At 41.5% G+C, this 1,153,433-nt stretch overlaps 6 protein-coding genes and 1 pseudogene across 20 annotated transcripts; 5 read left to right on the top strand and 2 right to left on the bottom strand.

The window, feature by feature from the left end:
• Positions 1 to 75,172: 75,172 nt before the first annotated feature.
• On the bottom strand, positions 75,173 to 76,533 carry LOC101045128 (UV excision repair protein RAD23 homolog B pseudogene; annotated as a pseudogene).
• A 1,755-nt stretch (positions 76,534 to 78,288) lies between these two features.
• LONRF2 (LON peptidase N-terminal domain and ring finger 2) lies at positions 78,289 to 125,401 on the top strand. Its single transcript, XM_010352081.3, has 12 exons — positions 78,289 to 79,051; positions 91,211 to 91,329; positions 96,351 to 96,473; positions 98,666 to 98,809; positions 99,411 to 99,612; positions 100,009 to 100,102; positions 100,382 to 100,496; positions 103,752 to 103,873; positions 104,869 to 105,027; positions 108,801 to 108,963; positions 111,811 to 111,960; positions 114,374 to 125,401. Exons 1-12 carry the CDS (start codon positions 78,376 to 78,378, stop codon positions 114,566 to 114,568), a joined length of 2,262 nt encoding a protein of 753 aa, XP_010350383.2. The 5' UTR covers positions 78,289 to 78,375; the 3' UTR covers positions 114,569 to 125,401.
• A 123,728-nt stretch (positions 125,402 to 249,129) lies between these two features.
• On the top strand, positions 249,130 to 863,002 carry AFF3 (ALF transcription elongation factor 3). 5 transcript variants are annotated; one of them, XM_010352080.3, is made up of 24 exons: positions 249,130 to 249,234; positions 289,030 to 289,146; positions 383,761 to 383,835; positions 386,090 to 386,210; positions 387,833 to 388,145; positions 388,281 to 388,666; positions 554,380 to 554,427; positions 654,376 to 654,456; positions 665,871 to 665,907; positions 679,140 to 679,191; positions 736,074 to 736,125; positions 761,663 to 761,703; positions 807,626 to 807,812; positions 815,952 to 817,046; positions 822,321 to 822,445; positions 826,241 to 826,442; positions 830,456 to 830,580; positions 839,692 to 839,755; positions 843,053 to 843,189; positions 847,435 to 847,506; positions 850,394 to 850,487; positions 854,425 to 854,474; positions 854,624 to 854,847; positions 858,659 to 863,002. In XM_010352080.3, the coding sequence occupies exons 2-24, from the start codon at positions 289,094 to 289,096 to the stop codon at positions 858,778 to 858,780; spliced, it is 3,756 nt and encodes a 1,251-aa protein (XP_010350382.3). In that variant the 5' UTR covers positions 249,130 to 249,234; positions 289,030 to 289,093; the 3' UTR covers positions 858,781 to 863,002. The 5 variants fall into 5 exon arrangements, with proteins under 5 accessions (XP_010350382.3, XP_074260267.1, XP_074260278.1 ...); XM_074404166.1 differs by lacking the exon at positions 249,130 to 249,234 and adding an exon at positions 285,241 to 288,084; XM_074404177.1 differs by lacking the exon at positions 249,130 to 249,234 and adding an exon at positions 288,733 to 288,884.
• A 48,747-nt stretch (positions 863,003 to 911,749) lies between these two features.
• Positions 911,750 to 998,296, top strand: REV1 (REV1 DNA directed polymerase). 9 transcript variants are annotated; one of them, XM_039463605.2, is made up of 24 exons: positions 911,750 to 911,840; positions 934,077 to 934,140; positions 936,426 to 936,552; positions 949,089 to 949,257; positions 956,705 to 956,857; positions 960,183 to 960,892; positions 963,524 to 963,631; positions 965,808 to 965,924; positions 970,354 to 970,459; positions 974,798 to 974,924; positions 975,429 to 975,557; positions 978,042 to 978,196; positions 980,428 to 980,547; positions 986,540 to 986,760; positions 988,557 to 988,729; positions 991,642 to 991,744; positions 993,209 to 993,374; positions 993,600 to 993,802; positions 994,996 to 995,229; positions 995,780 to 995,900; positions 996,506 to 996,726; positions 996,815 to 996,971; positions 997,255 to 997,357; positions 998,185 to 998,296. In XM_039463605.2, the coding sequence occupies exons 11-24, from the start codon at positions 975,451 to 975,453 to the stop codon at positions 998,294 to 998,296; spliced, it is 2,196 nt and encodes a 731-aa protein (XP_039319539.1). In that variant the 5' UTR covers positions 911,750 to 911,840; positions 934,077 to 934,140; positions 936,426 to 936,552; positions 949,089 to 949,257; positions 956,705 to 956,857; positions 960,183 to 960,892; positions 963,524 to 963,631; positions 965,808 to 965,924; positions 970,354 to 970,459; positions 974,798 to 974,924; positions 975,429 to 975,450. The 9 variants fall into 9 exon arrangements, with proteins under 9 accessions (XP_039319539.1, XP_039319523.2, XP_039319527.2 ...); XM_039463589.2 differs by having other exon boundaries at positions 911,756 to 911,840; positions 970,351 to 970,459; positions 974,798 to 974,905; XM_074404090.1 differs by lacking the exon at positions 911,750 to 911,840 and adding an exon at positions 913,144 to 913,213 and having other exon boundaries at positions 970,351 to 970,459; positions 974,798 to 974,905.
• Positions 998,211 to 1,065,888, bottom strand: EIF5B (eukaryotic translation initiation factor 5B). Of its 3 annotated transcripts, none has more exons than XM_010352066.2 (24): positions 1,065,670 to 1,065,888; positions 1,045,073 to 1,045,198; positions 1,044,886 to 1,044,970; positions 1,043,619 to 1,044,291; positions 1,041,872 to 1,042,092; positions 1,041,318 to 1,041,468; positions 1,030,365 to 1,030,463; positions 1,029,031 to 1,029,120; positions 1,027,350 to 1,027,424; positions 1,022,763 to 1,023,049; positions 1,020,306 to 1,020,413; positions 1,019,686 to 1,019,796; positions 1,016,922 to 1,016,989; positions 1,016,234 to 1,016,375; positions 1,009,198 to 1,009,329; positions 1,008,625 to 1,008,807; positions 1,008,334 to 1,008,495; positions 1,005,612 to 1,005,743; positions 1,004,315 to 1,004,446; positions 1,004,128 to 1,004,204; positions 1,003,830 to 1,003,994; positions 1,001,849 to 1,001,987; positions 1,000,481 to 1,000,642; positions 998,211 to 1,000,104 (listed from the first exon to the last, which is right to left on the bottom strand). In XM_010352066.2, exons 1-24 carry the CDS (start codon positions 1,065,702 to 1,065,704, stop codon positions 999,997 to 999,999), a joined length of 3,663 nt encoding a protein of 1,220 aa, XP_010350368.1. In that variant the 5' UTR covers positions 1,065,705 to 1,065,888; the 3' UTR covers positions 998,211 to 999,996. The 3 variants fall into 3 exon arrangements, with proteins under 3 accessions (XP_010350368.1, XP_010350369.1, XP_039319545.1); XM_010352067.2 differs by having other exon boundaries at positions 1,022,763 to 1,023,046; XM_039463611.2 differs by having other exon boundaries at positions 1,041,872 to 1,042,089.
• Positions 1,065,889 to 1,066,823: 935 nt separating this feature from the next.
• On the top strand, positions 1,066,824 to 1,083,616 carry TXNDC9 (thioredoxin domain containing 9). Its single transcript, XM_003941306.3, has 5 exons — positions 1,066,824 to 1,066,976; positions 1,070,390 to 1,070,610; positions 1,075,646 to 1,075,764; positions 1,079,942 to 1,080,196; positions 1,082,848 to 1,083,616. The coding sequence occupies exons 2-5, from the start codon at positions 1,070,422 to 1,070,424 to the stop codon at positions 1,082,963 to 1,082,965; spliced, it is 681 nt and encodes a 226-aa protein (XP_003941355.1). The 5' UTR covers positions 1,066,824 to 1,066,976; positions 1,070,390 to 1,070,421; the 3' UTR covers positions 1,082,966 to 1,083,616.
• A 30,794-nt stretch (positions 1,083,617 to 1,114,410) lies between these two features.
• Positions 1,114,411 to 1,143,397, top strand: LYG1 (lysozyme g1). The gene is made up of 7 exons (XM_074388390.1): positions 1,114,411 to 1,114,562; positions 1,122,911 to 1,122,969; positions 1,130,444 to 1,130,521; positions 1,134,655 to 1,134,759; positions 1,135,890 to 1,136,074; positions 1,142,611 to 1,142,743; positions 1,142,907 to 1,143,397. The coding sequence occupies exons 3-7, from the start codon at positions 1,130,479 to 1,130,481 to the stop codon at positions 1,143,023 to 1,143,025; spliced, it is 585 nt and encodes a 194-aa protein (XP_074244491.1). The 5' UTR covers positions 1,114,411 to 1,114,562; positions 1,122,911 to 1,122,969; positions 1,130,444 to 1,130,478; the 3' UTR covers positions 1,143,026 to 1,143,397.
• The last annotated feature ends 10,036 nt before the right edge of the window (positions 1,143,398 to 1,153,433 follow it).

The following is a 1,153,433-nucleotide window of genomic DNA, read 5'->3' as shown; positions in this document are numbered from 1 at the left end:
AGGTCGGGTTACCCACAAAGGGAAGCCCATTAGACTCACAGCAGATCTCTCAGCAGAAACCCTACAAGGCAGAAGAGAGTGGGGGCCAATATTCAACGTCCTTAAAGAAAAGAACTTTCAACCCAGAATCTCCTATCCAGCCAAATTAAGCTTCATAAGCAAAGGAAAAATAAAATCCTTTGCAAACAAGCAAGTACTCAGAGATTTCATCACCAGACCTGCTTTACAAGAGCTCCTGAAAGAGGCTCTACACATATAAAGGAACAACCAGTACCAGCCACTCCAAAAACATACCAAATGGTAAAAGAGCATCAACACAATCAAGAATATGCATCAACTAATGAAAAAAACAGCCAGCTAGCATCAAAATGTCAGTATCAAATTGACACATAACAATATTATCCCTGAATGTAAATGGACTAAATGCCCCAATCAAAAGACACAGACTGGCAAATTGGTTAAAAAGCCAAAACCCATCAGTGTGCTACATCCAAGAAACCCATCTCACATGCAAGGATACACAAAGGCTCAAAATAGAGGGATGGAGGAAGATCTACCAAGCAAATGGAGAGCAAAAAATAGCAGGAGTTGCAATTCTCATCTCTGATAAAATAGACTTTAAAGCAACAAAGATCAAAAAGGCAAAGAAGGACATTACATAATAGTAAAAGGATCAATGCAACAAGAAGAGCTAACCATCCTAAATATATACGTACCCAATACAGGAGCACCAAGATACATAAGGCAAGTTCTTAATGACTTACAAAGAGACTTAGACTCCCACACAATAATAGTGGGAGACTTTAACAACCCATTGTCGATATTAGACAGATCAACCAGACAGAAAATTAACAAGGATATCCAGGACCTGAAATAGACCTGGATCAAGCAAACCTAATAGACATTTACAGAACTCTCCACCCCAAATCCACAGAATATACATTCTTCTAAGCACCACATCACACCTACTCTAAAATTGACCACATAATTGGAAGTAAATCTCTCCTTAGCAAATTCAAAAGAACAGAAATCGTAACAAACAGTCTCTCAGACCACAGTGCAATCAAGTTAGAACTCAGAATGCAGAAACTAACTCAGAACCACACAGCTTCATGGAAACTGAACAACTGGCTCTTGAATGTTGACTGGATAAACAATGAAATGAAGGCAGAAATAAAGCTGTTCTTCGAAACCAACGAGAACGAAGACACACATACCAGAATCTCTGGGACACATTTAAAGCAGTGTCTAGAGGAAAATATATAGCAATAAGTGCCCACATGGGAAGCAAGGAGAGATCTAAAATTGAAATCCTAGCATCAAAATGGAAAGAGCTAGAGGAGCAATATCAAAAAAAACTCAAAATGTAGCAGAAGACAAGAAACAGCTAAGATCAGAGCAGAACTGAAGGAGATAGAGACACAAAAAACCCTTTGAAAAATCAACAAATCCAGGAGCTGGTTTTTCGAAAAGATCAACAAAATAGACCACTAGCCAGATTAATAATAAAGAAAAGAGAGAATAACCAAATTGATGCAATTAAAAATGATAAAGGGGATATCACCACAGATTCCACAGAAATTCAAACCATCATCAGAAATTATTACAAACAACTCTATGCACATAAACTAGTAAACCTGGAAGAAATGGATAAATTCCTGGGCACTTGCCTCCTCCCAAGCCTAAATCAGGAAGAAGTGGAAACCCTGAATAGACCAATAACAAGGTCTAAAGTTGAGGCAGCAATTAAGAGCCTACCACCCAAAAAAAGCCAAGGTTCAGATGGGTTCACAGCCAAATTCTACCAGACATACAAAGAGGAGCTGGTACCATTCCTTCTGAAACTATTCCAAATAATCCAAAAAGAGGGAATTCTTCCCAAATCATTTTATGAGACAAACATCACACTGATACCAAAACCCGGCAGAGACTCAACAAGAAAAGAAAACTTTAGGTCAATATCCATGATGAACATAGATGCAAAAATCTTCAATAAAATACTGGCAAGCCTATTGCAATGCACATCAAAAAGCTTATCCACCATATCAAGTAGGCTTCATCCCAGGGATGCAAGGCTGGTTCAACATACACAAGTCTATAAGAATAATTCACCACATAAACAGAACCAAAGACAAAAATCACATGATTATCTCGATTGATGCAGAGAAGGCCTTTGACAAAATTCAACAGCCCTTTATGCTAAAACCCCTCAATAAACTAGGTATTGATGGAATGTATCTCAAAATAATAAAAGCTATTTACAACAAATGAACAGCCAATATCATACTGAATGGGCAAAAACTGGAAGCATTCCCTCTGAAATCTGGCACTAGACAAGGATGCCCTCTCTCACCACTCCTATTCAATATAGTACTGGAAGTTCTAGCCAGAGAAATCAGGCAAGAAAAAGAAATAAAGAGTATTCAAATAGGAAAGGAGGAAGTCAAATTGTCTCTATTTGCTGATGACATGGTTTTATATCTAGAAGACCCCATAGTCTCAGCCCAAAATCTCCTGAAACTGATAAGCAACTTCAGCAAAGTCTCAGGATACAAAATCAACGTGCAAAAATCACAAGCATTCCTATACACCAATAACAGACTTAAAGAGAGCCAAATCAAGAACAAACTGCCATTCACAATTGCCACAAAGAGAATAAAATACCTAGGAATACAACTAACAAGGAACGTAAAGGACCTCTTCAAGGAGAACTACAAGCCACTGCTCAATGAAATAAGAGAGGAGACAAACAGATGGAGAAACATTCCATGTTCATGGTTAGGAAGAATCAATATCATGAAAATGGCCATACTGCCCAAAGTAATTACAGATTCAACACTATTCCCATCAAGCTACCAATGACCTTCTTCACAGAACTGGAAAAAAACACCTTAAACTTCATATGGAACCAAAAGAGAGCCCGCATAGCCAAGTCAATCCTAAGCAAAAAGAACAAAGCAGGAGGCATCACACTACCGGACTTCAAACTATACTACAAGTCTACAGTAATCAAAACAGCATGGTACTGGTACCAAAACAGAGATATAGACCAATGGAACAGAACAGAGGCCTTGGAGGCAGCACAACATATCTACAACCATCGATCTTTGACAAACCTGACAAAAACAAGCAATAGGGAAAGGATTCCCTGTTTAATAAATGATGTTGGGAAAACTGGCTAGCCATGTGCAGAAAGCAGAAACTGGACCCCTTGACACCTTACACTAAAATTAACTCCAGATGGATTAAAAACTTAAACATAAGACCTAACACCATAAAAACCCTAGAAGAAAATCTAGGCAAAACCATTCAGGACATAAGTGTAGGCAAGGACTTCATGACCAAAACACCAAAAGCATTGGCAACAAAAGCCAAAATAGACAAATCAGACCTAATCAAACTCCACAGCTTCTGCATGGCAAAAGAAACAGTCATTAGAGTGAATCGGCAACCAACAGAATGGGAAAAAACTTTTACAGTCTACCCATCTGACAAAGGGCTGATATCCAGAATTTACAAAGAATTAAAACAGATTTACAAGAAAAAAGCAAACACACCCATTCAAAAGTGGGCAAAGGATATGAACAGACACTTTACAAAAGAAGACATACATGAGGCCAACAAACATATGAAAAAATGCTCATCATCACTGGTCATTAGAGAAATGCAAATCAAAACTACGTTGAGATACCATCTCACGCCAGTTTGAATGGTGATCATTAAAAAATCTAGAAACAACAGATGCTGGAGAGGATGTGGAGAAATAGGAACACTTTTACACTGTTGGTGGGAATGTAAATTAGTTCAACCATTGTGGAAGACAGTGTGGTGATTCCTTAAGGACCTAGAAATAGAAATTCCACTTGACCCAGCAATCCCATTACTGGGTATATATCCAAAGGATTATAAATCATTCTACTATAGGGACACATGCACATGAATGTTCATTGCAGCACTGTTTACAATAGCAAAGACCTGGAACCAACCCAAATGCCCATCGATGACAGACTGGACAGGGAAAATGTGGTACATATACACCATGGAATACTACGCAGCCATCAAAAACTATGAGTTTTTGTCCTTTGTAGGGACATAGATGAACCTGGAAACCATCATTCTCAGTAAACTGACACAAGAACAGAAAATCAAACACAGCATGTTCTCACTCATAGGCAAGTGTTGAACAATGAGAATACATGGACACAGGGAGGGGAGCAGTACACACTGGGGTCTGTAGCAGCCCCAGCTACTCTAGAGGGGAAGGTGGGAGGATCACTTGAGCCCAGGAGGTTAAGGCTGCGGTGAACCATAATCACGCCACTGTTCTCTAGCCTGAACATCAGAGTGAGACCCAGTCTCAGAACAGCAACAGTAACAACAACAAAACCCCAAGAATATCATGCATGAACTCAGAGCAGGAACTCACTCATCACCAAGGGGATAGCGCTAAGGCATTCATGAGAGATCTGCCCCCATGATCCAAAAACTTCCCCACCTCCATCACTGGGGATTACACTTCAACATGAGATTTGGAGGGCACACACATTCCCTAATTTGTTTTGCCTTTCCTTAGGTACATGGGGATTCTTTCATTTGAACATAATAAAATATGTGTTAGGTCAAAAAATAAAACTGTGTTTTTAAATTGTACATTATGAGATTCATCATGCCAGATTATTTAAATGTTAAATTTTGTTTAAATTAAAAAAATTTTTAAATTGATTTTTTAAATAATGATAATCAGATTTATCTTGTTTTATATCAGATGATTAGCAACTACTTTTATTCTATGGTATTTTATTATACCAGAATTGATTAGTTATATTTTTACTTTTAGTGCAAGGAAAGAGGAGAAGCTTTCGCCTATATTCTGTAAGTAAGCTTTTGAAAAGTTAAGAAATTAATCATTTAAATTAAAAAGTCTAGATGTCATGATTCCTTAGACATGTAACAGGGACCCAGTGCTGTTAGCATGATCCTTTTTTGGTGAATTTTCTAACTCTTTTCTATTTTCCTAAGTGTCAGATTTATGCAGGAAAGTCTTTAACTTACTGTGCCCATTTGTAAGGCTGTCGGACATTTAAGTTAAATTTAAATAATTTGGTTGTGATATAAAGATCTGCCTTAAATATTTAATCTTGTAAAATCAAATAAAATTGAAAATAGCTAAGTATTTCTTCAACACTTTCTACTGACTCCCTGTCATAGCAGCTGAAAGCGTAGCATCCTCACTCCACTGCGACCTTATTTCCCTCCCCGTTCCTTCCACCTGCAACACATTTTAATTAAATCACGAATTGATATGTACATGATTATGACTATACACATATTATTCACTGCTGAGTCATATAATGTTCTGAGTGTGCCTCCTCCTTGTACATCCTTCATTCTTTCTCTTAAATATTTCTGAAACCTGAACACTTCTGCACTTCTCCCAGATAACGTCTTTTTTCCTAGCCCATGATGGCTCATAAAGGCAAATGTGACCATTAGCCTCCGGCTGGTCTCTTTGTTTTCACATCCTTCATTTGTGTGTGTGTGTGTGTGTGTGTGTGTGTGTGTGTAACTGATTTTCTGACTGTATTCCTTTGGCTCTCTAATAACTATTCTCCCCCAAAAGTTGTCACATTTGTCACATGCCTATCAAAAATATGTTTTATCTACTAAAAAATACATTCTATGTTTTTTTCTTGAAGCAAGTTTCCTTGGCCTTTCGTTATCCTCCTCAGGATAGACTGTGTTTTCCTAGGCTGCCCTGCACCTGTTGGCCTGGGAGCTCTCTCTGAAATCTTCTGGGACCACTAATGTTGGGTCCCTGAGTCCTAGACTGTGCATTGCCCTCTGCCTTGTGTTACTCCGCAGTGGTGCTGGAGAGCAGTTTCTGAGGAAAGGCTCAAGTACATACATGTTTAGAGATCTGGGCTTTCTTAAAATCCCTCCTTTGATATAGAGTATAGAATTCTAGAGTGAAGGCTTGAAGACATTTTTCTATTGCATTTTTATTATACTGTTTTTGAAAGTATTGCCATTGTGTGATACATCATATGTAATCAATGTTTCCATCTGTCAAGTTTTTAGGACCTTCTCTATCCCTAAGATTCTGAAATTGTATCACAGAGCTTGGTAGGGACCTTTTATTTTATTGTGGCCATTTAGTCTACAATAAAATTCAGAGAATTTTTCTGTGTGCTCTGTTTTATCATTATTATTTTAGTCTAATGATTCAGATGTTGGACCTCTTAGACCAGTATTTCTGCATTGATCTGTAATTTCTTCACCTCAGAATTTCCAGTTTGGCTTTTGTTCTGTTTCTTAGAGATTCTTTGACTGTCCATGCTAACTGTTCTATTGAATTTTTTAAAATCTCCTTAAGGGTGTTTTAAGATTTTTCTGAAAGTTTTGCTCCTGAATTTTTCCTGGTCCCAGGAATTCCATTTTCCTATTGTTTTGGTCTCCCATTGGAGGCTTTGCTCAAATATGTGGTGGTCTTTGGTTTTCTCTTATTGAAAGCAGGACCTTTTTTTCACTGAGGGGTCTCACTATAGGGATTTGGATGTCAAGGCAGCTTTTCCTTTGAGGGACATCAGTGTATTATATGAAGGAATGAGGGTATTTTCTTTGCCATGGTTCAGTGTTCTTCCAAGAAGGGCCTCCCAATTTCCTGCCTGGGCAGTGCAAGCATGGCTGCTGGCTTTCCAGAAGCAGGGTTGGGAAGCAAGGTGGAGTTTCACTTTGCGTGTGCCATTTACTCCCATTTCCCAGGTTTCAACCCTGGTAGGTCTGAGCTCAGAAACCTTCAGGTATAATATATCCAGAGAATACACATCCACATTCCTTCTAAGATGGGAGGACAGATGGACCTGGGGTTCTAAGCACAGATTTACTATTGACCTTGCCAGCTCTGTTGTATGTTTCACCCTACCTTCCCAGGTACCATGTGCTCTGATTTTGGAGACTGTGTTGGGTTCTTCAAAATACACAGGATTGCTTGTCTCGGTTCAAGTCACTCCCTGTGGGCACCAGGGTTGTGCTTTCATGTCAGTTACCACTCCTTTATCTGCTTGTCACCTTGCAACATTGACTCAGCATCATCTGCTGTCACTCCTCTCTCCTGGTCTTGTGTATAATGTTTATTTTATGACTAATTCTCATGAGGTTTCAGAAGGAAGAGAAAATAAATTTGCTGTCAATCCATCATATTTAACCCAAATTTAGAACCTATATGTGAGTGTAAATCTAAGTAAATTGAACATAATTATGACATTAATTCAGACAATTTTCTAGTTATACCTATAATAAGCATATGGCACTTTTCCACTCGGGCTTTGTGTAATAATTCTGTTCAAACTCCATATCTGCCATGTGGTCCCATTGCTGTGCAACATAGATGGAGCTGATTTTGTTAGCACACAAAGTATTGAAAATTTTCAAGTTAGCTAAAAGTCATTAATTATTTTAAAAACATCTAAAACATATCTTATAAAAAATTGGGGAGAAAAAAGTGATGTTGAGGGCCGAGTGTGGTGGCTCATGCCTGTAATCCCAGCACTTTGGGAGGCTGAGGCAGGTGGATCTCTTGAGGCCAGGAGTTCGAGACCAGCCTGGCCAACATGGTGAAACCTCATATCTACTAAAAATAGAAAAACTAGCCAGGCGTGGTGGCACATGCCTGTAGTCCCAGCTACACAGGAGGCTGAGCCAGGAGACTTGCTTGAACTTGGAGGTGGAGGTCACAGTTAGTGATAGGAAATTTTAAATAAAAAAATGGGACAGATATCACCTAAAGCTGTACCAGCTAGTCTGTGTTTTGATGCATTTTTCCTGTTATTTTTATTCTCATATATGGAATGTTCCTCAGAATTGACTTTTGTTATGTTAAAGTATTATGCTGCATTACCCCTAATAGTAGTGACCTTAAGGGATAGCTTCTTTCCCTTTGAATGAAAGTATCTGAATGAGTCCATTTTTATTTTTTATGCCATATTTGTTTTTGAGACAATAAAAGTATATACATTGACACACATACACTGTTAATGTAAACTATAACAGAATAGCTTAAGAAACATAAGAGTTTAGCTAGAGTTAAAACATTTCTATCTTAAAGGGTAATTTGGTCCTTCAGATAGTAATATTGTTCAAAAACATCTTGGATTTTGGTTAAGAAATAAGCGAATTTGCAGTAAAAAGCATCTGAAGCAGCAAAATGCTGTTGGACTCTGTGGATATTTCTGATTATTGGCCACTGGCAATGTTTAAATGTAGCGTAGGTTTATAAACAGCCACTAGATCTTCTCCCTACCCTGCCTTTTTTTCATACTAGCTCATTAGCAGTAGATCCAAACCTGTTCTGTCTTTAATGTGTTTGTGAGAGACCCTGATGGAAGAGTGTGATAACATGATGCAAACAAGCATATTAAGAGGAGGAAGGAAGGCTCATCTGAGTTAGTTTTTTCCAGTTAAAATAATGGGTATTTTGTGGTTTTAAATAATGCTGTTGATCTTTTCAACTATTTGGTGACTGGCATTTGGCTACTGGGATTATTTTTTTTTTTTTTTTTTTTTTTTTTTTTTTTTTTTTATTTTTATTTTTTTTTGAGACGGAGTTTTGCTCTTGTTACCCAGGCTGGAGTGCAATGGCGCGATCTCCGCTCACCGCAACCTCCGCCTCCTGGGCTCAGGCAATTCTCCTGCCTCAGCCTCCTGAGTAGCTGGGATTACAGGCACGCGCCACCACGCCCAGCTAGTTTTTTGTATTTTTAGTAGAGACGAGGTTTCACCATGTTGACCAGGATGGTCTCGATCTCTCGACCTCGTGATCCACCCGCCTGGATTATTTTTAAGGAAGAGCTCGCTCTCTCTCTCTCTTTCTCTTTCTCTTTCTTTCTTTCTTTTTTAAATTTGAGATGGAGTCCTGCTCTGTCATCCAGGCTGGAGTGCAGTGGCACAGTCTCAGCTCACTGCAACCTCCACCTCTGGAATTCAAGCAATTCTCTGCCTTAGCCTCCTGAACAGCTGGGATTACAGCCACCCAACACCACACCTGGCTAATTTTTGTATTTTTAGTAGAAATGGGGTTTCACCATCTTGTCCAGGCTGGTCTTGAACTCCTGACCATGTGATCTACTCACCTCAGCCTCCCAAAGTCCTGGGATTACAGGAGTAAACCACCTCACCTGGCCAGGAGGAACATTTACTTAACATAGTTGAGGCAGTTTTTGTATTGGCTATTGCACTCTCAACAAATGAATAGATACTTTGAAAGTGTTTTAGAGATAGTTTATTTTCTACAGGGCTCAAAAGGTTCACTGTCATATCTCTGATAGCACTGTGAATGAATTTTCACTGATTTGTATCTGTAGGAAGATTTACTTTCCAAATTGTAACTGATTTAAATATTTGTCAAGCTCTCATTGAACTCCTTAATTTCTCCCACATTCTGTGCTCATCAGCTGCAGGTAGGAGAGAAAGGGTCCTCCCCCCCCTGGAGAGGCTGACTTTCTCATGAGGGTGATACTCTGCAGGCAGTTATATCATGTAACACAAGGTGAAATAGACTGATGAGTACAGAAAACCAGAAACGTTTTGTGGTGTGGCTGCAGGCAAAGAGATCCCAGAAGGTGGATGAGGTCAAGCTTGCTGGGACAAAGGGGAAAGGAATAAATATTCCAGACAGAGAGCAGCACGAGTGAGGCAGGAATGTGCCGTAATGTGCATCAAATAACTTAAAGAATGAAATCAATTTACTTTTGAAATGAATGCAGAGTATTCTGAGAAGTTCTCATTTGAGTGGTGTAATAGCAATCTTATGTAAACATGAAGTGAAAGTTAAATTCCCAAAGTTGTTTTCATCATCTGATTTTTGGATGTGAGAGAGTCTTAAAGCAGTACTTTTTCCACCCTCCCACAAGGAAATAGGCCCAGGGAGACCTATGGCCCCTAACTTGTTTGGTGACTGAGCAGCTCTGGCACACACAGCCTCTGACTCTAACACACTGGTTCCATCGCACTATCTCTTGAATGCACACACTTAGGATTAGTAACTTAGTAAATGTAGTATTAGGTCTTCATTTACTGCAATCAAATGCTTTTGTGTCAATATTATTTAATGTATGACATTTTGTTGCAGTTAATGAATAACAGAAATAGAAAATCTCAGTGCTTTTTACTGCATAAGAAAAAAACACGAAATCCCATTTTAAATGTTTCCCATTATTTATAAAGGGAATTTATAATAGAGGCTTGCCAGGTTTGATGATCAGTGTCATATCAAGGGCAGCATTTTATAACCCATTTCTCAAACATCATCTGTGTAAGTTAAGAGCTTCCAATGAGTTTCCCATAGAGCTGCACATGATACCACCCTCAGGCAGGTCACGGGGTATAAAAAATACCTTAATGCTTTATTGTTTGACATTTTGACAAAGGGAAAAAACCCACACTTTTGTAAGTTCAGCCTACTGTGATATTTTTCTCTATCTTCCTTCTTCTTCAGATACCTCCATGGCATCTTGATAGAAAATACAGCTCGTGTTCCACCATATTGCTGGATAACAGCACAGTCAGCAAGCCTGATCTCAGCCACATATTAGAAAGGTGAGTACAACAAGGTTGCCAAGGGCTGAGTGAGAGACCCCCGTGTGCTAAAAGCATCCCAGCCATCCGCTGTTATTTCAGCCATTTGGTTGCCCTTTTCAGCAAGCAGTTGAAGAAGTTGATGTAAATGATATATGGATTTTTCAGGACCTAAGTATGAATTTTCTGTTTCTCTTCTAATCTTAGACACTGGTAAAAGGGAAAACCAGTTAGCAAATAAGCAATCCCAGAAAAAGCCTGGCTATTTATTTGATGCATTTATGTTATGACAGTATTGAACCTAATGGACAGGAGAGGTGCTTTTCATTGGATGTTCCTAGGAAAAATTATTAGTTCTTTATGGGCCATAGGCCTAAAACGATGGGCACTACTTTGGAAGCTACTCTTGGAAGAAGGAACAACTTGTCCTCTGGTGGCACCATAGTGTATCTGCATTTACATTTTCCCATCATGCACCAGCACTTCATAGGCCACAATCAGAGATGCCCTTTCAAAACACCCTTGAAAGATGGGTTCAAGTGGGTTTAAAAAGCCAGCTCCAATGGAGATGTCCAGGAAACATTATTAACATCTCCTTCAGTTATGAGTGTTGATTATCGGAAAACAGTTTGACAAGTGGTACCTCAGAATGTTAATCTCCTTATCCCTAACTTGACTTTCCAGTCTGTAAAAATGACTAAGTTACAAGCTTAATTTTGTCTCGAATATGCTAGTTTTTAAGCTAATTTTTCAGTAACTTCTACTTTAATCAAAAATGGCCGTTTATCTTCATAATAATGTGACTTTCCTCTCTCATGTCTAACAATAATTGAGATCCAATTGTGTTTCAGCAAGACCCGGACTCCACCTGTGCCTACAGCCCTGAGCTTTGACCGCTATGGTGTCATCACTTCATGTTTGTATTCAGTCCTAAGTGGAAACCCACCCTTTTTTGGCTAGAGTCCCTGGCTTCTTCTGATTTCAAAAGATTCTAATGTTTCAACATGTAATTCAAAAGTAGTTTTTAAGCTTACCCTTGTTCAAACAAGTGAAAGTCCTGCTTTTTCTTCCAGCATAGTCTAAATTTTAGAAGTTTTTTTTTTTTAATTGAAATATATATATTTTCTTTTTTGGAGAAGGGGTTTTGCTGTGTTGGCCAGGCTGGATTCAAACTCCTGGGCTCAAGCAATACACCCAAGTCAGCCTCCCAAAATGCCGTGATTACAGGCATAAGCTACCATGCCTGGACTAGAAGTCTATTTTTGAAGCACAGTAAGTTTTAATTGACTCTCCAGTTTTAGAAGGAATTATTTGGTATATTTGCTTTTGATGAAATAAAGGTTTATTGAGCAAGTTAATAGAGCAAATGGGCTTTTAAGAAAGATGTTGAAAAACGTATTTCATGGTTAGTAGAGCATTGTTCTCAATGGAAGAGGTGAGCCATATTAGAATCACTTATACTGTTTCTTCAAAATATATGTCTGCAAACACATGCATCTTCCCAGCTCCACCTTCCCTCCATATCTGGGCACTCACAAGCCTTTTAGGAAAGTGGGGAAGTATGTGAGATATCATTATATGGATAAAAGCATCCCAGATGATTCTGATCTTAACCCTAATTCAGTCATTCCCAAACTTTGCTGCACATTGGAATCATCTGAGGAAATTTACCAACAACCCTGATGCCTAAAGCATAGCCAACGCCAATTAAATCAGAATGTCTCCAGCTGACATTGAGGCCCTGTTTAAAGCTCCCTGGGTGATCTAGTGTGGAGGCACATGTGGAGGCCACTGCTTCCTTTGTGTGAAAAAGTGATGGTTCTAATATAAAAATTACATGTTTTCCCTGTCATTTGCTCTTCTACCCATAAAGCCTTTCATCTGTGCAAGTCATTTCTATCTATGTGTGCATATGCTTCAATTTCTACCATACCATAGTGTTTTGTGAACACCTGCAGTTCACAGGAACAGTGTTCAGGGACCTTGGGCAAATCAGTCTTAAGCCTTGGTTCTCTTAATTGTAAAATGGGTGGTGCATGGAGTGTCACGTGAGGGTCGGTGGTCCTTGTCAGCATGTAACTTCAAATTCTGTGATCTTCAAATTTGGAGATGAAACTGTTGGAAGCACTATAGAAATATCCATCTTAGATGCTAATAATGTTGTAAGGCCTACTTTTTACAACTCCAATTTGCCTTCTCAAATTATTCTGAGCCTCATTTTAAATATTGAGGGTAAATGGAAGGACACAACTTATCAAAGAGAAGCTCCTGTTTCCTGACACACAACATCTGTGAATGACTTTGGAACACAGTAACATACATCCGAAGAGTTGTGTTTGTTCATTCATATTTTGTTTAAACTAATGTAGAAGTACCTGTCATTAATATTGTATGATGTGGTGTTATGCTGTGTGTTTAGTACTGCTTATTTTAGGAGAGCTACAAGTGTCATCGATTTTTGGATGCATTATAATGTTTACTAATGAATTTTCTGCTAATCATGCATAGGTGATTTTAAATTACTTTAATTGGTATAAAGCACATTCATTCTGTGCTTTTAGGGAAATAAAGACAAATGGGTGAGTAGGTGGTGGTGAACTAAATCAGCCAAAATGCAGGGCCTAGCAACTTAAAAAGCAAGACATTACTGTCTTAAATGTAAGCATATGTACACATAGATATAAGTAACTTGCACAGAATGAAAGGTTCTATGGGCAGAAGAGCAAATCACAGGTAGAATATGTCATTATTTATATATAATAACCCTCGTTCTCCTATTTTTGCTGTAAAGCCAGAGGACTAAAACAAAAGGAAAGTGCTCACATGGTACTGTTTTGAATAGAGGATTTCAGGGCCACTGGAAGTGTTCTCTCCCCCTTTAGAAATATATCATCAGGCCTAACAAATAATAAAATCAGTTCTTAACAATTTTTTTTCCCTCCACAGTGTGACTTTGGCAATATATTACAACATAAAGCACAGGTGAGCTCTTTGAAACCTGTCTTGTTATTCAAGCTCATCACTTTGTGTCATACAAAACATGCTGTCGTTTCATAACTCTGGGCATTATGAGCTGTAGAGTGCTTATTTTACAGTGTTACAGTGAATCATTTGTGGGTTTTTTGGTCCGTAAGACTCTTTTAAATTATTAAGTGTTCCAAAGTCTATTTGTTTATGTCTTTGTTTGCAATTTATTTGTAAAGAAGCTGTAAAAAGATGCCCTAATCTCACGCAAATATATAGTAGGAAAAAGGCGTATTTTTAAAGCTTTCAGGTAACTGTGGGTATTCTTTAACCCCACCAAAACTCCAGAAGTGCTAACTGATAAAAGTAGTTATAGCGGGATTGTACATATCAATGAATCCATTCACTAATAGTCACCGATCTTTCTTGTACAATAAATGGATCTTTCCCTTTACTGGCTTTTACAATATTATGCATTGGCTACTTGGTTTATTTATAGTGTCAAAAACTCACTTTCATTACAATCACCACCGTTATAAAAATGTTTTCAAATATGGAGATGCTGTCAAACTCACAGTAGTAGGTATGAGTTTTCAAAGTCCTGATTTTTAGCTTGAAAGTTTTAGCTTTATTATAGACAAATACTTGTTATTTTCCTTGAAATGACAGACTCACTTGACTTAATTTTATGGAAAATAGTCAGTTATACTTTCAGATAAAAATGGTGTTCTGTGAAAAACTGGCTTGTTCAGCTCACAATTTAATCACAAGTGCTTTTCTTTAAGATGACCTTACTTCAGTATGCAGAAGCGCTTTATGTGAACTTTCTACTTAGAATACTAAAAAGAGAGGTCAAGATTTAATAACACCATCAATTTTTACTGTTTCATCAAGGACATTCTTCAGTGAAACATGCTACTTTAATAAAAACTGCAAGGGGCAGTGAAGAGTCGAATGAATACTGGTATAATTTGGTACCACTGCCCTTTTTCATACTGAGAAACCATCAGTTTTACCCACTTTTGCTTTTAAACAGTCATCACAAGTGTTGAACAGGGAGAAAGCAATCAGTGTCTTAATATTTTAAAAAAGTAATAAATTATTTGTGTGTTTTATTTTCAGTCAGCTTCTCGGGTTGAATTAGTATTCTTGTAAGAACAGTTTGGGCCATACATGGTAGTTGACACCGGTAATCCCAGCACTTTGGGATGCCAAGGTGGGAGAATTACTTTGAATAAGGTGTTTGAGACCAGCCTGGGCAATGTGGCAAGACCCCATCTATCAAAAAAAAAAAATCAGCTGGGCATGGTGGTGTGGACATTTTGTCCCAGCTACTTGGCAGGCTGAGGCAGGAGGATTGCTTGAGCCCACGGAGTCAAGCCTGCAGTGAGTCAGGTTTGTACCACTGTGCTCCATCCTGGGTGAAAGAGCAAAACCCTATAACAACAACAGCAACAACCAGTTTTGATATCATGGATCTCCTAGGGAATCTCAGGTGTCCACAAACCACATTGGAAGAACCACTTGTTTCCTAAATGATCACATAATGCGTTAGTTTTTAAAGTTCATTAAAGACTGACCTCTTTTAAAATAAAAGGTCAATTAAGTCTTTACCACAAACTACTTCAGCAAACATAAAGTATAATCAAGAAAGATTTGGGAAATCTTAATTGATTCTAAAAAGTTCTAAAATCTTTATTGCCAACAACAACTGCTTTCTAAAATGTTCTTGTGTTCCACCATGATGTTAGAGGAGTAAAAATAGATACAGCTTATTACCATTGCCTGTTAGCGGGAGTCAATATTTAAAGGCAAGTCTGGCTCATCAATGTAGAAAAGACTTCCCAGTTCAGAACGTGATGTGCTGACGAAAAAGAGGTCAAGAAACCTTCTTCCAGGAGAAAAATAGGCAACAACCGTTTTGGTGAACAATTTTACCAAAGCAAACAAGAAGTATCTCCCTCCACCCTCCATGGCCTACTCCCAGCAGATACTTTACTGAGATATTAACAATTTCTAAATTAATTTCTTAAATGCACATTCTTCTTTTATAGATATGCAAATAGATCTCTGGCTATTTTTGATGAGCCAATACATCCACTTTCAGTAAGTGTCACTTTCTCTGAGGTTCTGTTTATGTCTTATAGAGTTGTGTTTATTTCGTGATGAAGTCAAAATCATCCACCATGAAGTCTTCGCTAAGTTGTGTCTAATCATCTTATGTAAGGAGTGTTGTAAATTGGACACACTGGAGTAAGAGCTGACGTACAGCTTTGTTTAATTTGTGAGCTAAGGGGAATAAACATACCATCAAAATAACAAAATGTGTCATTTTAAAAGATAATTTTTTATGGCAGCAAACAATATAAATATTTGTAAGTAGTCCTAACAAATATGCACAAACTCTGTGAATAGAATTAGAACACAATTTAAATTTAAATTTGGTAAATGCTATAAAAACTTAAAAACTTCCTTCTTCAGGCATATGATAGCCACAGGGCCACCTTAGCACCTATGTTCACAGAAAACCAAAAATATTTTAAGATCCGACTGTTTATAATTTTAGAACTAAAAGACATTTTATCCCAGCAAAATTATTGTAAGGCACACGTGGGCACAAATTTGAACATTCCCATCTTGAGAGTACTTAAGAAGTTTTCTTGAATGAATATTTATATTGCCTTTTTTCTTCTTTCAGCAAGAAAAGATTCCAGGGAAATTCTCTGAGGATGATCCCACACACAACTGCATTTTCAGATATTTCTGTAATCTTTTTAAAGTCACAAAACTAACAGCTCCATGTGCAATTGTAGGATTGGTAAGCTATTTCTTATCTATAAGCATCTTTAATAACTGGTCTCCTACACAGTGTATGGCCGTGTTTCGATATAAAAGTCAGTTCCTAAAGTTATCATCAGATCTTTTAAAAGAAACCTATGCAAGCAAAGTAAATAACACTTATTAGAGTTTAATCATCATCATGTTTTAAAATGATGCCATTGCTTTTCTTACCACAGAATAATTGCTACCAAAAGCAGCAGGAGAGCCTTCTGGTTTCTCCCTCAACAGATTCCAATGTAGGTCTAAGCTGAGTTCCAGGCTGTATTTCCCCACAGTTCTGACCTGGAGCTGCTGCTCTGAATGCTTTGTTGTTCCTGGTGACCTCTTGTGCCTGCTCGGGAAATCGCCCAGGAATGTGGAACCAGTAAGACTTGGACATGGGCTTTGCTAGTTAGCCTGCCAAGCCATAGCTGTGTCCTTACCTCTACATGGTTCTCACAGAATTCCTGTGGTGAGACTCATTTGAATATAACGTCCTGTTCAGATGGCTGGGATTGTTTGATCCCTCCCCACACTAACCTGTAAAGGAATGTCAACCACACGGCCTGGAGTGAAAGGATACTTAGAGCAGTACCCTCTCCTTTAGCATCTGGCTAGAGTGGGGGCAAAAGCTTCTGCTGGGCACCTGCATAGAAACCTCTCTGTGAGCACTGGATCAGATGCAGGTCATCTTATGGAGCTGCAGCCATTGGAAATGCTCAGCACATGCTGGAGGGAAGCAGGAGTGGTACTTCCAGATGGAGAGAGAGAGAGCTGATGCTGGAGGGAAAGCTGGATTGGAAGAAGGGAGAGTTCACTGTATACAAGCTAAATCTGGTGTGCCTATGAGATAGCAGAGTGACATGTGCAGTCATTATTTGAATCTACGGGACTGGAGCATGAATCTGAGCAGTGCATCATTTGGATCTATGGGACTGGAACATGAATCTGAGCTGGAGGTAAGAAATGAAGAGTAAGAGTAGCTGCTCAAGGCAAGGCACGATGGCTTACACCTGTAATCCCAGCTCTTTGGGAGACCAAGTCAGGAGGATCACCTGAGGTCAGGAGTTCAAGATTATCCTGGCCAACATGGTGAAACCCTGTCTCTCCTAAAAAAATACAAAAAATTACCTGGGCATGGTGGTGGACACCTGTAATCCCAGCTACTTGGGAGGCTGAGGCAGGAGAATCTTTGGAACCTGGGAGGCAGAGGTTGCAGTGAGCCAAGATTGCACCACCGCCCTCCAGCCTGCACAACAACAGCAAAACTCTGGGAAAGAAAAAAGAAAAAAAGAATAGCTGCTCAAATGCAAAGAAACTGTTTAGAATGAAAGTGGACAAGCCGGACATGCTGGGACACACCTATAGTCGCAGAAAAAGGAAAAAAAAATAGAAGACAGACAAAAGATAGCTCTGTAAAGCCCACCAGCATGTGAGGGACAAGCCCCCAGCAAAGTGCCAGAGTGGGAGGAGGAAGAGCAGGAAAAAATGATAAGAACAAAGGGTTCATGATAGGAAATGCTGTGGTCACAGTGCTACATGCTGCCAAGAAGGTGCCCATTCCATAAACACCCCTGGGATGCCAGCCCTGTGCCACTCTTCTAAGTGCTGGTTTAGAGAAGAGGACAGGTGGAGCACAGTCCTTGTCTTTATGAGGCATTTGTTTTAATGAGGAAAGCATTTCTTATTTTAGGTAATGGCAAATAGCAAAATGATAAAGCAGGATAGAGAGAGTGGTGGGAGGGGCTCGCTGTTTCAGGTAGAATGATCAGGAAGAGCCTCTCTAGAGTTCACTTCTGAGCGGTGACCTGACTATAAAGCAAGGATGATAAGGAGCTGGCATTACAGGCAGTGGGATGAGTGCCAGGACTGAGACAGGAGCACATTTCACGTGTGTTCAAGGAACAGACAGCAGGGAGCCCGTGTGGTGAGAGAAATGACGGAAAGAATGGAAGAGATGCGGCCGCACAGGCGGAGCCGTCGCTCGCAGGGCCCTCTGGCTTGCAGACCAGGGGACCAAGTTGAGGTCTTATTCCAGTTTGAAGCGGGGACTAATGGTAGATCTCGAGCAGGGGAGTGCAGTGTTCTTAATTTAGAGGGTATCCCAAGTGCTTTGGGGAAAGTAGACCATAGTCGGGAGGAGGGTTGGGGCAGAGAAGAGGACTAAGAAGCAACTAGGCTGTTACAGGTGAGCCGTGACACGTGGCGGCCCAGAACCTGAAGCAGGCAGCCTGCCAGCGAAGGTAGCCATAGAGGATTGCACAGGGATTGGAGGAGGGCAACGCACATGTGAGTGTTAGTCCCCAGGAGCAATGGCAATTCCCTGGAGAAGATTAGGGCCAGGTTGGGGAGTGGAGCCTTGGGGTGAAGGGCCCCGGTTTGTGGGTGTGAAGACTGCGGGGACCTCGGTAAGAGGAGTCTCAGGTGAGTGATGAGGGTGGGGGGTGGTTAAGGAGAGGTGGGAGGTGAGGAGCAGCCACCAGGGCATGACACTGTGAGCAAATGAGACGATGTCCTGGGGGAGCTGAGGGGAGCGGGATGGGAACAGGCAACACATTTGTATTGGAGAAAATCTCTGGCAGAGAGGGAGAGAGTCTTCAAGAAGAGGTGATTTGGGAAACAGTGCTCTGCAAAAATGGGATAGGATCCATCATGCTCATAGAAGAGTCGGTGTTAAAACAGGAACTTTCTCACTGACCCAGGAGGGCAGGTGGTATCGACAAGTGTCAGCAGGTCACTGGCTTAGCAGTAAAGGTGACAGGAAGTTGAGGGCTCGCCAGTGCTGTTTCAGTGCTCTCTCATGAGTCCTGTGGAGCTGAACCCTGGGAGGGAGGGTTATTCCTTGGATGCCCGACAGTGCAGAGTTTTGGAGAAAGGGAGCAGCATCTGTCATAAGAACATGTCACGTTCAAGGGCCATGTGATTTGGAAAACAGTTGACTTTGGAGAACATTGCCAGATCTGAGCTGCCAATCTGATCATGTTCAGACAATAAATGAACTCTCTTAAAATGAACTGTTTTCCTTTCACCTTGTTACAAAGACTTCAAGTAGCATAGAGTCATACTCTTCTACAGAGCACCCTCTGAGGTAGCAACACCTCACAGCTTATCTCTGTAACCTTCACTCAGCTGGTTCCCTCACCCAGTTCTTTATAGGATAGAGATTGGATAAATAGAGAATACTTTCTGTAATACTCTCTGAGATTATCTCACAAACTACTTGACAGGTTTAGTGGCACCCTAAGGATGCAGAGGCTGGCAGCTCTCTCTGCCTTCAAACCTGCAGAATTGACTGAATGCAGATACTGTAGGACAAGAAATAAGTTTCATGAAGTAATCGTGGGTCATGGAAAATAGGGGCTGTGAGCAGGACCCTCCATTCATTCACATGCGTTCCTCATCAAGGCACTGAATACAGGGACTGTTTCTCAGCAACGGAGACCTGCCCTTGTCATGCTGTCTGCCTGGCAGCACTGGGAGGCACTCTTGACCCGCAGTTCCTAAGCCTGTGTCCCAAGAACGGGTTAGTTATTGTGAAAAGGAGAAGACAGCAGTGTGACTTGGGTGCTACACATTCGAGCATGGCACACCTGGAAAATTCCTATCTACCTGCCAGCCAGGTGTGACGCTGCATGCTGATGGCACTGTAGTGTTTCCTGAACAACCTTAATCTGCATGAGGCCTGCGTTTGTGCTGCCTTTCATGAGTGTGAATTTGCTGAAGGTGCCTTTCTTCATGCTCACATCCCTGTGAGTGAAATTGGCGTGGAAATTTCTATGGGCAGAGTATGCTGCAGAGCTATCTGACTGTGACTGTGACTTGGCCTCTCGCTTTGTCTGAGCAAAGTCTCTGCAGAGCATAAGAATAAAAGGCACTTACTTTCTGGCCAAAACCAGAAGTCTTTCATTCTTTTTTTTTTTTTTTTTTTTGAGACGGGGTTTCACTCGTTACCCAGGCTGGAGTGCAATGGCGCGATCTCGGCTCACCGCAACCTCCGCCTCCTGGGTTCAGGCAATTCTCCTGCCTCAGCCTCCTGAGTAGCTGGGATTACAGGCACCCACCACCATGCCCAGCTAATCTTTCATTCTTAAATGTTCTTATCACCACACTGAAACAGAACTGAAATCAAAGACAAGTGCTCTCTTTTGCAGGTGTATATTGAACGCCTCTTAACTAATGCTAACATCGATCTTTGTCCTACTAATTGGAAACAAATTGTCCTCAGAGCCATGCTTCTGGCCTCCAAGGTTTGGAGAAATCGTCGTCACTGGAGTATGGATGACAGCCAGAATCCCAAGGATGTTGCAGTTGAGACAATGTGAGTTTCTAAGGTTTTGGCAAACTGTCATCATTTTCCATGCCTCATTTGCTCTCCAAGTTATCACTGTAAGAAATATCTTTATAGGTTTCATTGTGCAGATAAAGGAAATAGGCATAAGACCACAGACTTCAATCTATCCAGCTTTAGTATAACAGTTTAAATTTTCCACCATTAATGGGTAAGTCTTGATGTGTTATTGTTGTAATAACTGGCTGATAAACTGAAAAGTGTTTTTCTGATTGTTTTTTGACAAACCTCTTACAAGTGTGCTGTCAGAATGACACAGTACAGTGAATATCTTTATGGCTTTTTAGAAGCTGCCTGCCAGTTTCAGTCACCTTTTAAGGGGAAAACATCTGGCCTTTGAAATAATTGGCCACTGTTAAGGTCTTAAGACCTCTGGACTAAGCAGAAATTACAGCTTTAACCTAAGTCACCCATTGTGTATTTGCTTTTGCTGGTTCTTGTCTCCCCCTTTAATCTGAAGATCTGTTTTTATAGGAACCTTGAGATATGATGTTAAATAGCTATAGATTTCTGTGCCCTGGCTCCTTCCCATTGGGAACATTGCATGTGTTTGGAAATTGGTCTGATGAGTTAGAAGCTTCTTCATTCACCTTCCGCAGTGTGAGAAGCATTTCTGGGGCATCACCCCATGCCCACCACACTCACAGGTTCCCTGGGTACTCAGACATTCACAGAAGCAGGCTGGGGGCCAGTAGTCATTTATGAGAGTACTGGGAGCCTTGCGGGGTCATGGGGTTCCTCCCAGATGCACAAACATGACACTGCAACACAGCTTCCTTGGGGTTCCTTTCCAATTTGGCCCTATGACTACTGTGAAGTGAAGGGCCCTGAAGGAGGCAGGCAGGGTAAGCAGGGGGGCATTTCCAGCAGAGCCGCCCTGGGTGCCCGCTGGACAGTGAGGACAGCTGTGTCGGCTGCATCTGGTGCAAGATGAGGGAGCAGCTCTTGTTTACATTGAGCAGCAGCAGAAAAGATGATGCCAGGCAGTGGCACAAGTTAGTTTTGTGATCTCTGCCCATGACTCCAGTTAGGACCATTACTCAGAATCACCTCAGTGTATGTCTACAATTGAAGACAGCGTGTATATTGCAGATATACTGCAGTGTGTATATATCAACATTCAAAAATAACCACTTGGTGCCTGAGCTCAGTGGCTCATGCCTGTAATCCCAGCCCTTCAGGAGGCCGAGGTGAGTGGATCACTTGAGCACAGGAGTTCAGACCTGCTGGGTAACACAGTGAAGCCTGACCATACAAAACATTTTTTTAAAAATTAGCCAAGTGTGTTGGCAGATGCCTGTAGTAGTCCCAGCTACATGGTAGTCTGACGTGGGAGAATTGCCTGAGCCTGGTAAGTTTAGGCTGTAGTGACCTGTGATCATGTGACTGCACTCCAGTCCTGGGTGATGGAGCCAGACTCTCTAAGAAACAAACAAACAAACAAACAAACAAAAACATTTTTGCCACCACTTTGCTAATAGTATAAACCAAGTGATCATTGTGATATTTGTGGTATCCATTTTAGCAGAGTGTGACAGCAAATGAATTTGAAACAAATGGAAGGACTTTGAAAGTTGCAAATGTTAAAGTGAGTTTAATCATAGCCATCCATTTGCAAACTGGTCCCTCAAAGGAAGCAAGATTTGTGACTGCCTGATTTCTCCTTGCCTGCTGCCTAGCCAGAGCTGATTTATCAATACAGGATAATTGCAATAGAGAAAGAGTTGAATTCATGCAGAGACAGCTGTACAGGAGACCAGAGTTTTACTATTACTCAAATTAGTCTCTCTGAAAACTCTGGGATGGTTTTATAAAAGAATAAGAAAGTGGGGAGTGCTGATTGGTCAGGTCAGCAATGAAATCATAGGGAGTTGAAGCTGTCCTCCTGCATTGTGTTGGCTCCTGGGTTAGGGCCACAGAACCAGATGAGCCACATTTATTTGTTGGGATGGTGCCACCTGATCCCAGTACAGGGTCTGAAAAATATCTCAAGCACTGATTTTAGGTTTTACTATAGTGATGTTTTCTTGCAGCCTTCAGCCTCATGACCCCTAAGCCACAATTTCTAATCTTGTGGCTAATTTATTAGTTCTAGAAAGCTCATCTATCTAGTCCCCAGGTGGGAAAAGGGTTTGTTTTGGGAAAGGGTTGTTACCATCTTTGTTTCAAAGTTAAACTACAAACTAAGTTCCTTCCAAAGTTAGTTTGGCCTTGCGTAGGAATGAACAAGGACAGCTTGGAGGTTAGAAGTCAGATGAAGTCAGATCAATCCTCTTTCACCGTCATAATTTTCTCAGTTACAATTTTGGCAAAGGTGGTTTCAAATTTGTAATCACGAACACTTAGTTCTGCCATTTTGGCAGCTTAATTGTTCTCAAAACCTGCAGCTAAGCTGGCTGGGGCTCTGATTTCTAGTCACAGGATCAGAGAACATGGGAGATATATGCAGTTTTCCACAGAAATGAGCTCCAGGAGCAGTGGAGGCAGAGGCCAGCCCCAAGAAGACCGGCTCCAAACAGAGCTGTTTGTGTGTGAACGGAGAAACACCAGGAGCTATGCTCCGAACAGGCTGCTTCTGTTCATGATCTTGGGAAGCTGAAAAGCATTGTGTCCAAGCATTTAATAGACATACGTCTCACCCCACTGCTGTTGACTGTTTGCAATGATCCCATTTTGAGTGTCAGTTTAATAGATTAAAAAAACTGCTGTCCATCAGATTTTTCTTAAAACTTTCCAACGTCTATGTGTCTCCCTAGAATATATTTTCTTTCTAGAGAGTAAAACTGAGCAGCATTCAGAAATGCTGTGTCATAAAGGGTATGCGATTCAGTCATCTAGCCTTTTGAAAAACCAGAAATCCTAGAACATGCATAATCTATACACAGAATTCTTTTCTTCAGTGGTTAAACCTCTATTAATAGATATGTTAATTCTGTGAAGTGCATTTAATTCTGATAGTAAGTCAAGTCCTGATTAGCTGTCTATTCACATATTGTTTGATTTCCATTTCTATAGACTTATGGACATGTGAACAGGAAATTAATTTTGGAAGTAGGTTCAGCTGGGTTTTAAGTTCAGCCAATGAGATCCCCACATCTTGGCTTGTAGTCTAACTGCCCCTCGCTTTCAAGCATTTGTTGACTTAGCCAGTGGGTAAAATGTTAAAACTTTCAAACCAAGAAACCAAATGTATTGTTCAGATATTGATCATTTTTAATCAATTAACTCATTACAGGGGTTACTCTGAAAGCAGCCAGAATGACTCTGTGTACCTATTAATTTAGCCTTGGTGAGGGCAGCTGGATGACCATGAGGCAGAGGATGGCTCCCAGTCCTTTCTTCTCACATTGCATCCAACTCCCCCACATTCTGTTCTGTTCAGGGGTGACAGATGCTGAGTTCTTCAGGGTTGCATTCCCAACTCAAGAGCCATACTGCATGTGTTAAGGCCAGGGCCCTACTATAAATCACATTATAAAATGAGTTTAGTCTAGCCAAAACGTCTGTCCTTGACTTTTTTGCCTTTCAAATTGTAAATGTTATTCATCCCCAGTCTCTTCATAGTATTAAGGTGAGCAGAGACTTGCGTTATGCCTCCTTGACATAGCCTAGTGTGCTGGAGCAGAAGGAATGGGATTCTTTTTGCCGTGGAATGTATCTTGCTTACGTATTTATTTGGGATGAATCCTCCTCGTAGCCTTTCCTCCTCCAAGGTAATAGAGTGGGTCTCCATGGGTCCATTTGTTGCCATGGTGATGTGCCCCATCTTCCTGTTGGTGCTTCTCTACTTCAGTAAGTCCCTTCCTGTTATCATCCTGGCAAACATGCGTGGAGCTTCTTCAGAGCCAGTAAATGGTGCCCATCATTCCTGTCATCTGATCGCAATTGCGGGGTTTGTGAATGAGCGTGGAGTCTGAGTTGTGCAGCTGCCCTAAGGGAACTGTGAAGAATAAGCCCCGGGTCAGCAGGAGGAGTACAGAAGAGGCCTCTACCTATCCCTCATCCCAAACTTGGGGTGCTGGGATGCCGAAGAGACCCCAAGCAGCTGTGCCTTGTTTGGACATTAGTGTAAGGACCAGACCAGGCAACCTTTATTTGTTTCAAAACAGAATTTGGAACCTCCTAGTAGCTCAGAATGATATTTTAAAAGAAAACCTACTTGACTAAAATTGCCCTGTGTTGGCTTTATTGTGTTTCTCCTGCCCCAGGAGTAAGATGGAGAAGTGTTTTTTGGAGCTACTTGAGTTTAATATTCATGTGTCTACCAGTGTTTATGCAAAATATTACTTTGACCTGCGTGCCTTGGCATACGACCATGACCTGTATTTTATATTTGGTTTTCTTCACAAAGATAAAGCACAGAAATTGAAGGTAAGGCTGTGAAGTCACTTAGTGGGGTTTCCCATCGGCCACAAAAGCCAACATCTGTGACAAAATCATATTAAGTAGTGATTTGGAAAATGAAAGCCTTAAAATCAACAGACCAAAGTGTTTATTTCTTTGGCATCATATATCTCGTCTTTTATGCTTTATACAAGAATCCTTATTATTATTGTTATTATTATTTTATGAGAAGGAGTTTTGCTCTTATTGCCCAGGTTGGAGTGCAATGGCACGATCTCTGCTCATTGCAACCTCCGCATCCTGGGTCCAAGTGACTCCCCTACCTCTGCCTCCCGAGTAGCTAGGATTGTATGCATGCACCACCATGCCCAGATATTTTGTATTCTTATTAGAGACAGATTTCTCCATGTTGGTCAGGCTGGTCTCGAACTCCTGACCTCAGGTGATCTGCCCGCCTTGGCCTCCCAAAGTGCTGGGATTACAGGGATGAGCCACTGCACCTGGCCAAGGATCTATATTTTTAAAAATTATTGATATTCTCACTGCTTTGACCATAATTCAGAATATTTTTAATTAAATTTAATCGGTTCTTAATGGGTTTTGTTTTTAATCTCTACCCGTTCACATAACATTCGTGAATAAATGCAGATGTATTCCTAATTATATCTAAATAGACAATGCACTTACCGCTCTTGACTGTCTTTTACTTAAGCAGCTTGCAATTTTGTGTCCTTGTCTATTCTATATATCTCAGTGCAGTCCCAGGAGTTTATCAGACAAAGCAGTAGTGGCTGAGAGACTTGTGCTTAGACTGTATAAGGTGCCAGTGTTTCAAGTACTAGGTGTAGGAAGGACATGGGTTTTTAATGAAAATAGCCTTATGGGACAACATAAAATTTATGGCTTATGACTCTCGGTGAGTATACAGGAAAATTCCAACTGAAATAGACACATTTAAAATTGGCACTGTCTCTGGTGTCTTCGTGGTACTTTGGAATAATACATTTCTCTACCACAATGTCCAAGTAGCACCTTTTGGTGCTTCAATCATTAGACTTCTTGGATGTTCCAAAACAGCCCAGCACGTACCTGCCTCATTAAAATCTGCTTGGAGTGTGTAGTAACTACTAAGGATTGTGTAGAATTTGAATCGCTGAGTAAGTTGATTGTTTGGCGCAAGTGAATGTTGATTATGTTGAAGGAACGAGTGCACAGGTAACAGATAATGTTACAAGCTTGTCACAATACTCTGAAAATCTTTAGGAGCCCTATTTTATTTTTCATATGACAGCATCATCAAGCAATGAGCCCAATTTTAAAATTATAAAGTAAGTTCCTCTTGGCTCTGGCAGTCTTTTCATAGCTCTTAAAGGAGACTACCTTAGTGAATGGGCAGGGAGTTGCATCCTCAGAACCTGGCAGTGTAAACTTCAGCCAAAGCAGCTGCAAGGGAACCCGCTAAAGGAATCTGTATGTGTGGCTTCTCATCAATAATGCCTTTTAAAAAATGTTGGAGCCTTTTTAAAAATTCTACCCATTTTCTCTTTGATTGACTTTCCTAGGCTATGTCACGGCCGTGTGAATACAAAGACTTGCATCAAGATGTCGCCGCTATGACAAGGGCCATCAGCATGGACTTCATCGGTATTCGGCCTACTAACGCCATCTTATCTTAAAGAGAGAAATTAGCATTATAAGATCCTGGACTTGTCAACAATAAAGACTACAAACTATCACGTCTCCTGCTGAAAAAGTCCAGCAAAATTAGGATTTTCGTTTTTTATGGTTTTTTTTTTAATTTTTTTTTTTGTTGTTGTTGCTGCTGCTGCTGTTGTTGTTGTTGTTGATTAGGATTTTCATAGAGTGGAGACTTCTTCAAAATAGCCACACTGTGAAGCTGGGTAATGGTGGCATGAACAGTGGGTGCCAGGTGCTACCTGCCCTTCTTGTTCCACTGAGTCCAGATGGCATTCCTAAGGCACCACATTCTTGAACAACTCTTGGGGAGGAAGACTGTCACATGGACACAGCACATTCCAGTTTAGAGTCCACAGTCACCCACAGTCCCAAGCAGGTGACAGGACCCCACTCATGATCAACTCACCCCATGGTGACCTCAAGACACTCCCCCCAGGTTAATGGGAAAAGAAAGGAGGAATCCAGCAGAATTCCTGCAGGAGAATCCATTTTCCTTTATTCATTATGCATTGGAGCTAAAGTGCAGGGCACGAAGGGTTTTATAGAAAATTTTAAGTTCTTGGTATAGTTTTCCATGGAAACTTTAAAAATTAACAATGATAGAGATAATAGATAATAAACCCATCATAAGTACGTTATCACTAGGTTTCAGCAATTCTTATTTTAACATGTTTTAACATGTTTCATCTAATATTTCATCTTCAGACACAAAATACCAATACATGAAAATATTCAATTATGTATACAGGGCCACTGACTATGTTTGGAGGAGGAAATCACAAATCAACAGTGGGATATTCCAAACTACTTTATTGTGAACGTAAATGCAAGAGGGCAGGCATGGTGGCTCTCACCTGTAATCCCAGCACTTTGGGAGGCTGAGGCAGGTAGATCACAAGGTCAAGAGTTCGAGACTATCCTGGCCACCATGATGAAAACCTGTCTCTACTAAGAATATATAAATTAGCTGGGTTGGTGGTTCATGCCTCTAGTCCCAGCTACTTGGGAGGCTGAGGCAGGAGAGTCACTTGAACCCGGGAGGCAGAGGTTGCTGAGAGCCGAGATCTCGCCACTGTGCTACAGCCTGGCAACACAGCAAGACTCTGTGTTTTGGCATGACCATTATGGGCCTGGGGGAAGATAAGCTGATTTCATCTCTCCGTTTATAACCATGGTGTGGGAGCCTCATTTCACATGCACAGATTCCCTCCAAAGACTAGAACAGGCCTGAGCCCCCATGGTACTTGGAGTAATGACAGCCTTGTCCCCATGCCATTCTGTCTTCCCACACTTGTTGTTTCAGGCCATCATGCATTCAGTGCCTCAGTGGACAGAGATCCAAACCCAGGCACTCTCACAAATCTGGAGCCAATTCTAAAATTTTTGAATTCCAGCTCAGCTCAGACTGTCACCTGCTTGGGAGGTGTGACAGCATCGCTGATGCCAGGAAGCAGTTTGGGACGGATCTTTGGAGGGGAATAATTGTGGAGTCCCCAAGGGCAGGGAAAGTGCGAGGGTGCTCCAAGGCTGGAGGTCAATGCAGGGTGGGTGGGAATAACCTAAGGGAGCTCTCAGGGGAATAATGGGCCCCCCAGGGGTCAGGGGTGGAAGGAAGGGGCCTCAGTGGGCCCTGTCTTGCAGGGCCCTTCTGTAGGGCATCTGAGAGATGGATCCCTGGGACTCCTGAGGTTGCTGGTACCCCGGGTGGGGTGTTTTCCAGGGACAGAGCTTCCTGGGTCCTCGAGCAAGGAAATGAAATTGACTTCTTCCTCCCCACCGCCTGGTTGGCGCTTGGCAAACTCCTTTCAGAGACTCCCGGGGCTCCTGGACGGGGAGCCTCCTTGAGCCCTGGGAGACAGACGGGCCACCCCTTGAAAGCCGGCAGCAGGAACAGATGGAGCTATGCAGCTCTGCATCCTTTTATTGTGGAACTGGAATTGGGTTTTCTTAGCGATGTGCAGGTCTGAGGGTGGGTCCGGCGCTTCCCCTGCTCCTTCTCTGCCAGACGCAGTATTCTTGCAGATCTGACCCCCGGGCTGGCGCTGAGGGGACCACGGCCTGGCACAGGGTGACATCCAGGCTCCGGGCACTGTCAGGGGCCATCTGCACCCTGTGGGCACCAAGTCCGCCTCACAGATTCTGCGCTGGCCAAGGGGGGCGCCTGGCACCAAACGCAGACCCACAGCCTGAGCTCCTGAGATTCTTTTTATTTTTGACACAGAGTCTTGTTCCAGAACCAGCCACGCCAGGTAGGGTTACAAACAGAAGTAATGCTGAGGGTTGGGAAAAAAAGAAAAGAAAAAAAAGGCAAATTATTGAATGTGGTAGTCATGAAATATGGGGTTTTGTATTGGATTTCATTGTTACTTTGGGTTTAGAATGAGTGACCGAAGGTAGTTTCAGGACTGGGATAGACAGCTATAAAGCTTCAGGCAACTGGGACCAGGAGAGTCTTGCTGACCTTCCTGTGAGATGGCTCTTTGGAGCTGTGTTTGATAAGGGATATGCCCAACCCTACGAGTACAGCTTCACATTCCTAACACTCTATGAGTCACAGTGGTCTTCAATAAATTAAAATCATTTCCTTTGCTTTTCTGACCTGGTTAAACGAATCACATGGTTCCTGCCCATTAATACCCCTACGTCAGTAACCAAACACGTGCCTATTAGCTTGCTGCCTCCCTTTTCTTTATTATGCTTTGAACTGGATAAGAAATGCATTTCATTTTTGGGCCGGGCGCGGTGGCCCATGCCTGTAATCCCAGCACTTTGGGAGGCCGAAGTGGGTGGATCACCTGAGGTCAGGAGTTCAAGAAATATGTTTCATTTTTACAATCTGTGACTTGGGTTTCTGCAAGTCAAAAGTACCTTAGTGTATGTTGATATGTTTATTTTTTAAAATGCTTTACCGGGGTATACTTTGCATTAACTCTCCTTTGCCATGTCAGATCTAGACAACAATCAATTTTATGTCTTTATACATGAGCCTATTATCAAAATGTCTAATACCCAGGATCATGAATTATGTGGTCTTTTGGGTCTGGTTCTTTCACTCAACCTAATGATTCTGGGTTTCATTTCTGTGGTAGCGTGTATCATTACATCATTCCTCTCGGATGGTAAGTAGTGTTCTATTGCATGGTCAAGACCCCATGTCATGAGCATTCATATAACAGTCTTTATGATTACAGGAATTTTATTTCTTTTGCATACTTACTTTGGGTTAGAGTTTCTGTGTCCTCTAGTGATTTTTTTGTGCAACATTTTGAGGGATAGCCCCATTTTTGTTTTGTTTTGTTTTCAAGGTGGCTACAATATTTTACATTCCCATTTGCAGCATACGTGAGTTCCATATTCCTCACTTCTTTTCTAACATTTGTCATTGTATCCTTGCTATAGCCATTTAAGTGGGTTCAATTAGTATAAATTGTGGTTTGACTTGTATTTTCTTACGAACAAGTGAAATTGAGCCAACTGGCAAATTGTGTATCTTCTATGGAAAACGTCTATTCAGTGATCATAGAACCTCTCTCCTCCCCCTAAATATCTGCCATTCAAAATCCCACGGGGGGGCAGTGTTCAAGTTGGGGACCCTGGGAAGTCCTCAGGCCACCCCAGCATGATGGCTGTCCCAGGAGAGCAGGGCAAGCTTGTGAAGGCCCTGAAGCTCTGACGGCCCTGGCCACCTGAGACAGGGGCCCACACAGAGGAGGTGGTCTTGCCGGTCCCCCAATGCCTGAGTGTCCTCTAGAGACATTTGGGAGAAGGTTCTTTGCCAAAAAGGATCCCTGCTAGCCAGCAGGCAGGTGTGTGTGTGTGTGTGTGTGTGTGTGTGTGTGTGTGTGTGTGTATGTGTGTGTGTACCAGAATTGTAGTGTTCATAGTGGAATTTGAAAATGAAAGTGTAAAGCTGAAAATTTAATCACGCATGATAACACACCTGCAAAATTAAACCACTGCATAATAACACTCTGCTCTGTGCTAGGTGGGTGGTTCCAGAACTCAGGGCCCTGGGAACCTCCCTCCCAATAAAGCCCTATACAGTGTGTGAGGCCACATACATATGAACCAGGGCGGAAACCTGCACAAGAGCACGGACCCGGACCCATCTGATGCCTCCGACAGGGCTGAGGGTAGCCCCTTGTCCTTCCTGAGCATTTTCACTGGGGCTGACCTGGGAGGTGCAGGAGGCACTGGGGCTGGGAATTGTGCAGAAGTGCAGAGAGCATGGGGGCCAGGAACTGGTGAGAGGGGTGAGAAATAGGCCTTCCCACTGGAGGGGTCTGGGGAGACACCCAGACCAGGACCCCATTTGGGAAGAGAGACAACTGTCCCCGGACTTCCTTTCCTTGTGCTGACCAGTGGCCATGGGGCCCTCAGAAGGCCTTGAAGATGAACCTCCTCAGAGGCACACCACCTGAGCACATCCTTCCAGGGAGCCAGGAGCAGCCATGATATCCACTGCAGTCCCATATCTGTGACTGGAAGGTGGGACTCCCTAGAGGAGCAAGGAAGAGGCTCCTCAGTGGGGCGGAGGGCCACACTCCAGGAGGAGCGGTGCATTCACGCTTGACCATTCCTGCCTCCCTTGCAGCGCCTGAAAGTGCTCACCATAGCAGCCGGAACCTACCTTCTGGGGACCACAAGAGGCCTCACTTGCTTCTTTGTGATCATGGCTGAGGACTGGCAAGGCCGAATCATCGAACACACGGGGCTTTCACCTGAATCAGTGGGTCCCTGCCAGCCTGCCATGACCCTCTGACATGCGATCGTTCTGGGCCTGTGGGAAGACCCTCAGCCACCCACTCAGTGACCACCCTCTCTTTGTAGATCCATGACCTCTCATCACAAACCCAAACCTACCGGCAGCTCTTCTGAAGCCCTTCCCTAGCAGAGCTGCTCAACAGGATCAGCTGGACCTGCAGAATCCACTTTGCAGGAATGCAGAAGAAAAGGTGGTGCGTGTGCCTCTTCTGCCCTGCCTGTCTCATGCACACAGGGGAAGGGGATGAACCAGCCAGCCTGAACTCCAGCATTTCCACCTGAAGAAACTGTCCCCAGCCCCTCCTGCCTCAGTTCCTCTCTAGGTAGTCACCAGCTAGCATGGGAAAGAGCAACCCTGGGAGAGGAACCCATCTGCTTCTGTCTGACTTCAGGGCAATGTCACAGGGTGCGGAGAACCAAGGGCAGGAGGGTTTCGGAGTAGAAGGGCCCATGGCAGGGCACTGAGCCTGGGGGGCTACCCCATCTCCCCATCCCCTGCCTTCGACAGGGTTCAGAGGAATGGCCACCTTGTTCCAGGTATGCAGCTGGATGGCCCCCAGGGAGAACATACCAGGGACTGTGTGTGCACAGAGGACACCTCCACCTCAGGCTGGACTGCAAAGAGCACATTTCTGGACAGGGACCTGGGGCCTGCTGCTGCGTTCACCCAGCACCCACTTTCCTACTGGGCGCCGGATGGTTCTGTACACTCTCCTGTAGGCTCCATGCTGGGCTGTTCATTATGGCATCTGAGCCTGTCCACAGGGAGGTAGAAGAAGCGACATCCTAGAGGAGGTCTCAGGCATAGGGGAGCTCGTGTCTCCCTCCCTGGCTCCTCTGCAGACCTGGGCCTGGAATGAGGAGCTGCAGATGATGAGGAAGCTGCTTCCAAAGATCTGCTTGAACCACTGCTTTAAAAAAGGGCCATATTAAAGGTGCCCACAGCCTCCGGTGAGTGACTGGCAGCCTCAGACCCACCTGCCATGTGCTGTTGTCCTGTGGAGAGGAGGAAGGTGAGGGAAGCTGGCACAGGCCAGCCCTGTCAGGTGCCCTGAGGCTGTTCAGGGTCCCCTGCGAGGCCTCCTAGCCTTCTGCTTCCTGGAAGGCCACCTCAGTGCCTTTTTCTGGCCTCTCTGATTGTCTGGGATGAGAGAGCCCAGCTTCCCAATGGCTGAGTGGCCAGGGCCATCCAGCCTCCTGCCCTTCACTGCCCACCATGGGGCCCACACCTGCATGGCCCCATGCAGCCCAGCCGTGGTCTTTGAAGGGCAGGATTTCATTTGCATAGGATCTTTGGCTTGCTGGGGTTTAAAAGTTCTAGTGCTGTTGCTAAGAGAAATGAAGAAAAGCTGTGGCTTAGTAAAACTCTCCTAATCTTACAGCCTAGAGATGATGATGAAAGAAGTAGGAGCTGGAATTTCTTTGGTACTGACTTGACCAGGGATGGTGCAGCTGCTTTCTACACATTATTTTCTATAGTCTTTGGGAAACCTTGTAAATGTCAACACCTTAACTGTTACTGTTTTTGTTGTTACTCAGGGATGAGAAAACTGAGTCTGGGAGGTTCCTGCCCAAGCCTACCTGGCACACAGCTGCTGGACCCCAATCCCGCTCCAGCCCTCACACTCCTCATTCATCACCAAGCACTGCCATCTCTTTGTGCTTAGATTTTTCAAAGGAAATGGTTTTCTCGTTCTTTTCTAACTATGAAGGACTGAGGCTAAGGTCCCTGCCCTCCCACGGCAGGCCTGGTTGCCTCCAACATCTAGGGGAGCTTGGCTGGTAGATACAGATTGAGGCTCCTGTGAATGGGGCCTGTGCTCTCCCAACCTTGGTTCTCCCAGGTGAACAGTGACTTCATGGCAGCAGCTACACAGAGGCCACGGTGGCCATCAGCAGCAGCGTGACAGCCATCAGCCCCAGTGAGGAGACCAAGATGCAAATGTTCATCGGGAAAGACATCTTCTTCAGCCTGGGCTTTCACCTTCAGTACTACTACAAGGACTTTGGTGGGGACGTGGTGGCCTCCGTAGCACCCACCACTGACCTGAATGGTGGGCACAAACATAAGGCGGTGGACACGGAGGGGTTGTGCACACTGGGCACGGTGATGATGGATGCCCGTGGCTACTGGCTCATGGCCCCGTCCATTATCCCTGGCACCCCAGGGTGGGAGCAGGAGCAGAGCTTCATCGTTGGTATGGCTCCACTGACGTCAGTGAGACAGTGTTGTCACAGCCATGTACCTGGAGCTTCTGGAGAGCTCAAGTTGGTGCTCAAAATACTGAGGCACTGGGTGCTCAATGACCGCAATGAGGAGGTGGAGCTCTGCACCCTGGTGCGTGCAAGGACATCATTGGCAAGGCATTCACCACTGCACTCTCCACCTGCTCTGCATCTCCTTCCAGCCACGGCTTCCTGCCTGTGCCAGTGCCCAGCTGCCATGCCAGCTTCCCCCTTGGCCAGTGGCACAAACTCTGCTCTCTGTGCCAGAAGCTGGTGAATGCCTTCGTGGACAAAGGGGAGGAGCAGCCCTGAGGGCCTGTGGCAGGGGTCAGCATGGGCACCCTGGGTTGTTCTAGGACTGGTCCTTGAAGAGACCAATTCTGGAAAGTGAAGAAGCCATACTCATTAGATCTCCCTTCCCATCTCTCATCCACCCTGTGGTCAGTCTCCCAAATGCAGAGATCAGAGGCTTTGCACTGACTGCACACTAGAGAGCAGCCAAATCAGTGACCCGGTGGGGGCAGTGCTGATCTGTTAGGGAGTATGTGGAAATCTGCTGGGTGGCTATGAATGTCACATTGCTGGGCTGGGCAGGTGGGGCACTGGGTATTGGTGCTGCTGGTGTTTTGTGCTTAGGAGTTGGCCTCATCAAATGTCCCAAAGCATGAAGAACTCTCTTTCTCAAAATGCCAGTGGCATTCCTGTTACTCCAGAGAGCTCTGGCCTGAATGGAGAGCCCCTTCCTTCTCCCCTCATTCTATGGCTGTCTTCCTGCCTTGGGAGATGTTGGTGTTTCCTGTGACCCGCTGCTGCTGGGTGTGTGCATGCACACATGGACACCTGCACACCAGGCAGGATATGTCACCATGCCTGCAGGCTGTGCAGCCCCAACTTTCCTCAACCACAGCCAGCCAGGAAGCTGCCAGGCCAGCAAAGCTTTCGAATACCCCACCCTATCTCCTGCTCCACCGTGTCTGCTATGCTGCAGGTACCCTCTCTTTTATAAAGCCGGCTGCCCTTCAGCTGATGCAGCTGAAAATCAGCAAGCTGGAGGTCCCCACCTCCCTGGAAAATAGCAGTCTGCTTTCCATGCAGTCTTAGCTTGAAGATCCTCTGGGGTCCAAGGCAGAAAATGAGCAAAGGGGCAGCATGCTGGCGTCTTGGTCAAGGGGAAGGAGCTGCCTGAGACCACTGCAATAGAGGACAGCCCAGTGGGGATTGCCATGGATGCCAGGGGAGAGCCCCCAGCCTGGTCCTGGCAGCTAGTCCTTGACAGGCATAGCTCATGACCCAGCCTCTGAGACAGGCAGGCAAACATCTCCAAAAGAAGCTGTTGGACAAGGCTCAGGCAGCCTACCCCACCGATGGTGGTGGGAGGTCATCAGGTCCTGTCTCCACAGTAGACCCTCGGCTCCAGGAGATGATTCTCAGCATGTGCAAGGGAGTCAGCTTTATCAGCAGCATGGCCTTCCACATTCCCTCAACCAGACATCTTCTCACCAGGTAAGGTCGGGGCTGGTCAGTACAGGAGCCCTGCAGGACAGGACAGAGCCTGTTGGGGGTGAGAAGGGAACTGGGGCCCTCCATGCTGGTGGGCCTGTCCAGCTATCTGAGCCCTGCTCCTTGCAGCTCCGGGTGGCTTCTGTCTTGCCACCCACATCTCCCTTCTGCCGGGCCCAAGCTTCTCTGGGCCTCCTCCAGGGGTTCACTTCCCCAAGTCCAAATGGAGTTCAGAACCAGGAGCAGCTGATGAAAGATGTGGCTGCCTTCTTGCTCTACTGCCAGATCCCTGGTTGGAGAGGGAGGGGCCACAGGGGTAGCTATGGGCTTTTGAGGCTTTATCACCCTAGTTGAAAGGCTTTTCCCTCTAGCCAGTGTAAGATCAACTTGGTTTCTTGAGCTGTTGTTGGTGGGGACCAAGGATGGCCCAGGGAATCAGTAGGGTCCACAGCTCCTGGGTGCTCTTAGGGAGAGATGTGGTTTCTGGAACTTTGCTAGAGTGACAAAAAAGACCTCCATGGTGAGCAAAATGTCAGTTCTTGGAGTCAGCTTGTGGTTTTTAATCTGCCATCTCCCCCAGTGGTGGATTGGGCTGGGTGCTTCCTACTCTAAGAGGTGGAACTGGGCTCTACAAGGCAACAGGGAGACCTCTAGCTCACGGGCTCAGCTGCTCCTGACTTCCCCAGCTTCTGGGACACATCTCTCTCTCTCTTTCTCTCCCTCTCCACCTCCCCCTTCTCCACCCCCACCCCTGGCTCTGCCCTGTGGCTGCCAGGATTGCAGGGTGAACTCAAGGACAGTCCTGGATGCACCCTGTCACCTTCGCAGCTCACACTGCACAGGCTCACGATCCCTGTGGCCATTTTCATTACGGGGACTCCTGGATGATCCAAGAACGCCACACCGGGAACACAGGCAGCTCAAGGCCTGGCTCAAGGGACACCCCAAGAACCCCTGTCCCACCTCACACTCGTCCCCAGAAGCTTCACCAGTGTGCACTGGGGCCGCCAGACCAAGGTGATTCTCTCCTGAGGAGCACACAGCAAGGACCAGGAGGACGGAGGGCAGAGCCAGCCTCAGTAGACACTGAGGGCGACCGGGAGAACACAGAGGACAACGAGGAGATCCACCTGGAGAGAATTTATCTCAAGACGAACAAGCATGATGGTGACAAGAGCAAGGAGGACAAGGAGGACAGGGCTGAGGCGCCACAGACTTTTTTTTTTTTTTTTTTTTTGGAAACGGTCTGGCTCTATCCCCCAGGCCAGAGTGCAGTGGTATGATCTTGGCTCACTGCAACCTCTGCCTCCCAGGTTCAAGCGATTTTCATGCCTCGGCCTCCTGAGTAGCTGGGGTTACAGCTGCCCGCCACCATGCCCAGCTAATTTTTTTTTGTATTTTTAGTAGAGACAGCGGGGTTTACCATGTTGGCCAGGCTGGTCTTGAACTCCTGATCTCAGGTGATCCACCCACCTCAGCCTCCCAAAGTGCTGGCATTACAGGCATGAGCCACCATACCCAGCCCTCATTCATTTTTAGGAGGAGATTTAAGGAATTTTAGGAGGGGATATTAGGAGGGGATTTAAGGGAGGGTTAGAAAACTATGATAGCATCATGATTTTACCCCTACTGGACATTCTGCCTTGCATTTTTTTTCCCCAGACGGTTCCGAATTCAGCCTTGAGTTAGAGTTCTTGACTCTAAGGTTCAAACCATGCCCCTAGGTTTGGTCTTCCAGGTGCATGTTCCTATTGGCCTTTCTAGTGCCTGATGGTGGCCTTCTCCATGTGGATTGGCTTGGTTTTCCCCTCGTTCTGGGAACCTCACTCACCCCTGGAGCCCAGCTATGACAGTGACCATCTCACCTTAGTGCAGTATACTTTCAGCCTTCCTCCAGCCACCCTCAAGCCAGTTGAAGAGAATTTAACCCTTAGGGATCACTTTTGTCTACATTCCTTGTTTTATAGATGGGGAAACTTAGGCTTAAGTAAATTGGTGAAAATATCCAGTGCCCCACAATTTTTTCATAGCAGCATAAATATGATAACTTACAGGTTTATGTAATAGACACCAGGAGCCTCTGGCAGAGAACAGTCCTGCACTCTTTCCCACTGAGCCTCGACAGAGCTGCAGGATCCTCACGAACACAGTGTGCATGGCAGTCACTTCTAGCAGTTTCTAACCCCAGTCCAGAGCTCTTTCTAAAACACATTCTATTTCTGCTCCTTATCATGGCAACAAATATATTTACTTTTTTATCTAAGTACACCACAATGCTGACTTGAGTTTTGTTTGTGGTTCACTATGATCCCTGGATCCTTTGCTCTTGTCACAAATAGAAGGAAAGTCCCAACTGTATTTTATGATTTTTCCTTTGTCCTCCTCCTCCTCCTCTTTTCTGAGCATTTCTTCCACAGTCATTTGCGTATGTATGTATGTATGTTTTTGAGATGGAGTCTCTCTCTGTTGTTCAAGCTAGAGTGCAGTGGTGCTGTCCTGGCTCACTGCAGCCATTGCCTCCTGTGTTCCAGCAATTCTGCCTCAGCCTCCCAGGTAGCTGGGATTACAGGCATGTGCCACCACAGCTAATGGTGGTGGCATTAGCTAATTTTTGTATTTTTAATAGAGACGGGGTTTCACCATTTTGGCAAGGCGGGTCTCAAACACTTGACCTCAGGTGATCTGCCCACCTTGGCCTCCCAAAGTGCTAGGATTACAGGCATGAGCCACGGTGCCCAGCCCACAATATATTTTTTTTAATAAAGTGAAGGATTTGGTGGAGAAAAAGGAACTTAAAATTATAAATGAGTATAAAATTGGCCCTGTGATCTGTGAAAGATCAGCACGGTATTTTCCAGGTGTTTCAAGACATCATCTTTTATCACTATCTTCAGCGTTATTTCAATGGCTTTGGCTGCCTTTGCCACCCTCTTGTTTGGCCGTGGTATATATTAACTTGCACATCTTTATGCTCAGCACCTCTCATACTGGTGCTCCAGTGAGGGGAGGTTTTAGTGTTTTATTAATGCCTCATGCATTTGTGGCCCATGCCTTCCCCACTCTCACTGCTGTACGCTATATTTCATGACTGAATGTTCATTTGACTCAGCCTGCGTGTTTATAGAATCCGCTATTTAAAAGGCTTCTTTTGTCATCAAAGCCGCTCACAATCATTTTCTTCACCTCTTTTTTTTCGGTTTCTTTTCCTTTCCACTCAACACTGAAAATCACAAATTTCCTGTCTACCTCATATCCCTGATTTTTTCTTCTTTCCTTCTCTGATTTTCTGCTGGATCTTGCTATATATATTATGACACCCTGGCTTCCTTTTATAGGAGCAGGTTAGCTTTTACATGTAACTGAGAGGAGAATCTCTCGGCCTTGCTGGACTGGGCAAAAGAAAGATCTGCATATTAAGCAAAATTGCATAAAATGGATAAATAAATGGAGAAAACTGAGGGAATTTCATGCCTTTTAAAATTACTTAGGAGAGAGGATTCTCATTTTTGTCTTGCACCTTTTTGGCTGATACAGTGCTGGGACGGGTTCCAAGTCTTGGGCCCATGTGCTAGAATTTTATCTAACTCCAAAATGACTCCTCTCTGGAAGACAATGTTTGATTCCAGCAGAGAGGGCACTTTGTCCTTTAACTTTCTTCTACCTGGGATTCCCCTTATTCCAAGGTGCAGCCCAGTCCCAGCCCTGCTAAGCTTAGCATCACCTTGGGCTGAGGAATGAAGAAGAGAAGAACACACCATAAGCTGACTCAGGTGCCAAGAAGGTAGGCGTTTTCCAGCCATCCTGGCTGATTCCCATGACACTCCCTTGAGACATATTATGAGCTTTATTTATTTATTTTTATTTATTATTTTTGAAGCAGAGTTTCGCTCTGTCCCCCAGGCTGGAGTGCAGTGGCGGGATCTTGGCTCACTGCAACCTCTGCCTTCTGAGTTCAAGAGATTCTTGTGCCTTAGCCTCCTGAGTAGCTGGAATTACAGGTGCACACCACAACGCCCAGCTAATTTTTTTGTATTTTTATTAGAGACAGGGTTTTGCCATGTTGGCTAGGCTGGTCTTGAACTCCTGACCTCAGGTGATCTGCCCACCTCGGCCTCCCAAAGTGCTGGGATTACAGGCATGAGCCACCATGCCCAGCCTTATGAGCTTTATTTTATCAATGATTGTCAAAAAGGTAAAGGTTTGAAACCATCACAGAAGTGGAACCAAGATTCAAACTTAGGTCCTCCAATTTCTTATCTCAAACTCTATTGCTGATTCATCTGTGATGGCATCTTCTTGCCTTTCTCACTGATACCAAGAGGGCAAACGCTTAATCACATAGTATATATGTCATTTATTTTAATTTGCTGAAAGGATTTGCAACTGGATTTTGACTGGGTGTTTTGCTTTTTTTGTTAGTTTTTGTATACATCTTTTGTCATTCTGACCCCATTCATTTTGACCTTGTTTAGATATGCTCAGAGGAATGTTGTTGTTTTGAAATTAGAATTATCCAGAGACTGGGCTTAAGCCTGTTTAATATATTTTTACAGTTTTGGGGGGTTAGGTGAGCTGCGTTGACTGAATAGTACCCACTCAAATTGCCTGTTCCCACTGTTGATAAGAGAGATCTGCCCAGCAGGGAGTCATAACCCTCAGGCCTCAAGAGCCACCCAGCTCCTTCCCCTCCATGCAGGTGGTAACTGTGTTCCCTTTATTCCTCCAATTGGCTTACTGCCCCTTTGGTTTGCTCTATACAGCAGAGTAAACACTGTCTTTGGATGCTCCCTGGTGCCTCTGGCAATGCTTCACTGCTGTGCAAGTCATACCTTGGTCTGGGGCAGTGCTTCTTAACCCCAAACCACCTGTGGCTCTGTTTAAAATGAACATTCTGCTTCAGTAGTTCTGAGACAGGCTCTGAGATGGTTCATTTTGAAGCAGCTCCAGGTGTTGCCAACGCTGCTGGTTGGCAGATACCCTTAACAGCTGGCTTCAGGGAGACTTTCTTCCTGTGCCTTGGCCTGCCCTACAGCACAGGCTATTCCCAATTATCCAGGGGGACTGAGTGGGAGCCAACTTACAGATAACCAAACACCTGGTTAAAACAAGACTTCAGTCCTGATTCTTCAGAACAAATTAACCATGATAGCTATGGCAGGAACCTGGAACGGAGGGAACTGATCTCCCCAGCAGGTGCCCTTAATTAGGCTGATAATTAGGCAGCAGTTAATGAGAATGGATCTCTGACTATCAGTACAGACGACAGAAGCCAGCTGGCTGGGTGGAAGGTGCATTGAATGGCACTTCCCTGGAGGATAGTGGGGACAAGTGGGGTCCTGAGGTCCAGCTCACCCAGGCTGCTCTGGAGGGTGCTGGGACTGGTCGTGAGCATGAGACAGGAAGGACAGAGCTCACCAGGTCCTGCCAAGCCTCAATAATAATCCTATGCACCATAGGATCCCAATGGCACAGAGGTGATAGCACTCAGTAGAGTGATTGTATTAGTCCGTTCTTGCATCGCTATAAAAAACTACCTGAAATTGGGTAATTTACAGAGAAAAGAGATTTATTTGACTCAAGGTTCCACAGGCTATACAGGAAGCATGGTAGAGGGGCCTCAGGAAACTTAACAATCACGGTGGAAGGCAAAGGGGAAGCAGGCACACTTTACATGGCCAGAGAAGGAGGAAGAGAGAGAAGGGGGAGGTGCCACACACTTTTAAGCAACCAGATCTCATGAGAACCCACTCACTATCAAAAAAATAGCAAGGGGGAAACCTGCTCCCATGACCCAACCACCTCCTACCAGGGCCCTCCTCCTACATTAGGAATTACAATTTGACATGAGATTTGGGCAGGGACACAAATCCAAACTGTATCAGTGATCCCTGAAGGTGGACTTCTCAGGGCCCTATCATGACAAAATGTGGTCTCCTGCAAACTGCTTTGGCATGCTCCTCACAACTCTGCCTGGAGAGTGTGTGGAGAGGTCAAGCCCGCTCACCCCTGCTGTGTTCTTGACATGCAATCTGACTTGCCTGTCTGAATTGGGAACATCTACTATAAAGACCTTAAGTTACTCCCAGACATAATGTACTTTTCATGAGTCTAATAATAATAATCCTCCTATCCAGCCCTTTATTCCTTATGCAGCACTTCCACGTCCACTAGCTTTTCTCTTTTGAGATGGAATTTCACATTTGTACCCCAGGCTAGAGTGCAATTGTGCAATCTTGGCTCACTGCAACCTCTGCCTCCTAGGTTCAAGCAATTCTCCTGCCTCAGCATCTGAGTAGCTAAGACTACACGCACCTGCCATCATGCCCAGCTAATTTTTGTATTTTTGGTAAAGATGGGGTTTTGCCATATTGGCCAGGTTGGTCTCGAACTCCTGACCTCAAATGATCCACATGCCTCAGCCTCCCAAAGTACTGGGATTGCAGGTGTGAGCCACTGCACCCAGCCTCCACTAGCTCTTTTGATTCTGAAAACAACCCAACTCTGGGGGTTGGGTAGAGAAGTCATCATTGCCTCCTTTGTAGTTGAGGAAATTAGTCTGAAACCACACAGTGATACCAGCAGACAGGAATCCATGGTTCCCTGTTCTCAGGCCAGTCACCTTTCCATCATATTATGTGAGTTGTCCATTGCCCCACTGGAGTGCACTGAAATTGATTGAAAGTAATCTTGCTGAGTAAAGATCCTGCAGGAAACTGAAAATTTCTTTTGAAATGCCTGGGAGAAAAAAAACCTGTTTGCTTTAGTAGTTTTCTTTCATGTGTTCAGTTTTGTATTAACCACATTAAGTTTAAATTGATCCTAAGATAGTGGAAGGATTGTTTTTACTTCAGTAATAAATACTGTGCATATGGGATAGTTTACTCTCTATTATTCCATGCATTCAAAAAAATTCTATATATACTGTACTCCGACTTTCTGTCTGGAGGCTCATTCTGGTCCATGGAGTAGGAAGGGGATCCTAAGAGTGAATAGAATTCTCCCTGGGTTTAGGAGAGAGGTTGGAGTTCAGGCAACTGGAAGTTGTGGGGACAGAGTACAAGAATGGAAAGACAGAATAAAAGGGAGAAAGAAAGAGCTGCAGAAACTTACCTAGGTGTCGCCTTGAGACTTCCCTGAATTATAAAGTGTGCACGTGTAGGATGAAGCTCCAAGAGACAGAGCAAAGAGAGGTCAGAGTTATGAGCTGAATGGTTCTCAGGGCTCACACACTCCTAGAAATTATGCAAGGTTGCCATTAGCCAGAGTAAAGAGTCCTCCTTCACCACTCAGGGCACCCAAAAGAAATCCCCAAATGGGCCACATCTTAGAAGTAAGGCTACACAATCCTTAATATAAAGGCAACTCTAGATCCACCATAACAAAGCTTCAAAAGAAGCCTCAAAACGAACAGAAAGTAACGTTACCAGAACAATGCCCGATATTTTTGTGGGGGCTGAGGGAGTCATGCTCTGTCAAGCTGTAGTGTACTGGCACAATCATGGCTCACTGCAGCCTTGACCTCCTGGGCTCAGGTGATCCTCCCACCTCAGTCTCCCAAGTAACTGGGACCACAGGTACACACTATGATGCTCAGCTAATTGTTTGTTGTTGTTGTTGTTTTGTTTTGTTTCTGGAGAGATGGGATCTCACTTTGTTGCCCAGGTTGATCTCAAACTCCTGGCCTCAAGCAGTCCTCCCTCCTTAGTCTCTCAAAATGCTGGGATTACAGGTGTGAGACACGGCAGCCAGCCTTGCCTTATACTTAAAAAGAAAAACAAATCCAGATACTCATTAAATAAAAGCACAATTTCCTGCATCCAATTCAGTATTAGACTTTCCAAGAAATAGAAAAATGTGACCCACAACTTAGGAGAAAAATTAGTCAATATAAACAGACATAGAAATAATGAAAGTGGCAGCAAAGATCATGAAGACAGTTATTATAATTATTTTTAAGTGCTTAAAAGAAAACATGGTGTAGTAAGGAGAGAAGTGGGAGATAGGTAAAGGAAGCACATGGAAGTTCCTAGAGATTAAACATACAATATCTGGAAAAAAATTCTCATACTAGACCATGTAGAAGAAAAGATTAGTGAACTAGAATACATAGCAATAGACAGCACAGAAACTATGCAAAATAAAACAGAGACAACTGAAAATGAATCAACAGGATGTTAGTGACCTTTGGTCTTAGTAAAGTGGTCTGGCACACATGTAATGGGAGTACCAGAAGAAGAAAATGAAAAACAGAAAAATATATTTGAAAAAATAATGGCCCCCCAAATTTCCAAATCTGATTAAGTCTACATACCCACAAGTTGAACAAGCTCAGTAAACCCCAAGAGGGTTAAATACAAAGAAAACCACCCCAAGGCATATCGAATTCCTGAAAACCAGTGGTAAAGGAAAAAAATCTTAGGAGGAATCAGAAGAAAAAAATGACATATTACATAGGGGAACAAATATAAATCAGTCACAAATTTCTCACTAGAAACTATGAAAGCCAGAACAATGAAATGGCATCTTTAACATGCTGAAAGAAAGTAACTTTGAACTTCGAATTCTTTTTTTTTTTTGAGACAGAGTCTCACTCTGTCATCAGGCTAGGGTGGAGTGGTGTGATCTCAGTTCACTGCAACCTCTGCCTCCTGGATTCAAATAATTCTCCTACCTCAGCCTCCCAAGTAGCTGGGACTACAGGCGTGTGCCATCACACCCGGCTAATTTTTGTATTTTTAGTAGAGACAGGCTTTCAAACCATGTGGCCAGGATGGTCTCGATCTCTTGACCTCATGATCCACCCACCTTGGCCTCCCAAAGTTCTGGGATTACAGGCATGAGCCACCACACCCAGCCTCAAATTCTATGCTCATCAAAAATAGCTTGCAAAAATAAAGGCAAAGACAAAACTTTCATCAGGAAAAAATATGTATGACATATAACACAAAAGATAGGTATGGAGTGGAAGTACACTGTTGTAAAATTTGCATCATTATTGAGGAGGTGCTAGGTAAACAGAGCAGCCAGTGTGAACATTTTCAGATGTCGAACACCTCGCATCAAGTCTATGCTCAAAGCCTTCCAACAGTGTCCCACCTCAGAGTAAAGCCAAAGTCCCTGCCACAGTCTGTGAGGTTGGGCATAATCTGATCCTCTCCTATCAAATTCTCACCACCACTGTGACCTCAATTATGAATAGATTAGCAAAAATACATGTTTATGAGTCTTTTAAAAATATTATTTCACCAAGAATTTATGATTATCTTTTCTCTGGAAATTATGAAATATGTTTTCTTAAAGTGTAAGGCCCCTAAGACAATTCCAACATCTTTTCCCTTGTCTAGAATTCACTCCAACATGGCAGGAAATTTCTCCCAAGTTCCCATCATTTCTGCTTGGCCACGTAGTCATTTCTCCAATATTAGAATTGAGCCCAGAGCAGAAGTTCTCGCTCTTGTTGCCTTAACTTTCAGAATGATTTTTTAAATGGTAGCAAAAAGCCTTTTCATGAGCCACAATCTGTGCTAAGGAATTTTGACCAAGGGAAGCATGTGGGTTACACTGTAGCTTTAATTGTTTCTAATGGATGAATAAAATCCTTACTGTTCTTTTCCTGAGTCACTGCATTCCCCACTGCTCTATGTCCTCCACTGTATTAGGTTTCAGACCAGGGACTCTTCAGCTTGGCCCTAGGGCCCTTTTCCCTTCAACAACTTATTTTCCATGGCTTGTCTCCCCTTCCTTGCACACCAGCTAAATGGACCTAATGACTAAGCCTTGAGCAAATCCTACTGGTCCTCATCCACACCTCTGTTCATGACTTCCCTGCATCCATGGTTATTTTTATCCTCTAAAGACACACAGCCTAAAGAGCCGTATTTCTATAGTTGAAAGCCATACAAACTATTTTCAGCTGTGGATATCTATGAGGGTAAGTAAGAAAAACCAACCACACTGTGCTTGAGCAGACTTCCAGCAGCGGCCAAGACTTTGCACTCCTGCAGTGACCTTAACTTGTCCCAAATTTACAATTTGTAATAGGCAACTATCACCTCTAAAGAAGAAAAATAGAAAAATATTTAAAGTTGAAATGTAGATTTGTCAAGGTTTGGTGAGAACTAATCACAAGTTTCCATAAGAGCAGGGCTTATCTTCCATCTCAGCCTCTTTTTGAACCTGTATTTCCTCAGTAACTCCCAAGTCAGTATCAAGTGTGCAGGAATGATAAATAAGTGCCAGTAACATTCTAGGAGGTTTTGCTGGCTCCTTGTCCTCCTTCAGCTATTATTAAATAACAAATTAATATATGAACTAGTAAAAGTTATTCAGCAAGATTGACTTCCCATGTAGTTGTTGGAGTATATTTAAGGGTAGTTTAACAAATTGGGCCACTGGGGAAGAAGTAGCTGTATCCGTCCATTTTCATACTTCTGTGAAGAAATACCTGAGACTGGGTAACTTATAAAGAAAAAGAGGTTTAATGGACTCACAGTTTCACCTGGCTGGGGAGGCCTCACAATCATGGAAGAAGGTGAAGAAGCAAAAGCATGTTTTACATGGCATCAGGCAAGGGAGTGTGTGCAGGGAAACTGCGCTTTATAAAACCATCAGATCTTGTGAGACTTACTCACTATCACAAGAACAGCACAAGAAAGATCTGCCCCCGTGATTTAATTACCTCCCACTAAGTCTCTCCCATGACATGTGGGGATTATGGGAGCTATAATTCAAGATGAGATTTGGGTGGGGACATAGCCAAACCATATCATTCCATACCTGTCCCCTTCCAAATCTCATGTCCTCACATTTCAAAACCAATCATGCCTTCCCAACAGCCCCCCAAAGTCTTAACTCTTTTCAGCATTAACTCAAAAGTCCAAAGTCTTATCTGAGACAAGGCAAGTCCCTTCCACCTATGGGCCTGTAAAATCAAAAGCAAGTTAGTTACTTCCCAGATACAATGGAGTACAGGCATTGGATAAATACATCTGTTCCAAATGGGAGAAACTGGCTAAAACCAAGGCTCTGCAGGCCCTGTGCCAGTCCAAAATCCAGCAGGGCAGTCTAATCTTAAAGCTCCAAAATGATCGCCTTTGTCCCTATGTCTCACATCCATTTCATGCTGATGCAAGGGCTGGGTTTCCATGGTCTTGGGCAGCTCTCCCTTGTGACTTTGCAGTGTACAGCCCCCTCTTCTGCTGCTTTCATGGGCTGGTATTGACTGTCTGCAGTTTTTCCAGGCACATGGTGAAAGCTGTTGGTGATCTGTGGCATGCCAATTCTCCATGGCAGTCACATAGACAGGGCTTCATAGCACTCCAGTTATACAGACAAACTTCCACAGCATCTGCCTTAACATTAAGTTGACAATTAAACCTAGGAAAATCGATGCCTGGACCCCAAAGCCAGAAATGAGACATATGTTCAGTAAGAACCTTGCTCAGGCTTCTCCTGAAGCCTGGAACAAGTCAAGATAATGGATAATGAAAATAGCTTTACATTCCTTGTACCAGGACCCATCTTGGGTTGACAAAACTGGGGGTGAGTCAAGATAACAAAACAGCCCTACAATCCTCATGCCAAGACCCATCTTGGGTTGAATAAATTTATTGGAGGTCTGAAGAAATTCTCTAGACACAAATCGTAGGTAAGATAAGACAGAAGTAATCACTCCAGTATCACAGCCCTTGTTAAGCAGATTTAGGAGACATTTTTTAATCACCCTGATACCAGGGACCTTATGGATTAAATAGATTTAGAAGACATTTCTGGCCTCTTACCTTCTAGTTAAAATAAAATTAATCACCTATAGACTTAAGCGAATATGATACTGCACATAGGCATACAATCTAAACATATGTAAGCCCTGGAAAAACTTTACAATCCTGAGTTGATCTGATAAATTATCTCTGACCTTCTTCCTGTATCCAGTAAAGAAGTAAACTCTCTTTTTTCCCAGTTCATATGTATCTCATTATTGTACCAGGAGAACACAAAGCAAGACCCAGTTCAGTCCAGGAACAGATCTATCATTCTGGGGTCTAGATACAGTGGCCCTCTTCTCACAGCTCCACTAGCCGGTGCCCCAATGGGGACTCTGTGTGGGGGCTCCGCCTCACATTTCCCTTTCACACTGCCCTAGCAGACGTTCTCCATGAGCACTCCACCTCTGTAGCACACATCTCTGCCTGGACATCCAGGTGTTTCCTTACATCCTCTGAAATCTAGGCGGAGGTTCCCAAACCTCAATTCTTGACTTCTGTGCACCTGCAGGCCTAACACCATGTGCACACTCCGAAACAATGGCCTGAGCTCTGTGTTGACCCCTTTTAGCCATGGCTGGAATGCAGCACCAAGTCTCAAGACTGTACAAAGCAACATGACCCTAGGTCCAGTCCACAAAACGATTTTTTCCTCCTAGGCCTCCTGGTTTGTTATGGGAGGTGCTGCTGTGAAGAGTTCTGACATGGCCTGGAGACGTTTTCCCCATTGTCTTCATGATTAACATTTGGCTCCTTATTACTTATGCAAATTTCTATAACCAGCTTGAATTTCACCGCAAAAAAATGGGTTTTTCTTTTCTATTGCATCATCGGGCTGCAAATTTTCCAAACTTTTATGCCCTGCTTCCCTTTTAAATATAAGTTATAATTCCAAACCATATCTTTGTGAATACATAAAACCGTTCTTTTAATAGCACCCACGTGACCTCTTGAATGCTTTGTTGCTTAGAAATTTCTCTTCTGCCAGATACCCTAAATCATCTCTCTCAAGTTTAAAGTTCCACAGATCTCTAGGGCAGGGGAAAAATGCCACCAGTCTTTTTGCTAAAACATAGCAAGAGTCATCTTTATTCCAGTTCCCAACAAGTTCATCATCTCCATCTGAGACCACCTCAGCCTGGATTTCATTGTTCATAGCACTATCAACATTTTGGTCAAAGCCTTTCAATAAGTCTCTAGAAAGTTCCAAACCTTCTCACATTTTCCTGTCTTCTTCTGAGCCCTTTAAACTGTTCCAACCTCTGCCTGTTACCCAGTTCCAAAGTCGCATCCACATTTTTGGGTATCCTTATAGCAGTATCCAACTCTATCTGTACCAATTTACTATATTAGTCCATATTCATATTGCTATGAAGAAATACCCAAGACTGGATAATTTATAAAGAAAAAGAGGTTTAATGGACTTACAGTTCCACATGGGTGAGGAGGCCTCACAATTATGAGGAAGGCAAAGGAGGAGCAAAGGCACATCTTACATGGTGGCAGGCAGGAGCACATGTGCAAGAGAACTTCCCTTTATAAAAGGAAGTTCAGATCTCGTGAGACTTATTCACTATCATGAGAATAGCATGGGAAAAAAACCTACCCCCATGATTCAACTACCTCCCACTGGGCCCTCCCATGACACGTGGGGATTATGGGAGCTCCAATTCAAGATGAAATTTGGGTGGGGACACAGCCAAACCATATCAGTAGCATTGCTGGATTGTAAACACAGTAGCAAGACAGGGGTTAGCACCAGCCACTTAGGGAGGCTGAGTCTCGGGGAGATTTGACAATTTCCCTCATAGGAAGAGAATAATGTGCAAGACTGAACAGGAAGAGGGTGAGGGAGGGAGTAGAGGGAGCCTTGCATGAGAGGCTGATATTCAAATATCTCCCCACAAGTTCCCAACTTTTCCTATGGGGAAGGCAGAACAGAGATAAGCTAAGTTTTTTGCAAGCCAGGAAACTGTCCTGTGTCCTTGCTGGCTTAGGCCATGGAAGGGCACATTTAGGGCTCATCCTTCCCCTTGTTCAGTAGCTAATGTAATCACTGATTATGGTTAGAGTCAGAATATACTCAGTTAAATCCAATTAAGTTCCAAATTATAGTTGCATATTACTATTTTATTACCATGCTTCATGCTCAGGTAGTATTTCTTTTAGTTTTTCCTGAGCATTTGCCAGATTTCTTGTGGATATTATCAATTCTATTGGAATTTCAAAGTATACATTTCTGAAAACTAAAAAAAATATAGAGTTTGACTTTAGAAATTCTTACATTTTTCTCTAAGATGAAAATAAATGTATCTCAATTTTACCAGAAAATAGTTAAAAATAAATCTATTTGAATAAAGCCCACATTGGCCTAAGGTGGAGGAGCTCACAGAACGACAAAGATCATTTGCCACTGTTATCACCAACACTTTCAAAGTTTCCCAGGTCCTCTACACATAACTGAAACGGTTCACTTTGATTCCCCAAGTCAGTTTGCTCAAGGGAATGCTGGGCAGAGGAGTCTCTTGGCCAGCTTGTAAGTTTACACACAAATAAAAACAACACTCTTTCCAGTTAGTCTGAGTTTTTTTCTTTCCTCTTGAGCCCTCTTTTCTCTTTCTCTTTTAATTCCTGTTTTAATTTATTGACAACCATCTAATAACTGCATTGTGCATGTCTGTTTTATTTTTGACAAGTTATAAAGCATGAATTCAATTAAAGCCTTCTGGAATCTATGAGTAAGAGCAGTAATGTAGCAAACTAAACTTATTTCTCTTAGTCTTCAGGGGGTGCCCTATTTGCTTTTAGTAATGAATTCATAGTCATCCTTTGCCCCTACACAAATGCATACACATTGTTCAATCCACTTTCTGTCCATCTTTATGTTTAAGCACATATCTGTAATACATAGCTGAACACTAAAGAAAGTAGTTAATTAGCTAGCATGGTGGCACACACCTGGAGTCCTAGCTACTAGGGAGACTGAGGTGGGAGAATTGATTGAGCTCAGGAGGATGAAGCTGCAGTGAGCTGTGATCACGACACTGCTCTCCAGCCTGGGTGACAGAGCAAGACCCTGTCTCAAAAATAAAAATTAAAATTAAAATTAAAAAATTAAGTACCAAAATTTCACAGCACCTAATTAACATGTGTTATTTAAAATATTCCATCATAATATTTTTATAAATTCCAATTTTATCTCTAGCTGGACCTGAAATAGTACTCTTTTATTAAATGCTTGGGATTGGGATTTCAGTCTTATTGACCCACCTGAATTCAGGAATTAAGACATATCATTTTTCATTTATACTAACCAAGTTGTCACCCCTGTGAAAGTGACTATTACAGGGCAGACATTTTCTAAATATTACCAAAGATAAGTGGGCTATTTTGTAGATAATCCTGAGGTTAGGCCAAGGCGTCCAGATAATATATAAAAAGAAAGCAATTGTAAAAATATTTTCATAGGAGGTACATTTCATGCCAAGGCTGAAGCATTCTAACAACTGGATCACCACACAGCCCCAACTACAAATGAGGCTGCAGATGTCTAAATCCTAGAAATGAGCATCGCTGGTCACTGGGCATAGGGTACATAGTGGTCATAGGCAGAGAACCTGAAACCTGTTTTCCTGAATTCTAATACCAGCACTGGCCTTTCCAGAGCCTCTCAGGTGGAGTACAAAAACTCAGTTTTATTTTTGTGCTCAGTTTTCTCATTTTTATTTCTATCATAAAATAAGAGCAGTATGGTGGGGAAGTTGGGGAGTTGGCGTCTTTTTGTGGGGAGCGTCAGGGGTGTGCTCTTGACCTTGTCTTTCATTAGGAAAGGAAGCATCTCAGCACATGATGAGCACAGGTGTGTCTGCAAACGTCTCCTGTTTGGGGTAGGAGCTTTGGAAGGAAGCCGACACAGAGGCTGCAACATCCCATCTGCTCACTGCAGCATCTGAACGTTCCTTTCTGAGGGCCCAGCTGTGGAACTGGCTCACCCTGATCCTTGGTGTTCAGCTGCTGGCAGAGCTGGTGTGCTGATGGCCCAGCATGCTGGGACCACCAGGCCAAGCTGGCAGCTGGGCTCTGGGGTCTAGCTCCCCATATATCTGGTGCCTCCTCTTGATATCTGTCAAGGGAAGGAGAGCAGGATGGCATGGCTGCTATGGTGGAAGCAGCTTCTCCCTAGCCACTCGGTGCCTGAGCATGGTCAACCTGTTGCTCCAGGTGGCTTGTTTATGCCATTCAACATATGAGATCATTGAGAGCTCCTGATTCTGTTGGGATCACTAGGCACAATGCACCTGGATAACAATAGATTTCCTCTCTGTTCTATGAGTCCTCAAAATCAAAGGCAAAGCACATTCTGGCGTATATGCTCAGGTGAGGGTGTAGGTTGATACGAAAAATTCCCAGGATGGCCATTCTTAAAGGGCAAGCATCTGAGTTTCTCATTCATTGGCTCCCGTTTTCTATAAACGGAACTGGCCATATGGCTCCAGGATCACTGGGCTTTGTGGATTTGGAAGAGGTGAGACACATTCATCCTACATTAGTCATAAACCATGGGCTAGACCCCATGCTAGAGGCTGTTGGGGACATATATCATCCCTTGCCATGACCTCACAGTTTCATAGGGAGACAGGCACAAGAAAAGCCTGCACATGTGGCAGATGATGAGGGAGTGTGGCACCGTTGGGGTTGTCCTCCGGCTGTCCGTTGTCAGCACCTGTGCAGCTGGTGCCGGGTTCATCTCATTTACATTTTTTAATTATTTAAGCAGTTTTAGGGTATTGATGTGTTCAAATTTTATCCCCCAAAGTAAGCTGGGTCCGGCTTCCATGTATTGGGTGTTCGACCTCTACCAGTACACGCTGATTCTAGGATTAAACTATTTGGCCTTGTTTCAGCTGAGCTTTGTTTGTAAATGGGACAAGGGTGGATATGGGTGGTGGCTCCATGGCTTTTATGTTTTGCTGCCTGACCAGGTAAGGAAAGAGGATGGATTACAGCAGCATGGTCACAAATGGATTTCTAAATACAGGAGCAGACCTCATCCACTTGGGTTAACTCATTTCATTTTTAAAGTATGAATATCCTTTTAAAGGATTAAGCCCTATTCATAACAGTAAGCCACTGCAAGTGAGTAGTCATTAGCCCCTCTCAGAGAGTACATATACAGACTTTGAAATTTCGAGATTTGAAGTAGAGGCATTCATTTAAAGAGGAGACGGCCAGCAGTTCGGCAGTGAGATATTTTGAAGAGAGGGAGGAAGTGATAAAAAGCTGGAGTAAAGATTCACCAAACCATATACACAATAATGCTGGCATTGTTCCAGCCTCTCTCACATGGGCAAGTTGGATGAATTTTGAATTACACCAAAATCCACTGGTGTAATTTTAAGGAGTGGTAAGGGAAGGATAGGATTGGCTGAATAATCCAAACACACATCCCAGAAAGAGTTGGGAAGGAAGGGAAAGGAGTGAGCATTAATCATTTCAATATGATTAATCTGAATAAAGAGAATGGAATGTTCGATGGGAAAAAAATGTTGGAATTTCAGTAAGTCAATATTTGTCAAACTATCTTTAATTTCCAAGTCACTGCAGATATTTTTGTAAAACACACACACAAAAAAAAACTAAGAAAAACAAAAGAAAATAAGTGAAGACACACAAAATACAAGCCCAGATTTTTATTAATAGATTCAGCAGAATCTACTTGGTAATACGTTCAACATAAAATTATACTTCAATAAATATGATCAGCACAAATATAACATTAGAAAAAAAGGAAGAATTACAAAAGTTATACACAGGTATTGAAAGCAAGCATTTGCATGGGTTATTAGTCCGTATACTTGTAACTTTTGGTTGTTTCATCAATGTAACTAGATAAAATGCAGTGAGTGAAAGATGATTCTCCATATGAAATGTCTGTATGCACCCTCTGAATAAGCACCGTGTATATTAATACATGAAGTCTTTAGAGTGACAAATGAGCTTGCTTCTTGTGTTTTAATATCAACTAAATTAGGTTACCAACAGTGTCATTTGTGGAAGACAAGCTTTCTCTTTTGCTCCATATTTTAATAACATTAGCAGTAGAGAAAACCATGTCATAGAGGAATGCTGACCAAAATTTCACTTTAAAATATTTAAATTTTAACGGAACTTCAGTGAATTCAGGATATTTATTTTGAACTCTTTCCAAAATGAAGCAAGTGATACTATACTGCATTTTCAAAATTAATCTTCAACCCTTCATCAGTAGCCAGTTCCAACAAATTTGTCCTGTAAAGTTAGAATTGAATTTAAATTATCTTTTGATGAAAGAAATTATTCCTGATCTATGACTTTCTTCTGAGAAGTTCTTTTGATGACAAATTAAATTCAGGGCTAGGTACAATGGCTTATGCCTGCGATACCAGCACTTTGGGAGGCCAAAGCAGGAAGATCACTTAAAGCCAGGAGCTCAAGACCAGTCTGGGCAACATAGTGAGACCCCCTCATCCCTACAAAAATAAAAAATTATCAGGTGTGGTGGTGCAGGCCTATAGTCCCAGCTACTTGGGAGACTGAGGTGGGAGGATCTCCTGAGCCCAGGAGTTCAAGGCTGCAGTGAGCTATGATCGTGCCACTGTGTTCCAGTCTTTCAGCCGAAGGAACAAAGCAAGACTTCGTCTAAAAAAAAAAAAAAAAAAAAAAAAAACAACTTCAAAGCATTATATCAAATGTGTAAAAAGTGTGATGATAACTTTTTACAGCTGTGCAATATCAAGAGCATCACCTAAATAATTGATCACTGAGGTTAGCTCACGCATGTTCTAACAATCTGCAGAAACTCCGTTCCTCCATGCCTCCAACTTTCTCTTTTGCCCTCTTATCTGAAATTGAGAAACATGTTGCACTCCTTCCTTAAGTGGACATAATAATGAGATGGTTCCGTTGTCTGGGGAGTTATCCATGGTTCTTTGTCTTGTGCAGAGAAAGAATTCAGGATGCAGACACAAACGAGGAGTGGGTTTGGGGGTGGAAAGTTTAATAGACAAAAAAGAAGAGAGAGAAAGAAAGAAAGCTTCCTCGTGCTGGGGCAGCGGGTCGCCCAAGATAAGGTCTACGGTTTGGGGCAGCACACAATCGATTTTGTACAGAGGTTTAAGGAGGCAGTGATTGATTTACGTAGGGCTCAGGGGATTGATTTGACCAGGTGCGCCCTTTACATAGCCAGAGAAAAGACTGGCCCTCCCACTCTAATCTTTTATTATGCAAGTGTGGCTTCTACCAGCCATGGCCATGACACCTGCACACGTGGTTTTACCTGGACAGTTCCATGACATTCGCACATGTGGTGACAAGGAAAAGAGAGCAGAAAACGCCATATTGAATGTAGCTGGCATTGACATATGAAAGCTCCTGGTTTGTATATCTATGCTTGTGGCCCGATCTTTCAGGCTGCTTTTTGTTCTAGAAGAAATGGTTAGGGGGCTGCTTTTTATTAAGGAAATATTCCACCAAGAATTCTTTTACCCTTTCTAGCTGCCTAAAAATAATTTCTTAATAGCTCTTATATTATTAAGACCATTGAAAATAATACCAGATGAACAAATCTGACTGTCCAATTTACATATTTAAAAAGTGGGATTGAACTTGTTTTTTATATTGCAAGAGCTCTAAGTGTTCATTCTGAAGTTCAAACATTCTCAACAGAACTTTTTTCTTTGAAATATCTCAACATCCAATGATAATAGTTATTTGTGATCAGCTGTCATGTTTTCACACAATAAAAAGAATAATCTTGAATTAAACACATTTTGCTCTTTATACTATGTGACTTTAGTTCAGCGGACTTGTTTTCATAGCAAGCATTTCTCCACGAAAGTAGTGGTGCATTATTTTACATTCTGGTACAACTGCTTAATCTGACAACTCCAGAATGTTTTCCTGTCACTGCAACTTCACCATCAGAACACATGTCTACACAAAACCTATAATCCAAACATTTTTCTGCAATTTTTCTCATGCAGTTCTTCCTACCTGTATACTATTCAGAACTCGTTGTGTTTGTTGGCATCAATGTGGTAATAAGGGATTCTCCACATCAACACAGTGTTCAAATTCTACTAAGAGAATTGCCATGTTAATAATATCTGCGCTTTCATCAAGTTGCAATAAACAATGCTTTGCTAGTTTCATTTGCTCTGTTCGTTTTCTATAACAACATTGGCCAGTTCTTGAATCCTTTGTGCTCCATGTCACTGGGAAGTGGTTCTTGAGCTACTTATTCTCTTTGTCTCAGATTCACTCAACATTTTAAACAAACATCTTTGATGCAGTTTTCCACTAACATATAAGTGTGCGTGTACCTATATCTTTTTTCTTAGTGTTTCAAAGTATTACTTTGTAAGATGTGCATGAGGCATTCATGTCATATGTAAAGTATTAAATGTTTCTTCTGTCGGCTTTTATAATCCATTTTTTTTTTTTTTTTTGAGAGACAGAGTCGCCCAGGCTCTGGAGTGCAGTGGCACAATCTTGGCTCACTGCAACCTCCACCTCCTGAGTTCAAGAAATTCTTCTGCCTCAGCTTCCCGAGTAGCTGGGACTACAGGCATGCGCCATACATCAGCTAATTTTTTGTATTTTTTAGTAGAGACAGGTTTCACTCTATGTTAGTCAGACTGGTCTCAAACTCTGGACCTCAAGTGATCTGCCTGCCTCAGAATAATTCTTCTCTTAAAGAATTATTTCAGTTTTAGTTCTTAATTCTTTATGGTTAATTGTAAATGCCATTAGGCTTTGATGATTTTATTGTTTCACTAACCAGGACATCTCTGCAAGTAACACACTGGTTTCAGCCTTTCACCATCAATCACAGCCAAGAACCCAAACTCAATATGTGAAAAATCACACTTTTGAGGAAAACTGAAGCTGATGTCTTTGGTCTTTACTTCTTCGTATCATTATGTCATCATCACAAGCTTTATTGTTTCACTTCTACCACTGTATGCAGAAAACCTGTGTCTTGACAAAATTGTCCAGGGACGCTTGTTTGCCAATCTGTAAATCAGAGTTTCAAATAAATAATACAGATTTACTTCCCCGTTTTAGCACAGTAAACCAGAAATTTTTAAAAATGACTTCATGAAAATTAATATAATAAATAACAATTATAAAATAAAATAAATATTTAAGTTTTGTTAGTATTTTATACACTTATGGGATACATTTGGCAGAAATCACATGTCATGTTGTGGTCCTGCTGTGCAGGAGGCTTATCCTGAGGGCCTGACAACACTAAACTTGTTGATGCCCCACTCCCTGAGAAACCCAGGGCTTGGATAGCCTAACAGTGTCACCATGTCACATGCTGCAGAGGTTTCTAAACTCTGTTTGTTTATTCATCATAGACGGGAGTACTACCTCACTTTGGTAGCAATGCTGTGAGTCACTCTACTTTTCTGTACTATAAAGCCAGGCCCCAAGGAGGTGGAATGGACAGGAGAGTTCATGGCCCTTGGTCTCTAGAAAATACAGGATGAAGATAACCTACCAGCAAAACAGAGCACCCTAGGATCCCCAGGATTATGGCTCCATAGATTTTCAGAAGACTCTCAGAGTGGCTTCTTCCTCTGCCCACTCCACTTTTCTTCAATTTACCCAGGAAATTTAAATTTCTATTAATTACTTATATTGGAGCTATTAGCATGAATTCTCACTATCCATCCTAAGTATTGTACATTACACCCGTTTTTCTAGCATTTGAGGGTAACTATGCGTATTTGTATTGTTGAATAACTATCACATTAACTTTGCTGTAAAATTCAATTTGATTATAGTACTAAATTCTTTCATATATTCAGTCTTCGGGTTTGTTGCTTTAGTGTTATGGCATAATTATATCTTAAAAAATAAAGGAAGTGTGAGTCCTGGGTCCCTTTCTCTTGGCTCTCTTTTGAAATGGGTAGAGTTCCCTTATCCTCCTCACAGGGCGTGTGACAAAAGTGTGGCCCGCTTCTTCAGTTCCCCACTGCTCAAACCCCTAGCAGGAGCATGCAAACAAGCAGGTCATGGGGAGCATTTTCGGGGTCCCACCATAGCAGCATCTAGGGTTGAGTGTTTACAGCTCCCAAAGCCCCCAGTGAGTGTGTGCACTCTTTCAATTTCACCATCTGCAGGTGGCTTGTGTTAATCAGCTCAGTTAGACCCTCTGCCTTATTCCACAGACAGAGGGCTTTCTGTATCTTGGGTTCTTGCCCTAGTGTACCAGAAAAATCGAATTACACATGGGCTTGGAGGATGGATGCAAGGTTTTATTGAGTGGTGGAGTTTACTCTCAGCTAGGTAGATGGGGAGCAAGAAGAGGGATGGAGTGGGAAGGTGGTCTTCCCTGGAGTCACGCTGCCCAGCAGCCGGACTCTCCTCTGACTGCCCCTGACCAAATTCCATGTTGTCCTGTTGTCATGGCCTGCCAGTGTCTGCTGTCTATCGGTGTGCTCTTCTGCGCCTTTTGACATCCAGCCACTTGTGTCTGTGCCTGCTAGGGTCTCGGCGTTTTTATGGGCACAGGATGGGGTGTGTGGCAGGCCAGAGTGGTCTTGGAAAGTGAAACACTTGGGTACAAAAACAGGAGTGCCTATCCTCACTTAGGTCAACGGGCACAGACTCTAAGGTAGAGCCCCCACCAGGGACCCCACCCTATCCAGCACTTTTCTGCCCCCATCCCATATCCCTTTGGCTCACCTGCCTGGTGTGAGATGGAGAAAACCCTAATAAATCAGCTTTACTCACCACCTATTTGCAATAGTCAAGAGAACAGGTTGGTTTTGTTTTTCCCACCTTCCTCCTATATGATGTACAATATCTTTTGCTTTGGAGCTAGAATGCTGTGTGTTGACCTTTTCGCGTTTTATCTACTACAGATTGGTAACCACTTGACCAGCCCCACCACCAATTCTAGCTGAAATACAAAGGAAGAAAAGGCCCCAGGAAAAGGGAGTGTCAGATTCCAAAGACTAATTCACCCGTTTCAAGATTTCTCCAGGCTTCAGCCCTGTTCTGTCTTCAACTGTATGTGAACAAGTACAGGAAAATGTCAAAACTTGCTTCCCTGGATGTGAGTTCTGCTCTGTGTTCTGTCTGATGTAAGGCAAGACTGAGTTTTTAAAATAATGTACAAATTTTAGCAGAATGTCTGTTTTGAGCATAAGATTCAGTAAATGAGATTACAGCATACCTCATGCTTCTAGTGAAAAGGTGGATGACGTGTATTCAATTGTTCTCGCCAAGTCCTTAGCAGTAATTAGTCTGCTGTTAAAGCCAACACACCTGCCATAATGGAAATCAGGTAAAGCGGGGAATATGGCTATAATTCTGAGAGGCGATCTTGAACTTATCCAATAAACAGTTGCCAATAGTCCCATGAAATACCCTTCTCTGAAGGACACCAGAACTGAGAAAAATGAATTGGGGTCTCGATCTGTTTCTGTCATTGAATAGATTTGTGACTTGACTTTGAACTAAAATCACTTAACCTCTCAAATGTTAGGATCGTTTGCAATTACACAAATAAATCATTAAATAAAGAAACAGGGCAAATTACGCCGTGCTCACGTTTCTGTCCAGTTCAAATTCTATAATTCAGCCATCAAAAGACCTTAGATGAAAAATGAGAGGTTACCCAACCAACCAGCATACAATAGTGTCATAAATACTTGGGTGAATACATCTGATTCTCCTAGAGCAGTGTTTTAAAGGTGGCAATAGCATCTGCCGACACTTCATGTTTTAATAATCAATCAATAAAATAACAATTTAATAGGTTTTACCTTTGAAAACAAGGCAGTCTCAGAGTCTCGAGTGTAAATGTAGTGAGAGGCTCAGCAGAGAGGAGCTCACACAGGTGAACCCCCATTCATGGTGTCCACTTAACACCCCTCTCTTCTGGGGAGGGTGGGGGTTGACTGTTACACACTTTTAAATTGGCTTCATTCTCATGAAACAGTTGTTTAATTCATCCCCAAAACTGACTGTTGGTTTGGAAAAAAAAATAAATAGTGCTACTGAGATGCACAAAATTCATAAGGAACTTAAAAATTTGAGTCTGAAGGACCTTCTTTAGACCAATGAATTGATGGTCTGGTTTTCCTCTCATCAAAATTCTAATACAGAACATCAAGCTGTCTCTAGTACTTAAAAAGTCAACATTTTAAAAGGCAAAATATAGTGACAATTATTTCTAATTGGCTCCTCATTTATCGAGAGAGGGAAGAAATATCCACATCTGTAACACATTATTCTTCAGATAAAATGTCTAATAAAAAGCAGCCTGAAATACTGTCATCTGGTTGCTTAGTAACTAAATATTACCTATCAGTAGAAATCTATTGCTTTTTCTAAAGCACAAAATTCAGTAATTCCAAATATTAAGACCTAACAGAGGTTTTTGTGTATTTTTAGGCCTAAACCTTAATAAAATTTCAATCTACACTTTAGTGCAAATTCATTTCTGAAAACGAGAACAATAAGCAGTTTTACATTTGTCAACAAATCATTCTTTCCTTACATAATTAATATAAATTGGGTGACATATCTTTAATATTGGGAAAACAGTATTTTTTTTCTTACATAATCCTTTATAAAGGTACTAATATTACTTTTAATATAATTTTAAAATAATTTCCTGGCTGGGTGTGGTGACTCATGCCTATAATCCCAGCACTTTGGGAGGCTAATGTGGGAGGGTCATTTGAACCCAGGAGTTCAAGACCAGCTTGGGCAACATAGAGAGAACATGTCAAGACAAAAATTTAAAAATTAGCTGGGTATAGCGCTATGCAGCTGTAGCCCCAGCTACAGGGAGGCTGAGGTGGGAAGATAGCCTGAGTCTGGGAAGCGCAAGGCTGCACTGAAGTCTACGGCACCGCACTCCGTCTTGGGCAACAGAGCGAGACCCTGTCTTAAAAAAATGTGTGTGTTTTTTTTGTTTTGTTTTGTTTTGTTTTGTTTTTAATGGAGTTTTGCTTTTGTTGCTCAGGCTGGAGTACAATGGCATGATCTTGTCTCACCGAAATCTCCACCTCCCAGGTTCAAGCGATTCTCCTGCCTAGCCTCCCTAGTAGCTGGGATTACAGGCATGTACCACCTTTTTTTTTTTTTTTTTTTTTTGTAGAAGTATTTATTTTTTAAGTAGCACTTAAAAAAAAGGAAGCAATTTATATTTAGAAAGCTCCAAGGTGTATTGTTTCACGTAGGTGTTATTACTACCAATACTTTCACCCCATTTGTTAAGCCCAAAACACTTCAAGCAACTTCAAGTTCATAAATTAATAAGGAGGCATAGACCCCAACCAGGATTAGACAGAATGTGTTCCAGGTTTAGAAGGGGACAGCATGGCTCAATGATGTCTCCCATGGAACACTTGGGCTCTACTGTAATGAAGATGTTCTTCCCGAAAATCTGAATGTGACATTTTAGATCCTCTGGTTGGTGGTGGTTAGTAGTCTCCCGATTCTAATGGTGTGCTAGAATCAAGTGGTTGCCTAGAAGGTCAATCCAAGCTCCTAGGTGCCCCCACTCTTATAGGCCTCAATTATCCACCTGTGAGGCTCAGGAGGGCTGACCAACCTAAAGGTTGAGAAAACTTGCTTAAATGAGGAATAGTCATTTCAGCATAAACTGTACTTAATTCTAGTGTAGAAACGGTTTTCATTCTGGAGATGGTGAGTCCCAGAAGATCATGGCCAAGAAGATGTCTTAAGTGGCTTCCTCTGAGAGTTTATGCCCAAGAGGGAGCCATATGGCCACTTGCTTCTTCTTACGTTTCTAATAGCTGTTCCATTTCCTTAAGGGCTGCTGTTAAATCATTTACTTGATTGTTATATATGGTTTGCTGTTCTAGGAATCGGACTCTTTCTTCTTTCATCTCCAACTTTACCTTTAAGGCCTGTAACTGGCTTATTTTGCATTTTTAGTAGAGACGGGGTTTCTCCATGTTGGTCAGGCTAGTCTCAAACTCCCAACCTCAGGTGATCCGCCTGCCTCGGCCTCCCAAAGTGCTGGCATTAGAGGAGTGAGCCACCATGAATGGCCTAAAAATAAAAAAATAAAAATAAAAATAACATACTGTTCTTAAAAGATTTTAACCGAAAGTCACCTTTTTTTAATACATCTTACAAAACTTATGATCTAGAGGGGGTCTGTAATTACATATTTGCATGAAAAGTGTTCACTAGTAAAACAAGATGAGAAACTTTGTCACAGAGGATCTTACAATGTAAAGATTAGATTTGTCAAGGTGGACTCTCACCTTCTGCAGGAAGGATCAGAGCCCTGCAGCATCCTGTTCTTCCACTCTAGTCAAGTATTGGGCCCTTTCAAAGGCAGAACTCCTTCCCTGCTACCCCAAAACATGTTCCAAGAGATACATACTATGACAGCCTTTAGAATGTGCAGGAAAAAAGCAAAAAAGTATACTATTCCAAAGATGTCATTGCAAAGGCATTTCACATAGAATTTGCAGTTGAATTTTTCTAAAGAGAGTGTAGTCAATATATGGTAGTATAAGGGATGTGTATTAATTTCTTTTTATACAAGACGGAATAAGACACAGAGAAGTAAGATGATGAGCCTATGGTGATATAAATATTTAGAAACAACCTACAAGTCAGATTGGAAAAAAAAAACTCTGCTGACTATCATAACAAAATATTATGACGTGTTTTAACTTATTTTACAGGTAACCATCCACATAAATGTTACCAGACTTGAATGTTTCTTGGAACATGTGGCTGAGAAGTGATTGGAACATGTGATTGTAAGTTTCTTTTTATAACTTGTATCTTTCATTCCAGTGCTCTACGAAGTGACACATCTCAGCCTCTAGGACATTGTTATTTGTAACTGAAAAAAAAAATAGTACTGCTTATCAAATTATCTGGAATTAATTACGAAGGCAAATGGTCTTCCTCATACCAGTTATTTCATAACTATCAGTTCCTTTAAAAATCTCTAAGTTAAATGACAGTCAGAGTGCCAGGAATTCTTATTTGCTTATTTTATTGGTATCCTTAAAGATATTTATTGCTAGATGAATAGTAAATACTTAGTGCTTTGTTTGAAATGCCAGACCACACTCTCAGACCAATCTTGAAATGCAAGATTAATTTTTTTTTAGTCTTAGAGAACTAAGACGACATTGGGAATCACATATATTTTTAACATTTATTTTCTTTTTAATAGAAAAAGCATAAAGTTGAATACCATATATGTTTTAAACTTACATTATGTTTTAATGTAAAACATATAGCTCTAAAATCTAGATAAAGCCTTAAAATTTTTGAAATACATGTATATATGCATATTTTTCAAAAACATGGTGCATAAAGAGAAAATGAAAACCATTTTCCATTGAAGAGATCTAGAAACGGTGACCAACCCAGAAGAAACAATGAAACAAGCACCCCTAAGTCCAGATTATTTTCTGATTACTATTTCCCGCTAAAGAAACCAGGGTTCCTTGGAGAAACAGCTGGTTCCAAATCCAGCACCGAAAAATGTACCAAAAGAACTTATAATATCTTGTCATTCCAGAATGCAAGGAAGCTCTCAAAGACTTCAGGGTTATGTCAAAAAAATCTCAGCACCCAAATTTCAGAAGCTTCTACTTCCCATCCCAACCCCAACAGGCCACAATGTGTGTTGTTCTCTTCCCTGTGTCCACATGTTCTCATTGTTCAGCTCCTACTTATAAGTGAGAACATTGAGTGTCTGTTTTTCTGTTCCTATGTTAGTTTGTTGAGGATAATGTCTTCCAGCTCCATCCATGTCCTTGCAAAGGATATGATCTTGTTCCTTTTTATGGTGAAAAGACAAAGTTAAAAAGATGAAGGAGAACTTCTATGTTCTTCTATGAGAGATATAAACCAATAAGAATATATGGACCTTATTTGAATTCTGATTCTGACTCAAGCAAACAAAAGTTAAAAAGCTATAAGACAGTCTGAGAATTATGAACTGACTGGAGATGTGTATATATATATATATATACACAAATATTTGAGATGGAGTCTCAATTTATGAACTGACTGGAGATACATATTATTTATATATATTTGAGATGGAGTCTCACTCTGTTGCCCAGGCTGAAGTGCAGTGGCACAATCTCAGCTCACTGAAACCTCCACCTCCCAGGTTCAAGCGATTCTCCTGCCTCCGCCTTCTGAGCAGCTGGGACTACAGGTGCACACCACCACAATGAGTTAATTTTTTTTTTGTATTTTTTTTTTCTTTTTTATTGCATTTTAGGTTTTGGGGTACATGTGAAGAACATGCAAGATTGTTGCATAGGTACACACATGGCAGTGGGGTTTGCTGTCTTCCGTCCCCTCACCTGTATCTGTCATTTCTCCCCATGTTATCTCTTCCCACCTCCCCACCCCCCCGTCCCTCCCCCATTTCCCCCCAACGGACCCCAGTGTGTAGTGCTCCCCTCCCTGTGTCCATGTGTTCTCATTTTTCAACACCCGCCTATGAGTGAGAATATACGGTGTTTGATTTTCTGCTCTTGTGTCAGTTTGCTGAGAATGATGGTTTCCAGGTTCATCCATGTCCCTACAAAGGACGTGAACTCATCGTTTTTGACGGCTGTGTAATATTCCATGGTGTATATGTACCACATTTTCCCTATCCAGTCTATCATCGTTGGGCATTTGGGTTGGTTCCAGGTCTTTGCTATTGTAAACAGTGCTGCAATGATTTTTTTTTTGTATTTTTAGTAGAGATGGGATTTCACCATGTTAGCCAGGATGGTCTCAATCTCCTGACCTCCTCAAGCTCCCCAAGTGCTGGGATTACAGGAGTGAGCCACAGCACCCAGCCAAACTGACTGGATATTTGATGGCATCACATGACTTTTTTTTTTTTTCATGTGATGAAGGTGTGGTGTTTTATTTTTAAAGAATTCCTTACCCTTTGGGGATACATGTTGAGTTACTGACAAATGAAACAATTTGATATCTGAGATGTCTGTTGAAAAGGGCAGAGGAGGGAAAAGTGAGAAACAAGATAGGCTGTGAGTTCAAGCTGGGAGATAGATACACGGTGCTTTGTTATTGCTCTCCTCTCTGCTTTGGCTATGCCTGCCTGAAATCTTGTATAATAAGGGATTATATAAAGAAAAACAATCTTTTTTTTTTATTGCATTTTAGGTTTTGGGGTACATGTGAAGAACATGCAAGATTGTTGCATAGGTACACACATGGCAGTGTGATTTGCTGCCTTCCTTCCCCTCAGCAATATCTGTCATTTCTCCCCATGCTGTCTCTCCCCACCGCCCCACCCCCCGTCCCTCCCCCATTTCCCCCCAACGGACCCCAGTGTGTAGTGCTCCCCTCCCCGTGTCCATGTGTTCTCATTGTTCAACACCCACCTATGAGTGAGAACATTCGGGGTTTGATTTTCTGCTCTTGTGTCAGTTTGCTGAGAATGATGGTTTCCAGGTTCATCCATGTCCCTACAAAGGATGCAAACTCATCGTTTTTGATGGCTGCGTAATATTCCATGGTGTATATGTACCACATTTTCCCTGTCCAGTCTATCATCGGTGGGCATTTGGGTTGGTTCCAGGTCTTTGCTATTGTAAACAGTGCTGCAATGAACATTCGTGTGCATGTGTACAAGAGTAAAATTTTGCTTTCACTGACCACTTCTTGTCTACACAAGTAGTTGCATCAATTTCTTTTCTTAATACATTTTGAGACTCTTTTATTAATTGCATACCTGCTTAGAATTTAGTATGTTCATGATGAGTTGAACCTTGTATCATTGTGACTAATGATGCTTTTTGCCTTAGAATCTATTTTATGTGCTATTAATAGAGCCATCATAGCTTTATTTTTGTTAGTATTTACCTGATATATCTTTTTTTCATCTTTTTACTGTTAACTTATATCTGTTTTCATAATTTAGGTGTATCTTTTTAAAAGAACTTATAGCTGGATTGAATTATTTTACAATCTGATATATTCAGTGATTAACTGGTAAGTTTAGTCTTCTTACATTTATTAAAATTTCTGATACATTTGAACTTACTTCTGTCCTCTTAACTATAGTGTTTCATTTTGCTACCCCTTTACTCTTTTTTTCCTCACCTTTTGAGTTGATACCTGTATATTTTTCTTACCAAGATTAGAACTATTCACTAGTTTCTTTTGTTCGCCTTCTTAGTACTTTTAGAATTGATTCTGTTGTTTTTTTCCCAACTTTTTAAGTTAGATGTTTAGCACATTGTTTTTTAGTTTTTATTCTTTTTTAATATAAGCATTTAAGGTTATTATTTTCTGTAAAATATAGCTTTAGAAGCATCCTATATATTTTTTAAATTTTTAATTTTAAGTATCTTTATATATATATGTATACACACACACACACACACACACACACAAACACACACACATATACATATATCATCAGAATGGCCTTTAAAGTATCTCTCTTTAAGTTGACACATATTTAAAAGGAGCCCTAATGAGGTATAATTGCAATACAATAAGATGCATATATTTACAGTATACCAGGCCAGGTGCAGTGTTTCATGTCCGTAATCCCAATATTTTGGGAGGCTGAGGCAGATGGATCACTTGAGCTCAGGAATTGGAGACCAGCCTGGGCAACACAGCAAAACCCCATCTCTATAAAAAATGGCTTTTGTAATAAAAAGCATGTACTGTGAGAAGTTCTAACACATAAATATATCCACGAGATCATTGTTATAATCAAGATAACAAACATATGCATCACCCCTAAAAGTTTCCTCATGGATCTTTGTAATTCCTCCTTCCATCCCCATATGACCACTGCTCTGTAGTGTAGATTTTATCAGTGTAGATTCACTCACACTTTCGAGATTATTATTATTTTTGAGACAGGGTCTCATTCCTGTAACCTAGGCTGCAGTGGCACAATCACAGCTCACTGCAGCCTTGACCTGGGTTCAGGTGATCCTCCCACCTCAGCCTCCTAAGTAGCTGAAACTACAGGAATGCACCATCATGCTTGGTTAATTTTTTGTATTTTTAGTAGAGAAGGAGTTTCACCATGTTGCCCAGGATGGTCTTGAACTCCTGGGCTCAAGCAATCTGCCCACTTCAACCTCTCAAAGTGCTGGGATTACAGGCCTGCGCCACCGTAGCCAGCCTAAGATTTTTGTATAAATAGAATAATTTATATATATGTACTCTCCCTTGCTGTATTATTTCACTCAGCATAATTATTTTGGATTTCATCCATGTTGTTTGATACATTAATAGTTCATTCCTTTTTATTTCTGAATCATTTTCAATTGTGTAGATAAATCATAATATGTTCATTCACCCATTGATAGATATTTCAATTATTTCTAGTTTGGGGCTATTACAAATAAAGCTGCTATAAACATTCATGTAGAAGTGTTTGAATGGACATATGCTTTTATTTCTTGATAAATACCTAGAAGTGGGATGGCTGGTTAATATGATAAGTATACAGTTAACATTTTAAGAAACTGCCACACTGTAGTCCAAAGTGGCTGCACCATGGTACACTCCCACTAGCAGTGTGTGGGAGTTCTGCATGCCCCCTATATTTGCCAGCACTCAGCATGGTCAGCCTTTTAAATCATAGACATTCTAGTAGGTGCACAGCACTAGCTGCTTGGGGTTTCATTTGCATTTCCCAATGACTCATAATGCTGAGCATCTTTTCATGTGCTTATTTGCCATCAATATGACTTCTCTACTGACGTGACTGTTCAAATCTTCCACTCACTTTTTAATTCAGTTATGTATTTTCTTATTGAGTTCTTAGAGCTCTTTATATATTTTTGGAACATATTTTATCAGCTATATGATATGCAAATATTTCCTCCTAGTGTGCAGCATGTCTTAGCAGTGTCTTTTAAAAGCAGAAGTTCTTAATTTGATCCAATGTATTGATTTATCAGTGCCCTAGAAAAAGTACTTTTAAGTTGAGATTTGTTTTATGGCTCTAAGATGTTCTATATTGGTAAATGTCCCAAATGTACTTGAAAATAATGTGTATTCTGAAGATAACCGAATAGGACAACTCTGGAGTGCCATTCCCAGAGACAACAATGTAGAGGGTGAGTGATCACTGCATTTCCAAATGAGTTTTTACTGCCCACAGACCAGGAGATTTCTGGGCTGAAAAGTTTTTGTCTCTGCACAAAAATTCATGCAAATCTGGGCAGCCATTTCAACTGGCACCTGGAATGCCTGGGAGACAGAGTCACCCATTCAACTGAAAAAAAGGGGGGCTGAAACAGGTAGCCAGATGATCTGGCTCAGCGGGTCCCACCCCAACAAAGACCAGCAATCTGAAATGATCTGGACTGATAGTTTTGCAGCAAGTGCAGCTGGACCCAGGATGGTCCAGCTCAGTCAGGGGAAGGATATCAGCCCTTACTGAGGCAGTCCGCCACTACTGAGGCAGTTCTAACTGTACCTCTGTAAACAAACTGCAAGGAAGTTCACATGGCAGCTGTGCAGAGACCATGGCAGCTCAGCAATGCCTCTGCTGGAAGACTGTGACTAGACTACCTCCTGGCTGGGCAGGGCACTCTGAAAAAAGGCAGCAGCATGTCAGGAACTTGTAAATAAATCCCCACCTTCCCAGGACAGAGCACCTGGGAAAAAAGGTGGTTATGAGTTCCGCTGAAGCACACTTAAATGTACATGCCCTGCAGCTCTGAACAGAACAATGGAGCTCCCAGCTCAGCACTTGAGCTGCTATAAAGGATAGACTGTCTCCTCAAGCAGCTCTCTGACCCCCATATATCCAAAGAGAGACCTCATAAAGGAGAGCTCAGGCTGACATCTGGCAGGTATCCTTCCGGGATGAAGATAATAGAAGAAACTGTCAGCAACCCTTACTGTTCTGCAGCTGCCGCAGGTGATCCCCAGGCAAGCAGGGTGTGGAATGGACCTCCAGAAGTCCTAAAGCAGAGGGGCCTGACTATTAGAAGGAACACTAAAAAACAGAAAGATATAACTTCAACATCAACAAAAAGGATGTCCACTCAGAGACCCCATCCAAAAGTCACCAACTACAAAGAGCACAGGTAGATGAAGATGGGAAGAAACCAGCACAAAAAGGATGAAAACACCAAAAACAAGAATTCCTCTCCTGCTCCAAGGGATCACAACTCCTCACCAGCAAGGGAACAAAGCTGTATGGAGAATGAGTCTGATGAATTGACAGAAACAGACTTCAGCAGGTAGGTAATAACAAACTTCTCTGAGCTAAAAGAACATGTTCTAACCCAATGCAAAGAAACTAAGAACCTTGAAAAAAAGGTTAGATGAAATGCTATCTAGAATAACCAGCTTAGAGAAAAACATAAATGACTTGATGGAGCTGAGAAACACAGCACAAGAACTTCATAAAGGATATACAAGTTTCACCAGCTGAATTGACCAAGCAGAAGAAAGGATATCAGAGATTGAAGATCAACGCAACAAAATAAGATGAGAAGGCAAGATTAGAGAAAAAAGAGGGAAAAGAAATGAATAAAGCCTCCAAGAAATATGGGATTATATGAAAAGACCTAATCTATGTTTGATAGGTGTACCTGAATGTGACGAAGAGAATGAATCCAAGCTAGAAAATACTCTTCAGGACATTATCCAGGAAAACTTCCCCAACCTAGCAAGACAGGCCAACATTCAAGTTCAGGAAATACAGAGAACACCACAAAGATATTCCTCAAGAAGAGCAATTCCAAGGCACATATTCATCAGATTCACCAGGGTTGAAATGAAGGAAAAAATGCTAAGGGCAGCCAGAGGGAAAGGTTGGGTTACCCACAAAGGGAAGCCCATCAGACTCATAACAGATCTCTCGGCAGAAACCCTACAAGCCAGAAGAGAGTGGGGGCCAATATTCAACATCCTTAAAGAAAAGAACTTCCAACCTAGAATTTCATATCCAGCCAATCTAAGCTTCACATGTGAAGGAAAAACAAAATCCTTTACAAACAGGCAATTGCTGAGACATTATTTCACCACCAGGCCTGCCTCACAAGAGCTCCTGAAAGAAGCACTAAACATAGAAAGGAATAACTAGTACCACCCACTCCAAAAAAGTACCAAATTATAAAGACCATCGACACAAAGAAGAAATTGTGTCAACTAACAGGCAAAACAACCAGCTAGCATCAAAATGGCAGGATCAAATTCACACGTAAGAACATTAACCTTAAATGTAAATGGGCTGAAGGCTCAAATCAAAAGATACAACTTGATGGAGCTGAAAATTGGATAAAAAGTCAAGACCCATCAGTGTGCTGTATCCAGGAAACCCGTCTGATGGGCAAGGACACACATAGACTCAAAATAAAGTGATGGAGGAAGATTCACCAAGCAAATGGAGAGTGAAAAAAAAGCAGGAGTTGCAATCCTAGTCTCTGATAAAATAGACTTTAAACCAACAAAGATCAAAAGAGACAAAGAAGGGCATTACATAATGGTAAAAGGATCAATGCAACAAGAAGAGCTAACAATCCTAAATATATACACACCCAATACAAGAGCACCCAGATACATAAGGCAAGTTCTTAATGACCTACAAAGAGACTTAGACTCCCACACAATAATAGTGGGAGACTTTAACACTCCACTGTCAATATTAGACAGATCAATGAGACAGAAAATTAACAATGATATCCAGGACTTAAACTCAGACCTGGACCAAGCAAACCTAATAGACATTTACAGAACTCTCCACCTCAAATCCACAGAATATACATTCTTCTCAGCACCACAATGCACTTACTCTAAAACTGACCACATAATTGGAAGTAAATCACTCCTCAGCAAATGCAAAAGAATGGAAATCATAATAGTCTCTCAGATCACAGATCAAATTAGAACTCAGGATTAAGAAATTAACTCAGAACCGCACAACTTCATGGAAACTGAACAACTGGCTCTTGAATGTTGACTGGATAAACAATGAAATGAAGGCAGAAATAAAGATGTTCTTTGAAACCAACGAGAACAAATACACAACATACCAGAATCTCTGGGACACATTTAAAGCAGCCTCTAGAGGGAAATTTATAGCAATAAATGCCCACATGAGAAGCAAGGAAAAAGCTACTATCAACACCCTATCATCAAAATTGAAAGAGCTAGAGGAGCAAGATCGAAAAACTCAAAACCTAGCAGAAGACAAGAAATAACTAAGATCAGAGCAGAACTGAAGGAGATAGAGACACAAAAAAAAAACTTCAAAAAATCAGTAAATCCAGGAGCTGTTTTCTTTTTCTGAAAAGATCAACAAAATAGACAGAGAGCTAGCCAGATTAATAAAAAAGAAAAGAGAGAAGAATCTAATAGATGCAATAAAAAACTGTAAAGGGGGTATCATCACCGATTCCACAGAAATACAAACTACCATCAGTGATTACTACAAACAACTCTATGCACATAAACCAGTAAACCTGGAAGAAATGGATATATTAATGGACACTTGCACCCTCCCAAGCCTAAACCAGGAAGTTGAAACCCTGAATAGACCAGTAACAAGGTCTGAAGTTGAGGCAGCAATTAATAGCCTGCCAACCAAAAAAAGCCCAGGTCCAGATGCATTCACAGCCAAATTCTACCAGACATACAAAGAGGAGCTGGTACCTCTCCTTCTAAAACTATTCCAAACAATACTAAAAGGGGGAGTCCTTCCCAAATCATTTTAGGAAACCAACATTGTTCTGATACCAAAACCTGACAGAGACTCAACAAAAAAAGAAAACTTTAGGCTATGAGGCACATAAATGCAAAAATCTTCAATAAAATACTGGCAAACCAACTACAACAGCACATCAAAAAGCTTACCCATCATGATCCAGTAGGCTTCATCCTGGGGATGCAAGGCTGGTTCAACATATGCAAGTCTATAAATGTAATTCATCACATAAACAGAACCAAAGACAAAAAACACATGATTATCTCAATAGATGCAGAGAAGGCCTTTGACAAAATTCAACAGCCCTTTATGCTAAAAGCTCTCAATAAACTAGGTATCGATGGAATGTATCTCAAAATAATAAAAGCTATTTATGACAAACCCACAGCCAATATTATACTAAATGAGCAAAAACTGGAAGCATTCCCTTTGAAATCTGGCACTAGACAAGGATTCCCTTTCTCACCAATCCTATTCCATATAGTATTGGAAGTTCTAGCCAGGGCAATCAGGCAAGAAAAAGAAATGAAGAGTATTCGAGTAGGAAAGGAGGAAGTCAAATTGTCTCTATTTGCAGATGACATAATTGTATATTTAGAAGACCCCATCATCTGAGGCCAAAATCTCCTTAAACTGATAAGCAACTTCAGCAAAGTCTCAGGATACAAAATCAATGTGCGCAGAAATCACAAGTATTCCTATACACCAATAACAGACTAACAGAGGGCCAAATCAAGAACAGACTGCCATTCACAATTGCCACAAAAAGAATAAAACACCTAGGAATACAACCAACAAAGGAGGTAAAGGACCTCTTCAAGTAGAACTACAAACCACTGCTCAAGGAAATAAGAGAGGACACAAACAGATGGAGAAACATTCCATGCTCATGTTTAGGAAGAATCAATATTGTGAAAATGGCCATACTGCCCAAAGGAATTTATAGATTCGATGCTATCCCCATCAAGCTGCCTATGACCCCTTTCACAGAACTGAAGAAAACCGCCATATGGAACTGAAAAAAACTTCATATGGAACTGAAACAGAACCCAAATAGCCAAGACAATCCTAAGCAAAAAGAACAAAGCTAGAGGCATCATGCTACCTGACTTCAAACTATACTGCAAGGCTACAGTAATCAAAAAAGCACAGTACTGGTACCAAAACAGAGATATAGACCAATGGAACAGAATAGAGGCCTCAGAGGCAACATCACACATCTACAACCATCTGATCTTTGACAAATCTGACAAAAACAAGCAATGGGGAAAGTATTCCCTGTTTAATAAATGGTGTTGGAAAAACTGGCTAGTCATGTGCAGAAAACAGAAACTAGACCCCTTCCTGACACCTTACACTAAAACTAATTCCAAGATGCATTGAAGACTTAAACATAAGACCTAACACCATAAAAACCCTAGAAGAAAACCTAAGGCAATACCATTCAGGACATAGGCATAGGCAAGGACTTTATGACAAAAACACCAAAAGCATTGGCAACAAAAGCCAAAATAGACAAATGGGACCTAATCAAACTCCACAGCTTCTGCACAGCAAAAGAAACAATCATTAGAGTGAATCAGCAATCAACAGAATGGGAAAACATTTTTGCAATCTACTCATCTGACAAAGGGCTGATATCCAGAACTTACAAAGAACTAAAACAGATTTACAAGAAACAAACAAACAAACCCATTCAAAAGCAGGCAAAGGACATAAACAGACACTGTTCAAAAGAAAACATATATGAGGTCAACAAACATGCAAAAATGCTCATCATCACTGGTCATTAGAGAAATGCAAATCAAAACCACACTGAGATACCATCTCACACCAGTTAAAATGGCAATCATTAAAAAATCAGGAGAAAACAGATGCTGGAGACGATGTGGAGAAATAGGAACACTTTTACACTGTTGGTGGGAGTGTAAATTAGTTCATCCATTGTGGAAGACAGTGTGGCAATTCCTCAAGGACCTAGAAATAGAAAATCCATTTGACCCAGCAATCCCATTACTGGGTATGTATCCAAAGGCTTATAAATCATTCTATTATAAAGACACCTGCACACATATGTTCATAAATCATTCTATTGTAAAGACACATGCACACATATGTTCAATAGCAAAAACCTGGAATCAACCCAAATGCCCATCCATGATAGACTGGATAAACAAAATGTGGCACATACACACCATGGAATACTATGCAGCCATAAAAAATGGATGAGTTCTTGTCCTTTTTAGGGACATGGATGAATCTGGAAGCCATCATTCTCAGCAAACTGACACAAGAACAGAAAATCAAACACTGCATGTCCTCACTCATAGGTGGGTGTTGAACAATGAGAACACATGGACACAGGGAGGGTAGCATCACACTCTGGGGTGTTGCAGGGGACTAGAGGAGGGACAATGGGGGGTAGGGAGGTTGGGGAGGGATAACATGGGGAGAAATGCCAGATATTGGTGACAGGAGGATGGAGGCAGCAAACTGCATTGCCATGTATGTACCTATGCAATAATCCTGCATGATCTGCACATGTACCCCAGAGCCTAATGTACAATTATATATATATATACTTTTTTAAAAAAAGAAAAGAAAAGAAAAGAATGTGTATTCTGCTATTGTTAGGTGGAGTATTCCATAAATATCAGTCAGGTTGAGTTGGTTTGTAGAATTGCTTAAATCTTCTATATCCTTACTGATTTTCAGTATACTTGTATTAATTGTTGAAAGTGGGATATTTTATTTTTAAGTTGCTGGCTACATGTGCAGGATGTGCAGGTTTGTTGCATACATAAACATGTGCCATGGGGGGTTGCTGCACCTGTCAAACCATCACCTAGGTTTTCAGGCCAACATGTATTAGCTATTTTTTCTTAATGTTCTCCCTCCCTCAATCCCACCCACAACAGGCCCCAGTGTGTGTTGTTCTCTTCCCTGTGTCCATGTGTTCTCATTGTTCAGCTCTTACTTGTAAGTGAGAACATTCAGTGTCTGTTTTTCTGTTCCTACGTTAGTTTGCTGAGGATAATGTCTTCCAGCTCCATCCAGGTCCTTGCAAAGGATATGATCTTGTTCCTTTTTGTGGTGAAATAGTGATATTTAAATATCCAACTATAATTATTAATTTATCTATTTCACCTTACAGCTCTTCAGTTTTTGCTTAAAATATTTTAAAGCTCTGTTATTGGGAACACACATGGTTAGAACTATTATGTCCTCTTGATGAACTGACACTTTATCATTATGAAATGGCCATCCTTTCTCCTAGCAATATTCTTGGCTATGTAATCTACTTTGTCAGATATCAATATGGTCACTCCAGATTTATTTTAGTTAGTGTTAACTAGAACATCTTTTTCCATCCTTTTACCTTTACCTTATTTGTATTTTCATATTTAAATGTTTTTCTTGTAGGCAGCATATATCTGAGTCTTCCTGTTGACAATCTTTGCCTTTTAATTAAGGTATTTACATAATTAATAATTAATGAACATTAACCAATATAGTTGGGTTTAAATCTGCCATCTTTCTATTTGTTCTCTATTTGTTTTATCTAATTGTTTCCTTCTTCTCTTTTTATGCCTTCTTTTGGATTAATAGTTTTTGAGTTTTTTTTTTTTAAACAATTTCATTTCATCTCTATAGGCTTTTAAACTATAGCTCTTTGTGTTATTTAGGAGGTTGCTTTAGGGTTTAGAGTACACATCCTTAGTTCATTACAGTCTTTCTTTTTTTTTAATTTTTTTTTGTTTGTTTTAAAACTTTTACTGCAATGTAACAATGAAGTAAACAGTAATTAGACACCTATCAATTTTTCCCCAAAACAAAACAAAACAAAAAAATGTAAACAGGAAAATAACTCTGCCTATACTTGTACAGCTTCTCAAATCATGTTAGAAGGGTCTCACATTCAATGATCAAGAAATTTTAAAATAGCAGTAATTATTTTCATTTTAAGAAAAGGTTCCCTTTCTCCCCTCCCACCCCAAGTATTTAACATGAAAGAATGGGCTTCCTTACACATTAATTTTATACTTATTTTTGAAGCAGTAACAATTAACCATCGATAATTTGGCATTTCTGTTTACAGTCGCTACAAAAATTTTTTAAATTTCACAAAGCCATTATCCAGTGTTGCCATGAAACAGAGACTGTAAATTCTAGGTAGCTAAGATTCTTTCTGAAACCAATGTTAAGTCAAAGAAATATAAAGCAGGGCATTACACTAAGTTTCTGGATCTACACTAAAAAGAACGAAACCTAGGAAAAGTTACCTACTGTTTTACAGAAGAAATAAAGACCTGCAAAAGCTGCTTTTTGGTTGTATATTTTACACACTGTGTGGAGTTGCGGCATCTGCTAACTGAAGCAGACATGCACTGTATTTATCCCTGCCCTATATCCTACATCCCTCCCTCCCCACCCCCAACAATCTACTACCTTATACCACGTATTGTGGATATGAGCCCAAGTCATCCCAGACAATCCAGTGAACAAGTTAGTGTAATGCACTGGTGTGAAGTGTGAGATATAAAAAAGTCCCTTTCAATCTTCATCAAAGTTCTGCTGTAGAAGAAAATTGGCAGCCAAATTTTCATTCTTCTCACAAGCAAAATATGCTTGGATCACAAGTCCTCAGGGAAATCCTAATGCCTTTAACCTTTCTATAGCTTCTTTTTCCTGAGGCATTACTTGAATAGAGTTCATATGACCACTTCCAGCTTCTGCAATTCCTCCACTGCCACCTCCACCTCCTCCTCCTTGGCTGCCAGCTTCTTGAACTGGTTCATTTAACATCTGAATAAAATGCTCCTGGTGTTGGCTAATTTGCTGAAGTAACTGAGGATTCTCTCGACCTATCTGCTGTAGTAATGCTGGGAGCAGGGAAGGATTTCTGTTGAATAATTTGTCTCATCTGTTGAAATTGAGGCTGATTCCATAGAAATTCAAGGCGATGTCCTCCAGAACTTGTTGTTGTAGTCGTTGCTGTTGTAGTTGCTGCGGCTGCAGCCACTGCTGAAGACTGAGGAGCCCCAGTACTAGCTGCTTGAGGGGGGTCAACCACGGCCTGATTTTCTCTATCTCCAGGGATTCCCATTAAAAGATACTCCACTGCTCTGTCAGGGCTGTTGAAACTGGCTCTCAGGGCTGCAATTACTTGCTCTCGTTCATAGCCCATTGACATGATCTCAGTGACCATATTCTCATAAGACTGACCTGTCACAAGTGCACTTGTTGCATCTTCAAAAAGGTTTGACCGAGAAGAATCTCCTGATGTACTGTCAGTTGATGTTGGGCTCGTAGCCACTGGTGTCTCTGCTGGCTTTTCTGCAGGTTTCTCTTGCTTAGTTGCACTAGCAGGTGCAGGTTCAGGAGATGCCGTCACTGATGCTGGGGTGACGGACGTTGGTGTTGAAGTGGGCGCCAAAGCAGGGGCAGGGGTTGGAGCCTGAGCCACAGTTGTTACTATGGAGGAAGTAACTGCTGTAAGTGCTGGCAGGAACTGACTGCTGAGTTGTAGTTGGTGCTGGTGTTGACACTGCTTTGGGTTTGGTCACCATAACCACCACAAAGTTTTCCTCATCAATTTTATATTCTTTGAGAGCAGTATCATCATTGAGGATTTTGCCTGCATAAATTAATTTTTGACCTGCTACCGGAAAGGCATCTTTCCCCTTTTCAGATTCAATCTTCTCTTTCAGTGCTTTCACCATCTCCTCGGGGTCGATGTCTATCTTGAAGGTCTGCCGCTGGAGGGTCTTCAGGGTGACCTGCATGGTGCCACCGCGCCCATTACAGTCTTTCTCAAGGTGACATTATACCATTTGACATATAGCATTAGAACCTTACAACAGTATCCTGCCATTTCTCTTCTAACTGGCTTTGTGCTAGTTATGTGATACATTTTACTTCTACATGTTATAAACCTCACAACACACTAGTATTTTTGCTTTAAACACTTCTTCCTCCCAGCAGGCATATTTCCAGCAAGCTTCTTTCTGTTCTCTTGCTAGAAATTTGTCTAAAATAAGAACAAATAGGATCTGAGATCATATGGTTCCATAATCTTTACTGTATGATCTGTGCTCTGAAGCTCTTTCCCCATTGCTTCCTGATTGTTAGTTGTGAATTTGCTGGATAGATCGCCTTCAAATATAAGTGAATTGTTATTTAATAAAGAAATCAGATAAAATCCGAACAGTGATTTAAAAAGAGAATTTGAAATAATTCAGTAATGAAAAAGACCCGGAGAGTAGGCTGTTATCAATTAAATTAAGGAGACAGCTGGGGGAAATCCTTCACAGAAAGGGAGGTGGGTACTCTGCATTTGTTCATTGTAGAACTAGAAGGCTGACCAAAAGTTGCCTCATTTTCCCTTTTAGGAACTGGTCTAAAATATTCTCTCACTTAATGAGGCATTTCTCCTTTCCCAAAGCCAGATGCGGTCAAGGTATTTTGTATTTTCTTTAGCCAGCAGTTTTAGATGTAGAAAATCCTCTCCAATCTTTAAAAAAAAAAAAAACAAAAAAAAAAAAAACAAAAAAACAAAAAAAAAAACTTCTTGAAATATGGATAGTAGTATGAATTCTAGAATATCGTAATGCATTTTATTGGATTCAAATACAGGATAAAACATACTGCAACAGGAAGAAGGGAGCAGGCTACATAGGAGAAATTCTGAACCTGGTTAATGCGCACAGAGGATTTTAATTTAATCCTTGCTTGTACATCAACGGAGCGTTTAACTCCCTCTCTCCAGCAAGTTCTGACTGCAGTACTCCATGTTAAGGCACACTTTCTATTTCTATTCTAATTCTGTTAATTAGAATTCTATTTCTAATTCGATTTCTGCTTTCTAATCAAGTGCACAATACAATTGTCCATTTCTCAAATCCCTCCTTCTCCCGACATCTGGTTCTCTTGGCCCTCCACGTTCTTCTGTTAAAATTGAGTTCTAAAACGCCTCAGCCCTTAGAGTTTCGGTAAGAGAAGCTCGCTGAGGGCAGGGGTCTCTGGGTGCCCACTTCAGCTTCCCCAGTCATTTAGGACAATTTCCTAAGTCGAAGCTAGAGATGCGTGCGTGATTCGTTTGGTGACTTTTCCTGGGTTCTCGCTTAAACAGAGCCACAGGTTGTGGGGGCGACCAGGCCTCTGGGGAAAGGCAGGTGCCGCGGTGCGGGCGCGCGAGCAGCCAGCAGCCAAATCCACCTGTTCACAGGGCCCCGGCACCTCCGCGGGGAGGCGGAGGACGCGCGTGCAATCGCGCAGGGGCCCCCAGGAGAGGGGGAAAGCATCGGAGGAGACGCACAGCTGGAGCGAGGTCACCGTGTTCCCGCAGCGACCTGGGTTACCTCAGCCCGCGGCGCTGTGAGGCCCCCGCCCCCGAGCGCTCGCGACCCTGCGGAGCCCGCCGCCCACGCCGCGCTGAGGACGCTGCCCGAGCCCGGCTCCCGCCCCCGCCCACGACTTCAGCGGCTCGCAGCGCGCCGCCCCCAGACGCGCGTGGCTGCTGCCGAAGGCTGAGACAGCGCTCCCGCCGGCCAGTTCCCAGCGGCGGCAGCAGCGGCGGCAGCAGCGCATCCTCCCTGCTCCGCGCCTTCGCTCCGGACTCGCGTCGTCGAAGCCCCGCGGTGATGAGCCCCGAGCCGGTCCCGCCGCCGCCGCCCCAGTGCCCCGGCTGCGACGGCGCGGAGCCGATCGCCCAGCGCTTGGAGGAGGGCGACGAGGCCTTCAGCGCGGGCGAGTACGAGATGGCAGCCGAGCTCTTCCGCTCCTTGCTGGCCGGGCTGGCGCAGCCAGACCGCGGCCTGTGCCTGAGGCTGGGGGACGCGCTGGCCCGCGCCGGCCGCCTCCCCGAGGCCCTGGGCGCGTTCCGCGGCGCCGCGCGGCTCGGGGCGCTGCGGCCGGAGGAACTAGAGGAGCTGGCGGGCGGCCTGGTGCGCGCCGTAGACCTGCGCGAGCGGCCGCTGTCCGCGGAGAACCCGGGCTGCGAGGCGGAGGCGCCTGCGGAGGGAGGGCCGGCCCCGGCACCCCGCACGCCCCGCGACCTACTCGGCTGCCCGCGCTGCCGGCGGCTGCTGTACAGGCCAGTGACGCTGCCCTGCGGGCTCACGGTCTGCAAGCGCTGCGTGGAGCCGGGGCCCGCGCGGCCGCAGGGGCGGCGCGTGAACGTGGTGCTGTGCGGCCTGCTGGAGAGGTGCTTCCCGGCCGAATGCAGGGTGCGCAGGCTGGCGGGCCTGGCGCGGAGCCTGCAGCGCCAGCAGCAGCCCGAGGCCGCGCTGCTCAGGTGCGACCAGGCCCTGGAGCTGGGTGAGTCTGCGATGGGGCGGGCTCGCCTCCCCAACACCTGTCGGGCCCAGCAGCGGAGCGGGGAGCTGACCGATGGAAGCGACAGGCTTTGGGCTTTCGCGCGCTTTGTCCAAGCTTAGGGGTCGCTTTGCTTCCTAACGATGGGAAAGTGAAAGGTGGGGCGGCCACATCGTGCAGTGATGGTGGTCGCTGTCAGAGGCCACGTGCACCCCACTGGGTTTGAATTTTCCAGGATGTTAAGTTTCTCGAGGCCCCTTGAGCAGCTCAGTAAGCACCTGTAATTGCCTTTCGGCGCCTTCTGTGCTGTTGGGGAGGGGGAGGATGACGAAGTATTTTTGCTCATCCTGAAGGAAAATGCACGTAGCTGACACACTGGAGGCGCATAACGGGGTGCCTTGTGCTGGGGCAGGATTTGCTTTGGGTTTCAGCTAGTACAGCCAGGACGGAACCCCTTCCACTCTGCTGTCATCACGTCACATACTCAGGCTCCAGCCTGCTGTCTGTCTCCAAGGCCGTCATTAGATGTCACGGTGTATTTAACTTACTAGATAGTTACACTGACTAGTGTGTGTCGTTTTTAATTATTGATTCACTCATTCCCTTATTTATCTTAGGCCTAAGGCCAGCAACAGACATTCTCCTGCCTTCACCCAACCACCACCTGTTAACACTATTAAACTAAAAAGAAGACCAAACTTCTGTCATCGTTTTGGCTTTGACATATGAGTACGCGCTCTATTAGCAGCTGTTTTGGGCAGTGTGAGGAGAACGGTTTGCTTTCTGGTTTCACTGGTTTTATAACATAGGGTATATGTGATTTAAAGCACTAGCCAAGAAGACTTGTTGAATCTCTTGTTACTAAAAGAGTCTTCTAGCATCCTACAGGCAATAGGCATGTATTTAAAGTTAAGGTTATGGTTTTCTCTTTTAGGAGGCACAGATTACAAAGTGACTAAACATTCAGTTTTGTCTTGCAAAAAAAAAAAAAAAAAAAACCAGTAACTGAGCAAGTGTTCAATGTCTGTATCTAATTGGGATATTCTCTGCTGGAATAGCACACTTAACTCAGCTTATGTAACAAGTATTCTGGTTTTTGCAACCAACATATCCATACTTTAACAGGCATATTTTTGAGTTTTCTACTAATTTAGGTATTGATGGTGTTAGAGCAGCACTATCCAATAGAACTATTGTGTAAGCCACACATAATTCAAAATTTTCTTGTAGCTACATTGAAAAGGAGGGGAAAAAGCAGATGAGATTTATTTAGCAATTTTTAACCCTGTGCATCCAAAATATTATTTCAACATGCCTTCAATCTTAAAATATAATTGAGATTTTACTTTTTTTAAACTAAGCCTTTGAAATTCACTATATATTTTGCATTCACTGCACTACCCAATTCCAACACCAAATTTTCATTGGAAATAACTTCATCTATATTTAGATGTTGGAGAAGATGTAGAAAAATGAAAACTGCAATATTCATATGCTGCTGATGGGACTGCAAATTATACCCCTGAAAATTATTTGGTGGTAGCTACAGATGTTAAGCTCATCCTTAGCTAAATCGTTTCAAAGAGGTATATGCATATGTGCCCCTGAAAAATGTGCAAGTAGGTACAAGAGTGTATATCACTGTTAGAGATGCCCCAAAAGTTCAAACAACCCAAATGTGCAGTAAGAGCAGAAGGAGTGATTGTGTCTTCTTAGCATACTACACAGAAAGAAAAGAAACCAACTACAGCTACAAACTACAGTGTGGACAGATCTCACAAACATAATGTTAAGTGAAAGAAGTCAGACTCAAGCGTTTTTACTCTATGATCCTATTTATCTGTAAGTCCAAACAGACAAAATTACTATAGTATGTTGGTTACCTTGGGTGGATGAAAAGGGAGTAGTCATTGTGAGGAAGTATGAGAGTGATCTGTGGGGTCGTGGTGATGTTCTGTTTCTTGACTTAGAGGATGGTTACACAAGTGTGTTCACTTCGCAATCGTTCATTGAATTATATACTTGTATTTTTAGCTTTTCTGTGTATGTATTAGACCTAATTTAAATATGTTTTTTAAATAGACTATTTCAGTTAATTCATATGAGAACTTATATAGGATCTATTTAATATATTCATTATTCAAAGGTTAATTTAAAATCTTATCAAAACATTTAGTTTCAAAATAAATTAGCTCCAAAAGAGGCTTTGTTGTAGTAAAAAATACGTAATAAAAGTTCCAAGATGTTTGGATTCAAAAATACCTGTATTTAGATCCAAGCTCTGACTTTTTTTTTTTTTTTTTTAATCTGAGACAGGGTCTTGCTCTGTCACCCAGGCTGGAGTGCAGTGTCATGATCTCGGCTCACTGCAACCTTTGCCTCCTGGGTTCGAGAGCAATTCTTATGCCTCGGCTTCTCAAGTAGCCGGGATTATAGGCATGCACCATCACACCTGATAATTTTTTTTTTTTTGTATTTTTGGTAGAGATGGGTTTCACTATCTTGACCAGGCTGATTTCCAACTCCTGTCTTCACATGATCTGCCTGCATCAGCCTCCCAAAGTGCATACAAAGTGCATACAAAGTGCAAAGGGATTACAGGCATAGACCACTGCACCTGACCTCTAACACTTATTTATGTGACCTTAGCCAAGTGTGGTAGTCATTAGTGCTGTTCTCCAAGTATGTATATCTCTATACCTTCCCCAAACAAGACAGGATTGCACATCTTGGTCCACTTGTGGTTAGGTGGAGCCATGTGACTACTTTTGGCCAATAAGTTATTAGTGGATTTTAAAATGGCTAGTATGTATGTTAAAAGAAGTAAATGAATGTATGAAAATATAAATCATTCAATAGACAGTTTTCTATTAAAAAAAAAAAAAGAACCAAATGGATATTCTGGAAATTCAAAATACAATATCTGAAGTTGAGAATTAATTAGATTTGTTACAAACCAGATGGGACACATCAGAAGTCTGAATGAGAAAACTCAGAAGCAAGGCAGCAGAAAATATCCAAACTGAATTACAGAAAAAGAATAAAAGAGAGCATGAGAGTTATGTGAGACACAGACAAAACTTCCAACAACTGTGAAATTGGAATCCTGGAAGAAGAGAGAGGGGAAGGACAAGAGAAATATTTAAAGAAGAAAGTAATTGAGAATTTTCCAAATATGGTGAGAAACTTTAAATCACTGAATCAAACAGTTCACTGAGCCCAACAGGGTGGACACAAGTTGGACACAAGTACATACACAAACATATACATAAAACCCATCCAAGTACAGTCAAGTTCCTGAAAATCAAAGATAAAGAGAATTTAAATGCAGTTAGAGAAGACAGGACATACTTCCTTTGAAGGAGTAGCAAGACTGACAGCTGGCTTTTAAACAAAATTATTAAAGCTAGAAGATACAGGAATAATGTCTTTAAAGTGCTGAAAGGAAAAAAAAACCTAACTGGAATTATTTACCCAGCTGGAAATATTTTTCACAAATGAAGACAAAATCAAGGTGCTTTAAACCAAATAAATAAATCAAGCTAAATGATTTTATTGCCATCAGAATTGCATTTCATGATATACTGAGGGGAAGTCTTCAGGCTAAAGGAAGATTATCCATATGGAAGCGTGGAACTAATGGGCAGAGTAAAGAGTGCTAGAAGGTGTAACAATGTAAGACAATATTGACTGTTTCAAGTAACAGTAATAATGTCTTGTAGTATTTGTAACATACATAAAAATGAAAGATACAGCAATATTACAAAGCCAGAATGGGTATATACAGTTAAATTGTTGTATGGTTTGTACACTTTTTTGGAGGTAGTAAAAGTACTCATTTAAAGCAGACTGCTAAATCAAGTTTGTGTATTCTACTCTCTTTGGGTAACCACCAACAGGACAATGAAAGAAGGCAAAATTTAAAAGCTGTAGTGGAATAGCAAAGTAATACTTAATTAAGAGGGAAGAATAGAGCAGCAGAGAATGAATGGGACAACTATAAAATGGGAATTTAATTTACCTTAAATGTGAATACCTGAATTTTCCATTTAAAAACTGAATGTTGGTAGACTATATTAAGTGAAGTATAGCTACATGCTGTTTACATATGAGGTAAACTTTAGATGTAAGAACACAAACAAAGGTTAAAATTAGTAGGATGGCAACTCATACTATGCATAGACTGACCAAAAAAAAAAAAAATGCCTAATAGGACAAAATGACTATTCTTTAAGGCAAGGACTATCAGAAGAAATAAAGACACTTATGATGAATGGGTCAGTTCAACAGAAAAAAAAGTATAATGATATTCCTAAATTCTTATGTACCTAACAACAGGTATACACACACACACACATGCAGAGAGAACAAAAAGAGACAAAAATAAAAGGGGAAATAATGAGAGATTTTGAACAAAGCTTGTAGTAACTAATGAAGTAAGAATTGAAAAATAGGTAAGGATATAGATACAACATACTTCAGCACTTCAATTTAATTAATATGTGCCACTACATACAACCATTGCAAAAATACCAGCCATTTAGGCTCCCATGACCATAGGCAGGGCACTGGCGTTGGCCTGTGGTTGTGTTTGCCAACTCCTGTGTTAGGCCATGAAAGAAGTTGAAATAAATATTAAAATACTGAAATCAGTATATGTTCTTTAAACACTGTGGGCTTAAGCTAAAATTAAATAGCAGATAAACAGAATATCTTCATATATTAGGAAATTAAGCAACATATTTTTATCTAATGGTGGATAAAATGAATCACAAAAATTAGAAAATTTTCTAATTATTAGAAATTTTTCTGATTTAGCTGAATGATAATGAAAATACAAATATCAAACACTATGGGATGCAATGCAACAGTGCTTAAGAGGGAAACATTGTTTTAAGTGCCTGTATTACAAAAGAATAGCTGATAGTAATCTCTAGGCTTCCTTTTCAAGATGCTAGAAAAAGAAAAGCAAATCGAATCCAGAGAATATAAAGAAGAAAAAAAGGAGTCAACGTCTGTAAAAGAGAGGAAAAATACAGTCCAATGTTTCTTGCGAGTATATTTGCAAAAATCCTAAACAAAATATTGCCAAACTGAATCCACTGGTATCCTTAAAGAACCATCACATCATGATCAAGCAGGTTACGTTTTGTTTTATCCTTGAAAATCAAGCAGGGTAATTCACCATCTTTACAGAAAAAAGAAAAATTATGTAATGTATGTTAGTATCTCTCAGTAAACTACAAATAAAAGGGAGCTTTCTTAATCTATTAGAAGTCTACAAAAATGAGATGGCAGCTATCATAATTAATGATAAAATAGTGTTTTCGCACTGAATGAGAAGGTAGTAATGTTCTGTTGTCACTGCCATTCAGCATTGCACTGGAGATTCTAGCTAGCTATTTATTAAGGCTAGAAAAATAAAAGATTTTTTAAAACTATCATTATTTGTAGATGACATGGTGAACATAGAAACTCAAGAATGTATGAACTATTAGAAATTATAAATGATTTATCCATATTGCTGACTACAAGGCTAATATGGAAGTATTAAAGATAACTATATACTTAGCAAAAAGCAAATAGAAAACAAAATTTTAAAACAATTTATATAAAGAAATTCCTTGGAATAAATTCTGCAATATCTGAAAGATGTTTAATACCTCTACACAGAAAATTTCATTTCAATACACTGAAAATATGAAACATTTCCAAGAGAAATTAAAGCAGACTTAAATGGATGGATACGTCATTTTTTCATGGATTGCAAAACTCACTATTGGCAAGATGTCAGTTCTCTGTTGATTGAATGGTAAATTCAGTGCAGTCTCAGAGAAAATTGTAGCCAATATTTCTGATGGAAATTGATGAATGGCCAAGGCAATGATGAAGAAAAACAACAAAGCTGGAGGATTTACACTGGCAGATACCAATACTTACTATAATGATGCAGTAATTAGGACATCATTTTATTGGCTCAAAGATAAACACATTGAAACTGGCTCTCACGTATACAGTGTCTTGATTTACTACAAAGATGCCAATGGAATTCAATGGGGGAAAATTCAATGGGGAAAAAAGAGTCAGTTGCTTTTCTGTGCAGAAAAAAATGAACCTGAATGCCTAGCTCACATCATAAAACAAAATTACAATTAAACATCTAGGAGTCATAGGAGACCGTTTCCATGGACTTGGAGTAGGCAGTTATTTCTTAAATAAGATACAAAAAGCATAACCATGAAACTTTTGTTCCTCACCCCCAAAAGAGTGAGAAGGTAACGAGTATATGAATATCTGACTGAGACCTCTAATGCAGAATAAATAATGCCTGTGATTCCAAAAGAAAAGCCAATCTCTCTAAACACAGGAAGTGCTCACTTAACACCATCGACAGAAAACTGTAGCTTCAGCTGAAACTACGTGATAGGCAAAGAGTTAAGCAGATGCTTTATAAAACTAGATCTCAAACTGAGCAATTAACATCTAAAAGACTGTGCAACATAATTAGTGATCAAATGCAAATTAAGATGAAAATAGATTAGTACATACCCACCAGAGTAGCTGAAATGAAAAGAACTGGCAATACTTAGTTTTTATTTGAAAGAATTGGAACTCTTAAATTACTGGCGAAAGCACGTTTGTACAACAACTCAAGAAATATGTATGGTAGCACTTGCTAGCACTAAACACATACAACCTCTGATATGGCATTTCCACTTTTGAATATATTCTAGATAAAAATGAATGCTTATGTCCATCAGAGTATGTGTACAGGAATGTTCATTGCAGTTTTATTTATATATGCCAGAAACTTTTGGGGAACAGTCTAAATGTTCGTCACTGATAGAATGAGTAAATAAGTCATACAGTGTAATATTACACAGCAATTTTTAAATTTTATTTAAAAATTAATTTAAAATATTACTGAGATATAACAATATAAACGAGTCTCATAGAATGATAATTTAATGAGAAGTCAGATACAAAAATGTACAGTCCATTTATAAATATCCATGTATAGAAGTTAGAAAACAGGAAAAAGGAATCCATAGTGATAGAGGTGAGAATGGTGGTTACCTTTAACAGGGGCACACTAATTGGGATAGTGCTCAAGGGAACCTTCCTAAGCCCTGGGAATGATCTGCAAAGGGATTGCATGAGTATGTATGTAAAGGTTCAAGATACATACCTAAAATTTGTGGACTTGACTCAGTAAGTCTCCCATCAATTTGAATAAATAGGCTATGAGAAGTACTGCCATTCATTCTTTCTATCCACAGGGAACACTACTCAGTTTCTATTGCTTTGTGTGTCTGTTCATTTAACTTGTTTGTTTGTTTGTTATTTGAAACAGGGTCTCGCTCTGTTTCCCAGGCTGGAGTGCAGTGGCACAGTCTTGATTCACTGCAACCTCCTCCTCCCAGGTTCAAATGATTCTGGTGCCTCAGACTCCCAAGTAGCTGGAATTACAGGCACGTGCCACCACACCTGGATAATTTTTTACTTTTAGTAGGGATGGGGTCTTGCCATGTTGGCCAGTCTGTTCTCAAACTTCTGACCTCAAGTGATCCGCCCACCTTGGCCTCCCAAAGTGTTGGGAATTAACAGACATGAGCCACCACACCCGGCTCATTTAACTGATTTAAAATAACATACAGTTCTCCATTTCTCACCACTGCACACATTTGACAGATTTTATAGCAGTAACCCTAGCTCCTAGCACAACAGGGGCTCTGGGTTACAGGTGGAAAACAGCCTTCAATCAACCCTAAACACAAACGTGGTACATATCTCTTCTTTTTCTCGCAAATCCTGGGTCTTAGGCTACTCCTGCTCTCTTGTGACTTTTCCCCATAGAGGGGTTAATTGGCAAACTTAGGGAAATTTTATGTCATTTCTTTGGAAAGTACCTATGTACATTTTTCTTCCATGTTTTCTCTACACAAAGACTTTTAATTTGTACTTCCTCTTCCACTTATTTTTGAATGGCCCTTGAATAATTCCTTTATCTTTGTTAAGCCTAAGATTTAATGCTTAGAAAATGTGTAGGCATTTATTTTACGTGTTTTAAAAGACTAAATTGTGAAGTGCTGACCTCATAAATGTATCACCAAATGGTAGAAGTCAAAGAAGACAGTTTGATTCATTCAGTGTCTAGATGAGAGGTGATTGCTTCTTGGGCTTTTGGCTAAGATCAAGTATAGATGGAAAGTGATTTTTTTTTTTTTTTTTTTTTTTTTTTTGAGAAGGAGTCTCATTCTGTCACCCAGGCTGGAGTACAGTGGCACAATCTCGGCTCACTGCAACCTCCACCTCCCGGGTTCAAGCAGTTCTCCTGCCTCAGCCTCCCCAATAGCTGGGATTACAGGCACACACCACTATGCCCAGCTAACTTTTTGTATTTTAGTGGAGACGGGGTTTCACTGTGTTGCCCAGGCTGGGTGCCAACTCCTAAGCTCAGGTGATCCACCCTCCTAAACTTCCCAGAATGCTGGGATTACAGGTGTGAGCCGCTGCTTCCGGCAGGGAAGTGTATTTTATGAAATTTGGACTTCAGTTAAAGCAGCCTTTAGACTGTGAGGAGTAGAGACTTAAATGCATTCATTAGAAAAGAATGATTAAAAATAAATGTAAGTGAAATGTATTTTTAACACTGGAAACTTTATGAAGATTAGTTAAGCTAACAAAGATAGTATAAGCAAAGGAATAATGAAGATATTAGCAAAACAGAAAAAATTGAGTTAACAGGTCAGAAACTAGTTCATTACAAAGACCATTAAGGAACAAATATTTGACAAATATGCTGGAAAAAAAAGCGTAAATATCATCAGGAATAAAGAAGAAGAATTGCAGATATAAAAGGATATTTTGAAATAAGATTTAAAAACATATAAAAACAATTTTAAGGAAAATACAAAATTTATCAAAATTTATCCTTGAGAAAGCAAAAGCCTGACATGAGCCAGTTAAAAAATTGAAATGCTCCTCAGGGATTCTCTTCTGCTGAAAAGGCACTAAGGTCAAGCATGTCCTTACAGCTTTCAATGATTAATTTCCATCTTATTTCAGATCATAGAAAAATGTGGGAAGATTTTCATCTCGTGTAATAAGGTTAGTATAATCTTGACCCTGCAATCGGGTAAAGCTTGCACAAGAAAAAAAAATACGTAGTCCAGTCTTACATATGTATCTAGATGTCAAAATCCTAATTAAATTTCTTAGTGTTTTGAGTCCAGCAGCGTAATAAGAGTTAAGCTCAAGAAGAACTTATACTAGGACCATAAGGATAATTCAGTACTAGTCAAATCTTTCAGAGTAATTCACTGCAACAGGTTGAAAGAGATAGACTATATGTAATCTCTCAGATGCTAGAAGCAGTCTATAAAATTCAACACCTACACTTGTTATAAAGTCCTTATTGAAAACTCGGAATAGGAGAGAAATCACCTAACTTGATAAATGTTTTCTCTCAGAAACTTACAACAAACAGATTTTATATTTAAACATTAGACACATGCTTTTTAAGTTCAAGAATAAGAGAACATGCTATCACTATTATTGCAGTATGAGAGTGTGAGGAAATAGGAGGCATAATATATAAATACTAAAATGAAAAAGAGAGAATTGCACGTGACATTCTTGTTTAAAACATTTAAGAGAATTCATTGGCAGATTGAACTAATAAACTTTAGCCAAGAGGAAACAGGATACGAGATCTCCATTCTCACACAGATTTGCAGAAGGCATAGTTCCCAAGTCTAAAAACCTATGGTTCCGCCGGGCACGGTGGCTCAAGCCTGTAATCCCAGCACTTTGGGAGGCCGAGGCGGGTGGATCACGAGGTCAAGAGATTGAGACCATCCTGGTCAACATGGTGAAACCCCATCTCTACTAAAAATACAAAAAATTAGCTGGGCTGTTGTGTGTGCCTGTAATCCCAGCTACTCAGGAGGCTGAGGCAGGAGAATTGCCTGAACCCAGGAGGCGGAGGTTGCAGTGAGCTGAGATCGTGCCATTGCACTCCAGCCTGGGTAACAAGAGCAAAACTCCATCTCAAAAAAAAAAAACAAACAAAAAACAAACAAACAAACAAACAAAAAACTATAGTTCCAGGAGCACATTTTTTTTTTTTTTAGATTTCCAGAAATCTCCAAAGGAGAATTATATATTTCAAAATGCATTTAACTGTGTGATTGAGGCACTTTCATCAATCTTTTAGTTGGAAATAATCCAATAACATGCTAAAAAGGCAAACACCATGAGGAGAATCTAATAGGATTCTATAATGTCTTCCTGGTAATTAAAATGCTGAATTTAAAATCATATGAATTGATGCCAGCATTTCAGTTACTATATGCATTCCAAAGATGAAATACATAAAATCTCATGTTTGATCATATTAACAGATGAACATTTTCAGTTGTTTTGATGATAGGAAACACTAACTTGGAAACTTAATTAAGAAAAATGTTATTCCCCAAACAAGAATTCCATTCTTCTCATTAGGTGATCTGTATTACAAAAAACTACTTAAATTGTTACTGTTAACCATATTTTAAATTGCATCAATAAGAAATCTGTGAAAATTTGTTTTCTTTCTTGTTAAACAAGTATCTATATAATATCCTTCAGTTTGCCTCTTTGTCTGCAAAACCTAAAATATTTACTATCTGGTCTGTTACAGAAAAAAAGTGCTGCCTGCTGTAGCCAGTTGTCCATAACCAGCAATGTCTCTTTTAATAATTCAAATTGTATTGTTTCATTCTTGTTGTTTCTTTCCCCTTCTGATTTTTTCTTGTTTTACCTTCTCTATATTACACATACATGGTGATAACACATTTATAAGTAGTTACTGCTCATCATGTCTTGATGTAATATCTTCATGTGTAAGTTCTTTGGTGCACACTTGCTCAGTTACCTACATAAACTAAAAGAGGGCTACTGGCATTTGGAAAGGACCAAGTGGATAGTTTGAAAACTAATCAAGGTGAAAGGTTTGGAGGAAACTGAAAACATGTATGAGGTAGAGGGATGAGAACACATCTTAAGAGTCTGCTCAGAAAATTTGTTGATGAACTAAAATACATAGCTGTAGCCCTCCTACGAGGATCATAGATGAGTATAGGTAGAGTAAGCTAGGCCCTTCAGTGTGGGAAATGGCTGTGATACTTCTGCCTTCCTGAGGTCTGGCCTCCTGCCTTTTCTATGGGACCCTGCCAAGTCAATACTTCATAGACTACAAGTCAGCTCAAAGAGAGAGCCAGTCTTGGCTTCTGTGTAGGTGGACTTATATCTGTAGCAGCATGTAAGTCATTATCAGGACCTCTCCTGTTGAGGAATGGAGAGAAAGGATTTTTTTTCCTTTCTCCCCATATATGCTAGGTACAATTATGGGAACAAATCAACATCTACCAAGTTGTGTAGAAAAACAAATTATGGTCCAGGTGTGTTGGCTCACACCTGTAATCCCAGCACTTTGGGAGGCCAAGTCAAGTGGATCACCTGAGGTCAGGAGTTTGAGACCAGCCTGGCTAACATGGTGAAACTATCTCTCTTTTAAGAATACATAAAATTAGCCAGGTATGGTGGCACACACCTGTAATCCCAGCTACTCACTTGAACCTGGGAGGCTGAGATTGCAGTGAGCCAAGATTGTGCCACTGCACTCCAGCCTGGACATCAGAGCGAGACTTTGCCTCAAAAAACACAAAGAAGAAAGAAAATTATGTTTTACTTTTCTGTTTCTTAAACATGAACTTCCTTGCATACTTTCACAAAAGTTATTTTAAATCTCTTTTAAAAATACCTAGGTATAGCAGTAAGTGGATTCAGCAGTTGCTGAATTTATTATTGGAGATGATGTTGTAGCTTGTGTGTGTGTAGGAATACTCAGTGGCAGTCTGTTTTTCTTGGTGCATTTTCAAGCCTTGTTATCTTCTTCCTGTTTTCCTGAGAGGCATTGTCTTAAAATATACTTATCAAACAACTAAACTCTAAATATGATTGGAGGGAGGAATTCTTTCTTATTTTTTCTTTATACTTATTTTCTATTGTATTTATACTTTATACATCTATATATATTTTAGTATATGTAATGACATTAAGATTACTTGTTTTTAAATGCAGTCATTTTTATTGATGTGTATTCTTCCTGTCTTTCAGTTCCTGATGATAATTCATTATTGCTGCTGCGGGCAGAGTTATATTTGATCACGAAGAACTATGAGCAAGCTCTCCAGGATGCCAGTGCAGTCTGTCAGAATGAACCTCTCTTGATTAAGGTATTTGTATTTATTAGCCTTGGAGATAATCAATGTAAAGTTTATAGAATTTTCTTAAAAATTAAAGTAAGATTATTGTGATCAGGTACCTGTAGACAACATGCATTTCCCTCAAATTACTGTACCTACATTTAGCAATCCACTTCATAAAGCAAGTTAATTTAAAAGACTAAATCTCCAACTGGATTTAGCTGAGAAACACTAATGTTGATTACACCTAACAGATATTTAGCTGAATAATATGCCCTCTGCATTGAAAAAATATATAAACAAAGTCATCAAATTTTATAAAGTTATAAGTGAAGAGAAAATATTCAAAATTACAACGTAAATAGGAAAATCACTTAACGATCATGATTAGCTGTTGGGTTCTAATATGCATATGAGCAAATCAATGCTGTTGGTAAAGGGGTTAACATTTTGTGCACATTTTACACTAATTTTAGTCTCTGTGTTTTGATTGGAAAGGTTTAATATTTCTGTCTCTCATGACAAAAAATGAACTTTGCTGATCTGATAATGATAGCTTAAGTTGTACTTAAAGAAGTTTAAGAAGCCAAAGAATAAAAGCTTTTTCATGAATCTTTGAATTTTAAAGTGTTAAAGAACTTGTGATGAAATTAACAGCTAGAGCATGCTCTATTAGTCAGTTAATAACTAAAAATATTTATTCTGCTATATTACTTTATATCATCTTTGCCTTAGAAACATTAAAGAGACACTAAGCCAGGTTAGTAGTCAAGCTCTGGGAAGCCTGCGCTTCTTCCCTGTCGTCTTTTAAAACAAATGTTTTTCAGATTAGCCTGAGTGTCAAGTTCAACCTGGGGGTAAGCCCAAGAATGGGAGCAGATGTTTGTTGGACTAAGTTCAGAAGTCTATGTTGTTGCTTGTTTGCTTTCCTAAAAAAAAGTTTGGACTCCAGTTTCAAATGCCTTTTCTCATATGCCTTCACCCATTCTTTAAAATTATGTTTTTAATTGGCAAACAAAAATTGGTATATATTTATCATGTGTAATATGTTGATTTGAAACGTATACACTAAGAAATGGCAAAATCAAGTTAATTAGCATGCATTACCTCACATATCATTTTTTGGTGAGAACACTTAAAATCTATTCTGTTAGCAGTTTTCAAAAATACAATACGTTGTTACTAACCATACTCAACATATTGTATTGCAATAGAGCTCTTGAACTGATTTCTCCTGTTTAGCTGAAATTTTGCATCTTTTGACCAACATCTCCCCAGTGCTTTTGAACAACTGGAGATAAGCCATTGCCAGCAAAATATTTGCCCATTTGCATAAATAGATATAGGCACATGATCAGTTTGAGCTTATCCAGACATCAAACCTGTAAGACTTAAAATTATGTAAAAGCCAGTTAATTCAGTTAACAAACATTTACTGATACACTATGGTATCAAAAATGCAAATCTTGATTGGGATTCCATGTGCACATATAAAATACTTGAAACTTTATGTGAAGTTCTTTGTGCATATAAGACAGTATTATTCTTTCAGAAGTTTTGATAATCAAAGCAAATTTAGACACTACTGAAACATGAAAGTTGGGGACTCTTTTATAAGGCCTGAAAGGGGCCCTAGGAACTTCGTATTCATAATTTTGTACTCTTCCTGACCAGGTGCAGTGCCTCATGGCTGTAATCCCAGCACTTTGGGAGGCTGAGGCAGAAGGATCACTTGAGGTCAGGAGTTCAAGACCAGCGTGGCCAATATGGTGAAACCCTGTCTCTACAAAAAAAACACACACACACACACACACACACACACACACACACTAGCCAGGTGTGGTGACGCACACCCGTAACCCCAGCTAATCAGGAGGCTGACTGAGGCAGGAGAATCACTTGAACCTGGAAGGTGGAAGTTATAGTGAGCCGAGATCACACCACTTCACTCCAGCCTCGGTGACAGTGAGACTCCATCTCAAAAAATAATAACAATTTTGATCTTTTCCTTAAACAGACTTTCCAAATTATGTAAGATTAAGGCTCCACAAAAATTAAATCTGCTCTTATGAAAGGAGAATAAGATAATTAGTAAAATCTCACATTTATTATAAATGTAAAGTCCCATAGAGGAATCATTGATTGTCTGGAGTGTATTTGAGACTTCAGGGAGCTCAGGGATGAAACTGATGATTTGTTGTCTAAAATACTCATCATGTGTTTTGAAATCGCTGTTCTTCTAGAGAGCTGCAAGGTAAGGGATGTGATGAATAGACACTTAGCAAATGTTAGGAGAGATGTTGGTGCTGGAGATGGAGCCTGGGCACCGTCAGCACGGTCATGGTGTTTAGACAGCGGAGAGAGAAGCTAGGACCTGAAAATGGGCCTTTACATGTACCAGTTAGTGGCTACCAATGTTCTGGAGCATTTTTAGTACAGAAATAATTAAAATGATGGTAACAGGGGTGGTGGTTTACCTCTGGTAACAGTGAAGGAGTGAAATGATCATGTGAACCCAGAGGGGAAAACAGTTATAAAAACTGGATTTGAAAAAATACACTGTAAAGCATCTGAAAACAGAAGCTGGTGGAGAGTTTCTAAAAAACCTGCACATGAAAGGGATAAGAACTGTGGGGGAGGTTTCTGTTCGTTCTTTTGTTTTTGTCTTTTTGGCCCCTGAGGTCTGTCTGTCTCCACAGCTGCAGCTGCAAGAAAACAGTAGTGGGTCAAACACTCAGCATCACCACCTAAAAGTACCGGGAGTTCAGATTTCTAACAGAACAGCTAGAAATTAGGGGAATCGCTAAAAGCAGAGAAATCCCAGAGCGGATGATTCCCAGCTCTGACCAAATCCTGGCTTATTACCAAATTTCATAGGCACTGGGGAGAACCACGAGACTTAAAAAGGAGCTGCGGAAGTTGGGCGCGGTGGCTCACACCTATAATCCCAGCACTTTCAGAGGCTGAGGCGGATCACAAGGTCAGGAGTTTGAGACTGGCCTGGCCAATATGGTGAAACTCCATCTCTACTAAAAAAAAAAAAAATTAAAAAATTAGCTAGGCATGGTGGCAGGCATCTCTAGTCCCAACTACTTGGGAGACTAAGGCAGGAGAATCACTTGAACCTGGGAGGCGGAGGTTGGTGTGAGTTAAAATCGTGCCACTGCACTCCAGCCTGAGCAACAGAGCAAGGCTCGGTCTGAAATAAAAAATAAAGATAAAGGAGCTGTGGAATAACATATTAACAGAGCAGAGATATCCTAGCTCTATACCGTGAAGGAATCCAGCAAGGTTGACTGCCTATTAAAACAAAAACCCAGTATTCTCAAAAGAATACCACAAAATGCAGAGGTTGATGCAACATGTTTTGTGCAGAGTCTAGTTTCAGCCAGAAATGCTTGCCATGTAAAGAAAAAAAAATGTTGACCTGTACTTGGGATAAAGAACAGTCAATTAAAATTGTCTCTGAGTGGGCAGAGACAATTATATTTTCCACAAAGAGACTTTGAAGTAGCTATTATGAATAAGTTCAAAGAGTTAAATTGCATCCAAAGAACTGAAAGAAAATATGTTATCTTTGATTGAGATTAAGAGCAATCTCAACAGGGAAATTGAAACTATAAAAAATGGAAATTCTGACTGAGTGTCATGGCTCATGCATGTATGCCCAGTGCTTTGCGAGGCTGAGGCAGGAGGATCGCTTGAGGTTAGGAGTTCAAGACCAGCCTGGGAAACATCATAAGATTACATCTCTACAAAAATTAAAAAATCAGCCAGTTAGGGTGGCATGTGCCTGTAGTCTGAGCTGCTCAGGAGGCTGAGGCGGATTGTTTGAACCCAGGAGTTAAAGGTCACAAGGAGATCTGATCATGCCACTGCATTCCAGCCAGGGCAACACAGTGAGACTCCGTCTTTTAACAAAAAAATTCTAGAGATAAAAATTATCAATGCTGAAATTATAAAGATTATCCGTGCTGAAATTTAAAATTTCTAGGTAGGCTTAATAGCACATTATACATGGTGAAATAATCAGTGAAATTAAAGATAGATCTCTAGAAACAGAAATTATTTGATGCAAAGAACAGAAAAAAGATTAAAGAAAAATGAAAAGAATCTTGGGAATTTGTGGAATAATATGAAGTGGTACAATATATGTGCCATTGGAATCCCATAAGAAGACAGAAAATGTTTGGCAAGAAAAAAAAATGAAGAAATAATGGGTGAAAAGTTTCCAAATTTAATGGGAAACATTAATTTCAGCTCCAAGAAGGTTAACTCAAGTTATAAGCAATGGTACATTCTAATCATAATCAAATGGCTATGCTGTAAGCCAAAGATAAAAAAGTCTTGAAAGCAGTAAAGAAAAATGACATGAAATGAGAATGAGCAAAATGACGTACAAGGAAATAATACTGATGGTTGCCATCTCATCTGAAATTGTGGAAGCCGGTTGACATTGGAACAGCATATTCAAAGTGCTAAGAGAAGGTCTTTCAACTATGTGTAAACCAGTAGAAAACAAAAAAAAATAGTATTTTTACAGATTTGAGAAACTATTGCATTCATAAGTTGAAAAGCAGATGCCATGGGAAGTTAGTGATCCATATTGTATTTTGTTTATTTTTATTGTGGCACTTAATACATTACACTTTGTATTGTAATTGTCTTTAGTCATGTCTGTGTTAGTTCATGAGACTGTAAACTCCTGGAAGGTAGGAAGATGGTAGTGACCTGTAATTGCTGAATGAATTTAAAATTGATAGCCAGTTTTCTCTTAGCGTGTCCCTTAGAACTCCTTTGTGCAGTACATTTCAGGTATGGTAACGCCTGTGTTCTGACTGTAGATTGTATTTATGAGCTATTGAAGTTTGCTAAGTTTCCAGGGTAGTGAGATACAGTAGCAATAGAGTCATCCTTGGTGGGTTTTGTTTATTCTACTTAATGTGAAATTAAAACAAGTTATTATAATAAATTTGTTCAGGGAAGTTTGTATTCAAGTATGTAATCATGCTGGGTTTTAAAATTGCATACTTTGTCATGGTTGAATCTAGGGACATCATGTAAAAGCTCAAGCTCTTTCTGGATTGGGAAGAAGTAAGGAAGTGTTAAAGGAATTTCTCTACTGCCTTGCTCTAAATCCTGAATGTAACGCTGTGAAGAAAGAAGCACAGAAGGTATGAGTTCTCTTAAAGGACTTTCTCCTTCAGGTCTTATTTATAGCCCTCGTGTTCGTGCTGAGATACACATGTGAGATACACAAAAATAATTCTGAATGCTCATGACGATGTGTTACAGAATACATGATAATAATTATAAGGTTCATGCATTGGATCACTTCTAGGTAAACATTATGTTTTGTCCCTGGGTAGAGTGTTTCATGAGACAGCATAAACATACCTTAATTCTGTTGATGTAATGACACACATTAGGCAAAGCAAGGTTACTGTGTGAGGCTAGGGAGGCAAAGTATTTTGTCCTCAAGTTTGTAGTTTCAAGTATTACATAGTTTGTGTGGGAGCCTTTTGAAAGACCTTATGATACATGTAAAATATATCGACTCGGCTCTCTAGGGTGACCTGTAATTTTCAGCAAAGCTTCACCAGCACAGTACAGAAACACCTGCTCTTTTACCCATTATCCAGTCACACTGAATATAGAAATCTATCTTGTTAAAAAGCCTATACGATGGTTACCTGATATTTACTTAGCACCTCCAATGACCAGGAATTTTTGTTGTTATGTTTGTGCTTCCCTGTTTTAATGCTGTATATTGTCAACTTCCACCATATACTTACCCTTTAATTTTTACTTACCTGTCCAGTTCTTTTCTCTGGAGCAACAGAAAATGAATCAGTTCTTCCTTGTACAATTCAACCCACATTAGATATTTGAGAACAGCTATTGTAAAGACAATAGCCTTAACATCACCATGTGGGCCAAACATTCTTTTCTCACAGAATGGGGTTTTTAAGATTTCCTCTTCTGGATGCATTCTAATGTACCCTATATTTTAGCATCTACATGTGACAGCCACATTTGGTGAAATTTTACCTTCCCTTGTGTTCAAATTAGGGGGCATGTTTATTTCTAAATACCTAGATCATCTTTTTTTTTTTTTTTTTTTAAAGAAGAAGTTTCTGGCAATGTTGTTTTTTATCTTCCCTTTTGCAGTTGATTGGTGGATTGGTGTTAGTCCTGTTCAGTTGCCCTGACAGTTGTTCAGTTGACCAGTGTCACTCATTGGTTTTTGAACATCGTTTCAACCTGTCAAAATAATATTGCATCTTCAGCCTGCTATTCAGCTATCTCTGCCTGCTTTGTCCTGTATGCAAACTTCCTAAGAATCTTAAAACATGTCTCAACTAATTCCCATGACCCTTTTCTGAGAAAGTCAGCCCAAGCTCAAAGAGATTAAGCATATTCACCTGGTCGAGGGTTTAGGTCTTGTGGGTGTTGTCTGCCTGGAGCTTTTTCAGACATGGTGTTTTCCCCTGGGCATTCTATGGCTGTTAGATATATTGTATCACAGACAGTACCAAAAACGGTGTTAGCCTGTTAACATGGAATGTGGCTCCATCACCAGCAGCTCTGCTGAGGCTCTCAGAACTGGCGCTGAGGACCTTAATGTTGCTGCTAAGAGTGCTGGTGCGCATTGCTACAGAGCCATGGATTCTAGTGCACCCACCTTGAACCATGAGGACCAGTGGAGAGTGGGAGGAGCCTTTGTTTGGGTTTCAGTCACTCCTTTCTGCTTTTCTCAAGCTTTGGATGCAGCTGAGGCCATAAGGTTTGACAAGACCATTTGAGTGTCCACTAGAATTGGGTGTTAGCTAGAATGCCTACCTGGCCATCACTGTCCACCCTTCCTCTGCCCCCACCAATGCCACTCCCTGGTTCTTGAACCAGGATTATGGCCTTTCCCTCTCTTTTCCTTTAAAGTTCTTTATGAGGTGGCTTTTCTGGTTCTCATCAGTAGAGCAGTTCTGTAGAGTAACCTCAGTCGTGAGGGTGATCACAGTTTAGATTTAATTCAAGGCCCCAGCAGCCTTTACATCCTCTTTCTCTCTGATCTGTGTGGCTTTTAGGGGAGACTTTATGTAGCAGATGTGTAAGGACCAGTAGAAGGAAGTGGTAATACTATCATTTTGTCATTGGGAAGTGCAAGATCGAAAGGGATTGGAAGCTAACATACTTAAAACATTGACTCTAGTTTCAAAAATGTTTGTTTTTTAAAAGGTTGGCAGATCAATTATTCTTTTCAACATATTAGGCTTATTTAGCCTCGTAGTTTTCTTGGAATCTGTAAGACATACTATATTTTTACAAAAGAATTTTAAAATGTTTTCTTTTCTTGGCAATTTTATAGGTAATGTGTGAAGTGCTGTTTTCAGCTACAGAAAATGTGCATGAAACTTTAACATCTTCCATCCAAAGCAGATTAAAGGCTCAAGGTCACAGCCACGGGAATGCCCAGTCTCAGCTGGAAGAAGGCGACGCAGGGAGCTCTGAGGTATGAAGTGCATGTGTTTGTCAGGATTCTCTTGATTAAGGTTTATGTAATTGCTTCATTTTAAACAGTTTACAGATTATTCACACATTATGGCATTGTGTTTGTTAGACATATTTCTCAAGACCAGCTGTAGCTCCTCAACCTGGGAGTTGGAACTTTTACACAAAGTCTATGGAAGTAATGAAAGTGATTAAAGATTCAAAGAAGCTTTAGAACACCACCAAATGACCCACAACGGCAGGAGACTTTAGGTTATCTTGGCTTGGAGAAAACAAAGCAAAGGCATTATTTGAATATGATATATGACTGTGTGTGTGTGTGTGTGTGTGTGTGTGTGTGTGTGTGTGTGTGTGTAGATAAATAAACAGATTGCATATGAAGATAAATTTTCACTTGCCCTGGCTCAGGAAGAAATTATCCTGTATTTTACTGTGAAAAGAATAAAGCTCATCCTAGAAATTAATAGATGAAACCAATTATGAAGGAAGAGTGTAAGCCCTTTTTCTTTTTCAAAGATTTCTAGTACAGGCTACTGCATTCTCTTTCTCTTATGCTATGATTTCTTTAATATTCAGGATTTCTTTTTTTCCTACTTAACCAGAATTCGACTGAGAAATCTGATATGCTTGGAAATACCAATTCCACAGTTCTGTATTTCATACTGGGTCTGCACTTTGAAGAGGATAAAAAGGTATTAGAAAGCATCCTTCCAACAGCACCCAATGCTGGCTTAAAGAGACAGTTTCCAGATGACATGGAGGATGCACCTAACCTGAACGCCCCTGGAAAAATTCCCAAAAAAGGTCAGTGAATTATTTTCATCAGGCAGTTCTGTGACTCCAAAGTGATAGAATGTTAGCTAGTATTCAATATATTTTTTAAAATTCTGTACCATTTAGTATTAGTAATGAAAGATTATATCAGCTCTAAGATTATAGAGCATTTTAGATGTTTTATACAGCAAAGACTTCATAGTCAAAAATAACAGAGAAAATTTAGCTATAATTTTAAATTTTATTCACATATATCATCCAGATAAATAATTGCTATATGCTGTTAACTGGACAGGAACTATTTCTGTCCAGTGTGATTTGTTACATTGATACAACGCATTTTGTCCGGAGGAAATGCCTCTCTTGCGTGCTGTTGTTCAGATGCTTAGGTGTTAATTACAGCGTTCTAAATTTTTTCACATTCAGATTTCTCACCTCAAAGGAGCCTGAACTCTGATATGGAAGAAAGTCAGTGGCTCTCGCTTGATGTAACTGACTTTGAGTGTGCCCTCTGCATGAGGTAGGATGATACAGAGTCCATGCAGAGTCTTTAAAACTTCAGCATTTCTGAAACATACACCAAAGTGTAATGGACTTTTTATTATTGGGGAAACTATGTAGAGCTCAGTAATAATTGATTTATTTTCTAAAGATTTGATAAAGAAGATGTAAAAATGGAAGTGCATGCAAGTAATTTCTAGAACAGTAATGGAATTGCATAAGGAATCCTTCTAAAACCAATCCATGATTTGAAAATCTGTCCTGGACATTTCTTGCTGAAAACAGATTTTTCTTCCAGGTTGCTCTTTGAACCTGTCACTACGCCCTGTGGACACACATTTTGCCTAAAATGCCTTGAGCGCTGCCTTGACCATTCCCCACAGTGTCCATTGTGCAAAGACAAACTTTCGGAAGTAAGTACATTTTAGGAAATGACAAGACAGTTCCTCCTCTCATCCCTTGGTAGACGCATATTCCCTATCTTGCATTGCATTTCCCACCCAATTGTTAAAGAAAGAGAGTTCTCCAATCAAAGATAAGTCTTTTCTCATCTCTTTGATTAATCAAGAAATACACAAGGAAGGTTTACATGCAGAAATTGCTAAATTTCAAGGAATTTTTTAGGTATAAATTTTAGCTGAGATAGATTGAAAATAGCTAGCATTGTTGAGTCCTTACATTACGTTCATTGTAAATGGTTGAGACGTTGTCATGTACAGTTAATGTGTTCCAGAAATTCTCATTTTCATCTTGAGAGTTTTTCATAGGATTGAAGGCTTGATCATTTCTGACCACTGGTAAGTCCCCTTAGAGCTTTTACCAGTTGTCAGTTATTATTGTCTTTGGTTTAAAATCAAAATCAGTAAAATTCAGGTTCCATGGGGAAGCTATTTAATGATATTTAGCCCTAATATAAACTATTAAATCCATTTATGTTAGATGTGGCAAATACAATGAAGAATATTTAAAAGCTGAAGACCTCTGATCAATTTCTGAAATAGCGAATTCTTATCAGCTGTATTGGGCTCTGGTTCCATTAGTGCCACTAACTTTATATGGAGCAAGTCATTCAACATCTTATGGGGGTGGGGAGTGTCTTCCTTTGTTTTCCATTCATTAAATGTGACTGATAATATTTGCCTTAATTACTTTCCAGAGATTAAACTTATTGAATGCATTTTAAGTAGAATAAAGGTTTTTTCTTTTTACAAATGTACAGTAATATTTATTTTTAAATCTGATGTGATAAGAGGAGATATTATACTTAAGTGAAGTTTTAAGTAATTATAACCTTTAAAATTTACTGCCAAAACAGCAAACCATCTTGCCATGTATGTACCTATGCAACAATCCTGCATGATCTGCACATGTACCCCAGAACCTAAAGTACAATAAAAAAATTTACTGCTGGGCACGGTGGTGGTGCATGCCTGTAGTCCCAGCTACTCGGGAGGGTGAGGTGGGAGGATTGCTTGAGCCCAGGAGTTCTGAGCTGTAGTGTGCTATGCCGATTGGGTGTCCGCACCAAGTTCAGCATCAATATGGTGACGTCCTGGGAGTGGGGGACCACCAGGTTGCCTAAGGAGGGGTGAACCAGCCCAGGTCAGAAATGAAGCAGGTCAGAACTCCCTTGCTGATCAGTAGTGGGATTGCACCCGTGAATAGCCACTGCACTCCAACCTGGGCAACATAGCGAGAACCTGTCTTTAAAAAGAAAATTCACTGCCAAAAGATTAAAATAACTAGTTACCATTGAAACCATTTTCTAAAACATTATATGTACATACTTTATTAAATTGCGTGCATACTGAATCTTTCTAAATTCTTCAGAGCTCTCATGAACATCAATGGCTGTGCTGTGTGCTTTGCGTCACGGTGGTGGCTGTGTCTGAGTCTGCAGAGCCGTTTCTTCAGCAGCTCCTGCGCAGTCCTCCTCCTGCTGTTTGCTGTCTCTTCTTGCTAGTAGATGCCTCAGACCCATTGCCTCTTGTTCTAGGCTCATCTGTTCTTAAAAGAATAAAACACATGTCTGTGTGAGCCCTGTTTACAACACAGACCTAACTCACTTCCGTTTCAATGCTGCCTTGTAGGAGGCCGAGTGAAGATGCAGTAGCTGGAAGTCGGCACTAGAACAGAAGCTGCTTAAGTACTGAGACTTCCTGTGACCTGTTTTCCCTGTATTTACGGGGACCAGCACATACACCAGAGACCCTTGAAGTCTTTATTGAATGAATGAATGAATCAGTGAATGAATGAATGATTATATGCAAAGTATACGTGGATTACTAATGGTCCAGAAATTAGAATACTATAAAATGAAATAAAATCCAAAATTATCATTTTGTCTTTCTTCATTGCAGAAATTATATCAGGCTCATAGACACCTTTGCATGTAGTACCAGGGACCTGAATCATCATTTATATATGACTCTACAGAAGTAGTTAGCATCATGCCAAGTAGAGCATGTTTTATTGTATTACTCTTCAGTGAAAGGACATCATAAACCATTTATAATGACAATTATGAGGCAGTTTTGTGAATTAGATGATAGCTTGTTTCTCCACCAGTTACCCTGAGTTTGAACTCCTGGTTCTCAGTCAATCACAGCAATACATTTAGTTTGTGTCACACCAGCTACAGGGAAATCTGACAGGATGCAAAGGACTCCCCCAGCCAAGGTGTGTTAGAGATACGTGGTGCCATCCCAAGCCCATAAATGCAGCAGGCCACCAAAGAGCAGAGCCTTGAAGCCCGCCAGGCCTGGGGTCCTCGCTATGCCATGGTGGCTCAGCACTCACCCTTACCCTTTCTGATTCACAGCTTTATGAGCGCAGTGGAGAGAACAGCTATAGCATTATACTGTTTTCAGGACTAATAATGCACCTGCAACAGCACGTGATGTGTATCAAAATGTCAGTGAAAAGAGCTACTATATGCTAGTATACATGACTGCAGTAGAACAGTGCAACCTACCAAGCTACTACTCTGTGTCCACACACACATGCGTGCATGCACACACGCACGCATCCAGAGTAGTTCAGCCACATTGTGGCCCTGCAACCCACGAATCACAGCACTTCCCCGTTTAGTCTCCTCCCACCTTCCCTTCACATCCAGCTTAAATCCATGGTCCCTCACTCTCTCTCAATCCCAAAAAATCAACCTTTACCGTTTGCATGCATCCTAAGTAGCACAACAAAGCTAGAAAAAAACACAATGTTGGCAAGATTGGTGTCAGTTTAGATGAACAATTTTAAGTCTTAGACTTAAAACATAAGTAATCATTCTTACATTCTTTCTCTAGTAGTTCCAGTTCTTTACTCTCCACGCTGATCATTGCATATGTCTCTCCTCACCCAGCGTGCCCTGCTTCACTTCCTCCCCTCTCATTAATATCACGGCACTTGGCTGAAAATGTAGATGCTGTCAAGATTGAGTTGCCTAATCCTTCGTCCAGGTGAACACCAACTCCTGGCCTTTCTTCACAGTGGAGGGGCTGCCCCTGCTCCTGGCACAGGCTGGCCCTCCTCCCTCTCCACTCTGTTCCTTCTTACCTGCTCAGAGATCCCATCCGCCACCTCCTTGTTCACTGTTCGACTGGGAAGCTTGGTCCTTTAGAGTCAATTACCATATGGTATCATATGACTTTTTTATTATTTTGTTACAGTTATTGGCAAGCAGAAACTTCAATATAACTGTTCTGGCTGAAGAATTAATAATTCGGTATTTGTCGGATGAATTGTCTGACAGGAAGAGAATTTATGATGAAGAAATGTCGGAACTGTCAAAGTAAGTCCTCAAGTATGTCCTTGGTCTTAGGTTCAGATTGAACTTTGTCAACCTCAGCTTCACCTCAGGTTTTCTTTTCATGGCAGGGAACTCTTTTGGTCTGTAAGTGGAAAAAAATGTTAATTGCAAAATATTTTTGGAAACATGATTGCAAGAAGTTATAGGAAATTTTTTATAAGATATTTTTAAAGTGTTTTAACAAAATTACATAGTTGCTTTTTGTATATAAGCAAGTGATACTGAATTTTTCAGGATTTAAAAAGCAGAGAAGGCTGGGCACAGTGGCTCATGTCTGTAATCCTAACATTTTGGGAGGTCAAGTCGGGAGGATTGCTTGAGCCTTAGGAGTTCAAGACAGAGCTGGGAAACAGCAAGACCCTTTCTCTATATTAAAATAATTGTTAAAAATAAGCAAAAGAATATAAATGTATTTGTTACCAATGAACTGTACACTTAAGAATAGTAGATTATATATGTGTATTTTACCTCAAAAAATGTTTTAATGTAATATCTGCAAAGTGGAGTAAAGTGAAGCACAATTTTAAAACGTAGAGTGAGAAGCAAGGCCCAGGATTGCGAATCACAACAGGCTTGACAGTTTTCATCATTTAAAATGGTGGAAGTTTTGTGTTTTTGTAGAGATCTTAATCACTCTTCCACTTTCCTATTTAAAACTCATTGCCTTTGACTATTTTGTAGTTTTTGCTTTTATCAGAATTTTTTAAGTGCTCAAAAGCTGTAACTTTTCCAAGCAAAGTAATATAATTCAGCATGTTCCCTTTTCTCTAATTAAATAAGACAGATTTGTCAAGAAACCTGGGTGAGCAGAGAATGTTCACAGGCTGTGGTCCTTGGCTTTCTTGTCCCTCTTAGCCTGAGGGTTTTGTTTTTTAGCGGGGAGACCTGAGGTTGAGTGTTTGCTATTTTGGTGGCCAGTACTACACTCTGATCTAACAGCTCACATATCTGAGATAACGTGTCCCCTTGTTCTGCAGTCTGACCAGAGACGTCCCCATCTTTGTGTGTGCCATGGCCTTCCCCACGGTCCCATGTCCACTGCACGTCTTTGAGCCCCGCTATCGGCTTATGATAAGAAGATGCATGGAAACTGGCACCCGGCGATTTGGCATGTGTTTATCTGCTGAGCACGCAGGGTAAGAACTGTCAGCATTCAAAGGGTCCTAATTAAGGGCATTGTTTGTCATCCTTCTTGCAAAATGACAGGCTGATGCTTGAAAACCTCCAGTGACTCCCATTACGTAACGAAGTCAAAGTTCAAGGCTGTACATAATGAGGTCCCATCCCTCACCACCTACGTCTTCCTTTCGACATCACACCTGCTAGTCCACTGCCATACTATCTGCCCTTCTCCTGTGACAGCTCATGCTTCCACACCTCCGTGCTTCCCTCTGCCTGCAAGTTACTTTATCCCCATCTATATACAAACAAATCTAGTCCAACTTTTGAGGTCTAGAAAAATTGCAACTGGGCTCAGTGGCTCATGTTTGTAATCCCAGCACTTTGAGAGGCTGAGGTAGGAGAATCGCTTGAGCCCAGAAGTTGGAGACCAGCCTAGGCAGCATAGGGAGACCCTATCTCTACAAAAAATTTCCAAAATGAAAAGTTTTTATATCCTTCACAAAGCTTTTTCCCTGTCTCTACAGCCAAATCATGTTCAGTCTTACAAAAACACACTACACATAGTTTTCACTTCCTCTCACTTCATGTCTATGTCAAGGGAGAATATTGCAAGCCAGCAGGTCATTCCCCTCTGTGGACTGTTTTGGGGACTCAGGACCCTCCCATCCCTTAGGAACTTGTCAGCCCTACATGATCATGATAAGGTCACTGCCTCCAAGTGCTAGGTGTGGAGGCGGTGCACATGCTCTTAAAGGACTCTGAAGAAAGGGGGCTACCTTCTGTTCACACCTGCTGCAAAGGAGCCTGACAAATATAGTCCACCCACGTGCCCAGGAAGAAGAGGAGAGTGCATTTTTAGGGCCACTCAGAATTTTCTACCATAAATACCTAAGGACAGATCTTTTTAAAATACACGTAGGGCCTTCGTAGAGAAAATTCTGAAACTTTATTGAAAGATAATTCAAGAAGTTCTGAATCAATAGAAAGAAATGCCATGTTCATTGGTGACAGACTCAGTGTCATAGAGATGCCATATCTATGCAGTTCCACAAATTCAGAGTAATTCCCATTAATATCCCCAGGGGGCTTCTTCATGGACTTGCTCAAGCTGACCTTAGAATCAGTATGGAAAAGCAAAACACCAAGCCTAGATATGGCTGAGCAAACGGGCGAACACTCCTATAGTGTCAAGTTTACAAGCAGTAAGTAGTAAGTAGAACAATGAAACAATAATGTAGAGATCCAAAACAGGCCCACTCATATGTGGGAGCCATATTCACAGACAATTTTATGGGAAAAGACAAACTACTCAACAAACTACCCAGAAAATTAGTGGGTAGTCCAAATAAGAGGTGGGGGCTGGGGGGAACTTTACCTTATACCATAGATGAAAAATAACGCATTTACATTTCTAATGTGAAAAACAAAATATGAAAACATTTGAGGAAATATTGGGGATCACCTTATAATTAGGAATGGGGAAAGATTCTCATACAAGGTGCTGAGAATACACAACAGAAAAAGATTAATACATTATAATATATTAAAATTTGATTAATCAAACATCAGTAAAGTAAAAAAATAAGCTGTAAGAATTCGATGTGCACTGAGAATATAGAACTCTGAAAAGAATGTTATTCCTATCCAAAACAACAAGAAAAAACAGACAAACCACAGAACATTTGTTTCTTGAACCCATCAGAGACTGGTGGTTGCTCTGGGTAACCAAACAAAGATCCCACAGGGCAAGAGCAGACAGAGACCAGGAAGAGACATAAGAGTGTGTAGGAAGAATTCAGCTAATTTTTTTTGTTTAACAAATTGCCAGTGACCTTGTGTGGGCTGGCATCACAGTGTCGGTCCCTGAAGAGCTGCACTCACAAAGGAAGCTTGCATCACACACAGGCTCTTGTCCACAGATAAGAGGCTCCTTGGTGAGTCATGTCTGCAGCAAGGCAGACTTGGAGGAGTTGACCTTTATTTGGAGGCCTCTGCTGGTTGCTTGGGCAGCAAGTTCTCCCTTGAAGAGGGATCTTCAGGACGCCTCCAGGTTCACCATGCTATGAATGAGATCATCCTGTTAGGTGAACAGGAAGAGAAAGTTTTATTAAGTATATAAGTAGAAGCATCCAGGCGGTAGTTTTACGTATAGGCTTGTAACTTGGGAATCATTGCTGCTCATTAGTTTGGGGGAGGTATAGTAAAGCTGATCACCATGAGGACTTTAGAATCACACTGCTTTGAGTTCTCATTTTGGCTGTAAATCTCCCAGTGGACTTAGATAAGTTAATTGCTCTGAGCCTCCGTGTTTTTGTGGGCTTGAATTCGTATGTATTATAAACTGTTGTGTGTGGTGCTTGGCATGTGGTAGTGTGAGAATATCACTAGATTACAGATGATAGTTACAACTGGAATGTGGGTAAGATCTGGGGAGAGCTTCAGAATGAGAATAGACATAGCTTAGGACACCACCCTGGGCTGGGTAGCATGGAGCGGGTGGGACAGACAGAGGTAGGGGTGTGAGGGGCCGGGCTGGTTAGAGAGGGTGCAGGAGAGCAGAGGCATTGGCTCAGCAACAGTCTGCAGGGTCATGCCTTAGGATGTCAGACAGGAGACTGTCCAGTGCTTGGAGCAATTCAGAGGACATCTCTGACATCTTTTGGAGTCCTTTAACGGTGGGATATGGAGCAGTGAAAGGGAGGCAAGGAGATGAAGGCAGTGGCCGGGGACTGCTTTCCATGGCACTTTGGTTGGGGAGGACAGAGCTGGCAGAATTGGAATGAGGTGAAGACCTTGTGGGCAAAGGCAGGAGGGAGGAGGAGCTGAGTGTCTCTGAAGGTAGAGGGCTTGCTGCCCTAGCAACCAGCACCAGCAGAGGCTTCTAAATAAACGTCAGCTCCTCCAAGCCTGCCTTGCTGCAGGGCATGACTCACCAAGGAGCTTCTTATCTGTGGACAAGAGCCTGTGTGTGATGCAAGCTCCCTTTGTGAGTGCAGCTCTTCAACGACCTACACTCTGATGCCAGCCCACACAGGTCATTGGCAATTTGCTTTAAAAAAAAAATTAGCTGAATTCTTCCTACACACTTTTATGTCTCTTCCTGGGCTCTGTCTACTCTTGCCCTGTGGGATCTTTGTTTGGTTACCCAGAGCAACCTCCAATCTCTGATGGGTTCAAGAGACATATCTTTTGTGGTTTATCTTATTTTTCTTGTTGTTTTTCACATTCTTTTCAGTGTTCTATATTCTCAGTGCACACGGAACTTCTATAGCTTATTTTTTCACTTTACTGACTTTTGATGAATCAAATTTTAAGTGTGGGCTTGAATTTGTATGTATTGCTCTGTGTGTTGCTTGGCACGCGATAGCATGAGAATTTCACTAGGATATGGGTGATAGTTACAATCAGAGTGTGGGTCAGAGCTGGGGAGAGCTTTGGAAAGCCGAGTGTGTGCATGGCGCCAGCTGGGCAGTCCTGATGGTGCCTGGCCAAGGCAGCTGAGGAGCCACATTTAAGATTGGGTCCTTCCCAAAACACTAGCCATTGGAACTGCTAAGGCACAAGTCCCATCTCACCTGGAGCCCTTCCTCTGTAGCCACCATCACCACTATATTTAGCATCTAACAGAAGCAACTGTCTGCACATGTCTCTTAGCAACAATAACCTTGCTGGTCTGATATGGAGACACTGTTTTGTATTCCTTTTAAAAGCAAACTCTCATTCAGGGAAAAATAAAGGCCTCCTACATTTTAAAAATCACTGTCATTTCTCCCAACCATCTTTTCAGGCTTTCAGAGTACGGGTGCATGCTGGAGATTAAGGATGTGAGAACATTTCCTGATGGAAGTTCCGTCGTAGACGCGATTGGCATCAGTCGGTTCCGGGTGCTAAACCACCGCCACAGAGATGGCTATAACACAGCAGACATTGAGTATCTTGAAGATGAAAGGGTAAGGCTTATTGTACTGGTGTATTTTACAGAGGTCAGTCCTCTTGCTTCCCTCTGCATTGTAAGAAAGCTTTGTCAAACTTGTATTGACAGTATTACTATGCCCTTCATTCGTCACTTAAATTATTTATTTACCTGCTTATTTATTTTTGAGTCAAGGCCTCCTTCTGTCTTGCAGGCTGGAGTGCAGCAGCGTGATCTCGGCTCGCTGCAGTTTTGACCTCCCAGGCTCAAGCAATCCTCCTGCTTTGGCCTCCTGAGTAGCTGGGACTGCAGATGCACAGCACCACATGTGGCTAATTTAAAAATTTTTTTTTTTGTTGAGACAGAGTCTCTCTGTGTTGCCCAGGCTGGTCTCAAACTCCTGGACTCAAGCAGTCCTACCACCTTGGCCTCTCAAAGCACTAGGACTGCAGGCATGAGCCACTGCCTTTGGCAGTCATTTATTTTCTCAGTGTTTTTTTACCCGAGTTGGGAGCTGGAAAAGAAATCTCTTTTTTAAAAAGTGACCTTACTGTACTTATGGAGCATGTAAACCTGCACACTGAAAAATAGGCTTGTGATTTGTTACTGGATGTTCTAACCTGGAGCTGGCAAACTTTTTCTGTAAAGGGCCGGATAATAAATATTTTAGACTCCGCAGGCCATATGGTCTCTGTCAAAGCTACTCAGTTCTGCCCTTACAGTGCAAAAGCAGCCATAGACAATGTGTAAAGTCATGAGCATGACTGGTTTTCCATTAAATGTTATTTCCAGAAACATGGTGGTGAGCATGGGCTGACTCATGAACAGCAATTTGTCAATCCCTGTTCTCAGTGTTGGTGTTAGTTCAGAACGTGACAAAAATCTACAACTTAAAAATACCTTTCAAAGCTAAATATAAAAGCCTTGAATTTATTACCCTTACAAACTTTTTATACATCTAATAGAAATATCAGGACATATAATTTGACAAATTAGCGAAATGTTTTGAGAGATTCTCTAACAGACTTGCACAACGATGTCCACAGTAGTCTTACTCAATAGTAGCCCCAAACCAGGAGCCCAGGTGTTGATCTCCGTTGAGTCAGTAAACACACCGTGGTACATTCATGCAATGGAATTCTACCTGTCAATAAAAAGAAATGAACTGCTGGTGCACAGAACAACACGGATGACTCTCATAGACATGATGTTAAGTGAGAGAAGCCAGACACAGGACGAACGCGTGCTGTGTGACTTCATCTATATACTTTCAGGAACAGGCAAAACTAAACTCTGGGGATGGAAGTCAGAAAAGGCTTGTGGGGTTGGCTTTGTAACTGACTGGGGAGGGTGGGCGTTGAAGAATCTTTCTAGGTAGTGGAAGTGTCTGTCTGGTTTTGGGTGATGGTCCGACTGGTGTATACAGTTGAGAAAACTCTTTGAGCTAAAACAGATCTATGCACTTTTCAGTCTGTAAATTATACTTCAGCAAGACATTTTAAAATACTTAAAATGAGGAAATCCTTGGAATTATTGTGTCCCTCTTTTAAATTCTTTGGTTGACATTTGGAAATGCGGAAGTGAGGGTATGTTGCCACCCCACATCACACTGGAAGTCATTTTGTGGGCAGTGGTGTACGCTTAGGATTTGTGAATGGAGTCACACCCAGGACGCTAGCTCTGTGCCTCCTCCAGCTGCTGATTCTGGTCATCCCAGTGCAGAGGAGCAGAGCAGAGAGCCCAGCCTGGACCAGAAAGCTGGGTTTCAAAGCTGTAGCTGAAAGTGATAGTTCTCAGGATCCCTCTGCTGGGTTGATAGACCTGACGGCAGGGTTTATTGACTGTTGTTGGAGATGACAGCTTTTAATAGTGTATGTATTTTAAAATGAGGGTTTAAATAGCTACAACACGAAATAACTTTAGCTTATTTTTAAAAGAAAATCCTCTGTCACATATGAATATTTGAATTCTGTAAATCAAACTGAGGGTAGTATATGCATTACATTATAATTTCTCAGCACACCATAGTTTTCGTAGTACTGGAATTTTATAACAGGAAAGGACCTTCATGGTTTATTCCTGTTTTACAGATGAGAAAACTCTGCCCTAATGTGGCTTTGAGACGAGCTAAATTCACACATGAGAGTCAGTGATGAAGCCAGAATGAACCCTGGCCCCCTGATTTCCAGTTCCATGCTCTTCCTCCTCTTCCAGGTGTTCCCAAACAGGACTGAGGTGTAACTTAAATGACAGACTTGATAGTGACATAGGGATGAGAGGCCAGCTTGGTCTGTCTAAGGTGTCGTGGCCGCCCGCAAGCTGGAGTCCGTCAGCCCAGGCTGATGTCATGAGTGCAGTGTTGTCCTAGCAAACCTTCAGGAATATAGCTTGGTGATATGGAATACAGTGTTTAAAATGTCACTCTTTAACTTGATAATTCTGTCAAGGTCTCTAGGAAACTATTCTAAGGAAATCATACCTCCCTCCCTTGACAAAAAGAACCCACAATTTTTCATAAATGTTTATATTACTGTGTTATTTTTAAAAATAAAAGTCTAGACTATTCTAAATAACTTATGTGAATAGCTAAGTAAATTGGCATATATCCTAAATATATAATTGCATGCAGCCATTGAAAAATATTCAAAATTACCTGAAACATGTACTTATGGTATGAAGAGAAAAATCAGGATACAATTGATAGATTTCAATTATGCAAAAAAAATACAGATTTCTATGTTGAGCATGTACCATTTTTGTGAAATCAATGAATTATTAAAGTGCTAAATGTCACAAACCCACTTAGCGGCGGTGCAGAAGTCACTAACCGTGTTGTATGCGTGACCACGAATGGTTCCCATGGTTGTGCCTTTTACCCGCTCAGGTGGAGGGTCCAGAGTACGAAGAACTCGCCGCTCTCCACGACTCCGTGCATCAACAGGCTGTTTCCTGGTTTGCGTCTCTCCAGGATCGCATGAGAGAACAAATTTTAAGTCATTTTGGGGTGATGCCAGAGAGAGAACCTGAGCCTCAGGTATCCCCTCCTTTCTCCTTTATAATTCTATTATTTCCTGCTGTAGTGTGCTGAGCCAGGATTCTAGTGGAGACCTTGGCAGTATGATGCTGGGTACCCCAGTGTGGTTGCTTATGAACCAGTTCGTCTACTCACAGCCCCAAGAGGCACCCACTGTGGTAGCCCAACAACAAAGGCTTAAAGGCTTTCTAACACAACGTAATTGCTTTTCTAACAACAATCCATTTATTCTAATTGGCTGTCAGCTTGTGTAGCCTTTTGCTTCTTTCACTCACATTTTAAAATTTAAGCAGTAACTTTATTGCATTGGCACAAACACTCTACGTTCAGCACATAGCATTGCCTTGCACCTGGTATACGGGTGTTGGATAAGTGAGGAGAAAATCCTATCATTCTTGTGACATTAGAAGCGTGACTTCCTTGTCCGCTGTGTACCCTACTACCCAGGTGTCATGGGCTTTCTCTAGTGCTCCCTATGAGTGCTTTTGGTGAAGCTGGTTCTTTAAGCAATGAATGAGCTTCAGGTTTGTGGAGCATTTCTAAGATCAGGTGGCCCTCTCTTCTGCATTAGATGGGTGAGCCAGGCTGGGCTGGTTTAAGATGGTGCATGAGAGTACATACCGTGTATACCTCCCACCTGCACATGACTGCTCAGCTGTCAAAGACAGTAGGGAAGGGGATCGGCTCCCAGCTCATTTAGGGTGATGTGAAACGTCTTTTGTGTCTTTCTCCATCCATTTTAACTTTTTTTCTCTCTTGGAGTGTCGGTATTTTACCCACTGCCTGAATTCTTTCTTTTCCAAACACAGAATAATGCTTTAAGTGCCAGAAATTGCCATTAAGTCCTGCCTAGCTTGCCCTATTTACGTAAGCCTTTGTTCTACACTGTCCTGGAACTCAGATTCAGAAAGCAAGGTGGTTAGACTGACTTGCATTAGAATATAAGTCAATCTTTTTCCTAGGAGTTTTTATTTATTAACCAAATTTTTTGGTCGGTACTTTAGCTTCGTACTACTACTGTAAGAAATTATCACAAACGTGGTGGCTTAAAACAACATGTATCTATTGTCTTCCAGTCCTGGTTCTGCAGGCCAGACTATGATCAGGGTGATGGCAGTGTGCATTCCTCTGTGGAGGTTGTTGGGGAGAGTCTGCTTCCTTGCATTTGTGGCTTGTAGAAGCCGGTGGCATTCCTTGACTTCCTTTCTCTTGTCAGAGCTGGCAACGTTGCCTCTCTCCGACCTTTCTTCCGCAGCCACATGTCCCTTTGACCATGGCCCAGAAAGGACCCCATATGAACACATTGGGCCATCAGGATAATCTCCTCATCCTAAAGTCCTCAACTCAATCACATCCTCCAAGTCCGTTTGCCATATAAGGTACCATATTCACAGGTTTCAGGAATTAGTCTTTGTGGGGACCATTTTTCTGCTAACTACAGTGGGATTTTAGGTAATACATCAATTTTCTTATTTAGAGTCCTTCCGATTAAGCATGCTACTCAGTTTTTTTCTTTCTCTGTGAGATGAGGAGGGAAAAAGAGTGTGAATCTGTATAAAAGGTTGTTTTCTCCATCTGTGCCTTTCTCCCTCTGAAGGGCAGGTTGATGTCTTCCTCACAGTGACTTGGGCTACCACCCCTGGTGAGCTTTGGCCACAGTGCTATTCCTAATCCTCCAGTATAATCTACCTCACCCTACACTAAGGTGACTTGGGCATCCTGCACATTTTTGGAGGAGGAATAGAGTCAAGAATCCAAGACCCTGGAAACAAAAAGACCTGGATATCTTGGTTCTAATACCAGGAATAGTGAGAACAATTGATGATCGGCTTTTGCCTACCACTCAGTCTAGAAGTGCTTGTCTGATTATGTAAAATAAAGGTTATTTGGTAGCATAATAATTCTTACATATCTAATTTATGATAACTCTGGCATGTAGCATGCATACATACACATGTTTTATACATACACTCATTTTCCACATCGAGTATGTCACTCAAATATGTACATATACTTTTAGCCTTTATAATATTATGCTTTATATGGCATGCTTAAGACATGCAAAATAATAGCACAGAACACTGGAAAGTGAAGGTAAAAATGATGGTCTTCTCTTCTGACCAGAATGTACTCTTAACTGAAGGCTTGAGAGACGAGAAGTAACTAATTCATAGACTTTCCCTGTGGAAGATGCTTCTCTTTGCAGACTCTTCCTTCTGTGAGTTTCCCGCCTTTAAATGTGTACCGTAAAAGTGAACTATGTATTTTGAGAGCTGAATGGATTGTGAAATAGCCCTAAAATACAAGGTGGCATTTAATTCTTGCTCAGGTGCCTGTTGGTGGAGCACAAGACTGTGGGGAACAGGCTTTTATTTTCAGTGTTAATCTTGCTTTCTTCTCATCTCTTCTGCAGAGTAATCCCAGTGGCCCTGCCTGGTCCTGGTGGATCCTGGCCGTGCTGCCCCTGGAGCGCAAGGCTCAGCTGGCCATCCTCGGCATGACCTCGCTCAAAGAGCGGCTCCTTGCCATCCGACGGATATTAGTCATCATCACGCGTAAGATGAATAGTCGGCAGGAGCTGGCTAATGCCAGGCAGAGAAATAATTGATTTTTTTCTCTCTGTTAAGGTTTCTGGAAGCCCTTGTACCTTCATAAATGTCAGGCATGGATGAATAGCCGTCCATTCATTGTGCTTTGTCAAGTGCTTGTGGATAAGGTTCCAAAAGGGAACACTTGCCAAATATTGAGTCCTCCTCAAAAATGACAATTCTGTGTCTGGTGGGATCTGACCTTGTACAGGGTTAGCCTGAAGTCTGAATGGAGCCCATAGTTGGAAAACAACCTAAGAAAATCTCTTGGAAGCAGATGCTTGGGGAATGCAATTCACTGACAGCACGGGACCCTGCAGATGGTTTCCATGAGGTTTAGGTTTCACGAGAAAGGATTCCCTTCCCAGTCAGTATCTTGCTCTGCCAGATGGAAAAGGCATGCTTAAGTGTCTAGACAATAGGGGGAAGCATGTTTTTATCTGGAAGTGGATTTCTTAGAACACAGGCTAACTAAAACGACGCTTAGGCTTTGTGTGTTGCTGTGAAGTTATCTGTGAAACTGAATCATCACACCATTGTTCAGTGTGGGAGCCCAAACTAGTCCTTACCCAAGAAGTAGTAGCTACCGGGTAGAACTGTGTTTAATGTCCTGTTGTAGTCCCAGGTGTTGTAAATTGCATGTTGTAATCAAATGAATGTCAAAATATAAGAAAGTGTACCTTGGATATAGAAAAACCTAAGAACAGTATAGTTCACTTGAGGAGATATATATATACACATATGTGTATATATATATGTGTGTATATATATATATATATATATATATATTTACACACAATAAAGTGAGCAAAAGTGAGTTAAAATTGTATATACATTGGGATGTCAAACATAAAACCACCAAGTGCAAAGAACACCTTGAAAGTAGAACCTTGTCTCATTAACCAGTGGTTACTAAGCATTTAGAAAACAGTCATCTTTTCTACTGGGATTTGCATTAGAAATTAGTCCCATCAGTAAATTTCAGTTTACTATCCATTTATTAATACACAAAAACATTAACAATCTGTCGTGCCATGATAATCCATCTATTTCAGGAAAATAGATGAGAATATACGAAGGGAGGGTGGACGGTATGAGACGTAAATATTCAGCAAGTTTTTCTCCAGCACCAACCTGAGATTATATTTTTGAAAGAAAGTTTTACAGTGATCAGACCATGTGTTATCTGTTAAAGGACAGTACTATAACTTCCATGCTGTAATGCACATTGGTGATATTGATTGGAATAACTGAATCTGAGATACACATACGTTCTCTCTGGCCTAACCAGCTGGTGCATTGAGTTGGCTTCCTCATCTGCAAGGTGGACCCTAACCAGAGGGTCACAACCACTAAAGAGCACATCACAGCTGCAAGTTTTGCTTTGTTCATTGAAGGTGTGTGTGATGTTTTAGTTTTTAAATATATATCTCATAATACACAATGTTGATGGTTACCAATCCATCAAGCATTTTATTAGAAAGACTTTATAATATTAATTTTTCTTGTAGTTTTCAGTAGATAAAACTTAGTCTTATCATGAGAGTTAGAAAATAACAGTGTCACTTAATTATAAAGAGAAAATGTGCAAATCTTTTTCAATCCAGTGTTTCAAGTGCCTCGCTTATTGTGAATCTCAACTATCATCTTGAGATGGTTTAATGGCAGTTTGGCCAAGTGATTTCTAAGAGATTTTATTAATTTATGCATTAACAATACTATTCAACTTTCTTAGGCATTATAACCTAACCCGATCATTTAACAGGAAACAAAATGTAGCTCATATGCCAGAAGACCTTAACCAGAAGTGGTTCGTGAAAATTGATCTGCATTGACCATTCTCTGCCTTCCTCTTTTGGAAAATCTTTTTGTACCTTTATATCACAGCTGAATAGTTATCATCGCCATTTCCATTTGGAAGTGTCGAAATAACCACAATGTGATCACAGCTTCTCCACGAGCCTTCCTAAAGTTAACTTGGTACACTTGCTATAACATTTGGAACCTGTTGCTTTCTCTTCCCTACTCTTTAAATGTCATGTCACACAGTTCTTGGAATCAGAACTATTCAGTTATTTCTTCATGATTCTGCCTGCCTTTCTGGTCTTCTCATTCTGCGTGTTGTTAAGTAAAAGCCTGAGCAACAATGATGACGCAGATGAGAGCAACACATGCTTTTATTTTTTGATACCAGAGGGAATTAACTATGATCACATCGTGCTCTCTCTGTTCAGCATTCCACCCCCACATGCTGCAGCGTGGGAGTAGATTGGTACTTACTGAGCACTTAGAAACATTACGCATCAGGAACAGAGTCAGGGTGACTGCATCCTATGGTCATGTCGTGAAGGAAGCCTCCTTTTACAAACCGAAAAACAAAACAACCCCCAGCTTCAGTTTGCTGCCAATCAAGCCAAAGCAGAACGTCTGCTTCCTCCTCTGCCTGCTCCCTTCTGCCCCTTCTCTGTCAGGGAGATGCCAATTCTAAGCATTTCTCGGAAAATAATGTAATTTCTCATTCAAAGTCAGGACATTCCAGCTTAATTGAACTGAAAGTGCTTCAACAGTCATGCTCTAGTTACATTGGAATAAAAGCAGAAAAAAAGTAATAGCAGAGTGGGGGAGTCATTTTTCTTCTTGAGGAACAATACCTGCTGTTCGGTATTTTTCCATTCATTGCCCAAACCTGCCTGTGTCTTTGAAATGCAAGTAAGCTCCCAAAGGCAGCCTTCCGAAAGCCCATGACCCTTTTATCATATCCCATCTCCTGTGTGTGTCCTCATCTTCAGAATTGAAAGTTAGGATACTTTTTAAATTTTCAAAAGAATTTAAAATGTTAAGGTTTACCTAAAATGTTAAGGTTTATCCATAGAAACACAATAATTCTTAACCAATTTATGTACCAAATTCAACAGTATTATCTCATTTGTAGGGTCACAAATGTGTCATTTTTGCAGTTAAACCTCCTCCCCCTCAAAAACAAAAAACACCAAGACCATTTAACAAGTTATACAACTCTTAACATATGTCAGGTCTTACTACAGGACTTTTGAATAATCAAGGAACAATTGAAGTTTATGGATAGTAGAATTACAATGAACTATGGCATTATCACTTTATTATAAACTTCTTGGGAAATTGGCAGTTGTTACCATCAAAATAATCCATTGCCTATATTACATAGAATTTACTATAATTTTTAAGTGCTTTAAAAAAATACCCATCTGTTTCTTCTCCCTCTTGTCTTCTTTTGTGCCCTACCACTTAAATTACTTGGGTAAATGCTACTCTTCAAAATTTAAATACTGTCTATCAAATAAGGAGTGTGAAAGATATGAAGAAGAAAGGTAATTAGAAGCAAATTAGAAGAAAATAAATGTGGGTGATTTCTTTTGGTTGACAGCACAAAGTTTTATTTTTTCCCCAGTATGGCTATCGAGTTGAGTAGAGAGGTCCCTATCTCCCCACTTTTTAGCATAAACAGCAGTGGCAGCCAGTGGAAGGAGTTCTTCCCCTTCAACACCTTCCTAAAGGCCATATTCTGATTCTGTCGTTCACCAGAACCTAATTGCCAGGAAAGCCGGCTCCGGATAGGAAAGATCAGCTGTGCGAGCCATCGCCCACGCAGGGAGATAACTGAACCCCTTTGCCAGCATCACCCCCTCTCTACTAGGGTGAGACACTTCATTCGGAGCACTGGCTCTGACTCCCAGGGGAAAGTCTTTTTCCCTTTACAACTCCTCACCTCAGCCTCACCTTGACTTTCACTTCTCAACTGCTGAATTTTATCAAATAGCCTTTTAGCAGTGGCTCAGCTTTTAGGAGAGAACAAATAATGAAGAAGTTGAAGTGCCCCCATTGCACTTTCCCAAGTTGGGGACGTTAGATCTAATTTGCACCCAGGTCTGATAAAGGATGAGGTCTGATACTGGATGAGGACACAGAGAGGTGGATGCCACGGATAGTGTTTACTGTTCCTCACAATTCCTGTAGACACGAGAGAATGAGAGGCAGCGGACCACACCAGGGCATGAGGGGAAGCACGGGAGGCAGGCAGAAGCAGGAGTGAGGGCGAGCGTGTCTCAGACCCTCTACGGTGTTGTTCTCCAGGACAGGCAGGACAGGCAAACAGCTTAGACTGTCTGATTTAAGTAACAGCTCAGCCTCTAGGCCAGGCATCCCCAAACTTTTTACACAGGGGGCCAGTTCACTGTCCCTGAGACCGTTGGAGGGCCGCCACATACTGTGCTCCTCTCACTGACCACCAGTGAAAGAGGTGCCCCTTCCTGAAGTGCGGCGGGGGGCCGGATAAATGGCTTCAGGGGGGCGCATGCGGCCCGCAGGCCATAGTTTGGGGACGCCTGCTCTAGGCTATATGGGTGGTCTGTAGCCATCTGGCACCTGGCCCTGGGTGATCAGGGTGGGGGGTTTGCCTCCTAGTTTGTAAGAGCCAGATAGAGAAGGCACTTTGGAGGATGGACTCTAGATTGGTTACTTTGCTCCCAGGATAGCCTAAGAATTGACTTGCCCTGGGACGGGCAGTTTCTTTTGGGTCAGCGAGGCCCCTGAGATGTCAAAATATAAAATATAATCACGACTAATACAATTGGTCCTCTGCTGTTTTGAGATACTGAGTTCACTTTTGAAAGCAAAAACTTTTAAAGAGTAGGGCATTGCCTTAAAAAGCATAGAAAACGTTTTATTCTGCGAGTAGAAAGGAGGAACCCACATGGAAATACAGGAGTCCCTTAGGCCGGCCCATAGCTAAGGCTCTCATGTATATGGCATTAGTCAAGAACATAGTTCTGCAGTTTTGGGGGGCCTCTAACAATTTCTTGGTGCAGTTGTTAACGTGTTAAGCATATGAGTCTGGTGATGGTACTGCGGTGTTTCTCGGCTTGGGGTGGCAGGTCTGGCAGTTGTGTGGTTGGGGGTGCACAGCGAGAGTTCAGTAGAGGATACACAGAGACTCGTGGTGTTCATGTGTCACCACAGGGAGGGAGTGGCTGTGGAGGTACAGGGCAGGCGGTCGGTGAAAAGCCAGCTGGGGAGGTAGGAGAAGGCCCTGGGAGTGGGTGCTCCTCCCCCAGGGATTGAGGAGTTGACCGATAGGAGGCAGTTACCACCTGGGAAAGCCAGACACTCCCTTAAGTTTTAGAATGGCACAGATAGTAGCCCCTTCTTCCAGGGTTTTCATTTAGACGTGGGAGTATAGGGGGCCATGTTTTGGCAGAAAGCAGGGCATGTATCAGATGGGAGGCCAGGGAACATAGTGGACTCCTCAATATTAAAAGGAAGAACAACAAAAATGTCTTATGCTCACTTGGTGCCTCAGGAGAGGCAGCCCATGGGCATCACTAGGACAGAGGTTTTAATATCTGGGACTAAGTCATCTCTCACGGTGAGGCCATGACTGGGGCCATGTCATCTTCAGCTGTGAGCTGCTGGGCTGGGCAGTGTCTTCTGGGATGTGAGACGTGGGGTCTCCTGCTAAGCGGATCCCTACTAATGCTAATGTGGTTCCCAGCACTTGGTTGAAACAGTGGCTTACCTGGAGGGTCTGGGTCTCTGGATCATAAACCAGTGAAAGTCCCCAGATCAGTGGTGACAAGATCAATAGGCACCAGAATGTGTGCAGCTGCACCTGACAGGGTTTTGATTCTTCCTTTTTGGTGGAAGTTTAGGTTCAAGTGGGTTCTGTATCAGATGAGCAGCTGCCTGGCCTGTGGGAGCCCTGGGGTTAATGGATCCAGGAGAGAACATATTCTCTCTGGTCTCTAGCACTTATCAGGTGGGCACAAGATCCAAAGTTTATAGGACTAGGGAGAAACATTATGAAAGGCCCTAATACGTAATGAGCTTTTATATACAAGAAAGCAAGACGTGGTCCTCTTTTTGTTTAAAGGGGACTATGGTAATGTTTTTTAAAGTTTGTGTGAGGTGTGAGTCAGCCGAGAGGCCCTAAATTAAGAGAGATTGAGGTTTGTGGGGCAAGATAGAGGCCCATTTCGGGGTCCGTGGGCAGACCTGAATTTGAAATGGAGCTGTTTGAGGAGACATTATGTCTCTTAGTTAAACCGGTTGTGTGGAACCTATCAGGGCTGTGGAAGTTATGACAAATGCCTTTTCCCAGAGCCCAGTATAGTGGATTCTGAGACGTGGCATGTGTGTCTCAGTTACTTTCAGTGATGCCAGCCACCCTGAAGGGACAAGGAGTGTCACGGCAAGACCTTGTATCCCAGCTGTAGCACATGTGAACAGGTGTGATTTAGATTTAGGTTTTGGTATCTGGGAGGAAGAGTCCCAGAGTGTCTTACCCTGAAGGGGGAAACTCAAGCAGTGGTCCAACAGTTGGCCATAAATGTGAAGTTGGGGCCCTGTGCTGACCAGGGCATCCAGCGTTAAGACGACTGCCTGACATCGGCCATGCGTGTTGCTTTTTGGGTTCCATTTTATGTTAGGGCATCCCAGCTAAAGGATAGAAAGCAGCAACATTTGATTGGGCTCTGTTGTTTGTATGAGGGCAATGCCATCTGTACTATCTGTGAACTCCCAGTGCTGTTCACTCAGTTAATCTAAGGGACCCCAAGGGATCTGGGGGAGGATGACCTCACAAGGGACTGAGGACATGGGAGACCACCCTCTTGAGGATAGAGTGCATCAGAGGGCCCAGGTTTGGATCCGTCCTGTGTTAAGGAGGCATCAGTAATTTTGCTGAGCTTGTCGGGTGCTTATGATGGGCAACTGGAGACTGGGGTCCTAGGCTCAGGTCCCTAGGAGCCTCTGTGTTCAGGAGAGCCCAGCAGGTACCCAGCCATGTACTGTTTTAATGGGGTATAGCATGAGTCTGAGAGGGGCAGTTTCTTGCATCCGAAGCCCTTGGGCACCTATGTCCATCCTAAGTGGGCCGGAACTCCAGGCCTGCGTAGAGCTTGCCAGGGTTTCTATAATGAAGGGGCCTCTGAGGGCACCAGCAGGAGTGCCCATGGATTTGAATTTGGTTTGATTTTAGAGGTTGTTTTCAGAGAGAGCACCATTTAAAGCAAGCTGATTTGTAAGCAGCAGCAAGAAAATTAAGTAGAATGTGTAAATGAGGACTACATTGCCATCAGAACCTCAAAAGTATTTGAAGATGTTGGACTTGCATGTCCCTAATGAGCGTGATGATGAATCTCCTCATTTGTGCTACTGTAGAAGGTGGATGTGGTATAGACCTTGTCTGCAGAGATTGTGTGCCGTGGCAAAGCTGTGGAGCTCCCTGTGGGTGGCCTGCAAAGGTCTATGTGGCCCTTCAGAGCAGGAGGCAGACTGCAGCTGAGAAGCTGTGCAAGCAGACACGTAATGAGACATGTTAGCCAAGTCTGTAAGAGCAAAATATTGGCCAGTTATTTATGGTATAGAATTAGTAATTTTAATAATACTGGAAATTGGGTAATAGATGGGACCACAGCAATAAGGTTGTAGTAGTCCACCATGAGGCACCCCCTTTTTTTTCCAGGTTTGTGGATAGAAAAAATTCAGTGGAGAGGCAATGGGTATAATTACTGCTTTATTAGTTAGTAGGTTTTAATCCTTGAAGGCCTCATATTAACTGTTTTAACTGGAGGTCCAGGGACATCGTTTATCAAGCTAGCTTGTAAGTGCCAAAGACTGATTTTAATTTTAATTTATTATTTGTTGTATTAGAATATCTGTATCCAATATGGGATATTAGAGCACTGGGTACTATGACCACGGGAAATTTAGACAGGCTACAGTTAAAGTGAAGCATACCTTCTTTTCCCCTATTTTCTGTTTGGTTGCCTTTTTAAAAAGATTATAGGGGTACAGTGTTTAGATTTAGTGGGATCTCCAGGTATAACTGTAATTGGAGCCCCAGTATTAAGACTATGAAGCTTTAATGGGTACATTTTAGCAAATGTTACCGTTAATTTAGAACCTAAGTTATGGAGACACAGAAGCCAATAGGCACCCTTTTAACTTTTGGTTATATCAATTTTTTAGTATATAAATCTTATTTATATGTAATATTAATATATAATTTGTTGCATAAATTTTTAGTGCCTAAGTGTTGGATATCTAATTGGATCAGATAAGGGACCTCCATTTTAGTTTAGTTGTATATGTACCATACATGTATAATTTATTCTATATTTGTATTAAAATATGCTATATGTGTGCATGTGTATATATATGCACACACACACTTATACACACACAGTCTATTTAGTTACCTTTCCTTTTCTCCCCTTGTACCTAGGGTTTTTCTTGCTTTTCTTTTCTTTTTTTTTTTTTTTTTTTTTTTTTTTCTGATTTTGTGGCTATTTAGTTGGAAGGAGGCGCTCCCAGCATGTTGAGAGGCAGGGTGTTCAGGAGTGCCCAAGCGCGTTGGCCGAGATGGGGTTACAGGCTCACATGGCCCAGGGGCTGCTGCAGGTCTCAGGGGAGTGGGACAAAGTGCCCCACCCCTTCCCCTTTTCTTTAAACCTTGAGCCACTGGTCTCTGTGGATAGACCCTTTGCGTCCCACTGGATGGAGGAATGGGTCACCACTGCTGCAAGGCTCTTAAAGCAACATTTAAACCTTTTGGCTGCCGTCGTTTCTGTGAGGAGGGCGTCTCTCACCAGCCACGTGGCTGGAGGATCCCTGAAGCACTTGGAGACCAATAGCCAGATCCTTTTCCCGTAGTGCAGTTAATTCCTCACTGGATGCCAGGGGAGGGCCCTGCAGGTGAGCAGCCCACCACTGACTTCAGCGTTGCTGGCTCGGTTATCAGACTCTCATCCAACACAAGCTCGCAGGGAAAGCCGTGCCTTGCTCCTTGTGGAGGGAGTTAACTTCGCTGCCCTGCGACTACCAGCCAAGCAAGTAGGTATGTCCAGGTAGGGAATTCAGAGGGACCCAGTGCATCCAATTATAGGTCCCAGAAGGTGCCGGATAGGGGACTACGATTGACATCACCCTAATCTGCGGCACCAAGGACTGAATGAGCTCAGTCCTCTTATAATTTAGGCTGGACTGTCACAGACACTCTGGCAGACACAGCCTACATGGTGCAGTCAAAGTGCAAACATGCCAGCAGTGGCCATGCTCCCTAGGATGGGTCCGGCTAGTAAGCCACACGTGGCCAGAGGCGAGGCATGCCCTCTGCCACACACGGACTCACCTGCTCACTGTGCCAGTGGTATCAACATGCACCCACATGTTTAATTCATAAAGGAGAGGCTGATGTCACTGGAAGAAAAGTTTGTTACTTGCACTTCTGGAGGAAAGGAGCGTACCATGCCATGCAGGGCCACAGGAGGAGGCACTGGAGTGGTCAGGAGGCAGAACTAGGGACAAGCACAGGCAGGCATCTTTCCATTGTGTCCCCATGGCAAAGGCGAAGCTGGGCGGGGGCAGAGTTTAGGATTGGCAGGTTTTAATGTCTTGGGCTGTAGCTGTAGAGGTGGTCTCCAGCTCTCTGGTGCCTGGCCCTGGGTGTTGAGGACAAGGAGGTACTGCCTCCTGGGGTAGAAGAGTCAGATCGAGGAGTTGGCTCAGAGGACGGGCTCTGAATTGATTAGTGTGCAAAGGTGCTCCCAAGGGAGCCCTTTGCTCTAAGAATTGGCTTACCCTGGGAAGGGCAGTCTCTCCCCAGTCAGCGAGGTCCCCGAGATGTCAAAACATTATACATTGTAAAAAAAAGCATGATTAATATAAGTTCATTCTAGCATTTCAGGTTACAGCTGCTAGAAGAGGTTTGTAGTCTCCAAATGAGTAGGTTTTTCCTCTAGAGAGGGGCAGGCCTGGACCTTCAAGCATCCCTTGGTGTGTTTGGGGGGCTGAAGAGCAGAAGCACCTGCCTACAGCCCTGCAGCAAAGGAAGCTTCTCTCAGTCACTCAGAGCAGGGAGGGGCTGGGAGAGGCATGTGAGGCTCCCTGGGTACTATGACAGTCCCCAAGGCAGAGGATTGGCCCTGACCCTAATAGAGAACCCTGAGAAGTTTGCTGTCATGAGTCTGAATTGGTTGGCAAATGTGACCTTTCAAGGATGAAAATGGAGTTTCCAACATTAATATCTCTAACCTTTTGCTTTTCAGAGATCTTTTTTTTTTTAAATTGCATTGGGACCTTCAGTATTTACCATACATTAATTTTTTTTTCACCTTTTGTACTACAAACAGTTCAACCAGTGATCAACTTCTCTGTCATGCTATTTACCCCACACACAATTTTCCACTCAATTCTGAAAAAAAAAAAAAAACACCTGTTAGTAGATAGGTTGGAAAGCTGTGTACTCTATTCATATATTGTTCTTTCATGCTAGTGGAGAGTGGTGTCATTAGCATCTTAATTTTAGAGTTGTGAAATGATTATACCAATTAGGAATTAAATGTGTACTTTTTTCTATTTAATTAGAGCAAATTTGAATAAATAAGCTGATACATGTAAACGTAATAATCATGCTTTTTCCTGTTTGTTTGGAATAGGCAGTGTGTTGTCATATCCTGTGATAGAGGTCTCTCATCTGGCCTTATGTTTCCTAAGTTTAAGTCTGGTTTGAAGATGTAATAGTAATACTCAGCATTTCTTGTTGCTTAAATGAGACCAAACTTAAATGTTACGATATTTGCTTCATGTATTCTTGTACTGTTCATTTCAATTAATTGGTATTGTATATCTAATAGGTGATATTTGAACTCAATAAAACGTACAGTGTTGTAAATGTTCTTTAATAAATAATCACACCTAAGTAATAGGCTAGACTGACAAGAAATTAGGTCAAATCAGTGCCTAGGCTGTGGTGTTGGTGTCAAAGGGTTCTGACTGGCAGCTTTTCACAATAAATCAAACAGTTTTCTGCACTCACATTTCTGGACATGAGACATCCACAGTCAGTGTGCCAGCAGGGCTGGGCTTTGTCTGAAGACCCTGGGAAGACTCCTCCTCCTGACAGCTGGTGTGGCTGCAGGCCGACCTCGGCCTTCCTCAACATGCGGCTGCATCACTCCAGGTTCCGTGTCTGTCGACAGCCTTCTTCCCCCTGTGTGTCTCTGTCCAGATGTCCTTTCCTTATATAAGGACACCAGTTACTGGATTTAACACCCACTCAAATGCAGGATAACCTCATCTTAACTTGATTACATCGGCGAAGACCCTATTCCCAAATAAGGTTACAGCTAGTCACGGTGGACGTGAATTTTAGAGGAACACTATTCAACCCAGTGCAGATGTGGAATGATTCCAATTTAAGTAGGAAAAAAGGAAAGAGTACTGCCAATGGCTTTGCCGTAAAACCATAATTACTTTTTAAAATCATTTCTATCCAAGGCAGATGAGATTTAACAGGAACTGAAGCATGTCTAGTTGTTTATTTGGGAGGAAGGGGTTTGTTTTCTTAAGGAATATGAATTGCAAATGCTGAGTTAACTGTGAAAGCACATATTTATTTAGAATTTTTAAAGGCATAAATTAAAATATTTAAAACTTGTCATAACACACTGTACAAAACACTGATAAGTATTTTTATTAACTTCCTGGCACCTTTGTGATACTTTTCCATCCTCTTTTTTTTTTTTTTCTTTGTTTTACCTCATACTTTTTTTTTCTTTTTTAGAGACAGGGTCTTGCTCTGTCGTCCAGGCTGGAGTGCAATGGTGCAAACATAGCTCACTGCAGCCTCAACCTCTTGGACTCAAAGGATTCTCCTGCCTCAGCCTTGTTAGTAGCTGGGACCACAGGTGCATGCCACTCAGCTAATTTTTTTACTTTCTGTGAAGATGAGGGTCTTGCTCTGTTGCCCAGGCTGGTCTCAAATTCCTGGGTTCAAGCAATTCTCCCACCTTGGCCTCCCAAAATGTTGAGATTACAGGCATAAGCCACCACGCCCAACCCTGCAAACTCTTTAATCATCTCTTCCTTCTTAAGACAATTTTGTGTTGATTGCTAAAGAGAGAATGATATTCAAGTTCTTCCTCTAACATGGATCTGGGGCAAAAATCATAGACTAGACGTTTCTGTTTTCACAAGTCATTATTGGTAATGGCATTTAAATAGGATTGTTGTCAAATTTGGGAAAACCTCTGATGAAGTCTTGGGCGGTAAGGGTCAGGCATTTTCCCGCTTCCTCATGCAGTGACTAACCTTAAATTCTTCAGCACTGTTCGATGAAACTTTCCATGACAAGGGACATGCTCTGGATTTGTGCTGTACAGTATGGTAGCCACCAACCACATGTCACTATTAAGCGCTGATGATGTGGTTGGTGTGGCTGAGAAACTGAATTTTTCTTTAATTCAATTTTAACACTTGGCTTTTCCCCCAGAAAGCTGTCCCTTCCCGGCCCTGTGGCCCACCTCGGTGTCCTTATTTGGGCCTCCCTCCAGGTCCAGTGACTGTGCCACAGACTGGGGCCTGAGCCAGTGGATTTGATGAAAACTAACCACAGTTTATTATAAACAAAATTATCCACCTCATTCACCCACCTGAGTATGCTCGGAATGACGGAATGACTGTTGAATCAACGTGTTTGAAAATGAACAGGCGTGTGCTTCTGGATGGGTTCCTCTTTATGTTCTTCCTCTCCTTTCACATGAAGTCAGGTGTTTGAGACAGGATGGGCTACGTGACATGATGGTAACAAGCATCCCCCAAATCTCAGTGTTCTCAGTGGCAAAGGTTTATTTTTTACTGTTACAACATAGTTCTCTGTGGTGGACCACACCCTGTGGTCCATGGCCCACCTTCCCTTCAGTGAGAGACTGGTTGCTGCAGCTGCTGGGAGCTCTGCCGGCAGTGGCTTTCAGCTGTCTGCCCCTTCACACGGCCACGTCACCCAAAGCCTCTTCCTTTTTGGGAAAGTTTACATTCTTTGACTGATCAGAGTCATCGCATAAAGGCCTGGCCGTCTGAGCTAAACATGGGACAACTCTGAAGGGCCAGGTTGCTCTGAGCCTAGCTGATGCTGTCACTGCACCTGCGGGACAGCTGGACTTCTCCCTTTGCCCACAGCCACTTCCTTCTTCAGGCATGAGTCCCACCAGTATTAATCCCAAGAGCATTCCTTAATAAGTATCCTGCCTGCTAAGTCCTTGTCTCAGATCTGCTTCCGTGGAGTCAGCCTGCAATGGTTAGTTAGTACCAGGAGTGGGGATTACAGCTGGATCACTCATCACTTTCCCTCATCACTGGTGGTAGGTGGAACACAGCCCCATCGTGAAGTGACAGTCCAATTTTTAAAACATTCACTGGTCATGAACTGGGATGGCATACTAGATCCTGCAGCATATCAGCCCTTTAAGAAATTTGGAGTAAATCATAACCATAAGGATGATGGAATTGGGTAGCTATCGCTAAAACTGGTCAGTGCTCTGGAAAAAAAGATTAAATATATGAACAGTTAATCACCAGCTGAAACCAGGGGAAGAATTTGAATATCGAGATTCCCCTGAACCTATAGAAGTAGCTTGGAGATGATGGTACAAAGGCTTCTTCTTGCAGGGGCTGATGCCACATGCCCCGCTGAATTTACCTCACCTTCCCTCCTAGTGACTTAGCCTGTAGCTAGGGTGAAGTATCCATGAAACCCACTGGGATGTTCTGAGCCTGATGTAGGGGGAGGGAAACACTATATCCCCCAGGAGCTGTTAAGTCGTAGCCAGCATGGACCAGCAGAAGCCAGGAAACTGCTGGGAGGGAATCTGAGGGTGTTTTATCCAGGGGGCTGATATACAGCATTGAATAAAGGAGAGCTGGTCAATTTGTGCGTGCTCTCCTGGGATTTGGGATTTGGCACACTGACATGGACCCCAGGAAATGGGAGATTATCCTAGTGAAAGGGACATCAGCCACACTGAAGTCAAAGCCAGAGCTGATGACAGGAGAGGCTGCTGCGGAACTCCGCTCCCTCGTGGCTATCGGGATGGTACAATTCCAAAGCAACAGAGGCCACGCGGAACCACCAGAAGCCAGGGGAGCACAGTGACTGTGATGAGGCACTGTGTCTGGAGAGTTGAGGGAGGGCTGCTGCTGGCTCGTAGGTACAGAAGAGGTTAGTAAAGCAGTGAATCTCTCAGGGCAAAATAGCTGGCAGGGAGCCACTCAGCCCCACCAAAAACAATCAGGAGTGATGGTGAGGAGCCCCAGAGGCATGGTCCTAATCAAAATTAACATTCCCTTGGTCTGGTTTCCATGTCTGAGCTGGTTTCAGACCCAGAACCATTGACTGAAGAAGAGAACCACTCTCCAGGACGAAGGGCCTGCAGTACCATGGCCGGATTCCCGTTGATAAAAGTGCCATCACCATTTGCTCAGATAACAGTACACTGCGGGGGAGGGAGGTGGTGCATTTCAAGGACTCTGGGGGTCCAAATCCACATTGCTTCCAGGAACATGGAACCTACTAGAATGGGGTACATGAGGACCCCTATTAGAATGGGGTATATGAGGACCAAGTAATAAACGCAGCCTCAGTCAGGATTTGGGTCACAGCGGGTCATTTTCCTGGTACCTAATGTTTTTCCTGGTACCCAATATCATCAGAACGGACACATTTAAGAGTATTCTTGGCCTGAGAGGCAAGAGCTATTACAGTGAAGAAGAGAAACGGAAGCCTCTAAAACTGTTTCCTCTTCTCCTCGGCCCCTGCAGTAAATAACAGTATCATGTCCCAGGAGGGGCGGCAGAATTTAGCATCGCTGTTAAATATATAGAGGAGGCAGAGGTTGTGGCCCATCATTTATCTATTTAGCTTACAAGTCTTGCCATTGAAAACTCCTGGTGGACCCTAGAAAATGAGAGTAGACTCCTCTAAACTCAACTGAGGATTAGTACTGACCGCCATCTGCTGCGCCAGATATATTTTTACAGCTTTGCTAGGACACAGTCACTTGGACCGGAGCGAATGATGTAGAGACACCAATTTTGCAAGTGCATTTTCTATCTGAAAAGCACTTTACTTTCACATGAAACAAACAATGAGTACATTGATAGTTTTGTCCCAGGGCTAATGTTGACCCACCTGCCCGTTGTCATAATTAAAGTAGGACGAGATCTGGACCATTTAGAAGATTTGTAGAACCTCATATTCAATCTATGACATCACTGATGGTGGCATCTAATCAAACTGGATGAGCAAGAAGTGCTATAGCACATCAGGGGCCTGGGTAAAACACACGCACCCCAGAGGATGGGAGATAAACCCTACAGTATCCAGGGGCTCGCTACATCAGGGAAGTTTCCAGGGAGGCAGGGATGAGGGGCGTTCGGGACAGATCACTGCATCTGGCACCTCCTTCCGTGAAGAAAGCTGCTCAGTAGCTTGTAAGCTTCTTGCGGTTTTGGAGGCAGCGTACGACACATCTGGGAGGGCTGCTCAGACCTGTGTCCTGGGAGAAATAAAAAGCCGCCTGCTCTGGGGAGGGCCAAGTGCAGGAAAGAGCTCTGCTCTGGGCCCAGGCTGTGGTGCATGGAGCGCTGACACCTGAGCACATAACCTGGCCGACTGTGACATTAGGAGGATCACTCGGGGGTGTTGTAGGCTGAACTGTGTCAGCTGACATCCCCCTCTCACAGGAATCATACGTTGAAGTCCTAAATCCCAGTACCTTAGAATGTGACCCAAGCAGGGTCATTGCAGAAGAGTTAATTAAGGTAAAATGAGGTCATTAGGGTGGGCCTTAATCCAATATGACTAGTGTGCTTATAAGAGAAAATTTAGACACAGCTACATCTAGGGAGGAAGCTCATGTGAAGACACGGGAAAGCCAGCCATCTGCAAGCCCAGAAGAGAAGCCTGGAGCACAGCTCTCCCTCTCAGCCCTCAGAAGGGACGAGCCCTGCTGACCCCTTGATCCTGACTTCTAGCCTCCACAACTGCAAGAAAATACATTGCAGCTGTTTAGGCCTTTCATTCGCGGTACTTTGTTATAGCAATCCTAGCAAAATAATACAACAGAGAAAAGGAGCTTGTGGAATTTGTGGCAAATTATGATAGGAGAATCACAAGACTGCCAGCATGCTGGTAGAGACAGAGCCCCTGACTATGGCGCAAAGTGGACATGCAGCCACAGCTGCCCAAAGAGTTAGGTTTGGGCAGACCTATCATGTCATGAGATGAAGGCGGGCCCGCAAAAATCCATCTTAAGATGGAAGTGGTATCCCTACGGTTTCGCACGACAAGACCAGAGCACAGCACACGACATAGACATTGCCCAGACTCCAGCACTGTGCGCACCAGTGCGTCTTACCAGTTCATGCCTGTGGCTGTGTGGGGGATTCTCTATAACCGAAGGAGGAAGAAAACATCCCAGCTTAGTTCATGGTCTGGGGGCCTGATAGGTTTGAGGGAGCTGAACATAGATGGCAGCTGCATACAGCCTCAATCAAGGGTGACCTCAAAAGAAAGCAGTGATGGAGACACCTCCCAATGGGCAGAATTGGGGCAGAGTACCTGGTCATCCACTTCATGTGGAAAGAAAACTAGGCCAGAGTTACAATATATATGGACTCATGGGCAGTGCCAAATGGGTTATCTGGCTCCAGGAGCCTGGAAAGAAAAGGCTCCAAGATCCAGTGCAGGGAGGTCTGGTAGAGGTATGCAGTTGGGCACGGGGGAGCGATGGGCGGAGAGCATGATGACAGTCCTATGACGTGGTGGTGCTCCCTGGAGAGCATCCACCACTGAAGAGGCTTCCAACAGCCAAGTAGGCAAAACGACGTGGCCAGGTGTCACGGGCCAGCCTGAGTCATTGGCCACCCAGTGCTGGCACCACAGTGGCAGGAATGGAAGCTATGAGTGAGCCCAATGGCATGGGCTTCTACTTACCAAAGATAATGTAGCTACTGCTTCCACCAAATCTCCAATCTGCCAGTAATGGAGACAAATGCTGAACTTGATAGAAATCTGAAGGGTCAATGATTCATTCTGAAATAGAAATAGACTGGTAGTCTGAGTAGAGACTTCTCTCTCCCAACCACAGGGCCTCCATCAGAAGCACTAATGCAGGGCTCACGGAGGGTTGGCTTTGTCAGCAGTGGCCAGACCTCCAGCGTGAAGGACGCAGCAGGGGCTGTGATGGCAGACGCATGTCACCTGCTAAACTAGACAGGCGCTTCTGATCTTACAGGAAATTGGCGTGGCTGTTAAAGGCTGAGTGCCAGCTCACAGGCACTACTTTACAGGAATGGGATGCTGCCCTCCAGGATGCAGGAGGCACTTGGGATCAAGCACTCTGGCATGACACTTTGTCCCCGGTAGAAAGCCCCGGGTCTGGAAACCAAGACGTGCTGATTCCAGTTCCCAGGAGTGCACTTGGAGCATCTGGCTTCCCGTGTCTTGAATTCTGAGCTCTGCAGGTTGAAATGTCTGGCTTCCCAAAGGGACATTTTTGCACCGCAACCCAGCCCCTTACCGGAACTCAAAGCAATGGAGAGAGCTGCCAAGCTCGCAGACTAACCTGGGCCTATGCTAGGCCCCAGGCCTCCTGGATCCCTGACTATGGCCTGACCGCGGTCTCAGGCAGGACCACTGCTTCTGATTCAGACAGCTGCCGCCACCGCCCTTTCAGAGAGTGCATGGCCTCCAAAGGGCAGATCCAGGCCAGGCAGTGCCGGAGCATACAGAAGATTCTGCATGTGGGGCGAGCACCTGCACCCAGCTGGCGCTCCCTGTAGGGAGGGAGAGCTCAGGGCTGGGCAGAAGGAGAAGGGTGGGGTGGGACCTGGGGAGTTGGGCGTCATGCATTTCTCCATGCCCCAGGGCCCCTTTCCTTCCTCATCCTGGTCTTGAGGTGGGGACTTTGACTCCTAGCACCACACATACTGTGCCCTTATTTCTAGGGGAGGAGAAGGAGACCCCCACAGTCTGGCCAGGAAGGAGAATGTGCTGCATCTCACACCCCTCCATTTCCAGGTAGCGTGATGGGCGTGGTATCCCACAGACCCCTGAGACCTAGGATCCCTAACATGGGCCTAGTGGCATGCATTGTGGCCTGAAGGAGCAGCCACCAACTGCCCAGCAAATAACCAAGGCACCAGCTGAGAGGAACCAGCCTCACAGGCCTGCAGAGGCCCAGATCCGCATGTTGGCTCAGACCCCAGAAATGGAACACTAGGCTGTCCTCAAACCCATGCTCAAGGCTGCGTGGGTGCCACCTGCCCCCAGAGGCCACCCCACCTGGGAGGTTGTCCCTCCACTGTCACTGTGTCATAACAAAATCTTCAGAAACCTAGAGATGTTGGGACTGACCAGAGGCATCGATCTCCGCCCCCAACGCTCAACACAGTTCCTGCAAAAAGAAGCTTGTGAAAGGAAGGAAGGAGGGAGGGATGGAGGGAGGAAGGAAGGAGGGAGGGAGGGAGGGAGGGAGGGAGGGAGGGAGGGAAGGAGGGAGGGAGGAAGGAAGGAAGGAAGGAGGGACGGAAGGAAGGAAGGACGGAGGGAGGGAGGCAGGGAAGGAGGGAAGGAGGGAGGGAGGGAAGGGCAGATTCTAGCAGAGACCTTCTCTCATTCAGTGGTCCGACGCCGCAGCCTACCATAAGGCCGTGCACGCCCAGTGTCCTGCTGGACGCTCACAGCTCACAGTGTCTCGCTGGACGCTCACAGCTCAAGGGGCACTTGGGCTGCTCCAGCCTGAGCACCCGAAGGCCTGCCGGGGCTGCATCTGATTCACATACCTGCAGCCACTGCCCTGAACCTTCCTCCACCACCTTCGCCGAAGTCAGGATTCCAGGCGGGTCCTGTTCCTCCCTTGCTTTCCTCCCTGCTAAGGTTTCCCGTGGGACCTCTGAGGAGGTGGAGGCCCGCACCCCACTATCAGGGAACCTGCAAAAGTGAGTTTCCACCTGCCAAGGGCCAGCGTGCCCCCCTCGGTTTGACAAAATGCCGCTGAATGGCATGACTCGGTGAGGGAGGATGGTCTCTAGAGTCTGGGGACCTGGGGACGCTGCACACTCGGTGGGGGTGGGGGGTGGCGGGGAGAGAAGAAGCCCCTTCTAGAAGACCTGGGCTCCCCCTGGAGACTCTGATGAGGGTCTGGGAAAGTGGGGTCCATCCTCTGCCAGCTGCTGTCTCCAAGGCAGTCTTAGGAGAAGTGGGATCGACTGTGTTTTGGGGTCAACAAGAGCAAGGAGGGCTAGGCATTTGGGGATTCCTAGTGAAAGAGGGATACGGCAAAGCGTATCTGGGGCATGATCGGTGAGGAAGCCGTGGTCACTCAAGGGAGATCATTCTGCCATTTCTAGCTACACGTTGACGTCGGGAGAAACGGTGTTTTCTGTGGATGCTGCAGCTGGCTTCATCAGAGTCTGTCCTCCCAGCCAGATTAACAGCTGAGCTGCTCTCTTCTCTTTTCAGTCCAGGCTGGTTTTGACTGTCGCAGAGAAAAGTGTTCGAGAAGATGTTGAAGAACTACTCACCCTGACTGCAAATCCCCGCACACAGGAGTATTCCTTCTATTTACTTTGTGCCTCCCATAATAAGAAGGACAGCCTTCTGCACCTGATTGGCATACAAATGTCTATAGAATAAAGGAATGCACGCAAGAATAAAGGAGTTATATGTTTTAAATGATGTTTTGGGGGCTTTTTTACATGTGCTAAATGTTTTATGTATGTTAACTCCTTTATACCAACTTTATGAGCTCGTCTTAGGGCAATCTATTGTAATCCCCATTTTGCAGATAAGGAAGCCAAGGCTCTGAGATACTAAGGCGTTTGCGCAAGATGACAGCAACTGTGGAATCGGAACCAGACAACAGACCAGACAGGTTGGTCTGACTCCAGAACCTGCAGGCTGCGATGCTGCTGCTCAATGCTGACACTGTTTCCTCAAAACCTGTGCCACCTCCTGTATTTCAGTTGTTTTTTTTATTCTACTTTTTATTATACTCCAGGTTCCTCAAAGGCAAGGGATCCTGTCCTAATTCATCACCCCAGTATCTTGCACAGGGCTCCTCTTGCAGGCTTTCATGGATACTTGATGATTCAAGGAATAAAGAAGAAAGAGAGGGACAGAAGAGAAGGAGAAGACGGAAGGAAGGAAAGGAGGGAGGGAAGAAAGGAAGGAGCTGTCATTTTGGTCAAATTTCCTTCTAAAGGACGAGATGGCTAAGGCGAGCCCTTGTCTTCTGCGCCACCTGCTGGACATCCTGCAGTACTGCCGAGGACTGGAGTGCCCGCGTAGGAGCCGCAGGCAGGGATTGCCCTGCTTTCCAAAGATTTGGGATACATCAGCGACATTGACAAGGCTTGGCTGAGATCCCAGGATGAACGGCTTCAAGAGAACAAAGCATAGGCCAAGTCACTGTGGAGCACGCCCAGCCTAGATGTCTCTCCACTGTCACATGCCCTCTGGAAGATCCTATCCTCAACCGATTTCCCGGCTAACCTACGCAGCCAGGGCTTCCCCTCTGGTTGGTCTTCAGGTGGCGCTGTGTCGCACACTCTAGCTTTAAGTTTCCCTGTCCTCAGGCCTTTTTCTTGAGTGGCTAATACTTTAAAATATTTTATATTAAAAAATAGTGTAGACCTTCAAGACAAAGGATTCATCTTTTTTGTACATCTAAACGATTAAAAAAAAAAAAAACCCTGGACACAGCTGTACAAATAGTAAAAGAAGATGGACTGATTATCTTTTACTGATCATGGTGAAACCAAAATCACCTAGTTCCATGGTCCTGTGCAAGGTTTCTCCTTGAGTCTGTAAGAGTGACAGCGAGTCAGAGAATGGATTAAGGGTCTGGGGAAACGAACTCTTGGGCAAACTTGCTTACTGGATACAGACCCAGGACAGTGCTCCGTCCTTCCCAATAATGGTGACAGCGGCCACAGCTCCTTCCTCAAAACGCATGTTTTCATGCTACTTTCTCCATTTACAAGGCAGTATCCGTGGTTACCACGCCAAGGGAGAGCAGCTTTGTAACGTAGCTTTTAAAGCCTGAGTCCTGTTTCTCTGGCCCTTTGTTGGGTGCTATAAGGTGAAGACCACGGGATTTCAGTCAAAGCTAGGTTCAGGCTTTGTTCCCAGCCCTTACCAGGTGTGGTTCAGTTAACCTGAGCTCACTAAACTTCACTTGCCTCACCTGCAAAATGGGATAACAGCTCTATCTGCCTGGGTTATTGTGAGGACAGATAAATTCATATAAACATAGTAAGCTCCAGAGAAATGGTAGCTGTTATTATCCCCAGTACAGATGGGTAAGGCCTCTAGAAATCTATACCTTCTTTCTCCCTTTCCTTCTAGGAATACACTCAGCTTACAAACTGCAGTTCCAATGGTCCATACAATAAAAGGAAGTTACTGGGTGAAACCTCAGGAAATGCTATTGAAAGGGAATCTGATGCCTCTGACATCTGGCCTTTGAGCTTCCCCTCTTCTTTCTTTTCCCCGCCTGGGACTCCCGAGTGATGGGCAAGCTGAAGCAGACATCGTGACCGTGATGTAGCCTTGTGAATCAATGCCATGTTTTAGGACGGTGATGCAGAAGACAGCATTGGGGTCTCTCATGACGTGGGGGGGCCTCCATAGCAGCCCTGGACCACCTGCTTCTGAGACATTTCAGATTATATAAGAGAAAGACACCCCCTACCTAGCTGAAGCCCCCGCGACTCGGCAGATATTGGCAGCAGCTGGACGCAGTTCCTCACTGGCTCACACATATTAGTGGGTGGCCATAAGAAGAGAACTTGTCACACTCTGGCCCTTGCTGTCTTTATAAAATGTGGGCATGACTTTGATAATCCCATGGGCCCTGCAACTCTCACATGACGGCCCCCCACTTCCACCTCCTGAGTCTGGGGGTGACTCAGTGCAGTTTCCTTGGTCTCATCTGTCTCTCTCTCTTTTCTCTACGATGCTGCAGCCAGGCTGGAGCCTACAAGGCTTTAGGCCAGCCATCCCAATCACCTGCTGCTGCCCCTCCAATGTGGCCTGAAGGGGGCGCTCTCAGTCCACCATCAGAGCTGGAGGGTTCTTGTGGCCCGCATGCTAGGAGGACATTGTCCCTGCATGCTCAGCCCCGCCCTTCCCAGTCCGAGCTGCCTCTGTTGCCTCTCCTCCTCCGTGGAATGAAAGCAAAACTTCCAGCAAAAAACAGCAACTGCAGAATTGTTTAAATAGTGACAAAATAGCAGTCACAGCTCAAAGACCATCAAGTGGCTACATTTGGAATTGGCCACATGGGGTCGCTGCATCCTCAGGAATGGAGAGACAGCAGCTGGGTGCCTCGTATGGACTGGAGAAAGCAGCTGCCTGTGGAATGGATGGGAGATGCTCCTTTTCTGCAAAGCTGAGCTGCCTGGGACCAGCTAAGTCCTCCCTACGGCCAGGAGGGAAGGCACTTAGTGTAAGGTTTTGACCCAGAAAACGATCTTCCAAAACATGACTCTTACCATGATTTTCATTGTTATTACAGGATTTTGGAATTCCTACGTACTCTTTTTGTTGTCGTTCACAGCTGATGAAATATATAGATCCTCCCTGTAAAAAGGTGCAAATATCAAATGCAACAAATCCAGGTCCTAGACGGTGAGTGCGTTTCTGGCTCTGTCTGCTGGGTGCATGATGCTAGGTAGTGTGGCAGAGTAAAAGTGTGCTGCGGGCCCCAGGCCTGGGTTTCAATCCTTGCTGGCTAGGTGACCTTGGGCAAGCTGCTTCCATTCTTGGAGTCTTGATAGTCTTATTTATAGAACGGAAATTCTAATAACTACCTTGGTTTGGAGTTAATGTATATGGAGTACCTATCAGTGCTGGGCACATGGTGAGCAATTAGTAAATGACTGGCCATGCTCTTCTCGCGTTAGGGAGCCCAGGAAGAGGAGAGGCTGGGGAGAAGGTGCTGAGCTCAGCTGTACATTCAGATGTAAGTTCTCAGTACACTGGGAAAGGCAGGTGCAGGTGGAGCCAGCCAGGAGCTTGGGAGACCTGAGGCTGCCGCCTAGGGTGAGATACAGGTGCCAGTGTGGGCATCAACAGGAAACTGATGCCAGTATAAGTGATATGCACCTCTCAAGCCTTTACACACTCAGAAACATCTGGGTTCATTGAAACACAGCTTGCTGGGACACCCAATCCTAAATACTATGTGGTTGTAACCAGTTCTTTTCAGATGCGCAACACAGGGCCTGGACTCTCTGCTCTCTGATTCCTGCTCTAAAGCCAAGGGGGAACTTCAGAATTCCCGTTTGGTTTGGAATTGTGCCTTAGAACATGTCTGGCAAGGCACCCCAGCCCTATACCATTACCTTGTTTGATGCCTTATGGTTTGGTTTGGTTTTGTTTCTTTGAGATGGAGTCTGGCTCTGTCATCCAGGCTGGAGTGCAATGGCACCATCTCAGCTCACTGCAACCTCTGCCTCCTCGGTTCAAGGGATTCTCCTGCCTCAGCCTCCCAAGTAGCTGGGGCTACAGGCACATACCACCTTGCCTGGCTAATTTTTGTATTTCTAGTAGAGACGGAGTTTCACCATGTTGCCCAAGCTGATCCCCAACTCCTGACCTCAGGTGATCCACCTGCCTCGACCTCCCAAAGTGCTGGGATTACAGGTGTGAGCCACTATACCTGGCCTCATTGCTTTATTTTTGCCTCCAAAGATTTCATTTGACCAAAGGGTTCCCTGGCTTATGAAACAATTGGGTCTAAACAGTGGTTCTCAGAGTACATTCCTTAGACCAGCCATGTTTGCATCACCTGGGAACTCACCAGACATGCAGTCTTGGGCTCCATCCCAGACCTGCCAAATGAGAAGCTCTGGGGTGGGGACCAGCCAGCTGGGTCTAACAAATCTGCAGCAGCCACTCTTGTGCTTGAGAGTCAGAAAACCACTGCTCCCGAGGAAGGGTGGCGGGCACAGCCCTGCCTCAGCCATTCTCCTGATGGCAGAGTCTGCCTCCAGCGTCAGTTTCCTTAAAGTAATCCTTTCCTCTGGGGCATTCCCGGCCCCTACCTTATCTGCTGCCCCTCATCAGGCTCCAGGTGTTACTTGTTTATTCCTCTGTCCCCTGCTCTGGCATCCAGCAGTGGGTGGCAATGAGATCACCAGGTGTGCCAATTTTTACTGGTCCTGTAAGGGGAGTAATAAGGTCTCATCCCAGATCCACCTGCAAAAAAAAAAAAAAAAAAAAAATGCATGCTTTCTGAAGAACGTTGAAAAGGAGAAAGTACCACAGGGCTCGATGTAGATGTGGGGACATTCTGTGGCCTTTGGACACCCCTCAGATGGCTAATGCAAAGACCCCATTGGTGGAGCCATCATAATCACAGTCCTAATAATGATGATGACGAGGACAGCCACAGCATCTGACACCTGTGGGCTCCTCACCGCAGGCCCATGTGGCTCCACAAATACTATCCCATTTTACAGAAGAGGGAAGGTAGACTCCGGGAGCTTAGGTGACCCTGCTGGCATTCACACATCTGAGGTCTGGGGGAGCAGGCTTTCTACCCCAGTCAGAGTTACAGTTACCCCTGCCCTGTACCAATGCCGTCCCCAGCTCCCTGCCCCGCCTCAAGGCTCTGTGGGGTGTCTCTGAAGAGATGATGCTAACAGGACAGCTTATCTGGAAGATATTTTCTTTAGGCCAACCAAGTCTATGCACCTGAAATTATCTGGGCACACCTGTGGGATGAGCATCCTCCGGGAGGATGCTTCCAGGATCATGAGAATGGCGCCGGGAGTGAGAGGGGCAGGAGCGATGTGCCCACAGGTGACGATGGACCATGAATGTCAAGTTCTAACTTCAGATGCCCCTGGGGTGACAGAGGAGGGGAAACTCCTTCTTCTCTGATCCAGCACCTGTATACAGTAGGTGCTCGGGAAATGCAAATCGGCCCCATGACTGCTCATCTGCCCAGGGCCACCAGGGTCTGGATTATCGGTTTGGTTTTTCTGAGGTTCGGGTTTTCTAAGGACTTTCTTTTCTCTTGACATGAAAATGTGCCTATTTTTAGCTTTGATTCGTGCAGGCTGCAGGACAAATCACCTAAAGTGCCCCACTAGAAAGAGCTCAGATTAGAGAGCAGAGAGTTGAATTGGACTCAGCGTCCCTGGATGAATGCAGGACCCTGAAGATCCTGGAGGGTGCAGGGCAGGAGAAAGGTGCCTTGTAGAGGAAGGGGCTCTGGGCCTTCTGGGTACCTGACCCTCCTGTGTGTATTTAGCCCAGAAAAAGTAGGTTTTCACACAGTTCTTCAATCTGATGGAATTCCACCTTCAAAAGGCCCTAAACCCAAAAGCTAAAATGCAGTAAAAGAAAATAAGATGCAAGCCACGGGAGTGATTTTTAGTTTAATCGGGACCCTTCCTGGCTCACCCTTCATTCTCCTTGCTCCAAATTTCTCCGGCTTCTCTGGCCAGGGTCCCAACCACACTATAAAACTACCAGTGACACCACCCAGGATGCCAGGGACAGCCCTGTGCCCTCTGCATGTGCTGCCTCCAAGGTGGGTGCTGCCCTGGCCCCACTGCATAGACAGGAACACAGGCACAAAGAGGCAAGATGGCCCGCCCAGGGCGGCACAGGGGGCAGCGGCACAGCTAAGGATCCGAGCCGGAAGATCAATGCCACTTGTTGTTCTCTCTGATTGGCAGGGTCCTTCCTCTCCTCATCACTCCCTGGCACCCACCTGGGAGGAGCTGTGATGCCCAATCTTATGCGTCAACTTGACTGGGTCACAGGGAGGCAGATGTTTAGGCAGACATGATTCCAGGTGTTTCTGTGAGATTGTTTGTGCATGAGATTTACATTTAAATCAATAAACAGAGGAAAGCAGATGGCCCTTCCTAACGTGGGGTGAGGGGGTTCCCATCAACTGATAGCTCAGATAGAACAAAAAGGCTGAGGGAGTGGGTGCCTCTCCTGCCTGACTGCCTTGATTTGAAAGAGACATTGGCTTCCCCTGGTTCTCCAGTAACTTACCATCCCTGAACTCTAACTGGAGCATCAGGCCTGTGGACTTGGGCCTTGCCAGCCTCCGTAATTTTGAGAGCCAATTTACTAAAAGAACTCTTTTTCTGTGAATATAGACACACACTTTCTATTGGTTCTGTTTTTCCAGGGAACCTTAATCTAGGCTTTTCTATTCTCTGCTTTTTGCAGCCCCAGGACACCTATTTCAGTACCAAAGCCGTGGTGGGGACAACAAAAGCCTTCTGAACCCCGAGGACCCCTGCCCAGCAGACCCTCATCCCTGAGAAGGGCGTTTCCTCCTCCCTGCCCTCCAGGAAGGGCTGTGGGAGGAAGTGCAGGCCCAGGAGGTGGGCAGGGTGGTGGGTGAGCGGGGTTAGGACTGGAGGTTAGGGGCTATCGGGGGCCAGTGACGGACAGGTGGGAGCAGAGGAGACGTCGGCCAGTGGCTCCCAAATAGAGGTCGGAATGCAGCCTCCCCCTCAGATGCTGCCCCTGCCACTGGGGGCCCCAGCAGCGATCAGGTTGGGGGCCAGGGGATGCAGCCAACCCTAGTGTCCCAAGAGGGGCCCCAGGGCAGAGCAGACATGCTGCAAGATCCCTTTCTTATCTCTTATTCAGAAAACAACATATTAACTCAGAAAGCAACAGTTAAGCACTTCCCTTGCCCAGGCTCTGTAACGGGTTTCGGCTACAGGAAAGTGAGCAAAGCCCAGGCTTGCCCTCCACGGAGGACAGACACAGCATCACCCCCAATGTTAATATCAGCACCTTCCGTGGCGCTCAGCACGCCACTCACTGTGCCGGTATTATTCTAGCCCTGTGTGTTCTAGTCGCCCCCTTATCCATGGGAGAAAAGTCCCAAAACCCCCACTGGATGCCGGAACCTGAGGGAGTACCAAACCCTGTAATACTGCTTTTTCCTAAACGTATATACCCAAGATAAAGAGCAGTTTATAAATTAGGCTGCATAAGACATTAACAACGAATAATGATAAAATAGAACACTTCTAACAATATACTGTACTAAGGTTATGTGAGCATGGCCTCTTAAAATATCTGATGATGCCACACCCCCCTTCGTGTGATGAAGCGAGGTGGTAAAGCTCATGCGCGATGAGACAAAAGGCGGGGGCGGGACAGAACCAGAGTCCAGTGCGCTGCTCGGAAGGGCAGCAACGTGAAACTCAGGAATTGCTTATTTCTGGAAATTTCCATTTCATATTTTCGAACCACCATTGATCACTGCTAGCTGAAACTGTGGAAAGTGAAGCCACGGATGAGGGAGACTACTGTATCATATTAATTCATTTCATCTTCCCAGCAGCCCCGTGGAGGAGGTACTGTTACCCCATTTTATATGAGGCACAGAGAGGTTAAGTGATTGGCCTAGGATCACACAGCTCTCAAGGGCCAGAGCTGGGGTGTGTACCCAAGTAGTCTGGCTCTACTTATTGAATAAAAATTATAACGTAATACTGAAGTGCAACCCTAAGGTGTGCAGCCAGCACAGTGGATGAACTGACAGCAGCATTCCGCATGGAGGGGCAGTTATGGATGGAATGGTTGTGCCCCAGACTCGCATGTTGGAATCCCAACTCCGAAGTGTGACGGCTTTGTATTGGGAGGCAGGTCTTTGGGAGGTAATTGAGGCATGAGGATGCAGCCCCTATAAATGACATTGGAATCATTGTAAAAGTGACCCCCAAGAGCTCTCTCGCCCTCTTTCCACCATGCGAGGACACAAGGAGAAGCTGTCAGAGGGCCTTCGCCAGAGCCTGAGCATGTGGCCCCTGACCTGAGATTTCAGCCTCCAGAGCGGTAAGCATCAAGGTTTGTGTTGAAGCCTCTCAGTCTATGGTAATTTATTATTGCAGCCCCAACTGACCAAGACACTAAAGGCTTGGAGAGGGTAGGCAGGGTCCTGAGGAAGGGTAGGAGGTGGCCAGCAGGTGGTGGCGAGGCCACAGAGTCCTGGTTCAAAGCGGAGGCAAGGAACTTCACATTGGAGAGCGAGCCCAAAGCTGGGAGGCTGAGGGGAAACTGGGAGAAGTCGGGAAGCCTGGGTTGTAGGAAGGTAGCAATGGCCACTTAGATCCAGAGGGCCCCTGTTCAGAGGGGAGAAAGTGCCAGGAGCCACACCAAGGTACAGCACAGCCACCTGACGTGGTACACCTAGGCAGGCGGGGCTGCAGGAGCCGCTCATCCAAGACTGACATTGTTCACAGCGGAGCCTGCAGTGGTGATGAAAAGCACGCAATCCTTGAGTTGGTTTTCTTCTTATTTTTAAATTCTCTATAGACAATGCACCTCTTACTTCCTGTGCTCAGGCCAGCCACTCCCACCACCATCGGTAAAAATCAATCAATCAATAAAAAATAACCTTTGGAACAGCCAGGTCATCTGGGCAGAGTGATTGGTTTGGTCGCTGTTTTTTGGGGTGTTTGTTTTTTCTTTATTTAAGCCTGGATTCTTTAGTATATATAGGGTAACATTCCCTTAAAACAACTTAATGCAATGTCAGCCACACATGCAAGCCATATGGGTCATCTAGTAGCCATATTTTTTAAAAGTGAAAAGAAACAGGTGAAACCAATTTTAATATTACTTTATTTCACTTAACATATTAACTAAAAATTAGCACTTCAACATGTAATCCATAGAAACACTATTTATGAGCTATTTTCCTTGGTTTTGTCTTTGAAATCTGAGATGGGTTTTCAACTCAACACCCATCTCCACTCAAGGCTCCACCCTTCCAGCGCCCAACAGCTGTGTGCAGCCAGTGGCCCTGGGACAGAACAGCACAGCCTGGGCACCTCTCAAATGAGCCCAAATCAAGCTGTGGCCACTCAGACCACATCTGTCACTCTGAGTTTTTGATCTGCTTTTTTTGTCATCCAATAGGACCTTCACTGAGTCAGCAGGCACAGGCCATGGAGCCCTAAATATGAAGAATACATTGACATGATTCCCAGGGTGGCAACATCTCCTTACTTGAAAAGCACAACCCTGGCTGGGCGGGGTGACTCACACATGTGATCCCAGCACTTTGGGAGGCTGAGGCAGGCAGGTCACCTGAGGTCAGGAGTTTGAGACCAGGCTGACCAATATGGAGAAACTTCATCTCTACTAAAAAGACAAAATTAGCCGGGCATGGTGGCACATGCCTATAATCCCAGCTACTCAGGAGGCTGAGACAGGAGAATCACTTGAACCGAGGAGGCGGAGGTTGTGGTGAGCCGAGATTGCACCATGGTACTCCAGCCTGGGCAACAAGAGGGAAACTCCATCTCAAAAAAAAAAACAGCACAACCCAAACACAGGTGGAGTAGCCGATGCTGAGAAAAGAACTGCTTCCTCCACGTTCATCAGCACCGTAATCAAAAGGCATGAGAGGCTGCAGCTGAAGGGAGGGGAGGGAAGGGTCAAGATCAGGGATGATCAGCTGGGACCTCTGTACCCATTGCTCAGTGTGGACATGGGTCTCTCTGCTTTCCTGTTCTCTCTGGTTCCACTGCTCATTTTTAAATCGATGCTGCTTCATGTCAGTAAAGCAACTGGTCCTAAGGTCAGCCCAGGAAAAAGCATGTTAATAGATCCTCCGAGGTTCTAAAGAACTGAGCAGCATTTTTCTAAGATGGCTCAGGAGCCACCTAAGCCATGGCGCAGGAAGGCCTGCCAAGTCTTCCTCAGGGCTAAAAGCAAGGTTTCACCACATGGACCCCTCCACCCTGGCCCAGGGAATCACTTTCCACGGAGCTGGGAGTCTGCTGAGCATAGCTCTCCCCCGGGCTGGAGCACCTGTCTGGTGGCCTGCTCTGATTCAGGAGGAGACAAGCCTGGGTGGTCATTGATCAAAACTCCACATTGCCTCCTGGGCACTCAGTTCTTTCTTCTGACCCCCAAAACATATATACACAGGACTCTTCTGCTTTTCAAACTGCTTTGATAACCCCTGCAAGGAAAGACCAGGTTAAAGAAAGCACAAAAGTGGTCAATTTGCAAAGGTCCCCAAATCTTGGCAAGTTCTACTAGTTTGTGACTTCTCCCTGGGATGGCAGATGGCAATTTGACGGGACCCAAGGACAGATTTTTGAAATGAAATGTTGCATACTATAGGAAAGTCCTGTGCATATAATCTCACCTTTGGCCCCGCTGTTGGCTCTATCAGATTCTAACATGTTGATGGATTTGATTCCTGGATTTTAAGAAGGAACAATTGGATTTTAAGAAGTGAACAATTTATGGATTTTAAGAAGTGGACAATTATAGGTAGTATGATATAATGAAGTATAATAAACATAATAGGTTTGTGAGTGCTGCTGTATCCTTCCCCCAATGTCTGTGTGTGTGCACACATGCACACACAGGCACTTACATGCATGTAAACACACACACACGCGCGCGCACACACACACACACACACACGGGCAGTGAGTCAGCCCTCAGATCCCTCCTGTTGCCTGGGAAACTCCTCGTTCTGTACAGGCTGTAGAGACCACTGACTATGGAGCTCGTTCGAGGAACTAAAGACGTGAAAAGGAATGTAAGCCATTCACTTCATCCTTAAACTTGGCTCCATGCTTTGTGGTGTTTGGCTGCCGTTCCTCAGTAAAAAAGTGAAAGTCGCCTTAACCAAGCGTGTGTTCTCACCCACTCCAGTCCTCAACACAAGCCAACCTTCCTCGATGTCCTGTATATAACTCCTGCAACTTGCGGCTAGGCCCAGCTTTATCGGTAATTCACATTGTGTAACTACGTCTCAATTTACAGGTCTGTCCTCTTTCCAGTGAACGTTCAGATTCTTTCTTTTTCCGGAACTAAACAAAGCTACAATTATTAACATCGTTACTGGCTCACACCTGTAATTCTAGCACTTATGGAGGCCAAGGGGGGCGGATCACTTGAGGTCAGGAGTTCAAGACCAGCCTGACCAACATGGCAAAACCCTGTCTCTACCAGAAATACAAAAACTAGCCGAGTATGGTGGTACACACCTGTAATCTCAGCTACTCTGGAGGCTACGACAGGAGAAGTGCTTATACCCAAGAGGCAGAGGTCGCAGTGAGCCAAGATGGTGCCACTGCACTCCAGCCTGTGCAACAGAGCAAGACTTCATCTCAAAAAACAAACAAAAAACATTGTTTACCAGTGCTGTTGTGAAACAATTTTGATTTCAGGTGATCTGATGTGATTGAAAGGTGTCTCACTGTGATTTTTATTTGCATTCTTCTGATTTTAGCACAGCTGAGGATTTTTTTTTTTTTTTTTTTTTTTTTGATAGGATCTCACTCTGTCGCCTCAGGCTGGAGTGCAGTGGCACCATGGTGGCTCACTGCAGCCTCAACCTTCTGGGCTTAGGTGATCTTTCCACCTCAGCCTCCTAAGTAGCTGGAACTCCAGGCACATGCCACCACACCTGGCCACATTTTTAAAGAGATGGGGTTTTGCCATGTTTCCCATGCCAGTCTGGAACTCCTGGGCTCAAGCGATTCTCATGCCTCGGCCTCCCAAAGTGCTGGGATTACAGAGGTGAGCCACCGCACCCAGCCACAGCCACCTGAGGATCCTTTCAGAGGCCATTGATCATTCTGCTTTCTTCTATGAATTGCCTGTCACAGCTTTGATATGGACAGTTTCTTAACATAGGCGTGTCATGCTTGATGTGGTAAAGGGATGGTCCAGCATCTTTCAATGGGAATGTCTTCCCAGCAGAATGACCCCAACAGAGAAGGCATTCAGTAAAGGCATGGACCACCTCAAGAGCCAGAGGATTCATTCAGTGGGCACCTGAGCCAGGTGTTCTAACAGAATGGGGCCAATGCTGACTTCAGTTGCAGTGATCCCTCTGCACAGTCCCTTTTTGGAAACTTTGCAGGTGAAAATGACGTGTTTTCAAAGCAAACACATGCATCATCAGGATGTGCTGATAGACGACTATTTGTATTTGTTTTCTGTGGCAGCCATGACAAATTACCACAAAATCGTGATTTAACACAATGAAAATGTGTTATATCACAACTGTGAAGCCAGAAGTCCAAAATCAAGGTATTGGCAAGGTCGGGCACCCTCTAAAAGCAGCGGGGGGAAGCCGCTCTTACCCTTTCCAACTTCTCGTGGTTGTCGGCCTTCCTTGACTTGTGGCTGTGATGCTCTGGTCTCGGCCTCCCTCTTCACGGGACTTCTTCTCTGTGTGTTTTGTGTAAGACACTCACCATTGTGAGATTTTTATGAAGGGAGAGAGAGAGAGAGAGAGAGAGAGAGAGAGAGAGAGAGAGAGTGTGTGTGTGTGTGTGTGAGAGAGAGAGAGAGAGAGAGAGAGAGGCTGAAGGAAGGGTCAGTATTTTAAGTGATTCATGATCTTTTCACTGCTTTGCTGTGTGACCTGGGCTTATTAGTTCACCTCTCTGAACCTCCTCTTCTCCACCCTATGAACTGGAGCCAATGACCCCCAGCTCTCAGAGTCAGGAGCATTAACGTGGGTGTGAAAGCACTTGGCATGTGATCATTACCCAAAAAATAACTTTGAATTTTGCTCTTTTAAAGGGAAAATGCTTACAATCTGGGGGAAGATAAGATTTGCTGCTTAAAATAATAGGGAACATTTCCATGTATCTGAGGCTGCTCTTAGCACGTTCCATGTATTCATTCACTCTATCCTCTTCATGAGAATGCCAGGCCAGATGTCAGAGTCCAAACATCCTTTCCCAAGTAGGGTGACCACAGAGACATGACTCTAAGGGACAGGCACTATGACAATCTGCATTTTGCAGATGGGGAAACTGAGGCCTAAGGTCGCAGAGCTGCTGCATGTTAGAACTGGGGTTTGAGCGGAGGCAGACACACCCCTGAGCCTTGCTCTAGGCTGTCTCTCCAGAGAAAGACTGTGCTAAGGGAGGAGAAATAAACTCAGTGTAGACTTGAGGCTCAAAGAAAGCTCATTGTCTGGCTGGAGAAATGCAGGGAGAAGTTCAGGAAGGCTTCAGGACCCTGGTGGCCATTTACAAAGTGGAGCTGGACAGTCACGGAGGTGGCCGTGAAGTGAGAGCCTTTGGGGTCCCTGTCCATGGACAGAGCAGTCTGCTCTTTCCAGCGGTTTCCACTTTCACACCTCCCTCACCTTCACTGGCCTTTCCAGAACTGCAGGAAAGCAACCCTGACCCCTGACCCCATCCAGCAGGGAGCAGGTGATTCAGCCAGGCCAGATGTCAGAGCCCAAACGTCCTTTCATAAGTAGGGTGACCTCAGTTATTGTCCAAACTGAGACACTCTGGTGGGGTGGGGGTTGTAACCATTAAGCCAGGATACGAGATGTCATCCTGTACAGTCCCAGCAAACCAGGTCAGAGAGTCACCTTGTTACTTTAGCAGCAGCTGCCTGAACCCATAGAACATAAACTGCAGTTTGACAGGCCCCTCCTGGACACACAATGTGTTCAAGAGGAGTTTTGAGACGGTGGGTTCCCTGGTGAAGGTGGCCCCAACCAAAAAGAGTTGGGTGACAAGACAGCCTGGGGAAATCGCGTGCCGGACAGCAGGGAGAGGTGAAGCCACCCACATGCCCAGACACACTCGCAGCTCCCTCTGTCTTTAGAGTGAATGAAAGGCCAAAGGCAAAGATCCAAGCAGATGCCTCCGAGAAGATACAAATGAGCAGATGAAAAGGTATTCCATGCCATATGGCACCGGGGAAATGCAAATTAAAACAACAACGAGACATACCTACTGGATACTACACACCTATCAGAATGTCCAAATCCAGAGTACTGGCAGCACCAAGTGTGCTGAGGACATGGAGCAACAGGAATTCTCGTTCATTGCTGGCGGGAAGCAAAATGCACAGACTATGTGCAAAACAGCTTGGCGGTTTCTTTTAAAACTAAACATCCCCTTACCACTCAATCCAGCAATCATGCTCCTTGGTATTTGTGCCGATGAACTGAAAACTAATGTTCGCACAGAAACCTGGGCCCAGATGTTTATAGCAGCTGTGTTTATTGTTGGCAAAATTTGGAAGTAACCAAGATATCTTTCAGGAGGTAAATGCATAAAATACAAATCCATCCTGGCCAGGGCGGTGGCTGATATCTGTAATCCCAGCACTTTGGGAGGCCAAGGTGGGCAGATCACTTGAGGTCAGGAGTTCAAGACCAGGCTGGCCAACATGGTGAAAACTCGTCTCTACTAAAAATATGAAAATTACGCAGGCATGATGGTGGGTCCCTGTAATCCCAGCTACTCAGGAGGCTGAGGAAGGAGAATCTCTTGACCCGGGTAGGCAGAGTTTGCAGTGAGCCGAGATCAGGCCATTGCACTCCAGCCTGTGTGACAGACTGAGACTGTGTCTCAAAATAAATAAACAGGTACATCCAGACAATGGAATATTATTCAGCACTAAACACAACTGAGTAAAATGGAGAAAACGTAAATGCTTCCAACTACATGGCCTTATGGGAAGGGCAAAACAACGCAGACAGTGAAAAGATCAGTGGTTGGCTGGGACTGGGGAAAAGAATGGATGAACAGGAGGGGCACGGGGATTTTAGGGCAGAGAAACTACTCTGTTGAAATGGTGGACACCTGTCATTACATGCTCTCCACACCCACACAGAATGTACAACAGCAAGCATGAACTCTAATGCTAACACTGGGCTTTCGGTGACGATGTTGTGTCCATGGGGGTTCATCAGTTGTCACAAACGAATAACTGATGGGGCATGTGAGTGGTGAGAAGGCTGTCCGTGTGCTCCAGTGGGGGGTGTGGTAAACCTCTGTACTTTCCTCTCAGTTTTGCTGGAAACAAACACTTCTCTAAAAAACATCAAGACTAACTCTTTTAAACTACCATCTTAAACAAAAAGAAGAGGCCCCAGGTAAAAGACCTCAACCCAGAACTTTCCACGGAGAAGGGACTTTCTCTCACTGGTGGAAGGAGGGCACACCGGGTCATTATTTGAGTAATCCCGGCAGGAGACTCTGCCTGGTTTGAGTAATCCAGGCATCTGCCTCCACCAAGAGACCACCTCAGGTGAAAATAGCTTTGCGGTTGTTTTTCGTCTTTTCACCCAATGGGTCTTTGGGGGTTTGTGGCATGTCCCATGTAACACAAAACTCTCAGTTCCCCTTTCTCATTCTCCCCAGGGAGACAAGGCGCCCTGCGGGGAGAGTGGCCACCTGCACCAGGTGTGAAAGGAGCTGCACCTGAGCCGAGCCCTGCATCCTGGACCTGTCTCTGCATCCAGCATCCCTGCAGGAAGCCTTGCCTGCAGAAGGCGTGAGAAGCAGCCTCCCTGTGAAAGTGCTTGTGTGTCCCCGAGGGGAGAAGTCGGGGCACCGGTTCCTGTTATCGGGTGCAGCACAGAGCAGGGCCCCAGGACGTGAGGCGCTACTGGGGTACACAGGCAGCTTGAGGAGGATGGAGATGGCAAACTTCCCGTCATCATGCTAGGGCCATGTTTAGGGCCATGTTTAGGGCTGGAGGACCAGCAGGTCCCCAAAGCCTCCAGTACTTCCAGAGGCCAGTGGCGAGCAGCGTCCAGGGACCCCACAGCCACCTCTGAGGCCCACCTGCTCGTCCCCAGCTGGATGCCTGCTGGTGGCCACACTCCAGGTCTCCGGGCCTTGCCTGGGATGCTTGCTGGAGCTTCTCTCCCAAGCAGGAGTCATCTGCGTGCCCTCGGCATCCCACAGGTTTGCTTTGTTTCTGAGGGAATAATTAAGGAGTGTTCGTATGATATCAGAAAATTGCTAATTATGGCAAAGAGCTAACACAGCGATCTGGGAACTTGTGGAGCTCTAGTTAGTGGTGACAGAAGAGGAAAATATTCGACTGTTTTGTGCTGCACCCAGGTTCTCAGGAGGTGGCGAGAGACGAGACTTGGCACCGTGCCACACTGGGAGCCCCTGGTCCCAGAGACGCTGCTGTCCCTGTGGGGATTTTGGGGCAGAGGCGGTCAGCTGGGAAACTCAGGATGGAGTGAGGAAGGAGGGCGACTTGGGGTGCTTGGGTTGCAGAGACCTAACACCCCAAGAGGGGCTGGCTGTGGACTGTGCCCACCCCAAACTCACACACTCTGTCATGCTCACACACATGTACACACCCACATTTCCACACTCATGCACACACTTACACGCCCAGGCTCACACACCACACTCACATGGCTTAGTCACACACACATTAACACACATACACCCTCAGATTTACACATCCACATGCACAGGTACGCACCACAGACACACACACACTCTCCAAATTCACAGACCACTATCATACACATTTCACACACATACACAATCACATACACACTCTCACACATGGACACACTAACACACTCTCATTACACACATTCACCTGTCCTCCCGCACACACATGCACACAGACACACACTTCAAGCCAAATTAGAGCTCTTTTCTTGGTCCCACAAAGAAAATGGTAACCTCAGCATCTTGGTCTCCATCAGAACTGAGTGCAGGATCCCATCCAGTCACAAGAGGGAAATTGAGAAAATGGGTCCTCCCTGTCCTGAGACTCTGGAGAACAAAACCGTACATGAGGCAGCTCTAATGCCTCTCACACATGAACAGGAGGGATCAAAACATGTGGCGCTGGCAGAGCCCAGTTCTGCCACGTGCCAAGCACCACCTCGCTCCTCGATGATGGAAAATTGTTGCATGTCTTGTTTCCTGGCCCCTATCTCTGTCTTGGTACAGAGTAAAGACTTGAGCCCCCCTTCCAAAGACAGGAGACCCGCTGAGCTGACCCGCCAGCTGACGGATGAAGCCTCGCCATCTGCTGACCACTTTGCCCAAGGCCCCTTGAGCCTCAATTTCTGAAGAGGGTCTGCTCAGAATTCCCTGTGTCCATGCTCTGCCCAGCTGTCGGGACCCCCGTAGCCTCTATCTGACAGCGGGGCTGGATGACTGGCCACCTCTTGACTGTGCCAGCACCTCTACTGCCATGTTCTGCCTGGAGGACGGGAGTTCCTTCAGCCCTGGCAGAGAAGGCTACCCCTAGGATCTGTCCCACGCCAAAGTTTGGAGTCCTCCCAGTCTACGGGGATCAGCCCACATGACCATCAGCCTCCTAAAACATGAAGGCCTTTCATTTAGAGAGCTCAGGAAAGGCTATGACCAGAGAAATGGCCAGCAAGGCTGAGATGAGGGAGCCACTCTGGGATACAACCTAAATTAGTTTTGAGCCCCCTGCAAATATTTGCTTCTTCTTTCCCTCCGTTAACTGAAAACCCAACAGCAATTCAGTTCAATTCAGAAGCTGAACACTGAGCCCGGCACTGTATAAATGCCTGGGACCAGCAGTGAGTAAAAGACTGAAAAACATGGCCTTTGCCCTGTGGGATTTACAGTCTATGGGGAAGATGGATGTTAAACAAATGTGAAAGCATGAAAGATCTATGTGTGTGTCGGGTGGGTATTAGAGCCCTATAGAAGCACATACAAAATGGAGAGATCATCCTAGTCTACTGGCTCAGGAAAGACCCTCCTAGGAAAATGGCATTTGAAACTCAAAGTATGAAACCGTGCTTGGCCAGAGAAACAGGGTGTATGGCTTCAAGACGGTCACAAGACATGCATTAAAGGTCACAATTCTTTGCTCCTCCTTTCTCTGAAAGGTAGAGTTGAATTCCTCTTCCTCTGGACTCTGGCCTGGCCCTAGCCCTGCCCATAGAAAGTGGTGGAAGCAACTTTCCTGGTCTTCTGAGGTTAGGTCATGAGAAGCCTTAAGCTTCTGCCCAGACCTTTCAAAAAACATGCATGGGGGAAGCCAGAGGCCGAGTAAGGAATACAGCTATCCGAGACCACCATGCTGTGAGGAAGCCCAAGCTAGCCTCATGGAAAGGCAGCATGGAGAGAGGGATACCCAACCAGTCTCCTGCTGTTCCTGCCACTCCAGCAGAACCCAGACTAGCCAGTAAGGAAGGCTTTGATGGTACCAACCCCAGCCACTATCTGACTGTAACTGCAGGAAAAGCCCTGAGTGGGAACCATCTATATAAGCCCAGTCAACCACCGGAATTGTAAGAAATAATAAGTTAAGCTTTAAGCATAACTTTAAAAGACAGGGTTTAAAACTACTGCGTTTTAGAATGATTTCTTCTACTGCTGTAGATAACTGGATAAAGGAGTGGAAAAGAATCAAATGGAGGAACAGCATGTGCAAAGGCCAAGACTGTACCTGCACCCTCAGCCCTCCTTCAGAGAAAATGGCTTTTAAACCATCTTAGAACCAGCTCCAGACCAGCTGCAGTATCTCACCCTGAAGACAGGACAGAGAGAAGTTTGTTTTCTTTCTTTCTTTCTTTGAGATGGATTCTTGTCCTGTCACCCAGGCTGGAGTGCAGTGTTGTGATCTTGGCTCACTGCAACCTCTGCCTCCCAGGTTCAAGTGATTCTCCTGCCTCAGCCTCCCGAGTAGCTGGGACTACAGGCATATGCTACTATGCCTGGTTAATTTTTGTTTGTTTGGGTTTTTTTTGTTTGTTTGATTGAGTGATTTTTTTATTTTTATTTTTATTTATTTATTTATTGGTATTTTTAGTAGAGACAGGGTTTCACCCTCCCTAAAATGTGAAGGCCTTCCTTTTAGAGAGCTCAAGGAAGGCTATGACCAGAGAAATGAACAGTAAGGCTGTGATGAGGGAGCCACACTGGGATACAGCCTAAATTCGTTTTTGACCCCCCTACAAATCCTTCCTTGTTCTTTCCCTCAGTTAATTGACAACCCAATAGTGGTTCAGTTCAAGCTAGCCTCATGGAAAGGCAGCAGGGAGAGAAGGATACCCAACCAGTCCCCTGCTGTTCCTGCCACCCCAGCAGAGCCCAGGCAAGTGGGTAAGGAAGCCTTTGATGGTTCCAACCCCAGCCCTGAGTGTGAGAAGCCCTGAGTGGGAACCACCTTTATCCATTTATCTATAGTGGCATAACAAATCATTCTAAAACTCAGTGGTTTAAAGCAATCACTTACTATTATTTCTCATGATTCTATTGGTTGACTGGGCTTATATAGGTGTTTCCCACTCAGGGTTTCTTACACAGTTACAGTCAGATGTTGGCCAGGCTGGTCTTGAACTCCTGACCTCAAATGATCTGCCTGCCTCAGTCTCCCAAAGTGTTGGGATTACAGGCGTAACCCACCCTGCCTGACCCAGAGATAGATTTTTTAATCCATCCACAGAGGGACCGGGGAGAGGAGTGATTCATCAACCTTTCGAAACGATATTTAAGTTAGCTTGGAGATCGGTGCATTAAACTTCTCCTGGGGAGAGGATCTATCAGATTTAAAAAGCGCCTGAGAACACTTGAAGAACCAGAGATTCACAGTCATGTTTTCTAAGACAGCCTTAATTATGCTGGGGAACTAAGAAGACATGCACCTAGCTGGGTACAATGTAGGTTCCCCAAAAGAAGAACCGAGCAAGGTCATAAGATTTGAGTTAAGAAATAAGATTTCCTACTTACTCTATGTTGATTTAGTTCAGAAAAACAATGTAGATTGCTCAAAAAAAGAACCAAAGTCATAAGATTTAAGAAATAGAGATTACCTATTTGTTCTATGTTGATTTAGTTGAGAAAAGTAAACATTTCCTTTTTGAGGTCTAAGAGCGTGTGGGGCTGGGAAACATTTGGTAAGACTGTGAAGAAAAGAACCGAAAAGAGAAGTCCAGAAAGAGCTGACAGAGTGCAGGGCCTGCCGGGCTCTGTTTGTGTGCAGATGGTCCCTGGGCTTCATGGGTGAAGGGCCCTGGCCCCGCTGGAGCCTGTCCAGGGCTGAAGGTGTGAGGTTGGGGTCTCCCAGGCCTCCTCAAACCTATGAATGAAGGCAGGGACAGAGGGCAGGGCAGATCCTGTCCTGATAGGCATGTTCTGTCTCTGCGACACCCGCGCCTGTGTCTCTCTGCATGTTTAGACCACCTCTGCCTCCAGGTGGCACTCGGAGGCCACATCCTGCTTCTCCTGCTTTGTAAGAGCCAGGCCACCCGCTCTGGCCTTCAGCATCATCCAGAGAGCCCAAGCCAGGCCTGTCCTGTGGGGGTCAGGAAACTCCACACGGTGCTGTCCAGAAGTGGGGGAGACAGTAGCATAGCCTCCTGCCTCCTCTGCATCTTGGCGTCTGGGTTTCTCTATTCTTGAAGAAACAGAATTCACATTCTACCTTCTTCAGCCCACAAAACTGGAGTGCTCGTGAGAGGGCCAGGTCAGCACAGCGTTTCCACCTGATTTTCCAGTGTTCAGGTGAAGGCTGTCTCCAGAGCCAGAGCACAGGAGGCCGCCTGGAGGGATTTCCCCACTCTTGTTCTCCTCCACCAGCACCTCACATTGTTTCCATCAGGCCTCATTCGTCGGTTCCTGGAGGTCTGACCACACAACACACACCTCGGACAGCGGCTTCGTCTCCTGGGCAGCCCACACCACAGCAGCCAGGAGGTGGCCGGCAGTGCCTCCCCAGTGCGGCCCACGGAGGGAATGTGAGTGCAGGAAGCAAGGGGACAGCTGTTCCTGCTGTGAGGGGAGTCCCTTTGCAGCTCGCGCCCAGTCAGCAAGTGACTCGTCTCTACAAAGAGGCAGGAGGTGAACCTCCTCTCTAGCTTTGGCGGCAGAGGCCACGAGACCCATGGCGAGAGGCCAGAGCTGTGCAGGCTGAAGGGGCACCAGCTCAGGGATTCCAAACGGAGGAAGGTACTTTCCAGAGAGTACTGCTGGAGTCCAAGCCTTCTCCACAGTCCTGCCACTAAAATCCCTGGGGCTCAGCCTAAACCCGATCCTAGAAATGACATCCCAGCACAAGCTTTGCAGGATAAGCTAAATCTAGAGAAGAGAAAAAGCAGACCCAGGTAACGAGAAATACAGGTCATCTGGACCAGCTCAGAGCAGACACAGCACCTTTTCCACGTGCAGCGAATGATGTTCTCATGTTTGCTAGTGTGAGGAATCCAATCTCAGAAACATTGTGTATTACCTGCAGCTGACTTTACATTGTTGTGCCAAAGTCAACTGGATGACAAACTATCTGTCTTCATTCTAGAGCAAGGACTATTCCTTTCATGGTCTTTATGGAAACTCATGTTAATTAAAACTCTTCTGGGGTTCATTATGAATAGATTTCTAGTTTGGGGAACCAGAGAAGCTAAATGAAGCAGCTGTCATGCTTACGGCGCACTGCTCTGAGAAGTCACATTCCTGCCTGATTCTCCACGGGCTATGGGTATGTAGCAGAAAACACGTGGAAACACCCTGCCTCAGCCTGATTTCCCCTAAAGTACATCCCAAGACAAGGGCTGATGGGATTGAGGTTTATTCAGGGATACAATCCCCAACAGTAGGAGAGGGAGCAGGAGAAGGGGCAGGAAGGAGAGGCATTATGGAATTGGGCACCACAACAGGTCATGAGATGCTTTCAAGAATCTTCTGAACTCACCAGTTGAGAAACCAAGGAGCATATTGGCTCCCCACTCGTCCCCACCATTCCTCCTCCCAGGGTATGAACTCTCCAGCACTCCAGGTGACAGGATGTGAATCGCTTTCAGGCGCCCCACACCTGGGCATCACAGGGAGGTACTGAGGCAGGGCACTGTTACTTCCTCACTTCAGGGTGAAATTGGTTGCCACCAGTTGAGACCTGCAGCAGTGATGAGGCTGCAGGAACTGGGGTGAGTCACAAGAGATGTTATCCACACAAGTGTGGACCACCGTGGGGAACGGATCAGTGTTCAGACCACAGTTCTCCATAGGAGGAGTGTTATGAATAAACAATGCATAGCTTATAGTTGAGTCCACAGGCAACTTGAGTCCCCTTCTGACTAAATTGCCCTGGGAAAAATAACAAGGCTCTTGAGACGAAAGTCAACGGAAAAGCGATCATCTGGAGTAGCTTAGTGTGCTTAATGTTCATGGTGGATGCTGGTATTTGAGGAAAGCAGGCTTCCTTGGAGACATGGAATGAGGTCGTTAGAGATGGCACTGAGACTGGAAGGTGCACCTGGGTCTCTTCCAGAGCTTTAGAAATGAAAAGCTGGGGAGCATCATTGCATTGACCTTCCCTGCAAAACACGGGAGTGTGCTTTTCCTCAATCTGATCACCAACACCACACCCATGGTGTTCACCCCTAATTTGGGTTAGTAGTTAGCTCTCAAACAGAAGGAAGAGAGGGATTGAAAATGGACAGAGATTTTCCTGGAGAAACTCCTTTGAGTTGCAAGAGAATGAGGAGGAGGAAGAGATTAGAGAATAAAGATGGGCGTGTGTGAGGGAGGATGCCCACAGTGAGATGAACTAGCTCTGCACATCACTCACTGTTCACTAAGGACGAAAGGGCCATGGCGCAGGGTGGGAGGTGCATGGCACGGACTGGCTCCTCTCAGAAGGACGGGAGGAGTGAGGAGGAAGCCAGCCATCAGGAGTTGGTAGGAGGAGACACCACTGACCCCAGGAGCTGGGTTGCTGCTGCTAGCATGGGGCTAGCATGGTGCAGGGCCGAGGACCAGGGCAGCGATTGTTCGTGTGAATGGAAAACATGCTGTTTCTTAGGGAGGTGGTGCAAGGCGTGCGAACTCCAGTGGCTAGTTTGCATTTTTTCAAATGTTATGCTAATAATATGTCACCGCAATGGAGTAAAGGCTGTGGACTTCCGTGGAGTCCAGATTCTATCCCTGAACTGTTCTTGCAGGTAAAGATTTACATAAAATGCTCAGAGGAGGCTGTAATAGATTTTGAGACATATTTCATAATATTTTCTAGCATGCCACTTGATGTCACAGGCAGATTTATGAAAAGGTGGTATTTATTATACAATATTCATGTTTTATTAAATCTGATTACATTGCAGGAAAGAGAGTGGTGACGGCAGCCTCCAGGCTGAGCTAGGGCCGAGTTCCCCACCCCTACCTGATGCCTGGAGGCGACCCAGATGTGGCACCGTGGACCCTCAGCTCTGTCAGTGCCTCCCTCGGATAACCTGGGTGGGGGCATCCCTTGCCTCTTCTGACTCTCACTCTGTAGGAAAAGAACTGCACTGGCCCCTCTTCCCACCTGGGCAGGCAGGCAGCAGCCAGAGCAGAGTATTAATAACACACGGGGAGACAGAGGACGTCTCTCTTATCTGTGGGAGAAAGGAGCCTGGCTGGCTCTTCAGACTGCAGCCGAAGCTTCTCTCAGGAGCCACACAGTGCGGAATTCATCTTTGGGTCTCAGTGCTCCCAGCTCCCCAGCCAACCTGCCCTCCTTGGAAACCTGAGAAGATTCACTTCAAACACGGCCCCCCGGGCCAAGAATCAAATTGGCCTGGCTCCCCTCTGATCTCTGGGAGTCTGTGAGCAAGGGGTCCCGGCAGCTGGAGTAACTCGACCCCTGCACAACCCAGGCTCTTTTCTTTTCCTGGACAAGATTTATGTGGCAGGGTTTAGTCTTACCGTAGATAGACATTCCCAGGAGAGGCCCCTTCAGTCCCTGCCAGCTAACTGGAAGACGTGCTTTTAGATAAAGTTGGGTTGATACCCAAGGAAAAGAGGATTTGTGTGAGATTGAGGAACAACTTTGCACAACCTGATGGACTGTGCTGACCCTTGGAGGGGAGGAGAAGAAGGAAAAGAAAGGCCTTTGTCAGCTGTGACCGTGTGAAGCAGTCAAGGCCTGGGCTCGGGAGATAAGAAAAAAGCAGATTCGAGCCCCCGCTGCCTTGTGTACTGCTTGTGTGACCTTTGGCGCTGACATCCTGTGTCTCAGTTTTCTTACCTGTGTAACAAGGAGGATAACAACCTCATAGGGTTGTTGTGAAATAATGAATATGAAGCACAGCCCTGGCACAGAGAAAGAAGTCAATAACTGTCAGCCGTTATTGAGAGGTCATTTCGTTAATTCATTTAAGCCACGGAGCCGATGGCTTTGCTGTTGCTTGATACAGGTCATTACTGACCAGTGGACAGTGTCCCCATACAGAGGGGTGTCACCCAGGAAATGATGGCGGAACAGAGAAGCAGGCTCCGGCTGTAATCAGTCCCCACCCAATGCTAGGTCCACATTGGCCGATGCTTGACCGCTAAGGATGTGAGAGTTAGGAGGGTGTGCTAAGTGACCTGAAATAATGAAACATACTATGCATAAAGCCTCCCATGTGTTAGGGGCCGCAGACACTTTCCACAGCAGGGCCGTGCGTGTGGTGGGTGCAGCTCTGCCCTTGTCCACCGCAGGACCCAAGAACGTGCTCAGGCTGCAGGGAATGCCCTTTTATTTACCTGGCGATGTCAGCTCCAGACAGCCTGCGCCTGGCCGCTGACCTGAATCCTAATCAGCTCCTCACGGCTCCCTCTCTTTAAGGACCGGGGACACTAATCACATCCCCAGGGAGGGGCTGCAGCTTTGCCAGCATCTGCAGTGGATGCAGGGAAGGCCTCATTCAGCCTTTAGGCAGTGACCAGGGAGAGAACGGATTTTTTAACTTTAACAGTTTCCATTAAAAAAAACAAAGCAGAGTAAGCACTGCGTCGGTTGGCCATGCCGGAGTGACATTTGTATTTTTTAAACCACTACTCAAAATTACTTTCTATGCAACCTCGATTTGAGTTTGTCTTTAAAGTTGCCCTAGTCTATTGATGTATAACTCAGTACCCCCAAGAAATTGTAACAATAGTCCCACACCCCACTCTAGGTTTCCACACACACTCTCGGGGGTTGTACTGGAGGAACCTCTTTTCCATACAGATGCCCTGAGAAAGGACCTGGACTGTTATAAGAAGGGTTTTAATGTCCTTGGAATTGGATCCAGCCCTTCTTTCATTAGGTGTATATGTGCTCCGGGCACAACTGGGTGGAAGAGGCCCTGCCCTCAGGGGCTTCCACTCCAAGCGAGATTCTAGATGGCTTCCGCCTCTCCTGCTGCCCCGGGGTCCCAGTGGTCAGCTCTCCCTGTTGGACACCCACCCACTTCCCCAGCAGATAGTTCTGGGTTGCATCATAAGAAAGGAGGTGACACATCCAGTGAGGATGTTGGTGGAGAGAGGCCCATCCCCGCAGTGGACGTCTGCCCTGCGTTGCGCCTGTCACCAGACTGTAGATAATGGCTGCAGGGACTCCTGGGGACGTTTCCCTTCCCACCGCTACGTTTATTCCATCAGAGTTTTTTTTGTTTTTTGTTTCTTGTGCGTGTGGATTTTTTTGACCTAAGTCTAATGGGTGCAGTTATTATGTCAGAGTGAATGTTATTATTTTAGTAAAAAGCAATAAACTAGAAAAGACAGTCTGTATGCCAGCTTTCCTCTCTGTCCAGGACTGATTTTTAGGAGAGGCCCCACAAGACCTGACAGTTGACAGTTGTCATCAACCCAGACCTTCCAGGCCCCAGAGAACAAATACAAAACTGACCTGTGGAATTTTGCCTCCCATAATCTTCAGTGAAGCTGTGAATGTTCACAAATCTAGACTACATCTACCTAGAGAGGGAAGATCGCTCTGCGTTCCTTTCCTCCTAGGAGCTGCTTGTCTATCTGGTGAGACTCCTCACCATCGAGGGCTGAACGCAGTAACGGGAGGGGAGTGTGTGTTTGTTGAATGAACGAATGAATGAATGAAATATTCAGCATGTGTGTGTGTGACACACTGTACTTGTTAGTGCTGCACGAAGCAGATTGAACACGAGCCTCACCTTTGGTGAGCTCATGTCCTTCTCACCGTCTGCTGGCTGCCGGGTGACATGAGAAAACATACAAAAAGGAATTCGTGTTTATACTTCCGCCCAGCAAAATGCATATGTGGTTACAGAAAAATCAGAAATGTCTGTAGATAGAACTAGAGTGCAGAGTTTTATCACGCCATCAAAGTAAACCATGTTTTGCCAAATTGCCACAAAATTGTGCATGTTCTCATGGCCCTAATTTGGAATATGTTCCTTAAACAAAGACCATCTTTGTTTGATTCCATTTGTTTTGAAGCCCATATTCTACAGATACATTCTTTCCCAGTATGATACAAAAACATAAGAATGCTAAGTGGAAAAATTAGATCATTTTGTCAGATGCATAGATTTTCCAATGGCAATTCTATAGAAGACTAAAACATGGTTACATGTAATCAGGATGCATTCAGTCTAATTATCATCTAATAGTTTGGGACCTTGTGCTTTGAGTATCATCTCCCTAAGTTGTTTGTTTGTGTGCTTATTTGAAATCTGTCAGTAAAGACAAATATTTCCCACAGGACACACAACATTCCTCTCCATAGATGGTTCTTGGAAGGTTTCCCAAGAAGTGAGGGAAATGTCACAGAAAACCCGTGGTGATTTTGAGCTGAAATCACTAACTCTGCCTTTGCTGTACCTTGCCTGTATTATAATGTGTAATAACTAGAAATAATTCGAGAAAGGCTGCAGCCATGTAGAATCTTGCCCTAACAGTTCTCTTACAGCTGAGAACTGTTGTCCACAGCAAAAGTTTCTCTTAGAAAGACTTTGAAAACGAGCTATTGCATTCATTTGCTAAGGCTGCCATTAGCAAGTACCACAAACTGAGCAACGTGAACTACAGAGAGGTGTTCTCTCGCGGCTCTGCAGGCTGGAAGCCCAAGACCAAGTCATCAGCAGGTGTGTGCTTCTGAGGGCTGCAATGGGAGTCTGCTCCAGGCCCTTCTCTTTGGCTGGTAGGTCGCTTCCTTCACGTTCACACGGTGCTCCCTCTGTATGTGGATCTGTGTCCAAATTTCCCCTTTTTATAAAGTCACATGGGCTAGGGGTTCATCCTAATCCAGTGTAGATCTCGATGGCTCTATTTCCAAACGTGGTCACATTCTGAGGTACAGGGGTTAGGACTTCAACCTGTGGATTTGGGGGAGCACACTTCAACTCATAACAGCAGTGGCGAGAGCTGACTCTGATACATTATTTGAGAGACTTAGGAAGGCCTCTCGTTCTCCCCTCTCTCCTCTCCTCCCTGCCCCTCCCAAGTCTTTCCCTCCCCTTCACCCGCCGACGTCTGAAACCCTTTAGAGACGTGTCCCTTTGCGTCTTAAAGTTGGCTTGCCTCTGAGGATCTCACCCTGATTGCAGTCATGCCCAGGAGAGGCAGCGGGAAGCCGTTTCCAGTGAGCTCCCGACCGCGTGGCTCTTCACCTCCATGTGTTTAGGTGTGGCCACACCTTCACTGCCAGGTCCAGCTTTCTGACTGGAAGGGGTCCAGCATACAAGAAAGCCGTGGCGCACACTCAGTGGGATGGAGAAAGGGGTGGGAGATCGGTTTGAAAAGATTCAAAGGCAAAAATCAAAGGCAGCAAGAGGAACTGCGCAGACCCAGGTTTGAATCCTGGCTCTGTTACTTCTGGCTGGGTGACTTGAACAAGTCATCTGACCTCCCCGTCTGTTTGATGTTCTTATCCTCATACCTACCTGTGGGTAAGGCTGGCACAAAGAGCCCAGGAAATATGGGGGTTCTAATATCCTCAACGACTTCATCACTCTCCGTGGGCCCAGCCCTGGCTGGCAGTAAAGGCATAAGGTCTGCAATGCCTCAGAAGACTCAGCAGCTGTGAACTTGCCTTTGCCACAAAAGCTGCTCCCACAGTGAGAACAGGGCCTGGAGCCCTCAGCTCCCCAGGCTCCTGACCTGCGGCTGAGTTCTGCGTGCACAGCCAGGGCTGCACAGCTTCCTGAGCAGCAGGGAGGCTGTGGGCAGGAAGGGGAAATGAGAGTGGCCGAGGCTGTGCACACCTGGGCTGGATCAATGGCCACGTTGTAGAGCCAGCCCTCCGGGACAGCCCGCAATGCCCGGATCTATAGCTGTGTTAGTCATCACCTCGCCAGGCCTTCGTTTGTTTTTCAAACTTTTGTTAGTGTGACTTGCACCTCCAGTAACTCATCTTTAACTGCCCTCCCTCCTATCTGACCCAGTTTGTTCACCATTCATCTTTTCTTCTTCTTAATACATTTATTTTTCTTTACACTCTCTCTCTCTTTAATTTTCTTCAGTCAACTGGAGATGGGGAAGCAGACCACCTGGGATGCAGGAGAGAAAGTGCTGGAGGGGAAAAGGCCACCTAGCTACATTAAGCTGGAAAAGTCTGTTTAGCTGACTCCGAGGTCTGCTGGCTCTCGGGCACTTGTTCCAGCAGACATGAGCAGCAGGCACCTTCCATTGCTAGGAGTAATCATTTACCTAAATTCCACTTCCCTGCAGGCTGAGCCCATTTCAACTAGAGATGTCCTTAAGAAGATTGCCTTGCCCAACCATACTCTGCAGCTGAGAAAACCAGCACTCTCGGAAGCTTACAAATCACTTGTTCAAAGACACATAACCAATGGCAACTCTTGATTCAAGGATCTAAATAAACCTTGGCACAGAGACTTTCCCATACCATTCTTTGCTTATTCACATGGGAAATTTGTCTCTTCAGGCCTCTATGAAATACTACCTCGAATGCTCACCCATTTGCAAATGTCATGAATAACCCCTACAGATAGCCATTGAATGGAGATGTGTTTCAGCACCACACTAAAATGAGCCTTGCCTTTTTGTTCTGATTGCATGATACCGAGTTATGTAAAACTCCAAACCTTACAAGAATGTATGTAATCTCATTTCTAGGGACATGCTGCCAAAATTTGATGCATAATTATCCGTCTTCTGTTTTTACACTGATACTCTCTTATTGTTGCTGTTGATTATTTTGGATGTAGACTCATACCACCAATGCTGTTCGGAGCTTGCGTGTTTCACTTTACATGTCAGTAGGGACCTGAAGGTCTAACCCAGTCTTAAGTCGTGTGCGGTATTTCACCGTTCGGCTGTACCAACATTTATTTAATCTTCTTCGGAGTTCATTTGAGTTACTTTTACGTTTTTAGTACTTTAAAGTCTTTAAACAAAGCCCCAAGGAACATTCTTGAGGCTTTAGAGGCTTAAATGCTGGAAGTAGAAATACAGAGTTAAAAGATTAGAACTTTAAACATCTCAGAAGCAATTGCTAGGTTGCAAGCCAAGAAGGTGTACTGATTTACACTTGTGCCAACAATGTACCTGGGTGCCCATTTATTTCCTCGGCCCTCACCAAAGCTGAACTTCATCAGCCCATTTCTACGTTGGTCAATACGTCATTGCAGTTTAATTAGTACATCTTGATTAGCCCTGGTTTCTTCTTCCTGGCCAGTGTCTACTTCTTGACTCTTCTCACCCCTTAGTGCTTATATGCATGGGAAGTATCCACACATTTTTAGTTGCTCTTTTAGTTAGCAAAACATAGCCCAAAGGCAAATAAATGTCAAATTCGTACCCTACAGTTTAGAGTGGAGAGTAAATAACTTTCAGACAAGTGGTTACCATCACGTACCTCCATTAGCCCAGCTACGTGTCTGTAACAATATTCAAAACTCATAACCAAGACATTTTCTGGCTGCCTTGACACAATAGGGATGATATTAACAGGATGAGAGCACTTAAGAACAATTCAATTTGACAGGCAGGTGTCTTCTCCAGCCAGAAAGGCAGCCACCTCTGCAATCACTCCTAGGGTGATGTGTCACATCAGGTAAAACTTGCAGGGTCAACAGTGAGAAACGAACCTCAGCCCTGCTTGCCCGCAGTCTTTAATCCTTTTCCACCCCTGGCCTGTTGAGCTACTTCTCATCTCAGCATGAGGCATATGCTGGCTGGTCCCTGACAGACCTCACGTATGGTGAGTGCCGATGGCCATGAGGAAGAGGTTGCTGGTTATGACTCAACCCTGGATCTGATTGGCTCGGGTGTCCATGGGGTCTGCTCTGTTTGGATTCCCCATGAAACTTGACCTGCCCCTCCTCCCACTCTCTCTACTTTAACCTCATCTAACGCTGCCTGGAAATGAGCCAGTTCCAGAACTGGCAAGAAACCTGATTTGTCCAGGTGGCCACAAGACCACCCCCAAAGCCAGCTTGGACCTCTGCCCCTGAGTGGAACCACTCATAAAACATGTTCTGTGTTTCTCCTCTCAGACACATATTTCTGAAATTAATAAATCACCACCCTCACTGGGGTCCCTGCCTGATGGAAGGCAAGGCTGTGTATATTCACGTACCTGGCAACAATATCTGACTTATTTTTTTAAGAAAAATGCTCACATTTATAGCACTACATATGTTTCTTTAATTTCCCTAGATTAGTTTTTGAGTACCATGTTGCTTTCATAGTCCTCGGTCTAAACACAATTAAGCCTACTTTAACTAAGATTCACACTTGAAGAGTGTGAATAACATAACTCATTCAGCTCCACTTATAAAGAGAGGAAACATGCAAAGCTCATTAGGGTTTCTTAGGCATTCATTTGGATATTAATTACCAGTTTTTTTTAATATCTCATCAGAACCTTTCCAGCTCTCTTTAGGAGCCCTTCCTAAAATCAAGACTTTATTATCAATTTTGGGCACATTTGCTCCATGAAACCTTCTATGAAAAGAAAAATTATTTTCCTTGAATATTCAGACCTGCAGAATATTGTAGACTAAACTATGAATGAAAACTTGTTGAGATTTGTGATGAGTGAAAGACATTCTGTTGCAAAGGGCCCAGAAGATTATTAAGGAGTAAGGAAATGAAATCGTTAAAAGACACTGGAATAATTCAGCCTGGGGAAAGCTCCAATAAGTAACTTGGGAAAAAAAAGGTCACTAAGTTCTTGCCCTCATAAAATTATTCATGCTGCTTTTTTTTCTTTGTCGAGACAAGGGTCTCACTATGATGCCCAAGCTGATCTCAATTCTCCTTTCTCAGCCTCCCAAAGTGCTGGGATTACAGGTGTGAGCCACCATGCTTGGCCACATATTCATGCTAATCCTGGAGAATGCAATTTTAGAGGAAAGACAAAGGAAAGTCACTCATAAGCCCACCATCTAAAGAAAATGTTGCTAACATTTTTTTTTAATTTCCAGGCACTTTCTATACACACATCATTTTTACATTGTTGTGGTCAGATTATATATGTGAATAACAGTCATATCATTGTACATTGATACAGATTCCCAAGATAGTTTGTTTCATGATCATGGCTGCTACTGCCCTCCTCAAACCCTGTATGAACGTGTTCATTCAACAAATACTTACGGAGTCCCTCACTAAGGGCAGGTCCTCAGAGGACTGGAGTGAACCAAACAGAAAGGAATCTGATGGAATACACATTCTAGGTGAAGGAGACACAATAAATCAGTAAACAACTGTTAAGTGTGATGGAAAGTGACCAGAAATTTGTAAGCAGAGAGTAGCACCACCTGCTTTAAATGCTTTTAAGTTTCCTTCTGTGTGGAGGGTGGATTGCAGGGAGAAGAGAGCAGCAGTGAGGAGGACAGGTAGGACTGCAGTCATAGCAACCAGCAAGATGGCGTGTATTGTCTGTTTTCATGCTGCTGATAAAGGCATACTCACCCCAGACTAGGCAATTTACAAAAGATAAAGGTTTAAGTGGACTCACAGTTCCATGTGGCTGAAGAGACCTCACAATTATGGCACAAGGCAAGGAAGAGCAAGTCACATTGTACGTGGATGAGGACAGGCAAAAAGAGAATGAAAGCCAAGTGAAACCAGTTTCCTCTTACCCAACCGTCAGATCTCATGAGACTTATTTACTACCACAAGAACAGTTTGGGGAAATCCATCCCCATGATTCAATTATCTCCCCCTGGGTCCCTCCCACAACACGTGGGAATTATGGGAGTACAATTCAAGATGAGATTTGGGTGGGGACACAAAGCCAAGCCATATCAGGCAGCTTGACTGGAAGGGATAAAGGAAGGTGAGGTGGAGAGGAGAGGAATGGACAGCAGTGGGGTCCACAGAGCTTGCTGATGTGTGTTATGGATATGAAATGGATTTGAGGAAAAAGGTGGAATCTAGCATGGCTGCCAGGATTCTGGCTTGAATGACTGGCTGAATGAGAGAGACACAGGTTTGAGGTGAAGTGGAGAGCCCTGCTGTGGGTGGGCAAGATGCCCATTAGACATCCAAGAGGACACATTAAGCTTGTGGTTGGATCAGTGCCTCTGGAGTCCAGAGCCAAAGTCGTCTAATGGAGACTTGTTGACACACGGCAGCATTTAAAGCTGTGGAACTGGAGGAGACCTTGGGGAGAGAATGAATGGAGAAGAGGAAGACCCTGACTTAAAAGCTGAGCAGAGGAAAAGGAGCTCGATGACCTATACCACAACCACATGCTCCCTGCCCCCACCACAGTCCCAGGGATATGTGAAATAAGAGATAGGCTCTTACCAATAAATTAGGCCATTTTTATAAAGAAATACGTAGTATTCTATAACCTCTTAAAACTGTGGACATCAAAGCAGCATTCTACAATTTCGATTTAAAAGATGGTAAGTTTTGTATTGACAATCCAATGTTTAAACCACATAATAAAATATGTTTAAATTACTTTTTAAGTCCACATTATAAAAATTTTTATTTTCAAGGGCTGCTTTTAAAATTTGGTGAGCATTTTTATGAAGTTCTGTGTATATTTTTAAATTTCCTTTGGAACTTACTTCTAGACCAATGGATTATTTAGACGTGTACTGTTTAATTTCCAAGTGTGTAGAGATTTTCCTGTTTTCCTTACCTTACTGAGTTCTGGCTTGATTTCATTATGGTCAAAGAACATAATCTGTATGATTTTAATCCCTTTAAATTTTTTAAGGTTCGTTTTATGGCCCAGGATAGTGTATGTCTTCAAAAAACTCTTGAAAAAAATGGATATTCTGTTGTAGGGTGGAACGTTCTATATGTATTAATTAGATTCTATTTGGCTAATTGCGTTGTTTAGATCTTCTCTCTGCTTGCTGATTTTCTTTGTAGAAATTCTATCAGCTGCTGAGAGGAGGCTGATGAAATATCCAACTACAACTATGAAATTTTTTATTTTTCCTTTCAGCTTTATTAGTTTTGCCTCATGGATCTTGAGGCTCCATTACTTGGTGTGCACACATTTAGGACTGTTATTTTTCCTAGTGGATTGATTATTTTATTATAATATAATATCCCTGTTTGTCCCAAGTAATTTTCTTTGCTTTGAGATCCACTTAATCATATATTAATATAGCTACCCCTGTTTTTGTATTATTGTTTGCATCTACCTTTTTCTATACTTTTGCTTTCAATGTACCTGTCATTGAATTTGAAATAATTTCTTATAGGCAACACATAGTTGAGACACATTTTTTAATCTACTAAACCAATCTCTGCCTTTTAATTAGTATATTTAGGCCACTTACATGTAAGGTTAATTATTGATATGTTAGAGCTTAAGCCTGCCATTTAATTAACTGTTTCTTGTAACTCTCCTATGACTCTCATTTCTGTTTCTCTTTTTTGTACCTTCCTATAGTTTACTTACAGAAGTTTTAGAACTCCATCTTGATGTGCTTATGATGTGCTTGAGTGTTTCTCTTTTAATAGCCTGTTCATTGGTTGCTCTGGGTATTGTAGTGAACATATGTGACTTATCACTATCTACTGTTATCAGCATTTTACCACTGCAAGTGGCGTGTGAAAACCTTACTGCCATTGAGGCCCTTTTACCTCCCCTTCATTGACTCAAGTGAGAACTTGTCTTATAATTTTTATTCCCTTAATCAAATATGATTAATGACATTCATAAGGAATAGGATAGCCTATTGTATGTACCCATATATGTTCTCTTTCCATTTATTTTCTTCCTGATGCTCAAGAGTCTTTCTTTCATCATTACCCTTCTGTTTGAAAACTTGCTCTAGCCATTCTCTAAAATTAGGTCTGTTAACTTTACAATCTTTTGGTGTCCTGTCATCTGACAGCAGGTTTGTTTACCATTTATTCCTAAAAGATAGTTTTGCCAGATATAGAATTTGTGGTTGGCAGGGGTTTTTTTCCCCCTTTCATTTTCAGAGCTTGAAAAATGTGTCACTTTCTTCTAGTCTCCAGGGTTTCAGAGGAAGAGGGATCCACTACCACACAAACTGGTGTTTCCCCATAGGTAATGTGTCATTTTCCTCTGGTTGCTTTTAAGAATTCTTTTTGGTCCAGGCATGGAGGCTTACACCTGTAATCCCAGCACTGTGGGAAGCTGAGGCGGGCAGATCACCTAACATCAGGAGTTCGAGACCAGACTGCTGAACATGGTGAAACTCCATCCCTACCAAAAATACAAAAAATTAGCCAGGTGTGGTGGCGGTTGTAATTCCTACTCCTCAGGAGGCTGAGGCAGGAGAATCACTGGAACCTGGAAGGCAGAGGTTGCAGTGAGCTGAGATCAGGCCACTGGACTCCAGCCTGGGTGACAAAAGTGAAACTCTGTCTCAAAAAAACAAAAAAGAATTCTTTTTGGTCTTTATGTTTTCCGAAGTTTAATTATGATGTGTCTTGGCATAGATTATTTTGGATGTATCCTGTTTGGGATTCACTCAACTTCTTGAATTTATAGGTTTATGTCTTTATGCCAAATTTGAGAAGTTTTCAGCCATTCTTTCTCTGAGTTCTCTTTCAGCCACATAATCCTCTGCGACTCTGATGTTACAAATGTTGGATTTTTTTGTTGTTCTTTTCACACAGGTCCCTGAAGCTCTGTTCTTTTCTTTTTCAGTTTATTTTCTCTCTGTTGTTCAGATTGGGTGAAGCCTACAGGCCCTTCCTCAAGCTTATCAGTTGTATTCTCACTCAGCTCCACTGTACTATTGAGCCCATGCAATACCTTTAAAATTTTTCACATATTGAATTTTTCCATTCTATAACTTCTGATTGTTTCTTTTTTATAACTTCTATTTATTTTCTGAGATTTTTAATTTTTCCATTGTGCTAACAGAATTTGTTCATTGTTAAAGCAGTTTTACAATGACTACTTTTAAATACTTGTTAAACACTTTCAACATCTGATTTGTGTCAGTATTGGCATCCATTGATGGCCTTTTTTCTTTCAAATTGTGATTTTTCCTGGTTCTTGGTACAATGGGTAACTTTTTACATTATATCCTGAACAGTTTGGCTATTATGTTTGGAAATTATCCTTTTAGGTTTCGTGTTCATGCTAGTTTTGTGGGCTGTGGTTGCAATGGTAATTTCATTTTCACAGCCTTTGTAGTGCTACTTTGGTCTTCCTGGTTGGTCTGGAGCTGCTGAAGCTCCCACTGGACCCTTCTGGTGCTACCTGAGAGAATAGGAGGAATTTCCCTAGGCCGGTGCCTCTAAAGGTGGAAAGGGTCCCTTCTATGCCTTGGAAATAAGGAGCACTTCCTAGGCAAGATCGCCCTTGCTGTGGCCATCCTGCCATCCATATCTCTGAGTAGGAGGAAGGAATCTCAGATCCATGGAGACTAAGAGGCTGTCTGGGCTGGAGTTTCCCATGGCAAAACCCCCCATGCCAGTACTGCCCAGCTTCTGGTGTCTCTCAATAGAGGAGAACAGACTCAAGGCTGCAGGAAATGAGAGCACTTCCCTTGTAGCTTTTTGTCAGTGGAGCTCCTGACCCATCCCTCTTGGCATTGTCCAGGAAACTCGTTTCATCCAGCAGAGGAATGAGCTTTCCTGGGTCACTTTCTATTGCATATCTGGTGGTTGGGAATCACAGATGAGAGTCTCTTTCTTCAAGGGGGTAAAAGATTGTACACACAGCATAGCTATGTTCCTCCACTCCTTAGTTTCCAATCAGTTCACCTTCTTCTTTTCACCTTTCAGAGCACTCTTTTGGTTGCCTCTTACATTAAAGACAAATTCCTTGGAACTTAGGGCCAGGTAAATAATTCTTAGGCTTGACCCCAAAAACACAATCCAACTGATCATTTTGACCTCATCAAAATTAAAAACTCTCTATGAAAGAGTCTATGAAGAAGATATAAAGGCAAGCTAAAGACAGGGAGGAAATATTTCCAAGCCACATATCCAATGAAGAATATCTAATCTAAAACTCAAGAGAATCAAGATAATGAGAAGACAAGCCACAGAATGGGAAAAAAAATTGCAAGAGACATATCTGATAAAGAACTATTACCAAAAACATGCAAAGAACTCCTAAAACTCAACAGTGATAAAACACACAACCCAGTTTTAAAATGGGCAAAAGGCCTGAACAGACACCTAACCAAACAAAATATTCAGATGGTGAATAAGCATATGAAAAGATGTTCTACAAGGGTACATATTACATAGTTCCACTGATGTAATATAATTGAAGTAAAAAATTATACAAGTGGAAAACAGATAAGTGGTTGCCAAGGCTAGGGACAGACAAGAGTCTGGGGAAGGAAGTGTGGGTGCCTATTAAACGTCAACAGAGGGATCTTGGTTATGAGGGACCTGTTCTGTATTTTGACACAAACACACTCTTATATATGTGATAAAACTGCATAGAAGTAAATACACACATGCACTCATGTGCGTGCACACATGCACACACACACACAAGTACAAATAAAACTGGAGCAATCTAAATCAGTGGATTTTTATCAATGTGGATATCCTGGTTGTGGTATTGTACTGTAATATTGCAAAACATTACCATAGGAGAAAACTAGATAAAATCGTCTCTGTGTTATTCTGAACTTGAATCTGTAACTATTTCAAAAATTTTAAATTGCTTTAAAAACAATCAGCTTGTAATTTACTTCTTTGGGTGAACTGAAGCTGGGGTGTGTGTGTGTGCAGGCACACATGTATGCAACAGAGAACAGAGCCTCATATTTAATATTTGTGTTTTTGGGGTCCCATGGGGTGATCCGGCAACTCAATTGTCAGCCTCAACCCTTCCTGGATTCTGGAGACTGAAAACACTTGGAGGAACTCCTCTTTGTCACTTCACCCTTCCAAACACTACTGATTCCAACATTTCACACAGCTATCTGCATTCATTCTAAAAAGAGAGACATTGGTCTAGGTGAGGCTTTTCCTGTTGATAACACTTTACTTTTCTGTTGTTCTTTGATTGTTTGCTTTTTAATGGGAAAAATGGCCACAGTGTGGTAGAAGATTAAGAAGTTTATAGGTTTCAATATTTGTAATAGATGTTAAGTGCTGTGACTTATTAAAATGCTAATAATTCTTTAGCATGTAAAAATTACACATAAAACCTCTAACATGATCAACTTAATTGTGTGTGGTACTGATGGAGAAGGATGGTAACGGGGAATGCAGAGTGAAATCTTTACATCGTGTATTTGTAACAAAAAAGAGCTTGGCCAAAGCATTATCTGAAGAGAAACTTAGACCATTGGAAGCACAACAGAAGACATCGAGTCGGTGATTGTGAGCTGGAGTCCAAATTCTCCAGGCTCCTAAAGGAGATCTGTGGATGTCTTTTGCTTCCTATGTGGATAACCTGGCATCCTCCCAGCACTGATTTTTTTAAAACTTAGTATCAGATTACAGTAGAAACAGTTCTTCAAGTCAATAAAACTCTTAATACACATAATTTGAGTGTCTTTATAATGCTCAATGGAGTAGATGCATCATTATCTTCTTAACCATTTGATATGTAGGCTTTTTTATTTTTATTTATTTATTTATTTTTCATAGCCATGGTGTTTATTATGTTCTCATGTGATAGTCCCAGGAGAAACACCAGATGAAAAAGAATGAACATCTTGATGTAATATGATGTATTTTTGTCTAGATTTTCTTTTCCAAAGGTGTTGTGTAAATTTACATCCCTTAGAAGAGAGTTCACCCCAGGAAAGCCTTTCCAGAATCTAGTGGTGTATGCTTAAAGAGAAACATGTGCTAATTTAGTAACAGGAATGTGATATCCCATAGTTCTTTTAATTTGCTTTTTTGTGTTTGCTAGGTGGGTAAAACTTTGGCTCTGTGCATCTGTTAACAATTTAAAGTCGTTTTTGAAAATTGCTCATGTCCTTTAAGTAATACCTATGAATGATTTCATCTATTTTATTGACTCTAAAATTCCATTGAGGAGCCAAAATGTAATTTACTTCATCTTTTTTCTGCTGTTGGACATGGGTTGCTTACGAATTCCACTATTGTTAATTGACTCTTGTATTCATATAGTGGATGTTAAAAGGGTGGCTTTTGAGTGTCAGTCACTGTTCCTGTAGCAGTGAACTGATCAGAGGGACTGCCCTCAAGGAGTTCACACTCCCCTGCAGCAGAAGAAACAGACCATAAACAGATAAGCACGTGATATGTCAGCAGGAGCCCAGTGATGTGAAGAAAAATAAACAGGGTAAGGGGAATCAAGGGTGGTGGGGAGGTGGACTCTAGGCTATTTCATGGAGAATATTTAGAGAGGGTCTGATTTATAGGAGACCAGAAAGAGATAAGGGAGCAAGCCAGCAGATATCCGGGGAGAAAGTACTCCAGTCTGAGGACATAGACAGAGCAAAGGCCCTGAGGCAGGTATTAGAGAAAGGACAGGAGGCCCATGGGCTGGTATGTAGCAAGTTAGGATGAAGTCAGAGACATGGCCAGGGACCCATTTGTCTGTAAGCAGGGAGAAAGCCATCTTGAGACTTGAGGCATGGAAGTAGCCAATACCAATGACGTGGCTTTTTGTAAAAGCCGTCTCTGGCTGCTGTGGAGGGAAAGATGATAGAAGAGCACAGGGGAAGCAGAGCCCAGTGAGGCCATTGCAGTATTCCTGGTGAGGTTATGCTGGAGGTGGTGAAAAAGGGTTGGATTCTAGACGTAGTTTGAAGAACTGGCCGATGGGTTGATTGTGGCATGTGAGCGAAAGAAAGAAGTCAAGGACAACTCAAAATTACGTTGGCTTAAAGTACTGCTCATATAGCAGTATAAAATAGCACATTGGCTCCAGAGCCCTATTTTGGATATAGGAAATTTGAGATGATCCTTGAGCCAAGGACAGATGTGATGTGGGCAGCTGGTGGGAGCCTGCCACGCCTGGAAGAAGCCTAGGCTGCATATCCAAACCCAGTGATCACGAACAACTGAAAGTCATTGTACCTCCTAGGGAGCAGGTTCAGTGGGGAGGAAGAGCTGAGAACCAAGCCCTGGGCACTCCATCGATCTCCAGGTAGGACTGATGAAGAGGAAGCAGTCTGGGAAGCAGCACTGAGGTAGGAGGAGAGCCAAGAGATGTGGTGCCCAGGATGCCAGGTGAACAAAACTGTTTCAAGGAAGAAACGGTGCTTTGGAGGATGCTGGAAACCGAGCACGTGGCTAAGCATGGGGATCTTGACAGAAGCTGATGTAGATGCAAATGAAGGTCAAGTTGGAGCGAACTGAAAAGAGATTGGAAGAGAAAGTGGAGATGGAGACCACAGATCACCATTTCGGGGAGTTTTACCATAAAGAGGAGCAGACAGCTGGGGCTGTAGTTCACAGGGACGAGTGACAAGAGGGTATCTCTTCCTTTTTTGTAAATTGGGAGATATTTCAGCATGTTTCCATGGTCATGTAGAGAGGGGAGAAATTATGATTTGGGGAAAAAGGGTGACAATTGCTGGTGTCAAGCCCTTGAGTAGGCAAAAGGAGACAGGACCAATGCCCAAGAGGAGGTGTGGGCTATGGTGGGAACATGATTGATTCCTCCATGGTTAGCAGGAACAGGCAGAGTGCCTAGGTCTAGACTCGGGTGACTTCCTAGGTTTGTTGATGGAAGCCTGCAGTTCTTTTCCAATTGCTTCTATCTTTTCATTGGAATAAGAAGCAAGTTCATCGGCTGAGAGGATGGCTGGAGGCAAAGAGGGTATAAATAGCTGTCAAGGAGAGCAGAGCAAGCACATAAGTGGATAAGGGGACTTCAGGAGTGCTCAGGCACCACTTGAAGCAAGTGGGCAGGATTTTTCATTCAGACCTCCTGGCTGGCTGTGTTTATCGTCAGCCCCATTCAGCTGCTCAGTTGCAGGTGTGCGGAAGGTTGGGTTTCACCATGATTGGGGATTTGCAGGCAAGTGTAGTGCAGGGAAAGAGGGCCAGAAATTCTAAGGAATAAGCACAGGAATGATGGATCTCACTGGAATCTAATCCTGGTCAAAAAGGAGGCAAAAATATAAAGGATCTACTACAGTGTCCTTCATGAACATAGCTTCTTTCGTATTCCCATCTTCAGACAAGAGTCACAGTATCACCTATAGAAGCACAAATGTACAGTGCTAAAAGTTTAAGAGAGATAAATTGAAAAATTAATTGCCTTACTAATTAGCTCCTAGTTAACTTCTTACTGACTTGATTTAGAAAGCCTGGACTTTGCTAAGGCATCTTCTAGGAATAATGCATTTAAAAAGAAGTGTTGTAAACCTCTGGCTTGGGGAAAGAAGAAGGTACATTTTCTCTCCAAGCTGCCTAACGAACATGGTGGCCTGGGCCTCACTCAGCCCATTAACTGGATCCAGGAGAGCTTCTATTATGTAGTTAACCAGGTTTTTAGGTACAACTGGCAGCCGCTTGAGTGATGAGATGTCAGGCAGTGTAAATGACATTCTTATTCAACCTCCAGTCCCTTCAGTGAACAAATAGCAAAGCTCTGCCCTCGTGTAGCTTACAGTCAGGTGGGGAAGGAGACAATAGCAGAATAGAGAAGTAAAATACAAGGCAATTAAGACGATAGAGTGTTTTAGGGGTTGGGGTTGGGGACTTCCTTGTGAATAGAGTAATCATGGACAGCTTCACTTTGAAAGTGACATACAAATACCTGAAGGAAGTAAAGGGGTGAGCCAGTGAGTATCTGGGGAAAAGTGTTCCAGGCAGAAGGAATTGCAAATGCAAAGGGAGGAGTGTCCCTGGTGTGTTTAGGGAGACCACTGAAACTGGAACAGGTGGAGAGGTAGAGCTTTCCCCTGTCTGTGTGATAAGGATAAACCTGGAGGCGAGGGAAGAAGCAGAGGGAGCTGCAAGGTGATCCCTGCAGTCACCCAGGCGAGAGGCTATGGGGGTGTGGTCAGTGGGGGATGCCATCATGGCCCTCCACTCTCAGTTCTCATTCCACCTTTGCAGATCCCATCAGGGGAGAAACCTATAGGACTTTGAGACAAGGAAAGTCTAAATACCTGAAGAAGTTTGATGAGGTCTCCCCTCGGGAACCAACTTGAAGAACAAGAAAAAAAAGTGTTTCTGGTTCCAGGCAGGAGAAAGTCAATAACCATAGTCTGCGAATGGGATAACTTGGTTAAATTTCTTGATCCTTGCAACTTCCCCACATTTATTAGCTTGTCACCCTCAGTACATTTGTGGTGATTAGCAATAACTACGAAATGCCTCACAGAGAAAGGAAGAGATTGGGATGTCAAGCAAAGGGCAGCTTTCTTTGCAGCCAGGCTGGAACGGAAAATAATTCACAGGGAACTGGGGCCATGGTGACAACTCTCGAAGGCTCTGGTGCAGTGGGGTGGGAGAGGTGCTTTTGTTGATGACACCTCTCTAGAGGCCTCTGAACTATCTGAAAGTGGTAGAAAACGAAGACATTGTTTAATGGTTTTCCTGAAAGCTGATGCTCCCCAAGAAGCCACATAATATCACTTAGCCATCTCCATCTTCAGAGAAGTGATGCCGGCATCTGAATTAACACCCGTTGCATTTTGCATTGGACTGCAAAATTTTGGGAATTTAATTTCATCACACTTTTGCTCATTCACAAGCTCATATTGGATCAAATGGTTCAGAGAGTTCAGCTCACTCAAGAAAAGTTTCTAGATGACCCAACCACAATCTAGTTGCTTGGAGGAAGGCCAAGACTCAGCCTCAAGTATCAACTCAGTAGAGTTTTTGACTTTTACATCCAATAGTGTTCACTCTTAAAGGTGACTTGATTCTCTTAAGAGCTTCCCAATGAAGAAGAAATAGAAAAAATCTGAATAGACTAATAACAAGCAGAGAGATTGAGTTAGTAATCAAAAAGTTACCTACTGAGAAAAACCTAAGTCCAAATGGCTTACTGGTGAATTCTACCCAATATTTGAAGAAAAATGAATGCCAATTCTTTACAAACTCTTTTTTGTAAAGAATTTTGTAAAGGCTGAGGCGTGTGGGTCGCTTGAGGCCAGCAGTTCATGACCCCAACATGGAGAAACCCTGTATCTACTACAAATACAAATATTAGCTGGGCATGGTGGTGCATGCCTGTAATCCCAGCTACTTGGGAGGCTGAGGCATGAGAATCGCTTGAACCCAGGAGGTGGAGGTTGCAGTGAGCCGAGATCATGCCACTGCACTCTAGCCTGTGCCACAGAGCAAGACACTGTCTCAAAAAAAAAAAAAAAAAAAGGTGAGAATTCTCTCTTACTCAGCCTTTTGTTCTGTCCAGGCCTTCAGCAGATTGGATGGGGCCTCCACAGTGGGAGGGCCATCTGCTTTAAGGGGAGGAGCCTCTGGTCAAGATTACAACTACAAGTGGTCCCATTATAGGTAGTGATGTGATTACTCCCAGCAGGTTCACAGATCCATGCAAGTTACCCTGGGTTCTTGTGGAAAACCGCTCCTTTCAGACCACATCCCTTCACCACAGGGTTGTCCTTAAATAGCCACAAGCAGACAGCTACCTATCGATGGAATCTGGGGAATCCAACAGGCCTCCCTGGCCTCAAATGAGTCCCTTAATCCCTCATTCAAAGAAGTTTAGCAGGTCAGATCAAAGTTTTGTTTCTTGTAACTAAGAAAATGTCCCCATGAGAGACATTGACACTTTAGTATAAATAAAGTTACACCCATTTCATGCTATGCATGGATAAAAATGGTGAGAGGTTGAGTACCTCTGAGGACCTAAAGATAATCTAGGAAGCAAAAGGTGATGAAAAGGAACTGCTCTTGATTCTCAGTGTTGGCTTTGACCCCTCCCTCTAATAGTAAATCAAAAATAAAGGAAGATCCCTTATCCTTGGATAAAGCTTTTTGGTTGATAATACATGTGCATCATCTAATTTGGTCTTTATAAGTAGCTCAGTGATGTAAACATGAATGTGATTGCCATTTTCAGGGAAAGAAAGTAGATCATAAAGATAATGATCACCCAAGGCCACCCTGCTGTTAAACAATAGAGCTGGGACCTAAGCCCAGGTCTCTAAATTCCAAATCACAGATTCTTTCAACTACACTAATGTGGAAGGAGTTTGTCTACTTTTCCCCAGACAGAGCTTTTAAATCACAGTCGATACAATTTAATATGAGACAACAATTATTTAAAAAATAATTTTCAAGGAGTTTCTTAGATCAATTGAAAACTGAAGAGAAGAAGAATGACAAGCACTCCTTTTATAAATTCATCATTAGATTGCTTAAGTGAATCTCTTGCCCCAAAAGACCATACCCTGTAGAGGATGGGTAAATTGCTATGCCATGAGCCTGTGTTTGAGAATTTGTTGTTTTAATTCAGGCCCTTGATGCAGCAATTGGGTTCTGACAAATGAATTAAGGCGAGTTTCAGAACTGGCCCTTGCTGGAGAGAGGAGGGGTTTGATTGAATTATTCTAAATCCTAGGAGACATGCTAATGATATCAGCATTTGTGCTGTTCTGAGTCAACAGGAATGTGCTTTACCCAAGAGTACCTGTGCTGGTGGCCTGAAAGTGGGTTAGAAATTTTTTTTTAGATAAACATTCTTATATTTCCATATTAAACACTATGTAGGTCATCCCCTACCAAAGGGCTCAGTTGATATTGAAGCTGAAAAAAGAATTACACGTCTTTCTGCTACACAGCGCTGTGGTGGCAGAGCAAGTGGCAGGAGGTGGGGTGCAGTGGAGTTGAATGGGAAAAGACAGGAAGGAAGAGCCTGCCAGCCTTAGATCTTCTCTCTGAAAATCAGAGACCTTGGAAGGTAAAACAGGACAAGCATGGGGTCTCCAAGGCAGAACACTTTGATATAAAAGGAACCTTCAACCTTCATGAGCAAACATGAACTGCACCCCCAGATCACAGGAGACCTTGGTCACCCCTCTGTCCTTCTCCTCTGGCTAGCTAGGGGACCAGGAGTAGGCCTGCATTGAGTCTGGTGAGGTGTGCATTGAGTTGGGGGTGCTGCTGAGGCAGGAACTGCACATTGTTCAATCAGTTGCATTAGCAATGAGATTTGGAATCTTTGCGCCTTCTGTATCTTGTAGCCCTGACATAAAACCTGGGATGTCCCACCCTAGTTAGGACTCTGGCACTGAGGACACTAGGTGGGATCAAAGGATCACCTCCATCCCTGCTGATTAGTTTTTCTATGATCTTGGAGCTCCTGCCTGTTTCTATTAAAAATTCCAGTTAGAGAAAAGCCTTTCCGGGAAACAAAGGGAAGTGTGTCGTTGTATTTTTATTGAGACATCTGGGGATGCTTTTAAACATACACCTTTAAAGGGTCATACTTCTAAGGCATGAAAAAGAACAAGCAGGTGAAGTGACCTTGACCATGCAACTTCTTTTCCCTGGCCTCAATTTCTTCATCAAATGACAAACTGCTGAACTCAGCAAGGAGATTTGGGCTTGCTGATACCATAACTGGAGGATTCCTTGAGGACTCTATTCTGCTTAGGAAAGCCTGGAATATAAGGATGTTAGAGAGAGGCTGGTCAAGATCTCATGCTGAGGCTGATATACGACCACAGTAAGGGCTCTGCATCCCCCAGAGGGGCTGTCTGATGCTCTGGCAGCAGGGAGTGGGTTTTTCCAACACCAATTCCTGAAGAAGACCTCAGTTCACTACAGCTGGTTTACCTTTCACAAGTGGTACCTGAGACCCAGCTCTCAAAATGAATGTGTCTAACACTTGTGAGCAGCTCTTGGGGCAGAGTGGCATAGACACCTCTGAGGGACCATCCCGGTTCCAGAGCTTCCTGCGTAGTTGGCTGAGGCCTTCACTGGGCGTCACAGCCCAACTTCTCACCCTCCCAATACTACCTCCTTCTCCAGTATTGATCCTGGAAGCCCAGAGGAACCCCAGTGACAGAGATGGGATTGGGGATCAGACAAAAAGGAAGAGGTTAGACTGGATGGCCACTGAGGCGTGATGCTAAGTGTTCACAGCCCCAAGGCTCTGGGCTGCTCACACATATGACAGATTCCTTGACCAGCCCCACTGACCTGCATTTTCAGCAAGCTCCAGGACCATTCACCCAACCACTAAGGGAGAGCTGCTGCCTTAGAAAGGAACCCTTGTGGTCTTGATTCCTGCATAGCTACAAGGCAGGTCAGTTCCTTTTAAAAAATATTTTAATTTTATCTTTAAATTTTTATTTATTTATTTTCTTGAGACTGGGATATGAGACTGGCTAATTTTTGTATTTTTGGTAAAGACAGGGTTTCACCGTGTTGCCCAGGCTGGTCTTGAACTCCTGGCCTCAAGCAATCCATCTACCTTGGCTTCCCAAAGTGCTAGGATTACAGGCATGAGCCACCATGCCTGGCCGCAAAAGTTCTGAGTCATCTGAGGTCAGTGTGGAATTTGGCTGACGGTCTTCTGGGCATAAAGGAAGAAGGCTGGGATGACAGGAGAGCTGTATCTTTCACAGAAGCAACTGTCATTTAAGGAAATATCAGCACCCACTACCACTTCTTCTTGGTCCAGCAGGCTGTCCTCACCTCTCATAGTGAAGTGACCTCCAGGTTTGAATGGTTTTGCTATTCATGTTTCCTGCCAGGACTGTTACTCCAAACAGATTTTCTGAAGAGGTAATTTACATAGGTTATATTGAAAAATACAAGGGTCAGAGATCATTTGCAACTTTCAAGTGCAATTATACAAGGATGTTGATACCCATCCAAAAAAAAAAGAAAAAAACCTCTAATCAGCTATTAAATATTTATAGGTCATTGTATTATTAATTTATTTCAGCAGGAACTCAGTAAAGTGCCCACATTTTATAGCTGATCTAATCATTTAGAGCTAACCCCGGCCACACAAAATGAGCATGAATCATATCAGGAAATTCTGCATCAAAAACCTCAAATCCCAGCTTTATAGTTTCTTAATTATTGAGCTGGCTTCCAGCTTTGCCCTCAAACACACTTTCTCTCTGGTCAGTCCTTGCTTCGACAAGACATAGTCAGGGCCACGTGCTGCAGACAGGCACGAGGTTTTTTGTTTGTTTGTTTGTTCGTTTGTTTGTTTGTTTTTGAAGACGGGGTTTCACCATGTTGGTCAGGCTGGTCTTGAACTCCCGACCTCAAGTGATCCACCCGCCTTGGCCTCCAAAGTGCTTGGATAACAGGCGTGAGCCACCACGCCAGGCCCAGGCACGAGGTTTTGCACACAGAACTCCCACAATGGGTAGCCCTGTGGCCTCTGCAAGCTACTTGACCTCTCTGAGCCTCACCTCCTTCACCTGTAAAACAGAGCCACTAAACTCTTTCCTTTGCAAGTTTCTTATGGGGCTTGGATGAGATGAAGGCTCCTAGCACATAAGAGGGGCAGAAGCACCTATCCAGTGGGACTGGGCATGCCTGAGTGCACGGTAAACGGTCAGATAAATCCTCCTGTTCACAGTTTTAGGTGGAATTAAACAAATGCCCACAGCTGGGGCAATGGCAGCATCCTCACCACCTATTCTGTGAAGAAGAAATAACAAATGACAGGACAAGGAGACAATGCTAAGCACCAAATAAGCAGCGAAGATTAATACTCCAGAATTAATATTGCAGAAGCACATGATCTGGAAGACCCAGGACGGCTCTCTAGAGCAGCGGCTCTTAACCTCAGCTGCACAGTAGCAACCTAAACAAGGTGCCAAGACCCACATCCTGCTCTCAGTGACTCTAATGGAATCTCTCTGGGGTACAGTCCAAGCATTTGTGTTTCTGGATGTCTCTCGCTTATTCCAGCATGTAGCCAGGTGGGGATCTGCTGCGCTAGAGAAACATGACCCGAAAACAGCACTTACTTACTCTGACATCTGAACGGCACTTGGCTATTTCCAGGCACTTTCACCTGCATGGCTTCAGGAGACCCAGACTGGTGGGAGAAGGGGAGGAGTTTGGACCAAGGCCTGGAGGGTTATGGTGTGACAGTGACGTTTCCCTTCCAGAGAATTCTGGGTCTACTCCTTGGGTTCTGTGGTCACAAAGCTATCAAATTCACCATTTCACTTATTCATTAGAGAAAAAGGATTGTTCCTTAAAACAGGTAAATAGCCCTCAACAATGGGTGGAAATAGCTCCAAGTCTTCACAGCTCATACCATTTGAGGTGCCCTCGAAAACAAAGGATGCAAAATCACAAAAACAAAACCCTTAAGCTTTATTCGCTTTGGGATAGATCGGTCGGTGGCAGGGGTCACAGAGTTTTGCCGCTCGCAGGGTTAGGTAATGTGCCCGAGGTCCCATGGTCAGTACCAGGTAGGACTGGCACTGGAGTCCAGGTCTAACTCTGTAATCTCTTCAGGGCTACTGGGAACCCCAGTATCAGCCGTATCAGAATCACTAAAATGTTTTTATCTGAATGCTGGTCCCACAGTGGAAGTCAAACTTGTCTGAGCCCTGATCAACTGTTCATCTCCATCGGGAAGTGCTTCCCAGCAAGGGGGCCAGGAAAGCCTCTACCGCCAAGGCCCACCCTTGCACAGCGGCCCCCAGGCAAAGTGCCAAGGACTACAAGGGGAAATCTCTGGTTGTGGCTCCAGCCAGACAAAGGATGTTTATGGACTGGACCTGCCAGAACATTTTCTGGGATTTAAAAACTGAGAGCTAGAGCTAAGTCCCTTTAGGGAGGCAGAAAGCCAGTGCAGAAGCTGCTGCTGGCAGAAGGGAGCCCGGGGCTGGCAGAGAGGGAGAGAGAGAAGCCCAGGGATGGGATGAGGTTGGGGAAGAGCCAGGGGCCACCGCGATCCTGGGAATCCAGGCCGACCCCGGTAGTGGGGAGAGAAGAATCAGTGTCCAGCCACCTTCACTCAGCCTGTTGGTCTTAAATGTTCTTTCATCGTTGCAGAGGGGAGGGACCTGCTCAGAGTCCAGGGATCAGAGTTCAGCTGCGGGCTCACACTTCCACGCCCTCACCCTGACTTTACACTAGACTGTGTCTCTTTTGGCCCTGGTTTTTCATCTGAAAAATGAGGAGATAATTATAGCTTCCTTGCATGGTGGTTGCAATGACCGGAGAGGAAGTATGCAAGGGCTCAGGCATGGATTAAGGCCTCAGTGAACCACAGCTACGCTTGCGATGTTAGCTTTTTAGAACATTTTATTTATTTTGAATGAATGAGGAGTAGCATTGCTTACTCTCACAGTGAAATAGACACAGAGAACCTCAGGGAGAAATGGGGACCTTGCCACTCCCAGAATCACTGCAGCCTCTAGAACTTCGTGGCCTGCAGATGGTCAGCGGTGGAGAAATCCTGGTGAATTGGTTAGGCTCAGAACTCCAGAGAGCCCATAGTTGAGGATGACTCTGCTAACTGAAGGCTTGCCTACTGGCAACTGGCAGCCTCCAGTTTGACTTTTAGTAATAGCCCATGAGCCTCGGGCTAGGAACGCTGACTGTGGTGGACTACGTCAGAAATGCACGGCTCCAGTGCTAAGACACAGTAGACAAGTCACCATGAAGCTTTAGAAAACCTTTTCTGCTATTAAAAGGAGAGGATTCTTTTTGGCATCTCGTTATAGGCTGTACTGATGAGAGGTGCCGGAGCAAGCCGGGCGGGCTGACGTCCAGACCTGGCTCTGCTGTCGGCCAAGTGTGTGACCTGGAGACGACATTTCCCCTGATGAGGTCCAAGAGGCCTCATTAGCCAAATGGAGGTGTGACCTGCATGACCTCCAAGCCGCTCATGCACTTTATTGCACCTATTGCAATAGTCCATCGAAATACGTCTAATAAACTAACTTTGGCTCTATTATCAAGCAATAAATACAGTCAATGAATAAACGAATCAATCGACCAGGCATTTAAAGAGGACCCATTAAGGGTTTAGTGTGGTTCTAAACACTTTGGGGACATTCAAGAGAAACTTTGCTCACAGTTAACTCTCAGCCTCAAGAACCTGCAGTGCGGCTGGCATCCAATGTCTCTGCAGTGGCTTCTCCCAATTCTGTCACCCATGTCTTTGTTTGCAACTTTCTCGTGCACACCGATCTTGGTCTCTAAATGCCATTTTCCCATAAAAGAAACCAGGGCTGCTTGGAGAAATGGCTGATTCCAGGACTGGGACAGGAAAGAACAAGATTGACCCGGATCATCTTGTAATGCCACAAAGTAAGGAAGTACTCAGAGAATGCTGGGGACATGTTCAAAGGACTCAGGAGACAGACGCCAGTTTGAAAGGGCTCCCGCTGACCAAATATAATTTGATTAAACAAGTCATGACTGTAATATATTTTAAGCCATAAAAATAATAAAATTCCTCAAGTCTATGCCTGCATAAATACATAGCCACTACTGGAAAAGCAGTTACGTGTGGTCTGTGCACCCCGCTCAGCTGTGGAAGATGGGCCTTGGGCCTGAATCATTTCCTTACAGGAAGATAAAGAGCCTGCATAGCCTCTGCTAGGCTTATCACCTGGGCAGGGATATTGTTCCCTGTTACAAATTCCATGTGGGCGCCTGTGTTCTGCTTAAGTGTGTAGGCTGATGGCTGTCAGACACATCCCCAGCTTTTCGTATTTCAGACCTTATATGGGGAGAGTCTGGGCGTCCATGAAGAGGGATGTGTGTGATCACACTACCTACATCCCCTGTGGAGAACACCCACCGGCCATGGTGGCCAGCGCAATGCAAGGGGCTAGATCTTGGGTGCACGCTGACTCTCCCCTGGCTACAAGTCATGGCTGGGCCATTCGAGCCAGGTGTGCATGCTGTCTGTTCTCAGAGACCTCAAATCATGTCTGGTGTCTTCCCTGGGTGATACTTACCTACCTTTTGACGTCAGCCATATGCATGTTATATTCTATCTTGCAGCCCAGCCTGATGACCTAGTGAACAGGAAAACACCCTTGGATATACAGTGGTGGGAAAGCTCTTTCTTCCGGTCAATTGCCAACTAATACATGTTGAACGATGCAGTTAAAAAAATAACGATGGAGTTTTTTTATCAGCATTTTTCAACCGTAATGGTAATAATTAATTCAGGCAAAGAATCAGCAATTTTGCTAAAATGGTGGGGTGAAATTTTGATGAAGGGTATGACAATAATTATAAAAGGAAAACTGGTAAATTTAACAGATGAGAAATCTTCACCAAATAATCCGAGTTAATATCACCAATAACGGGACAAGCTGACATCAGGTGCTGATACATTAAGGAGAATAATGAATTTGGTCACTGTATAATGTTGGCAGACAGACACTTAAAGTGGTCTTCATGATCCCACCACCTGGTGTTCTTTTTTTGAGATGGAGTCTTGTTGCATCACCCAGCCTGGAGTGCAGAGGCATGATCTCGGCTCACTGCAAACTCCGCCTCCCAGGTTCAAGTGATCTTCCTGCCTCAGCCTGCCAAATAGCTGGGATTATAGGCACCCACCACCATCACAGCTAATTTTTGTATTTTTAGTAGAGAAGGGATTTCACCATGTTGGCCAGGCTGGTCTCAGATTCCTCACCTCAAGTGATCCGCCCACTTTGGCCTTCCAAAGTGCTGAGATTACAGGCGTGGGCCACCACGCCTAGCCCACCTGGTGTTCTTAACTTGTGTGACACCCTTCCCTTGAGAGTGGGAAAGACCTGTGACTTTCTTCTAATTAATAGAGTATGGCAAAGTGACTAGAGGTCTGCAGTTATGCGCACATCATTACATGATTGTGTTATGTAAGACTGTAGCCCCTTCCTGCTGGAATCTCTTACTCTGTTGCTGGTTTTGAAGAGTCAAGCTTCCATGCTATGGGTTGCCTGTGATGGGAGGCCCTGAAAGTGACCTCTAGGAGCTGAAAGCAGCCTCCAGCAGAGAACCCACAAGGAGCTGAAGCTCTCGGTCCTACAGCTGCAAGGACTGAACTCTGCCAAGACAGGCAGATTCTTCCCCAGGTAAGCCTCAGATGAGGCCATAACCTGGACCCACCCTTGATTACTGCCTTGTGCAACCCTGCACAAAGAATCCAGCTAAGCCAAACCCAGACTATGGGATAATCTCATGGAAACTACGGGATCATAAACGTTGTCTTGAGCTGCTAAGTTTGTGGTCATCTTTAATGCAGTAATGGAAACTGGGAGTGAACGTGTTCTGTAACAGCATGCCCTCACTTACAGAGGATGCATCCTGAAGTACGTAGGGAATCATCACACTGACAACTCTGAACAGGATCAGCAAAAAATAAATAAAATAACATAAAACTATATGTGCTCACAGAGAGAGCGAGATAGAGCTTATGTGGCAAAATGCAAACATTTTGTGAATCTACATTAAGGATATATAGGAGAAATTACTGTAGTTTTTCTGTAAGTTTGAAATTTTTCTAAGTAACAAGTTTTTTAAAAAGAAATGCTCTGCCCTGATCACATGACAACCTATTGTCCTGAATGCCTTCACATTCTCAGACCAGTCCATATTCCACTGTGTTGGAAGGAGTAGACTGAGGAATCCACAACTTCCGATTTTTGGTGTCTTCCCAGCCACACCTTCCCCGAGCCTGACCTTGGGGGTAACGGACACAATCGTCATCTCGTTGGCTAACATTTTGTGTGTATTGTTTCTTTTGGTTTTGGAAACATATGCCTTTGATTTTATCATTTCCTTCCCTTTCCCGCAAGTAAGAGGTAAATTAATCTTACAGCCGATATCCTGTGTTTTGGCATTTTGAGCTTGAGCTTGCACTTGATTATCCATGCTACTATTATTCATTTGTGTTTAAGGGCTGTGGGTTGGAAAGTTTGTCTGAGGCATTTTAGTGAAACTGGAGCACCCCATTATTTGCAGTGTCCGCAAGAGAAGGAAGCGAGTGACTTCATCACATTTCAATGCACAATTTCTGTAAAGAGTCAGTTGGGTTTTGGAAGAAATGGGCTGCTTGATGTGATGGCTCATAATTGTGGTGGAGGTTTAGATCATCTATTGGTTTGAGTGCCCCAGGGGACTTGGTCTGAATGGTCCCCAGACCCTAATCAGATATTATGCAAATTTTGCTCTTGAAGACTTGGTCTGGGCAAAGATTTTTTGGGTAAGATCTCAAAAGCATAGGCAACAAAAGCAAAAATAGACAAATGGGATAATAGCAAGCTACAAATCTGCACAGCAAAGGAAGCAGCCGAGAGAGAAGCAACAACTCACGGAATGGGAGAAAACATTTGCAAACTACCCATCCTATAAAGGGTTAATCACCAGAATACGTAAGGAATTGAAGCAACAATAATAATAGGCCGGGCACAGTGGCTCATGCCTGTAATCCCAGCACTTTGGGAGGCTGAGGCAGGTGGATCACAAGGTCAAGAGATCAAGACCATCCTGGTAAACATGGTGAAATCCCGTCTCTACTAAAAATACAAAAATTAGCTGGGCATGGTGGCGCGAGCCTGTAGTCCCAGCTACTCGGGAGGCTGAGGCAGGAGAATTGCTTGAACCCAGGAGGCGGAGGTTGCGGTGAGCCAAGATCGCGCCATTGCACTCCAGCCTGGGTAACAAGAGCAAAATTCCTTCTTGAAAAAAAAGAAGAAGAAGAATAATCAGATTTTAAAATCAGCAAATGAGCCAGGCACGGCGGCTCATGCCTGTAACCCCAGCACTTTGGGAGGCTGAGGCAAGTGGATCACAAGGTCAAGAGATTGAGACCAGCCTGGCCAGTCTAGTCACCATAGAGATGGTGACACCCCATCTCTACTAAAAATACAAAAATTAGCCAGGTGTGGTGGCATGTATCTGTAGTTCCAGCTACTTGGGAGACTGAGGCGGAAAAATAGCTTGAACCTGGGAGGTAGAGGTTGCAGTGAGCTGAGATCGTGGCATTGCACTCCAGCCTGGGCAACAAAGACTCTGTCTCCAAAAAAAAAAAAAAAAAGCAAATGACTTGAAAAGGCATTCCTCAAAAGAAGACATACAAATGGCTGACAGGCATATGAAAAAATGCTCAACATCACTAATCATTAGGGAAATGCAAATCAAAACCACAATGAGATATCATCTCACCTTGGTTAAAATGGCTACTATCAAAAGACAAAAAAATAACAGATGCTGATGAAGATATGAAGAAGGGGGAATGTTTGTGCACTGTTTTTTTGTTGTTGTTTTTAATTTTTATTTATTTATTTATTTATGAGATGGGGTTTCACCATGATGACCAAGCTGGTCTTGAACTCCTGACCTCAGGTGATCCACCCACCTCGGCCTCCCAAAGTGTTAGGATTACAGGCATGAGCCACCATGCCCGGTCCATTTGTACACCCACTGTGGATAACAGTAAAGAGTTTCCTCAAAAACTTAAAAGGGGAACTACTATATGATTCAGTAATCTCTCTGCTGGGTAGATGTCCAAATGAAAGGCAATCAGTATGTTGAAGAGATGTGTGCACTTCCACGTTTATTATAGCACTGTTCACAACAGCAAGGTATGGAATCAACCCATGTCCATCAATAGTTCGTTGAAAAAAGGAAATGTGGTGTGTATACACAATGGAGTACTATTCAGCCATAAAAAAGAATCAAATCCTGTCGTTTGCAGCAATGTGGATGGACCTGGAGGTAATTATGTTAACTGAAATAAGCCAGGCACAGAAAGACAAATATAGCATGTTATCACTCATATGTGCAAACTAGAAAAAGTTGATCTCATGGAGGTAGAGAGTAGAATGATAGTTATCAGGGGCTGGGAAAGGTAGAGAGGAGAAGGGATTGAAGAGGTTGCTTAATGAATACAAACATACAGTTAGATAGAAGGAATATGTTCTAGGGTTCAATAGCACGGTAGGGTGAAGTTAACAATGGTATATGGCATATTTCAAAATAGCCAGAAGAGAAGATTTGGAATGTTCCCAACACAAAGAAATGATACATGTTTGAGGTCTCGGATATCCCAATTACCCTGACTTAATCATTACATACTGTATGCATGTATCAAAATATTACATGTACTCCATAAATATGTACAACTATTAGGTATCAATTTAAAGATAGTTGACAGCCGAGGAAGAAGGGCCTCCAGACAGCCTGATAGGCCAGGGCTATGTGAGTAAATAAGCTTCCCGAGATTACCTGAGCCTTGGTGTGTCCATCTATGAGGAGGCCTCTTTCCTGAAGACAGAATGGAGACTGAAGGGTCCGTGCTGCTCCAGGTGATACAGACAGAGCCTGGCGGGGCGGCACTGGCTACTCTCCCCCACCTTCCTGCTGTGCATCATGCTGACTCAGTCCCTGATCTGCAGCCAGGACATTGGGCCCTTGGGAGTCTCTGACAAGCAGTCATTGGTCTTCCAGCTCATTATGAGCCAATGGCGGGCGGCTTATCTCATGGAAATAATTCCTTTATTCCCAGTGCTCTGGTTTCTGATAGCTTTACCGCATGGATGGGTGTTCCTTTCTTTTCCTGGACAGACGATGGCATTGTAGCACTTCCATAGCATACAAAGCACCCACAGCATCTTCCCTTGTTTGACTAAATCAAACATGCTGGAAGAGTCTGAGGTTCAGGGTTTTGCTTTTCGAGTCCTGGATGAAACAGATGAATGCCATAATCTCTGTATTTCCTAAAAGGGAGACATGAAAATCTTGCATTTATACTAAAAAGTGTTCCCATCTCATTGAAATTCAGGCTTGAACTATGCACCCTGAACACGTCCAGAAGCCCTTTCTCTAATTCTGGAAGCAGCGATCTCGGGAGAGAAGTTTTCCATCTGTCTCCCTATGATGCTAAGCTGTTAGTGCAGTTCATTATTTATTACATCTCCTGCTTTATGTTAAGCCGTGATTTTCTTTTTTGCCATGTATTAAGAATTCAGTCAGGATAGTATAAAAATAGGGTTGTTACCCGCATATCCAGACTGACTTTTTGAAAAGCATATTTTTAGGGGTAGGGGAGGTGGTTATAATTATTTCCAAACTACTTTCATTCCTATCCAGTACTTAATATTGACTCTGGTTATTCACAATAATGTTGCTTCTTATCAGACACGTGTGCAGTGTGTGTGGCTGGAGTGGCAGTAAAGAGATTCCGCGGCCCTGTATGTGTGTGTAGGGCTGGCAGACATTTGCTCCCATAGGCAGAGAGATGGCATGGGAGAATGTCATCATATCAAGGCACAGCGTCTCACGATCACAGCAAATCCACAATCTCCGAATAGGCAGTTTGTGGCATGTGCTTTTAAAATACAAACATATTAACAGATACAACTGGCATTCCAAACATCTCCTGGTCCTTCAGGGGAGACAGTCCCAAGGCAATGATGCATTCATCAGAACTAAGCTGCCCAGGCCCCGGTGGGGAAGGGAGCTGTGCCCCGGACTCTAACTCCCTTTCTTTCGTAAGGGTTCAGTTTCCTCCCCTCAGCCCCCGGCCCTCTGCTGGCTAATGCACAGGAGGGAATTCTGGCCTGCCAGCCTGCAGGGACATAGCTGAGTGTACCGCCATGGGGCAGGAAGGCAGTCCTGCACACGACAGCCCCACGAGGGACACCGTGGCACCCTCCTTCCCCCAGTTCTGTCCTTATTGTCCATTCTCTTCTTGGCAACTCCTGGCCCCTCATGTCCTGCTCACAGAGGCTCAGGGGTGGTGAAATTGCCTCAAAGGATGGTTATTGTATTGCAACAGAGTCAGATCATCTTCCACTCAGTATCTTATTTGTAGAACGATCCTATTAGACACAGAAAGGCAAAGATCAGTATCTTTTACACCATAATTAAAATATCACTTTTCTCAATGAAACATTATCTAGATTATCCCACAAAACAGTGTTGCTTACAACAGTGACTATAAATGCGATGCTGCCAGCTAGAACACGCTAGAAAATGTTAGTTACTGCAGCATCTCCCACAGTTGTTCTTTTGATGTACTGGCTTGGAATAAACAGACTTATCTTTCCTGTCAAACAACACTGTCTTTAATTTAATGGAGATGTTATTAAGATAAAATCTCTATTCAATTCCATATTGTACCATATTAACACACACAATTAGTAATGCTTTATCAGTTATGAAGAAAGATGATGACTGCTTTTAAGCTAAATTACCTTTATCATGGTAGCACATGCAAGAAGCGACAAATATTTATCTGAGTGTATGTTAATTTTTATTTAATTTTAACGCTGCTTTTATCAACCAAATTAACCAATGAATGTTATTAAAGGGAATGTATTATAGAAGAGAGCTTCCAATACTCCATTCCATCTGTTTTTATTTATGTAATTTCAATGGTTTCTTTTTCTCTTTCATTTCATTTCTAATTAAAAGGAACACATGGAAAATTGAACAGTTGGGCTTAATTTTAGCAGCATTTGGAATAATTCGAAATGCTGTTTCTTGTTAATATAAGGATTGTCCGTGCTGTGATTGCAGGCCTTGCGTCTGTGTATGTGAAGCCCCCCTCCCCCAAGACATCTTACTCAGTAAATCTCATGGGGTCAGGGGGGCATTGTAATGCAAAAAAATCATCTCACCTTGGTGATTTTACATTTAGGGAGGCCAAGCAATTCCCTTTTACAGTTTTAGAAATGCAATTTTTAGTACACAGAGGTAGAATGTGACAGCAAGATGCATCTTAAATTCAGGCTGGAGCATTCTTCTCAGCAATATATAAACCTTGCTTCCCTTGGCCCTGGGATCACCCAGGAACTTATAATGTGCATTCTAGTTGTGGATTGCACATACAGATGGGAGAGATGAAATAAAGAAAAACTCTCCTCCTTGGACTACGACTTTTTTTGACTTAAACCTTCTTGACCTTTTTTTCTCCCAGGGTGAGATATCAAGTGTAGTAGCAATGTCATTGGGAATTAATACACCCTCAGGTAACAATCTGCAATCAAAAGGGACATACTTATTCTATCTTAGAGCATGTTCACATTTGAATTACCATAGTTTTGCTTTTTGTTTTTGGACAGGGTCTCACTCTGTCACCCAGGCTGGAATGAAGTGGCACAGTCATGGCTCGCTGCAGCCTTGACCTCCCTGGCTCAAGCACTCCTGCCTCAGCCCCCCAAGTAGCTAGGGCTACCGGCATGCAGCCACCATGCCTGCCTAATTTTTAAGTTTTTTACAGACATGGTGTCCCACTGTGTTGCTCAGGCTGGTCTAGAATCCTGGCCTGAGCCAGGGTAATCCTCTCCCCTCAGCCTTCCAAAGTGCTGCAATTACAGGCGGGAGTGATGGCGCCCCAGCCTGCGCTAGGTTTCTTATTTGCTCTTTGCAAACCTACAGGGACACAAAACTTATTCTCACCTTTCATTACTTTCAGGAAGGAAGCCACAGTGACTGAGCAACTTGAGAGATGCCTTTAGGTGCAGTCAGTGAACAGATGGCCCTGAAGGCCCTTGGCAATGCGGATGGCAAAGCTGGTGTCCCTCCAGCCACTTCACATGTGCCCCACTCTCCAAACATGGAGCCAACCCAGTTTTGCCCGTCTCAGACACCCCTTCACAACCATCTGAAGGTGAGTGTGCACAACATAAAGACACCAGCCCATGAGCTTGGCAGGCCCTCACATCGGCCCAGTCTGGCCAGATCTCACACTAAAGGTCACATTCTTCTGTAAAAGCCATGCTCAGAAAGATGGTGGTGAAAGTGCATTGTGGTTTAGTTAACAGTGAATGGAGTGGTTTGCATTTTCTATCATCCATATTTGACCTGCTACGGTTGAAAGCTGCAGAGCAGGACACGCGGAGCCTCCCAGTCTTCATGCTGACACTTGATGTGCGACCTTGAGCAACCGGTCTCTCTAAGCCTCAGTTCCTTGTCCATAAAATGGAGCAAATACCTGTTTAATCTGTAAAGTACAGTAAATCACACAAATTCTCCTTGTGCTTGGGATCTTTAAAGAGAGCAAAAATAACACATAATTTTTTAAAAATAGCTGAAAACGTGACACCGTGCAAACTATCATTATCATTATGTTTTTAATTGAAATCTGAGTCATTTTTTATTTCTTATAAGCCAGAACAAAAAATCTGAACACTTTACTGAAAAATAGATTGAAAAATGTCTGTGGCTGGCTGATAGAAAACTATTTCCAATTCCAGAAATACTGAAATCCGAAAATCTAGCTCTGGTTTAAATGCTAAGGGCATTTATAAACATATAAACTTGAAAACAGCCATGGGGTGTTTTATCAAGTTGGAAACAATAGTTTGAATTTAGTCCATATGTGTTCGTCTTCAAGTAGCAACTTGCTCATCATACTGGCAGTGTCATTATTACCACTGAGAGATGATAGCCATCTGAAAGCTGGGTTAGAATGGATAGGCTTACGAAATTTTATAGCAGCCCTAAATGACAATCTAATGCATCCAAAGCCTCTCTATCCCTTACTTAAACCAGCACTTCACAGCTATGGAAGACTCATAAAATTCCTAGCCTGGCAATTTATACTTAATCTCTCTAAAGAGCATGTGTTCAGGGCAGTCCCTTACTCTGTGAGATGGCATTTGAGCACCAACACCTCTGCTATATAAAACGCCTTATCAGTAGTAAACATATTAATTCGACCCCAAGGAGAGAAGGTGAGAGCAAATCAGCCGCAGCAGGCCATTTACATTCTTCATTTCTGCAGATGAATTCTCCATCTATTTTCATCTTGTAATCAGGCACTTGCCAAAGACACAAGAATCTCATTTTCTATCTCCACAGCATATGTGTCTCCTTACTTTGATATGTCCTGTTTTTAGGAAGTAGAGATGCTTTAAAATTATATTTCAAACAGGAAAAAAATCAGTCTCCATATAATTAGTGAATGTAACCAGATTATTTGCAATCAACATATACTTAATGCCTTATTACCCTAATGCAAGTTATTGTAAGTGATGATAAAATTGGCAGAAAGAAGTTATGCTAAGTGATGATAAAATTGGTATTATTAAGTGATGAAAACCTTTTACCTTCCACTGGGTTTTTTTTCTCCATCTCTAATTTACCCAAATTCATCTTTAATGAGAAAACCTAAAGGACACATTGATGGCACTTAGGCCAATGAGGAAAATACAGCAGCTTTTACCCACAGCCAGAGCACACATGCCAACTTCCAACCTCAAAGGGCAGAGACGAGATGGACAGTTGGAAAAGCTCTCATCCCATTGTTCATCAGCTATACATGCTCTTGCCCATTGGTGCACTCCTCTTTGCTCCTAATCTGTGATTTTCCTCTTGACCAGTGACTCCCAGGCTTTGTGTAAGAAAAGAAATCAAAAACAAAATGATCATTCTCCAGGCAGAAGAAAAACAAATAGAAAGGTATCCTCCGTTAACCAGGTGCAGTGGCTCCTGCCTATAATCCCAGCACTTTGGGAAGCTGAGGTGGGTGGATCACCTGAGATCTGGAGTTCGAGACCAGCCTGACCAACATGGGAAAGCCCTGTCTCTACTAAAAATATAAAAAATTAGCCAGGAGTGGTGGTAAATGCCTATACTCAGCTACTCAGGAGGCTGAGGCATGAGAATCCTTTGAGCATGGGAAGTGGAGGTTGCAGTGAGCCAAGATCGCACCACTGCACTCCAACCTGGAGGATAAAGTGAGACTCTGTCTCCAAAAAATAAAATAAAATAAAATAAAGAAAAGAAAGGTCTGTTCCATGTAAATGAGGGAGGTCCTTGGAGCTGGGAGGGTGGGCTTCTTAGCCTCGTGCTACGAACTAGGAATGGGTAACAACTGGGAAATCACTCTCCTTTGGCAAGTAGCACATCACCCACTCGCACGTGGCTGATACTTGCGGGACTCTTTTTAGAAACATGTCTTCGATAACCTGAAGGGAGAAAAAAAAATGGATTTCTAAGTTGGCTATAACTGACTCCAGCTTTCCTGCTAAAAGCTCTAGTGACACCTTCATGTCAGTGTGAGTGAGGTGGATGAGGCAGATGGCGACCTGCTTTCAGTGGTGAATAAATGGCGAGTCACTGGAGAAGGGCGTGGGGGTCTTTGGCCTGCGGTTCCTAGGTCATAATGCTCTTGAAAGAAAAAAAGCCTTGTGTTCCCATTCCTCTCACCCCTTGTGCCAGAATATAAGCTCTGTGCAGGTGGGCACTTTGGCTTGTTCATTCAACCACGTTCTCCTCAGCACCTAGGACAGAGCCTGAAGAAGCTCCACACATACTTGGATGAGGACACACCTGATGATGACCATCACCCAGGTTTGAAAAGAGGAACTGTAGGAGTTACTTATTCCTTACTTCCAAACCTTCTCATCATTCCAGAACCTCCCTTTCTGCCTCAATTTCCTCTCTCTTTCCAGAGGCCAGCATTTTGAAGCCCTGGGTCATTTTGATTCTTCCTCCACTGCTCACTACTCACCACATTCCTTTCATTGGCAAATCATTCCTTTCTGATCCACAGTGTCCTTTGGATTCCCTCCACCAGGTACAGGGCTGGACCCTCTTGCCTGGGCAGCTACCACAGCCTCCTCTCTGATCCCACTGCCTCCTCAGGGCATCCTACAGTCTAGGGCCAGATCGTTCTTCCTCAAGGACATCTGCAGTCATTGTCTGTGTGCTCAGGAGCTTGCAGAAGCTTCCCACTGACCCAGGCATGGAGTGCAGTTACCTTGTGCAGGCATGGAAGGCCCCCATGATGGGGCCCAAAGTCACTTTCTTGGCCTTGCCCTCTCTGGTCACATGACATTTTGATGGGGTTTCTTTGATGCTGGGTACATTAGGATGTGGCTGTTTTAAGATGTAGGTTTTAGTATTGTTCCAGTATGGTGACCCCTAGAGATCAGGAGATGACAGCCATCAAAAAGATAGTTTGTTACTCGCAGTTCCTGAGAAGTGAGGACAGGCCATGCCATGCAGGGCCACGTGGGAAGTGCCAGAGGCTGTCAGGAGGTAGAGCGAATGAAGGGGAAACATGGATGAGAGCTTTGATTGTGGTTTCTGCAGGAAGGAAAGAACAAGGCAGGGTAGGCAGGCTTAGGATTGGCTGTTTTGAATAATTTCAGCAGGCTCTGGGGTGTACAGGCCTTCCCAGGTTGTCTGGTACTTGGCCTTGGGTGATTACAGCAGGTGGAGACTGTGAGAGCTTGATGAGAGAAGCAGTTGGGAGTGTAGGCTCTGAGTGAATTAGCTTTTGTATGAAAGCCTACTGGTATAGTAAAGGCAAGTCACTTACTATCTCTAGGATTTGGCCAGCCCTGGAAGGGGCAGTCTCTCCAGAGTCAAGCAGGACCCCAAGATGTCAAAGCACCAGGAAACATGGACAAGAAAAAGCATGATTAATACAATGGTCTTAAAACTCCCTCAAATTATTAGACTGTTAAATAACCCCTAAAATAGTCTCGCCCCGTCCCTGGGCTTCCCCCACCCTAAGACTCACTCCAATGCAGATGCTCCCCACACTCCTACTTCCAGCTCCAGACTCATCCTTAATTTGCTAGAAAATTCTCAACAATGATGGGAAATTAGACTTGGGCTTTTCACATTTGCTCTCTGGGGAACTACCGATCCTTAAATTTAGATGTACCCCACACCTCCGTCTCAGCATGGACGGCTACTTCTTTGTCTGAAAGCCTGTTGTGGTCCATTTCCTTTACAATTGGCTATTAAGAATCCAAACCAGTCATCTGTTCAGCTAGGCATTTGCCATTTGCCAATTCATAACGCTTAAAATAGTCATCTCAAACTATTTTGTTAATTTTTAATAGGCTCTGTCTGTGCAACTGGATGCTGATTCCTGACAGTAGCCCCTCTGCTTAGCCTCCCAATTACTTAAGAACTTGGCCAAGCCCCTAAAGGGTTTTTTTCCATCTCATAGACTTTTATTCCAGCTTTAGGATAACATAAATTCCACCTGATTACTCACTTCCCTGTTTGTCCACACTTAGTCATTAATCAGTTTTATTTAAAATGGTGGCTGACTCATCTTACAATTATATGTAAAAGCAGTTAACCCTCAGTTTGTTTGAGAAGGACTCTCTTTTGAAAATCATTTTAGTTCACATTTCTTCCCAGAAAACATATGTGGGTAATGAACACAGATATTGAGATGAGAACAGGAGACTGTCATTTATTATATATTTCTCAACATCTTTTTTTTTTTTTTTTTGAGACGGAGTTTCGCTCTTGTTACCCAGGCTGGAGTGCAATGGCACGATCTCGGCTCACCGCAACCTCCGCCTCCTGGGTTCAGGCAATTCTCCTGCCTCAGCCTCCTGAGTAGCTGGGATTATAGGCACGCGCCACCATGCCCAGCTAATTTTTTGTATTTTTAGTAGAGACGGGGTTTCACCATGTTGACCAGGTTGGTCTCGATCTCTCGACCTCGTGATCCACCCGCCTCAGCCTCCCAAAGTGCTGGGATTACAGGCTTGAGCCACCGCGCCCGGCCCCTCAACATCTTTCTTTAAAAGAAATATATTATTACCTATTAATCTATTGAGAATTATTTACTGTACTGTAGCAACTTTGAAAAACTATATATATATATATATATATTAAAAAATAGGTTAAGAATAATCGTTAAAAATTATAATTAAGGTCTATCCCCTAATCTGACAATAAATGAAATAGTAGATGTAAGAAAAAATGCTTTTATGATTAAATTTTTCTCCTCCAAATTTCTTTTGCTCTGGAGGATTGGGAAAAAAGCTCTCACAGAATAATTTTGTTGTCTGTTCTTCATTATGGCAGTGTTTTTAGTACTCTAGACTTTTTATCTATGCCTAGACGCATGTACAAGAATAAAGGAAATCTAACTTTGAGTGGATAATTGCACGTGAAGTAGTTAATCCCATAGGACACAATCATTTGCAAAACTTGTAGGATCAGCTAATGCCAAATTTGCCTGTTAGTGAAGATGATTAACATGGGGACGAGCTTGCCTGAATGGGTGATAATAACAATTTTGGACACTGTGCTAGCTAAATATTTTTATGTAGATTTTCTCATTCAATCTTTAGAATATGCCTAGGAGGCAGATACTCTGATGTTTTCCATTTGGCCAATGAGAAAACCGAGCAGAGGCTTAGGGAGCCGGGTCCGTGACTCTGCCTTGGGCTCAGGCTGCTCTCTGTTGGGCCACCTTCCTGACCACACTGAGGGCCGGTGGATTGGTCCATTCTTAAATACTTAAAATTTATAAATATGTAATTTATAAAGAAATACCATTCTTTATAAATACCTAAGACTGGGTAATTAATAAAGAAAAGAGGTTTAAGAGGCTCACCATTCTGCAGGCTGCACAGGAAGCATGGTGGCATCTGCTCAGCTTCTGGGGATGCCTCAGGAAACTTACAATCATGGCAGAAGGTGAAGGGATGCTGGCACTTCACACGGCCAGAGCAGGAGGAAGAGGGAGGAAGGAGGTGCCACATACTTTTAAATGACCAGCTCTCACGAGAACTCACTATCATGATGACAGCACCAAGGTGGGGGATGGTGTTAAACCATGATGCAATCACCTCCCACCAGGCCCCACCTCCACCCTAGGGATTACATTTCAACCTGCGATTTGGGTGGGTACACAGAGCCAGACCTTATCAGCCGCCACCACTTTTCTCATGGTGGCCAGCTCACCGTCACAATATGTCCTTGAAGAAAATAAAATGATCACAACATACCCTGGAGATTTGAGGACTGTGTCTTGGTGACCCTTTGGGCCAGGAACTGCTGAACTTCGATTGTCTTCATGAAGACTGTAAGCTCCATGGGTGCAGGATCCATGTGAACCTCGCTTCCATTATTCCCTCCAGACCCAGCCCAGCGCCAGGCACATGGTAGAGCCCCACTGAGGAGAACCGCATGGACAGAGCTCCTGCCTAGGGGGTCACCTGGGGAGTCAGGCACCTGGTTTTGACTCTTGCCTCTGCCCTTCGCTGTGTGACATTAGACAAGTCACCTCACCTCTTTGAGTCTCGGCTTTCTCATCTCTAGATATGAAGATGAAATCTGCTTCCTGGTGTGATTGCTAAAACAAGTGAGAAAATTATTGGGAAAGTGTTTTGTAAACTGTAATTAATATAAATAAAAGGAATTAAGTGAGATCTAGTTGCCTTGCAAGGCACTGATGGTGAGGCCCAGGGACCTCCAGCCGCCCGCTCTCCAGGCAGCCTACCCATCCCAGGGCTCCCAGTGCCTGAGTCCATGTTGGGCAAGTTCCCTTGGAATGCTGAGAATAAAGATGAATATACTTCGTAATGCCATAGGCACTTCAGGTCAAAACCCCACACAGCTGAGTCCCTCTGCTGGCCCCACTCCCAGGTGGAAGAAGGGTGATCTCTGATACCCACCATCCCTCAGCATGTGCTGGCCATGTCCCATCACCAATGAGGCAAGCAGAATAGCCTCATTCATTGGGTGACCAGCTGAGACCTCAGCCTGGAGGGCGGGCACACAACCGGCTGCCTTCTGGGGCTGCTGTCCAGCTCCAGAGCCGCCACTCGACCAAGGGGCTGCACTGACAGGCTCTCTGCTGAGAGCCTGAGGAGTTTTGAGGCTAGAATCTGTCCATCCCGCTTACTGGGGCCCAGTCCCATCTGGGAGATAGTGCCACAGAAACTGCTGGCTCACTAAAAATTAAATCTTCCTCCAGCTAAGTTCGGGCATAGTCTGAAAGGACCGCCTTCACTGACTGCTTGTGAGGGGGTGCGACCGTGCCTGGCCAGGTCCTGAGTTGCTGAGCCTCTCGAGGGGTGGGTGAGGGCAAATGGGGGCGCCCCAGGCAGAGTGGGGAGGACGAGGAGGAGAAGGGCTGCGATCTGCCGAGGGCAAGTTTGCAGGAAAAGGGTTTTAGTTTCTGTTTTTTATTAAGGTGAGATACACGTAAGAGTAAACATTTAAAATTATTCAAGGCAACTCAGGAGCATTTAGCATCTCCCCAAAGGAACACAGCCATCACCTCTTCCCAGTCTTAAAACATGTCTACCACTGCTACAGGAGAGCCTGGGGGGATTTTGGAGCTGTGAGCCTGACCACCTCCTCCAGGTAAGTCCTCAGGGCGCCTCATGCTGCTTTTGTGTAGATGGATTTCGGGGGAGAACCTGCGGGAGTCCACGTCTGACCCTTCCTCAGGACAGGCAACACTGAGGCGGAAGGCGGGTGCGACCTGCGTCTAGAGTCAGTCTGGGGGTGGCAGGAGTCAGCAGGAGGCAACTGAAAAGGGGACATTTGTGAAGTCACCTTTACCCCAATTCCAAGGACAGAGAAGCCCCAGCTGACCTCTGGGTTATATAAGCAATTTATGAGTCTAAAACGCGGCTTCCCAGGCTCAGCACAGAAATTTCTAGTACATAAAATGCCTTCCTCCGAGCTGTACCCACTGTGCCTTGCATTCCAGAAGCAACTGTGCTTCAGACAGCTGCTGTAAATTGTCCATGAAGCAAGGCTGCTCTCCTATTGGCTCTGTGATCATCTCCAAGGCGGCTTCCCACCTCTAGCGAGAGAGATGTTTCTGCCTTGGGCTGATAATGGTGCAAAGCAGGCGAGGAAGGGAGAGGGCGGGGAAGAAGGGCCAGAGCTCCCTGCTGGCCTTGCGGGCAGTGGCCTCCCAGGAGCAGGCGGCATCAAGCTATGCAGAGCCACAGGCAGGCCCAGGCACAAGCTGCGCCCCTCCCCCAGGCTCTGCTCCCTGCACCCCAACCTCTCCTCTTGTCTGAGTCAGAGCCACATTTTTTATTTCCCTCTGGTGCATTTCTGGTATTTCTTAGTTGCTTTACTGAAAAGCCACTTTGAAGAACGTCTCTATTCTTTAAAGCGAGGTGTACCTATGTACTCTTGAGCTAAGATTTTATTTTATTGAGGATTTCCTTATATTGTGATTATTTAATGGACAATCTGCCCTGCTGGGAATGACAGCAAATAAAACTATTGACAGGAAAAAAAAGATGCACTTTCTGAGACGCATTTGGCAAAGTAAATCCAGCTTCTTACAAGAAAAGAATGTAATGAATTTCTCTCTATTTTTAGTCACACATAAATCCCTTTAATAGGTTTGAGCTCAAAACTCCATATTTGTCTTGGCCTGAGGTTCAGTTTACAGGGTAAGTTTAAAGGACAGTGCGCTTGTCCGGCTCTGTGCTTCGAGTCCCCCAGTGGGCAGAGAGGCCTGCAGGATCCGGGGTGTCACAGCCACCCTGCAACTGGGGCCCTCAGACATGTCCAGGGATAGAAAGGAAAGGCCGTCCTCTCAGCTTTTCTGGGAGGAGATCAGATGGGAATAAAATGCCCACCGTAGGCCTGGGAACAGCAGTTGTCATATCCTAGTCCAGACAGATGGGAGGGGATACTTCTGAAGTCCACCCTTAGGGAATTCAAATGAAAGCCCCAGTGTGAAGGAGGTGGATTCACTACACTGAAATGAAAGATGGAGGGGGGCGTTGCAGTGGCTGGGCGCAGTGGCTCATGCCTGTAATCCCAGCACTTTGGGAGGCCAAGGCAGACGGATCACCAGAGGTCAGGCGTTGGAGACCAGCCTGACCAACATGGAGAAACCCTGTCTCTACTAAAAATACAAAATTAATTGGGCATGGTGGTGCATGCCTGTAATCCCAGCTACTCAGGAGGCTGAGGCAGGAGACTTGCTTGAACCCGGGAGGTAGAGGTTGCAGTGAGCTAAGATCGTGCTACTGCATTCCAGCCTGGGCAACAAGAGTAAAACTCCATCTAAAAAAAAAAAAGGAAAAAAAAAAAAAAGAAAAGTGTTGCAGCCTCAGGTCACTGTTAAGACTCTAAGCCTCCGTGTTGGACGACTTAATTTGTTTTAGGTCTTAACACAGAGAGCCTTTGCCCTATACAAGGGTTGTGGCCAGGATTATGTAGAGGGAGGTGGGCCCAGCATTGGCAATGAGGGGTGACTAAGTAGACAACATCAGCAAAGGAGATTATGGCCAGGGCCACACCGAAAGTTGCACGAGGGCCACGCCATGTCACCCACCCTGCAGGAAGGCAGAGGCACTGGAGGCTGAGGACAGTGAACAAGAAAGGGTGGTGTCTTGGCTTCAGAGGTAAAGGACCCCAAAGGACCACATGGGAATAACCTGGGAGCCCTGCCAGGAAGCTAGAAGGACATTGCGGGGTGGTGGGAGAGAGGGGTTCGGGAGTGGTAGGCAAATCAGCCAGCAGACCCATCCCTCCCTGACCACAGCATCAGGTTGCCATGGTCTGGGAGCTCCAACGCATATATGGTTACATCAGGGCAACACACTTGAGATGAAAGAAAAACACTGCAGCTCAGGTTGTCTGTAGTCTGGAGATGCCCTGTTCTTATCACATGCCCTGTTCAGTGAAAATACAGGGTTCAGAGTTTCTGGGACCAGGGAGGGGCTGGCATCACGAGCTAGGGGTGTACCCACGGCTTACCTCCTTCAACATATGCCCAAACCGGCTGCCAGCTGAGCAGTCAATATGCACTGCATCCTTTCTATGCGCTCCCCCCGCCCCCCCCCCCGCCGCCTTCCAACTCCCACAGGAGTCAAACCAGGTTACACTCCTGTGTGCCTGGCAAAAACTGCCTTTGTCTGATGCTCTGTGCTGCTTGAAGCACTTTAACATGCTTTCACTCTGTCCCCATCGGCCCTCAGTGAGACAAGCGAGGCAGGGATTTGTATCACAGCTTAGTCATTGAGAGACTAAGCCGCAAAGAAGCTCCACCACTGCCCAGGGTCAAAAGCCCTGCACTAGAGCCCAGATCTCTCCACTCCAGTTCTGGTGGAGGCGCCACGGCCCCTCACCCCATCCTGGCAACCTATGGAATATCAGCATCCTGCACACGGCATGGACATAAATAACTCATTTTTAAAATCTACGTAGTCTTAAAAATTACAACATACAGAGAATAGCCTCCATGAGACTGCCAGCATTGACGGCACAAACCAATAGAGAATTGGAAATCAATCCGCTTTCCAGGTCAAAATCCTTTAGTATAAGCTCCTATTAAAGACTTTTTTTAAAAGTACCTTTGCTGCCTTCAAGTTCTTTAAATGTCTTTTGCCTTCTTACCGCCTTTGTGTGTGTGGTAAGAACACTTAACATGAGCTCTACCCTCTTCATGTTCAAGTGCACAGACTGCATTATTAACCAGAGGCACTCTGTTGTGTAACAGAGCTCTGGAACTTGTTCTCTGCACTTTTTAAGCATAAACAGCACCGCCTGAGCCCCTTCGATGTGGTCACCAGGTGTGTCTGTTATTCCGGCCATAGCTGGGAACTTGCCCGGCCCCTAGGTGTTTACTGGAGAGGCAGGAGTGCACGCCTGTGGGCCCAGTCTCATTTTTCAGAACTTCTAGTGGAGAGACAAAGGCTTTGAGATTGTTCTGACTAAATCACAGTAAGAAATCTACTCCAAATTTTACATTCTAAACGTGCGTCATTTGAATAATAATGGGATCTGAGTTCCTCTCAGTCTATGCCCCGTTCGTTCGTTCCCTGCAGTGCAGAAATCGACCCCTGGCCACCGTTCTCCCTCCAGTCACTGAGGAACAGAATCCACCGAAAGTTCCTTCTGTACCAGGAAACAGAAGGACCAAACCAATCTAAATCTCATTGTTTAAGAGAATGATGTTTTGAGAGGAGGCCAAAACATATGCAAGTTTTCTGTTTAAGTCAGAGCTATGGGGAAATCTAGACTGATCACAAAAGGTGTTTCCACCCTTCCCTGCGTCACTGAAAACAGCTCATGCCGCACACGCGGTTGTGGAGGCCTGAGCGTCAGCGAATGCACCCGTCACTGAAAGAACAAAACAAAACCCCCACGCGACTGAGTACCTCGTTTTGATTTTTACTCCCAAGGCCAAGTGTTACAGAGAGCTCCTCTGCCTTGATGAACGAATATGTATCTGTGATTTACAAGAGGTAGCTGGCTCAGCAGACACATTCACATGAGCTGATAAACTGCAAACCAGGCAGCAACTTCCCCAAACATAAAAATGGTAACTGATAAATAAGCCAAACCAAACAATAACATCAACAGCAAAAAACTCTAAAGGAACCAAAAAAAAAAACTCAGCTCCAGAGAGAGCTCTTCCTGAAGAACTCGGTACTGGTTGCTGTCTGCCTGCTCCCCATCCAGATCCCTTTCTCTCTCTCCCCTCCTCAGCTCTGTTCTGCGTGTGCCCCAGTAGCAGGCTGCCCTCTGGAAAATGCATCGTGCTGGCAGGACTTCCGGTTGAGTTCAGCCAATAGGAGAGGCTGGCAAGAGATTGCAGGGCATGAAGAAAAAGAGGGAATTTCTTCTTCCGTCTTCCATACTCTGGGGCCAGGCCTCTCATTGTAACCAGGTCCACCACTCTGCCTCTTTGCTCTAACAAGGACTGTTTGCTTTTCTTGCCCCTTAGCCCCAGGAGAAGCAATTGAGAAGGAACAGGAACCCATTCTTAGGGGCATACTAGGCCTGTCCCTCCTAACCCCACACCATACATAGAAATTAAGGAAAGTCTTGGGTTCCTTCAAGGGAAACTCTAGGAACCTAGCTAACCCTGAGAAAATAAATGAACAACTTGCTAAGCAGGAAGGTGATTGCAGCTTAAAACAATAGCAAATGGAAGTTAAAATCACGAGATGTTTGGTTCCCTGCGGAAACTAAAGATTGACAATGTGTCTCTGAGTTGTTCCTCAGAAACCCGGCCCTCACCAAATGGATCTGCTGGCCTGTAGACCTCAGATAAGGGGAAATTGTGAGCTAAACTCTGACCATCACTGCTTGTTCTAATGTTCTTCCTGGGGGTCCTGGAGGAAGTCTCACCCATGGGCCACACCCGACATTATTTTCTGCTGACTCCAAATCTTTAGACAAAGCTTCTCTTCCTTAGCCAATTACAAATCAGAAAATCGTTGAATCCACCTATGACATGTAAGGCCTTCCCCAACTTTCAAGATATCCCACATTTTTAGGCCAAACCAATGTGTAATCGGCACACATTGATTTACAATTTTGCCCGTAACTTCTGCTTTTCTGAAATCTAATGCTGCCTTTAAAAACCTGTGTTTGTAAGCCATCATGGAGGCAGGTCTTAAGCATGAGCTGCCCAGTTCTCCTGGCTTGGCACCCTCCTTTCTCCCACTGCAAAACCTCAGTGTGAATGTTTGGCCCTGTTGCACCAGGTGAGCAGACCCCAGGTCGGTTCAGTAACACGATGACTCCTCAGTGTTGCAACACATCACTCGTTGGTTCCTTAAGCTTCTCACACCTTTGTACCCGATCCTTTCATAGCACTCCCTCTACTTGAATCACCTAGCATGAATTTTGTTTCCTGCTGGGACCCAGACAGATATAAACTCACTTTACCACTCAGGATATGTGAGTCAGCTACCCTCTGATGCCCCTCTACATTCTACTCTGTTGGCATTTATCAGCTTCATAGTAATCATAATATTTATGTTGGTCTCCACATAAGACTCTGGGCTCACTGTGGCCTAAGGCTGGCACATTCACTTTTCACCCCTGGCATCTACCACACTATCAGGCCTACGGTGGGAACTTCGTCAGCACCACTTGAATGCACATGGAATTGCAGACTAAACGAACAGGGGCGAAGTGTTCTTCCAACACAGACAAGTTTCCCTTTACTTTTCACTATAGTCTGTACATTCATTGAGCACTTGCTACCATGGAGTATGATAAATGATTTTGTTACAGGAAGGGGGTCCTGATCCAGATTCCAAGAGAGGGTTCTTGGATCTCACACAAGAAAGAATTCAGGGCAAGTCCACAGAGTCAAGTGAAAGCAAGTTTATTTATTTTTTTTTATTATTGCATTTTAGGTTTTGGGGTACATGTGATGAACATGCAAGATTGTTGAAAGCAAATTTATTAAGAAAGTAAAGGAATAAAAGAATGGCTACTCCATAGACAGAGCTGCCATTTGTCTATTTTTATGATTATTTCTTGATGATCTGCTGAACAAGGGGCGGATTATTCATGCCTCCCCTTTTTAGAGCATATAGGGTAACTTCCTGACGTTGCCATGGCAACGTCATTTGTAAACTGTCATGGTGCTGGTGGGAGTGTAGCAGTGAAGAGGACCAGAGGTCACTCTTGATGCCATTCTTGGTTTTGGGGGTTTTAGCTGGCTTCTTTACTTCAAACTGTTTTATCGGCAAGATCTTTAGGATCTTTAAGACCTGTATCTTGTGCTGAAAATTTGAAGTCATCCTGTGACTTAGAATGCCTTAACCATCTGGGAATGCAGCCCAATTGGTCTCAGCCTTATTTTACCCAGCTCCCATTCAAGATGGAGTCGCTGTGGTTCAAATGCCTCTGACATTTTGACTCGTGGAGGGAAAGTCACTCTAAACATCCAGCAAAAACCCAATCCAGATTAAGAGTGAGCAGTCAGGAGTGGCCTAAACCAGGGTTGGAAATCGCCAGTGTCCACAGGGCCAGGCGGGTGATATATGTGATTAACCTAGCCAGGTGAGAGCTGAATGAGTTGGAGAGAGCATGCCCTGCCTAAAGTGGGCCACTGATCCTCAGCTCCAGCAAATGGGGTGTCAAGACCATGTGGATCTGGTATCTGTTCCCAATGTTCAAGAGATGTCCAAAACACTGGGTTTTTATTTTTAAATGTCCAGAACTAATCCAAAAATAGAAAAACACTGAGGGAACCAAATGCAATATGTCAAGAAACCAGAGGCTGCCAACTTCCCATTTCTGGCTTAAACTATAGATCTAAGGGCCAAGCAAGAGTTAGCCAGGTGGAGGTGTGTGTGTGTGTGTGTGTGTGTGTGTGTGTGTTAGTGTACACACACATATGTGTGTGCACGCAGTAGGGGCTGGGGATAGGTGCTTCAGTGGAAAGAGAATTCCAGCTAAAAAGGACAGTGTGAGCAAACACCCCAAACAAATTCAAAGCTGCCAGGTTGAGAAAAGATGAGAAATTTCACTGGCTGAGGAATGGGACATGAAGGAGACATGGTCATGGAGAGACTGAATGAGCAAGCTGGGCTGGTGGAGAAGGTTTGCTGGGCCAGTGCGGTGCACACTGCTGATTGTGCTACCCCTGGCCACACTTCTTCACAACTGGAACCTAAGTTATTTAACTAGGAAGCAGCAAGTCACTGGGAGAAGGCAAGGCCCCTGCCCCCTCCAGGATCTAAGCCAATTATAGTAGTTCCATGACCTCTCCAGGATTGGTTTCACACTAAAAACAGTGCAATGCTGTGCTGTGGAGAAGACAGTGGGGAAAAGGGCTTTCTACAAAGGTTTTCCTGATGACTGAGAGTCGCACAGGAGCAAAGGTCCCCTCCCCGCCTTTTGCCTTTATTCCTCTGTGGCTATATTCTGGCTACATCTTGGGATCAAAAGAAAAACCATCCTCAAAAGAAGAATCAATATGCTGGAAGGCAGAGTGGCCAGATGGAGAGAACTTCATCCATTATAGGATCACTGGGCTAAAGAATCAAGCGGTTCTGAAGCTTCTCTTCTGGACACTTCTTGTTGTGTGAGATATTAAATTTTCTTATTGCAGATTCATTATGAGTTTTGTTGTGTGATAATTACTGCAGAAAATGTATGGAGTAATCACCACTGCTTAGGAAGTTAGCACTTTATCCCAAGGGCACTGGGAAGCCATTGAAGGACTTTAATGACAGAAGTGTCCTAAGTCTGAAGGATCACTCCCTCTGTGGGAAAAGGAAGGGACAATGACGGGCAAAGTAAGAGTTGGGGAGGAACATGTATGTTTCATTTTGTCCCAGAAACTCAGTTCACTGGGAATCTCTTCCTTAATCTGGCACAGCAGCATCTTTCGTGTGGTCGGCCCTCGTGTTTGTTCAGTGACTGAGATGAATTGCTGAGTGGTCATCCCTTCCTTTACGGCAGAAATAGCTGGAAGTCCACCTCCAGCTGCATCAGTAGAAAATACCCACAGGTTTTTTTTAAAAAACAAGAATTACCCGTTAACTTTTTTCTTTTCTTTTCTTCCTTCTTTTCTTTTTCTTTTCCTTTCTTTTCTTTTCTTTTTTCCTTTTTTGGCAAAAAGTATTTCTGTCAGCAGAACCAGCTCTGTAATCAATTGACAGAGCATAGTGCAAAATGAATACATGAAGCCTCTTGTCCAAAAGGAAGGAAAAAAAGTGCCATTAAAATTATTAAAATACAGCCAGGTGTGGTGGCTCACCACCATACCACACCCAGCTGTAATCACAGCCCTTTGGGAGGCTGAGGCTGATGGATCACCTGAGGTCAGGAGTTCAAGACCAGCCTGGCCAACATGGTGAAACCCTATCTCTATTAAAAATGCAAAAATTAGCCGGCCGTGGTGGTGGGCACCTATAATCCCTGCTACTCAGGAGGCTGAGGCAGGAGAATCGCTTGAACCTAGGAGGCAGAGGTTGCAGAGAGCCTAGATGGTGCCACTTCACTCCAGCCTGGGTGACAGTGAGGCTCTGTCTCAGAAAAGAAAAAGATAATAAAATACAAAGGTTTTCACTTCCCTACGTACATTTCCTCTGTTCGTATGCATGTTCCATTGCTACACTGGACTTGACTTGCAAAACACAAGTTCAAATAACTAATAAGAATTTAAAGCTAGTGAGACCAGAGCATCAAATCAGAAGCCTGGGACCCTTCTGAGAGTGGGGGCCCGTGGGCCTGCACAGGTCTTGCATCCATGAAGCCAGTCCTACCCGGAACAAAGAGCTTTAAGCTGAGAGGTACAGGTGCGACCAGTGGGCAGGTAGTGAGGAGGAGTACACAGGGCTGGGTTCCTAGGGTGCTAACTGCATTCCGGTTATTGATCTATGTGTTCTTTATGATTATGACTTACTAGAATATGTGTTTTTAATACATTTCTCTCTATCTGAATTATATTTCCCAATTATAAAAATGCAAGCAAATGATAAAGATAAATTCATCATCGTGAGTACAATGAATTTTCTACATTTTTCTCTCCTGGAATCTTTTTCTCTGTTTTCATTATTGTTTTGGGTGTTTCCACCTTTGGGACGTTTCCTTCAAACGTCCCAGGAGTAATCCAGATGCACAGGTCCCAGGTTGCACACTTCTTTACAATCCGCGGCACAGTAGGTAAACCCAGAACGGAGTTCAGGGGCATATTTAAAGGGTTAACCTTTCCCAAAAGCACTGAGGGAGATGAACAAATTGTTTCGCACATCAGAAAGCACAACTGACTCTCTTCAGTGCACAAATGATGTCCACTTCCCTGTCTCCTGGCTAAAAGAAAGGCTTTGCGTTTGTTCCATGTAGGTCTTGTTCTTCTACGAAGGACCCGACTAACCTCTGTCTCCACGAGTAACAGAGTGTGCATCCCGCAGGCCACCCAGTGTGCCTTCTCCACCTGTTGTGACAGCACTGTTATTCCTGCTTTTGTGGCTCCTTCAATGAGGTGGGCTGTGCCCTCCTTGCCCTACTCCCCAAGTTATTAAGTAGTAATTTTAAATGAGGGGCTGGGCTAGAGCAGAGGCTTCCTATCAAGTGATCCACATGCAGAATACAATACTTACCTGTTACACTTTATCAATCTATGTCATCATTTCTAAGACACACATTCTTTTTTTACTTTAACCTGCTGGGAATTAAGACATGCCTTGCAATCCATGACATTGTATGTCTTTTGTCAACACTCCTGGCATAATTGCCCCTGTCTGGGCAAGCACTGGCATCTAAAACACCAGCATCAAAACCATGCAGAATAGGATCAGCTGCTGGGATGAAAATCTCCAGGTCAGAGTGGAGTGCTGTTTAAACTCCTGGGAACGAAAGTGTTGCCAGGACATGGTAGGGAGACTGTATTTAGATGATAAACCAGGCATATTTAGCAACATTCTCAAAGCAGAGCCACAGGTGGGCTGGCTCTACAGAAAGAACATTAGCTGAGGAGCCCAGCATCAGTGCTTTTAGGGGCCTCTTCAGAAAATGCTGTATCACCAGTGAGTTTGATGGTCTTACAGCACAGAGCATAACATTGGGCAGGAAATGTCACCTTCTCTGAAACACACCGTGCCTCAGGAAAGTCAGACTGGATGTGAAGAACTTTTAGGAATGCCTGAAATAATTAATTTCACTTATATTTTCATTTTTACAGAATTGCAAGAGTGCTATGTTACACAAATCTGTGTCTCATTGGAATGGCTATTATTTTAAAATGGTAAATTGTAAGTACTGGCAAGGGTGTGGGGAAAGGGGGGGCCCCATGCACTGTGGGCGGGAATGTAAAATGGGGAAGCCAGTGTGGAAAACAGTAGGGAAGTTCCTCCAGAAATGAAAGATAGAATTAACATGATCCAGCAATTCCACTTCTGGCCATATACCAAAGTCACTGAAGGCAGGATTCAAACAGATATGTGTACGCCCATGTTCACAGCAGCATGTTCACACTAGCCTTAAGCCACCCGAGTGCCCATCCATGGATGAATGGACAAATACACAACGGAATACTATTGTGCCTTAAAATGGAAGGAAGTGCTCATCTGCAGTGTAGATGAGCCTTGAAGACATTTTGCTAAATAAAATAAGCAACTCACAAGAGGACCACCACTGTATGATTCCACTTACATGAGGTACCGGAATAGTCGAATGCATAGAGACACAAAATAGAGCAGTGGTTAATCGGGGCTCCGAGGAAGAGTTACTGGGGAATTGTTTAATGGGTACACAATTTCAGTTTGAAAAGTTCTGGAGATAAGGGGTGACGGTTGCATAACAATGTGAATGTACTTAATGCCACTGAGCTGTGCACTTAAAAATTGCTGGAGGCCGGGTGTGCTGACTCATGCCTGTAATCCCTGTACTTTGGGAGGCCAAGGTGGGAGGATTGCTTGAGCCTAGGAGTTCGAGAGCAACCCTGGCAACATGTGAGACCCTGTCTCTACAAAAAAAGTTCATTTAAATTAGCCAGGCATGGTGGTGTATGCTTGTGGTCCCAGATACTTAAGAGGCTAAGATGGAAGGAACGCTTGATCCTGGGAGTTCAAGGGTCTAGTGAGCCATAATCACACCATTGCATGCCAGCCTGGGTGACAGAGAGACGCCCCTCTAAAAAACAGGTTGGAATGGTGAATTTTATATTATGGATATTGAACTCCAATTTAACAAATCTATCTTATTAAACCTATGTTAGCTCTATTACTAAGTATAAAATTATAATTTAAGTGATAAGAAAGCATTTTGCTACAGTTAATTTACAGCATTTTTTTTTCCTGAATGGTGCCTCTTTCAGACACTGACATCCTTGATTTGTGAAATATGACCATATGCCTTCTTTCCCCCCTCCCTCTGTATAAAAAAAGGTCCACATGAGAGTCTCAGCTATGGAAAGGGAAAGTTGTGCCCTGCAACTTTACTTCTGATCAGTTATAGGATTTACTTCACACCCAGCATGAATCTAGGAGCTGGGATTAGAGACCTAATTCCCAACCTCAGTCACTATATGGCTTCTTGGTCAGGTAAAAATGTTGCAAAATGCTTAGGGGTGGAATTGTAAGTTCTGGGCCAGGAATCTAAAGAGGAATATTCTAGTCTAAACTGCACCTGGCAAGTCATCTTGCTTCTCTGGGCTTCATCTGTAAAATGAGACGTTTGAATTAAACTTCTGAGTCCCCTTAACACGTTTCTGCATCCATGAAGATAATGAGACAACATATAATCACTGCGAAGCATCAACAAACAGAGTAGAGACAGTGCTTATGTGCCCACCAAATGTGTCCCTTTTCCTCCTGGGCTGATAACTTCACTACATTACAGTGTCCCTGGCAGAGAGGTAGGGCCAGCTGCCTGAGCTCTGGCCAGAAGAACATGGTTAGAAATTTCATGTGCCACTCTCAGGCCTGGCCCCTGGGACATTCCAAGGAGATCCTCGGCTCTCCATCCTTCTTTGGTGCCCTAGGAGGTCATGGGTTGAAGATGCTTCTGCCACAATGGAAGGGGCTTGGTTCCAGTTCCCAACCCATGTGGACTGTGACATGAGCAAGAACTATATTGTCATTCCTTTAAGCCACCCAGCTTTTATTTGTTTGTTTTTAATAACTAGCCTACCCTGAATGAAACAAAAAGCAAAGTAGGAGTTTAATAAGAGTTCTGGTCATGCGTGGTGGCTCATGTCTGTAATCCCAGCACTTTGGGAGGTCAAGGTGGGTGGATCACCTGAGGTCAGGAGTTTCAAGACTGGCCTGGCCAACATGGCGAAACCCTGTCTCTACTAGAAAATACAAAAAATTAGCCAGGTATGGTGGTGAGCGCCTGTAGTCCCGCTACTCATGAGGCTGAGGTAGGAGAATCACTTGAACCCAGTAGGCAGAGGTTGCAGTGAGCCCAGATCACACCACTGCACTCCAGCCTGGGTGACAGAGCATGACTCTGTCTCAAAAAACAAAAAATAAAAATAAGAGTTCTTCAGATGTAGGAAAGGTCAGAGGGGAGGTCATTGCCACAGGCTCTAAAGGCACAGACAAAATGGAAAAGGGAGATGTTCAGCCCTGGCAGAAGCAGAAACACTTAGAATGTGGATATTTGGCTTTGGTTTGTTTTGAGAGCTGGAGACAAACGTCTGATGTTATAATCCACCTCCGTGCCCAGCTCCCCTTGCCCACCTGCCCCCACACATGTCCAGAGATTCTCCATCATCCAACAGTATCACCAGAAAAATCTTCAGAATGAGCCTGGATGGATCCAATAATATGGAAACAAAATATGCATCACCATAAAGAAGCCAAGTCACTGTGGAGCCTGAGTAGATGCAGTGTGTGTGTGCCGAGCATTCCGCTAGCCTGAGATCCACCTTGAATAATACATGCCGGAAAACCCAAACTGAGAAGAGGAGGCAAAGCAGCATCCGGACAGGGGTGGATGAAATCCCAAAGGCGGAGCTTCCTAGGGTCCTCCCAGGCAGGAGGCCAGGGTGAACTCTAAGACCCCCACTGTGCAGGTACCAGGCAGCATGAGGACTATCAAGGAGGAGCCCCCTCCACTAGTCCTTTGGGGAAGACCCACCGGCCTGAAGCTGCATCACTGGGTTCATCACAGAACACCAGGGGAGGTGTGGGGAGGGAAGAGGAAGACAAGGGAGAAAACCAGATTGGGAGAGGGAAAGAGGTGGGGAGGAAGGAAGGGAGGAGAGAAAGTAGGAGGGCAGGTGGGCGGCAGGCTGTAAGAACTGACTTAACTTTGAGGGAAGCTTGCTAAGGATCTTAAATAAAAGGCAAAACCTTCCTACGTGGTTCAGGAGCAAACATCCAAGAGGTCAGCTGACCCCTTCTCCATGACCAATTGATCTCCTTACATAAATAAGAAGGGTCAGCATGTAGCCAGAAAGCAAAACAAGGGTTTTTTCACTTGTCTACATCCAAGCCTCTGAATTCCTGCAGCTTCCAGGAGGGATTTCAGCCATTTAAACAAGACTTTGTAAGCACTTTAACCGCACACTCAGAGACAAAGATGAGAATTGCGCATGGCCTTAGCCAGGAGTGGAAAATGGGATGGGGCAATGGATTGGAGCCAGGCTGAGGGACGGGGATGACACACAGATCTCGAGTAGGCTTCCACGCCAGGGCCTTTGCACCTGCTGTCCTCTGCCTCGAAGGCTGTCCCCCTGGATATTTTCAGGGCTGGTTCCCTCACTTCAATCAGTTCTCTATCCAAATACCATCTCCCAGAAGCCTTTTTTTTTTACACTACCATTAGCAAAATAAGTCCCTAGGAAACTCCATCTCCTTACCCTGCTTTAGTTTTCCTTCATTATGTTATTTTCCCTATCTGCCATTCACCTATATACCTGTTTCCCTATCTCTTAGGAGGGTATGTGCTTTTCTGGGTTTTCTGCCTTGCCCTTAGGGCCTAGAAGGGTGCTTGCAGCATAGGAGCCACAAATAGTTACTTGCTGAGCAATCTTCCTTGCTAACACACCTGAAGCTAGAGGCCATTTGGAGGGCCGCTTTGAGAAAAACTGGGGAGAATCAGAGTGTGGTCATCGATGACCGACATCCTGCTCATCTTTGGGAGGCAGAGCTACACTGCCTGGTAGGCTGGCAACACTGCTGCCTGGTAGAGGGGTTGAAATGGTGTTGAATTGGGCCCTCACTAATATGCTAGCCAATGAGTTAGCACTAGGGGAATACAGGTGGGAGGAGGATCATAACGAATATGTGATAGGGTAAGAGATGTAAGGGATTTCCCCTGGCGAAGTATACAGCTTCTGTCAGAATGGTGCTGATATGGGTTAAGACTGGAGCTGGAGGCTGCTGTGGGAAGCAGCGCAGGTCTGGGGTGGTGAGGCCCTAGGAAGAGAGAGTACCTCAAGCAGGCTGCACTGGATGGTGAGCTGCCTTTGAGATCTCACCCCCCAGGAGGCAGGGCTTGTTTGAGATATTGCCCGGGGTTAAAGGAAGGACAACTAAGATGAGAAGGGACCAATCTGTCCACTGCCATCACCCCTACCTCAGCATCCCAGCATCCTTGCGTTACCCACAGCTGCCACCCCCTTCCCGGTTCAAAGCAGAGCTGAGAAGAGTCCATGAAACAAGAGTCAGCAGTGGATAAATAAGCTCACCAGTTAATATGTCGTTAGGCAATATCCTTTAAACACTCCTTAAATTTGGACTTGTGACACCATTTCCCTTGGTTCACAAAGCAAAACTTGACGGAAAGGAAAAACCTCCTTCCCCTTTCCAGCTTGAAGAGTCTGCCAGGCCAGGCAATGCCAGAAATCCTTTCTGTCGTATTTTTAATCATAAGTTGATTGTGAGCTCTTAAGCAATGTCCTCAGTGCCATGCCAGGGCCCGGCACAATAGTGCTGGCTTCCCAGGGCTGAAACACCTTCCAACTCCCTCTCTCTCGCTCCCTGTCTCTCTCTCTCTCTCTCTCCAAGGCAAATAAATGAGCATTACTGAGCATCTTGGATCTGCATCGCCCAATTTCTGGGATAGAACACAGAATTGATAGGCACATCTTTATTTCTCCCTACAATATGTATTCTTGTGTAATAATCTCCCTCCCATTTCCTACAGTCTCTTCCAGCCAAATGATGACAAACATGATACAAACACCACTTGCAGAAGAGATGGTCTTTTCTTAGTTCTTAGAAAGGGCTTCATTTCCTTCCAGGCTTGTCTTTGTAACTGGGAACCAGCTGATGGTTGGGAATAAAGCAAATAGATTAGAAGAGTAAACACCAGGTTTTGGAGAAATGATTATGCTTATAACAGTAAAATAATTATAAGCAGGAACCTCAAAGCAGAATTGAGTTTGCCCCCAGGAAGAATTGCACTATTAGAATTTTACGATGGATTAAGATTGGGGTTTCAAACGGTTTAATTGCATCTCTTTTGAAGTGCTACCACTTTATTTCTAGAGATAGGGAGAAAATAATATTTCGTTCCATATTTACAATTTTTTTTTTCTGAGAAGCTGTTTGGGTTTCAGAACTGATTTCTCAAGCAGAGGAGATAGGAAAACATCAGGAAATTATTCAGAGTTCCATTTTGGCAACCACCACTCGGGATGATTTAGTCTGCTGCAGAAACCAGAGTTTCTGGTTCTGGTACATAGGCTCTTTTTATGCAAATAGAATTTTACACAAATGACTCCAAATCCCAGGTCATTCATTTCTCAATTATCGTTCACTCTTAAGCAAGAATTGAGTTCAAAAGTATCCCCATTACAGGCTATCTGTACAGTTTGTGCCACCTGTATACTGCCTTTCCGATCGAGTGACTTTGTTGATGCCACTTGAAACTAGCAGCCATTAGGGCTTATTTCTGCAAATCTACGTGCCTCGGCCCAGATATTGCAGATCATTAGTGAGTCCAAGTGGAGGCGTAGGGAACGAGCACCCGCCAGCACTTGTCACTTCACTTTGACTGCTGCCTGGTCTGATAAAATGGAACGAACCAGCAAGTGGGACTTTCCTCCCGCCCAGGACGATTGAACTGTTGCATAAAATGAGATAGCGCACGGAGCAGAGACAGCATGATCTCGCTAGAGAGACTGGCATTAATGTGCGTCTCCCAAGTCACTCAAGTGAAGGGAAAGATTCCAGCGGATGGCAGGAGGCCAAGGGACAAAGAAAACCCAGGGCACAATGGGAAAGACGCTCTGAGGCCACACTGGGGAGAGGTAAGAGACCCGGACAATGGCCCAATTACTGCGAAGAAATCAAAGGCGCGCCGGCTGTGCACCAGGCACTGAATTTTCAAGTGACTCAAAGAATGGAAAGGCTAACCCCGTGTGCGTTGTCTGATGGATGCAAGGTGGTGCGTGCGGGTGTCTGGGCCTTTACAGTGTGTCCTCGCTAGATGAGGTCCCCTTTTAGGCCTGCCCAGGGAGAGTCACGGTGCAAGGAGAGTTCCTGCAAGGTTGGAGAGGTCGGACCTCCCAGAAGGAAGAGTCCCGCAGCTCAGAAGATTTTCATCCTCCCTGGAGGCCTTTTCCTTCCGTGGGGGCCTCTCCCTCCACCCAGCTGTTCCTACATCCCCCACCTGCAGTGGCTTTAAAAGCCTGGGGATCCCCTTAGCCACATCATCCCTCTATTAAACAACAAAGCAAAATCATCCCAGGATGCCCGGGAAGAAAGCCACTGCTTAATGAAAAGCAAATGAGGGCCATTATATTTAAACTACAGTATTCGTTGTTGCCAGAGACAAAATCACCGCCCCAGTGATGCTTTTGTTGCCAAGCAAAGTAAATCAGTGAGAGTCCATAGATATATATTTCTCCCATCTAAATAGCACACCATTTTGGCTGACCAACCATTCTGGTTTGCCTGTTTGCTCCCCATGTTAGCACCGAAAATCCCAAGACAAACCTGCAGTCTCGGGGAAACCGGGGTGGTTGGTCACCGTTTAGCTAATATCAGGGTAGCCAATTTAGGGTACAGTAAGATAAATGACTCCATGTTTTCAGACCTGGGTAACAAAAATCAAATAAAAGATTCACTCTCTTTGCTTTATCTACAGACATGAAAGTATTATGACAAATACCACATGACCCAGTTTAGCAGGTAGACCCCAAAGACTCTGGAGCCAGGCTAGCTGGACTGGGATCCCTGCTCCACCACCCACAACTGTATGAACTTTGGCAAGTCCGAACTCAATTCCTCCATGCCTCAGTTTCCTTCTCTGTGAAGTGGGGATGCTAACAGAATATGTCTCAGAGGGTTGTTATCAGAATTAAATGAACTGATAGAAGTGAGGGGCTTAGCACAGTATCTGGAACACAGTGTTTCTCATGACTTTGTTACCGTCATCATTATTGTTGTTATTATTTCTCTTTTCATAAACTCCAAATTGCCAACAGGTATAGCAAGGGTTAAAATACATGTGACCCCTGAGTACAGATTAAACCTCCCTTCACTACTTAACTGCTGTAATTCCTATGTCAGTAAACACTGTCTTCTTTGAGACCTAAGAATGTGATTTTTTTCCTTCTTGACTCTGTGCTGGCCTGGACCCTTCCCACGGCCCTGGCTGCAGCTGCTCGCCCTGCTCAGGGAAAGGCACTCATTTGCTTCCTAACAGCCCCTCTGCCAAAGTTTTCTTCAGAACCTGTAGTTCAAAATCCTGCTCTTTTTTTTGTTGTTGAGACAGGGTTTCACTCTGGTTGTCCAGGCTGCAGTGCAGTGGTGCGATCTCGGCTCACTGCAACCACTGTCTCCTGGGTTCAAGCGATTCTTTTGCCTTAGCCTCCCAAGTACCTAGGATTACAGGTGAGCACCACTACGTCCGGCTAAATTTTTCCAATTTTTGTGTGTTTGTGTGTGTATTTTAGTAGAGGCAGGGTTTCACCGTGTTGGTCAAGCTGGTCTCAAACTCCTGCCCTCGAGAGATCCACCCACCTCAGCCTCCCAAAGTGCTGGGATTACAGGCGTGAGCCACTGCGTCTGGCTGCCCTTCTGTCTCTACCTTGGGGCACTAACTTCCCCAGCACACATACACACAAACACACATATCACACACATATGTCACACACAAACACACATCTCAAACACACACACACACACACACACACACACACACACAGTTGTGCACCATTCCTGGTGCTCCACGGACTCCAGTTCACCACTAGAAAGTGTACCAGAATTTTTTCACCATTTCCACATGGATTCAAAGTTGGGCCTATTCCTAAAGAATTTTTAAGAAAAAAAAAAAAAAGACACTTACAAAGGACATTTATATATGATTTTCTTCGCTGTCACATTACAGACATCACTTATGTAAAAGGCTACGTCAAATATCAAAACTGTCATGTACATGCTGGTCCTTTGATATATTCAACAAATAATTAAAATTGCAACCTTCGTCTCCAGGACTTCACACAAGATGTCTCCCAACGTGTCATTTCATGTATTGAGGAATTCTATGTGCAAGGCTCGGCATTAGAGGCAATGAAACTGCCTAGCCTTGGAGTAGGTGTGCGTGTGGTTGGGGGCAGCTGCATGTGAACTATCTGGGGTTAAGCAGAGGTCAAGAAATTCTGACTAGGAGTGGAAGGAATAGAGGCTGACCTGGCTCCAAAAATGCAGCTGGTGCTCAGGCACCGTGGTTGAGTGGGGACAATGGTTTCGATATGTGAGTTATTCATTCTAAGTGACTAGCCAGGCCACTGAGGAAAAGGGTCAGAGAGGCTGAGTCCTGGTTCCTGGCGACCCATCCACTGCCTATGGAAGATATTCGGGATGCTGGAGCCATGGAGCTGGAGAGAGATGGTGAGAGTATAATAGCCAGGTGGGCTGGATCTCAGGGAAGGACACAGTGGTTGAGAGAAACCGAGGAAAGAGAAGACCACAACAAGAAGCCCCAGGTGGGATGGGAGGTAGAAGATGCTGCAGGTTGGGGAGTACTCCTGGGATTCTGTGAATCCTTGTCTGATTGGAAGGAAAGGAGATATAGAGGGGGCCAAGGGCATTTGTGGCTCTGGCCCCCAACCACCTTATCTCAGGGCCAAGCATTGCCAGGTGGGAACTGAAAAGTACTCATGGGGGTTGAAACTGTTCATTCATGTATTACTCAGAGTCCTGGTCGGACACAGAAAGCACCACAAACTGGGTAGTTGGATGATTTAATAAAGGAGCTGTTGACAAAGGTACAGGCAGAGTTTAGGGAAATCAACAGAAGCATTAGAAACAGTCATTACCACCCTGAGATAGGACTGGAGCCTGGAGAGAGGAGGGCTGCCTGATGGAAGCCGTGGCCTTCGTGGAGGGAGGTAACCAGCCCAGCACCATCTGTATGCAGGGAGCTGGCGGAATCGAGCCCTCCACCTCACTCTCCTCCCACCCTCCAAATAACCAGGAGGCAGAGGGCAGCGACGTCCACATAGGCTAGCCTCCCCAGACAAGAGGACTAGCCAGTCGCCTTCACCCTGCTGCCCCTTAGAGTCCTTTCTTTTATTCAGGAAATAATTGGTATCTCCAACCAAGGGACACACAAAGTCCCCTCAGCGACTGTATTAAGCTTAATTTGGTCATACCCTCTCCTGAAACCTAAAACGTCATCCATGACTTGTACTCTTCATGAGGGGAGAAAACAGGAGGAACCACGAATCATCATCAGACACACAGATGCCACCGTCCCCTCTTCTGTAGCGGGTCACGGTCTGAGCTGATGACATCATTCCCTTCTTCCACCTTTCCCTCTGCCACCACCTTGGACAGACAGGTAGGGTGACTCAGATCTTTATTCCTGAAAATTTCGGCCCCCAGTGTTCTCATTCATCAGGTTGCCAAAGTTTTTTATTTGTCCAGGATTTCTGGCAAGTGAGTGCTAAAAAGCACCCTAGGGAACCCCCTGGTTGGAAACAGAGTTCTTCCTTCCCCCATCCTGTAGCAGTCACCCATCTCCCCTTTGGTAATCAGATCGACCAGTGGATTTACTTCAATGATTACAGCGTAATCAGAACCACCTCTGTAATCATTGTCCCCCTCTGGTTAACACTGTGATCTTCTTAGTTATCCTCCTGGAGCCATACAGCTACTTCAACAGGTGATTGAAGTAGAGATGTAGCTGGAGTCTCTCCTCCTGCTTATATCAGGTCTTTGATAGAAGCACTCATCTTTGCAAATTCCCAGAAACATGGCTCTCTTTTGGTTTACTTTCTTGCTGATGGGTTCTGCGGGCAATTGCAGAGACTTCTACATGACTCTTCCTACTGTAGAAATCTTCACTCCATGTCCAGGAGCCAATGTTAAGGTTGGACCAGTTACAAAGTGTATCTATTCCCACTGTAATCCTGATAGTGAGGAAGTTAACCACAGGATGGGTTCACAGTCTCACTAGACCTACTGTGATATGGTATAGAGCAAAGACTTTATCACTTATTTTAAAATGTCTCTACTGTGATGTGAGGCCTACAGCTGTTGCAAAACAGGTGAGTCCCAAAATTGGGAGGGGTTCTGGCTTTACCTAGGAAAGAACTTAAGGATAAGCCAGTGATGTTAGACAGCAGTCTCTTATGTAGAGCTTCCTCGTAAGTAGTTGACCCAGAGTGGCAAGGAAGGCTCTTGGCAACTCTATTTATACTCACATAAACCCACTTTCAATTACATACAAATTAAGGGGTGGGCCAATGCAAACTAAAGTGTAGGTTATTTAGAACTTTCTTGGAAGGGGGCAGTAACTTCCGGGTTGTTGCCATGGAAGGGGGTTGGGGTCCCTGCAGTGGCATCTGTAAACTGTCATGGCGCTGGTGGGAGTGTCTTATGTTAATGATCACTTTTATCACTGTCTGCTGGTTCCGGCCAGTTTTTCATTTTATCCCATCTGGACCAGATTCTGTTCTGGTCAGCAGTGTTATGACCAGAAAACAAATCCTGCCGGTCTCTTACCTCACAGTGGCTACTGGTTCTCCAGGGATTAGCACAAGTTCAGAGCCAGGATCTAATAACACCTGGGAAGTCTGAGTAACTCAGGACACAGTCTTGAAAAATGGTCTCAGGTCTCTCTGGGAAGGTTTGGAAGATTCTGCACAGTATACTGTACCTCTGTGTAAACAGTGCTTTATCCTTCTTCAAAGGAACCCAGTCACCCCTTCAATTAAGAAGTTCTTGGCTGGGCATGGTAGCTCATGCAGGCTGAGGTGGGTGGATCACTTGAGGTCAGGATTTTGAGACCAGCCTGGCCAACATGGTGAAATCCCATCTCTACTAAAAATACAAAAATTAGCCAAGCGTGGTGGTGCATGCCTGTAATCCCAGCTACTTAGGAGGCTGAGGCAGAATTGCTTGAACCCAGGAGGTAGAGGTTGCAGTGAGCTGAGATCATGCCACTGCACTCCCATCTCAAAAAAAAAAAAAATGTTCTTGAGCTACAAAACGTCTTATGTCTTACAACTGCATATGAGACCTTGAATTCCCACTATGGCAACTCAAGTTAGGTTTCTATTAACCAAACCTCAAATTTTTGACCTCCATATATCAAGCAGCACCAGCTATTGCATTCTCAGGGACCCCAGGGACCCAGCTCTTATCATACTCACATTAAAGCATTCTGCTAACAGCCCCTGTTGTTTATTGTGATAATTGCACCTACCTTGTCCCTGAACATTAAATGCAATCACCTGGATTCAAAAATGTCAAGCCTCCATTTAGATAAGAAAATTCAATAAATTGCCACACCTACCAATATCTCCAGGCTTCAGAAGACACCACCTCAGAGCTGCCTTTCGATAACTTTCAATAACTGCCCTGGGCAGTCGTAGCACAAGGCCCACTGCCAGCTGCCTTGCTGCCTTGAGGCCCTAAAGAGAGTTCATCTCATTGCAGCCCTGATGCAGGGGCACAAGGCCTGCTCTGGGAGGTGATACACCACACCCTCAAAAGAATTTCAGAACTTTGCTGAGTTCTGCTGAAATTCTCAAGGATTGCAGGCTCCACTTCTTTTCCAGTGCATTTCTTGTGGCCTGGTGATTCTTATGCACACCAAAGTTTCCAAAGCTTTATGAGGGGAGTTCAGCCTCATTGACTATAGGCCACTATTTGAGTCCAGACCTCTGTGAATTCTAACCAACTACTAATGCCACCATGAGGTACACAGACCAGTATTTTTTTTATTTATTTATTTATTTATTTATTTATTTATTTAGAGACAGAGTCTTGCTCTGTCACCCAGGCTAGAGTGCAGGGGCATAATCTCGACTCGCTTCACCCTCTGCCTCCCGGGTTCAAGTGATTCTCCCTGCCTCAGCCTCCCGAGTAGCTGGGATTACAGTTGTATGCCATCACACCAGGCTAATTTTTGTATTTATAGTAGAAACGGTGTTTTGCCATGTTGGCCAGGCTGACTCGAGCTCCTGACCTCAGATGATCTGCCTGCCTTGGCCTCCTAAAGTGTTGGGATTATGGGCATGAGCCACAGCACCTGGCCCAGACCAGTATTTAAAATCCCAAACCCTGAGCAAGTACATCTATATCAATTAATTTGGCCCAATCTTGTTTCAGATTTTTCTTCCTTGGCTTTATGTCCGGAGAATTCACTTTCATATACTCTTCCTAGACTGCTGCTAGTGAAACTTAGCAAAGTTCTACTCTGTAAGTGTGGGGGTTATCGCCTCACAGAGCAGGCCTGGCACATCTCCCTCCAGCCTGCAATGAGATGGAGCTCTCCTTAGGGCCCAGAGGCAGTGAGGGTGGTGGCAGTGGGTCTTCTGCTACAACTGCCAAGTGCAGTTTTGAAAGGCTGGAGGGAAGGTGTTTGGGAAAGGGCAAGTGTCTGCTTTCTGCCTCAAGGGCTTAGTGGGGATTTGGTGGTTCAAGGCTCTCCTCTATTGTCTGCCCAAATATCCCCATCTCATTTCTTAGGGTGGTGCATCTTATTCTCTACAGTGTCCTAATGCAATGACATAAGAAAAGCTGGCATAAGAGACCTAGCAGAATTGAGTAATTAATGGGTGCAGCAACACCGCAGTTATTACAACCAGACCCTGGCCTTGGTCTGTAGCTGCCCCACAGCTATGTAATGCAAGGAACTCACTCAGTGCTTCCACAGAGGTTTTCTGATTGTCCGAGAATTCTGGGTTTTCTTTTAAGTTTGTCTTTTCCCTATGTTAACTCCGTAAGGCTATCAAAAGCAGTTATCTGAACCACATCATTTATAATGACTGTTATGCCTGCACTGGGTTGGATAATGCCCCTTCAAAACTCAAGTCTACCCAGAAGCTGTGCATGTAACCTTATTTGGAAACAGGGTCTTTGCAGATATTACCAAGTTAAGAGGAGGTCATAGTGATTCGGGTGGGCCTTGAATCCAATATGACCAGTGTCCTGATAGAAACAGGAAAATTTAGACACAGACATACAGGGGAAAAGGCCAGAAGCAGACTGGACTGATGCATCTGTAAGCCAAAACACACCATGGATTTCTGACAGCAACCAGAAGCTAGAAGAGACAAAGACACATTCTTCCTGGAGCTTTTGGAGGGAGCGCAGCCCGGCTGCCATCTTGACTTTGGACTCCTAGCCTCCAGAACTCTGAGAGAATAAATTTCAGTTGTTTTAAGCCACCTAGCTTGTAGTACTAGAAACTAATGTGTTGCTATGGCAACTGATTGTCACAGCCAACCATCTCCCAATCCTTGTCCCGCCCCCACCCCCCGCCAAACACACGCACACTTCAGCCCATGCTGCCATGGGAAATCATTGAGTGGTGCTGCTCCGTTCACCCCCACTCCCCCAGTCAAGATCTGACACTATTCAGGGCCTGGAAATCTGCTGTCATTTTTTGCATCCACCCATCTGATCATGCACATGAACATCTGAGAATCACTGGCTTAAACCTTAAGGTGCTTAGGCTGGTGTTCTTTATGGCAGATCTTACTGGAATGAGTCTCCAATGATAGCATAAGATAGGATGGCAGTCAGAGTAGAGTAGGCTTTAGAAAAGACCTCCTAAGCAACTCCTCAATTTTGGTGATTTTTAGAATATAAATTGTTTCGGAATATGAGGACCTAAAAATCCCAACCACACTTCTACTGACTGAGTAGCCTTGAGCAGGTCATATAACATCCATGTCTTAGTTTCTCTGGAACTCCTATATGTTGTTATTCTTACTTCTCCCCTTTCTGCCTCCAGAGTTCTTCCATTCACAGGCATAGGGTAAAAAGGTGTAGGGAGGGGCTCAGATAACTTGGTCAAGAAGTGCTGCTTGGGGCTGGTCATCAGCCGCTGAGTTATCTCATCACGTGCTGCAAGGAGGTAAATGTAGGCAAGGTGCGCCAGCCCTGGGAACTTTGCTGATGCCTTTTTTACCTCTTCATCTGCTTTCTGTCCTTTCACTTCATTTTCTCTGTGTTTCTATCTTTCCATCTTGGACTTCATTTTCTCTTCCTCCTGTTGCTGCCTCCCCACACACACTTCGGACACTCGGGCCTTTCTCTCCATTCTGATGGTTTTAAACCCTCTCCTCCCCATCCTGGATCACAAGCTCCTGGATGCCCTGCCCCAACTTAATACTTTATACTTGTTCCCTTCCTCATTTTCTAAACCTACAATTTTTCTAAGAAGCTGAATCCTACTGCATATCTAGCTCAACTACTATCAAAAGAAAAGTCAGGATGCATTAATTTTTCTACCCAGAGTTCAGACACAGCAGCATTTCCTAGGGCTGAGCATTTTCTATTTTTCTTTTCTTTTTTTCTTTTTTTTTTTTTTTTTTGAGGCAGTGTATTACTGTGTTGCCCAGACTGGAGTGCAGTGGCTCCATCTCAGTTCACTGCAACCTCTGCCTCCCAGGTTCCAACAATTCTGCTGCCTCAACCTCCTGAGTAGCTGAGACTACAGGCATGCACCACCACACCCGGCTAATTTTTTTTTTTTAGTAGTAGAAATGGGGGTTTCACCATGTTGGCCAGGCTGGTCTCAAACTCCAGACCTCAGGTGATCTACCTGCCTCAGCCTCCCAAAGTGCTGGGATTACAGACATGACCCACTGTTCATGCCCACACCCTGGGACTTGCCCTTCAAACCCACCCTGGCAGAATGCTGGTCTGAGAACACCATGCTCAGAGAATCATCTTCTTGTCTGTCCTGTGGGTCACTATCTCAAGGTTTCACCAAGGCCCCTAAAGGATGAAGTTTCTTGGCTTTGTTGAAGCCTGGACACACGAATGTCCTTGAGAAAGCATTTCTGAAATCTCTATTACTGGAATGTGGATTAAAAAGGCTTGCTGGGGTGAGCTGCTAAATCTTTAAAAATGTTTAGGATAAAGCACAAATGAGAAAAATATGTTCAACTGGGCTTTTTGTTTCTAATGAAAGAGTGTTCTTAATTCTCTTCTACTGAAATAGAAGTGTTGTGACCCAGCACAATGACTGCGGGCCAGATGCTGGGGCCATTGTCCTCAGGGGCTATGCTCCTTTCCACTTCTTTCCAACTCTGTCTTGCTCCCTCTCTCTTTCTCTCTCTTTCTCCATCTTTCTCCCACTCCTCATGACAAGGAAAGCCAGTATTTTGCTTTTATTTAGCAACTGTCCAGTGATGATAATCTCCTGAGCCACTGGCAAACATTTTAGATGGCCCTAGGTATTTTGGTGGGCTAAGATTTTACTGATTAGGACAGCTAAAAAGAAACTGGCATACAGTTAAGAATTGGCAAATTTTCCTGGCAACTAAGGATTGTGGGGGGAAACTGCACTTCATTGATTTTACAGGATTTTTAAGTAAAATTATTATGGAAGTATAATATACATTTAGAAAATTATAGAAATCATATGTGTATCTCTAAGTTTTCACTGAATGCATACACATGTGAGGACCACCCAGATTAGGAAACAAAACTGCCAACACCTCAGATGCTCTCTGTGTACCCTCTTCCATCACTACCCTTATCCCCAAAGGTGACTGCTATCAAGCCCTTTACTGTCATCAGTTTTGCCTGGAATTACATGTATGCATTCCTTTGAAAATGGGTTCTGTGAGACAAAATTCTGTTTGTGACATTCATGTGTATTATTGCATGTATGAGTCTCAAGCTAACAATGGCATTTATTTTGTAAAGGATTGTAAAAAAAAAAAGTGAAGAATATGCAGCAAAGGCAATCTGTGATCTGCAAAGCTGAAGATGTTTACTATCTGGCTCTTGATAAAAAAGTCTCCTGACCCCCTACTATATTCTGTTATAGGACTATATCACAATTTATTGATTCATTCTACTACTGAGGAACATTTGGGTTGTTTTTTCATTTCTGCGTTCATCAAGTACTGCTGCAATAAATATGTGTATTTTGTCATGTGTGTATATACATTTCTGTTGGAGAGATACCCCAGGGGCATGAGGTATGCAGCTATTTAGCACTAGTAGAATAGTCAAAGAGTTGTACAAATTTACACACTCATCAATAGTGATTGTGAGTTCCAGTTATTCCACATCCTTATCAACACTTGGTATTGTCTGTTTTGTTTTTTTTTTAATTTTAATCATTTTGGTGTACATGTAGTGGTATCTCCTTGTGATTTTTGGTTTGTATTCATCTGATGCCTCATGATGCAAAATGCTTTCATATAAACATTGGACATCTGTCTTCCCTTTGTGATATAGTTGCTTGCATGTTTTGTCCAAGATTTGTCTGTATTTTTTTCATTTATTGCTACCATTTCTTTATCAAATTCCCTGTTACATGAATCGCAAATACTTTGGTCTATTCAGTGATTTGCACCTTAACTCCCGAGCATTCTGTTCTTTTGAGGAACAGAACTTTTTAATTTTAATGTAGTCTAATTTATCAATTTTCTTTTATAGTCAGTGCTTATTATATCCTATTGAATAAACATTTGCCTAACCCTGTGTCACAAAGATATTCTCCAATGTTTCCTTCCAGAAATTTTATTGTTTATCCTTCACAGGTAGATTTACAATTCACCTGGAATTGGTATCTTTGTGTAGTGTGATATAGAAGTCAAGATTTTTGTCCCTTGTGGGTATCCAATTGGCCCAGTGCTGCCTTTGGAAAAAAATGTCCCCACCGTACTGCAGTGTCACCCTTGGCATAAATCAGTGACAATGTACATGCCGGTCTGTTTCCGGACTGTCTATTGTTTCCATAAGAATTACTCTGTGGTTATGGCTGGGTGCAGTGACTCATGCCTGTAATCCCAGCACTTTAGGAGACCAAGGCAGACAGATTACTTGATGCCAGGAGTTCAAGACCAGCCTAGGCAACATGGCAAAACCCCATCTCTAGTAGGAATACAAAAATTGCCTAGGAGCAAGGATGGATGCCTGCGGTCCCAGCTACTTGGGAGGTTCAAGCAGGAGGATCACTTGAGCCTGGGAGGTGGAGGTTGCAGTAAGTCATGATCATGCCACTGCACTCCAGCCTAGGTGATAGAGTGAGACCCTGCCTCAAAAATAAATAAATAAATGAGGAATTGGAATTACTCTCTGATTAGATAAGATCTTCATCTTTCTTCTTATTCTTCAAGATTGTCTTGACTCTTCTTGGCCTTTTGCATTCCCTTATAAACTTACTGAATCAATAGATCAATTTGAGGAGAAATGAGATTTATATAGGATAAAAAATAAATATGGTATATCCTCTATTTATTTAGGTCTCCTTTAATTTATCTATATACTATCTTGTAATTTTCAGTGCAAAAGAATTACGCAACTTTCATTAAGTTTATTCCTAGTTATATGATGTTTGCTGATGTTCTTTTAAATGGTATTTTGTTAAATTTTTATTTTGTGGTTTTTATGTAAAAATACAATTGATTGCTGTATGTTGACTGTTTTCAGTGTTCTCACTAAATTTGTTAATTCTAAGTGTTTGTGGAATCTTTCTTACATAAACAATCATGCTGCTGTGAAGAATAACAGTTTTATTATTTCCTGTCAATTCTTGTAATTTTTTTCTAACCTTCTTGTACTGGCCATATTATACAGTATAATAGTAAACAGAAGTAATGAGATTGAGGCTAGGCGCAGTGTCTCACGCCTGTAATCCTAGCATTTTGGGAGGCCAAGGTAGGTGGATCACTTGAGGTCAGGAGTTCGAGATCAACCTGGCCAACATGGTGAAACCCCATCTCTACTGAAAAACACAAAATTTAGCTGGACGTGGTGGTACGTCGCCTGTAATACCAGCTACTCAGGAGGCTGAGGCAGAAGAATCACATGAACCCAGGAGGCAGAGGTTTTGGTGAGCCAACATCATGCCATCCAACTTCAGCCTGGGCGACACAGAAAGACTCCATCTTAAAAAAAAAAAAATAGAGCTACATATAATATTTTCTGTTTAAAACAACCTTGGAAGACCATAATCTAGAATTTTAGAGATATGGTCTGTCATTCCTTCATGGAAAAATAAGTATGAATAGAGCGAACATTCTCGCTGTTTTAAGGCTGCAAAATATTGGAGAACACCACAAAGTAAACCACAGCAAAGGTGGGGACTGTAGCCACGGCACCTGATTCAAAGATCATTTAGTGACTCCCACGCCTTCCCCCTCAGCTTGATGGCACTTTGCATTTTCTTTAAATTTAATAGAAGTGAAATCATAAGTCTATTCTTTTTGTCAGTCTTCTTTCCCTCAGCATAACTATTTTGAGATTCATTTGCATCATGCTATGTATCGATAATTCTTCTTCTTCTTTTTTTTATTTGAGCTGAGCAATATTTCCATTGTACGGACACACTGCAATTCACTTAACCAATCACCTCTTGATGTGTGTTAGTTTCCCATTTGAGGCCATTACAAATAAGGCTGCTAAAAAGATTTGCATACAATCTTGGCGTGGACATACGCTTTCTTTTCTTGTCTAGTCTATCTAGGAGTAGAATGGCTAGGCCATATGGTAGGTATGTGTTTAACTTTCTAACAATCTGCCAAACTGTTTTTCAAAATAGTTGTGCCATTTACATTCCCACCAGCAATGTATGAGACTCACAGTTGCTTCACATCCTCTCCAACACTTGGTACGTTTGGACATTTTCATCTTAGACATTCTAATCTATGTGTAGTGATATCTCATGGTAGTTTTAATTTGCATTTCTCATATTAATAGTATTGTGCAGCTTCCATGCACTTACTTGGCATCTGTATATTTGGTGAAGTGTCAGTTTAAATCTTTGCCCATTTTATACTGGGCTGTTTGTTTTCTTATTACTAAGTTTTAAGAGTTCTTTATATATTCCAGATCCAGGTCCTTAATCAGAAATGGGACTTGCAAATCTTTTTTCCCAGTCTGTGGTTCACTTTTCATTGTCTCAAAAATATATTTTGAAAAAATGAAACTTTTTAACTTTGATGATGTACAATTTATCAGTTTTTTGGTGTGTATCCTGATTTTAATATTGTATCTAATATGATATCTAACCTAAGTTCATGAATATATTTGTTTCTCTCTAGAAATGTATAGTTTTAGGTTTAAATATAAGTGTGTGATCCATTTTGTGTTAATTTCCTTGTATATGGTAGTTTGGCAGTTTCTTACAGAACTAAATGTATCACTGCCTTACAGCCCAGCAATTGCATGCTTGGGCATTGATCCCAGAGAAATGGAAACTTACGTCTACACAAAAATCTGTACAGAAGTGTTTGTAGCGGCTTTATTAGTAATAGTCAAAAAATGGAAAGAACCCAAGTGTCTTCCAACAGGTTAGGTTTAAACAAACTTGTTCATCTGTTCCATAGCATTCTGTGGAACAATAAATAGGAATGAAACATTAATAATGGTTCACTATTATTCTGTGCAACAACCTGGATGGGTCTCCAGAAAATTATGCTGAGTGAGAAAATCCAACCCTTGTCTAATTATGTTTGTACAACTTTATTAAAATGATAAAATTATGGAGTAAAAGAAAGTAGTTGATGCCAAGGATTGGAGATGAAGCAGGAGACAGTAGTAAAAAGGAGGTGGCTATCAATATGTGAGGGCAGTATGAGGGCTCTTTGCAACTGAACTGTTCTGTATTTAGCTTATGATAGTGGTCACAGAAATTCACACGTTAAAACTGTAGAAAACAAAATACACACATACACACACACACACACACACACACACACACACACACAAATGAGGGCTGGTAAAACTTATGAAATTTGAATAAGATCAGTGAATTGTGTCAATGGAAGTTTCCCAGCTATAAAATAAACTAGTTAAGCTACTTTAATAAAAATGTTGATAATATGGACAAGAATGGGGGGCAACAGAGTGAGGAAAAAAAGCAACGTATGTAACACACATACTGTGCAATAGAAGATAGTAACCTGGAAACTAATGTTCAGCAGAAATCACAGGAAAGCCATTTGACTAGATGTTCATCAGTTTTGTTAAAGAACCAGATCTTTGTTTCATTGATATTTATCTATTTTTTGTTTTCTGTTGTATGAATTTCTGATTTGATCTTTATTATTTTCTTTCATACTGCTTACTTTAGGTTTCATTAACTCCTCTTATTTTAGCTTCTTAATGTATGTTCTTTGATTTGAAATTTTTTTCTTTTCTAGAATAGGCATTCAGTGCTATAAATTCCCTTTTAAATATAACTTTAGCTGCATCTCACAGATTTTGATAGGTTGTATTTTCATTTTCATTCAGTGCAAAATACTTTCTAACTTCCCTTTTGAATGTTTTTCTGAGATCCACATTATTTAGAAGGCTGTTATCTAGTGTTAAAGTATCTGAGGATTTTCTGTGGATTTTTGTAATTTACTTCTGATTTAATGCCTTTGTAGAGACCAATACTTTGTATGACTTGATCCCTTTTTAAATTATTGAGAATAGTTTTATGGCCCCAAATGTGGTCTGTTTTGATCTATTTCTATGTGCACTTGAAATAAATGTACATTCTGCTGTTATAAGGTAGAATGTTCTATAAATGTGTCAATTATTTCAGGTATGTTGGTAGAATTGATCATCTTCTCTCTCCACTGATTCTCTGTATACTTGTTCTCTCAATCATGGAGACATAGATGGTGAAAATCTATTATAATTGTGCATGTCTCTATTTCTCCTCAGTTCTTCCAATTTTTGGTTCACATATTTTGAAGATCTGTTTTAGATATATAAATGTTAGAATTGTATGTTTTCTTGATGAATTGATCTCTTTTTATTATTATAGATGACCCTCTTAGTCCTTGGAATACTAATATATACATTCAAGCTTTCTTTTGATTGGTGTTACTGTGGTATCTCTTTTTTAATTCTTTTACTTTTAACATATTTGTGTGCCTATCTGATCATCTGTGCATTTAAATTGAGGTAGTAGATCATTTAATGTTCTTTTTGATACAATTGGATTTCACTCCATCATCTTGCTCTTTATTTTCTATTTGCTTACCTGTTATATGTTCTCTTTCCTTCTTTGCCTGCCTTCTTTTGGATTGAGAGTTCTTTGTGATTTAATTTTATCTTTTTTGTTGATTATTAGTTATAATTGTTTTGCTATTTTAATGATCACTTTAGGATTTATGATACACAAATTTTACTTATCATAATCTATCTTCAAATGGTAAAATAAAGCACTTTACATATAGTTTAATAACATTGCAATAGATCGTATCCATTTCCCCCCTCCTGGCCTGTGTGCTATGTGCTATTGCTGTCATGCCTTTTTCTTCTGTATGCAGTAGTCCCCACTTATCTGTGGTTTTGCTTTCTGCAGTTTCAATGACCCACAGTCAGCCATGGTCCAAAAATGTTCAATGGAAAATTCCAGAAATAAATGGTTTCTATATTTTACATTGCATGGTCTTCTGAGTAGCATGAGGAAATCTCACACCATCCTGCTCTGTCCCACCCAGGACGTAAATCATCCCTTTGTCCAGTGTATCCATGCTGTATGTGCTACCCAGCCATTAGTCACTTAGTAGATGTCTTGGTTATCAGCTTGACTGTCATGGAGTCACAGTGCTTGTGTTCAGGTCACTCTTATTTAATTTAATAATGCCCCCAAACCACAAGAATGGTGATGATGGCAATTCAGATATGGCAAGTAAGCTGTAAAGTGCTTCCTTTAAGTGAGGAGGTGAAAGTTGTTGACAATCAGGAAAGAAACAATGGCATGCTGCGGTTGCTAAAACCTACAGTAAGAATGAATCTTCCATCCATGAAATTGCAGTGAAGGAAAAAAGAATTTGTTTACAGTATATTTAGGATTCAGTACTACCTGTGGTTTCAGGCAATCCCTGGGGGGTCTTGACATCTCACCCATGGATAAGGAGCGGATTATTGCATATTATAAACCTCAAAATACACTGTCATATTTTTTTTACCCAGAAATTATCTTTTGCAGAAATTCAAATAGTAAGAAAAAGCTTTATGTTTACCCACATACTTAACCATTAGTGGTGCTCCTTATTCCATTGTGTAGATTCAATTTTCCATCTTGTATCATTTTCCTTCAGCTTGAAGAATCTCATTTTACATTTATTGAAGTACAAGTTTGATTGTGACAAATTCTTCCAGCTTTTGTATGCTTGAAAATGTCTTCATTTTTGCTGAGTTAAGAATTTGTTGACAGATTTTTTTTCCTTCAGTACTTTAAATATTTTGCTCTACTGTCTTCTAATTGGCATTGTTTCCACCAAGAGATATGCTGGTGTCTTCCTCTGTGCATAATTTGTCTTTTTTGTCTGAAGCTTTTATAATTTTTTTCTTTTAATGGTTTTAAGCACTTTTATTATGACATGAATTATTTATAAATAGTCATTTGGTTTTACGGCTGCCGTTGTTCAGAGATTGTTAGTATTTTGCCCAGAGTTTACAATTTTTATTTGCCAGTAAGTTAATCTAATACAGGCTCCTCCAACATTGCTGAAAACGGAGCCTCTTATGACTTATTTCAAAATATTTTCTAATTTTCATTCTGAATTCTTCTTTGATCCATGATTTGTTTAGAAATCTATGACTTAATTTCCAAGCATTTGGAAATTTGCTGTTATATTTTGTTACTGATTTATGGCGTAATTTCACTTTCAGATGAGATGATCTGAATGATTTCACTGCTTGTGTTACGGACGACAATATGTTCAAGTTAGGTAAATATACAATGTAGATGTGAAAACGCTGTATTTTGGGGTGCAGTTTTCTATATATCAGGTCAACTTTCTTAGTCATGTTTGCAAGTAATTTATGTCCTTACTAAATTTTTTTTATTACTTTGTTTTGTCAGTTCATTAGAAATTCAGTTAAAATGTCCCAGTAAGATTGTAGATTGGTTTATTTTAGTTCAGTTTTTCTTTATATAGTTTGTAACCATGTAATTAAGTAAATACAAATTTAAAATTATCATATGCTTCTTGAAGATTGAACCTTTTATTATTAAGAAATCCTCTCCTTATCTCTGGTGATGTTTCTTGCCTTAAAGTCTACCTCGTCAGTTGACTAGTGGTTGGCAGGTTAGTAAAGGTATATTCGCTTTCTTCTCCTTAGTGTTTGCAAGACACATTTACTTGATCCTTTCATTTTCAGTCTTCCTATTTTGTCATTATTTTAAGATGTGTCTCTTGTTAGCCATATATAATTGGGTTCGGGTTTTTTTTTTCTCACCTAGCCTAAGTCTTTGTATTTTAAATAGATCATTTGGTCTTTTTTTTTTTTTTTTTTTTTTTGAGGCGGAGTTTCGCTCTTGTTACCCAGGCTGGAGTGCAATGGCGCGATTTCGGCTCACCGCAACCTCTGCCTCCCGGGTTCAGGCAATTCTCCTGCCTCAGCCTCCTGAGTAGCTGGGATTACAGGCATGCGCCACCATGCCCAGCTAATTTTTTGTATTTTTAGTAGAGACGGGGTTTCAGCATGTGACCAGGATGGTCTCGATCTCCTGACCTCGTGATCCACCTGCCTCGGCCTCCCAAAGTGCTGAGATTACAGGCATGAGCCACCGTGCCTGGCAGATCATTTGATCTTAATGTAATCAGTAATTTGTTTGGCTACCTGCCATTTTCCCTGTTACATATACCTTTTATATAGCCTTTTTTTAAAAAAAAAAAAACTTCTTTTACATAACTAAAAAATATGTTATTATTCTATAATTTTTATGTATTTGCTTTTAGTTATTTTTTGACTATTTTTTAAATGGCTACCCTAGAGACTACTACCTGTGCTTTTTACTTTTTAAGGTGCAATACAAATTACTTCTCTTACCAGTTCTCAGGCTAGGACTTTTAACTCTATTCCTTTTCTGCTTTTCGTGATATGATTGTCATGAACTTTAAATGTACACACATTTTAAGATACATATGTTGTTGTTGTTCTTCTTCTTAATGTATTATTCACTTGTACACTTGTGTCTCTCCTTTATTCTCCATTCATTTTTGTACTTCAGTCTGGGATTATTTTCCTTGCCTTAAAAGCCTAATTTAGTGTTTCTTGTGTGGGTACCCACAGTGAGAAATTCTGTGCTTGTTCAAAAGGGTTTTTATTTTTTCTTCATTTTTAAAGAGCATATATTTGATTGAATATAAATTTCTAGTTTTGCAAGTATTTCCTTTCAATACCTAAAGATATCTTTCCATTGCCTGCAGGTTTCAGAAATTTCTGTTGGGAAGTCAGCTGTTAGCCTTATTGTTTCTTGCTCATTTGAAAGTGCTGCTGTGTCTTTTTTTTTCTTCTTCTTTTAAGATTTTCTTTTTGTCTTTAAGATTCTTCATTTTACTATAATGTACCTAGGTATATGGGCTTTTTTCCATATTTGTTTATAGTGTTTTAGGGTAAGAATGATCCTTACAGTGGTGGTATCATGTCTTTTGTCAGTTCTGGAAAACTCTCAGACATTATCTTTGTAAATATTATTTCTATATCCCAATCAATCTATCTCCTCCTGAAATTCTAGGTCATATTTTTAGACTTTTTCATTCTAATCCATATGTTATTAACATTTTTTAAATATTTCCTATTCTTTTTTTAATCCTTGTGTCAATGTGTAAATTTTCTACTGACTTTCAAATATACCAATTTTCTCCTTAGCTGTTTTCTATGTGCCGCATTTATTAGGTCTTAATTTAGTTGTATTTTTAATTTCTAAAATTTTCACAATAGTTTAGTATATTAGAGTTTTCTGTTGAAATCCTTTATCTTGTCATCTTCTTTCAAAAAAAGAATATATGAATATCTCCTGTGCCTAATAACTGAAATATCTTGATCACTTTTGGGTCTATTTTTATTGCCTCTTTCTGTTAACTTTGTATCATACATACCTGATACTTTAAGTAAATGGCAAATATTATACACAAAAATTTAAAAGATTAAGGAGGATTTATCTTTCTTCAGAGAAATTTAATCCTATTCTCTGCCAGGTAGCTCAAATACAGTTTACTTAAATCCCTGGTTCAAAACTATGTTGCAGCCTTTGTAAGTCTGAATCTATCTCTCGTTCACACCTACCTTTTAGTATATACCTTGGGCTCTAAACAGAGATCTTGAGTGTTTACTAGAGATAGGAGAGACTAGACTCCAATTTTTGTCTCCCCAGCTATGTAAGGCCACTAAAACCTCTGTTTTATTTTCCGGCTGTTTTGTCAGAGATTTCGGAGTCTTCTGCATTGCAAAAATTAAGAATCAGCAAATGTCTCAATGCAGAAACTAGTGTGGCATTTCAGGCCCACTTTTCTGAACTTCACTTCCCTTTGAATGCTCAGCCCTTCAAGTCTTGACTGTGTTGGCAAACCTAAGATCTTGTTTGCCTTTCCACTCCTATTTGAGATTATTAAAAGTCCTTCAGACTTATCTGATTCTTGGCACCCATTTTTTTTCCCCCAGTTAATCTTACTGTCTTTGGATCAGGAATCAGCAATTGTCCTAAGAGGATGAGTAGAATAAAAATAACTGAGTTCTCCTCAATGAACTTTCCTTTTCTCTAGGAGTTTGGGCCCTAAAGTCCTGGGATCTATCCCAGCATCTCTCCAATGCCTTCAAACAAGCTTATCTTGTATTTTCTCCATCTTTTCTACTTGTTTTCAGCTGAAGCATTAGTTTACTACAAGTCATTCCATCATAGCTTGAAGAGAAATACTCTGATGGATTTTAATAAAATCAAGTTTGAATTATGAGCTCCTAATGTCAAAGATCAGATTTCTTTTTTTTTTTTGACCACAGTGGTTCATACTTGCTAAGATTAGTATTCATAAGTGTTTTCGTTATAATGTTTTCTGATGTGCTCACAGTGATAAAATAACTAACGGTCATGTTGGTGGTAGCAACAGTGGATTCTAGGAAAAGATAAAGTTCTGAGATAAACCTCCTATTATCTCCACCCTTTGTTTTTCATCCATTTGTACAGACAGTTTGCTCTGTGTATATTTTCTTCTGTGATAATATGGTAGAATAGACAAAGGCACCTGTTAAGTTTCTGGCTTTGGTGTTTCCAAAACTTTTTTTTTTTTTTTTTTTTTGGAGTTGGAGTTGGAGTTTCACTCTTGTTGCTCAGGCTGGAGTGCAATAATGCTAGCTCAGCTCACTGCAACCTCTGCCTCCCAGGTTCAAGGGATTCTTCTGCCTCAGCCAACCAAGTAGCCAGGATTATAGGCAAGCACCATCATACCTGGCTAATTTTTGTATTTTTAGTAGAGATGGAGTTTCACCATGTTGGACAGGCTGTCTTGAAGTCCTGACTTTAAGTAATCTGCCTGCCTCGGCCTCCCAAAGTGCTGGGATTACCGGCGTAAGCCACCAGGCCCAACCCTAAACTTAGTTCTTTCAAAGAACTTAGGGAATTTAAGAACTTCACAAATTTTTTTGAGAAAAGTGGAGTAGACAGGGTAGAGTTCTCCCCACTCCAAGACAAGAAAATAACTCCCCTGAGTTGATGGTGATAGGAAGAGAGCGTGAATGGAGAGAGCCACAGTGGAGCAGATGCTGTGGAGGCCTGCCTCATCCCCTAGCCCTCCGGATCTACCCTACAGTTGCCGGTCTGTCTTCCAACTGCCACTACCTGAACTTCTTCGACTGAGTTATCACTGGCCTCCAAATTCCACTTTGCCTTTCTCTATGGCAGACTGGAAGTGCAGAGAATTAATGCCTATAGCAAGCAGCCTTCAACTGATAAGAGTTGATTGAAATACTCAATATAAATACTCCAGCCCTCCACCCCTGAGCTGAGCTCTGTGTTCTACACTTGTTCGCAGCTCATTTCCCCAGAAGGTTAAGCTCCAGTTGGGCACAGTGCTTGATAGTACCCACTTTGGGCTGCTTTCTTTTCCCTGCCTCTCTCCCCAGCTCTCCTACTGGTATTTCTGTGACTTCCCAAAGAAACTATTTACCCTGGAATCTTTGTCTCAGAGTTCACTTCTGGAGCAACCCAAACTAAGACTTTTGGCTTGGATTAGTGCAGATATGCCAGGACCTGGCTCCCAGAGAACAACCAGAGGAGGCAAGGAGACTCCAGAGATGAAAGGCTGAGGAAGCATGAGGGCTTGGAGCCCTGGGTCATGGTCAGCCTCCCAGAGAGTCCTGTAACTGTATGTATGCTGGAGGGGTGATACATTTAAAAGAATCCTTTACAATACTGTGTGGTCTGTTTCTTATTTGGGTGGATACTAATAAGACAGCATCTTGAAAATAAGTGAAAAACACCAGCTATAAACCAGTGCTTTTCCTGTACTAAGCTTTTTATCAGGATGATGCATTGTGCCTCCTTTGTCATTATTTGTCCCATACTAGCCAGTGGAATGTTCAAAAAGAGGGAAATTACCCTGAAGGTATAGAACCAAGTAGATTTTGATCATTAATCTAGATGACATTCATTTCAGATCTTCTGAGAGACTCACAGAAGGAATCAGAAGTTAACTTTTTTCTTAAGCCATTTAAAGTGTGATACAACAAGGAGTGATTTTCAACTTAATTCCTTTCTGAAACTTTCATTCTGCTCATTAAACTTTGTAAATCAGGTTATATTATAAAACTGGTGGTTAAGGCTTAAAATCTTACGTTTTAAATATGTCTTGTCATTTTAAAATGCCAGAAAGCATTTCTAGTGACCAAAATGCCCATCACTCCTAGCTAACTCAGTAAATTCACTCGTGCAATATAGATGGCATCTTTCTGTATGTGTGTATATATACAAAAATATCCCCTACACACAGAAGCCCAATTTATCCCTTGTTCTGTTGCTACTCTCTTCTCAATAGAAGAAAAATCTTCTCCCTAAAAGGGAAACTATAGGAGATTACATTTGCCTAGTAATTATTATCCAAATCACCATAGTTATAAGGTAATACAGCAAAGGAATCTTATAAAATGAGAAGGTGCATAACAAACTGACCACCATAAAGTTTGTTCCCACTTAATATCGGTCTGCTGAGTCACAAAATCCACATGTTTTAGGTCAGTATAAGAGGTATTTTTGTTTGTCCCTCCTGATCCAATTTCTTCCTTTTGGATTTTTTTTTTTTTTTTTCTGAGACAGATTCTCACTGTGTCACCCAGGCTGGAGTCCAATGGCACAATCTCAGCTCACTGCAACCTCTGTCTTCCGGGCTTAAGCAATTCTCCTGCCTCAGCCTCCCCGGTACCTGGTATTACAGGTGCCTACCACCACGCCCGGCTAATTCTGGCATTTTTAGTAGAGATGGGGTTTCACCACGCTGGCAAGGCTGGTCTTGAACTCCCAACCTCAGGTGATCCACCCGCATTGGCCTCCCAAAGTGCTGGGATTACAGGCATGAGCCACTGTGCCCAGCCCAATTTTCCCCCTTCTACCCAACTTTTTGTCCTGGGAAGCTGAACTTTATCAGTGTAATCCAGGGGTTTCTTTACTCTCTGGAATCCATTAGGGCTTGGCCACTGGGAGTCAGTGGCAGGGACCAGAAGACAGGAAGAGAGTGAAATCAGGGCAATTGCTCTCTCAGCTCCCGCTCAGCTGGGTTAAAGGAATGACTGTGACCTAAGTCACAGCTCCTCTGAGCCAGCTCTCCCCTCTGGCTACAGCTCTTTGCATCACAGGTGGGTTGGGAGAGGGGTCGTAATGGATTCCTGCTGATGCTAACCCAGATATCCTTCAGCACCCTTTGCTTGTTTCCCCCAATCCTGCCCAACAACATTTTGTAAGTTTTCTTTACTAAACTCTCCTCAGTTATGCAGTCCGGGTGAGGATGCCATCTGTTTCTTGCAGGGACCAGGGCTGTTATGGTTTGCCCCACCTTGATTGTCAGACAGTAGCACAAGGCCACACAACACAATGAAAGGGCAATGCAAGTCAATTGCACAGTGAAATAATACCTCTTGCAAAAGATGGTGGGATTTCACGAAGAGATAAAAGTGTTGTTGGAGAATTGTATGAATCACAGGTAAAACTATTAATCTGTTTAGTTTGGCAATTTCTCCAGTTATAAACGGAAAGGAAAACCAATGCTTAGGCATTGCAAAAGAAAGAGAGTAAGGTTTTTTTTTTTTTTTTTTTTTTTTTGAGACAGAGTTTTACTCTTGTTGCTCAGGCTAGAGTCCAATGGCACAATCTCGGCTAACTGCAACCTCCGCCTCCCTGGTTCACATGATTCTTCTGCCTCAGCCTCAAGAGTAGCTTGGGACTACAGGAATGTGCCACCACGACCAGCTAATTTTTTTTTTTTTTTTTTTTTAAGTAGAGACAGGGTTTCACCATGTTGGCCAGGCTGGTCTCAAACTCCTGAATCTCATGATTCGCCTGTCTCAGCCTCCCAAGGTGCTGGGATTACAGGTGTGAGCCACTGTGCCTGGCCAGAAAGAGAGTGATTTTAATGCCAAAGGATTAAGACAGGCATCAAGCAAATATATGAATCCTTTGCATCTAATTTTTTTTAAAATAAAGGAGACACTTTCCTTATGCTTGCGATGTAACATTCTGTGTGAAGTAAAGGATGTCCTGATGAGCTACCCTACTCTTCTGTCAGGAATATTGTACCCAAAAGCCACCCAAATACTATTGTTCCTTTTCTTTCTTAGGAATTAGCACATACATAATTACAATGATAACATACATTTTAATAAATATAAGATAAACTTACTTTCATAATTTTCACTCTATTTTTCAAGATAGTCACAATTAAACTTATTATTCCTCTATTGAGTGTCAAACTTTGGTCCTGCTTTAAGTGGATTTAAGTGGCGTATTCCCAGGACCAGTTATCTTTGGCTAATGAGACCTTCTGAACATCCCTGGAGGAGCCAGAGATGGTCACCTTGGGAGAGGCTGTTCTTCCCAGATTTCTGAGGGCCTCCCTTCTGACTTTGGAATTGGCCTCCAGAATCACACAACCTGAAGTTTAGGCTCCAGCTCCATCCCCTGCTACCACTTTGGCCTGGGAAACTGTCACTGAGGCATTCTTTGAAACACTCAGCACAGGTTTCAGACATGTAGTGAACACTCAGCTCACAAAAGCTCCTTCCAGAACTACTAGGATTATTGTGCCGTTAGTAGTTCTACTTCGACTCCGTTCAACATAGTATCCATTTTACTAAGCTTCAACCCTTAAATATTGCTTGGTTTTTACCAGTTTCAGAATGATTAGATTTAAAGAAGAAAAGACTAAGGGAACTAAAATGGGATCTCTACCTTTTAAAGAAAGTTACACATAATTCAAATAGAAATATCAGAACAAGTAGCAAGAAATATCAACAAACAGAAGTCTTAAAAAAAAACAGAAAAGGCAAATAAACTAAGATAATAAAGTAAATGGGAAAAAGTTCTTTTCTAAAGGACAAATGCTAGGTAAAACACAAACTTTAAGTAAGCTTCTAGGCTCCTAACATATTAATCAAATTGATAAAGAAATATTAAATTTTAAAGAATAAAGACTATTAGGAAATGCTTAACATAAAGGAAGCAAAGTTTATGGTATTTCTATTCAAGCAAGTTCTAATTCAATGTAAAATGAATTTCAATTATAATGAGGAATTAAATTATTTTATAAATTGTTTAATCAATATCAAAACTAAAGTTAGCAGGAACATTCATGTACCCAAACACATAGCATCAAAAGGCAGAAAGCAAAAATTTTAAGATGAAAAGTAATTAACAAACCCCAGAGGAAGGGCTACAGTAACAAAGATGTTTCAATCAATGCCATATTAGTTTGAAAATAATAGCCAACTCTTAGCTTATGTTCTTTGGAACAGTTTCCCAAACAATAAGCAGCCTTGTGCCACAGGATTGCCTGAGCCCTTAGGTCACCTACAGAGCTTGGGGCTGCTGAAAACTTCAGGTTGGCCACCTCCAGGTTCAGCAGCTTTTTCTGGGACTCCTTAATGACAGCCTAAGCTGACTGGAGTCTGACCACGTGGCCCACAGTATGCCAGAGACAGAATACAAGAGCTATACCTGGCTCTCTCCACTGCCCTGCCTTAACTGAACATGGGCCAGGAAATCTCTACCGCCTGGGCATCTGATTATACAACCACCCAAAGAGATCTGCAGGGGCCCCTCACGAAGCAGGAAATTTCTTTGAGGGGTGCCCAAGGAGCAAGTCACACAGCAGGGATGAGGCTGGGCATCAGGGAGAGTGAGCAGGTGCACGTTGAGGTCTCAGCCCAGAACTTTGTCATTATATACTTTGGACATTTCTTTTCAAAAATTTGCTAGGAGCAGAGCAATACTCCTAGCAATGTGTGCACAAACTGCAAATAAGGGCTTTATTACTTTTGTTTTTTTTTGTTTTTTTTTTTGAGAAAGAGTCTCGCTCTGTCGCCCAGACTGGAGTACAGTGCTGTGATGTCGGCTCACTGCAACTTCTGCCTCCTGGGTTCAAGCAATTCTCCCATCTCAGCCTCCCAAGTACTATTTTGAAGCATTGATATGTAGCTTAGTTCAATACAAAATCCATTCGCAGTTCACAATTTCTTTCCTTTTTTTTTTTTTTTTTCAAATACAGGGTCTCCACTCTGTCATTCAGGCTGGAGTACATTGGCCCAATCACAGCTTACTGCTGCCTCAACCTCCTAACCTCAAGGGATCCTTTCGCCACAGCAGGTGTCCCCAAACTACTGCCCGCAGGCCGCATGCGGCACCCTGAGGACATTTATCCGGCCCCCCACCACACTTCAGGAAGGGGCACCTCTTTCATTGGTGGTCAGTGAGAGGAGCACAGTATGTGGCGGCTCTCCAACGGTCTGAGGGACAGTGAACTGGCCCCCTGTATAAAAAGTTTAGGGACACCAGCGCCACAGCCTCCCATGTAGCTGGAAATACAGGCGTGCACCACCACACCTGGCAATTTTTTTAGCTTTTTGTAGAGACAAAAATCTCACCAGGTTGCCCAGGCTGGCCTCGAACTCCTTTGCTCAAGTGAGCCTCCAACCTTGGCCACCTGAAGTGCTGGGATCACAGGAGTGAGCCACTGTGCCTGGCCCACAATTTATTTCAACAATGCATTTTTCAAGAAAAGTAAAGAAAGACTACTAAATACTTTAAACATAATTGTAACTGTTGTAACATTTTGCGTGGTTATTTGTAAAAGTTTACATTTTTCTGACCTGTTTGTGTAAACAGAGTTTGTATCAATGGTAAAGAAGTATTTGAAGAAATTATTCTTAAAAAGTCTGCCTAGGAATTGTATGTAGCCTATCACAAGAGAATTAAAAACAATGTTTATGAAAATTTGGTATTTATTTTAAAACATTATTTCCTAAAATATTTCAAATACATAAAACCAACCAATAAAAATGAGACACACACACACACTAAATATTGGCTAACATTGTGAATTGAAAGTCATGTACCTGTTTAAAGCTCAGTAAGCCATTTAAAATTTATTTTAGTGATGGTCAACCCTACATGGTATCAACTTAATGGTTGTTTTTTGTTTGTTTGTTTGTTTGTTTGTTTGTTTGTTTTTTTGCCTCCTGACATGCTTTAATACCATGTATGAGGACTTATCACTATCCTGTTCCTGTTCCTGTTCCTGTGCTTTCAATATCTCATTTGTATGCAAATTCTCGTGTATGCAACTTATTCTTCGGTAAATGCTACCAGCAGATTGAGTGTCTCTGTAATTATGTTCCATCCCTGTCGGCCCTATTTGTGTCTTATTATATCACTGCTGCAGTCCCTGCTTCATGTTCCAGTCATGAATTACATTCAGAGTGGCCCAGGCAGCAATTTTTCTTACTGGCGATGGGCTGCCCCACATCTCTCCCCTGAACGCGTTCCCCGCTTACACAGTGTCTTCCTAAAATGCATGCGTGGGACTTGTGCCTCCTTTCCTTTTGTTTCCTTTTTTTAATCTACTTTTTACTTTTTTTTTTTTTTTTAAGAGTAGGGGTTGCAGCCTCTAACTTCTGAGGATAGCAGCTCAAGCTATCCTCTTGCCTCAACCTTCTGAGCAGCTGGGACTACAAGCCTATGCCACCACGCTTGCCTAATTTTTTTTTTTTTTTTTTTTTTTTTTTTTTTTTTTTTTTTTTTTGAGACGGAGTTTCGCTCTTGTTACCCAGGCTGGAGTGCAATGGCGCAGATCTCGGCTCACCGCAACCTCCGCCTCCTGGGCTCAGGCAATTCTCCTGCCTCAGCGTCCTGAGTAGCTGAGATTACAGGCACATGCCACCATGCCCAGCTAATTTTTTGTATTTTTAGTAGAGACGGGGTTTCACTATGTTGACCAGGATGGTCTTGATCTCTTGACCTCGTGATCCACCCGCCTCGGCCTCCCAAAGTGCTGGGATTACAGGCTTGAGCCACCGCCCCGGCCACGCTTGCCTAATTTTTAACTTTGTATAGAGACGGGGTCTCACTATGTTGCTCAGGCTGGACTCGAACTACTGGCTTCAAGCAGTCCTTCCACTTCAGCCTTCCAAAACACTGAGATTACAGGCGTGAGCCACAGCGCTCTTATCTACTTTTAAAACTGGATGTCATTTGATTCTAACAGAGATATGTTGTTCAACTAACTAACTTAACCTCTTCTCATTTTCTTCCTTTTTTTTTTTTTCTTTTTTTTTCTTTTTTTTTTTTTTTTTTTGAGATGAAGTCTTGCTCTGTCACCCAGGTCGGAGTGCAATGGCACGATCTCAGCTTACTGCAACCTCTGCCTCCTGGGTTCAAGTGATTCTCCTGTCTCAGCCTCCCAAGTAGCTGGGATTATAGGATTGTGCCACCACTTTCAGGTAATTTTTTTTTTTTTTGTATTTTTGTAGACAAGTATTTCACCATGTTGGCCAGACTGGTCTAGAACTCCTGACCTCAAGTGATACACCCACTTCAGCGTCCCAAAGTGCTGGGATTACAGGCGTGAGCCACTGCTACTGGCCACCTCTTCTCATTTTCTCCCCTGGTTTGATTTATGTGATTCTAACATATGAGGTAAAATCATTTTATATACATGTGTATGTTTTGGGTTGTTTATAACAAGGCTGAGTAATCTAATGAAAATTTCATGTGGGACAGCCATGCCAGGAATAAATATTATATGTATAGATTTGCATACAAATATAAACACAATGTGTACACCTGTCTTTACACATACACACAAGTGTATGTGAATGAAATGTGTGTGTGTGTGTGTGTGTGTGTGTGTGAGAGAGAGCGAGAGAGAGCGAGAGCGAGAGAGAGAGAGAGAGAGAAAGAGATTGTATGCTCTGGAGCAGTCATGCCTATATTCAAACCCTAAATCTTTTTTTTTTAGAGATGAAGTCTAGCTCTGTTGCCCAGGCTGAAGTGCAGTGGCGCGATCTCAGCTCACTACAACCTCCACCTCCCAGGCTCAAGCAATTTTCCTGCCTCAGCCTCCAGAGTAGCTGGGATTACAGGCACATGCCACCACACCCGCCTAGCTTTTGTATTTTAGTAGAGATGGGGTTTCACCATGTTGACCAGGCTGTTCTCAAACCCCCGACCTCAGTGATCCGCCTGCCTTAGCCTCCCAAAGTGCTGGGATTACAGAAGTGAACCACCATGCCGGGCCCCTAAATCTATTATTAATGATCTGTTTGACCTTGGGCAATTTCTTAATCATCTGTGCCTCATTTTCCTCATTGGTAAAACAAGACTAAGATTAAATACATTAATGTAATCATAGAAAGTGCTTCTTGGTGCATAGTAAGCTTCAGTAAGTGACAGCTTTTTAAAAAATTATTATCACATAGGATAAACAAGAGATATAGATATACGCAGAATAGGCATTGCTTAGATTCAATCCCCTGTTCACTCAGCCAAAATTCGTGGTACCTGCCGAGAGCAGCTACCCTGCCAGCTGTGACATGGGAGTCCTCAGGGTCAATAAAGATGAAGTCGGTGTCTGATGGGCATTCATGACCCTGCTCCCTCCTTGCCCACTCCTGTACCCAACCTGACACCAGGGCAAAATGGGCCACCAATACCCAGCCTGGTTGGAAATTATGATAAAAATGGTCCTAGTCAGCTCTAACCAGTCTTCCCTCACCCACTGCCACCTTAGCTGTGCCTTTGCTCAGTGCAGATTCCTATACATATGTCTCTGTCCCCGCTTAGCCTCACGAAGAGACTCACGAAGCCCCTCTGTGTCCTTGCCATCCTTGTGCCCTGAGAGCGCAGGCTGCGTGGGCTTGTTTCCAGGGTCCTGGAGGACAGGACAGGCTGTGTTTCCTATGGCCTCATTCCCAATCACAGGAGGGCATGACTCGGCTATAAGATGCACTTCTTCCCTCCAGGAAAGCCAAAGGAACTTTGCATGGTAAACAGGGAAATGGCCCAGGGGAGCTATAGCCATAGACACAGTCCTTCCTGGAGGTGGTGGCAAAGCCCCAGCTTCCCACTGCTGGAGAAGTGGGGCCTGCTTGGTGCACAGCGTTCCTGCCGCCACTCTGCTTGGACACAGAGCATGGCCCAGAACTCTCCCACCACCCTCTAGCCTCACGCCTTGCTCTGTTGGTTCCCCAGGCTGTCTGGGCATCCAAGAGACCAAAATCAAAGATTCATCCTGCGTCAGGGCTTTGACAAGTCTTCCAGATCTTTCTAGAACAAAGCTACCCCAGGAAAGGAAAAGGGTCCAGATACACCTAGCCGCATCACTTCTGTAAAAATCTTTGCAGTTTCTGGCCTGCTTGGGCAGCAACCATGCCCCCGTGGGAGGATGAGTATTGATTGGGCTTTCCATTTTATAGCTGGAGAAACTGAAGCTCCAGGATGTTACAACTTGCTCGAGGTTACACAGTGACCATTTGACCAAATTGGTGCTCAAGTTTGTTTTCCCCCACTGCAGTCTAGTAACCTTTTCATTCATTTATTCACTTGACAAATATTTACTGAGGTCCTACTATGTGCAACAGGTCCCACAGAGACAGACATGGCCAGGGCCAGCACCACCTCCGCCTCACAAAGCCTCCAGTCCCAGGTGGGAGATACACAAGTGACTGCTTGATTGTAATTAAGTGAGGTGGATATTAAGGCAGAAGAAGTACATTTATTAAACATTATGCTAGATTTTCTGCCAGAGGCTGGAAATAATTTTAAATGAATAAATATTGTGACCAGTCCAGCCTCCAGGAACCTGTTGCTGCTCACACTGGATGTCTGCCTTCAGCATGTCCAGCTGCTGGCCATGGCAGGGATGTCTACACGGGGCAGATGGTGGCAGCAGGCTCCCCTGAGTCCTCCCACGCAGCTGCTCAGGGACAGTGAGGACCTTATGCAGACACACAGTGGCCAGACACAGCCCAGAGAGGTTGGTTGGAGTTTGGTGGGCAGCAGGGGAAAAGTGGAGGGCAACTTGGATATGGTGTGGCTGGAGATGTCCACACCTAAACAGCTCGCAGAGAGTGCCTTCTAGAGTCTTGCTCTGTTACCCAGGGTAGAGGACAGTGGTGTGATCATAGCTCTCTGCAGCATCAACCTCCCCGGCTCAAGTGATAATCCTCCCAACTTGGCCTCCTGAATAGCAGTTACTATGGGTGTGTGCAACCATGCCCAGCTGATTTTTTATTTTTTGTAGCAACAGGATCTCACTATGTTGTCTAGGCTGGTCTCAAACTCCTGGACTCAAGCCATCCTTCCACCTCAACCTCCAGAGTAGTTGGGACCACAGGTGCATGCCACCACGCCTGGCTTTTTTTTTTTTTTTTTTTTTTTTTTTTTGAGAATAGAGTCTCACTCTGTCGCCAGGCTGGAGTACAGTGGCACAATCTTGGCTCACTGCAACCTCTGCCTCCCAGGTTGGTTCTAACAATTATCCTGCCTTAGTCTCCCATGTAGCTGGGGTTACAGGCATGTGCCACCATTCCTGGTTAATTTTTGTATTTTAGGAGAGATGGGGTTTTACTATGTTGGCCAGGCTGATCTTGAACTCCTGACTTGAAGCAATCTGCCCACCTCAGCCTCCCAAAGTGCTTGGATTACAGGCACGAGCCACCATTCCTGGCCAACTTTGTAATTAAAATGAAGACATTCTGCCTTAGACGTAGTAGCTCTCCTTGGTATGAAATTTAAAAATTTTACAAGGAGTTTACAGAATAGTGAGATAAACAAACAGAATAACCATCATGATAATCCCCACCATTTGATGAATACTTACAACATCCTGAACAGACACTATGTTGTTTAATTTCTACAATCACTCTGTAAGTCAGTACTGTATAGACGAGGATGCTGAAACTAACATCCTCAAGGTACCCCTGCTAGTAAATGGTAGAGTCTGGACCCAAACCCAGGTCTTTCTGGAGGCAGAGCCCACCCTCCTGACTGCCAAATTGTTCACAGTATCATATAACATGAAAGCAATGGCTTCAGTGCCCGCTGCACAAGGTGAGGAATTCTGCTTTGAGAGGAGCAGGAGGAAGGGTTTTTAATATCCATGGAGATCTGCCAGATAGCCAGTGGACGTGAAGGCACCCTGAAAGAGGGAATAGCATCTGCAAAGCTGTGGCCTAAAGCAGCCTGAAAGCTCAAGAAACCGTGAGTGGTGTGGGATTGCTGGATGGTGAGGAAGGAAGCGGTATCCAGGATGGCAAGATATGGTGTTGGGGAGTGAGCAAAGGCCGCTGAATCCAACATCTTGCCTGCCCAGCCATGGAGCCTTGGGATTTTCCTGTGGGTAACACGGAGCCATTGAAGAGTTTAAGGACTGGTCATCGGGTAAGCGGAGTCATCATTTCTGTAGTCTTTTGCAGAGAAAATTTGGAGGCAGTTTTGAAAAACTCTAGAGCCTGACGTGGGAGATGAGTTAGGAGGTCACGTGTCCCCACATTTTTAATTTTGTGTCTTCAGCAAAAAATTCTTTGTGCCTATTCTGAGCAGATGTATAATTATTCACAAATGATATACAATACAACTGTTTTCATACATTGCATGCATTGAAACATACACAAAATGTAAACACTAAAAACATGACGTGAAAATAGACGTAAGTCTTGGAACTCGATGGAGGTGGTGGCGGGCACAACATTGTGAGTGTACTCAATGCCACGGGATTCCCCATCTTAAAATGGCTCATTTTATGGAATGTGAATCTTAACTAAATACAAACACCAGACAAGTGTGGGTGGATAGACATTCAAGTCCTTCCTTCTCATCCCTCAGTGAGTGGTCTGGTGTGCCCTGGGTGCAAGTACCCCCTCGGGGATTACCGCAGTGATGACTGGCGATGGAGGGAGGGTGTGGCTGTGGAGATGGGGACGAGAAGAAAGAACTGAGGAGTGGCTGAAGAGGTAGAATGGGCAGGGCTTGGTGATGGAAGGTTGAAGGGTATTCAGGAAAGAGAAGAGCATGGGAAGTCTCCCCATTTCCAGTTTGGGTATAAGACAAAGAAAGGTTTTCCCGTTGCCATGACATGAGGCAGCCAATACTGGGATAGTTTCCCAGGGCTTGGGATAGGATTGGGTGGGCAAGCGTCTAGGTCTCCAGTCTGAGGATAAGCATGAACCTGTTTGGATGAGGATACTGGAAGGTCAAACTTGAAGAAGCCAGACTGGCAGAGGCAAAGCAAGAGGTCAGATGGTAAACTCAGAAGCAGGGGGAGACCGGAGGCGTAAGCCGGGACCAGACAGGAGGGAATTCACAGTCCGCATGATAAGCGATGAGCGGGGCAGAGGACTGAGCAGGGTTTCATTGCAGCCAGTCCGACCGGAGGTGCTGGGGGATGTTCTGCAGAACAGCAGAAGCTCCTGAAGCTGTGGATGTGGGCTTGGCAAGTAGCATCTGGAAGGGGGAGAGGCCACTGACGGAGAGCAGGAACCATAAGGCGGAGAGTGGAGCTTGCAGGAGGGTGAAGATTAAGATCAAGGAATGGACGCCTGACGGTGAGAGAGACCACCTGACAAAAACCCGGAGAAGATGGCATCATGGCGGCCCAGCCGAAAATTCTGGGAGGAAAGAAATGGTCAATGGTACAGGGGAGACAGACACAGCAGGGGAGGCAAATAAAACAGGGATGGAAAAAGCATCCATTGGTGAATCGCTAGTGTCGTGAGTAAAAATAATTCCAGGAATGAATGGGGAAAAGGAAGGGTGTGGGGCAGAAGCCCAGCGGCGGTGGGTTGACTGCCTGGGAGATGAGGAGGTAACCCCTGGCATGTAGGTTATGTAGACCAGCCTTGGGACATCTGATTCCTCTCCTAAGACTCTTCTCCTTTCCTAGTGTAGCTTTGTTCTAGAAAGGTCTGGAAGACTTGCCACAGTCCTGACACAGGATGAGCCTTTGGTCGTGACCTCTTGGATGTCCAGACAGCCTGGAGAACCGGCAGAGCTTTGGACAAGTTAAGCGGCCCATTGAAATCAACATTCCTGATAATAATATATCTGAGAGATTTAAAAATGTTCCTAGGATCCTTTTACGGGGTCCACATAGGGTTGGAAAGCAGTTGTGTCATAGAGGCCTTCTCCCTTGGCCTCCATGGCCACCTTCCTCTGCTTTTGTCAGGTAGTCTCCCCAGAGTAGAGTCCAGGTTCCTGCTTCCAGCCTTCTGGTAGATCAGGCCCTGCCACAAGTGAGAGTTGGCTGGTTGGGTATCTGGTTTAGTCACTCGCCTCCACACTTTCACATCCTCTATCGACACCTGCACACTTGGGTTGTGACCACACATGCTCTTCCTGTTTGTACAGAAACTGCCATTCAGAAAGCTCGCCAGTGAGAAGGGAGCTCCACGCTCAGCCTCAGAAGAAAGACATTTAACGGCTTACTGGAGAGAGAAAGAAAAGGAACAGGAGCTAAGAGGTAAGATCAAACTGGAGGGCATGCAGGCCCTCTGGGCTGCCTTGGGTGGAAGAGAAGTAGCCCCCACTTTGTGCGCTGCAGGGTGGCACTCCAAGTAGCTGAGCTGGGCTGGGCAGCAGGGAGCATTCTTCGTCGGCCTCACTGGGATGGTCCAGACCCTGCTGAACAGCCAGAGGAAGTGAGAAGGAAGAGATGGAATGTGTCTAAAGTCAGCACTGAAGCCATGAGACAGAAAGAGAGAGGTGGAGGGTACATGTGAAGAAGACTTAGCCTGGGTGTGAACATGCTCACACATACATTTATGATGCTGGCTGGGGCCTTATGAAAAGTGTGTCTTGACTTCAGGTGGCCCATTAGCTATAACCTCAAAAAAGAGAAACCATGACATGGTCACAGACTGGACCCCAGTCATTGGCCCCAGTGAGTGAGCTCACAAGGAGAGAGCATGGGTGGTTCCACCTACGGCCACCGTCACTCCTACAGAAATGACTTTGAATGAATGACCTTCTTTCTCACTGTCAGGGGCTAACAGCACTATCTTTGTATTCCTTGGATGGCACATTTTATATGTGTGCATTTGTGTGTGTATGTGTGTGTGTGTGCATACACACATCATATATTTATACACATTACACTGTGTATATATGTGTGTTTATGTGTGTGTGTTTCTGTATATATATAGATACACACACATATGATTTAATGCAATATACACTGTGACTAGATTTTTGAAACCAAAGAGAACTAGTAGTAAGACAAAGAGTTTTTTTCCTAATATGTAATTTCCTTGCTATTTAAGTCTCACAAATATAAAAATGAGATTCAGGTATCTAAAAGTCAAGTGTTTACAAAAAGAAAGTGGGGTGAACTCATTCTTTGAATGTTGATTGCACAAATTATTCATCAAAAAATATTGGCTCTGCCTTTATTAAAAGCATGCGTTCCTTGGTGCAAAACTTAAGAATGTTCTAAGTACATACAAGAGCACCTTCTTTACCTGGGGCTGTCCCATCTCACTGTTAAGTGAAGTGATTACAGTGAAAGTAATTCAGACATTCAGTATTCTTAGAGTTTTGGTTGTGTTTCTGTCAACTGCTATTCTCTTGTTCTAGGCTTTGCCCACACTTAGTGTTTTTGTTGTGTTATGCATATTTATATTTGATTTGAGTTTAGAAACTAGAAAAATATATACATTGCTTATTTTCTAGACTTGGAGGTTTAAATCCTCACTCTAACATGATGACTTTGGGCAAGTCGCCATACATCTCTGCATCAGAGTTCCTACATTTGTAACACAAGTACAATTGTAGTCCCCTCCTCTTAAGTAAGAATTAAAAAAGCTAATACATGCCAAGTGCTTAGAAGAGTGCCTAGCACATTGAATGGGCTCAGTAAGTATTCGCAGCTATTATCATTGTCACCATCATCATCATTATCATCATCACTGTCTTTTCTACAATTAAGCCATCTGACTTCAAGGAACATGGTAGGAGGCTGGGAAAGGTGGAAGTTGGGAGATGGTGTGTGTAAAATGTGTTTGGGAAGCGACACTTAAGGCCAGAGCAGTGACATCACAGTCCTTACACTGTAGCTGCAGACAAGTAATGAGCAGAAGGAAAAGCACAGAACAGCCCTCCCTAGGAGGCCCGCTTGTGAGAGGAGCATGCTTTGGAGCTCTGTGGGCTTGATCACATGTACTCATACACATCCTGTACAGCAACCCAGGAAATAGATACATGTACCAATGACATCCAAATGGTAGTACATAACATGCGTTCAGTGCCTGTCAGGTGTGACACACGCACTCAGCATTTTATGCACATTTTGTTATTGTAGCTGAGCCATTGCGATTATGCTTATTTTAGATGAGACTGGTAGATAGCCTAAGAACACAGAGCTAGGAAATAGCAGCATTGGGATCTGACCATCTGCAGATTCTATGCCCCAATGCCTCAGGCATCACACCCAGAATACAAAACAAGTAGTAACAAAATGTGACCAGTGAGGACACCCAGTCCCAGAGAGTTTAAGAAGCAAGTTCTTGTGTTCTCATTGTTCAACATCCACCTATGAGTGAGAACATGCGGTGTTTGATTTTCTGCTCTTGTGTCAGTTTGCTGAGAATGATGGTTTCCAGGTTCATCCATGTCCCTACAAAGTACATGAACTCATCGTTTTTGATGGCTGCATAATATTCCATGGTGTATATGTACCACATTTTCCCTGTCCAGTCTATCGTCAATGGGACACAGGGAGGGGAGCACTACACACTGGGGTCTATTGGGGGGAAATACGGGAGGGACAGCAGGGGGTGGGGAGTTGGGGAGAGACAGCATGGGGAGAAATGCCAGATACAGGTGAAGGAGAGGAAGGCAGCAAATCACACTGCCACATGTGTACCTATGCAACAATCTTGCATGTTCTTCACATGTACCCCAAAACCTAAAATGCAGTTAAAAAAAGGAGCAAGTTCAAAGTCACAGTCAGAGCTAAATGGTGAGGAGCTGAATTGTGGTTTCCAAATTTCCATTCTTTTTTCTACACCACTACTCAGAGGACGGACCCGTGGTCTGACATCCTGCCTATCAAGGTTGAGCTCATAAATCACTTATATCTTCTGCACTTGCACATCTTTTTCTGTGAAGTGGGTATGCCTTGTCCTTCAGAGTTCACAGGATTTTATAAGGGCTCAAGGAGTCTACATATGTAAAATGCTGGTATATTATTTCCAAGTCATGTGAGGAAAATGTGTTGAAAGCCACCTTCAGTAAAGGCAAGTTAAATGGAAAAGTACAAATGATGTTGGTTCTTAATGACATGTCGTTAGGTATGATTTAACTTGTTCTTTCAAATGACCCCTTTGCACTCTCTGGAGCCAATGTTCCATAATTTGCAGAACCATTCACATATACGAAAATGTAGTTGATTTCCAATTTTTGAATATTACAAGTTAAATTGCAATGGCTGTTCTAGAAATCCTTTAGTGCAATCATCCTATTTGTTCTTTTAGTATTTCCAAGTCTGATAAACAAGGCGTATTTCATTTCTGTTTTCATTTGCCTTTTTTTTTTTTTTGGTTATTAGTGAGTTGATTCTCAATGTTTTAAAACATAGCTTTGCCAAAAACTAAAAACATTATTCTTCATCCAGAAAACAGCCAAAAATCCATGCTACTTTTAAAGTGAAATGGCACCATTGTTCTCATCATTAAAATACAAGTAGGTGTCTGTGTACAAATATAAACCTATTAAAAAGCATCTTGCACAGATATTCCTCTTTATAGCTTTTATCTGTGCTAAAAATGGGGGGTTATAATGAATACAAGACAGCTAGACTCCTGCAATAACTAATAAACATGACAATTTGATTTATTGCCGTTCCTTGACTATAGCCTGTTGACAGACTTTTCTTTATGGAAAAATTACCATGGTTTAAATCTCTATCATATGGCACTTAATTCAATCAGCAATATGTTACCAATTAGATCCTGCTTAAACTACCATCAGCCAGCAGACCAGGGGACATGTTAAATAGAATGACAATCAGATAACTAGTAAAATGCTTTGTGGCAGCTTTCTCAGGGCCAAGGAGCAATGTGGAGACCATGGATAACGAAGAGAGAAAGGGCAAATAGAGCTTTTACTTTTCCCCATCCTAAAAATTGAAATTGTTTCAAGCTCTCCTAAAGCATGCAATAAGTTTGTGTATGAGTGTGGCGGTTGTATAAGTTATTTACCACTCCCCTTCCGCCCCTTCATCTTCTTGCCCCTTTGATGATAAATTGGCAAACAAAAAGGTTTTCTACCCCCAAATCCTCTCTAATGTGATGATGCATAACTTCAACTCAGTTGTTGTGTCCCATTTAGTGGTGTCTTTTTTTTTTTTTTTTTTCTTTTTTTGAGACAGAGTCTCACTCTGTCACCCAGGCTGGAGTGAAGTGGTGTGATCTCAGCTCACTGCAACCTCCACCTCCTGGGTTCAAATGATTCTCCTGCCTCAACCTCCCCAGTAGCTGGGATTACAGGCGCCCACCATCACACCAAGCTAATTTTTGTATTTAGAGATGGGGTTTCACCATATTGGCCAGGCTGGTCTCGAACTCCTGACATCAGGTGATCCACTGGCCTTGGCCTCCCAAAGTGCTGGGATTACTGACGTGAGCCACTGCACCTGGCCTACTGCTGTCTTTTAAGATTTCACCTTTCTCCCCAGCTCTGGAGGATGACCACATAAAGAAAAATCTTCGTAAGTGATATGAGCTCCCTTTTTCTGTTTTCCTCTGGTTGTATCAGACAGTGCTCCTGTTGCAAAAGACAGAAACAGAATCAGGCTATGCTAAACAAAATGTCAACCTATTGGAACAATAGTGGGGGCTAACCGACTTAAAATAGAGCAGCAAGAAGAGGTAAGAACACCATTAAGAACCACAGGAATGGAAACATGGCAACAGTCTGGGCCATAAAATGGGCTGCCACAGTGACAGATAAGACCTCAATTGTCCCCATATTGGGATGTCACTTATTTAAAATCCCAGAAAGAGGGGACAGAGTGATGACCCCTGTTTAGGTCACATACATGTCCCCTGGGGCAAGATCAGACCCTGCATTACACTTCTACTTCCCAGAGCTATGCATAGTGAGGTATCCCCAAAAGTAAGACTGCAGTGGTAACAGGAAAAGTAGATGGTTGATGTTGACAGCAAAAAAAAAAAAAAAAAAAAAAATCTCAAATTTCTTCCGCAGAGTCATTGCACGGTGAGCTCTGAGGGGAGGCTGGCTTGTTATCATGGGCAATCTATCCGTTGGTGGGTTTGTTTGCAGAGATAGGCAGACAAAAGGGAGAACTGGCAGATGGCCACCCCATGCTTCCTGCATTCGCATTCTGGTTGCTTTGCTTCCACAGCTGGGAGTGGTGTATGAAGACCAAGAAATTTTCTTAAAGATATGAGCAGTTATCTGGAACTCCCCACAAAATCGTAGTAATGGGTAATATTTCCCAGGTCCTACTCTACACTGGGCATAGATGTTATGGACATTTTCTGAGTCCCACAAAACCCTTGCAAAGCAGATATGATACACTCCTTTCACCTATGGACAACGGAGACTCAAAGAGCCTCAGTGACCCCGGAGGCTAAGTGACCCTCAGTGCATACAGATGAGGGGTCCCTGGCCAGTCTACCCAACTCTGAAACCTTCCATGCCAGCTCCCTCAGGGCGATCCTGAGTCTAGGCTGCACAAGCAGTTCATATGATAGTATTTGAATAAAATCCCTTTCCTCTAGGTGGTGTGTGTGTGTGTGTGTGCATGTACATGCATGTATATGCCTGCACACATGCACGCACCAGACGCACATAACCAGGAAGAATTCAGGAAAGTTAGGGGCTCAGAGGAAAAACATCCCATGTGTTACAACTTTGCCTGAGCTGTCTCTATTTCTAAATACCGTGACAATATTTTCTGAAGCAAAGATCAAAGGACATATGGTCTGACTCATGGGTTAACAAAGGGAAAAATCTTTGAAATTGAGAATATCTGGGATGTCCTGAGATGTGTGGCTACAGTTATTCCCAGAGCACCTGGAAATCATGAAGTTCTTTGGGAAACACCATGAAATGCTGACACATTAAATCCCATTCTCCAAACTAAGAACGATTTTACTAGCAGAGGTTAGGACAGCCTTATACATCAGTTATATAACTTCATACATGTGAGATCCCATGCCATGAAAATAATAAAGGTCTTGTAATCTGTTTGCATCAGCTGTAAAATCATTCAAAATAATAGAATTCTTTATATATAAATAGATTTCTTGTGGCAAAAGAAAAAAAAAAAAAGAAAAAAAGCCAGGAAGAAAATACACTGGGGAAATGGAATGCAATTCATAAAAGGCATCAAAACTTAAATACCTAGAAAAGAATTTAAGACGAAACACACAAGACCTATAAAAAGAGAATCTATAAAATCTACTGAGTGATTTAAAACATATATAAATGGAAACATATACCAAGTAGAAAACTCAGTATCAACTGTCAACAAACTAATTTTTATTTTAAAACATTAAATTAAAATTCCAATGCATTTGGGGAGGGAGAGGACTTGATAAAATTTAAATGTCAAATTTTAAATTAATTTTAGATAAGAACAACCAGGACACTTTTGAAAAAAAGATGAGAAAAAGAGGAAGTGTGGTACTTGCTTTGTCAGATACAAAAGCTTCAATGGTCACGTATCTCCAGATGGATAAACAGATCACTGGGGGAGAAGAGAAAGTGTGAACGTGCACACACATTCACGCATGTGCCCATTTAGAATATGGGAAAAGCCCCTTTTCAAATCAGTAATTTCAAGAATGAGGGCAGTAATAGTGAGAATTGTCAGGCTTTATTTGACTTGATTCTTCAGCTGATTTGACACATTTACTCCTTCCTTCTGGAAAACTTCCTCCTCTGCCTCCCAGATCATCATTCTCTTACTCTTTTCCTACTTCACTGGCCGTGCCTTCTCAGTCTCCCTTTTGGGTGCCTTCTGTATCTCTCCCACATCTCCGGGTGGTGAAGCGCCTGGTCCCCAGATCGCTCTGCTTTATCTGCATTCCCTCCCAGATGATCTGGTCCACTGTGACCACTAAAACACCAACAACACCCAAACTTACATCTCCCTGCCCTGGCTTATTTCCTGGCGACAGACCCAGCTCTCCCACAACACCCAGTCTCTCCTTTAGAATGTGTATGCAACCTCACATCTTAACATGTCCAAAACAGAGCTGCTCATTTCTCTAAATCCAGCCCCATTCCTCCCACAGTTTTCTCACATCCCCACAAAGCCCCTTCCTTCTTCCAGTGTCAGCCTAGGATCTTGAAGCCATCCTTCACTTCTTTCCTTCACAACCCACAGCTAATCCGTCAGCAAATCCCATCCGTGTGTTCCTTGAAATCAACCAGAATTAAATCGCCTCTTACCACTTTAGCCTCTACCTCCTTGGTCCTGGACACTATGGTCTCTACCCTGCTCTCCAAACTAATCTCCTTTCCATACTCTCCCTCCTTCACTCTGTTCTTAGCACAGAGCCAGAGGAATTCTTATAACACTCAAGTCAAAATATATGATTGTTCAGAACTCTCCTGTGGGTCCCTACTTCACTGTTCCAGTTGTCCCTTGCTGCATAACCAACTACCCTGAACCATGGTGGCTCAAAACAACCTTCTGAATTTGCTCAAGCTGCCATGGGTCTTTGGTGGTCTGGGCTGGCTGAGCGGGAGGATCCCCTTCCACTCACGTGTCTGATGCCTTGCAGCTATCTGGGCTCTCTCTCTCTTCACGTGGCATCTGCTTCTCCAGGGCTCCCCCTGTGCTGGGGCTTCTCACAGAATGGCTGTCTTTTGATAGTTGCACTTTCCACATTGTGATTGGTTTCTAAAAGGCAGGAAGCAGAAGCTGCCATACCACTTAAGAGTTGCTCCTAAAATACACAGCAGCCTTATGCCATCTTCTATTAACCCAAGCAGTCACCAGGCGTGCTCAGACTCAGGGAGGTTGAGGGATAGATTCCACCTCCTGAGGGAGGCATGCCGATGTCACAATGCAAAAGAGCTCATGAGGGCTACTGTGGTCTTCTTTGGAAAATACAAGCCACTCTCCTCACCCAGTGCACAATCCAAGGCCTTCACTGTGACCTATCAGGGGCTACATGATCAGGCTCCCATCACCCTCCTGTTCTAGCATCCTCTCCCTTATTTATGGCACTGCTCCAGTAGAGCGGTCTCTTCATTTCTTGAACACTCTCATGCCATGGCCTAGCACTCTGCTTGGAGCTCCTCCCCAGACGCATAGGTCACCTCTCACTTCCTTTAGCTCTCTGCCCAGTGCCACTATTTCAGAGAGAGCTTCCCTGACCACCTGTACAAAATAGCCAGCCACTCCCTGTTCACTGCATTTAGCTCCATTTAACATGTATATTTAGTTGCCATTATCTGCTGTTCCCATTAGAATGAACGTTCCTTCTTGTATCCCAAGGACCTAGAACGATGCCTGCTCAAAGTGGCTCTTAGAAAAACTGTTTGCTGTATAGGTGAATGATTGGATGAGTAATTATTCAGTAAGCGATATTGAGACACTGTCTAACTGCTATGGGTGGTGGAGAGGAGAGTAAAAACTAGATGCAAACCTAGTATATTAAACAAAAATAAATTCTAAGAGGATTGTCATGTGAGATGATAAAGCTGTAAAATGGCCAGGAATGGAGGCTCACGCCTGTAATCCCAGCACTCTGGGAGGCCGACGGGGGAGTGGATCACGAGGTCAGGAGGTTGAGACCAGCCTGGCCAAGACGGTGAAACCCCATCTCTACTAAAAATACAAAAATTAGCTGGGCACAGTGGTTGGTGCCTATAAACTCAGTACTCAGGCGGCTGAGGCAGGAAAATTGCTTGAACCTGGGAAGCAGAGGTTGCAGTGAGCTGAGATAGCACCACTGAACTCCTGGGCAACAGAGCAATACTCTGTCTCAAGAATGAATGAATGAATGAATGAATGAATAAATAAATAAATAAATAAATAAATAAAACAGCTGTAAAATTACTAGGGAAAATTCAGGTAAAGATTAAATGATCTTGGGATGAAAGAGGTTTTTGTAAGCCTGATACTAAATAAAGTAGAAATGAAAATAAGGATAGCTTTGACTCTTTTGAAAATACCACAAAAACATACAAAAATGAACCTGGAAAAATACTTCAATATGTAATGACAATTTACTGTCCTTCATCTATAAGGAGCTCTGTCAAATAAATTTGGGGAAAAAAAATACAAATGCCTAATAAGTATTTGGGAAGAAAAATTTTACTTTATTAGTAAACCAAAGCTACACATTGAAATACAATAATATTGACGAAATTTTAATGCTGGTATTAGTGTTAGAAAATGGCATATTTTCATACAAGGCTTATATGAACACATGTTGGTGCAAACTTTCCTGTGGGTAATCCCATGTAGCTGTCAAAAGCCTTAAAAACTAGATATTTCTCCTGATGGGTGTGTGTGCAAACATATTTAACATGTGTTTCATCATAGCAAAAACTTGGAAACAAGCTAAATTTCCAAAGATAGTAGCTTGAGAAAATTGTACCATATTAGTCCAGTGAAATACTATGGGATCATGTAAAATCCTGATATATATTTCTTTTGAAATACAAAGATGGCCCCTATATATTATTAAGTGAAACAAAGTTGGTTAAGAATTAGTACATATTAGCTGGACATGGTAGTGGGCACCTGTAAATCCAGCTACTCGGGAGGCTGAGGCAAGAGAATTGCTTTAACCTGGGAGGCAGAGGTTGCAATGAGCCGAGATTGTGCCACTGCACTCCAGCCTGGGCAACATAGTGAGACTGCCTCAAAAAAAAATAAAAATAAATAAAAGATAAAGATTTTAGGCTGGGCACAGTGGCTCACACCTGTCATCCTGGGCAAATCACCTGAGGTTGGGAGTTTGAGACCAGCCTAACCAACATGGAGAAACCCCCTCTCTACTAAAAGTACAAAATTAGCTGACACAGTGGTGATGCATGCCTGTAATCCCAGTTACTTGGGAGGCTGAGGCAGGAGAATCACTTGAACCCTGGAGGTGGAGGTTGCAGTGAGCTGAGATCGCGCCATTATACTAAAGTCTGGGCAACAAGAGTGAAACTCTGTTTCAAAAAAAAAAAAAGGAAGAAGAAGAAGAAGAAGAAGAAGAAGAAGAAGAAGAAGAAGAAGTAGTAGTAGTACATGAGAGCCAGCACAGTGGCGGCATGTGCCTGTAATCCCAGCTGCTGGGGAGGCAGAGAAAGGAAAATTGCTTGAGCCCAGGAGTTCAAGGCTGTAAGCCACTATGATCATGCCTGTGAGTGGCCACTGCACTCCATCCTAGACTACATTGTGAGACCCTGCCTCTAAAAGAATAAAAAGTAATATGTATAGTATGACTGTCCTCTGGTTCAAAAACAAACATCAAAACATATATACTAGAAGATATATATTCAAACATTAAAGTGGATATTTCCAGTGCTGAAATTGTGGACGAGTCCAGGGCTTTTTTTTTTTTTTTTTAATCCTTTTTACTTATTTTATTTTATTTTATAGAGACAGAGTCTGGCTCTGTCATCCGCGCCAGAGTGAAGTGATAATCACAGTTCACCGCAGCCTCCAACTCCTGGGCTCAAGTGATCCTCTCGCCTCAACCTCCCAAAGTGCTGAAACAGGTGTGAGCCACCACACCCAGCCAGCAATGTTTTCTTTTAAAATATGAGAAAGTTCACTCCTGTAATCCCAGCACTTCGAGAGACTAAGGTGGGTAGATCACAAAATCAGGAGTTCAAGACCAGCCCGACCAACATGGTGAAAACCTATCTCTACTAAAAAACACAAAAATTAGCTGGATGTGGTGGCAGGCACCTGTAATCCCAGCTACTCAGGAGGCTGAGGCAAGAGAATGGCTTGAACCTGGGAGGTAGAGGTTGCAGTTAGCTGAGATTGCACCATTGCACTCCAGTCTGGATGACAGAGTGAGACTCTGTTTCAAAAATAATAATAAAATAAAAATAAATAAATAAATAAAATAAAATAAAATATGAGAGCCAGATAGGGTGGTGTGTGCCTGTAATCCCAGCTATGGGATGCCAAGGTGGAAGGATCGCATGAGCCCCAAGAGTCTGAGGCTGCCATAAGCTGATCACACCTTTGCACTCAAGCCTGCAAGACAAAGTAAAACCTTGTATCTAAAAAGAAAAAGCAAAGAGCGGTGGAGGCCATAATTTTAAGAGAAAAACAGAGCATTGAGAAAACCCAACCCACTGACCTAATTTTTTCTTTCAAATTTGAAAAGACCAGAATCATTCAAGTTAAAAAATTGTTTAATAATATATTTAATACAAAACAAGAAAAAATATTATCATTTCAATGTGTAATCAATATAAACACAGGAAATGAGATATATAACATTTTTTTGCGTACTGAGTCTTCAAATTAGATTAGCCATGATTCGAATGCTCAGCAGACACATTTGGATAGTGGCTACCATAGCGGACAGCAAGGGTCTGGTTATTCACTTGGCATTAGTGTATACTACCTTGATATTTCACTTAATCTTCAACTAAAGCTGAAGATGGAGAGGAAAAAAGATATCGTATCTTTTTATTTCCAAGAAATTTCTCTAGTCCTTTTCTTATCTCTTCATTAACTTATTATACCTTATTGATCTTTCCCTTGATTAAGCAGAAAAGACTTAACTACATTCTTTGTCTTTTTAGTGGTGTTGGCTTTGTTTTGTCGTTTCTAGAGCTGGACTCTTTTGTTTTACTTGTTTATTTTTAATTATTTTTTGATTGACAAAAATGTGTATAATTATGGCACATTGCATGATGCTTTGATATAGGTATACATTGTGGGATGGCTAAATCAAGCTATTTAGCATATGTATTAATATGTATTACTTGTCACTTACTTATTTTGTGTGTGTTGTGAGGATACTTAAAATCTATTCTCTTAGCAATTTTCAAGTACATAATACATTGTTATTAAAGTGTAGTCACCTTGCTGTACAAGATCTCCTGAACTTATTCCTACTGCCTGAGGCATCCTTCAATTTCAATAGCAGAATCCTAGATATAACCTGTGGTCTTAGATGGGGAACCAATTCTTTAAGATGTGGAACTAAGAATGTTCTGCCAAAGGAGGTGGAATGTGTGGCAGCCTGGTCCTTCCTCAAAGCTGGGAGCAGTGTGCCCCTTAAGGCAGGCACTCCCTCCCACCCTGACTCCTTCATGTCCTGGCTGGGTGAGGGTGAGTCAGCTACCTGTTCTATAAAAGGGGATGGCAGATTCAATGAGCAAAGATATGAACCTTTCTTAAAACAGTGTCTGGCATATAGTAGGTGCTCAACAAACATTAGCTTTTAACAGTACTATTATCTTCTAATGCCAGCATGACACACAGATGGAACTTTAAAAATGTTTATCCATGCCTGTAATCCCAGCACTTTGGGAGGCCGAGGCAGGTGGATCACTTAAGGTGAGAAGTTTGAGACCAGCCAAGCCAACATGGTGAAATCCTGTCTCTACTAAAAACCCAAAAATGAGCCAAGCATGGTTGCGTGTGCCTGTAATCCCAGCTACTCAGGAGGCTGAGGCAGGAGAATCACTTAAACCTGGGAGGTGGAGGTTGCAGTGAGCTGAGATCGTGCCACTGCACTACTCCAGCCTGGGAGGCAGAGTGAGACTTTGTCTCAGAAAAAAAAAAAAAAAAAAGTTTATGCATTCTCTTTTACTCATTCATTCCTAGATCCCTGGGGGACATGTGGTACTCTTTGGCAGTAACACTCTTGCTTTCTTTCAACATTTGACTCATATATAATGGAGAAGGTGCTGCAAAAGTTCTTTAATTCTTGAGAAATCTATTTTAAAAGGCAGCCTCTCCCAGGAAAACTGTGCTCACATCATATCATTAATACTAACCTGAAAATCATACTCATTTAAGTAGTTTAAGGGATGAGAAAGCACCGTGGACAGACTGAACCAGCACTTCCTCAGTTTGGTTAAACAAAATAATAAACTCTGTCCCCCGGTGTGAGTTTCCCAGGATTAGTGAGCTGCCCTCTTCTTAAGGAGTGGCTGGAATGTTGAGTGCATCTTTTTGTTTGTTTGTTTTTTAAATAGGGTGTTTATAATCTGGGGCTAGGGAAACTCAGAGCTGAAAATATTGCTGTGGAGTTTCTGACCATTAATTTTATGAGTCTATTATTCAATCTTTATTGTTGTCTGGCCTGCAATTATATTTTTGTACTTTAAGAGATGCTTGAAGATCTTTGTCTAGAAATGAAGAGTGAGTGGTTAACCTTCTGGCCTGGCAGGTGCCCTCTGTCATCTCAACTGAGAAGTCTGCGGTATTGCTAGTGTCTCTGTGGGGCTGTCCCGGAGGCAGCTCCTGTCCCGGGGAGCTGCGACGGCAGCCCAGTGATCTCATCAACCCACACTGCAGCAGATGATTTTGCTCACAAACCTCCTAAAAGAACGCCAGGAAATTTCAGACTCTGAGGCTTCCTGGAAATCAGTATTTGAAACTGCCCCTTTGGTACCCGGGGGCTTTTATTTCTTGTGCAATGCACGTGCTGTACTATGCACTGCTATAAGATTTGTGCAGGCAGTGATGTGCCTGAGGGCACTAGGCCCGTGGATGGAGATTCAAATCCAGTGCACACGCCATTTGCTCAGACAAAGGGAAACCCGTTTTCTAATTCTCATAAAGGCATCAGCATCTCATCAAGCCCTGTGCCCATGGGGTGCACTCTTCAGAGCGGTTGTCTGCAGAGGACAGGCCCAGGTGAGGGGAGTGTCTGGTCTGGCAGAAATCTGGGGTGCAGAAAAGTGGAGCTGGAAAGGAACCACGCCTGCTGAGCAGTCTTGGGCACATCAGTTTTAGGAAGGATGACATCTACAAGCTATGAAACTAGTTGTAACGCCGAATGAACTAACACCGAATGTGTTGACGAACTTCTGGAAACTTCACGCACCCTACCTGAGTTTGGAGACTCCTATCTTAGTCATTCTGCTTCACGTGCCACATGCTGTCAACTGACAGCGAGCTACTGAAAGTGTGACATATACAAAATGACTCCCTTAGGATAAGGATTCCCACTGGCAGCATTTGGCCGTGGCATGCTTCCTTTTCATGCACAGTGTGAGTTGTATGAGACAGAACTACATAGAGGCCACGTGTAAAGGCTTCAATGAGTGTTAGAACTGGACTGAAATCCCAACTGTGCCTCCTACTATAAATTATTATTAATCGTCACTCACTGAGCACTTACGTGCCAGGCACTAGAAGCTATGTGACCATGAGCAAATTACTTTTCTCTCTGAGTCTCAATTTACTCTTCAGTTAAAATGGGGACAATAATGGATCTCTCATCTGGGTTGTTGTGAGGATTTATTGAGGCTGTGTGCAATGCATTTAGAGTGCCAGGAACATGCTAGGCACTCAGTAAAAATTAGCTATTTTTATTATATAGACACTGGACCTGCATCAGCTTTAATGTGCCAATTACTTGAAGAACAAATGAATTAGATGTATTGGGAAGAGGGTTAATTCCTCAGGCTGGTGGGGCATTTTGTGAAGCACAATAGTAATTTTCTAAATGGCTCTGAGTAACAGAAAAAAAGCATGCATGTAGCACAGGCCCCATTGGTTTCCTGGAGAGTAAATTGGCCAGCAGAATGACCTAACAATTACTTGCTTGTAAAGAGAACTGTTTTATACATGAATATGTACACACATGCACACACACACACACACACACACACACACACACACACACTTAGTTGTAGCACATTTGCCAAGAAAACTACTAAACTGATGCTTTTGCCTAAATGCCCAATTGCTTTTGTTTTGCATAAAGTTTCACACGTATGATTTAGACCTTACGATCAGCCATTGTTTACACTGGGAAGCATCAACCCAGAGCAACTGGCAAGCAGGGTACCCATTCAAGCGATACAGTGATATCTGTGCTGCAGTTTCCTATGATTTGGGGGGAAAACTTATTCAGGATTTTTGTTTCAGAATCTCATCAAAATTGATCTTTTGGTTATGTTAAGTGGTTGCTGCTGCTAAGGCAGTCAATGGTGACAATGCCCATGAACTCAGGGGATCTGAAAAGGTGGCCAAGCCTATGAGTTGTGGTCCTGTGTTGTGTCCAGAGACAGATGCTCTGGAGCTGCCTGACCATTGGCCCTGAACTCTGACCCCACTCCCTCCCTCTGTACTCCAGGACACAGAAATGTGTCCACAGGAAGTATATACAAATTAAATGTCTCCATGCAGAGACCTTAGAGGTCATCTATTCTAACCATCCTCTCCCTTCCCAGCACACTTTGATATGTAGTCAACAACTGTTTATCTACTTCTGGCCATGAAGCCTTTTGACAGAGCCATTCCTTTTCTCAAAGAGTTCTAATTACTTGAAAGTCCTTTATTTCAAACTGAAGTCAGCTTCTTTGTAATTTCTACCCTTGTGTCCCATTTCGCCTTCTGGTGTCACAGTGGATCAATCTAAGGCCATGAGATTAACTTAGGCATGCAGGTCATAATTCTTTGCATTCAAAGCCTCCTCGGGGCCAAATAACAATAACCAACATTTATTAATCTCCAGTGGCACGAGTTTGAAGAGGTAGACTCTGGGAAGGTCATTGCTTGACCTCTGAAATTAACTTCCTCCAATGGGTCATTCTGGTCTTCCTTAACCAACCACAAAAAACATCAGAGGCCTCTGGAGCAGTTTTCCCATGAGGCTGGGCTAGAGGAAAGAGAGGGATCTAGGGGTGGTATTATCCATACCTGTTCTAAAGGAGCCTCTGTTACAGGAAAGGGGTCCCAATCCAGACCCCAAGAGAGGGTTCTTGGACATCGCACAGGAAGGAATTCATATTGAGTCCACAGAATCAAGTGAAAGTAAAGGAGTAAAGAATGGCTACTCCATAGACAGAGCCTCCCCGAGGGCTATTGGTTGCCCATTTGTATGGTTATTTCTTGATGATATGCTAAACGGTGTGGATTACTTGTGCCTCTCTTTTTTTTTAGACCATGTAGCATAACTTCCTGGCATTGCCATGGCATTTGTAAACTGTCATGGCACTGGTGGGAGTGTAGCAGTGAGGACAACCAGAGGTCACTCTTGTGACCATCTTGGTTTTGGTGTTTAGCCGGCTCCTTTACTGCAAACTGTTTTATCAGCAAGGTCTTTATGACCTGTATCTTATGCTGACCTCCCTCTCATCCTGTGACTTAGAATGCCTTAAATGTCTGGGAATGCAGCCCAATAGACTTCAGCCTAATTTTACCCAGCTCCTATTCAAGATGGAGTTGCTCTGGTTCACATGCCTCTGACACCACCAGCTTGGAAAGGGAGCTAGCAAGACAGGGTTGAAGATCTACCCACTCCATGAAGAACTGTTTTCTGACGAATGCAGGCGATGTCTGGCATCCCGAGAGCTCTCTCCAGGCCTCTGGGTAACTCATCAGTCTCTGGGCAGGAGCCTCCTTGGACTTCTCTTCTCAGGACTTGTTTATTCAAACATTCAGAGCATTTGTGCAGCAGTGGTGTGGAAGGGCAGTTGAAGCTGAGAGGTCAGGCAAAACAGGACCTGAGGTCAGGGAGTCCACAGGAAGTGCCCGCAAGGAGTCAGAAGACCCCCAGGCTAGTTCTGACCCAGCAGCCTTGTGACCCTGGGCAAATGTCCTCAACCTTTCTGAACGTTGTGTTCCTTACCTATGGAAGAGGAGTGACGTTCACCCCTACCCACATCACAGCAGGAATGTTAGAATCAGATGAGACAATGGAGGTAAGTGACAATGAAGGCCAGTTGAAGTGACAGAGGGAGGGAGCAGGACTGAACATTTGGATTAAAATGAGACAAATGGGGTTCGTAATCCTGGATTTTCTAAACAGCTGAGTCAGGAGCACTAAACACCTGGGGGAACCTCGGTCATTTTTTCTCTGACTGGATGAATTGTGATTGCAAACTTACCTCCTAGAGATGATGGGATGATGCCTCTCAGAGGGCCACCAACGGGGACTTCCCAGAGAGGATGGAATGATGCATATCATAGTGCCACCACCTGGAACTGCCAATAATATTTCTATAACCTCACAGAGCAGCCGACAGCTCATTGAAGCAAATTTATATGCATCAGCACTGTTTCCATCTTAGACTTTAAACAACTTTAATTAATAATACCCTCCTTTCCCAGTGTGTCAACATAACTCCACCTTTTCATTTTGAAAGAACTTAAATAAATATAGAAATAAAATATTCAATTATTGGAAACAGAAATGAGAAAATATAATTGATTTGAGAGGTTTTTGCTACAAAAATTCCCCGGGGCCACTAACTACATTTTATTAAAAAATATCACACACTTATATTTCTACATTTCTTATGTAATAATTTTGAGTTTCTCAGGGGGGAAATAGCATTATTGAAAGAAAAATAATTATGACAAGTATTAAAGATTAGTGAGCTGGATTCCCCTGGTGTGCAACCAACATCCTGGGAGTAAGTTAAGTGCCTTAGAAAGCTGCATGAACTCTTGTCATTGAGTAAATTACTGCTTCGATGCACTAACAAGGACCCTAGTGGGTTGGAAGAGTTAATTCAGCTTCCCAGAGCACCAAGCCTAATCCCCATGCAGCATTTGTGCTCTGCGAGAATCTGGATTTGTGTGCATCCACATCTATTTCTGTCTTCTAAGAATGGGCACTTCTTCAGAATAGAGCCCATATCTTTACAATTATCCTTGGCAGCTGGCCCAGCCCCATGCTCCTGAGAGCCCAGTAAATGTTCCTCTGGCTTCTCAAACAGAACATGCTTTGCCACTGATCAATGCCTAAATTGTTCTGAGCATGTTTCTCTGCCTCCCCTGTTAAACCAGTGTCACAACTTCCTGACAAGTAGCAACACCTTGGTGGGGAGAAAATCCAGCCATTTCCCCGGCATTCCTAGCACGTCTCATTCACCTCATGCAGTAAGCACAGGATGAGTACAAGAAGTTGGCCACACTCTATTCAGTTATCTAATAGGTAGCATTTTCTTCTCATTTTCTGGTTGCTCAAAGTTATTAGATTCAATACATCAAATCCAAAGGTCCAGGCCAATCCTGATCAGTGAGGAACCGAATGTCGTGGCAGCTCTGGTCCCAAGTGTGTGCACAGAGCATTTCTTGAGCAATTCATCAGCATTCTGAATGTGGCCTACCATGCCTGCATAGACCTGGTCCCTGTCTACCTACTCAGGCTCATGCAGAGCCCTTCACCCACCCCCTGCTGTGCTCCAGACACCAAAATCTATCTTCCTTCCACCTCGAGTCTCCACACTATTTCCTCAGCTGGGAACACCTCCTCTCCTTCCCCGGCTGGCTCCTACTCCAGATCTCTTCCTACATTCCGCTCCCCAAGGTGACCACCTTTTTCATGGCATGCCCCATTCTTCCATGAGTTTTCAAAATTATAGGTTTTCTTTTAAATCAAAATAATACTCCATCCGCAACTCCCCAGTGTTGGAAAGTAACAGCCCCTGGCCCTTCTCCCCACCCCCAATACCATTGCCCATGGTGAACTTCTTTTCATTCATTCATTAAACAGGTATGTTTGGCACCCAACCATTCTATACTCTAGGGATATAACCTTAAACAAACTCGACAAGCATGGGCCCCACTCTGCGAGCATGTTTCCATTTTTCTATTCTCTATTCTGCTAGTCTTGCCTTCACATAGACAACATGCTTACACCTCTATTTTTTTTTTCGTCTGTCATTGGTAGATCATATTTACAGCCTCTATAACATGGAAGTTGAGGGTATAGCTCCATAATACCACCCCTCTCCTCTCATAATCTTGGACATTTCCAGAGTCTGACATGAGCATTTTAATCTCTGTTCTTCTTGTGTTTATCGTTGTAATGTAAGGTGTTACACTAAATCTCTATTTCTTGCGTCATCAACTTTCAATATGTCTCTTGATTTCCCACTTTAAAAGATAAAGTTATTGGTGGCCCTCCCCTCTTCTGCCCCCTCACCCCGCCTCCACCCATCTCCCCACTTCTGCTCCATCTGTACTGGCTGCCCGCTAAGTCGGTAACGCAACTGCCATTCTGTAAATTTCTTCTAACTGCTATCAGGGGTCTGGATTGGAACCACAATTTGCTGGACCCTGCAACTTCCTATTTGAGTCTTGTTTTTCTGGAGGATGTCTATAATACCCTTTTAAAAAGGATGTCTAAAAAATAAACTTTCTGAGATCTTTCTGTCTGAAAATACCACTTGATTGATATCTGGCTGGGTATAAAAGCCTTTAGAAGTTTGTTTTTATCCTTGGTACTCTGACACATCAAAGCTGTGTCTAGGCAAGGCTTTCTTTTCACTAATTGTTCTGGGCATTCAGGAAACCCTTTTAAGTCTGAAGAATTTTGTCCTTCAGCTTTGGAAATTTTTTCTTCAAGTATTTCTTTGATAATTTTTTTTCAACTCCAGCCTTGTGTGTTAAACGTCCTAGACTCATCTTCAAGGATCTCTCTCAAAGTTTTCCATTCCTTTGTCTTTCTTTTCCAACATTCTGAGAGAGGAAAGAGTTCTTGGGCTTGTTTTCTAAGTATTTTAAATTTAAAAAATGCAATTAGTCCTGTTATTAAACCTGTGAACACTCTCTTTACTCTTTGTTTCTTTTTGTCAGCATTTTGTTCCGATTTTAAGAGTGTAATATTTTCTCCCCTGGCATATTAATTAGAGTGCTTTTAATGTTGTCTTCTTTTTCTTAGTTGTCATTTTTTGGTGGCGGGGTGGGGGGCTTTCTTGTTTCCTCTTCTTTCATGCTGCCATTCTCTTTATGTACCTGGTGGTTCCTTGTTTTTACATTTCTATCTTAGGGAGTAGGGCTAAGTGACTGTGTTTCACGTGCTTACTGTTAGCAGGTCTATGTTTTGGCTCTGACCTCTTTCCTTTAGAACTGTGAGTGGAATGGGGTGGGGCATGTCTGTGAGGACACTTTGCTTTGGGGTAGGAGGATGATGAGCTATGTTCTCCTGGAGATTTGTAAGTGCCAAAACAAGGAGGCCTTTATTCTACACTATTCAACATTATCGATGCCATTTTACAAATACAAAATGGAAACACAGAGACTTATTTTTAGAAAACTACAAGTAATGAAGCCAAAATTTGAACTGGAGTATGCCCAATGGACACATATGTCCACAAACCCAAACAGATTTCAATGTAAAGTGAAGAATAGTGTTATAGGAATTATTAGCTCTATTTTTTTATAATTATCAACTTCCTTGATGGTCATGTCATGAGGAGCACACCAGGAACTCTGCAACCTTCCACCTATGTAACAAGACATTTTTTTGTTCCTCTTAAGCAATTAATCAACCCTCCACTGTTAAAGAAAATGAAATAATTAAACTTCGCTCACAGTCAGAAGGCACCTAAGCAGAATTAACAATTTCAAAGGAACTATATGCTGTAGAAATTGAGGGAATAATTTATCCCTGGGTTGGCCAAGTCAAATGGTAGACATTTTTGCATTATTTTGCTGGATGTTAGTAAAGCTATATTCTTCCTGATTCTAAGGTTTTCAGTTTTCTTCTGATTCTGAAGGTCATGACTACTTCACTTTCTTTACATCCATTTTTGAACAACTGTTGACAACAGATACAGATTTTATTAGAAAATTACTTCTAAAAATTCAAAAATAAGCATTTATTGATCACCTACCAAATTAAACATTCGTTTCTTAGCTCAGGGTTTCCCACACCTCCCTGGGAGGTGGTAATAGATATTCCATGAAAAATGCATTCCAAGGTCAAATTAGTTTGGTCCATGTTGGGTTAAATGAAGTGAAGTAGTTTTTTTGCTGCCAGTATTCTCAGAGTCTTTCATTGCTGGTATGCATTGTGAATCTTTAAAGATTTAAAATTTGAAAAATGTACATTTTGGGAAATGCTCATTTTAGAAAACTCACATTTTGAGAAACATTGATTTCATTTATCAAAGAACCATTTTGCTTTCCTCTCTTCTCTGGAGACATACTTGTTCTCAATTACACACACCTGGGCCATGACTCTCAAGCTTGTCGTTTTCCAATCCAGGGTCTCATACGTTCAGTTTTTACTACTTTGGGTTGGGCAACCTTATTATTATAGTCTTCATTCTCTGCCTTTCCGCTATGATTATCTCTTAATTTTACCCTGCACATCCTTGAGTGATGCTTTATTTTAATGCTTTCATTTCTGCATCTACAAAATGTTGACACAATAACACACAGCAAGAAATGAAATAAAGTGACAGCCTAGCTATTACAGGAAGGTGATAATAAATAAATTTGAAATAAAGTTCCTGATTTTGGATGGTTCTCTCATGATCATCTCAATCTTTAGTAAATAATATCTCGTTATGCTAAACAACAAAATTAAAAGACAGGCTCCAGGACAGTCAAAGAATGCACCAATAAAAAAGATTGTAGAATGATTCAAGTTGTGTCAATATGGAGAAGGGCAACTTTAAACAGTAACATTTGTCATGATGTATCAGTCCCTTAAACATTAATTTCCCCAACTTGTGGCAAAGTATCATATGCTTGTTATTAATTTGACTGACACCTCCTCCCCCATCCACTATCTTTTTTTTATCAATGGCACCACTGCCCACCTAACTGCCTGAACAAGAACTTGAGGGTCATCCTCACCCCAGGTGCCTTTGCATGTGCTTTCTTTGTTTTGAACTCGTCCCTTTTCCACTGGCTGAATTCATCCTTTAAGATTCAGCTGAAAAGCTCAGACACTGTCAAAATCAATTTCTTTACATAGCAAGCATTCATTGAGCACTTCGTGTGCCAGGCATTATTCAGGATTACTGCCTGGCAGCATACAGAGCTAGTTATGGAGAACTTCACTTACATATTTAACCATGGGAAGCCACTGCTTTATTCTATATGACCACTGCTCCTTTATTGCCACCATCTTTGTGAAGCAGGATATTCCCATCCCTGGCCGGATGCCCCTCCAAAGCTACGCTGTCAAGCTGTCCCTCTGAAGTCAAGCCACTTCTCGCTGATGTCCAACTATAGTCTCCGACACCCAGCCGCTTCTTCTCTCTCTGCTGGCTGAGCCTGGTGTTTTTATGGGCACAGGATAGGGGGTAGAGCATAGGTGGTTTTGGAAAAGGCAACATTCAAGCAGGAAACCCAGGGATGCCATTTCTCACTTTGGGGTGTGGTATCAGGCTTTTCAGCTAGAGGGTGGGGCCCTCAACAACAACCTGCCCTCCCAGAATTTCTCTGCCTCCTGTCCCTATCATTTGGAATAAATATTTTAGACCTTTTCACCTTCACACTTAAACCTTGACATTAACAGTCCCTGAACTTATTTCTATCCTTACTTAGATTTTGGTCAGAATAGGATAAAAGGTAAAAGTGGCCAGGCATCGTGGCTCATGCCTATAATCACAGCTACTCATGGAGGCTGAGGCAGGAGGATTGCTTGAGGCCAGAAGTTCAAGATCAGCCTGAGAAAGATAGGGAGACGCTCATCTCTAACAAAATTTAAAGGAAATATTAGCCAGGTATGCTGGCATGGAGGTATGGAGGATTGCCTGAGCACAAGAGTCCAGGGCTACAGTAAGCTATGATCACATCACTGCACTCCAGCCCGGGTGACGGAGCTAGACCCACTCTCTTAAAAAAATAAAAATAAAAAAAATAACTAAGGTGGAGTGAAGGGACTCTTCAATTTCATAATAGTTTTCTGAAGCTGCACTTTAATTGCCTCAAGAAGTTAAGGGGAGAATTTCTTCCCTTCCCTCAGATATGTAAGAATAACTAAAACTAGCTGGGCGCGGTGGCTCAAGCCTGTAATCCCAGCACTTTGGGAGGCCGAGGCGGGTGGATCACGAGGTCAAGAGATCGAGACCATCCTGGTCAACATGGTGAAACCCCGTCTCTACTAAAAATACAAAAAATTAGCTGGGCATGGTGGCGTGTGCCTGTAGTCCCAGCTACTCAGGAGGCTGAGGCAGGAGAATTGCCTGAACCCAGGAGGCGGAGGTTGCGGTGAGCCGAGATCGCGTCATTGCACTCCAGCCTGGGTAACAAGAGCGAAACTCCGTCTCAAAAAAAAAAAAAAAAAAAAAAAAAAGAATAACTAAAACTGTTTGGGTAAATGTGGGTCTCAGCCTTTGGCTACAGGCTTTTGGTTGGATAAGTATTCACAAGGCGAGGGCGGGGGTGGGGGTGTAGAAGCAAAATAAAAAAGAAAACCTTGCCTAAGAAGGCAAGGCAGCCAGACCACTAAAGTAACTCACCATTTTTTTTCTTATTTTAATTTCATTTTGCCTTCATAAAAGATACTCAAATGCAATGATTTCTGTGGAACGCCTCAGACTGGGCTGTGAGAATCCTTAATGTGGGTAAATTCTGTGACCATGGTTTTGTGCTGAATGTGTCTAGTCAGAGAGCCTGTGGAAATACATACTCTAGCTGGGCCTGGAAGGCTCATTTTTCACAGGCCTATACTGGCAGGTGTGTCACCTTCCATTTTGTCAATTGTAAGCCTCTCTAAGAAGCTACTTCTCAAGACCTGATAATGCTTCCCGTATGAACTATATATTAAACATCACCACTTACATGACTAGATGACATCCCTTTGCTGCCAGACTTTTCTCCCCCTATCATGATGAGTTGGTTCTGATGTTTGCTAACCTGTTTGCTTTAACTTGGTCCCCAGGTTCTATCCCCATCAGGATAGGCTTTAGAAGCGTCATCTACCCCATTCTACCAGAGCGATTCTGTTATTAACTATGGACCTATTCATTTGTTAAGTATTCCTTCAAAAACTTCCTGCATAACGCACTGAAGGTCTGCGTTTCTCAGGCTAATATTCTATGTAGGGCGCACAGAAACTCTGGGAATGGCTGACAGGAACACTGTTGCTGGCTTGTGGCCTCAGGTTAAATAGTTTGCCCCCGTAAACTACACTCTCTTTCCTGCAAAACGGGGGTATTGACGGTGCCTACCTCATTTGGTTGTTATGTGAATCAAATGAGAGAATGTGTGCACATTGCCTGCCACTTTATTAACACTCAATACTTGTTAGCAACTATTAAGCCATAATTAACTATTGTTTGAAGGCTTTCATTGTTTTGCAAAGTCTGCCAAGAATAACATACCATTGTTTGCTGCTTGTATTGACTTTTCACAGGGCTTTGACTCTGGGGTCAAGACCAGGTTAGGAATTAAGCAGCGTGAGGCCAATGAAGATTCCTAGTTACTGATGTTTAAATGAGCATGCTTTCAAATGCCCAACAGTGGGAATTGGCAGGAATGGTCTCCTGAAGAGTGGATAATCTCTAGACAAGTAAAACAGGGACAAGTGGCTTAAAGTAGGGCTGTAACAATGAAGCCCCTGAGGGTAATCATAGGAACTTTACTAGTGCCCTTTTGGCCTTACCTGTGGGTAAAGAGGGAGCTAGTAAAGGCATTAAGACAACTGGAGCAATTGTAGAAACTGAGACACAGAACCAGGGATCTCACACATCTCTGAATGAAGGTATGCATTAATACTACGTGTATACAAAACCAGAATTAGGCCCAGGTGGGGCGGCTCACGCCTGGAATCCCAGCACTTTGGGAGGCTGAAGTGTGTGGATTACCTGAGGTCAGGGTTTCAAGACCAGCCTGGCCAACAGGTTGAAACTCCGTCTCTACTAAAAACATGAAAATTAGCTGGGCGTGGTGGCGGGTGCCTGTAATCCCAGCTACTCTGAGAGGTAGGAGAATTGCTTGAACTTAGGAGGCAGAGGTTGCAGTCAGCCGAGATCACTGCACTCCAGCCTGGGTGACAGAGCAAGGCTTTGTCTCACCAAAAAAAAATAAAAAAGGAGCCAGAATTTTTCTTAGTTGGAATTTGTTATCGATCCAAGAATGCAAGAAAGCATTCCAGAGGACTGAGTTCTAAAACATAAACAGTGCTAAAACTTGGGTATGGAAAAGTTATGACGCAGGTACTCCTAGGACCCAAAAATGCTGACCTAAGAGTTCCTTCCTGAAATACAATGACCAGAAGAAAAAAACTCCCATAATTATAACCATTTCCAATCTAAAATACTATTCTTCTGTAAACGTTACATTTAAATGGCTCATATCAACTAAGAATAGATGCCATTTGATGACTGCTTACACTAGATGACGACTCTGTAATATACCTTTGCAATGTTATTTTATTGATTTATCAACGATGGAGCTATAATCATCGGCTCCCTTTACCAGTCAGGGAAATGGTAACTAGAAAGTTTAAGTAAGTTGCCTAAAATCACACTGCTTCTACTAGCATAACAAGGATTAGAACCAGATTTGCCCACTCTAAATCTTGCACTCTTAGCCCATACACAGGATAGTTTGCAGCCCTCCTGTGAAGGTCAATGGAAGAGCAAGTTACTCAACTCCAAATAAAACTTTGTATTTTTCACAGAATATATATGCTTATATTTTTCACAGAATATATATGCCTTTATTCATGATATAAGGGGATTAGGGATCTAGCAACTGAGTAAAGAATTATAGCACCTTGCTCCAGAAAAAGATAGACATCAAAGGAAGTAAATGTGTTTAGGACCACTTTTACCCTGGTGGCCTTCCCTGGTTTTGGAAGTGGTGGATAAGAGGTGAACGATGCTCTTAGTTCTGGAGCTATGGTGAGGCAATGAAGTGAGGGTCCAACCAGGAAAACTAGAGTATAGTGAATCCCTATCATTTGCGTTGGAATACTGAAAGCACACACTAGAAGAAATGGGGTCTTGAAAGTACACATGTCCCTAAAGGGACTGCAATATATTTTTAAATCCCCTGAACTTGTGAAATTATGTAAAGATAATCCTGAATTACTAATGCCACCAAGTACTTGGCAGATTGGACATGCTCTCTGAAGAAAGGTAACATCACCCTAGGTCTCAAATATTTTTACACATTATTGTTTTTCAAATACAGTGTTGATCACATAATTAGAAATAACTAGCTATAAGGAGATGAATGAAATGTCAGCAGAAACAATAGACAGGAGAAATAGACATCTATGGACTTCAGATAAAAGAGTCAGGAGACCCAAACTTTAAGATAACTATGCTTAAAATCTCCAAAAGGCAAAAAGATAAGGTTGAGAATTTGGCAGAGGCATAGAAACAATAAAAAAGAACCAAGCAGGCTGGGCGCAGTGGCTCATGCCTGTAATCCCAGCACTTTGGGAGGCTGAGGCGGGCAGATCACAAGAAATGACAGATACAGGTGAGGGGACAGAAGGCAGCAAAGTACACTGCCATGTGTGTACCTATGCAACAATCTTGCATGTTCATCACATGTACCCCAAAACCTAAAATGCAATAAAAAAAAATGAAAAAAAAAAAAAAAAAGAGATCAAGACCATCTTGGCCAACATGATGAAATCTTGTCTCTACTGAAAATACGAAAATTAGCTGAGTGTGGTGGCATGTGCCTATAGTCCCAGCTACTAGGGAGGCTGAGGCAGGAGAATTGCTTGAACCCGGGAAGCAGAGGTTGCAGTGAGCCGAGATCACGCCACTGCACTCCAGCCTGGCACCTGGCAACAGAGCAAGACTCTGTCTCAAAACAAAACAAAACAAAACAAAAACCAAGTAGAAATTCTAGAATCAAAAAACCATTATACCCAAAATTAAGAACTCAGTGGATGGGTTTAACAACAGATGACATATAGCTGAAGAAGAAACTAGTTAATTGAAAGACACATTAGAATAAAGTATTCAGAAAGAAGCTTTTAAAAGACAAAAATGTAAAATTTCACAAGAGAAAGTAAAAGAAAGACAGCTAAAAATTCTAACATGCATAAAATTGAAGTCTCAGAAGAGGAGGAAAGAGAATGAATGGGTCAAAATAAACAAAGAGAGAATGGCTAAGAACTTCCCAAATTGATGAATGCTATCAAACTTAGATAAGAAGCCCTATGAATTCCAAATAGGCTGAATAAAATGAAATCCACACCTAGGCACATTACCGTAAAACTGCTGATAATCAAAGACAAAAAGAAAATCTTAAAAGCAGCCAGAGGAAAAAAAGGTTTCATTTTCATATGAACAACAATAAAATTGACAGCACTCAAAGTACTTAAAGAACTGTTAATCTGTCATTTTAAACCTAGCAAAAATATCCTCCAACTATAAATGTAAGATTGGTATTTCTAGACTGAAAGAAACAAAAGAAAAGTTGATGTTCCCATACTAAAAGAAACTAAAAGAGAATGTTTCACCAGTGAAAACATAGGAAATAACGGTATTATTTAAGGAGAAGAAAAACTATCCTAAATGGAAGACCAGAGATACAGGAATGCATAAAGGGCAAGCAAAATGCTAATGAAAATTAACCATATAAAATAATAATGTCTTTGGAGGTTTAATACGTAGAAATCTAAATACATGACAACAATGGTACACAAACTTTGAGAGGAGTAAGTAGATTTAAAGTGTTCTAAGGTCTTTGAAATTTTCCTGAAAGAAAATAAAATAATAATTAATTTAAAACATGACAATATGGGACTTTGATAAGTCAAGAATTCATGTTTTACTTTCAAGTTCAAACACTAAAGAATAGAAAAAAAAATGTATATTCCAAGGTAATAGAGAAGGAACATAGGATAATAAAAACATACTCAAATAATCCAAATGAGGACTGCACAAAAATAGACAAAGGAGCAGAACAATCAGAACAAATAGCTTCCTGCAAATGGTAGACTTAAAGCACAATAGAAATGTGATTACATTAACTGTAAATAGATTAATTTCTTTAATTAAAAGGCAAAGTTTGTCAGGCTGAGTTTAAAAAAAAAGCAAACATAGAGCTGTATGTTGTTTACAAATGACACATCTAAAGCATAAGGATATAGGAATGCAAAAAGTAGAAGTATAGAAAGATACTTTTCCTAAAAACATGAACCCAAGGGAAGCTGGTGTAATTATATCTGTATGAGACAAAGTAAATTTTTTTTTTTTTGAGACAGAGTCTTGCTCTTGTTGCCCAGGCTGGAGTGCAATCACGCGATCTTGGTTCACTGCAACCTCTGCTTCCCAGGTTCAAGCTATTCTCCTACCTCAGCTTCCTAAGTAGCTGGTATTACAAGTTCCTGCCACCACACCTGGTTAATTTTTTTGTTTGTTTGTTTTTTTTTTTTTTTTGAGACGGAGTTTCGCTCTTGTTACCCAGGCTGGAGTGCAATGGCGCGATCTCGGCTCACTGCAACCTTCGCCTCCTGGGTTCAGGCAATTCTCCTGCCTCAGCCTCCTGAGTAGCTGGGATTACAGGCACGCGCCACCATGCCCAGCTAATTTTTTGTGTTTTTAGTAGAGACGGGGTTTCACCATGTTGACCAAGATGGTCTCGATCTCTTGACCTCGTGATCCACCCGCCTCGGCCTCCCAAAGTGCTGGGATTACAGGCTTGAGCCACCGCGCCCGGCCTTCTTTTTTGTATTTTTAATAGAGACAGGGTTTCACCATACTGGCCAGGCTGATCTCAAGCTCCCGACCTCAGGTGATCCACCCGCCTTGGCCTCCCAAAGTGCTGTGATTACAGGCGTGAGCCACTGCTCCCGGCTTGAGACAAAGTAGATTTTTAAGGCAAAAATCTAAGTAGATTAAGAAGGACCACTCGTCACTATAACAGGGCAATTCAACAGTGTGATGTAACTATTCTAAATCTTAGGAACATACATTTATTTATTTATTTATTCATTCATTTATTTATTGAGACGGAGTTTCACTCTGTTGCCCAGGCTGGAGTGCAATGGCACGATATTGGCTTACTACAACCTCCACTTTCTGGGTTCAAGTGATTCTCCTGTCTCAGCCTCCTGAGCAGTTGGGATTAGAGGCAATGCGCTATCATGCTCGGCTTATTTCGTATTTTTAGTAGAGACAGGGTTTCTCCATGTTGGTCAGTCTGGTCTCGAAATTCTGACCTCAGGTGATTCACCCACGTCAGCCTCCCAAAGTGCTAGGATTATAGGCATGAGCCACCATGCCTGGCCAGTCTTAGATGCTTAATAGCCTGACTTCAAATATGCAAAGAAAAACTTTTTAAAAAATTGTAAGACTTTTTTTGTTGTTGTTGAGACTGAGTCTCCCCGTGTCACCCTGGATGGAGTGCAATGGCATGATCTTGGCTCACTGCAATCTCCATCTCGCAGGTTCAAGTGATTCTCCTGCCTCAGCCTCCTGAGTAGCTGAGATTACAGGTGCTCGCCACCATGCCCAACTAATTTCTATATTTTTAGTAGGGACGAGGTTTCACCATGTTGGCCAAGCTGGTCTCAAACTCCTGACCTCAAAGTGATTCACCTGCCTCAGCCTCCCAAAGTGCTGGGATTACAGGAGTGAGCAACCACTCCTGGCTGTTATACACATATTTTAAAGCACGCATGGGATAATTACAAAATTAGCTGTATGTGGGATCACAGAGCAAATCTCAACAAGTTTTAAAGTATCAAAATGATAGAGTCTGCTCTGTGATTACAAGGCAATTGAGCTATGAGCCAATTTTAGGAAGATCACCAGGAAATCCCACATGTTAATTTTGTAGAACCATTTCCTCCTCTTCTCAGGTTCCCTAAACTACATCTCGATCGTCACCTTGCATAACAAACAAAAGTCTTTTTGAGGACTCTCTCTCTTAAGGGGAGAAAAAAATTTAAAGTACATACCTATAATTTGACATTTTCCCCCCAAATACATACTTACTGCTGTGCATGGCTTGAACTGTCTTCCTGCATGTATATTATCAATACAATCAGGAACCAAAAGAAACTTTTCATTTTGGAATGGACTCAACAAGGGAGTTTGCATGACATTATGAGTTCAGTGCAGAGCTCTCAATGTGTTACTCAATTAGTCCTTGTGACTTCAGGCTCCAGGGAGCCTTAACCCACCCATTCTGTAGAAGGATGCCTGATAGTGCAAAAATGCAGGACTGGCTAGGCGCAGTGGCTCACACCTGTAATCCCAGCACTTTGGGAGGCTGAGGCAGGTGGATCATTTGAGGTCAAGAGTTTGAGACCAGCCTGGCCAACATGGTGAAACCCCATCTCTACTAAAAATATCAAAATTAGCTGGGTGTGGTGGTGGATGCCTATAATCCCAGCTACTCAGGAGGCTGAGGCAGGAGAATCACTTGTACCCAGGAGGCCGAGGTTGCAGCGAGTCGAGAGCATGTCATGCCACTGTACTCCAGCCTGGGTGACAGAGCAAGAGTCTGTCTCAAAAAAAAAAAAAAAGAAAAGAAAAGAAAAGAAAAAGAAAAAAGAAAGAAAAGAAAAGAAAAGAAAGAAAGAAAGAAAGAAAAGAAAAAAAAAAAAAAAACAGTGTTGCAGGGTTGGTTTCATAGACCTGCAACCCGTGCATTCACACAGGGCTCTACCCTTAGAAGGGTTCTATCTTTATCTAAAGCTCTGCTATCAACATTTTAAACTCTTAATAATTTATGAACAATGCACTTCGCATTTTCACTGTGCTCTGGACCCTGCAAATGATATGGCCAGCTCTGTGCAGAGGGAAGGGGTTTCCAGACTTGCTGGATTTTACAACCAAGAAGAGAAAAACCCCCGGGCTGAATCCTCGGTTAAATACTTTCTCTGGCTTCTCAGAAGCCATTTCCTTTTTTCAATTCTCAGTTGTCCCCCTGGGTTTGGCTGCTGGGTGTTCACTTGCTGCTTTACTGAATCTCTGATCTTGGTTTCCTGCTCACGTGAAAATGTTTTTACAACATCAGTACAGGTTTCTTCCCATCTGGCCCCAATCTCTTGCCCTGGCCTTGGCTCCTTTTCCCTCTGTCTTTATTGTGCTTCTTCCCCCAGTCCCCATTGGACCTACTGACTTCTACAATCCCCCACCTCAAGGCAACATTTGGACCACATAGAACCTTCTCTGTTAGGGGGTTGTGTTGTATGCTGCTTCTGGTCTCTGTGCCCTATTCTGTGCCTTCCCCTCTGCCTGGAATGCTCTTCCATCACTGCCACCTCACCCTCACTTTGACTTTCATTCCTTTAGACCCAACCCAACATCAGGGGCTGTGTGAGGCCTTTTAGGAGTGCCTTGATCATCACCTACTTGCTCTTGCTCCTACAGCTCTGCAGACATCCTTCTGTTAGAGCAGGTAATACGTTACAGTTCACGGCGTTTGTTCTACTCCATTCTCCCCAATTCACCTAGTCCTGATAATTTAGTTCTTGACCTGGAATGCAAGTCAGTCGTTCTTTCTGGAAAGATCTCCTAAGTACCTGCACTTCTCTCATCATAGCACTGAGCATATTTAAACATCATTATATATGGCCTGTTTTGTGAGACCATGTCTGTTTCACTTTGGTATAACCTCAGTACCCAGCATAGTTCTAAGTACCTGAGTCAAGAAATATTTGTTCAATTCAAGGATGAGTAAGTGCATTAAGATGTGCATGCATTACCTTCTAGATAGTGGGCTTTTTGGCCTTCTAAGCTTCTCTTTCTCATCTTTTTTCTTAGCTCGCTGCTTGGCACATAATAGGTACTCGATACTATTTGTTCAGTGAATCAATATCTGAAATGACTTATGTGATCATTGAGATTATCCTCTTGGGGCCTGACCCTAGGACCTTGGTTTGGGAATGCATCCCCATTGACTTCAGCCCTGACTTGAGGTTGCATTCTTCAAGGGAAGATGGCAGGGATGACAGCACGGGGATTTGGGCTGACACTCACTCAGGTCCAAGAGGATGAATTTACCTTTATGTTGTAATAAACCTCGTATTGTTGTCTAGAGAGTGACAGAAAGCAATGCTAAATTCATAAAATTGTAACTGTCTGTGCCAAGTATATGGAATTATAATAAGCATCACAGGTGAGTAGGAGCTTTGGAAAAACACTGGGAGCCATCCCCGGAAAGAGTTGCTCTCATTATTGATAGTGGTGAAGCAGGGCTGACCCTCGGGCCTGTAGCTCTAGTAGGAGCCCCTTCCTTCACTCTCCTCCTCTCATGACCTTGGGTTCCTGCTTTCTACCTCCCATTGTGCAGCTGTCTTTTTTTTCCATTGGAGACAGGGTCTCGCAGCAGTGTGATCACAGCTCACTGAAGCCTTGACCTTCGGAACTCAAATGATCCTCCCACCTCAGCCTCTTGAGTAGCTGGGACTACAGGCATGTGCCACCACGGTCAGCTAATTTTTTATTGTTTGTAGAGATGGGGTTTCACCATGTGGCCCAGGCTGGTCTTGAACTCCTAATTTAAGTGATCCTCCAGCCTCAGCCTCCCAAAGTACTAGGATTACAGGAATGAGCCACCACGCCTGGCCCAGCCTCTTTCTTGAAAACTAGCAGGGAGGCATCTTTCTTTCCAGGGGTTTCCTGCCTCCTTCCTTGTAGTGGGCATTTTCCTTCTTGTAGCCAGCTCCAACTTCTTTATGAAGCTCCCTTCTTCCAAGAAACCAACTCCAAATTAGAAGATGGGGTTTCTCTCATCTCCATGACTGACTCCCCCTCTCTGTATGGTATTCCACTGAGCAAAGACTTCTTTCTACCAAAGTGCTGAGGAAATACTTGAGCCCATAGGTCTCAATATATGGAGGACCAATAGAATGAATTTAGCGAAGCTGAGCTCTAATTGCATGCTTACTGCGAGCTTGTGAAACGTTAAGAAGGTACGGGGAAATCAATTTGGGGTCCATAAATATAAGGAACAATGTTGTTCCAGCTAGAGCTGAGCTCTTGAAAATAAAATAGGGAGTCTTTTCAGAGAGTGCACTTCCTACCACTGGAACCATTCATCTGGAGACTGGCCATACCAGGGTTGATATGGAGGGAATTGCTGCAATGGGTAGGAGGTTAGCTAGAGACAGACTCCATGCTTTCTCCCAACTTTCAAGCTTCTGCGATCTTATTATAGGGTTCTAACCCTGTAATGCAGTTTATATTTCAACATACTGTACTTAATTATTTGTTTTCCTAAACTTCTTCTGGAGTATATCAGCTTCATACAGTGATAATTAGTTTATTGAGAGAAACAATGACAAACTCTGAAACATGCATATTTTTGTATATGTGGCAAGGACACAAGAAAGGCTGACTATTATTATTCCTACAGTGTTTTTCATAAATGCAATCTGTTAGTATCCCTGTGAGGATATAACAGCAACTTAACCAGGTTAACAAATAACATGAAAATAAAGAAACAATTAATAATGTGGAATATTCAAAAAATGCTGGAGCCAGATTAATCAGTCTTCAGACAATTGGGTATGAGTTTCTTATTAATTAACTTGCTTACAATGAGAGTGAACTCAGAAGGCAAGATTACATGTAAGGAAATAATCATAGTTTTTTGTAAATCACACTTAATTCTTTGACAGTGCTGCCCCCATTGGGGCATATAGGCTGGGACATCTGGTAGACCTGACTATACCTAGCAATGTGTGGGGCACACTTAAGGGACTGTGACTTCTCTAATGGGTTAGCTGCAATGTTCAAAACACTGCTAGAGTGCCTTAGCCACATAGAGTCTTCTTTTGTTCCTGAAAGTCCAGATCTAGGCAGGATGGTCTAAAGATGGTAGAGTTATATGAAGCAGTCATCAAGGACCTAGCTTCCTTTTAATTTCAGACCTGCCAAATTTAGTCTCTAACTTTTGCTCCTAAAATCTATGATGGCTTCTCCACCTCACACTTCAACCTGCATTTTGGACAGGAAGAAGAAAGTGACCTAGAAGAAGGGGTGGTATCTACTGCAGGGAAGCAAAACATTCTGAGAAATCCCAGCTGACATAAACTGGTGTCTTACTGGCCGGAACTGAGTTACATGCCTAGTTCTTGCAATAGGAGAGAATGGAAAATACAGTTATGTGAGCTGGGCTTGTGACTTCCTCAAATCAGACTTACATTTTGCTGTGAAGGACAAATGCAGATGGACGTTGGGTGAGCAGCTAGCCAGGTCTGGGGCCTGAACTTGTTTATCTCAAGCTCCTGATTAGGTGACCTCTGCTGTCTGTTTCTTCTTGTTTGGGACTTGGGGACTTCCTGCGAGACTCTGAGTAGTGGGAGATGCCTCTATCTGAAAGACCTTGTGAGGATCTTCTGTTGCTGCCCTTTCCCCATCAATGTTTTACACATTAAGATATAACTTTGAAATGTCACTGTTTTTAGGCTGTGAGCCATAATTGCTGCATTTTCAGCTTCAGATTCCTCCGGGGGCTGCATGGGGACCACCAATCCATGCTTGAATACTCTCCGGTGCCCCAGAGAAAAGAGTCTGACACCCACAGTTGTATTGTGACTTTTCCCCCATGCTTCCCCCAGACCTAATCTAAGGGTCTCTCTCCTGAACACATTCCTCTTGCCATCTGTTAATATTTTACAGATAGCATAGCATTCCCATTTGAAGCAGACCAACACTTTGAGATTTGTTTAAGCCAAGAAGAGGATCCTACCTTTAAACAAGAAAAGGTTTATGGCTCTCCTGACATACTCCAGGGATTCCTGTCTGGCAGTGCTCAGGAAGAACAACTGAAAAAAACAGAACTCTAACATTTCAGAACTGTCAGAGACAAAAACTGACAGAGACAAAGAACATCCAATCAAGCCTTCTTATGTTGCAAAGGAAGACGCTGAGGCTAGAGACAAGGAGCGCCTCACTCCAGGTGCTGTTACGGCAGAACCCAAGGGGCAAAACTGGGCGGGAGGAGAATTGCAGAGAGGGGTAGAGGGCTCTCTCTCACCTTCCAACTGGGACTGTATTACTTTCATTATTTCAGTGCCTGTGAGCATGAGAATGCGCCAGTGCTATAGATAATTAAGGAAAAAGTTGTGGGAGGTGGAGTATCACAGCTACCAGAGATACCACACCAATTCCCAATCTGCCACGCTTTGGTTTGTGACACTAACCTGTTCCGTAGCATACTCACCTGTAAAATAAAAACAACGGCAACATAACTTATGTGCTTTTGGGAGGACTAAATGGAGCTGATACTTAGAACAGCACCCAGTTTATAGTAACATAGACATGTTTGCTAATGATATGGTTACCTCTCATTCTCAACAGGGTCTCAACAGAGTCCTCGAAACTTGCACAAATGACCAGGGCACATCTTGAAGAAGCATAAGAAAGAATCTGTGGGGATTTAAGTCAGGATGACTGGTTCTTGTTACCAGCACCAAGGGATCTTTTCATATCCCAAAATAATGAGATTATCCCCCAACATAGGTCAGCATGGCATAGAATATATGATCTGTGATAGGAGATGCTTTTCGGATCCTTTCATGAAAAGTAAATGTCCTTCCTGACTGCATTTTCAACTTTAGTATGTGTGCCTGCCTTTTTCTTCTTTTAAAAATGTAGTAAGCTTCACCCACCAACCTTTAGTACCAGCTGTATAACATCAAGACAAACATGCATGAAATGCTTATGCCCCATCCACTTTATTTTAAAACACTCTTCAATTTGTCAATACCTTAATTCTCTAAGCACTGTTACAGTGGCTGACCACTTTTGAAATTATCTGTGTTTTGTTTGGTGCTTGAAGGGCATGAAAAACTTCCCTCCACTTCCTTCTCCTCTCCCAGGGCTCATTTTCTCCTTTCTTTTCTCTGCCCTGCTTGCCCTCTGACCCTGCCTAGCTCTGCTGTTTCCAGGGACTTCTGAATCTAATTAATGTCATAGTGGCTATATAAGTGAATTATGTAGGCAGGAGGATGCTGGAAACTTTGAGGAAGGTACATTCCTTAGGGAAAAACCTGGTTTTGGTGAAAAGAAAGAAAAAAAAGAAAGAAAGAAAAAGAAAGAAAGAAAAAAGAAAGAAAGAAAGAAAGAAAGAAAGAGAAAGAAAGAAAAGAAAGGCGCATTCCCAGGAACATTCATTCCCAAGGGGGCAGAATGTCAGTGAAGTGTAATACCTCAGCAAGTACTTACGCTTAATAAATATCTGTTGTCTGATGAGCAGATGAAACCCTAGGAGCATCTCTTTTGACATCTGGGCAATATTCAGCTATTATGGAAGCTGGCTGCAGGGACAGATAGTCCAAATATGGTGCCATCTAAAACAGGTCTCAGCCCTTGACTGGGGTATTTGTCCCCTTTCTTCCCTCCCTCCTTTGCCCAGCCAGTTCACAACCATTTGCAGGGAGTATGTCCTTAGATGATCTCTGAAATGACCCTGGCTCCCAGGGCCCCAGAAAGGTCTCCAAATCCCCAAGACAGCAAACAGGCTAGGGGGAGGGGCATGAGTACTGAAGTTCTCCGCCAGAGGATACTGTCAGAAAGCCCAAGGCGGAGATGGTCCCTATGCCCCATGTTTCCATGGAAACATAGGAGGAGTGATGACAGCCAGCACAGCCACACCATCTGCTCAGGACCTGGTGAATGATGAAAAAAAAAAAAAAAAAAAAAAAAAAAACAGAGAAAGAAAGGCACCTCAAATCCTAGGTTAGATCCACTCAGAGATACCTGTGGAGAGAGAGGGAAAGGTCTGAAGACACGAGAACTCCTGGGTGGATCTAAAATCTATGCTGTTCTGGAGTTCACCATATTAGCATGTAATTTGCAAGGAGAAAGCCTAGAAGGTTTATCCTACAATCCCTGGATACGGTTTCAAACACCCAAGAAGCCTCTGGAAGAAGCAGATGGAGTGATGCATCTGCAGCTTTGCTGGAACAGGAGAGAATGGTGTCCTTTGGGATAAAGCTGGAGATGCTGTAGGGGCTGAGGCAGCTTGATGCTGCTCCTATCAACTTCCAGCAGGACCACCTGCAGAGCCGGCTTTTGGCTAGACATATTTTTCTAGGGGAATGGTGGGATTATAAAGAGAAAAATATCCCACTTGGTTACAAAAGTGACCTCTCAGTTGCAGATGAGTCTTCAGAATAAGGCATGAATTAAAGCCATGCAAGGCTTCTTTCTCTTCTATCAAATCATATCTGAAGGGAGATCTTAGATGCTATAGGTTTGTTTCTGGGTCTGTTTAGGAGGCTTCCAGTTCTAGATTGGCAGAATATAAGTAGGGCCCCAGACTGAGGAGGATTCATTTGTTAGTCTCTTTCTTTGGTACATTTAGTCTACACCAACCAACCAACCAACCTGACTCAGGAAGCCAAGCAGCTCCTCTCATTTAGCTGCTTCCCCCAGCGGCCGTCCCCTCAGCTGGGTGGTTTGATTCAGCTCCCAGGGGTGCTGTTTGCATCCATGTGGGGAGAAAAGCCCCTCAGGTCAGAAGCACTATAGGATGAGCAAAAGCTAAGATACAGCTTCGTAGAAAACATCATTCTAAAATTTTTATTTTTAGATAGTCTCCTCTTTTATATAAAAAAACTGCCCTTTTACTTCTGACATTCTAATCCCCAAAAGTCCAAACCCTTTTTTTGCTTTGTATTAAGGAGTTAAAATTTTGACAACTAGATTAAGTGCTCATTTTAGTTTGCATACCCAGAGGCTGGAGGATAATAGGAACATCTTCATAAACCAGATAAATAATAAAGATCTCCCACAAAGGCTCTCATTAACTGTTCTACATTTTACTTGTAAAAACTATTAATTTGGATTTCTCTCCACGACAGCTTAGTAAAAACAGTATCTGCAACTATTTGGGTTTCCTCAAAAGCCCTCATTCTCCAAGACACTATTACACGAAAACGTAACACGAAACAATCAATCCAACTATCCTCATGTTAGAGGCACCAAACAGAAAATCATGGCTATTCCTGAAGACATATTTTTAAATACTCGCCTTGCAATTGCTTTAGGTGCACGCACTCTCATATATTAACACAAGACATGAGAGTTTAAAATGCAAATTTTCCTATTACTACATGGTTTTTGGGAGAGCCTTTCATGAGTAAACCCCTCAACCAGCTCTATACTATCCCAGGGCCTTCCCTCTTTCCATTTCTGGGATCATCTATTTATCTTCAGCCTCCATGGTGAGGGCAAATCTGTATCTGAGCTCCAAGCCCAGCATGGGACTCGCAGTAAACACGGTTATGTTTGTCCTTCAGCGGCCCTCCTTTGTATAAACAGATGTGGTGGGAAGGGAAGGAAAGCCAGATCCCGGTGAGGGCAGGGAGGTCTCCTTTCAGAAGAAGCTTCCCAGCTGCAGCCAGGAGCACGGGAACAGGACACATTTCTTGTTCAGGCCTCAGAACTTGCAGTTCTTCCAGACAGGGGCTGTTCCTGCTCCCTCCTCCAGCCTCCACCCCCAGCCTTTGTTCCTGGGAATGCTGTCTAAATGTCTCGATCTCACTTTCGCCAAAGCAAACATTTCCAATAAGGCTTTATGCTAAGGAGATATTAGGAAGACAGATTTTTTTTCCTTTTCTCCAAATACAGTGTGCATTGGGATTTGGGCAGCCAGCCCTTCACACCTGTATTTTTTCCTACATTCGTATTCTCTATGTTCTTTCCTAACCTTCTTGCTACCTTCAGCTAATGAAGGGGAGTTTTAAGGGCTGGGAGTTATCAGCTTGTAAAATAACAATTCCATTTTCCCAGACTATGTTGATGCCGACTCTGCCTTAATTTAGAGTTTTACATTTTGCACATTAGTTATAGATGCTAGTGCAGAAAGGACTGATTCAGAGCTGGGGGAAAAGGGGGGCCAGGCTGAGCATTCTGAAATCTAGTCTCAAATAGGAAAGAAGTCTCACTGGCCTTTTGGTCTTCTATCTGTGTCCCGAACTGAGTTTGTTAATCCTCTTTCGGAGGTGGGTGAGGCGAGAGGGTGACTCTTCGGTTTGACGTTGGAGGGATCCCATCACTTGCACCCAAGGGTTTCCATTTCTGGCAGCCCCAGTCAGCGGTTCTTGTCCAAAAAGGAACAAAGGGGAGAGTGCTGGAAGGGACTCCCTCTTGGCTGGGAGTGCGAGGTTTGGTGTGCGTGGTGAGGCATAACTGCAGGCGCTGTGCTGCTCTCTAGGAATGCTGAGGAATCCCTGGTGAGAATCCGGAGCTTCGGCCAAGAGGTCAGGAGAGTCAGGGGGCCTTGGAGGGGCTTCCGGTTCTAGGCCAGCTGTGGAGCAGCAGAGGTATGGCCCTGACCGAGACATGCGCTTCTCAGCATGTCTCAGAAAGTAAGCCCGCGGAAGAGCTGTCTTTACAGTGAGAGAGGTTATTATTACTCTTTAGGAGCCACGATGAGACTCTATCACCCTTCTGGCTGATCACCTGCCTCTCCAGACCGGAGACTGGCGGCAAGTTTGCAGTAGACACCCGGAGGCCAGTCTGTCTCCCTTCCCCGTAAGAAATAAAAAGAAAGGAGGTTGGTTTCCAGGGCTGGCCAGCTGGAGGTTGGGTGGGATCCCCACTGGAGGCCAAACCGCAGAGGAGAGCAGGTCCGGGTGGAAGAGGTCTCCTCCGCGCCGCCCCTTTATTTCGCTGAACTTGCGGGCTCCAGAGACCTTAAACGGTTTGTTTGGGACGCTGCTGCTGCGGGCCGCACAGCTCTCTCCCCGCGCGTGGGCGGCCAGGGAATTCCCCTGCACCCACCCGGGTCCGCCGCCCACGGGAGCGCCCAGCAGGGTCAAGTGGATTCTGGGCCTAGGGAGAAGTGCGTGCAGCCCCGGCAGGGCCGGGCGGGGCCAGGCGCGGGCGGGCGGCCGAGGGATGCGGCAGGGCCAGGCAAAGCTCCGCATCCCCCCGCACTCGGCGCCGCCACCTCGCCGCCCTCTCCCGCTTGCGGGGCCGCCCCAGGCACCCCTGGGCTGCAGAGAGGCGGGCGGGCCGCGGAGGCGGCGGGAGAGTGGCGGAGGGGCGGCGCGGCCTGCGAGCGCCGCGGGACCCCGAGGAGCGGCGCGGGGAGCGCAGGGGCGCGCGGGGCGGGCGCGGCGCGGGGCTCACGGCGCGCGCGCGCCTCGGCCTCGCCCGCGCACACGCGCCTCCCGGAGGAGAAAGAGGCGGGCGGGCGGGCGCAGAGCACCGCGGCGGCGGCGGCTGCAGCGGGCCGGGCCGCCTGGAGGGAGGGGAGGAGGGGCGGGCGCTGGGCCGGGGGCGGGGGGCGGCGGCGGCGCGGCGAGCTAGCCGCTCTCTCCTGAGTGTGCCTGCGCACAAGCCGGGGAGCGGGTGAGTGCGCTGGCCGCTGCCGCCCGGCCGGCCCGGAGTCGAGGGTGGAGGGCGCCGGGAGCCCCGACCCGGGGGCGGGCGGCGGGCGGGCGGCGGCCGCTCCGGCGCGGTTGGGATGCACCTTGAGCGGCGCTTTTCGTTGCAGCGCGCGGGCGGCCCGAGCCTCGGCGGCAGCAGTAGCGGCGACGGCGGCTCTGACACCTCCCACCATGGACAGCTTCGACTTAGCCCTGCTCCAGGAATGGGACCTCGAGTCGCTGTGGTGAGTCCCCGTGCCGGCCGCTTCGGGCGGGCCGGAGCGGCGAGGGGCGGCCGCGGCGGCCCGCGCGCCCTCACCTGGGCGGGGGGCTCGGGGCGGCCGGCCGCCGTGGGGGTGGGGTGGGTTGGGGGCGCCCGCCTCGCCGGCCCTTTCCTGCCTCCCCGGGGGGATGCGTGGCCGCCTGCCGGTCTGTTTCCTCCTCTCCTGTCCCCCTCCCTCGCGGCGGCCCGCCCCAACCCAGGGGCTGGTGATCTAGGTAGCCAGGGGCAGAGTGCAGCTTTGGGGAGGAAAAGAAGCGATTTGAAGACTGTCACTAATGCCGGGGGATCCACCCGTCGGCCCCCTGCTCCTCTCACTTCCTTTCCCTCCGATTGCTCCCCCTCCCTCCTCCCCGAGAGCCTCCGGCTGGCACCAGCGACCCCCTGGAGTTGGCGCTGCTGCGAAGTGCCCTTAGAGGATGCTCCAGTCTCCCTGCCTGCGCCTGGTCTCGGCTGCATCCTTTCTGTCTCTCCCACCCACTCTCACCGAGATGGAAAAGTGAACACCCAGGGCAGGAGACGAGTGTTTCTCCGTGCGGGAATTCCAGAGGCCTTGGCCCAGGGAGACTCCTTTCCTCGAGGTTCACAATTCCTCTGGGCCCTTTCTTCACACCTCTTCACAGTTGCACTCCTCCTCCCCACCCCACTCAGGCGCCCCGCTATCCCTTTTTGCCACGCTCGCAGCTCGCAGCCTGGGGGGCACTCCAGGTTCTGTTTTCGGGGATTTCACACTGGGGAGCTGCTGTAGGTAAATCGCCGCTGGAAGAGGTTTGATTCCTGTTGCGGGTGTCTTAAAAATCCCATTGGCTGGTTCAGTATCCCTTTTATTCCCCCTTCTTTCTCTGCCTCCCTCCCCCCCCACAACTGTCTCTTAAATGTTTCCAACCAGCACTATTCAGGTGATAAAATTACTGCCCGCATATTCCTGGAGGAACTTGTGTTATGTTTAATATTTACGGGGATGAACATCTGCTGGAACAAGCATATTAACTGCACTCTGTTCTGCCTCTGGTAATCGCTTATTGTAGAGCTGAGCTTTTTTTTTTTTTTTTCTTTTGCTTTAACTCAGTAAAGAGTTCACATGTGTCTAAAACTGCAAGTGGTGTGCACATGAATATGCAATGTACAGTTTTAAAGCTAAACTGCTTTATGATTTATGACTCATATAGATGATATGTGGATCTGCGTGTATTTTCTGTGATTTGGGTTTCCAGTGACTTTTATTTTCCTAAAGACAAGTATAACAAAATAAACTGGACACAAAGCTAGCACATTATCGAACAGTTTCTTACAAAAGATCCTGTGATGAGTAAGTACAGCTTGCTCTGCATAATGTTGGTGCCCTAATGTAATAAAACTTTTACATGTTGCACTAGAAACTTCAAAGAGCCAGGGCAGAGAGAATATGAAACATGTTATGACTCTGTAAAAGTTGCTAATTACTATGTTGCTGCTCCTGGGGTTTCATTTACAGATACCTATTATTTTATAGGTTTACATTTAGAAATGTTGGTTTCTGGCACAAATTCAATAGCTTTCCAGATAGCAACTGTACTTTAAAAATGACGTTTGCTTTTCAAAGGCAGTTTTTCAGTCAAAGGGAAGAACTTACTGTTTTGGTATGTTTTTATGCTGCTTGTCTGTTTGCTGACTTAAAGTGAACCCCTTCATGACTTTTATAAGTCATATTTTGAGATTATCAGCCATAATTTGTGGATTCTTCCTGCACAGGGCCTGAGCTCTGTTTCCTTTTGCATCCTTAGTTCCCAGCTGAATTACCCTTGAGCAGTGTCACAGAATAAAAATCTTTTGAATTGACTTGAAATTTACATTAGATGCAGTACATTTATTATTTTTTAAAAAGCAGAAACATACATGTTTTTTAAAAAGTTGATGTACATGCAATCAGATTTTAATCAGTGCATTGGTTTTTGCCTTATGACAGCGTGCAGACTTTCTTGATCACAATATACTAGGGCAGTTTGGCTTGACCAGGGAGCGTTTCCAGTTTTGCAGATGTAGAATTACATTTTACAAAAGCTTTTATGTTTCTGGTAAGTTAAAGATAAACCAGACTTGAGTATGCATTTCTAACATGTTTAGGCATTTTTCTCAGTTACAGATGAATTTTTGGATGATGTTCTCTGTTTTATGGTTTACATAATTTTTTAAGTTTGTGGTTTATTTTTAAGCTTATAAATTGTTCAAAACATGAATATTTGAATACTTTCTGCATGTCCGATATTTTGATATCCATTGTTTTCTTATTTGAATGTCTTAATCCTGGAAAGGGTAAGTGGTAGTAGTCCCATTTTATAGATGAGGAAATAGAAGCTTTGAACTATTAAATAACTTTACTGAGGTCATAAAACAGATGACGGTAAACTTTTTAAAACTAACATTTACTTATCAGACGCTGTTCTGGGTACTTTTCATGTTTTAGCTCAGTTAATCTTCACAACATTATAAAGCAAGTATTGTTATTCTATGTTACAGATAGGAAAACTGAAGATGGGGAGATAGGGTAACCTGCCCAGAGACACACATCTAAATAGGTAGCAGCTGTATTTCCACCAAAAATTAGCTTCAAAGCGCAACTATCTGACTTCAAATCCAGTCAGACATTGCCATTTTCTAGAGTACTTCAAATGTCTCTCAGTTTATAAGGACAGCTCTGAAATTAATTACAAAACAAAATCTGATGGACTGGAAGTTAAGGTTCTTTTAAAATATCAAAGAGAAAGTTAGAGCCCTAAGTGGCATTAAAATTAAAAATTTGAAAATAAAATACCATAGTTAGGAAAGTATACCTGTTAATTATGAATTACTGTGTTAGAGCAATATACATTTTAAATAAAGAAGCTTTACATTGAAAGCTTCTTCCTTTAATTCTTCATAGAAAACATTTTTTTTTTTTTGAAGGAGGAAGGAGGAGGTACAGATTAATGGCAAAAGAGAATCTTATTTTAATCTCTAACAATTTTTTCTAATTGATGGACATCATTTTCCAGTTGAACAAATCGGAGTTTATTAGTTGTGACTGTGCCTTTGAATCTGAGCCGGTTTGTTCTTGCAGTCACAGAAAGTGTCCTCAAATGACTGTATAGATAATATGAAGGGAAAAGCTCAGTTACGTTGAATGTAATCAATATACACAATCAGCTGATAATTCAAGAACTACCTCCTTTGCATCCTTAACATACTCTTCCCCCTACTCAGAAACATCCATACTTATTTTTCAGCATGGGTTTTTTGAACCTGAATTATCCAGATGGCTGTTACAACCTTTTCAGCCATACCGTAAAGTTGAAAAAGATAGTCCTAATTTCCATCTCTAATTCCACTTCCAATTTCTGATTTGAAGCAAGACTGGAGGACTTGGAACAAGGTGAAGGTGCTCATTCAGCACCCGACACTGTAGCTTTGTTCTGTAGAGTCTTGAAGAGTTGGGCATTCAGTGAGTTAACAGGGACAGATATGCAGAGGTACAAGGCCATTCCCTCCACTCCCTGCTCCTCCTCCTGTGGTACACCAGCTTTTGATTAGGTGCTAGACATATAAGCCGTTCCTCAGGGCCTTTAAAATAATGACCATCCTTTTTAACAGGCCATCTGTTGCTTTCATTTATTCATTTAACAAATATTTATTGATCATCTCTTAAGTACAAGACCTTTTGCTGGTTGCTGTGGGGGATGCACAGATAAGTAAAGTGTTGCTTGTACATATTAATATTGTCTAGTGATGAAATTAAGACAAGTACACACTTGAAAAAGGAAGTTTTCAACACTGGTGATTCAGAAAAGAGACCATATTTGGGATTGGGGTGGTAGTAGAGGGTGGAAAGAGGAAAAATTGAGTTAAAAAAAGGCTTCCATGAAATAGGTGGCCTTTGAACTAAGTCTTGGAAGACAGATGGGATTTTTACAGATGGTGGGAGTGGGAATATTGAGAGTATATTGGGGCATCTTGGGCAAAGAAAACTTGAACAAGGGCTTTCATGGTGTCTCTGAAAGATCCTTTTATGCATCATGGTGAAATTACCTATACTGCATATTTTAAAGATGCAGACTCATAAGGTAGATTCAGTGAAGTTTTCCAAAATGAACTTGTGTTTCATCTTCCTTAAATCTTAACACATTTTAATCATTGGAGAGAAAGTCTATCAACATAAACAGTATAATAAATATTCTGATTTCCCTGGCACTCACCCCATTCCTCCATAGCTTCATATAAGCCAGATCCATACACTTTTGTTCAGATAGGCATTATTCTTTGTATTCCTTTAAGGTGGAGCCTTCGAAATTATAATACATGGATCATTTCATACTCATCAACCTGTTCAATTCAGTAAGTATTCACAGAGTATTAGGCAGAGGAGAGGTACCATTAAGGCAGTGACTTTCAAATGCTTCAGACCGTGATCCCCAGTAACAAATACACATTTAACACTGTCACCTACCACCCCTTGCACATGCATACACTTAACTGAAACAAGAGTGTCATGAAATATCTCTTGTTACTATGTATGATACACTTAGATATATCCTATCCTGCTTCTTTTCTGTTTCTTTTTAAAAATTTCCCATCCATAGGCTGAAACCTGCTGTTTAGACAACCCTGCTGTAGAGGATGCGAAGGACAGAGTGTGTTTGTTGGGAACTTACAGGAGAATAAGCCATACCCATAAATACCTGCAATCCAAGGCCTACACTGCCTGTTTGAGGGGGTTAAGATATTCACTTAACCATGAATATCTTGCTTTCAACAGGAAGATATTCCTGGCTAAGTGGCATTTGAAATGGGTCCTGGAGTAGAGTTTCAGGAGGAAATGAAAAGGAGGAAATCCACGTGGAAGGAAGACTGTGAATAGAAACAGGGAGGGAGGAAAGTGTGGATCTTGTTTGGTGAAGGTAGGCTAACACAGGCAGGGAGGGACGCGGAGCCACTAGCAATTCAGGCCCCCAAGGGCACTGCCCGGTAGTGCCCACGGACACTTTTGCTTGTCTTCACATCAACCCCCAGGGGACATGCCCAGGCCATTGGACGGCTTCCTCCAGGCCTCTTTAGACTTCCCTTCATAGTGCCAGAAAATGCCACGGATCCCTGATCTTGACCCTCAGTTGCCTCTACCCTTTCCTCCAGCTGCAGTAAAGCAAACATTTTAAGGCCTATCCCTATCCTTTGGTCAGCCCTTTTGGGTCAAAGCAGAGCACAAAGAAAGGGCAGAAGGAGAGTACAGGTGTCTCAGCCCCAGGTGTCCTGGAGTTGATTAGCAGAGAGCAGCCCTGCGGAGCTGGAGTTGTGAGATGCGCTTACTCACACTGGCCGAAGGTCACCATGTAGTGTAGTTGACTGCCTGGCTCTTATTGGCCCTCAGCATACCCCTGGAGGGGCCTCGGCAGGTACTGGGAGACAAAGGCTTCCCAGAAGAGTGGCTTCCAGGGCTAGGGCTGTGGGCAGCAACGGGGAAGGGGCCGCTCACCATGGAGGAGGCAGGGGGCCTCAATGGGAAGCAGTGGAGTGCTGCATCTGCTGTGGAGGAGTTCAGGCTTTGTGTGGGGCATGTTTCTGAGAAAGCCAGGTGGAGAGACTGGTTATTTCAGGGCACCGAGAACTTGGGGACTCCAGCTGGGCTGGGGTCCCAGAGGATGCCAGGGAGGAGGAGCCCAGGGAGAGTGCGCGTTAATGTGCAGATGGGTTTTTGACCAAATGTCTTTTGATGACGATGAAGATGAGTATTGTGTGTAGGGAAATGATTCCTTCCTGTGTTCCAGATTCTCCTTTGTGAAAATGTAGGAGGGTTTTAAAATGCTAAGAATCTATTTTTGGAGAATGTCCTTGTTAACCACAATCGGTTTAATCAATGGCACTCGAACAACTTGAACGAGGGCCTTTGGCTTTATACAGGTTAAAGTAAGAGGCAAATTAAGAAAAAAGGAAACCTCTCAATATGAAATGCAAGATTGTGTGTGTGTGTCTGTGTGTGTGTGTGTGTGTATGTATGTGTGTAATGTGTGTAAGTAGAATTTTTAACCTGGAATAGATTTACCTGTTTGGTGTTTTTTTTTTTTTTTTTTTTTTTTTTTTTTTTTTTTACTTTTATTTTTTGGGAATAAAGCCTTGGTGGCAAAATCAAGGCCATAAAAGATGATTTTAATATCATTTAATGGTAACATAATTTTGTTGTTGTTGTTGCTTTATTTCAAAGTGAAATCCATAAAACTTCTTTTCAATGTTGGCTGTTCCCTTTTGTCTTGTAATTTAATTGAGGTTTTTGAATTCAGCTGGCTCCAACCTTGCTTTCTGTTTGGCGCTGGGCAGCTCATGATTTTTCTCATTTCCTATTCTCAGTCTTGGTTTAATCACTTATAAAATGACAGCACTTAGACTGGCCTACCTCATAAGGTTGTGATGTTAAGTAATAAAAGTGTCAATTGCTTTGAATGCCAAATGTAGCTCTTCTATACCCTTTGCTTTCTTAAAAATGTCTCTTTTTCATAAACAAGGAAGGATACAGAAAGGCCACATGAGGTCAGATTCAGCAGTCCATGTGGCGCAGCGTTTTGTCCCTAGCAATAGGACCCAGGGACGGTTTTGAGTAGAGGTTGGTAGTTTTTCTTAGTCACGCATCATAGTCCAGGAGACAAATACGCTCTTTCTTATGGTTGTACTACTAACATGTAGATCTATTAACCATTACATAATCTTTTATGTTTCACTGAGAATGTATTGCATTACCAACCATTACATCGAATGACCTCATTTGGCACTGTGGGTCTCATTAAATTATGTCAGGCTAATCATAATTTAGTTTCACTAGAAACAAAATACACAGTGTTTATACCAGAGTAAGAGGACACCACCACCCAGTCCAAGAAACTAAATGGACTGAATCTAAGGAAACTTACACCCAGGACATGATAAGGGCCTCAAGTGTTTGAAGGCATTCAGCTGGGAAGTGGGTATAGAGTTGTTCTGGGTTGCTCAAGGGCAGGAGTAAGATCAGCGGGTGTGAGAGCATTTAACAGTGATGTGATGTGGGCCATCTCAAAGGGTAGCAGTTGACTTTGTAGAAAGACATTCCTGGTTAAGCAGAGCAGCAGCAATATGCTATCTCAGAGATTCCTTCCAGCTTCAAAATTCTATGATCATTCCCCTTACAGGGTAGCAGGAATCAGAGTGCAGAAGTCATTAGTTGTATTCACTTGTGTATTTTCCCTCTGCAATTTCCCCACTCACCTGTGGAGAAAGGCGCAGAGGGTACTTAAACTTCTTCACATAATTTCTTCCCAGGAGGCTCGTTGTTAGCGGAGGTAAACAAAAATGACTAATTTGGAGACCACTTTAACATAGCAACTCCACTTAGAGTTATGTGCTTAACTTGATACTGGAAATAATTTTATTTTTCCTTTTTTTATGGACAGGAAATTAGTTTTCGAAAATCCCCTAGAGGACTACGATGTGAGTCTGTTGGTCTTAGTTAAATTTTTCTTGTCATATCTGTACTGTTTACCTGAACTATGAAGTGACAGAACAGAATTTCAGTCAGTGTTCATTGACATGTTAATTAGCTACCTGGCAGTTTAGATAGAAAAAAGCTTTACTGTAGTGGATCACCACCGGTGCAGGGAAACCATCTGATTTTGTTTTAAAATTTCAAAATATGTTTGTTTTCACATAGAATGCTTCTAGAAGAAGAAAGGACTCAGGGTGTAGAAAATAGTTTTGAGAGCGTGGGTCACTACACTTAGCTCTCACTCGGGGAATACTTCTTAGACTTTCATGTGCATCCAGATAATCTAGAAGCCTCATTGAAATACACATCCTAATCTAACAGAACCAGGAGTCTGCATTTCTTTTCCTTTTTTTGAGATGGAGTCTTGCTCTGTCGCCAGGTGCTAGGCTGGAATGCAGTGGCACGATCTCAGCTCATTGCAACCTCTGCCTCCCAGGTTTAAGCAATTCTCCTGCCTCAGTCTCCCAAGTAGCTGGGACTACAGATCCACACCACCACATCCAGCTAATTTTTTTATTTTTAGTGGAGACGGGGTTTCACCATGTTGGCCAGGATAGTCTCGATCTCTTGACCTCGTGATCTGCCCGCCTTGGCCTCCCAAAGTGCTGGAATTACAGGAGTGAGCCACCGCTCCAGGAGTTGTCTGCCTTTCTAACTGGCTCCCAAGTAATAGTTTTGGTTCCCAAACCAAACTTTGACTTGTAAGGACTAAATGGATAAAAATTTTCTTTAAAAAGAAGCAGTTTCAACATTTGCATCTTCTTCGCCCTGTTTTGGGGATGCCTTTGTGTGATAATAGTAGAGTTCCACACAGCTTGATGGTTGGTTACATTTAGATGCAGTATTTATTTTATTTTTGTGAGTCTTTCTAATATAATTCTGATGAGTGAGGGGTGGTTAATTGTATTCTAGTGGAGATAGGGTGGGAAGTAAACATGAAAACCTAAGTGAACATAATTTGTAATAAATAAGCTAATCACTTTTTATAGCCTCTCAGTTCTAATCATTTTTCAAAGCCCGGGACCTTCTGCTATACCAGGCTTGAATGCTGACCGTAACTGGATAGTCTTATAGACACTTTTGGATTTGTGGAGAATCTCTTCATAACTCCTGTAGGCACCCAGGATTCAGACCAAATGTCCCTATTTTCCCTACCCATTCTGTCTTTGGGAGGACTGGGGTGGGGAGAATAGGAGTGTTGGGGGCGGGGTCAGCTGTTTGCAGAATTATTGCACTATCCCATGGCCATAGCTGCGAATTGCAACTTTCCTAGTGTCCTGGGAGAAATTACAACTCAAGACTCTACCTGGAACCAACAGTAGGTTTCAGATACCTCAGTTGGGAACCTTGCATCCCAGCTCTGCTAACCATCTTCTCTCTGCCCATTACCAGAGTATCCTGAGTCCATTAGGTGGTCAAACTTAGATGCCCTTTTCGTGCGTAATTTCCCATTTTATTTCATTAGAAAAATGTTTGCATATAGGATGGGTGATGCAAGGAAATATGGCACAATTGACTTTGCATGTTCTGTGATACTGACAGGAAGCTTATTGACTTTATCTTTCTAAGGAGGGTGTTTGTGTGCATGTAAGTACCTGAATGTACATACACACATTTTCATTCTCTGAAGTAGGCATTGAAAACTATAACTGACAAGAGAAACCCAGACTGGATTTAAACAATGGGGTTTATTTCAGATTTGGAAAAGAAAGGTGAATTTTCATGAATAGTAAGGCAAATTTAAATCTTGCTGTCTTAAGACACATGTGAACTGGTGGACGCAGGGCTTGCAATAGTATTTACCATCATTTGGGGCCACAGTTGTTATTTATACTCCTAGTGGTTGTGATACTGCCTTAATACATCATTGTCCATTATGTGATCTGAGTAATTGTGTTTAACCATTTCTTGCAATATGCAATATTTCTTTCCACTGTTCTAACTCTTCCTTCAGATTGCAGGGGAAGAGAGAGGAAAACAGTTGCCCTCAAGCCTGAAGACAGATCAGACCTATAGTAAGATAAGCAAATATTTGATTATTGCTTCAGTACTAGTGTCATCAAATTAATACATTTCAATTTTTATTTTTTATTTTTTGAGATGGAGTCTTGCTCTGTCTAGAGCGCAGTGGCGTGCTGTTGGCTCACTGCAACCTCCACCTCCCAGATTCAAGCAATTCTCCTGCCTCAGCCTCCCAAGTAGCTGGAATAACAGGTTCCCACCACCATGCTCAGCCAATTTTTGTATTTTTAGTAGAGATGGGGTTTCACCATCTTGGCCAGGCTGGTCTTGAACTTCTAACCTCGTGATCCACTCACCTTGGTCTCCAGAGTGATGGGATTACAGGCGTGAGCTACTGCACTTGGCCTACATTTTCTTTTACATTGAAGAAAACACAGTTTACTGACTATAAATATATAGTACAAATAACAGATAGGTGATTTAGACAACTCCCCCACCAAAAAAAAGACTGTCAGACTCAGAGATTTACTCTATTGGGTCCCAAGAAGAAACATTCAGGAGTTTCTTAAGAACAGAAAAGGCAACTGATGATGGTCAGGTAGGTTCTGACCCTTAGATGCATTATTCGGGCTTTTGCCTGGGGACCCTACCTTGGCTGAGAAGTGGGTCCCACAGGGCCCACTTGCTTCTTGTCCTACCAGTCATATTCCATGGCAGGGAGGCTTCTGGTGTTCTTTTTCAGCACTGCTGAGAAAGGTAGAAAGTGCAGTTGGATGTCTAAGACTTTATCTCATGCTGTGAGGTACATATCATCATTGGCCACAGACTGCAGTTTACTAAAATAGAAGCTCAGAGTGTCCTGGGAGGAAGCAGGTAGACATTCTTTGCTAGGCCTTCTCAGTGTCCTCAGGATTTGAATGTTTAGATCCTTCCACGTTCTGAAACATCCTGCCAGGTCCCTCTTCTCTTTAGGAGTGCCGGGGTCCCCAGCCACTGGGCTGTGGATTGGTATTGGCCCGGGGCCTGTTAGGAACTAGGCTGCACAACAGGAGGTGAGTGGAGGGTGAACAAGAGAAGCTTCATCTGTATTTACAGCTGCTTCCCATTGCTCGTATTACTGCCTGAGCTCCCGTCCCCTCTCAGATTAGCACTAGCCTTAGATTCTCATAGGAGCATGAACCCTATTGTGAACTGTGCATGTGAGGGATCTGGGTTATGTGCTCCTTGTGAGAATCTGATGCCTGCTGATCTGTCACCATCTCCCATCACCCCCAGATGGGACCCTCTAGTTGCAGGAAAACAAGCTCTGGGCTCCCACCGATTCTACATTATGGTGAGTTGTTTAATTATTTTATTGTATCTTATAAGGTAATAATAGAAATAAAGTATACAATAAATGTAATGCACTTGAATCATCCTGAAACCTTCCCCCCACCCCTAGTCCACGGAAAAATTGTCTTCCAAAAAATGGTCCCTTGTGCCAGAGAGGTTGGGGACTACTGACTGCTGTTGTGGGAGTGGAAATGAGGATTCACCTGAAAGGAGGATATAGCTTTAGCAACCCTCTGAGCAAAGTACATAAACTGTCTGCCATCTCGAGGAAATAGATGGCGGCCTCAGAAATGGGAAGACCACACTACTCCAACTCGCATCTCTGACTATGTGCAGTAGCCTCTCTGTTTTGATGGATAATCAAATGGGCTCACGTTTTACCGTGGTGGGCCAGCTGTGGCCCTAGCTGTATGACTCTCTAGGATGAAGCCCTTAATCTGTTTGGACTCAGGTTACAGTGACAGGGATAAAGTCCATTTTGCCTGAGCACCAGTGATCATCGGGTGCTGAGGGATATTGTAGAGCCCAGGACAGTGTTTGACGTGAGCCTGCTTAGTCCTTCGCAGGAGCATGTCCTTGTTCAGGAGAGGACAACTCAGTGGGTACCACCAGGACTCTTACTTATATTCCTTTCATTGAAGGTAGTTCCTTCCCCAGAACATGGCCTAGCTGTTTTTGAGAACCAGTCCTTGTAAGTGACTTCCTTTAATTTTTTTCAATAAGTAAGAGTTTTATCTTTTAGTATGAACAGAACACCTGAGAAAATTCTTTGGAGTCTGAAAGGAAGTAGGGTGTTTTGGTTTCTAATATTTAGAGGTAAATAATTAGTTACATAAATTGATTTCTAATCTTTTTCTTACTTTTATTCCTCAGCAGAACAAAAGTAGTATCTTAGGCCAGGCATGATGGTACAGGCTGATCATGCCTGTAATCCCAGCATTTTGGAAGGCCAAGGCAGGAGGATGGCTTAAGCCTAGGAGTTTGAGACCAGCTTGGGCAACATGGGGAGACCCCATCTCTACAGAAATACTAGCTGGCCATCATGGTGCAGACCTGTGGTTCCAGTTACTTGGATTGGTTGAGCCTGGAAGGTCAAGGCTGCAATGAGCCATGATTGCACCACTGCACCCCAGTGTGGGTGGCAGAGAGAGACTTTGTATTAGTAATGTTTTAGAGCCCTAAAATATGCAATAATGTAACACAATCTGTCTACAGTATAGAGGGCTTTAAGCTGCTCTTCGTAACTTTCTTCCTCTGGATTTCTAGGCTTCTGGGTTGAGGTAAGCATCCTTTTATTGAGCCAGACAAAGAAGTGAAGAAACCACATTTCTAGCCCTTGAAATGTTTATACTTCAGCCTGATAATAAGAACAGATTATTATTTCATTAGTATAAGTGGAGTTTTTACCTGCCCAGAATTCTGTGGAGTATATACAGGGGTACCCTACCCAGCATGGTATTTTAGGGAAGATTTCCTAGGGAAAGTGACATCTGATTAGAGTCTTTTTTTTTTTTTTTTTTTTTTTTTTTTTTGAGGTGGAGTCTTGCTCTGTCACCCAGGCTCGAGTGCAGTGGCACGATCTCAGTACACTGCAACCTCTGCTTCCTGGGTTCAAGCGATTCTCCTGCCTCAGCTCCTCAGTAGCTGTGATTACAGGTGCATGCCACCACGCCCAGCCAATTTTTGTATTTTTAGTAGAGATGAGGTTCCACCATGTTGGCAAGGATGGTCTCGATTTCTTGACCCCCTGATCCGCCTGCCTCAGCTTCCCAAAGTACTGGAATTACAGGTGTGAGCCACTGCACCTGGCCCTGATTGGAGTTTTAAAGGAGGAATAAGAGCTATCCAGGTTGGGAGTGGGGTGGGGATATGGTAGGTACGATAATGTAAGCAAAGACAAAGAGGTGAAAATTTACAAGTTGTGAACAATAGCAGTGACCAGTGCAGGTCAGTTTCAGGTCTGTGGGATTCAGGTAGGGAATGGCAGGATGGGAGGTTGGGCAGTGGAGCTAGGAACAGTTCTCAGAGGGCCTTGCATGGCTTTCTAAGGAGCTTGTACATTTTCCAGTAGGTGATGGCCTGCATGAGGGCTTTAAGCAGGGGAGCAAAATGGTCACATTTGCATTTTGTTATTTCGAGAAGGCACTGTATGTGGATGAATCTGGTGGCTGTGAGAGGCCATGTCTGAAGGTCAGTCAGGAGTGAGGGCTGACCAATCCGGGCCAGTGAGGATGAAGAGGAGGAGAGGGACTAGAGATCTGTTGGTGTGACAGGGGCAGAATTCACTCATTTTCTGGGTAGGAGGGAATGAAGGCGCTTTGAGGCTATCTAGCTTGTGTGATGAGGTAGGGAAAGTAGGAGGAAGAGGGAGCTGAGTGGGGAAAGAGGAATCCTTTGGATTTAAATGTGTTGCATTTAAATGCCTTTGGGCCATGAAGATAAAATTGCCTGTAGGAAGTTTACTAGAGAGCCTGACATTTAGGAAAAAGGTCAGGATGGAAACGGCAAGTGGGCTTTATCAGCAAATAGGTGCAGGTGAAAGCCATGAGCTTGGACAAGATTGTCTAGGGCAGAAGAGGAGAGAATGAGAAGTAGGCTGCAGGCACCGCAGTGCAGTGGGAGGGAAAGCAGCCGGTGAAGAGTGTTAAAAAGGAAAGGTCAGAGAGTGAGGCCAAGAGCACGTGGGGTCTGTGGCCAGCTGCTTTATCGAATTGGCAGTGGGAGTGAAAGAACGGATGGGCGGTGGGAGGACGGCTGTGTGCGCACATCCACTCTTGAAGGGAAAGACGGGCAAACTGATGGAGGAAGGCCTCGGAGGAGATGTGGGCAGGCCAGGCCCAGAATCAGAGGAAGAGCGCGAGAGTAGAATCCATGTAGCTACTTTGAGGTACACCTTGTGGGTAGGGGCAATAGTTAACAAAATATCTATGAGAAATGGAAGTTTCACAGAATCATCTACAAAGAAGAGGATAATATGAAGCATCAGATTGTAAAGGGAAACTAGTAGATTCTTCCTAGTTATTTTTGAATATACAACTTAAAAAATCTGTGTAACTCCCTTTGGCATACATCTATGTCATACTATCTGTAATTTAAAGTAATTTTGATTGAGAAGTAATTGGGTGAGGGTATGTAGCCAGGAAAAATTAGTGAGGTTGTCTAATTGTAGGCTGTTTTAAATGGATTTTTTTTTTTTTTTTTTTTTTTTTTGAGATGGAGTCTGTCTGTCATCCAAGCTGGAGTGCAGTGGCATGATCTTGGCTCACTGCAACCTCCACCGCCTGGGTTCAAGTGATTCTCCTGCCTCAGCCTCCCAAATAGCTGGGACTACAGGCGCATTCCACCATGCTCTACTACGTTTTTGTATTTTTAGTAGCGATAGGGTTTCACCGTGTTAGCCAGGATGGTCTCAATCTCCTGACCTCATGATCTGCCTGTCTCAGCCTTCCAAAGTGCTGGAATTAAAGGCGTGAGCCACTGGGCCTTATATGAATTTTTAAAAGTTGTTTTCAAATGGAAAAGACAGAAAAGAGTCCCAAGATGTTGTCCTAACATTTGATGGCAGATTCTCCTTGGAAAGGCACCTAGGCCAGCTGGCCTCAGGATGTTGTGTTTCTTACACATAAGTGTCCTGAGCCCTTCACAGATACGCATTATCTCATTAGATCTTTGTTACCCAACAAAGGCACAAGGTAACTTGCCCAGGGTCCCATAGTTAGTAAGGCAGAGTTGGGAACTTAATGCAGGTAGTCTGGCTCCCTAGCGCTTACTTGTCACCACTGTTAGTGACAGAATCCCTTAATGACAGAATCAGAGGACATGAGTCTCGAGGTCCCATGCAACCTTAAAATACATGTGATATAGGCTGGGCACGGTGGCTCATGACTGTAATCCCACCACTTTGGTTGGCTGAGGTGGGCGGATCACCTGAGGTCAGGAGTTAGAGACCAGCCTGGCCAATGTGGTGAAACCCCATCTGTACTAAAAATACAAAAATTAGCTGGACGTGGTGGTGGACGTCTGTAATCCCAGCTCCTCTGGAGGCTGAGGCAGGAGAATCGCTTGAACCCAGGAGGCAGAGGTTGCAGTGAGCCTAGATTGCGCCATTGCACTCCAGCCTGGATGTCACAGCGAGACTCCATCTCAAAATATAAGTGTGCGTGTGTGTGTGTGTGTGGGTGTGTGTGGTGTGTGTATGTATTTTTACATATATAGGATAGACATCTTGAGATTTATTTTGAACTTTCAAACTCTGAATAATATAGTATATTATGATCAAGCTATTATAGATTTTGGACTAGTGGAATTCTAGTTAAACAGGCTTCACTGTGCATGGATTGTAGCTCATTATCATTTTAGGTCCTGCTCTTTTTGTATTTAAAATGTATAAAAATATACTGCTTATATATTTCCTCCTAATTATTTGTATACTCCATAAAACCTCTAATTTGACAAATTAGAAGTTTTGTAGATGAAGATAATGGTAACAACTGTTTGCCACATCTGGTCAAATCTACCATAACGCCTAAATGTAACTTTATTAATAACAATAATGATAGTACAACAATATAATTTGTAAAATTACCTTATGAAAGTCATCTGAAATTGTAAGGTGAATTTTTTTTAATGTAGATCATTTTACTGTTTCTTCTTAGGTTCTATACAAAGTCAGACCATCTCTTCTAGCTTTATGACTCTAATTCTAGAAGGAAGCATTGCTTCAGTGACCTGGAAGGAGCAAACAGGCTTAATTTACGTCATGAGAGAGTTGGGTAAAATAAAAATTATAGATTCTTAGCTTAAGGGATTGGGACATATTGAAACAGATGACAAAAATAACTTTAAATGTCTTCTTTAAAAATCTTTGAAAAAAAAAGAAAAAAAATCTTTGAGAATAAGATGTTAATGTTTAAGTTAAATTAAAAAAATACACTTGGCTGGCAAAATTCCAGAAAGGCTCAAATTAATGTTGGGAAGGACAAAGGATTCAGAGCCAGCCAGCAGTGGGTTCAGATTCTGACATGCCATTTACTAGCTGTGCCATCTTTAGTAACTCAACCTCTCTGAGCTTCAGGTTCCTTATATATAAATTTAATCCCCATAACAAATCAGTGGCAGTATATGTGTATATATATATACACACACACACACACACACACACACACACACATATACTGATTTGTTATGGGGATTAAATTAGATAATGTTCTTTTATGCTATCAAAGATATCTGCCTTACAATGTGTGGTTTTTTTCTGACTAGAATTTATCATCTGTTGAATTTTCTTTTCTTTTCTTTTTTTTTTTTTTTTTTTTTTTTTTTTTTTTTTTTTTTTGAGACGGAGTTTTGCTCTTGTTACCCAGGCTGGAGTGCAATGGCGCGATCTCGGCTCACCGCAACCTCCGCCTCCTGGGTTCAGGCAGTTCTCCTGCCTCAGCCTCCTGAGTAGCTGGGATTACAGGCACACGCCACCACGCCCAGCTAATTTTTTTTTTTTATTGTATTTTTAGTAGAGACGGGGTTTCACCATGTTGACCAGGATGGTCTCGATCTCCTGACCTCATGATCCACCCGCCTCCGCCTCCCAAAGTGCTGGGATTACAGGCGTGAGCCACCGCGCCAGGCCTATCTGTTGAATTTTCATGGCAAAATGGGGGAGTGATGAAGAAAGTCACTGAAATGTTTCTATCTAAAGGGCTATAGTTTTCATGTGATAGGTTTAAAATATTAGGGAAATTGTATTTGAACGTATATGTTTGCCTTCACCATGTAGAAAGTACAGTGTACTTACGTCCTGACTCTTTAATTAATAATTCGACTTCAACTTTGCTTGCCGCTTAAAAATTAGAATTTAATTCTGAATGGAGAGTAAAGCTCACATATATATTGGAAAGGAACCAGACAATACACTTTCCGATTTACAGAAAACAAAGTGTTTCATGAATGCTTTCTTTAACCCAAACTTTACTTGTAACTTGAGCCTGGTTTTGATTTTTGAAAAAATTTAAACAGCAAAAATATGTGAACCTACAAATAAATAGGGAGTGAATGAACATGTATTTGGTGTGGCCCTGAGATACAGGCTGTGAAAGGAGTTTCCTGGATCTTATCAGGAGCTCCCAGAGCATAGGTTCATACTTTACCTCATGACTTTTAGAGTAGGCAGGGTCTGTATTCAGGTCTGCAGAAAAATAAATGTAATGCCTTTTGAAATGTAGAACAATGTTTGATTTGGTTTATATTACCTAAGAAGCATGTTCTGTACTATTAGGGTAGAGACCATTTCTGTGTTTGTTCTAATGAAAATGAAGAAGGAAACAGTCCTTACCAATATTGTGAAGTACTTAATGGTATTTAAAATCTCTGGGAGACTGGGCCAAAGTAAAAATATAAACGAAATAAATGGGAATGTAGCCATTACTTTCCAGTTTATATGAGTATCACGATGCAATATTTGGAACTGATTGCATCTGCTATAAAGTACTTTGAAGGAAACCCATTAGAAGAGAATTAAAACTTGAACAGATTAGCTGCTTGCTAATGACCCTAGCAGAAGATATTTTGTTGCTTCAAAATCTTTTCTGATTCTCATCACTGAATCTTCTTGGCTGCGTAAACAAAGGGAGCTTTCCTTTTTGTTTTCCAGACATTTGGAAAACAAAATTTTTCAGAGGTGTGCATCTACCAGGAAACATTTCTTTTAACCTGATATTATAGATAGTTTTAAAAGCTAAAGTAGATTCTGGATTTTAGATTTTTATATCCCAGGTTGAGAGTAATCAAATGAAAAGAGGAAGGATTTTACATGCCAGTAATTATTTAGTGATTGTAACATGGATCACTGATATTTTTACTTTCTTTTTTTGTATATTGATTTTGTATCCTGTGACCTTGCTGAGCACATTCATGAGTCCTAATAGTTGTATGTGTATTTCTTAGGATTTCATATATACACATGATCATATCATCTGTGAATAGAGATAGTTTTGCTTCTTCCTTTCCAATCTGGTTTTTTTTTTTTTTCTTGCCTGATTGGCCTAGCTAGGACCTCCAACAGAATGTTGAATAGTAGTGGAGTGAGTAGACATCTTTAGTTTGTTTCTCATCTTGAAGGGAAAGCTTTCTCATTCACTATTGAATGTGATGTTATCTGTTGGTTTTTCAGAGATATACTTTATCAGGTTAAGAAATTTTCCTTCTGTTCCTAGTTTGTTGAGTGTTTTTAATCACAAAAGGTTGTGTAGTTTTTGTGAAAGGCTTTTCTACCTCTATTGAGATGGTCATAAGGGTTTTAATCTGTTAGTGTACTTTATACATTGATTGGTTTTTATATGTTGAACCAACCTTGCATTCCTGGACTATCTCACTTGATTATGGTATATAATCCTTTTATTTATCACTGGATTTATTTTGCTAATAATTTCTTGAATTACTTCCTTTTTCAGAAGCATAATTGTCCATTTTCTTCTTTGATGATGAACGTTCATGAACACTTGAGGTAAAAATAAAGGAATATGACTTTCTCAGGACTTGCCCATGGAAGCATGAAAGCATTGTTTCTGCGCATACTCTGAATGATAGTCTTCTAAGTAAGAATAATCAAATCTCAAAAGAGATTTGAGTACTTAAGTACTCAAGTCAGAAACTTTTATGTAATGGTTTTTTAAAGAATTTTAACTTGACACATGCTTAAGAAATTCTCACATAATGTGATTTCTTATATGACACGTTTAGATTTTAGGTCCTGACCTTGTGCATGTCACTCATTTTTTTTTTTTTTTAGCTTAGTCTTCTAATCAGTAAACAGGATTATAAGGAGATAAAATATGGTGTGAATGTGTTCATAAGACATTACATGAGGTGAAGATATTATTTATATATATATGTAAGTTTAATTATTTAACACAATGGTCACAAATTCGAATACCTTTGGGGCCAGTTAGACCAAATGAACGTCTGAGGCAGTGTCACACTTGGATGTGATGGGGTTTGTGGTCCATTTGAAGCTCCACTAGCTTGCTTCAGTACATTCAATGCTTCAACACATTCAAATGAAAAGTAAAACAAGCAAAATACAATGAACAACACAAACCCAAACCTGCACTTTTCTGGCCAGACATCATACATCTGCCTCTGTGGAATCCCTCATTCTAGGAGTCACTGATCAAGTGTAAGGTCCTAGGGTTGAGCTTCAGCTCCACTGTGGGGTTTGGTTTTACCTTATCCAAAGCTTCATTTTCTCATTAGTAAAATACAGATAATGTGTGTCTTGCCTAAGTTTAAGTGCTGTTGTTAGAGGTTTGAATGACATGACAGATAGAATTGACTCAAAGTATTAAGGCCTTTATAAATGCAATGAATGTTGTTTTACTGTTTCTATAAATCTTAACTTTTACATAATCTCAGTAAATGTGATTTTCTTGTTAAGAAGGTTTAGTAGCCAGACATTGGAAAACTCCAGAAGACCAGCTAGAAACATCTCCTTTCAATAGTAGAATAACCTTGGTAATAGATGCAAGCCCATTTAATGTACTTCCCCACTTGAATTGTTACGTGGATCACCCCGCTGCAAGTCAAGTAGAAAGATCTCTGATATGCTCTTTTCACCATTAGGTTCTCTTAGATAGGGGAATTCTCATGACAGTATGGCAGCATGCATCATAATTCTTACAAACCAGATACATTGTCTCTGAGGGCTTTCCGTGGTTTCCTTAACATATAAACAGAATGTCAGAGCTTGTTGTCTCTTGGTATACTAGCACTTGAAAGAGTTTGACTTCTACAGTTTTCTGACCACAGTAAATCCAGTGTTGACATCTTGATGCCTCTGTAGGAGGTTCCTTTGGAGCAAGATGTAACCCAGCGTCTGCACAAGATCTGCCAAGTACTCCACCACAGCAGTGCCTGGCTCAGCTTACTAGTTACCCTTGGTCAGCAGGCACAGCTATAGAAACCCATGAGTCACAAGTGTATTGAACTTTTTCTATGCATAACACACCATGTTGGCTTGGGGACAGTGAAAAAGTAACGTGCCACCTGCTCTGAAGAAGCATGGAGTCTGTATGGAGAGAAACCACTATCCATGAAATAGCTGTAGTGTCTGGACTCTTGGACTGTTAGATCTATCTGGAAGGAACCTTAGAGACCATCTTTCCAGCCCAACTCCCTCAATGGACAGGAGAGAAACTGATGCCTATAACCAATTGCTTATTTCTATGGTATAGTCCAGGGCTTTTCAAATTTAACTGCTTCTCAGAATCCATTGGGGATCCAGAGTGCCTGGGGTAGGGACCCAGGTATTTATTTTGGAGTACATAAGTCCTATAGTTTGCTTATTGGATTTGGGAATGGTAACAGCCTGAGAGTGGTTTTGGAATCTAGGATTTTCGGAGCTTGGTGAAAGATCAAGAAAGAGCCCCAGGGAGGACATAATGTTGCATAAATGCAGGTAAGATTGAGGCAGACTGGAGCCTTTGGGGACAGGGGTGCAGTTAGGTGAGGGTATGGAACTGTGAACTGGCATGGCTGAGGTGATGAGCAAGATTTTTTACATCATGTGACTCTCTTGGATAGCAAGGGGCTGTAGGCGATTTTGTACATTTGCTTTGAAAAAGAGCTGTGAGTATGTTTCTGCTCAAGATACCTTGATAGTCACTTTGACTTTTTTTTTAAGTTTTAGGAAAGTATGTAATTGCATCACAAGTAATTCTTCAATCTCAAATTGATTGTATTTGACAAAGTGTGATTTCTTTTCTTTAGTTTATCATCAGATCATGGTTAGTCTGTTCACTGCCATCTCAAAATAGTTTTCAGAGAGACACTGATAATTTTGTATGCTCAGTTTCTGAATTTTTTGGTAATAAAGTAACTTACAGTATATGCAATATGCTAATATATTTGAATAAAGAGGTGTACTATGGACAACCAATGAAAACACTTAAGACTATAAGCTATTCTTAACTTAAAATAGTTTTATTCTCTTAAAGTGAATTCTCCTTATGAAACTTTTGATATTATAAAGATATATGAAATTGGGCAATCTATATGAATCCTTCATAATAAATTGTGTTTATGCAATGTACAAAATATATGAAACAGAATTCCCCTTTTATGAAAAAAGTTTATTTAATACCTATGCATATTTTATGATTGTGTTCATTTTCTTTTAATAAATATAACTCTACTATTTAACTTATTTTTAAACTTGATGCATAATGTGCACATTTTTATGGGGTACATATAATATTTTGTTACATGGATGCGATGTGTAATGATCAAGTCTGGTTGTGTTCATTTCACTGTTGAACTGTCAAACACAAGCAGTGCTTTTTGGTACTGTTACATTTCTCCCTGTTGTGTGAGTTGGTTGAAGGCAGGAACTATAATGATTTAAGAGCACAGACTCTGCACCAGGTAGTCTGAGTTCTGATCCCCGGCTCTGCCACTTGCTAGCTGTGGATAGCTCTATTTTGTGCATTGTGAACAGCAGTAAAGAAAGAATTATACCTGCCTCAAAGATTGGTGTGAGGAATAAATGAGTTAATATGTGTAAAGTATTTAGTACAGTACCCGACACATAGTAAGTGCGCAATGTGTTTAGCTATGATTATTTTTTAAGTTGTTATTAGTTGTACCTGGCATATGACCTGGCACATAGCATGTGGTCACTGGGTATTTATTGACTAAATGAGGGACTGTACCAGTTACTGTAAAGTATTGTTAAATAAGGTACATTTTCCCCCCTAAGCTATTTCCTTCATGTATATGCCCAAAGGCATCAACAATTTGTAGTGGAGTAGTTTAATCAATGAGAGAGAATATTTGGTCAAAAAGATTGGTATGGTCACATGGAATAGCTAATGGCATTGTGGGCAAGGGAGCATTTTTGGTGAAGTCATAGAACATTGTGGCTTTCACTGGGAAGCTCAAACCAGAGCCAGAACCCACACCATCTGATTCCAGGCTGAGACAAGAGCAACACTTTGTTCAGTGGCTGGTCCCTGGGGCTGGCTCACGCTCTACTCCTTTCTCTCTCTCTCCACCTCTCCTTGCCCTACCCACTCCATTCTTCCTCCCTTAGCCTTGTAAAGCTGGAGATCCTTAACCTGGAGGTCAGGGAATCCCTCTCATCGTCTCTGCATTTCTCTTTCTTTCATTTTTGTCTTTCCTGAGAAGAGAGCCTACAGCTTTCATCAGACTCCCAAAGGCAGCTGTGACCCCGCTTCCGTGAGGGTGGAAGTGGCTCTGGCAGCAGCCGTTTTCCATTATGAGCAGACGCTGAGGTGGAGCTCAGAGAACTGTAAGAACTCTATTCCTTTGTGAGTGTTTCCAGCAGCAGAGGAAACGGTGAGCATTAAGAGGGCATCTTGGCAAAGCCATTGTGCCTGGCAGAAGTACGGTGATTGTGAAGACACTGTGGAGTCCCTTCTTGACTGCCTGGACCAGCAGGGGCTTGCAGTGACTGGGCCAGGGCATAAGCACAATGCAGGCCATGGTTTGGAAGGTACTCCAGGAAAACCTCAGTGCCTGTAGGGTACTATCTTTGTCTATCATTTCCTTATGGCACAGTGGAGTCAGGTGGCTTAGATTTGCCTTAATTGCAAACCAGCTGATTTAATGTAGTCTTTCTCATATCGAGGCACAACTGCTACATGAAAAATACCATTGTTCTTTGCTTAAAAGAAAATTAAGGGAGCAATGTTGTATACAAGAACTTAGGAATTCAAATGCATTATTTTAAGAGCCATTGTATTTAATTTAATTTAATTTAATTTTTTGAGATAGAGTTTCACTCTCGTTGCCCAGGCTGGAGTGCAGTGGCATGATCTTGGCTCACTGAAACCTCTGCCTCCCGAGTTTAGGCGATTCTCCTGCCTCAGCCTCTTGAGTAGCTGGGATTACAGGGATGTACCAGCACGCCTGGCTAATTTTGTATTTTTAGTAGAGAATACCGAATGTTGGCCAGGCTGGTCTCGATCTCCCAACCTCAGGTGATCTGCCCACCTTAGCCTTCCAAAGTGCTGGGATTACAGGTGTGAGCTACTGTGCCCGGGCAAGAGCCATTTTATAAGAATGTATAACATACTATGTCCCAAGGGATTTTCAAGTATTAATTGGAGTTTGAGTTATCCAGGTCACTACTCCATGACAAAAACATGACAAAATAGCTTCACATACCCCTTTTATAGCTCTAGTGTAAGTCCTTGATTTTTTTTCCCCTCCATTATGCAACATTCAAATTTATCACACAACAACTTTAACATAACTGATTGTAATGCACTTTTTGTTGCTGAGGCAGGATCAAGGAGTTTTTAATATAGTCTGGCTAGACACCAAGAGTGCAGAAGTGATCCATTTCTACTCTGGCAGCTAGGTGGAAGACAGTCCATTTTGGGACATTTAGTTAAGTGTGGCCAGACAGGAGGGCTTTATCAGGATAACATTCTTTTGCCAAGTATGTGTGATAAAGCTAGAGTTAGACTTTGGAAATTTAGACCTTGTCTATGTTTAGCATCCAGAAACCACTATGGGGCTGTCATTGGTTAAGTGTTTGCAGTCCCAGTTCTTGCTGCAGTTAGGTAGTTTAGATATACTGGACAGTGGTGCACTGTCTGTTCTGAAGTTTGTCCATTCATTCATTCATTTGTTCATATTTCAACATATCTCACTTTTTCCTGATGTTGTTTACTTACAGGACATTTTTAGAAATATCTGAATTATTTTTGATGAGAAAATCTCATAATGAGAAATTAAACTAAGAAAAAATAGAAATGCTTATGTAATTTGGCACATCCTCTTAAAAAGCTTTTCAAGAAACCAGATATGAAAAAGTACTAAATGAAGGGAAGAACTATCAATATGAATTTTTCTTTAAAGGAATTTAAAAAACACAGAAGAGCTTTCTGTGAGATTACATCTCATTTTTATCCTTAAGAGACAGAATTCCTCTACAGAGGCTGCCTACTGAGAACTATTGATCAATGAGAGGCCAAATGTGAGCTTACTTCTGACCATGCCACTCACGGAATCTGAATTTTTGTTTTCATATCTATAAAGTGAGCATAGGGACACTATCCTGTCTACTTCATGGGAGTTTGTGAGAATTAAATGAATTCTTGCAGCTAACCTATGACAGTACCTTATGCTCAACACTCAATAAATCAGAGGAATTTTCCCCCAGTGATTCTGTGTGTCAGAAGGGTGTGAAGGGTGTGAATCAGCGTTAATTTTAGAGGCCCTATGATCCTAATCCAGGTTCTCCCTATTCTTTTGTCTGTGAATCTAGAATGTGCATGGGTCAGAGGCCAAATGGTTCCTAAGCCAGGTGAGGGGGTGCAGGTTAGCAGACATTCAGGAAGGCAGGATACAGGGTGGAGGCCAAATAGAAGGTCCTCTTGGAGGAAGTGCCTGGGTGAGCAGGTGGTCACTGATGTGGAGGCGATTTTCCCACTTGTCCAGCTCTGCTTGGCTGCCCACAGGCATCCTGTTCTGTCTCCAGGTTTAAGTGAGGCAGAGGTGCTTTTAGGAAGAATCGACTTGTAATTTGGAAACTCCTTCCTGGTTAGAGTGAAAATGGGCCTCTATATCAAGACCTTTTCTTTTTTTAAAAAAATATTTATATAAATTCATGGAGCACAAGTGTAATTTTTTTTTTTTTTTTTTTTTTTTTTTTTTTTTTTTTTTTTTTTTTTTTTTTTGAGATGGAGTTTCGCTCTTGTTACCCAGGCTGGAGTGCAATGGCGCGATCTCGGCTCACCGCAACCTCCGCCTCCTGGGTTCAGGCAATTCTCCTGCCTCAGCCTCCTGAGTAGCTGGGATTACAGGCACGTGCCACCATGCCCAGCTAATTTTTTGTATTTTTAGTAGAGACGGGGTTTCACCATGTTGACCAGGATGGTCTTGATCTCTTGACCTCGTGATCCGCCCGCCTCGGCCTCCCAAAGTGCTGGGATTACAGGCTTGAGCCACCGCGCCCGGCCACAAGTGTAATTTTATAACATGAGTAGATTGCGTAATGGTGAAGTCAGAGATTTTAGGGTATCTATCACCTGAATGACAGTGTATGCAATAAGTAATTTCTAACCTTTGTTGTCCTACTTCCTGAGGACAGTGACCTGATTCCATTTGTAGACTGTCGGCTTGACTTACCTTGTGGATGGCTCCTGCCCCCGGTGGGAACTTAGGAGCATCAGGTCTTAATGTTGCTGTGGCTTTTTGTCTGTGGCTCACGCTGCATTGCTGGTTTCTGAGCCTTGCTTTTCCTTGGCTGTGTGTGTCCCAGATCTCTATTGTGACCTGAGTTCGTAGCCTCTTCCTTGATCCTGATTGCCAGCTGCTGGGTACAACTTAGTCTGCTCCTAGCCCAATAAAGATCCCAACCTTGTCCTGGCTGTCATTCTACGTTTCCACCTTCTTGGGAGTCATCTCTTTTAGGGAAGTACAGAGTTCACTATCCAGGTCCTTTGGCAGCATCCTGGCCAGGAGTAGGGGCATATACAAATCATTTTTGTCAAGGAAAACATTGAGGCACACTGAAGTGCTTGGTTCATGCCTATGTTTTCTCTTTTTCTGGAGTGTTGCCTTAATTTTTGTTTTGTTTTGTTTTTCTTTTGTAGACTGTCCTTTCCTCCCTCTCTCCCTTTAGAAGACATGATAGGTTTCACGTTTACCTCTTGTCTCCAGGTTTCAGGAAAATGATTTATAATAGAGGTGACAAATCTGCATAGGGTTTTTTTTTTTGTCTGTTTGTTTCAGCTAAGCACCAGATAAAAATGTAAAGAAAAATAAAATCTTCAAGATGAACTATATTAATATTTTAATTTAAAGTAATATTCTTTGACAGAGCTAAACAAAATTACAATAAACATCTACTAGTAATAGCATCTTTACCCATATTCTCTCTAGTCCTCACAATAACCTAACACAGCAGACAGTGTCTCTATTGAACATGCAAGGAAAGTGAGACATAGTCAGGTTTTAGCCCGCTTGTGACATCTGACCTGATGCCATTCTGCCACGCCATTCTCATTTGCAGCAAAGCAGGTTGCTCACTCTGGCTCTGGGTATTCTAAAGGATAATATAGTTATCTTAAAAAATGTTTGTAAATTCTGGTTCTTATTCTTGGTTGGTTTGTAGTGTCTAAGCTAGGCCACTGGAGTGCTGCTGTATGATGTACTCTGCTGAAATGATAATGACAAGAGTCGTGGTGAAGTGTTTAGTGAGTTAAGAGCAAGGAGAATAAGATCAGGATGTTCTTTCTTCATGGCCAGGCACTTGAGGAACATCAGACATCAAGGAGGCAGACTTACTCATCTTTTTGTGTGGTGAGTCTGTTAACACCCTGTTGACCCAGAATATAGACATAGCATCTGGGGCATCAGACTTTCCTTATACCCTGAGAAAAATAAGCTTCAGACCAAAGAGCAAACAATGGTACAGGAACCTGGGCTATTAGGACAAGTTTAAATTATGCCTGCAAGTGGTTTTGAGCTGGGTAGTGTGAGTTCCTTTGGAGGGCCAGAAGAAAGTACAGTTCATCATATTGCGTCACAATTCCTACTTGATTTGTAGGAAACGTATTCTAGATTTGTTTCTGGGAGCTAAGAGAAACTTTGTATTACAGTTGAATTCAGCCCATACAGACTGTGCACTTGTGGTTAAATAAGGTGCAGCAGGCAAGAGAGAGAAGTATGTTTAGACAGTGTCTACCCTCAGTGAGTTTGTAACCTAGTTGAGAATCTTGAAATCTGTTTTCTAGTTTGCTAGTTTCTAGTTGGCTTAAAAAAATATTTTTTTTGATTCAAGTTACTACTGTGTAAGTAAAACTTAATTACATTTGACATGATGTACTTGGCCCTCCATATCTGCGGGTTCCACATCCGTGGATTCAACCAAACTTGGATTGAAAATATTCAGCAAAGAAAACTCAATAAAAATACAACAATAAAACATAATACAAATAAAGAAACTATAGTATAGGAGCTATTTACATAGCGTTTACATTGTATTAAGTATTGTAAGTAATCTCTAGAGATGTTTTCAGGTATATGGGAGCATGTACTTAGATTATATTGAAATACTATGCCATTTTATATCAGGGACTTGAGCATCCTAGGATTTTGGTATCATCAAGGGTCCTAGAACCAATCCCTTGAGGATACCAAGGGATGGTTGTATAATTCCTCATTTGACTTTTAATTCTTTCATTTAGGGATGTTTACAAGTCCATTTAACTCAGTTAATTCTGCAGCTGAATGAGCCTATTCTCTGTGCCGTAATTTACAACACTGATTATATTAAAAACAAGAACTGATGCTCTTGGCCAGGAGCAGAGAGAGCCCTCTGAGACATTGTATGTGCTTGGGTCAAATCCAAGTCCTACACAGATATTCTTGCAGATTCTCTGAAAGGATTGAAATGATGATCACAAAGGTCACTTCCAACTCTAAATCTATGATTTTGGTTCAAAAAAAATAAAAACAAGCCCTGTAAAAGCTGTAAATTTAGGGTGGTAAAAACTCTCCTTAGTATTTTGGGTGAAATACATAGACCTTGACAAACCTGTATGTTTGCTCACAATATTTTCTGCATTTCGGCAGAAGCTGAATTCACCAGGTTTCAAAACTTCAGTCTTTGGTAATGTGGTATTCCTGAGCTGAGCCTGCGAATGGATGTTGTGATATGAACTCAAGTTCTTTGAGCCAGTCTAGCTTGGCATAAATTTGCTGGCCAGTCTGTGGTAATTTCTAGTTGGAGTATGCAAAATATGCATATTTACTAATTGAAATATTCATTTTAAAGGAAAATTTGCCAAGGGAACTGGCTGAGGGAAGGAAGAATGCTTCTGAAGGAGTGAGTTCTCGATAATACTAGCAAGAGATGAGAAATTTGGAGAAGTGGATTAGAAAGCCAGCAAAAGTCACACATTAACTGGTGTCCAAAGGCATTCCTTGAACCCTTCTTTGTCCTTTTTTCTTTTTTTCCCCTCTTGGATAAAATTAGAGGCTTGGCTTAAATGGTCTCTAGTTTATCCAGCCTTAACTCTATGATGCTGGGTGGTTTGCAACTAAAGAAACCATCACATGGTTCGCTTCTGTTAATGGAACAGATACTTTGTAGTAGAAATAGTAGAGAAATAGAATTTGGGTATTAGCTGGATTTCCCCACTCCACTTCCCCAAATGCCTGGATTGGATTAGCTCAGGAGGGGAGAAGTAATAGATAGTATAGTTTCTCATTGCTGCTGTAACAAATTACCACAAATTTAGTGGCTTAAAACAGCATACATTAATTATCTTCTGCTGAAAATCAGAAGTCCACAATGGGTTTCACTGGGCTAACCTTAAGTTGTTGGCAGGCTTGTGCTCCTTCTGGAGGATCTAGGGGAGAATCTGCCTCCTTGCTATTTCCAGCTTCTAGAGATGCTCCACACTCTGACTCATGACCTCATCCTCCATCTTCGAAGCCGACAACCTCCTCACTCTGGCCCTCGCTTGTCTAACCTTCCTGCCTCCTCTTTTCCTTAGAAGAACCTTAGTGACTGCATTGGGCCTGATCTTCTTTAAGTTAATTTAATTTTATTTTTTCTTGAGATGGAGTTTCACCCTTGTTGCCCAGACTGTAGTACAATGGTGCTGTCTTGGCTCACTGCAACCTCTGCCTCCCAGGTTCAGGTGATTCTCTTGCCTCAGCCTCCCAAGTAGCTGGGATTACAGGCATGAGCCACCACGCCTGGCTAATTTTTTTTGTATTTTTAGTAGAGATAGGTCTTGAACTCCCAACCCCAGGTGATCTGCCTGCCTTAGCCTCCCAAAGTGCTGGGATTATAGGCGTGAGCCACTGTGCCTGGCCAATTTTAATTTTTTTTTTTTTAATTTTCATTTGAGACAGAGTTTCACTCTGTCACCCAGGCTGGAGTGCAGTGGCATGATCTCGGCTCCCTGCAACCTCTGCCTCCTGGGTTCTAGCAATTATTCTGCCTTAGCCTCCTGAGTGGCTGGGATTACAGGTATCTGCCCCACGCCCAGCTAGGTTTTGTATTTTTAGTAGAGATGGGGTTGTACCATGTTGGCCAGGCTGATCTCGAACTCCTGACCTCTAGTGATCCACCCTCTTTAGCTTCCCAGAGTGCTGGAATTATAGGCATGAGCCGCTGCACCTGGTCAGGCCTGATCTTTAAGTTATATCTGTACAATCCCTTTTGCCATAGAAAGGAACACATTCACAGGTTCCAGGCATTAGGAGGTGGGCATCTTTGGGGGAGCCATTTTTCTATTGACTGCACATACATAATGTAGATAGCATTGCAGAGCTGGGACACCATACTTCCCTCTCTGGAAATAAATATTTCCAGCAGATTAAATCATTTTTATCATTATTGAGAGACTTTCAACTTTACTGTCCCAGTCCCTTGTACCACAGCAGGGAGTTTATTAAAAGGAAAAGGGAGAAAATAGGAAAAAGAACTACATGTTTGGGAGGCAGTTTTATCAACTCAAATGGAGTCAACCCTAGTGCCCCCAGAAGCAGAGTGTGCTGTTTACTTCGGCTCAGTGGTGCAGAAGTAAATGCAAATGGGTTCCCAGGGCTGGAGCCCTAGGTGTTTTGAGACCTGTCTCTTAGGCAACTTGGTGAGGTATTAGGTTTTACATTTCTGAGAGTTCACCTGCAATGGCCACATCGCCTTCGATGTTGAGGTGACATGTATTTACTTTTAGGTATCGAGGCTTTTTTAAAGCCCTGAGAAGTTATCAGGTCCTCCATGGGGAAGAAATTCCTGCACACAGTCTGAATGTGATACTGGCTGTTTTTATAGTTCTCTGCAGCAGAAGCCCTACTCTTACTGTCACAAGGGTGACATTTTAATTGTCACTGCATTAGATATCTTGGTTTGTAGTTAGACGTAATTGAGGATAAGGCAAAATTTGGGAGAACCAGTCAGTGGCACTTGAGTCACATCTTTTTCACCATGAACACTAGCTGCTCTGCATCCATACCCTGATTGGACATAGACATCATGTCATCAGAGGAAACTCACTTGATTCCTGAGACATTTACACTTCTGCAGCCCATTTTTATATTCTAATTTGCTTTGGTAGAAGCATGCTAACCTGTCTGCAAACCAGGTGTAACACTACCTGGAGTGGCAGAGAAACACTGGCCAGGATCTTCAAGGAGAATCTGAGCTGCCTTCAGGTATGGCTGTGACCAGGGTAGCCGGGTTACACCAAGCTGCATCCTGCCGGCCCCAAAGCATTTGGACCGTACCGTGCCTCCAAAGGCACAAAACATCTTATCAAGGGTGGGAACTATGGAGAAACAAGCAGTGCAAACAAGTGAAATATAATATTCTGTGTTTGCCATCACTTCAGATATCATCAGATAAATGCATTCTGGGAACTTGGCCAGAACCTATCAGAAAAAGTAAAAGCTGGAAACATAAAATAGAGAATTTGAGATTTTCCCTAATTATAGTGAAATTTCCATAATTATTTCCCTAATAAACAGTTTTTTTGGCCACTGTTGTTGCCATGTCTAGAAATGAAATTATTCTGGTCTGACAGTTTCTAGGAAATATAAGTACTTATTCTCCAAGCTCTTGTCTGGTGGTGCTTTAGTCAAGAATCTTAATAGGATGTTCTGAGAAAGAGAAGCACACAGCCTGGATGATAATTTGTTGCACTTTCTACATATTGTTATTCTTTACTTCTCAGGGCTCTAATAGAAAGAAATACCCCCTCACTAGAGGGGCAAAACGATTGCCCCAAACACGAGCTGTGGTTCTGGAGGACTTGTTTGCTAAATGAAGACACTGATCATGGTGTTTCTTAAGAGAGTTTTAGAAGTGGTGAACTGGGTAATCGAGAATGTTTGCCTTGGTTTACCTGGGGGCCTTCAGTTCTAACTTAGTTCATGGTGTGCTTCTGTTTGCCCATGGTTCCCCTAAATGGAGCTTCTGCAGACTTATCCCATCAACCACCTGCAAACATGAGAATTTAGCTCAGGTCCTTCTTGTGAAAGTTGTAGATAATCTCTGGAGCAGAGAGCTCTTTTCTTTCTAGAGTGGGTTGTATTTATACTCATTGTCATTTAAATACATGCTCTATTTGCTAGAAGGAATTAAGATCCTGTAATGGTCCTTTTAACATTTATATTAGGATGCTTTTACCTCTGCAAGCTTCCTGCCTTCTCTCTACCAGTGCTCAAAGGTGGACTTTAATTGACCTCCAAGTGGCAGTGGCTGTTTCCAGCATCCCTTAATTCTCCAGAGTCAGAGTTTGTGTCATCGGCATAGGTAAGGGCTTTGTCCATTATCTCTTCCTGGTTGTTGAGTCTTAGGAAGGACCTGGACATCCTCACCTCGGATGCAATTGAAAGCACTTTGCTTATTGTGTACCCTTCTAATTTAGAATTCAGAGACAAATTGGGCTTTAACTTTTCACCAAGTAAAATGAGATAAAAGCCCTTGTTAAACCAAAGAATAGTGTAAACAAAGTGCTGGGATGTGTGACCTTTTTAAAGAATCTAATCTGTTAACAAACCATTTTTCAAGTTAACTTATCTCCCCATGCTGTATGGATCAACTGTAAAATCATAGTGTTCAGCATAGTATAAATATATGTAAGTGCACACATATTATCATGATCGTTAGCATAGCTGCTCTCCTAGAGACTGCTCTTGATAGGTGACAAGTCAGGTTTGGACATACAGGCAGGGAAATAGCGGGTCAGCTCCCTCTGGGAGAGCATAGAGAGTGACAAGAACAAGAGGGTACTGAGGAGTGCCTTGAACAGGTGGAGGAGGAACAGAGCGGAGGAGGGCCAGGAGGCAGAAAGGGCCGGGAGCTCAGGCAGTGGGAAATTCCAAGGAGTAAGGGGTCAGCAGAGTAAAATGTAGCAAAGTCATTGAGCTCCGTGGGACTGGGAGACCCTGGAGTGGGCAGCCTTGCCTGAGACACTGACAGATGCACACGAGGAAACCAGGGCTTGCAGCGATTCAGTGTCGGGTCTGTGGCTGAGTTACAGTGAGGGCCCAGAGGTTGTGGTCTTCCTGCAGTTTTCTACTCAGTCTCCTTCTGGCTGGTGAGAGATTACCTCCTCTGATATGACTGTGTCTATAGCACCCTATTATACAGCTCACATGCTCTCGTTTTTTGTAATTTAACAATTTAGCATTTCATTAGTCTCTCATTCGGGTCTGTATTATCATGGATGAAGTAAAATGTTGCGTTTTGCACATTAGGTTCCTTATTTACAATTTTAAACTTAGATGCCACACAAAGTTTTCACAGGCAAAGAATAAACAGGATTCCTATGAAGAGGTCATCTGAAAAGCTCTTGACAGCAACCTTTGAATTACAGCAACAATTGTTTTTTAAATTTTTAACTTCTAACTATCGTATATTAACTTGCCTTAATTTGAGAAAGAGGTTAGTGTCTCAGTTATTTGGTACTCTATGTTACATTTTATTCCACCAAATAACACATTTTGTTAAATTTCTGGCTGGACAGAGAAAATGCATGGTATGTGTATTAATCTGATGAAGCTGCCTTATTAAGTCCCACTGCCTGGACAGCCTCAAAAGCAGGCCAGTCCTGGGGGCTGGAAGGCTGAGTGGAAGGTGTTGGCAAGGCTGGTTTCCTCTGAGGGCAGCAAGGGAGAATCCCTTAATGCCTCTCTGGCTTCTGGTGGATGCTGGTGATCTTTGGTGTTCCTTGACTTGCAGATGCATCACCTGACTCTGCCCTCATGTTCGCCGGGCGTTCTGCTTGTGTGCATGCCTGTGTCCACGTGTCCCCTTCCATAAGGACACCAGTCACACTGGATCGTGGGGCCCACCCTACTCCAGAGTGACCTCGTCTTAACTAGGTCTACAATGACCTCATTTTCAAATAAAGTCACATTCCGAAGCACTGGGGATTAGGATGCCAACATCTGAAATTTGTGAGGTCTAGGGGAACACAATTCAATCCGTAACAGCATGTTAGATGACAGTATGGGAAGATCCTCTGAGGCCGAAGTTAGGAAGCCTGTCCTCAACATTCACACTCACAATGTTGGACTTTATCTTGTACTCCAGCAAAAAGAGACATTGCAGTGAAGTCCAACAATAACTTCTTCTTATTTTAATCAAAAGTGAACTAGCCAAGTCATTTAATATGGGAACCAAAATAGAAAACAAAATAACTCAGTTAAGGTAAAAGGAATGGCAGGAAAGAGGGAAATAAAGGTGAAAAGGCAAAGATAAAATACAAACAAGAAGACACAGTGATGAGGTTGTTTTGGGAACAGGTTGACCCAATGGGTCAGTGTTTGTGATATGGTGGATTCCTAGTATTCATGGCATTAATCCTACACTTAATACACAAGAGGAACAAGGGCACAGCTATTGGTGTGACTGGGGAGATGTTTCTGTTTGTTGTGAGCCCCTCCCTTCTTGGTCTGAAGTGGGCACTTTCTCTGGAGTTGCAGGCTTTACCAATAGGACAGGCAGCTCATGGTATGACCCAGCCAGCAAGCCTGCCCCAGCCCAACTCAGGATCAACTCTCCATGGATTCAGCTCTAGGTGTGCAGTGTGTTCCCTTAAAGGCCAAGGGGTAGCAGCGATCCCCAACTTACTTTTGGCACCAAGACAATTGTTCCGTGGACGAGGAGGCAAGGGTGGGGATGGTTTCGGGATGAAACTGTTCCACCTCAGATCATTAGGAGTGAGTTAGATTTTCATGAAGAGCACACAACCCGGATGCCTTGCATGTGCAGCTTACAGTAGGATTTACTCTCCTATGGTAATCTAATGCCACTGTTGACCTGACAGGAGGCAGAGCTCAGGCTTGTTCACCTACCGCTCACCTCCTGCTGTGTGGCCCGGTTCCCAAAGGCCATGGACTGTTATGGCCTGGGGGTTGGGGACCCCTGATTTAGAGGACAGTCTGAGCATGGGCTAGACATGGGGAGGCCGAAATGTCTCGTTCTGTGGTTAAAGTGCAAGTGATTTTACTTGCTATCTCATCTCCTAGAGTAAAAATCTCCAGCTTTCGGAGACTCTTTCACTGTTTATATTTAGTAGCAGATGTCAGAAGGCATAAAAATACATGATAAATGCTATTTAGTTGAGCGAGCTGGGTTTACAGGCTGTACTACCTGCAGATAACCACATCTGCTCTACAATATGTGCCTTGAATAGATATCCCCTGAGACCCTGAAATGGGTGTCTTTGTTGGAAAAAGACAGCTGATTCACATACAGAGTAAAAACAAGCCACAATCGAGATTTGATAAAGAAAGTAGCAGCCCCTTTACTTCATCATTTGGTATTTATGGTTTTGCCCAAAGTATTTTTAGGGGTATCTCTTCTAGTTCCCGCTGATCCCCATGCCAATATTAGCACCTTTAAAATAAGGCACTAATACTGAGCCAGCTCATTCGTGTAGCTTCAGGCAGGAGCCAGAGAGTGGTGATTTCTTTCTTCAGACCAGGGGCCTCACAGAACCACACTTCCTCTCTCCCGATGTGTTTCAGGGGTCAAGTGGATGCGTGCTTTGGGTGTTCTTCAGACCTCAGTCTGTGTTTGTCAAGTATGGCATCATGGAGTCTTCTCACTCACAGATGGTCTAGTGTATATTTCACGATTTATGTTTTATGTGCTATTCACAAAAAGTTCAGAATTGGGAGACTTGAACAACCCCTGTCACTTTTATACTTTCATGTAAAGGATATCTCAGGTTTTTTTCTAGTATCAGACATTTTTGTTTAAAAACTTTATTGTATATGATGACATTTCCAGAATTAAAAGCTGTTGCATGCATTCTTTTTACTCCAAGAAAAAGGTCATATACTGTTAGACCCTGGTTGACAAGAAGAAATTTAGCATTAAATTGCAGTGTGTTTCAAGTCAAATGTTTTGATGCTACAACTTCTGAAATGTAGAATAATTTTAAACAAATACTTGATTACCTACTTTAGCTACAATATTATTCTATCGTGTCCTTTTATATATTACAAAATGTTCATTCCTATCAGCAATTTTAATACTGAAAATCAGAAACAATATATCCCATTATAAGAAAAATCTCATTTATTAAAATTAAAAATTATCATGCAAGTTCACTAGAGGTGGCAGTTCACAATACAAAGAAGGCTTTTGTGAAAAAATGTCTTTAGGGAGTAGATCTCTTAGGTGTTAAAGATAATTACTTCATTCAACAAATCTTGGTTGAGCATCTACCATGAGCTGACACTTGTAATTATGTGACAGAAATGAATGTAGAGAAGTGGAAGGGAAGAGAGAATCATCAGGGAGCTGTGGCCAGTTAGGATCAATTGGAAATGAAGATAACGCCTTCTTAAAATTATCATGTGCGGTTAAGAAAACTAAATGTTTTAATGGGAAAAAATTATCATGTATGGAATGGTGTGAAAATATAACTGATTAGAATTCAACTTACAACTCTCTAAGAACATGTCTGTAGAATAAACGATGAACATTCTATAATAATTCAGGAGAATCACAGTGTGAGAATAAATGAAAGGCTGTGATTGTATCTCAGTCATGAACAGGAAAATTGACCTGGGGCATAAACACGATTGCTCCAGAAAGTGTTGTATCTTCTAAAAATGCTCAGATTTCTACTTCTAACAATTACAGCAACGATGATTTCACATCTGTTAGTCAGACGGTTTTAATCTGCAAAAGGTTAAATGTTTGACAGTTACTTGTTCTCACATACAGATTAGCTGCTTGGAGTTTAACCTTTAGATGTGCTTACACAACCATGCTTTACAATTTTTTTTGGGGGGGGGGTATAAAATCCACCCAAACAGAAACTTGCAACTAGGAATACAAAAATCCGGAGACACTTTTTTCACTTGATATAAATTGCTCCCATTACCTCCCTTCTTCCTTTCTGTCTAGGGGTATCTTAACACTCACCCTAATGTATAGAAGTAACTTCACAATTACAGAACTGAACCCATTTGCAGAGATATAAATGTCAGGACAGGATGATTCTTCCACATTGCCTTCCAGAATTTTAAATGAGTGAGTGTACCTGCATGATACAGAGAAGAGACATGGGATCTTTTACTTTTACCAGAAAATGGGGAGACAAATACGAATTTTAAACTTTGTTGAGTGAGGAATTTATATCTGGAGCTTCTGATTATTACAAAAGAGCAAAAAATCATAGGCTTTCTATTAACTCTATTCAACTTTTAAATGCATGTTGATGATACATTAATTTTAAGGCATTATTCATATAGATAAGGCTTTTGAGTCAACAGATTCAAATTGTATCAGATTTCTTTCTGATTTTGTGTTGCTTGAGGAACAAGACAGGATTAAAGAAAATAGGAGATAAATATTAACTCTATGTAAGCCATACTATCCTCATTTTTAATCAGTGAGCGCTCTTAACCTTGATCATATCCTGCAGAAAACATTTTTTAAAGGGACTATGACTGTTTTCTAGGTAGAGGCATCATACTAGGTATTTTACATGCTATCTTATATAAATATTCCATGACTCATTAGCAAAAACTATCATTTTTCCTGTTTTACAAATGAATTCATAGGCCAAAAATGTTTATTGTTGGTTCCCCAAATTGGACTGCTAGCAACTAACGGGAAGCTTTTAAAAAATGGACATTCCTGGACCCCCCTCTGGAGGGTAAGATTTTGAAGTGCTGGGGTATAGATCTCAGTATCTGGTTAAGTAGTTTCCCCAGTTGATTCTAATAAACACCTAGGTTTGGAGGTCACACTTGCCTGAAAGAGCCACTCAGTATCACATAGCTAAAAAAAAATGGTGGAAATCCATCCATGTTCCTGTAAAGAGCATGATCTTGTTCTTTTAGTGGCCTATTGGAGGGTGGAGGGTGGGAGGAGGGAGAGGATAAAAAAATTAACTAGAGGGTACTAGGCTTAACACCTGGGTGACAAGATAATCTGTTCAACACACCCCCGTGATACAAGTTTACCTGTGTAAGAAATCTGCACATGTACCCCTAAACTTCAAATAAAACTTAGTAAAAGGTTTGGTTACCATCTAAGGAAAAAAATATACCCCAAAGTGATAGAACCAAGGTTGGGACTCAGTTCTGTGTGACTCTACATCTCGTAATCTGGAAGTGACTGTCATGAGGACCTTGAAAATCACCTTCAAATCCCAGTGGGTTGAAAGAATCCTAGCGTTTATCTTGTCCATCGTCTTTCCAAATGTGGGAGATTTCCCTCACAGCAACCTCAATGGTAGGCCTCAGAGCCCCATCTGGAAGCAATTCAGAGGAGATGAGCCTCTGAGTATTCCTTGCTATGGACGAGCAATCCTAATTGTTTGCAAGCCCTGCTATACTCTGGGTACGTGTGTTCCTGCCAGACACTTAGTAGTTTTGCCCTCTGGAGCTATCCAGAATAAGTTCTTTTTTCACATGACAGCCTTTGGGCTATTTTAAAGAAACCCTTCCTCTTGCAACCAAGGCTTTTCTACTTTAGGATAATTGTGTAAGGTGCCAAGTTCACATCTCCTTGCACCCTCCTGAAAAAGAAATCTCAACACAGCCTCAGCAAACAACCATGATATCAACCACGGAAGCATCCCAGCTCATCAGAAACCATGTACTATGGCTGTTTCTCCGAGTGTCAGATTGTTTCTTAGCCTCCCCGGATCTCCCAGTTAATTTCCTTTGTTTTCTGTATTTCTTAGCACCCTGTATCAAAATTAGGACGCTTGCTCCCTGTTTATAACACACATTTAAATTTTGTCAGAAAAGATCACTCATAGTTCAGGTCAAAGCTATGAACAAATTCCAAGAACATGAACTTAGAGCATTGAGAGAGAAGTTAGTTGTGCTGAAGTGAGCTGGTGTCTCAATTCCACATAGCTTATGATCGTGCGGCCTTCGGCAGTACAACGAGGCCAGCCTTTTACAGAACAAACTGTTCCTGAACAGTTTCTCCACTGTATTAAAAGCAAACATATTTTTTCTCCTATATTGAACCCTTCAGCCTTTTGTGTTTAAACTATTTCTCACTTGTTTGAACTATTTTTTTCTGGAACAAATATTTATTATAGGCAGTGTAAATAACAGCTGGCACTCTGTTTGTGTTGACTTTTGTATGCCTCTTCTGGGCTGTTATTTAGTTAGAAGAGAGTTTGGAGAACCAGATTCATGTCTCTACCTTGTTACCAGTTTAGAGCTTAGACAAGTCTTTTAATTTTCTGGGCCAAAGTTCTCTTGCGAAATAGGGATAATAAGTATCCTTGCCCTACCTCATGGAGAGGGATGATAAAAATACGTGCTAGTCTTAAGATATCTAGAAAAATGTGCCACAGAAATTAACATGCTAGTGTGCATTATTAATTGACATTATTATTAATACCACTATTGGCTTATCAGTGGAATTTAGACTAGCATGCTGTTTCAGCTAAAATTTTTGTTGTTGCTGCCATTAGTTTAGGCTGGGTGGAATTATCAAAAATATTTACCAGAAAGTTCTGACCTTTCAGGGAACAGACTGATCACTCAGAAAGGATTCTTTTAATTGACTTCAGATGCACTTTGAGAAGGGCACATGTGTGCACACATGTGCACACTCACATCTGTATGCTTGGTTCATTTGTTCTCAGAAAGGAAACGGGTTAAGAGGCACTTCCCCTTGTAGATTATTCTGCTCCTTCCTTTGGTTGTAGATTGGACTGGAAGAAATAAGCTTTTTAAATCCTTCTGGGATGGAAGGGGTTTAGAATTATATGTCTGCCTTTTGAACAACACCCTCCCCAACTTTTTTTAAAAACTGCGTGTAACTATGAACAGATCTGAAAGTGTGCTAGGTAAGAGGGAATGAATTATGGGTAAGATGGTTTGGATGAAGATACAAGTCCACGAATCCCAGTTGCACGTGATCGTGAGTGTGTTTCCTTCAGGGCATAACCCTGGAGTTGAAGATATGAATCAAGTGACGTTTTCTGCAGGTTCTGTTTGTAGAAGCACTCAGACTTTTGTGAGGTTCTCTAGATATCTGTCCTCTGTTGTCCTCTTTAAAATGTTAGTACAGTATTGCACAGTTCTCCTCTAGTTTACCTTGCAGAGATGCTGCGGGGGTTAATTAACAGATTACTAGCAAACGCTTTGAAAATCAAAAGATCCTTCAGAAATAATCAGCATTGTTTGATTCTCATTTGGAATAAGTAGAAAGGATATCTTATTTCTTCAAAGCAATATAACTAAGATGGAAGAGAGAATGGTCCTCTTGCAGTGATACTAACTACTGTGTTCTGATGCACTACTTAGGTTGTATTATTATGCTGTTGTACAGTGAAGAAATAAATGGGACCTCACTGGGTCTGCCAGAACCTCACTGCTGCAGAGCATTACAAACACATTAAAGTGTAATTGACATGAGTAGCTGTATGTCTACAATGTGCCAATTAGAATATTTAGCTGTGCAATAAAAGAGGAGTTAATAAAACACATTTAAGAAATGGAAAATAAGATTAGAAGTGGCATTTTGGCCCTTATTCAAGTGACGGGGAACAGAAGAGGGTGTGGAAACCAAGCTCGACTCTGTTACCTGTGTCTTCATTCGCCACTGACTCGTTCATTACCAAATGTCTGGAGATATCCAGATATCACCCCTTCCTCCAAAGTATTCTACTCTCCGTTTGATTCAGTACTATTTTATAGCTTAATGTCATATGGAAATTTTAGAATTCAACTTCAAAGTAAACAGTAAAATGAGTTAAAATTACAGTTCATCGATTTATTTCTGGCTATTTAATTTATTTGTAAGACAAATTGCATAGAGTTTCTACTTTCTTCCCCTCAAAACTCACAACCCCAAAAATATCTGGCGGTGGGAGGGGGCTTTTCTTTTAACCACGAGTGAGCTACTGTTTAGCAACATTGACTACAAATGTGCTTCTGGGGAATTTCACCACTATGTAATTGCCTTCTTCATTTCTTTTCTTGCTTAACTAGTGTGCATAATCACTGATTTATAAGTGTGAGCTGTAATAATGTCAGCTGTCTGCTGGCATGATTGGAGAACTTATTATGAAATGAAGTTAATTTTATATCTTCTTTTCTTGGAAACTCTTTTATACTTAATTTTAAGCAGATAAGTGACATAAAAGACCAAACTACTTGAAGATAATGCATTTAGAAATTGCTGATTGATGAGCTTATGCTTATCTAATTTTGTTTTAAAAAGATCCTAATATATCTTTTGAGAATAGATTTTTGAACGGAAGAACAAAACTAGTATAGGTGGATAAGATACCAGCAAAAGAAAAATGGAAGGGTTCTGTTTCTCTCATCCAAAAATTATTGTAACATTAATCCTAGAATTCATGTTTTAGTCATGGTTGTCAGTTGTGGAAAATATTATTTAGCTTAATAGTTTTGCTTAAAATAAATGTTTGTGTTTTAAGCAAAACAGTTTATGTTGTAAAAGGGTAACAGCTACATTTTATGCATCTCTTTTTGCTGGATTTTCTTTTAGAGATAATGATCTTTAGGGCTGATTTCTATAAATATGCATATCGTACTTGTGTTTCTGCTTAAATGCATGCATGTGTAAGAAGCACTGAATTTGATTAACTTTGTTAACAATAAATAATGAAGTATACTCTTTTATGTTAACCCTTATTTTATTGTGTATCAGCCTTTAGACATTTGGGTATCTAGACAAGCAATCATTTATATCCTTTTAAAAAATATTTATTGCTCCTTTGACTAATTGCTTTTTATATGACTTAAAGCCTTTTGCATTGATACCATTTGTTAAAACACAGCCAGAAGCAGGCAGAGCAGTCTCATTTTTCAAAAATTTAGTGTCATTTTTATAGACAAATAACACTTGTAAATGATGGATAATAGGTAGCAGGATGCTGCATGGTATAAAATGTGCATGAATTATATTTTCTGGGAGTTAGAAGGTTAACTTGTCCATGAACTAATTGAAAAGCTTTATGGTAAATGGAAAGTGCCGTGTGCACATTATTGGCATGACTTAAACCAGCTGAAAAAGGGATTTTCCTTCCCTTGGGTATTATTCATTATTTCCTCCCCTTTTCTGGCTAGCTGATGTATATGGAGAGTAATCAAAATGAATCTATAGAATTTATAAAAAAAAAAGAACAGCATAGATGCTTTTCACAATGAGGTGGCAATTAATACTTTGCATATTAGAAATGGGATGGAGGTAAATGCAGGCATTGAAATTATCATTGCATGATGATACATTTTTACATTTGCAAAGTCCATGTTTATCAAGATGACAGTGGTTTCTGGCCCTGGGAAAACAAATGGTGGGAGATAGACTTGGTTTCTTCTGTGGCTTGAAGTGTAGACGTAACAGGAATTTATCACAGGCTTTTTGTTGAGGAAGGCTAACTCATATGTATTTCTTCCTACATTGCACAGTTGAGTTAAGTTGAAAACACACCATCTTAATTTAGTAGCAAGTCAGATATTCAGTTGAGAATATTAATATGTTAATGAGAACTTCAGAAACTTTACTTATTCAAAAGTAAAACTTTCCTTGCCCATGGAAGATGACACTAAACCCACCTCCTCCAACGTAATCTAGATGGATGCCTACAGATTCTTTCTATCCTCTCTCCACCCCCTCTAGCTACTCTTTCTCTTTGAGTGGATGTTGGGGAGAAAAGGAGTGGAGGAGGAAAAGGTGATGCTAAGAAAAAGAAAGGATTTCTCACTGTGTCTGGTGACATGCTGACTTTGTGTTTTCTGGGCTTTGTCGCTATTTAACATCTGTTTTCTTTATCGTTGACATTTATCAGTTTTATGACAATTGCCTAGATTGAATTTCTTTTTATTTACCCTGATTAGTATATCCGTGGATTCATGTCTTTTAACATTCCTGTAAACCTCTCAGTTATCATCTCCTTAAATACTCCTTTCTTCCTTCCTTTCTATTCTTTTCTTCTAGGTCTCTGATGAGAGGTATTATGGACCTTCTCATTGTATTCTCTATCTGAGTTAACATTTCTTTGTATTTTTCATTTTTTTTTTTTGTCTTACCGTATTGGTAATTTCTTCATTTCTTCCTTCCAATTCACTAATTCTATTTTTTTGCCTCGACTAAATGGTGTATAGTCTTGCTAGCAATGTTTTTTTTTTTATTTCAATAATTATAGTTTTTATTAAAAACATTTTTAGTTTGTTCTTTTAAAATCTGCCATGTCATTTAAAAAATTGTGGTAAAATACACATAACATAAAATTCACCATCTTTGCCACTTTTAAGTGTACACAGTTTAGTTAATAGTACATTCACGTTGTTATGCAGCCAATCTCCATAGCTCTTTTTAATTTGCAAAGCAAAAACTGCCTGGTCATTTTTGATACTCACTTGTTGCTTGCTTATTTTTGTGATTCTGTTTTTTGCTTCTTTAGCCTTTCATATGTAGTTATTTTGTAGTCAATATTTGTAACTGAAGGATCTGAAGTCCCTGGTACCTCACATCTGTTTTTTGTTGTTTCTTTAGTCTCTCGCTTCTGATACTGTTTCGTTTACCTGTCTGCTTAGTAAACCTTAATTGCTAGCTCGTACTTGGTTGATCCTAATCTGTAGAAAAAGTCCTGGAGCCTAAGTCAAGGATGCTTTTCTCAGAGTATTTGCTTTTGCTTTTGCCAGTAGCCATTGAGGGCGTGCTGCTGTCCTGAGACCATTCCATTGCCTTCCAGATGCTACCATGTAACCCAGGACTTTTAGTTTTGTTCTCACACCCAGCCATAGAGCTGAGGCCCAGCCTCCCAGAAGTTATGCGAGATCACCACGTGCGCTCACAGGACCCTTCCCCTTTCTGAGGCTCACTGCCCAGGGATTTTTTGGTTCTTATTGTTTGTTCCTTTTCCTTTTTGCCCTCGTAGACATTTTTAAAAATTTCCTCTGAGTCCAACAAGACAATAATTTTCTTTATTCAGATGCTTGTTTTACAGTAAAACAGTATGAGTATTAGTCTGCTGTACTTCTGGAAGCCGGAGCTGGTTTTAAAGGGTCTTTAACATGGGCACTCCATGTCTCCCCTGCTGGGCCCCACCAGCTCAGCCGCCTTGCTCTGCTCCCATGTTGCTCGCAGCTTCTGATTTTGAGGTCTGCCTCATCTAGACCCTGCTGGGTCCATCTGATCCCTTGGAAGAAGTCTCTTGGGAAGGATGACCTTGGTTGACATCCCTATCATAAATTTTACATCTGGAAATTAAATTGCCTTTCCTCCACTTCAGAGGGAGAATGGGGTGCAGGTCCTTCCCAGTGCAATTTTAGCTAGCCTGTATCTTCTAGGTGTGTACCAGCTGCCAGTTCAGCAGTCCTCTAAAATTCTAGGGAAATTATATCAATTGCTGTGTATATCTGCTTTGAAGTTTCTCTCAGTGGACTTGAGAGTAGGCATCCTATCCCCACTGTGCTACCCAACTATTTGGTGATGGTGGAGGGGATCATAACACAGCTGTTTTTCCCCCCTCAGAGAAAAACAGAATTCTCCCTTGATTTCTGTTGTTCTCTCAGAGTGGGTAAGGGTTATAAAAAATCATGAAACTAGTTATGACACATTAACTTTGAAAAGCTCGTTTGCGGAGACTGGCACCTCACTTTGGAAATTTATATTTGTTGTTTCTTGGTAACTTATTTGAAACTTCCAGTTTAATACCTGTCCATACAAACATAGGTAGCATGTATTGCCTCCATCATGGGATAGTTTTTTCTCCTTTCTCTGACTCCGGTCGTTTATAAACATCATCTAGAATGGAATGGACGTCTCTGTTTCCATGCTGGCTGCTTGTTTTACTTTTTCCTTACCTTGGAGATAGTACTTCTTACCCACTGTGATTCTGAGACATAAAGATGATCAGGAAGCCAGTACAGCCACTGCAGAGTCACCAATAGGGTAGGGCCTTACACTGTCACTTGGCATGTTGTTTTATTTTTTTAATGCCATATGGATTAACCATAAAAAATAAGGTTATTTGTATATAGTTACTCCCCATCAAAGAGATGGAGATTAACTCTCCATTCCTATAGCGTGGGGTGCATTTTGGGACTTAGCTCCAAATCGCACAGTAGGGCTAGGAGAGAAAGGAACGTAGAGGTGGAGAAACCTGGCACACAGTTCCTCGGCCTGGTGATCAGTTCACGTTGACCATGTCACACCTTGACAGGATGTGGTGAGAAGGGTATTTCACCTCCGTGACCTGAAAAACCCGTACTCGTGGTCTACTGATGAGTGAGAAAAGCATCGGTCAAACCCACATGGAGGAATGTTCTACCAAATGCCTGATAGCGCTTCTCAAGACCGTCAATGTCATCAAAAACAAGGGACATCTGAGCATAGTGTCACCGACCAGGCCAGGCAAAGGAGCCACAACCTTTAAACATAATGGGATGGGTTCCTGGGATAGAAAAGGACATCAGGGTAAAAAAGTGAAATCCAAGGAAAGTGTAGCATGTAGTTAATAGTGTCATACTAGTGTTGCTTCCTTTGTTGTGACAGATGTACATAGTAATGTCAGTGGTAACAACAGAGTAAACCAAGTGAGGGGTACATGGAGGGTGAGGGGTATGCAAGGGTTCTCTGCACTATCTTTGTAAAGTTTCCGTACCTCAAAATCTAAAACTATTGTAAAATTCTACTTAAGTAGAAATTAAAAATATTTTAAAATATGATTATTTAAGCCATTTCTCTAATAGCTCAGACAACCGATATATATATCTATAGTTTTAGCTGTATTTCAGCAACACCTGTGACCAACTTTCAGAAGGGATGAGAAGTGGTGGTGGAAAAGGAAGCCCGGTTAAGCAGGCGACACTTAGCACAGTGGTTAAGACATAGCCTTTGGGGCCAGAAGGACTGGCTTTGAAGCCCTATTTTGTTCCTTCTAGCTTTGTGACCTCAGGCAAGTTGACATTCCTATGCCTCAGTATCTCTGCCTGTAAGATGATCAGCCTATGTTGAGTTACTAATGTGGTAACATATGTAAAGCTTATCTGGTATGGGCTACACCGTGTTGTGGCACCATGACCTTCACTGTTTTTTTTCCAACCTCTTCAAGTGACTATAAAGGTGGCAAGTTTGTGGATAACACAAAACTGAGCAAGTTCCTATGAAACTGTTCTCGGAGGCTGGGGTTGAACCAAAGGAGGATGGAGGGTGTGTTTCCCACATGAGTCGGGAGTGACTCCTTGACGTGCGTGTGTGGAACCCTTTCAGTGCTCTCTAACTGCACGAGTGGGTCAGAAGAATACACTTAGTCATAGGCATTTTGTGTTTGTTACGCAAAACCGTATCTGTGATCTTAAGGACATGCATCATGACTGCCAACATCAAAGCCTGTTCTTTAGATCCTGCTGTGTTTCATGCCAGATACATTTTCACTGTACTGTTTCAAAGGCACTTCCAGGGTCTCTCTGCCAGATCCTGGAAGTGGTCATCTTCCACTCCTGGCAGCTGGGTTCTTGGCTGACTCTTTGTCCAGATGGGAGCACTGACGTGCCTCTGAATCAAAATTAGCCCCTTTTTTCCGCCTTTGCTAACTTACCTTGGATTTGAAAGAAATGAGGACATGCCATTTTCTTTAAAACAACACCGGCTATATTCAGATATAATTCACATACCATACCCCTCATCTATATAAAGTGTACAATTAACGGCTTTAGTATATTTACAGAGTTGTGGAACCATCACCACAATTTTAGAATATCTTCATGATCTTACCGGTAAACTCTCACCAGTGGTGTATGAGGGTTCCAGTTTCTCCACAGCCTAAGACTTTTTACTATGTGTCTTTTTGATATAGGCGTCGTAATGCTACATGTGTGGTGGTGTCTTATTGTAGTTTTTTTTGGAGACGGAGTTTTGCTCTTGTTACCCAGGCTGGAGTGCAATGGCGCGATCTTGGCTCACCGCAACCTCCGCCTCCTGGGTTCAGGCAATTCTCCTGCCTCAGCCTCCTGAGTAGCTGGGATTACAGGCACGCACCACCATGCCCAGCTAATTTTTTGTATTTTTAGTAGAGATGGGGTTTCACCATGTTGACCAGGATGTTCTCGATCTCTTGACCTCGTGATCCACCCGCCTTAGCCTCCCAAAGTGCTGGGATTACAGGCTTGAGCCACCGCGCCCAGCCCCTTATTGTAGTTTTGATTTGCATTTCCCTGAAGGAAGATGTGGAGCACCTTTTCATGTGCTTATTTGCCATTTGTTTATCTTCTTTAGAGAAATAATGTCTATTGAGATCCCTTGCATTTTTTTTTTTTTTTTTTTTTTTTAACGGAGGAGTCGTACTCTGTTGCCCAGGCTGGAGTGCAGTGGTGTGATCTTGGCTCACTGCAGCCTTTGCCTCCCAAGTTCAAGCTCTTCTCCTGCCTCAGTCTCCTGAGTAGCTGTGATTACAGGTACCCACCACCATGCCTGGCTGATTTTTGTATTTTTAGTAGAGATGGGGTTTCACCACGTTGGCCAGGCTGGTTTTGAACTCCTGACCTCAAGTGATCCACATCCCTTGGCCTCCCAACTTGTTGGGATTACAGGCGTGAGCCATCGTACCTGGCTGAGATCCTTTGCTCATTTTAAAATAGGTTTTCTTTTTATTGTTGAGTTGTATTTGGTGTATATTTCAGGTATAAGTCCCTTATCAGATACATGAATTACAGATGTTTTCTCCCATTCTGTCTGTATCTTTTCACTTTTTTGATAATGGTTTTAGTTTTGATGAAAACTTTTTTCTTTTGTACTTGTACTTTTGGTGTCATATCTAAGAAGATTTTGCTAATCAAGGACTATATTTTCTAAGAGTTTTATAGTTTGAGCTCTTACATTTAGGTCTGTGATTTATTTTGAGTTAATTTTTGTTTATGGTACAAGGAAGGGATTTCTTGCATTCCTGCTAAGTGGTCTGTAATTTTGGTAGAGGCTATACAGTGGGTATACATGACTAGTCAACAACAAAAAAAAAGACTTTGATACTGAGTGCCTAATGAGCTGCCCTGGCCACACCATTGCACCTATGTTTCTGTTTAATCATTTAGAATTGCTAATTAAAGGTCAGCTGTTCACTTAACCAACAAGGTTTATACATTTTTTTCTAAAATGTATGTAAATGTTATTTTTACTTTTTTTCTTGGAGGCTCTTTATTTTTAACTGTGTCCAAAAAACTGGTTTGGAGCATGTTCAGTAAAAAAATACATGTAGCATGGTATGTCTGAAAGAGCATGAACTTAGAGTGCAGACCTGTGGGAAATCCTGTACCTTCCATTAACTAGTTATGTTCCTTGGGGACATGCTTCTTCTGAGCCTCAATTTCCAGCAAAACTGATGAGAGAAATTCATGAAATCATGCTTATAAAATGCCTAGTATGCCATTTCTTGGCATATCTTAGTTACTCGGTAAATGGTTACTATTTTTGTAGTTGATACTAAAACTGCAGCCATCACTCATTTTTCTCCTGTGTGGTCCCTTTTATGATGCCCCTATGTGAATATGCCTTGGGTCAGTCTTTTTCTCAGAAAGTTAACGTCATTTTATTTTCTAGCTAGGGTGATTTACTCAAGCTATTTGAGAGTTGCAGTCTCCTAAGTTTTCAGAGCGAGTTCCCAAGGGAACCATGAAGGATAATAGTTTATCTTGATTCCAGGAAAGACAGTTGCTGAGGGATTCATGGAATACATGTTTGCATTTCTTTCCAGAGCGGCTCACAAATTACATTGGTTATAAATGCCGGTTGCTTCTTTGCCAGCAAAGAAACTTCCTTGGAGTATTTCAGCTTTCTAGTGAAGACAAAGATTTCTTTGACAAGATGGGAAAGACTTCACAAGATTGTGGGGAGGTAGCATTGTGTTTAAACCAATAGCAAGAAATTGGTGAGAAAAAAAAGATGTGACATTCAGAAAAGGAAGGACAAACTGCACCAAAAGAGAGCCACAGATTCCATGCTGCTGTGGAGGGGTTGAGGGAGTTAATAACACTGGTAGTAATACTGGTAATGATAATTGGTCTTGAGCATTTATCATGTGATATGTGTAAATGCTATGTGCTTTAATCATGTATTTAGTCATTGAATAGGCACAGAGATGCCAGCTAGCAGAGCTGAGAGTTGAAGAGATTGAATAACTTATTCTGTGGTCATATAGCTAGTAAAAGGCAGGCCCAGGATATGCATTGAGTGTTGCTAGAGGCTTTTTTTTTTCTTTTTTTGTCACAGAGTCTTGCTCTGTCACCCAGGCTGGAGTACAGTGGTGCAATCTCAGCTCACTGCAACCTTTGCCTCCTGGGTTCCAGCGATTCTCCTGCCTCAGCCTCCTGAGTAGCTGGGATTACAGGCGCCTGCCACCATACCTGGCTGATTTTTGTATTTTTAGTAGAGGTGGGGTTTCACCATGTTGGCCAGGCTGGCCTCAAACTCCTGACCTCAGGTAATCTGCCCATCTTGGCCTCCCAAAGTTCTGGGATTACAGGCGTGGGCCACCACATCTGACCCAGTGTGGCTGACGTTTTCAATAGAAATTGTTTTCTCTTTGAGTGTGGGAGACCTGAGACCCCATCAGTCCTATGGACTGCTTTATCACTTCTTTAGCTTTACCTAGGGAACCAGCTGTTCAAAAAACCAGATACTTTTCAGAGTAAAGAGGCCTCTGTTTGATTTTACCCCATGGCAGACAGTTTATACCAGAGTGCCCCAGGTGAACCAGAAAGTGTGGTTGCCTGTAGATAAGAGTTTTAAAACAGTACTATTTGGAGCTCTACCCACAAAAAAGGATATAGCCTTATTTAGAACAGATGGTATAGAGTAAACAAATGACATGGAGAAAACAGAACTGCTCAACTTCTATTTTGATTTTATCATCTTTATGAGGAAAAATGATCTTAAGTTGGAAAGGGTAGAATAAACATGGTTAGCAGATATTAAAACCCAAGGTAGAAGAGATAATGAGAATGGCTAAAAAATGCCTTTACGTCTCCTGGGCACGGAAGGAACTTGCAGATGATTGCGGAACCACTTGAGGTAATTTGTGAATCAAGGAGAATCGGATACTGGAAGATTGTAAATGATTTCAACAAACATGTCCCTGTTTTCAAGGGGGAAAGCATGGTTTAGAAACTGCAGATGGAGCTTAAGTCAGTTTCTGAGGAATTCTACAAGCAATATTAAGCAGACGTTTGTGAACATACATTAAGGTAGCAGTGAGTAATGGGAGGCAGAAAGGATACTCTAAGAACAAGTCTTTTTCTTGTTTAGATGGGATCATTCATCTGATACATGAAGGGAATGCCAGATAGAGAGTGAATATTGATTTCAGCTAGCCACTTTGAGAGTCTCTGGTGTCGCAGACAAAATGGAGAAATGTGACTGGGTTGATAATACAGTTTGATGAGTTTATATTTGCTAACACAACCATTGTGTGTGTTTATTTATTTATTTTTTGAGACAGAGTCTTACTCTGTTGCCCAGGCTAGAGTGTGCGTGATCATAGCTTCATTGTAACCTTGAACTCCTGGCCTTAAGCAATCCTTCCTTCTCAGACTCTCAAAGCTCTGGGATTATAGGTGTGAGCCACTGTGCTGGGCCTGCAACCATTTTTAAACTGGGTGATGAATGGATTGATGAACTAACTATAGCCTCTGGGACAAAATGGCCTGTTGTTTGTTTTTATAAATAAAGCTTTATTGAACACAGTTGTGCCCATTTGTTTATGTATTGTTTATGGCTGCTTTCATGCTATAGTAGCAGAGCTGAACAGTTGCTTTGGAGACCATTTGGCCCATGAAGCCTATAATACTTGCTTTCTGGCTCTTTGACAGACAAAATTTGCTGACCTCTGGCCTAGACAGAACACTTGTTCTCAGCCTGCTATACATTAGAATCACCTACAGCGTTCTTACTAAGGCCCAAGCATCTTTTCTCCCTAGCCCCTCCAGCTAAATCAGAATCTGAGGTTAAGCCTGGCTTTTTGTTTATTTTAAGATTCCTGGGTGATTATAATGTGAAGTCAGAGCTGGAGACCACTGGCCAGGAGGGAGGGTGTAGTGGGGAGTGCAGCAAGGGACTGGGCCCCATCTTATATTTTCTGTGAGGGTTAATGATGTACTGTGTAATCCAATCTCTGGATGACACAAGGGAGAGGTGGACATGGTTATTTAGATGACAGGGTAAGAACTGTAAAATTTGTGGCCCTAAGGTAGCAAGATGATGTTGGTAGAGTAAAAAATGTAGAGGCCTTCCCTTATGTACTAAAAAGTCTCTTGTAGAAGTATCAGGTGGTGATTTGGCCATACCCAATGAAATGCAAGTGAAAATGAGTTAAGGGTTAACTGCAGACTCAATATTAGCCAACAGTATGTGATAACCAGGAAACCCAAAATGAGACAAAACCAACAATAACAACCAAGGCAATCTCAGCCTATATTAACATAATTACAGTGAAAGCAAGGATAGCATTTCTACTGTATCTGCTCAGGTCAGATCTCACCTGTTGGAGAAATGCTTTTTGCAGGTGGGAATGCAGCTGGTTCAGCTTTGGAGTGACCTGGGGTAGTGCTTCCCAAGAAACTGACCTCTATTCCCCAGAGAGCAGGGTGAGCTGCCACAGTGGGTAGTGTGGCCTTGTCTCTGAGAGGTGTACAAGGAGGGATCAGATGGCCATTTGGTAGGGGTTAGAAATGAATGTTCATCTTTGGGGATTGTATTAGGATTCTCCAGGGAAATAGAACCAATAGGATGGATGGAAAATGATATATGGAAAGCCTTATGATACGGAATTGGCTCATGTGATTATGGAGGTCAACAAGTTCCAAGATCTGCAGAATGATTTGGCACACTTGAGATGCAGGAGAGCCAGTGGTGTGAGTTCCAGTTCAAAGGCCGTCAGGCTTGAGACCTATGAAAAGCCAGTGTTTCATTTTGAGTTCAAAAACAGGAAGAAACTGATGTTGCAGCTCAAGGCAGTCAGGCAGAAAGAGATTCCCGCTTACTCTAGGAGGGTCTGCCTTTTGGTTCTATTCAGGCTTTCAGCTGATTGGCTGGAGCCTACTCATGTTAGGGAGGGCAACCTACTTTACAGATTGAAATGTGACTTCTTTCCAGAAACAGCCAGAATAATGTTTGACTAAATGTCTGGCACCCCATGGCCCAGCCAAGATGACACATAAAATGAGCTGTCACAGTGATCATCTAATGCAACTTCTTCATTTTGTGGATGAGAAAACAAGAGTCGCAGAGGATGTAAGTTTCCCAAGGTGCCCCTGTTTGGTCAGTGGCCAAGGTGGCTCTAGGATGATTAGGTCTCCTCAGTCCACAGCCCTGTGTTCTTCCTGCCACACTGTTTAGTAGATGGAGAGATTGTGTTAATGACCTCTGCGGCCCTCTCCAGCTCTCAGAATTAGACTAACTGTTTAAAGAAATGGAAGATGTCGTTTTTCAGAAGGAGATGCCTTAAACAGGATGGAGAACTGCAGTTCACTGGGAGTGTGGTGCTTGAGTTTGAGGAGACCATCACCTAGATACAGAGGGGTCAGTGTAAGCCCAGTTGATGTCTGTTGTCTTATGTACTCGGATTCTGAGCTCTTCCTTTTATACACAAACACTCTTCAGGCCCCTTCAAAGCCCCAAATACTACTTAATCCTTTAATGCTGTTGCTGTCAAGAGGATGAGGAAGAGGGATGTCAGGCAGATTTCAGGCTGGCGTGCATAATGAGGAGAGTGCAGGGCCACCATCCGAAGCTCTGTGGGGGAGTTCCCTTTCTGCTCTCTGCATATGGTCTCCTCTTGTCGCATCAGCAGATGATTCAGCCAGAAAGATGAAGACACTCAAAGGGACACTACTTTTGGATATGGCCCACCATAATAGGCTAAGCCCTTACCCTATGTCAAAGACGATTCTAGATGCTTCTAATACATTATTTTTCCTGGTCTAAAAGACAACTATGCAAGCTACACATTATCGTCCCCATTCCATACATGAGAAGACTGAGCTCTGGATGTGTTTTCTTCACGGTGGAGGAAAATGATATTTGATTGACAGGTAGGTCCAGGTTTCTAATGTAATGCCCCTGTGTGTTTTCACACTCTTGGCACTGAGCTATAACATCCTGTTTTAGGAAGCAAGAATACAGTTATTAGAAGACCACTCTCAAGAGTGAACTCTCAGGTACTGTCAAATGGCAACATTTGAAATTCCACAGTGGCTAACACGCTGACACCCAACACAGTTCAAGTGTTGTATAAATAAAGTCAACAGGCTGACTTTTGAGTAAAACATAATTTTTCAACTGCTGCCAAGAGGAAGATAATTGATGATAAAAGGTAAACATAAATGACTTTTTGATTACCTGTTGTTTTAGATTACCTCAGCTTCTCTTCATCATTACTGCAAAGCCTTCAAAGCTATGCAAAGTAAACTCTCAGGATCAATTTCTCCCTCTTCACTTCCCCTCTTGTCACATTTCCCCACACCTTTTAACAGAAGCCCTGCTCTTGGGGAAGTCAGGAATTAGTTGCTTCACTTTCTAATTATTACAAGTGTGTTAAACAAAATCACTGATAAGAGCCTCACATATTGCAGGTGCGCATGCCTGAGCTCGTACTGCAGAAGGCGGCTGGGCTGGAGGAAGCATGAGCAGGTGCAGTGCCCTGTCCCACCCTGCCCTACCCTTCCCCTGCAGGAGTCCTCATTAGTGAATGGGCTGAGTGTGGCCTGGGAAGTGTTCTGTCTGGACATACAGATAAATTATTTTTAGGCTCTAAACAGTATGATTTGGCAAATGGACCTGCCAAGTTGAATCACAATATCTAAACCCAAGAGCATTTCCTGGGTTCCTCTGGAGCAGTTCCTTTGTTTGGGTAGGGGAGGAGTGGAGACAGACCGTGGACATAGAGTAGGGACAAGGAGTGTAGGCGGTGTGAAAGTTTGCTTTAATTTGAGGCTCTTACGGATCCATTCTAAGTCAGGGTAGTCCTAGAAGGCAGGATATGGTCAGCTCCAGGTAGGTTCCAAGCATACTGGGTCATTACCCTTCCATAAATCCATGTTGTAGAAGGGATTGGATGTGGGACAAGGTAGAAGATCTGGAGCTACTTCTGCCTTTTTCTTTGTAACTTCACAATGTAAGTTTTGTGGATTTTTGAAAACACAAATAGAAATCTTAATCGTATTCTTTCTTCTATTAAATGAATTTTACTGCTGCAATTTTAAAATGAATTGAGTGGCATGGCTGCTCATCCCTGGATTAAGGTTCTTTGGTAAAACAAATTTAATTCATATGTGAAGTACAAAATAAACAAACATGAAAATAGCACGCCAGTGAGGGAAGGAAATGAAGGCTTCATACGGCAAGCTCGGCTCTGTTGTCTGTTTCCTTCCTCCTGCTTCCTTCTGCAGTCCTCCTCCCAAGCCTGTGATGAACATCCTGAGGCTCTTTGAAAATCCATTTGTGTTTTTTGTTGAATGCATCTCAGGTCTTCAAGACTCACAGGCTAGAGAAGTATTGATTGCATTTAAGGGTCCATTACTTAGGTAAACCAAATAATGTAACTGATCGTGGCTTTAATTGATCAAATCTCTCCCACAGTGTTGGAAAGATTGTAATCTAATTACTCTGGTTCCTGGTTTCCAAGGTGAAGGTTACATTTTGCTGAAACTTAGCCTGTTTCAGTAACCTGTCCTTATCTGGGCCGTCCCTTCTTGAAACACACACAGTGTATGTTGTACATCTGTGAACTCAGAAGTGCACGCACAGGTGGACACTTATCTGTCCATGTAGAGCCCCGTGAATTTTAATTTACACTCTATATTGACAGTAGGTAAGAAATGTGAGCCATGCTAGTTTTTTCATCTTAACTGTTTACAGCTTGGGAAAGGGAACTAGCAAGATGCTCTTGTCTAATCAGGTTCAATACCAGCCCCTCTTGTTTCTCCTAACAAGCTTGGCCTCATCCTAATTCTTTCCTTTTCTGGAGATAGAAGATCTATTTTGAGCCTCAGAACATTGCAAGTGCAGTATGTTTGAAGACTGAGTTGAAAGCTGCTGAGCTGCTGATTTATCTGCGGATTGGCTCCCCTGTTAACTAGTTCTTCATGGAAGCTGTTGCAGGGGCTCAGCTCAGATTCTCCAGTTCTCTTTCAAAATACCCCTTTACCTCCTTTATTAGGGCTGGTCTACTCCAGAGGTTAAAATCCAGGGCTAGGGTGGCAGTGGGTGCACTTTAAAACAAAGGGGCTTGATATCTGCCCTAACCAGCAGGATAACCACATTTAAAGAAGACTACCTGAATGACTCTTTGAGGTGGAAGAAATGGGCTCTGCCATGGGGAGAAATCAGGACTCCAGTAAATAACTTCCCCAGCATTCCTCAAAATGACCTAGGGTGCTGGAAAGCTTTATGTCACTCATGGGGATTAGCGGAGAGCATGTTGGGCAGTTTCTCTGTCTGGGTAGGGGAGGATGGGAGACAGGAAACCTGGAATGTGGCATTCTTCTGGCAGGTCTTCTTTCTTCAGGACTGTTTCCTTTTTGGCTGTTCCTCTACATTAGTCAACAGCAGCATCCCCAGGAGAGGTTGTCAGCATCAGCTGCTGTGTGGAAATTGGTGCGTCAGTCAAGCCCATCTGCATCTGCAGGAGCAGTGTGGGAATGTGAAGCAGGTACTGCTGGGAGATGAGGAGTAATTATCTGCCCTTTAGGGTACTTGGGGATTTCCTTTGGTCAGACAAAATCCTACATGCACTGACATTTACTTTCCTTTAAGAAAGTATGTTTTTGCAAGTACACAGTGCTGTGTAGTAGACCTTATAAAGGATCTTAAAATTGAAATGCTTTGCAGATACAGCTTTTCTAGACAACAAGTACAAGAACTCTCACCTAAGCTGGCAAGATGCATGTATCTTTTTACAAGAAAAATCTTGGCTGCTCTGTGGCATGGATTCTTTCTGGGATCTAAGAACAGGAATACTCAGTCCAGGAGTTTAAGACTACAGTGAGTTATGATTGTGCCACTGCACTCTAGCCTGGGTTACAGAGAAGACCCTATCCCCAAAATAAGAAAAAGTAAAATGAAACATAAGAATGTTTATGTGACAGGGTGAAGAATGTGTTTCAGTGGAATGTTGTGACTAAATATTTTGAGAGACAGCCATGAAGCCATTTGCACGTGTAACTGCGATTTTTTTTTCCAAGGTAGAGTATTGTTCTGTCGCCCAGGCTGGAGTGCAATGGCATGATTTTGGCTCACTGCAACCTCTACCTCCTGGGTTCAAGTGATTCTCCTGCCTCAGCCTCCTATGTAGCTGGAAGTATAGGCATGTGCCACCTGCCTCAGCCTCCTATGTAGCTGGGAGTTCAGGCATGTGCCACCATGCCCGGCTAATTTTTGTATTTTTTGTAGAGATGAGGGTTCACCATGTTGACCAGGCTGACCTTGAACTCCTGACCTTGTGATCTGCCCACATCAGCCTACCAAAGTGCTGGGATTACAGGCATGAGCCATTGAGCCCAGCCACATAACTGCCATTTTAATGGATTTAACATTAATGCTAGAAAGCTTACATTCAGAGTAGGGCAGTAATGTTTCTTAAAGGTTGGGTGTAAGATGTTGTATGAGGAGTACTCTTAGTTGGGCCTCCTACTCTGCCTATTGGACTATTCATATTTTTCTAACTCTGATTTTTAAAAATTTCAAGTATATAAAAAAGTTGAAAAACATGTTGCCATGGAGATGGGAGAATATTCATTACCCCCATTCACTAGCCATTCTGCCATTGCCGTATTTGCTTGATACTTACTTTATTTTCTGAACATTTGAAAGACTCTTTCAGGTCATGAGAATTCATCCCTAAACATTTCTAGTTTAACTCCTAAGACTTGTTTAATCTTTTTTTTTTTTTTTTTTTCAGTAGAGATCGGGTTTCACCATGTTGGCCTGAATGGTCTCGATCTCTTGCCTTGTGATCCACCTACCTTGGCCTTCCAAAGTGCTGAGATTACAGGTGTGAGCCACCATGTCTGGCCAAGACTGGTTTATTCTTTTACACAGTCTATTGCCATTAAAACATCAGGAAATTTTAACCTCAATATAATAATATCTAGTGGTCAATTCATATTAAAATCTCCCCAATTGTCTTAGTAATTTTTCTTATGGCTGTTATTTTCTGAAGTCTGAAATCTAGCCAGACATCACACATGATGTTTAGTTGTCACGTCTCTTTAGCCTCATTTTAAATCTATTAATAGTCCTCCAGCTTTTTCAAAGTCTTTTCGTGACATATAGCATCTTGAAAAGTCCAGGCTAGTTCTCGTGGAATGTCCCCCAATCCCAATTGTTTCCTCCTGTAAGATGCGAGGCTGTCCCGTCGGGACAGAGTAACCTTCCCTGTGGCACCACAGGAAGTACACGGTGTCAGTCTGTCCCTTTCGTGGTGTTGTGTGGCCACATGAAAAAGGCAGTGGCCACCAGATTTCTCTGTGCTGTCAGGTTCTGTCTTCCTTTTGTGGTTAAGGGGCTTGTGGGGTGATCTTTTGAGAATGGTGAACATCCTATTCCCAGCAGTCTTTCCCAGAATGATCTTTGCCTGAATTGGTTATTGCTTTGGTAGTTACTGTGCCCCAATATTTAACAAAAGCAAAAGGCAGTTGTACTTTGGAAGCCAGAGAAATGACTCCAAAGAGGAAAAAAGCCACATCTTTTTAAATTTAATAAAACAATTTGCTTTTTATATATTAAAGTAAGTTTTTAAAATTTGTAAGTGTACATATCAATAGGATTTGATAAAGTAGGATTTGAAATTTATGAGTGTGAATATCAAGAAATTCTATAATTTTAGTTATAGATTTTTAAAGGTTGTACTTACACATTTCTACATTTTGCACACTGTATCTTAAAATTTGCATTAAAAATTTCCAGAGCTGAATTCTTGTTATATGTTACTCTAGAGCTGAGTTCTTGTTAATTATTTTGAGTTATTAATTATTTTGGTAATTATTGCAGTATTTGGAACAAAAGCGGGAAATGCTCTAAACTCGTGAGTGAAAGATTTCCATGTAGATATCCCTCTGTAGAAATATCATCCAAGGAATTTATGAAACACTGAAAGAATCTGTTGTATTTTGTAAGCAGTACTCATTTGAGAAATTGCTCTGATAAATAGGTTTCACTAATTAAATTATACACTTCTATAGTACATTACGTATAAAACTAGACTAGGAAATAAATATAATTAAAGTAAACATGCCCTTCTAATTAGTAATTGTTTCTGCCATTTTAAGCAAATTTCAGAGTCACAGAGAGCTGCTCCACTATAAACCTAATAATGAAGCTTGTGATAACAGGTGTAAATTAACACAATGGAAAACATTTACACTGTAACATGCTAAATTAAAAATGACATTAACAAGTCCCATTTTCAAATTCTCTATAATTAACATTTGTTCAACCCAGAGATGAGTAAGTGCAGTACAACAGTAAATGTCTTTATTTATAGCTTAGGATATTTGTCAGGCGTTATCTTTGTTAAATTGTAAACAACAGAGATGCATTCCTTCTTTAAATATGTCATGTTTATATAATCTTAGACAGTTCTGACAAAGGGTAAGATGTGATATTTATTGGTGCTGTTATTGTGGGTATTCTGCAGGTATGCCACCAGAACAGGTTTGATTGGGCTTGACATGAAATATCGAGAGTGGGTTGAGAATGGAGATACGCAGGTACAACGGCAGTAACATCTACGACATGATAAAATATTAGGATTCCCTCGAGTGTTCCCCTCATTGCACATATGTGCTTCTAAGTGCCTTGAATCAGTGTTTGTTTCTGCAAATAAATATTATCTTAAAGGCTTCCTTTTATGGTGCTAGTTAATATAAGCTAGAAAGCAGAGAACAGAGGAAACAGCTTTGTAGTGTAATTTGTCACAGAGGACATGATGCTTAACTCCTTACAGAGAATTTCATCAGTACACTAATGGTTGAATAAGGAACTGAAGCATTACTGCATTGCTAAACATTGGCTTAGAGCTAATTGTTGACTTTTCTTAACTCAAGATTTTAATCACTTTAATTGTCTCTTTTTAAAAAAATTGTTGAGAATACATACTATGGATTATTTTTTTGAATAATTAAAAATGTTCTCAAGTTGTATGTAGATAGTTTGGGAGTTTATCCTCGTGGTGAAGGATGGTAATGTGATAAGGACAGGTCTGTGTTGTGCCCTTGAGAGTGGTAAGACTCAGAATTTACCGAGTTCTGGAGCTTACAGTCCCCTTGGGGAGATAGAAAAGTAAATCAGTGATTGCATTCATCTTCTGTCACGACTATGAGAGAGCCAAGGAACAAAGGGAAGGACTGTCTAAATAATGGAATAATGTAGCAGTGACAAATATTATAAGAAGTTCAATGTTTTAAATAAAGTACATTGAGCACACGTTAAAGAAAGAGTTACTAGTCTGTGGGGCGTCTTGAAAAGTCTCAGCATTGCTCAAGAGCGCTTTTAGTGATGGTGGAGAGGCCCTGGATCTGAGCCGGCCAGCACGGGTGCCACTGGCTCCACTGGCTGTTGAGACTGAGAAACTGAGCTTATCATTTAACTTAATTTTAATGAATTTACATTCAAATGCCATATGTGGTTAGTGTCTGTTGTAGTGGAAAGTGTAGATCTATATTTTTAAAGTCTTATGCTTAAAATCATTATTTCAAGATTTTTTTTTTTTTTTTTTTTTTTTTTTTTTTTTGCTGTTAAGAGAAATCATAGATTTGTTTCACCCTGAGAAATTCTATTCTGAAATAGTTTCAAATCCATTGAGTTTAGACAGTTGAAGTTTCTTTGTCAAGGTTTCAGTGTGATGAAATAAAGGCATTTAGTTGTGTCTCTGACTGCAGGCAGGTTCCTGCCCTCACTTTTCCATAGCCGTCAGTCAAGGGGGATGGTGCCTGCTCAAGATGCCTGGCTGAGAGTGTGTGGGCGTCTGGTTGGAGCCCAGCTTTTATATATTCATATATTTTATTTAGCTTTGACCAAAAAGTGAACATAAAAACTGAGTCATGGCAATGAAAACTAGCAGATAATTTATATAAAATAAATCTTGATATGACTAACATTGGTCGAACACGACATGTGATTTTTTTACTCCTTAGAAGCCCTATGTGAGGTAAATAGAATCCTTCCCTCACATCTTCTAGATGGGAAACTGGAAGTGCCAGGAGATGAGGTGAGGGAGCTCAGCAGCGAGAGGACTTTGACTGCAGCCCAGTCCGACAGTGCTAGTCGAAACCTAGTTTTCCAACGGGGACTGCTTTCCTGTCGCTTCCTCTCCTCTTTTTCCCGCAGCTTCACACCTACCACTTACTGAATATTTACTCAAGAGGCATTGGAGGTTAATGGTTTGAGAACATGGACTCTGGCATCAGATTTCTAGGTTTGAATCCTGTTGTTACCGCTGGCTAGCTCTGGGGTTGGACACGTTAGTGGAACTCTCTTGTGCCTCATTCCATTTGTGTGTGTAGCACTATACAGTAGGTATAGGATAATGTGACCGTTAGCCGTTGTCAGGATCACTGTCTGCACCAGCTAAGTACATGGCTTGCATGCATTATTAATTCTGTTATCCCTGTTTTACAGATCAAGAAAGGTTTTCTTTTGAAGGTTGAGTTACTTGCCTTAGATCATGGGATCAGCGGGTGGTAGACTATCCTTGGAACCCAGGAGTGTGTGCTGTTGACCCTTGAACAGCTTTAGAGGCTGGACGTGCCAATCTTTGTGCAGTCAAAAATTCACATAGAACATTTGACTTCCCAAAGGCTCAACTACGAATAGCTTCATGTTGACTGGAACCCTTACCAATAATATAAACAGTTGATGAACACATATTTTGTATGTTATGTGTATTATATAATATGTACTACATAATATATGATAGATATTATTCTTACAATAAAGTAAGCTAGAGAAAAAAATGTTATTAAGAAAATCATAAGCAAAAGAAAATATGTTTACTATTCATTAAGTGGAAGTAGATCATCTTGGAGGTCTTCATCCTTTCCGTCTTCCCATGGAGTATATTGGCTGAGGAGGAGGAAGAAGAGGAAGGGTTGGCCTTGCTGTCTCAGGACTGCCAGAGGTGGGAAAGATGGAGGGAGGGGAAAGGGAGGCAGGAGAGGCAGGCGCATTTGCTGTAATTTTTATCGAAAAAAATCTCCATGTAAGTGGACCCGTGGAGTTTTTTAAACCCGTGTTGTTTAAGGATCAGCTGTATTTTTGAAAGCCCTCACTTAAAATAATAAATATTCATTGATTCCCTTAAGGGGGAAGATTTGAGGCAGTTCTTAGCAGAGTGTCTGACATAGGGTGAGAACTCAGTCATGGCAGCTGCCGTTCTTATTAAGAAGTACATTTGTCTGCAGTTGGTTGGCTGTTTTCTGTGCCTCTTAGAGGCAGAACAAGAATACAGGAGTGCTGGTGAATATGCGACTGTTGCCGGCGGGTAGTAACTGTGGCACTCAGCTGCTCCCTAGCTCATTTGTGTAGTCTTCTGAGTGACCTCACAGTCTTCTCTGACTACCACTGATCACTCGATTAAAGAAGACAGCCGGCTCCTCACTCTCCTCGCCTTCCCCACCTCCATTGCCGTGGCCAATCCCCCTCCCCTTTCTTTTGCTTCCCTTCCTGACCAGCCACATCCCTGAGTTTCACCAGGGGGGCTGGGTGGGCTGAGGAGGTGCTTCTGAGCCTCTCTTGGTAAGATTGGAAATGATGCTCTGGGCTGAGGCTCTTCTTCCCAACGCAGATTGCTGTCTTGTCCATGTCCCCCAAGCTTGTTCCTATCTTTCTCTCTGCAACTGTTTCCCTGCTTGAGACAGTGATTTGACTTGCTGGACAGCGAGGCAGCTGTGGAGTATCCCCTGTGTTTAGAAACAGTACTGTCCATTGAGAGGCCCCATCAGACATCCCCCATATTTGGTGGGGACTCTAAATGGACAATACTGTTTCATTTTTCTTTGGCATATCTATGAATTATTTTAAAGACTATAAACCTGTTAATTACTCCAAAGTAAATCTCAGAGGTCAACCTGGGACCATTGATATGTTTACTGTATTGAAGGCTCAGTTGACTGCCATGCCGATCATTCATTGGCAAGAGAACTGGCAAATGTCCGTCCAGCCATGCCGATCGTTCATTGACCAGTGAACCGGAAAGCATCCGAAGGAAAAAAGTGTGATAGTATGCCTTTCTATATATTGCCCAGGGAAGTTTATTTTATTTTTAGCTGTTGGCTACTGCAGTGGGACAGGAAAGTCAACTTAGGTGTTGAAAATAAAAAACAGCTTGAAAAAAGACATTGAGGTGCGTTGCACTCCGTGACTTGGGTAGACGGATGGAAGGAGGTGGTGAGAAGGGGTTATTCTGAATACATGCAGTGTTTTCATTTAGAGATGCAGAGGTTTTCTCTTTATTTGTATCTTAGTGGATGATGACAGTTGGAAACAGAAAGAGCCACTTCCCTCAAAACATGTAGCTGTGCGTGAATACATGGGGTGAGCTGTTTTCCACGAGAGGGGATCCTGCTTGGTGCTGAGAGGGTAGAATGGAGGATGTAGGTCCTGCCCTTCAGGTATCCTTGGTGTAACTGAGAACCCTGCCATCCTGAAGTAGGGTAAAGTGCAGAAGAGGTCAAGACAGCGGCACACCACACTCACAACTCCTCCATGTGTTCATTCCTGGCTCCGTGGGTAGATCGGCTGGGAAGGAAACTGCCGAGGTGAGCTCTAATTACCAGAGATGGAAATGCTCAGGTGCGAGCTGCCTAATTACAAAAGCCCAGAACACACATGCTCTCAGGGGGCCCACCAGGGTTAAAGAGACTAAAAAAATAATTTTGGCTGCAAATTTAAATGAAGATGAACACCACGAGGAACTTCATATGCAGAAATGGAGTCCTGGCTTTCTTAAAAAAAAAATAAGAACACGAATGCCTCAACAACAACTACAACAGAACCCGTTTGGGTTTATTATTTCAAGCCAGGTCATGCTAGTTTCACAAGAGTTTGTGAAAATGGATGCACATGAATAGAGCCTTTTAAAAGCTCAGGATTAAGGAGAAAGATTTCACAGTTGATAGTTCAGTAGATGGCAGTCATAAAACAATTGCTCTTTGTTGTATGTATTGCTTAAAAAAAGTTTTATTTTCTAATGTCCTGCATCATGAAACTTTTTTTAATGCAGCAATTTTTTCCTTCATCTATGTTCAATTTCTTAGAAGATAAAAATTTCAAGTGCAGCGAAACTATTTTGCATCTTTTTCGATATTACAGTCTCCCCGTGTGTGGAATTCGTTTTGCATGGCCTCAGACCAAATATTTCCAAGCCCTGTCCTTATATATAGCAAAGCCATGTATTTTGCTCATGCCTTCAAGCCTGGGAGTAACACAGTTTTGCTGTCAGAAGAAGATGGTTGCTGAGGCAAGTGGGAGCAGGCATCCTGCACCATGCTGTCCCACCTGCCCTTCCCGACTGGAGCTGAGGCCACAGGGTTTTTCACCGCCAAATTGATATGCTTTTGAACGAAGCATCTGGTTCTTTGGCAGCTCTACAGGAGTAATCTTGGTCGTTGGAGAGTTTCTCCTGCATCTATCACATAGTTTTGTTATCGAAAGGGTTCCTGGCATTTTCACGTCCCAGTTTCTGGGCATAGGAATGTGAAAAAGCTGAAGTCTGTTTGCACTTGCAAAGCCTCTTTGAAATTTGTAGGGCTAAAAAAAAAAATTCCTGTGTTAAAAAAAAAAAATTCTTCTGGGTTGTTTCTTACCTGCATCCATGGATGATTTTTCAACTATTTAAGTTTCATACTCATGTATCTGGTATTTATTCCAAGAGAGAAACATCAGTAAGACTTATAGACAAGTAGTCTTTAAAAGTATTTACTAAGAAAGCTAAAATAACATTTTAATGTTTTCTTAGTTTAAGAATTGCAAAATTCAGCAGTATTTATTGAGCAACTCTGATGTTCTAGGCATTTAGGTGCCATACCATGGACCATGTTAGAAAGTTCATAAAGTTCCTCATTCTTAAATCTCAGAGAGCTTTCCCAGCCTAGGTCATTAGCATTTCCATATGACTTGTCTTGACTTAATAATTTATTCACATTTGATATATTCAACTAACTTTGATTCCTTAATCATAATTTGGTATGCAGCTGATAATGATTTTTCTGTGTTTCATGGCTATTTGTACACTTATTTCTCAATCATTATCTCTAAGCGGGTGGGCTGCCATATCTTTAACTTGCTTTAGCCACCTTCTAGCACAGCATTCATCTGTGTAACAAACACTTATCGTAGACCTATTGTGTGCCAGACACAGTTGTAGACCCTGCAGTGGAAGCAAACTACTTTCTTGTTGGAGCTTATATTTTCGTGGTCCAGATAATCAGAAAAAAAAAAAAAAAAAAAAAAAACAATATATTTCTGATTGCAGTATACTTATGCTCTAGAGAAAATGAAGTGAGTGCCGGTAACATAATGGCGATTGCAGGTGAAAGGCAGCACTCAGGGGGGCGGCTGTGGAGGGCCCTCTGTGGGGTGACATTTGACCTGAGATTGGAGAGTTAACTACTACACAGAGGTTTTGGGAGAAAGCCTTTCAAACAAAGAAAATAGCAGGGACAAGGGCCTTTCCCTTAGCTCTTTCAAGAGACAAAGAACAAAGGAAGAAGGCCAGTGTGGTAGGGCAGAATGAGTGATGGTGGGGCTGGGCCGGGGGCTGGAGAGGTTGGGATGGAGTGGGGGTGGTAGAGATGGGCTCAGAGAGCCTTGGAGGTGATGTGGGGATGTGAGGGGTTGGATGTTGGATAAACATTTATACTAAATGCATAGGGAAACCATGTAGGGTTTAAAGCCAGGGGAAATATGATTTTATTAATGATACAGGTTTATTCAATAAACACCATTATGATAGTAGTATTGAAAGTCTGTAGGTAATTACATATAATAATAGCCTGTGTACTTGTGATGATGCAAATATTTCTTCTGTGTGTTTGGTTGAAAGCTAAAAGAAATGTTTTATGCAAAATGAGTCAATGAATTATATCTCTCTCTGTTTCGAACAGTTTTAATATTCATCATTTGGAGAAGATATTTGCAGTTTTATCTATGTGTGGGCATAAATTGTTCTTCTGAGTAGGGCATGCCAATTTTACCTGCGGTCTCGTCTTAATTTTGATTGCATACCCCTTGTGGCTACATGTCAAAATATGACATATCAGCATTAGGCCAACCTGGATTTAATGACTAGGAAACCGTGGAATTTATATGATTTGGGGGCACGTGGGGGCTTTTCTAATGCCAATTCCAAGGATAAGTGGCATAGAAGTTATTTGATTAATTGGACAAGCATAAACCCTAGCTCAGCTTCCTGCATGTCATCTGAACACAAAACACTGAAGATTAGGTGACTTAGTACTCCAGAATTAAAATCATGATATTTCTTTTCCTGTTAACAGACTATTTTGCTTAGCATTACACTGTCTTTTAGGCAAGCATTCACTGTGATCCTGCATATGTAATCTTTACTCATGAGTGAGGAATTTTCTGAGGTATATGTTGAAAACACTGTGCTCCCTGAAGTTCCCCTGTGGTTGAAGCCATACCTTTGCAGTGAGGCCCATTTAGTAGCTTCCATATGAACCCATCTATCACTTGAGTGGAGCTAGAGAGTGTCATATGCTCACAAGGCTCTTACTAAACTCCTTTGCTGAGATGTTACTTGTAGAGCCATCAGTCACACACAGATCTCATCCTTGGAGGTTATTCATTTGTGCATGGGTTTTGGCTCTGCATTGGCTTGCTTGGGAAGACCCAGAGATCTGGATCATGGCTTAACTTTCACGGTGATAAAACAGAGGCAGTAACCTGATGATGGCTTGACTTTGATCCCCAGTGCCACCTGAGCCACTGGGATGATATGCATCATGGCCTCCTTGGAGGGTGCAGCCAAGTGGGGCTGTCTCCTCTAAGAGATCTGTCTTCTCGCTGCTCAGCATGATTCCCAGCCAGTGTAAAACACCGCCGCCTCCCCAAGCCCTAAAGCTGTGTTTTCTAACATTGCTTTCACTTGTGATGGTCCATGAGAACATCTTTGAAAGAAATAGCAAGCCTGTTGGTAGCAGGGGAATGAGGCAGGTGTGCCAGAGCCCTGGTTCTGCCTTGCTCTCTTAGGTGGGTGACCTGACATCAGCCCTGGTCGTTGCATCAACGTCGTGCTCTCATCAGGAGTTCATGGTGGCTCTCTGATTAAAACAAAACAAAACAAAAACAAAAACAAAACAAACCAGGACATTTTCCTTTCTCTTATTGCTAATGATTAGTAAAGGGACTCATGATCTTGTTTTCCCTTTGCCTCTTACTGAGAAGAGGGTGATCTCTAGGAACATTTGGAGCTTTTGAAACTCAATGATGTATATTGACTGAGTTACTAAATTAACTGCATCTCAGCTGGTTGGAACTCTTTCCTGGAGCAAAGTAGTGCTGCAGTCATTGGGTTGGAGGTCTCTCTTTGTGTGGAATACTGTTTAGGGACTCGGGAGAGATGGAATTCCAATAATGTGTTACATTTTCTTTCAGGAAGGAGATTGCAGTCTAACAGGGTAGATTATAAGCAATACTTGTCATATTATTAACACTGGCCAAGGAGGCGAGAATTCTTGTGAAAGAGCATGGAGGGTCGAGAAAAGGTATGGATCATTCAGGTTGATGAAATTCCAGTTAGGAAGAATGGCACACACAGTTATTGGGTTTGCAGTGGTCCTTAATGCTGAGGCAGATGATTGCAAGACTGAAGTAGTGAGTCTGCATTGGAGATTTATAAGAAAGAACAATTAAGAGGAAAACACAGTTTAACAAACTTTTATCTCCTGAGGCTAGGCATTGAGCTCCATGCTGGGGACAGCAGAGAGGAATTCCTGTCCTAGAGAGAACAATGGAAATTTAGTCTGTACTGAATGTGAGCATGAAGTGCCTGGAACAAGGAAGAAGCAACAGGCAGTCACCTCAGGGACTGTTTCCAAGAAGAGGGGACCTTTCAGCAGAGCCAGCTAGTAAGTGGGATGTGGTGGGGAGAAGAGGAATTTCAATCAGAGTTACAAAGTGAATGAAAGCGTGTGGACGTAAAGAAACATGACCCATTAAAGGAGCTGGCCCGGACATCAAGAATGTGGACAAATGTGGGAGAGTAACTATGGGAAGAACTAATAAGGGAGACAGGTTAGGTCACTGGCCAAGGGGGAGGGCTTTTTTTTTTTTTTTTTTTTAAGAGGGAGTCTTGCCTTCCAGGCTGGAGTGTAATGGTGCTATCATAGCTCTCTGCAGCCTTGACTCCTGGACTCAAGTGATCTTCTTGCCTCAACCTCATAAGTAGCAGAGACTAGAGGCACAAGCCCGCACACCTGGCTAGTTTTTCTTGTTTTTGTAAAGATAGGGTCTCTCTGTGTTACCCAGGTTGATCTCGAACTCCTAGGCTTAAGCAATCCTCCTGTCCAGGCCTCCCAAAGTCCTGAGACTATAGGCTGGAGCCACTGTGCTCTGCCCAAGGGGACATTTTATGTTATGCCAAGAATTCTGGATATCGGGTCTGGTAGAAAACACTTGAAGAACTGTGAATTTAGTAGTATAGCTATTGGGGAAGCCATTGTAGATTTTTGAGGATGAAAGTGACACAGTGAAGACAGTATTTCACTTAACTACAGAAATTTTAGACACTGCTGTAAAACCTTTTTCTCATTGTAAAAGTAAAATAGATTAATTTCAGAAAAATTCAAAAGTAGGAAAACTATAAAGAAAATAGGCTGGGGCATGGTGGCTCATTCCTGTAATCCTAGCACTTTTATCACCTGACATCAGGAGTTTGAGACCAGCCTGGCCAGCATGGTGAAACCCCATTGCTACTAAAAATACAAAAAATTAACCATGCCTGGTGGTGGACACCTGTAATCCCAGCTACTGGGAGGCTGGGGCAGGAGAATCGCTTGAACCTGGGAAGTGGAGATTGCACTGAGCCAAAATAGTGCCACTGCACTCCAGCCAGGGAGACAAGAGGGAAACTCCATCTAAAAAAAAAAAGAGAAGAAGAAAATAAATATGCTGCATAGTCCCATGACCCATAGATACAAATTAAATTATTTACATGCTTCGTTATATGGCACGTTTTGTGCATATATGTGTCACGGGTAACATCATGGGGACATTTTGGACCCATGCCCAGCCTTTGTCCCCTTTACTGCAAGCCACATGATGTCTTTTACTCCCCACTCCTATGTTTATAAAATATATGAGAAATAAAATCAAAGTTCTCTTTGTGTTACTAGCTCGCAAATTGAGATTGTTTACACTTTGTCTTTGCGTAAGAGACTTTTTGATCTGTGCAGCCCTTCCCTTTTTAATAGATGAACTTTTTTTTTTTTTCAATTTGAGGAAAATATAAGACAACTTGATTGTTGCTGGAAGGCTGGTATCCCAAAGTGAATGGGCTTGGGATCCAGGTTGCTGATGTGGTTCTATTCTGCAGGAGTAAGTCTAGACGGCGACTTTAGCCCTCAGTGTGGTGGGGAAGCAGGTGGGGCTACATGTGCCAGCCCAGCCGAGATGTCCTTTGGCACCTCCTGTGTATCCTTCTGTCTTAGACTTCATTGCAGGAGACTAATGGCTACAGTGTCTTCACCCTCTCCTCTTCCCTTAATGGCTTGGTGAGGACTTCTCAGGTGCAAAGAAATAAAGCCTTGAGTTTTTAAATTTGAAACAATAATTGACTTTGAAAATTTTTCTTTTACTCATTGTCATTTCAGAGCCTGCAGAAATCTAAATCCAATAATTCCAAAACAAAACCAAAAACACAAAAACATTCAAGGTTGAAGTTGAGTACTATCCTTGACCTTCTCACTAATTTATACATATGTATAAATCTATATATGAGGTAAATAACATTAAAGCTGTGTTTGACTTTGTATATACACACACACACATACATGTATGTATAAAATATGTGTATTCCTGTTTGGCCCTTTCACCCATGTTCAGATTATACCATGCATAAAGGTTGCATAAAGTTTTGACTCTAACATTTTCACTAGTATTGTAAGTATTATTAAATATCATATTTTTCTTGAAAACACATTTGTAAACTAAATTACATAAATATACCATAACTTGTTTAACTATTTTTCCATTGGACATTGAGATTTATTTTGGCTGTTACATGAGCATGTGCATGTGCTATGGTGAACATTCTTGTGCAGAAATCATTGCACCCATCACTGCTAGTTTTCTTCGTAATAGTTTTTAACAATAGAATTACTGATTAGAGGACGTGAGCTTTCAGAATGCTTTTGATACATTGCCAAGTTTCCCTTCAGAAGGATTTTACCTGTTCGGCTGTCACCAGGAGCACATGAGACCTCCTGCCGCTCTGCACAGTTGTCTTTAGGTTATCGAGGGTTACACTTTTTAGTTCCTTGCCTGTTGGGTAGGTAAAAATGTTATTTCCTTATTTTTTTTTTTTTTCCTTTTTCCTTTTTTTTGGAGGTGGTGGATTATCAGTAGGCTGATGCTTTTGTACGTGTTTGGCTACTCTCTTGCTCTCTTGCTCTCTTGCTCTCTCTCTCTCTCTCTTTTCCCCCAACCCCCTCTCTTTCCCCCACTGCCCCCCTCTCTCCCTCCCTCTCTCTGCTTCTCTCCACCCCATGACTTACTGTTCACATCCTAACTCATATTTCTCTGATTTTCACAATTTTCATTTCTAAGAGCTCTTTGTATATATATCATGAGACTACTGCCCCTTCTTTTATATGTCGTATATCTTTTTTCATAGTTTAGTCTTAATCTTATAACTTTGTGGTAATTATAGATGCATAGAAGTGTATCTCATTGCATGATCAAATATATCCATTTTTTTTAACATTCCTTCTCATTGCTTTAATGATTAAGAATGCCAGCCCCTGCCTTTCCTTCTTGTTTTTTAATGGCTTCATTGAAAAATAATTTTTCTTTAATTCATCAGAATTCATTTTTTAATACAAGGTAGGAATAAAATATATTTTTTCCACATAAATATGAGTGAAATTTAAAAGTGAGTTGATTGAAATACCCACTTTTCTTCATGGATTTGTAATTATATGAAGTTAGGTTTTAGAAGAGTTGGTAAGATATTAATGGGTGCTAGGGTAACAGGTAGGCAATGTGAGGATTACTAAGTAGAAGGACCTGGGGTGGCTGGGAAAGGGCGGGCACACTGTGAGCAGGGTGGTGCCATCGTGTTAGTGGGGAAATTCATGAGGGAGACTGTTGCCAGGAAAGACTTAGAGAGAAAGTCTTTTTTTTTTAAGCACTATATTTTTCAGAGCTTGGCACACACTTTTAGATTTTGATTAGAACCATATCAATTTTCTCTCTCAGTGAGTTGAACACCCTTTTAAGCCAAAGGGAGATTCAGGGATTCGAGGGACAGAGGAGAAATCTGGGCTTTTCAAGGCCACGTTCCTTGAAGTAGCGTGATTGCTTTCACCACCCCCAATTCGAAGAATGCTTCTTTACTTACAAGTGTACCTTTGTAACAGACTTTATCAGATAACTTTTATATCTGCTAGTTCTTTCAGCAACCCAATGTAAAAGGCACGCATTGCCTTACTGTGTCCCTGGTTTTAAAGATTTGGAAACTTAAACCCAAAGATGTTAAGTGCTTAAGGTCACGTACATCCTATATATTCTCTTGTTCTTTCATTGAGTAAATACTCATTGAGGGTTCACAGTATTGCAGACACTGCTAGGTACTGAGGATATAGATGAAAAGAAGGTTTTTGCTCTTCAACTGCTTAAGTAAGCTAAAAGGCTGAGCTGGAACTAAAACCCACATTCCAGACTCAGAGTAGTACTCTTCTGTTACACCATACTTTGTGGTATCTGTTCCCATATGCTTCTTGGCTAAGGCTGGCCAAAAAAGTTAATAGGTTGCTTCACCTGTAAGAATTTGATGGTCATCCTGAGTTCACTGAAGAGTCATCATACTCTGCAGCAATCATTTTTGTTCATCATTGGGATGTCTGCTTGTTCCTGTTGAGTAAATGTGATTTATTCACCCTTGAGTAAATGTGATTTATTCACCAATACTGTTGGTGTGGGAGCTCCTTGCACACCAACAGTATTCCTGGATAAGGAAAAGTGTTGTCTAATTCAGTGAGGATTTCTTTGGCATAATAAAAGGCTCCATGTATGATGTTAATACTTTTGTGAAATGTGCTTCATAAAAAACCTTGTTGTGACAGAGTTGGTATAAAGTGAGGTTATGTCTTGGCCTTAGCATCCTCGAAGCATGTTCTGCTTTGAGCATCTGTATGATTCCACAGGTGCCCAGAGACTAAAATTTAAATGGAGGCAGTCGATTGTAGCCATAGCAGGGAGAGCAATGGTTGGCATAGAGGTGTATTGTTTATGATGTGGTGGTGTGCTGCCTTGTTGGTAGCCTTGAGGATACAGGAAGCTGAAGTCTGGGACATGAGGATCCCCAGGGGAATGGACACTAGGACAAAGATTTGACTCCTTTCCTAGGTCAGACTTCATAGTTTACAACCAGGCCCCGCAATACTCATCCATTAAAACAATGGAAAATTTACATGAGGCAGTTAATGTGAATGACATCGAATACTTCATGCATGTGAACTTGAGTGACCTTGATGGAATGGAGAACTTAGGTGATCATTAGTTCTTGTGTATTATGTTGCTTTCAACCTTGGTATTCCATGTGTACCTTTCTGGTGCTCTTTTTATAGGCACTAGATCAAAAGCCAGGCATCTATATTTCTTGGTTATTTGTTACGTAAAGTGTAATTTAGAATCACTCAAAATCCTTGTTTTAAAGAGAAATATTTTCTTCATTGTCATTCTGATATAAATGTGCCAGCATTATCATCTGTCTAGAAAGCTTAGTTTTTGCAGGTTTTTTTTTTTTTTTTTTTTAGGGGACAATTAGGTTTCTGTGGACTTTCATTGTATGGAAAGAAGCTAGTCCTTCTAATGAGTTTTTTGAATTCTGAAATGAAAAGAGATTGATATATTTGAAAACTGAGGATGAGAGTAAGTCTATTCAACTGATTTTTATCCTTTATGTTTAATTTCTATATTTAATTTCATTTTTGCATTTAAATCTATATTCATATATATGTTAATTCTGTTGTATACAGGCACATTAATACTTTGTTATATTTGTATATTTTATATAAAATGCCACTCTACATTTCTCTTTTATATTATTATTCAGTGTAGTTTTATGTGTTGCAGTAAAATCATTGTTTCTACACGTGTTTTCTGATTGACAAGTTGAATAAAGAGATTGATTTTCTTTGGCATAAAGCTAAGTATAGAGTCATGCCACAAAGCCTTTGGAAAACAAATAGAGCAATCCTTTTGTCAATGCTAATATGTCAGGTTTTCAAGCTACTTGCATGACTGGAGTGATAACCAATCTTAGAACAAGCATTTGCTATTGATTTGCCAGTCTAAAGTAACAAGTTACTGCTTCACTTCTTATTGAGAATTAAATCAAAATAATTCTGTGCCCTATGTAATATGTATTGTGAGAATTTGCCTGCATGATTTATGTACTGTGATGTAGCAGTTTATAAATGTAGAAGAATCATACGACTTTACATAGAGGTTGAATATTATTACTACATAATTTTATAATATAGTAAATCTTAATTTGGTATACACAAAAAGCTGTTGCAGAGGTTCTTATAAAGTTTTGTGGAACATTGTATTATAAGAATTTGCATCTTTTTTATTAATCCTGATGAATTCTTAGCCCATATGGCTTTTATTATCCAATAAAAACAGCAAGTGGGAAATGCTGATTTGTTAACAAAACATAGACCGTTTTGCAAATCAGAATTGATTATCATTCAAAGCTAATATTAGAAATAAAAATTCTATATTGTTTCCTCTTCCCAAAATTAAAATGTGAAGTTACAATTAGGTACTCTGTGTTTCACATAAATGTCAGATAGCATTGTTTTGCATATTTTATCTCCAGAATTTGCCATCTGGTAAATGGTTTGAGTTAATTTCAGAGAGTTGCAAGTAACTCAGATGTTTCATATAGAAGCAACAATTCATGTATCCCACATTTGTGTTCAGGAGTATATGTGTGCATATAAGCTTGTAGTTCAGATATTTAAAATTAATTCACAGTTAATCTCAAATCTCTCTCTTTTAATGCTTCATCTTACCTTAGGTTTTAGGGAAGTATAATTTATTTTTTTAAATAATTAGGTTTATTACTTGCTAACCTTGTATGTTCATAATGTGTTGATGGGGATGGAGGCTCTTTGCAACTTTGGCTTCACTCAGGGACCCAGGTAAAGGGGAACTCCACATTTGGCAAGGAAGGAAATATGAGTATGATATATGCAAGGATGTGATGTACTTGTTCCCAAACTAATTTTCAACAGTTGTGTACAAAATTATATGTGGAAATTGGCAAGCTGATTCCAAAACATGTCTGAAAGGTGCAGAGGATAAGGAATAACAAGCCAATCTTGAAAAAGAATAAGGTCGTTGGAATTATTCTACTGACATCAAGACTTAAATCTATAGTAATTATTACTTATTACTTACAGTAATACTTAATACTTATAAATTTAAATAAATTTATACTAAATAATTTATAATAATTAAGACACACACTGTTGGTGCAGGGGTAGACACACACGGGATTGAAAAGTCAGTCCAGGAACAGAACCATACATATATGAAGACATGACTTGTGACAAAAATTGGCACTGAAGAGCAGTGGGAAAATAATGGTCTGTTTAACCATTAATCATTAACCAGTGGGTCAGTTGGATCACCGTGTGAAAAAAATTATACTTGATCTCTTCATTGCATCAAAATCACGTCCATATAGTTTTATTTTCTTTTTCCGAACTGAAATTGGTTTTGTATACAGTGTGAGGTACACAATCCATTGGATTGGTTAGAACATTGATGGAACATAGAACATTGATGGAGCATAGATCGAGTAACAGAGCACAGCTAGAATCCCAGAAATCTCTGTTGGGTGTACTTCTAATCATTACCCTTTCCATTTTCTCTTAGAGGTATGTATATATGGTTACCTCCCATAGAGGTAACCATATGCTGAATCCCAAGACTGTAAGTTTACTTGTTTGGTACATCACAGACATAGAGTTACGTAGTAGATAGTCTCTGTATTGCTTCTTTCAATATACCATACTTTCAATATGTAACACTAAATATTATGTATGTGAGATTGATGTTGTTGCATATAGCTGTAATTCTTAGAGAGTGCAGCGCTATGCTTCACCTCCTTAAGGGTGGAGTATCTACATAAATTATTTGGAATTATTCTGTATGGGTGATTTAGCTGTTGTTCATTTATTTACTTACAGTGTGGACTCATGAATATTTGTTTTATACTTCAAGTGATAAGCCAATACTATTTTTTTCTGTTGCTCAAATTCCTCTAGCTTTAGCCACTGGAAACTCTTTCAGTTGCCTCCTGTAACCCTTTGATACATATCCATTATTGTGTTATTGTTGTTGTGAGCATTTTATTGCTTTCTGCACTACAAGATGCTTCAGGCCTATTTTGTTTAGTTTTTGCCCCAGTCCTAGAATCAGCCATTTTTTCCAAGTAGCCCTGGCTAATGGTATTAGAAACAAAGATTGGGATGCTAGGTATACTCATTGCTACTGGGTGTAGGCTCACTCACCTGACAGGGCAAAGAAATACATGTATGTATACTAATCTCTCTCTCTGTGTATACTCTGTCTCTCTGTCTCTCTCTCTGTGTGTGTATACATTTCTATAGGTAGCCCTCTATCTACAGTAAGCTAATATATATGCTATTGAGTTCATCCTGATGTCTCCAGCTCTAATCCATTTATCACATGGATCATTCTAACATCTTTCCCTTGCTTATGTATTATCTCCTGCCCACTTCAACATTGAGAAATCTGGGGACCATCATTTACCCTCAATTTACTTAATTCTTCAGTTCCAGGATACATGTATAGCAATTTCAGAATTATATCCTGTACTCCCATTGGGAAACAGCTTTATCAACTAGAGTACGATATTTATATGAAGTTCTGTTTGTCTTTTTCTCACAGACTCCATTTATTATCAAAGTTATTATTTGAGTCAGCATTTTATTTCCTGATAACATTAAGTGAGGTTTTAAAAATATGTTTGAAATGCATACAGATTGTTTTATCACATTCCGTTTTTCTTCCTGGGATTCCCCTAATCTCCTGAATGAGATTTAAGTTTTACTCTTTGTGCTTGTAAACTTCTATGAATTTTGACAAATGCTTAATTTCTTGTATTTATCATTACAGTATCATATAGAATAGTTTCACTGCCTTAAAACATCTCCTGTACTCCACATTCAACCTTCTCTACCTTCCCATCCCAACACCCTGGAAACTACTCCGTATTTTGCTTTTCTCAGCATGTCATATAATTGGAATCATTCAATATGTAGCTTTACAGACTGGCCTCTTTCACTTAACAATATGCATTTAACATTCATCTGTGTCTTTTTGTGACTTGATACCTCATTTCTTTTCATTGTTGAATAATATTCCATTATGGATGTACCACCAGTGGTTCATCTATTAAAGCACATATTGATTGCTTTCAGATTGTGGTGATTATGTGTAAATCTCCTGTAAATATTTGCATGTAGATTTTTGTATGGATGCACATTTTCACATCATTTGGGTAGATATCTAGGAGAATGATTGCTGGATTGCATGGTGGTATTATGTTTAGTTTCTAAGAAATTGTCAGACTGGGCCGGGCGCGGTGGCTCATACCTGTAATCCCAGCACTTTGGGAGGCCTAGGAGGGTGGATCATCTGAGGTCAGGAAAACTACTATGAAAAACAGTATGTGCATGTATGGGCATGCACACTCTCAGAAAGTTTGAGACCAGCCTGGCCAACATGGTGAAACCCTGTGTGTACTGAAAATAGAAAAATTAACCAAGTGTGGTGGCGTGCGCCTGTAATCCTGACTACTCAGGGGGCTGAGGAAAGAGAATCCGGGAGGCGGAGGCTGCAGTGAGCCGAGATTGGGCCACTAAACTCCACTACACTATATCAAAAAATAAAATAAAAAAAATAAGATCTAAAAAAAAAAAAAGAAAGAAATTGCCAGACTGTCTTCCTAGCAGCCGTATCCAGCTGCTTCTGTTCCAGCCAGCTCTGCCTCTTCCCCAACAGCAGGTATTGTTAGCTTTTTGGATTTTAGCCATGACAATAGGTATGTAGTGGTATCTCGTTGCTTTATTTTGCAACTCCCTAATGACAAATCATATTGTAAAACTGAGGTAAACTTCTAGAATACTGTTATTTTGCTATTGATAGCTAGTGAGGAAAATTGCATATATAGTATTTTATCTGAAATATTAATGAAATGTAAATGTGTCAATATATATAATTGTGAAAGTTTTTTAAAGCTCAAATCTACTTTTAAAAAATTGCAGTAAAATACATATAACAAGAAGTTTACCATCTTATTATTATTAATTATTTTGAGACAGTCTTGGTCTCTCGCCCAGGATGGAGTGGAGTGGAGTGGCATGATCTCAGCTCACTACAGCCTCGCCCTCTCAGGCTCAGGTGATCCTCCCACCTCAGCCTACTGAGTAGCTGGGACTACAGGCACATACTACCATGCCTGGCTAATTATTTTTTATTTTTAATAGACACAGGGTTTTGCCATGTTGCTTACGCTGATCTCAAACTCCTGGGCTCAAGCAGTCTACCTGCCTTGTTTTCCCGAAGTGCTCAGATTACAGGTATGAGCCACTGTGCCTGACCAATTATTTTTAAGTATACAGTTCAGTAGTGTTAAGTACATTCATGTTGTTTCGCAACCAATCTCTTCAGTTTGCAAAGCTGAAATTATACCTGTTAAACAACAAATGCTCTTTTCCCACTCCCTGCAGCCCCCAGTGGCCATCCTTCTACTTTCTGTCTCAATGAATTTGACTACCCTAGGTTCCTCTTGTAAGTCGAATCACACAGCATGTATCTCTTTGTGACTGGCTTATTTCAGTCTACATAATATGCTGAAGGCCCATCCATGTTATATGCATTTGTTTGCTAGGGATGCTCTCACAAAATGCCACAGACTGAGTGGCTTAGACAGCAGAAACTTATCTTCTCATCGTTCAGGAGGCTGGAATTCACGATCAAGGTGCTGGCCAGTTTCCTCTGAGGCCCAGCTTGCAGATGGCCTCTTGCTGCCTCTTCACATGGTTTTTCTTCTATGCCCAAGAATCCCTGGTACCCCACTGTGTTTGTCTCAGTTTCCTCCTCTTATAGGGATACCAGTCAGATTGAGTTAGGGCTTACCCTAATGACCCCATTTTAACTCAATCACTTCTTTAGGGACCCTGTCTCCAAATACAGTAGATACTGGGGGTTAGGTCTTCAACATATAGCTTTTGGAGGGACATAATTCAGCCTGTTGAATAATATTCTCTTGTATGAGCGTGCACACTTTAAAAATCTGTTCATCCATTGATAAATGCTATAGTTGTTTCCACCTCTTGGCTATTGTGCATTATGCTGCTGTGAACGTGGGTGTGTAGATAACTCTCCAAGATCCTGCTCTCAGTTCTTTTGGATATATATCCAGAAGGATGATTATTGAATCATATTATAATTCTACTTTTAATTTTTTGAGGAACTGCCCATACTGTTTTCCATAGTAGTTATGCCTACTTTGTATTTCCACCAGTAGTGCTCAAGGGTTTCTTTGCAGCATCTCCACATCATCACCAACACTTGTTATTTTCTGGTTTTAAGAGTAGCCTTCTTAATAGATATAAGGAATAATAAATGTTTAATATAAAAAAATTCAGAAATAGGCCGGGTACGGTGGCTCACACCTGTAATCCCAGCACTTTGGGAGGCCGAGGCGGGCGGATCTCAAGGTCAGGAGTTCGAGACCAGCCTGACCAACATGGTGAAACCCCACTTCTACTAAAAATACAAAAATTAGCTGGGCATGGTGGCACGTGCCTGTAATCCCAGCTACTCAAGAGGCTGAGACAGGAGAATCGCTTGAACCTGGGAGGCAGAAGGTTGCAGTGAGCCAAGATCTTGCCACTCCACTCCAACCTGGGCGATAAAATGAGATGCCGTCTAAAAAAGAAAATTCAAAAATAGAACAGAAAAATGGAAAAATGAAATTTTATTTCTTCTGTATCTCAGGAATAGCCACTGTTAACATCTTAGTATTCTTTTAGATTCATGTATATATATGCATATATTCATGTATATATATGCCTATGCACACAAATATTCATTTATATAATTTAAACATTTTTATCATATTGTTTATATGATTTTTCCCATTTAACGTTACATTATGAGCCTTTTCTGTATCATTCAATGTTATTGATGTACCTGAGTATTAATGGCTACATAATGATTTAATTATTTTCTGATTATTACATGTTAGGGTTCTTCCGTTTTGCCTCTCTTATATACAATTCTCTGATGAAAAGTCATACATATAAATCTGCATATTTCTGACAGTTTTCTGACAGATTCCTAGGAGGAGATTATCGAGGTGAAAGGTTCTTTTTAAAGGTTCTGAATATGTATTGCAAAATGCAAAATTGTTTTTAGAATGTTTCTTCTGATTTACTCTTCCTCCACCTGCATGAGAGAGACCAGTGTCACCTAACACCACCGTCACCAGTATTGAATATTGTCTTTCCAACTCATTGAAGACAACTTTTTCAACTTCATAGGTAAAAATGGTTTCACCTTGATTTGGTTTGTAATTCAGATATTTATAATTCTTTTGTGAATTTAATATGCCTGATAAAATAATTCATATGGATAGGAAATGGCACAGTGAATTTGCAGAAATACCAATGTTTTCATAGTAAAGTAATGAGACACTATTAGTTAACAGCCTTTAATGTTTAAGAAAATATATGCTTAATATCAATATTAAGAAATGATGATTTCCTTGCTGTTTAAGACTGGTAAATACTAGTCGGAAAAAGCGGCTTAAAATGTAAATATTTGGGAACAGGGAACACATTTTTATCGAAAATTCTAATATTATTACATACTAACTTGGGAAGAAATAATAACTCACGTTTATCAAACAGCGAAGTTTCACTAGACAGGGGTAAAGGATACAGTTTTATGCAAAAACTGAGAAGAGTACTGATGAAATTTTAAAAGTAGGAGAGAGATGGATGGGGGGATGGATAAGGAAGAGAAATAGACAGTAAATCTGTAGCCAGGAGAGTAGAATTCAGAGTTCCTGGAAGGCCTTAGCAGTTTAGTTAATTGTTATCTAGCTATGAATTAAAAAGTTTTGGAAGCCTTGGTATCCTTGTTCAGTCTGGAGGTTCTATATATCTTGGAAGGAGACAAGTTGAGTTTATAAAGAGAAGCCCCCAGGCCTGGTGTCAGAAGACCTGCTGTCTTCTGAGGTATCCTGGGGAATAATGCAGCGTATTTGTCAGAGATTTGCATTATTTTGGAGTAGATGCAAATTAGGTGTTATCAGAATAAATATAGTGGGTTTGTTTTTGTGTTTTGCCTGCCTGAGTACAGAGGAATTACTGAGAGATTTGGAAAGTCCTTAGTCAACCCGGAGTTTGGTTGGGATTAAAGCCTATAGGTGAGGTTTGTGGAAAGATTGATCTAGGTTTGGGGAAAGATTGAAAAGATTCACTTTTTTTCTCTATTTATTTATTTTAATTTTTCTGTAGGTTATTGGGGTACAGGTGGTGTTTGGTTATATGAGTAAGTTCTTTCGTGTTGATTTGTGAGATTTTGGTGCACTTACCACTTGAACAGTATACACTGCACTCTATTTGTACTCTTTTATCCCTTGCTCCCCTCCCACCCTTCCCCGAGTCCCCAAAGTCCATTTATCATTCTTATGCGTTTTTGTCTTAATAGCTTAGCTCCCGCATATCAGTGAGAACGTGTGGTGTTTGATTTTTCCATTTCTGAGTTACTTCACTTAGCATAATAACCTGCAGTCTTATCCAGATTGCTGCAAATGTTGTTAATTCATTCCTTTTTATGACTGAGTAGTATCCCATTATATCTATCTATCTATATCTATATCTCTATCTGTATATGTATTTGCCTATATATACACATCTCTCTCTCTCTCTCTCTCTCTCTCTCTCTCTCTCTCTCTCTCTCTCTCTCCCTCCATATATATATCTCACAGTTTCTTTATCCACTTGTTGACTGAGGGGCATTTGGGCTGGTTCCATGATTTTGGAGTTGTGAGCTATGCTGCTAAACATGCATGTGCAAGTGTATTTTTCATATAATGACTTCTTTTCCTCTGGGTAGGTACCCGGGAGTGGGATTGCTAGATCAAATAGTAGTTCTACTTTTAGTTCTTTAGGGCATCTCCACACTGTTTTCCATAGTGGCTATACTAATTTACATTTCCACCAGCAGTGTAGAAGTGTTCCCTGATCACCACATCCATGCCAGCATCTACTGTTTTTTTAAATTTTTTTGATTATGGCCATTCTTGCAGAATTAAGATGATATCACATTGTGGTTTTGATTTGCATTTCCCTGATCATTAGTGATGTTGAGCATTTTTTCATATGTTTGTTGTCCATTTATATGTCTTCTTTTGAGAATTGTCTATTCATGTCCTTAACCCACTGTTTTATGGGATTTTTTTTTTTCTTACTGGTTTGTTTGAGTTCGTTTTAGATTCTGGATATTAATACTTTGTCAGATGTATAGATTGTGAAGACTTTCTCTCACTCTGCGGGTTGTCTGTTTGCTCTGCCAACTGTTCCTTTTGCCATGCAAAAGCTCTTTCATTTAATTAAGTCCCAGCTATTTATTGTTGTTTTTATTTTCTTTGCTTTTGAGTTCTTGGTCATGAAATCATTGTCTAAGTCTATGTCTTGAAGGGTTTTTCTAATGTTCTAAAATTTATAGTTTGAGGTCATAGATTTAAATCTGTAATCCATCTTGAGTTGATTTTTGTGTAAGGTGAGAGATGGGGATCCAGTTTCATTCTCCTACATGTGGCTAGCCAATTATCCAATCTCCATGTGTTGAAAAGGTTGCCTTTTCCCCATTTTATGTTTTGGTTTGCTGTGTTGAAGATCAGTTGGCTATAAGTATTTGGGTTTATTTCTGGCTTCTCTATCCATTGGTCTATGTTCCTACTTTTATACCAGTACCATGCTGTTTTGATGACTATGGACTTATAGTATAGTTTGAAATCAGGTAGTGTGATGCCTCCAGATTTGTTCTTTTTACTTAGTCTTGGTTTGGCTATGTGGGCTCTTTTTTGGTTCTATATGAATTTTAGAATTGTGTTTTTTCTAATTCTGTGAAGAATGATGGTGGTATTTTGATGGGGATTGCATTGAATTTGTAGATTGCTTTTGGCAGTATGATCATTTTCACAATATTGATTCTACCTATCCATGAGCATGGGATGTGTTTCCATTTGTTGGTATCATCTGTGATTTCTTTCAGCAGTGTTTTGTAGTTTTCCTTGTAGAGGTCTTTAGCCTCCTTGGTTAAATATATTCCTAAGTATTTTATTTTTTTTATTTTTTGCAGCTGTTGTAAAAGAGGAGTTCTTGATTTGACTCTGCTTGGTTTCTGTTGGTGTATAGAAGAGCTACTGAATGGTCTAGTTCATTTTTGAGGAGTGAGGAAGGAAGGGGTTGGTTAGGAAGGAAGGAGAAGAAAGGAGAAGGAAGGAGAGTGAAGAAAATAGGCCTAGCTTGGTAGGGACAGCCAGGATCCTGGTTTAGTGTAGCATGTAATCCTGTGCTGTATCTGATAGTTACTACCTTAATTTTACATTTTTCATGTTTATAAATAGTTTAGAAGGGAAAGAACAAATTAAAACTTATATTGTCAATATTTTTAAAATAACAGCAAAAAATCCTTTGTATTTAAAAAGTATCATGTGCAGTAAAACCTCCAAGTAAGGCAGAAGAATATAAAATTTTCCCCATTCCTCACTACTCTATCCTTCACCTTGAGATAACTGTTTTAAAATTTTCATGTATCTATAAATGCACACACATTTTATGTAAAAGAGATTGTATAATCCATGCTTTTCTACAAATTATTCATTTCACTTAATGTTTATATCTTGGATATTTCCCACATCTGTATGTTTAAATCCACTCCATCCAATGCAATGACTACAGTCTTTGTTGTATGAAGTGCTGTTATTTCTTAACTAGTCTCCTATGAATGGATATTTCATTGGTTTTACAATTATTTTTGTTTCATAAGTATAAATGATTCTGTAGTGAAATTCTAAATATGAAAGGTATATTCCTAAATATGCTGTTGCTGGTTCAAAGTCAGTGTTTAGTGACAGCCTATACAGGCTACCTGTCTGAGATGGAGAAATAGTGTTTCTTTCTGAATTGTGGCTGTGTTAGTCGTCTTTCTTTCAAGTATTAATGATATTTTACCTTGGCAGAGCACATGAACATTGCTAGCCACCAATCACAATGTATGGATTGGTTTATTAACCCTGCTTGAGATGAGGATCTAAGACATAGAGTGACTCCTGACTTGTCTCTGCTTGGACCTTAGCTGAATCTTCTCATTTCCGGCCCAATGTTAATATCTTTGAAGGTAGAGGGGGGTCCTTGGAAACTATGGGTCCAGTGAGAGGAAGTATTATTCTTGTTTAATGGGTGGCCTTGCTGTGTCTCCCTCTTCTGTAATTCGGAATCATTTCCTTCTTATTCAAGATGACCCTGAATCATTTGCTTCTTATTCAAAGACGTCTTCAAGTTTGGTAAATTTCAGTATGTTTCCCAGAAGATATGTAGTGTCTTCTGTTAATGCATATAGACTTTTAATTGCAAAAGGACAATGTGATACTTTCATGTTTCTTTGTGCCAGTCATAAATAAAATTTGGTAAAATCTTCATCAACTCCTTGAGGCTACTGCTTCTAGAATGTACCTGAAGCAGCTTTATGTATTATAGCATGTGCTTTACTGTTTGTGAAGACCAGACAAACCTCACTTATTGTTTATCCTTACTGACTTAGTGAAGGGAAGGCTTCAGTGAGAAGGAACACCAGAGATGTATTCATCCATCCATTCGACAAATGGTAATTGAGTGCTTACTGGGAGGAAGGCATTGTTCTCAGCTAAGCTGAGAGGTATGTTCTCTGAAGTCCAGTGGATGGAGACCCCGAAGGGCCCAGACAGCTGGGAACCCTAGATGGAGCCCACAGAATGGAGGCCTGTTAACTCGGCAGAGGGCTAATCAATGTTAAGTTGGCAGAGATCAAGGATGAAGAGAAATATGAAATGTCTGTCCCCATCTCTTCCTGTGTGTACTACTAAATGGCCAACCCCACCTAACCTAGCTTGTCTTTTGTTCTGCGCACGGTGTTTTGAGAAAGAAAAGCCTTTTCCATGGGCTCTCTTCACATTACTTTATATCCGTATCACAGAGCTAGTTGTTTATATTGCCGGTGGTGTTGGACTTGCTGTGTTGTATATGGGTGTGTATGGGAAACACAAAAAGAGACAGACAGGGCTGTGCACAGTGGCTCATGCCTGTAATCCTAGCACTTTAGGAAGCCAAGGCAGTCAGATTGCTTGAGATTAGGAGTTCAAGGCCAACCTGGCTAACATGGTGAAACCCCATCTCTACAAAAAAAATTTAAAAATTGGCCAGGCATGGTGGTACATGTCTGTAATCCCAGCTACTTGAGAGGCTGAGACATGAGAATTGCTTGAACCCAGTAGGTGGAGGTTGCAGTGAGCCAAGATTCTACCACTGCACTCCAGCCAGGGTGATAATAGAGTGAGACTCTGTCTCCCAAAAAAAGGTGGGGAAGGGAGGAAAAGAAAAAGCAAAGAGGGGAGACATTTAAGGTAAGAGGAAACAAATACATTGTTAGAGTAGACGTCATGTCCTCTTTGTAACATTTCTTAAAGATTTGTGATAATTGTCATGCTTAGGCAGCCCCATGATATATAACATTCTTAAATTCTAGGGAATCAAGTAAAATATTTGTATGATAGATTACATGTCTAACTGAAATTGGGAACTTGGGGGTGATGCCACAGCTATATAGGAAGATCCCTTGATTTTCTGACACTGTTATATGGATATTTAGAATTAATCATCTTTAGTGTCACTAGCACAGAATGAATTATAGAACTGCGGAATTCAAATAATTCATAATTCTTAATGTCTTCCTCTGAGTCAAGCTTAATTGACTACAGAGTTTTCACCAAAGGAAGTTACAGAAATGTCCTCCAGAGTATCCATGTAGATGTTGTGGTCACAGACATTTTTTGTCCTGTGTAGCTGGTACCTTGAGTATAATGAGGATTAAATAATATTTTTTAAATTAAAAAATATAAATGTTTTAAAACTTACATTGTTGTTAATATCTACAATTTCCATGCAACTTAGAATCCCAATTCTACTACTTTTTGTGTGACTGGGCAAACTGTTAACATTTCCTAAGCCCCTCTCTTTTCATTGATGAAAGGCTTTTATCTATAAAATGAGCATATTAATGTTTATGGCATAGATATTGTATCATTTTTAGAATTATATGCTTTTCTTAAAGTTTTGTGTTTTGTATAAATAAGGGCAACATAACAGGTTTTTTTTGAGAGGGCTAAATAAAATAACAAACATAAAACTATCTTTACAAGCTCTCCAGCACTAGACAGTTGCTCAATATTGCTGTTATAATGATTCCCATTATTATTAAATTCTATAACCATAATGTAGGACTGAGGATCTGAATGGGGTTTAGTTCTGTGTGTTCAAAGTGTGGTATGTATATAGCCTAAACTTTGCAAAGGAGGGGAAAAGCATGAAACATTCATTTACCACGTAATTTTAATGTATCTTATAGTATTTTTTTCAGTGCCCACTCTGTGCCAGTTTGTGAACAGGAGAACCAGATTACATGTTTGGGGAAACCAGGAATTATAGTGCCAGGCACTCTTCTGGGTACTGAGGATACAGTTTGATAGAAATTAGGCGTAGACTTTCTTCTTACAGAACGGAACGGTTTAACAGAGGATTCAGATAATTAGCATAAGAAGAGCCATTATTTGGGAGACTGGAGGGTTCTATGTAGGACTTATGCAGGGCCCCAGGGTTTGGTGAGGGGAGTCTGGGAATGATCCCAAGAGGGAAGAATCAGTAAGGTGTGACCTTCAGGATCAAGAGGAAGTGGGCAGGTGGAGAGCAGAGGTGTTCAAGGCACAGGGAGGAGCCGTAGCACAGAGATTGGGAAGATTGGGAGCTGGTATTGAGCAGGGGCTATAGGTGCTGCAAGGCCATGGCTACCAGACTGGGACTCTGTCCTGTGGGCAGGGCAGTGCCATAGTCAAACTGAGCTTTTTTTTTTTTTTTTTTTAAAGAAACACCACCCTGGCTTGACGGGTGAGGAGGGTTTGGGCTGGGGCAGGAAGAACAGCCGGGAGACACAAATTTTAAGAGTCTCTGCAGGGGGCTGGGAGGGAGCCTGTGGTGGCCTGGGCCAAGGAGTTGGCAGTGCAGAAGGAGAGCGCTGGACAAATGTGAACGGTCTTCAGGTAGTAGGGTTGACAGGTCTAGGGGGTTGATTGGTTATGGGGGGCAGGGGTGTGGGAAATGGCAGAGTCCAGATGATGTCCAGGATTCTGACCCAAGCAACTAGGTGGGTAGTGCTGCCGTCTGCTGACACAGGAAGCAAGCAGAGGCTGGGGTTGGAGTCGGCATGAGTGTGGTGGTGAGCTAAGTCTGGACATGCAGGCTGAGCGCGTCTATGAGAAATCAACTTGAGAAGGCCACATAGGGAGTTGGATAATTGGTAGCCGAGAAGAGAGATTTGATTGAGTGAGTCTTGGAGACTTGTCCAACATCAACATAAAGATGGCACCTGAAGGCGAGGAATGAATGACATCTCCCAGGAAGACTGTCACTTAAGAAGAGACCAGATTTTACACAGAACCTGGAGTGGCACAGGAGGGAAACATGGCAAGCAAACTGAGGAGCAGCTGGAGAGACAGGAGGGAGACCACGATCTCATGGTACCGGAGGAAGGAGACCTCTGAAGGGCAATGCTAGCCAGGAAGAGGTAGGGGAGTGAAAAGCGTCCACGATTGCCCCGTGAGGAAGTTGAAGCCTGGCTGCAAACAGGATAACCAGATTGCATGTTTAGGGAAACCAGGAATTGGAGAGAGACAGCAAGTATAGACAGCTTTGCAGAAAATTATGGCTAATAAGAGAAGGTGTAATGGCAAGAAAGAGGGTCAGGGAGGGCTTATTACTCTCTTTTTCTAAATACGGAGGGGCCTTGACCAGGTTTATTTGCTGATTCAGAAAAGCTAGTTGAGACCAGACAGTGAGTGAGCAAACAGGAGAAAGCGGCATCTATGGGAAGGTGGGGTTGTAGGCGGGGTGGGCCTCAGAGCCCAGGTGGGAGAGAGAGCCTGGGAGGAGAAAGAGCTCCCCCAAAGAGAGGAGGAAAGGGTATGAACACTGAGGTGGGGGAAGATTGGAGGGAAGGAAATTGAGGCGCATCTGACCACTAGTGACTGAGGAACCCAGTCCCTTATCTCACACCCCAGTTTGTTTCTGTGGTGACCACAGGGGTTGTTCTGTGTTCTCTTCCAGATTCTTGAGATTTTTGTTCTCTTATTTCTCTCTTCTGTGTCCTCTTGATCCACTGAGACTTCTAGCTAAGCTGACAAACTGCCTGTACCAAAACAGGTCGTTCTCATCTTCACACAGGCTCTCTTTGCTCTCAGGTAAATTAGTGAGTGTATTCTGGTAGTGTCCACCTGTGTTGTCTCCATGGAGAACTGTGATGGTTGGCCTGTCAGGGTGATTAGCTATCATGAGGCATTTGGGGCCATGCGTCTCCTTTTTAATTTGTCCTCTTTGAAAAGTCGGTTCTATTTTTCTTCTTTCTAGCCTCGGGCTTGTTCTCTACCTCACAGGTAAGTTAATTCAGTTCAGTGGATAGCAGTAGTTCAAGGTGACTCTTAACTCCTGTTCAGAAACTCCATTTCAATCAGAGCCTATCTCCTTAATGGTTCTGGGAGAAAAAGAAGTTGAGTTGGATTCAGGAAGAGCATGAGCCATTTTTTTAAGGCAAACGTTGAGGGTCTCTGGGCTTTCCTGGTCCGTGAGAGTGACCCATCTGAAGTGTTGGGATTTGGATGAGAGGACTCAGACACCCTTCTGCCCTCTGACTTCGGGCACCAGCCCATGACACTGAGTGGCCGCAGCAAGGATTGCAGGGAAGGGCATCATGGTTAAAACATAAGCACATTATAAAATTTGACGCATTGTGTAGATAGCTTTTAAAATTCCTGGGAGTTGAAGTTTAGAAACTGGTGCTGTAAAGTGAAAATGAAATTTAACTGAGCATTTGGTGGAGGAAAAATAATTCATTGTCTCTCCCATGAAAAGCCTTGGGAGTCAGCATCCTTCTCATCGCAGATACCTGTGATTGATGATGGCTCTGTACTGCTGCCGGGAAGGGAGCTCTTTGAAATAGCATAGTAGGGACTTTGCAAGTGGGTCTCATTTGGTTAAGTTACTGCCTTTGTGAGGCTCTACTGCATCTTTATATTCTACCAAGGAGAAGATGGTAAATCAGAGTAATTGCTTCATCCCAAGGCACTTTTATATTGTAGAGGAAAAAGGTCCTGTTAAGAAACTCAAATTAACTTCTGCTGTTTATGCTATATGGAAAGACTCTGAAAGCTGCTTGTCATACAGCCTGGCAGTTTATTTATCATGGAACAATTCCATTAGAGCCTGACACTTGTTCTCATGGCACCAAGGCTTAGGATCCCTCAGGAAAAGCATTTAACCCTTGGAAATGCAAAGCTGTCATTTATCTGTCATCTCTCTAAAATCCGCTGGAGTATATTTACGAGAGAGATTTGAAACAGTCATCGTTCCACTGAACTAGAAATAGAGTTGGGACTCAGTAAATGATCAGTAAAAAACTGATGAGTTTCCAATACCAGTTTGCAGCAGCTCACCTGTGCTAGCTCTCTCATAAAATGAACTTACTATAGCATTCTGTAATTCTTAAGGAGTTCAGTATGCAGAATTCACATTTAAAAATCGGTAAAATAGGTGAGTCGATTTACCTTACAGCTTCTAAAATCTACTGTTTGAAAAAATATAAGGACTAGAATATTAGTTCCCTGCTAGTGCAGTGTCATTTGAATTGTGCACTCCAGTTATATTTTATAGGTTTCAGAAAAATTCTTAAAGTTAACCTATATATATCAACCAAGGAGGTTTAGCAGATCTTGGAAGAATGAACTGAAACAGTCATGATCTGTAAATTTACACCCTTTTGCCTAGCATTTACTAACAAAGGATGAAGGTACCATTTGTCAAAGCTTGTCAGTGAGCAGTTCCCCAGGGAGGTAGTGGAGCAGAGTCTAAGAATTTGGTCTCTGGTGCCAGACTGCCTGGCTTCACATCTAAGCAATGTTGCTTACTGGCTATGGGACTTGGACAAGTTAGTTAACCTCAGAGCCTCTTGTTTCCTCACTGTAAATAGGGTGAATGCCTCTTGGGGTTTTAAATGCAATAATCTATGTGAAGTCCATGTAGAGAAGTTGTTACTAGCAACATTTAACATGAGCCAGATGGGCCTGGGAGGATGACATAGATCCAGAAAATTATTTGGAATGCTTGTGGGTTAAACTTGACTATGGTTGTTTGTGACTTTGTGACTCCCTTTAATGTCATGGTTTCTCAAAAGATATAGTACAGAAGTGGTTATGGGACAGACCACCCTCAATCTCATTCCTGTTCTTTAAGAACAGATAGCACAGCTAAGGTAGAGACTGAGAAATGCTCCCAGAAAATATTTTCAAGATTGAATTAAGGTTGAGATAACCTTTACTTGTTTGTGATCAGAGACAAACAGTTAAAAGGAGACTGATGTTTCTGAGGAGTCCATGGTAGAAATAATACACAGTGGGTGAAGGGAGTGCTGGTGAGCCAGTGGTATAGTGCTGTTTGGGGAAAGTAGAGGGAGCATTCCTGGGAACTGAAATTCCTTGGCTTATAAAGAAAATCCAGTATAAGTAAGCAGTGGCATAGTCATGTTATTTAGGATTTAAGAATTTGTTGTATACCCTGTTGACTGTTTCTCACTCCTCAACAGATTTTTAACCACCAGCACCTTCACTATGACTTTCACAACCACCAACACCATTACTACCATCACCACCATACTACTGTCACCACCATTATCATCACAACCACCACCATCATTACCAGTACCAACATGACTACCACCATCATCATCACCACCATCACCTTCACTACCACCACTACCATTATCATCACAGTCACTACTATATCATTACCACTGCCAACACCACCACCATCACCCTCACCAGCCTCATCACCAACACCATTATCACCATCACCAACATAACCACCATTATTGTCATCACCATCACCATCACTACCACCATCACTGTCACTGCCACTAACATGTTCACCAATACTATCACCACCGCTACCACCACTACCACCATCACCACTACTACCACCACTACCACTGCCACCAACAACACCACCATCACTACCATTACCATTATCAACACAACCACCACCACCACTATCAACACCATCACTGTCACTACCACTAACATGTTCACCACCAATACTATCACCATTGCTACTACCACCATCACCACCACCACCACTACTACTACCACACCATCGCTACCACCACCATCACCACTGCCACCACCACCACCACCACCACCACTACTGCTACCACACCATCACCACCACTACCACCTCTCCCACCTACCACTACCACTACCATAGCCACCACCACCACTACCACCACTACCACTACCATGGCTACTACTACACTACCACTACCACTGCCATCACCGCGACTACCACCACCACCATTATTAACACAACCACCACCATTGTCACCACCACCACTACCATCACTATCACTAGCACTAACATGTTCACCACCAATACTGTCACCATTGCCATCACCACCATCACCACCACCACCAGTACCACTGCCACTGCCACCTGATTACTGCTGCTACCACCACCACCACTGCCATCACCATCACTGCCACTACCACCATCACCACCTGTAACACCAGCACCATCACCACTTTTATCACCAACATCATTACACTATTGCCACCACCATCACCACCACTGCCACCACCACTGTCACCATTATCATCACAACCACCACATCATCACCATCACCACCACTACCACCAACATGTTCCCCACCACTATCTCCATCACTACCACTACCATATCACCACCACTACTACTGCCACCACCACCAATACCACTACCACTACCACTACCACAGTCGTCACCATCACTACCACCACCACCACTATCACAACCACTGCCATCACCATTATCATCACAACCACCATCATCACCACTACCACCACCATCACTACCACCACCACCATTGCTACCATCACCAACATCAGCATCACTACCATCACCACCATTATCACAATCACCACTATCATCATTCATCACCACCACTACCACTACCACCTTCACCACCACCGGCAGCATTGCTACCCTCATCACCATCACTACCATCACCACCATCACCACCATTATCACAATCACTACCATCATCACCCATCACCACCACTACCATCATCACCTTCACCACTACTGTCACCATTGTTACCACCACCACCACCACCACCACTATGACCACCACTGCCACCGCCACCACCATAACCATCATCACCATTACCACCACCGCCACCACCACTACCACTACTACTGCTGCCACTATCACCACCACTACCATCACCACCTTCACCACTGCTGTCACCATTGCTACCACCACCACCACCATGACTGTCACTGCCACCACCACCACCACCACCACCATAACCATCATCACCATTACCACCACCACCACTACTACTGCTGCCACTATCACCACCACTACCACTACCACTGTCATCACCACTACAACCACCACCGCCATCACCACCATCACCATCAGCACCAGTACCATCACCATTGTCATTACAACCACCATCGTCAACTCTACCACCACCAGTATCACTATTGCTACCACTACCACCACCTTCACCACCACCACCAGCATTGCTACCGTCACCACCACCATCACCATCACTACCATCAACACCATTATCACAATCACCACCATCACCCATCACCACCACTACCATCACCACCTTCATTACTACTGTCTCCATTGCTACCACCACCACCATGACCATGACCACCACTGCCACCACCACTACCATAACCATCACCATTACCACCACCACCACCACCACTACTACCACTACTGCTGCTGCCACTATCACCACCACCACCACTATCACCACCATCACACCTATAGCACCACAACCACAACAATTCAAGGCTTCAAAAGACTCCAGTTGGGAGATTCTTGCCTTTTTACCACATTCTACCTCCAGCCTTACCTTCTCTCTGTCTGAGCTGCCTCTGCCCCATGCTCTCTCTCTATCTTTCTACCTTTCAGTCCACCAGCTATGTCTATAGATTAAGAAGGGAATTTGCAAGTACACTTCAGCAACCTTGCTTTACTTTAAGAAACAATTTCTGATTTTTATCATTTGCTCTATAAATAACAAGAGATGTTAATTAGTTTGACTCATTAAATTTAAAACAATTGTTATAATTGGAGTGTTTGATTAAATTTCTTTAATTATACATAGTTGCTTATGCTGCTGCTCTGGAAAGCAGGAGAGTTTCTGGGGAATGTTTTTCTCTCCTTCTTCCTGCTCACCCTCATGGCTCCAAGTCCATGCCTACGGAGCATGTTAGCGTGTTATTCCAGGTCTCACAGTATCTGAAAAGATTGTCTCAGGCAGGCTGCTTAGGGCCAGCCTGATGCAAACTGTAAAAAGGGAAAGAATATTTCTCTGTTTCCTCTGCATCCACCCTTCATGCATTTGTTCTAAACCAAATCTGCTCTTAGGAAGGGATCAGAGGAACCTATTTAGAGTGAGGTAGCCATGACAGGTGAGCAGTGGTTAAACCACATAAATGAAACCTTAAATGGAGAGTTCCACCTTGTTAAAGCCATAAGATAGTATGGAGAGGATAAAGTAACCTCTGAATACTCCCAAAGGCCACTTACTAGTAATCCTTCCATTTTGTACCTCTAATCCTGTCTTCCTTTCCCTCTCCTTAACCTGCCCTTTTCTTAAGACCCAGCTGAAAGCTGGTCTCCTGCAGGAAACCATTCTCAAGACCCAGCTGAAAGCTGGTCTCCTGCAGGAAACCATGTGGATTCCCTGTCTACCCCTGCCAGTGCCCTGACCACAGCCTGCTATCATTGCTGGTGAATGGGTCGCCTTTTCCCTTCTCCTCATTCTCCTTTCCCTGAGACTGTTGTCTTCTCATCAGCAGGTTGGCTCAATCACGGCCCTGTCTCCCCAGCATCTGACACAGTGGCATTCAGAAAATGCTTTTGGGTGAAAGTAAATTGTGTTTTTGCTGTTTGAAAAGGACAGTATTTTAAAACATGGAAAACTTTTTTAGTTGTTTTGAAAAGGACGGTATTTTAAAACATGGAAAACTTTTTAAAAATACTAAAACTTTTTTAGTATTTTAAAACATGATAACTTTTTCCAAAAGATAGGTGAGAGGTGGTTCATTCTCTTCTCCTTGAATCACTTATTTCTTAGACCCCCCCACAACCGAGGAGACACATCAGTAGTTTGGATAATGTTTAAAAAATAAGAATGAAACATTTTGATGATTCTAGTCAGGGGATGCAATTGACTTAATTACACCCTTGCCTAAAAGTCTTCTCCATGGGAAATGCAGTTTGTTTGGAGTGAGCACTCAGATTTCATCAGGCTGCATGTGGATGAGTGCAGTGGGGAGGAGGTGGTCCCCCTGGCTAGCTGGGTCTGCTGAAATCAACCTGTGGCTTGGCTAGAAGGCCAGCAGTCCTAACTCCAGCACCTTTCTCACCAGTAGGCAGCCTGGAGAAAGATTGGAGCAGGCTGATGAATGGGTAGCATTTGATAAAAATAGTGACATCATTAACCCTCGCTGGGCAACTTTAGAATCTATCATTTTTGTTTTTTTGTTCACTTCTCTATCTTCCATTCCACAGTTCTAGGTTACATGGGTCTGCTTTGTGTGTGTGTGTGCTGTGGAAAGAGACTGATTTCTGTCTTTTGTCACTAGGGGCTGTAAAACATTATAACAGCTGAGACTTCATTCCAGAATTCTTCTCATGGTTCTCTGTGTCTGAATGGGAAATACCTTGCCTTATTTCATTTATTCCTGTTTTGCCTCTGTGGGGCTCATGTTCAATACTTCTCACTGTTGGGATTGTAGACATCTGGGTTTAGGAGGTGTGGCCATTTCTTGGCTGGAGGGTAGCTCCTGTTCTCTGGGCAGAGCTGAGTAAGGTGCTTTGGACATTGCTGTTCCTTCTGTACAATGTCTCTTTATGACATTGTTTTGATGATCAAACTCTTATCCTAAGTTTGTTGATCTTTAAAAAAGTTAACCTAGTCATAGTGTTCACCATCACTGTCTTTCTCCAAGGGTCATTGTAAGGATAATTAAGGGACATATAGGTGAAATGTTTTAAGCTCAATGGAAGAGAGAAGCCATCAAGCTCATAAATGTTACTGTTATTTAGCTTCTTGCTATTACCATATGATCAAGAATAGATTAATTTTGGAAATGATGACAGTTTCATGTTTAGACATCTATTTCTACTTAACCACCATAATTGGACTTGACTTGAGCTTTACAGGATATCTCAGTTTATAGATTTAAAACAGTTAAGTGAGAAATGATCAAAAATGTTTTTACTACATTTTTCATTTGCTATTCTTTAAAAAAAATTCTAAAAATAGTCCCTTTAAAAGGAGTTGATTAAAAAGGTTCATTTTCTGGGAATGTTATGCATTCGCAACAAATAATAAGTAATATTGAAGCAGTTGGCTACCTTCACTTTCATGCAAAAGAAATAAATACGTTTGGTGACATACATTTGAGAAATGGGATTTTTGTAACTTTTATGGAATAGGAACAACTTCACAGATGATAGAAGTTTTTATCATCTGCTAGTGACAAAGAAACATAACTGATAACGTGTGACACTTTTTTGAGTTTAACGTATATGTTGGCATGCCGGGAACTGGAATTCTCTTAGACCTAAGTCAGCCGTCCCAGGGGAAGCTGACCTGACTTTCAGCTTGTCAAGGGTAAGCTTTCTTTGCTTTTAAAGCATGGTCTTCACATTGCTCAAATGGCAGAGGGACAAAGAGGGCTAAGCTTTCATGACAAGAGATGAAGAGAAAGGCACTCTGCAGGCTGGTGAGCACCTGCACGATTTTCACTTGTAATTAGTGGAATGGGGGCTCACTGTCGAGAAGATACTGTCTTTATGAGTCAAAACATTTAGTGTTGGTGGAAAGGTGAGAGTTCAGACACTTAGGGAGATACAGGGAGTAGGAAGCCCAGCCTTTCTCTTACAGTGACATCTGCTTTAAGCAAATGACATTTTAGCTCCCTAGCCATGAAATGACATGTGGTGGGGGGCTCGTGGCTCTAGCTAAAGAGAAGTAACAGGTTGGTTAGTTTTAAGAAGCAGCTCATTGGAGGATACAGAGCTGCCCACCAAGGAAGGAGGAGAGAAACCGAAGGGAAGGCTTTGCCTTTCTTTTTAAGTTTCCTTTCCTCTCCTTTGAAGAAGTGGGGATGTTGCCATTTTGGGTCATTCTGGCTTTATCTTATGGTGTGGAAGCATGGCACAAGCATTATGGTGGGCACCTAAAAAGATGGCTAATGGATTTCTATTAGTAGATGATGAGTAAGTGGTCCTGAGGGTGTTCACTCCTTCTTAGTATTAGGAGCTGTAGGCTGATTATGCGGGCAGAACCTCATTAGTGGATTTGTTGTTGTTGAGACAAGAGTCTCACTCTGTAGCCCAGGCTGGAGGTCAATGGTGCGATCTCAGCTCACTGCAACCTCCACCTCCTGGGTCCCAGTTTAAGCAGTTCTCCTGCCTCAGCCTCCTAAGTAGCTGGGATTACAGGCATATGCCACCATTCCCAGCTAATTTTGTATTTTTAGTAGAGGCAGGGTTTCACCATGTTGGCCAGGCTGGTCTTGAACTCCTGACCTCGTGATCTGCCTGCCTTGGCCTCCCAAAGTGCTTATCTTGCAATCTGAATGGTTTAGAAAGCATCTTGGAGTGCTTTGGGGTATCTTTCAGCTTAAAGGGGTTGGGGGATGAGGCAGATTTAGTTAAAGAGGAGCAGCTTTCCTTTAATCGCCAACTTCTTTAGAGTAGGACATGACTCATAACTAATTTCCAGACCCTGGAAATGTTTTGGGTCTGATATCTGCCTAATTGATTTTGTTTTTTGTCCTATTGCCTTTGTCTTAAACACTTAAACTGAAAAACAAGTGGAGTTTATGAATCTGTTTTCATGGCTTCACCTACTGTTGTCCCTTCCTTTGTTCAATATGCCTCCTCCTTAGAGGGTCATTCTGACCCTCTAAGATTCTGGACCCTTTCCCCTTGGCCTCTGAAAAAAATGCTGACAAACGAATGCACGCTAAGATACTCACGGCTAATCAGGTTTAAAGTGTTTCTCCTTCTTGTGGTGTTTATATTTCTTGCAGGGGTGAAGACATCTTAAACCAGAGGAATGACTCTCTAGTTGTGGAATTTCAGTCATCAGCCAGCAGATGCAGGAGGTATTATTTTGGGCATGGGGGCCTTCTGAGAAGCCCAGAAATCATTCTCAATGACCATCTGCCTGCCCCATCTTACATAAGGCCACTTTGTGCATCACACCTGTCTTGTGTGTCTGGTTGGGTTAACCTGACTGAGGGCAGCAAGCATGTGTGCGGGAGTCCCTGTATGTACGGGAAGAGGAAGGGTTATGATGCATGCTGTACAAGCTTTTTGTTTTTTAACTGCACATGTCAATGTTGTTTCAAAACTAAGAGTTCATAATGAAACTAGAATTATCCTGTTGATTAAAGACTACTTCATATCCATCCACAGGGTGGGTCATGTGTCCTCAGAGCAGTCTCCATTTGAAATCCATGAAAGCCGGGTTTCATATTACAAATGTCCACAAGCAGGGCAGGACCATCATACCCTCTGCTGGGAACTAGAAGTCTGGCTCTGTGAATAAGAGTGTTATTCCCATCTCCTGCCTTCTTTGAGCTGGTCACTGTCACCACAGCCACCCCGGAGAGTTCTTAGTGAACAGTGATTGTGATGTTGGAGCTGTGAGCCTCTCAGTTAGTAGAAGATTCCAGAGGCTGCAGTCCCCGTTATATAAAGGTCACTGATAGGACTCCCAAATCTAATAACTGTGGGTAATATACTAAGGATGAATTAAAATGCTAATAGGCTCCATGTTCTGGATATCTTTACATTTCCTAATCTTAAATTTAAATTAAATGCCTTAGGTGCTGCAGCAGCCTTGCCAGAAGCATGTTTAGCATTGCATCATCCCTTAGACAGCAAATTCAAAGTGCATCCCAGCCACACGGGCAGAGCTAGGATAAACTATATTTATTTTAAAATAATTTGTGTGTCCCCTACAGCTATATGATATAAATACTCTCTCTTTTACTAAATATAATTATTTAGCTTTTTAAAAAAATCACAATTTTTATAAGTTCCTTTGAACCCACAGATCCTTTTATTATTAACAATATTTTATTAGCAATACATTGGATTTTGTGCCACCTAAAGCTACTCCAAAGCCATTTTATAGAATACCTTTATGTTTAAGCCTTGTAACAATGCCATGAAACGCCCCTGCTTTATAATGAAGTCACTAGGGCGTAGAGAGACTGAATGGCTGTTCCATCCCCTTGTCGCTGATTTGGGGAGAACCACATTTTGTAGGTGGGTGTCCTGGTTCCCAGCTTAGCATCTGCCCACTAGACCAAGTGGAAGCTGGAAGCACAGTGATGGCCAGGTCACTGCACCCACCTGCTTCTGCTGGGAAACGAAGACAGAGCTCATTTTGAGGGATCCGTGAGCACTTTCCGATTGGTAGTGTTGGTTCTGTTGTCTACACGGAGGCCAGATTTCTTTACCCAGGGAGTCAGAAAAACAAGTGCATTTCCTTCCTTCAGCAAACAGGTCACTTCCTCATCACTAGTTGAATTAGCCCCTTTGTTTTCTACTTATTAGGGGGAAGGAACACTTGATTTCTTTCTCATTTTTTCCAGTTGTCTGGTGCCTGGCCACTTCATAATTGTATTTTGAGAGAAAAGATATTAATTTTCTTCAACAAAAGGCCGAGTTCCTTGATGACACAACATAATTCAATTTCCGTTCTCTCCCCTCATTGCCTGCACCTCTTCCTCCTGGCACATTTTTCATAGTTAGGAGGAGTGATAGTGTCAAATATATCAGAAGAAAGAATTGATTCAGTAGTCGTTTGACGACTTGACTGATTAACAGAGATCAGAAGAAGGCTCATAACTGCGAAAACCACTGCAGCATGGAGTTTTAACAGCTCTTTAGGGAGCTAGGTAATGAAAGAATCACTACAGAAACACAGCCATGCAAAAAAAAAAAAATAATAATAAGAGCAGGAGCATTCCCATATAACACTCAGAGTCTCTGTCATAGAGGAGGTATGCTCGTAATTTCTATTTACACATCACTGTAATTACCGTCTGCCTTAAGATTACTTTCAGTCTTCTCCTGTCAAAGTTGCTTAGATAGTTCCTCTTTCACATACCAGGAAAAGAAACCTAGTACCAGTTGGAACTGGTCCTAAGGATTCTTTTTCCCCCAAAGAATGTAATTGTCAGACACCCCAGCACACTGCCCGATTACGCTGGCTTCAGTCTCATCCATGTTCCTGTTGTCATCATTTGTCCATGAACCAGACTTCTGTACTCACATGAGTGTTACATTGGGCTTTAAAGTTTAATTTGTGCCTGTGGTTGTTCTGTCTTCTTTCTCCTGATGCAGTGTCTATGAACCAGATAGAAATGCATTACGGAGAAAAGAACGGGAAAGAAGAAATCAAGAAACTCAACAGGATGATGGCACGTTTAATTCTAGTTACTCTCTCTTCAGCGAGCCCTACAAGGTAGATGGTTTTCAGTTGTTCATTTCCACCCCTCACTTGTTCCTCTCCCTCCCTATGATGGTGGCCTCTACTAAAAGAATTGACCAACCAAACTTCACTGAATCTCCTGTCTGTTCAGCCCAGGGAAGACAGCTCAGCTGCCAAGTACAGGGTCTTCCCCCAGAAATCGAGGTGTCTGGTTCACATGTCTTTACTGGCTACTCCTTCAGTAACTTGCAACTTTTGTTTATTATTGAGATCTGCTTGTTGTGATTTTTGTCAATACAGACTTTATCTCTATGTTGACATATCAAGGTCAATCCCATTTGTTACGTTTTCTTAGATTGTAGGAAACAAACACTATTAGAAGGGGCTTGGGGACCAGGCATGGTGGCTCATGCCTGTAATCCCAGTACTTTGGGAGGCCGAGGCAGGCAGATAACAAGGTCAGAAGATGGAAATCAGCCTGGCCAACATGTCTCTACTAAAAAAATACAAAAATTAGCTAGGTGTGGTGGCAGGCACCTGTAATCTCAGATACTTGGGTGGCTGAGGCAGGAGAATCACTTGAATCTGGAAGGTGAAGGCTGCAGTGAGCCAAGATGATGCCATTGCACTCTAGCCTGGCGACAGAGTAAGACTCCATCTCAAAAACAAAAACAAAAACAAAAGCAAGAAGAGGGTTGGGTTACATACTTGTCATGTGTGGATCATGCTAGGATTAGAGTACCTATTTAAGGGCTAATGAGAAAGAAATTCTAAGATTATTTCTCATTTTTACCAAAGGCCAGAAATAATAACATCTGTTCCAAAATGAAGTGTCCCAGATTTCACAAATATCTTAGGCTGCATGGAGCTCTGGGTCATTCAGACTTCCTGCACATTTAGTCCCATGTGCCTTTAAGCTTCACATTGACATCTCTTGCCTGTCATTCTGGATTTCTGGCAATAATGATATTTATACCAATCCTGAGCCAAATCTGCATTTTCAAGTAAAGCTTCTAATGGGACTACAAATACAAGATAGTCCAATCATAGAAAGACTTAATGCAGATCATTTTTTAAAGTTGTATTAATTAATTTTCCTGATTCCCAGGCAATCTGTTTTAGCTGTAACACACACAATACCAAGGATAGATCATTATTTTTTTGGAGACTGAGTCTCCTGTTGCCCAGGCTGGAGTGCAGTGGCATGATCTCTGCTCACTGCAACCTCTACCTCCCAGGTTCAAATGATTGTCTGGCCTTAGCCTCCCGAATAGCTGGGACTACAGGCACTCACCACCACACCTGGCTAATTTTTGTACTTTTAGTAGAGACAGGGTTTCACCTTGTAGGTCAGGCTGGTCTAAACTCCTGACCTCATGTGGTCCACTTGCCTTGGCCTTCCAAAGTGCTGGAATTATAGGTGTGAGCCACCATGCCTGGCCGGATAGATCCCCTTTCATGCACCCCAAGGCTGTTACAGGCTTCCTGTTCTGGTGCCATTCCAAGTGTTGACAGACATCTTCAGAAACGATAAAGATTTCGATTTTCTCTCTCAGATCTCATTCCACATGTGGCACCTCTGGCTCTGTGATAGATAAGGGCACTTGTCCATTGTTGTCTCTAACAATAGTGTGGATGTGTTTTTCTTTCTCCAGACTAACAAGGGGGATGAACTCTCTAACCGGATCCAGAACACTTTAGGCAATTATGATGAAATGAAAGACTTTTTAACTGATAGATCCAATCAGAGTCATCTTGTTGGTGTTCCCAAACCTGGGGTTCCTCAGACTCCTGTGAACAAGATCGATGAACACTTTGTTGCAGACTCAAGAGCCCAGACCCAGCCCTCATCTATCTGTAGCACTACAACTTCCACACCAGCAGCTGTCCCCGTGCAGCAGAGTAAGAGAGGCACCATGGGCTGGCAGAAGGCTGGGCATCCACCCTCAGATGGCCAACAGAGAGCAAGTAAGCATGGCCACAGATTGCTTGATTTGCACAAATCTGCTAAAACCCAGAGAACCATAATAAAAAAAGAATATCCCCATGTATCGAGCCCCTCATCCTCATCCTCATCTTCCTCTTCTTCTTCTTCCAACTCAGCACAACAGGGCTCTCTCAGGACCTTGCTTGGAGATGGTGTTGGCAGACAGCAGCCGCGGGCCAAACAAGTGTGCAATGTGGAGGTGGGCCTTCAGACCCAGGAGAGGCCACCTGCCATGGCAGCCAAGCACAGCAACAGTGGACACTGTGTTCAGAACTTTCCTCCATCCCTAGCTTCAAAACCCAGCCTGGTCCAGCAGAAACCGACTGCATATGTGCGGCCGATGGATGGCCAAGATCAGGCCCCCGATGAGTCTCCCAAGCTGAAGTCATCTTCGGAAACCAGTGTGCACTGCACATCATACAGGGGAGTTCCCGCCAGCAAGCCGGAGCCGGCCAGAGCCAAGGCCAAGCTCTCCAAGTTCAGCATCCCCAAGCAGGGGGAGGTGAGTCTTTCTCAGCACCGTGTACGTGCAACTGCGTAGTTACAAGTGATGACCTTTGTGAATTCAGTTTCCACGTTTATTTTTTTTTCAGTGATGTGGTTGGCTTTATGTGGTAGGATTTGTAGCAGTCACTAAAAGGGGAGGCAGATTTAAATAATGATTTCTTAAAATCTCAAATTTATTGTAACTGGAATTTTTAAAGTTTTGGCAAATGCAGTTGTGTATGTATGTATTAGTTAGGGGTATGTATTAGTTAGGGAAGGAACGAATCTCCCTTTCAGTGTAGTTCAAGGGTTTTCTTCTGAACAGCTGGTATCCACTGAAGTATAAATAAAATTAAGAAATGAGTGAATAAGTGATTAAGAAATAAGAAAAGTACTTAAAGCCTAAAATTTTAGTATCTAAACAGGTAAATTTTTATATAAACGAGTTCCAAAACTTTTAACATTTTTGTGTTTTGAAATATTTTAACACAAATTTTACCAGGTAAACCTCATAATAGTTTTAAAATTAATTGTTTTAATTATTCAACATTGAATATGGTGAATTGTTCACATGGTTTGGAAATCCTGTTACATGGTTTGGAAATCCCGTCCTGTCTCAGACTATATTCCAAATTGATGATGATTGTGAAGAGTACATGAAGAAAAAAATATGATCATGCATATATATTTTTTGCTGTGATATGTTATACTAACTAAAATATGAGTTCTAGAACATTATACTTAGGAACTGTTCAGTTTTTTTTCTCTTTTTAACGTATTCTTTAAAGACAGAGTAACAATGTGGCCAGAATATCTTTGTATCTTAATTTGATTTAATAACCAAATGAAATCAATGATTTGACAGATTTTGTTGCATTTCTGACAAGGGTGAGCTTAAACATTTCTGAACTGTCAGTCTCAGAAATCACCATGGACTGGTAGGGAGATCAACACATCACCTTTACAGAAGACCTCTTTTTTAATCTGTGAGATGTTTACACTGGTTTTGTAGAGAAAATTAAGTGAAGTGTATACCAATAACTTTTTTTTGGTTACACATTTATGATAGATTCTAGAAAATGTTCACTAGGAATTAATGGAAGCAAAGTGTAATTTCTATAGGCATTTATATTTTTAAGTTTGTAGGAAACACACATAAATATCACCTTACAAAACTGAATTCGTCAGGCTATTTGATTCATCATCATCAAATGACTGGTAGTGGCAAATAAATCCTGGCTTATCCTTGAGCAGTGGTGACTGACTTTTACAACCACCAGGAATCCCTTCATTATTTCAATCTCAATTGACTTCTTGTTAAAATGGTCTTTATCTACCAAAGAAACTTCTGATTTATTAGGTAATAATTTACTTGTTTGTTTATTTATTTTGGAATTCAGTGAGTTCGTAAAACTCTAGTTAAAACAAAAAAGATGAATTTTTGATTGCCAGTAAAGCCTTAAGCAGATAACTGTGCATTTTATGAGGCTTTTGGGTATGTCATTAATAACCTGGACACTTTCAGGATGCCGTTTGAGGATTCAGATAGGAAAGAACATGCTGTGTATGGTGTTCGGTTAGCAGAGAGAGAAGGGGATACCTTAGATAGAGGCTCATGCTGAGAGAAATCAGAGCTTTTCTATGGGAAGTGTTCCATTTCCCCTATATGTAGTGACATTGAACTAGCGAGCCTGCCCTCTTCCTAACATTTTGTCCTGAATATTTCAAAAAGGCCAATCATGCTTTGATAGAGAAGAGATAAGAGGTGGTATTTGTAGAACAAAGTTAAAAATTGGTGGTTTTTTTCTTTTGGTGAAGAGGGTGCAATCTTTATTTTAGTAAAAAGCACATTAGAAAAAATATTGTAATTTGAATCTTATAACACTTGTCTGTTTAATCAACCCACTCCCACAGTAAAAAAATGACTATTTCACAGTTAGCAGCCAAGTAGTAAGTAACTTCTCCTACCCTTCAAACTTAGGTTTTTGTTGACAGTATTCCAAGAGAATATTAAGAAATACTCTTTTGCAGGTACATTGTTCAATGTTTATAGGCTATTCCGATAAAATGCACAATCAAGTGAGGTGGCTCATGCCTGTAATTCCAGCACTTTGGGATTGCTTGAGGCCAGAGTTCAAGACCAGCCTGGGCAACATAATGAGACCTCCTCTATCCAAAAAACAAATAAATAAATAAGATTCACAATCATAACATAGAAGCTGAATAATTTTATCAACCCGATTTTACTTTTGAGGGAATAAATATTTTTGTTTTTTGAAAGAGGTAAAACAATTTAAAGTGACAATTTCAAAAATATCCATGCCAATGTTTTTAAAAATAAAGATACTGCTGGTGTGAAAGTTTCCTCTTAATAGTACAGATATTAATTTCCAGTGAGGTAGAGAAGGTGTTTTCTAGGGAAATTTCTAAAGAAAATGACCCAAAGGTCATTACTTGACTATGGTTTTTCAGGATGTTAGCTACAGAGCAAGACTTATCACAGTGTAAAAAATTTGGGGGCTGGAAAGGTTAGATAAAAATGACATAAAAAACAAGGAGGGCCATGCAAAGATAGCTGTTTCGCATTGTATAGGTACATTCCTCATAAGAAAATCAGATCAATGACCAGGTGCAATGCGATGAGAGAATTTTTTTTTTTTAATGTAAGATGTAATCTCTGCCTTGAGGAAATTTACATTAACTGAATAAATTAGACTCCAGCACATACCTTTTAATTTGCAGTTTCTTTCATTTACAGTCCAAATTAAATTTAAAATTGGCCTTTTAGCCCTCGGAAAATTCCCTCACCTTCATCACCCTTATAGTAGAAAAACAATTCTGTATTATTTTTTGAAATTGGGAAATTTTGAATTTCTTTTCCTGGTTTTACACTTCATAAACTCTTCATTCTTTCCCTTACAACATCTGCACCCTATCTGCTGCTATGGCAAATTATTTGCAGTAATTCCTGAGTCTTCAATAATAGGTAATTAGTGCAGAAAACTCCAGTGCAATTTGATGTGGAAGTTAAAGACCTCAAGAGAATTCCGTAACTCATACACCTGCCTCTTGGCTGGCTTTTCCCGACTCAGTTTTGTGTTTAATGAAAAACATATTTTTGTTGTTATAGCTGAGTCTTTTATTCTGAACAGCACCTCTCATTAAGTGAGTCTCCCTGGGAGTGCCCCTTGGAAAGGTGTCTACGGTTAGGTGAGAGACCAGGGAGGAATGAATGGCCAAAGCATGCCCTCTAGAATTTTCTGGGGCATGGCACACTGAATTTTATTTCCAATTGAAGCGAATTATTTTTTGTTTCTCTCTCTCTCTTTCACCCACACACACACACACACACACACACACACACACACACACTAATATTTTGTGCTCAGCATTTAATTCCAGATCCAAACATTGGGGAGAGTTAACCTAGAGGAGTAGATACAGTGTTGTGGGACCTCAAATTTGCATAGTCTCAGGGATCTTCTTTAGGAATAAAAGAGTAGGAAAGATCTCACCCTTGCAGTTATTTCAAAAACCTGTAACAGTGTTAACATAGTGCTGCTCGCCCCCCTCCTACTCCCAGGGCCTTAAAGACCCTGAAGTTTAAGCATCATTAACTTCGTAGTGTATCTGTCTTGAGCTCATGTAATAATATAAAATCATTACGAAGATGGTCATTTTAGATTTAAAAGAAGTTATATTAGCCTCAAACTTGGTAGAATTTAAAAATATATATCTATATGTTAGGTGATGGGGGCAAGGCACAAAATAGGACAGTGCTGTGAGAAACCTTACTTGCAGAGCCATTGAGGCGACACAGGAGTGTCCTGGGCCTTGCAGTCAGTAGTTTGACAAGTTACAGCTTCAGCATTATATTCCAAAACCTACATATTTGAGTTTTCTGTTTGTGATTTAATAAGTAGTGATAGTTTGAAACTGCTGTTGTAGAGGGCTCCAGCTCTGGGAACAGAATTCATTTGACAAACCAGGGGAGCAAAGGAAGCCAGGAGCTGGTGCCCATAGCTTAGTCAGTGGTAAGGAAATAGACACCTGAATTTGAATATCAATATCAGTAGACTCTGGTATCCTAGGAGTTTTTGTAGCAGTTGTTAATTCATCTACAGAACAGAGAAACCGTTTATGGTTGATCACAATTCTATTTGTTAAAATAAGTAATTAAATAGTCTAAGATGTATTGATTAATCACAGCATTTTCATGAAGGACATTTTAAAATCGCCGTTTATGCCATGAAAAAGAATAGAAAGATGAAGCACCGTGATTCCGCAAAATAGCTTCCTAGAAAAGCAATTAACTGATTTTTTCTAAAGTTCACAGAAGATAAATGATGTAGGCTTCCTATTTCCTGTCACTCTTGGTTACCTTTGTATGAAAATGGATTTCTTCCAAATTCAAGTCGGCACCAGCCTGCCGGGCAAAAAAGGCATCTGTAAAGCAATGTGTACATTACATATTCATGCCAGTCGAAATTTCTTAATTACATTGAGATGTATAATGTTTTCAAATTGAAGTACGCTATCTGATTGCTCCTGGAAGAAACGAGGGAGTGTGGCAAACTTGAAGCCTCAGTTGCCCCACCTGTCATGGTGTCGTCTTTCCCATTACCCCCGCTCACCCGTGGCATTTGGAGCCCACATCCCACAGGGCAGCGCGGCATAGCAGCAGCACGTGTGGTTATGCTCTGTACTTCCTCCTCTCCGCTCGATGGGCAGCCTCCATCCTCTTAGAACGTGGAGTGTCTGTACTGTGTATACTTGGAAGATTGGAAACCGTAATCTGATGCTGGAGGGAAGCACTTGGTTTCTGCAGTTTAGATAGGTTGTTCTGAAGGTTGTAATGAAGACTGGCAAGTGGAAATATTTACACATTTTTCAGTACTTTTATGTTCAGCCAGTGGGGACTTAAAAGGTCAGGTACTTGGACCAGGTGCAGTGGCAGCAATTCGGGAGGCCAAGGCGGGTGGATCATGAGATCAGGAGTTCAAAACCAGCCTGGCCAGCATGGTGAAACCCCCATCTCTACCAAAAATACAAAAATTAGCCAGACTTGGTGGAGTGCACTTGTAGTTCTAGCTACTCGGGAGGCTGAGGCAGGAGAATTGCTTGAACATAGGAGGCAGAGGTTGTGGTGAGCCAAGATTGCACCACTGCACTCCAGCCTAGATGACAGAGTGAGACTGTCTCAAAAAAAAAAAAAAAAAAGTAAGGCACTTAACATGAAATAACTTTAGTTTCCATAGTCTTGTGATGAGAAATTTGAAGAAGGTGCATTAAAGTGTATCAGTTGTGCGAAGGTGCTAGAGTCCTTTTCCTTTCTCGTTCCTCTCTGGGCTTCTTCAGGTTTTTATCATTAAGTCAAGTTTTCTAGCCTTAAAGATGGGACACTACCACTGACTAGGAGGAATGGAGGGCAGGACCTGGAGGGAGGTTATTAGCAAGCCTACTTCGTTTTCCGTTGTTTTCTCAGTTCTTGTAAAGCTTCCTCCCTTAGAACAAATTACAGGGCTGCTTTCCCTGCAGCTATGGCCTCCTGGGCTTGAGCTCCACTCACCTGGGGCTGCTCAAGAGCTCCGTGGGCCTCTGTGTTTGGGGTCATTGGAAAGTGATGTGTGATCCTGCATTTCTCCCACTTAGAAAGGAGGTGTCACCCTCCGGTTTTGTGAGAAAAGCCTCTTCTTATGTATTTTATCCTTTCTTTGGTCAGAAATCTTGTGTAGTCTTTCAGATATGCAGGAAAGAGGCAGAATGTCGTGGAATAAGTGGAGCTGTGGAGACCAGCAAGAACTGGCCTGCCACCTGTCAGCCATGTGATGGGGAGCAAGCAGTTTAATTCCTCAGGGCCTCAGTTTCCTGAGGTGTGAGGTGGAGAACATGATAATGATACCTGCTTGGCAGAGTTACTGCAGCAGTGGGGAGTGAATGAGACGCATGTAATGTGCTTAGCACAGTGACAATATAGTAAGCACTTGGTAAATATTGGCTACATTTCTGTTATTTAAACACCTTTGAAACAAAAGCAAACAAAATAGAAAAGTGAGTATATTGTTGAGAGTGATTTTATGTTTGTGTGTATGTGTATATGCTAGAGAGAGATGAAATTCTGAAATTTCCTTTTTGTTTATCTTAGAAATAACTGAAATCTTGAAAACCACGATTATCCTGGATTAATATCACAAAGACTGAGTAGCATGATTCTTTTTTGTTTGATGTTGGCCCCCTCCTGAGATTTTATTTTCAAGTGTGAGATCACCTTTTCTCCCTTTTTTTCTGTGTGTTTATTTTTTTCTGAGCTATTATTATCTATGGTGGAATCTATCACGAGAGCTTTATTCCCAATTAAATGAAATACAAAATCAACAAGATTTGAGCTGAGGGCAAGTGTTAAAATGTTCACATAGTAAGCATTTCGAGTGACTCGTTGAGATGGATCTTTGTGAAGCCACAGTGTATTAAATAGGTGTTTAATTGGGCTAAGCAGTAGAATCATGTATCTCCACATGATTAACCAGCATTAGCAGTACATTTACAGTAGATGAAAGTGGAGTCTCCCTGGTGCTGTTTGCAGATCCCATTCCATAGCTACACATGTGATAAGCACCCATTGACCACACCTGGACACTCCAGTGGCTTTGTTTTGATCAAAGGTTTGGCTGAGGGATCAACAGATGCCTCCAGAAGTGATACTGACTGGGACCCGTCTCTCTGCTGTACATGGCCCACTTCTAGAGCAGAGCGAGGAGTGTGGGGCCTGGAGCTGAAATGTCCGAGTCTCTTCACTCCACTTGCTGGCCAGATGGCCGGGTGCCTCAGTTGCCTCATCTGTGACAGAATCATAGTAGAACCTCCCAGTAGCATTTTTATGACTGTTAGATGAGTTAGTACTTACAGTGCTTAGCACAGTGGCTGGCACATAGTAAGCCCTCAGGAAAAATCCACATTCATAATAATTCCTATAGTTATTTATAGCGGCTCTATTTGCTTCGCATTTACGTGGTGTTGTGTCCAACCCCAGATGGGTTGACAGCTCTGAATCTAGAAATTGAAGAGAGGTGGATGAATTTCACTAGATTGTAAATTCCACAAAAGCGGGGATTTTTGTTTGTTTTGTTTCATTTTATGGTTCTGCTTGTCTGGCACGTAGTTTGTGCTCAGTAGATGCTTATTGGATGAGTTAATTAATTTAAGGTTATGGATGAAAGAAGGTGCTCCCCGCCAATCCTGGGCCTCCCCGTGTTGGGGCCTCAGTAATCCCTGCCAGACCTTTATGGGAAGAGAGAAGCCAAACACTTCCAACATACAATTTATAGCTGCTGTTACAAAGAGAAATGGAAACCATATTTATTGATGTATGTAAACACAGCACATAAAAAATAAACCATAGAGCTAGATGCTGGCCTCAGAAACAAACGCTTACCAGGCAGTGCTCTGAGTGGGACGCTGTGTTCTCTGCCTCTTTTTCCTTGTTCTCCTTTGTTTGATTTTCATGAGCAGAAGTCCTTGCCTGGGGATAGTGTGTGCGGGTGTGCTGTGCATGTGCTCCCACAGATTGTCATGTTCTCTGGCCACAAGATGATGTGGAAATGAGGAGGGTGATGAGGGGAACGGAGCAGTGCAGGAGAGAGCCCACATTTCCAGCCTGTCTGCCACATGAACTAGGTTTTAATGTAAGAAAGCCCTAAAATACGCAGAGTTCTTAGAAGCACCCGTTGGCCCCATGGGGTGCTGTTTCCCAGGATGTTTCTCAGCCTTTTTCTCTGCATGCCATTTAGTACTTTACCAGTTCTGTTGCTGTCACAATTCCTCGTTCAGTTATTCATGGGAATGCATTGTTTCATAATTTAGGCAAACATAAGCTGTGTATGTATCCTGAGCTCTGTTTATTTGTTGCCTGACAGACAACCTTCAGGAATAGCATCTGTGTCCACATCGGCCTTACCATGTCTTTAATGCACTCTAAATGGTTTAACAGATAAAGCGGAAAATAGGAAAACGTATACATTCAGCTGTTTCTCTCTGTAAGCCCTGACAAAAGGTACAGATCACCCTCTGCCCATTCCCACCATTCTTAGATGTCTCCCATCAGTGACAGAGGCCTCCTCCATCCTGCTGAGGGATGCTGGACGATCTCTGTGGCATCCCTGTTGAGGCTCATGCTGCTACATAGCAGAGGGGGACTGTGCCCTCCTGGGGTGTCCTTTTCATCTTGGGCAGCTCTGACCCTTACTTATGCTGATGGACAGATTGTCCCTTCCATAACTTACGCTTCTTAGCTTTGCTCATGCTCCTGGGATTTCTTAATTGCTGGCGATTTCATTTTCATCCATCTTTGATGACTGATTCATACCTGCTAGGTCTTTACTGTGTTTCTCAGGACAGTGCCTCACACAGGGTCATGCCGCCCTGTAACAGACAGACATGAAAGTCAGAGGAGCCCTCCTGTGTCACCATAGCCTTCCTAAATTACTGTTAGAATGTTGATTTTTAACCCTTTGACAGTTGATGGTAAGTGGTATGGAGAGAAGAAAACGCAGAACAGGGGAAAGAGGGCTAGGGATGCCCATGGGGGTGGAGGATGGGAGCTGGCAACAGCATCAAGAGGGTGGCTGGATCACCTGCACTGAGACAGTGAGATGTGAGCAGAGGACAGTGAGCCCAGAAGTGGTAAGTTAGCCAGGGAGACATGGTGGGGAGAAGGCGCATCACAGGTGGAGTGCGATGAGGAGCTGGAGCGGAGGCCAAGTGGGAATGTGCCTTCTCGCCCGGGATAGCAACAAGACAGCATGCTGCAGTGGCATATGCAGGACGGGAAAAGTGGCAGGGGAGGCCACGTCTTGCAAGGCCTGCCAGGCCGCAGTAAGGACCGTGACTTTACTATGAGAATCGGGAGCCACTGAAGAGTTTGGAGCAGAGGTGTGTCGTGGTCTAACGTAGGTATGTAAAGGATTGGTCTGGCTGTTGCACTGATAATGAGCTGTAATGAGGCAGGGTAGAAGTGGGACATGGCTTGGCAGGTTATTACGCTAATATAGGGGAGGTGATAGTTGCTGGGACCATGGGGACAGCAAAGATGGTAAGGTTGGATTCTCTGTATATTTTGAAGGAGAGTCAGTAAGATTTGCTGGCAGCTTGGATGACAGACAGAGGAACTAAGGACAGATATTTTATCTGAGCAAATGAAAGGAAGAAGCCACTATCAACTGAGATGAGAAAAACTATGTGTGAAGCAAGTTTTGGGGGCAAGAGTTTACTTGCTCACTTGGGCGTATTGAGTTTGAGTTGTCTCTTAGACATTCAAATGGAGGTGATAAGCAGAAACACGCATGGAACACACAAGTCTGGAGTTTGGAGAAGGAAATCTATATCTGGGCTGGAGGTGTAGATTTGGGAGTTGTGAGAATACACGTGGCATCTAACACCTTGAGACAGGATATCATAACCCAGGGAGTGAGGGCTGGTGACCAGAGGTGAGCTGTGGTGTATTCCTACCTAAAGGGGTCAGTCTGATGAGAAGGAATGAGCAAAAAAGACAGAGAAGGGATCAGTAGATAGGAAGCAAACAGAGTATGGCATCTGGAAGCTGTGAGGAAAGAGGTTACAAGAAGGGAAGGGAGTTATTACACAGTGTCACCTCCTCTGTGTTAGGCTTAGTAACCTGGAGATCAGCATTTTCATCGATGAGAATTTCTGGGGCCAGTGTCTATTTGGGTTTGAGAGAGAAATGAGAGGAGTTAGAGACATTACATATAATCTTTCTGGAAGTTTTCCTGCAAGATTTTGAAAATAATAAGTCTTCATTATAAAAATTTGGATAATTTTAAGAACATAAAGAAGAAAAAAACCACCTGTGGTTCTGTAATCTGGAAATAATCACATTTAATGTTTAGGTTAAAGACTAGATCTTTCTGGTCTTTTTTCTGTGCTTTATCTTTCTTGTTAAATTGGTATTAAAGCTATCATTATTTGGTTATTATCTAATTTATTTTCCTTACTTATTGTAACCACTTTCCCATGTCGTTATACAGTTTTTGGCAACATTCAGTGTGTGGTCTTTAGTGGTTTAGCATCTCATTTATTTGGACAACTTCAATGCTTTTATCCTATAATTTATTGTATAATCCTTTTGTTAGTCATCTAAACTGTTTTTGTGTTTTTCACCATTGCAAATTATTCTGCAATGAGTGGTTAAGTAAATTTTGTATATGTGTGTGTGTGTGTGTGTGTGTGTGTGTGTGTGTGTGTGATTCGTTCCTAAGAGAAATTCTTAGACATCCAATTTATAATTCCAAAATGAGCAAACAATTCTCAAATATAATCCTTTGTGCATTTTTTGTTCATGTCCTTTACCCATTTTTCTGCTGAAATGTTTATATATATTTTTTCTCACTGAATTAAAAGAGTTGTTTAAATATTAAGAAAATCAGTCTTTCCTAATTACATTGTAAGCAGTTTTCACAGTTTGTTGATTAACCTTTGTTCTTAGTGGACAAATTAAATTTTGTATCTCTCTTTCTTCCTTTGTTAGTGGTTACAAAGACTGTTACCAAAGATTAGAGTTAAATCTAACATAGGAAACTGTAAAGGAAATAGATGAAAAGTTATCTATCTGGAATTTGTTTTGACATAAGATAAGGCTTTACTTTTTATTTTTTAAATAGTCAAATCCTGGCATAATTGATTTATTAGTCTCTCCTTTTTAAAATAATTTCAGCAAGAACAAAATGCTTTCTTTTTATGGAATTACAGCCATAGGTCGGAGTCACCTATGAAGACAATTTTTTGTGAAACTAGAAATCTTAAGTCAGAATGCTCTGTCCTTCCTTCAAGACCTAGTGGAAGTCTTACCACTTCCTCTGCCTGCTCCAGCCACCAGAGTACTTCCTTTCTTCTCAATTCCTATAGTGTTCACATGTGTTAAATTACCATATATTATTATTTATTTTTCTTTGGTGTCTTCTGATCTCGCAGATTTCCTGAGGACAGGTCTCTTTTCATTTGCCTTTGTGGTATCATCTTCTGGATGGGATCCTATTAGAGCTGGTACTGCAGCTCTAATAATTTTGTCCATGAGGTCTAGACTTGAGTTTTTGTATCTCAAATATAGGGAGAACCCTACTTTCACTGATTTGAATGATGTCAGGTAGATCAGTGGCAAAAAGAAAAAATAACACTAGAAATGAGGTTTGAGCGTAGCATATAATCTGACCCAGGCTTGACCTTCATCCACTTACCGGACCTCTTGCCATTTCCTTAAACTGTCATTTTGTTTCATACCTTCCTATCTTTGCTTATGCCTGGAGTAGGATCCTTTCCTAGTTTCCCACCAGATTATTCCTTCAAGGCCTGTTCCTCTTATTTAAAATTTAAAATCTTTGGAAATTGGTAATTGTTAATATCTTGAGATACCTGCATTCATCTTGATATTTTCCTGTTTAATTTCTAATGGTTTATAATGACAGGTCACATGCTCATATAAATAATTTGCATAATGAAGAAAAATGAAGTTTAAAAATCAACTCAAATCCTACCATCCAGAAAAAAAACTAACAAACACGAATTGAGCTTTACTTCAGATAGCATTGTTCCACTTTTTACCTTTCTGTTTCTTTGGTTTCACTGAATTTGAGCCTCTCTTGAGCTTTGATGTCCATTCTTTTAAGATGTCCACTCAGTTTGCTCTTATAGGTCATTTGCTCTTTCTATTTGAGTCCCTAAAGAATTATTTGAATTTCTGAACCTTAACCAAAACATGTCTCAGTATTATGCATTTCCTGAGACATGGAGTATTCTTGTTATCAGTTTGTTCTAGTTCAGGGAATTTTTTTTAAAAAAGATTAAGTGTGGTTGGGCACAGTGGCTCACGCCTGTAATCCCAGCACTTTGGGAGGCTCAGATGGGAGGATCACCTGAGGTCAGGAGGTCAAGACCAGCCTGACCAACATGGTAAAACCCCCGTCTCTACTAAAAATACAAAAATTAGCCGGGCATGGTGGCGGGTGACTGTAATCCCTGCTACTTAGGAGGCTGAGGCAGGAAAATTGCTTGAATCTGGGAGGTGGAGGTTACAGTGAGCCAAGATAGTACCATTGCACTCCAGCCTGGGCTGACAACAAGGAAACTGTCAAAAGAAAAGAAAAGAAAAGAAAAAGAAAAAGATTAAGTGTTTGTACACATTATTTGCACAAATTGTGTTTGATTTGTCCCTTACTGAAACTATACTTATGCTTAATCATTTTCGTCTTTCTTTCATATCTATTAGTTTCTAATTGCTCTGATCTGTATTTTTAGCCACATTCACTATTACATTTCTAAGCTTTTCTTGTATTTTGTGTCCATTCTCTTTCTGACTCTCTCTAGTTTTTGTATATTATTTTTATCTTAAGTTTTTAGTTTTCTCATTTTAAAAATTAGTTCTAACATGTGGTTATATAGTTTTATTTTTTAAATTATGCCACCAATAAGTACTTACATTACTTTTTTCTGAGAATTTACAAGATTTTAATTATCTCTTTTTTATTTATAAGATTAATTTATTGTCATAAAAGTGTTATTTTTCATGAAAAAGTTAGAAATTAAACTTTTCTTCACTTACAGTATTCAATTTTGGTTCTTCCTTTTAAGGGGGCATTTTTCAGTACCAAAGATCTTTAGAAAAGGAAGCATCTGCCGGGTGCGGTGGCTCAAGCCTGTAATACCAGCACTTTGGGAGGCCAAGGCAGGTGGATCATGAGGTCAAGAGATCTAGACCATCCTGGTCAACATGATGAAACCCTGTCTCTACTAAAAAATACAAAAAAAAAATTAGCTGGGCATGGTGGCACATGCCTGTAATCCCAGCTACTCAGGAAGCTGAGGCAGGAGAATTGCCTGAACTGCCGAGATCGCGCCATTGCACTCCAGCCTGGGTAACAAGAGCGAAACTCCGTCTCAAAAAAAAAAAAGGAAGCATCTTTATTACATGTTAATTAGGACACAGGGCTGCTTCATGGGACGGATTCCAAGTAACAGTGGCCTAAATGCAAGACAAGAGCTTATTTTTCTATCATTGTTAATCTGAGGCAGTGTGCTGGTTCTGCTCTGTGACATCGGGCTACCTTTATTCTGTTGCTCTGCCACCTATAGGAATGTTAGTCTTATCCACATGATCCAAGATGGTCCATATTCCCTTCCAGCCATCAGGAAGAGGAAACAGAAAGGGGAGGAGGGCGTATTCTGCCCTTAAGAGGTGCAGCCTGGAGGAGCAGGAACCACTTTATCTCACACCTGTTAGCCAGAGCGATCACCTGGCTATTGCCTTAGTCTGAGACATGAGGTCTTTAAGCTGGGTCACCATGTGTTCAGACATGACTAGATATTGGGGAAAAACAAGCAACCCCCGCCTTACAGTTGTCATTACTTTAGGTCAGTGGTTATTTAAGGATTTATCTGTACCATAACTCTGAGCCCTTCAAAAGAAGGAATCATTTTTCCCATCCCCGTTTTCTTAACACCTGAGCCCAACCTCTAATAGGTTTTCAGTAGTTATTTGTAGAATTGCTTTTGAGTTAAAGTGACACATTCTAATTTTTTGCATTTCTGAAAGAATGGGGACTATAAATTCAAAGTCTTTTAGAACATTCTAGAAATTTTTGATATACAGAAATGCTCCCTATTATATTATTCTAATTTGATAATTGTGCTCAAAATCAATGATAGCTACAAAGTTTATAAATTTTTTTGAAGTAAGTATAAATAACAGTAATATATGCTCTCCTTACTTGATATGAAAATGTCTTTGGATAATAAGTGGATTCCTATCTAAATTCATGAGTCCTCTTATGACATTTGGGTTAAGCCTGAAATGGATTAATCTTTTTCTGATAAAGTTTCATAAGCTGTGATTTCTCTGGTGACCACATTTAATTAGATATTAAATAAACTGCCTATCTTTATACCAACAGGTTTTATAACTGCATTTTTTTTCCTGAGCTGTATTTCAGAGATTAAATAGCTAGCAGAAGTAAAAAATAAAATAAAATAAAATTTTAAGTAAACTATAATTTCCTTAGATTAGAAATTAAAAGATGCCAACTTTTTAAATAAAAATAAATGATTACGCTTAAATTTAAAGGACAGAAATAGGGAAGATACTCTTAACTGTATACATTCTAGTGAAAATAAATTCACTTTTCTAATTACTTATTTTTTTAATCCTGGAAATTGGCTATGCTTCTTGTAAGTGGAAAAGTTCCATTTCATCTGTCAAGACTGAAACATTTTGTGATAAGGTTTTTTGGTGTTTTTTTTGTTTGTTTTTGTTTTTGTTTTTTTTTTTAAAACAAAGTGTTGCTCTGTCACCCAGGCTGGAGTGCAGTGGCATGATTTTGGCTCACTGCAACCTCCACCCTTAGATTCAAGCAGTTCTCCTGCCTCAGCCTCTTAAGTAGCAGGGATTATAGGTATGCACCACTATGCCTGGATAATTTTTGTATTTTTAGTAGACGGGGGGTTTCACTATGTTGACCAGGCTGGTCTCGAACTTCTGACCTCAAGTGATCTGCCCACCTTTGCCTCCCAAAGTGCTGGGATTACAGGCATGAGCCACTGCACCTAGTTCATTTTGTGATAAGGTTCTGAAATTTTTAATTTAAAACCTGAGTTTTCTTTTTCTTTGTCTTTTTTAAAAAAATGCTATATATCACAGTAAGATTCTCCAACTTCAAATGATGACATTTTGACTCAGTTTTTTTCCTTCTAAGTCTTCCAACAGAGAGGAGACACTTGCAGGTCTTGTGAATGTTGAACACCCAGGATTAATTTAATCTGCTGTTTTATTGAGAGGAGCACTGCAGAGTTTGATCTGGATACACCAAATGACTGTCTACACAGATTATAAGAGAGTTTCTGAGTTTCCTGAAGTACTAAGACCCAAACATGGAAGGAAGATCAATAATTGTCAGATTCTTGAAGGGCATTAAGTGTGTGAAGGGCTTGACTCTTCTGTCTCACTAGAGCCAGGGAAGTTTTCTGAAAAGATCTCCCCTCCAGAAATTTCTCAGTCTCATCAACTTTGAAGTGAAATTATTTTTACCTTTCTCTGCTAATCCCTTCTCCCTGCTTGGGTAAACCTCAGGTGAAGACTGGGTAGGGGCAGGTGAGCTGGGTGGTCTCCCGGGGAGAAGTTAAAGGTTGATGAAGGTTGGCTACAGCAGGGGCTCATCTGAGCCTACAGTTCTGGCATGCACCACAGATTGGCATCTTTGGGGGCCATGGTGGTTCAACATCTAAACTGTGGTCTCCTTTTTTCAGCTGCTCCCTGGGCATTTTCATTTTCTTGGTTTCAACTCAGGTTGACCATGACCATAAGCACCATGTTCTTGCTGAAATTTCGTATCCTGGAATCATCTTGAATTCTTTTTCTGTATCCATACCATATCTGTACCTTGTTGATTGCTCTTCTCAAAGGTATCTCATATTCCAAATTTTACTGCTACCTTCCTATTTAAATATTTCACTTTCATGCTGGCTTTCCTGACTTCTGAGTGTCCACTGATTCAACTTCTCTTTGATAAGCCCTGAGTAGCATTATTTGGTGAATCCTCTGAAGATCTAATTTCACCTCTTTCTCTCTCAGCTCAAAAAAATTGACAAGCTCCCTATTCCCTTCAGGATGCAGAACAAACAATTTATGGACAAATGTCAGTTATTTAAAGATATTTTAATTTCATAATTAAAAAAATTTTTATTGTGTGAAAATGGTTAAGATGGTAAAATTTTATGCTGTGTGTGTATACGCACAGTTCACTTAATGTGGCAAACATAAAACTTGCCATCTTAACCATTTTAAGTGAACAGTTAATTGTGTTAAGTCTGTTCACATTGTTGTGCAACAAAACTTCATAATTCTTCAGGTTTTGATTTTATTTCTCACGAAAGAGACTTGTAAACCCTATTACATTTAATGCAGGATTGTAAATAGTGTTTAAGGACTTCATACTGGTCACTGAAAGCACTGTATTCAATTAAGTGATGGCCACTGGAAGCTTCCTTGAACTCAGTTGTGAGTGGGCTACTCCCTTGTCCTTTTCCTGGATGTCTCCTCTATGAGTAAGAATTGTGCCTCACTCATGTAAGGCCCTTGGTAATGTTTGTTGAGTGTCTGTATGGGCTGCTATGATCATTGTTGGTCTAGGATATTGCTTTTCTTGACTACCATTACAAGAATACAGGCTAATTCCCATGATATTCTGAGGAAACACAACTCAGCTGTATCAAGAAAAACAGCTAATATTGTTAGCACTCTCATATCATAGCAATTAAAAATAAAAAGATAACGAGTGAAAGCAGCAAAATGCTTTTCTAATATCTAATAATGATCTTATTTTCAAGTGAATTATCTGATTTTATTTGCATTCGCAAATGCCTTAGAAACAAGTAGAATGAAAGAGAATATGATATTTTGAATTCATTTTCAACCATTTTCCATAGAATTAAAAACACAGTTTTGATGAAAATTCACAGATGGACCTCTCAGGGTCCTTTTCAGACCTGGTCCCATGATTCACTCTTTTGTTTTGTTAAAAAAAATCATTATTGAACTAGTTGCAAATGAGACTAGGTGCAAGGCTTTGGTCAATTCTCTTAATTGCTCTGGCCTTCAGGTATATTTAATTAGATCCTATTCTGTTTCAAACATATTTCGATTCCTTTATGCTATGTACCAATGACAAATATTAACAATATGAACCATTGTTGGGCTCAGCACTGTATTCTGTTCTGAATAATGTAAAAGCAGATTTAGGTCCACAGTGTTAAAGAATGTTTTATCTCCATAAAGCTGATTAATTTTGTATTTTATATGTTGAAATGTGGGCATCCTGGATTCTGGGTTCTTTTGTCCTGTGTGCTTTCTTGGAAGGACTTTATCTCTTCCAATGACTTCCTCTGCAGGCTCTGTGATTGTCGTGTGTTTCTCTAGTCCTGACCTTCCTTGCAAGCTGAGAAACCATATTTGTTTATTTTTCTTTTTAATTTTTAAAAATGGAGGTAAAAATACACTTACCATAAAATTTAATGGAGGTAAAAATACACTTACCATAAAATTTATCAATGTAACCATTTTTAAGTATACAGTTCAGTAGTGTTAAGTACATTTACACTGTTGTGCATTCAATCTCCAGAACTTTTTCATCTTGCAAAACAGAAATCCTGTATCCATTAAACAGTAACTTCCCTTTCCCCACTCCTACCTGGTAACCTCTGATCTACTTCCTGTCTCTATGAATTTGTCTATTCTAGGTACCTGATATAAGTGGAATCACACATTATTTTGCCCTTTTGTATCTAGCTTATTTCACTTAGCATAATGTTTTCAGGGTTCATCCAGGTTGTAGCATATACCAGAATTCCCTTCCTTTTTAAGGCTAAATAATGAGGAACCATATTTCTAACTGCTTTCTTGATTTGCCCATGTGAGTGTTTTTGCAACATTCCATACTTAAAGTGACCATCATTGGCCACACTATCTTTTCTGTAGAGCAGGCTTCTCCTCTGTAATTTTCTTAGTCACAGGAGAGTCTTTGACCTGGTGCCTAAGCTAGAACCTTTGAAGTTATTCTTCGGTGTGCTTCCATCATTTCATCTCTGCTCCATCGTGCATTCCTTTTAATTTTATCTTAGTCTCTTGAGTGGGCTCCCTCACTCCTGCGTTTCATCACCACTTGGCTTCTTGCCATTAGTCTCTTCCAAACTTAGTTCAACCTCCATATCACTGCCAGACATAGACTGCTAAATAAATATTTTTCTGTAGTAAGGAAAAGGAAAAAATAAATCAGATCATGTTACATTCATGCTCCGTTAGCTCCTTTTGTTCTATCTTTCCTAGAGTGGTGTTCAGTGTCCTTCCCCCGACCCACGTGTGCTGCAGAACCCAGTGCTGAGGGCTGTCAGGAGCTCTACGACGATGGTGTCCAAGTTAAACCGATTTCTTTACTGCCACGCTTATCAGTCCTCTCGATACCCAATATAAATTATGAATCTCTGAAAGGAGATTATAGGAGGCCGCATTTCCCAAATGTACTTGGCCACAAAATGTTTTTCTTTGTTTGTTTTTGCTTTTGCAAAGCAACCCATAGAATTAGTACTCTGGGAAACTTATGCTAGGAAACACTAACTTAGAAGAGAAAAAGCTGGAGTTGTGGGTCCAGCATTCAGGACCCTTTGCATCCACTAACCCCTCCAGCTTTAACCTGAGGATGCTGTGCCTGGTACACTATATGTTAGCCATTCAGAGCTTGTACACTTTGCAGGCCTCCATGCTTCTAGCGTGAATTTCTCCACACCAGAAATATGCATCCACTCACCCCCAACCTGATGAAATCAAGCTGGCCCTAAATCTTCTTTATCATAGCCTTGAAGAACGCTTTTCTCCTCCTCATGGAATGAGTTGCTTTCTATGTTCCTTCATAGCACTTCTACCCCTGGCTTCTCTGTTGACTACCATCTATCATCCTTCATCCCTTTGTTCCTTTTTTCCTTCCTCCCATCCATTCATCCATCCATCATATTACATTTTCAGTCAGTTCACATAGCTGCCTCTTTCATTGTTCTGAGAGCTCCTGGAGGGCTGGCACTCTCTCTTATTCATCTTTATATCCTTGGCACTGAGTACCGTGCTTAACATACAGGTGCTTCATAAATTAATGTTGAATTAAATAAAAAAGCTTTAAAAATCACAGAGCAGTTCTTTTCATAACAGGTTCATAGTGTTTTATAAGCAAGCATTATCTGAGACTGGAGATTGAGAAAATAATACACTTTATTTCTTAACATTCTGCCAGAGTTCTACCTGGACATTAACTTCTTAAACAGCATAGAATACATTTTTAAAACGTACGGGCATTGGAAGAGTAAGCTCACAGGTGAACCTTCCTTTAGGGTAGCAGATGATTGGCAGGAGAGTGTACACACTGTAAGAATGAATGTAATTTTAAATCTTGTAATTTCATTAAAGATGCAGCCCTAGTTTTTTCAAATTCTGGCTGCAGAAAAAGTGTTTGAAAACAAATGCCCCCAGTCAGGCATGAGGGGCCGTCCAGGTAGCATTGCTTATTTCAGCTAAAGATGAGAATAAATTAAAGTTAAATGAGCCCTGCACTGCCCTGGGCCCCAAGCTAGATCTCAGACTGGCATGACAGGAGCGTCTGTGGATGGATCTAAACTGACGTTAGCTTTATGCACCCGCTCGGACCATGGCGTCTGATTTCTGCAGTCATTGCAGGTGAGAGCTAAACACCCATCTGTGGAGTGCTTCATTGTGCTAGGTACACATTGTCTATGACTTTTGCTTATAAATGAGGACCCTAAATTGATGAATGGAAAGACTGTGGATAAAGTTCTCTGTATCCCTGTCTTTTAGGTTTAATGGTTCAAATACTAATGACTTCAGCGTTTGCAACAATATTGAAATAGATGAACAAACCCAAAGGGTGAGGTCAGAGAGACCCTCCTCTTAGGGGAAAGAAAGTCTTTTTATGCCGTTGACCCCTGGTTCATGCATTGATGGTCACCAATTGAGAAGTGCAGCTGGGAAGCCACTTAGAGCAAAGTGTGTGTGATTATGTTTGTAACGATCAGCCTTTTCGTTCACCAAAGACCTAACTAGGATGAAAGAGCCTGTAGAGCAAGCACTCTGCATGTTTTATTACCACCCTCGTCATTAACAACCACCACTTGTTATCTAAGTTTACTTCTCTAGGCCCTCTAATGCCTTAATAGTTGCTCAAGAGCATAACTTCAACTCAGAAAAGTGCATTTCTGAATGAAAACTCCACTCTTTAAATTCCCAGTCAACTCTACTGAAATCTCATTTCAATTCAGGGTCTTAGAGAATACTGGGTCATCTTGAGTAGGCATTGTCTTGATTTTCTACTTTTATATCAGCTTATTTACGTCTATGGATTTCTTTATGAATTATTGTTCTTTAGGTAAAACAGCATAGTAAGTCATTTTAAAAATGCACTTAGAACCACGTTTTACTGCAAATTACAGGTTTAAAACAGCTTCTTTGCTTTGAGTATAGTAATGATAATGCAGTACACAATAAAAAATTATGTAACATTTGCACCTTTGGGGAGGAAAATCAGTTTAAAGTGTTAAATAAGGGACTCTCCTAGAACATTGTGCTATTTATGGTTCAGCATTTGGCCAATTTATTCATTTAAAAAGTGAAATTTATGATTTGATAAAATGGGTAATAAGGACATTGCTACTACAGTGTCATAAAGATTTGTGAACACAGGATAGATTTTGTTACTTGAAAAGGCTGTGTCTAAAAGTGGTCAGTAAGCGCTATGGTTGACACTGAAAATCAGAAAACTCAGTGCATGTCCTACCTCTTTACTTTTTTTACTTCTTTTTTTTTAAATTTTTTATTTTTTTTATTGCATTTTAGAAAAGTGATTCTAAGTATACAACTTGAATAATTTTTACAGACTGCACACACCTGCATAACCATCACTCAAATTCAGAAATGGAGTATGACCAGACCTGAAGAAGCTCTCTTGTGCCCCCTCCCTGTGATGACCCTACCCACCCAAGGGTGACCACTATCCTGACTTCTAATGATAAAATTACTTTGGCTCATTTCTGTGCTTTATATTATTGGCCTTTTTTGCTTAGCATTTTGTTTGTGACATTCATCCATGTTGTTTTGTGAATTTTAAATTGTTCTTTCTCATGGCAGTTGAGTGGTACCATTAATTTATCTTTACCTATCACTTTTTGCTGTAATTTTATCATTTCATTAATTTTATTTCTCTGATTTAACTCCACACCAATTTACCTTTTAAAAGGTCAAATGTGATTCCTTTTACTGCATGTGCCATGCAGCCTTTTAAAACATGGATAAATGAGGCAGCAATAAATTTAGCAAATTTTATGAGTAAAAGAAATGGGCAGCACATTTTCATTATTCAAAAGAGGTCATGTTCATGGCAGTCCATTGCAATTTCGAATATGTAAAAAGAAAGTGAATTTGGTAGAATGCCAAAATAAATTTAGTTGCAAGATGATGACAGAAATATAGTTGTACTTAGGTTTGGACATTGCCTTATACTTTATTATTGACTGGATATTTTTAAGGGAATATTTTAAAGCAGAAAAAGTAAATTTGGTTTGGTTACCCAGTACACAATTTCCAATATGCAAATTCCTCACATCTGTGTATTTGTTTTGCTGCAGACATAACCAGGAAGAGTTTAGTGATGAAATCTGTTCTTAATTACGAGAGCAGCTGTTGGAGTGGTAGCCATTTTTTTTCCTCCTGATGTGAAGTTGCCTGATTTACTCATTTTTGCCTGCATTTTTCAGGCTTGCTAGTGCAGAAAGGGGCCGCTTTGTGAGAGGCTGCAATTTGTTTTCTGTCTGAGAGCCAGTGCAAATGGACTAAATCTACACAGCAGGGTGATTTTATCTGTCCTCCTCACATACTGCAAGCTGTCCTACCTCTGCTCAGCACCAGAGACCTATAAAACCACCCAACAAATGAGGGGGCTGTTAAGTGTCCTGGCAAGAATTTCAGGCAGCAAGCAGTTCCTGTGAATTAACTAGATCCTTGTGATGGGGTTGGGGGTTTGGCAGGGTGGGCAGACTTGGACCATATAGAACTGGAACAGATGGTATTAATACAGTGTTTTGTCTTTAGACTTGTAGATTTTTAATATGCATCTTTCCATTTCTATTCCATTACTTTTACATCCATAGAACTGTAGCATACTTATGATCCTGTAGGTTACCCAAACAAGGCAAAACACGTTTAGATGATCTTTCAGGTTAGTTCTTAAGCAACCTTAAGTCCAGGCTGCCACAGAAGGAGACTATATTTATTTCTTCTCAGTATGTTTCCTAGCATACTAATAAGGACTTTGCATGAAACTGGAAACAGAAGCTTTGTGTGAAACTGGAGTGAAGGTGATCTCCTTCACTATTACAATTTTCTACTTAGGACTGGATTTCAAAGCTTTGCAGATTCCTTTCCTGTAGAGAAGTCAATGAACTGTTACATTGGAAGCAAATGATACCTACATATCAATTGTGGATACATTTTGCATTTCTTCACTTTCCATATTATGTTCAACTCTAGCCACATGTGCCTTAACACTTGAAGTTTGACAGTTTAAATATTAATTTATACTATGTTGTAAAATTAAAACACAGAAGACTAAAACAAATGCAAAAACAAAGTTTATTCTTACAATCTGGGGGGAAAACACTTCTGCATTTTGTTTATTTTTTTAGAAAGAGCTTTTTTGTTGTATTTTTTCTTTTATTTAAAAGAGCTTTTCTTTCTCATGCTTGAAAACCAGAGTTTTACAAAAGCTTTTTGAAGTTGATTTTTTTCCAAAATGAGTCAAATTAAAACTAATGTTATTTAGATTAATTTTTCTGCTCTGCTGGCAATTTTTGGAGCTCTGTGGTATGATTGCAAAACTCTAAACCTTCTGAAAACTACTTCCCTGACAGCATTATTCTCTTTCCTATTTTAATTAAACTCAGGCCAATGCAGAAGAATTATCTGAGTAATGCAGTCCATTACAGCCTCTTTACACAGAGAATTCAGGGAAAAGTGAATTTTTCTCACCTAGCTTGCCCAGATCATTATGTTTTCTGCCTTCTGTCTGGCCTTTCCTGGTCCTGTTGCCCCTCAGGTTCTCCCCTCAGAGGTAAACGACAGCAGACCCTTGAAGATCAAGTTGCTGCCTGGTTAGCAGAGATGTTGTCAAGTATTTGTTATTATTCTGGGCTATATTAATAACAATAATGATAATAGTAATCACAAGGACATTGACAAATGATTCATAAGTAATGCACACAGAAAAAGAATTGTATCATCTTGGATTAAAAAAAAAGAGAGAGAGGATCAAGACCTACTGGCGACCAGCCTTTACTGGAAGGATTGAAATGCTGTAAACTGTTCAGAGCAGCATGGAACAAATGGGCCAGATGAAGAGTAGGCTTCAGTCAGCTCTGCTGCCTCTGCTGTCGGATAGTTGGTGGCTGATGACGTGGCCATCCTGTTCAAAGAAAACTTTGAATTAATCACATACTTGTACCAGGCTCTTCTGATTAAGCAGAAGTTAGATTTCATCTAATGCGTTTCTAATCTCTTACAGTTGAGTTCTAATCAGCCACAGACACATGGATAGTTCTTTAAGGGCTGAGACTTTTGTCTTTATTAAACTGTGTGTGGATTATACTATGTATGCCCGATTATGTACTTGAAGTATGAATGAGTACTTACAAACTGTGACTAAGATTACATCCTGTCCCTCAGGGGGGTTGCCCATATGTGGAAATTACCTGGGTCATTATAGGTGAGCAAACCTAGGTCATAAAGCACAGAATGTACTGTTTCCTCCACTGTTGAACTTAACCATCTTTGGATTTTTTTTTTCTGTTCTGATTTTCTGAATTTTTAAAAATCATAATTCCTTTCTTGATTGTCTGTCTTTTAGTTTTATTATGAGTTAAATACTCCCTATGTAAAGTTTTCTGCAAATGTATAGTAGATTTAGAATCCTGGGTCCATAGCATGAGGGGAGTTAGAACCTCAGACACTGAGAGTCATAAGGACTGTTTCGAGTAGTGAGCATGCCAGTATGAAACTTGGAAATTCAGATAACTTACTGTGGTTGCCTAAGCTCCTAAGGCGGATTGCATTTTTCTGTTATGTTTGTGTTCTTCTGGTTTGGTCACTGTATTAGTTTCTTTTCGTGCTGCTGATAAAGGCATACCTGAGACTGGGCAATTTACCAAAAAAAAAAAAAAAAAAAAAGTGTTTAATGGACTTACAGGCTTGCATGGCTGTGGAGGCCTCACAATCGTGGTGGAAGGCAAGGCAAGAAGGAGCAAGCCACATCTTACGTAGATGGCAGCGGACAAAGAGAGAGCTTGTGCAGGGTATCTCCCATTTTTAAAACCACTAGGTCTTGTGAGACTCATCCACTATCACAAGAACAGCCGGAAAGATCTGCCCCCGTAATTCAATCATCCCCCACCGGGTCTGTCCCACATCACATAGAAATTATGGGATCCACAAGATGATATTTGCGTGGGGACAGAGCCAAACCATTTCAGTCACCTTGGATTGCATTGGGAGGCCAAACGGAACTCCAGAAGGTGATAGTTTGGTCCCATCCTGCCTCTGCTTGCTTGTGTGTGTCTTCCTCAGGCCGAGGAAGAGCCCTGTGCAGGGATAGCAGCTTTGAGGTGCTGCCAGGTCCTGGCACTACCAATGGCAAAAAAGCAACAGAAGGTACTGGCTTATTTTGTCTTCCCACAGTTGGCAATTCAGGGCTCTCTGTTTTAAAAAATTCTAGTAGTTAACAGTCCATGGACAGGAACATAACCTTCATTGGATTATTGTAAGTGGAGTAATTCCCAATGATATTTTGAAGTTCAGGTGAGAAATGATACTAAGTTCCTATTCATTTGAATTTTTTAAAAAAACATAATCTCAAATTTAAAGGCAAATTTGGGAAAAAATTTACAGTTTGTTAATATTATTAAGATATAAAGGACTCATATATCAATTAGAAAAAGTCCCAGTGCTCTAAAAACAATAGACAAAAGTCCTGAGCAGACAATTTGCAAGAGATAATTCCAGCTATTCAAAATCGTATAGGAAAATAAACATGAAGACATGCAAATAAAAATATCATTGTCATAATGTGTTACCTATCAAACTGGAAAAATGTGAAATCCTTCACTTACGAAAGTGAAAGATTGGAAAGCAAGAGTGTAATCTAAACTTCTAGTATCCTTCTAGAAGTTTAAATAGTTGTTAACTTTATGAAGAGCAATTTGAATATGAGTGAAGACATTTAAAAGATTGAATACATGAATATGCATTATAGTTTCATTAAGCATGTCAAGGAATTGGAAAAAATCTCTATGCCCTAGTGTGATAGTAAAGCATGATTTTGAAAAGGAGTTAATGTCATTAAAAAATTTTCATATGTTAACTGAAAAATAAGTACATAAAAACAACATATACAGTATGATCCCAATTTTATAAATACACAGTCTGTTACTAGAACTTATCTTGATTGGTGACATTTTGAGTTATTCATTTCTTTTTGCTCTTTTCCAATTCTTACAAAATGAACCTGAATTTTTTTTTTTTGAGATGGCGTCTTGCTTTGTCTCCCTGGCTGAAGTGCAATGGCTCACTGAAACCTCTGCCTCCCGGTTTCAAGCAATTCTCCTGCCTCAGCCTCCTGAGTAGCTGGGATTACAGGTGCCTGCCACTGCACTCAGCTAATTTTTGTATTTTTTAGTAGAGAAGGGGTTTTGCCATGTTGGCCAGGCTGGTCTCGAACTCCTGACCTCAAGTGATCCACCCGCCTCGGCCTCCCAAAGTTCTGGGATTACAGGCATAAGCCACCATGTCACACCTGGCCCTGAATTACTTTTATAATCAGAAGTAACTCATATACTTTAAAAATAACTGTGACTTAAAGGTGCCTTAGATGGACTATAAGAACATGTTGTACCAACAAATATTTTGGTTAAATACAATACAGTGACTGACAGGCATGCATTTTTAAGATAATTGACCTGTATAAAAGAAAATTGATACAGATAATAACTGCCCAGAGAGCGCTAAATAAGAAGAAAATACCTGGCTCTCTGCTTAAGACCAGCAAACCTGGCATTAATGGAATCAGGAAAAGAAAAGCAGTTGCCAGAAATCAAATCCTTTCATAGGGTGTATCTGTCTGTTATTCCTTTGACATCTGAAAATTGCCACATATTGGGAAAGAGAAATCATTGCCTTTCTTCATGTCCCTCCAGTACAGTTGTTTCTGAGATGTGCTGTCTCTAGCTGCCAGCTCATGTAGGCTCCTGCCAGAGAGTCATTCTGTCTGCACTTAGAGGAAAGAAAACATGGACTCCTTGACACCCTGTCTCTAAGGACTTATCTTGTGTCTTCCATCCTGGCATAAGAGCCAAGTGTGCCAGACAGCCTTTGAGGCTGAAATGAGATCAAGGAACAGCAGGGGAAAGGCAAATAGCACAGCTTTTGTTTCTTCAAGTGATGTTACTACAGTGAATATGAGACTCAGAATCCTCTGTTAAGTCAAGCAGTAGCTGAAGTTGAATAGCATGCTATGACAATAATTGTGCTATAAACCCAAGGATATTGTTAGGAGTTTTCACATTTAAAAAAGTGGCTGGAAACTTAGATTTAATTAAGGGCACACAATTATGGCAAGAGGTATAGTTGAAAACCATAGAGAGTGAGAAATACAAGCAGTAAGATTCTCAGAGCCATGTTTGCATATCTACGTTGCCTGTACTTTATGGAATTCCAGTTCTTGGTGATATTTGGAGTTCAGATAGTGGATTTATAGTAAGAAAGAAGATGTTGAATACAGAGACAGTAGAACTAGGAAATGATTTTTTTTTTAAAGGTAAAGAACAGAAAAGCCTGGCTACAGTGGCTCATGCCTCTAATCCCAGCACTCTTGGAGGCCCAAGAGGGAGAATTGCTTGAGGCCAGGAGTTTGAGACAATCTAGGCAACATAAAGAGACCCCATGTCTACAAAAGTTAAAATTAAAAAGTTATCTGGTCATGGTGGCACATGTCTGTAATTCCAGCTACTCAGGAGGCTGAAACAGGAGGATCACTTGATGCCAGGATTTCAAGGTTGCAGTGAGCTGTGATTGTACCTATTGTACCACTGCACTCCAGCCTGGGTGACAGAGCAAGACCCTATCTCTAACTTTAAAAAAAAAAAAAGAGATAAAGAATATAAAAAAATTCTAAAGGTGGGGAGCTGTTCGTTCTCCTTTTCATAGAATCTAAATAGTCCTTTCTCATGGTATGAGACTTCTCTCTGAATCCAAATATTCTTAGTCTCAGAGCCATAGCTGTGCCAAGCTTTGGACCAGCCCTCTTACCGCTTTTCTTTAAAAGCCCGTCGCACAGGCTGCCTCTCACTAAGATGAGCTAGTTCTTAAGGCACTGATTTTTCCCTTAGGAAAAAAAGCAGTGGTATTCAGTATAAATCTTTGTTGCAAACCCACACTGTATAACACACTGCAGGGTCTTAATGTGATACGACAACAACTTAGTCCTAGTTCTCAACTTTTGAGGATACTAGTGAGGCAATGAAATATATCTATTAATACAATATGCCCTATTTATACCCTTTCAGATTTTTGACAGAAAATCTATTCTGTCATTACATTGATCTCTCCAGTTGGAGAGCCCATGTAGTCACCCCTTACACCATCTGCCTTTGATCCTGTTGGTTGCTGTGTTAGTTCATGTGGGCTGCTGTAACAAAAATATCATACACTGAGTGTGTGTGGTGTGTAAACAGTAAACATTTATCTCTCACAGTTCTGGAGGCAAGGAAGTCCAAGATCAAGGATGTGGCAGATTCATTATCTGGTGAGGGCCTTTCCCCATAGATAACATCTTCTTGCTGTATCTTCACGTGGTGGGAGGGTAAGGCAGTTTTCTGGGGTCTGTTTTATAAGGACACTAATTCTCAACCTTGAGAGCTCTGCCTTTATGATCTAGTCACTTTCCAGAGTCCCCTTGGGGTTATGATATTCAACATGTAAATTTTGTAAGACACAGAGAGTGAGATTATAGTGGTTGTCTCTTTCCTGCCATGCTGTGAATACGCATGACCCCTTGGGTTTGTCTGGGGAAGAGAATGATATTCCTGGTATCCCGATGGTGTCCAGCTTTTGTATTTGTCATGTCAGCTGCTGGACCTGTCTTAGAGAGAAGTCACTAATCACTTCCACTTTTATGTTACTCTCATCATTGCATTGGTTTTTTTATTGACCAATAAATAATTTAGACATTGGCAGTGTTAATAAAACTGTAACATAAGCCTTTTCTAAGTAATTTTTCCATGCTGAGCTTATTAGCATCCTTTGATATCTGCTGGGTTTTTAGCTTTACAACAGGCACTCACATATAAACATGTTTATCCTATTTAGATTTGTAGTTCCTGTGAGTCAGAGTTCTGTGAGCAGTCTTAACTTATAAAGCATGTTCAGACATGCTTTTCAGATGATTTTTTTCATTTTAAAAGGGGAAATAGCACCAACCTGATGGGAATTCTGCTCCTGAACCTCAGAGGGAGCAGACGGTGCAGCTTTCTTTGAACTTTACTGCCTAGGCAAATGTTCTCTGCATTTAGATCTTCAAGAGTTTTACAGACTAGTGGGGAGTGGACATGTAAGGACAAGAGGAAGAGAGAGGCAGGTTTAAGCTGAGCTCTCTCTCCTCCATATAGCAGGACAGTGTTAGGATGGGCTGGTTGTGGGTATGGAGTTCTTCTTTCTGGAGGAGCTCCGGCAGAAGCTGGGCAGATACTGGGAGCTGTGACTAAGGGACATGCATTACAGATAAGGTTTGACCAGAGATTTTCCAGGATCCCTGAACAACTCAGCACCTCTAAGCCTGTGAGGACGCAACGGGTGAGATGAAGGGGGAGTCAAACTTCCAGCTCCTTGTGTGTCCCCTAGGCTTCCCCTTTGAGTTCACACAAAGGCTCTTGAGCCCAATCTGAAGGTCTAAGGCTGTGGACATTTCCTCCATTTCTAAGTTGGGATAGGGTTGTCCAGCAAAAAGAAAAGCAAACACTGGTCTAATCTTAGAGACGTTTGTTTTAGAGGCAGAGCTGAGCTGTTACCTTTCCTCAGGAAGGAAAAAGGAGTGCTGCAAAGTTAAATACTGATTTTTTAAAAAATGGGCATTTCCACAATTTCTACTATCACACGAGACCTCTTTTTGTTATACTCAAAAACGTAGGCTCTCCAAGGGATTGGTGGAGGCTGGGGTATGGTGAGGGAGCAGAGCTCTCTGCCATGTTGGAAATCAGCCTCTGACAGGAGCAAGCCTTGGGTTCCCCGTGGTGGTAGAGGTGAGCTGAGAGATGGTGAGGCGGTGAGAGCGATTGATCCGCTGCTACCCCGTGTTGGGGAGATGACTCTCTAGATGCCCTGGGCTGGCGTTCTAGCTTCTGACATGCCAGTCAAACCCATAGATGCATACATCTGAAGGGACCATCGGTGGGAAGATTTATCCTCCCGACTTCAGACAAAGCCACATCCAAGCCATCTCGGGCATTAGGATCCTCTATTTTTGAAGTCTCCAAAAAGTATCCCTTTGTCTCTTAGTTTAATGTTGTGAACTCTTTAAGTCAGAAAATTTTTTAGAGCAAGCTCACATTCTTCGTATGGTTCAAAGACCATTTTCTTTGGTGATCATCCTCTCTCTGAGTAACCTTCATGTATCTGAAAACCAATACTAAACTGGCTTTCAGCTTTCTCTTCTCCCCAGGTGGAATAATTTCAGTTCTAGTCACTTGAATTCAGAAGAAAAAGCATGCTAGCAAAATTCAAATCAAGTAAATATAAGCCTTTTTTAGGGCAGCCACAACAACAGAGACACAAAAAGAAATGGGTTTTTCTACTGAAAATGTTCCATCTGAAGTTCAGGCTACCTGAAATGAAATTAAAAGTTTTATATTAAATTTTTATCACTGCAGAATTAACCAGTTGCTGCCCATTCCCCTTCCAGTGGAGGTTGGAGTTTGCTTTTCTTTGTAGGCCTTGTGGATTTCCTTTGTGAATTTAAAAGCAATTAGGTGAGTTGAAGAGATTTAGGGGCTATTGAGAGAAACAAGATTCTTTAGTAAGGATTCCTTACCTTTGCCAAAATCACAGCTCTATCTGGAATAGAAGTTATTAATCTTTTGGAAGAGTTATAGATTCAATTGAAAATCCGATAAATGCTAAGAACCTTTTCCTTAGGAACCTATGTATGTATACCTACAGAAACTGTGCCATAACAATTTCATTGAGTCCTTGCGCCTCGGATTCTAATCTCAAAACCTAAAATAGGATGCGTTTTAATCAGAGATGAAAGTGATGCATTTTACATAAAACTCTTAATTGATGATCAGAAAGAAAAGAAGTGAAATTTTTCTTTATAAAGGGGTAGAGTAAAACAGATTTCTGTTGAAGTACAGTTCTCTGTGACTTAATTGGAAATTTAATTTAATTTAAATTGAAAATACTTTTTCATTTCTGAAGTATTCCCACCAGAAATCTTTAATATCTAATAGAATTTAATTTTGAATAAGAATTGGAGTTAACTCCTCCTTGCAATGCAGTGAGCGTTGTAGAAAAACCCTGGGTAGGCTGTAGGAAAGTGAGCTCTTCTGGTGGTTCTGCTACTGGCTGGTTATGGGGACCTGGGTACATCTGTCACCTTCTTAATCAGGAAATGGCGCTTTCAGAATCTGTTTCTTAGTTTCATTTTTTTGCGGGTTTTTTAAAAAAAATTAGTTATTCTATCTCCATGGCTATGCCTTTCCAGAATTTAATGAAATGTTTCTTGATGTAGACTGTTATAATCCAGTAGGATGGTTTGGCAAAAAAATGAGGGGAGGGAAAAGGTAAGGAGATGTTGGCAAAAAGGGCTATGTCCACAATTGCTCATCAAAGCTCATGTGTCACTCACCCCATCTCAGCGGCTGAGCTCCAAACACTGGTGCAGTAGAATAAAAATGAAAATGACTCCTGCCTCCTACTGCCTCCCTCCTACACACACCTTAAGGAAATAAGATCCAGATTTTCTAAACAATTTCCTTCATTTTACTTTATTTTGATTGGCAAAGTGTCATAGAAGATGACTTGTCAGTATATCAGGTTTACATATATATTTCCATGATCATACATAGAATGTTGGCACCCATAGATTTGAAATCAGACTTTCTTACTGTCATCATTAGTGTTTCATAAGCAGTTATATACTATTCAAGTAAAATAGTTCAGTCTAGATAGTTAGATAATTTCGATAGATTGTTGGGTTTTCTCTGCTTGTATGATAGTTCAGAACATCTAATTCTACCCCAATTCATTGGGGTTAAAATGGTAAGGCAGTGATTCAGTGATTCAGTGGGTCTAGGTGGATGGATTCCAGCTTCAAGTCAGCCGGTATCACTTACTTGCCTAATGGCTATCAAAAGACCCAGTGAGCTTTGGTGAAACACAAAATCAAGTTGACCTTGGCCTAACAGTAAGTTAATATGATTGCCTGGGTATGAATGCATTGCACTTCAGCTGGCTTCTGGGATGGCCCACATAATCTTGGTTATTTCAAGTGGAAAATCTTAATATTCCCTTAGTGATCCAGCTACAGGTTTCAGGAAGTCATTATTAAGTACCACTAGGTTGAATTGAAACCTGATGTTTTCTTTCTTTTACTGCGCCACAGAGCTGGATTGCCATACCTTTCCCAGACCATCATTCACTCTGGTAGAGTTTGTTATGGGTGTCACAATTTGGGAAGGCAGTGTGTGTATATTCTCCATGGGCACCAGTGGGTGCATGGGGAGAAGGGACTCCAAGAGATCTCATTAATTGGCCTTTTATTTCTGCTGTGGATGACAAATGTCAGCTTTTGCATTTATTTCATACTCAACTGCTGAACTAAATCTCCACACTCAAAAGAGAGCCTTCACTGCTGCGGGAACAGTAGTGAAAAATTGTTTCCATTTTCCATTGGTCAGAGAGAAAAAAGGTTGTCAGATTGGTTAGAGGCAGGTTTGAGATAAATGCTGTCGCACCCTGGTAGTAAAGGAGAGAGGGTTATCTGTGCATCACCGCAGCAATTACTCATACTTTTAGTGGCGCGCCTTTCATCACTGCAATTAGCTTCTTGTCTGCAAGTGTTTGGATACAGAGTCTGTGGTTGTCACGCAGTCAGTGTCAGAATCGCTCAACACTGTGCTCACTTTTGTGCTTGAGTACACTTATTGATGAGCACACAGGTGTTAAATTAGATTGGTTTCAATCCATTGTATGAAGTCACCAGGCACCAACTAAGCCTCCTCTTGCTGAGGTTTCCGAAGTCTAGGTTACAGGAAAATGAGGACTAATCAGTTTCAATCAAATAGGAAGTATTATAAATATTCACCTAATTAAAAAAAATTCATCACGTTTCACTTAGGGGGAAAAATAAAACAAGCCTTGGTAGAAAATAGGCATTTAGAAAAGACGCCTACATTTTACACGACAATGTATTTGACTTTCATTTACCTCCATTATATTAACATAATTTGTACATATTCAACATCTAAAGTCCCTTACCTTTCCAGCTCAGAAAATCACAGGTGAAATTGTTCTTCTGAAGTTATGTTTAAATGCAAATTAGAAAGGCAGCTTCAGAAATTCATGACCATTTCTGCTGCTTCGGGTGTCTTGGGTGCTCTGGCTCCTGGCTCAAGGCAGGACTCTTATTACTGAAATGGCTCATTAATGCCAGCTTTCCGGAGGAGGAATCCACCCCAGGCACCCCTGCCTCAGAGCGGGCCACAACAAAGGGCCAGCAAACAAGCAGCCCCACTAATTAAAACAATAGCTGCAGAGACAAAATGTGCCTACAAGACCTGTACCTGGAGCAATTATTTTCCATTAAACTGCTCATTAAAACAACAACAACAACAACAACAACAAAAACAGAAGACTTTACCTAGAAAGGGGAAAACATTGAAAATTAGAATCAGGCAATTAGAATTAATGCAGTATGGTTTTGTATACCCAAGATGAAATGGTGATTGGCAGGTATCAAACTCTGAAGAAATTTAAGTCCAATTTTAAGTGACTTTTACCCCTATGTGCACAAAACAGAATAAACCATAACCATCTGTTTTAGGGATAATCTGAATCTATGGGTAAAAAATACTTGGGAAATATTCTGAATTGACTTAGGCGGTGGGAAAGTAGAGCCAGTAGAAAGACTTGCTTATCTTCTCTCTTTTCCCACCTTGCTGAAAACAATGTCAACACAATAGAAGTCCTGAAGTCTCTGTTTTCCCTCCTTATGTCAAACCTTACAAAGAGGTCCTTTGCTAGGGAGCAGGTGGAATGCTTTTTTTAGAAGCATCTGTGCCTTGATAAGGAAGCATAGACCAGAGTTAGAGAGGTAAGTGTGACTGGAAAACAGGACGAAAAAGAAGAGCAACTTTCTGTACAGTGAGCAGTCAGTGGAGAACAGCTGGGGGTCATGGGAATCTAAGCATGAGAAACGACACAAGGTAAACCAGGGAAAACAATTACAGGTATCATGTGTTGTTTTCGGGTTTATTTCTCATCAGATCAAGTATATCAAAAAGCCTACTGTTGTGCCCAGTAAGATCAGTAGAGGAGAAAAGCTTGCATGGCCATCTATTCCTAACCATTTATAGGTTTTGAGGCACCTGTTATGATGGTGCAAGGCTTAACAAAGGAATGAAAAAACCAATGCAGCATTCCTTTTGAGCAGAAGTGGCTGCAGAGCTGGAGCCAAGAGACACCTCTCACCTCTGGGAGTTGGGTGAGGTATTGGGAGCATACCTTTACCTCCTGTTCTTTCCTTGTCCATTCTTAAAGTTCCTGACACTCTACAGTCATTCCCCCTTCTTTTTAGACTTACAGATTCTTCATATCAGTTAGCACCATCTGCAATTATCTTATTCATTTGCTGACTTGTTGCCTGCTTAATGAGTTAAGGGTTATATCTGTTTTGTTTATTGCTATATCTTTGGCACGTAAAAATGCCTAGCATACTCTAAAGGCCCAATAACTGTGTCAAGAGAATGAACTAATGAAGTAAAATACTACCTGTGATGAAATGCAAAGCAATATGGACAGTCCACTCTGTGTGGTGTCACTTTTTATCTTTTTCTGAACTTCCCATTCTTTCCCCATGATTCCTAAAATCGCCCCTGTGCAGACCAAGCAGGGAAGAAGGACTTGCCTGAATCAACAGTTAACCAACTGTAAGCAGCTATGAATGTAAGTAATTATCTTGGACTTCCTCCCGTCCAAGTGTTTCTGCTGGATAGATCTTTGGGTCTTCTTGTGGCCTCTGAGATCTCAGGGTAGACACACAGATGACTGTGAAGCCAGCCTGTGTCTTCTGAGCCTGAGAGGCCACTTCTTTTGATTGCTGTAGTAGACCATCAGTGACACCGGCACCAGGATTTGGAATACATTTGTGTGATGCCTAATCTTATAGTCCTCTGCTTTTGGTGCCTGGTGGATTTCTTAGAGCCACTAGCCATCTGGCAGATGGTCAGCTGGCCCTACGTGAGGAGATGTCTGTGACACTGGGAAGGACTCTGGCTTGATGTGGGTCCATTGTCAGTTGTTTCACCTGTTAATGGTGAAATATTTTTATCTTTATCTTTACTTTTATCTTTAAAACAGACATGTCAAATTTTTTTTTGGTTTCCTGTTCGTGATTTAGATAGTGGACATCAATTCAGATTTTTCTTTTCTTCTTTCATAAAGCTTTCTTAACCAGGCATCAGGATGGATGTGTTTCCAGATCAGTCATACTGAACCAAGCTTCTAATGCACTGACTGTTGTCGTTCATTTTTTTGGTTTGGTTTGGTTTGGTTCTGGGCCTGACTTTCCAATGGAGGGCTCAATGGTGAGTCGTTATTTAAACCAAAATGCCCTTCAAATTATATTTTATGATCATATTACCCTGCTTAGAGTTTTCAATACAAAATGGATCAAACACTACGTGCTCTGTCAACAGTGGACTGCACAGTGTGAATTACACAAAATAAATTTAAAATGTAGACATACACACATACACACACTTGGAGCTGCAAGGGGAGATATGACATTTATATTTAAGAGTATTGGGTTGTGGGTTGTGGCTTTGGATGAGCTGGAAATAATTTTGGCTGGAGAGAAAAGGTTATATTGTAGAGAATTTGAGAGACAGCCAGAAGAGTTTGGATATTATCCTGGCCGTAGTGGGAACTAGAATCAGTTTAGTGAATGGGATGAGATGTGGTGGAAGTTAAGTTTTAGGAAGATTATTCTGGGGGTAGCAGAAGAGATCGAAGAGGGAAAAATTGGAAATGTGTGAATTAGGCCACTGTCGCAGGAAGCAAGTCCTGGTGGATGGAGACCTGTGTGGAAAGAGCAAGGAAGGAGGAACTAGATGGCAAGAATGGGCTTGTGAGACATGTCAGAGGAAAACCGTAGGACATGGAGATTCACCATCCCACCGAGGTGAAGGGAGAACAAATTGGAGAGGATTTAGATCTTGAGGCTTAATGAAAAGAGTTATTTAGAGTCGGGGGGTGGTAGGAGAATAGAAATGGCAATACTTTCTATGTTTATAAAGACTTAAAAACCATTCCGTTATTCCAACCACCCTCTGGATCAGGCAGGAAAGATATTTGAACGCTCATGTTATAGACGTAGATGCCTAGGAAGCTTAGGGAGTGCAAGGCTAGAGAACGTGGAGAAGCCGGGTTGACTGAGGGTTGGGGATCTCCTGCAGTGCTGAGGAAGCACAGGAGGTAGAGCGAAGGTGTGTGAGATGTGCCTTCTCCATGTGGTCATCCATGCAGTGATGGAGACTCTTTGGGAGGGAGACGTAGAGAAGAAAGAGGAGGAGGCGAAGAACTCTGCTTCGAAGCCTCTGCATCACTAGGGGCAGCGGTAGACCTCCCCGGAGGAGAAGGAGGGCTAAAGGCTTGAACATGCAGGAAGGGGAGCATGTTTGGAAAAAGCAGGGTGGGGGTGGGAAACAGTGTCCCATGTCTGGAGAGGCTACGAGGAAGGCTCATTTCTGTGGCAAAGAGAAGGTCGTTGTGGACTTTCATGCAAGCAGTAAAAATAGTTTAATAAAGAATTTGAACCAGGTCATAAAGAATGTCAAAGTGTGTGGGTGGGTAGGTGATGTTGATTCTAGACCAAACTTAGTAATGAAGAAAGGAAAGATGAGGGGAGGGGAAGAAACGGGGAGGGAGGGAGATGTTTTCATCTAATCAGTGGCTGTCTCAAGCAGTGGAAGATCTGTGATTGTTCGAAAGAGGAAGGGGTGAAAGGATCATCAGGCAGAAGGTCAGGTTGATGAGGTGAAAAGAGAAGGGACGTCTCTGGGTCACAGGTGGAGAGAAGATGGGGACACCTGTCCTGTCAGGACGGTACCTGGATAACCCCAGTCTGTTGTCAGCTATTGGGTAAATGCCCTAAAGAAAAACTCAAAAATCTTTTTGAGTCTGTGCTTTTTGCCATTTTCTTCCTTTTATCCCTTATCAGAAAATATCTTTACCTCTCACAGAGCTGATCACCATTCGTCTGCTATTATGCAATATGCTGTTTCTTCTCCTGCAGCATTCAGAGAGCAGCGCAAAGAAAACCTGCTATGAGACAGAGAATGCCTGTAAGAGGAGGATATTATACAAATGGATGACACTCTTTTGATAATTCTGTGTAAAATTTCGCAAGTTCTAATTATAAAAGATACTAAATGGATATTCAGACTCAGAAATATTGAAAATTATTTGTATTGGTAGGTGTTAATTTTAACATTTGCGTCTAGATTTGGTCGGCACAGTGGCTCACGCCTGTAATCCCAGCACTTTGGGAGGCTCAGGTGGGCGGATCACCTGAGGTCAGGAGTTTGAGACCAGCCTGCCCAACATGGTGAAACCCCATCTCTACTAAAAAAAAAAAAAAACTTCACCAGGTTTGGTGGCAGGCACCTGTAATCCAAGCCACTAGTGAGGCTGAGGCAGGAGAATCACCTGAACATGGGAGGCCGAGGTAGCAGTGAGCTGAGATTGTGCCATTGCACTCCAGCCTGGGCAACAAGAGTGAAACTCCATCTCAAATAAATAAATAAATGAAAATAAAAATAAAATTTGTGTCTAGATGATCTGGTAGATATGGTGCAGATTTTCAGTTAATTACTTTTGATTAATAAGAAATAATCTGTCTTCCTAGACAAGGGAGTTTAAATTGTCCCATGTAGAGAGGAGATCTCCAAATGTGGATCTTCCCACCAGTTAGTACATTTTGTTGAAAGTGAACTAAGGTCACTAGTCACCCAAAGAGAACATGAAGTTGTATGTCACCTCCAAGGGTAGAAACAGAGTGACGCTGTGGCCTGATACCCACAGGGAGTCATGAACAAGAGAGGCGGAATGCATGCTGGGGCAGTGTACCTTGGTCTCCTCTCCCTTACACCCACGCAATGGGGAGAAGAAGCCACAAAACTGCTCCCACACTCCATGCCCTCTTCTCAGATCTTGCAAGGACAGCAGGAGTGTGGGGCAGAAGTCAGTCAGGCCCGACTCCAGGGCCTACTGTGCTCTTTCTGCAGCCACACTCCCTCTTGCTGCTTTTTCATCTCATCTCACTTAGGACTCTGATGCTGGTGGTTCTTTTTTTTTTTTTTTTTTGCAATGGCACATTTCTAAATTTTGGCATTTGATGAAGAAGATGTCACTTCAGTTGCTTAAGGAGTGGGGAGCAAAGAGAGATAGAGGGAGGTGAGCTTGGAAAGGGAAGGGCAGAAGGAAGAGTGTGAATGTGCCTTCTGGCTGGAAGCTGTCATGGCTGCCCATGCGTTTTATGACAAACCAAACTTATGGGCCATTTGTCTCCTGTGGCTCCCTTTTTGTGTTGCCAGTTTCTCGTCTATGTTGATGGCACTCTTGTTCTTGTTTCTTGGTGTTCCTGCATAGTAAATTATTCCAGGGCAGTGAAAGCCATCTCTACTCCAAGTTGTACCAAAGCAGAAATGTCAACTGAATTATCTTTAATGAAATCATTTTCTTTTTTAATCATAGAGTCAACCAAAGTGGAGGAAAAAAATAAGATTTGCTTTAATTGCAGCCACTTGGAACACCCAGCCTGGGGTTAAACATCCTTTCATCTTGCTTGATTGTAACAGACAGAGTAGGCATCCTTAACTCTCTAGATGCTTATGGTTTGGGGATAATTGCAATTGGGTTAGGGAAGCAAAATGAAGAAAATGCATGGTTGAGAGGAAAATAGAATCCACTTAAGGGCAAAAGTAGGTTTTAAAAATGGAAGGAAATGAAGTCACTTGCTGACCAAGTTGAGCACGTGGGAGACACTAAAGCATGAGGCCAGAAGGACACCAGGGTGCTGAAATGAAGGTGGTGGAGGCGCAGAGGAGGGAATAGTTTATTCTTACTGAGGGGAGCAGGGGAGGGGCTTCTCAGCTGAGTGGGCCTTGAGCAGAGGATGAGGAAACTCTCAGGACAAGGCATAGATGGATGTGTGTAGATGCATGCTTTTGTGTTCAGGGAGCACAGAACAATCTGCTTCTTAGAAGATTTGGGGCTTTGTTCCTTAGAACATGGCGAGGCACTAAAGCAGAATGGTATGTTCCAGGCTGTGTTGAAAAGAAGACAATCCTTTGGCTGTGTGAGCGATGGATTGTGTTATAATAGATGGAAGTCAGAGAGATCCATAAGGAAACTGTTGCAAGAGCATAGGCACACACTGGTGACCTTGAACTAAGGTAGTGGCGTTGGTTCTAGAAAGAAGGTGGATGTGTGAGAGTCATTTCAGAAATAGAATACAAACAACTTGGTAATTAATTAAATGTGGAGGTAAGGTGGAGGTTCCTGAGAATGCTCCAAGTTGCTTTGCTGTTTAAGGATATGGTGGTACTATATAAACAAGGGTGTGCTTTTTTTTATTTTGGCGAACAGAGGGCTCTGCTTTATGGTGTTGGCCAGTTTCCATGGCATAAGTGCCCTCCCCTAGCCCATTTCTGCCTACCCCCAGGACAGTGCCACTGAATGTGGAGGTGGGAAGAGATGGACACAATCAGTTTGCAAGTTGGTGTGAGCCAGCTCCAGCACACCCCTGTGTCTGGTACGTTATGGAGAAAGATGCCTATTTAGTTTTGAATGGTTCAAATTTAATGCAACAGTGGAAGCTCCATAGGAAAGAGTCAAGCAGGCCTTGGAAACCTAGGAGAAAGGACCAGGCAAGACATGAAGATGGGAATCATCAGCATTAAAGTGCTGGGGCTGGTAGGCAAGAGGGGCAAAGAAATTGGGAGAGGAAGGGAGGGAGGGAGACGGGATTCACAGAAGTGGACTGAAAATGGAACCTTGGGGAATACCTGTGTATAAGGGTGAGAGACAAGGAAAAACACAGGAGTGAAAGACGGGGGAAGAGAGCGATGGGAGAGCTGGGGTGAGGATTGTGAGAAGGCAGAATTGCAGTATGGAAGACAGCGGAGTCCAAGAAACACAGTGATGTCATCAGGATAGAGGATGTTTTGACTTCCAGCTTATGAATATAAACATTTTAATCAGAACTGGCCAAGCATGAATTAATTTTCATGAAGCTCCTGAGGGAACATCATTAAGCCAATTTAATTTCTTCCCATAATCAATTTTCCATAGAGTGCTATTAATCTGTTTCCAATTTCTTCCCATTTTTGTATCTTAATGAAATTATTCAAATCAGAATAAACTATTTTCCTCATAAATATTATGAAAAAAGATTTTATTTGTCAACAACTTTAAACAATCTCTATTGAATTTTACTGATGATATCCTCTGTCATTCTTCATTTTCTTTTGAAGCCATCTTCTCTGGATTCAGTTTCCCTGGATTATTTATTTATTTATTTGTCCATGAATAACAGATGACCCTTTTGGGAGTATTTCATCTGTGTAAATTGTAATCTGTGCTCATTATAGCCATGTAAGTTTTACTTTGTCTTTAAATACAAACCTACTAAGCCCATCTAATTTAGTGGTTTTTCCTGACAGGCCACTTGAGCACTGGACTTTGGGAAACTAGGTGGGAACCCTAATGGAGAAAGATAGATGTGGTTTGGAAAACTCAATACAAATTTATTAATAAAAGTCTTAATTAAAATCTGATATTGGAAGAAAATAATTTCATTGTCTCTATTATAATAATTTTAGTATCTTGGAGTTTTCATAGTGCTTTAAAGTAAACAAAAATGCAAAACTCTTTCATTTGCTAGTCAAAATAATAAAAATCTCATGTATACTATATTTATTTCTACTCATCATGAGGCAGTTGTGTTCATGTATAGTCAAAGAACAAAGCACAAAACTGTCTGATTAGCTGATTTTGGCAGAAGTATGACTAGTAGGTTTGAAAGATCACACTGGGCCCAAGACAAACAGAAGCAATGTCCATCATCTTGGGAGCTCGCCCCACTTCTAACAGATCATCTGTGGTTGGTGGCATTTCAGTGGTGAATTTGCCACAGCCCATAGGCTGGAGTGGACTCACGTAAACTAAGCTAACAAGACTAACTTGTGAAACCATAATGTCATTTTATTCATTTAAACAGGAAAAGGACTTAAGAAAAAGCTTGAGAAAGAATATACGACTGTGATCTTGGCTGGCTTTGAGGAAAAAAGCAAAGTCAGACATATGTACAACCATAAATTTCAGCTATTGGCTTCAGTTTTCTGATGCAAGTTTAATGTGGATTTCTAAATATTTCCATTCATCTACTGTGCACTCCAGGAGAGAGAGCAGAACTGGAATAATTGAAGTCCAATGAGTACAATTCTGTGTTTCTGCCTCTATCGTGCAGATGCCTTACCATCATGGTGTTAGTAATAGATTTGACCAAGGCTTCTTCTTCTCCGGGAAGGAGCTGGGATGGATGCTGTGGCTTTCTTTGTTTCTTTGTTAGCATGATTGCTTCAACCACCCTCTGAGCCACATGTCCTTTCTTTAAGTAGGTGGGTTCTGTCAGGTTATAGTCTAGTCTTAAATGTTTAACAATCATAGTGATTTTTTGGAAAATTTGTGTATTTCATCTTCTGCTCATTTTGTGTGTTTCATAAAGTTAAAATCTCAGAGAACAATCTCAGACCCTAGTTTTGGGGAGTCTTACCCCTGAGTATCAACAACCACAACACTGTCAGCCTTTTATAACATGACGTTGCTTAAAGATTGATGGTTGAATTGAATTACAGTCAGCATCCACAGGTGCTTTAGTTTTTGAGATCATTGTAGAGTCACATGCAGTCGTAAGAAAAAACTCTAAGAGATTGTGTACCCTTCCCCCATTTTCCTTCAGTGCTACCATCTTGCAACACAACCATGAGCATATTAACATTAACATAGTCAAGATACAGAAGAGTTCCTTGACCACAAAGATCCCTTATGTGGCCCTTGCATCCTAGGAATAAATACCAAATAAATCATGGTGCACAATTCTTTTTATACATTGCTAGGTTCAATTTTCTAATATTTTATGGAGAATTTTTGCACATAATACTTTAGACTTTTCCTCATTCTAATGTAGGTATTTAGTACTGTGAATTTCCCTGTCAGCATTACTTTAGCTGCATGCTACATATTTTGATGTGTTATATTTTTATATTTATTACATTCTATGGATTTTTAAGTATACCTTTTGAGGTGTTATCGTCAAACCATTCAGTATTTAGAAATGTGTTTAATTTTTAAGTATTTGATGATTGTTTTGTTATCTTTGTGTTACTGATTTCTAGTTTGATTCCGTTATGGTCTAGAGAACATGGTCTGTGCGATTTTAGTTCTTTCAAATTTGTAGAATTTTGTTCTGTAGCACACTTGAAAAATGTGTATTCTGCTGTTGTTGAGTAGAGTTTTAAAATATATGTCAATTATATCTTGTTGGTTGATTGTGGCATGTATTTCTTCTATATCCTTGCTGATTTTCTGTCTAGTAGTTCTAATTATTGTTGAAAGTAGGGTATTTAAGTCCCCAGCTATAATTATGGATTTGTGTCTTTCTCCTTTCAGATCTATCAGTTTTTGTTTCGTGCATTTTGAGGCTCTGTTGTTTGGTGCATATACATTGTTGTACCTTCCTAGTCAATTGATTGTTTTATAATTATGTCACATTCTTCTTTGTCTTTAGTATTTTACTTTGCTCTTAAGTTTACTTTATCTGATATTAATATAGCCACTTCTGCCTTTTTAATATATGTTTGCATGCTATATCTTTTTATATCCTTTTATTTTCAATCTACGTATGAAGTTGTATGTAAAATCAGTTTCTAATAGACAGTATATTGTTGGATCATGTTATTTTATCTAATCTGACAATCTCTGTCTTTTATTTGGTGTATTTAGACTTACTTTAAGGTAATTAGACTTACTTTTAAGGTAATTATTGTTATATTTGGGCTAAGTTCTTTTATGTTTTCTAACTGCCTCTCATTTTTCTGTTTCCATTTTCTTAATAGTCTATGGGTTGTTAGAACATTTAAAAAATGGTTCTGTGTTATTTGTTTTCAGTGATTATTTTGTTTGTTTGTTTTTTAGTACACCTATTTGTATACTTTTCTTAGTGCTATCTCTAGGTATGACGAGACACATAAGTAACTTATCACAGGCTGCCAGTATCAGTGTTTTGCCACTTTGAATGAGTGTTAAACCTCATGTAGAATGAAGAAACCTGACTGCCATTTGGGTATCTTTATCCTTTCCTCTCTTTAAATGTAATTGTCTAAGTACTTCCTGTATATACATTGTGTACCACATCAGGTGCTGCAGTGATTTTTGCTTCAACCATCAATTTTACCCATTCTCATGTTCTTTTTTTCCCTGAAGTTTCAGACTTTGTTCTTTTTATCTTTTCTGTTTAGACAACTTTCTTTATCCATTTATTAAGGGTGGATTTGCTAGTACAAATTCTGTTTTCTTTCATTTAGGAATGTTTTTATTAACCCTTTCATTTTTTAGGAATATTGTTACCAGATATAGAATTCAGTTGATAGTTCTTTTCTTTCAGTATTTGAAAAATGCCAACTACATTTTTTCTGGCCACCATGGTTTCAGATGATAAATCTGCTTTCATATGAATTGTTACTCCCCTAGAAGTAATGCACCTTTTCTCTTTGGCTGCTTTTAAAATTGTTTCTTTGTCTTTAGGTCTTAAAAGTTTAATTATGATGTGTATTGTTGTGGATTTCTTTGGGTTTGTTTATCCTATTTGGATTTCATCAATCTGCGAGTTTATGTCTTTGACCAAATTTGAGTTTTCAGCCATTATTATTATTATTATTAGGATACTTCTTTATCCATACTCTCCTCCTCCCTTTTGGTACTCTAATGATTAAAAAAGAGGTTAAATATCAGTGTAGATGTGGCTAATATTACAAAAAAAAGAAAAAAGGAAAAGGCAAGTTAGATATGTTTTTTCTCTGCTGTTTAGATTGAGTAAATTCTGTTGCTGTGTCTTCAGGTTCACTGATTCTATCCTCTGTCATTTCCACTTTCCTATTGAGCTCATCTAGTGATGTTTTATTTCTATTATAGTACTGTTTAATTACATAGTTTCAATATGGTTCATTTTTATAACTTCTCTTTCTGCTGAGATTTTGGTTTTATTTGCTTCAAGATAGTTTATAGTTCATTGTTGAATTAGTTTTTTGTTGACAGCTTTAAGGTTCTTGCATCATCATTTTAACACCTGATCATCTCAGCGTTGGCATCATCTGATTGTCTTTTCTAATTCAGGTCGTGATTTTCCTGGTTCTTGATGGGTGATTTTTTATTGCCTCCTGACATTCTGGCCATTATTATTATTTTTTTTTTTGAGACGGACTTTTGCTCTTGTTACCCAGGCTGGAGTGCAATGGCGCGATCTCGGCTCACCGCCACCTCCGCCTCCTGGGTTCAGGCAATTCTCCTGCCTCAGCCTCCTGAGTAGCTGGGATTACAGGCATGCACCACCATGCCCAGCTAATTTTTTGTGTTTTTAGTAGAGACTGGGTTTCACTGTGTTGACCAGGATGGTCTCGATCTCTTGACCTCGTGATCCACCCGCCTCGGCCTCCCAAAGTGCTGGGATTACAGGCGTGTGCCATCACGCCCAACCTGGCCATTATTTTAAGAGTCTCCATTTTTACATTTAGCACCCAGGCTACTTTTGTGGGCTATGGTTGTGGGGAAAACTTAACATTCAGAGCCTTTGTAGTGTTCCCTTGGTCTGCTGGGTTTATCTTGTGCTGTTGGTGCTGCTGCTTGAGGAGGAGGAGGAGGAAGGAGTTTCTATCAGTTCCCTACTGGATTAGGTGGAGCAGTGGAGTATGTAGCCCATAAGAATGAAATGGATGAAGAGTGCTTCCTGCGCTGGGTACTTGTCTAGTGGGATCCCCTTTTCTGGTGTGCCTGGCTGCCACATGTGTCTGAGGCCTGGTAGGGAAGGAGAATCCTTTCTGGGCAGAGTGATCTGCCTTGCATGGTGTGTGTGAGTTGGGGAGGAGAATCTGAGGCCTAGAGAGTAGGAGAGTGCTCCATCTGGCCAAATTTTTGTCATTGGGGTGATTGATCTATCCACTTTGAGGGTTCTGCCCCTCCTGGTTTTGTTGGTAGGACTCTTAATTTGCAGAAGGAATGTGCTTACCAAGACTGCCTTCTGTTGCTATATATAGGCTGTGGGTTGGGAAATGCCAGGTCTGAGTTGCCTTTTATTGGCAGGGCAGCATCGGGATGCTGTGTCACTTTGTGGCTCTCTAAATTTAGCATCTCTGATCAATTTATCTTACTCTTTTCATCTTTCACATGGAATCTTTGGCTGCCCCTCATGGTATTTTCAGGGTTTATCATTGTGCTTAGTAGGAAGGAGCAGGAAGAAATAGTCTACACTGTTTTTTCCAGACTAGAAGTACACAAGTCAGTCCAAAATATTTTTGAGACCCAGTTTGTGTGGGACTGTGGAAAACTCAGAGACAGATAATCTCTAAGACCTGTATGCATCAAGTGGACCAGCCACTTGGGAACAAAGAGCTAAGGAAAATGGCAAAAGTAAAACCACAAATGTCTCAGGGCAAAATGTGATTAATTGCCAAGTGAGTGATATGGGCAAGAAACACTGGGGACCCCGAGGGAGGATAGATCAATACATCTTCCAGCCTGACTTCAGCAGTTAATAACCACAGTTTTTCAGAAGTGTGATGCTCAAAGCATATGATCTTCACATGAAAGAGGCCTCTAGCTGGTAGAAAGGAATACAAAGCTGGAGATTAGCGTCTTAAAACAAGACCCCTTCCCCAAGTTGTCTTGGCCCTACTTCTCCATATGCTGGGGGAGTGGGAGGCTAGGTGGGGAGATGTTAGTGGATGAACAGCGATGGGGAAAACTCTGTGAGAATGAATGGCTTTAACATGCCAACACATGGTGACTGAAGCCCCACCAGCAGTGACTGAAAGGCTGAAAGGGTATCTGGCTGGCTCAGTGTGAGTTTCAGTTTTGAGAAAACAGGTAGCAAGTCCATACTGTGGAAGGGGGCTGTCTGTGGGGAGCCAGGAGCACAGGGCTGTGTGAAAGTAGGTCACAGGTTTGGCAGCTGCATCAGGACAGCTCAGAAGGAACTCCATGGCGTCATGGTGGCTGGCAGGGGTGGAGGCCAGGTCCTGATTAGCATATCAGAGTGCTCTAGGAGTCCCGGATGGCCCTCCTCTATGATGTGAACTGCTGCTGACACCCAGGCCATTTTGGAACCTGAAATTGTCTCTTCCCCAAATGTGGCAAGCCCCAGGCTGAATTTGGAGGATCCCTGTCCTAGTTAGTGTGTAAGCAGGCAGAAAGGATAGAACAGGAGAGGGAGGCAAAGAAGAAAGAACAGAGGACAGAGAGGGCAAGCTTGACTTCTTAACGAACGGTTGTAATATGAAGCAAAGCACTTGTTAGAAGAGAAAGCGTTTGGGTATTATCATAAGGAGAGCAGCATTTGCATATTGTTGATAAAGCGTAGCATCTCAGCAGGATACCTCTGAGTCCATATGGTGCTAGTCGTTTTTTCAGTAAACATAAAAAATTATTATAAATAGTAATATTAAATGAAGTGTCAGAATGACTACAGTACTTACTTTTTAACGGTTAAGAAAGTGTGATGTTATTTATGACCAGAAAGTTCAGGTTGAGTCTAAAAATCACAGAAGAGACTAACCGATATTATTATTATTTAAACGCAATTAAATATTTAAAGATTAGTTCTGGGGAGTGATTACTCAGATGTTAACACTAGTGCCCATGAAAGAAGGGAAAGAAGTTTTGCTTTTTTTGAAAGATACATTTTTACATTTCGCTTACTGTAACATCTTGATTATGCTCCTCCATTAATATGAATAAACTTAAGTAGCAGATAAGCAAAAAAAAACCACATAATTTTATTTTGGCTTATTCTGTGTGAGTTTACAAATCTGTTTATTTAACAACAAAATATTTATTGATCAACACACTCTGTGCCAGGTACTGTTTTAGACACTAGAAGTGTAACAGTAAGCAACACACACATAAATCCCTGTTCTTGTTTATTCTATTTAGGATGCTGTTAAAATATCTGTGGTCCTTTGCTTGGGTGCAAATGTGATTGGTTGAAGCAGGGAGAAGCCAAAAACTATGCTGGGTGTAGGGAGGAAGCTAACACAGGGTTAAAACGGGGAACAGATTGTGAACATGGATTTAGCAAGAGTGGGCTGTGTTTACAAGCAGGTAGAAAGGCAATAAACACTTGACTGACTTTTGGAGGAAAAATGCCAATAATTGCATATATATATTTGCTATACACTATTTTTTAAAATGTAAGTTCAGCCGGGCATGGTGGCTCATGCCTGTAAGCCCAGCACTTTGGAAGGCTGAGGCGGGTGGATCATGAGGTCAGGAGATCAAGACCATCCTGGCCAACATGGTGAAACCCCCTCTCTACTAAAATACAAAAATTAGCTGGGTGTGGTAGCACACCTGTTATCCAAACCACTCGGGAGGCTGAGGCAGGAGAATGACTTGAACCCAGGAGGCAGAGATTTTAGTTAGCCAAGATTGCACCACTGCACTCCAGCCTAGCAACAGAGCGAGACTTTGTCTCAAAAAAAAAAAAAAAGTAAATTCACTTTTCCATTCAACTAGGCAATCTGTTTGTGAGTGCTTGCAGTGTGATGGACTAAAAGGATTACATGTAATAGAGGGATTGTGAGGAAGTTTTTTTATGCTTCATTTTCCTAACTATGTGATGAGAACATTATAACATTTTTTTAAGTACAAATATGCCAGGTGGTGCTCAAGACCCTGTCTCTAATACAGACAAAAAAAGCAGTGTTATATTAGAATTCAGACTACTTAGGGCTTAGCCTTTTGACAGAAAGGAAGCTGATTAAATTGTAACCTCCTTTTTCTTCTCTAAGAGCATTTGGTCCTTGCCTGCTCAGCGTCTACTCTTGTTCTCTTCTCCTTTATTTATTTATTGGAGGTAGGGTCTCACTCTGCCGCTGAGGCTGGAGTGCAGTGGCACAATCACAGCTCACTGCAGCCTCATACTCCTGGGCTCAATCGATCCTTCCACCTCAGCCTCCCAAGTAGCTGTGAACCATGCCTGGCTAATATTTGTATTTTTTATGGAGATGGGGTCCCACTATGTTGCTCAGGCTGGTCTCGAACTCCTGGGCCCAAGTAATCCTCCTGCCTCAGCCTTTCAAAGTGCTGGGATTACAGGCATGAACCTCTGTGCCTGGCCTTGATAGTGTTCTTACTCCTTACCCTCCCCTCAAAAATCATCTGGCTCCCAAAATCCTGTTTCTCAGAAAGGTCCTCTAGTGAAACATGGTCTTTTCCACCTATAGGCCTGTTTTGTGTTTGTTACTTATTTCCACCCTCCCCTTCCCCCATCCACCATTTAGATTGCAGACTCTCTAAGAACAGAAGTTGTTTCGTATCAGTCTATGCATTTCCCACCATAGTACTTAGCATAAGATTGTCCTCCTGGAAGTTGCTCAGTAAATACATATTTATTGAATTATGTTACATTGTATCTATTTTTTTTTTTTTTCCCCAGAGAGTTTCTCTCTGTCTCTCAGGCTGGAGTGCAGTGATGCAATCTTGGCTCACTGCAGCCTTCATCTCCCAGGTTCAAGTGATTCTCCTGCCTCAGCCTCTCGTGGCTGAAATTACAGGCATGTGCCACCATGCCCAGCTAATTTTTGTATTTTTAGTAGAAACGGGGTTTTGTCATGTTGGCCAGGCTGGTCTTGAACTCCTAACCTCAGGTGATCTGCCCGCCTCAGCCTCCCAGAATGCTGGGATTACAGGCATGAGCCACCACACCCCACCTGTATCCCCCAGTTTTTTGAGATAACTACTCAGTTCCACCAATTTTTCCAGACTTTACATCTATGGTTTCCCTAAGACTGTCAACATTTCTGAAGCCTGTATTTCCATTTGGTCTTGTTTGGATGGTATCCCTTTTACAGTGTGTCTGAAACTTAAAACAGTGTTCTTATTGGGGCAGAATACAGCACAATGACCAATTTTCTCATTCTAGGGGTAACAGTACCTAGGAGTTTGAAAGCCATCCTGTTGTAATTACTGTGGCAAAGTGAGGTCTACTAAGAATTCTTTAAGCATCTAAAAAGCATGTTACACCGACCTTAGCCCCAGTGACTGAGTGTGACTGGGCCAGGTCTGCTGCCTGCTGCAGAAGTCCTGGCCTGCCATCCAGAGACCCCCTGCTCCCCGCATCAGATGCCGAGGGTTCCTTAAGCAGAACAGGACCAAGCCTTTGTCTACATACATTCAGTGAACTCCCCTCTGAAAAAGACTTAATGTGCATGTCTTCCACAAACCTTCACAGCTTGACAGTGGTTTCTTTCTTTCCTGTCACAGACGGCTCTAGTGAAAGATCTTTCTAACCTGGATGGGCCAGTTGGTCCTTTTAAAACTTTACACCATCTTTGGAGGCTGTGCTGCTTCATGAGCACTCTGGAGGCCAACACCGAAGGGCTGGTGTCTTTGTGACTGCACCGTGTCGTTTTTATTTTGTAAAGAAATATAATGACTCCCTTCTGTGCTCTGTTTTCTCCCCCATCCACAGCCCACACACATACATAAATGAATTTTCTAATTTGACAGGCTGTGGAGGTGAATTTAAGTGAAATATCACACTGGATTATTGTCTTTAGATTTTAATTGATTTCTGCATGCCACCCTAAGGTGTTAAGCATTACTTCCTTTCCTGTAAGAGTGATAAATTGTTTAAAAATAACAGGGGAATGACCGCCTAGATTTTTAGGGGTCTACATTGAATGAAATAAGGTATCTAATTGGTCTCTACCTAAAAATGCATGTACATGTCTGCACACACACACGCCCACACACAGCCTGTGAATGTGAGGGTATCTTGCAGTTCATGCAGTTACAGACCCCTTTCAGATTTCACAGGCAACAGAATGCATATTATCTTTGTAGCCCAAGGCTTTAGCACAGGGTCTGGGATTTATTGAGCACCACTCTCAGCTGTTTCTGCCGAATCTTCCATAAATTTTCATTTTTGTGGGTAGGCGCTTATATTATTTTGTTTTATATTTAACCTGTTTTACATTGCGATTCTTATGGCGTACAACTCACATTTCCTCTTCAGTCAAAGGCAGCAACAGTGGTGAATTTCCATACAGTATCAATTACTTTCTTATTCCATTTTCTATTCCTCTCTCAGAAACTCCTTGCAAAAATTGCCTAGTGCCACACTCCAGGTATAAAAACTGAGCCTCTTGCTCAGTTATGCTGAAATGTTCTGTGATGAATAGAGATGGATGATGAACACACATGACTCTGGAACTTCTTTAGTGGTATAATTTTGAATTGTCAAAATCCGGCACATTTAAGGAATGATGCCAAATCATTTAAATTTATTTTAATATAAAAACAAGGCTTTACAGGTGAAAGATAATTTTTGTAGTCATTTAAAATCAGGTCCTTAAACCATAACTTGCTTATAAAAACTAGATGTTAGGCTTTGTATCAGTCAGCTTATGCTAAGGTATGCTTTGGTAACAAACAGACCCCCCTTCAGTGGGTTTTGATATCAGGGTTTACATTACATGTCCATCACAGTTCCTTTTCAGCTCTTTTTCAGGAAGTATTCATTCTGGGACTCAGATTTCTCCCCCACATCAATAAAGGAGGGCCCCAGTGCTTGCTAGTAGTGTCTTCCTCCTTTGTCCTCAGTCTCTTACCCTGTAGCTCTTCCCTCAGACACATATCAGTTGGTTCTTTCCTTAATTTAATGTCCCTGTAGTATTACCTTCACTTGTGCTGGGGGTATCTTTGGACTAAAGCAATATAGTTTTAAAGAATCTTTTACAGACCAAAAACAAAAGGCTAAATGAGAAGGTAAAATGAAATACAATTAGATTTTTGAAGGCTGTTCTGCAAACGCAGTTCTCAGTTTTTCTGCTTTTATTTTGCCTTTCTGATGACTGTGCATGATAATTTTACCTACTAAAGTCATGTTCATTTTTCAGTGGCTAAAACATTTGTCATTATAAAAATATACCCTATTCTTCTCTCACCCCCAGCAGCAGGGTAAAGAAGTTTGTGTTTACAACTGACTCTATGTGGAGAATTCTCTGCACTCTCTGAATGTGTGTAAGGCTAAAAGAAGAGATTTTTGTAGCCTTTTAAAAACATAATGCTTCCAGAAGACACTGGAATGATTTCATGGAATGGTATCCTCCTTCCTTAAATGATGAAGAAACAAATTTGTATTTAAAAAGTGGCCTGGTAATTATTTAAAAATATATTCTGCTAGTGTTTCTGCCGAGTATTACTTTTGCATTAACATTAAATTTTTCTTCAGTATTAAACTGTGCTCAGATTTGGCAATAGAAGAATTAGACATTCTCAACTGGAGCAAAAGTCAATCCTGTGGACAACAGAAATATGACTAATGTAGCAGAGTCATAAGCACATTAAAAGTTAATCTTTTTAAATTTATAACATATATTTGAGTTTATGGCAGTACTTATTAAGATGTTAAACAATCATGAGAATTTTTTGGAGGCAATTCTTACTCAAAACGTCTTGAGTTCACAGTAGTAAAGCGTCACAGAAGAAACTTAACAGTTTTCTATAAATTTAATTGCTGCCTTGGAATAATTATGTCTAGAGGACAGAATACTCTATATATTTTATTATCCATCAGTTTCTTTTTAATAGGAGTGCTGTGCTTTGTACAAGTCAATTATTTTTGATAGTTTCTGTAATTAATGTTTAATTATATTTTATTATCCTCATTTAACTACATCACCTTGGTGATAATTGAAGCATTTCTAAACACTATACTTCCCTTTAGTGTTTTGTATGTTATACAATTACGTTGTTAACATTTCTACAAAGTTTCAGGATTTGTGTTATGTGTAAGTCACAATTTATTGCAAAAATATATGAAACCTATCTTCTGTATACTTTTCAATCAGAATAGCCCTAAAATGTAACTAAAGGTAGAAAAACCTAAGCAATGCCTTCTGTGTATCATTATCAGAATGGCAAATTGTTAATTAAGTAGGTTTCTTTTGTACCATGCATTTTAATGTCCCTGTATTTAGATAATACTAAATGTATACAGAAACACATCACTGACCCTCTGTTGGTAGTACTTATTCTTTGAGGTTGGTCTCTCATTTGTGTCCAGTAGTGGTAAAGGATCCATATCACTCCATTTACACATAGACAAAAAGTCCCTGAAATAAGTATACAAGGCACTTTAGGCCATGGCCTTGTCCTGCAATCCGACCTACCAGTACAGTCTCTCCGTGCTTACTAAGCATTTACTGTGTCTCCCAAGTCACTCACGCAGGTGCACGTAAGAGCTGAGTCTCTCCCATTTTGGACCATTGATCAAAGGAACATGCCGGAGAAGCCTGGTGATGTGGAGGTAAAGGCAGTGGAAGCCCGGCTTCCCACTTGGGTTCTTCCCACGCTGCCCCTCATGGTCTCCCATGTGTCCAGCCCACTTATTTGGTTCTACAGTTCTTGCCATTCCTCACTTCACCTCCCATTTTCATGTCATTTTGCTACCTATTTTTGGAAACTGGTATTTTTCTTCTATATAAAACACGGCCCCAGAATGGGTGTTATAATATAACTTTCTTAGTTCCTTGGTAAGCCCCTTCAGTACAGGGTGAAAAAATAAATTTTGAGGAATTTGAGAAGTTATGGCTATTACGGATCCTCGATCTTCTAGGACTTGTAGTTTGGACATAGGATTTAAAATTAATCACAGAGCACCTTTATTTAAATGGCACATCTTCTTCTAGGTATTTGCATGTTACATTTAAATCTCCTTTTAAAAAGGAAGGAAGGGAAATGAACATTAGCAAGTGTTGGGGTGAGGTCTGTTCTAGACGCTTTCTCAAATGTGTCTTATATGCCATACTCATCCCAAAGACCTTGTGAATTAGGGTATATTGTCTCCATTTTTTTTTTCTAGTGGAGGAAAGTCTAAAGACATTAGAGATTACCAATACAGAGTCATAGAGGTGCCAGGAGACACCTGCTCCCCCATCTCCAAATTGCACAGCTTGTGAATATGAAGATACCTTTGGAGTTCTAAAATCTTAGAACCCTGTTCACGTCTGAGGCATTTATATGATCTCTGTATTTCCAGGCCTTAGCATGGGGCCTGACATTTGCTGAGCACAAGCTGGTGTTTGATGTTCCTGGTAAAGACTAGCACTTGGTACCCAGGCACCTTGGAGCACTTTCCACGTACTATCTTATCACTTAATCCTGTTACTCATCAGAGTAAGTATGGCACTATGATTACCTCCATTTTATAGATAAGGAAACTGAAACACAGGATGATTAAACTGAAACACAACTCGCCTGCCGTCACATAGTAAGTTTGAGAGGCAGGATTTGCACCAAGGCCACCTGCCCTCCACACTCACATTCCTGACCAGGAGGGTATAGTGCCTTGCATGAGTGAGTCAGTCCTTTGAATAAGGAGCAGAAAGACCCTGGTAAAGGAAAACATGACACGTGAGACACGTGAGAGGGCTTCTGCAGGCTCACCCTTTCATTATAAACGGTATTATTCAGATGAGTTTTTATATAACTTAATTATATTTTGATGTATTTATTTTTCTAATAATGCCAGAAATAATAACACATGGGACTGGCAGTCATGGAAGGAGGAAAAGCAAGACATGGGAGGTCAGCCAAGGCAGGGCACTTTCATGATGGGGGCATCCAGACAGGGGGCCGCAAGAGGGTTTAGGAGCTTGGAAAGTGGATTAGTCCATTTTCACATTGCTATAAAGAAATACCTGAGACAGGGTAATGTATAAGGAAAAGAAGTTTCATTGCCTCCTGGCTCTACAGGCTGTACAGGAAGCGTGATGGCTTCTCGGGGGGGGCGCCTTACGAAACTTAACCATCATGGTGGAAGGCAAAGGGCAAGCTGACACGTCTTACATGGTCAGAACAGGAGGAACGGTTTGGAGGAGGTGCTGCACGCTTTTAAGTAACCACATCTTGCAATAACTCACTCACTGTCACAAGAACAGCAACAAAGGGGAAATCCCCCATGATCCAATCACCTCCCACCATGCCCCACCTCCAACGTTGGGAATTATACTTCGACATGAGATTTGTTTGGGAACACAGATCCAAATCATACCAGAAAACAAAGGCCTGTCTGAAGTAAAGGGAGAGAAACCAAACCTGAACCTCTTGCACTCTAAGCAAGGCAACTTAGCACTTCTTTCTATGTCCTTCAAGCTGTTATTCTCAGAGAATTTAGTCAGTTCCAGGGTTGCAGAGACAATCAAAAGTTATTGTAATGGGAGGCCAAGGCGGGTGGATCACTTGAGTTCAGGAGTTTGAGGCCAGCCTGGCCAACATGGCAAAACCCCGTCTCCTCTAAAAATATGAAAATTAGCCGGGTGTGGTGGCACAAGCCTGTAGTCCCAGGTACTCAGGAGGCTGAGGCAGGAGAGTCACTTGAATCCAGGAGGCGGAGGTTGTAGTGAGCCGAGATCACACCATTGCACTCCAGCCTGTGCAACAAGAGTAAAACTCTGTCTCAATCAATCAATCAATTAAAATAAAATTAAAAGTTACTGTAATATGACAGTATTTACTAATAAACCGAGCATTTGTGAAACTGGTCCCTGCTCAAACATCCCTCTTTCCTAACCTGCCATCTCTTGTACCCATTCATTCTATTTGTCCTTCACTAATAGATTGTCGTAAACATCTTTTAAGAAATTGCAAGTACAATGCATTTTGGAAATATGAAGTGCAAATCTTATGAAAATATGAGTTTTTCCTGATGTCAGTGAAAGTGGTGTTGGAGAGCTGCTCACATTGCAGGCAGAGCCACTGGCAAACGAGCATTTGGCAGAGTTAGGCAAGTTAGTAATTAGAGAAAATTGAGTGGATGATGGCATAGGAGGAATCTTAAAAAAAGAGAAGCTCTTGCAAGAATTGCAGAAACCCTTAGTTATTTTTGCAAAAATGATCCTCTTTATGAATGCAAAATCAGAAAGATATTTCCAAGGGAAACCATGTAATTCTTGTCAGAAAAATTATTTTAGAAAATAATTATGACTTGATTCATTCTTTGCTTAGGGGTGAATGTATATTTTCAGTTAGAACATTAAAAAATGTTAAGCTATAAAATAAATTTTTGTTAGTCTTTAAATGAAAGCTTATTTCACTATTGCATATAGAACTTTGACCTCTGTTTCAGTGGGTTCATATTATGCAGCCCCTTCTGGACACAACATCAGATAATAAAGGGACATCTGCGTACATGTGTGCACACAGGCACTTGTGTTTGGATGTAGACATACGTAGTCTCATTATCTTTTTCAACTTCAGTTTTCTGTCTGCAAATTGGATTTTATTTGTCATAGACAGGAAATACATTTTCAGCTTCTCAAGAGTTTGTCACTGTAAGGCAAGAAACATAATACATAGTTTAGAATTCACATATTGATATGAGTCTGCTTATAATGATGTATGGTAGGTGTTTATGAAATATTTGCTAAATGGATGCATAAATTCTCAATCTATGAATTTGGAATGGTTAAATCTGTCCTTATTTTGGGGTTGTAAGATAAAATGATTTCATGGATATGACAATTTAGTGAAAAAGAAGAAAAATCCCTCTGAATTTTCATTCAGTCATATTATCTTCATTTTTAGTAGTAGCAATGAATTATTGTGATCATTCATTCAAGAAACAAACATGGCCAGGCTCTGGTTTACAGAATACAGTGACTTTATATGCCTTTCACCAGAGAATATTCAGATTCAACCCATTTATTTTCATTCTTCCTCTCTTAGAAACTCTACCGTATATTCACCCACATACTAACTCTTTTAATTTATTTCTCCCTTAGTTTTTGACAGGTTAAAATAAAAAACAAACAAAAACCAGAATTCCAACCACACATGGAGAAATACTTGGCAAAGGAAAGAGTATAGACATAATGGATTTAATCTTACTATTATGTTACATTTAATGTTTCTGCACAATTAATTGTGTAATTATTTGTCCAAACTGAATTGATGCAGTTGCACATGTAAGTAAGATTTAGCTAAAGTCACTTTGTTAGTAATGTGGTGGTGTCTGTATCTTATAAATCAAATTGCTAATGTCAGAGATTGGGTGTTTTAGAATTTCTTTGTTGTGGCTAGGGGAAATAGAAGAGTAGAGGTGATTTCAGTACCAGGATGTGTCATTTCATGGTTATGTGTGATAATATGAAAAGACATTTTATTCCGTTATTTGGTATTTGAAATATTTATAAGAGTTATGAGTATTTAGAACATTCATGCACCAATGGAGTCCACATATTTCCCTGAAGTTTGTCTATTCTTCTGCCTTTAGGGCAGGAGAAAAGTTTTTGATACTTCCCTAAAGTTTATCTTTTCTTCTGCCTTTAGGGCAGGAGTCCCCAACCCCTGAGTCATGGACCAGTACTGCTCAGTGGCCTGTTAGTAACCGGGCCACACAGCAGAAGGTCAGTGGCTGGCAAGTGAACAAAGCTTCATCTGTGTGAAGCTCCCCATCGCTGGCATTACTCAGATCAGCAGCAGCATTAGATTCTCCTAAGAGCGGGAACCCTATTGTGAACTGCACATGTGGGGGATCTAGGATTTTCATTATGAGAATCTAATGCCTGAGGATCTGTCACCATCTCCCATCACCCCCAGATGGGATCATCTAGTTGCAGGAAAACAAGCTCTGGGCTCCCACTGTTTCTGCATTATGGTGAATTATATCATTATGTCATTCTATATCACAGTGTAATAATAATGTAAATAAAGTACACAATACATATAATGCCCTTGAATCATCCCCAAACCATCCTCCCCCCTGCTCCCCAATTCGTGCAAAAATTGTCTTGCGCAAAATTGGTTTATAGTGTCAAAAAGAGGACCACACTTTAGGTGAACTAAAAAGAAACAAATATTTTACTTCAGGAGATAGAAATAGTTAAAAAGTAGTATAGATATATGAATACTAGAAGCAATAAAATACCCTAAATGGATGTGTTAAGAACGTTTATATGCAAGTATTTCACTTAATTCTTGACAGCCCCATGGTGTTGGTAATATGATTTTTCCATTTTACAGATGAAGAATCTGAACCCTAAGTTACTTGCTTAAGGTCACCCTTGAAAGTGGCAGAGCTAGGATTTAAATCTTGAGATATTCTGACCCTCAGATCCATGGACTTACCCCTTGTGCCCTGGCATAACCTCCTAACTGAAAAAAAACACTACGTCAAATATTATTGTCAACTGAAATGAAGGCACTCTGTTACATATTTACATTTATTTTTCCCAAATAAAAGTTACTTTGGAGGAGTTAAATTGAAAATACTTTGGAGGTTTTCACACATTTCTTTCCCAGTATTCATATTGCTCTAATCGGGAAGATTGGATCTTGTTGTGAGCTCATGATACAGAAGATGGTTTGGGGTTTTTGGTCTGATTGTTTTAATTGTATGTTTTGAGACTGGTTTTAATTCTATGTGGACTGCTGGTTTGAGATGAGATGAGGCTGCACAATGCTGCTTCCCCTGCTCTGGGCTTCCAGGCTCTGTCTGGAGAAGTTTTATTCTTTTTGAGAATTAGGCAAGGAGGTCGATTTGAGGGAAGCAGAGAATCTGCCAAAAGCTGATTTAAGTTAGAGCACCTTACATGGAGGTACTTGCTGTCCTCTGTTCTCATTCGTCATCCTTCCTTCTTTGAGTTTCTCTGTTCCAAATGAAACACAATAGAATAAAACATCAAAGAAAATTATTCATGTTATTTGCATATAAAGCCAACCAGGGCCCTCAAACTGTGCTGCAAAAATTAAAACGTGTAATGGGGCAGCAAGATGGAACCCGAGGCACTATGAGCAGTTGTTGCAGGATGTGTTAAGGGTAGGAGTCTTCAAAACTTGGAGCTTCATAAAGGGGTGAGTTATGTGGGAACTGAGCACTGCAGATGGGGAGCAATCAGGTCACTCGCGGGAAAAAGGTGGACACAGGCAGTCACGACAGCCGGAGCCTCACCCACAGAGCAGACAGTGTCTAGTCCCGCCCTAGACGATGACCTGTACAGCAGCCTCTCATCAGCGCAGACCTGCGCGGGAGAGGGCAGTCAGCTCCTGAAGGAGGCTCCCTTATGTTATGGAGGACTAAAGAAGCAATTTGGTTTTATTGCTGTTAAATACAGTTGTCACAACCTTCCTGGTTTAAAAGCATTCAGTGATGCACTCTGGACTGCCAAATCTAGATGTGTGATCTCAGCTGCAGGATGCTCTGTGCTGCGTCCATGTTCTTTCTTCGGAGTCATCCCTTTAACCCCACCCCTTCATTTATTCCGTGCACTGAGGAAAACAAACGTCTCAGTGTTGCCTGTGGCCCCTGTGCCATGCTTTCCATCTCATCCCCACATGCCAGAATCCTGTGCATTCTCCAGGCTGGTCTCGAATGCCTCCCTCTGATCTCCCTGGTCAGATGCCACCTCCATTTCCTGTGACGTCTTCACTCAGTGTGCCTGTGGATGTTCATTTTCTGACTTTATATCCCATATATTCATACAGACGTATTATGTGCCTTTATATTCAGTTATTGCACTTAATATGAGCTTTGCACATAACTGGTATTGAATAAATATTTACCTATGAATGACTTAATCAAATAATGTATTTCCTTGCAGGAGATGACAAACATGTTGCCAAGTAGAAGCCCATAAGTGACATATTTTAATGAAGATCATTTTGCTTAGAATGCGGGGCAAGGCCCTTGGAGTGACACACAAGTGAAAGCCGTAGTCACTGCCTTAATGGTTTGTAATTAGTTTGTTAGTTACTTGTATATAATTGTGTATGCAGAGGTGTCTGAGGTACTCCAGTCTCTTAAGTAGGTTGAGTATGACTTATCCTACACACCAACTCTTGGTTCTGTTATTTCCTCCAACAGATCATTTTCCATGTGTAGTAAAAAACATAAAATTTGGCCTAATTCCTATTTATCTATTATTGATTTCAAATTAGGGTACCCCAAATTAATTTGCTTTCCTATATCTTTGAAGGTATGGGGAAATTCTGCAGACAGTGGTACATCCTGATCCCTTCGTCAGAAGTCAGAGCCTCCTTGTGTTCCGTCTCGCCATTTTTTTTTTAAGATGGAGTCTTGCTCTATCACTCAGGCTGGAGAGCAGTGGTGCAATCTCGGCTCACTGCAACCTCCACCTCTTGGGTTCAAGCAATTCTTCTGCCTCAGCCTCACAAGTAGCTGGGATTACAGGTACCTGCCACCACTTCTGGCTTATTTTTTTTTGTATTTTTAGTAGAGATGAGGTTTCACCATGTTAGCCAGGCTGGTTTCAAACTCCTGACCTCAAATGATCTGCTCACCTCAGCCTCCCAAAGTGCTAGGATTACAGGAATGAGCCTGGTCCCATCCCCATCCCCATCTTTTTATCACTGTGTTGCTGCCTGCGTGGTCTCCCTATAATCTGCCTCTTCGGGGTACATACATGGTCATTGATACTAATCATTCAACGGTTATATTTTGAGCATCATCCAGACTTCTGCTGGGTGTGCTGGATCTCTCTGTCACATCCTTCACAGGTTTTCTGGTAAGCGCTGAGTGGCTAGGAGGGGTTTTGTTGACAGCCTCTGTTTTTAAACCCCAAGCATCTTCCACAAGCATGGCTTACTTTCTGAGAGTATGGCTCCTATAAACAATTATGTATCTCAGAGTTTAGAGCTGAGGCGTCTGTAACCATACTGGTAGATGAGGTTATAAAGTCCACAAGAAGCTGTTTGAAGGAAAAGTTGTTTACCTAACCTGGATCACATACAGTTTCTCCAGTGAGGGTGAGGCCGATGGAGAGTTCCTCATTTTTCCCTGCTAGATAGCAGGAGGTAAAAATCGAGCAAGTAGAAAGCAGGAACTGCTGCTAACTGCCTTCCTGTTCATTGCCTTCATGAAGAGAAGAAAAGGGGCCAAACCTGATGACTCCCAGGGTAGGAGCCATTGGGATGCCTGGCTGGGCAGCCTGACCTCATAGGTGAGAAATGATGGGAACTGGGAGACCCAGGGAGGCCCTTTGACCTCTGCTCTTTGCCCCCAGAAATAGGAGGTTCATATTTGCCATGAGTCTTCATGGAAAGTGTAAAAACTTATTTTGGAGTTTGATTAAGCTGCTGGCTTTACCTGGCTGAAGATCTGTTTTGCTGCTAGTTTTGCTAATTCTGTGTGTGAAGAAGACTTAAGCATCTGTATGCTGAGGTGGTCTTCCTACAGCCAGCCAAAGGCTGTTTTGTGATTGATCGCAGTTCCAGTGTGCTTGCTTTGCATCTCTACACCAGCCTTATCATTCTACATGAATTATCTCTACATTGGTGCTCGTGTCTAAGGGCGAGGTCTCCCCAAGAGCAGCAGGGTGCAGGTTGTGCCTTTGTTATTCCAGCACTAACACAGCGCCTATATGCATAGGCATCCAATGAGTGGGAATATGTAAATGAATGAATTCCACTCAAAGACTCACATGAACTCCTTACGGCTGCATTTTCTCTAGGTCTGTTTATTAAAAAATCTAATAATTAGCTTCTTATGGTTTATGTCTTCTCTCTTAAGTGTAAGACAATGTATATTTTAGATTTTGAAAAAACTTTCTGGACATAGGTCCTGTGGACCCTTGACTATATGTCACTCTGGCTAGAGGGGAGCCCCCGGCAGCTCTGTCACCCAATGCCTCGTGTTATCCTTCCTGTACCTTTCCCAAGCATGGTTCATAGCATGTGAGTGCGTGGTTCATAGTGTGTTAGTTATAAAGAAATAAAAAAGCAAAAAGTAGTAGATGAGGTTTCCTTAAAAATAAACATCTTGACCTTCATGAAAGGAGAGGCTGACGCTCCCCATGCTCCAGTCACGACTGGATTCCCAGCAGGGTGTGTGAATTCAGTGGAATGGGAAGCATTGACCAACCTCTGTGTTTCTGAAGAAGTGAGAGTTTTTGTGGGCGAGCAGATAATATATTTAATTTTGCAGTGAAAAATATTCACAGCGTGACAGCACAGAAGGAATATAATCAATCCGAACTCAAGATACTCAACTCCAATCCCAATTTTGGCAGATAGAACAAAAAGTCAGTACATGTTAGCTGGCATTAAACACAGAGAGCTGATGGAAGACAGAAGTGAGTGAGGTAGATAGGCCATACTCAGTCAGATGCAGATGAGCAACCAGACAAAAACAGGAGTAGAGCTGGGTGTGCAGTGCCTCATGCCTGTAATCCCAGCAGTTTGGGAGGTTGAGGTGGGAGGATAGCTTGAGCCCAGGGGTTCAAGACTAGCCTGGGTAATGTAGGGAGACCCTTTCTCTACAAAAATTTGAAATCATTAGCTGGGCACGGTGGTACATACCTGTAGTTCCAGGTATTTAGGAGGCTGAGGTATGAGGATTACTTGAGCCCAGGAGGTGAAGGCTGCAGTGAGCCATGGTGGTGCTACTGTGATCCAGCCTGGGGAACAGAGCAAAACCCTGTATCGGAAAAAAAAAAAAAAAAAAAAAAAAAAGCCTTGGAATACAGACTTAAGTAGGAAAAATTATTATGTAGTCTCAGTTTTAACTGAAACATTTACCTGAGGGAAATTACTGGAAGACTCCACTAAACTGTCATCAGCTTCATTGTTAGATGGGAGACCAAGAACATTGAGTGGAGGCCTAGTAGAAATCCAGTGAAAAATTACGATTCTCTATTTGACTTCTTTTTTTAACCAAGTAGAATTCACTAGAAATAGACCAACAGGTAATAATCTGACAATTATTTAGTACAGTGAATTTATGAAAGGAAAGAGAGTCTTTGCTAAAATAGGGAAAAACTCGTTCACTTGATAAAGTCATTGTTTTCAGAGGAAAAGAGCTAGGGTTTGGGAAGAAGGCAGTGTCACATTTTCTTTTACTGATCAAAGAATCACTGTTTATATAAATAACACCACCATTCTTTGAAAATTAGATGTATCGCCCCTGAAATCTTCTAAAGTTGGTTCTGTGGCTAGTGCACTTCCAGTGCATTTCCTGACAGGTAAATAATAGTGACTAAACCAAAAGATTAGGGATGTCATCATCTTTTTGGTATTTGACATGAAGCTATTGGAGGGTACCCAGGACTGCAGATGCTGTCCAGCATGCTTATGTGTGTTCATGGACCCTCGCGGGGTCCCAGCTTAGGGTTTTGGAGTAAGGGGATGGGTTGCGTCAGTTTATCCTGCCTGGTGCTCAATGGGGTTGATCTTTTGAACTGTGGTACTGGGCAAACCTCGAACAGGAGTGGTGTTATAGTGAGGTTTTGTATGGACATTGATCTGAAAGCAGGCTGATTCTTATTCAGGACAACTGCTTTTGAAGTGATAGTGCTGCTGAAAAATGGTTTTCTCTAATGCAGAAGGAGAAGGAGGGGTTTCTTCTCCCCCTGCAGCTCAAGTCTCATACTTGGAGGGAGGGGCCATCCATATTGCTCTTCAGGGAAGGAAAATATATTGGGATTAAGGCACAGATCATGGTGTCACTGAGCCAGCTGTGAGGCCGGGTGGGTGGAGACGGGGTTCAGGCAGGTGTGCTCCTTTTCTGATGGGAATCCCCCTGGCTCTAGAGAGGAGGAAGACTTGGCTGCAGTCAAGGGCAACTTGGGAAACTTTCCTTGACGTCTCCCTTTCCCCACAATCAAAGCTTCTCTTTCTGCCATGAGCAGTACCCTCTAACATTCTATCTGACCTATTCCTGCCTCAGGACCTTTCTGCTTGCCCTTCCTTCTGCCGAAAATGTTCTTCCCCAAGCCCTTCACAAGCCATTCCCTGTGCTGTGACCTGCGCCCTCCCACCTCCTGCTTCGTTCATAATCTTAGTTTAAATATCACCTGTAAAGCTTTTTCTGGTCACCATGTCTAAAATAGTTCACAGCAGCCAGTCACTGTCACATCACTCTTATTTCTGGAGTTGTCTTGTTCCTTAATTTTCTTCTTCATTATTTTTGTGTTCCACCCTCCAACTTGCTCTGCCCCATGCCATCTAAAACATAGACCGTGTTTGTGGCCCTAGGAGAGTGCCTAGCAGCACTCAGTCTGTGTGTAACAGACATCTGTTAAATAGATGTACTGCGTGTATCTTACCTGTTCATACAACAGGTACCACTACTTCCTGAGTGTGATCTCCAGCAGATCGTCCTTTCTTTGAGGGCGTGAGCTGAGTCTCGTCCATCTTCTTCTCTTCAACACTTGGCTCATAAGTAGGCACTCAGCCAGTGCTGAATGATTTACTAGACTGCTGCTGCCTGGGAGGTCATCTTTCAGTGATTGATTGGTTGATCTCAACAGGCTGCTTACACTTGTATATGTGTTGTATCTGTGTATTCATTATACATTCATTCAGTTAGGAATTGCAGTTGTCTGTGGATGACCTGAAAATCAATGGTTTTATCAAAATGATATTTGTGTTTTCTTTCACATGCCATGAAGTTTAGAGGTAGGTGCTGCAGGGGTGGAGCAGAGGCTCTGTGATGTTATCAACACCCCAGATTCATTCTTTTTTATTATGTCATCCTTAGTGTGTGAATCTGTTCTCAAAATTGCTTCACTGTCATGAGATACTGTGGCTCCAGCCATCACATCTCTATTCCTGATAGGAAAGAAGAAGGAGGAAGGACAGAATGGGGGTTTTAGCTAAGTCCCCACTTAGAAACTTTGTCAGAAGCCCACAGATAGAGCTGCTTCGATCTTATTAAACAGAATTTAGTCACATATGTAATCACAGTGGAAATTTGGAAATACAGTTTTTAAGCGGGGTACATTGCCTCATCCAACAAAATTCAAGGGCTGTTAGTCATGAAGAATGGAAGAATGGATCGTCGTGATATGCAGCTAGCAGACTGCCACCATATATACTTAAGGTCATGTAAAATTCTGGTAGGTTTACTTTACATGGTGTGCTAGGCTGCTCTAATAAGTGCAGTAAATGACAAGAGTGTGGTACGTCATTAAACTGCCCATGTGACAGTTCAGTCTTTCTTTCAGGTGAAGCCTTTCGTAGCAGTGAGAGCTGCGCGATCTAAAGAATCCTTGCTGTCTGTCCTGTGAGCTCAAAGTCTTGCTGAGATCATTTTCTTTTTCTCTCTGACGGTTTGCCAGAGAAGCTCCCCTATGGTCACCGTCTGTGGCCCTTGGAGGGACCCACCTTCCTGGCAGGGGTTAGTTGCTCCTGATGTACTCTCAGCAAGAGTTCACGTTCCCCACCCAGGGCTTCAGACACACAGCCTGTAATGCCTGGGAATGCTCCTGCTCTAGCACAGAGTCTTTAGCCTCCATCAGCCTTTTCTGATTTCCTTTTCAGTGGTCCCAGAGTGCTGCAGCAGACAGATGGGAGCCGGGAGCGGGTGGGCACCAGACAAAGACAGGTAGGGGTATGACAGACAGAAAGAATCACAAGCTGGAATTGCCTCCTAGTTCTAGTTCTGGTTTTGGTTTTGACACTGTTACAGGAAAGCGGTCTTGATCCGGAGCCCAAGAGAGGGTTCTTGGATCTTGTGCAAGAAAGAATTCAGGGGGAGTCCACAGTGCAAAGCTAAAGCAAGTTTATTAAGAAAGTAAAGGGGTAAAAGAGTGGCTCTCCTTAGACAGAGCAGCACCAAGGACTGCTGGGTGTATATTTTTATGGTTATTTCTTGATGATATGCTAAACAAAGGGTGGATTATTTATGGCTACCCTTTTAAAACCTGACATTGCCATGGCATTTGTAAAGTGTCATGGCGCTGGTGGGAGTGTAGCAGTGAGGACAACCAGAGGTCTCTCTCACCGCCATCTTGGTTTTGGTGGGTCTTGGTTGGCTTCTTTACTGCAACCTGTTTTATCAGAAGGTTTTTATGGCCTGTGTCTTGTGCCGACCTCCTACGTCATCCTGTGACTTAGAATTCCCAGATGGTTATCTGGGAATGCAGCCCAGTAGGTTTTAGCCTTATTTTACCCAGCTTCTATTCAAGTTAGAGTTGCTCTGATTTAAACGCCTCTGACACTGTGAAGATAATATGGAAAACTGGAATATTCTGTCCATTTCAGAGCAGTCTTATTCTCATGGCTTAATTTGTGTAAAATACTTTATAATCCCAGAAGAAAGCCCTGTCTAGCAGGTTATATGTGCCAGCATACATAGACCCTATTCACACTCACACACAGAGGTGTCTAGAAACCCTGGAGCATTGGGTATCCTGACCAGATTATAGCATGAGGCATTTGCTACATCAGACATATGCATTTGGGAGTGGAAGTTATTGAAAATCTAAGATCTTAGTATCTGTTGAGGAATTTTGTTTCCCCAAATTTAGCTTTTAAATCAATACAGCATAACACATCTAACTATCATCTAAAGGTATGTAGGCCCCACCAGAACAGTACACCCATCATTGAGAGAAAGACTTAAATATAAAGCTTTTATGTACTCTTAAAACTTTAGAATTATCCCAATGGAAATCTGACAGTAGAGCAGAGTGGTTCTTATTAGTGCTATAAACAGATAATGAGAGAAATACAGATTGCATTTTTTACATTGAAAGTGTTTCATTAATGTCGCAGAAGTAGTCAGAATATCAGATGCTTCAAATCACTATATACATTCCTATGTGGCATTCAGAGTAAGACAACCAGTAGTTTCTATTTCAGTATATCATAGCCTTTCTAAAGCTGCAGTGTGGATGTTGGATTTTTCATCTTGGGTGATTCATTTCAATTTGTTGCAAATATTTAAATGTTCCTTAAATATAATGTCAATCTAAACTGAAATGAGCTATTCTGTAGGAGAGGAGCTTAGGTGTTCTTTAACAGAGTAAAGAGACTCACTGGGGCGCTTTTCCCTCTTTGATCAAAGAACTTAGTTATGTTTATGTGATTAACTGAGTTAAGTGTGAAGACCTTTGCCCCATGGTGTCGTCAGGAAGGTTAAATGTTACCCAAGTTTATCTTAATTAAGCATTTGTATTTATTTTCTAATAGAAAGGAAATTACCAGGTATGCATTAAGTAACTTTTCTTGTCATTCTGCCAGTGTATTTATGGAACCGAGGTCAAACAGGATAGTTCTTCCAGGGCCATGCAGAAAAAGTTGATCAAGCAGAAATCTTGTTTGTGATATTGATTTCTCATACTTCCTTTCTTTCTTAGCCATAAAATAATAATAAAATAATAAAATAGCATTTGTATTAGATTAATAGGATATGTCAAACTAAGAAAGAGAAAGAGAGAGGGACAGAGAGCAACAGCGCTTTCTTTGAGTATCATGCTGGCACTCAAAAACTTTTAAATTTTGGAACATTTCAGATTTCCAGATTTGGAATACTCTACCCATATAACTGCCAGTGATGTCCTGGTTTGAAAGGCTGAGAGAGAAAGGAAAAAGGTAATTCTAGGTGTTTACAGAGGAGCTGCATGTATAAAGGCCATAGAGTTTCTCTCCCTGGCAAATATATATTATATATATGGAAAGCGAGAGAAAAGACACTAAGACTCATATTAGGGAATTGGTTCACATCATTGTGGGGACTGGCAAATCCCAAATCTGCAAGGCAGGCCAGCAGGCTAGACACCCAGGGAAGAGCTGATGTTGCAGTCTTGTCCAAAGGCTGTCTGATGGCAGAATTCCCTCTCTCTTTCTTTTAAAGCCTCAATCTAATTGGATGAGGCCCACCCACATTACACAGAATAATCTGCTTTACTCAGAGCCTACTGATTTTGATGTCAGTCTCATCTAAAAAATGCCTTCACAGAAATTACTAGACTGGTATGTAACCAAACGTCTGGGTCCCCTGAACTAGCCAGGTTGATGCATAAAGCTAACCATTACATCATCATCATCATCATCATCATCATCATCATCATCATCATCATCATCAACATCATCAACTGTGTGCCATGTGCTTTTTTTTTTTTTTTTTTTGAGATGGAGTTTCACTCCTGTCACCCAGGCTGAAGTGCAGTGGCATGATCTCTGCTCACTGAAACCTCTGCCTCCCAGGTTCAAGTGATTCTCCTGCCTCAGCCTCCCAAGTAGCTGGAATTACAGGCATGTGACACCATGCCTGGCTAATTTTTGTATTTTTAGTAGAGACGGTGTTTCACCATGTTGGCCAGGCTCGTCTTGAACTGCTGTCCTCAGGTGATCTGCCCACCTCGGCCTCTCAAATTGCTGTGATTAAAGTGTGAGCCACTGTACCTGGCCTGACGTGCTATTTTTAGCACCTGACATGTATTAACTCATGGATCCATACCACAACCATGTCAGAAACATACTTTTACTATGTGCATTCTACAGATGATAGGTTTACAGTCAGTGGGGTCAAATAACATGCCCACAGTTTCCACAGCTAGTCTAACTTGGTTGTATGTGTGTCTGTCTTGCCTATAAATTTTCCTTGAAGAGATGACCGATGTTATGCTCCATTGGTATGTGCTCAGTAATTCACTGAGTGAATGGTAGTTACTGTTTTTGAGCAGTTACTGTGTGTTAGGACTGGGTTAAGCAATCTAATCTTGAAAAGTATCTAAAGTGTAGGTATTTTAACTGATGGAAAGCTGAGGCTCTGAGAAGCCACTAACCCGAGCAAGGTCATGGAGCCCTGAATGATGGAGCCAGGATCCATATTTATCTCTTTGTGATTCTGAGACACCTAAGGAAATTTACCAGGTATTAAAAGAATCAAGCCAACATTAAATAATAGATGATTCTGGAAATACATAAATGACTAGTTACTTGCTTTTTGAAACCCTTTCCTTAAATCCAGGGATTGTGCATTCTGAATATTCTATGACATTCTTTAGAATTTTACTAGGTATTAAATTTGCCTAGTATTAAAAGAATCAAGCCAATATTAAAGAATAGATGACTCTGGAAATACATAAATGACTAGTTACTTGTTTTTTGTAACCTTTTCCTTAAATCCCGGGATTCTGCATTCTCAATGTTCAAGGACATTCTTCCCAATTACAACCACCCTCTCCTAACACTCTCATGTTTATTAGACTAATGCCACTAGACATACCATCCTTAAACAAAGTTTGTTACTCTATTACTGTTTTCAAATCTTCTCTTAAAAACCCTTCAATTCATTTAAATTCTATGGCCTTTGTACACGTAGCTCCTCCATATCCTCCTAAAGGTCTTTGTGAATGACCTTTTCCCTTCTCTCTCAGCCTTTCAGACAGGACATCACTGGCTCTCACACAGGTTGAGCATCCCAAATCTAAAAATCCAAAATCTAAAATTCTCCAAAATCCAAAACTTTCTGAACACTGACGTGGTGCTCAAAGGAAAATGCTCATTGCAACATTTTGGATTTCAGATTTATGGATTTGGGATGCTCAACTGGTATTTATAATGCAAATATTTTTTTTAAATCCCAAATCCTAAATGTGTCCAGTCCTGCCATTTTCAGATGGACCTGTTCCTGTCCATCAAGAAATAGGTCCTACCCTTCTCTTCTTTTTCTGAACATAAATCATCATTTTAGAATTTTTTTTTGACCCATGAAAAAACCATAAATGTCCTGAGATTAATCCTGAGAGGATGAGAGCATTGCTTACTGAAGTGTCCTGAGTTGACACTGCTCATGAAAAGTGCTGCAGTTGAATCCACCTTGGGCGGGTGTCTGGGCTGAGGGGAAAAATGAATGACAATAGTTACTGAAGGAAGAAACCCTTCTTAATGATGGTTGTTAGAACTCTCAAGTGTGTTTACCTTTTTAGTGAGTGTGTTTACACTTCAGAAGTCCAGTCATTTCACCCCTTGAGCCCAAGTCTGCAGACAAAATGAATGCACCCTCCTGCCTTTTCCTTCCTGGGGTCTTCTGAGTTTGAAGTTGAACTCTGTCCCATTAGTTTTGGGTAATTTCTCCTACAAGTTAGAAGATGAAGTTACAGCCTAGGGCCATACCACCCTGAACGCACCCGATCTCATCTGATGTCGGAAGCTAGGCAGGGTTGGGCCTGGTTAGTACTTGGATGGGAGAAGACGAAGTTACAGCCTGTAAACTGTGTAAATACACAACCTCAAACAGCATTTCCTCTCGTCCGTGTCAGCGTGTATGAGGATTTGACAGATAACAGGAATGCCTTTCCTCTCTAATCCTCCTGGTTGCTTCTTGGACATCTCCCTGAAACTCAGCTGGCTTCCTTGTCCTTTTCATTTCTGGGTGGTCTGATTAGGGTAAAACCTGTCATCAAAGCAGGCCAGGTGTTGATACTCAGCACACGAAGCTGTCAGGAAGTGATCCTTCAGATTTCCTGGGGATTCCTGCCCATGCAGCCCACCAGGCTGTAGCAGCGCCTGTGCCTTAGATGGGGGATTAGCTGAGACCGTGTGGCTAGTGATTGCTAATCTTTCCATACCAGCCAACCGAGATCTTCTAATTAATACCAAGCTCATAAATACCTGAATCTGTTTCCCCAAAGGCTGTAGTTCCTGAGGGTTAGAAAGGAAAAAAACGGAAAACAAAGCAGAATAAAGCATGAGCGTGTTGGAGTGCACTTTCCCTGCTCGTCAGTATTTTCTTGGAGAAATCTCTTTCTGTAGGTCTTTCCATTCATCTCTTTTATCCCAACTGACATAGGCTCCACCATCAGCCAGTTAGTATGGGTGGTTTTCCTCTTCTGATTTTATAATATGAATAATGGATATTTTTAAAAGATTTATGTTTGAATTTATATTCTTACTTCCTATGTCCTCCTGCTTTTATTCAGTTATTCATCATGAAACTCCCGTAACTGAGGATGAGTAACTGGGTTACTTACTGGGAAGACCTTTTCTTTGAAGTTGTATTATTTCATGTAGATGGTCTCAATTCCTTCTTCAATGTTGCTGAGGACTCTGATATCTTACTCTCCTAGCTCCTTTAAGTGGAATGGAAAAAATCAAAGTGTATTCACATTGTGAGGTGATGCTCAGGTGATACTCAACAACCACAGCTTCTCCTGAGGGCAGACCCTGCCAGAATAGAAAAGTGGCACTAGAGTATTCAGATAGATAATAGACCTTTCAAAACCATCTATTTATGGGGTCCTAGAAACACTGATGGTAGTTGTCAGCCATCATACGGGCATAAGTTTGTCACAGTCCATCAGGGGATGGCCACTATCTCTGCACACTTGGGAATGTTTCAGTACTCTTCTTCCTAAATTGTGCACACTACTGTAGTGAGAATATGTCTTCTCAGTAAAGTTAGTGGTACTTTGTTCATAGTACTTTATTATTTCAGAGAAGATCCTTAAAGAAAATCCCTGCTTCCCTCTTCCTCAAAAGAGTTAAAAAGTGCTCATGAAATATTTGCAGAACGGCTGAATGAGAATAATGACTATAGGTAAATTGTTTAGCTAAGCGCAGTAAGAAGGAGTTCTACCAAAAGTAACATGGCCAGTGTCCCACAGGCAGACGTCAGCCATAACAAGTAAGTGGTATTTCGTGTTGCAGTGGTAGCCACCAGGTGGCTGCCCCGCCACGAACACCATGTTGGCAGGGATTCTGATGGGTCTTCATGGAGAATGCTACATGTGCAAGAGAAGGCAGAAGACATTTGCCATTCCTGTGCTAATGCTAAACATTAGATGACCTCCCACGTTCAGACATGAATGTGTTAGGAGTTTAGGAGGCTCATAAACACACAACTTTTCTTTCCCTCCTGAATTCAAAACTAGTTGAAAAGTAAGGCCTAAATGACAGTCAAATGTAGGTTAATGTTCCAGCTGATAAGGCAGCTTAGAGAAGATGGCGTTCAGTCTGTGTTTCTTCTCTCTGGAATTAAACATCCCAATCCCACTGGTCTCAGGTGATGCTCAGCAGCTACAGCTTCTCCTGAGGGCAGACCCTGCTAGCTAAGTTTTCTTACGGCAGGAGAGCAGCGCAGATTCACTCTCCTTGGGAAGATCCAGAAGGACCCAGCTTAGCCGTGTGTACCCATCCTTCTTCCCAACAGAGGTACTAACACAAGACACCCCTCCTGCTCAGGGAGTTGTGAGTGCGGGACTGAGCGTGGTTGGAAGTGCTCCTTTCCAGTGGCTTCTGAGGGGGATGGGGTTCTTCCTCTCTGGGTGAAATGTGAAGAGGGGAATGCCTCACAGTAGCCAGTTCCATGCAGACATCTATTCTAATTCTAGGGCTCTGGAAAGTCAGCCTGGATCCATTCTCCAGTCTCTAGGCCCAGTGCAGCCCACACGGTTGCTAAGCCCCACAGCCTCCCTTTGCCTCATCTGTAGTTAGAGGTTTTGTGGGATATTCCCTTTCCTTACCCTGCGTCTGTGCTTTTTGAGAGGTGATTTGCTTTACTTGTCATTGGCTGCTTGTGAGATGCTTAAGAACATGAGAGCAGCAACATGGAGGCCCTGGAAGCCTGTCTGGTGTTTTAGGGAATTTCCTTTATAGTTCAACATAAGCAAGGTCACAGAGGGGTCTTCTTAGAAACCTTTTAAGCAGAACTTTATGAAAACTCACAGAACATGTTCATTCGCCTTCCAGACATGATGCCCATTTGACTGGTCAGTGTTCAGTGTCAAACCGTAGAACTAAACATGTCAAACCACAGAACTAAAGGGGACCTCATACTTCATCTGGACACCGTGTCTAGATCCTACTCCTGCCAGGCACATGACAGAAAGAAGCATCCCAAGTCCCAGTCCAAGCACACCTCTGGTGTGGAGATTTGGGCAAGGTTTTCTGTTTCTCGCCTGCTGTATTGTACTGAAGGTCCCTTTCAGTTCCTGGTGCTGCTGTTCTACACCATTCTAGAAAAATGACTGGCTGCCCTAGAGATACTGGCACTTCCTTCAGAGCCTGTAATGCATGGTGGACATTATGCAGCGATAGCCACAGGGACCCAGGGGCAGGACCCAGGGGCAGTCATGGTCCTCAGTTGGGGTTGGCACTGGAGTTGAAGCTTGTCTTCCATCCCTCCCTTTTTAACTACTTCTGTACACCATTAGTCATTTGTTCTACCAGCTGTCAAGTCTCATGTTTGAGTCTGTCACACATGCACACGTATGTTTATTGCAGTGCTATTCACAATAGCAAAGACTTGAAACCAACCCAGATGCCCATCAATAATAGACTAGACAAAGAAAATGTGGCATATGTATATATATACACCATGGAATACTATGCAGCCATAAAAAAGAATGAGGTCATGTCCTTAGCAAGGACATGGATGAAGCTGAAAACCATCATTCTCAGCAAACTAACACAGGAGCAGAAAACCAAACACCACGTTCTCGCTCATAAGTGGGAGTTGAACAATGAAAACACACGGACACAGGGAGGGGAATATCACAGACTGGGTCCTGTTGGGGATTGGGGGCCAAGGGGAGGGGGAGCATTGGGACAAATACCTAATGCATGCAGGGCTTAAAACCTAGATGACATGTTGGTGAATGCAGCAAACCACCATGGCACATGTATGCCTGTGTAACAAACCTGCATGTCCTGCACATGTATCCCAGAACTTAAAAAAAAAAGTCTTTCCAGTGCTTAAGCTAAATAATATGCTTTATGTTTTAGCCCCTTGCTTTCTTGATGACTTCTCAAAGGAACTTTTCCCAAGTAATCTCCAAGTTTTTGATTTTCAGAATGTTACATTTGTCTGAAAGAGATCCCATAGAATTCCAAGAAAGAGAAATTAAGTTTTTATTAAAAAAAAAAAAAAGATCTCAGGTGAAACTCATCACTAGTAGCAGAGGGCTCAGCCTTTCTCCACCACCTTCTTCATTCCATTATGCTCCTTTCTGGAAATATCAATCTGTTTTAATTATGCACATATATATTTATTATCTGAAAACTGAATCCAGTTTGCCTTTCTCTGAAATTACTTCATTGCAGTGCAGCTTCTAGGAGCATATTTAACATCAATTAAAAAACCACATTATTGAAACTGCACAGTATGATCAGGAATAGAACAAGATCCATGTAAGCACAACAAGAAAGTTAATTGGAAACTGTGATTAACCGAGAAGTCTACAGGGTCACGTGGAAACTGTTTACCTTGCTGCCTCTCTGTAGTCATTAAAACTCTTGAAAATGCATTTTTTTTGTCCTAAGTATGGAACTGACATTGAGGAGCATTTGCACATGCCAGACACAAATGAATTCAAGACACAGTCCCTACCCTCTGGGTTTCTACAGTTTGGCTGGGCAGACAGAGATGACCAAAATTGCAATGGAGTGTGTAAGGTGCCATAGTGTGCATGGCCCAGCACCCTCCATGAGCGAAGGAAGTCAGCACTGGCTGGCTGGATCCTGGCCAAGCTTGCTGTGGAGAAGTGGTGGATGCAGTGTGGAGAAGGCTGTTTGCACTGATGGCCCCTGCGGAGCAGAACATTCTCATGGCTCTGTTACCCAGATAACTAGAGGATGCTCTGGGTGCAAATCTTGTTTCCTTTAATCAGTATAAAATCTGGAATGAGGAGAAGTAGCTTCTGAAATGCCCTTTCTCAGAGAAGGATGAGCAGAGTGAGCCATACCATCTATACAAGGAGTATCCAGTCTTTGGCTTCCCTGGGCCACATTAGAAGAAGAAGAATTGTCTTGGGCCACACATAAAAGAAACTAACACTAACGATAGCTGATGAGCTAAAAAAAAAAAAAAATTGCAAAGAAATCTCATAATGTTTTAAGAAAGTTTCTGAATTTGTATTGGGCCATATTCAAAGACATCCTGGGTTGCATGCATCCATGGGCTGCAGGTTGGACAAACTTGATCTATACCGTCATATATGTGATTGCAGTGCTGTATTAAGGAAGGTAAATGCATCTAACATGTTGGGTTTTGGGAGTTTTTTAGTTTTGTTTGTTTGTTTTTTGAGACAGAGTCTTACTGTGTCACTCAGGCTGGAGTTCAGTGGCATGATTTTAGCTCACTGAAACCTCTGCCTCCCTAATTCAAGTGATTCTTATACCTCAGCCTCCTGAGTAGCTGGGATTACAGGTGCCTGCTACCATGCCTGTCTAATTTTTGCATTTTTGGTGGAGACTGGGTTCTATCACATTGGACAGACTGGTCTCAAACTTTCAACCTCAGGTGATCCGTCTACCTCAGCCTCCCAAATTGCTGGGATTACAGGTGTAAGCTACTGCGCTAAGCCTATAGTATGTTTATATATGTCAGATAACTGCAGAAGAATCGTAGTGATCTCTAAACAGTACCCTATCAATAACTGTTGTTTTAAGTAGTCAATGAAAAAATAAAAACAGAAGAAAGAATCCATCGGTGTTCTTCTAACACGTGAACAGCAGGGCCCTTCTGGGTTTATATCCACAAAGGTCCGGTCTGTTTCCAGCCATATCAATTAATACATTTTTCTCCCTAAATAAAAGATATATATATTGTCCAAAAGAAATGGCTATTTTGCTATTGCGTTTCAATGGCAAACCACAGTTACACCAACCTAATACTTTGGCTTTTCTGCAGAGATACAGGTCACTTTTCTTGACATCTCCAGGAAGTGGTGTGAGTTCAGTAACTGTTCCGTGAACGGATGATTCTTAAGTCCTGATCCATCCCACTTGGGGCATAAAGTAACCAAAGTAATGAGATGGGAAGGAGGTCCTTACGTTTATTTCATCATTTTGCTGATTTTTGTCACAGATCCAACTGATTCTAGAGTCATCATAATCCATGGCTATTTACTGTCTTAAACCTGTGAACCATCTACAAGAATACAGAGATTCAAAAAGCAAAGATTGGGTCTGTGAATTTCAATTCTAAATTTTAAGCTGGTGGTTGTCAGAACATCAGTATATAAGTACTTAGGCAAGTTACTAAGTTGCTCCAGACATGCTGTGAGAGCCATTGTAAATGTGACCTTAAAAAAATATGTACATCTCTCAGACCTCATTAGAGCCTCATAGAAATGAAACATGTCCTTGAAAACCATGGATTGGAAAATACGTATGTTTTGAGCTTGTATTTGGGGACTACCTCTCTGGATCCCAGTAGTAAACTTAGCCCATTAATGGCTGATGCTTTAAAGAAATATAAAAACATTTAGGTTAGTCTCTTCTTCCTTCCCCCTACCATCTGCATAGCAGGTACAAATCTTCATAAAAGCTTTTGAACTCAAGTCTCAGATTGCCTTTGATCAGAAGCCTGGTTTGTCCCACAGTGCAGAAATGTAGGAGCTGTGTGAGAGAAAGAGGGAGAGAGGGAGGGAAAGAGGAGGAGAGAGAGAAAGACAAAGAAAGGAAGAAGGAGCAGGAGTGAGAGGCCCATCTCACCTACCACAGAATTCTCTCAATTGCTTTGTACTTTATTGCACTATGAACTTCGAGTCTAAATCAAGTGAAGGCAAGGCAACATGATGCCAGAGTATGCACTTTCTAAGAGGGCATTTTTTGGTAAAAAAGATACGTGCTGTGTAAGTTTGTTTATTCAGATTATTAATATGGGAACTCCAGGGTAACAAGAAACTGGATTCATTAATAAATAAATAACCACAGTCAACATAAAATTAAAATGAAGAACATAAGCAGTCAGACTTAACAATCAAAGGGATGACGAGATTCTTTTCTACTGCTTGAACTGAGTTGTTCCACAGGTTTTATTAATTTTAATTAACATTGAATTGTGAGTTTTCTCACCCTTGCTGAGCTTTTTTTTTTTTTTTTTTTGTGCAGAATTTTGTCCTTGTTGCCCAGGCTGGAGTGCAATGGTGCAATCTTGGCTCACTGCAACCTCTGCCTCCGAGGTTCAAGCACCTCTCCTGCCTCACCCTCCTGAGTAGCTGGGATTACAGGCATGCACCACTACGCTTGACTAATTTTGTATTTTTAGTAGAGACAGGGTTTCTCCATGTTGGTCAGGCTGGTGTCAAACTCCTGACCTCAGCTTGCTGAGCTTTTACTTTCAACCCAGGCCATTTCTTAAATCGTAGTCCAAAATGTATTAAACTGATCTAAATTATTAGTTTTTTACTTCTTTAAAGGTGACTTGAATCTACAGTATTTCCTTCTAGACCTGAAAGCGTGGCTCCTGTGCTGTTTCTGTGATGTGTGTGATGCACACTGCCGTGGAGTGTTTGTGTGGTCAGAGTTGTTATCAAAGCCTGCTTCCACTCCAAGGGAGTGGGTCTGAGCTCACCCCACACTAATTTGACAGGTGCCTTAGAGTTGAGATCATTCAAGTGAACTGAAGTTGGGGCGGTCTCAAGCCACAGCCATGGTATTACCTTACCCAGCACGTGGCCAGGGCTGGAACTGGAACTGCATCTTGTCTTCTGGTTCCTTTCTGTGTTTCCTATTGACCAGTGAGTGCAACTGGCCTTATTTATTGAAGTGATACAATAAGAAAAGGAACCCAACTTAGTTTACATGGATACAGTTACTGAGCTTTTGAAGGAAGAGTCTTTCATCCATAGCAACTTTTAAGCTCCACCTGATACTGGAAAACAAAATTTACTAGAATAACAACTTGTTCTAGTTATAGAAATGTAATTAGTGAGTATGTGCAGTGAAGATGACCTGGAAACAGCAGTCTTCCCTTGTAGTTATCTGTGGGGACAAAGAGCTTGTATTCAAGGAAGAAGTTCAAGCTTCCTTGAACATGTATTCAAGGAAGAAACCCTGGCTAATGTTGTATATATTTTAAAAACTTACATCCTGCCATTTACCTGTTGCATTGAGGTTTTCATGAAGTTATTTAGTCTTAACTTTAATTTCCCTTCCCATATTAGTACATCTGCCCCACAATAGCTATGTGGACTCTGCAGCATGAAACAGCCTCTATATTAGTCTGTTTTTCACACTGCTGATAAAGATATACCCAAGACTGGGCAATTTACAAAAGAAAGAGGTTTAATTGGACTTACAGTTCCACATGGTTGGGGAGGCTTCACAATCATGGCGGAAGGTGACGAGGAGCAAGTCATATCTTAAATGGATGGCAGCAGGCAAAGAGAGAGCTTGTGCAGGGGAACTCCCAGTTTTACAACCATCCAATCTTGTGAGACCCATTCACTGTCATGAGAACAGCATGGGAAAAACCTGCCCCTGTGATTCAGTCATCTCCCACCAGGTACCTCCCACAACACATGGGAATTCTGGGAGCTACAAGATGAGATTTGGGTGGAGACACAGAACCATCCAAAGCATATCAGCCTCCCACATGCTCTGTGGCATCTCAGTATATATGTTCATGGTTCTCTGATGGGACACTTAGTATTTTTTAAATTTAAATATTTAAAAAGATTTAGTATTTTAAAAATATACTAAGTGTCCTAATTTTTTTAAAACTTTTAAGTTCAATGGTAGTTGGACAAGTTTGTTACATAGGTGAAATTGGAAGAGTCTGTTGTATAGATTATTTCATCACTGAGGTATTAAGCCTGGTAATCATTAGTTATTTTTTCTGATCCCCTCCCTCCTTCTGCCTTCCACCCTCTGAAAGACTCTAGTGTGTAATTTTTCCTTCTATGTGTCCATGTGTTCTCATCAATAAGTTGGAACATGTGGTAGTTGGTCTTCTGCTCCTGTGTTAGTTTGCTGAGGATAATGGCCTCCAGCTCCATTCATGTTCCTGCAAAGGGCATGATCTCATTATTTTTTTGTGGCTGTATAGTATTCCATGGTGTATATGTGCCACTTTTCTTTATCCAGCCTATCATTGATGGGTATTTAGGTTGATTCCATGTCTTTGCTGTAGTGAATATTGCTGCAGTGAATATTTGTGCGCATGGCATTTAGTACTTACGATTTATGTGTGCATGACACTTAGTACTTTTAAGAGCACCCTGGAGAGGCCCTGTGGCTGGATTAATTTTGACTCACTTAGAAACCTTTGGAAAATTATTTAATTACTCGTCTTCTAAGCTTCTGATTTGAAGCAAGCTTTGATTTGTGTAAGTAGGGACATGATGAGAAGTAGGGATATCTTAAGTGCCGTTTTCACATCCTTTCCTTCAAGGAGGCAAGAGTCTAGGATCTCAACAATTCTAGGACCTCCCTACACGTTAGCTTATGCCCTGGGCCTGTGTGAGATTGCAGAGCTCAGTCAGAGGCAAAGAAGAAGTAGACCAGGATTGACACCACCTGACTATGATGCTGCTGTTCACATTTTTTGGAGATTTACATTTGGGGGCAAAATTCTGATTGTGCTTACCTAAGAAATTATGATTAAAAAAAATAATCTGTTAACATAAGCAAAGCAAAGAAATTGGGCTTCAGAAAGAGGTCATCAGAAGCATAGTTAAGCATGTATAGTATTTTTGAAGAGGTTGTTGAATCATGACAGTAAGACCATCCTTAATCCTCCGCAACCCCATAGGCAGGGCAGGCTTGACCCTTCAATCAGGTTCTGTGCGTCTGAAGCACTTTCCGTGTTCCATGGAGCCATTAGACTCATACTCAGGATATGAAACAGAAATCACATTAGTCAGAATTGTCCTGAGTTTCCCTAAATCTCTCACAAAAAACAACTAAAGCATGTTCTAATTTTCCCAATCCTGTATGTATGTATGTGTGATGTGTATGTAAAATTAATAATGCATGAAGTAGGTGGTTTGAGTTTGGAGGCTTTGTTGTATGAAAAATTTGTATCTTTAAACAGTAGCATCCAGCTGATTGCAAGGAAATGAGATGCATAAAGAACCAGTGCCTGTCTGTGGGAGTAACAGGCCCCAGGCTCCCACTCCAATGTACTCGGGTGTGCGTGCTTACTGGAGAGAAGGGCAGGTGGGAGCGGTGGCACTGCTTAAATTTCTTTTGTGCTCTTACACACCTGTATGTGCACTTTGCACTTGTAGTCTCACTGGCCCTCTCACTTTCCTTTCGAGGTGTATATATTTAGATTCTGGGATAGCGTACTTACTGGTTTATGCTACAGCTGTAACCCCATGCCTAAGAGTTGCATGAATACTAATGACTGCAAATTCTTTATTTTTGTTTCCTCAACTCCTTGAACAGTTGAACTGGGGCTCAATACGTGTTTGCTAAATTATCATTTCATTTAACTATGAGCAACCTTTTCAGATATTAATCAAAATGCCTGGAAAGACTACACAGTTGCAAGGGACATCAGCTTACATCCCAACATTATTGCTTCCTGATCTATAGTTGTGAGACCTTGGTTGATTCCCTGATAGTAGAGCAATTTCCTGGGAATGGAAGTTAAGCTCATTGGCTTTAGAACAACATAAGCAGTTTCACTGAACATTCACCGAATGTCTCCTCTGTGCTGAGCCCATGTCAGGAACTGGGTCTTCAGTCATGTTCTTGTGTGCGGCATCCCCACCCTCCACCTGCACTTGACTTCTGAACTGTATGCTCTGCCCAGACAGCCTCAGTGAGGGCTGGGACTTGACCTCTGGGGAAGCGTGTAAAGGCATATGTCCATGGTAACAGAAGGCTGAGAATTCAGCATACTCTGTGTCGTCACTTTTGAGTTGTTTTTTCATCTGCCCAAGACTCACGGCAGAGTACTCGTTTCACAAACTTTCACTGAGTACCTGCTATGTGCCAAGCACTGTGACATGTGCCAAAAGTGCAAAGACTTTAATGTGTAGTCCTTGACCTCAAAGAGCTCAAGAGTAATTGACAGAAATTCCTAGTTTATGATCTGTGATGAGAATCATTCTTTAGAAAGGCTTGCATATAAACATATTTATATACTTATTTTGTAGGAAAATATCCTTAGTAAACCTGAAAAAATAAGGATTGATCATCCCTATTAAGCCTCACATAGATTTTAATAAATTAGTGTGAGCAAAAGGAAAAAAATATATAATAATAATAAAATTTAGTCATTTACACTTCATGCTGTGGTTCTAAAATAAAAATTCCCTTTTGGGGCTGGTGTGGTAGTTCACACCTGTAATCCCAGCACTTTGGGAGTCTGAGACAGGAGGATTGCTTGAGCCCAGGAGTTTGAGACCAGCCTGAGCAGCATAATAACACCCTACCCTGTATCTAAAAAAAAAAATCAGCTAGGCTTGATATCACATACCTGTGGTCCTGGCTATTCAGGAGGCTCAGGTAGAAGGACTGCTTGAGCCCAGGAGGTTAAGGCTGTAGTGAGCCATGATCAAGCTATGTCACTCCAGCCTGGGTGACAGAGTGAGACCCTGTCTCAAAAAAAAAAAAAAAAAAAAAAAAAAAAAGTCCCTTTTGGTGTATATGGACACAGGAAAATTAAGTTGATGAAATAGCATTTTGGGTTTTATATGTTAAATCTGGAGCATAGCACATGATAGACAGACTGATCTGATGATGTAGCTTTTTCCAGATCAATGCTGAATTAATTGCAATAAGCAAAGGTAAAAGGAAGTTTTAATTTAAAAGACAGACTGGAGAGTGATGCTGGTAATTAGAAGCAGGATTTCTACTCCTTAACCATTCTCATCATAACAGCCCTCTTCCATACTCCAGCTTAAATGAAAAGATCAGAAACACAGCTATTTTTCAGTGACCACTAGCTGCATACAAGGTGCTATGCTAAGCACCATGGAAAGAATTCTGAGAGGGCTGGAGTGGAACTTAGAGCGTACTACATATATTTCAGACATGAATTGTAAATAAGAGCTATAATAAAGATGCTAATCATAATGTGGGTGGGGAGTCAATTTCTTTGGGTACTCTAGGAAAAAACTCAAAGGAGGTGATGTACAAGTGGAACCTTGAAGGATTTTAAGATTTATGTTCAATGAAGGGAGAGGAAATACATTGTTATCTTCATGTGTATGTTTTTTGTTTGTTTGTTTTCCAAAATAATTTAACACCATGACGGGGATCATATCTTTTGGGAAATTCTCTGAACCCCCCAGTCCAATGTGGAACACAGAAGGCTGTTCAGTGAGACTTGGAAAGGACAGGGCAGGTGAGCTCAAGGGAGGAATGTTGCAATAAACATATGGGAAGAGTTTAAGTTGGAGAAATGTCTGATAACCTCTTTGAGGGTCTTATCTAGCAGGCTGATTTGTAGGTAGGTTCACCTCCAGTAGACTGCATTAAGTCATCCGCTCAGATTCTCTCTTGTCCATTCTATACTGAGAAAGCAGAGATATTTCTTAAAGTGAGATTTTCTTATCTTTTATGTGTAGTTATTGATTTTATTATTTACCTTTGTTTAATTTTGATTGTGATAATTATAAAATTAAAAGTGAATTATACATTGTGACTGTCTAGAGGCAACAACACACATTTAATATGTTAGGAGCATGTATATTGGCGTAGGCCATAGCATGTTCTTTTTCTTTCTTTTCTTTTTTTCTCTTTTTTTTTTTTTTTTTTTTTTTTTTTTTTTTGAGACGGAGTTTCGCCCTTGTTACCCAGGCTGGAGTGCAATGGCGCGATCTCGGCTCACCTCAACCTCCGCCTCCTGGGCTCAGGCAATTCTCCTGCCTCAGCCTCCTGAGTAGCTGGGATTACAGGCACGTGCCACCATGCCCAGCTAATTTTTTGCACTTTTAGTAGAGACGGGGTTTCACCATGTTGACCAGGATGGTCTCGATCTCTCGACCTCGTGATCCACCCGCCTCGGCCTCCCAAAGTGCTGGGATTACAGGCTTGAGCCACCGCGCCCGGCTCTTTTCTTTTTTTGTCTCTTTAAATGTCAGAAACCAAGGATGCAGAAGTTTTCTATTTTGGGAATTTTTTTCACAAAGAAAAATTGAATTTTTATTGGGAAAAAAACTAACAACATGTTCATTTGCCATTTTGAACAACCATTGTTGCTTTGCAATGTATTTCTTTTGAGTGAATTCATTGGACCTCACTCCCCATCCAGCTAGACTTCAGAAGATCCTGGTCATCTTCTGTTGGTCCTTTTGCATAAATACAAGTTTGCTCTTAAGTTTATAGAACTTGCAGTTGTGGCTCTTGAGAATACTTGGGTAGAATGCGAAAGAAATAAAGTACTTGCTGATTCTTTCATCCAAAGCCGATTTCTTTCCAGCTACTCAGTATGCTTTTCAACATTGAAAGCTAATGTATAGAAATTAACAATCTGTACTGTGGTAAGCATCACAAATGTGGTTCAGACCTTATCAACACTGTGTGAACAAATCTAGTAGCTCTCTAAAGAGCCATTCAACTTTGAGCAGTGTGGTCTGAAGAGATAGCAGCTGTGGGAAGACCCTGGTGGATCCAGGTTAAACAGAACCCGAGTTCTGTCTTGTCTTCAGATTTCCTCAGTGTATCTTGTCTAGAATGGAGATGGAGCTCCGTACTTCCGTGCTTGCTGTGGGGTAAGGAGGAGTTAGCTTAAAACGTAACGAATTTGGCATGGTTTTCAGTTCTTCCTGAGGTGGTATAGGGCAGAAATTACTATTCTTTTTTAAAGTTTGTAAAATAAGAAACATTTGTAAGGTTGCTGCTCCAGATACTACATAGGAATGAAAGGCATATGCATGAATGTAGTATACCATGTTCAAGAAGCATTTCAGGGACACATGGCAGCCTTCCTGGCCGAGAGCTCCAAAAGGCTGGGTGGAAAATATATGTAGACCGTTGTTCCCAGAGGAGGGGCCAGAGGTCTGCAACTGTGAGGTTTATTTCAGTCCCAGAGGTAGCAAAGAGTCTAGGCGTAAAGGAAAAGACACTTGTCAAGTGTTTACTTGAGAAGATCTTATAATGGTTCTTTGAGTTCTTGGAAATGGTATTACTTTCTTTGAGTGAAATTTGCATGCAGTGAAATGTTCAGTTACTAAATGTACCTTTTAGTCAGTTGTGATGAATGCATATCAAGACACAGGACATATCTGTCACCCCTAAAAGCTGCCCCATGCCCCTTTCCAGTCACTGTCCTGGCCCCCAGAAGCAGGCTTTGCTCTGGTTACTGCCACTATAGGTTGTCCTTTACTTAACTCTAGAATTTTGTAGGATTCAGATCGTACAGTTTGTGCTTTGTGTTTCTGCCTTCTTTTTATTCAGTACAATACTAATATTTTTTGAGATTCATCCATACCGTTGTCTGCATCAGTAATTCTTTTTTTCATTGCTGAATAGTAATCCACCATATAAACCACAGTTGGTTGATCCCTTGATGGAAATTCAGGCTGTTTCTTCTAGTTTGGGGCTACTATGAATAAAATGGATATGGATATTGTAGTATAGGAATTTTTGTAGATACGTGGTTGGATTTATTTTGTATAAATCCCTAGGAGTGAAATGGCTAGGTTATGAAGATTTGTGTTTAATTTTTAAAGAAACTGCCAAGGAGTTTTCCAAAGGGATTATGCCATCTTACATACTTAATCAGTTGTTTTTTAGAGTTCCAGTTACTCCATATCATTACTCCATATCTGCATCAACAGTTGTTGTTAGTCTTTCTCATTTATTCATTCTAGTGAGTGAGTGTCAATATCTCATTCTGGTTTTGATTTGTATTTCCCACGTAGAAAAGATGTTGAACACTTTTTCATGTGCTTGTTGGCCATTTGCTGTCTTCCTTTGTGAAGAGTTTCTTCAATTCTTTTGCTTATCTTTTATAGTGTTGTTGCTGATTTTTATTATTTAGTATCAGAGTGCTTTTTATATTCTGGATCCAAGTAATTCGTCAGATATATGTATTGAAATATTTTCTCTCATTTTCATGGCTTACCTGTTTATTTTTTTTTTTGATGGTACTCTTTGATGGACAGAGATTTTTAATTGTGATGAAGTCCAATTTTTCTTTTACATTTATTCCTTTCTATATTCATTCTAGTAACTTTTTAAAGTTTTTTATTTTGAAATAATTTCAGAATTACAGAAAGTTGCAAAAATAGTACATTGAGTGCCTATGTATACTTCATTCAGCTACCCTTGATGTTAACATCTTACATGACCATGGTACAGTTATCAAAACTAAGAAATGAACATTACAGTAGATTAAATAAACTACAGACTTTGTTTGGGTTTCACCAGTTTTCCCTATGATGTCTGGTTTCATTCCAGGATCCCATCCAGGATACTACATTGCGTTTAGTTGTGATGCGGTTTTCTCCAATCTGCTGTAGTTCCTCAGTCTTCCCTTGTCTTTTGTCGCCTTGATACTTTTGAAGACTAAGAATTTTGTAGAATAACCATCAATATGTGTTTATCTGAAATTCTTCTCATGATGAGACTGCAGTTATGGGTTACTAGGAAGAATGAATATTACAGAGTTGGGGCATTCTTCTCATTATTTCTAATGACATTTTTTAGCTTTGATGTTTTGGTCTTTATTTCAAGTTGTATTTTTAATGTGTTTTGTTGTGAAAAAAAAGTCTGCTGAGAATTTGATTTGGATGGTATTGAATCTTTAGATTAATTTGGGAAGAATTGACATCTGAGCACTGTTGAATCTTTCAATTCATGCATGCATGGTATATCCCTCCATTTATGTATTCACTCAGTAATGTTTTAGAGTTTTTAGTATGAAAAGCTGGCATGTCTTTTGTTAAATTTATCTCCAAGTATGTATTTGATGTTTTTCATACTTTTGTAAAAAGTATTTTTACCAATTTTTATTGCTAATAGATTAACATTTTATTCTGAAGCATCACTAAATTCATTTATCAGATCTAGTAGTTTTCTTGTAGAATTTATTCAGGTTTTTCACATAACACATTATCAGTAATAGAGTTTTACTTCTTCCTTTCCAATCTGTACACCCTTTTTTCTCTTGCTCATCTGATTGTACAAGCTGGGACCTCCAATACAATGTTGAATAAAGATAGTGAGAGTGGACATTTTTGTCTTCTTGATTTAGAGGGGAAAAATTTTCACTGTTATGTGCCCTTGGCTATACATTTTTTCTAGATGTCCATTATTGGCTAAGATATGCTATTCCTAGTTTGCTAAAAGTTTTTAGAATAAATGGGTGTAGTAACACAACTAGGTTATGTTAAATACATAAGTGAATGCGTCAGTGTTTTCCCTGCATCTACTGAAATGATGATGAGTTTTCCTACTTAATGTGTTAATATATTGAACTACACTAAATTGATTTCCAATCTTTAATTCCTGAAATAAACTCTAGTTGATTGCGGTGTATTATCTTTTTTATATATTTCTAGATGATAATGTTTTGTTAAAGATTTTTGCACCTGTGCTCATGAAGGATTTTGGTTGGTAATTTTCTTATAATGTTTTTGGTTTTGGTACTAGGATTATAATAACTTTATAGGATGAGTTAGGAAGTATTCTCTCTATTTTCTAAGACACTGTGGGATTGGTATTATTTCCTTTATTCATTTTTTGGAAAAACTTACTGGTGGAGACATTTAGTCCTAGAGTTTTTTTGGGGGGAAGTTGTGTAATTTCAAATTCAATTTCTTTAGCAGATGTAGAGTTTTCCAGATTTTCTATTTTTTTGTGTGCCCATTCTGGTAAGTTGTATTTTTCAAGGAATTTCTCTATTTCATCTAAGTTGTTTAATATACTGGCATTATACTGTTCACAACATTCCCTCATACTTTTAATTTTTGTATAATCTGTAGTCATATTCACTGTTGATTCTTGATATTGGTAACTTTTGTTCCCTATCTTTTTATAAACCTTCATTGGTGTTGCCAAATGGCTCTCAATTTTATTAGGCTTTATAGAGAACTGACATCTGGCTTTGTTGATTTTTATTCTATTTTTCAGTTGTTTCATTGATTTCCTGTTATTTCTAATTTTTTTTTTTTGTACGTAGTTTCGGTTCAATTTGGGGAACTGTATTGCTTTTGACTTTTGTATTAAATAAACTACCAGTTGGTTAGGAAGGGTACAAAAGAGGTTAAGTAGTATGAAATGCTTTTTAAATAATCAATACTTTTTAATAAAAAAATTGTAGGTAAGTTGAACTTAACATCAGTTCTCTAAAAATGAACAAAATTCACCTTTTCAACATAAAATAATCTGAACAGTCATGGCTTCTCTGCTCTTAATGGCAGCTGCTGGAGGACTGGATTAGTTCATAGAAGGAGCCATCTCATATTCCACAACGCATTCTAGAATTGGCAAAATAATACCTCCAGAAATATATATACAAGAGGGCATAAAAGAGATTTCTTCACATAATTAAATTCATCTGAAACGTGAAAATTATACATCTAGTTTTAATTGATGTGTTCAGCCGTGGGCATTGATGTGGGAAATATGGTAATTACACTTAAGAGATAAACATTAATAGTTTTATGCTCATGGATCATCCATAAAGAAAGAATTAGATGCCCCAAACGTTTTCCATCCATGTCCTTTGTGAGGGAAAACATTGCAGTAGAGGGAGATGATTCTGTACTACTACTGGGGGGATTTAATGATTATTGTCTGTATTCATAAAAATGAGACAGTAACCTAAGGTGTACCATAAAGCAGTAACAATAATGATTAGGATTGGTTTTAATTCCTGCTTTTTAAAGCATGATAGCCAGGCATTTTCATGCCCCTGATAAAAATCACCTCTTCTTTGGGGGGATGGGGGAATATAGTGGTTTTGTGTAAAAAGGGTTTTGAATGACAAAGAGGTTAAGATACCCAGGTTTGGTCTTCATGCAGAACTTTTTCTGCTGAATTTCGTTGGTGCTATTCATTTGTATAATAACCTTTGAAAATGAGATTAAAACCTATGAAAAGATTTGCCAGTGGAGAGGCTGCTTCTACTGGGTTTTGGTTTCAAGTATCTACTAGTGCTCACTCTTCATACTGCATGGACTTAATTACTACTTTTGTGAAGTAGTCTTTAGGTTAGCATTGACTGTAACAGTCATTGAACACCTATTTGTGTTAGGTCTGTGTCACCTCATAAATATTTGTTGTCAGAATGAATGAATAAAGGAATGCAAAATGGTTAATGAATTAAAGGTTAGAGCAATTAGTATTACAAACACCGTCAGGAGAACAGACATTTTCCTTATGGAAGGTGGGGCCTGAACATCGTATGTGGTGACTTGATCTGTTATTCTGTCTTCTAGAGTGCTGCAGAACTAAAAATCTGGTAATGAATAGGTTTTAAGGAGTTTTGAAGAATGTAGAAGGTGATGTGAATTACCTAATTTATTTCAAATCATTTTAAATGGCCCAAGATATACCCAGGATGTTTCAAACTTTGTTTGATTATCCTTTCCTTACTGTCTCTAAAGCAAGATGGTGTTTCAAAAAACTTTTCTTTATGACTTCTGAGTTACCATTCTCATAATCACAAGATATACAACAATGCAAAGGGCGAGCCAGGAAAAAAAATATGCTATATTTTGTAACAGCAACCAGTAAATATTTTTAAATAATAAGAGAGAATTTCTTGGTTGAAGGAATAGTGAATTATTTGTTCCCCTTAGAAAACTACACTAAAAGAAAAAAGCAAGGTTTTCTCTTTCCCCCTGTTTTCTATCAGAATTGGTTGTGTACTAGCTTATCACTATTCAGGCCTATAAGAGTTTGTGAGGATTTTTTTCTCTTCCTAGGATTTTTATTTCTGTAATATTTTCATATAATGGCCATGTAATAAATACCCAACAGAATTTTTTTTGTGCGCTGTTTGTGGGGCAGATAATGCAGTTTCCTTGTCAAATAGCAAACGACTTTCCATCATTTACTTTTCATACTAGGTAGTGCTGTATCCTGTGTAGAAATGTAAATTAGTTGTGTAGAATTCTGGCTGCTATTAATGAGATAGATGCCTACTGCTATCACTGTTATCAAAATATTATAAATTCTCATCCTTTTGGGTCTTTTTTAATACAGAAAAGTTGGCAGCCTGTTCAATAATCTATTATATAATCACTAAATTATTGTCATTCTATGCTATGATATATGATTATATGATAAGCTCTTTAGGGGATATTCACCTCCCCTGATGAGCTTAGAGTCTAAGCTCTTAAAGGGAGATGCGGTGAGCACACAGGAAACCAGGGCAGAGCTCACACAAAAGGGGGAAGAATCCACGCTCCCTGGTATAAGTGTTAGTGTGAGTACACAGAGTCTCTTATTTGCCTCTCCCAGATCCACTCCCCCATCCCCCTTAGTGAAAGGGAAGTTCACCCGTAAGAACTACATCAGAATCTCCTGCCCTCTGGCTTCTGGGTGGGTTCAGCCAACGAGGAGCATCAAGAGACAAGAGGGAGGGAGAAGAGTGAGGTCTTCTCCTCTTTCCCAACATCCTGTTAGTAGCCTTTGGGCTCTGGCCCTTCAGGCCAAAGGGTGGTCACTACCCTTCTGTTTCTAACCTCAGACAGAGTCATACCATATCCTTGCAATGGGGTAGGCAAAGAGTTCCTTTATTAAACCCTTATCTGCCAGGACCCAGCTCGCCCCATTTGCCAGGACCCTGTCTGTACAGTGGGCTCAGTTGCCATAGCAAGTATATGAGGGAGGTTTGAGTCTGTTGTTGGAAGTGGGGGGAGAACAGCATGAGCAAGAGCAGAGATGCCTAGAAAGTGCAGATATTCTGAGAGATCTCTGGCAATCCTAGCCTCACCAAGGAAATGCCAAGGAATCCCTGCCCTTAAGCATCAGGCCCTTACATTTGCAGGTGTCTTTGCCGCGTGGCCTCATGAGGATGAGATCCTGTCCCAGTCTTCCCCTGATGTGAAGTTTGAAATGACCAGAGCTGATGACCTAGGGAGGCCACTGCGCCTGAAGAGGTGGCTCCTAATTCTGCCTGGGGAGGTTACCATGATACGTGTGCTCAGGGTATGTGAGTGGAGACTGTGACTTTTAAGAACCAGGATGACACTGGCCTGTTCTGTGCCTGTGGTTGTACTGTGCTTGCATACTGCAGGCTGTTGGAAAACCTGTTAAAAGATCTTGCTCTGAGCATTTTCCAAAAGGATGAATACTTTTAGGGCCCCCTCCGTCTTTGCCAGTCTCTTTCTCTCTCTGTCTCTGCCTCTCATTTTAAGTTCAGTTCCTCCACCTTTATTAGATGCCTGCTATGTGCCAAGTCCTGTTTTAGGTGCTGCGGACATGGCAGGAGGTAAAGCATGTCGATTCCCTGACCTCCTAGGGCTCAAGTTCTGATGAGAGAGAATGAAATACCCGTAACTTCATAAAGAAGTGATAGACTTTAAGACCATAGGAAATGCTGTGTGAAAGATAAAACAGGGTGAGGGATGAAGTGGTAGTCCAGGCAGGAGGGGAGGGGTTACAGATGGGGAGTTTAAGAAGACTTCTGAAGAAGTAATGCCTAGGTCTCACGGAAGGGCAGAGCTTCCCAGGCGGAGAGTCTCTTTCAGCTGAGCTCTTGTGTAGGGCCACGCACTTTGAAATGCTGAATTTTTATTTGCTATGGTGTTTTCCCCCAGTTTTATCACCCCAGGCTACATTAACACCTTAAAGTGCAGTTCACATGTCTTTAAGCTCCTTTGTTAAGTAGCAGTCCCTCAGACTTGCTTTGTTTTTCGTAAACTTTACATTTTTGAAGAATAAAAGCCAGCATCTCTTACTCTTCCTCAGTTTAGGTCTATTTATATTTTCTCATGACTAGATTCAAGTTTTATATTTTTTGCAGGAATACCCAGGATAGATGCTGGGCCTTCTCAGTTCAGTGCCGAAATTAAAAATTTGAAAAAGAGATTTGAATCGTAAAAAGTACATAGACTAATACAGTGAACACCTGGGTGTGTACTACCCAGAAATAGCAAATGTGTTTTCCATTATTTTTTATGAAAGCAAAATAAATAGGACTGGCTGCATAATTCATGGGGCCCAGTGCAAAATAAACATGTTTTTAAATAAACTTTATTTAAAAAGTATTAAGGATTTCAAGGCATCAGGCAGAGTTCTACACCAGGCTCGAGGCCGTGTGTGACTGTCCAGATTGTGCACGCGTTGGGCAGCCCAGCCGTGGCTCCAAAGGGATTTGAACTCCTTTCCCTGGCTTTTGCTTTTTACTCCCATTCTCGGTTCCCCTTCGTCCCCACCCCAGAGATCATTGGTATGATGAAACTGAATAGGTATGCATGCCAGGTTTGTATGACTTTTGTTACATTTGTAAGTTCATTTAAATAACATGTAGTGATGTTTCCCATATGTTTTAGATTACATAAATGCCATGTGCTGTCCATGACATTGTCTAACTTGCCTTTCCCTTCAGCATGTTCACAGCATCTATCCCTATTGTTACATGTGACTCTGGTTTTTGTTTTTGTTTTTTGAGATGGAGTCTTGCTCTGTCACCAGGCTGGAGTGCAGTGGCGCAATCTCCGCCCACTGCAACCTCCGCCTCCTGGGTTCAAGCGATTCTTCCGCCTCAGCCTCCCGAATAGCTGGGACCACAGGTACGTGCCACCACGCCCAGCTAATTTTTGTATTTTTAGTAGTGACTGGGTTTCACCATGGCCAGGATGGTCTCGATCACTTGACCTCGTTATCCGCCCACCTCGGCCTCCCAAAGTGCTGGGATTACAGGCGTGAGCGACCTCGCCCGGCCTGGCTCTGTCTTTTTTTTTAAATGTTAATTACTGTTAGATGATAATATGTAAAATTGTAATTAATCTGTTCCATTATTGAGAGCCTTTAAAAAATCTTTTTATGTCAATCTAATATGAAGACATAAGAATTTCATACTTAAAAGTTGCAAGAAAAGTCAAATAATTCCCTTACATCTTTCATTCAGATTCCCTAAACATTAACACTTCACCACGTTGCTGTGCCCTACCCCACCCTTCCTGGTCTGCCCCTTTCTGTATGTGTATGTATAATAGATGTATTACGTATCTACAGAGAGTAAGTTGCAGGTATGATGTTTATTAACAAATACTTCAATGTGTATTTCCCAAAAAGCAAGACTATCCACTTACATATCCACAATGCAGTGATCAAAATCTGGAAGTTAACATGAATACAATGCTGTAATCTACAGACCTTATTCAGATTCCTCACATTGTCCTAATGATGGCTCTTTTTCCTTCCTGGTCCAGGATCCACTTCAATCTCATGCAATCCATTTAGTTCACCTGTCTCTAGGCTGCTTTAATATGGAGGAGTTCCTAGAGCTTGCTTTGTCTTTCACAAACTTTACATTTTTGAAGAGTAAACGCCAGCATTTCAGACTCTTCTTCAGTTTAGGTTTAATATTTTCTCATGATTAGACGCAAGTTTTACATGTTTTTGCAGGAATACCCAGAAGAGATGCTGGTCCTTCTCAGTTCATTGCACATCATGACCAGGGGCAGGTGACATGTCCCATTGCTGGTGATGTGAATGTCATCACTTGGTTAAGAGGGTACCTTCGAAGTTATTCTGCTGAAGTTATTAATACGTATCTTTTTGAGATCATGTAGACATCTTCTTGTCAAACTCTCAGGTACTACTTTTAGCATTCGTTGGTGATACCTACCCGAACCAGTTAATACAGTGGTGCTTGCTGAATGGTGGTTATCTAGAAATGCATTATTATTTCTACATTTATTACTTGGCATTCCTCTATAAGGAAGACCTTTCTCTTGTACCTTATTTATATTTAATCAGTATAAATTCATGGATTTTTATTTTATTCAGTAGGTTATGATTGATTATTCACACTTGTTTTTTGTTCAAATTATCTGAGATTTGGTCAGTGGGATACCCTTCAAGTTGGTTTGTTTTCACTTGACACATCCCCATCATTTCTCATTATTATTATTATTATTTTTTCCTATACAGCAAGATGTTCTAGAATCATTTTATCATTCTACAACCCCAACCAAGAATGAGCCCATTTTCAAAGGAGCCCTGGTTCCTTTCATTGCAGACATAATATTTAGAAAAAGATCTGGATTCTGCATGTGCTCATTACTACTTAAGTGTTTTGTCTTGTAGGCCCTTTGATTGGACAGAGCTAGACTGTGTGTGTATTTCATGTGCATTTATACATACACATTTGCACATCTGTCTGCATCTACTTCAGTATCGATCATCTATTATCTGTCTGTCTGCCACTCTATCTAACAGAAACCAGGGTCCATACTGATATCTCCAATTCCAGTCCTGTTTCACAGGGTTTATTCTGGTGTTCTGCCTTCTGCATTTATAACTCCCTTCTCTGACAATAAGAAACCTTGTTCCCACTATCCGCACTATACTTACCTATTTGGTCAATATTGGGATGCACAAAAAAGTAGATTCAAAATTGCTAACATATACAACTATGAAAATCAAGGCTGCTATTTATAATCCAACATTTGTTTAATATAAATCTTTATATAAGTTTCCTGCTGTATATAGGTACAATAGGCAATATAGCTTAATAAGCTCATTAAATTACTGCCTTCTCTTCTTTCTTTTCCCCTCTGAACTGAAGGAGTGAAATTGAATTGATTTTGTCACAGTGGTTATCAGAACACAGTAAAGGGCTTGTGAGTCCGGGCTATAATGGAGTGTGGGGTTAGTGGGGAACAGTGTGTTGGGGTGTAGATGGAGATTTTTATTTTATTGTGTCTGTTTTGGTCCAACTTAGTCTGTGTCTCGGTAAAGAGGACAGTCCTTCATGTGTGTCTCTGCACTCTCCTTAAGGGCATGTCTGGGTTAGCTACTGCTGTGTAACAAAGCACTGCAAAATTAAGTGGCTTAAAGTAGCCATAACAATTTATTTTGCTCATGGATATGCAATTTTGGCAGGTAAAAAATCAATCCCTGATAGAGAAACAGTAAGCTAAGAATTTGTTTCCCTATGTTATCATTTGGGGATGTATGACCCTGTAAGATTTGCCTCATTAAATTTATGGTTTCCTGATTGAATATGTAGCTCTTTATGTCTTTCATATCCTAGTGATTTCCGATCTCAAGGGCCCATTTGGTGAGAAATACAACTACGTTTATTTGGGTTAAAAATATGTAATCCCAGCACTTTGGGAGGCCAAGGCGGGTGGATCACAAGGTCAAGAGATCAAGACCATCCTGGTCAACATGGTGAAACCCCGTCTCTACTAAAAATACAAAAAATTAGCTAGGCATGGTGGCGCGTGCCTGTAATCCCAGCTACTCAGGAGGTTGAGGCAGGAGAATTGCCTGAACCCAGGAGGCGGAGGTTGTGGTGAGCCGAGATCGCGCCATTGCACTCCAGCCTGGGTAACAAGAGCGAAACTCCATCTCAAAAAAAATACAAGATAGGACCTTTTAAAAGCACTGCATGATTGGAAGCTATTCTAATGAAAAAAAAATCTTCATAATCAGTGGTGCAGACAAGTTATTTATTGGGTTTTAATTGGGACATACAGCATAGTTATCAATTTGAAGACATGTTATAACAAGTTATGTGGTATTTGGAAGCATATATGCCCCAAGTGTGACTTTTGGCTAGTTTTTACCAATTGAAATTATCAAGCGGCATTTATGGACTGTGTTTGTCATCAAGCATAAAACTTTAGCTAAGTGTAAAACGATTGTTAGTTTCTGGGCAAATATTTTCCCACGGGTCACAGTAGATTTTTGCCCTAAGCCTCTAATAATGCTAGGTTCTTATGTTAATAAATAGAACAGTCTTCCTTTATAGGCTAATCTCTTGTAGAAATCAGGACTCACTATTCCTTAATTGTGTGAATGTAGCCTTGTTCTCCTTTGGGCTAAAGAGCAATATATTACTCCCATTGATCTCTGAATTACTTCTACATGCCAAGGAATCCTGTTTCTGAGGCTTGGTGTCCTGGCTGTAGATGGATTCTATTCCTCTCTTTCATTTGGGCACTTTTCCCTGCCAGCTATTATTTTGTGCTTGTAAATTCTGCCACTCTTAAAAAGACAGTCCAGATGAATCACCAGGGCAGTTAACCTTTACTACCCAGAGGTTTTAAAATGTTAAATTGCTTAGCAGATACTCAGCCCATTTGAAATTGCACATTATAGCATAACAACACAGAGTTCTGTAACACCTGGCACAGGTAGTGGGTTTTCTCTCTGTGATGCACAGGTTTTTGGTACAAGTTTTTCTATGTAGCCTCTGGGCTGACAGTCAGTTACCACTGAGCCTCCTTTCAGGGACATGATGGCACCTGCTGCTGAGATGAGCAGCTTAGTTTTTCAAAGGAACATTTTGCAAATAATACACCTGCATTTACAATCTGCATTTGTATGCAGTTCAAGTGTTGATCAGTAAAGTTCGTTAGGAGTCCTAGGGCACTGGAAACCCCGAAGGACTACCGAACCCTCCTACTTGGAATTTTCCTTGTCAAAGGGGTCAGAGCCTATAACAGCAGCTGGACCCACATCCTTTTTACTACCTGTTAATCAGCATAAAAAGGGCAAATTTTTTTTTCCCCACCGAGATGGAGTCTCACTCTGTCACCCAGGCTGGAGTGCAGTAGTGCGATCTCGGCTCACTGCAACCTCCACCTTCTAAGTTCAAGTGATTCTTCTGTCTCAGCCTGAGTAGGTGGGATTACATGCTTGCGCCACCATGCCTGGCTAATTTTTGTATTTTTAGTAGAGATGGGATTTCACCATGTTGGCAAGGCTGGTCTTTAACTCCTGACCACAGATTATCCACCCGCTTCAGCCTCCCAAAGTGCTAGGATTATAAGCGTGAGCCACTGCACCTGGCCAAAAAATTCAAATTTTTAAATGGGCACAAATGTTCAGTAAAACCAGTTGAATCTATTGACGCACCTAGTCCATGATTCCAGTTGTTTGTCCTGAGTTTTTGAGAAAAATCTTCTTATGAAAATCTTCTATTTATACTAAATTTTGATATGTGCTTAGTCTCATAAAGAATAACACATAGAAATAACAGATCAAACAGTGGTTGAAATAAATGTGGTAGCCACATGCAACATCATGAAGATTCATAGTGCCACATTTCCTACAAAACAGATCAACCCACTGTCAAAAAGAAAGCATCTGACAGCTGACAGAATAGATGGACTAAGATGCTCCACTCCAGGAAGCCCACATCCTAGCAGCTCTGACTCAGACTCTGCACTGGGTTTTTATACTTCATGTGTGCACAGATCAAAAGCATTTTTTATGCCTTCCTTAGCATTTATGTAAAAGCTTTCTTTTAAGATTCTTCAGTTAAACTTCACCAAATGTCACAGTAACCTTGGATAGGAGGGAAGGAATTGTAGAGTCCTCATTTCCTGTTTGGAGAAGTGTCTAATGTTAGCTCTAATTACGTGAGCCAAACAGCAAAGCCCTTCAGAGCTCCCGAAATGATCACATTTATCTTAGTCTTCCAAACTACGATGCTGTTTATACGTCCTTCTATAGAAAAGAATATAAAGTGACTTACCAAAATTCATGCAGTTGTGACATTGTGAAGTAAAAGTCGCCTGTAGACAGGCTTTGAGCTTCCTAGCAGCTGAAGTTAAAAGAGAAACTCAAAGGGCTTTGAGAGTCATTTTGTCCTTAAATATCAACTTATCAGCAACTTAGAGAAGTACGTTTTCCCTTACACTTTGGTCCAAGAGACATTATTCCTGTTTGCACTATTGCACAGTGATGCAGAAGGCAAGATTGTTTATGGCATTCTTGTAATAATTAGCGGTTTTTATCCAGAAATTTTTGATGCATCCCTTTGTGCATGCAGTGATCAAAATAAAGTACAGTAGCAGTGGAGGAAGAGCATATTTGTATCTTCTATCTAGATCTTTCCTTAGTGCTTTATGATATCCAAATGCTACTACATAATATGGTATATTAAATTATTAATCAAGTTTAGTTTTGAAAAATCTGCTTAGGAATGAAAACAAATGAGCAATAAAAATGTTAACTACCAATGCTTAGTGAATAAATAACAGGAGAATCATTTTCTGTCATTGGCTAAACAGAAGTATGCTTATTTTCAAATCAGGCATTAAGAGTGCTTTTTTGCTCTTGAATGGTCATTTTAATAAAATTAATATTTAGTGAGTAGTCTCTGAGGCACGTGATAGCATTGTAGTTATGCTCTTTTCAATCCAAATCAGTACATTTTGTATTTCAAAGTTCATTTCAGATTGAACATATTGCTGCTATACATAAAAAGGTCATTTTTATACGTCTTTTGATCAGTAACATGAGTGAAAAGTTGAAAACTATGTTTAGTGGGAAATAGGTGACCAGTTAATGGTTTAGACCAATAGGCAGGAAGTGACATAGCTAAAACAGATAAAAATTTATTATGGGAAATAGGAGAAAATGGGCAAACATAAGCCACTTGAATGGAAACAGGCATCAGGTAGACAGTTTTGTGAAAGACCAGATAATTTATACACGTCTCATGGTCATAGGCCAGTACTTATTCATTCGAATCAAGACTGACAGTAAAGGATCAAGATTCTCTCTGCTTGGAAGGGGAGACTCAGCAGGTAGACTGTAGTGGGACAAGAAGGATACAGTGAACCCAACACTAAATGTGGTTAGTAAACATAGTGTTTGTTTTATATTAAGAGTAGCATTCCAGCCAGGCACGGTGGCTCACACCCGTAATCAAGAGGCTCAGCTGGGAGGGTCTCTTGAGCCTGGGAGGCAGAAGTTGCAGTGAGCTGAGATCACGCCACTGCACTCCAGCCTGGGTGACAGAGTGAGACCCTATCTCAAAAGAACAAAACAAAACAAAACAGCAACAAAAACAAAGACAAAGAGCAGCATTCTTCAACAATTCAGAATCATTTATTACAAGACCGAAGGCAATGTTAGCTACTTTGAATGAGAAAAAAATGAATAGTACAAGCTCCACAGCAGGCAAGGGAAGTCATTCCAAGTCTAGGTACGCGATTCACGGTGAAGCATTAAGAAAGCGTGGGTTATTTAACCTGAAGAGAAGAATAGGCTTTTCTAAACTGGTGTCTAAGGAATAATATTTTGGTAATACTCGAAATACTTCACTTTAATCTTTCATGTAGAATGACTGAGTTTTGCATGAACTTGTTAATTATGTAAAATAATAAAATTACACAGAGTGAACAGAATTAGCATAGTGTTAGGCAACTTACAGGTTTTACGTAATTTTAACATCTTTTTATCAGTGACATGATAAACACTCGAGTGGCATCAGATGTAGGAAGAGGAAGGGTTGTTTTCCACATCGATGAGGACAAAAGGAGACCCAGCTTACAAAAGGAGAGATCGCTGTGTGTGTTGCTAGAATTAAATTGCTTCTCATTAAGGGGCTGAGGGAGGTTGATTTTAAACAATATGGCTCATTCAGTAATTGCCTGGCATGTAGTGTACACGCAGACTTGTAGCACATTAACAGGTGAGGGTGCCTAGCGTAGTATTAGCACCCAAGAGCTCTTCCTTCATCAATAAAAGCTCTTCAGTGGTGTACCAGTATGAGCTCCAACAGAGAAACAGAAACAGGAGATATATGGACATGTACATAGATGTGTGTGTGTATGTAATATGGTTAGGTAGGTAGATTGATTGACTGACTGATTGGTTGGTTGCAAGGTGTTGGCTTATACAATTGTGGGGCTATCAGGCAAGTCCAAAAGCCATGGACAGGCCGTGAGGAAGAGCAGGCTAGAAACCTGTGGTCAGGAGCTGATGCTGAAGTCCACCGGTAGAATTTCTTCTTCTTCAGGGAAGCCTCATTTCTGCTCTTAGGACCTTTTAACTGATTGAATCAGGCCCATCCAGGTTGTCAAGGATGCTCTTCCTTAAAGTCAGCTGATGGTAGACTTGTTTTTTTTTTGTTGTTGTTGTTGTTGATCAGCTTTAATCTTATCTCTATGAAATACCTCCACAGCAACACCTGGATTGAATAACCTTTCTGTTTGATTGAATGACTGGGGACTAGGCCTGGCCTCGTTGACACATACAACTGACCATCCCAGGTAGATAGGGGTAGGGTTACATTGCTGGCTGACGCGTAGGTCCCAAAATCCCCACTTGGTAGTTGAGAAGTCCTGAATCTGAAGCCCAGCTCTGCCACATCTTCACTCTGTGTTTCTTAACCTCTTTGCTTCGCTTTCCTCCTACATAAAATGCTGGCTTCATGGGGCTTTTAAGACAATCAAGTAAATATCTGGCATGATAAAAGTAAACAGTCAAAGGTAGTTATGGTTTGTTACGTTTTAAGATTTAAGATTAAATTCAGAGAGTTTTATCTTCGCATTATTTAGAACAACATCTAGAAATGTAAGAATGCTTAAAAATCAGCTGGCTGGAGTATTAGGAATAGGTCAGAGTATTTTGGTGTTAGGACCTATGGAAGTTTCTTTTCTTTTATGTTTCCAGCTATGTATTAGTCAGGCCTGAATTTAATATTCTTTTATTGTGCAGAGCAAAGATTATCAGCTTATTTATCAAACACAGGGAATTAAAAAAAAAAAACATTGAATGGGAATGGTTCTCCGATGGCAGTGGAGGGCATGATACATGATAACATCTGTATGAATACCAAATGGAGTCATTAGGATGTGCTGCTGCTGGTATGCATACCAACTGAATTCCTAATGACGGGACTCTTAAAATAATGTATTGCTTAGGATGTGAGGAAGTGGAGCGCTTAATTTTTCGGTTGGTTTATTGCAGCCCTTAACAAGCATGGCTGCTAGTAAGTAGACGGTTAAATTAAACTCATGAATATCTGTTATAGTTTTTGAAATACAAAATTGAAACAAAAGCTTTATATTTGTACCAATACGCAGAAACACAGGAAGCTAGAAATAAACACAGGAGAGCACAGGGAACAAACAATAAGCCAGTGGCATTTTACAATAACGGGCATCTAAGATGATAAGAGAAGAAACTGTAGCTGACGATATCGTCTTAATTTCTGAGCAAGAGGAAGGGAGGGCAGAGGGATAGACAAGAAGCATTCGAATAGAGAATATGAGGCAGGCTGATGGGTGACCATCCCTGGGCTTCACCATGACCAAGAGAGCTCTTATACAAGTTCTCATTGGAAGCTTTTCCCCAAACAGGCAGGGTTAGGCCAGCAGGAACCTGAGCAGTCATCTCCAGGGCAACTCTGTGAAGATGTGGGCTCCACAGAGAGTAAGAGCAGCAAGTTCCTCCAGAGCAGACACACACCATCACACTCCCATGAAGTTGTGGGAAGCAAGAACACATCCCTTGATACCGCCATGGGTAGCATGGTTTCTGGGCTGTCTCATCATTTGGGCAGAGGTGGTAGAGATAGCGGGAGGAGAAAAAGCTGGAGTGACAGCCGCAGAGGAGAAGTCCACGAAGTCTGGGATGAGAATGAAGAAGCCAGTGGTGGGATCAACAATGGGGAAGTCAGAGGAAAGGGAAGTCAGGATGGTGGGGCCACTGAGTACCTGGGCATCATCCTGGAGCAGCCCAGCACTACCGTGGGGAGGGGTGCAGGCACCAGCAATATGGGAAGGACTTGAACTCTAGACCTAAGAGGCCCTGAAAAAGAGGACCCGCAGGTCATGTTAGTGTTGCAGAGAGAATCTTGAAGGAGACAGGCTGTGGAATGAGCCATGCTCATTTAGGACATCTTCCCCTCTCCCAAAGGGAAAGGCGGGACTCCTGGGTTGTCTGGGGAAGCAGCAAAGGTAAGATTGATTATAAGAAACAAAATGAAAAACATGCAAGCTACCAATCGTGTCCTCCCTGAAAAGTGTATCAATAAAAAGAAAGCCCCTGTAAATTAATATCTGTGCAAGGAAACTAAATCAGAGTACTTAAGATATAACAATATCAGACTCTGAAATAACACCAGACAAACTGGTGTTTGTCTTACAAGATACTGAGAGGAAAGGGTGTAAATACATTAATTCAAAATCAGATAAAAAGGGGTCCAAGGCAGAGTATATTTTTGGATAGGACTTTTTTTCCCAAACTCTAAATTTAACCAAGTGGAATTCATTTGTAAGTACTGTCCTATTCAACCTTTAGAAATGAAGGATTTGCCACTTAATGGGAGGATGTGCATTTTACTTTAAAGACAGAACATGATGTCCTTGCATAGCTACTCTCCAGGGGCATGGACCCTGTTTTGCATTGTGTATTGAGCACAGAGGAGACACAGATTTATCTCAGACCTGACAGACCCAGCATTTATACATGAAGATCAAGGCTTGGGGAAATCGTAGCTTCCATTTCCAGCTGAGTGTCAGATGGTAACGCTATCAGAAATGACATATCCAGTTTCCAGTTTCATACTCATGAGCCCAGGAAGGCAGAACAAGTGAGGGGGAAAAGAGAAGAGTTTTCAGATGAATGATAAAATTAATAAAGAAAATACATAAAGCAATTGCTTAAAACTTAGCAAATTTAAGCAGGAATGAGATGTTATTGACTTCTTTCTTCGTTTACAAAAGGGTTCTCTACTGGGAATCTCTTAAAAGGATGTCAGATAGAAAAGATAGAATAGAGAAGATAAATAGAGTGGACTTACTGTAATGTATTTAGGAAGGTGGTTTGTAATTGGCAGCATCAGCAGGTTGTTAGCAGTGATAAAACAGGGCATTTTCCATTCAAATGAATGTGATTCAAGACAGAATCCTACGGGCTGTCCAGTAACATTAAGATACCCCAGACCCGAGATAAAAGCCAACTAGGAGACAAATAGAAATATAGCAAACTATAATAGAAATTTTCACCATCTAGTTTAAAAAAATTTTTTATTCAATTCATATCTGATTTTATTTGTCTTAAACTTGATGTTGTCTATTTGATGGAACTCTGTAAATACATTATTTATATTCCAGTTTTTTGAACTCTAATTTTAAAGAAGAGAAAATCTGGTATGTAAAGCAACTACTACTTTTTAAAACGTTTAATCAGTACCAGTCATTTTATAATTATCTTAAATGCAAAATACATATGTATTTCATTGTTTTGAATATTCACTTATTATTTTTTCCTGTACTCAACAAATATTTATAGAGTGTTTACTATTGCCAAGCACTTTTCCAAATGCTGAGGATAAAGCAGAAGAGAGTTTGTTACCATATATCATTGATTGAAAGATACACATTTTCTCACATTTTAATAGTTCTGCAATTGGAATGTGTCCTACTATCTATTACATGTCATAATTTGGTTGGCAGAAGTTTTTCTCTCTAAACGACACGTGTTGTCTTATGCTGGTAGCATCTAAGAATCCTTGAAATACGGTGTATGAGTACAGTTACGTAATAATATTATACCTATATGCTGGTGTGCCTAAGAAACTATTTACTTATTCATGTTTATTTAGAAGATTGAGATTTGTCTTCCATGAGACTCATTTTTATGCCTCTGGAGGGGAAATGGCTTCAATATAGGATGCTCTATGTGTCCTTAGTAGTTGTAAATTGAGAGTAAAAGAGGGAGAAAAATTTGAATTCGTAGATAAAATGGGCTTCAGAAGAATATAAACTCTAAACTTCCCTATATTTCTTCCATCATTATGCATGGGAGGCTTTTCAGACAGCTTAATCATCTCAGTGTTTGCATTATGTAGGATGTTGGCAGTGTGTAATGTGATACACGTATCTTACTGTTTTTTCTTTGTGTTTTGTTCTTCGTTAAAATCAGTTTAATTACTTTATAATACTGCTTTAAGTAAATCCAATTATGAAAGTCTGGATTATTCAAGGAGGTTAAATTTGGAGGTGATTTTTCCCTTTGAACATACAATTACCGTAGAATCTGCTCAAATAGGACATTTAAAATCAACTTTGATTCACAAAAATTGAGTTGGCAGGCAACTTTAAAAGAATGTCTACCGTGTAAAATGAGGTACCCCTGCATTGATGAGGTAACCCTGCATTGATGAGGGACACCTGCCTTGATGAGGGACACCTGCCTTGATAAGGGACACCTGCACTGAGTTGAGTTGACAGTTCAATTCTGCTGAATATGCCCAAGCATGTAGTGAGTGTGCACATGGGTGTGTGTATTTGTGTATTTATGCATTTAAAATATTATTCAGAAGAGTTGCACACTGGAAATCAGAGTTTATCCCTCCTTGGTTTTAAACAAATGCTTAGTTTGTCCATAAAAAAGAACTATTTTCTTCATCGTATATGTATAACAAGTCAATACTAATTGTAGCATGTGACTTCCAGATTTTAAGAATTTTCAGGTCTGTAAATTATTTATACTGTTTATTAAAGTTTGTACTGTTTTAAAGCCCACAAGCCTACAGTTTAAGCAGTCATAAGCAAATCTACTTCCAAATATGTCAAATATCTATACTTGAACAGTATTCACCTATACACAGGGGTTCCGTGGGAGCACCCAGGAGGGACCTCTGCCTCAAAGCAAGGAGAAAATTATATCCAAGCAGAGACACAAAGGAGGCACAGAGGGAAAAACATTTGCAAAGCCTTGAAGTGTGGGTGAGAGTGGAAAGAGGCCGAATGTGGAATTGTGACAGGAGCTGAAAGAGATGACTGTGGGCTCAGTCATGAAATGCCTTCTTAGCTGTGACAAGCAGTTGGCCTTCTGTTCTAGGGGCACAGCCATCAAAGTGTCTCAAGCAGGGGGCAACATGATCAGATTGGTGTTTTAGAAACATCCCTGTGACTGCAGCGAGGGAAACCACTGTAGAAGGAGCAGATGCAGAGAGGTGACTCCAGCAATTTGATAAGAATGTGTGGACGCATGCATTAGACTCAGTACTGCAGGGATGGAGAGGAGTCTCCAGAGAAGACAGCTCTTCAGAAAAACTGGAGGATGCATTGGATGGGGGTGAAATGAGGAGGGAGGAGAGGCTGAGCCCCAGATCCTCAGTTTGGCCAGTGGGAAGGGTGGAGGTGCCAACCATTCTCTGAAATAATGAACACCTGAAGAGTAGCAGGTTGGGGTCACAATAGTGAGTCTCTTCTAAGTGGAAGTGTCCTTTCTGCTGTGAAGAGAAAGGAGGGCAATGGTTTAGTAGTGCCAGCAGGGTTGGCAGAACCTACTGAATAGTGGGAGAAACAGATTGCTGCACAGCCCAAGCACCCAGACAAAGTTGCAGTGATGTTTAGATTTTCTATAGCCAAACTAAATAATTCATATGTAGAGGAGATCCATGGTAGAGAAAAAGGAGGCTTGAAATACGCAGACATAATGCTGTGGGGAGGTATTTTCAGAGACTCCAGGACACCTCAGAAGAATTGAGGGGTAGAAAAGAGACAAGAGACATCCCATCAAAGTTAACTTCACCTTATTTCTTTAGTGCCACCATATCAGAGATGTTTTGCGGTGTGTTCCTAGCCAGATTGCATGCATGCACACACATGCACATACACAGTCTGTTTCTTCAAAAGACATGAGCGACCTGCCATTGGAGGGGACCTGCATTTTTACAAGCCTGTGGCTTATCCTGCGCTTGAGGGACTTTATTAAAGGAGGAGGAAAATGAGTAGCATTGTTCACTCTGTGGACTCTTTCTAGCAACCTGCCATCACAGAATGGAGCCAGACCTATTTCGTGGAGATCATCCAAACCTGGCAGACAGCCTTTCGTCATGGGCATTTCCCCCTTTGACTGTACCCATGGCTACCACTCTATTCTTGCCCAGAGTAGCTCTAGCAGCTGCTAGAACCACATTGCCAACATCCTATGACCTTCAGAGAATCACAGGCCTGGTCTGGCCACCCAGACACTTCCAGTCAGTAAATGCCATTGTATCCAGGGCCCGCTGTGTCCTGCTGGGCACTGCACCAGCCCGCTGGAGATACAGCCCTTTTAGCTGCCTTGCCAAATGCCGAGTGGGCTTTCCTCCAGTGGAACCCTGAAGAAATGTTGTCGCTCTGGGCAAGGGTCTTTGAAGGCAGCAGTGTCCAGTGGTCTGTGTGAAGGCAAAAAGAAAAATAAGGAGCTTCTGAATGAGCCCTGTGTGGTCACTGAGAAGGGAAGTGGAAGTGGGCCTGAATCTAAGAGCTACATATTTGGATGGGAAATGTTTTAAAGCTTGAGAGCCCTCTTAGAGGTGACCCAAACCAAATTTCTAATCTTTGACAGTCTCTGCATCCTGAAAGCTGTGTGTTCCCCTGGGGTATGGTAATTTAAGCGAAGTCTTTATTGAGCTGAAATTACAGTATCAACTTGTGTACTTTCATCATCATCACTTTGGTTCATCACAAGATGGTAATACTGTCTCCATACAACTGCAGTAAAACCTTGCCAGTATAATTTCTCATAGTAAGTTATAGCCTCTTCTCAGGGTTCCCACGTTTCCTACACTTGAATTAAAATTCTTCTGAAGCCTTAATATCCTATTACAACCACGATGTTGCGAGCTCTCCGTAGCCTTGCACTGAAATCTTTATGGGATCATTGCAATGCAGTTAAGTGGTTATTGGTGCAGCATGGTTTAACAATAAAGCCCTCAAAAGCCACTTCAGAGTGCACACCATCCTGATTTTCTAGGGCTAAACAGTTCTGCCATTTCCAGACGTACCTTCAAAATATCCAAAGACGTGTCTACCTTGGAGACCCCAGCAGTTACTTTCTAATAAGGCAGAAAATATTTTTATTTCCTTTCTTTGTATTTCATTAGGACTTGACTTTTGCTCCTCTATTTTTTGGCCATGTGGCTCCAACTTTGACCTGGCCGCATGGATTATGCGGGCAAGATGAAAAAGAATGTTTCTATGTGGGTAGCTACTATTAAAACCACCAAAATGTGAAGCCAATTGTGTGGCTTTCAGGTAGCAGAATTGTCTGTTCTTTTTTCCTTCAAATCCTTATGTCAGCAGTACTTCTTTCATGATAACATTTATTTATCAAAGTTTATGCTACTTTGACTTTTTATAAAATACCAGTGAAGATAAATGGATCGATTGACCCCAGAACAGTTTATTTATCCCTTTAGTCACACTTCAGTGGCAAAATCAATACTCTTCTGAAATATCTGATATTACAGTGGTTTCAGTAAATAGTGACATTCCTGAGCTATGTGCAAGGGGAACTGAAATTTATTATCAACTTAGATTTTTTAGTACCTGTATTGATTTTCCTGGAGATGCTTGTGAATTTTTATTTATCTGTAGCTGAGCAAGTGACCTTTGTTTCAGAAAACTGTAGTTTAAGCTTGCCAAGATTAGGAGAGTTGGAAGAACTTGTATATATTTGTGAATGTGGCGTGAAAGAAGGAAAAGGTATTTTTTTCAGAAGTTGGCATTTTTGTTTTCTTATATATTCAGCATTTTGCGTTCCATTTGTATTGCCAAAATCCAGACACGTCAAATCCACAGGTACTTAGTAAAGACACCTGTGTGCCCAGCCCTGTGAGAATGGCTGTAGCAGAAACATGGCATTTGCAGTGGTCTTGGTTTTGAAGGTGAGATTAGCATAAGCAGAGGAAAGGGTGGGGGTAAAGAGTGGAGGACAGGAAGCAGGAAGGAGGCTGGGCTGCTGGTGGCAGGGAGGCAGGACGGGCCCTGTGAGGGCAGAGTAGAGTGGGAGGCAGCATTCGCCAAAGCGAGAACCCCAGGTGGTGGAGCTTTGGATGTCGGGCCTGAAGGCATGGTGGCTGTCTTCGAATTTTGTGCTGAGATGAAAATGTATGATTGAAAAAATTGATCTGGTAGCAGGAAGTGAGCAGAATGAATGGCCACAAGAGGCTTCCTGGGGAATGGGCTCCCTCACTATCCAGATACAGTGGTGGGGGGAGCGCAGAGGTGACCCATGGCAGCCTCGAGTGTCGGCATGAGCAAGTGCAGGACTGAGGACAAGACCGTGATGCATGCCAGGAGCAGAGAAGAAGATGGAAAAGGAGACGGTGCCCCAGATCCAAGTTGCTCACAGAAGCACTTTTCCTGAGGAAAAGCTTGTTCTTGAAGTTTGTACTGACAGCCTCTCCTAGGCGATGGGCTTGGAGAGCTGTGGTCAGCATCAAGAGCTAGCCTGGCAGCAGGGCAAGGATGTGGCTGCAGGTTGGCATCATGGTACCCACTGTCTCTCGGTGCCTCAGTGTCCCTGTGGAGAACCTGGCCCATACGACTGACGTGATGATAACATGAGATGATCCCGTAGGGCGTTTGGCACTGAGCTGCACACAGGGAGGGTGCCCAGTAAGTAGGAGCAGTTATTAGTTTGAAGATCCTTTAGGGAAAAATGTCCATTCTTTAAGAAGCTAAAGCAGAAACTAAGGGAATGAGTGCTCAGGAATCTCCCACTCTGCAAACACTTCTCTTAACAGGAAGGAAGAAAAACAGCTACATGTTTTTCTGTGGTCCTCATTTAACTTTGTCCTGTACTTGGTGGAAATTACAGAGGGAGCTAGCCTTTGAAAAGCCTTCAGGCTTGACAACCCAGCTTATCAGATGAGGTCTTCAGCATTTTTCAGCGGTTAATCACTTGAGAGGCTTTGTTTCTTCTTATCGATTCACATACTGTGTTTTTATTAAAATGGCAGATTATAATTTTGCATTAGGGTTCTGGGGCTCTTAGGTGTATAAAATTCATTTGCTATGCCTACATCTTTTTATCAGCTAAATATTTCCATTCAGAATTTATTGGCATTTGCCAACTACATATTCATTACCTTTCTGGTCAAATAAAACAATATGTGTGTGTCTCACTCCTAAAGGATCTCATCAGAAAGGACTGTCAAATGACGATATAAGACAGTAAGTAAATAAGGACCAACAGAAGTGGTCTAGACACTGAGCTCTCCAGAACTGGAAAGAAATTAGAAACAGGCACTGAAATCCTCAGCAGAGGCCTTGCAAAAGGCGAAGCCGGTTTGAAGCGGCGGTCAGGTGTGGGCCTTGGGAGGTCGATGTGAGGAGGTGACCAACATTAGCAGAGGGACCCGAGTGGGTCAGAGCAGGTCTGCACCGAAGGATGAGTAGACCGTGGCCAGAGAGACCTTTTGAGTAAGTCTGAGGGGGCTTGATTGCCACAGTCCGTGTGGCTCTATTTCATTCCTAAGATTCTATGAAAATCAGGCTGGAATGACATTTTAGGGGGAAAGAATGGGAGCAGGGGGTTGTTTTATTTTCAAATTAATTACACGTGGCTGAAAATGAAATTTCAAAGTATATATGCTTACCATCCAATTTGTCTTATACTTGTTGCTGAATAAAAAGTCCTGAAGTATAGTTTAAATATTGGTCTTTGTTGTCCCAAAATGGCCATCATAATTATGGTAAATAAGTTGAATTTACTTTTCATTTATTTTATACTACATATCGATTTCATTTAACTTTAGTAGATAAAGTAACCAACTATCATTCCATTTTTAAATAAGCTTTTACAATACAATTAAAAAATAATATATAGTAATAATAAAAGTAAACTATTTCTTTGAAATTTACAGGGTGTACTTGCAAAACAGTTCATGAACACCTGGGAAGATGGAGAGAGAACTATTGAATAAGGATGCATTTTGACAGGGAAATACATTTATTTATTTATCTAGTGAAGATGTTTCAAATGAAACATCTTCACTAGAAATTTAGAGTCGTTTGACTTAAATCTGCTTCACTTCAGATGGAAACTTCTGACAGGTTCTTGGGTGAAGGTTTATGCAAAAGGCATCAGGCACTGACCTGGGAAAATACTCTAAGAACCAGAGACTCCTGCAGAAGTGGCCAGAGTGGTCTTATGGACAGGTGGCTGCAGCATGGGAGTGGGTCAGGATGGCTTTTTATATTTCTGGGATTTGGGGATCATAGGTGAGTATTTCGATGGGGAAGCTTCAGAAGCCCCTGATAGTGGTAGGAAGCTCCTCAATGCGGAATGTTTGGTTCATTCCATGTTACACAGTTTCATACAAATTTACAATGTCATTTAGATGCCTTTCTTATTATACATCCAGTTTAGGCCTCCCTAGTTATTTATCCAGAAACTTAAGGTGGACAGTTTTCTTGAGTTTGCCTGTTTCTGCATTGAAATTTAGGGGGGAAAAAGAAAAAGAAAAATTAGACAGCTTTTTTTTCCATATGTATATATATAGAGAGAGAGAGAGTCTTGCTCTGTCACCCGGGCTGGAATGCAATGGAATGGTCTCAGCTCACTGCAACCTCTGCCTACCAGGTTCAAATGATTCTCCTGCCTCAGCCTCCCAGATTACAGGTGTGCACCACCACACCTGGATAATTTTTGCATTTTTAGTAGAGACAGGGTTTCACCGTGTTGGCCAGGCTGGTCTCAAACTCCTGACCTCAGGTGATCTGCCCACCTCTGCCTCCCGGTGTTGGGATTAAAGGCATAAGCCACTGCGCCTAGCTGAGTCAGCTTTTTATAACTGTGGAAGCAGCTAAGGAGAATGTGCAAATATGATTTATTCCTTTCTTCGATTCAGTACTTTAAATCACTCCCACTGAGTCCCTGCTGTGTGCTCTGTCTGTTCTATCAGCAAGGATGGAGAGCATAGCCCGGACACTTACTGTGGCTGGCACTGCCATGAGGGGCCGTGCAGTGTCAGAGGTCAGCCTTTATCAGATCCTCTTTGCCGTGAGCCTGGTGGTATCCTTATAAAACTGACTTCAGAAGGTTATGTAAATAGATGCAGTTCAATAATACATAAGGGAAGGCTCTGATCCCTATTCCACAAGAATATCTCTGCACTTTAGCATATCTAAATTTCAGCATGTCATCTTTTTAAAATCAAAGACACGCTTCTAGTCTATGTTGCTGAAAGGCAGTTCAACTTAAAAAACACATTAAAAATATTTACATGATTTTTATATTAACTCTTTCCAAAGTGTGGGAAACACCTAGTTGGTGGGGTTGGATACAGGCATTGTCTTTACAGAGTGTAGATCAGCGGAATCTATACAATTTGAAAGTCTGAGCCCTCGAGCTTGAAGTTCCACGCTAAGAACATATTCAGCAGAAATAGCCGTGCTCATGCACTAACTCATAATGCACAAAAACTGCCAACAACCCCAGCACTTTCTTATAGGGAAGAAGTTCAATAGTGGTGTAATCATGGCGTGGTTTCTCATGTGTCAGTTACAGAAAATGGAGCCAGTCTATGTGTGCTGGTGGTGAAAGGGCCTCAAGAAATGCTCAATGAAAGGCAGCTCCCACACCAGTACATAGCATGGTCCCATTTTTATTTTTAAATAATGGCACACAAAGCTATTAATAATTGGTTAATTTTGGACCTGGGTACACACTGATGCAGAAGTAAAGAGGGATTTAAATTTTTTAATCTATATACTTTTGTACTGTATGATGTTTCTGAAAGCATACACCTATGTATTATATAATTAAGCGTTTAAAAAATATTTTCCTGACATTGATCAGAAAAAAAGGTCAAACAACCAGAATGCTGATGAAGTACCAGATACCATCTCTCCCTCCCTCCCTCCTTTCCTTCTTTCCTTTCTCCCTTTTTCTCTCACCTCCCTTCCCCCCTCCTTCCTTTCTTCTTTCTCCTTCCTTCCTCCCTCTCCCCCTCCCCTCCTCCCTCTTCCCCTCCCCTCCTCCCTCTCTCCTTCCCTCCCTCCCTTCCTCCCTTCTGAATAAGTAATGTTTCTAATGTCCATAATATATATATATATTTTGAGACAGAGTCTTGCTCTGTATCCCAGACTGGAGCGCAGTGGTGCGATCTCAGCTCACTGGAACCTCCGCCTCCCGGGTTCGAGGGATTATCCTGCCTCAGCCTCCTGAGTAGCTGGGACTACAGGCAGACGCCACCACACCCAGCTAATTTTTTGTATTTTTAGTAGAGACAGGGTTTCACTGTGTTAGCCAGGATGGTCTCGATTTCCTGACCTTGTGATCCGCTCGCCTTGACCTCCCATAGTGCTAGAATTTCAGGTGTGAACTACCATGCCTGGCTATAAACAGTATTTTAAACCACATAATGGAATTGTGTCACCCCTTGTTCTCTATCTATTCTCTTTTCTTCCACTATATCTTTCCTCAACATTCAACCCACCATAGCTATATTTAGTATTATATTTATCTGTGTGTCCTTCTAGAGTTTTCTTTAAGCAGATGCACATATAGCGATAAATATTCTATTTTTCCTTTTTCTTTTTTTTCAAAAAAGAAATCCAGGTGCCGTATCAATGTGTATTTTTTTGCACTTTGTGAGGAACATGCTGTTTAACCCATTTACACCTACTGTTCCATTATTGGAACACTAAGCTAGTGGGAGTTACTTATATCCTGTTGCTCAAGGTCATTGCCAAAGTCTGATTTTTCACACACACACACACACACACACACACACACACGCACACACACACATACACACACACATGCTTTGCAGTCTCCAGCATCAATGGGTTAATTTCCATAACTACTCATCTCACTTAATTTCCACCACCACTCCATGAGAGAGGGCCGGTTATTAGCCCCAGTTTACAGATTGTGATTCAGATACGTGAAGCCTCAAAACTTAGAAAGTGGCAGAACAGGATATAAACTCAAGTAGTCTGAACCCAGATTCTTAGTTTCTGAGTCCCTTAAATGCTGATAGGTAAAAATTTCAAGTCGGAATTTGAGGATAATGATAAAGGCATTTGGAAGTTTCTGTGTCTAGCCCCTCTCAATTTATAAAAATCAGATAGTGTTCATTGATGTTCTTCTCCAGTCTCTAAAGCCATCTGCGTGTTACCGGGCTGTATTCCTGGGGAGGGAGCGAGTGGGAGGAGCTGGGATTTGGGAGCAGGCCAATGCAGGCAGGGCCCTTTGAAGACCTCTGAAACAGGAGACCTGCTTCCTTTCAAAGGCCCCACCCCATCCTGCAAGACAGATGAAAATAGACTCATATCCCATATTAAATACAGCAGTTAAAAAAATTCTTTAAACTTTCTAAAGGGTTTTTATAATTTTGCTTTTGGAGTTGACTGTAATTCATTTAGTTTATAGTTGTCTTCTCGGTAATCATTAGGCAAACCCAAGAATTCTTAGAATGTGGGGAAAATATCTAAGCTACATATTTTCAAGTATAATGAATTTTGTAATGAAAACTAAATGTAACAGTTAATAAAAATGGCTTAATACGTTTTTAGACATTTAATTAAACATTGATTTTGACATTATTACTTTCTTTTTAAAATTTTGGGGCCAATATATTTTCCTTCTAAAAGTCTCAGACATTTGTGCGAGACCTTCAAAAGCTGGTAGGCTTTCAGCCCAGGGCCTGAGAGAGAAAATGGAGACAATCCTAGCTCTACCAAATACCAGCTGTGGGACCTGGGAAAAAGCGCTTCGACACTCTCTGAACCTCCGTGTCTTCATCTGTACAGTGAGGTAGTACCGCCTCGCACAGTAAGGCTGTGTCTGCTTGCTTGGTGTTGGGTGAAACCTGCAGCTGTCCTCCGTTTGTCACAGGACCAAAGTGGAAAGTTCAGTCGCCCTCCCGCTCGTACCTGCAGCAGGGGTGAGAGGCGTCTGTCTTCCCCACCCTCAGCATCCTGACAGGCCGGGCAGGACTCCAGCTGCCTCTGCTGGAGGCTGCAATGCTCACCTGCCTGCTGCTTGCTCCCTCCTGTATTAATCATGTCTTTTTATTCTGCGTTTTTCAAGCTGTGACCTCTTAGGGCCTCACTGACCCTGAAGGGCTAGCTAATTCCTAGAGACAGCAAAAGACTGGCTTGCTGCTGCTGTGAACACAACTTTCACCCACAAACAACGGCTCCAAAGCCCATATCCCACCTCCTTTTTCAAGCTCCTATGCTCTGGGACTCTGTCCCCAGCCCTCATCAATCCAGGACACACACCAGATAACTCAGAACAGCCTCTGTGCCCCGAATCCCACTGAAGTTATTCCAAATAGCCAATCCTAAACCTGCTCACTCAAATCTTTGTCCTTTCCCTTCCATGGAAAACAATTAAGGCTCTTGCCCACATTTTCCCCTGGCTCCCTCTACCTCCTGACTGACCTTGATGCTTCCCTGTGTGACCCCCACCCTACATGGCGTGCCCCTCCTATTGGGAACTGTGAATAACAAACTGTCATTTCAATTGCAGTCATCTCCTGATCTGTTGGCCTCACCACACATGAATAATTAAATCTGCATTTCCAAATACCTTCCACCCCTCAGTTTGGCTATCGGAAGACACCAGCCTGGGGAAGGCAGGCCCCAGTAAGCAAGGAAATGAACTCCCAGTCCATGCAGGTCCCTCTGGTGGAGACGGGGACGGCCCAGTCAATAGACTGTGGATCTGCACCCGATAGGACAGAGCATGCAGCGGTCACTCTGCCCAGACAGAAGTGGTACCCGCCAAAGCCTGCTCCCAACACCCCCGCCATCCTGCGCTTTGAAGGACAGTAGGCACAGAGGAGCAGTTAGTGTGCAGCCTGTGAGGAAGCGGTGTTTGCGAGAAAGTGCAGAACTCAGACAGGTTACTAGCTGCTTCTTCCTGCCCTAGGGCTCCTGCACACTCCAACCCCTGAGCATTCAGTGTGTCCAGTCAAGCCTCGTGATGGTCCAGGCAAGGCCTGTTTTGTTTTTGTCATAATTGAAAGTGAGCTGGGAACGAATGTATCTCAGTCATTTGTTAAAAGTATTTTTAATTACATTTCTGATGAATGTCCCGTTGAAGTGAATACTAAAACTAAAGGATTAGAAGCAAAGCATTTGAATGTGTAGAGTTAGGTGTGAAAACCCACAACATATACCTAATGACAAAGCATGTGTGTTCCCTGAATTGTGGACAAATCAAAACCCTTCTCCTGCCCTGCCATTTCGCTCACTGCTGCCTCACTGGGTGGCAGTGGCCGCCTGTAGTTTTCCAGAAAGTTCCCAGAGCACTGCTGGCTGAGCTGGTATCCCGTGACCACTCCGGGCACATGCAGGTACATGTACCACACTCACAGAAAATGTCTCGGACGCTCGGGAAGGAACACTGGGGGAACGAAAAGGCCAGACAGCCTAGCTATTTCAGAACTTGCCTGCACACATGCAAAAGGACACCTGAGTTTTCTGGTGGATGAGGCAGGGGTGGATTTACGATTATAGAAGCCTAAGTTTCAGGCCAGGCACAGTGGCTCATGCCTGTAATCCCAGCACTTTGAGAGGCCAAGGCAGGCGGATACCCTGAGGTCGGGAGTTTGAAACTCCTGGCCAATATGGAGAAACCCCATTTCTACTAAAAATACAAAAATTAGCTGAGCATGGTGGTACATGCCTGTAATCCCGGCTACTTGGGAGGCTGAGGCTGGAGAATCACTTGAACCCAGGAGGTGGAGGTTGCAGTGAGCTGAGATTGTGCCACTGCGCTCCAGCATGGATGACAGAGTGTGAGTCCATCTCAAAAAAAGAAAGAGCCTAAGTTTCAGGGCTCCTGGGTTGAGTGGTCCACTTCTAAGGCTGTCTAGTTAATTTCAAACCCATAATTTTGCTGTTTTCTTTAGAGTTAACGTTATAGCCTTTAAGAGCCTAGAAAACCTGCCTCTGCCCCTGGGAGGGGGTTATGTGGGTGCTTTGTGATGTTTTTACTCCTTTCATATAAATCTGTCACAGTGAGAACACATTTTGGAGATGGCGTCTGTCAGCATCATTCAAAAACAATGGCACCGGTACCTCTGCTAATAAATACGTTTCAAATAGGTTATTCATAACATCTTAAAGGACTTGGATCGAAACCTATTGCCTTTCTTTACAAGAATCAGATCTGTCAGGAATCGAAGTGGAGCCAGTCACAATGGCACATGCCTGTAGTTCAGCCACTCAGGAGGCTGACTGAAGGATTGCTTGAGCCCAGGAGCCTGATCTCACCTGTTAATAGTCACTGTACTGCAGCCTAGGTGACATAGTGAGACCACATCTATAAAATGGAAAAAAAAAAAATCTATCTGGAATATGAGAAAAAGAACTGATAAATCAGTGCTTTTATTTCTAGGCATCATGTCTGTCTTCCTTCTACGTTTTAAGCCTAAAAATATGTTTTTAAAGGTTTAAAGCATACAGCTGCATCATTATTTTTATGGCAGTCAAATTAATTTTTCTATCCACCACTTGAAGCCAATGGAGATTGACGGTCATGTTTTCTTACTTTAATGATGTAAACCTCATTGAAAATGAAGATTCTGGAGGATAAAAAATGGTGCTGTGACTGCTATTGATTAAGTGTCTTGTTGGCTTCATTGTTCATCCCTCCTTGGCCTCTCGGGCAGAAGGAGGCCCAAGAATAACATTGCTGACATTTCCTTGAAAAGATGCAATGCTTTGACAAAGGCAGCTGCATGCTTTAAAAAAGAAGATACAGTTCTGATGTACATGCTTTAGTCTTTTTAGGACAAGTGATTGATTAAATACGTAGAGGAAAGTGTTCTTAAACTCAACATCGAGTCAAATGTCCATCTGACATACTTAAGAATAAAAGTTGTAAGATGGTGAGTTTCAAAAACTGCATGACTTACACAATTTTTAAAAAGAAATTGATGAAATAGGAAGAAATAAAGGAGGAGAATACACAGTAGGGTAATTGTAACATTTAATTGGAGTAAACATTTCTAGTATCGTAGCTGTGAAATCCTGAATGTGTTCAAAATGCCGTTTCTAATGATGCAGAAAATGAAATGCTGCTTTTAAATGGCAAAGTTCAAACATATAGATACTGAAGCTTCTGTTTAATTAAGTTTTTATTCATTTGAAATTAGTTGTAAGGTTGTCCTCGATATCTGTGCTTTATAGATGAGCTCGCTTTATTTCAATACCTTTGTCATCTGCTGTCTTCATTTATTCTCAAATTCCAGTGAAGTTTTACAATGTTTTACCTTTTGAGTTGTACCTTTTCATCCCTGTGTTTTATTGGGAATATACTTTTTCATCTCTCTTTGGGATTATGAAAGGTATTGTGAATATTAGACTCATTACTAAGACATTTGATGCAAATTTTTGTCTGCGACAGTGTTTCTGAAGTTATTAATATAACACTTGCTGATTTTGGTTACAAATAGTGCAGAGAACTAGTTCTCAGAGTCATGGACATTCATGGATATTTAGTGTAGCATTAAGGGACATGCCTGTTTGGAGTTGGGTGGCCCTGGATGGAAGCCTGTATCTTCCCTACGCAGCTGAATGATCTGGAGCAATTATCTACCTTATGAAGCCTTGTTTGCTCACTTGTGAATAAAGGGTGGTAATACCTGTCCCATAGGGATGCCATAAAGGGATTAAATTAGACAGTGTATGGAAAGAGTTGAGCACAATGCCTTTTGCAATAAGAACTCAATAGTTGATATCTACTAGCATAGCTTAATGATAAGTACAGCAATAATAAATACTTATTGAATGCTAACCATGTTTCAAATGCTGTATTATGAACCAGATTTTTTTAAAAAAGGAGTAACTCCTGACATTGAAGAGCTTATATTTCCTGGTAGGCAGCACAGATATTTAAGTGAGAATTACAATACAATGTGATAACCTCATTTCTAGTAATACTATGACATTTTGTGAGCAGGAATAATGTATTGCTTTAAAAAGATAATCAGTTTCATAAACTAGATTCTGAATTAACAAGCACAGTGCTAACACTACCCTAACTGAACAGTTATACCAAAGGCTAAGGGTCTTAGAAGAATTTAATCATGTTTCTTATGAAAAGATGATTCTAATAACAATAAGGTCCCCCCCGCCCCCGACATAATATTGTGTTTCCAAAAACAAATGGTAAGGAAACCATAGAGTATTTTTGCTTCTCCGGAGTCAGGGACAGGGTCTCTGACTTGGGGCTGTGTTTCTCAGCTGCAATTTGCCTTAGACCTTTTAGGTTGTGTTTCTGAAGATTGAGGCTAAATTGAACATGACAGAAAGGGTTCAGGTGAACAGATTAGCTCATCTGTCTTCCATCAGCACACCTGCTGCTTTAAGGGAACCCAGCCCCCAATAGAGGGCAGAACCTTTTCTCTTTCAAGCATGAACTACTGATAAATTCAGCTAGATGAGATAGTTCAGCCTTCTCCTTAAGAGAAGTTAAGAAAGAAGTGATGAAATTTTAAAAATTAGGAGTAACTGGACATTTCATTAAGGGAAATGTGTTATTTCCTGTAGCACACTAGGTATGAGTTGAAGTCAATACATTTCAAACATGGTTTTCCTAAATTGAAGTCTTTAAAAAACAAAACTTTTAAGAAAGTATCCCAAATTAATATGGTACAGTTTTTCACAAATACTGCTCTTTGGCCAATCAAGAAAACGTGATGATGAAATTTTTTCTGCAGCAGTTATTCTGATGTAATATACACCTGCCTTATTTTTCCCATCACTAATTTTGTTCAGTTTGGCTAATTAAACTTTTTCATGAAGCATGGTGTATAGACCATTTTTAAATGGTCCTACTCCAGTGGACTTGAAGTTAAAGTTGTCCAAAAGGCAATGAGGAGTTTTCCTAACAGCAAATGTGCATCGTTTGCATTTTTCTAGCAGGGAGGGGGAGGCAGTAGAGGACTGTGAATGCTTTTCGCTCTGCTCTTAGGCCTGACATCATGGAAATGTGTCTGAACCGCTTTAGGAGGCTCTCTGACCTTGTGCATACCTCTTTTATTTCTGAAAAAAAAAAAAATTGTAATGACTCCAGTGTATAAATTTTAGATTTACTGTGAGCATCTTGGAGCATGTGTATGTTGGGGCAGGTTAAGGCCAGTCCATTTAAAAACAAAGTTCTCCAGCAGGAGCTGGCCAGAGACAAAGTGACTCCACCCACTTTAAAATGTGTGCCTGGAACGTGGTGATCAGACCTTGCTGGCATGGTCAGGTAAGGCCAGGTAAGCCTTTCTGAGGTAGGAAAGATGCAATCTAACTGCACAAAATATGATCAGGGTTACGAATGAGGCAGAGGATACATACAAGGTATATTTGAAAGAGATTTTTAAATGCATTTTGGGGCTTCAAGAAGGAGGGGCACACTTGGTTAAGGACTTGTTCCTCTTTCTACTAATCAATCGTTAAAAGTAAACGGAATCAATAAACTTTCACTGTTGACGTGTTCCCTGTTCCAGTATCTGCTGGCATATCTCCAGACAGTAGGTGATGAAATTAGTTGGTAACAGGGAAGGCTGTCTTATGGGGTAACGTAGTAAAAGAAGGTAGGTAGAGAAGCTGTATCACATGATAGATTCCAAAGCCAACCTTGTAAGTATGATCTGCCCCAAAACTGAGGTCTGCTCTCCAAATGACCTTCTTCTAGTGGCCCAAGTGAGTGGTTGAACTTCTCTGCCAACCAAGAGTATAATGCAGTGAATGTGCAGACTCATTACAGACAAATTCATGGTCACTGAAAAGAACCCCAAGGATTCATCTTTTACAACCTCTAAAACTTACAAGGGGCCATGGATGGAATTGTCAAGACTTAAAAAAACCCTGTGCCCTTTCCTTGAAACTCCCATCCCTGACATCAGCAACTCCTGGGTACAAATATAGATTCAGGGGCCTAGACCATCTCTGAGACTCATGATTGCTTGCTTGAAAGTAAGAACAAGAAGATAATTTTTAAATGATTACATTTTTGTTTTAGTCTTTATTCTGGAGAAGGTGTGATGTTACATGCAGGCTGTGTGCATGGGAGTACCAAACACAATTCCTGTTCTCAGAGAAACGTTGATAAGACTTAAAACAAGTGAAATGTTAAATAGCCCAATGAGACAGGAAGGAATGCTTAGCAAGCAAGAGAGTGTGGGCCCGGGGTTTGAGGAGGAAAACGGAGGAAAGGCCTTTGTATGTGAGGTAGGGTTACCTGGACTTTCAGAGGAAGAATTTGAATCACAGTGTGAAAGGCACTGCAGGTGGGATGGATGAGCAGATGTTCCCAATAGGAACGCCTGTAGACTGTTCAGAAGGAAACACCTGAATGAGCCAGATGAGTCAGCTGAGGGCAGGGCTGCTCTTGGCTCTGAGGACTACAGATTTGTCCTCTAGGTGATGAGGGGCCATTAACAGTTGCTAAGTGTGGAGAACTGAACAGTGGAAACTCTATTTTAAAAAAAAGATTCATGTAGCAGTAGAGGATACATGAATCTTTGGAAGGGGTGGGCAGTTGGCAAGCTACAAAGGAAACATTTCTGGCTTAAGAACACAAAAAATGTGGGAACACAAATGATTGTTCCAGTGAATCCCCCAGGTAGAGAGAGAGTTTGGGATTGGAGGATGGTAGAAGTGACTGTGGTGAACCCAACCACCTCCTCGCCAAAATGGGTCTCCTCTGGGAGCTGGCTAATGTGGTCTTCATAGTGAAAATTATCTGATAAAGGGCTGGTATAGACATACTGTGTTTTAATTAAACATCTAGCTTTGAAAATCTTGATTAATAAGCAGGCACGCGCAGTGACTCATGCCTGTAATTCCCTTTGGGAAGCCAAGGCTGGTGAATCACTTGAGGCCAGGGGTTCAAGATTAGCCTGGCCAAAATGGGGAAACCCCATCTCTACCAAAAAAATATGGAAATTAGGCTTGGTGGTAAGCACCCGTAATCCCAGATACTGGGGAGGCTGAGGCAGGAGAATCTTTTGAACCCTGGAGGCAGAGGTTGCAGTGAGCTGAGATTATGCCACTGCACTCTAGCCTGGGTGACAGGGCAAGACTCTGTCTCAAAAATAAATAAACATATACATACATATGCAAATAAGCATGATGATATAGTTAATAGTTATGTATATTTCAAAATTGCTATGAGAGCAGATTTTAAATGTTCAAGCCACATAGCAAAAATATGTGAGGTGATGGATGTGTTAAATAGCTTGATTTAATCATTCTGTAATGTATAGATCTATCACACCACCACATTGTAACCCCATAAATACATGTACTTTTTGTCAATTAAATAACCAAAAAAGAAATAGTTATTTGCTTTTCAAAAATAGTTGTCTGCTTGAGAAGGAATTACAATCAAATTACTTTATGGACCAGTCTCTCCTAATGTAGTCACAATATGACTTCTGTACCTTTAGTATCACACACAGTGGGTAAAATGAGGCAGCATTTACTGTGACTGCTCACAGATTTCCTCTCTTCATTTGACCTATTAAACAAATACACATGATTAATGGTAGGTGACTTCATGGAATAATCAAGCAGAGTTCCGTCTGCTTGATAAACAAGGCCCTGAAATAGAGAACAAGGTCTGAACCATTTTTAATGCAGTAAAATTGTGTGAACGATAATGCTTCCTTTCTTCCTGAAATGTATAATAATAATTCTACCTAGTCTTGTTTTTATTTTCACATATCCCTAAAGCTAAATTTTAGTCCCTTGCTGACTCAGTAGAAGGCTGTTTGTTGATTTTAGGTTTAGGATATTTCAGTTGGGAAGGGAAGAGAAGCCACCCTGAGGGTGAGAATGAGGAAATGATAAAAGAAAGATTGTGTTATTTTCCTTCTCTCCATGAAATCATGGCTTGCCAAAAGAAAAAAGACCTTTGAGAAATGTAGTAGTTCTCCGAATGAAATTGCAGGGTCACTCCAAAGATTAATGACTCTGAGATGTTAATTCAGAAGAGAATTTATTTTTAAAAGCTGAGATTTATTCTGGGCCGGAGATTCTGAGTTCAGCTGGGAGACTAATGAAGCATGTATTTTATTTTTTAGAGTTTTTAGTGGTGCTGTCCGCCATTCAGCATGGGGCTTATTCGCAGGAATTTTAGGTCTGGTTAAAAGTCTGTACGTTCAAGCTGTGAGAACCTTCTTTTGGGAATTTTTTTCAGAAAACCTTCAGTGGGTAGTGTATTTCTTTTACACTTGAAAGGTTTTATGCAAGAGAGTTTTGTGTTTTTATGAAAATATTGTATTGGGGTGAGTTTATATTAATTATTAACATATTACGAAGGTTAAAGTGCACATATTTCACAGTAAGTCACCATCCCGTCCCTGGCTTGTATGTTGTTTTGCCTACCTGGGGTCAAATATAAAATGATTTATTGATACCCTAGCCAGTTCTCTTTCTAAGCTGCGGATGAGGCTTCAGTTCCACTTTAAAATATATCTGTCATTGTTCAGCACTTCTTCAGAGTTAAATATCTGTCCAGAATGATGCCTTGTTTTCCTTTGTGAGAGAAAACATTCACTTCATCGCCTAAACTGCTCTTGGACCCTGTCAACGCACGACATTGGCTTCTCCCTCACTGATTAATGTTGTTCTTACATCATAAACCAATTAATGTGCCCATCAAAATGTGCATTATTGAGAAATTGATAGGGCTGTGGCTTGGGCCCAGACTGCAGTTTCTTTATGTGGCCAACTGTCATGACGACAGCCTTGAGCATTGCATTGAGTTCAGTTGTGTCATATTAAAAAGAAAATTTTCCATTATAAATAACTGAGTAAACTGGAAAAGGATGGCCAGTGGATTTTGCAGGCTTTACCAAGAGCTCCCGTCTGTCATGATGTGTTCTTTCATCAGCTGGACCTTCAAAGAGAGATGCCCCTCCTCTAGAGGTTAGCCTGCATTGAGCACTGCTCTGAGGGATGAGTACTTCCCAAATGCAGCAGTCCTCATGAACCAGGCAGACTTTGGTTATGTCCTTCAGCCAGGGATGCAGCCGGTCTGTAGACACTGCAGGACCCCAGGCTTCTGTGTAATGCTGTCGCTAGCTTGCTTCTTTCACAGCTGGATAGTTTTAGCCCTCCCTCTGGGATATTTCTGCAACATTTGACCTCATAAAAATATAGTGTCTTTAGAATGCCTAGATTGGTTAACGATAATTTATTCAGCAGAGTGGGACTTTTGAAACCCCTTTGCACAGATTAATGGCTGTTCTCTGGACATCAGGCAAACCTCAACAGTGCCGTTACTTGTGTCTTCATTTTATATATGTTCACCCACACAGAGCTGGGAGCTGGAGAGACACATGGGTGCGCTGAGCTCTCTCACATAAGCAGGGACAGCCAAAGAATGCGAAGAATGATTTATGGGCTGCAGTGAGAGAGGGTGGGGAGGGTGAGGGAGACAGAGAGAGAGAGAGAGACAGGCAAATGAGGACCAATCATGCCAAAATGAGACATGATTTGCCGCTGTTTTCCATTCCCAGTGTGTTTTTCCTGGGTGCCTCCCCAGCAGAGCTGTTGAGTCACTTCTGTTGTGTGTGCTCATGCATAAATTCAGGTCAAGTACAAAACCCTGATTTCTCTATTCATCATAGGAGCGGGTAATGTTCTTATCAATACATAACAAGAAATCACAACTAATTTGGCTCATGACCTTATTCTTTTATCATTAATGGTTGAAATGGTGTTTGCTTAGCCATTAATGCATTCAGTTCAGTAAACTAAAGCTGTTTGAAATTTTCACTAATCCTTTTCCATTGTGGGTTTCCCTGGACCAAATCACTTGTGAATAAAACAAAAAAGCGAATGCATGCACAGGTTTCTCAGATTTTCCGGATCAAACATAATTTACAGGGCATACCATTTTAAAATGCAATTTTTTTTTCTTTTCAAATCACCAATCCCATAGTGTTGGAGAATGAATGAACTGTTTACTGAAAATATGAATTGCATGAACTTACCCCATAAAGTGTTCAAGTACTGAGGGCTTTTTTTATTCAATGAAAGAATGAGCTACTATATAGAATACAAGTAGAAAAAAAATGGTTTAACACCTAGCTTTTTTTTGAAAGATGCTTTTCAAATGAATCCATCTTTGCGATTTAATTTACATTTTGAGGGCTCATTAGGATGATAAATGATGAGGCAGGAGAATAAAATATACTTCCTGAACAAAAGACAATCTCTGTAGCCTAATAACATTTTATGCCAGCACTTACATTTGTCAGAGTGGATGCTATTTATCCCTATGATTATTTAAAAATCATTTTTATTGTCCTTTGTGCTGTGTCCTCTTCTGGGAATTTTAATTCAGAGTTTGACACCTACTTATTAACTTCCATGAAGTATGGAGTACAAAGGCCTATACTCTATAAAGAATTCTAAATAGTCGTGTTTATATTGCCTGCAGCTGTACACAAATTAGCTCAGTTTGGATTTGTTTCTATCAGAAATAGAAAGCCTGTTGGAATAGCGGGTAGCCTCTGCTTCCTCCGTGAAGTAAGTGCTCTCTGCTGTCTGCCCCCATCTGAACCAAGCGAGACTTGCAGGGTAGACAGAAGGGGAATTTTCCTAATTATGATACAGCCCTTATGCATAAATACATTACTTCCATTTCCTTTGCCTCCTCCAACTGCTCGTCCCAAACAGCACTCCGTCATCTGTCGCCACATACAGATGCCCGTTCTTTCCTCCCTGATCTCCTTGCCCAGCCTACACTCCGACTCCCACACCCTCACTATTATTCCAGATTGCTTCTTCCTGAGCCATCTGTCTCCCTGGCTGTGGATTTTCCCAGCTACTCAGTGGGCTAGATTTTTTTCCAGGGTGGGTAGCACGTTTTAGAAATGGAGTGGGAGTCCTCGACACCGGATGACATGCAGGCCATGGGTCCTAGAGGGATTCTCCACACTATGGCATAGTCTGCCGTGCCAGCGCATGCTGCCTGTCCCATGGTCGCCTGTCAAGCCTTGATTTCCACCCACCACCTTGGAATGCCAACGAACTTTACTTGTGATTCATCCTTGAGGTTTTATAAAAGGTCAGGTGTCTGGTCTTTCCCGAGGGGAAAAGCTCTCCTGCTGAATCAGAGGCCTCAGGATGAGTTGTGTCCTGGAGAGATGCCTCAGCCAGCCCCAGAGCACAGTTGGGCTCTCCAGTGGCTCGTGACACAAAACCAGGCAGTGTATGTCTTGCTTCATTAGCTTTAATACCCTGTACAAATGTTGTGTCGTTATTTCACTCCTCATTCCAGGCTCATGCCTGCTTGCTTCAGGTGATCTTATGGTTTTTAGCAGGCTGGAAATAAAACAATCATCCAGAAGAATTCAAAGATAAATCTTTGGAAAGTAACGTCTTTAGTCTTATTTTAAATCTCTCTTATCAAATGATCCTTGCTGCTAATACTTCAAATCGATATTCTACAGGGAATACAGCTTTGACTTATTGGTCTGGCTTCATTAGCAATTGAATGAACATGTAACCATCTGACCACCTTCATTGTTAGATAATATTAAAAAGTGATACTCTATTTGGTTTTTAACTATTTTTTTAGTGAACATTACAGTGATAATTGATGATACTCATATGTGTTAAAAGAGTTTGTAGTGACTTTATCTGTTCCCATGGATATTAATAATAATCAAAAAGGACATAAAAACTCAAAGTGGTGGACATTATACTAGGGTTTCTGTATTTAGGTCACAGAGCACAGATATGGTCCCTGGGCAAGACATGATGGTTTGTGAACTTGGCCATGTGTAAAATGATAACCAATTTATTTTGCTGCCTTTGGCAAATACACAAGAATATAAGGACCATTTGTTTATACCCTGTTGACTCAGAGCAAACTATCGTAATGCTCCGAATTATCTGGACAGAGAACCTCTTTTCATTCTCCTGCCTATGAGGTGGTAGAGAAATTCTACAAAGAATGCTTGTTGTACCTCAAGGAAACAGAAGAAACACTGATACACAAGCTGGAGTTTTTAATGTAGTGCTTCATTAATATTATTAATATTGTTGTTATACACGTTTATGGAGCTACTAGGAAGTTGATGAGCACAGCTCAGAAGATATAAACATGGTCCCTGTTCACAGTCGGAATTTAAATAAGCTGGAAGATGGATGTGATACTATGGATGGTATAAACATAAAAGTTCAGGGAAAGGAAATGATTCCAAGAAAGGAATTCCATGAATCTGCAGAACTCATTATGAACTGTGTAGGGACGTCACTGCCTTTTTTCAATAGCATAAATAACAGGTATCTTTGTTAAAGAATACAATCTGGAAAACAGTTTTAGAACTGCATGCTTTATGTTTCCTTGACCATGACCAGCTCCGGAATTTTTTTCAACCCTATGAGTTATCACTTCAGTGCTTCTTCCCCGCAGACTCCTGGGCTGCCCATGAGTGTAGACGTGATGTGCATTAAAAAATCCTGACATCTTCTCTCTGGAGTTACCTAGTTTTGTGGCTTTGGGATTGCCTAGTTTTGTTTTTCTAACTTCTCTCTATGTTTTGTTTAGATATTTGAAAGACAGTCTGTAGACCTAAAGAATCAAAGTGTATACAACGGGCTATTGTTTAAATTTCTGCGAAGCTTATTGTCCAGGCTGCTCTAAAACAGAAAGTCTAAAGCAAGTTTTGTTGGTAGACACTGGGAATCACCTAGCCAACCCTCCTTTCACTTAGGAGATTTCATTATTTCCAAATCAAGAGTTTAGTGATAGTTTTCTTAGGGAATTGATGGAAATGTCTTACCTCTTCTTACATTTACATTTACCATTTATTATGTTTTTATTTTATGAATTTCAATAGATGCATACCCTCAGAGAGCCTGAGACTTGGAAGAAATACAAGTCAGTGCCTCCTTGCAGAAGCCTGAATTTTTTCCCTTAATTTGTATTATAATTTACTTGTTGTAAAGTTACTTATTAAATGGAGAAATCATGAGACTTTGAATTAATTTGGAAGGCTCTGGGTGTTTAAAAACCCATCATGAACTCTTAATATGTCCCAATAAGTAAGTGATTATAGGTTGAAAATTTTCCCTGACTCTAAAATACAAAACAGTCTGATTAAGTCTACAAAGGGAAGAGTGTTCCATAGCAAGAACTGTTTCTCCCCAGAGTTGTAATTTAGCCACTTAACATTCAACCGCAAGAATTTTGTTCCAAGGTCAAATTGACCTGCCTGGATTTTTCTTCTCAGCTCAAAGCTCATGGATGACCTAGAGAATATTGCCGTCTTGGTTAGGCAGCCTTCCTCTTTCTGCTTCTTGTTTTCTCCTACTGCTTACCACAAAGTTGAATTTTATTGGATTTTTTTTTTCAACATGGGACTTAACCATTATGTGTTTTTCCAACATTTAGTGATTACCAATCAAGGTAAGCTGACTGACAGTATCATGTCTGTGGAACTGGGAAGCAGTGTTGAGGGTGTAATGTCATAATAGAGTGATGTGATTTCATGTGTTCGTCCGACATACATTTTTTAAGTGCCTTCAATACTTAACTGCTCTCCCTCTCCGGCACCTAGAATAGTGTCTGGCCCCCAGTGGGATTTAGTGAATATTTATTACATGAATGAATAGTGCACTTTTTTGTGAATTACTTTGTTTTTGAGTGGAAAAAAGTTAACACCTAGACTCTAGATGATAGTGTCTAGTCTCTATTTAGCAACCTTCAAACTAGTAACAAACAAAAAGTATTTTTTTCCTAAATAAAGTAGTATATTATGCTCATAAAATAGTTGTATGTTTTCATTTAATCTTTTCATTGCATTCCAAAAATAGTTATGTTGGCTTCATGTGTTTTGTGAACATGCTCTGATCTTCTGGCTACAGAATGATGGTCTTTAATGAAGTGCCAGTGACAATCTTGTCATAAAGGAGGCTCCCATCAATGGTAATGGCTTTCACCACCCATGGGCTTCACAGCCTTTCTTTTCATGCTTCCAAACACTTTTAGTCCCATTTCTCATAGCTGTGATTCCAACTGTTAACATTCTCGCAAGTCCCCATCACAGCAGGTGGTGGACATTTGTACCTGAAGGCCCCTTGGTTTTCTAAATGGATGCCCCAAACTGAGCTCAACATCTTCCTCCCACCCTTCATACTGATTGCATATCCCCCTCAATCTCCCATCTCAGTGGCATCACTGTTTGACCAGTCATTCATCCAACCCAGAAACTGAGAGGGCATCTTTAGCATTTCCATGCTGGCTACCATGTCCAGCTGATTCCCATGATTGTCCTTAAAGAATGTCTTCCAAGAATGGTGGGAGACAGAAAATTCCTAAAGATGTGTGTCTTGCTCACTGTCCTGGAGACGCTGTTAGGTTAAACCTTCTTATTTTCCTCTCTCCCTCAGCGTTGGCAGCCTCCACCCCATCTACCAGGCCGCCCTTCTGTCCTGCACCACTCCAGCTCAGCTTCTGCTCTTTTACCACTATAAAATCCAACTCAACTTTAAGCAGTTTTCCTTCTTAAAACCTTTCCATATGAATGAGAGCCCATGGATGACTTAGAGAGCTGAAAAGCTGGAGGAAATACCTTCCAGGTTGAGTAATGGCGTGTGCAGAGGCCTTGGGGGAGGAGATGTCTTTATATCTTAGGGAAACTGAGGAAAGATCAGTGTTACTAGAGCTTTGTGAGCCAAGAGAAAGTATTTTGGCATGAGGGTAGAAAGACACTAGATGGTATAGGATCACTTAGGCTATGTTAAGAATTTTGATTTTTATTCTACTGGCCATGAAACACCATTGGAGGATCTCAAGCAGGGACATGACATGATCTGATTCCTCTTTTACAGAGACTCCTCTGGATTCTACAAAAAGAATGGAGTTGGGTGAGAATTGAAAGTGGGACACAGGCGAGGGGAGAGGTGATGGTACCTTAGGATACAGTGACAGCCTTGGGGATGGATCAGGGCATCGTAGGTGTATGATATCTTTTGGAGGCAAGATTGTCCTGACTTACTGATGAAGTGAATGTGAGAGGGACAGATCCGGGGCTTTATAAGGTGGACATTCCCTGAGACAAGAAGGATGGAAGAACGATGAGTTTAGCAGCAAAGATCAGGAGTTCAGTTTCAGGCATTTTGAGATTCCTGTGAACTATCCAAATGGTTCTATCCACTAGGCAGTTGGATGAATGCCTCTGGAGTTCAGCCAGCAAATCTGGGCTGGAGATATACATTCAGAACTCAACTTAGAAATACAAATGGTCTTCAAAGCTGCAGGGATTCATAGCATGTCCTAGGGAATGAGCATGGAGTGAGAAGTGGAGAAGGCCCAAGACTGGGTTCTTTGTAACCCTTCAGGATCTTAAGTGATTAGAGAGGAGCTGGCAGAGTCGAGTGAGAATCAGGGAAAAACTGGAAGTCACCAGTGCCATGGAGCCTGGAGAATGGTCACTGAAGAAGGAGGGGCCCACTCTGTCAAGTACTGCTTAGAATGACATGGAAGAGAAAGATGGAAAGACCTGCTGGATTCGGCAACGTGTAGATCATGAATGGCCTTTGCAGGGACGGCTTTTGTGGAGCAATGGAACAAAAGCCAGATTGGGGCTGTTTGGAGAGTGAATGTCAAGAGTGTGTGCCTGGAAGACCATATTGAGCCAAGCTGCATGTGGGTTTCTGTGTATAATTCCTGAGCTCACTAGCCTGCAGAACTCGTCCTCCTTAGAGTCAGAAACTTTCTCTAATTTATCCACTCATTCACATATTGTCATTCAGTCAACAGATCTATATTGAGTACTTACCATAGAGGAAGAGTTCAAATGCTCACTCGCAGATCCTGGGGACATCTGTTCATTCATTCAGCTAACACATATCTAGTGCGTGCCTACAATGTGCCAAGCACAGGTAGTAGTGACCAGAAATGCAAGGTCTCTACCCAAATAAAGAGTGACAAAAATGGAAGTGAGGGGTCTCCTTTAAATAGGTGGGTCAGGAAAGGCGTCTGAGGTGGTGATACTGGCAACCCTGGATGAGGAGACCCTGGAGAGTGGTCAGGCCTAGGGAGCACCCAGAGCCATAGGCCTTGGAGCGGGCAGTTTGGGGCCCGCTTGAGAATCAGAAATGAGGGCCCAGAGACTGCAGTGGTCTGAGCAGGACAATGAGGTAGTACAGGATAAGGCCAAACAAATAAGCAGGGAGCAAATTGCCTGGTTAGCAGTGTCACTCATAAGTAACACAAGAAGGCCATGTGCCTTGCCTCCCACCTATAATCCCAGCACTTTGGGAGGCCTAGGCAGGCAGATCATGAGATCAGGAGTTTGAGACCCACCTGGCCAACATGTTGAAACCCTGTCTCTACTGAAAATACAAAGATTTGCCAGGGATGGTGGCGCGCACCTATAGTCCCAGCTACTTGGGAGGCTGAGGCAGGAGAATTGCTTGAACTCAGGAGGCAGAGGTTGTGGTGAGCCAAGATCGTGCCACTGCACTCCATCCTGAGCAACAAAGCAAGACTCCATCTCAAAAAAAGAAAAAAAAAAAAAAGGACACAAGATACTCAAAAGACTGTCTTGTCCTTTTTGTAATATTTTTAAACTTTTTATTTTGATTATTTTATTATTTCAAACTTACAGAAAAGTTACAAGCATAAGAAAAATCCTACATACGCTTTGTCCATATTCCACAATTTTAAACATTTCACCATATTTGCTGCTTTTTCTCTCTCTGTGTCTCACTGTAATGCGGTTTTCCTAATCATTTTAGAGTAACTTGAAGACATCATGCCCCTTTACTGCTAAATATTTCAATGTAATTCCTGAGAACAAGGACAGGCTCTTACATAAACACAATCTATGACATTCAGGAAATTTAACTTTGATGTAATACTATTATATAATCCACAGTATATAGTTACATTTCACCAGTTTTCTTAATAAAGATCCTTGTAGCTCTTCCCATGCCCCAACCTTCTGCCCTGTAATCCAGAATCATGCATTTCAGTAAGTTGTGTTTCTTTGGTCACAAGAAAGTTGTCTTAAAAAGTCACACAAGTTTCTATTTTACTTCCTAATATATCCACATCTGCTTTAATTTTTTAAAATTTAACTTGGTACCATTAGGAAAACACAACCCCCCAAATCAGATTCCTGTCTTGTTGACTAAAGGGACAGATATCTTTGTTCGGAATCTGTTCGTTTCTGAAAACCATGTTGAACCAAAGAGAGGTGACATTGCACATCAGGTTCAGGAACCAGGCAATTTCTCTTCTCTCTCTTGGTGTCACAATATTTTTGAGAACACAGACACACAAAAGGACATGAATATAAACATCCTCTTTTTTCCTCCAGTGTTTTTGAGTGGCAACCTCTAAGACATGCTCTGAAGTCTCCACAGAAGTGGGCTAGGTAATGTTCTCAGGCCATGTCAGGGGAAATTAAAGTGAGTAGAGCTTCTTAAAGAGAAGTCTAGTTATTTTGGCATTTGAAAGAGTCTCTGACCTGTTATTTTCTCTAACAATCTCAGGGAAATAACCAGGAATGTTCACAGTGGTAATAACTGATAAATGCAGTGGAGGTAACTGTAAGTGCTGTTTTGTTTTTTTTTTTTTAAACCACTAAGATGGTGATTTTTGTCACACCTGGATTAATCTAGAGCTTCAAATGATGCCTGATTTCTTTATAGCCTGTCCTTAGATGACATCTCCATAGGCCAGCTTTGTTATTCACTGTTTACATGATTTATTCCATTTAGTCCTCACCACATCCCTGTGGGATTTGTACTGTGAATCCTCTCCATTTTACAGATGAGAATACTGAGGCGTGCAGAGGTGAAGGAATCTGCGTAAGGCAGTCATTTTCCAAGTAGAGTCTTTGAAAGCCCCGTGACCCCTACGATGCATACCCAGGATCAAAACTACCTTCATAATAATATTAAAATGTTGTCTTTTTTCACTGTGTTGATAATACACTAGATAGATGTAAAAACAGTGAATGGCAGGACTGCAGGCACCTTGGCAGGAATCAAAGCAGTGCCACCAAACAATATTAGCAGTCATTTTATTCTTCCCTACCATGAATGCCCAGTTTTTTAAAAATGCCAGTTTCACTTAAGAATGTCCTTGATGAAGCAACAAACGTTACCAATTTTATTAAATCTCAACGGTGGAGTATGGAAATATGAAATATGTGCAAGGCACTTCTGCCTGTTCAAGTAGGATGGTTGTCTGGAGAAAAGCTACTTTTATTCACGAGACACTATTTTGCTTTAAAGAATGGATGAAAGACAGACTACGATTTTCAAACTTGAGTATTTGACAGACATTTTCTCAGAAATGAATGGAGTGAACTTGTCACTTCAAGGAAAACAACTGACAGTGTTTGTTGTTAATGATAAAATTGGAGCTTTCAGGCAAAAATTACAATCTTAGAAAACTTGTATCTGCCACCAGGAGTTTGATAACTACAATACTTAAATAATTTTTCCAATAAAATCAGTGGTAATATTAATGAATGTGGATTTTTTAATGTTGTATAATGAAATATGTTATATTGGAAAATAGTATAACTCAGTGAACCAAGATTTTCTAAATGACTGATTGCACAATGTTATAGAATTACTCATTTGTAAAAGATTCTTTAAAATGCAAGATACACCGATAAATTTTATTTTATTTTGTTTTATTTATTTTACTTTTGTGAGAAGCATTTTTGCATAGGACTTCATTGGGAACTGTGTGGGTTGAAGAGATATTTCTTCTCTGAAAGATATTTTTAAAATGAGACTTAGGATTTCTCTCCAGATTGGAGGGATCGTTCGTAGCCAGAGACAACACTGACACTGTGCTTGCCTGTCTGCGTGTATAGGTCCCCTTTGCTCCATGGTGTTCTTTCTCAGTGCCTGTCTCCACATTGTTTGAAACAGAAACGCTTCCCCCAAATTCCCAAAATGTGGTATTGAGACAAACAGCGTTGGACTCAGAGGCAAAAGCACATATATGGAGCAAGTTCTTAAGGCATTTCTATAGTGATCGCTAATTAGAGATGTTCTTGCCACGTGTCACTTTTCCTTTTTTGTATTTATTTTAGATTTGGGAAGGCCGGATACATGCACAGGCTTGTTACATAGATCTATTGTGCGATGCTGAGGCCTTCTTCATGTATTGTGTGGGTTACCGCTAAACCCATCACCCAGATCGTGAACATAGCACCTGACAGGTAGCTTTTGGACTTTTCCTCCTCCATTCCTCCTGTTTTGGAGTCCCCAGTGTCTAAGACCAATAGATTTTAATGTGACAGAGTTTTTAAAGTTCATTGTTATGCTTTCAGAGTTCACATTACAGTTTTTATCGTTTATTTCTCTAAATATCTTTTCCACTTGTAGTAACAATATTCACAATATGGTCTTAAATTAGTTGTTGATTAAGAGTCAACCTTGAAGAAACATCTGCAAGATAAGCCAGTTTTATGAGCCTTTCCTTATCATTAAGGTGAACAGTAATTTTAATCACCTTACCTGGGTTTTTAATCTATTTTCCTGATGGATCACAGAGAATTCATTGCAGTGAGAAATAGAACCAGGCATAGTTCTATGATATAAATAAATATTTAATAAAAATAATGATAGCTCATATTTATTTGGTTAGATGAGCGCTCACTAGGTGCCAGGCACTTTGCTGTGTACCGGAAACAGATTGAGTATCCCTTATCTGAAATGCTTGGGACCAGAAGTGTTTCTTACTTTATATATTTGAATTTTGGAATATTTGCATAGACATAACGAAATATCTTGGGGATGGTACCTGAATCTATACATGAAATTCATTTATGTTTCATGTATACATTGTACACATAGTCGGAAGGTAATTTATACAATATTTTAATAGTTTTGTGCATGAAACAAAGTTTGTGTTAATACTTGGTGTGTAGAATTTTCACCTTGTGGTATGTCATGTCGCTGTTCAAATAGTTTCAGACTTTGGAACATTTTGGATTTCAGATTTTCAGATTAGAGATGTGTAATCTATAGTTACAAAACTCCTATGAGGAGAATAATCTTATATTGCCAATTTTTTTTTCCACTTAAAAGTTACACTGTCTGCACTTACTCCACAGCTTAAAGAGAAGGGTCCAGGGCGGTTACAAAGTGCCTTCAATTTCTTCTTGAGGGAACATGCCCAGCCTGCCAGGGGGCCTGCAGAGGATGGTCAGGTGGACACTTCTCCATGAGTTTCACCTCCTCCTCTAGGAAGTGGTTCTCCAGGAGGTCACAGGGATGAGGGCTGTGTAGGATCCAGCAGGGCTGGTGCAGCTTCTTCTCAGAGCTAGGATGCTCAGGGTCCAACCCCACTTGTCTCGGCTGGCTCTGCACATGATAGAAGAGGGCCGGGGTGACCTGGTCCTCTCTTCCGCCTGTGGTGGGGAAGGGGCCCATGTGGGTGCAGAGTTGGGGTGGAAATCTAGGTCCAAAGGGTGTTGGGTATAGGAGGTTGATGCAGGTTGTCCAGATAGCCAACTATATCCTAAACCTCGGAGGAGTATTTCTGTTGCATCTAGTGGCTTACGGCTGATCAGTGAGAAGGTGCTAACTGCAGACTGTACTATTTGCTGCTCCTGGCAGCAGACCAGAGCCAAGAAGATGGCGCAGGGGCTAAAACTGAGTGGGGCAGAGGTTGGAGGGGGATCAGAATCTGCCAGGCTCTGTTCCGTCCAGACACTGGTGTTGAGGTAAGAGACTGACCTGCAGGACCACAAGGCACACAGTTTAATTCATTTTCATAGAAATGTACTAATGGGGTCCCTGCAGATGCTGAGGAAACACAAGTGCACAGTCCTGTCGGGCATCGCCTCTGCTAGGTCCTTTGTGCCTGGTTCAGTGCAGGTTTCCCATCATCCAGCCCATCTCTCACTGAACATAAAATGTTCCTATTCTTTCTGGGCTTTCAGGAACAGCATGAACATCACTCCCAGAGAGGAGCAGGATTTTGAGTGCATCCACCAGTGATCAGAATTTTCAGAATATGTAACTTTCTCCCCTGAACCTTTGGAACAAGGTTCTGTAGTTAGGCTTTGGTTTTGGTAGCTGTCTGGCACATCACTGCTTATATCAGGGTGCTGCTTCAGGGGGACCCCAGAGTAAGCTGTGCTGCCCTGATGTCCCTTGAAAGGATGCACAGTAATGGCTTTACTGGGCTAGAGATAAACGGGCACATCTGAGTAATGATTTTTCAACATTACTTATCAGTCAAAATCCGGTGAAGTCCCAAAACTTTGTAATTTCCAACATCGTATTAGTGGCATTTTAAATGTTGGGTTTCTATGCAGTAGGGAACCTATCAAGTCATCTTAGATTCCCTCCTCTCTCTTCCCACCCCCACCCTCCAGCTCTATAGCTGACACATGGGCATAGTAGGTGCTGAGTAAATGTTTATTGAGTGAATGCCTTCTTTTTATGGAAGGCCCTTGCTGAGATTTAAGAAGTACTATAATATTATCAGCAGCAAAGTCTTCACAGATAAATGCTGTTGGGTATTTTCTGGGAAGATCGGGAATCCCGTCTATTTCTTACAGTTTATAGCTTCCTGAGGACCAACTTTGCTTGGTGTCAGGTTTTTTTTTTGGTGAAACCCCTAAGCTGACTGGGTACAGTAGGTGTGGCAGGTGCCACCCAGAAGTCCAGAATGAGGAACTTACATGAAAAACGGGACTGTTGGCTAGGCACAGTGGCTCACACCTGTAAGCCTAGCACTTTGGGAGTCAGAGACAGAGGGATCACTTGAGGCCAGGAGTTCGAGACCAGCTAGGGCAACAAAGCGAGACTGTCTCTACAAAAAATAAAAATGTTAGCCATGCACAGTAGTGCACATCAGTAGTCCCAGCTACTCAGGAGGCTAAGGCCGGAGGATCACTTGAGCCCACAAGTCGAAGCTGCAGTGATCTGTGATCAAACCACTGTACTCCAGCCTGGGTGAGAGAGCAAGATCCTGTCTCTAAAACAAAAAATAATAGGACCGTTGAACCTTGGCATAGCTCCTTTTCTTCTAAGCACAAAGAGACAGCTTCATACAAAAGAGAACACAGTGTCCACCCAGAGAATAGCAACCTTATCCTCTTTGCTTCTTTCATATTGTTCAAAGGATCATCGATGATACTAATTAAAATGCTCAAGAAGTCTCTGGATCATCTGAGACAGACTCACAGTTCTTGGTCCTCTTCCTCCAGGTCTCATTGTCCCACTGCTTCCATGTTAAATCACTCAGCCCCTTGTCCAGAACTTTTATAACAAGATAAGGGATCCCTTCCCTGAGCCACTTCTTCCTGCTTTGGGACACATCTTCCCTCAGGGCACAACCTGTCAGACACTGGCTTGCCCAGCCTGCTGTCTCCTCTCCCGGCCTGACACTGGATTTCAGTAGGTTGCAGCTAATATTGAATATATTTAAGATGCTGTGCCCTCTCTGTGAACTATGAAGACATGATTAGCAGATACAATTAGCTGCTTTAGAATTAAAAAAAAAAAAATCAGAAGATCTAGATTTTAGTTCTTGCCCTGTTGGTTATTACTATTTGGAACATTGGCTTCTACGATAGTTTATTTCTAAAGCAGGAAGAGAGTGGAAAATGGGTAGACATGAGAATACAGGATTTCTTTTTTCTTCTGAAGGAAAGAAACCCAGCACTCTTTCAAAAGCTGCGAAAGCATTCTCATGATCTGGTAGATCCCATCTGTGCATTTTTCAGTGACATACTTCAAGTACACGAGCTACCGTCAAAGGACCTAAAAAAAAAAAAAAGAAGGAAAGAAAGAGAGTCGTGGGTGTTAATGAGAGGCGCCCAGCTTGACAGCTGTGGGGGAACGCTAATCTCTCCCTCCACGTGCCCGCCTGGCCCAGGGGCTTGATTAGCGTGCTCACACTTCCAGGAGGAAGTCTGGCGTTCTGAAGTGTCACCCAGAGTCTGGAATGCCCCAGTGGATGCATCACTGTGTAGCCAGAGAGGTTATCCTGGCTCTGACCCCAGCACTGTCCTCTGGAAACCACAGGGAAATGGATGGAAGAGATGGTGAGCCCCTCCACTCTGCTTTCACTGCCGGGGGTTGGGGGGATGTGGAGGGAAAGAACGAGACATTAGCAAAGAACATTCTGACCACCTGCAATTCTCACTTACCAAATGGCTTTCTCTGAAAGCTTTTGGAGAAAGGGGGCTGCCAGCCATCTTTTTTTTTTTTAGAAATATAGGCCTTGGGGAGACTGCGTGGTAGATTTCTTGACTGCTGGAGGTTTCTCCTACTCCTGTGATACTAGTAAGTTATTCTTGGTCACTTAGTTTCCCAGCAGAATGACCTGAAAACTCATCTACCGTAATACAAACTGAAACTCCTGGTTTCTCCTCGGCTTGTCCTCCTGTCAGGTCCATTCAGGAGAGAGCCGCCTTTTCTCAAACCCGCTAGGACAATTCCCAGTCAATGTCAACCCCGTTCGTGAGTGACTGTGACCATCCGAATCTTCCTCAAGAGAGATTCTTCAAAGCAAGTATCCTTCCTCATGTTAGGGAAGTTATATTGGTAACTTTAATTTTCTCGCCTGTTGTCTTCAGTTTCAGGTGTTGGGCTTTGGTAAAGGGATTGTGGGAGAAGAATGGCTACGCCTTCCGTTGAATGTTTTTGTCTTTGTTAAGATGTTGAAACTCAGCATCTGGTGTACTCGTAGAATCCCCTTTCTCCTGAGGCAAGACCCACCTATGGAAGCTGAAAATGCCAGTGCTTGATTATTTATTTATTTATGTATTTACTTATTTATTTATTTATGCTCTATCACCCAGGCTGGAGTGCAGTGGTGCAGTCACGGCTCACTGCAACCTCCACCTCCTGGGTTCAAGTGATTCTCCTGCCTCAGCCTCCCAAGTAGCTGAGATTACAGTTACATGCCACCACACCCAGCTAATTTCATATTTTTAGTAGAGACAGGGTTTCACCGTGTTGCCAGGCTGGCTTTGAACTCCTGACCTCAGGTGATCTGCCTTCCAAAGTGCTGGGATTATAAGCATGTGCCATCGACCCTGACCACCAGTGCTTGATTTTTGATCCTGCCTTAAAGCCAGGACTTAGGCCCGTGACCCAGCGTGACTCAGACTCTACCAGTCTGATTCAGCCTCACCAGACCTTCAGTTGGAGACTGGTGATACAAAGACCCAGGGAATGCGTGGAATCCCTTCCAGTGAGGAGGAGGATGGTAGTGACAGTTTCTTCCGTTTTCCAGGCTGCTGTTTTCCTGTAGCACCATCAGTGTCCCTTGCTAGTGATATGAGCTCATGGTTCGCAGCAGAGGTGTCATCCCAGACCCAGCTCTGCTGTGCATGGCTGGGCATCGTTTCTGATGATGAAGGCTTCAAGCCTGTCTTTTGCAGGTCTCTTGTAGAGTCTTAACGGAAACCCAGTATTCTCTTTTAAAAATGCCATTCATTTCCATTTAAATTTGCCGGTGTTGGTTTTGGCTGCTTTCTGCTGAACACCGTGTGGTGTTGGTTAGCATCTCTCCTGAAATGTGAAAGAACTTAGAAAGTGAGGTGCATAATGTAACTCACAGATGATTGTAAACCTCTCCGAGGTAGGGAGCTTAAGGCACGTACATTCCATTTCCATCCAGTCTAAGACTGAAATGTTAACTTTCGCCCTCTCTTCAGCAACTGTGTGTGCACTGTCTCCAAAAGGTAGCCTTGTTTATTTCTGGAGAGTGAATATTGGGAACGTTTTCCTTAACTGGCCATCAAGCAGCCTAGCACAACGCCTGACACATAGTAGGAGTTTAACAGATATTTTTTGAATGAATGATTGGCCTGTAATGTCCATCATTGCCTCTCATTCTGTTCATAATCGCCTTATAGAATAACTCTAGTCTCTTGTTCACATCATAACCCTTTAAAAATGTGAGCCTTTATGTCCTTGAGTTTTCACACCCCCGGAGTAAACACTGTCAGTGACTTACGTATTCCTCTTCTTTGAACACCTTCCTAATGGATGGCATCTGGAGCCCAGCACAGTGCACTGCCTTTGGTCTGTAAACAGGGTTGTCTTCTTCTTTGTTTTACATAATTAATCAATTTAATTTTTCATCAACTTGATTCTTTGATGGCCCCCAACCAAAGCTTCTTAGTTTTAGACACACAGGGCTGCTAAGCTGGACTCATATGTTCTTGGAGTTTCATCATTGGACCTAAATATAATACCCATTTTTCTCTATTACATATCATTTTGTTGGGTTAGCCCATCCAGCTTACCAAGATCTTTCTGAATCCGATTCTGTCATCAAACATGTGAACTCTGTATGGCTCACCCAAGCAGTTTGACAGCCAGGACCTTCCATGCTCATGTAAATAATTCTTTGGCTTATTATTTCACCACTCTCTGTCTCTAGGGCCTATTGCTCATGGGCCAAAGCTGCCTGCTATTTTCCTTGAAGGCTTCAGAGTCTGCTCAGAGAAGCTGTCCCATTTTCACTGGCGAAGATCGTCCCAACTGTTGCATTTCCCCCACCCGATGGCTGGGCCATAGTAATGGAAGCTATGCCATTGTGCCCTTAGAGGATTTTGTCCACCCACCCAGCTTATGTTCTGTCCACTCAGCATCTCACCCAGCCCTTGCTTAACTGTCTGGTTTCCATCCAACCACCACATGTTCTCAGCAGCGTGGGCTCAGCAAATACTGTTGCAGTGTTGTCAGACTGGCTCTGTTTCAGAATCTCTTTACTTTCTATCCAATGCTAAAGGAAGTTCTTAGGGGACACTGATTAAAATGCCTCAGGAGCTATGTCACCTCTAAGTCTTGAACTGCAAAGAAAGCATGAGTCTGCCCTTTTGTTTGATTTAGAGTTTTGCGAGGTCTTCATGATGCTGAACCCTTGTCTGTCACACTCCTAAAGAACATATGAGCTAGCCCTTACTTATTATTTTATGCCCAGGGAACACATTGGACTGTGAAGCAGTCAAAGCTTTCAGTTCTCTTTCCCCGATGAAGCCCTTTGGTTACTTAGTGTTCCCTGGCATTGGCTAATGTGTTAACCTCAGTTTCTCATTGCTCATTGTTGGTTTGTCAGGTACTAGTCGCAGCAGAGTGTTTCTAGTGTCTGGAATACAGGTGTCTTTCAGAGCGGTTGTGGGCAGGCAACCCATCAATGGCTGGTCATGAGGCCTTTTCGTGACAATGGTAGTCTGTTAACTTAAGAGACTCTCCCAAAGACTAGATGGATAGTTCTGCCAGTCTACAAATCTATTTTTGTGTTTTTAAAAACAGTTGTATAAAATAGATTGAACACAAGAGAGCCATCCTGAGGCTCTACTGCAGGCACATTGGAGACTTTGCTGGTTCAGCCATTTTTGCCACTCCTGGCTTCCTTTTCAAGGAGGAGTAGGTGGTACATGTAGGGACCTTTATCAGCAGGTAAACTTATCAGGGACTCAGAATCAAGGTCCACCAGTGGGATCAGACACCCTTGGTAAAGGTGACAGACCTAGAAAATAGACCTTGAACGTATTCCGCATCTGGTTTTGCCTGTGTTGTGCAGCCATCATCAGGTTCCTTTGTATCACATAAGCAAGGGAACGCTAGATATGCTGTAATTCTGCAAGGCCACAGTGGCTGAGATTAGCAAGTAGCTCATCGAATCAGATGTTGCCAGCAGTGGTGAATTACTGCTCAGGACTGGGGCAACCACGGACTTCCTTGACTTTCTTTTGAAGGACACTGTGGAATGGAGGCACCAAGTAGATGGTTGACGTCTGCGTCTGTTTCCTGATATTCTGATGGCTTAGAAGGTCCTTGTGTTAGCTGTCTTTTGTCCCTTCTTTGTCATTTCCGACTTGGAGAGTATGCTCCAACATTGTGAAAGAAGCGACATCTTTGTGGCGTATAGATTTCAAATGAAAATTGAGCATGAACCTGTCATGTTCTTTCATCTACTGTATCCATGCTAATCCAGCCCAGGGCTGCTCAGTTAGATGCTAACCACCAGCTGACTCATGCATGCCGGCCACACTTAGCCCAGTAACTTCTGGATATACCCTGTTTAAAAAGGGTCTGCCATGTGGGTAAATTAGTCTCCATTAAATAATATTGATTGTATCTTGGGGTCAGAGCATCACATCTACATCAACAGCTGATTTTTTTTTGAAGCATTCTCTATAAAACTGCATGTAAAAATCATAAATTAGTTAGACAAATCCAAATATTTTCCAGTGTCTCTAGGTAGTATTTAAGATATTTCATATAGTTGCTGAAGAGTGAGGGATGGGATTATGCAAACTCTTCTCTGAAACTTTTTTTTCTTAAAGAGGAGACAAATAGAATAGTCTGACTCTTGATATTTGTGTGGTTTAAGTCAGTCATCATCTTCATAGCCCAAAAGAAAATACAATATTTATACTGAAATAGTTATCTTGATTGCCCAAAAGCATTACTTTTATTCCGAAATAGTTATCCTTTTAGCACAAGACAAATTTTTACATTTTCCCCATGACATAAACAATGCAGAATCCGTTGGCAAACAATAGAAGCATCCACCTGTAAAAAAGCTTACCCTTTTCTTCTCAGCCTCTGTTATTACTTGAAAAAAATCAATGGCCATAAGGAATGAATAGTAGAGTCTTTATTGAGCAAGGTGGGCAGCTGTCTGGAAGGATGAATTAGTTTTTAATTTCTGTGCTGCTTGCCTTTGCAGGAAAAAAAATCCATGGAGATACTTGATTGAGTGTTTCATCTAAAACCTATTTATTTTAATAAAAAATCTTTATAATATTAGTTTGCCAAGATAGCATCATTAGATTATAGGAAGTGGTTGGAGTACAGAGTAGTGTGGAATGACCAAAGGGGTCTTTTTAATTGCCATTGTAACTACTTAATAAAAGAGGGACAGGAAGAGGAAACCTTTTGGTGTCTGGCACTAGATTTTAATTTACAAGAGAAAATTGAGGAAGTTTAACCACAACCTCGTTTGGTCCCCTTTGTGATGACTTTGCCTTTGGCAGACTGACACATCAAATAAGTTTCAAAGGTTCCTTTTATGTTTGTAAAATATTGTTTTACACTCAGTTCTTACACAGGGTGAATGAAGAGCATAAAGGAACAAGCTAGGAATGTGGAAGTTCCCTTTCTCAGTAATTTGGGCCAACATCAGGACCACACTGTGGAGTGCTGGGCCAGACCAAGTGATGTGGGATGTTGTCTGAAATTGCCTGAAAAATTAGACAAGGCTGTGAAAATGGAATTTTAGTGATCCAGATGTTGAGAAAAGTCCTCTCCACTGGAGTAAGGTGGTTGGGTAGGTCATATGATTTTTTTCTGAAACATGAAACTCAGAATCCAAAAAATTCAGCACATTTTGGCCCCAGTAAGTAGAAAATGCCCTGGGCATTACCTGTGGATGAAATAGTGCGCTGCAAAGAACAGTCCCTGGCAGGAAGCTGGTGCATTCCAGTGAGTTCAGCAAAGCCAGAGAACTCTACCCCTTGTTTTGACAGTTTTAACAGAAAATGCAATAAAATTCAGCTTTTAGGAAAAAAATAGAAAGTATAGAAATTAAAAGAATGCCTGGAAACTTTAAAATCATTTATCAGCTACCCAGGATCACAAGGATGGGCTCCTGAGGAAGGGTGGAGGCAGTGTGTGTTGGGTGGAGGGCGTGGACTTCAAAAACTAATCAATGAAGAAAAGCAGTTTGACCAATGTGTAAAAATAAAACATCTTTCCAAATTTACAACTGTTCTCTGGGTGAGGAAAGCAGGGAAGCCTAAAAAAGGTGGCAGATGGGAAATATAAACAAGAAAATAGGCCATAAAAGAATTTGTGAGCAACTTGCAAAGTTTCCTTAAAAATAGTGATAAACAAATATATAAACTATAAAGAAAAGCAAAAGAATGACAAAAACACCAATTAGGATAGAGAAGGGGGTTTGGTGAGATAAATGAGGAGTGCAGTGGCTCTGGACATTTATTGTTATAACTCTATCTTAGCTGTTTGGGTACACAAATATTTATTTTACTGTTATTCTCTACAAGGTACATGTACATTATGGCCATTCTTTTGTATACATGATGTGTTTCAAGATAAAACACTTAAGAAAACAAAAAGAGGAAGTGGTTAAGTACAGAGGAGACCAACCAAAGCTTTGTAACAGTGCCAAGAATACACTCCAGAATTTCAGAAGAATGATAACAGCTTTCAAACGTTGGCCTCTTCTAATGCATGAGGCATTACTTATGCATTGATTTTAAGTGTATAACCCATCTTATACACAGGTCTCTGCGGTAGGTTATTACCACCATTTATGCAGCGGGAGAAACTGAGGCACATCGAGTGACCAGGGTCAAATCCAGGTAGTTTGACTCTAAAACCTGTGTTCTTGGGCACTTCTCTACTCTCCATATCATACGTATAGGAAGAGCCTACATATAAGTTTGCATGCGTTCTTATATAGAAAGGATCAGCATATCTTTTGAATTGGCGATATTGGAAGCTGCACCTGAAACAGAATCAGTGGCAACATCAATTTTGGAGCAGTTGCTCAAAACTGATTTTTAACTGGCAACATTGCTGACAATCTGGTCTGTTACCAGTATGATTTCTTTCCGCTAGAAACCCAAAGAATTTGGATTTGTGAGTCCCTTCTGTCTGAGGCTGTCTCTCCTTTAGTGGAGAGAATCACTGAATTTAAAGAGGGAGCTGTTAGTTAAGGGTACAAACTTTCAGTTATAAGATGGATAGGTTCTGGGGACCTGGTGTACAGCATGGTGACTCTCCATAATAATACTGGACTGCTTACTTGAAATTTGATAAGAGAGCAGATTTTAAGTGTCTTAACTTGTACATATATACAAACTCACAGAGCATGATAACTGTGGGTGGTGATGAACATCTTAATTTTATTGTCATAATCTTTACACACACTCTCTCTCTCTCTCTCTCCTCTCCTCCCCCATCTCCCCTCCCCCATATATATGTATATATAATTATATATTGTATATAATTCATATTATATAGAAAATATATATAATTCAAATTATATATATATAAAATTTAAGGTATACAATGTGAGCATCTGACATATATATGTGTGTATATATATAAAGGTAGTCAAGGGCAAATGTGAGCATCTGAGCATCTGACATATATATATATACATATATATATGTCAGATGCTCACATTATATACCTTGAATTATATACACAACTTTTATCTGTCAATTAAATATTTTATTGTTACTGTTTTTTGAGTTGGAATTTCACTCTCGTTGCCCAGGCTGGACAATGATGCGGTCTCAGCTCACTGCAACCTCTGCCTCCCAGGTTCAAGTGATTCTCCTGCCTCAGCCTCCTGAGTTGTTGGGATTGCAGGCACCAGCCACCACACCTGGCTAGTTTTTGCATTTTTAGTAGAGACGGGGTTTCACCATGTTGGCCAGGCTGGTCTCAAACTCCTGACCTCAGATGATCCACCCACCTCGGCCTCCCAAAGTGCTGGGATGACAGGTGTGAGCCACTGCACCTGGCCACAATTAAATTTTTTAATATAAAAAATTGTTAATGAATTTAAAAATTTTAAAGTGCATGGACAACACTTTGAGGAGCAGAGAGTATGGTTTCTATGTGGAAATACCTGACTAATCCAAGTATCACATTTTTTTTTTTCTTTTTTTGAGACGGAGTTTCGCTCTTGTTACCCAGGCTGGAGTGCAATGGCGCAATCTCAGCTCACCGCAACCTCCGCCTCCTGGGCTCAGGCAATTCTCCTGCCTCAGCCTCCTAAGTAGCTGGGATTACAGGCACGCGCCACCACGCCCAGCTAGTTTTTTTGTATTTTTGGTAGAGACGGGGTTTCACATGTTGACCAGGATGGTCTCGATCTCTCGACCTCTTGATCCACCCGCCTCGGCCTCCCAAAGTGCTGGGATTACAGGCAAGTATCACATTTTTGAGAGAATATATGCGCTTCTTAGTAAAGAAGAGCCATTGTAATAACTTACTTAGGTTACCTTTTTTGGGTTGGGGGGCGACTATAAGCTTTATTGGCTGAAAGTTCTAGGAGGCTGGTGTGCTGGGAATGGATGCTCCTGGCTGGGCACCCCTGGCCTTAGCTGCTGGTTTCCTCTGGCCCTTCTGTAGCATGTTGTGAGTGTTGACCATCTGATCAAAGATGATTTTTCCTGGTGCTTGCTCAGAATTTTCCAGCTTCTTCTTTTGTTCAAACAAAGGCTTTGAAAATATTCTGTACCAAGATTACTTTTTAAAAATATTGAGCTTTCATATGATAAAAAATGAAGAGAAGAAAAAGTAATGTGTTGAAGTAGATGGAAAATGAACACATAGAAAACAAAAATTAGGAACAAACAGATGCATTTCTGGATGATAGTGGATAATCATCGAAATCCTCTAGGATTAAGTATTGGCTTAGGATCTAGTTAGTTAGCATATTCATAAATCAGGCTTTCGCAAACCTTGTTGTAATATAAGAATTTCCTAGGGAGCTGGTTAAAAATGTAAAGTCTTGGATTCTACCCCAGGGATTCTGACTCAGTAGGTCTGGAGTGGGCCCAGCAATTGGTAATTTTAACAACCGTTCTAAATGCTTGTGCTGCTGGTGGTTCCTGGACCACTCTCAAAAGAAAAAGAAATTCCATACTAAAAAGGATGTAGTTCTAGAAGGCAGGATGCAGAGTGGCACGTCTACAGATAGCTCCAGCTATTCTGAAGAGTAGTGCACCAGAGTGCTGAGGATAACTTGCAGGAAAATCTTGGAAGACTGAGTGGGCAGCAAGGAGAAACATTAGCTTTGATGTGGGCAAGTGTAAAATAATTCTATTAGAGGAAAGCCATCCGAAGTCAATTTAGCACTGTGCTTATGACATAGGAGAGGCAGAGCTGCTTTATTTTGGCAGTTTTTCCAAAATGTGATTTAACCCAGTCATATTCATAGAGAATAAAGTTCCATGTTAATAAGGCAGGTGTATTGGTCAGCTATTACTGCGGAACCACCCCCAAAATTCCAGGGCTTAGAAAAACATATTTTTCTTTTTTATTTAATTTTTAAGTTCAGGTATACAAGTGCTGGTTTGTTACATAGGCAAACTTGTGTCCTGGGGTTTTGTTGTACAGATTATTTCATCAACAAGGTATTAAGCCTAGTACCCTTTGGTTATTTTTTCCTGATCCTCTCTCTCCTCCTGCCCTCCACTCTCTGAAAGTCCCCAGTGAGTGTTGTTCCCCTCTGTGTGTCCATGTGTTCTCATCATTTAGCTCCCACTTATAAGTGAGAACATGTCGTATCTGGTTTTCTGTTCCTGTGTTAGTTTGCTAAGGATAATGGCCTCCAACCCCATCCATGTCCCTGCAGAGGACATGATCTCGTTCTTTTTTATGGATGCATTTTTTTTCTTAAGACAAGGTCTCACTCTGTCACCCAGGCTGGAGTGCAGTGGTGAGATCATGGCTCACTGCAGCCTCAACCTCCTGGACTCAAGCAGTCCTCCCACCTTAGTCTCCAGAGTAGCTGGAACTATAGGTAAGTGCCACCATGCCCAACTAATTTTTTTTTTTTTTTTTTAAGAAACAGGGTTTTACTGTGTTGCTTAGGCTGGTCTTGAATTCCTGGCCTGAAGCAGTTCATTCGCCTCCCTCAGCCTCCCAAAGTGCTGGGATTACAGGCATGAGCCACCATCCCTTACCAAAACAACAATTATTTATTAACTTTCTTCCAGGCTGAAACTGGCTGGGCCCAGCTCCATGTTGAAGGTTGAATTCAGATCTGATCTGCAAGTCAGTCTTCCTTCAACCATATGATACCTGGAGCGCATCGTTTTCATGGCAATGGCAGAGTGTAGGTGGGTGAGCCCTGCTGAAGCAGCACATTTTAAGCTTCAGCTGCCGTCATGTCTGATCCATTCCATTGGTCAAAGAAAGTTAGTTAGCCCACCAAAGTCAAGGTGTCAGGGAGGATATTCCATCCACAGTGGAGAGGAGGAGAGGAGTGAATATTTTCTGAAGAGGAATCCAGTATAATAAACTAGTTATTTTTCTTTAGTTTATGACAGGGGAAAAAAAGCCATTAATGAGATCTTGAATCCCATGGGCTTAAGGTCAGTTTTAGGAGAAAGACTTGCCTAACTTAAAGGTAGTCAAGGGCAAATGTGACAATGGAGACACAAAGTACTTTGGAAGAATATAAAAGAGAGGGATTCGTTATCTTTGGGATCAAGGTTGAATTGAGTAGGGTTGAAGGATGAGTGGGATTCTTCACCATCATACTCAGGAAGTTGATCTGCTCAAGCTGGGGTTTGTGTGTGTATGAGCTCTAATGTTACGTTCTGATATCTTAATCTTATTACACCTAAAAAGCACAATGCATATTCACTTTAATTTATTTTTCTAATGAGCTCTTGACAGAATGACTTGGAAAAACCTCTCAATTCTTGGAAAGCAAATACAGTGAAACAAAAGCCCTGTAGTTCAACATCTGAGAATGCAATATTGTATTAAACATTTTCTAAAAACTAATACAGAATCATTTGATAATCAGCATAATTACTTTAGGATTAAAAATTATTCAGTCTTAAAAACTGTGACAATTGATCAAAATTAATGCAAATAAGTAGGGTGCAGGATTATGTTCTGATTTTCTCTGTTGTGCCTGTAAATGAGTGGCACAATTATAGGAACAGTTTGCAACTGAGCTCCCAAACATAGATACCAATTATGATTATTCATTTATTTAGAGTGAAAGATGATCAGTTTCACAGATTTTTCTCTGTGAGAAAATAAATACTCATTTGAGCAATCTTCTTGAAACCTATGTACCTATGCAAATAGTTTAGTAAAAAGTAAAGATAAAAATTAGAACACCATTTGTGTCTGTGCTTCTTTCTAGGAAAGGACTGAGGAACTTAATGAGTAGTACCTTATAAAAGCAGAACTCATTAATTTCTAACAGTAATTTCAATGCCAGAGGAAGGGATAAAGTTGAATAGTTCTCTCCTATATGCCCCATGTCATCCTTTTAGAGAGTTTTCTGAAATTCCCACCTTTCTTCCAAATTGGCTATCTCCAAAATCCTTTGAAAGATATGAATAACATTGACATACTTACATATGATTTAATACCCAAATAATCAGAAGCCTCATGTTCCTGGGTATAAGATGGGGTCTCTGGAGTTCAACATTTTCTGAAATGCTTGACCATTCGCTTAAGAAAGGATTAGGTGCCGGGAGGATTTTTGTAAGCTGATTGTTTGAAACTTAAAACATAATTTATTCAAGAAATAATGATACGGATAGTGGTTTCTTTACTTCCAGAATGGTCCATACGAATCAATTGATCTCACACTCAAGCTAAATTAATACTAATGTAATACTTCAATGTTATCTGACCTCTTTTTAAAACTTGTACTCCCGTTATCTGTCCTCTTTTTTTTTTTCTTATTCTTTTTGCTTGTTTGTTTTTGGTTATAGAGCCCTTCATTATCCATGCAGAATCTGTCCTGTTTTAACAACTTTTACTCTTGCTTTGGTCCTTTTTTTTGGAGGCATAATTATGTGTAATAAAATTCACTGATTTTAAATGGACAATTCAGTGAATTTGGTAATTTCAATATCTGCATGATCTCACTATTGGCATCTGTTGTATCTCCCCATGTGAGTTCAGATTTTCCTGGTTGTTTATATGCCTAATAATTTTGGATTATATCTTGGACATTTTGAATATTGTGTAATAAAATTTTGGTTCTTGTTTAAATCACATTATTAACATCTTATATTAGTATTGTATATTTATTACAGCAAAGGAACAAATATTGATACGTTATTATTAACTAAAGTCAATATTTTATTCAGATTTGCTTAGTTTTTACCTAGTGTCTTTCTTATCCTAGAAGTTCATCTAGGATACCACACATGCAGTTGTCATATCTTTTTAGACTTCCTAGACTGTGACAGTTTTTCAGACTTCTCTTATTTTTGATGACCTTGAGTTTTGAGGAATATTGGTCTGACGTTTATAGACTGCCCCTCAATTTGGGGTTTGTCCAGTGTTTTACTTATGTTTAGGCTGGGATTATGGGTTTTAGGGAGGAAGACCACACAGGTAAAGTGCCCGTCTAATCATATCATATCAAGTCTACATACTATCAACATGACTTAACACAGCTGATGTTGACCTTAATTGCTTGGCAGAGGTAGTGTTTGCCGGGCTTCTTCACTGCAGAGTTATTCTTTTTCCCTCCTTCCATGCCATACTCTTTGGAAAGAAGTCACTATTTGCAGCTCAGACTTAAGGGCCAGGGAGTTATGCTCTGTCTCTTTGAGGGCAGGGTAGCTACATAAATTATTTTAGTTCTTAAGTACAAGATACTTATCGATCCTATTTATTTATCTACTTATTTGGTTATTTATTTATATCAATGTGGGATCATAGAAATTTTTTTAATACTTTCAATGCTACTGTGTTTACTTATTTTGTTGTTCTAATTTTAGCCATTAGAACTTGTTTCTATTGGTTAGCTGTCCTTTTGACATACCCCATCACGGTGTTTTGTTTTTTTGTTTTTTTGCTCTCATTTTATTGAGGTGATTGTCTTCTTAGTGAGTTCTAAGAGTTCTAAAGTCTGGTTACAAACCTTCTGCCAAATATATGTTTTGCATATTTTCTTCCAGACTGTGTATTCTCCTAATTTTTTGTAACAGCTTTATAAGACATAACTCGCATATCATACCATTTGCTAATTTAAAGTGTACAATTCAGTGTTTTTACTATATTTACAGACTTAGGCAACCATCACCTCAATTAATTTTCAAACATTTCCATCACACCCAAAAAAAGCCCTTTACCCCTTATCTCTTCATTCTTTTCTTTACAGTTTTTTGAAGAAGAAAATTTTTTAATTTTAATGATCTTTTTTTGTACTTTTTGTTTTTTGTGTCTTATTTAGGAAATACTTTCCTAACCCAAGGTTGTTAAGATTTTCACCTGTGTTTACTCTTCTAAGAATTTTGTATTTTGTCTCTTATATTTAGGTCTGAGCCCTAGTTTGAGACAATTTAACTATGTGCTATGGGGCAAGGATCACGTTTCATCTATTTGCATATGAATAGCCAGTTGTTCTAGAACCATTTTTGAAAACGTTACCTTTTCCTCACTGAGTTACCTTTTGACTAATCATTTTCGTCCAAAATAAATTGACCATTATATGCAGATCTATTTCTTAACCTTCATTTTAAGTTTTTGGTAATGTTGCAAAATGAAACCTTAGTGTCTTTGTTCTCAAGACTTCCTGATGAGTGAAGAGGCCAAGCTCTACCTACAGCCAATAATTGCAAAAATAAAATGCTACTCCAAACCAGAGATTTATCAAGCACCTCAAATTAGAAAATAAAAGGCAAAAGTGATGGGAGATTGTGAGACATAATTAATGATTATGTGTTTGGTGGATTTGTTTACATGGAGTTTTCTGTGATAATACGTAACTTCTCAACTGCTTATCATGCTGACTTGTTTTACCCAAGTTGTTGTTTATTCGCTTTATTTATAATCTTTTGGCTGCATGAGATTTAGAGGGTTGCTAAAGACAGACAAGATTGCTAATTAGTCAAGAGATAAGATCATTAGGCAAAAGCAACAGACAGAGGAATGCCAAGTGAAAGTTTTGGGAAAGTGTTTCATAAGACCAAATAAAGTTCTGCACTGAGACCATTGGCTGGGGCCATGCGCGTCAGTAATTCCTTCACTTGCTGACTTGTAGACCGAAGTAAAGAGCAAAGTAGCTTTGCAGATTTTTGGAAATCACTGGCTCTATGTTCATCTATTTCTTCTTCTTCTTCTTCTTTTTTTTTTTTTTTTGCTATTGATAGTGTTACATATATAACCTTGTTTATGTCTCTACATTTAGAGAACTTAAGTGTTTGGCAGGTATTCCTACTGCCTAACTTCCTTCAGGTTTATTCTAAACTAGTCATCGTGTTTAAATATGCTTTGTAATTTTTTAAAGTCTTCTTATGATCCAGATATAAAAACAACTTTAACATTTAAAATGCATGCACCAGACACTGACCATTTGATGTAATATTTTTATATATGGATGAAAACTGCTGTCAGTAATCATGTATTGGGTTCCCACTGTATCCACAAGATACTATGTGAAGCTAACAAGTTGAATGAAACTAGTTTTTTAATACATTTGAAACACCAAGGATTTCCATCATAAATTTGTAATTCTCTGGCCCTTTATACATTTTGTAATTTAAAAAATTATTGGCCAGGCACGGTAGCTCACACTTGTAATTCCAGCACTTTGTAAGGCCTAGGCAGGCAGATCACAAGGTCAGTAGTTTGAGACCAGCCTGGCCAATATGGTGAAACCCCGTCTCTTCTAAAAATACAAAAATTAGCAGGCGTGGTGGCATGTGCCTGTAGTCCCAGCTACTACAGAGGCTGAGGCAGAAGAATCACTTAAACCTGGGAGGCAGAGGTTGCAGTGAGCCAAGATTGTGCCACCCTACTCCAGTCTGGGTGACAGAGTGAGACTCTGTCTAAACAAAATAATAATAATATATATGTTTTTATAATTATATATATATATATATATATTTATATATATGTTTTTGTAGAGATGGGATCTTCCTATGTTACCCATGTGGTCTCAGTCTTGGCCTCAAGCCATCCTTCCACCTCAGCCTCCCAAAGTATTGGGTTTGTGGGCATGAGCCACCGTACCCAGCCAGATTTTGTAGTTTTTACCAAACATTCGTATTGGCTTATGAGTTTTGAACAATTAAGCAACCCATGGACTTCAGATTACTTTTCTGAATATTTATCACAAACTCTTCCCTTGATTTGCCAAATACACATCTCTGCAATGCTGGTCAGATACTGTGTTAGGTGCAATTGGCTTATCCTCTGATAGATGCTGGAAAGTTTACTCAAATAGAAACTCTTCTGCTGTAATTGCAATAGTTACTCACCTGGCAGTAGGTGCTTTTTATTATGCAGTAGGGCATATCATCTGTTGAAGAGAATGTAGCTGAAGGTTTTGTAAAGGTCATTTTGAAAGTCAGGCTGAAATTTTGGGTGTCTGACCTGTCGTGGGGAGCAGGGTAAATTTTTCTGATCTTAATCTTCTAAAACCATGCTGATGGTGTTAACTCACTCAGTTTCTTGCATTTGCTCCTGCTTTTCCCAGCTCTTTGACTCTGTCTTCTGCCTCTTCAGTAACTTTTCTTTAGGCATCTAATTCTGTTGTTTAGAGCAAGCTTGTTCGACCCATGGCCAGCAGCCTGCATGAGACCCAGGGCAGCTTTGAATGGTGTCCAACACAAATTTGCAAAGTTTCTTAAAACATTATGATATATTTTTGTGAAATTTTTTTAAGCTCATCAGCTATCATTACTGTTCATGTTATTTTATGTGTGGCCCAAGATAATTCTTCCAATGTGGCCCAGGGAAGCCAAAAGATTGGACACCCCTGGTTTAGAGTTTAGTTTAAAACACTTCTCCAAGATTCTCTTTTTGGTGAGACAAGGGAGCTAATTCTACTCTCAAGTATGTATTGCTCATTTTTAACCTTGAGAAGTCAACGCAAACATCTAAACACTGAATTGTTGCTTATAATAGCAGTTAAGAGCACAGACGTGCCTCACACAATGGTTTGGACTGTGGCCCTGCCACATGCTACCGTATGACCTTGAGAAAATTTCACATCTAGAAAATGTGGATACTAACAGCGTCTACTTCATAAATGTGTGGTGATTGAATGATATAATGACTATAAAGCACTTAGCAGAGAGCCTGGAAAATTACGATACTCAATGAGATTAGCAATTATTACTGAGACTGTGAGATCAGGATGGAGGAATCAATAAACCTAAAACAAGATGTTCTCAACAATTTATATAGAGTCATCTGCACATTCCTTTTTCTTGAGCAGGTGACTTTTAATCTTCCTTACTGTCTTGTCTCCTACTTCGGAAAGGGTGAAACAAAAAATATGCTTCAGGTATAATTCAAGTAATTGTAAACACCAAGAAATTCAATGGAGAGAAAAGGTACTCAAATGGAAAGAAGAAACATGTTTAGAAACCGTTGGGTTGAAGTAGAAATTGCAAGCAGGGCGATTATTTTTTTAACCTGCTGTAGGGCCATATGGTTGCTGAATGTGTTGATGCTGGTTTTAAGATTCTTGAGTATTTTAAACTTGACATGTTATTTTTTTAATGATTTCAAACATCATTTCTTTCAGAGCCTTTTCCCAATGTTGCTGTAATATTGAGCAGATGGCTCAGCAGCATTTCCATTTGCATTTTGCAGTACTGCCATGTTATTTGCAAAATTTCTTTTCAAAAACCTGTGATTTTTTTTCTCTACCTTTTCAGATTGGCTGCAATAAAGCTATAAATAGGTTCTTCCAAGGGTCTTGGGGATGTGGTAGAAATTGAGATTGCATATTGCTTCTTCATTTGAAATTTACATTGTTGTATTTTTGGCTTTTACACTTATTGTGATTAATATAGTCTCTCATCTTAGGACTTCCATCCAAAGGACTAAAAGTCCTCATTATACCTTGTGATAAGAGGGAAGCTTCATGCTGAAAGGAATCATAGTGATCAGACCAGCCCTTTCACGTCACACTGTTTACTTTGCTTGCAAGCACTTGTCACTATCTAAAATTATTGTGTTTATTTATCTTTTGCCTGCTCCCCTGTAGAATGTAAGCTCCCTGAGAGGTAGGGCCGATGGGTTTTGTTCACCATGGTATCCACGGTGCCGGCACAGCACTGGTGCCCAGCAGTCATCTGTGAATGAATGAATGAGCACATGAATGTATTAATCAGTGACTTTCTAGGTACTATAATTTTTTCACAAGCCGATTATGAGCTCCCTGGACATAATTTCTTTCTCTAGTCTTTTGACTTCTCTTTTACTCAGGCATGTTTTTGGGAGGGTTTTTCCCGGAGTATTCTCCTGATAGTCGTCATTTCCTTGGGTTTTTGTTTTGTTTTGTTTTTCTAAAAACTGACTCTGTGGATATTAAATAGACGGTCCCTCTTGAGAGGTTTTTTTTTTTTCTTCTTTGGGGTCCCAGTGGGATTCGTGCCAACATAAAGGCATTTTCTTGCTTAACAGATTGAAAGCAGGAAGCAGGAGAGGCTGTATTGATCAGAGCTGACTCCAGGACTTTCCTTTAAAGGCACATGATCGTGAAAAATAAGCCCCCAATCTCTCTATTAAGATTCTTTTATTTTTTTCTTTTTAAATGAGGACTGCTGGGGTGCCTGCTTGGCTCCGAGGGCAGTTCATGTAGCAGGCCACACGACGGCTGGCTGCTGGGTTACGGTTCATATGTGTTGGAGTTTACCCTGGATCATTGCTGTCCTGCTCATGACCTGCATTAAAGGTCACTGTGACTTCAGGCTAGGACTCATCTTAGAGTTGTTCTGTCTTAGGCCTATAGCCATTGAGGGAAAAACATTAATATTGAAGGTTACGTTATGTTATATCTAGAAAAAGACCATTTCCTCTAATTATTGTGAAGGTTGGCGGGTTGTCAGTGGAGTAACGAATTGTGTCTATCAGCTCAGAGCTACAGTGGGAGATGAAGACACACTTTTATTGCTAAAATTATGTCTAGAAAGCATTTTAGGCTTCACTGAGTGGGTCTTTATAGATATTAGAGTTTCTGTGAAAAGGGTAAGAAGGTTCTTCTCTGCTGAATGAAAACTTTGATTTTTCTAAAGCCAGAATTACAAAAGGATCTAAAAAGTGAGGGTCTCTGTATTGTGGGTTTCTGTTTCCTACCTCTGAGCCTCGATTTTGCCACTGAGAAGCCTCAAACAGTGCTCAGAGTACAGGACAAAGTGCTGTTAGAAGGCAAATTCCAGCCCAGAGGCGGAAAGGAAAAATGTAAAATTTTTCTCCACTGGTTTTCCCAATACACAATATATTATTAATAAAACATTAATGCAAGGAAGACTTGAGAAACCAGAAAGAGAACGTAAAAGCCATCAGCTAGAGTTCAATTATTACTAACACAGTTGGATGAGTCAAGTCCAGCAAAGTTACAGGATGTCATGGACTCCCAGTACTTCCTACCTGACTTTGGAAAATCTTGCCTGGTCTTGTGAGAAGCATTATTTATGATGTATTTTCTAAGTCAGGGCTCACGTGATAGGATTAAGTGTCTAATAAATGCTGCCTAAATGTAGTATTTTCCTCAATAATGAGCTTAACCTTTTGTTTGCTGCAACCTGTAGCCATGTGAACCCTTCTCTCTGTGCAAATGAATCTAAATTATCATTATAAACAGTTCTTCTCATTATGTTTTTATGGATGACATCTTTTATAGCTTGCTAATTATAAGCATGTAGAACTGAATGCTTGAAGTTAAATAACATAAACAGGGTTGTAATAAATTTTCATGTGGAATACTTTATTGATTTATCACTAATTATAATCTCTCAACTCTCTACCCAATTAATCCATTTAGTCTGTTGGCTACTATAACGACTCTTTATTTCATAATTTTAGATTGGTACTTTCAGAATAAACTTTGTATTCTCTGTATGGATATTCTTTACAAAGAACTCACAGATTTACAGTATTATACTAACCCAGAAGATACAGACATTTGCCATTCAACATTTATTAATCAAAAATTTGTTGAAAATGACCAGAATTATATAGTCTTAAAGTTAGAAATAATCTTACATCTTGGAGGTGTAGGTTAATAAGTAACTTCCACTCAGTCATTTAAGTTCCGATTGAACATGAAATTAATCATACTTACTTTTGTTGTAGATTATTCTAATTGTGAAAAAGAACTTTTGGGAAGCTGGAATCATCCCTGGACTTTCCTCCATTAGTTCAAACTCCTGTGTCTGGAATGACCCAGAATGAGTTTGAACCCTGTCCCAGAACAATGTCCCTTAAAATATGAGGTGTCCAGTATGGTCTATTTGATTCTCCTTCTGTGACAATTTCTTTAGCCATTCCTCAAATGCTGAAACCCTTCCTCAGCCTTGCTATTCTCCCTAGACACTGGAGCTTTCAGCTTAATTTTCAGACAATGGTAAACATTAAACATGTAATTATGACTCAGAGTAATGAAGTTCTCATAGTGGAAGGAAAACAACATTACAGGTTTATAGGTAGGAAGAGCGGAGGAGGCTAACAGCCTGAGACTTACACTCTGTCTTGGTTGTTCAATAGCATGCTCATTTAACAGACATATTATAAGCATAAAGCCCCATCCCTCACTCCCATACCCTTACCCTGGTCTAATTTTTCCCCATAACATTTTGTATTCTACTATGCTATGTAATTTATTTATTATTTTGCTGTCTCATCTCATAATATAAGCTCCACTAGGACAGGAACTTTGGTCTTACTCACTTATGAATCCCTAGCATATAGGACATGCCGGACATAGTAAGCACACAGTAAAATATTTGTTGAGCAATACTCCTTTAGGCATGGTTGTTCAATTAGCTACCAGTCCGTCCAGCTGTATGAGCAACCAATCCATCATCTCCTTCTACGCACTGGGAGATCGATCTTGCAGAAATCTAAACACATTACATTTAAAACCAGGGGAAAATGGTAGAGATAACATCATCTGGTTCTCCTGCATTCTTGTTGCCTGCTAGTAACCATTGCTTGCTTTCCTAAATACGAAAATACTTTCTATGTAATTCTAAAATAAAATAATTGCATTTATATGCTGATCAACTGTTATGTAGTAGGCACCTTGCTAAATGCTTTATTGCATTGCCTCATTTTTAGCCCTCACATTTGGTAGGTGCTGCTTTTGTCTCTGTTCTAAAATGAAAAACATATGGTCTAGAGAAGTCAGATGACTGCCCTGCTGGGAGGACACATGTAAGTAATGGCAGAATTGGGTTTGCAAAGGTCCTGCCTACTGCAACACACAGCCTCTGGTGATTTTTCAGACCCAGCAACAATTAGTCTGCAGTTTGGGGATTCTACCTTAGGGAAGAGTCTAGTACATTGGCCTTTTCCTGATATGGCTGTGGTTTCCTTCAGAGAGTTGTTCTGTGACTGTATCTGCTGGTCCCTCCAATGCCATTCGTGCGTTTTCTCCATGGCTACCATGTAAAGTGGTTAAAATATTCCCTTACAATGGCCACCTAACTTGGGTGAGTCCTCTTTTAATTTGTTCTGCTTGTAACTTTGAGGATGGTTTATGGTGGGCAGGCAGAAACGAGGTAGAAGTGGAATCATGCTTTTCTCTATCATCCATTGATTTTGTGCCATTTCACACTACACCGTCCACCTAGGCAGTAGCCAGCCTTTTCTTAGGTTCACTCTTTAGACTACCTTGCAGATTCTGCAGGTCCCCCATTTGGTTGCATGCTGCATTAAATAGTCTGTATCGTTTACTCCTTTACTACTGCTAGGTTTCCACGTGTCCTCTTTTTTTCAGCCTAATGGAAGTAGTTCTAAAAACCATCTACTTCCCCAGTGCTAGAAATCAAGTCCATAATCAAGCCCATTATTCCTTAGCATCATTATGTTGGAGAGGAGATTTGAGAGATAACGGAATGATTTTTTTAATTTTATTTTTCTGTAAGCCTTTTAAATCATGGTGTTAGATAGAAAATAACCATGACAATTTTTCATTTACACTTTCTGACATAATTTGACTGCTCTTATGGGTGTTTATCACAAAATGATCATTTTTTGTTAGATTGTTCCAACATCATCTTGGGTATGTTTTAGTTGGATTACAAGCCTTTTTAGTGAATTTATTTTATATTGAGTAAACACAAACTTTTCTCCATTGCAAAGGTAAGTTCTTGGTGCAGAAATTTGCCTTATGATCAGTTCTATACTCTAATATTCCCTTGAGAGAAGCCAAAGGTTGTAAAGCCAAAAAGTGACCTAAGCACGTGTTTTTCTTTCCAGCTCTTCCTGTACTTGGAGGATCTCACACACAGTGTGAGTGAAGAGGGAATGTCTGCATTCTGTCCAGATAGAATCATGCTAGAATAATCTCAGTATATTTTACATGCGATATCTACTTTTTTTTTTTTTTTTTTTGAGACAGAGTTTCGCTCCTGTTACCCAGGCTGGAGTGCAATGGCGCGATCTCGGCTCACCACAACCTCCGCCTCCTGGGTTCAGGCAATTATCCTGCCTCAGCCTCCTGAGTAACTGGGATCACAGGCACGCACCACCATGCCCAGCTAATTTTTTGTATTTTTAGTAGAGACGGGGCTTCACCATGTTGACCAGGATGGTCTCGATCTCTTGACCTTGTGATCCGCCTGCCTCGGCCTCCCAAAGTGCTGGGATTACAGGCTTGAGCCACCGCACCCAGCCAGTTTTTTTTTGTTTTTTTTTTTTTTGAGTCAAGAGTCTGGCTCTGTCACCCAGGCTAGAGTTGTAGTGGCATGATTTTGGCTTATGGTAACCTCTACCTCCCAGGTTCAAGCAATTCTCCCACGTCAGCCATCCAAGTAGCTGGGATTACCAGCACACACCACCATGCTCAGCTAATTTTAGTGGAGATGGGGTTTCAGCATGTTGGCTGGGCTTGGACTCCTGACCTCAGGTGATACTTCCACATTGGCCTCCCAAAGTGCTGGGATTACAGGCATGAGCCACCATGCCCAGCCTGTGATGTCTATTTCTTATTGATCCTTTTGTTTGGTACAAGTGTTTTTTCTCCCTTTGGATTACAATACCATGGAGTTTTATAATACTAGTGTGGGTGTGGAGATACAGAGAGATTGTCTTCTCCTTGGGTTCCACCCAGAGGCTTTGGAATGACTTCAGCAGTTCTGAAGCCTCCCTTCCCTTCTGAGTTGCTGAGCAGCGTCACCTGGGGCTGACTTTGTCTGGTGATGGTTTATGTGAAAATTCAATGGTCAGCAGTCACTGCTGAGACGTTCTAAAGTCAGCTCTCAAAAAGGAGAGGGGACACATGTGAGAATTAGTATCTGGATTCAGCCCCAGATACCCCAAGTTCTACAAGCAGAAAGACTCTCTGCCTTTTACTGGAACACACAACTTGTTTTTCAAGAATATGAACATTTTTAGGAGTGGAAGGGAAAAGATAAAATCCATTGCCACTATAATAGCTCTCTTCATATCCTGCAAATATTTTCCCAAGACTAACAGTAAAGCTATACCAGTAGAATAAAAAATGAAAATGCACCTGCCTTGGCCTCCCAAAGTGTTGGGATTACAGGCATGAGCCAAAGGTCAGGAATTCAGGACCAGCCGGGCCAACATGGCAAAACCCCGTCTCTACTAAAAATACAAAAATTGGCTGGGTGCAGTGGCTTACTTCTGTAATCACAGTACTTTGGGAGGCCGAGGCGGGTAGATCATGAGGTTAGGAGTTTGAGACCAGCCTGACCAACGTGGTGAAACCCTGTCTCTACTAAAAATATAAAAATTGGCTGGTCATGGTGGCATGCACCTGTAATCCCAGCTACTCAGGAGACTGAAGCAGGAGAATCACTTGAACCAGAGAGGCAGAGGTTGCAGTTAGCAGACATTGAGCCATTGCATTCCAACTTGGGTGACAGAGCAAGACTCCATCTCAAAAGAAAAAAAACCTAGCTGAGCATGGTGGTGGGCGCCTGTAATCCCAGTTACTCAGGAGGCTGAGGCAGGAGAATTGTTTGAAGCCAGGAGGTGGAGGTTGCAGTGAGTTGAGATTGCGCCATTGCCTTTCAGCCTGGCCAACAAGGGAAACTTCGTCTCAAAAAAAAGTAATAGGCCAGGTGCAGTGGCTCATACCTGTAATCCTAGCACTTTGGAAGAAAGATGAGTGGATTCCCTGAGCTCAGGAGTTTGAGACCAGAAACACACTGAAACCTCATCTTTACTAAAATACAAAAAAATTAGCTAAGGGTAGTGGCATGCACCTGTAGTCCCAGCTACTCAGGAAGCTGAGGCAGGAGAATTGCTTGAACCTGGAAGGCAGAGGTTGCAGTAAGCCGAGATCATTCCATTGCACTCTAACGTGGGCAAAAGAGCAAGACTCCATCTCCAAAAAACAATTAATTTATAATAAAAATAAAACAAATGAAATGCTATAAATGTTTATAAATTAAAAAAAGAAAAAGCTCTTTAAGCAGGGTGTTGTAGATAGATCAGTTTAAAAATATAAGAGTATTGAAAAATTCTTCAGCAAACAAACAACAAAAAATAGTGCCAGTTTCTCGCTCTTGTTTTCCATTGCTACCTGCTCCCGCCTCTCAGATAAGCCTTGCCCCCCGTGCTCTGGCTGATTTCCGCTGGATTTATTTATTCAGCATTTATTTCTAGCATATCTCCTCACAGAGCATACGCAGAAGTTGCTGATGTTGAGTATGCAGAATGAGCTTTGTTGTAGGGGTTAGGAAGAACTGAGACCCCATGGGGAAGGTCAGATGATAATGGAGAGAAAGATCCATAAAGAATGTGAAATAGAAAGGGTGATTTGTGAGTCTGCACTTTACCTCTTTTAGCAAAATGCTTAAATAAAATTAATAGAATATGCCAAATAGAGTATCGTCAAATATGCAGCAGCACTTTTACCATTTACAGTGGTCATTTCCATTCATGGCTAAAAGGGAATTGATTATCCATCTTACTGTGGGACACAAATTAGAACAGTGCTAAGTAGGATCTTTAAATGGTTAGTTTCTTTAGCCACATTGGATTACTCTGTTCATCTTGCAAGCTATTGTGTTCAGAATTGCGTGATTAGAAAACTGACTGTAAGTGATCGTCAAGTATCTTTTCATGTACATGTCCCATCATCCCTTTAAAAAATATATTAGATTATGTAAATGGAATTATATAAGGATTCAGGAGCATAGTTGGCCAGGCATGGTGGCTCACACCTGTAATCCCAGCACTTTGGAAGGCCAAGTTGGGCACATCAGCTGAAGTTAGGAGTTCGAGACCAGCCTGGCCAATATGGTGAAACCTCATCTCTACTAAAAAAAAAACAAAAATTAACCGGGCCTGGTGGCAGGCACCTATAATCCCAGCTACTCAGGAGACTGAGGCAGGAGAATCACTTGAATTCAGGAGGTGGAGGTTACCGTGAGCCAGAGTTGCAACATTGCACTCCAGCCTGGGCAACAAGAGCGAAACTCCATCTCAAAAATAAATCAAGTAAAATAAAGTAAAAATAAAGATTAAGGAAAATGTTCAAGAGCAAATGATACATTTAAAAAGTTTCACCAAGCTGGGTGTGGTAACTCATGCCTTAATCCCAGCACTTTGGGAGGCCAAGGAGGATGGATCACTTGAGGTCAGGAGTTCAAGACCAGCCTGGGCAACATGATGAAACCCTTTCTCTACTAAAAATACAAAAATTAACTGATGTGGTGCTGTGCGCCTATAATCCCAGCTACTCGGGAGGCTGAGGCAGGAGAATTACTTCAGCCTGGGAGACGGAGGTTGCAGTGAGCACAGATTGCGCCATTGCACTCCAGCCTGGGTGACAGAGCGAGACTCTGTCTCAAAATAAATAAATAAATAAAAGTCTCGCTGAAGTTTGCCTATAATGTGAGAGTTAAACGACTTCAGCATTGTCACTCTTGTCTGAACCTGTGTGATCCTCTTCTTAGTAAGATTAATGACTGCAGAGTTTTAGGTGAAAAGAACACAGAAATCTCAAAGTATTCTTGTCAATGTCAAGTTACAAGTGGGAAGCACTGTAACATGGTTTCTTGGCCCAGTGTTGGCAGAGCAGTGTGGAAGATGACACCAGTAGACAGTACTGCAGCACTTTGCTGAGACATGACCCCATGGATAAGCACTCGATACCAATTAATGATCAGGATATGAAATCACTGTCTCTGTTTCTCATCTCTTTATGCCACCAATAGGTTCTTGACATCGTCAGCACGCTGACAGACCACTTAACATTCTGAAAACCAAACGTACTTTTAATTACAAGCTCTGATTCAGATTACTAATTTCTGTTCATAAAAATAATAACATAATTGAAAGACCTTGTCCTATTGCTAAATATCTGATAGAAAATATTAACTCTTTAACAATATTGCCTGTTAATGCAAAGCTAATACTTACTCTGTAATTTACAGGTACCAATGTAGGAATTAGGGAAGTCAAATGACTGCTAATGGTTTCTGTATAATGAGTATAAGCTGATTTTAATGAAGTAAATAGATGTTGATGTTCTAAGAATTTAGAACATCATTGGTGGTTTTCTCCTGTTATAGTTTTTGGATTAAAGCAAAGACTTTTTTGTAATGTAGATAACCAGTGTTATTCTTATAAGGTTAAGGACTTTCACTTTGTAAATAATCTTTTTTTTTTTTTTTTTTTTTTGGGTGTATCGGCTACTAAATATAATTGAATGCTTGCTCTGTTGTACTGAGTTCTTTGCTAGGAACTGGTCAGAAACACGTAAATGAGAGGCAGCACATCCACTGGAAAATATACCAATACAAGCAAGTGGTACCCGTGAACATTTTCTCATTTTCTTCTTTTCAGAGCAGTGTAAAATGTATTAATACAGTAAAATCATTGTAAAAAAATAGGCCAGGCACAGTGGCTCATGCATGTAATCCCAGCACTTTGGGAGACCGAGGCAGGAGGATCACCTGAGGTCAGGAGTTTGAGACCAACCTGGCCAACATGGTGAAACGCCATCTCTACTGAAAATACAAAAATTAGGGTGTGGCAATGCATGCCTGTAATCTCAGCTACTCGGGAGGCTGAGGCAGGAGAACCACTTGAAATGGGAAGGTGGAGGCTGCAGTGAGCTGAGATGGCACCACTGTGCTCCAGCCCGGGTGATAGAGCAAGACTCCATCTCAAAAAAAAAAAGGGTTCACATGTTAGTGGGGAATGGGGAGAAACTACTCATTGGGTGCAGGATTTTACTTTGAAACAGTGGAAATAGTTCAGAACCAAATAGAGGTGATTATGGTTTACAACACTGCGGATGGACTAAATGCCCCTAAATTGTTTGCTTTCAAGTGGTAGATTTTATGTTATTTGAATTTTGCCTCAATAATTTTTTTAAAGTTAATGTAGTCTGTGGTTTATCCCTCTTCGTATATTGATTTAGCTTTGTATTATCTATTAGAATTGGGAGTTACCTGAGAAGTCTAGCTCAGTCCCTTTCAGGTCTTTTTTTTGTAACTTTCAGTAAAACTCTGAAGTTTTTTCTTTTCTTTTCTTTTCTTTCTTCTTCTTCTTCTTCTTCTTCTTCTTTTTTTTTTTTTTTTTTTTTTTGTTGTTGTTGTTGTTGTTGTTGTTGTTGTTGTTGTTGTTTCTGAGACGGAGTCTCACTGTCAGCCAGGCTGGAGTTCAGTGGAACGATCTCGGTTCACTGCAACCTTCCCCTCCTGGGTTCAAGATATTGTCCTGCCTCAGCCTCCAGAGAAGCTGGAACTACAGGCGTGCACCACCATGCCTGGCTAACTCGAAGTTTTAAAAAGAAATCTCAAACATTTCTTGTTGAGGTTATCCTTATTTATTTTTCTTAAATTGTGAATGGGATTTTTTTTGTATTTTTATTGTTTATTACTGCTACACAGGAGAGCTATTGAGATTTGACTTTAGTTTATATTCGACTAATATAATTATTAATCTGATCTTAAAATAACAGTGGAGTATTTTCAGTTTTTCTAGGTTTACAATAAAAACTCTGCAGGCTGATATGAATACAGTTTACTTATTTTCTCTTGGTGATACAATACTTTAAAAGAACACTAAAATTGAGTATTAAAGCTGAACTTTTGTATCCTTTGTCTGTTAGGAAAAATGGGGATGGATTAAATACTTCTAACTATTGTAATTCTATTTCTCCTCCTTTTTCCTAGCATATCTTATTTTGATGCTCTGTTAAAGCTCTGGCTGTTTGCATATTTTTCCTCTGCATTTTCCTCATCTACCTATGTAGATGATGGTGGAAACAGCAGGATCAGAGGAGGACCAGAGGCAGCTGGGCTTCTAGCTTGGGGAGTGGGAGCAGAGTGAAGCCCGTGGCAGGGGACTGCACAGGTTTAGATGTGAGACAGGCTGAATTTGGGAGAGAACTGGCTGTCTGCCTCTATTCACAAGTGACCCTGTCCTTAAAGGTAAGGCAGGAGGCATAATTGCAGGGATGGCCTTCCCATGGAATTATGATGGTCCCTGCATTTGAGCTCAGATCCTCACCAATGCTTTTGTGGCACTGACAGCATACCTAATTTTTTGTGTCAGGTTTTTTTTTTTTCCATAAATCAAGAACAGATTGTTTTAAAAGTAGTTCTGCAGGAGCCTTGAAGAGAATGCTTGAGGGTATTTTGAGTGCTTGCAGTTAAACAAAGGCATTGCGACTTGAAAGTAGTAGTATTTTAGAATGCAAATTCCACCTGAAATGTGTTTGATAAAGAGTTAAACTATTTTCAAAAATGAGGGCATGTGCATCTCATCTCTGCAATGAAATGCCATTTCTTTCCCACTGATTTGATCACACTCTCTCTTTAAGCCCTACTTCTTCCTATGTTCTGTGCTTGGCATGGTAATTAGGGACTTCCACCATCAGGGATGGATGCTCCTGGCTATTCCCCGAGCTATGCTTACCCACAGCATAGTTCTTTACATTTCCTGGCAGTGTGTGGCATGTACATTTAAATGGTAGGATTTAGGGAAATCACATGATAGGCAGCACTGTAGAGGAGGGGAATCAGCTGGGGTTGCTAGCTTTTAATTGAAGTTTAGTTGGAGGTTCAATGAGGTGAGACTGTTATGACAGATTTCAATATGTAACAGTAGGAAAATGAGGTGGGTTCATCAAAGTCAGCGTAAATACGGAGCAATGGCTCAGCAACTCAGCATGAAACAACAGCTACAACCCCTCAAAAAATACAGAGTAATTAAAATGTGCATTGTGCAGCCCTCCTTCTCAGTGGGTACCTTTCCAAGGAAAGCAGTTACTTTATTGTGAAAAATATAAACACGAATTTGGAGATGTAAATTACATGCATATTTTAATCTTGTTCATAAACATGGAAAGTTTTCAAAATGTAAATACAATCAAACTAAGCACACAACTGCAGCTGAAACCAGATTTGAGAAAGACTTCAAGAAGGTAAAAGGTCCCCCAGATCCCCCAACCCCAACCCTATCTACCTACCTACCCACCCTTTCTGTATATTTGGAAAAGACAAGATGAAATTCCATCCTCCTACTCCTAAGGACACAAACCCTTATTCCTTATTTTTTAATGTCACAGAAGGGGTAGTAGATTTGACCTTGTCTCGCCACTTCCCCTCTCCTCTCTTCCACCTTTGGTCTACATATGTGGTGTTGGAGATTAGCTAGTGAGAAGCAATGATCAAGCGCTGAGGAATTTGTCACGTGGAAAGGAGAAGGAAATTTACCCCAATACTATCTGCATTCTTTTATTTCCGTACTGTGGGCATGCAAGTTACCTCAACATGAGCCAGCTCTAGATATTGAGCTGAGGGAGGCAGCATGAGATAGTGGAGAACTCACTGAGCTGCTGTTGAAATGCGAGTAGATTCTGCCTCAACTGCACCTTGCTGCCAGATGATTTTTGGACAGAGCGCTTCACTTCTCTGAGGCACAGTGTCTTCATCGGCTAAAGTCATTGACTTGGCCTGAAAGGAGCTCCAGCGTTCTTTCCCATTCAGATTTTCTACAATACCATGCCCCATGGATTTACCCTAATCTAAATGGGGTCCTGGAGATTCAAACCAATGTGGTACCCTTCTTGAGTCCCCAGAACGTTTCTCAGTGTTCTGAAAAGATTCAAGCGGTGCCTCTGCCAAAGACTGTCCATATTGTAATTTAACGCCAGGACTTTCTGAGACTGTTCTTAGAGGTCCCTCATTCTGGCTTTACTTCTACCACCTCCTTAGCTTTACAGATGGTCTTCCTTGTAGGGAATGTCTGTCCAGACCATCCAGGCTTGTGGTTGGAGCTGCCATAAAGAAGACTTAGTGTAAAGATCCTACGTACGTGTCTCCAGTGTTGAGAGAAGTATCTAATAGGGCATCGATCCTGCATTTCTCTCTCACTGCATTTCCTTATCAGAGTAGGACAGTTGAAATTTATAGGGTTATAGGGGAGATAGTTACAAAAGCAACCTGTCATTTATATAAACTACATCAAAAGAAATTAAAGTGTGACATTCAAGGAAGCTTAGCTTTAAGGAATCAAACCCAAAGTTTACTTTGAACAGTCTTTTTAGTATGCTGTTATATCTGGGTGATTCCACCAGGAGAACATGAGGTCCAGTTTTTCTTGATTGTTTTACGGTGAAAAATAAAGCACATTGAGAATTCAGCATTTGCCCTGCCAGCATGTTACACAGTAGGAAATGGCTGGGACTTAGAAGTAGGGTAAGAGATGTGATTAATGCTTGTAGGTTTGACAGTACATTTTCCAATTCAGACCACTCATTCCCACCATGAACGCCAAAGGAAATCCTTCTAAGTCACCATCAAGCCCTGGCCCAACTGAGACTTTCCTATATAACCTTTGTGATGGTCACCTCAGGCTTCCCTAGAAAAGGAGCAGGTTCCAAAAGAGCTCTCTGATCCAGTTTTATTAGAGTGTCAGAATGGCGACATTTCCAGAACAGTCCCAGGGTAAGGAATTGGGGATGGGAGTGAAAGTTTGTGATAAGCGTGTGGTCAACTCAAGCTTTTGTGAAAACGGAAGGATGAGTATAGGAAAGGGTGTGAAGTATTAGTAAAAGCATTGGTGTCATGATATTGAACACTCTTTTTCTTGGCTTACAAGGACAGATAGACATATTCTCTTCATGCACTGCTAGTAACAGTAGCTGTGCCTTGCACATTTTGTTGTTGATTTTTTAATGATCTGACTAGAATGCAGCAAAAAGAGAGCATTCCATTTAAATGAAAATTCACCAAATAAGAGGAAAATAAACTTCACCTAAAAGTTCCCAGACTATTGTTGTCAAAGACCTATATAAAAGAGCTAAAACTGTCTAAAACTCTTGAAAGAAAACAAACATAATGGTAAATTTTCACGGCTTGAATTTAGCAGTGGTTTCTTAGATATGACACTCAAAAGCTTGAACAGCAGAAGAAAAAAAACAGACAAATTGGACTTCATCAAAATTAAAGTTTTGTACACCCAGGAACACTACCAAGAGAGTGAAAAAACAACGGATAGAATGGAAGAAACTATTTGTAAATCATATACCTGCTAAGGGTCTAATATCCAAAATATACAAAAAACCCCTACAATAAAGCAATAAAAACACAACCCAATTAAAACATGGGCAAAATACTTGAACAAACATTTCTCCAAGGAAGATAAACAAATGTTCAATAACACAAGATGCTCAGCATCATTTGTCATTAAGAAAATGCAGGTCAAAACCACAATGAGATACCATTTCATATCCTCTAGGATAGCTATTATAAAGTAGAATAAAATAGCGAAAATGTGGAGAAATTAGAATCCTCATACATTGATGGTGGGAATATGAAATGGTACAGCCACTGTGGAAAATAATTTGACTGTTCCTCCAAAAGTTAAAATAGGCCAGGCACAGTGGCTCACACCTGTAATTCCAGCCCTTTGGGAGGTCGAGGCGAGTGGGTCACCTGAGGTCAGGAGTACAAGACCAGCCTGGCCAACATGGTGAAACCCCATCTCTACTAAAAGTACAAAAATTAGCTGGGCATGATGGCAGGCACCTGATTACAATCCCAACTACTCAGGAGGTGGAGGCAGGAGAATTGCTTGAACCCAGGAGGTGGAGGCTGCAGTGAGCTGAGATCGCGCCATTGCACTCCAGCCTGGGTGACAAGAGTGAAACTCTATCTCAAAAAAAAAAAAGTTAAAGCAGAGATTACTATATGGTAACTCTATGTGACCTTGGGCAAGTCATGTAAACTTTCTGGGCTTCAGGTGGGAGACTTCAGTAAATCCCCTAATTCTGGGTAGGAGAAGGTCTCAATCATGTGTGGGACCCTTTCAAGCCTCACTTATCTTCCTTCACCCTAGTCCTTTACTTCAGTGAAAAATAAAGTGTTTCAAAGGAACTGCTCTACCCTAGGACAAGGAATGAGCTGGCAGACACAGGGCATGGAGAGTGTGATGGCACGGTCACTGGGAGCCTTCTTAATATTTTTAAAGTTCTAATGCGGATTCTGTTGAGCCTCATGCCACTCAGAACTGCAGGAAGTAAACTCCTTCATTTCTTCATACACCTAACACCAGCCAGTAGTTATTGCATATGCCCCATGTTGTGTGGAGCACAGTGCTGGAAGACAGGGAGCCCCCAAATCCAGGGAGCTGATGTTTTAGAGGGACAGGAGATTACTAGGGCCTTCACTATTGAATTGCAGTCGTGGTGAGGGCTCTGAAGAAGTGGAGGCTGCTGTGGGCAAGCACTCCAGAGTCAGGGGTGACCGCTCTGAGGAAGTCGTGAATAAGCTGCTGTCCGAAGGAGGACTTAACTAGGAATTAAGTAGGAAATTAATTCCCAGGAAAGGTGCAGATAGCATTCCTGGCAAGAGAGAACAGTGAGGAGGAAGCGAGAGTAGGCTTGGAGAAGAGCCTCATTCTGGGATGTCACAGCGACATCCTTGTCACTGTCTCAGGTTGTTTAGGTGAATGTCAACCTGAATTGTAGGACCAAGAGAAGTGATCTCCCTGAGACCACAAGTAGACATTTCACCACCATCCACTGCTTCTGTGTCCCCACAAATCCACATCCAGCACTCTTGGCTGGGTAGCCAGCAGGGACCACACAGAATCTCTGGAACTTGAAATGCTCCCCAGAGTCAGCTGTGACCTGAAGCCACTGCACCTCAAAGCGTCTTCACATCCGCCCAGCTCAGGGCAGCGTGAGTGACAGAACAAGTGACTCGAGCATGACGCCCCACAAGCCAGGCCAACGTCCAGAGGCTGTTTCTCTTTTTGGTCTTTCAGTTTACTCCCCATCAAACCAGTAAACCTAGGCTCTGAGGGCAGTGGCACTACCAGACTTCTACTTAAGCCGTAGCAACCACTGTGGTACTCGGTAGGCCCATGGCATGTATTTGGTGGATAAATTGGATCCACTGTTGTAGCAGAGGCCACGGTTTCCACACATTCGTGGAGCCCAAGGTGGGTGGAGCTCATACCCGCTGGTCACATTTTGTATGCTTAAAGTGGGCTGGTTGGAGAGGCCACAGTTGAGCCTCTGGGATGCATGTGTGGTGCTCCAGCTGGGGACAGAGGAGCAGCAGCCACAATGAGACCTGGCTGTCAGGGAAGGGAGCCTGTCCGTCAATCCCAGCAGACATCTCCTCAACCTATAACTCAATTAATATTTTTTTTTGGACACTAATTTGGAAGCTTGTGTGTCTTCTCTGTGATCATCAATCTATGCCATCAGGCTTAATTTTTTTTTTCCTTTGCTTTCAGGAGAGTAGATCTGGAGAAAACAACAGCTGTGTTGAAGAAATAATCCGGGTAAGATTATTCTTTAAACAGTCTTATCAATCTGTGGGACATAGACTCCAAATAAAAAGGAAACCTGTGAATCCATGATAAAGGAGCCCATAGTTTTGTTGTCTGATATTTACCTTTTCTGAGATTAGTCACATAAGTTTTTGAAACAACACTTCTTTTAGTAATCTAGGAGCTGCGCCCCCTCTGGACACCTCTGTACAGACTGAAGTGACACCCTATTAAAGTAATCAGCTGGAAGACATTAGAACAGAATTTAGATGAAAAATATGCTGGTGCTCACATTTAGATGCCCCATTTATCACCCTGCTATTTAAAAGCATCCTTTAATAGTCTGCACTTTTTTTGAGTCAGGCAAGGGTTGCCTGGTTATTTTTCCTGTAAACTTAATTGGAATCAGAAGCACTTAACAAAGAGGTAATGCTCAGGATCTGGAACTGCGTTTCCCTATTGTTTCACATGGTATTTTCGCTGTCACCCTCTGTGTTTACTGTGGGTTCCCTCCCTGAACCAGTTTCGTGCCCAGAATGACTTAGATCTGCACAACTGAGCTGTTGTGCAGCTCAGTGTTTTCTCAAATATTCAGATATATGATCAGGATTTCGTCATCAACCCATATTTTTTTCTTCACTCATATGTTTTCAGGGGAGTTACCTAATGATTTACAGTTCTCAAAAAGCTGATACTACACTGGGCAAAACACCAACACAAATTAGGCCAGATGGTACAGAATTTCACTGTAAAAAAAAAATTAATACGGTCTTTTCTTTTGGACATCCTACACACTTTTTTTTAATTGCTAGTAAACTACAGTAATATAATTACGTGGGTTAAAATTTTACGTTAACTATTTTAAAAAGCCTGATGTTTTTCTTTCTGGAAAGCATGATTTCATAAATAAATCTAAGTCTCAAGTTGAACCAGAATAACTAATTGAGGTGAGATTTGTTGAATTCGTAATGATTTTTTTTTTCTGGCAGAGATTTATAGAGAAAACAATTGTCAAAACAGACAGCTTCATTTCTGGCATTTAAGTATATGTTAAATAAAATACATAGTTACTTTGTATCTATATTGTCTCTCTTCCGGGGCTTTGTTTCCGAACAGTCAACGTGAGATGCTGATATAACTTTTCCTGTTTTTCTCGTTTTTCTCTTTCAACATACTTTCATGTTTGGAGTTCACATATTCCTTTTTTTTTTTCTTTTTGAGACGGAGTCTTGCTCTGTTGCCAGGCTGGAGTGCAGTGGCATAATCTCAGCTTACTGCAACCTCTGACTCCCTGGTTGAAGTGATTCTTCTGCCCCAGCCTCCTGAGAAGCTGGGATTACAGGAACATGCCACCACGCCCAGCTAATTTTTATATATTTTTAGTAGAGACAGAGTTTCACCATGTTGGCCAGGATGGTCTTGATCTCCTGACCTTGTGATCTGCCTGCCTCGGCCTCCCAAAGTGCTGGGATTACAGGCATGAGCCACCATGCCTGACCCACCTATTACATTTTTAAGCCATCTTCCTTTAATTGGTTGTGGTGTTTATGTCTGCAAAAGGATAGTACCAAAACACACCAGTCCCCTCTTTGGTTTCCCAAAGTAGAAAAATTCTAACTTCTTATTCTCTCTTGGTCCTTCTGAGAATATGGAAGAAATCCATCCTTTGACCTTCCTATTCTATTCTCCAAACAGGGCTTGAAATTTGAATAAAGACTTGAGTAATTCACATACCGAAAGGATAGAGTTTTGGTAAAGCAAAATTCCATTCGAATAAAACTGAGTGCCACAATCAAGAGCTCGTACAGCTTTATAATTACTGTTTTCTAAAGAGAACTGATGAGAACCTCATGCCCCCTCGATGCAGTCCTTCCTTTCCTCCCATCACCAGTGCTGCCGCTGTGCCACGACCCTCTTCAGATGAGGCCTGAAACAGAAGGGGAACATGGACCCACCAGATCACTAATTTGTGTCCCTATGCAAGGCTGAAGTCTGCACGTGTGTGCAAGAGTGCAGTAAAGATGGTGGCTGGATTAGGAGGCAGCCGAGCTCCGAATTCTACTCTTCCTAACCCCATGAACAGCAGTCCGGAGGGGAGGTGGGATTGATGAGGAGGAAACAGACATGATGGTGGCACCAGTAGCACCCAGTTGAGCTGGAGCCTTTACTCTCTCTTTCCACTTGTCAGGCAAAGTGTGAGTCATAGTAGTTGGTATTTGGGAGCTCCTAGGGGATCATGTTAGTATTCCCAGTGTTTCCTGACATCAGTCATTCTCCAAAATCACCTACCCCTCTTACCCTCCAAACACAAGCACAGGACTCCTTCTCAGTTACCGCCCATGGTATATGTAGTGTATCTGTCACACACCAGCCTTCCTCTGAGACTGTGACCTCAAGGGCAGAGAAAGCCAGAGTGGTTGATGAGTAGATAAAGCTAAGCAAGAGAGGCAAAAGGAGCCAGGTCATAGATCCTATAAGACGCAGATCAGCTGAGCATTTGAGCAGAGTGGTGTGATCACATTAGCAGTTTAAATGCCCCACTCTGGCTGCTGTGGACAGGGGATCCACTGGGAAAAGGAGAAGCAAGAGGGAGTGGAAGGCTCTTGGGGGAATCCAGATGAGAGATGCTTGGTGGCGTGCTTACGGCCATGGGAAACATTAGGGGAGATCCTAGTTTGCAAGGAGGGAGGAAATCATAATTTCATTTTTAGACGTGGTGAGTTTGATGTGCCTTTGGAACATTCAACTAAACATAGAGAACATAGAATAACGTATTGAAGGTCAGGAAGTCAGAGCAGAGTTCTGAGGTGTTAGACCAACATTTTGGATTAATTAGTATGTCATTGGTAATAACATCATAGAAATAGGTAAATTTTTCTGGAGAGAGACCAACGAACAGGGAAAATCTGAATTGTGACTTTTAGAGACTCAGGGAAGGAAGAGTCGCTGGGAAATGGAAGTGAGAGAGAGTGACCAGAAAAGTGGAGGGAAAATTATGACAGTGAAAAGTCATGGAATCCAAGGAATGAGATTCAAGCTCAGTGATGTTGAGAGTTTCTGAGAGGACAAGAAAGATGAGGATCTAAAACCACCCAATGGATCAGGCCACAGAAACGTTGCTGGGGACTTTTGTGAGTGCTGTTTCCATGGAGTGGAGGGGGCAGAAGCCAAACTAGAGAAAGCAGAAAATGTAGTCAATGAGTTTAGAGACTTCTTGGGAGGAAAGGTTATCACTTCCCTTTCCAATTGCAATACATCCCACATACAATAGCAACCACCCAGTGATGAAGAGCTAAGTTTACTGAGCATTCATTGTGTTTTCGGCACAGTTCTAAGCTGTGATTTAACCATGGCAGCTGCCTCGGGAGATAGGCATTGGTAACATTCCCATTTTACAGATGAGGAAATGGGTGAGGAGAAGTTCAATACAATTTGCCCAAGGTCACACACCTAGCAAGTAGTAGAACTGGGATTCTAATGAAGACACCTTACAGGGTAACCTGTCTCTTAACTACTATGCTGACTTACTAGATGAAGAAGTCCCCCTGGCTTATTAATGAAACTACTCAGGCAATTTGTTGTGAATGGGAGTTTTCCCATTTCTACCTGTTTATGATTCGCAAGTGCCAGATCATGCATTTATGCAGTTAAATTTAGAGGTTTTATAGCCTGTGTTATCAACCTCATCTTGAGCTGCTGCTTCTCTCCTCCTCATTTTTGCTGAGGTGACTGTTTTCAAGTCATTTGAATATTACATTGTGTTCTAACATATAATTACTTTTTATTCTTACTCAGAGAGTTTTAATCCTGGGACCCAATAAATCTGTGTGTTATTGCAAAATTCTCTTCACTGAGGGAGAAATTAGAAAAGAGTTCTGTGAGGATAGGTGGTCAGGGCTAGAAGCCTTCATGGCTGACATATGTTTCTAACAGGCAGTTTTCTAAGTTACACTCTATTTCATCCTTAAAGGTTCCAGTGCTGTAATACTTAGGTGCTTTTCATAGCATTATCCATTAACATAGAATGGCATTAACATTTGTTCAGCAAATAAAATTCGTTTACTACTTAACGGGTGGGGGTGCAGGGCTGGAATCTGGGATGTACAGGTTTTGTGCAAGACAGCTTTAGATGGCATTTGTTGAAGGCACTCATAGCATAGAGTGCCTTTGTAATAAGAGACCAGTGTTTGTTTGAGATTCCGGTTTGGACTTAAGGAATTAATTTAGAGACAATTTCAGTGCAACATCTGAGCAGATTACTTTCTTGGCTTTCATCATCTTTAGCCACTAATTTCAGTGTGCTGTAAAATATTCTTAGTGAACATTTACATAGAGTTGCATTTCTGTTTATCTGAAGGGGGTTAGTGGTGCTTGTTTAAATCTTGGAGACCTCAGCTAGTTTCCTGACGTTATAGTGGAACAAACTTCAGGCAAATAAAGGGAACTCATTTTTTCCTTGGTTTCCCAGAAACTCAGGAGTAGCCTGGATGAGATGGTTTCCAGTTGTTGTCTTGGGAGATTTGTGAGTTGAGGGCACTGATCTGGGAAATGCACATTAACATGACCCCTCGCATGTGCAGACCTCGGATGGGGGGACAAGAGAAGCCTTGTGCTCAAAAATATCAATCAAATGAAAACATACTCGCCATTCTATGCCTGCCGGAAGGTAGACAACAAAGAGATGACTTGTTTTCAGTGACCTATTTGGGTCATTTGCAGAGCCGGACCTGGGTCAAATCTTCCCTGCTTCAGAGCAGGCAGGCTTTTTTTCTAGCTCATACTGTTTCCTTTATAAGTTATTTCATTTGTTTCCAACAGCAAAGATTTCATTAGTGATGAAATGAAGCCCACTAATGGCAAAATCAATCCAGGTGTAACTGTAGAGGTGCCCCATTAATACATCCCATTACTTCCATTACTTGCTGTAGTAAAATAAACTCAAAACAAAAGTCAGCCTGATGGAGGTCTAGAGAAATTCACTGAGCACAACTTTAAATAAGACTAGCCAAGATAAATTAGTTTACTTGTTAGTGCTATGTTTTCTTTTAGCATTTGACCACCTGAACAGTTAGGAACAGAAACACCATACTTTTATATCTCATTTTATATCTGTGAGATGAACTGTTAATAAATGCTATCATACTAATCCTTTGGGGTGAAACAAAAAGCCCTTCCGAAATGGCTCCACTTCTGCCTGTCGAGGGCACACTGGTGCCTGGGAGCTGTGGCCAGCAGCTTGCCACTATGTTGCAGGACCATGTGGTATACTCTGTGGACTTGGCAGTGACTCTGGAGGTGTTCATTTTCTAACAGAGGTAGGACAAGAGATCACCCTAATTCAGAATCTGTTCTGAGCCTAGAGACTTTGGGGTGATGGCTGAAGGAACACTGGAGGTCCAGAAGCTCCTGTTGAGAGTGAACAGCTCCACCCTTTGATATTTACCTGTTTCATTTTGATACACATCATTAGAAATCACAAAGTTGCTTGCAGAATCATATGCCTAGAAGGTGAAGGGTATGTTAGCAGCCCAAGCATCTAAAAATCTGTGAGATTATAACTTCTGCCCTAATAGTAAACAGTGGGTTCTGCTACCGCAGTCAACATCTTTTCATGGGGTATTTGTCGATATTTTACTGCAGAGGTTTCACAGTTTCTTGGAGATACTTGGAGAACTTCAGCACTACGTAAGAGGACCAAAGCAAGTATGTCAAATAGAAGTAGATGTACTCAGTACCTTAGAACTCCTGCCACATGTAGAAGACACTGAGCAGGTGGCATTAGTGAGTTAGAGGAAGAATGCAGGGGAGAAAACAAACAGAAGTGTGCTGCTTTCAACAGTAGTGCTTCCCTGAAATGTGGTTTGCAGAGACCACAGCCCCAGTAGCACAAAACAAGGGTGGGATTGGAGCTGAGAGATAACAACCTTACTGGCCTCGTATGTATGTGGGACTGGACTACACGTTGTCATCCATATAGTCTGTTCACATTTTGATAGCATCTTTATAGTTTTTTCTTCTTTGTAGTTGAGTGAGCATTTTCCAAAAAATAAGGGCTTAAATGTGAATCATCTAGAACAAGAAGCGCAAATTCTTATCTTTATCCATGAAGGAGGTTTTCTATTGCAGTGTTTTTTAACTGTACAGAGTTGAATGTCAAATCATAGTATCCATCACAACTTTCAAATGTGTAAATTCCCCAAACACTTAATTTATTTTCAATCTGGGTTTCATTTGAGTGTTCTTCTCCAACAGTGAAATGCTAGTGTTCAGTACTAGCCAACTAGCCTGGTTTATGTCATTTGTTACCTTTATTTAAGAGAACCAATGCAATTTTATTTTTTCTTTCTTGTTTCCATGCTTAATATCACCATACGTATTCATCAGACTTTGAAAACTTGCTGGCGATCAGAACTGAAAAATTATATAGTTATTATATTTTAAGGCATTTAAAAAGTTTTTAGAATACTAATTGAGAAGCACACAGCAGGTGCTTGAATAATATGATTTTTTTCCTTTTGTTTTAATTGCATTTTAGGTTTTGGGGTACATGTGAAGAACATGCAAGATTGTTGCATAGGTACACACATGGCAGTGTGATTTGCTGCCTTCCTCCCCTTCACCTATATCTGGCATTTCTCCCCATGCTGTCTCTCCCCAATTCCCCACCCCCTACTGTCCCTCCCCTATTTCCCCCCAACAGACCCCAGTGTGTGATGCTCCCCTCCCTGTGTCCATGTGTTCTCATTGTTCAACACCCGCCTATGAGTGAGAACATGCAGTGTTTGATTTTCTGTTCTTGTGTCAGTTTGCTGAGAATGATGGTTTCCAGGTTCATCCATGTCCCTACAAAGGACACGAACTCATCGTTTTTGATGGCTGCATAACATTCCATGTTGTATATGTGCCACATTTTCTCTGTTCAGTCTATCATCAATGGGCATTTGAGCTGGTTCCAGGTCTTTCCTATTGTAAACAGTGCTGCAATGAACATTCGTGTGCATGCGTCCTTATAGTAGAATGATTTGTAATCCTTTGGATATATACGCAGTAATGGGATTGCTGGGTCAAATGGAATTTCTATTTCTGGGTCCTTGAGGAATCGCCACACTGTCTTCCACAATGGTTGAACTAATTTACACTCCCACCAACAGTGTAAAAGTGTTCCTCTATCTCCACATCCTCTCCAGCATCTGTTGTTTCCAGTTTTTTAATGATCGCCATTCTAACTGGTGTGAGATGGTATCTCAATGTAGTTTTGATTTGCATTTCTCTGATGACCAGTGATGATGAGCATTTTTTAATATGTTTGTTGGCCTCATGTATGTCTTCTTTTGTAAAGTGTCTGTTCATATCCTTCGCCCACTTTTGAATGGGCTTGTTTTTTTCTTGTAAATCTGTTTTAGTTCTTTGTAAGTTCTGGATATCAGCCCTTTGTCAGAAGGGTAGACTGCAAGAATGTTTTCCCATTCTGTTGGTTGCCGATTCACTCTACTGACTGTTTCTTTTGCTGTGCAGAAGCTGTGGAGTTTGATTAGGTCCCATTTGTCTATTTTGGCTTTTTTTGCCAATGCTTTTGGTGTTTTGATCATGAAGTCCTTGCCTACACCTACGTCCTGTATGGTTTTGCCTAGATTTTTTCTAGGGTTTTTATGGTGTTAGGTCTTATGTTTAAGTCTTTAATCCATCTGGAGTTAATTTTGGTGTAAGGTGTCAGGAAGGGGTCCAGTTTCTGCTTTCTGCACATGGCTAGCCAGTTTTCCCAAAACCATTTATTAAACAGGGACTCCTTTCCCCATTGCTTGTTTTTGTCAGGTTTGTCAAAGATCACATGGTTGTAGATATGTTATGTTGCCTCCGAGGCCTCTGTTCTGTTCCATTGGTCTACATCTCTGTTTTGGTACCAGTACCATTCTGTTTTGATTACTGTAGCCTTGCAGTATAGTTTGAAGTCCAGTAGTGTGATGCCTCCTGCTTTGTTCCTTTTGCTTAGAATTGACTTGGCTATGTGGGCTCTCTTTTGGTTCCATATGAAGTTTAAGGTGTTTTTTTCCAGTTGTGTGAAAAAGGTCATAGGTAGCTTGATGGGGATAGTGTTGAATCTGTAAATTACTTTGGGCAATATGGCCATTTTCATGATATTGATTCTTCCTAACCATGAACATGGAATGTTTCTCCATCTGTTTGTGTCCTCTCTTATTTCGTTGAGCAGTGGTTTGTAGTTCTCCTTGAAGAGGTCCTTTACGTTCCTTGTTAGTTGTATTCTTAGGTATTTTATTCTCTTTGTAGCAATTGTGAATGGCAGTTCGTTCTTGATTTGGCTCTCTTTAAGTCTGTTACTGGTGTATAGGAATGCTTGTGATTTCTGCACATTGATTTTTTTATCCTGAGACTTTGCTGAAGTTGCTTATCAGTTTCAGGAGATTTTGGGCTGAGACAATGGGTTCTTCTAGATGTAAAATCATGTCATCTGCAAATAGAGACAATTTGACTTCCTCTTTTCCTATTTGAATATCCTTTATTTCTTTTTCTTGCCTGATTGCTCTGGCTAGAACTTCCAGTACTATATTGAATAGGAGTGGTGAGAGAGTGCATCCTTGTCTAGTGCCAGATTTCAAAGGGAATGCTTCCAGCTTTTGCCCATTCAGTATGATATTGGCTGTAGGTTTGTCATAAATAGTTTTTATTATTTTGAGATATGTTCCATCAATACCTAGTTTATTGAGGGTTTTTAGCATAAAGTGCTGTTGACTTTTCTCAAAGGCCTTCTCTGTATCAATTGAGATAATCATGTGGTTTTTGTCTTTGGTTCTGTTTATGTGGTGAATTATGTTTATAGACTTCTGTATATTGAACCAGCCTTGCATCCCCGGAATGAATCCTACTTGACCATGGTGGATAAGATTTTTGATGTGCTGTTGCAATCAGCTTGCCAGTATTTTATTGAAGATTTTTGCATCGATGTTCATCATGGATATTGGCCTGAAGTTTTCTTTTCTTGCTGAGTCTCTGCTGGGTTTTGCTATCAGGATGATGTTGGTCTCATAAAATGATGTGGGAAGGAGTCCCTCTTTTTGGATTATTTGGAGTAGTTTCAGAAGGAACAGTAGCAGCTCCTCTTTATATGTCTGGTAGAATTCGGCTGTGAACCCATCTGGACCTGGGCTTATTTTGGGTGGTAGTCTCTTAATTGCTGCCTCAACTTCAGACCTTGTTATTAGTCTATTCAGGGTTTTGACTTCTTCCTGGTTTAGGCTTGGGAAGATGCAAGTGTCCAGGAATTTATCCATTTCTTCCAAGTTTACTAGTTTATGTGCATAGACTTGTTTGTAATAATCTCTGATGATGGTTTGAATTTCTGTGGAATCTGTGGTGATATCTCCTTTATCATTTTTTATTGCATCTATTTTATTATTTTCTCTTTTCTTTTTCATTAATCTGGCTAGAAGTTTGTCTATTTTGTTGATCTTTTCAAAAAACTAGATCCTGGATTGATTGATATTTTGAAGGGTTTTTTTGTGTCTCCGTCTCCTTCAGTTCTGCTCTGATCTTAGTTATTTCTTGTCTTCTGCTAGGTTTTGAGTTTTTTTGATCTTGCTCCTCTAGCTTTTTCAATTTTGATGCTAGGATTTCAATTTTAGATCTCTCCTTGCTTCTCATGTGGGCATTTATTGCTACATATTTTCCTCTAGAGACTGCTTTAAATGTGTCCCAGAGATTGTGGTATGTTGTGTCTTTGTTCTCATTGGTTTCGAAGAACATTTTTATTTCTGCCTTCATTTCATTGTTTATCCAGTCAGCATTCAAGAGCCAGTTGTTCAGTTTCCATGAAGCTGTGCGGTTCTGAGTTAGTTTCTTAATCCTGAGTTCTAATTTGATTGCACTGTGGTCTGAGAGACTGTTTGTTATGATTTTCATAATTTTGCATTTGCTGAGGAGTGATTTGCTTCCAATTATGTGGTCAGTTTTAGAGTAGGTATGATGTGGTGCTCAGAAGAATGTATATTCTGTGGATTTGGGGTGGAGAGTTCTGTAAATGTCTATTAGGTGTGCTTGGTCTAGGTCTGAGTTCAAGTCCTGGATATCCTTGTTAATTTTCTGTCTCGTCTATCTGTCTAATATTGACAATGGGGTGTTAAAGTCTCCCACTATTATTGTGTGGGAGTCTAAGTCTCTTTGTAAGTCATTAAGAACTTGCCTTATGTATCTGGGGGCTCCTGTATTGGGTGCGTATATATTTAAGATTGTTAGCTCTTCTTGTTGCATTGATCCTTTTACTGTTATGTAATGTCCTTCTTTGTCTCTTTTGATTTTTGTTGATTTAAAGTCTGTTTTATCAGAGATGAGAATTGCAACTCCTGCTTTTTTTTGCTCTCCATTTGTTTGGTAAATCTTCCTCTATCCCTTTATTTTGAGCCTTTGTGTATCCTTGCATGTGAGATGGGTTTCCTGGATACAGCACACCAATGGGTTTTGGCTTTTTATCCAATTTGCCAGTCTGTGGCTTTTGATTGGGGCATTTAGCCCATTTACATTTAGGGTTAATATTGTTATGTGTGAATTTCATACTGCCATTTTAGTGCTAGCTGGCTGTTTTGCCTGTTAGTTGATGCAGTTTCTTCATTGTGTTGATGCTCTTTACCATTTGGTATGTTTTTGGAGTGGCTGGTACTGGTTGTTCCTTTCTATGTTTAGTGCCTCTTTCAGGAGCTCTTGGAAAGCAGGCTTGGTGGTGATGAAATCTCTGAGTACTTGCTTGTTCGCAAAGGATTTTATTTTTCCTTCACTTATGAAGCTTAGTTTGGCTGTATATGAAATTCTGGGTTGAAAGTTCTTTTCTTTAAGGATGTTGAATATTGGCCCCCACTCTCTTCTGGCTTATAGGGTTTCTGCTAAGAGATATGCTGTGAGTCTGATGGGCTTCCCTTTGTGGGTAACCCAACCTTTCTCTCTGGCTGCCCTTAGCATTTTCTCCTTCATTTCCACCCTGGTGAATCTGACAATTATGTGCCTTGGGGTTGCTTTTCTTGAGGAATATCTTTGTGGTGTTCTCTGTAATTCCTGGACTTGAATATTGGCCTGCCTTGCTAGGTTGGGGAAGTTTTCCTGGATGATATCCTGAAGAGAATTTTCCAGCTTGGATTCGTTCTCTCTGTCACGTTCAGGTACACCTATCAAACGTAGATTAGGTCTTTTCACATAGTCCCATATTTCTTGGAGACTTTGCTCATTCCTTTTTACCTTTTTTTCTCTAATCTTGCCTTCTCGTTTTATTTCATTGAGTTGATCTTCGACCTCTAATATCCGTTCCTCTGCTTGATCAATTCAGCTGTTGAAACTTGTGCATGCTTCACAAAATTCTCGTGTTGTGTTTTTGAGCTCCATCAATTCCATTATATTCCTCTCTAAGTTGTCTATTCTCGTTAGCATTTCATCAAATCTTTTTTCAAGGTTCTTAGTTTCTTTGCATTGGGGTAGAACATGTTGTTTTAGCTCATAGAAGTTTTTTATTACCCACCTTCTGAAACCTGATTCTGTCAATTCATCACACTGATTCTCCATCCAGCCTTGTTCCTTTGCTGGTGAGGAGTTGTGATCCCTTGTAGAAGGAGAGGCCTTCTGGTTTCAGGAGCTTTCATCCTTTTTGCACTGGTTTATTCTCATCTTTGTGGATTTATCCACCTATTGTCTTTGTAGTTGCTGACTTTCAGATTGGGTCTCTGAGTGGACGTCCCGTTTGTTGATGATGAAGTTATTTCTTTCTGTTTCTTAGTTTTCCTTCTAACAGTCTGGCCCCTCTGCTGTAGGACTGCTGAGGTCCACTCCAGGCCCTGCTTGCCTGGGAATCACCTGCAGTGGCTGCAGAACAGTAAGGGTTGCTGCCAGTGTCTTCTTCTGCTATCTTTGTCCCAGAAGGATACCCGCCAAATGTCAGTCTGAGCTCTCCTTTATGAGCTGAGTCTTTGGATATATGGGGGTCAGGGAGCTGCTTGAGGAGACAGTCTGTCCTTTATAGGAGCTCAAGTGCTGAGCTCTGATCTCCGATGTTCATTTAGAGCTGCTGGACAGGTATGTTTAAGTCTCCTTCAGCAGAACTCATAAACTCCCTTTTTTTCCCCCAGGTGCTCTGTCCCGGGTAGTTAGGGCTTTATTTATGAGTTTCCGTTGTGCTGCTGCCTTTTTATCAGGGCTGCCCTGCCCAGCAAGGAGGCAGCCTACTCACTGTCTGCCTGCAGAGGCTTTGCTGGGCTGCTGGCTGCCATGTGAACTTTCCTGCAGTCCTGTTTATAAGGGTTTAGTTAGAACTGCCTTGGCAAAGCCGGCCCACCTCTGTAATGGTGGACTCTCTCTGTAGTGGCAGGTTGCCTTGGCAACGGCGGACTGTCTCAGCAATGGCGGACTACCTCCGTAGTGATGGAGTGCCTCAGTAATGGCGGACGCCCCCTCCACAACAGAGCTGGACCATCCTGGGTTCAGCTGTGCTTGCTGTGAGACTCTCAACTCAGAGCGTTTCCAATTGCTGTTTCTTTGTGGGGATGGGACCAGCCGAGCCTGATCACCTGGCTCCCTGCCTCAGATCCTTTTTTTTTTTTATAATTGAACAGTCAACTCTCTCCCAGGTGTTCCAGTCACCTGTTGAAAAGGCTCTGGGATCTGTGTGATTTCCCGTTTGGCAACCCACTGCGCTGGCTGAAACAGCAGTGCTGAGATTCGCGGCATTTTTTTGCCTGGGAATCTCCTGGCCTGTCTCCCTGTTTCAGTCCCCTTTTTAATCAGATGAATGGGCGATCTGCCTTCCCAGAGCTCCAATCACCAGCTAAAATGGTACCCGGAACAGTGTGTTTTGTATGGAGAACCACCGCCCCGGGGCACCAGCAAAACAGCCTCCCTGGCGACCCGTGGGGCTCCTCCGCCTGGGAATCTCCTGATCTGTGGGCAATAAAAGTTCATCTGGAAATGTGACGTCCACTCACTCTCTGCGCTTTCACTGGGAGCTGCAACCCTGAGCTGTTCCTAGTCAGCCTTCTTGGATCCAACCCTGAATAATGTCATTTTATTAAACTTTGTTTTGTTATAAGGTTGCTGAGGAAAAAACCCCAATTCCCATCCAGGGCCATTGTGTGTGGAACCTGTACATTGCCCCCATGTCTGTGTGGGTTTTCTCTGGGGACTTCAGTTTCCTCTCGCATTTCAAAGATGTACTCTTTAGGTTCACTGGCATTTCTTCATGGTCCCAGTGTCAGTGAGGGTGGGTACGTCTGAGGGCACCTTGCCAGGGGTGGCATCCTGACCAGGGCTGGCACCCACCTTGCTCCAGCTACTCACCCCACTTAATTGGGATAAGCTACCTGAAAATGAATGAATGAATACAAATGAATCTAACCCCAAAATTCATCAAGTCTCCATAGTCATACAGATGCCAAACAATAAACAATGTGGTATGAAAACAGCAGGTGAGCAGGCCCTGTTGTGATTGTCTTTGTTTTTTTTTTTTTGTTTGTTTGTTTGTTGTTGCTGTTGTTTTGAGAAAGAGTCTCACTCTGTTTCCCAGGTTGGAGTGCAGTGGCATAATCTTGGCTCACTGCAGCCTCTGCCTCCTGGGTTCAAGTAGTTCTACTGCTTCAGCTTCCCAAGTAGCTAGAATTGCAGGTGCTCACCACCACACCAAGCTAATTTTTGTATTTTTAGTACAGATGGGGTTTCACCATGTTGGCCAGGCTGGTATCAAACTCCTGACCTCAGATGATCCACCTGCCTTGGCCTCCCAAAGTCTGGGTTGCAGGCATGAGCCACCACACCCAGCCCATGATTGTCTTTAAACTTCGTGGCAGGAGGAGGTGCTCCTTACAGTTTTTGCTTTGCAGACATTTATTCCTTGATGGAAACCACTACCACTACGACAGCAATCACTCACTGATTCACCAAGAATGGTGTAAGTAATTATCCTACTTGGTTTTCTGTTTTGATTTGTTTTTTGTTTGTTTGTTTGTTTTTTTGTTTTACTTTAAGTCCTGGGATACACGTGCAGAATGTGCAGGTTTGTTACGTTACATAAATACACATGTCCAATGGTGGTTTGCTGTGCCTATCAACCTGTCATCTAGGTTTTAAGCCCTGCATGCATTAGGCATTTGTCTTAATGCTCTCCCTGCTCGTGTTCCATACCCTCTGACAGGCCCTGGTGTATGATGTTCCCCTCCCTATGTCCATGTGTTTTTGTTGTTCAACTCCCACTTATGAGTGAAATATGCAGTGTTTGGTTTTCTGTTCCTGTGTTGGTTTGCTGAGAATGATGGCTTCCAGCTTCATCCATGTCCCTGCAAGAAACATGAACTCGTTCTTTTTTATGGCTGTATAGTATTCCATGGTGTATATGTGCCACATTTTCTTTATCCAGTGTATCATTGATGGCCATTTGGGTTGGTTCCAAGTCTTTCCTATTGTAAGTAGTGTTGCAATAAACATATGTGTACATGTGTCTTTATAGCACAGTGATTTATAATCCTTTAAATATATACCCAGTAATGGGATTGCTGGGTAAAATGGTATTTCTGGTTTTAGATCCTTGAGTAATCACCACACTGTCTTCCACAATGGGTGAACTAATTTACACTCCACCCACAGTGTAAAAGCATTCCTGTTTCTCCACAGCCTCGCCAGTGTCTGTTGTTTCCTGACTTTTTAATGATCACCATTCTAACTGGCATGAGATGGTATTTCATTGTGGTTTTGATTTGCATTTCTCTAATGAGCAGTGATGATTATCTTTTTTCCATGTTTTTTGGCTGTATAAATGTCTTCTTTTGAGAAGTGTCTGTTCATATCCTTCACCTGCTTTTGATAGGGCTGGTTTTTTCTTGTAAATTTGTTTAAGTTCCTTGTAGATTCTGGATATTAAACCTTTGTCAGATGAGTAGCTTGCAAAAATTTTCTCCCATTCTGTAGGTTGCCTGTTCATGCTGATGATAGTTTCTTTTGCTGTGCAGAAGCTCTTTAGTTCGATTAGATCCCATTTGTCAATTTTTAGTTCGATTAGATCCCATTTGTCAATTTTAGCTTTCATTGCCATTGCGTTTGGTGTTTTAGTGATGAAATCTTTGCCCATGCCTGTGTCCTGAATGGTATTGATCTTACTTGTTTTATTACTCTTTCTTAATGTATGCATAGCTCACATTTTTTCAGTGTTTAATATTAAAAGTGTTTGGACCTTATGGAGAAGTTTGATGTTTTTGTGATCAGAAATGTTCCACAGGAACTTTTTATTTTTTCTTTCTTGTTTCCATAGTTTTATCACCATATGTATAAACTCTTGTTTATATCAATCAGCCTTAAAAATTGGTTTTATTATATAGCATTTCACTTAGAAACCTCAGTTTCAAAGACCCTATTATGATGACATTACGTGAGGACTTCATGTAGAGACACCAAAATGTCTGCTGAAATGATATTAGTATTCAAAATATGAAAGCAAATAAGATTCTACTATAAGTATTTTTGGGCCAGGCTCGGTGGCTCATGCCTGTATTCCCAGCACTTTGGGAGGCTGAGGCAGGTGGATCACGAGGTCAAGAGATTGAGACCATCCTGGCCAACATGGTGAAACCCCGTCTTACTAAAAATAGAAAAAAATTAGCTGGGCATGGTGGTATGCACCTGTAGTCCCAGCTACTCGGGAGGCTGAGGCAGGAGAATTGCTTGAACCCGGAAGGTGGAGGTTGCAGTGAGCCGAGGTCACACCACTGTACTCCAGCCTGGCACTTGGTGATGGAGTGAGACTCTGTCTCCAAAAAAAAAAAAAAAGTGCGAATGTGTGTACATGTGTGATGTTTGTGTGTAATTCTTGTGCCAGAAAATCCGTAGCATGAAGGGCCCTGTGACCTTCAGCTCTACTGAACATTTTTAACTTTTAACTCTGACCTAGGAATTCCATCAGGCAGCTGGTCCTTGCAAACAGGTCCTTGAGTATAAGCCACCAAAGACCTTTCAGTCCAATAACTGCCTCCATCAAATTCCCTAAGGACATTACCATGTTTCTTCTCAAAAGCCTTGCTGGTTTCAGCCTGTGGCTGGGATCGTCATACCCAGGCATGACCATTCTTGGAAGTGGCTCCCTCCCTTGGCGATCTCTTCTAGCCCGATACACGTTCACACTTGTTGCCTTGCTTGTCCACTCTTTGGTCTGCACTGCTCATAAGTCACTCCAGGACTGACAGGATGGAGTCCAGGCTGCTCCTCTCCAGTAGTCAGCACTGGAGGGCTGGATCCCAGACTGCTCCAGGCAGCCAGCCGGTTATGACCTCTGCTTCATGCTGGATCTCACTTCCAGGGCAGCATCACAGTTTTCACCAAACTATGCTCCCTTCCTTGAAAGGTGACTTATTCCTCTCTGGAGCTCATCATCAATGTGATGTTCAGGTTATCCTGCAGTCATTTTTCCGTTGACTAGTTAGTGTTTATCAACCCCCTCAGGTTGAGAAAAAGTTAAGACACTTTTCCCCAGTTGCTCCCCAGTGAAATTCTAATACCACAGAGATATTGCATGTCTGTTTGTATGTAATATGTGAGTCTGTGCTTTATGCACAGAGTAGTTTTCTCATCCCTAAGAACCAATTTTGTAAGGCGCCCATTGGGAATGCCTGGCTTAGACCACCCCTGCTGGCCGCACACCTATGACACCAGCACCTCCTTGTCATCCTCCTTGTCACCCTCTGCAGGCACTTCACCTTCTCTGTCCCCAAAGAGATGGATGCTATCCAGTGGGCACCCCTGGGCCAGTGGCATCAGTCAGTCACTGTCAGGCTCTGTTCTCAGCACTGGGGTATGGGGTGGACAAAACAGATAATACTGGAGTGAGCACTTCCTCTCTCTGCCCTCTTCTAACCTCTGTCTCTACTAGCATCTTGTTCTCAGAGTAAACAAGTATAGATTCTTTCCATCATATATATATAAATATATATATACACACACACACACATATACGTGTATATACATATATATACATATGTGTGTATACATATATAGGTATATATATGTGTGTGTATATGTATGTATATATATACATATATATGTATATATATACACATATATGTGTGTGTGTATATATATACATATATACATATTCAGTGCTGTATTTCTTGTAGCGCTTTCTTCCTTCCTAGCTAGATTCTCCAGACCAAAGTCTCTCCGTGTCTTCACTTTCATTTCCCCTTCAACCAACTGCCATCTCTCCCACCAGCCTCCTGCCTGAAATGGCTTTTACTGAGGTCACCACCCCAGGCTTGCTTATCAGAAGTACAGAGAGCATTTCCCCATGTGATCTCTAGCAGGCATTTGATGTTGCTGACTGCAGGATCCACATGAAAATGCTCATGCCCTTAGTGTCTGTCACCACATCCTCCCGAATTCACCCACTTTGTGGACCTTTCTCCTTGATGTCCTCCGTGAAACTCTCTTCCTGTAACTCCCCATCGATGTTGGTGTTCCTCAGGGTCCGTTCCTGACTCTTCTCACATGTGGTACTTCCATGGTGACTGGTAACATCCATGTGGGGATGGGTCTCAAGTATGTCTCAAACCAAGCTCTGTTTCTGAACTTCATGTCACCTGCCCAGCTGCCACCAGATTGTTCCACTTAGATGCGTCATGGACTCCTGCACCTTAACTCATCTCACGCCTCCACCGGCTTCTCCTGCAGCTTGGATTATTTCATTGCCCAGCTGTCCATGCTGTCAGTTTCTTCTCCCTCACACTCACCATGTTGAGTTCCTCACCAAGCCTGTCAGCTCTGTCTCCCTCCAATGAATTCACTTCTCCTCACCTCCAGCCACCCCCTTGTTCATCCACCATCCTTTCCAACAGAACTCCAGAGGCCTGCTTGCCAGCCCTCTGCCCCTTGCCAGCTCTCCATGATGGAGGCGGAATCCACTTTCCACAGCATAAGTTTGCTGGAAATACGTTCGGGGCTTTCCCCGGGGCTCAGGATAGAGTCAGGCCGTAGACCCCCAGATATGGTTTACAGAGTCACACATGCTGTGGCCACGTGTATGCTTCCAGCCCCATCTTTCACCACGTTGCCCCTCACACTCCATGCTGCACTTCTTCAGGTGTAACCACTACCGTCACTGTCACCTCTGGGCGCAACTCACGCTCTTCCCCACCCCGGCACATGTTCTGCCTACCCCTGACCACACATTTGGCTGACTGACTCCTACGTCTCTTCCAAGCCTCACTCGAGATGTCACTCCCTCCACGAAGCCTTCATGATTTCCAGAGTCTGAGTTAGAGGCTCCTCTTCCATGTCTGCCAGCTAGCCTTTATTCTTATTATAACACTTAATATGTAATGGTCTTCCTTATTTCTTCCTGGGCTGTTGTTATCTACCTCCAGGAATAAGCATGATGACTGGCGTATAGTTGATGTTTAATAAAAAGCGAATAAATGGTCAGGCACGGTGGCTCATACCTGTAATCCTAGCACTTTGGGAGACTGAGGCGGGTGAATCATCTGAGGTCAGGAATTTGAGACCAGCCTGGCCAGCATGGTGAAACCCCGTCACTACTAAAAATACAAAAATTAGCCAGGCATGGTGGTGGCCACCTGTAATCCCAGCTACTCAGGAGGCTGAGGCAGGAGAATCACCTGAACCTGGGAAGAAGAGGTTGTAGTGAGCCAAGAGCATGTCACTGCATTCCAGCCTAGGTGACAGAGAAAGATCCGTCTCAAAAAAATTTTCAAAAAAAAATTTTTAAGTGAATAAATGGAAGAAGAATAATGAATGATTTTGACATTTTGCCCAATGTCTTCTCTTGCTCTTCATCCTGTTATTTTTCTAGTCCTAAAGCAAAAGGTTCAAGGTACCATCCCTCTAAAACAATAGCTCTCCAAGGATTGCCAAGACTGTTGTGCTGCCTGGAAGCATTAGAACACATTGTACAATTGGCACAAACACAAGAGAGAGGAAAATTCACCTGCTAACTCCCAGTGGCTAGAAACAGGCAAGAGTACAGTAGTGACTGCTGAAGTGCGTGTCGGAAAACTCAGACCTTTTGTATCTGCCACTTGTATGCTGAGTGTCTTTCATGAGACTGAGCCTTTCATTTTGATAGGTAATGAATTTTTACAAGTTGAAGAAATCAAGATAATACATTTGCAGGGATAATTTGGGTAATTACCATGTTGCTGCTGGTAGAATCAAGGGCTGGAAGTCAAAACTGTTTCCACTGCTAATATGCTCTGTGTAAAGCAGTTCTTGGAACAATTAGAATATATCTATCCAAAGTGATCAACTTGAGACATACATTTTAAATTCATATTTATTATCATGAAAATCACATACAGTGTCCTCTGTTATTTTTTCAAATTAAGGGTTGTGAAATTACACTGATTTGCTGCAAATTACTATTGTACCCACACAGATCTTAGAAAATAATTTCTAAGGTAGAAAACGATCATTTGAGGATGAAAGCAATGTAAGCCTTGAAAAATTAGAACATCTATCTAGATAATAATCATACATTTTAAATAAGAAATAATTACCTTCTTATAGTCTTGTAATCATTTAGTTCATTATAACCTAAAAGGCCTCAGAAACCTAACTTCTCCTTTGCCATTGCATTTATCTGTTGTTTCATAAGTTCTGATCAATTTGATGTGCAGATGTGCCATTCTTTGTTTTTATGCTCGTTGGATTCAGTGGAATGTAAGTATTGGGAAAATGCAGGGGTTAGAATCAGACATTTCCAGAACTCTTAGAGCACACTCCCATATTTATTTGCATGTTGTTTTCTTCTGATTTTGATAGCAGCCCTTAATTTCAGAATAGGTAATCCACTGCTGGGGTTCTTTAGCCTCCCAAATTAACCATTTTTTGAACATGAGGCCTTATTTAATTTGCCCAGAACTCCATTCCTGGGCCCACTTGTACCTCAGAAATTCTAGAAAAGTGCTGTGCACAGCACCTCTGCATGCTAGAGACCCTCCCTCTGCCAGCATTACTTTCCTAAGCAGCTTCAGTTTCTGATGACAGCTCAGGGTAGGTGGACCTCTTCATGTGTCTCCAGATAGTAGGTTTGAAAGGAATTAGCACACGCTAGCACTGGCCAATAGATTTTATTTCTCATGCTAATAAGGTATACCTGTGTATGTAAATGTGTGTCTTTCTCTCTCCCCTGGATTTCTTAGAAAGTTAAAAAAGTTGTATCCTATGGGCAGTTCATTGTTTATTATTGCAGTTTTTTGTTAGTAAGTTTTTATTTTAGTGCTTTTTTTGTTGTGGATGCAAACAATTAGCGGCCTGTGGTTCTGTGGAAATAAAAATATCAAGGATTTTATATTCTCTTTTTTAATAATTTAACTTTTATTTTAGATTGGGGGTGCATGGCACGTTTGTTACGTGGGTATATTGCATGATGCTGAGGTTTGGGGTGCAAGCGATCCCCTCATCCAGTAGTGAGCCCAGGCATATCATATCGGTGGTTTTCAGCCCCTGCCATCTGGTAGTCCCCAGTGTCTGTGTTTCCCATCTTGATGTCTCTATGTAGTCAGTGTCCAGCTCCTACTTAGGAGTGAGAACATGTGGTATTTTATTTTCCGTTCCTGCATTCATTCACTTGGGATAATGGCCTCCAGCTCCCATCCATGTTGCTGCAAAGGACAGAATTTCATTCTTTTGTATGGCTGCATAGTATTCCATGGTGTATATGTGCCACATTTTCTTTATCCAGTCCACTGTTGAAGAGCACCCAGGTTGATTCCATGTCTTTGCTACTGTGAATAGCACTGCAAAGAACATACAACTACTCAATTTTTTTTTTACAACTACTCAATTTTTAAGTGTCTTTCTATGAACGGTGATTACATTTCTGAAACCTTATGATCATCATGCTTATTATCCACTTATATTAAGTACTTATAAATATCTTTTTAATAGTCTCAAATACAGATTTATTTCGACATGTAAAGTACATATTATTTTTTTAAATCACCCTGGGATTCTATGCTAATTACCTTAACATTATCAGAATACTCATATCTGCATACTTATTAAGACTTTTTGAATCATTGTAGCTTTCCCTTCTCTGGCAGTAACTTGTGACCTAACAGTATTTTTGGTCAGTTCTTTAAACATGTTTTTAAATTCAGTTTTGGGGTGGGCGGGGAATTGGGGAAGGATAGGCTTTTAAAAATAGTACCTTTAAAGTTAGCTAAAAATGTTTGTAAACACTTATTTAAAAAATGATCAACTTCCCAAAACCTACCTAGGCTGCATCTCTGGAAACCCAATTACAGATAGAGAGCCTGATGAGTCAAAGCTTGGGCTTTCAATATGGAGCCATTTGCAAACTTCGTTACAGATAACTAGAGGGAAAGCACTTAGAGAAGAAGAAAAGCCAGCCACAGTGCAGGGAAGAGGAGGATACTGCCCAGAAAAAATGAGGTGCAACAGGTTCTGTCCAGACAGTGAGACAAAAACCTCCTGTCTGGTCTACAAAATAAGCATTTATCATTCTGACTTTTTAACTTGACGATTTCCTTGTTTTCCCACTGAAATCTGCCAGGAGCCCCTTCACGCACACCCCCACCCTGAACTCTGGAAGAAGGCAGGAAATGAAAACAGCTCTTTCGGAGGTTGGCTAGTTATCCTATGGATGAGGAGCACACTGTGATGGGAATAAAGCCCTGGGAGCAGCAACAGATTCCTAGCATGTTTCAAACCCTGTGGATGCAGGGAGGGGTCATGGCAGGGGAGTCATCTAGAAAGATTGTCAGCAGCCCTCGGATAGTGGAAATGATTAATCACTTCAGCACAAAAGAACACAAAGAGAGATTTGTTAAGAATAAGCGGGGGACAGAGTGCCAGCTCCAGGGGTGACGGGCTCATCTGTTTAATAATGTATTTTCAAAGTGTGTGCCACATCAAAAGCAAAGCATATGCAACTGGAGGAAAATGAAATGAAAAGCAGTGGCTAAAATATTTGATGTATGTTGAAGAAATGTTGAGAAAATGAGATCAGCAATACATTTGGTTTGGCAATTTTTTAAAATGTGTGCCTCTACCTCTACCCCTGCTCCCCCAACCTCACCTCCACCTCCATCCCTACTGTCTTAGCATCACTGGGAAAACTCATCTTCCCACAAAAGATATGTCCTGGACCTCTTATCCCCAGAATGATAAAGGGCCAGTCAAGGCAGTATTGCATGACCATCCTTTCTTTGACGTATAGGGATATGAACCGTCTTGTGACGTCACCCTGTCTTACAGAGAAGGACACTGAGATGCAGGGAGGATAACACACAGCAAGTAAGAGATGAGGTTTGAACTCAGGCCTCCCAGAGCCCAGCTCACATTCCTAAAACTGCAGAGTAATTTTTAAAAATATGAATATTTCCAAAATGTAAGACGGAATAAATTCTTGTGGGGACACAAGACTTCACAAGACTGAAGTATTTACCACCTCTTTCTCACAACCTTGGGGAAGCAAAAGGTTGTGCCCTGGCTGCCTTTGTTTCTTCACTGGTGAGCAGCTGCAGACTGCTTGTGAGTAGTTACACTGAGGCTCTCAAATGCCTGTAGTGTGAGAGGAGCCCTAGTGAGCTTAGAAATACTCGTGTACTGCAAAACATTTTGGTTATCAGAACGTCATAGCATGAGGCATCACCACCATGGTGATGCTGGTGTAGGCACACCTACTGTGCTTCCAGTCAGATGAACACCCAGGACATGCAGGTATGTACAGCACAGAACACTTGAGAATCACAAGAAGCAATTGTGTCACTGTTTTATGTATTGACTATACCAAGCTGGTCCAACCCGTGGGCTGCATGCAACCCAGGACGGCTTTGAATGCGGACTAACAAAAGTTTGTAAATATTTTTGAAACATGAGATTTATGCACGTACTTTTTCTTTTTCTTTTTTTTAGCTCATCAGCTATTGTTAAGTGTTAGTGTGTTTTATATGTGGCTAAAGACAATTTTTCTTCTTCCAATGTGCCCAGGGAAGCCAAAAGATTAGATACCCCTGAACTATACTATATTTTTTATCATTATTTTAGCGTATACTCCTTCTACTAGATATTAAAAAGTGACCTGTAAAACAGCCTCAGGCAGGTCCTTCCAGAGGGGTTCTGGAAGAAGACATTGTTGTCCTAGGAGATGACAGCTCCATGCATGTAATTGCCCTTGAAGACTTTCCAGTGGGAAAAGATGTGAAAGAGACCAGGCGCAGTAGCTCATGCCTGTAATCCCAGCACTCTGGAAGGCTGAGATGGGCAGATCACTTGACGTTAGGAGTTGAAGACCAGCCTAGCCAACATGACAAAACCCCATCTCTGCTAAAAGTACAAAAATTAGTCGGGCGTGGTGATATGCACCTGTAAGCCCAACCACTTGGGAGGCAGGCTGAGGCAGAAGAATAGCTTGAACCCAGGAGGCAGAGGTTGCAGTGAACCACGATTGCATCACTGGACTCCACCCTGGGGGACAGAGTAAGACTCTGTCTCAAAAAAAAAAAAAAAGAAAGAAAGAAAGAAAGAAATAGTTGTGGAGGAGAAGACAGTGATATTGATGATCCTGACCAGGTGTCCCCAAACTTTTTACACAGGGGGCCAGTTCACTGTCCCTCAGACCATTGGAGGGCCTCCACATACTGTGTTCCTCTCACTGACCACCAATGAAAGAGGTGCCCCTCCCTGAAGTGCGGTAGGGGCCAGATAAATGGCCTCAGGGGGCCGCATGCGGCCGGCTGGCCGTAGTTTGGGGACGCCTGATCCTGACCCTGTGTGGGCCTACGCTGATGTGTGTTTGTGACTTAATTTTGACAAAAAAAGTTTAAAAAGTAAGAAATTTGTTTAAACAAGCTCTTGAAAACAGGAAAAAACATACAGAATAGGATATAAAGAAACTTTTTATATATTTGTACAATGTGTTTGTGTTTTAGGTGTTACTACAAAACAGTCAAAAAGTTAAGAAACTTTAAACGCTTATAAAGTAACAGATTGCAGCAAGCTCACGTTAACTTATTATTGAAGAAAGAAAAATATTTTTATAAATGTAGTGTAGCTTAAGTGCATAGTGTTTATAAACTCTACAGTAGTGCAAGGTAATGACCTAGGCCTTCTCATTCACTCCCCACTCACTCACTGACTCTCCCAGAATGACTTCCAGTCCTGCAAGCTCCATTCATGGAAAAGGCCCTATAGAGATGGGCCATTTCCAACCTTTTATGACATATTTTTACTGTACCTTTAATATGTTTCAGTATGTTCAGATACACAACATATACTTACCCTTGTGTTACAGTTGCCTACCACATTGAGTACAGTAACGTGCTACACAGTTCTGTAGGCTAGGAGCAACAGGCCCCACCATACGGGCTAAGTGTGTAGCAGGCTGTGCCACCTAGGTTTGTTTAAGTGCACTCTATGATGCTTGCACAATGACCAAATCACTTAATGACACATTTCTCAGAACGAATCCCTGTCGTCAAGCAATGCATAACTGTGCCTTTGATGGTTCCTTACAAATTGATCTAGAGTGTGTATTCATGTGTAACCTAGTGACTGAATAATACATCTTGAAATGTTGGATTCTTTTTGTATCTGCTTGTGCTGTGCTGTCTTCCGTGGAGCTCTGTGATGACTGGCATCTCCTAACGGAGGCCTCCTTCCCACATTGCCCCCAGTAAGAGCAACAACAAGCAGGGCTGCCCTCTTCCCCAGCAGTGGGGAGGTAAAGATGGAGAGTCAGGAGGAACAGGAGTTCCCGGGTGGCAGAAGCTCTGGCTCCCCTGACTGCTCAGTGTGGGCTTTCACCAGATCTTGAGGCTTACATCAGCCACTCCTACATTCAACAACAGCTTTGGCGCTTGCTGGCTGGGTGACGTTGACCCAATATAGATGTCAATACGGGGTACATTTTGCAAGGAAAAAAGCTACTGTTCTCATTTATTGTTTCCTATACTTGTTATATCAATTGCTGGATAAATTTGTGCATACACACGTCTTAGTGAATCAACATATCTAATAAATGTTTTCATTCATCAAATGTCGTTGTGGAGGTAAACCAATTTTGTAAATCTGAGATTGAAGGAAACTTTCTATTTTGAGATTAATGACTGTTAGCTGCTATCATTCTTGTTAAAATAATTGAATATTTCCAGATTTATTAGAGATGAGGTTTACTTAAATCTCAACCTATATAATCCATTTGTAGAATATTTGTGAGCTTGTATTTAATACTAAGAAACAATTGCTTTGCTAAAGGATTCTTGGCTATAGGAAGGAATCCAGTGTTAATAGCAAACTTCCCTGAAGAATCTAGATATTTGCTTACTGTTTCGTTACACTTAGCGTTAATTTGAAAAACAAGTGTTGGAAATAACTTTGGATTTAATTGAAAAGCAATAAAATATAAAGACAAAGCTACTTTGGAATAAAAATGAAAGCCAGTGGGACATCATAAATCATTCTACAAAAATATGCTTTTCATTCAACTGTTTTTAGGTGCATATGCCAGGTAAATTGGCTTGCAGACTTAATAAATGCATACTACACCCCCTGGTGGAATATTCATTTGATAGGTAGTTGATAGCTTTGTATCTCTTTAAATACAATGTGCTTATTTAAATATCTTTGCCTTCTTAGTTGATTGTCAGTTTATGTTCATTTATGTCAACTTATACCTGTAAGTTGCATTTATAAGTATGTATATGGCTATACTAAGTATGCCCAATGATAAATTAGATTACTCAAGCAAAGTAATTTTTATAATACATGTTCTAGTATACTATGTTTCTAAAGATTTATTTTGAGGATTCAAAAAGAATTTAAAATCATGTAAATCATATATAACTCCTAACCTATAGCAGTATTTTCACATGTAAATAAACTTGATAGATTGCTTGAACCAGCGATCTTATTTATTGGCAAATGACTAAACCCTCCTACTTAAATATAAGTGCTGTCTACATAAAGACTTATCTAACTAGGGAGAGCAATGTGAAACTCAGAAATTTACTTAGACTTGAAAGGGTCGTGAATTAAAATAGTAGGAGTTTCCAAAGATAGAGGCTCAGAAAATCCCCAAACTTTACATAGACCTTTAAACAAAGACACTGGAGGGGAAATTAACATTCCTTTACCATGGATAAAGGATTATCTGTTTGTTTTCAATATTGTATTTTTCATTGATGTATGGTTTTAATTTTGATTAGAATGAGATTCCCTACATTTTTGTCAGGAAATGATTTTGTAACACCCACCCGATAGTCTCAATAAGTGCTTTAATGATTAGAGTATATCTTATCTGAAATGCTTGGGACCGTAAGTGTTTCAGATTTTGGATCTTGGGATATTTGCATTATACCAGTTGAGCATCCCAAATCTGAAGTCCTAAATGCTACAATAAGCATTTCCTTTGAGCATCACATTGGTGCTCAAAAAGTTTTAGATTTTGGAGTATTTCAGATTTTGGATTTTGAAATTTGGAATTTGGGATGCTCAACCTGTATTGGATATATTACTTCTTCAATTATATTCAGTCCCTTGAGTTATTACTATAAAAATCCAGTTATTTCCAGAGCCAAGAGATGGAATTTTCCATATGTCCTCATAAACAAGCAAAGGCATCTAAAATTACAAACTTGGTTTTTAACTTCTGATAAGAAGTCACTTTTGAGTGAATTTAGAAGTTTATAATGTCTTGAAAATGAAGGATTGGGCATATATATTCAATGCAGTAAATATAGTAAGTTTTCTAACTATTTTCTTCTCTGACCATGGAAGCTGCAACATGTGCTTGACCCAGGCTAGTTGTGTAGCTCAGAGATTAAAGATTGAGCACAGCTCAGTAAAGTGCTAATAAAACAGCAACAGGCTGGGCACCGTGCATGCACCTGTAGTCTCAGCTACTCGGGAGGCTTAGGTGGAAAGATTGCTTCAACCCAGGAACTCAAAGCCAGCCTGAGCAACATAGTAAGACTTCATCTCTAAAAACAAAACAACAAAACCCCAAAACCTCAGCAATATTTCAGTTCAGAGCTACAGGTAAAAAGCTGGAAGGAGCACTAATCCCCCTCTTAACAACAGGAAAAAAGTCAGAGAAACAGAAAACTCCTTTGAGAGATCTGAAATAGCAGGACAAACAACAAACTGAAATATGAAGAGATACAGACGTGTAAGGAAGAAGCACGACCTGAACATTCGCTTACAGGGGATACCACACAAGACTGTATGAGCCAGTAAGATCTGGCTGGAAACTTTTAGCAAATTGCTAAAGGCTGAACATGGGTTCACAGGAGAGGGCAGCAGACCCAGGGAGGTTGTACTTTCTTGTAGGCTTCTCCTCTGCCAGGTGCTCCAAGGAAAGGCCTGGGAGAACCTGGAGAAGCCTTTCCTGTGGTCTTGAACAGCAGCCACTGCAGAACCTCTAGCTGGACCCATGTCTTCCATCTGTCCTACCAATTAGAACATTAATCTGCAGGAAGGACACAGAACTGCAGCCTGAGGGCACTGGTGGATCCCGTAGAGAAGGGGAAAAAGAATGGCAGCCATCAGCAATACTCAACTCAGAATTACATCCCCTGTCACTCTTAAGAAACAGAAGCCCTAATCTACAGGAGGAAGGGCAACCAAAATGTATCCTGAGATTCCTGGTAGAAACTCACTGTACCCAGAGGAGGAGAAAAGAACACAAAAAGTTTTCCACCTAGGGAAGGGGCAGGAACGTGTGCTACCTAACATTACAATATATCTGGAGAAAGGTCCGGGACACTCATGAAGGACATACCACCAAGACCGTTGTTTAGAGTGCCTACCTGAGGCTGAGGCTTAATCAGAACATCAGACACCATCTTCTCTCCACATTAACAAGCTTTAAGAAGAATGACAGTGGAATACACCGTGGAGAACCACACAAAGGGAGACCCAAAGCCAAGGAGGGAGACTCACAGCCAAGCAGAGAGCAAACTTCACACCCAGCCCGAGTCCTGACCACATTAACAGAAACCTCCACACTGAAGAACTAACAAAGGAGGAAGGCATCCTCATTTCCAAGCAGGGAATGTACTTACCTCGGAATCCACTGTCCTAGATGACATATTTGGCTTTCAACAAAAAAAATTGCAAGACTTCACACCACAAGAAAGAACAGTCTGAAGGGACAAAGCAGTCATCAGAAGTAGAATTAGATTTGACGCAGATGTTAGAACTCTCAGGCAAAGAATTTAAATGGCTGCAATCAGTATGTTAGTGGGTCTTACGGAGAAGGTAAACAGCATGCAAGCTTATATATAAGTCATGTCACGAGGGCGATGGAAACTACAAGAGAGACACAAATGAAAAAACTCAAGAATGGAAAACAGAGATAAAGAATGCATTTAATGAATTCATCAATAGATTGGACACTGTTGAAGAATCAGTGAGCATGTAGTAAGTCAACCAAAGTTACCCAAACTGAAATGCAATGAGATTTAAAAAAAAAAAAAAAAGAGTGTCCAAGACCTATTGGATAATATCATATGGTTTAACATTCACATAATTAGAATCACAGAGGGAAAAAAGAGATGGCAGGGCAGAAGAAATAAGGGCCAAGAATTTTCCAAAATTAGTGACAGATACCAAACCTCATACCTTAGAAGTTCAAATTCAAGAGGATACCTTGAAGGTAAATACACATACACACACACACACACACACACACACACACACACACACAGAGAGAGAGAGAGAGAGAGAGAGAGAGAGACAGAGAGACAGAGAGAGAGAGAAAGAGAGAGAGAGCAAGCATGTGAGAAGGGGTATATTGTATTCAAACTGCTGAAAACCGAAGACAGAAAATCTTGAAGTTAGCCAAAGAAAATGATGCTTTACCCACAAGAGAACCAGGATGAGAAGTGCAGCAGACTTCTTGTCAGAAACTAACAAGAAAACAGTGGAGTAACATCGTTAATGTGCTGAAAGAAAAAAAAAAAGAAAACTCTCAAGCCAGAATTCTATGCACAGCAAAGCCTCAGATGTTAAAGAGAAATACTTTCTCAAACAAAAACTAAGGGAATTAATTGCTAGGGGACTTGCTCTACAAGAAATGTTGGAGGCAATTTTTTAGGCAGAAGGAGTATGATATAGTCGGAAACTCAGAGCAGCATGAAGTAAGGACTTGTGCTGAATTCTTCTATTTGCTCATTAAAACGAAGTCATTGTGTGTTGTTTAATGAGTATGGCATTTCAGTTTGGGAAGACAGAAAAGGTCTACAGATGGATGGTGGTGCTGGTTACACAACAATGTGAACATACTCAAACTGAACTGTACACCTAGAAATGGTTACAGTGGTCAAGTTTATGTTATATGTATTTTGCTATAAAAAATGCAACTGATACATCCAAGGAATAAGACTGAACAATTCATGATCATAAAGCAACTCTGCTTTTCTTCTCATTGGCTCTCTAGACCTTTTTTTGTGGGCTACTTCCTCCCTGGATGAAATCTTAGGTATCTTCCATGATGTGTCTAGACATTGTTATATAATAAAAAAGTTCTCCAGTAACTCTTAGTGGCAAAAATGTGTCATTTTAATACAAAAATTAGCTGGGTGGGGTGGCACACACCTGTAATCACAGCGAAGGCATGAGAATTGCTTGAACCCAGGAGACAGAGGTTGCAGTGAGCCAAGATAATGCTACTGCACTCCACCCTGGGTGACAGAGTGAGACTCCATCTCAAAAAAAAAAAAACAAAAACGTGTATAGGTAAAATGCCAAATCATATGGCATAGTCAAAGCTCTAAACTTGAAGCTCTTCCTTCCTCCTCCTTGAGCATCCTTCAGGCTGTGATCCTGAGAAGGATGGAAGGACATGGTTGCCCCTTCTCCTTCTCTCTTCCACTGCCTTGCATTTTTCCTCCTTTTTTTAGTTTTTAGCTGAGGTCCTGGCTCCTCTGGGAGCTGGAGCTAGTGTGGTAGAAGAGTGGCAAGGGGCTGGAAAATCTTACTTGGCTATTCTTGTGAGCCAAGTAAGATTTTCTTGGCTATTCTCTTGTTGGAGATTGGGGGTATTGAGACTGGTTCTTTCTCTTGTGGGATGCTTTCATGGTTCCAGAAAGATTTTCCCCATGTAAATGTTGAGCTGTAGCTCCTTTGAGGAAGATGGTGCTTCCCTTTCAGTATTCCACGGGACCCACTCTGCCTTCCCTATGAGTGCTCCAACTTAGCTTCTGCATGCAGGGGCGTATTTTGTCTCTCTGTAGGTGGGAGTGCAGTTCATATGCAGTATACCCTTCTGTGCTACATGTCAGGCCATTCAATCAACTCTCCCCTGTGGGCTTTTCCAGGCTTGAGTTAGTTCTCCCCAAGCCCCCAGAACAAATATAAAGTCCTTTGAGGGTGGTGGTGGAGGTTTGTGTGTTTAGAAGCTCTTTTACTTAGGTCAGAGGTGAGGAAGAAATGTCTGTCATCCCCTTGCCCACGTCAGAGAGGAGGAGAAATGCCACAGTGTGCAGCAGCGTTCCCCCAAGAGCGTTTCTTTCTTGACTTCTTCTGCTTCAACCCTTGTAGACCCTCAGGTGGGTATTGAGCTGAAGGTCATAGCACTCTTCTCAGACCCCTCCATTGCAAGGTTGGCCCTGCCTAGATACACCCCTTCTTTGAGTATTTGGCATCTACTCTTTGTTCTTAGTCAGAAAACACAGACAGAATGAGTTTCATTAGAACAGCTTGCCCAGTGGCACTCAGCTTAGTAGGGTCAGCAGGCACGTGTTTAGCTGGAAGGTGCACTTTATAAAAGATGAACTGTTTTGTTCTGCGTGACTGTGATCTTTGTTACTGTAGTGGCTACCATTTAGGTTACAAATAAAGCAGAGTTGTCGAGGAAGCCTGGGGAGATTCTTCCCAAAATTCCTTGTGTGTGAAGCTGACATCTTAGATACAGAAGATGCTCTAGCCAGGTAGAAATAGGTGTGTTTGTTCTCCTTATTCTCAGCCTCCTTGATTCTTTTTCATATTTTTTATTTGTCTTTTTTAACTAATGAATTTGGTCTCAGACAAGGTACACAGACCTTACGGAAATAATGAGCCAACATGAGCATGAGGCTTGTAGTACACGGGCCTTATTACGTACTCCAGGTCAGGTTTCACTACTTCAGTAGGATCAGCCTGAGGACAAAGTAAAACCTTACTGTGACCTAGTCCTTTTTTAATTTAGTAAATGTTTCTTATCCTAGGCTTCCCAGTACTACTATTTAAAGAGCTGTTTTGGAAACATCATGTTAGCTTTTGAATAAAACCGGTATAAAAATCCTGTTACACAAATGACATGTTCATTTAGAATGAGAACAGGGCAGTGTGATCGAGCTGTAGTGTGAACTGGAACTGTCTCATCTTTAGAGAAGCCTCGTGTGAGCAACTCCACAGCCTCCCCTGCTGAACGCCCTCCAACCTCTGCCTACAACCCTGTCATGCGCACCTACTGATGTCCTTGAAAAAGTTGTTTAAAGCATGTTACCACACAGCATGAAAATGTTTAAGAAGGGAAGCACAGACTTGTAAAACTATGTCGGTATTTCCTGATTATCTTTTTTTTGGAGGTCAAGCCCTTCATTTTGACACTTAATGAATAAAATGCCTACACTGCAAGAAACAGGATAATGAATTATAAAAAGACATAATCAGCAATGACTAAATAATTAAGAGACTTGAAATGCAGAGTCATCTGGGAATGCATTAATAATAACACGATTTGTTCCATATGCTAAAGAATTCTGTTTTTAGAAAATCAGTCATCACACATGCTTCATGGCAAAAAAGAAAAAAAAATTAATGTTGACTAATAGGAACTGTAATTAGATGTTCTGCTTTTAAACAGCTGAATAAAAGATGAAATCATATAGAAAGTATATTTAGATACAAGTCAGAAAGTAAACCGATTATTATTCATAGTGCTGTTAATAGAACTGCAATTTATGCATCTAGTGGGAATTGTGTTAGGCAATTAAGAAAGGGAGTCACACTCGACTTCCCTTTATGCATTTACATTTATGTATTTTCCTTTATGATACCGATGGCTATCTTTTTTCTTATCGGTCATAAGTGGAACTGTCAGAGTCACGGACGATGCCACGTACAGTGAGAATTTGGGGATTCTGGGGAAAATGTTATCTCCAGAGACTGCTGCATCAGGTACCAAGCAGCACATGTGTCCTCTGTGCCTTTGTGGGGCTAATTTACCAGCAGGTGCTCATGACTTTTCAGCCTCTGCTAGTGTTTCACCTTCAGAGGTTTCTTCAGAGGCTATTGGAAGGAAGACAATAATCTTACTTCAGAAGTAGTATCTTATCCACTGTTCCTGGCTTCTAGAATCTGATTATTTCTGGAAAGGAAAGGGAAAAAATTGAGAGAGTGGGAGACAAGATAGGACCTGATTTGCTGGCTGGCAGGCTCTGGATGAATGAACCTGGTCATCAGGACTGGCCACCTTACACTAATCATCAGGGCATCTCTTTGCATTGAGTGCAAGAATCATTGCCCACCCCCTTAGGTAAGGCATCAGGACAAACTGTGAGATTGTGGTTAGAATGAGCACATTTCTGCCTTGGATTCTCTATTGAAACAATGCAGCTTTATGGAGACTAAAATAATGCTCATTGGCTAACATGACTGAAATATTTTAATGAAAGTCCCCAACATCTCTCATGTGTGTTTAGGTACATAGTTACCACTGTTCACACAAGGCCAAGGCCATTCTACAGCTGCATTCTTTTATTCATACAAAGAAAATGCAGACGTAAAGCGTGTGATTAATTTTAACTGTATGCATGAAGTGCCCACGTTGCCATGTTTCTCTATGTCCAGATGGTGACTCTGCCTATAGAAAGTTCTTTCTGTCTTCTTGTTCCTTGTGTGTTGCTTTGCAAGCATGGATCAGGGATAAGACTTAATTAATGAAAGAAGAATCTGGTGCCTCATCTCTGCAAGAGGCATACTTTATGTGCTTTATTAAGTTTCTGAACAACTTCACATCTGTTTTTCTTTCATGAAATAGGAACAGGATCTCTTTTGGCAGCATATGTCAGTATGACACATCCTGTAGAGAAGGGTCTGAGCAGTGTGGAGAGGACAAAGAACATTGGACCAGAAATCCACATGCCTCGGTTTGAATATTGCTGTTTTGTGACCTTAAAGAACAAAAAAAAAAACTCCATGCCTCAATTTACTCATCTGTAAATCAGAGATAATAATAGTTTCCTTACTTGTCTTGCAAAGTAGGTGTGAGGTTCTGACAAAAAAGGATGAATACCAAAGTACTTTGCAAACTACAGGGTTGGTTTTGGTTGTTAATATTTTACATACTTATCACCTTCCTGAGAACATAAAGTTCTGAAGGCAATAGATGATCTTACATAAGGTCCTCAGTTGAACCCATAGAATCAATGACCTATCATTGTTCTCAATAGATAAATAATTATAGCCAGACACTGTGGTAGGCAGAAAATCGCATCCCTTCCATGTCCTATACCCAGAACATGTGAATATGTTAGGTAACATGGCAAGAGGGAATTAAAGTGGCTACTCATCCCACCTTGAGTTGCAGAGATTAACCTGAATTATCTCAATGGGTACAATATAATCATAAAGGCCCTTAGACATAGGGGAGGAAGACTGAGGAAAGCGAATTCCAGAGATGAGAGCATCAGAAAGATTTGTTCAGTGTTACTGTCTTTGAAGATGGAAAAAGGGGCTACAAACCAAAGAATGTGATGGCCTTCAGAAACTGCAAGGGTCAGGAACAAAGTTTCCCCGAGAGCCTCCGAAACAGAATGTCATCTTGCCAGCACCTTCATTTTCATTCATTTTAAACTTCTTAGCTGCTGAACTGTAAGATCATACATCTGTGTTGTTTTAAGCCACTAAGTTTAAGGTGATTTGTTAGGAGGAGATGGAAAACCAACACACACACATGCACGTGTGCATGCACACACACACACACACACACACGCACATACACTTGAACTAAAGTGGATAAACAAGATTTTTCAGATACTACTTTAAAAGGCCCTGACACAAAGACTAATGTGTGACCACAATTACCTGGAGGATTTAAGAACCTAATACTTCTGCGGGTGCCTCATTTGCCCAGGTATCTGTACTAATCCTCTGCTTTGCTGTAGCTTCATTTCCTGGCTTAAGTATGCAATAGGTTTATTGCTCTGTGGGCATTTATTGCTCCTATGGGCATTCCATAAATACTTTTTGACTGCCTGACATGGTAAGTGTTCTAATTATCTCCTAGATGGGGGAACAGGTATGGTGAGGTTAGAGAGGCCAGGTAAGACAAGGGACTTCTCTGGGTTGCATAGCAACCGGGAGGATCCTGAGCTGACATCAAGTTGTCTTTGCCTATAATTGTCCACCCTTTCCACTGACCACAGTATTCCACTTCACAGTATCTCTCTTTTTGCTCATTTCAGTTAGGCGGTGAGGTACCCATATTGATTCAAGCCCCAGAGGATCCTGAGTAAAAATCACTGGTCAATCAGTATATCAGGAAGACCTTGAAATTCCTGAGTGCATGATGTTGATTTTGTACATATTTACTGAGTACTTACTGTAGTAGTCCAATGCAGGTGTTGAAGATAGCACTGTGAATAAGACAGATTCCTTTCGCCAAAGATTCCATAAAACGAAGTGACCTTTGCCCTATCTGCAAGTTGTCCATCAGTATTTACTGGAGGTCTCCTGAACAAAATGCTCTATTCAGCAGAAAACAGTTTTTTAAATTATTTCTTGTAAAAATATAATACCTGGCCCTGTACCAAAGGAGGTAGTGAACAATGAGTAAGAAGCTTGCCAAAAACCATGGAAGCGTACGAGTTAACAAAGGTGCACATCAGTACAGTGCAGTGTGATGTGGGACTCATCAGGAAAGAGGTTTCTTGTTTTTTATTTGTTTTATTGCTTCTTTGGAGGAAACAGGTTTTCTCCTTACTTGCGCTCCGTGGACACTAAATGGCAGCAATCCCAGAATATCCCCCACAGCTGGAAATTAGTGGCAGCCAATGGAGGTAAAGGTGTGGGGTGGCTCTGAAGACAGACAGGCTGGGTGTTGGATTCCAGCTTTCCAACTCACTAGCTGAGAGATAATCACCTAATCCCATTGAGTCTATTTTCTGCTTCTATTGAATGGACTTTCATAGAAGGATGAAATGAGCTAATGTATGTATGGCCCCCAGCAGGGCACAAACCTGTGCCCCTTCGCCCCTGCCAGAGGAGCAGGCTGCAGTAGGAGCACTGGCCCCCCGCGTTGAGGGCTTGCCCCATGGCCACTGAGAGCTGGGCGCCTCTGTTAGCCGCTCCTTGTTCTTCTCTTCTTCTCAGCTAAAGCTCTCTGCTCTCACTTTCCTTTTTCAATTGAACCTTCAGTCCCATGTCCAAGGATATGTCTTGGAACCTCAAAGGCTTTCTGCCTTCCAGAAACTTCTTTCATATTCTAAAGAAAAATTTTTAAAGTCAAGAAACACTAATACTGCACTTCGACTTCATTCTCTGCTTTCCCTTTAAAAGACATAAGAGTCCACCTTCCCCTCGTCTCTCACCTTTCATGTGTGAATTCCAGTGCTTTGATTCATATCCATTGCTACCTGTTAAATTCTCCTGCCCAGGAAATGAACTCCTGTGCTTAAAAGGAAACAAAAACTCCTCCCTTTTCTGTATCCACTGCCTCACTGGGTAGTCATTAAGTAAATTCAGTGTTTTAATGCACTAACAAAAACACATGATTGTTTAACAGTGTATTATGGAAAATGGTAACGTTAATAGTCTCTGTGGAGTTCTAGTTGGGGGAAAGTACATTATAGCATTGCCAAGGCAGGGGGCTGCTTCTCTATGTGAAAATAAGTTACTGACATTGTACATCATTTTTATATCTTGTTGCCAGGCAACATGTAAGTATGCAGTTATTGCAATTGTGTCTACTTTCTTGGTTTTTTTTTTTCTTTTGTTTTTAAAAAAGCCACTTCTTAATTCTGTAAAATTAGCCTTGTTATTGATTCTGCAGTCTTTCCTGAGCATATTGATTGAGGTTCATCCATTAGCTCAGAGGAGGGGGAGGGGCAGGTTTGTGTTTGTAGCTAGAACACATGCATTGTTGTAATCACTAGTTTCCTTGTTCATCACTCTGTGTTTTCATACAGAGGTAGATAGAGTTCTGGTACCTGGGATGTGATATCCAAAGAACTACAGTAAGAACCACAGAGAATGCTGATGAATCTAATGAATAATGACACTTATTTATTTTCTTTTTTCTTTTTTTTTTTTTTTTTGAGACGGAGTCTTGCTCTGTCGCCAGGCTGGAGTGCAGTGGCACAGTCTCGGCTCACTGCAACCACCGCCTCCTGAGTTCAAGCGATTCTTCCGCCTTAGCCTCCCGAGTAGCTGGGACCACAGGCATGTGCCACCACACTCGTTGTATTTTTAGTAGAGACGGGGTTTCACCACGTTGGCCAGGATGGTCTCAATCTCTTGACCTTGTGATCCGCCTGCCTTGGCCTCCCAAAGTGCTGGGATTACAGGCCTGAGCCACTGCACCCGGCCACTTATTTTCTAGAGTAAACTTATTGTCATTTTGTCCTGGGATCCCAGAATATTTCTTTGTATTCCTTTTCCTAAAGCATGACTTTCTTGATTCTGCCTTGTTCTTGCTTTCTGACATTGTGTTACATCAGCCTCCATATTCACAGTCACTTAAGAAACCCAGAGAGCAGTGGTTAGAAAAGGTGGAAAGAGTGAGGAAATGGGAATTTTAAATTCTAATCAAACAGAGTTCTTCTGTTCTCACTGTAACCCACTCTTCTACGGTTCCTAGGGCCTCATACTAAGACGTAGCTACTTTTGGTTGCCTCCCCTTCACGCCATTGGCGAGGGTGGGATTCCCGCCTGATGGTAATGGAGATGGCTGAACACACAACCCCTGACAATGAACAGATGAAATTGACAGCTGCTTATTAATTACATATATTCACAGCCTGGGAAGGGGCTCAGAGGCACACAGGGGTTGTGTTCAGGAATGGAGTGAGCCAATGGGGACTGCCAGAGGCTGGCTTTATAGTAACAAGAGGGTAGGTTGACCCCTGGTTCTCACAATAGGATGTGATTGGCTTGTTTGAATAATTCAGCAGGCTGACAGGGAGCTAAACCCACTACCCAGTGATCTGTGCCTGGTCCCCTTGCTAAAGAGGATGTTTGGCTACAAGACCTTATCCATGGGGGCATTGTGGGGAGAACTTGTGGTTAGGCCATTTGAGGCCTTCCTTGTTTTACCAGACGTTAAGGCAGCACATAATATTGACTCCTAATTTCAGGACTAAGATCACAGCATCAGGTGACTAGATTGATTCTTTTGACCTCAGAGTGAAAAACCAAGACCCACAGAGTAGAATTTGTGGATTGGAACTCAATATCAAGAAGACCTTTCTAAGGACCTTTCTCTTATCTAAGGTATCAGAAAGCTGAATGGTCAATTAGGTGATATGACAGTTTTCCATCCCAGGAAGAAAATAAACTGGGTGTGTTGGTAGGAATTCACACATAAGATATGTGGTGAGTCCAGAGTACTTCCCAAACTCCAGATTCTGTTATCTTTCCAGACTTCAGGAGCCAACAAGCCATGCAGCAACCCACCCACCACTCCATTTTCTCTGCCTTGTCCTGTGCGCCGTCTTCTTCCACCCAGGACCCTGTTTCCTCATTTATGAGGTGACAACCAGCTAATCTCATGAGCCAAATGTGCATTAATGGGTGACAGGTTCAATTCATGAACCTGTAAACAGCAATTTCTTCTCATTATCTGTTAACAAATGCAAGGGATAGCCCTGGTGGTGCCAGTAATGCCACACAAGCAACACAGGGAATGTGGGGAGTTAGGCTAAGACGGATACCCTGTTTCCCAGTTCTGCAAAAGACTCAGCTGAGCTTTGAACTCGTAAACCTCTAAAGTCATGATCAACTCTGTGATAAACCAGGAAGTTTCCATGTGCCACATTCCAGTAATATGTGTCTTTCTTCAGAGATAATGAAAATCTGTTGAAACAAAACCAAAACACACAAATGTATTTTACTATGAATTCTCAGTGGCATTCATGTAGGGATTCAGCATTCAACATGGTGTGCTTTCTGTTTGCCATATGCTGTTCTGGGCTCCGGTCATCTTCCCAACAAAGATTCATTGGTGGGGTGGGTGGAGACAGGTGTATGAAGAGGGGATGGGACTCCTGAGACTAGTAGTTCTGCTAGTCCAGGTTCTGGGGAATCAGGGTTGTTCTAAGTTACTTGCTCTATCATATCAAGTTCAGCAGGGATTCCCCCCATCAAGTCTGGAGTGGTTACCCAGAGGAAACAAATAGGGAGCCAGATCCCTGGTGCACCACATTGAATTTGTTCAGGGGTCCCCATCCTCCTCTGTGCTCCTGGGGTCCTGGCACACACTCCCATCACAGAGCCACGCATTTGCAGTGTTAGGCTTGTTGATGTGTCTGGCCTGTTCCTGGAACATGAACTCCATGACAGTAGGGGCTATTTCCCGCTCTGTGTTGCATATCCCGTGCCCCACATGCTGCTTCACATATAGTAGACAGAAGCTCAATAAATGTTGATGGGAGTAATTAATTAATGAATTGAACGTTAACCTACTGCACATGAATTCACAAGATGATTAGCACTAGAGCAGTCTGCTGAAATTGGGCTACCCTAGAAACCAGGTTGATTGGATCAGACAAATGCAGGCCTTATTTATCATGGCTGATGTAATGCATAATATGAGGGTTCAGCCTGTGGTTTACTATAACTGTTCTGCTCTTTTTTTTCTACCAACCCGGTGGGACACATTCTTTTATTTTGTATGTTTCTTATTTTGTCCAAGAATAAGTTTTCATTTGAGAATGATCTTTATGAACATTTCCAGATTAAACTTGAGTTTTGAAAGATGAGCTGGGTACATGTCCTGTGATGAAACAGAAACATTCTGTACCATGAAAAGAGCCTGCAAATATTCCTTCATCGTTTGTGTGTGTGTGTATGTGTGTGTGTGTACAAGTGTGTAAGTAAGACTCCTGCAGGCATTCAGTGCAGATGAGAAAAATGTTTCCTGCTCTAAGCATTTGGCTTCCTGGAACTCACATTCAAAAGAAGAAACAGACATGTACATAATTATGAGGCAATAGGATAAGTGTTATGTTATTAATGATTAAGTATGTACAAAGTGTTACAGGCAGGTCTGAAGAGGAGTAGGGATTTTCCTGCACAGAGTGTAATCGGCTGTGGTGTTGACTGTGGCCAGAAAAATCAATAATTGATTGCTGGTTTACATGATGAGGATTATTGCCTCAGGCACCAAATTATAATGATTTATTATTAGATTTTTTTAAGTTTTGAAGCCATTACTGTCCATATTCTCTTTTGTGTTTTATTTATTGGCTCATGTATCTGTCGGCACAACATAAGACCAGAGAACATTGTCATTTTATCCCCAGCATCAAGCACAGTTGAATTATTGTCATAATATCGTTGATGTAACACAGTTCTCACCTTTCAAAAATGTTTCTTCTTTAAGTTAAACTTTATGAATATAGGTGGATGTTTCTTATTATCAAGCAAGTATGTAGTCAACGTTTATTTTTTTAAGTAACATTATACCTTTGAAACCAAGCATGGCCTTTTCTGGAGCTGAATCAGACATACCATTTCCTGGATTTGCCAAAATACAAGCTGGGTGATGACTTATACTAGTCATCAGTGCTCATTATTTTCATTCAACTACGTTAAGAAAACTTTTAAAAATGCATATATTTTATTTTGATAGCTTTTGGGGTACACATAGTTTTTGGTTACATGGATGACTTGCGTAGTTACGGTGTCTGAGATTGTGGTGCACTTGCCATCCATGTAGTGTACATTGTACCCAATGTGTTGTTTTTTATCCTCACCCCCATTTCATTATTCCCCCCTCTGACTCTCCAAAGTCCTTTGTACCACTCTATATACCTTTGTGTATCTATAGGTTACCTCCACTTATAAATGAGAATATAGGGTACTTGGTTTTCCATTCCTGAACTACTTCACTCAGAATAATGGCCCCCAGCTCCACCCAAGTTGCTGCAAATGACATTATTTCGTTCTTTTTCATGGTTCAGTAGTATCCCATGGTATATATATATCACATTTTCTTTATCCATTCATCAGTTGATAAGCACTTAAATTTATTGCATATATTTGCAATTGTGAATTGTGCTGTGATAAACATGTGTGCAAATGTCTTTTGAACATAATGACTTATTTTCATTTCGGTAGATACCCAGTAGTGGGATTGCTAGATTGAACAGTAGATCTACTTTTAGTTCTTTTTTTTATAATTTTTTATTGCATTTTAGGTTTTGGGGTACATGTGAAGAACATGCAAGATAGTTGCATAGGTACACACATGGCAGTGTGATTTGCTGCCTTCCTCCCCTTCACCTATATCTGGCATTTCTCCCCATGCTCTCTCTCCCCAACTCCCACTCCTCACTGTCCCTCCCCATTTCCCCCCAACAGACCCTACTGTGTGATGCTCCCCTCCCTGTGTTCATGTGTTCTCATTGTTCAGCACTCACCTATAAGTGAGAACATGCAGTGTCTGATTTTCTGCTCTTGTGTCAGTTTGTTGAGAATGATGGTTTCCAGATTCATCCATGTCCCTACAAAGGATACGAACTCATCATTTTTGATGGCTGCATAATATTCCATGGTGTATATGTGCCACATTTTCCCTGTTCAGTCTATCACTGATGGGCATTTGGGTTGGTTCCAGGTCTTTGCTGTTGTAAACAGTGCTACAATGAACATTCGTATGCATGTGTCCTTATAGTAGAATGATTTATAATCCTTTGGATATATACACAGTAATGGGATTGCTGGGTCAAATGGAATTTCCATTTTTAGATCCTTGAGGAATCACCACACTGTCTTCCACTATTTCTCCACATCCTCTCCAGCATCTGTTGTCTCCAGATTTTTTAATGATCGCCATTCTAACTGGCGTGAAATGGTATCTCAATGTAGTTTTGATTTGCATTTCTCTAATGACCAGTGATGATGAGCATTTTTTCATATGTTTGTTGGCCTCCTGTATGTCTTCTTTTGTAAAGTGTCTGTTCATATCCTTCGCCCACTTTTGAATGGGCTTGTTTGTTTTTTTCTTGTAGATATGTTTTAGTTCTTTGTAAATTCTGGATATCAGCCCTTTGTCAGATGGGTAGACTGCAAAAATGTTTTTCCATTCTGTTGGTTGCCGATTCACTCTAATGACTGTTTCTTTTGCCGTGCAGAAGCTGTGGAGTTTGATTAGGTCCCATTTGTCTATTTTGGCTTTTGTTGCCAATGATTTTAGTGTTTTGGTCATCCTTGCCTACACCTGTGTCCTGAATGGTTTTGCCTAGAAAATATTTTCTGCCAGGGTTTTTATGGTGTTGGGTCTTATGTTTAAGTCTTTAATCCATCTGGAGTTAATTTTATTGTAAGATATCAGGAAAGGGTCCTGTTTCTGCTTTCTGCACATGGCTAGCCAGCTTTCCCAAAACCATTTATTAAACAGGGAATCCTTTCCCCATTGCTTGTTTTTGTCAGGTTTGTCAAAGATCAAATAGTTGTAGATATGTTGTGTTGCCTCCGAGGCCTCTGTTCTGTTCCATTGGTCTATATCTCTGTTTTGGTACCAGTACCATGCTGTTTTGATTACTGTAGCCTTGTATAGTTTGAAGTCCAGTAGTGTGATGCCTCCTGCTTTGTTCTTTTTGCTTAGAATTGACTTGGCTATGCAGGCTCTCTTTTGGTTCCATATGAAGTTTAAGGTGTTTTTTTCCAGTTCTGTGAAGAAGGTCATTGGTAGCTTGATGGGGATAGCATTGAATCTGTAAATTACTTTGGGCAGTATGGCCATTTTCACGATACTGATTCTTCCTAACCATGAACATGGAATGTTTCTCCATCTGTTTGTGTCCTCTCTTATTTCGTTGAGCAGTGGTTTGTAGTTCTCCTTGAAGAGGTCCTTTATGTTCTTTGTTAGTTGTATTCCTAGGTATTTTATTCTCTTTGTAGCAATTGTGAATGGCAGTTCATTCTTGATTTGGCTCTCTTTAAGTCTGTTATTGGTGTATAGGAATGCTTGTGATTTTTGTACTTTTAGTTCTTTGAGAAATCAACATACTGTTTTCCGTACAGGTAGTACTAATTTACATTCCCACTAGCAGTGTGTAAGTGTTTCCCTTTCCCCACATCCATACCAACATTTGTTGTTTTTTGACTTTTTAATAGCGGCCATTCTGGCTGTGTTAAGGTGGTATCTCACTGTGGTTTTAATTTGCATTTCCCTGATGATTAGTGATGTTGAATATTTTTTCATATATTTGTTGGCCATTTGTATATCTTCTTTTGAAAAAAATGTCTATTCATGTCATTTACCTGCAGTTTGATGGGATTATTTGGTATTTCTTGCTGACCTGTTTGAATTCTTTGTAGATTCTGGATATTAATTCTTTGTCACATGAATAGTTTGCAAATATTTATCTCATTCTTTGGGTTGTCTATTTACTCGGATGATTATTTCTTCTGCTGTGCAGAAGCTTCTTCGTTAATTGTGTCCCATTTATTTTTCATTTGTTTGTTTTTGTTGCATTTGCTCTTGGGTTCTTAGTCATAAATTTTTTTGACTAGGTCAGTATCCAGAAGTGTTTTTCATTGGTTTTCTTCTAGATTTTTGTCTGGTTCCAGTTCTTTGATTTAAGTGTTTGATCCATCTGGAGTTGATTTTTGTAGATAGTAAAAGATAAGAATCCAGTTTCATTCTTCTACATGTGACTGTCCAGTTTTCCTGACACCACTTACTGAATAGGGTGTCCTTTTTCCAATTTATGTTTTTATGCCTCTGGGTTTGTTTTGGCTCATCAGGCTCAGGATTGCTTTGGCTCTTCAGGCTCTTTTTTGCTTCCTTATGAATTTTAGGATTTTTTTTATAGTTGTGTGAAAAATGATGTTGGAATCTTTGAAAGGAATTGCATTGAATATGTAGATTGCTATGAGCAATATGGTCATTTTTATGATATTGATTCTTCTAATCCATGAGCACGGGATGTGTTTCCATTTCTTTGTGTCATCTGTGATTTCTTTCAATAGTGTTTTGTAGCTCCCCTTGTAGAGATCTTTCACCTCCTATCCCTGATGAACATAGAAGCAAAAATCCTCAATAAATACTAGCAAACAGAATCCAACAGCAGATCAGAAAGATAATTCACCATGATCTCCAGTGATGCAGGGATGGTTCAACATATACAAATCAATAAAAGTGAATTCAGTAAAGTCTTAGGTTGTAAAATCAATGTACACAAATTAGTAGCACTACCATACACCAACAATGACCAATCTGAGAATTAAACCAAGAACTCAATCCCTTTTACAATAGCTAAAAAAAAAAAAAAAAAAAGCCCTAGAATTTTTTTTTTTTTTTTAAGAGAACAGGTTCTCGCTTTATTGGCTAGGCTGGAATGCAGTACCATGATCATAGCTCACTGCCATCTCAGACTCCTGGGCTCAAGAGACCCTTTTGCCTCAGCCTCCTGAGTAGCTAGGACTACAGGTGCACACCACTGCACCCGGCTAATTTAAAAAATTTTTTTTGTAGAGATAAGGTCTCACCATCTTGCTCAGGCAGGTGTCAATCTCCTGGGCTCAAACAATCCTCCTTCCTCCAGCTTCTCAGAGTGCTGGGATTACAGACACCGTGCCCGGCCAACAAAACTTTTAATGTAAGTGGTAATAGTTTAAAAATGCAGTCAGACCTCATGATCACTTGAAGAGAGCTGCTTTTTTTGTCTCCTTTTCCTACATCCAGATGCTGCACTCTTGAAGGTTTCCACTATTCTCGTAAGATAAAAATCCATTTAAAAAAATGTAAGGTATTCACACATCATGTGAAATAACTGGCTTACTGGATTTTAAGTCGTGTTTTTAATTAAAATGACTTTTAGAAGGCCTAAATAGTGAACTTCGAAAGTTTATCTTCCATACATGCATTATTCATTTAAAAGAAATAATTTCCATAACTTTTAAACTTGGTAATTACATGTTTTAATTATGTAATTACACATTCTAATTATACAGTTAAATCCGATTACAGTAATTATGTAATTATATGATAATTGATACATAATATACATGTAAAAACCTGCATATGCATGCGTTTAACAAAGGAAATAGTTCTTTTGGGAGGTGGTTATGGAAGGAGTAGCAAAAGGATTGACTTATGGAAAATAATACAACTTGGCTGATTAATGACTTGAAATAATAGGGACCCCACATACAATTATATATAAGTAACTCATCCTGTAGAATTTGTTTTTACAATTTCTGTTTTTCTGGACAGAGGTAGCTACATGAGCTCAGGAGGTGGGATTCAGGGAGATGATTAAAAACGAGAGGTTCTAAAAGTAGATGTGAAGCTAGTGACATGGTGAAAACTTTTTAGCAGAGCAGTTTCCTGCATCCAGATTGTCCTGAAGGAAATGGGAAGTTCCAAGTTCTGTGCTTCCGTGGTGGGAACTTGAGACTCACTGCAGAATGGGGAAGCATCTGCTCAGGACAGTCTCCTGCTTGGTCTGTGGGTTACCTTGCTTAGGGGCACACCCCTGCCTTTCCAATCAGCAATGCTATTGGCTTTGCTTTGTTGACTCTATAAGTATCTACAGTCACTAAAATCTATTGAAGCACTGAAGACCAGGTTAACGAAAGCATGAGAAAATACTTTGTAGCGTATTCAGACTAAGATTAAAGAAGAAAGTTAGCCTATGCAATTACAAGAAGAAATTGAAGTTATCATACTTTGAAATTTCTGATAAATTTCTCCAAATTATTTAGCTGATTTTGATGAAAGAAACCTTACTGAGCGCTTACAGAAAGTATTACATTTACAAAGTCTAAATTGCATGGAATTAGGAAGAAATAGGAAATAGCATTTTTGCATTTCTTTATTGAGATATATTTGACATATAAAAAACTGCAAAAATTTAGAAAGATAATTCAGTAAGCTTTCACACTGGTATATACCAGTGAAAATATCACGTATATGTAATTACATACAAGTAACTCATGCTATAAAATTTGTATTATTTCTTATTGTTTTGATAAGGTAATGAATGTATCCATCATTCCCAAATTTGTTCTCAGACCCCTTGTAATTGATCCCTCCTACCCTTCTCCACATGCCCCACTCTTCCCCAGGCCACCAGTGCTCTGCTTTCTGTCACTGTGGGTGAGTCTGCATTTTTCTAGAGTTTTATATGTGTGGAATCATACAGCATGTACTTTCTTGTTTGGCTTCTGTCACTCTGTAATTATTCTGAAATTTATCCTTGTTGTTTCATGTATCAGTCGTTCATTACTTTTCATTGCTGAGCAGTATTCTATTGTACGGACATACCAACACTTGTTTATCCTTTCACCTGTCGGAGGATGTTTGGATTGTATCCGTTTGGGAGCTGTTATACATAAAGTTATTATAAAATTTGGGCACATGTTTCTAACATACAAAATGTCTTTGTGCTTTCTCTTCTCTGGGGTAAACACCCAGGCGTGGAATGTTTGGATCAAATGATAGGAGTGTATTTAACTTTTTTTAAAAAAACGACTGAACTGTTCTCCAAAGTGCTTATATCATTTACATCTCTACCAGCAATGTAGGAGACTTCTTGGTTCCCCACATCCTTGCCAATACTTGGTCTTTTTAATCCTAAACATTCTAGTAGGTATGTAGTGGTATTTCATTGTCATTGTTTTTTGTTGTTGTTGTTGTTGTTGTTGTTTTGTCACACAGTTGCACTCGTTACCCAGGCTGGAGTGCAATGGCGTGATCTCAGCTCACCGCAACCTCCGCCTCCTGGGTTCAGGCAATTCTCCTGTCTCAGCCTCCTGAGTAGCTGGGATTACAGGCATGCGCCACCATGCCCAGCTAATTTTTTGTATTTTTAGTAGAGATGTGGTTTCACCTTGTTGACCAGGATGGTCTCGATCTCTTGACCTTGTGATCCACCCACCTCGGCCTCCCAAAGTGCTGGGATTACAGGCTTGAGCTACCGCGCCCGGCTCATTGTCATTTTAACGTGCATTGCCTTCGTGACTAATTGTATTGAGCGTCTTTTCATACGTTTATTTTCCATCCATATATCTTCTGTGGTGATGTGTTCAAAACTTTGGCCTTTTTTACTAGGTTGTTTTGTTCTCATTATTGATTTTTGAAAATTCTCTTTTATGTGGTCTACATTCAAGTCAATTACATACTTTGCAAATATCTTCCCTAAGTATGGTGCTTGTCTTTAGAGATTATAAAAACATGCCTTTTGAAGTTCTTTTTTAAAATTAATTTCTATGAAATTCCATTTTCCATTTTTTAATTTATGGTTTTGTTTTTGGAGTTGTGGCTAAGAAATCTTGGTATAATCTAATGTCCCAATGGATTTTTTTGTATGCTACCTTCAGAACGTTTTGCAGTTTTAGACTTTGCATTTGGGTTTAAGATTCATTGTGAAGTGTGGGTGGAAATTCAGCTTTTGCACATGGGTATCCAGTTATTCCAATACCATTTGTTGAAATACTGTCCTTTCTCCACTGAATTGCCTTTGCACATTTGTTGAAAATCAGTTTGTTCGTAGACGTGTGGTGTGTTTCTTGATTCTCTGTTTGATTCTTGTCAGTTCTTACACTGATACCACACTGTCTTGGTCACTATAGCTGATGATTTTCTATAAAATAGTATAGTCTTTCTATTTTATTCTTGTTTTACAAGTTGTTTTGGTTATTTTAACACTTTTACTTTTCTATGTAATTTTAGAACCAACTTGTCAATTTCCAAACCCACAAAAGCCTATTAGGATTTTTATTATGATTGCATTGAGTCTACCAATGAATTTAGAAAGATTGACATCTTAACAATATCAATTCTTCTAAATCATGAACATGGTATATCTCTCTATTTGTTTTTCATCACATGTTAAGGATTTTTTTCTTTCATTATTTATTCAAATATATTTCTACCCTTCCTCTTCTCCTTCAGTGAACTCCAGTTTTATGTTAGATCACATACAAAGTTATTCCAGAGTTAACTTATATTTTCTTTTAACTATTTTTTTCTGTTTCATTTTATGTAGTTTCTATTGTTATGCCTTGAAGCTCACTAGTGCTTTCTTTTATAATCTCTGTTCTACCCTTAGAGATTTAGATCTCTTTAATTTCTCTCTGCAGTGTTTTTTAGTTTTTAATGTACAGAACTTGAACATCTTTTGTCAGATTTATTCCTAAGTATGTTATATTTTCGATACTAGTATACATGATATTTGTTTTTAAATTTTAGGTTCTGTTTACTACTTGCTGGCATATAGATATGTAATTTATATTTGTTTATTGATCTTGTATTATGCAACTTTGTGAAACTAACTTACCAATTTTAGTAGCTTTTTTTGTAGATTTCATTAAATTTTCTACATAGGTCATGGTGTCATAGTGTTGTTCAAGGCTACATTAGTCAGAAAATTCTGACTAATTTTCTTCCTACATATTCTATCAATTATTAAGGGAAGGATACTGAAATATCTGACTATGATTAAGGGACTATTTCTCTTTGAAGTTGTATTCGTTTTTGCTTTGTGTATTTTGAAGCTCTGTTAAGTACGTGAGCATTTAGACTTTTACGTCATATTGATTGGTCACTTTGACATTGTGATATAAACTTCTTTATTCCTGACTGCATTGAGATCTACTTTAATATTAATATACCAAATTCAGCTTTCTTTTGATTAATGTTAGCATGTAATACGTATTTCTATCATTTTATTTTAATCTATTTGGGTTTTCTTATACCTCTTATGAGCAGCATATAATTGAGTCTTGATCTTTTAATGAAGTCTGCTCATTTCTGTCTTTTAACTGGGATTTTATAGTGTTTACATTATTTATTTACTTATCCAATTGGATAAATAAAAAGAGTTTGGAAAACAGACAGTCCTAACCATATCAATAATTACGCTCAATTGAATGCAATTACATTGAATACAATATTTAATCAAGTAAGATTTTACCACTTCATGTTCAGTATAAGAACTTTGCAATAGCATACTTTCATTACTCCTTTCCTAGCCACCTTTTCCCTATTGCTGTCAAATATTTTACTTGTATATGTTATCAAGTCCAAAAATATTATTTTTTCTTAACTAATTGATTGTATTTTAAACATATTCAAATCATAAAATATGTTTAATAGACTTTCCATTTTTCAGTTCTCTTTATTCCTTTGAGTATATTTAGATTTCCATTTGTTAGCACTTTCCTTCTGCCTCGAGGACTTCCTTTAACATTTTCCATAGTGCAGATCTGCTGGTTATGAACTTTGCCAGCTGTTGCATATCTGAAAATGTCTGTATTTTACCTTAGTTTTTGACAGATATTTTTGTCATATATATATATATGGGTTATTTATTTTCTTCCTATGTTTTAAAGATGTTGCTCCACTGTCTTCTTACTTGCACTGTTTCCAGCAGTAAATCTGTTTTAATCCTAATCTCTGTTTCAACTTTCTCTGACGGGTTTTAAATGTTTTTCTTTTACCACTGGTTTTGAGCAATTTGATTATACTTTGTCCTTTTGTAGCTTTCTTCATGTTTCCTTTGCCTATCATAACTGAGTTTCTAACGGTTATGCTTTTCATCAAATGTTGTTTGTTCTTTCATTATTTATTCAAATATAGTTTCTACCTTCCCCCTTCTTTAGGGACTCCAGTTTCATGCACATTAGATCACACATGAAGTCATTCTACAGTTTACATATGTTCTTTTTTCTCTGTGTCTCAATTTGTGTAATTTCTGTTGTTATGTCTTCAAGCTCACTAATGTCTTTTTTATAGTCTCTGTTCTACCATTAATTGCATTCAATGTATATTTTCATTTCATATAGTTTTCATCTCTAGAAGCTCAGTTGAGGTCTTTTGTATATCTTCTAGGTCTCCACTTAACTTTTTGGACATACATATTACAAATAGTAATGTTTAATATCTTTGTCCAGTAAGTGTGACATCTGTGGCAGTTCTGGGTTGTTTTATTATTTTTTTTTCTCACTATGGGTTGCATTTTCTCGCTTCTTTGCATGTATGGTAATCTGTCTGTCTGGTTGGACATCAGACAAGGTTTTGCCTTTTGGATTTCCACAGATCTCCCTGTGCTTTGTTCTGGGACAGTTAAGTTACTTGAATAGTTGGATCCTTTTGGGTTTTGTCTCCACAAATTGTTAGGTAAGGAAGAGCATCATTTAGTCTATCACTAATTATTGTGTAGTACCTAATGCCCTGTTAATTATAAGATATTACAGTCTGGCTGGTGAGCACAGTTTCTGTTCCTAGCCTTGTGAGCACCTGGAATTTTCCTCCGTGATCCTTTCAGATGATTCTTTCCCTAGCCTCAGGCTATTTTTTCATGTCTTACACTACTCAGAGCTCTGCTGAATACCCAAGGAAGACCTACAGATCTCCAAGATTCTCTCTGTACAATCATCTCTGTGGCTATGTTCTGACCACCAAACTCAAGTCGGCTTGTTCTCCCCATACTCTCAGCTCAGTGTGTTCACTGGGCTTTCTTAGGGTTTCCCCTCCCAGAAGCTTCTGTAGCCCAGAAGCTCTTAGTGTCGTGCTGGGGCAGTCATACAGCTTGCCTCGTCAGTTTTTCATTTCCTGGGAATTCAGTTGTTGGTTGCTTGATGTCCAGGGCTTGAAAACCTTTGCTTCATGTATTTGTTCCAAATAGGAAACTTTGAATTAAAATCTGTTGTCTTACAAAGCAAAACTAATTTATGACACAGTGTGATTCATTGAAGAGTTTTGTATCAGATAATGCATTTGTGAGCACAATATATTCATATATGATGGTTGTAATGGGTGCTACAATGGGATATTAAATATAGTTTAGCTGGAAGATTGCAGGTGGTTTGTCAGCTTGATCCTCACCACATTTTGGAAGGTTTGTTTAGATCATAAAATAGAGAAAACCTTCATACTCAGATCTTTACATTTTGAAATTCTGGTTTTCTGAATAGGTTTCGATTGCGGGTAAGAGTTTAAGAGGAAGAAATGGGGTGATTAGGTGTTAAGAGGCCTTTGGGCTTCTTTAGCTCTGAAGCCTTCTGTTAAATAAGAATACAGATATTAAACAATGTCCTAAATTGCCCCTGTTACTCATCGTTTATCCAAATTTTCACAAATATTGTTTCTGGATTAATTTTTCTAAAACAGATTTCTTAGTTTTTCTCTCACTTTCTCAAAAACCTAGTCTATAAGAGGAGGCAACATGCAAACAGATTAATAGAATACCATGAGGTGCAAGCCAAATCAGGTACAAAACACTGTGTAGACCTAGAGGAAGATAATGTTTCAACTACCTGGGCGGCAGAAGAGGCGTGTACTAGGTAAATAGACGAGGAGAGGCGCTTCAGGAAAGAAATACAGTACCGTAGAGACATTCAAGCTTAAGGAATGAAGGTGGTAGGGAAGTAAGGAGGGGGAAGTAAGGAGGGCCTAGAAGCCACGCTAGGGACTTTAGTGTGACAGAGGTCCTCGTTTTCCTGTGATCCGCACCTTTTTCTTGGATAAATTTAAGGGCTACAAGTGCTATTTGTTACATGAGTATATTGTGTAGTGGTAAAATCGGGGCGTTTAATGTATTCAGCATGTGAATAATGTAGATCGTGCCCATTATGTAATTTTTCATCCCTCACTCCCCTCCCACCTGCCCCCAACCACTGATCTTCTGAGTCCCCAGTGTCTGTCATTCCATACCATACACTATGTCCATGTGTATACATTATTTAGTTCCCACATAAAAGTGACACTATCCGTATTTGACTTTATGAGTTGTTTCACTTAAGATAATGGCCTCCCATGCAGCCAGGGATGTGGCTGCAAAAGACTGATTTCATTCTTTTTCGTAGCTGAGTAATATTTCATGGTGTGTGTATGTGTGTATATATACTACTTTTTCTTTATCCAGTCGTCCACTGATGGGCAGTTGGATTGATTCCGTATCATTGCTATTGTGAATCACTTTTGATTAGCATTTTAGCACTTCAAAAATATCCCAGGATAGAAAGTAAGTTATATAGTCAGCATGGAAGGATTTTAAGCTGGAGAGTGATATCATCAGGTTTGTACTTTAGAGTGATTAGTTCCTCTTATGAAGTAATAAATGGTATAGCATTTGCCCTCTTGCCATAAACAACTAGAAAACTACACAAAATATGCAAAATCACTGTTTTCAGACATTGGAAAACAGTCAGTACAGAATCCTGATCCTGTAAAGGGAAATAAATTAGGTGACTACTGTAGTTATCTCAGATTTATATTCAGAGCTGCTTTCTAGACTGTAGTGAAGAGGGGGAGCTTTAAACAGAAACTAGAAGTCTCACTGAGTTGAGGGAAAATAGGCTATGAAAAGGCCTAGGCAGCTGGAATTTGTAAGACAGAATACTAAAGTGGAGATATTCAGAGGAAGAGTTCCAGAAATCTACATAGGGGACCCCTTGAGTGTTTGGCTGAATACTAATCCTTGCATGCATAATATGAAATTCCACGAGGCTATGCAAATAAAAATTGCCATGGAGCTACTAGAGGAACAATTCCCGGAGCTCACATACAGCAGAGATACATTTAACTTCTCACAAGCCATAAATGGAAAGACCTGTTAACAACCCAGAGCATTAAGTAGAGATACCAGCTATGTCTTAGTAATACAGCTAAAATTTTTCTAGAATAAAGGATTGGCTGCACCCTAACAAAATTTAAAAATAAGCTTTGATACACAAGTAACCTAATTTCTCAACAAAACAAATTTCATCGAGCTCCGAAGAAAGAAAAGCATTACCAATATCCAAAATGTTAAGCGGCATTTCCTGATGGTAAGGCAAAGAAGCAGCAAATATGACCCGCAGCAAAAAGAAAATAGACCATGTTCTGGGTGTAAATAAATCTCAGTAAGTTTGAAGGGCTGAAATAATACAGAATATGTTTTCTGACCAAAACAAAATGAATTTAGAAATAAAAGAGATATCTGGAAAATCCCCAAATATGGGGAAATGAAACAACATATTTCTAAATCCATGTGTCAAAGAAGAAATCATCAGAGAAATCAGAACAAATATTGACCCTAATGAAGATATGAATGTAAAATGTAGTTACAGCAGTTTCTCAAGGAAATCTTATAGCTTTAAATGTTCATAAAAGATAAAGAAGAAAGGTTGAACATCAGTTCCTTGAGTTTCCACCTTAATCTAAAGTGCAAAGAGTAAATTAAACCCAAAGGAAGTAGAAGGAAAGAAGTCATAAAGATAAGAGCAGAACTCATTAAAAATAGAAAATGGACAAAGATACAGAAAATTTATGAAATCTAAAGCTGCTCCTTTGAGAAGGTCAATAAAATTAGTAAAGTTCTAAGTGGACTAAACAACAGAAAAGAGAAAACATGAATAATCAATATTGGCGATGAAAGAGAGGACATCACCAGGTCGTGGGACGCAGAGGAGAGCCGAGAGGCGACCCAAAGACGCTCCCAATGCCCTGATCAGGAGAGGGACGCACTCAGCTCCCTCCCCTTCAGATTCTTTTCCCGATGCCTCTGAGGTTCTTGGCCTCTCTCTCAAGAATGGGAGAAGGAGCCCTGGCAGGGCAGTGAGCTTACCGTTTAAGTAAATATCATACCCAAAGAGTTTAGCAGAAAGCGATTTATTAGGCAGAGAGGGGTAGAGAGCGCTCCCACGCTGCTGTGGGAGGGGATCCCAGAGAGGGAAGTTCGTGCAGGTAAGGTGCAGTGGAGTTTTAACTTTGAAGTTATTCCCACCCCATTCATGTTCTTGTCCAATCAGAGGAGTTCTGTCAAACGTCTTCTGGAGTGATTTATTTTAGACTCTGATGCTGGATTGGCTGTCCAGCCCAGAAAACGGAGGCCCTTCCTCCCAGAGCTTTTCAAGTGGTTTTTTAACGAAGGAGCACACCTGAAATTTTACCTACCTGCGGGAAAGTTAGACCAAGAACTCTGGGTTCCCGGATGGGGAAGTGGCTGGAGGCATGGTGCTGAGAAGTTTTTGCCTTTGAAACCGCACACCTTGTGGACCCGGGAAGACAAGTTTTTTTCCTTTAATACAGCCCCTCAACCACAGATACTACAAACATTAAAAGAATAAGGGGCTACTGTTAGCAACTTTATGCTAATAGATTCAATAACCTAGAGGAGATGTACAAATTTATTTAAAGATAAAAATTACCAAATCTACACCAGAAAAAAATAGAATCTGCGTGGTCCTATCAGTGCTAAAGAAATTGAATTTGTAATTCCCCCAAATTCCATGTGTGTGAGTCTGTTTTGTGCTGCTGTAAAGGAATGCCTGAGATTGGTAAATTTACAGAGAAAAGATGTTTGGGCTCAGGGTTGTGCATGCTGTATAAGAAGGGCGGTGCCAGCATCCACTTCTGGTGAGGCCTCATGAAGCTTATAGTCAGGAGCAGGCGTGCCACATGGAGAAGGAGGGAGGCAGAGTAAAAGGAATTGCCATGTTCTTTTTTTTAACAACGAGTTCTTGTGGGAACTAATAGAGCTAGAAACTCACTTATTACCATGGGGAGTGCACCAGGCCATTCATGTAGCATCCGCCTTCGTGACCCAAATACTTCTTGATAGGTCCCACCTCCAACACTGGGCGTCATTGCATTTCAACATGAGATTTTTTTTTCCAGGAACATGTGTACTTTATTGAACACCATCATAGAAAAGTGTGTGAGGATAAAGGGCTGATGCAGGACTTGGCTCGGGGGCAGGGTGAGGAATGGAAGGTGGAGCACATGGGAAACAGGTCACGGGCAGAGCCCTGCTTGGTTGATTCCTCTTTATCTGTCCATAGACTTGCAAGATCAGTATTGGGATGATGATCAGCAGAAGGGTCATCATGATGCCCCAAATCAGGGCCCAGATGTTCAGGCACTTGGTAGTGGAGGCATAGGCCTGGACCCCAGTCAGGTCACCAACCATCTTCCTGTCCCTAGACTTCACGGAGTAGGCGAACACTATGAAGCCCAGGCAGCAGGAGTTCATGAAGAGGGTGTTGAAGAGGGACCAGACCACATGGTCAAGCACGGAGGTCTCACTGAGGATGTGGATCACAGTGGATTTTGGGGGAGCCAGGTTATGGGGTGCCTCCAGGGCAGCCCCCTCATGCTCCTCCTTCAGCATCTCATAGTTGGGGGGATGGTCAGTGTTGGTGTGAGTGAAGAAGGTTTGGAAAGTGTAGTTCATGGTGTCTGGGGAAGACCAGCTGTGGTCGGGTTGCTGGGATGGTTCTTAGTGGGCCTCAACATGAGATTTGAAGGTGACAAATATTCAAACCATATCACCTTGATCAGATGGCATCACTCAAATGTTACAGGGTGAGGAAGAAATAATATTAACAGTGTACAAAATTATTCAGGAAACAAGTAAGGAGGAAACACGTCCCAGATATGTTTTTCATGAGACCAGCATTAGATGATATCAAAACCAGACAAAGAAAGTAACAGACTAGCACCTTTCACAAAATATGGCTAGTTAAATTCAGAAGTATATAACAAGTAAATTATTTCAGGAATGCCAAGAAGGTTTAACATACAAAAATTAGTCAGTATAATTTTACATATTAGCAGAATAAAGGATAAAATTATATGACTATTTCAATTGGTGCAGAAAAAGCATTTGGCAAAATTTAGTACATATTTAACTCTGAACAAACTAGGAATATATGGAAACTTCCTCAGCTTGATAAAGGGTATCCACAAAAAGCCTATAGTAGTTTAACTAATGATAAAGGAACAAATTGTTTTCCTCATAACATAGTAAGGCAAAGATGTAGACTCTTGCCAATTTCATTTTTTTGTTTGTTTGTTTGTTTGTTTTCTTTTTTCTTTTTTTTTTTTCTTTAAAGAGACAGAGTCTCATTCTGTCACTCAGGCAGCAGAGAGAGCAGCAGCAGCTCAATCATGGCTCACTGTAACCTCAAACTCCTGGGTTCAGGATATCATCCCACCTCAGCCTTCCAAGTAGCTGGAACTACGCACATGCACTGCTAGTGCACCCAGCTAATTTTTTAGTATTTTGTATAGATGGAGTCTTATTACCCAGGCTGGTCTCAAGCTCCGGGCTTCAAGCGATCCTCCAGCCTCACTCCCAGAGCACTGTGTAATAGTGTCTAGAAAAAGATTCACATATGCGGTCTGTTCTCATTATTCATGGCATTGTATTTTATAAAGTCATACTGAATTAGCACACTCCATACTGAACCTAGGGAAAATGGAAAGTTAAGTTCCTGTGAGCCTCTGGTCACACATCAGCTGATCAATACATAACCTTGTTGTATGTGTGTTTCTGTTTAAAGACACCTTATTTAACATATATTGTTGATGGGCCGGGCACGGTGGCTCACGCCTGTAATCCCAACACTGGGAGGCCGAGGAGGGTGGATCACGAGGCCAAGAGATCGAGACCATCCTGGTCAACATGGTGAAACCCCGTCTCTACTAAAAATACAAAAAATTAGCTGGGCATGGTGGCGCATGCCTGTAATTCCAACTACTCAGGAGGCTGAGGCAGGAGAATTGCCTGAACCCAGGAGGCGGAGGTTGCGGTGAGCCAAGATCGCGCCACTGCACTCCAGCCTAGGTAACAAGAGCGAAACTCCGTCTAAAAAAAAAATACATTGTTGATTTATTGACATTGAATTCACAGCCAACAGCACTATAACCCATGCCCAAATGAAGCATATATGATGCACTTTTTTCTGCATAGGGGACATCACAACCTTCTTGCACTTGAGATCACTAGACAGCACTGATCTGATGCTTGGGGCCCATTTTAAACAGCAAAATTACAAAAAAAAATAAAGTCGTGAAATTACAAAAAATGTGGCACTAAATATACTATAAAAAGGACAGTCATTTACAGTATGAGAGCTGAAACAAGAAGGCAGGGTGTCACTTTTTCAGCTTTTAGCCTTGGCTGGAAACTGCACATTGGGCCAGTCACGGTTTTCATCATTCTGTGCATGTCCATGAATGACCAGGAAAAAAAAAAACACTGTGAGTATGAAATTTGGGGCACTAGTAAACTTTAATGAGGGACAAATTCAGAAATAAAGAATCTGTGAATAATGAAGATTGACTATACAGTTGGCCCTCTGTATTTTTGGGTTCCACATTCATGGATTCAGTCAACTGCAGATCAAAAAATATTCAGGGGCTGGGGAAAGAATGGTGCATCTGTACTGAACAGGCACAGACGGTTTTTTTTTTGGTCATGATTCCCCAAACAGTGCAATAGAGCAACTAGCTACATAGTATTTACGTTGCAGTAGGTGTTGTAAGTAACCTAGAGATTATTTATTAAAATATATATGAGAATTACATGGAAATACATCATTGTATATCATTTTATATAAGATCCACAGATCTTGGTGTCCACGGGGTCCTAGAACAAATCGCCCAAGGATACTGAGGGGCCACTGTATATTGCCAACTAATTTTCCATACGTTTTCCTCTTGAAAAATAAAAATGAAAAAAGAGGAACCTTAGCCCTTACTCTCCTATTCCCAGGCCAACATGATCACTAAAGTGCTTGCAGTCAATATAGTTTAGTTCTGCATCACCAGTTCTAGAACATCACCTGTCTAGAATCAAATGACATATACTCTTTGTGCCTGGCTATTTTTACTTATCAAACTGTTTCTGAGATTTACTCATGTTTTGTGTACTCAGTTCATTCTTTCTGTTGAAAAGTGTTCCATTGTATGGGTATATCATAATTTCTTTATCCATTGTTTATTTGCCATGGATATTTTGAGTTTTCAGTTTGGGTTGTTGTAAATAAAGCTGCTGTCATTTATCTTGAGTAAATACCCAGAGTTACAATCACTGTACATTTATCAGAGTTGTAGATTGTTGTGTATTCATCAGGGTTTCTTTGCCTTAGGACTATGGACATTTTAAGCCAGATAATTTTTGGTTGTGGGACTGTCCTGCGCACTGTAGGATGTTTAGCAATACCCTTGGCATCTGCCCAGTAGATGCCAGTAGCACCCCCTTTGTTACTACAACCAAAAATATCTCCAGACATTCCATGTCCATGGAATTATGGACATGGCACCACACCTGGCCAACAGCTTCTTATTAAAATTTTGAATGCTAGGCTTTGTACTTAGCATTTCATATGCAGTCATGCATGGTACAATACAGATACGTTCTGAGAAATGTGTCGAAACCTGCTATAGAATTTAGTTACTACTTAATGGATATTGATGATAAAATTGTAAAAGCAAACTCCTGCATAAAGGAACATCCTCAAATGCATGACTACAGCTCATGGTTCCTTTGCTGGGAAAAGCAAATCTTAGATCTTTCATTCATTCACTAGAAGGTTCTATGTAGTGCATTTCATTCAAAACTTACAAAGCCTTAGGCCCATTGTGTGTAGATGTTGAAAAGCATGTGGTAGTTTTATTAATACATTTTGAGTTGTTTTGTTGTAGGTGCTACTGTCAGACGTCGTTACCACGTTAGCCATATAGTAACATGAACGTTAGCCTAGTTCGCGTCCTTATGGTACTTACTATGTGGGCTTTTCAGCCAGTTCAAGACTCTGATGTTACTGTCACATTTCTTTTCTTATCTGTGCTGGATACACATTTTTGGACAAGAAACATTAGCTTGCACTATTTTCTAAGGCAGGTTGGTAAATGCTTGAGTAGTCATTTCTTTGGAAGAATTTATCACAGGCAAGAGTTTCACATGGGAACTCAGTATATATTTTCTGATGAGCAATCACTTTGCATTTATTTTTGCAGGAGCTGCCATCAACAATCTAATTTTAGGTATTATCACCAGGGTCCATGCATGTGTAATTTTTACTGGATTTACATTCCTTTCATTGTTGAAATTAGATGAATGATTCTGTAATTTGCTTTAAAATGCAAAGAAGATCATTTTGTAGCCATCTTTAATTTGCAGAGCTTGCGCTTCTGCCACTGATGTTTATTTTTCCTGAAAGCCTTTAGAAAGTGTGGGAAGGACTCAGTTAGGTCTGTAACTTCCCATGGAATCCTTGAGCAATGTCACTTTCAGCCTCTCCTGACATGACCTGTTCTTGGTGTGATTGTCAGTGGTTCCAAAATGAAAGTCTCTCCTGAGGTCGGAGGCAGGAAGAGGCCAAGCTGCCATCCGTGCAGGTTAATCCCAGCGGCGATACAGAAAGGCCTGCATGGGGGAAGTTCTGGGAGAGAGCAGCCATACTGTCATTCTGATCCCATTTTCGTGATTTCTAGGTTGTCTAGAAAAGGAGGCAGAACCAGTGGTCTGAATCCTCAACTTTTTTTTTTTTTTTTTTTTTTTTGAGACAGGGCCTCACTCTGTTGCCTAGTCTGGAGTGCAGTAGCACAGTTAGCTCACTGTAGCCTCGGACCCTTGTACTCAAGTGATCCTCCCACCCCAGCCTACCAAGTAGCCATGACCAGGCATGTACCACCATGCCCAGCTACATGCACTGCCATGCCCAGATAATTTTTCTGTAGAGACAGGATCTTGCTGTGTTGCCCAGGCTGGTCTCAAACTCCTGACCTCAAGCAATCCTCCCAGCTTGGCCTCCCAAAGAGTTGGAATTATGGAAATGGCACCACACCTGGCCAACAGCTTCTTATTAAAATTTTGAATGCTAGGCTTTGTACTTAGCATTTCATATGCAGTCGTGCATGGTACAATACAGATACGTTCTGAGAAATGTGTTGTTAGGCCATTTCATTGTTTTGCGAACATTATACTTCATAACTAAGATAGTATAGCCGACTGTACACCCAGGCTATATGGTATGGTCTGTTGCTCCTAGGCCAGGAACCTGCGCAGCATGCTACTTTATACCGAATACTATAGGCAGTTGTACCACACTGATTAGTATGTGTGTATCTAAACACAGAAAAGGTAGAATAAAAATACAGCATAAAAGATTAAAAAAAAAAAAGTACACTTGCATAGGGCCCTTACCACAGATGCAGCTTACAGGACTGGAATTTGCTCTGGGTAAGGCAGCGAGTGAGTGCTGAGTGAATGTGAAGACCAGGACATTACTGTACACTACTGTATGCTGTGAACTTAGACTATGCACATTTATTTTTTTTGAAAGACTTTCATTTCTTCAACAATAAATTAACCTTAGCCTATTCTTACTATAACTTTTTTACTTTATAAACTTTTAAAGTTGTATAACTTTCACTCTTTTGTAATAACAAACACACATTGTGCAACTGTTGAATAATAGTTTCTTGATATACTTATTCTGTAAGTTTTTTTCATTAAAAATTCTTTTCTTTTTAAAATTTTTGGGCTAAAATCAAAGGCACGAGCACATTCGTATAGGCCTTCACAGGGTCGGGATCGTCGGCATCACTTCAGGGGCAGGGGTGGTAACATGCATAGAGCTGTCATCTGTGAAAGCAGTGCCTTCTTCTGGATAACTCATGAGGAACTGCTTAAAGCTGTTTTATAGTTACATTTTTTTTTCAATAAGTAGAAGGAGTGCACTCTAAAATATAAAAAAGTATAGTGTAATGTAATAAACATAAACTTGTGACACTGTTCATTGTCATTATGAAATAGTATATACTGTACATAATTTGTATGTGCCATACTTTTATATGACTGGCATCACATTAGGTTTATTTACTCCAGGATCACAACAAACACGTGAGTACTGTGTTACACTGTGACATTACAATGGCTACAACGTCACTAGGTGACAGGACATCAGCTCCATTATAATCTTATGGGACTGCCCTCATATATGCGGTCTGTCATTAACTAAAATGTTGCCAAGTAGTGCGTGGCCATACATTATCTAATTGCATGTATGTCATCTAGTTCTGAGAAGTACCATAACAATTTTAGGAGGCATTTTGCCGATAAGGAAGCAGACTCCAAGGATGGCCAGCCGCAGCTCTCAGAGCTGGTATACAGCTGAGCAAACGGAAAGCCAAGCCTCTCACCAAACTCCAGGGTTTTTTTTCTGCCCCTTTTTCCCTGCTCAGCCAAAACTGTTTTTATCCAAATTGGAAACCCAGCCTAGCCTAAGGTCTCCAAGTATGTAGACTTTCAGACCAGCAGCCCCATCGCAGACCTCTGCAGGATGTACATCATTGGGAATTCATGATTAAGTGGCTAAATGATTTGTTTCTGAAACAGAAATGTATGCTGTCTGTGGCGAGGGGTGGGAGATGGGCAGAAGCTGGTCAGGGGCATATTACCTTAAAGCCTCATGCACCAAAGAGCCAAACCATGAGGCTTTCTCAGAAAGTGAAGCGCAGCACTCACACGGCAGGTGTGGCGTTGCAGGTCTGGAATCCAGTCCTGATGCCGAACCTGGGGGTCACAACTGCCCACAGGCAGCCTCCAGAGAACACCTCAAACATTTTTGCTTGTTTTCTCCTGTCTGTGCTCAGCCTGGCAGTCACTGGCCTCTGATTTAAAGAGTTGAGTTTGCGGGTGGTTTGCTAATTATGACCCAACGAGCACTTCTGGCTTCGGTCGGAGTGAGTGGGGTGTGAGCCAGCACACAGCCGTGGCCTCCTGCTGCCATCTGTGATTTAGAGCAAAATCTTTGCGAGAAGTATAACTGCCTGAATTACTGCTCTTTTATATGTTTTTAAATGAGAATGTAAAGGCCAAGGGCATTTTTGCCCATTTAATACTATTAAATCCATCATTAAATCTCTCACTGAACACTGGCTGATTTTAATGATGCCCTCAAGTACCGATCCTGGTGCTGTGTTAATATTGTTGTATATACAGATACAATAAATAATGCTTAGCTAAGATGGTATGAGAAGCATTGCTGCGTGTATCAATAAAAATAGTCGTACTAATGAGACTAAGTGTCAGGAACAGATGGTGTGGTGGGAATTCAGCCATTGCAGCTAAAGTTTGGGAAAGGACAAAACTCCATGGCACATTGAATCTGTCGCTAAAACCAGCCCAAATCCTCTAAATATTTTACAGCAAGCTGGCATAAAAGGATTAGTTTGAAGTTATAGGATTTTTTTTTTTTACTATGCAACTTTATAGCACTATGGCATAAAATCCACAAATGCTTTTCAGTATCTGTTCTGTTTACTGGCCCCCACACCCCTGATTTCTGGGCAGAGTCACAGTTATCAGCCCGATCCTTACTGCACTGCGCTGTTACACTTGTGTTATTACCATATGAGATCAAGAAGCAAAAGGTGGAAAATCTTGATTTTTTAAACATTTGTCGTTTAGAAGGTGAACTTAATTTTATCTGATCGTTCAATATTCTACTCTTCACCTTATGGCCATGTTAATCTTTAATCATTGCAATAGCCACAACTGACATTTACGGATGTACACTGAGCTAGTGTGTGCTGATTGATGGTAACTTTAATGCCAGTATCTCAGGGAGCCTCACGTTGGCCTCATAAGTCAAATACCATTATCAATCTCCAGTCCTCATTTACAGATGAGGAAACTGAGCCTGAGAGATTAAACAACTTTCCCAAGAGTACAGAGAAGTGGCAGTCAGAATAAAAAGCCTAAATTCTTCATCTCTCTATTGTCCTTTTTCAGAAAGCACCCATTATCGCACGAGATTTGAGAGTCCGCGCTCAGTGAAGGCCATGGGGCATCACGCAGAGACTATGTCTATGGGGGCGCAGGCATTAAGTGAACTCAAGTTCTTCTTAAATCACTTAAAGCACTTTGGGAGGCCAAGGCAGGCAGATCACTTGAGATCAGGAGTTCGAGACCAGCCTGGCCAACATGGCAAAACCCCATCTCTTCTAAAAATACAAAAATTGGCCAGGTGTGGTGGTGTGCACCTGTAATCCCAGCTTCTCGGGAAGCTGAGGCAGGAGAATCACTTGAACCCGGGAGGTTGAGGTTGCCATGAGCCGAGATCATGCCACTGGACTCCAGCCTGGGTGACAAGGCACAACTCTGTCTCAAAAAAAAAAAATTTACTGCTGATTCAAACTCTCAGAATTTCTTGAGTTTATGTGAAGAGTTGGAAGTTTTCTGAAGAGTTCTAAACTCTTCCACATATTCAGTGGAAGGAGACAACAGAAAAGCCTTTTATCTACAACAGTTTTTAGAACTTTTAAGCAAAAGAAACCTGAAGGGAAATAAAAATGTCCCCCTTTTATCGCCCTTGTAGAAGCTCGAATAAGATTCCATTGTAAAAAGAGAAGAGGAATAAGGAGAGAGTAAAGTTTTATTATTTCTAAGCTAATCTTCCCGTCTCTGGTAGTTGTAACCATTACAGGTAATTTTTGGAGATTTGGATATAATTTTTGAACTAGCGCTATCCTTATAAAGGCAGGTGGAATCTACTTCTGTGCTATTACTTTAAATTTGGAAATGACCAATTAATGTGAGTGTGGCGCTAAGGTAGTAACATAGATTTTCATTAGTTGTGGACTGCATGTCTGTAATTCTTGATTTCATCCCCTTTCTGTTATAGGGGTCCACATAGATTAGAACTTGGAATGGCTTTGCCAGAGTTCAGTTAGGAACAGACAAACCACTTCAGGCTGACCTGCAGTAACTGAAATTCACTCTCCTGCTCTTTCCACGCCTGCATCCTCTCCTGGCTGCCAGGACACAAGCAGGGAGATAAATGAGGCTAAGTGACTAAAACCTCAGAGGGCACAACATCGCCGCTGTGTGCAAACACTCAGCAACATACAATGGTTTAAAAACAACAGTCAGGATCATTTCGGAGCTGGAGTTAAGGACTGAGGAAACACACCAGCCAACGTAGCAAAAACATACTTGCAAAGAGGAAGCTGAATACAACCTCTTGATCAGGTTATCATGAGTTTTTAAACTCTGGTGACTTAAAATGTACTCACCTCAGAATCCGCCTATAGAGATAATCTAAAAGGTATGGACTGAATTATAGGACAATACAATTACATTTGGTATATACTTATTAATGCTTCAGATCCTAAAATAAAAAGTGGCTAAGAGAAAGGAAGTCCACATTATTCCGTAGAATAAAATTGCTCTTGCAGTGAGCTGCCTGGTAGAGCTTATTCCCTCATATGCCGACAGCCCAAGATTCTAAAGTTGGAAACAGAATGTCTCAATACTGCACACAGCTTTATGCTGTTCTAAGGTCATAATGGCATGTAATGTGAATCTGTATAATTTACTGAGATACGCACTCTTATTTGCCACCCAGCCTCCCTTTGCTTTGAGTTTGTTCCTGGCCTCTAGGGGGACTAACTCCCAGGCCTTTTATCTGTCATCTCCTTTCTGTGTTGTGCAGCACAGGCTCTCCATGAGATTGGTTGTGGCCGGGCGTGGTGGCTCACGCCTGTAATCCAAGCACTTTGGAGGCCAAGGCAGGTGGATCACCTAAAGGTCGGGAGTTCAGGACTAGTCTGACCAACATGGTGAAACCCCGTCCTAAAAAAAAAAAAAAAAAAAAAAAAAGAGAGAGAGAGATTGGTTGTGCTCTATCATATTTGGAGCCTGCAGAGGTTTGGCAGGATATCACTACACTGAAATATGCACACTTGTACCACAAAAATCCAAAGAATGCCTCCAGATCATCCATGAGGGTGCTGAAAATAGCAGATCTGTGGAGGCTCACCAAAATCTTGTTTCTAGGTGGTAAGCTATCCGAGAGGACAAAGGGCTGGTAACTGGGCTGTCTGGGCTTGGTTCTGATTGACAGATGCTGTATCCTGATTCCCTGAGGGGCTTGAGGCTTAAACAAACCCCCTGCTAATCACTCAGGCTGGAACAGCTGGCAAGGTGAATACAGACTGGCTTCTAAGCAGCTGTCTGCAGAAGTTACCTCAGTGTTTTCTTTGAATACTTTTCAGAATCACCTGGATGTGCTTAAAAAGTATGTTTTTGATTGAAGAGAGTTAATGCAGCTTCCAAAAGTACTTGCAATGGACAAAATATAATTGATGAAATATAATATCTGTGTTTAGCATATAGGAGGTGCTGAAAGGGAGTGTTGATTTACTGCTACAGTCAGGTATGAGAGATCCTGAATCACTTTCCCTTTCCAGGGGTTCCTGTCATGTATCAGAGCAAGAATAAAGTTTTTAAGAAAATTGGCTGGGTGTTTACTTTCGGGATGGTCTCTTGACTATTCTTTTGTTTTCTGGACATTTCTGCAAATGACAGCTTCCACATCACAAATTCTAGAAAGACAGCTCTGGATTCCAGAAAAGCAGTCAGGCTAAATGATTTCCTACAGATGATTTGAGCAAAGATGTTGTTTGGTTGATGACACATATTTCATCAGTGGCCAGCCTGGCTTAATCCTCAGGGCAGTGTGAGGGAGAAATGAATCCTGTGCCATGTATTCCTCTGCTCTCACAGGGCATCTTCTCATGAGAGGCCAGAGTTCCTGAGATGGATGGGTTCTCTCACTGCAGCGCAGCCACTGGCACCCAAATGCAGATTTTACATTTGTTCCCTCTCCTTTGCATTGTCTACCCAGTGTCCCCAGGCACTGGCAATCCATGAGCCCCTTGGGATAGGCAGGCTCTGGAAGAGGAGGTGGTATGCAACAGCTTTTCAGGATCTCCATGGTTGGAACCAGAGTGGCGGGTTTCTATCCCTTTAAGTCTGAAGGAGGATATTCAAGGGGACTTGGGAGGTAGGGGTTAGCAGTGCATGGCAATTGTTGAACTTTGGGATAGAGCAAAAGCTTTATTGCCATTTTGAAGTTGGGTAAATGATGAAGCTTTCTCGTTTACTTCTCTGCTCATTGTCTGTTTTCTTTCTGTCGATAATGGATTTTATGTACCACGATCATCTGCCAAAGACATGCCAAGAAAAGATAAGGCCAGCCTGGGCACCAGGTACCAAGTACCCGTTCACTCTCTTTAATCCCCTATAAAATTCTCAGGAGCCCTAGGACCTTTTTCTAAAACAGCAAGGCAAGACAGACGTTTTGTGTATTTAAAACTTTTTGCTTGGAAATATTTGTCCTTAAGCAATAGATCCTCGACATATTCATGCACCAAAATAAGAATGTATGTCATTTTTGCCTCTGGGTCTCTAAATGCCGTTAGTTTAAAATACTTTGCATCTTGTTGTGGGTTTTAGAACCCTCATGTTATGTTCAGAAGTCTCATCTCTGAGTTTGCCGTGAACACTGCGTTTGTACGTGTGTTAGGTGGGAGGTGTTCATCCACAAACCTAATTACCAGTCAAAATGGTCAAATATCAGGAGAGGCCTGAGCCTTTGATGTTAAACTCAAAGTAAAGCATAGAAGGAATTGAGCAAATGCTTTTTGACTGTCTCTCTTGAGAACCAGTGTTGCAGGTCAAAGTTTACAAAGTTTTAGGAGCAGTTTCAAATGGATCACCCTGGAAAAGCTTTGCAGGGCCATGGCAGGCTCCTCTTCCTACGGTGGCAGCACAGCTCAGGCAGTGTCTCCTGCAAATGTTCAGTAGGGACCTTGTACCATCTTTTAAAATTTTAACCCTGACCTTGTACTTTTGAGTTCTGTCCCTTCTGCTCTCTCTCATGCTGGCAGAATGCGTGCCTTAAAAAAATACCATCATAAAGGGAATCCCGCTTCTTTATTTTATAATGTTCACTAGCATTTACAGATGTTTGGGCCAAAGGGCTTTTGGTAATGTCTACATTAAGCCTTTCAAGTGTACTCTGTTAACAATTATTACAATGTGGGGACCCTAACTCCAAAAGAAAACTGTCTTCATACCCAAGGGGAAATGGAAAATCAAAACATTGGCCTGAACGTAAAGAAGAAATGTAAAGAAGAAAAAGAAAAAACGCTTTCAGGTTTCTGAAGCCATCGTTTTTGGTGTGTATGTGTTCGTTTATTTGAACTGAAGTCTCCCAGATAGTAAAGTTCTGCGTAAGCTTGAATGTCATATAGGCTAGCAGTATTCACCCCAGCAACTCCCTCACCTCATATAATTCCCAGTTTATAGAAAACAGAATTATAAGACTTTTTTTCTCTTTATTTGGATTTCAGTTAGGTTTAAATCACCCTTTCTAATATTTTGCTATGCTTGGTTAATCTAGGAATAAATGCTAATGCCCTTCTGGTAGAATATTTCTTAACCCACTTCTTAGTTTCTTTCTTCTTTTATTTCATTCATTTATTTATTCATTGAGCAAATGTGTTTGCTGCCTCTACTGTGTGCCGGCAAACATTTTCTGGAAAGGACCACAGGGTCAATATTTTAGGCTCTGAGGGCCACCCAGTCTCTGATGTGACTACTCAGTTATGCCTTTGTAGCACAGAAGCAGCCATGGTAACAGCAGTGACTGAAGTGGTGTGGCTCTGCTCCAGTAAAACATCATTTGAAGGGCCAGGCGCGGTGGCTCACGCCTGTAATCCCAGCACTTTGGGAGGCTGAGGCGGGTGGATCACAAGGTCAAGAGATCGAGACCATCCTGGTCAACATGGTGAAACCACGTCTTTACTAAAAATACAAAAAAAAAATTAGCTGGGCATGGTGGTGCGTGCCTGTAATCCCAGCTTCTCGGGAGGCTGAGGCAGGAGAATTGCCTGAACCCAGGAGGCGGAGGTTGCGGTGAGCCGAGATAGTGCCATTGCACTCCAGCCTGGGTAAAAAGAGCGAAACTCCGTCTCAAAAAAAAAAAAAAAAAAATCTTTTAAAATAACGTGGCAGGCCACTTTGGCCTGGCAGCCATTGTTTTGCTGCCCTGGCCCTAAGATATAGCAATGAACAGAGAAAGTTTCCCATTCTCATGATATTTACATGTTAGCGAGAGGAGACAAGAAACAAATAAACCAATAAATATATAAAAGTTAGGCAATGAAATGTGCTAAGAAGAAAAATAGGGCAAAGTAAGGGATAGAGAGTGACTGGGCTGGTATTATTTGAGATATGGCAGACAGGGAATACCTCTTTGCTGAAGTCCTGGTTGAGCAGACACCTATCAAGTGAGGGTCATGGAGGAGGGTGGACAGGCCAAGTAAATAGCAGGTGCAAAGGTCCTGAGGCAGGAATCTGTTTGGTTTGTTTGGAGAAAATCATTGTAACTAAAGTAGAGTAAGTAAGGGGAGAATGAGGAGAACTGAGTCATGGGGGGAACCAGGACCAGATCCAACGACCTTGGGTTTTATTCTCCATTAGCTGGGAAGGCACTGGAAGTTTTTCAGCAGAACACTGAGATGATCTATTTTGTGTTTTAAATGATCCCTCTGGCTGCTGTAGGGAGAAGAGACTTGTCAGGAACAAGGGTGGAAGCAAGAAACCTCAGGAAAAGTCAAATGAGAGATGACAGTGGTGTATATCAAGGTGGCAGCCTTGGAGGTTATAAGCAACTAGATCCAGGATACATTTTGAGGGTTGAGCTATCAGAATTCACTAATATCTTGCACGTTCAGGGTGAAAGAAAGAGAGGAGTCAAGATGAGTCTCTAATTCACAGATAACATTTATTTTCTACATAGAAAACCCAAAGAGCCACCCCCGCCACAAACACACACACACACACACACACACACACACACACACACACACAGAATTATAGCTAATGAACAGTTTACATCTGAACAACCGGAAGAATGAAGTTGCCATTCACTCAGGTGGGGAAGATGATGGAGAAAGCAGGTTTGTGGTGAAACTCAAGAGTTCAGTTTTAAATGTTTTCACTTAGGGTTCTATTCAGATATCAGAGTGGAGGTAACTGGGAAGCAGTTAGATGCACAAGTCTGGCATTCAGGCGAAAGGTGTAGTTCAGCTGGGGAAACATGGCCAGAATGAGATCCTCCAGAACATAAGTATATCTGGAAAAGAGAAGTGATTGTAGAGCTAAATCCTGGGTTTCACAGTCATATAAAAATCAGGAAGGTTAATGGATAAGCACAGACTGACCAAAAAAAAAAGGGAGAGAGAGGCCGGGCGCAGTGGCTCAAGCCTGTAATCCCAGCACTTTGGGAGGCCGAGGCGGGTGGATCACGAGGTCAAGAGATCGAGACCATCCTGGTCAACATGGTGAAACCCCGTCTCTACTAAAAATACAAAACATTAGCCGGGCATGGTGGTGCGTGCCTGTAATCCCAGCTTCTCGGGAGGCTGAGGCAGGAGAATTGCCTGAACCCAGGAGGCGGAGGTTGCAGTGAGCCGAGATCGTGCCATTGCACTCCAGCCTGGGTAACAAGAGCGAAACTCTGTCTCAAAAAAAAAAGGAGGCGGGGGGAGACAGAGAAAAAAAAATCAGGAAAGTGAGAAGGATCTTACAAAGGAAGCTGGGAAGGAGAACCTAGACCAGGAGGAAAGTGATTCATTGAGGAGAGAATTATCTACTCAAACAGAGCACTGAGAGGTTCAGTAGATGGGAAACAGAATCAGCCCCAGGAATGCCAGACTGACGTCAGCTCGACACACAGACTGGATTCTGGACAGGGAGTTGAGATAGAGAGTGCAGGCAGTTCTTCCTAGCAGTTTTGCTATAAAGAGGAACAGAGAAATGGGATAGTTGCTCAAGTGTGCTGTGAGGTCAAGGGAGAGTATTTGGAGATGAGAGATAAGTCCTGCTGTTTTACAGTGATCGGAATGACCCATAGAAAGGGATTATGAACAGATGCTCATTAAACACTTCAGCAGCTTCAGTGGTCCTTCCGATGCTGGGATTCTAGTTTTGAATGAGATGTATTCCTTATCTTTTCTTATAATGATGCTGTGGCTATCTTTTCAGTATAACTATAAGACTCTTTTTGTGCATGTGACTATTCATCTGTGTCCTGTGTTCACGGATTGGAAGACTTAATATTGTTAAGATAGATTGACATATCAATGGCATATAGAGCACACTGATAGTCATGCGAGAGAGCATGGAAATGAGAAGACCTGAATCCTGCTCCTGGCTCTGCCATTTGCCAATGTTGTATGTTTGGAGAAGTTTCTGAGATTTTGTTTCTTTCCTTGTAAAATGAAGACTAACAATAGTAACAGTGTGCTGAGAAACAGAAATTAAATGCCACACGTTCTCACTTAGAAGTGGAAGCTAATCAGTGGGTACACATGGACATACCAAGTGGAATAATAGACCATGAAAGGTGGGAGGGTGGCAGGGGAGTGAGGGTTGAAAAACTACCTACTGGGACAGTGTTTACACTCCAGGTGGCAGGTTCACCAAAAGCCCAGACTTCACCACTACTCAATATATGTGTAACAAACCTGCACTTGTACCTGCTAAATACACAAAAATATGTAACTGACTAAAAAGAATAATAACTGTGTGGTCACTTACCCAGGGTTTTTTGTTTGTGAAAATTCCCTGAAAAATGTGAATCACCACACTGGTATGTAATGTTATGAACATATCTATAATCTTCCTGTTGTTTTGAGAATTTATTTCTTAGGGATTTATGCCAAGAATTCAAAGTTAATTTTCTATGTTGAAGTTAATATAATATACTCTATATAATATAATATAACTGTAAATAAATGATAACAGCCACATGGCCATCTCAGTATTTACAGAAAAAGCATTTGACAAACTCCAACACCCATCCATGATCAAAACACCCACCAAACTAGGAATAGAGGCAGACCTCCTCAAACTAAAAAGTTTTCTATGGAAAACCCACAGCTAACATCATGCTTAATGATAAAAGAGCAAATGCTTTCCCCCTAAGATCTGTCTGCTCACTACTTCCAGTCAGTGTCATCCTGGAAGTACTGGCCAGAGCAATTAGGCAAGAAAAGAAAAGGCATCCAAATTGGAAAGGAAGAAGTAAAACTATGTGTAATTCACAGATAACATTATCTTCTACATAGAAAACCCTAAAGAGTCACCTCACCCCGACATGCACACACACAAGTATAGCTAATAAACAAGTTTGGCAAAGTTGCAGAATATAAGATCAATATGCAAAAATCAGTTTTATTTCCATACTAGCAATAAGGAATCCAAATTTAGAAAATTTCATTTACAAAGCATCAAAAGAATAAAATGCTTAGCAGTAAGTTAACCAAGAAAGTGCAATACTTACACACTGAAAACTATGAAACATTGTTGAAAAAAAATTAAAAAGTGGAAAAATGTCCTGTGCTCATGAATTGGAAGACTTAATATTGTTAATATAGAATGACAGAGCAGTGGCATATAGATCACATTGATAGTCACATGAGAGAGCATCTACAGGTGGAAGTCAGGAGAGACAGACTGCCAAGCGTTGTCCCAGCCAGTTATGGTGGGAGTTGGGTGGAATCCTGCTGGTGTGCTTATGCATAAATACATCTATGCAGGCGTCCCCAAACTTTTTACACAGGGGGCCAGTTCACTGTCCCTCAGACCGTTGGAGGGCCGCCACATACTGTGCTCCTCTCACTAACCACCAATGAAGGAGGTGCCCCTTCCTGAAGTGCGGCGGGGGGGGGCCAGATAAATGGCCTCAGGGGGCCGCATGCGGCCCACGGGCCATAGTTTGGGGACGCCTGATCTATTGCTTTCTGCGCATGTTGTTAATTCCCTCTGTTTCTGCCTTTCTGAAGTACCTACTTGTGTCATCCCTTCCTTGTATCAATGGTACATTCCTTCATTCTTTGAGCAAATATTTTTGAGCGTCACCCAGTGCCAGGTACGGTGTAAACTGCTGGGGAAAGCCGCAGACCTGAAGGAGGTAAGAGATCAGGAGGAGAAGGAGGAGACCAGAGGAAGAAAGAGGAGAAGGGCATTCCAGGCAGACGGAGCTCCAGGCAGGCTCCAGAAGGGATGTGATGTGCAGGGGTCACTTGGGCTTTGGGACTTCAGAGACTGCTCTGCCTTTTGGCTCTCAGGTCTGGAACAAACCAACGGAAACCTGTCTTTATTGCACAGTCAGACCTGCAAGAGCTCAGCCATAAAGACATGCACACTGCCCATCTGAACTGGCAGTGCTGGAACTAATTTTTGATGGGTTTTTTTGTTTTGTTTTGTTTTGTTTTGTTTTTGCTTTTGCTTATTTAAAGTACCCCAGGGCCTGCTTTAGTAACGCTGTGCAAACTGATCCTGTGCTCCCAGGGCGAGGGGTGCAGGACACAGCCTGTGGCTCATCTGCTCTGTGGGGCCACTGGGAGCCGGTAGAAGGCAGCCAACCTGTCTGCGTGCATGAGGACGTGGCCTGCAGGTAGCTTGCCTGGCTGAGACCAGTTCTTCAGAACATTTTCATAGAGGCAGAAAGCGAAGGAACCAGGTGGAAAGCCTGCCAGATGTTGGAGGCAAAGATCTACCAGTCCTTATCTGAGGTATATGAAAGAGTTATGAATGAAGAGCCTTATACATACATCTATTAGAGAAGCTTACCAGGGCAGGCAGGTGGGAATGCTTAGCCCAATCCAAGCAAGACACAAGTATCCAGTTCAGTATCCCCCTTTGAGAAAAGCCCAAAGACCACTCGCCATGACTCAGCATCTGAGCCCTGGGATGCAGCAGCATATTCAGTCTGCAGATGCCCAGGGTCTGGGGCCTCAGGACTCTGAACATGCACCCTTCAGAGTTGCACCAGCCACTGTCTGATAACTGGCTCAAAGCCCAGCAGAAAGGGCCTGGGCTCGAGTAACATCAAGCAAACATTTTGGAGAAGTGGAAGCTTTCCTCTGTGCAGAAAGAACTGTGGTTTTCTAGAGCATTTGCTCCTGGGAAGGAATCAGGTAAATGAGCAGACCTGTGTAGGAACTTATCTTGGAGACTTACATGAAGGAAGTTCTCAGAAGATGCTCACACCCTGCCTGCTTTGTGTAACACTGGCTACTGCCACTCACAGCGGGCTCTGACTTTGCTCAATTCTAAGCATCACTGCCCATCCCTCATTTGGAATTTGCCACACGTAACTGAAAGACTGTGGTGCTTTTGCCTTTGTGTATTTGTAGATTCCTACCTCCCCAATTGTTCTGCAAGCTTCTTTAGAGCAGGGTCCATGCTTCCAGTTTTCTTTGCCCCTTGACATGCTTGGCCCAGTGCCTCACACAGATTTTTCATTGACCCGTGTAGATCCTGGTACCGATGATGGTCTGATTTTCTACCTCATCCAGGGCTGCTATCAGATGCCTCAGAGCTGAGCCCCTACAAATTTTGGCTGGAGCCTACCATTGAGTCCCAGATGGAGCTATTTGTTGTGCAGACAGGAATAATAAAAGATGATTTTAGCAGTTTTTTTGTGGTTGTACCAGCAGCCCTTCATCTGAGAGCCTGGAGCCCACTGCCGAAATGGTAGAAATAGCTTGCCTTCTCATGCCAGTTCCCTCTCCATTGTAATTAGGAAGTTGGCTTGTTTGAAATATAATTTCACAGGTGCAGGATTCATCCTCGACAGGTGATTCTGTTTTGATTTTTATCATCACTTATAAAACAGAGTGGGGAAAGAATTCAGACCATAAAGCATATTCCACTGCAAATGAGATATTAGTGTTAAAAATTCTTCAATGTTGCTAAATATTTACCCAATAGAGGGTTTCTACCTTCTGCCAACCTGAAGCATTTTCTTGGCAAATGTGCCTCATCTGGAACTTTGGAAGTCTTTCTGCATTGCTCCTCTAACTACAGAAATACAACCATCTGTCTGTGCTAGGTAAACAAACTGACCCCTACTATTCTGTAGTTTTTAAAACCTTTGTTTTAATTTCTTGAAATATGCACAAAATAATTTTGACTCCGCTCCTGGTTCTTTTTGTTAGGAGTCAAAAAGACAATTATAAGGAACTCCAGGAACATCGAGTGCATTCCTCTTTTTTCCGGTGCTATTTGAAACCCCTCTGAGAATTGTATTTTAAAAGTTCCCCACGCTTTCCTTCCTCCTGAGAGCTAGTCATGCATTTTCACGTTTCCTACTGTTGTATTATTATGTAGAAGCTTGGTATTTTTAAAGCATTGGATTTATTTTAAAGTTTATATTTGCCCGTATTTAAACTAGTCTTCTACCACAACTAGGTCAGTGGGTATTGACTCGTTTCCTTCTGTGTGCTAGTTGCTGGATTCATTTTTAAAAAGAAGTATTCATGGCCAGGCATGGTGGCTCACGCCTGTAATCCCAGCACTTTGGGAGGTCGAGATGGGTAGATCATGTGGTCAGGAGTTCGAGACCAGCCTGACCAACATGTTGAAACCCCGTCTCTACTAAAAACACAAAAATTAGCTGGGCGTGGTGGCACATGCCTGTAATCTCAGTTACTTGGGAGGCCCAGGCAGGAGAATCGCTTGAACTCAGGAGGCAGAGGTTGCAGTGAGCAGAGATCATGCTATCACACTCTGGCATGGTGACAGAGCAAGACTCTGTCTCAAAAAAGTAGTGTTCATATTTGAGGGTATTCTTAATGCATTCAAGGAACTACTGTCCTTTGAAATTGTCATCTTAAGAATATAAATACTCATTCTAATGATGTTGTCATCTTTCAGTAATTTCTGTAATGGCTTTTTTCTCGAGAGCAAGAAGGATGAGCCATGAGAAATGGCATCCTGACTTGGGTTTGTCTTTTTCCCCCAACTTTTAAGTTCTGGGGTACATGTGCAAGATGTGCAAGTTTGTTACATAGGTAAACTTGTGCCATGGTGGTTTGCTGCACAGATCAACCCATCACCTAGGTATTAAACCCAGTCTCCATGAGCTATTCTTCCTGATATTTCCTTCTCCCCCTACTTCCTCCACCCTCTGACAGGCCCCAGTGAATGTTTTTCCCACACATGTGTCCGTGTGTTCTCATCATTTAGCTCCCACTTATAAGTGAGACCATGCAGTATTTGATTTTCTGTTCCTGCATTAGTTTGCTAAGGATAATGGCCTCCAGCTCCGTCCATGTCCATACAAAGGATATGATCTCATTCCTTTTTACAGCTGCATAGCATTCCTTGATGTATATATACCACATTTTCTTTATTCAGTCTATCATTAGTGGGCATTTAGGTTGATCCCATGTCTTTGCTATTGTGAATAGTGCTGCAATGAACAAACACATGCATGTGTCCTTTATAATAGAACGATTTATATTCCTTTGGGTATATACCCAGTAATGAGATTGCTGGGTCAAATAGTATTTCTACCTCTAGGTATTTGAGGAATTGCCACACTGTCTTCCACAGTGGTTGAATTTACACTCCCACCAACAGTACAAAAGCATTCCTTCTTCTCCACAACCTTGCCAGCATGTTGGTTTTTGACTTTTTAATAATAGCTATTTTGACTGGTGTGAGATGATACCTCATTATGGTTTTGATTTTCATTTCTCTAATGATCAATGAAGTTGAGCTTTTTTCCATACATTTTTTGGCTGCATGTATGTCTTTTGAGAAGTGTCTGTTCATGTCCTTTGCCCACTTTTTCATGGAGTTAGTTTTTTTTCTTGTAAATTTGTTTAAATTTCTTATAGATGCTGGATGTTAAACCTTTGTCAGAAGCATAGATTGCAAACATTTTCTTCCATTCTATAGGTTGTCTGTTCTGGGGCACATGTGCAAGATGTACCACTCTGTTGGTAGTCTCTTGCTGTGCAAAACCTTTTTAGTTTAATTAGATCCCATTTGTCTATTTTTGCTTTTATTGCAGTTGCTTTTGGCATCTTTGTCATGCAAGTTTTGCCCATGCCTATGTCCTGAATGGTATTGCCTGTGCTTTTTTCTAGAGCTTTTATAGTTTGGGGTTTTACATTTAAGTCTTTAATCCATCTTGAGTTGATTTTTTGTATATGGTATAAGGAAGTGATCCAGTTTCAATTTTCTGCATATGGCTAGTCAGTTCTCCCAGCACCACTTATTAAATAGGGAATCTTTCCCCATTGCTTGTTTTTGTCAACTGTGTTGAAGATCAGATGATTGTAGGTGTGTGGTCTTATTTCTGGGTTCCCTATTCTGTTGCATTGGTCTGTATGTCTGCTCTTGTTACCAGTACCATGCTGTTTTGGTTACTGTAGCCTTGTAGTATAGTTTGAAATCAGGTAGCATGATACCTCCAGCTTTGTTCTTTTGGCATAGGATTGCCTTGGCTATTCAGGCTCTTTTTTGGTTTTATATGAATTTTAAAATAGTTTTTTCTAATTCTGTGAAGAATGTCAATGGTAATTTAATGGGAATAGCATTGAATCTATAAATTGCTTTGAGCAGTATGGCCATTTTCATGATATTGATTCTTCCTATGAATGAGCATGGAATGTTTTTTCATTTGTTTGTGTCTTCTCTGATTCTTTGAGCAGTGGTTTGTAGTTCTCCTTGAAGAGGTCCTTCACTTCCCCTGTTAGCTATATTCCTAGGTATTTTATTCTCTTTGTGGCAATTGTGAATGGGAGTTCTTTCATGATTTGGCTCTCAGCTTGCCTGTTGTTGATGTATGGAATCCTTGTGATTTCTGCACATTGATTTTATATCCTAAGACTTTGCTGAAGTTGCTTATCAGCTTAAGAAACTTTTGGGCTGAAACGATGGGGTTTTCTAGGTGGAGTTTTCATGTCATCTGCAAACAAAGGTAATTTGACTTCCTCTCTTCCAATTTGAATACCCTTTATTTCTTTCTCTTGCCTGATTGCCCTGGCCAGAACTCCCAATGCAATGTTGAATAGAACTGACTTTTGATCAGTTTTGATAAGGAACTGCTGTCACTGGCTTAATCAGCCGCTTCAGTTAAGGCTGGCCCTTAGTGACTTTTGTCTCTTTGTTAATTCATATCCATTCTTAACTCTGCAATTCCCCACTCCTGTCACCCCAGCCTTCACCCTCACCACCCAAACCTCAGAAATTGAGGTAGCACTGTTCCCAAAGAATTCCAAAAACATTTGAGCACTGCAAGCATTTTTTGAATCAAAGACTTACCTGCCTAGGTGACAACTTTTTAGCAGCAAAAAAATTCCATGAATTTACGTTATAGCAGGTAGTTTAGACTCAGTCTCATTGTCTTATCCTATCTCACAAGTTAAGTAAACATTTGCTGATTTTGTAATTCTTTAATGAGCACCTGGCTAAGCTTGACACTGGGGAAGGAGCAGTGAACTAAACAGAGGGGGTCTCTGCCCTCAGAAAACTTAGCTGTAGTCTCAATCAGTGGACTGAGAGCTACAAACTGTGAACACTGTAGACATTTAGAGAAAAGGACTTAAGAAAAGGAGGCAATGAGCAGGTATTTCCTGAACAGTGTGAGTCTTCTTGGAGGAAGATGTGATAGAAGGGTAGGATGTGGATGAGGAAGTGATGACAGGTGAGCACAGTTGGCAGGTGAGATGCACGGAGCCTCCTTCCTGTGGACTGGAATCAGAACCTGGCCGACCTGAACCCAGGCTCCCGTCAGGGATGGTGGGAGGTACGCCAGATGCTCCAGGGCCAGGCAGGCCTGAGATGAGGCTGAGAACCTGGAGCTAGTCTGCAGGCAGTCACAGACCTTCGTAGGCAGGAAAGGCTTTTGGGGAAGAGTAATCTGGTGTCAGGATTGACAGCCCTTCCCTTAGCTGCCATCGTCCCTTCCTTGTGTTCGACTTCATTTAACGATAGATGGTTCTAGAATTAGCTGGAGACTAGGTCCCTAACTTCCCAGGTTTGGGAAACAGTTTGAGAATTAAGTCACAGTTGATTAACTCTGAAATAAAAGTCATAGTAGGCTTAGCCATATCACTTCAGGCTGGTCAGAATAATTTTTCTTCTAATTGCTACCATGTCTTCCTGAGGAGATACAGAAGAAATAACAAATGCTAGAAAAAGGAAGAGGCAAAAGCATTAAGATCTTTGTTATATATTGATACAGGATTTCCAGAGCAAATACTTTCTGTTTCTCTCCCTGAAAAGAGCTGAACACAGCCAGGCCAGTTCCGTGTGAAGTCCAGGGGAAATCCTGACGGGTATTTGTGTACACATGGTTCTTGACACAAGGCAGGATAGTTTCCATCTAATTCACTCCCTTCTTTTGGCAGGCACTTTGACTGTCACAGCTCTGCTCACAGGACTCACAGATGGGAAGCCGGAGGCCCCTCATGCCAAGCAGGCAGCCTGGTCAGACCAGAGCAAAGTGCCCCATTTGCCTTCCCTGCCTTTCCCGCACCTGCCTCCTCGCCCAGTGCTAGTCGCCATGCTTTTTCCCCTCTCTCTCCTTTACTATTTTGTCCCACTTCTTGTTTTCTGGGGTGATGGGAATGGGAGAGGGGACCAGAGTTGAGTACAAGACGAGAGAACCAGTAAGGCAGGAATACTGCGTGTCGACTGCATTCACACTTAAGAAATCCTGCTGAGATCATTGTTCTACCTGAAGTGGCATATTTATGGTTTCCAGTACGGCCTTACGTCTCAGGAATCCCCAATGAGCTATTCCCATTGCTGTTTTACAGACTGAAGGAACAAAGAAGGACACGGTAGCCCCTGCCCTGCATGCTGGCTGTGTCACAAGTGACTGAGAGGCCTTGGGCATCTCACAGAACTTCTTGGGGCCTGGTGTCCTCATCAGAAAATTGAGAAACACATCACTTCCTGGTGTTGTCTTCATCTCCAGATTCCACGGCCCTGTGGTTCTGAGACCAGAGTCTGTGTGTCCTCATTCCAAATTCCACTTCTTTATACTGTGTTATTCTTTTTTCTCTGGGAGCTTTGAAATATGGGGGGAATCACAAAGTCTTAAAACATAAATGTTACGTAAACAAGGTGGCCTTTAAAATGCTTTTGTTGGAACTTTGCTAGAATGTGTTGCTGTATCCATTTGTGCCAGCCTTCTTCGTTTTCAGAAACTGCCCTTGTCAGGACACCAGGGCTGAGACATCTTCTCTGGCTTGCTGTTGAGTCTAAATTGCTCTTTTATTTTAAGTTCTGGGATACATGTGCAGGAGAAAGTGGCATGACATGTTAAAAGTGGTCAAGGAAAAAACTTTTACCCTAAAATAGTGTATCTGGTGAAAATATCCTTCCAACAGGAAGGAGAAATTAAGACTTTCCCGGACAAACAAAAGCTGAGGGATTTCATCAACACTAGACCTGTCCTACAAGAAATGCTGAAGGGAGTTATTTAATCTTAAAGAAAAGGACATTAATGAGCAAGAGGAAATCAACTGAAGGCATAAAACTCACTGGTAACAATAAATACAGAGAAAAACGGCATATGATAACACTGTAAGTGTAGTGTGTAAACTCTAAAGTAGAAAGACTGAAAGATGAACCGATCAAAAATAATAAGTACAAAAAGAAGACACATTTGTATGCTGTGTTGGGAAAGATGCTCAGTGAAAAAGAGTATCTCACCAAATAGTATGACCTCATTAAATATACATATGTTAATATAATGCCCATGTTAGTGCATGTGTATAAAAATCAGATGATTACCCAGTGCTTAACACTGTTCACCATGGACTATCTGCAGGTGTTAGGATCCTGAGGGGTTTCACTCCCCTGCATTTGCTATTTTTTGCAATGTTTAACTTTTTAACCAGAAGCATATGTTATTTGTGTAAGCAGAAAATGTTATGGAAATACTTTTTAAATTAAATTAAAAATTAAAATGAAATCATGTGTCCCAAACCCACCAGGGAGCACATATGAAATTAAGAACTTCATTGAGTCAGGAATAGAGACAAAAAAAAAAAAATTGAGACACAACAATTAAGTCATGAAAAAGAATAGAGAGCAGAAATTGTCCTGAGTCCCCCATGTGGCTCCATCAAAGTCAGAGGAAGCTACTCCAGGCTGGGATTCCCAGAGACATCCCACTCTGCTTGTGATCCCAGATGCCTCCAAGATAAGCTCCCCATTTTACTGATGGTGATGGGCAGCTTACTTATGCACGGTTTTAATGGTTACTATGTTATATTACATTATGCTAAATTTTGCTGCCTTGGGTTACAACATTGATGTTTCATAGTGTCGTATACATGTTTACTGTCTGCCTCATTTTACCAGAATGTAGCCACTTGGAACAGTGCTTAGCACAAAACACTTATGGGATGTTTACTGACAAAAATTGTTAGGAAGTTTATTAAAACCAATATCTTCCCTGTAGCTTTAAATCACGCATAATGTCTTTTCCACAAGCCATCCTCTCAAATGTCTGACACAGAATCCATGCCCTTCTCATGCTTCTTCTTTGCCAAAATGCTAATTAGACCCCTCAGACCCACACAGCAACTCTGCGAATACAGATCTGTTGCGTTTATGTCTATTCGTTCATTGTTTATTGCTTATCTCCTCTCATGGCACTTACACCTCCTGAGAGCAGGGGCCATGTCTGTTGTATTCTGCTTTGTTTCCCAAGACCTAGAGTAGCCCCTGGCACGTGGTGAGTGTTTAAATGTGTGTTTAGTTGAACGCATGCCTGAGTGCACAGGTGCACTAATAGAAACCGAACTGATTGGCTCTATTAAGTCTCAGACTGTTCAGCATGATTATTAGACTTCTTTTCAAAACAGGGAACTGCGTCTGTGTTGTCAGTGAACATCAAAGGATAAAAACATCCGTCTGAAATTTGTAGATTGCTTATTTACCCTTGAGTATAAGAACATTCCTTTTCACCCTCTCGTGGAGACTCTTGCAAGATCATGTTTGCTTCCTTTCCCTCTTTAAAGACACATTTAGCAAGTGAGTTCAGGCTCTCACCTTCTTTAGCCATTACTAATTTAGTGCCTTCCTCTTTTATCTTTATTTATTTGCTCCCATTGAGTATCTTTTCCCACTGTAAGCACTTGTCAGGCTATACTAATTCAGTCTTCTAGAAAACTCTATATTTTCAAATAAAAGCAGTTGTTATCCTGTTTATATTTTGGTCCTAACTTCTCTTTTTTTGAAGAGCTATGAACTTTTGGGGAGAAATGTTTTCATGTTTTCCTTCTTATTCTTAAGACTAGCTTAACCTTATTTTTTAAAAAGGAGAAAGAAAAGATGGTTTTTCCAAGTCTAACCATCTTTCCTCCAGCCTCTGGATTTGACTGTCAACAACATGGAGCATGTTAGTAGACATTCTCTGTTTCCTATAAAGTCATCCTGCCTTTTGCATTCATCCTTTAGAGCCAGAGACATGCCTGCTGGCCTAGGGCAATGCCATTCAGTGATTTATAAATCACCTATCAAAACTGAGGAAAATACTTGCATAAAGTTCCTAGAAACCTGATCATTTGGAAGGGATTTAGCTGGGAAACAATTGAAAGAGAGAAAGGCACGTGCCTTCAGCAGAATTGGCCTAACCTTCCCTCTAGTAAACCAGAATTCCCAGCCGACTGGGGACTTTGATCCTGGCCCCAGTAGTTTTCAGGGTTCATTCTTGCCCAGGCTTGTTACCTTGCTCAGCTACCTGCCTGGACAGTATTCACTGCCCTGTCATCATAGCCGGGTGACCTCCCTCTACACTCCCAGCCTGCTGAACACCTCCTATGCTACCTGAGCTGGTGCCTGCAAGGGTAGTCTATAGGCATGAAGACAAAGCTTCTAATCTTTAGAGCCCCAAACTAGAAAGAGGATGCATGCTGATTTCTAGCAACTGGCCCTTTCAAGAAAAATTCCAGACCCTGAGATAGCATTCTTCCCTCCTTTTATGCACATGCTGCTTTAGTGGTGAAGGGAGTTAGGGAAGCAAATTATTGTTTAATAAGCACATTTTTATTAAGCCTTCTATTTGACTATGAATAATTAACCAGTTAAATATTAAATAATTAACTGAGTAAAATAGATTAAAAAACAAATTCATTGATGTCTTCTGTATTCATACCTTTTTCCTCACTGGGTCAAATCCAAAAGCTGCCAGCACTAGTTATAAAGGTAATAACAGCAATAATTATTTTTGTGAGCACCTACTGTGTGCCAGCTGTTATGCTAGGTTCTTTATATATCTATCACTAACCACTCAGGTAATCCTGCAAGATAGGATGACTAGTACCAATTTACAGATAAAGACACTAATGGAAAAGTAAACTTGCCCAAGGTCAGTCTGCTAGTTTGTGGCAAGGCCAAAATTATACAAGGTTTCTCAGATGCTGATCCCAAGCCTGATCTCTTCCACCCCCTGCTTCTCTGCAATTGCCACAGGGGTTTTATTGAGTGCACATTTACAGATTATCTGTGGAAAGGGGTTCAGGAATGGGTTATGTGGAACACATGGCCAAGGATGCAATTTTCACCCTCTGGAAGGAGACTTCCAGCCTCTACAGTCTGTCCTAAATGATGCCATCTTTTCCTTTAAGTGCATATGAAAGAACGTTTTGATTGTTGCAAACCACAGTTAGTTCAATGATCATCTATTTGTCTATTAGGAAGGATCACTTCTGGGTGTTTGTGCTACCACTAAAAGGTATTATGTGAGTCAGAAATAAAGTGTCTGTGGCATAGTTAGTAACATGCATTTTCTCCCGAGCTGATAAGGAATTGGCTCACTTTTTATAAACCTCAAGTTAACATGATTTGACATGATTTGGCTTAGAAATGACACAGTGATATATCAGCCCCAGATTCAAAATTTGGGAAATTCTCTCAATGCCCCTCAAATTCTTTTATTTTTCTTCTTTGTCAAAAAATGCAATTTTAGCATTTAAATTTAGACCAATTATTGCTTCTCATCATGAGCACAAGATTTGTACGAGTGCCAGAAATTAGCCAGTGCCTGTATATTGCAACAGGGGCGCCACGGTGAAATTGGAGTCACCTGGGTTTAACAAGAGTCACTCACACTCAGTCCATGCCGCTGTACACTCCACAGCAAAACCATCTTCCTAAAATTCTGAAAACCCAATATAAATTTTACTACTTTTAATATTTTAACACAATGCTCAGTCCTAAAAATCTCCAAGTCGAAGAATGAGAATCATATTATTTTTTAAACACAAGTAATAAAATGAACATTGAAAGCCAGGTGGATTGAAGAAAAAATTTAAAATGTTTCTTTTTTTATTCAAAAAAGTTTCAAGTAAATAATAGAACTGGAATGTACTTGACACAGAGAGGCAAGAGAATAAGACAGGTCACTCTCATCCTCTACCCCAGAAGAAAGCTGGAAAAATGCAAAAGAAGAGCAAGAATTCTCCAGAAAGGTACAAAATTAAGGGAACTAGCATGAAACAAACTTTTAAGGTGAGGACTGTGTCTTGATGTTTCTCAATGTTCTAATCCTCTCCGTGGAGAGTTCCGTTTCCAGGGAAGCTGAAGTCATGGAGGTGAAAGGTGGGATCTCCAATGGCATGGGATTGACCTTGCAATTAGGAGCTCTTTTGACAATGTGAAAGAAACAATGAAAAGCCAGATGCCCTGTGGCCTCTGCTTTTTGATAAGTGAGACTCTTTCAGACCAAGCAGCAAGTGTGATGCACAGGTCTGAGCTACCCTCAGCGTTTCCAGTTGGAAGAGCTACTTTAGTACTTGTCAGTCTGCAAAACCTGAATTGAAAGCTGCCTCTCAGACTGATTCTATTGATTGTTACCCCATTTTATCCCTTGATGATTAACCTCATTGCAGGCAGGGGCAGAGTTCAGAAGCCCAGGCACTGCAATGAATTAGATTAATCAGGGTACCATTCTGAGGTTCTGTCATCCAGTGGGTCAGTGTAAGACCCAAAAATACGTGTACAGCTCCTGGGAGCTCCCTTCTCAGGCCTGTTTAAGTTCAAATTGGACATATTCCTGGGTTTTCAGATTGAAGAAACAAGATTTTGCTATGATTTTTGTTAGCCCTGTTTTTTGCAGTCTTTTTGGTTATTTGCTCATTTGTAGCTGTGTTTGAATCCATTGCAATTTTGGTTTCCGGCATTTTACAGCCTATGTTATACTATGAGAAACAGATTTTTTCTAAAGGTACTTTTTTCAGCACCTACTATTTTTCTAAAAGCTTTTAATCAGTATTTCCATCAAAATGGTAATTGTCGTTATGATTAGGGACAGGGTCTCCCTCTGTCACCCAGCATGGAGTACAGTGGCGCAGTCATAGCTCACTGAAACCTAGAATTCCTAGGCTTAAGCGATCCTCCCACCTCAGCCTCCCAAAGTGCTGGGATTCCAGGCATGAGCCACTGCTCCTGGCCTGTTACTATTATTAATGGATATGAATGTGTTCTATGTATTACTTTTCAAACTATAGGTTTTTCTTTTTTAACAATAGAGTGTTTGTGAATTTTCATTGATTTAGAGGCCAACTTAAAGGTTTTGAGTGTGACTTACTAGTTCTGAGCCTTCAAGTCTGACCCTGTGTTTAAAGGGGAATGTCAGGTCTTTGCCCACAAATGCCAGGAATGGATTGACAGGCAGAATGCACTCAGCAGTCCCATTAGTGAAGGAACCTGTTTCTCCCACTTGATCTTACTCCAGAGCTGGTGCTTGGTGTCGCAAGTACAGGCCCATGGGAGTGCTTTCCTCTCCACCAGGTACAGTGGTCCTGTTAGCTGCCGGCATTTAGAGGAAATGCAGTGCAGTAAAAATTACCATGTCTGTTGTTGGCAGCACTTATCTGATAAGAGTGTCATAACTCGAATAATATGTGTGAAAGAACTGAAAAGCTGAGTGACTATTCTGATACAGAAACTGAAAATGAAATCGCGCTCTGATCAGCAGTCACTACCACACACAAACGTCAGTGTTGGCATCTTGCATTTTTATTCCTGAGTCACAGAATTCATTCCGTATCTTGTTTAGAAAACAGTAAGTTTCTGAGCACAAAGAATTCTGGAGTTAACTGCGGTCATCTGCCAGGCAGGTCCCTTGATCCTGACAACGGTCACATATACTTGGTGAAACAAGTGTGATTTCTTGTTACCATCATTTTACAGGCAAAAAAAGAGAATCTCAGAGAGGTTTAATGAATTCCTATTATTTTGACCATTGAGCTAGGCCTTTGAGGAGTTAGAAGAACATTGTAAAAGATGATACCTTCCTTCCAAGAGGTTATAATCTAGTAGGGATTTAAAACATAATCTGATCGTGGTAACACGTAACAGCAAAGCTCACAGCAATGGGTAGCATGTAGTTACTAAGTAACCGGCATTGCTTGGACGTGGTGACTCACACCTGTAATCCCAGCACTTTGGAAGGCCGAGGCAGGTGAATTGCCTGAGGTCAGGAGTTGGAGACCAGCCTGGTCAACATGGTGAAACTCTGTCTCTACTAAAAAATCCAAAAATTAGCTGGATGTGGTGGCGTGCACCTGTAGTCCTAGCAACTCAGGAGGCTGAGCCAGGAGAATCGCTTGAACCTGGGAGGTGGAGGTTGAAGTGAGCCAAGCTTGAGCCACTGCACTCCAGCCCGGGCAAGAGAGCAAGACTCCATCTCAAAAAAAGAAAAAAGAAAAAAAAAAGTGGCATTGATCATGTATAAGTGGAGAGTAGAAACAGAGGGCTTGCTCAGGGTAGCATAGGTCACCTTCACAGAAAGGCCAGGATGAGAAAGAATGCAGAGGTAAGCAAGATGGAATAACGTGAAAGGAAAAGTGAAACAAAGTAGGGGCAGGAAAGCTTGGGGCAGGACAGGAAGTAAGCTATCTGGCTTGAGGAAGATGGAACAGAAAAGTAGCGGACAGCAAGGCCACAGCAGACCTTGATGGTGCCATGTGGCAGAGCTTCTTGAACAATGGCACCGGGGTCACTGGAAACTTTGAGCAAAGGTGACATAGTAACTGTTCGAGATGGAACACTCCTGTGGCAGCTATAGACAAGGGAGAGAGACCAGCAGAAGCATGTTTTCCCTCGCTTGTTTTAATAGGGAAATTAAAACATGGTTTAAGTTTTTTCTTGTTGGAACTATTTCTAAGCTACATAGATTTTGCATATCTCTTCATAGCTGCACATTCTGAACTCAAAAGATTCAACTTCAGACTAAAATTCTATTATTGTTTCTTCTCTCCTTCGGTAAGAAAGAGCAGCTCCATGAGGTGAGGATGCCCGAGGCCTCCTACCACTTGTCCTAAAACAGGCAGAGGCAGCTGGCATCAGAAAAGTGGGCAGCTACATGGAGGGAGAAGGGCATTGTGCAGATCGAGCACATGAAAGTCTACACACCATCGGGGTGTGGGTTCTTGGAGACTGGTGTCAGTCTTGCTGTAGAGTAGATGTGAAAATGGAAACTGGCCCATGTGCCCCATGACCTCCTAAAAATAGGGATATGGAGGATAGAGAAAACATTAGACAGTTATGAAGAGCAATATTCTGTACCCTTATCATTTAACCATCGGTTCTGTCATTTTAGGAGAAAAGTGAGTATATTTACTATAAAGAGTCTTAGCATTATAAGCCTCTTCAGGGAATAAGAAGTCACCTGAATGTATCCCTTAAGTAACTACACATCTGTGTAGGGAGATGGAGCTGCAATGCTGTGTTGAGACAGATATGTGGATTCTTAGTTTCATCACTTAGAGTATCTAAAAGGCTAAGGAGGGGACATGGCAGCGTGCACCTGTGGTTCCAGCTACTTGAGAGGCCAAGGCTGGAGGATCCTGTGAGTCCAGGAGATTGAGGCTAGCCTGGGCAACTTAGCGAGACTTTATCTCACCAAAAAGGGCAAGTGGCTAAGAACCTAAGGGCAAAACTGAGGACCTCACAAGGCTGGGGGAATAGAGTGCAGCCTTATTCCTGAGTGACAAGAAAATGAAAAAGGAGAGAAGACAGACAGATCAAAGAGAGGGTAGGGGAGATTTCACGGCCGGAAGGTCACCAGCTAGATTTTGGAGTAAGTGACTTTCAACATTATATTTCTCTTCCCGTCTTCCATGTGGTCTGGGAAGTGGTTAAAGGATGGCCAGAGCAGGTCAACAGAAGCAAAGCAGCAATGAAAGGGTGGTCGGGGGTGAAGTCAGGAACACGGGTAGTGGGGAGGACCATGGCCACAGTGACATGGGATCAGTGTCCTTGTAATGAAATAAAGCGTTCTTTCTCTGTAATAAAATAATGTGGAGCAAGCTAAGAGCAATTTTAGCAGGAACAAAAATTTTACCTTTGCTTATATTTTAAATCATTACCCGAAATGAGGTGCAAATGAAATACATTCTTATCAAATCGTATTATCCCACTGACTGCTATTACTTGTCAGAAATCTGTTTCTGTGAAAAAACTTAGGGACATTTTCTCCAATAAAAAGTACAGATCATACTTAGGAATCATAATTATCTCTTTAAATATCTTTCTGTTTTAGTAATACAGTTTGTGTTAATAACCCTAGCTTAATTACAGGCTATATTTGCATGATACTTATTCTTTTGTTTAAAAAACTCTTTCCCATATATTCTGTCATCTCCGACTCCCAACAACTAAAGCTCAGAGTGAGGTTTTATTTCTCATTTTAGAGACAATTAAGAAACGTAGCTTGGTATTAATCAGTGCTGTCTTTTATTGAATGCTTAAATGTGAAGGGAACTATGCTAGTTTTTTAATATGTGTATGTATGTATAATCTTATTTAATCTTTATGACTAAACCATGGGATAGTTATATCCCCATTTCCTCTGGTTTTGAGGTACCACAAACTGAAATCTGATTGATCATAAAGTCCACAGCTTGAAATTATGGTAGTTTACTGAGCATGTGACTTACCTAAGCTCAGGAGGCTAGCAAGTGATAGAAGAGGAAAATGAGATAGTTTATTCGCCCTTGATTTTTCCCATGCAATTCTAGTGTGAAATTTTAATGTAATGGATAATCTCATAAAAGCATTGCACCTTATAAATTACATTTTATTCTGTATATGTATATTATGTAACATATTATGTATTTGTGTTACATTAGAAATGTATTAAAATAATCCATAGAAATAATTCTTATGTTTTTGGAAATTCTTAGAGACCTGAATGCTTTAAGTGCTATATTTTCTTTACTATTCCTTCATGTAGTTAGTAGAATTCATTAGATGGAAAAATCACATGGAAATGCTTAGCTATAATTAAAGCAAAATTAGCAAGCAAGTTTGCATTGAAATGTGGGTGTTGAATTCAACAAGTTTATGTAGAGCACTTAGTATGTAAGATGTTCCAGTCTACACAAAGATAAGGAGATAATATCCCTCTCAGAAGAAATTTATAGTCCTTCTTTAGGCGATTATGTTGAGTAAATCCAAACGCTCTTGAAAGGGATTATTAGAATTCCTATTTGGGGATTATGCCTAGTAAAACTGAATGCTCTTAAAGGAGATTATTAGGATTCCTAAGTATTACTTTTATTTTACATTGGAGAAAGAGCATTCAAAGAGAGAGAAATGGTTGAATGTAGATTGAAGTACATATTCATAAAACTATAACACAAAATAGAATGTAAGAGAAAAAGAAATAAGTGTTTTGGAGGAGCGTGAGCAGGGAACTGTCCTATTATACTGACATAGAAGGGAAATCTGCAAAAGCCTCAAGACACAAATGATGTTTGAGATGAGGCTTAATGGATAAAGAGAGACCCAGAGACATATGGTGAAGGGCATAATGCACCAAGGGGGTGGTGTAAGTAAAAGCAGAGGCTAGTTTTTCTTGTAGGTAGAGTATTTGTAGATCAATAAAAGGCATGAGACTGAAGACTGGGGCCTTATTGTAGAAGGTCTAGAGTACTAGGGTGAGGTTTCTGAGGATAAATGCAATAGAGTGGAAAACAAATACTGGACTGGGAATAAAGAGTTATCTGGCCAAACGTAGGAACTGAGTGACCTTAGACTAATCAGTTAATCTTTTTGAGCTTTAACTTCCTTGCTGTAACATGGAGATGGTAATTGTGGTTTTAAAGGTTGGGCATCAGTGAGAAAATGCATGGGGAAATATTTTGAAAACTAAAACGCAACAGGAGGCGTCACCGTCTTCAGAGTCACCATCGCCATCGTCATCATCATTATGATGTGATGATGCATATGAAGTTGTTTTCCGTTTTTTGGTGGGTTTTTTGTTTTTTTTTTGTTTTTTTTGTTTTGTTTTTTTTGAGACGGAGTCTGGCTCTGTCACCCAGCCTGGAGTGCAGTGGCACAATCTCAGCTCACTGCAACCCCTGCCTCACAGGATCAAGCGATTCTCCCACCTCAGCTACTTGAGTAGCTGGGATTATAGGGGTGTGCCACCTCGGCCAGCTAATTTTGTATTTTTAGTAGAAACAAGGTTTCACCATGTTGGCCAGGCTGATCTCCAACTTCTGACCTCTGGTTATCCGCCCACCTGGGCCTCCCAAAGTACTGGGATTACAGGCATGAGCCACGGCGCCCGGCCTCATATGAAGATGTTTATAGCAGTGACATTTTTCTGAATTAGGAAAATTCAGTTTGCAGCTGTGTGGAGGGTGGACTGCAAACAGAAGAAAGCGAACCAATCAGGACACTATTAGAGGACCCAGGTTAAAGATAATGAAAGTGTGATTCGAATGGCAGTTCAGGTAACAGAAAGGAGAGAAAGGTAGACACACATTGCAGAGATTTAGTGCTGAATGTTAAAGTGAGCACCCATTCTGCTCCAGGCTCTGTATTAGGTGCTGGGCCACCAGACAAAAATTATACAGCCTTGAGGGGTTCATCACAGGTTAGAGGAGAGGCACAGATGTATAAACAAGTAACCACAACAGAAGGGACGAGTGTTCTGATAGAGACCTGCATGTGGGAAATGTGGCACAAAGGAAGGCTGAGTCAACAGTGGCTTGGTTTAACCAAAGAAGCCTTCTTTGGAAAGGAGGAAATGGAGCTAGGTCTTGATGGATGAGTAAACAAACAATAGGAGGTTGGGAGGTGCTACCAGCATGTGCAGAAAGTGTGGTATATTCAGGGGCTCTCAGCTTGGGAGGCTGGAGATGGCTAGAATATACAAGGTCTTGCATCCACTTAGCGGTAGCCCAGAATGTGGTAAGTCCAGCTGCTGGGTGAACTCCAGCAAATCACTTAACCTTTTAGTGATTTAGTTTCCTCCTCTATAAAATAAGAAAATAATAAATCCTACCTTTCAGAGTGGGCATGAGAATTAAGTAAATCATGTAAAGCATTTAAAATAATATATAATATATTGTAAATGTTTAATAAATGAGAATTTTTGTTATTATGAGGGGAGGGAGTGAAAGAGAAGGAATGTGGGATAACTCGAAGTATGCTGACTTGAAGAGTTTATGTTGCTGCCATTGATGGGATATGAAATACAAGAAGAGGAAAAGTTTGTGTGGTATAGAAGTTTAGTTTTGAACATGGTGAGTTTGAATCACTCGTGAACACCCGGGTTGAGACATCTAGAGTGGGCATGTTAGATCTCGATGTGCATTTAGGCATCACCAGCATGCTAGATGGTTTTTAAAGCCACAGTAGCAAGATCAGCCTGGGGAAAAAAAGGTAGTGAGAGGAAGGCTGAACACAAAACACCCAAGGAACAGTGAGAGAAAAGAAGCTTCAGCAAAAACTATGAGCATGAGATCTCCGAGAGCAGAGCTGGGCCAGGAGGACAGCTTGGGAGCCAGGGGAGAAGAGACTTAGGAGGAAGTGAGCATTCAAGGAAACCTCATGACCTTGACAACAGAGGGCTTATGTAAGGGCTGTAATTATGTCCATTGAAAGTGGTTGATAAGTTCTCAGAAATGTGAGGGTGGGTCGTGAGTTTACAGGTATTCATTTCATTAATCTTAAGCTTACACACACACGTGCACAATATTATCTGGACTCTTATGTGTATAATCTGCAACAAGAAATTTTAATAAGTCAGAAATAGAAATGGTAGATGAGGATGTCCAAACAGCAAGTATAAAGACTTTTTTGAGAATGTTAGCTATCAAACGAAATAGAGAAATGAAGAGCAGCTGGAGGAGGAATACAGTGTCAGGAAGGGCTAAGACCTGAGATCATTTGTCAGTCTTAGGGGAAGAAGCAAGTGGAGAAGGAAAGATTGATGTTAGAACAATAACAGTGGGATACTGATGGAACTAGATCCCCAAGGACAGAGAAACAGACAGACAGAGGGCATAGGCAGGAATCAGCTTGGAACTCATGCCTCTTCCAGTCAGACCAGAGGGAAGGCAACAGGGTCAGGCATGAACACGCATAGATCTGTCCTTGGGAAACATTTACGCTTAAGAGCCTTTTTATTCAGTGCCATAGGATGCAAGGTCACCTGTTGTGAGAAAGCAAGGATCAAGTGAGGCTCAAGAAAAATCACCAATGTGGAAATGATGTCTGAGGAACTCAAAAAAAAGAAAGAGACTAGAAATGAATGCAAGGATGGCCCAAGCCACCACCAGATTGCCCAATTGCCTTTAAAAACCAACAGAAAGATATTATGAAGATAGAGAGGGCAGGAGGTGATTTTTGAGGGAGTCATTAGGCTGATTTAAAGGGGTGGAATAGACAGAGAAAGATGCAGCTCATCTTTAGTGAGGACTCAAAACCACCTGGTGAGAGCCTCAAAGGAAAGGGGGCCCCAAGTTTAGAGAAGTCAGTGTCCTACCTCTGTATTGCCACCATTGTACACAGCTACCTTTTCCTAAGTATCCCAAGCCTAGAACCGGAGAAGCCAGAATGAGAGCTTGATCCAAAATTGGAGATGTGAATGAGGGCTTGATCCAGATGTTTATGGACCTACAAGTAATTCTCACTTGTGTAGGAGAAGCCAGCTAAGATGTCTGCTAGGTGGCTAGTGTTGGGTGTTGAATTTCAAGAGGAATTTAATATGCCAGTTTTTTACCTGATGAGAAATAGGGCTTGGAGACCCTTTGGAATGAGCTGGCTCAGAGTAGACTGGGAAAAGCCAGGATTCCGATGCCTCAAGACAAAGTCTGAAGGTCAGAGTTAAAGTCAGGGTTGTGAAGCCAAACATGTGAGGGAGGCAGAGACAGATTCAAAAGAAGAACATGTCAAGAAGATGAAGTGAAATGCTTGGGGGTGCCCACAAGATTGCCCAGTTGCCTTTAAAAACCAACAGGAAAATAACAGGAAAGCAGGGAGGGCAGAAGGAAATCCTGGAGGGAGCCATTAGTCTTATTTAAATGGGTAGAGTGGACAGAGAAAGATGCAGCTCATCTTTAGTGAAGGTCAAAAACCACCTGGCCAGAGCTTCAAAAAAGAAGGGGTATTTACATGAGGACAGCAAGCTAAGAGAATATGTCATCTGCTGCCTTTGTCAATTGCTTATGAGGTTGGGTGGTTACTGGATGGATGGATAGGGGAGTTGGAGGGAAGGAAGGAAGAGAAAGAAATGGAAAGATTACAAGCATGGCTGAATTAGAGAAGAAAGACTGATAGTAGACATAGCCAGAACTGATACCCTAACTTTCAAATTCATTAGATGCTGAACTGAGCACTTTGTGTACATAAGACACAGTCACAGTGCCTGCCAATGGTGAGCTTTCAGGAAATGTTCATGCAGGAAATGAGTGGGTGCTCAGGGATGGACCCCAATTAACGTACAAAGATTAGAAGGACGGTTTCTACCCTTAAGAATCACAACTTAGTGGTCTCTCAAAGTTTGTCTGCTGTTCCTCTCTTGGACAAACTGTATATTAAACAGATTTTAACCTGAAAGTGTCAGTTATAAGAAGCTGTTTGTCTAGGAAGTGTTCTTTTGAAAGTACTGTTACTCATTTGTTATGGACTTTTCATTTTATTTATTCCTGAGTTGCTGGAGGAAATGCTGAAATAATTCATCTCTTTGGATTTTAGTAACAGTCAGAGACAAAATACACAAATGTGAGACATTCTGTTACACAGAGGGAGTCTGTATGCAGAGTTAACATAGACATACCGGGGTGGTATGTGCAAGTCTGATGTTTAATCATGAGTAATTAGTTGGTACTTCGCAATTTTGGCCACTGAGGATCATACGGTGTGAACCGTGTAAGCCAAAGAGTGATTGTGGAGGAAGCTACTGAGTGGATGATTAGCAGTGGAATGGACTCAGGGACATGTCAGAGAGTCAACGTAAGAGGAAAAAGGCAATTGGTTCAATAGTTTGTAATTGATGAGTAATTACTCCGCAAGAGTGGAGGCCACTTATAGCAAAAACACATGTCCTCTCCAGTAATGAAAATGTAAGAGGAAAATCAGAAACCTTGTAGAGGAGGGATGGCTCTATGGGAGAGCCAAGGTGTAGGAAACCCACTTGTGTCTTCATGTCCTTCTTTTTTTTTTTTTTATTGCATTTTAGGTTTTGGGGTACATGTGATGAACATGCAAGATTGTTGCATAGGTACACACTTGGCAGTGTGGTTTGCTGCCTTCCGTCCCCTCACCTGTATCTGTCATTTCTCCCCATGCTATCTCTTCCTACCTCCCCACCCCCCACCCCTCCCCCATTTCCCCCCAACGGACCCCAGTGTGTAGTGCTCCCCTCCCTGTGTCCATGTGTTCTCATTGTTCAACACCCACCTATGAGTGAGAATATATGGTGTTTGATTTTCTGCTCTTGTGTCAGTTTGCTGAGAATGAGGGTTTCCAGGTTCATCCATGTCCCTACAAAGGACATGAACTCATCGTTTTTGATGGCTGCGTAATATTCCATGGTGTATATGTACCACATTTTCCCTATCCAGACTATCATCGTTGGGCATTTGGGTTGGTTCCAGGTCTTTGCTATTGTAAACAGTACTGCAACGAACATTCGTGTGCACGTGTCCTTGTAGTAGAATGATTTATAATCCTTTGGATATATACCCAGTAATGGGATTGCTGGGTCAAATGGGATTTCTATTTTTAGGTCCTTGAGGAATCGCCACACTGTCTTCCACAATGGTTGAATTAATTTACATTCCCACCAACAGTGTAAAAGTGTTCCTATTTCTCCACATCCTCTCCAGCATCTGTTGTTTCCCGATTTTTTAATGATCGCCATTCTAATTGGTATGAGATGGTATCTCAATGTGGTTTTGATTTGCATTTCTCTGATGACCAGTGATGATGAGCATTTTTTCATATGTTTGTTGGCCTCCTGTATGTCTTCTTTTATAAAGTATCTGTTCATATCCTTCGCCCATTTTTGAATGGGCTAGTTTGTTTTTTTCTTGTAGATCTGCTTTAGTTCTTTGTAAATTCTGGATATCAGCCCCTTGTCAGATGGGTAGGCTGCAAAAATTTTTTCCCATTCTGTTGGTTGTCGATTCACTCTACTGACTGTTTCTTTTGCCATGCAGAAGCTGTGGAGTTTGATTAGGTCCCATTTGTCTATTTTGGCTTTTGTTGCCATTGCTTTTGGCGTTTTGGTCATGAAGTCCTTGCCTACACCTATGTCCTGAATGGTTTTGCCTAGATTTTCTTGTAAGGTTTTTATGGTATTAGGTCTGATGTTTAAGTCTTTAATCCATCTGGAGTTAATTTTGGTGTAAGGTGTCAGGAAGGGGTCCTGTTTCCGCTTTCTGCACATGGCTAGCCAGTTTTCCCAACACCATTTATTAAACAGGGAGTCCTTTCCCCATTGCTTGTTTTTGTCAGGTTTGTCGAAGATAAGATGGTTGTGGGTATGTTGTATTTCCTGTGAGGCCTCTGTTCTGTTCCATTGGTCTATATCTCTGTTTTGGTATCAGTACCATGCTGTTTTGATTACTGTAGCCTTGTAGTATAGTTTGAAGTCCGGTAGTGTGATGCCTCCTGCTTTGTTCTTTTTCTTAGAATTGACTTGGCTATGCGGGCTCTCTTTTGGTTCCGTATGAAGTTTAAGGTGTTTTTTTCCAGTTCTGTGAAGAAGGTCATTGGTAGCTTGATGGGAATAGCGTTGAATCTGTAAATTACTTTGGGCAATATGGCCATTTTCACGATGTTGATTCTTCCTAACCATGAACATGGAATGTTTCTCCATCTGTTTGTGTCCTCTCTTATTTCGTTGAGCAATGGCTTGTAGTTCTCCTTGAAGAGGTCCTTTACGTTCCTTGTTAGTTGTATTCCTAGGTACTTTATTCTCTTTGTAGCAATTGTGAATGGCAGTTCGTTCTTGATTTGGCTTTCTTGAAGTCTATTAGTGGTGTATAGGAATGCTTGTGATTTTTGCACGTTGATTTTGTATCCTGAGACTTTGCTGAAGTTGTTTATCAGTTTCAGGAGATTTTGGGCTGAGATGATGGGGTCTTCCAGATATACAATCATGTCATCTGCAAATAGAGACAATTTGATTTCCTCCTTTCCAATTTGGATACCCTTTATTTCTTTTTCTTGCCTGATTGCTCTGGCTAGGACTTCCAGTACTATATTGAATAGGAGTGGTGAGAGAGGGCACCCTTGTCCAGTGCCAGATTTCAAAGGGAATGCTTCCACTTTTTGCCCATTCAGTATGATATTGGCTGTTGGTTTGTCGTAAATAGCTTTTATTGTTTTGAGATACATTCCGTCAATACCTAGTTTATTGAGGGTTTTTAGCATAAAGGGTTGTTGAATTTTGTCAAAAGCCTTCTCTGCATCAATTGAGATAATCATGTGGTTTTTGTCTTTGGTTCTGTTTATGTGGTGAATTACATTTATGGACTTGCGTATGTTGAACCAGCCTTGCATCCCCGGGATGAATCCTACTTGATCATGGTGGATGAGCTTTTTGATATGCTGTTGCAATCGGTTTGCCAGTATTTTATTGAAGATTTTTGCATCTATGTTCATCATGGATATTGGCCTGAAATTTTCTTTTCTTGTTGAGTCTCTGCCGGGTTTTGGTATCAGGATGATGTTTGTCTCGTAAAATGATTTGGGAAGAATTCCCTCCTTTTGGATTGTCTGGAATAGTTTCAGAAGGAATGGTATCAGCTCCTCTTTGTATGTCTGGTAGAATTCAGCTGTGAACCCATCTGGACCTGGGCTTTTTTTGGGTGGTAGGCTCTTTATTGCTGCCTCGACTTCAGACCATGTTATTGGTCTATTCAGGGTTTTGGCTTCTTCCAGTTTTAGGCTTGGGAGGATGCAGGTGTCCAGGAATTTATCCATTTCTTCCAGGTTTACTAGTTTATGTGCATAGAGTTGTTTGTAATAATCTCTGATGATGGTTTGGATTTCTGTGGAATCTGTGGTGATATCCCCTTTATCGTTTTTTATTGCATCAATTTGGTTATTCTCTCTTTTCTTTTTTATTAATCTGGCTAGTGGTCTGTCTATTTTGTTGATCTTTTCAAAGAACCAGCTCCTGGATTTATTGATTTTTTGAAGAGTTTTTTGTGTCTCTATTTCCTTCAGTTCTGCTCTGATCTTAGTTATTTCCTGTCTTCTGCTAGGTTTTGAGTTTTTTTGATCTTGCTCCTCTAGCTCTTTCAATTTTGATGATAGGGTGTCAATTTTAGATCTCTCCTTTCTTCTCATGTGGGCACTCATTGCTATATATTTTCCTCTAGAGACTGCTTTAAATGTGTCCCAGAGATTCTGGTATGTTGTGTCTTCATTCTCATTGGTTTCGAAGAACATCTTTATTTCTGCCTTCATTTCATTGTTTATCCAGTCAACATTCAAGAGCAAGTTGTTCAGTTTCCATGAAGCTGTGCGGTTCTGAGTTAGTTTCTGCATTCTGAGTTCTAACTCAATTGCACTGTGGTCTGAGAGACTGTTTGTTATGATTTCTGTTCTTTTGCATTTGCTGAGGAGTGATTTATTGCCAATTATGTGGTCAATTTTAGAGTAGGTGTGATGTGGTGCTGAGAAGAATGTATATTCTGTGGATTTGGGGTGGAGAGTTCTGTAAATGTGTATTAGGTTTGCTTGTTCCAGGTCTGTATTCAGGTCCTGGATATCCTTGTTGATTTTCTGTCTGGTTGATCTGTCTAATATTGACAGTGGGGTGTTAAAGTCTCCCACTATTATTGTGTGGGAGTCTAAGTCTCTTTGTAAGTCATTAAGAACTTGCCTTATGTATCTGGGTGCTCCTGTATTGGGTGCGTATATATTTAGGATCGTTAGCTCTTCTTGTTGCAGTGATCCTTTTACCATTATGTAATGTCCTTCTTTGTCTCTTTTGATCTTTGTTGCTTTAAAGTCTATTTTATCAGAGATGAGAATTGCTACTCCTGCCTTTTTTTGCTCTCCATTTGCTTGGTAGATCTTCCTCCATCCCTTTATTTTGAGCCTTTGTGTATCCTTGCATGTAAGATGGGTTTCCTGGATACAGCACACTGATGGGTTTTGGCTTTTTATCCAATTTGCCAGTCTGTGTCTTTTGATTGGGGCATTTAGTCCATTTACATTTAGGGATAGTATTGTTATGTGTGAATTTGATGCTGTCATTTTGATGCTACCTGGCTGTTTTGTTGGTTAGTTGATGCAGATTCTTGATTGTGTTGATGCTTTTTTACCATTTGGTGTGTTTTTGGAGTGGCTGGTACTGGTTGTTCCTTTACATGTGTAGAGCCTCTTTCAGGAGTTCTTGTAGAGCAGGTTTGGTGGTGATGAAATCTCTGAGTGCTTGCTTGTTCACAAAGGATTTTATTTTTCCTTCACTTATGAAGCTTAGTTTGGCTGGATAGGAGATTCTGGGTTGAAAGTTCTTTTCTTTAAGGATGTTGAATATTGGCCCCCAATCTCTTCTGGCTTGTAGGGTTTCTGCTGAGAGATCTGCTGTGAGTCTAATGGGCTTCCCTTTGTGGGTAACCCGACCTTTCTCTCTGGCTGCCCTTAGCATTTTCTCTTTCATTTCAACCCTGGTGAATCTGACGATTATGTGCCTTGGGGTTGCTCTTCTTGAGGAATATCTTTGTGGTGTTCTCTGTATTTCCTGGATTTGAATATTGGTCTGCCTTGCTAGGTTGGGGAAGTTTTCCTGAATAATATCCTGAAGAGTATTTTCCAGCTTGGATTCATTCTCTTCATCACATTCAGGTACACCTATCAGATGTAGATTAGGTCTTTTCACATAGTCCCACATTTCTTGAAGATTTTGTTCATTCCTTTTTGTGCTTTTTTCTCTGTTCTTGCCTTCTCTTTTTATTTCATTGAGTTGATCTTCGGCCTCTGATATCCTTTCTTCTGCTTGGTCAATTCGGCTGTTGAAGCTTGTGCATGCTTCACGAAGTTCTCGTGTTGCGTTTTTCAGCTCCATCAATTCACTTATACTCCTCTCTATGCTGTCCATTCTCGTCAGCAGTTCATCCAGTCTTTTTTCAAGGTTCCTATTTTCTTTGCGCTGGGTTAGAACATGTTCTTTCAGCTCATTGTAGTTTCTTACTACCCACCTTCTGAAGTCTGATTCTGTCATTTCATCACCCTCCTCCATCCAGTCTGGTTCCCTTGCTGGTGAGGAGTTGTGATCCCTTTTAGGAGGAGAGGTGTTCTGGTTTCGGGAGTTTTCATCCTTTTTACGCTGGTTTCTTCCCATTTTTGTGGGTTTATCCACCTGTTGTCTGTCTCTGTCCCAGGGAGTTGGAGCTTTATGAGTTTCCGTTGCACTACTGCCTTTTTTGATTTTTCTTTCAGGTCTGACCCGCCCAGCTAGGAGCAGGCCTAGCCACTGCCTGCCCACAGGGGCTTTGCTGAGCTGCTGTGGGCTCCGCCCAGCTGCCCTGAGCGCTTCCCTGTAGTCCTTTTTATATGGGCGTAGTTAGAACTGTCTCGGCAACGGTGGCCCCGCCTCTGTTATGGCGGACTCTCTCTGTTGTGGCAGGTTGCCTCGGCAACGGCGGGTTGCCTCGGCAACGGCAGCCTGCCTCCGTAGGGGTGGAGAGTCTCAGTAATGGCGGAAGCCCCTCCCCCACGGAGCCGGACTGTCCCGGTTCAGCTGTGCTTGGTTTGGAGGGCTCAACCCAGAGGGTTTCCAATTACTGTTTTTGTTTTCGTTGTTGTTGGGGGTGGAGGGGTGGGACCAACTGAGCCTGATCACCTGGCTCCCTGACTCAGAGTCTTTTAAGTTGAACGACCCCGCGATCCGGTCGCTTGTTGAAAAGGCGCCGGGATCTCCCGTGCTGCGACTCACGGAGTCGGCTCGAACTGTGGCGCCGGCTCCTGGCGGATTTTTTTGCCTAGGAGTCTCCTGGCCTGACTCGCTATTTCAGATGAATGGGCAACTCTGCCGTCTCAGGGCTCTGCTTGCCAGCTAAGAGGGCTCCCAGACCAGTGGCTTTTGTACGGAGAACCGCAGCAACAGGGAGTGGCCACAACAGCCGCGCGGGCGGAATCAGCCCCACAGAGGCCAAAACAGCCGCACCGGCTGGGACTGCGACGCTGGCGACCCCTCTGCCTGGGTATCTCCTGGTCTGTGGGCAATAAGAGTTCGTCTGGAAATGCGGCGTCCACTCACCCTCTGCACTTTCACTGGGAGCTGAAGTCCTGAGCTGTTCTTAGGCGGCCATCTTCCCAGCATTCCCCTTCATGGCCTTCTTAATCGGGTAGCGACAATATGGGTAAGAGCTGACCAGCTCCGAGACAGGGTGGCTCAACTCTGAGAATGACGAATAGTTCCCTGACTCCGTGGACAAAGATGCCACTGTGGACACAAACTTGACAGTCCTGCTTATCAGCCTCCTCAAAGGGAGACCAAGGCAGCAGCAGATACTTGCGGGGCGGAGGTGGGAGGAGAGAGGGATATTTTAAAGAGTTGCTGGATCTGCCTTTGCTTTCCTGGGGGAGCGTTGCTAACGGCAGAATGGAGAAGGGACACCTGGAATGCGTATGTGCCCAACCCACCTAGTGCCTGTGTCACGTATCATGGCGTGGAAGAGATGATATGGGATCATGGCCTTGAACACACTCACCCTCCCATGGCTTCTTATGTGGGTTCTGCACCATCTGAGGTGCTGCGGAAGGTGAATGACCCAAGAAAAGAAGGTGCACCACCATTCCTAAGAGCCCTTTCATTCCAAAAGCCTGATGGAATCCCTTTTTCAACACCCACCCACCCGCCAAAGGGAGGTAAGGAAATGTCCTCAGCTCAAGAGAGAATCTCTCACATTTCTGAAAATGTGTCAACCACTGCTTCTGTGCTTGCTTAGGTTTGGAAGTGCAGGCAAATCAAGAAATAGGGTTCAGCCGGGCTCGGTGGATCACACCTGTAATCCCAGCACTTTGGAAGGCCGAGGCAGGTGGATTGCCCAAGGTCAGGAGTTCAAGACCACCCTGGCCAACATGGTGAAACCTGTCTCTACTAAAAATACTATAATAGCCAGGCGTGGTTGCTCACACCTGTAATCCTAGCTACTCAGGAGGCTGAGGCAAGAGAATTACTTGAATCCAGGCAGCAGAGGTTGCAGTGAGCCAAGATCATGCCACTTGTCCACCAGCCTGGGCAACAGAGTGAGACCTCGTCTTCAAATAATTAATAATAATAATAATAGTAATAATAATAATGTGATTTGGATCCATTTCGTAAATGCCAAGTTGGCGTCCTGGTCACTAGAAATCAGTATAATTCTATTATCATTTATTGATTGCAACTCTCTTCTGGAGATGAAACTGAAGGTGAATACTGGAAGTGAATAAAACTACCCCTCTCCATCTCCCAAGGCTTAGAAAAAGTGTGTGTCAAAAAGTGTATGAGAAATTATTCCATGTTAAGCTCACACTGTGTTCTTAATACTGTGTTATAAGAAATGACACCATTCTCTCTCTGTATTTCATAGGCGTGATTTGTTTTTTCACTCTCCATGAATGACATTTTTATGAAGACCAAAGTGATGTGTGGACCTTATCGAGAACTGATACTTTATTTCTTATTGTATAAATAACTCCTCCAATAGAGATACTGAAGTTAAAAGTACCTTATGCATTCCTTCAGAGGCAGCCTATGAATTTTATGGGATCAAGTCCGAGTCCCCTTTGTGTGACTTTTTCCATAGAACTTTTGCTGCTGGATTGTCCCTTTACTCAAGGCCTTAAATTAAGTGAAAATAGGACAGCCTTGCAGACCTTTTTAAGGTATAAAGGGAGCATGGGGAGAGCCAAGGAATCAAGAATTTAAAATTAGGAAAATAAATCGTAAAAGTGGATTTCACATCTTTTAAAAAAATGCTTTCTGCTTTTGTGCATTTCTTACCCTTCTGCCTTATAGAGGCCTGCTTGTACAGCTGCTTTTCATACTGCTGATTACTAATACTGTCTGTATCACAGTATTTGTTTTTATTCCATCCTTCAGGAGATGACCTGGCTTCCACCACTTTCTGCTATTCAAGCACCTGGCAAAGGGGAACCAACCAAATTTCCATTTCCAAATAAGGTGAGATCTTGCATCCCTCAAGAGGAATATGCTTTACTCATGCAGGCATTTCTTAGTGGGCAGTGGGTTTACCCTTGATTGTCTTTTCTTCTGTAAATATTTCTGCCAGAGGCACCTGAATCTGCTCCTTAACAATTTGCAAGCACATATGTATTCATTTATCAAAGGTAGAGAATCAAGCCTCCAGTCTTACCTACACTTCTCTGCAAAATGTGATACTTACTGTAATTATCATTTTATCTAAAAAACATTCGTGAAGTTGAAATGCATCTTATAATCATTTTAAACATTCAATGTGATGTATAAAATTGTATGTCCTGGATTTTTCTGAAAAGCTGTTATTAAATTAATGATATATCTTAAAATCAGTGTCTTAGAGTTGAAGACGTGGTATTTAATTTCCCTGAATATCTTTTTTAAAGCTTAAGATATTCTCTAAGACTTAAAAAAAGATAATCTATACTTTCCAAGGAAAGCACACCAAAAAATCAGCTACAAAATAAATGACTGTATACATGAGTCTAATAGACTTTCTTTGATTTGAATAACTGACACATACTGCATACTCATTATAAAGGATCAAATTATACAAATGGAAAGAGACCAAAATCTCAACATCCCTGGCACCCCAAGCCAGAGATTATTTCCCTACCCAGAGATTACTATCAAGAGTTTAAAGTATGTGCCATTTCAGTCATTTTCCCTGTGCTTCATAGGTACATATATACATGTGTAATTTTTCCAATTCCTAGGTTTTGTACTACTAAAAGTATTTTTTCCAAAAGTTGATTTTTTTCACAATATGTATACTTGCTAAATATCAATATGACAGCTTTCTGGTTGGGCACGGTGGCTTACATCTGTAATCCCAACGCTTTGGGAGGTCGAGGCAGGCGACTCAGTTGAGGCCAGGAGTTCAAGACCGGCCCAGCCAATGTGGTGAAACCCCATCTCTACTAAAAATACAAAATTAGCCAGGCATGGTGCTGTGTGTCTATAATCCCAGTTACTTGAGAGGCTGAGTGAGGTGAATCACTTGATCCCAAGAGGGAGAGGTTGCAGTGAGACGAGATTGTACCATTGCACTCCAGCCTGGGAGATAGAGATTCTGTCTCAAACAAAACAAAACAAAAAAATAAATTAATAAATTAATATCAATATCACCACTTTCTAATGTGAATTATTGAAAGAATTGATCATTGCCATTATCACAAAAATAAATTCCATTCTAAGAGTTGATTTTTAGTTCTCATACTAAAATGTATCTGAAGACCTTGTCAAGTGAATATATGGAGATTTTCTTCATTCTTCAAAACAGCAGCAAAAATATTTTGTAGTATGAATTTGCCATAAGTCATTTAATCAAATTTCTCTCAGTGAACATTGAGATTCTGTATGGCTTGTTATTATTACAAACACTGTTAGGACAAATGCCTCGTTGTATGCCTGCTATTGGCATAAGGATACCTTAAGTAGGAATTGTGGCTCTGGGCATCAGAAGCCACAGTTACTTTGGACTGTGTTTCAAGAGTACTTTTGGCCAGGTGTGTTGGCCCACACCTATAATCCTAGCATTTTGAGAGACCAAAGCATGAGGATTGCTTGAGGCCTGGAGTTAAAGATCAGCATGGGCAACATAGAGAGACCCTGTCTCAACAGAAATATGAAAAAATTAGCCAGGCATGGTGGCACGCCTGTAGTCCCAGCTACTTGGGAAGCTGAAGCCGGAGGATCACTTAAGCCCAGGAGGTTGAGGCTTCAGTGAGCTGTGATCACACCACTGCACTCTAGCCTGGGTGACAGCAAGACCCAGTCTCAAAAAAAAAGACAAGAGAGTGCTTTTTACATATCTTTGCCAATGGTTATTATCATCTGGGTTTTTTATCACTGTGTCTGTATGATGAATGAAAAGTTGATATCTTGTTGTTTTCATTTGCATTTTCCCAATTACTTCTAAGCTTGAGCATTGACTGTTTTTCCTTTGCAAATTGCCTATTCATTACCCATTGCCACTTTTTAAAAACTGATTTGTAGGAACTCCTTAACTCTTATTCATTTATCTATTATATATGATGCAATTACTTTCTTGCAAACCTTTTTATCTGCCTTTTATACTAGCAAAGTGTTTAATTTTTCTGTCAGAGAACAAAGATCTTTCCTGCTCCAACGTTCTAACAATGTTCTCTGTTTTATTCTAATTCTTTTATACTTTTTTTTAGTCGTAGATTTATGATGTAGGATTCTAGTTTTCTTCTTATCAATGGTCAGTAAGTTGTTATAATACTATCAGTGTAACAACCCATTCTCCCCACCACTGGTTTGAAGTGTCAGTAGTTGAGTTTTTCATAAATACCTGGATTTGTTTCAGGACTCTCTATTCTGTTTTCTGACATGTTTATCTAATTCTTTCCCAAGAACTCATTGTTTAAATCAGAGATCAAGAAGCTTTTTCAGTGAAGGATTAGACAGTAAATAGTTAAGGCTTTGTAGGCAACACCCCAATGAATGAAATGTGGCATCTCATTGGTGGAATCCACACGAGAACCCATATGAAGTTCCCAGGCCTCTAGCCCTTTTATTCAGCACAGGGGAATTCAGCTGAATAGTTTGTTCAGTATGTACCTCCAGTGGCATCCTGACAGCCTTAGAGTAAAATGCACAGTGCTTACAATCTTTGCATATAATCCAGCCAAAATAATGCAGACCCAAAATAGAATCATACACATATATGTTATGAATAGGTATCATGGTATAAGTACAACTTTTGATATAACTGGGCACATGCCAAAGCAGTTTTGTTGTGACTCTTCCGAAAATATTGTACGAGTTTGTTCTGTTTTGTTTCCTATAGATACTTAAGTGCAAGCAACAACTTGACTTCTGAGGTAAAATTGAGACTTTAAATCATTAGTACAATAAGTTCATTTTTTAGCTCTATTGAGGTATAATTGACAAATAAAATTGTATATATTTAAGGTAAACAACTCGATTTTTTGATATTGTGAAATAATCACCACAATCAAGCTAATTAATATCTCAATAACCTCACATAGTACCATTTTCTTTTCTTTTCTTTTGTTGGTGATGAGAACATTACCTCCTAGCATATTTCTAAATATCTAATCTCTTAGCAAATTTCAAGTATACATTATTGTTAACTAGTCACATTTCTGATCACCATGTATTTTCATTCACACACATATGTGTACACACACACACACACACACACACACACAGAGCATAGACTGTACTGAGCGAACTAAACCAGACACAGAAAGAAAAATACTGTATGTCACCACCTATATGTAGAATCTAAAATTGACACACAGAAGCAGTGAGAAGAATGTCGGTTGCCAGGGGCTGGGGGAGGGGACAATGGGAGTGTGTTAGTCAAAGGATACAAAGCATTATTTATGCAAGATAAATAAGTTCTGGAGATCCCATGCACAGAAACATGACTTACAGTTAAAATTTTGTATTTGGAAAATAGGCTGGGTATGGTAGCTGAGGCCTGTAATCCCAACACTTTGGGAGGCCAAGGTGGGCCGTTCACCTGAGGTCAGAAGTCCGAAACCAGCCTGGCCACTATGACGAAACCTCATCTCTACCAAAAACACAAAAATTACCTGGGTATAGTGGTGCCCACCTGTAATACTAGCTACTCGGGAGGCTGAGGCAGGAAGATCGCTTGAACCTGGGAGGCGGAGGTTACAGTGAGCTGAGTTCCTGCCACTGCACTCCAGCCTGGGCAACAAGAGTGAAACTACGTCTCAAAAAAAAAAAAAAAAAGAAAGAAAGAAAACAAGAAGTATATTATTTTTCACTCAAAAAAATACATTATTATCTATCATGTAGGGCACAGAATTTCAAATTTAAATGAAAAAAAGGTGTTTTATTTAGGACCACTGTAGGATTTGCATGGAGCTATTTCATTTCTAGATCTTTTCGCCTTGGCCAAGAAAGAAAGAATTAGTGATTTTACAAAGTGTAGGAGCATTGCAGATTTTAATAATGCCTTTTATCAAAAAGCTCACTATGAATACTGATAATTTGTCTTGTACCAATGAAGCAAGACTCCTTGAGTTTCCTATTTCTATTATAACAAACTGGCAAAAACTTAGTGACTTCAGACAACACTCATTTATTATCTAACATTTCCAGTGGTCAGAAGTCTGAAATCTGTGTCACTGAGCTAAAATCAAAGCATCAGCAGAGCTACCATCATACTGAAGGCGCCAGGGAAAGATTTATTTTCTTGCTCTTCCCAGTATCTAGAGGCGGCCACTGTTCCGTGGCTCATGGCTCACATCACTGTGACTTCCACATCCCTCTTACCCTTCCACATCTGCTTGGACTCTCCCACCTCCTTCTTTCCCTTGTGATTATATTGGGCCTGCCCAGATGATCTCCTACCTCCAAATCATTAATCACATTTGCAAAGTCTCTTTCCATAGAGGTAACATAGTCACAGGTTCTGGGAATTAGGGCACAGACATCTTTGGGGGTGCCATTATTCTACCTATAACCAAGAGTGTTACTAATTTTCTCACAGAGTGCACCTCTTTTAACCCCCATCTGAGCAAATTTGTATTGACAGCTGGGCTTTGCAATTCGTTAATGAGACAATTAACGTTTGAGATGATCATCATTTCTAGTGTGTAGGAGCTAAAACTGTTTTTGGAATTTTAGGTGCAAAATCTCCAAAATGACTAATAAACAATGGATTTAAGCCCTTATTAAGATTGAAGGGGCAATTTGACCTCACAAGGAAACTTGATTTAACTGTGGGTTCTGAGTCACCAGTACCACTAAATTAATTAGCTGAATACTTCTGAGAATTTCCTCATTTTGTCTGGGTATTGAAGGACATCATATATAATAAAGTCAATTGATAATGAACTTGGCTATTTTCTATTCTCTGTGGACTTCATTTGGAGTCACAATTCCCTAGACAAACACCACCAGACATTTCTGCCTCATTCTTCAAATATCAAAAGTAATTGAATTTGGTAAAGAAAAGAATGCATGACTCCTTTAAATTGGCTGCCATTATCGAGTATTTCAACCAAGAGAGAAGAAAATGTATTTTCTTTGCTTTTTCGCTTTCATTTCTGCAGCAATCTCATACGTTTTGAAATGCAAATATAGAACTCAAAATTGTAGGGCATTTTCCACCTTCAGGAAGGTGGATGTCCAAAGCTAAGGCCATTTCTCAAGCATTCACATGGGTGCTGTATCTGGTAGGATCAGGCATGGCCTGAAACAACTTTTTTTTTTTTTTGGAAACCAAGTTTTCCTCTGTCACCCAGGCTGAAGTGCACTGGTTCAATATTGGTTCATTGCAACCTCCGCCTCCTGGGTTCAAGCAATTCTCATGCCTCAGACTCCCTAGTAGCTGGGATTACAGGCACCTGCAAACACGCCCAACTAATTTTTGTATTTTTAATAGAGACGGGGTTTCACCATGCTGGCCAGGCTGGGTCTCAAATTCCTGACTTCAAGTGATCTGCCTACCTTGGCTTCCCAAAGTGCTGGGATTACAGATGTGAGCCGCTGCACCCGGCCCTGAAACTGTTCTTGCTGATTGATTTTTAAAGCATTACACAGAAGAATTCTAGTATCTTCACAGAATTGAGAATCCTATTGCCTTTCTCTTTACCCATCAGAATGGAAAGAAAAGCTAGCGAGTGTGAAGGGAAAGTACCTTGAAGTTGGAAAGTTTATTATACATCTCCTTCTTTGGGTTGCTCATGTGCTTCAAAGACTACTGCAAAATTGTGTGCACTAAAACTCCATGTTTAGCATTACCTCAAAATAAGCATTTAAATTAATTGTAAACCAAATTATTTCAACTGTTTTGAGCTTTATAGAGTTATGAGTGAGGGTGAAGGGAGACCCAACTAAATCAGGTGCTAATTTTTTCTACTATAATTAGCTTTCCATGAGAGTCTGAAAATATAAGGAGATATATTTCCACTTCTTGCCTTTTGTAGTTCCAGCAATGGACTAATAGAGTAAGGAGAGGCGTGAGGGGTGGAGTCATTCCCAGGTGGTTTCACAAAGCCATTTTTTTAAGTAATGCCATCATGGTATACCATCTTGCCTCACGAACATGGCTAAAGAACTGCTGTATTTCATTGACATAAGGTGCATTTTTTTTTTACATTTTAAGGCCCCTAAAATCAGGATTTGTTTTACATTTGATGGCATCTTCCAACTAATTGGCAGCAACTGGTACTACATGAGATAATGCAGCCTTATGTGGTTTGGATGGCTTGTTAAATATAATGAATTATGATATTTAGTATTTCATTGAAGGGCTTTCTCAGATACCAGTATACCTGATTATTTCTGTCTTCAGCAAGATGATTTGTATAAACTTTTCTTAACAGCTAAATACCGTATTTAAAGGAGTTTTAGGATTCCCATGTCCCAAAAATTAGTTTTGGTTTTGGGACTTTAGGATTTAAAGAGGGAGAATTAATTCCCATGTGTAAATATTCTTCCAGGTATCAGGGGGTGGCTTTCCCTCTATGCACCTGACCTCCAGAATAACATGCATTTGTTGAATAATGCTAATAAATCAAAAGCAGCAGATTAACCTTGAAAACGTCCTGATATGGGATGACAGGCAACTTTTTTATACTTTCCTGTTTTGCTAATCTTTCTTTAATGAATAGGTGTTACAGAGCCATCCTTGGGTCAAGAAGGTAATAATAGTAGCCTTCTTCATGTGAGACTTGTTATCAAATTGTATACTTTATGTGCAGTTTCTGTTATGTCACTTATACTTTTTTTTATAAAAAGGCATTGTTGAAAAAATAATGATAGTAATGGAAGTGTGACACAGTGCAGCAAAAACATTAAAGTCAAGAAGATTTCAAAGAGCAGGGTAACCCTTGAGCTTACCTGTGCAGAGCCTCAAAGGAAGAATGAAGTTTGCTAGCAGAAAACAGAAATCAGCAGGATGGAGCATTCCGCGGGGAGGGGATCAGAACACGATACACAGCTGAAAGTATTGTGGGTGACAGTCATGTCACTTTCAACCCTGGGTTCTAATGATTTGTACAGGTGTCACCTCCACTCTTAACTTGCTGGACTCACTTCTGTGACCCTTAAAAAGTCTAATAGAGAATCTCGCAGGCCTGGCAGAGTGCTCCTAGAGGAGGACAATACCAGTGCACAGAAGGGGTGGACTTCCCCAGGCATCTACCTACAGAAGACGTTTGCGAGGGGAGAGAAGACCCGTGAGACAGAAGCTACACATGTGTTGGTATCTGGGTGGGGCGGCAGGAGACACAAAAATGGAAAGCGTTTCAGTGTGTCTTCCCTTCGGAGAAAGGAACTTTGGTCTCCCTGTGTTCTGAACCCAGCCTTGCTTTGGCTCCATGAAGAATGTCCTGCATAGTCTGTGGGGCCCCTGGGGTTTTGCAGCTGGCTGGACAGAACGGTGCTCCTTCAGAAGCAGCAGCCCCAGGACCCGAAGTTTGCCAACAGACACCTTATCAGGGTATCTGATAAGAGGACTAAAACCTGGGAGTGGCCCGGTAAGGTAGCTGACCCCTCCACAAGCAGGCTGGCCAAATGCCAGTAAGAATGATAATGGGACATTATTTGTACCCACAGAGTGGCACAGTTTAGAACACTGGGGTGAGAGTCAATTACTTTTGAGCTAACCTTTGTTGTTTCAGTGTACCACCAAGAAAACGTCAGCTAGCAACATGTGATTATATATTAGGGACAAAGTGTTGATTTTATTCTTGCCTCTCCTACAGAAGACTTCCACAGAGGTTTGTTTTGTTTTGTTTTTTATACCAGTTACTTCAACCATTTTCAGTCTCTCTTCACTCCCCACCACACAAAACAGAAATAATAGTGGTTAATTACACAGGTGTTTTAGTTAAAATTTAAAGTTTACTGTCTATGAGATACATGATTTTATGGTATGTAATCCTAATTCGGGTCATCTGTAAGCTCATCTTGCATTCTCTGCTGAAGAGTCTGTGATCAACAATCATCCTCTGGGTTTTAGGACACACCAAGAAATTAAAAATTTTAGCTGGGCATGGTTGCACATGCCTGTAGTACCAGCTTCGAAGGATCACTTGAGCCTAGGAGTTTGAGGCTGCAGTGAGCCATGATCATGCTACTGCACTTCAGACTGGGTAACAGAGTAAGATCCTGTCTCTAAAAAATAAATAAAATAAGTAGCACAGTGGCTCACGCCTATAATCTCGACACTCTGGGAGGCCAAAGCAGATGGATCAACTAAGGTCAGCAGTTCGAGACCAGCCTGGCCAACGTGTGAAACCCTGTCTCCACTAAAAATACAAAAAATTAGCAGGGCCTGGTTGCTGGGGCCTGTAATCCTAGCTACTGTCGGGAGGCTAAGACAGGAGAATTGCTTGAAGTCAGAAGGCAGAAGCTGCAGTGAGCTGAGATCAGGCCATTGCACTCCAGACTGGGCAACAAGAGCAAAACTCTGTCTCAAAAATAAATAAATAAATAAATAAATAAATAAATAATTTCTATTTCCCATTTGTGTTAACAGTCTTAGAAAAAATTCTGTTCTTTTTTTCTTTTTAAATGAGCTTAATGCTGGAAACTATGTCAGTTACCATTCTTGTCCATTTGTTGGTGTGTGAGTATTTCCCCTCCCTAGTACAGATGCCTCCAAATGGCCCAGATCTACAGATAGCACAGAGGAGTTAACTAAATGGGACTCAAAGTTTTTTTCACATGCCAAAGCTAAAACTAATTTATGTACAGATATAAACTCTTAAATTCCCTAGAAGAGAAGGAAAACATACCAATCTACAAGGGAGATTTAATTGTGTATGCCTTCTTAGTAACAGCATCTATCCAAAATAGGCCAAAATCATTTTTACAGATGATATTTTCATCCCTCATTTCAGAAACAATATTTCATCTTCATATAATCATTTCCAAAAACGGAATCTCAGGGTGAGAGTTGAGCTTGTTCTTTTTCTTCAGATGAATAGCTCATTATTACCATAATTGAAAGAGGTTTATTGGGCATCTGCATATGACTCAGGCTGTTTAATAGAGTGGGAATCCCTTACCCTCTCAGTTTTCCCACCCAACCTCTGCCTGCCAGACTGGCTCATTTTATACTGTTTCAGTAGAATTTCTTTTTGAAACAGACATTAGTACTTGGATTTGAGTGTAACGTAAGTCACATCAAACGACATCCCTTACCCCATAACAACCTATACTCATGGAGCAAAATTCTGGTAAAATATGTTAAGCTATATAATGGAAGTTAATTCAGTTTCACTGGATTTTTGTTTTATGTGTGGAATTTTAAAGGAGTTTTACTGGATTTTATGTCCTGCTGCTTATTCTTTGTTTACATTCCTACCGTCTCAGTTCACTCATTCTTTTATAAGTCTCTCATATTTTTATTTTTATTTTTTTACTTTATTAGCTTTTGGGGTACAACTGGTTTTTGGTTACATGGATAAATTGTATAGTGGTGAAGTTTGAGAGTTTACTGTGCCCATCGTGGGAGGAGTGTACATTGTACCCAGAATGTAGTTTTCTATCCTGTGTCCCACTCCTGTCCTCACACTTCTGGATCTCCATAGTTCACTATAGTACTCTGTGTTCCTGTGCATACCCATAGCTAAACTCCTACTTATAAGAACAATATGGTATTTGGTTTATTTTCTATTAAATGAGAATTTTTCAAGGAAAGAGGATGTAAATCCTCAAAATAATTTCTTATTTTGTTTTAATGCAAACTTAAATTTAATGTAAAATTAAATTCAGTCTCTATTTACCTGAGCAATAACTAAACTTAAAATACTGTGTAGCACTGGCTTTATTCCATTGCAGATAAGTAGATACTGTAGTAATCTTTTTACAACACTTATTAAACAACAGCTGTTTAATAGAGTGTTCCTGGTGGTATAATTGCCAAACGCATCTATAGGAAGTGGGTTGAAGTAAAGGTTTATTCAAAGATAAATTAGTTAGATTAAAAGTCAACAGGTCAGTGTCTTAAATATAAGAACCCAAACTGTAAGTATCAGGGAGGAAAACATAGGTTTAAATCTTCATGGCCTTGAATTTGGCAATGGATTCTTAGCTATGACACCAAAAGCATGAGCAACAAAAGAAAAATTAGATAAATTAAAGTTTATTTACAATTTTTTGAATTTTAAATTTAGAAAATTTAGAATTTTTGTGCATCAAAAACATTGATAAAATGAAAAGACAATTTACAGGATGGGAGAAAATGCTTGCACATCATAAATCTGGTAACAGTTTCGTATCTAAACTATATCAAGAACTCTTTCAACTCAACAATGAAAAGACAAACCAATTAAAAAATGGCAAAGGACTTGAATAAAGATTTCTCTAAAGATGTACAGATGGCCAACAAACCCATGAAAAGATGCTCAACATCATTAGTTATTAGGGAAATACAAATCAAAACTACAGTGAGACACCACTTCATACCCACAAGGATAGCTATAATTTTGTTAATGGAAAATAGCAAGTATTGGCAAGGATGTAGATAAATTGGAACCTCATACATTGTTGGACTGAAAAATGATTTCACTACTGTGGAAAATGGTTTGGCAATTCCTTAAAAAGTTTAACATAAAGTTATTATATAACCCAAAAATTCTGCTCCTAAGTATATACACAAAATGATTGAAAACATGGACTTGAACTAGGGTACATACACACATTTCATAGCGGTATTATGTACAGTCTCCAAAAGGTAGAAACAGCCCAAATACTCATTAATAGATGAGTGGACAAACACATTGTTGTATATCCATGTGATACAATATTATTCAGCCATAGAAAGGAATGAGATGCTGCTACATGCTACAGGATGGATGAACCTCAAAAACATTATGTTACCTATAAGAAGCCAATCACAAAGATCACATATTCTATGATTCCATTTATATAAAATATCCAGAATAGATAAATCCAAGAGACAGATGGAAATTGGTGGTTGTAAGGGGCTGGGGCATGAGGGATATGGGGAGACCCTGCTTAATGGGTAAGGGATTTTACTTCAGAGCAATGGAAATATTTTGTAACTAGATAGAGGTAGTGGTTGTACAACCTTATGAATGTACTAAATGCCACTGAATTGTTCACTTTAAAATAGTTAATTTTATGTTACATGAACTTCGCCTCAATAAACAAAACAAAAAGTCGTTAATACAAAATAAAAATGTTTGTGAAGTGTATTCCCAGAACTGCTTAACATGTACATGTACACTTTCATGTATATGTTTCTCGTTAAAGTAGCTAGTGAAGATTAAGAACAATGAATTGGTTCTGAATGACCAGCAACAGATCTCATGTTTAACTTGGGTTTTGAAAGTCAAAATAAGAAAATTAATTGTTATTTCTTGTTTTTTCAGGACTCTCAGCTTGTATCCTCTGGACACAATAATCCAAGTAAGAAAGACTTCACTCGAGGTTTCATATGGGGAGCAGGTGGTAGGGGTGGAGGGCAGAAGGGGAGGGAGGATGAGCACGCAATAGACAGTTGGTTTCAAAGAATTTTACCAAAAAATTAGGAAAGGGACCATTTGTTCAAGTGCTGCCCAAATGAATGATAAGATTTATGATGACCTTGAGTGTACATATTCAAGAAAAGGAGGGCCAAACAGAAAATGGTGAATTTCAAAGCCATCCTAAGAGAAAGAAACATCATGCTTTATTGTAGTTGTTTCTAGTATATATGGAGGAAAAAAAGAAAACTTAAAAGGCACATAATTGGTTGTCTAAATTAAAGGAAAATGAGTGAGCCAAGAAAACAAATCAGTAGACCTTAAGATAAATGACTTTAGAATCCATGAAAAAAGAAGTCACAACTGGCTGGGTATGTGTACCGTGCCCTCTTCCAGAAATAGAGACTCAACTATCTAAGAAGCAGTTTCCTTATTGAATTGGTAGCTAATAAAACACATGGACTTTTTTGTCAAAGAAAGGATGTTATCATTTCATGAGGTAGTGTTTTAGTTCTCTTCTTTGGCACTACTAATTGGTATGAATGTTGTCTTGATCATTAAAAATGCATAAACTACCCCGTTCATGTCCTAAAAGCACACTCACAAAGACTGGGCTGTGTTCGTTTCACGACCAGCCAGCAAGCTAAGAGCACCCCTTGCCAAGTACAAAGCTGCATTTGAAGACTGAGCATCCTCTGAGCTGTAGCTCTGTCTGTGGAACTGAGGCTCAACCACTGGGCAACTGCAAGGCAAATGGGCTAGACAGAAAAGACGTCCAGGCAAATGCATCGGGAAGCAGCAGAATTTTCAGGCACAGCTAGAGAAAGGCTAGCTGTGATAGCAGGGGTGATAGCACAGTGGAGTAGGGGCAATGTCACTTAATTATCCCACCCTCTGTTGGGATTTGCTGTGGGCACAGGCACCAGTGATGAGGCAGAATGCCAAGAGACATGAAATCTGAAGAAAATGATGAATTTAGTCATAAGAAAAGTGATCAGAAGAAGTGCTTGGTTAAGTCCATGTGGTGGTATACAGGCGTCAGCATCACACACCGCAGTCTAGAATGTCTTGAAGAGTTGCCATTGCTTTCCTCACTGTGTCTCACTAATTAATTTAAATGTTCAGGGTGAAGGGAAAATCTGTGTCATAGATGAATGAATGCACCTTCTCCCAAGCTTGGCAATTTTGACAGACAGAAGAGCAAAGGAAATTCTCGTTAAGTGTCTATTCTGTGTTAGCCTCCTGACTTAATGGTATTTCACTTAATCTTCACAATAGCTGCATGAGCAAGGCTTTAGGATCTCAATTTTACACATGAAGAAGATGAGATTCTGAGGCTAATAACTAGTCATTTTTAGTCACCTTGCTAAGAAAAATGACAGCTAGAATTTGAATTCAGAGATCTCTGCCCCAAAGACACAGCTTTTCATCCCACTATGTTGAGTCCCAGAAAGCTGCTGCTATCACTTCACCATGAGATTGAATTCTTGTCCTGTAACTATCTGCTGTGATTTCTGTGTATATCGGCATATTTTTATGGCATGCTGTAATATTCACTGCAATTTAAATTACGTAAAAACTGACCCTTCTTCTACAGGACATGATATGGCACTATCCCTGTGTGGTACAAAACTCTCTAGCATTTCATTGTCCAGGAAAAGTTTTTGATTCGCTTTTACTTTTCTAGGAGTAAGGGGACTTTCTTTTTTTTTCCTTTTCGTTTTCTTGAGACAAGATCTTTCTCTGTTGCCCAGGCTAGAGAGTACAGTGGCACAATTAGAGCTCACTGTAACCTTGAATTTCTGGGCTCAAGAAGTCCTTCCACCTTAGCTTCCCAAGTAGCCAGGACTACAGGAACATACCACTTTTTAAACTTTTTCTTAGAGACAGCATTAAACTATGTTGCACAGGCTGGTCTTGAACTCCTGGCTTCAAGTGGTCCTTTTGCCTTGACCTCTCGAAGTGCTGAGATTATAGGTGTGAGCCACCATGCCTGGCCTTTTTTATTTTTAAATAAATCTTTCTCCAACACCCCAGCATGTGTATATAAAAATAATATTCCTATTAAAAATCTGAGCATTCTCTGCAACTTACAGCACATTTGAAACTTGAGGAGAACTGACCCCACCAGCATTTCTCATGCTGTTTTTGTGTTTGGTTTGGAGTCATGATTCCAGTAAACATGTAGGAAATAGAGAAATATAGAACTTCAGAGAAACCAAAAACAAAATATATGTGTGGATTGATTACTAACTCTCATTATTTTAGGCCAGTGATTTTATTCTCTTTGAAGTGAGAAAGACTGTATTATATAGATACTAAAGAAAATATTGTATAAACAGAAAATGACTTTCAATACAAATCTTTTAAACGATAGATTGTTTGCTGAATTACTGATCAATTGAACTTGATATTATAAAATGGAAGCTTATTAAGCATTGAGATGCTTGAATGTTTACATAGATGATTTATGTCTACATTTTTTAAAATTATGAGAACATCCTATTCAGTTGACAGACTGCACTTAAGCAATTCTTCCTCTCCCTTCAAAATTCCCACCTAACAGCCATGAAGCTGTAGTAATGGAAATAAATCCAAAATAGCACCGAAACCAGGAAGAAGTGTCATCAGCAAACCAGAAATTCAGCTGTGTTTCTGGAAAGCCAGAAGTAAAAAGACCCTACTGAAAAATAATCTTCAACAGGGAAAGTCATGACACAGCAAAGGAAGAAAGATGAGACAAACAGGAACAAGCTTTAGTGGTGGTGGGAATAGCCCCCAGGAGCCCCAGGCAAGACCACATTTCCACTGGACCCCAAGAGAGAGCAAGTGCAAATTGCTTGCAGTGATGGAAACACCTGGCCATCCTTCAACCATTACCCCTCCACCCCGATCCTTGCAGATTCCCACACAGAGCTTTCAGGGTAATTTTTTTCTCAGAAACAGAACAGATTCTAAGATAATACCAGACCTTAAAAATAGATGACATGGGGTAATGGCAGAAGAGTCAGCTGTTTCTTGAGGGAAATACACAAAAATCCTACACACCTAAAGTACAGTACTTTATATTTTTCTTGGAGGACTGAGTGGAGGAAGGGTTTGGGCTTGCAGCTTGCCTGGAGGTTTCTCTTCTCTTGAGCCTTGCATGAATCCTTCAAGTCAACATACCCTGCCCACTTACAAAGGACCATATATCAGCTCTTCTTTACAAGGAATAGATATGTTAGAAAAATGGATCAGTATACTGATACAGGAGAGCCATGCCAACTACCTTTGTTAAGCAATTTGTTATTTTAAAATATGAATATATCACCAGTGAGCACCAAAAAGAAAGACTAGTCCCAAAGAAAACCTAGAAAATCTAATTCAAGGAAAAGGAGAAAAAAAGTTGCAAGCATAATTACAGTCCTTAGAAACATTTGAAATTATTTGTGTTAAATAAAAAGAGAACAGATTGATATGAAAAAGAGGTAATTACAGAACAAGTGAACATTTGAGAATTAAAAATATGATTGACAAAATAAAAAACAATAGGAGGGATGGTAATAGCTGAAGTCTGAAACCTTGAATATAAAGTTGAAAACTCTTTTTTCTGAATATAAAGTAAAACACAGATGGAAAATATTAAAGGGATTGAAGATACACAGCCAGTCAAGGCACGGTGAAAATCCAGCTAATAGTAATACCAGAAAAAGAAAATGGAGAGGAATGAATAATAATAAAAATAGAGCACCAAGGGAAATGAGCAACTTACACTGAGAAAAGGACCCCTTACAAAAAGGAAACAAGACTGTGAGCAAGAACAAGAACAAACAGGAGAGCAGAGAGTCAGACTCTTTCAGAAACTGGAGTTGTCAAGCCTAGAATATAAAATCAGAGCCCTTACTTTAATTTCTGGAAATAAAAGAGAGGATTGGAAATATGGTAAAGAGCAAAAAAAAAAAAAAAAAAAAAAAAAAAAAAAAAAAAAAAAAACTTAAAGAAGTGTTAAACAGAACTTCTAGCAATAAAAAATATTCTTTTATTATATAAAAGAATATAAACTTCTAGGAATAATAGAAATTATCATTTCCATGGGCAGGCATAACAGCACATTAGACATGGCTGAGAAAGAATTAAAGAATTGGAAAGACTAATTTAAGAAATTATCTAGAATGCAGCCTAGAGAGACAGAAATGGAAAATAGCAAATAAGTTAAGAGACGGGGTTAAAGTGGGGAAGTCTAACATACATCTAACTAGAATTTCAAAAAGGGAAAGGGAAACAAGAAGAAAATGATTGATAGCTGAAAATTTTCCAGACTTGAAAGACATTAATCCACAGAGTCAAGAAACCCAGTGAATACCAAGGATGAATGAAAAAAAAAGTCCACACTACACACATTGTAGCTAAACTGCACATAAAGAAAAATTAAAATACCCTTTAAAATCTTCAAAAATGCAGGCAACTTACAGCTAACTTCACAACAGCATCAGTGGGAGCCCACAAACAGAGAAATCGAAATGTCACTGAGTTGAGAAAAAATAACTATCAGTTTAGGATTGTGTGTTTTGCAAAAAAAAAATTAATGAATCAGGACATTTACAGACAAAAGCTGAGAAGCTTTGCCACCAGTAAATCCTTACAAAAAGAAATTTTTAAAGACATACTTTGTTCAGAAGGAATGTGAGGTATAAGAAGGATTAAATGCAGTGAAAGTAAATATGGGGAAAATTTAAACAATGATTGCATGTACCAATATTAATATATTGTTAAGTAATCAAAATAAAAGTACAGTTGGAATCTACAAAACAATAGCATAAAATAAGATGAGGAGAATTTGGAATTAAAATCATCTAAGTTCTTGTAATTATTTCAGAGAAGGATAAAAATTTTAACTTTGGACTTTGATAAATAGGGTATTTGCAATATTTATGCTAGGCACTATAGTAAAAGGCATATAACCTACAAACCGAATGTGGAGAACCAAGTTAAAAATAGAATGTGAATATTGTTAGTTAATCCAAAAGAAGTAAAGAAGAGAAAATCGAGTATATGGAAAAATATGATAGCATAAATTAATCAGTAATATAAAGGCCGGGCATGATGGCTTACGCCTGTAATCCCAACACTTTGGGAGGCGAAGGTGGGCAGATCACTTGAGGCCAGGAGTTGGAGACCAGCATGGCCAACATGGGGAAACCCTGGCTCCATTAAAAATACAAAAATTAGCCAGGCATAGTGGTGTGTGCCTGTAGTCCCAGCTACTCAGGAGGCTGAGACAGAAGACTCATTTGAACCCGGGAGGCAGAGGTTGCAGTGAGTCTAGATTGCACCACTGCATTCCAGCCTGGGCAACAGGGCAAGACTGCATCTCAAAAAAAAAAAAAGAAAAAGAAAAAGAAAATCAGTAATTTAAAGAAATGTATTAGATGCAATGATTCAATAGCAAATATTGATCAAATGGACTAAAAAAATAAACTCTAGCTCTGTGCTGTTTAAAGTGACATATTTAGAAATTAAAGATTCAGAAAATTTGAAAGGAAAAGGGATAGGAAAATATATGCCAGCCAAATACTGATGAAAAGAAATATGGTATATTAATTTTGATACCAGAAAAATAAACTTCAAGCAAAAAGCATTACTACAGTTAAAAAAGGTCACTACCCAAGGAAATGTACAATTTACCATATGGACAAAAATTCCAACTAACATAGCTTCGAAATTTTAAAAGTAAAAGTAACCAAATTACAAGGAGAAATCTATTATCTTAAGGGGAGATGTAAACATAAGTTTGTAACTGTTATAAAATGCAAACAGAAAAAATAGTAAGGCTACATGAGATTTAAATAACGCAATGAGCAAGAGCCCATTACCTGACAGCTGCAGAATATGCATTATTTTCAAGCAGACAGGAAACAGTTATCAAAACCGACAACTACTGGACCATAAAGGAAGTTTCGACAATTTTTAAGGGATAAATGGGTAAATGTTATATTGACCATGGTCTCCGACCACAGTATGATTAAATTAGAAATTGATAATGAAAATATGACAAGCAGGGAGAACACATGTTTAAAAGTTAGGAATCACGTTAGATATTAGTAAATATTTGGGATTGAAAGGTAGTAGAAATGCCTAATATAAAACTGGAAGATGTAACTAAATTGGAGGGAACGTTGCAGCTTTCCCTCTAAAATATTTGTACTAGAAGTCAGGTGCAGTAGCTCACACCTGTAATCACAGCACTGTGGGAGGCCGAGGTGGGCAGATCAGTTGAGGTCAGGAGGTTGAGCCCAGCCTGGTCAATATGGTGAAACCCTGTCTCTGCCAAAAATACAAAATTTAGCCAGGTGTGGTGGCACCCACCTGTCGTCCCAGCTACTCAGGAGGATGAGGCAGGAGAATCACTTGAGCCCAGGAGGCGGAGGTTGCCGTGAGCCGAGCTCTCACCACTGCACTCCAGCCTGGAAGACAGAGTGAGACTCTGTCTCTAAATAAATAAATAAATTACTCATACTAGAAAATAAAAAAAATTAACGAACTAAGCACCCATCTTAAGAGCTAAAAGAAGAGAAAATAAACTCAAAAAATATGGAAAAGAGACTTACAAAAATGACAAACCAAATTAATAAAACAGCAAAGATAGAATTTTCAGTATCAATAGAACCAAAAGTTTATTCTTTGAAGATACAATAAAATTGACAAATTTTGCAGAGAGGTTGATCAGGACAAAAAGAGAAAAGGCACAAATAAATAATATTAGGAATCAAAAAGGGAACAAACTGGGATGCAGATCAAGAACATAAAAATATGTGATGAGCAAAATTATGCCAAAACTTTTTCAAAACTAGATGAAATGACTATGATTAAAATGATTCTTCAGGTATTATATGTATACATGTACATGTTTTATATGAAATTTGCATATAAATACAACCTGAATCATCCTTTAACCATTTTAAAAATTGGCCCAGTAATTTAAAAAGAATTATTACACACACACAATTTCAAGGCTAGACATTTTTACTAGGAATTCTACCAAACTCACAGGAAGAAGTAATTCCAAACCTACACCCTTCTTCAGAGAATTAGAAAAAGCAAGCAGTTCTCAAATCATTCTGTCAAGCCAGTGTAACCTTGATACCAAAATTTGACAAGCCAGTACAAGAAAAAGAATTTACAGGTATCATTCATGATCATAAATGTAAAAATTCTAGGTCAAATATTTGTAAATTCCATCCAGCAAAGTACAAAAAATATTTGAAAATATAAGAAATTATATTTAGGAATTCAAAATTGGATTCTTTTTATAATATTAACATGATTCATTATGTTAAAATATTAAAGGAGAAAAATACAATTGTTTCAATAAATTAAGAAAAGCATTTGATAAATTCACTACACATGGTTTAAAGGAAAAATTCTTAGCAGATCAAAAGTAGAAGGCCACTTCATTAACACAATAACAGTATCTGCCAAAAAAACAAACCTCGTAACAAGCATCCAATCTAGTGTTGAAACATTTATAGCATTCCCCTCAAGATGAGGAACAAGACATGGGTTCCACTTTTATCCAACATTAAACTAGAAATCCTTGGTCAAGGCAGTAAACTAAAAAAAAAAAAGTATCTGTTAGAAAGGAGAAAAAAATTTATTTTCTCAAATTATATTGTCTATGCAGAAAACTCAAAAGAATCTACAGATTAATCTACAGATTAATACACAATGAATTTCATTTCCCTACACCAACAACTGAAAAATTATAGTTTAAATCAACCTTTAATATTAGCATGAAAATAACTTACTAAACAATAACCCTGTCAAAAAATGTATTAAGACCTCTAATGGAGAAAATTAACTAACTATTGAAATATGTTAAAGAAGATCAAATTAAATGAAGATACCTAATACCAGGTACATGAATTGGAAGATGCAATGTTGTAGACACAAGTTCTCTTCAAATTGACCTATGGATTTAATACAGCTCCCATCAAATTTCCAACTTCTGTGTATGTGGAAGTTGACAAACTGATACTCAAATTTATACAGTGGAACAAAGATCTAAGAATAGCTAAGATGTTCCTGAAGAGCAAGGTAAGCCTTGCCTTACAATATTTTAAAAATATATATTAAAGCTAAGTAATGAGGGCAGTAATAGACAAATTGTGCAGTGAAAGCGAGTGAGTAGAGACCCAGAAGCAGAGCCACAGGTGTATGAAAACCGAACTCATGGCAGAGATGATGATGTGGATCAATGGAGAAAGAACGGACTTCAGATACCATAATAACTGGTTATTTCTAGGGAGAAAAATGAAAGTAACTCCTACCCCACACCATATATAAAAACCAATCCAGGTATTTTTTAAAGATCAGTAAAAGTATATGCTTTTAGAAGACAATATAAAACATTTTTCTGATGTGTTTCTTAAATCACAAAAATGTCAAATAAAGAAAATTATAAATTCAAGTACATCAAAATTAAGAACTTTACATCATCCAAAGATAACAGAAAAAATAAAAAGGCTAACACTCAAAAAACTTTTATCTATATATTGAAAAGTTTTATACACACACACAACTGTATATATGACTCTTACCGAGACAATAAAATTTTTCTATGAATGACATTAATACTGAAAAATAATTTTTAAGAAATTACACAGAGCAAGTGCAAAATATTTACCTCATTAGTAGTCAGAGAAATGCAAACACCACAACAAAATTTTATTCTATATTATTAAGTTAGAAAAAACGTTAAAATGTTAATCTTAGCAAGTGTTGGTGTGGATGTGAATCAGTTTGAAGTCTCATATACTGTCTGGGGAGTGTTAATTTGGAAATCAGTTTTGGATTCCTTGCTGAAGTTGGCCGTATGGAAATCTTAAGGCCAAGAACTCCTAACGTGTGCATGAGAAATGGTGTTCATGAATTTTTGCAATTGCATTGTTCATAAAGGAAAAAAATCTAAATGTCCATCAGGGTGGAAAAAATAAAAAACTCTGGTATATTTGTGCAATAAAATGTTGCACAGCAGTGAGGATGAACAAACTGTCGCTACCACAGGACAATGACTAAATCTTCAACTCCTAACACTGTGACAGCAGTGAGTCTCAGAAGAATGCCTAGGTATGATTATAGTCATATGAGGTTTAGAAACAACGATGACCAGCCGGGCGCGGTGGCTCAAGCCTGTAATCCCAGCAGTTTGGGAGGCCGAGGTGGGTGGATCACGAGGTCGAGAGATCGAGACCATCCTGGTCAACACGGTGAAACCCCATCTCTGCTAAAAATACAAATAATTAGCCGGGCATGGTGGCGTGTGCCTGTAATCCCAGCTACTCAGGAGGCTGAGGCAGGAGAATTGCCTGAACCCAGGAGGCGGAGGTTGCGGTGAGCCGAGATCGCGCCATTGCACTCCAACCTGGGTAACAAGAGCGAAACTCCGGCTCAAAATAAAAATAAAAATAAAAATAAAAACAATGACCAAAAGATAGTTAATTTATTAATACATAATAGGTGGTTAAAAAGAAAAATAAACTCTCCAGAAAACAAAGAGAATGATTGACACACGGTTCTTTTGCCAATAGCTGGTGGGAAGGGTGGGAAGAGATGGGAGCCGGTGAAGACGATTTTGATGATACTCCATCCCTGGCCTGGAAGGTGTTTTCACAGTTCACTCATTGTAATGCTTGGAAAGTGTCTACATACATTTCATGTAATTATACATTTTATGTTCACTAAATGCATACTCTATTTAACAGCAGTTTAGGGAGAACATAACCTTAACTTGAGACAATGCTGTGACGTGATGGAATATAACAGTGGGAATTCATTTGACATTATCTGTCTCTACTAAAAATACAAAATTTAGCCAGGTGTGGTGGCATGCACCTGTAATCCCAGCTACTCCGGAGGCTGGGAACATTTGCACTCATTCCATGTTAGTGGCATTCCCTTCTGTTCAGGGCTACTCAGACTGCCTTGTTCTTTAGCGACTAATATTTATATTGTCACAATATTGCAAGTTCTCATTATTAGTTTATAATTTTTACTTGACCTATAGGCAAGACCAAAAATTAAATTAACTAAATTAATATTAAGGAGGATGACTCAATAATTACTGAACAGAATATAAACATTTTCAATCTTGGCGATATAAAAGGAAAGATACAGCTGTGAGCTGGGTGGTGGGAGGGAAGGATAGATGAGTGAGTTTCCTCATTTTACATGTTATAAAAGAAAAGATACTGTCAGAAGGTGATTAATCACAAAAAATAAGATTAAATGTATTTAAAGTTACAAATACCCACCAGAGTACTAAAAATAATAACAGAACTAAGAAAAATTACAAGGAGAGGGGAGGGGGGAAAATATTAAATACCTTGCCTCTTGTCTTTCATATCAGAAGTCATTAGGCACTCTCTAAAGTTGAGATATCTAGAAATAAAAACACATCAGCTGGGTGCAGTACCTCACACCTGTAATCCCAGCACTTTTGAGACGCCAAGAAGGGGAGACTCATACTGAGCATCTAACGTATGTTAGGCACTGTGGAAGGCCCAGGCAGACAAATATGGACTGTCAAATTGAAAGTGTGTAATACACATAGATACATAGATTTTACACATATTTACCTATATACCTATGCATTTGCATATATAGTTATTTCTTGGGCTCATTTTTTCCCCTCTTTCTCTCTGTAATTATATTTCCACATGTAAAATGGCTTCACTGCACCCAAGCCAGTCTCTTATGTCCAGCTTATTAACGACCAACGCAGGTTCCCTCCCAAAGAGACCAGTGTGGTATCCATCATGAAAACAGCTGACACAAACAGGAGGACCTTGGACAGCCCTCTTTGGGTAGAGATCGGGGTGGAAAACATCTCCTGAGCATCCAACTAAAAAAAAACAAAATTGTACATATGTTCTAGAATGTTCCAGCTTACATTCATCATTTTCCTTTGGGTCCTAACAAAGAGGTCATATTTCCAATGGTGTATACACTTAAACATTTCAAGTTAAGTTCAGAAAGTGCATCACCACATGTTGGGGGAAATTTTGTGTTTTATTCTTTCTGAAGGATAAAAATATCCAAACAATGCCTTCGTTTTTATTTTCAATTTCCTGTCGTCTGACATAAATTGTTTGGGAATTTTACCGTTGCCTGCTCCTTCCAAGCCTGCTGTTTTACATCCTTCATTAAGATGGGATGTGGTGACTACTGGAGGCTACTGACGAGGGAAAGTAACCACTTCCACCAAAGTCAAGGAGGTTGGGGGAAAGGATCCATATATTTGAGAAAAATATACTTCCATTTAGTTTTGTCTTATGTAATGCAGGTGTGGTAACTCTCTATTTTAGAATTATGGGAGGGATTGTGGTTAGTCCATGGGAAAACAAAATGTTTCTGCAAAGTACTAAATTATTTTCCAGCACTGAAGCCAGTTGAACAGGACTTACTTGCCTCCTAAATGAGCACACCACAGACCTTGCCTGGAAGACAAAATAGATAAGAATGAACTTTACAGCAAGTTTATTAATTTGCTACTTTAGCCTTTATTCCAACATGGTGTTATATGTATTGAGGCCCTGTCTAATCCATGTTTGTTATCAAGGCAGTTAAAACAGATTTTGTGACTTTTTTATTTTTCCCCTCATCTGACCAGCTTTTAGCCCAAGTCCCTTTGGGCACTGGGTAACACAGGGTTATGACTGAGATCGATGTACAAACCATAGAAACTGTGTGTTCGTTTCCTGTTTGTTCTTATAAGAAAAAGAAAAGAAAACAAAGTTTGCTTTTGAGTTTCGTTTGGGCAGTGCCTTCAGGATATGTTCATATGTAATTTAGGGAGTCATTCCTGGGACTAAATGACCACAAGCTAATGTTGACAGCTGAAAAAAGGGGTATGGCACAATGCGTGGGCCCGAGACCTGGGCAGTAGACCAAGATATTCTAGAGATCTCCAGGCCTGACTTGAAAGAGCACAGCAAAGCAAGTTACCGGCACAGACCTATTTCCTGCAAGTCACAGCCTTCTCTGGGGTGTATTAGCTCTGCACAACCATCAGGAAACACACAAGCTGACATGCTCAGTTATGAGTGACTTCTCCTTCCATCTACAAGTCTTAAAGAAATACAAAGAAACTCCTTAGAACATGGGGATGCATGGTTCAAACCACCAGATGATTAAGGATTCGGAATTACGTTATACCTACTGCAAACTACAAGAAGTGAACTGGTTCTAAGCTCCCCCAACTACGTACAGCTCGTTAGTTCCTCAGTGATCACAGCCCACAGAAGCATGTCTTTAGCCTTTCAGATGGTCAGAAAGGATTTCTGGTTTACATCTCATTCTTCTTTAAGTTAGGGACCCCAAAACCTGCGACCAGGGCTCTCCATGGGATATAAAACAGGGGGATCTTGGAATCTACAGTGCAACCTCAGCGTTTTGTAAAAATTCTCTCCTCCTGGCCAGGTCCAGTGGTTCACACCTATAATCCCAGTACTTTGGAATGCCAAGGCACGCAGATCACTTGAGGTCAGGAAATCGAGACCAGCCTGGGCAAGATGGTGCAAAACCCTGTCTCTACTAAAAATATAAAAATTAGCTGGGTGTGGTGGCAGGCGCCTATGGCTCCAGCTACTCAGGAGGCTGAGGCAAGAGAATCACTTGAACCTGGGAGGCAGAGGTTGCGGTGAGCTGAGATTGCACCACTGCACTCCAGCCTGGGTGACAGAGCAAGTCTCCATCTCAAAAAAAATATTATCCTCCAAGTTCTGATTCAATCTGACCTGGTTTGGCTTGTGTTAGCGGAAGCAATCAAAGTTCAAAGTGCCTTGAATATAGAATACCAATGAATTTATTTCCTGAAATTTTCTGTAAAGTGAAGTGGAAGGAAACAGGTTCCATCTGTAAGATATTCATCTTCTGGCAAGGTCTCCACTCCAAGCCTCTGGTTGTTTGCAAATAGCTCTTTAGTACCTACTCACAGATCTGTGCCTGGGCAATTGCATTGCAGAGAAGAAATTATTTTGCAAATTCGGTTCTCATACAATAAAAGATGTTTTAAAAGCCTCCTGCTACACATTTTGAAAGATTGTTAATAGGAGCATGGAAATGTATTTAATCTCTCTTAAATCTTAAAGACTGTAAGATTCATATGTCGGTATTTTTTTCTCCTTCTTTTTTAAGAGAAAGGTGATGCAGAGCCAGAGAGTCCAGACAATGGCACGTCGAATACATCGTAAGTCTCTTCCGTTTTTCTATCAGAGATGCCTGCTCTTAAATATGCCTTATAAAATGAGATAGTGTGAGTATCTTGTAATAGTATTAATGATGATGGAAGGAAGCCCATGGTTCTCTTTTCTCATGATAATGTCTCTTTAAATGCTTTGGGTGCAGATGCATTTTGAGGTCTTTTTTGTGCTTTAGCAGAGTAAGAGGAATATTGAAAAATGCAAATGCTTCTCTTTATGAAGTAGAAATGTAATGAGATTTGAGCATGTATGCTGCGGGGATTTGGTTGGAGACTTTCCACAGCATCTTAAGAATTGCAGAACTTTTCACACTTAAACTGGGAGGTATGCTGTTCCACACAGCTGTGCAGTAACAAGGTCATTTCAGAAGCTTGCCATCTGCAACCTCACCTTGGAATTATGTGAAAAGTACAATTATAGATATCTCTGGAATCTCAAGAGTTTGTTGGCATTTTTGAATTAACAAAAGCAGTTTTAAAAAGATAAGCGAAGGCCCTTATAAAACATGTGCTTCTCACTCTGTGTTTTGTCTGTTTCTTCTCAATATTCAAGAAATCTAAGTATATTTTTACTGATTAATTTGATGCCAAATTGATATACCAACATTTAAATTAAAAAATTCATGAGCTAGCAAGTGAGTTTATTTTAGCTCCGTAAGAGTTGGTAACAGATTTGTTCCTTAAAAATCTTTATTTGTATCACTTATGAGCAGTGACATGTGTTTTTGTATTATGACAGGCTTTGTGAATTTATCTGTATTACTAAGCATTTTCTAAGTACCGTTGATTAGAAATCACTTTGTGGTAAAATATTGCGTGTCTTATTTTGTCTAAAATCTGTTTCTTAGTCTAGAAAGATTTTCTGGCTTGAAAAGGAGAGCTATATATTTTATAAGAGATATGATTATATGTTTGTCTTTCTTAAGATACTTCCCTAAATGTTCTGAATAGTTCCATTGTCCTGCTCTCAGGTAATATAATGAATGTGGCTGGTCTTAAATGGTTAAAATACTACTAATTTTTTATTTTTTTGTGTGTTGTAAAATATAATGGGAAAGGCTTTTAATGCCATCTGGAGGCATTCTAGAGAACTGAAAAGGGTAGAATCATTGACAATTCCATTATATTGAGTAAAACTTGAAACTGCATAAAAATTCATGCAACCAGGATGTAAGCTGTTTGGGGGAAGTTGTATTTTCTAATAGATTATTTCATAAAAGGTTTAATTATTATAGAAACAATTTTTTTCAAATTCTAAGTAATCAAATTATTTTAAAGATAGGCAATGGAATATATGAAGTATGTTGGAAAGTGACTAGCATCCTACATTTAATTTTACATATTTTAAAATCACATTCAGTAGGCACCCGTTTTGTTAAGGCAGTTTGATATGCTTTTAAAGTTCTCCTTCCCTTATGTATTTCTAAAACATCTGTTCCCGGCTGGGCTCAGTAATCCCAACACTTTGTGAGGCTGACACGGGTGGATCATTTGAGGCCAGGAGTTTGAGACCAGCCAGGCCAATGTGGCAAAACCTCATCTCTACTAAAAATACAAAAGCTAGCCGGGTGTGGTGGCACACCCCTGTAATCCCAGCTATGCGGGAGGCTGAGGCACAAGAATGGCTTAAACCCAAGATCATGCCACTGTACTCCAGTCTGGGTGACAGAGTGAGACCCTGTCTCAAAAATAATAGAAAAATAAAAAGTTTATTCCCTAAAAGCATTGGCTTGCTTTACTCTGTACCTTACTTCTTACAACATCTATGAAAAATACATAAGTTGTCTGAGGAATTACTTTAAAACCCTCTGGAAATATAAAAACAATAGGAGCTAGAAGCATCACCCCATATTACTGCCTCTTTGAGCAAAGCAGTTTCTTAGGCACCTGCGTCTTAAACTAGAAACAACAGGTTGCAGCCATCTCTCTTAAAAGTGGAGAATTCTGAACTTGAAACCGCTCTAGAGACCTCTAAAAGAGGTTCTGTTATAATTGGGTATGAGGTGCAGTACGTTACAGATGAACAGTGAGATTCAGGATGCCTTTGATTTGTGTAGCATTTTACATTCTTACATGCAGTGTCTATTTGAGCTTTTTTAGGTAGGTAGAGTAGAGACAATATCCCCATGTTATGGATAAGGAATCTGAGGACCAGAAAGGTCATTCCAGGCCAGGCGTGGTAGTTCACACTGGTAATCCCAGCATTTTGGGAGGCTGCCAAAGTGAATGGATCACTTGAGGTCAGGAGTTTGAAACCAGCCTGGCCAACATGGCAAAAACCCATCTCTATAAAAATACAAAAATTAGTTGGGTATAGTGGAATGTGCCTGTAAACCCAGCTACTCAGGAGGCTGAGCAGGAGAATCACTTGAATCTGGGAGGCATAGGTTGCAGTGAGCCAAAATCGTGCCACTATACTTCAACCTAGGCAACAGAGTGAGATTCTGCCTCAAAAAAAATAAATAAAAGTCAATTCCATTTAAGTAAGGAGTTAGAGCATGAACTTTCTGATTTTTGCCCATTTTCCATACTGAAGAGGGTGTGGGTCTCAAGAGACAAAGCAAAGCCATGAGTCACAATCAAGTATAAAAATTGGGAGGAGAGGATTTGTTAAGAAGTAAGCATATTAGTTTGGTAGGGCTGCTGGAACAAAGCATCAGCAAGTAAGTGGCAAAAGTAACAAATTTATTTTCTCATGGTTCTGGAGGCTGGAAGTCCCAGTCAGTTTGTCAGCAGGGTTGGTTGCTTCTGGAAGATATAAAGAGAGGCGCTGTCCCAGGCCTCTCTCCTTTGCTTGTAGGTGACTGTCTCCTCCCTACGTGTCCTCATGTCATCATCTCTCTGTGCATGTCTATCTCTCTGTCCGTTTATATAAGGTCAGCAGTCATATTGAATTAGGGCTCACTCTAATGACCTCATTTTAACTTGATTAACTCTGTAAAGACCCTGTCTCTAAATAAGGTCACATTCTGAGGCACTGAAGTTAGGATTTGAACATATGAATTTTGGGAAGAAATAGTTTGGCCCATAACATTAAGGGGCAGAGTATCAGAATGATTCTAAAGCCAGGTAAACAGAACCAGGGGCACACAGATTTCTGAAAATGGGAAAAGGGGAGACAGCCTAAATAAAACATGAAACATGATGGGCTCCATGGCTGCTGAAGGAGTGGAGCAGAGAAAGAAAATGGAGCTAGCAAGCACGGGACACTAGGAAAGATGCCTTTTCCGTATTCATGGTGTGGTGGAACCGGCATGGCTTCAGTAAGGCCTGTACATCCCTCTGTCTGTATGACTCTATGACCCTGAGTCACTAAAGCCATTATATGGGCTTAAATTCTAATACAAGGTCGGGAGTCTCCAAACAGAAGAGCTTATTTCCTAAGGAAATATCTTTCTTCATGGCCTCCTTTAAAAACAGAAGATCAATCATGATTGGCTTCAGATGGTCAATGACTGGCAGTACAACATAGTCTGGACAACACCTGAGGAACCCTTCAGAATGTATTATTTAATGATCCTATGAACATTCAGGAAGATGAAAGTGATTTAATCTTAACATGTAAGTACACATGAAAACATAAATTAAAATGTCTGTGACAGACTTCCAGTTAATATTAATGACGGAAGAACTTATCTTAGACTAACTCTCTTGCAGATAGCTGTTATGAACTCTGGACAAAATACTTTTGTTAAAAAAGCTATTTGTAATCTAACTAAAAGAAGGCAGAGAATGTAGGAAATTTGATCCTTGAGAGGGTCACTGGACTGAGGGAGAACTACATTTCTATAGCTTCTCCTATGAGGGCATGCCCCGGTCCACAAAGAACTATTAGACCTCAAGGAGAAAGCCACAGCTGCAATGGCCTGAGGTCTCAGGGGATAGAGTTCAGGGCTTCTGGAGTGGCTGAAAATTGACTAAGTCACAGAAAGAAAAGAGCCATAAAGAAGAGAGCCCTCCATTCTGTATACACATTTCCGTTAATCCTTGAATAACCCATAAACTGCATATGTGTGGGGAGTATGCCAATGAGCCTAGTGGAAAACAATAAATAGAAAGCCAAAAATGCTGAGCAGAGATTTCAGCAGCTGCCTACTGCTGACAGCTACTGCCTACAAAGTTCAGAATTTGAATCCCACCCAAGTTACAGGGGCTTGGTAAATGCTGCAGATTTTCTGTTGAAACCCCAGAAGGTTGTGCCTTCAAAGGAGTCACACTAGCATTAAGGGCAAAACCAAAACAGATTCTTCCTAACAAAGTATAACACTTAGTATCCACAAGTTCAAGCTAATCAGCTAAAAATTTTGTAGCCTGATAGAACAATAACAACAAAAAAAATCAACACTGTTTAAAAGAAGAAAAGAGAATTTAGAATCTCTAAAACATAAAATTTGCAATGTTCACTAATCAAAAATTTGTTTAAATGAGTAGGAAAATGTGATCCATAATCAAGAGAAAAAATAGCCACTGTAATAGACCCTGAGGTGACCTAGATATTAGAATTTTCAGACAGGAATTCTAAAGCAATTACTCTAACATGTCCAAGGATATAAAGGAAAACATAGTCATCATGACTGAAAAGAAGGAGAATCTCAGCAGGGTAATGGAAACCTATAAGGATAACCAGATAAATGCTTTGGAACTGAAAAATGTAACATTTGAAATAAATGAACAGTAGAAACTACACAATAATTAGTAAACTTAAACTCATATCAGTAAGAATTGTTCAATGTGAAAAACAGAATAAAGATTAAAAACCAATCAACAGAGCCTGAGTGAATTATAGGAAAATATCAAGCAGTCTGATATACATGCATTGTGGTGCCAGAAGGAGAGAAGAGAAAAAATAGACCCTAAAAAATATCTGAAGGAATAATAGCATAAAAATTCCCAAATTGGATGAAAACATTAATTTGTAGATTCAATAAGCTCAACAAGCTGCAAGCAGGATAAACACAAATCAAACTACACTGTGGAACATTATGGAAAGCTAAACAGAAAAAGAAAATCTTTAAGACGGCCAGAGAAAAATAATGTATTATACACAACACAGATACAATTTACTGAAGAATTCTCATCACAAACATGGAGGCTGTAATACAGTGCAAAAACATCTTTAAAGTGCTGAAAGACAAAAAGAGAAAAAGGAAGTACTGTCAAGCCAGAATCCTAAATAACCAAAAATATCCTTCAGAATTGACAGGAAAATAAAGACATGTTAAGATGTATGAAATATGAGAGAATTCATTTCCAGTAGGCCAACGCTACAATAAACTGGCAAAGAAAATTTGCCAGGCTGAAGAGTAATAATATGAGATGAAAGCTCAAACCTATAAGAAGAAAATATGTATAGGAAATGATAAATATATGGGTAAATATTTTTTAAATTACTTAATGTAAGAATCAAAATATTTTGTGGGATTTGTGATGTATGCAGATGTAAAATATGTAACAAAATAGCACAGACAATAAGGGAAGGCAGGTGGAATTTTGCACAGCTGCAAGGTTTTCACATTTTATGTGAAGTGATATGATATTAAATCTAAGTAGACTGGGAATTAGGTAAAGATGCATAGTATAATACCCAGAGAAACCACTAAAAACAAATACCCAAAAGCAGCATAGCTAAGAAGTCATTGCAGTAATTAAAATACCAAAAAACAGATTAATGTAAAAGATGTCAGGAAAGAAAGACCAGAAATGAGAAACAATAGGTATCAATAAAAAATAGAAAAATAACAAACCTGAACCCAGCCATATTAGTAACTGCATTAAATACAAATGGACTGTCATAGTCTGTTTAGTGTTGTAATTATGGAATACCTGAGCCTGGGTGGTTTATGGAAAAAAAAGAGGCATCCTTAGCCTGTGGTTCTGCAGGCTATATGGGAAGCAGGGCACCAGCATCTGCTTGGCTTCTGGTGAGGGCTTCTATGCCGCATCAAAACATGGTAGAGAAGGGCAAAGGGTAAGTGGGCAGGTGCGAAGAGGGAAACCTAAGAGATGGCCTGGCTTTATAGCAACCCACTCTTCCAGGAACTCTTCCATTTCCTCCAGAGCTATTTTATTCTCTCAAGAGTGAGAACTCAGTCACCTTCAGGGAAGACATTAATCTATTTATGAGGGATTCATGCCCATGACCCAAACACTACCCTCTAGGCCCCAGCTCCCAGTACTACCACGTTGAAGATCAAATTCCAACATGAGATTTAATGGGGACAGACAAACCATACCCAAACTATAGCATGGACTGAAAACTCCAATTAAAAATGGTCAGACCGGCTATAAAATTAAGACTGCCTGCTATCTACACAATATGTATTTTAAATAAAACACAAGAAGGTTGAAGCCAGAAGACGGAAAAGATAAACTATGTAAATCATATGCATAAGAAAGTTGGTATGACTGTGTTAATGCTCCATAGACTTCAAGACAAAGAGTATTACAAGAGGCAAAAAAGGACATTTTATAATACTCAAAAAGTCACTGGTAAATTCTGTGAAAACGTTAAAATATGTTTATATCAGTGGAAAACCAACAAATAAACTAACAGTCTTACACAAACTTTCAGAAAATAAAGAGAGAAGGAAAATTACACAATTTATTGTATAAGGCCAGTACAACCCTGATACCAAAACCGACATAAATTTTATAAGAAAAATATCATACAATATCCCATCAATGTTTGAGCAAACCATGATGCAAAAATTCTTCACAAAATATTAGCATATCTGATTCAGTGATACATGAAAATAATGTAATTCACTATGACTAAGCATGATTTATCACAGGAATACATGGTTTAATATTAGAAACTCAATTAATGTAATCTACTGTACAAATAGCATAAGGAAGAAAAATCATATGGTCATCCAAATAGATTTTGAAAAAGCTTTTGGCAAAATGGAATACCCATTCATGATTTAAAAAGAAAAAAGAAACACTCTTCTGCCAGCTAGGTCTAGAAGGAAACTTATTTAATCCAATGATGACTATCAGAAAAAAACAAAAACCGGAAAACTTACTGCTAACATCATATTAAATGGTGGAATTCCAAACACTTCCTCCTAAGATCAAGAATACAGCAAATGATGTCTACCCTTATCACCTCTGTTCAACATTGTCCTGTAGGTTTTGATCAGTGCAATAAGGCAAGGAAAGGAAGTAGTAAATATAAAGATTGAAAATAATTATTACTTATGGACAAAGTCCTAAGAATCTAAGGACAACGACGAAATAACTACTAGAATCAGTAAGTAAACTTTTAAAGATTAATATTCAAAAATCTATTGTGTTTCTATTTATCAACAATAAACAATTGGAAAATGAGATTTAAAAAGCAATTCCTTTTTCAGTGACATAAAAAACACAAAAACTGAATAAACGTAGCCAAAGACATATATGAACTGTATAATGAAAATTACAAAACATTTATGAGAGAAATTTAAAACCTAACCAAATGGAGAGATGGTCATGCATTGGAAAACTTGACAGTGTTGACAGCCCGATTTTTCTCATCCTGATCTATAGATTCAACACAGTCTTGATCAAAAGGACTGTAGGGCATTTTTGTAGCAAATGGTTTTACAGATTCTAAAATTTTTCTAGAAAATCAAATGACTTAGGTAGCCAAAACAATCTTGAAGAACAACAAAGCTGGAGGCCTTACAGTACCTGATTTCGAGACTTACTGTAAAACTAATTTAAGAGAGTGTGGCACTGATATAAAGACAGACAAATCAGTAGTAAAAATAGTCTAGAAATGGATCCACACACATATCATCAATTGATTTTCCTCAAAGGCACCAAAGCAGTCCCATGGGGAAAGCTGGGTCTTTTCAACAAACGGTGCCAGAGCAACTTTTCAGAGGAAAAATGAATCTCATACCACAGACAACTGAGTTGAGATGGAGCCTAGATCTCAATATAAAAGCTGAAATAACAAAGCTTCTAGAGGAAAACAGAAGACAGTATCTTTACAATTAGGAACAGGCAAAAATTTCTTACAGAGGTCACAAAACCAAACAACATAAAAGAAAATTCTAATGGATTGGACTTCATCAAAATTGAAAGATATCAGCTCATCAAAATGAAAATGCAAGCTACAAACTGGGAGAATATATTTTCAATACATATATCTAACAAATAATTTGCATCTAGAATATCTTATAATATTCTGACAATTCAATGACAAAATGATAAACAAATTTCTTAAATGGATGAAAGCTTTGAACAGACAAAAGAAGATACACAAATTGGCCAATAGGCAGATGAAAAGGTACTTTTCACTAATAACATTCATTTTAGGGAAATAAAAATTAAACCCACAATGAGATACCACTATATACCCACTAAAATAGCTCAAATTAAAAAGACTGGCACCACTAAATCACGGTAAGCATATGGAGCAATTCAAACTCTCATGCATTGCTATAGGAGTGTAAAATGGCCTAACAATTTTTGAAAACTGTTTCTTATAAACACACATTTATTACATGTGTGTTAATATCAATGGAACACCAACAAATGAACTAACAGTCTTACACAAACTTTTGCCTGCAAATTGCATTTGTAGGCATTAATACAGAAAAAATGAAAAAATTTCATTAAAAATATTTGTGCAAGAATATTCATAGCTACTTGATTCATAACAGTGGAAAAACTGAACCCCAGTGTCCATCAACTGGCAAATAAATAGTTGTATATTTATACAATGGAATACTTCTAATCAAATAGCAACAAACTGCTCACACTATAGCAATGGATGAATCACAGAAGCTTATATCAAATGAAAGAAGCCAGATACAAAAAGATATATACCGTAAAATTTGCTCTATATGAAGTTCAAGAAAACAAGCAAAACTAATCTACAGAGATAGAATTTGGAAGAGTGGTTGCTATGAGAGGCTGAGGATTGATTGAGAGTTGCCATGATGTGAGAGAGAGAGATATATATACACACATACATACATATATTTATTTATATGTATATTTATATGTGTATATTTATCTATACATAAAATATATACATAAAATAAATGTATATACATGTATAAAAATATATACATATATACACGTGTGTGTGTGTGTGTGTATATATATATGTGTGTGTGTGTATATATATATATATTTTTTTTTTTTTTTTTTTGAGACAGAGTCTCATTCTGTCACCAGGCTGGAGTGCAATGGAGTGATCTCAGCTCACTGCAACCTCTGCCTCCTAGGTTCAAGAGATTCTCCTGCCTCAGCCTCCTAAGTAGCTGGGATTACAGGCAAGCACCACCATGCCCAGCTAATTTTTATATTTTTAGTAAAGATGGGGTTTCACTATGTTGACCAGGCTGGTCTTGAACTCCTGAGCTAGTGATCCGCCCACCTTGGCCTCCCCAAAGTGCTGGGATTATAGGTGTGAGCCACCATGCCTGGCCTGTATATATATATATGAATGATAAAAATATTTTTGTGACAGCTTTTTTACCCGATGATAATAATTAACGTATTTTGAACACTTACCTTAACAAGGTACAACTCTTGGCACTTGATATATTTTATCCCCTCTAACCCTTACAACAATCCAGTAATACTCACATTTTACCTGCAGAAAGAGGCTAATTAATGTCCCTGCATTTATATAGCTTAAAGTGGCAAAGCCAAGATTTGAACCTGAGATTCAGATCCTGGAAGCCAGACTCTTAACCACTGTCCCATTCTGTTGCTAACTCAGAGCTCTTATATTGTTTAGCTAGAGACAATAATCATCCCAGAAAGACCAAGTAATTGAAGTAATACCTGAAAAGCAACAGGTCACCATCCTGCTAGACTGTTACCTGTACTAGAAAAATTCTAGGAATAATGAGCAAATAGAGTTTTCCAAGATTCTGTGAAGGCCACAGTTCAGCAGGATCACCGTGCTCGCTCAGTCCACATTTGCCCACCACCGAAAATCCACTGTCAAGTCAAGGGTCAGTTGCATAGGCTTGTAGACAGATCTCAAGAGCATACCCTTCTACATCTGAAGATGACTCTCAATTGTACAAAGTAACTGTAGCCTTAAAGAATAAATGAAGATTTGAAATGACCTCCATAAATCAGAAATAAGATTAAACACAGTGTTGAACTCCTTGAAGAAAAAAATAAAACAAGGCAGAAGGAAAACAATCCAGCCAGGAGTATACCATTGTACAGTAAAAGACTTGGAAACTATTACAAGCTCAGTCTGAATTAGAGTGAGCCATGAAATGTTCCTTCTTCAAAAGTTAATACATTCATTGAAATTAATATATGGGAAGTACCTGTTTCCCAGCAGGCACTAAATAAATCATTGTTCTTCTGTTGTAACAGTATTCATGACTTATGAAAGCTATAAAACAGCCTTATGTCTACAGTTGGTACTGATCAGAGCTTTACTATAATTTTTATTTTCTTTTTTAAAAATAAAAAGTGGAAAACTAAGTAGATGTTAAGGGTGGTGGTAAAAATAAAAATTAATAGAAAGTTTTCAAAGATCTAGTGAAGCTAGGGCTGAGGAGAAGAAAGACTGAGTGCTCTCCTCCAGAGATGCCAGCCAGAGTGAGCTCTTCTCCAAAGATAGGATCTTCTCCAAGAGAAGCTAGACATGCATGGCTTTACGTCTCCCGGAGTGAAGGATGCATGGCCTGTAGCAGGCTGAAGAATTCACTCCACCACTAACGTCTATCTTAAAACGTCTTGGAAGTTGTGAGCACCACAGATTGGTGGAGCAGAGCGGGTCTGGATAATGTCCTAAGGTTCTTTACTGGTTTGTAATATGCAACTTGGAGTCATGTATAAAGGTGAAAAGTGCAACTTGTTCATGCCAGTGTTCCTGCATGTATACAGCATTCATGATACAGTATTCATTAAAATTTTGATCACTCCTCAGTAATTGCATAGCATTTCACAGGTTTAAATGAAATATTGGCTGGCTGCTTGTTGGTTATTTTCCACCCTTATTCCTTCCTGTCTCCAAATTGTTAAGCACAATTATTGACATAAAAGAGGTTTTCAACACCCATTTTTAGACTGCATTCTAGCCTGGGCAATAGAGCAAGACTCCCGTTCTCTCTCCCTCTTTCTCTTACTCTTTCTTTCTCTCTTTCATTCTTTTTCTTTCTTTCTTTTCTTTCTCTTTCTTTTTTTCTTTCAAAAAAAGAGGTAATTTTGTCAATTTCTAACTAATATTATTAAAAATAAAATAAAATTTTTTTTTCATTAGTTCATTGTAGCACTATCTTAGAAAATGTTAACTATGGAGGAAAAAAATACAGAGGTACAATTGTGTGCTAAACATATAAAGAAATCTATCATTTATGCAAGTGAATTTAACAATAAGGTTATACAAACTGATCATAGAGTAGTGTCTGGAAGTTGAGAGATTAAGGTCAATTTGAGAATTGTTACCAAAAAGGATATTTTTTTTCCAGAGAAACTTGAAACCTTCCAAATATTTATTTTGGCTCTAGCAATGCTTGTCTAAAATGATGAACTGTGGCTGATTTTTTAGTCTATGAGGTGTCTGTCCACAGAGACCTCCTTTTTGTATCTGTTTAAGTGATTTGCCACGATCGTGTCAGCTAAGAAAATGAAAAACCTAGCATACAGCCTTTGCCTAGAGAAAGTTGGGTAGGTCCTGTTTCTCCATCTATTAGATACAAAGAATAAAAAATAAAATAGGAAGGGCCTCTTCAGGTTCCTTAGACCCGTCTTCATTCTATAGAAGCACAGACCAGACTGACCTGCAGCAGGGCCTGCAGAGGAACCTGGCTTATTCAATGAATAAGGAAGGAAAACTTTGACCAGGCTTCGCCTACCAAGGAGTCAGCTTTGGGCTGGGGAGACTTACTGAAGGAGAAGAGGTGAGGAGGAAAGGTCAGTTTCACCTGAGATGGTGATTAGGTGTTGCTGTTGCATTTGTTTTGCTCCCAGAATAAAACACTAAAACACAGGAATGTCTATTGGAAATAATACCATCATAGAACAAGACTGCAAACCTCATCTTCAGTGTTCTAGTAAGACACTGGAAGGCCCAGGGTCCCAGAGGTCGTAAAAGCGAGTTCTGCATAAAATTAGGGAGTCTGGCCAGGCACGGTGGCACAAGCCTGTAATCCCAGCACTTCAAGAGGCTGAGGCAGGCAGATCACCTGAGGTCAGGAGTTGAGCAATCTGGCCAACATGGTGAAACCCCATCTCTACTAAAAATACAAAAATTATCTGGGCATAGTGGCAGGCACCTATAATCCCAGCTACTCGGGAGCCTGACACAGGAGAATCACTTGAACCCAAGAAGCAGAGGTTGAAATGAGCTGAGATCACGCCTTTGTACTCCCACCTGGGCAACAGAGCAAGACTCTGTCTCAAAAAAAAAAAAAAAAAAAAAAAAAATTTAGGGAGTCTATTCCTCTGTCTCCTGTTTCGTTGCCCAGGGGCTCACCCTTTGTCTTCTACACCAGGCTCCTTCCAAATGTGCCTTTCCTCAGAGGGTTATCTGGGTCAAGGTTCCTCAAATATTTTTTAATTTAATTTTTTTTAAATGTTAATTGTGGCAAAATGCACATAACATAAAGTTTAGCATCCTAACCATTTTCAAGTGTACAGTTCAGTGTTGTCAACTATTAATACATTCACATGTTGAGCAGCCATCACCACCTTCTGCTTAGAACTCTTTTTGTCTTCCCAGACTGAAACTCTGTACCCATTAAACAATAACTCCTGTTGCTGCTCTTCCCCGTTTCTGGTCATCACCATTGCTGTCTCTTTAAATTTGACTTCTCTGGGGACCTCATGTAAGTGCAAGCATACAGTATTTGTCGTTGTGTGTCTGGCTTATTTTATACAGAGTAATGTCCTCAGGGTTCACCCATGTTACAGCATGTATCAGAATGTCCTTCCTTTTCATGGCTGAATAGTATTTCATTGTATGTACAGACCACATTTTGTTTATCCATTTATCCATCAGTGAACACTTGGGTTGGCTCCACCTTTTGGTCATTGTGAATAAGGCTGCTATGAACATGGGCATACTTATCTCTTCGAGCCCCTGTTCTTAATTCTTTTGGGTATATACCCCCATCAATACTTTTTTTAATATAACCTACACAGTTAGCAGTATATTTTACACCATATCCTTTGAAAATGTGTGTACTGAAGCAACAGTGTCGCAAGCATCACCTACCATCACGCTGACGTTTTCTATTCTTACTTCGTATTTTTAAAAGCAGGTCACAATTGCACACATTCACTTTTGTCAGCCACTATTCACAAAACACAACAGAGGTTGCTGACCAACTTGTGACATGCTTGGTGCCAAAGGAGTGAGGAAGGCGAAGGAAATGGTGTTCACTGGGGCCTGCCGTGTTTCTAGCTGTGGCCTAGTCACTTTGTGTTAATGATTTCTTCAGTCCTCCCAGTAGCTCTGAAAGGTGGGTTCTTCTTTCCTCATTTTACAGATGAGAAAGCTGAGGCTGAAAGAGCTCAGCCAGTGAGTGTCTTTCTACACAGGCCCTCCCTCTGGTGCATGCTGCCAAGAGGTGCCTAGTATATATGGTTCCCTGAATTCTTCCCCTCGGAGAACCCAAGAGCATTCCAGTGGGACCTAGGAAAGTTTTAACCCAAGGGACCGACAACCTGGAAAATTTAGGACCCGTTCACAGGTTCCACAAGGAGGCATTTGGAATATGTCTTGGGAGAAGGGAAGTTTCCAGCGACTCCAGTTAGACCACATAAGCAATGACTTACTTCACTTATGATTAAGGTAGGGGGCACAGTCTCTGGAAGTGAGTTTGGCACTTTTGCAATGAGCTCTTCAGTCCACAGAGACATGAGTTGAGGAACTTCAGCTACATCAGACTCGCTGTGGCTTTAGCAGACGCCAACTTTTTCTAAGGAGTCGCTGGGGCTGTGGGAGAGTGTGACTCATATTACCATATTTATTGACAACACCAAGCAATCAATAAATATTGCCTGACATTAACAGACTGCCTGTGCTTCCTCCCAGTGTTATCTTTAATGAGTCTTCATGCTCTTGTGTTGAAGTCTTTCCCAGCATGGTGAACATAGCACTTATTCAATAAGCAAGTATGGTATGAATACATGAAGGAATGCAGGGTAACACAAAGGATGGTCGGAATACACACACTCGCTGTGTATCTTCTTTCAGAAATACCATCAGCTGGATTTGTTCTCACTCTTCCTTGGATTCTAGTTAAGATATAAACCTCCTAAATACTGGGCTTGTACATTTACACACTGAAGCCCACCCAGTTTCCACCCCTAGATCGCAGGTTCTCTTTGCACCTGCATGCCACTAATGCTGACCCCTTTTCAGGCAGTCTACTGGACATGTTGTCTCAATTAATCCTCACAACAATCCAATGAGATGTATTATTACATTATTACATCTTGTATTACAGAAGAGAAAAACGAGGTCTCAGAGAAGTGAGTTGGATCCTGGAGGGTTTGCAGTCATGAGCTGCAGAGCCAAGATTCCAGCTGGGTCCGCCTGCTCCAGAGCTGCTTAGAGACACCGCATGCAGCCTGGCACAGAGGGTGCATGAAACAGGAGAGATGTTAAGGAAGAAACCCTGTTTCTGAACAAAGGGCTGGTATTTCCCTAAAAGCCCTTAATAGCTGCCCTGTCTCCTTACTGTCAAGAGAATTGCATCTAAAAGAGGTTGTGAGGAGGCCAGGAAGGAGCGACAGAAGGAAGCCTGGCTCCCAATGCTGAGTGAGCCTGGTATTTCTGTGCAGTGATGGGGGCCTTGAAAACCGCAGGGGCTGCAGTCTGGGATTCATCTGACAATCCGAGTAGCTGGCAGAAGTCAAGTGACAGCTTCCCAGCCTCAGCCCACCTGCTCACCTCAGAGGGCCTTCTGCTGTTGGCAGAGTGTATTTCAGTAAAGCTATGCTCACATGATCCTGCCAAAGCATGTAAAATATGTTAGCCTCTGCGTCCAAGGTTTTACCGCAGAGAGTTCCACACCCCCCTCACCCCCGTTGTAGCTTCTTAAATGACTGAAATATCCGAAGGGACCAGGAATGTGGAGATAATGGGCAGGGGACCAAGCCTTCACACTCAGGCAGGCACTCACCTTTTTATGTCAAAAAAGGCTATGCCTGCTTTAAAAATGAGGATTCCATGGGATTTCAGGGATTTAGACTACTACAGGTATTGATATGTCATGATTAAGAGGTAACAAATACTGAATACTGGCTGGGCATGTGGCTCACACCTGTAATACCAACACTTTGGGAGGCTGAGGCACGTGGATCACTTGAAGTGAGGAGTTCGAGACCAGCCTGACCAACGTGATGAAACCCCGTCTCTAACTAAAAATACAAAAATTAGTCAGGCATGGTGGCACACGCTTATAATCCCAGCTACTTGGGAAGCTGAAGCGTGATAATCCCTTGAACCTGGGAGACAGGTTGCAGTAATCTGAGGTTGCAGCACTGCACTCTAGCCTGGGCAATAGAGTGAGACTCCGTCTCAAAAAAAAAGAAAATCCTGAATACTGTGTGCCAGGCTCTGTATTAAATGCTTTATTAAAATAAGGGTAATTGTGTAACGGTTCTGCAAGGACAACAAGTGTAAACTGAAACATAGGATTGCCCTGTAGATGAATCAGCTCTCGAATCTTCATAGCAACTCAGAAAGGAGACACTAGAATCTCCCATTGTATAGATATAGAAACCAAGGCTCAGAGACCTCACCCAAGTAGACAGCATGGCCAAGCCAGGATTTTACCCCAGAGGTGTCTGACTCAGAAGCAGTTGTTTTCCTCACTGCTACAGACTACAGACACCTGAGCTGTATTAAAAACGGATAAAAACAAAGGAAGTTCAAAGTGGTTTCCAGATGGCTGGAGACCCAGTGATTTGGGACTATTTCATTTGAAAATCTACTTAACACTAAAGCTAGATGATTGAGTTTGATTAATTGGCTCTTGTGGGTAGGGATGAGAAAGAGTGTCATTTATTTGTCTGTAGAGTTTCTGGGAGGAGATAGAATAATAAGCAGGACGAGACAATTAGAATAACCAATAGCTGGATAGAACTGATAACCTTACAGCTTCACTTATTGGAACAGTAAGTATCATGGTAATTTCACACAACCTTGGAAGTTGTATCCTCTGAAAATAAAGAAAAGTTTCTTTTTAATGAGTAAATACATAAAATATTGTTATTTATCATTTTGAAAAAATATCCATTTGACTGCAAGAGAAAAATCTTTTCTCTCATGACACAGTTATAAAAATGGAGACATTCTCTGAGTTTGTGAGTTTTATCTTTCTATTGACAGTTTGGGCTTGATCATGTGATCTTCACCCTCAAAATTTACTGAGCATTTACTGTGTTCCTGGCACTGTTCTGATTGCTCTACTCATACCCTCACAGCTCTCTGGGGTGGTTATCCCCATTTTCAGATAAGGAGCATGTGCACAGAAAAGTTAGGAAACTGGGCCAGGCTCACACAGCTAGTTTGTGACAGACCTAAGGATTTGAACCCAGTTTGACTCCTAGACTCATGCTTTTTCTTTCTTGAAGAGACAGAGATCTCGCTAAATTGCCGGGCTAGCCTTGAACTCCTGGGCTTATGTGATCCTCCCTCCTCAGCCTCCTGAGCAGCTGGGATCACAAACAGGTACTAGAAATACTGAGTGTGCACCCACCTAGAGCCCATACTTTTAACCACACCTCTATAGAGACTCCATTTCAGCTACTACATTTCAAAATATTTCCAAAATACTGATTATCAATGTGTCTCTAAATAAGAAAACGGCATTTTGGAATTATGTGTCACCCTCCTGAGTTTCTTTAGATGTTCAAAAATACACCTGAATTAATTAATGTAATTAAGATCTGCATCTTATCTTTAAATGTCAGAAGCATATCAGTACTTTTATCTGCCCTTTCAAAATGCCCAGGAAGTGATCTTTTTTATTACATTTCAATGTTCATGTGAATTATATTGGTTTTTCTAATAATCACAATTACTAATCGTGCTAAATTGCCCCAGAGTGAGCACTGAGGAGAGAAAACTGTATCACTGCCTTTAAAGTACTAAATTTGGTGTTCGCATTTTGAAGGAAAATATTCAGTTAAAACTGGAGTGTTTGCCTCGTTCTGTTGCTGCACTAAGGTCCCATGTTGCCTGGGGGACCAATTTTGCAAGCTCTGGCCTGGGGTGATACTGAGTGAGACCTGAAACCTGGGGTGGACTTCTTTAATATCAGGATGTGGCATGCTCTGCGGAGCTTTCAGTATACCACTTACTGGGTTGAAAATAAATTAAATTGATGCCACCAAGAACATTACACCTAGACAAAAAGCGTTCAAAAGGATAGGAGGGGAAATTTCTCCTCTTCCATGAGTTGTAAATGGATGCCTTTGTTTTTTTTTTTTAATCCCTTTCATTGAACCTCTAAAGTAGTGTTGCCAGATAAAATATAAGACGCCAGTTAAATTTGAATTTCAGATAAACAGGAATAATTTTTTAAAATATGTATGTTCCATGCAGTACTTGAAAATAATTTTTAGTGTACATGTGTCTCATGCAATATTTGGGACATATTTATGCTAAAAATTTATTTGCTGTTTATCTGAAATTCAAATTTAACTAGGCATCCTGTATTTTCATTTGCTGATTCTAGCAACCCTACCAAACACCATATAGACTGTAGTCCAGTCCACCAACTGGACTTTAAATTCTTAATTCAGTTCACAGAATAATACAAGATAGGTGAAGAAGGAAGAGACACAGAAGGGGGGAAAGAGAAAAAATACCAGAAGGAGAAAGAAAAGAAGAATGAATTCTGGCGGTCTGCCAAGTAAAATAACTAAATTTTGCAAAAAAGAAATCCTAAAACTGAGGTCATAGGATGGAAAAACTCTGCTTCACAGACTCTTTAGCCTGAAGATTGGCCAAAAAAGAAAAGGCATCCTATTAACATCTAAATACCAAAGCTCTTCCAGGAATGGAAAGATTTGGAATGTGAAGATTCTTAGCTTTGGAACTCTGTTAAAATACCACAACGTGTTTATTAATTGCAAATGGGATTTTTTTTTCAGTGAGATACTTTGGTAATTCAATATCAAAGAAGGCTACCTAACTTCAGTTTATGTTACTGAAACCTGTTTGAAACTTTGTGGATAACATTTTGTTTGTTTGCCTCATGCTGAAATGCAAAAAGCTATCGGATACCTGATACAAAGAGGAATTTACCTCTGTTTAAAAATCACACATTTCTCCCCTGAAGCATGAAGATGGCTTTTTTAAAGTTAAAAATATTAACTGACAGCTTCAAGATTGATTTTTTTTCTTTAATCTCTGACCAGACAAATTACTAAAAGCAAGAAGACTCTTGCCTTAATCTTGGACATGTCACAGATGTGACACTATTCTGTAAGAGATGGCTTTTTAACTGTGGATGGGGAAGAATAACCTTTGGAATTTTAGGATGTTGTTACAGGCAAGTTTACTAGTTTTTGACTTGCTAAGCCACAACTGGAGCCAGCCTTCATCGGGGTAAGAATATTTTCATTTTACTATTATATCTTCAGTATTTCTAGAGTAGGATTATTACATTCTGGGGAATATGGCCTTTGAGACTTGTGCTGTCTGCTGAATATGCAAATGTGAATGTCCTATAAAAGAGAAGAGGAACTGACAGTTTCTGTCTGTGCCGTAAACTTAAAGAGTCCAACAGATGATATGTTGGGGCTGCTGGAGCAGGAATTGGATCACACCATCATTTTAGATAAAAGAAGAATTTGTATTTCTTTGAGAGGCATTTAGAGGGCTGGGCTTACAGCGTCCCTCAAATATGCGAGACTCTCATTTCTATAGTTGTTTAATGGGTGTTACTGCTGCTTTAAAAAAAATCGGCCTAATGGTGGAAGGAATTTTCTCACCAAATTAATTATGGATCTGCCTGATGATTTTTTTTTCTAATTAGTGAAATATGAACCGTTATTGCTTTTTCTATAGTCCTTCCTCCATTCTGTGTCTTACTATTTCTTTTATAAGGTGCATTGTGTGGTTCAGATAAAGAACAATGGTATTTCATATACTTTCCATTAAAGATAGCAGAAAAATTTCCAAAGCCAGGCTCTTTCCAGAGAGCCAGAGATGGTAACCCCACAAGCCTGGCTGCCTAGGGAAATCCGCTGAGAAGCCACAGGGAACCTTAAGCCCACCGGTGACACGCAGGATAGAAGCAGGTGCTGTTTTAACAGGAGAAAAGTGCAAAGAGAACTGTCAGGAGAATCAGTGTGATGAAGTCAAGTATCCTATCCAGATCATTTATTTTTCCAATCCAGTCTCCGGACTGTGGTTTATAACCAGGGTGGACATTAGAGCACTCGTGAAGCTTTTAAAAAGTATTAATACCTGTACTCCAGAGAGTCTGGATCTACTAATACCTGCCTTGTGATTCTAATACACATCCGTGGTTGAAAATCATAGCTCGAGAGGTCCCAACCCTGGTTTAACCCTCTGAATCACTGAAGAAACTAAAATGCTGCTTCTTGGGCCCCCTCTACCAAGGATTCTGCTTAAGTGTGGCTGGGTTGGGCCTAGGAATCTATTTTTGCAAAGTTTCTTAATCAATGTTGATGTTTGGTCCGATTTGGAAACCACCATTGCCCCAACAGAATCACAATTTCAGCAACCCAAAGGGCTTTTTTTTTGTTTTTGTTTTTTGTTTTGTTTTGTTTGAGGCAGAGTTTTGCTCTTGTCACCCAGGCTGGAGTGCAATGGCACCATCTCAGCTCACTGCAACCTTTGCCTCCTGGGTTCAAGCGATTCTCCTGCCTCAGCCTCCCAAGTAACTGGGACTACAGGCACACACCACCACGACTGGCTAGTTTTTGTATTTTTAGTAGAGATAGGGTTTCATCATGTTGGCCAGGCTGGTCTCGAACTTCTGACCTCAGGTAATCCACCCACCTCGGCCTCCCAAAGTGCTGGGATTACAGGCGTGAGTCACCATGCCCAGCCAACCCAAAGGGTTTTTAATGCAAAAGAAAACTAAGCTAGTCAGCTGTGTAGTGCATTTGGAGCGGCATCCTAAATTTCCTTTTTTTTTTTTTTTTTTTTTTTAACCTTAAACTTACTTCTAGTTTGATTCATGCCTGCTTCTCTCCCATCTCAGGAAGAAGTGCCTGATCCTTTTCTCCTCTGGTGCTCTTGACCTCATTCTTTCTCTCATCCTCCCCTCCCAGTCCCTCTCTTGTTGTTTTCTTAATTGTTCTTCCTACTTAGGCTTATAACATGTCCATATTTTCCCAAACAGTACAGTAACAGGCAAGTCCATCAACTATTGTGACTACTGAGCACACTCATCCTTCCCATCCTTTAACCACTCACCGGCCCTTCCTCCCTCACAGCAGGTTCCCAGCATCTGTGCTTTATGGGCCTCCATGGTTTAGTTGCCACTGGGCCAAGCCTGTGACCTCTTCCAGGTCTTTAACTTCGTGGAGCCTCATTGACAAGGCCTTCTTCAAACCGTCTATTCTTTGCTGCCATCCTACTATATCTTCTTGGTGCTCTTACCAGCTTTCAGCCTTTGGTCTATTTCTTTTTCTCTATATTCTTCTCAGGGTGATCTCATGTATTCCTATAGCTTCAGTTCTCGTCTGTGTCCAGATGCCTCCCAGATCGAGATCTCTAACTCTGATGTCTTCCTGGAGCTCTTACCCAATCCTTCTGCTAAGGGTTTTTGACATCTGAGGTCTGAGCCGTAATGAATGGCTATATTCTTATTCCTGTAAGGTACACACACCTCTGGGCATGAATGAGGGTGTGTTATATGTGGTACCTTCAGGCCTGGGGCCTGTGCCAGTAGAGGCACAGGTTATAGGAATGGCTCTGACACCTCAAGGTCACTCTAGAAGTTCAAGGATTTCAAGGCTCACATGTTTTAGACTCAAACTTCTAGAACACTGCTCTGACCCCACTGAGCTGCTGAATATACGTTTCACAGCACTCCTCTCCTTGATTGACCTCCTGAGGATCTGTCTTTCTTGAGAATAGGCCTCAACTCTGATTTCTACCACATGTGGGCAAGGGGAGCCTAGCCTGCACCTGGCCACCTGAAGTTGGCTATTACCAGCATACCAGGAGCTGAGGTGGTGCATATTAGTGTCTACAGAGTGCCATGTGGGTAGGTACTAGGTCTTCCAGCAGGCTCAGCCACTGTTGACTTTAAGGCATACAAGTCTCTAGCATGGCTGCAAGAACACTAAGAGAACTTGTTTCTAGTAGATCTGCCCTTAAAGAATAGCTAAAGGGGCTGAGCACAGTGGCTCATGCCTGTAATCTCAGCACTTTGGGAGGCCGAGGCGGGCAGATCATGAGGTCAGGAGATCAAGACCATCCTGGCTAACATGGTGAAACCCTGTCTCTACTAAATACACAAAAAAATTAGCTGGGCATGGTGGCGGTTGCCTGTAATCCCAGCTACTCAGGAGACTGAGGCAGGAGAATTGCTTGAACCCAAGAGAGAAATTGCAGTGAGCCAAGATTGCGCCACTGCAGTCCAGCCTGGGTGACAGAGTGAGACGCCATCACACACACAGACACACACACAACTCTCCACCAGAAAGAAAATGGTAACAGCACAAAGCTGGGATTTTCAGAGCAGGGAGAAGAGGATGAATAAAAATAGAAATAAACATACTAGACTGTCCTTTATCTCATGAGCTTCTTTCATCAGATGAGAGAAATGGTGATGCAGAATTTACAATGACATCTGATGTGCTGGTCAGTGAATGTAGAAGAAATACTTAAGATAATTATATTTTAGAACTGGAGAGGATACAGAGATCTAAATGGAGGCAAGCTTTCTGTACTTCGCTATAAGTGGTAAAACATTGACACCCATAAGCTGCGATAAGCTATCCATGTGTATGGCAATACTTAAGAGCAACCCGTAAGTAAACCGTGTACAAAGCGGTGTACTCAGAAACATTATAAATAAATCAAAATACAACTTGAAGAAATGTTCAAGGCCAGTTGTAGTGGCTCATGCCTGTAATCCCAGTGCTTTGGGAGGCCAAGGCAGAAGGATTTCTTAAGGCCAGAGATGTTTGAGGATGTGATGAGCTATGATTATGCCACTGCATTCCAGCCTGGGTGACAGAGTGAGACTCTGCCTCTAAACAAAAAGAAAAAAGAAGAAAAATGTTCAAGTAATCCATATGAAGGCAAAAAAGAAAAAAACAGAGAAATGAGAAACAAAAGGAATAAAACAGTAAAGGAAGAAAATGGCAGACTTAAATACTAACTTATCAATAATTTTAATGTAAATGGTCTAAATATATCAATTAAAAGACAGAGATTGGTGGAGTGGAACTTTTTCAATAAATGGTATGGAAACAACTGGACATTTCATAGCCTAAACAAAAAAAAAAATGAACTTCAACCCAAACTTCACATCTTATCCAAAAATTAACTCAAAATGGATTCATACTTCTAGAAAAAAACTACGATAGGCCAGGCGCAGTGGCTCATGCCTGTAATCCCAGCACTTTGGGAGGCTGAGGAGGGTAGATTACTAGGTCAGGAGATCGAAATCATCCTGGCCAACATGGTGAAACTCCCTCTATGCTAAAAAATACAAAAATTAGCTGGGCATGGTGGTGCACACCTGTAGTCCCAGCTACTTGGGAGGCTGAGGCAGGAGAATTGCTTGAACCTGGGAGGCGGAGGTTGCAGTGAACCAAGATCACACCACTGCACTCCAGCCTGGCGCCTGGCAACAAAACAAGTCTCTGTCTCAAAAAAAAAAAAAAAAGAAAGAAAGAAAGAAAAGAAAAAGAAAAGAAAAAAACTGTGATAGAATAATGCCCCCCGAGCCTCTGCCATATCATTTACATCCTAATCCCTAAAACCTGTGAGATGATACCTTACATAGTGTAAGGAACTTTGCAGAGCCAGTGAGAAATTTGGAAATACTGTGCTTCTGGCTTTGAAGATGGAAAAAGGGGCCATGAGTCCAGAAAGGCCACCTCTAGAAACTGGAAAAAACAAGGAAATGGAATTTCTTCTAGAGGCCCCAGAAGGAATGCAACCCTGCATCATCTTAATGTTAGCCCAGTGATGCTGATTTTGGACTTCTCGTGTGCAGAATGGTAAATAAATTTGTGGTCGTTTAAGCCACCAAATTTGTGTCATTTCTTACAGCAGCTGTAGGAAACGAATATGAATACATAGGAAAATATCTTCGGGACCTGGAAATGGACAAAGAGGTCCCTGACTTGACACAAAAAGCCTGATCCATAAAAGGAAAAATTGGTAAACTGGACTTCATCAATATTAAAAACCTTTTGCTCTGTGAAAGACCTACTAAGAGAAATTATGGCCTGAGAGAAAGTATTTGTAAACCACATATTCAACGAAAGACTTGTATCTGGAATATATAAAGAACTCCCAGACCTTAATATTAAAGAAACCATCCAATTACAACAATGAATGAAAGACATACACAGACATTTCATTAAAGTGAATATGCAAATGGCAAATAAGCACATGAAACGATACTGAACATCATTAGCCACTAAAAAATACAACTTAAGGCCGGCCCCTCGCTCACACCTGTAATCCCAGCACCAGCACTTTAAGAGGCCAAGGCAGGCATATTATTTGAAGTTAGGAGTTCGAGACCAGCCTGGCCAACATGGTTAAACCCTGTCTCTACTAAAATTTAAAAAATCAGCTAGGCGTGGTAGTCTGCGCCTGTAATCCCCGCCACTCAGGAGGCCGAGGCAGGAGAATTGCTTGAACCTGGGAGGCAGAGGTTGTGGTGAGCTGGAATTACGCCACTGCACTCCAACCTGAGTGACAGAGTGAGACTCCATCTCAGAAAAAAAGAAAATGCATCTTAAAACCACAATGAGATATCACTACACACCTACCAGAATGTCTAAAATAATAGCACCAAACACTGGCCAGGATGTGGAATAACGGGATCACTAACATATTGCTGGTAAAAATGTAAAATGGTATAGGCACTTCAGAAAATAGTTTGGTAGTTCCTTTTGTAGCTTAAAATGGACCCAGCAGTTGCACTCTTGGGCATATATCCCAGAGAAATAAAAATATATTTTCACACAGCAACTTGTACATGAAGGTTCATAGCAGCTTTATTTGCAATAGCCAAAAACCAGAAACTACCTAAATGCCCATTGAATGCTACCCAGCAATGAAAAGAATGAACTGTTAATACATACAACTTGGATGGATTTCAGGGAATTTATGCTGAGTGGAAAAAAAGCCAATTTCAACAGGATAGATGCTTTACATTCCATGTATATAACATTTGTGAAATAGCATAATTATAGAGATGGAGAACAGAGTAGTGATTACTTGTGATTAGGGTTGGGGTTGAGGGGTGACTGACTATACAGGGCTAGCATGAAAGACCTTTGTGGTGATGGTGTGGTTAAATATTTTGATTGTGGTTGATTGTTTCATGTAGCTACACATGTGATAAAGTTACATACAGCTACATGCACACATGTGCACAAATGAGTCCATGCATAACTGGTGAAATCTGAATAAGCTCTGCGGATTGTTCCAATGTCAGTTTCCTGGTTTTGACATTTTACTACAGTTACGCGTGACACTAACGTTGGCAGAGGCTGGGTGAAGAGTGCTCAGGACTTCCTGTACATTTTGTGACACCTTCTTATGAATCTATAAATATTTCAAATTTAAAGTTTTTTAAAACATACTTATCATCCTCAAAGAAGCAGCTTTCTATTTTTGTGTGTTTTCTTCTAGTCTTACTCTGTCTCATAAACAACATACCTGGTGAGAATGCAACAGAATCCTCTAGTATGCCAGTGACTTCAGGCCTCTAGCAGGAAGTCATGAGGTACCACCAGAGAGATGTTCTTTCCTTTTTGCCTTCTGGGCATTAGCAGGCCCTGGCTTTCTCTGTCTGCACGACCACACCTCACTTTGGTACACCATTTGTCATTTGTAGCCCAAGCTAAAAATGCGTGGGAGCACCTCATGAGTGTTACCAGTCTCCCCTGCTGCCACCTTGCGCACACACCCACGTCCATACCCACACGTCCCCACTTTGCCATCTAACCCAGAGTGCCAGCTTACGGCACTGGCCACTGCGGCATCCTAAATCCTGTGGAGTCCAGCATGCCTAGTACTCTGGTCCTGGACATTCTGTCAGTCAGGGCCACGCTGTCCCTTTCAGTATGAGTGTGGAATGGTCCCCAGGAATTTACAAAGTGTGAAAGCGCTGGGCCTCCTCAATCCCCGAGTACACGTGACTGCCTCACGCTCGTTCCGAGGAGGTCGGGCAGGAGAACAAGGTCAGCCCCAGCAGAGCTGGCGACAGACGTTGTCTTTGGCCCTTTCTATCCCTCCTCCTGTGCCTCCTCCTTCCCCATCCTCTACTAACAGATAACAGTTGGTCCTTCTGCTGCACAGTTGCAAGTCTGTCTTCTGGACATTGTTCCAAGCTCTGGAACTTCCCCAGCTCCTAATACTTAATTCTCCCACCCAGGCTTCTCTGCCTTGTGTTCTGTTCCCTCAGGACACTTAAAGGTAAACCAAGCTGACCAATTTGTACTGAGGATTTAATCAGTGATATAAGCCAAAATGTAGGTGGCATTTAAGAATGTAATTTCTAAGTCCCTACCTTTATCTTCCTTCAATTTGTATCTTAACCGAAGATTTTAATGAATGCCTTCGCCTCAAATAAAAATGGGAATATGAATGTGGGGATTTTGAGCACCAAAGAGGAGCCAATAAAAGAAAGGCTTTGAAGCAAGTCTCAGCAGCTGGATGTTCTCCCATGGACTCATTTTTACCTTGCAGGCAGAGTAGATACTGCCCAAAACATCAGGAATGTTATTGCAAAATCCAATTTCTTCCATACTAAATGGGGAGCAGGAGCCCTTGGTGGAAATCCAATTCTGCAAGATGGAGATGACCCTAAATTCAGGAAGCTCACACTGTGTTAGGAAGCCCATAGACACCACAGAATGTGATCGGCTAGAATCATGTTTACCCCTTAGTTCCCTTTCAGCAGTTGCTCACAAATAATTGATACACAGAAACTATTATGGTTCTGAACAGAAGGAAGGCATTGCGGTGACTTCAAAGGGTAAGACAGAGATCAGCACAGCTGTAGATGAAATTGCCCATGCCCTATGTCCATAATCCTGTTTTGCACTTGTGTGTTTAGATTGAGAGGCAGGGAGAAGAGTTCTCCCATAAACCTGGGACACAAGCCGAAGGGAGCCTGTGCCACTACCCACCTCTGTGGGCCTACCATCTGCGATACAAATTCAGTCTCAGTTTAATTCTCCCAGAAGGTACTTTATCCCTAGAAGTTCACTTGGTGATTAATGCAGGTTTAGGAAAATACAACAGAAGGTGGAAGACTTGTTCTCCCCACTTTTAGTTGGCCTGGCCATAGGTCCTCTCACATCCAGAATTTTGATGTTGTTATTAAACGAGGGTTATTTAGGTAAACCACATGATCCCTCTTCTTACATTTTCATGTCCTCCCCATGACCCAGTGGCCTAGGAAATTGGACTGACCCGAAGATCAAAGGGTGCCCGTCAGAAACCAGCAAAAGCCACAGGTGAAGGGGTGGAAGGTGGCAGGCAGCTGGAGAGGCACAGCGTCAAGCACCTGAGCAGAGGGGGGTTTTTTTGCCTTCATAGGAAAACCCAGTGGTATTTCAGCTATCATACCTTCATGTGAAACCTTTATATTATATAATTGTTATCCCAAAATGATTGCATCATTTAAATGTCTCATCCACAGAAACCACATGTGTGGTTGCTTAGGTCTGCAGCTTTGTAAGGAACTGGCATTCTGAGTTGGTGAAGGGATTAGAGTTTTTTAAATCCCTGTTTACCAAAGTTTGTTATGTATTTTGATAAAGTCATACACTTTTCTTACATTGATGCACTCCTCTTACATTGATGCACTCCCTTTACTGTTTTTTTCTATTTAAATGTAAATATTAACATCAAAACAATAAAGCTAGAAAGGGTAATCACATTTTTATAGAATTCAGTACAAACTAAAAATAACATTTTGGTGATATTTATGTTTCTTTTGATTAACTAATAGAATAAAAAGTTACCACCTAGTTAAAAATACAAGGTTTCTCTAAGGTACAATAATAAAACTAAGCTTATGCCTAAAATGTTCTGGGTGGGGGGGCTATGAATGCAAGACTGTTAGCACTGTGGAGCAATTTTTTCTTGCAGAAGAGTACTAACCTATCCATTGGAGCCTTGGAAATTCCTAGTAAATATGTAAAAGATCAAGTGCTTAAATGGATAGCAATTATTGGCAGGACCTAAACTGATATAAAAGTTTTCCACTGTCTCACTATCAAAAGCCCAAGAATGCCAGATTCTCAAAGTGAATCAGAGTGCTTGGATTGCTCTGCATAAAAGTGGTTAGCCAGAATCAACATCCTGGGAGTGGAGCTCGAGGTGGAATTTCCAAATCCTGCAAATGTTAGGGTGACAGCCCCCCAGCACCCCGATGCTGGGCAGCCTAAGACATGAGTCACAGGCAGACTCTTGGCCAGTCACCACTCTGCAGATACCAGCTTGGCCCTAACACTCCATCATTAGTGCTTCTGGAAGATACGGAGCTATCCTGTAGGTCAGGCGTCCCCAAACTTTTTACACAGGGGGCCAGTTCACTGTGCCTCAGACCGTTGGAGGGCCGCCACATACTGTGTTCGTCTCACTGACCACCAATGAAAGAGGTGCCCCTTCCTGAAGTGCGGCGGGGGGCCGGATAAATGGCCTCAGGGGGCTGCATGCAGCCCGTGGGCCATAGTTTGGGGACGCCTGCTGTAGGTGGAGAAATGAACTTTAAAAAACGCTAATAAGCTGCTAAAACAGTAGTCCGAAGGCAAGTACGAGAAATGCCTATCTAGAGATTGTTGTTGCACAGCTTAGATTAGGGTTTTCATGCTGGTGAGAAGTTCAGAGATGGGCTAGCTCTTGGAACTTTGGGTTAGGTTCAGGAACAACAGTGCTCTGCCATGGCCCAGTTCTACAGATGATACCCACTTGGAATTATATTTTGACCAGCTGGGAATATACTGAAAATTTTTAAAGGAAAAAAATGACAAACATAGAGCATCACAAATGAGACCTTATGATGCAGGCATGGATATATTGGCAGCATGCAAATTCACAAAAGGCAGGTGTTTGTTCACTACCTTACATTGTGTTCATAAAACAATGTTTGTGAAAACACTTCCAATTCTGTTATATCATGTTGTCTCCAGCAATAGCCTGTGAAGAAGAAAGAGCTGGTTTTATTATCCTCATTGTAAAGAAGTACAAGGAAGTTATGGCTGAGTAGTTAACACCAGAACTAGGGCTAGAACTCAGATCCACTGATTCTCAGCTCTTCACGTCTAGCAGAGATGTCAGACCCTAAAAGGTCTTCTCAGAACCTCGGTCTTTACCAGGATCTATTTTCCTCTTATTCTGATTCCAAGGCCCTTTCGCAAGAGCAGAATGCCCTACCTATTTAAATAAAGAATTATTGTTAATGATAGAGGTACGTACAGAAACCTAATTTAGTATTTTACAAATTGCTCTTCCTGACTACATTTGCTGTGTAGTCCTGAAACTTGCATTTTTTTCTCTGTGAAAATTCTGGACTCTTCACAATTGTTCTTTGGGCTGTAAAGTCCTTTTCAAAGTAAGATATCTACAAACTCAACCATATATATACCCGCCACACACACACACACACTCTCCAACACCTAGGACAGTGATGGGCAGAAGTTGGACGGGAAGGCCATCTCACTCCACGTGCCAAGCCGCCCAGCTGAGTGGGTGGCAGGACTCCACGTGGCATTTAGGATTCTCCAATCTACAGGAAGCTGACTGGAATTCTTGTAAAACATGCCCTCGCCAGCTTTCTCCTACTTCTTCTAGACTCTGCTTATCAAAGGCTAGGTGGACTTTTTTCGCTGGACTGAAATTGTAAGGTGAGAAGAGAAGCTGGATTAAGAGACTTGAAGCCTTCAGAGCTTTCACGGTATGGCAGAAGTCTCACTCCCTTAGAAACAAATAGATGGTGGAAGAGAGAGCAAAGGAACTGCAAGGCTGGCAGGCCCCTACCTGTAGCCATCAAGAATGTCATCAGGCCATGCATGGTGATGCCCATCTGTAATGTCGGTGCTTTCAGATGCCAAGCCAGCAGGATCACTTGAAGCCAGGAGTTTGTAACCAGCCTGAGCAACATAGCAAGACCCTACCTCTACAAAAAACTTTTAAAGTTAGCTAGGCATGGTGGCGCATGCCTGTAGTCCCAGCTACTACAGAGGCTGTGGCAGGAGGATCGCTTTAGCTTAGGAGTTTGAGGCTGCAGTGAGCCATGATCGTGCCACTGCACTGCAGCCTGGGCAACAAAGTGAGACCCTGACCGAAAAAAGAAAAAAAGAAGAATGTCATTATTACATAGTTAGAAAGCACATACTGTGCTGTAAGATGTGGCAGAGCTTGTTAGTCCAAGTTCTGGATTTCCAAAGACATGTCTAATACAGAAGGGAAAAGGAGCAATACAAGTATAATAATAAGTTTGACCGGATTCTCTTCTCTTTGTAGAAAACCAAGTGAGTGCAGTTATAACTGTACGGGATGCTGATGCACGCCCTGGATTAGACCTTTTGCAAATATTAAAGGCAGAGGTTGAGTAATAGAATTGTTAGATAGACAGACTTAAAATTGCACACTATTTGGCTGAGATGCAATGATTTCTGCTCCCTGTGTGTAAATCACCTGAGCCTTGATGCTCTAACGTGCCATGAAGTTGGTGCAAAGAGTTGGAGTGGAATGAAGCTCTATGTTAATGAAACTTTTTATAGTTCTTCCAAGCAGCAAAGATTTTATGGGATATTATGTCAAACTGACTTCTCAGGCGATTCATTTGAGAATTTTATCTGCACCCCTCACCAAAAAAAAAAAAATAGTAATCAATTTTGTCTGAATGGTTTTGGACAGTTAACTGTTGTCTGAGGCTGTCAGGCTGTGAGGAGAGAATGTCATTCTTGCAGGAGGGATGACTAATGTTCAGTAAAGAGCTCTGTTGGAGTGGTTGGTGCTTTGTTTTTTGTTTTTTTCCAGCAAGTAATCTTTTCACAGATTCTGAGAGCTCTCTGGCTAGGGAAAACGACCCTGTGATTGATCATCTTTGTTTTCACAGAGATTTTATTGCAGTCTTCATCGCCTCAATCATCTTATGGCGTTAAAGTACTTATAAGTGCCCAGGAATTCTCAGAATTATACATTACAAATGAAATCCCATCACTTACCAGTAAAAAAAAAAGTGGAAATGGAATACTGTGTTGTTCATTTGAGAAATCTTCTGCTTATTAAAGTTGTTGGACCTGAACATGTTCATTTATAAAAGTAAAGTTTAAAAAAGTGGCCCTTCCCTCTCTGTCCTGTGTGGCAGCCCTGACTGTGGTGGCTGTGGGCATGCATATAAAATCAGAGCTTTTACAGAAAAAGGCATTTCCCAGATTTTTTCCCCCTGCAGTTTAAGGGCACACTTCCAGGCTATCTCAAGAGACCTGACTGAAAAGAATATGTGTGCGCCCATAATGTAGGAGCCAGCAGTACATCCCCTGGTTCTTGGGAAGCTAATGAATTAAATGAATCAAGCTGTCAGCAGCGAAGGCCTTGAGTATCTGAGCGTCCCACTCTGGGAGGCTCCCCCAGTGGAGCAAGAAATACCCAAGATATGAAGACTGACCCAGCCAGGGTCCCTGGTGCTGTCCAGTTCAGGAACACCAGGCACCCGTGCCTGTCAAACACTTGAAATATGGAGTCTGAACAGGAGGTGAGCTTAATTGTGAAATACACACACGATTATGAACACTTTTGTACCAAAAAAAAAAAAAATGTAAGCAGTATCATAAGTAATTTTCATATGTTAAAATGGCAATATTTGGACAACATATTGGGTTGAGTGAAATATCTTATTAAAAATAACTTCATTGGGTTTTTTTGTTTTTTGGGTTTTTTTGCTTTTTAAACATAGCTCCTAGAAAATTTAAAACTACGTGGGCGACTCACGTATTTCTGTTAGAGAACATTGTTCTAGAGAATCATTCAGTATGTGGGGTGGACAGGGAAGGGACTTAAGGAGAGCAATGCGAAAACTGTCACACTGTTTAGTAGGCGTTCCTGTTCTTAAAAGCCGTCAGCCTGGACGGGCACCTTGGCTCACGCCTGTAATCCCAGCACTTTTGAAGGCCAAGGTAGGCAAATCCTGAGGTCAGGAGTTTGAGACCAGCCTGGCCAACATGGTGAAACCCCGTCTTTACTAAAAATACAAAAATACTAGCTGGGCATGGTGGCGCGTGCCTGTAATCCCAGCTACTCAGGAGGCTGAGGCAGGAGAATTGCCTGAACCCAGGAGGCGGAGGTTGCGGTGAGCCGAGATCGCGCCATTGCACTCCAGCCTGGGTAACAAGAGTGAAACTCTGTCTCAAAAAAAAAAAAAAAAAAAAAAAAAAAAAAAAAAAATACAAAAATTAGCCAGGTGTGGTGGTGGGCGCCTGTAATCCCAGCTACTCTGGAGGCTGAGGCAGGAGAATCACTTGAACCTGGCAGAGGTTGCAGTGAGCCAAGATCACGCCACTGCACTCCAGCCTAAGCAAAAGAGAAAAACCATCTCAAACAACAACAACAACAACAAAAATGCCCTCAGCCACCCCAGCTTCTCCCCGGCTCCCGGCTCCTGGGTTGCCTCAGCACACACCCAGCACCCTCACTCATGTCCCGGGCACCCAGCTTCCTCTGCCTGCTGCTGTGGCCTGCTGCTCATGGCTCACACCAAATGTGCCCCTGTCTTTACACCTGCTGTCTGGCTAGCGGGGCAAGAGCGCTCAGCGGGTCTTCCCTTCAGTCAGAATCTGACCTTAATGTGCATAAAATCCTTTGAATGTCTAAAACACCTATCTCTAAAGTATTGGCTAGAAGGTTCTAACAAAGGATTAAGGAATGAGGCTGGACGCTGTGGCTCATGCCTGTCATCTCAGCACTTTGGGAGGCCAAGGCAGGCAGATCACCTGAGGTCAGGAGTTCAAGGCTAGCTTAGCCAACATGGTGAAACCCCATCTCTACTAAAAATACAAAAATTAGCCGAGCATGGTGGTACACACCTGTAATCCCAGCTACTCAGGAGGCGGAGGCAGGAGAATCACTTGAACCTATGATCATGGTCTCTGCAGGGCCCGTCCCATTACCCCATACACTGTCGCTGACAGCAGGTGAACAGTTGACTCTCTTGACAGCAGAGTGACCACTTACATTTTTACAACTCTGTGTCTCCACAGGAAGGGTAAGTGATACCACTTTTCTTAAGACTCCTTTGAAGAAAAGGTTGGAGTGCCAAAGACAAGAGCAAAAGTTTGTAAACTGCTGGTCTTGTTGATCACTAAAGCCCTTCACCTCTAAAAACTCGTCTGGGTTTGTTCTGAGGATTCTGAGGCAGCATTTGGTGCCTTCCCGCTTAAGTGGTTTTGCCCGGTGCACAAGCTCATGGATAGTGCGAATCCACTGTGGCCCTGAGTGAAGGCAGCTCTGAGAAAGCAAGGAAATGCTCCAGTTTGGACACCAAGTGGGGACAAGAGCATCAGCGACACTGAATGCTCCAAATAACACTCTGTCCCAAACGGCAGTCTGCAGAAGTTCAGGAGCAACACGCGTTTTTAGCAGAACTTTGTTAAGGGGCCCTCAGTGAACAAATGAGACCCTAAGTATCCTCTTGACCCTCTTCCCCCATAAGGGCGGAATGAGCAGTGACTGAGCACAGCCTGGTTTGGTTCCGCCTTGGTAATCCAGCAGCCTGAGATTTTTCTGGAACCAGGGAGTACATTGTGAATAGGAGGCGAGGAAGTCCTGGCTGATATCATTTTGGTGAGGGAGAAGAAGAGACAAGGCCAGAAACGTCCAACACTTGCTTGGTGTCAGCTGTCCTAAGTGACTGGTCCTCTGGGCCCTAGACATTAGAGCAAATGAGAGATGGGTCCCTCCAACGGGCATTCCTTACTTCCCTTTCTCACAGCCTGGACATTCAAACAGAAACACACCAGCATGCCTGGCACTGCCTGCCTTGCCTTTATCTGTCCCCATCTCCCTCCTTCTGGCCTCTCTACTTCTGCCTTTCCCACCAAGAAAACAGAAAGAAGGGAACTCTTCAAAATACACATTTGATTTTCTTTTTTTGAAAAAAAAATTTTATATTGGGTTAGTATACCTTGAACCAAAATATATTTGGGAAAACTCTGATTTTTTGTGGGAAAAGCTCTGGATAAAAAGTCGTACATGGATTCTAACAGCAGTACGTGTTCACTCATTCTTGCAACTTTTATTTCATAAGCGACCATACAACTGGTTGAAGCCCCGGGATTCTCAGCACTTTCCAGTTGAGCCCTACCCACTACTGGTCTTATTCTATAACAGAAAAATCTGCCCAGCCACTTCTCTATTTTAAAGTTAATAGACAATGAATTTTAAAGATTGTGGTTATAAATTTAAGCGTTGTGTTTTTTTGATTTTTTGTTTGTTTGAGATGGAGTCTTGCTCTGTCACCCAGGCTGGAGTGCAGTGGTGCGATCTCAGCTCACTGCAACCTCCACCTCCCAGGTTTAAGCAATTCTTTTGTCTCAGCCTCCCAAGTAGCTGGGACTACAGGTGCACACCATCACATCCAGCTAATTTTTGTAGTTTTGGTAGAGACGGGGCTTCTCCGTATTGGTCAAGCTGGTCTTGAACTCTGGGTGATCCACCTGCCTTGGCCTCTTAGTTTTGTTTTTTAAAGTAGCGAGTTATTTTGAGCCCATTTTTATTTTTCTGCTCACTCTAGATGTATTTTAAATGTATTCCATTCCATTTGGAGTCGTGGAGCGAGTGTTTCTGTGCAGGTCTTCTATTTTGAGGGGGTGAATGCTTATGTTTTTTGCAATTAAATAAATGCTGTGTCTCCCAGGCACTGGAGACACAGAAGGGAGTAAGGCCGAGACACCACTCTCAAGGAGCACATGAGTCAGGTAGATGAGGCAGACATGAAGACTAATAATTCCAATGTGGAGTGGCAAATGCATTAATAGGCATGTGTGCAGCAAAGTGTCATTCATTAAGGTCACTGAGCTTTGGGGTGGCCTTTGAAGAGTGAGTAATAGATGAGAACAGGGAGAAGGACATCAGGCAGGAAGGGCAGCCTAGGCCGAGACTCAGAGAAGTGGAACTATAAAGAGTTTGCATCATTTCAGTGTTGAATTCTAGGGCTGGGACCAGGCAGCAGCTACAGTGAGCTGAGGCCAACCATGAAGAGCCTTATATGCCTTAAGAAGCAGCAGCTGTTAGGAATTTAAATTATAGGTGGGGGCCAAGCGAGGTGGCTCACACCTGTAATCCCAGTACTTTGGGAGGCTGTGGGGGGCAGATCACATGGTCAAGATATGAAGACCGTTCTGTCCAACATGGTGAAACGCCATTTCTACTAAAAATACAAAAATTAGCTGGGCATAGTGGTGCTCGTCTGTAGATACTCAGGAGGCTGAGGCAGGAGAATCGCTTGAACATTGGAGGCAGAGTTTGCAGTAAGCTGAGATCGCACCACTGCAATCCAGCCTGGTAACAGAGCAAGACTCCATCTCAAAAATAAATTAATAATTAATTTAAAAAATAAGTAAAAAATAGGGAGACTGCATCGAGGTGGGAAATACAGCCTGGAGGAGGAACTGAAGAGAGGAGTTAGTAGTTACACCAGTGAGAAATGAAGTGTGAACCAAAGTAGCATCACGAGGGATAGAGAAAGAGAGATTCCAAATAAAGTTTGAGAAATAGGATGGACACTGCTAGGAGTTTTGTTGTCTGTAGGGAGGAGAGGGAGGAAGTCAAAACCCACGTGCAGAGGACCAGGTGGGTGCACATTGGATTCCAAGTGGGGCGGTAATAGGTTCTGGTTTGGGGCCATCAAGGTGGAGTCATATCCAAGTAGGGATTAATTTATTGGCTCAACAAACCTCTATTGTGTGGTGATTGTATGCCGGGCATTTTCCTAGATACTGAAGCTGTCCAGTGAGATAAAATATGAGCTCAAGCCTCCAGGAAGCCACAGTGCAGAGATGCTCAGGTGCAGTGGCCCGAAGGGGCTGGCATTTGGAGGAAGCAGTCATGGATGTCATATCTGGGAGCAGATGAAGACATGAGAGAGTACAGTAGAGAACTGAGGCCAGATCATAGGGTGACAGCAGCTATGAAGAGTGGCCAGAAAGGGATAGAATCATCGAAGGAAAAGAAAGAGCACCTCGAGAATCAGAGAAGCTGCACAGGAGCAGCTCAAGGAAGGCATATATGAAATGCCACATAAATCAGAGTGACCGAGCAAGGCAAGGAGACCAATATTTGATTTGGCAATTGAATGTCCCAATAGTTTTAAGGTTTATGTGTGGATATGCAGATAATTATAATTTTTTTTTTTTTGAGATGGAGTCTCACTCTGTCATTTAGGCTGGAGTGCAGTGACGCTATCTCGGCGCACTGCAGCCTCAACCTCCTGGGTTCCAGCAGTTCTCTAGCCTCAGCCTCCCAAGTAGCTAGGATTACAGGCATGTGCCACCATACCTGGCTGATTTTTTTATTTTTAGTAGAGACAGGGTTTTACCACGTAGGCTAGGATGGTCTCCATCTCCTGACCTCATGATCCAACCGCTTCAGCCTCCCAAAGTGCTGGGATTACAGGCATGAGCCACCACGCCCAGCCCTGCAGATATGTATAAGTTGGAAGCATCTGATTGTCTTGTTAGGACCGAAAATGTCTTTCTGGACAGAATTTTAACCACTTTGCACAGGTAATGACAAGCTTTTGATTTGTCCCCATTGCTACCAAGGGTAGCACATAGTGATTCTGCTCCTTTGTTGTATCTACAGAGTGCCTACACCACTACAGTGTAGTATCTTTTATGTGATTCAGAAGCAGTTGACTGGTATTAGATTATAATCCAAAGCAAGAAAGTATGCAAGAGTCATACTGATAGAAAGAAATGATTGGAATAAACAAACAGGGCAAATAAATCTTCCATACAATAGAATTCCAAATAACCTAAGTATTATAGATAATGTCCCTCAAGGAGGGGACATCACTTCCCCCTTCTAAAGTGTGGGTTGTGCTTGGTGACCTCTGTGTCCTGTCTAGAAAGGGAGAACAAAAAGTAGCTTTACAGCAGAGACACCCAGCAAACGCCACCTCAGCCACATCCCCAGTGATAAGTCACGATGATGGGTTGTGATGAAAATGGCTTTTTACCTCTGGGGTCTTCCTCCTAAAAACCTATCATCTCCATCTAATCATGAGAAAAACAGCAGACAACCCAAACTGCGAGACCTTTTACAAAACACATGGCCAAGACTCCTCGAAACAGTCAGGGTTGTCAAAAACAAAGCAAGTCTGAGAAGCTGTCCCAGCTAAGAGAACCCTAAGGAGACGTGATGACTAAATGTAACATTCTATCTTAGATAGCGTCATCCTGGGACAGAGAAGCAATAGTAGCTAACTGAAATTAAGGATGAGGCTGGGCGCAGTGGCTCACGCCTATAATCCCAGCACTTTGGGAGGCCGAGGCGAGTGGTTGGCTTGAGCCCTGGAGTTCAAGACCAGCCTGGCCAACATGATGAAACCCCATCTCTACTAAAAACACAAAAATTAGCTGGATATGGTGGCATGCACCTGTAGTCCCAGCTACTTAGGAGGCTGAGGCAGGAGAATAGCTTAAACCTGAGAGGCGGAAGTTTCGGTAAGCCAAGATTGTACCACTGCACTCTAGCCTGAGTAACAGAGCAAGGCTCTGTTTAAAACAGACAAGTTATCATATCAACATGTGACAAATATATTTGTGACAAATATATCATTCTGCTGTAAGATCCTAAGGACAAGGTAAACTAGATACTGAGTATTTGAAAACCCTCTGTGTTCTCTTGGTAACTTTTCTGTAAGTCTAAAACTACTATAAAAGCTTATTTAGTCTTGGAGTACATTTGAATTAAAGTTGCTGGAAAGAAAAGAAAAGGAAAAAAAGTTTATTTAGAAATAACAGGAGTTGACTGGCCACCTGCCTGATTTTCCCTCTAAGCCCCGTGCTTGTGGGACCCTCACTTGGGAAGTTCTGTCAGCCTCTTTATTCTGTGGGCCAGCGAGAGCCCGCCTCTCCTCTGGCTCCCATCTCCTAGAATTCTGAGAGCCCAGCCTTGTGGCTTGAAGAGTCTCACTGAGTTCATAGAACACTCCCTCTGTTCTCCTTGACTGGAAGCTCCCACTCATTCGCATTACTCACCTGGCTCATTTGATGAAACTGATTCTCCTTCTCCCACATCGGGCCCCTGCCACACTGGGACATTTCTCTTCTTGTCTTGATGTCCTGGCACTCCCTAGCCTGACACTCCCCAAATCAAATAAGTAATTGCAAAGTGCCTATTTCTGCTTATTTAGCTATCTGCTATTAAAAATGGCTGCATAGGTGACAATGATCAAGGTGCATCAGAAGCTGGGGATATATTTGTGTTAGGAACATGTCTCTTGGTCATATAGGAAATTGCATTCCTAGATCCTTCTCTCTGTTCTGAGTTTAATGTTATATACTCATTGAATTCAGGGAACTGTTTCAAAGATTCTGGGAAAGTTTGTTGCCTGGATAAGAAAATTCAATTAGCCCAAGTTCCCTACCAGACTGGAGCTCTCTGAGGGCAGGAACCATTTTCTACTCATCGATTTGCTATTGGCCGGCAACATGCCTAGCACATAAAGGCAATCAATGAAATATGACTTCAGTAATTGATTACCATTGCCGCAAGGATAGAGGCTGCTGATGTGCTGTTATTACAGAATAGGGTGGGCTCCCAGCTCTAGAGGGCCCTTTAGGGGCCATGCTGCCTGGATTGGATCACACAGTCTCATCTCTGATTCCTTCAGGCGATCACCATCACCAGGGTTCTCGGTCAGGAATGCTTGCTGCTGCCCATGTTTGCCATGTAATAAGATTAGATGAAGGAAAAAGGGCCCATTTGGGGGCTACCACTGTACCTAAAAAATTCTACCATTAATGTCACACCTTCAAAATGTTTGTTGCTTTGGGGGTTTTATTTATTCATATGTTTTGCAATTACTGGGCAGTAGTGCTTGGGAACCTGTTAGAAGGAGTCAAATCTTACCAACTCTTCAACATGCAATGTGACTGGCTCAGAACCAGTCCCAAGGGTATGAGACTGAGAAGAGAAACATTTTAGCAAGTAGGCAGGAATAGCTCCAGTTCCTTGGTCAGAAAGGAAGAGCCTGCATGAGGGCATGAGCTCTGGAAAGGGAGGGATGTACCTAAAGGGTGGGGGTTTTCAAAGGTAAACTTAACTTCCTTCACAATGTTATTTGGTGTTGGCCCTGACATCAGTTTACTTTCTGTCATTTTAATTGAAACTGTGGATCAGGACTCTTGACTCATCTAAAACAGGAAAGTCAGAAAGTCTGCATTGGACTGGGATCCTGCCTGTTTTTATCCCTACTCTCCTTTCCTCCATCAGTGAATAGACCCACTTTAACAGTATAGACACCATGACATCCAGGATAGTAACTAACTAAACAGATCATTATTTTCCTGGTTATTTTCTTAAGCACTAAGCAGAAGCAACACTATACTGTAGTCTGATCCTATTTCAAAAATGTGCATTCACACTTCGAGTTTTTCACATGAATTCTTTTTCTTATACTTAAGATTCCTTTCTTCCACCTGAAAGAGAAATCAATGAATATGTTTAAAAAGGAAAGGACTTGATTCTACAGTGTTACTCTTTTTTTTTTTTACTTAAATTCAAAATACACCTGATATAAAACCATTATGAAATGCTGAACCTTTCTTAAGGAGTGGCCTTAACTGGTTCCACCCCAGTAAATGGACCCCTCTGGATTGTTTGACAAATTCTGTGTCATCATGAGTTAAACAACTCCCAATAGAATGTAATTGATGGATAGAGATGCATGTTGACTGGGTAATCAGGTTTTTTATTGCAAAAGCCAGTTCTATGTACCTGAAAATGGATTTAGAACACTTAATATACTTGGCCTAATTTTCAACTCTATTTTTTAAAAAGAAAAAAAAGAAGGCCAGGGGCAGTAGCTCACGCCTGTGATCCCAGCACTTTGAGAGGCTCAGGTGGGCAGATCACTTGAGGTTAGGAGTTTGAGACCAGCCTGGCCAACATGGTGAAACCCCATCTCTACTAAAAATAGAAAAATCAGCCAGGTATGGTGGTAGGCACCTATAATCCCAGCTACTCAGGAGGCTGAGCCACGAGAATCACTTGAACCCAGGAAGTGGAGGTTTCAGTGAGCCGAGATAGCGCCATTGTACTGTAGCCTGGGTGATAGAGCTAGACTCAGTCTCAAAAAGAAGGAAGGAAGGGAGCGAGGGAAAGAAATAGTCCTGGCATAGACTGAGAGTTACTTGAGATTAGAGTTCTATATTCAAACCACCTGGAATCATTTTATAATGAAAAATTCTGAAAGTATGAGAGATAACATGCAAAATGCTACAGAAGTGGTAGCATTAAAGCTGAATTCTTGGGCTGGGCACAGTGGCTCAGGCCTATAATCCTAGAACTTTGGAAGGCTGAGGTGGGCGGATCACTGGAGGCCAGGAGGTTGAGGCTACAGTGAGCTGTGATCATGCCACTGCACTCCAGCTTAGGTGACAGAGTGAGATCCTGTCTCAAAAAACAAAACAAAACAAAAAAAAAACAGAATTCATGGAAATGCCTTAGTTTGAGGATCATCTACCAATCTGCAGCCAGTGAATCACTCATAGGATGCTTTTTTCTTTAATATGGAACATTGAAGTCTTTTCCTCTTCACATTTATACGATCTGCTTATGATGTTTGTGGCCGAGAGGATTAGTGTGAAAGCCTCCATCTAGTCACAAGCATCTGAAAGTCCTGGGAGCATGTGTTCTGGGAACAGGACAGCTGCAGGGAGGTGGGGTGGCTGCACCTCTGTAGTATCCAGGTACAATGTGGCCCCCACTGCAGTCACGGGAGCCAGACGGTCATCTTGGTCCACACATAGGATAAGGTTGTTAAAATTCCATGATGAGTCTTAAATGGCCCCATAGCTATCCTGGACAAGGAGGCAGATGACTTTTTTCCTCAAGACAGTTGGGGAAGGAGTGACTAAATGAGCTTAGGTGGAGAAAGCTTTAAGTTAGGAGCCTTAAGTCTTAATTTTCAGAGCTGTTGACTTCCAAACTTAAAGCAAGCAATCCTCCCCCTACAGTCAATCTTGGCAGAGCCCATAGAGTGGATTATGTCCCACATATAACTGTAAATTGGGAAGGACACTGGGGAACTTGTAGGAGACACAGAAGAGAACTACAGACTGAAGAATCAAAGGAAAAATCAAAGGACCAGGATTATCTGCCAGGAAAGAAGATGGTCATCTGTGCTCCCATGGTATTCATCACCTCACTGTCTTCCTTCCTTTTCTGCTCCCAGTAAACAGTGAGCCACTTGAAAAGGAAGACTTCTCCAGTTTTATATCTCTAGCACCTAGAATGTGCTCACTGGAGGTGGTCGAGAAATTAAGAAGTTTATCTTCTCTGTTAGAAAAAGTAACTGGCTATAATCGCAGCACTTTGGGAGGCTGAGGCAAGTGGATTGCTTGAGCCCAGGAGTTTGAGACCAACCTAGGCAACAAAACAAAACCTCTTATCTCTACACAAAAAAAAATACAAAAATTAGCCAGGCATAGTGGACTACCTGTAGTCCCAGCTACTTGTGGGGCTGAGATGGGAAGATCACTTGAGCCTGGGAAGTCAAGGCTGCAGTGAGCCATAACACCACATCACTGCACTCCATCCTGGGCAACAGAGTGAGACTTTGCCTCAAAAAAAAAAAAAAAAAGAAAAAAGAAAAGAAAGGAAAGAAGAAGAAAGGAAAAATAGTTTTAAATTGTAACATAGTTACTGTCACAAGATGGAACAGGTAATAAAATACCAGTTGGAATACTGAATATTTATTGAGTAATTACTACCTACCAGACACTGTATACAATGTTTTATACATTTTCCCCATGTAACTTCTGCAACATTTCCAGGAGGTAAACACTCTTGTTTTTCCATTTTAAAGATGAGGAAACAGAGGCAGAGCAACTTTAAGCTCTTTGCATAAGGACACAACTAGCATGAGGTACAGCATCTGGATAGAAATCAATAAACCAGGCTTTTGGACTACAGAGCTCATGCACTTAGTAACTGTACATATCAGTCAATTCGATCTGTAGAAGAGAAACCACTCTAGGTATTTCAAGTAGGAAGACATTTAACATAGGGAATTAGTGCCTTCCAAACCCATCAGGAGGGCCAGGGAAGGGGGACCAACAGGAAATCAGAAATCAGTTCAGAAAGTCATTTCAAAAAATCAATAAATGTAAGAATAACAGAAAACTGCTAACAGTAATCTCAGATGTCTGCAGCATCTGCAGGTATTATTCACAGAAGGGTGCCTGGAAGCCACTCACAGAACCTCATATCTGCCATCTGCTGAAGCTTCTGCACCTGCTTCACTGTCTTGGGAGCAGTAAAGGCTTCTGTTACTCTTCGATTTCCAAGCCCCATTCAGGTGCCTCTCACTGGTGACATTTAACCAAAAACCCTATTGGCAGAGATTTTGGGAAATGTAGTTCCCAGGCCTCCAGCCCCTGTGATAGAAAGGAGTGCTTCAAAGGGGAGATGATGCCAAGTTGCCATGAGACAGAAAACCTAGCACACTATGCTATGCAGTCTTGACAAAAGTGTGGGGACTTCTCCAGGGAGCTTGAAAGGTGTGGCATTTATATAATTTTCTATTTCCTCCCAGAGGCTGAAGAACAAGCTGGGGATCTGATTCCCCAGCACTGCCCTGTGGTTTCTGAAAACCACCACTGAAGAATTCTAAAATGCCTCGTGGTAATTCCTTAACTTCTTAGTAATGATGGGGTTATGCCTTACCCTAGGCATTGAAGAAACACACCCCTTCCCTTCAAGCATTTTTATTCCAATGAAAGATGGGGGCGGGGGGGAAGTGAAGCCAGATAAGTTAATAGAAAATGCTAACACAATGCATTAGCTATGTATAAATTAGTCACTTAGATAACAAGTGACTAATTCTGTCCTGTGGATTGGAGATGACTTTAATAGGAAGATGATAGTTCAGTTAGAATTAAGGCAGTGGTTCTCAACCTTGACTGAATAGAAGATTCACTTAGGTTGTTCACGTCTTAGTTTATTTAGGTTACTGTAACAAAATACCTCAGGCTAATGTAACAAAGTACCTTAAGCTGGGAAGCTTATAAATGGCAGAAATTTATTCCTCACAGTTCTGGGGACCGGGAAGTCCAAGATCAAGGTACCAGATTTGGTGTCTGTTGAGAACCTTTAATGTCTGGGTTCATAGATGGTACCTACGAGCTGGGTCCTCATTTGGTGGAAAGGACACAAACTGGAAATAGCTCTTTGGGATCTCTCTTATAGGGGCACTAATCCCACTCATGAAGGTTCTGCCCTCATGAGCTAATCACTTCCCAAAGGCCCCATCTCTGAATACTATCACATTTAAGGTTAGGTTTCAATATGTGAATTTTGAGGGAACACAAAACATTCAGACCATAGCAGGTTGAAAGAAGTACCAATGCCTGTGGCCAATGCAAGACCAATTAAATCAGAATCCCTGGGGGTAAGGCCCATAGATCCATATCTTTTGAAACATCCCAAGTAATGCTAAACCTGTCACTGAAAACTCCTATGAAGCTTTACAGTTTACAGTAGTCTTTATTTTCTCATTTGAATCTCAACGATTATTGCCTTTAATTAACAAACTAAAACTTGGAGTGTGAGACTTTATCCAAGGTCCAGAGCTATTCATGACCTTCAGCTCTTATGACTCGATCCAGCCCTCTCTATGTTATATAGTGGGTTCCAAACTTGGCTGTGAATCAGTGTCTGGGGGTGAGGCCCATGAATCAGCTCCCTAGGGAGCTTTAAAGAAAAAAAAAAATAGATGCCCAGTTTGTACCCCAAACCTATCCCATCAGAATATGGGGTTAGAGTGGAGCCTGCCATCAATAGTTTATTTAAAGATCCCCAGGTGATTCCAACGTGCAATAAAGTTTAGAAACTACTGTGTTATGCCATACTCAGGTAGCATGTGAATGTTGATGTAGCTTAAAGTGCATGAATTTACTAATTAGGAGATTATGCTTGGTTCTCTTTTCTAATTCTAACAGTTTATCTGTTCAAATAAATCTCTTAATTAGGGATTCTCTTAGCAATTAACTTGTCAATAACAGCAGCCATAAAAATGTAAAACCTGATGTTTCTAACGAAAGAATAAATCTTAACCTAAAGTATGTTACGACCCTTATAGAGTCAATGCATTCTTATTGTCAAAAGTTATTAAATAAGCAAACCATTAGTTAGCAAACAGAATAGGCAGCTAACTTACTTATTTACTGATAATGAATATTCAGCGTCAGATTTGAGCCAGATAAATATGTGTATATCTCATTTCCCCCTTCAAAGAGGTTAAATAATGTTCACCATCGAATCTGTACAGCCACAGAAACTTTATGTTCCCAGTGAGGATCCTCTGACCTGTCCTCTGCTGTCTGCCAGGAAAGGATCATGTTCTTTCACACACTGTAATTGCATGTATTTAGCCTTAGAAACTCAATTCTTTAATACTGAGAACATCAAGTTCAGAAACTAATTTTCTAGAAGTCCTTATAATAGACAGAGACAGGAATTTAAACCCATCTTCAGGGAGAAAGCAGTCAGTGTTAAAATGCTCTTTCTAAAGCCTCAGTTTTTTGATAGAAATGATAGAGTACATCCAGCCCTCTTTCCCTGTAATTCTTTCAGGAGGAAGCAATTTTAAAGTCTAATATGTTTGGAGAATGCTACTTGATAACTGTGGCCTACATTGCCCTAAGTGGAAAAGATGGAGCATTTTTATATTTTTACAATCACACAAACTGTATGTGGCACTTTCATATTTCTGGGTGGAAAGCATCATGAGATGTTCAAGGAAAGGGGGCCCAGCCTCCCAGTTCTCTAAGACAAAGGAGTCACTCTGGGCTGCTCCACTAGCTAGCATTGCAATTCCAAGTGGAAAAGACAACCAGCAAACTTTATAAACACACAGGTTTTTAAATTTCCTATCTTATTTTTTTAAACTTTTATTTTTATTTCAGGTTCAGGGGTACATGTGAAGGTTTCCTACATAAGTAAACTCATGTCATGGGGGTTAGTTGTACAGATTATTTCATCACCCAGGGATTAAGCTCAATACCCAACAGTTACCTTTTCTGCTCCTCTTCCTCCTCCCAAACTCCACCCTCAAACAGACCCCAGTATCTGTCGCTTCTTTCTTTAAAATTCAGTTGTTTTTTTTTAAGATGGGAAATTTCAAGTAACTTTAGTGATTTACTGTGTGTCTTTACTACATCCAAGAGAAATGGGAAAGAGATAAATCAGACCAACAAGGGTACGGATTACCTTGCCAAATGGTCAGTTTTACAAGATGTATTTGCGAGCCTGCCTGCTGTTCTGTTTTCCTAGGACATGGCTCCTAACCCCGTTGCCCTGAGCTGAGCATACTCCTCTTGTGGGCCACCTGCAGCTGCATGTCAGTCTGTGCTTCCCACCTCTTCCGTGAAGCCAGTGCTTACAGGTACCTTGCGGAGTGCCAGACCCTAGGTAAACAGCAGCATCAGAATTAGTTGCAAGATTTGTCATTGACAGGTTTAACTGGGACAAAATGGGCCTTTAGGATCCCAGTACCCACCAGGTACTGGGATATGACTTGTTTCATATTATACTTCTGTTGGACAACTTGAATGATAGCTGTGGACGCTTTGGCTCAGCAATTGGGAGCAGTCTTGAAGAAGGACACATTAAATATCAAATACATCCACCAGCATACCAATTATTTACTGACATATAACAAATTACCCCAAAGCATAGTAGCTTAAAACAGTATCTATTATGTCATAGTTTTGTGTGGGTCAGGAATGTGAGCTTAACTCAGTGGGGTCCTCTGGCCCAGAGTCTGACACAGGGCTGTGATTGAGAACTGTAGTCATCTCAAAGCTTGACCAGGGGAAATATGCACTTCTTGTGGCTGCAGGCAGGGATCGGATCCTTCTGAGTTTCTGGGCTGAGAGCCTCAGTTCCTCGCCATGGGAACTCACAGCATGGCAGCTTGCTTCTTCAGAGCAAGTTAGGGAGAAGTGCAAAAAAGTATGCATGCTGGCAAGCAGATGTCACCTAATCTCACAAGTGACATCCCACTGTTTGAACTATGCTATTCAATAGGGGCCAGTCATGCTACAGCCCCCTCAGGAGAAGGCACTACACAAGGGTGTGAATACCAGTAGTCAAGGCTCATCAGGAAGCTTTCTACTTGCAGATAAGAGTCCAGAGGAAGCACAGTGGCTCACACGTGTAATCCCAGCCCCAACACTTTGGGGGGGCCAAGGTGGGAGGATTGCTTGATCCCAGGAGTTCAAGGCCAGTCTGGGCAACATGGTGAGACCCCTAACTTTACAAAAAGATTTTTAAAAATTAGCTAGGCATTAGCTGATTGGGGAGTCTCTTGAATTAACTACTCAGAAGGCTGAGGTGGGAGGATCTCTTGAGCCTAAGTGGTTGAAGCTGCAGTGAGCCATGATCACACCACCACACTCCAACCTAGGTGACACAGTGAGACCCTGTTTCAAAAAAAAAAGATTCCAGTTAGCCTTCTATTCATCCACCACATGGTTGCTCTGTAATGTCCTGTACTGAATGGGTCTACATTCATTTGCATGTTAATACCTGAAGAAACTCTGAAATAATATATAAGAAACTGTAAGCAATTGTGATGGTGGAGGATGAAAGTAGGAAGTGGGCAGGGAGAGACAAGGCTGGAAGGGAGACATTTCACTGGATACCTTTTTCTACTTGGGCATTTTTTTAGCCATGTTTATGTATTCTCTTTTTTAATAAAAGAAGTCCACGGGAATGAGGGAAATAAACCGCCTCCATTCCCCACACACTCTATGCTGGACTGTCCTTCCTTTACAGGACTGTAGCCCTGTGGAGGGTGGGCTGGCTTTTCCTGATCTTGCTGGACTCTCCCAGGACAGCTCAGGCATGCCCTCCTCCAGCTAATGTTTCCTGAGCCCCTGGTCTCTAAGAGCGCATCTCTGCTCTAGAGCTCATCCCATGTTAAAATCATGGGATTACTTGTCTCTGTGCCCTACAAACCAGGGGTTCTTTGAGAACAAGTCCAAGGCCTTTGTGGAATTTGTATTCCAGTGACTTGGGCTCAGCTGATTGAGTGAAAGCGCAGCAGTTTCTAGCAGAGATAGAGGTGGGAAAGGGGGCCTCTGATTCTCTTTAAGGATATGGCCCCTGTTGACAGGCAGTCGCTGTGGGTAAGATCTGATTAGGAATACACACCAGGGCAGTGTCTGGGTGTCTGGGCCTCAGGCCCTCACCATTCCTCCAGCCCTAGAGAGCCTCACAGACTCTGCTTTCAGCTGCTAGCTCCAGATGTACACACCACTGTGGGTAGGAGATGTGGCCCAGCTCACTGGTTCCCGAAGTGTGGTCCCTGGACTAGCAGCCTCAGCATCACCTGGAGACTTATGAGAAACACAAACTTGAGGCAGGAAGGGTCCACTTCAGACCTACTGATATGATTTGGCTGTGTCCCCACCCAAATCTCATCTTCAGTTGTAGCTCCCATAATTCCCAGGTGTTGTGGGAGGGACCCGGCGGGAGATAACTTAATCATGGGGTGGTTTCCCCCATACTGTTCTCAAGGTAGTGAATAAGTCTCATGAGATCTGATGGTTTGTAAGGGGTTTCCTTTTTGGCTTCGTTCTCGTTCTCTCTTTGCGTGCTGCCACATAAGACATGCCTTTCATCTACTATCATGATTGTGAGGCCTCCCCAGCCATGTGGAACTGTAAGTCCATTAAACCTCTTTTTCTTTGTAAATTATCCAGTCTGGGTATATCTTTATCAATAGTGTGAAAATGGGCTCAAGCTTGAGTGTTTTAATTTTAAAAAATGTTGGATTTTGTCAAATGCTTTCTATACATCTATGGAGATGATCAACTTATATGTTATCTGATTATATTTATAGAAAGATCCTCTTAGGTTGGTTTTTTTTCTTTTTAAAAGTTTTTTTTTTTTCTTTATTTTTTGAGACGGGGTTTTGCTCTTGTTACCCAGGCTGGAGTGCAATGGCACGATCTCGGCTCACTGCAACCTCCGCCTCCTGGATTCAGGCAATTCTCCTGCCTCAGCCTCCTGAGTAGCTGGGACTACAGGCGTGCGCCACCATGCCCAGCTAATTTTTGTATTTTTAGTAGAGACGGGGTTTCACCATGTTGACCAGGATGGTCTCAATCTCTTGACCTCGTGATCCACCCGCCTCGGCCTCCCAAAGTGCTGGGATTACAGACAGGCGTGAGCCACCGCGCCCGGCCTTAAAAGTTTTATTTTTAATTGACAAATAGTATCTAGATATTTGTGGAATGTGATGTTTTCATACACACATAAATTGTGGAACCATCAAATCATGCTAATCAGAAACCTACTAAATCAGAAACCCTTGGGGATGAGACCAGCAATTGGGCTTTTAACTAGTCTTCTAATGCAGGCTCAAGCTTGAGAATCACTGGCCTTTTACTCCTAAAGCTCCCAAGGAGCTTTCTACTTACCCACAGCTAGAAATAAGAGCAATTCATGCTCTAAGAACACCTTCCTTTGTAAACATTTTCCCACAGCGCTTGCAAAGTCTTTACTTCCACCGAGGACTGATGAGATGAGGAACTTAGTACATTCAGACTACTAAATGATTTGAAAAGAAAAATGTGGACTGTTTTCAGAACTTTAATTGGGAAATCCTCATTTATAGATTCTCTCTTGTCAAAATATGGAGAGCAGTATTTTGGTATTTTCTGTATCTGGTTGGTGAAGGCCGTGCACTCCGCAGCAATGCTGTCTCTACCTTGATACCAGGTGACTTTATTTTTTTTTTTCCAAGCTATTCCATGTATTGTTTCAGTTACCTTGAAGAGCATTTTGTGACTTCATGCTTTTCTAAATGTGTCTTCATGGTGGAGTTTGGGAACAAGCTGTTCCTTTTGAAAGAATTAAAGGGTCATGTAGAATTTTTGAGAGGACACAGACTTCTGGTGATATGTGGAACAGAGCCTAGAGAACTTGGTGAAAGCTCATCTGAGACACTGCAAATTACTTTATTGTTCTGCTCACCATCTTCTTATATGTCATCTGAATTCATTTATTAGTTCTAACACGTTTTTTTTTTTGGTGGCATCCCTATAATTTTCTATATACAGGATTATGTCATCTGCAGAGACAGTTTTATCTCCTTTTCAATTTGGATGCCTTTTATTTTTTTCTCTTGCCTAATTGCTCTAGCTGGGACATCCAGTCCCATGTTAAATATTATAAGAGTGGGTGTCCTTTTCTCATTCCTGATGTTAGAGGAAAAGTTTTCCATCTTTGACTGTTGAGTCTGATATTAGCTATGGGCTTATCAACTGTGATGTGGCCTTACCATGTTAAGGTATATTTCTTCCATACCTACTTTGTTGAGTGTTTTAATTTAAAAAAAATGTTGGATTTTGTCTAATGCTTTCTATACATCTATGGAGATGATCAACTTATATGTCATCTGATTGTATTTATAGAAAGATCCTCTTAGGTTGGTTTTTTTTTTCTTTTTAAAAGTTTTCTTTTTAATTGACAAATAGTAGCTAGATATTTGTGGAGTGTGATGTTTTCATACATATATAAATTGTGGAACCATCAAATCATGCTAATTAACATATCTGTCACTTCAAATATTTATTATTTAAATGTAGCGAGAACATTTAAAATCCGTTCTTTTAGCTACTTGGAAATATACATTATTATTAACTATAGTCACTATACTATGTAGTAGGTCACCAGAACCTTATTCTATCATATAGTTCTTTTTTAACTACCAAAAAGCTGTTAGGTGTGAATTGGGGGGTCACATTTCACCATAATAGGGAAGAGTCTAAAGAACACTAGAGCTGACTGGTGAGTTTACAACAGAGGTACAAACACTTCTTGTGTCTCAATCCCAGGTGGGGAGCTGGCACCATCCCCCAGTTCAGTAGTTGGCATACCCTTTGCAGGAGAACTTGGGTACAGTCTGGCTGTTGCCTTTATTCTTGGTTTCAGGGATGCCACTTCAGTATTACGTGTTTATAGGACTAGAGCCTGAGGGGGAGGTTTTATCCCACACACCATATTACATGGGGAATATCTTCATAAAGTGTTCAGACATTCTGTGTTTACACAGCACTCCGCTGTCTGAAAGCACTGCTACATCCCACATCCATTTTCTATTGAATTCTTAGAAAAACCCTTTGGAATGTTTAACTTGAACTATAAGGAAATGGAGAACTTCACCCAGGACTCCTGGCTCCTGTTGGATCTTGGTGCCATTTACTCAGATACCAACCTATTTGTTTTACTTTAGTTGACAGATAGACTCAAACTCCCTTTCTCATTCTCCAGCAGTCTTCCGGGACATTCCACCCACTGGCAAAGGCACAAAATCATGGAATTCAGACCACCAAGAGAATATAGAGGTTGTTTTATCCAACTCTCACTTTAGAGATGCGGAAACAATGTCTACAGGAAGTGGATAATTTGCCTAAGTCCACAGAGCTGGTTAGGGACAGCATTCAGACGCTAATGCTGGCTAGCCTCTACACTGTCATTTCAAAACTTATCACCACCCCAGACTCTATGCCACTGTTTCTTCTTATGACTGTTGCTTTCCATTTTCCTTTTATTGATAGTTATTTCCTATTAATATAGATATGCATATTATTGGGAAAGGCAGTTGACTGATTGAGATTTTGAAGAAACACATCATCCGGTATCTCACCAGGATTTGGCAGGTTTCCCAAATGAGATTGGCTTTTGTGAGGATCTTCTAGGGTAGAAAATGAGATGCTATTCCCCGGGGAAGATGGATCTGCAGAGAAGGTGGCGAGTGAACTCAGCATGTCATTGGGGAAAAGGATCCTCAGAAGTTGCTGTCCCTAACTAAAAATAAGATCATAAACATAAGAGAGACAGTGCAACTTCCCCCCAGGTTCAGCATGGAGAGTTACAGGATCACTGATGATTTCACTGGCAATCACAACAGGTCCTGGGAGGGAGGGAGTACAGGAAGGAGATATGTGTGAGCAAATACCACCTTGCTATGAACCAAATTGCTTCAAAAGAAATAGAAATCCCTGGGTTTGAACACATCAGAGTTGGAAACACTTAGGTCAAGTACGGCACCCCTTCATCTTATTCTTGATTTCTCTATTCACCTTCAGACGAAGTGACTTCATCTGTGCCTTGGATGCACTAAATTGCCAACCCCCAGAGTGAGCCCATGCTAGCCTGCCCTGTTCCCAGTTAACTGGGATGGCATGAGCTAAGTTCTTCCGAACAAATGCTGAGAAGAAGGTGGTTAATTGTTAATGAAAATATCCACAGACAGATGGTAGCACTGACCCTGACAGAGCAGTAGCCTTCAGAAAGAATGAAATGAGTTGTAGAACTTTCCCTCCCGTGTTCCAAGCAGTGGAGATGATGGCTTGGGGAATACCTGAAGAGAGGTGCACTTGCATAATGAATAGGCGCTCAGGCAATGCTAATAGTTAGAACAGATATTTGCATATATGAATATGTTTAATGGAGATTCATAAACATTTGTCTTTGACTTTAAATCTCACGTAGGTGAAGATAGTAGCAGCACCAGCTATAGAAACAAATCTGAAAATCAAACAGCCCAATTAAAACTCAGATTTAACACACACAGACACACACACACACACTAACAAAGCAAAATGAAATGAACTTTAAAGGACTAAAAGGATTCCGATCTGTTAAGGGCCCCAAATGACAAGTAATTCAGGGAAAATCCTATTAATTAAAAACCACTACTCTGTGAAATGGCTGCCATTACATTTGAAGGTAGTTGATGTGCCCGTTTGCAATACCTGTGGAAGCTATAGATGAGCTTTGGTAGCAGTGGCCATCTGTTAAGGGTAGGCTGCTATTTCCACTTTCCAAGAAATTTTAGGCCTCAGAAATACAGGCACCAGCTACAACATAAATTTATCACTTTATCAATTAAGAAAATAATACACACAGGGAAATTATGGTAATCAAATGTTAAAATTGCAAAGGTTGTATTGAATTACTCCCTTTTCTGAAAAGTACTGAGTTTACATTCAAATGACACAGTTGGGTTCTGCAAAAGTTGTATACGCCAGAGCTTCACAATTTTAAGGCATTTAAAAATAGATCAAATGACCATGCTGATGTGAATGTCACGTGTGAGGGGAACCACCCCTGGGAGACAGTACACCTTCTGTGGATAGGTGCCTGCCACACAGTGGACACAGAAGTAACTGAATGAGTCAACAACTTGGGGTTTGGCCAGGCATGGTAGCCAGTGTCTGTAGTTTCAAATACTTGGGAAGCTGAGGTGAGAGGATTGCTTGAGCCTAGGAGTTCAAGGCTGCAGGAGCTGTGATTGCACCACTGCACTCCAGCCTAGATAAGAGCAAGACCTTGTCTCTAAAACAAAACAACAATTGAGAGTTTGGATGCTGATTCCGCTGGCGGTGATGAGGCCTGTTTCTATTCATTTTTCCCTTTCAGAAAGAAAAAGGTCCTCCAGGGTAGGAGGCGGCAAACTGCAGATGGGCTTGTTTATCTTTGGCTCCCTCTTTAGAGTTCTGAATCAAAGTCCCATTGCTTTCTTTCCTCTACAGAGCTCCTGCAAGACCCTCTCTCCCTGCATAAAAGTGTGAGCCAGTGTAGGTGGGGGCTCAAAACCCTTAGACTCCTTGTCTGCGTGTGTCAGGAAGGGTATTAAAACATGCCCAACAATCATTTTAAGAACAAGATCCCAAGTAAAAATAGGTGGAATCTCAATCACTTAATAACATATTTTTTTTTAAATCTTGCTTGTGTCCTTAAAGTGTCACAATTCTCCCGTACCTGGTTCAGACTCTGAAGTTACCATGAGGTGCTAACTTGGAGTATCCCTGACAGTAGTTTGATAACTCTTCAGGTGTTAAGGCCATGAAGCCCAGGTGTGTCCACACCTCAGACTGCACCTCTGCTCTCTGGTCTCAATTCAAAAAGTTCAATTTTTTTTTTTTTTTGAGACAGGGTCTCATGCTCAGGCTGGAGTGTAGTGACACAATCTCAGCTCACTGCAGCCTTGACCTCCAGGGCTTTTGAAAGTCACCACAACAATCTTCCCACCTCAGCCTCCCTAATAGCTAGGTGCACACCACCATGGCTGTCTAATTTTTATATTTTTTATAGAGACAGAAGTTTGCCATATTGCCCAGGCTGATCTCAAACTCTTGGGTTCAAGTGATCTGCCAGCCTCGGCCTCCCAAAGTGCTGCGATTACAGGAGTGAGCTACTGTACCCAGCTGAAAAGTTCAGTTTTAGTATCTATTTTATTTCAACTTCCCCATTGTCATCTGGCAGCACCCCCCGCAACCCCCACTTGGAGGGACTCCTGGCCTCATGGCGACTGGATCCCAGGGCAGACCTCCGGGTGCAGTGGGACTGATGGGCACATAAACCATTCAGACCAGCGGAGAGCAGCTGAAGGCCAAAATATACTCCCCTCCACCATCTCTCGGGAACATCACCCTTTCTTTCAATATGGCCTGAAAGTAGAGCATTAGGCATCATTACAAAGACATCTCAAAGTCTCTTGACTTCTTTATCCACATGAATTTCTTAAATGCTCTGAGGCCTGCTTCCCTCCTAAGGAAAAAGGAATATTGGTAAAAATGAGCACTGACTGGGGGTTCTTTGGTAGCAGGTCCCACGCTTAGCACTATCCAAGGATTGAGGAATAAGTTCTCCGGGAAGCGCTCTGAGGCAGGTCCCAGGGCCCTGGGCTAGATGAAAGGCAGAGCTAGCATTCGTCCTGGGCAGTAGGATCCTGGCGTCCCTTCTGTGACCACCACAGTCTGCAGCCCCTATAGCGCCCATTCCCCAACTTAGAGGAGTTGCTGCAGGGATTAACGAAGTAACATCTAGAAAGCACTTAGGTGGTCTGGCACGGTCAGACATCCCTTCAACAGTGAGAGCTGCTGCTATGAGTTGAGGGCTCCATCCCCTGGGAGGGATCTGAAGGGCTATGAAGGGGAGGGGCTAAGGGAACCCTGAAAGGGGTGGCCCTGGGTGGGGGCCCTTTCAACTGAGGTCGGGCCTGGAGGAACCAAGAGTAGGGGTGTAGCCAGGGTGCTGTGGACGCACAGGCCCTGTGCTTCCATACAGATGGCCAGTCCCGGACGCAGCCCTCAGGGGACCCCTTAGAGCAGCAGGGTCTTTGCCTTCCCTTTAAAAAAAAAAAAGAACGCAGTGGGAGATCTCCACACCTGCCCAGTCGCCTATCCAGCACTTAATTTGCATCTCCTTATACTCTTGGTTGAACACTTTGTCCATTTGTTTATTGTTTCATATACCTATGCCAATCTGTTTCCTTTTGGAAATAGACAAATGATAAAAATGTTCCCCAGGGTTTGGGAATGGGTCTGGCACATGACCCCCATAGTGCCGTTCGTGTGTTTGGTGACGGTGGCCATGCCTGCCATCTGCTGGCCACATACCAAGTATAGACAGTTCTATGATCCTATGGGTGTCACACGTTTTCTCTTCTCCTAACCATGTTTCATTGTTCAGCTATGAACTTCAGCCCTTCCTTGGGCCCTCTTAAGAGTCCACCCAGATATGTTTTAAACATGGAGTTGTTTGTGAATGTTAAACTGGACTTGAAGATGCAGTGGTCACCGACAAGAACAAGCGCCATGTATAGGGAGTTGAGCCGAGGGCCTGCTCATGACCATCAGAATAAAGCAGAAAGCTCCTGCTCAAGGACCTCGGGTGTGCCTGTGTGCCTCTCGGGGTTGGGCTGCGGCATGGCCATGGCTGTCTGTCCTCAGTCTGTGACTTCACGTTTTGGGAATAGCACTACCCAGGACTGCTCTGGGAACGTTGTATAAGGGTGTGATTTCGTGTTTCCATGGCCACTTTCTCATATTTTGAGATATTCTGAAGTTTAATTAGATTTGAACTTCCCTTGAAGTCTCTCTTGAAGGCAGAGTATTTTTACATGTGATTTGTTGTTTTTAGAACCTAGCCAGAAACACAATAAATTCATTTATTTAATATAAGAGAGGTAAAGTCAGTGATAGAGTGATGACTATTCACAAAGCAAGGTTGATCGCCTACTGCTTTTCTTCTGGAAATGACGATGAGATAGATGACTCTCATTACAGAAGCACAAATAGCCCCAGAGGTGCACCTCGCACGGGACTGTGGTACAAGGGACTCTGAGATTCAAACAGACACGTGTTTATGTATGGACACATTTAGCACATGTTTGAAATAAACAAAAATACGCTGCATTCTCTACCTTGAAAGACAGCCTCACACAGCGTTTAGACTGTTGCAGTGACTTTCATCCATGCCAGCCTTAGGTGGTAAGTGAGTTGCATGGCTCGTTTGCTGCCAGCCTAAGCTCTCTCACTTCGGGGCGTGTTGGGCTCTCCTGCTCTGGGAGACGGTGGCCTTCCAATCCAGGCACACTATTGTCCATTTAAAGGTTAAATTTCCCAGCCACACGACTTCCCTCTGACAGCAGAGGGGTTGTTAACCATGATTGTGAGTTCTCTTCACGCTTTCCACCCCCACCAGCAGGACCACCCACCGTTAAAAGACCCAGTGCTTGCTGAGCAGTCCTGGAGATTAAACCACACTGCAGTGGGGTACGGGAGTGGAGGCAAGGACACCTCCCCTTCTCCGGTCTTTTTCATTAGTAAGTTATCTGTGCCTTTGGGTAGGAAAATGGTCTTAGGCAAGGCGCCTCAGCCCAGCCAGCAAACTGATATTGTGCTCCCTTCACAGTGCACTGTGCTGGTCACTGAGAACTCAAGGACAAAGGAAACACAGTCCCCTTCCCTAGGCTGCTCCCGAACAATGCGCTAATAAATCACGGAGCGGTCTCTTCTCTTTGAAGCAGAGCGTATATGTCTGGAGGTGAAAGAAATGAATGGTATGCTGGACGTGCAGAGGAATCGGGGGTGCCGCTCTGCAGCCTCTGCTGACATGTTCATTTGTTCACTTGTGGTTTAAATAATACAAGAATGACACCTCTCGGCACTGGGAGAGGAGCCTGTGAGGAAGAGATTTGATGCCCTGATGGTAATGGCTTAAATGGTACCCCAAAACTACTTAGAAGTTTCTTCGTTGTGTTCTCTAGAACAAATAAAAGCATTTTTCTACTTGACGAAACTGGGGAGCATATTCATTTTGTAGGCTCACAATCTAAAGCAGGATTTGACCTTAGGATTGCCCTCTACAACTCGTCACTTCACAAGTAGGGAAATGGGGGCAGCGTGCGTGAAGTGACTTGCCCCAAATGCATAGACAGGTGGGGCAGAGCTGGGGCCTTGCCTTATGCTACCAGTTCTTTACCCCCCAGTTCACCCCAAAAGTGACTGAAATGACTTCTACCAATGTTCAGAGCATATATCAGTGACAGGACTATAACCGGCTTTTAAAAGACATTGGGTACATTTTAGGGGACAGCCTTTGGAAGCTCTTCAATGAGGCCTTTGAGCACAAGGGCTTGGCAGCCTTCACACTGATGTATGGAGCCCCAGGGTCCCTCAGAAGCAGGCTCTGCCCTGCTTCCTGGCCGAGCGGCTCTGAGCGGAGAGCACGCTTTTATACAGTGCACTTCTGAGTAAGATTTCTTTTGAAATGAATTAATCTGAAAACTACTATTCTATAAAGAAACAATTCAGCATGCTGAAAAGAATACAGTACTATCATCACAAATAGCAGTCTGAAGTTGTGTTTCTTTTTTTCACTTTTAACATGCTTCCCCACTGTCTCCTGAGGGTGAATGGGGGGACCTGAGCGGGCTGGGGAATCACCTTCACAGGCTTTTCAGAAAGCGCTCTCCTGCTTTGTTTTCCCCACTCGGTATGATTTGGGAGACAACGTCTTTTCCAGCTCTTTGAATGATGGCCTGAGTTTATGGTTTTATGGCTCTTGTTCTCACCTCTCTTTACCATGTAAGCCCCCAGGGCAGGCGTGGGGATACAGCCCAGCACTGGGAGCATGGAAGACACTAAACAAGTAACTGTGGAATGCAAACTGCCCAAGGAAAAGCCCCTATGTATTTTTGGGGGGAAAAAAAGCATCTTCTTTTTTATTGCAATTTTTGGAGTACATGTGATATTTTCGTACAGGTATTTAATGTGTAATGTTCAAATCAGGGTAACTAGGATATTCATCACCTCAAATATGTATCTTTTTTTCTTGTTGGGAGCATTCCAATTCTTCTCTTGTAGCAATTTTGAAATATACAATACATTATTGTTAAGTATGATTTCCCTGCTAACACAGCATCCTCTGAAAGCTGCCCGTCTTAGCTGATGACTGCTGTGAGGGTTAATTTTTATGAAGGGACTGTCTGCTGTTTCCTAAGTGCAGCAGAGGAAAAGTGCGTAAGAAGGAAAGAAAAAAATTAGGAAATCAAATACACTTATTCCTGAAATGTTGCTCTAATAAAGGTGACTTTTTTTGTGCTGAATTATTCTGAATTTACTGACTATCTGCACCCCTTTGTTCCTTCTTTCAGAATGCTGGAAGATGACCTTAAGCTAAGCAGCGATGAAGAGGAGAATGAACAGGTAAGATTCTCTTTTATGTCACCATCATTTGGAGGTAACACTGACAACAGTGACCTGATGGACTGTGCTGAGTGTTAACTGAACTGAATGGTGGCACTCCAGGCTGCTGGTCTTTCCTCTGCTTAGTGTGAGCTTCCATACAGTTGGGCCAGTATGTTAAAATAGCTGCCCATAATTTCCCTTACACCTTGAATTCTGTAATTTTTATGATGTTGAGACCAGCAATGGGTATTACAAGGAAGCTAAGATCAGGCTTCCCTCAGAAATAGACAGAGCCCCCCCTCCCTTTTTTTATCTTTTTTATTTATTTGTGTGTATGTGAAGCTAATTGGCATTCTGGAGATCAGATATATGACCTTAACCTCATCAGCATGCAACAAGCAATCTGTAACATTAAATATTGAGAAGTCTTAATATAGATATTATTAACATTGAGAAGGAGCAAATGTAGAGGTGAGCCAAAATGATGAATAAAAAATAATCATGCTCCGTATAGGCTGTTTGTCTTCAATGATAAATGTGCTTGAAATATTCTCCCCTGGTGTTGATTTATCAGCTGAAGACATCAGTTAGGGTTATAAATACTCTTCTGATCAGTCAGTTAAGGTGAAAAAATATCCACTTAACATTCATCACATTCACTTCTGCATTTCAAGAAATGTTTGTATTTCAAAGCAAGTTTTAAAACACTAAAGACAGATTTTTCTATACTTCTGTTTTATTTTTCTCATCCTGTATGTTGTGTTTTGTCAAGTTTAGATACATGTGATGGGTAGAAAGACAATTCAGAGAGTTTTTTTTAACAAGTCATTTTTGTATGCAACACAAAATACTAATGCTATGCTATTGATTTCGGAATAGTGAACTTAACAGAGAGGTATCATGAGATGCTATGCAGATGATTTGCTGTCCAGACTTGCAAATACAAATAAGGTACATAGAAAATAAGCAGAGGTTAAAGAAAAGTCAAAGGAGAATTTCGAGAAAGGGTATCTGAGCAGAGCATGGCTATGAGGTCACAAAAGGGGTTGCTCATCTCATGAGAGAAACTGAGGCACCAAGACGGGAAAAGAGCTTGAGGAGTCTGGAAACCAGATTGGCAAGCAGAGAATACCCAGTGCAAGAAGATTAACTGGGCAAAGAAGGCCACTTGGGCTTTGAGTTTTTTAGAGACCTTTGGTTTGTTTCCAGAAGTACCTACCAGGGCAGCCAGATATCTGCAAAACAGCAATCGTAGCAGAAATGTAGAATGGCTTCACTCCTAATTTTGGCTTCTCATCTATGTGATGATAAGCAAATGATTTCATCCCTTTGTGTTTTTTCTCATTAAGTGACTTGGATACATAGATTATGGATTAAGTCATATCAAACATGTAAATTATGTATGCTTTTTATTAGAAAAAGGGTTCACAGACTGTTTCAATCTGCAAACATTTGTAAATTTGGAAATAATTTTCTGAGCTATTTCCAGGAGTGTTTCCAATGAAAACTCAATTTTAATAAGCATTATTAATGATGTACTATACATGTTCTCTAAGACAGTAAGAGCTTTTAGTTGACTCATTTGGCTTTTTAAGCTACTCCCTTGCATTCTGTACTTATGGATAATATTGTGTCACGAATGTACAGGTCAGATCCCTTATTCTTGCATTTAATTCCTATATGAGTATACCTTCCTATTTTTACAATAAAAGGAACTGACAGAATGAATATTATACAGTAATCCCTTTTTCCTAATTGAGACTCCAGACCGTGGTTTTGCATATGATAGTTTAAGTTATTGCTTCAACAGTGATTGCATTAAGTTGTCCTGCTTTGGCCTGTAATTATAACCTGGTCTAATGACAAAATTGTAATTCCCATACTTTTAAACAAGACTAGTGATATGGTATTTTTCTCTCTTCAAGACCAAACTATGCTTTATCCCTGAGAAAGCGTAGCCTGTGCACCCACACACACAACACTCACACACACTCATTCCCGGCATTCTGAGATAATTGAACATTTAACATAAATGATTTCTCTAAATGGAATCAGAGTTTGTACCTTAAACCCAAAATCTTTTAAGAATCCCTTGCCTCGATAAACGGAGTACAGTGTACGAAAATCCTTAACCTTTTCTGACATTATATCTGGCTGTCTTTGCCAATATTGGTTCAACCAGCCCATGTGCCACTGTAATAAAAAGGTGTCTATAAGAGCTTCAGATTGCTATACCTGCCTGCCCTTCCTCAGATCACCTCAGACTCTGTGCTTTTGAACATTCCCGTCTGAGGCTTCCTTTTCTCCTCATTGCCTTTGTGCTCTTAAAGATTAAGAGACAGTCTAGTTTAGTGGTTAAGAGCACAGCAGCCCCACTCCAGGGGTTCAGATCCCCACTCCACTACTTAGTGGTTTTACAACCTTGGCATAGCCTCTGAACTGCTCTCTGCTTCAGGGTCTCTGTTTGTAAAATTGGAATGCACGCACACACACACACACACACACACACACACACACACACACACACACATTTTGAGACAGAGGTTTGCTCTTGTCATTCAGGCTGGAGTGCAGTGTCACAATCTTGGCTCACTGCAACCTCCGCCTCCCAGGTTCTAGCAGAATCTCCAGTGAAACCATATGGGCCTGGAGATTTTTAAACTTAAAAATTATATTTCCTGGCCAGACGTGGAGGCTCACACCTGTAATCCCAACACTTTGGGAGGCTGAGGAGGGCAGATCACAAGGTTAGGAGTTCGAAACCAGCCTGACCAACATGGTGAAACCCCATCTCTACTAAAAATACAAAAATTATCTGTGCGTGGTGGTGCAAGCCTGTAATCCCAGCTACTCAGGAGGCTGAGATGGGAAAATTGCTTGAACCCAAGAGGCAGAGGTTGCAGTGAAACATGATCGAGCTACTATACTCCAGCCTGGGTGACAGAGCAAGACTCCATCTCGGCGAAAAGATAAATCTATTTTCTTAATAGTTATAGAGCTTCTCAGATTATCTGATAGTCATAGGGCTATTCGATTATCTGTTTCATACTGGTTATGTTGTGGTACTGTGTTCTTCAGTAATAAGTCTGTCTCTGTCACTTAAGTTGTCATGTTTATGCCTATAGGGTTGTTTGTAGTATTCCCTTATTACCCTTTTGATGACTACAGGATCTGTGGTGTCAGCCCCTGTTTTATTGCTAATACTCATCATTTGTCTTCTTTCTTTTTCTTTATCAGTCTTGTTAGAGGTTTATTAACTGTATTTATCTTTTGAAAGAACTAGCGTGTTGTTTCATTAGTATTATCTATTTGGTTTTTCTGTTCCAGTTTCACTGATTTCTTATCTTTGTTTCCCTCCTCTTGCTTGCTTTGGGTACATTTTTGCTCTTTTCCTAGTTTCTTGAGGGAGATTAGATTATCGATTTGAGATTTGTTCTTTTTTATGATGTAATAAGTATTTAGTGCTATACATTTGACTCTCAGCACTGCTATAAACTTTATCCCACAAATTTTGATGTGTGGTATTTCATCATCATTCAGTTCAATGAGACTTCTTTGACTCATGGATTATTTAGAAGTGTGTTATTTAATTTCTAAGTACTTAGAGATCTCCTTTAATCTTAACTTTTATTGGTTTCTAGTTTGATTCCTTTATGGTCAGAGAACATATTCAGTATGATTTCAATTATTATACATATGTTGAGTATTTTTTATGAACCAAGATACTGTTTGTATTGGTATATGTTTTATAGGCACTTAAAAGAATGTGTATTCTGTTGTTGTTGGGTGGAGTGTTCTGTTAATATCAATTATATTTATCTTGTTAGATGTTCTTTTGTATCTTTTCTGGACTTTCTGTCTAATCACTCTAGTGTTGAGAGAGAGTTGTTGAAGTCTCTGGCTATCATTGTGGATTTGTTTATTTCTTCTGTTCCGTCAGATTGTTTTCACATATTTTGCAGCTCTGTTAGTTAGTATATGTACATTTAGGATTGCTATATTTTGTTGGATTGACCCTTCTGTCATCATGTAATGTTCCACTCTGTCTCTGGTCATTTTCTTTGCTCTGAGATCTATTTTTTCTGATATCAATATCACTGCTCCTAATTTCTTTCGATTAATGCTTGCATAACGTAACTTTTTTCATTCTTTAACTTTTAGCTTACAATATTGTTATGTTTGAAATGAGTTTCTTATATACAGCATATCTTAATAGCGGTTATATTTGTATTCACTTTGCCAATTTCTGTCTTTTAATTGATGCATTTAGACCATTTACATTTAATGTAATTATTGATTTATTAAAGCATAAGTCTACCACTTCATTTCTTTGTTTCATCCTGTTTTTAATTTCTTTGTCCTGCCTTTCTATGTATTTCTTAAACCTTTTTAATTCTATTTTGATTTATCTGTAACATTATCATGTAAATCTCTTTGTATAGCTTTTTTAGTGGCTATTCCAGGTATTACACTATAATAGCTATTCTAGGTGTATACAGAACTTGTAACAGTTCACGGGTGCTGTCATTTTGCAAGTTTTCTCCCTTAATATTCTATAATTACCTTGTTACAGAATTTATAATAGTATATAATACAAATGTAGTTTTTTATCTTCCCAGCTTCATGAGTAAACAACCTGAATCTCAGTGTGTACCTTATTTATCTTTATTTTCCTGCCTCATACCATGACTGACTGGCTTCTAGCAGAGAAACCTAATCTTCTCAATACCACATTAACACCACTGCTTCCATCTTCACTCATCCTCTCTCTGCCCTCCTGTTGCAAGAGGACACTGCCCCGCTCCTATCCAAAGTTCATCCATTTCGTCAGAGCCAGTTAGAGACTTGTTCTTTTGATCTCATTATGCCACCATCTCTTTACCAGAAATGCTCCTCGTTGGGTCCGCATGACCTACACAGAGCCAATTGTACTGGGCTCTTTTCAGCCCCATGTCTTACCAGAAGACCTACAGCATTGAACACTGTTCTCTGTAGGAGTCTAACAGCACACTCTCCTGGTTTGGGTCCTGCCCCTCCTGCTTCTCTTCTCAGGCTCTTTTGCTGACTCTGATTTTCTGCCCAATGTTGGAGTCTTTCCGTGTTTATTCCTGACTTTTCTTCTCCATGTCTGCTCTCTGGGTGATATCATCCATTCCTACCTATGACCTTCAATTTTTATATACCGACAATTTCTAAAGTTATATTCTCAGCTCAGAACTCTTTTCTGAACCACAAATCTACTTGACTTTTCCACTTGGATGTTTCACAAACATTTCAAATTCAGTCTGTGCCCAACTGGGCTTCTGGCCTTTGCCACTGCTCTACCAGACACACAGATATGTTCCTCTTGCTATTGTTCCCATTTCCAAAACTAGCACTGCCAGATGTCCAGCTGTTCAAGCCTAGAAACTTCGGACTCATCCTTGCTGGTTCCCTATGCTCACTCAGATATTCCCTCCATCTCTAAGTCTTATAAACTCAGCCTCCAAAATTAAATATTGGTCCGTCTACCTCTTTCCATCCCAGCTAGTCTAAACCAGTCTGGTATAAATTATCATATTTTTGTTCTCTGCCCTCTGTACTACAGCCTCCCCGCAGTGATCTTTTAAAAATCATGTCAACTAATTCCTTGGTCTAAAATCTTAACTAGGTTTCCCATCCCACCTGGGATCAAATTCGGAGCCCTCAGCATGGCCGACACCACCCTATACCATCTGGTTTGTCCGCATCTCCTCTTCATATGGAGCTCACTTGCAGCCCTCTAGCAACCTAGCCCTTCTCTCAGCTCCTCCACAAAGCTAAGCTCAGATGCCTCCAGGCCTTCATAGGCCACTACTCCCTCATTTTTGCCTTACTAACATCTGCTCATGTTGGAGGTGCAGCATAACTTTCATTTCCTCAGGGAAACCTCCTCTTACCTAATCAAGTCCCAGTTAGTCCTTCTCACAGTATCCTTCATCTTTTTACCTAAATTTCATCATAATTTTAGTTATACGTTATGTCTACTTTTTCTAACATCTGTCTATACCAGCTAAACTGGAATTTCCCTGAGGGCAGGGACTGTGTCTGGCACAACAGAACTGCTAAATATTTGTTGAATGAATGCATGAATAAATGCAAAGTGATGCCTTCAATTGAGAGAGTTTCCCACTGTCCATTGTACAGTATCAAAGATGAAAAGATGACCTTTGCTCTGCCTTTGTTTCTTTTCCTGAGCACTATGATTTTTCAAATTAGTTCTATCCAAACATCGAAAGTATTGACAGAGATGACAAAAATATAAAACCCGAGATTTTAAATTGGCTATAGATCAATACACAAATAACCTATTTGAGAAGAAAAGCATTTATTCCATCTCCATGGAAATGTCTATAGCCACTTCTTAAACATGCTTACATCAAGCCGTATTGAAGTCACAATTTTTCATAAGTTATCTCAAACAGAAGCCTTCAAAACAAAGAGACTGGATTTCTCCACAGCTTTCCCTTTCAAGGATAAACCAGTTTTGGCTGTAGCCTCTAGTGCTGGAATTGTGACTGGATTTCCTTAGAAAGTTTACAGATATAAATGAAATGGAAGCATAATTTTATGGTTGCACCTATGGTCTTCATACTGGATGAGGTTCCAACTGGAAATAGCACAAAAGATTTGAGAATCAGTTTTCTTGCTTATCTGGGTAAATGAAAGATACGTGACACCTGGAGTAGTTTGTTTGATCTCCTTTCTGTAACTACTGGTTTTAACAATTCTAAAGGCCAATATTTCCATGAAATAATGTAAAGGAACTAGAATACTTAAGACAAAATATTTCTGAAGACACTAAGTACCAAAATAACAATAATAATAATAATAGAGTAAGAAGGGAGTGATGAATTATACAGCATGTCTTCCCATTGGCAAAAAGATGAGCTCAGCCTCACAAGTCAAGGTAAGCTTGGGAGGTTGGACACCAGCAAATATGTAGGTGGCATTACTATAGCTAAGGCATGAGGAGAGGGACACATGATTAAGACTTTCAGCAAGGAACAGCCGTGATAGTGTCAACTGCAGACAGGTGTTTCAGAGATGACAAATGCATAGCTTAGGGAAAGGAAGGAACCAGGGATCTAAATTGAATGGCTGTGTACACGCCTGCAGCTTCCAGTAATTACGTTATCCAAACATATTGGGCAGTCTTTTCATTTTAACTATGTAGCCACATTTTTCTCTTTAAATGAGCACAGTTTATCCACTTTAACTGACTATTTTAATTTTACAGGCAACAATCATTGGATCTAATCTGTAGAGGGAAATTTCCCCATTGGCGTTAATTTACTTCTTGCACAATGAAAAGTTACCTTTTAACCCCCAATCAATATTTGGAGAGCATGCAATTAATTTAATAGATATCTAGATATTAACATAAATCTGCAAATTAAAGAGCCAATTATTTTCTCATTTATAATGTAGAGAGTAATAATCGTGTCTCTTAGAAGGAATCTAAAGCCTCACTGCATCAAGTTATCAAGATTGTAGGTTAGGTTGCTCTGAATGCAACATTGCAACTGTTTGTTTCTTTTGGTTTCTTATGGACTAGCACAAGAAACATTCCCATCTCAATTCTGTGTTCTTTACCATGGAGATCACTGGATGACTCACATCAGTTTAGGGTGTACTATTAAAAGCAGATTGCCAATTGTGATGGAAGCTCTTCATTTTTTCCCTTGTTTCTTTTTAATATGACAATTGCATAATACAAAGCAGAGCTTTTAAAAAGAATGAAGGCATTAACAGTACATGTCAATCAGTGACTAGATGAATTAGCTGAATGATACACAGACGTGGAATAAAAACATAGGAGGTTTTTTGCAGCCCAGCTCTACTTCCTTAGGTACATTTTTCTTCTCAGGATCAGCTTGGTTGATCCTGAAGTTCTTGGCCTGTGAAAATTTATTACCCACAGAGTCAATCTGCATTCAGGCAGCCAAGTCTGAATAAATAGAGTCATTGTGCTTGTCTGGGATTTGTGGCCAGAGTTCATCCAGTGAGCATGACATTCACATCCCAGGAGATGCATAAAAGCCAACACCCTGGTATGTGCTCTTGAATCCTGCCAAAATTGTGTAGAATTATATAAACAGGAGGTGAAGCAGTAATCAGGACCAGGTTTGAGGGGCAAGGCTCCAAAATCAAGTTTCTCCTACATTAGAAATGAACTGTATTGTCAATGTTATTTGTAGGCAAACAAGAGCTAGACAGTTTTTACAAAAAAAAACTCAGCATAGTCTCAAATACCTACTAAATCCCAAACATCATGTAAGATGCTGGCTTGTTGGTCTCGGTGAATTACACATTAGTAGTATTCATTATGATAATCACAGATATTTTAAGTAAATTTTCAATGCCAGGAAATGCCTTGCCCTAATGGACCATACAAAGAGTATATATTACATATAGTAAACCTCATAGCATCATAGAAGAAAAGAGTACTGTATGTTTGTTTGTCTTTTTCGCCTTGCATTTTATGTTGTACATGAGCTAAATACCCAGTCTGTTCATAATAACTAATTGGTTTCTTATTAATATGGAAATAGAACAATAACTCTAATTGAAAACAAAACTGCCTATCAGACCTTTTTCACATCCATATATGAAGTAATCATATATTTGAACCTCCAATCATAATCAGTGAAACTCAGATATTTAGCAGAAAGGTTGGTTTGTTTGTTTAACCATCCTAAAGCTTTTAGTTAAGTAATTGTTTTTGTTTTTGTTTTTTTGGGACAGAGTTTCCCTCTGTCACCAGGCCAGAGTGCAGTGGTGCGATGTCGGCTCACTGTAACCTCCGCCTCCCAGGCTCAAGCAATTTTCTTGCCTCAGCCTCCTGAGTAGCTGGGATTACAGGCGCGCGCCACCATGCTGAGCTAATTTTTGTATTTTTAGTAGAGACGGGATTTCACCGTGTTGGCCAGGATGTTCTTAATCTCTTGACCTCGTGATCTGCCCACCTTGGTCTCCCAAAGTGCTGAGATAAGGCTGGAGTGACCATACCAGGCCAGTAATCATATTTTATAAATAAAGTTTTACTGTCACCAGAAGCAAACACAAAAGTATTTTATCATGCCACTCTTTATAAACAGTTGCAAAAAGCACAAGCATGGGTAGAAATACACAGAAATGCAATTGCCTTTTTTTCATGTTTATGGACTATAATTTCCAAATTTAAAATGGTCAGCCAACTTAAATATCACTGATCACAAAGGCTCGCAACCCAGTTTCCTGAACTATTTTCTCATTGAATCTCCTCTGGAGACTCAATGGATATTTATGTAGATTTAGTTGTGTCCCACCCTCTTGGGCCATGGGATATGCCTAATTTCAGCCTGAGGACCCTGAATGGAAGTCTGGATAATTAGAAAATTATATAAAAATCAAAACATGATCCATCGAATTTGGGCAAACATACAATTAACACAAAAATGGGAAACCATTGCCTTTGTTATATTGAAGAATTCCTAAAAGGATCTACATTTTTGAAAGTAAGCCAAGTTTTTGTTAATGGTGGATATCAATACCACCAACACAGACACTCCATTCAGGAGCCAGGAGAGGGGCTAGGCATCGTTAGTTGATAGGCATGCTTTTCTCAAACACAGCTGCCAGCAGGGTTGCTGGTTGGCAGAGAAAGTGGAATTCTCTCTCCAGGGGACGTTCCTATTGAACTCAGAGGAATAGCCCTTTGTCCCATGACTTCAATGGTTTTTCCTTCAGTAGCTTTTTAGGAAGCGAAACCATACGAGAGATGTTATTCCTTAGAGAATAACACTATCCCTCATATCCAGGCATGGACAATGTCATATCATACAGGATTTACCTACAGTTACTCAGGTGTTTGGTCCAGATATACAATTGAGAAGTTTAGTTTTTGTTTTTGTTTCTCCAAAGCTTCTCCAGGTAGGGCTGGTTATCTCATAAGCCCAGCTTTTCTCAGGAGATTCTCTTAGCCTGTTGTTTCCACATGGAGAAAAATCATGTGTGATCATTCAAGGCCCCTTGGCACTTTCCAGTTCCATGCCCACCAGATCTGCAGCCAATAGGTTGTGTTCACTGAAACAAGACCGTCTTTAAGAAGCAGCCCAGATAGTGGCTAGAAAGTTAGGCCCCAGACTTGGTCATCTGCAAACTAGAAAACCCTGCACACAAGGATTCCAGTAGAGAGAGCTCATTCTCTGGAGAGATCTGATTCACATTATTTCTCTAGGTACCTCTTCTTTCAACCTGGATTTCTTCTTAAAGTTCAAGGCATTTCAAAGAAGAGCATGTGATTATTATACATTACATGTGAAAGCACTTTCACATATAAATCATAAAGCACTGTTCACTTGAGAGGTGAAAATCCTAATAACAATAATAACACACTTAGAATTAGTTCAGCTTTCTCTTGTATAATTGGTTTGCAAAGTGCAGTTACAAGAATCTTTCCTAATCATTACAAACCTATTTTTACCTTCGAATATTGCTATTTTGCCTGAGAAAAAAAGGTTTAAATGAAACGTGAAGCCAGACTTAGATTTAAGTTCTTCAAGCTTGCGTTTTTAACAAATTTAAGTTCTTCAAGGTTGCATTTTTAACAAAATTACCAAAACATTCTGTGTTATTTTCATCTGGTCTTCCTGCAAAAACAAAGTAACATTTGTATTTCACAATTTAGGCCCTAGCTGCTTTCATAATACTCAACCACCTGCCAAGGACAGTGGAAAGTGGACAGAACTCTACCAAAGCATCATACTGAGATAGCATAAGGACTTTTTAAAGGTCCAAAATGCACTGGGCAAACTCAACAAAATAGAAAATGACTAATCCCAGTATCCACCTGCTGAGCCAAAGATGAAAGCCATTAATGGGCATCACCATCTTGGCCTTGCTCAGGGTCTGGCCTGCATTGAAATTGCCCTGTGAGATGAGTTGCAGGAACATGCGAATGACCAAAGTCCAGACGAGCAGGCCACAGAATCATGATGGAGCGTACAGTACTTAGTGCTTTCATCTGGTGGAGGGACTGGATCACAAAACAGCAGTTTCTGCACACACAGGTCTTTTTGTGCTAGGACACTTGATCCATTGCCCAAGCAGAACCTAAATACTCTAGGCTGTGATGAGGAGTGATGTCAGTATCACCTTGGTGCAAAGCTTCAACAGTGTACATATGATCACCCCATAGTCCAGTCATCTCTTCTGCATGAAATCCCAACCAAGGCTGGAACTATCTGGAAGGACAAGTCAACTGGCACTTTTAGAGCTTAGCACTTATTACTAGTGATTTACTTTCTATTTTTTGCCCTAAAATTGTGTGTCACAGACATCTAGAAAAGACCTGCCCATTCTAGTAAGATCTGGAAGCCAAAGCAGCTATCCAGAAGGTAAATCACCTCCTCACTTTGACCAGCATCAACATCTGCACTCCACATTTCAGCTTCCATTCCTAAGAACCAGGAATTTAAAGGTATATACTACCTACACTGTATCTCCTCGCAGCTCAGCCAGCACTGGGTCTGATGGCTACTCTTGTTTGTCTGCTGTCACTTTGAAATTGTAGCTAGATAAACAGGCACATGTATGTGTGTGCACACGTCCAGAAGGCACAATTGCCTTGCCAAAACTCAGTCCCAGAAACCATGTTTCAGCCACCTGATTCTGAGAACAGGCAGCTGAGCATGGGTTTTCCAACTGCATGAGTAGGTTTGCCCGCCGTGCCAGGCGAATCTTCAGTGATGTTTGCTCCTACCCAGACCTAACCCAGACAGGTACTTCCTTTACATAGTTCTGTCATGCTGAGCCCTGCAGGTAAAAAGAGTTCTTCACCAGATTTCGACAAGTGTTGAGATCAACAATAAAGATATAACTCTCTTGAGAAAGAGAAATTCGTCTCAGAAATCTGAAGTCCTCCCATCTCTTTTGCCAACACTTGTCTAAGAGGTGACTCCTATTGTTCCCCTTCGGTGACATCCCCAGATAAAGGTTTCCCCAGTGCCTGTTAGCATCCACCCAGTGTTCGAGCAGTCCTCTTCTCACTGAGACCGCCACAATTCAGAATTCATCTAATCCCTGTTGCTTTCAACCTCCAGCCACAGGAGTCCACAATGAGGCCAAGGCAGAATAGGGCTGCTTTGTGGAGCCCTCACTGACCTGGTTCCTTTACTTACTGGCTCTGAGACCATGGGCAAGCTAATCTTCCTGGACCTCTGTTTCAGTATCTTAAATTCTCTGGACAAAAATATTAAGGTAGGTTAATATAAAATATTTTACATGAATATATAATAAACATTAGTATAAAATTATGAAAGCAAGCCCAGTCAACATGGTGAAACCCCTTCTCTACTAAAAAAACAGTTACAAAAGTTAGCCGGGTATAGTGGCGGGCACCTGTAATCCCAGCTATTCAGGAGGCTGAGGCAGAAGAATTGCTTGAACCTGGGAGGCAGTCACAGTTAGCCAAGATCATGCCATTGCACCCCAGCCTGTGTGACAAGAGCAAAATTCCATCTCTAAAATAAAATAAAATTATGAAAGCAGACATTTAAACATCCTCCTCCTCCCTTCCTCCTCAGCTCCTTTCTCCTCTCTTCAGCAGTGTTCTTTACTTGCATTGCTGAAACTTTTTTGGCAATGCTTATTTAGGTAAGAGAAGAAAAGGAGTACAGGAAGAAGTCAGGAAAATTGATTTAATAAGAAAAGGCAGGGAGCTGTCTATGGAAGAAGAGCTCTAGAAGGTGGGAAGAGGAGGAAGAGGTGAAAATGGTGCTCTGGAGTTTTAGGGGAGAGGATGAGGAGAAGGGGAAGGAGACTTCTGCCTCCTCTCCGAAAAGGAGAGGAGATGGGACAGCTGCCACAGAGTGTAGAACTTAAAAAAGGTATAGAGCGGGCTGGGCGCAGTGGCTTATGCCTGTAATCCCAGCACTTTGGGAGGCCGAGGTGGGTGGATCACTTGAGGTTAGGAGTTCGAGACCAGTCTGGCTGACAAGGCGAAACCCCACCACTACAAAAAATACAAAAATTCGCCAGGAGTAGTGGCGAGTGCCTGTAAGCCCAGCTACTGAGGAGGCTGAGGCAGAAGAATTGCTTGAACCTGGGAGGTAGAGGTTGCAGTGAGCTGAGATCGCACCACTGCACTCCAGCATGGGTAACAGCAAGGAGAGTCCATCTCTAAATAAATAAATAAACAAATAAATAAATAAAGGCAGAGAGTACAGAAGATTCAGAGGAAGTTTTATGATGTATTACACAGTCCATTTCTTCCTTGGCCTTCTTTTGTCAAGAGACATTGATATTTACGTTCTTTATCCAGACTTCTGTAGTGTATCTGTGTTTCTTTCTGATGCAACACCATTTTTGGACTGGCCCTGAAACAGCCCTAATTTATTTGGGTTACATGTAAAATAGGGATACATTCACAGCAAACTGCTAATGGTAGAATCACCACAGTAGTGAGATGGAGCTGGTTTTTGTTTTGGTTTGTTGAGTTTGTTTGTGTTTGTTTTTTACTTGGTATATGTGCTATTTTTTCTGCACTGGACATATACTGCTTAGTGCGTGTAGAACAATTTACACCCCCCACCTGTTATGTGTCATATGTGTGCAATAAGGATGAAGTTTGAAATCTGAAGGCTTTTAGCTAGATGTCACAGATTGTTGTTTGTATGACTATTTTCTCTTTCCCAAAGCAAACTAGAAGTTTTGAGAATGGAGGTAACAAATAGAACCTAGCTCATAATTAATGGCAGTGGAGTTTTGTGAATACATTCTTTAGGAGGACGAAATAGTTATGTTTAGAACAGAAAGGAGAAAGATTAGTAACTTTACCACCTGTCCAGTGGGAATCATGTATAGTTTAATAGTCCCTAATCTAGTACCTTGAGAGAAATTTTTGCTGAAAAAATGTCACAAGAAAAAAAATAAATCGCTTACAAGGAGAACCGCAGACAGTACCATTTTAATTTTTTACAAAATAATAGTTCGGCAACAATTTGTCAGCTCTTTTGCCCTAAAAGAGGAAGTGGACAACGGAAGGTTTATGCCTATTTAAAAGCAGACATTCCTTTAGGAAAAGAAATGGAATGCTTGATCTGTAATTGTACTAACAGAAGCTTGAATAAGCTTTAGAATCCGTGTCAAAGAATGAAGCCCAGTTTCCAGTTTGGTGGCCTCATCTGGTGACACAAAAGCTTTTAAAATAGGTTGTCAGAAGAATGAACGCATTGAAGGCTGATTCGTCATCCTCCAAGAGGTTCGCCGTTATAGCCTAGTCGTCCGCTGGCAATTGTCAAGCATGGGTGCATGCACTCTGCGCTATTACTGTGCCTTTGACCAAGGGTTGTTCAGTCATATAACTGGTACCCATTTCCTGTCCTCAAGGAGCAGATATCTAGCCACCCTAAGCCTGGCCCTTTATGGAGTTAGTGTCTGACTGCTACTCACTGTAGGGCAGTGATGCCACATCTCTTAAACTGTGAGTTGTCCCCCAGAATTTGGCTTAGGGCTAGATATCACCCGTCCCACATCATGGCGAACACTGATAACCTCAGGCGTGGTCATGGTCTTCTTGCCATCATCCTCCGCTTCAGAGGGACCTCTTACCACCCCCACACCAGCCATGTGCCCCACGGTCCTCCTCCAGGCATCCTTCAGGGACCCTCTCACACATAATGTTGCTTTCATGATGTTCAGGATCTCCTGCCCTGCAGGGTACCATGTATCTTCTGCGCCCTCCAAAGAGCCTTAGCCTGGACAGGGACAGTCCCTGTGGTACCCACTCACATTGTTCTCACACCTTTCTCTTCTTGCCTACATTTTCATTTGTGATGGCAAAAGCCTCCAGGGACTAGAAGAGCCATGTGCTTTGGAACAGGGAGAACTACAAGGTGGATGTCACACATGGGTGTATCTCTAGGGACTGAAATGTCCTAGAAATGCTCAACAAAATGAGTATGCCTGTCTCAGTGCTCTTAGATTCAACTTGCCAAATTAGAGCCCCAGATCTCTGTGTTGATAACAGGATCCACCTTATGAGATAATGTTATCTATGCAAACTTCATCTGGTATGGTCGACCCTAATCAGCATTTTTCTCAGGATATACTAGGTGCTCAATAAATGTTTGTTATTGTCTATCAAATTTCTAGTAGACATAAACAAACCTAAGCAATGCGGGGAAGCAGAAGATAGTCAAACATTTTTCAAAGAGGAAAGTTTGTTCAAGTATCTAAATAAATTTAAATAAAAGTATTTTTAAAAATACTTTATAAAAATACTAATAAAAGTATTTTAAAAATGTATTTCCACAAACCTCTTAGATGGGTGATAGTGGCAAATAGTAGTATTTGTCATCCCCTGAGGTTGCCTGTTCACATCTTATAAGTATTATGGATTGAGAGAGAGCTCTTTTAGGTAGAGGGAAAATGAGCTAGGATCTCTGCCTTCAGCATTCTTGTAAGGAACTTAGGGAGCCAAACTAAAATTGTCATGAAGCGGACGACATACTCCCCATAAATGACTGGAATCCAGGGCTACCCCATGTTATTGACTAGAAGTACATGGAGAGAAGTTGAGAATTTTTACAAAAGAGTTCGACACTTAACAGAAAGGGTGAGCTAGACCTCAGAGTGTCTACAGTGAGCAGAGGGAGGAGCTGATGGACAGAGAGCTAGAAAATCCCACAAGCATCAGCTGGACTCAACATTAGGAATTGGAGGGACTCGTCCTATGCTGATCCCGTTCAGCTCTGTGCTTTCTTTATTGACACGGTCCTCAGGCCCTGAAGTTCTGCCTTCTTATTGTGATCTTATTTAACACGGTTTATAAGCAACAAGTCATATATGCACAGAGCAGTCCTTACTAGAGTGATCTATACAACCCCATGTGCCCCGAACAGCCAGATTTTCTCGTTTTGTCTCTGCAGTCTGGTTGGCATCCCCTTTCACTCTCAAATTTGTTCTTATTTGGATAATAAATTATATTATCATCCCTAACTCTGCTTGACCCCTGTAGAGAATGGGATGAGGTCAGAGTCGACTGAACAAAATGCTTCCTAGGCAGCATTTATTTCTAGGAATCCAAAAATGCAAAATACTCATTATTGCTTAGGAAAAAATAGAGGAGTAAGAATTTTTCCTTTGTTTTGCAAATATTACTAAATGGGTTGAAAAACACTAGATGGAAGCCCACAACATAAAAAGTTAAGAGACCCATTAGCTAGGACTGAAGTGAAAAACAATGGCATGAAAGTTAAGATAATGACACATAAAATTGCTTATAGATGTGGAAGGAAATTAAACTGTGAAATAAATTAATAAACACAAGTCTCAACTTGAAAAAGAACAGCAAAAAAGTAAGGCTTTACAAACAGAACTTCTATAAAAATATGTGACTGGATCTAAATTTTTACAGTGTGCTTCAATAACAGCAAAACATGAACTAAGATGCGCTGCGAGAGCATTTATCCAAGTACTTGAAAATGGATATGACGTCCTACCACAGGTGCAGCAGGCTGATTAAAATTCCTGTGCAGAGAAGCCTCCTTTGTTGTCAGCAGAATAAATCTGATACTGTTGATAACAAAAACGGAGGTTACTGACATCCATAATAAAAACACAAAGATATATCCCAACCAGCTGAAACCCCATCGCCTTCTCTTAGAACAGTAGCAAAATGTAGATCTAGAAACCTCAATCTATTTTTATGACTCTTTTTAATGTTTCTTACTTAATTGGCATTTAACAACTTCAGTCTCCTGTATCCAGCTAGCCCCTCAAAGTCTCCACTGAAACATCTTGTAGGCAACTTTAACTTCACACACCCAAAACTCAATTCCACCTTTGCCCACTGCTCTTATGCCCCCAGTCTTGCCCACCTTAACAAGTAGATCTCCATCCATTCCAAGTCCCCAAGCCAGAAACCTGGGCCTCACACCTGATGGCTCTCCCTGGCCTGCCACATCCTGTCAGTCACCTGTTGCCTCCGTCAGACTTTCAAAATGTAATACAAGCTCTCTCCATCTTCACTGCTACCATACAGTTCTCTTGCCCAGATCACTGCAATAACCTCAAACTTTGTCCCTTCCTACCCAGTTCCATTTATCACGAAGAAGCCAGCGAGATGTCTGAAAAATCTTACTGCCTCACTCCTTACTATTTTTTTAAATTATATTCACAGGAAGTTGCAAAGAACATATAAGCAGGCCTCATGCATGCTTCACCTAGCTTCCCTTCATGTAAACCCTTCAATGACTTCCTATTGTCCTGTAGATAATACCTAAAACACTTCACTTAACCTCTAAAACCCTTGGGATTGGCCTCATCTTGCTCTGCTGCTGTCTCAACCACTTTCTGAACTGCAGCACAGTGACATCCTGTAGTTCTTCAACTGAGCCAGGATCTAGGTGCACTTCTGGCCTTTGCTCCCAAACTGTTTTCCCTGCCTAGAGCACTTCCCTCACCATCCACCCCCATTTCTCTGATCTGATCATTTTTCTTTATCCTTTAGGCCTCGGCTTTGTTATTTCTTAATTAGTGAGCCTTCCTGGACCACTCCTTCTAAACAAGGTCTCCTTCCTTAGTTGGTTTCAGAGCACCCTGCCCTCTTCAGCCGTGCCCCTTGGAATGTAGGCTGTTTGGAGTGTGTGTAGCTTTTCATGTCTGCCCCACCTCTAGACGCTAAGCACAATATGGCAAGGGCTTGTCTGTTGTGATTGGCACCTAAGCCAAGCCCAGTCTTGCACATAGTAGGGACTTCAGACTGAATTACAAGCCTGTCCAGACGTAAGTTCTGTTTCTATCAAGTAAGAAATGGGATCATTCTGACAGCACTCTGAATTCCAGCCTCTCCTTTTGTTTTCCTCCCCACTCCAGTATCCATGAACTTGCACAGTGCTTGACCTAATTACAATAAGGGCATTTAATTTCCTCTTTGATTTCCCTTCAATAACAGGTTGTGACTTGTAATTCATTTAGCATACATTGAAACCTGCATATCTACTGATGGTGTTCCCAAGCAACAAGCTTGCTATAATAAAGACAGAGAAAATATGTCATCTCTTAAGGAGAACCTGAAAATGGCAATTTCTGGCAGAAAAAAAAAAAAAACATTTTGTCTCATAGACTTGAGCTTCAGAGTCATTCATGAATGAATAATGAACTCAGGAAAGATCAATGAAGTGTTCTCTTAACCCTCTCAACCTATTTTTCTGAGAACTGAATAAAAGGAAAGTTGTAAGGAAGAGATGATGAGAGATTTAGGAAGAGAAAAATATAGTTGCTATAATGTATAATTCTTGAAGGAATTAAATTGGGCAATTCATCTAGTTTACTATGAATACTTTTTCAAGCTTCAATCATGAGTCACCTAAGAAATTTTTTCTTTGCCATTTAATTCCAAAATATATTTGTTGTATTATTTTCCAATAATAAAATAAAATAGTGAACAAAGCTGAAGGTCTTTTTAAAGAGAAGAGTCAGTGAAAACATCTTGGTGGTCTTTGCTCTGGTGTTTGACATACAATTAATATAATGCCTTAAAGCGTTTTTTTCCTCAAGGAATTATTTAAAACACATAACATATACACCTCTTCTTTCATAATAGATGATGAGTTTTTATAAAATTTTTAATGATATAGAATAACTGCAAATTAAATAGCACAATGAAAATCAGTCATTAAAAAATAGAGAGATCCAAGATGGCTGATCACTAGCAGCGCGGGATTGTAGTCCCCAGTGAAAGTGAGAGGACGCCACACCTCCACATGAATTCTTGTTCTCACGTACCAGGAGATTCCCAGCGGAGGAGCCCCACGGGTCGCCAGCGCGACTCTTGTGACCGGTGAGGAGGTTTTGCCGGTGCCTTGGAGCGTCGGTTCTTGGTGCAGAGTCAGAAAAGCACCATCAATCTTAACGCCGCTGATTTAGTCGGCGCAGCGGGTTGCTCAGATTCCAGCGCTGAGAATCAGTAAGTTGGACGTCCACTCAGAAACCTAGTTACAAAGACGGTAACTATAAAGACCACAGATGGATAAATCTACAACGAAGGGAAGAAAACAGCCAAAAAAGGCTGAGAATACCCAAGATCAGAACGCCTCTTCCTCAGCAGGGGATCACAGTTCCTCATCAGCAACAAAACAAGGCTTGATGGAGAACGAGTGTGTTCCAATTACAGAAACAGGCTTCAAAATGTGGATAATAAGAAACTTCTGTGAATTAGAAGAACTTGTTCTAACCCAATCCAAAGAAACTAAGAACTTTGAAAAAAGGTTTGACGAAATGTTAACAAGAACACACAATTTAGAGAGGAATATAAGTGAATTGATGGAGCTGAAAAACACAATACGAGAACTTCGTGAAGTATGCACAAGTTTTAACAGCTGAATTGATCAAGCAGAAGAAAGGATATCAGAGGTCGAAGACTAACTCAATGAAATAAAATGAGAAGACAAGATTAGAGAAAAAAAGGATAAAAAGGAACGAGCAAAGTCTCCAAGAAATATGGGACTATGTGAAAAGACCTAATCTACGCTTGATAGGTGTACCTGAATGTGACGAAGAGAATGAATCCAAGCTGGAAAATACGCTTCAGGATATTATTCAGGAAGATTTTCCCAACCTAGTAAGGCAGGATAATATTCAACTGCAGGTAATACAGAGAACACCACAGAGATATTCCTCAAGAAGAGCAACTCCAAGGCACATAATCGTCAGATTCACCAGGGTTGAAATGAAGGAGAAAATACTAAGGGCAGCCAGAGACAAAGGTCAGGTTACCCACAAAGGGAAGCCTATTAGACTTACAGCAGATCTCTCAACAGAAACCCTACAAGCCAGAAGAGAGTGGGGACCAATATTCAACATCCTTAAAGAAAAGAACTTTCAACCAACAATTTCACATCCAGCCAAACTAAGCTTCATAAGTGAAGGAAAAATAAAGTTTTTTGTGAACAAGCAAGCACTCAGAGAATTCATCACCACCAGGCCTGCTTTACAAGAGCTTCTGAAAGAACCACTACACATAGAAAGGAACAAACAGTATCAGCCTTTCTAAAAAATACCAAAAAGTAAAGAGCATCAATATAATGAAGAATTTACATCAACTAATGGGCAAAACAGCCAGCTAATATTAAATGGCAGTATTAAACTCACATATATCATTATTAATTCTAAATTTAAATTGACTAAATCCCCCAATCCAAAGACAGAGAGGCAACTTGGATAAAAAACTAAAACCCATCGGTATCCAGACCTATCTCACATTCAAGGATACACAAAGACTCAAAACAAAGGGATGGAGAAAGATTTACCAACCAAACGGAGAGCAAAAATAAATAAATAAAAAGTAGAAGTTACAATTTTTGCCTTTGATGAAATAGTCCTTAAAGCAACAAAGATCAAAAGAAGCAAAGAAGGACATTATATAATGATAAAAGGGTCAATGCAACAACAAGAAGAGCTAAAGATCCTAAATATATACGCACCCAATACAGGAATACCCAGACATACAAGACTAATAAAGGACTTAGACTCCCACACAATAATAGTGGGAGACTTCAACATTAACATTAGATCAATTGAGACAGAAAATTAACAACGATATCCAGGACTTGAACTCAGATCTAGAACAAGTAAACGTAATTAACATTTATAGAACTCTCTGCTTTAAATACACAAAACATACACTCTAATCAGTACATCATATCAACTTAGAAGTTTAAACGAAATGTTGGTTGGCTCCTTGTTTGTTATTCTCTTCCCTCATTTTCTTTCGTGTCTCAATTATTAAGCATGATTATAGGCATACCCATATTTAGACTGCATTCTAGCCCGGGCAATAAAGCAATACCCCCATTCTCTCTCCCTCTTCCTCTTTCTCTTTCTTCCTCTTCTTTATTCTTTTTCTTATTATTCTTTTTTTATTTCTCTCTTTAAAAAAAAAAAAGTTAAACGTAGCCTTCATTTACTGAAATTAACTGGGGTCTTAAACTAGCATTGATGCTTTAAATCCATGGAGGCTGTAGGACTTAAAAAAAAAAAGAGAGAAGCCAGGTGCGGTGGCTCAAGCCTGTAATCCCAGCACTTTGGGAGGCCGAGGCGGGTGGATCACAAGATCAAGAGATCGAGACCATCCTGGTCAACATGGTGAAACCCCGTCTCTACTAAAAATATAAAACATTAGCTGGGCATGGTGACGTGTGCCTGTAATCCCAGCTACTCAGGAGGTTAAGGCAGGAGAATTGCCTGAACCCAGGTGGTGGAGGTTGCGGTGAGCCAAGATCACACCATTGCACTCCAGCCTGGGTAACAAGAGTGAAACTCCGTCTCAAAAAAAAAAAAAAAAGAGAGAGAGAGAAAGAAAAAAAAAATAGCAGAGCAGGCCAAGTACAGTGGCGCATGTCTGTAATCCCAGCTCTTTGGGAGACCAAGGTGGGTGGATCATTTGAGGTCAGGAGTTTGAGACCAGCCCGACTAATATGGTAAAACTGCGTCTCTACTAAATACAAAAAATTAGATGGGTGTGGTGGCAAATGCCTATAACCTGTAATCCCAGCTACTCTGGAGGTTGAGGCAGGAGAATCACTTGAGCCCGGGAGGCAGAGGTTGCAGTGAGCTGAGATCACACCATTGCACTCCAGCCTGAGCAACAAGAGTGAAACTTCATCTTAAAAAAAAAAAACACAAAAAAACAAAAAAGCAGTGCAAGCAATTGATGGTGCTAAGTACCACCATGTTGCATGCATGGTAGCATACATCACGTGGACAGATTGGAAGAATCACAGGAGAACACTGCTTAGTGCCTAGTGGAGTGCCCTGTCTCTCAGCCCAGCAGGACCTTTTGTTCCCAGGATCACGCCAGTCTGCTAAAGGAAAGTGGCCCTTGCTCCAAACTTCCAACTCAGCTTATATTAGAGGATGGGGCCAACATCAGTCCTGTGGCATTGCCAACAAGTACCGCCACCTGGGATGCCTCAATTCCTAGGCACTCCAGTGGTGGCCAGACAGTAGTGTTTCTTGCTTTTTGCTTGTTTGTTTTGCTTTTGCTTTTTAAATCATTTTCTGACAAGCTGCACATCAGCAAGCACTGTTTCCGTATCACAGAAGTCAGCAGGAAGTGTTTGGAGGTGGGAGAGAAAAGAGTCAGTAGCCTTTTAAAATATTGGACAGCCTTGGTGCATTTCCATGGCTGGGGGGAAATCAGAGGCCATGTTGAAGGTTTCTATTGAACTTTTAGTCACACCTCTTATGATTTCTGTTATTCCAGGAAGAGTCCGTCTCTTATGGCTCCTGCCGAGATGATGTTAAGAGACAATAGTAATAATACATTCCACCTTTCTTTGGGGCAGTTCAAAAATACTTCTTGTGTATTCAACCACACAGTCAGGAGTAGGGAGGTAAGCTCAAGTGTCACTGCCTAAAGCGAAAGCCATCTTGCTGAGTGAGAGGGAAACTGCAGGAGACAAACCTGCCAGCAGTGATGCCACCTGTTACTTGCTGGGTGCATTTTATCAGTGTGTTCTAGGTGGGCTCCCTGGAAGAACACAGGAAAAAGACTGAGGGGAGAGGGAAGCACCCAGTCCTGGAGGTGTCTGCATGGGCTCCTCAGGCCCCGGTCCTCTTCCCTGGCCTCCCACTGCTCTGTCAGCTGCCCTTATAAAGAAGATCAGTAGATCTGTATTCTTTTATCTATTGAAGTGATCCTATGACACTGCAATGCCAGGACATGGGGTTCTCTTCATTCAGAATCTAGGGAACGAGGAGGGGACAGTAACATCTTGTATTGTCCATAGTAGCCTGGACACAGACTCACTGGCTCTTTCAGCACCCCGTTCAGAAAAGGAAAGGGTGCTTTGGAAACTGAGCTGGAGGCTGAAGGCCAGACTAAGGTCCGTAGCAAACGAATGGCAAAACCTGTCCCAGAGTGTCGGACTCTTCACAGACTGGATGGTTTTCCTAATTCAGTGTTGTTGCATTACTTATGGAAGTTGTCTCGGTTCCTCTTATCTTTGCCAGGCCCTAGAGCTCATGTTCCTTACATCCCTTCTTTCGGCAGTCCTTTCATTCCTACTCTCCTTTGTCATTTTAAGGGTTTCTGCAGAGAAACTGCGGGAGACAGTTCTTCACTGTACAAGGGACCTTCTTGCTCTTTGAAGGGCTTTAGTATCCCTTGCCCCAGACACTGACTGCCATTACTGATCCGGCTCATGAACGTAATGCACAGAAACACCCTCATCATTTCCAGACAGCCAGGGTTCGGGAGTCATGGGTGCCCCAGTTGAGAGCTGCTGCCAGAGGCTGGGCTGGGACAGGCCCCTGCTGTGCCGTCTAGCCCAGTATACCAGTGCTTCCTCTCTCTGGCCTACATCCCTCCTTGTCTCTAAACTTATGCTCAGATTTCAGTGGGAAGCCTTCCCTGACTGATTCATTCATCTAACATTTACTCAGCAGGTATGTATTGATACCTGCTCACAGTTCCAGGTACCATTTGAGGAGCAGACGCCCATCCCTGCACCTTCCTGACACTGCCCTGCTTTAATCTTTCATTTTCATGTTATTCTAAAAGTGTGCCAAGGTCATCCAGCTCCTACCTAGGAAGGAGCTTCTCTGGGACAATGACTTCTTCTACTTTTATTTTTATCGCAAGATATGGAACTATCACCAAGAGTGTATCTTATTTCCATAACAGGGAAAATAGTTCTAAGGTATCATTTTTTTTTTCTAACTTGAAGATTCTGTTTTTCATGATACCTGAATATGATGGGATCAGCATGAGAAGTATTGTGAGGTCCTTAGTCAACAGTAAACATAGGCCAGGCGCAGCGGCTCACGCCTGTAATCCCAGCACTTTGGAAGGCAGAGGCAAGGTAGATCATTTGAGGTCAGGAGCTTGAGACCAGCCTGGCCAGCATGGTGAGATCCCATCTTTACTAAAAATACAAAAATGAGGCAGGCATGGTGGCAAGCACCTGTACTCAGGAGGCTGAGGCAGGAGAATCGCTTGAACCTGGGAGGCGGAGGTTGCAGTAAACTGAGACTGTGCCACTGCACTCCAGCCTGGGCACCAGAGAGAGGCTCATCTCAGAAAAGAAAAAGAAACGGTAAACGTGACCTGAACATCATGCAAGGAGGAAAAGACCATTGCACACTCCTTGTTTCCCGGTGCATGCTGACAAGTCATGATTGAGGGGTCTTAAGACAGAGACAGAGAACATCGGGTGCCATCTGCCTTCCTCAGCCTCATTTGGCCCAGAGATAGAAGGCAAACAGGTAACAAATAGAATAGGCAGAGAGGAAAAAAGCAAGTACGAAACTTGGGAGAATCTGATGGAGAAATAGAATCTTCTTTATGTTTTTTCTTTTAGTTTTTTTATTACAGGAAATTTCAGCACCCATGCACACACACACACACACACACACACACACACACACACACACACATTAATTTTAGTAGATGAAAAAACAAAAAACAAACCAATATGTTTTCAATACAAAACGAAAGTTTTATTCATTTCATATAGGGAAATGACCAGAATAATATAAGAACCTGCCCTGGGCTCATCACCCAATGTCAGCAGTTTTGAATGCAGGGCCATCTTATCTCATGTATTTGCCCATCTACTCTGCCCTTCTCCCACTGTATTTTTTTCTTATTTATTTTTTTGAGACAGAGTTTCACTCTTGTCACCCAGGCTGCAGTGCAATGGCACAATCTCAGCTCACTGCAACCTCTGCTTCCCGGGTTTGAGTAATTCTCCTGCCTCAGCCTCCATAGTAGCTGGAACCACAGGCACACACCACCACACCCAGCTAATTTTTCTATTTTTAGTAGAGACGGGGTTTCACCATGTTGGCCAGGACGGTCTCGAACTCCTGACCTCAAGTGATCCACCCACCGCAGCCTCCCAAAGTGCTGGGATTACAGGCGTGAGCCGCTGTCCCCAGCCCTCCCACTGTATTATTTTAAGGCAAATCTCAACATCAGATAATTTTATCCATTAACATTTCAGTGCAAATTTTAAAAACCATTGCCATAATATCATTATGCCCAAAACAAATCAATAATCTCATATCATGAGATTTCTAGCAGCATTCCACATTCCAACTGTGGAGACTTTTTTAACCCGAAATCCGAGTGAAAAATTACACCTTCACTGGGAAAGATGCGACAAAGAAATCAAAAGAGACTTTTTCTTTCTTGTAGAGAAGGACAACGAAGCAATGGGAAAACGATTTCAGAGAAGCGGCTCTGGCCTTGCCAATTTTCTGAGGCCTGTCCAAGCTTACCTGGGTGCAGTCCTTTGCCCCCCAAACTCACTCCCGAGTTGCAGGTGTGCACTGCTGAACTGCAGTTAACTCTCCATGAAGGTTCATTTCATAACACACATTTCACGTTTTACAGCAGGGCTCTCTGCTACATTGCTAGTCATTTAAAATTTGGCCACATGGCAAAAATGTGTGTAATGCAGGGTTTTTTTTTTAAGTGTTGATTGAGCACATAATTCAAAAGTTAGAATATTAAATAAACATCTCTGCCCTTTCTTTCTTCCAGCAGGCAGCCCAGAGAACAGCTCTCCGTGCTCTGTCTGACAGGTACATTTTGTCATTTTTATGAACTATAAATTGCTTTATGAAACATTGAGCCCTATTTATTGTGGGATATAATTCATAATCGGGTTTTGTCCCTAAAGTATCTGTGAACTGGGATGTTAAACATTTTGCATGCTTGGATTTGTCATGCATGTGTGGAGGTTATCACTGCAAAAATTGCCTTGTTCTGTTTCATAGCAAGTATGAAGAATCCCTTGTTGTGCAATGAAACAAGACACAAGAAACTTAGAAAGGCCTGAATGGTGTGGTAAATTCTGAGCTTTGGAATTGGTTGAGATCTAAGTTCATTTTTCAGCAATAAGTACTTCATTTATTTTGAAATGTTTTCTTCAGAGTTTTTCCATATCATTTCACCGGGAGCTACCTATCTTTTGATAAGATTCTCTCTTGCAATATGTTATGCACATAACCCAACAACTCACAGTCCCGCGTGCCTGACTTTTTAACTCCTTGCTTTAGCTTCTTTCTCCTGACACATGTTACTGAATGAGATGTATAAACCTCATCAAGAAACACACACAAGCTGTATTTTATATCCTGCTTTGCCTAAAAGGCTATAGACAGATAGTTGAATGCAGGTATGTAAAGTTACTTCTAGAACAGAACAGACCATTGGTTTGGTTTCGTGTTGGGTTTTTTTGTTTTTCTGGGTTTTTTTTTGTTTTTGTTTTTGTTTTTTCCACTTACTAAGATTGGAGGGAGGTGGGGAGGGAAGGAGCAGGCGCACACACGTGCATGGTTTGAGGAACTGTCAGGAGGTAAAGATGAAATCCCTGCTTGTCTCCACAGCATTAGAAGCAGCAGGAGGAGGTGTGCCCTCGGCTGGCTGGCAGGCACCTCTGAATTGTCTAGCTAACCTTCACCACCCTGCCTTCCTTCCCAGTTCCTTGTTCATGGAATGAGCCATCATTGACTGTGTAAACCAGCTTCCTCCAAAGTAAAACCTGTCACTTAGGCGAATTATCTGCTGTGCATGAGGGAAAAGCATTTTCTCTTTGGTGGCAGACTGAGCATGAATATTTTTATTTCAATTACAAAACCTTCCCCATGACAACCACACAAGCCTGTGTGTCCTGAGTGGCTGGCACGTGATCTTCTGGAATTGCTTTTGGGATTTTCACAAAAGCTGATGACTGCACTGCTTCTGAGTATGTCAGTAGGAGGAAGAAGGAATCTAGATCAAAACATATTTAGAATATAACACAGTCATTTCTTTCCTATACGTATTTCTTTTTTCTGTTTGACTTTTCTTCTTAAGTAATTCCTTCAACAAAATGCACTGAGATGCAAGGGAAAGCCCTCAAAGTTGACAAAACTTTGTCGTTAACGAGTACAGGGTTTCTCTGGGGATGATGAAAATGTTGTAAAACTAGATTATGGTGATGGTTGTACAACCTTGTGAGTATACCAAACACCAGTGAATTGTGCGCTTTAAATGGGTGAACTTTATGGAGTATAAATTATAATTTAGTAAAGCTACATATATAAACACAAAATGTCATTATGACCTTTAGTAGAATGAATCATTACCTATTTTGGGAAAATATGGATTGATTTTGAAGACATAGTCACAAATACAAAGGCAATTCATCAGAAACTAGGACTGATACATTTGAAGATTTCTTCCCAAAAGATAAATGACTTGATCCTCAAGAGAAAATGTGCATGGATTTTAATGATGAACAATGCTATCTTCTTTACATTTTTTCTGATATTTTTAATTTAAAAAATCCCATGTCAAACCCATTCCCCACCCAAAAATGGAGGTTTTCATTGTCACCACTCAGAATATTTCTCTGTCCTCAAATATAATAGGGCATTTCTCTTACTTTACTGTAGCAGTTTTTCTATTCAGACTTGGTCATTTCAAAGTGACAAGTTGCCGCTGTCTACTGTTCTCGTAGTGCAGTTGTGTAAAGCTACCTTCTCTATGCTTTTTCTTTTTTTTATTCAACTTGTATTTTAAGTTCAGGGGCACATGTGCAGGATGTACAGGTTTGTTACACAGGTAAACGTGTGCAATGGTGGTTGCTACACCTATCAACCCATCACCTAGGTATTAGGCCAGCGTCTATTAGCTGTTCTTCCTGATGTTCTCCCTCCCCCGACACCTCACCGGCAGGCCCCAGTGTGTGTTTCCCCTTCATGGGTCTCATCATTCAGCTCCCACTTATAAGTGAGAACATGCAATGTTTGCTTTACTGTTCCTGTGTTAGTTTGCTGAGGATAATGGCTTCCAACTCCATCCATGTCCCTTCAAAGGACATGATCTTGTTCCTTTTTATGGCTGTATAGTATTTCATGGCATATGTGTACCATATTTTTTTTACCCAGTCTGTCATTAGTGGGCATTTGGGTTGATTCCATGTCTTTTCTATTGTGAACAGTGCTACGATAAAAATACACGTGTGTGTATCTTTATAATAGAATGATATATATTCCTTTGGGTACATACACAACAATAGATTGCTGGATCAAATGTATTTCTGCCTCTAGGTCTTTGAGGAATCGCCACAATGTCTTCCACAATGACTGAACTAATTTACACTCCCACCAACAGTGTATAAGCATGTTGTTTTTTGACTTTTTAATAACAGCCATTCTTTTTCTATTCTATATTTTCTACTCAGGACCACAGAAGTGATCCCCATAAGTTATAAGCATTTGTAACCATTTCAAGATGGAAATTAAAACCTTTCTTCAAAATAATGACTTTAAAATACCTACTGAATTAATTGCATTCATATTTTCTAGTTTCTAATTAGAGAATAACTTACCAAGTGACAGATGTCATTTTCTATCACATTACATACCCTTTTGAATAAAGCAATATTTTCTAGAAAAATGACCCGAGTGCCTCAAGTCAGACCACTATATGACTTGCCTAATGTTCTGTCTGCCAGAGAAACCTCGGGGTGGGAGTGGGATTCATTAAAGATCTCCCCATGTCCTAAATATCCCAAAGTGGGGCTCTAGGCCCAACATCTCTGGCTACTTGGAGCCTCGTATTAACCTATTCTACACAAACCATTTATACACACCATCCTGGTTTCCTAAACTCTTTTCGCTCTCAGCCTTTTATCACCTCTTTATATGACATTCCGTAGGGATTAGGCCATGCCTTCATCTTTTTTCCTGAGGGGAAAAGCACTTTTCAGACCTCAGAAGGTGCTTCCTGAGTTCTGCAGTTGTGGAATGGGACAGAAAAGCCCGCCCTCGCTCTGGCCATGCACATCGGTTTTTTGTGGAGGAGCATGTCTGTGACACACCCTGGGTCTTATCCTCCAGAACCTCAGTGTCCTGCAAGTTTGCTCATCCAGGGGCTCATTTCGCTTCCACTGAGCCTCAACATTGAGTACCCAGTGTACAAATCGATGTTGCAACAGGATTTCATTGACTTGGGTTTGGTGGAAGGACGTGAGTTTACACTATAGAAAGCCAGTTTCTGTTCTCTGTTTCCCTATAAGAAAGCCCAACTTCAAAGTCTTGAGGTCTGACCTGATGAGACTAGATGTGAGAAAAAGAAAAGGGTGCATTTTCCTTTCCCTTCCTAAGGGTGGGTAGAAATCCAATCCCTCTCGGGTGTTAAAGGTTAGAGAATGTCCAGATGTCTTTGGAAAGTCAATCTTGTCTTTTCATTTCTCCTGTCTCCTGGTTTATTTTCTAAATCGGCATTCCAGCACAAATCCAGTGTCTGATAGTTCAGACTGTATGCTTTAACGTTCAGAGAATCTTCTATAATCAATACACAATCTTGATAAATTAAAACTGTTATTTCCATTATGTAAATTTTTAAAATCCTCTGTGATCATCCCCCCAGAAAGCCTTTTCCCATGCTTTGTTTTGCCTGAGCAAGAGACTTAATTTATGGTTCACTCCAAATAGGCAAAGTGTGCTTCAGGTTGAAACTGGATCACCCCAGTAAGGCAGAGAGGAAGTTTGGGCTGTAGCTGCAGTCACTCGAGTCTCCTGTCCAGCAGTGATTGTGTGAGAGTGGAATGGTGCATTGTCTGTTCTTTTCTACTCGTGATGGTAGAATTGTTTTCGTCTATTTTATACCACTGAGAGTCAGCTGGCCTACCAGAGGCCCACTCATGTCTCCCCAGAATGAAAAAAGCAGACAAACAGGACAAGAAGAGATGGCAAAATTCTTTTTTCTGTTTTTTGTTTTGTTTTGTTTGAGACAGGCTCTCACTCTGTTACCCAGGCTAGAGTGGAGTAGTGCAATCACAGCGCACTGCAGCCTCAACCTCCCAGGCTCAAGTGATCCTCAGCCCTCCCCGTGCCCCACCCAGTGCCACAGTAGCCACCACGCCTGGCTCATTTTTATACTTTTCATAGAGACATGTCTTCGTCATGTTGCCCAGGCTGGTCTTGAAATCCTGGACTCAAGTGATCTGCCCACCTTAGCCTTCCAAAGTGCTGGGATTACAGGTGTGAGCCACCACACTCAGCCAGGCAAAATTCTTGGCAAGGTAAAGCAGCCAATTACAAGAAAATCTCAGTTTGCAAAGGGACACAATTCTTCTCGCTTATTCAGTGCTTATTGTGTGCCTCTCATGTGTTTTTCTTCTTATGGATCGGTGCGTTTGATGCTGGTTGGTAGAGGCAAATGAGAAGGACAAACAGGATAAAGGTGGATCTTTGGTGTGGACCCTCTGCACTGCAAAAGATGCCACATCACCGCCAACGTGGAAAACATGCAAAGTGCTGTTAGGAAGAAGGAAGGATATGTGTGCAGCATATGAAGTGCCTTGAATAAGATTAACTTCCCTTCGTGAGTAGTAAATAGTAGATAACTCTGATCAAAAAAGGGATTCGTGTGATTTATCAAGCTGAGCGACTGCGCATCTGCAGAGAAGCTGGAGGTCAATCTTGAAATCTAGGGCAAGAGAAGCATGAGGAAATTGCCAGGACTAAGAAGTTAATCATACCCTTGGACTGCTTCCATCTGTCTCAGAGCGACAGCGCTGCTCTCGGCGAGCAGGCATGCTTTATAGCAGCAGATCAGGAATTAATATTTTCTGTGAAACCTCAAGCATCATTTGCAGTAACTTGGGTTTTATAAAACTGGAACATAATTTTATATGAATAAATCACATTCGGCTAGAAATATGAGAGGCTGCAAAAAATTATACTTGTCTTAAAAAAAAAAAAAAAAAAAGAGGAACGAGCAAAAAAGCCAACATGAAAACAGTTGTTGAAGCGATGGCACTTGGAGGGCACAAATAGCCATGTGGTTAAATTGTGCATATAATCATCCTCTGAAATGTCAGTCTGTGACTCCAGCAACAGCTACATTTTTATAGTCTTGGAGATGCATCACCAGACTGTAACGTGTCTGCCCATCTGGCTGTATCTCAGGCCCAAAATCCATTTATATTGAAATCCAAACAACTGCCATTGATTTATTCATTTATTTCACAAATATTTACTGAGCGCATCCAGCATGCTCCGTGGGGCGCTGTGCTGGGGCTGGGGGTACCGGCGTGAGAAGCAGCCGTGTGACTGTGCCCATGGCTTCACCGGCCAGATGAGTGTTGCCTTTGCAAGGAGAAAGAACTCAAGGCTTGTGCGTTTGCTGTCCTCAGTTTTGCCCTTTCTCGAATAAATCTCACACATCAAATCTCCTTGTTGCCCATTAGGGAGACTATAATGAAATTACATAAATGAGGAATTACCTAAAACTGAGGGAGTTTCACCTCCACTTAGGTAGAAGAATGTGAAATGGTCTGTGCCCAGAAGCCAGATCAGAAATGGCCCCATAGCAAGGTGGGGAGGGCAGTGGGTACCGGCCTAGCAGCGTGGGGGGTTGGATTCAGCCTCATCTTCCTGACCCCTTGTCAACTGGACCAGCTTCAGGCAAACAAAGGAAGTGTGTTGGAGTTGCCACCAGCACAGAAGTGTACCTTTCTGGGTACTGTGTCACCCAGTCCCTGGCCATGTGAGAGGATAGCCCAGTAGCCACACAATACTAATAGTTGGTCTCTTCTTTAAGGGTCCAAAAAAAAAAAAAAGGTGAAGCGCTTTTAAGAACATTTTCAGCTTCTGTGAGGATGTGAAGGTGGCGTGCTGGCAGATACCTATCAACCCCACCCTGAGGACCTCAGCAGTCCTCCGTCTCCCCAAAGCAAGAGGGCTCCTTATAAAGAGGTATTTTAAGTATGCCACGTGAATAAAAACTTTTTAAAAATCCATTTCCTCCAAGCATTCACCCCTTGTGTTATAAACAATCCAGTTATACTCTTTTAGTTATTTTTAAATGTACAGCTAAGTTGTGAATAAAAACTTAGTTTGAGACCTTTAGAGTTTAGTATCACTATCACATTTACTATCTCATGATCTTCACAACAACCCTGAGAGATAGATGGGACCCATTTTACAGATGAGAAAGCTGAGCCTCGAACAGGTGATGCGACTCACCCAGGGCCACACAGGAGCAAGTGGCAGAGCTGGAACTAGATTCCAGGTCCCCAGACTCCTGGTCAGTATGATTTTCTAGCAACAATAGAGCACCTTGGCATCAACAATAGAGCATCTGCAACAATAGAGCACTTTGGCTGGGGTCAGAGATAGGAGGCTTGTGCCACGTTTTACATCCTAACATTATTTCTGGCTTGGTAATCTTTTTATTCCTAGCACCTAGCATAGTACCTGGCAATTAGGAGACACAGTAAGTCATTTGATAAATATATGGATGAACTAGACCAATGCTTTGTGGTTCAATAATGGCAACTTTGGGCTTAAAAGAGAAAATAATTTTTTGTAACTGTGGCTATCCACCCTTGCAGTAGATGCCTCAGGAGTCAAAGGTGGATGATCAGGGGCTCATCATTAAGTAGCTCAAGGTGTTCATGCCTGCTGGTATGGATGTTATAGAATCCACAAACACAGAGGCAGAGAGTGGGGGAAGAAATGGAAAAATTGGGGAAAAAAAATCAGTGCAAAAGTAGGCAAGCAAGTCTCAAAAAAAAGATCAAAAACATTCAGTATAATTAAATTAGAGTGGAATTAGATCAGAACTCCATAACAAAAAAGAGAACTATATGATGCTTTTGAGAAGTCTCTTGTACCAAGTTGGGATTGGGCCAGATGGCCCCTGGCTCCTCCTTCCCTCTCCTGCCCCCTCACTTTTGTGCTTCGTACTATTAGCACGACTTAAAATGTGCTGTCTTCACCAATTATTCATACTTAGGTTTTTCATTTGTACTTCTTCATTCATTCAGTGAAGTATTTACAGTACTGAATCCCTACAATGGTAAGGCATTCTGCTGGTGTCTATTAAAGACACAAAAGTTCATTACCCATGGATTCCACTCTCGGGAAATCTGCAGTGTAGTAGAGGACATGTAGGCATGCGCATAAATACTGAGTATGTTACATCGACATACACAGAAGCACTCACAGATCTCCTTAGAACAGTGGCGTATCCGGTAGTGTACTGAGCATCTCGCATACCTTACTTCATTTAATCCTCTAGGTGACTGTCTCAATGAGGAAAGAAGAATGCAACGTGAGGGCCTTAAAGAGATGTTTTCTATGAAACTCCATTTCATTTCATTTCATGTTCTTTTTTGTTGTTGTTCTTTTCTTTCTGTTGTTGAGACAGACTCTCGCTCTGCCACCCAGACTGGAGTACAGTGGTGCGATCTCAGTTTGCTGCAACCTCCACTTCCCAGGTTCAAATGATTCTCCTGCCTTAGCCTCCCAAGTAGCTGGAATTATAGGCACGAGTCTCCATACCAAGCTAATTTTTGTATTTTTAATAGAGATGGGTTTTTACCATGTTGGCCAGACTAGTCTCCAACTCCTGATCCCAGCCTCCCAAAGTGCTGCAATTACAGATGTGAGCCACCTCACCCGGCCTCATTTCATGTTCTAGTGAGTCTTGGTTTCCAAATTCATGCAGTTCACCCCCAGTCTTATAGCTAGAAAGCCGTAGAGTGGTCTGGCTCCAGAGTTGGTGCTTTTAGCTACTTTAGTAGCAGCCCCCTGCATCAGACTATGAAGAAATCAGAGTCACTTCGGGGACACAGATACAACATTGCCGTACTCCCTGAGTACAGGGGACGAGGAGTGGGGAGGGGACATATGAGGTGGCATGTGGAGGACAGCAAGCATCGGGTGACCCAGGAGTGGAGAAGGGAAGAGAACACAGAAGGAATGTCCTGGGCAGGCCCAGGCTGCAGGGTGGACAGGGAGTGGCAGGCCTCCCCACAGTGGTGTGGGCATCTGAGTAGAAAGTGTCTGAAGCCAGCTCGAGACAGCTGCCAGTGCAAGGAAGCACGGGAGGGTCTTCTGCTACGCAGGTGCATCCCTTGAACTCAGGATCAAGTGTCATCTTCCACAGAAACCTTAAAAAGCCAACTGCCCCAGTCCCCACAGCTCCTATTCCATCACCACCTCATGTAATTGCTGGCATAGGCCGGCTTACAATCTCTGCCTCCTTCATGTATTTATGTCTCGTCTCAACAACTGAGAGAAAGAACCACATCTTGACTATTAGTAGGACTTTGTACAAAATGACTGCTCAGTCGTGACTTTCTGAATGCATTAAGACCAAGAATGCAAATTATGCCACTCATTTATGCTGTCATGATAAAGAGAGAAGAAAGCAAAAAAAAAAAAAAAAAAAAAAAAACCCACACAAAAAGCCTGGCCCAGCTTTCCCTGTTCTCTCCTCTTTTTACAAGACATCATGAAGCAAGCACAGGATTTTGAATCCTTGAACTTGGTCTGGAATTTACTTTGGGCCAAGCATTTGCACATCCAAATCTCAGCTTTCTCAGTTGCAGAAGCAGGATGCTGCTTACGCCCTCCTTATTAGATTTGGTACAGATTAAAGGACCTAATGAATAGAAAAGGCACTTCCTTTCTCCCGCCATATGATAGTAATTACCTCATTGCACCACCAAGAAAAGTCACGCATGAGATACCGTGAGAGGCTTTTAAGTCCTACCAAGAGGCTTAAAAACCAAGAGAAGAAAATAGCAGAGTATGGGTTTAATGTATGAAGCAATTCATAGCTAGCAGTATGGGGTATGTTTTTACATTGATATTGTAGAAAAATGTCAACAAATTCTAAGAAATTCCTTCTATTACTCGTGCCATCCCTATTTTGAAATATGTTTTAGTAGAGCCTCTTTTCCCCTAAAAGCCAAATTGTGGGTCTTTGGGTCCCAGGTGAGGCTCCTGCATGCCTCTGAGGAGGCTACCACCTGTCTCTGCCACATTGTCTTTCTATTTTACTCACGGAAAAAAGTCATCCTGGGGTAGGCATAGTGGCTCACGCCTGTAATCCCAGCACTCTGGGAGGCAAGACCGGCGAATCACGAGGTCAAGAGATCAAGACAATCCTGGCCAATATGGTGAAACCCCGTCTCTACTAAAACTACAAAAATTAGCCACGCATGGTGGCATGCACCTGTAATCCCAGCTACTCGGGAGGCTCAGGCAGGAGACTTACATGAACCGGGGAGGCGGAGGTTGCAGTGAGCCAAAATCGTGCCACTGCACTCCAGCCTGGGTGACACAGAGAGACTCTGTATCAAAAAATAATAATAATAATAAATAAACAAGTCATCCCTGGATCATTTCCTGACACCTTTCCAGCTGATCTCCAAAGAATTGGTCTCATTTTATAATTTCAAAGTAAATAATACTTATTATTTCAAAAGCAAACAGTAATGCTTGGATAATGTGAGGGTGCCCTGGCAGAGAACTGTCTGGGGCAGTGTGAAGAGAAATAAGTGCCAGCTGAGTCTCCGTCCAGCCCTCTCCTCTCTAAAGGCCCAGCGAGTACCATCTGTATTCACAAGAGTGGAGCCCCTTGGCCTGACCGCTCCAACAGAGAGGCCACAGAGATGTCCCTCACAGCCCTCTGGTGGCTGTTAGCTCAATCCACTGCATTAACGTGAGCAAACGCAGGCTGTTGGTTCTAAAAATCGGCTTTTAAAAGCCCCCCTAGTACTAATTTCCACAATAAAATGGAATGGCTCCAGAGAAGCCATTGAGTTATATCAGGTAAATAATACACATTTTAAAAGGTCCCAAACATGTATTTTACACAATAGAAAAAGAGAGCAGGCCGAGGATACAGTCTTTTGAGTAAATAAATAACGAGTTGTATAAAGCCACTAATTGCCCTTTAAGATGGTTTAGTGACCAGGGATTCCTGAGGATTAATACAGACTTGCTGCCTGATGTCTGGCAAAGAGGCTGCAGCCCAAGGTGCCTCTGGGCGAAAGTCAGTTTTAACCCATTCAGTTAATGCCCGCAGTTGCCACAAGCCTGCAGGAACACATGGGGTGACGTGAGCTGGGGCACAGTTAGAAGAGTTTTGACCTCTTTCAGAACAAAAGAACTGGAACCCCTTGGCCAATTTGATGTTATATGTATGTTTCCAGAATTAAAAACAGGAAAAATGTGGGGGGTTGGGGAGGAGAGTGAACATCCTGCAGATGCCACTATCCCAGGTTCTTCCAGATGCCCCCTTTCTCATAGGCCTGGGGCAGGAATCCCATGTTCTCCCTCCTGGGTTTGAGGTGCGAGAGTTCTAGGCTGGACATCCCTCCCTTCCTTTTCTGCTATGGAGAAGACTTTCTGCAAGTTACTCAGATCCTCTGTGGTGGGGACAGCTGGGCACAGCTCCACCCACCATCCCTCCCCTGCTCCTTAGCCAGGTGTCTGTGACCATGGAAGAGAAAAGCTAATCTGTACCACTGGAGTCCCCCAGCCTCCCGGCAGTCTGCAAACACAAGAAAGGGCCAGAGGGAACCAGACTCTTCCTAGATTCAGTGAAAAGACAATTAGAACCATACTTTAAATTACTGGTTCTGGCTGGGCACAGTGGCTCATGCCTATAATCCCAACACTTGGGAGGCTAAGGCAGGTGGATCACTTGAGATCAGGAGTTCAAGACCAGCCTAGCTAACATGGTGAAACCCTGTCTTTACTAAAAATACAAAAATTAGTCGGGTGTGGAGGCGTGTGCCTGCAGGAGGCTGAGGCAGGTGAATTCCTTGAACCCGGAAGATGGAGGTTGCAGTGAGCCAAGATCATGCCACTGCATTCCAGCCTGGGTGACAGAGTGAAATTCCATCTCAAAAAAAAAAAAAAAAAATTACTGGTTCTGACCTATTGTCATCCCACTCTGTGCTCCCTCTCTTCTCAACTCATCCTCAGACTAAGTATATTAAGTTACGAAGGGTAAAAATTGAAATTACAAAACTACAAATTATTTTTACTCGAAATCTTTGTCACTATGTCATACTCCTTTTGAACACCTATGTAGCTGTCCCTTCTAGACCAAGAACGACATACACTGTGTGTCTGATGCTTAATGATTCATTTAACTTGTACTTAAATTTACATCCAAAAAAATTTAAATATCCAATACACATGACATCTCAAAGTTGGAATTAAGAGAGAGAAGACTTATTTAGCATAGTTTTCGTATTTGTCACTGCTATCTACCCTACTTCTTTTTTAAAATGTCTATTTCTGAAGTAGAAGTACACCTGTTCCTTCTTGAATGTACTTAGATTAAATTAAGCACTTGCTGTCTGCATGGAATGTGTTGGTTGGTGATTGGTTAATTGGTGGTTGGTTCTGTTAGAATGTTTGTACTGATGCCCCGTGAAGGTACAACTGGTAGCCCCCGCTTTTTAATTTTGCATATGTGGTCACCATTCTCATTGAGCCAGATCTGACTTTAAAAGCAATCCAAAGGCAACAAATAATATATTTGACAGGGGGGAAAAAAGATTCAAAACAGATGCATTTTCAGTGCCCGTATGTGTTTCTGAGCACGTTTGCTCCTGTCTTCGTCACTCATGCCTGTGCCTGCAGTGGGCGGAGGCCAGGCTGTAGAAGCATTTGTGGTGAGTGGGTGGTTTTAAAGCCAATAGATAGACTGAGGTGTTGTGCTTTGTTTTGCTGTGTTTAAAACCAAACTACTTTTCATGGGAGTTAAAATCATGATATCAAATCTGTTTTGTTTTGTTCTGTTTTTCATCTCCTTTTAGTGAAGAAAACTGGCCAAAGCCCATAGAACCTTTTCTCTTTGGCCTTAAGAGGCCTTCAGGCCAGCACCCCCTCCTCACTCCCATCCTCTCCATTTCCCCTCTTTTCCCGCCCCTGAAACAGTCCCACCCTGATCATTCCGCTCTCCAGCCTGGGACTCCCAGAGCCAGCTGGAGCACGCCACCCTGCAGCTGCTCACTCTGGGCACAGGGCCTGCCCTCGCCTCCACTGGCAGGCTGCTGCCCCATGACCTACTCCCAGAGGTAGCCCCAGGCCAGCCTTGGCTGCACTGGGCTGGCTGGCCTTTGATGACTGCATTTTGGAGCCTGATAAGCTCCCCTGCTGCTATGGAAAGGTTAATGTGCTCCCTGTTCACTGGGGCAGCCTGACCTTCCGACTCCATCCAACTCCCTTTCCTGTGCTGGCTCCTGGCTGTGGCTGGCTGGCCCACTGCCGCGTCATGTCCTGCTGGCCCTCAGAATGCAGCGCCTGCCTCTGCCCCCAACAGGCAGCATCAGACCCCAGCCGTCTGCATCCCTGTGATTTGGGGACAGCCATTTGATCCACCAGATTCCGAGCAGACTTCTCAGCCTTGCTTTCTCTATGTAATTGTCCGTGGCCTTGGGTTTCAGTTGTTGCACTGCCTTCTACCCATTACCTATCTCACCCGTAGAGGCAGTATTTACTCAGCGTGGCAGTGCTCATTAATTTCAGGTCAATTCCATTAAAATGTTGAAGTGAACCAACTGCTTGTGAACGGTGAGTCCATGGCTCCTTTTTTCATTTCACAGACCAGGTCAGCCTGCTCGCTGGCCCCAGTCCAGCCAATTGGACAGGGCCTCGATGAAGCCCAGCCGAGGCCAAGAGTCTGAAGCTCTGGCAGCTTGACACTTGGCCTCCCTGTGGCCCTGTTCACCCTGTTCCCAGCCAGTGAGTCGGGGAGCCACATTAGACCACAGTTCCTCATCTTACCTTGGAGACAGAAACCCCTATTCAGCCTGTCTAATCCTGGTGCTGAGAGAAGCCAAGAAAAGTAACCATAGACCCAACGTGAGTGCAGCGAATTAAGGGACGACGTGAAGGAGGTCCAGGTTCTCTTTGAGTCATGGCCCCAGCCACTAAACTATTTGATGGAATTATAAAAGGACTGTGGTCATGGCCTTGCTGTCGTTGGAAGATGCCCACCAAGCCAGATGATAACCTGTCCCTCTCTGACAAGGACATCTGGTCCCAGCAGGTGTGGCAGGTGTATGTGACCTTGTGGTCTCTCAGGATTGCATGCTTGCTGCCCCAGGCTCTGTGCTGAGGCCTTGCTGCCATCATCCCATTTCATCCCCAGACAGCCCAGGAGGCAGGTGTCGATATCCTTGTTTTACACACGGGGAAACTGAAGCCCAGAGAGGTGGAGTCACTTGCCCAAGATTAATGAACACAGTAGCGGGGTAGAGCCAGCTGGAGCCCAGGTTTAAAGGTGGCAGCATTGCATTGGGCAGGGAGGGCCTGGCAGACAGAGCTAGATGCCTGAGAAATCCCTTTTCCATCAGCCTGGGTGCCCTTGAAATAGAACAAAATTGGTCAGGTGTGGTGGCTCACACCTGTAATCCCAGTACTTTGGAGGGCTGAGGTGGGAGGATCGCTTGAACCTACGAGTTTGAGACCAGTCTGGGTGCCATGTCAAGACCTCATCTCTGCAGAAACACACACACACACACACACACACACACACACACACACACACACACAAATACAAATTAGCATGGTGGCACACACCTGTAGTCCCAGCTACTTGGAAGGCTGAGGTGAATGGATTGCTTGAGCCCAGGAGACAGAGGTTACAGTGAGTCGTGATCATGCTACTGTACTCTAGCCTGGGTGACACAGTGAGACCCCATCTCAAACATATGTATATATATAGTGAGAGAGCAAGAGAGAAGGAAACAGAATCCAGCTCTGCCTTGAGTCATGCTCACAGCACAAGTCTGAGCACTGCACATGGGGCCAGGGGCTGCTCTGTTTTCCTGCCCAGATGGCTGGATTCTGCTGGGGGCTGCTTGCTAGAACACACCTCATGTAGTTTTGTTCTGTCCAAGGAAGTGGATCTGGGGACTTCAGCCATCGTTCTGTGTTCTGCACTTAAAAATAGAAGATAACAAAAACGCTTGAAAAGTGCAATGGCCGTGTTTAGATATATGATAAAGGAGGGGAATGCCAAGCCAACATTATTTCCTAAGATTTATTTCTTGAAGCTTTTCCCTCCATTCCATCTGACTGGAGAACTACCTATTCACTGATATTTGAAAATGAAGGACAGATTCTGCTCCCTTCTCTGCACCAATTTTGTATCCCAGGGGTCTTTAAAATGTGAACCCTGCCCATATATTGTTGCTCTGGGCACCAGTCTTCAGTCATCCCTTGCCTCATTAAGGAAGTGAAACTGCAGGGCTGTGGAGACCACACAGACTCCCTGAATAATCAGGAGGGCTCACCAGTGACTTCCTGAGTTCCCTTCAAGCCTTGGATCTTCTACAGCCTCATCTTGTGACTGCAGGCAGAGGTTTCGTTCTCTCTCACCTGTGCATGCACATTGTCTTGTCTGTTTTCTCTTGCTATAAAGGGCTACCTGAGACTGGGTGGTTTAGAAATTAAAGAGGAGGCCAGGCGTGGGGGCCCACAACTGTAATCCCAGCACTTTGGGAGACCAAAGTGGGCGGATCACCTGAGGTCAGGAGTTCGAGACCAGCCTGGCCAACATGGTGAAACCCCAACTCGAAAAATACAAAAATCAGCTGAGTGTAGTGGTGCGTGTCTGTAATCCCAGCTACTCTGGAGTCTGAGGCAGGAGCATCACTTGAACCTAGGAGGTGGAGGTTGCAGTGAGCCGAGATCACACCATTGCACTCCAGCCTGGGCGACAGAGTGAGACTCAGTCTCAAAAAGAAAGAAAGAAAGAAAGAAAGAAAGAAAGAAAGCAAACAGGCTTATTTGGCTCGCGGTTCTGCAGACCGTACAGGAAGTGGGGCACTGGCATTGGCTTGGCTTCTGGTGAGGGCATCTGTGCTGCATCAAAACGTGATAGAGAAGGTCAAAGGGGACGTGGGTAGGTGCAAAGAGGGGCCAGGCAGTGGGAAACCTCTGGCTTTGTAACAAGCCACCCTCACATGAGAGCTAATCTCATTCCGTGAGAGCTGATCTCATCTTTCCAGAATGAGAACTCACTCCCTACTGGGAGAATGGCACCAAACCCTTCATGAGAGATCCACCTCGGCCATGACCAAACACCTCCCACCAGGCCCAAAACCACGCAGTGAGGATCAAATTCCAGCATCGGTTTTGGTGGTGGACAGAAAAACCATATCCAAACTATAGCACACATGCCGGCTCTTCTCCCTGGAGCCGTTTTTCTTCGCTGCTCCTTTCCTTTCCTCCTCTCCAGCTTACCTGGCCACCTCCTACCAGTACTTTAGTCTGCAGCTGAAACACCCTATCCCCCAGCAGCTCCCCCCCTGCATTGCCATCACCCACACAGCGCCCTCTCCTTGCCTCTTGGTGGCCCTGATCACTGCTGGGCCGAGACACCTCATTTTCTGCCTTCCATGGACAGCAAACCCCAGCTTGTGCCTGTCAGATCTCGGCACACGTGCAGTGCCTGATGCATCCCCAAATATTGACTGACTGACTTTATTTCTCCGAGTCTTTTTTCCCATCTGTCAAGTGGAGAGAGTAACAGTCACCCCTGTCCACCTCTCAGCACTGTTGTCAAGCCTTAGCAGAAGATTTTGGGGAAAGAGCTACGTAAAACAAAAAGCTGATTCCAAATAGCACATGTCTCTAGGTAGTACAGTTGCATTAAAAAACGGAAAGCAGCATGATTTGCCATTAGCCTTGATAAGTGATAAAGGATAAAGTCAAACACTTTACCCTCCTTTACGTTCCCTCCTTTACCCTCAACTCTTCACCTCATGGTTAGGGTGGCTGGTGACTTCTCTCCAACACTGACTCATGTGATAAGGTGCTACAATAGTAATGCTGATAAATATTATCATAGACAAGGAATTACTGAAGTGGCTTTTACACTCAAAATCATTTTAATTATGTGAGACTTCAACTAATTTAAAATCCTGTTTCCACAAGAGCCTCCTTGAGATTCTAAAACTGTCTCCACCTTGATTAACTGTAGACAGTCTGGGAAATTTTCTTCCATCTTTACATCAATGAGCAACTAGGGGAATTCAAGTAAACAGGTAGCTGGGTAGATGATAGGCAGGAGCTGGGACCCTAGGAAGGCCATTCTGCTCTCCAGCGAAGCGTGGCGCTCTTGTCTTCCAAACCCCAGCCCCGGGGGAGCTGAGAAGGCCACAGCGGCAGCACTCCCCGTGCGATGCCCCAGACAGACCATAGCTGCCGTCACCCCAGCTTGCGCCCGTGCCCCTGTATAATTACGGGTGGTGCCTCCTTCACTGTTAAAAGCGTCCTGATTTAAACCACAATGAGATACCATATTTTCCCAAACTGAAACTCAGTACCCCTTATCACACCCATTAGGACTCCTACTTAAATAATTAAGAAGCGTTGAGGCCAAGCGTGGTGGCTCACTTCTGTAATCCTAGCACTTTTGGGAGGCCAAGGCAGGCAGATCACCTGAGGTCAGGAGTTAAAGACCAGCCTGGCAACATGGTGAAACTTCATCTGTACAGAAATACAAAAATTAGCCTGGCATGATGGTGGGTGCATTTAATCCCATCTACTTGGGAAGCTGAGGCAGGAGATTTACTTGAACCAAGAGGCGGAGGCTGCGGCAAGCCAAGATTGTGCCATTGCACTCCAACCTGGGCAACAGAGCAAGACTCCGTCTAAAAAAAAAAAAAAAAAAAGTGTTGGCAAGCTTGTGGATAAATTGAAACCCTTATGCATTTTTTATAGAAAGTAAAATGGTGCAGACACTGTGGAAAACAGTATGGCAGTTCCTCAAAAAATTAAAAATAAAATTACCACATCATCAGGCAATTCCACTTTTGGGTATTCCCCAAAAGAATTGAAAGCAGAGACTTGAACACCAATTGTCTGAGCACCAATGTCCACAGCGGCATTATTCACAGCAGCCAAAAGGTAGAAGCAGTCCTAGTGTCCACCAACAGATAACTGGACAAACAAAACTGGCATATCCATACAATGGAGTATCATTCAGCATTACAAACGAAGGAGATTCTAACACAGTGCTGCAACACAGATGAATCCTGAGGACACTGTGCCAAATGACAGAAGACGGTCACAAAAGCACAGATGTTATGTGATTCCACTTATATGCAGTATCTGGAGTAGTCCAGTTTGCAGAGACAGGAGGTGGAATGGTCGTTGCCAGGGCCTGGGGTGATGGGAGATTGGAGTTGCTGTTTAAGGGGTATTGACTTTCAGTTTGGGAAATGAAAAGAGTTCTGGAGTTGGGTGGTGGTAATGGTTGTACAGCAGTGTGAATGCACTTAACACTACTGAACTGGACACTTTTAAATGGTTAAAATGGTTAATTTTATATTGTATGTATTTTATTATAACTAAACTCTTGATAGGCAGCTGGAGACAAATTTAAAAGACATTGTCTAGATTGGGTGTCATGACAGGTGGCAGTTCACACAAGAATCAGGCCACCCATGGAGAGAAATCCAGCTTAACCCTTTCATTGACCTGAGGCTGTGGTTCTGTGGGAAAGAAGAACACATGCATTTCTGGAGTGCTGGTCCCCAGGACTCTGGAGGCCGAGGGGAAGGATCACATGTCCAGGCACTCCCAGGAGCTGGGCCCTCCCTGATCCCTGCTGCATGTTCTGCTCTGCCTGCTTCCCTGCAGCAGTCTGCAGTGCTTTCCTGTCTTCCAGCCTGAGCTGGTAGCTGCTTCCTTCTGAAATGCCCTCCTCTGTCTCAGCTCCACTGACCCTATTGAAAGCCCGTGTTCTCTACCAGGTCGCTTCCTCCACAAGGTGAGCCCAGGACATGCCTGGTAATATGGTTTGGCTCTGTATCACCACCCAAATTTCATCTCAAATTGTCATCCTCACATGTCAAAGGAGGGACCTGGTGGGAGGCAACTGGATTATGGGAGCAGTTTCCCCGTGCTGTTCTTGTGAGTGAGTTCTCACGAGAGGTGATGATTTTAAAAGTGTGGTACTTTCTCTTTGCTCACTCTCTGTCTCTCCTGCCACCGAGTAAGACATGCCTTGCTTTCCCTTCACCTTCCGCCATGATTGTAAGTTTTCCGAGGCCTCCCCAGCCATGCAGAGCTGTGAGTCAATTAAACCTTTTTCTTTACAAATGACTCTCAGGTAGTTTCTTTACAGCAGTGTGAAAACAGACTAATGCACCTGGTCTGTCTCTTTCCACCAAGGTAGGGGCCCCTTTGCTATACCCCAACTGTGTGAAATCACCACTGTGGATTCTCTGTGGGACTGTACTCCTTCCCACTCTGGCCTAATCTCTATTTTTGTTGTGAATTTGTTGAGGAAATAGTAAAGACTGTATCCTAGTCCTGTCTTTAATTCTGAGACAGGTGTTCAGTAGCTATTGTGGAATGATGTTTGCTGACAGTACTGCCGTCACTGTGGTTGGTATTTAACATTTCTGTGTTAACCTCCTCCTCTGCAAGCTTCATGCAGCACATCCCCATCATGCTTCCAGTGTTATCTTTACCTCTGGCCATGAGCTTTCTGATGAGGACTATCTCCTGGAAGTATTGATGATAAAACCTTGGAAGAGGCAAAGCACCTAAGGAAATGTGGGTCTTCCTGAGCTCACCCTTTTATGATGCCAGCATTTCTGAGGTATGGGGTTACTTGCCCCGACAGGCAGCCCTCAGAAGAGGGGTCTATAGTGAAACATGGTACTTGTCACCACCTTATCTATCTCAGCACCTGTCATGAACTAAATGTTCATGTCCCCTTAAAATTCACACAATGAAACCTTAATCCCCAATGTGATATTATCAGGAGGTGGGGCCTTGGTTGGGGTGATTAGATTTAGGTGAGGTCATAAGGGTAGGATCCCATAATGGGATTAGAGTCCTTATAAAAAGAGTAAGAGGGACAAGACCACTCATAAAGGAGAGGTCATGTGAGCACACAGCAATAAAATAGCCATCTGCACACCGGGACGAGGAGCCTCCCCATGGGACCAAATCCGCTGGCACCTTGATCTTAGGTTTCCAGATTTCAGAATTGTGAGAAATAAATGTCTGTTGTTTAGAACTTCCAGTCTATGGTATTTTGTTATAGGCAGCCCGAGCCGATCAAGACACCATCCTACCTGACAGTTCCGAAAAAGGGAAGCTGCCTTCAGTGCAATGAGGGGTCTGCATAATCGGGTCTATAGGGGAATCGCATCATCTCTAATTTCTTTGAGCAGTGTTTTGTAGTTCTCATTGTAGAAGTCTTCACTTCTCTGGTTAGCTGTATTCCTAGGTATTTTGTTCTTTTTGTGACAATTGTGAATGAAATTGCATTCCTGATGTGGCTCTCTGCTCAGCTGTTGTTGGTATAGAGAAATGTTAGTGATTTTTGTATGTCGAATTTGTATACTGAGACTTCACTGACAAAAGTCACTCAGGGCCAAGCCTTAACTGAAATGGCTGATTAAGCTAGCAAGAGCAGTTCTGTGTTAAAACTGGTCAATGTCAGTCCAATTCAAGATAGTATTGGAAGTTCTGCCCAGAGCAGTAAGGCAAGATAAATAAATAAAGAGGCCAGGTGTGGTGGCTCATACCTATAATTCCAACACTTTGGGAGGCTGAGGCGAGGGGATCACATGAGGTCAGGAGTTTGAGACCAGCCTGGCCAACATGGTGAAACCCCATCTCTACTAAAAATACAGAAATTGGCTGGGCGTGGTGACACACACATGTAATCCCAGCTACTCAGGAGGCTGAGGTAGGAAAATCGCTTGAACCTGGGAGGCGGCGATGGCAGTGAGCCGAGATCGCGCCTTGCACTCCAGCCTGGGTGACAGAGCAAGACTCTGTCTCAAGAAAAAAGAAAAGAAAGAAAGGATATTCAAACAGGAAAAGAGGAAGTCAAATTATCTTTGTTTGCAGATGATATGATCCTATATCTAGAAAACCCCGTGTGTCTCAGTTCAAAAGCTTCTTAAGCTGTTAAGCAACTTCAGCAAAGTCTCAGGATACAAAATCAATGTGCAAAAATCACTACATTCCTATACACCGACAACAGGCAAGCAAAGACCCAAATCATGAACTCCATGCACAACTGTCACAAAAAGAATAAAATGCCTAGGAATACTGCTAACAGGGGAAGTGAAGGACCTCTTCAAAGAGAACTACAAACCACTGCTCAAAGAAATCAGAGAAGACACAAACAAATGGAAAAGCATTCCGTGCTCATGAATAGGAAGAATCAGTATCATGAAAATGGCCATACTGCCCAAAGTAATTTATAGATTCAGTGCTATTCCCATTAAACTACCATTGACATTCTTCACAGAATTAGAAAAAAAAAAAAAAAACTTTTAAAATTCACATGAAACCAAAAAAAGAGCCCTAATAGCCAAGGCAATCCTAAGCAAAAAGAACAAAAAGCTGGAGATGTCACACTATCCAACTTCAAAATATACTACAGGGCTACAGTAAGCAAAACAACATGGTGCTGGTACGAAAACAGACACATAGACCAATGGAACAGAATAGAGAACCCACAAAAAAGGCTACACACCTATAATCATCTGATCTTCAACACGGCTGACAAAAACAAACACTAGGGAAAGAGTTCCCTAGTTAATAAATGGGGCTGGGATAACTGGCTAGCCATATGCAGACGATTGAAACTGGATCCCTTTTTTATACTATATACAAAAATCAACACCAGATAGATTTAAGACTTAAGTATGAAACCCCAACTCTATAAAATCCCTGGAAGACAGCCTCGGCAATATTCTGGTCATATGAATGGGAAAAGATTTCATGACAAAGACACCAAAAGCAGTTGCAATAAAAAGTAAGTTGATAAATGGGATCTAATGAAACTAAAGAGCTTCAGCAAAAGAAACCATCAACAGAGTAAACAGACAACCTTCAAAATGGGAGAAAAATTTTGCAAACTATGTATCTGACAAAGCTCTAATATCCAGCATTTATAAGGAACTTAAACAAATTTACAAGAAAAAAAAACCCTATTAAAAAGTAGGCAAAGGACATGATCAGACACTTTTCAAAAGAAGACATACATGTGGCCAACGAGCATATGAAAAAAAGCTCAACATCACTGCTCATTAGAGAAATGCAAATCAAAACCACAATGAGATAGCATCTCACACCAGTCAGAGTGGCTACTATGTAAAAGTCCAAAAAATAACAGATGTCGAGGTTGTGGAGAAAGAGGAATGCTCATACAGTGTTGGTGGGAGTGAGTGGGTAAATTAGTTCAGCCATTGTGGAAGACACTGGTGATTCCTTGAAGACATAAAAGCAGAACTGTTCAACCTAGCAATCCATGACTACATATATACCCAAAGGAGTATAAATTATAAGACACATGTAGGCATATATTCATTGCAGCGCTATTCACAATAGTAGAGATGTGGAATTAACCCAAATACCGATCAGTGGTGGACTGGATAATATATACACCATGGAATACTATACTACTCTGCAGCCATGAAAAAGAATGGAATCATGTCCTTTGCAGGAACATGGATGGAGCAGGAGGCCATTATGCTTAGCAAACTAAAGCGGGAACAGAAAACCAACTACTGCATGTTCTCACTTATAAGTGAAAGCTAAGTGATGAAAACACGTGGACGTATAAAGAAGAACAATAGACACTGGGGCCTGTCAGAGGGTGGAGGGTGGGCGGAGGGAGAGGATCAGAAACAATAACTAATGGATAATAGGCTTAACACCTGGGTGACAAAATAATCTGCACATCAATCCCCATGACACAAGTTTACCTATATAACAAACTTGTACATGTACCCCTGAACTTAAAATAAAAGTTAAAGAAAGGGAGGGAAGGAGGGAAGGAAGGAAGGAAAGAAGGAAGGGAGGGAGGGAGGAAAGGAGGGAGGGAGGGAGAGAGGGAGGGGGAACAGAGAATAAAGAAAAGAAAGGAAAGGGAGGGAGGGGAGAGAGAAAAAGAAAAGGAAAAGGAAAAAAAGGAAAGAAACCTTTCGAAGGAATTTTCTACCTTTTATGTGGTGTCAAAATAAAACTGGCAACAGCAATCAACATGAGCTTGGGAAATGGACTCTAGGTTTGCAGATGGTGTGTTCTTTCAGTAAAACACCACAAAGAGAGCTTGTCTTTATTAAATTCCAGCATTTCTACCAAGCTGGTTCTGTTGAATAAAATAACATCTCCTAATGTTCTAGTGTCCAAACGCAACAGCTTCAGATGGGTCGCACACGGCTGGTTGGGATGAATGGAAGACCCTTCAGTAACTGCATTCTCTATACCTGAGCTGGAACGCAACTGGGACATTTCTTTTTATAGAAATTCTAATCTCTTCATATGGCCACTTGAGAATTCTAAATTAGCAGGAAGGTGTTCCAGTCACCAAGAAGTAAACAGGTTTTTTTTTCCACTGGAAAAGTAGTTACACAAAGCTTGCCTTTCATCCTCTTCAACTCATTCAAAAGCTCTAAAGAGAAACATTTTAACCCTGAATTTTGCAACTTTGAAATAGACTCATATGATATTTTATCACTGCTTTACTTTTATCTTCTGAGTGTTCTTCCATCACAACTGTTGTGTTACATTGATTTTTAAGTAGCTTTGGCAACCCAAAATACGAATTCCCAGGCCCCCAAACTTTCCTTCTGTGATTAATTATAATTAATCCTCTCACTTGTCATTTCATCTAGGATCCTGTCATACAACCCAGAAGACACTTTGCAAAATTTCAAGCAGGAAATCTCCTGCACATGATTTAATGTTAATGCTGTTTCCAGGTGTCATTTATCTTCCTTAAGTAATCCATACACAAACCGTCCAGGAAAGCCCTCTCTGTGCTCAGCGCCACACATCTTTATGTTGGAGGGATAAGAAAGATTGAAAACCTAAGGTTGCCAGATTTAGCAAATAGAAATCCAGGAACAGTGAATAATTCTGTAGTCTAAATGTGTCCCTAATATTACATAATTTTCATTGTTTATCTGAAATTCAAATTTCACAGGGTGCCTTGTGCTTTGCCTGGCAACCCTGCACTAATGATATTTTGATTGAAAGACCATTAAAGAAAAAAAATGTTCTCCAAAAGTAGTTGATCTTTCTTGGAAATTACCTAAGAAAATGTCCGGATCTTGAAAGACCATCTATCTGTACACAAACAGTGGATGCAACTTAAGTCAAAATTCTATCTCACCCTTCAAGAAAGCTTCCTTGAAAATGAATGCTCTCTCTTTCCAAGCAGTAGAATAAGCATCTCACTTCCAAGAGGAGCTGTGCACAACTGTTCCTCCAGATTTTCCATGAGAGACGGTGTGTCGAGTGTGTGTTGTGCTTGCTGCAAGCGTTGGGCCTGTGTGGAACCCAGGGAGGGTGGCGCCGTGTGCAGGTCGGAGGCATCTGGCAGAGCTCCCACTTGCTCCCCTCCTGCCTGAGTCTCCTGAGGGCAAACATGAGACTGCCACTTTCTCTGAAGCATGGCTGGCAGCCTCAGCACCAGGCTGGCCTTTGGGTGCTATTTCTTTCACATTTGTATTTTTGCTGAGTTACTTGTGCCAAGAACTGTCTGCCTTGTTAAAGTGGAAGCTTTTTTTGCTGCCACTGAGGAGAATTCCTGACCTGTTCCCACGTCTGTGACGGACGAGGCTAAAGAGATTTTCTGCTGACCTCTAATAACAGGAGGCGACGGGCCAGGGCCTCACCTCCTGGCAAGTGGCGTTGGCCTGCAAAGCTCTCATTAATGGGGCTGTGTGTGGGTGACACTCTTTCCTGCTCTGTTCTTAAGCACCATTACTCCCTGGGTTATCACATCCTTTTAATTATTCATTGACTAACTTTTTTCCAGCAGTAACTAATGAGGTAAGTTACACAATGGCAATGGTAGTAAATATTACAATGTAAAAGCAATTACTGAAGTGGTAGTTTTAATTCAAAATTATTTTAATTACATGGGACTCCAGCTTGTTTAAAACTCTGTCTCCACAGAGCTTTCTGTAGCTTCCCAAACTTGTCACCTCCTTGGTTACCTGGATATAGTCTGGAAACTTTTCTTCTACCTTCATACTAGCGAGCACCTAGGGAAATTGAAGCAGATAGGTGGCTGGGTAGATGATCAGCGGGAGCTGGGCGCCCTCAGAAGGCAACGGTCCCCAGAACCTAAGAGACAGCTGTGGCTTGGGCATTTCCTTTTAGAGGAAGACAAAGGTAGAAGAAACCTGGTGGCTCCAGGCAGGACCAGCGACCTGTGTAGCCTCCCAGGGCCCTGTACACAGATGGCCTCTTACTTAGTTTAGTGTTCTGTGGTTGCCTTCTTGAAATCCTTAATAAATTTATCTTTGAATTCGTGTTTTGTAAATGGAGTCCAATGGAATGATGGAGTGTCTGTCTGGGCTCAGAGCCTTGGCTCCCATGGGTTCCTCTCAGCTGCCAGCTCCAGCCCGCCGCCCTGGCCCCACCCGACCTTCCCTGCTCCACCCTACACAGTGACTGCTGCCATCCAGCACCCCAGGAGAGCATGGGTGCACGCCGGGTCAGGGCAGGGCTCACAGGCCCTGACATGCCACCCACGTTTTGCCCCAAGCTGACAGCACAAGGGCACATGCAGTGGGTGGCCGGGCAGGGGGGCGAGCTCCTCCCTCACCCTAACCCAGGAGCCTCATGTGCCCCAGTTCAAAGGTTGTAGTCCCCATAGGGATGTCTTCTCTCCCATGTTGGTTGTACCCATGAGACACAGAGATACCCGGCTTGACCTCACTAACCACAACCAGAGCATTGCTCGCCCAACCTGGGCTGGCAGGAGGGGAAGCCAGCAGGTGGTGACCTCCTTGCACATTCCAAATTGCAGGGTGAGCCTCCAGATGCCTGTGAGATCCTACACTCACCCCGTGAGTATTCCATTGCCCAGAAAGCATGACATTAAATAGCAAATTAAAATGCCTTGACCAATTGAGAGACCCCAGAAGAAAGGAAGAACCTTTGTATTTCGAGTGCCTAGGATGGCACTTTTATCTTGCTATTTGATCAGGGGGCTCCCATTTGCATTTTGCACTGCAAATCATGTGCAGGTCCTGGCTCCAGGAATGGGGAAGCTGCTGATTGCCCTTATTTGGCATCAGAAAAGGCCTATCTTGTAAATTTTGGAAAAAAAAAAAAAGCCAACAAAAAAAATTGAAGATCCCAAATGCATTTTGCTCCTTGGAGTTAACGGAGGCACACGCTGCCAGGCATGCTGTGAAGTCTGACTGAATACGTTCCTCCTGTCCTGTCTCCCTTCGACCACCAAAAGTCTCCTGGGAACTCTCACTCATTTTTCTGCAGTGGAAAAAGGCAAGGCTACCTTTGTTCGAAGCAGAGTCATTCTGATCAAAGACATGAACCAGAGCTTCCACCGGGAGCTCGGCAAGGACTGTCTCCAGTACATGTCTGAGTCATCCTGCCTGTGCCCGTGCCCAGCCAGGGCCTGACTCTGCATCCACTGACCCCGTGGTGTGAGTTCCATGAAAGAACGGGCTGCAGCCCGGCAGGCCTGGCTTGTCCTCCAGCACTGATGCAGGTCATTCAGACCCTGCTGGGAGGACTCCATCCAATCAGGCTGGGCCGGGCTGAGAGTTTTATTGGTCTGTTCTGTGATGTGGTGATGCTTTTCCTTTTAGTGGGCAGCTCATTTCTGGAAGTGAGATTGCTCACATTCTCTGTGATGGTGGAGCTGGGAGTCGCAGAACTCAGACTTATTGGCACCATACTCAGGAATAATAAAGCAAATAAAATTATATTGACCACATTCTAGTTTATTTCATTCCCCCTTCTTTTTCTTACCACCCCCTCTCTGCCTTCTCTCTCTTTGCTCAGCCTGCCCATAAAACAACCTTTCTATTTTCAGCAAACCTTAAAGAAACAAAGGCCTGGCTTTAACATTCCTTCCCTTGAATAAAATGTCTTCGTGGTAATTTGCCTCTCATGGGTTGGGCTCATTCTCAGTATCTGCACATGGGTTCCATTTTCAGTCAGGACCACCTCCCTGAGAGTCCTTTGGGGGCATAGGACTCTGCAGTGCATTCAGAATGAGTCGCCATGGATGGGGGAGAACCACCCACCCTGGACTTATTTTCCCTCCACTCCAGCAGTGACTATACCAAAGTAGGGGTAGAGACCCCTGGTCCTGTATTGTTCTCAGCACATCCTAGTTGGTATAGTCTTATTTAAATTACATAGATTTGCTTACAGAATTTCAGCTTCACATCACATAGCAGGCAATCCCAGTCTGGCTTTTTTTTTTTTTTTCCTTTTTCTTTCTTTTTTCTTTTTCTTTTTTTTTTTTAAAGACAGATGCTTGTTCTGTTGCCCAGGCCAGAGTACAGTGACCTGATCTTGGCTCACTGCAACCTCCACCTCCAAGGTTAAAGCAATTCTCCTGCCTCAGCCTCCCGAGCTAGGACTACAAGTATGTGTCACCACACCTGGCTAATTTTTGTATTTTTAGTAGAGGCGGGGTTTCGTCATGTTGGCCAGGCTGATCTCAAACTCCTAACCTCAGGTGATCCACCCACCTCTGCCTCCCAAAGTGCTGGTATTACAGGCATGAGCCACTGTGCCTGCCACCCCAGTCTGTTTTTTTAGCTCTCTTCCTTACCATCACCCACATGTCTAAATAGAAGGGCTGCTTGGTGCTAGATGTTATAAAATTGAAGGAAGGACAAATGGTTCCTCCCTGTGGCCTGCATCTGTTTCAGCTTCCCCCACACAAGCCGCCCTGCGAATCCCAGCCTCCTGTTATTCCACCCGCTTTGCCTGGAGCTTGCCCCCTTCTATCTTTTCCTAGCAAATCCTACTCAGTGTTTCAGGCCCCGCTTCCTCCAAGGATTCCTGCCTAGAAACTTTACTTCTTGTTCTTCCCCCTGGTCTCTAAAGTCTTAGAACTAAGAATTAGGACTAGGAATTTTGTCTCTGCATTGAGCACTTGGCATACACTGTTTTCTCTTGAACACTATTCTAGGCCTTCCAACTACAAGGACATGATTAACCATGTGCCTTCTGCCCCGCCACACCCAGAACAGTACCAGGCACACATGGGTGCAGAGCAACAGTGCCAAACAAGGAGCACCAACCATTCTTCATGGCAGAAAAGTCCTCACCCACCTAAATCTGAAATCCAGAATGTTCTAGGTGAACGTGGTTGCAGACAGATCCCTTGAAGTCACTTTATACGCACAGAAAGATGAGAAATCTCTACCCACAGCACAGACCCTGGCATAGCAGACTTAGTTATCATGGGAATTACCTAGACTCCTAGAGATAGCAAAGCCAGGAATTTGGCACATGCCCGGCTGTTACACAGCAATCCTGTGTGCGAATTTAGGGAGCAAACACCAGGCAACTTGTCACAGTCAGCTGAAGATTCGCAGGAGCGAATCATCTGTGACTCTGGCTCCAGGGTTCTCTGATCTTTTCTTGGCCTTACCATTGCTCATCAGCCTAAATGGGAGAAACAGAAGGAATTAAAATAGGAATTAACACTAGAATTTCCAATTTCTAGTTGGAAATTCAGGTTAGGCTTCTCTAAGGACAAGTAACTGAAAAAAAAATGGTGCTTTAGTCTATTCACATTGCAATAAAGGAATACCTGAGGCTGGGTAATTTATAAAGAAAAGAGGTTTATTTGGCTCATGGTTCTGCAGGCAGCACTGGAAGCATGGCACCAGCATCCGTGTCTGGTGAGGCCTCAGGAAGCTTCCACTCATGGTGGAAGCTGAAGCAGAAGCAGATGTGTCACAGAACAAGAAGAGGGAGAAGAGGAGGAGGTACCAGGCTCCTTTAAACAGCAAGCTCTTGTGTAAACTAATAAAGTGAGACCTCACTCATTCTCTGGGGGAGGGCACCAAGCCATTCATGAGGAATCCTCCCCCATGACCCAGACACCTCCCACTAGACCCCACTTTGAACAAGGCAGATCAAATTTCAACATGTGATTTGGAAGGGACAAACAAAAGTGTCAGAGGGTCTTTGGGGTTTTTCGTGTGTTTTTGCAGACAAGACCTCACTGTCACTCAGGCTGGAATGCAGTAGTGCAATCATAGCTCAGTGAAACCTCTAACTCCTTAGCTCAAGTGATCTTCCCACCTCAGCCTCCAAATAGTTAGGACTACAGGTGTGCCCCTGGTTAATTTTTTTGACTTTGCAGAATCAGGGGTCTCACTGTGTTGCCCAGGCTGGTCTCGAACTCCTGGCCCCAAGCACTTCTCCCACCTTAGCCTCCTAAAGTGCTGGAATTACAGATGGGAGTCACGACACCTGGCCTGTTTTTTTCTTTTTAATTAACTATACATTTATCACAGGATGTTAGAAGTGACAAGGACTGCAGAAATCATCTAGTCCAAGCCCATCAGCGGCTTGAATGTCACCACATGCCCATGACTAAACCAGTTCTACAGCAAGGGTAATAAGGACATGGGGCAGTAATATCCCTTTCTCTGGACACTGTCAAGGGTGGCAGTAAGGAAAGACAGACAGAGCCCAAGTTCTTGGTGAAGCCCCTGAGTCTCAGAATTACCCCATTCTGGGTGTGCCCCTTCTTAGGGCTTCTGATTTCGAGACATGCATGTTCTTACTGTGTTTTCACTCATTTTAGTTGTGGTCCCTGTTCCCCATCACCAGACACAGTCTATCAGCTGTGCTCCATGACACAGCCTTTGAAAAAGCCCTCATGAACAGCACTCCCTGCAGAAACACCTGAGTAATGTTTTACACATTTGCCCTGAGAGTCATCATCCAAGGAACAAACCCAGCTTGATTTATGACAGCTAACAGGATCACAGCTTGAGCTGATACGGCCACAAGCCTGTGTCTCAGATGCTGTAATTTGGTTTCCATAAAATCTTTTTCGCTCATCATCCTTAAGTCTTGTATTCCTTGGTGAGATGCAAATTAAACACCACATGCTGCTGACATTCAGAGCTCACTTTATTTGCTTTAAACACAGGAGAGAAATGGAATTGGTTTGTTCAGATAGAGATTCAGTTAGAAAGAGAGTTTTCAGGAGCCAAACATGATTCCAGACTAAGATCCAGGCACTGCCATCTCTCTGGGCCCTTCCAGTCTCTCTTGGAAGCTTCCTTTGACCTTGTTCGAAATCAGAGCTGTCCGGGCCAGGCATGATGGCTCACACGCGTAATCCAAGCATTTTGGGAGGCCAAGCTGGGAGGACTGTTTGAGACCAGGAGTTCTAGACAATCCTGGCCAACATAGCAAGACCCTGTCTCTGGAAAGAAAAAAAAGAAAAAAAAAAAAGATCAGAGCTATCCGCAGCTTTGCACTGAAGTAGCCAGGTTTATGGAAACAGAAGAGGAGACTTGTGAGAGGCAGTGTTGGAAAACTTACTTGCTGTGTGGTCTTTTATACACCACTTACCTTTTCTGGGGAGTCGGACTAGCTGATCTCTTCAGTTCCTTCCTGAGAAAACATTTTATAATTCTACAAAATGACCAGATGGGTAATGTGAGTTAATAATGCAGGTAATGTAAAAAAAAATTCATAACTGGTTAGACTGCTATGTTGGAAGAAGCATTACAGTTACCAAAATTTAAAGAATAATATTAACTTATTAATTGAGCACTTACTATGTGCTAGGCACTATAAGAATATTATGAAGCTGGACACAGTGGCTCACACCTGTAATCCCAGCACTTTGGAAGTCCAAGGCAGGTGGATCACCTGAGGTCAGGAGATCAAGACCATCCTGGCCAACATGGCAAAACCCCGTCTCTACTAAAAATACAAAAATTAGCTGGGCATGATGACGGGTGCCTGTAATCCCAGCTGCTCAGGAGGCTGAGGTAGGAGAATCATTTGAACCTGGGAGGCGGAGGTTGCAGTGAGCTAAGATAGCACCACTGCACACCAGCCTGGGTGACAGAGCAAGTCTCTGTCAAAAAATAATATATTATGAGTATTTTCTCATTTAACCCACCTAGCAATCCTATGAGGTTGTTACTTTTGTTAGCCCTTTAATGTCAAGAAGGTGGCCAAGGCTCAGAGAGGGTAAGTAACTTCCCAGAGGTCACGTAGCTAGCAAACAGAGGCAGTAAAATGTCCACCTGGGTCTGTCTGCTATGCACCATCTTGCCTTACAGGTCAAGATGACCTAAATGTGTCTTATTGGGGCCAGAAAGGCTGGTAATTTATCCCTACCAGCCTTTGGGAAAGGCTCACTCCTCAGAGAACACAGGATAGGAGTGGGAGATCTGGGCTCAACCTCCCTGCTCCACTCACTTCATGTGCAGCCTAGAGTAAGTCACGGAACCTCTCTGTTCTGCCTTCTGTAGACATAATTATAGCTGACTTTCCTACTCCATTGGTTTGTTGTGAGGCTTAGAGGTAGGACTTGAAAATGCCTTGGAAAAAAGTTAAAGAATCCTACACATTTAAGCATCTGTTACTATCAAGCAGAGTCGAGTAAGAACAAATGACAAAAGAAAAAAATAGGTTACTTAAACTACAGCAAAATTAGAAATGTTTGTGCTATAGCAAATGATATCATTAAGGAAGTAAAAACACAAATCACAGGCCAGGCGCAGTGTTCGCGCCTGTAATCCCAGCACTTTGGGAGGCCAAGGCAGGCAGATGTTGAGATCAGGAGTTCATGACCAGACTGGCCAACATGGTGAAACACTGTCTCTACTGAAAAAAAAAAAAAAAATTAGCTGGGCATGGTGGCTTGTACCTGTAATCCCAGCTACTCGGGAGGCTGAGGTAGGAGAATCTCTTGAACTGGGACCAGGGAGGTGGAGTTGCAGTGGGCGGAGATTGCACCACTGCACTCCAGCCTGGGCTACAAAGAGAAACTCCATCTCAAAAAAAAAGAAAAAAAAAAACACACACACACAAACCACAGACCGAAAGTATTTGCATAATGTATGTCAGATAAACAACTCCTGTCCAGAATATGTAAAGAACGGTGACCCTTGAAAAAAGCAGTCACAAAAGACCACATGCTGATAGGTACACTGTTTCTTTTCTTTTTTTTTTTTTCTTTTTTGAGACAGAGTCTCGCTCTTTCTCCCAGGCTGGGGTGCAGTGGCACGATCTCAGCTCACTGCAACCTCTGCCTCCTGGGTTCAAGCGATTCTCCTGTCTCAGCCTCCCAAGGAGCTGGGACTACAGGTGCACACCACCACACCCAGCTAATTTTTTTTGTATTTTTAATAGAGAAGGGGTTTCACTATATTGGTCAGGCTGGTCTCAAACTCCTGACCTCAGGTAATCCACCTGCCTCGGCCTCCCAAAGTGCTGGTTTCTTTTAAGAGGTACAAAAAATATTTTAAAATTAGATCATGGTGATAGTTGTACAATCCTATGAAGATTATTTTTAAAAAAACATTGAATTATATACTTTAAATGGGTGGTATGTAAATTATATCATAATAAAGCTGTTTTGTTTTGTTTTTTAAGTCAAAGAGCTCTGGTAAAGTGTTATTGCCATATGGATTATGGAGTTTCTATGAAGCTGGCAGTTTGAGGCAGCACTATCCTCCTCGAACTGAAAATATATATGAATAAATGGGAGGACTGTTATCAATAAGTACATGGGTGGCAGGATCTCTAATGGGTTATTGTCTTAAGACGCTCCCATTGCTTGGGATAAAAGAGGTGTTCCTCATAGCAGAACCTCTCTCTTCCACAATTGAAGTAGGGAGCAGATGGGTTTACAGAAGTTCCTTCAACATAATTTCACCTCTGCAAGCAGTCCCTGGGAATCTAACCCCTGAGGACAGGGCTAGAAAGAAGCTCAGAGTATCAGGCAATTCTTGCAGCCCAGAATCTCCCAGCGTTTCCCCATAGGCCAGGCGCCTGAAAAACCATTGAGTGGGCACTTCCCTTCCCGCGTCCAGGAGCTGCAGTGGCAGGGAAAGCATTCAGAGTAAGTCGGAAGCCCTCGGAAGCTGTGTTCTATGAGCAGGTCAGATGAAACACTGCTGAGGTTATTCACTCATCGGGGCAGCCAACTCACTCTTGGCAGCTGGAGCACAATGGACCCCAACCCCTGGCACGGCCATCCCAGCCACCAGCCGGCCAGCTCAGCCTCCAAAGAGGCAGCGCCCCCCCATCCCATGCACCCTGGCTCCCACATGCCCACCAGATGGCCGTCACTCCATCCACGCATTCAACTCTCGCTGCCAGGGGAGGAGCTGTCCCAGCGGATCTTCGCAGCTTTCTCATGGCTGGGCCCAGGCCACATGCAGCTCCCATTGCAGTTGTCAAGAAAGGATGTTGAATTCCCTGCTTGAGGTTCTCTCTGGGCCAAGAAGGGCTTTTCAACAGTGTCTCTAGTGGTAACACCCGTCTGAAAGCGGGGGAGGCAAGTTTGTGTCACCAGAAGGCAGCTGCCACTTTTCACAGTCTCTCAAACAGTGCCCAGGACAGGCGGGAAATGCAGCTGCAAACTGGTGTTGCCAAGCTCTGTGGTGCAGAGGGGGCCTGGCCAAGGCAACGCAAGGCTTTCAGAGAAGCCTTTTATAGGGGACAAGCCTGGCGTCCTCCAGAGCCCTCTGCCATCTGGACTCCCAGCTTAATTCATGTCCATACGTAACAAGATCCAGAGCCATTTCCATGCTGCCCAGTGACATGTATGGACCTCCAAGAATACTTACGTCTGATGGACAGGCTAGAGGCCTCTGCCGCATTCAAAGCCTTAGTCCGGAGAAGATGGCTGTATAGGGACTGGACTGTTCTCTGGCGGACTTTTATTATTAAATAAACATATTATTACATTATATTCAGAAAAACTATCAACAAGCCCAGGAATATTTGGGAACCAGTGAATGTCTGTACATTATTGTATTTTTCCTTTATTTGTAAAATGCCTTTCTCTTTGGTGGGGCCACACGTGGGTCTTCATTCAACTAAAAGTAAAACTTTGTTCCCAATATGACCCATGACCCAGAGCTCCAAGCAATAGCTTTTTTGTCCTGGTTCATCTACAAGAGAACATTCTTCACCCATCCAAAAAAAAAAAAAAAAAAAAAAAAAAAAAAGCTGATAAATCCAAAAGCAGGGCTGAATCCTGAACAAAAGAAATTATATTTTTTAGAAAATGTCAGTAGTCAGGTAGCGATGCTGTAAACTCAGGGGTTCTAAACTGAGAAATGTTTTGATTGTTGAAACAGATTCCGCAAGCCACGGCACCCCTCTAAGCGAGAGAGCAGAGGATCCGGCAGCTGGTTAGGAACTAATGGCTTATTGTCATCTATGGCATTTTATGCCATAAAGGGTACAAACCCAGGAAGTAACCAGGACCCCACAAGGTGACATCTGTGCTCTCTGGTATCTCAGATTGGGGGCCAAGCCTAGTGTCTGAGCACTCTTCTTAAATGGGATGTTGGGACTCATCACCTCACTCCCTGATAGGACTGTGTAAATAGCCTAATGGACTGCTCAGGAGGATCTCCGAATTCTTTGGTTTCTAACTGAAAGAGTTCCAGATGCTATGATAGCATCAGCAGTGAAATATGAGCCTTAATTTATGTCCAAGTTTATGGGCCTCCTATATTACTGAGTTTCTCCTCTGCTAAATGTGGCAGGTTCTGTTGACTTTTATTGTTCCCTAAGGCCAACAGAAGGTTTCAGGGCCCTCTGGGATATCACAGTGGTGCATAAGTCTTCTTTATGGCCTAATCCCTTCCTCAGGCCATTCCCTACTCCCATCTCACTCCTGGTTCAGAGTTAATGAGCTGTGCTGCCTGTCCCTCCTCTCACCTTTTCTAAATCGGCTCAAAACAGCGATAAGGTTCCTGCTCCAGGCTGAAGCCGCTGACCACTAAAGTTTCCACATGCGTTAAGTTATTATACATTCCCATCCTGTTTATTTTTGGACCTCAGTGTCATGTTTATCCCACTTAAATGTCATCAGGTATTGAAAATCTTTCTTCTAAATGACGATTTGATCAAACAAGACAAAAACTACTTCAATGATCTATTTAGAAAGTAAGGAAAATAAAAACATAACAAGGATGATGGCCTGCAACGATGGGTATACTCAGAGGCAGAATGATAGTCCCAAAGGCTTCTATTATTAAGGAAGAGTAAACATAGCTGAAACAAGCCTCCAACTCAAGAAGTTTATAAAAGTATTAAAAATAAACATGAAAAATGTAGCAGTAAAGTCAGAATATACTACAATTGTTACTGCATATCAATCAAAAGCTGTTTCTTGGAAAATAAAATAGAAAACTTTTGGCAAACATAATGAAGAAATAAGAAAGGAAAAATTTGAAATGAAGTAATACAATAGAACTATGTTTTTATTATAAGAGAATATGATATAACTTTTATGGTAATAAAGTTGAAAATATAAATTAAATAGGATCTTTTGGGGAAAAAATTTTTTTAATTGGAAAAAGAATTAATGGGCAATAACCAAATAATAAATTGTGAAAGATATCAAAGAATTGCCATTTTAAAAGCTTCTGAGATTAGATGGTTTTACTGGTGACAAATTATTTTAAACTTTCAAGGAACGGATAACTTTCATACCACTTAAAATTTCCCAGAACACGATGAAAAGGTAAAACACTATTCAATTTATTCTTTTAAGCTAAAACCACCATGATACAAAACCTGCCAAAAATCTTCCCCAAAATGTAAAACACGTAAACATAAATATCAAGTTCACCTGTGAATATCAACCCCCTAAACTCCTAAATAAAATGCTAGCAAGCTAAATTTAGTAATACATCAATGATCATTTTCCAGAATCACGTAGACTTGAAAATGGTGTCATGTGTTTTATTCGTGAAGAAAAATGAAAATTCTGAAAATGTAGAAAAGTTCAAAAACCATTTAATCTCCATAATTCCATCATCCAAAATTATCCACAGTTAACATTTGAGTATCCTTCCAGCATTTTTTCCTCTGTGTATATATTTTACATAACTGTGATCATGCTGCTCTGTAGCACACACGCTGGCAGGGAAAGACCACACACTTACACCCTGTGAGTTTAGAAGAGGTCTTCGGTTTATTTAGCCACAGTCACAGGAACGGCTGAGGCGGAGGTGCTCCCACAGAGCTGGAACAGGTGTGCTGCGCACCGGCTCAGATCCCAGGTGCCCTGAGAGGCTCCAACTCAATCTTGAGCAAAACCCAGCATCAGCAAAACCCTATCCTCTCCCAGGGAAAAAGCAAAGTCAGCACCTAGATATTTCAATGCATTTCTCTGTCCCCAGCTAACTGGAATCCTGGAAAGCCCATTTTCTCACAAATATATTGAGAGAATTTTTCACTATGAACGTAACATTTAAAGCACTCAACTTTCTATTCCTAACAATTTTACACCCTCATTTCACTTGAGTCATTTTTCTCATGAGGCTGTATACGTTCTTGGCAACATGTCCTTTTCAGGTTTAGTATACACCCTGGTAAAGTCTGAGCTTAATTCTGATAATAGCAGTTTTTAAATGAAGGCATTAATGCCTAATTTGACTAGGTGATAAAATGGGCAGGAACTATAGCAGAGACCTTTGTAATTGTTTCATTCATCAGCTTTTTAGATAATTAACCAGAGCTGGAGGTTGGAAGTATTGAGAGAGGGTTCCTTTCTACTTGCTAAATACCAAGTGGGTGGTTGCCTGTTCAGGGACAAGATGTTAGTGTACTTTTTCCTCTTCCTCCTGCTAAGTACAACTGAACTCCATGGATGTTCTATATAAAACAAAATCTGAAGGCTGAAAGGCTGGGAGGTGGGGGAAGGCAAATCAGCTTGGGCCTTAGGGCCTGAGGAAAGACATGGTGGTGAGTTCGCCAGGTTTCCTTTCTTCCTGATATAGCACAGAGCGGATGCTGGAGAAGCTGGCAACGTGGCAGCAGGCACAGACAGAAGCCACAGGAAAGCCAGTTTCTCTCTTCCCAAAGGGTCAGGAAACGTATATCCTAGCAAGAAGAAACCTTTTTTTTTTTTTTTTTTTTTTTTTTTAAGACAGAGTCTTGCTCTGTCACCCAGGCTGGAATGCAGTGGCACAATCTCGGCTCACTGCAACCTTTGCCTCCCAGGTCGAAGCAATTCTCCTGCCTCAGCCTCCAGAGAAGTTGGGATTACAGGTACATGCCACCATGCCCAGCTAATTTTTGTATTTTTAGTAGAGACGGGGTTTTACCATGTTTGCCACGCTGGTCTTGAACTCCTGACCTCAAGTGATCCACCCACCTTGGCCTCCCAAAGTGCTGGGGTTACAGGTGTGAGCCACTGCACCTGGCCAAGAAAACTTTTAGACAATAACCACCCTATTCCAGATAAACACCAGGGGAAAAAAAATGTCGCCCCCATTCCCATGAGCAAAGCCTCAGTTGGGAGCCTAAACTTCCACCTTTGCACAACTATAGGGAGACAACCCTCCCTTCCCCTGCTGACATGGCATTAGCAGAGGCCTGCTAAAACAAGCAATATTGTTTAAAAGTCTGAGTCTTACAATACCAAAAACGTTCAGGATACAATAGAAAATCACTTATCCTACCAAGAATCTGGAAAATCTTAACTTGAATGAGTAAAGACAATCCACAGATGCTAATACTGAGACTACACAGATGTAATTATCTGACAAGCATTTTAAAGCAGCCATCATAAAATGCTTCAATAAGCAATTAAAAACAAGCTTGAGACAACTGAAAAAGTAGAGTCTCAGTACAATAATAAAGAAAATACAAAAAAAGGCAAATAGAAATTTTAGAACTGAAAAATTTAATAACCAAAATTTGAAAAACTCAGAGGGTGAGCTTGACCGCAGAATGAAGTGAGCAGAGGGAAGAGTTAGTGAACTTGAAGCTGGAACAGGAGAAATTGCCTTATATGAACAACAGAGAATAAACAGACAGAGGGATAGGGAAGGACACAGCTTCGGAGACCTGCGGAACTGTAACAAAAGATCTTACATGGGTGTCAGAATTCCAGAAGGACAAGAGAAAGCGAGTGAGGCTGAAAATTATTCAGAAAGTATTTAAACTCATAATGGCTTTAAAAATGCCAAATTTTACAAAAGACATAAACCTACAGACTCAAGAAGCTGAACAAGTCCCAAACAAGATAAACTCAAAGAAGTCCCTGCCAAGACATATCAGAGTCAAATTTTGAAGACAAAAGACAAATTTGAAAGTCCTGAAAGCAATATCACAGAGAAACGGACATTTACATCCACGTAAAAACCTATTCACAAATATTCATAACAGCCTTATGAATAGTACAAAACTGGAAGCAGCCAGAATGTCCCTCATTGGGTGAATGGTTAAAAAATGGATGAATCAGGCCGGGCATGGTGGCTCATGCCTACAATCCCAGCACTTTGGGAGGCCAAGGCGGGTGGATCACGAAGTCAAGAGATCGAGACCATCCTGGTCAACATGGTGAAACCCTGTCTCTACTAAAAATACAAAAATTAGCTGGGCATGGTGGCGCATACCTGTAGTCCCAGCTACTCGGGAGGCTGAGGCAGGAGAATTGCTTGGACCCAGGAGGCAGAGGTTGCAGTGAGCTGAAATTGGACCATTGCACTCCAGCCTGGGTAACAAGAGCGAAACTCCATCTCAAAAAAAAAAAAAAAAAAAAAAACGGATGAATCTTTAAAGGTCCATACCATGGAATCCTACCCGGAAATAAAAAGAAACAAGCTGTGAATATATTAAAAAACATGTATGGGTCTCATGACATTGTGTTGACTGAAAAAAGGCCCATCTCAAAAGGATACTTACTATGAACAAATTGTATCTCAGTAATTTAGTCTAAAAAAGAACATATAACTATATGATTCTATTTATATAACATTCTCAAAATGACAGCATTTTAGAGATGGAAAACAGATGGGTGGTTGCCAGAGATGAGGAATGGTAGAGGGTAGAGGTCAGTGTGAGTGACCCTAAAACAGTGTCATGAGGGAGATCTTTTTGGTGCTGGGACAGTGCTATATTTTAATAGTGGTGGTGGTTACATGAATCTATCCATGTGATAAAGTGACAAGGAACATTTTGCCATTGTCAGTTTTCTGGTTTTGATATTGTACTGTAGTTACATAAGATTTAACCTTGGGAGTAACTGGGTGAGGGATACATAAACAATCTGTATTTTTTTTTTTTTTTTGCAATTTCCAATGAATCTGTACTTATTTCAAAATAGAATTTTTTTAAAAATAAGTGGGCTGATCCATCAGTCAACAAGTGGAGAAAGAAAATGTGAGACAGATATATATATACACACACACCATGGAATACTATGCAGCCATGAAAAGGAATGAATTAATGGCATTTGCAGCAATCTGGTTGGGATTGGAGACTATTATTCTAAGTGAAGTGACTCAGGAATGGAAAACCAAACATCATATGTTCGCACTGATATGTGGGAGCTAAGCTATGAGGATGCAAAAGCATAAGAATGATACGATGGACTTTGGGGATTCCGGGGGAACGGTGGGTGGGAGACAAGGGACCAAAGACTACAAATTGGGTTCAGCATATATTACTCAGGTGATAGGTGCACCAAAATCTCACAAATCACTGCTAAAGAACTTGCTCGTGTAACCAGATACCACCTGTTCCCCCAAAAACCTATGGAAATTAAAACAAAATTTTTTTTTTTTTTTTTTTTTTTGAGACGGAGTTTCACTCTTGTTACCCAGGCTGGAGTGCAATGGCGCGATCTTGGATGGTCTCGATCGCTCGACCTCATGATCCACCCGCCTCGGCCTCCCAAAGAGCTGGGATTACAAAAACAAAATTTTTTAAATAAAATCCTAAGGTCAAAAAAATAAATAAATAAATGCAAAATGGTGTTTGATAGCTGCTGTGTCTTTGGAGTAGCCATTCTTTTCTTCTTTTTCTTACTTGCTTTCAGAAACTTTAAGAAAAAAAAAGATGAGCTGAGGAATGAGAGTATTTGGTTCACCCCTTGTTATCCCTGGCCCTGCTAATCTAAATTCCTGAGTGGGTAAAACTTGTCCTGATTGTGGCCTCTATATCTGTTTTAATTTGAGCCATCTCAAAATGTGTGATAATGGGACATAGATCACAGGTCTCAGAACGGTGTTCCACAGGCCTCATCTTACCCACAGATGTATTTCGTTGCTAAAATACAATGAAACTTTTAATTGTTAAAACTTTTCAAATTAGTTACTAGCATTTTAAAATCAGGGGATTTGATATAAATATCAGGATTTTAGGCTTCATCTGAAAAAAATCAAAACAGTCGGTAATAATGAGCTCTTGTTTCCAGGTAAAGGGATAGGCTGGCCTGGAGAAGCAGCGTCAGACCTAGTGGGATTCCCCAGTTTGGTGCCTTCTCCACTGGGGAGCTGAGGGTCTACTGCCATTTGTAATCACGTTAGGCATTTGTTTTTCTTAGACCTGAACACTTTACTCATGGATGCTATGTGCCTGGCCCCTGTGGGTTCTCAGTTTTCAGCCTATACATCTATAAATGAGATAGTGTTCTAAAGTTACCAGTTTCAAGAAATCCTACATTTTCCCAAAGGAATAGAAAAAAAATACATTGCATGGATAAATTAGATGATTCTGATCCTCGAGGCAAGGGCTGCAATAGAGAAGTGGGCAGTGTGCTAGAGGAACTCATGGGAGGAAACATCATGGATGCCTGGGAGAGCTGGGAAAACCTTTACAGAGCTGGGAAACAGCCACTCAGGCTGGCAGAGGGAGTAAGAGGTAACAGTAACTCAAAAAGAGAGAAAGGACTTTCTGGCACAGAAAATAGCATGTGCAAGGTTACCCTGCTTGAAACAGACCCAGCCTGTCCAGATGCTGAGAAATGTGTTATTGCCAAGAGTTAGGGATAGACCCATTGAGGTGAAGCTGGAAATCTGATTGAGACCAGACCCCGAAGAGCATCAAAAGCCAAGTTTTATAGAGAAATTATTCCTGGAGGTATCGCAGAACAAACATACATTAATACATTTCAGGATAGAAGCAACAGTCCTACCAGTTGGTTTTTTTTGTTTTTTGGGTTTTTTTGGAAGATAACTTTAGCCATAGCAAACCTCCTCAACCCCGCATTTACCATTTTTACTTCTCATCATGTGGTATGGTTTTAGATAAATTAATATCAATAGTGATGCTATTAATAAAGGATTACTGTTGCCAGGACACTGGTTACGGTTTGGATAGCAAGCATTTGTTCTCACAGAGTGTTGAATGAGGAGGAGCTAAACGTTATTATTCAGTCAGTCCCAGTGGAGTGCCCGCAGCATGTGTGGTGCGATGTGGGCACCACAGCTGTCCACACAGCACCAACCAGGCAGAGAGCCTCTCTATAAGTTTACTTGTCAGTTGAAAGTGTGTGGACCATTTTGGATATGTATTCAGGCCCCACAATACACTTGGCAGGCAGGAGCACCCTTGACTGTGAGATCCAAGATTTTGTCATTTTGATTCCAGGTCTTTTCTTTTTACAGTCTACATTCAGACTTAGCCAAGGCCAGATTCCAAAAGGAAGGTGTCATTGCATCCATAGGAAGAAACACACCAAGCAGATCATTTAGAGTAAAGCTGGACCTCTCTCAAAGGTGTGTTTGGTTCTGACCACTCACAAAACCAGCCAAACATTTCAAGAAATCAAAATGCAAAAAGTAACAAAACCATCCAAGAGGGAACTGTGTTTAAATTATAGCAGATAAAATTTAGAGTATACTTCAAGAAATATTCTCAGAAAGAAAGAAGTCTGTCTTAAAGATTACTGAAGTCCTCTTAACATATTTTTAATTGGAAAAGAGAGATTATAACCTTTTCGAAAGGTTCAGTCTCTTTTTTAAAAACTTATTAACCCAGTGATTTTTTTCCTTTACTTTTTCATTCAGTAATCATATATGAACACCTATTATATGCCAGGCACTGTGCTAAGCTTTGGCTACACAAAGACTTTTATTCCATGATCTTAATAATGTTTCATGGCTGCTGTCAATGGCACCATTCATGAGATGGCACTGGGTCCAAGAAGTTGGTAGGTGTTATGCTGAAACTTGTCCAAGGTGTCCATGTTATCACTTCAGGAAAAATTCCACTATCGTTTCTTTTTTGACAGAGCCTTGCTGTGTCACCCAGACTGGGGTGCAGTGGCACAATCACACCTTACCTCCCAGGCTCAAGTAATCCTCCTGAGTAGCTGCGACCACAGGCACATGCCACCACACCCAGCTAATTTGTTTTTTGTTTGTTTGTTTTTTGGTAGAGACAGGGTCTGACTATGTTGCCCAGGCTTAAGTTAATTTTTTAAAGTATCTTTGGTATGTAAACATGAAAACCAATTGGCACACTAAACTTTTCAGTTTGTAATTTTAAATATATAAAGCCTAGGCCAGGTGCAGTGGCTTATACCTGTAATCCCAGCATTTTGGCATTTTGGGAGGCTGAGGTGGAAGGATTGCTCAAGGCTAGGAGTTCAAGACTAGCCTGGACAACATAGAAAGAGCCTGTCTTTATATATATATATATATATATATATATATATATATATATATATATGCAAAAATTAGCGAGGTGTGGTGGTACATGCCTGTAGTTCCAACTACTTGGGAGGCTGAGGAGGAAGGATTGCCTGAGCCCAGGAATTCGAGGCTGCAGTAAGCTATGATTGCCACTGCACTCCAGCCTGAGCAACACCAAATTCCACAGACATATGTGTATGTGTGTATATGTGTCTTAGCCAAGTTCATCCTTTCACTAGTACTCGTCTGCAGGGAGGGCCATTCCTGGCTTCCTCATCTTGGCTCTGCCACCCTTGCTGCTGCAGCTGCCCCATGATGGGTAAAGCGGCTGTGAGCACCCACGACGGGAGCAGTCACTACATTGAGGCCAGAATGGTCAACTGACCCCAAGGCTCCATGCAAGGATGGTTTAGAGCAACTGCCTTTCGTGGAAATGGGGAGAGTGATCTTGATCCCACAACTTGAGCCACCAGCGCCCTTCCAAGATAATCTGTTCCCATCTTCGCCATGATTGTTTCTAGACATAATACATACTGTACTCTCTACCAGCACCATTGAAACATGAGTGTATTTAATCCAGACATCGTAAGTTTCACAACCCTTACAAGTAACGTATGAAGAAAAACCTAAACTCTTGGCTCTCTCACCTGTTTTGAAAACAAATAGTAGTTATGCCAGTAAAACTGTCATTTTAAGTGATTTTCCTGATTTAAGAAAGGAAAACATTAAAGTGTAAGGTTTTTCTGCCAATACAATTCAGATCAGAGATGCTGCCTCCTTGGGCTAGGGTGCCTCATCACTTTAGGACCGCAGCCATTAAAGACAGGCAGCATGGTAACTGCTGAGTGGACACTGTTTAAAGACACTCACTTTGTGGTACAAGCCACAAGGAATCCCACACACCTTGCTGCCTCTGCTGTACACAGAAGCCCAGTGCACACAGAACCAGCATCATGTTTTTTGTTGAGTGAAAGCAGATAGAATGTACTGATTGGTTTTCTACGATGTCCAGTGGCTTTGATCACCAATCAGAATATTCTTTATTCATCTTCATTTGCTAATCTTTGGCAGATGTCACTCCAGAGGGTGGCAGAGAAACACATATCTTTCCTCCACCCGCATTCTTTTAACAAGGACACTTTTGAGCCATTTGTCATTTTGCTTTTTTGTTTATTTTTGTGTGTCTCCCCCACAGTGTTTTGGGACATGCCAAAAAACTATTTTTTTAAGTTTGGGGGCACATGTGCAGGATGTGCAAGTTTGTTACATGGGTAAATTTGTATCATATGGGTTTGTTGTACAGATTATTTCATCACCGAGGTATTAAGCCTAGTGCCCATTAGTTTATTTTTTCTGATCCTCTCCCTCCTCCCAACCTCCACCTCCGATAGGCCCCACTGGTGTGGTTCTGTGTCCATGTGTTCTCATCATTTAGCTCCCACTTATAAGTGAGAACATGTGGTATTTGGTTTCCTGTTCCTGTGTTAGTTTGCTAAGGATAATGGCCTCCAGCTCCATCCATGTCCCTGCAAAGAACATAGTCTTTTTTTCTAATAGTCACATTGTAATCCATGGTATATGTGTGCCACATTTCATTATCCAGTCTATCACTGACAGACATTTGGGTTAATTCTATGTTTTAACATAGAATTGTGAATAGTTTGGCTATTGTGAATAGTGTGGCTATTGTGAATAGTATGGCAGTAAACATATGTGTGCATGTGTCTTTATGATAGAATGATCTATATTCCTTTGGGTATATACCCAATAATGGGATTGCTGGGTTGAGTGGTATTTTTATCTTTAAGTCTTTGAGGAATCGCCACACTGGCTTCCACAATGATTGAACTAATTTACACTTCTACCAGCAGTGTATAAGCGTTCCTTTTTCTCCACAACCTCGCCAACACCTTTATTTTTGGACTTTAAATAATAGCCATTCTAACTGATGTAAGATGGTATCTCATTGTGGTTTTGATTTGAATTTCTCTAATGATCAGTGATGTTTAGCTTTTTTTCATATGTTTTTTGGCCGCATGTGTGTCTTCTTTTGAAAAGTGTTCATGTCCTTTGCCCACTTTTTAATGGGGTTGTTTGTTCTTGTAAATTAATGTTTAAGTTCCTTATAAATGCTGAATATTAGAGCTTTCTCAAATGCATAGTTTGCAAAAATTTTCTCCCATTCTGAGGGTTGTTTACTCTGTTGATAGTTTCTTTTGCTGTGCAGAAGCTCTTTAGTTTAATTAGATCCCATGTGTCAATTTTTGCTTTTGTTGCCATTGTTTTGACATCTTTGTCATGAAATCTTTGCCCGTTTATATGTCCTGAATGGTATTGCCTAGGTTGTCTACCAGGGGTTTTATGGTTTTAGTTTGTACATTTAAGTCTTTAATCTATCTCCAGTTGATTTTGTATATGGTGTAAAGAAGGGGTCCAGTTTCAATCTTCTGCATATGGCTAGCCAGTTCTCACAGCACCATTTATTGAATAGGGAATCCTTTCCCCATTGCTTGTTTCTGTCAAATTCGACGAACTATTAGCATGGATCCCAGATGTTCATGTGCAGTCAGAATTCAATAGTCTTTTTTTATTATTCCATTGATAGTAACCATCTCAATTCAGCCAACAGGAAAGAACGGATTTTTGTTCATAAGGAAGGAAAGAAATATTACAGTCCCTGAGCTCTAACTGTCCCTTGCCCTACTCTGTCTTAAGATTCAGGATCCCTCACTCAATTCCAGACACAAATAACAGGCTAGAAAAGAAATCGCTGCAGCTCAGGCAAGGCATGAACGTGCAGATGTTGTCTGATGCTGAAGAATTTTGTCAGACAATCAGTATGGACCGTGACATTGGTGGAAGAAATAAAAACCCCACTAGGGAAAGTTATGTTCAAACTCTGGTTCCCCTAACCCTGCTGTTCCAAAAGATGCTTTTATTTTTAGATTTACTGCAAGATAGTTTCTTTTCTGGTGGTTTTTATAGAAACAAATCTCCAATGAGTATTACCTCGATCTCCACCCCCATACCCAGGATTTATGAAAGTCCACCTTGGGCAAAGCATGTATCAAAGATTTTAGGGATGGGTGAAAGGAGTCCTTTACCTTGTCCAGGCTGCTTTGCACTTGAGACCATAAACTCTCACAAGCTCCCTGGCCCCTGGCCTTCACTGATGCTTGGTCCTATGGAAGCACTGGTCACAGTTGGAAGGAAGTAGATATTTGCTGACTCAGCATACAAGAGTGACCGGCATTTTTGGTGTTTAGAGCTTGACCTCAAAAGAACACATTAAGGTGTGTTTCAATTTTGTTAATAAAGGACTTTGAAGATGTTGAATACTATGTGAGTACTGAAATTTTCTTTTTCACTCAAACGCTTTCTGGGTGGATGTGTGCTATTTGAATTTTTATGGTTAATTACTATTGGAAAGCATCAGTCAATTTTCTTGTTATCTTTGACTATGTAATGACTTTCTGGCAAATTTCAGCATGGATATAAGCATCACGTGTAAATGTGAAATGCACTTCATATAAGCCACAGCACTGGGATTGAATTTTAAAGTCTAGAACACACAAAAGTGTGTCTGTGAGGGATCTGCAGTTCTCTAGGAAAGGGCTCAAAGGAAGGTTACTGTTTGTAACAACATGCCACCACCTGTAATCACTGCAGCAGTCAACTACAGGTGGGAAAAGGGAGGAAGCAAGACATTAACTTGGATAGTCTGTCAGTCTCTGGAACCTTCCAGCAGGCCATGAATGGTCAGTGCAGAACGTTGTGCCCTTCCTGACAACCCTCTGCCGAATCCCTGCCATCATGCTGCATTTTCCTCTAGGGCAAAAATAAAGCAGTCATTTTCACACTTTGCAAAATAGTTGAAGCTTTTTGGATTTCCTTGCATTTTTTGTAGATGATTGGATTTGGGGATGCATTTGAAAAGCCATTCCCAGAACAGCAGCAAAATAGAAACAGCCATTAGGATGTCATACTACCTTCCCTTCCAAAATAGCCACACAAATAACCAGCGCCTGTCTACCAAGGGGCACCAATTTCACTCCTGATTTTATTCTATATATGAGTTGCTTTAACCTTTAGGATGATTTGACCTCGATGCCTGCTCTTTGAGTTCCAGGTCAGGGTTGACAGATGTGTGGGCTTTGTGCCTCCTCTCTCTTGGGGTGCATGGCAGCTTGGATGGTGTTTTCCTGTTTGCTCACTTGGCTTTTTCCTTCCCTCTCCTTCCCGGGGGCCTCGCGGGCTGGCAGCGCCGTGGTCCAGCAGCCCAACTGCAGAGCCTCAGTGCCTTCCAGCAAGGGCAGCAGTAGCAGCAGCAGCAGCGGCAGCAGCAGCTCCTCCAGCGACTCGGAGAGCAGCTCCGGATCCGACTCAGAGACCGAGAGCAGCTCCAGCGAGAGTGAGGGCAGCAAGCCCCCCCACTTCTCCAGCCCCGAGGTAAGCACTGCCTGGCTCAGGCCCCTCCTCTGCCCACTTCTGTCTCTGTGAGGATAGCAAGTCCTGGCATTGTAGCCGTCACACTGCTGCAGGTCTCTTCCCTCCTGCAGACCCCCAAGCCAGGTGCTGGACAGGAGGAGGCTGTGGGCTTCGGGCTCCACATTTTCCCCACACTGTCCCCTCCTCACGGTTTCCTAATTACACAGCTCCCTTTGAAGTACAGAAACATCAACTTTCATTGCCCCCAAATCTCTATCTCGACTTTCAGAAATGTCCAAGTATGCTGTAAACATCATTGATAGGAAATAACCTATGGCCTTGGTCTCCCTCCGGGTCAGCCAGGGCAGTCGCTGGACAGGGCCGCTTACTGCCTGGGAAGTGTGGCCACCCATAAGTCACAGGGAAAGGGGTTTTATGGATTGGACATGGTCAGATTCTTAACTTTTTGCAGTTTGTCACGGATCAGAAGAACGAGGGCTATAAATATTAATAAAACCTTCTTAACTGTGTTTTCTTTGTGAAAATATAAAAAGAAAAATTAGCATCAGCCTACAAATAATAATGAAACCTTTTATAGCTATGATGAGTATCTATGTGGAAGATTTAGGTGCCTCCTACAAAAACATTAGAAGGTACCAATAAAAACCGTTGCTATTTCTACTTTAAAGTAGAAAGGGGAAAATTAAATAGTAATTCAGAGCATGAGGTTTCTTGGGAGAGGGCCAGGAGAAACTTCTCCAGGCTGCAGAGCTCTAAGGATAGACTGTAATTTCTAAACAAGGAATAAAATACACACTCTCCTTGAGCGTGTACACATTTGACATGACCATGATTGTCAGGTTTAATTTTTTACTTACAACCCTCTGTATTATTTGAGGGGGGCAAATTTCTAAATAGCCCCGGAAATGGAACCAAACCCACTTCTACAAACCATTGCAGTAGGAGGGGAGCACCTTAATGGGCCCAGTCAGCCCCCCACGCCCCATCTTTTATAGCCATGCCTTAGGCGTTAACACACTTGAAAGCAGTGGTGTTTCCATCTCAGGTTCACAGAGTGGCTCTTCAATTCCGTCAGGTTTTTCTCCTCCCCACTTCTTTCAGGAGGCTGAGGCTTTTTGCAGGAGCACTGTGAAATCAGGGAGATTTTGTTGCTTCATAGCCCTCATTTTCTTTTTGGCAGCTTTCTGCCCTGACTCAGGACTCTCCGTTCGTCCTGAACCAAGCCATCTCTCTACGCTCTCCTTCCCATGAGGTTCTGTCTCTGCCTGTCCATCTATCTGTCCATCTATTTATCCATCCATCTACCTTTGTATAAGGGGAAGGCTCTTAGCAACATTAACCTTTGAAAACCTTAGGGTAACATAACCTTGGCTTTTCCCAGAAACTAAATTGCTATTCCTTCAGCATAATTTCATTTACCCATTCTTTAATTCATTCGCTCATTCGGAATTCATTCAGTAAATATTTACTGAGCATTGGTCGCACAGTACTTGGCTCTGGAATACGGCAATTATATGACAGAAAATGTCCCTATCTTCATAGTTGACATTCTAATAGGGATGATTCGAAATGAAAAAATGCAGGAGTTTACTAAAGTAGAGGAGTTATGCTATACTTCATGAAGAAATTCCAGAATAGTTAGTTATAAGAAATAGCTGAGTCCCAGGGACAGGGCAAGGACAGGGCAGGCAGGGGACATGTCCAAAAAATGGGTGTGTCTGTGAAGATCACCTATCCAGGCTCCTCCTTGCGACTTTGCAGCTTAAATTCATGAATGTGCAATCTTATTTTCATGCCAAAATGTAGGTCCTAGAGCTTCTGTGTTGGCTGAAACCTCATTTAAGAGCAGTACAGCTATAAAGTGCTTTAAGCAAATGCTTTCTAAATGTCACTGAGATAATTACAAAGACTTGAACTCCTGAGTGATGAAAGGAGGCTCTTGTCATTTCTTCCGGCAGCTGTCAGAGGCCCCTCGCTAAGGAGATGGGGCAAGAGCCTCCTAGAGGAATCAATCCTCAAAGTTTAAGTCATCTGAGGCCACGTGTGGTTTTGAATTCCTGGCTTCCCTACGCAGAGGACCGCAGAAGCGGCAGGTGATGTATTAGCCACACTGCCCGTTCTTTCTTTCTGCAGGAAAGAAATGTATTTGTTGGAATAAAAGGAAAGTTATTCTAACATTTTTCCTAAGGCTAATACAGATGCATACACCCTTTAGGAAGAAAATGAGTTTGCAGACTGCAAATGACAAAGGCGGGAAGTAACATCACCCTGCATGTCCTCTGCAGCCTCTGTGGCAGCGCTGGCTCAGGTCACCTTAGAGAGAGCAGTAAGACTCCTTTTCCTGAACCGCACATGACAGTCGGGCTCTTCATAGCCATGCACCTCACATTCCGCTGCTCAGATCCATGTGTGCTGCTTTGAAGCAGAAAGCTTCTGTTCCTCACTCCCACTGCTGTAACATCCTGCTGTGGGCCTAGGAGGCGCCCTGCATTCTCTCCACCATGTGCCAGCACTCAGAAAACCCACTGGGCTCAGCTGAGTTGGGTAGATGTCTTTTCTGGCTGTGTGTGTTGAGAGCCAGTTTGTTTCATGTAAATCACTGTAGTATGGTAATGCCATGTTCCTGCGTAGCGTGGAGGGGACCTCTCTGTGTCATGATGTGGGCTTCATTGGTCTCAGACTACTTCTCACTGGAATCTAATCTGCTTTCCGAGCATTGTACAGCCTCTTACACCAGAGATTTGCAGGGGAAGCTGCTTTTCCACTCAGCTAACACGTTGACCCCACACACGGAGCTCCCTCGACCTTTGTTGGACAAGTAATAAATATTGTGTGAAGAAAAAAGCCTGGACACATAATCTTGAGGAGATCTGGGATAAAACAGGTTTATCCCACCTCTTTACCTGCAGAATCATCACCCAGCCCTTAACTGTTGCTCAGGTATACTGTGTTTTCTATCATGGCACTTCCCAAATTGATTTGACTCTGGAAACCCAACTTTGTGGGATAGATGAGCTAAAAGCACATTTTGGAAAATGCTGCCCTAGATTATTCTTAAAAATCAGCAGAAATGTGATTCAAGTTGCTCACTGATTCAACAAGCTTCTCATTTATTAGGTGCCTACGCAGTCTCTGGCAGTGGGTACTTGAAGGATTTAGATGAAGCGGGGCCAGAGTGCATGGTGAAGATCTGGTGCATGAGTCAGAGGGAAGATCAGTTAGGGAGGAGAGTCATGGCTGAAAATATAAAGCAGCGAGCCAGCAAACAAACAAGAACTTTGAGCAGAAACCCTAGGTGGACAGCTCAGGAAGCAGACTGTGGCCAGCCACATACCAGCGGACTGGTGTCTGCAGCCTGAGTTTCCCCTCCTCACCGCTACTAAATTCTGAGTCCTTGAAGCTTCCTTGGCCACAATTGCCTCATTCCCAGAATGGCACGCATTCCTGCCCGGCCTAATCTGTGAGGTTGTGGCGGGGTTGGGGGGGGGTAGGATGACGATGATAAAGGAATAAATGACACAATTTGCTTGACAGCTCATTGTGAGTTGCTCTTATTAGGAGGTGAGCCATCTATACTGCCTCCCTGACCTAGTATAGATGCTGCAAGGGATACTAAAGAAACAAGAGACCTGCCCCTCACATGAAAGAACATTTGGCTTTTTTGAAGACACAAGACATATATACATATGAAACAAATATAAACATCAAAAGGCAACGCGATTGAGTGCAACAGAGGGCAGCAAGTACTGTTTGCAGTGTTCTTGGTGTTTTCACCAAAATTCAGATCTAATTCTGTCATTGTAAGTTGAAGACCGACATTTCGCAAAGGAATGCAGTCTCCCTTTCACGAGGCTATGCCAAACAGTAGTTTGGAGACACGGCGATGCAGCAGTGGAGACCGTTGCTCTTTAAAGCTAGATGAGTACAAAGTCAGTCTTGGTGGAGGCCAGTAGCTGTGCAGCTCTGGGTACGTCCGTTAGCCTCTCTGAGCCTCATCTGCTAGTTAAGGGTGATAACAGTTCTTATCTGTAAAGATTAAATGAGATAATACATGTGAAGTGGGAGTTAAAGTGTAGGTATTCTGGCAATGAAAGATGATTGCAAGATAATGGACACCCGTGAACGTGAACGCCAGCCTCAGGAATTTGGATTTTGTTTGAGAGGCAATAGGAGGTTATTGTAGATCCTTGAGAAAAAAAGTATGATTTAGTGATGTGTTGAAAGTGGTACTTCAAACTGATTTCGTCAGCTGTGAAATGCAGAAAAAAATGACCCTAAAGCATACCATACAGTGGGCCTGTACTAAATGTATTAAATTCTGCCCTTCTGTTAATGCTCCTGCTAGGAAGTGTCATTGTGAATTCTCCCATATGCAGCTGTGTTTGGGCCACAAACAGACTTCCACGTTCTCTCACATGGGAGATATGAGCTGTAGAAGGCTCCGGATGGTGGCAGTGAGGGAGAGCTAGCGTGAAACGCAGTGGCGGGGCCAGCGTGAGGGCTGTGTTCTGCCATATGTGTGTGTGCCCTTTCCAGTATGTGTACCCTTTCTGCAGGAGGCCCCTTCAGCATCCATTCAGATTTACTGTGCCCCATTTGTCTAGGGAAGCTGAGGCACAGGCAAAGGCACTGACTTAATGAGAGAAATGGGGGTTGCGGGAGACAAATTTAGAAGTCGTTGATTTTTGTCACCAAATTAATTTTCAGGCACTCTCAGCTAATCTCAGGGGAGATAAGGGATTCCCTCTTGGCCAAGGAGCTGTTCTGTGTCCCACTGTCCTGCTTTCTCTGGCCATGGGAGGGCATCTACCACTGCCACATGCACTGGCCGTGCTCCATAGGTTTCCCATGTTCCCTTTCTCTAGAGAAGCCAAATAAAGCGAGGTCATGATTTACATAGAACTTATAGGTGTAAAAAAGATCTATCTTTCTACTCATTTGCATATTTCTCTGGAGCCCCTGGTTCTGTTTGGCAGCATGAAAACAAGCCAAAAAAAAAAAAAAAAGTCATGTCAAAGATCAGAATCCGTGTCAGGGCCAGGGGATCCCCCCTCCCCACCTGCACTCTACGATGGCTTCTGCGTCCTCACAGCCCAGGGAAGGGGCCTCCGTCCTCATTCTGGCCTCCACTGAAATTCTCTTGCTTCTCCAAGTCACCAGACACCCTGTGCCAGTCTGCCCTGAAGTGCGGTTGGTCCCATCTGCTTTGGGACAACCAGCTGGATGTCCACGGTCCCTGCTATAGCTCTGGTTGCCTGATCCCCATGCTCTGTGGTCAATTTCTCTTGGCCCCAGCCCACTCTAGTCCATCAGAGGCTTCCTATTTCCCTGAGCTGCGCCCCGGACTCAGCCAGCGCCCCTGAGTCTGTGATAGAGCACTCTCCTCCCCTCCTCAGATCCTTAATGCCTGAGGTGAGGCCCAGAGCCCTGAGTTCTGCTCTTAATACAGGCCTCGCTGTTGAAAAACAAACCTTGCTATTTCAGAGGAACCTTTTCAAATTTACTATGTTGTTTTAACATGTATGTGTGTGTATGTGTGTGTGTGTGTGTGTGTGTGTGTGTATTTTATTGCATTTTAGGTTTGGGGGTACATGTGAAGAACATGCAGGATTGTTGCATAGGTGCACACATGGCAGTGTGGTTTGCTGCCTTCCTCCCCATCACCTGTATCTGGCATGTCTCCCCAGGTTATCCCTCCCCAACTCCCCACCACCCGTTGTCCCTCCCCTAGTTCCCCCTGCACAGACCTCAGTGTGTGATGCTCCCATCCCTGTGTCCATGTGTTCTCATTGTTCAACACCTGCCTATGAATGAGAACATGCGGTGTTTGATTTTCTGTTCTCGTGTCAGTTTGCTGAGGATGATGGTTTCCGGGTTCATCCATGTCCCTACAAAGGACACGAACTCATCGTTTTTGATGGCTGCATAGTATTCCATGGTGTATATGTGCCACATTTTCCCTGTCCAGTCTATCATCGATGGGCATTTGGGTTGATTCTTCGTCTTTGCTATTGTAAACAGTGCTGCAATGAACATTTGTGTGCATGTGTCCTTATAGTAGAACGATTTATAATCCTTTGGATATATACCCAGTAATGGGATTGCTGGGTCAAATGGAATTTCTATTCCTAGATCCTTGAGGAATCGCCACACTGTCTTCCACAATGGTTGAACTAATTTACACTCTCACCAACAGTGTAAAAGTGTTACTATTTCTCCACATCCTCTCCAGCATCTGTTGTCTCCAGATTTTTTAATGGTCCCCATTCTAACTGGCGTGAGGTGGTATCTCAACGTAGTTTTGATTTTCATTTCTCTAATGACCAGTGAAGATAAGCATTTCTTCATATGTTTGTTGGCCTCATATATGTCTTCTTTTGTAAAGTATCTGTTCATATCCTTTGCCATTTTTGGATAGGCTTGTTTTTTGCATGTAAATCTGTTTTAGTTCTTTGTAGATTGTGGGTATTAGCCCTTTGTCAGATGGGTAGATCGCAAAAATTTTTTACCATTTTGTGGGTTGCAGATTCACTCTAATGACTGTTTCTTTTGCTGTGCAGAAGCTGTGGAGTTTGATTAGGTCCCATTTGTCTATTTTGGCTTTTGTTGCCAATGCTTTTGGTGTTTTAGTCATGAAGTCCTTGCCTATGCCTATGTCCTGAATGGTTTTGCTTAGGTTTTCTTCTAGGGTTTTTATGGTGTTAGGTCTTACGTCTAAGTCTTTAATCCATCTGGAGTTAATTTTAGTGTAAGGTGTCAGCTAGGGGTCTAGTTTCTGCTTTCTGCACATGGCTAGCCAGTTTTCCCAACACCATTTATTTAACAGGGAATCCTTTCCCCGTTGCTTGTTTTTGTGAGGTTTGTCGAAGATCAGATGGTCAAATTTATTATGTTAAGATATTTTTTCTCTGGCAACAGACCCAATTTGCTCTAGACTTGAACTGATCAAGTTTAAAGTATGGAGCTAAGCAGTGTCTTACTCTAGCCTGGTATCTGGTGTCCCCTAAAACAATGCATGCCACAAATTTGAAAGGTGGAAGGCCACAGGAAAGGAAAAACACATCACCTTAATTGACCAAAATATTTTACTGATTTCAATTTGTGAAATTGAAAATACTCTGGCCAAAATTCTAGACTTCCCAATACACCTGTTTTCTCTTAATAATCATAATGCTGGATTTATTAACTTTTCTTAGACATCAGCATTTACTCCCTGTAAAATTATTGGATTGGTCCTTATTTTTCTTTTCTGAGACATAGACTCTTAAAGACACAACTGAAAACTGCAGACCTCTTCCAGTAACAAAATGCATGTACCCATTTCCCATCCATTTCAGGGCATTCCCTGGCCATTCCACACCCTCAACCCCAGAGCCAACCTGTAGGCCACAGTTCAAAACCAGTGACTTTCATGAGTTGCTGTAAGTTAGCAAAACTGCTTGCAGGAAAGGTTTCCATCTCACCTCCAAGTTTGAAGTAGTTGTGGCAAAGTGTGATAGAAGCAGGTTGAGGATACACTGACCCAGTCAGGCTGCCAAAGATGTGCAAATCCCACTGAAATAGTTCTACACGCAAAACAAGCCATCTTCCCAAGGTCTTTGCTCCTACCACCAAACAACGACAGCCTACCTGCCTTCAACACGTAACTCATAATTGTTTGGGATTATAGGTTCCACTTAGTCCTCTCTTCAGATCTCCCCAAAGTTTTAAGTCTCGCCAAAGAAAACAAGTGATTTAATGCTCAGCGCATCTAAACTATTCTCCAGTTAAGTTTTGGGGAATCTCAAGTTCACATATGTATGTATAATTACTTTTTTAAAAATCTATACTAACCCTCGAAAGTATTAGGAAATGGGTTGTAAGGAAGCACAATGCTTTCCTTATTTTTCCAAAGAGACTTCGAACTGCTGCAAGGACGTTTAGTGCCATGGGCCGGTAAGGACAGCATCATTCAGGCATCCTGAGTGCCACATGGGGCTGTGGCACACACTTAATGCTTCTGTTTTCCTTTTGCTTCTAGCCCATTCATTTTCTGCTCATACACTTAGAGGAGTAAGTCAAGATAAAAACAGCCAGGCCCCTTTTAAGTGAGCCTTTAATGAAAGATGTTTTGTTTGTTCACCGGTTTTCTGTTTTCAGGCTGAACCAGCATCTTCTAACAAGTGGCAGCTGGATAAATGGCTAAACAAAGTTAATCCCCACAAGCCTCCTATTCTGATCCAAAATGAAAGCCATGGGCCAGAGAGCAATCAGTACTACAACCCAGTGAAAGACGATGTCCAGGACTGTGGGAAACTTCCCGACGTTTGCCAGCCCAGCCTGAGGGACAAGGAGATCAAGAGCACCTGCAAGGAGGAGCAGAGGCCGAGGACAGCGAACAAGGCCCCTGGGAGTAAAGGCGTGAAGCAGAAGTCCCCGCCCGCGGCCGTGGCCGTGGCGGTGAGCGCAGCCGCCCCGCCGCCCGCAGTGCCCTGTGCGCCCACGGAGAACGCGCCCGCGCCCGCCCGGAGGTCAGCGGGCAAGAAGCCCACCAGGCGCACCGAGAGGACCTCGGCCGGGGACGGCGCCAACTGCCACCGGCCCGAGGAGCCCGCGGCCGCGGACGCGCTGGGGGCGAGCGTGGTGGTCCCCCCGGAACCCACCAAAACCAGGCCCTGCGGCAACAGCAGAGCGAACCACCGCAAGGAGCTGCGCTCCTCCGTGACCTGCGAGAAGCGCCGCACACGGGGGCTGAGCAGGATCGTCCCCAAATCCAAGGAGTTTATTGAGACAGAGTCATCATCTTCGTCCTCCTCCTCGGACTCCGACCTGGAGTCCGAGCAGGAGGAGTACCCTCTGTCCAAAGCACAGGCGGTGGCTGCCTCCGCCTCCTCCGGGAACGACCAGAGGCTGAAGGAGGCTGCTGCCAACGGGGGCAGTGGTCCCAGGGCCCCTGTAGGCTCCATCAACGCCAGGACCACCAGTGACATCGCCAAGGAGCTGGAGGAGCAGTTCTACACGCTGGTCCCCTTTGGCCGGAACGAACTTCTCTCCCCTCTAAAGGACAGTGATGAGGTCAGGTCTCTCTGGGTCAAAATCGACCTGACCCTCCTGTCCAGGATCCCAGAACACCTGCCCCAGGAGCCAGGGGTCTTGAGCACCCCTGCCACCAAGGACTCCGAGAGCGCACCACCCAGCCACACCTCGGACACTCCCGCAGAAAAGACTTTGCCAAAATCCAAGAGGAAACGCAAGGTAGGCCTGGGAGTCGGGGTGGTGGGGGGGAGCAGGGGCTGTGTCTTAACTTGTGGGTACATGGGGCAGAGCACCCACAGGCGGCTGGTTGGGACCATAAGCTGCCACAGGAGTTTTGTGCATCCTTACCTAACACACACTTCTAGAGTACTTTGTATATCCAGACATTGTTGTAAGCAGTTAACATCTAATTTGGGTGAGTCCTTAGAACTGCTCAGTGAGGGAAGTACTATTATTATCCTTTTTTTTTTTTCTTTCTTTCTTTTGAGAGGGAGTTTTGCTCTATTGCGCAGGCTGGAGCGCAATGGCACAATCTCTGCTCACTGCAACCTCTGCCTCCCAGGTTCAGCTGATTCTCCTACCTCAGCCTCCCAAGTATCTGGGATTACAGGCATCCATCACCACCCCCACCTAATTTTTTTGCATTTTTAGTAGAGATGGGATTTCATCATGTTGGTCAGGCTGGTCTTGAACTCCTAACCTCAGGTGATCCACCCACCTCAGCCTCCCAAAATGTTGGGATTACAGGTGTGAGCCACTGTGCCCGGCCTATTATCCCTATTTTATAGTTATAGATAATTAAGCCTTGTCCCACTGAATGTCAAAATAGGAAATATTTATCTAGTGTGTGCACATGCAGCTGGATGCAGGGCCTGTGAGAAAGCTAAACACATGAAGAACCCCACTATTTGCCGGGAGGAATGGGATGAGATGACATTGATGATGGGATCACTCATTGACCCAAAAAGCCAGTGGCCTCACAAAGTCCAAGGCTGTGGCAGGTGAAAATGAATACAGCAGACCCTGATGCAGCATCAGAACCAGCAGCTTTTGCTTTCTATGGCATTGATCAAGGAGAACTTCAAGGTCGAGGGGCCCTGAAAACGGCTTTGAAGAGGAGAGATATTTGAATACATCCAGGCTCAGGGATGGAAGCGGTGAGGCCAGGGAGTGAGAAGGCAGTGCAAGGACAGGGAGAGCTATGGGGCGTCTCTGGCAGCAGACACTGAATGCACAGCCCATTTCAAAGGTTTTTGCACAGGGGAATGCCTTAATCACCCATTAAAGCCAATTTTGAGGATTTTTAACCCCTCCTGTTAATGTATCTTCAAAAGTAATTTTTACCACAGTGAAAAATAAAGCGGGTGACAAACCAAGATCTCAATACTCATGGATGGCTCCAAATTTAGGACCAAGTTTTCAGTAACAACAGCTCACAGGTATATAGGTCCCCATGATGGGTGCTGCTCCAGACACTTTATACATGTTAAATCATTTTATCCTTATAACTTTATGAGGCAAATATTACTGCCAAACCCGTTTTACAGAAAGGGAACTGAGGCTCAGAAGCCCTAAAGCAATTTGCCCAAGGTCGCGTAGGCTAAGGGGCTGAACCAGGAATGAACCCGGGCTGTTTGGCTTCAAAGTGTCACAATAAGAAATCAGTCTGAGGTTTATATATTTTCCAGTTTTCTAAAGGCAGCCTAGTCTTATCAATAAAAAAGTTAGACTGAACACGTATGTTTCACAGCTATTTTGAATCCCTGATTGAGAGGGGGATTAAGGAGTACAGCTTGTTACCTTGTCCTGGCCACAATGAATGTATTCCTCACTTTATAAGTGTGCGTGGAGAAGGCACACAGTCTCCTTTTTTATGACAATCATCTTTGTGACCTAAGGGCATCTATGACCAGAGCAATTTATTCTAAAATCCAGGCCAGGCACGGTGGCTCACGCCTCTCATTCTGGTACTTTAGGAGGCTGAGGTGGGCAGATTGCCTGAGCTCAGGAGTTCGAGATCAGCCTAGACAACATGGTGAAATCCCATCTCTACTAAAATACAAAAAAGTAGCCGGGCATGGTGGTGAACGCCTGTAGTCCCAGCTACTTGGGAGGCTGAAACGGGAGAATCACTTGAACCTGGGAGGCGGAAGTTGCAGTGAGCCAAGACTACGCCACTTCACGCTAGCCTGGGCAAAAGTAAGACTCCACCTCAAAATAAATAAATAAATAATATAAAAAAATAAAGTACCAAAGGATGTGTTTCTTCACATAGTATGAATAACATTAACTAATTTATCCCTATAAAGTAGAATTTGAAGCCCTTGCAAGAAAGCTCATGAAAAGAAATATCTTCAAGGGGCAGCTTTTTGTTTTTCCTTGGTATGGATGCAAAGATAATTTTATAAAGAGACCCCAACATAGTTTTCGCCCAGCAGGGCCATTAGTCTGCAGTGGGCGTCCGTGGTTGGTTCCCATTGCCCTGGGAGTGCTCACATCTAATGGAAAGTATGTGGATTTTCACACCAAAGTCACCTGACTTCAAATCCCATCTTTACCATTTACAGAGTCAACTTTTCATGGGCCCAATGCATGGGACCACACTGGTGTGCATCACACAGGGCCCCTTGGAGTTGAATGCTTGTGGCTGCCATCTTGAAATTTTTCCTTTTATCTTTCAATTTGTGATGCTGCAAATTGATGGCCCATGTGCAGGGGCATATGGAACTTTGAATCAATGTGTTCATACCTACTGCCTGTTTCTGCAGGGCAGGTTCTGCCTGCTCTTCCATCCCCTGGCACCCCCGGCCCTAGGCAGTGTCGCCCTTCCCATCTTAGTCCAGGGACCATTGCTGCCCTCACCCCAAGAAGGGCCTAGGTGCAGGCATAGGATGGCTCTTGGCCAATCTTGATCCAGGTAGCGAGACATTCCAAAGGGGGTCTTGCAGTGCCCTGGTGGCTGCCCATTCACTGTGGGTTGTTGGGGAAATGCCTGACTGGACTCGGGCACCATAAGTAGGGCCTCTGATTGTCAGGAGGGGAACACCCACACTGGTGGGCTGCACACTTATGCCTCATCCCAGGGCAGACATGACTCTTAAGAGGGTACACTGGCCCCCCAACCCGCAGGTATCCCCATGCCCAAAGAAGTACAACACAAATACTGTAGACACCCCTGTGACAGAGACTGAAAGAAAGGAAAATGTTTTCTAGTTGAGGGCTTTATAACATCACTCTTTTCTTGCTTTTCGAACAAGGGGCCCAGCATTTTCATTTTGCACTAGACTCAGAAAGTTATTTAGGGTCCTTGACCTCCTGGGTGACCTTAATCAGGTGACCTTACTTTCTCTGAACTTCAATTTCTCCATCTAGAAAATGCTGACATCTTTGCAGGGGTGTTGTCAGATTCACACAATATGTTCAAACAATGGAAGTCAGTAACACATGTCAGCTCATTTATTCCCTACCCGCTGTTCCTCCTGCGGTTTTTCTCCGTACACCCTGTCTTCCTTATTACTTGCTGGTGCTCAATCTTTGTTGAGCATAGGAATCAATCAATCAGTTAATCATCCGGGAATGAGTGTGGCTATTACCTCTGGAATGGATGGCTAGATGAATAGGCTGATGGAAATACACACATACATGAAATATGCAGAGACAGACATTGGTAACATATAGACAGATGGGAAATATATATAGCTGCCCAGGCATACAGAGATTGCTAGAGAGAGAGAGATGTGCAGAAAGATGTACATAAAATTCCATAATAAACTGTGTTTAAATAGTTGTATTACTTATGGCCATTTTTAACTTTAAAAACTTCATTTATACTAAGCCTGACACCTGGTGGTACTCATAAAATCTAATGAATCATCATTAAACACAGACACAAGAGAAGTGAGAGAACATTTTTATAGTGCTCTTTACTTGGTATTCTGGGCATTAATACCCCAGTACTGGGTGCTGGAGATGGGACCCTGTAGACCTGGCTGTCAAACTTGTGGAGTCTCACCCTGCTGGAGCCCTAGAGCTAAATTGGGCCCTCCATGGGGGCACTATTACAGTGTGGGCATCTGGGATCCCCTGTGGCAGAGGCTGTGTGGCAAAATCCCAGCCAGAGCAAGAAGGTCAGAGTCTTTCTCTCTTTGGTGCTGGCACTTGTCTCCTGGAAAATACTACAGACAACCCTGAGGATACCATACTAGGTTCCTGCTCTCTCATGGAAAATGGAACTTTCCGAACATATTTGTGTTGCACCCTAACACATCTAAAGTTAAACACAGGCTGGCCTGATAGCCCACGCCTGCCATCCCGGCACTTTGGGAAGCCAAGGTGGGAGAATCACTTCAGCCCAGGAGTTTGAGATCAGCCTGAGCAACATGGCAAAACCCCATCTCTACAGGAAAAAAAAAAAAAATACAAAAAATTAGCCAGGCTTGGTGGCGCACACCTGCAGTCCCAGCTACTCTGGAGGCTGAGGCAGGGGGATCGCCTGAGCCTGGGAGGTCGAGGCTGTAGTGAGCCATGATCGTATGACTGCTCTCCAGCCTGAGTGACAGAGCAAAACTCTTATCTCTAAATAAATAAATAAAATTAAACACAATCATGGCAACAAGGATCCAATCAAAGTACTGTTTTAGAAAAAAGTACTTTATGGATTCTAAGATGTCATGGGATAGTATTTGTAAACTAGAATTAAGGCACCAAGAGATAACTGCCTCTGCTTGCAGATCACAAAAGGCAAGATTTTTTTTTTTTTTTTTTTTTGAGATAGTCTCGCACTGTCGCCCTGGCTAGAGTGCAATGGCGTGACCTTAGCTCACTGCAACCTCCACCTTCTAGGTTCAAGTGATTCTCCTGCCTCACTCAGCCTCCCGAGTAGCTGGGATTACAGGTGCCTGCCACCACGCCCCACTAATTTTTTTGTATTTTTAGTAGAGACGGGGTTTCACTATGTTGGCCAGGCTGGTCTCAAACTCCCTCGTGATTCACCTGCCTTGGCCTCCCAAAGTGCTGGGATTACAGGCATGAGCCACCACGCCCGGCCAAGAGGCAAGAATTTTTAAAGCAGAAAAGTCCAAGTGTACCACTGCCCTTACGGCATGAATCCCAGAGAACACACACTTGGTACCTTATTCTGATACCAAGAAATGCCAAGGTGAGTGTCGCTGGAGCTGCAGTGAAAACAGACCAGGCCTGCTTTGGGAGGCCTAAATTCTGGTCCTGTTGACGGCAGAGCAGTTTTCAGAATTCCCAAAATGTTGAATCATGGTGTCGTGCCTCGCCTCTGCAGCAGCTGTTAATTGTAAAACCAACAGATTTCATCCTTGCTTGTTGAGCTGATGGCAGGGGCACAGCTGTGCAGGCTGCTCTTCAGGGAAGCTGGGTGAGTGGGGCTCCCAGGAGGCCTCGCTCTGTGGAAGTCGGTGCCTGGGAGCCCATAATGACCTCTTGAAATCCAGGGCTGATTGACTTTAGCTTATTCCCAAACAGTGTGACATCGAAGACAACTACAGGGAGACCAAGAAGGCCCAGGGAGAGAAAGAGAGTTCTTCAAGACTAGCCACCTCCGCCAGTAATACTTTGTCTGCAAACCACTGCAACATGAACATCAACAGGTACGTGCATTTCCTCCAAAGTGGAAGTGAGCTGGAGGGATCTCTGGGTCTGAAAGTCACCTGCCGTGTTGGAGGAGGGTCTGGCTTTTGGAGGACTGCTCTGGTCTGGGTCTGCAGACTTGCCTCCCTCCATTAACCCAAGTCCTATTATTATGGCTACACAATGCCTCACACTATAGCTCCCGATAGGCATGCAGGGTGCTTGCCCATAACCAAAGACAAGCTACTAGTTACATACAGCTCTGCACTCCCGAAGATACGCCCTTGCCCCCAAAAAAGGATAATAACTGAATTTCAAATCAGTATTTTAATGGCAACCGCTAAACTCATAAGAACACTAAGCTTATTACACAGACGAAGAAAAACACACTTCAAGCTGAATCTCCATGTGAAGCACCTAAAGCAATTAATTGGATATAGACTAAAATTGTGGTTTTAGAAGGGTCCATGCTCCCAAGATTAAATGACCACCCAGACACTCCTCTCAAGGGTTCCAGATGGACCCACCCAACACTGAATCCCCTCTGTGATAAATGGCTTGCTAGCAAGGCAAGTTCCCAGGTATTTATTAGAAACGAGTAGCTTATCAGTCATAGAAGCTCTTTCCATTTTGAAATACCACAGCACGGAAACCACTCTTCCTCTCTAAAACACACCTCACCCTCCCTGACCATATACATAGAATTTTAAAGGGAGACGAATGTCTCAGCACAACACATAAAAATGTAAACTGAAAGGTTAGGAAAAGATGTAGAGCGGTGCTAAAACTCAGCAAGGAAATTGGAGAGCGAGGGTGCACACACGCAGGCCCACTGCAGTGCAGGATCACCTTGGAAGGACGGCGAGGGCTGCCCCAGCGCGCTGCCCACTCCTCAGTCCTCTGTGCAGGGTGGAAGGCAGCCCAGAATATTGGGAAAGGGGAAATGGGAAAATGTGGTCCCAAAATATTTTTAAATGTCTGATATTGTTATGTATGTGCTTTTTAATGCACTAAATAACCTTTCTAGCTGATCTGATGGCTTCCGTAATTTCTTAGCAGTGAAGAATATAAACCGTATGTCTGCACAACTGCAATATGATATGAAAATAGCTGTGATTTGGCTGGGCACAGCGGCTCACACCTGTAATCCCAGCACTTTGGGAGGCTGAGGTGGGCGGATCACAGGTCAGGAGTGATCCTAGCCAATATGATGAAACCCCTTCTCTACTAAAATTACATTAAAAATTAGCCAGGCATTGGTGGTGCACACCTGTAGTCCCAGCTACTCAGGAGGCTGAGGCGGGAGAATCGCTTGAACCCAGGAGGCGGAGGTTGCAATGAGCCAAGATTGCGTCACTGCACTCCAGCCTGGGTGACAGAGTGAAACCCCGTCTCAAAAAAAAAAAAAAAAGAAAAAAAAGAAGGAAAATAGCTGTGAGTGATTTCTACTGGTGACACAATCACAGGTGTTAATAGTTCTACTCCTGCTAAACCATGACTCTGGTTTCATACCTTTACTCATAGTTGAAGTAAATGTTCTATTTCAGTGAGAGGTTAGTGAAAATGAAGAGGTCACGTCTGCATTCAAGTTATTGGACCCCAGGTTAAAAAACTGTTGCTCTAGAGACTTAGCCTGGCTAGTTCTGATGGTTTTATTTATGTTAAGTAGTGACACAATGGATAAAAAGTGCTTAGAGTTATTTCTGGGAAAGGTGGTCTGTGTACCTCCGGAACTGTGATTACTACTATCAAGTTTTACCAGTGCTGTACAGCAGTCCCAGAGAAGGAGATTGCCAATTTCCAAGAAGAGCTCCAAAGAAAGTTTCTTTGGTCAACTTGAATATATATATATATATATATATATATATATATATATATATACTGGCAGTGATGAAAAAAGGGCAATCATATGATGTCCATGATAATACTTAGTATCATAGTTTCGTTTTCCATGCACTGTAAAAATTATGAAGTACATCAAATAATAGAAACCAAGGAAAAGGTCCTTTTTTACTCACATTTCAAGAAACAATTCGTTTCTCAAGCTGTCCACATTAGCTTCAACATCAGCATTTTCGATATCAGTAGATGAGCAACTTTTGATTCTCCCAAGGCACTTTTGCATAACACATCCTCTCTGTTGTTAGACACACAGTGCTTTTGGAACCAGAAATCTATCACCAGAAATTCTATCCCCACATGTATCTATTTGCATAACATTAAGAACCGGGGTTTTGTCATTTGTTCTAGAGGCCTGTGTTTGTAATTTCTCCACCATGACCACCAGCTAAGAAAATTGCTTTTCGACGTGACTTTAATGGCTTGTTTTCGGTGATAATCGATAGGTGCAATTTTAAGAGAGCCCAACCCCAAGAATAATAAGTAAATCTTTGTTAGATGTCTTCACCATTTTTAACAGACTCTACTAGGTGACCTCTATAATTATCCTAAATTAGCGATGACTGAGTTTATTTCAGACTAATCTGTCTTCCCCAAACAATACTTCTTTAAAGTAATAGAGCCCTAACAATGTAATTAATATGCATTGCAAACCCAAATATAAGTGAATCCCTCTTCACTGATGGTTGATTTTGGAGAACGTTATATTCAAGCACAGACAGTAGTTTTGAAGGTAAAATAAGAAGTGAGGAATCAGAAACTGTAACTTCTCACCCTTTTTATAGCCTAGGTTTAATCTGACCAATCCCTGGTTAAGTCATAAACTCACATATTAAGAATTGGCTTCACATATTGCAGGTTGTTCTCTGGTTTTATTAGCTTCTATATAATATTTAGTACAAGCTCCGATAAGAGAGCAAAAGTCTTTTTAGAAATGTAGAACTCGGGCCTGTAATCCCGGCACTTTGGGAGGCCAAGGCAGGTGGATCACCTGAGGTCAGAAGTTCAAGACCAGCCTGGCCAACATAGTGAAACCCCGTCTCTGCTATACAAAAATTATCCAGCCGTGGTGGCAGGCACCTGTAATCCCAGCTACTTGGAAAGCTGAGGCAGAAGAATACCTTGAACCTGGGAGGCGGATATTGTAGTGAGCCGAGATCATGCCATTGCACTCAAGCCTGGGCAACAAGAGCAAAACTCCATCTCAAAAAATAAAAAGAAATGTAGAATTCTGCCAGGCACGATGGCTCACGCCTATAATCCCAGCACTTTGGGAGGCTGAAGCACCTTGGGTCCAAGAGTTCAAGACCAGCTTGGGCAACATGGTGAAACCCCATCTTTTCAAAAAATATGAAAAATTAGCCAGGTGTGGTGGTGCATACCTAATGTCCCTGCTACTCAGGAGGCTGAGGTGGGAAGATTGCTGGAGCCCAGGAGGTTAGGGCTACAGTGAGCCAAGATCCGGCTACTGCTCTCTAGCCTGGACAACAGAGCCAGACCCTGTCTCAAAAAATTAAAAAAAAAAAAAAAGAAATGTAGAATTTATTTATTGTTGTTGATTGACTTTCCCACTGCTTGTTGCTTATGTTTGTTAGGGAAACAGTAAGTTGTTTGTTGGGTATTCTGAGATTCTTGGATAAAGAACTCAGAAAATGAAAGTGTTGTTATTCTTAGTCATGTTCTTTGGTCCTAGCTCCAGAATTACTGTTCATCCTGATAGAGAAAAGAAACAGTGAGTGACATTTGCTTATTGTTTGTTATAGTCCTAATGCCATTAACTTGTTTCTTGGTATAATAATTCCCAATAAGCTTCTTCTACCAGCAGGTCCCAGTTGGGTGGTTTGGGTCATATGAAAACATTTACCTTTCCCTGTGCTAACTCTGTGACATTCCGTTACTATAATTTCCTTTTTCAGCGTGGCAATACCAATAAATAAAAATGAAAAAATGCTTCGGTCGCCCATCTCACCCCTCTCTGATGCATCTAAACACAAATACACCAGCGAGGACTTAACTTCTTCCGGCCGACCTAATGGCAACAGTTTGTTCACTTCAGCCTCTTCCAGCAAAAAGCCGAAGGCCGACAGCCAGCTGCAGCCTCACAGTGGAGACCTCATGGTTCGTTGATGCTCTTCCTTTCCTAATTGAAACCAAAATGAAATTGAGCACCCCTAAGCTCTGTCTCTAACCTAGCACAGTCTGAACACATGCTTGAGGTCCCTTGAGAATTCCTGAACGCAGCCCACTTCTAGCAAGACTTAGCAGAGGACAGCCCCCTTTACCCTCCCAACAGAGAGTGGGAAAGAATAACCCTTAGGGGGAGTTCTAAGCTTCTGTTTCTTAGGCAGGATTTCATTTTTCCTTCTGTAAAGAAAAGACCTAAAAATAATATACCATCCAACAACAAAGTAAATTAGGAGTTTGAACCAACCAACCTTTCTATTGGGAAATACTTCTTACCCCAGGGCAGAGTTAAATCTGGGATTGAAACCCCACACCTACAGGGCCACCACTTCACGTTTATTGGCCAGTGTCTTGGCCACAGTGGGGGACCCCTGTCACCACCCCTTTTCCAGTGATCTCACTGGTGATTCCAACACGCCCCAGGGGAAGAGCAAGGGACTTGGGTTCAGAGTCTGACCTCAACTCTTTGCTACAGTGTGATCTTGGGCCAGTTGCTTAATCTCTCTGCTCCTGTTTCTTTACCTGCAAAATGGTAGTGATAAAATTTAAAAGAGACAATATTAGGAAAAAACCCTTGGTGGGCATGGTGGCTCATGCCTGTATTCCCAGTACTTTGGGAGGCTGACACGGGTGGATCGCTTGAGGTCAGGAGTTCAAGACCAGCCTGGCCAACATGGTGAAACACTGTCTCTACCAAAAATAGAAAAATTAGCAGGACGTGGTGGCGGGCACCTGTACTCCCAGCTACTCGGGAGGCTGCGGCACAAGAGTTGCTTAAACCTGGGAGGCAGAGGTTGCAGTGAGCTTAGATCTCACCACTGCACTCCATCCTGGGCGACAAAGCAAGACTCTGTCTCAAAAAAAAAGACTCCAACACCTAGGGTCACCTATGCAATTAACACTACATGTTAGTTCTGTGCTGGCCCTTAACAGCCAGCAGCCCTGGACCACTCATCCTTTCAGGAACATGAGTTACTTTCATACCCTCCCCCGTGGTAATCACTGTGCCTATCAAAACCAGCTGGGTGACTGGGCATGGTGGCATATACCTGTAATCTCAGCTTCTCAGGAGGCTGAGGCAGGAGAATCGCTTGAACTGGGGAGGTGGAGGTTGCAGTGAGCTGAGATCATGCCAGTGCACTCCAGCCTGGGCGACAGAGCAAGACTCCATCTTAAAAAAAAAAAAAAAAAAAAAAGCTAACTGGGCTTTCTAAGGCAGGGAGTGATATAAGACTTAAGAACAGGACTCTACAAAGAAAAACGATGGAAGGAGCACTGTATAACACTTTATCCATGAATTAAAGATTATTCAAAGTTGAAGGAAGTTCTTACAAGAGCCTAAATCTTACAACATCCTCAGGAACTTCTTTGCACACCCTCACTTGGGAGCAGTGGTCTTTAATTCTAGACTGAAACAATTGGGGAACAGCTATGCTAGAAAAACTGGAACAAAAAGCCACCAATTCAAGTTTTATTTGCCTCTATATCCTTATGTCGTGAGCAACTGTGATATGCAGAAAACTGTAAACCAAATACAGGTTTTATTTAGTTACTCTTCACCAAACAGGTGCTTATTCAGTAAGTACTTAACTACGTGCCTGGTACTGTGCTGAGCACCAGAAATGCAGTAACAATCCGGAAGATTCCATCTGTGCCCGCATGAAGCTTACGTTTGGCTGGAGAGAGAGCCTTAGACAGGGGATCACACACATCCATGATTCACCAGAGGCTTGAATTAGTCCTGGAGTGGCAGACTTTTTCTGCGAAGCAGGCTTTGACATTTTAGACTGAGTAATTACCTGCTATGGGGCTGTCCTGTGCAACGTAGGATGTTTGGCAGCGTCCCTGGCCTCCACCCAGTAGGTGCTATGAGCACCTGCTCGCACTGGTGACAACTAAAAATGTCTCCAGGCATTGTCAACTTGCCCTCAGTTGAGAACTGCTGCTGTAAAGAGTTCGATAAATATCTTAAATGTGGGCCGGGCGCGGTGGCTCATGCCTGTAATCCCAGCACTTTAGGAGGCTGAGGCGGGTGGATCACAAGGTCAAGAGATTGAGACTATCCTGGTCAACATAGTGAAACCCCGTCTCTACTAAAAATACAAATAATTAGCTGGGCATGGTGGCGTGTGCCTGTAATCCCAGCTACTCAGGAGGCTGAGGCAGGAGAATTGCCTGAACCCAGGAGGCGGAGGTGGCGGTTAGCCGAGATCGCGCCATTGCACTCCAGCCTGGGTAACAAGAACAAAACTCCATCTCAAAAAATAAATAAATAAATAAATAAATAAATAAACGTTTATGGACTGCACGATCTCCATCTCAGCCACTCAGCTTTGTCATTGTAGCAGGAAAACAGACAGTAGATGAATACATAGGCAGGACTGGAAAATGTTCTTTACAAAAAGGGCCAGGTTTGACTCCCTGGCCGTAGATTGTTGACCCCTAGAGGCAAAGAGCATTACAGGCAGAGGAAGCAGCAAGTGCAGAGGTCCAGAGAAAGAACTGGACACCGGCCCCCGAGTCTGGGGCGCAGAGGCCACAGGCAAGCATGGCTGAGGGGCCACTTGGCTGAGATTGCTCCTTTTACCAAGAGGAGGCAGACGCCACTGGAGAAGTTTAAGAACAATTTTAAAATGTTGACATCTGAGTTTCCTGGTCTTCTATAACAGTAGACTCTAACCCTTACAGTGTTACACATAAAACCAGTCCATATTTAAAGAAGCATTTGTATACACTCCATTTTAATTACTTCAGAGAAACCATTTGCGTTTCCCAACCACAGACTGTGGTTTTAAGATCCATGTGTTTAGCACACAATAGGTGCCATGTAAATGTTTGTATCCCTAGTAATGTGATTTTTTAAAAATTTTCCACAGACTAATGTGTTCCTCATATATATTGCATATCACACACACAGACACACACAAACACATATACATATATATATATATTTGGGTTTTTTTTTTTTTCTGAGATGGAGTTTTGTTCTTATTGCCCAGGCTGGAGTGCAGTGGTGCAGTCTTGGCTCACTGCACCCTCTGCCTCCTGGGTTCAAGCGATTCTCCTGCCTCAGCCTCTCCTGAGTAGCTGGGATTATAGGGCACCCACCACCACAGCCAGCTAATTTTTGTATTTTTAGTAGAGATGAAGTTTTGCCATGTTGGCCAGGCTGGTCTTGAACTCCTGACCTCAGGTGATCCACCCACCTTGGCCTCCTAGAGTGCTGAGATTACAAGTGTGAGCCACCGAGCCCGGCCTAAAATATATTGTTTAAGTAATTCCTAGTGGTTCCCTTTGACTCCTTCTGGTCTTCACAGACAGCCAAGGAGAGCCAGCAAGCCTGTGAGCTGAGTCACTTCTCTTTTGCTAGAGGCAGTGATGGCAAATGGTTCTGAAAGTGTAGTTCCAGAGTCGCAGGTGATCTCGGCATTCGCATCGCCAGGAACCAGAGAGAAGGGCAGATTCTAGGGTCCCACCCAGCCCTGCTGAATCCCAGACTCTCAGGGTGGGGCCTGGCAATCTGGCTTTCACCAGCCCCCTGGAGGATGCTGATGAAAACTGAACTGGCCGATCTCCAGTCTAGCGGACTGGGGAAAGTAGGCGTCTACACCCTAAGCCCTGGCCTCCACTACAGTCACTGTTTGAGTGTGGGCAAGTTGTTGAACCTCACCAACCCTGTTTCTGGATCTGTGTGAGTGGACATCATGACTTCCCTTTTGATAGTGTCATGAGAATGACAGTTGAGAATACATGTAGAAGCCCGCAGCTTAATACTTAGAATGCATATATTTCTTCATTGAGACAAAATCACCATCAATTCTAATACAGTGCGCAAAGATGTTCTGTAGAGCCAAAGATATTCTATGTATGTATGTATGTATGTAATGGGCTGCTCGCTTCACCAGGTGGCCAGTTTCTCAGAGACTTGTATGTTGTTTGTTGTTTAGAAAGCAGCTCACAACAATTCCGAAAACATTCCCCTCCACAAGTCACGGCCGCAGACGGAGCCGTGGTCTCCAGGCTCCAACGGCCACAGGGACTGCAAGAGACAGAAACTTGTCTTCGATGATATGTAAGTTCATCTTTAATATGGTGAGGGTCAAGACAGAACAGAAGCTGCTCAGATGGAAAGGGCGCGGGCACCTTGGTGTGGCCACGTTCAGCTACAGTGCGGCCTTTTTTTCCCCCTGGGACTTGGTCATTTAAATGTCCCTCTCAAAGGAAATTGGAGCCTTCATTTTGAGTGCATGCCTGCGTCCTGGTGGGGATTTTGGGCAGACGGAATAATCAGTCCTAATGGGGTTGGATCCAGGACATCAGAAAACAAAGGCAAATAGCATTAATGAGTCTTACACTTCTAAGCGCTGGTACTGTGGGCTGTTGGCAGTTTTATGCTACTAGAAAGAGAAGCATTGTTGGTTTTGTAAATTATAATAGGCAACGAATAATAGTGATTTACTACTGAAAGCTTTTTTCCCCCAACTGCTATATTCTTTATAATAGTATAAATGATTCTTATAGCGGAAAAAAATGCCATCATCCTTCACCCAATTCTAGCACTTTCAGTTTCACCCAAGTATAACTTCCATTCCCAGCATCATTTTAAAAGGAGGAGAAACAAGAGGAGAAGATGAATAAAAATAATGTCCTGGAATGCTCTCATGAGGCTGAAAATGGCAAACAAGAAATGATAAAATGATGCTGAAAATTATTTTGGCTTTTAGGGAAAATATATGTGTCAGGGATAAGCCCGGAAGGCAGGAGAGACTCAGCTTGAATCCTCTTCAGCTTTAGCTGTCCTACGGGCATCAAATACATGGCTGGGTGAGGCAGGAAAAATTCAGCCCCAGGCTGGAACAGCTGCAGAAATAAGCACTCCTGCCTTCTGAGGGCTTCCAGTCCAGCCGAGGAGACAGACTACAAGCCACTAACCCCACAGGAAGTCAGAAAATAAAATGGTTCTAATGTCTGAGAGTCCCAGTGACGAGTGGCACAGCTCCCTCAGCGGGCCCTCCTAGGATCCATTAAATGCTGTCTCCTAAGGGGTACCACGTGAGCACAGAAGGCACTGTGCAGGGGTGGCTGCCCCAGCCTCTTCGTCCACCCCACTCCTCCATCCCTAACTGCCACCCAGAGTCTCAGCAGGATCTATTTATCCACCTCTGCAAACTTCCCTGGGAAATTTAAAATACTGTGTTGTAGTCTTCAAGTACTGCGTGGACTCCCGTAAGCTATGTAGGGCACAGAGTTTTGGGGGTGAAAGCCAAATCTACATTTGTTGTTTGTTTTGTTAAGTGGATACATTCCAGGTAACTGGGTTTTAAGAAAGCTTGAGGGCAGCCCAGGAGGGCGTGTGTATTTCTTTTCTTCCTGTGGCGGCAGCTGCATCCCACCCCATGCACACTCCTGCCCCTCACCACCCCCCTTCCTCTCGCTGTCTGAACTGCCCTTGCCAGGCAGCCAGGGAAGTAGGTGGTGATTAATCCCCAGGGAGGGCATGGAATGGAACTACAGTCAGGTGGTCAACTTCATTTATAATTAGAGTTCAGGGATATAAATGGTTCATGTGAACTTCAGCCATTTGTGAAAACAAGAGATTAGAATTGCATATAAGGATAACATAGAAATTTGCATTTGGAAGTCATAAGCCAACAACATGATCAAACAGAAGAAGCATTAGACCCTGAGGTATTCAAAACACCACATACTTGCAGTGGATGGATTTGAGAGCATAGTGTGTGTGTGTGTGTGTGTGTGTGTGTATATATATATACACAAAATACAAAGACATGTAATATTAAAATCCAAGGAATTTAGCATAGTGTATGTGTGTGTATCTATAAAAAATACAAACTCATATTTAATATTAAAATGCAAGGAATTTTCCAGTGTATGAACCAGAAAGCTAAGTCAGAAACAGCAACAACTAAATAATTACACTTTGATCTGCAGGTACTGGACTTTTTTTTTGAGACAAGATCTTGGCCTGTCATCCAGGCTAGAGTTCAGTGCAGTGGTTTGATCATGGCTCAGTGTAGCTTCAAACTCCTGGGCTCACACTATCTTCCCACCTCAGCCTCCTGAGTAGCTGGGTCTACAGGTGCGCGCTACCACACCCAGTTAATTTTTTTTTTTTTTTTTTTTTTTTTTTTGGAGAAATGATGTCTCACTATGTTACTCAGGCTGGTCTCTAACTCCTGGCCTCAAGCAACCCTGCCACCTTAGCCTGCCAAAGTGCTGGATTATAGGCATGAGCTGCCATGGCTGGCAGTCCTTGGACTTTTTATAAGAGGAAATGTTTCTCAATCTGCTATGGCTAAAACTAACATAATTTTGTCACTATCTGTATCAACAAAGAGGCTGTTATCATTTGTTCTTCCCATTAGCAATATGTATAATTTTCCTGGCTGACAGCTACAATAAAACTGTTTCTCCTTTTATGGATATAGATAGAATAGAATTAAAAAGCACTGTTACATATCCATCATATGGAGAGATAGATGTTGTGTTCCAATTGCCATGTGTCCCAACTGACTTGAAATCCGTAACAGGAAAATAAATATGCAACTCAAACAGCCACTCAACCATTGAACTAAGAAAGTTGTGGAAAGATTCTTCAAGCCTGAAATGCAAAAACAGGCTGGGCATGGTGGCTCATGCCTATAATCCCAGAACTTTGGGAGGCCAAGGTGGGTGAATCACTTGAGGGCAGGAGTTTGAGACCAGCCTGGCCAATATGGTGAAACCCCATCTCTATTAAAAATGCAAAAAAAAAAAAAATTAGCCAGGCATAGTCCCAGCTACTCGGGAGGCTGAGGCAGGAGAATCACTTGAACCTGGGAAGTGGAGGTTGCAGTGAGCCAGGATCACACCATTGCACTCCAATCTGGCCCACAAGAGTGAAACTCCATCTCAGAAAAAAAAAAAAAAGAAAAGAAAAAGAGAAAAAATAGGCATCCTCTCTTCTTTAAACAGTAAAAACAAGCAACCTTCAAGAGATCACTAAGCTAGGATGTCACCTAAAATTGTGCAAAACGTCTCCCAGGTTCCACTTGGTATGTCTGGAGCACTTACTAAATGCCAAGTACAGGTGCAAGAGCTAAAGTATAATGATTAATTAATTGTCGGTTCTTCAGGGAAGAGAGGGGCACGTGGTGACCTCTGCAGAAAGGTTTCATAGGATTACTAAACTCGGCTCTCCACCTCCTCCCTGCCCATCTCCATTCCGTGCCAGCTTCCCCACCAGCACCCTCAGTGAGAGAGGAAGACCTCAGCCCTTGTCACTTTCCTTGACTTCTCTTCACTGAGGGTGAAGAGTGAACTTTAGCCATGTGTGAAAACAAGCAGTGAAATGACCAAAGAGAGACCATCAGTGGGAGAAAAGAAAGGACTAGATAATTAGCACTGGAGTGATTTCGAATTGATGGAAATCCGGTTACAGTGATCCAAAAAGTAACAGATGTCACACTGTCATTTAATTTTTAAAGCCGCATCATGTAGCTTTTTTTAAAAAAGTAAACTCATCTCTTTGTATTATAAATACTTGTTAATGGTTGAATAAACATGAGATTCAGGCAACAGCTGAAACCAGTAGGCTCTCAATAACAAGTGTTAAATGAACCCAGCTGAATTATAAATTACATTCCCAGGGGAGAGTGCCTGCAATTTTTTTTTCTGTAACTGTCAAGAATCTACATGCAGGTGAATGTAAATTAATGGGCTGCCAAGCCCCTTTTCCTATGTTACTTACCAATTAAACAGGCACCAGTTAGTGCCTTTGGGATACGGACAGAACTAAGCAGAATAACATTCATTTTTAAAATGTGATCCAGGTCAGCGCGTTCTTTGTACGTTGCAGGCTCATATTGGTGGCAGTGCGACCTCACCTCCTCCCCTGACATTTAGCAAATGCACAACATTTACTACTTGACAGGCACAGTATTAAGGTGACACTAGTGTGATTACCAGACTTCTGTTTAAAAAACAAATCTGTAAAAATTTATGTCATTGAATGACAGCACTTGATTCAACTCAAGGCCTAGAAACTGGTCTTATTAGTGCAAAGCCGTGAGCTATAAGTTACTTGGTGTCATAATTAGTGACAGAGAATTCTTGACTGGGGAGAATTGAGACCGAACAACTGTGTGTATCATGAAGCCCTCGGTATGGAAGTCCTCGGAACAGAGCTAAGTGGTGGTGAGATCCTTGCCTGGAAAACCAGCTCCTCCATCCTGCCCGCTGTACTCCTGTGCTAGGAAGCCAGAGAACCCCAGGTGCCAGGGCTGCCTGCGGTTCCCTGGAATAAGTGCTGGCTGCTGCCTGTGTGTCCCATGGAAAAGTCAGTCACAATCAGCACATATAGCCAAATCACCAAAAGTCCAATCTGTCCCCATGGTGCCCGTAACATGAGCCCGGCTACCTGAACCTCCCGACGGTGAGGAAAGACTGGCTATAGATTCTAGGCACTGAAGGCAGTGGCTGGGGGGAAGCAAAAGAGGGACTTGATATTTGCAATGTACTTAGCACAGCAGTCTCAGAGCTAAAAGGATTTTAATTTCATAGAGGATGGGAAAATGCCCATATGTAAAAGGTTGGGTCTCTAGTAGCGTGACTTAGTCAAAGGACACCAGTTAAAATCCTTGAGTAGGTAAAATTGCAGCTGGGAAGGCACTCCTTCCCGGGGCTTGCAATGGACATGTTCTCCTGAGGGTCTCCTCTCCCAGTCCTTTCAAAGCAGGACCCCACCTTTTTGTTTTACTGATAAATCATTAAGCCTTTATTAGTCTTCATGTGGAATTTCTCCCATTACGATAGCCCTGTGTCAAGGCCAGGTGCTTATTTTGTTCTAATCAAAACAGAGAGAGAAATGGAGTAGGATTTGTAAGGCGTGAGGGGGAACAAGAACATTCAGATCTCCTGGATTGAAATCTCAACTGTCTGATCATTTTTAGGGTTTTGTAAGATTATTTTAAATGTCACAATCAGAGAAAAACAACCGTCAGATTGATAATTTCCCATTTCAGCAGAAAGTTACTTTTGATTCAGTGACCGAAACCTGCCCCACTTAGCCTGGGACTCCTGCAGAGCAGCCCCTGCCTTCAATGCCCAGCCGAGAAGGAAGCAGTCGCCTGCAGGAGCCTGTGGCCTGGAAGAAGCAGTGAATGGCCGCTTGTGCCTTGAAGAAGCCAGGTGCCAGGGACTCTGGGGCCCCAGCCAGCATCAAAGTTGTAGAAATAAAAGCTGTGTTTGAATCCTTGCTACCCACATGCAATCTACCTGCTTCCATGGGGAAGTGCCAGTGCCAGCATCCCGGAGTGCCTGACTCTGAAGTGCCCTCATCCATAGTCATCACTTTACTCTGTGTATTAAAAATAATTACTTCTTATGCATGCTCCTCAAAGCTGGGGACATATTAACACCTCTGGGGCTTATCAGATGACAAGCTGACATATCGGATAGCAGATGATGAATTCATTTGGTATGCAGTTGCCTGTTTGTCTGATTTGGGTTTCAACTTCCCTAAGAAAATCATCCAATTTCTGCCGCGCCGAGGAACTTGTTGTTCAAACACATTGAGCTCTCATTCCTGCCAGTTTTCACAAAACAGGCTGGCTCTGCCGGGGGCGGCATTTCACAGAGGTAGGAATTACAGAAAGGAGTCTGCCAGGCTCTCCGTGGGAGACCATTCAACTCTATCCCAGCCACAAAGGAGAACAAAAAGCAAGGTTGCTTTAATATTCCTGTGCCAGAAGAAATACGGGGGTAGCTCAAACCCTGATGCTGCTGAGAACCAAGACCGTGTGTTTCTAGGTGGGGGTTGGTGGGGGGGAAGAGAAGAAAAGAAAACACTCTATTTCGTTCAAGTGCTCAGAATGCTTTTGTTGGAGGGAGCTCTCATGACGAAGATGCATGCGGCTAAGCTCTGGCTTTCAGATCACTCAAGCCCTGTTTCTGAAGAGCCCAAGATTCACAGTTAGTTACATTTATGGTGTTTAATTAAACTTTTATTAGGTTTGCTCATGTATCATCATAAAACACCATCGCTGCGGGAAACAATGTGAAGAATTTTATTACATAAATGAAAAACAAAAACTCTAGATTTTCCATGTTAAAAAAAATAAATGGAAAATCTGTTTGAACACTAAGATCGAATTTTAGTACCTTTGCCATATTATATTCTATAACTGTCACAACGGTGACAGCAATTTTACTTTTCCTACTGACTTGTATATTGCTGTCAGAAGGGATGCCTTTGTGAAAGTGTGCATTCGTGGCGAGGCTGGACACTGGGTGACATCCCATTGGTCCCATTGGCTTTATAATGATCTGTTCTGGAAGTATAGCACTAGAAATCACCCAAAAGGAGAAAATGGGCCAATCATCAGGCAATCTTCAGTGACTCATTATAGTGAGCCCTCTATTCTATGCAAAGATGAGAGTTCTAACAAATGTGTTCATAAGTGGCCTCCAGATGGTATCGATGCTATTAGCATCTCAGGTTACTATTATAGTTGCTCTGATACAGTCAAAAAATTAGGTGTGTTACTTATCCCCATGCATTATTGTGACATTCTGTGATTCAGCCTCCATATCAGGATTAAAAAATATGTTCCTATGCTGCAGATGAAAACAATATTGATTAAGGATCTCATATGAGGAATTGTGAGCCACTGCCATTCATAAGGGTAACTTAGAAGGCTGGTGGAAACTAAGATGCCATAGCTTATAACCAAGATAATCCTTTAATGAAAACAAATGCATTTGAAGTAGTGATCTGTTAGTGACAAAACAGGGCAAGAAAAAAATGACCTAACTTATATACTAGAGTATAGAACAGATAATGATGTGGAGAATTTCAAGTTGCCATGGAGACGCTCTCTGGCTCATTGGATGCAATGCAGCGCCCCATCGGAAGGCACCACTCCTTTCTAAGCTCAAAATGAATTCAGTGCCATTCATTCAAGAGGGACCTGCTTACCTTCTACCGTGTGCCAAAAACTACAGGATGGGGAAGATCAAAGAAGTCTGCAGCATGGTCCCTGCTAAAAATGTACCAGCAACCAAGTTACCAAGTTGCACACATGCCCAGTACAGCTCGAAAGATAATGAAATACCCAGAAGTGTAGTAAACAAGAAGTGCTGTGTGAGATCAGGAAGGACAGAGGTGAACGTGGATCAAGGTTACTTGGAACACCTTATGGCAGAAGAATTTGAGGGGTGGGTAACATTTGGCTCATAGAAGGCACTCAGTGAATGAGCAGAGAGGAGAGTGTTCCAGATGGGATAAGTGATAAGCAAAACTCCTCAGACCAGGATGCTATGTTATCAAGACAATGAGGAGCTACCTCTGACTTTAGCCAAAGGCCTTCATGAATAAGCAATATGGTTAAGAGGGTTAGGAAAGATTATTGGGGATCTGAACTGAGATTTGATCTCATAGGCCCTGGAGATTGATTTTAGGTCCATGAGTAGGATGGTGATATAATGAAAGCCATGTAATCCCAGTACTTTGGGAGGCTGAGGCGGGTGGATCACTTGAGCTCAAGAGTTCGAGACCAGCCTGGGCAACATGGCAAAACCCCATCTCTACTAAAAATACAAAAAATTAGCCAGGTATAATGGCATGCACCTGTAATCCCAGCTACCTGGGAGGCTACGGTGGGAGGGTCACTTAACCACAGGAGGTTGAGGCTCTGTATTGGTGATCATAATCACTGCCCTCCAGGCTAGGTGACAGAGTGAAAAGCTTTCTCAAAAAAAAACAGCAAAAATAACACCAATTGCCAGAGTTGGAACCAAAGACCAGGCAATATGTGAACAGTATGTGTCAATATGTGGACAAAAGGAAAACTCGCCAAGGCAACAATAAAGTCTTCATATGGCGGAAGCATGGGCATCCAGGAGATGGAAGAAAGAAAATGGAGTGGCAGGAGGAGGGCCTTGGTAGGAAGGTGATCTCAGGCCTCACCCTCAGTGAAAAACCCACCACAATGAATGGACAGTTCCAGCCCTTCGTCAGGGGCATGAGGAAGAAGTGAGGAGCCATTTTGACCCAAAACTATGCTGTGATTCTGGTTTGTTTGATTAAAATGCAATGTCATTGTTATAGAAAAACATTGTCACACATTGCTTTTTTAAGCATTTTGACTTATTTGGATAAATGAACGCTCTGACTACCTAATATTAGAAAAAGATAAAAGACCCATTAGGATCTGAAATAAGGCAGTTCAAAATAAGCATGTAATAGTAGGTTAAACCACCCCTGATTAATATCACTACTTTGATCGTGCCTTCCATTCAGAGTCCTGGCTTATATTTGATATTCATGAATAGGTCAAGTTTATTGATTATATAAAGTTTATGTCACCAGTGCCTAAAGGATGTCATTTTTTTAAATTTGTCAGGCCCAACATTTAAAGGTACTGTCTAATGAGTAGCTTAGCGTAACTGGGCATGATTACACACACTCAAATCAGTCTCTGGATGAGTTACCTTCATCTCCCGGCAGAGTCAGCGCTAGCCGGGGTTATTGCTTTAATAATGCAGATGTCTGCTGTTAATGTTTACCAGCTAGCTAATCGGAACTCTAGAGAATACATGCCATGTTTGCATTGTTACAAGGTAGACATCATTTTACAATTAACTTCATTACAACTGGGATGTAATCATCTAACATTACCTCTTTTTATTTTTCACCGTGAGGCTTTAAGATAATTCAGTATATATACATAAAACTCTACGTACTAGATATGCATGTAAATGATAGTTACTTTCATAAGGATACATAAGTATACTCACCCATATCTATCCGTACAATTATGATGAGGTATATTTACAATCTTTACATTAAAAGGAGATTGTTTTATGTGAATATTGCATAAAATAAGATTTCTCATTTGGTTTTTTTAACCATACAATAAAAAATATATTCACAAATTAAACACTAGGGGGCCATGTTAAAGCCACAATAAATATAGACTACTGGTATACATTGAGTGTGTTTCAAATTGCTAACTTAAGAGAAAATGTATTGTGGCAGTAATTTGGAAGGATAAAAAACACTTAATTCCACATTGAGCAGAGTTTTTAAACTGTTTCTTAAGTTTGAGTGAAAGGAAGGAATATTTTTAAAAGATCTTGCACTTAAGCAATAATGACGTTTAATATCTTTCTCTCCTTGTAGGCCTCGAAGTGCAGATTATTTTATGCAAGAAGCTAAACGAATGAAGCATAAAGCAGATGCAATGGTGAGACCCTTTTCTTTCCAGATATGTCCTTCCAAATTATGTGTGTACTGTGGCTTCATCACTGGGACAACATAGCTAGGGTAATTATAAAATCTATTACAAGGATGGCTGGGTCTGTTAAGTGGAGAAATGTTTATATAATCAAGTATTCATAGCCCAATAAATTATGACTTCAACCAATAACGCCTGACTGGGAAAAAGCCCTGGATAAATGAATATTTCAATTTAGTCCTAAGGTTTGAAGAGTAACTCGAGCCAGTGGAGGCAGTGGGTAGCAGTATTATTTTTTCCTTTAAAAAGTGAAATCTAGATTTGCATTTTTCTCTTGTTAGCCTGACAAACCCTTGGCTTGGTCCCAGGATCAAATCTCTTTTCAAAAACACTTGGGTTCTTCACATGTATCTGCCAAAATGAATGCTTTCTCTGAAACTGTACAACACAGAAACTATTATCTGCACCTAAGACTCTAAAGTCACCATGATTTGATGTTTTCAAAGAATAACTTTTCTTGCTTGGATAACCTCCTGTTTCGGAAAGCTTGAAGCTCTCAGGCAGGAGATAGAAAACTTTATTTTTTTCTGAAAGAGATCATATGGTTGTTCCATCGTAAATGAATGAAGTCCAAAGGGACTGCTTCCCACCTAGTCATTCCAGTTTTAGTCTCCTCCAGTGTTCATAACTGATACTGAGGCAGGTGCTGGAAATGAAGATGACATTTCCAGTGACCGTCAGAATACTGAAGATGTTGAAACAGTAACAGTACCCCTCTTCCAGTGCTACCGATGTCACCTATTTACATGAGGACCACTGCCTAGGTACACTGGGGTACAGGACGAGTAACCCCTAAGTATCAGAGCATAGAGAAGGGTAGCGGAAGGTACAGCTCTTGTCCACACAATCCAAGTCTTATGGAAACATCTGGTCGTCTGGAGAAGCTGATGCGTGGCCACTCTTGGAGAAGAGCATCAGATTTTTAAGGAGAATGAGATTGTCTGGCTGAATCCAGCATCTGAGGTTTAAGGCATTATTTATTCATTGTCCTCTTACCCAACCTTACCTTTCCTGGGGACACTCTGCTCCAGCCAGGCTGGTCCCCTACTGGCCACTCAGCACACCTTGCTCCTGCCAATCAGCGGGCCTTTCCACCTGCAGAGCTTCCCTCTCACAGGCTCTCACAGGCATACTTGCACCCTCAGCATCCTCCCCAGATCAAGCCAGACCCTACCATTCCTTTCCGGCATCATGTTCAGTCTCCTCCCTGCGGCCTTCCCAGCCTCTCCATGGCCCCATCATTAGCTTCCTTTCCTCCATCTCATTTGCGCTGGATGCCTCGTTTTGCATTTTGTTGGGTAATCGCAGACTGCCTTGCACTTTGAACTATCTTGTAGGTGTACATTTTCTCCCTCCAAGTATACGCTCTGGGAAAGAACTCTGGCTTATTGAGTGCACATGCCACAGAATTGGGTGCTTTAGGAAATATGAATATTAAATGAATTGACTTCATCTGAAAGTGTTATCAAGAAATAATGCATTACAGGCCAGGCACGGTGGCTCACACCTGTAATCCCAGCACTTTGAGAGGCCGAAGCAGGTGGATCATTTGTGGTCAGGAGTAAGAGACCAGCCTGGTCAACATGGTGAAACCCTGTCTCTACTAAAAATACACACAAAAAAAAAAATGGGAAGAAGAACCAGGGGTGGTGGTGCACACCTGTAATCCAAGGTACTCAGGAGGCTGAGACACAAGAATTGCTTGAACCCAGGAGGCAGAGGATGCAGTGAGCTGAGATCTTGCCACTGCACTCAAGCCTAAGTGACAGAGTGAGACCCTGTCTGAAAAAAAAAAGAAAGAAAAAGAAAGAAATATTGCATTATAGCCTACGCTAGCTTTATAAGCTGTTTAAAAATTTGATTTGCCAATGAGGGGAAGATTTGCTCTACATTTCTGTTTTCAAAGCTATCATTACTAATGAAATTTGGTATGTGTGTGTTTTATGGGGTTTTTTGTGGGTTTTTTTTGTATTTTTAGTGGCAAGGCTTGGAATAATATTTGAGTATTACATCATTCTATGTTTTGAATGATGAATGAATCATTTGAAAATTGGGGATTATAAAGCTGATTTGTAGTTGCCCTTGCTGATGTGGGGAAAGAATAACACAAATTTAGACAGCTACAGATGATCCCATAGAAATTTTTAGAATTTGTTTGTTTTTAGAGACAGGGTCTTGCTCTGTTGTCCAGGCTGGAGTGCAGTGGGGTGATCATAGCTCACTGTAACCTCAAACTTCCGTGCTTAAATGACCCTTCTGCCTCAGCTTCCCAAAACACTGGGGTTACAGGCATGAGCCACCATGCCCAACCAAAAATCATTTTTATTATTAATTTTCAACTTGTGTCCCATTTTAGCGAAGCTGAAATAGCTCCCTGAGTTTTGTCTTCTCTCCTTGCCCCTACTGACACTCTTAAATGAGGTCCTAACTATTAACAACAAAAAATAAATAAGTAATTGAGGCCAGGTATGGTGGCCTAATTGCAATCCCAGCACTTTTGGAGGCTGAGGCAGGTGGATCACTTGAGGTCAGGAGTTCAAGACCAGCCTGGCCAACTGGTGAAACCCCATCTCTACTAAAAATACAAAAATTACCTAGGCATTATGGCACATGCCTATAATCCCAGCTACTCAGGAGGCTGAGGCAGGAGAATTCCTTGAACCTGGGAGGCAGGGGTTGCAGTGAGCCCAAATTGCACCACTGCACTCCACCCTGGGCTACAGAGGGAGACTCCACTCAAAAAAAAAAAAAAATTGAGAAGAGCAAGGCATGGAGATGTAAGTGCCACAAATAATATTAAAGATAATAACCAAAGCCTGGAACCATCCAAGTTGGGATGTACCAAAAGAAGTATGAAAACTCATATGGGACCAGACCTATCAACTTTGATGTATATTTAGCATAGCATGGAGGAACAAGGAATGAAGTCACCAAACCATTATGGGTTAGAAAGAGGGAAACAGAAATTAGAGCAGCCATGCCGTTCTGAGCTCTGTTGATGGGCAGTTGTCACATGGGCCTGGTACAATTCTGCATGTAACTGCTCACTTCCTCCAAGCCAGTAGCAGTTTGAGAAAATAACTAGGAAAAGAAGTATGCTGTTTCTTTCTTCTCTCGGCTTCATTCACAGGATTTTGGAAGTCAGAGTTGGGTTTCTCAGACAAAGTGTATAAACTGTATGACAATGCCATTTTTTAAAAAAAAATCTATTGTTTAGGAAGACACTGTGTATACTCTGTTGATCAGGTGGAAAAGTTTGGAAAGGCTTTGAACTATGCTGAAGCAGCCTTGTCATTTATTGAGTGTGGAAATGCAATGGAACAAGGCCCCATGGAATCCAAATCTCCTTATACGATGTATTCAGAAACAGTAGAGCTCATCAGGTAAGCTGGGTTTTACTGGATGTGGGGAGAAGGTGAGGAGTGTATGAAAGTACTATGGATACAGAGAAAAGAATGTCAGCCTGCACCACCCACTACCGGGAACCAGTGTTCATCCCCCACAATAAGAGGGTAAGGTTGTACAAGGCACCTTGGCACATCCTGCCCCCCTCTCCTCTGGGAGCAAGGGAGGCAGCTGCTGTATTCCCCAGTTGCTGAGGGAGGAGGCTGAGTCTGAGTGGGCTGTGACATGCCTGCTCCTCCCAGCTAGGAAGTGGCAGATTTTGAACCTATTTCACTCCCTAGGCTGCTTTAAAAAAAAAAAAAAAAATCTGGTTCAGGTTAGTATCATCTAAATCTTAACTCCATCCATAAATACATCAGAAGTATTCAATGAAAGAAGATTTAGGGGGATTTTATGGAAGGAGAAGCCATCTTATAATATACTGTCTGATGGAAAAACTGGGCATGGTCACCACCCCCCAACCTATGTTAAGACGGTGTCAGGGCCTTCGATGAGAAACACTTGTCAATGATGGACACCTGGAAAGGCACCTTCTTCACATCTCTGTAATGAGCAGTTAAGGGAATTTCATCCATTAGCCCTACTGAGAACCTGCATACTATGGTTTATGTTTTTAGCCAGTTTAACTGCTTGACATAACGGCTAATATCCATGATGAGAAATAATTCTTCCTAAAACTAACTTTAAAGATTTTTCTGATTCTGGGGTTCTGTGCAATCAAAGCTTCGACATATTCCGCCACCATGTCCCAACATTCTGCATGGAAGATCTCTAATCATCTTAGGATGTGATCTTTTTGGTCTGCACAGGCCCAAAGATGCTGCTTGGTGTTTTACACACTGCTCTCCCTCAGTAAATAGTTTCCAGGCTGCAAAACTCTTATGCTGACATCAGAGAACACATCACCTCCAAAAAGCATTTTTCAAGAATGTTTTAAAGTCAACACTGCCCATTTTTCTTAATAAAGTATTTCTACTAACTCAATCTATTGGCAAATCCTTTATACTGTCTTTTTATATGGCACATTACTTTCAGCAGTGATGAAATGAAAAAGATGGGTAAAAATTACTCTAAGAGATCCCAGCACCATACATTCCTTCCTCAGAACAAGGCCCAGCCTCAAACGTTCATAGGCAGGCAGGGAGGAAAGTGGGTCAAACTGGACAGGGACAAAGCTAGAAGATACCCTGGTGTGTGAGTACTTTGAGCACAGGCGTATTTTTGGGTTTTGTCTGATTTGCTCATTGGGGATCCTTGGCCCTAGAACATTTTCTAACCCATAGTGTATACTCAATAAATAATTGAGGAATCAATGAATAAGCAAGCCATAGGGCCAGCTGTGAACTGGAGTATCATGACCTGCTTAAAGGCATTCACACTTGAAAATTCAAACAAGCAAGCCCAAACAAACAAAAACCCATACCAGCCAGGTACACCATCAGGGAGAGGGTGCTAGGGTGTCACACCCACTCTGCCCACTGATGGAAGTAATCTTTCACAGATAGAGAACACTGTTCACCTTCTAGATACTTCAGAATGAATAGAATCACGTAAAATGTAGAGACAACTAAAATAAAAAGAGGGGATTGGCTTTTTATTAACCTACATTAGAAAACCACATTAATTACATCTGCATGTTGCCCACCCTGCCTGACCCTTCTCTCCTCTACTGAGACACTGAGGGACCTGGAGCACTGATAAGAAGATATTACCACCAAGAGGAGCCAGCCCAGGATATACATTTTGTCCCCACAAGCAGGAAAATTCCTTTCTCCACCAGAGGACTCCAGAGGGCCCAGGGTCATAGGTCAGTGGAGTGCTGCCACCATGAGAGCCCAGCCTAGTGACCCTCTCCTGGCATCCTCCCACTCCCCACAGGCAGCACCATCAGGGACCAGCTAGAGCCCCAGGGCACCAGATTAACCACACAGACTAAAATAGTATCAGAAAGACTCTGAAAATTACATTGTAATTGGAACCCAGCCCCGCAAGTAGCTAGGACCTTCCTGCTAGACCTAAACGGGGTGGCTGGATTTAAAGTAGGACTCAGAGTCTCCTAACCTAATGATCAAAACGTCCTACAATATACTGGACATTTTGACCATTAGGTTAGGAGACTCTGAGTCCTACTCATACTAAGAACCAGCACAGTCACTGTTGGCATGAAGAAAGATGTTCAGATGACCTCAATACAAAGAGTCATCAGTTGCTGGAATTATCGGACCAGGATTTTTAAAGCAGCCATTGTAAAAATGCTTCAAAAAATAATCACTGTTATTCAACAAACAAAAAATAGAAAATCTTGTCAAAGTAATGAAAGTTATTTTTAAAATAACTAAATGAAAACTGTGGAACTGTAGAATTTGATAAAATAAGCCCAAAAAATGGACTCAGTAGTAGAGTGGAGATGACAGAGGAAAGAGTCAATGAACTTGAATTCAAAAAATATAATTTACCCAGTAGTCGAGAAGAAATAGACTGAAAAAAAAACTAAATGAATATAGCCTCAAGCAAAATAAGAAAAGATCCAACATTTGTGTCACTGAAGTCCCAGAGGAGAGGAATAAAGAGTGGGACTGACAGAGTAATTGAAGAAATAATGGCTGAAACTTGCCAAATCTGTCAAAAGACATAAACCTACATATTTAAGAAGCAGAGAAAAACCCAACTAAGATAAACCCAAAGAAATGCATGCAAAGACACACCGTAATTGCATTTCCAAAAACCACAAACAAAAAAATTCTACAAGCAGCCAGGGAGAAATGACACATTATCTGCAGGGGCGCATCAATTCAAGTGACAGCAGGCTTCTCTTCTGAAACTATGGAGGCTGGAAGGGAGTGGCATGACAGCTTCCAAGGGTTGAAAGAAAGAACTATCAAGCCATGAATTCAGTGAAATTATGCTTCAAGAATGAAGGGAAATAAAGATACCCTCAGATTTAGGGAAACTACAAGTATTTGTCTCTAAAAGGCCCACCCTTAAAGACTGGCTAAAAGAAGTTTCTCAAACAGAAAGAAAATGACAGAAGAAGGAAGAACAGGCAGATATAGACAATAAAGTATTCTCCGAGTGAGTTTTATAAACCAGGTTTGATGATTGAAACAAAAATTATACTACCAGGCTAGGCTCATATCTGTAATCATAGCACTTTGGGAGGCCAAGGTAGGAGGAGAGCTTCAAGCCAGGAGTTTGAAACCAACCTGGACAACATAGTAAGACCCCACTGCTACCAAAAAAAAATTTAAATTAAAAACTATACAACCATCAGCTGCTCAAGACAATGCTATTCTTAAATGGGGAAGGTAAAGGTGTCCAAATTGAAGTAAGACTTCCATACTTCACCCAAGTGTTTCTTGAGCAATTTACAAGCCAGCCAGCTATCCCAAGAGCTTTACAACACTATCTTAATTAATTCTTTCAACAATGTTATGTGATTGGCAGTATTAGTCTTATTTTATAGATAAGGAAATGGAGGCTTAAAGATGTTAATACATTTGTCTAAACTCTTAAAACTTACAAGTCGCTGAGCTGGGATTTGAACTTAGGACAATCATCATTACACGTACTGCTTCAGCTCTCTCAAAGAGTCTACGTATGTAATTTGGTATGTTGATTAAAAGAAAGCAATGGCCACAGTCCCCTTGGTTCAGAAAAATAAATGCAATTAAGTGCAGTCCATAAAAGCCACTAGTTTCTTGTAGCACCTGTCTGTAAAAGCAAACAGAGATTAAAAATGTACTCAGGACACTTACATAGCTGTCAAAGTAAGAGTTCCATAACAAAGAAAGAAGGGTAAATCTAAGCATTCCTCTGCATACCCAGAATGGAAAGTATTCTAGAGGTAAGCACAGAAGGATTGAACCTCACCTCCATCTGTCAGCCCCTCAGCCATAAATCAAAATTTGGAAAAATGGACATGTTACCATATACGTGAATAGTTCTTGAACTGGTATCACCCCTGACAATCTGTAGTGTTTGAACTCGTATTGTTAAAGAGCAGAAAGCAGCTAGGCAGTCATAACAGTGGTTACGTTCTAGTCATGACAGTAATATAACACTCGGGAAAATGGAGCAGCACCAGCTAGCTTTTAAGAAAGAATTATCAGCAGAAGTGTCAGGCAGGGAGAACTACCATCAGAAGTTCTGTTAATAAGAAAGCTTGTTTTACTATTTCTTTGTTTTTAATTTTTTAATTCTGTTCTTCCCCCGCTTTTCCTAAGGTATGCTATGAGACTAAAAACCCACTCAGGCCCCAATGCCACACCAGAAGACAAACAACTGGCTGCATTATGGTGAGTGCCCGTCTCAGCTTAGAATAGCGGCAAAGCAGGTGCTGAAATGCAGTTTTCCCAATGCCTTCTAACATGCAAAGCCTAGAGCAGCTCTGACGGCCAGGGAAAGTCCAGATCATTGTTTGCTGCGGTAGCATACATGATCTGAATTCACAGTGATTGAAAATCAACAGGCCAGTTACACAGGGTACTTTTTTTCTGTATGTGCATGTGGTTTAAAATCACACAGGTCTATGGTTTAGTAATTGAATCTGAACTGTGCCAAGTGGAGTTTTGTGTTTTAACATTTTAAATGCAATCAAAATAATTCACGTGTTGCTTTACATGCGGAATTAGTATGACTGAAGCAAATGACACATTAAGGTTTTTTCATTTTTGTTTGTTTGTTTGTTTGTTTTTGGAGACAAAGTCTCACTCTGTTGCCCAGACTGGAATGCAGTGGCGTGATCTTGGCTCAGTGCAACCTCTGCCTCCCGGGTTCAAGTGACTGTCATGCCTCAGCTTCCCTAGTAGCTGGGATTACAGGAGTGTGCCACCACACCCAGCTAATTTTTTGTATTTTTTTTAGTAGAGATGGGGTTTCACCATGTTGGCCAGGCTGGTCTCGAACTCCTTACCTCAAGTGATCCACCTGCCTCAGCTTCCTAAAACGCTGGAATTACAGGCATGAGCCACCAAGCCCTGCCTCATTATACTTTGATAATAAAGTCATTTCTTTCAAAAAGCCTACATGTAGTAAATTTCATTCTATCTTTATAATGATTACAGTGATAATGATTGTCATTATAGTAATGATCATCATTTTCCCCATGACCTCTCCCAGGGATAACCCCCTCCACTTGCAAAATGACAGGACACTCTCTCAACAGATCTCCTGTAAAAGGGATCCAGATCTTTTGTTCTCTCCAAAGGCTCATATTCTACTCCACAACCTGATCTGAAAGTTAGAGAATCTAATTGAGTCTCAAAACACCTAACAGCATAAAAATGACACAGCGCACTATGGGGACTCAGGGGAAAGGACGGGAGGGGGGTAAGGGATAAAAGACATTGGGTACAGTGTACACTGATTGGGTGATGGGTGCACCAAAGTTACAGAAATCGCCACTAAAGAATTTACTCAAATAACCAAACACTGCCTGTTCCCCTACAAAAGCCCTATTAAAATGAAACATAAATTTTTTAAAAAGAACAAAATGTGAAGAACCTAGGAACCCCATCGCATCCTTTCTTACCCATGCTACTTCCCCATATCAGCCAGCCACTTGCTTTGTTTTTTGTTGTTGTTGTTGTTGTTGTTGTTGTTGTTTGGTTGGTTTTGGGTTTTGGGGTTTTTTTTTTTTTTTTTTTTTTTGGTTGTTTCTGAGACACAGTCTCGCTCTGTTGCCCAGGCTGGAGTACACTGGCGAAATCTCAGCTCACTGCCACCTCTTCCTCCCGGGTTCAAGCCATTCTCCTGCCTCAGACTCCCGAGTAGCTGGGATTACAGGTGCAAGCCACCATGCCCGGCTAATTTTTGGTTTTGGTTTTGTTGTTTTGAGATGTAGTTTCGCTTTATTGCCCAGGCTGGAGTGCAATGGTGCGATCTGGGCTCACTGCAGCTTCCACCTCCCAGGTCCAAATGATTCTCCTGCCTCAGCCTCTAAAGTAGCTGGGATTATAGGCATGCACCTCCAGGACTGGCTAATTTTTGCATTTTTCGTAGAGACGAGGTTTCACCATGTTGACCAGGATGGTCTCGAACTCCCAGCCTCAGGTGAACCACCCACCTCAGCCTCCCAAAGTGCTGGGATTACAGGCATGAGCTACCATGCCCAGCCTAATTTTTATATTTTAGTAGAGACGGGGTTTCAGTATGTTGGCCAGGCTGGTCTCAAACTCCTGACCTCAAGTGATCTTTCCACCTTGTCCTCCCAAAGTGCTGGGATTACAGGCATGAGCCATAGCACCCAGCCCAGCCACTTACTTTGAAAATGATGACACAGAAAAAAAGGAAACGATCAGGTAACCTATGTTTACCTGTCAGTCCTTCCTTACTCATCAGTAAGTGGAAGGCAGAGAATGTGGGTAGAATACATGTCTATCAAGCAGTGAAGTAAAAACAGTTGAATTTTTTTAAAAAATAACAGCAACAGACACAAAAAAGAAGGTGTCAGGTGTTACCCGTCTGGGTTTGATGTGCTAGGAGGAGATGGTGCCATTGTACCCAGCACATTGGTATTCTGGATGTCAGCAGCAGATCCGAGTTAGCAAATAACTGAGTGAAGAGCTCCAAGGAAGAGAGGATAAGTCTCAGAAACACCTTTTGTGCCCCTTCCAAACTTTAAGTCCTATATTGGAATAATACACTAAATGACAATAATATGATTATATAAGACAGAATACTGACATATAAACAGGTATACAAAATATCATAGGAAATAATAAAATGATGGCACCTACTCCCAGCATAGTGTTTTTATTGTTTATAAAGTACAATCATGTTTGTGACTTTAGTGGAGCTAATTATAGTTCAGTCAAGGCAGGTGGCGGTGCCAGCCTTTCCACAGAGCGGGTTCGCCCTAAGCAGTGAAGGCTCGTGCCTCTCATGGAGAGACACTGCCCTCTGGTGGTGGGAAAAGGAAGTGGTCAGTCCCTGTGACCCAACAAAGTGATTCAGCTAATGCTGTAAAACGATCTAGTGGTAAATGTATGATGGAATACCTTCCTGGAATTTTGAATTCTGTTTTTGGACAAAAGGTGGTCACTCACAGACATTATATGCGGATGTAGAAAGATTTCATATATATAAACAAGGTATAGTTATTGAGTGCCTTAGAACAAAACAACAAAAATATATGAGTGTTTGCACAGGCCACACTCAGCCTGTTTCTCTGTTCGGCTGCAGTTACCGATGCCTGGCTCTCCTGTACTGGCGGATGTTTCGACTCAAAAGGGACCATGCTGTAAAGTATTCAAAAGCACTTATCGACTATTTCAAGGTACCGTCTAGTGAAGGAGCAGAATTGTTCCTTAAATTCCGTTGTCTCCCTGTCAAGGTCATTTGTGAAGCTCCTGGTAGAATTCATTGCTTTGGGCTAACGCAGGTCACCTCTGATCCCCAAACTAAGCCTATTTATGCCATACTTCTGGCTTTCAGAGCTCAGAATGGGCCTTTGAGAGCTCGTCTACTGTATCTCCCTGCCTTCTTTTCCAAGTATTTTTATTTATTTTTTTATTTGTTATTTTTGTGTTTTTTGAGATGGAGTTTCTTCACTCTTTGTTGCCCAGGCTGAAGTGCAACGGTATGATCTCGGCTTACTGCAACCTCCACCTCCTGGGTTCAAGCGATTCTTCTGCCTCAGCCTTCTGAGTAGCCTTCTGAGGTGCCCACCAAATGCCCAGCTAATTTTGTATTTTTAGTAGAGACAGGGTTTCACCATGTTGGTCAGGCTGGTCTCGAACTACTGACCTCAAGTGTTCTACCCGCCCAAAGTGCAGGGAATATAGGCATGAGCCACTGCAGCTGGCCTTGTCCGAGTATTTTTGTGGTTTCAAAAGAAAGAAGATCAAGTTACTCATTCCAGTGTCCTAGGAAATGCATCTTTATAGCTCACATAAATTCCTCATGCTCACTTAGAGCTTCTTTTTCTTAGAAGTAACCCCTTAGAGCCATTTCCTCTTAGCTATCTCTAGTAGCTAATTTAATTTTTAATAGAGGTGTTATTTAAAACAGTAAGAGATGAGTCGTTAGAACTCGGAGACAGTAGATAGCAATGTATATAGCTATAGGAACAAAATTGCAAACCATGCCAACTTTTGCTTATCTTGGGGAATGACATTATTTTTGCTGGGAGAATAAATTGTTAAAAGCCTTCTCTGATGTACTGTTGTGAGGTCAACCTTACTTTAATAATTCATTTGAGATTTCTGGGCCTCTATCTGAAGAAAGTAGAAATTATCCCATCTCTGTCTCCACCAGTCCTTTGACAGATACACAGTCATCATTTGATCCATTCATGCCCAGCCTCCTCTTCCTAGAGATGCTCTCTAATGGCCTGGCTATCCTGGGGTATGTTAGCACATCTTCCTAATCGCGCATGTAGAGTAACCAGGTGCTAGATCATGAACATCGCTTTCTCAGCCCATTGGCCGTGGTGTGTCATCAGGACAAGAACCAGCACTGAGCCTTCCCTTTCCTTCAGGCACCTAAAGTCAACATCAGTGGTGTTCAGAAATCCAGACCGTAAGAGCTAATGCTAAAGAGAATTATTACAGTGAAGGAAAATGTTTGAATAAAGAAGGAAGCTGAATTCTATAAGCTGCCAGGAGCTACAACAAACTTTGAGGGATATAAGTTCTTAATATTCTCCACAGCCCACAAATACATACAAAACGGGTAGAAAACACCACTGGAAAATCAGTTTCTCCTCCAGGACTTAATGTCATTTACCCTTTATCAAAAGCTATTTTTGAAATTTTTTTAATTAACCAACAACAAATTTCATGTACTTATTATGTATAATGTGAGGTTTTGATATATTTATACATTGCGGAATGAATAAACCAAGCTAATTAACATATTCATCACCTCACTTACCATTTTTGTGATGGGAACATTTAAAATGATCCTTTTAGAGATTTTCAAGTATGCTATACATTATTATTCATTGTAGTTACCATGCTATACAATAGATCTCCAGATCTTATTCCTAATAACTGAAAGTTGCATACAAAGTTTCAAGGGCTTTTTTTTTTTTTTTTTTTTTTTGAGTCTTGTTCTTTCGCCCAGGCTGGAGTACAGTTGGGCAATCGGAGCTTACTACATCTTTGAATTCCTGAGCTCAAGCAGTCCTCCCGCCTCAGCCTCCCAAGTCGCTGAGACCACAGATACACGCCACCATACCCAGCTCATTTTTTCATTTTTTGTAGATATGGGGTCTCCCTGGGTTGCCCAGGCTCTCCTCAGACTCCTGTCCTCCAGCGATCCTACCGCTTTGGGCCCCCAAAGTGCTAGGATTACCATTGTGAGCCACACACTCAGCCTCAAAAAGCTATTTAAATGCTACTTTGAGTACCTAAAATGAAATCTTTAGGGACCCAAAACAATTTGGCTATAGAGAATATGGTTTATCAGTACATCGCTATCTCTATAAAAAAGACCTTTGTTCCTACCGGTATTTCTTGGGCTTCGGGCTTAGTGGTGGAGGAAGAGAACTCAAGACTACTTTTTTTTTTTTTTTTTTTTTTTGAGATGGAGTCTCACCCTGTCACCTAGGCTGGAGTGCAGTGGCACAATCTCGGCTCACCCTAACCTCTGCCTCCCAGGTTCAAGCAATTCCTGTGTCTCAGCCTCCCAAGTAGCTAGGACTACAAGCACACACCGCCATGCCCAGCTAATTTTTTGTATTTTTAGTAGAGACGGGGTTTCACCATATTGGGTAGGCTGGTCTCAAACTCCTGACCTGGGGTGATCCGCCCGCCTTGGCCTCCCAAAGTGTTAGGATTACAGGCTTGAGCCACCACCTTCTTTCTCCATTCAGTAGCCTTTACTGAACTGTTTCTGCAACTCCCAAGCCTTTCTCCCCTTGTGTTCTTATATGCAGAACATCCATCCTATAGATCATGTTCTCAGAACCACAGGATGAAGTGGAAACAAAGCCCAGTAGCAACAGCCTGAGAAAGGTGTCAATAACATTCTGTCAGAAAAGGGAGGATCAGCTCCCCTATTCAGGAAGGTTTCCTTTTCCTAATTCTCCTCATGAAAATAATTGTATTTCCTGAGACAGGTAAAAGTGGCATGGTTTGCAATGCTGTCCTTACATTTACATCTTGCCATTGTGGCACTTAAGAGTTCTGACAGGCCATTTCTTGCCATTTTACTAACACCCGCACTAAAACTAGAAAAATCAGTCACCACTCCATAAAGCTCTTTCTAACCAAAAGAACACGTTGTCTCTGGAGAACCAGGCTGAGGCTATTTTCTTGTCTCTGGAAGGGAAAAATTCCTGTCAGCATCACAAAGACCTCTTTCTTCCTTAACAGTCCTGCAAAAGCATGATTGGGTTCTCAGAGAGGAAATCTTAGTGTGCATTTAGCAACTTCCCTAACTAGAGGCAAAACTTTTATATGTCTGATACAAGCATCTGGCTTGTGCAACAGAACTTCCTAAGCCAGAATATTCAGATAAAACAGAATGTTTGAACGTCCTATCTGTTATGGAAATATATTTTAATCAATTCTGTTAGGAATATGCAAGAGCAACTTCCTTTAAGAGAAATACTTTAAACTTCCTAAGTTAAAACAATAGAATATGATGTCATATATTTTCGGGCATTAAGTAAAGATAGGTCGATGTTTCTCAAAATCGGTCCTAGTTTTAAATATAAAGTATACAAGGGGGGATTTGAGGGAGTTCCTGCTCTTTATTCCTTTAAAAAAAAAATAGTTTGCAATGAAAAGACTGCTTCAAGATTTAACAGACCCTTGGGATTATGATTTAATGTGGTCACTAAAATTTGTACATAACCCAGACTGTGGGTGAAGCCTTTCACTTACCCCACTGAGGTCTGATGCAAGTACCCTATTCATGCAAAATAACTTCCTAACTCAGAGTATTTAGGTAAACTAGAACTTTTGAATATCCTGTCTGCTAGGGAAATAAATTTTAATATATTCTTTTAGGAATATTCCAGGGCAACTTCCTTTAAGAGAAATACTTTTAAACTTTCAAAGTCCAGGCAGCTGCCCCAACTCCCTTCCAGAGAGAGAGAACAGAAAACTGCGGTGGAAACTTCCCAAGTCCAGTTTCTCCGAAGGTGCCTTTTGCCTGCAGCGTCTGCCTTTGCTTCTCTCTGCAATTACCTGAAAACACGTTCCTGTCACCTGTTTCACCTCATGCAGATGGCATTCACTGTCAATGTTTTTATTTTCTTGCAGAACTCATCTAAAGCCGCCCAAGTCCCGTCTCCGTGGGGGGCCAGTGGAAAGTAAGTTCGCTTTTCCAAAGTCAATGCCATAAGGCAGACAATGCATGGTGCTGGGCCACCGCGCTTTGCTTCCCGTTCCCCCAAGGGGCTGCCCCGCCTCGCTTGCTCCCGGCCTCTCCACTCTGGTTTTTCTACCTCTCCCCTTCCAGGAGCACTGGAACCCCATCCCCCATGTCTCCCAACCCCTCTCCCGCCAGCTCCGTGGGGTCTCAGGGCAGCCTCTCCAACGCCAGCGCCCTGTCCCCGTCGACCATCGTCAGCATCCCACAGCGCATCCACCAGATGGCGGCCAACCACGTCAGCATCACCAACAGCATCCTGCACAGCTACGACTACTGGGAGATGGCCGACAACCTGGCCAAGGAAAACCGAGGTGCGTGCGCCCCGCGGGGAGCCGGGGGCCCACCTGATGGGGCAGTGGTGGGCGGGTTTCCTGGCCTCTCAAAGGAGAAATAGGAGGAGTTGTCACCAATGGTGGGAACGCTCCTGACCTCTCCCCTCCCGTGGGGCCTCTGATGCCTTTGTCTCCCTCTATCCTTAGTGGAAAATGGTGTGAGACAGACCCGGGGCAGTTGTAGATATGCACACCTACTCTTTTCCCTTTAGCCAGTGGGCTTCTGAAAGGTATGGACTATATCGTATTCAACTTTGTATTTCCAAGACCTAGCCCAGCGCCCAGAACACAGGTGGAGCTCTGAAACGCTGAATGAATGAATGAATGAATGAGAATGTTACTAACTCTGAGTGCCACCTGTTTGCAATTGAAAAAAGCAGTTTTATGTGTAGCAGTAAGCTGTCTTTCATTTCGAATAACATTTGTTTTTACTGATTATAAAAGTAACGTAAGGCAGGGTGTGGTGGCCCACGCCTGTAATCCCAACATTTTGGGAGACGAGAGTTGCTTGATACACACACCTACACTTTTCTCTTTAGCCAGTGGGCTAAATCACGTGATTCTGTGCCTCAGTCTCCCGGGTTTAAGCAATTCTTTTGCCTCAGCCTCCCAAGTAGTTGGGACTACTGGCACGCACCACCACGCCCGGCTAATTTTTGTATTTTTAGTAGAGACGGGGTTTCACCATTTTGGCCAGGCTGGTCTCCAACTCCTGACCTCGCAATCCGCCCACCTCAGCCTCCCAAAGTGCTGGAATTACAGGCATGATCCTCCGTGCCCAGTAAATCATCAATAATTTTATCAGAAAGAAGTAACTACATAAACATTCTACTGAAGTTTCTGCTACTGTTTTTCCTCCCAATATACATTATTTCACCAAAATAGGATCATAGTGTATATTCATACAGTTGTATATCCTTTCTTCATCTCACATAATAGCAGGCGTTTTCTCATGTCACTAACTTGTTCAAAAACACTGTTTACAGTGGTTCTATAACACTAGCCTACTATATTGATTGTATAAAGTATCCTGAGTTCTCAAACCATTTTCTTACTGTTAGACATTTAAGTTCCTTCCAATTTTTTTCCACTGTGACAAATAATGCTGTGCTAAATATCCCTACATAAGTCATTGTTCATATTTCTGATTTTTTTTTTTTTCTGAGACAGAGTCTTGCTCTGTCACCAGGCTGAGATGCAATGGCACAATCTCAGCTCACTGCAACCTCCACCTCCCCGGTTCAAGCGATTCTCCCACCTCAGCCTCCCTAGTAGCTGGGATTACAGGTGCATACCACCACACCCAGCTAATTTTTTTGTATTTTTAAGTAGATACAGGGTTTCACCATGCTGACCGGGCTGGTCTCAAACTCCTGACCTTGTGATCTACCCACCTCAGCCTCCCAAAGTGCTGGGATTACTGGCTTGAGCACCCAGCCATATTTCTGATTGTTTTCTTTTTCTTTTTTTTTTTTTTTTGAGATGGAGTGTCGCTCTTGTTACCCAGGCTGGAGTGCAATGGCACGATCTCGGCTCACCGCAACCTCCACCTCCTGGGTTCAGGCAATTCTCCTGCCTCGGCCTCCTGAGTAGCTGGGATTATAGGCACACGCCACCATGCCCAGCTAATTTTTTTTGTATTTTAGTAGAGATGAGATTTCACCATGTTGACCAGGATGGTCTCTCACCATGTTGACCAGGATGGTCTCGATCTCTTGACCTTGTGATCCACCTGCCTCGGCCTCCCAAAGTGCTGGGATTACAGGCTTGAGCCACCGCACCCGGCCTGATTGTTTTCTTAGGAGGGAGTTGTGGAATAGAATTTTGGGGTCAACAGGTATAGATTATTTTGAGATACAGATTATTCTATATATTGACTTACACTGTTAACTCTTCTCCTGCAAGATTTTACTAATTTACTGCTGTCCCTGCAGCAGCAGGTAAGAGTGCAAATCTGAGTTCACTTCCAGGCCATGGAATGCAAATTATGTTCCTATGATATCATAACCCTCCAAAGTCAAGAGCAAGATGTTCAGGATGAGATAAGGAATGTATAGCAGAGTGCATGCGATTATAAATAAAACCACATAGTACATAACATGCAGCCTAGAGGTGATGTACTCTGAAAATCCAATAAGAATGCCATGGGGGGTCAGAGGCCACCAGGAGGAGCTTGCTAGAGGAGCTGGCATGGAACAATGGACCAGGGCTTTGAAAAGCACTTAGACTTTGGGAGGCTGAGGCGGGTGGATCACCTGAGGTCAGGAGTTCGAGACCAGCCTGGCCAACATGGCGAAACCCCGTCTCTACTAAAAATACAAACATTAGCCAGGCATGGTGACACAGGCCTGTGATCCCAGCTGCTTGGGAGACTGAAGCAGGAGAATTGCTTGAACCTGGAAGGCAGTGGTTGCAGTAAGCCAAGATCACACCATTGCACTCCACACTGGGCAACAGAGTGAGACTCCATCTCAAGAAAAAAAGAAAGAAAAACACTTAGCAGCTGAGTGACTGAAATGGGTGGGTTGGGTGTCACTGGTGGACGGAACAGAAAGGACAAATGTATAGAAATACATCTGTCCAGTTTGGGAGAAACGGAGCAGGCCAAGCTCCAGATGGCACTGCCAGCTGCCTGCTAGATCTCTCCTCCCTGAAGGCTCAGTGCCAAGTGTCCAGTGCAAACTTGCCATTGTTCCCCTACTGCTACCTCTTCCTCTGTTCTACCCCTGGATCCCTGCCCTCACCAACCTCCTAGCCACTTCTCATCGCTGTACTTTTGAGACACTTCTCCCAGACGCTCACTCCCAAGAAGTGTATTCAGTAACCAGCCATGACAGCAGAGTAGCCATATGAATGTGTTTGTCTCTATCAGCCACTAAACTGTGATCTTTGAGGCAACAGATTTGAGACCACACATGATTCATCCTGGTATCCTCCCTTACCCCCTGCACCTAGTGGAGTGCCTTGGTACATCATAAAGGTTTGTTTGTGTTTGAAGTGGAGTCTCGCTCTGTCACCCAGGCTAAAGTGCAGTGGCGAAATCTCGGCTCAAAGCACCCTCCACCTCCCAGGTTCAAGCTGTTCTCCCACCTCAGCCTCCTGAGTAGCTGGGAATACAGGCACCCGCCACAACCACCCGGCTAATGTTTGTATCTTTAGTAGAGATGGGGTTTTGCCATGTTGGCCCGGCTGGTTGGGATCTCCTGACCTCAAGCAATCCACTTGCCTCAGCCTCCTAAAGTGCTGGGATTACAGGTGTGAGCCACCATGTCCGGCCACATCATAAATGTTTAGTGAAAGGGCAAACCTAGAGAATGTTCAAAAGCTAGAAGGTGACTTCAGTCCAGATGTCTCGTGGCCCATCTCTGATTTGCCCCTAGGAGCTTGGAGCCCCACCCCTTGGACTCACTTCAGGGGCTCAGCAAATGCCAGAATTGAGTACAGGGTGAGAGGCGACAGAGCCACATTCACATTCAGGAGTGGAGGAAGCATTACTAGTCTAGGAGAATGCACCCGGAGGATATGGATTTTCTTTGCTTTTGGCTAAGCAAATGCTATTCATTTGACTTAGAAATGGCAGATAGAGTGTATTTATTTATTTGGACATAGGATGAGTTGTCCGCTCTTGGATTTTATTTTGTTCAAAGGAATGCTAAAGTTACATGATGGAACAGAGAATCCTTGATTTATATAGAGACCATGAATGGAATTTTTTCTTACATCCAATCGGTTGCTCAGGGTAGCACACCTAGCATGTGTGGCATTCTTAACAACTCTCTCTGTCCCCTAGAATTCTTCAACGACTTGGATCTGCTCATGGGGCCAGTCACCCTTCACAGCAGCATGGAGCATCTGGTCCAGTACTCCCAACAGGGCCTGCACTGGCTGCGGAACAGCACCCACCTGTCATAGGGACCTCAACCTGGAGCCGGATTGGGCTCTGGTCTCCATAGATGGCTCAACATTTTTTGACACTGTGCTACTGAAATTCCCAGCCACAGCATTTATCAAACTGCGGTGAATATTTCCTCAGCATTGAACAATGGTCTTTTCCAGGGCATGTGTGTTTGTATGTGTGGGTATATAAGAAGCTGCCTGTGTATGTGTGTAAGATACACAGCTCTTCAGAACACACCTTCTTTGTCTAGTTTCCATAATCCCAGGCTAGACAAAGTGATCAGAGGTTTCTAATTAGAGGAAATACACACATACACCATACTCACACACATTCACAGACACACACTTTCTATTCCAGTGCTAAACCATGACTTCTTAGAAAATTCAACCAAAATCTCATGGGTTAGTTAACCAGTTGCAATACAGCACACCAAAAGCTTGACTGCCAGTTAAGATGGACCTGCTCTTACCTTGTTGATTACTTTCAGTATTAATATACTATTCCCCAATTATTTTTTGATCGATATGTATTAATGGGTAATTGAATAATGAAAATAAGCCAGATATTTTTGTGCCAGAAGTTTACTAGATTGCATGTTACCAAATACCCGACTCTTCCTCTAATTCCCTTCCCCCATCTGATTTTATTATCAACTAAATGCATTCCAGGCAAAATGATGGACACTCACAGCCCTTCTCAGCCCCGCCCCCAAGTAGTATGCACATGGCACTGAAATTTGGCAAAAACTTTTAGTTCACGGATGCTAAAGCAGCAGTGACTGTGTTGGAGCTCAGTTAGGAGTTGAGGTTTTCCGCACCTGTGATAACACATGCATTTCTTCTTCTCGCCACTGTGACTTGATGCTGTAGAAGCACATGGCATTTGTCAGTCAATCTGTTTCAAGTATTTTCTTTCCACCAATAGCTTTCTTACAGATTTTCTTGGCTAAATGGGCCATTACCTAGAATGTCCCTTCAGTAGGAGCCTGAATCCTTTGCTTTCCAGGCTAAGAGCTATTTGCCGTGATAATGCTGTCTGATCCTCTCACTCCTCATGCAGAATGTGCCACTGCAGTCCTTGGGTGCGTTTTGATTTGGGGTGATTTTTCAGGCTTTGATTAGCAGGCTGCTTGCAGTGCAGATCCCAGTTCTTGTCTGGGGCAGCAGCAACCAGAGCCTCTTCCTGTGTCCTGTGCGTCTAGTATGTTTACATCTTGCTCTGGGTTTTTTTCTTGTTTTCTTTTTTAAAATTAAGTTTACATTTTAGATTTTTTTGACATCTTGTTTACAGTTTTTGTCTAACGTTTTCTCTTTTATAATGTCTTATGCCCTAGATTTAGTTGTCTTGTTAAATATATTTGGATATAAAATCTTGGTGAAAAGAAAATAACTTCTGAAAAAGAAGGTCTATCTTGCCACACTTTAGAAACAAAAATAATGTCCTTGAGGCCTCTTGCTTGATAAAGTTGCACCAGGACAGTCTGAGAAAGGCAATCAGTGCAGTCTGTGGAATAATCCATTTATTCAAGGTGATGGCGGCACAAAATACTTAAGACTAGCTGCTGATTATACACATTCACTGTTACTCTCATGATTATATACGTTCACTGATACTCTTACAGGTTGGGTTGCAGCATTAACATTTTTGTCAGCCTGATCTGTAGGTGAGAAATAAGATCACTGTAATTCCCTAGCTCTGAGCACTGAATCAAAATCATATAAATGATTAAACTTAGATGACTTGAAATTAATTGAAAATAAGCAAGTGAAGGGCTTGTGGAATCTGCATTTGATTTTGGCCTTCAAGCATCTGAGAATATTAAGAAGACTTCCATTTTACATGTCTCCAACAGAGGTGCTTCTTACAACCCTTTCACGTTTTTTTGTTTTTGTTTGTTTTTTTCAGACAGTGTCTCGCTCTGTTGCCCAGGCTGGAGTGCAATGGCACAGTCTCAGCTCACTGCAATCTCTGCCTCCTGGGTTCAAGCGATTCTCCTGCCTCAGCCTCCCAAGTAGCTGGGATTACAGGCGTGCACCAATGTACCCAGCTAATTTTTGTAATTTTAGTAGAGACTGGGTTTTGCCATGTTGGCCAGGCTGGTCTCAAACTCTTGACCTCAGGTGATCCATCTGCCTCTGCCTCCCAAAGTGCTGTGATTACAGGCGTGAGCCACTATGCCCAGCCCTTCCACTAATTTTTGACAGAGTTCACAATTCCATCCTGTGTCAGAAATTTGAATCTAACTTAAGAAATTTTGAGTCATTTTTTTTGCAGGACTGAGACTTTGTTCTACTTGAAGAATCCTGATTAAATATTCAGACATAAAGGGATGGTCCTCAAGGTCTGTCCCGCATCCCCAGAGAGCTTCTCTGGTCCTGCCCACCTTGAAAGTTGCAGGCTTTGTTGTGGCATCTATGTGATGAGCTTCCCTGTGAAGCCTCATTTGACAGGTGGCCTCTGGCTGGTTGGGCCAGCACTGTTTTATCAGCACCCTGATGGCCCACATTTCCCAAGACGACTTCTTGAAACTTGCCCCTGTGGGCAGTGGTCAGAGCCTGCAGTTCTTGTCACTGTCTCTTGCTTCATCTGCGGAGCACGTTGGTACAGCAGTTTCTGTGGAGTTTGACATAGACGACTTTGGTTAGGAACCACCCTCCTGTGGTTGCTTGTGAAAGTCATTCATAACTTGTTCCTTTTAATTAGTTTTGTTGTTGCTGCTGTTGTTATTGGTTTGGTTTGGTTTTGAGACCGGATCTGGCTCAAGCTGGAGTGCAGTGGTGCAATCGTGGCTCCCTGCAGCCTCCAACTCTTGGGCTCAGGTGATTCTCCTGCCTCAGCCTCCCAAGTAGTTGGGAACATAGGCACATGCTGTCACACCCAGCTAATTTTTTCTTTATTTTTTGTAGAGATGGGGTCTCACTATGTTGCCCAGGCTGGTCTCAAACTCCTGGGCTCAAGCGATCCTCTGGCCTCGGCCTCCCAAAGTGCTGAGATTACAGGCATGAGCCACCATGCCTGGCCTGTTTAGTTTTGTTTCAAGTTGAAATATCTCGTGTTTTCTGATTAGAAAAGTAATACCTGCTTATTGTAAAAATTCAAACGGTGCAGAAATGTAGAAAGTAGAAAGTGTAAGTCCCTGGTTGTTCCTTCTGCCTGAGACAACCACTGCTCACAGTTTGATGTATATCCTTCCAGAGACTCTCAAATTTAAGCAAATAATTTTCATTACTACGTCTTTCTATTTGAAGACCTACACTTGTCTCTGAAGTTCAATACAAGTTCAACTGACCATATCTGTCTATGACCTGAATGGATATTATCCTTTATCACAATGTTCAATTACCTTGGAGAGGGAGTAGCCCAGGTATATTCCTAATGAAAATTTGGCATTTTTGATGATACTATTCCACACAGATCAGACTCACTTGCAGAGTCGTGCCTGGAGAGAGGTTTGGTTAAGACAGAGATTTCTGGAAATATGCAAACATTCAAATTGCAAATGGAAACTTGAAACCCACTGTCTAATGAGGAATGTACTGGAAAAATATTCTGAAGAGTTGACAAATTGTGTACTAGATTGAACACATGGAATGCAATGCTATGAGACTTTCTGCACTAAAATGTATCCTAATATGTACAACAATGATGTGTGTATTATATAACAGTGATGTGTACATTTCTAACACCCCATACATAATATACACAGTTTGTATAAATGCATACATTTAAAAATATATATGTACAATACAGCTAACATAAAACTGTAGTACGCCTGAAGGATATTACTAGTGCCTAATATTGAGTATAAGTCACTGCGTGTTCGCATCAACTTGGAAGTGCAGTAATTGTTATAAAATTAATCAGTGCAGCCAACATTATTTATGAATCACATCTTTGAAACTGTGCAGTAGCATATACATATATATTTTTAAATAACATTTTTCACAGTTTTCCAGAGTTACTGTTGAAATCTGCATCACCAAAAAAAAAAAAGCAAGATTTTTTTAACAATGTAGACACTCTTCCGACCCAGTAATCTGCGTGTGATTTCCTATTTGTAGATTCCCAAGAGACTTTAGCAGTCACCAGCCTTAATGCATGTACAGGATATTATTGTGACTTAATTTATCTGCAGTTTTTAATCCATGTGAAATTGGAATTTATAAACGGACTTGGATTAAATATGTCTGCCTTTCTAAGGTTGCAAATGTTACATTAAATGATTTATGTTGTAAATGACAGAAGTTGAGTTGTATGTAAAAGATGTCCACCAATTTCTGTGAATATTTTTACAAGGAAACTTGAGAATCAAAATACGTTCAAGTCAGTTGTTCTGGCTCCCAGTTTATAATCTCTTTAAAAGCAATCTTTTTGTTTCATAAATGGTTTAAATGTAGCTCCTACAGATTATCAGTATGAAGTCTGACATTTTTCATGAAAAAAGTATGTTTTTCTTCATTATAACTATAGTTCATTATTTGTCTTTGCTGTTTCCTGACACACACACACACGTGTACGCATGCACGCACGCACGTACGTACACGTACAAATACCCTCCAGTGTCCCAGTGAGGACTGAACAGGAAGTTTGAGAAGGTCGTCTCAATGACCACAGGGTTCCCGTTCAGCCAGTAGTCCTGGGATGTTGCTTTGTCATTCTTCAGTGTCACAACTTAACTTCCCTGATTTGCGTGCCAGGCTCTTCCAACTGAAACCAACATGGTGGAATCATGTTTGCAATATTTGGTCGAGTAAAATAGGAGAATTTTGAAATAAGAAGATGGAGCTACTAGACCAGTGGCTTGACATGAAGTATTCCCTATGTGGGAGGGTGTGTTTGTTAACCTCATCTTTAGCCTTATCTCCCTCCCCTTTCCTTATCCTCCTCCCCAAACTAAAGAAGCAGAAACAGCAGCAGAAACAAAACCATCACTTCACCCGCTCTAGCCCATATCCTTAAAGTCAAATAACCTTTGCCTTTTTCCTACTATACCATCTGACACAATTCAATTGTGTCTAGAAAGAAAAATGCAGAAAGGGTTTGTTTACAGAAGGGCAGTTCAGTTGAGTCCTCGTTAACCAAGCAGAGGGGTGCAAAGGAACCCTGATGCAGGGTCACCATGGAGAAGCCCTCATCCCAGGAATGGGTGGGACAGGGGACTTGGCTTTGCTTCACGAACCACTGAGCTTGATATTCTTTAGAAGTGGTTTGTGCCAAGAAACACCCAGCAGTCTTTCAAGAACTTTCTCTTCTGCAGCTTTGCCTGCTACACAGCTGAAGTCTGTTCCTATCAGAATTATATTTTTAAGAAGTAATACATTTTCAAAGACATGTGGATCAAGCGTAGTCTTGAAAGTTCGTTTGTTTGTTTTTTTTTTCTTAATGAAAGAAAAAAACATCCTTACCACGTAAACTGCCCTTCCAACCATTTGGAACCAGAGTTTATGTGCTTGTTTTCCCATTCTCAGAAGAGCACAGTTTTTCAATATTACAACTTCCTGGCAAATAGCACAAGAAATATTCAGACTTGAGATTTGTGTTCCCTTTGTCCAGATTATTCTGTATATGTCACCAAAGGGGTTAACTTGTTTGCTTGGCATGAGGAAAATTATAAACTCCGTTCTCAAACTAATTACATCTGACCACGGTTTTGGTTTTTATTATTTAATTGGCACTCCGAGGCAGCAGGGGGTAAATTTTGGGTCAGCTGCAAGGGGATTTAGAGTCACAGCTCTTACTCACAGTAATGGGAATCAAGGGATTAAATCTCTGTGTGTTACTTTGAAAATCCACCTCTTTTACAGCCAGTTTTATAGACACTGATCTGAGGGTTAAATTCAGGGCACTAATTGCAAGTCAACCCAAGGATCAGCATTTGTGTTTAAGCACCAGGAGTGTTGATGTGACCTGAAAGGCTGAATCAAGGACTTGGGGTTTCTTTTACCCATTTTTAAAATAGGAAAGTTCATCCAGAAATACTTGGATCTAGGCATGATATAACATAGCACCAAGATTTAGGATTTTTACAGTGCTGTTGTTGGGTTACTAAAATAATACGGCTGTTTTAGTTTTCTTATCGTTGCTTTTTCAATTTTCCATAAAATAAAATAACTTTCCCCAGTATTCAGGATCCCTTTATTTCTACATGCCCATAGGAGCAAAAAGAAAATATCCAGCAGTGAGGAATGTGCATGACTTCATTACGTAGCATTCCATCCTCAGGGGCCGAGGGTATCTGACTTTTCAAAGAACATTCTTAGAGTCTCCCGTCTTACTCATCTATAGCATGCGTGATTGCAAACCCCAAAGGATGGCCATTTAGCTGAGATGTCCGTAATTCTAAGCATGTGTCACACAGGTCTTTACTTATAGACACTTCCATAGCATCACCAGCCATGTCTGAGGCCTGTTTAAGTGGTGACATAGCAGCATTGACACTGAGTAATTTGCAAACAGATTATTAATCCCCTGAAGTTCCCAAAGCTTCATATGTACACACACTGTCCTACTCTGTGGGCTGGGTTGATCTTTGTTCCTATAGAGTTTTTTCCTTGCAAGTTCTGTAAGTCGAATTTCATATCTTGACTCCTTACTATTGATAGAACAATTATTAGCAACAGTGGAGGCTTTAAGGAAATAGAGCTCTAGCACAAGAATGCACTCATGTTGGGACCACATAGTCAGATGGTAGCTGGAGTGCCCAAGCACCCTCTTCCTTTGCCCTGCTGCGCCTGGTCTTTGAATAAAGCAGTTTCCTCTACGTGAAGTGTTACGCAACATGTCAACCACCTTACTGAGCGATTTTTGAGGATCAACAGATCTGGGCAAGCTTTTTGAGATACTAACTGTCACACTTGGCAGGGTTTTAAACATTACTATAGGAACAGAGGCGAAGGGAATACGTTATGTCTGCAGGCACCAAGGTGTACACGTGAACAACGTGCGAGATGGAACTTTCTCCTAGGGTCTAGATTGGACTAGGATTTAGCAGACCAAGAGGGGGATAGCAGGATAGCCATACCCACCCCCATGAGATGGGAGGGGGTCAGGAACAGCTAGGGAAGACACCAGAGAGGGAGCTTCTTCACCTGTGTGGCTACCACTTTGAGTTCTTCCTAGCTACAGGTAGAGTTCTAACACCAAGGTGGGCAGGGCAGCAGCGCTACCTAGTACCCCACTGTGGGTGGTATACCCCATCCTCCTCTTTCTCATCACACCCTGGTTTTAAGAAATCAGGGGCTATCCAGCTCGGAAGGGGAAGAAGCAACATGGGGTCCAAGCTTCCAACAGCTGCCATCTTCCATGAGAAAACAGTGTGCCTACTGCATGCCAAGCTACAAGCATCACCAGAGACCTGTGGCACAGTCAGGCTTCCTGTGCTCCCATGGTGAGTTCTCTTCATGTGAATCTTGTGTCTCTGATGATAATTTTGGTTGGGGGGTGGGGGTAGGAGGTAGGAGGTAGAGGACAGCTGCTCAGGGAGGTTCGTCTCTGAGAAAGGAGATCTGTCAGAAGGGACTTAGTAGGTAAGCCATGCTTAAGCTTTGGGAAAGAAAGAGGAAACCTCTCTTGAGAAAATGGATGATTTTTTTTTTCTCTAGTGGGTTAGATGGTTGCATCAACAAAATTATTTAATTGTAGGAGAAACTTTAGTCGCTGTACCAGTAGAGAGGAAAATCAACATATGACCTCATTGAATTTGAGATGCCCAACTAATGACTGAATATTCTAACCCCAAACACGAAGACAAAGACTGGAAATCCAACAAATGATCTGGATGTTGCATACCACTAGGATCAAAGCCCTCAATGGTGTATTGAAATTTTTAGGCACAGGGCCAGTGTGTCTGCCTTGGGTCAGCAAATCAGTGTTTTGAGCTTAATCGAAGTAATCATGACATACCCAAGAGCCCTTCTTTTCATACTCACTGGAAGTCCCTTTCCTAATTTTTCTCCAGTTTAAAAAAAAAATGAAACCATGGCTGGAGATGAGGAAAGATTCAGCCTGATTTATGCCTAACTCAATACTAATGTCGCTTTCACAGAAGCATGAGATGTTGCCCAGTGCAAATTCCAGGTAGTTAGCTAAAAAGTTCTAAAGTGGCAACACAAATTTTTTTTTTTTTGAGACAGGGTCTCATTCTGTCACCCAGACTAGGGTTCAGTCACATGATCTTGGCTCACTGCAACCTCCGCCTCCTGGGTTCAAGCAATTCTCCTGCCTCAGCCTCCTGAGTAGCTGGGATTACAGGTGTCCACCACTACACCTGGCTAATTTTTGTATTTTAGTGGAGACAGGGTTTTACCATGTTGGCCAGGTTGGTCTCGAACTCCTGACCTCAGGTGATCTGCCTGCCTCGGCCTCCCAGAGTGCTGGGAATACAGGCGTGAGCCACTGCGCTCAGCCTGGCAACACAGTATTTATCAGCAGAAGGAAATACACCAGGTGGACACTTGAACCTCACCCTTTCTCAGACAGAGTGCTAAGGAACAGGTACTCCTGTTACAGTGTAATAGTCTCTTGCTTACACCGTTCTGTAAACATTTAAAGTCCCTCACATGAAGTCTGCCCCAGGCAGTGAAGGAATTGAAAATTCCATTTTTGTATTGTGTGTATCATCTTTGAGGTTTATTCATGGAGCTAGCAACTCTACTTCAGTATTCTGATATCAAAGACATAGTGTGTCACATCAAACACCTTTTCAAATTCTGCGCTTTGGTCTTGGGAAAGCTGTCAGCAACTTGGGAGACAGCTTATCTCCCTCAAGACTTTTCTGGTGATCTAGCTTTGGCAGTCACAAAAACAAATTATAGGGCCTTCATCTTACAGGCATCGATCTTAGGATGGTTTCAAGAATTGAAGAGGATTTTAAATAGGAGAATTCTATATAGTCATTTATGTTGTGAAAATGTACATATTGTAGTATTGATGAAAATGCTGTATTTATTAGATCCAATACCATTTTCATATCTCTTCTAGTTATTCTCTATTAAAATAGATCAAGTTCATTTTGTTATGTGGTATTCATTTGGCGCTTCTTGTTGGTGCATTTGGATGTGATTGTGGAGAAAGTGCAGAATCTGTGTTGACAGTCACTATTTTAATCCAAGTAGCCGTAATGGCTCTGCTAGGCAGCAACATTACAAATACTACTGCTGAGAAAGTGGCAGGCTCCTACCTGTGTCTCTGAGTATGCAGGGAAAAAATGTTAATTCAAGCAATTAATTAAAGACCAGTGGCTTTGGTAAGAATCACTTCTTCCAGCCTTTCTTCTTAAAATCTGTGACTACTTCTTGCAATGAAACTTTTTTTTTCTACTCCAAAACATCACATACAATACAAATTCATTTTGAGGCATTCATATAAATAGACTGGAAAGTACAGGCATCAGAATATTTCACTGTTTGGAAGATTGGTGTTTCCTTTTGTGTTTGTCTCTATATTCCAAATTTTCTGTAATGAGCTTGTGATTTTTCTGAAATTAGAAATTCTAAAAACCTACAATAAATGTTACTTTCTTCCTGAAAGAACATCTACGTAACTATGAGGACATTGCGCATAGTTCTAGTGTAGAAATGTGCAAAAATAGTTTGCAGTCTGCGGTGAGGTTGCAATGTATATCAGCTGAAACAGTGACCCTGTAAATCTTCCAGGGAAGTTTAAGTGGTCCCCTCTTCCTAAGCAGGCCAAATCTCTTATTCCTGTTCAGGGATCCCATCTCCTAAGCTGCTTCTAAGATATCTGCATGCCAGGAACCTAAAGTCTTCACTTTAGGAATTACTGTTATCTGCATGAGGCAGTGCAAATGTTAAACCCCCTCTCTCTCTCTCTCTCTCTCTCTCTCTCTCTGGTGTCCCCAAAGTTGCATTTATCATATTGCAAAGAAAACTCCACATTCAAATCATAAATAATTTAATAGTGAATTGTTTTGGCAAGATCTTAGGGAGGAGTGGAGAACACATCTAATATTAAGAATTTGTCTAGAACGATCTTGTATTTTGTCTGAGTCTAAAATTTACAAGTGCAAAGACGTTGGAGTGGTTGACCACTTACTTAATAACTCTTTGGAGATTTTGCTGTTCTATAATTCACCTGAAACTCATGCAGTGCAGTTTCTGGGATGGGGCAACCTCTTACTATACTGTAACAGAATGAGCCTTAAGGATTTGTAAGCATGAACACTTTTATATTTAAAGGGAAATATTAATTCATTCAGTGAAATTACTTTTTTAATGTCTCAATAAACCTTGAAATCATCCTCTGTCTCTAAAACATCCTAGTGTCTCTTCTTTGAACTTCTTTCCAAGTAAAATGCCCATTTGTATGTGTTACATTTTGTCTTAAATTTAATGAACTAATCGTAAAAAAACTACCTTTTCCCCCACAAAAGTATGAATCCACCCCAACTTCTAAAATGGATAACATCATTGTAAGTAAAGGAGCAGCAGCTGGGGGCAGTGGCTCATGCTTGTAATCCCAGCACTTTGGGAGGCCGAGGCAGGCAGATCACTTGAGCCCAGGAGTTCGAGACTAGACTTGGCAACGTGGTAAAACCCTGTCTCTACAAGAAATAAAAAACTTAGCAGGGCATGGTGGTGCACACCTGTGGTCTCACCTGCTCTACTCAGGAGGCTGAGGTAGGAGGATTGCTTGAGCCCAGGAGTTCAAGGCTGCGGTGAACTATTATCACACCACTGCACTCCAGCCTGGGCAACAGAGTGAGATCCTGTTTCAAAAAAAGAAAAAAATAATAAAGGCACACCAATCTAGAATGTTCTTGGAAGTAAATGTTATAAATGTCAAGTTACAGTAAAAAATGAAACAACCTGTAATAGAGCCTGGAATATTCTTGCTAAAGGGATTTTTTTTTTTTTTGCTTTTTTGTTTTTTCACATGTCAAAGCTTTATTTACTGTAAAGCAATGTGCAAATGTAAGCTGTTACTTGTGACATAATTCAAACTACCAGCAGACAAACATTTAAAATATTCAATGCTAAATGCTAACGTAAGCTGTTTTTAGTTCACTACATTTCTTTCCTCTTTTCTTTTTTTGAGACTTAATTTAAATCAAGTAATACAATACTGTTTTTTAAAAAGATACACAATACAAATAAATAAGATTTCCCCTAAATCCCCATTCTGTTTACCCCAAAGAGAGCCACTCTTGTATCAAGCTCGTGACCTCAAGTGATCCTCTGCCTCGGCTTCCCGAGTGCTAGGATTATAGGTGTGAGCACCCACTCTTGTCAATTAGATATATCTGTCCATATTCATTTACACATGTGTGTGTGTGTGTGTATTGAACACGAATAGATTCACGTTACACATGCTGTTTTGTGTTCTGAAACTTGCTTTTATCATTTAGTAGAAAATCTGGGACATTCTTCAGTATCAGTACAGAAAGATCTACCTCATTGCTTGGAACCTCTGCCCAGTATCTCCGTGGTACAATCCATCTTGGTTTATTTAACATTCCTTATTAATGGGTATTTAAGTTGACTCATTATGTTTTTTCAAATTGATATATAATTCACAAAGCATAAGATTTATCTTTTACAGTATAAATAAATTCCAGTGGTTTTTAGTATATTCACAAGATTATGCAACCATCACCACTATCTAATTCTGGAATTTCTTCTTTTTAGGATGGAGTTTCTCTCTTGTTACTCAGGCTGAAGTGCAGTGGCACTGTCTCGGCTCACTGCAACCTCCGCCTTCCAGGTTCAAGCGATTCTTCTGTCTTAGCCTCCTGAAAAGCTGTAATTACAGGCACCCACCACCACGCCCAGCTAATTTTTGTATTTTTAGTAGAGATGGGGTTTTGCCATGTTCCCCAGGCTGGTCTTGAACTCCTGATCTCAGGTGATCTGCCTGCCTCGGCCTCCCAAAATATTGGGATTACAGGTGTGAGCCACTGCACCCGGCTTCCATGACATTTTCATCACCCCAGATAGAAACCCTGGACCCATTAGCAGTCATTCACCAATATCCCCTCCCCACAACCCCTGGCAACCATGAATCTAGTTTCCATCTCTATGGATTTGCCTGTTCTGGACATTCATATAGATGGAATTATACAACATGTGGCCTTTTGTATCTGACTTCTTTGACTTAGCACAGTATTTTCAAGGTTCATCCAAGTTGTAGCATGTATCAGCACTTCATTTCTATTTATGGCTGAATATCATCTCCTTGCATGGAGAGAACACATTGTTTTTATCCATTCATCAGTTGATAGGCATTGGGTTATCTCTACCTTTTGCCTGCTATGAATAATGCCAGTATGAACGTCCATAGCACCAGTGTTTGTGTGAAGATATGTTTTGAATTCTTTTGGGTATATGCCTAGGTGTGGAATGGCTGGGTCATATGCTACCTCTATGTTTAGCCCAGGCGTCCCCAAACTACGGCCCGCGGGCCGCGTGCGGCCCCCTGAGGCCATTTATCCGGCCCCCCACCGCACTTCAGGAAGGGGCACCTCTTTCATTGGTGGTCAGTGAGAGGAGCACAGTATGTGGCGGCCCTCCAACGGTCTGAGGGACAGTGAACTGGCCCCCTGTGTAAAAGGTTTGGGGATGCCTGGTTTAGCCTTTTGGGAAACTACCAATGCATTTTCCACTGGAGCAGCACCATTGTACATTCACACCAAGAAGGAAGGAGTTTTCCATTTCTTCATATCCTTGTCAACACTTGTTATTGTCCATCTTTCTTAGTTTATCCTAGTAAGTGTGATGTGGTATTGCATAGCCATTCTAATTTGCATTTCCCTAATACTGAGGATGTTGAGCATACTTTCATATACTTATTGGCCATTTTATATCTTCTGTGGAGAAATGTTCATGCCACTGTACCCTGCCCTTATATTTTTCATTCTGCATAGCCTCTGGGTCGTGATTTCCTTCTTCATGATGATCCCAGGCTTTGTCCATCTCTCAGAGGTGCCTCAAAGTTCCTGGACCTTTTAGGGCACCCCTTCTTAATTTTTAATGAAGTCCTGGGGTTTATCATTATTACTATTATTTCTCTATGGCCATCTTGATCCTCTCTCTCATTTAAAAACATGGGCCAGCATGGTGGCTCACGCCTGTAATCCCAGCACTTTGGGAGGCTGAGGTGGGTGGATCACCTAAGGTCAGGCGTTCAAGACCAGCCTGGCCAACATAGCAAAACCCCATCTCTACTAAAATTACAAAAGAAATTAGCTGGGCATCATGGCACGTGCCTATAATCCCAGCTACATGGGAGGCTGAGACAGGAGAATCGCTTGAACCCAAGGGGTGGAGGTTGCAGTGAGCCAAGATCACACCATTGCACTCCAACCTGGAAGACAGAGCAAGACTCCATCTAAAAAAAAAAAATTGTTAATGTTTGCCACTGGCAGGAGAATTTCCATGTAAGACCTGATGCATCTCAGACTTTCCCACAGGTGTCCTGCATGCTGGTGCATTAGTTCCTTCTTTTTCTAACTTACTTCCTCTTTTTTTTTTTTTTTTGCTCACTGCAATCTCCGCCCCCCCCAAGTTTAAGTTATTATCCTGAGTAGCAGGGACCACAGGCATGCACCATCATGCCTGGCTAATTATTTTGTATTTTTAGTAGAGACAGGGTTTCACCATGTTAGTCAGGCTGGTCTCAAACTTGCAGTGAGCCAAGATTGTGCCACCGCACTCCAGCCTAGACAACAAAGTGAGATTCTGTCTTGCAAAAGAAAAAAAAAGTTGTTTCTGCCCTTGTTCCTGGACTAGGTTCTTGGTTCCTACCCAGCATAGGATGTACCGTGTTGACCTGCAGTGGGTCAGAACCATCTGGCCTGACTTCTGAGTGTACCTGTTTCAAGGCCAGAGTAGAAATGGTCTCACTGTGATCTCTGATGAAGAAAATATTTCTGTCACAAGGAGATATATATATATATATATATATATATATATATATATATATATTTTTTTTTTTTTTTTTTTGAGATGGAGTTTTGCTCTTGTTGGCCAGGCTGGAGTGCAATGGCTCTATCTCGGCTCACTGCGGCCTCCACCTCCTGGGTTCAAGCGATTCTCCTGCCTCAGCCTCCCAAGGCATGTACCACCACGCCCAGCTAATTTTGTATTTTTAGTAGAGACGGAGTTTCTCTATGTTGGTCAGGCTGGTCTTGAACTCCCAACCTCAGGTGATCCACCTGCCTCGGCCTCCCAAAGTTCTGGGATTACGGGCATGAGCCACCATGCCTAACCCATAAGGAGATATTTTTAAAGGCTAAATTAGGGGTGCCTGCCAAAACTTCAGCTCACACTAAACTCACAGCTACAGCTGAGACAACAAAGGCCAAAAACAGCTCTCAGGGAGGAGGGACCTCCCCAGGGTCCCACTGGATGTATTGAGCAGAGACGTGGCAAAGCAGCTGGCAGGAATGAACGGTAAAGTGAACCAGGAAGGCCGGGGTAGCCAGAGCTAGAGGCAGTGGGCATGCAGCCTCAGTGAGGTGCCCAGATGACCAAGATACTCTCAGAAAGCAAGTTAGACAGGCCAGGCATGGTGGCTCATGCCTGTAATCCTAGCACTTTGGGAGGCTGAGACAGGCAGATCACTTAAGGCCGGAGTTCGAGACCAGCCTGGTCAACTTGGTAAAAACCCTTCTCTACTAAAATATAAAAATTAGCAGGGCATGGTGGCGGGCTAATCCCAGCTATTCAGGAGGCTGAGGAAAGAGAATCACTTGGACCCAGGAGGTGGAGGTTGCAGTGAGCAGACATCATGCCACTGCACTCCAGCCTGGTCAACCGAGAAAGACTCCATAAAAAAAAAAAAAAAAAAAAAATACAGCCATTTAGCCTGGGACATTTCAAATGTGGGACTTGGAGACATTGAAGTTGGTGACTGATGTCATCACAATGCACTGAGGGATACTTGTACAAGACCCACAGCAGGGGGCCAGGGTGCTGAGTGGCCAGGGTGCTGAGCCTGGCCACCAGAATATGGGACCAGCCCCTTGGGGAGTTGAAGGCAGCAATGGCCAAAATGTAGTTCATGAAGTGCCAGGAAGACTGCTGCCCTCCCTCAGGGACCAAAAACTCCTGGAGGTCCACCTACAGGCTCCTCTTCGTAAAAACCCACATTCCTGGTTCACGCACCAGTCCCTGGCACCTCCATGACATCACATCACTTTGTCTTCTTTTTGATTGGCAGGAGGAGACCACTGTCCCAGCACTTGCCATTAACTAGCCATTAACCTCCAGTTGTTTGGTTGGAAAATGGGCTCTTGATCCCAGAGAGAGCTGACTTTATGTGAATACTCCTGGTCTGTCCTCCCTATGCAGCCAGCACTGGGATCGAAGTGGAGACCCCTGCAGTGGGTGAATGTTGCAGCCTCCCTGGGAGGGCTCAGTATGTTTATCTTGGGCTGAAGATTGTAATGATGATTTAGGGGAATGCTGCTTTACAATGTCATTTTCTTCATTTCACGTAAATTAAGTTCCTGGTGTGCCTGGGAATGCATGTGTCTCTATTCCTGAGGGGAGCTGGAGAATTCATTAGCTATTGTCTGGGAAGTGTTCTGCAAATAAAAAGCTCTCCAGAAATGCAAGGTATTATTATTAGGTGCCTTCGATTTGTAAATCATCTTGAATGGCTTGTTTTGTTTTATTCTGTTTTCGTTTGGCGTAAAAAAGAGTTTCAAACCCTCTGTTCAGCAGTGGCCAGTACACATATCAAAGAAAACATGGAAGACACACATGCAGGTATTTCACTGGTCCTGATGTGTTCCCTCCAAGAAGGGTTTAGGAACCACTGACAATTCGAGCCGAGGACTCTGACGCCAGGGGATGGTGCCACTAAATAACACCTGTGACCTTGAAAAGTGCATTAACTTCTCTGGGCTGTGGTATCCACATCAGGAAGGTCAAGCAGTTGAGCTCAATGACCCCTACGGTCCCTTCCTCACTGGCATTTCCTGTAAATAACCCATTGCCCTCAGGCCTGCCATCGACTGAGCCCTTGCGACATGCAGGGCAGGAGGTTAGGGCTCCCTGTTTGGTCTGAGTTGGCTTACACATGGCGAAACTGGAACCGTGTGACTTCTCCATGGTTACACAGCTGTGGGTAGGCGGGGGGACGGCACTCAGCCCCTCTTCTTCACTCCACTCATGGAGCTTCCAAATGGTCCAGGACACTGAGTAATGCAGCGACAGGTTCTTCTCATTCTCTGTTCTTGATAGCCACATAACCCAACCTCACAATAGCCAGGAAATATGAGGACTGTTAGAGGTTTTTGTGAATTCTATTCCCTCTGTCCCTTCTTTGTGGTCCCAGGGTAATAGAAGGAGAGACCTGCTGACCGTGATGCACACCTGAGCCCTAGAGGGGGAGAAGAAGGGAGGGAGAAGAAACGAAATGAGGGAGGGACAGAGGGAAGGAAGGAAGAAAGAGAGAAGAGGCAAGGAGGGCGGGAGGAAGAGAAACACAGTTGAATGACATCTTTAGATCTGCCTGATTTCTTTTAAGTCATATGGATTCATTAATATGGGGAGGAGGGAGCCATCATTCATACTAAGATGAATGTCTATCAGAGGTCAGGAAAATAATTTCCCACCTTCAGAGAGGCCCCTTTCATCTGGTTGAATGATCCCGACAGCCTGACAGATTCTCACAGGGCACACAGGCTGAATCTTTGCCCACCAATCCTTTCCCACTGGACCACCACTTCATATTTTTCTATGAGAGACTCATTGTGAAAATGGACAGGTTTGGCCTGGAGAATCTCCAAATAGTTGGTATGGCTTGAAAATTTCTGCATCTAAGGTCAACAATTGGGAAGTAGAAGAGGTAGTAGCTGAGTGCACCGAAAGTAAGATGCGGGGAGGCTCTGAACAGGAAGAGAAATTGACCGGATGCAGGCTTTTGCATGAGGATTGGTGATCCAGGGTTCTATTCTTTGGGAAGCCCCATGAACCACCTTGGCCTCCAAAACCAATGTGAAGGCCTGGGTGTGCTGTGCAGAGTCCTGCTCTCTGTTGAATGAATGAATGAATGAATGAATGTTGATATTTTCTGCCTTCTTAATATCTAGAAAAATAGTGGGTTTTTCTTTTTACCTGTTTGTTGATTCATGAGAGCAGCCCAAAGAAATAAAACTTTTGAATAGGCTTTATTTGCTCTGAACATTGGAAGAAGGAAATTTACATGAGCCAGAGGTACAATAATTAGGCATTTGTTGTCATGATGAAAGGGAGCCCTGATCAGTGCATTAGGTCAAAAATCATCTTCTTGAGCTTCATGAAGCCTAGTGTATTTATTTTTCCTGCCCAAATCTTTAAGACTTTATTTTTCAGAGCAGTTTTAAGCTCCCAACAAAAGTAAGAGGAAAGTGCAAAGATATCCCATATATCCTCTGCCCCCACCCATGACTAGCCTCCCCCATTATCAAAGTCCCTCCCCAGAGTGGTCCATTTGTTACAACTGGTAAACCTACACTGATACATTATCATTACCCAGAGTCCATAGTTTGTATCAGAGTTCACTCTTGGTGTTGTCCATTCTGTGGGTTTGGACAAATGTATACTGACATGTATCTACCATTACATGGATCAACCATTACATGGATCAGAGTTTCCTCACCACACTAAAAATCCTCCTCCGTGCTCTGCCTGTTCATCCTTCCACCTAACTCCTCAGCCTAATAATACTTTGCACATACTGCAAAATTGTTGAGTGTTCAGTTAAGAGTGCAGATAGCCTTCTGAATTGGCTTTCAGAGCAATGTTTGACAAGGAAAAGGCCAGACGTTTCCCTTGGCAACACTCATGTACTCCACCTGCAGACTCAGGTAAAGAGAATTACAGACTCTCATGGGCAGAATCTGGTGCTGCAACTCTAATACATGCATTTGCCTCTTTACTTTCATTTGTACGATCTAAAATGCATTACTTGGCCAGGTGCAGTGGCTCATGCCTAGAATCTCAGCACTTTGGGAGGCTGAGGTGAGCAGATCACTTGAGGTCAGGAGTTCAAGACCAGCCTGGCCAACATGGCAAAACCCCATCTCTACTAAAAATACAAAAATCAGCCAATGTAGTGACTTGCTCCTGTAATTCCAGCTACGCAGGAGGCTGAGACACAAGAATCACTTGAACCAAGGAGGCAGACATTGCAGTGAGCCAAGATTGAGCCTCTACACTCCAGCCTGGGTGGCAGAGTAAGATTCTGTCCCAAAAATAAGAAAATAAAAAAAGTTAAAATGCATTACTTGAATATGTATTTTAGACTTAAATTATTCAGTGTCTAATGGAGCATTTCACCTCTAAAAGGGTCATTAGACAGGTCAAAGAATAATTTTCATTTGTATCTTTTCCCAGATCACTGTGTTAGATCCTGCTGTGGTTTGAATGTGTTCCCTACAACTGATGTGTTGGAAACTTAATATGCAACAATGTTGGGAGGTGGGGCTTAATAAGAGGTGAATGAATTAGCGTTGTTATCATGGAGGCGGGTTAGTTATTTTGAGGGAGCCAGATGTTATAAAAGAGAGGGCCAAGCGCAGTGGCTCACACCTGTAATCCCGACACTTTGGGAGGCCGAGGTGGGTGGATCAAGAGTGAGGAGTTCGAGACCAGCCTGGCCAACATAGTGAAACCCTGCCTCCACTAAAAATACAAAAAAATTAGCTGGGTGTGGTGGCACATGCCTGTAATCCCAGCTACTCGGGAAGCTGAGGCAGGAGAATCGCTTGAACCTGGGAGATGGAGGTTGCAGTGAACTGAAATCACACCACTGCACTCCAGCCTAGGAAACAAGAGCAAACCTCCATTTCAAAAAAAAAAAAAAGATGTTATAAAAGGGAGTCCGACCCTCATGCTTTCTCTCCTGCCCTCCCTTGCCCTTCTTTCTATCCACCCCAGGATAAGGCAGCAAAAAGGCCCTCACCAGATGTGGCTGCTCAATCTTGGACTTCTCAGCCTCCAGAAGAGTGAACCAAATAAACTTATACTGTTTATAAATTACCCAGTCAGTGGTATTTTGTTATAGCAACACAAAACAGACTAAGACAGCCCTTTGCCTATCAGGGTTACATGTGCTTGTTCATAAAGCTCTAATTGCGCCTTTCACAATTTATGACTTTTATTAACATTTTTTTTTTCTGAGATAGAGTCGCTCTTGTTGCCCAGGCTGGAGGGCAGTGGCTCGATCTCAGCTCACTGCAATCTCCAACTCCCAGGTTCAAGCGATTCTCCTGCCTCAGCCTTCTGAGTAGCTGGGACTACAGATGTCCAGCTGATTTTTGCATTCTTAGTAGAGAGGCTCCTGAACTCGTGATCTGCCCGCCTCAGCCTCCCAAAGTGCTGGGATTACAGGGGTGAGCCACTGTGCCCAGCCTGAAGACCCTAACAATGATTAGAAACCAAACCAATTTTTAAGTGTCTTACTGGTTTTTATATATGCGTAGGAGGTATGTAATCGCTCCCACACCATTGGTCTCAACTTTTAAAGAAAGAAAATAAGATGCCAGACATACCGCTCAACCCAAAATATCTTCCTCTTCAAACAGGTGCCTAAAATAGAGATTCATACATTTGCATGTTTAAGTTTGTCTACCTCCAGAGCTCCGAATTAAAAGTACTTGAGGAATTACTAGCTGACACATTAATGGAGTGTATTAGTTTTCTATTGCTTTGTGATGAATTACTAGAAACGTAATGGTTTAAAACACTACCCTTTTATTATCTCACAGTTCTGTGGGTCAAAAGTTCAGGAAGACTCTACTGGGTTTTCTACTCAGGGGCTGAAATCAGGGTGTCAGCCTGGCTGGGCTCTTAACTGGGTGCTCTGGAAAAGAACACACTTCCAAGTTCTTTGTGGGTTGCTGGCAGAATTCAGTTTCATGCAGCTATAGGGCTGAGGTTCATTTCTTTGCTGGCTGTTGGTGAAGCGTCACTGTCGGCAACTGTGGCTTCTCTCTGGTCCTTGACTGTGGTCCCTCTATCTTCAAAGCCAGCAAGGACACATCAAATCTTTCTCATGCTTTGAATCTCTGACCTCCTCATCTGCCAGCAGCTGGAGAACACTCTGTTTTTCAAAAGGATGTGATTAGTTAGACCCACTTGGATAATCTTCCTTTTGATTAACTCTAAGCCTAATGATTATTAGCCTTAATTACATCTTCAAAATCCCTTTAACTAGTAGTAACACAACATAATCATGGGTGGATAATCTCATTAAAGTCACAGGCCCAGGGATTAAGGTGGAAAATCTTGGGGAGCCAGTTTAGAATTCTGCCTACCACATGGAACTAGCTAAGAGCAAAGCAGAAACCAGGAGAGAGGAGTGTTGGCTGTGGAGGATAGAGGAGTACACAACCTTCCCATTCGTGCATCCTAAGCCTCACCAATCTTACTTCGCTGCGGAACCCAAGGACCATCAAACCTCTGGAAGTCATCTGCCCAGGGTGATGGAGTCATCTTTATTCAACTTCACTGTGACATGTAACTGCGGGTGAGTCATACAGCCTCCCACAAGATGTATACAACAGTGACAATACACCCCCAGAGGGAGCTGTTATGGATATGAGTCAACTGAGAATGCCCAGCAGAACCCCTTCCCCCCTTCTCTAAGAGGTCATTCTCTCTGTTCCGTAACAAGATGGCACACCTTTCATCTCGTGCATGCAATGGGGTCCTGTCTTTCAGGCAGGTTGCCTGTGGTTGAGAATATCATAAAACTCAACTTCAGTTTACTTCAAAGTGGAGTAAGCCGTAAGGATGGTAATGCAAAAGGTCAGAGCCTGATGGGAGGAGGCTTTAGGTATAATTCAGTCAATGATTTGGCTCCGTTTATCAGCAGGTCTCTCTGACAGAGAAGTGGCAAACACTGCCGCTTTAAGTTCCAGCTCCCTTTCTAGCCTCATGCATTTCTAGGAAATTGCTTCTCTTCTACCCACAGGCAGCCAGAAAGAGTAGACAGTAAAATGCAGATAAGACAGCTTGGGCAAACTTCACTCTCACACAATGGGCCCCAGTACAACACTGGACCTTAATAAGCATATTCCTTTCCCTTCAGGTGCACTAAGATAGGGAAGCTAAAAGCAGACTGGGGATGGAGGGAGGGATTTCCCTGCAGTCACAGAAAGATGTATGGGAACAGAAACACAATTCTGCCTCCCGGAGAAGCACAGCAAAGAGACACAGAAGCAGTCCAAGCCTCTAATAAACTCTCCCACCCTGAATCCTTTAAAACTCTTAGTCTGTAAGAGAATGTGGCTTCTAACCCAACTCAGTCACAAGTCCCTCCCAGATTTGTTTCCTGAAATAAACCTGTTGACTGTCAAGCCACGCTTCGTGCTTCTCTCCTCTTTAATTCTTACACTCTCAGCTCTGTCTTCCTTCATGTGTTGGCTTTCTTGCTAACATGGCTTTCCTCATCATGACAATATGGCTTCCAGTGGCAACTAGGACTCCTTGTTTACACCAAGAAGGAGAAAGCAACCAGGTCCAAATCATGAAACAGAAGTCCTGGCATCAAGTCAGTTGGCCTCTTCTCTTCTGTGGTCATGGGATTGTCATTGTCTGCTGACTTAGGCCTGAGTTATTCAAGCTGATCACTAGGCTAGGGGATGGAATTAACCTGGTTGACTTACTCACCAGTATGTATGGTAGGCCAGTGAATGGCCACTCTAGAGTGAGCAAGGTACAGAGACCAGTGTCTGCTCTCATCCCAGTCAGTTTTCAGTACCTGTGGGCTGCTGGTGGCATGAGCATCTCCCCGCCTTGAACGCAATTCCAGTGTTTAAACATTTTTCATGCAACACAGATGCTAAACATAAGCTCCCAGCTTAACACACCATCTCAACTGAAGGATGAACAATCTGCACCCAACCTGGAGGAAACCTAGTTGGATCTGGCATATGGCAAGCAGGTGTGACTTTCACCACCCAGCACCTTCCTAAGGGATTTTAAGGATATTTGACTACATGCAATTGTTTCAATCCACTTCAGAAAATATATTAATGGCTGGACATGGTGGCTCACACCTGTAATTCCAGCACTTTGGGAGGCCGAGGCAGGTGGATCACTTGAGGTCAGAAGTTTGAGATCAGCCTAACCAACACGTGAAACCCTGTCTTTACTAAAAATGCAAAAATTAGCCAAGCATGGTGGCGGGCACCTGTAATCCCCCTACTCAGGAGCTGAGGCAGGAGAATCACTTGAATCCAGGGTGTGGATAATATATATATATATATATATATATATATATATATATATATATATATCCCTCTCCCCTGCAAGAAAGATGCAAGTCCACTTTTCCCTTACTTGGACCCAAATGCTACACCACCTGTCTGAAAGATTCTTCTAAAGTGTAATCTGTTCTTGCCACCTGTCCCCGAACTCAGTCTTCTCTAACCGTTTAAAATCCTTTGATGGCTTTGTATTTCCTTTAGAACAGAGTTTCTCAACCTCAGCAGTATTGACATTTTGGGCCACATACAGGGCTGGGTTCATGAGCATGCAACTCGCACAGTCCCACGGGGCCTGGCTCTCAGAAGGGCCCTGTACCTGGTTTCCTGCTCTCCTTCACTATCTTGACATTAAATGTGTGTTTTGTGGCTGGGTATAGTGGCTTATACCTGTAATCTCAGCACTCTGGGAGGCTGAGGTGGGCAGATCACCCAAGGTCAGGAGTTCAAGACCAGCCTGGCCAACCCCATCTCTATTAAATATACAAAAATTAGCTGAGCATGGTGGTGCACACCCATAGTCCCAGCTACTCAGGAGGCTGAGGTAGGAGAATCGCTTGAATCCAGGAGGCAGAGGTTACAGTGAGCCAAGATCACACCACTGCACTCCAGCCTGGGCAACAGAACAAGATTCTGTCTTATAAATTGCTCAGTCTAAGGTATTTCATTATAGCAGCCTGAGTGAACTGAGATAGTTTTACAAAAATTAAACTACAGTCGGCGTTTTTTATCAGCCGTTCCACATCGTGGATTCAACCAACCAAAGAATAAAAAAATTTTTTAAATATATATGGCTGGGTATGGTGGCTCACACCTGTAATCTCAGCATTTTGGGAGGCTGAGGCAGGCGGATCACTTGAGGTCAGGAGTTCAAGACCAGCCTGGCCATCTCTACTAAAAATACAAAAATATTTCCCAGGCGTGGTGGAAGATGCCTGTGATCCCAGCTACTTGGGAGGCTGAGGCAGAAGAATCTCTTGAACCCAGGAGGCAGAGGTTGCAGAGAGTTGAAATCATGCCATTGCATTCCAGCCTGGGTGACAGAGCAAGACTCTGTCTCAAAAAACAAAAAAAAAAAAAAAAGGAAAGAAGGAAAGAAAAATATATAATAAAAATAATACAAATAAAAAAATACAGTGTAACAACTATTTATATAGCATTTACATTGTGATAAGTACTGTAAGTAATCTAGAGATGATTACTGTGGGAGAATGTGCAAATACTATGCCACTTTATGCAAGGGGCTTAAGCATCATTGGGGGTTCTGGAATCAATCCCCGGTGAATACTGAGAATGATTGTATTATAATCTCATATTCAATAGCCATCTATTACAATATAGAGAATCAGTATCATACTTCACATGAGTTATATCTAGATTTGCATGCACATAATTTTTTTTTCAATAGGCTTTTGGAAAACAGGTGATGTTCGGTTACATGAATAGGTTATTTAGTGGTGATTCCTGAGGTTTTGGTGCACCCATCACTGGAGCAGTGTACACTGTAAATGTGTAGTTTTTAATCCTTCACGGCCCCTCCCACCCTACTGCATGCAAATTTTTTTTTTTTCAGACATCCTAGTGGGTGTGAAATAGTATCTCATGGTGGTTTTGATGTGCATTTCTCTAGTGAAATGCAAATGAGGTTCAGCATTTTTCTTTTTTTTCTTTTATTATTTTTATTTTTTTATAAGAAAAAGAATAAAGAAGAGGAAGAAAGAGAAAGAGGAAGAGGGAGAGAGAATGGGGGTATTGCTTTATTGCCCGGTCTAGAATGCAGTCTAAATATGGGTATGCCTATAATTGTCCTTAATAATGGAATATAAGAAAATGAGGGAAGAGAATAACAAACAAGGAGCCAACCAACATTTCGTTTAAACTTCTAAGTTGATATGATGTGGTACTGATCTACGTATTCCTGTATTGGGTGCGTATATATTTAGGATCTTTAGCTCTTCTTGTTGTTGCATTGATCCTTTTATCATTATATAATGTCCTTCTTTGCTTCTTTTGATCTTTGTTGCTTAATTTTAACTTCTGCTTTTTATTTACTTATTTTAGCTCTCTGTTTGGTTGGTAAATCCTTCTCCATCTCTTGTTTTAAATCTTTGTATATCCTTGAATGTGAGATGGGTCTGGATGCAGCATACTGATCGGTTTTAGTTTTTTATTTAAATTGCCTGTCTGTCTTTGGATGGGGGATTTAGTCAATTTAAATTTAGAATCAATAATAATATATGTGAGTTTAATACTGCCAGTTAATATTAGCTGGCTATTTTGCCCATTAGTTGATGTAAATTCTTCATTATATTGATGCTCTTTTTGGTATTTTTTTAGAAAGGCTGATACTGTTTGTTCCTTTCTATGTGTAGTGGTTCTTTCAGAATCTCTTGTAAAGCAGGCCTGGTGGTGATGAAATCTCTGAGTGCTCGCTTATTCACAAAAAACTTTATTTTTCCTTCACTTGTGAAGCTTAGTTTGGCTGGATGTGAAATTCTGGGTTGAAAGTTCTTTTCTTTAAGGATGTTGAATATTGGTCCCCACTCTCTTCTGGCTTGTAGGGTTTCTGCTGAGAGATCTGCTGTAAGTCTGATAGGCTTCCCTTTGTGGGTAACCTGACCTTTCTCTCTGGCTACCCTTAGTATTTTCTCCTTCATTTCAACCCTGGTGAATCTGACGATTATGTGCCTTGGAGTTGCTCTTCTTGAGGAATATCTCTGTGGTGTTCTCTGTATTACCTGGAGTTGAATATTATCCTGCCTTACTAGGTTGGGAAAATTTTCCTGAATAATGTCCTGAAGCGTATTTTCCAGCTTGGATTCATTCTCTTCATCACTTTCAGGTACACCTATCAAGCGTAGATTAGGTCTTTTCACATAGTCCCATATTTCTCGGAGACTTTGCTCGTTCCTTTTTATCCTTTTTTCTTTAATCTTGTCTTCTTGTCTTATTTCATTGAGTTGGTCTTCGACCTCTGATATCCTTTCTTCTGCTTGATCAATTCGGCTGTTAAAACTTGTGCATACTTCACGAAGTTCTCGTATTGTGTTTTTCAGCTCCATCAATTCACTTATATTCCTCTCTAAATTGTGTATTCTTTTTAACATTTCGTCAAATCTTTTTTCAAAGTTCTTAGTTTCTTTGGATTGGTTTAAAACAAGTTCTTTTAATTCACAGAAGTTTCTCATTGTCCACATTTTGAAGCCTGCTTCTGTAATTGGAACACACTCGTTCTCCATCAAGCCTTGTTCCGTTGCTGATGAGGAACTGTGATCCCCCGTTGAGGGAGAGGCATTCTGATCTTGGGTAGTCCCAGCCTTTTTTGGCTGTTTTCTTCCCTTCGTTATAAATTTATCCATCTGTGGTCTTTGTATTTACTGTCTTTGTAATTGGTTTTCTGAGTGGACGTCCGACTTATTGATTCTCAGCGCCGAAATCTGAGCAACCCACTGCACCGACTAAATCAGCGGCATTAAGATTGATGGTGCTTTTCTGACTCTGCACCAAGAACCGACGCTCCGAGGCGCTGGCAAAACCGCCTCGCCGGTCACAAGAGTCGCGCTGGCGACCCGTGGGGCTCCTCCGCTGGGAATCTCCTGGTGCGTGAGCAACAAGAATTCATGTGAAGGTATGGAGTCCTCTCGTTCTTTGCGCTTTCACTGGGAGCTACAATCCTGAGCTGCTAGTGATCAGCCATCTTGGATATCTCTCGGATAATATATGTATATAATAACCCTCTCCCCTGCAAGAAAGATGCAAGTCCACTTTTCCCTTACTTGGACCCAAATGCTACACTACCTGTCTGAAAGATTCTTCTAAAGTGTAATCTGTTCTTGCCACCTGTCCCCGAACTCAGTCTTCTCTAACTGTTTAAAATCCTTTGATGGCTTTGTATTTCCTTTAGAACAGGGTTTCTCAACCTCAGCAGTATTGACATTTTGGGCCACATACAGGGCTGGGTTCATGAGCATGCAACTCGCACAGTCCCACGGGGCCTGGCTCTCAGAAGGATCCTGTACCTGGTTTCCTGCTCTCCTTCACTATCTTGACATTAAATGTGTGTTTTGTGGCTGGGTATAGTGGCTTATACCTGTAATCTCAGCACTCTGGGAGGCTGAGGTGGGCAGATCACCCAAGGTCAGGAGTTCAAGACCAGCCTGGCCAACCCCATCTCTATTAAATATACAAAAATTAGCTGAGCATGGTGGTGCACACCCATAGTCCCAGCTACTCAGGAGGCTGAGGTAGGAGAATCGCTTGAATCCAGGAGGCAGAGGTTACAGTGAGCCAAGATCACACCACTGCACTCCAGCCTGGGCAACAGAACAAGAGTCTGTCTTATAAATAAATAAACTTGTCTTTTGTAAGTTAAATCCAATGTGGCAATGGAGTGTGCCATGAGCAGAGCAGATGCCTGCAAGACACATGCCCATGGCCATTGCCCCCGCATTTGCAATAGAATGTTCCCAGTGCCCCATAGCATGGAGTTTGGGTGGATTCACAATGCGTGGAAGTTCAGTGAAAATCAAAGAAAGTGCAAAGTAAGAGTGTTGAGTTTGCAGTTGAGTAAACAGTCCCTGATAGCCCCAAGGTGCTTTCCGACCACAACCTGCTTCAATTGCAGAAAGCAAGCAATGGCTACTAAGAAATGCAAATGACCAAGAAACTCTAACATCCTCTTTCTTACTAATGTTACTTCTCTGAACTTGCCAACTACTTATGCTGAAAATGATGTTACAGAAGTATGGTTTAATTTAGCAAATAAAAATACAGGATACCTGTTAAATTTGAATCTTAGATAAACAGTAAATAATTTTTTAATATAAATACATCCCAAAATATATCATGGCATGTACTTATAACAAATTTTTATTTACTGTTTACCTAAAATCCAAATTAAACTAAGAATCCTATATTGCATCAGGTAGCCCTACATAAAAGGAAAGGGAAACTCTGTTCCTTTTCCTTTCAGCCTTTCCTCCCTCATTACTAAGCAGAAGGCAGAGAGCATTGGTAGAATGTGCCAATATGAAGAAGTGAAATAAAAACAGGTGGCCGAGTTTTGTGCACCATTTCTACTGTTCTGGTAAAAGCAAAATACATATGTATGTACGAACTATGAAATACAAATAGCATAACTTCGGTGATTCTGCAAATGAATTAAATATTCTTATGTTTGCAGTTTAAAACTGGCATTGAGTGATAAGGTAAATGGTAAAATTCATGCTCATAGTTTAAAGGTTTTTATTTTTATTTATGTAGAATGACATTAAATAGCAACTAGAAACCACCATGACAAATAAAAAGAGACCATGGAAAAAAAGGAGGAAAAAACTTCAGGTTTTAATACTTTTTTTGATTAGAGACAGGGTCTTGCTCCATCACTCAAACTGGAGTGCAGTGGTATGATCTCTGCTCACTACAACCTCCACCTCCTGAGTTCAAGTGATTCTCGTACCTCAGCCCCCCAAGTAGCTGGATTATAGGCACGCACCACCACACCCAGCTAATTTTTGTATTTTTAGTAGAGATGGCATTTCACCATGTTAGCCAGGATGGTCTCAATCTCCTGACCTCGTGATCCACCCGCCTTGGCCTCCCAAAGTGCTGGGATTACAGATATGAGCCACCATGCCTGGCCCTTTAATACTTTCAAAGGCACCTTTTTCCTGCTTCTTAAACAAGGGGTCCCATAATTTTACTTTGCACTGGACTTTGCAAATTATGTAGCCAGTGTGAGGGTGAGGTGGGGGAGTGGGGATATTCTGTGCATTGGAGAATGTTTGCTAACAATGGCCTCTTGACCATCAGATGCCAGCAGCAACCTGCCTCCACGATGTGACAATGAAAACTGTCTTCAGACATTACCAAAGGTCTCCTGAGGGGCAAAGTTACCTCACGTTGAGAACTGCTGGTTTAGAAGAAAATCCAACCTCTTTGATACATAAGACCCTTAGTGACCTGGACCTTGCCTCTCTTAGCCCACTCACTTCTCGCCATGGAGTACTACCATTATACTGAGCCTACTTGGCAATTCTTGAACAAGCCACACTTGAATGCCTCCATGCCTCAGTATACCCTCTTCCCGAGAACACCTTTCTCCAATTTCACTCAACTGATTCCTTATCAGTGCTTGAAACTCATTCTGGGCCGGGTGGGGTGGCTCATGCCTGTAATCCCAGCACTTTGGGAGGTCAAGGCAGGAGGACCACCTGAGGTCAGGCGGTCAACATCAGCCTGGCCAACATGGTGAGACCCTGTCTCTACTAAAAATACAAAAATTAACCAGGTGTAGTGGAGCACGCCTGTAATCCCAACTACTCAGGAGACTGAAGCAGGAGAATAGTTTGAACTTGGGAGGTGGAGGTTGCAGTGAGCTGAGACCGCACCACTGCACTCTAGCCTGGGCAACAAGAGGGAAACTCTACCTCAAAAACAAACAAACAAACAAACAAACAAACAACAACAACAAAAACTTACTCTGGCATCATCCAACCAACCCACTCCCAAATCCAACCTTTATGGACTCCAAAGCACCTTGCATAGGTCTCCATCCAGCCACTTCCTGCACTACCTGCTAATCACCTGCATGCAAAACTTTAACGGCACCAGACTGTGAGCTAGACTGCGAGGGCAGGGGGATTTCTTTTATTTCACTTTGCAATACCTAGCCCAATGTCTAGCACATAGCAGATGCTCAATAAATAAATGTGAAGGGAAGGAAGGAGGCAGGGAGGAATAAAGGAAAGGAAAGAAGGAGGGAGAAGGAAAGTGGAAGAGAGGGAAGGGGGAGAAGGAAGAAGGGAAGGAGAGAAGAAAGGAGATTAGAGATTTTTCTAGTGTTACATGAGTAGTAAATGTTGCTGTCTATTTGCAATTTTTATTTCTAGGAGTCCATTAACTAAGCCATAAAAATAAATGGTGGTCTCTCATAAAAATGATGTCTCTCAATTAAAGTGAGGTCCTTAGTATTTAGATCAGTTACCCAAGCTTTTTTTGAATCCCAACGTACTTTACCATTTCTCTGATGATAACTGCTTATTCAGATGGTCCTTGTTCAAACACTGGCCTTTCACAAGTGTCCCTTCTTGACTAATGTGTTCTTAGCAGTGATTGGTCTGTGACTGCCCCTGAGTGTGGGCAAGGAACCCATCAGTGTCCGGCCCAGCCATGAAAGCCCCTCAGACCTGCTTCCAGGTGGAGCATGCCCTGCTGCCAGACTTGCTCTTCACTCTTAGACAAGCCCATCATCCAGAGCAGGGTTAACTAGCTGCTAGCTGGTTTTTTTTTGTTTGTTTGTTTGTTTGTTTGTTTGTTTTGGTTAGGAGGGAATGGTGGAAGACAGGATCTTGCTCTGTCACCCAAGCTGTAGTGCACTGGTGCAATCTCAGCTCACTGCAACCACTGCCTCCTGGGTTCAATAGATTCTCCTGCCTCAGCCTCCCAAATAGCTGGGATTACAGGCGCCTGCCACCAAGCCTGGCTCATTTTTGTATTTTTAGTAGAGATGGGGTTTCAACATGCTGGCCAGGCTGGTATCACACTCCTGACCTCAGGTAATCCGCCTTCTTTGGCCTCCTAAGGTGCTGGGATTACAGGTGTGAGCCATCGCGCCCAGACCTGGCTCCTTCAATTGAGCAATCAGAATTCCCTTAAAAGTGGCCACAGAGCTCCTCCTCTTTCTCCACCTTCCCACCTGATCCTGCGAAACTGCCAAGGAGACTCCCAGAGGCCGCTGAACTGAGGCATTTCTGAAAGAAATGCTGGTCGTTCTCAAAGCCGGCAACTAAGCACAGGCACTTAATCCCCTGGCATGCCTGAAGCTGCGGGTCATCTTCCTACTGGAAGTGAAATAGTATGAAGCAGTATGAAAATAAACTCCGGCACTGTACTATGCTCAGGATCAGAAAGTCATCCTGAATGAGTCAAAAAAAAAAAAAAAAAAGAAAAGAAAAGAAAGGACAGAAGAAAGGAAGACTGGGCACGGTGGCTCACGCCAGCCTTTATAATCCCAGCACTTTGGGAGGCCAAAGCAGACAGGTTACCTGAAGTCAGGAGCTCGAGACCAGACTGACCAACATGGTGAAACCCTATCTCTATTAAAAATATAAAACTTAGCTGGGCATGATGGCAGGTGTCTGTAGTGCCAGCTACTCCAGAGGCTGAGGCAAGAGAATCACGAACCCAGGAGGCTGCAGTGAGCTGAGATCCAGGTCAGCCCTACAGACAGTGCAACCCCTAGACATGGGTGTGGGAGCCAAGAGCAGAAGGTGGTCATGCCCTCCTCCCCAGCAGAGCCCACGAAGGCAGCAAACCCAGAGAGGAAAAGTGTGGAGGGGCCCTGGCCTGGGGAGGACATGGATGACAGCAGGATCAGCCTGTGTAGATGGACACTGTCAGGACCCTGAATGCCCAGGTCCCACGAAGACCCCCAAATTTAGACAAAACTGAAGGAAAGCAAGCTGGCTGAGGAGGAATTTTTGTCATTCACGGGCAAAGGTGGCTCAAAACAAAAATCAGCTAGGATCTTGTTCCAGCGGCTGTGATAGAGACTCAAAACTAACAATGACTTCATCAGGAAAGGAGCTGATTCCTCTGTTGTTCACGCCAGCAGTCCCAGCACAGGCCGAGGCAGGTGAATCACTTGAGGTCGGGAGTTTGAGACCAAGCTGGCCAACATGGTATAACACTGTCTCTACTAAAATACCAAAATTAGCTGGGCATCGTGGTGTGCATCTGCAGTCCCAGCTACTCAGGAGGCTGAGACAGGAGAATTGTTTGAACCTGGGAGGTGAAAGTTGCAGTGAGATGAGACCAAACCACTGCACTCCAGCCTGGGTGACAGCAAGTCTTCATCTCAAAAAAAAAAAAAAAAAAAATTGTGAGCAAGGATATGGAGAAACTAGATCACTCATGCATTGTTGGTGGGAATGTTAAACAGTATGGCCGCTCTGGAAAACAGTTTGGCAATTTCTTGTAAAACTAAACATAGAACTACCAAATGACCCAGCAATTATATCCTTGGACATGTATTTAAGATAAATGAAAACTTATGTTTGTGCAAAAACATGTACATCTATCCTCATATCAGTTTCTCTTCATTAGAGCCAAGAACTGAAAACAGCCCAGGTGTCCTTCAGTGGGTGAATGGGTAGAAGTGGAATACAAGTCAGCAAGAAAAAGGAACAAGCTACTGATACATGCGACAACTGGATGAATCTCCAGAGAAGTAAGTTGAGTAAAAAGGCCAATCTCAAAAGGTTGCAGACTATATGGTTTCATTTACACAACATTTTTTAAATGATGCAATTTTAGAAATGGAGAATGGCCGGGCGCGGTGGCTCAAGCCTGTAATCCCAGCACTTTGGGAGGCCGAGGCGGGTGGATCACAAGGTCGAGAGATCGAGACCAACCTGGTCAACATGGTGAAACCCCATCTCTACTAAAAATACAAAAAATTAGCTGGGCATGGTGGCGTGTGCCTATAATCCCAGCCACTCAGGAGGCTGAGGCAGGAGAATTGCCTGAGACCAGGAGGCGGAGGTTGCGGTGAGCCGAGATCGCGCCATTGCACTCCAGCCTGGGTAACAAGAGCGAAACTCCGTCTCAAAAAAAAAAAAAAAAAAAGAAAGAAATGGAGAATGGATTATTGGCTGCCAGAGTTTAGAAGTTTGGGGGAAAGGAGTAGGAGAGAGGTGGACGGGTTTATCCAGTGGCAACAGGATGGGTCCTCGTGATAATGGAACTGTTCTATATCATGACTGCAGTGGTGAATACACAAACCTACACATATTATAAAATTGTATAGAACTAAGTACACACACCCACAGAAATGCATACAAGTCAAATTGTGGATATCTGAACAAGATGAGTAGATTGTATCAACATCAGTATCTTTGTGAAATTGTATTTAATTGCAAGGTGTTGCCATTGGAGGAAACCAAGTAAAGGATATGCAAGATTTAGCTGTATTATTTCTCAGAATTGCGTGTGAATTCACACATAACGTTTAATTTTTAAAAATTGAATGCATTTTACTCAATTGGGCGTACTTAAAGTACAGCAGACGGGTGAGAACCTCTTGGAATTATAACACAGACCTTCCTGCTAAAATAAAATGGTAACAGTGTTACTGCAATGATGTTGTTTTAATTTTAAAAATAAAAATAATAAAGAAAATAAACTGGACCTTGACTCAAATCTTGCAAATAGCAAAAGAAACACCAAAGAGACTTTGAGCACATTTAGGTAGTGTTCTAGGCTAACACCTGATTTGGCATTTCTAGTGCCCTTTCCACCTTTTTTGTTGGACAAATATGGAACATAACCTCAAAAAACAAATGGCTTACAAATTACCATATTGCCAGAACTTCAACATTTGGCTGAACATTTTGAAGAGGCTTTAGATATCCAAAAGGAAAACAAACACACAAATAAAGCACATCATGTAACAATTAAAGCAATTAGATCTCTCCTCCTCTACCTCAAGAGACAGTAAAAACTTTCCCTTTGACAAAGACACTTACTCGTACAGTCCTCCCTTGATATCCAGAGGGATTGGTTCCAAGACCCACTGCAGATACCAAAATCCACAGATGCTCAAGTCTCTAAAATAAAATGGTGTACTATTTGCAGATAACGTATACAAATTCTTTCCCAAACTTTAAATCATATCCAGATTACTTATAATATCTAATACAATGTGGTTATACTGTTTTTAAATTTGTAATATTTTTTACTTTTGTATTATCGTTTTTCTTTTTTTTTTTTTTTCAAATATTTTTGATCTGAGGTTGGTTAAATCCATTGATGTGTCATCCACAGATACAGAGGGCCAACTGTACTCTTTACAAAGGGGAGAGTACTAGGAAAAGTAGCCCATCTTGGCTGGGCATGGTGGCTCACGCCTGTAATCCTAGCACTTTGGTAGGCCAAGGCGGGTGGATCACGAGATCAAGAGATTGAGCCCGTCCTGGCTAACACAGCGAAACTCCATCTCTACTAAAAATACAAAAAATTAGCCGGGTGTTGTGGCACGCACCTGTAGTCTCAGCTACTCCAGAGGCTCAGGCGGGAGAATCGCTTGAACCAGGGAGGTGGACGTTGCAGTGAGCTGAGAGCGCACCACTGCACTCCAGCCTGGGCGACAGAGCGAGACTCCACCTCAAAAAAAAAAAAAAAGTAAAGTAACCCATCTTAACTAAAATGAAACAGAAATAATACTTCTTCCCTGTTATTCCAAACAGGAATAATGAAGGGACCCCGAGTGATATTATGGTGTGCAATTTCTCCTTCAAATCATTAAGAAAGATTATCTTTAATAATAGAAGAAGAAAGCAAACCTTTCTGATAGGTACAAGTGCTACTCTGTCAGCTATAAATTCTAACATGATTCCTACCAATCTTCCTTAAAGTCACTAAAATATTCTGGAATTTCCAAGCAGCACTCAAATACTTCCCATTATACAACCTGTGACTGTAATTCTTGGCCCCTTCACTAGTCGGCATTTCTTCTCTGTGACACCACACCAGTACACTGCATTGGAAGGCATCTTTTTTTCTTTTTCTTTTTCTTTTTTTTTTGAGACGGAGTCTCACTCTGTCACCCAGGCTGGAGTGCAGTGGCGCTATCTCGGCTCACTGCAACCGCTGCATCCCGGATTCAAGCAATTCTTCTGCCTCAGCCTCCCAAGCAAGTGGGACAACAGGCACGTGCCACTGCCCCTGGCTAATTTTTTTTCTTTTTTTTTTTTAGTAGAGATGGGGTTCCACCATGTTGACCAGGATGGTCTGGAACTCCTGACCTCGTGATCTGCCTGCCTCGGCCTCCCAAAGTGCTGGGATTACAGGCATGAGCCACTGTGCCCGGCCTTGGGAGGGATCTTTTATGTAAATTGAACTGCCAACTCAAATGTTTCTCTGATGGGCTCTTTCTAAAAACACCTGAAAACTCTCCCAGGCATGATCCTTTAATAATGCAATTTATACGGCACTTTGTTTGTCCCTGTACATTTAACCCAGTCTACTTGAGAAATTAGGTAATGTCCCTGATTCTCTCTGGCACAAGAGTTCTGATAAGGGAAGCATTCTGGGGACCAAGCCCATCAAAGCAGAAATTGACTTTTCTAAACCTTTACCTGTTCTTGCTCAATATCCTTTAAAGCCTGAAGCTAAGAAAGCATTAAGGCCCACAATGGAAGATTTTATAAACAGGGACTCATTCATTATTCCTTGAACTAGCCCTTGTAATACTCCAGTGTTGCTCTGTAAAAAGCCTCATAGGCATAGATATTGATTTATGCAAGACCAGAGAGCCATAAATAAGATTGTGATTCCTCTTTTCCCAGTGGTCCTTAATTCAAATTCTATTTTGTCTTCAATACTACCTGAAGCCACTCACTTCACTGTGATAGGCTTATGTTTTTTAGCATCCCATTAGATCTAGGCAGTCAATATTTATTTCCCTTCTCATGGGAAAATCAACAATATATGGTACCTGGACTGTTTTGCCTTAGGGATTTACTGAAGATTCTCTCTTATTTCTCTCAGGTTCTTAATTGGGACCTCCAGGATCTGAGATTTCCTTGTGAGTTTATTCTAATATAATATGTAGATGATCTTTTACTATGTTCAAAACAATGAGCAAAGCTTTAAGACTGATTTTGTGTATTTATTAAAGACCTTAGTTCAGAAGCGACATAAAGCCTTCAAAGAGAAATTGAAATTCTACTGCAACAACAATAGCAACAATAAAATGTTCATTATTTAGGGCACACACCATCACAAGAAGGCAAATCTCTTGCTGCGTAAAATTACAAACTATTCAGAATCTCCCCAAACCAACTATTACAAAGCAAGTTGGAGGATTCCTAGGGTGACCATTTATTATGGGTAATGGGTATCAACCTTTTCTGCCATTGCAACCCCTTTCCATGAATTAAGTCCTAAGACCCCAAACCTCTTACCATAGGAAGACACACATGAATAAGCCTTCTGAAACCTAAAAAAGTCTCTGCAACAGTTCCCAAACCTGGAATCACCTTTTTATCATAAACCTTTTTCCTATTTTTTTTCATAAAAAGTCTGAACACTAAGAATACCGACTCAATCACCTGACAACCATCAGAGGCCCTTTGCTTATTTCAGTCTTCTGTTGGATGCAGTAGCTAAGACCTAGTCACCTCGTCTAAGAACTATAGTAGCACCAGCAAATTTATAGAAGCCTCAGGTGGCTCAGTTCTAGTTTCTCCATGAAATTTAATGGTTTCCCATGCACAGTCCTTTATCAATGGAAAACAGTCAGTATTTCTTGGCTAGCTGCCTGACATCCTATCAAATACTATGCTTTCGCCTTCAAATATCACTGTCACTGCAACACACTAAACCCAGCCACTCCCCTTCCTTTATCTGAAGGAGAATGTCACAATTAAGTCTGTCTTACAGATTTTCTTGCATCTTATACAGATTTGTTATCAATTTCCCTGACGGTATTATTATTATTATTATTATTATTATTACTTGAGATGGAGTCTTGCTCTGTCACCCAGGCTGGAGTGCAGTGGCACCATCTCGGCTCACTGCAACCTCCACCTCCCGAGTTCAAGCGATTCTCCCTGCCTCAGTCTCCTGAGTAACTGGGATTACAGGCATCTGCCACCGTGCCTGGCTAATTTTTGTATTTTTAGTAGAGATGGGGTTTTGCCATTTTGGCCAGGCTGGTCTCGAACTCCTGACCTCAAGTGATCCTCCTGCCTCAGCCCTGACAAAGTGCTGGGATTACAGGCATGAGCCACCACACCCGACCACCTGATGTAATTTTATTTGTGGATGGTTTCTTTTTTAAAATTGAAATTTAGACCTGGGCCCTAAATTTATGACTTCCATGTTTATTATAGCTATTTCCTTGCTTATAGAATGCAAGGATCCCAAATCTCATAGTAATGCTTTAGCTGACCAGTATGCCAAAAAAGGCAACATTAGCCAAACATAATTGTTCCTGTAATAACACAGAAAGAGAGGCCTCGGAGAATTTAAAAAGGCTATTACTGACTGTCAGAGACAAGCTCCTGGTTTGATAGAAACAAAATGGAAAAAAATTAGGATGCTCATTGCATACAGATAATATTTGGCACTTGCAGAATGATCATCCAGTAGCGCCAAAAAATGGAAAATGGAATTTAGTAAAGATGCTTCTCAATAGGATGTGGGTTCAATTAACTAATAAAAAAATAAAGACGCTTCATGATATTACACGTAATAGCAGAAATAAATTGGCAACAATGTTAGACTAACATAAGCGAGCTAAATTTAGAGGTCTTGCTGAGGATGTTTCGAAAACATCTCCTGCGTTCTGGTAACACAATCCTGGCACAACTGTAAAGATCAGACATGGACAGGAACCAAACCTTGAGGGCCCTTTGAACACTCCAGATGGACTTTATATAAATGCCTGTTGCACTGGGTTATGAGTATGTTCTGGTTATTGTCTATTTGCTCTCAGAGCAGGTTGAATCTTCTCCTTGCCAGAGAGCTACCCCTCTAAGTATTGCAAGAAAAAAAAATCTTGCTTTTGTTTTTCCAACTTGGGAAATTCCCAAGTTGGAAATTATCACTTATCACTCTAGGGAGAAGGACATTCTTTTTAGTAGTACTATTAATACAGCACTCTGTCAAGTTTTGCCTTTTACTCAAAAATGCGTTATCCATAATCTTCAAAAAAAAAAGATAGAACTAATGGAATTCTAAAATAAAATTAGTAAAGCACTCAGGAACTCTTAATTCCCATGCCCCAAAGTACTACATTAGATCTAATATCTCTATAATGAACTCCCTCTGAAAACCCAGAGATTATATCTTTATGAATTAGTAATAGATTGCCCCATGTATTTGGGGATTTCACCCCCAAGCTTATACTCTACCTTAATTGTCTCCCCTAAAATATATTTTCAAGTCCTAACCCCTGATACCTGTGATCCTATTTGGAAATAGGATCTTGGTAGATGCAATCAAGATTAAGTAATAATGGACCACAGTAGGCCCAAATCCAATTACAAGGTGTCTTTGCATTCTTTTTTTTTTTTTTTTTTTTTTTTTTCTTTTTTTGGAGATAGGGTCTTACTCTGTTGCCCAGGCTGGAGTGCAGTGGTGCAATCTCAGCTCACTGCAGCCTCGGCCTCCTGGGCTCAAGCAATCCTCCTGCCTCAGCCTCTGAAGTAGCTGGGACTATAGGCACACACCAACACGCCTGTCTAACTTTTGTACTTTTTTGTAGAGACAAGGCTTTCCCATGTTGCCCAGGCTGGTCTCAAACTCCTGGGCTCAAGCTATCTGCCCACCTTGGCCTCCCAAAGTGATGGGATTACAGGTGTGAGCCACTGTGCCCGGCCAACAGATGTCCTTTTAAGAAGAAGGAAATTTGGGCCAGGTGCAGTGGCTTACACCTGTAATCCTAGCACTTTGGGAGGCGGAGGCAGGCAGATTACCTGAGCTCACGAGTTCAAGACCAACCCGGCAACATGGTGAAACCTCCTCTCCACTAAAAATACAAAAAATTAGCCGGGCATGTCAATGCATGCCTGTAATCCCGACTACTAGGGAAGCTGAAGTTGAGAGATTTGCTTGAACCCGGGAGGCGGAGGTTGCAGTGAGCTGAGATCACACCACCGCACCCCAGCCTGGATAACAGAGTGAGACACTGTCTCAAAAAAAAAAAAAAAAAAAAAAAAAGAGAGAGAGAGAGAGAAATTCGAACACAGAGACACACATGGAAAGACGGCCACGTGGTGATGGAGGCAGAGACTGATTGGAGTGATGCTTCTACAAGCCAAGGAAACCCAAGGGTTGCCAACAATCACCAAGAGTTAGGGAGAGGAAAATTCTTCCCTAGAGCCTTCAGAGGAAGAATAGCTCTTCAACACATTGACTTCAGCCTTCAGGCCTCCAGAACTGTTTTCTGTTGCTTTCAGCCATTTAGTTTATGGAACTCTGTTTTGGTAGTACTAGGAAACTAACACATACATTATCTTCCTATAGGAAGATATGATCAATTATTTCATCAACAAGCAAAATGTGCATTTCCAAACCACCCTCTGAACAACATCTATATAATCTGCCATGTACAGGTTTAGTCTTCTGGAAAAGACACTAGAGAAAGACTGCCCTTGAACCACAATGAAAGGACCTTGCCAGGTCCTATTAACAAATAATATAGCAGTAAAACCCCAAAATAAGGCACTTGGATTCATAGTTCCCAGTTCAAGATGAAGAGATCTTCATCTCTTCCTCCTGACTACTGAACATACATTTCATCTGAAACCTTAAACTGAAGATTCTTAGGAATTCTCTAGAAGTTGTCAACTTCAGAAATGGACAGCATTGACCCCAGATTATGGAAGAAATGATGGAGCTTCAAAGTGGACAGCTCCTCCTAAAGATGAGGGAATAAGATGCATTTTCAGATTCATCATCAATTTTCTGATTTCCCTGAACAATACAATGTTGTCTAATGTACCACTTCAACACCTTCTAGAACACTAATATAATCCCTTTTATTTTCATCCTAATATTTCTGACCCTTGTGATCTTCTTGTATTCCTTAATGGAAACTAAAACTTTCATATGTTTTTCCCAGATCACAGCTGTGGCTCTGAAGGCAATGGATTGCTGAATCTGTAATCCCTTCACTGACCCTGTGGACAAAAATATAACAGCTGTTCCTTTAAATACTTCAGATGGAGAATTCCCTTTTACAGAACCCTTTGGTACTTGGGTTTTCCTCAAGTCATTAATCCCAACCTCTAATCTTGCAAAAAATTGATCTTAACTTTATATAAATGAAATGTTTCTGAGATCATTACAATCTGATCAGCAAAGTCTAGTCAATAGGGAATAAGCGCTAATATTGGGCTATCCTGATCATGATAGTTTGTTCTCTTCAGAGATATTTCAGCCTGCCTTGCAGGAACTGCTTAATTCCACTCAAGGGATTTGTTCATCTTGAGGGAATTCAGTCTATATTGCACTAAGAATACTACTCCTTAAATGGACATCAGGCATATACCTCACTACCTCACACTCACTGATCCTGTGTATTCAGAGCAATTGTCAGAGATTTCCAAATATTTAAAACTATCATCTTTCTATTGAATCCTATATCCTCGAGAAAGATATCCAGAAGCCTCCAAAATGAAGTAAACACAATTATTTGGGGGAACTTTCAGGAGAAATACCTCATTTCCTCTTCAGGTATACTCTGCAAGCTGTAATTCCTATAATAGGAATAATGCAACTAGAAAAGTGGTTTGAGACGGGGCATGGTGTCTCACACCTGTAATCCCAGCGCTTTGGAAGTCCAAGGTAAGAGGATCACTTGAGACAAGGAGTTCAAGACCAGTCTGAACAACATAGTGAGATCCTGCTCGGGCACAGTGGCTCTTGCTTGTAATCCCAGCACTTTGGGAGGCTGAGGCAAGAGGATCACCTGAGGTCAGGAGTTCAAGATCAGCCTGGCCAACATGGCGAAACCCCATCTGTATTGAAAAATACAAAAATTAGCCAAGTGTGATGGCACGCACCTGTAATCCCAGCTACTCAAGAGTTGAGACAGGAGACTTGCTTGAACTCAGGAGGCAGAAGTTGCAGTGAGCCGATATCATACCACTGCACTGTAGCCTGGGCAACGGAGTGATACTTTGTCTCAGGAAAAAAAAAAAAAAAAAAAGTGAGATCCTATCTCTACCAAAAAAACAAATAAATAAAATTAGCCAGGTGTAGTGGCAAACACATATAGTCCCAGCTACTCAGGAGGGTGAGGTGGCAGGAAGAAAGAGAACCCAGGAGTTTGAGGATACCATGAGCCATGATCATGCCACTGTACTCCAGCCTCAATAAAAGGGAGAGCCTGTCTCAAAAAAAAAAAAAAAAAAGTAGTTTGAAATTTGTTCCTGACTTTAGCAGAAGTTGTAAACAACACTACTCCTGCTCTTGGAGCCAAACAAACTAATCTAAACTCATTAACTAGAGTTGTCATGGACAATTGTATAGCCCTTGATTTTCTCTTAGCCAGCCAAGCCGGAGCTTGTGCCACAGCAAACACTTGAGCTGCACCTATATAAATACTTCTGAGTAAATAGAACAGTATATGACTAAGCTAAAGGAAAAAGCGATTATGGGACATGGTTTCATTGCCTGGGTTTCATAATCTAGGCCCTTGGCCTCAAACCACAATGTAAAGACTAATCGTTCATGTACTGTGATCTGACTTTGTCTGCCATTGGTCAAAAGGAAGGGGGGAAAAAAAAAAAGGCAGCCCCTGACATTCAGAAGCAGGTCTGACTCTCCCAACTAGGCATATTAATCTCCTATTAGATATGTATAAACAGGCCGGGCACGGTGGGTCACGCCTGTAATCCCAGCACTTTGGAAGGCCGAGGCAGGTGGATCACCTGAAGTCAGGAGTTTGAGACCAGCCTGCCCAACATGGTGAAACCCCGTCTCTACTAAAAAAAAAAAAAAAAAAAAAAATACAAAAATACAAAAATTAGCCAGCCTATCGAGCCAGATTAGGCTCTGAGACTCCAGTGTAGCCACGTGGTGAAAGAAGATTTATGGACTGAAAAAGGCAAGCGACCGACAGAAAACAGAAGTAAGGTACAGAAATGGCTGGATTGGTTACTGGTTGGTGTTTGCCTTAATTTAACACAGTTCAAACAGTTGGCTACATTTGATTGGCCAAAACTCAGTGATTGGCACAAGTGTAGGCTACAGTCTGTTCACACTTCCACTTGTTAGAGTTCACCATGTACAGAGAAAGTTTTAGGCCAAACTTAAAATATGCAAGGAGGCAGCTTTAGGCCAAACTTGATTTAACAGGCATGAGCCACCATCCCCTGCCTAACAGGCTTTCTAAGCAGTGATGTCCTGGTGCCAGGTCCACTAATGGGCCACCTTGCTACTTCTTGCTGACTCTTAATTTGGACAACTTCTGCCTCTGACTCAGCATTTCTAATTAATTTCCTGTGTGGGAATTTGCAAATAATCCTTACTAAGAATCAATGTGCACAGGATGGCCCAGCCACTGGTTTTCCCTCATAATCACAGCGATGACCTCAAGAAGTGCCCAAAGTTTGGTTATGTGTGACTAGTTTGTGTCTAAAAATGAGACCAAATAGTGCTTCTAAAAAATTCCAGTGACTTTCCCAAAGCTTTCTTGCTGGTCATTTTTCCACAGTAGGTTTTTCATTTCTAAATTGTATACTCTGAGTTGGTCTTTCTGTGTTGTTTTGTTTATTGTTTTTTTTCCCTTCAAGGTAAACGTGCCACTTCCTATTTAAAAATCTTTCTTCATATGGGTTGTTTGTTTTTTCCCATAATTTGTTTTTCAAGTTTCACCTATATCTCTGTTTATTTGCTGAACACTCCTGAGACAATAATATCTGGGCTTGGTGCTCTGCTTGGCTGAAATGCATTCTGCCTGTTAATCATTTCTACTATCAGTACACTTTAACTCAGCCTCCTGGATATCAGCTATTGTTCCCAGATGTGACTCTTCATTTTGGCAATTCTCTACTCTCCCCCTCTGTGAGTAATGAAATTGTCTTTTCAAAACCTAGTCTGTCTTTATCCCTTTTGTACTTTCAACCCTTCTTTTTCTCTATGTAATAATATTTTATGTCTGTGTATATGGTTTAAAAGCCTATGATTATGAATACTGCTGACAGTATTGAGCCTCTTGATTTTCAAAATCTTTTTTTATTAAACTCATATCATGATTAATTCTGCTTGTCTTGTATAATTCTCTTATCCTTACTCTGGTTTCTTCATATTATTTTTTTAAAAAGACCAAAAACAAAAGTCTTCTCTATTGTTTTTTTTTGTGTGTGATAGAGTCTTGCTGTTGCCTAGGCTAGAGTGCAGTGGCACGATCTTGGCTCACTGCAGCCTCCACTTCCCAGGAGTCAGTGACTCTCCTGCCTCAGCCTCCCAGGTAGCTGGGATTACAGACATGCGCCACCAAGCCCAGCTAGTTTTTGTATTTTTAGTGGAGACAGGGTTTCATCATGATGGCCAGGGTGGTCTCAAACTCCTGACCTCAGGTGACCCACTCTCCTTGGCCTCCCAAAGTCCTGGGATTACAGGTGTGAGCCACTGTACCCAGTCTATCTTTCTTTAATTGAATATATTTCTGTAACCATTTTATCTTTTTAAAGTTATAATAAATGAATTGTATTATTTTTAATATTTCAAGACTACATTATACCACCATCATTTCAATTCATCTTTAGTTTTAAAATATTTAAAATTAAGATTTTCATACAATTTTGGAGCTAGAGAATATATTATATACTACAGCACTTTCATTTTCAGACCAAGACTTTGAGGTCCAGAGAAGTTAAACTATTTGTCTAAAATTAAACAGCTCATTAGTTTTAATGTCAGAACCAGAAACCTGGTCCCTGACTTCTGTCCAACGCTCTTTCTACAACAGGACTGCATCTCCATTTAAAGTGTCATTTATATTTGAATGCCATCAGTATAAGTAATCATTTTCACATCGTGTGTATTTTTCTCCTTCAGTATTCATAATTAGAATACCCAAAAAAGAGAAATCTTCCAATAAAATTCGATGTCTCTACAGGTCCCCGGGGTTATTATTGACAGAGTGGACTGTGAAAGTCCCTGGGCTTTATGTTCTGTTCTTCGGCTGATTTGGTGTATAACTTTGAGATTATTTCCCCTTTGGGCTTTCCTAATGTGTTGGATTCCAGTTATAGACAGACTCTCTGAAAGTCTTCAAGTAAGTCAGTTTATTGAGAAAAATGTGTATGCTAAAAAGAAAAATAGAAAAATAGAAAATAAAAAAGACAGTTGGAACACAAGATACACAGCATCATTTAGGACATTAAATTTGGAGAAATGCACTTACTTTTAATCCAGAAACTTGATTATCATGTCTCTCATGGTGGTTAAGGGTACATTAAGGGTACATTTCTAAGCCTCTCCTCCTAAGCCCAAGAATTGGGGCAATTTAGAATTTTTCTTTGGTTTGCTTACTGTTCGATAAAGTGGGGAAATAGGAAGTACTCGTAAACTAGGCCAGTATCATCAGGCAGCTTTATTCCACATGGTGAGACATGGCCAGTCCCTGAGATCAAGTTCTGCTAAAGCTTTGCTTAGGGTCTAAGATCACGGCAATTTGATTGTTTCCAGGAAAGCTGCACTGAGAGCTGTTGGTCTTAAGCTGGGGCTCTGGTTCTTTATCATGTCAATAGGGAGAGTTGGAAGGCTTTAACTCTCCATGGAAAGTTTGATTAGACTTGCAGATCAGTGAAACACACTTCTTATATTAGTAAGTACATCTTGATTGTAGGTATCTGAAACCAACTTGGGTCAGCTCAAGCAGAAAAGAGAAAGCCACTCCAAAGACACAAGCCTGTGTTGTTAGAGCTCAGAGGACACACAAAGCTAAGCTAAGAAGGTGTGGAAAATCCCAGGAAGGGAGACGGGAGAGATTCTCTCAACCTTTGGCTGATTTGCTGTAAGAATCTGCTGCAAAAAGCTACGAGCATAAGCATTCTGGCTCCCCATCTACAAGTTTATGCAAAGCTCCCAAGGTTACATGTCACATGCAGACAGCTTCTCCCTGTTCTGATTCCAAATTCCCTGGGAAGGGAGTACTACGTGAGTCAAGTACCCACCCAGCTGAGGCTTGCAATACATGGAGCTGGACTGCAGTTAATGCATTTGTGGGTCCTTTGTGACTTTCTAATCAAAGGATAAATGTGAATAAGGGCATAGCTTCAAATTCAAACAGACATTCTAACAGACTCACAGGTACTCACACATGCTCATGTCATCTATGTGAGTGCTCCTTACAGTTTTAAATGGTTATGGATTTTTTCTACTTTTTCCAGTGAGGTACCCAGTGGTAGTATTCCCAGGCAACTCATAAATAGTAAGAGAAGTTCTATCACTTACATAGATTATTGATCTATCTTAGCCAGAAAGCACAGACTCTGGAACATCTGATGTAAGTGTTATAAAGGACCAATTAACTGACCTAACTATGAAAATCATCATTTGTTAATTTTTAAAAAAATCAAATGAGGTGACTTCCTGTTAAACTCTTGATTGGACACACATTAGTTTCTCTGGCCCTTCTCAAATATCATAAGAACGACTGTAAATGGATTTTTTTTTTAATAAAAGGGCCTTAAATGCACAAGGAAAGAAGAATGGGAGAGGAGAGGAAATGTCTACAAAAGTTTGGAAGCTGGAAATCAGAATGTGCACAGTGATATATGTGACCGGCCAGGAGAAGCTGAAGGCCAGTTGCCAGTGGGGTGACAGGAGGAACAACAGGAGGGCTCTCAGAAATAGGAAGTACCATGTCCCTCTGAAGGCGAGGATGATGGTGAGACCATAAAGACACTATCACCTGTCATCTGGGTCCACATACTTCGACTCTTCTCGTTTTCTACTGTGGCATTCAAGATTTTGTCCCCACCTCTATTCAGGACTCGTCAAAGTTATGAGTAACCTCTGCAATGACAAACCCAGTGGCCATTCTCTGTCCTTACTTCACTTGGATTATCAGCAGCATGAGGTTCAGTTGATCTTTCATCCTCGAAACAGCTCCTTCTTTTCAGAACACTGCTCCTTCTTTTATCCTTGAAACACCTCCTTCTTTCAGAACCCTGCTCTCTTTTCCTTCTCTTGCCGCCTCACTGACTGTCCATTTGCTGGTTCCCCATCCTCTCAGTGACACCCTTATTTCAGAATGCTCCAAATTGCAGTCATCGTCTGTCTTCTGTCTACTCATTCCCTATTGATTACATCCAACTATATGGCTGTAAACATCATCAATAAACTAACAACTCCAAAATGTACAGCCTCAACCTGGACATCGCTCCACACTCTGCAACTAAACTGCCTATTCAACACCTCCATCTGCCTATCAAATAGACATCTCAAACTTACCGTGATGCAAGCAGAATTCTCCTCCTAAAAAGCCTGTTCTTCCCCCAGTCTTCCCCACATGGCAACCACAGAGATTCCTTTTAAGAGTCAGATTAAGGCCAGGTGTGGTGGCTCATGCCTGTAATCCCAGCACTTTGGGAGGCCGAGGTGGGTGATCACCTGAGGTCAGGTGATCAAGACCATCCTGGCAAACATGCTGAAACCCTGTCTCTACTAAAAATACAAAAATTAGCTAGGCATGGTGGTGCGTGCCTGTAGTCCTAGCTACTCGGGCTGAGGCAGGAGAATCCCTTGAACCAGGGAGTCGGAGTTTGTGGTGAGCAAACTAAAGGTGCTCACCACCATACCCAGCTAATTTTTGTATTTTTAGTAGAAACAGTGTTTCCCCGTGTTGGCCAGGATGGTCTCAATCTGTTGGTCTCGTGATCTGCCCACTTTGGCATCCCAAAGTGCTGGGATTGTAGGCGTGAACCACCACGCCTGGCCTATAATCTGACTTTTTTTTTTTTTTTTTTTTTTGAAATAGAGTCTCCCTCTGTCACCTAGGCTGGAGTACAGTGGCGTGATCTCAGCTCACTGAAAACTCTGCCCCATTGGTTCAAATGATTCTCCTGCCTCAGCCTCCTGAGTAGCTGGGATTACAGGCACACATCACCATGCCTGGCTAATTTTTGTGTTTTCAGTAGAGATGGGGCTTTCACCATATTGGCCAGGCTGGTCTCGAGCTCCTGACCTACGGTGATCTGCCTGTCTCGGCCTCCCAAAGTGCTGGGATTACAGGTTACAGGCGTGAGCCACCACACCCGGTCTGAATATTTATATTTAGGTGTATTCCCATAACAGGGTCTTTGATCTCACCATCCCCTGTGCCTGAAATGCTCTCCTCTAAGACACCAACATGGCCTCATCCCATCTTGAAGGGGCTCCCACTGGCCAAATCTGTGACTATTTGTTTATTTTAAAAGGATTATTTTATTATTTATTTTAAAAGGATTATTTGCTTATTTTAAAATTTTAATTGCAAGATTGTAATAAACAAAAATCTGTTATTAGGATTTTCAATAAAAAGAAGGAAGAATAAAGAGAGAAGAAAAAAGCTCATTTACCACTACTGGAGATTACTACCAGAAAACTTTTTTTCTGTGAAATTAGTAATGAAGGGGAAAGCATTAAGCATTTGCCCTGCTTTTTAAGGAGAAATTATAGTTGATCCCAGTTAGGATGGGAGATTCTTTGAAGAATGCCAACTAATAAATGCAGGAGGAACGATGGAATTAGAAAAACATCCTTCGCAACCCACTGAATATAGTTTGGATGTTTGTCCCCTCCAAATCTCATGTTGAAATTTGATCCCTAATGCTGGAGATAGGGCCTAGTGGGAGGTGTTTGGGTCATGTGGGCAGATCCCTCATGAACATCTTGGTGGCTTGGTGCCATCCTGAAAGTGATGAGTTCTTGCTCTATGAGTTTTTGAGAGAGCTGATTGCTGAAAAGAGTCTGGCAACTCCCTCTCCCTTGCTTCCTCTTGGAATGACATGCTCATTCCCCTTTGCCTTCTGCCATGCATGGAAGCAGCCTGAGGTCCTCACCAAAAGCAGATGCCAGGACCATGCTGCTCATATAGCCTGCAGACCTGTGAGCCAAATAATCCTCTTTTCTTTTCTTTTCTTTTCCTTCCTCTCTCTTCTTCTTTCTTTCCTTCCTTCCTTCCTTCTTTCCTTCCTTCCTTCCTTCCTTCTTTCCTTCCTTCCTTCCTTCTTTCCTTCCTTCCTTCCCTCCCTCCCTTCCTCCCTCCCTCCCTCCTTCCTTCCTTCCTTCCTCCCTTCCTCTCTCTCTCTTTCTTTCTTTCTCTTTCTCTCTCTGACAGAATTTTGCTCTTGTTGCCCAGGCTGGAGTGCAATGGTATGATCTTGGCTCATCTGCCTCCCGGGTTCAAATGATTCTCCTACCTCAGCCTCCCAAGAAGGTAGGATTGCAGGCACCCACCACCACACTCAGCTGATTTTTGTATTTTTAATAGAGAAGGGGTTTCACCATGTTGGCCAGGCTGGTCTCCAACTCCCGACCTCAGGTGATCCACCCAGCCTCCCAAAGTGCTGGGATTACAGGCATGAGCCACTGTGCCTGGCCTTCCTCTTTTCTTAATAAGTTAACCAAACTCAGGTATTCCTTTACAGTAATGAAAATGGACTGAGACACCAATAAAATGGTTTATTTGGGCTGGAATCATTAATAGATGCTGAAACCATTCGATGAAAAGACTGCTGAGGAGGATATCTACTGGGTAAAATAATTACCACTCTACAGCTCAGCTAATGGAAAATGTAGTTTTATAATAGTGAAAGCTAACTATTGTCACCCAGCCAAGTGACCCAACCTAGTATTACAAGTAGTAGGAAAACCTATACCCCCTTTTATGATTGAATATGAAATACACATATGTAAGAAATATTCTTGCCAATGTGGAATGAAAAATGAGGGTGAAGGTATCCAATCCAGTTCCAAAGTTTGAGAAATTGTACACGTCCCATTAGTAATGATGGTTAAGACTAAAATTAAAATATTATTTTTGCCCTCAATTTATGTGTATTATTTCAACTGGTCACCAAGTTCTTAGGTCATCAATACTTCAGTTGTTTGGCCCTACCTTTTTAAAAAAAATTTTTTTTGACAGAGTCTCACTCTCTCATTCAGGCTGGAGTATGATGGTGCCATCTCAGTTCACTGCCATGTCCACCTCTGGGGTTGAAGCAATTTTTATTCCTCAGCCTCCTGAGTAGCTGGAATTATAGGCGTGTGCCAGTACACCCAGCTAACTTTTTTTTTTTTTTAAGACGGGCTTTCACCATGTTGGTCAGGCTGGTCTTGAACTCCCAACCTCAGGTGATCCACCTGCCTTGGCCTCCAAAGTGCTTGGATTACAGGTGTGAGCCACCACGCCCGGCACACCCGGCTAACTTTTTTATTTTTGGTAGAGACGGAGTTTCACCATATGGACAGGCTGGTCTCAAACTCCTGACCTCGCCTCAGCCTCCCAAAGTGCTGGGATTACAGACATGAGCCACTGCACCTGATCTGGCCCTACTATTTAATAAGCAATACTGTGAGGTACAGCTTTTGGCAAAACTCTTAGGGATGTTGGGAAAAAATAACTACCATGAATACAGAATATTTGGAAATCTCTGCCCTAGGACCATTTCTATATGAGAATGGAGCATATTGAATGATCTTCATCCTTCTAACCTGGAGCCATCAAGATAGTATCCTGGCTCACTTCCAACATGACTTTAGTCTTTATTCTTGATGATTTCAATACATGGAGAGATGATCCTTTTCTCACTCTGGCCCCTCTCTCCTGTACTTCTCTCTTCCATGACTTTGTCCTCCCTCATTATCTCAGCCACTAACTCCCTCTGCCATCTTGTCATTGCCACATACCTAACATCATGTAATGTAATGTTAGTGCCTGCCTCCAAAGAGCCTTTAAAACAACCTCCATGCCTGCCCCTCAACCCCCATCCATGTAAACTGCCTTTCAGCAACCTCCACCTATCCTTGGCATGTGCTCTTTTCCCTTCAGCTTAAGTCCACAATCAATCATTATGATTCCCCCCTTGCTTATACCCTCAACTTCCTTGCTCTCTTCTTGTTTCATTATATTGCTTTACAGATCCCCCTACCCTGGTGAAATCTAGCCCCCTGCTTTCTCTGGGCTATACCTGTACACCTGGACTGTTGCAAGACCCTGTGACTGCCTCTTAAACCCATTCTCCATGCATCAGTCAGAGAGACTTTCAAAACTCACTTTATTGCTTAAAACGCTTCAAGGTTCATTGAACCCTCAGAATACAGTCAAAACGCAGTAAGATACTTTATGGAGCCTTATATGGTTTGACTCTGTGTCCCCACCCAAATCTCATTTCAAATTGTAATCCCCACATGTGGAGGGAGAAAGGTGATTGGATCATGGGGGTGGTTTCCTCATGCTGTTCTTGTGATAATGAGTGAGTTCTCACTAAATCTGATGGTTTTATAAGGGGCTCTTCGTCCTTTGTTTTCTCTTCTCCCTCCTGCCACCTTGTGAAGAAAGTGCCTGCTTCCCCTTCTGCCATGATTGTAAATTTCCTGAGGACTTCGGAGCCATGTGGAACTGTGAGTCAATTAAACCTCTGTCCTTTATAAATTACTGAGACTCAGGGAAGTTCTTTATAGTAGAATGGGAACAGACTAATATAGGGCCCTCCATGCTCTGACCCTCTCTTGCCTCTCCAACATTCTATTTCAACATGCACCCTTCCCCACAGCCCACACTCTGCACTTCGCATTCTGCAGTTCCTAGAACGTTTCCTGTTCTCCCTCCTTGGCACATCTTGCTCCCTTTGGAAATGGCATTTCCTAACCAACTGGACTAGTCTCTCAGACCTTACTGAGATGTCACATTTTTTTGGAAGCCTCCCTGACACTCCTGTGTGCTCCATAGATTGCCATCAGGTAACAGCCCTGAGCCCGTACTGCAGGTACCTGTTTACTTATTTGTCTCCCTCACTACACTGGGAGCTTTTTGGGGGCAGGCAATGTGTTTCATTCACTGTTGACCCTGCAGGGTATGGCACAGTGACAGGCATATAGAATGTACACCATAACTAATTGTTGAATCGTCATAAAATCTGTGAATGGTGTTGTTTAAACATACCTGTCCATGTATGTTTCAAAGAGTCATACTGTCAAATGTGATGGTATGTTTGACAGAGTTCAGTCTTGCTGAACCAATTCTGCTTCCAACTTCCTAAGTTTCTGTGGGTGTGAGCTCATTCTCCCTTATTGTTTCATCTTTCAGCATAATGCACTACTGAATCCTTATAACAATCAGCACACTCTTTCCTACAGAGTAAATCATATGTTACTGTGTGTACATCAGCCAAGGGGCTTCAGTACAAACCTCTGTTTTTAATAGTTTCATGTTGTTTGTTTTTTGTATTTGAGAGACTAGATGTAAATGTTTCCAGGGAAGTTTACTGCCAGATGCAGAGGTGAAAGGACAGTAGAAGCCATGTCCTTACCCATGGCTGTCCCTCCAAGGGTCACTTTCATAGGTCGGCACTTTCATAGGTCCCTTGAGATAGCAGTAATGATATAATTTTCAAAAATGAATTTTAATGAAGTTTAGAAAACAGAAATAAGGTACAGTGCCCCAAAGCACTCCCCTAAGAGTGGGGGGTCCAGAGTGGCCATCTCTAGACCCCCAGAGTGACCTAAAGGTCAGCCTGACTCCCCTTACATGAGAAAGATAATCCTATGAGAATAAATATAAGTAGATAAATGGATGAATGAATGTAAATGCATGAAATTGAAACAAGAGGACTTCAACCATTATGTGATGGCATAAAACAGAATATTCTGTAACGTACAAAAATAAAACTTTGGACTGGGTGAGGTGGCTTATGCCTGTAATCCCACTGATGCGGGAGGTTTGCTTGGGGCCAGGAGTTTGAGGTTACACGGAGCTATGATCTTGCCATTGCACTCCAGCTGGGACAACAGAGCAAGACCCTGTCACAAGGACGCTGGAATTTGTCCATAAATACATTTTTATTTATGTATTCTCCATCTCTCTTTTTATCCTATTTTATGTAGAGAGCAATGTGATTTTTTTTTTTTTTTACTTCCTTTACTAAGGCTGCCTACTAGTTTGCAGTTAATACCACTTTACTGTATTTTATGAAGGCATTGCCAAGGTCAGTTGGCTCAAGGTTTGTGTTTCTTCCTTGAGAAAAATACAGAAAGAAGAAAAAAAGATCTTTAGTTTGAATAGGAGAGTGGAAAAGAAAACTGGAATTGAAATACAATCGTACATTTCCTGCAGAGTTCACCAATTATTTTTCACTTTCAAATCGAGTTTTGCCATTTCTCCTTAATGGGAATGCTGCCATTTAGAGATAAACATTAAAAAAAAAATAAATAAAAATAAATAAAAAAAACCATACACACAAAACACCCATAGTAAAGATTGCCACTGTTTTTCTGCAGCATCTCAGCAGATGACCTCTAGGTGTTGCAGTTGGCAAATGGTTATGAGTCTACTGAAATTACGGCCTTGCGTGGTGGCTCACATCTGCAATCCCAGCACTTTGGGAAGCCAAGGCGGGTGGATTACCTGAGGTCAGGAGTTCGAGACCAGCCTGGCCAACGTGGTGAAACCCCGTCTCTACTAAAAATACAAAAATTATCCAGGAGTGGCGTCACACGCCTGTAATAACAGCTACTCAGGAGGCTGAGGTGGGAGAATTGCTTGAACCCTGGCGACGGAGGTTGCAGTGAGCCGCGATTGCACCACTGCACTCTCGCCTGGCCAAAAGAGCGAAACTCCGTCTCAAAAAAAAAAAAAAAAAAAAAGAAAAAGAAAGAAAGAAAAAAAAGAAAAGAAATTACGCCATTTGTTTTAAATTATGACGTCTTTGAAAAGCATGCAATCTGAATTCGTTGGGTTATCGACGAGAATACGGAAGTTGAAGTGCATGTACAGAAGTCTATAAAATGGCAAAAACCGAAAGGGAAAGAAATGAGCTAACCGAGTATTCTCTGTCTTGCTGCTAGTAAACAAATTCCAACTCTGCAAATCGGTTTTCAAAGGAATACTGATTGTTTCATAAGTACCTGCAAACTATGAAACATTTTAGGCAAAGGAATGAGGGGAAAAAAGTATCTTCATGTTTTATGCATTACAATAAATGCCATTACGTAACAATGTGGAGTCTTCAAAGCGACCCTGCCAAGAGGGTGAAAGTGGTCCTTTCCGACGTATTGTTTTCTGCTAGAAGGCCCTCAATTCGAATTGTACTTAAGCATACGTAATATAGGGTATCAGTTTTATATTAGAAAATTGCTAGTGTTGCATGTGGGATGGGATACCTGCTCTCCGTTTACAAATACCCAAGTGCAATGCTGCGCAGGCACCCAAAGGACAGAGGACCGTGTCTTTGCCCTGCGGGAGCGGGCCACGAGTCCCGAAAACGCCCTGGCGCAGTTCTCCTTCCCGCGAACCTGGGAGGGCAGTGATTCTTGGTTGCTCCCCACATAGGAAAGTGTCAGTTCATGTGTGGCCCTTTCTCCACTAGATGTCACTGTAAATCAACTGCTTGAGGACGGGACCCCAGTATTTGGCGCATCTTCACACAGTGCAGGGGTCTGAAGCTCGGTTAGTGCCTGCACTTGTGTCCTTCCCGACAGTAGAGCCCCGAGGCGGGCAGGCGCAGGAACTCGCTGTGCAAGGAGCAGCGTGCCGTCTGAGCGCCGACCGAGGCGCGGCGACCCGGGCACGAAGCGCGGGAGTGGCCGGGGCAGGGAAGGCGGGCGCACGGTGGGCGGGCGGTGCAGCGCAGGGGCGGGCCCGCGCCGCGCTACCCTCCGCCCCCGCGAGCGAGACGGTCACGTGCCACCGAGGCGCTGCCCGCTGCGGACGGCTGCAAAATAGGAGGGCGGGGCTGGAGAGGGGAGGGACGCAGCGGTCTACGCGAGGCTCGGAGGTGCCACGCCCGAGGCTGGGGTCGCCTCGGGCCGGGTGATAGCCCAGCGCGTGCGCCGCGCGGTTGTGAGTGCGAGCGGGGGCGGGGCCAGGGAGCGCGCTCGGGACGTCAGGAGGCGTGGCTGCGGCGCGCGCGCCAGTCGGAGGGGGAGGGGCGGAGAGTCGCTGCGGAGCGCGCGCGGGGCTGGTCGCCGTGAGCGTGGGGGAGCGTGGACCGCTTCGCGGCGCGGCGGAGGGGCTGCCTTCTCTCGGCCCTCCTCCCTGGTCCGGCCGAGGGCACTGGCGGCGGTGGGGCCGGGGTCCGCAAGGCCGGAGGAGGCTGCCGGGCCCGGGCATGGTGGTCTGGGGCAACGCGGAAGGTGAGCGACCCCCGGGCCGGCGGCGGGGTGGGGGAGGGGCGGAACCGGACGCGCGTCGCCCAGAGGCGCTGCAGACCCGCCCGGCGGCGGCCAGAGCGCGGCCGGCCTGAGGTGGGGCGGGGGAGGGGCGCGTCGCCCCGGCCCTGGCCCGCGGCCGTCCTCTCGCGGCCTGGGCTGCCCGCGGCGCCCGCTCCTCGCGCCCGCAGCCGCCGGGTTATGTAACGTGTGACCTCCCCTTCTCCTCCGTCATGGTGCGGCCGGCCCCGCACCGCCGCCGGCTCCACGGCGCTTCTCTCCGCGCTCCCCGCGCACCCCGCGTCCAGCCGGCCCGGTCAGACCGCGCCGCAAACTCCTTCCTCCTGCGCCGGCGCCTCGGCTGGCCATTCAGTCCCGCGCCATTCATTCACGCGCGCGTTCGGGCGTTCGTGCCACAAGCGTTTGCGGAATGTCGCCCTGGTTGAACCGCCGCTCCTACCCGGCCTCACGCCGCAGCGTTTCCCCGCACCCTGCCTCCGTGGCCCGCGGTGCATCCCGCAGCCCGGGTCGGAACGTCCGAAGGCGGTTGCTACTCCCTTATTTTTCCTCGCAGCAGCTCGTCGGTTCCCTCCATAAGCGGGGCGCCGTTCCCCAGCCGTCCTTCCGCGCACCCCTTGCCGACTTCCGCACTGCGAGAGTGATGCCGCCCTGGGCGCACCGAGCTGCGCTGTGTTTCGCTGCTCTTCCTACCGATTCCCAGTTCGTAAAGAAATAATCTTAACACTCCTTAATGTACTCTAACGTAAAATACATTGTAGGTGATAATACGTCTGCTGATTCTCGTTATCTCCACGTCTTCTCACGCCGTGTACTAAGTAGAAATGGTTTCGTTTAGTTGAAAATAATGCAGACTAGCACGTAGCAGGCACAAGGGCTTGTGACTGTTAAGGACTTTATGTAAGAATTCGTAATTGTGTGGATCTGCCTGGTCTTTCTGGACTTTGCACTTTAGTCTCCAGGAATAAGCCATTTCCTGTTGAGGTAGGGAAGGACCAACCATAAATAACCTTGGTTCTTCCTGTAGAGTGCTGTATACAGCAGATCAGCCTGTGGGAACCGTCCACCTTTCACACACATCCTTGGCTTGCCGGTGCAAGCACAAGTGCTGCGTGGTGTTCTCTCCCTTCCTGTACTGGACACTTAAAATTCCTCTTGTTCCAGGAATTATGCTCCAGTAAACAAGGATCTCTTCCATGCAATTCTTAGGATATCTGTTTGCCACTTTGCCTGTGTTATGATTTATCTTTTTATTCCTGTCTTATTTTGTAGGACCTTTGACGATACAGTCTGTACCAAACTCCTGTCTTTTGTTTTGGAACCATAACCGCTATTTTATGGTAAACAGTACATATTTATATTTTTTCTGACGATGGGAATTGCTTTTTTAGGATTAATTTCTAGAAGGTCTCAAGTAGAACATAATTTTTTAAAAGTAATATGCTTGAATATATAAGATCACTACATTTGCCCCACTCCCAACTTCAAAACTCTGATTCTACATAGGAGAATTAAACCTTGTCCTCACCAGCAACAAACTAGTCATTATACATAAGTTTCAGTGACTACAAATAAAATATATTTGAAAGCTCTTTCTTTGATAGCTGTTGTAGTGGGAAGATAGGAACTTAGATGTAGGTTGGATTTCTGGCTCTGCCACTTGTTAGCTGGTGACTGGACAAGTTAAGTTACTAGTATCTGATTTTTTTCTCGTTTGTAGAATGAAGGTATTATTTCCCACCTTGGGTATCTGAGGATTAAATGAGTTCTTAAATGTGAGACATCTAGTGAGACCATGATACGCAGGAGGTGCTCAGGAAATACATCCTCCCTTTGGTATACCCGTTTATTGCAATTCACAATCTAGAATGAGCCAGGATGTGCTAGAGACAAAGTGTGAGAGGAAAGGTAATCAGAAGAGATGACAGGTACTTCTTGTCTCCAAATAAATGAACAATTCTGACATTAAAGAGCACTGTGCCTCTTTCTGCTTCTCAAGAATGTGTGGGTGGGTATATGTGGCATATTACTAATCATAGGGTATGTTAAACAGAACATTTAAAAATGACAACTTTTTTTCTGTTGTTATAATAGCACCAACTGAGGCCTTAACGTGGACATTAAAAAAGAATCTTATTTTTTTCCAAAGACAAGTCAGGAGAGGAGACCGGAAAAGGGATATTAAAAAGACTCTTCAGAGACAATTAGGTTGCAGGCTCTTCTTTTAGCATCTGCTTGTAAACAGTACATGAATCCTAGTCGTAAGTTCCAGTGTCTTTTGTTTGGACTGTTGCCTTAGTGCCTTTACTGGTATCTTTATTTCTCTTGCTCCCTGACTGTCCCCAGGGATTCCCCTTGACAATCAGAGGAAATCTTTTTAAAAATGTAAATCAGATTCTCACTTTCTTGTGCAATATTCTCCAAAAGCTTCTTGTTAGCACAGTTGAATCTAAGCCCCTTAGCACATCCCATCAGGGCATGGCAGCTGCCAGCTTCTAACCTTTCTTCTTACCAGGTGACTGACTTTCAGAACCCTACCCCAGTCCCACAGTCCTTTAGCCAGTTCTTGAACAAACTGTTCCTACCTTAGGATGTTATACTTGCTATTTAGCTGGACCACCCCTTCCTCTAGGTGGTCATGACTCTTCACATCTTGTGTTTCTGCTCAAATGTCATGGTCTCAGAGAGGCCTTTTCTAATTCTAAAATAGGAGCAAGCCCCTTCCTTTATGATTTTTAATTCTTTTTTCTCTTTTTCTCCATAGCATGTATTACTAGGTGAAGATATACTGCTTTTGTTCACTTACTTAGTGATTACCCCCATTAGACTTGTTTAGCTCCCAACCTTCTTCCCAACTAGAGAGCAGAGGCCTTGTCTGACTTGTACACAGCTTTATGCCCAGCGCTTAGAACTGTGCGTTGTACATAGCAGGCTCTCAGTAAAACTTGTTGAATAAGTGAGTAGTGTAGTTGATTTGAATATTGCTTCTGGAATCAGCCTGGGTCACAATTCTCTGGCTCCAACCATTTACTGATTGTGAGACTATGGACACGTTAATAAGTTGGTGGTGCCTCAGTTCCGCTCATTTGTAAGATGACTATAATAATACCTATCTCATAGAATTATGGTGAGTAATAATTGAGTTAATATATGAAAAGTGCTTAGAACAGGGTCATTTTAAACCTTCTAGTAACTAATTGAAATTAGCTTGTTCACTTAGGATTTTGTATTTTGGCATGAGGTAAAGGTGGATTAATTGAAATTTTTTCTTTCTTTAGATTTTTTGAGACAGTATCTTGTTCTGTCGCCCAAGCTGCAGTGCAGCGGTGTAATCACAGTTCACTGCAGCCTCAACCTCCTGGGCTCGAGTGATCCTCTCCCCTCAGACTCCTGAGTAGCTGGGACTACAGGCGCATGCCACCATGCCTGGCTAATTTTTTAATGTATTGTAAAGATGAGGTCCTACTATGTTGCCCAGGCTGGTCTCAAACTCTTGGGCTTCAGTGATCCTTCTGCCTCATCCTCCCAAAGTGGTGGGATTACAGGTTTGAGCCACTGTGCCTGGCTAAATTTTTTATTTATTACTTTTGTGCTGAAGTTTTGTTAGCTGCCAGAATTACATTGATGGAACGCTTTTAAAAAATGCATTTTGTGGATGTCTAGAAGAAATTAAAAAATAAACTGCTGAGAATGGTGACTGGTGTTTGGTTTTAATGTGTAAGTCAGATTTTTTATTCTTCAATCTGTAGAAGATGCTTAGAGTGATTATCTCAACAATCGCTCACCAGAGTGGCTTTTATATAGTTCCCTTTGAAGTTCAGCTGGAGATCTGATTATGGTGATGAAAGGACTTACTAGAGGCTTCCTTTCTTCAGACAGGAAGGTCCTTGAAGATCCAGTTGAAGTATGAGTCTTGTAGTATTTGGGAAGGAAATTTTTATCATCTTTAGTGTGTTCAGTTTCTGCCGCCTTAAACTGTGAGTTTTTCCCCTCAAATTATATTTGGTTATTAATTGGAATTTAAAGTAGCCCAGCTGTGCTTTGTATAGTTTTGTTCTTTTCATAATAAGGTTTTTTTTTCTTTAGCAGTTACAGAAATAGGAGAAGAAAGAATGAAAGTAGTGACTTCGTAATAATAGATACTTTGAGCTAATACAACTTGAATTATTCTTATAAACTAAAATTCTGTCTGTGGTAGTTAAACTTTCATAATACCAGTTATTTTAAATTAGTTCACTTGTCCTTAGTAAAATGCTTCTTTGTAGGACTGTTACTTTATTTCTCAGTCTGAACTTTAACAAATAATAGGATCCTAAACTTTAGACCTAAATTTTTTTAAAAGTGAAAGGACTGCTTCTTTGTGTATTGTTTCTTCCAAAATTTCATAATTGTAAGTTATTAAATATTTACTGTGTGCTAGGCTCTTTGCTAAGTGCAGTGTCTCATTTAATATTTACAACTACCATATAAGGTTGACACCATTATAAAGAAACAGATTTAGAGAGGTGTTGTTACTTGGCTGGTCACACAAGAAAAGAACCAAGATTTCGGGCTAGTTCCAAAGGTCATAACCAGTCTGCTATGAGGCACATTAAAAACGACAAGGTTTTTGTTTGGAAGCGTGCCCCATTACATTTTATCACATTAGTTGTGAGTGTCTGTTCTTAACTACTGGCAGCTTCATCATTATTTATGGCGAATTTTTTAAAATTTTATTTTAGATTTTACTACTACTATACTTAAACGTGTGTATTATAAGTGTGATGTTTTAATAGGATGATAACTTGCAACGTAATTAATGTTTTTCTCATTTGCTCATATTTAGAAGTCATTAAAAATAAGTCAGCATCATGTGTCTTGGTGCTTCAGCTTTGTAAATAGTTTGAAAAGGTTTTGCATATAATAGATCAGATTTAAGAAAACATAAATGTCTAAGTTTGCTTAAGGCTAAATTGCAGATAGCAAGTAAATATTTAATACAAGTTACTAGTGATGTGTTTCTGCTGATTATGGAGCAGTTTTTTTTTTTAACTTTTAAGTTCTGGGGTACATGTGAAGGTTTGTTATGTAGATAAACTCATGTCATGGGGGTTTGTGGCATAGATTATTTCATCACTCAGGTATTAAGCCTGAAATACAGTAGTTAATTTTTCCTGTTCCTTTCCGTCCTCCCTCCACCCTCAAGTCCCCAGTGTCTGTTGCTCCCTTTGCATTCATGAGTTCTCATCCTTTGGTTGCCACTTACAAGTGAGAACATATGTTTGGTGTTCTGTTCCTGTGTAAGTTTGCTAAGGATAATAGCCCATGGAGCAGATCTTTACCTGGTTTTCCTTCAGTAAGGAGGAACACATAGGTGGGATATTTTACGTAAATTTTAATGGCTTCTGACATTTCCTTGTGAGGCTTTTTAAATTTGTAACAATATCTAAATTATTAGTTGTTGACTTCTCAACACCTTAGAATGCCAGGGGTAGAAAGAATCTTTCAGATTCCATAGGCCATGCCCTTACATATTACTGTAGGAAAGTGAGACCCTGAGAGTCATTTGCCTGCTAAATAGAGGAGAAATAAGACTAGAGCATACGTTTTCCCCTCAAGGCCATTCCCCACCCCCGCTGCCCCCCATACACTGAACTGTTCCCTGCATTACCCAGGGAAAGACCAGCAACACTTAGTATCTCATATCCAAGATGGCAGAAAATAAAATGATATATTCTTGTAAGATTGTGATTTAAAGTCTTGATTTTATTGTTATCATTGGAACATAATAGAAAAAAATTTTGTCGTCTATTATAATGCAGTTGAAAATTACGCTTTCTCATGTAGGCAGGTAACTGCCTTATCCACATGGGATGATTTGAGAAGCATTTTAAAGATCAGTCTGGTCCCCTGGTTTTATGCATGAATTAAAATATTAGGGATGGGCAAAAGAAATTGGTTGTGATGTGAGTAGTTCATATTCAAACCCATATCTGAGTAAGCAAAATGTTGCTTACTGGTTTCAGTCATTCCTGCTTATACCCAAGGCTAAAATGAACTCTTTGAAGGTTTAGTCACAAAATAATGGCTGCATCTTACATTGTCTAAGCTCCAGCATTTCTACATTTGAGATTTCTAAGAATGGACTAAATGCATTCTTATTTTTTAGGCAGTGGTCTGGATTATGTAGTTGAAACCATGATTTAGATTTTTTTGCTCTTTTAAATGGTTTGCATTAAGTTCTGTATTTTACTCTTATAATAAGTTCTATTTCTTGATATCTCCTTAGCTGTTATATTTTAAGCTTTTTTTTAAAAAAAGCCATTTAAGGCTGGGCGTGGTGGCTCACGCCTGTAATCCCAGCACTTTGGGAGGCCGAGGCGGGTGGATCACGAGGTCAAGAGATCAAGACCATTCTGGTCAACATGGTGAAACCCCGTCTACTAAAAATACAAAAATTAGCTGGGCATAGTGGCGCACGCCTGTAGTCCCAGCTACTCGGGAGGCTGAGGCAGGAGAATTACTTGAACCCAGGAGGCGGAGGTTGTGGTGAGCCGAGATGGCGCCATTGCACTCCAGCCTGGGTAACCAGCGAAACTCCATCTCAAAAAAAAAAAAAAAGCCATTTAACCTGGACAGTCCTGAACTTTAAAAATACTTTTAACAATTTCTTCAACATTTTAAGGAGCATAACAAAAAAGTTTACTTTTTGTAAGGCTTTATACCTTTTTTATGTTTTCTTTTTTAATAAAGTTTTTTTTCCCCCATGATAATCTTGTCATTCCAATTTTGGATATGTGTGGCCAAAGCAAACACAATGCTTTATATCAATTTTTTTTTTTTTTTTTTTGAGACACAGTCTCTGTCTGTCACCCAGAGTGCAGTCGTGCGATCTCTGCTCACTGCAACCTCTCTGCCTCCTGGATTCAAGCAGTTCTGCCTCAGTCTCCTGAGTAGCTGGGACTACAGGCGTGTGTCGCCACACCAGCTAATTTTTGTATTTTTAGTAGAGACGGGTTTCATCTTGTTGGCCAGGATGGTCTTGATCTCCTGACCTCGTGATCCGCCCACCTTGGCCTCCGAAAGTGCTGGAATTACAGGCGTGAGCCACCACTTCCTGCCATTTATGTATTTTGAGATGGAGTTTAGCTCTTGTTGCCCAGAGTGGAGTGCAGTGGCGTGATCGTGGCTCACTGTAGCCTCTGCCTCCCAGGTACAAGTGATTCTCTAGTCACAAAAATAGCCTCCCAAGTAGCTCAGATTACAGGCTTGCGCTACCACACCTGGCTAGTTTTTTTTTGTATTTAGTAGAGACAGGTTTTCACCACATTAGTCAGGCTGCTTGCTAATTTCTCACCTCAGGTGATCCCACCTGCCTTGGCCTCCCAAAGTGCTGAGATTACAGGGATATGCCACTGTACATGGCTAACACTTAATATCTTAAAGAGTGCTTTACCTAATTTTTTTCTCATTTAATTCTCTTAAGAGTCCTGGGAAGAGAGGTAAGGCTGCATATCCTATTTTATTGCTGTAATGTAATCTGGGCACCAGCTACCCAGAGTTAGGTCAGACATCGTTAGTTAAGGGTGCAGTATACAAGACTCTGCTCACTTTCATGTATTAGCCACAAACTCTAGGACTTGCAGGTCACCCACACTTCTGACCAACTGGCTACAACTTTGGGAGTTCCCACTACACCTCATGTTTGATAAGTTGCAGAATGACTCAAGCCTCAAAAAAGTGCTGTTCTTGGAATTATAGTTACTCTGTAAAAGATACAAATCAGGACCAGACAATTAAAGAGACACATAGGACAAGATCTGAGAGAGTCCCAAACATGAAGCGTCTATGTCCTCAGGACCTGTCGTCCTTCCGGTACATCAGTGAATGGTGCCAGCCAGGAAAGCTGACTCTTCAACATCCAGAGTTTTCAGGGAAGTTTTATTACATAGGTATGATTGAACTTAGTCCCCAGCCCCCTTCTCCGTGGAGGTCCAGTTGTCAGGCTGATGTTAGGTTGCTCAAAGCCCCAACCCACTAGTCACATGGTTCCAGCATGGCCAACCCCCATTCTGAAACTGGGGGCATACTGGGAGTCACCCAGTTAATAGAAACTCAGATGTGGGCCAAGGAGGACCTATTATGGAATTCATGGATAACAAAGACACGCTTACCAGTTGGGAGGTAGAGTTTTCCAGGAATGAGACAATGGCCAGCCAAATTCTTTTTTTTGGAGACGGGGTCTCATTCTGTCACAGTGGTGCTATTATAGCTCACTGCAACTTTCAACTTCTGATCCTCCCGCCTCAGCCTCCCGAGTAGCTAGGACTACAGGCGTGTACCACCGCACCTGGCTAATTTAAAATTGTGTGTGTGTGTCTGTGTGTTTGTGTGTGTGTGTGCGCGCGCGTGTGCCTGTGCTTGATCTCCCCAGGTTGCCCAGGCTAGTTTCAGACTCCTGACGTCAAGTGATCTTCCTGCCTTGGCCTCCCAGAGTGCTGGTACTGTGCCTGGCCCTCAAATTGTTTATTACACAATGCTGGCTAAAGAAGTGAGAACAGATACTTGCTTAATTTGTGACAGCTAAAACTAGTAGTAGTGATAGTAACCCAGTAATCGCTGTTAAAAGTTGGAACAGATTGCATTTTGAATATATATATAGAAGGATTGGCTTTTGTGGAGAATTACTACATAACATTTTCTTTTATTGATACAATAGAATTTAAAACTTGGGTCATTCACTTAAGTTAAATGTTTTAATTACATAGTTGTCGCTTGGGTTATAAACTACATAGTTGTTGATATTTTAAAACCTTAATAATTGGCTGTAAAAAGTTTGAATTTTGGTATCCAGTTTGCTCTTTTAGATGTGGGTAATTCATTAGTTATTTGGAAGAAAAAATTATGAAGGGAGATTTTTATGTGTGGGGTGGAGACATTGATCATCTATTTGTGTTAGGGTTGTAAAATGTTTCAGTAACTTAATTGCTGTTTTGAATTTTAGCACTTGAGTTGAAGTTACTTACACTGTTCAAATTTACTATGTTGGAGGGTAATACTCTTGCAAATTGTTTATGCCTAATAAATCTTATTTCAGATTGTCACTAAAAGATTATATTAAATTATCTTGGAACTCACTGTTTCTCAGAGATTATAGTGTGCCAAATTGTTACATAAATTGTACATTGAATAAGACTTCTGGTGTATTGAAGAATGTAGCATATTGTTGTGTCTTCTTTTTAATGTAATTTTAAATATATGATATTCTTGGTGTAAAGCAAAGGAAGAATCCAGAAGCAATGACAACTTCTGCTCCCTTTATGTTTGCTTGCAGTTACATTTAATAGAAGGATTTGTGAGAAAAGAGATTTGTGAAAGCTAGAAGTGATAGCAGGTCCAAAAGGGTGTGGCTATATTTTTGAATTGCAGTTGCTCTGAGGGATTTGTTTTCAGTTATGCATCATTATTTATGCTAGTTACCTTGTGAATTCAGAGATCTAATGACTTGTATGGGTGGAATGCAGAAGGTGTGGACTTCTGCTAAGATTTACAGGTTATATGGTATAGGCTAGGCTCAGGAGCCAGAAAGTTTCCCACCCATTCACATACACAAATTTACATTTTCTTAAAACTTATAAAGTAAGGTTTAAACTTCTTAGTATGATGTATTCAATATTCAAGGTCTTTTATATTTCTCCACCTGCATTAGTTTGTCTATCTCTATGTCTGGCCATGTGTCCTACATAGCAGTAAATTCTAGAATATTGTCCTAAACATCTTTTTGTATTTTTCTTTTCATTTTTTATGAGGCAGGGTCTCATTCTGTAGTTGAGACCTGAGTGCAGTGACATGATGATGGCTCACTGCAGCCTTAACCTCCCAGGCTTAAGCATTCCTCTCATCTCAGCTTCTACAAGTAGCTGTGACCACAGGCGTGTACCAACATGACTGGCTGATTTTTAAATTTTCTTTTTGGGGGGGTCTCACTTTGTTGCCCAGGCTGGTCTCCAACTCCTGGGCTCAAGCAATCCTCCTGCCTTAGCCTCCGAAAGTGCTGAGATACAGGCGTGAACCACTGCACCTGGCCCTTTTATGTTTTTGATTACAAATTTTCCTTCTTCCTGAAATCTTTGCTTTCATGTTAACCCTTACCACCACCCTTCTATCCCATAAAATCCTGCTGGTTGTTCTTAGTTCAGATTTACTTCTCAGTGATGCCTTCTTGGGTGTCTTCTCGAACATGAGATTTATTGCTGTTTTCTCTGCATTTATTATTTTTACTTTTTTGGTCTTACTCTGTCACCTAGGCTCAGTGCAGTGGTTCACTGCAGCCTCGAATTTCTGGGCTCAAGTGATCCTCCCACCTCAGCCTACTGACCACAGGTTTGTGCCACCATGCCTGGCTTTTTAAAAATTTTTGTAGAGATGAGGTCTTGCTGTGTTTCTCAGGCTGGTCTCCTGCAAGAGATCCTCCCACTTTGGCCTCCCAAAATGCTGGGATTACAGATCTCGTATTACAGTTGTATACAAATCTTTCTTCTCTGATAACCTTGGATTGTGGTTTATACTCCTTTTACTCACCTTGAAAACTGTAGATTATGGTAAATGCTAAGTGAATACGGAGAAAAACCATTAGCTCAGACCTGGAATTTGGGGTAAGTGGAAGTAGTGAGAAGGACAGCAAATTTTGTCAACTGTAATCTAATTAAAACCTTCAGCTGGTGAATTGCATTACTTCTGATATGAAATTCATTCTACTTAGGACACATTACAGCATCATTCTCTCTACCATATGTAACCTTTCTCATTACCACTGAACTGTCCTTTTTTCTGTTCTCACCACTATAGATACATTTTTAGGTACAGGCAAAACCAGTGGTTCTCAAAGTGGGTGCCACAGTCCAGCTGCATCAACATCACCTGGGAACATTTTAGAAATGCAGAGTCCCACCCCTACCCTAGTGTCACTGACTGAATCAGAAACGTTGGAGTTGGGGGCCCACAGCAGTCTTGTGTTTTAATAGGCTCTGCTCGTGATTCTGATGCATGCTCAGGCATGAGAATCACTGCTTTAGATACAGTTCCCTCTTCTTTGTTACTGTCTTCTTTATTCTCCAGCTAAGTTCTGTTCCTATTACTAGCTCTTCTACTGTGGCCTTTGGAATCCCTGATTTATTGCATCCTTGAGCTTTTCTACAGATAATCGTTTGGCTTTCCTGTGAGGTTATACCACTTCTGCTTAGTGAAGTTCAGTTGTTTCTTACTCCTTCCTCTAGACTCTTTAATTTTTATCATTTCATCTCCAGAATATTCTTTTGTTTTCCTTTGTAGCTTGATCCCTACTTACGGACATGCTGACTGAGATGTATAGAACATCCTAGTGGAGATGCTTAGTAAATGCAATTGGGCCTCATGGTTTGCAACACAGGAAAGCAAGAAAATTGAGGGGAAGGTGTTTGGGAGGTGGGTGATTTGGCTGCACTCTGAAAACTAGAGAAGGCAGTTGTCCTTGGTACTTTTTAAGAAAATTTTTATTTTTTATTTTTTTGAGACCGAGACTCAGTGTCGCCCAGGCTGGAGTGCAGTGGTGCGATCTCAGCTAAATACAACTGGTCTCCTGGGTTCAAGTGATCCTCCTGCTTCAGCCTTCTGGGACTACAGATGTGCACCAGCACGCTTGCCTAATTTTTGTATTTTTATAAAGATGGAGTTTTGCCATGTTGGCTAGTCTTATCTCAAACTTCTGACGTTAGGTGATCCACCTGCCTCAGCCTCCCAAAGTCTTGGGATTACAGGCATGAACCACCATGCCTGGCCTTCTTGGTACTTTATTAAAACAGTGTCTCTACTTCTTTCCCTTTTTATGGAAATCTGTAATTTAAGGGAAAAAAAGCAATAGTCATTCTTGAAGAAAGCCCCCTTCAGTTTGTATTCAAGATGATTTTTGTTAAGCATCTTTTTTTGGTAGTTCTGAATAACAAAAAAAATAAGAGAGAAAACTCTGCTATATTTAATTGTTTGGGATAGACACTTTCCCTTTAGTCAGATCAGCCTCAAACTGGGACATTACAAATATTTGTTATATTCAGGTTTAATATATCCAAATTTTTTTATAGTACATCTTAATTGTCTCTCTATCTCTATGTAGATATTGAATCAAAATCATAAAATACTCAAATGTACTTACACATTAGGGTACAGGCTAAGCTGCTGTAATGGAGACTTCAGAATACAATGGCACAAACAATATTGAAGTTTATCTTTCTCCTATAATAGTCCAAAGGTAGACAGGCAATCCATAGTGGGTGAGCACCTCAGTATTTTAGGTCATTCAGAGTTCCATATTTCTTCTGTTTGCTTAACCATTCCATAGGGCATTGTCACTATTCTCATGGTTCAAGCTGGGTTACCTCACAACTGCGTTCCAGAAAAAGAAGTAAACAGTTTTCTTTAGGAATGTGGCTCATATTTCGTATACATCCTCTGCACATACCCATTGGTCAGAACCTAGTCACATGGCCGCCCCTGTTTTTTAGAGGAGCCTGGGAAATGTGGTCTCTGGTTGCCCACTCTGCCTCCTGCTAAGAAGAATGGGAGAGATGTTCCATTACACTGGAGGACAGTGCCATTTTACCATTGTGGAGTTGGGAGTCCCAAGACCACCCTCACTTATGAGACTAACTGCAAGTTTGGGGATCCACACCATTTTTAGGTTCAATAATTGGCTAGAAGGGTTTACAGAACTGAAAGGGCTTTTACTTATGGTTGGATTTATTAAAGTGAAAATAATACAGAATAAAATCAGCCCCTGTGTTCATGGGGGCACACAGAAGAGTTCCACGTGTGAAACTTCCAGATATCCTTTGCCAGCGGAGTTGTGGACGGTGCCAACTTCCGGTACTGATATGTGACAGTACTCATGGAGATTACCAATTAGGGAAGCTCACCCAAGTCTTGGTGAGCAGCGTTTGTACTGGGGCTTGGTCACTTAGATATGATCGACTGTTGGCATGGTTGACCTTTAGTTTTCAGTCCTTCCGGAGGTTGATATAGCTCGAAGCCCTCACCATAAATCACAGTGTTAGACTATCTGGAGTGGCTCAAATCCCCCAGGTAAACAAAGGCATTTAACAGGGTGGACATTCTAAGGGCTTAGAGGCTACCTTCCAGTCTCATCTTGGATCATGGGAAGTGGGGAAAAAAGATTATTTCCCAGGAACCAAGGGCAAAGGGCAGACCTCTGTTTGGGTTAGGATCTGTACTACACAGCCACATCGGTGGATAGGCACAGCTTGTTTTTTGGAAAGCATAGAAAAAGTTACATAAAGTTGTATAATATGTATGCTTTTGTTGAAAGATTTTTCAAACTAGATAGATGTATAGAATCATACACATTTTATTTATGTTTTTAAGTTGCTGTCTTGCTCTGTTGTCCAGGCTGGAGTGCAGTGGCGCGATCTTGGCTCACTGCAACCTCCACCTCCTGGGTTCTAGTGTAGAATTACATACATTTAAAAAATTGCAAAAGAGTCTAGAATTTGCCAGGTCCAACTCTTTCCAAGTATGGAGGAAGTAAAATGTGACTTGCTTATCAGTTCAGAGAATCAGCAATAAAGTTCATGCTGGCTTTGGTCTCTACTTTTCTTTCTTTTCTGAAATGGAGTCTCTGTTGCCCAGACTGGAATGCAGTAGCACGATCTTGGCTCATTGAGAGCCTACCGGGTTCAAACAATTCTTGTGCCTCAGCCTCCCTAGTAGCTGGGATTACAGGTGCCTGCCACCATGCCCGGTTGATTTTTGCATTTTTAGTAGAGACGGGGTTTCACCATATTGGCCAGGCTGGTCTCAAACTCCTGACCTCAAGTGATCCGCCTGCCTCAGCCTCCCGAAGTGCTAGGATTACAGGCATCAGCTACTGTGCCCAATCTCTACTTCTCATTAATATGGACTAGTTAGGGTCTAGATGGAGGTTATTTGTGGGACGTATTTTTTTCTTTAGTCTTGTTACATATATGGATTTTTTTGTGATCTAGATAGGTACTAGATGCCCTAGTGAAGAAGCATCTGTTTTGTTGAATTGTGTTAAGTTACTGCAGTTCAGTAGGATTGTTCTTTTTAGCAGTTCATATTGATAATACTATTTTTCCATTGATGATTTGGGAACATAAGTTTGTAGAAGATAAGTATGATTATATACCACAAACGAGCAGTGCTGCCTTACAGAACTTGAAAGCTTATCTACCCTAGAAGGCAACTGTGTGCAAAATAAATCGTATTTGGCTGACTTACTCTATAATAGAGTTGTAAAGATAAGTGTTAGATGTAAAGGGGCCTTGGAAAACTAAAGACACTTCGGAAATGAAAGATATTAACTCATAATATGTTTAAATGTAAAGAAATTAAATTCGAATGTTAAAAATTAAAGGAACACTAAAAGGAAAGAAATATAAAGTGTCAGTTAATAGGTGAATTTTTTAGGTGGTGGGAATGTGGGTAATTTTTTCCTCCTCTTTTCTGTTTTCTGTATTTTCCAGTTTTCTGCAATAAACCCGAATTGCTTTTATAAATAGCACAAGAAAATCTATTTTTGAAAAGGAACACTTAGCAGGATTGTATAGTGTACTTAGCATTACAAAGCAGTGTGTTTGAGACCAGCCTGACCAATGTGATGAAACCTCCGTCTCTAAAAATATTAAAAAAATCAGCCGGGCATGGTGGCAAGCACCTGTAAACCCAGCTACTTGGGAGGCTGAGGCAGGGGAATTGCTCTGTTATTCCCTCATCACAAGTCAGTGATAAGGGATTAATAGAGAATGTCCCAAGAAAAGATGGAAAGATCATACTGACCTCAAGAAAAGGTTTACGTATCAAAGGCTATATTTTTTTTTGTGTGTGGAGGGTGCTGTATGCCACTTTTGTACATTTAAGTTCTTTAAATTCTGTGTTTGTCAAGATTGTATCTTATCTGGTACAGTAATTGTTTTATTGTAGCAGAAAACAATTAGTAGCAGGAAAATGTTTTAGTGTGCTGAAGGTGTAAAAACCACACATAAAGTGGCAAAAATGGGTTCTATTAGGTTAGGAATAAAGCCTGATCTAAATACTTGGACTTGTTGTATATTTTTAAAAGATGTCTTAAATACATGAAAGATACACAGTTCTATTCTTAGAATGTGAACTGTTGACTTGGTTTAAAATCAGTCACTAAAAGCAAGTACAGACTGATTAGAGCTGATACTTATACTTCTGGGAAATTGCACCCTTCACCTGGGTGTATGAATTTTTGTTGTTGTTCAGACAGTCTCTCTCTGTTGCCCAGGCTGGAGTGCAGTGGCACGATCTTGGCTTGCTGTAACCTCTGTCTCCTGGGTTCAAGCAGTTCTCCTGCCTCAGTCTCCTGAGTCGCTGGGTTTACAGGTGCTTGCCACCACGCCTGGCTAATTTTTTTTTGTATTTTTAGAGGCAGGGTTTCACCACGTTGGTCAGGCTTGTCTCAAACTCCTGACCTCAAATGGTCTGCCCACCTCAGCCTCCCAAAGTGCTGGGATTACAGGTGTGAGCCACCGCTTCCGGCCTTTTGTTTTGTGTTATATACCGTGTGGAGAGTCCTTTCAAGATCAAAACCTGACTGTAGTTTGTGGGATATGCATGTCTGTAGTGCCCTTACAACTTCAGTAGTCTGTTCGAGAACTGTAGCCTTAGACAATTATGGTCTTTAAGGTTGAATCAAAGCAAAATCCACAAACAGCTGTATTTTTGTATCTACATGTTACATAAAAAGCTGTTTGTCTTGTGTTAAGACTTTTACCATTAAAGGACAGAATAAGAGCACATTGGAGTAGACTGTTACCAAACTTTTTTAGGGCATGTGTGCTAGCACTTTATGTGCGTAGTTACTCATAAGGGCAATACCTAATTCTTGTAATGGCCTCCCACTGCCCCCAATTCAAAGTTAAAAAAAAAAAACCCAAAAACACCCAGATACTGCTGTCCAGATTTCTTGAAGTAGCCTCTTTCCCAGCTTTGCACCCCACCTGAAGATCCTGTTAATGCAGCTTGCCGGTCTCTGTGATCCCAGCTGTTACAAGTGTTTCCAGCTTCAGAAGTACTTTTTTTTTAAAAAAAAAACAAAACCTTTTTCTCCTTAATTTTGGTAACATACATGTAAAAGTTTACCATTTTAATTGTTTTTAAGTGTACAGTTCAGTAGCATTAAGTACGTTCACATTGTTGTGCAACCATCATCACCATTCATCTCCAGAACTCTTTCACCTTGCCTGAGACTCTGCCTGTTAAACAGTAGCTCCACCGGCAACCACTATTTTGCTTTCTGTCTTTGAATTTAACTACTTTAAATACAGTAAATGTATTTAGGTAGAATCATACAGTATTTGTCCTTTTGTGAATGCCTTATTTAAATTACCATAATGCCTTCAAGGTTTGTGCAAGTTGTAGCATGCTTTGGAATTTCCTTCCTTTTAAGACTGAATAGTATTTTGTTGTATGCATATGCCACATTTTGTTTACCCATTCATCTGTGGATGGACCTTGGGTTGCTTCCATCTTTTGGGTATTGTGAATAATGCTTATTAGTATGATAGTGTACAAATAAATATCTCTTTGTGTCCCAGTTTTCAATTTCTTTGGGTATATACTCACAAGTGGAATTAACGTGATAATTTCTGATTTTTTGAGTAACTGCCGTACTGTTTTCTATGTCAGCTGCGCCAGTATATTCCAACTAACAGTGCACAGGGGGCCCAATTTCTTCCCATTCTTATCAGCATTTTTTTTTTAATAGTAGCTATTCCAGTGGGTGTGAGGTAGTATCTCATTGTGGTTTCTATTTGCATTTCCATAGTGATTAATGACACAACATTTTTTGTGTGTGTACTTACTGGCCATTTGTCTATCTTTAGAGAAGTGTCTATTCAGAGTCTTTGTTTATCTCTTAATTGGGTTTTGTGTTTATTGTTACTGTTTATGGTAAGAGTTCTTTATGAACCCCTTATCAGATACATGATTTGCAGATATTTTCTCCCATTCTGTGACTTGCCTTTTCACCCTCTTTTGCCCTGTGATTCACAGAAGTTTTAAATTTTGATGTCCAGTTTGTCTGTTTTTTCTTTTGTTACTCAGATTTTCCCCAAGAAGTCATTGCAAAATCCAGTGTCATGAAGCTTTTATTAATGTTTTCTCCTGAGTTTGATAGTGTTAGCTCTTATATTTATGTCTTTAATATATTTTCAGTTTTTAATATGGCATGAGGTAAAGGTCCAACTTCTTTGGCATGTGATACTCAGTTTTCCTATCACCATTTGTTGAAAAGATTGTCCTTTCCTCATTGAATGGTCATGAAGAAGTTCTTTTTTTTGGGGGGGTGGGGTGAAGTTCATACCTTAAGCCAGTTATTAACCAGTTCCATAGTTGTCAATAAATGCCTTAGCTAAAGATTGACCGCTAAGTAAATAAAGAGGCACTGAAAACAAAGAGCTGTTGAGTAGCGATAAGGTAGGATGCTAAAGGCAAACTTTGTTTTAACCTTGCCTAGAGATGGGGTGGCCACCGGCTGCTTTCTTTGCGCTTGTTTCACATTCATGAATTATGTTACTCTACTATAATGTGCACATTCATTCACTCAATATTCTTTGCATGTCATTCTTACTACATTCAGCAGATATTTCTTAAATAGCTATTACATGAAGATAGGATAAACCTATACATTTATATATGACTGTAGTAATAAGACTGATTAAGAGCCACTCTAAATCACTTTCATTATTGGTTAATAATCAACAGACTTTAGAGTTACATATATGTAACCATCAGATTAACACTGATGAGTATGTATTTGAACATTTTGTAGATGTGTAGTGGGAGTTTTGCTAGTGTGTGTTGAACTGTTTAGAACCTTGTAATATTAGTAATTCTTTTGTAAATAGATGAAATATCATTTTTACATGAAAATGAATATTCCTGGTGATAAACATCATTCTCTTGGGTAGATACTAAAATTCACCAATAACTATAGTAAAGAAAGCATAATGATGTTTAGGAGGAACTGATAGTAGTGTGCTCCAGCAAAAGATAAATGTTAGGGAAAATGCATGCATAAATAATCTTGTTATATCTTTAAATAAGAATGTCTTTAATGAGACCCTTCATAGAGATTGAACATCCCTGTTGAGAGGATGGAGTCAGGAAGTCTTTTGTGTAGGTATTGAGGATCCCTGGGCTCCTCATCGACATAGCTGCTCTCCCATTTGCCTTAAACTTAACTTACCTGGCTAGTGGTTATTGCATGTTATCACTGGGGACTGGGCACGGCTGCATTGAAAGCCTGTAATTCAGTTCGTCTTTATAATTTGATTACTTGAGTTTTAGTTTATAGGTGAGATTTAGCTTGTGAACCTTTCAAGGGTTGGGAGATTTCCATATGTGACTGTCTTGTAGAATCACATAGAAACAGAAAAGAGCCAAGAAATTTTGTACTTAGTTTTTAGTTCATTACTCTCTATTATCAGTCTTTTTCAAGTAGTTGTGCTTATTCTTCAAGAAAACTCTTGTTCAGATCCTAAATCTGAAACTTACGGGGTGGGGGGGGGAAGAAAGCATGGCTGCTAAAATTGAAGCTGGATTTAGAGAATGGAACCTTGCTTGCTTGCTATTTTTACCCCCAACTCTCTTCTCTCTACCACATTCACCCTTCATCCAGTCATGGCCCCACAAAGATTCTACAGTAAAACTTTCTTGTTTTATAGGTGAAGAAATGTTAGGCTAAGTGCTATTGGACTCACTCCCAATTACATTGCTAGGCAGTTGTAGAGCTGGGATTTGAGCCCGTATCTTTTATCACTGCATCTATTAATCTATTGTTTTCATTATTTTGTAGACCATGGATAACTAATGTAAAATAACTGTGTTCCCTATGTTATAGTTTTCAAAGGGTTTCCACGAAAGTAGTCTCATTTGATTTTTACTCTGTGAACTGGCAGAGTAGATTACTGTAACATTAGCTAATGTATATTGAAGGTGTGCCCTAAATGTTAAGGGTAAGGGTACTTTGCAGTCATGTTTTCACCCTTCATCCATTTTTAAACTAAATTTCTGAAACACAGTAATTGGCTGCTCTGTTAGTGTTGCTGGATAAGGAGAGATTGGCAGGTTATTTTAGGTTGTAAATCACAGTTTCAGAAACTGTTATCACTTTCCTCAAGGTCCTCAAGTTCTGTGGAATTAGATGGGAGCCTGGTCTGCAAGAGTTCCTCTGAAAACTAGAAGGCGATTTTTGTTTACAAGTCTGGCTTGATAATTGGATGGTTTGTCAATACAGGGCAGTCACTTCTTAGTGAGTAGGTTTAGTCAAGAGGACACATTGTAATTCAGGAGGTTGCTTGGAACAGGATAAAAATAGAGAGAGCGTTATTTCTGAAGGCTATTTCTGTCAAGTAGTGGTATCCTGATTAAATGCCCTCCTCTGTTCTAGGGAAAGCTCTATTTAAAGAAGGAAATCAGTTATCTAGAGTGGAGAACTTTTCCCTGGATATGATTACAGAGGCATTGGCGGAGCCTTTTTTTTTTTTTTCCAAAGATCCTTGCTGATTAGCAGAAACAGCCACCACACTGGCTGGTTTTTTTGTATTTTTAGTAGAGACGGGGTTTCACCATGTTGGCCAGACTGGTCTCGAACTCCTGACCTCAGGTGATCCACCTGCCTTGGCCTCCCAAAGTGCTGGGATTACAGGTGTGAGCTACCTCGCCCAGCCCACGATCACCTTAATCTGTTTTCAGAGATTGAAATAACATAAGGCAGAATATAGTTTCTGCAAAGTTTGGTCTACTTCCAATTTCTTGTTACTTGTAGAGTTCCAATACCAATTGTGGCAGTCTATATCCTTGGAATACCCTTGGACTCTACTTTTTCTTTCCTGGCACTGTTTGTCAGGAACTTTGCCCATTCTTTCAGCCACTCTTCTAGGATTGCCAAATGTTCTCAGAGGGAAAAATTGTCCGGTTTGGGGAGGAGAGGTGAGGTGGCAGATCTCTGAAGACTTTTGTCCTCTTTGGAATGTTGGCCAGTAATTTTTGACTGTTTGATTTCTGGATCAATAGGAGTTTGTTGTTCATGATTCAAGTTATTGGAAATGATGAAACAAATTTTCAGTCCTTCATTCTTTCCTTTTCCTTTTCAAATTTTAAACATTTGTCTGGAATAGTTTTGTTATTTTGGAGTTGAGAGGAAGAACCTTTTAATACCTGGGATTTTTAATATTTTTTTTATTACTACTGTGTTTCATGCTTTTATTCTCATTAAACCATCATTAAGGAATTTTCCTACTGGCCTCATGCAATAGGTATACAGTAGACAAACAATTGGAGCTCTTAAATGATTGGGCCACCATTTGGTATAAAATATACTTTACTCTTTCGTTTACCTTTAACGGTTTAATAGTTGCATTTAATTATCATATGTGTTTTTAAGTGTGTAATGGCCAGAACTCCTAAACTCTTTACTTGTTAGAGCCGGTGTATGGATTCAGTTTATATGTAGTCCAAAGCTGTGTGTTAACATACCTCTTAGATTTCCTTTAAGGGCTAAAGCCTGTTGGGACTGGACAAAGTGAACCTCCTGAAAAGAGAATAAATATTTACAGAACATATGGCAGTTCTGGGACTTGATAATGAGCACATTGGGGTATTCATGCTTCTACCTTTATGAAACTTAAAAAAAAAAAAAAAAAAACTCTCCTCAGGGTTAATCATTTTGCCACCTTTTCTCAGAGCACTTTGCACATACCCCTGAAACAGTTATATTTATCTTGTCTTTATCAGGACTTAACTTTTTGGCAATATTTCTGCTTATCTTTTAAGGGTAGACAATAAAAATTTATAATTACTGTAAATGTCAGCAAAGAAAAATTAAATCCTGCAGCATACTAATAACAAAAATATTCATAAGAAGGTATCTGCTCACTGTGCTGGGTGGCTCGTGCCTGTAATCTCAGCACTTTGGGAGGTGGAGGCGGGTGGATCACTTGAGGTTATGAGTTCAAAACCAGCCTGGCCAACATGACAAAACCCCGTCTCTACTAAAAATACAAATATTAGCCAGGCGTGGTGGTCGATGCCTGTAATCCCAACTACTTGGGAGGCTGAGGCAGGAGAATCACTGGAACTTGGGAGGCAGAGGTTGCTGTGAGTTGAGATCACGCTGGCGACGGAGCAAAACTCTTGTCTCAAAAAAGAAAAGAAAATATCTGTTAATGTGTGTGGGGTAAAGTATCATGGTTTAAGGTATTGTTAAGTAAAAATTTCTCATAGATCATATCAGAGCTGATTTGACTTGGATAATATATAAGGCTTCATATGGTAACAATTTGGTATAAATGTATGTAGTTACTAGAAGAAAACTTTATGTATCTGACAAAAAGAAAAAAGAAAATTAAATAGAAGTTATATTAATTTTGGTAAGGATAAGTGTAGTCATATCTCAAAATGTAGCCATTTGTGTTAGAAGACTTTGATTTTACAAGGGGCTTTGTTTAGCCTCTTTTGATTGATGAATTGGATTTTGTATTTTGCTAGCCACTAAGCCAGCTGCCACTTAATTTGAGCCATCATTTGGTCATCTGGTGGTTTTGTAGTAAAGTAAGCATTGCCTTAAGGAGTATGACAGATTTACTGTTATAGTATATTATCAGTGATAATCTTTTCTGCATCATTTTTAATTGACATCTTATAAGACTTCTGCAGAATATGTGGATCACACTATGACTGAACTCCTAAGTGTCCAGTATGTAATAGGAAAGACAAAGTTTAAGAGGCACATTATAGGACAACTCATGAAGGGAAATGTTTTGTTTGATTATCTTACACTAATGATAACAAGTAAAGTAAGCACTTAGTTGGATTCGGTGATGTTTTATGTAAGTGAGTATTAGGACTGATGCTCAGGAATGCATAAAGTATTTTTCTATTGAGTTTTAAATTTAACAGTTACAATTTAAAAATACCTGTAGGAGAGTGTTTATACATAAATTTCACTTGTAAAGCTGGAAAATGGAGAACTTTAGAAAAAGTTTACTTAGTATTGTATTCTTGACTTTTGTCAGTTGGACATTCGAATATATTTTAATTTCTCATTTTCTTGATATTGAAATAAAATGTCAATTAGGAATACATTATGTTTTTAAATTGACATATTCTTTTTCCTCCCCAATACAGAAGCTCCACCATGAGGCGAGGTGGATGGAGGAAGCGAGCTGAAAATGATGGCTGGGACAAATGGGTGTGTTTTAAAAGAGTAAAAATAATTATATCTAAGTGTCTAGATAATTTTCATTCTTCTTTTAGTTTATAATGTGGTTTAAGTTGTTTTCTAAATTGTGAATTACTTTAGTTGCCAGATCTTTTGAGTTTTCACAATGTATGGAAAGCCTTAATGATGTTTATAAACTTATCCCCTAAACTTTACTCTTAGGATTTTTACTCTGAGGAAATAAATATGCCTAGTGCACAGTAATTTATTGTTTGATGATTTTATTGCAGCATTGCTAATAATGCTGAAAAACAGGAAAACACATAAATATCCAATAATAGGGGATTGGTCAAATAAGTCATCTGTATATAGTAGAGCACTATACAGTCATTATTTAGCTTTATATATCTTAACCTGGAAAGATAACCTTGACTAAAACAGTGTGTAACAAAGAAATATTTTGTATCATTATATTTTTTGTAAAAACTATGCTATGAGATACAGAAATAAGCTTTAGAAATAGCACCCCCAAGTTTTAATGAATGGGATTATACCAGTTTTAATTTTCTTCTCTATATTTCCTGTATTTTCTGAAAGTAAATTTCACAGTGAGCATGTAATATTTTTAATAATTAGCAAAAATAATGCAGTCATTTCCATTTTGGGGGGAAAAACATATACTTCTAGCCTCCTACAGCTTTAATTTAGAGACCTAATAATTCAAATCAAGCTAATTATTTCAAAGTTCAGGAAAAGTATAGTTGAATTTCTGGATCTGTCAAGGTGTTTAGCAAAAATAATTATTTTTGATATTCTTTGTGAGGTGGATGTTATCTAATGAAAGTTAATATTACCATCAAATAGATTGATTAGATCCAGAATTTAGCCATTGTATTCTTACCCATGTGCAGGGAGGACTGCACTGGTTTATCCACTTGCCTCATTTTTACCTTAAGTAATTCTTTTTTTTTTTTTTTTGAGATGGAGTTTCGTTCTGTCGCTAGGCTGGAATGTAGTAACATGATCTCGGCTCACTGCAACCCCTGCCTCCCAGGTTTAGTCGATTCTCCTGCCTCAGCCTCCCGAGTAGCTGGGATTACAGGCGTGTGCCACTACAATTTTTATATTTTTAGTAGAGACGGGATTTGACCACGTTGGCCAGGATGGTGTCGATCTGTTGACCTTGTGACCTGCCCGCCTCTGCCTCCCAGAGTGTTAGGACTGCGGGTGTGAGCCACTGTGCCCAGTCTGAAGTAATTCATCTTAAGCTCTCTGTATATGGAAGACAGTGGAAGCCAGTCTAAAATATGCTCTGAGGCCGGGCGCCGTGGATCACACCTATAATCCCAGAACTTTGGGAGGCCGAGGCGGGCAGATCACCTGGGGTCAGGGATTTGAGACCAGCCTGGCCAACATGGTAAAACCCTGTCTCTACTAAAATTACAAAAATTAGCTGGGTGTGGGGGTGGGTGCCTGTAATCCCAGCTACTTGGGAAGCTGAGGCAGGAGAATCACTTGAACCTGGGAGGTGGACTTTGCAGTGAGCTGAGATCACATCATTGCCCTCCAGCCTTGGGGACAAGAGCAAGACTCCATCTCAAAATAAATAAATAAAATAAAATATGCTTTGAGACCACTTGTCAAATTTCTAATTGGTTTAAACTTTGGTGTAACTTGCTCAGTTATGTACATAGGAACATTTTGTGGTATTACTATTATTGACTTAGCTTTTTTCTTTAAAAGTAACTTTTAGCATCATAATGTAATAAAATTATTAAAATGACAGAAAATTCTTCCTTGTCCTACCTGTTTTGTTTATTTGTTAAAAAAATTTTTTTTTTCTTTTTTGAGATGGCGTCTTGCTCTGTCACCCAGGCTGGAATGTAGTAGTGCAGTCTCGGCTCACTGCAACCTCCACCTCCCGAGTTCAATCAATTCTGACTCAGCCTCCCAAGTAGCTGGGATTACAGGCCCCTGCCACCGTGCCCAGCTAATTTTTGTATTTTTAGTAGAGATGGGGTTTCACCATGTTGGCCAGGCTGGTCTTGAACTCCTAACCTCAGGTGATCCACACGTCTCGGCCTCCCACAGTGCTGGGATTACAAGTGTGAGCCACTGTGCCTGGCCCAACCTACCTGTTTTATTTATTACCTTGTCTTATGGTTTATGTTTATGAGGTTATCATTATGTTCTGGTCATTAACACAGAATAAGATCTGTTGTTTAGTTTTTAAAATAAACATTTCTTTTTTAAAAAACAAAGGAGGTAGAGAAAATTTAACTTTTGTGATTGGTTTACCTTTTCTTTAATTCTAGGGTGGGTATATGGCTGCCAAGGTCCAGAAATTGGAGGAACAGTTTCGCTCAGATGCTGCTATGCAGAAGGATGGGAGTTCATCTACAATTTTTAGTGGAGTTGCCATCTATGTTAATGGATATACAGGTTGAGTACTTTTTACTTTTGAGGTACCTATTTTGGCATGTATTTTTATTAGGATTGAGAATGATTTGTTTTAAAATTCAGTTTTTACTCATTTATCATAGATAAATCATTCATTGTAAGATGATAAAAAACAAATCATCTGCTTAGATACTTCTTTGTCCTTTCCATGCTGCTTTAACCTGCCATTGTCTTTAACTTTTATCAAAGATGTAGTTTCAAAAAGTCACATGAGGTTTAAAATGAAAAACAGTAATCCTCTTGCTTACATAGCTAATTGGGAAATTACTGCACATGGGTAGTAGAACTTGTAAACTGTGAGCTTCACTGTCGGTCCATTTCATTGGTAAATCTCTAGATGTAATTATCCATAGGTCCTTTAGGGTGGGGTGGTGTGTGGGTGTGTCAGTGTCATATTTCCTAGAGAAGAATCTTGCTCCCTTGTCTAGAGAAGAGTGTAAACTGCCAGCATTTGGGTCGCTAAGCAGGGAAGGAAAGGACCTGAATTTTCACAGTTTAGGAAATAAAATTTCACTTAGTCTCTCCATTCATTTTTTCATTCCTACCTCTTCCTCACCAGCTGTGCCTATTGTCATTGAGTCCGGTATCTGGAAGGGGTAGGGTTGTCTTTATTCTTGGTGAAGGAGGAAGGAAATCTGGAATTCTTAATTGCCTGTTGCACAGTTTCAATGATGAATTTATTCACATGTCCACTTTTTGAAGGTGCCTTTATTTCATGACTTTGTTTTACCGGCAACAAGCATTTCATTGTATATTTTGAAGTGAGTGGCTCTAAATATTTGTGTCAGTCTGTTAAATTCCTGTCCCGTTCTCAGCTGGCTGGTACTTGCTGTCTTTCAGGTCTCTATACCTCACTTCCCCTTGATAGTTTGACTGTCTTCATACTGATGTAGGTGACTTCTTGTGCTCTTCTGGAACTATGGCTCCCTGAATGAATTTGCATCTTAGAGTTCTTTAGACCTTTCCATAGTTGTCTGTTTACTGGACAAGAACAAGAGCTACATTTTCATCACTGTATCCTTGGTGCCTCTACAGTGACTGGACACAGTCATTCAGGACATATTTCTTGAATTGGAGTCAAGTATTAATTAACTGGAACATTTATCTGGTTTAGTAAGAGGAGGGTGGGTTGCTTGTAATGAAGTGTTTTATGAGGCATCATTGATGATGAGTTTGGTGTAAGGACATTATCTCAAAATAAATGCTGGTACAGTACCGCATTGGGAAGTTCACATGCAGAAAACTTGTTAACTTTTCTACTTAGGTATCCTGACAAATTCAAGCTTCGTGGACTTTCCTGAGATACACTATGAAAAATTTAAAATGTTGGTGAAAACGGGCATTGGTTCTTACATTAGCCAGTCATGGAAGTCTCTAGTTCAAGAGAGGACCCTTATTCATGTAAGAGGAAGAAAAAGAGATTCTTTGTGAGGGAAGAAAAATGAATATTATAGTAATCACTTTCTTGATTGAGAATCTGAAATTTTAATTCTGCTTTTATCATTAATTTTTGTGTGACTACAAGACATTTTCTGTTTGTATCTATTATTTCTGTCCTTTAGGATAGGGATGATAATATTTTTGCTGTTTTCACTAAGATTTTTTTATAACTGTACAAATAAAGTTCTATTTTGCTGAATTTCACAGAGACATCCAAACTGGTGCTATAAAATAACCTTATTTTTAGAAAAATTCAGTTTTAGCGTCATACTTAAGAAAGCTTTATATGTAAAATAGCATTAACAATTAGCAAGTAAAGAACACTTTAGATACAATAAGACAAGTAGGGGGTGCAGTTTTGTTTTTGATTTAAAAAAAAAACAAACAAGCTTTATTTCAGAGTTTTAAGGCATACTGGCCAGCTATTTTGTATAATGCCTCTCTATTTTTTTTTTATTGTATTATCCTTTTTCTCTGTTAGCATGTAAGCACCAAAGTTACAGACTTTGTCGGTTTTGTTCATTGCTGTTGTGAAAGTTCTCAAGCCGGGCACAGTGGCTTATGCCTATAATCCCAGCACTTTGGGAGGCCAAGGCAGGCAGATCACAGGGTTAAGAGATTGAGACCATCCTGGCAAATATGGTGAAAACCTGTCTCTACTAAAAATAACCATTAGCTGGGTATGGTGGTAAGTGCCTGTAGTTCCACCTACTTGGGAGGGTGAGACAGGAGAATTGCTTGAACCCGGGATGTGGAGGTTGCAGTTAGCCGAGATTGTGCCATTGCACTCCGGCCTGGTGACAGAGTGAGACTCCATCTCAAAAAAAAAAAAAAACAACAACAACAACAACAAAAGTTCTCTGAAGAGGAATAAGGAGGAAAGAGACTTCATTCCAGTGAGCAGTTTGCAAACCCGGGAGATGCAGCCTTCACTGTAAAAGAAGGTATGGTCCCTTCTTTTACAGTGAATTCTTAATGTTCCCCACAGACTTTAATATTCCAGGTCTGTCATCTGAGCCTCTCTTTTATGGTCTCATCCTTTCCAACCCAATCAACATTGAACTTGAACTTGGAGAGAAGACCCTCCATCTACTAATGGTTCACTGTCAACCTATTCTTCCCTCTACCTGGCTCCAAAAATGTTTTTTGCTTGTTAAGATGGACTTCTTTGCCTTCTCTCCTTTTTGTCTGTTTGGTTTGTTTGTTTTGAGATAGGGTCTCCCTCTGTCAACCAGTGCAGTGGCACTGTCACAGCTCACTGCAGCTTCGACCTCTCAGGTTCAAGCCATCCTCTCTCCTCAGCCTTTCATGTAGCTAGGACCTCAAGTGTGTACCACCATGCCCAGCTAATTTAAATTTTTTGTAGAGATGAGATCTTGCTGTGTTTCCCAGGCTGATCTCAAACTCTTGGGCTCAAGCGATTTTTCTGCCTCAGCCTCTAAAAGTGTCGAGATTACAGGTATGGGCCACCACTCCTGGCCCATCCGTTTAATAAATTAAAAATTTTTTTAATATAATTGTAGATTCACATGCAGTTGTAAGAAATAGCACACAGTGATATTGTGAACCCTTTACACAGTTTCCCCAAATGGTAACATCTAATAAACTAGCAAATAATGTCACAACTAGGAAATTTATATTTATACAGTTAATATACATAACATTTCCACAGGACAAAGATCTTTCATGTTACTCTTATAGCCACACCCACTTCTGTTCTCCACCTTTCCTTAACTCCTGGCAACTACTAATCTGGCCTCCGTTTTTATAATTTTGTCATTTCAAGAATATTATATAAATAAAACATACAGGATGGCTTTTTTCACTGAACATAAATTCTCTGTCAGTTCATCAAAATTGTTTCCTTTTTATTGCACAGTTATATTTCGTAGTGTGGATGTACCAGTTTGTTAACCTTTCACCTATTAGGAACATCTGAGTTATTTCTTGGTTTTGGCTATGAACATTTGTGTATGAGTTTTTGTAAGAGTATAAGAGTACAGTTGTTGGTCCAAAAAAGTGGTTGTACTATTTTATATTCCCAGTAGCCTTGTGTGGGATCACCTTTCTCCTTGCCAGCATTTAGTGGTATTCATTTTATCCATTTCAGTAGATGTGTTGTATCTCTTTGTGGTTTTAATTTGCATTTGCCTGGTGGCTAGTAATGTTGAACATCAATTCATGTGTTTATTTCCCATTTTTACATCACCATTGGTGAAATGTTTGTTCATGTTTTTGCCCATTTTCTAGTTCGATTTAGTTTTTTTTTACTATTTAGCTTCGAGATTTCTTTATATATTCTAGATACTACTCCTTTGTCATAAAAGTGGTTTGCGTATATTTTCTCCCAGTCTATAGTTTTTCAACCTCTTGAAATGATCTTTTGCAGAGCAAACATTTTTATTTTGATGAGATCTGATATATTGATCTTTCCTTTTATGTATTGTGCTTGCAAGTCTAAGAACTTGCTTTGTTGCTAGATCCCCAAAGATTTTCTGCGTTTTTTCCTAAAAATTTAATAGTTTTATGTTGTACATTTAAGTTCTTGTTTCATTTTGAGGTTTTAAAATTGGTTTGTTTTTTGTTCACATGTGGATTTCCAGTTGCTGTAGCACAGTCAATTGGATATTTGGGTAGATCTGTTTCTGGGTTCTCTGTTCTGTTCCCTTGATGTTTGTGTCTATTCCTTTACCAGTAACTACACTATATCAAATGTTGTACCTATGTGGTAAGCCTTGATATCAGGTAGAGTCATTGCTTTCACTTGTTTCTTCTTTGTCAAGGTAGTTTTAGCTGGTCTAGGCCCTATGCCCCCCCTCTTTTTTTTTTTTTTTTTTTTTTTTTTTTGAGACAGAGTCTCCTTATGTTGCCAAGCTGGAGTGAAGTGGCACAATTTCTCACTGCAATCTCCTCCTGGGTTCAGTCGACTCTCCTGCCTCAGCCTCTCAAGTAGCCGGGACTACAGATGCACGTCACCACACCCAGCTAATTCTTTAATTTTTAGTAGACACAGGGTTTCAATGTGTTGGCCAGGATGGTCTCAATCTCTTGACCTTGTGATCCACCTGCCTCAGCCTCCCGAAGTGCTGGAATTATAGGCATGAGTCACAGCGCCTGATCTTTTTTTTTTTTTTGAGTCGGTCTTGCTCTGTCATTCAGGCTGGAGTACAGTGGTGGCGTGATCTCTGCTCACTGTGCTCTCTGCCTCCTGGGTTCATGTGATTTTTGTGCCCCAGCTACCCAAGTAGCTGGGATTACAGGCGCATGCTATGGGAGCACAGCTTTTTTATTTTTTATTTTATTTTTATTTTTTAGTAGAGATGGGGTTTTGCCATGTTGGCTAGGCTGGTCTTGAACTCCTGACCTCAGGTGATCCGCTTGCCTCGGCCTCCAAAGTCCTGGGATTACAGGTGTGAGCCACCACAGCTGACCTATATAAATATTAAAATAAGTCATTTATCTAGAAAATTGCTTGCTGGGATTTTGATAGGAATTGCATTAAACCTGAAGATCAGTTTGGGAGAATTAACACCTTTACTATGTTGAGTTTTCTAGTTTAGAGACCTTAGGTCCCATTTTATTTTACTTCAGTTGATTGAACAAATATATTTTGGATGCTGCTTGTGGGTTAGGAACTGTGTTTCAAAAGAGATAGCAGTTGATGGACAGTGTGGATTTTTTGATGAAAAAGTAATCTCTGGGCCTTAGACATGAACAGAGAAAGGTGAGTGGCACCACAGAAGAGAGGAAGCAATTGCCTTTGGGAGTGGGAGTGAACACTTCATAAAGCAATTGACATTTATAGCTTGGTTTTAGATAAACAGGCATTTTCCAAATGAAAACGGGGAAAGACACTCTAGTCTTAATTCTGACCTACATTTTCAACCTCAGGTTCTCAAGTTTTGGTCAACAGGATTACTTCGATAGTCTAGACTTGTCTTTTTACTTTATAGTTCTGTGTTTCTGTTTGCTCTTTCTCCTCTGATGAAAAACTCCTTCTCTCCTCACTTCTGTGAATTATATTCATTCATTAAGATCCAGATAAAATTAGTTTGCCTCCTTCCCTGTTTAAGCCAGTTCATAGTATTATTACATATATATGCATACCTATATATGTATGTATGTTTCATAACATTATTACTAGAAACATTTATTTTGACACCTGGGTTTTGTCTTACGTTGTTAGATCATATTTCTGTATTAAGTTCTTTGGAGTTAAGAAGCCTGTTTTATATGTAGTAATCTCTGACCAAACATGGATTAGAGATAACACCTCAGGGCCTTAAATTTGCCGTTCCTTCTGCTTCCTCAGGTCTTCATCATTCAGATCTACATTCCAATGTTACTTTTTACAGACTTTCCCTGACTTTGCAAAATAGGTGTACTTTGTCCTCCAGTTGCTCTCTAGCCCCTTATCCAACTTTGTTTCTCTTCATTGCATTTATTTGCACCTGAACTGGTATTACTTATATGACGTATTTCTGTCTCCTCAGTGTAGTACAAGTGCTACCAGGGGGCACAGACTTGAGTCTTGTTCGTTACCATATCTCCAGTGCCTAGAACCTTGTCTGGCACATTGTAGATGCTCAATAAATATTAGTTGAGTGAATAAATAAATAAAAGGGTTTTGTGTTTGTACAAAAGAATGTTAAAATATTTTCACTCAGATGCTAAGTCAAGTCAGTCTTAAGGAATGGGCCACATTTCAGGCCTGAACTATAATCTCTGGAGGTAGGCTCTGGGCATGTTTATTTTTGTGAAAGCTTCCAGAGAAGTCAGTGCTTCAGACCTTGTGGACAGTGGTTACACTCTAGTGGTATGAGATTGGAACAGTTCACATGGAAATAGGTGTTCATATTATTTTCTGTCCTTTAGTTCGTGGGTAAAAGACCAGGTCTAGTGATTATTTTTTTACCCTTTAGTATGTGGATAAAAGACCAGGTATAGTGATTTTGGCACTGCTAAAGTTTGTGAAAAGGCAGGTGGAGGCAGGCAGACAAGTACATTAGCAGAATTCACAAAATGAAACAAGGGAATATGCAAGTGTAACAGACTTATATTTCAAGTGACAGGGATTTGTTTGAAAGCTGACATCTTACATTGATATTTTCTGAACATAGAAATGTGATTTAGGAGAAGATTCTCTTTAATGTTGACAAGTCTAATTTTTTGGAAATAAATGCCTCCCAGATACTATTTTGTATAAATATATAGTATCTCTCCTTCCATTTCCTGTGGGACTCTGATCTTGTAGATCAGAGATGGAAGAATTGAACCTCTGACATAGGAGAGGACTTACTCTACTAATTTATGCTACCTCCTGTAATTTTGCGAGTACCTGATGTGAAATTTGCACATAGTTGGTACTCAAAAATGTGTTCCCTAAGCCTTTGAAACTTTTCTTCAATTTTTGTTTGGTTGAGTGTTAAGTGGCTTTTCGTTGATTGTGGTGACTTTGTTGGTAAGTCTGAGGTAGTTAGGGGTGAGAGGAGTCAAGGGAGTAAGTATTGCTGTTGCAGAAACTGAGGGATAGGAGACCAAAGACAGTAAAATTACTGTGCACAGTAATTTTTCTCTATTTCCTCATCAATATTTTCTAACTCATAGGATTGTGAAACTCGAATGAAATAATGAAGGTCTTGCCATGGTGGGACCAAAGGAGGTATAAGCAGCCATTCACCTCACTTCTTTTTGATATATATAGCACAGCCAACATTTAATCAGGTTCTTTGGATATGCAGGATGAAATTGTACATACAGTAAATGTTTTCTCAATTGAGATCTAACTAGGAAAGCTTTTGTGCAAGATTTAAGTTTTGTTTATAGAATTTGTTTTAACCAGATGAGCAAAACTTTTTATAAGCTGTGCCTACAGACATGAAAGTGGTCTTCATGTGGCTGTTTTGATGTTATGTGGTGGCATTTGCTGTTGTGACGTTTTACTTGTAGAGCTTTAGGCCTAAATGTGGGCTAAATTGTGGTCCTTGTATGGTGTATGCCATTTACTTATACTGTGCTTTCAGTTGTCACTTACTATGCCTGGTTTTAAACCTCAAATTTAGTTGCATATAGAATGTTCTGCAAAATAAAACTAGTAGTAGGAGTATTGTAGAACTTTACTTATTTATTTGAGATAAGGTCTTGCTCTGTCACCCAGGCTAGAGTGCAGTGGACTGATAATAGCTCACTGCAGCCTCAGACTTTTGAGCTCAAGGGATCTTCCTCCCTTAGCCTCCTGAGTATCTGGGACTAGAGATGTGTGCTACCATATCTGACTAATTTTTGGATTTTTTTATTTTTTAAGGCAGGATCTTACTGTGTTCCCAAGGCTGGTCTCAAATTCTGGCCTCAAGTGAACCTCCTGCCTCAGCCTCCCAAATCTTTCAAATTAGAAGCATAAACCAGGAGGTCAAGGTTACAATGAGCTGTGACAGAGCCATTGCACTCCAGCCTGGGTGACAGAACCAGACCCTATCTCTAAAAAATAAAAACAAAGAACAATGAGAAGAAAAGCACTCACTCTGACATTTCAAAACAGTGACATCAATTGTAAAAATTTGGAGGATAGAATTTCCCTGAATCTAGTTTTGTTTTGTTTTGATTTTTTATTTTCTGTTCTTATTCTTTGCCAGTACATCAAGGACAGTCTTGAAGGAATATATACTGAAGGGTGGACAACAAGAGAAGGGTTTGTAGAAGGGATTATGAATTGCAAAATTTAATGTTTTGTGTGAATAGAGAGCAGCCTTAGTTCTAGAGCCCCTTCTTGCTTCCTGGTTTGGGATAAGAGATGGTAAAAATAATCCTGATAATATTATTAAGATCTGACACATAATTCTTACTGTATGCAAGATACTTTTCTCAGTAATTTATCGTGTTTAGCTCTTAATTCCCACAGAAGTCCTCTGAGACACTATTATTATCCCCAGTTTACATATGAGAAAACTGAGGTTCTGAGAAGTTAAATAACTTGCCTGAAATCCTCATAAGTAGCAAGTGATGGAGCTAGGATTTGAACTTAGTCATTCTTGCTTTGGAGTCTGTCCTCTTAATACATTACATGGCCTCTCTAGTTTGTGAATGAGTAAGTGTTTTGAGATTTAAAGTATTGATGCCACTTATACTCCACTTTTTTTGGAGGATGGATTCTAGGCAGGAGTCTGTGATGCATTGAGAATGTTAATGAATTTAGCAAATACTCGCTGAACACCTGCTTTGTGTCAGGGATATATGAAAGTGCTTGATAGACAAGGTTCCTGCCCTCAAAGAGCATATATTCCAGCAGGGAATCTGACAATAAACAAGTAAACAGGCTGGACTTGGTGGCTTTTGCCTGTAATCCCAGCACTTTGGGAGGCTGAGGAGGGCGGATCACCTGAGGTCAGAAGTTGGAGACCAGCCCTACCAACATGGAGAAACCCTGTCTTTACTAAAAATACAAAATTAGCCGGGCGTGGTGGTGCATGCCTGTAATCCCAACTACTCAGGAGGCTGAGGCAGAAGAATTGCTTGAACCCAGGAGGCAGAGATTTCGGTAAGCTGAGATCACACCATTGCACTCCAGTCTGGGCAACAAGAGTGAAACTCCATCTAAAAAAAACCAAAAAACAAGTAAACAAACTGACATGGTCATTTCAGATTATCAGTGCTATGGGGGAAAGTTAACTGGTATAGTACACTGCAGGGATGGGTTCTGTAGGCAGTTTGTCACACAGTGTTTAATACCATATAGCTTTCATGGTGTTGGATATTATCTCCCTATTTTTTTCTCTCTTTTTTTGGTGTTGTTTTGAAACAGTCTGGCTCTGTCAACCAGGCTGGAGTGCAGTGGTGCAATCTCAGCTTACCACAACCTCTGCCTCTCTGGCTCAAGGCATCCATCTCAGACTCTCTAGTGAAACTGAGACTGCAGGTGCATGCCACCACAACTAGTTAATTTTTTTCTGTATTTTGTAGAGACAGGGTTTTGCTTTGTTGCCCAGGCTGATCTCGAATTCCTCCGGTCAAGCGATCTGCCGGCCTTGGCCTCCCAAAGTGCTGGGATTACAGGCTTGAGCCACTGTGCTTGACTCCCATTTTTTTCCTAATTAACCCCACATCTGCTGAATTAAAGGAGAGTGTTAAGTATAAAAATGAATTTATTATGCAAATCTGCAGTTACCGTGTATATTCTTTCGGACTTGTAATAAGGGAGTATGTTCTAGTATTGAGAAATAGAACCAGAGAGAAATACTATTATAAAAATTTTTTAAAAATCAAAATGGGGTAGCCACTAGCTACCATGCATGCCAGGAGTTAGCATGCCAGGCAGTTGAGCCTGACAAAGTGGTTCCAGGCTACTGTCCATATTCACTATTGGCAGGTCTGTTTTTGTTGAAGCTTAGGGCCAACGTGTGCTAGCCTATGTATATTGTCTTCTGTCATTTTTTTTTTTGTAGAGTCTAGGGCAGGAACCTGGGGTTATATACATTTCTTGAAAGGAGTTCTAGTGTGATCATAGTTTATAATAATAGTTTTCATATTGAGTGCTTTCTATGTGCCAGACTCATTTCATTTTAACAGCTTTGTTTATTTATGGAGAAAGAGGAGAAAGCCTAAAGAAGTTAAATAACTTCTCCAAAGTCACACAACTCAGGAGTGTGAAAGCTAAGATTAAACTCAGATCAATCTTACTCCACATTTTATGCGATACTACCTTTTAACTAGATTGGTTTGCATGCTTCACTTCACACTGAAGAATATGTAAGAGCTTTCAAAAGTGAACTTCAGAGAGCCGCCTTAACTTCTTCTAGTAGAAGGGCAATGTATTTTCCAGTTCCAAATTTCTGGAGTAACTAGTTTTCAAAGAGCAACTAATAGAGGAGAGAGTATTTTATGAGTACGTATATGGAAAGTTAATGTGTTCTTGACATTTTTTTCATTAAGTGAAGGACAGCCATTTTCTGTTTAAGTCATTAAATGGAATTAGTTTAGGAAAGTTATAGATTAACTTGCAAAGTAATTTTTTAGATTTCTGTGATACCGTTGGATTTGCTAGCCTTTAATTTGGTATTTCTCACTGTTATAAGATCAGCCACGTTCTTCAATATTAGAGAAAGAAACTAAACTGTGGATTCCTAACTGGCTAGCTGTTTAATTTCCACTGTGTTCAGTTTTTTAACTTAAACCTGAAAATCTTCCATTATGAATTTTGAATTTATTTTATTTAAAAGTATGCTTTTAAATCTCTTTGTATGATACTGCCTGCTGTGGTAGCCACTAGTAACATGCATTAAGCACTTGAAATATGGCTATTCTAAATTAAGATGTGTTGTAAATGTAAAATACCCACTGGATTCCAGAGACTTAAAAAGAAAAAGAATGTAAATATCTCAGATTTTTTCTATTGATTATGTGTTGAAATAATATTTTGGATCTATTGGGTTAAATAATTTTAATTTTACCTTTTCACTGTTTTTAATGAGGCTACTAGAAGATTTTTATTTTTGTGACTCGCATTATGTTTTCTATTGAATAATGCTAATATTTGTAATCAATAATGTCAAATTCTGTGCTGTAAATCAGACAAAGCTGGTATGCGTGACAGTATATGCTGTTTTTTAATCTTCTAGAAACTAAAGCTCACCTAATTATTGTCATAATGAAAATGTTTGTTTAAATACTTGGACCTATATTGCTTGGGATTAAGGAAAATCTTTTTTTTTTGTCCTTTTTTTTTTTTTTTTGAGACAGTCTTGCTCTGTTGCTAGGCTGTAGTGCAGTGGCGCGATCTTGGCTCACTGCAGCTTCCCCCTCCCAGGTTCAAGGAATTCTCCTGCCTCAGCCTCCCGAGTAGCTGGGACTACAGGCGTGTGCCACCATGCCCAGCTGTTTTTTGTATTTTTAGTAGAAACAGATGGGGTTTCACCCTGTTGGCCAGGATGGTCTTGATCTCTTGATCTTGTGAACTGCCCGCCTTAGGCTCCCGAAGTGCTGGGATTACTACAGGCATGAGCCACTGTGCCCTGTCAGGAAAATCTTTTAATAGCAAAATGGATACATAAGCCACATGGGGAAACTCCTCTGGGTACAGCTGTTGTTAGGGGAGGTGTGAGAGCATTCATTGGGATGATAGGTGAAAGAAAAACAGTGATGATTAATGTGATGCTAGTAATGCCCATCATAATATGACTTTGGTGAATCAGACATTTCTTATTAGGGGGAAGCATAAGTCATATTGATTAAGATCTTTTCTTAGAATATTTCCAATATTTAAGATATTTTCTGTAGTTTTATTAAGAATAAATCATTTGAAACAATTTTTTTAAAAAAAGATGTTTTTTGGTTTGCAATCTTTTTGTTTTGTTTTGAGATGTCGTCTCGCTCTTGTTGCCTAGGCTGGAGTGCAATGATGTGATCCTGGCTAACTGCCACCCCTGCCTCCCGGGTTCAAGCATTTCTTTTGCCTCAGCCTCCCAAATAGCTGGGATTACAGTTATGCGCCACCATGCCTGGCTAATTTTTTGTATTTTAGTAGAGATGGAGTGTCTCCATGTTGGTCAGGCTGGTCTTGAACTCCCGACCTCAGGTGATCTGCCTGCCTCTGCCTCCCAAAGTGTTGGGATTATAGGCATGAGCCACCGCACCCAGCCTGCAATCTTTTTTGTATTGCTGGACTTCATATTTTGGCCTTGATGCCATTTCATATTAGGGAACTGGATATTTACTATTTGATTAAGTTTTAAGATATTTTATTAAATCATAATATCAAGGTCATATGCTAAATATGATAAAAATGTAAAAATATTTGTTCTGTTGTTAGTTATTTGATTCATTACTTGAGGTCTCTGCTCTGCTAGGCACTTCTTAGATGGTTTTGTATTAGTTGGCTGTCTGGCAGCCAGGGAAGGAGGATGTGCTAAAGCAACATAGCTTTCTCACTTTATGATTTACCTCCTAGCTTTGCTTACTAGCAGCACAGCCAAGGAGAAGGTGAGCCAATGGTGTTCTTTAAGTTGGCCTGTTTAAGGAGTTACTCACTAGGGTTCTACTTTCTTCACACATAAGACTCTTAATATATTTTAATATAAATTTTACAGATCCTTCTGCTGAGGAATTGAGAAAACTAATGATGTTGCATGGAGGTCAATACCATGTATATTATTCCAGATCCAAAACAACACACATTATTGCCACAAATCTTCCGAATGCCAAAATTAAAGAATTAAAGGGGGAAAAAGTAATTCGACCAGAATGGATTGTGGAAAGGTAAGTTTAATTTTTTATTAAATTTAATTAAATTAATAAGTTTTTAAAAATTAGAAAACTTTCTTTCTTTCTTTTTTTTTTTTTTTTTTGAGAAAGGGTCTTGCTTTGTCGCCCAGGCTAGAGTGCAGTGGCACGATCATGGCTGACTACAGTCTCAACCTCCCAGACTCAGGCAACCCTCCTACCTCAGCCCCCAAGTAGCTAGGACTACAGGATGTGCCACTACACCTGGCTGATTTTTTTTTTTTATATTTTTTGTAGAGATGAGTTTCATGTGTTGCACAGACTGGTTTCAAACTCAAGCAGTCCTCCAGCCTTGGTGTCCCAAAGTGCTGGGACTACAACCACTGCACCTGTCCTTTTTATTTCTTTTAAAAATATGTAACTATCTCCTATGTATTGCCTCCTAATTGACAGGGTAAAAAATAATGTCTTAACACTACTCTTTAACTTCACATTGATGATTCTATAGCTTATGATTTGGCATTCTAATAAAAGTAGTATGATAATGTTTTTGCCAGGAATTAGGGGTGATGACTCAGGAAGCAGTTATGGGAGAAAGTGGGTCAAGCATATGATTCAACAAATATTTGTGCACTTCTGACAGAGTAGGCAGTCTTTGTTTTAGAGAAATAACAACAAAAGGATCCCTTCACTACCTCATGGAGCTTATATTCTGTTGGGAGAGAGAGACTGAGCACTGTGAATAAATTATATCATTGTCTATTATATAGGTTTTTAGCATGTTAATACATCAAGATAATGTGGACCTGGAATGCTGGGAGGAGGGGAAAAGTAGGGAGTAGAGTTTGAAAATATCATTTGCTGTTTTTTAGTGATTATATTGTGGTTCCTCTGCTGTTGGTTTGGAAATGATAAATTGTAAATCAGTGGTGGCCATTCATATTGACTTCTACATTTAAATATGTCATCTGAAACCTGGGGGATGAGCCAGAACTTAAGTGGTTTATATTTTTAAATGGCATGCAGTATGCAATACATGTGAGAAATTGCTGATTTATAAAAGATAGAAGTAAAAATATTTAAAATAATAATTTTACGTATGGATAGATTATAATCTATATGAGACTGTTTTATCTCTTTGAGTTGCCGAATTTTCTTTTTTCTAGTTCTTGCTTTTACTAATTATGACACCCTCCATTAACTGTTCCATAAATTAAGTATTAACTCAGTTCCTTTGTATTGTGTATTTAGCTGCATAAAATTCATGGAGAGAAACAACATAGTGGAAAAGCTTGCGCCTGGGCGCTGGGGACATTCTTGGCTTCATGTCCAAACTGGGCAGTTCAGTATCCATATAACCTGGTATAATTTTAGAAACTTTATGCGTGACCAGGCATGGTGGCTCACGCCCATAATCCCATCACTTTGGGAGATTGAGGCGGGCAGATCACCTGAGCTCAGCAGTTCGAGACCGGCCTGGCCAACGTGGTAAAACCCTGTCTCTATTAAAAATAAAATTAGCTGGGAGTGGTGGCTTGCACCTGTAATGCCAGTTACGTGAGAGGCCGAAGCAGGAGAATTGCTTGAACCCCGAAGATAGAGGCTCCCGTGAGCCGAGATTGTGCCACTGCACTCCATCGTGGGCGACAAACCAAGACTCCGTCTTGGGGGGAAAAAAAACAAAAGCAGCTTTACGCAGTCATGCAGAACCTGTTTCCTCATTTGTGAAAGAAGGCTAATACCTACTGTGGTATGTGAGAAATATAAATTGTTTGTGCATATAACCTGGCACAGTGCCTGGCATGTTGTAGAGGTATAATATATAAGAAGCTACTGTTATTTTATTTTCATTCTGTAACATTAACAATTATTAGAAAATTCAAAAGTACGTTACTACCTTTAGAAAGTCAAATATATTTTACATATTAAGGATTCTTTAAACCTTGAGGGATAAAGTCAAAGGTTAGTTCCTAGAACAACCCACTGATTCCTTCCTTTGCACTGTGGTCTCATGACCTAGCCACTATCTATCCATGATATAGTATTGATTAAAATGGCTTCTAGGTATGTGTCTCTTGAAAGGACTGAGAAGTTTTCCGTATATGAAGGTGTATCACATAGTTGAGCTGTGTTGTCACTAGGACTAGAATTTTTTTCCTGGGGGCAATAGGTAGGCTTTGGAGGGAATGGGAGATTTCTGTAGACAGGAGAGTTAAGGGGAAAGGGCTCTTGCTGGGGGGATTTGATTTACTTAGAAAATGGTGTTTTCCGGCTGGGCATGGTGGCTCACACCTATAATCCCAGAACTTTAGGAGGCCGATATAGGTGGATCATGAGGTCAGGAGTTCAAAACCAGCCTGGCCAAGATGGTGAAACCCCATCTCTACTAAAAACACAAAAGTTAGCCAGGCATGGTGGCACATTCCTGTAATCCCGCTACTCAGGAGGCTGAGGCAGGAGAATCGCTTGAACTTGGGAGGCAAAGGTTGCAGTGAGCCAAGATCTTGCCACTGCACTCCAGCCTGGGTGACAGAGCATGACTGCATCTCAAAAAAAGAAAAGAAAAGAAAATAGTATTTTCCATTACAGCTGTTTTCTTTGCATATGTTCTTTTGGCCAAATGCAGCTAGGGAGATAAATAAAATAGAAGAAACAACTTAGATAGTTACACGTTTTAAAATTTACTTTAATGGATTTTATCTTAGTCTGGAGTGAGGCTTAATTATTTCTAATTGAAAGTGACTTTGGGCAGCATGATTATATATCCTATTGGCCTCATTTTGTATTTGAGGAGACAGAGCCAGTAGGGTTCACTGACTTGCCCAAGAACAGAGCAGGATTTAGTGTCCATGTATTCTGAATCCTGTTTGTTTCCTCCTTTACCATTTATTTAAGCTTGTTATAGATGAGTTGGCCCATGTGGAAATGGATCAGTGTTGGCATATGTCTTAAATGCCAACAGTTCATTATGTCATTGTAACATGGAATCCTTTTGGTTAAATGATGACACTGTTTTTATTCACACTCTAATCCCTTATTGATCTCTTTTTAGCTGTGTTTTAATGAGATTTTATTATACTTAAAAATCCTAACATTGTATTGGCTATTTAATAAATGATACACGTTATTCTGTATAATTAGTTTTTTTTTTTATTTTGAGCAGTTTGAAAAGGAACTGCCACTTTTAAGTATGTGCGGTGTTGCTTTCATTCCAATTCCCTGATGTATGTGTTTGTGTCATTAGATCTGAGTTAATGTAGGCATGATTATAGGGCCCTGACTTTTAGGAAGCAAGGGAGTCCTTTAATGAGAAGCATGTGTACATTAAAGTATGAAATTATTTTACTAAAACCTTTTGTTTTGTAAATCTCGTACTTGTAGATAGTGTATTAAAAGTAATGGTTCTAAAAACTTTAGTCACAGTCTTTGTCTTGAGACAATTTTACATTGAAATTTGAAATACAGAATAGATAATGAGAAGCTGCTATTACATACCCCACTGGTCCATCAAGCCTGAGAAGTGTCATGGAGCATAATTTAAAAATTGGTCTTGTTTTTTGTTGTTCTCAATTTTGTGTTGATCCTTGTAGATTGGGAACCTTGGAGTGTGGGTTTTTTATGTTTGTTTATCCTGTGATTAGATGGTCACATAGATCTGTTGTGAGTTGAAACAGAATGATAATTTATTGTTTCTGTTCATGCCAACTCAATGGTATCTATTCGTAGGACTTTCAGTTTATCTTCTTTCTAAACTCCCAAAGCATTTTACGCATGTTTGTCCTGTGCTTACATATGAGCCAAAACCTTGGTTTCTAATCACATTCAGTGTAAATATTAGAGTGCTTATTCAACTCATTTAAATAAAAGTTGATTGCAATTTTATCTCTCATGAGTTGTTTTTTCCCATTTCCCTTGTGTTTTTGTGTTCTGCCTAAACACAGAGGCCATAGGACAAAGCAAGAGTAAGACTCCCCAAAATAGATTATTTCTGTTGCTATGACTATGTTTTGATTCGTTGTATAGAACGTAAACTCATTCTCATATACATACATACATATATATATATATCAGAATATATTTTCAATGTACATGAAAAAATTCAGCATATAAGGAAACTGTGTAGTAATATCTTTTGGATAAAGATAAATTTTGTTATTCCCTCCTTTTGGTTTTGAAAGAATAGTAGAAAATGTCAGTATAGTTCCTTTGTGCTTAGGACAAGAGGGGAAATTAGTAAATGTGAGAAGTTAATCCCAGAGAGATTTTTAAAAAGGTCTTACACAAATATGCTTTTAGACAATGTTTCTGTCTGTATATCCGTAGGTGGATAAGTGGATAAGCAGAGATTATTAGGAGTATACAACTGATAGTGGTTTGAGCTTCAAATTATAACTGACATTACTTGGCTAACATTACTATAGCACATTGGGCTTTAGTTCTTTTTTACTAAGTACAGGTATCCCTGAGGATATCTGATTTGAGACCTGCAGTATTTAATTGGCTGTCTAATTTAGTAACAGTCTCCATGGACTGACTTATGTAAGCCTAAGACTTCTGCTGGGTGTCCACACAGCTCTTGTTAGGAGTTGGACAAAGCCTTACACCCTTGTACATGATATGATCAGTGTTGACCATAGAGAGCACCTGTAGAGTCTCATCACTCCAGCATGCTGTCAGTAGGGCAGGAAAAGCGAGCATGATTGTAAGGGCTTTCGTTTTACCTGAGATGTGCAGCTGGCACAGTGGATATAGTTTCACTCTTTACTTATCCCTTAGTTATAGCGATCTATGATAAAGAATGGAAAGCTAAGATTAGGATTTTACTTCAGCTGTTAAGTACCTGAACTTTTTTTGGTGGGGGAAGCAGGTGAGTTGAGGAACATAATGCCATAGAACAAAGATTTATCATTAGGCAATTAAGACCAACTATTAAAGGAAGAAAAGTTGGTTTGAGGAAGAATAAAGTAAAAATTAGTCTAATTTTAGGATTTTGATTCTAATATCTGAATATAAGCAGAAATTTTGATAAAACATTTAGCCTGCTAATCCATTTGAGTACACGTCTTGTGACTAGTATAGTGTGTTCTTTACTATCGTAATTTAGTAGTTATAGCATTTGATATAGTTTAAGGTATTTTAAGTAGAATTATTAAATACATATTGACATAATTATATAAAGGACATACTCTGGGGGGTCGGGCGTGGTGGCTCACGCCTGTAATCCCAGCACTTTGGGAGGCCGAGGCGGGTGGATCACGAGGTCAAGGGATCGAGCCCATCCTTGTCAACATAGTGAAACCCCGTCTCTACTAAAAATACAAAAAAATAGCTGGGCATGGTGGTGCGTGCCTGTAATCCCAGCTACTCAGGAGGCTGAGGCAGGAGAATTGCCTGAACCCAGGAGGCAGAGGTTGCGGTGAGCCGAGATTGCGCCATTGCACTCCAGCCTGGGTAACAAGAGCGAAACTCCGTCTCAAAAAAAAAAAAAAAAAAAAAAAAAAGGACATACTCTGTATCATATATAGTTCCATTTTTAGAATCTGTTTTCCTGTATTCATACTTTTTGATTCAGTATATTTAATTGGTTTTCTGTAAGCCAATTCAGTCATTTCTTAAATGATTATTATTTTTAAAAAAGTTTTGTGAGGTACCGTTTAAATGAAAATATCAGAAAAGTCTTGGGTTTATGAGACAATAAGAAAAGTATTTTTATCATGTTATTTATCAGGTTTTTTCCTAAATAAGGGATGATTCTGTGGTATATATTTCAGGTTTAAAATCCGGAAGTTGTTTTGAAATATTTTCTAATATTAAAGGAGCTTGATTTGAAATTTGGTTGATAGCATAAGTATATTGGTTGGCTATTTCAAATTTGAAGTGAAATGATGATTTTGAAGGTAGAGTAGCCATATATAACTGAGTTTATTAGCAAGAAAATACCAGTTTATTTTTTTTTTATTTATTTTTATTTATTGCATTTTAGGTTTGGGGGTACATGTGAAGAACATGCAAGATTGTTGCATAGGTACACATGTGGCAGTGTGATTTGCTGCCTTCCTCCCCCTCACCTATATCTGGCATTTCTCCCCATGCCACCCCCCCAACTCCCCACCACCCACTGTCCCTCCCCTGTTTCCCTCCAACAGACCCCAGTGTGTAGTGCTCCCCTCCCTGTGTCCATGTGTTCTTATTGTTCAACACCCACCTATGTGTGAGAAAACGTGGTGTTTGATTTTCTGCTCCTGTGTCAGTTTGCTGAGAATGATGGCTTCAAGGTTCATCCATGTCCCTACAAAGGACACGAACTCATCGTTTTTGATGGCTACGTAGTATTCCATGGTGTATATGTGCCACATTTTCCCTGTCCAGTCTATCATCGATGGGCATTTGGGTTGGTTCCAGGTCTTTGCTATTGTAAACTGTGCTGCGATGAACATTCGTGTGCATGTGTCCTTATAGTAGAACGATATATAATCCTTTGGATATATACCCAGTAATGGGATTGCTGGGTCAAATGGAATTTCTGTTTCTAGCTCCTTGAGGAATCGCTACACTGTCCTCCACAATGGTTGAACTAATTTACACTCCCACCAACAGTGTAAAAGTGTTCCTCTTTCTCCACATCCTCTCCAGCATCTGTTGCCTCCAGATTTTTTAATAATTGCCATTCTAACTGGTGTGAGATGGTATCTCAGTGTAGTTTTGATTTGCATTTCTCTAATGACCAGTGATGATTAGCATTTTTTCATGTGTGTGTTGGCCTCATCTTAAACTGGTATTTTCATACATGAGGCCAACAAACGTGAAAATACCAGTTTAAGATGCTACAATCAAATTAGTTTCGGTTCTGAAGTACAAAAGGAAGCAGACATTAGGGAGCTTCGGTTACAGTGCTAGTACCACCTAGTGTTACAATACTGGTGTTCCCCTGCATATGAGTAGTGATGTGTGGTATGTTGTGAGGATGTACATGGTAGCTTCGGCCTTTGTAGAGTTCATATCTTCAAATGGCCTTGGCTCTTACTCTTATACACATAAAGATGGTATAAATTATTTATTTCTCTTGAAGTTGAGATTCTTTATTTTGTCCTGTATTTTTATTTTTACAGTTTCTGACATGAATTTGAAAATTGAGAATCCTTATTCAGTTTACTTATCCTGGAAAAGCTTAATATGTGAGATGAGGTTTTGAGGAATTCTTAATGAGTCTCTGTTAACTGTTGACAGGGGGAATAATGGTAAATATTAAAGTCATGAGGATTAAAATATTAACTAGTTCAGCTTTGCGCTTGGAGTTTTTCTCATCCCACTCTAAGATCGTATTGTATTGGGACCACTAAAACTGAGCAAGAAGGAATAAAGTAGGAAAACAGATGGCCTGTCGTTGGTGAAATACTGTTATGTTTAAGGACACTAATTTTTTTCATGAGGCTCATTGTCACCAAGTATGGAACTCTAAATTGGTGTTGCTTTTTTGTTTCAGCATCAAAGCTGGACGCCTCCTCTCCTACATTCCGTATCAGCTGTACACCAAGCAGTCCAATGTGCAGAAAGTTCTCAGCTTTAATCCTGTATGCAGACCTGAAGATCCTGTGCCAGGTCCAAGCAATATAGCCAAACAGCTCAACAACAGGGTGTAAGTTTGTCTAGTTGGGAATTAACTGCAAAGCTAGTTTTTAGCAGTGAGCATGGCCCCTGCTCTGTTGCAGACAGACAGAAGCAGATATGAACCCTGGCCATTCACTTACAATAAACATATTGAAATATGTGTGTGTGAGTGTCTTACCTAAAAATTATTTTTATGATGAAAATTTCATAAATGTAAATAAGTTTTTGTGCCCATACTAGTTTCTCATGTTAAACTAGTGGATCTTTATTATTAGTAAGTTTTTTCATGGATTTCATGAAAGTAGTTCCTCACAAGTAATATGCTACATTGCATTCTCAAACACTGAACTAACTGCACCAGCTGTATTTTCGTTGTGTTCCATGCATAGAAAGTCAACGAAAATGTTAACATTTCTAGATTATTTTTGAAAAATTAAAAATTCATAATTACAATTCTAAGTATGTAAATATTTTACATAAATGGAAGTTTAGCTGGTGACCCTCGGTTATAGAATTGAGAGTTAATCTAGACTTTATTCCATGTGGCTTTTTTTTTTAAGGTTGATTTAAGCTTTAATTGCAATCCTGGATAAATTGGTTTCACAATTAATTGGTGGGTTGCCTTACCTTGTATATCAGGTAGTTCATTATGATTAGCCTTCTCTTTATTTATTAAATTGCTTGCTTTGGGAGTTGGATATACATATATTTTTTTCCAAAGGACCAGGAGTCTAATTAATCTGAGAGGATCCAGTATCACTGCCCTCTGTAATTTTGTTGTCATTTTTATTTAACTTGTACTCATAAGCATATTCAAATTTTTTTCATGTTACCTAAAGCTTTTAATTTTTTAAATGTACTGTCAGGATGTATATAGCAAATAATACCTGAAAACCTTTTCACAGAATACACAGCTTCATCTTTTCTTACCCACACTAATAAAAGTAGAAAATAGATACATTTTTTTCAAAATCTTTTTGGTGAACTTTTAGGAAGAAATTACCTGTTAGATTTTACTTCTTAATACATTTATGCCATTGCCTGAGAAATGTATTCTTTACTTGTGATATTTCCAGTACAGCTACTTTGCAAATGTCCATTTGTCTAGGCTGAGAAACTTTAGTACAGGAAGAGTATATGTTAACAATGTATTCTCCTGCCAATATATGGACTTCTATTACATGTGTTGCTATAACACATTTAAAGGATCTTAATGTTTTTGACACAAAACTAGATGTAAGACTTTCTGACGTGCATCACTTTTGTTGTTTTCTGTGTTTGTGTGTGTGTGTGTGTGTGTGTGTGTGTGTGTGTGTGTGTATTTAATATATTTTGTACATTTCTTTGAAATGGGCTTCTGTGACTTCTTGCTCCCTTTTCTCTTTATCTCAGGGGCTGACTTTCTCTGCATGTGACATATTAGGTTTTCTTTTTTCTTTTAATCATACCCAGTTTGTCTTTTTCCCCTTCACTGGCATGATCATCTGTGAGGATGTGATCTACTCAGAGTTGCCTGTCACGTTCTATGCAATGGTTAGCCAGAGCCTGAGCTAACCCAGAAATGGGTGGTCATCCAGCTTGTGGGACTTTTCTGTGTAGTCAGGTTCTCATTACTGATAAACCAAGTTAGTATTAGGATGAGGGGCTTTAGGTGAAACCTGGTAATACTGTGGCAATTTCACCTGTGCCTTACTACTCTGTAAGGTAGCCCTTCATCTGGAGCCTGCATGGTAATTGAATTAATGCTCTGGGCATGTGGACATTTCTAAGTAGAATAAATAACTGTTTGTAATTCAGGTTTTGGTTTTTGTTGCTTAAATGATTCTCTTGAAGGTATTACTAAACAAACTTCCAGAGGAGCCAGAATGTGACTTTAGCATAGCATTTGTCATAGGTTCTGCATTTATAAAGCAACTTGGTACAAATTGCCTTGTACACCCTGGCATCTAAGTACGCTTTCTTAGAAATGAAGTACAATTTGCCCTATCAATAAGGCAAGTGTCTTCCTTTTTCTAGGTATAAATTTTACTGAATTACCCACACGTTGACATGACTCTTACTTTTTGTCTACTTGTGCAACAGTTAGCTCCATTAATAGGTTAATCAATATAGTCAGTTTTTTTCCTACCGAAACCACTGGTTTCATATTGGATTTAATGTGTCGAATAGTACCTATCATAAAAACTAAAACTAGGAATACAAATTTAAGTAAGGTTTTAAAATCCATTTTTATGTAAGTTATTTGTAGTATATTCAGCAGATATTTATTGACCTTGTAGTAAATGCCAAGCATTGTGCTTTAGAACTGGATATTTAAAGCTTGTATATTCCAATTAATTTTTTATGGGAAAAATAATTGAAAAATTTTTTGGGTTTTTCTTCAGCTATGAGAAAGATTCTGTTGCATTTCTTCTGTGGGACTATCTGAAGTAAAAAAAAAAACAAAAAAAACAAAAAACAAAAAAAAAAAACACCCAAAGGGCTGTTAATATTCTAGAATTTTTCTTTTTTCTTTTTTTTTTTGAGATGGAGTTTCGCTCTTGTTACCCAGGCTGGAGTGCAATGGCGCCATCTCGGCTCACCGCAACCCTTGCCTCCTGGATTCAGGCAATTCTCCTGCCTCAGCCTCCTGAGTAGCTGGGATTACAGGCATGTGCCACCATGCCCAGCTAATTTATTGTATTTTTAGTAGAGACGGGGTTTCACCATGTTGACCAGGATGATCTCGATCTCTTGACCTCGTGATCCACCCGCCTCGGCCTCCCAAAGTGCTGGGATTACAGGCTTGAGCCACCGCGCTTGGCCATATTCTAGAATTTTTCTGGTTACCTTGCTACTTTTGCAAATAATGATCTTTTGTCAAATCAGAATATAAAGTTTGTGGTTTAATTTTCAGGTTTTTTTTTTAAATTGTCAATATTCAATATAATAATTCTCAGTTTTTATTTTTTGAGTTGTTGTCTTGTTCTGTTGCCCAGGCTGGAGCTCAGTGGCGTGATCTCGGCTTACTGCAACCTCTGCCTCCTGGGGTCAGGTGATTCTCCTGCCTCAGTCTCTAGAGTTACTGGGATTATAGGCGCTCACCACCATGCCCAGCTAATTTTTTGTATTTTTAGTAGAGACAGAGTTTCATCATCTTGGCCAGGCTGGTCTTGAACTCTTGACTTTGCGATCCACTCACCTCTGCCTCCCAAAGTGCTGGGATTTTGGGTGTGAGCCACCATGCCCGGCAATTCCCAGTTTTTAAAGAGGGAATTACCAAAGTATGTACCACTAAGAAAATGTTGAAATGAAAAAATTGTTTAAACCTGAAAGTCAAACAGTATTAACTTAAAATTTTTTTCCTGCTTTAGAAATCACATTGTTAAGAAGATTGAGACAGAAAATGAAGTCAGAGTCAATGGAATGAACAGCTGGAATGAAGAAGGTGAAAATACTGATTTTAGTTTTGTGGATCTGGAGCAAACCTCTACGGGAAGGAAACAGAATGGAATTCCGCACCCCAGAGGCAGCACTACCATTTTTAATGGACACACTCATAGCTCTAATGGTGCCTTAAAGACACAGGATTGCTTGGTGCCCATGGGCAACAGTGTTGCCAGCAGACTTTCTCTAGACTCTTCCCAGGAGGAGGAAAAGGTTGAGAAGAGCAGCACTGATTTCAGAGACTGCACTCTGCAGCAGTTGCAGCAAAGCACCGGAAACACAGATGTTTTGCGGAATCCACACAGAACGAATTCTTTCTCATTATCACCTTTGCACAGTAACACTAAAATCAACGGTGCTCACCACTCCACTGTTCAGGGGCCTTCAAGCACAAAAAGCACTTCTTCAGTATCTACTCTTAGCAAGGCAGCACCTTCAGTGCCATCCAAACCTTCAGACTGCAATTTTATTTCAAATTTCTATTCTCGTTCAAGACTGCATCACATATCAATGTGGAAGTGTGAATTGACTGAGTTTGTCAATACCCTACAAAGGCAAAGTAATGGTATCTTTCCAGGAAGGGAAAAGTTAAAAAAAATGAAAACAGGCAGGTCTGCACTTGTTGTAACTGACACAGGTAGATACTAAAATTGTTTTCTTAAAAAACAGTCGTGCCTTGATCATTTTGCTCTTAGGCTATTACTGCTATTTCTGGTCAATACGAACTTCTCATAAAAGTCTCTAAGAATGTCAAGTTATATACATTACAGTAAGCATAACGTAGAAAGCTTATTTATTAAATTTTTTAAAAAAATCAGATTTAATTGTGGCTGACTGAAAATTTTCAGAGAACTTAAAACAGTAAGATTGTTGGGATTCTGAGCATTCATTCCTCACATAGACCTTATCAGTTGCAGTTTTGAACTGTGTTAATATAAAATCTATTCAGTGCTTAAACTCCTGTAAGAATGAAATTGATTTGATAAGAGCAATTGTTAATTTCTAAAAGCTTGCATCATAATGATTTTTTAATTAATTTTGACAGCTGTTATTACAGTGGTAAATTTTTAGTGTGATTATTTCATATCTACATACATTGGTTAATTGTATTTTGTTTTTTAGTATTTTTCTTGTCATCAAAGACAAATGCACACCTAGTAGCAGATTGTGCCAGTCATTATAAATTAGTATCTGGTTTGAAGTTTTAGTTCCTTTTACAGAGTAGGATTTTTTTTATGGGGAGAGATCTCAGATTAATACTATAATTTATAGCTGTGGAAACTGAGATATAGAAAGAAGCTCATGGTTCTGTCCTAGAAAGTGATAGACACTCTATGTGGGTTTTTTTTTTTTTTTTTTCCTGTTTTGTTTTACTGAGTTTGATGTATTCCTATGTACTTTTAGTCAAAAATAGCTTTTTGGTATTTATGAAATGTTTCAGAATAATAGATATTAGATTCCTTATGTCATGTCTTGGCCTTGTTACCTGAAGGTTATTTAATTCTGAATGCTTCAAAGAACTATGATTAATTAGTTCTGTAAATGAGAATAAAATGAGAAATTTTGTTACTGTATGAAAGCATTTAGTAGATACTTGGGTTATGCATTCTGTACTACTTAAATGTTTAAAAGCATTATTTTGAGTTGTTTGCATTATGTTTGTATGACACTTTGAAAAATACTTTTATACAGCAGAATTGTGATTAAGATTATTTTATGAATCTTTTTTGAGATAATATAGAGGGTGGTAAGGAAGTATCTGGCTTTGGATTTAGGTAGTTTAGCCTGAATCTAAATCCTTAGTCTACCACACTTAAGCTGCAGGAGTATGGGCAAGTTAGTTTGCTTCTATGAGTCTTAGTTTTCTTTGTGAAGAGCAATGATGGATAGTCCAGGATGTTTGCCTCGTGGAGTTGTGAGCTTAAGAATACATGAGCAGGCTAGGTGCAGTGGCTTATGTCTGTAATTCCCACATTTCGGGAGGCCACGACAGGAGGATCGCTTGAGTTCAGCAGTTCAAGACCAGCCTAGGCAACACAGTGAGACCCCGCTTCTACCAAAAAGAAAAAATAAATTAGCTGGGCGTGGTGGTAACGTGCCTTGGTCCCAGCTACATAGAAGCTGAGGTGGGAGGATTGTTTGAGCCCAGGAGGTTGAGGCTGCAGATCTAACCAGTTCACTTCAGACTGGGCAGCAGAGTGAGACCCTGTCTCAAAAAAAAAAAAAAGGTGGAGGGGAGAACTAGTTACATGCTATCACAGTCACAGTTTGGTAAATGGAGTGGTCCAAAACTTGTAGGGGATATCTGTTTTTGGAAGCCTATTATAAAGGCTAACCCTAAGTACTAATATTTTAAAGTCTGAGGAAGACTCTTTTATGAGATCAGAACTTTTTACGAGCTGAGGGTTCTTACTTCCAGGACTGTGTATCTTAGAGGACCAGAGGGAAAGGCTAAGGATGAGACTGATAATAGAGGAAAGCTCTATTTGTGCCTGAATTACAGTTAAAATGACCCTGATGAATCTCTTTGTAGCTCAGGATGTTTAGAAGCTTTTGTCCTTAGGTAAGGACACTCATCTTTATGTCCTTAAATGTGGTATATGTCGCCAGATCTGATCTTTAATAATATTTAATGGCATAAGGATAAAAATTCCATTTGCATTCAGATTTATGTTTATATTATAGACTGTTTTTCAAGTACTTAGAACAGTAACGTGGTAGTTCAGAGGCTCTGAAATCAGACTGGGACAGAATCACTGTTCAAGCAGTAGGCTGTGTGAGTTAATTTAACTTTTAATCTGCAAAATGGAGATGATAAGATTACCTACTTCATAGTTGTGAGAATTTAAATAAACACATACATGTAAAACTCTTACAGTAGTGCCTGGCACTTGCCAAGCACTGGATGATAATAGCCATTTTTATTGTTATTTTATCCAGGCTTGTTTGTAGATTGCATGGCATAGTGATAATCAAAAAGGGTTTTACTTAGCTTCATGTGACTAAATGTATGCCAACACCTTTGTATTTTTATAAAATAATCAGCCCAATGAAATAATTTTAAGATGCACTTTTTGATTAATAGAAACGTAATTAAATTTGGCTTTTCTTGAGATATAGAAATAATCTGTAGTCAATTCTGGTTTTTTAAAAAGATTCCATTTTGGGTGTAAGCATGTTTTAAATGTAATTTCTAAAATTAACTAGAGCTGATGTTTTAAATAATAAAAATGAGTTTGGGGTTTGAATGCTCTCTTTTTCCTTCTAGGAGATATGTCAGTACTGAATTCTCCCAGACATCAGAGCTGTATAATGCATGTTGATATGGATTGCTTCTTTGTATCAGTGGGTATACGAAATAGACCAGATCTCAAAGGTCTGTATTCTTGCTTATGTTTTAAGAAAATTGATACATTGTTATAAATATATATTTAAAGGGATTACAAAATCTTTTTTTTCCCTTTTTTTTTTTTTGAGACGGAGTTTCGCTCTTGTTACCCAGGCTGGAGTGCAATGGCACGATCTCGGCTCACCGCAACCTCCGCCTCCTGGGTTCAGGCAATTCTCCTGCCTCAGCCTCCTGAGTAGTTGGGATTACAGGCATGTGCCACCATGCCCAGCTAATTTTTTGTATTTTTAGTAGAGACGGGGTTTCACCATGTTGACCAGGATGGTCTCGATCTCTTGGCCTCGTGATCCACCCGCCTCGGCCTCCCAAAGTGCTGGGATTACAGGCTTGAGCCACCGCGCCCGGTCTACAAAATCTTTTTAAAAAAATTCTGATTTTCCTTGGGAAAATCAATTCTTCCAAATTTTCTGTATTCCATTATCAAGGAAGGTGTAGGGAAATTAGAGTTTTTCTTTTTCCCTATAGAGATCTTCAGGGAAGAATATTCATCTTCAGCATAAGGATATGTCATCGAAGACTAATAGAGCCAGGTTCTGTATTGGGCATTTTCTAAATTTTTATCTGTACTCTTTGTTAATGAATGGAAATTTTATGGTTCCTCTCGTCTTTGAGACTTGAGTAACTATGCTTTTTCTTGAGCAAATAACTTAACTGTCCTGATTCCCGTGAACATCCCAACTTCTTGATTGTAGGATAATTTAACATTATTGAGTATTGCTATCTACTCTTTGTTAATGAATGGAAATTTTATGGTTCCTCTCATCTTTGAGACTTGAGTAACTATGCTTTTTCTTGAGCAAATAACTTGATTAACTGTCCTGATTCCCGTGAACATCCCAACTTCTTGATTGTAGGACAATTTAACATTATTGAGTATTGCTAAAATATGTTAGAATCATCTGGCTAGTCTTTGTCGTAGTGAAATTGCAGATATTTGTGAACTAGTCAGTACTTTAAAAAGCATACATTCTGGGTTTCCCAGTGGTTACCTCTGTCTGAAAGAGATGTTTTCTTCTGATAATCAATTCTTTCCTTAAATAAGGAATCACTATGGCACAGAAACTGCTGTGTTAAAACCAGGAGTTTCTTTTTGTCATGGGTAGTTTGCTGCTTAAGCTCTGAAAGGATGTTTTAAAATGTTAAATAATTGATTTTTATAGAGTAACTTTTCTTTTTTTTTTTCTGAGATGGAGGTTCACTGTTGTTGCCCAGGCTGGAGAACAGTGGCATGATCTTGGCTCACTGCAACCTCTGCCTCCCAGGTTCAAGTGATTCTCCTGCCTCAGTCTCCTGAGTAGTTGGGATTACAGGTGCATACCACCATGCCCGGCTAATTTTTGTATATTTAGTAGAGAATGGGGTTTCACCATGTTGGCCAGGCTTGTGTCGAACTCCTGACCTCAGATGATCCCCCTGCCTCAGCCTCCCAAAGTGCTGGGATTATAGGCGTGAGCTACCATGCCTGGCCAGAGTAACTTTTTAATGCATTGTTGATTTTATTTTATTTCTTGGTCCTCAATGCATTTAATAAATACATATTTTTCATCCATGCTACTGCTTTATAAAATTATAGTAATCTTGTAACTTAACACACATACAAAAGGAAATGATCCAGGAAAGTAAGTTGTTACCAAAGCAAAAACTGAGGGGAGCTGTATGCTGATGTTTGATGATGTGGTAGGTCAAATTGTGATTCCTGTGCATATATATTTAGTTTCTGTTGCTGTAAAATTGAGAGAGAAGTATAGGTGTTAACTCTACTTTTCTGATACTAGAAATACAAAAAAATATATACTTAGTTTTTCTTTCCCCACCACTTCAGTCTGGATCTAGGCTCTGAGTTGCCTGTTTTCTACAATTAAGAAATCAAATAAAAGCCATGGAAGGCTGAGTTGACTGCTTTCAGGTTGAATAAATGTATCAAAACAATCACAAATAATTGGCTTTTTTTTGGAGGAGCTAAGAAACTTAGATGACATTTACATGGTGATTGATAATCTTTAAAGTATTTTCTTTAAGGATTAATGTCTAGGTAATGCTAAAGAAAAGGGCATGTTTTAAAAATCTTTTGAAAAATTTTCGCTTACATTTTGTTAACATTCCTGTACCCAGATACAGAAGTAATTTAATCTTTTCCTCACAGGAAAACCAGTGGCTGTTACAAGTAACAGAGGTACAGGAAGGGCACCTTTACGTCCTGGTGCTAACCCCCAGCTGGAGTGGCAGTATTACCAGAATAAAATCCTGAAAGGCAAAGCAGGTACAAATGAGCTCTCTTTGAAATTTTAGTGCTCCTGTGGACGGCTTCTGGATTTTGCTGTTGGTATGGTTCTTACAGAAATGAAAGCAGAGTTGTAGCAATTAGCTTTTTCATTCAGGGGTTTTAAGGATATCATTGTTAGGTTTTGTTGAATTAGAGGCTGTTTTCCTGAAGCAGAGAGTGAAGAATGTTTTACAAGGTTTGATTAATTTGCTCTGTATAAATTTAGATTGGGGATAAAAATCATGGGCATAATTTAAAGAAGCCTCTAACTTGAGAGCTAATTACTAGTCATTTGGTCATCGTATCACAGTAAGAATGTTCAAGTTTGTGTTGCTCAAGATTTGTATGAAGAAGTAGAATAACAGTAGCATTTTTAATTTATTGGAATTAAAAGTAAACACCAGTAATCATTCTCCATAGCCTTTAGTGAACCTGTTTGTTAAGAGATATAACCTTGTTGTTGACTCTCATGACTTTTTAGTTTTGGATATTAATAAGCAAAATCATAAGTTGTACTAATCATAATACTTATTAAGATTTCATGTGTCTTTTTTTTTCCGCTGAGTAAATTCACTGAGAAATGTTTTATTAGAAATTAATTTTTTTGATAACTGATTCGTTTTCTCATGGTTGTTTTGCAAAGCCAAAAAGAATTTTTTTAAAAAATAATTTCTCAGAAAAATATTACCCAGAAAAGTAGTTAGAAGTTAGATATACAGTGAAATGGAAGGCATGCAGTTTAGTTTTATTGCAATCATTTCAGTGCCCTTGTTGTCAGTTATAAAACGTTGGGCTGGCTTGTCAAATGACCCCAGTGAAATTAAGGCAAAAGGAAAGCAAGTGAATATCTCTGAGGACCTTTTTTGGGATAAGTGTCTTTTTGTTGGTTTTGATCATCTGTTTATGTGGTCTTAAGTATGAAAAAACATAATTGTAGATATATATTTATGCTTTGTATGTACATTTATTTCAAGTTTTATTAAGGTTTTCTTGGTCTTTAAATCTTTTCAGAGATTTCTGAGATTCTAGAATTTTGTGTGGCATGAGTAGGTCTGGAGTAGCTGTTACTGAACTTGTTGAGATTCAGTTGTATTATGGTCTAGGTAGTTTTTTAAGTATTGCTAATATGGTTTTGTGGTAGGTTGGTTTTTCTTTTTGTATTTTCTGTGTGCTACTAAACATGAAATCTTAAGTTACAAGATAAGAAATAAGTAGCTTAAGGAAGTACACAATACTTGTCATATGTTAGGCATTTATGAAATATTTACTAAAGAATGTTGAAAGAAGAAAAACCACCATGTATATACATGCAGTAGCATCTTCAGTGCTCAGAATCTCTCTGGTGGGTAGTCTTGTTACACACGTCCTTTTATTGGCAGTCTGCATTTAAAATGTTGACCTTAAGCAAACGTTCCTTAGGAGTAGCAGAGAGCTAGTCCTCTTTTGTCTTTCCTTCTGTTAGAAACAATCTTACTATAAATGGTTTATTAACACAGTACTTAATGGTTACTTAAATGTCTTCATCAATTTAGCCACCTGATTTTTATAACATTTTAATACCTTCTATAATCACATCCCCTTCACATCAAAATATGGGCGGTAAACCAGAAGGTAAATATTAGGGGAAATATTTACATTTCGCTCACCATTGAAAACCGTCAAAAGGAGATTGGTCACTAGAAAAGGTGATATGACAGTTTGTATTTTATACTCTTACTTTAACCTCATGTCATTTACTTTTATATCCTAAGCCTTTTCACCCATTAGCAGCTCACCAAAATATTTGCTACATATAAAATGAATAGATTGTTCTTTATTATACAATTTGATTACAACTAAGCTGTGCTCAGAACTTTTTTCAGTGCCTTGTTTCTCTTTGCTTGTTATTCCCTGATCTTTCTTTCTCTGGGTTATTATCAGACATGGCACTAAATATAAAAATATTGAGGATCGGTTTAGAAATTAGAATCTTTGGCTTCTGTGCACTAATTTTGAAAAAAAAAAGATCAGTTCTAATATTTGGCTTATATGTCTAGGCAAAGTATTAGAACAAGTAGCATCCTTAGTCCTTTTTAAAACTTTAGTTTCTTAGTTGTCATATCCAAAAGCTCTTTAATTAGACCAGTGCAACCAGGGAATCTCATCCATCCATGACTTCTTTTGGAGGCTGCTTCCTGAGCAGTACTCATTAGTGACACTTCTCACTGATGATCTCATCGTTTGGAACAATTTATGCTCCAAATTTCATGGTTGGGGCCTTTTACCCTTTCCTGGATTTCCAGGATGCAGATGTTTTCTATCCCTTCGACAACTTCAGTTTTCATTCTAAAGAACAACAGTTTTAAAAATCGTATTAGTCATAGATTTATTCTCAGCGATTTCTTTTTCACAGACTTGGGTCCTGGCCTCTGATTTCTCCAACCGTTCCTCCACATTCTCCATGTGCCCGTCTAGTTTGTCAAGTTTTGATGAGCAGTTCTCTACTTTGCCCTCCAGTGAGGACAGTGTGTCCCTGCATTTCCCTGAATCTCACATGAAGCAACTCACTCCGCTCGTGGAGGGACCCACGCACTCTGCTGCACTGTGGAACAGGTCAGCCAGCCCAATGGAGAGGAACACAATGGTGTTGCCTCTCAGGCCAGGGCATTGGGGGCGCATGGACCACAGAGACTTCTCTCCTCAAGCATAAGTTTTCTGTTATTTTCAAGACAGTATCTTAGATAACTAGCCCTTCAGATATCAAAGTCTGGTAATTCTCCAACTTGTAAGGCATAACTCATGGTTACACCTTTGAAAGGCAGTTGGTTGTGGCTGTTCAAACTTCAGCACTCCTTTTTTTGGGTCTAGTTGCACCCTCTGTTGAAGTGTGATACTGACAGTCCTGAAATTCTTAACCGATTTTCAGCTTAGATGAATGGACTATTAAAATTTATATTTAGCCTTTTAAAACCATCCAGTAACACTGGGTAATCTGCTTGGGATTCTGTCTTTAGTTTGTAATCGTATAGCTAGCATATGCTATTCATATGTCAGAAACTGTAGCTCACAATACACACACTGCTATTTTGAAGCAAGTAGGATTTGACCCCAGTGAGATGCCAATCAGTTTGATTTGCATTTATGCTGTTGATATATGGTTGCTGAAATCCAGAAATGTTTGTATGGGTTGCATAGTTAGATGAAAGATGTTGATGATTACTGGGCAAACCAGGAAGAGTTGTTGTAAGTCCATGAAACCAGAGATTTTGCCAGTTTTCCTGGTGGTGCATTAACTTGGCTGAGTTTACACAGAACAAGTCTAAAATAAACAGAAGAGAAATGCTGGGTTGTAAGTTACATATTGTTACAGTGTACACAAAATAGATTTGTCTGGAATGGGTGAAGTGATATATTTTGGTTTTGTTTTACTGATGGTATTTTTGTTTATAATAGTAGAGATGTGGCTGAGATTGTGGTTTTAGAATGTGATTTTTAATTTTTTTTTTACAGCATACTCTTCTTGGGACCTAATAGTAGTATCCCAAGAGATCTATGACTGAAGGTGTGTTTTAGTCTATTTCTCAATTACTAGTGAAGCTAAAGGTGGTAAAGGAAGTAAAGTGGCATGCAGCCAGTAGGCTCTCCAGAGTGTGTGATTTTGTATTCTTGTATTAAGTTGTAAATTTGGTTTGGATATTAAGAGATGTTGGTGAGCCACACTAGGCAACAGTTGTGTTCTCTAAAGCGTTGATATTCTGATCACACTTGAATGTTTTTAATTGAACATGCATTATTAAACTAAAAGTAAAATTACCTGTAGCAGGGGATAATGTGAAATGGGGGATAATGTGATGTGTGTTCAAAAGAAAAAGCTTGAATTTAGGATGAAACCTCTTCATGGTTTGTGACCTACTAAATTATTGTTTGATCAGATGGCTGGTAGGAATTGCATGTTTGTTGTACATGTTAATTAGCTTTAAGTTCTACAGATAGTTCTTTTAGGAAACAGCAAAGAATATTCAGAGAAATTTATATTTTTCATTAACTTTTCCCCATTACAGAGAGCTGTGCAGTCCTCGTAAGGCTATCGGAGGGGGTTCATCTCCCTGATCACTTCTCATCCATGTCCACATCAAGGGATTGTGTGTTACAGGATATTTTATATTTATCTTTTGGTGTATTTTTTTTTTTTTAACTCTCAGGACACTTTGAATTTTTTATAAGTTTTTATCTGCTGATGAAGACTATAATTGAAGCAAAGCATTTTAAAGTTACAGAGTTGCCTTTTATTAGATAAGGAGATAATATCAGTAGAGATAACAGTATTTGGAGTTTCCTAAACCTTTTTATATGAAAGTAATGGAAAACAAATTTCTTGAAAAAGTTAGAGAAAATCAGTTTATAACATTTAACCATTAAATTTTTATTTTTTTTATTTTTAAAGCAGATATACCAGATTCATCAATGTGGGAGAATCCAGATTCTGGACAAATAAATGGAATTGATTCTGTTTTGTCAAAGGCTGAAATTGCATCTTGTAGTTATGAGGCCAGGTATGTAGAAGTTGTGTGTTACAATTCCTAATGAATAATTTGGTTAATTACTTTTATATAATTTTTTGAACTATAATCTTTTGAAGTGGATTCAGGCATGCCTGTCAGGCCAGTGATTTAAATGTTACATCTTATGGAAAGAAATGGTTTTAGCCTTAATCATTTTATTCATGCCCCCCACAGCCCCTCACCAGTGCTAGATAACTTTAAACAAACAACTTACTAGTTCCTTGATGATAACCAGTAGGTCCTGTGGTGGGAACCAAAAGACATTGGGCATTGTCATTTTTATTGTCTTTTGAAGCATGAACTAAAACAGATTTTTTTGAATGGGAGAGGACTTTAATGTTTATCTACTCCAATCTTTTGTTTTTGTTGCTAAGAAAAATCTCTTGTAATCCACATTTCCTGATACTCAGTTTTTTTAAATGTTAAAACCCAATTGCCTATTAAATTATAAGTACATAATTTCATTATTGGCATACTTAGTATCTCTTCACTTAAATTTAGTAAGTGTTGTCAACTTGTTAGCACCAACATATAGGTCTTTATCTTACAGTGATCTGAAACCATAATTATAATTGGCTCTTTCAGTATAGGAAGAAACATACATATATGTTCCTCATAATTTAAAAAATCATTTTTAAATAATTGGAATAGTTGTAAAAGTAGAAGGAGTAAAAATTAAAAAGAACAGTCTTCATTTTTTTTTTTCCTGTTCATTGAACACAGACATTTTTACCTGTAGAACACAGCAAACCCTTATACATTGCTGGCAAATGTTAAGTTATTCAGTAATTACAAGAAGAAACAGGGTCTTCTTAGATCAGTTACATCTTTTTAGTCTTGATTCAGAGTTGTGGCTATTGAAGCATTTAATCTGAAGAAAAAATACTTGAGCTCGGCATCATCTAATCATAATAGTTTTTTTAATTTGCCAATTGTTTTATTTAAAGTATATTTAAGTAAAAAAGCATGAAGTTCAAATGTGCATGCTTATATTTCAAATTGTTTCCCATTTATGACTTGCCACACTTTTACTCCTAGGCTAACTTTGCCTTTCTCATTAACAGAATTATGTTTTAATGATTTACATTGTCACTTGATGCTGCGACCAAGGAATTGAAACTTACTTTAAATGATAATTAAGCCAAATACAGATGTTTCGAATTGTTATACTACTTTTGATTAGCACAGACACTCTAGAGCTGAGCTTATGTTGTGCTTGGTAGGCTAGTCTTTTTTTACCTCCTAAGTTACTGAATGGTGGCCTGGTCTTCAGATGGCAGGACAGTTATGTGCACTAGATGGAGAGTGTGATGAAGCCCAGAAATATTCTCAGTTTTTGAGTTTCACTAGTTGGTAAAATGCGAGTTCTGTTTACTCCTGCTAGGCTGCCTCTGGAGGGTCTCTCTTTATACCTTCATACCCAGTCCCCACCAAGATGAATGCTGGCTGGGGAGCAGGGCTGCCTCCAAGTGAAAGTGCCACCGTCTCTGGTGGCTTTGGACTCCGGGAGCCACAATTGTATCTAGGTGTTAGGCTTCTCTTGAGTGTTTGGATGGTACATTTGTATTTACCCACAGTTGGTGACTGTCAAGCTTAATGCCCTTGCAAAAAATGGGTGGGGACAGTATATGAGGGCAGAATACTATATAGCAAGCCATTAAAGTCCCGCTTAAGTGCACATGTTTAAGAAGATGCATAAAGTGATGAAAAATGAATTTAACTTGAAGAAAAAAAAAATACAGCCATGAAATTTTTGTCACTTAATTGTAATTTTCTGTTTTCTAGAAGCCTATTCCTAACAAAAGTTTCTAGAAAATAGTTTCTGGATACTTGTTTTTGTTGCAATCCAACGGGTTATATTTTCCTTATTTGAGGAAAACTCTTTTTTAACAAGTATAAATTAACTGCATGAGAGAAATGCTTCTAAGTTTGGAGTGGGGTCTAGATTGAGGGGATCATCTGCTCGGTTTTAAGCATTGGTGAGTTTTCACTATACATAGCCTAATAATGGGGCCAGCAAAGGATAGAATGTGAATATGAAATGGTAGAAATACAAGGTAGAATGTGTATATGTGGGTCACAGTGTGCCCAGCTGTTAGTAGTTTTGTGTGTAATAAATGAGAAGGTAGATTGTACATGAATAGGTAATGATACACAGATATCCTAGAATCGTAGATTTTTAAAGCCAAATAATTTCTAAACCCCATTTTCATGTGGTTTTGTAAGAACCCACTACCTTTCCTACTTTATTGTTGTTTTTTAGGATGTAGAGTGGACAGTGACAGTGGTTTGATGGCAGTTTTTTATTATTTATTTCTTTGGAGACAGAGTCTTGCTCTGTTGCCCAGGCTGGAGTGCAGTGGCACGATCTTGGCTCACTGCAACCAACACTTCCCAGGATGAAGCAATTCTCCTGCCTCAGGCTCCCGAGTAGCTGGGATTTCAGCACCCACCACGACACCTGGCTTATTTTTATATTTTTAATAGATTTGGGGTTTCACCATGTTGGCCAGGCTTGTCTTGAACTCCTGACCTCATGATCCACCTGCTTTGGCCTTCCATAGTTCTGGGTTTACAGGCGTGAGCCACTGTACCCGGCCGGCAATTTTTATATATTGTAGAATCTAACACCAAATACAACTGTCTGAACAAAGCATAATTGCCAGATAGAATATGTCCTCTGAGCTTTAAACGGCCAGATAGAATATGTCCTCTGAGCTTTAAACTTAGGAATAAGCTGTTTTTGCAGCATGTACTTACAAAGTTATGGTAATTTGTCCTGCATGGGATTTTAGTTGGATTAGATGAGTCATGGTAATGAAGACTCACTTCAGACATTTTTGTAATTGTCTTTACTCATTTATTTTCTAAGAAACACCTCATTTCCCAGCCATTGACTCAAGATATTTGGCTCTCTTAGTATGGCAAACCTAAGGCAAACCAAAGGGAAAAGATTTTCCTTTTTTGTTTGTGACTTCCTTATAGTGTCTAATAGCTTGTAAACATTTTTTTCTCCGGGTACTTTTTACATGAGTACATAAGTAGATGGACCATATTTTACTAAGTAATGTGCCTTGGAAAATTTTTGCATAAATCAGTGTTTTGAAAATGAAACCATTGTAAATATAAGAACATGTTATTTGTAGGGATTATAAACACTTTTTTTTTTGAGATGGAGTTTCCCTCATTGCCCAGGCTGGCATACAGTGTCACAATCTCGGCTCACTGCAACCTCCACCTTCCGGCTTCAAGCAATTCTTCTGCCTCAGCCTTCTGAGCAGCTGGGATTACAGGCATTCACCACCACACTCAGCTAATTTTATATTTTTAGTAGAGACGGGGTTTCTCCACTTTGGTCAGGCTGGTCTTGAACTCCCTACCTCAGGTGATCCGCCCGCCTCAGCCTCCCAAAGTGCTGGGATTACAGGTGTGAGCCACCATGGCCAGCCTTATAAACACATTTTTAAAAAATTAATTGTTATCTTTAATTTGTAAACTTAACTTTTACATGCTGAATCTGTGTATCTGGCATAATTATTACCTGAAGAAGTTTACCCTTTTCTACAGTAGACCTTTTTTTCTGCTTTAATAGTTTCTGATAACTTTTTCTAAACTATTTTATGTTTCTATATATATTTCTAAACTGTTATGTATCTACTTCTGCATTAGTGGGCAAAGGCTGTTGATCATAGGTCCTCCTTTTCTAGGTGAGTGCAGGGATCGTCCCCATGGACATCATGGAGTTTACTTTATTTACTCTCCCATAACCCAGTACCTCTCTAAGTCCCTCACACTAAGAATTGTTTTCTTTACAGCTCTGACAGCCTTTACTGTCATTTTCCTTCCTCTTAAGTATTTCCTATCTACCAGGGACTTAACACTGAGACCATTTAATATTACTATTTTTATAAACATAAAAAATGCATGTGATTTTGTATCTACTGCTCAGTAACTTGGAGGACTCTTCCTTCTTGGCTTTCATGGTCTGAATGTTGGGAGGGTGCCAGAGGCCTATGAGTAATTGGTGACTGTGTATATGTTTCTTAAAACAGGGCATGTCTCCATGCTGTATAGATAGTTAGTAAATGTTTATTGAACAGATATGTAGAATAACCATATTCTATAATAATATGTAATTTAATGAAACATTGCTTTATTTTGCTTGTTTTTACTATAATGTTTTTCCTTGGTTCTTTACAGAGTGATAAAATAGAATTTTACTAATTATGTGTAATTCCATAGTTATAGTTTTGTGGTGAATGCTCCAAATATCAAAGGTAATGTGGGGCATTGAGACACACAGATTTAAAATTTACCATTTTCAATTAGGTCCCTCAAAGTTCTGGAACCCTGGCTCCTGCCCAGAGTGATGTCCTACCATATACAATGCTGTTGGCATCTCAACCACTGTGGAGCCACTTCAGGAGCATGGAATTGGTCAATTGGGAATTGGGTGGTAATAGGATGAGTACATTTTGTCTGTTTGTCACATAGCACTGTTCTGTGTAATTCTTTTCGTTTATATTCTTTGTCTTTGGGGGATGAACCCTGGCCAAACTGTGCCATGTATTAGGGGAAGAAAACCTCTTTTTGACAGCATATTCCTGCTCTGTGGTGGTTGTGATATCACCAGCATATGGCATGCTGGCATCTCTGCAAAGGGGCCAGAGGTATAAATTTTAGCAGAAAGCTTCAGATACAGACAAGAGCCAAACCTGGTCTTTTAATGACATATTTGGCACGTCTTACATGTGTCATTTACACTATTCAGACAGTTGTGACTTTCTTTGGGGGGAGAAACAAGCTTGTACTTTTTAATGCCTCTCTTTAACCCCTAATGAGAATGGAGTTAAATGGAAATTATAAATTAGTGGCATGGGGAGATATCGACATATTTGGTAAATATTTGCGTTTAAAACTTCCTAGAATAACCTCCATTGTGTTTTTGTTCTCTCTCTAGGCAAGTTGGCATTAAGAACGGAATGTTTTTTGGGCATGCCAAACAACTATGTCCTAATCTTCAAGCTGTTCCATACGATTTTCATGCATATAAGGAAGTCGCACGAACAATGTATGAAACATTGGCAAGGTACAGTGTATCAAACTGTCATTCTGTGCCTGTGTTTTCCTTCTTGTAGCTAATAGTACAGGTAGTGCAAGTTTTCTTTAGGATTGTCAGGATCACTTTTGCTGGACTTTTATCTTTCAGGAACCGTCTCCTTGGCATCCCAGTTTTTGAGGCCTTCTTTCTTTGGGCAATTTCCAGGTAGTTCAGTCTCAAGGGATAGTTTTGTATTGCTAAAATTGTTCTTGTGCTTCCCTTGGTTGATGTAGGATCTGATTGTTCGCATACTACTACTAGTCTGTGGTTCTGGTTTTCTTTCCTTGGAGCCAGATAGATGAAGGATGGAATTTTTTAACCTGGTTATTCTATTTCATTTTAATTACAGTTTTGTTCAAAATTGGAACTGATGGTTTGATAACAAGGGGAGACACTTTAGAACTTTATCTTCTGAAAATCATTAGATGTGCCAAAAGTTAGTTCTCATAAAAGTTGTTCTTTAATGATAGTTCCAAAATGGTTGATGAGTTGGCTTGAGAAAAGGTGATTAATTTTAAAACTGCAGATATATTTAAAAATATTTAAAAGTGTGTACATAGTTAATACTAACCCAGAACTCAAATTTGTTGAAAGTATATTCCAGCTTAGATATGCTGTAAACCAGGGGTCAGCATAGTTTCTCTGAAGGGAGCCAGATAAAGTTTCTGTCACCCAACAGAAATACTCAACTCTGCGTTGTAAATGGAAAGCAGAGCATGGTGCAGTTCCAGTCAAAATGCGTTTACTGGATATTTGGCCTAGGTTGTCAACTCCTGGGCAGTATTAATATTCCTAGAGATAGACTTCTTTTCTCTGTCTTCACTTCTGCCTTTTCCTTTTTGTGTTAATTTGAACACCAGTATCTGCTAAGTACAGGTGACTGCTAGATGCTGCTAGTCTCAGAAAGGAGTATCTAATCCTTGCCCTGTAGGAGCTTGCTCTTTAGTAGGAGAGAGAGAAAATGTAAAAGAACTGATTGTTTCCTGGCATGAGTATGTAGAATTGAATGCTGAATGATAAACCACTTACTGTTATAGCTATCCTATTAACACAAAGAGAACACACTAATTAACTTTGCAGTTAAAAGTTGGGTAACTAAATAAATAAATCTCAAATACAGGAATGTTAGTATTGCCAAGGGGAATGTCCTTTAAATCCTCTTTGAAAGGTGAAGCCAGTGGTAGCATCCAGACGAGGGGTAGGTAGGGATGGGTGACTGAGCTGCGTACTATGATGCTTCTGTGTCCTGGGCGTTGAGGTTCCAGAGCAAACCATCAGCCTGTGCGTGAGGTTAGGAGGATGTGAGAGAGAGCTGTGACACATACCGCTACACAGTCACATGCACACGGTCCCGGTAGAATGCTGGAGACAGTTTCAGTGGCATGTTTCTATTCTTAGGGGAAAAATATCCACAGTGTTGTTCTTCTGCCACCCTTGGGAAATCTCGTGTCAGCTTCTTATTCTCCCTGCCTCAGGGCAACTTTGACTCTGAAGCAAAATACCTCATACCAGGTATACCCTTCTGTTCTTAAAAATGTCATGCTTTAATAAAAATGTCATGCTTTAAGCCCAAACAAAACATACTTATTTCTTGAATATAGAGAGATTATTTCTCAAGAGAGATACTAATCTGATTGTAACCTACCTACAGTAAGGTGTAGGTGAGAGATAAGGACCACTCTCCTAGTATACATTTCCAAGTGAATTATGAAAGACATAGTTTTGATCCTGAGGCCTCTTAGATTTCCTCCCATTTCAGGTCCAGTTCTATTTTGTGTTTTGTTAGTCCTTATATTTAATTACCGTGGGGGCCATATAGCAACTCTTGTCTTCCTTTTTCTTTAATTGAAACAAATCCTTTCTGTGGATAGATCCTATGGGATGATTTTGTAGAAAGTATTTCTACATGCACTGAGTATAGATGTTATTCTCAGACGGGCAGTTGGGATGACTGGCCACTTTATCCTTCTGTATTCTAGGCCTGGTACAGTGAATGGAATTTAACTGCGATATTTTTGTTATAGGAGAGCAGCAATTACTTATTTGACTGATTCGTCTAATTTTTCTGTTCCTTAAAGGATTCTCATAAACTATTAGAATAAATGTTTTGACAGTTCAAATTTACCCACTAGTTTTCAACTCTTCAAAGGTTTATAGAAGTATTCTCAATATAGAGAAACTGGAATAATAATGTATGCTGTATTTTTGTGTTAAAAATTTTTTTTTTGTTATTTTACTCCTTAGACATTTTCTTATCCAATATGCTGTATTTTGGTAGTTAATATGGAGAAAGAGAACACACGAGTTAACTTTGCAGTTAAAAGTTGGGTGACTAAAATGGCTCTTCAGCCAATTGATTTAAAATGCCTTGTGAGGAAGGAGAAAAAACAGGATAAGACTTTATTTTGCAACATTGGGTCTACCAGATGGTGGCTGTGGCTGTGATTCATTGCCTTTGCTCTGTGTTGATAGCTACACTCATAACATCGAAGCTGTCAGTTGTGATGAAGCACTGGTAGACATTACCGAAATCCTTGCAGAGACCAAACTTACTCCTGATGAATTTGCAAATGCTGTTCGTATGGAAATCAAAGACCAGACGAAATGTGCTGCCTCTGTTGGAATTGGTTAGTATCTAGCTTATCTTATACTCAAAAGAGTTGCTTTGAGATTCTTGAATATCAGTTAATTTTAAGGAGTTTTTGTTTTCATTCACTTCCTCTCACTTGTAAAACAGTTTTTAGCATAGCTTGCAGTTGTGTGATACATGAGATAAGTGTTGGAAATACAAGTAAATGGTTGATAATCTTTGCAATAAATAAGTTGGAATATTTCTTATTCTTTAGAATTGGAAATGTTTAATTCAGCATTTGTAAACAATTTTTTTTCCCCCAAAAGTGAATGGAAGCTATATTTAAAGCTAAGTGGTAGTATGGGTTTAGAGTTACGTATTAAGTCTCCCGTCTTGTTACTCTGCACTTCAGCGTCCTGGAAAGTGGAGCTATTCCTGTCTTCATTCAGTTCTAGAAGTCACCCTGACTACTGGTGCTCTCAGTACCGTCCAGTTTCTCCTCCACCTCCATCCATGCTGTTTTTAAGCCTGGTACTTTGTCTCTGCAGCTGCTTCCAGCACTTAAACCTGCTTTTGTTGATTCTTCCAGCCATGTCCTCTGGAACTCTCTCTGTCATACTTAAGCTTCACCTCTTCCTTTCTTAACCCACTTACTACCTTCTGGCAAGATACCCCTTTTCTTGCCATTCTGTTAGTAGAGCCAAGTTTGTCCCTGCCATACTCAGTATGCCACAGGCTTGGAAGGTACAGTTAACTTAGTCTTAGCTTGCCATTTTCACTTTCAACCATTATTCCTCCATCTTCATTCAAAAAACCCTTCTTTCTCCAAAGTTTCTGTCTCTTTTGTACCCATGAAATTTACTGGTGACCGAGTGGTGATGCAGAGAGGCTAATGCCATTGAAAGAAGAATTTGTTACTTCCGTTTCCTGAGAAGAGGGGCCTCACCGTGCTACACAGGGCTACTGGGGAAGCACCAGGATGGTTAGGAGACAGAAGCAGAAGGAGTGGTGGATGGAAAGCCTGGGCCCCAGAGCCTTTATTAGGGTTTTTTGTTTGTTTTTTTTTTTTTTTTCCCCCCCAAAAAGTCAAGGCAGGACAGAGGAAACAGTTTAGGAATTGCCAGTTTAAGTAATTCTGGCAGGCTCTAGGCTACAGGGGTGGTTGCTAGTTGCCTGGTAGCTGGTCCTGGGACAGTTTAGGGCAGGAGGTGATTAGGTTGCATATGAGAAGTGTGCCTCCAAGTAAGTGGTTTACTGTTCTTAGGAATTAGCCAGCCCTGGAGGGCAGTCTCTTCCCCAGCCAGCAGGATTTTTAAGATATCAAAACACTACAAGATACAGAAAATAAAAAGTATGATTAATACATTCCCAGCATTCCTGCAGTTACTGGCTAGCCTGCTTTTTACCCCCTGATGTTGGCCCATAGATCTTAGTAATATTTCAGTTAGGAATTTGTTTTTAATTATACTTAATTTTCATTTATAAATGATCATGAATCCATTCTTTTAAGTTCAAGCATATGTAATGACAAAGTCCCACTTTATATTTCCACTCCTCAGTGCCTTTCCCCTCCACTCAACTCACTACTTTTATCATTTTGGTATGACTTACCAGAACTTTCCCTCTTCATGAATCTCTGTATTAACCTTAGGAAAGTGTATAGTTTTTATATAAGTCTTCAGTAAAACCAAGATATATCCTTGATATAAGTCTTCCCTTTGTCTGGAGATTTTAGTATTCACAGAGAAGCCCATCTAGCAGCTGAACTCTGCAGATCCCTGCCCTTTCTCAGGGCTTGGTGGCCTTTTCCTTTGCCACCTCTGTGGCCGTTGCCCACAACCACACCTTGAACCTCACTGCCTGTCTCTATGTTTTGCAGACTCTTCCGCCCTCAGTTCCTGCTGGTTCTTCGGGCTTTCTGGTTTCCCAGTCCAGTAGCACTCTTTTATTCTCATTTCCCTACCTGTTGTGGGTCCCGTGGTTGGGAACATGAACTACTCTTTGATCATTGCCTTCAGTCCTTAAGAATGCCCACTCTTGAGATCAGGATGCTTTCTCTATTCCTATATCCAGGTAGGTGCTGAAATGGCACTTACGTTAGAGCAAAGAGAAACCTCTGTCCAGGTACCCTGTTGGTTATAGTCTGAAATATTTAGCAAAATTCTACTAATTTTACACTTTATTTTTGGAAACTTGATAGATAACCTGCATGAAGGAAGAGATTTTTGTTGGGAAATTTAAAAAATAATTGTGAATATTTCTTGGATGACTTTTTTTTTTTAATAGGTTCTAATATTCTCCTGGCTAGAATGGCAACTAGAAAAGCAAAACCAGATGGGCAGTACCACCTAAAACCAGAAGAAGTAGATGATTTTATCAGAGGTCAGCTAGTTACTAATCTACCAGGTAAATACAAATATTTTGACAATAGTTTTATTACAGGCATTTACAAGTAGTTTTCATATCTATAATATAAAATTATGAGACTTTTTTTTTCCAAGACATGAATATTATAAAATTGTTTAAGTCCTATTGAGTGCCATGAAAAACATAATTAGGAATTCTGCATTGAATATCCCCTCAAATGATTTGTCAGGACCTTAATGTTAAATTTTTGTTTTGCCTCTAATGGGTTTTACTTTAGGTATTTCTCAAGTAGCAAGATTCTAAACATTTAAAGAGAAGACGATGAAATTGACTTTCAGTCCTTTAAATAAATGATCGTTGAAACAGTTTACTCCTGAGCCAAAGATAAAATTTTGAGCATCGATTCTCCTATTTCATGCTGAAGGACTAGAGATAGTTTTCTGAGTTTACTAAACAAGTAGTTTGAAAAGTATAAATAGAATGTATGTGAGCTGTATTAGGAAAAAAGAAACCTAAAGTATTGTGTTTTCAGTTAATCCCACTCATTGAAGAAAAACTTCCATCTTTACCTTTCTCACCCAAGAGGTAGGTTGTTCAGTTATTTCATATTTTTGTGTAGTTGCCTATTTATTATAAAGTGCCTATGTCAGCTTTGCAAAGCCTTCATGTTCATTTACAGTGAAAGTTTTAAAATTCATTTGTTTGTTAAAAATAGATTGAGTGGCATTTTAAAATGCCTGTTTTAAAGCCTAATAAAAGTATGTCTGAACTAACTTGGAAGTTTCTATTACAGGCCATAAATACTAAATGACAGAAATGCCATTTTATGGTAGATTAGTTTTGTTTATTAATTTTTTTTGAGACGTAGTCTCACCCTGTCACCAGGCTGGAGTGCAATGGCGCGATCTTGGCTCACTGCAACCTCTGTTTCCTGAATTCAAGTGATTTCCCCTGCCTCAACCTCCTGAGTAGCTGGGACTACAGCTGCGTGCCACCAAGCCTGGTTAATTTTTTATATTTTAGTAGAGATGGGGTTTCGCCATGTTGGTCAGGATGATCTCGATCTCCTGACCTCGTGACCCGCCTGCTTCAGCCTCCCAAAGTGCTGGGATTATAGGTGTGAGCCACCATGCCCGGCCTGGTAGGTTAGTTTTACAGATTCCTGACCCCCTTAGTGTATAACTTAAAATAATGTATTGGTGTCAGAAATGTGTGATACGGGATTTTTGATGGTTAGTTTCACGTTTAATTTGAGAATACTTAACCTTATAAAATCAAACTAGCAAATTACCTTAGTAGACAACACAGTTAAAACAGTTTTAATAAGAAATCTGACTGCAGTTTTATGTAAGAAGGAACTGGTACTGAGTTTTAAGTTTATTATGCCAGCCATCTCTATTAGTTTTCTAGGGGTGCCATAACAAAGTACCACAGACTGGGGGGCATAAACAACAGAAATGTGTTCTCACAGTTCTGGAGACTGGAAGTTCAAGACCAAGGTGTCAGCTGGGTTGGCTCCTTCTGAGGCCTCTCCTTGGCTTGTAGGTGACCCTTTTCTCCCTGTGTCTTCACATGGCCTTCCCCATATGCATGTGTCTGTCCTGATGTCTTCTTTTAAGGATACCAGTCATTCTGGATTAGGGTCATCCATATGACCTCTTTTTATCTTAATTACATTTTTAAAGATTCTGTGTCCAAATACAGTCACACTGTGGCCAGGCACGGTGGCTGGTGCCTGTAATCCTAGCAATTTGTGAGGCCAAGTCAGGTGGATCACTTGAGGCCAGGAGTTTGAGACCAGCTTGGCCAACATGATGAAACCCTGTGTCTACTAAAAATATGAAAAAATTAGCTGGGGGTGGTGGCACATGCCTGTAGTCCCAGCTACTCGGGAGGCTGAGGCACAGGAATCACTTGAGCCTGGGAGGCAGAGGTTGCAGCAAGCCAAGATCACACCTTTGCACTCCAGCCTGGGCAACTTAGTGAGAGTGAGACTGTGCTGGGAAAAAGAAAAAAACAACCAAAGAAAAAAACCAACCAAATACAGTCGTCACACTGTGAAGTACTGGGTTAGGACTTCAGCATATAATCTTGGGAAGACATAGTTTAGTTCAAAACACCATCTTTAAATTGAATCCTGTGTGTGTATGTGTGTGTGTGTATTTGTTTAATAGAAATAGAGAAGGTTTAGCTCCTTGAATCCTCTGTGTGTGTGTGTGTGTGTGTGTGTGTTTAATAGAAATAGAGAAGGTTTAGCTCCTTGAATCCTCTGTGTGTGTGTGTGTGTGTGTGTGTGTGTGTGTGTGTGTGTGTGTTTAATAGAAATAGAGGAAGTTTTAGCTCCTTGACCTAGTAATCCTACCATTCACATTCATTTGCTTCTTGACTGGAAAGACTTTATTTCTTGAAGGGCAAGTGTGAAGTTACATATCCTGGTCAAATTGAGGCACAGCCTTCAATTTCCTAAGCGATATTTAAAAGGTAGGGCAGCAGAATTGGCTTTCTCTTCTTCAGCGCCAGATTCTGTATCACTCACAGTAGTTCATGTGGTTTTCATAAAATACCCAAATTCTTCATCTGTTACAGAACATTTCAGGTATGTAAAATATCTACTTTCTCCATTGTTATTCACATCCTGAAGTGTGCACAGATTATAATCTGTTCCTTTAAAAGGGGGTTTTATATATGAGAGGAACCATCTGTGGTGGAGGGCTTTATACAATGAAAGTCCTGAGAATTATTTTCGTAAAAAAAGCTGTTTATCTTTGTTAAAGACTAGTAATTTCTCAAAGATATTTGGTGATAAATATACAGTACCTACTTATATCTTGTGGAACATGCTTTAGGGAAACTTGCTTCTCTAACCAATAACCAGGAGAATTTCAGTGGTAACTTGCCCCATCTCTAACCTCTTTAGCCCCTTGTACCCATAAATGTTTATTGACCACATATGTACTGCGCACAGTAATAATTAGAATAGCTACATAAGAAGAAAAAACACAATAGTAAGTTTTTCCTTTACTCCACAGAATAATTATGTATTACACTAACAGATACGTTACTTAATATGATCTGGTTACTAATGAAAGAAAGGATTGACCCCAGCAACTGTTACAGTATAAAGAACAATTTCTACTTTATCTTTGGATCTTTGCAGGGCTTTTCACCCATGCATGTGCTCTTCATTGAAGGGCCCTCCGCACCTCATTCAGCCTTTGCTGGGTTTGCGCATCCAGCATAAGGATTCCTTCTCTGTCCCATTTTCAGAGAACCACCATGAGCATGTAGGTGTTCATGAAATCTGCACTCTTACAGGAGCCACGTAGCCAAGTGAAGATAGTACAGTTTAGAGTTAAAGTTAAATAAAACTGCCAGTTCAGTTCCTCACTTGACCTGGCTACATTTCAGGTGCTCAGTGTAGAAAGTTCAGTTGAACAGCACTCCTGTAGATGGTGAAAACTTTATTCTTTGAAGTTTACTCCTCTGTGTCTGTATTGGATAGCAAAGTTCTGGATGCCAAGGAGAGGACATTACTGACCACTTTTAACCTAGAGTAGTAGTTCCCCTTCAGGGACAGATGCAAATCTTTGTTGCAGTTGCTTGACTAGGAGCTTCCTTAACTCTTCTCGTCTTTGAGATTTAGTTCTAAAGGAGCATATTTTTCTTCACATTTTTTTTTTAAATAGGTGACTGCACTGTTTGGGCCTGGAGCCCCTTTTACTTTTTCCATGGAATTTCCATCTTTACCTGATAAATACCTGCCTAATTGAGGCATTTAGTTAAAACCAGCAGCTCTCTTGAAGGTTTTGGTCCTATCTCCAAGCTTAGTTTTCCCACCCCAAATCAAAAGTAATAGGAGTTGGAGGTAGACCACACCCCCTGCCTCCCTTCCCCACCTCCAATTCAGGTCATTTCATTCCATCAGATGAGCTTGCATAGAGAAGAGCTGTGCTTCCTTCCTAGAGGGACATTCCACTTAGATTAGATTGATTATGTTTAACTTGGTGATGTTTAATATAGCCTTTCCTTTACACCTGTAGTGCATAATAATTTTGTTGTAATATACTAAATATACTCTAAAAAACTATGAGTTTCTCCCCACGCCCATCCACCCCAACACATGCACACACTAACACAATCCAGAATGATGATTGTCTCTTGCTAATCTTGCAAGTTCCTGAGAACAGATTGGCTCCCCAGAACTGAAAGGGAAAGATCATGGTCAGATTATGGGAGTGGGAATTGAGGCAACAATGGGAGAGAAAAAACAGACAGAAAGTCTTCCCTGATGCTAAGAAGTCTTATGACAAAACAGATATGCAAAAAGGGAGGCAGAAAGCCTTTCCTAAAAGCATATAGTTGTGCAACGTGTCTGTCTACCTTTGACCAACCAAGTACGTGATTTGTCTGTTCCCTTATGTTTCTCCTCCCCATTTTGGAAAACACTTAGGTTTCACTTAAAAATTTACCTCTTGGTGAAGGGTACTTCTCTGGAAGATTTTGTTTGTTTGTTAACTCGGGGTCTTTGGTATTTACTTGGCCTTTGTTCTGGCTTGGATTTAAAAATGGCACAAATGTGAACCAGCACCCTTAACACCTTTTCATCTCACTTCCATTAAGGAATAAAGTATCTGGGTTTAAACTTGTCTGACACACATTGATGACTTCGTAACCTTGTGTTATATACTGGTTCGAGATTTTCCTGGCAGAACTTGGACTAGATAGTTGTTCTGCTACTGAAGACCACTAAGAAGGATAGAAGTTAGAAATAATAATAACAATGAACAGAAGTTAGCAGACTTCACTCTGAGCTGTCTTTTTTAAAGACAGGGTCTTGCTCTGTCACCCCGGCTGGAATGGAATGGCAGGTTCATAGCTCACTGCAGCCTCGAACTCTTGGGCTCAAGGGATCCTTCCAACTCAGCCTGCCACGTAGCTGGGACTACAGGGAGTGCACCACCACACCCGGCTAATTCTTTTTTCATTTTCATAGAGACAGGGTCTCCCTTAATTGCCCAGGCTGTCTTCAAACTCATAGACTGCTGGCCTCTAGCAGTCATCCTGCCTTGGCCTCCCAAAGTATTGGGATTACAGGTGTGACCACTGCACCCAGCCTGAGTTCTCTTTTGATAATTTCTTACAGAAGACTAGAAACACAATACTGTCTTTTCCTCATTGATGGAAAATTTTTACTTGATGGTGTGGAACCATTTAAATAAGCATTATAGTTTTCTTAGATTGCTCCAAACCTCTTTCCCAGATTTTTATACCTTTTTAAAGCATTTAGGGCAAGTTGAAGAAAACCAAGACTCCAACTTAGAGCAACAGAGTTTACCAGTATCCTTCGGGTGGGGCTCAAACCTTACGTCTTGCAGAATAGGACACAGGGACTGCTACCTGCTGGCCCAGCTGTAGGAGGGTTAATATCTCTTCAGAGAGAACCACCAGTTGGTTTGCTTAGGATCCTTCATCCTCAGGTCAGTGGTACTACTTTTGTTCAGTATGATAGCATGTCACATTTTTGGATTTGGGCCCATTTTTTGAATTCTTGTTCTATTTTTCACTGAAAAAATGCAGCTGAAACCACTGTGAAATTTGATGATGACCGAAATCATGATAGAGTCCCTTACATTCTGTGAGTCAGCTAGTATATTTGTAAGTCACACTATAGATTTGTTTAAATGATGGTTGATTTCTTAGTTGATTTTGTAAATAAGATAGATATTTTGATATTATTCACTAATAAGGAAAGTGACATTTTTGATAACTTGAGTTACATATATTTTAAAAGTTTCTGGTTCATCTGTATGTGGAGTCCAAATTGAGAAGTAGATTCTAGAAATAGTCCTATTAGCATGATTTTGTTTGCACCAAAAATTATTCAGCCTATGGATGCTTCTGTTATGTCACCTAAAGACTTTAAAAATTATTTTAAATTAGTTGTTTTGTGCATAAATGGTGGGTATTTTGTATTAATACAATTGTTATGAGTATATTCTGCATACTTAAAGAACTATATTCCCTTTCCTAGGAGTTGGACGTTCAATGGAATCTAAGTTGGCATCTTTGGGAATTAAAACATGTGGAGACTTGCAGTATATGACCATGGCAAAACTCCAGAAAGAATTTGGTCCCAAAACAGGTCAGATGCTTTACAGATTCTGCCGTGGCTTGGATGATAGACCAGTTCGAACTGAGAAGGAGAGAAAATCTGTTTCAGCTGAGATCAACTATGGAATCAGGTTTACCCAGGTACTGATCATTGAACAGATTTTACCATCTCTTGTTCTTTATATTTTTACATAGTCCTACCTCTCTAATGAAACCATAAGACTCTTGATGCTTGAAATTAAGTCTTAAAACTGTTGTATTCCCAGAGCCTCAAGGTCTTTTAAGGCAGTGTGTGGTAAGGTATAGCCTAAGACAGGACTGAAACTGAGGAAACCTAGCTTTTGGGGAAATATACTAAAAGATTATGCTTTGGGGGCCAGTTCTTAGAGAACTTGACATTGAAAAAAATGAGAAAAATACTTTTAATGTTGAAATGCTTTTTAAGCTGTAGTTAAAATTAAGTTTTAGTGAACTCGTCCTTTTGCATGCTTTTGGAAAGCTGCAGCACAGATGGCTGAGTAGTTTCCATTTTCCTTCAGATTATGGATTTGGATACGTCTTGAATTTGTATGAACAAATGACACCATATCATAAGGATTTGAAATGTGATAAGTTAATTACACTCTCGTGCCTACACTGTGGACCTCAGCAGTTTGTTTCCTTAGGCATGGAGATAGAGGATGGTTGGGCTATAAACACAGTGTTGGAACACATATTTTACTAGCAAAACTTATTAACATAATTACAAAATAATTTCAGTAAGTCAGTGATGGCATAGAAAAGAAAGAAAGGAAAAATATCTTTTAAAGTACTCATTACTTTTACTTTGTTAAGAAGATAGGTATTTTAATTAATTTTATTTAATAGTTGAGGGTATTCTAAATGTGTTTTTTTTTTTTTGAGATGGAGTCTCCCTCTGTCATTCCGTCTGGAGTGCAGTGACACAATCTTAGCGCACTGCAACCTCTGTTTGCTGGGTTCAAGCAATTCTTCCACCTCAGCCTCCTGAGTAGCTGGGATTACAGGTGCCTGCCACCACGCCCAGCTAGTTTTTGCATTTTTAGTAGAGACAGGGTTTCATCACATTGGCCAGGCTGGTCTCAAACTCCAGATCTCAGGCAATTCACCCACCTCGGCCTCTCAAAGTGCTGGGATTACAGGCTTGAGCCACCATGCCTAGTCACTTTTTTTTTTTTTTGAGACGGAGTTTCACTCTGTCACCAGGTTGGGGAGTACAGTGGCACTGTCTCGGCTCACTGCAACCTCCGTCTCTTGGAGTCAAGTGATTCTCCTGCCTCAGCCTCCCAAGTAGCTGGGACTACAGGTGTGCCCCACCACATCCAGGTAGTTAATATTTTTATGTTTTTGTAGAGATGGGGTTTCACCATGTTAGTCAGGATGGTCTTGATCTTCGGACCGCCTTGGCCTCCCAAAGTGCTGGGATTACAGGTGTGAGCCACTGTGGCCAGCCACATTTGTTTTTTGGTTTTTGGTTTTTGGTTTTTTTTTTTTTTTTGAGGCGGAGTTTCGCTCTTATTACCCAGGCTGGAGTGCAATGGCGTGATCTCGGCTCACCGCAACCTCCGCCTCCTGGGTTCAGGCAATTCTCCTGCCTCAGCCTCCTGAGTAGCTGGGATTACAGGCACGTGCCACCATGCCCAGATAATTTTTTGTATTTTTAGTAGAGACGGGGTTTCACCAAGTTGACCAGGATGGTCTCGATCTCTTGACCTCGTGATCCACCCGCCTCGGCCTCCCAAAGTGCTGGGATTACAGGCTTGAGCCACCGTGCCCGGCCCCACATTTGTTTTTAATAGATGCTGAGCATGATAGTGAGTGACCAACATGTTTAATACTCAAAGTTAAAATACTTAGAAACAATTATTAGGTACATAGGAAAGTGGAATGGACGTTTCTTCATGTTTGTCTTTCCATAGCCAAAAGAGGCAGAAGCTTTTCTTCTGAGTCTTTCAGAAGAAATTCAAAGAAGACTAGAAGCCACTGGCATGAAGGGTAAACGTCTAACTCTCAAAATCATGGTACGAAAGCCTGGGGCTCCTGTAGAAACTGCAAAATTTGGAGGCCATGGAATTTGTGATAATGTTGCCAGGTAAGCTCATCTCTTAAATGATATTGGTAATTATATTTCAGTACAGGTTGTTAGAAGTAATAGAAAAAGAAGAAAACCAAGGAGGAGTTCGAATAAAGAGCTGTAAACCCATGTTATCTGGCATTGTGTAGAAGCAGGCATCAGTCCAAGGCATTCAACTTACGTTAACACACTTGGTTTCAACCAGGCCTACACACGTGGAGGTTGGTTCGACAGCATTCCTGACCTTGGCAGCCCTTGCTTGGGGTCTTCAGGCTGTTAACTTTCCTGCATTGACAGAATGGGCAAGGCTGCAGACCAAAGGGACGGCTGTAGTTTTTGGACTTGGTGAAACTTTATTCCTTAGGGAAATTTCAGTGTAGTTCTTTTTTTTTTTTTTTTTTTTTTTGAGATGGAGTTTCGCTCTTGTTACCCAGGCTGGAGTGCAATGGCACGATCTCGGCTCACCGCAACCTCCGCCTCCTGGGTTCAGGCAATTCTCCTGCCTCAGCCTCCTGAGTAGCTAGGATTACAGGCACGAGCCATCATGCCCAGCTAATTTTTTGTATTTTTAGTAGAGACGGGGTTTCACCAAGTTGACCAGGATGGTCTCAATCTCTTGACCTCGTGATCCACCCGCCTCAGCCTCCCAAAGTGCTGGGATTACAGGCTTGAGCCACCGTGCCCGGCTTTCAGTGTAGTTCTTAAAAACAATGATACGGCCCAGGTACAGTGGCTCATGCCTGTAATCCCAGCACTGTGGGAGGCCAAGGCGGGTGGACCACTTGAAGCCAGCAGTTTAAGGTCAGCCTGGCCAACATTGCGAAACCCCATCTCCAGTAAAAATACAGAAATTAGATGGGCGTGGTGGCGCTTGCCTTAGTCCCAGGTACTCAGGAGGCTGAGGTAGGAGAATCGATTGAACCTGGGAGTCAGAGGTTGCAGTGAGCCGAGGTCACACCAGTTCACTTCAGCCTGGGTGACAGAGCAAGATTCTGTCTCAGAATAACAATGATGATACACAAAGACAGACTATAGTAGCTATAAAAATGATGGTGAAGGAGAGCAGCTTCATTTACATAGGTGTATAAATTTAATTGGTGAAAAGATGAATGAATCACTGTAATGTCTGAAAACTGGTAAAAGCACTTAAAAACTCTATTTTTTTTGTTTTTGTATTTTATTTTTGAGATGGAGTCAGGCTCTGTCACCAAGGCTGGAGGGCAGTGGCGTGATCTCAGCTCACTGCAAACCTCTTGTCTCCTGGATTCAAGCGATCCTTCTGTCTCAGCCTCCCAGGTAGCTGGGGCTACAGGTGTATGCCGGCACACCCAGCTAATTTTTGTATTTTCAGTAGAGATGGGATTTCACTATGTTGGCAAGGCTGGTCTTGAACTCCTGACTTCAAATGATCCATCCACCTCAGCCTCCCATAGTGTTGGAATTATAGGCGTGAGCCACAGTGGCCTCTGAAACCTTGATTTTTAATGTCAGGGCCAGCCACTTAATATTAAAGTTCATGTAAGATTTGTGACCACTACGAAGATACTTGGTTTTACATGTTATTTTACCTGTCAAACCAAAACCGTGTTTTATCTATTAAACCAAAATTTTGAGACTTTTGACACTGAAAGCTACTTATAAGGAACTATATAGTTTTGTTGAAGTTTAACTCATGCCAACCATACACAGCACATTCATGTATATGATGATATTGCTAGATTATGAGGTGACTGCTCTTAAACAGAGAAACTCCCAAGTTCACCATTAATTCATTTGTTCACCATTTTGAAAGCAGGAATTATAAATTACGATTAAACAACATAATTTATAAAATACATTTTTTTATCAGTTATCTTGAATTATTATACTTACCTACCTGTTACATATGTATCTCAAATAGTAAATAGTATTGTCATGTATTTATTTACTTCAAAAATTTGTTTTTGTAGAAACAGGATCTTGCTCTGTTGCCCAGGCTGGTCTTGAAGAATCCTTTTGCCTTGGCCTCCCAATGTTTTGGGGTAACAGGTGTGAGCCACTGTGCCCACCCTTTAGGGGCCATTTCTATAAGTTGATTAAGTAATACAGTTATCTTTTTAAATAGTTTCTAAGGGAAAATCAGATTCAATTTATATTTTTTTCTGGGAATATTTCCTGTTTAAAGGTCTGGAACTTTATTTGTTCATTATACATGGAAAGGACCATCCAGAATATAAAGTAACTTTCCTTTGGAAAGAGAACTGATAGTAATTTATTAATCTGTTACTGTGTTAGGAATTCTATTTGCCATGAGACACTCTGCTCATGCCAGAGAAGCTCAAAAGGCTTTGGTGAAATGGTGGGTGAGGTCAGCACATCTTTGGGACCTAATAATGCTGATGAATCATTTGGTCCTCCTTCAAGAGTTCTTAAAAATCTAAGAATTGTATATTGGCTTTGCTCTATAAACACAGTGAAAGGAGAGTCAAGAACCAAAATACAGAGAATTCATCTTTCTCTTCTGAATATTTGCTGTACCTCAGCATATATTATTTGTACATAATCTTAGAACCTAAAACTTCTCTTGGAATCAAGAACATTGTGTTTACAATTCATTTGTGCTTTGGTTGGAAAATGTTATTTATTTGTGTATGTGTTAACTAAAATTTATCTTTTTCTAAGCTTCTCAACTTTATTTTCAGTTGACCCACGTGCCCATTATCGTTTTTACCTTAAAGTTCCAGTGTTGCATGATTTTTCTTTTCCCCCTTTGTTGCCAATGTAACTAGTATTTTTGGCTTCCTTGAAGGGAGATGATGGCATTCACTTTTATAACTTTCTTTGTAACTGTTTACAACTTTTCTATAACTCTTTAAACAGTTCCATACTACTGAAGTACTAGTGAATACATATGGAATGAAGCTTTTGTTTCTTAATTCTAACACTTACAGGACTGTAACTCTTGACCAGGCAACAGATAATGGAAAAATAATTGGAAAGGCGATGCTAAACATGTTTCATACAATGAAATTAAATATATCGGATATGAGAGGGGTAAGTGTATGATAAAATTGTAAATTCTGACCTTCTGTAATGTTTCTCTCATTTGAGGCTTGCTCTCAGAATGGCTATTGCTGGGGTGTAGGGACTTTATATGTAGATCTTTAGCTGCTTTGTGATACAAGAAAAAGAAACAAAAGTTCTTGACTTTCTCCGATTTAATGTCTTTCATTTTCAGATAATTTTCTTAGATTCTTATTGTACTTTCCAAGTTACCCCCAATTAACCAGGGGCTAATATACATGTTCCCCCTGTTCTTGTTTTTTAGAAGTGGATATAACTGTTAGGAGTATGAATAAATTTTGTACCTTTAAGGTCCTTTTTAATCAGACACATACTCTGCTGTATGAAGACTTAGAAGGAAGTGAAACCACAGGCACATCAAGATGCCTTTGAAACAGGCAAGAGGCATCAAAATGTCAAAACCGTAGATTTTTGTTTTTTTTTTTAGATGGAGTGTTTGCTCCGTTGCCCAGGCTGGAGTGCAATGATGCGATCTCAGCTCACTGCAACTTCTGCCTCCTGGGTTCAAGCAGTTCCCCTGCCTTAGCTTGCCAAGTAGCTGGGATTACAGGTGCCCACCACCACGCCCAGCTAATTTTTTTATTTTTAGTAGAGACAGGGTTTCACCATGTTGGCCAGGCTGGTCTCGAACTCCCTGACCTCAGGTGATCCACCTGCCTCAGCCTCCCAAAGTGCTGGGATTACAGGTGTGAGCCACTGTAACTGGCCCTCATCTCTACTGAAAATGCAAAAATTAGCCAGGTATGGTGGTGCATGCCTATAATCCCAGCTACTCGGGAGGCTGAGGCATAAGAATCACTTGAACTCGAGAGGCAGAGCTTGCATGAGTCCTCCAGCCTGGGTGACACAGTGAGGCTATCTCAAAATAAAAAATCTTTAGAGCTTTAGTTTTATGTGTGCATGTGTAAGTAAGGGTTGTTTTGGCTTGATGTGGGCTTTGTTGAAGTATTAGTCACTAAGCCAGCCATAAGTGAAATTTCTCCCTGAAATACTGTTACAATGGCACTTTATGGAGGGATCTGCAGTGTATGTACTGTTCTTCACTCCCACCAATATTTTTTGAGAAGTATTTCATTTTAAAAAGATAAAAATAGTGAAGTTTCCAAGTAGACTGTCCTCAAATTTTTTTTTAATCCTAATTTAAAACCTCAGTTGACTAGAACATCAGTGGAATACAGTATTGCACTTGTTTGGATTTTCTGATTTTAAAGACCTTTTGGTGTATTTTGGGAGAATTGGATACTTTCAAGATTGAGATGAAAATCTAGAAATTGTTTTTTAATAAGTCATATATAACACTGAATACTTTGATTTACCTTTATTCTATAAACAGGATCTAGGAGATAGTGAAAAGGATTTGCTGAGGATTTTGCTTAGTTGAATTCATATTTTCACTTTAGTTTTCCTAGAAGCACTCTTTTTTCTGGGTTCTAGGTTGGGATTCACGTTAATCAGTTGGTTCCAGCTGATCCAAACACTTCCACATGTCCCAGTCGCCCATCGATTCAGTCAAGCCACTTTCCTCGTGGGTCACACTCTGTCCGTGATATCTTCCAAGTTCAGAAAGCTAAGAAATCCACAGAAGAGGAGCACAAAGAAGGTTGGTGGTCATCAGTGTGGTTCTTGTTTAAGCGCTGCTTATGTCCTTGGAAAGATGGCAGTTGGTTTTAAAATTGACACAGCTTTATGTAATTTAAAAAATATTTATATTCTTCATTATGATGAATCAATAATAAAGTTATTTTATTTGCAATAGAGGAAATCAGGGATTAAAGGCCCTGCCTGATGATCTGAAGAGGGTATTTTCTGTATTTTCTCTTTGTAGTATTTCTGGCTGCTATGGATCTGGAAATATCATCTGCTTCTAGAACTTGCACTTTCTTGCCACATTTTCCTGCACATCTGCCGACCAGTATCAGTCCTGATACTAACAAGACTGAGTCTTCAGGGAAATGGAATGGTCTGCATTCTCCTGTCAGTGTGCAGTCAAGACTTAACCTTAGTATAGAGGTCCCGTCACCTTCCCAGGTACACTTTTATGGTCCTAAATATAAGTACAAGTCGTTTACAAATGAAATGGCGTTTTTATTTCTTCATCCGTTTAAGAAAGGGAGAAAGGGCCACTTGTTAGGCTAAGTCATGATGTTGATTCTAAGCAAGCAGTAATTGGGTTGAGTGAGAGTGCTTTTGCAAAGAACTCTTGCAAGTTATAAAGCATGGTTGAAAGGCAGGCCTCCTGTGAACTGCCATTGTGACAGTGGTCATTATGTAGACCTACTGTATTCAGCAAGGCAGCTTTAGTGATTAGTGGCATAGAGGCCTTACTTCAAAGGGTTTTTTGCAGTATTTGCAAACAGGTTTCTGGGATGGTTTAATTCAGCTTGTATGGGCTGTACATGTGTACTGCTGGCATGGCTGTACTGCTGGCTTGGTAGCACCTTAAGCTATATTGGGAATATTTGTGTCCCCACTCCCCCTCCATGGAAGGAGGCCGAAGGAGATGTTCAATGCTCGCTGTAAAACTAGGGGATGGGGCAATTCTGATATGCTTGTTGTATTGGTTCCCAGCTGCTGGTGACAGATACCCACAGTTGTTCCTGGCAAGATAAGATTGGCCTACCCAGCTGATGGGATTGCATGTTTCCAAAGGGCCGAACGTGCATGGACAAGTGGAGGGAGGTCCTGGCCAAAGGACAGTGGATTCTGTCCTGCAAGTTAGAGAAAAGTCAGCTTCTAGGAACCCTTTCTTCTAGTGTGCCACTCTCAAGAGTACAATGATTTGTATTTTGGGGGAGTCTCTCATCTGAAAAGTGAACTTTTGACCCAGGATTGCTACCTGTCCAGACTTTTAACATGTGCCTCGGGCCTTCCCCCCTCCCCAGGGGTGGGATTTGGTTTGATCTTCACCAAAGCTATCCATATCTGTTGGCTCCAATTGCAGGACGTTCCCTGAGTATATTCGGCCTTACCTGGTCACGTGGTAGTGGCTGGTAGTGTATACACTTCTCTCCAGTCTATACGTATTACTTCAGGCTTCAGTGACAAAAGGCCAAGACATTCCAAAAATGTGCTTATTTGGGGGTGGTTTTCGTAGCTTGATGGTCTGTACCTTACACTGGTTATCCAGTGTTCAAATTGAAATTTAAAGTGACATGTTAACTCCCCAACACCTCATCTCTGAGCGTGCTTTAACTTCAGACTCTGTGTTCGGCATTTTATAGCTGGATCAGTCTGTTTTAGAAGCACTTCCACCTGATCTCCGGGAACAAGTAGAGCAAGTCTGTGCTGTTCAGCAAGCAGAATCACATGGCGACAAAAAGAAAGAACCAGTAAATGGCTGTAATACAGGAATTTTGCCACAACCAGTTGGGACAGTCTTGTTGCAAATACCAGAACCTCAAGAATCGAACAGTGACACAGGAATAAATGTAATAGCCCTTCCAGCATTTTCACAGGTAAGTTAAATATGGGGACCCTCTGCTGTAGTTTCATTATTTTCACCCCGCTGCTCCAGTTTAGGCCCTGTGTCACTTGCCTTTCTCCTCTGTCTTACACCACTTCCATGGGGGAGGGGAAGGGAGGGCGGCCTTGTCTCCATCTCCTGCATCTGCAGCTTCCTGCTGAAGCAGCAGAGGGAAGACATGGGGGAAGGCATGGTAAGACAGAAACATATTGATCTGGCCCAAACAGATCAGTGGCCACACTTGCATACAACAGAGTGGTGATGTACATGGGGGACAGTAACAGCCTGAGTTCCTGTTTTAATGTTTTGCTTCCCATTTTTCTACTAGTGCATTTTACTCTGGTTGTTCTGCTGCTGTTGTGGGTTTTCTTAAGTTAGTATTCTTAATTCCTTATTCTTGCTCTAACCATTGTGAAGATTTAACCAGAATTTGTACAGATCAGAAGTGTTATTTGAAAACAAAATCTATTTTGTGAAAAACATAAACCAGCTACCATCTAGAATTAGTTCAGGTTTGACTTTGACCTTGTCTTTTCCACTAGGTGGACCCTGAGGTATTTGCTGCCCTTCCTGCTGAACTTCAAAGGGAGCTGAAAGCAGCATATGATCAAAGACAAAGGCAGAGCGAGAACAGCACTCACCAGCAGTCAGCCAGCACATCTGGTGAGCCTTGGAAGTAGCATGTAACAAAAATGAAAATAAGGAGTAATGGAGTCACTCTAGTGTCTAATTATTGGCAGTGTATAATGGCCAAAGTCTAAGCTGTTAGTTGCATTAAGAGCTCTTCTTATTGGGATATCTGAAGTATACAATGAGTAAATATCATATTTCTAATTGGATTTGTGTCTGTACTTTCATGATTTAAATACACTTTTTACTTTTTAAAAAGTTGGAATAGGACATTACCCAGAAGTGTTTTGAATTACTTGTCCAGCTAGTTGTCCTTTGAGATGAATACATAAAAGAATGCAGTTTCAAAACAAAATCTTAAAGTTTCTGGATATGCATCACAAACACCAAACCCACATTTATTACTGCTTATCATAGATGAGCAACATGCCAAAGGTCAAATTAGTAAGTGGCAAAGCGAAGAGAGAATTGGAGAGCCTGCACTTTGAGCCATTGCCATTCACTGCCTCTCACTCCTGGCAGGAGGGGAAGGGTGGGCTAGGGAGACTGTTACATTTGGGAGGAGGAAAGAACCCAGTGCAGACTGTCCGTACTCGTATTATCATTTTGTGGAGGATCTTATATCCATCTTCTTTTAGTGCCAAAGAATCCTTTACTTCAGCTAAAGCCAGCAGCAGTCAAAGAAAAGAAACGAAACAAGAAGAAAAAACCCATCGGTTCCCCAAAAAGGATTCAGAGTCCTTTAAAAAACAAGCTGCTTAGCAGTCCTGCAAAAACTCTGCCAGGGGCCTGTGGGAGTCCCCAGAAGTTAATTGATGGATTTCTAAAACATGAAGGACCTCCTTCAGAGAAACCCCTGGTAATTCTTTAACATGGACCTTTGAGAGATCTTAATGTACCTGGATAATGCATGAATATAGCAATTTTATCCTTTGTTTTCTTAACAGGAAGAACGCTCTGCTTCTACTTCAGGTGTGCCAGGCCTTTCTAGTTTGCAGCCTGACCCAGCTGGCTGTGTTAGACCTCCAGCACCCAATCTAGCTGGAGCTGTTGAATTCAATGATGTGAAGACCTTGCTCAAAGAATGGATAACTACTATTTCAGGTTGGCTTGGCCTGTGTTAGATGGCCCAAGGCTGAGAGAACATAAGCAGACTAAACTATGGAGATTTAACCCATTTCTCTAACTCTAATAAGCTTAAAGGAGCTACCCCTAAATCTTTTAAATTCTGGGGCTTGCTTTGAAAAGTAACAAAGCCCATTCCTTTGATAGCTGTAAGTTAGTGGTATAGTTGTAGAAATGCAGTTTTCCTTTATCCTTGCAGATCTCTGCCTTTCTCCTTCAAAAAGATACACTGGTCCTCATTTGAAGTTTTTCCCCTTCCTAGATCCAATGGAAGAAGACATTTTGCAAGTTGTGAAATACTGTACTGATCTAATAGAGGAAAAAGATTTGGAAAAGCTGGATCTAGTTATAAAATACATGAAAAGGTAATTCATCACTTTTATCAAATGTGAAAAAAATGGCATGTCACAATGGCTGATTGAGGGTGTACTGAGTTGTTTTAAACTTTCTGGGAAACTACTCATTAGGATTAATGAAAAAGTGATATCCTTTATTTTGAAATCCCAGAGAAAGAAGTGCTATGTTGACTGAGTATAAGGTCAAAGTGTGTTGTCTTCAAGGTCTTTTTTACATGTGATTAAAATACCATAGGAAGTGGGCTAGGCACAGTGGCTCACATGTTGGGAGGCTGAAGTGGGTAAATCATTTGAGACCAGCCTGGCCAAAATGGCATAACCCAATCTCTACTAAAAAATACAAAAAATAAATAATATGGGCGTGGTGGCATGTGTGGTCCCAGTTGGGAGGTGGGGGCTGCAGTGAGCCATGATTGCACTACTACACTCTAGCCTGGTTGATAGACCTTGTCTCAAAAAGAAAATTGTTTTTTGGGTGTTTTGGTATTATTATTATTATTATTATTGGCTCACTGCAGCCTCTGCCTCCTGGGTTCCAGCAATTCTCCTGCCTCAGCCTTCTGGGTAGCTGGGATTACAGGCGTGTCACCAGGCCCAGTTTTTTGTATATTTTTTTTTTTATAGAGATGGGATTTCACCATGTTGGCCAGGTTGGTCTTAAAGTTCCAACCTAAGGTTATCAGCCCGCTTTGGCCTCCCAAAGTGCTGGGATTACAGGCATGAGCCACCGCACCCAGCCAGGATTTTTTTTTTGGGCCAAAATCAATTTTTCTATGTAAAAAGGAAGAGTCTTTAAGGACCTTTCCTAATCATGTTTCTTTGCACCCCACCTTTAGGTTGATGCAGCAATCGGTGGAATCGGTTTGGAATATGGCATTTGACTTTATTCTTGACAATGTTCAGGTGGTTTTACAACAAACTTATGGAAGCACATTAAAAGTTACATAAATATAACCAGAGAGCCTGATGCTCTCCGATAGCTGTGCCATAAGTGCTTGTGAGGTATTTGCAAAGTGCATGATAGTAATGCTTGGAGTTTTTATAATTTTAAATTTCTTTTAAAGCAAGTGTTTTGTACATTTCTTTTCAAAAAGTGCCAAATTTGTCAGTATTGCATGTAAATAATTGTGTTAATTCTTTTACTGTAGCATAGATTCTATTTACAAAATGTTTGTTTATAAAGTTTTATGGATTTTTACAGTGAAGTGTTTACAGTTGTTTAATAAAGAACTGTATGTATATTTTGTACAGGCTCCTTTTTGTGAATCCTTAAAAACTCAACTCTAGGAAGCAACTACTGTTTATTATACTAAAAGGCTGAAAAACCTCCAGGCCAGACTGCTAAGCTCTGAAATTCCTGAGAGGTCTCAGACCGGGATTCTACTTGTTCCAAGAAAGGGTAAAGCTTCTAAACCATCTTACTCTTGTCTCCAAGCATGAACACAGGAGCATGTTAAGAAAATCTTTACTTCTTCCATGCGGAAAAATCTACATATTTTGAATTAGAAACACCCTCACACCCACTTGAAGAATTTTTCCTGGGAACATTATTGTCCCACAGATCAGAGGTGGTATTGTCTTTGCCTCTACTGGCCATTGAGAAACTTTGATGATAAAAAAACGGTATAGATTTTCAAGCGTATATAAAATATTTTTATGCTATATGTTTTGCCATGACTTTAAAATAAAAATATAGTTTAAAAGTCTATGCTAGTGGGTATTTGGAACTTTTTCCTCAGACACCCCACACTGACTTCAAAACAACCATAAGACTAGCTACAGATTACTACTGTGAACGAATCACTAAGGTTTGTCTGCTACCCAAATATCAGGAAATGTACGCATGATGGAATTTTCTAGGACAAAACATACAAAGATTAATGTGTAAAAATCTCTACTGTTACCAGGTGCTGGCATTCAAGGTAGTGTGACAGTTGCTGGTAAGATGATTCTTGTCCTAGGAGGACAATTTCTGGGAGAGAAGCTACACTAACATGGAAGCCTAACAGAGCTTACTGGTCGATGTCTGTTTTCTTTATTGGTAGTTTGGTTTGGAATTGTGATGATTACAATGGACTCACGACTACACAAGCAGTAAAAAGCAGCCAGCTGTGCTTTTACACCATGGTTTCACACAAAGCAGATAAATATCAGAATACCTAATTTTCTATTTTATAAAAGCCCTAAAGGCATATGGCAGAAGAATGCTGGGAAGAATATGCATAAATAAAGAAGTATTTCTGACATCAGAAAAGTCCCAAGAATCACAAAATCTGCAGAAGCTTGGTTAATCAAATACTGCAGTACTGATTTAATCAGTATAAAATTGAAAGAGCTTTAGATCTGTAATAAAAATCCAAATTTGGGGAAGGGCAAACTTTAAAACAGCAGCCAAGTAGAGAAGGGTTGGGGAAAGGAGGGGTGAGTGAACAGGCACATTGGAACTGTGGGGACATGTAATTGACCACTGTCAAACCAGTGTAAGTTTCTTGGTTTCTCATGGAAAACATTTTATACACCTATTTTTCTTCCTTCCATATTTAAGTCCATTAGTGTCCAGATAAATCTGTTTCCTTTTTTGTCTTGTTTTGTTGGGATATTACAACACAGTATTGCATTTACTCCAGTTCCTGTTCCATGTGGAAACATTAGATGATTTCAAATACTTTCTTCAGCTCCACAATAAGCTGCCAATCACTCTTCTGCATTTCATCTCTGAACCAGTCTTTGAGTGCATCAATGGACTGCCGGCTGATCTGCAATGCCCGAGGCACAAACAGGGTAAACACAACGTAACAAACATGTACCCAAAAAATCTGTGGCCCCAGATGCCTGCTGTCACTGTAATAAAGTTTAAGCAGAAATAAAAACAGGACTTGCCTGCCTAGGGGAGTAGAATTCCAAAATCACATCTGGTTGGCATGTCAGGCACAAGGGGACCTAAAAGTCCTAGCTTCTCTGTTGGTGCTGCTTTCCTGACGGGGCAAGTTGCTCAACAGATAAGGCCCAGCTAGACATCAAGCCCTAATGGGGGATCCAGCCCCATCAGATTCTACAATCAACCTGAAGCCCAAGGAGCTATGGGGTACTGGTGACCCAAGAAGAGTCTGCCATGTTTGCTGAAATACTTACCTTACTGACAAGAATGTCTGTAGCTTCAAAATGTCTTCCAAACATTTTGGGCGACTCACCAGGGATAGGTTCTATTTTTACACAGACTTCTTGTCCTTTTTTTGCAACATCCACTTGTTTATGGTTTATTTCAATACTTGTTACTATTCCGATGTCAACAAACTGTAAAATAAGAACAAATTACAATGGCATGCAGAAGAATTCATGCCCATCACAGGCTCCATGACTGGATAGCTGAAATAAGAACTGGAGCACAAGAGACTTTTAAAAGTCATGGCAGTACAACCCTTCACTTATCAATGTCTCACAGTGTAACATTCTCATTTGGTAAACTAGGCTGGCACCACCACACAGCCTATTCCCATCACAATGTTGTAAGAATGACAGGAGATAATGTGCTCTGCAAGACATTACAAGTGCCCTGTTGACCCAGTGTCATATTCTGTTTTTGTTGTACTGTTTTACGTGACAGGTGCCCTAACAGGAGGGATCAGCAGGGACAAAGGGTCTGAGTCAGGAATGAGCTTGAGGTGACTGGGAATGAAGTCATACTGAGGACCTCATCCTGAAATTTAAGAATGACGGCCTGTGAACAGATGAGTGACGTGATCTCAGAGTTTTGGGGGAAAAAAAACCCTGACTCCCTTGTGGAGAAAAACATTCAAGAGACTAAGAGGGAAAACAGGGAGAGCTTTGGTTTAGGAGGCCAAAGCCACATAGAAAATAATTACCACAAATAAATATCCTGGCTTAGTCCACTGAAATGGTAGAGAAGCCATGACAACTTCAAAGTGCCATTGCCCATTACAGGAACCAGGTTTGGGGAAGGGAAAGTACTAGATGAGACTGAAACATTTCACTGCACCAAAAAGGAAGAAGATGCTCCAGTGTGCTGTGTGTCAAGGATACAGGGGATACAGGAACCAGTTTAAATCCTCTTACCACACCGGATAATCTGACTATCAAAAGAATAAAGGTAATGGATTATAACACATCAAAAAAAAAAAAAAACGCTGCGTCTACGGGATAACTCAATAAAAAAGTCAGTGGGAAGAGAGGTTGTTGATAAGAAATGGGGGGGATGGGTTATCCACAATTTTGCAACTGTCTATGTAATAGTTGACTTAAGCAAGGCTTGCCAGTGGGTACTAGAGCCACTGCAATAATGGCTGTCAAGAAACAGGATGTCCATTAGGAACTCTAGGTACCAGTTAGATTACGGAGTAATTACAAAGGGGCAAGTTTCTAATGGAGATGGCTGGCAGCTAGCACTTTCCCCAGGGAATCAGAGCATCATGGGTGTCTTTCCAATAATTCTAACGTGTCTAGTCGGGAAGAAGGGAAACAAAATGTACAACTGAAACTTACATTTTTGCTTGGGACGCACATGGGTGTCCCCTGTTTCACCTGACCTGCTTCCACCGTCACCCCCATCACTATCGGATCTCGAGAATTAAAAATGTACTGAGGGAGTATTTTCATCTTGCAGGGAAATACTGCTATGTGCCTGAAAGCAAAAAAGAATTTTTAAGCTTATAGAATCACTTAAACATGGAAAGAAAAAGTGCAGCTGAACATGAGGCTTCTGCCTTCAGAGGAAAGCAGGGCGCTGCAGCCCAGAGCTACCCCACACCCAAGGCACTTCTTCCTTCCCATTCTATTGCTTCCCAAGTCTTTGCTTTCTTCTCTTTTAAAACCGTACCCCCAAAAGAAGCTGTATCACAGGTTCTGTTCCTAGTCTAAAACACTGAGCCTGGCTGCTGAAGATGGCAGCCACACTCTAGGGCTTAGAACCTAGGCAGTACCTGGTGACAAGTCTTCGTCTGGCTTGTGTAGGCTACTGGGGGACCACATAAGACATCAAACCATATTATCACCCTCCTTTTCTCCACCATGTTCCCAAACCATTTGATCCAAAAAGACCACTACATAATCACTCTGCTTATTGAGCACACGCTTAAAGTGCTTTAAAAGTTTCCAACAGTCTTCCTAATCAAGTAGAATCTTCTTTCTTGAGGTTTCATGATCTGAAATGAGCATATACCAGTCTAAAACCTAGTAGGCACCACTTAAACATGTATCCCAAACTCTGCCATCACTCCTATCGTCAGTGTGGTCTGAATCACCTAAACCTCTTGCTTGGACTATGGAAGCGTCCTGAGAGGCTTTTGCCACTGACTTCCTAACAACCCAAGGTCCACATAACAACCCAGTTAACCAGTCTGATTGTGAATCAACAGCCTTGGCAATGGTTTCTCGCACAACTTGAGAAGCTAAATGCTTCCCATGGCCTGTATGATCCTTGACAATACAGGTCCTGCCACCCTCTCTGACCTCATCTATCACTGTCCCCTCTGGTCATTCTGCCTTGCACTACCATTCTATCTGGACACTCACCATGTACCTGTGCAGCTTACTGTCTGAAGAGATGAGACGCCTTCCCCAACCACGTCATTAATCACAGCCCCTCCTCTCTTGATTTAGGCCCTTCCCTGCTTTATTTCGTTTTTCAGCACTTCTCATACATGTGTTGATTGTTTCACATAAGAGCATGTCCCAGGCCAGGTGCACTGGCTCAAACCTATAATCTCAATACTCTGGGAGGCAAAAGCAGGAGGATCACTTGAGTTCAGGAGTTCAAGACCAGCCTGGCCAACATGGCAAAACCCTGTCTCCACCAAAAATACAAAAAAATCAGCCAAGCATACTGGTGTGAGCCTATAGTCCCAACTACTCGGGAGGCTGACGTGGAGGATCACTTAAGCCCAGTAAGGAGAGACTGGAGTGAGCCATGATCGCGCCACTGCACTGCAGTCTGGGTGACAGAGCAAGACCCTGTCTGAAAGAAAAAAAAGAAAAAGAAAAAGTGTCCTCTCACTTCCAGGAGGAGGGAGCCTGGCCTGGTTCTCTGCTGATCCCTCCTCTACTACTACAGCAGTGTACACACTGTGAGTACTTGCAAAGTTTGGTACAGGAATGGATTTCTCTCCCACAGAATCTCTTACCATATTTACCAGTTTTCCTCACTCAAATTTTGTTACTTCTATGTAATGCCAGATAAACAACCCCTATAAGATAAAGTCCCCAAATTTAATTAACTACTAACCCGTTAAAGAGATCCAAGTCTGCCAAGACCATTAAACTGAAAGGTCACAGACAAGACTTGTTTGTACACTGCTGGAATGTCCCCAGTATGTTAGGCTGGTTTGTAAAACACCACTTCAGGATGTAGCCTCTGGGAGATGAGTAAATGCCATGCTTTTGCTGTTTACAGCCCTTTCTAGAATTCAGTTAATTCTCAATCATGTTCATTCACAAAGACTTAAAGTAAATAAAAACAGTAACTTACTTAAATTCTTCTTGTTTCTGTTTCTTGTAGTCTTGTCTATATTTGGTAAAGGCATCAAATAAGTGATAAATAATTTCTGCACTAAAAATTCTAACTCCTAAACTATCAGCCATTTCTTGTGCATCTCGTTCAATTCTCACATCGAAGGCCAAAATCACTGCATACCTAAAAGGTTAAAACACATCAAAGACCCTTCAATCAAAAACAGAGTATGTCACAGAGGACAGTTTTTTAAGATAGAACAGTTTTAAGATAGGTAAATAACATGAAAGCCTTCATAGCAAGAGAAATTACTTACTGAGGGTCATGTTCCAACATCACTGAAGCCTTCATAACATCTTTTTTATGCACTGGGCCAATGTTAATTCCTGCATACTGCAAAAATGGGAGTTTCCAGGTTTATCTCTATGTATCAGGTAATGTGATGGCACCAAAAAACCAAGACCAACCACCACTCACTTGTGGAGCTAGGTGTAATTACTTACGGGCACTTCTGATGTTTTCAGAAATTCAAGTAGAGCTTCCAAAGAACCCAGTGTAGATGCCTGGACATAGACTCCTTTTTCTTCTAACTTGATAGCATTTAGTGTCTGCTTTAATTCATGGATCAATTCATCCTTGAAAGGAAATCAGGTTTGATAAGGCTGTCAACACACTTCTATCATCAGCAGTCTAAAAACTGTGCTGCTCTCTTTGGTTAAGCACTCATACACAAATATGAAACTACGGCTTAGAGAGAACAAGGCATAATAGAACCTGTGCTGGAATGGAGGAGATTTTGAGGGCCATACATGAGCTGTATCCTGACTGACCTTTGTCTTAGGTTTACTAACTCTGAAATACATTTAATCTCTGCTCCACTTGGCAAACACGGTAGATAGGTGGGCAGAATTAAATAGTAGAGATGAAAATTTTTTAAAAAGTTAAAAAAGCACCACATAAATGTAATGTGTTATGGTAGCCCAAAAGCTCAGCCTGACTGATAATGGTAGGAACTACCATAATCTCATGATCTCAGCAGTTCCTTCCTCCATCACTGATCCTCTGGAAATGGAGAAGAGATTTTCAACCAGGACAAGTTTATCAATGCCATTGAAGGGACGTAAGTCTACTCCATACTCAGGACTGGTCGAAGAGGCAGTCGTGCCCTATTCTGTCACTGGCCCTGAGAGAGCTTATTCCCAATGGCATGACTTGATGCTGCCTAAATAAACATCGCTCTAGAACACAAGAGCCATGTGCTGGTAACAGCTGTATTTTCTCTTCGGCAAGTGAACAAACTACGGCTCAAAGTCTACAACTGCTCATATAAACAGGCAAACAGGCTTTAAAATGACTACTAGTAACTATAAAGGATATATAGCTTCTAGCTTCTTTTTGAGACAGGATCTCGCTTTCACCCAGGCTGGAGTGCAGTGGCATGATCTCGGCTCACTGCAGCCTCTCTCCCAGGTTCAAGTGAATTCTCCTATCTCAGCCTCCCAAGTAGCTGGGATTAAAGGCATGCGTCACTAGGTCAAGCTGACTTCTAGCTTTTGACTATTTTTATTATTTGAATAAAATGCATTATTTTTAGAATTCTAGTACACACAATAATGATACAAACTCTTAGGATTATACAAACTGAAATGATTTAAAAGCATTGAGTTTGCTAAGAAGCCCAGTGATGGCAGGCTTCACAAAGACAAAGAGCAGTTTTGGTCACTATCCCTAACGTGTTACTGCTGACACTTGTCAGCACTCGAATAGCTTTTGAGGAAAAAAAATATTAAATGAACTTACTTTAAGAACAGGGATTTCATCTTCTTTATAAGCCACAAGGAGGGGTAAACCAGCCAAGGCTTTCTCCAGGTCTTTTCCAAGAATCTTTACCCCCTGAGCTGCTTCTACTTCTTTATGCTTTTCATACTGGTTCTGTAGAGATAAAAAACATTTGTTACCAAATGTATTTGATAAGTGGTTAGCAGTAGGAGATGGTATAAGAGAATCTCATCATGACCTTGGAGTAAAGCTTCTTAAACTAGGCATAAGAAGCAATAACCACAACATGAAAGATTGATAAATTTAACATTAAATATTTCAATTTCTCAAAATACCAGAGGAAAAACAAAGTCACAGAGTAGAAGATACTGCAAAACACACCAACAGACCAGTAACCTGAATATATAAGCACGTATACATCTGTAAGATAGATAATGGAGAAGAAAAATGTACATTTCATGAAGGAGGAAATAAATGGCTAATAAACATTTCTAAATGACCAACTGGGTTAACAACTAAGCAAATGCACGCTTAAATGGCAATAAGCTACACACTTACCAGAATGGCAAAAAAAGTGATGAAGATGTAAAACAATGAAACTGAAATACTGCAACTGAATATCTAATTTGTTATACCCACTGTAGATAAGTGTGGCCTTCACTTCTAGGTATACACACCCTGGGAAACTGGCACAAACGCATCAAGAGATATACACAAAAGTTCACAGCAGAAGCATCATTAGCAAGAACAAAACTGAAAAACTGGGCTGAGCATGGTGGCTCATGCCTGTAATCCCAACACTTTGGGAGGCTGAGGTCAGGAGTTTCAGACTAGCCTGGCCAACATGGCAAAATCTTGTTTCTACTATAAATACAAAAAATTAGCCAAGTGTGGTGGCACACACCTGTAATCCCAGCCTAGATGACAGAGTGAGATTCCATCTAAAAAAAAAAAAAAAAAAAAAAAAAAACTGGAGATCACCTGCATTTTCCATCAACAGAACAGATATGCTGTGATATACTTATGTAATAGAATAGAAATCTTAAAATTATATACTTTTTTTTTTGGAAACAGAGTTTTACTCTTTTTGCCCAGGCTGGAGTGCAATGGTGCGATCTCAGGTCATTGCAACCTCTGACTCCTGGGTTCAAGCAATTCTCCTGCCTCATCCTGAGTACTGGGATTACATGCATGCATCACCACACCAGACTAAATTTTTTTGTATTTTTAGTAGAGACGGGGTTTCTCCAGGCTGGTCTTGAACTCCCGACCTCAGGTGATCTGCCTGCCTCAGCCTCCCAAAGTGCTGGGATTACAGGCTGTGAGTCACTGCGCCCGGCCAAATTATATACATTATTTTTTTTTAAAGGAGGCCAGATATAGGCCAGGCATAGTGGCTCATGCCTATAATTCCAGCACTTTGGAGAGATCAAGGTGGGTGGATTGCTTGAGCCCAGGAGTTTGAGGCCAGCCTGAGCAACATGGCAAAACCTTATCTGTACAAAAATTAGCCAGGTGTGGTGGTACGCACCCATAGTCTCAGGTATTCAGGAGGCTTAGGTGGGAGATCACCTGAACCTGGGGAGGTTGAGGCTGCAGTAAGCTGTGACTGCAACACTGCACTCCAGCCTGGGCAACATAGTGACAGCCTATCTCAAAAAAAAAAAAAAAACAAAAAAACAAAAAAACAAAAAAAAAACCCCGATATAAAAGTACACACTGAGAATAACTCCATTTCTACATAAAGAAAGTCCACAGACACTTTTAAGGGAAGCACTCCCAGACACAAAATCTACAAAGCAAAGCAAAGCAAAGATATTAGTTGCTATCATAAAATGCAACCGTGATTACTCTAAGAAAGGTCGGGGGTTGGGAAGGGAAGGCGGGGGAGCCAATCAGGAAGAAGCACACAGGAAGCCTCTGGGTGCCAGCAGCGTTCTGATTCTCCATCTGGTTGCTTCCCAAAAATTTGTTAAACTTTTCTTCTATATTATGTGTATTTTTCAGGAGCAATGTTTTACTTCACAATTAAATGTGTTAAAAAAAGAAAACTACAATTGATCCTTCAACAACATGGACTTGAACTGCATATGTCCACTTAAGAATTTCTTCCACCTCTGCCACCAAAGGAGCAAGACCAACCCCCTCTCCTTCCTCCCTGTCAGCTTACTCAACATGAAGACAAAAAATGAGGACCATTATGATGATCCACTACCACTTAACAAATAGTGAAACTATGCCATCTTCCTTAGGGTTTTCTTGATCATATTTTCTTTTCCCCAGCTTGTTTTATTGTAAGAATACAATATGTAATACATACAACATACAAAACATGTTAATCGACTGTTTATGTGATCGGTAAAGCTTCTGATCAATGGTAGGCTATTAGGAGTTAAGTTTTTGGGGAGTCAAAAAATACATGTGAATTTTCAACTGCCCAGGCAGTCAGTGCCCCTAGCCCTCACGTTGTTCAAGAGTCAAGTGTAGTTAGCAGCGCAGAACCAAAACAATGTAGTTTAGTATTTGGGAAAGGCCTAGTCTGGTAAGTAGGTACTTTCACACATCTCTACTCTGACAGATAGGCTTTCCTGTAGGATGACATCTAAAATAAAAGAGAGAGTGAAGGGTATGTGTGTTCTGTATTAAGTCAAACAGCTTTCAAAGTGAGGAAACAATCTCAGCAGAACTTCTAAACACTGTATAAGTCAGTCTCCATGTGTCAACGCTCACCACGTCAGCATACCTTCACTCGTAATTCCTTCATAGGAGGAGGTAACAGGAGGCCTCGAATCTGAGTTACAATGGGCCCTTCTACTCCAGGAACAATGATTGTATCTCCTTCCTTCAAACGCCCATTGATCAAGATGACATCTATAGTGGTGCCCATCCCTGGGAGAGCTTTAACCTAAAAGACATTATTGCAAAGAGAAAGAAATAGATACAATGCACCATGTTCATTAAATCTAAAAGTATCCTTCACTCAAGGAACTCACTAATTTTTTTAAAGACAATAAACTGAAAAGTTGATCATTACCTCCATCACTTGTGCTCTTAGCTCTTCACAGTGCGCAAGTCTCTTGCTCAACATAGTCTGAGTTAACTCCACAAGAAGGTAGATCAGACTTCCCATGCCATCACCAGTATGTGCAGAGGTAGGTACCAAAGACACGAAAGTGCGGGGATCTTTATTCTCATAAAACAAAGCAGCATTTAAACCCTAGGAGCAAAAATCATCGAAAACACCAGGCGGTAAAGAAAATATATCTGGAATAGGCGTAACTAACTAGAAGCTAGATAAGCAAACGGCTAATCATTTTGAAACTCCTCATAAACACTAAAAGTGATCATGGATATCCTATAAGCATTCACTTTATTACAGCAAAGTAGTTCTAAGTAAACTCAGTTTTCTAAATTATTCAGTCTGCAAAGAGATCTTTGAAATATTAGCTTTCTGATATTAAAAAGGAGAAAAGGGAAAAAGAATTTAAAAATTGCTGTCAACAAAGGAAAGAACCAGTATTAATGAAAATGCTGACTTCATTATAAAGATAACATAATAAATATTCTATGAGACAGGCTCTGCATAAAGAAGGAAAGGCCTTCTTACCTGCTGTGCAAATTCTACAATAATAGCCTTGGCTCGCTCCTCAAATTCATCTCTTGTATTTTTTTTCTGCCTCTTTAAAGTAGTAGCCACATCAGAGTCGGGACTCTTTTTCCAGTCATATAACCTATCAATCTGTAAAAGGTTTTTCATGAGAAAGATCTCTAAAAAAATCAGAACATTCAAGAGCTGTATTAATAGCTCTAGAAAATTCCTCATGTATATCTCATATATACAGAACTGTGTGACTTACTTACTCAGACACATTATTGTACCAAAAGATCCTTACAGACTGCTTACCAGCAACCACTCTTAAATTAGAAACTCCTGCAGTACCGTGCTGCCCATCAGCCTCCATGAGTTCCTAAGTAGCTGCCATTTTTGCAAAGATAAGATCCTAGAATTATCCGAAGACTATTAACACATACTGTTGGAATTCCAGAGCAGTTTTTGTAATAGACAGGATCAATCAATCCTAGCAAGTACCATCACTAGAAAATTACATACCAAAAAATTTAAAAAATTATTTTCTTCTTGGGGAACAGCCTATTTTAATTGTTTTATTGATCAAATTAGGGTTATATCTGTTTTGTTAATGTCAGAATCTGTTTTCCCTCACTTTTCAACGAGTGACAAATGAGTATAGAAGAAATGAAAATACTCACTAGCCAAACAAACAATTAAGAGCATAATCTGGGGACTGAATCTAGGGTAATAAAGAAACAGATGAATCTGAATGCTACTAGGTAGACGAATCAGTAGGAAATGACAAAGATGTTAAAATTAGCATATGAGGTCCTCAGAATACTTATAAACATGCTCAACACCTTTAAAGGAAAAGCCTGAAGCTTATAAAGCTAAATAGTAACAACATGTCAGCTGGGCGTGGTGGCTCACGCCTGTAATCCCAGCACTCTGGGACGCCGAGGCAGGTGGATCACGAGGTCAGGAGATCAAGACCATCCTGGCCAACATGGTAAAAACTCGTCTCTACTAAAAATACAAAAAAAATTAGCTGGACGTGGTGGTGCATGCCTGTAGTCCCAGCTACTTGGGAGGCTGAGGCAAAAGAATTGCTTGAAACCAAGAGGTGGAGACTGCAGTGAGCCAATATTGCGCCACTGCACTACAGACTGGGCAACAGTGCGAGACTGTCTCAAAAAAAAAAAAAAAAAAAAAACCATGTTTAATTAGTACTTAGAAATTAATATGTTTAAGTGTTTTTATTAGAAAAGAATATCAATAAAACGAAAAGCTAGTTCTCTGAATGATGCACATTTCTAAATAGACAAAAGAAAAACCCTAAATAGCCCTGTATCTACTTAAGAAATACCATGCTGATGTGGCTTTAATTCTTTCAAACACTTAACAAATAATTCAATTCCTGCACACTCTTTCAGAAAACAGGAGGAAACACTTCTCAACTCATGAGGCCAACATTACTCTGTATAAAAACCAGATAAAAGACATTACAAGAAAACTACATACCCATATCACTCATGAACACAGACACAAAAATCTCAATGAAATCTAGCAATTATCAAAAGCATAACAAGTGACAGCCAACTAGGGTTTAATAATGTAAAGTTTAATATTTTAAAATTTCAGCAGTAATTATGTTGTTAACAGAATGAAGGAGAAAACCCACATGAACATCTCTAAATATGCATGAAAAGAATCTGACAAAATCAACAACCATTCATAATTAAAGAAATAAAAACATAAAACACTCTAAACAACCTAGGAATAGAAAGAAACTTCCTCAAACTTAATAAAGTGCATTGACTAAAAAAACCCTACAGCTGACATCATACTTAATGGTGAAAGACTAAGCACTTTCGCCCTAATATCAGGAATAAAGAAAGGATGATGTCCACTGTCATTTCTTCTATTCGACATTATTTAGAAGGTATATAGTAAAATATTTAGTATAATAAAGAAGAACAAGATGTAGAAAGCATATAGATAAGGGGGAAAAACATAATGGGATTTATAGGCAGACAATAATCATGTACACAGAAAAACCACATTATTTATAAAAGAAGATATTAGGCCCAATCCGTGAATCTAATAAGGTCACAAGATAGCAACTGAATGTAAATGTGATAAACAGCTGGAAATTTTAAAAAGTGTTAACACTATTTACAATAGCATTAAACCATGAAATACTCAGGGACAAATTCAGAAAAGTATGCCCAACATGTGGACAATAAAGCTACAAAATATTGCCAAGAGAAAGAGGAAGGCCTGGCCAGGCATGGTGGCTTATGTCTTAAATCTCAGCACTTTGGGAGGCTGAGGCAGACAGACTGCTTGAGCCCAGGAGTTTGAGACCAGCCTGGGTAACAGTGAGACCTCATCTCTATTAAAAAAAATAAACAATTTTTTAAAATGGTAAAGAAGGACTAAGTAAATGCACAGAGATACCATGCTCACGGATCAGAAGATGCAGTATTGCTAAAACAGCCAATTCTCTCAAAATTTATCTAGAGATTTAAATGCAATCCCAATAAAAAATCCTGAAAGACTTTTTGTGGAAACTAACAAGCTGATTCTAAACTTTATATTGAAATTCAAGGGCCTAAAATAGCCAAAACAATATAGAGAAAAACAAAGCTGAAAGATTTACCACTAACTACCAGCTTTCAAAACCTTACTATGAAGCTATAATGAGACAGGGTAGTAGTGGCATAAGAATGTATATAGAGCAATGGAACAAAAGATAAATTCTAGGAACAGACATATATGGTCAATTAATTATTGACAAAAATTCCAACTAATTCCATGGGGAAAAGAATAATCTTTTCAGCAAAGTCTTTAACAAAATATTTCTATGGAAATAAAAGTAAACCCTGACCTCACACTATATACAAACAAGATCAATCTCAATGTAAAAGCTTAAACTATTAAACATCTAGAAACACCACAGGAAAATTTAATGAACTTGGGATAGGAAAAGATCGCTTATATAGAACACAAACCATAAAAAAATTAATTGGGGCCAGGAACGGTGGTTCACACCTGTAAGCCCAGGACTCTCGGAGGCAGAAGTGGGTGGATCACTTGAGGTCAGGAGTTCAAGACCAGCCTGGCCAACATGGTGAAACCCTGTCTCTACTAAAAATACAATTAGCTGGGTGTGGTGGATGCCTACTTGAGAGGCTGAGGAACAAGAATCACTTGAACCCAGAAGGTGGAGTTGCAGTGAGCTGAAATAATGCCACTGTACTCCAACCTGGGTGACTGAGCAAGGCCCTATCTCAAAAAAAAATAAATAAAATTTAAAAATTAACTGGATTTCACCAAAATCAGAAATTTCTTCTCTCCAAAACACACTATTAAGAAAAAGAGGCCAGGCACAGTAGCTCACGCCTGTAATCGCAGCACTATGGGAAGCCAAGGTGGTGGATCACCTGGGTGGTGGATCACCTGAGGCCAGGAATTTGAGACCAGCCTGGCCAACATGGCAAAACCCCATTTCTACTAAAAAACACCAAAAAAACCCAAAAACAAAAATAAAAAACAAAACCAAAAAACAAAATAACACACACACTATCCGGCATGGTATTGCATGCCTGTAATCCCAGCTACTTGTGGCTAAGGCACGAGAATCACCTGAGCCTGGGAGGCGGACGTTGCAGTGAACCAAGACTGCGCCACTGCACTCCAGCCTGGGCACGGCAAGACTGTCTCAAAACGCACACACATACACACACACACACACACACACACACACACACACACACAGAGAGAATGAGAATGAAACACCAAGTTCCATACCATAATATATCAGCAATACATACAAGTGAAAAAGGAGTTATATATATAGAATACATTAAGTATAAAGAACTCTTAAAATTCAACAATAAAACAACAATCCAATAAAGAACAAAGGATTTTGAACATACTTTCCAAAGAAACAGATTATTGTCGTCTCTCTAAGCATAAGTACAAGAAAAGATACATAAAGCCATTAGTCATTGTGGAAACAAAATAGACCACAATAATTTAGGACTCAACTACACACCTACTAGAATGCTGAAGGTAGGGAAAGTACTGGCAAAGATATGCAGGAACTGGAATTCTCAACAGATGAATGGATAAAGTGCAGTATTATTCAGATAATGGACTACTATTCAGCAACAAAAAGGAAAAACCTATTATACATGTAACAACAAATGAATAAAGCATAATAACATGAGCAATAAAAAATGCCAAATTTTAAAAAAATTAGGTACTGTATAATTCCATTTAATATGAAATCACAAAACAGGCAAAACTAGTCTATATGACACAGAAAGATCAATATTAGGCTGAATTTAGGGAGGGCAGTAGAATGACTACAAAGTAACATGAGGGAACTTTTCTGGAAATATGGAGATGGTCTATGTTCTGAATGACAGTGGTTATAAATTTGTCAGAACACATTAAAATAAACAGAATAGGGTAGATTTTCTTATGTATGTGTAACTCAGAGATACTGCAGGCTCCAGATCACTGCAGTAAAGCTAATATTGCAATAAAGCAAGTCACACAACTTTTTTGGTTTCCCAGTGCTTCTAAAAGATATGTTTATACTACACTATGGTCAATTTAGTGTGTGACAGCATTATATTTTTTAAAAAGCAAAGTACACACCTTAATTTAAAAATATTTTATTGCTAAAAGTGCTAACGAACACCCGATTCTTCAATGAGTCATAATCTTTTTGCTGGTAGAGGGTCTTGCCTCGATGCTGATGGCTACTGACTGATCAGGATGGTGGTTGATAAAGGCTGGGGTGGCTGTAGCAACTTCTTAAAAGAGACAGCAAAGAAGTATGCCCTATCAATTTATTGATTCTTCCTTTCATGAAAGATTTATTTGCCAGGCACGGTGGCTCAAGCCTGTAATCCCAGCATTTTCAGAGGCCCAGGTGGGCGGTTAACCTGAGGTCTGGAGTTCAAGACTAGCCTGACCAACATGGAGAAACCATGTTTCTACTAAAAATACAAAATTAGCTGGGTGTGGTGGCACACACCTGTAATATCTCAACTACTCAGGAGGAGGCTGAGGCAGGAGAATCACTTGAAACCAGGAGGCGGAGGTTGCGATGAGCGAAGACTGCACCACTGCACTGCAGCCTGGGCAACAAAAGCAAACTCCATCTCAAAAAAAAAAAAGATTAATCTGTAGCATGCAATGCTGCTTAAAGCATTTTACCGATAATAGAGCTTCTTTCAAAATAAAAGAGCTTCTTTCAATCTTCTCAAACCCTGCTACTGCTTTATCAATTAAGTTGATTGCTATCCTAAATCCTTTTTCGTCATCTCAACAATGTTCACAATATCCTCACCAGAAGTAGACTCTACCTCAAGAAACCACCTTCTTTGCCTATCCATAAGAAGCAGCTTCTCATCTGTTCAAGTTTTATCTTAAGATTGCAGCAATTTAATTACATCTTCAGGTTCCACTTCTAATTTCAGTTCTCTTGCTATTTTTCTACCACATCTGCAATGATTTCCTCTACTGAATTCTCAAACTCCTCAGTAATACATGTAAGTTGAAATCAACTTCTTCCAAATTCCCATCAATGTTTATATTTTGTCCTCCTCTATGGAACATGAACATTCTTCATAACATCTAGAAGCGTGAATCCTTTCCAAAAGGTTTTCAACTTTTGCCCAAATCCATCAAAGAAATCTCAATCTATGGCAGCTACAGCCATATAAAATGTACTTCTTAACAATACTGCAAAGTTGAAAATACTCCTTGATCCATGGGCTGCAGAATGGATGTTGTATTAGCAGGCATGAAAACAACATTAATCTCCTTGTATGTCTCCATGAAGCTTGGGTAATCAGGTGCACTGTCAACAAGCAATAATATATTGAAAGCAATCTTTTTCTCTGAGCAGTCAATCACAACAATGGGCTTAAAATATTCAGTAAACCATGCTATAAACAGATGTGTTATCATCCAGGTTTTATATTTCCATTTATAAAGCACAGTAGGGTGGATCTGGCATAGTTATTAAGGGCCCTAAGATTTTCAGAATGGTCAATGAGCACTGGCTTCAACTTAAAGTCACCAGCCACATTATGCCCTAACTAGAGTCAGCCTGTCCTTTGAAACTTTGAAGCCAGGCATTGACTTTTCCTCTCTAGCTATGAAAGTCCAAGATGGCATCTTTTGCCAACAGAAGGCTCTTTTGTCTACATTGAAAATCTGTTGTTTAGTGTAGTCACCTTCATCAATCATCTCAGCTAGAGCTTCTGGATAACTTGCTGCAGCTTTTGTATCAGCACTTGCTGCTTCACCTTGTGCTTTTAGGTTACAGAAACAGCTTATTTCCTTAAACCTCATGAACCAACCTCTACAAGTTTCAAAGTTTTCTTCCGCAGCTTCCTCACCTTTCTCAGCCTTCACAGAACTGAAGAGAGTTAGGGCCTTGCTTCAGATTAGTTTGGCTTACAGGAGTGTTGTGGCTGGACTGATATTCTACATGTGACTCCTCCTTTCACGTGAACACTTACACATCACTGTAAGGTTATTAATTGGCCTGATTTCAACACTGTCTCAGGAAACAGGCCCAAGGAAAGAGAAAGAGACAAGGGAATAATTGGTTGCCGGGGCAGTCGGAACACACATAACATGTATTTACTAAGTGTGCCATTTGATAAGGGTGTGGTTTGTGGCACCCCAAACCAATTATAATAGTAACAAAGATCACTTATCCCAGCTCATCATGACAAACGTAATAATAAAAAAGTCTGAAATATGGCAAATTACCAAAATGTTACACAAGGACAAGAAATCAACACATGGTGTTGGAAGAATGGCACCAACAGATTTAATATACTTACTGATGCAGGGCTGCTACAAACTTAAAATTTCTATCTAAAAAAAAAACAAACTACATACATACAATATCTCTGAAGCACAACAGAGTGAAACACAATAAAATGAGCTATGCCTGTATGTTATACTACTTTTTTTAAAATCATAAAAAATTAGGAAACATGTTTTCCTAGGTGAATTTTTCAGAAGGTGCACGTACCTTATTAAGTGCAACAATGAAGGGACATTTTTTAGATTTGAGAAGGTTGATGGATTCAATTGTCTGGGGCTCCAAACCATGCATAATATCAACAACTAAAATGGCAATGTCACAAAGAGAGCTTCCTCTATTTCTCAGATTACTGTTGAAAAGAAGGAAAAGATCTGTCTGTAGCAAATCCTGAAATTAACACCTTTCTTAAGTTTTTAAACTTCTTTGTAAAACCCAAACAAAATAGAGTATATGTACCAAATTGCTCAAGTACTATTAGCCCTTAACTTGCCAAATGCTCATCTGAGAGTCACTTGAATTGACATTAAGTGGAGTGAGTGAGTTTTAGAACCAACTAATATTTCAGATAATTTTACTGACCAAGTTTTCTGTGTTAAAGAATATGGACAAGACATAACAGCATAATTATTTCACTTGTAATACGGGTTTTACAGGAGATAGGCCTGGTATGTATTAGAATGTTTTCTGCATTCCACATTAAAGGGGTGCTCTTTTAAAGCAATAAAGACTGCCCTCTATAAAAAAACAAGTACTAAAAGAAAACACTACTAAATCAAGGAGGATTGGTAGTTACAGAGATCAAACTACTACTCAAAGGTTAATGACTCCAGTGAACTTTTAGATTTCATGGCTTTAAGTAGTTTGCTTGATGAGAAAAGATTCAAATTGGTCTTACCTGAAAGATTCATGCCCAGGAGTATCAATAATGAGCATTCCTGGAATCCGTACATTTTCTCTATCAAACTAGAAATAGTGGGGAAAAGTGCAAAGCTTAAGGAAGTCAGAACAATGAAAGCTTCTTTACAAAACAATTCTTTTGTCATAAAACCCTAAAAGTATCACTACTCCCTTTTCCATGTGAATAGTTTTAAAAACAATTAGTTAACCAACAAAGTACAATGGTTAATAGTTTCATTAATATCCAAAGGAGCTTTAACCAAAAAAATTTTAATGAGAAAATATCTCCTTTCTTAAGGTCTTAAAACTATGACCATAGTCCAAGTTTGAGCAGATTGTTAAGTGGTGATACAAATCACAGGGCAATCATCTGAAATAAGCTACAGAAATCTGACATGCAGGAGGTAATTCTCAGCATTTGGAAAATTTATCTGGTCCAATTTTAAAGCAATTCTAAACTTAAAATACATCCCAAAAGTAATTTTTAAAGTAAATTTACCACATTGATCAAAGGTAAATGCATACTTTGCTGTATTTAAATAATGTCATAAATGCTTGACTTTCTGGACAAAAGCACATGAATGAATGAAAATAATATTACAACAGATCTCATTTGGACATTTCCTTTCAGTCTAAAAAGTAACACTAACCAACTAATCTCTCCCCCCCCCCACCACACACACACACACACACACACACACACACACACCTTTTTTGTATTATGCTTATCTACAGTTTCTTTTTGCTAATCTCTAAATGGTCTTTCAAAATTTGGTATCCTGATCTACATCAATATGATGCAATGTAAACATCTACATTTTGGTGGTCGTAAATCAATGTTCACTGAACACTGTAATTATTTCCACTTCAGTGTCTTATATACTAACAATAAGTAATTACAACCATCATATAAAGGTTATCCCAATAACTAATACAAGCCTAATAATATTCTTGTTCCTTATGTTCTAAAATAACAATGAGAGTTCAAGTTCTGGCAACTGATAGAATAAGGTGTTATGAATCCTCCAATGACTAAAACATAGAAATACTATTTAAATAGGATGAAAATAAATTATAAATTTGAAAACTGTTCTAAAATATTCAATACTACCTATTGTAATAGAATACCGCATAACTGGAAAACTCAGAACCAGCACGAAGATGTAAAATGACCACATGCCTTATAAAAAGATGAAAATCTGCTTATGATCAAATTTAACAGCAATACTTTATGCGAGAAGAAATTGGACAAAAGATACTTTAAGGAATGAAAATGTCAACCAAGGATTTCATATGTGGTCAACTGACTTTCCAGTATAAAGGCCACAAAATAACTCTTTAATATTCAAAAATTGAAGAAATGTTAATTCTCATAATTCCTTTCTTAGGAAGTGACTAGGAGACAAGCTCTATAAAACCCAAATGCAAAGAAACAAAACAAATACTGGAGAGACAAAGTCACAGACTCTTTTTACATGCAGAAATAAGACTAAACAAGGAATAAAGGGAGACATTAGCATGGAATAACATATGCTCTGTTTGTTTTTCAACTTACTGGTTCTCAGTTCCAAAGCTACCACTTTCACTCGCTCTATAATAATGAAATTGAGGAATTATTTACAAGACCCAGTTTTTGGTCTGGGCAGTTTCTGTATTACATGCGCCTGGAACATCCTGCCATACCAGACAGCATGAATGCAACCAAAACTAGGACAACTAGAATTGTATGAGAAAGACTCAGGAGCCAACCACCAGCCAAAGATGGGACTATCTCAGCACAATAATAACTGAAATAGATTAAAGCACTGTAATATGTTTAAATCTATGTGCTCATAAAAATACAAAACAAAATTGGGCTGGGCATGGTGGCTCACAGCTGTGATCCCAGCACTTTGGGAGGCTGAGGTTGGGGATTGCTTGAGCCCAGGAATTCAAGACCAGCCTGGGCAACATAGGGAGATCCTGTCTCTATGAGAGGCCAAAAAAAAAAAAAAGAAAGAAAGAAAAATCATATTGGTCACTTTTTATTTTAAAAGCTAGTTAAAAGAAGGTAAAGGATAATGCATTAATTCTGCCTTTTCTAAATAAGCCATCACTGAATAATCAAAAAAAGTAGATTAGGTAAAGTTTCTCTGCAGAAGTAAATCCAGTAATGACTGATAGAGTTAGAGTATCAACATTTTCTAACTCCTAACACATTAAAAGGTAGAGATTATCTTAAAAGTTGTGGCTGGAGAAGAGATCTTTGATTGGAAAGAAACACCCGGAGGGCTTCTGAAGTAGCTGGCAAAGTTCTACTGCCCAAGAAAGGTGACACTTAAAGGATGGTGTGCATTATATTAAGTTTCACATTTATCTTACTATGTTACATTTAACATACATAAACTGAATACTTCCAAACAAGTCGAAAAACATGAGAGATAAAGGAAAGAAACTGATTTGACTAGAAGGAAAAAAGTAGGGAAGGAAATAAAATGTCTAATTATGAAGATAATTGGTATCATTGTTAAAGCATGGAGGCGAACAACTAATGTTGGAATAGTGCCTGCCTCTGGGAGAGAGAGAAGGAAGTGGAATGTGAGAGCTCTTATAACATGTCTTGTTTTAGTCTTTAAAAAGAATGGTGTAAAGCAAAATAGGCAAAATAGCACGTTAATTCTGAATGGTGAGTATATGGGGCTGTTACACTAGTCTCTGTCCTTTTTCTACGTTTGAAATACTTGATATCTTAATTTTTGTAAGAGAAAACACAATGTACTTACATTTTTAATCATCTTAGTCTGCTCATTAATAGCTTCAAGAGGAACATTGGTGGCCCCAATTTGTTGTGTGATACCACCTGCTTCACCATCTTGTACATGTGTGTGACGGAGCTATGAGAAGACAGCAAATTCAGATTGGTATTTCTTTTTTTTTTTTTTTTTTTTTTTTTGAGACGGAGTTTCGCTCTTGTTACCCAGGCTGGAGTGCAATGGCGCGATCTCGGCTCACCGCAACCTCCGCCTCCTGGGCTCAGGCAATTCTCCTGCCTCAGCCTCCTGAGAAGCTGGGATTACAGGCACGCACCACCAAGCCCAGCTAGTTTTTTTGTATTTTTAGTAGAGACGGGGTTTCACCATGTTGACCAGGATGGTCTCGATCTCTCGACCTCGTGATCCACCCGCCTCGGCCTCCCAAAGTGCTGGGATTACAGGCTTGAGCCACCGCGCCCGGCCTCAGATTGGTATTTCAAAATGGAAAAGTCAGCAGCAAAACTAAGAAATTAGTAACTTATTGATTATAAACAGAATTGCCCGTATGTCCTATTGGTTTCTAAAATTGTTTTTTAAGGTATCATTCACTTATTTTTAAAGTTCTATCAATACATATAATATTTTCTTACCTTATCTAGAATTTTTGTCTTCCCTGTGTCCACATGCCCAAGTACACAGATAATGGGGGCTCTCAGCTTTTCGGTATTTACATTTTTACTATGTTCAAGTCGCCGTTTCTAGAAATAAAAAGAAAAAATCAAAAATTAAGCATTATTCCAAATCCTCACTATCTTTACTTTCTATTTTGCCTTGGCAAAAGAATGCCACAACCTGCACCGAAGTTCTTTGTTGATTTGACTACACATAATTGCAATTTATAATGTGAACTTTATAATCTAATTTCACAGCACCTTTGGACAAGGAAAAACTTTAGATTTCACAGTAGTACTGCTGAATACAAATAGTAATGTTGTAAAGTCATCTCAAACTTTTTGAATACTTTTGTAGTTACTTTAATGGAATATAATGACTAGAAAAAGGAATCAATCTTCCCATCATATTGACTATACAGTGCAACCATGAATTTGTGTGGGGATTTATATAAAAACAGGTGAACTTGGACATTTTAAAAAATTCACTGGAACTTAAGAATTTTAAAGATTTTTAAAGGCAGTTTATTCCACACTTTTATCCAATATACAAATGCTATAAAACCTTTTAAGGAGGAGACTGTTAATTTAAGTCTCAGCTTAAATAAGTTTAATATGCCCTGTCTTTCCAAGGCTCTACCACTTCCATAAACACTAGTAAGAGCAAGAAAGCCCTTCCTCGAACCACAGTGTGTTTCTCTGTGGAATTTACCTAAATGCAGCTTTCTGAGGACCAAACAAAAACACATGCCAGCAATAGTTTTTCTTTGAAATGACCTTTCATATAAAGTTGGCATTCAAATTAGATAAACTTGAAGCAAAAACTATAAAGCAATATCAACTTACAAAACTATTTTTCATTTAAAAACCATTTCTGTAAGAGCTCTTTACATGCATTTCTAGTACTAAACATGAGATTTTTTGGTAGAAATTGAAACTGAAAAACTTTTAAAAATATCAAAAGTGAGATGCCAGAGATGAACACAACGTAGGACTTATTTACTAGCAAAGAGTAGTACCCAACAACTTCACAGCACATACAACTTAAATTCAAATATCATGACTTTATTTGATATGACTGAAAACTGCCTCTCTCTCCCACACTTAGTGAAGCATTAAAATTTTTGGAGGGCAATGAGTTACAAACTGACTCAGAAATTGTAAGTATTTATACTGAAACAATGACAATACAAGAATACAAACCCCATTCCGCAACTGACAGTCTGACCCAGGAATGAAGTGAATTTCAAAATATCATAGTATGTAGCAAGGTTTATGGATCCATGAAGTTTGTTATGGACTCAACATTCCCCCAAAAATCATTCCTCAAAGCCCTAACTCCCAATATAACTGCATTTGGGGCTAGGGCCTTTATTTTTAAAAACACGAAGCTCAAACACAGTATCATTAACTAATCTAGGGAGCAGGATTACTGAGAAACTCCTCTGCTTTATACTTATTGTTTGTGAATCAGCAAGCACAGTACAGATATTCTATCACTCTCTCAAGCATGAGTATATGACAAGGGAGCTGGTGGGAGTAGTAGATGCTATGGGAAAAGAAAGTCACACTGGGGTGCCAGTTGGGGAAGACTGCTACAGGCATCTAGTGGGTAAAGGCCAAGATGTTGTTTGATATCATACAAGGAAGAGAACAGTCCATGTCCCCAACAACAAAGAATTATCTGGCCCCAAAATTTTAACAGTGCCAGGGCTGAGAAACCTTAATTTAGAATAACAAATCCTCTTAGTCCTTTAGAAATTTAGACAACTTATCCCTACCTAGACTTTACAGGAGGAAAAGCAAATATTCAATATACAGGTATTAAAACAAAAAAATGAAAAATTAATTATACATGAAAAGGAAAGCTAAAATAGTTTTTAGCTTTAAAATAGTTTAATATCCTCAAGCAAACTAGTTTTTAATGTATTATTTACATTAGGCTGACTGAACTAAAGAAAACGTTCTCTTGAAGTCTACTGAAATCTACTGCCCTAAGAAGGAAAAATACAGAAAGCCTATTAGGTATTGGACTTTACTAAACAGAAGCCTCATCAACCCACCAGATTTAACAACTAAAGTGATCAGATGCCTCATGGTGACTAACCTAAATATGTCAGGCAGAGGGCATATGCTCAGAATACCTATGCATACTTACAAACCATCACTCAAAGAACACATTAAAATTTGGAGAAAACAAGAAACAAAATGAAGTAGTCACCATTCTACACCATTCTATCTTAGGTAAGAGAGGGAAGTCCTTGGGTAAGATCAGTGTCAAAGGCCAATAATATTGCAAGATTACAAAAACTGAAAAATATACTATTCTTGAGAACATATAAAGTGCTGTTCAAAGTATTTAGTTGTGGAGTACAGTTTTAAAAATCACAGAGGAGTGGGGAGAAACGAAGTAAAGAGAAAGGGTAAAATAAATACCTCAATCCTCCGTTTTGCTTTGTCATAAGCCCTTTCTTCTTTAGTCCGATCATCATCAGAGTCATATTCAGAATCTGAGCTCATTTCTTTACTCGGCTTTTTATCTAATGTCTTCCCTGAATCCTTCTCATCTGACACCTTTTCATCTTCCTCATCACCTTCACTGCCTTCACTTTCTCCCTCCTCTTCCTCCTCTTCTTCACTTTCTTCATCTTCTTCTTCCTCTTCTTCTTCTTCCTCCTCCTCTTCAGGGTTTTCCTTTACTTCTATATGAACTGTGTTTCCTTCTACCAGAAAAGCAAATATATTTTTAAATAAATAAGCATTAATATGATAGATTTATATCAAGATAAGAGACTTTAAAGCAAGGTGTCCAATCTTGGCTTCCCTGAGCCACATTAGAATTGTCTTGGAACACCCAAAAATACACTAATACACTAACACCAACAATAGCTGATGAGCTTAAAACACACACACACACACACACACATATAATGTTTTAAGAAAGTTTACAAATTTGTGCGGGACCACATTCAAAACCATCCTGGGCTGCATGTGGCCCACAGGCTGCAGATTGGACAAGCTTGCTTTAAAGTAAGGGAAGGAAATAATGCCTGGACAAGAACTTTTGATTTTTTTAAATTTGAAATGTTTGCATTCTCTACTTAAACTTACTTCTAATTTTTTAAAACTTGGAATATTTGCATCTGAAATCTGAAAAACCTGAAATCTGAAACGCTCCAACAAGCACATCCTTTGAGCGTCACATAGGGGTGCTCAAACTTGATTTTGGAGCATTTCGGATTTGAGATTTTTTAATTTCAGAGGCTCAACCTGTATTTAAGGCAGTAACATGGTGTTTCATACATCATAAATGCAAGGTATTTGTCTACATGCTAAAATGAAGTCTGTCATTTAATAGTAAAACCTTAAGGCAGTAATTAATACTGAAGTTAATGCATAAGGAAAGCATTCATAAGCCAGAATCCATGGGAGAACAGAAACCCAAGAAGATGAGAACAGTTTTTAGTACCACTTTTCCCTTAGCGTCATGTGTTAATTCAGGAGGAGGTAGATGAAAGGCTAAGCTGCACTGGGAGTCCCAATCTACCAGAATACTAAGAATTCAGGGGGGTGCAGTAAGCAGACATTGGGTTGCACCCTTACTGTGGGGTAATATCATGAAGAGCTGTACCCCGGGAATAAGAATGAATAAGAAATAAAGAGGATCTCCCCATTATTGGGGATCAGATCACCTTCAGATCCTCTCAATTCTAAGTCTAGAATAAGATGATTCCAGATTGCTAGTTCACTCAGGTACCTGGTGGAAGTAACACATAAATTTGCTCTGCAGAAAACATCATCCTTGACCTCCAAGTGAAATATCCAGCACATACATAAAAATAACAAGGCAAATGAGAAAACAATTTACATGAGAAGAACTAACATATAAAATACCAAAAGGACTTTCATATATTAAAGTCATAAAATTAAAATTTTAAAATGACTATGCTTCTAATCCATCAGAGGCAAAAGACAAAGTTAAAAATCTTAGAAGGTAAATTAACACTATTAAAAAATAGTTAAATGGAAATACTAAAACTGAAAAATATAAGAGATGAAATTAAGAATTCAAAAGATGGGCCTAACCGCAGAATAGAAAGAGCTAAGGAGAAAATCAGTGACCTTAGAAGACAATCAGGAGAAGCAATCCAGAACAAACCACAGAGACTCACTAGGTGGAAAATACAGAAAACAGGAAACAAGTATACAGTAAGAGGGCCTATCAGAGACATCACTGGAATTCTGAGGGAGATAATCACTCCTAACATAAAACTGATAAAAAACATAACACCATGTATTAATAAAGCTCTACAAGTAAAATATATTTTTTAAAAACCTATTCTGGGTGTATCATGATAAAACTGCTGCAAACCAAAGACACATGAAAAATTTAGACTTCTCAACAGGAACAATAAAAGCCAGGGCAAGGGAATAATAACTTCAAAGTGTTAAACTTCAACCAAGAATTCCTCACTCAGTAAATATATAAAACTAAAGAATGAAGATGTAATAAAGATGTTTTTAGAAAGCAAAATAGAATGTCTTACCAACCAATCCATACTAAAAGAAATTCTAAAGTGTTCTTCAGATACGAAGAAACAATCTCAAATGGAAGGTCAAAGATGCAGGAAATGAAGCACAATGAAATGTTAAGAATGTGGGTAAACTTATAAATAATAAGTGTTGACTATATAAAATATAAGCTGAGGTCTGAAATAGATAATGAAATGAGAGTAATGATATCTTTTTTTCCCCTTGAGATAGAGTCTCACTCTGTCACCCAGGTTGGAGTGCAGTGGCACAATCTCAGCTCACTGCAACCTCTGCTTCCTGGGTTCAAGCAATTCTCATGCCTCAGTCACCTGAGTAGCTGGGATTACAGGCGCGCACCACCATGCCCAGCTAATTTTTGTATTTTTAGTAGAGTTGGGGTTTTGCCATATTGGCCAAGCTAGTCTCAAACTCGTGGTCTCAAGTGACCTGCCCACTTTGGTCTCCCAAAGTGCTGGGATTGCAGGTGTGAACCACCATGCCCGGCCGAGAGCAATGATACCTAAACAGAATATTGGGTAAACGTCATTCAAGTACTCTAAAGCCCCTGCATTGTTAGAGGATAACATTAGACATGGTTAGTTCAAAGGTACATGCTAAAAATTTTCTTAGAGTAAACCACTAAGAAGTTTTCTGGAAAAGTACACAACTTCTAAGCTCATGGAAGGAGAAATAATAAAATTTTAAAAATCTGGTAACCCAAAAGATGGTTAGAAAGGAGGGAAAACGAACCAGGCAGAATAAAAAGGACTTAGTAAGATGAAATGTTTAAAACCAATACACTTCATTAATTACACCAAATGTTTACATTTAACAGGCTAAGTACTCTAGGTAAAATATAATGACTGACAAACTGGATTTTAAAAACCTCAACTAGATCCTAGCTGTGATTTGTAAATGGTGTCCCCTCTAAAATTCATGTTGTAAACTTAATCACCATTTTGCTGGCAGCAGGTGGCAGGGTGGTGGGGAAGGTTTGGGGGAGTGATCGAGTCACTCTCATAAGTCAATTCATGCCTGCAGAAAAGTGCCTTCAAAGAGAGTTTGCTCCTCTTGCCCTCCCCTCCCTTCCACCATGTGAAGACACAGACGTCCTTCCCTCTGGAGGATGCAGCATCAAGGTGCCATCTTGAAAGCCTTTACCAGACACCAATGCTGGTGCCTTATTCTTGGACTCCCCAGCCTCCAGAACTGTGAGAAATAGATTTCTGTTCTTTAGTACTACCCAGTCTGTGGTGTTTTGTTATAGCAGCACAAACAGACTAAGACAATGCTATTCAAGAATACAGAAAGAGTAAAGATCGTGTAAATCAAAGCTCGTATACTAATATGAATCTTAGGTAGGTAGACTTTTATATCAAAAGACATTGCTAGAAAAAAAAAATATATATATATATGTGTGTATGTATATATATAAATGATGAGTCAATTCATTAGAAAGATACAAGACTGTATTCACCTAATGACACAGCATAAAAATATATAATGCAAAAATTAACAGAACTAAGAAGAAATAGACAATCCACAATCATGATGGAAGACTTTAACACACTGGTCTCAGTAAGAAAGAAAAAGCAGACCAGAAGAAAAACAAAAGCAAAAACAAAGAAACCCCTGAGAACACTACAAAAGATTTGAGCAAAATGATTAGCAAATCTAACCTAAATATAGAAAGCAAAGCATCCAACTACTGAGGAATATGAACTCTTCCCAAATATGAAACATTTACAATAACTGACCATGCTAGGTTGTATAGCAAAACTCAACATATTTCAAAGGACAGAATCATGTATGCTCTCTAATCACAGTGAAGTAACAAAATACAATTAGAAAATGCCCATTTCTGTAGATTAACACTAAATAAATCATGAGTAAAAGTTAATACATTAAAATGAAAATGAGAAAATATCAACATATCAGAACTTGTAGAATTTGACTAAAGCCATGCTTAAGGAAAAATGCATAGCTTTAAAAACAAAGATTGGGGAGAGGTAGGAGGCTGAAAAAAACAAAGAGCCAGATACCATTCTCAGTAAATTAGTAAACTAATAGGAAATTAAATTTAAAGTAGAGATTTTAATAATAAAGAAGGAGAAATAATGACAAAAATGCTTACTCTCTATTCATACTTATTAGGAACTATAGTATTGAGCTCTTCATCACCTTTTAAGTTAACCATGCTTTTTGTAGGTGAGCTTTAGTAACAATTCTATCTGTAATATAATCACTCTGAAAAAATGCATTCTAAACCTTAGGCAGCTATCTTACAAATAACATTCTGAGGAACCACTCATTCATAAAATGAAGATCCACACGAGGACTTAGAAACCACGGCAAAGGAGATGACAGGAGACTGAACCCTATCCCCAGAAATGTTCACATGGCTTTCATAATCAAAAGACGATTCATTTAAATATATATTATGCATTTATAATAACCGTATTTATCAGTGTGTGCTTATGAGGTATTCACCTTTTTCTGTCTCTTCATCACTGGCCATAGCTTCCCAATCATCCAATCCAGCATCTTCAGTGTCTTCTTCTTCTTCTGTAAGTAAAAAATTGCATTTAAGAGACAAAAATTATTTAGAAACATGAAGGTCTTTTAGAAAAAAGTAAAAAAATTATGCTCTGACATAAAAAAGAATGTTTTAATTATGCAAAAAAGTATGCAATTATCATCTTTGGAACTAACTTTTTAATATAGCTAGCAAGTTATAATTTACTGTTACCAAATGCTTCTATTTCCTACTACTGTCAACATATTATATTACACTTAACCGATTTTCCATTCAAGCTAAATGTTTCATTAATTTAATTAATTTAAATGTTTTAGATTTTGAAAAAGGCGTATGAATGTACTCAGTTCTTGACAACAAAGGAAATTTCACATATGTCTTCTTTTTGACCATCCAACTCATATTTTATGCAAGGAATGTATTATTTTGCTTCTAACTTTTACAGGTATTTAAATATACTTAAATTCCAAAGTTGAAGTTACAAAACTACCACCATCACTCCAGTTCAAAATAAGAATAGAATGCTGTGCTCCTAACCCCAAAACAGCCAGAAAGCTAAATTCTGAACATTATTTAGATATCAAAGACCTAATACTCTTCTTAACAAGAATGCTTCTCTTTACTGAAATCTAACCAGGCACAACTATTCTTAAATGAAAGGAAGATGAGGGTAGGGCATGTGATATCTGCTTTCCTGTAATAATCATTATTTACCAACAAGTCTGGTTAAGTTTTCTTGAGAAGGAAATGAGACTCAGAAACAGGTACCCAAAATATCCATCTAGATTAGCAATTCTTTCTAGAGCTAAAAATATGACCTAAAATAGTGGAATGTTATTAAGCATATCAATCTGAATTTCTCTAATTTCGTCATATCAATGCTAGGCTGAGGTCTACCCAACTGAAATAATCCTATTCACTTAGAAGAAAAAGTAGAAAAAGGAAGGAAAGGAACTATCAATAATATAATTCACCAGTGTAAATCAGGCTTAACATTCTCTAAAGGCTTTTTCCATTCCTGATCCCATCTTTAAAACGCTGGGGATTCTCTTGAATGTCAAACATACATTTTTGGCAACCCCAGCTCTCCTGTTGATACCTAGTCTCATGAATTAGAACAATGCCTAATTTAAAAAAAAAAGAGAGAGAGAGATTTTCCCCAACTCCTAAACACATACACAGATACCCCATAATGAATTAGTTGAATTCTCTGATTATTGTAAATAGAAGCTGACCTTAAGAAGGTCTAAAAGTGCCAAATTTTATGGTTCTTAAAAAGTTTTAGTTGAAAATGCCTTTGCTTCCAAAGCATTAAATGAAGACATTGAGGTCTTTTTTGAGATTTTTGACCATACTTAAAAGCATCAGAGAAAATCCAAAACCTACTATCCTTTCTACAAAACATTTTACCAACACTGCTGAAAAGAACAAAATTGATTCAAGTCTCACTTGCACACTTATTCAATGCAGAAATGAAAAGAAATAGAAAAGAAAGAACTATGAAGAAAGCAAGCCAACCAGCCAGATACTTATTTGGTTCTACCCAACTATTTAATGATAACTAAGACAATTTATGGCACACCAACACTGTTTAATAAGAATTCACTAATTAAATAATCAGATAATGCTACTGGCCTGGTTCAACAGGAGGTGGTGTTTCTTCCTTTTCTGGTACTCCTTGGTCCATAACTTCTACAGCAGCACATAATTCCATTGATTCAGACACTGAAAAAAGGGCAGAAACCAAGATAATATTTTTTTTCTGTGTATAATTTCTGTTAAGATACTCCACTAAGTACCGAACTGTTTTTTTCCTACTGCAAATAATGCATCCAGGCACCTCCTTTATTTTGCTTTCCATCCCCCCGACCCCCAGTCTTTTGAGGAAGATCTTCTGGATCACAGTCTCTTCATGATGCACTCAATGTAAGACTCCAGCAGGAAGACAGTTTCATCCACCTGGATCTCACTGGCATCCAACTTGTTGACATTACATTTCAGGGTCTCTAGCTGCTGACGTTCAGGAGCCGTGATCATCTCTATTTCTTGTAACTGTGCCTCCTCTGCACCTGTAGCCTGCATACATGCAATGATGGCCTCTACCCTCTGAGATTTTTCTGGTAGACGCTTGTTCTCTTTGGTTTCGAATTGCCTCCTTTCTATCAAGTTGGCTATGCTCTTGTAACACCTGTGCAACAACATTCGGGCAGCTGACAGGATGTTCACAGTATGTTCACTCCACCAAGTACTGAATTAAAAGGAGTAGTATAAACCTATTTTTTTTTTTTGAGATGGAGTCTTGCTCTATCGCCTAGGCTGGAGCGCAGTGGCACAATCCTGGCTCACTGCAACCTCCACCTCCCAGGTTCGGGCAATTCTCCCTACCTTAGCCTCCCAAGTAGCTGGGATTACAGGCGTCTGCCACTATGACCAGCTAATTTTTGTATTTTTAGTAGAAGCAGGTTTTCACTGTGTTGGCCAGGCTGGTCTCGAACTCCTGACCTCAGGTGATCCACCTGCCTTGGCCTCCCAAAGTGCTGGGATTACAGGATTGAGCCACTGTGCCTGGCCTGTGCAAACCTATTTCTTCAAATTTAGAAAATGTTTAAATATAGTCACATGTTGTACAGGAAACTACTCTTTCTGCTCAATAAATAAAATACAAACATCACAGAAGGCTAAGAAGGAAACCAAGAAAAGATAACAATGGTAGTTTTACTTTTCAGAGTTAACAACAGTTACAATATTCATAGGGTAGAACCGAGATTTTTCAAAGTAAAATACTTTTTCCATTAGCTTATCATTTGAATCAAGTGAGAATGATGGCATCAGTAAGAAACAAGTTTAGAAACAAGTTTCAACATGCATTTCGGATTTTTTCCTTTTTTCTTCACAGACACTGTTTTGAAGATTGTGGGGGAAAGGCAAACAAAATAGTTCCTAAATTAGGGTCTATTTTTTATACAAACCTTCTTTACTTTCTAGCTGCTGTGGTATTTTTTTCCTCTTTTTATCTTCATAAACTGGCCTCTTCTTTGGCAAAGAGTCTTTTGATGGCACTTCAACACCTGAGGGATAAAAATGAGAAACTTCAGGCTTATACTACTTGCATGTCACCTGAGAAGTACTCTTTAAAGGACAGCATTGCATTCACCACAGAGATACATACCCATGGAAAAATCTTTATCTTTCTTATATAAGGTATTTTAAAATTTACATACCGAAAAAAATCCTTTTTTTAATGTATAGTGAAAGTTCTGATACATGCACCACCATCACAAAGATGCAGAACAGCTACATCACCCTGTGCTGCTCCTAGTAGTCAAACCCTCCTTACCTTATTGGCCTCTGGTAACCACTGAACTGTTCTCCATCCAAAAGATTTGCCTTTTCTAAAGTGTCACATAAATGGAATCTTACAGTCTGGCCTCTATCATCATAATGGATTTGAGAGCCACTCACTCTGTTGCAGGTATTAGTAATTCGTTTCTTTTTTATTGTTGAGTAGCATTCCATTGTGTGGATGTATCAGTTTGCTTATCCATTCAACAGCTGAAGGACTTTTTTGCAATTATGAATAAAGCAGGTATAAACACTTTCAGACAGGCTTTTGTGTGAAATTTTCTCTCGGGGAAATATTTTGGAGTGTGAATGATGAAACATAAGGTAAATATTATCTTAATTTTGTAAAGACATTGCCAGTGTTTTCCAAAGTGGCTATACTATTTTGCATTCCCACCAGTAATACAGAAGAGCTCTGGCTGGGAGTGGTGGCTCACACCTGTAATCCCAGCACTTTTGGAAGCCAAGGCGGGTAAATCACCTGAGATCAGGACTTAAGAGACCATCCTGGCCAACATGGTGAAACCCCGTCTCTACTAAAAATACAAAAATGTGTACTATTTTTTTAAAAATTGGCCGGGCACAGAGGCTCACACCTGTAATCCCAGCACCTTAGGAGACTGAGGCAGGTGGATCACACGGTCAAGAGATCCAGACCATCCTGACCAACATGGTGAAACCGCCTGTCTACTAAAAATACAAAAATTAGCTGGACATGGTGGCGTGTGAGAGATGGGAAAGTCCTTCTTCAAAGTATATATCTTAGACTACATATAAGGAGGAGGAGTTACAATCTCTTGCTCTATTGCCATTATCCGCTATTAGCATAAACATATACCCATGTATATATATTCTCTAATTCAGCCACGTCTTAAATCACCTACCTTGACTCACTTTGGCATGTCTAAACAGAACTGGGCAAGCTCCAAACCCCAGAGAATGCCATTCCTTATTTGGAAACCCTCTTGACCTTCTCCTGACTAGCTTCCTCTCCATCCTTGTCTTCTTCCTGGTCTTCTTTCCCCTTATCTATTCAGGCAATTTCCAAGTTTTCAGCCAATTGGGTCAAGCATAGAATGAGAGGTCCCGTTCTAGCCAATGGAAATGACACAGCAGTAGGCGGGAGAATCCCTTGAATCTAGGAGGCAGAGGTTGCAATGAGCAGAGATCACACCACTGCACTCCAGCCTGGCTACAGAGAGAGACTCCGTCTCAAAAAATAAAAATAAAAAAATAAAATAATTATATTGTGGTGGTGGGTGAATCCCAGCTACTCAGGAGGCTGAGGCAGGAGAACCAAAGGTGGAGGTTGCAGTGGGCCGAGATGACACCACAGCACTCCAGCCTGGGCAACAAGAGCGAAACTCTGTCTCCTCAAAAAAAAAAAAAAAAAAAAAAGTTTCAACTGCTCTGAATGTGGTAAAGGTAAGTTTCTCTTTTTTTAGAACATTCTTTTCAGGTGCATATTGCTTCTTGGTGAAAGTGTCTGTTGAAACATTTTGTCCAGTTTTTTAATGAACTTATGAGCTGTCATAGTTGAATTTTAAGAAGTCTTTATATATTTTGGACATTAATTCTTTGTCAGATCTCTGAATTGGAGATACTGTCTTGGAACTCTCTTGACAGTGTCTTTTGCAGAGAAAAGTTTTGAATTGGTCTTTCTCAAAATGTATCTTTTTTCCTTTTATGGATTAAACTTTGAGAGTCCTATCTAAGTACTCTTTGCCTAACACAAAATATCCCCCTGTATTTTCCTCTGAAAGTATTATTGTATACCCATTTTGAGTAAATTTTCATATAATGGGGATTAAAACTAGAGTTATCAGTTTTTCTACCTACAGATGTCCTATTGTTCTAGTACCACTTGCTACAAATACCATATTTTATCCATGGAATCTCCTTTCACCTATATACTAACCATGTATAGACTATTTATCTGTTTGTCTATCCTTCTGGCAATATCACATTGTATTAATGCCTACAGCTTTATACTAAGTCTTGAAATCAGGTATTCTAGGTTTGTTCTCCTTTTACAACATATTTTAGCCATTCTAACTTTGTGGTCTCTTCATATCCATTTTACAACTAGTTGATAGATATCTACAAAATATCATGCTGTGATTTTGACTGGGATTGAACTGAATCTACAGATTACTAGATTACTCAGTCTCTCAGTATGGGCAAAAGCCTTAGAATAAAGACAACAGAAATTGTGTACCATGGGATTTTGAGTGAAGTCACTAATAAATGAAAATGACTAATATGTTAACTCTAAAATAAGAATATATACAGATGTGCATTATGTATGTGCTAAAGAATGGATAGAATGGTAAAACCAGAGCTGTACCAATAAGACAAATATATTAAACAAACCAAAGAAAGAGGATAAAGTCAGCTGAGAATGCAGAGATAATCAGTTTTATTAAAGTTTTCCTTGCCTAGCAGCCTACACCTACTAAGATGAAAAGCATGGGCCTGAGGGGAAACTGTAGGCTGGATTACTTGAAGGGTGGTTCCTATAACACCCTAGACTTAACCAACTGACTATTCCTCTAGTCATGGACTCTCAAATAAGCTGCAGTATTTGTAATCAACACCAAGACTTGTGTGTGTTTAAATATTCCATTCAGTTTGCAAACTGAGACATCACAATCAAGTTCTTGAAGAAGCTCTTTGCCTGAAATTAGTTTATTACATATTACTGATAAGGTATGCATATTATATATGAGTATATATTATAAATATATGTGTGTGTATATATATATATATATGTGCAGATGGCTATACTCTGCAGATGGCTATACTCTGAGAGTACATTTTCAGCTCAATAAGTAAGTTTTACAATATTCTAGGTAATAAATGTGGTAACCGATCTTTATTTAAGAAGCTGTCTTTCAAAGATATGATGAAACAACACCATAGGATCTTTTAATGAGATGGCTCATATGAGTGGACTGTGGGGGGAGGACCCTGAATGTCAAGCTAAGGAATTTGGACTTTTACTAATAGACAATAGAGAACTAGTAAGATGGTAAACATTAGAAAACACTATGAAGAATAAGAGACCAGGGTCAGAGATATCACTTGAGAGATCATCTCTTATAAGTCTATCCCAAAGACTGACGCTAAAAGTATGTCATTTTACACTGTAATTTCCATATCTAGAAGTCTAACTACTCCTTAAAAACAGTATTTTTGAGAGAGTGGCAAACTACTCCCTGCTAGGTCCCATCTCAATTTCTTCACGGGTGCTTTTAGCCTCTCCAACAGTCACCAATGAAATCTGTTGTTTGGGTGCTAAATATACTTAAATCTGTACTTAAATCCATTTAAAATTTTTAAAAGGCTATATTCTCAGTAAAGAATAAAACATTCTAAAATCTAAGTACTGGGTTTCTTTACATCTAATGCTTCCAGCTGAACTTATGTGTAAGAAAAAGCACAGACCAGCTTTAATTTTAGTTCTGTGGCCTTGGACAAGCTGTTTACACTCTCTGAACCACCATTTCTTCATCTATATGGCGGAAGTAAAAGTAGCTATAAGATTTTTTATGCGGGAAAAATAGACAATGTAGAGGACAACTGTAGCATCAGTTATATACTACACACAGAATAAATGGTAGCTATTACTATAATTATACCATAAACACCAAAATGACTGTATTATAAAAATCTAGGGAAAATAGGAACAAAAATTAAGAGAGGTCCCAATACATTCTTCTTATTGGAGCAAGGACACTATTTAAAATAATCTTACCTTTCAAAAAAGTAATATATTATATGCCCAGCTGTGGTTCTCTAAACACTATTCCCCCAATAAAAGGAACCAAAGCTCTTTGGGTAAACAACTGATTCCGGGGAATGCTGGGAAGATGGCCGCCTAAGAACAGCTCAGGACTTCAGCTCCCTGTGAAAGTGCAGAGGGTGAGTGGATGCCGCATTTCCAGACGAACTCTTATTGCCCACAGACCAGGAGATACCTAGGCAGAGGGGTCACCAGCGTCGCAATCCCAGTCGGTGCGGCTGTTTTGGCCCCCGTGGGGCTGATTCCGCCCGCGCAACTGCTGTGACCACGCCCTGTTGCTGCGGTTCTCTGTACAAAAGCCACTGGTCTGGGAGCCCTCTTAGCTGGCGATCAGAGCCCTGAGACGGCAGAGTTGCCCATTCAGCTGAAATAGCGAGCCAGGCCAGGAGATTCCTAGGCAAAAAATCTGCCAGGAGCCGGCGCTGCAGTTCGAGCCGACTCCGTGAGTCACAGCACGGGAGATCCCGGAGCCTTTTCAACAAGCGACCGGAACGCGGGGTCGTTCAACTTAAAAGGAAAGACTCTGAGTCAGGGAGCCAGGTGATCAGGCTCGGTTGGTCCCACCCCTCCACCCCCAACAACAACGAAAACAAAAACAGTAATTGGAAACCCTCTGGGTTGAGCCCTTCAAACCAAGTACAGCTGAACCGGGACCCTCGGCTCGGTGGGGGAGGGGCTTCTGCCATTACTGAGACTCTCCACCACTATGGAGGCAGGCTGCCGTTGCCAAGGCAACCTGCCACAACAGAGAGAGTCTGCCATAACAGAGGCCGGGCCACCATTACAGAGGCAGGGCCACAGTTGCCGAGACAGTTCTAACTACGCCCATATAAACAGGACTGCAGGGAAGAGCTCAGGGCAGCTGGGCGGAGCCCACAGCAGCTCAGCAAAGCCCCTGCAGGCAGGCAGTGGCTAGGCCTGCTGCTAGCTGGGCGGGTCAGACCTGAAAGAAAAATCAAAAAAGGCAGTAGTGCAACGGAAACTCATAAAGCTCCAACTCCCTGGGACAGAGACAGACAACAGGTAGACAAACCCACAAAAATGGGAAGAAACCAGCGCAAAAAGGATGAAAACTCCCGAAACCAGAACACCTTTCCTCCTAAAAGGGATCACAACTCCTCACCAGCAAGGGAACCAGACCGGATGGAGAAGGAGGGTGATGAAATTACAGAATCAGACTTCAGAAGGTGGGTAGTAAGAAACTACAGTGAGCTAAAAGAACATGTTCTAACCCAACGCAAAGAAAATAGGAACCTTGAAAAAAGATTGGACAAACTGCTGACGAGAATGGACAGCATAGAGAGGAGTATAAGTAAATTGATGGAGCTGAAAAACGCAACACGAGAACTTCGTGAAGCATGCACAAGCTTCAACAGCCGAATTGACCAAGCAGAAGGATATCAGAGGTCGAAGATCAACTAAATGAAATAAAAAGAGAAGGCAAGAATAGAGAAAAAAGCACAAAAAGGAATGAACAAAATCTTCAAGAAATGTGGGACTATGTGAAAAGACCTAATCTACGTCTGATAAGTGTACCTGAATGTGATGAAGACAATGAATCCAAGCTGGAAAATACTCTTCAGGATATTATCCAGGAAAACTTCCCCAACCTAGCAAGGCACCAATATTCAAATCCAGGAAATACAGAGAACACCACAAAGATATTCCTCAAGAAGAGCAACCCCAAGGCACATAATCGTCAGATTCACCAGGGTTGAAATGAAAGAGAAAATGCTAAGGGCAGCCAGAGAGAAAGGTCGGGTTACTCACAAAGGGAAGCCCATTAGACTCACAGCAGATCTCTCAGCAGAAACCCTACAAGCCAGAAGAGATTGGGGGCCAATATTCAACATCCTTAAAGAAAAGAACTTTCAACCCAGAATCTCCTATCCAGCCAAACTAAGCTTCATAAGTGAAGGAAAAATAAAATCCTTTGTGAACAAGCAAGCACTCAGAGATTTCATCACCACCAAACCTGCTCTACAAGAACTCCTGAAAGAGGCTCTACACATATAAAGGAACAACCAGTACCAGCCACTCCAAAAACACACCAAATGGTAAAAGAGCATCAACACAATCAAGAATCTGCATCAACTAACCAACAAAACAGCCAGGTAGCATCAAAATGACAGCATCAAATTCACACATAACAATACTATCCCTAAATGTCAATGGACTAAATGCCCCAATCAAAAGACACAGACTGGCAAATTGGATAAAAAGCCAAAACCCATCAGTGTGCTGGATCCAGGAAACCCATCTTACATGCAAGGATACACAAAGGCTCAAAATAAAGGGATGAAGGAAGATCTACCAAGCAAATGGAGAGCAAAAAAAAGCAGGAGTTGCAATTCTCATCTCTGATAAAATAGACTTTAAAGCAACAAAGATCAAAAGAGACAAAGAAGGACATTACATAATGGTAAAAGGATCACTGCAACAAGAAGAGCTAACGATCCTAAATATATACGCACCCAATACAGGAGCACCCAGATACATAAGGCAAGTTCTTAATGACTTACAAAAAGACTTAGACTCCCACACAGTAATAGTGGGAGACTTTAACACCCCACTGTTAATATTAGACAGATCAACCAGACAGAAAATCAACAAGGATATCCAGGACCTGAATACAGACCTGGAACAAGCAAACCTAATAGACATTTACAGAACTCTCCACCCCAAATCCACAGAATATACATTCTTCTCAGCACCACATCACACCTACTCTAAAATTGACCACATAATTGGCAATAAATCACTCCTCAGCAAATGCAAAAGAACAGAAATCATAACAAACAGTCTCTCAGACCACAGTGCAATCGAGTTAGAACTCAAAATGCAGAAACTAACTCAGAACCACACAGCTTCATGGAAACTGAACAACTTGCTCTTGAATGTTGACTGGGTAAACAATAAAATGAAGGCAGAAATAAAGATGTTCTTTGAAACCAATGAGAATGAAGACACAACATACCAGAATCTCTGGGACACATTTAAAGCAGTCTCTAGAGGAAAATATATAGCAATGAGTGCCCACATGAGAAGAAAGGAGAGATCTAAAATTGACATCCTATCATCAAAATTGAAAGAGCTAGAGGAGCAAGATCAAAAAAACTCAAAACCTAGCAGAAGACAGGAAATAACTAAGATCAGAGCAGAACTGAAGGAAATAGAGACACAAAAAACTCTTCAAAAAAATCAATAAATCCAGGAACTGTTTTTTTGAAAAGATCAACAAAATAGACAGACCACTAGCCAGATTAATAAAAAAGAAAAGAGAACCAAATTGATGCAATAAAAAACGATAAAGGGGATATCACCACAGATTCCACAGAATTCCAAACCATCATCAGAGATTATTACAAACAACTCTATGCACATAAACTAGTAAACCTGGAAGAAATGGATAAATTCCTGGACACCTGCATCCTCCCAAGCCTAAACCTGGAAGAAGCCGAAACCCTGAATAGACCAATAACATGGTCTGAAGTCGAGGCAGCAATAAAGAGCCTACCACCCAAAAAAAGCCCAGGTCCAGATGGGTTCACAGCTGAATTCTACCAGACATACAAAGAGGAGCTGATACCATTCCTTCTGAAACTATTCCAGACAATCCAAAAAGAGGGAATCCTTCCCAAATCATTTTACGAGACAAACATCATCCTGATACCAAAACCCGGCAGAGACTCAACAAGAAAAGAAAATTTCAGGCCAATATCCATGATGAACATAGATGCAAAAATCTTCAATAAAATACTGGCAAACCGATTGCAACAGCATATCAAAAAGCTCATCCACCATGATCAAGTAGGATTCATCCCGGGGATGCAAGGCTGGTTCAACACACGCAAGTCCATAAACGTAATTCACCACATAAACAGAACCAAAGACAAAAACCACATGATTATCTCGATTGATGCAGAGAAGGCTTTTGACAAAATTCAACAACCCTTTATGCTAAAAACCCTCAATAAACTAGGTATTGACGGAACGTATCTCAAAACAATAAAAGCTATTTACGACAAACCAACAGCCAATATCATACTGAATGGGCAAAAACTGGAAGCATTCCCTTTGAAATCTGGCACTAGACAAGGATGCCCTCTCTCACCACTCCTATTCAATATAGTACTGGAAGTTCTAGCCAGAGCAATCAGGCAAGAAAAAGAAATAAAGGGTATCCAAATTGGAAAGGAGGAAATCAAATTGTCTCTATTTGCAGATGACATGATTGTATATCTGGAAGACCCCATCATCTCAGCCCAAAATCTCCCGAAACTGATAAACAACTTCAGCAAAGTCTCAGGATACAAAATCAACGTGCAAAAATCACAAGCATTCCTATACACCAGTAATAGACTTCAAGAGAGCCAAATCAAGAACGAACTGCCATTCACAATTGCTACAAAGAGAATAAAATACCTAGGAATATAACTAACAAGGAACGTAAAGGACCTCTTCAAGGAGAACTACAAACCATTGCTCAACGAAATAAGAGAGGATACAAACAGATGGAGAAACATTCCATGTTCATGGTTAGGAAGAATCAACATAGTGAAAATGGCCATACTGCCCAAAGTAATTTACAGATTCAACGCTATTCCCATTAAGCTACCAATGACCTTCTTCACAGAACTGGAAAAAAACACCTTAAACTTCATATGGAACCAAAAGAGAGCCCGCATAGCCAAGTCAATTCTAAGCAAAAAGAACAAAGCAGGAGGCATCACACTACCGGACTTCAAACTATACTACAAGGCTACAGTAATCAAAACAGCATGGTACTGGTACCAAAACAGAGATATAGACCAATGGAACAGAACAGAGGCCTCAGAGGAAATACAACATACCCACAACCATCTGATCTTCGACAAACCTGACAAAAACAAGCAATGGGGAAAGGACTCCCTGTTTAATAAATGGTGTTGGGAAAACTGGCTAGCCATGTGCAGAAAGCAGAAACAGGATCCCTTCCTGACACCTTTCACCAAAATTAACTCCAGATGGATTAAAGACTTAAACATCAGACCTAACACCATAAAAACCCTAGAAGAAAATCTAGGCAAAACCATTCAGGACATAGGTGTAGGCAAGGACTTCATGACCAAAACGCCAAAAGCAATGGCAACAAAAGCCAAAATAGACAAATGGGACCTAATCAAACTCCACAGCTTCTGCACGGCAAAAGAAACAGTCAATACAGTGAATCAGCAACCAACAGAATGGGAAAAAATTTTTGCAGCCTACCCATCTGACAAGGGGCTGATATCCAGAATTTACAAAGAACTAAAGCAGATCTACAAGAAAAAAACAAACAAACCCATTCAAAAATGGGCGAAGGATATGAACAGATACTTTACAAAAGAAGACATACAGGAGGCCAACAAACATATGAAAAAATGCTCATCATCACTGGTCATCAGAGAAATGCAAATCAAAACCACATTGAGATACCATCTCACACCAGTTAGAATGGCGATCATTAAAAAATCAGGAAACAACAAATGCTGGAGAGGATGTGGAGAAATAGGAACACTTTTACACTGTTGGTGGGAATGTAAATTAATTCAAACATTGTGGAAGACAGTGTGGCGATTCCTCAAGGACCTAAAAATAGAAATCCCATTTGACCCAGCAATCCCATTACTGGGTATATATCCAAAGGATTATAAATCATTCTACTACAAGGACACGTGCACAAGAATGTTCATTGCAGCACTGTTTACAATAGCAAAGACCTGGAACCAACCCAAATGCCCAATGATGATAGACTGGATAGGGAAAATGTGGTACATATACACCATGGAATATTACGCAGCCATCAAAAACGATGAGTTCACGTCCTTTGTAGGGACATGGATGAACCTGGAAACCATCATTCTCAGCAAACTGACACAAGAGCAGAAAATCAAACACCGTATATTCTCACTCATAGGCGGGTGTTGAACAATGAGAACACATGGACACAGGGAGGGGAGCACTACACACTGGGGTCCGTTGGGGGGAAATGGGGGAGGGGCAGGGGAGTGGGGAGGTGGGAAGAGAAAGCATGGGGAGAAATGACAGATACAGGTGAGGGGACGGAAGGCAGCAAACCACACTGCCATGTGTGTACCTATGCAACAATCTTGCATGTTCATCACATGAACCCCCAAACCTAAAATGCAATAAAAAAATAAAATTAAATAAATAAATAAAGTAAAAAAAAAAAAAAAAAACAACACAAAAAACTGATTCCTGGTCTCAGGCCATGCAAGATGAACCTGGGATATCTTATGTCAGAATGTAAGTTTTTGAAAAGGTTAAAAAATAAAAGGTCATGAATATTTTTTCACTGTGGTCATGTGGGGAAACTAACATGCTATCTGGGAATTGCTGTATTTCTTTTTTATTTTTTGGGGATTCACCTTAAAACACGCCAGGAAAAAAAGTAGATGGAGAGGTACAAAACAAGAATGTCAAATGTTCCTAACGGTTGAAGCTGGCTGATAGGTATATAGGGACTTATTCTATTATTATCACTATTATTGTTTGTGAAAAGAGAACTTATTTAGACATACTATCATTTACACATACATTTTTATCCTCACATAGAAGCTATCTTCCTAAACAATGAAATTACATCACCTATTCCTTATGTTTTCTTGAACTTTTTCACAGATTTTCATAGGAACTGTCCTGACGCAAATTCAATTCTCTTTCTAAACATTAAGGGATATAAGTACATGTGCAGAGCTCTCTGACTGTTTAGTTAATGAAGAGTACCACTCACCCTGAGCTTGTAAGAGTTTAAGGGTAGCTTCAGCTCTGGCTCTGGCTTCTTTCTGTGACTTAGTTAAAAGTTTTCCTTCCTTTTTCAAGCGTTCTTTTCTTTCTTTTTCTTTTTGCTTTTTCCTTTCTCTTTTTTCTTGTTCCAATCGTTCCTATAAAAAAGTACATGTCAGACAAAACCTGTATTCATTTAATGAACTATATAATTCTAATGTAAACAATCCAAACTTAAAATAAATCTGTTGAGACATATGCAAAGTATTATGTTAGATTCCAAATCAAAGTATTTTAAATATTGTACATGATTATTAATTAACATCACATCAGATTATTGACAATGATACATACACAATTTATGTGTCGAGCAATCTGTTAAGGAAAACAAAGATAAGATATGCTGTACTTCTTCATCTTATTATTTGTATCAGAACAATAATATAACTGAATTACCATGCAACTATGAAATTTTCATTATTAGAAAACTAAAGATATTTTACAGAGAATAGATTTTAAGTTAAATACAATATCAGTATTACCAACATCATGAAAACATACCTCTTCTTTACGCTTGGCTTCTAATTCTTCAAGCCGTTTTATACGTTCTTCCTCTTCTCTCTTCTGTCTTTCTTCTTCCTCTTTAAGCTTAGCCAGAGCTTCTTGCATGGCTTTAACAGTGGCTTTGCTAGGTCCTTTTTTCTTCTCTTTCTCTTTTTCTTCCTTTTCTCCTTTCTTTTTCTTCTTATCTTTCTTCTTTTTGTCTCCTTCATTGTCATCTACTAAAAAAGAATAAAGGCAAAGTGTTTAAAACAATTCCCTGTGATGATGATGAGCAAAACCCAACCAGAATTCAAGAACATAACGGGCTAAGGCTGATGTCAGCAGCAGACTAAGTTTTACAGGTATCAGGGCATCCTGAGCACTTCAGTAACTAGAACAGCTCAGTCTGCAATGCTAACGTTGGTCTCATATGTCCTGAGAAATACAGTAAGACAGAAGGATACTGTAAGGAGCAACATGGCAATCCTGTACCTACTGTATCTCTTAATCCATGGTACCTGAGAAAGAGTGGCTGGTTTCTGACAGATGCCTATCTGAAGTCCTAACAATCCGAATGAACCTAAGCTCTGTAGCTAATTTCACTTCTACAACATGGAGATAATGAGAATAATGCCTACTTTAGGGGGATATTAGCAGTATAAAATACAAAAATTTAGATAGTTATACCCCAAGAGCTCTAAAGAATTAAAAGCTATGAAGGTACTTTCATAGTGCTCCTCCTCAAAGATATCCTGATAATAAAAATCCTAGCATTTAAAAAAGTTGCTGGGTGCAGTGGCTCACACCTGTAATCCAAGTACTTTGGGAGTTTGAGGTGGGTAGATCACTTGAGATTAGGAGTTCGACACCAGCCTGGCCAATATGACAAAACCCCATCTCTACTAAAAATACAAAAATTAGCTGGACATGGTGGTGGGCGCCTGTAATCCCAGCTACTTGGGACACTGAGACAGGAGACTCGCGTGAACATGGGAGGCAGAGGTTGCAGTGAGCTGAGATTGCATCACTGTACTACAGCCTGGGCAACAAGAGTGAAATTCTAGCTCAAAAAAACAAAAAGTTATGTCAATTTTCCCATTAAAAGTTTTCCAGTCTGCAAATATGTAGGGTATACTTGGGGGAAAAAGGAAAAAAAAAAAAAAAAAAAGTTTCCAGTCAAAAGAAAAACTACTGTTTTAAGAGTATAGTATGGCCATACAAACCATCTGATCTTTAGCTAGGACTTTTTTATTTTTTAATTGGTTCTGGTAAAAAAAAAAAAAAAAAAAAAAGGCTCATTATTGCTTAAAAGACATTAACTAATTTTAGCATGCTGAGTTTTAACAAAGTATCAGCAACTTCATGAAAACAATTATTTGTGAATTTCATAAATTGAATGAGGTTTTTAAACACAGGAAAGAATTCAAGTATTATCTGACATTGACTTATTAGAAAGGAAGAAAAAATTTTTCATTAAGTAACTTCCATTGTCTTTATCAACAGCAAAAAAAATAGTTTTCATAATGAAATTCTATAAAAATTTCAGTCTGTATGTAAATTATTTGAAAGATATTTATACTATGTACGTAAAGGCTTAACAACGCAAATCAAGTTGAATGCTTAGATTTAATTTTTCAGATGGTTCCTTACAATAAAGTGCCTTTATAACCATGGACAAATAACAAAATGACCTTGGGGCATAATGATTACAACTTACACTGTGAATCAAAAGCCTTTTGCTCTTTCCTCTAAAGTATTAACCAACCTTCTGCAGCTGTGGGAGTCTCTGCTTTCTCTTCAGAGGCAGGGATTACTCCAGTATCAAGAGTCACTTTGGATTTTACAGTTTCTGCTTCAGATTTCCTCTGAGATTCTTTTTGTTTACTCTGATCCTTTTTACCTGTTTCTAATTCTTCTTTTTCTTTCAGCTTCCGCAGTTTTGCTTTTTCTTCATCTCGCTTTTTTCTCTCGCGCTCCTTCTTTTCTGCTTTCTTTTGGGCCACTGTCTTAATTTTGAAGGAGGAGTCATCATCTTCATTCTCACTTTCTATATTAGGACCTGGCTTGTTTTTTTGATTTTTTTTCTGTCCTTTTCTAGATTGCAAAAATTCATCTGATTCATCAAGACTCTCACCAGAAGAATTTACTCTTGAACGCTCTTTTATTTTGTTACTGTTATCCTCATCCTCTTCAGACCCATCCCACTTCTTATTTGATTTTTGAGCTTTCCCTTTAGCTTTTTTAGGAAGTTTATTAAAATCATCATCATCATCACTCCCAGAGTATGTTTCCACTTTTGGTTTTGCAGTTTTTTTTGATTTTGAATCTTTATCTTCCAATTCTTCACTATCATTATCATCAAAACTCTGTTTTTTGCCCTTCTGTCCTTTCTTTTTTTTATCTTGTTTTGAGGTGAACTCTTCATTGTTTTCTGTTGGCTAAAAAATTTCCATTGTTAGAAAAAATTAACAGAATTATAACTGAGACCAGAGTCATGTGCTTCATTAAGTAAACATTTTAAAAAATCTCAAAATGATTTCAAAATCTTTTTCAAAGTCTTTGTCACAGGAATATAAAATTCAACCAAGCGTGAGAGGTTGGCTTTGGCCTCAGGTACGCCTCACATTCATTTTAACTTTCAGAATCCAAGGGCTCTTGAAACAAGAACTAATCACCTGTCCACATTTACTAACTTTACAAAGCCTAAGGGGCAAATTGAAAAAAGAAAAAATATCTATCATTTTCCAATTACTATGAAGCTTATCCAAAGGATAAAAAAAGAAGCAATAGAGAAAAACTGAACGTGGGGATGAGAGATTACATCGTATCTCCAAATGTACCAATTTGATGAAGCAACATACCATAAAATACCTTTACATTCCTATTTCTCCCTTTGGCATCAGATTCCATAGAAGTTTTAACATACCGTACACTGTTCAAAAGTTTCCAAATGTAGCTCCCCAAAACAACAAGAGTAGGAAAGCAAGAACAGAATATGAAACATGAACAGGTAACAAAGATCTGTCTTTCACCTTCACTGCAATAGTTTCTCTGTCAGCTTTGATGCCTTGAGCTTCCAAAGACAATTCTTCTAGTTCTTTCAGGATATCATCTTCACTAGAAAAGGATTAAAATACATTGTGAAGCACTGGTATGCTTTTATTAAATGAATCTAGTACCAAAACAAATAAAAATCAAATATATTTAAAATATACTTACTCAAAGTCCTGCTTTTTTTTTTCTTTTTTCTTTTTCCCTTTTGACTTTTGAGGCTCTTGTTCTTTGGCAGCACCAGCTCCTTCTATTTCTGCAGCCAAGGCATCAAGATCAATCTCATCCTTGGCACTTAAATGAAAACAAAGAGGTCCTAAAGGTTACTCAAGAGCAAAATAATCACTCATTACACAGAAAATTTTATCATTTTAACCTTTTTCATGCATTACCAGCACAATGAATAAAATAATTTGGCAAGTTCTTTCATGACAACACAAGTTACATCTACTTATCAGCCTCCCTGAATCTGCTTCAGTGAAATTTCTGGATTACACTCAAATAAGGGAGAGTGACAATGAAAAGCTCCAGAAAAAAATCAGAGTAATCAAGAAAAGGAAATTAACTTTTGCAGATACCAAGGGTTTGTGTGTGTGTGTGTGTCTGAATGAAGTTTAATTATAAAATGGAGAGCTATTAAAACATAAAACAAGTCTTATTTCTCAACTATCAATAACAACACCTAAATATTTGGACCCCTTTGCATTTTTACCTGGAATAGCAGAAATTTCAGAGTTGGAAGGAAGTTTAGGGATCAATCATCTAGACTATTATCTCATCGTACCTATGGGAAAACTAAAATGCACAAGGATTGGATGTCCTAAGAAAAACAAAACTACATATCCTAATCTAAATGATTTAGGAATGATTCACTAAATAAAATACTTAACCAAAAATCCAGAATTAAACCTGCTCACACTTGGGTTCATTTCTGTTCCCATCCTATAATGTCCTTATCTACCAACATTACTTGGAATAAACCAGAGTTAAGTTTCAGCTAAAACCTACAGAAAATGAAGGAAGTCCAGTCTAAAATGCACAAGTAGCAAAGGCACATGAATCCAAATAAATGGCACAGTAAGAAAACAACTCATGTAACATGGCCTTTATAATGAACGCCTTGTAAAGAGATGCTTTATTTCAGTAAAGAAAATTTCTAAAAATAATGAATCCAAATAAATGGCACAGTAAGAAAACAACTCATGTAACATGGCCTTTATAATGAACGCCTTGTAAAGAGATGCTTTATTTCAGTAAAGAAAATTTCTAAAAATAAGTAACTTCCAACCATATGATAAACATAATTAAAAGATTATATGACAAGACATTGAGAATATAGAATTTAGCCTTAAGGAGCTTAATAGGGAAGACAGGCAGCAACCCAGTAAACCACAAATTGCAAAATGCTAAATGCCCTGAAGTAAAAGAACTTAGTGCTTTTATAAATAGGTGGCCAGAACTTAAATGTTTTCCTTTTCTTCCTATATTTTGGATAATTTGACATTGATCTGCTACAGTGGTGACTTCCTACAGTACCAAATCCAGAATGGGAAAATCAGAGGCTTCATAGCAAAGGGGTACACATACTAGACATAGTTAAGTACAAAAGCCTAAAGAAAACAAGGTGTGTTATGCCTCAAGAAGGCTCACAAAAGGCTACCCAAACCACCTAAGAAATTTTTGTGCATTATATATTTCTCGATCCCACCCAAGATATAGGGAACCAGAAACTGAGGATGGGAGCTACACAGTATATTTTTAGCAGCAATACTTCCAGGTGATTGTGCACCAGGTATGAACACTGTTATTCTTCTTCCTTTATAGATGAAGTAACTAGTAATTGAGGCATAGAGAATCTGCCTGGGATCACACAATTCAGAGACATGGGATTTGAATCCAGGAAGTCTTATTCTACAGCCAGATGTCTACTTCTGCTAACATAATCCAATTTGCATTTTAGGGCTTGATACAGTGTCTCAGACCTGTAATCCCAGTGCTTTGGGAGGCTGAGGCACGCAGATCCCTTGAGGAGTTCAAGATCAGCCTGGTCAACATGGTGAAACCCTGTCTCTATAAATATACATAAAAATTAGCCAGGCATGGTGGCTCATTCCTCTTGTTCCAGCTACTTGGGAGGCTGAGGCGGGAAGAACACCTGAGCCCAGGAGGTTGATGGTGTAGTAAACCAGAACTGTGCCACTGAGTGAAACCCTGTCTTAAAAAAAAAAAAAAAAAAAAAATGCATTTTAGAATGTTACCATTTTAGAATGCTACCTCTGGTATAAGTGGCAGGGCTAAATCCTGACTAGTCAGGAAGCAAGGAGAACAGTTAGGAAGGTTTTGTAGTAACTGTAATGAGAAATGATGAGCACTTGACTTGCAGCAGTAGCAGGCAAAATACAAATCAGTTAAATATTAAGGGAATCAAACCAACAACACTTAAGTGATCAACAGGATGTATACAGAAGGGAGTAAGAAAAATTTCAAGGACAAGTCTCAGGTCTCATCAGTTAACAAGAACATAACTCTGCCCCAGCATCTCCCAGGAGTATCCCCCTAAAGGCATCTCTGGCATCATTTCACACTACAGCAGCTTTTGACAACTGTATGAGAAGAGGAGGTTGAAGTCTGGCATCTCATTTCCAAAAATTTATCTCACCTCACCCAAACTATATTCACCTCATCAAAATAGCTTCAAGAATCTTCTTAAGGCCGGGCGCGGTGGCTCACGCCTGTAATCCCAGCACTTTGGGAGGCCGAGGCGGGTGGATCACAAGGTCAAGAGATCGAGACCATCCTGGTCAACATGGTGAAACCCCGTCTTTACTAAAAATCCAAAAAATTAGCTGGGCATGGTGGCGCGTGCCTGTAATCCCAGCTACTCAGGAGGCTGAGGCAGGAGAATTGCCTGAACCCAGGAGGCGGAGGGTGCGGTGAGCCGAGATCGCGCCATTGCACTCCAGCCTGGGTAACAGGAGTGAAACTCCGTCTCAAAAAAAAAAAAAAAAAAAAAAAAAAAGAATCTTCTTGCAGTTAGCTATATTTCTGGAGAATTCACCAATAAACATCTCTTGGATAACAGTGTACAGGGCTACATTTATACACTATTAAGTCTAAAATGCTTCTTCTGGTTAACAACAAAAGACGAACAGTTTTTTAATATGCTTGTATTCAGGCATTGTGCTGACCAATGCCTAGACATAATATATACGCTGTTACTTAATATTCATAACAATTACATGAAATTATTCTTAAAGATGGTAATTTTTTAAAGGCCACCCACCTAAAGTAGCACACCAAGAATTCAAGCCCAAATTTTAATACCAGATTCTACTGTCTTCCTAGAAAAAATGGGAAATAATCTAGTTTATTACTTGCTTGAAAAATTCAAACATAGCTATGAAATTCAATGTGTACTGAACTTCCTACAGTTGACATAGAAAGGCAAAAGACTTAGCGTAAGTAAACATAATACTGAAGAGTAAAGCTGCAAGACTCGTTACTCAATTTTAAGATTTATTATAAAGCTACTATCAAGACAGTGTAATACTGCTGAAGAAGAGACACACAGATAAATGCAACAGAAGAGGCAGCCCAGAAATAGAACTCTGAGAAGGATACTAGTAATAAAATAAAAACACTAACCACAGACTGAAAGAAATATTTGCAAAGCACTACTAGCTGTAAGACCTGTATCCAAAATACACAGAGAACACTTAAAACTCAACAACAGCCCAAATAAAATATGGGCAGTTACCTTGTCAAATTATAGGCAGGGGGAGTGGATGAAAGATGCCTATCATCATTTGTCAATGGGGAAATGCAAATTAAAACAAGAAGACAGTAGTACATACATATCAGAATTGCTAAAATCCAACAAACCGACAATACCAATTCCCGGTAAGAAAGCAAAATGGCTTATTCTAGGAATGGGGCTGGACATAGATAAAATAAGCCTGGAGCACTGTGTAATGGTAGAAGTGATGAAGTGATTTAAAAACAGAAAACAAACACACAAATAAGAAAATGCCAAAACACAAAAAACACACACACAATGTTGAGTCTATGACAGAGGGACACAAGCCAACTAACTGAAAGAGCTCCCCATGGTCAATGGGGGCAACAAATTAATATGTTAATTAATTAGAAGAACAAATTAACAATATTAAATTATAAAGTATGAAATAATTCCACAAGTCACACTAACAGAAATGATTAAATAAATGTGTAAGAGACAAATATGTGCAGAAGAAAGCTAAATAAATTCCACCCTCAAGGAAGTGGAACATAATTTTCCACTCCTAAACTTTGAGCTGTGTACAATGATTTCATTCCAAAGAGTACAATATAGAAAGAGGAAGAAAAGAGTAACCTTTTAATGAAGAAATCTGACAAAGACAGCCTCAGCCAAGTGATCAACATGTTAGATGAGTAATATAATGAAATCTGAGAAACTATCACAGGTAAGACAGACCTAAGGATAAATGACTACTAAATGTAATGCGGTATCCTGTATAGGATCCTGGAACAGATACAGGACAGTAGAGAAAAACTAAGGAAATCTACAAAGTATGCATTTCACTTAATAATGGTTCTTCGATTGAAACAAGGTGTGGGGCATATGGAGACTCTGCAATATCTTCACAATCTAAAACGTCTGTAAATTAATTTTTTAAAAACTGAGAGGGGAGGCTAGGCATGGTGGCTCATGCCTGTAATCCCAGCACTTTGGGAGGCCGAGGGGGGTGGTTTACCTGAGGTCAGGAGTTCGAGACCAGCCTGGCCAACATGGTGAAACCCTGTCTCTACCAAAAATACAAAAAAATTTAGCTGGGCATGGTGGCATGTGCCTGTAATCCCAGCTACTACGGAGGCTGAGGCAGGAGAATCACTTGAACTTGGGAGACAGAAAATCTCTAGAACCTGGGATGTGGAAGTTGTAGTGAGATGAGACAGCACCACTGCAGCACTCCAGCCTGGGCAACAGAGGGAGATACCACACCATCTCAAAAAATAAGTACAACAAATTAATTTTTGACAAAGGTGCAAAAGCAGAGAAGGATAGCCTCTTTAACAAACAGTGCTCAAAACTCAACAGTAAAATAAATCCAAACAATTAAAAATGGGCATAAGGCATGAAAAGACATTCCACTGAAGATATATAGATAGCAAATAAACATCCACATCATTTGTTATTTGGGAAATACAAGTTAAAACCACAAGGGGATATCGCTACATACAATTCACCACATATCAATCAGAATGCCCTCCTCCCCCATAATAGTGATAATGACCAATACTGGTAAAAATAGAAAGGAAATGGAAAATTCATACACTGCTGGTAGAAATATAAAACGGCAATGCCACTCTGGAAAATATCAATTTCTTGAAAAACTAAAAATGTACTTGCACATTTATACCTAAATAACAAAAATTTATGTTCATGGAGAAACTTGTAGAAAGTTCATAGAGTTTTATTTTCAATAGCCAAAAATTGGAAATATCTCACACATCCTTTAATAGGTGAATGGCTGAATAGACCATAGTTCATTCCCATTCCATGAATATTATTCATCAATAAAATGGAATGACCCATTGATATATGCAAGAACTTGGATACCTCTCAAGAGAATTAGGCTGAGTAGAAAGAAGCCAACCTCAAAAGGTCACATACATACTTAATTCCACTAATACAACATTTTTGAAAGGACAAAACTTTAGAAATGTAGAAGACACTTCAGGTTAGAGAAGGTGAGGTGTGTCTTGAGTTGGGGAGTACAGAAAGGAGGTGGTAACAAATGAACAACATGAGGGATTTTTGCACTGATGTTCTTCATCTTGACTGTGTAACAAATATACAAACCTACATATATAATAATATTGTACAGAACTAAATATATAAACATACACACAAATACAATGAGTATAAATGAAACCGAGCAAACCTGAATACAATCAGTGAATTGTATCAATGTCATTATCTGGGTAATGGCTGGGCACAGTGGCTCACGCCTGTAATCCCAGCACTTCCGGAATCCCTCAGTGGATAGGCTGTTTGAATCCAGAAGTTCTAGACCAGCCTGGGCCCCATCTCCACAAATACTACAAAAAAATTAGCCAGGCAGGCCAGGCACAGTGGCTCACACCAGTAATTCCAGCACTTTGGGAGGCCGAAGCCGGCAAATCACGAGGTCAGGAGTTTCACCATATTGGCCAAGACAAGCCTGGCCAATATGACAAAACCCCGTCTCTACTGAAAATACAAAAATTAGGCGGGTATAATGGTGCGTGCCTATAGTCCCAGCTACTCAGGAGGCGGAGGCAGAAGAATCACTTAAACTCAGGAGGCAGAGATTGCAGTGAACAGAGATCACACCACCGCACTCCAGCTGGGTGACAGAGCAAGACAGAGACAGACAGAATTAGTCAGGCATGGTGGCATATGCCTGTACTCTCAGCTACTCCAATAGCTAGGATGGGAGGATGGAGAGCCTGGGAGAGGGAGGTTACAGTGAGCCATGATTGTGCCACTGCACTCCAGCTTGAACAACAGAGTAAGAGCTGTCTCAACTGCATATGAATCTATAATAATCTTGAAATAAAAGTTTAACTTAAAAAAAAGACACCATTAACAAAATAGGCCAGGCACAGTGGCTCACGCCTGTATTCCTAGCTCTTTGGGAGGTTGGGTGGATCACTTGAGGCCAGAAGTTTGCGACCACCCTGACCAATAAAGTGAAATCCTTTTCTAATAAAAATAGAAAATAAAATTATCCAAGTGTGGTGGTACATGCCTGTAATCCCAGCTATTCAGGAAGTTAAGGCATGAGAGCCACTGTATTGCAGCCTGAGCAACAGAGCAAGACTCAAAAGGTCTCAAAAACAACAACAACAAAAAAGACACAATTAGGAAAATGAAAAGCCAAGACAAAGAGTGAGAGAAAATATCTGCAATACATGTATCTCACAAAGGATTTGCCTATGGGAAAAAAAAAACACACAATTTTTTAAATGGGAAAGTGATTTGAACAGACACATAAGCAATAAGATGAAAGAATAACACACACATGACAGGATGTTACCAATAGTATGGAAATGTAAATTAAAGCCACAATAAGGGCAGGGCATGAGGGCTTACCTCTGTAATCCCAGCACTTTGGTACGCTGAGGCGGGTGGATCACTTGAGGTCAGGTGTTTGAGATCAGCCTGGCCAACAAGATGAAACTCCATCTCTACTAAAAATACAAAAAGTAGCTGGGCATGGTGGCTCATGACTGTAATCCAGCTACTAGAGAGGCTGAGACAGGGGAATTGCTTGAACCTGGGAAATGAAGTTTGCAGTGAGCCAAGATTGTGCCACTGCGCTCCAGCCTGGTGACAAGAGTAAGACTCCATCTCAAAAAAACAAACAAACAAACAAACAAACCACAATGAGCTGTCACTACACAGCCACTAGAAATACTAAAATTAATAATTGGTAATACCAAGTGTTGAGACAGGATATAGAGTAACTGGAACACATACATCCCTAGAGGGAACACAAAAATGGCACAGCTACTTTGGAAGAGAGTTTAACAGCTTCTTGTTAAATACACACTTACCATATGACCCAGCAATCCCACTCCTAATCCCACTCCTAGGTATTTACCTAAAGAGAAATGAAAACACATGTCCACACAAAGACTTAAACTCAAATGTTCATTGCAGCTTTATTCAAAATCAGGAAAAGCTGGAAACAATCCAAATACCCACCTACCAGATAATTTATAAACAAAATGTCATATATCCAGGCAATGATGGAATAATACTACTGGGTAATAAAAAAGAACTAATGCTACAAGCACTAACATAGATGAGTCTCAAAATCATACTGTACTAAGTGAAACCAGGTCAGCCAACAAAGACTACGTACTTTATCATCCTATTTATATAAATTTCTAGAAAAAGCAAAACTACAGTGACCAAAAATAAAACATGAAAACTACAGTCACTACTGGGCTCAACTGATCCACCTGCCTTTGTGAGCCACTATGCCTGGCCCATTTATGCATTTTTATAAGTTACAAAAAGAACAACAAATCTCTAATATTTTTCTAGTATCTTAATTTCTACTAAATACAGTATGTGGAGTTAATGTTTAATGAAGGAGTCTTTTTAAAATGTTATCTATTCTTTATTTCTTCATTAGTGTCTCTCACCACTTAACAAAAATCAACTCAAATTAATTAAAGACTTAAATGTAAAACCCAAAACTATGAAACTATTAGAAGAAAACAGGAGAGATACTTTATGACATTGTTTGAGTAAGACCTGAAAAGCTCAGGCAACAAAAGCAAAAATTAACAAATACGACAAAGAAAACAGCCAATAGAGTGAAAAGAGAGTCTATAGAACAGGAGAAAATATTCACAAACTATGCATCTAATAAGGGGTTAATATCCAGAATACATATGGAACTCAAAACAACAATAGTCAAAAAGCAAACAATCCAACTAAATGATTGGCAGAAGATCAGAATAGACATTTCTCAAAGGAAGACATAAAAATGGGCACCAGGTATATGAAAAAAACACTCAATGTTTACTAATCATCAGGAAAATGCAAATCAAAACTACAATGAGCTATCACCTCACCTTAGTTAGACTGGCTTTTATTAAAAAGACAAAAAAATATGGTGAGGATATGGAGAAAGGGGAACTATTATACACTGCTGATGGAAATATAAATTAGTACAGTCATTAGCGACATTACAGAGGTTCCTCAAAAAAAAAAAAAAGAACTATCATATAATCCAACAATTCCACTACTGCGTATATATCCAAAGGAAATGACATTGCTGTGCTGAAGAAATATTTACACTCCTACATTTACTGCAGCACTGTTCACAATAGCCAACATATGGAATCAACCTAAACGTCCATCAACAGATAAATGGATAAAGAAAATGTATGAATACACAGTGGGAATACTATTCAGCCACAAAAAAGAATGAAATCCTGTAATTCTGTGACAACATATATGAACTGGGATGCAATTACGTTAAATAAAATATGCCATATTTTATTTAGCAGAAAGACAAAATGCTGCATGATCTCATTCACATCTGGAATCAAAAAAAGTTGACTTCATAGAAGTGGAGAGTAGAATTATGATTACCAGAGTCTGGGAAGAGTAGGAAAGAGGGGAAATGGGAAGAGGTTCATCAACAGGTAAAAAGTTACAGTTAGGAGAATAACTTTGGGTGTTCTACTTCACAGTAGGATGACTATAGTTAACAATAATGTATTATACTTCAAAATAGCTAGAAGAGATAATTTGGAATGTTTTTACCACAAAGAAATGACAAGTGTTTGAGGTGGTAGATGTGGTAATTGTCCCGATTTGATCATTACACAATGGATACAGATATCAAAATATCACACTGTACCCCATAAATATGTATAATTATTATGCATCAAGAACAAAATACAGCCGGGCGCGGTGGCTCAAGCCTGTAATCCCAGCACTTTGGGAGGCCGAGGCGGGTGGATCACGAGGTCAAGAGATCGAGACCATCCTGGTCAACATGGTGAAACCCTGTCTCTACTAAAAATACTAAAAATCAGCTGGGCATGGTGGCGCGTGCCTGTAATCCCAGCTACTCAGGAGGCTGAGGCAGGAGAATTGCCTGAACCCAGGAGGCGGAGGTTGCGGTGAGCCGAGATCGCGCCATTGCACTCCAGCCTGGGCAACAAGAGCGAAACTCCGTCTCAAAAACAAACAAAAACAAAAACAAAATACAACTTGTATTTTTTCAGTTGTACAAAAACAGTATTTCTTTATTGTGTATGCAGGTATGTACTCAACTTTGGTGTCTGGCTTTTGGAATTAAATAAAAATCATATATAAAAATAAAAAATAAGACACGTACTTCATCTTGAGACCAATATGGTACAAAGCCTTTTCAAGACACATATTACAAAAAAAAAAACCAAAAACTGTTCACTGAAAAAAAGTAAATTAACTTCATGTATAACTCTCCTCTGAATTCCAAACTTAGCAAATCTCATTTGATAATGACGGGTATTTTCCACTGAAAAATTGCCTAATGAATGTAAAGTTACACAAGAAACACAGGAAATCCAACTCCTTTCCAAATTATTCCACACTTCAAAATCTCCAAGATGGCTAAGATTCCTTTCTACCAATCTCTCTTCTCCAATGCCTCTTTATTCACTGCAGAGGTTTTAAAACCTGGCCCAACATTTCTCTGACACTCTTTGAGACCTGTAGGTCTATCTCGTTTAATGTGGGGGTTGTATGACTGCTTGCTAAAAAGAATGACAGAACTTACAGTTTCTGGGCCTAGGCCTTAACTTGGCAGTTTCCTGTCTCTTGGAATGCTCACTGCTAAGCAAATGGAGATGTCCAGGTCAGGAGCAGAGATCAAATAGAGATGCTCCAGCTGACAACGCCAGTTGATTTAAGCCCAGTCAACCTCCAGAATCATAAAAAATAATCACAAAGTTTTCCTGTTTTAAGTCACTGTTCAGGATGACTTGTTATGAGGCAATAACTGAAGCATCCCCATATTTCTTCCTACTCCTAATCAATACCAGCGCCTATAGCGATGCAAAGCATGTTGGTAGAAGAGTAAAATCCACACTACACCACTCCTTCCTCCTTCCCCCTTCCCCACCCCCAAGTTGATGGACAAATTGTCCAAAACCTCAAAGTGCTAAAGGAAGGATAAGTCACATATAACCCTGTTGCTGCCCCTTTGCACTTACTTTGGCTTCTACCACCCATCCCCCGCCAAAATTCTTAATAGTAAACAAGAAGAGCATAAGAGGGAATCCTTTTCTTTATTCTTAACTCTATCTCAGCAGTAACAGCTGCAGTAAGAGAAACGGGAAAATCCAGTCCCATCTTTTCTACAGGTGGCCTTCTGACGTCTCATCTTCTTAGCGTTCATCTTCTTACCCAGAACATCCTTGATCTTCAACAGCTATGTATAAAAAGAGGAAAAACAAGACAAAAGAAGGGAAAGCCTGGCAGTCATTGCTCCTCAGTGGCTCTCACCACTTATAACCACAAATCCCAACAGTTCTCACTCTCCACTCCCTTAATGAAGTTCTGTCACAATTACCACAATCAGTAAGTTGAGAACTATGTCTCAAAAGAAAACCCTCCCAGCTTACAGCGTCCTTATAAAAATTTGACTCCTTTAAAGGGAATATGCAACCACACTGCTACTATATTATACAATGCAATGCAAAGGATATGTATATCTTATCACCTTCTACAAAATTAAACCTAATCCTTTATTTTCTAAATCTCAGATACATTAATTTGATGAGAATATAAACCTTGTAGACCCCTCCATATACATACTAAGTTCATATGTATTACAGATTCTAGTATGTCTAACTATCAAATCGGTACAGCTTTTACAAACTCGATTAAGTGGGGAGGAACACAGAGTTGCAGGGATTTCAGAAGCTTCAAAATTCTCTCTAGTAAATTCTGTTTTATCTGTTTTAAATTTTAATTTGATAATAAAGATTTAAGATGAACATGGATAGCCACCTTATCACAGTATACTGTTAAAGAACATCAACCTAAACTTTTGTTTACAACCCTCACCCCCTAAAACTGTTTCAGGTTAATAAAAAAGATCAGATGCACATTTAACAGGTAAATTAAAACTTCTTGTCAAGAGAAGATACTGTGATAAAAAGCTCAAAATTATTAGTTCGAATCAGAAAAAAAGTATCAGAAGAATTGAGCTCTTACTAGTACGGGCATGCTGAACTCAAAAGAAATCCATTATAAAAGGCAATATATTCACAATGGAAATGGTCATTTAGATCCTGCTACTCAAAGTATAGTTATAGGACAAGCAGCATCAGTATCATCACCTTGTTGAAAATGCAAAATCTCAGGCTTGTTAAAAAACATTGAAAAATTCAGAATCTCAGACACCCACCACAGACGTATTGAATGAAAATCTCCATTCTAACAAGATCCCCAAGTGAACAAAGTTTGAGAAGCACTGATTTAGATTCAACAAAGTGGCATCATCTTTCAAATCAATGCTGCAGATTAAAACTTTGCAAACTTTTATACTTGTTACTATTTGATATAAGACTATTTTAGGGCCTGGCACAGTGGCTCATGCCTATAATCCCAACACTTTGAGAGGCTGAGTCAGGAGGATCACTTGAGTTCAGGAGTTCGAGACCAGCCTGAGCAATATAGAAAGACCTCATCTCTACTAAAAATCAAAAAAATTATCTGGGCATGGTGGCATGCATCTGTAGTCCCAGATACTCAGGAGGTTGAGGTCGGAGGATCACTTGAGCCCAGGAAATCAAGGCTGCAGTGAGGTATGATCAGACCACTGCATTCCAGCCTGGGCAACAGGGTAGAATCCTGTCTCAACAAAATAAATAATAAAAGAATATTTTGGGTTTCATAATTACAGAGATACAAGTTTATATTTAGGATTGTCTAGAGATACATATAATATTGTTAAAAATTCAGATCCACATTCTCAATAAACACCTTAAGATACAACTTATGTTCTAAAATAACTGATCACATGGTAAACACTGAAGCAAATTCAGTCTCTGTACTCCACAGAAGTTAACTCTGATCCTTAAGGATTTTTCCCACCTAACTTGTACAGTGCCTGGCACTGTAAATATTAATAAATCATTAATATTAACAAACTAATAATTACTAATAAATTTTAACAAAAATTTTTACGTAGACAACCACTCTTAAGACCAGATTTCTGAATAACCAAATTGCTGAACACCACCATCATTAGAATGGTCTCGCTGCACCTGTGTAAGAAATTATTGGCAATACAGTAGCAACTGAAGATCTCAAATATTCCTCATGGTCACCCTTAGTATTCTAGAGACACAGAAACAAACAGCATACTTTCCTTCCTTCCTATCTGCATGCTCTCTTGATTGCAAAATTTAACCAGAACAGGATTTTAAAGACATGTAAACAATAACTTTAAGAGGCAAATGTGAAATCTCAAGGGTAGTACTCCCATACTTAACCCAAACCCCATTTTCTCCCTTCATTACTTTACTCTGTATTATCTGTGCATATGCCTATTTGCTACATTAAAATGTAACACCCTTTGAGAACAGAAAACTCCGTTTGTTGTTGTTGTTGTTGTTGTTGTTGTTGTTTTGAGACAGGGTCTAGCTCTGTCACCCAGGCTGGAGTGTACTGGCACAAACATGGCTCACTGCAGCCTTGACCTCCGAAGGTTCAAGAATCCTTCCATCTTAGCCTCCTTAGTAGCTAAGACCACAGGCACATGCCCTCCACACCCAGCTGTTTTTTAAGGGGGTAAAGACAGGGTGTCCCCATGTTGCATAGGCTGGTCTCAAACTCCTAGCCTCAAGCAATCATCCTGCTTCAGCCTCCCAAAGTGCTGGGATTACAGACATGAACCACCACACCCCACCCACCTACCTATCTTCTACAAGTAGCAACCAGCAAGGCTTGTTAGACATTCCATTCTTTTTTATTTTTTGAGACAGTCTCGCTCTATTGCCCAGGCTGGAGTACACTGGTACAATCTTGGCTCACTGCAACCTCCACCTCCCAGGTTCATTCAAGTGATTCTCGTGCCTCAACCTTCCAAGTAACTGGCATTACAGGCGTGCACCAATACACTTGGCTAATTTTTTGTATTTTTGGTAGAGACAGGGTTTTACTGTGTTGGCCAAGCTGGTCTCCAACTCCTAGGCTCAACTGATCCTACTGCCTCAGCCTCCCAAAGTTCTGCAATTACAGGTACGAGTCACTACCATGCCAAGCTGCATGTTAGACATTCCAAATAGGCACTAATAAATAGGAAAAAAGTACTATTCTGAAATGGCAGTCACAACCTCTCATACAACAGGCAAAGCTAACCAGTTTCAATGCAGCAGTTTAATAAAAAACATGCCTAACACTATAATGACTACTGTACTTTTGATCACAAAACTTCCAAATGGAATTTTTCTGAAGCAATAAATTCACACACCAGTTTTAAAAATCCCTCTGAAAAAGTATAATGACGTTTCATTTATCTGACAACACAAAGATTCTACTGTATTTGAATTTTCCAAATGAATGAAATGTGCCACTTTTAAAAATCAATATTTAAGATACAAACATTTCTTATAATGGATTATGTAATTTCTTGAAATATTTACAAATGTCTGAGATTGTATCAAGATAATGGAGAAAAGAAGGGAGGGGGCAGAATGTAGATGAAATGAGATCATTTATGAATGAATTTGAACCTGGGTCATGGACATATGTTGGTTGATTATTCTACTTTTGTATGTGTTCGAAATTTTTCATTTAAGGAAATTCACACTACAATAATCAAAACTGTGGTGCCAGCTGGACATGCTGGCTCACACCTGTTATCCCGATACTTTGGGAAGCTGAAGCAGGTGAATCATTTGAGGTCAGGAGTTTGCAACCAGCCTGGCCAACATGGTGAAACCCCGTCTCTACTAAAAACACAAAAATTAGCCAGGCACGGTGGTGCCTAAAATCCCAGCTACTCAGGAGGCTGAGGCAGAAGAATCGCTTGAACCCAGGAGACAGAAGTTGCAATGAGCGGAGGTCACGCTGCTGCACTCCAGCCTGGGTGACAGTGAAACTTCGTCTCAACAAAAAGAAAACACACACACATACAAACAAAAAACAAACTGTGGTGCCAACATAGACTCAGACATACAGACCAAAGAAATAAAATTTAAAGTCCAAAAATAAATTCATATATCTAGAACCTAACAATCTGACAAGGGTGCCAAAACCTTTCAATAAGGAAAGAAATCTCCTCCTCAACATATGGTACTAGAACAACTGGATATCCATATATAAAAGAATGCAGATGAACCACTACATCATAACATATACAACAATTAACTCAAACTGGAACAAAGACCAAAATGCAAGAGGTAAGGCAATAAAACCTTTTTTTTTTTTTTTTTTTTTCAGACGGAGTCTTGCTCTGTCAGCTAGCCTGGAATGCAGCGGCACGATCTTGGCTCACTGCAACCTCTGCCTCACAAGTTCAAGTGATTCTCCTGCCTCAGCCTCCTGAGTAACTGGTAATAGGCACCCATCATCATGCTCAGCTAATTTTTGTATTTTTACTAGAGATGGGGTTTCATTATGTTGGCCAGGCTGTTTCGAACCCCTGACCTGAGGTGATCTACCCGCCTCAGCCCCCCTATAGTGCTGGGATTACAGGAGTGAGCCATTGCCCCCAACTGGCAACAAAACTCTTAAGAAAACATATTTGTAAATCTTCAAGATCTTGGATTTAGCAACGGATTCTCTTAGATACACAGAAATACAAGCAACAGAAAAAAATAAACTGGACTTCCACAAAATAAAAAAACTTTGTGAAAAAGAAACTAAGGCAGTGAAAAAACCACCCACAGAATAAGAGAACGTATTTGCAAATCATCTATCTGATAAGGATCTAGTATCCAGACTAGAGCAAGACCTCTCACAACCCAACAACAAAAATACAACCCAAGCTGGGTGCAGTGGCTTATGCCTGTAATCCCAGCACTTCGGGAGGCTAAGACAGAAGGATAGCTTGAGGCCAGGAGTTCAAGACCAGCCTAGGCAACACAGCAAGATCCCATCTCTACCAAAAAAAAAATTTAAATTAACTGAGTACAGTGGTGCATATCTGCAGTCCTAGCTACTGGGGAGGGAAGACTGCTTCAGTCCAGGAGTTCAAGGTTGGAGTGAACAATGATCACACCATTGCACTCTAGCCTGCGTGACAGAGTGAGTTCCTGTCTCTAAACAGAAAAGAAGGAGGGAAGGGAAAAAAAAAAGCTTTACTATTTACCAAAAAAAAAGTGGGAGTGGGGGGAGAAATGATTACATTAACCGTAACCAAAATTCTAAGATACCTGGGAAAAGCCAAATCCTAAAGATTAAAATGAAGAAAATAGTAATATTTTACTGTTACACGAATAAATTAACCAACTAAATGGAGAGGCAAATCATATTACTTATTTGTTCACAAATATATTTCTAGCATCTAGAAAAATATCTAGCACTCAAGTGCTTAAACCTCAATATATTTCTTGAATGGGATGATTTTATACCATAAAGATGTCAAGTGTCACAAATAATCTAAAAACTTAATGGACTCCCAATTAAAATCAATCTCAACTGATATTTACCTTGACAAGTATGACATTTAAAAAAAAAAAAAAGGAAAATCTCAAATTGTTAAAATAGCAAGAGCATTAACATGCCCACATGTCTTAAGTTGTCTTTAAGTGATATTCTCAAGCATTCTCAGCACCTGTAAGACATACATTAATGATAGTCAAACAATTTGAGAAATGTCTTACAAATGCCTAAATCTAGTTTAGAAATCCCTAGGCCACAGGTCCTCAAATTCATTCCCAAGATCTCTTTAGGGAATCTAAACTATTTTAGGAGATCAAAACTATTTTCAAAATAATACTAAGAGGCTACTTGCCTTTTTCATTCTCATTTTCTCACAACTGTACGGCAGAGTTTTTCAGAAGCTAAATGATGTGTGATGATGTTGCAGATCAAATGCATAAGGAGATATGAGAATCTATCTTCCACTAAATCATAACAAAGATGTCTGCAAAAACGTTTAGCTCTTCTCACTATTTTTGAAAATGTATTTAATAATGTTATGTAAAATAATGTAAGTTTATTTTTATTTTTAAATTAAATATTTTAAGAACTCTTCAGTTTTAATTTGTAATACTTCTAACTGGTAGATATAACCCACATAAACCTTCTGTACTCCTTAGGAATTTAAGAGTGTAAAGGAGTCTAGAACCAAAGGTTGAGAACTGCTACTCTAACCTAACCACTGATGCTCACACTTCCTTGGTTCCTTGGTTCTGACAAAACAACGTTCTGTCACCTTATAGATCAACTGCAAGACTGGAATAAACTTAGAAGGATAAATAAAGCACAACTAATGAGCAAGTAACATTAAAATCAGCTGAATGACCTCCTCAAAGGGAATCTTCAGCATGGAAGGCTAGAGAGGTTAGTTACTACCAACAAAAGTCTATAAATCTGCTTTCTTATTAATTTATAGCAAACTAGGACTACTTCTCCTATCAACTTCGTAAAGCATCAGTACAGGAACAGTGTAGACCAAAAGAACTCTGATTATGCATCTTTTTTTGATGTAATTTATGCAGACAGGAGTTTTATTAATTCAAATATATGCAAGTAAGAAATGCATTCCTTTATTAAACCTAGGCTATTTGTATTATATTTGTTTGATATATGGATGTTGAATCCTAGCCTTTGTCTCAATAAGTTTCCTGAGGCAACTGAAAAAGGTCTGGAAAACTTGCTGATCAAACACCGTATCAAAATCTCATTCTTAGAGTAACACAAACTGAGGCTGGGCATTGTGGCTCATGCCTGTAATGGCAGCCCTTTGGGAGGCCAAGGTGGGAGGATCACTTGAGGTCAGGAGTTCGAAACTAGCCAGCCAACATGGTGAAACCCTGTCCCTACTAAAAATACAAAAATTAGGCAGGCATGGTATTGGGCACTTATAATCCCAGCTACTTGAAAGGCTGAGGCAGAACTGCTTGAGCCCAGGAGGGGGAGGTTGCAGTAAGTAGAGATCACGCCACTGTACTCCACCCTGGGTGACAGAGCGAGGCTCAATCTAAAAAAATTAAAAAAAAAAAAAAAAAATTTTTTTTTTACACAAACTGGAAGAGAATTCTAGAACTTGGAATTTAAACGAAGTTCTAGAATTCTAAAAATACACAGACAAGAATAAATATCTCTATCACTGACATATGCTATGCAAATAAAAGTAAATAAGTTAAAATCTAATTTTAAATGAATACTGAGTGGGTAAGAAGTTAAAATAAGGATTCATTAAATATAAGAATTAAGGAGAGTGAAGTATGTTATGTTCTTTCCAAGAACTGAAAAGTGGTTCCATGCCTTATCTTGATAAGTAACAGCTGTGCATTTCTTACCCAGTTCGCACCTTGCTAGAAACATGCCTGGCACAGCTGAGGAGGGGAGGTGGGATGACAGTAAAATCTTTATAAAGTGTGGACCTTCACACAGGAGAATAAAACCAGATCTCTATCTCATTTTACACAAACAAGACTATTAATCCTAAAATTGGACTTTCTCCCTCCAGATTTTCTTTCCAGTCTGTGTTTTTGTCCTGTTTACAAATATTCAAAATATCCTTGAAGAAAGGAAAGAAATCGTGAAATAAACAAAGGGAAAAAGCTAACTCACATAGCATGGATCTTCTCATTCCCCATCTCCCAATCTCATGTGAAAGACCAAAATAAAAACCCAAGCAGTTCTAGTCAAAGGAGACTCTGCTAAAGCTCACGATTTCTTAGATACAATCTGAAAGCTATTCATAAAAAGGAGTCCATGAGGCATTTATACACACATACACACACACACAAAATGTTTCAACTTCATATATTAGTATATGAGAAAGTAAGTGTTTTTAAATTATATTGCCACCACTTTCCCATCAACATGAGCCAAAAAATAAAAACCACAGATTAGTTTGAAGGGGGGGGGGAAAAAAACCCCAGCAGCATTTCTTCTACATTACCAAACCAATCATTTAACAGGGTCTAGTGTGCAATTTAAACTTTACACCATCCCTGAAAACCTTTATAAATCAACGAGACACTCACTTTTCCCTAAAAATACACAGACAAGAATAAACCTCTTGTCTCCCAATCGCTTTCTTCCACTGTGAAAAAGCCTGGAAAGTAAAAAGTGGAAGTAGGGTAACATATAACGCCTGTAATCCCAGCTACTAGGGAGGCTGAGGTGGGAAGATCACTGGCCAGGCGTTCAAGACCAGTCAGAGCAACATAGTGAGACTGCCCCTCCATCTCCAAAAAACAAAACTAAATAAAAACACATATATATGTAATTTTAAATCTAAAGAACACATCTGTGTAATCCTAAACCAAACGAAAAAATTTTTTTAAAAACGTAGTAAGAATCAGGGAAATTAGAAAACTGACTACTTGTTAATGTTTAAGAATCACTGTTAATATTTCTTACAGATTTACTTGATGGATTTACAAATGAAGAGCGAGGGAGATTTGCTTTAAAATATCTAGTAGGTGGGGGCCGGCGCAGTGGCTCATATCTGTAATCCCAACAGTTTGGGAGGCCGAGAGGGGCAGATGACCTGAGGTCGGGAGTTCGAGCCTGACCAACAGAGTAACCTCTCTACTAAAAATACAAAATTAACCGGACATGGTGGCGCATGCCTGTAATCCAGCTACTTGGGAGGCTGAGGCAGGAGAATCGCTTGAACCCAGGAGGCGGAGGTTGCAGTGAGCTCAGATCGCGCCTTTGCACTAGCCTGGGCAACAAGAGCGAAACTCCGTCTCGAAAAAAAAAAAAAAAATCTAGTAGGTGGGATGAAACAAAAATAGGCCATGTGTTAACAATGGTTGAATCCAGGTAATTAATACATAAAGGTTTATTATATTCATTTATTTTCTAGATGCAGCTGAACATTTCTCTCGGCAAGGAAAAAAGTACTCTATGCATCAAAAATACAGAAATTTGTGTTCCACTACATCACCCGTAATCCTTTTTTCTCATTCGTGTGGTTTGATTAACAATAATTCTATTCTCCAAACCAATTAACTTCCTCCAATCGACCTAAAACTGAAATACAAGACTCTTGTCTTTTAATTCTACTCATAAGCTAGTCAAACGCTAGGTGAGAAAACGATCCAGGATTTCAACTTATAATTAGTAAACTTAACTTCAAGACCACTCATCTGTTTTGAGTCAGACTGACGAACTAGCATTAGTTTTGTTTTTTAATTTACCTTACTCTCCGCCTCGTATTTAAGTTTGGTGGGTAGTGTACGAACGTGAAAAGTAACAGATGTTGTTCACTCCCAGGAAGTGAACTTTCAATCATAAGAGTTCAGAACTCAATCGAATGTGACACACAGAAATGTCTCAAAAATCTCTAGGTAAGTAACTCGCGTACACCCTTACCCTCCCACCCCAGAGCATTTTAGGAGGTTAGAAAGGAGCGACCCCGGTTTGTTTCGTCTGCTTCCCTTCCTTTCTTAGGGGAGGGCTAGAGAGCAAAGAAACGACCGAAAGAGACAGGCCGGAAGAAGGAAAGCGAAAAGCATGGAGGCTGGACGATCAGTCCTCAAATAAATGAGAACTGTATCCAAATCAGATTAAGTTGAGAGCGAACTGCTAAACACCTCCCCATAACTCTAACACACCTGAGCCCGCGAGTAGAGAAACCTGGCCGTACTTCACATGCAAGCTGCTTTCTTTCCCAAGTACTCACAGGTACAAAAAGCTCAGAAAGAACTTCCCGACCCTCGCCAAGAGTAGCGCGAAAAAAAGCTCGCACTGGCCTGGGCCACGCTGGCGAAGCCGTCCGACCCTCCCCGCGCGGCCGGGAACCCTCAAATGACTGTCCCGCTCCTCAGGCCGGGAAAAGGGTAGCTACCGGACCGAGGCTTGGCCGGGAGGACCCGCCCGCCGCTGAGGCCCTAAGTGCCCGCCGGGCCCGGGGCCGTGAGCCCGCGCCGCCCACTCTGGGCCCAGGCCCGGTGCCGCAAGAGAGTGGTGGCGAGCCCGGACCCTGATCCAACCCCGCGCCCGGCGAGACCCGCGCACCCCACCGAGCCACGGCGGCCGCCGCCGTACGGACCCAACCCTTAGCTACCTGTCTTCGCTCTTGTTTTTCTGTTTCTTCCCCATGGCTTGTCAGCTGGCGCTCGCCCCTGTATTCGGTCTCTCACAGACGCACTGTCTCCCGGCTCACTTTGGTCTCCGCTCAGCTCCTTTCCCCAAGTGCTGCCGCCGCTCGCACCCGGCTCTCCACAGACCCGCGCACTGGAACAGGGCACATATGGTGTGAATTCTCAGTGCGCAAGCGCATCGCCCCGTCGCCTCGGCGTGAGGACGCAGGGCGCGGCTCATCGAGAGCTGCGCTTCGGGTAGAGCGTCTCCGGTTGACCCGCCGGCCAGGCAGGAGCCCGAGCGCCCCCTCCCCGCAAAGCGTCCGCCACAAGCCGACGACCGCGCGGGTTCCAGATTCTAGAACCCGGAGGTGGACAATGAAGCTGTCAGTTCCCCCAGCCCAGCCCTCTCCCGACTGGGGAACGCACGCTTCGGTTCGGGCGTAGGCCTTGGGCTTCCCTTTGTATCTGTGTATTCTCAGCTGTACGAAGTTCAGTAAAGAACCACAACGAACCAATAATGAGTCCTCTGGGGTTTGCGAGATAGACAAAGCCAGGACAAAATAGGGACTTCTCAGTAACATCCGTGCATTGTGCATTATGTACAGTCACTGAACAAAACATAGAACAGGACCACCCGATCAAATCCCTAACATAGGTCTTCATTTTTACCCTCAAAGCGACAGCAAGTTCTAAAAATTCCTGTGTTTAGGGGAGGCAAGAGGGAACCTACACGAGTAGTGGAAAATGTTCTATATCGGGATCTGGACAGTGATATTTTGGGTTTTAACTATGCAGTAGTCAATTGTGCTATATGTTTATGCCTCGACTTTAAGAAAAAGAAAAATGTTCATTCAAAGGAACGGAAAACGCAGTTCGAGCGTCACTGCTGAGCAGGAGCGCAGCTGTCTCATTTCCAGTCTCGCGCACTGGACCGTGAGTTCTGAAGCACCGTCCTGAGAAAAGTCCGGCCACGCCAGCCTGCGCACTAAAAAACTGCAACTCCCAGCATGCCTTGCGGCCTTCCAGTTCGGCCGTGTGCCGGAGAAAAGCAAGGGCCGAAAACCTCGGGTTTCGGGCTGCAGGGCGGGAGACGCACGCGCAGAACTGCTCGCCATCCGCCCCTTCCTCCGGCGTCCAAGGTGATATCGCGCGAGGTCCGTAGCCTAGACGGAGGCGGAAGTGACGGCCGGTTTGGAGCCGCCGGCAGCTACTGCAAGGCTAAAGCTAGAGTGGACCTCTCTTTTGAAACTGCTGCTTTCTCACTTCTCAGGCATCACCGAGAGCTCAGGTGAGGCAGCGGGTAATGAGAAAAATCCGAGCACCACGTCCCGGTGCTGGTGGACACTACGCTGCTCCACATCCGGGGCGGGGGAGGGGCGAGGCCCCGGCACCGGTGTTGGTGTCCTGGCGGAGGCTCTTGCGCGTGCGCACGAGGAGGCGTTGAAGTTGGGGCCGCCGGGAATGTGCCCTCCCCCGTCTTTCCTGGAGCTGGATGCCGTTGGGGAGGTACAGGGGTGCGGTTAGGGATCAGGCCCCTTTGTTGTTTGGGCAGACATCTGTAAGGATGTCCAGGAAATGACTAGGGAATTTGAGGACGCGCGGTGTCCCACCTTTCCAGCGGAGTAGTAAAAAGGAAGAATCAGAGGCTGTGGTTTGAAGAATAAAAAGCTACTGTTGGTGGGAATGTAAATTAATTCAACCATTGTGGAAGACAGTGTGGCAATTCCTCAATGACCTAAAAATAGAAATCCCATTTGACCCAGCAATCCCATTACTGGGTATATATCCAAAGGATTATAAATCATTCTACTACAAGGACACGTGCACAAGAATGTTCATTGCAGCACTGTTTACAATAGCAAAGACCTGGAACCAACCCAAATGCCCAACGATGATAGACTGGATAGGGAAAATGTGGTACATATACACCATGGAATATTACGCAGCCATCAAAAACGATGAGTTCACGCCCTTTGTAGGGACATGGATGAACCTGGAAACCATCATTCTCAGCAAACTGACATGAGCAGAAAATCAAACACCGTATATTCTCACTCATAGGCGGGTGTTGAACAATGAGAACACATGGACACAGGGAGGGGAGCACTACACACTGGGGACCGTTGGGGGGAAATGGGGGAGGGGCGGGGGTGGGGAGGTGGGAAGAGATAGCATGGGGAGAAATGACAGATACAGGTGAGGGGACGGAAGGCAGCAAACCACACTGCTATGTGTGTACCTATGCAACAATCTTGCATGTTCATCACATGTACCCCAAAACCTAAAATGCAATAAAAAATAAAAATAAAAATAATTCTAGAAAATTTGGGGGCATCATAATATTAACTAACATGGCAAGAAAAATCAGAATAAAAATTAAGAAATTTTAGGACTTTAGTCAAACCATAAAAAAATAATAAAAAATAAAAAGCTAACGGGGTTGTTGCATGGTCTACTTACCCCGTTCTCAATGCTCTAACCACCAACACCTACACCCAGAATAGCTGCTCTTAATCGCTTCTGTTTCCAGTTATCCCAGAATTAAATTCTGGCCTCATCCTTTAAAATTTCAGGGATAAGCATCCTCTGTGCTTACCTCTGGAGCACAGGTTCTAATGTGCAGTTCAGTAACTTATTTTCTTCTCCTTCCAGCCCTCTCCCTGAGGTTCACAGTCCTACTGATATTTTCCTTGGGCAGTAGGAAGTGTGGAAATCTTTTGCTGTATTTGAAATACAGCACCTTTCCAATTTTATAGCACTTACAAGGAACTTACAATTGGTTTTTTAAACTCAAATACTTTTCAAACTTTAATTTGAACAGAAGCGAGGCAAATGTTCATTCAACGTTAAACACATGTTTACTGAGTACCTTTTGTGTTCTGTGGCGATACGAAGATGAAATCAAGTATGCTTTTCAAATGCTTTTCCTGTAAAGAAAAAGGAATCAGAATTGAAGTTTGCAAGAATATTTCTCTTCAGCTCAGCGTTTATAGAGGGCCTGTGTGGGTCAGGATCTGTGTCAGAATCGGAGTGAATGACAGTCTGTTAAGAAGTTTTGGGTGCTTCAGTAGTATTTGCAAACGTATCATAGTTTATTGACATGCAACAGCCTCCTGCTTTGATAGACAAATTATAAATTATTTCTGGGGTAATAACCCTGAGATACACATAAAATTGCACTCTAATTGTTGGTACAAAATACTCCCATTTCTTTTAAAATTAGTAAAAGTTTGTACTAATTGCTGGTAGAAAATACTCCATTTCTTTTAAAACATATAATCATGTGCCACATAAGGACATTTCAGTTTTACGAGATTATAATACTGTATTTTATTGTACCTTTTCTATATTTAGATACACAAATGCCATTATGTTACAGTTGCCTACAGTATTCAGTACAGTGACATGCTGTACAGATTTGTAGCCTAGGAGTAATAGGCTGTATGGTATAACCTAGGTGTATAGCAGGCTGTACCTTCTGGGTTTGTGTAAATATGGTCTATGATGTTTGAATAACATCAAAATCACCTAATGACACATTTCTCAGAATGTATTCCCATTGTTTTATGGGTTTTTGTTTTTTTGTTTTTTGAGACAGGATCTAGCTCTGTGGCCCAGGATGGAGTGGAAATGGTGTGATCTCAGCCCACTGCAACCTTGGCCTCCTGGTCTCAAGCTATCCTCCTCCCATCTCAGCCTCCCTAGTAGCTGGGCTACAGGCTCACACCACCGTGCCCGCTAATTTTTCTATTTTTAGTAGAGACGGGGTTTTACCATGTTTCCCAGGCTGGTCTCAGACTCCTGAACTCAAGCAATCTGCCCAGCTTGGCTTCCCCGTGTGCTGAGATTACAGGTGTGAGCCACGGCACCCAGCCTGGAATGTATTCTCATTGTGAAGTGATGCACAATTCTAATTGTGATAGGTCTTTCTTTCTAATCTGGATTAGTTATATTTTGAAACTTATTTTGCACAGAGGAGTGATGATGGGGAAAAATTTTTTTTTAAGTATTTGGAGTGTTCCACATCAAAGTTAAGAACACTGTCAGTAAATGGAAACCAATGTTAATTTTTCAGCCTCATCGATTTTTTTTGTTAGGTAGTAGTAGAACAGGAATGGACATTAATGCTTAGGGAACACCAGGCACTGTTCTTTACATAAATGGTAATGAGACGTTTTAGGAGTTAAATGAAACTCATTTAGGCAGCGACGGTGAAAAAAACCTGTGTTTTAGTCAACTCTACTCTGTGTCTGTTTAAGTAAAGTTTAATATATATATTTATGTGTAAAACCTCAGTAGCTGTACCTTCCTATTGTTCTCAGTTGTTTCTGATTTCTCTTTTCCTTTGATAAAGAACCCTGAGTGTCAGTGTATATTACTAGGTATAACTTCACAACTCATTTCTCTGTGGTTTGGTGATGGTCTTAAAGACTTGTCCTTCCTTTAGTATAGTAAAACACATGCTAAATCAGAAGCACCCTAAATTTGCTGTAAGTTGTTTTTGAGTGGTGTGATTGGAACCTATTGAAAATTAAATTTAAAAACATAAAAATTCTTAAGCCCAATATCAAATGCTTGGATGTCATTAGAATACTCCTTAGAGTTCACATTATACACTCACCAGAATTTTTGAAGATGATAAAGAAAAGCTTGCTTATTGTTTTCATTTTTTAAAATGTACTTTATAAATCTTCTCCCCAGCACCCAGGCTGAACTCTGTACCATTTGGAAGAATGGAAGCTGATGCGTCTGTTGACATGTTTTCCAAAGTCCTGGAGAATCAGCTGCTTCAGACTACCAAACTAGTGGAAGAACATTTGGATTCTGAAATTCAGAAACTGGATCAGATGGATGATGATGAATTGGAACGCCTTAAAGAAAAGAGACTTGAGGCACTAAGGAAAGCTCAACAGCAGAAACAAGTAACCTCTCTGCCCTGCTTTCTGAAATTGCTATAACAGTATGCGCTTAACAACTTATATATACATGTGCTGTAGTACTTGCATTTCGATCTTTGTTTTTAGGGATTTTGGATTTTGGATTTCATAGTACCTATTACTGTTAAAAAAATTTCCCAGAAAAAATATGTTTTGAAGACACATTCAAAATTAGCCCAATCTCTGTATTAATCTACAGTCAAGTAAAAGAAAGATCTGCCCAAGATCGTTTTTCTGAGCTTGAATTTGTTTGGTTGAATGGAGGGCTAGGGAGTCATAGGTTTCCATTTCAGGTAATATTAAAGCCTATCACAATTTAGGTATTTTCAAAGCAAATGAGATAACACACGTGAGATAAGAGCTATTAAGTCAATGTATGTTGAAAAAATTATTTCAGGCATTTCCAATGAAGTATTTATGTGGCATATTCAAAAGAATGCATGCTTTGTAACAAAGAAAGGTGGCCACAGCTCTATCCTTGTTGCCTCTTAGAATGTTCGTATAGAATAAATGCAGAGTTGTAAACTCTTTTTGAAACCAATGGATTAAATCCTGTAAATTGAATTTTTTTTCTTCTTTTTGTGATAGTCTCACTGTGACACCCAGGCTGCAATGCAGTGGTGATACCTCAGCCCAATGCAGCCTCTGCTTCCCGGGTTCAAGCAGTTCTGCCTCAGCCTCCCAAGTAGCTGGGACTACAAGTGCACGCCACCAAGCCTGGCTGATTTTTGTATTTTTAGTAGAGACAGAGTTTCACCGTATCGGCCAGGCTGCTCTTAAACTCCTGACCTCAAGTGATCCTCCTGCCTCGGCCTCCCAAACTGCTGGGATTACAGGCATGAACCACCATATCTAGCCAAATTCTGTAAATTGAATTTTGATTAAAACATATTTCCGTTGGGTTACCTGGAAATACATTATCGGCAACTCTGGTTCATTTTCAGTTGACTGACTAAAACGTGAGGCTTAACTTTTATGATGAAATAGGGAGTTTTGGCCAGGTGTGGTGGCTTTCAAGTCTGTAATCACAACACTTTGAGAGGCCAAGGTAGGCGGATAACCTGAGGTTTGGGAGTTCAAGACCTGCCTGGCCAATGTGGTGAAACCCTGTCTCTACTAAAAATACAAAAATTAACCAGATGTGGTGATGTGTGCCTGTAGTCTCAGCTACTTGGGAGGCTGAGGCAGGAGAATTGCTTGAACCCAGGAAGTGGAGGTTGCATTGAACCAAGGTTGTGCCACTGCCCTCCAGCCTCAACAATAGAGCTAGACCCAGTCCCCCCCAAAAAGAGAGGGAGTTTTGTTTGTGTTACTTTAGCATGACTTTGATATGTTTGCACGCTCATGTTTAGAACAGTCGATATGTTTAGAGGAGTTACTACAAAAGGAAATAACCTTTTATGAGTGAGTCCAAATTTCTATATTTTGAGTTTTCTAAAATAGAGTATGTTACATGGCTTTTACTTGTACCCTATTTTAGAAAATAGGTTGCTTTTCTTTTTTCTTTTTCTTTTTTTTGAGAGGGAGTCTTGCTCTGTTACCCAGGATGTAGTACAGTGGCATAATCTCAGCTCACTGCAGGCTCCATGTCCTGGGTTCAAGTGATTCTCCTGCCACGGACTCCCAAGTAGCTGAGATTACAGGTGCCTGCCACTACACCCAGCCAATTTTTGTATTTTAGGAGAGATGAGATTTCACCATGTTGGTCAGGCTGGTCTCAAACTCTGACCTCAGATGATTCTCCTGCCTTAGCCTCCCAAAGTGCTGGCATTACAGGTGTGAGCTACTCTGCACCAGGCCCAGTTGGCTGCTTTTCATAGTATAGGGCTGATAATTAGTATGCAGAGGATGAATTATTGAAATTTAAGGTAATATATGTTTAGGTGCTGCCACAAACTCATATTTCATGATTACATTTAAGTACGCTACTAATTGCTAATGTGCAACTGAAAATAATTATTCATAACGAGGATATTTTTATAGAGAGACTATGAATTCACCGGATTTGCAGTGATGAACATACGTCTTAAAAGAACTTTTTGGCAATTCAAAACAGTGTTCTGAACATTTATGGTTAAAACCAACTAAGTTAGGGAGGCTGAATATAGGCCTTTTTTTATTATTAATGTATAAGTCAATTTAAAATGAATTTGTCATGGAGTAATTTAGAGGGTCTTATTTTAGAATTTTCATTGCATTTTAATAGATCTTTTTTTATCAAAATGTCTTCTGGAAGTAGGCAAGAATCCTAGTGATTTGTATGGATACTCTTTTTATAAGAGATTATACAGTAATTAGATCATACAGTAATTTTGATTTTTTGATCTATGATGATATTGGCGAGATCAGTGTATGCAGTGACTTATACTCAGCACTTAATAGGCCTAGGTGAACCTATATTCTCTCAGCCAAGCACCCTCCTGCTCTTAACTAGAGCTGGCGCACATAGATAAGGAGCAGAGGAATAAGGTAAGAAATAGGAGGAGTTAAGCAGAGGCTTGGGTGATGGCCACTGAGAGCCAGGTGCTGCCCAGCTGCCATGCCTCAGGTAGGCCCGTCCTGCCTCATTCTGTTCTGCAAGTACCTTAGGAGCACAGCCTGTCCATAAAGGGCTATGCTAAGAGCACAGGGGTGTGGTGAATATGTCAGTAGAGGCCCTGAACATTGGTAGGGGTTCAGAATGAGCACATCCTCCCTCAAAAAAGCCAGGACAGTTTCAGGTCTTCAGCCTCTTGATTAAACACTTGAGAATAAATAATGAAAAGAAATAGCCACTTTTTTTTTTTTTTTTTTTTTAGACAGAGTCTTGCTCTGTCACCCGGCTGGAGTGCAGTGGTACAATCTTGGCTCACTGCAACCTCCACCTCCTAGGCTCAAGAAAGTCTTCTGCCTCAGCCTCCCTAGTAGCTGGGATTACAGGCATCTACCACCAAGCCCCGCTCATTTTTGTATTATTAGTAGAGACAGGTTTCCCCATGTTGGCCAGGCTGGTCTTGAACTCCTGACCTCAGGCGGTGAACCACCACACCCGGCCTAGAAATAGCAGTTTTGTAAAAGACAAATGCTTTTTTTTTTTTTTTTTTTGAGAAGGGTCTTGCTCAGTCACCCAGGCTGGAGTGCAGTGGTGTGATCTCAGCTCACTACAACCTCTGCCTTCAGGGTTCAAGCGATTTTTGTGCTTCAGCCCCCAGAGGAGCTGCGATTACAGGCGTGTGCCAACACACCAGGTTAATTTTTGTATTTTTTGTTGAGATGGGGTTTCACCACGTTGCCCAGGCTGGTCTTAAATTCCTGTCCTCAAGTGATCCTCCTGCCTCAGCCTCCCAAAGTGCTGAGATGACAGATGTGAGCCACAGCACCCAGCCTAACAAATACTTTTTAAGGGCACATGTCATTGGTAAATTGCAAAAGCAGTCATGAAACTTCATATGTCAAAGAAAATATCAGGGTCTCCTATGCATGTCAGTTCAACATAAGCGGATGTGATTTGGACACCACAGTTTTTACAGTCTGGGCCATGTTCATTGACATCCAGAGGAGGAAGGGAGATGGCCTTTCTGGCTCTTTGGTTGGACCTCCTTCTAGAGGGCTGGATTGAGACGTCTGTCACGTTTTAAGAAGACATGAGTGTGTTTAGATCATATCCCGGAAGAGTAGGAATTCTAGAAATCTTTTCATATGAGAATGGTTGAAAGGAACTGGAAGTGTTCAGTGTGGAGAAGGGAAGACTTAGGCAATGTGTGATGTCTGAAGGGCCAACATGGGAAAAAGATTAAAACTTTAATCTTTGTTCAAGCTGGAAGCCACAGACCAGAGTTACGAATATATTGCAGTTCATTGTGAGAAGACCTTCCTAACAATGAGTACAGGTGCAGATGCTTTTTAAACATTTCTAAGGTGGTTATCAAAAGCAGACAGGGCTCTTGCCCTTCACAGCTGCAGTAACCTCCTTCTGTCCCCAAGAGAAGGCTTTATCTCATAAGCATTAATTTTATTTTTTACTTTTTTCTTTTTCTTTTTATTTATTTTTGAGACACAGTCGCTCTGTTGCCCAGGCAGTGGTGCGATCAGAACTCACTGCAACCTCTATCACCTGGGTTCAAACAATTCTCCTGCGTCAGCCTCCCTAGTGGCTGGGATTATAGGCACCTACCACCACGGCCAGCTAATTTCTTGCATGTTTTTTAATAGAGACAGGGTTTTGCCACGTTGGCCATGCTAGTCTCAAACTCCTGACTTCAGGTGATCCAGCCGCCTTGGCCTCCCAAAGTGGTGGGATTATAGGCATGAGCCACCTTGCCCGGCCTCATGAGCATTATTTTTAAAAGACTTGTAGTAACTTGGATCAAATATTTCTGATTTTAGTAGTTTAAGAATACATGGATAAAGTTAAGTGGACATTTACATTCTGAGTCTCTCAAGTCTAAATTCTTATTTTTGAGGTTATGAGAAAAACAAATACTTTCAGTTACCAAGACAGGTAATTGTCTTGAACCCAGGCCATGCTGTGGAGACAGTCACTGCCCATAGACTAGTTTTGCATTGACAGTAGAAACAGGAAAGTAGACTGCTAAAAGGAATTCATTTCTCTGTAAGATAAAATTGACTTCAGCCAGGCACAGTGGCTCATGCTTGTAATCCTAGCACTTTTGGAGGACAAGGTGGGAGGATTGCTTGGACATAGACATTTGAGTCCAGCGTGGGCAATATAGTAAAACCCAATCTCTACCAAAAAAGAAAAATAAATTAGCCAGGCATGGTGTGGCCTGTGCCAATGGTCCCAACTCCTTGGGAGATGAGATAGGAGGATCTCTTGAGCCTAGGAGGTCGAGGCTGCAGCGAGCTATGAGCGTGCCACCACACTCCATCCTGGCCAACTGTAGCGAGATCCCTTCTCAACAATAAAAAACACTTAAAAAAATGCATCACAAAATACAATGGTGATTTAGACACTTAAAATGTCAAGTGGTGCTGAAAGAGATATTTCACATGTGTAATGTTTTGCTTCTCTCCAAATTAGGAATGGCTTTCTAAAGGACACGGGGAATACAGAGAAATCCCTAGTGAAAGAGACTTTTTTCAAGAAGTCAAGGAGAGTAAAAAAGTGGTTTGCCATTTCTACAGAGACTCCACATTCAGGTAACTTGGTTTCCATTCGTGACTTTTTCTCAAAGAAACACAATGAACTTTTTCTAAAGAAAAAAAAAAAAACATACACAATCAGCTGTTTGGATAGAGATATGCTGGCTTAATAGAGAAATGAAGAAAACTAAAAGAAAAAAGTTGTTTCATTGTACTTTCTCATATGTTATTTAGTATTAAGTTAGGCAGTCTGGGCCCAGTGGCTAAAGCCTGCAATCCCAGCACTTCAGAAGCCCAAGGCAGGTGGATCACTTGAAGTCAGGAGTTCAAGACCAGCCTGGCCAACATGGCGAAACTACAAAATTAGCCAGGTGTGGTGGCAAGCACCTGTAGTCCCAGATACTGGGGCGGCTGAGGTGGGGCAGTTGCTTGAACCTGGGAGATGGAGGTTGCAGTTAGCCAAGGTTATGACATTGCACTCCAGCTCAGGCAATAGAGTAAGACTCCATCTCAGAAAAAAAGAGGGAGAGAGAGAGAGAGAAAGAAAAGTTAAGCAATTGTTATTTTGAAGAGTAACTTAACAGTTACATGCAAAAATATAAATGAATATTATTGAAAGTATTCCCATATAAATAGCTATATTTTTGAATTATATTTTCACTAGCTAACTCTAAAAAGTCTTAGAAATGTACACTTAAAATTCTTATCATCATGACAATAATTATTTCCATCTAGTATTGTGATCAGCCACAATGTTGGGAACCAGGAACAGCTGTTGAGAGTCTGTTCTTTCACTCAGTCCTTCTCAGCTAACAACTGTGATAGACAGACAGTGGCTTGGCCAAACCTTTCACCAAAGCAGAGTTCAGACTGCCAGTCTTGGCTAGAAGGAGAAGTGATTTTTCTTAGACCACCCTAGGTCTCCAAATCTCTCTAAGGAGGCAAATCCCTTATGAAATACTAATACCTTCCCAGAAGAGGTTATGTCTTAAACGAAAGGACCCAAGCCTTTGTGGTTTTGCCCACAGATTTGATTAGTTACCAACACTTAAAAATTGAGAGTTAAACCCTTTTGAAAATGTTCACATTCAGAATTGTTTTTTAAAAAACTCAGAAAACTATAATAGCAGAGCTGAAACTGTAGTGACAAGCAGTGTGCTCTAGCGCCTCTGGCACTCACTGTGGTGTCAGCCCTGCTGTCTTTCTCATTTCTGTGGCCTGCCTGTCCCTTTTTCTTGACCTTACAACCCAATAGCTTCATTGTTAGTTGACACCTTTCAAGAACTGATTGCTGGGATTCATTGACTAAGAGAATAAAAATGAAAGAAAATATTGAGATGGTAATACCTCTTGTGAGGAACAGGGAGAGAAGGGATTAGGCAGGCAGAAGGGTATCAGAGAAACCCTCTGCCCTTGTGGTACACAACCATCTCCCATTGCCACACATTCGTCAAGATGCCAACCTTTCACAAATATGATGAGGTGATATGTAAATATGCTGGTATATAAAATATTATTTGTCCACTTTTTTTTTGTTTGGTTTTGGGTTTTATTTTTTTGGAGGGGGGGTTGTTATTTTGGTTTTTTCGGTTTTTTTGTTGTTGTTGTTTAGAGATGGGGTCTTACATGGTCGCCCAGGCTGAAGTGCAATGGCAGGATCTCAACTCACTGCAACCTCCACTTCCTAGGTTCAAGGGATTCTCCTGCCTCAGCCTCCCAAGTAGCCAGGACTACAGGCACCTGCCACCATGCCCGGCTAATTTTTGTATTTTTACTAGAGACGGAGTTTTGCCATGTTGGCCAGGCTGGTCTCAAACTCCTGACCTCAGGTGATCCACCCATCTTGGCCTCCCAAAGTGTTGGGATTACAGGCGTGAGCCACGGCACCCAGGCTCACTTGTTTTTTCTATGTCTTACCCAACTAAATTGTTGGTTTTGTAGAGGCAGAGCATTTGCCTGTATTGTGGCCCACTGTGCTATGGAATCATAGCCCTAAAGCAACTACCTGACACATAGTATGTGGTCAGTAAACACATTTGATGGATGTATAAACAGTGCATCACCAGGAGTTCTCACCTTCAAACAGAACTGAAAAATTGAAATCAAAATCATCCAGTTAACTTTATATATTAGCAAAGTTCCTCATACATAGTAGGTGGAATGCTTTTGTGAATATTATCCCTGGAACAGTCACAATAATCTTCAGGGGCACTCATTTCATGTGTGGAAACCAAGGCTTGGAGAAAATAAATGACTCACCTAATATCACTCAGATACTAAATGATGAAACAGAGAGAGATTTGAACCCAGCCTACTGCTATTTTTTTAATTTCTAATTATTGTGGCCAATAGTAGGTAAATATGGGATTCATGAGATATTTTAACTCAGGCATGCAATGTGTAATAATCACTTCAGGGTAAATGGAGTATCCGTCATCTCAAGCTTTTATCCTTTGTGTTATAAACAATCTAATTATGCTTGTTTAGTTATTTTTAAATGTACATAAAGGCCTATAGCTATTTATACAATGACTGTTGCTTTTGAATTTTTAGAAATTGGTCGACAAATGGTATAATTATAGACTTATTTAAAATAAGTTCCTGGCGGGGCATGGTGGCTCACACCTGTAATCCCAGCACTTTGGGAAGCTGAAGCAGGTGGATCACCTGAGGTCAGCAGTTCGATACCAGCCTGACCACTATGGTAAAACCCTGTCTCTACTAAAAATACAAAAATTAGCCAAGCATGGCAATGGGTGCCTGTAACCCAGTTACTTGGGAGGCTGAGACAGGAGAATCGATTGAACTCAGGAAGGGAAGGTTGCAGTAAGCCGAGATTACGCCACTGCACTCTAGCCGGGATGACAGAGTAAGACTCCAACTCAAAAATAAATAAATAAATAAATAAAAGTTGATCATAATGAACATCTAGGGTTAAGAACCACTAGTCTAAAAGATTATTGCAGCAGTCTGTTTTAGAAACAGTCATGAATTGGCCAGTTGAAAGTGAATTTTTTTTTGAGACAGAGTCTCTGTTGCCCAGTCTGGAGCGCAGTGGCGCAATCTTAGCTCACTGTAACCTCCACCTCCCAGGTCAGAATGATTCTCGTGCCTCAGCCTCCCATGTAGCTGTGATTACAGGTGCCCAACATAACACCCAGCTAAGTTTTATATTTTTAGTAGAGTTAGGGTTTCGCCATATGGACCAGGCTGGTCTTGAACTCTTGGCCTCAAGTGATTCCCCCCACCTCAGCCTCTCAAAAATACTGGGATTAGAGGTGTGAGCCACTGCATCAGGCCAGAAAATAAATTTTAATGTAAAGAAGATGTCACTTTTTTGTTTGTTTGTTTTGTTTTTTGAGATGGATTCTTACTATGTTGCCCGGGTTGGGGTGCAATGGCACAATCTCAGCTCACTGCAGCCTCTGCCTCCCAGGTTCAAGCAGTTCTCCTACCTCAGGCTGCCAAGTAGCTGGGATTACAGGCACACACCAGCATACGCAGCTGATTTTTAAAATTTTTAGTTGAGACAGGGCTTCACCATGTTGGCTAGGCTGGTCTCAAACTCCTGACCTCAAGTGATCCGCCCGCCTCAGCCGCCCAAAGTGCTGAGATTACAGACGTGAGCCACTGTGCCTGGCCAAGAAAATCTTACTTCTCTTTCCCTCTTCATTGGAAGATGGCGTAATAAAAGTTACTACGAGTATTTTTTAATTCCCTAAAAGGATAATGGCCAAATTTATTTAAATATTATTAGTAACTCTTAGTCTTAATGTGCTTCTTACTGACAGAGTTTCATATTTAGGAGTAAGGAGGTTTTTCTCAGTGATGCTGTTCAGTTTTTCTTCATGACTTCCAAATATGGCACCATGTGTGCATTTCTGATTCTTGTAAGTTTCTTCTGAGTTCTGTGAAGTTTCAGTTTGTCCCTTCTCAGGTTTTCCTGAATGAGATAGGACAACGTCCTTTATGCATATATTTAATATTTTAAAAGATAATATCATTAATGCAAATCTGACTTTCTAGAATCTTACAGGCTGTTTTCCCATGTCATAATCAGGCCCCTAACCTTTGATCTGGAACTGAGGTCATCTAACACACCTGTAGGTTGGCTGCCATGTTGTGAGACTCAACAGAAAAACTATATAATTATTAGATTTGCCTTAATGACATTTATTTTGGAAAAAAGAGATTTGTGGTTCTGGCTTATAATTTTCTATATGGTTATGTACAGGTGTAAAATACTAGACAGACATCTGATGATACTGTCCAAGAAACACCTCGAGACCAAATTTTTGAAGCTGAATGTGGAAAAAGCACCTTTCCTTTGTGAGAGACTGCGTATCAAAGTCATTCCCACACTAGCACTGGTAAAAGACGGGAAAACACAAGATTATGTTGTTGGGTTTACTGACCTAGGAAATACAGATGACTTCACCACAGAAACTTTAGAATGGAGGCTCGGTTGTTCCGACATTCTTAATTACAGGTAACTTTTAACAAACGATCATACTGATTTTAGATCATATATAGTTGTTATTTTTACAGAGGACTTTGGTATTGTAACATTTATTTTATGAAATTAAGACCTTTCGGCTAAGTTACAGAAAGTTTCTCAAAGGAAAAGCATATTTCTTTTTTTTTTGAGACGGAGTTTCGTTCTTGTTACCCAGGCTGGAGTGCAGTGGCGCGATCTCGGCTCACCGCAATGTCCACCTCCTGGGTTCAAGCAATTCTCCTGCCTCAGCCTCCCAAGTAGCTGGGACTACAGGCATGCACCACCATGCCCAGCTAATTTTTGTATTTTTAATAGAGACGGGGTTTCACCATGTTGACCAGAATGGTCTCAATCTCTTGACCTCGTGATCCACCCGCCTCTGCCTCCCAAAGTGCTGGGATTACAGGCGTGAGCCACCACGCCCGGCAAAAAGCATATTTCTTAAAGCATCTATTATTAGTATGATTTTACAGCAAAATCAGATTTACAGATAAAACTGAATCTCACAGTACTTCTGACTATAAAAGTTTTCAGCTTAACATATGCTATTGAAACTAATTTTGTATTAATCTGGAAACTTAAAATGGCAATCTCTAGTTGACTGTTCCCTAATTTAAGCCAGATTACTCAAATGGACACTGACTTAAGGGATTCTCTTTGATAAAATAAAAGTTAAAAACACACTATTGCAAAGAAAGTTACATTTTAAAATACTAGATTTTTAACTTAGATATTTCTGTTTTACTTATAGAAGCTGATAAATACAAAAAGGTTTCTGTGCCTAACTTATATTACTTGCTATGAAGAACAGTTTTAGTTTGAAAACAATCCAAAATCCAACTTTCATTTCTCTGTCTACTTCTTCAGACAAATAATTTATCTAATTCCACAAATCAGAGCATATCATCTTGTCTTTTTTGCCTTTTCTTGATTTGCAAAAGTAACAGGTAAAACTGTGCAGTCATTCCAGAGTCATGGTGTCTTTCCAGAAGTAGAAGGTTCTCACTTTTTTCTCTCTGCCCCATTTCCCTCCCCTCTTTTCTCTGACTCTCCTAGACATGCCGAAATCATTCCTATGTTGTAGAAATTGGTTTCATTTTCTTAATATTAACATAAATACTCATGATTATTAAATAAAGTTATATTTTGAAGTAATTTTAAACCTTAAACAAATTGTATACAGCCGGGGTGGCTCAATTCTGTAATCCCAGCACTGTGAGAGGCTGAGGTTGGCAGAATGGCTTGAGGCCAGGTGTTTGAGACCAATCTGGGCAACATAGTGAGATGAGACCTCATCTCTACAAAAAACTAGTAGAAACAAACCCCTGCAAACTAGTACAGAGAGTCCTCATTTCCCTCCCCTCTTGTCTTTGCCCATATTACCCAATTTTAAACATTTTATGTTTGTTTTATCATTGTCTGTATAGATAATGTTGAAGCATTTGGGGGACCATTTGAGTAAAAGTTGTGGATACAGTGTCCCTTTACTCCTAAAGACTTCCATATGTATTTCCGAAGAACATTTTCCTTTTTTTTTTTCCACTTTAAAAAAAAATTTTATTTTTATTTTATTATCTTTAACTTATTGATTATACTTTAAGTTTTGAGGTACATGTGCAGAACATACAGGTTTGTTACATAGGTATGCAGGTTTGTTACATAGGTATACACGTGCCATGGTGGTTTGCTACATCCTTCACCCCGTCAAGACTTCCATATGTATTTCCTAAGAACATTTCCTTACGTAACCACAGTACAATTATTAAAACTGGAATTACTGTGTAATTTACAGCTCTTATTTCAAATGTTATCATTGTCTCAGTATTGTCCTTCATACCAAAAATGCAGCAGGTTTAGTTATTATAGCTTTAGTTACCATTGTTATTCTTTGGTTCTTAAGACTGATGTTTTTGAAGAGTACAAACTGTTTATTTTGGAGAACATCTCCCAGTTTGGTTTTGTCTTATATTTCCTCAAGATTGGATTCAGATTATCGATTTTTGACAGGCATGCTATGGAAGTGATGCATCGTATCAGGAAGTTTGCCATGGTTTCTCTCATTTCTGGTGACAGATGAGCACTATTTTAACCAAATGTTAATTCATAATGAATGATAAAAAGGAAAATAGGTCTGGTGTACTGGCTCACACCTATTATCCCAGCACTTTGGGATGCCAAAGCAGGAGGATCGCTTGAGCCTAAGGGTTCAAGACCAGTGTGGGCAATATAGTGAGATGTCATCACTACAAAAAATGTAAAAAGTAGCTTAGCATGGTGGCACATGCCTGTAGTCCCAGCTGCTCAGGAGGCTGAGGTGGGAGGATTGCTTGAGTCCAGGAAGTAGAGGTTGCAGTGAGCCGTGATCACGCTACTGCACTTCAGCCTGGGCCACAGAGTGAGACCCTGTCTCAGAAAGGAAAATAGTATTGATCTAAAACAAATTTAATAGTACAAAATAAGGATTAAGGCTATTAACCATCAATATAAGCATTATACCTCTTCCCTGACACCAGCATTTTAAAGAAATTTTATTCTATATGTTTACAGGAAGGAAACAAAGATAGATTTTTGTGCAATTTAGCATGCTAGTACTAAATCATAAAGAATAAAATGCTTTTTCTATTTTTTTTTTTAATTTTTAGTGGAAATTTAATGGAGCCACCATTTCAGAGCCAAAAGAAATTTGGAACAAACTTCACAAAGCTGGAAAAGAAAACTATCCGAGGAAAGAAGTATGATTCAGACTCTGATGATGATTAGAGCTCATTAATTCTTTGTAAATTGTCTTTTTTCTTCTGCTTCAGATTTAAATGTGTTTTCTAAATTCTATTAATGTCTATACATTAGTCATCTAAATACTCATATTCTCGAGTTTTATACAGTTTATCACACTGAAAGGTATCTTTACCATTTTCTGTGTGGCCATGATGTTGAAGTTGAGGAAAACTTCTCCGTTCTAAAATTATCTGGGACGGGGCTGGATTCTCTATTTTTGAGATGGACTTTATCACAATAGGATTCATACACCTTTATACCATTCACAATTGTGTTTTTGATCTACAGAGTTAGAAATTCAAAAACGATTCCAGGACTAATTGGCATTATTTATACAACAGGTCAAGTAACATTTACTGGTGCAATACTGCACTTGTAAATGAATTATAAACACTTCACTTCTGGAATATATTTAAATAGCTATTAAAGAACTGGTTATTCTGGACATTGCATGTTGATGTTGAATCAACTGATGCCAGCAGAAAACTATTTTGGGTTGTGAACATACTGCCTTATTTAAAGGGTCCTGATTGCTTGTATTTTAAACATTGATTAAAAAGAAACCAGGAAACACTTTTGAAATAACAGCATAAGGAACTCCACTGTCTGTGCTCAATAAAATACTTGTAACTGGAAGTTTAAGTTTATGTGGAAATTGTCATAAAAGCATACATCCAACAAAAACATTTTTTCAAGTCTACTAAATCTTAGTAAGAATAGGGACTCTGTGGCATTTGAGCCATGACCCCATTCCCTCTCTGCAGTTCCCAATCCTGGACTACAGTTTCTCCTCTGGAAGAATACGTTACTAGCATGCCTCATTCCCCCAAGCTCTGTGTTGCAGAAGCCCTTTTGCAAGCAAAAGTAGCCAACAGATTTAGGGCACTCCTTCCTCCACCTAGTCCCCACTTATGGCACAGAAAATCTACCCCAGGAATAGCAGACTGAGAATACTGGGCCTCAGTTGCTTTTGCCCCAGCTTACTCATAGGATGAAAGCTCTTTACTTTTATATAGGGTGATGGTTCCATGTAAGAAGATGCACTTGGAGGAAACCAAGAGCTGTATCACCCTTTTACCCCTTGTAGACTGTGGGTATAACTCCTAGAAAAGCAGGCTACTGTCCCCATCCCTAGCTCTGGAGCAGCAGAAGAGAGGTTTTGTCCATTGGAAATGGCAAGTCATAAAAACACCTCCTTAACACTCCCTAAAGGGACTATTTAGAGCAGAATGAGGGAAGATGTTCAAGTGAAGGGTGCCACCAAATACAATAGATCTGGGAACGGGGACTATTAAGAGCAGACTGATAGCTCTCTGATGGCAACAATCAAAAGGGAATGTCAACAAGCTCAACAAATAAGAGAAAGAACCTGGCATGGTGGCTCACACCTGTAATCCTTGCACTTTGGGAGGCCAAGGTGAGCAGATCACTTCAGGAGTTTAAGACCAGCCTTGCCAACCTGGTGAAATCTTATCTCTACTAAAAATTTAAAATTTAGCCATTCATGGTGGCACATCCCTTTAATTCCAGCTACTCGAGAGGCTGAAGCACGGGAATCGCTTAAATCCAGGAGGTAGAGGTTGTAGTGAGCCAAGATTACACCATTTCACTCTAGCTTGGATGATGGAGTGAGACCCTATCTAAAAAAAAAAAAAAAAAAGGCAGCTGTTAATAGTCCTAGGGTTAGAACAAGCCTCAAGGCTACTCTACAGGGGCCTGAACTTAATTAAACTGTTCAGTGACTTGTGCCCCAGAGCACTGTGAGAAACAATAGAGTGGCCAGGTATGGTAGCTCTTTCCTGTAATGCCAGCATTTTGGAACATGGAGGCAGGAGGACCACTAGAAGCCAGGAGTACAAGACCAGCCTGGGCAACATAGACCTAAAAAATGTCATTTTTCTCTCTAAAAAATGAAAACAATAGAGTGGTTAGCTAGTAAATTAGTGGGTGCTAATAGTAGGATGTGGTAACAAAAGAGGTTCTAACTAACTAGAACCTTTCCAGAAAGATCAGGAAAAGGTAAAAGAGAGCCCTATCCAAACCACTGTCCTTGGGGCTAGAGGGAGTAGTCATGGTGACTGCACACGCTCAGACTGTACTGTGAGGAGGAACATCAGAGGCTGCATACTTCAGGGTAAGTGGATTTAACTGAAATCAGCCAAGAAACTAAAACAAAAAATGCACTGGAGGGTAGGGGTTAAAGGGAAATTAGTGTCCAGAGCTGCTGTGATATAGTATCTAAAATATCCAGTTCTCAACAACAAATTACAAGACATGCAGAAGAACAGGAAATTAATCCATACAAGGAGGGAAAAAGCAATCAAAAGAAACTGAGAGGTTCTGGCCGGGCGCGGTGGCTCAAGCCTGTAATCCCAGCACTTTGGGAGGCCGAGGCGGGTGGATCACGAGGTCAAGAGATCGAGACCATCCTGGTCAACATGGTGAAACCCCGTCTCTACTAAAAATACAAAAAAATTAGCTGGGCGTGGTGGCATGTGCCTGTAATCCCAGCTATTCAGGAGGCTGAGGCAGGAGAATTGCCTGAACCCAGGAGGCGGAGGTGGCGGTGAGCCGAGATTGCGCCATTGCACTCCAGCCTGGGTAACAAGAGCGAAACTCTGTCTCAAAAAAAAAGAAAGAAAGAAACTGAGAGGTTCAATAGGTTGGAAGCAGATAAAAACTTCAAAGTGTTCATAAGTGTGTTCCAAAAAATCTAAATGAAACTGCCGGAGGTAAAGGAAGGTATGCTTACAATATTCCATCACACAGAGAATATCAACAAAGGAATTTAAAAGGGCCAAATTGAAATTCTAGAGTTCAAAAGTAAAGCAACTATAATGAAAAATTCATTAGAGAAGCTCCACAGTAGATTTGTGTTCACAGTAGAAAGATTTAGCAAACTATTGGAAGAAATTATGCTTGAAAATCCAGTATTTGATGAAGACATTAATCCAAGAATATCAAATTGTAAGATAACAGAGATAGGTCCATACCAAAACTGTAGTAAAAACAATGAAAGAAAAAAATCTTGAAAACAAAAAAGCTACTCATTGTGTATAAGAAAACCCATTGGCCCAGCCGTGGCTTACTCCTGTAATCCCAGCACTTTGGGTGCTTGAGGCCAGGAATTCAAAACCAGCATGGGCAATGTAGTGAGACTCTCATCTCTACAAAAAAATTCAAAAAAATTAGCCAGATGTGGTGGCATGCAACTGTAGTCATAATTACTCTAGAGGCTGAGGCAGGAGGATCATTTGAGCCCAGGAGTTTGAGGCTACAGTGAACTATGATTGCACCACTGTACTCCAGCATGGTCAACAGAACAAGACTGTCTCAATAATTTTTTTTTTCATTTTTCAATGATCTTAAGTTAAAAAAAAAATGCAAAGCTTTATTTTATAAGTCAGAGACTTGTTATTGAATCTTAAGATTGTAATGCTGCCCCTGGCCAAGTTAATCTGCAGATCCAACGAATTCAAAAAAACAAAAACCCCCACTCCCAGATACCTTTTTGCAAAAATTGATCAGTTGATCTTCAAATTTATGTGGACCCAGAGTAGCCAAAATAACCTTGAGAAAGAACATATTTGGAGAACTCACACACTCATATTAAAACTTAGAGCAAAACAGCAATTATAAGACAGGCATAAAGATAAATAGAATTAAAAGTCAGAAATAATCCGTTGTGTTTTGTGGTCAGTTGATATTTGGCAAAAGTGCCAAGACAATTCAAATGGGAAAGAATAGTCTCTTCAACAAATGGCTTTGGGACAAGTAAAAACTGACCCCTGCTTTATGTGATATACAAAAAACTCTAAATGTATCAAACACCTAAATATAAGAATTAAAACTACAAAACTTCAAAAATCTAAGAGTAAATCTTCACAACTTTGGGTTACACAAGGCTTCTTGATGTGACGTCAAAAGCTCAGGTCAAAAGAAAAAAATAGATGAACGTCAAATGTAAAAATGTTTTTGCTGTAATTGACACCATCAGATTAAAATAATAACTCAGAATTGGAAAAATATTTGCAAATCATATATCTGATGAAATGTATCCAGAATATGTAGAGAATTCTTTCAACCCAATAAGAAGAATACGAACACCCAATTTTAAAAATGAGTAAAGAATCTTCCCAAAGGAAATGGACAATCGGCCAATAAGTGCATGAAAAAATGCTCAAATCATTAACCATCAGGGAAATGTAAATCCAGACAAAAATGGCATCCCACTTTGCAGCAGCTAGGATGATTATAATAAAAAAGGCAGGCAAGTGTTGGCAAGGATGTGTGAAAATTGGAACCCTCATGCATTGTTTTAGGATTGTAAATTTCTTCAACCACTTTATAAAAGAGTTTGGCAGCCTCTCAGAAAGTCATACATAGTTATTAGCCCAATAATTTCACTTTTTTTTTCTTTTTCATTTTTTCTTTCTTTCTTTCTTTTCTTTTTTTTTTTTTTTTTTGAGATGGAGTTTTGCTCTGTTGCCCAGGCTGGAGTGCAGTGGCTTGATCCTTGGCCTCCCAGGTTCAAGCAATTCTCCTGACTCAGCCTCCCAGGTAACTAGAATTACAGGTGCATGCCACCACACCTGGCTAATTTATGTATTTTGAGTAGAGATGAGGTTTCACTGTGTTGGCCAGGCTGGTCTCAAACTCCTGACCTCAAGTGATCTGCCCACCGTGGCCTCCCAAAGTGTTGAAATTACAGGCATGAACTGCTGTTTCCAGCCTAATTTCACTCAAGTGTATGCTCAAGAGAACTGAAAATGCATGTTCACATAAAAACTTGTACATGAAAGTTTATAGCAGCATTATTTATAACTAAAAAATGGAAACAGACAAAATGTCAACAGATAAATATGGCATATCTATACAATGGTCTGTTATTTAGCAATGAAAAGGAGTGTTACTGATAATAGCTTCATGCAAAAGTAATTGCAGTTATTTTTGACCACATATTGTATATTGTATGTTGTGTATTGACTGATAACTCACATCTCCCTAAAATGTATAAAACTAAGCTGTGCCCTGACCACCTGGGGCACATGTCAGGAGTTTCTGAGGCTGTCACAGGAACCAGCACATCTTCAACCTTGGCAAAGTAATTGCAGTTAACTTTTGCACAAACCTAATACATGCTACAACATGGATGAACCTTAAAAATACACTAAAGGAAAGCCGGTCTACTTATATGAAATGTCCAGAAAAGGCAGATCTATAGAAACAGAAAATGAATTAATGGTTGCATAGGACAAATGTTTTGAGTAGCCAATCTTGGCTATGGGGTTCTTTTTGGGATGATGAAAATGTTCTAAAATTGATTTGGGGATGGTTGCATAAGTCTGTACATATACTAAAAATAATGGAATTCTACACTTTAAAAGGGTGAATTGTTTGATATGTGAATTATGTCTTTTTTTTTCTTTCTTTTTTTTTTTTTTTTCTGAGACGGAGTTTCACTCTAGTTACCCAGGCTGGAGTGCAGTGGCGCGATCTCGGCTCACCGCAACCTCCGCCTCCTGAGTTCAAGCAATTCTCCTGCCTCAGCCTCCTGAGTAGCTGGGATTACAGGCACGCGCCACCATGCCCAGCTAATTTTTTGTATTTTTAGTAGACGGGGTTTCACCATGTTGACCAGGATGGTCTCGATCTCTTGACCTCGTGATCCACCCACCTCAGCCTCCCAAAGTGCTGGGATTACAGGCGTGAGCCACCGCACCCGGCTGTGAATTATGTCTTAATAAAGTAACAAAGTGTGAAGGAGAAACAAAAATAAGAAACAGGACAATATGAAAAAGAGTACTGATAGAGGTCAAGAAATAATTTTTTAAATTTTAGAAATTCATGAATGAAGATTAAAAAGTAAGCAACACAGGAGAAAGCATACACAACCAAGGGAGATTAAAGGGCTAAATATAGAGCTTGGCTGCAAGCTCACACCTGTAATTCCTAAAACTTTGGGAGGTCAAGTTAGGAGGAAGACCCAGGCATCTGGCATTCCCTCCCCCTCTGTCATCCACTGTGCATCTCAATAGAAGAGAGAGCAGACCAGCTGGAGCCTCCTGAATCTCCTTCCTGAAAACAACAAGCTAGGCCTTGGGGAAACTCTCTAGAAGGTACTATGGAGAAGGCACTATTTTTACTTAGAACAAGATCAAACCAGAAACCTTTTCATATGTGAGTCCTAAAACTAAACTGGAACCCTTTCATATGTGATTCCTGAAACTGTAAACAGAAACCTTTTCACAGGTGAGTCCTAAAACTATGAACCTAAGATTCTTCCACGTGTAACATCTAAAGTATAAACCTATATAAAGGCTGAACCTCCCTTTGTTAGATGAGTTTGGCTGTTAGGCACCTATGCCACCAAGCTACCAGCTGAAATAAATTCCTTCCTTCTGTATTCAGTGCCCGAGAGATCCTTTCCCGTGACCATGCCTGCTACAAAAGCAGGCAGATCACTTGAGGACAGGAGTCCAAGACTAGCCTGGCCAAGATGGTGAAACCCTGTCTCTACTAAAAATACAAAAAATTACCTGGGCATGGTGATGTATGTCTGTAATCCAGCTGCTCAGGTAGCTGAGGCATTAGAATCGCTTGAACCCGGGAGGTGGAAGTTACAGTGAGCTGAGATCATACTGCTGCACTCCAGCCTGGGTGAAAGAGCAAAATCCTATCTCAAAAAATAATAATAAAATAAAGTGTTAAGTATAGAACCCAAGCAAAGAAGATTCATCATAGCAGGAGTCCCTGCAGGAGAATACCAAAACAACTGAACAGAAAATACTATGAACCTAGAAAATCTGAGACAGGTCTCAGCTATTAGAAAGTTTATTTTGCCAATGTTGAGGACATGCCAGTAACATGGCCTCAGGAAGTCCTGACAGCGTGTGCCCAAGGGGGTTGGGGCACAGCTTGGTTTTATACATTTTGGGGAGACATGAGACAACAATCAATATATGTAAGAAGTACATTAGCTCCATCCAGAAGGGTGGAAACAACTCGAAGCAAGCCTCCCACCCCCAGCCTCCCAGGGGCTTCCAGGTCACAGGTAGGTGAGAGACAGATAGTTCATTCTTTTGAGTTTCCGGTAAGTCTTTCCAAAGAAGGCAGTCAAAATATACATCTGTCTTTGTGAGCAGAGAGATGACCGTGAATAGAATGGAAGGCCGATTTGCCCTGAGCCGTTCCCAGCTTGAAGAGGCCCAAGATATTTTCCTTTTGCATTTCCCCCCTTTTCTTTTTTAATTTTTTGAAGAAGGCGTTTTACAAGAATATGAGTCTCTGGTCTCAGGTTTCATCTGCTATCTCATGGCTAGGATGATTTATTCCTAGATGGGTAGGTCCCAAAAGCTCATTTTTAGCAGGTTATGAAGTCTCATGTCCTACTAAAGGAAAATAGGGGTAGGAAGGGAGAAAAAACAACAACAAAGAACAATCCTGGAAAAATCAATATAGGCCACATTACTCTGAAGTCCATACATCAGTAGGCAAATATGAAAGTGGCTTATGTATGTAAATAGATTACTGTTATTTTCTTATGAAGTTTAAGTTGTCTGGCTTCAGTTGGCAGGGTTTTAAGAAAGCACAGCTTAGTTTTCAGAGACTCCAAATTAGGAAAAATGGGGAAAAAAAGAAGGAAAAAAAATTGAAAACATTATTTTGAAGACTTGTAGCCAAGAAAAATTAGAATTCAGTTCAAATTGTGAAAAATAAAAATTGAAAAAAGCATTAGGCAAGACTAGAATCTAACAACAGGTATACTATAGTTTTGAGACATAATTTTTTTCTCACTCCAGTTTCCCATTTTTACTAAAGACAAATCATGGTAGGACTGGTTTGCTTTATTATACTTGGCCTAATTATTTGTGTACAATGCAGAAAGAATAATTATAGTTTACATAGGCTTTTAAATTGGCTTTGATGGAACTTTGTTCCATAGGAGGAATCTCAGATAAGACTTTTTTAAAGCCAAGCCTAGCCATGGATTTGTGTCATCAAATACCTATGAGTTTGGTAAATTTTCTGTCCTCTTGAGGTTCCAAGTTAAACCTAGAGCTTCTGCACCTGTCAGAAAGTAACATTCTTTACTTACACAGGTCAGAAACCCTGTACAGGGACTGTATACACAAAATATGAGGCCACTGTTTTCAAGGACTTTATTGACTCCATGAATCAAGTGTGATTCCTTAAAGGAAAGCACACCATTCCAGTCAAAGACTTGGTAAAAATAACCAATTTCTTCAATTGTGTCCTGTTACATGTGAAAACAGATTCTTACTGCACTTATGCAAATAACTGTATTGTCATAAGTTAAGACTAGTCACAAATAGTTTCCAAATTCTGGAGAAATCAGGTAGAGAGAAACAAATATGCTCCAAATTTTGTTAATAGGAGTATACAAAATTTTTAAAAACTGTCACTAACTCAAAAGAAAAGTATTATGATCTGAAAAAACAAAGGATCAGTAAACGTTTTAAGCAAAAAGTTAAAAAGATTGGTTTAGTCCATACAGTTAATTCCTGTTCTGCTTGATAGTCATGGACATTTTAGCTCTCCATGAGTCCTGAAAGTTTTTCCTCTATTCTGATGTCACAATCTCCAAAGTTATCAGAAACTTGCATTTAAGAGTACCTGTTGGAGTTTTATAGCTGATTATTAAGCCACCTTCTAAAGAGGACCAAAACAAGACAACAATTGTCCATGGATGAAAAAAAAGAGGTTTAAGGCAGCCATAGTCAAAAGACACAATTGACACTCTGTGGCACACAATAATTTTAACATAACAATTATGATTATTAATGATAATATACACTAAGTTACAGCAGAATTACAGGAGTTTCCCATAATTTTGAAATACATACCAATAACATATTTATACAAATACAGCCCAAACAAAACCAAACATCATTTGATATTTGACAATGCTCCCTGTATAATTTTTATACCAAATAAGCCAAATTGTGTCATTTTTAGACTTTAGAAACCTAATATCTTAAAGGATTAATTGGATTAGAAAAATGTATAATTTGTAATTTGATTTTGGAAACTTTGTCAAATATAGAAGGTTTAAAACACTTGATATTACAGAATAGGATTACAGGTCATTGTAAAGTCATTTATTTAACTAAAGTGATAATTCAAGGATTTTAAAAAAAAAAGCAAAAACCTTTACTCTTTGAGAGAGGAGACTTACCTAATTAAAAACAGCATGAAGCCAATTACATTTGTTTTTTGAAACTTTGTAAACAATTTATAAAATTTAATCTTATTGTAAAATATAATTTCCATAAGCCTTTTACAACCTTTGAGTTATTTAATGCTTCAAGAAAACCTTGTTAATCTGATACAGGGAACCATGTATTGGTTTTGCATCTGTGTGCCTCTGAAATTAATGATTAATTTATAGAGAAAATGAACTTATTTTATCTTTCAAAATTGGCCATTACAATCTTACATACCCACTTCTTCCGCAATAGTCCCTGAGCCTTGAGAAGTTGAATAGCTTTAATTTCTGGCCCTGTGTCTTAGGAATGCAGTTTATTTTGATTGGCATCTTCTACAGGATCTAAAGATGAGGCTTTAAGTGCTGTCAGTGTTTACAATTTAGCAGAACTTGGTGTCCTTTTTAGACCCAGGAGCTAAAACCCTGTAATTCAATGTTGCAAGGACTTTCAAAGCACATACAGGAAGATATATGGATATAACAACCTATTAAAAGAATGTTTATCTCAGTTTTTTTTCAGTAAGCAAACCAAAACTTAACAATAATATGACTTGATTATATAAAAGTTTTTGGGTTTTTAAAATATCTAAATCCTCTTATTGTGATTTACACTGACTGTTACGACATGCTTGGACTTTCTGGTTTATCCTGAACATTCCTCCTTTTTAAACAACCAGTTATTTTATTTTAGGACTAAATTTACCATACGAGATACTTTTCTGGATAAAATTACTTCTCTTTAAGATTTTTACCTCAAAACAAAATTTTTATAACTTTCTTTACATCTCTTTTTTAAGACAGCCTCACTGTCTCCTAGGCTGGATTGCTGTGGTGCAATCTTAGCTCACTGCAACCTCTGCCTCCCAGGTTCAAGCAATCTTCCTGCCTCAGCCTCCTGAGTAGCTGGAATTACAGGCTAGTAACACCACACCTGGTCAATGTTTGTATTTTAGTAGAGACAGGGTTTCACCATGTTGGCCAGGCTGGTCTCAAACTCCTGACCTCAGATGATCTGCCCACCTTGGCCTCCCAAAGTGCTGGGATTACAGTCATGAGCCACCATGCCCAGCCTTTACATCTTTTTTTTAATTCCTGGTTCCTTTTACCTTATTTTATACATAACCTTTAAATAAGCTTTGAATTAGACAAACCTGTTCACCTTTTTTTTTTTTAGCAAAAATGTTTTTCTATAATGTCTATTTATTGCAAAATATCAAAATAATGAAGTATTTATTATTTAACTTTATATTCTAAATTATGACCAGTTTGTCTACAAGTATTTATCCCATTACATTTACCTACTTATTTTAATTGTTTACCTAGATTATTTATGAAAATTGTGATTGTCATAATTTGTTATGAAATTGCCATTGCAAAATTATAACAGACAGTGAAAAAAGATTTGACCTGTGTTTTAAGAGTATTACCTAATTCTTGGGAAAGAGATAAGGAAAGGAGTTTCTTCTCAACATAAAAACAAAGACCACAAGGTAGTTCTAATAATGACCTCAGCCTAACTTGTTCAGTCATATCCATCACAACAAAAGAATATCCCACCTCCGGTCAGTCTAGAGGTCCAGTCAACACACTGCAGAGCCAGGCTGTTGTAGGATCCTGGAAGTGGCTCTTGGGAAACTTCTTTTCTTACATGCCTCACTGTCCACAGTCATTTTGCCAGTTGACGCAGGTGTTGAATCTTTATGTGATTGTTAAGGTTGGAGAACGCACCTGTCTTCTTGGTTGGTTTCTACTTGCTCTGTTCAGCTTCTAGATAAAAGCTGCCTCCTTCTCTGAGCATGTTAACTAACTTCTCTACCTTATTAAATAAAAACTCTGAATTCCTCTAGGCAAGACACAAGTTTGAGACTGTGACCAAAGAGAGGCTGAGTCATAGCACTGGGGGATGATGGTCTGAGCTAGGGCTGTTCCAGAGGAGATGGGAGAAAGCAAGGAAAGTTGTAGGGGATATTTGGAAGTAGGATATAGTGACTGATTAATCATATCATTAATTTTTCTGATTACAAAAGTAATAAGGCATACAAAGTCAATCATTAAGGAAATATGAAATATGAAAAATAAGGATGTTCCCTAATCTCATCTCTCACAGATAATTTCTTTCAAGATTTGATGCATTTTCTCCCCAGATTTTGTTTTCTAGACATACACTAACATTTGTCTTTGTTAAAATGGGGTCACTGAGTACATTCTATTTTGCAACTTGTTTTTTCCAATTTACCTGTACAGCCAGCACATTTTCCTATATCATCATGGTAGTGCTGCCTCTCTTAATGAATGCAAAGTGTTCTATTGTGCAGATGAAAATATTTCCTTTCTTTCTTTTTTTTTGACCCAGGCTGGAGTGCAGTGGCACAATCTCGGCTCAGTGCAACCTCTGCCTCCCAGGTTCAAGTAATTCTCCTGCCTCAGCCTCCTGAGTAGCTGAGATTACAGGCACCTGCTACCATGCCTGGCTAATTTTTTGTATTTTTAGTAGAGGTGGAGTTTTGCCATGTTAGCCAAGTTGGTTTTGAACTCCTGACCTCAGGTGATCCTCCCACCTTGGCTTCCCAAAGTGCTGTGATTACAGGTGTGAGCCACCATGCCTGGCAAACATATTTCTTAATCAGGCAAAGGTGAAGGAGGAAAGACTCTGGACTTCTGTTTCCCTTCAACATACCTCAAAGCCCTTATTTTAGAAAATACTTATCCTGTTTTTTCAGCTCCACAGAAAGAAAATTTGTACTGCTGTGGACCAGCAAGCTTGACTATGGTTTTTGGGGTTTTTTACGTCTTCCACAAAGCAAGAGGAAGCCACATCTCTAAATGTTCTGCTGCTTCTGCTGCTGCTGGCCAGGCCTCTGTCACAAGAAAGATCTTGATAACTCAGTGATAGGGAAAACACCCATGGTGTCCTGCGGATAAAACACAAACAGTGGTCCCCAGTGCCCTACCCTGGCCCCCACTAAAAGGCCAGAGGACATTATAACTTCTTAGCTCTTTGTAAAACAGACTGACAGCGGTCCGTCTCAAAAAAAAAAGGAAAGGAAAACTGGGATGTTTTAAATGACCTTACTTTGATGATGCCCCAGTGGAGAGGAAGCCCTATAGTCAGCCTGAGGCAGGCCCTTTTTGACACAGACACTAGGCAGTACTTTTTCTAGGAAACATATACAAACTATAGGTCTTCCTCATCCCCTTAGTCAATTGGCCACTATTAAAGAGGCCCTAGATGGCTTGAAGTTATTGGCTACTAATGAGAAATGCCCAAGATCCAGGTCTTTGCTTCCTGAGGCAAAAAATCTGAATACTGAGGTAAGCCCCCATTTCAGAATTTCCAGAGTCACCCTCCAGTACCACAGGATCTTCATGAAAAGATCTGGTATCAGTGACTCTGCAACCTGGGCTTTCCCCGCAACGCACCGGTCTGATTTTAGTTAAGAACACTCAGAGCTCTATGCTCTTTTATAGAAACTATCCAATGGATCCAATCTCCCCTCTCCAAATGCAGTACCCAGCGTGTAAACCCCGTAATCCATTCCTGACCTGAGGCAACGGCAAATTCCCCACCCTCCTTTGATATAGCATGCCCCTGGGATCTTAGATACCACCTAAGGGGAATCACCCCTATACAGTCGTGGTGGGCCATTGGTCCTCGCATTATTATTATTATTTTTATTTAAGACAGAGTCTCTGTCACCCGGTTTGGGGTGCAGTGGCATGATCTTCACTCACTGCAACCTCTGCCTCCAGGGTTCAAGTGATTCTTGTGCCTCAGTCTCCTGAGTAGCTGAGATTACAAGCGTGCACCACCACACCCATCTAAATTTTGTATTTTTGGTAGAGACAGGGTTTCGCCATGTTGGCGAAGGCCAGGCTGGTCTTGAACTCCTGGCCTCAAGTGATCCACTGCCTTGGCCTCCCAAAATGCTGGCATTACAGGTGTGAGCCACTGCACCCAGCTGGTCCCCACATTATAATCAACCTTTTGTGGCCTTGATTCGTAATGGTTCCCAAATTATAGTGCTTCCCAGAGGACCCATTAAATTTAAAGGAGGAACACTCTAGGTTGTCTGGGGAGTCATAGGACATATGAATGAAAGCAAACAAGTCTACCTTACCTGACTGTTGGCCCCTTGCTGGTTTGGTAACGTGGGTTAGTCATTTCTTTATTAAGTATCCCATCTTTAAAGTATGAGTAATCATTATGCCTGCCCTACGTTCATCATGAGTGTGGTAATAGCATATGTGAAAGTGCTTTATTCCCTGGGAAGTAATCCACAACTTTGAGGTATGACTGGGCACCACTCCAGAGATATTTGAGATATTGTAGACAAGCTGCATGAGTCACCGCATGCAAGGCAATGTTACTGGTTCCCAGACATGGCTTACATGCTCATGCCTGTGGACAATAAAGAACTCGACTTAGTGTTATCTCATCAGTTTGTGCCTGATGGGCTGGTGGATTCTATGGAGTTCTATGATCTATACATAAAGAGTTTGATGTTGGTTCTAGTGAGAGCCAGCAATTTAGCCCCTTGGCCCAACATAAAATAGGAAAATGTCAGTAAATACCCATTCACTACCTAAAAGTGAGATTCTTTTTTTTTTTTTTTTTTTTTTTTTTTGAGACTGAGTCTCACTCTGTCACCCAGGCTAGAGTGCAGTGGCATGATCTCGGCTCACTGCCACCTCCATCCACCAGGTTCAAGTGATTCTCCCACCTCAGCCCCCCATGTAGCTTGGATTACAGATTCCTGCCACTGTGCCCGGCTAATTTTTGTATTTTTAGTAGAGACAGGGTTTCACCATGTTGGCCAGGCTGGTCTCAAACCCCTGAACTCAGGTGATCCGCCTACCTTGGCCTCCCAAAGTGCTGGGATTGTAGGCGTGAGCCACAATGCCCAGCCAATACAGTGAGCTTCTTGAGGGTAGAAGCTGTGTCTTACTAAATTTTTTGTTCCTGGCCTATAGCCCAGTGCTTGGCACATTGTGGGTGCTAAGTAAGCATTTATGGTATGGATGGATAGAAATATTCTGGAAGGGATAAGGTTGTTACTCGCTTCCTGGAGTTGCTTATCTCCATAACCATTATTTGTCTTGTTTTTGCATTATATTTTGTTGCCACACGGGGTCAATATTTTATTTTACACTTATGGGAGAAAAGACACCATGGATATAAATTGAAAATACACACGCAGTGTCTATATCAGGTTCATCATTCAAATGCCAAGTTATTCTTTTTCTGTGTGTAAACTAGAAGAAATCTAAAACAAATTAAAGAACCAGCTTTCTTTTGAAGCCCTTCTCCCCTGTTCTTTCAGGCAAAGGTAGTTTCAGGTCCATGTAATTGAAGGTTTTTGACAATTGAAAAGTATTTCTCTTGGAGATTTTATTAGGTACAGGAGGAAAGCCAATAAAAGATGCATGTGGACATGTCTAAATTTATGTAAGTACTCATGCGTTCTAACTTGGTATTATAATTGAACACACAAGGGAATTTTCACAACTTAGGGATGTGCCTCATCGAAGATGAAAAGTAGAAATGCAAAGTAGAGAGGTTTTTATTCCAGAAAAAATAAACGAACGTGGTAGAACTTCTCAACAGACTGAGATTTAACTACTAAGGAAAGTCCACAGTCTTTGAACCCCACAGCCAGGGTTTTCCTGGGCAAGAGTGACCAATCTGCTTCTCCTCTTTCAGGAATCACTCACAAGAGCAGCAGGATTTTCAATTGCCTTTGCCGCAGCCAGCAGTAAGCTCACTCTTTTCCATCTGACAGTTTTACATAGGCAGACCTTTCTTATGCTGAAACTTCATCACAGCTTTGCTTCCATGACCTTAATTAAAATGCAAATATATGAGAATGCTTGACTACATGTAGACTTTTGTTTCTGAAGATGACATCAGACAGTGTGAAAATAGAAAAAAATGCATAAATTCTGTGCTTAAGGTGTGAAACAAATCACGTAGATTTCATTGTTCCTAAAGTATAAGGTTTATGGGGTCTCTTCAATTGACTACAAAGGTACTCTATGTGCACATTGGATCAAATCAGTTCCTGCCAAAAAACCACTAACAAGATCTTTCCAAGATGTGGAAAGACATCTTGGAAACAGAGAGCCCTCCTGAGTCTGTCTGTCACATGAGTGTATGCCACACCCAGTATTTACTGGGTACTTGCTGTGAGCAAGAACATTGTCCTAGGAACAGCCTCAGAGAAGGGCAAAGAGACCTGCCAGGTTTCTCCCCAATGTTAAGAGAGCCCAGTGCAGCAATCTGCCCCATCCAGCCAGCTGCCCGTTGTGAAATGCCACCAGAATGATGCCAGGACTCCAAACCGTGCCGTCGTACAGAACTTCAAAAACTGGCACAACTGCAGCTTCCTACTGGACAGAGTCAATAGCATTTCGGAAGGGGACATTGAATGCCAGCAGCATACTCCAGAATTATGACAACTCAAAATACTGTATTTCCAAATGCCCTTAATTGAAAACAGTTTAGCCTGTTCCAGTGATCCAAGTAGGAAGAAGACTTCATTTCTCGTTTGTTTTACTTGTTTTATTTTTTCTGAGATGGGATCTGGCTCTGTTACGCACACTGCAACCTTCACATCCTGGGTTCAAGCGATTCTCATGCCTCAGCCTCCTGAGAAGCTAGGATTACAGGTGCCTGCCACCATACCTGGCTTTTTTTTTTCTTTTTTTTTTTTTTTTTTGGTATTTTTAGTAGAGATGGGGTTTCACCACGTGGGCCAGGCTGGTCTTGAAGTCCTAATCTCAAGTAACCTGCCCACCTCCGCCTCCCAAAGTGTTGGGATTACAGGCGTGAGCCACTGTGTCCAGTCTGTGTATTAGTCCATTTTGATGCTGCTGATAAAGATATACCTGACACTGGGAAGAAAAAGAGGTTTAATTGGACTTACACCACCACATGGCTGGAGAGGCATCAGAATAATGGTTGGAGATGGAAGGCACTTCTTAAATGGTGGCAGCAAGAGAAAAATTAGGAAGAAGCAAAAGCGGAAACCCCTGATAAATTGCATCAGATCTCGTCAGACTTATTCACTGTCACGAGAATGGCGTGAGAGAGACTGGCCCCCATGATTCGATTACCTCTCCCTGGATCCCTCCCACAACACATGGGAATTCTGGGAGGTACACTTCAAGTTGAGATTTGGGTGGGGACACAGTCAAACCATATCAGCCAGTTTTATGGTTTGTTTGCTTGTTTCACCAAAAGAAAAACTAAGAATGCAGGAAGTTCAGTGATTTCTACAATAAAACAGCAAGTTGTTGGTGTCCAAAGCCAGCACCGATGGCTCATTCTTAGTTGCCCTTCTATGACTTATTTCCTTCCGTCTGCTGTGGGGAACACTCCCGTGTGAGACCCATAAGGGATGGCTTTGATTCCTGACTCAGAGATTCCTGAATGGGGAAGTTGAGTTAAGTTGAGTCAGGAGTAGACAAAGGAGAATCTGATTAAAAGATATTCTGATGAGCAAAACCAAAAAACCTTTTCACATCTCAGTTCTAAAACAAGGTCAAACCAGAGATACCTGCAGCCAGGAGGAATGATGTTTGGATGTAAACAAGCCTTGTGAACAATGTTTGGATATAAACAAGTCTCGTGAATAATGTTTGGATATAAACAAGCTTTGTGAATAATGTTTGGATGCAAACAAACTTTGTGATTGTAGAAAATTTTGTTACTTTTTACAACCATTGATCGCATATCTGACATCTCTATTGTATAGGCCATGTGAGGCATACATTTACATTCCTCTTCCTATGACGTAAACCAAAGCCAAGAAAATGTATTTATTCCTGGCCTTTGAAAAATAAAATTTGCTGTTTAGGCACAGCCTATCAGCCCTCCAGATGCTTCGCTTTCTCTCTCTCTGTCTTTATTAATTTTCCAGGCGCACTCCCTCTTCCAGGTATTGGGACCCTCTTGCAGGTCGAGAGACCCCCGGGCAGACGTGCCTACCCGTCCCGGACAGTCCACGACAGTCTGCTTCTTGTTGCTGTGGCTAGAACCACCCATAACCTAGTAAAGCTGTCAAAAATGATTGAGGAACAATGACATCTTGGTCCTTCCTTTGTTTGGGAAGAGGACGCTGCTGACCGTGTTCTTTTCCGAGTAGCCAATATTCTTGTCAGCAGGATTTGTGTAATTGTCACCTTGAAGAGCTCCTCAAGGACTTTGTTAAAGATTCCTTGGTAAGGAACTTGAGGCTATTTGGTGAAAAAAGCCTTGCAAATATAAATTTATATCCATCTTTTCTCCTTCTCCCCTATTCCCTCTCCCATTCCTTTAGTGTATTACTAGGTTCCACAGCCCCAAAAGACAATCCAACACTTAACTAGATGTTTATCACTGGCTTAAAATGAGTTGGTACAGTTGATTGGGTTGGAAGGGGAAGGAATGTGGGGAACACTCCCGTGTGAGACCCCTAAAAGGCGTGAGTCTCACTATATGGTAAGTTTGATCCCAAACACAGTTTCCTACTGGAGGCAGTCGAGCTATCCGGAAATATAGGAACTGAAAGATGAATGATCAGTTTCTAATATCAACCACAATATCGTTTGGGCCTAAAACTATGCGTTGCTGCTAGACCGAGTAACCCCCTACCAGCAACCAGTTCCTGCTTTTAACCTTTTTATGACTTTAAGAATAAGTTTTAACCTTTACTTACCTAACTGCCTTGTACCCTAGATAATGGTTTAACTGTCAATATTTGCAAAGCAAAATGCCACCATAAGGGATGGCTTTGATTCCTGACTCAGAGATTCCTGAATGGGGAAGTTGAGTTAAGTTGAGTCAGGAGTAGACAAAGGAGAATCTGATTAAAAGATATTCTGATGAGCAAAACCAAAAAACCTTTTCACATCTCAGTTCTAAAACAAGGTCAAACCAGAGATACCTGCAGCCAGGAGGAATGATGTTTGGATGTAAACAAGCCTTGTGAACAATGTTTGGATATAAACAAGCCTTGTGAACAATGTTTGGATATAAACAAGTCTCGTGAATAATGTTTGGATATAAACAAGCTTTGTGAATAATGTTTGGAAACAAACTTTGTGATTGTAGAAAATTTTGTTACTTTTTACAACCACTGATTGTGTATCTGATCTCTTGTATAGGCCATGTGAGGCATACATTTACATTCCTCTTACTATGACGTAAACCAAAGCCAAGAAAGTGTATTTATTCCTGGCCTTTGAAAAATAAAATTTGCTGTTTAGGCACAGCCTATCAGCCCTCCAGACGCCTCGCTTTTTCTCTCTGTCTTTATTAATTTTCCAGGCGCACTCCCTCTTCCAGGTATTGGGACCCTCTTGCAGGTCGAGAGACCCCCGGGCAGACGTGCCTACCCGTCCCGGATGGTCCACGACATCTGGCGACCACGACACGGGGCCTGGACACGAGGGATTACAGTGACGCACATCAGTTAAGTAGTGAGGCTGCAGCAGTAAGTTTTTGAGTTGTTTTCTTAATAGTGTATATACAAGTGTTGATTTTCAAGTTTTCAGTCTGGAGTAAAACATGGGGCATTTAGAGTCTAAGGAATGTAATATGTTCATACAGCTTTTACAGTCAATGATTAAGTCGTATGGTTATGATATTAAGATGAAAACTGTTGAAGAATTTGTGCACATTGTTAGGGAAATGTGTCCATGGGTCCCTGAAGGTGGCTTTCTCGATGAAGCCACATGGAACGTCATAGGAGAGAAAATCGATCAATTTTGTTTTCTCAATAAGTCTTCGCCTCAATGTGAAGTTTTGCTTTCTGTTTGGCCTAAACTATGCGAATGTGTTTGTCCTTCTGTTTCTCTCTTAGAAAATTTGACCACAGAAGCTTTGCCTCCGCATGATTGGGGCGGGGGTACTCGCAGCGGGGCCAAAGGCCCAGAAACTGCTAGCTCAGTTTTAAACTGACATTTTTTTTTTCCTTTCTCTGCTGACTGCAAGCCCCGCCCGCTCAGCTCTCAGGCAAGCTACACCGTCTCAGGTGGCCAAATTTGCATCCAAAATACAATTTAAGGAAAGCTTTCTAACTCATTGTAAAGCAAGTGACTTGTTAGCTCAGTCTTCAAAGTGTGAGACCTGCAACTAGAAGGTTGTTGGTTCAACTCGTCAGTAAATCTGGTCCCTTAGAAAAATTAAAGTTATTGTTTGGGCACCTCGTGGAGTATTTACTCTAACTCCTAATAAGCCTATAGCGCAGCTTCTTGTCATGCCTGTGAATACCTCTGTAGGCAAACCCCTTTCCACTGAGACTCGAGGTTGCTCCGCTTTTGGATCCTCAAATCACGCTTATTGGGTGCAGTCTATTACTGACTCGCCCTGAATTGACTATATGGATTGCTAGCAAGCCTTTTAAGGGTCTGCTAGATGCTAGAGTTGATATTTCTGTTATTTCATCTAATCAATGGCCTTTACAGTGGCCTTCCTCCCCTTCTATGACTTCTTTACAAGGAATTGGAATGAGTAATAATCCTGAACAATCTACTAATTTATTAAAGTGGACTGATGCTTAGGGACATGAGGGATATTTTCGTCCTTATATCCTTCCAGGACTCCTGTTTAATTTGTGGGGTCGAGATGTTTTAGAAGTGATGGAAGCAAAACTTACTACTGGAAATTTTGCTTGGCAGATTATGAAAAGACAAGATTACCAAGAAGGAAAAGGCTTAGGTAAAAATTTACAGGGAGTACCGGAGCCTATTTCTCCTTCTCCAAAATATGACAAACGAGGTTTAGGATATTTTTCCAAGGGGCCACTGTAATTCCCGATGCTCATGCTGATGCTATCACATGGAAATCTGATTCCCCGGTATGGGTAGAACAATGGCCCCTGTCTTCTGAAAAAAATTACTGCCGCCTGCAAGTTGGTTCGGGAACAGCTTGTTGCGGGTCATATTCAGCCTACCAACAGTCCCTGGAATTCTCCTATTTTTGTCATTAAAAAACGTTCTGGTAAATGGAGACTTACAGGACTTAAGGAAAGTTAATGAAACCATGGAAATTATGGGGCCGCTACAACCAGGCTTGCCCTCTCCTGTTGTTGTGCCGCAGGAGTGGCATCTTATAGTTATTGATTTAAAAGACTGCTTTTTCACCATCCCTTTGGCTCTGACTGATTGCAAACGTTTTGCCTTTAGCGTTCCATCTACCAATTTTGAGAGGCCTTATGATAGATATGAATGGGTTGTTCTCCCACAGGGAATGGCAAATAGTCCTACTTTATGTCAATCCTATGTTGCCAAGGCCATTTACCCAGTACGTCAGGACTTTCCTGATGCTCTGCTATTGCATTATATGGATGATTTGTTGCTGGCTGCCCCTTCGCAGTCTCTTTTATTTCAGGCATATGAACTCCTAAAACATTGTCTTAATAGAGCTAATCTTATCATTGCTCCAGACAAGGTTCAAACTGTTACTCCTTACCATTATCTTGGAAGACTCATTGAGTCTAACCAGGTCTCCTTTAAAACTCCACTTTTGTCCACAGGTAATCTTAAGACTTTACATGATTTCCAAAAGTTTTTGGGTGATATTAACTGGATTCGCCCTAGTTTAAAACTTACCACAGGTCAACTTAAGCCCCTCTTTGATATGTTAAAGGGTCCTTCCAAACCAACCTCTCCTAGATCGTTATCGGATCCTGCTAAACAGGCTCTGCAACTTGTGCATGACGCCCTCCGTCAACAAAAATTGATCAGAATTAAAGACAATATGCCATGGTGTTACTGCATTCTTCGCACTGCTTACACCCCTACTGGAGTTTTTTGGCAAAAAGGGATTTTGGAATGGATCCATCTTCCAGCCAGTCGTGGTAAAGTTCTTTCCCCTTACTTTGACCTGGTGGCTACGTTGGTTGCCAAGGGCAGGCAACGTGCCTTAATTCTGTTTGGCACTGACCCTTTGAAAATTGTTGTCCCATATACTAATGCTCAACAGCAGTGGCTGTGGCAGTTTTCTGACTCTTGGACAAATTTTGTGTCATTATCCTGCTGATAAACTACTACAATTTTATTCTCTCTTATCTTTCCACAAACCTGTGTTAAATCGCCCTTGCCTTCTGCTTCTTTAGCCTTTACCGATGGTTCCTCTTCTCGGATTGCAGCTGGAACGGTCAACAAACAGCCATTTTCCTTCCAGACAAATGAACATTCGGCACAGCGTGTGGAGTTACTGGCAGTCCAGTATGTTTTAGAAAATTGGGATACGCCCTTAAATATCTATTCTGACAGTCAGTATGTGGTTAATTTGATAACAAAATTTAGAAACTGTTCCTCTTTCCTTATCAGACTCCTCTCCAATAATTCATCTCCTTCTTCCCTTGCAGCAAGCGGTGCAAAAACGTTTTCATCCTTTCTTTATAGGACATATCAGGGCTCACTCTACCCTACCTGGCCCCCTGACTGAGGGTAATTCGTTTGCTGACCAACTTACTCAACATGTTTTCCCTGTTTTATCTCCTATCCAACAGGCCGAGGCTTCTCATGCGCTGCATCACCAAAGTGCGCGCAGCCTTCGTTTGCAATTTAAGATAACCAGAGAGCAGGCTCGACAAATTGTTAAAACCTGTACGGCTTGTTTGCCTCACCTGCCTGTTACCCAACATCACGGGGTTAATCCTCGAGGCTTGCAGGCAGGCCATATTTATCAAATGGATGTCACTCATTTTGCACCCGTTGGTAAATTACAATATGTATATGTTACCATTGACACCTATTCTCATTTTGTTGTGGCCTCTGCTCATACAGGTGAAGCTGTGAAGGATGTTATTTCTCACTGTTTACAAGTTTTCTCTATTATAGGACCCCCCCAAGATTTTAAAGACTGATAACGGCCCCGCCTATACCAGCAAAGGTTTTGCTAACTTTTGTTCTCAGTTTCAGATTTGTCATCGCACTGGCATTCCCTTTAATCCTCAGGGTCAGGGCGTTGTGGAACGCTCCCATGCTGTCCTCAAAACTTTACTACATAAACTCAAACAGGGTAGTACCCTTCACTTTATTCATAAGATGCCCCACAACTGGTTGCGTCATGCCTTATATGTCCTAAATTTCTTAACTTTGGATGCCAATGGCTTCTCTGCCACCGACCGTTTCTGGCACCCCCAGGATAAGGCTACGGCTGAGGTCTTGTGGAAAGATCCTTTAGCTAACCAATGGCATGGACCAGATCCAGTCCTCATCTGGGGACGAGGACATGTTTGTGTTTTTCCCAGGTCTGCTGCCTCGCCAATTTGGGTGCCTGAACGTCTTGTCAAGCATGGACCAGTTCGACGGCAGAGCAAACGCCCTGATTCCTCGATTTCGTTGCCTGACACTGACACCGCCACCCCACCGGAGACGCCGCCGCCTGAGACAGACACTACGAATCTGCACACCGCTCCACGGCAATGCCCTGCCGACCTGGTCTCGACTTCGCCGTCTGACTGCCGAAGCGACCCAGCTTGTTCTTGAACAAGGACACTCCCGTTCTCCTGCAGTCATGTTTATTGCCATGATGGCCATATTGTCCTGCCAGGTTTCCCCCTCCCAAGCTCACTCTGCTGATTCTTCTCAAATCCTTTGGGCTTATGTCCCAGACCCTCCTATCCTCCGTCCTGTTACCTGGACTGACCCTGCTTTTCCTGTTTATTTGAATGATACTTCTCTTTTTGGCTTCCCTTCCTCCACTCATATTACCCCTCAAACTGCCAATTACTCCTATTTTGCCCAAGCTGCTTCTCCCCCTATGTGTTTTTATGCATCGAAAATATGGGACCAACTTGCTCTCAGTATTTGCATTCCCTTCTTACCTATTCTCCCCTCTACCAATGGTCCCTTTTGCTTTGAATTAGGAATGAAGCATCTCACCACATTTGAAGGCCCTTCTGCCCTCCTTAAGGGCGAAACCTCTTTCTATGCTAGGGACTGGCTTCTCACCTATCTTGGTATCAAAGAGTCATGGAATTCTTCCTCTCCTGATTTCCCGTCTATTCCCCGCTCTTGCTGCCATGTTGTTAACTCCTCTCTTGACCCTTCTCCTCCCTGGAAACTCTGCTACCCTAAACACTGCACTGCCCTTACCTATACCCTTTCTAGTGGTTTCACTCTTTATGATTGGTCTCTCTCTGTGCCGCTCTCTACCTCCTTTGATCGGTACCAGTCCCCTGGCGGCTGGGCCACTCCTATTTTTTCTACCTCCTCTGGCCGCACCTACACGTCTCTCTGGCGTCTTTTTACTGCTCTTACCCCTAGTTATTGGAAGGCCGGTACCCGCAGTGTTTCTTACCCCTCTCGTTCCCAACATTATGTTCAAGCCTGTGTTGCTTCTCCTTACGCCTTACTTTATGGTCATATTAACATTTCCGTCTCTTCTGGTCACTATCATATTTCTTGCCCTTCTTGCACTCTTACCAACTGCATTGATTCCTCTATTTTTCCTGCCCATACTATTCTCGTCGTTCATCAACCCCCTTATGTTATGCTTCCTGTTAATGTTTCTGGCCCCTGGTATGACGAATATAGCCTGCAAATTTTACATGACATCCGCGATTTAATTGTCCGCCCCAAACGTTTTCTGGGTATTCTTATTGCTAGTATTTTGACTATTGTTAGTGTTGTGGCCACGGCTGCCACAGCAGCTGTAAGTTTAGCTCACAGTATTCAAGCTGCCACATTTGTTAACCATCGAGCCCACAATGTTTCTGTTTCTTTGGGTACTCAAATTGATATTGATTCTAAATTGGAGGCCAAGCTTAATGCTTTAGAACAAACTGTTACTGTTTTGGGTGACAAGGTTCATAATCTTCAGTCTCGTCTTCGTTTCCGTTGTCATGCTGATTATAATTCCATTTGTGTTACTTGTGCTCCTTATAATGACTCAGAATGGGACTGGCCTCTGGTCCGTGCCCATCTACAAGGCATTTGGAGTCACAACAATCTGTCTTTAGACATTTTTCGCTTACAGCATCAAATTCACGCTATTGACTTTTCTCGCAGACAGCTGCCGCAGGATGCCACTATTGCCCGCGACATTGTGGACACGTTGTCCTCTTGGACTCGTGGTTTTCATTTACCTTCCCTTTCTACCTTAATTGGCATTGGAGGTTTTCTCCTTGTACTCATCATTCTCTTGCCGTTCCTCTTCCGCCTTGTGTTCTCCTCCCTCCAGCGCCTTCAGCTCAAACTTTTTGAGCTGCATTTAAAAACAAAAAAAGAGGGAATTGTGGGGAACACTCCCGTGTGAGACCCCTAAAAGGCGTGAGTCTCACTATATGGTGAGTTTGATCCCAAACACAGTTTCCTACTGGAGGCAGTCGAGCTATCCGGAAATATAGGAACTGAAAGATGAATGATCAGTTTCTAGTATCAACCACAATATCGTTTGGGCCTAAAATTATGCGTTGCTGCTAGACTGAGTAACCCCCTACCAGCAACCAGTTCCTGCTTTTAACCTTTTTATGACTTTAAGAATAAGTTTTAACCTTTACTTACCTAACTGCCTTGTACCCTAGATAATGGTTTAACTGTCGATATTTGCAAAGCAAAATGCCACCATAAGGGATGGCTTTGATTCCTGACTCAGAGATTCCTGAATGGGGAAGTTGAGTTAAGTTGAGTCAGGAGTAGACAAAGGAGAATCTGATTAAAAGATATTCTGATGAGCAAAACCAAAAAACCTTTTCACATCTCAGTTCTAAAACAAGGTCAAACCAGAGACACCTGCAGCCAGGAGGAATGATGTTTGGATGTAAACAAGCCTTGTGAACAATGTTTGGATATAAACAAGCCTTGTGAACAATGTTTGGATATAAACAAGCTTTGTGAATAATGTTTGGATGCAAACAAACTTTGTGATTGTAGAAAATTTTGTTACTTTTTACAACCATTGATCGCATATCTGACATCTCTATTGTATAGGCCATGTGAGGCATACATTTACATTCCTCTTCCTATGACGTAAACCAAAGCCAAGAAAATGTATTTATTCCTGGCCTTTGAAAAATAAAATTTGCTGTTTAGGCACAGCCTATCAGCCCTCCAGACGCCTCGCTTTCTCTCTCTCTGTCTTTATTAATTTTCCAGGCGCACTCCCTCTTCCAGGTATTGGGACCCTCTTGCAGGTCGAGAGAACCCCCAGGCAGACGTGCCTACCCGTCCCGGATGGTCCACGACAGTCTGCTTCTTGTTGCTGTGGCTAGAACCACCCATAACCTAGTACAGCTGTCAAAAATGATTGAGGAACAATGACATCTTGGTCCTTCCTTTGTTTGGGAAGAGGACGCTGCTGACCGTGTTCTTTTCCGAGTAGCCAATATTCTTGTCAGCAGGATTTGTGTAATTGTCACCTTGAAGAGCTCCTCAAGGACTTTGTTAAAGATTCCTTGGTAAGGAACTTGAGGCTATTTGGTGAAAAAAGCCTTGCAAATATAAATTTATATCCATCTTTTCTCCTTCTCCCCTATTCCCTCTCCCATTCCTTTAGTGTATTACTAGGTTCCACAGCCCCAAAAGACAATCCAACACTTAACTAGATGTTTATCACTGGCTTAAAATGAGTTGGTACAGTTGATTGGGTTGGAAGGGGAAGGAAGAAGGTCTGAAGAAAGCTAAAAGATATCATTGAGTCATTTACAAACATCATCTCATTGAATCCTCACAACATACTTGTGAAGTAAAGCTTCACCCCCATATTAAAAGGCAAAGAAACAGGCTCAACGAGATGAACTTGCCCAGAGTCACCTGGATCCCTCAGATAGAATTTCATGCTTCAGTCACTCTTCCTCCTTTCCCAGTAAAAGCCAAGCCCTCACACCAACTCAGGACCCCACCCCTTCTCATCTTCATGGAGACTTTGCTTCATTTCCTATTCCCTCCATGCATTTCCAATTTCTTCCCCTGCTGAATCCACACCTCCTAACCACCCCTTCATTAGTATTCAGTGATGCTCTAGTAGCTCCTCTTGTAAAAATCACAAAACTGGCCAGGTGCAGAGGCTCATGCCTGTAATCCCAGCATTTTGGGAGGGCAAGGTGAGCAGATCATCTGAGGTCAGGAGTTCAAGACCACCCTGGCCAACATGATGAAACCCTGTCTCTGCTAAAAATACAAAAAATTATCCTGGGGTGGTGGCAGGCACCTGTAATCCCAATTACTCAGGAGGCTGAGACAGGAGAATTGCTTGAACCTGGGAGGTAGAGGTTGCAGTGAGCTGAGATCCTGCCATTGCACTCCAGCCTGGGGCAACAAGAAAGGAACTCTGTCTCAAAAAAAAAAAAAAGAAAAAGAAAAAGAAAGAAAGTCATAAAAACCCTTCCTTTGCCTCTGCATCTTCATCCAGTTAGCACCTTTTCTCTCTACTCCCCTTCACAGCCAAACTTCTTGAAAGCGTTTTCTCCGTGTGTCATGCGTTGTCCCCGTGTCATGTGTTGTCCCCAGTACTTCACCCCCATTCACTATTTAATCTTCTCCATCCAACTCCTTCTCCTCTGCTGTGTTCATTATGGTTGACTCCTTGACATCCATTCCTTTTCTCTTTACAACTAACCTGATTTCCACTGGGTTATGTATCTACCTGAAACAGGTTAGGTGCTTCAGAGGGATCTGATTCCATTTTGGACTCTAGGGTCGTCAAGGTCCTGAGCACCATAACAGTCCCTAGTTACAGTTACATTGCTTCTTTATCACTAACAAGGGATGAACACATGGTTCAACTGAAGCCAGTAAGACGAGGCAAGGCATCCTGGTTGTTTGGGGGAAAGAAGCTTTCTCACTTTTCTGAGAGTTGCTAACATAATCACGTGTCCTGCAGATTTGGATAAGTTAGTCTGAACCCTAGGACTTGTCGGCAGCCATCCTGGGCAGTGGATTGGGGAAGGCGGGAACCTTAGGATGAAACTGACACTCAAGAAAGCATAGCAGAGAGACAAAAGGATTCCAGGTGCCTGTTGACGTTATTGAAACGCTGAATCAAACCGTCCCTGAAACTCACCCTAGCCCTGAGCTTTCTGTTATGTGAGTTTTTAAATCTGTATTGCCTAAGTCAGTTTGAGTCAAGTTTTTAGTTACCTGCAATAAAAAAAAATCTTGAGACACTTATATCAAAATTTTTTTTGACCGGGTGCGGTGGCTCATGCCTGTAATCCCAGCACTTTGGGAGGCCAAGGTGGGTGGATCACAAGGTCAAGAGATCAAGACCATCCTGGTCAACATGGTGAAACCCTGTCTCTACTAAAAATACAAAAAACTAGCTGGGCATGGTGGTGTGTGCCTGTAATCCCAGCTACTCAGAAGGCTGAGGCAGGAGAATTGCCTGAACCCAGGAGGTGGAGGTTGTGGTGAGCCGAGATCGCACCATTGCACTCCAGCCTGGGTAACAAGAGTGAAACTCCGTCTCAAAAAAAAAAAATTTTTTTTTCTTACCTGGTTCTAGATTGACTTCTATGTAGCTAAATATAATAATCTCTTTCAGTCTCATTTTCTCTTCTTGACAGCATTTGACAAACATAGCACTGACTCCTTAAGGCATCTCTTAGCTTGTCTTTTGTGAGATATATACATATTGAGACAGGTTATTTCTCTGTCACCCATGCTGGAGTACAATGGCATGATCACAACTCACTGCAGCCTTGACTTCTTAGGCTCACGTGATCCTCTTGCCTCAGCCTCCCAAGTAGCTGGGACCAGAGATGTGTACCAGCATGCCCAACTAATTTTTAAAATTTTTGTTGAGATGGGGTCTCCCTATGTTGCCCAGGCTAGTCTTGAACTCCTGGACTGAAGCAATTCTCCGACCTTGGCCTCCCAAAGTGTTGGGATAACAGGTGTGAGCCACAACACCCTGCCTTCTCTGATATTATGGTCACTGGTTTTTCTCCTCCTCTACAGCCTCTGTTCTCTGCTTTCATTAATCCATTCTTTTTTCTCTACCTAACCCCTGAATAGTCGAGGTCTTCAGGGACTGGTCACATGCACACTTCAATAGTCACTTGATACCGTCTCCCTAGGTAATGACCTTTGTCATCCAGACTGGAGTGCAGTGGCCCAATTATGGTTCACTGCAGCCTCAGCTTCCCAGGTTCAATTGATCCTCCCAACTCAGCCACTCGAGTAGCTGGGCCTACAGGTGCATGTCACCATGCCCAGCTAATTTTTGTATTTTTAGTAGAGACAGGGTTTTGCCATGTTGTCCAGGCTGGTCTACAACTCCTGGGCTCAAGTGATTTACCCACCTCGGCCTTTCAAAGTGTTGGGATTACAGGCATGAGCCACTGAACCTGGCCTATTGTGACATCTTGGCAGTCTCACAGGACCTGAAAACCCAACTTGTTATATGAAAGTATAAACTTCACGGCTAGGTGCGGTGCCTCACACCTGTAATCTCAGCACTTTGAGAGGCTGAAGTGGGAGGATCACCTGAGGGGGAGTTGGAGACCAGCCTGGCCAACATGGAGAAACCCTGTCTCTATTGAAAATACAAAAAATTAGCTGGACATTGTGGCACATACCTGTAATTCCAGCTACTCGGGAGGCTGAGGTGGAGGTTGCGGTGAGCTATGATGGTGCCATTGCACTCCAGCTTGGGCAAAAAAAGTGAAACTCCTTCTCAAAAAAAAAAAAAAAAAAAAAAAAAATTCTAAAATATAAACTTCACAAGGTCAGGGCCCATGGTTGTCCTTTTCGCCACTGTATCACCCATCCTCAGCATTCTACCTCACACAGTAAAATTCCCTGAAACTTTTGAATGAATGAATGAGAGACAGATGAGTGAATAAACTAAGTAATGGTGCCCTCTGGTTGCAAATAACATAATATCCCAACTCAAATTAGTTTAAATAAAAAGAGGAAGAAGTTAGTGTAGACAACTGGGGCTGTCTCAACTGAACCTGGGGAATGTGGTTAAACCTCAAGACCATTTAGAATGTTGGCTTGGGACACTGTCGGGACTTTCTTCAACTCTCACCCCTTCTCGGTGTGCAGTTGCTTCATTTTTCTCTCTCGCTGCCTTTTTAGTTCCTTAGACCAAATGGAGATTCTAGACCTCCACTGGGATTGGCAGGTTTTTTAAAAGGCCCAGACCTTGATATCACACTCTTCTGGTTTTCACTCCTCTACAGCCTCTCTTAGCTGGTGTGGTTTATCAGCTTTTTCCTCTACCCAGCCCCAAGTTTTGGAGTTCCTCAGGGACCGGTCACATAAGCTTGAGGGTCATGAGGTCTCTGTCATAACCACTCACCTTGTCCGTTAGAGCACAAAAGCAGTCATAGACAGTAGGTAAATAAATGGCCACTGCTGTGTTCCTAGAAAACATTATTTACTCACTAGCTAGAGTAAAAGAAAAAAAAAAAAACCCAAACATTATTTACAAAGAGGTGGTAGCCCTTTTTAGGTTGTAGGTTGCTGACCCTGGTCTAGAAAACCAACAGATACCGACATGGTTTGGCTGTATCACCACTGCCCCCATCCCTCCCCCAAATCTCATCTTAAATTGTAATAATCCCCACATGTCAAAGGCAGGGCCGAGTGCAGATAATTAAACTGTGGGGACAGTTTCCCTCACATTCCTTTTCCCTCACACAGTTCTCATGGTAGTAAATAAGTCTCACAAGATCTGATGGTTTTATGAATGGGAGTTCCCCGGCACAAGCTCTCTTGCCTGCTGCCATATAAGGCGTGACTTTGCTTCTCCTTTGCCTTCCACCATGATTGTGAGGCCTCCCCAGCCATGCTGAACTGTGAGTCCATTAAACCTCTTTCCTTTATAAATTACCCAGTCTCTGGTATGTCTTTCTTAGCATCATGAGAACAGACTAATACAGATGCTAAGTCCACATGTCATCAGTTCAGCAACTTGGAGAGAGACAGTCACGGCTCTCTCTTGGTTCTATGCTGTCTTTTTGCCTAGCTTGGGTCACTTTCCCATTCCTGATCCAAGGGACTGGTGGAAGAGGCAGCGTCAACATATTGCTCTGCAGGTCAACATGGCTGCTCTCTCATGGCACTCACCTGTGCTATAAGAGGACTGAAGATTGGGAACAATTCCTGGGAAAAATCATGCTGCAAAATTCCAATGTCTAAAACTTAGTTTATTTGTATTTATTTGGCTTTAAAGTAACATTTATTTCTCGGGGCAGTGCACACTTTGGGCATTAAATCCAGGCCTCACTCCACTGCTGGGCTGCCACTGGTGGCGATCATCTTCTCCCAGCCTCCACATCTGAGCCTTGCACAGAACCATGTCATTGCAGACCCAGCGGCGGTTCAGCCTGCCATCCGGGCTTTCTGGGTTGACCCAGGGCTCTGAGTCCCATGCAGTTTCTTGGTTGTCAGTCTGTGTCTGGGTCCTTCTCCCTTGGTCCCTGGGCAGCGTGGCGAATGAGATTCAGAAATCTGGCGTCTGCAGGCTCCTCCAGGTTACCGTGCCAAGACATGGGCTTCCTGGTGATCTGTGGACCTCGTGGGGGGTTTCACGTGGTGCAGCGCATAGACGTTCTGGGCTGGCAGCTCTTTGAGGTACAGCTCCCGCAAGATCTGACGGTTCTGACGGACCTCATCCTGGATCACCTTTTCCCTGGGGAGATCCCTCATGCTCCCAGTGCCTCCCTCGTGCCTCTTCCCAGGCCTGGACTTCTGCCGCTTCCAGGCAACAGCATCCCACGCGGTCTCCAGGCAACAGCGTCCCACGGTCTCCAGGCAACAGAGCTCCCGCAGCCCCAGCCTCTCACGCCCCAGCCTTTACTCTAACCTCCCGTGGACACCTCCAAGAAAGGGCTTCCTGTCAAGGGACAGACCCGGAGGTCATGGGCATGTGATTAGGCCTCACCTCGGCCAGTCGTTTCCCTCCCCGCGAGCAGAGGCGCTGCTTCCTCCTGCTCTCCCTTCTCGGGCCTGCAGTTTGCTGGGTGGTTGCAGACCACGGCCCGCGGGGAAGCCGGTTCTAAACGCAGAGGCTGGCGCGGCTGGCAGCGCAGGCAGCGGAGGCCGAGGGTGGGTGCCCGTGGTCCTACGTCCCGGTGTCCACAGCCAGGCCGCGGGGATCCCAGGGCGCGCTTCTGAGCCGCCCGGGCTCGGTCCCTGCAGGGGGCCTCTCCGCTGGGTCCGCGGATGGTCAGGACCGCGGGGCGGGTGTGGGCGGGCTGCAGGCCAGCTCTAGCAGCAGGGGCTGGGCGGGGGCGTGGGGGGATAGGGAGGCGCGTAGTGGAAGTTGGGGCCCCGGCGGACGTGCCGGCGGCAGATGCAGACCTTCTGAAGGTTCACGCAGGAGGAGCTGGGCAGGGCGACGCCCACCACGGGGTAGTGGACCGGGACGAAGTCGTTGAGAAGCGGGAAGCAGATGCGGCAGAAGGCCGAGTAGGTGGGATTGAACAGGAGCGGAGTCTGCGGGTCTAGAAGCGGATGGCGGATGGGAGGAAAGAGGAGCTGCCGGCGAAGGCTCGGCGGGGGGCCGGCCGGGGGCAGGGGCTGGAAGCCTAAGACGCGGGGCAGCCTTCGGGTCATTCTCAGCCGGGGCGGCGCCCTCTGGTCGGAACGGTCGGCGTGCGCTGCGGGCGCGGGGCCTGCGCGGCCTTCATCTCCTCCGAACGTTCGGGGCACAGCGCCCTTTGTGATGAGCCCCCCTGAAGCTGGGAGCGCCCCGCCAGTCAGCACCGGGCCGCGTCTCCGGATTTAGGAACGCACAGGGGAAATGGAAGACAGAGGAAATGGGACGACTAAGCAGCCCCTGTTCCTGGGCACCCTGTAGTTTTGCCCTCAGTAGGCAGACTGATCAGAGGGCTGGGATGGAGTTAGGGGCCGGAGGTCTGGGAGAGCGGCTCTGAGCAGGAACTGGGAAAAGGGGACGAAGTCAGTGTCCCAGGCGCCTTCCCTTACGACAGCGTTCAAAGCCCTTCAGTCCTTCACATCACTGCGGGAGCACGCGCGATTAGACATGCTAGGTGCATTTTACCCATGGGACACGGAGGACCAGAGAGGGAACCTCCATAGGCTGGCGGTGGGTGACCAAGCAGGTGGGGCTAGAACTTGCGGCAGGAGGGTAGCGGCCTCGTCTCTCCTGCGTGTCCGGACCGGATCCTGCAGGGGGCGCGTCAGAGCAGACCTGGGCGTTTCCTAGCTTAGCCTTGGCCCCTGGGTTCCTTGGTTTGATGCTTCATTTTTAACTGGAGCCAGAAACAGTCACAGTGGGTAGGATGACTACCCACTCCTGAGCACCTAATAACTAGATTTGGACTTCCTTGCTCCCTCCCTGAGATGCCTCGCTCCCTGCCAGATGATGAAGGAGGCTGCACTTTTGTCTGATGCAGAAACCCTCTCTGCTGAACATTACTGGTTTCTTTATCCCCATCCAAAGCATACGCCGCTTTACTCTGCTATTCTCCCCTATACTTTTATCACTGAGGACTAAGCTCTAATTTTTTTTTAATCTTACCTAAATTCCTACCTAAGAGGTCTAGGGAGTCATGCCCTGCAAACCTTAAATTCTCATCAGATGGGTTTTATTTAACTCTGTACGTTGTGACTTTATTTTCCATCTAACTCTGGCATAACGTATAAGACAAGGAAAAAATATTTAACCCCAAAATATGTTTTCTTGCCATACCTTAAAATTGCCCTGCAAAGTCTCTTGTTAGAAAAATCCACACACTACAGAGATCCCCTTCCCCCTTTGTTTTCCTTCTTTTCTTTCCAGATCCAGGATATAATCAACTAAGAGCTGGGTACCCTTTTAAGTCTGATAAGAAACATTTTACAGCTTGCTCTTTCTGAAGTCTGGTGTCTGAGAGCTTCCTCTGCACAATAAAACTTAGTCTCCACAATCCTTTATCTTTAAGGTAAACATTCTTTTCTATCAATCCCGTCTTTAAACAAACTCAACCAATTGTCAGCCAAAAAAATGTTTACATTTACCTGTAGCCTGGAAGCCCCACTTTAAGTTGTCTCGCCTTTCTAAACCAAACCAATGTATTTCTTAAATGTAATTAATGTCTCATGCGTTCCTAAAACGTATAAAACCAAGCTGTACCTCAACCGCGTTGGGCACATGTCCTCAGAACCTCCTGAGGGCTGTGTCACGGGCCATGGTCATTCGGATTTGGCTCAGGATAACTCTCTTAAAATATTTTAGGAAGTTTAACTCTTTTCATCAACATCACCATAATATTCTGATTTTTCCTCCAACATCCTTTTCCTCTCTTATTTGACAACACTTCCCATTTTACTCTGTGGAAATCCAGCTACATGATTAGCAAACTCCTGTTTCCTGAGAGTGCTTCTTTATCAACAGTTCCTTGTGACTCCTGGCTTTAACGTATCTCTCGAGGACGCTGTTGTTCTTGTATCTCAAGTCGAGACTACTGTACTCATTCTTTCAAACTCTAAAGTACTTCAGGGTGAGAACGTGGGTGGGGTATAGCTTCTCCTTGCTCTTTCTAATTCCTTTAAAACCATTATTCTTGTCTTCTTATTAGAAAATTTCTTGCTCCTTAAAAGCTTGTGCTATGAGCCGCTGTGTCCCTGGCTTGTCCTTTCAGACCTCCTGGATCCTGTCTTTTTCTAGGAAAACGTTCACACTTGTCTCAAAGTCTTACTCTTGAGTCCGTCATGCTGAGTGAGTTCAATGCCCAGTTAGACGGCCAGATTCAATTCTCTGGCCTCTACTTTTTTGTGTTTTTTACTTATAAGAAATTATGTACTTTGTAAAAGTTGTATTTGTAATTTACATATAAGAATTGCATAGATTTAAAAACAAAAATAGAGATAAAAAAAGAAAAAAACAAAAAAAAAACCCCAAAAAAACAGGAAAAAAAGAAGAAAAAAACAAAAAAAGAATTGCAGAGATTTACGGGATAAGGTGTTTAATGATCAAATCAGGGTATTTAGCATATCCATCACCTCAAATACTTACCATTTCCTTGTGATGAGAGTATTAAAAAACTTCTCTTTTAGATATTTTGAAATATACAACATAATATTGTTAAATATAGTCACTCCAATCTGCAATAGGACCCAACTTATTCCTCCTATCTAGCTGTAATTTTCTACTTAACCAATGTCCCTCCATTCCTCCACAGCCTCTATTCTACTCTGTACTTCTATGAAACCAACTTTTTTTTTTTTTTGAGACGGAGCCTCTCACTGTCTCCTAGGCTGGAGTGCAGCAACACAATCTTAGCTCATTGCAACCTCCACCTTCTGGGTTCAAGCAGTTCTCCTGCCTCAGCCTCCTGAGTTGTTGGGATTACAGGTGCCCACCACCATGCCTGGCTAATTTTTGTATTTTTAGTAGAGACGGGGTTTCACTTTGTTGGCCAGGCTGGTCTTGAACTCCCGACCTCAGGTGATCTGCCTGCCTCAGCCTCCCAAAGTGCTGGGAATACAGGTGTGAGCCACTGCACTCAGCCATTACATGAGATCAACTTTCTTAGATTCCACAAATGGGTGAGATCACATGATTTTGACCTTCTGTGCCTTATTTCACTTAATGTCCTGTAGTTTCATCTGTGTTGCTGCAAATGACAGGGTTTCATGCTTTTAATGACATATATTACTATTCCATTATGTATATGTACTGCATTTTCTTTATTCATTCATATGTTGATGGACACTTAGGAAGATTCTATATCCTGGCTATTAGAAATAATGCTGCAGTAAACATGGGAGTACATATTTCCCCTTGACATATTTGTTTTCTTTGGATACATACCCAGCAGTGAGATTTCTGGGTCATATGGCACTACTTTTAATTTTTTGAGGGACCTCCATGCTGTTTTCCATAATGGCTAGATTAGTGTATATACCCACCAAGAGTGTGTAAGGGCTCCTATTTCTCCACGTCTACACCATCATTTGTTACTTTTTGTCTTTAAAAGCATTTTTAGATTGAGGGGGTACATGCGTAGATTTGTTACATGGGAGTTAAAACTTAATCCTTTCTTTTTCTTTTTCATAAACAGAGACAGGGTCTTGCTGTCGCCAGGGTGGTCTTGAACTGCCTTGACCTCCTGAAGTACTGGAACCACAGACATGAGCCACTCCACCCAGCCTAAAACTTAATCCTCTTTTGGAAATGTGCTTTCATCTTCAGCATTCCAGACTTAGTACCATCCTCCCAGGCACTTATAGCCTCTTCTTTTCTCTCATCCTTGGCATCTTGTCGCAAACCGAGTCCTGTCAATTCCACCTCTAAAGTAGATCTGTAATATCTTTCCTTTTTCTCTTAGCCATCTGCTTTCATGCTGCTGATAAAGACATACCTGAGATTGAGCAATTTACAGAAGAAAGAGGTTTAATGGATTCACAGTTCCGGGTGGCTAGGAAGGCCTCACTATCATGGCAGAAGGTGCAAGGCACATCTCACATGGCAGCAGACAAGAGAAGAGTGAGAGCCAAGTGAAAGGGCTTTCCCCTAATAAAACCATCAGATCTTATTAGACTTATATACTACAATGAGAACAGTGTAGGGGAAACTGCCCCCATGATTCAATTATCTCCCACTGGGTCCCTCCCACAACACAAGGGAATTACGGAAACTACAATTTGAGATGAAATATTGGTGGGGACACAGCCAAATCATATCATTCCACTCCTGACACCTCCCAAATCTCATGTCTTCATATTTCAAAAGCAATCATGCCTTCCCAACAGCCCCCTAAAGTCTTTTTTTTTTTTTTGAGATGGTGTCTCTCTCCATCACCCAGCCTGGAGTGCAGTGGTGCAATCTCAGCTCACTGCAACCTCTACCTCCTGGGTTCAAGTAATTCTCCTGTCTCAGCCTCAAGTAGCTGGGACTACAGGCACCTGCCACCACACTTGGCTAAATTTATTGTTGTTGTTGTTTTTGAGATGGAATTTTGTTCTTGTTGCCTAGGCTGGAATGCAATGGCACGATGATCTCTGCTCACCACAACCTCCACCTCCCAGGTTCAAGTGATTCTCCAGCCTCAGCCTCCCAAGTAGCTGGGATTACAGGCAGGCACCACCAGACAGGGCTAATTTTTTTTTTTTTTTTTTTTTTTTTTTTTTTTTTAAGTAGAGATAGGGTTTCTCCATGTTGGTTAAGCTGATCTTGAACTACCAACCTCAGGTGATCCGCCCACCTCAGCCTCCCAAAGTGCTGGGATTACAGGCATGAGCCACTGTGCCAGGCCTTAATTTTTGTATTTTTAGTAGAGATGAGGTTTCACCTTGTTGGTCAGGTTGGTCTCAAACTCCTGACTTCAGGTGATCCACCCGCCTCAGCATGCCAAATTGCTGGGATTACAGGTGTGAGCCACCACACCCAGCTCCCTAAAGTCTTCATTTCAGCATTCACTCAAAGGTTCACAGTCTAATGTCACATCTGAGACAAGGCAAATCCCTTCTGCCTACGACCCTATAAAATCAAGAGCAAGTTAGTTACTTCCTAGATACGATGGGGGTACAGGTATTGGTAAATACAGTCATTCCAAATGGGAGAAATTGGCCAAAACGAAAGGGTTACAGGCCCCATGCAAGTCAAAATCCAGCAGGGCAGTGAAATCTCAAAGTTCCAAAATGATCTTTGACTCCACATCTCACATCCAGGTCATGCCGATGCAAGAGGTGGGTTTCCATGGTCTTGCAGGGCTTTGTAGGCTACAGCCTCCCTCCTGGCTACTCTCATGGGCTGGCATTTAGTGTCTGCAGCTTTTCCAGGTGTGCGGTGCAAGCCGTCAGTGGATCTAACATTTTGGGGTCTGGAGGATGGTGGCCCTCTTCTCATGGGTCCACTAGGCAGCAGAGTTCCCAGTGGGAACCCTGTGGGGGTGGGGCACCCATACCACATTTCTTTCCTCACTGCCTTAGCAGAGGTTCTCCATGAGGGACCCATCCCTGCAGCAAACTTCTGCCTAGACATCCAGGCATTTCTATACATCCTCTGAAATCTAAGCAGAGGTTCCCAAACCTCGATTCTTGACTTCTTGACTTTTGTGCATCTGCAGGCTCAATACCATGTGGAAGCTGGCAAGGCTTGAGGCTTGCATCCTCTGAAGCCATGGCCCAAGCTGTACCTTGGCCCCTTTTAGTCATAGCTAGAACAGCTGGGACACAGGGCACCAAGTCCCTAGACGGCACACGGCTGAGGGACCCTGGGCCCAGCCCACAAAACGAGTTTTTCCTTCTAGGCTTCTGGGCTTGTGTGGAAGGGGCTGCCGTCCAGGTCTCTGACATGCCCTGGAGATGTTTTCTCCATTGTCTTGGTGTTTAACATGCAGCTCCTCATTACCTATGTACATTTCTGCAGCCAGCTTGAATTTTTCCTCAGAAAATGGGATTTTCTTCTCTATGGCATCGTCAGGCTGCAAATTTTCCAAACGTTTACGCTCTGGTTTCCTTAAAAACGGAATGCCTTTAATAGAACCCAAGTCACCTCTTGAATGCTTTGCTGCTTACAGATTTCTTGCAACAGATATCCTGAATCATTTCTCTCAAGTTCAAAGTTCCACATATCTCTAGGGCAGAGGCAAAATGCCACCAGCATCTTTGATAAAACATAGCAAGGGTCACCTTTGCTCCAGTTCCCAAGTTCCTCATCTCTGTCTGAGACCACCTCAGTCTGGATTTCATTGTCCATATCATTATCAGTATTTTGGTCAAAGCCATTCAACAAGTCTCTAGGAAGTTCCAAACTTTCCCACATTTTTCTGTCTTCTGAGCCCTCCAAACAGCTCCAGCCTCTGCCTGTTACCCATATCCAAAGTTGCTTCCGCATTTTTGGGTATCTTTTCAGCAGTGCCCCACCCTTGGTACCAACTTACTATATTAGTCCATTTTCATGCTGCTGATAAAGACATGCCCAAGGCTGGGCGGGGTGGCTCTTGCGTATAATCCCAGCACTTTGGGAGGCCGAGGCGGGCAGATCACTTGAAGTCAGGAGTTCGAGACCAGTCTGGTCAACATGATGCAACCCTGTCTCCACTGAAAAAAAAAAAAAAAAAAAAAAAAATTAGCCAGGCACAGCTGCAGGCACTTGTAATCCCAGCTACTTGGGAGTCTGAGGCAGGAGAATCACTGGAACTCATGTTGCAGTGAGCCAAGATTGCGCCACTGCTCTCCAGCCTAGGCGACAGAGTGAGACTCCGTCTCAAAAAAAGAAAAGACATACTTGAGACTTAGCAATTTATAAAAGAAAGAGGTTTAATGGAATCATAGTTCCACGTAGCTGGGGAAGCCTCATAATCATGGCAGCAGGTGAAAGGTACATTTCACATGTACAAGACAAGAATGAGACAACAGACAAGAATGAGAGCCAAGCAAAAGGGGTTTCCCCTTATAAAACCGTCAGATCCCATGAGACTTATTCATGACCACGAGAACAGTATGGGGGAAACCACTCCCATGATTCAGTGACCTCCCAGTGTCCCTCCCACAACACAAGGGAATTATGTGAGCTACAATTTGAGATGAAATTTCAGTGAGGACACAGCCAAACCATAGTCCCATCACTCTAGTCCAATCATCATCTCTCATCTGGTCTTCTGTGAGGTCTCCTGAGCCACTCTGGCTCACCTCCAGTTCAATCAGCAGCCAGGGAACACTTTTAAAAACAGTCAGATTTTATAAATCTGACTGTCATGTCCCTGAAGAGTGTCCAGGAGGCTGAATGGAAAATGTCCTCCTCAGCTTCTAGGATTCTTAGGGTTGGGGACCCAGTTGCAGCAGGTGAGGAGTTGAAAGTCATCATAGAGAGGCAGGGTCTATGAGAAGTCATTTCTCAGAAAAATATGTGGGAACCAGAGACAACAGCTCCCCTTGGGACTGAAGTTGGCTGGAATGCGGGACAGGAGACCAAAGAAGCAAGAGTCCAGGAAGCACGTGCCTAAAAGGAATCACCTAGAACTTAAGAGCTGAATGCAGCTGGGGGCAGCATCCACAGGAAGAGAAGCTTTGATGCCAGCCTCGACTTGCGTTTCTAGTTGAAACACACACACACACACACACACACACACACACACACGCACACACCCTCGACTTGGGTTTCTAGTTGAGCTCCCCCATTCCCAAGGAAGCCACTTGCCTCAGCTGTTAACTCAGGTGATTAAATGAGAAGCCAAAGACATGACGTGTGCAAAAGACCCTGATATCTTCAATAAATACTTTCAACCAGTATGCAACAATGTCTATTCCTATAATATTTAGTACAATACTGGAGTAATAGGAAATATTGAGAGGTACCAGACAGAAGGAATGAGGAAGAAATTTTTATTTATTTGTTTGAGACAGAGTTTTGCTCCTGTTGCCCAGGCTGGAGTGCAGTGGCACAATCTGGGCTCATTGCAACCTCTGCCTTCTGGGTTTGAGTGATTCTCCTGTCTCAGCCTCCTGAGTAGCTGTGATTACAGGCACACACCACCATGCCTCACTAATTTTTTGTATTTTTCCTAGAGATGGGGTTTCACCAGGTTGGCCAGGCGGGTCTCAAACTCCTGACCTCAGGTGATCCACCCACCTCGGCCTCCCGAAGTGCTGGGATTACAGGCATGAACTACTGCGTTGGCCAGGAGGAAGATTTTTAGGAGACATTTCAGAGAAGAAATAAGATGGGTGGGAGCAGACACTTTCTAAAACTTGGAAGAGATCACTGAACAACTAGGATTTGAGGAAGTCTGGTTTTGGGATGTGTGAAATGATTTTTTGATGCCCCTCAAGGTAATTTTCTATAAAGTTCTGTATTCATTTCGCAGGCTTTTGGTGACTAATTTGTGCTCCATGGGACAAGTACTAGGCAGAACCTGGACTAAAGGTGAGAGTTAGAAGGCTGAATTCATTAAGACAAAACTCAAACTGAGAAGAGGATCTTGCATTTGGGAAGTAAAACAGGCATGGGGGTAGGGCTGTCACAGCTTACCTGGCCCTGAGGGTGTGGCCAGGAATATCCTGTGCTGTTTCTGTTTAGTCCCATCGAAGCCCAGGTGCAGTAAGCGTTCTTTGCTTTCTTTCTTTCTTTTTCTTCTCTTTATTCCTTCCTTCCTTTTTCTTTCTTTCTTTCTTTCTTTCTTTCTTTCTTTCTTTCTTTCTTTCTTTCTTTCTTTCTTCCTTTCTTTCTCTCTCTCTCCCTCCCTCCCTCCCTCCCTCCCTCCCTTCCTTCCTTCCTTCCTTCTTTCTTTCTTTTTTGATAGAGTGTTGCTCTGTTGACCAGGCTGGAATACAGTAGCAAGATCTCAATCTTGGCTCACTGCAACCTCCGCCACCCAGGTTTAAGTGATTCTCATGCCTCAGCCTCCTGGGCAGCTAGGAGTACAGGTGACCACCACACCATACTAACTTTTGTATTTTTAGTAGAGACGGGGTTTCACCATATTGGCCAGGCTGGTCTTGAACTCCTGACCTCAAGTGATCCGCCTGCCTCAGACTCCCAAAGTTCTGGGATTACAGGCGTGAGCCATAGTGCCCAGCTTTTTTTTTTTTTTTTCATTTCTTGTAGAGATGGAGGGTTTCACTGTGTTGCTCAGGCTGGTCTTGAACTCCTGGCCTCAAGCAATCCTCCCTCCCCAGCCTCCCAAAGTGCTAGGACTATAAGTATGGAACACTGTGCCTGACCTAGCTTTCTTTTCAACACCTCCCCCATTCCCACACTGGCTGTCTAGGATCCTTCCTCTGTCTGGGAGGGGAGTATTTGAGAGTGTACACCAGGTCTTTGAAAGGAAGGTTATCCATAAAGGGGCTGGGGAGGCCTGAACAAGCCTGAGGACACAGGTGGGTGTCATCTCTGTGGAGCCATTGCTAGAAAACATGCTGGCTGCTGCCCAGGAGAACCTCCCAGGACGCTAACGTGGCCCTCTGGGCTGATGACAGGGTGCTTTGGTAGATGGGGCTGGGCATCCCCAAATTTCCCCATACTGTAATACATTTTAATTGTTGGTATGTGCTAGAGCTTGGTGGAAAAAATAAAATGAAAGAGTTCCATTTTGGGGTTCAGGATATAGTTTTTAATGGGTGCATTAGTTCTCTTTTTACTCCAAATCTGCCAACAACAGAGGGGAACCCAGCTTTCTCACACTCCCTTCCCAGAGTTAAAGTTCAGGAACTCCCTGGGTGTCCAAATCTGGATCCTTGCTGACAGTGCCCTGCCTGTGGTCTCACCATCTCAGCCACAGGTAGAGAACAACAAAATCTTTTTCTTGAGATGGCGTCTTGCTCTGTGGCCCAGGCTGGAGTACACTGGCACGATCTTGGCTCACTGCAACCTCTGCCTCCTGGTTCAAATGATTCTCCTGCCTCAGCCTCCCAAGTAGCTGGGATTACAGGTGCCCACCACCATGCTCAGCTAAGTTTCGTATTTTTAGTAAAGATGGGTTTTTGCCGTGTTGGCCAGGCTGGTCCGAACTTCTGACCTCAAGCAATCCACCTGCCTTGGCCTCCCAAAGTACTGGGATTATCGGCGTGAGCCACCATGCCTGGCCAAGAACAACAAAATCTTAACCCTCAATGTCTGCCCTGGGGATGCAGAGTCAGTGACTTCCCAAAAGTCATAAATGCTCTTTACATGATTCATTTATTCATTCCATAAACCTGTATTGAATACCCCTTATGTGCCATTTGTTCTTGTCTTGAGAACAAAAACAAGGGCCTCTTTTTTTTTTCCTGTGTTCTTTAAATACAGGGGAAAAAAGAGGCCCTTGTTTTTGTTCTCAAGACAACAAACCAAAGTGCCATAGGTGCTGCGGTAGAAATTTCAACATGTTGCTTTAAACACAAAGAACACAAGTCTAACCTGGGACCCAGCATTGGAAACCCAGTCCAAATCTTGCTGGGTGAAACTGCAGGAATTCTTCATTCATTGACTGATTCAACAAAGATTTACTGAACACTCACAATGTACCAGGCTGTTATCTGGGCACTGAAGACTCAGTCTTATAAATGAAGTAGCCAGAGTCATGGCTCTTCTGGAGCTTGTGTTTGAGGTGTGGTGTGGGGCGGGAGCCGAGGCAGGGAATGCAGAAGAGACAGACTATGTACCAGTCAGGCAATAAGCAAGCCATTGATTCCATGTGTTTTATTGAGTGTCTAATTTGCGTCAGGCAGAGTGTTGCATGCTAGTATTATAAAGACAAATGAGACACAGCCCTTGTCCCTAAGGGGTTAGATCAAAAGGAAAGAGCCTGTAGGAAGGCCTCATGCAAAGGATGGTGCTGTGTTTGGGGAAAATCAAGGTGTCCAGTTGAGCTGAAGAACAGGGTGTGGTGAGGGAGGGGCTCCCTCCTTCAGTCACGAAACGTACACTTTCCACAATTTGGGAAAGAATTCTTCCTGGAAACTTCATATGAACCCTCTCAAAGTATTTATCGATGTAGACATTTGGAACACATTGTAGGTGCTGGGTGTCTATAAAATAGCATCATCCAGCTGATCATCTCTCCCTGCATTGCTGAACTCAGGATATGTGGATCAATATCTCACGGTATTTCGGAACAGGAGCCAGCAACCTACGGCCCTAGGGCCACCACCTGTGTAGTAAAGAAAGTTTTTTTTGGAACACAGTCATGGCTATTCATTTAAATATTATCTGCCACTGCTCTTGTGCTGCAATGGCAGAAGTCAGTAATTATGACAAAGACCATGTAGCCCAAAAGCCTATCTGGGCCTGTAAGCAAAAGCTGCCAACCCCTGGTCTAGGAGCTCTGCTTACCTGAAATACAAACCAATAAGGAGTTTCTGACATACCAAATTCAATTCCCTCCCTCCCTCCCTCCCTCCTTCCTTCCTTCCTCCTTCCCTTTCTCCTTTCCCTTCTTCCCTCCTTCCCTCCTCCTTTACTCCCTTCTCACCTTCTCACTCTCTCTCTTTCTTCCTTGCTTTCTTACCTAACCCACATTCCCAGAAACTGATGGGACTAAAAACAAGTGTTGGACCTGAATGTGGCAAAGTTAAACGACAACTAGGATCTGCCTTCTAAGGTATGGCAAGAAACGAAGTGGTTAATGTTTGCAAAATGCCACGACATTCTTGAATAAAAGGCCCTATATAAGTTCAAAGTATGTATAATTATTATGATGAGTATTATAATTTATGAGATGTCATAAATCTCTCCAAAATAGGATGAGATCAACACTTTTAAAAAAAGAGAAAGAGCACAGGACTCTATATAAAAGTGCTTGGGCTCACCACCTCTAAGGAGGAGCGCTGACTGAAGACGGGTGAGTGCGAAGCAGAGGCACGGATCTAACACTTAGGTTTATTTAGGGTGAAAATTCCGTGTATGGTGATCAATTGGCAATGATTGTGTCTCTGCTGCATAAGAAATGTTGGAATCAGGGGGAACTTAAGGACCTTGCAAAGAAAACCCAAGTTTGAAAAGATATGTAGATGATAGAATAATTTTTCCTGTTCATTACAATACTTATGAAATTGTAATGCAAATATGTCATTACTTTTGGATTTGTGAGCGTGTGCAAATCGAAGAATGGGAGAAAAGAAATGCATGTGCCATTAACTGTAGCTGTGACAGGGGCAAATGCGATGTCTTATTTGTTAACCAAAAGCCAAAAGACTAAGGTGTTTGTATTTTGCCAGATGGTAAATCCCTTGCCTGCCCTCATGGGCAGTCTTGCCAATGCCACAGTAACCCATACACCGTAAATATTTGTTCTATTAACAGTCTTACTTTCTCTGCAAGCTGAGAAATAACTAAGGCCAACACGTCTAACTGTCTTGGCTAACAGAATAAAAAGAGAAACTTCTAGAGTCCATAGATGGAACAGAGAGGCCAAGGTCTCTCTGATTTGCTCTTTGTGCACAGTTGAACATTCATGGGGAAATCTCCAGCATAGGAAGATCCTTCCTGAAGTTCCAAACTCTCGGAAACCCAAATGGGAAAGCAGGCACAGAGGGCGCACTGAGAGAAAGAACTCCCTTCCAGTTCACAGCCTCTTTCTGCAGGGATAAGATTTGCCTGCCCAAAGGGAAGAAAATGATCAAATTTCAGAGCTCTTCTAGGCTGGTGATTATTGATTAGAATCCAAATTCAGTAAATACAGATTTTCACAGGCCATGTGAAAGTGCAACTCTATACAACGTGACAACTTAAAATGAAACTTCATGTTGCTGCCTTATATTTTTACTCTAAAAAGTTATGTTTTTATCAAGACAATATGATCTTAGTGGCAGAATAATTTTATATTATTTTATATTTGTGACTGCATTGCTATACTGTTTTAATTTTAGGCCTGTTGGTTCATAGCAATCTGTGAAGCAATGGGCTAGAGTGTTGCTGTACATGTGTGTGTGTGTGTGTGTGGGTGTGCGTGTGCGTGTGTGTGTGTGTGTAGGGAGGGAGGGAGAAGATTAAGATAGCAAGAAAAGGATGAGTATGATGTGATGCTACTGGAAAGTCCTTTAAAAAATTAAAAAATTTAAAAGCTTATTAAAGAAAATAAAACAAAAATTAAAAAAATTAAAAATAAAAATAAAAACAAAATTTTTTATAAAGTAAAAGTAATAATAAATTTAAAATAATTTAAAAATAGACCTAGTGCTGGTAGTTCCCAGCACTTTGGGAGGCTGAGACAGGCGGATTGCTTGAGCCCTGGAGTTTGAGACCAGCCAGGCCAACATGGCAAAACCCTGTCTCTACCAAAAATACAAAACTTAGCCAGGCGTGGTGGCATATGCCTGTAATCCCAGCTACTCATGAGGCTGAAGCAGGAGGATCACCTGAGCCCAGTCAGGTCGAGGCTGCAGTGAGCCAAGATCATGTCACTGCACTCCAGCCTGGGAAACAGAGCAAGACTCTATCTCAAAAACAAACAAACAAATAAAAACTCAGGGACTGGGCATGGTGGCTCATGCCTGTAATCCCAGCACTTTGGGAGGCTGATGTGGGTAGATCACCTGAGATTAAGAGTTTGAGACCAGCCTGGCTAACATGATGAAACCCCATCTCTACTAAAAACACAAGAATTAGCCAGGCATGGAGATGTGTGCCTATAATTCCAGCTACTCAGGAGGCTGAGACAGGAAAATCACTTGAACTCAGTGCACCACCACACTCCAGCCTGGGTGACAGAGTGAGACTCCATCTCAAACAAAACAAAACAAAACCTAATTTAAATATAAAATTAAAATTAAAAGATGTAAAAAAGAAAGACCTATCAGCACACAATGAGTAAGTAGATGCAGAGACATGTTAGCAATACACAAGGATGACAGCACAGCCAAGAGCAGGAGACCATGCCTAATGTTGATGCGTGCAGTGGTTCTCAGTTCTCCCAAGATTACATGGGGACACCACAATGAGGCAAGGGCTACCTTTATCACTCAGCACATTGAGGTGTTAATACATCACATTTCTGGGGTGGATGGAGGGCCCCAGTGATCTGCAATAATACTGTTTAAGGTTAAGGTAAAGGTTGAAGAGCATTCATGGAAAAGGTTCTAAGGTGAGAAAATCACAAGACCAAAGACACCTGTTTCTACCTTTTCCAGAAAAATTGATGAACTGAGGAAGACATGGCCTATGATGCCTTACAAACTTAAACAGTACTTTGGGAATTCCAAAGTACTCAGTGGAGAGAGGGTGGGTAAAGGAAGACGCCCCCGTCCAAGCCACCAGGAACATGAGGTAGCTCCCGAGGGATGCTCTGGTTGTCAGTTTCCAGGGCGCCTGGCAGGCCTATTGCTCCGGCTTGTCGACACCCCCTTGCTGTTTGTTAGTATTTTGCTCTCCAGGTAGGGAGAAGAGGGAAGCCACCACAGACATCGTGTTTGGCATCATGACCACTGTGCTGCCTTGGTCTGACATCTTCATAATGGTTTTAAGCAGGGAGTCGTAGGGGAATTGACAAATGAGTCATAGGTAACTGACAGACACTCCTTGAGCACACCTGAGTGATGCCTCAACAATCTCTTCTAAACATAGCACGTGTAAAGTTGGGCCATAGAGTTTGGGTTGCTTCAACATGTATTTATGGACAAAACACATTGTTTATCCACTTAACAGGACAATGATGATATATACCCTGCAGTGGGAGGACTTGGTTGGAGGTGTCTTGGAGGCAAGGGGCCAGAAACCCTACCATTCCCTGGGGTCAACAGCAAACTATCCTGGGTGGTATTTGTGTATTGGTTTGGTAGCTAGTAGGAGAACCAGGGCTATTTGTACTCGTGGAAGGTGATTAGGGGAATGGTTGGGATAAGAGAGAGAGAGCAAATGATGGGGTGCTCTATGGTGGCCAGGTGTTCATTCTCCAGTCTTGTGAGCACCTTATGAGTTCAGTCGTGGAACCCCTGCCAGCTTCTTGGGGATTTGCTGGTGAAGGTAGCTCATCTTTCCATTCTCCCTGGGCTCTGGTCCAGGTTTGTTGTCACAGTGGGGGGTTTTACAGAGGGAAAATGGGGAACATGGCTTAAGGTGATAAAGGGGGTCTGTGATTCCAGGCTGGGGTTAGAGCAGTGGGAAACATCTTCAACCAGTGTACATTCCAGGGCACTGAGGAAAGTGTGGTCTTTCCTCAAACCTGAAGAAGAAGGGAACTAAATTCCAATAAATCACTAATACAAAAGTCTCCTTTTGATAATGGAGATAATAAAGAACCTCTTGAAATGAAGCATAGGCATCAAAAACTTGCTTCTCAGGGTCTGGAGCCAGGTCAGTATGTTTCTCAGTGGTTGAGATTCAAAGTATCTTGCCTTCTTGAGATAAAGTAGTTGGTAACTTGACTCTATGTTGAGTTCCTGTGGGCTAAGAGTCTTCTCATCTTTAGGCTAATTGAAAGGAAGAATGGAGCCGGGTGCGGTGGCTCATGCCTGTAATCCCAGCACTTTGGGAGGCCGAGGCGGGCGAATCACGAGGTCGAGAGATCGAGACCATCCTGGTCAACACGGTGAAACCCCGTCTCTACTAAAAATACAAAAATTAGCTGGGCGTGGGTGGCGCCTGCCTGTAATCCCAGCTCGGGAGGCTGAGGCAGGAGAATTGCTTGAACCCAGGAAGCAGAGGTTGCGGTGAGCCGAGATCACGCCATTGCACTCCAGCCTGGGTAACAAGAGCAAAACTCCGTCTCAAAAAAAAAAAAAAAAGAAAAGAAAAGAAAAAGAAAGGAAGAATGGAGCACTTACTTGTCCTACTTTTGCCTTTTTTCACTATGATTCAAATCATTCATTTTCTTAGGTCAGACATGGGGAGATTTGTTTTTTTCACCTTTGCTTCCATAGAAACATTACATGTTGTTATGATGATGATTGACATTTTTGCATCCTCAAGCTAATTTTTGTTTTAGAAGTGTTTCAGGAGCTGTAGAGCCAGATCGTCATCATGTCTGCATTGTGGCTGCTGCTGGGCCTCCTTGCCCTGGCGGGTGAGTGTGACTGACTTTTCCAAATGACTTTGGAGATGGGAAGGATAAGCACAGGAACATAATGGCACTTCTGATACTTGAAAATGCAACAAAACTATTATTTTTTTTCCTAAATTGTCCAATAAATCCTGGAGTTAGGAACGGCCACCAACAAGCAATCTCTCCCTAAATGCCCCACAGAAAAGTGGGGTTCTCTGGAATGCAAGGTGGTCTTAAAACAGCATTGCTTGAAGCCAGACTTTATTTCTTTTTTCTTTTTTTTTCTTTTTTTAATTGCATTTTAGGTTTTGGGGTACATGTGAAGAACATGCAAGATAGTTGCATAGGTACACACATGACAGTGTGATTTGCTGCCTTCCTCCCCTTCACCTATATCTGGCATTTCTCCCCATGCTATCTCTCCCCAACTCCCCACCCCCCCACTCTCCCTCCCCTATTTCCCCCCAACAGACCCCAGTGTGTGATGCTCCCCTCTCTGTGTCCATGTGTTCTCATTGTTCAGCACCCGCCTATGAGTGAGAACATGTGGTGTTTGATTTTCTGTTCTTGTGTCAGTTTGCTGAGAATGATGGTTTCCAGGTTCATCCATGTCCCTACAAAGGACACGAACTCATCGTTTTTGATGGCTGCATAATATTCCATGGTGTATATGTGCCACATTTTCCCTGTCCAGTCTATCATCGATGGGCATTTGGGTTGGTTCCAGGTCTTTGCTATTGTAAACAGTGCTGCAATGAACATTCGTGTGCATGTGTCCTTATAGTAGAATGATTTATAATCCTTTGGATATATACCACGTAATGGGATTGCTGGGTCAAATGGAATTTCTATTTCTAGGTCCTTAAGGAATCGCCACACTGTCTTCCACAATGGTTGAACTAATTTACACTCCCACCAACAGTGCAAAAGTGTTCCTATTTCTCCATATCCTCTCCAGCATCTGTTGTCTCTAGATTTTTTTTTTTTTTTTTGAGACGGAGTTTCGCTCTTATTACCCAGGCTGGAGTGCAATGGCGCGATCTCGGCTCACCGCAACCTCCGCCTCCCGGGTTCAGGCAATTCTCCTGCCTCAACCTCCTGAGTAGCTGGGATTACAGGCATGCGCCACCATGCCCAGCTAATTTTTTTTTTTGTATTTTTAGTAGAGACGGGGTTTCACCATGTTGACCAGGATGGTCTCGATCTCTTGACCTCGTGATCCACCCGCCTCAGCCTCCCAAAGTGCTGAGATTACAGGCTTGAGCCACCGCACCCGGCTTGTCTCTAGATTTTTTAATGATCGCCATTTGAACTGGCGTGAGATGGTATCTCAATGTAGTTTTGATTTCCATTTCTCTAATGACCAGTGATGATGAGCATTTTTTCATATGTTTGTTGGCCTCATGTATGTCTTCTTTTGTAAAGTGTCTGTTCATATCTTGAAGCCAGACTTTAAATATACACCATTGATAGCTGCTCATTGTCTACTGTAAAATATGCCAAATTGAATTTGTTTCTAGAGCATGTATTTCTATAGAAGAATTGAGGTGGTTGCCATAATAAGATTAACGAATAAGACTAATTCAAATAGGAAATCAGAATCAAGGCAACCAAGTAGATGTGACTACGCTAACCATTGAGGCTGGCATAGTTGCTGTGGTTGAACTTCAGCTTTGCAGTTGGAGCAAAAATGGGAATTACTTTTTTTTTTTTTTTCTGAGATGGAATTTTGCTCTTTTGCCCAGGCTGGAGTGCAGTAGCAATCTCAGTTCACTGCAACCTCCATCTTCCAGTTTCAAGCAATCTCCTGCCTCAGCCTCCTGGGTAGCTGGGATCATAGGCACCTGACACTACTCCTGGCTAATTTTTGTATTTTTAGTAGAGATGGGGTTTTACCATGTTGGCCAGGCTGGTCTCGAACTCCCGACCTCATGATCCGCCCACCTCAGCCTCCCAAAGTACCAGGATTGCAGGTGTGATCCACCATGACCGCCCTACTTGTTTTTTAATAAATAAAAGGAGGAAGCAAAGTTCCTTAGGAGAAGCTAAATTTTCCTGACTCTGAGTTCAATAAATTTCTCAGATGAGGTCTTATAGTCATTCATTTAGTTATTGACCTATTCATTCAACAAATATTTAAACATTTCTACAAGGGGCTAAGCATTGGGAATACAAGGAACTTTGAGGATCATAGAATATGGCTAAGGAGAGGTCCACAAGGCAGGAACCAAGGAGTGACACAACCAACTGCAACACTAAGGGTGTTTGTCGCCAGTCATAAGGATAAAAGAGCACTGATTAAAAAACAAAAAGCATGTCAGGGGGTTTAATTTTTAGTATACTCATAAAAGACCTGGTCTTTTCATTTCCACTTTTCTCTTAGGTTACTTATCACAAGTTTGTGAAGTAGAAGTGTTTACTCCAAAAGACTAGTATTTATCAACCTCATGAAGCTCTTAGTAAGAAAATAGAATCTTAAAATGCATTTATATAAACACACAGGACATATATGATTATATGCAATAGATATAGCTCCAAAGGTCTGCAAATCATTAAGTTTTAATAATCTAATGTACTTTAGTCAAAGGATCAAATAAATCAAAGAGTAATCTGGCTGGGTGTGGTGGCTCATGCCTGTAATCCTAGCACTTTGGGAGGTCCAGGCGGGTAAATCACTTGAGCTCAGGACTTTGAGACCAGCTTGGGCAACATGGCAAAACTCCATCTCTTCAAAAAGTTAGCCAGGCATGGTGGCTTGTGCCTGTAGTCCCAGCTATTCGAGAGGCTGAGGTGGGAGGATAGCTTGAGCCTGGGAGGTTGAGGCTGTTGTGAGTCATGATCATGCCACTACACTCCAGCCTAGGTGACAGTGAGACCCTGTCTAAAAATAAATACATACATAAATATAAGGGTAATCTAATGAGACATTCTTACGGTTATAATGGTGAGATAATTCTCAAGAGGAGCAATTTCCTGCCTACTGTAGGTATCTTAGTACTGGCTCATGTGCCCCCATTCTGGTCTGAATTGTAGATGTATTATAAATACTTGTGCACCCTCCTCCTGATGTGAAGAAACATCCTCTTCTTCCATGGCCTTTATGAAATCCTGAGTGTCTGAAACCACTCCTCCCGTTCAGTGTCAACTGTAATGAGAGAGGTAGAGCGAGATGAAAAGGAGAAAAGGAAAAAGGGAAGAAGTGGAAAGTGGGAGAGCCCATGTGGAGACTGGTCCCATGCCTCTCTCCTTGCACTCCCTTCTGCAGCCTTAGGCTCTTATCTAGAAGTGTACCTGAGAGGAATTGTAGCCAGCCTCAAATCCCCATTTATGAGCAGTGCCTTACTTTGGATCTGGGTTGATACCCCAGAGAGATTCAGGTTTTATGCTTGTTTCTTCAGAGCAAACATTAAATATTTTATTAGAGCAACAAGTTAGGAGTATTTGAGGAAGTGCTCGGAGTTCATATAAGATGTAAGATGAGGCCTTCCTTGCATGGTGTCTCACGCCTGTAATCCCAGCACTTTTGGGAGGCCAAGGTGTGTGGATCACCTGAGGTCAGGAGTTCGAGCCCAACTTGGCCAACTTGGTGAAACCTTGTCTTTACTAAAAATACAAAAATTAGTTGGGCATGCTGGAGGGTGCCTATAATCCCAGCTATTCTGGAGGCTGAGATAGGAGAATCACTTGAACCCAGGAGGCAGAGGTTGCAGTGAGTTGAGATTGTGCCACTGCACTCCAGCCTGGGTGACAGAGCCAGACTCCGTCTCAAAAAAAAAAAAAAAAAATGTCAGATGAGGACTGCTTTACAGGGAACAGATCCTCCCTGATGTGTTCCAAGACACCACCTAAGAACATCTAAGGGCACCAGAGCTTTACAAAGAGTGTAACTGCTTCCGTAGCTCCAATAGTTACTGATGTCCACAGGATAGCAGGTGAGAATTTAGTATTGAGGCAGGTTTTGTGATAATTTATTGGCATCTTGCTCATTTAAATTTTAAGAGTTTCAATTGCAGCATGAAATTGATGTAATTGATTTTATTATAATTATTTTTATTAATGTCATTTTATTCATGAATGATTCATGATTCATTGTTCATGAATGATGAGAACTATTCTAGTTCCATGCCTTAGGTTGAACTTTTCTCAAGTTGTAGATTTGTCTGAAAGCAGCAACTGGGGATGCTATGGAAACATTCAAACCCTGGACACCCCCGGAGCATCTTGTGGGACTGGAAGACGTCACGGCCTGAACTACTGTGGTAGTTATGAGCTCCTTGTCCACTCTCACCCTCTCAACCTATCCCCTTGGCTCTCACTGTTTCCCGTGCTGGAAAGAGATTCAGATTTCGGGTCCCAAAGCCTTGTCAGAGTCCTGGCTCCGCTTCTTGAACAAGTCACTTAGCTGTCCCCCGCATCCGTAGAAAGGGAGCTAGCAATATAGTATTTATAGTGTTGTTGTGAGCTCTGATTGACACAATGTGGACAAGACTGCTTTTCATTTTGTTTTTTTTGTTTTTTTTTGAGACCAAGTTTCTCTCCTGTTGCCCAGGCTGGAGTGCAGTGGTGCAATCTCAGGGCACTGCAACCTCCTCCTCCTGGGTTCAAGTGATTCTCCTGCCTCAGCATCCCAAGTAGCTGGGATTACAGGCATGTGCCACCACACCTGGCTGATATTGTATTTTTAGTAGAGATGGGATGTCACCATGTTGGTCAGGCTGATCTCAAACTCCTGACCTCAGGTGATCATCCCTCTTTGGCCTCCCAAAGTGCTGGAATTACAGGCATGAGCCACTGCGCCTGGCCAAGAGTGCTTTTTAAACCATAAAAGCACCTAGAAGGAAAGGCTAGCCAAGTAGATTAATATTGGCTTTCCTTTTGCCCAGCATTCTTATTATTTCAGAAAGGTTTAAACTCGCATGATTTCTTGGTGGTGTTTAGGAGTGCAAAACTGGGCAATTGTGAACAAACTTGCTGAGGAACACTATCTAAAGACTTATTGAAGGATTTGGCACAATTTCTCCTTCATGTCATGTTGCAGCTGATGGGCAGGCACATTTTATTTCATTAGGGTGCTTAGAATAGGACCAATGGTTCCTATGCCCATGGAATTCTCCTGGTGGGCCAGAGCAGCCCCCGAGAGCCCAGCGAGGGGCACTGACAGCCACAAGGGACCCTGGCTCAAGGGATGCTGACTCAAGCTCACAGGAGGAGAGTCCTAACCTCAGGTCAGGGAGTGGCCACTACTAAATATTTAAGACCAAAATCTGGGATTCTCAGTCCTTGACCGCTACCCAGATTCTTGGAGAGTTCTTTCTTCCCCTTCCCCCTTGAGCTCCCTTTGCAGCATAAGTCACACCAAGCTGCAGCCTTCCTTTTGTGTTTGCTTTAGGAGTTCGTGCTTCTGAAAGGCTGGCTGAAATAGACATGCCATACCTCCTGAAATATCAGCCCATGATGCAAACCATTAGCCAAAAGTACTGCATGGATCCTGCTGTGATCGCTGGTGTCTTGTCCAGGAAGTCTCCCGGTGACAACATTCTGGTTAACGTGGGCGATAGGACTAGTGTGGTGCAGGTAACTCTCCATCTGTTGACACGTGGCCATTCTGCTATGTGGCACAACTGCTTCATTTTTTGGTTGATGGCAAAGCTTCATAGATCGCAGAGTGAATGAAGCTCTCTAGAGCTGTGACAGTCACAGTTCTGCCTGAGAGATATGAGCAGTAACATTTCTGCTTCATGTTGAGCCACAATTTCTTTTCACAGTAAATAATGCTGTATTTACAGAATATTATCTGGGATACCCTATTCTGGATTTTCAGTAAGTGGTCCAAGAGAAAGACCACAAATTAAATCTTTCCTCAGTTATTTCGTAGCCATGTGACCTTGAATAAGTTATTTAAACTCACTGGGTCTTAGTTTCCCCACCTATAAAATACCATTCTTGGCTGGGCGCGGTGGCTCAAGCCTGTAATCCCAGCACTTTGGGAGGCCGAGGCGGGTGGATCACGAGGTCAAGAGATCGAGACCATCCTGGTCAACATGGTGAAACCCCCTCTCTACTAAAAATACAAAAAAATTTGTTGGGCATGGTGGCGCATGCCTGTAATCCCAGCTACTCAGGAGGCTGAGGCAGGAGAATTGCCTGAACCCAGGAGGCAGAGGTTGCGGTGAGCTGAGATTGTGCCATTGCACTCTAGCCTGGGTAACAAGAGCGAAACTCCGTCTCAAAAATAAATAAATAAATTAAATTAAATTAAAAAAATACCATTCTTACAGCATAGTTATGATGATTCCATGAAATAATGCAAAAAAGTACCTGATATCTGTTGGATTCTCAAAAAATATTAAATTTCCTTTCCTTTATCTTTTTTTCTTTACAATTCTTAGTTCTGAAGATTGAGTTTTATTTTTGCATGAATTCTCCCTGGTATCATTTGTCAGATAGGGGGTTCTAGGGAACTGGTCACTAATCCACTGTTGAATTAACTCTGCCCCAGGAAATCAGTGATGGCAAGGGTGAGAATGAGGCTCAATTTTTTCCATTCATCTCACACTGCTTTTATGGTTGTTGTTGAGAAACCTGTGATTATTGCAGTCATTTTTTAAGGTTTTAGGAAAATTTATTTCTCAATGAGCTCTTTAAATTTGCTTACTTTTAAAGTACTTTCAAATACTTTATACTTTATTTTACTTAGATTTGGAAACCCACCCAATAATCTGATGAGATGGGAAGAGAGACATGTAATCCATCCTTGACAAGTGAGGAAACAGAATCACAAGGAAGGACGTGTTGCTAGAAAGTCACATAGCAGCTGTAAGATGCAGAACTGGGACTTAGAACAGTATCTTGTGATGTTAGGGCTGGCATCATTCCTGCTGTGCTGTTCTGTCTCCTTTGTAAAATCTGATTTTTGAGGAAAGAATGAGTCTATCTCCTTTGAAGATGAAATAAGAATTTCTTAGGTTTGGGCCAGGTGCAGTGGCTCATGCCTGTAATCCCAGCACTTTAGGAGGTCAAGGAGGGCAGATTACTTGAGGTCAGGAGTTCAAGTCCAGCCTGGCCAACATGGTGAAACCCGATCTCTACTAAAATTCAAAAATTAGCTGGATGTGGTGGTGCATGCCTGTAATCCCAGCTACTCAGGAGGCTGAGGTGGGAGGATCACTTGAACCTTCAAGGTGGGGGCTGCAGTAAGCTGAGATCATGCCACTGTACTCCAGCCAGGGCAACAGAGTGAGACTCCATCTCAAAAAAAAAAGAGAGAGAATTCCCTAGATTTGGACATTTCTCCCAAATATAATGAAACCTACATGGAAGTGGTAATCAAAGGTGTATAAGAAGGGTTAGAAGTCCCTTTGGACATTCAGACCATCTGGAAAAAGAATTAAAAAGTTCAGGCAGAAAAACCTTTCTGGCCTATTTGGAGGGTTTGCATTGGCAGCATTGAAGGAGGGCGTCACTGCTACCTACACTAACTCAGTCATTAACTGGTGAATGTGTTAATATCTGCTCATCCCTTTCTTAGCCCAAACCTTATAAGTTTACTACCTTTTTTCTTTGGCAAGAACACTTAGCATGATATCTATCATCTTAACAGATTTTTTTTTTTTTTTTGAGACAGGATCTGGCTTCATCACCCAGGCTGGAAGGCAGTGGCACCATCTCAGCTCACTGCAACCTCTGCCTCCTGGGCTCACGTGATCCTTCTGCCTCAGCCTCCTGAATAGCTGGGACTACAGGCATGTGCCATCACGCCTGGCTAATTTTTGTATTTTTTGTAGAGATGAGGTTTCTTGTGCAGGCTGGTCTTGAACTCCTGGACTCAAGTGGTCTGCCTGCCTCAGCCTCCCAAAGTACTGGGATTATAGGAGTGAGCCACTTTACCCAGCCACAGATTTTTTTTTAAAAGTGTAATTTAGTGACTCTCGAAGCTTATTGTGCATATGAACACTGGGGCTCTTGTTTACATGAGAATTCTGACTTGGTAGGTCTGAAATGGGGCCCAAAGTTCTGCAAGTCTAATAAATAAGTTCCCAGTTGTTGCTGATGTTGTTGGTCCCTGGACCACATTTTAAGTAAAACCCAGTGTTTAGGTTTGGGTCAACATGATGGGGAGACAAGGAATCAGAGAGTCCTTGCCTTATTTAGGGTGAGACATAGTTTCAATGACAAAATAGGCTGGGCAGGGTGGCTCATGCCTTTAATCCCAGCATTGTGGGAGGCTGAGGCAGGTGGATCATTTGAAGTCAGGAGTTTGGGACCAGCCTGGCCAACAAGGTGAAATCCTGTCTTTACTAAAAATACAAAAATTAGCCAGGTGGTAGTGGCGGGCACGTGTAATCCCAGCTACTCAGGAGGCTGAGGCAGGAGAATCACTTGAGCCTGGGAGGTGGAGGTTTTGGTGAGCTGAAATCATGCCACTGTACTCCAATCTGGGTGAGAGAGTGAGACTCTGTCTAATAATAATAATAATAATAACAAAGACAGGAGCAAAAAAGGAATGTAGAAAAAGAGGGACACATTGAAATAAGAAATTAAGATGATAGTAGAAATTATAAAACATTAATAATTACAATTAATATAAATAGAAGAAACTTTCTGGTTTAAAGACATAGATATATGAATTAGATTAAAAGCCTAGATTTAAATGGTTTATGTGAGAAACAGCGCTTTTGAATACACAAAAGTTTGAAGTAAAACTATGGTAAAAAGAAGACCTATCAGGAATACAATCATCAAAATCATGTTGATAACTATGATATATTAAATAAAATACACTTTAGAACAAAAATATTTGGGATAGAGAGAATCAGGACATAATAAAAAGACTGAATTTATCAAGGAAGTATAGCAATTTAAAACAAACAGACACCAGTAAAATAGCCTCAAAATACATGCAGCAAAAATTATTATAATAATAAATGTGCTATCATAGTGGAAAATATCAACACTCTCTCTTGGTTATTTACTGGTTATACAGTAAACAAACCAGCAAAGATATAGACCAAAAATTAGTAAAACAATTGACACATGTAACTGTTATACCCGAGTGAGTTAGAAGGAAAGTGCCACACTCTGAGTTCCAACTGAGAGTCCTTTATTGCCGGTGATGGAGAGTCAACTCGTGCTCAAACTCTCTCGGCGGAAGGGGCTTGATTCCTTTTTATGCCTTGCTTAGAGAAGGGCAGTGACAAAGCGGAATTACAGAAGCAGAACAAGCAAGTTAGTTAAGGAAGCTGGTAACCAGGAGGCAGGAGGTTCCCAGGATTGTTGGTTACCAAGGTGGATAGCAGGAGGAACTTTCCATACAATCAGTCACCAAGTGGGGTAGGTTACTCACAATAGCAGGTAGACTTGCTAAGCAGGATATAGTTACAATGGTTACAAGGTACTGGGGAGAGTGCGACCCAGCTGTGCACAGGGAGAAATGGTGGGGAGGTAGAGGCTAAGACGAAGTTTGTCAGGCTTACAACTAAGATGCAGTCTGTTAGGCTATCACATAACAAGAACAGAATTAACAAGCTTGATTGTTAATTGGGGGTGGGAGAGAGAGAGAGAGAAGGAGGGGGATATAATTATTTATGTATCCATTAGGATATATACAATTGTCTCATGCACATGAGGAACATTTTACAAAAGTTGATCATATGTCATCTATTAAAGAAATCCTCAAAAATTTCAGATCCCACAATAATACAATTATGCTAGAAGATAATTTTTAAAATATCTCTGATCATATGAAATTTAAAATACACACACATGCACGCACGCACACACACACACACACACACACCACTAAGTAACTCTTAGGTTAAAGAAACAAATCATAGTGAAATTTAAAAATAACTAAAAAAGGGGCGGACACAGTGGCTCATGCCTATAATCCCAGCACTTTGGTACGCCAAGGCAGGCAGATCACCTGAGATGGGGGGTTGGAGATCAGCCTGATGAACATGGAGAAACCCTGTCTCTACCAAAAATATAAAATTAGCCGTGTGTGGTGGCACACACCTGTAATCCCAGCTACTCAGGAGGCTGAAGCAGGAGAATCGCTTGAACCTGGGTGTCAGAGGTTGCAGTGAGCTGAGATCACACCATTGCACTCCAGCCTGGGCCACAGAGTGAGACTCTCAACACACACACACACACACACACACACAAATACCATATGATTTAGAAATCCTCTTTCTGGGTATTCATCCAAAAGATTTGGAATCAGGATCTCTAAGAGATATCTACACTCCCACATTCATTGCAAAGCTATTCCCAATAGCCAAGAGGTAGAAACAACCTAAATATACCTGACAGATGAAATCCTCTTTCTGGATTCATCCAAAAGAATTGTAATCAGGAGATCTAAGAGATATCTGAGCTCCCACATTCATTGCAAAGCTATACCCAATAGCCAAGAGGCCAGGCAGGTCTCGAACTCCTGACCTCAGTGATCTACCCACCTTGGTCTCCCAAAGTGCTGGGATTACAGGTGGGAGCCACTGCGCCTGGCCCATATAGTAGTTCTAATTTTATTTTTTGAGAAACCGCAATACTGTTTTCCATGGTAGCTGCACCATTTCGCATTACCATCCACAATGTACAATGATTCCAGTTTCTCTACATCCTCACCAACCCCTGTTGTCTTAGTCTGTTTTCTGCTGCTTATTAAGAATACCTAAATCTGGGTAATTTATGAAAAATAAAATTTATTTCTTACAGTTTTGGAGGCTGTGAACCCCCAGGTCAAGGGGACACATCTGGTAGAGCCTTCTGGCCGGTGGGGCCCCTCTGCAGAGTCCCAAGGTGGCTCAGGGCATCACATGGTGAGAGGCTGAATGTGCTGGTTGTCTCTCTTCCTCTTCTTATAAAGCCACCAGCCCCACTCCTGTGATAACCATTAACCCACTAATCCATCAATCTATGAATGGATTCATCTAATCATCTCTTAAAGGCCCCACCTCTCAATACTGACACATGGGAGATTAAATTTCAACATGAATTTCACGGGGGACAAACATTCAAATTATAGCACCAGTCTTTTGCATTTTTGACAATAGCTATTCTAACAGGTACAAATAGCTTTACTATTTAATCTCCAGGTGTTGTTGGAGGGCCAGTTCAAGTTCTTGACTTTGCCGCCCAAAATAATTTGAGAGCAAGTCCAAAGTAAATGTAGGTGAAGAATTTCATTGCAAAGCAAAAGTACGCTCTGGAAGCTGGGTGGAGAATGAGGCAGCCTCAAATGACTTTGGGAAAATCCCTTCATGGAAAGCTTTTATGATTATTCGTAAGAGAGAGGGAATGGATGTTGCTGTTAAGCTTGTTTTGGGGTCTCCTGGATGCACATGTACTATTGCCGTGCATGCTAGCACATACATCACGTGTCTCAGCATTTTAATTCTCCACCCAGGTGTGTGCTTTTCTTTTTTTCACCCTTATAATGAGCATAGGTCAGCCCAAGGACATTAATTGTGGGTTTCTGTTCTTGCACCGATTTGAGGATTTTCCCTTCTGCTCTTTGTCCTCCTTGCTGCAGAATTTTCTTTTTCTTGAGACAAGGTCTCACTCTGTCACCCAGGCTGGAATGCAGTGGTGCAATCATGGCTTACTGCAACCTCTGCCTCCCAGACTCAGTCAGTCCTCTTAGGCTCAGGTGATCCTTCTACCTCAGCCTCCCCAGTAGCTGGGACTACAGGCACACACCACTAATTTTTGTGTTTTTTGTAGAGATAAAGTTTCCCTGTGTTGCTGATGCTGGTCTCAAACTCCTGAGCTTAAGTGATACATCTGCCTCAGCCTCCCAAAGTGCTGGGATTATAGGCATGAGCAACCTTTCCTGGCACTGTAGGATATTCTAACTATGAGTCCTGAATGTCATTTGTGCACTGTCAGAGGTTTGTTCTCTCCATCTGTCTGGCAAGTTTGTTCCCCATAGCGGGGCTATGACCACCCTATCTAACCGACCTCACAGGGAGATTGAAGGTGGCCTTGGTTCCGTCAAAGGTGAAAGAACAAGAGAAGGGAAAATTCTGAACACGTGCCACTGAGCCCAAGAAGCTGGATTCTCCTCCCACTCAGCTTACCTGGCTTCTTCTCTGCCTCCCTCCCTCTAGGACCCTGGCTCTCATGCTCCCACATCCTGGATTAGTGAGTCTCAGGTTTCTCAAATGACTGAGGTTCTGACTACTAGAATCAAAGAAATCCAGAGGAGGTTTCCAACCTGGACCCCTGACCAGTACTTGAGAGGTATGTGTAACACTGACAGTCAGTTGTCTCAAGCACAGAATTAATAGGGACAAACGTAATACATTGCACCAGATTCCCCCAAACCCCAGTTGCCTCCTGATAGAGAATCAGAGTTAACTGCTGAGTACCCTAGGTCAGCATTAACCTATCTCATGCATTTCAGGTGGACTCTGTGCCTACAGTGGGGGTGCTGGCTATGTCCAAAGCAGCCAGGACCTGAGCTGTGACTTCTGCAATGATGTTCTTGCACGAGCCAAGTACCTCAAGAGACATGGCTTCTAACACTTCAGATGAAACACAAGATCATGATCACCTATACAGCCTTGAATGTTACACAGATAAAACTAGCCAAGGGTGCCTGTAACTGGGAATCTGAGTTTGATCTAAAAGTCATCAAAATAACATCAATCACATTAAAAGAAGAATTATGACCCGCATTTATGATATGTAGTGTGTGTCTGTGTGGATCAAGGGCTGTGTTTCTTTAAACGTATTCTAATGGACGTTAGCTGTACTGTAGGTTTCTGTGAAGTGAATTTTATTTTTCGCTGACTAGTGTGGCTAGATTTAGCAAATAAAAATGCAGGAAGCCCAGTTTAAATTTGAATTCCAGGTAAATGACAAATAATTTTTTAGCATAAGTCCCACTCAATATTTGGAACACATTTATACTAACAAATTATTCACTGTTTATTTGAAATTCAAAATTATCTGGGCTTCCGTGTATTTTATCTGGCAACCCTATCATTGACTTCTTTGCTAAAAATTAGTGTTTCAAATTTCAATTGAAAAATTTTGATGAGAAAAAGGGTAAAATGGCGGCCAGCCCCATCTGCATGAAATGGCTTCAGGAAACCAGCATCATCTTAACTCCAGAATTGTCTCTCTGTCATGAAAGTTATTGTCTCTTCTCCTTTCCTGGACCACTGAACCTTCTTCTACACCAAGCTCCCTAATTTTCCCACCCAAAGTATCTCTAACTCAGCTAAACTATTCCCTTGTTTGGGAGCACTTAAGTCACCAAGAGAGCCAGGCCACGAGAGGTAATTCATCAGCTGGAGCTGCCCCCAAGCACACTGGCTGTGCACTGTACTAATAAATTATTGACTTTTCAAGGAAATGCAGTGCAGTGTTGCTCTCTGTTGTCACCTGTGTGTCATGACTCTCTGGAGCCATTAACCCATTTGTCTTGAATAGTCAATTCTCTGGCTCTAGGATTTTGAGAAGACAGGAGAAGCTGGGGTACACGGCTGAGGCATTCTCACTCCTGTTCCAGCCTCAGGAAAACCCACTGAGCCTGGGTCAAATCTGGGGGGCAATCGCTGACAGCTGTGATTTCTGAGCCATCCTCTCTCCATTGCTGGGTAAGGCCTCAGGGAGGCCAACAATTTCCCGGGCCCCTCTGTTGCTGTACACATCTGGAACTGAAATTCATTGCATATCCCTTCGACCCTGAATTTAACCCTAAGAAGTGTGAAAAATTGGTTTCAACATCCTCATCAAAACTCATGTTGAAATTTAATTACCATGTGTAATGGTATTGAAAGGTGGGAACTTTAATAGATGATAAGGGCCGGTGCAGTGGCTCACATCTGTAATCCCAGCACTTTGGGAGGCTGAGGCGAGAGGATCACTTGAACCCAGGAGTTTGAGACCAGCCTGGGTAACATGGTGATACTGTCTCTAAAAATATATATATACAAAAATTAGTGGGGAATGGTGGCACACACCTGTAGTCCCAGCTATTCTCAAGACTGAGGTAGGAGGTTTACCTGAGCCCAGAGAGGCTGAGGTTGTAGAGAGCTGTGATTGAACGACTGTGCTCCAGCATGGGCAACAGAGGGATACCCTGTCTCAATAAAAAAAGAAAAGAAAAGAAAAGATAATGAGATCATGAGGCTTCGCCCTCATGAGTAGAATCATGCTGTTCTCATAGGAGGGGCTTTATTTCTGCAGAATCAGCTCAGCCCCATTTTCTCTCCATCTTGTGTATTCACCTCCACCTTCTGCCATTCCACCATGGGATGACCCTTGTCAGATGCCAGAACTATGCTCTTGGATTTCCTAACCTCCAGAACCATGGAACAAATAAATTTCTGTTTATCATAAATTACCCAGTCTGTAGTATTCTGTTACAGCAGCAAAAATAGCAGACTAAGACACTCACCATCCCAGTCACCACAGGACCAGAATTCTAGAAGACACCCTTGCAATTCTTATAAAACCCTGGGGCCCAAGGCCATTTAAGAGGTAGCCCTCCATAGCAATCATCTGTGGGATCAGACATGGCCAAACTTTAGGGATCAAAAAAGAGTCTTTAAAAGCCTAAAAAGGCTGGGCACAGTGGCTCATGCCTGTAATCCCAGCACTTTGGGAGGCTGAGGCGGGTGGATCACCTGAGGTCAGGAGTTGGAGACCAGCCTGGCCAACATGGTGAAACCCCATCTCTACTAAAAATACAGAAAATATTAGTTGGGTGTGGTGGCAGGTGCCTATAATCCCAGCTAGTCAGGAGGCTGAGGCAGGAGAATTTCTTGAACCCAGGAGTTAGACGTTGCAGTGAGCTGAGATCACACCATTGCACTCCAGCCTGGGCAATACAGTGAGACTCTATATCGCACCCCCACCCCCCGCCAAAAAAAAAAAGCCTAAACAGTTTTAAAACAGTATGTCTTTCTGACAATTAACTAATACAAGTTCCTTGTAGAACACTTGAAAATTACTGCCAGGTACTGTGATTATATCCCTTTTAATTATGTAATTATTTTGTAAAATAAAGTTTTCTTTTTTCTTTTTCTTCTCTTTTCTTTCTTTCTTTTTTTCTGGCATATGATAAACAAAAGACTAGGACCCAGACTATAGTATATAAGGACTTCTATTTAAGAAAATGAGAAAAAGTTGCAATGCTATCTTGTGATACAAAAAAATTTTAAAGCCAAATAAATAAAATCAGAAAAAGGCAAACAACCCAGTGAAAAGTGATCAAAGAATATAAGCAGGCAGTTCAGAGGAGGTAAAACTGACATGAGCAATGAGCATATATGAAAAGATGCCCAATCTCAGTTAGGAAACTGACTTTTCCCACCCAATTTAAGTTCAATTATAGCAAACCTTGGTGGTGCGTGGGAGCACTTATACCCTGTTTTAGAGGGGTAAATATGGTACAGCTGCTTTGAAGAAGAATTTTATAACATCTGGTATAGTTGAAGATGCAATTCAGCTTATTTTCCATGCCTGCATATACACACACTTAAAACAATATTGGAAACATTCATTAATATCATTTAATAACCTGCTTAAGTAAAGAGCTTAGCAGTATCATGAACATCTTTCTGTTGTTAAACAAGAAAACTTATTATTAAGAAGCCTCCGGCTGAGGCTCCTAACCCCTGCTTCCTCTCTGCACTGTGAGGGCCTCTGGCCTGATAAAAAGTCACCAGAACCTTCACACACAGCCCAGAATCACCACACCTGCCTGCTCCTGCACTGTCAGTGGGGAAATGCGATAGCCCAAGTCCCTGCATGCCTGATTTATTCCTCTCACCATTCACCCCCTCATCCTTCTGCTCTTGATTTTGGTCAGGTTACGAAGGAGAATGAGTTGGAGAGGTCCACAGGGGATTCCAGTTCTCCTGGAAATCAAGACTGCAGGAGGCAGGCAGGAGGGAGTGAGCAAGCACTTGGGAAAGGGCTGGTGCAAAGCGGGCTGAAGCTTGCATGCTTCTACTTGTTGCAACTGTGGGTGGAATTAGAGGTAAGGTAAGAGAAGTCAGGTGGCTGAGAAAGATGGCGGATACACTCCGCCTCCAAAACCTTAACCGTAAATCTTCCCACTGGCTCCGTGAAAGCTTACCTTCTTCCCTTCATTTCCTATCCACTTGCCATTTAAACCATTCCTTTGTTAAACTCCAGCTCACTTGTCCCTGTATCCTCCTTGCATGGCACCCGCAGAGCGGCACCTCAGCCCTGGACCACTCCAGCCCTCTGCTTTCTCCTTGCCTGTGCTTAGGTTGCTGTGTCACACCCCAGCCTTTCAGTACCTCTAAGTGAGCATTTATGGACTCCAATCTCAACTAACCCATATGAGCACACCACCAATCTTTCCGGCTGTCTTTCAGCTCTCTCTCCAATTCTACAGAGTGGCTTTTCCACATGTTTACCATTTTCTAAGCAAGTCTACATAGTTTTTACTCTCAGCACATGATTTGACCTCCTGTTTCACAGAGGAATTAAAAATCATTAGCTAACTCCCTCGGTTTTCTCCCATCAACTCTATACATGGAACTGCATTGCTACCTGATTTTTTTCTCTTTTCTTCCTGCTGTAATGGAAGAGGCAATTGCATTCCTGCCTCAGGCCAATTTCTACTCTTAAGCTTTTAAACTAGTGTCTTCAACATCATTATCTGATCAAATAATCCTATTGTTTGTTGTAGCCTCAATATTTTCTACAGCATTTGATTGTGTTCAAGTCACTCCCAGGATAAACCGTGACAAAAGGGCTGTCATTGGTGCAAGTCCTTCTCCAGATACCACTCCAGCTCTTCTCTCCATCACAGGTATAGTGAATAACTATGGAAGAGTTTACAAAATCATCCAGACTTCTAAATAAGTGACTGCCTGGGGTCAGAGGGTGAAAAGGAGAGAAAAGGAAGGGGAGAGAAACTGGGAATGATTGCTAATGGTTGTGGAGATTCTTTCTTTTTTTTTTTTTTTTTTTTTTTTTTTTTTTTTTTTTTATAAAGAGAAGCTAGAGACAGAAATACATTAGTGTTGGGAAAGGAAAGTCTATGAGCAGGGGACTGTTCTTCATTTGTGAGAAAGGTGAAGTAGTAGAGTTCACTAGAATTCTTATGAGGAGGAGCACAGATCACCCAGAAAAATTGTCCTTTTTTTTTTTTTTTTTTTTTTTTTGAGAAAAAGAATAATAAGAAAAAGAACAAAGAAGAGGAAGAAAGAGAAAAAGGAAGAGGGAGAGAGAATGGGGGTATTGCTTTGCTGCCCGGGCTAGAATGCAGTCCAAATATGGGTATGCCTACAATTGTCCCCAATAATGGAGACATGAAAGAAAATGAGGGAAGAGAGCAACAAACAAGGAGCCAACCAACATTTCGTTTAAACTTCCAAGTTGATATGATGTGGTACTGATAAGAGTGTATATTCTGTGTTAAGTGGAGAGTTCTATAAATATTAATTACGTTTACTTGTTCCAGATCTGAGTTCAAGTCCTGGATATCGTTATTAATTTTCTGTCTCATTGATCTGTCTAATATTAATGTTGAAGTCTCCCACTATTATTGTGTGGGAGTCTAAGTCTCTTTATAAATCTTGTATGTCTGGGTATTCCTGTATTGGGTGCCTGTATATTTAGGACCTTTAACTCTTCTTGTTGTTGCATTGATTCTTTTATCATTATATAATGTCCTTCTTTGCTTCTTTTGATCTTTGTTGCTTTAAATACTATTTTATCAGAGGCAAAAATTGTAACTTCTGCTTTTTATTTATTTATTTTTGCTCTCTAGTTGGTTGGTAAGTCTCTCTCCATCCTTTGTTTTGAGTCTTTGTGTATCCTTGAATGTGAGATGGGTCTGGATGCAGCATACAGTTTTAGTTTTTTGTCCAAATTGCCTGTCTTTGAATTGAGGAATTCAGTCAATTTAAATTTAGAATTAATAATGATATGTGTGAGTTTAATACTGTCATTTAATGTTAACTGGCTATTTTGCCCATTAGTTGATGTAAATTCTTCATTATATTGATGTTTTTTACTTTTTGGTATTTTTTAGAAAGGCTGATACTGTTTGTTCCTTTCTATGTGTAGTGGTTCTTTCAGAAGCTCTTGTAAAGCAGGCCTGGTGGTGATGAATTCTCTGAGTGCTTGCTTGTTCACAAAAAACTTTATTTTTCCTTCACTTAGGAAGCTTAGTTTGGCTGGATGTGAAATTCTTGGTTGAAAGTTCTTTTCTTTAAGGATGTTGAATATTGGTCCCCACTCTCTTCTGGCTTGTAGGGTTTCTGCTGGGAGATCTGCTGTGAGTCTGATAGGTTTCCCTTTGTGGGTAACCTGACCTTTCTCTCTGGCTGCCCTTAGTATTTTCTCCTTCATTTCAACCCTGGTGAATCTGACGATTATGTGCCTTGGAGTTGCTCTTCTTGAGGAATATCTTTGTGGTGTTCTCTGTATTACCTGGAGCTGAATATTATCCTGCCTTACTAAGTTGGGAAAATTTTCCTGAATAACATCCTGAAGCATATTTTCCAGCTTGGATTCATTCTCTTCGTCACATTCGGGTACACCTATCAAGCGTAGATTAGGTCTTTTCACATAGTCCCATATTTCTTGGAGACTTTGCTCGTTCCTTTTTATCCTTTTTTCTCTAATCTTGTCTTCTAGTTTTATTTCATTGAGTTGGTCTTCGACCTCTGATATCCTTTCTTCTGCTTGATCAATTCGGCTGTTAAAACTTGTGCATACTTCACGTAGTTCTCGTATTGTGTTTTTCAGTTCCATCAATTCACTTATTTTCCTCTCTAAATTTTGTATTCTTGTTGACATTTCGTCAAACCTTTTTTCAAAGTTCTTAGTTTCTTTAGATTGTGTTAGCACAAGTTCTTTTAATTCACAGAAGTTTCTTATTATCCATGTTTTGAAGCCTGCTTCTGTAATTGGAACCCACTCGTTCTCCATCAAGCCTTGTTTCATTGCTGATGAGGAACTGGGATCCCCTGCTGAGGGAGAGGCGTTCTGATCTTGGGTATTCTCAGCCTTTTTTGGCTGTTTTCTTCCCTTCGTTGTAGATTTATCCATTTGTGGTCTTTATAATTACCGTCTTTGTAATTGGGTTTCTGAGTGGACGTCCAACTTATTGATTCTCAGCGCCGAAATCTGAGCAACCCACTGCACCGACCAAATCAGTGGCGTTAAGATTGATGGTGCCTTTCTGACTCTGCGCCAAGAACCGACGCTCCGAGGCGCCGGCAAAACCGCCTCGCCGGTCACAGGAGTCGCGCTGGCGACCCGTGGGGCTCCTCCGCTGGGAATCTCCTGGTATGTGAGCAACCAGAATTCATGTGAAGGTGTGGCGTCCTCTCGTTCTTTGCGTTTTCAGTAGGAGCTACAATCCCGAGCTGCTAGTGATCAGCCATCTTGGATCTCTCTATCCATGAAAGATTCTTTCTATCCATGGATCTCTCTATCCATGAAAGATTCTTTCATGGATAATGAAAATGCTCTAAAATTGATTATGTTGATGGTTGCACGACTCTGAACATACTAAAAACCATTGAGTTGCATACTTCATAATGAGTGAAGCCTATGATATGTGAACTACAGATCAATCAAGCTGTTTTTAAAAAATAAGTTACTTGGCCGGACGTGGTGGCTCATGCCGGTAATCCCAGCACTTTGGGAGGCTGAGGTGGGTGGATTACCTGAGGTCAGAAGTTCGAGACCAGCCTGGCCAACATGGTGAAACCCCCATTTCTACTAAAAAATATACAAATTAGCCAGGCCTTTCGGCAACACCTATAATCTCAGCTACTCGGGAGGCTGAGGCAGGAGAATTGCTGGAACCTGGGAGGTGGATGTTGCAGTGAGCTGAGATTGTGCCATTGCACTCCAGCCTGGACTGGCAACAACAAGACTGTCTGAAAAACAAGCTTACTTTTGGCACAATGAAAGACATAGTTAGGGGATACCATGAGGCAGTCTTTTTATGGTGATAAGACAGTTCCGTATCCTGATTATGATGATGGTTACTTGCATCTACACATGGGCTAAATGTTCACAGTACTATTCACTTTGGAAATATAAATAAGTAAATATATTTTTTAAAGAGCATGTAACAACAAACCGGGGAAATCCAAATAAGGTCTGTACCTAAGTTTATAGCATTGTATAATACTAATGCTAAGGTTCTGGGTTTGACATGTACTGGAGTTATGTAAGGTATTGCCATTGGGGGAAGCTGGGTGAAGGGCACATGGGAACTCTTGGTACTATTTTTGAAGCTTCTTGTTAAATTTAAACTATTTCAAAATAAAAATGGTATTTGTAAATTTTGTTTCAGACTTCTCCCTTCTCCTTTCAAATCACAGGGAGTCCCTTTTTCAAACAAATATATTCCTAGACATGGTTGAATGATCAGAGGTGGGCACCGGACCCAGCCAGGTTCATAGGAATTTTTTCCCTGGATTTTTTAAAACCTGTGTTTAATATAATACATTGTATTATTATACTACAGGTGTTGGTATTCTTCCATTGATGACTCTTTTGGAGTGTTTCCAGTTTTGAGCTATTATAAATAAAGCACTATAAAATTTTTTTTTTCTCTTTTTTCTTTGCAGAACTTACAATCTTTGAAAATTCTTGTACAAGTCTTTTGGGAGACGTTTGTTGTCATTCCTCTTGGATAAATGACTAGAAATAAAATTCCTGAGTCATATAGTATGTTTACTTTGTAAGAAACTGCTAAACAGTTCTCCAAAGCAATCATACCATTTTACATTCCAACCAGCAATGTATGAGAGTTCTGTTTGTCTCATATTCTTGCCAATATGTGATATAGCTAGTCCTTGGTTTTAGCCTTTTTAGTGAGTATGAAATACTGTCTCACTGGGATTTTATTTTGCATTTCCCTGATGTCTAAAGATGCTTACCAATTTTTCATGAGCTTTATTGGCCATTTGTATATCTTCTTTTCTGAAATGTTGGTCAAATATTTGACACTGGAAGACCAATGATGCAACCATGTAGGTGGCTTCTTCCACACGGTATGCATTTTACCTATCATATTATAGTAGATCAAAGCCAAGACAAGAAAAGCACTTAGCAGTTCAAGCCTGACATTGAAATATCCTGGGGTTAAGTTGAACATTTTAGTGATATTATACAGAAGGGCTCTGCTTCTGCCTTCTCACCAGCCATTGATGCCAAAGTGCCTTTCCTATATATTCTTGGGCAGCTTCCTCATCTTTTCTGAACTTTTCCTTCCTCCATTCCTACCAGGCAGGCTACAGAGTCCTGACAATGAGTAGCTCCTGCTTGTCCTACCAAGTTTCCTTCATGGCTGAAGAGAGACTTCACCTTCTACTTCCTGTCCTATAATTCAGCTGTTAATTATCTTTTCTGAGTGCATGGATAAACAAGCAAATGAATAAATCAATAAGAAGCTAAGTCATCAGGACCTGAGTACAAACCCATCATGATAGTAACTGGCATCTCTATGAAGCACTGTAGTTTATAACATGCTTTTACATATAAAATTTATTTTTATCTTCAAAACAAAGTTGTGGGGCATTATTACCATCTCCATTTTACAGATGAGGAAAATTAGGGCTCAGGGAGGTTAAATGAGTTGACCATGGTCATCTTCCTTGGCTGTTGTTCCTGAGAAAGGAGAGCTGTGCCTGGGATTCACAAATAATGACATGGTGGAGACAACCCAGTCTCTATTACTACAGACCAGTGTTGGGAAGGAGGCAAGTGGGCAGAGGGCAAGGGAACCAAGCGAGCCCGAGACGCTGGATTCTTTTAACTCCCAAAAGTGCTGACCTAGGGTAGCTCAGGGAACAAGGGCAGGTCTTTGTGTGATATGAATTGAGAAGTCTTACCAGGAACCCCCACCAGAATCTACTTCCCTGGGTATACACTGTACCCCAGTTTTCATAATCATTCCTCTCCTCCTAATTAGGACAGTACTACTTAAACTTTTCCATTGAAGTTTTCCAATTGCTGAGGCCATTTAGTCATTAGGGATGATTTGAGTCCCCACCACTGAGGCCAGGAACCCCAAATCTGTTAGGACTCCCCAGAGGCTGCCAGAGAATTGTGTCACTGAAGAGTCTTAGGAGCGGGCAACTGATTCAAAGGGGCAGGGGACAAAGCCATAGAGATTTATTTGTATAGCACAGACATTGCTTACATATAGATTGTGTTTTTACTTTGGGGAAGTTTTGGGGACTAAGGGAGATTATGACAGGCACCAAGGTCCCCTCAAGCCCCTCCTGGAAATGTCAGTATAACTCACAAGTCCAGCTCATTCTTGGTATCTCTGAGAAGAGATGAAGAATTAGTCAGTATATTTCTTCTTAGTGATAAGAAATTTCTAAGATCCTTATGCAATAGTATACACACTTAACCATCCACTGGGTCAGCAGGGTATCGCAGTTAAGAGTTGGGCTTTAGAGTATAATAAACTTAGGTCATGCCCCTTACTATTATTCTACCAACCGTACCATACAAGGTCAGTGCATATTAACTACCTTATTATTACTGGTGGAGAAAATATAAAGTGACAAAAAACCACTTTGGACTTAGTTAACTCATACTAATTTGCATTTTAGAAATTTCAACAGCACCTACAAACACTTGAAAGAGAGTAGTATAAAACCTGTGACTGGTATTATTTATCCAGACCACAGACAATGCTTTGTATCTAGATTGATTTGGACCTGTTGCAACAATTGCTCTGCAGGGTCATTTGTTTATCATGCTGGCACTTCTGATACAGTGGAAGAGCATGGATTTTGGAATCTTACAGACGTGGGTTCAAATCCTGGCTCTGTCACATGCTAACTGTGCCATCTTTGACAAGTTACCTAGCTTCTCTGAGTCACAGTTTCCTTGTCTCTAAAATAAGGGATAATACCTGCCTCACAGGGCCAGTGGAGGATTGAGTCATATAGTATCC

Source organism: Saimiri boliviensis, chromosome 1 (assembly GCF_048565385.1).
Source record: "Saimiri boliviensis isolate mSaiBol1 chromosome 1, mSaiBol1.pri, whole genome shotgun sequence".
NCBI lineage: Eukaryota > Metazoa > Chordata > Mammalia > Primates > Cebidae > Saimiri > Saimiri boliviensis.
The sequence above is the reverse complement of the archived record's forward strand: the minus strand, read 5'-3'. Positions and strand labels throughout refer to the sequence as shown.

Excerpts from the sequence above, each read along its gene's own strand:
- LONRF2 (XM_010352081.3), top strand. The coding sequence starts at position 78,376 with ATGAGCCCCGAGCCGGTCCCGCCGCCGCCGCCCCAGTGCCCCGGCTGC. Across the intron at positions 96,474-98,665 it reads TGAAGAAAGAAGCACAGAAG|GTAATGTGTGAAGTGCTGTT; the intron begins GTATGAGTTCTC and ends GCAATTTTATAG. Across the intron at positions 105,028-108,800 it reads TTATCTGCTGAGCACGCAGG|GCTTTCAGAGTACGGGTGCA; the intron begins GTAAGAACTGTC and ends CCATCTTTTCAG.
- AFF3 (XM_010352080.3), top strand. The coding sequence starts at position 289,094 with ATGGACAGCTTCGACTTAGCCCTGCTCCAGGAATGGGACCTCGAGTCG. Across the intron at positions 654,457-665,870 it reads AATTTCCATTTCCAAATAAG|GACTCTCAGCTTGTATCCTC; the intron begins GTGAGATCTTGC and ends TTGTTTTTTCAG. Across the intron at positions 807,813-815,951 it reads CCCACTTCTCCAGCCCCGAG|GCTGAACCAGCATCTTCTAA; the intron begins GTAAGCACTGCC and ends TTCTGTTTTCAG.
- REV1 (XM_039463589.2), top strand. The coding sequence starts at position 934,087 with ATGAGGCGAGGTGGATGGAGGAAGCGAGCTGAAAATGATGGCTGGGAC. Across the intron at positions 978,197-980,427 it reads TGCTGCCTCTGTTGGAATTG|GTTCTAATATTCTCCTGGCT; the intron begins GTTAGTATCTAG and ends TTTTTTTAATAG. Across the intron at positions 993,803-994,995 it reads AGGTCCCGTCACCTTCCCAG|CTGGATCAGTCTGTTTTAGA; the intron begins GTACACTTTTAT and ends GGCATTTTATAG.
- EIF5B (XM_010352066.2), bottom strand. The coding sequence starts at position 1,065,704 with ATGGGGAAGAAACAGAAAAACAAGAGCGAAGACAG. Across the intron at positions 1,023,050-1,027,349 it reads TGATGAAGAGACAGAAAAAG|AAGGAAACACAGTTCATATA; the intron begins GTGAATACCTCA and ends CTTTTCTGGTAG. Across the intron at positions 1,000,643-1,001,848 it reads TGTGCGTCCCAAGCAAAAAT|TTTGTTGACATCGGAATAGT; the intron begins GTAAGTTTCAGT and ends CTTATTTTACAG.
- TXNDC9 (XM_003941306.3), top strand. The coding sequence starts at position 1,070,422 with ATGGAAGCTGATGCGTCTGTTGACATGTTTTCCAAAGTCCTGGAGAAT. Across the intron at positions 1,075,765-1,079,941 it reads TACAGAGACTCCACATTCAG|GTGTAAAATACTAGACAGAC; the intron begins GTAACTTGGTTT and ends GGTTATGTACAG. Across the intron at positions 1,080,197-1,082,847 it reads TCCGACATTCTTAATTACAG|TGGAAATTTAATGGAGCCAC; the intron begins GTAACTTTTAAC and ends TTTAATTTTTAG.
- LYG1 (XM_074388390.1), top strand. The coding sequence starts at position 1,130,479 with ATGTCTGCATTGTGGCTGCTGCTGGGCCTCCTTGCCCTGGCGG. Across the intron at positions 1,130,522-1,134,654 it reads GGGCCTCCTTGCCCTGGCGG|ATTTGTCTGAAAGCAGCAAC; the intron begins GTGAGTGTGACT and ends CTCAAGTTGTAG. Across the intron at positions 1,134,760-1,135,889 it reads TCACGGCCTGAACTACTGTG|GAGTTCGTGCTTCTGAAAGG; the intron begins GTAGTTATGAGC and ends TGTTTGCTTTAG.